Consider the following 1,048,656-nt stretch of genomic DNA (forward strand, 5'->3'; position numbering starts at 1 on the left):
CATCACTCATTTGGTAGAATAAATGTCATTCTCCAATGCCCCATGTGTGAATGGCCCATCTACCATCTCCAGAAGACCCCTGCTAACATGTTTAGGTATGAATAGAGGTAGAGTACTTAAGTGTGGGGGACTAGTTTTTGTCTTCTCTAGAGACTTAGCTTGTTGTGAAACATTAGTTTTCTTGTTAACATGCTTTGTGTTCAGACACAAACACCCCTCAGTCATGCTGTAGTCATGCTTCACCACAAGACAGCCACCATTCTCTGAGGTATAGGACAGACTACTAAGTAGCTTGTGTTGTTTTTTTTGCTAACTGTGGTTTCCTTCAATGCTCGTACGTGGCCACAACCTATCACTACTGTATGTAGATGATGATCCACCAATTTGTATCCACAAGTCCCCAGGGCACCCAGTGCTGTGTTCTAACTAAGAAGTTGCCTGTCTTCATATGGCTCTGTTTAGCATCTCACGCTACTTGAAGGGCTGTTAGCTTTGGTCATCTCTAGTATCTGATGATAAAGCAGCGAGAAAAAAAACCTGACAAGAAATCCATATATCAGTATATAGCCACCTGGCTAGAAGCTGATACCAAAATCTTGGTTAACCTTTGGCCTCAAGCAAGTCAAATCCATGACTTTGGAATTTCCAGAAAAGGAATTCCCAGCAGCATGATGACTAAGCTGGAAACTGTAGGCCGAACATGGTAACAATATGTCTGGAAGAATATAAAGGGGCTCCAGGTGAGCTACAAGAAGTTCAAGAATAACAATTCCAAGTCTGCCACTGCCCAAGTAAGATGCCTGTTTTCTGAGGAGACAATGTGCTGAGCACTCTTCTAACTACTAAGCCAGAGGATTTTCTGGGGTGGATCTCTCAATCTCTCCTGTTGAAGCTGTTCCACTTTGTGTAAAATATTCAAGTAGTCTTTAGGTCAGAAAGTGAGAATCTTTCTAAGTGAGGACACCGAGTATCCAGTTCCTGTCTGTGCATTATTATTAATAATAAAATCTGTGAAGTGGAACAGCTTTTCTAGAGAAAGGAGCAGACATTTGAACCTGGGTCATCTATATCCCAAGCGAACACTGTCACCACTGGGTGATTGGCTATAAAAGGTAACAGCACTTCCCCCTTGGTTGTTTTCTGCATCTAACTCTTCATTTCCTCCTCTTTTCTTGAAAATAGTTTTAAAATACCAAGAATGAAATATTTCATTTTTGGTTTTGATTCCGGGAGAACCAATTTTTTTATTGAACTCCCAAAGAACCAAAAACATCAGTCATTTACACTGCTCTAATAAGGATTGCTCTGGTCATTCAGACATGCACCACAACATTGGTATCAGTGAGAAGATGTAGGGATGGATGCAAGATAAAGAGGACCTGGAGCAGAAGCAAACATGACTGGGAGTTGATGGCAGATTATGTTTGCCATGACTGATAGACGGGGCAGTTCAAAGGGACATGATAGAAAGACTTGCAGGATCACGGGGCAATCAGTTCAAAGATGTCCTGCACAAACCATCTACCCAACTGTGTTCAGTCCCATCTCTTTGCCTCCAGGTACCATGTTCTGAAACCTATGATTAAATCTTGCTGTTGTAGGCCAGTCAATAAGCTATGTGTACATCATTAGCAATATATTCTGCGCTCTACCTCTGTTCCAATGTAAGGGAGAAGACTAGATATACCGATCATGGGGTTATATATGTAGCACTAAACATCTATGTTCCAGCCTTCACAAGTGGCCCATTGCTACCAGCACTAGGACTAGCAAGCCCTGATACAATAAAATAAGCATATTGGTGCTAAGGGCAAATTGCAGACTCATTGTTAACGCACAGAAATGAAATCTTTCAGTTCAAGTAACAAGGCAAGACTTTGTTTAATATGAACTGAAATGTGTAGATGTTGAAATGATGGCTAGGCCTTCCGATGTTTTATAGTTTAGCTCTTGGCACCTGACAAGACAGACAGTTACATTGCTATGATTGTTTTCTGCTATTGTAAAGCAAGGTATCACTATGATTCAGTGAATGTGACCTTTTGCAGTTATTCTTATAATTTGCAAAGCTAATAGTCTCCATTCACATTATAATGGCACCCTCTGGCCCCATTATACCCACATTTAAATACTGCATGCAGATGTGGTCACCTCATCTCAAAAATATATATTGTAATTGGAAAAGGTTCAGAAAAGGGCAACAAAATGATTAGGGGGTATGGAACGGCTGCCATACAAGGAGAAATTAATAAAACTGGAACTTTTCATCTTGTAAAAGTGCTGACTCAGGGAGGAAAATTATGCAGGTCTTTAAAATCATGACTGGTGTGGAGAAAAAGAATAAAGAGTTATTTATTCCTTTTCATAATACAAGAACTAAGGGTCACCAAATAAAATTAATAGGCAGAAGGTTTAAAACAAACAAAAGGGAGTACATCTTCACACAACCTATGGAACTCCTTGCCAGAGGATGTTGTGAAAGTCAAGACTATAACAGAGGTTCAAAAAAAACCCACATGGAGGTTAGATTAATCTATGGCTATTAGCCAGGACTGGCAAGGATGATGTCCTTAGCCTGTTTGTCGGAAGCTGGGAGTGGATAACAGAGGAGATTACCTCTTCTAGTCATTCCCTCTGAGGCATGTGGGATTGGCCACTGTTGGAAAACACAATACAGTGCTAGATGGACCTTTGGTCATTATCCATCCTATGTACCTATGTTTTCACTGTCTGTATTTATTAAAGACTGAAACTTGATATGTTTCAAGGTTTTATGTTGAAGAAAAATAATTATGTCACCAAACTTACCTCAAAACATTTTGGGCTGGGAGGAGTGTTTGTGTGTGTATATCTATGTGTGTGTCTGTGTGTAAAATAATATAGTAGCAGTTATGAGGGTTTGAAACTTTGAAATCCCCAGAATTTCACGAGGCATAAGGGAGCAGTCGACAAAGACTTCCCTTGTCAACCGATCTGCATCTAGACTGCCGCGCTGTGCTGGATCAGTTGATTGTCAGCACACCGCGGCGGCCATTTTTATTTGAATTTACCGGGGATTATTTAAATCCCCACTTCACTGACTATGTCAGGTAAACTAGTTTACATGGCTCCGTTGACGGAGTCATGTAGTATAGATATACCCTTAGGTGCTACAGGACTACTTGTTATTCTAAAAGAACTTTAAGTTTGACTTTGTTATACTCTTCAATGGTGTAGTAATATGCCTTTTCTTCAATAGGATGCTGGCCTATAGTATGCAGGATGGACAATGAATAAAGAAGAGGATTATAAAAAAAAGGATGCTTTTTTCTGTTTAAGGCATTGTACTAGGATGTAGGAAATCCCCATTCTGTTCATCAGAAGGGACCACTGTGATCATCTAGTCCAACTTCCTGTAAAACACAGGCCATAGAACTTCCCTGAATGAATTTCTACTTTAACTAGTGCTTCTCTTTTTTAGAAAAATATCATCTTGACTTAAAAATTTCTAGAGATGGAGAATCTTCCACAACCCTTGGTAAATTGTTCCAATGGTTAATTACTGTCACTATTAAAATGTACCCCTTATTTTAAGTCTGCATTGTCTAGCTTCAACTTCCATCCGTTGGATCATATTCTACCTCAGTCTTCTAGCCCATTATCCAATAATTGTTCCTCACAGAGGTTGGGTAAACTTACATATTATCTGAAACCCGAATCTCATGCTGGGGGCAAAGAATGGACTCACATAATGCAGAGCTTCAGATAATAATGCAGACACACACACTGTGAGATAGAGTATTAGCCCTGCCATGCCAAGATTAATTTTTTCAAAATTTAGCAACTTTAGAGCTATCCTGATCTCTTCTAGTCAAAAGTTGCAATAATTATTGTGCAATGGGAAGAATGTATTTTCCCGTTTCACATAACTCAAAATTCACTTTCCGACAAAGACAATTCTGCAGAGTTTTGCACCCAAAGGTCCATGTTGTTAAATGTTTTGATCAACTGAAAAGAAGTTACTCACCCTGTGCAGTAACGATGGTTCTTCAAGATGTGCATCCCTGTGGGTGCACCACTCAGGTTTCGGTTCCCCTCGCACCTCGCCTGCCCACCCAGTGTCTTGCATTCCTGCCGTTTGCCAAGTGCACATGTGGTGCAAGCTCCCTCTGTTCGTTTTCTACCTGAAGCCCCTTAAAGACTCCAAGCAGAGGGGAGGAAAGGAGGGTAGTGGAGCACCCACAGGGACACACATCTCGAAGAACCATTGTTAGTGCACACGGTGAGTAACTTCTTCATCAAGTGGTGTCCCTGTGGGCACGCCACTAAGGTGACTCAGTAGCAGTACCCGCCAGATGGTGGTGGGCATTGGAGTCATTTATTTAGAGGAAGGACCACATCTGCCAGAGATGTGGAGGCCCTTTCTGTAGGGTGTAATGTTGTGCAAAAGTGTGATGGGAAGACCATATAGTTGTTCTACAAATGTCCACCAATGGTACATTATTTAGAAAGGCTGTTGTTGTGGCTATCACATGCGTGGAGTGAGCCCTAATAATCTGTGGTAGCTGATTTCCACGAAGTTCATAAAGCTGTGTATATGCAGCTGGAATTCCATTTATATGCGCTACAATTGTCCACAAATGGTACGTTATTTAGGAAGACCGTTGTTGTGGCCATTGCACATGTGGAGTGAGCCCTAATAATCTGTGATGGCTGTTCCCATATGTGGCCCTGACCAAGCAATGAAGAGTCTATCCAATTTTCTGGTACCTCTAGTTCTATCCAGGTAGAAGGCAATCACTCCTTGGAGGAGGTATGAGGCTTAGGAAAATATACAGGTAAGTAAATGGGTTCATTTAGGTGGAAGTTGGATATGACCTTCGGGAGGAACTTTGGGTGAGGCTGGAGTATAACTTTATCTTTTGTAAAGGTAGCGAAAGGTGGATAGGCCATGAGGGCTGCAATTTGGCCTACACATCTAGCTGATGTTATTGCCACTGTGAAGGCCACCTTCATGGACAGGTATTGTGGTGATGTAGTGGCTAGTGGTTCAAAGGGTGGCCTGGTGAGTGTTCAAGAACCAAGTTCAAGTCCCACGGTGGCACCAGGGGGCCCAGGTTTGGGAGCGTTTTCTGCAGGGCTGTGAGAAATTGCTTCAACATTGAATGTGTGAAGAGAGAGGTCGTCCACAGGTTCATAGAATGCCATGACTGCCACCAAGTGGACATGGATCAAGCTGATAGAGAGACCTGTATCACTGAGGACCATGAGATACTCCAGCCAGTAGGTATTGGGGCAGTATGGGGGTGTAAGCGGCGAGTCATGCACCACTGTTGAAAACATGTCCATTTGTTTTGGTAGGTGCTTCTTGTGGAGGGCTGTCGACTGTTCAGTAGGATGTGTTTGACCCTGTTCAAATAGGCAAGTTCTTCATTCTGGAACCATGGAGAAGCCATGCTGTGAGTTTCAGAGTTTTGATGTTCAGATGGAATGTTCTACCATGGTGCTGCGTTAGGAGTTTTGGCACCATGGGGAGAGGAATGGGTTGATCTAAGAACATAAGAATGGCTGCACTGGGTCAGACCAAAGGTCCATCTAGCCCAGTAGCCTGTCTGCCGACAGTAGCCAGCACCAGGTGCCCTGGAAGGGGTAGTCTGAAGACAATGATCAAGTGATTTGTCTCCTGCCATCCTTCTCCAGCCTCTGACAAACAGAGGCCAGGGACACCATTCCTACCCCCTGGCTAATAGCCTTTTATGGACCTAACCTCCACGAATTTATCTAGCTTCTCTTTGAACTCCGTTATAGTTCTAGCCTTCATAGCCTCCTCTGGCAAGGAGTTCCACAGGTTGACTACACGCTGTGTGAAGAACTTTTGCTTATTAGTTTTAAAACTGCTACCCATTAATTTAATTTGGTGTCCTCTAGTCCTTATATTATGGGAATTAATGAAGAACTTTTCTTTATTCCCCCTCTCCACACCACTCATGATTTTATAGACCTCGATCATATCCCCCCCCCTCAGTCTCCTCTTTTCCAAACTGAAAAGTCCCAGTTGCTTTAGCCTCTCTTCATATGGGACCTGTTCCAAACCCCTAATCATTTTAGCTGTCCTTTTCTGAACCCTTTCCAAGGCCAAAATATCTTTTTTGAGGTAACATTCTATTTGCCTTTTTGACTGCTGCAGCACACTGTGTGGACGTTTTGAGAGAACTATCCATGATAACACCAAGATCTCTTTCCTGATTTGTCGTAGCCAAATTAGCCCCCATCATATTATATGTATAGTTGGGGTTATTTTTTCCAACGTGCATTACTTTACACTTATCCACATTAAATTTAATTTGTCATTTTGTTGCCCAATCACTCAGTTTGGTGAGATCTTTTTGAAGTTCTTCACAGTCTGCTTCTGTCATGACTATCTTAAACAGTTTAGTATCATCCACAAACTTTACTACCTCACTGCTTGCCCCTTTCTCTAGATCATTTATGAATAAGTTGAATAGGATTGGTCCTAGGACTGACCCTTGGGGGACACCACTAGTTACCCATCTCCATTCTGAAAATTTACCATTTATTCCTACCCTTTGTTTCCTGTCTTTTAATCAGTTCTCAATCCATGAAAGGACCTTCCCTCTTATCCCATGACAATGTAAATTACACAAGAGCCTTTGGTGAGGGACTTTGTCAAAGGCTTTCTGAAAATCTAAGTATACTATATCTACTGGATCCCCCTTGTCCGCATGCTTGTTGACCCCTAATAGATTAGTAAGACATGATTTCCCTTTACAGAAACCACGTTGACTTTTGTCCAACAATTCTACGTGCCTAACAATTTTATTCTTAACTATTGTTTGACTAATTTGCCCAGTACCGACGTTAGACTTACTGGTCTGTAATTGCCAGGATCATCTCTAGAGTCCTTTTTAAATATTGGTGTCACGTTAGCTATCTTCCAGTCAGTAGCTACGGAAGCCGATTTAAGGGATAGATTACAAACCACAGTTAACAATTCTGCAATTTCCCATTTGAGCTCTTTTAGAACCCTTGGGTGAATGCCATCCGGTCCCAGTGATTTGTTCATGTTAAGCTTTTCTATTTGTTCCAAAACCTCCTCTAATGACACTTCAATTCAGGACAGTTCCTCAGATTCATCTCCCACAAAGGAGGGTGCAGTTTTGGGAATCTCCCCAACATCCTCAGCCGTGAAGACTGATGCAAAGACATCATTTAGCTTCTCCACAATGGCTTTATCGTCCTTGATTGTTCCTTTTGTATGTCGATTATCCAGGGGACCCACTGGTTTTTTAGCAGGCTTCCTGCTTCTGATGTACTTCAAAAACATTTTGCTATTGTTTTTTGAGTTTTTGGCTAGCTGTTCCTCAAAATCTTTTTTTGCTTTTCTTATTACAGTTTTACACTTAATTTGACAGTGTTTATGTTCCTTTTTATTTATCTTACTGGTCATCTTTCCATTTCTTGAAAGATGCCTTTTTGTCCCTCACTGCTTCTTTTACATAGTGGTTAAGCCATGGTGACTCTTTTTTAGGTCTCTTTCTATGTTTTTTAATTTGGGGTATACATTTAATTTGGATCTCTATTATGGTGTCTTTAAAAAGTTTCCATGCAGCTTGCAGGGATTTGGCTCATGTCACTGTGGGTATGTCTACACTACCCTCCTAATTCGAACTAGGAGGGTAATGTAGGCATACCGCACTTGCAAATGAAGCCCGGGATTTGAATTTCCCGGGATTCATTTGCATAAGCCGGGCGCCGCCATTTTTAAATCCCGGCTAGTTCGAACCCCGTGCCGCGCGGCTACACGCGGCACGGAGTAGCTAGTTCGGATTAGGCTTCTAATCCGAACTAGCTGTACTCCTCGTGGAATGCCGTTTTTGCTATATATAAACCCTCCTTAATAATGGACTGGCCTCTCATTCTCAGGAAGGTCCTGTAGCAGGTCCTGTAGTTTAGCATAGTTCACATGATCATAGTTAGCCAGGAGGGCTGTATAATCCGATATCCTGAGCTGCTTATGCTCTTTGTCTCGGGATGTAGACATAAATTGTGAGTTTTCAGGCCTGTGATTAATCGAGTCTACAACTAGTGAGTTTGGTTGGGGATGTGCAAAGAGGAAGCCCATGTCTTTTACTGGAACGAAATGTTTTCTGTCCGCCCTGCAATTTGATGGTGATATAGAGGCTGGAGTTTGCCAAAGCACCTCTGATGGTTCCAAGATAGCCTTACCCATTAACGAAGTTATCTTTGAGGATGCTGTGTGTTGTTGTATCATCAGTAATTTGTATTGCTTGTCTTGTACCTCTTGGAGTGTAGTGTCCTGTGACTGAGCTACCCGTTTAAACAATTCTTGAAATTGTTTTAGCTGCTGGTGGAGAGGGCAATACCTGGAAAACTGCCTCATCTGGTCTAGAGGATCTGGGAATGTGTGAAGAACTCTCTGAGTCCAAGTGAGGTAAGTTACCATTGTCATTGGAGCCAGCTTGTGTTATTACTGAGGGTGAGTGAGACAGTGAGGAATGTGGGGGTGTAGCTGGGGAGCGCATAGTTGTGTGCTGTGGTAATGCAGATGCTGTATCTCTTGGGTGGTAAGCATGGGAGGAATGTGGCCAGTACCCCTGCCATGGTTCCCAACGGGATCACTGAGGCTGAAATTGCTGTGGAGGATACATATACAACTGGCTAGGCCATGGGAGATGTTGTTGTAGGGAATGATCCTGATATAAATGCCAGGAAGCCACTGATCCCAATGGGGAGGAATGGCACGATGAAAATCTACTCGTGTCCACTGCCACCATCAGTTCGTGGTGAGAACACCGTAGGAGAATAGGGAGCCCTTTCTGTCATATGAGTGTGTCCCTGGGCATGAGACACCAATAAGGAGCATGGTGAGCAGGCTCCTGATCTGAGCAGTGTGCCTGGCTGTGGGGATTTTTGTAAGTGACGTGTCATGTGCAGCGCTTTTTTATGCTGTGGTGCTGGAGTGTGGTCGAGTTTGGGCTGACTAGGGATGGCTTGTTCAGACACTGTGGAGGTGCCCGTGGGAGCCGGCAGTGGTGGAATATGCAGCTTTGTAGGTGCCACTGTCTCAGCGGCATCGACCGGCGCAGAGCGCGTAGGTTCTGACTCAGATCTCCTGGCTCGTGCAGACTTGCTTTTCTCCACGGTGTCAGAGACTAATGGCACTGGGGAATAAGAGGCTCGGAGCAACGCTGGTAACGAGCATGCCAGAGAAACCTGCAAAGCTTGTGAGCTTTTATGGGGTAGTGAAGCAGCCCTGTCAACAGACTTTTGCTATCCCCACATCTCCTCAGATTTGTCCTGTGGTGGTTGTAGGGGCTTCTCACAGAGGAGGTTTTTGAGCCACATTTCGCTGCCTTCTCTGGCTCTAGTTGCCATGTTCTGACAGTGCGGGCCTTTATGTGCTGCATGAGTCTCTCCCAGGCATTTAACGCAGGAGGCATGGCCATCAGAAATAGGCATCGCATCCTGACATGGGTCGCATCTTTTAAAGCTGGGGGAACCCGGCATGTTGAAGGAAAAAGCTGTGGTGGCGGTTCTCTCTTTTTTTTTTAAAGCAAATGTTGAAAACTGTCTTTAACTGACTAAACTATGAAGAAACGCTACACTAACTACGGTATTCCTTTGTTTTTCCTGTCAGAAAGAAGAGCGCTGCTCTGATTCCGTCTTCAGCTGAGGATGGTAGAAAAGGAAGCGACAGGCCTCGCGCTGCGCATGAACTCAGCAAGTGGCAGGCGCGCAAGATGCTGTGTGTGCAGGCCCAGCATAAGGGGCATTGCTCCCCAAAAACCTTCGATCAGTGGCGCGAGGTTGCACCGAGACCCGAGTGGAGCACCCCAGGAACACCCCTCAATGAACAGGTTATAATGGAAATGGTTTTGTAAATTGTATAAAGTAGTCAAGATTAGCACCCACTCTAATTTTTGTTTTACATTTCAGCACATGCTGAAGGCTGAGGATCAGCTCCTGACTGGCAGGCATAGTGTCCTGTCTGACCTGCTCTTCTTCATTTTCCTTCCCCTTGTCCTCCTGCTCCACAACCCTGCCCTCGTGGAAGCTGATGCCGGGCATGTCCTGGTCGAAATTGAGGACAAAACAGGGGGAGGGGAGTGACACTCCCTCCTCCAGATGGCATCCAGATGCTCATAGAAGCAGCACATGTGAGGAGCCACCCCAGAGCGTTCACTCTGCTCTCTGGCCTTAGTGTAGGCCAGCTGGAAATCTTTTATTTTCACGTGGATCTGGTGTCCTTTTTTTGCCAGGGTGGTAGCCACCTGGCCATGCACATTGGTACTCCTCCTCTTGGTGCGGAGATCCTGGAGGTTAGTCTCCTCCCCCCAGATCTCGCCAAGGTCCAGGATCTCCATAGCAGTCCAGGCCAGTACCCTCTTTTGTCCCTGGCCAGGGGCATCAGAGGTTGCTGCAGGAGTGGTGGCAGCCATGAGGGGGAGGAGAGGGAGTGCTGGGGTCAGCCATGGCTCCTACGCAGGGTGTTGTGTGACACAGGGCTGCAAGGCTGTCCTGGTGCCATAAGCTCTTTCCCTTCTGCCTACAGCTTTAAACTTTGCAGGAGAAGGGGAGCATTGGAGTTGTCAGGGGTAAGTACAGCTGTGAGAGGCCTCTGGAGACCAATTATTTTGAAATAACAGCAGCTGAGTACCAACACACAGACATCTAGACTGCACACCTCTTTCGAAAGATGCTTTTCGAAAGATACTTTCGAAAAAGCCTCTTTTGAAAAAGAGCATCTAGACTACAATCAGTACTTTCGAAAAAGCAAGCCACTTTTTTGAAAGAGAGCACCTAGGCAGCCTGAATGCTCTCTTTCAAAAAAGCACAGTTTGCATTACATAGCGCCTTTTTTCAAAGGGCACTTTTGAAAAAGAGTTATTCCTCAGAAAACAAGGTTTTCCATTGTCGAAAAAACTGCCGTGTTCTTTTGATTTACTTTCAAAAGAACATGGCAGCAGTCTAGACACAAGGGAAGTTTTTTCGAAAAAAGGGCACTTTTTCGAAAAAAACCCTGTAGTCTAGACATACCCTAACACTATTTTGAAATAACTATTTCAAAATAAGCATTATTCCTTATTAATTCCTTATGAAAAGCAGGAGTTATTTCAAAATAACACGCCCACTATTTCGAAATAAAAGGCTTGGCATTGTGGATGTGCAGCTTGTTATTTCGAAAAAGGGGAATTTTTTTCAAAATAACTAGTATATACCAGAGTAGAGAAAGCTGAATTGTGGGGAAGGAGGCGGAGGGGGGGGGGGGGGGAGGGGAAGGGGTCAAGGGCAGGCTAAGGAGAGATTACCCTGAGTTGTAGGTTATATAGCTAGGAGTCCTGCAGCCTTTGCACTGGAACCAATTAAATACTTGTTTGAGGAAAGTGTGAGCAATGTGGGAGTAGCACCCCTCTCCTATGCTACAATTGAATAAAAGTTTAGATCTGCTGCTTAATTCTACCTATATGTCATTTCTTATTTCCCCCACTGGGCCCACATCAGTGGAAACATGTTTGGTTTTCAGATGGCAGTCCTGCCTAGTTGCTGGTTTCCAGGCCTTTGAGTCTCCAACACAGCCTGGGATGCTAGGAGCATATTTTGTAATGTTTCTGCTATGGAATGATATGGTATTTCTAACACAAAATATTAGAGAATTTCATTTCTACAAACGTTTTTGCAATTTTGGCTTTTCATCCCAATTCAGGATGACTTTTTTCTCCAAAAAAATCTTGCCATTTTTATAGAAGTAAAATTCACTTCTCAAGCCAACTCTAGATCACCAGGATAGCACAAACTGCAATAGCACTGATTTTGTTAATAGTAATAACACTGAAATCATTCCAGAAGCCAGCTTCTTGTAAATGCCAGGGTCCTGCCTGTGTTTGAGAATGGAGTAAGCAGGCAAAAGTAATGGAAGGCACAGTGTAGCATGGACACCCACAGCTGGATATAATATTATGTCTGATTTTAGACCTGAGCCTTAGCAGTAACTCCTTTAAAACAAGAGAACAATTGAAAGGGCTTGTTTGCTCTGTCTGTGTTGCAGATTTTGACAGGGCAATGAATAAGCCAAGTACCTCTGTATGATTCAATAATGGATACTGCACAGCATTTCTTGCTGACTCACCAATATTTAAGGCATAGGTTCTTAATTGAAAATCCCATTATGTATGATTCACATCCTACAAATTAAGTATTTGAATATCCCTTCAGAGTCTTGATTTTTATGTGAGAAAGATTTTCCAATAAGTAGAACAATTTCTAAGTAAGCAATTATTTTCTCTATATATTCTATACCTCCAAAATTATTTATTTTTGAGTTGGAATAAATTTAGAATTTTTAGAAATTCTATTGATGATATCTGATATTTTAAAACAGAGTTATGTTGCAAAGTATTTTTCTATTGTAAAACTTTTTTGCAAGGGTCTAATTTATTTCAAGTGAGAAAATGCCTTTTATAAAATGGAAAATAATTTACTATATACTGAATAATAACACTTTAATGTTTTTTATTTTTAACATCTAAAACATTTCTGGGGCAACAAAATATGTCTCAAATGACTAAAAAATTCTTTTGGCTGCTTGATTTGTTTAAAGAAAAGGACAAAAGTAAATAATTGTTGTATAATCCGTTGCTACCACTGTTCACTATCAAACAAAAAGAAAATTCATATATTTCACATCTGGATGGTAATCTGTAGATGACATTTTACCCAGCTAGAGTGGCAAAGTTATGAAAGCAACAAAATACATTTTAAAAAATGAGCTAAATCTTCCATGTAACAATGCTAGAAAAGAGCATTAATGGGTAGATTGTATGACTGCCCACTAGTGCTGAACACATGCATAATGTGAATGTTATAACTGGGCTCGATGGATGATCACCTAGTGGAGGAGCTCTAGCTTAAACGTGGGCCAATATAGTAAAATCTTGGTTTATGACGCTGCTGCTTAACCATATGAATGTCTGTCTTACCTTTCCTGAAGACCCACATTCCAATTCAAACACAGACCTCTCCTTACATGGCATACTTCATTACTAATTGACATAAAGACCTGATATTTGAAAAGCCGTGTAAGAAAACTGTCAGATCACAGAGGATAACCAGCTGCAGTGGAATAGAGAAATGTGGGTTCTTGTATCGGGAACAAAATTATTGTCATTTTGGTGAGCATGAAGGCTGAAAGGAGTCTTTGACGGCAGCTTGACTTTGCTCTCTCACCTTTACTGTGGGGGCCCAGCACTGAAACTGAAGTGTAAACCTGCTTAATTTTACTTTTTCATCCTTTGCAGGGGAAGCAAAGCAAGGAACTACAAGGTGTCCTTGACTCAAGCTATTAATGACTTTACCAGGATAACAGAATGTGATGCTGTGAAAAAGTACCAATTAAGGAATACAATAACAATAACCTCTGGAGTAAAATACATGAAAAGCTCCACCGAGTTTTTAATTTTAACAGAATCCCATAACAAATGACAAAGGAGTAACCTGAGGCAAATATAGGGCATTCTGGACTTAAAATACTGTGAGACTGCTACATGCTTTGTTTTATAAATGAACAAAGGGACATAAGAATGGCCATACTGGCTCAGCTCGAAGGTCCATCTAGACCAGTGTTCTGTTTTCTGACAGGGCAAATGCCAGGTGCCCCTGAGGGAATGAATAGAAGAAGTAATCTTCAAGTGATCCATTTCCTATTACTTATTTCCAGCTTCTGGCAAACAAAGGCTAGTGACACCACTGCTGCCTATCCTGGCTAACAGCCATTGAGGGACCTATCCTTCATGAATTTATTTAGGACAAAATGTTTTCTTGGATCTCTATTATAAATAATATGGGATAGTAAAACAATTGAACAGCATATGCTAAACGCTCCTTAGAACACACTCCATGGGAGACTGATATAAAGAGATGGTATTATAGTGAAGGTATTTGTAGTACAGTTAGATACGGTAGGGGGAAAAGTACTGTAGTCTTGTATATGAGGCATTATTTATAAATACAGCCTTATAAGAAGATTGTAGTTTAGAGTATAAGACATTAAGACTGTTAAATTCCTACTAGAAACCAAAACCTTTTCTCAGAGTTAATAGGCATCCAATTAATTATGGTTATAATATTCAGTTACTGAGGCATTAGATTTTTGTTCTGTTAAAATTCCCAGCACAGGTTAACCAACACAAATATCAAAAGCTAGATTAATACTTTTGGTGGGTTTACTTTGAATCACAATTTCTCTCCAGGGCTCACAAAAAGCTGACAGTTTATTTAAGAAGCAAAGTAACCAAAGAAACATGAGCACGCAGCTCCCAAAACAGTAACATAATAGCTTATTTGAACCTTAGGATTTAAAAAAATAATAATTATAATAATATGGAGCATTTACCTCCCTCCCACACAAAACTCTTTTCTCTGGATAACCTGACTTACTAATTATTCATCAATCTCATGTCATTTGAGCCTTCATGTTTGCAAAAGCAGTGGTGGATTTAGGCATATGTGTGTGGGGCTTGTTGCATGAGATGCCCTACGAAATTGCAGGCCACAAGGACCAAATTTCTTCAGGAGAATTTGAAGTGTTTGAGTGAGTTCTTATAATATTAAGACATAACAGGTCCCAGAACAATGCCATTATTATGTGACTATTTCAGTTTTAGGGCTCAGAATTTAAAAAAAAAATCAATCAACAATAAATTCTCTCCTCTTTCCTGGATATCTCCTTCCACTATGGTAAATCATTCAGATTAGAAGATAGAAAAAAAAGGCAGCAGAGAATGTGAATGCAGACTCTTAAATTCACTTCTTCCTTTGATCCTACAATACCTGAGTTTATTGTCCTTCAGGACATAATGCCAGGCTCCTCTATTTGCTCTGTCTTTTGCTTTAGAGGGTGGCTGACTGAGAGGATTCTTTCTGTGACTGGGAAAAGGTTCTCTTGGTGATTATTATTTACATTTACTTTGCTGATTGATGTTTTTACGGTTGCACTCCATTACTCCTCACCTGCTCTCTGAGGAAACTACTTGGCAACACTAAAAGATTCATCTCCTGAAATTATTTTGGAGGAGCAAACACAAAAAACAGTATTATTTTTCTCAATATAAATTTTTGGAGATTCAAGGAAGATGTCAAGGCTCTAATGCTAAACATTCCTTACTTCAAAAGAGAATGTGAAACAAACACAAGAAAATGTTTAGCAAATCTGCTGTAGTGTCAGATAGCTATTTACCCTGCTTGTGTGATGCCCAATCTTTAGAATGGGGCATACAAATATGATTGTTGGATGCTGGCAACAAATATCCCATTAGGAAACCAGTATTTGCCTGTTTCAGAGAAATGGAGTGGATATAGTTTGGTAAAGGGAAAACTTTTATTCTGAGGGCTCCACTCAATTTTTGACTTCACCATTCTATAAATCTTGGAACCTTTAAGTCTGTAGGAATGCTTCTTTGCGCACCAGACTTAATGTTCCAGGGTTCTAGTCAGGATAAACACAACCAGAGCTACTCATAATCTGGAGATTTATACACAAACAACACATTCCTTGCAGATTTCACTAGACATACATATTCAGATACTGCATGATAACAACCGTCTATTGTTGCATCTTCCTTAACCAAACTGTGAAGAAGACGACCTGATTGGATGGTTAATCCAGTTATGTCAGGGCAAACGGCACAGCCTTAGTATCCAGCCTTTTCCATAGATAAAGAAGAGACAAGACAGAGAAATTCCTACTGGTCTTTCCAGTCCGCAATACATATCATACTTCCATTCAATCTTACAATTCCAGATAGATGACTTCTTAATTCTGGGGAAGTTGGGCACAGTGACCACCATGTAATGGGAAAAACTCTTATTCAGTGAAGAATTCACCGGCAGTTGCATATATCTTATTATGAAATTGTTGCTAAATGTAGGATTTTTGCTGAAACTCCTGTTTTACAAATAGAAAAAGACAGAAACTGAATTGTAGGACTATGTTTATAAGTACTTTGGACTAAATCTGAACCAGAAATTAAGAATGTCCTTGTGGGAATTAAGTACTTAATTATTGACTTTTAAAGCAAGATAGTAATTGATGGCAGGTCCACTGCCATCACTAAGCCATAGCATCTACTTCAGCCTTTAATTCTCCTCTTGCCCTCATGCATCCTCCAATCCGAGCCTAAACCAATAACTAGGCACAAGTGAAACTGAACCCCGCTCCAGTAAGGACCCAGTCCATCCTGTCACAAAACTGTTACCTCCAAAGTGTTCTTATCAGCCCTATTTGTGAAAAATCATTGAAAGGACAAAGGACATTTAAACTCTGGCTGCAAACTTTGTGATTTCATTTTCTGAGAAAACATGCTTTTATCGCTATGAGATGGCGATTACAAAAAAAAGAAACTTACTTTATAATCTTATCAAATGACTTTTAGTGACTCAAACTCATTGTTATAAAGTCCAAATCAGGCCAATTATCCTATAGGGTGTGAAGAATAAACTGCTTTTATGCACGGCTAAGAAACAGCAAGTATGGAGGTGCTATGAATGCCTGAGGCCCCTGCAATGGCAGGAAACGGCTGTATGAGGCAGGCCCAGATGATCCCAACCAATTAACCCAACTTGATGTTGCAGAAGAAGGTAAACCTCCCCCTCCCCACAAGGTCTCAGCCAATCTGACATGAAGAAAAATCCTTTCCTGAGCCCAAATGTTGCGAGAAATGGTGGGTGTGGAAATATCTGTTATTGGCCCAACTTCCACGGGGGAGTGGGGAGAGAGACGCTTTTGAGCAACACAGAACTCTCCTTCAGAGCTTGAATGTTTCTCTCTCTCATCAACAGAAATTGGTCCAATAAAAGATCTTATCACCACCTTGTCTTTCTAATATCTTGGGACCAGCATGACTACAAAAACACTGCATACCCATATCTGGTGATCAGTTTAACCTTGGACACATGAGCAAGAATCACATGACTCAGTGATGTTTCTAACCAAACTAGTTGATAAAAGACAATTAGCAAAACATCTTTTTTGATTATGATAATGCTAAAACCTTTTTGTCTTGGGTAAATAAAGATGAGTACATCTGATATACATGATACACTAGTGGGTCCCATATAACAACAATAATTTATAGGGCTCTTTAGTTTACTTGTGTGTGTGCTCTTCACTTTACATGCTGAATCCCGAATTACATTGTATGAATACTTTTCATTACATACACATAAAAAAACTACTAAACTATCTCCATCATGTCCTCTTTGGAGTACTATAATTCTTTTTTCTATAGGAATTGGTATGTGAAATTTTAGTTGAAGTTTTCTATCGATCTTTTAAATAATTGCTACTTTACAAATATGTCAAAGCCTTAATACAATTTAATTCTTATTAAGAGTTAATTTCAAGTTCTTTTAAAAACAATGGGATTATATTCTTATTACCATATTCCCCACCCATACTGAGCTGAAATACCACAATGACCAACATTATAAAACAAGAATCAGACTATGAAATGCTGCCTGATGTGTAAGACAAAATAAAAATGGAATTTTCCCAAACAAGAAAACCTGAGCATGACACAACTGAGAAATATTTCTTCCACTTTGTCTCTTCTTCTAAGGGTTTAAGTTTGGGGAGGAAGATAGGAAGAAACCAAAAGAAATGAGGACTTAGTAGTCATGAATTAAGAGGAGAAGGAGCAAAGGGAGTGGTGATTTAAAGAAAGTAACAGCAAAGACAAAGTGAAGAAGAAAAGAGCTTTTGTCCTCTGAGCAGTCCTGGTAGGCAGAGGATGGATTTTTTACCTGATTTTGAAAACGATTATTTTGGTAGTGATCCAGATATTAGCATAAGGAAATAAAAGGTTTAAGGCTATATAATTAGCTTCAAATTAAGTGTTTTCATTTAAAAAAAAAAGTAGTTTGGCATTCCTATCTAAGCCTCTAATAATTATGGCCAACAACATTTAGGACAAATGACAGATTAGTTCTGGATAGACCTAGAAATAAACCAGCAGTTTAAAGGCATGGATCAAAGATGCGTTGCATGAGTTAGCTAGGAAAAGCTACTCAATGTCAGCGAATTGTACATAAGTATCCACAAAATGTTGTTAGTCACTCATTTGATCATTCAAATATTAATATTCATAGGAAAGCTTATGGAGTGGGAGAGATATTGTGCCCAGAATTTCTTGACAATATTTTAAATATTTATTCCTATTTGCAACTTGTACCATATGTTAAAATGTAATGAAGAAAAATTTCCTGAAAATACTTTCACGTGATATGTTCAACTAAAACTTGGCAGTAAGATGTACATGTGAAAAACAGTACAACTAAGTAAGTAACATTATATATACTGTATGCTTTGTATACAGGCAGTCCCCGGGTTACGTACAAGATAGGGACTATAGGTTTGTTCTTAAGTTGAATTTGTACGTAACTCAGAACTGGCTCCAGATTCAGCCGCTGCTGCTGAAACTGACCAGGGGCTGACTACAGGAAGCCCAAGGCAGAGTTGCTCTGCCCCCAGCTTCCTGGAATCAGCCACTGATCAGTTTCAACAGCGGCTGAATCTGGAGCCTGGGACAGAACAGCTGGGGCGCTGCCAGGTAGGTCCCCCCAGGACCAACCCGGCAGCATCCCAGCTGCTCTGTCCCAGGCGTCCAAATTCAGCCACTGTTGAAACTGATCAGCGGCTGATTCCAGGAAGCCCAGGGCAGAGCAACTCTGCCTCCAGCTTCCTGTAGTCAGCCACTGGTCAGTTTCAGCAGCGGCTGAATCTGGACTCCAGTTCCGACTTACATACAAATTCAACTTAAGAACAAACCTACAGTCCCTATCTTGTACGTAACCCGGGGACTGCCTGTATACAAAGCATACAGTATATATAATGTTACTTACTTAGTTGTACTGTTTTGTCCACAACAAAAGCCTGGTCTGCTGGGGGGAGGGGGGGCGCACTAGCTGCGCCCCCCCCCCCCAGCAGACCAGGGACACCCAGAGCAAAGCCGCAGAGGCGGCGGGGTCCCGCGCCTCTGCGGCTTTGCTCCTGTCTCCCTGCTGTGCTGGGGGAGTCCCCCTCCAGCACAGCAGGGAGACCCGAGCAAAGCCGCACAGGCGGTGGGGTCCCCCGCCTCTGCGGCTTCGCTCCTGTCTCCCTGCTGTGCTGGGGGAGTCCGTCCCCCCCAGTCGGGGACTGCCTGTACCCCATGTGTATATGATAATACCTGTAATACTGTATACTGCACAAATGCAGGTAAATGTTATTTTCAAGGATAAAAGTATTAAAGTGGAGGACTAGAGTTCTGTGAGAATCTCCTTGGTAATACTGCTACAAAGTGATGACTCAGAGATTCCATTTTTTGTTTGTGGTGGTATTGTAAAGGCTTTAAATGTTATTCAAAAGATCAGTAGGAATTATCTAGGATTAAATGATTGGAGAATGGTATTTTTAAACGAGCAATTGGCTGCTTTTATGAGCAAATTTACTTAAATTGAAGTGACAGTAATCCAAAGATTAAGCAGAGCCCTCATACAGTATATTAGGTGAAAAATGGCTAACAGTTGTTGTTTTGCAAAGGCACAAAGGCCAGAGATTTAGGCCCAGATATCCTGTAGATAGCGTTTTTCTTGTCGTAATGTAGCAAGGATTTTCATTGCTTCCAATTTGTCAACTCCAGCATCAGTGCTTAAAATGTCCACTAAAGTATCATTCACATTTTTAGCCATGTGTTTTGCATCTCTGGAAAAGACAGAAAAAATAGCACTTAGTAGCAGATTTCTCCTTCCACCAGCAGCCTCAGATACAGGATATTTTTGGAAACAAACAAGAATTTCTAAAATGAAGATGTACAGAATTTATATTGGCTTTCACCCCAGATATTCATTGCTCATGTACTTGGGAGTAGTCTTAATAGTAATACCTCTCAAACAGCTATGGTAGAAAACTTTCAATACATTCAAAGGTATGTGGAACAGAAACTCAGATCCACATTTAAACTGGAAGAAAATAATTGCTTCCTGCTAGATGGATTTAGACTTTATCATGGTTATGCTGTGTTCTAGTTGCTCAGAGACACAAAGAATTAAAGCCCTAATACTGCTCACCATTATTTTTAGTAGAAGCCTAGCACCACATGTTCAATTAACTGTAAACAATCAGGGATGCATTACAACTTGAGATGCTCCTAAAAATCCTGCACCATTTGCTTGTAGCCTATCCTACTTTAACTGAATAATACTACATGAACAGGAAACATTTCTGAAACATTACATAGTGAAAACAATCGATAGAGTACAGGCAGTCCCCGAGTTACGCGGATCCGACTTACATTGGATCCGCAGTTACGAATGGGGTTTTTCTCGCCCCGGAGCACGCGGGCAGCGGGACAGCCCAGATGCGCCGCAGCTGTCTTTGCTCCCCATCTCCCTGGTCTGCTGCCTCCAGCAGACCAGGGAGACGGGGAGCAAAGCCTCGGAGGACGCCGGCAGCCGGGGCGCATCTGGGGTGTCCCGCTGCCCGCATGCTCCGCAGCTTTGCTCCCCCTCTCCCTGGTCTGCTTGTCTCCAGCAGACCAGGGAGACATGGAGCAAAGCCGCGGAGCCCCAGGTGTCCCCAAGTCAGCCGCTGCTGAAACTGACCAGCGCTGACTACAGGAAGCCCGAGGCAGAGTTGCTCTGCCCCGGGCTTCCTGGAATCAGCCGCTGATCAGTTTCAGCAGCAGCTGACTTGGGGACGCCTGGGGTTCTTAAGTTGAATCTGTATGTAAGTCGGAACTGGTGTCCAGATTCAGCCTGTTGAAATTGATCAGCGGCTGATTCCAGGAAGCCCGGGGCAGAGCAACTCTGCCTCGGGCTTCCTGTAGTCAGCCGCTGGTCAGTTTCAGCAGCGGCTGAATCTGGACACCAGTTCCGACTTACATACAGATTCAACTTAAGAACAAACCTACAGTCCCTATCTTGTACGTAACCCGGGGACTGCCTGTAGTGGACTGCCTGGCTATAATAAAAAAAAAAGATTAAGCTGTGGAGGTAAAAGACAAACATTATATCATAAAGTTTACACAGAAAATAGGAATATTTTAGTACAATAGAACCTCCACATTACTAGCTGACCAGTCAACTACATATCTCCCTTGGAACTGGAAGTATACAATTCCAGGGGAAGTGAAGCAGACAGGGGGCTGCAGACAGGGAGTTTAAGAGAGCCCGCCGCTCAACAGGCTACCAGGTGAGTGTGAGAGTACTAGCTTTTGGTATGAGAGAGTTTGCTCGACTGTTTGAATTTTGATTCTGATTTCAGGTGACTTCAGTTTCAGTTGCTGTGGCTGTCGGGACTGAGTGCCTGACCTTTGTTCCCTTGATTGACTTTGATCAGCCTTCCTCTGTGTGACTCACAAGGGGGTAGGCCTCACCTAGGTGAGCAGGCTTTAAAAGCCAGAGGCAGAGCGACTAGGGGGCTGCAGACAGGGGAGTTTAAGAGGGAGTTTGATAGAGGGAGGCCTACGATGATCAGGAAGACCCGCAACACTTGTGCCAGCACTGCTTCTGTGTCCTCCACCTGCACCTGTAGCCAGACAGACCACCTGTGCATGGATGCCTCTACCCACATCCTAGTGTGGTTTTGCAGGTACTGTGGCTTGCAATTACCACTTGCTGATATCCAGGCTGGGGGGACCATCCACTGTGAAAGGTGCCTGCTGGTGCAATCTCTCAGGCAGAAAGTGGAAGAGCTACAGGAGGAGGTGGCTAGGTTAAGGAGCATCCAAATCCACAAGCAATTCCTGAACAGTGGTCATGTGGAGACAGCTGAGGTAGCTGTCCCAGAACACAGGATTGCGGACACATTACTGGTGGAGGAGGAGATGGCTCACGGTGGCACTGGCAGCTGGTTACTTCTGGCAGCAGGCAGTGCTTCACCCAGCTCCGAACTCTCCCACCGTGGTACTAGGAAACCATCATGCTCTTCTTGATACAGGAGATAAGAAATCATCCCCTACAACAGAGGAGAAGAAGCCTCGTACCCCCAAGGCTGGGAGGTCTGCTGTCACCACTGTGAGGAGGAAACATAGGGTAGTGGTGGTCGGAGATTCTTCTGAGGGGGGTGGAGGCATCCATCTGTTGCCCTGACATGTCATCTCGGGAGGTATGCTGCCTGCTGGGAGCCCATATCCGAGATGTTATGGAGTCATTGTCGAGGATTATCCAGCCCTCTGACTACTACCCCATGCTACTCATCCATGTGGATCCAATGATACTGCGAGGTGTGACACTGAGTGGATCAAGAGTGACTACAAGGTTCTGGGAGTACGGATGAAGGAGTTTGGAGCGCAGGAGGTATTCTCTTTAATCCTTCCTGTCAAAGGTTGGGGCCCAGGCAGAGACAGGTGCATCCTGGAGGTAAATGCCTGCCTGCGAAGATAGTGTCATCAGGAGGGCTTTGGCTTCCTCAACCACGGGATGATATTCCAGGAAGGTGTTCCCCTTTCGAGGAAGGGGAAGACCGTATTTGGATACAGACTGGCAAACCTAGTGAGGAGGGCTTTAAACTAGGTTTGACGGGGACAGGTGACCAAAGACCATGGGTAAGTGAAGAACATGGAGACCTGGGAGATGGGTTGGAGATGGGAGGGAATGTGGGCTATAATAACAGCGAGAAAGGAGGGACAAGGCAGAACTGGGAGGGAAGATCAAATAAGTATCTTAGGGTACGTCTACACTACAGCGCTAGTTCGAACTAACTTAGTTCGAATTAGTTAATTCGAACTAAGCTAGTTCGAACTAATGCATCTAGAACTAAAAACTAGTTCGAACTAGCGTTTTGCTAGTTCGAACTAGTAAGTCCACATTGAGTGGACTCTGAACAGGGCTTAATGATGGCCGGAAGCAGTGCCGGCAGGGCATAAAAGGAGGACATAGAGCATGGAGATACTGTCTCAGGCTAGCCGAGGGCTGCGCTTAAAGGGTCCCGACCCCCACCCCGGACAGACAGTTCTCAGGGGTGCCCCGCTTGCAAAGAAGTTCTGGCTTGGAGTGCCCTGAGTGCCCACACTGGGCACATCACACCACTCGGCCATCAGCCCGGCTGCACTTGCCGCAGGCTGCCATCTGGGGAGAGGGAGTAATTGGGGGGCTGCAGGAGAGCTTCCACCCCCAGAAGCCCGCAGAGCCAGCCCAGTCCTCCCCATCGGGGGCTCGTACCCCATTCCTCCCTCACCTCCTTCCACTTGCCCTTCCCTAGCCCCCCTTCTTATTGATGTACAAAATAAAGATAACGTTTCTTCCAACATTGACTCTGTCTTTATTGAAAAAAACTGGGGGAGACTGGGAAAAGGAGGTGGGAGAGGGGAAGAGAAAGGCTGGGAGAGGGGAGGGCAACTAACATGATCAGGGGTTTGGCACAGGTCCCAGATGAAGAGAGGCTACAGAGACTGGGACTGTTCAGCTTAGAAAAGAGGAGACGGAGGGGGGACAGGATAGAGGTCTCTAAAAGCAGGGGTTGGGTGGAGAGGGTGCATTCAGAAAAGTTCTTCCTGAGTTCCCATAAAGAAGGACTAGAGGACACCAAAGGAAAGGAATGGGTAGCAGGCTTCAAACTAGTAAGAGAAAGTTGTTGTTGTTGACAAAGCAAATAGTTAACCTGTGGAACTCCTTGCTGCAGGAGGCTGTGAAGGCTACAACTAGAACAGAGTTTAAAGAGAAGTGAGATAAAGTGATGGAGGTTGGGTCCATGGAGTCCTATTAGCCAGAGGGTAGGAGTGGTGTCCCTGCCCAAAGTTTGTGGAAGGCTGGAGAGGGATGGCACGAGACAAATGGCTTGGTCATTGTCTTCGGTCCATCCCCTCCAGGGTCCCTAGGGTTGGCCGCTGTTGGCAGACAGGCTACTGGGCTAGATGGACCTTTGGTCTGACCCAGGACGGCCATTGTAAGCTCAGGGCTCAGTGTCGGGGGTCTCAGTGGACCCCCTTGATTTTCATGCACACCTGGTCCTGGGTGGCCAGGCTGGCAGCTCTCCTGCCCTAGACGGCCACTTTCCTGTGCCTAGTGCGGAGATCGTGGACGAGGTCCACGATGTCCGCACTAGCCCAGGAAGGTGCCCGCCTCTTGCGGTCCAGGGCAAGCTCCCGGGAGCCGCCAGCCTGGTCCCGGCAAGAGGGGGTGGGCTGGGGGGCATCGGGTGGGTGGCTCTGTGCCGTGCCAGGTGCAGGGTCTGCTAGCTGGGTGCTGGCAGGCTTGCACCTGGCACGGGCACCGTAGCCAGCCCGTGCCCCTTTAAGGGGTCCGGGGCCGGGAGGGGGGCATAGAGTTTCCCTGGTGTTGGCCAGAGTGGCCACCAGGGAAACCTGGGGAGGGCTAGCCTCCCACTAGTTCGAACTAAAGGGCTACACAGCCCTTAGTTCGAACTAGCTAGTTCGAACTAGGCGTTAGTCCTCGTAAAATGAGGTTTACCTAGTTCGAACTAAGCGCTCCGCTAGTTCGATTCAAATTCGAACTAGCGGAGCGCTAGTGTAGCGCATAGGAAAGTTAGTTCGAACTAACGTCCGTTAGTTCGAACTAACTTTCTAGTGTAGACATACCCTTAGATACCTATATACAAATGCAAGAAATATGGGTAATAAGCAGGAAGAACTGGAAGTGCTAATAAATAAATACAGCTATGACATCGTTGGCATCACAGAGACTTGGTGAGGTAATATGCACGATTGGAATATGGGTATAGAAGGGTACAGCTTACTCAGGAAGGACAGGCGGGGAAAAAAGGGAGGAGGTATTGCCTTATATATTAAAAATGTACATACTTGGACTGTGGAAGAGATGGACATAAAAGACTGATGGGTTGAGAGTTTCTGGGTTACGCTAAAAGGGGTGAAAAACAAGGGTGATATCATGCTAGGGGTCTACTACAGGCCACCTACCCAGGCAGAAGAGGTGGATGAGGCTTTTTTAAAACAACTAACACAATAATCCAAAGCTCAGGATTTGGTGGTGATGGGGGACTTCAACTAACCAGACACATATTGTGAAACTAACATAGCGGGGCACAGACTATCCAATAAGTTCTTGGACTGCATTGACAACTTTTTATTTCAGAAGGTTGAAAAAGCTACTGGGGGGAAACTATTCTAGATTTGATTTTAACAAATAGGGAGGAACTAGTTGAGAATTTGAAAGTGGAAGGCAGCTTGGGTGAAAGTGATCATGAAATCACAAGAGTTCATGATTCTAAGGTATGGTAAAAGGGAGAATGGCAAATTAGAGACAAGGGATTTCAGGAAGGCAGATTTTGGAAAGCTCAGAGAGCTTATAAGTAAGGTCTTATGGGAATCAAGACTGAGGACAGTTGGCAGTTTTTCAAAGGGACATTATTAAGGACCCAAAAGCAAGCTATTCTGCTGCGTAGGAAAGATAGAAACTTGGATCAACCAGGAGATTTTGCATATCTAAAAATAAAAAAGGCGTCATATAAAAAAATGGAAACTAGGACAAATTACAAAGGATGAATATAGGCAAACAATACAGGAATGCAGGGGTAAGATTAGAAAGGCAAAGTCACGAAACGAGCTCAAACTAGCTACAGGCATAAAGAGAAACAAGAAGACTTTCTATAAATATATTAGAAGCAAGAGGAAGACCAAGGACAGGGTAGGCCCATTGCTCAGTGAGGAGGGAGAAACAGTAACAGGAAACTTGGAAATGGCAGAGATGCTTAATGATTTCTTTGTTTCGGTCTTCACCGAGAAGTCTGATGAAGGAATGCCTAACATAGTGAATGCTAGTGGGAAGGGAGTAGGTTTAGAAGATAGAATAAAAAAAAAAACAATTTAAAAATTACTTAGAAAAGTTAGATGTCTGCAAGTCACCAGGGCCTGATGAAATGCATCCTAGAATACTCAAGGAGCTGAGCGAGGAGGTATCTGAGCCTTTAGCTATCATCTTTAGAAAATCATGGAAGACAGGAGAGATTCCAGAAGATTGGAAAAGGGGGAATATAGTGTCCATTTATAAAAAGGGAAATAAAAAAAACCCAGGAAACTATAGACTATTCAGTTTAACTTCTGTGCCAGGAAAGATAATGGAGCAAATACTTAAGGAAATCATCTGCAAACACTTGGCAGATAATAAGGTGCTAGGGAACAGCCAGCATGGATCTGTAAAGAACGAATCATGTTAAACCAATCCGATACCTTTCTTGGATAGGATAACGAGTCTTGGGATAAGGGAGAAGCGGTGAACGTAGTATACCTAGACTTCAATTTGATATGGTCTCTCATGATATTCTTATCAATAAACTAGGCAAATACAACTTAGACATGGGACTACTATAAGGTGGGTGCATAACATGATAGAGGTTTTCAGGTATCTAAAAGGGTGTCATAAGGAGGAGGGAGAAAACGTGTTCATCTTGGCCTCTGAGGATAGAAGCAGCAGCAATGGGCTTAAACTGCAGCATGGGAGGTTTAGGTTGGATATTAGGAAAAAGTTCCTACCTGTCAGGGTTGTTAAACACTGGAAGAAATTGCCTAGGGAGGTTGTGGAACCTCCATCTCTGGAGATATTTAAGAGTAGGTTAAATAAACGTCTATCAGGGATGGTCTAGACAGTATTAGGTTCTGCTATGAGGGCAGGGGACTGGACTCGATGACCTCTCGAGATCCCTTCCAGTCCTAGTATTCTATGAATCAGACAGCTGTAGAGACAAAGCCCGCCTCCCTTCTTCCCCCTCCCCCCCGGAAAAAAAAGAGCTACAACAGCACAGTACTGTAAACTACTCCCAATAAGGGAAAGCAGCATTTTTCTTCTTCTTAGTAAAGTTTCAAAGCTGTATTAAGTAAATGTTCAATTGAAAGAACAATCATAATGTTTTTTCAGAGTTTTTTCAATGTTTTTTCAGTGAACAACTTCCATTACTGAGGTGTTTGTAACTCTGAGATTCTATTGTACTGAAAATGCCAGTCATTTACTTGAAGATGTTGCAAGTCTTTCAAATGTCTTCAACAACTTCTATTAAATGCTCACTCTGTTAGGCATTCAAACTCCAGTCTACTCACCCACATACATAGAAACAACCTCTCTCTCTGAGAAGGACTCTGGCAACCTCTTTAGCACAAAGTCGAATGTTGTCTTGCACATATTTAGTTGGGGTTTTGTCTGCTGCAGCTGGAGGGTCTCTTGAGAAACACACCTTAAGATGAGTTAATGTGCCATTTTCAACAAAACTTCTGAGCTCATCTCTAAAAGGCAACGCAAAACATTAAGAGATCAGTATCCTAAGACAAAATACAAGGTGAAACCGAGCTCCAATACTATTTACATAACCTGCCGGAATAAGTAGTCTCTGTCCTTATGTCGGCAACCAAAAAACAGCCATGTCTCTCCAAACTTCCAGTCCATATGCTCTTCTTGGAGTTTCTGTCTAAATGCAAAAGGGAAAAAAAGACACAAATACATAATGTGTTAACTAGGTATCACAGAATCATAGAACCATAGAGTTGGAAGAGACCTCAGAAGGCCATCAAGTCCAGCCCCCCGCCCAAAGCAGGACCAATCCCAAGATATGTAATAGTGCAATTGATTAACCAATAAGCAAAAGCTTATAGGTTAATGCTATAGACTACACACATTCCTCCCTCCCTCCCCACCAATATATTTTTAGCAGGTTGGCCACTGATGGATCTAACCTCCATGAATCTATCTAGCTCTTTTTTGAACCTTGTTAAACTTCTAGACTTCACCGCATCCTCTGGCAAGGAGTTCCATAGGCTGACTGTATGCTGAGTGAAGAAAAATGTCTTTTTATATATATAAGGGTTTGCCATTGCTGCCAATTTCCAACAAAAATTTTAAGATAAATTTGCCATGGAACAAGAGATGTGAACTAGTTTTCTGCCAGGAAACCTGCATACTTATATGGGGGAAAATAATCATTTTGCTCCTTTCCCTGAATTAAGCTCTCACAAACGGCGTGGGGGGAGGGGAGGAAGGAGGGAGGGTCTGTGCCCCTTACTCTGCACCATAGTGCATCAGAACTGCTGTGTTTCAGCAGTGCTGTAGCCACTCCCCTATGGATACTGCTGAGGGAAAAACTTTCAGCACCAGTGCACATGGCAAGCTCATACACCTAATGTAGAATGGATAGGAAGAAGCACTTAATGTATGTCTACACTAGCCCCCTAGTTCGAAATAGGGAGGCTAATGTAGGCATTCGAAGTTGCAAATGAAGCCCGGGATTTAAAGATTTGCATCTTCCCATCCCAGCGCCATTTTTAAATCCCCTTAGTCTGAACTAACTGCCCGCAGCTACACGCGGCAGTCAAATGTTAACTCGAATTAAGTCCTTAGTTCAAGTTAACTGTTACATCTCGTTAACTTTTACACCTTGACTGGATTGGAACAATGCAGTAACTATTGTTCTTCAAGATGTGTCCCTGTGGGTGTTCCACTCGTGGTGTTAGGCTCATCCCAACGCTGCGGATTTGGAGACTTGCATAGCTGTGCTCCACCGGACCACGCATGTACAAGCAGCAGCTCGCGCAATTCACGCCTTTGATCTGCTGCGCATGTTCCAGCCCCCGCTCAGTTCCTCCGGCCGCCCGAGTCTCTGAAACGATACACGTCAATTCCAAAGTGGGGAGGAGGGCGGGTCATGGAGCACCCACAGGGACACAACTCGAAGAACAATCGTTACTGCACAAAAGTGAGTAAATTCTTCTTCTTCGAGTGGTCCCTGTGGGTGCTCCACTCATGGTGACTTCGGAGCAGTACCGAAGCGAGAAACGCGGTTTGGAATTACAGTTTATTATCAGGGGGAAGTACTGCTGTTGCCACCGAGGAGTCTGAAGCTCAGTGATGCAGTATTGCATAATGTCTCATGAAAATTTCACTGGAGGACCATGTTGCTTTAAAAAGCTATAGATGTGGCCACTGCTCTTGTGGAATGGGCTTTTGGGTGTACTAAGAGTGGTTTATTACGTATAGAATAGCATGTGGTAATGCAGGTAACTATTACATTCGCAATGCATTTCGAGGACAGTGGTTGCCCCTTGGAACGGGCTGCCAATGAAACAATAAGATGGTCTGTTCTGCGGAAATTCTGCGTTCTGTCCATATAGAACACTGTATATATAGTGTTCTGTGTACATCCAGGGTCCATAGAGGTGCCTCATGTGATGAGGTATGCGGTTTGGGGCAGAAGCAGGAAAGCACAATGGGCTCATTAATGTGAAAGTCCGAGCATACTTTAGGAAGGAACGCTGGGTGAGACCTTAACGTGACCGAATCTTTTGTAAATATGGTATAAGGCGGTGATGACACAAGGGCTGCTAGCTCGCTCACTCTGTGTGCCAAAGTCAAAGCTAGTAAAAAGAGAGATTTAATGGTAAGCAGGTGCAAAGAAGTTGTAGCCAGCAGTTCAAATGGAGGGCATGTCAACGTATCTAGCACCAAATTGAGATCCCACGAAGGTGGTGGAGGCTTTTGTGGTGGGTTAAGATTCATAAGCCCCTTCAGGAACCATCTTATCATGGGGTGCGAAAACAAGGAAAAAACCGACTTTCATGTGATGTTGAATACTGTGTACAGATGTGGTCTCCTCACCTCAAAAAAGATATTTTGGCCTTGGAAAAGGTTCAGAAAAGGGCAACTAAAATGATTAGCGGTTTGGAATGGGTCCCATATGAGGAGAGGTTAAAGAGACTGGGACTTTTCAGTTTAGAAAAGAGGAGACCGAGGGGGGATATGATAGAGGTATATAAAGTCATGAGTGGTGTGGAGAGAGCAGATAAAGAAAAGTTATTTATTAGTTCACTAAATAGAAGAACTAGAGGACACCAAATGAAATTAATGGGTAGCAAGTTTAAAACTAATAAAAGAAAGTTCTTCACAGCGTGTAGTCAACCCGTGGACTCCTTGCCAGAGGAGGCTGTGAAGGCTAGGACGATAATAGAGTTTAAAGAGAAGCAAGATAATTTCATGGAGGTTAGGTCCATAAAAGGCTATTAGCCAGGGGATAAAATGGTGTCCTTGGTCTCTGTTTGTCAGAGGCTGGAGAGGGATGGCAGGAGACAAATCGCTTGATCATTGTCTTCGGTCCACCCTCTCTGGGGCACCTGGGGCTGGCCACTGTTGGCAGACAGGATACTGGGCTAGATGGACCTTTGGTCTGACCCAGTATGGCCGTTCTTATGTTCATTTTGTCTCTGTGTGCTCTGGTTGCCCTCACTCGGGATATCACAGAACTCTGCAACATGGAGCCAAAGGTGCCCCTGGGCTCTCTGTGCTTCTCTTGGACGCGTTGCTGTGAGCCTGGCTGCACTTTCTGCAGGCTGCCATCTGAGAGGTCCATTGGGGGGCTGTCAGTATCCAGGAGGTCCTGCGGGAGAGCTTCCACCCTGAGGAGCACTAAGAGCCTCCCTGGTCTTCCCCACTGGGGGCTTGTGCCTCATTCCTCCCTCACATCCTTCCACTTACCCCTCCCTAACCCCCCTTCCTGATCTCAAATAAAATACACTTATTTTCAAAAATATAAACTCTGTTTATTTAACAAAACTGGGGGGGAGGGAATGAAACTCTGGTGAGACTGGGGAAAGGAGGCAGGAGAGGGGAGAAGAGAGGGTGGGAGGGAGAGGGGGAAACCTGGAAGGAGGGAGCTGGAAGGGGGAAGAAGGGGGAAGGGAAGCTCAGGGTTGGGGGTCTCGCTGGACCAACTTGATTGTCATGCAAACCTGCTTCTGGGTTCCCAAGTGGCCTTTGGTGGCCAGGCTGGCAGCTCTCCTGCCATAGACGGCCGTGTACCTCCATCTAGTGTGGAGATCATGGACGTTGGGGGCATCCCCTCCAAACCTGAATAAGGTCCATGATCTCTGCCCTGGACCAGGAAGGCTCCCACCTTTTCTAGGCCCTGGCAGGCTCCTTGGAGCTGGTAGACTGTTCCTGGGGAGCGGTGGAGGGCTGGCTGCCAGTGGCTTGCTGGCTCATGTTTTGGGGCCACTGGGTCAGAGGCAGTGACTGCTGGCTCTGGGCTGGCAGGCTTGGAGCTGGCACTGTGGCCAGAGTCTACCCCTTTAAGGGCTCCGGAGAGGAGAGGAGGGAGTGGAGTGTTCTTGGTTGAAGCTGGAGTGGCCACCAGGGCACCTGGGAAGGCTGGAGGCCCCCTATTTCAAAATAAATATCTACACAGCACTTATTTCAAATTTGGCGTTATTTCTCGTAGAATGAGGTTTACCACATTCGAAATAAGCCCTCTGGCTGTGTAGATGCTAGGAAAATTATTTCAAAATAAGGGCTGTTATTTCGAAATAACTTTGCTGTGTGGACATATCCAAAGTTATGACTGGAAAGGAGAGCAGAATAGTTGGCAACACGTAGTAGTAATGTGGATGAAGAATACACTTTCCTTCCAAAAATATCCAACTTTTTATTATCTTTTTCTGGAGCGGTATTTCTGTATTGTGGTACTTTTGATCTATGCTGTACTGCATCGACCACCAATGAGTTAGGCTGCGGGTGAAAATCTAAGTCCTTGGAAGGGACAAAATACTTCTTATCTGCTTTTTTACTCGTTGGGGGAGCGGACACTGGAGTCTGCCATATTTCCTCTGCAACCTCCGTAATCGCCTTATCAATAGGAAGTGCGATTTTATTCTGATGCTGTGGGCATAGGTTTTTCAACAGGCAGTGTTCTTTCATTTGAATATCTGCTAACTGCACCTCCTGGCTATCTACCACGCGTTTGAAAAGATCCTGAAATTCTTTCAGGTCGTCTCGTGGGGAGACATCACCTGGAATCACCGCCTCATCTGGAGAAGATGATGAGCGGTCTGCTGGTAATGTGCCCTGCTGAGGGTCCTCTGGATCAGATAATTGACCCTCTTTGGGCTCCGACTGCTCCAACTGAATCGCTGAGCTTTTTAGAGGAGGCGGCGGTGAATGATTGCATTGAGGCACTGGGGGTAAGTGTCGAGAATCAGTAGATGAACAGCAACATGTGCATCTCCTGTGGCATTGGGAGGTCCGAACATGATGGGGAGGGTCATAGTACCCTCTATGATAATGACCATAGTATCATTCTGAGCGTGCTGGCGATGAACGTAGAGAAGAGAACATGCTACTATGCCTTGTATAGAAATGATGCCTTGGCCAGATAGGCGATTAATGCAGTGAGTGCCTTGGAGATGGAGACTGTGAGAGAAACAGCCTCTTTTCTCTGTATCTTGGCTCTCTATAGCAGGAGTAGCTATCAGGAGACACTGGGCTGTGTGCCCTATTGTAATGCAAATCATGTAATTGCGAGGAGGGAGGTGGCCCTGGAGAGAAAGTTGCAGAGGGAGAATTGAGTTCTGTATACAAGCTTGTATTTGTAAGGGTTTCCTCTGGTGCCACCGTGAGATTAGCCTGCACCGGTGCCAGGGCATGCAGTGCTGAGGGCACTTTCTCCAGTGTCAGCGAGGTAACCTGTGGTTTCAACATTGCCATGGCCAGTAGCGCTGGTGCCACAGGCACCGCAGTTGCTCCTGCTGCCGGTGCCGGTGCCGATGCCGATGCCCCGGTGCGGCTGTCAGTTTCCACGGTCCCAATGGTGCCGGTGCTGACTGCACTCTCGATGCCACCGGTGGCATTTTTTTCTAGTTGTCATTTGGCGCCCGCCGAGACTCTGCCCCGGCTATCCCTGACGTACCCAGGCCATCTTTTAAGCCCCGTCTGGCACCAAGAGCCGCTGGCAGAGAATGGGTTGGGGACGGCTTGGCCTTGTTTGAGGCAGAAGTCTCGCTGCCCATAATGGTGCGCTTGTGCCCAGAAGAGGTAGACAGCTCAGTAGGCTAAAAAGCTTTATCTACTGAAAGCATTTTCAAATGCCTCTCCTGATCCATGCGGGCTCTGGCTGTCAGCTTACAGCAATGCTGACACCGTTGTGCTACGTGTCAGCACCATATACACATATCTCCCAAGCACTGTATACACGCCTCATGCTCATCCGATACTGGCATGGGCTCCTGGCAGGGTGAACATTTCTTAAAGCCTGGGGAACCAGGCATTCCTCACAGAGAGTGTATCCCCCCGTTGAGGAACAAATTTGTGGAGTGTTTTTTAAAAGAACGTTGACCAGAACAAGAACAGGTAAGGATAAGAGAAACTTGGTTTGTCAGTAACTATTTACAGGTCTGAGGTAAGGAGAAACCCGAGGGAAAGATGGAGCTCCATCCGTGACCGAGGGCGGTTGGAAGGAACTGAGCGAAGGCTGGACTGCGCACAGCAGATCAAAGGCGCGAATGGCATGAGCCGCTGCTCGCACATGTGCGGTCTGGCGGAGCACGGCTATGCAAGTCTCCGGATCCGAGGCACCGGGATGAGCCCAACACCATGAGTGGAGCACCCACAGGGACCACTCGAAGAAGTAATAGTTTTCCTTGTTTTTCCTCCCTGCTTCAAGAGTGGACTGAAGGATAATTGAGATGACTTTTTTAAGAGCTACAAAAAATGACCCTTGGTTCTGACTCAAACAACAAAAAACAAACTTATTTCAATATTTAGGTTAAATATACCAATGTTGTGACATTAAAATACACTTTAAATTCACAAAACATTTCAGAAGGTTTCTACCCATATCCTCTGGGGCTACGGACTAACATTAGAAATCTAAAATGTCTTGGTTTGTAACTATATAAAAATTTGATTAAACCTAAAAATGTCTGGCTGCCCCAAATAGCCCTTTAACAACAACAGGCTATTACCATCATTATAATATGTAGGAAATTAGTCACAGCAACAAATATATTCATAACTGTGCATATTATGATTTTCTTTAGTAGTAATAATGAGAACAAACTTAGACAACAAATCTTCTTAAACACCTCTACATCAGCAAATGCAGTTTCTGCCAGTCCCAATTAATATTTTTCTAATAATTTATTACGCAAAGAAAATCATTTTACATTGCAGCAATTCAATTTCATGCTTCACATAAAATCTCTCTCTAGTTTTTTCCCTATTACAGACACATCATCTACTCTTTCAAATCTCACAGTGTAAGTTAAAAACAAAAGCACTGACTTCACGCTTTAAACCCATACGTTAAGTCAGAAGCAGGCTGGAAAATGGATTTGCAGAGATTTAAGTCCAAAAACTCTTGTCTTTTCTGTCACACATAGAGAAGCTTTCCAAATCTACTGCTTTGCTATAACAACCTGTCTTGAGAATTGTCTTTGTGCACATTTGAAACTCTGTAGAAATTAACGGAAATTAACCCACAACAGTGTGTAAGACAAAGGGCTTGGCTATTGTCCAAAAGCATGTTAGAGATTATTTTATTACTGTATTTACAACATATGAAACAAAATTGTTCCAAAAATAACCAAGCTTAAAGTTGGTGGCACTGTACGAAAACCAGATATAAAATAACGAGCTCCCAAAAAATGTGTAGCATTAAATATTTTCTTGTGTCTCCTATTTCTGAAGGTAAGAACAAACTCTGTTCAGCATTCCCCTCTGTGTAATCATAGATACGTTGACTGTTGAGAATTCTTTATACTCTACTATATATTTGAGAGAGTTTGTTTATACGTGTGTCTGTCTGCCTATACAATAAGTCCTCTTAAACGGTAAGAATTAGGACCACCGAATTCAATATGCAGCTTCATCTTATCATTACTTAAATCAGGAGTGGTGAACCTAAGGCCTGGGGGTTGAATGCGGCTCCCGATTTGCCTGGATCCAGCCCCTGAAGCTTAGGGATAGCCTGTGCCCCTGCACGCCCCCCCCCCCCCCCGCTATCCTCTCTCACAGGGCTGGAGCACACAAAATCTACTAGCCATCCCCCCTACCCTTGCTCTTCCCCCAGGCTCTGGTGCGCAAGAGAAATGTGGAGAATGTCTTTCTCTTCAATCAGGGGCCACCTCAGTGTGTGGCCTCCAACTAATTTTTCCATGGGCCTGCAGCCCCGATCCAAAAAAGATTCCTTACCACTGACTTAAACCAAGGCAAGAGTTTTGTTGTGCCAGTAAAACAAGATGAGCCTGGAATGGGATTGCTTCTCATAAGACCTTACAGAAAAGAGAGTGAATCACCAGGTAGGTGAAAGGGCCTGGCTAGACTGACAGCAAGGCTCTCAAGAAGTTCTATTTGCCATGGTAAGTTTTGTGATGTGGACTCTAATTATGAAGGAAATGAACTGTGACTACTAATTCATTTCTCTTAGGCCAAACAACAGTGTAGTAATAACATGCAATAAATACTGACTTCTTCTGGACTCCTACTAGTGACCCAAGAGGAAAGATTTTGTTTCCCTCTTATCAGTTCCTTGAACCATCCAGTTTCTCCTGTGTCCAGCACATTTATGTGAAAACAGAATTTGTTCTATGAATTTAGATAATATAAAAATTAAAATAAAATGGTTTGCAACAATGGATGTTGTAATAAGTGGCATGAGAATACATCCAAGTAGGAACAACTGTAGAAAGTTACCCATTACATATCTACCCAAGATCACGTTATGAAACATTTTTCTTAACATAACAAACTGGTAGCTTGTCATGAATAATGAAGCACGTACCTATGTTGTAGGAAACCAATAAAAGGTGAAATTCCTGTTCCTGGACCCACCATCATAAAAGGGACAGATGGATCTGAAGGTAAGTGGAAAGTGTTGATTGAGCGAGCAAAAATAGAAACCTAAAATGAAAATAAATATTATTACAATATAAATGAAGAAATTCTGGAGGTAGTCAAACTGTCATGTGGTCTTTGGAGTTTTGAAAATTGTACATGTCTACATATTTTTATATATATGTACCCACATACACACATATAGAGAACAAATGAATGACTTCTATTTGAATGACTGTAGAGTCTGCCTAAACTTCTCAGCTTACTGAAGTCATATAAATATTTGAGGACAAATTTCAAATAGGTCCCTGAAAATACAAATGCAAAATTTGCAGTCTATCCACATGTGCAAAATGGGCAAATGGATACACAAACATGGATTTCTGAAAATGAAAACTGACACAATCACAAATTTAGGAGAGGCATTTTTAGAGGTTCTTGTGAATTATGATTTGTAGTACTCTGAGAAAAAAACTGTTACTAAACTTTCCTAACTTGTTCTTTGAGATGTGGTGTGTCCATTCTAATCAGGGGTATGCACGCACATGTGCATAGTAGTCAGATTTTTCCCCTACAAGCTAGCCATAGGGTCAGCCTGGGCACCCTCTGGAGTGGCTCTGGCATGGTACCCAATATAGGGCCCTACCAACCCACACCCTCCTCAGTTCCTTCTTACCGCCAGTGATGGTAGCTGGAGCTTCCCCTTGTTTGTGAACGAATCAATGAATGAATGGAATAGGCAGGAAGGCTTATAGTAGACGCCTGTGGTTGACCAGGGACTATGGTTCTGGAAGGAGCAGAACTGTTGGCATCTCCTGTTGTGTTTTGTAGCAAGCAGCTCCAACTGGAGAAATCCCTAGCACTGGAAAATTAAGTTGACAATGTCTGGGCAAAGAAACAATTTGTGACCCTAAAACAACCTGCTGAGGTTTTCCGCCAGGTCATTCTGCACTCCTGAGAGGTAAGAAGCTGCAGAAGAATCAAATGTTCTACACAGAAGTTGTAGAGCAGGAGGCTTCCCAGCACTGGGGAGAGGAGTGTGCACTCCCTGTTTGTTGATATAGAACATCGCCATAATATTGTCCGTCATCACTTACATGCATGTCCTGACAGGCACGAATGGAAAGTCCGACACAGTAGGCAAACTGCCCGTAGCTCCCTAACACTGATGTGAAGAATCAAATTGGTCAGAGACCAAAGGCCCTGTCTCTTGAGGTCCCCCAGATGGGCGCTCCATCCCAAGTGTGAGGTGTCCATGACCAGTAACATTGATGGTTCTGGTGCTGCAAAGGGAACCCCTGAACAGACCTCCTGCAGGTCTACTACCAGACCAAGCAATCAAGAAGTGGACAAGGCAGTAAAACTATCGTGTCTAATTCATCCCTGGCTGAGCGATAAACTGATGTCAGCCATGACTGCAGAGGCACGAGTCCAAGATTGGCATGTCACAGCACATACGTACAGGCAGACACGCGGCCAAGTAGTTTGAGGCAGTTCTTCATAGTGGTGGTGTGGAATTGGCAGAGATTTTGTATGATATTAGGTGATTTAGGGTAGCCTGAGCTTTGCCTCAAAGGCTGACATGGCCTCCTTCTGCCACTATGGACCCTTCTCTGAGAGCTGTCTTGACAACCCTTTTGTGAGAAGCATTGCTGAGGCTGTAGTCAGAAGTGCCTTCGCTAGGTGGAAGGGGGGGTAAAAGCCTAAAGACTGGAGGGTAACTTAAGTCTTTGAGGCTGTTGAGTTTCTTGTCTGTCTTCTCCAAGAACAGTGAGTCCCCCTGGAAGGATAAGTCCTGGATAGTCTGTTGCACCTCATAAGGGAAGGCCTGAGTCTTGTAACCAGGACCCCCTATGCATAGTAATCACAGTGGTTATCACTCTAGTAGCCGCAGTAGCAACATCTAGTGCTGCCTGCAGAGACATACTGGAGATGAGCCTCCATTCTTCCACGAATGCCAAAAATTCAGACCTAGAGTCTGATGGAAGAAGCTTTGCATATTTAGTCAGTGTCAAACAAGTGTTGTAGATATACCTACTAACAAGGGTCTGCTGATTTGCAATATGCAAATGCAACCTGCCCACTCAATAGATCTTCTGAGAAAACAGGTTTAGGCATTTTGCCTCTCTGTACTTAGAGGAGGATCCCTGAAATCCATCTCTCCTTTTGATTGACCACATCTACCAAAAGGGAGTCTGGTTGTAGGTGAAAGTAAAGATATTCAAACCTCTTCAACAGACAAAGTACCACTGTGTCAATCACTGGGTCGGTGTCATCCACTACGTCCTCTCCTTGAATACTCAACCCTTGGGCTACCCTACACAATAACTGCTGCAAGACCCAAGAGTCCTCAAGGGCTAGAGCCACAGATGAGCCTGCTACAGCTTCATTGGGTGATGAAGAGGAGGACACCACTAAAGGAGGGGGCTGTTCCTTTCCATTACCTCCTGCGGGGTCTCTAGAACCTGACAACACCAAAAGTGAGAAGGGGATCAGTGTTGAAGATGATAAAGTGGATGAAACCATCAAAGACTGACCAGACGGTGCCTGAGCATCGGTACATTGGGAGTCCACTGTTGGCATCGGGACCAATGCTGCTGGCGCTGGTGGGTCTGACATTGTGGCTGTCATCAGAGCTAATACTGGCATCATCGAAGTCTTTGGACACATGGACACTGCTGTGACTGTGACTTGATCTGGTGCTGATGTGGTCCAAAATGGTGCCATATTCACTGCGGGGGCCACAGATTGTGACCGCTGCTCTACTGCGTGTGTTGACACAAAGGTGGCAGTCACCATGGATGCCATTCTGAAGTGTGAACCCTGGCTCCTGATGAAAGGCTCAAGGGGTCCAAAAGAGCCACTGCGGAAGATCTGCCACTGATATGGGGAATGAGGCATGCTCTAGGGATGATTGACAGGATGTGGGGGGAAATCCCTAACAACCTATTTTAACACTGACACTACACTTACTGAGGGGGTAGCCATGTTAGTCTACACTAACTGCTAACTAATACAACTATAATTACAACCACGTAAGTATATACAATGGTTTGAAAGAAGTATTTGTCTGCTTGCAAGGAAAGGACGAGCAAGAGGAATTTCCAGCTACCATCACTGGCAGTAACAAGGAACTGAGGGCCAGTGCCTTGTTCCTTGGCGCAATATAGGGCCAGTCAGCAGGGCCCTATATTGGGCACCATACTGGCACCACTCCAGAGGACGCCTGGGACAACCCTATGTCTAACTGCTAGAGTAAGGATGGTCAACCTGCAGCTCGTGAGCAGCATGCAGCTTGCAAAGAAAAAAATTGCGGCTCCTGACGGAACCGGGACGGAACCCAGAACCATTCAGGTTAGCCGCTCTCACAGCCGGGCTGCTGCGAGCCATATGCATGCTCACGAACCGTGCCGTTCTGCTCATGGCTCCTAGCTCACTACGTCATATCCTGCACGTGCAGGCTGGGTCTCACACAGCATCCCAGCCTGCATGTGCTAGCAGCTGGCTGCTAAGCACAGGCAGTGGTAGCAGGTAGGGGTGTGACGGCAACAGCACCAGCGGTGGCTCCGGGACTTGGGCATAAGGTTAGTGGGGGAGGGGGATTGGGTTAAGTGGGGAGGGGAAGTGTCTGGCTCTGGGGAAGGCAGAGGAGGAGAGGGGAGGGAAAAGAGGTTGGGGGGGTGCGCATGGCGTGTTGGCCGCTCAGCATACGCACCCCAGTGCCTGGAGGGAAACGCGCGGCTGTAGTGGCGGCAGCGGCTCTGGGACCTGAGTAGGTTAGAATGGGGGAGGGGAAGGTGCCTGGCTTTAGTCTGGGGTGGGGGAGAAGGGAAAAGAAGGGAATTGGGTTGGGGGGCGGGGGTGTACGGCATCCCAGTCAGCACATCTCAAGGCCGACCGCTCAGCACACATGCCCCAGTGCCTGGAGGGAGATGCGTGTGGCTGTAGCAGCGGCTCCACCTCTGGAAACCAGGAATTAGGTTAGAGCGGGGGGTGGGAGGGGGATTGATATAGAGGGGGGCCGGTGCCTGGCTCGGGCGGGGGGGGAGGGGAATTGGGTTAGGGGTGTGTGTGTCTGGCTCTGGAGAAGGGGAAGGGGTTTTGGTTAGAGTGTGTGTGCGCGCGTGCGCGCGCGCGCGCATGCGCCTGACTCCAGGGAAGAAAGAGGAGGGGAATGGGGTTGGGGTGTGTGTGCCTGGCTCTGGGGAAGGGGAAGGGGGATTGGGATGGGGAGAGTTGTGCCTGGCTCTGGGGAAGGGAAGGGGGATCGGGGTGGGGGGAGTTGTGCCTGGCTCTGGGGAAGGGGAGGGGATTGGGTTGGGGAGGTGCCTGGGGAAGGGGGTGGGGGGTAAGAGCAGACAGCACGCTTCCTGAGACCTGGGATCCCCAGGTACTGGCCCCAGCTGTCTCTGTCCCCTCCTCCTGGCCAGACCCTCCCATGAGTACCCTGCCCCAGCACCTTGTCCCCACCAGCACAGTTGGGGTCACATTAGTGATGTTTGGGGGGTTTTGGAGGGTTGTTTTTTTGCATCTCACCTGTGTGGCCCTGACTGACTTTTCTGTGGGTCAGTGGCTCCTGACTCAAAAGAGGTTCCCTGCTCCTCTCATAAATAAAGACAATGCTGAAACATTTTGTGTTTGACATAATATTTTATTTAAAAATTAAGCCTGGCCAACAAGCCCCCAATTGGGGCAAAGCCCCCATCTGGCCGCAGCATCATAACACTCCTGCACCCCCCAGATCTCAAACCTGAGCCTATCATACACTGGAAGCCCCTGTCCTGAGCCTCTCACATCCCGAAACTCCTGCACCCCCACATCCCCAGTCTTCTTCCACAACACTCCTGAACCATCCACACACCGCAAATCTGTGTCCTGAGCCCATCATACTCCCAGCCTCTCTGCTCTGAGCTCCTCATGCACCCAGGCCAAACTCCTGCACCCTCACAAGCTGTGGCTTGCTCAGCACCCCAACCCTCCACCTGACCCCAACACTCTCCATGCGGAAGCCCCCTCCCCAAGCCAGCATCCTCTTCTCTACTTCCTCCTGCACCCAAATTCCTTCCCAGAGCTTGCACCTTTCACCTCATCCCTGTGCTTTTTTTGTGAGCCACAATAGCAGTGGAGACAGCGTGAAGAGCTGGGGTAAAGTTGTTAACAACAACAACAACAACAAAAGCAAAGCTCTGCCCTGGGACGGATGTACCAACACCTATTTTCCCCAAGCGCAGGGCTTTTTGTTTGTTTGTTTGTTCAACAATTTTGCCCCGGCTCTTCACGCTGTCTCTACTGCTATTGTGGCTCTTCATCTGGAACAGGTTGGCCACGCCTGTGCTAGAGCTGCAAGACTGACTCCATGTGAGAGAGTGGCGGAGAAAGAGAGACATTTTTCTCCCAACAGAATATTTTCATTTGAGACTCAACAAAAATAGAACCATCTGTTGAACGTTAAATATTCACTACATTATTCTATTTGTGCCATCCGAATTGAAAATAATAATTACCCAGCTAAAAACAAAGTTAACAGTTCTCCTGTCCAGAGATTTAAAATATTACAAAATTTCACTACCACCAATTTAAGAGAGAACATTTTCAAAGGGATGGTTGAGACACGAGATTCACAGATCTAATGCCAGAAGGGATTGCTGTGGTTATCTAGTCTGAGCCCCTGAATAAAACAGAAGGGCTTCCTACAAAAAATTCCTAGAGCAAAGCTTTTAGAAAAAGATCCAATCTTGTTTGAAAAACTGCCAGTTAGAGAGAAAATCCACCACAAAAAGCTAAAATTAAAATGGGACCTTTAGATCATCACTTCAATGCTCACCCAGCGGAGCTAGTTCAACTAAAAGATAAGTAAAACATCACCGTGGACAGCACTAGGGATGTAAGCACCAAGTCAACTACCCAAAAAGCATATGCAAGCAAGCAAGGGGGGGGGGGGGAGGGAGAGGAAGAGGGCAGGAGCCGGTGCTCTGGGAAGCTGGCTTAAAAGCCGGTTCCCCCCAGCACCTATTCCATGAGGAGCCAGGGGCGTAGTGGGGGGACTGGGTACAAGCCAGGAATCAGCTGATTCCAGGCTTGTGCTTGGTCCCCACCATTGCACCTCTGCTTTTTCAATGTATTAAGAGCCTGGCGCAGAAGTGCAGCATCTGGCACCAGGTGCAAGCCAGGACCGCTGATTCCCTGCTCGTGCTCTGAGCCCCCACAGTGCCTCTTCTTTTTAAAAGCATTAAGAGATGGTTGGCTTTTAATACATTTAAAAGGCAGAGCTTCAGCAGGGTTAGCTCCAGCTGCATCTCTGCAGTTTCCTCCCTTTATTGACTAATCGATAACTAATTGCATTTAGTTGATTAAATGCAATTTAACATCCCTAGACAGCACCACCATCCTTGCAACTCAGGCCAACATTCTGGGTATTATCTTTGAGTCAGCCGTACACATCCAGACCATGTCTAAATCTTGCTGCTTCCTCCTGCAAAATATAGGTTAAACCTTCCAAATCTGGGACTCCCTAGTCCAGCAACATCCGTGGTCTGACAGAGCCAGGGATGTTGCTGGACCAAGAGCCTTGGAGCAATGCAGGGGCTATGGATCCCCAGCTGGGCAAGACAGCATCTGGGGAGCCTCCACCCTGGCCTAGAACTCCCAGCATCAAAGGTGCCAGACATTAGCCAGGTAGGAATCCCCGGCATTAGTGGGGCCACATCACCAAGGAGCCCTGGCCCTAGCCGAGGAAACACCAGCTGGAGCTAGGCTGCCTTTGCCAGGAACCCTGAGGAACCTCTGGTGGCAGCAGGGCTGGGATGACCGGGCAGCCTCTGCTGGGAAACCCCCAGCTGAAGCAGGGTTTGCAGTGGCAGGTGGCCGGAATCCCCAGTGGCAGCAGGGCGGCTCTAGCGGCAGGATGGCCCTGGCTGGGGAAGCGCCAGAGGCTGTAGAGCGGCAGCTTTAAGTTGTTTTGCTATAAGTCCAAGTTTTTTGGAATGTATCTTGGACTTATAGCAAGGACCCGCTCCCTGTATGTGTCTTTCTTACAGGTATAGCAGGGCGGGACTGACTGAAGGAGCTCCCTAACCCCTGTTGGCCAGCTTGGGGTTTCTATATCCTGTCACACATACATAAAAATAATCATAAAGCTGCGACATTATCCTTCTTCAAATCACTCCTTAAACTCCACCTAAACTGTGATGCACACAGAACACATGGAAATGACTAGGCAGCTGGTGAACTGTGACTATTGTTTAGGATTGCTAGACAGTTGCACAAAAAATACCGAACATGGCAAGGGGCAGGGGGGAATTGGTTGAGCAAAAAAAAAAAAAAAAGGGGGGGGGGGGACCTACCAGACACAGAGGAAAAATCCGAGAAAAACAGAAAATACCGTTTTTTTCTGGGTTGTTAGGGGTTTTTTTTGGTTGGTTGGGGTTTTTTTACTGGACAGGAGACACAATTGCCACAATTGCAGGCAGTGTAGGGCTAGCTAAGGCTACAAGACACTGCTCATTGCTGCAGCCAGCCTAGTGCAGGGAAGGAGTTTTGGGGCTTGCCCAAATGTGGCCACCCCTTCCTCCCTAAATGCACCCCATGCAGGGAAGAGGCTGGGGGTGATTCTCTTCCTTCCCACTCCTGCAAGATATCCCTCACCTCCCACCTTCCCTCCAGTCCTGCATGCCTCCTTAACTGGTAAGGCTCCAGTCTTCCAGAGGCTAGCCAGCCTATTCAGGGAAGGGGAGGGAAGAAGCTGTCCCTGCTGTGGCTTCCCCTTCCTTCCAAAAGGTGTCCCATTCAGAGAAGGGGCTTGGGGCTTCACTTCCCTCCCACTCTAGGAATGGATCACCTCCCCTCCTCTCTCCTCTCATTCTGCTCACAGCAAAAGTAGTTTTGCTGGCAGCCTCCTGAGCTTGGGAAGGAGCGGCAGCCTCTTTCCCTGCTGCCTGGCTGACATGCCGCAGGGCTCCAGCACGTGGAGCTTCTCCCTCAGGCCAGATCTCCTGTGCGGCCTCTCCCATGTGCAGGAGAGGAACCAGAAGTATCTAGCCGTGCAACAGGGGAGGCTGGGGGAAGTTTTTTAAGTGGCCTCAGGGACACCCTGCCCCCTTCCCTGCCAGATGCAGCAGGGGAAAAATGTCCCTGCCGGCCTTCCATCTAAGAAAAAAAAACCCCACAGAAAATACCAGACATTTTGCATGTCTGGTATTTTCTGTTGTTTTTTTTTTAAACCAGACAAAAGACATAATTACCTGACTGTCCGGGCAAAAACCGGACACCTTGCAACCCTACTACTATTTTTATGTTGCAAATAATGATTTCACTGTTTTGTTGTACTTCCCCCAGCACTCTTGCTGCATCTATTTGCTATCTCCGGACTTACGCTTCAGACTGTGAACTCATCTGGGTAGCAGCCATCTTTTTGCTGTGCATGTATGGTGAATACAGTGTGACTTTGGAGCTTCTCGCCCTTACTACAATACATATGATATAAATAATAACGGAGCCGCATCCTATTCCACTGAAGTCAATGGCAAACGTCCAATTTATTTTTGTGAATTAATTCAGTGGAGCAAAATTAGCCCTTAACAATATTACCTCTTAATTTTTAAATCCGTGGGCAGAATGAATTTTGTTATGTGCACCAATAGGGCAGTGATGTGTGGTAGGGGTGGGGCTGAGGGGTTCAGAGTGTGGGAAGAGGCTCAAGGCTGCACCAGTGGGTTGGAATAAGGGGGGTAATGGCAAGGGGGATGAGAAGTTTGGGGATCAGGCTACCCCAGGGCTGTGGCAAGGAGAGAGGATGCCCCCTAAAGCCTCTCTTATGACAGCAGTCCATGGCTGGGGGAGAAGCTCTGGGGCTTGAGCCAGGGGAGAGGCGCCTCTCCTTGCTGCAATTTGCTTCTCTCCCCCCTCTCTGTTGTCCAGGCCCATGGCCATGCACCTCTGATACTCTGCTGCATACCTTTGAGAGGACTTAAATCCTTAGTTAAGGGAGGCCCCACATTTATTTGATTATTTTTAAAGTTTAAGAGGAGAAATGTAAGAACAAAGTTAAAAGAACTCTGCTCTCCCATGTAAAACAATTTTTATTTCATTTCTTATTGTTTAATCCCCTGGATGCATCTCTCTTTTATCATATCTGTAAAAATATTACAGAGCTATGGGTTTTTTTTTTTTTTTTTGCTATTTAATTATAAGAAATTAGTGCAATTCTTGCACGGGAGGCTGATATTTGTATTTAACTATAGTGCAGCATTCCACCATAGTTGAGTCAGTGAATTACTTTTACCATTATCTCTTCCAATACCGTGTGTGGGTTTGATTTTTTTTTTTAAATATCACTTCTTAAAATGGTTTATATGCTTCTATTTTTAAAAGCGTTTGTAATTAATCTATTTCTGCTCAACATAAGCCTCATTCATTTTGTGTTGGTATTCTACATATTTTGCAATCAATGTACATAGTTGCACATTTATCTATGTTCAAATTTAGCTTACACTGCAGATAAAAACACCTTAGAATTTTGTTCAGCCCACTATAGTAATTAACCTTTCATTCTTCTTCCCCCTCCAACATATGTTTATGCTCCTTTCCCAGGAGTATGTCCCAGGAGTAAGTTAAAAAGTGATAATATATTTTAAATCAAAAAAATTTCTGAAAGGTGGAATAAACTATATCCTATGCACACTTAGTCAATTTTCCTTGAAAATGATTTTAAAAAATTTAAGATAATTTGTAAGACAGGTCTTGGTCTGGTAAATTTGACAAATTACCTTTGATTATCGATATTTTGCAATTGGACTCTAGTGTGGATTCCCTGTTTTAATCCACAAGATGATAATCTAAACTTTTTGGTGTCGGTTTTTTTCCCTTTCTGGCATTTTGATTATATAGTACTTTGCCAGATTTCTAGTATTTCACTTATTTTTAACGAGCCTGAGAGCATGATGAATATACATGATGGAAAGCAATTCTCTGAAAAAACAGATTATAAAACTTTTCTCATGAGGCAATAAATAATACACACATAAAATACTGTAAAATAGGAATCATCTTCCAAAAGTTCTCTGATCATAGATACACACCAGAAGTTTTTCAATTTTCTGATTGTTCCAGAAACTTTTCCCAAATAGTAACTTTCAGTAATCCGTCCAATTACCAGACCTCACAAGAGATGGGAAATTCATGAGGTTCACCACTATAAACTTTTGCCCTGACCTGAGTGAGGAAAAAGAGGATCCTATTGGCAACACTTACAGTCCCCAAAAATACTCAAGGGCACATTTAAACTTCTGGGAAGATTGACACTCTGGAGGTTGATCTTCCAGCATTCAATTTAGTGGGTCTGGTAAAGACCTGCTAAATTGAATGCTAAGGATGTCCTCCCTTGATCCCAGAACTCCTTGTAGTCGCAAGGAGGAAGGGAAGTTGACAGAAGAGTTTCTTCTGTCAACCTCCCACTACTGGGCTGCCTCAGGAAAATGATAAAAGTATCTTGAATCCAGCTATGCAATTCATGCAGCTAGAGTTGCATATCTTGCATCAATTTTCTCTGCAAGTGCAGACCTGGCCTAACACAGGTTATAACATACTACATGACTAAGGCCCTGTGTAAATTATGATTTCATAGATTGCAAAGACATCATTAAGTTAGCCCAATGCCACTTTTTTCCAATATTCTTTAAAAAAATGAAAATGCGTACAAAGTATTTGATACAAAAAAATCACCTTAGCAAACTGTCCGGTTCAAATGTTACATTTTCATGTGTATTATTTTCCCGCATGCACAGAATAGAGTACTACAAAGTAATTACATCATCAATGTGGCTGAATACAATCTAGGTGGAAAATACTATACATTGCAAATAAAAATATGGATGCCTCTTAGAAATCTAGGGCAGTATGGCAACTGTTTTACTTGTGAAGAAACAATATGACGACTTCTTTTGTTTCAAAATTCCACTGAAAACTATAATTCCCTACATATTGATCAGGCACACACATCTGTTTGCAAAGATATCTCTCTTAAAAAAAACTGGACAACAAAAGGCTATGGGAATTCTTCAGAAAGAAAGCAGAAAATAGGGGAGTGATTCCTTGATCAATCCAGTCGAGATAAATATAGGCTGTTATTACAACACCATTGCACGTGCTAGTATATAATTCCTGAATACCTTGTAGGTGGATTTTGACTATATTAGTGCATCTATCTCCGACAAAACATCTACGTCAAAAGCTTAAAATCAAATGCTTTGGGATTACTGTCTAACTCAGTACCTGCAATGCTCACATAGTAGCCTTTGCTAATGAGATCTGAAGGACCGATTTCCCAAAGGCTGACAAGCTAACAAAGTTTCAAAGGGGTTTGTAAACATCATCCGAGTAGGAAATTCCATTTTAAAGAAAATCTGCATAGGACACAGTCTAGGCTATGAGTTCCAATGTTATCTTGTCTTAACTTGTTTTGGGAGCTCCCAAAACAAGTTAAGACAAGATAAGAAGCTGGTATGCTGCTATTGATTATAATGCACAGTACCGTTTAGTTGAATTTGAGGGAACAAGAGATGCAAGTTACAAACACAACACTTAATTATTTCTTATAACACAAGAATTAAGGAGTCACCAAATGAAATGAATCAGCAGCACATTTAAAACAAACTCTTATTTTTCCATAGAACACACGTTTACTCTGTAGAACTCCATGCTAGATGTTTTGGAGATCAAGACTATAACAGGGCTTAAAAAAGAACTAGATAAGTTCAATGAATATCAGCCAGGATGAGCAGTGATGGTGTCCCTAGCCTCTGCCAGAAGCTGGAAATGGACTGGAAATAGATGACAGGTGAGATCACTTGAGGATTACCTGTTTCTGTTCCCTCATTCTGGGGCAATTGATATTGACCTCTGTTGGAAGACAGGTTACTGGGCTAGATGGATCTTTAGGCTGACCCAGCATGGCCAATTTTAGGTCCTTACAAAGCGTGAAGGAGCTGAAACATTCGTTGCAAGATTAAGAAATTTAACAGCTATAATACAGTTTTGTCATAAAATGGCAAAGAGCGTGCTGATTTAATCCAATGGTTTACAAGTAGTGAGATCTGCATTAATCAAGTGTACAGAAAAGTTGTGGACTTAATTAACAACTCACCAAACACTTAAAAGGGAGCAAGACAGTGATGATGCAGGGATTCAAAGTCAATATATTAAAACTTTTATCAGAGATGCAGATAAAATTACAAACTACAATTTCTACAAGTACATGGAAAGGAAACCTCATTTTATCCAGCCAGCATACCAGATCCTTAAAGTGGTAAGAGTCTTTGATACTTTACAAATTCAGCAAAAGATGTGCAAGCAAAAAGGAACAACTCAACTAATGGTACTTAACTTTAAATCAAAATAGAAAAAGAAATAACTGAACATGTATCTATGTATATATATTTTGACTGCATATACATTTGTTTACTACCAATTTTAGTTGTAAAATTAATTCCATACATAATCCATGATATTCAATAGTTTGCCCATTACATAATTATGCACTTTCAGACCAAAACAAAAATGTTTGCAGTTCATGTGTGACCTTCTTAGGGGCCAGATTAGGAGTCTAGTCTTTTAAAGAGATGGAACCTTACCAAATCAACTATCCCACGGACTGATGCACAAACCCACCTTTTCACTCTTTCAACGCTAGACAAACATCTCTTCTACAACTCACCAAATACAGTACAGTATTTTACTGAACATTGTAGGAGTACTTCTTACGTTTTCCTCTCCCAGCACATACATTGCAGATCTGCTTCTCTACCTCTGATTAGAAATCTTGTCTCTGACTGAAACGCAAAGACGGAGAAGGGAACTGAGCACCTTCTCCCTAGTGCACCAGGGCAGAATAAAGTGACATAGCCCAAGAAAGAGCTGGAAAGAAAACTAGGCAAAAGAAATAAAAAAGACTTTTCCTATGAATTAGTATAATAAATGTACCTTTTCAGTGCCTGATAAAAGATGTGATTTTTTTCTAAAGGAAGTCCTTTCCAGGAGAAAATAGCAAGAATTAAATTCTTTTTAAAAAGCAAAATAGGTCAACTGATCTATATAATCAGGTTTGTACTTTGGTGCGTGACTGCTATATGTATATACTCATAGTCAGACTTTGTGTGGTGGGATCGAATCATGTGCAATCATTGAAGAGGGTTAGAGAATAGCAAAGATGCTGTTAATACTGCAGTGTTACAATCTTTACCCACTGGCTGATAAAATATAGAGCTACCTATGCATGAAGACTCAGAAAGGGAGAGAAATAGTTTTAGGGGAGATTCTGATTGCAAGCCAACTGGCCCTTTCAAAGGGTTATAAAAGACAGAGATAGGTACGGAGGAGGAGCTCATGGACCCTGATCCTGATACCAGACTCCACTTTTCAGTGACAAAAGTAAATAAACTGATCAACAGAAGCTAGGGCTAACAACACTCATGCACTAAATTCTTTGTGCCAAATTCTTTGCTGAGAAAAGTTAATGCAGCTGAACCTATGTAAACCAGTAGAGAATTTCAATAAATGAGAATTCATAGTGTTAATATCCTTTTTAATATGAACATGTTAACTCCCACTAAGGTTACTGCACGTTACATTTCAATGGGGAGATTAGAGATGAAGTACAAGCTGCAAATGAAGATCTTTTCCCAAACTTCTCCAGAGTTTGGAGGGGAACTTAAACCCAGGTTTTGGATTTTGACCTATCATTAATAAGTCTGAATTCCTCCATGAGTTCACTCTCACACTGTGGTTATATATACTTTGCCAGGTATCCTATGCATGGCTAAAATTAACAAAAAGATTTTAATCAGAAAAAATCCCTTTGGAGATATACTACACTGCAGATATAAAGAAATCACAAAGGGAATTTGTAATAAGTGTGGAATTGCCCAAATGGATAAATATAGCCACAATCAGAACATCTTAGCCTCAGATGAAAGAAATAAGCAAAACTGTTTTTTCCAGAAATATATATTCTAATTATATCATTCTAAAAACACAAGAAATTAAACCTTATTTTGGTACCTTTACAGCTGATGATTCTTCATCCCTTGAGTGAAGAGAGTTTTTATGTGGTTGAAGAATTTGTGCAACTAACTCAGTGAGCCAACCTGTGCAAACGCCTTTTCGTGAAACCAGTCGAGATGGGGAGGATGGAAACTCCACAACATTAAAAACAAACTGCAGTTTTCCTGGTTGAAACAAATGGGAGCTGCAATGAACAAACAAAATGCTATATGAGAAAAATCATGTCACCTTAATGTAGCTTCATTTTTGGCCTAATCCAAAATTCATTGAAGTTAGAGTTTATCCCTTGATAGTCTTACAAGGCTGGACTGGCAAGTGTCTGGACAATTCCAATAGATCTCTTCTGAATTTATCAGATTCACATGCATGAGAGTTCCATTGTCAGAGAGCACTGATAAAATTTTACCAGCCACTCAAAGAATGTTGCTTTATTTATATGTGACACCACATTTGGGTGTGTTTTTAATTAGAACATTGTTATTAAACTATTAAATTAAAAAATAAACTTAGATTTCTTTCTACCCAGGTTTTATTTTTCTTTTCTTCAACTCTATTTCTTTTCCTCTATCTAACTAGCCAATCAGTCCATCATAAAACGGGATTTTCAGGTCTCTCCTCCACGTCGGTCTTTCTCTCCTGAGCTTCCAGTCTCTCTCTCTCTCCTCCCCTGCTGCCTCCTTCTCCCTCTCTCAGCTCTCTTTCACCTCCTGCCTCTCTCTCTGTCTCTCTCTTTCTCTTCTCCTCCCCCTCCTGCCTCTCATTCGAGGGACCGCGGAGCCCAAACAGTCACTTGCGCCACTTGCTCCCACACAGAGGCCCTCCTGAGTGGTGCAGAAGTCAGCTGAGCACCATGGCGGGAGGCGAAGGACGTGACTCAGGCAACAGCGCCACACAGAAGGAACAGCCAGGGAGGCAACAGCGCTGCCCAGAGGGAACAGCCAGCATTTCAGTCTTACAGAGTCATAGACATTCGGCTACTATATATATGATGCCAATATCTTTTTGTTTCCCCTTATTCTAAAATTTATTTAATGTTTCAATATTTTTCTCTTTCTTTTCCCTTTCTCCATTCCTTTCCTGTCTTCCCACTCATTTGTATTGTGTCCACCATCTTCCTTAATCTATTTCCAGGTCTTCACTCTTAAATCACTCTTCTTCAGTTCCTTCCTTCGTTTCATCCTCAGTCTCCCCATCCTCCATTCACACTCACTCCCTCTCTGTAACTCTTCCCCTTGCAATCTCCTCATCCTTAAATTTGCCTCCTGCAGTCTCTCTCTGACAACTCAACCTGGCCTGTTCAGGAAGGCTACTTCTTTTCCAGAGACTGCCATGTCTGCAATACTAGTCTGCAATACCCTGTTAAAGGATTGTTATGGATCTCTTCTTTCTCCTCTTTTTGCCTCACAGGATTTGGGGGTAGCAAATCAGGCTGCAATGATCTTCTGTATCTCTACCCAAAGGCAAAGTCTGGGAGTTGCCTGGCTAGATTGATTCAGCTGCATTAGTAAACAGGAGGAGACACTCCACTCAAGTCTTCTCGATCTGAGTGTGAAGCATTTCCTAAAGGAGTGGCAGCTGACCAGCGAGACAGTCCTATTAATCATGGAAGACACTAATCCACTAGGTAGATGCCTCACGGCCAATCTAGACCTGAGATTATTTACTTGCTCTTTGTAACTAAAGGCATACTGCACACTTTCCCTGGAAATATTCCAGATACCTCAAGGACATTTTCATTTGTTTAGTCTTGCCTCAAAATTTGTAATTAATAAACAAACAAATGGGTGAATGAATAAAACAGCTCCACTGTGAAAGACTTCTGTAAAAGTAGGTACCTATGTGCTGGAACCATTTTTAGCCACTGGGGATTTGGTAAAACTGATTTCCACACTGTCTGCAGTATCAAAATTCCATTAAGCAAAACTGAATTGCAATATAACCTAGAGTTTGCTCTCTGTAATGCTTTAACAAGATATCTTTTTCTGAGGAAAAACTATGCCTGAATTACAGACAAGATATAATCTTAATGTATCAGTACCTTGCAGCTGTATAGGATCTGGCTTGTAGTTTAGGCAGATGTTCTGAAAAGAATAATAATAAAAAAACATAGTGGTTATCACTAGCAAATCAAAAATAATATTTTTAAAAGCAAATTCCTGTATGCCTTTCTAAATAACACTGTGGAATAACAATTTTAAATGTATTATTTTTCTCCATTAGTAGTGATGGATTACTTTTAGCATTCCAAAGAACTTGACAGGGAAAGCCGAAAAGTGAGTCTTGACTCATTAGTCTCCTGCTCTGACCACTAGATCTTCCTCCCCAAAAACAAACTGCATGGGATTAGCAGATGTGTACAATGAAATATAATTTCTGACTGGTGCTGTCTGTTAATACACATTAACACAAAAACAAGGAAGAATTTGATTACTCTCAGTATAGTGGAGAGATCTGCAAAAATGCCAAAGGTAGGGTGATTCAACGGATGAGGTGTAAGTCTACCATATTAAATAGAATCATAGGACTGCAAGGGACCTTAAGAGGTCATCTGGTCCAGTCCTTTGCATTCATGGCAGGACTAAGTTATTATTATTATTATTATCTATATCTAGACCATCCCTGACAGGTGTTTATCTAAACCTGCTCTTAAAAATCTCCAATGATGCATATTCCACAACCGCCCCAGGCAATTTATTCCAGTGCTTAACTACCTGATGTTAGGAAGTTTTTTCTAATGTCCAAACTAAATCTTCCTTGCTGAAATTTAAGCCCGTTGCTTCTTGTCCTATCTTCAGAGGCTAAGGAGAACAATTCTTCTTCCACCTCCTTGTAACAACCTTTTAGATACTTAAAAACTGTTTTGTCCCCCTCTCAATCTTCTCTTTTCCAGACTAAACAAACGCAGTTCTTTCAATTTTCCCTCGAAGATCATATTTTCTAGACCTTTAATCATTTTTGTTGCTCTTCTCTGGACCCTCTCCAATTTGTCCACATCTTTCCTGAAATGTGGCTCCCAAAACTAGACACAATATTCCAGCTGGGACTCCTAATTAATAGAATTACTTCTTGTGTTTTACTTACAGCACTCCTGCTAATACATCTCAGAATTATGTTTGCTTTTATTGAAACGTCACATTATTGACTCAATATTTAACTTGTGATCCATTATGATCTCCACCCTCACCCACAAATAACTCTTTCCACAGTACTTCTTCCTAGGCAGTCATTTCACATTTTGAAATGTGAGCAACTGATTGTTCCTTCCTTAGTGGAATTCTTTGCATTTGTCCTAATTGAATTCATCCTATTTACTTTAGATCGTTTCTCCAGATCCTTTCCTCCTACAAACTTTATAAGTGTACTCTCCATCTACACTGCAGCGCTTAACTTGAAATAAGCTGTGCAAATTGAGCTACATCAATTTCATACCTTATTTCAAAATAGCTTATTTTGAAATAAGAAATGTATTCACTGCACTTATTTCAAAATAGGGCACTCTTCCTCCACTTCCATTATTCCTTGTACAATAAGGGTTACAGGACTTGGAGTAAGAAGTCCTCCAGCTTAACAGTATTTTGACACTATTTCAAAATAACTGCCGGCTGTGTAGACGCCAACTAAGTTATTTTGGAATAGTGCTAGTTATTTCGATATTGTGTTGCAGTGTAGACATACCCTATGCCATTCTCTAAAACACTGATGAAGATACTGAACAGAAATGGACGCAGAACTGATCCCTGCCAGACTGACTTCATTATGCCCTTCTAGCATGACTAAACTACCAATAACTACTCTCGGAATGTTCTGCCCACCAGTTTTGCATCCACCTTAAAGTAACTCTGTCTAGTTAGCTTTATATGAGAAAGTCATGTGATACAGTACCAAAAGTTTTACTAAAGTCAAGATACACCTTATTTACCACTTTCCCGCATCCACAAGATTTGTTGGCCTATCAAAGAAAGCTACCAGATTGGTTTAGTTCTTGACTCATTCCTGTTGACTGCTTCTTATTAGCTTATTATTTCTAGATGTTAGCAAATGGATTGCTTAATCATTTGCTCTATTATTTTTTCCAGGTCCAGAAGTTAATCTGACTGATCAATCATTCTCTGGATTGTTCTTAGTTCCGTTTTTATAGATGGGCGCTATATTTTCCCTTTTCCAGTCTTCTGGAATCTCTCTCAAATTCTATGTCTTTTAATTACTAATGCCTCAAATATCTCCCCAGTCAACTCCTTCAGTATTTTAAGATGGCCCTAGTGACTTGAAGACATCTAATTTGTCTAAGTAATTTTGAACTTGGTCTTTCCCTATTTTAGCATTTGATCATGTATCATTTTCACTGGCATTCACTATGTTTGGTCAAAACCAAAACAAAGAAATCATTAAGTCACCTCTACCATTTCCATATTTTCTGTTATTGTTTTCCCCCTCATTGAGTAACAGGCTTACCCTGTCCTTGGTTTTCCTCTTGCTTCTCATGCATAAGAGTATTTCCTTGTTACCCTCTATATCTCTAGTGAGTCTGATCTCGTTTTGTGCCTCGGCCTTTCTAAGTTTGGCCCTACATACTTGGGTTATTTGTTCATATTCATCCTTTGTAATCTGACCTATTTTCCACTTTTTTGTATGACACTTTTTTGATTTTTAATTCAATGAACATCTCCTAGTTAAGCCAAAGCGGTCTCTTGCCATACTTCCTATTTTTTCTATGAAGTGGGATAGTTTGCCCTCATGCCCTTAATAATGTCTCTTTGAAAAATGCCAACTGTCTTAAATTGTTTTTCCAATGGGATCTTACCTACCTACCAACTCCCTGAATTTGCTGAAGTCTGGCTTCTTGTAATCTTTAGTCTTTATTGTGCTGTCCTCCCTCCTACCATTCCTTAGAATCATGAACTCGACCACTTTCACCCAAGCTGCCTTCCATTTTCAAATTCTGAACCAGTTCCTCATGATCTGTCAAAATCGAATATAGAACAGCCTCTCTGCTAGTAGTTTTTTCCATCTTCTGAAATGAAAAAACTGTTGCCAATACATTCCAAGAACTTGTCAGATAATCTGAGTCCTGCTGTGTTATTTTCCCAACAAATGTCTGGGTAGCTGAAGTCCCTCATTACCACCAACTCCTGTGCTTTGGATTATTTTGTTAGTTGTTGAAAAAAAGCCTCATGAACCTCTTCTTCCTTCTTCCGTCTATAGCAGACAGCTGCCATGAAATCACCCTTCTTTTTTACCCCTTTTATTGGGGTTTTATTACAGCTCTTTTTAAGGGGATCTTTTGTAAAATATGTTTAAAGCAACAGCCACAAGTGACATTCACTTTTCTGTGGCACTTGTATACATCAGCATTAAGGATGAAAGTGTCCTGGCATAATTTAAGACTGACCTTCCTAATCAATCTGGAACAGGATACAGTCAGACATGCTATCTACCATGCATACCAGTGAATCTCCTTTCCAGGACAGCAAAGTTAGCTGGTAGACATCTTGCATACCACAGGTGTGCTCTTTAAAACTCTCTGTGCCACCTTTCACTGTATTCATAAACCATAGTATGGACCATTGTATTTTGATATAGTGGACAGCAGTGTTTTATCCACAGCCAGTGCAGAGCTCCACAGCCACCTGGCGCTGCTGCTGGGGCCGGAGCTGCGCAGTAAAGGGCTGGAGCGGAGGGCCAGAGCTAGAGCTATGTGGCTGGGGTCAGAGCTCCCTTGGTTGCCACTGAAGCTAGTGCTGGAGCTCCCTGGCCGCTGGAGCCAGAACGGGGCTGAGGCAGAGCTCCATGCCTGCCACTAGGGCCGGAGCGCCACACTGGCCGCCTGTTGCCTCCCCTCCCCCACCAGACACACATATACTGGGTTCCTGGCTGAGTTGCCGGTGCCCCCTATGGCATTCCAGCCCCACCACCAGACCACTCTGTTCCTAGGCTCTGTGGTCTTGGAACACCTGTGGTCTGTGCCGGACCACAGATATTGTCAGGCCAGGGAATCCCAGTTAAGGGAGGTACAACCTACACTCATGTCTTGTGTCTAAGCACTGTTCAACAGTTATATTCAACACCTAAGTGACATCAAAAGCTAAATACCAGATACTTACAGCCCACTCTATTAGCCTCATTTAGCACGAACGCTATAATTGATGGGGGTTTTTAATCCCCCTCTTCCTTCCCTTACTGCTCCGTGCCTCTTTTTCAACTCATCGGAAGAAGTGGGTTGTGCCCACAAAAGCTCATGATTCTATCTATATTTTTATTAGTCTCTAAGGTGCTAGAGGATGACTCTTTTTTAAAAGTTTTCTTAAGTTACAGACTAACACAGGTACCCTGAGAGTTGCATTCTGTATTATTCATTCACATAAAATAATTGCAAACATCTATTTGCATATACAAGGCAAAAGTTAGTATTTGAACCAGCACTACCTTGTACAAAACAAATGCTTTTCAGGGTTGTTTTGTTTTCTTTAAAGATATCTACTGCATTGTTTCTTAAGAAAAGTATGTTTATAAAAAAAGGTATTTTTAGTTTGTTTTTAACAGACATATTGGATACAGGGGAACACAGAGTACCAAAAAAGAACATGAGAAGCTCAAACAAACAAACAACAAACAAGAGTTGGAAAATGGGCCCTAGAAAATGTTATCCTTTTTAAAAATGTATTTTTCAAACTTCATTTCCAAATAAAGACCTGATCCTGGAAACACTTATGCCAGTGCTTATCAATAATGTACAGGAGCAGGGCAAAGTCAAAGGGACTACTCACACACATGACGTTCAGCATGTCCGTCAGCATTGGCAGAATCGAGGCCAAACACTACAGGGTGAAGAGCAGATCTTTACTTTCCGATTATAATTTCAGTCTGATAACCATGGCTAATGATATTCCCAAAGAAGCAATAACTTAAGTGTTTTGGGTTTTTTAAATGTATATTCTGCTGCATTTTCAGAAATCGAACACAACTGAACTTAAATCAGCTACTTACCAATCAGCAGGTTAAGTGGGGGTTTGCATGTTGGAAAAGCATGGAGTAAATCCAACAAGCAGATATTAGGATCTCTGATGAAACTATTGTAATCAGAGGCTCCTTGTTTGCTGCAAAGCTCCTGAAGTCTTCGCTTTTCTCTGGCATTACTGGTGCATTCTATGAGAGCTCGCAAAAATGCCTAGGGGGAGGAGAGAAGAGAGTTTTAATTTGGAAGAATTTTATTGTTTGTATTTTCATCATGTTTTATTTATTACTTATGTAGAGATGTGCCCAACTATCTGGGAATAATCTGGATTGCCTGCAGGGATATCCTGTAGGTTAACAAATAATGCAATTTGCTACGTGTTATGTATTTTCACCTCCCATGACAAATTTTCCATTTCTTATCCACCTCTTCCAATGCCTAGAGCAGTGTAGCAGGTTACAAAATCTTATGTAGTGAGGTGGAGGATAATATATACTCCTCGAGACACCTAACATTTCTTAAAGGCTTTTTGTGTGGATTTGATCCTTAATCGCTTATATGTAAGCAAATAGCATCATAATACATATTAACTCCAGGGAACACTGAATTACAAACACAGGGATAGAAGTAACAATTTAAGAGGTATTATGTGCAATATTAAGTACAGTATACTGAACAGAATAAATGTAACTTTAGTATTCTACTCTGTTCTCCTATGTCCACATACAGTAATATGAACTTCTCCTATGGAAAAATAAATTGTATATTCCAAGACAGTGAAAATCATGTTTAAATATTTGCAGTATTACATTTTCACAATGACATTGAAATATACACAATACATAAATAAGAAACAGGAGAACCAAAATATTCAGTGTAATCAACACTTGTATTCTTCCCCACAAAAATACTCTGAATTTGCACAAATTATATTCTAGCCCATAATCTCTGCAGAAAGTAACAGCTTTGACTCCAAAGTTATATAAAACATGTTGCGCACTGAGCACTATAAAGCAGATGGGTTATGAAAATTGTCTTGGGTGGTATTCCCTAACCATTATTTTACTTACTCTCTCATTGCTGACACAAATTTTACAAAACTGTGTAAAGGCAGTTTTGAAAGGTTACGTCAATTAAAAGGCTTTCTTAAAAGGAATATTGTGTAATACTGACATCTAGTGGATCCTGTTGTAAAAACTACTACAACTGAACAAGCAAGGCACATCTAATTCAGCACACAACATTCTTCTCTCCCAAGTTTGAGCAGTGGCTCATCTAATCAAGGGTCCAGTCTCTGACAGCAAACAGTACCCATTGGGAAAGTTTTTTTCCTGTCCCTCATTAGGAGATAGCTTATGCCTTGAAGCATGAGGATTTATATACCCATTTTACATACATTTTAATCTATATAATCAGAGCAGCTGAAAAAAGGGGAAAATCAACTTTTTTTCTTTTTGAAGTGTGAGATTTTGAAATTACATTTAAATTACAAAATTCAAAAATTCCATCCAGCTCAAATCTAGTGTAACTGTAATGTTCAAATGTCCAGTCCCTTTTTTATGTTCCTCTTCGTATGTAAAACTCTCCATTCCTTCAGTTATGTTTCCTACCCATTTATGGACCTTTTCTGTTTCTTCCATATCTTTATTGATACAGCAAACTTTTGCTAACAGCAATCAAGAAAACCCCAAAACCATGAAGGAGACTGCTGTATTTTTGATAACATGAAATACATCACTTTTAATTCCATTATACTTATGTCAGAACAGCGGTTTTACCTTGGTGTACGTTTTGGACAAATACATTCTGCCTTCCTGAATCCCTTCTGTTATGTCCGTTAGATGAGGAAATTCTCACGGCCTGTGCTAACATTTGATTTAATGTTGCTATGATGTCTGCAATTGAGTATATAAATAAGCTCTGTAGTTTAGCTTGTTATGGCTGTAATTGATTCTGAAATTGAAATCATTTTAAATTAAACATTTTTATAATTGGCTTACTTCTTTGGGTACCACAAGGCCTTACTGTAACCAAGGGAGACATAGTAAAGAAGTTTTAAAGCTTTATTATTATTTATTAAGCACTGATCTGCTTGGGGTTGTTCAAGGCCAGAAGACCTTAGGAAGGATTCACAAAGTTTTCTGGGAGCTAACTGCAGAGGTATGGATGTTGATTTTTGTTTGTATATTTCTAGTCCTAGCTCTGTAAGAGAACTACTGGACTTTTGGGTAGTTTCTATTGCCTCTTCTCAAGTTGAGGCTTTGAGGAAGCAATCCTCCAGATAGGGTAATATTATGACACTTGTCTGTGGAAGTGAGCTACAAGGACTTTTGAGAATACCTGTGGAGCTGTAGGTAAGTCGAAAGGGAGTACAGTATTCCATCCTAAAAATGGTCTGTTCCCAGAACTAAACTGAGAAACCTCCTGTCTCAGAGATGTATTGTTATGTGGAAATATGCATCCTGGAGGTAAAGGGCCAAAAATTAGTATTCTTCAGCTAGTGCTGGAATTATCATTGCTAGAGTGACCATTCTAAATAGCTGGGTCTTCATGAATTCGCGGTCATCTTCAATCGAGAATGGGCCCATATCTTGGTCCCGCAGCTGCGTAGACAGAAAAGGAGTAACGGGAAGAGTAGATTTCCCCTTCATCATAATCCTCATTATTGGCTGTTTTTACTGTGGTTGCTGGTGCCAGACTGCTGTGCTATGCACTGTGGAGGCAGCAGGTGGTGCCTATCAAGGGGAGACTTTCTTGACTACCAGTGAGGGTGGCAACTGGTCCTTGGAGGCCTCTTCAACTCCCCTTCTGGATCGAGCAGCCTAACAGCCCCCGAGTCTATTCACAGTACAATATAAACTTACCCTGTGTTCAGGTTATTACAGCCCAGTGGACTCAGTTAATATACACAACCCCTATATTCAGGGTATTATGGTCCAACGGTCTCAGTTAATATACATGCTCCTTATATTCAGGGCATTACGGCTCAGTGGCTTCAGTAAATATGTGCACCCCCTGTATTCAGGGCATTATGGCCCAGTGGCCTAGGTCTACATATTTTAGGAAAAGGAGGGAATAGGGGGATCCGGGCCCTCCACCGAGTACCAGCACCAACGGTTACCTGTTAGCAGTGGCACGGTCCACTGCTCGCTCAGCAGGGAATCCTGACGCAACATACTGAGCTCTCGGGGAGCAATTCCCTGCCCTGGGCTACTTCCTACTGGATTCTTGTCAGAAGTCCTCTCCGTCCTCATGCTCAGGTCCCGCAGCTTCTACTGTATCCCCTCTCTGCCCAGCTGCCATTTGGTCTGGCTGCTCTTCCTCCCCTGCAGCGCCTCCTTCCCCTTCAGCAGTCAGCCCTCTCAGCCAGCTGGGCCAAGGTAACTCCGTCAGCTCCAGTGCAGGGTTGATACACCCTGTCACAGAGCTACAGATTGCAGTGCTGCTGAACAGCTTGATGTCATGTGTCTGAGCATGCTCCAGCATTACCAAGGCAGGGATGGTACGTTTCCCTTTTGTACCTTTTTCTTTTCCAGATGCTGAGGGGTCTTTGTCTAGCACAGTTCGAAAGGTACCGGATGATCCCAGTCTCAGTGCGATCAGTACCGATGAGGTCTGATGTGCAGGAAAATTATCTATTTTTTGGTGGGTTCCCTGAAAAGGGGAGGTTGAACCCCATTTCTTTGTCACCTTTTTGGAAGAGTGCTACTTCCTCTGAGAGGGCGATGAGCTGTAAAATACCACTGTTAGAGACTGGTGCCCAGGAGGTTTGGATGCCAGGCACAGAGACTTTTCCATTATGAGAAGTTTTAGCTGTAGGTCTCTTGCTTTCCTGGTATGGGACTTCATATTTTGGGAGTGGGAGTACTTTTGTGGTTTATTGTTTTGCCAAGGCAATGCACACTGTGAATACCAATAAAAAAACAATGATGATGACTGGCCAACTGCGGCAATGTTTAAAACCCGAGGAGCAGGTCATGCACCTTAGAATAGAGATTCTCCCATGAAAGTGGGTAATTATACTACGCTAAGAGGGAACCTAATAACTGAAACTTGTATTCTAAATAAGATTTTTCTTTTAAAAATAAAATGAAGGACGAAGAGCTAAAGTAGTTACCAATTAATTAGTACTCTAAAGTTAAAGCTAAACCTTCCAATAAGGCTCTGAGGCACTGCCACTTGCTCCATCTCAAATCAAGGACAGTAGAGAATAAACTGAGGGATGGCTGGTTGCACAGAGCTGTGTAACTGCCTGAGGTGGTGCACGACTGGAACAGGGCATGTGACACCCAACTAGGCACAACTAAAAATCTCTGATTCGAAGCACAGGGGCACAGACTCACATAAAGTGAAGCAACCACGGGGACATTTCTCAGAGAACTCCCCTTTGTGTAGGGATCTGTTCTCTTTTATGCCTGGATGTGAAGAGGAGCATCATGGAAACAGAAACTGACATGAAAATGTGGCATCCTGGCAGTTTGCACAAGTTTTGTGGATCTAGAGCCACAAGAATGATTAAAGAATTAGAAAACATACTCTACAGAGATTGAGCCCCTGAGTTTGTCAATTTAGCTTAACAAAGAGAAGGTTAAAGGATAACTTGATTACAGCCTACAAGAACCACATGGGAAATGAATACTTGATAATGGGCTCTTCAATCTAGCAGAGACACAGGTGTAACATGATGCAATGCCTGGAAGTTGAAGGTAGACAAATTCAAACTGGATGTGATGGGGCACTATCGCCCCACACTCCGGACGCCCCGACCTCCGCGCTGTACAGGGAGCGTGGAAGCTGGAGCTCCACTTGTGCTGTGTGTTCACGCGCCGCGGAACAGCTGAACGGCGCCTTAGTCTGGGGTGGGGCACTGCCATGGGTGCACCGGGAATGACGTAAGGGGGGGAATGCGGGGCTTGGGAGGCACGCAGAGGTGATGTCACGGAGAAGGGCGAATAGAGGAAGTGGGGCGGGAGATTTAAAAAGGGGAGTTGGGACAGAAGGGGAGGACAGGCAAGATAGCGGGTGAGGGAAGGGAGGTGTGGGTAATTGAGAGAGAGAGAGAGAGACAGAGAGAGAGAGAACAAGCAGGCTGCATGTGTTGAGGAGACAGCCGGGAGGGTTATGACACCTTCCAGATGTATCCGGAATAGGAAGTAGCCCAGGGCAGGGCTCTCTAGTATAAGCCCGTGGGCTGGCAAGTTGCGGCAAGAAGCCCCATCAGCTGGACAGGAACCTGGCTAAAGCCTGTCCTTAGGGTCCTGGGCTGGGACACGTGAGAGAGGGCGGGTCTGGGTCCCCCTACTCCATCCCCCAAGGGCGGGGGCAAATATACAGACTCTTGTAAACCAACACTTATACGGACTGCTGGACCAGCACATTGGACTGCTAAAACTCTAAATAGAGAAAAATTTGAGGGCTCAACTGGGCACCGGAGAGAAGGGGGTATGCATACGCCCCGTCACAAGGGGGTACGCATATGCCCCTTCACGCTGGAAATAAGGTGTACATTTTCTAACAGTGAAGGTATTTAACCACTGGAAAAATTTATCAAAAATCATGGTGGATTCTCCATCACTAGAAAATTTTTAAAGCGAGATTTGATTTTCTTCTAAGAAATATGCTCTAGGAATTATTTTGGGAGAGTTCCATAGAATGCGTTATATGGGCAGTCACACTAAATTAGAATGGTTTCTTCCAGACTTAAAATCTGTAAGATCTTTTTTTAGAAATAGCAAAACAAGATATAAAAACCTTTTTGGGAACTGCTGTTATTTCCAGACACCATGTAAGAATAAATTCCACAGTACTTCCTTTAGGTATATGCTCTGGCTGAGCAGCTCCTGTGGAGTGGAGAAATGGAAATTAATCAATTAAAGCCAGTAGCAGTATCACAATGCATTTGTTTTTTTACAGAAATATCAGAATTAATCTGTATTTCATATTCTGAATTATTATTGGCATTTTTACTAAATAGTTAGATAACATTCTCTAGTAAAGAACTTACTAAAGAACTCACACTTACTGAAAAGTTGGAATATGAAATAATAGGGTTAAACACATATTATTATAGGCTTTACAGTTGAATATTCAAGTCCTTGTTGCCATCTCCCCTATGATGGAAAAATCTCCATGGAGAGAAGCTCTACAAACAATAAAATGTCAAAAAATATTTTTCCTTTTTTTCAGAAGCTCTAATTACATAGAATTATATATATATATATATATATATATATATATATATATATATATATATATATATATATATATATATATAAACTTCATCCTTCAGGATGTAAGCTAGCCCCTAATAAGGGATAGAAAGAAACTTCCCTCCATTGGAGAAGGATAGGGTTTTTCTACACATTAAAGAATTTGGTACTGCTTGCTCTCAGAGATGTATCCTGGATTAGATGGGCCACCGCTCTGACTTGGCAGACAAGAATGTTGTATGCCTAATTAGTCTCACTGCTTCCTGCAGAATCCCGAGATTTCCTATGGACGTCTTCTGTCCAAGCATTGAAGCAACCCCTGTCTTTCCCTAAGTGTGAGATCTGACATGGGACAAAGGTGGTATGTAGAGCATGGCTGATGCTACTGATATAAAATGCAGTTTTAACCTTCCGTATTGCATAAGCTATAACTGATGCCATAAGATCCAATACAAAGACGAAGAACTTTACTTTCTAAGATGGACTTTTGAAGTAGAGAACAAGTGGTAGATTTCATCTTTAGGAATTTCTCCTACAGGAGGCAAGCTTTTGCCATTTTGGAGTCAGGAAATGCTCCATAGAAAAGGTTATTTTGTGAAAATATCACTAGAGATTTCTTTTTGTTCAAACATGACAATCATTGGAATAGGGAATTGAATGATTCCTTCAGTTAGTCTTTGGAAGCTACTTTTAGGACCCAGAAATTATAGAAAAATAAAAGCTTTCTGTCTTCTCAGAAAAGTTGCCATTAGAAATAGCAAAGTTGTAAATACTCAGAGTACCATAAAAATAGCAAAAAAGAGGACTCTGTATTGTAAATGGTCCTGCACTATGACAAAACAAAGACACTTCCTGTGTGATGGTCTTATCAAAATATGAAAGTAAACTACATTGCGACTGAGAACAGCAAAGCAATCTAGATAATTCTGGAGTTGCACATCTGAACATTTTGCTTCAGAATGACCTGTTTACCCTTCTCAGATCCAGAAATGGCTGAAGGCTTTTATCTTTCTTTTGAATTAGGAAACAGTGAGGCTAGGTCTTTATTATAGGTTTTTTATTTTTTTTAAAAAAAGGTACGCAAATTGAGCTCCACAATTTGCATAGCTTTTTCCAATTGCTTTTCCGGATGAGGCTTTTCCACCATTTGGCCCCATCTACTAAAAATACCACATTTATGGACAGGTGGGCCAAAGTACAAGTCTCCATGAGTTCGAAAGAGAACGAGTGAGCTTGGACAGGATAAAGTTAAGGTCCCACTGAGGAACAGGTTTAAGCACTTGTGGGAAGGTCTTGATGAGGCCTTTCATGTATTGTACTGTACCGCTGGGTGAGCAAAGAGGACAGGTCCTTCCACTGTAGTGAGAAATGCACTTATCACTGATATGGATACTCTTAGTGAACTAACAGAAAGACTTGAAGTGGACAGGAAATCATCTACAACAACCAGGATGCTTACAGAATCTGAAGAACAGTGATGTAGTTGTGCCCAGGCTCAAAAGCATCTCTACTTAGCATGATGACAGGTTCCAATAGACTCTTTTCTACTCTGGTTAAGGATCTCCTGAACAGAAGACAAAGATGAGCATTCTATGTCTGATGGGAGGAAAAGAATATCTGAGGCTGTTCATCCTGAACATCAGCAAAGCATGGCCTTGGAAGTGCAACCAATGGCTGCCCTGGAGCAACTTAGGAGAGCCGCCTATTAGTTTGGGACACAGAGATCCCATAGCAAAGTACTTTACTGTATAAATATCTCATTTAGGGCTGTATTGTGAATCACCCATTCATGGTCTTTCAAGAAACTTCACCTTAATTTGTATGCCAGAAAGTTGTAAATATCAGAAAGCCATACTGCTTGTATCTTGATTTGGTTCCTGACACCAGCTCCAAGTCTGAAGGCTTCCTGGAAGAGATGACAAGATTTTGCTTGTCCCTGTTTGATTATATAGACTACCGTAATGATATTGTCCAAAAGTTTCTAAGCAATAAAGTGGAAGAAAGGCATGATAAATGGGAGGGGTACTACCCTTTTCTGGACATTACAACCATTCAGGTATCAAAATTGCCTATAAAGGTTAAACCCGGAGACATAGGGTCCTTGAAAGTATTCAGGAAGTGTTGGCAGGGAGCTAGGAGAGCCAATGAAAACAAATGGTAGTTTTTTGAATGGGAAGCAGTGATCTTCCTGCTGCAGTCTGTGTGTGACCAAAGAAGAAATACAGACATGAATCAAGCCAGGAAGCAAGGCCTGGAATATTCAGCAACATCCATGCTTAGAGAAGGACTAAACCTTGGAAGAAGATATGTGACTAGAACAAGGAATGTTTAAGTTAGATGTAATCAAGTTATTTTCTTTATTTTGGAATTTGTTTAACTCCTCTGTGCTGAGCCGATGTTCTACCCCTCTCCTCTAATACACTAACATTTAAAATGAATCCCAGGGAAGCAATTCTTTGTGTTCTTAATCTAATTGAACATAATTTTTAACAGTGCCTTACAGAACTGAAAAAACCTGAAATGCCTAGCAACCAAATATGCTTTACCAAATATGTCTTGTTTTGTTAATAAAAATCACCTTTTTAAGACTATGATCTGATTTCTGTGTTCTAGAAGGCAGGAAGTTCTGTGTGAGCATGCCTGAGACTGAAAGGTCAGCTATTAAGAAATTACTATTTGTTTTCAAACTCTCTCCAGACGGAGGGTTAAAGAGCTTATGGGTACCCCACAGGAAGAAATTTCCAAGTGCATCTTCCTGGGCTCTTAAGAGGTTTTTAAATTTGGGTGGTGGAAGTGTACCACACACAGTCTGGGAATCTGTGACCTTAGAGAGTTTTTAAGCAGAAGCCTTCCCTTAGGCTGAGGGAAGAGGCAAGGCAAAATGTTCAAACCTATAAGCATCCATTATATTTAAATAAGCAAGCTAGTATTATTTGTTGATTAATAGTGCATTATCATTACCTTTTATTTTAACAGCTTCTTTAATCTTTAAGCAAACGACACACTTTTTCCTTTCTGAAAGTCCCAAGGTATCCAGAAGTTCTTGTACTTCCCTGGCATTGTTGGGGCATATGACACAGAAGGCATCTCCAGGTTGGTAGGAAAATGCTGTTTTCTGTTATAAAATAAAGATTTTTTATAAAGCTGTGTAATAAACCATGGCCCATATTCTTGACTCATAAAACACAGTCTTGCTGTTTAAGACTTCACTGTCATTATATTCTACATTTTATTTTATTAATCTTATACTAGAAGATTACCTGGCATTGGCCAGGTCCTTCAAGGTAAAGGGGTGTGGGTGATGCTAAAGTCAGGGCAGGGGCTTTCGCATGTGAGGGGTTCAGTAGTCAGGGTTGGGGGGGGTGAGGAGGGGCTAAGGGCAGGGGGTGCAGGAATCAGAGCAGGCAGTTGGGGGAGTCAGGGCAAGATAATGAGGACTCAGGGCATGGTATAGGGGTGGCCAGTGGCTGCTCCCCAGGCCAGTGCAGGGCAGCGGAGGTTGATGGGGAGCAGTGGAGGCTGCATAGTCCACCTGATGGCTGCTCCCCAGGGCTGGCCCGGTGCTGTGGGAAGCCACACTGGCCAGCTGGCAGAGGTGGCTGGGCAGCGAGATCTGCGCTGGACGGCTGGCAGCTACTCTCTGGGGCAGGCTGAGGCGGCAGTTGCTGTGCTGCTGGCAGGTGGCTGCAGCCCAGAGTTGGGGTGCATGCTGCCCCTCGGTGGTCACTGGTGAGTACAAATGTCCCTGATATCACACCCCTCCCTTTCTGTTTGATGAGAAACAATCACATTTTATGCAGATCCCATTGTCCTGGCACAATCATAGCCTGACCTTGCTTTAAATTATGATAAGAGGAAGCTGAATACCAAATGTAGTAGTCCTAGCTCTTACTATTTAGGAAGAGTTCTTGAACCAACAGACTCACAGATGGACAGACAGATACACAAACTCTCAAATATACAGTATGGATGTAAGCAATTAGTTGAGTGACTACTTGACTACTCCCTCCCCCCCACTGCCTTTGTATCAGAGGCAGCAAGGGGAAGGGGAAGCAAGAGCAGTGCTGAGGGGAGCTCACTTAAAAGCTGATTGCCCCCACTGTCTCCACAGTGTGGTGTGTGTGGGGGAGCGGGGGAAAGGGCAGAGGGGAGGCAGAGCCACAGTGTTACTGGAGCCGGTGCTAACTGGGACTGCTCAGTCCCAGCTCGTGCTGCCCCGGGTGCTAACCCCATTGTGGCTCTGCACTTTAAACGTAGGAAGAGCCCTCCTACATTTAAAGCGCAGAGCTATAATGGTCCCGAAGTCTTGTGAGCCCCTGGAGCTAATCCAGCTGTGGCACTGCACTTTAAATGAAGTAAGAGCCCAGCAGCTCTTTCTACATTTAAAATGTGCTGCGAGCACCCCGCCCTCCCTCCCAAGGGAAATTCCATCAAATACTTGATAAGGTAATTCACCGTTACTTAACATCCATAATATATAGTAGATTTGGTCCTAGTACATCAGAAATCTAAGCATGTAATATTTTCTTTTTAAATTTAGGCTTTCTACTTAGGAAACTGTAGCCAGACAGCCGCCCCCCCCCCCCCATCTCAAACAATCTTGCTTGCCCTCTGAGATGTCTGTATACAGAGCAGAGAAGGAACAATAAGAAAATCAGCATAGCCATTAAGCTTTGATCTGCTTTGATGTGAGAACAGGATATGCAAGTTTCTCTGACTCTGAGTAACGATTAAGGAAATAAACTGAGCTTGAGGCTGCAAGACGTGCCCGGCTGGCACCCATGTTGATTCGAACACACACAGTCCCTGGGAGAGGAATTTCCCACTGAGAAAAAGAATGTCCAGTACTTCCAATTTAATCCTCTCAACTCTCTCTTACAAGTGTAAATTAAGTTCACAACTCCCTTGTAAGAATTGGTCTCACAAAAGACAGACCAGCATCATTTGGCATTACAGATAAGAAAGAGAAATACGTGACCCAACGGGTATATAAGGTGGCACAGCAGCACATTTGACTCTCTTTTGAGTGTCAATCTGCCCTGTACCTGCTGGTCGGGTTAGGTGTTTGACCTCCCGAGGTTCCACGGGGACGCCCACCTCATATTTTCGTCTTTCCGAGGAACTGAGGGACCGATCCTGGCCTGACACGCTGGGACCGAGTGACGCAGAAGGGGGTAAAAATTGTACCTGTATGTGTCCTTTTGTTATAGTGCATGCATAGAATAGAGCTCTTTAAAGATTAAGCTGTCATTTGGTACCATTATTTTCTATTTCCTATCTTTATCTTCTTTGTAACCATTTTTTTCTATATATATACATATATATTTGTCAGCAGTTAAGAAATAGAACAATAGCCATTGCAACCATATGATTTATAAGCTTCCTCAATAAACCTGTAAATGTTTAAGCTTTAACCTGACTCCTTCAGTTGCTGTAACAGAACCAGGCACAATTTAAAAGAACTTCAGCCGGTCATTAGGGACAGTATAGGAAGAGCTTGGGCGTTTGGATTTGTGTCACACCCAGGTGGCAAAATCCGTTGGGGCACTTCTCAGCCTCCCCCAGGCTGCCCGCTGCGAAGGAATCACAGATTCTAGCAGCTAAAATCTGAAGTGTAATAAGCTCTTCCTGCACACTTATTGGGGCGCCCGTCAACCTCTTCCAGGTTGCCCACTGCAAGGGACCCCGGTCTCAGCAGTTGAAGTCTCGGATGTATAGTATACACACACACACCACTCACTGCCCTGACCGTTGGCTGACAGAAACCTATTCGCTTACTGGTCAAAGAGTTTTTCAAATATTGAATAAGCCCTGTTAAACGGTTAATTCAGAAAAAAAATGTGTTTACAAGGGGATGTGTATATACTAGATAACCCCACCATCATTAGCTGAATAAACAATGAATCTTCAGAGTGAATACATAATTTACCTAAATTTGTTATCTTTAAAAGAAAATTAGCAGGTTAACATACTTCATTGAATGGCGATTATAATCATATACAATTAGAAGACTTATCCAACACTGCACAAGTCCTTAACTCAATTAATATATATATTTTTGGAAAATGACACGAAAATGTACATACTTCATTTAAATCATTTCTCTGGGGTGGAGATGGGAATGAGGGGTTCAGTATGCAGGCTGCACTGTAGAGAGAGGAGTACCCCAGCAGCTTGGAGCCAGGTGAGAAGCACTACTCCATGGCTGCTGAAGCTCCAGTGGGCACAGCCAGGGGAGGAGTATATGTCCCCCAGCTGCGGAGGATCTGGGTTAGGCTGGGTGGGGGCCATGGAAAGACCACCTATCCCCCAACTCTGGGTTGGTACCTTGGCGAGGGGGAGGAAGGAGGGTGCCAGCAGGTGCTCTAACATGGAGCTGCCATGGATGGAGGGGAGAGGTCTGGCACCTTCTACCACAGCCCCAGAACAAGGCAACCATAGCTGGGGGTGATTTTTTACAAAGCAATCTTCTATGTCTGACCTATCAGTTCTCATCCTCAAAGGAAACCTGCACAATACTTTCAGAAGACAAGCTTCAGAGTTTAAATTCCTATAAATCATGGACTAAACAAAACCACAGCATTTCTGGTTAATTAAAACAGTCTGTAGCCCAATAATCCCCTTATTGTTTTCTGACTACTGAGGTATTAACAGGCAACTCTACTTTGAATGGTCCCTTAGAACAGTAGTTCCCAACCACCGGACCACAGACCAATGCCAGGCCACAAACTGCTGGCTGCTGGGCTGCAGCAGCTGCCACAGCTGAAGCTGGGTGTTTTTAGCTGCTCTGGGGGCTAAGGCTCTACCCAGACTCCTGAGCTGCTACACAGCAGCCGGCTTCAACTCTGGCAGCTGTGATGGCTGATTTTGCCAGGTGATGGCGCTGGGCTGATGTGGCAGCAGGAGGAGGCAGAACAGGAGGCGCCTCCCTCCCTGTCCCCCCTCCCACCCAGGTAAGATGGTGGCCTGACTGGAGCTCTGTGCTCTCCCCAACCCCCACCTCTACCAATGGGGACATGAGAAGTGCTTGGGAAGGGAGGATGCACAAAGGAGGAAAGGGGTGCATGCCACCAACAGCCATTCCCCCGCCCGCCCAGCAGCAATGGCCATGCTCCCTAGAATGGGCAGCCTTGCTCTGGGGAGTGCGGGCAAAGGGATCAGAGATTAAAGGATCAAAGGGCACAGGGCATAGAGGTGGGAGCTCAAAGGGTGTTAGACACTGGGGAGCAAAGGGCTGGGCTGGAGCTACCAGTTAATTGGGGAGGGGTCTCTGGGACACAGTGTGCCACAACTGCTAGTAACAGCGGATGTAGGACAGGCTCCAGGCAAAACAGAGCTGATTGAGAAAAGGAAGTTGGCAGCAGGGGGTAGGGATGTGTACGACTAGCTGACTATCCGATAAGCAAATGCTCATCAGATAGTCGATACACTAGTTGACTAGTCACTTTCCCTCCCCCCCGCCACAGCTGCCTTTATCAGAAAGAGGCAGTAGGCGGGGGGGAGGAGGGGTGCTTCACAAAAGGCAGCGCTGCATGGAGCCTAGGGCCAGACCCTTTGAAATGCCGTGTGCAGACCAGGGCCAGCTGGGGGCAGCAATGGGGGGAGGTGAGAAGGGGGTGTTTCCACATGGCACTGCCACTTTGAAATGCCATAGGGAGCACTGGGCCAGCGGGGGACTTCTTGAGTCCCCCTCTGGCCCCATGGTCCCTGCAGCACTTTCGCTTTTGAAGTGTAGCAACACTTCAAAGTCGGAGGCACCCTTATTGACTAATTGAATAGTTGATACAAATTGCATCGACTATTTGATTACCCAATAATTTAAATTTAGCCTCCCTAGCCGTGGGTGTTGGAAAGCGGGAGTTTCTGTGACGAAGCTCTGGGGGGCGGAGCTAAGGTACACATTCTGGCAGGACAGGTAACATTTTATTTGCATAGATGCATGTTCATTATTTGCACATGCAAATAATGACCATATAATATAAATATAAAACCCTAGTACACTACTTAAATATAAAACAAATATAAAACACGCTGAAGAGAAAAGAAGTGAGGTTTTTCCATGTAACGACTATAAAACATTAGCTTAAATGGGCCATACTCTCTACAGAGAGAGATCCTTTGTACTACCAACAAGATCAATCTCAGTTGACCCACACTTCAACCCATTGTAGAAAGATATTTTAATAATATTACCCAGAAGATTAGCATATAAATGTGCTTGTTCTCAAATTAATATTTTTTTATCCTTTCTTCCACCAGTTGAGGTTTTTTAACTTACTGAAATATCAAGTTCTAACAGCAAAGCAGTTTTTACTGCATCTTCCTTAGTGAGCTGAAATGCTTTGGTTACTGGAACATGGAAGACGGTACCATCTGAAATCAATGAGGACACACTAGGTTCCTGAAAACAAGAATATACAAGTTTGAGCTGATTAAATATAACCAAGTGAATGGCAGATGTCTATAACATGTGTAAATAAACACATTAGTGATTAGTCGGACACATTTTTTCACATTAACATCCTAAAAAGAAAATTCCAAACAACACTGTAAACATGCACTCTCAGGAGTGGGAAACCTTTTTTGGGTTGAGGGCCACTGACCCACAAAAAAATCAGTTGGAGGCTGCACACAAGTGAGAATTAAACCCTCACTGACATGGTCCCTGACTGAGAAGCAGAAAGACACTCCCCACATTCCCTTCACACACCAGAGGCTGGGGGCCCCAGGCTAGTAGATTTTGTGTGCTCCAGCCCCACAGTGAGGTGGCAAATGGACTATAATGCCAGCACAAGCTCCCTAATGCTAGAGGGGGTAGCTCTGAGCTACAGGGCCAGATCCAGGCAAGCTACAGGCCACATCCAGCCCCTAAGCTTTAGCTCCCCCATGTCTTTTAAAAAAATTCATACCTGAGTACTAACAGGGAACTTTCAAACCAATTTTAAAGTATAGTAAGCCCAAATCAGGAAAAAAATACTCCTAAAGGGGATACCAAATACAGGTACAGTAATTTTCTTTTTGCAGTGTTACCTTACAAGATCCAATTTAAAATTTGCAATTATATTAGACATTGCATGAGAGAAAGATGAGAGTGGCTAACACCATTGCTAATGAATGTGGAAAGAATACAAGCAATTTCAAAATTAGCGAAGACTTAAAAATTAGAAAATGTAGACTACAGCTCAGGTTAAACCTATAGGCAGCTTATGAAGGAAACCTTTAAATACAGTTGTATCTGTAAGCCTTAGAAGTCTAAAGATAGTACAACAAAAGAGAGCCAGAATTCAGGTTTTGTGCTCACCAGGAGAGGCAACTTGTTCTGCATCCAGTATAGCACTACAGCAACTCTTTCTGACTGAATGAAGGAAAATGCTTCCAAAAATAAAAAAACAATTTCAGCCCACCTCTGCCACAGGGCACCCTCAATTAAGGTGAGGCACCAATTCTCATTTTACTCCCATCCATATCAGAGAGCATCATGCACTACCATTAGAGAAGAGTTAAGAAAACTGAAAATGGAACACACGTTATACGTTATACTGTTTCTCAGATGGATAGGAATTTTTGCATTAGCAAAATTCAACCCTTTCTACTCATAGTAGAGAAAGGTCTAGAATTTTATAAAATCCTTTAAAGATTAAAGCTGAACATCCAAGAAAGCCTTAAAATTAAAAAGTGTGTTGCTGGCTACATTTTATATCTAAGAGATGCTCTAATTCATGTATTTGTAGCTAATCTGGGTCCCTTAAGCTAGTTTTCTAAACTGTTATGAATGGCAAGATTCCTATGATATGCTCCAGTGAGTGGCTTATACATATCAGTTTTGGCTAAGTAAAGTAGTTCCATTTTGTTGCTTGGCAATGTTTATATTTTAGTTAAAAAAATGAGTTTTCATTATTTTTGTGCACTCAGTTACTCGCCTCAAATCTTTCTTCAGCTTCAGGTAAACTCAGGTAATCACTAAAAGACTAGACTGTGAAATATGTAGAGACAGCATGTTGTTGCACTGCCCTAGGAGTAACCTGGGAAAGAGAAACTGTGCTACACATTTCCTCACCCAACTCCCACTTCAGGGGAGAAGTATATTGTGCCTAGTCTATACATGGGATAGTGCATGTACCAGTACAGCTCATGTACCACTACCCTCATGTACCAGTATAGCCGCAGCACACTGAAAACAACAGTTCATAGGAGAATCTAGTATACACATTTTAATTATTTTATCTGGCCTCACACACAAGGTTCATCAGTCTCCTCAAATGGCTTGTTGACTCAAAGAAACCAAAGCATTCAATTTTAGCCTTCATTTTCCACAGTTTATAATCCTTGATCATTCTGCCACGTAGCATCTCTGTCTTTGGGCCATGTTATCAGAGTCCAAACCATACTATTTCACATCTGATTTCCTAATCAATCTTTATACTAATATCAGTTTGGGGGCAAAAAATCCCACTTAGGCCAGCAATTTTTCTAAAAATGCGTATTGTTGCACTCTACATATGTTGTGGGGCTTGAATCCTAAAAAATAAAAATGCATTATTAGTTAAGTAAACTGCCTCAAAGTCAAATAGTTGGGTATTAACATTTATTCCCTCTTATGAGAAATAAGCTTCAACATTCTACACCAATAATTAATTGCAAAAGATCCTAGCAGGAAAAAACCTCACTGAACACACATCCTTCAGCAAATCTGGCACCCTCTAAATTAACCATTTGCTTCTCATACTACCCATTGTGATGGTGGAGGTTTTGTGCATCAAGACTATACTCATTCCCCAAACCCTCTTGCCCACCTACACTGGTATAGAGAAAACAGCAGCTCTGCAGGGGCTGCTTCTATTCCAGTGCTGCAGGTAACCAGGGCCGTGTCCAGACTCAGGGGTTTTTTCGGGAAAAGTAGCCTTTTCCCGAAAAAACTTCCCCTGCGTCCAGACTCAAGCCGCGTTCTTTCGAAATTATTTCAAAAGAACGCGGCTTTTCTTTCGATGGCGGTAAACCTCATTTCACGAGGAAGAACGCCTTCTTTCGAAAGTTCCTCTTTCGAAAGAAGGCGTTCTTCAATGTAAAGAGGCCGTCTTCGAAAGAGAGCATCCAGACTCGCTGGGTGCTCTCTTTCGAAAAAGCGGATTTCTCTTTCGAAAGATCCGCCTGCAGTCTAGACGCGATCTTTCGAAAGAGGCTCTTTCGAAAGAAGCCTGCAGTCTAGACATAGCCCAGGAGAGGCTATAAGGAGGCACATTAGATTCCTTTATTTCCTACCTTCCCAGCTATCCAGGACATAATTTGAGTGTAAACACTGATCACCTAGTTGTACCTATTTGTACCAGTTACAGGATAAGAAAAGCATCCAGTGAATTCAATATTGTGAAAACTGAAAAACATGATGAAATATAATCAGTTTCATATAGTGCCATATTATCAAATGCCCTACTCACCTTCCAGAAATTTCTAAATGTTCCCTGTTCCCAATTTAAAAATACACCCACTCCTGTCTTCATTGTCCAATGACAATTAATTCCATTCTCTAGCCATGAACCTATCCAGTCAGTGGTCACTCCACCTTTTCCCCTTCCTCTTCCCCTCTCAACTTCTAGTTCTGTACCTCTTTCATTGTGTCCTAGTAGGTCTCATATACATAACTAGAACCCTCATTTTCTTATGGTTTGCCTTTTAACTTTCTACAATTTTGAAGTTTTCATTTACAGATTAAAATGAGAGCTTAATGTTTCTAAAATTTAAAACAAAACAAAAACTATTCAAATGCATTAGTTGCATTGTTTCAAAGAAAAAGAGAATTGTTAAAATGTAATACACCACAATAATAATCCAAGATTTGCTAAATTCCTATAGAAGAGTATTGGCTCCGTGAAGCTAAGAATTTAAAAATGTCCATGATAGACTACTAAATCAAAATGCACAGTTCCTTGGTTAACCAAGAAAGTTCTGGCTCCATCTGCAGAAAGGTGTTTATCTGGGGTCTAAAATATTATTTCAACACATTTGTCATTTCTTGGTTAATGTAATTCCAGTTAACCTTAGAAGATGTCTCACCAAAGCGCCAAAAGGGCAGAGAGCAGTTTAACAATAGCTGAATGGAAAGAAGTTAGATATCAAGTTGATTTTTAAAAAAACAACAAAGCAAGCAACACTACTCTCTCAACTTTTAAGTTAACATGGGATTTTATTTCAAAACTATCACAAAACAAAGAACATATCAGAATTCCATCTGTCATCTGAAATAACCCAAATATTCAGGGTCTGGCAAAGAAAGTATTGTCTGTAAGCTGCATTTTCTACATCATTCATAACTATAAAGTGCAAAGGATTACGAGCGGAGGCAGTGGAGAGTTGGTTAGGTTTCTTTTGTTTTACATAGCATAGCACAGTTTAAAATGGCTTCTTTGCAAAAACATATTGAGATTAAAGCCCAATATCATTTTCTAGCTTTTAATCTGCAATTTATTTTTCTATTTACAACAGTAAAACTAATATGTAGCTATTATGGTGGCAATTTTGTCAGTTATTGATTATGCAGCTGTATTTTACACTGGTTTTGCACAATAATTTCTAATTTTTGTAAAATACTATATTTTAAATGAAAATTGGATTAAACTGATTTTAATGGAAGGGGTTTTTCAGTACTACAAAATAAATTTTAGACCATTCCAGCAATTACAATTGTACACTTCCTGGCATTTTGGTGTGATTTTGTTAGAGATGGTGTATCATCTTGCCTGTTATATAACTCCCCTAAACTTACAAATATTCAGATTCCACCTATGATATATAGTTACTTATTACCTTAGAGACACTTGGAAGGAGAGACAAGCTTTTGAGTCGTATAGAGTTTTGGATCAAATGGTTGTCTCTCACACCAACCAAAGTTAGTCCAACAAAAGGACCTACTACACTGCTCATCTCTCTAATCTCCTAGGACGCACACAGCTACAACTATATTCCATTAAACTATAGGAACATAAGTGCAAATAACTATTAATCAACATTTTCAATCTTTTCTCATCCAAAACTCTGAAGTCCTTACCTGACCAGTGCTTTCCTGAAATTGTACTTCTATATATTGTGGTGGCAGAGCAGGAATATTAAGAGCAGACTGTGAAAGAGGAGGGACTGAACAATCAAGTGAAGGTTCAGTGTCTTGAACAGACACCACAGAACGAAGATTAGCTGTTCTTTGGGATAAAGCAACTGGAGTTTGAATTTGTAAGTTTTCTAGCTTCAACTGCTGTAGTTCTGAGTCTAAACTGCATGCTCCTGACATGCTTGGGTCTACAGTCATTGCAGAGACACCATTAGAGACAGTCCTAAGATTGTTGCTCATGTCTTCTTTTGCGTTCCGAGAAGTAAATTCTCTTCTGAGGGCAAACCAAAGCCCATCAATCCATGGCTCCACCACTATTTCCAAACTGAAATAAACAAGGTGAAGTAGACATAAGGAATGACTTACTTTTATTTCTTACACACAACCAAAAGAACAAAAAAGGTGTGATAGCATTTTTCATTTTCCCATTACATATATGCAAACAACTGCTATTAAGAGGACTGACTTTATTATTAATTCATATTTGCGTTTTATACCACTTTTTTTTAGAATTAGGAAAGAAACACTCTGACAACTATACAACTTTTATACTCTTATGAGGAAGCTCACCATCGGGCTATCAGGCCATTTTACAGAGGAGAGAAAAAACACAAAAATAATTTCAGGGAGTTCTCACAGTAATCTTTCTACTATAGAAGGGTAAATAAGAAGACAAACACAAAGTGCTCCAAGGACGCCAAATGTTATGAGACAAAAGAAACTGATATGCTCAGCTGTATAAACCTCCTATGTATGAAGCTGAGGTCACAGTTTCGTTTGAATCCAGTCTCCATATTCTAGTTAGAGGTCATATTACCCCCTATCTGCACTTAGGGTTACCATATTTGAACTTTCAAAAAAGAGGACACTACTGAGAGGGAGGCTGTGTATAACTCTACAAAGAAAAGTCAAATTGCAACTTGCGTATCTTGTTCTGCTTTTCTTCCAAAAGAGGCTTTTCCAACGTTTGGCCCGTCTACATGGGGCCAAATGTCAGGAAAAAAATCCTCCTTCAGAACATCCCTTCTTCCTCGTAAAAAGAGGTTTACAGGGATGCCGAAAAAACATGTCTACTTTTCCACATTTTTTTCAGAAAAATCACACACGTTCCTTGGACATGGAAGAGTTTTTCCGGGAAACTTCTGGTTCTTCCCAAATAAGTGGTTTTTAAAAGCCCCAGGCAATCCTTAATTGGATTTAGGTACCCTTAATTGACCTTAGGTAACCCCTTCTCAGTTCCTAGCAAAAAGGGCCTTTAACATTAGGGCTATCAGCCTTCTGAGACCCTCTTGAAACCATCCAACCTGATTGTCACCCGAGATATTGTAAAACTGTGGTTATTTTGTATTTATAAGACTGAATTTTATTTGATTCAATCTAAAAACTAGTAATAAAACCTTGTACTCATAATATAGGACAGAAAGTCCAAGCACATCAGTGTTTATTAAAAGGTCTTCACATACAGTTTTCAGAAGGGCTAAGTCCTCACAGCTTCTACTGGAATTGCGGATACTTAGCACTTCTCAGTAAACAGACCCATTCAAATCCCCTGAAGATAAATATGTTTCTTCTAATTCATACTGGGTTCAATCCAGTCAGGTGCATAGCTTCATTAACTGGCTTTACAGAGTGCTCAGCACCTGGCAGCATCTATCTGTAATCCTGTGTTCATAGGGAGAAAATAGAAAAGCAATTAAACTAATTCTGCTCGTACCCTACACAATCATCCGCCAATCCAGTCTCATAGAAATGCTGTGCACCAAGTTCATGGAGCCGTTTGTCTACTATCTTCCCACCATTGCAGAAGAACATGTATTCAGAATCTCCAAGACCTGAAAAATCCATGTAAAAAGGGTTTATGTCTATCAGATAAATAGATATAAAATTTACTGTAAAAATCAAGGTATTCTCTCACAAACAGGAAAAGATCTTAAACTGACAAAACACATGCATAAACTGAAAACTGAATAAATGTTTACAGTATTAAGATATAGCTGAAAAATAGTTCCTCTTCATTTACTCTGCCCAGTGCCAAATTCAAGCGGCTATGTTTCTGTTGCTACAGTTATAGGCACTGAAAATACTCAAGCAACATCCTCCTGTCATGTTTTAGGTGTTTAACATCAGAAACAACTGTCAGAGAAACTCAAAACATTTGAACTAATTACAAACTAATTTTAAATACAACAAATAGTCTGGTAGCACCTTAAAGACTAACAAAATACGTAGATGGTATCATAAGCTTTCATGGGCACAGCCCACTTCAGATGACTGGAGTATTGGATGTGTAGGTTGTAAATTTCACATGAATTCCCAAGAAATAAACTTACTTCAGCTAGAGCTAAAATTGTTAATATATATCACTAATTTAATGGAGGAAAAAACATTAAACATACCAGAGAGAAAAAGAAGACAAATATTAGATATGCAGGAACATTTACATAAATTTAAGTAAAAAAAAAGGTAAATTTTAAAACCAGAGAGGTAAATGGAAATACATCAATGAGATATGGAGTGAAAAATATCCAAGCATAATTCTTAGGTCCATGTCCTCAATGACCTTAGTAAAAGCTCCTGATCCAGCACAGGGTCAGAGAGGATACCTGATCTTAACTAAATTGTGAATACGCGGTCTCACTGCCTTCTCAATGGCTAGAGAAGCCACAGTAAAAGATGTAGTTGGTATTTCTGTATAACAAAGGGTATCTTTCCCCACTATTCACAAAGAACCATAGAATCATAGGTTTGGAAGAGACCTCAAGAGGTTATCTAATTCAGTATCTCATAGTAGGAATAAACATTATCTAGACCATCCCTGACAGGTTCATCTAAACTTCTCTTAAATGTAGGGAGATTCCACAGCCTCCCTAGGCAGTTTAATCCAGTGCTTTAATCCCCTCTTTCTATCATTCACTCTTCCCCTCCTCCTTCCCCTCCCCCCCACAAACTTGTTTAGGAGCTGATGAGGACTCTGGGCTGGGGCCAGAAATGAGAGGTTCAGGAACAGGAGTGAGCTCTGAGCTGGGCAGGAGATCAGGGTGTCAGCAGTGAGGGCTTTGGAGAGGGGCAAGAGATAAGAGATTTGGAATGCAAGTGGGAGCTCCAGGCTGGGGCCAAGTGGTTCAGAGATCAGGAGAGGGCTTAGGGCTGAGGCAGATTGTTGGGGTGTGGAAGAAAGTGAGGGCTCTGGATGGAACATAGCTCAAAGGGCACCCTGGAAGCAGTGACATGTCCTTTAGCTCCTAGGTGGAGGCATGGCCAGGTGACTCTATGCTGTGCCTGCAAGCACTGTCCTCCCCATTCTCCCAAGCTCCCACTGGCTGCATTTCCTCTAAAAGTCAAGGGACATGTCACCATAGGTATGTCTACACTACAGCATTTTTTCGGAAAAACTTCAATTACATCCACACTGCAATTGCGTTCTTTTGAAAGAAAATCAAAAGAACAGAGGGGGGTTTTCCGACATAGGTAAACCTCTTTCTACGAGGAGGAAGCCTTTTTCCAAAAGAGCTGTTTAGGAAAAAGGCACGTGTGGACAGGGAAGAGAGAGTTCTTTCACACGGAGAGGAAAGAGGAAAAAGCACAGGTGCCCTGGTGGCCATTCCACCCATAATAATCACAGCTTACATGCAAGATAGCATCCATTCAGTGTGGATCACTTTTTCTATGCGCTTTGGCAGTGTGGATGCTCTCTTTCAGAAGAAGTTTTTTCGGAAGATGTCTTCCGGAAAAGCTTCTTCCAAAAGAAGCCTGCAGTCTAGACATAGCCCATATCTAGGGAGCCACACAGAGCCAGGCTGGGAGCATTCCTTAGCCCCTCTGCACTGGTAACTGAACTTTTAACAGCCCAGTCAGCAACAATCAAGGTCTCTTTTTGACTGGGTATTCTGGCTCAAATTAGACACCTGGCAACTCTACCTGACAGGACACATTTTCTAATGTCCAACCTGAACCACTGTTGCTGCAATTCAAAACCACTACTTCTTGTCCTATCCTCACAGTTTAAGGAGAACAATTTTTCTCCCTCCTCCTTGTAACTACCTTTTAGATACTTGAAAATTGTTAAGTCCCTGATCGACTGATATACTGTTAGTTTTAAAGATGTCATTAAAGAACTAAAGAGACATGAAATCAATTACAAAAAAATCAATAACCTGTTTCACATTCTCAATCGTCCACCTTCAATAAGTAATAAATACTGTGTTCTCCAGAATTAATATGATTATGGCTTCATATTCTTATACTCTTCAGAAAACTCTCATGACTTTAAAAATAAACTTCAGACTACAGACGACAAAGTTTTGTAGCCTGATAGTTGAAATGCAGATTGAATACACAGTAGCAGTCTGGTAGTGGAATTTCATATGAACAAATTTAATCTTGCATTTCTAGAACTGTTTGTGATTTACTTTTATACTTAAAGATTCCCTGATTTTTCCCCATTAAGTTTCTCATAAGTGTGTTTCACAAGTTACAATTCTTACTGTAGTGAAATTAACAAGCACTATCTGAAGTTTCTCACTGTTGTTGAAATACGTCATGGTGACTCGTGGCACAAGCATTAAAAATTTTCCATTAAAAAAACACTGCCATTTGTACACTTTCATATCTCTAAACTATGTCAATATATTACAAACTTGGTAAAAAAAATATTTTCCAAATCCACACCTTGTATCCCAATTTGTAGTCTCAAATTATTTCTCATTCCTAAGAATGCCCAATCACTATGCTGTTCCAAAATTATTACACTTAAAATGTAAGAGATTTAACCTGTCTAATAGTACCATATTCTGGATGGATCCTTGCTTGCTCTTGCTGAGCCAATTAACTCCCTGGGGGAATTCTCCCTAGAATTGCCTCCCCAAGTCCAGGGAAATTAGTTTCCAGCATGGTCAGTTATTGTGGTTTCTTTCCTTTTATATTAACTCTCAACAATCAAGATCCAAATTTCTCAGTCTTCCTTCTCTCCATTTCTATTTAAGAGAACAGTTCCTCCCAGCAGTAGCTCCAATCTGTGTCAGGTATTGCAGCTCCTCCTTTCCATTTCCTGCTCTTCCTTTTAGGAGAATCAGCCTATTAAGTTGCAGATTCTTTTACTAGCCGCTGGCTTCTAATCAACCAAATGGTATCCCATAAGCCTTTTCATACTTGTGAAGATATATTTACCATTTTTAAATAAACTTTTAAGAAAGACACCTCTCTACAGTGGGTACAACATAGTGACAAGTTAAATTTCTGATGATGATATAGAAGTACAGGAAATAGTAACACAGGAAATATTGTATTACCTAACAATCCATAACGTAAATGTGCAAAATGATCAGCTGACAGGGTCTTGTTTTTAATTTCCTTAACAAACTTGCAAGCAGTGTCTGGAGGGTCTCCAGTTCCAGTAGTAGAAATAACAATCACTAAAGGATCCTTTTCTGTTGCCAGATTATACTACAAAAAGAGGGAAAGAAAGCAAATTAAAAAGTATTGCCCAAGGCATATTTACAATCAGATGAAAAGGTTGATCCTGGAATTGTTCTCTTTTACAATTTGGATTGCGTCTCACTTTTATTTTTCTCCCTATGCCACATTTTTATGCTCTCTCTTCTCTTTTCTCCCTATCTGCATAAGACCATAGTAAGCCTTTTAAGTAATGACAAGTTTATTTGGGGGATATGACATCTCATAACATCTTGTTTATTAACCTATTCTAACAGGTGGAACAGTTTGTATAGAAAAATCACGACCTAATATCAGAAGTCTGAATACCAAGTCATCTCTTAACTCTATGTTATATGTATAATTAACCTAAAGAATGCCAGTGGTGTTACACAACAGATCAGTGTTCATTTAATTTTGTACAAAATGAAAACAGCATTGTCTTACAAATATGGTACAAAAATCTTATGAAACTCTACGAGGGTGTAATGTGTGAAAGCAATACACACTTTCAAGCCTGTGAAATAATGGCATCTGCATATTTAGGGTCAAATTTTCAACAAGGCTTTAATCTCATACCTTATCATTTGTATCAACAACCAGTTAAAGACAAAATTCTGAGCACATCATTTCTTGCATATCCAAACTTAGATGTGGTGTTTTGAAAATATGGTTCTTTACAATATCAGGCAATATTAGACACCTATCATTTGGGGAAAGCATCTTTTGCTTATCTCGCTTTTAATGATTGTTTGCTAAGTGATATATGTTTCTTTCACAAGAACAACTATTTAATCAACTCAAGCATTTATTTACAAACATTTGAAAATTCTCAGTTTGAAAACAATTAAGGTTCTTTGACAAGTCAAGCTGTCCAGATCAAGAGAAAAGTGATTGCTGCTGCACTGTGAGCTTTTTGGCAATGGCATATCAACTATAAGTTTGATTTTTTAGACATCTACGTCCTCATGTATCCCTGCAGGATAAGCCTAGAATCACATGAAAAAGACAACTTTAATTAAAACACATTCCAATAATTGCTTGTATTTAAAAAAATGCTTAAAACTAAATATTAAGGTCATGACAAATTATAATTAAAGATTATGACACGGATGCTAGAGTATTTTGATAATGCTACTAGTTCTTAATTTAAGCATCTACAGCACAGACAATAGGAGGTCTTATAATAAGAGCAGTGTTAGGTCTTAATTAGAACTTAGATTTTGTGGTGCTTTTCCAAACCCATAATAATGTAAATTGTAAGGTTTTCCACATCTTTCTCATAAAAACACTATCCGCATAGACCCAGAACCACTATACAATTCTAAAAAATTGTGTGGTATGAATGAAGGCAAGCAAACTAGGTCTATCAAGACAGGGTTTTTTGCAACTTTTCAAATAACTTGTTTTAGCTGTTTCCAATGTAAACTATAAAACTACAAACCCATCTAACAAACCCTGCTATAATGTTTATAATACAACTGTGCAGGAATAAACCCACAATAAGGACAATGCATCTTCTTTTTCTTTGTACAAAATAATGTACAAAGAAATAATTATTAAAAAGTGTCTTCCATCCATTCACAGGCAAAACACTATGGCCTTATGCATATGCTGAGCATTCAGTCACACACAGATTTATAAAACCACAAACTCTTGGGACACTCTGGGTCAGAAAGGACTGGCAAACAATACAGAAGAGTGAAGACGCTTCCATGCATTGCTGAAGTCTCATGCACATGCATTAGTGGCATACATTCCTTCCCTATAGTGTTTTGGGAACTATCCCTATAGCAGAGCAGGCCCTCTGGAATCATTAAGGGCATGCCAATTGCGTAGCTTAAATTGAAAGAGCATATTTTGGCTTTTGGCACTGTCTACACAGCAAGAAGTCCAAGAAAGAGCTCTCTTCCTCTGATTTCCCTTCCTCCTCATAAAATGAGAGTTACAGGAGTCACAGTAAGAAGTCCTCCAGCTAGGGATGTAATAGTGTGGCCGATTAACTGATTAGCCGATAAGCAAAAGCTTATAGGTTAATCCTATAGACTACATGGATTTCCCCCCTCTCTCCCACCAGTAATTTTTTAACAGGCTGGTCAGTAGCCCAGCTCAGTCCTGGATTGCAATCCCAGACCTACCCCTGCTGCAGCTCTGCATTTAAAGCGTATTAGGAGCTAGGCAGGCAGGCAACCCATCTCAGTCCCAGCTTGCATCAAATCCGAGAGCTCAGACCTCCCCTGGAGAGGGGCTGCTGCCACCCCGCACTGCTGCCTTTGTATCAGAGGCAGCAGTGCAGGGCGAAAGACAGCCGATATGCAAAAGGAGCTGGTTTTCAGACTGGCTTTCCTCATGGACCAGCTCCCGCCTGGCACCCCACGCTGCTGTCTCTGATACAGAGGCAGCAGCGCTGAGTGGCAGGGGGCTTCTTGGGAATGGGGCCAGAGTACACTGGCTGCTGACCCCGCCCATTATAAAAGAGTCAAGCAACTGATAAGAATTCATAAAGTTAATCAACTATTCAATTAACCGATATTTAACATCCCTACCTCCAGCTGGACATTATTTTGACATTAAGTCGAAAGAACTGCTTGTAGTGTAGATGCAGACTATATCATTTCAGAATAAAGTCAGTTATTCCAAAATAACACTGCTGTGGACACATAGCCTAAGACCATGGTCACCAACCAGTAGATCGCGACCTACTGGTAGATCTCAAGGGCTCTAAGAGTAGCTCTTGAGCCCTCTCTGAACTGCGCACCTGCGCAGTACATTTACATTAGATTTCCTCATGTAATGTAGGCGGGGCTTCAAGGAAGGGGCGGGGCAGTAGATCTTCGCCTGTTCTGAGACTTAAAAAGTGATCTTGGGTGTAAAAAGGTTGGAGACCACTGGCCTAAGAGTATGTCTGCACTGTAAAAAGCACAGCAGCAGCAAGACTCAGCTTGGATCTACAGACTTAAGCTCATGCTACAGCACAAGAAACAGCCATGCAGAATACATATTTTGGTTCAGGCTAGAGCTCAGGCTTTCATCCCTGAATTCTACTCTCCTTCTAAAGCACAGGTTCCCAAACTGGGGGCGTGAAGAAATTACAGGGGGGAGGGAAGGATGCAAGTCGACCCAGCCTCCTCTCCCATCAAGTTTTGCTGCCTCATTCGGTTCCTTTTTTCCTTTTTTTTTTTTTTGCTCAATAAGTTTTGCTACTATGGGGGGGGTGGGGTTCAAAAATCAAAAAGGGGGGGCGTGATGCCAAAAAGTTTGGGAACCATTGTTCTAAAGGCTTCAAACCCTGAGCTCAAGACTGGGTTAGAATGTCTATACGGCTATTTTATTGCCAGTGTGATCTCCGGACAAGGAGTAAGGGAACTTTAAACTAGGCTCGTTGGGGGATGCCCTGACCAAAGCCCTGAGGTAAGTGAGGAAGTCGGACACCAGGAAGAATCACAAGGAGGAACAAGCAATAACGGAGGACCCCTGATTCGGATGGAGAAGGCAGGGCAATCAACTGGTTATCTAAGGTGTTTGTACACCAATGCAAGAAGCCTGAGAAACAAACAGGAAGAATTAGAAGCCCTAACCCAGGCGAAGAACTATGATTTGATTGGAATAACAGAGACATGGTGGGATGACTCACATGACTGGAGCACTGTCATGGAAGGGTATAAACTGTTCAGGAAGAACAGGCGGGGGAGAAAAGGACAAGGAGTTACATTGTATGTAAGAGAGCAGTACGATTGCTCGGTGCGCCAGTATTTAGAGGGAGTCTGTTGAAGGTTTCAATGTCTGAGATATAGGTGAGAGGATTATTCTAGGAGGGGTGGGTGAGATTCTAAGGCCTGCACTGTGCAGGGGGTCAGCCTAGATGATCATAATGGTCCCTTCTGACCTTAAAGTCTATGAGCCTATGGGTTAAATTTAGAGGTGGAAGCAACAGGGGTGATGTTGTGGTTGGTGTCTGCTATACACCACCGGATCAGGTGGATGAGGTAGACGAAGCTTTCTTTGGACAACTGAGAGAAGCTTCCAGATCGCAGGCCCTGGTTCTCATGGGCGACTTTAGTCACCTTGACATCTGTTGGGAGACTAATACAGCGGCACACAGACAATCCAGGAAGTTTTTGGAGAATGTTGGGGATAACTTCTTGGTACAAGTGCTGAAGGAACTGACCACAGGCCATGCGCAGCTTGACCTGCTGCTCACAAACAGCGAGGAACTAGTAGTGGAAATAGAGGTGGGTGACAACCTGGGCACCAGTGATCATGAGATAATAGACTTCAGGATCCTGTCCAAAGGAAGAAATGAGAGTAACAAAATACACACCCTGAACTTCAGAAGAGTAGACTTTGACTCCCTCGGAGAACTGATGGGCAGGATTCCCTGGGATGCTTACAGGAAGGGGAAAGGAGTCCATGAGAACTGGAAGTATTTTAAAGAAGCCTTATTAAAGGCACAGGAAGAAACCGTCACACTGCACAGCAAGTAAAGCAAATATGGTAGGTGACCAGATTGGCTTCCGGGGACATCCTTGGTGAGCTTAAACACAAAAAGGAAGCTAACAAAAAGAGGAAACTTGGACAGATGACTAGGGAGGAGTATAAATATATTGCTCAAGAATGCAGGGGAGTTATCAGGAAGGCGAAAGTGCAATTGGCATTGCAGTTGGCAAGGGATGTGAAGGATAACAAGAAAGGTTTCTACAGGCATGTTAGCAAGAAGGTGATCAGAGAGGGTGTGGGGTCCCTACTGGATGAGGGAGGTAACAAAGGGTATGTCTACACTACCCCGCTAGTTCGAACTAGCGGGGTAATGTATGCATACCGAACGTGCAAATGAAGCCCGGGATTTGAATTTCCCGGGCATAATTTGCATAAACCGGCCGGCGCCATTTTTAAATGCCGGCTTGTTCGAACCCCGTGCCGCGCAGCTACACGCGGCATGGGCTAGATAGTTCGGAATGGCTAGCCATTCCAAACTATCTGTACACCTCGTTCCACGAGGTGTACAGATAGTTCGAACTAGCTAGCCATTCCGAACTATCTAGCCCGTGCCGCGTGTAGCCGCGCGGCACGGGGTTCAAACAAGCCGGCATTTAAAAATGGAGCCGGCCGGCTTATGCAAATAAAGCCCGGGAAATTCAAATCTGGGGCTTCATTTGCACGTTCGGTATGCATACATTACCCCGCTAGTTCGAACTAGCGGGGTAGTGTAGACATACCCCTAGTGACAAATGATGTGGGAAAAGCTGAAGTACTCAATGCTTTCTTTGCCTCTGTCTTCACAGACAAATGCAATAGGCAACGCAGTATGGGAAGGAGATGGACAGCCCTTGGTGGGGAAAGAAGAAGTTAGGAACTACAGTAGACTTCCGATAATCCGGCACCTTTTGGACCTACGTGGTGCCAGATTATCAGATTTGCTGGAGAATCAGGAGGTCCGGTACAGCTGCACAGCTTAACAGCTGGCCAGGACACAATCTCCCTCCCTCTCCCCTACCCTTTCCTCTTCGCATCTCCTCCCTGCTGTAACCTGATCCTCCTCCCCCTCCCTTCCCCTTTCCCCTTCGCTGAAGCAAAATGCTCTTCTCCATACTGTAACAGGATCCCACTCCTCCCCCAACCTTATGCTCCCTCTGGTTACAGCCAGCACTTTTTTTTTTAATCAGCTGGTCAGGAGCGCTTGGCATTTTGATGTCGGAGTATCGGGAGTGCAGAACAGTTGGATGCCGGACTATCAGAGCTTTACTGTATATAGAAAAGCTAACTATACACAAAGCCATGGGCCCTGATTTAATGCATCCAAGGGTACTGAGGGAGTTGGCAAATGTCATTGCGGAGCCTTTGGCCGTTATCTTTGAAAACTCGTGGAGATCGGGAGAGATCCCGGATGATTGGAAAAAGGCAAATGTAGTGCCCATCTCTAAAAAAGGGAAGAAGGACAATCCAAGGAACTACAGACCAGTCAGCCTTACCTCAGTCCTTGGAAAAATCATGGAGGAGATCCTCAAGGAATCCATTTTAAAACACTTGGAAGAGGGGAAAGTGATCCGGAATGGTCAACATGTATTCATGAAGGGCAAATCTTGCCTGACCAATCTGATTAGCTTCTATGATGAGGTAACTGGCTCCGTGGATATGGGAAAGTCGGTGTATGTGATATACCTTGACTTTACCAAAGCTTTTGATATGGTCTCCCACAATATTCTTGCCAGCAAGTTAAGGGAATATGGATTGGATAAATGGACTGTAAGATGGATAGAATGCTGGCTAAACTGTCAGGCCCAACGGGTAGTGATCAATGGCTCAATGTCAGGTTGGCAGTCGGTTTCTAGCGGAATGCCCCAAGGATCGGTTCTTGGACCAGTTTTATTTAACATCTTTATTAATGACCTGGATGAGGGGATAGACTGCACCCTCAGCAAGGGGAACAGGTAGATACGCTGGAGGGCAGGGGTAGGGTCCAGAGTGACCTGGACAGATTAGAAGATTGGGCCAAAAGAAATCTGATGAAGTTCAACAAGGACAAGTATAGAGTCCTGCACTTGGGACAGAAGAATCCCAAGCATTGTTACAGGCTGGGGCCTGAATGGCTAAGTAGCAGGACAGCAGAAAAGGACCTGGGGATTACTGTGGATAAGAAGCTGGATATGAGTCAACAGTGTGCCCCTGTAGCCAAGAAGGCTAATGGCATATTAGGGTGCATTAGGAGGCGCATTGCCAGCAGATCCAGAGAAGTGATTATTCCCCTTTATTCAGCTCTGGTGAAGCCACATCTGGAATATTGTGTCCAGTTTTGGGCCCCCCCCACTATAAAAGGATGTGGGGCCCCCCCACTATAAAAGGATGTGGACACATTGGAGAGGGTCTAGCGAAGGGCGACCTAAATGATTAGGAGGATGAAGCGCATGACCTATGAGGAGAGATTGAGGGATTTGGGTTTGTTTAGTCTGCAGAAGAGAAGAGTGAGGGGGGATTTGATAGCAGCCTTCAACTTCCTGAAGGGAGGTTCCAAAGAGGGTGGAGAAAGGTTGCTCAGCAGAACAAGGAACAATGGTCTCAAGTTATGGTGGGGGAGGTCTAGGTTGGATAGTAGGAAAAACTATTTTACCAGGACGGTGATGAGGCACTGGCATGGGTTACCTAGGGAGGTGGTGGAATCTCCATCCCTACAGGTTTTTAAGTCTCGGCTTGACAAAGCCCTGGCTGGGTTGATTTAGTTGGGATTGGTCCTGCCTTGGGCAGGGGGCTGGACTTAATGACCTCCTGAGTTCTCTTCCAGCTCTATGATTCTATGTAGTTGAAGAGGTCTGGAAAACTTCTCTTTTTTTTTTTTTTTTTTTGATAAAACTTTAATCAAAATCTCACATCTGCACATTTCATGTAATCAAGAAATCACAACTCAATTACAACTTGTTAAAATCTGATAAAACAGATTTGTTACAACAGTGTACCACCTGCATTCAAAAAGAGCTAGAGATGCTCCCTCTCCAATTTGTAGAGTGTGTGAGGAAGAGATGACCGAGCTGAAGTAGATTAGAGGCTTCCTCACATTTTGGGCTTACTTCATGGGCTTTCCATAACAACTGTTAATATGTATAAGTAAACAAGACATACTACTATAACATTACACAACAAATGCTCTTTCACAAGTTGAGGTTTTGTTGCTATAAAATCTGACATGATAAAAGGGGACTAGTTTCCCTTTATGATTACATGAAAATATCACTCATCCCTGATCTTCAATATAGGTTTGGTTTTCTGCTTATTTCATTTCCCCAGGAATGTCATATTTGATCTTTTGTTCTTGTTGAAGGACTCATGTGTGTGGATGTGGTCAGTGTTCCCTATAGACTGTGTGCTTGTGTGGCCACTAAGGAAAGATTCAAATGCCACCAACCTAATTAGCAGAGCATTCATATCTAGTTATTTTGTTTCCACTGGTTGTGCAGATTCACACGTCTCAATGCACAATTTATTGTGCACATAGATGGAAAAGATTAGCGGGAGTGTAGTTCTTTCATAACTTTAACAGGGAATGTGAGGGCAGTGAATTTTCTGAGGGTTTATTACACAGGTGTTACAATAAAACATAACTCCCAAAGAATTTTAATATTTCTGAATCGAAATCACAAGTTCTCCCTATCAGGTCTTTACTTCCAAAAAATCATGGTGCTTTATGCTGTATAATATGGCTTCCCATCCACTCTTTTCTGCATGTCCAAGGATCATTTCAACAGGCCATTTTAATGCTCACGTAGACATTCACCAAGAAACATATTCATATGCTCATTGACTACTCTACACAAAACATTAACCATAAAAAGGATACACCTGCTACAAGGTTGGTAGAGGCCTCATTTAGTATGGATCCAAACTGATATGGATGTTATAAAAATGTAAATGTACAGGATATATTTTCTTCTCTATACATGCACATAGCTTCCATTTGCGTAAAGAAGCACACACAGGAAAATACATTTCTTTAAAAGTCTATTTTCCAAAACAGCATAGAATATCTCACCTTGTCAGACTCATTTATACAGTGAATATCAGCTTCAAATCCATGTGCATCTGCCTGTTCACATATTTCCTCAGCTATAGCTTTTGCCTGTCCCTTCTGTGTTGCGTAAAGCAGTAAAAACCTCCTCTTAATTTCACAGCACATTTTTAACTACACTGCAGAAAGGAAAAGGAAAGGCAGGTTTACGTTATATAAAAATTGAAGCCTGGATCATTTGCAGAAAAACACATACACTTGAACCTCCATAATCCAGGTGGCCCTGATCCAGGAACACCCATAGTTCGGACCGTGGCAGGGAAGGAGGATGTGACTCTGTGTGCTACCATTCCCCCTTCCTTTCTCCCAACTGGGGGAACATCAGCACAGCAAAGTGTTGGTCAGCAGTATCTGGGAGCAGCGGGAGGCATGGAGCCACATGTGGAAGCAAGGCACCGGTAAGCCCACCACTCCTATCCTCCTGATGGCCAGACCGTGAACTCCTATTCTCCTTACACACCCTCCCACTCCCTATCTCCCTCCCCCACCCCAAAGCACTCTTCATTATGGCAAACACCCATGGTATGGAAAATTCCATAATCCGACATAATTTATTTATTTATTTCCCAAATTTGCCAGATTAGAGAGGCTCAAGTGTACCTGATTTCTACATTAAATAAGATGACTAAGATCCCTAGTCTAGAGAACACCCCATATCAGCAGTTGCTACCATCCACTACACCAACACGAAGATCCTTGCTTTTGCTTATTCGATAGTCAACTAGTCGATTAGTTGCTTACATCTCTAGCTTCCACCACAAAGGAGTTAGGTGTGGGATGAGTAAAGAAAAACTCTGAGGTATTAGTGGGTACATAGTATTTCTTGTCCACTCTCCTGCACGTAGGTGGAATTGATGAAAGAGTTTGCCAAATTATGTTGGCAGAATCCAAAATTGCACAGTTGATGGCGAGGGTAATTTTGGATGACGGCAAGGCTCGGTGTATGTTAGTAATCTTGTGCGGAGATTCGAAGACTTCATCTGTATAATTTTAAACTCAGCTGTAACTCTCTTAAAGAGCTCGTTAAAGTGTGCAAAGTCATCTGTGGCCAAAGGTGGAGGTGGCATCACAGCCTCATCAGGTGAAGACAAGGAATTGGTAGGGGCTGATGTGTCAGGAAGTGATTCTTCCATAGCCTGAGCCACTTGAGGGTCTGGGATGTTACATGGATGAAGTCATACATGGTGTATAAAAACTAGCCTGCTTATATGGAATAGGCTGCAAAATACGATGTCTCCTATAGGAACCCCAAGTGCTCCAATAAGGCCATTGTGCAGGATGCAGCACCGGAGAAGGCATCCAGTGGTGTCCATACCACGTGGGAACAGCCCGAGGGTCCTAGCACAGCTTAAATATTGCATTCGAGAGGTATGGCATGCAGAGAAGAAGGCCTGTATGCATTCACATCTTCATCACTAGAAAACTGCAATGATACTGGGGACAGCACGTGAGAAGTTGTCAGTGCAAGCAACACATCGGTGCCTAAAAGCAGCGATTATGGGACCGATGGCACCACAAGATCAGCATTTCACATATAAGGCAACAGTGCCACAAGGATCAGTGCCGGAGTCTGCAGTGTCAGTCTATACAGTGCCAACAGCGTGGTCGGTGTAGATGGTAGCAACTGCTGAAATGTCAGTAGTACCAAGTATATAATCAGTGCCGCTAATCTGGTCAGTGCCAGTGGTGCCAAAGAGTAAGCAGATGTCATCGGTGCTGTACCGTTAGGCACATGGGCGGTGCCGATTGTGATGCTGTAGTTTTCGGTATTGTAGCCAGTACCAATGATGTATCTGGCGGTACCAAAGTAGCCATTGGTATTGTAACAGCTACCAGAGTGCAGCCTTAGGGCACTGCTTGGATCCTTTGTAGTCGGAGCCAGCAATAGTTGACAGTACTGCCATGCCTGAGATACCTGGAGCGTCATAAGTACTAACGCATGACCTCTGTGCTGATGGTCTGGGCATAGATGGTTTCTTGGAGGAGGGCTCACGATGAGGCACTGAGGAACTTCTCCTCTTTGGCGCCTTTTTGCTCTAGGGAACATGAGGGTAATCGTACCTCCCTAGGTTGTAATACTGGGTCTGAGGCAGGATGTGCATTCTTTTCCAGAATTAACTTCAAGCAGAGGTCTCTGTCCCTAAGTGTCCTGGTCTTGAGTTTAGCTCAGTGAGAACTATCCTGGGATAAATTAAGTTCCTCTAGACCAGTAGTTCCCAACCTTTTTGAGCATTTGGACCCCTTTTCAATCTATTAAAATTTCATGCTCCCCCCTCCCTGGGGGAGAAAAAAAAAAGAAAGAAAAAGAGAAGAAAAAATAACCATCAGGCCCACAATCCTTACTTTTAAACGTTCCACAGACTGCTTGCAGTACCACTGCGGACCACTAGGGGACCGCGGATCACAGGTTGGGAACCACTGCTCTATATATCTGACTCACTGTGACTGTCTATCAGAAATGGGGATTGCCTCTCTACAGGAGGCACAGCATTTAAAGCCTGGAGACCCAGGCATGGTGAAAAAGGGTTGTCTTTTTTTTGTTTGTTGGTGTTTTTAAGACTTACCTAACCGACTAACAATAACAACAAGATCTAAATAATAACTGTGAAATTACTTCCGAAATGTCGAATAAAGCAGAGAACTGCGGAGCTCCATCTCAGGCTGAGGGCATTCAAGAAGGAATTAGAGGGCTCGAGCAACACACGTGCAGAGCCTGCTGGCACAGTGCATGCCAGTTGGTGCCGCACATGCATGGCCCACATAGGAACTGCTTCAAAATTTTCAATCCAGATGCCAGGACAGCACCAAGACCAAGCATGGTATATCCATAGGGCCCTTTCCATGAGGAAATTGGAGAAGGTCCAAAAAAACCAAAAATTATTAAAGATCTAGAAAACATAACCTATGAGGAAAGATTAAAAGAATTGGGCTTATTTAGTTTAGAATGAGAAGACTGAGAGGGGAGATGATAGCAGTTTTCAGGTATCTAAAAGGGTGTTACAAGAAGGGAGAAAAAATGTTCTCCTAGGCCTCTGATGATAGGACAAGACACAATGGGTTTAAATTGCAGCAAGAGAGATTTAGGTTGGGTATTAGGATAAACTTCCTAACTGTCAGGATGGTTAAACACTGGAATAAATTGTCTAAGGAGATTATGGAATCTCCATGACTAGAGATATTTAAGAGCAGGTTGGATAAACATCAGGGATAATCTAGATGGTGGTTGGTCATACTGTGAGGGCAGGGGACTGGACTTGATGACTGCTCAAGGTCTCTTCCAGTTATAGTATTCTATGATAAATTAAATCTTTGTACATTCATCTTCTATATCACCATTTTGTTGCTGCCATAAAACTCCAATAAAAAACACTTTTGACTATAGAAATTATGCTAACTGAACAGGTATGAAATTAAAAGTTTGAAAGACTTTTTTCCTATGGTCAGATGTGAGTCTCATCACTACTCCACCTTCCCCATGAACACCCACATCATCAATTACTCTTAATTTATGATTCGCATGCTTTAGTGTATTGACAACAGCATTTTCCTCTCTTCCCGTGGGGAAACAGGATCTATACCAAGCATAGTCTAAGTACAAAGAAAAAGCAATTCACGTCTGGTGTTTTAGTGATAAAACGAGATTTTGCTCTCCACTTTTACTTCAGGTAACCTGTAAGAGTAATCCTTTATTGCTTTAAGTAGACCTATAAATTAGAATTGGTGAACCAAGAGATAACTGCTAGTGGTTCAGTGCCTGTACCAGGCCTCAATTCCCAAAAATGTTGGGAAAACAACTACTGAGAAGAAATAAATCTTTCATAGCAATTTGGTATACTAAAATACTTTTAACCAAAAGTTGAATATTAATAATTATTGAGACCACTTCAAACAAATCTGTCTGAACTTGCAACCGGTGAGAAATAGGTTTTACACACACAAAATTGAGAGTCTGCTACACAGGGTATTTCATATATGTTAAAGGTTGGATTTTTTTAAAATTGAAGAACTCACATGATATTTAAAAATGGTATCGCCCGTGTCTGGATGCAGGGGGTGAGGGCGAAAAGGTTTGAACGCACCCCCCCCCACCCGGCCTCCCAAAGGGGAAGGCAGGAGCGGTGCGCTGCCCGAGCCTTCTCCCCCATGCTCCAGCAGGCTGGGGGAAGAGCTGGAGCTAATTTCCCTCCTCCCCCCTCTCTCTAAGGAGAGAGGCTGGGGACGGGGCTGGGCCTCGCTCCTGGGGGAGGGGGGGTGTCAGTCCCAGCCTTCGCCTGGCCAACCAGAGCAAGGGGAAGGAGGCTCAGGCAGAGACCTCTCCTGCCTTTCCCTGGCTGGCCAAAGCACACTCACTTGGGGGAGCATGGTGTTGTGCTTAAGCACTGAGCCCTCAGCTAGCCTAAAAAGCTATTGCATAAATTTTGGAGTCAGTGAACTTAATCATTTCAATTAGCTTCCAGTGAGAGAGTCTGGATTACAGAGATGTCTGGGAAACTCGGGAAAGGAGCTCACTGCAAGGCAAGATTTAGAATGGCAGACTCACAAGGTACTGATGAAGCAGACAGAGTGCTGTGGCAGGGAGCTAACACACAATTTAATCTACAGCAAAGTCCTCACTTGCTGAGAAGAGGTGTGAGACTGTGTCTGACAGTTGTGGTGTCCTGGACAGAACATCACACTGCCAACCAAAGACAAGCTGTATAGCCAATGACACATAAGAAACAGATTGAGATGCTGTAGGCAAGTGAAACTGGTCAAAATACACCACGCAGGCATACAGTGTGGACACAGACTACAGGAATCTATCTACAGCAGTCGAGGAAAGGCTCAAACAATAACAAAATCAAGATGACAGAATTCAAAGTACAATTATTATATTTTTCCAAATCACTGCTAAAAGGTGTGGAGGGGAGTTCAGGTGCTTCACACCCTGTCATGTTGGAAGGAAAAGGAAAAAAAGCTTTTTATACATGTTGACTCTAAATCAGGACTCAACATCAAAACCAAGAGTGAGAGTACCGTTGAGTTTCCACCAACCAGTTCAATTGAAATTACTAACTTGCCACATTGACAGCCTACTTTGGACCCACCTTTGCCAAGTTAATGAGAGGCAGGTGCCTAATTGTAAAAGCATTAATGAATGAAGGATGCCATAATTAGGAAGCTCATCCATAAGACTCAATCCAGAAATAAACTGAGAACACAATCCTAGAGTCTTAAATCTCTCCAGGTCTGAATAGGACTTCCTGCCCTGAAGGATAAATTCTACTGAATGTTGAATGCCTAGGGGGAAAAAAGTTCCCTCCTACAAAAGAGACATTTTAAAGATCTCAGAGATGCTATTGGGAAGTGCTTTGAGATCAACAAAAGAACTATACAAGAGCCAAGCATTACTACGGATTGAGCAGTTCAAAAGCAGTTTACTGCATACATTTACTCCTGAGGGATTTTTGTGCCACTGCACAATTTTGCCAAAATTAATCTTGTGTTTGCAGAATTTCCTCCCCTCTCCATAACAAAAATGGGCCACGGTGCTGGTGGTCACCTCTAAGGACAGCTGGACCTGGCAGAGTCCAGACTGCAGAAAGATTTGAGAAACACTGGTTACAGATATACGTGCTGACAGGTCAATTACCAAATTGCCATGATCAGTTGCAGAACTTTAAATATTGTGCCTAGATGTTTTTAAACGTTTGGCGCAGGATTCCCCTGCCAGTAAATCCCCCTGGCAGAGGAAATGAGCGACCAACCCGCTTCCCGCCTGAGCCGGGAGAGGATGGGAATAAAGGAGGTGCTGTGGGAGAGTGACAGCTCTTCGCTGTAACTCGGCCTTTCAAGAGCCAAGTGGGGGGGAAAGACCCAAAGCGGAAATCGCCCCCCCCCCGTCTCCACCCCCCCCCCCCCAGTGTCAAGTCCCTAAAGCTCCCGGGCTCAGGATCGCGCCCCCGTCCCGACACGAGGCGCCACTGGCTGGGCCGGGCTGGCAAAGGGACACGGAGGCGACGGCCGCGCCCCCCGCAGGAACGGTCCGGAGGCCCCGCGGGCATGAAACGGGATCTCAGCTCGTCAGCCGCCTCCACGTCTCCATTATCTGGCCCATCCCGCGCAGCCGCCTGCCAACGGTCACCTGCTCCGAACGCGCTTGTGTCTCCCCCCCCCTTTGGGAAACGGCCTCTCACCAGCTCCGCATTGCCGGGTCTCCCCGAGGTCGTCACGCCACCCTAACAACCACCGCGCAGAACAGCCCGCCCCGCGAGCCAACTGGCGCGTTGCCCGGAGTTGAGCCAGACGTGGGGCCCGGCCCGTTCTCGACGGAGACGCGGGCGGGGCGTTCGATGACTCCGGGTTACCCTCTGGTTGGCCCGAGCGAGGGCGCTGAACAGCAGGCGGGGGCGGGGGGAAAGGCAGGGAGGGGTCTGAGCAAGGAAGCGCAGCTCACGTGCGTTGCTGGAGCAGCCCGAGGCGGGCGCCGCTGGAAGCCGGGCCCGGGCCGTGTCGCCAGGTACAGCCCCGGCTCGGTGCTCGGGAGGCGCTGCCAGGCGTGGGGAGCTGGGGGCGGGAGGGTCCCGCGCCCCCCGAGCGCTTGGGGGGAGGCGGCAGCAGGTGTTAGGGCAAAAGCCCCGCTCTGGTGCCGCCAGGTTTCCGGGGCTCTTTCGGGAGAGGCGAGTGAGGGGCCGCACCTCAGGCGGAATCGCTCAGGGCTCAACAGCGGGCGCTGGAGTTTTAAAACCTGAACATGCGCAAAGGGGCTTCTCAGCCTTCTACCCCTTTAAGGGCTGGAAGATTGACCCGGCATTTCTCAGCCCCTCAAGTCATTGCTCTGGGGTGGGGCTGGGGATGAGGGGTCCAGTGTGCAGGTTCCCCCAAGGTAACAGGACCACCTCTGCCTTCCCTAGTGGGTATAGCTGGGGTAGGGGTGTACATGCCCCCCCTGGGAGAACAGACACAAAATACATGTGAACAGGGAAACTCTCTCAACTGTGTAGCGGTTTAATCTCTCTAGTTTGGCACCCTCAAGGCCTGACCAGTGCTGAACCAGAGAATTTGCCGAACCATTGGAAGTCAATATTGTCTAGCAGCATTTCAAGCATTTCCACTCCTTACAGGGCCCGTAGAAGATCTCTAGGGGTAAATTAGAGCTAACTAACAGCACAGAATACTGAGAGCCAGGACTGGTGGCTGTAAACAAACTTTATGGCTGTGTCTAGACTGCATCCCTTTTCCATAAAAGGGATGCAAATTAGACACATCACAGTTGCGGATCTTTTGGAAAATAAAGCCTTTTCCGAAAGATCCCTTAAGGAACCCTAAGGAATAAGGGATCTTTCAGAAAAGGCTTTATTTTCCGAAAGATCTGCGTCTAGACTGGTGCTTTTTTCCGGCAAAGCGCTGAGCTGGAAAAAAGCGGCAGCCATGTTTATGCAAATGAAGTGGGGGGGATTGAATTCCCCGCTTCATTTGCAATTGCAATTTACGGAAAAGGGATGCAGTCTAGACACAGCCTATGAGATTGTGGGGAAACTTAGCCATACCCACTGTAGTAGATAGTAGTCTCTTTCTCCACTCCTGGCCTCCTTACTGCTCAAATAGGGTTATAGCTGTCTCCGTCCTTATCTCTGGCCCCTTGCTTGCCCCCCCCTGTAGTCATTACATAGTATAACTGTCCCTGCTTTCCATCCCATATCCCTTGCTGCCTCCATGTGATCATTATATAGCAGAGCCCTCCCTTTCTGTTTTAGGAGCAACAGACCCACTCCAGACATACCTGGCACTACCAAACCCTTATCTTGCTTTAAGTTATAAGAGGAACTGAAAGCTCATGAGACCATCTACAAAGTGCTACCAGACCAGTTTTTGTTTTTTAAGTTTATCTTGTACAGACTAACTGCTACCTGCTGGAGCTTGTATACTGAATGTTGATGGTCCTAGCTCTTACCATTTAGAAGGAGTTCTTGACCAGATAGACAAACTCAAATATATAGTAGATGGAGACTGGACCTTGGGAGCAGAGCTAAGCATCTCACATAGCAAATGCCAGTTGGCAAATAGTTCTCCTGCAAAAGCTGGCACTCAGTCACTGCTGGGAGAAGTTCTGTAACATGTCATAGGAGTAGCTGTGGTAATAATTCTCATTCACTGTTGTCCTTTTCCTTTTGTAGTTACAGGCAGTCCCCGGGTAGGTTTGTTCTTAAGTTGAATCTGTATGTAAGTCAGAACTGGCGTCAGCCGCTGCTGAAACTGATCAGTTTCAACCGCGGCTGAATCTGGATGCCAGTTCTGACTTACATACAGATTCAACTTAAGAAACCCAGGCATCCCCAAGTCAGCTGCTGCTGAAACTGATCAGCGTCTGATTCCAGGAAGCCTGGGGCAGAGCAACTCTGCCTCGGGCTTCCTGTAGTCAGCTGCTGGTCAGTTTCAGCAGCAGCTGACTTGGGGACGCCTGGGTTTCTTAAGTTGAATCTGTATGTAAGTCAGAACTGGCATCCAGATTCCGCCGCCTGGGTGGCTTTGCTCTGGTATCCCTGGTCTGCTGGCTTTGCTGGACCCCCCCCCCCCCCCCCAGCAGACCAGGGAGACTGGGAGAAGCTTTTCTCTCCCCGGAGGACACGGGTGGCGACCCGCCGCCCGTGAGCTCCGGGGCGAGAAAAGCCCCGTTCATAAGTGCGGATCCAACATAAGTCGGATCCACGTAAAGTCAGGGACTGCCTGTATTTACTTACCCCTCTCCAAAATGAATGTAAAATGCTGCCAAATTAGAAGAGGGGAATATTTTCCATTACACAAGTGTAAACAAATATAGGACAGGTATAGTAGTGGATCAGGGTTTTTGTGTCCTTCATTAGATTATAATGCACTACTAGAGTGTAACTCTATATAGCTTTAATTTAGATATAATGTGTCCTATATGGGAGACCCATTCAGACGCAAGGCTATGTGTGGTCCAGATTAAACAATTGGACTCTCTTTCAAAAGTGTTAAGACTAATGTTATAAAATAGGAAGAAATGAGACTGATTCTAAGTCCTGCTTGAAGTGCCCCACAGTGTAATATATTTGTACTATCAGGTGAGGCCCGTTGTTGACTGGGCAAAGTCATTTTGCTTAGATGCCACCTATAGGAAAGTTCTAGAAAATAAATGTATGTAATAGATTTTTTTATTATGTTCTTACAAAAGGGAAGTAAAAGAACAGTTTTAAATTTGTAGTATTTCAACTTCATTCATTTTATTGAATAATTAACATACAGAGTACATTTGAATCAGAAACGCTTAATTAGTGAAGAAAATTAATTGGTGTTGGTTGAAATAAATATAGAAATACATCAAAATAAAAAATATCAAAATAAATCTCTGGTGCATAAAAATCAGACAATGATATCAAGCAATCAATTGTGATTCTTTATAATATTTATATTAGTAGGTAATATGTGAATACATTCTTAAAGTAAATAACAAAATAAATATGAATGCCGAAAAAGGTAACTCCTATTAAGTAAAGCTTCCATTACTCTTTCTGTAACTAATTTGAATTATTTTGTGATTGTAACAATAAATATTTTCTTTGAGCTAAAATGACGGTTGAATAAGCGACTCAATTTTAATTTTGCTAGCAAATATTTTTATGAACTCTTAATAATAGTCATAACTTTTTTCCAATGATAAACAAAAATAATTATTTAAACCTTTCACCCAGCATATTCTGGTGTTAAAAGTAGTGCATTCAGCAAATTTAAGTGGCAGGATTGTTTATGCAAAATTTGTTAATCACAAAGTATGACTTTATTTTTTATAAACAAACTTCAAAATAAATAGTAGATTATTATTTTTGGATGTTTTTTATAGAGGTACCTGCAATAGGCTTAGGTACTTTCCAGGCAGGAGGGGAAAAAAGGAATGGTCTCTTTTCTAAGAAACTTATGATCTAAGGACAGAATGACAGGCAGACAAGTCTGCAGAAGTTTGGAGAAATGTGAATCACATACCATTCTTTTTTTTTTTTTCGTTAATGTGCATACCGAGTAGATTTTTGACTAACATTGCGGTGGAGCAATAATATTTTCTGAAACTTCTTTCTTTTGATTGTGTACTAGTTTAATTAACTCAGAGCGGAGCCAGTGTCCTCTTCATCTACTTGAAGATGGATTGTAAACACAATTTATAACTGTGCAGATAAAAAAAATACACTTGTCAAGAACAGGACTATTACATAGTTTAAGAATTACTCTTTTAAATGAACACTAAATTCAAAATCAAGTCAACTTTACCAAGTGCTAAAAGTGGTCTCAGGTAGAGCATTACACTTTCTCCTGAGTCCCATGCCGATTCTTAGGGCCTCTAATTGAGAAACCATGATCCTGGAGATGTTTACACAAATGCTTCTCTCTAAGCATTGAAATCAATATAATAATTCATAAACTTAAAGTAGATCGGTAAGCATCTTCAGGAATGGGATCACAACTTTTTTTTTCTTTTAATCTTTTGCTATATGTGCAAGTCTTTTTACCCTTGAGTTGATAAACCAAAGCTGTGTTCTTGCAAATGCATGGGTATAGGCAGGGATCGACAAATTATACAATCTACTCGCCTATGGCGAGTAGATTGTAACCCAGAAGAGCCGGGTTCGGGCAATCTGCGCATGCGCAGATCGCCGGACAGTGCGGCTGGTGAGCGGGGCTTGCCGTGGTTTGGCAAGCCCTGGGTATAAGCATGTTTTTTAACAGCCTTAATAAAGGACAGGGATCTAGTTGACTATGCACATGTCAAATGAGGAAAGTAATCAAGCTGGGGAAAAAAGCAGACACAAAATACTTTGGTGTGATTTTGATGGAGGAAAATTTTTGGGGAAACAGAAACCCTTGTACTCAGGTTGTTCAATAATTGACCTCTGTGGCATTTCTTCCTTCTCTTGCTTGAAGCATCTGGACTAGGGGCTTATCTAGGCTACACGGAACAGTGGAAAGAGGATATGCAAATTCCGCGGGAATTTGCGTATCTTCTTCCGATCGCACTTTCGAAAGTAGAGATTTCGAAAGTTAAAGTAGTTTAGACATGGCTTTTTCAGTGAGCCCCTTCCCCGTTTGTCAAAAAGTCACTCTTCCTCAAAAAATGAGGTTTACGTGGCTTTTCGACAAGGGGAGCGGGGTTCACCAAAAAAGCCGCGTCTTAACTACTTTCACTTTCAAAAGTGCGATCCGAAGAAGATATGCAAATTCCCACAATTTGCATATCCTCTTTCCACTGTTCCGTATAGTTTAGATAAGCCCTAGATGGGTTAGCGGTCTAATGTGGTAAGGTAATTTCTGCATTTCTGTAACATTATCATTTTGTATAAAATGATCCTTTCTTTTTTTCCTCCTGTAGGTAACTTCCAGGGAAACACTTGGCCTGATATGGCTTTAATTAACTTACAAAGTTTCCAGTTTTATTCTTCTAGTGTACGCACATGCAGATCACTGAGAAAAACCTTGAATCACCTTTGTAAGCAAGGAAGACAGCTACGGTCATGGTGCTATGGTTCCTCAGTCTTTGGCACTGTACTTTCAAGATTTAGGCTTCAATATGTATTTAGTAGAAACTACCATGCAGAACTCTGGAACCAGCCTAACTCCATTATTGGATCCGTGCATCTTCACGGAGATGCTGGGAGCAGTTCTAAATCTTGTGGCAAATGGAGAGACGAACAAAAATTTTTCATGGAGCTGAACAGCTGCAATTCAGCCAAAGAGATTTTTACATTTCTGAGTTCTTTGGAAGTTATGTCTGACACAATGGCAGCAGCAGCTTTGCAAAGGATCTGTGAAGTTGAAGTGGATGACAGTGGATTGAAAAATCCTGAAGAGGTAATGGAGAATGAAGTCTTCAGGACATTATGCTTTCAGTTTGAACATGAATCACAAAAGCTGTCAGACACTGGTCTCCTGATGGCATTGCAGGCTTTGATAAAGTTGCGTGTAGATCCCTGGAGTACTCTGATTGTACGTTTGGTATCAGAGAGTCAGGAACGGCTTGATAAAGAACAATTGACCATTAAAAACCTGCGTATTCTTGGAGAAAGCTTGCTTGATTTGGAAGGCCCAGGTTGTGCAATGCTGGAACAAATTGTGACCCAATTAAGAGGAAAAAAGCTTGAAGAATGGACTGCTGAGGAAATGGCAATGGTTTATGGAATGCTGCAGATGAGTATTACAGAAAAACGGCAATACCAAGACTTGTTAAACCATATGAACAACATCACTTTAACCTTTGCTCCCCAACTTAATCCTAAATTGATAAGTAGAATACTGAATGCTCTGGTTGTTCTTGACCAAACTCAGGCAGTCCCTTTAGTAATAAGACTGTGTAAGTATTCAGTGAGGCATGTCCCTCAATTCACAGATGAGGAGCTAGTAAATGTGCTGGGAGCTTTTATACATTTTGGACACCGTGATCAATTCTTCACAGAAGCACTGGAAAGGCATGTTCCCAAATCCTCCTTCACCATGCACCCTGAAGTAGTCAGCAAAGTCATGCTATACTGCTGCAGAAAACTGCTCTGTTCTAAACCCATCTTTGATGCAGTGGCAGAAAGCTTTGTTTATAATGCTGACAAATACACAACTGGACAGATTGCTGAGACTATTGTTCCATTTGGGACACTCAATTACCTACCACCAACTACTTCCCCTCTCTTCAGAAAACTTGAAAGAATACTAAATGCTCGCTTTACTCAGTTTCGGCCTCACACCCTACTGAATCTGCTACATTCATGCACCCTTATTGAGCGCTATCCAGTCAATTTTCTGGCAAAAATATTTAACTCCTATTTTCTTCAACAACTGCAAGGTAAGTCACTAAGTCTGTCTGATGCATTTCATCTGTGTGTCCGTTACTAGTTTCTCCTATTCCATCTCTTTGCCACCTGTGTATTTCAAAGTATCAGCTGTTGGAGCTAACTGAAAAAAGGGGATCAGGAAGATTAAGGTGATGCTGCATTGTCACAGTTATACGATTTACAGCTTTTAGTAACTTGTGCTATTTTTCAGGCTTTGGCTAAAAACAGGATACACAATTGCCAAGAAATCTTTCTCCATATTTGCAAAACTAATGTTTTTGCTGTGATATGCATTTGAAAATGAGCACCAGGTCAGGGAAAGTATCAGAGGGGTAGCCGTGTTAGTCAGAATCTGCAAAAGCGACGAGGAGTCCTGTGGCACCTTATAGACTATGCTCCTACACTTCAGTTAAGCTTTCGTGGGCAAAGACCCACTTCGTCAGATGCATGTAGGTCAGGGAAAGTTGTACTATAAAAAGGTCCCCTGACTTAAATGTGGTTTTGGTGTAGACAAGCTATCACACTCAGGAACAATTTTAATGTTCTGCTTAAAACATAGGAAAAAAGGAATTAAAGAAGAAAATCTTGCCAAAAGCTCAAAGGGAGACGAAGAGTCAGTGTAGAAGTTTAGTAGTGAAGTGAAATGCAGCTGACATATTTTACAAATAAACTGAAAAGGGAAGTTAAGCACATGCTTATATAGTACAAAGACCTACAGCTATACAAATGCATGGTATTACAAAGTCCTCTAAACCCTTTCTTCATTGTAGTGTGGTTTGACAACTTTACAGTTCAGGTAGAATGTTAGGTTTTGATTGCTACCAGATTACCCTTTTTATGTGTCAAGGATCTTTCTACTCTGGCACACTGAGTCCAAAAGGTGAGGGCCTGCAAGAGAGCTTCAAAACTTTGCCTCTACAGTCACTGGTTTCAAAAAACTTCCCCCAGAATCATAATCTACAGATTCTGGGGAATCGCTACCACCACCAAGTAGTTTTTTTTATCCCTAAAAACCCGGGGTGGACACTTGAAATCACCCTCTGTAGTACCCCAAGCTCTTTTGCCCCAAAAGAGCTTGAAAAGAGAAAAACAAGCTGCAGTCTAAGGTAGCTGACCCCTCAGTCAGAGGCATATAGATATACACAGACAGACCTACCACGACTCGAGAATCAAATCATCACCTTAAAAAAAAAAAGTGATTTTTTTAGTATAAAACAAAAGATAAACTTGCTAAAACATACTTGGTTACTAGATGTTACAAAGCACTAAGGAAAACAAATTAAAAAAACAACAGAAAAGTCTCTGGGAACAATGCAAGGTAATAAATGGGGAGAGGAGTCAGAGGGTATGTCTACACTACAAAGTTAGTTCGAACTAACGGACGTTAGTTCGAACTAACTTTCATAGGCGCTACACTAGCGCTCCGTTAGTTCGAATTTAATTCGAACTAACGGAGCGCTTAGTTCGAACTAGGTAATCCTCATTCCACGAGGATTAAGCCTAGTTCGAACTTACTAGTTTGAATTAAGGGCTGTGTAGACCCTTAATTTGAACTAGTGGGAGGCTAGCCCTCCCCAGCTTGCCCTGGTGGCCACTCTGGCCAACACCAGGGAAACTCTACTGCCCCCCTCCCGCCCCGGACCCCTTAAAGGGGCATGGGCTGGCTACGGTGCCCGTGCCAGGTGCAAGCCTGCCAGCACCCAGCCAGCAGACCCTGCACCTGGCACGGCTCGAGCCACCCACCCAATGCCCCCCAGCCATCCCCCTCTTCCCAGTACCAGGCTGGCGGCTCCCAGGAGCTTGCCCGGGACCACAAGAGGCGGGCACCTGCCTGAGCTAGTGCGGACATCGTGGACCTCGTCCACGACCTCCGCACTAGGCACAGGAAAGTGGCCGGCTAGGGCAGGAGAGCTGCCAGCCTGGCCACCCAGGAGCAGGTGTGCATGAAAATCAAGGTGGTCCACTGAGACCCCTGACCCTGAGCCCTGAGCTTACAATGGCTGTCCTGGGTCAGACCAAAGGTCCATCTAGCCCAGTAGCCTGTCTGCCGACAGCGGCCAGCCCTATGGACCCTGGAGGAGATGGACTGAAGACAGTGACAAAGCCATTTGTCTCGTGCCATCCCTCTCCAGCCTTCCACAAATCTTGGGCAGGGACACCACTCCTACCCCCTGGTTAATAGCACTCCATGGACCCAACCTCCATGACTTGATCTCATTTCCCTTTAAACTCTGTTCTAGTTGTAGCCTTCACAGCCTCCTGCAGCAAGGAGTTCCACAGGTTGACTCTTTGCTTTGTGAAGAACAAGTTTCTGTTACTAGTTTGAAGCCTGCTCCCATTCCTTTCCTTTGGTGTCCTCTAGTCCTTCTTTATGGGAACTAATGAAGAACTTTTCTGTATGCACCCTCTCCACCCAACTCCTGCTTTTAGAGACCTCTATCCTGTCCCCCCTACGTCTCCTCTTTTCTAAGCTGAAAAGTCCCAGTCTCTTTAGCCTCTCTGCATATGGGACCTGTTCCCAACCCCTGATCATTTTAGTTGTCCTCCCCTCTCCCAGCCTCTCTCTTCCCCTCTCCCACCTCCTTTTCCCAGTCTCCCCCAGTTTTGTTCAATAAAGACAGATTCCATTTTTGAACACAATTGTCCTTTATTTTGTACATCAAGAAGAGGGGCTAGGGAAGGGTAAGTGGGAGGAATGGGGCACGAGCCCCTGATGGGGAGGACTGGGCTGGCTCTGCGGGCTTCTGGGGGTGGAAGCTCTCCTGCAGCCCCCCAATTACCCCCTCTCCCCAGATGGCAGCCTGCGGCAAGTGCAGCCAGTCTGATGGCCGAGTGCTGTGATGTGCCCAGTGTGGGTAGTCCAGGCAATCCAAGCCAGGACTGCTTTGCAAGCGGGGCACCCCTGAGAACTGTCTGTCCGGGGTGGGGGTCGGGACCATTTAAGCACAGCCCTCGGCTAGCCTGAGACAGCATCTCCACGCTCTAAGTCCTCCTCTGATGCCCTGCCGGCACTGCGTCCGGTCATCCTTAAGCCTGTTTCAGGGTCCACTTAATGTGGACATGCTAGTTCGAATAGCAAAACGCTAATTTGAACTAGTTTTTTAGTCTATATCCGTTAATTCGAACTAAGCTAATTCGAACTAACTAATGTGAACTAAGGTCGAATTAACGTTGTAGTGTAGACGTACCCAGAGAGTCACACAGAGCAGTTCAAACCAAACCACAAAATAAAGGAAACTACCCTGAAGTGACTGGATTCACTTTTCCATTTTACCCATACCTGTTCCTGTCCACCATGCAGTCCCAGCAGTGGAAGCAGCCATGCCACTCACCTTCCAGATCCAGCAGGAAGATGAGTGCTGTTGCACGGCTCTGTGAAGCAGGTGGGTGGCAGAGAATTTTTTGTGTGCACCTTAGACGGAACACTGGTTCCCCAGCCCCGCTGCCGCGACTGCTACATCGCCAGCCCCACTGCTGGGTACCATATCTGCCACATCCCCAGCCCCTCTGGCTCCACTGCTGGGGCTGATGCAGCTGTTATGTCTCCGGTCCCACTATTGGGACTCCAGCTCCGGACCCAGCCCAGCTAGGCTCCAACCCACCAACCCTCTTGACACGGGCTCCCAGCCAGAACTCCCTGGTCCAGAAACATCTGTTGTCCTACCAGACCACGGATATTGCCAGACGAGAGAGCCACAGTTTTGGGAGTTCCAACCTGTATCTCGTGTATTAATATTGAATTGTAAATGATAATATCCTATCTAATACATTTTTTTTTTTTTGCCTTAAGAACTGGAGATACTATTCCTGTCTCAATAGAAACTAGATTTCTCTACTAGTCCTTCAAAGTGATGAGTAATTTAGGTGTCTCAATTTTTCATTGTCCATCACGAAACACCTTAAAGGGGCCTGATATTCAGCAGGTGGAAGTTCACACATAAGTTTCTGAAAATCAGGCCCTTTTAAACACATGATTCAAAAACTGAGGAATCCAAAATTAATAGTTACTTTGAAAATCTTTGTTTAAATCACTGTATAAATATCACATTAAAATGTATGTTGTTTAGAGACCGAAACTTCTAAAGGAGAGCAGTAAGATAGGCTCCTTCTCTGGTTCAGCTGTTTCTGATTAAATAATAATACCATCTTCATATTTTAAAAGTGTTTCATAAACATTAACTTGATACTCGAAAATTAGTAAACGTTATCCTCAACTTACAGATCAAGATACTGAATCACACATTGAATGAGTGGGAGGAAAAGATTCCTTAATTTACGTATTCTGTTAATGATTCAGGATAAAGCAGTTTTGTGTAAGTTTATTTAAAAACAGCTGTCCTTTGTACAGTTAATTGCATGGGAATTCTTGTTGAACGCATATCTGTACTGAATGTCTGACTCTGTTTTTGTTTCAGCTCAAACACCAGGTTTGGACAAGTTTGTTCTCTCCCAGCTGACCCAGCTCTTTTTAACAGTTACCTTGGAGTGCCCCTTCTATGAGGTAGCGGATATACGTTGAAATATTGATTGGGATTTTTTAGTCTATGTAGAAATTATTGCATACTTTTTCCTTCTGAAGTAACAATGTAGGTCAGTGGTCACACGCCTCCCAATCTTGCCCTCTCTGCCCCTCTTTCTTGGGCTGGGGGTGGCACTGTGGCTCCGGAGAGAAGAGGACAAGGCTGGGGCTAAGGCAGGGTGTGGGGGTGAGGCTAGGAGCAAAATTGGGGCAGAGCTCAGAGTAGGGCTGGGTAACATTCCTTCACTGACCGCCATGAGGGCTGACCCAGGCTCTGCTGTGCCTTCTGTTGTTTCAGTTTGGTGTAATATTTGTACAGGCAGTCCCCGACTTACACGGATCCGACTTATGTCGGATCCACACTTACGAACAGGGCTTTTCTCACCCCGAAGCTCACAGGCAGCGGTCAGCCACCTCGACCTCCGGGGCGAGAAAAGCTGCTCCTGGTGCCCCTGGTCTGCTGGGGACCGTCTCCAGCAGACCAGGGACACCGCGAGCAAACCCGCAGCAGCGGCGGAGTCCCCCGCTTCTGAGGCTTTGCTCTGGCAAAGCCTCAGAAGCGCGGGAACCCGCCGCTGCTGTGGGTTTGCTCCCGGTGCCCTGGTCTGCTGGGGACCGTCTCCAGCAAACCAGGGGCACCGGGAGCAAAGCGGACCCGTGCCAGAGCAAAGCCTCAGAGGCGAGGCACCCCCCGCTGCTGCTTTGCTCCCTGTATCCCTGGTCTGCTGGGGGGGGGCGCAGCTAGTGTGCCCCCCCCCCAGCAGACCGGGCTTTTGTTGTGGACCCTGGGGCAGAGCAGCTGGGGCGCTGCCGGTTGGTCCCGCAGCGCCGCTCTGGGCACTACTGGACCAACCTGGCAGCACCCCAGCTGCTCTGCCCCAGGCGTCCTGATTCAGCCGCTGCTGGTCAGTTTCAGCAGCGGCTGAATCAGGACTCCTGGGGCAGAGCAGCTGGGGTGCTGCTGGGTTGGTCCAGTAGCGCCGAGGAGCGGTGCTACTGGAGCAACCCAGCAGCACCCCAGCTGCTCTGCCCCAGATGTCCCCAAGTCAGCCGTTGCTGAAACTGACCAGCGCTGACTACAGGAAGCCCAAGGCACAGTTGCTCTGCCCAGGGCTTCCTGGAATCAGCTGCTGATCAGTTTCAGCAGCAGCTGACTTCGGGTTCTTAAGTTGAATCTGTATGTAAGTCAAAACTGGCGGTCAGTTTCAGCAGCGGCTGAATCTGGACGCCAGTTCCGACTTCCATACAGATTCAACTTAAGAACAAACCTTCAGTCCCTATCTTGTACGTAACCCGGGGACTGCCTGTATCCTGTTTGTTAAGGTCCTGATTCAACAAGATACTGAAGTACATTGTGTACACTCTGTTAAAATAATAACTAGCTAGTTATTAAGAAAAGACTTAACCCATCTCATTATTTTTAGTTTCTTAATTACCTGCATATGTAGGAAATGTTTCTATGTACTACTAAGGTAACAACAGAGTGGATAGAAACTTATAAAAAAAGTAAAATCTAAGAGAAAGTTTGAATATTTCCTTTTCTTTGCTCTTCTGATAGGGTCCTAAACTCCTTCCAAAATATCGAGTAAAGTCCTTTCTCATACCAGGCCGTTCAGTGGAGTCCTCAGTGGATGTTCACCTCTACAACAGGGTGAAGAATGGACTAGTTGATTTGCTAGGAACAAGAATGTATTTTGCTTCACATGTGTTGACACCATATTGCTATACGTTAGGTGAGTGACCTTGCCATTTCTTAAAGTAGAGAGAACTGGACTAGATGAGCTATTGAGGTCCCTTCCAGGCTTACTCTTCTCTAGTTATTATCTCATTATCTGGAGTGGCTCAAGACTGAGAGTGCCAAATTCAAGGCAGACTCAAAAAGCATGTCAGACACTCCAAACTGGTGATATTATCTGTAATTAGATTTAATCAACCAAATAACAAATGTGAACTCCTAAGTACTACCATAGTTTTCAGATGGAATCACAGGCAATCCCCTTAGACATTCCATATAAGAATGGCCATACTGGGTCAGACCAAAGGTTCATCTAGCCCAGTATCCTGTCTTCTTACAGTGGCCAGTGCCAGATGCCCCAGAGGGAAAACAGAACAGGTAATTATCAAGTGATCCCTCTCTTGTCATCCATTTCCAGCCTCTGACAAACAAAGTCTAGGAACACCATTCCTACTCATCCTGGCTAATAGCCAGTGATGGACCTAACCTCCATGAATTTATCTAGTTCAGGGGTTAGCCACCTATGGCTCTACAGCCAAATATGGCTCTTCTGTCATTGCCAAAACACAAACAACTTTTAAAATTAAAATGAAAAATTGAATAATTTAACATTTAAAAAATGCATAATTACTCATGTCAAGATGGTTTGGTTTTTTTGTCTATTTCACCTTTAACTGTTCATTTTAACAACCATTCATCCTCTCCACTCATTGGGGGTTATGCATATTCTCTTTTTATTTGATTGGTCAAGAAATCTTTCCATCATCATACTGAACTCTAGAACCCCCAACTGTAAAAATGGTGAAGAGAAAGAGATGACAAGTACCAAAATTTTCAAAAGGAGTGGGCACACTCGTATGCTTTGGGGATAGATCTGGGATCTCCATAGTGTCTCATTTGTAGTGAGAGACTGTTCCCAAACAAACATGCAGCATTTGCTACAAAATACCCTGAGGGTGATGCACGGAAAAAAGCCTGAGAGGAGCTGCAGCAAAAAATGAACATAGAACAAAATAGCCTGCTGGCATGGTCAAAATAGCCTGTTGGCATGGTCAAGGTAAAAGCTTAAACTCCACAAGTTTTACAGGCTTATATAGCATTATTCGAGAGGAGAAGCCCTTAAGCTACAAGGGCAAGAAAATATTGTCCTGACTCTGCAGCAGAGTGTCAAATTTGAGTGAAAATTGACCGTCTTCATCAAAGATATTGAGATGGACAAACTGGCACATTTTGAAAGATTACAAATGTTTTGTGATTCATATCAGAGAGAGAATCCAAACAGCCTTGATTTGAAGCAGCTTGCCAGGTTTGTTTCTGAGCTCCTTATGGCATTCAAGTATCCTTTCGTTGACTATTGCAAACACAGTGCTCTGTTTAAGTTTATGATTCGTCCACATAAAGCAGCCGATGGAGAACTGGATATGACAGTCATTCTAGGTATCTCAGTCAGTGATTTGGAAATGGAAAGAGAAGACTTCAAGGAGTCGGATATTGGGGTAGAAAATTTTGTCAAGCTGAAATCTGATTTAGAATGCCTTGCTCAACAACATGTAGAATTGGCAAAACTACACAAATGGACTGACGTGAAGAAATTGGAGCACGTTGATAATCTGATTCTGCAATCTTGGAAAGAACTTCCTGTCACATACAACACCATGGAGAATGTCAGCTTGGCCTTACCTTCAATGTTTGGCTCCACCTATATTTGTGAGCAGTCTTTCTCGCATTTGAATCACATCAAAGGTTAATTTGCGCTCAAGATTGACAGAAGACAGCCTGAATTTGTGCATGAAGCTAAATTTGACCAGTTACAATGTAAACTTCAAAGAAATGTGTGAAAAGATACAGCAGCAGAAGTCCCATTAAATAAAGTCCTTGAGTACAATGTTTCATTTATGCTATTATTAATCATAATGTCAATTAATAATATTAAGTTGTATATTTTCAGCCATGCAAATGGGCATTCTTAGACTGGCTCTTTGTTGACTACTTGTTCTGAATTTTGATGTAGTTTGGCTCTTTGGTTTGAAAAGGTTGCTGACCCCTTTTCTATAGTATAACTATCCTTCCTGCCAGATTCCTCCCGTTCCATTTTATGAGAAACAGTCAAATTCCAGGCACATTCCATTGTCCTGGAACAACCCAAGCCTTATCTTCCTTTAAGTTATGATAAGAAGAATCTGCATACCAAATTTGGTGGTCCTAGCACTTAGCATTTAGGAGGAGATCTTGAATAAATGAACTCACAGATGGACTGACAGACTTAGATAAGATGTATATTGTGATCTCAGAGCAAAAAAAAAAAAAGAAAGAAATCAGACAAAATTAAGACTAAAGTTTTTTAAAACAGTATTTATCAAAATATTATAATTTGAAATTCAGAGTTCTCAACTGACTCATGGCACAGTGCTGATACATGTGCAAAAAAAACCACTGAAATTGAGGGGTTTTTTTCTATTGAAAATTTTGTTTTCAAATTATCTTCAGATGATCTTGTCAGGCGGGAAAGGTAACCTCACATTTGCATGGTCACATATAAATCTTATTTAGAAGGAGCTCACTCTTTTTAAACTTTTAGGTGGAAAGGATGTTTTACTGAGAAGGAGGTGAGGAGTGTGGTAGTTAAAAGGAGATACAGAAAGGAACATACTGCGGTATAGACTCCTATCACAGGCGATAGAGCTATAGAAAAATGAAGATATGTCATATTCTGTCTTGAATGTCAGAAATTTCTCCACTTCAAGTACGCATAAGGCCAAGGAATCATTCCTTGATTAAAGTCTTGGAAAACTGAACATTTTGGTTATCTGTGGTAATTGCTGGCTGCCTGGGTCATACATACCCACCAATTGCATACTTTATATCTTTTTTAGAAATATTTTCCATATGCTTGTCTGCCTTGTTTATTCTGTAATCATTAATCACTTCTTTCTTCTTCTTATCTCCTCTTTTTAGATAGGTACATGGATAGATGTAATTTGCAGTAGAAAGCTATGTTCATTCTTGGGGATTGTCTATTATTCAGGGAGAAGTATTAACGAGAAATTGAATTACAATAAGCAGTGTATATTGCATACAATAATCATTTGTTTTTCTTTCCAATTTCTCCCTCCCCCAACCCAGATGTTGAGATTAAATTAGATGAAGAAGGTTTTGTATTACCTGCCACCCAATATGAGGAGGTGTACAGGAGGTAAGAGAACTATAGGTTGTATCTCCCTTAACCGGGACTTCTGGTAAGGCAACATCCATGATCTAGCAGGAATAGGGATGTTCCTGGACCACAGAGCCCAGGAATAAGGAGGTCGGGTCGTGGGGCAAGAGCACAGAGGGGTGGGGGGGTGGCAGCAGCAGCGGTGACACAGCTGGTAGCCCTATCTGGGGGGGATGCGGTGGGGCAGACAGTGCTGCTGAGGGTTCTGCCCTCTGTGGCTGGTAGGTAGCAGGGGTCAGCAGTGGCCGTGAAGCTCTGGCTCCATCTGTAGCTCAAGCCCCAGCTCGGGTCCAGCAGGGCTGCGGAGCTTCAGCTGCAGAGCTGGGGTCTGGCAGCAGCCGTGGAGCCCTGGCCACAGAGCTTGTGGTCTAGCAGCGGCTGTGGAGCTCTGGCCCTGGCTGCGGAATTCAGGGTCTGGCAGCGTCAGCTAGGGAGCCACAGCTGGTCAGGCAGCAGCAATGCTGGTTTGGAGCCCTAGCAGGGGACAGGAGTTCAGCATGTGCCATGTTGGGAGGGACTTCCCCTGGTCCAGCAAATCCCCTTGATTGGGACCGGTCAGGTCCCAAGGGTGCCCGACGAGGGAAGTCCAATCTGTACAAACTCTAGAAGCAAAGACTATCAGACTGTAACATTACCTTGCCTTTTTTGTCAGTGTTCATGTTCAGGGTGAAGTTCTGGCCAGATAGATGTCAGTGGGAGGTTTGCCATTGATTGCAGTGAAGCCATATTTATAACCTGGTATCTTAAAACCTTGATTTTCAATGTATCATATATAGACCCAGATTGTGAGTGGTGGTGAGCGACAGGCAAGAAGCTCACTCTTCACTATGTGGGAGCCAGAGTGGATAACACTAAATTTCTAATAAATAAATAATATTTAAATTATTATTTTACTTACTTCCAATAGTTACTTTTGTTTCCATTTTATACTTTTTAAGATGCTGAAGTGGATGTTTAGTACTTGTTTCTTTAATTTCCTAATTGGTTCTAAATATCAGATTTTACGTACAGATTTTTTTTCTACAAATTAATGTCATCCTTAAAATGTCATCTGTTCTGAAAAAAAATAAGTCCAAGGCTTCATTAACATAGTTAATATGAGACTAGAACAGCCTCAGAGAATTAATAATAAGCAAGGAACCTGTACTATATTTGCAAATGAACTTCCATAAGAAAGCTGAGATGCTTTGACCAGGTTGTACTTCTCCATCAGACTTTGTAGCCTGATATCTGTGTGTCTTATGCTCCTAAGTCATGCAGATGCTTTTGAAAATCCCACCTATTACTGTATAAATGGGGGTTAAACCTGGAGTGTGTCTACACTCCAGGGCTTACCTTGAAATAAGCTACGCAAATTGAGCTACGTCAATTACATCGCTTATTTCAAAATAGCTGGTTTCAAAATTGGGAGCATCTACACAGCACTTATTTTGAAATAGAGCACTCTTCCTCCAACTTCCCTTACTTCTCGTACAATAATGGTTACAGGAGTCGGAGTAAGAAGTCCTTCAACTTGACAGAATTTCGACTTTATTTTGAAATAACTGCCTGCTGTGTAGATGCAGGCTAAGTTATTTTGAAATAATGCTAGTTATTTCAAAATAATGTTGCTGTGTAGACGTACCCTTAGACTTTTACTTTTGAGAAGTTTGGCCTATCTATAAGCTTACTAATGTATTAGAAGCATTTGTTCAAAACTGCTCATTGTGAAAGATGAGGCACATTTTGTTGTGGAATGACAAAATGAGAAATGTTTAATAAGAATACAGTTTTTTTTCCCTGATGCTGCAAACATATAAACATGTTTAACTTTAAGTAACAATAAGTAAAGCTACCAGCTTAAAGGTTTGTAGAATCAGACTTGTTTTCAATATTTTATTTTTACCTGTATTAGTTTTAAGATTCAAATAAGATATTCCTCCACTAGTGGCATTAAAATAAACAATTTAGATAATTTGCTTCAGTGTATATTTCTAAAATTCCTGAATATTATTTCAGATTAACTTTAGGAAGTCTCAGCCTGATTTACATCAACGTTGTAACAAACAAGCTCCTTAAATGACTTTGATTTAAATCTCTCTACCCTGGTAGAGACCAGTCACGGTACCAGCTCCTCCACTCTGGCCAATTGGTTCTGTCCCGCTAGGGTACCATATTCTCTAAAAAGGGATGGGGAAGAGGCAGTACCCCCTACCCCATTCTTCGGAGCCCACAGAATAGGTCTAATAATAGATAATATTGTTTTTAAAATGCACTTTTGTGTTTGATTTTAGAATAGCCCTGTGTATTGATGGTCAGAAAAGATTTTGCAGCAACAACCACAGTCTTCTAGGCAAAGAAGCTATTAAACAAAGACATTTGCAGTTACTTGGCTATGACGTTGTGCAGGTAAAGGCTAAAGCTATCAGCTAGTGCTTCCCTAGCTAGAAAAAGATGGAAGGCTAATTTATAATAAAGCTACTGCTGTAAGCACTTCCTATGCTGGTTGAGTGATGCTTCCTTGGTCTCTTCTGCTTTGCTTCCTTTTCTTTATTTTTAGTTCATTTTTTCTGCCTGCCATTTGCAAATTTCTAGCACACTCAACTTCTATGACTGTTTTCCCGTTGATTTCAGTGGAAATTTTGTCGCTGATTTCCATGAGTCTAGGATTTGGACCTAAATGTGTCACTTTCCTATTTTCAAAAGATCTTAACTGAGATTATTTTTAGAGAATACACAAAAATCCTTTTTCTATTCCTGGAGTGTCCCCACAACTAGGTCATCTTCTTTATTTTGCTTGCTGCTCATATTTACCTAATTTTTGGAGAATTTGTTAAATCAGCCAGTTTTATGCACCTAGCTTTTTAACTGACTGATCCTACAATAAACTCCACACTCAGTACCAATGGGATCTATTTACATAGACAGTTTGCAGGACTGCAAGCTTAATTTGCATGTTTAAAAGCTTACCATCACTTATGACATGACATTATTTATCTATTAAGAATATTGAATCTAATGCAGTTGTTCATTGAACACCATTTCTCACAAAAATTTCTCTAACTTTCAGATTCCGTTTTTTGAGATTGAGGCTTTAAAAAACAGCAGAGATATAGTAGAATATCTGCACAAGAAAATTTTTCCTCATACCTACAGGCTCAACTGGTGATATAATGCAACAATAATTAAGTACAGACTGGACTACAGTACCTGTAGGTACTGTGAAGTGTAAATATTTCACATGGAAAAAACATTCTACTTTCAAAGTAACTCCTCATCAGATGATTATGGCTTCTTAATGTGAGGCCCTCCAGTTCCTGGATGGATACATGAACAAAGAATTAAAAAGGGCAATAGAATTTGTTTGATTTTGTGTGAATACTTATTCCAGCTGAATAATAATGGAAAATGCTTGCAAACAGTTCATGCTGAATTTCCTGGGTATTGCGCTCTGTCCTTTAGAGTTAACAGAGATATGCTTATAAATGGGCAAATACATGAGAAACTAGCTGTTAGATGTCCAAGTTGTTACTAATCAGGGTTTTTCTCAGTGGTACAATAAATTTAGTTGCACTGTTTCAATTTATGCCCTATTTTACACTCTGCAACACTGGAATTATTAGAGTTTTCCACAATATGTAAAGCAGGATAGAATGTGCCTCTAATGTGAATCAAAAGGCTTAATAATTATGAAACAAATGTAAGTATCCTAAAGAAAAGTGTGGTTTATTACAGTAATTTAAATCTGTATTTATTTTCTTTAGTAATGTGATAAAGTATGCAAGTTTGCTACTTACCAGGATTTTTAAATGTGAAAAAAAATCAGTACATTTCATTCATATTTGCCCATGCTCTTATTTATATTTCTCACCGTTTTAGATTTCTCAGTTGTATTTTATAAAACCCAAGATGATATTGGTTTTAATGTTCAGTGACCCCAATAAAGATCAATTATCCATTGATCAAACACTTTCAAATACATTATTTTATTAAGAAAAATGTATGACTGCCATCAGTCCAGTACTTACTGTTCATTATAAAGCTGTTTTTCCCAATAAAATGAAGAATTATTCTTAAAGATGAAATTTGAATTCCTAACTACCTGATATTGTCAAGTCAACACTATTTCTCTAATAGAGAACACTCCTTGCAAGCTAATGGAGTCACACAGGTGGCACTGAGGGCACTGAGTTGTTGAGCAGTATCTGTACAGCTGGAGATGATGTATGAAAGAGACGTAGCTCAGCATGAGGACAGACAATAATTTCAGTGGGGAATCCCAGTGATGTATGGTTACTTGCGCAAATAGTAAAGCCAGCATACAAAGTTAAGCAAGATTGACCCTAATTGCTATAAATACCAGGTGACCTAAGTCAGAGGGGAAATTCCTATATTTTTAAAATAAAACAAAAAAGCTGTTATTTCATTAAAGCTTCTTTTCCCTCTAACATGGGTTCTGTTTAGTTCTTTTTCTGAGTATATCTACGCAAAAACCCACAGCTGGCCCAGGTCACCGGACTTAGGGTATGTCTACACTACAAAGTTAGTTCGAACTAACGGACGTTAGTTCGAACTAACTTTCATAGGCGCTACACTAGTGCTCCGTTACTTCGAATTTAATTCGAACTAACGGAGCGCTTAGTTCGAACTAGGTAATCCTCATTCCACGAGGATTAAGCCTAGTTCGAACTTACTAGTTCGAATTAAGGGCTGTGTAGACCCTTAATTCGAACTAGTGGGAGGCTAGCCCTCCCCAGGTTTCCCTGCTGGCCACTCTGGCCAACACTAGGGAAACTCGTCTGCCCCCCTCCCGGCCCCGGACCCCTTAAAGGGGCACAGGCTGGCTACGGTGCCTGTGCCAGGTGCAAGCCTGCCAGCACCCAGCCAGCAGACCCTGCACCTGGCACAGATCGAGCCACCCACCTGATGCCACCCCCAGCCCTCCCCCTCTTCCCGGGACCAGGCTGGCGGCTCCTGGGAGCTTGCCCGGGACCGCAAGAGGCAGGCACCCGCCTGGGCTAGTGCAGACATCGTGGACCTCGTCCACGATCTCTGCACTAGGTACAGGAACGTGGCCGGCTAGGGCAGGAGAGCTGCCAGCCTGGCCACCCAGGAGCAGGAGTGCATGAAAATCAAGGGGGTCCACTGAGACCCCCGACCCTGAGCCCTGAGCTTACAATGGCCATCCTGGGTCAGACCAAAGGTCCATCTAGCCCAGTAGCCTGTCTGCCGACAGCGGCCAACCCTAGGGACCCTGGAGGGGATGGACTGAAGACAGTGACCAAGCCATTTGTCTCGTGCCATCCCTCTCCAGCCTTCCACAAACCTTGGGCAGGGACACCACTCCTACCCCCTGGCTAATAGCACTCCATGGACCCAACCTCCATGACTTGATCTCACTTCCCTTTAAACTCTGTTCTAGTTGTAGCCTTCACAGCCTCCTGCAGCAAGGAGTTCCACAGGTTGACTTTGTGCTTTGTGCGTTCTGTTACTAGTTTGAAGCCTGTTACCCATTCCTTTCCTTTGGTGTCCTCTAGTCCTTCTTTATGGGAACTAATGAAGAACTTTTCTGTATGCACCCTCTCCACCCCACTCATGCTTTTAGAGACCTCTATCCTGTCCCCCCTCCGTCTCCTGTTTTCTAAGCTGAGAAGTCCCAGTCTCTTTAGCCTCTCTGCATATGGGACCTGTTCCAAACCCCTGATCATTTTAGTTGCCCTCCCCTCTCCCAGCCTCTCTCTTCCCCTCTCCCACCTCCTTTTCCCAGTATCCCCCAGTTTTGTTCAATAAAGACAGATTCCATTTTGGAAGACACATTATCTTTATTTTGTACATCAAGAAGAGGGGCTAGGAAAGGGTAAGTGGAAGGAGGTGAGGGAGGAATGGGGCACGAGCCCCCGATGGGCAGGACTGGGCTGGCTCTGCGGGCTTCTGGGGGTGAAAGATCTGCAGCCCCCCAATTGTCCCCTCTCCCCAGATAGCAGCCAGTCTGATGGCTGAGTGCTGTGATGTGCCCAGTGTGGGTACTCCGGGCACTCCAAGCCAGGACTGCTTTGCAAGCAGGGCACCCCCGAGAACTGTCAGTCCGGGGTGGGGGTCGGGACCATTTAAGCACAGCCCTCGGCTAGCCTGAGGCAGCAGCTCCACGCTCTAAGTCCTCCTCTGATGCCCTGCCGGCACTGCTTCCGGCCATCCTTAAGCCCGGTTCAGGGTCCACTTAATGTGGACATGCTAGTTCGAATTAGCAAAACGCTAATTCGAACTAGTTTTTTAGTCTGGATCCGTTAGTTCAAATTAGCTTAGTTCGAATTAACTAATTCGAACTAAGTTAGTTCGAATTAATGTTGTAGTGTAGACGTACCCTCTGACTCACAGGATTCAGGCTCTGGTCTGAAAAATTGTTTTGTAGATGTTCAGGCTTGAGCTGGAGTCACTGCTCTGGGATGCTGCAAGGGGAAGGGTCCAGTCCAAGCCTGAATGTCTGTTAGCAATTTTTCAGCTTAGCATGCATGCTCTGGTCAGCTGAATTGGACCACCTTTGGTTTTTTTTATCCCTGTACAGATGTAAGTTAAGTGTTCCTCTTAATTGTTTTTGAAATGCAGACTTCTGTCAGAGCTGCCAACCAGTTCCCCACAGTTTGAGGTTGATTTGCCTGAGTGGAAGATCATCTAGATTTTATTTACCCAGATGTACTTTCTCCTTGCTTTGTCCTCTGCCACTCCTTACCTTGCCACTCCCCACTCTTCTTGGTGTAGGAGCACATCACTCTGGCAGATTGACAGCCTGTACCTCTTTTCTTGGTCAGTTCAACCATTCAATCTCCTGGCTCACAGAGGTAGGAAATGGAACTGAGCATCAATCAAAAAAGAGCTTGTGTTTCAGGCCACCAAGTGAGTGAAGGTGAGGATTAGGCTGTGAGAGAAGTCTTAGTAGTTGAAGTGAGGGGGAGCAAAAGAAAAGCCTTAAAACCCTTATTAATGATTTGTGACTTCTAGGGGCTCTAGTCATAGTCCAAGATCCAATTGTGGTAAGCACGTAACAAGCCCAGAACAAAAATACTATCCTTGCCCAAAAGAGCTTGCAATCTGAGTGTAAGACAAGAGGCAACAGATGGAGACAGACAGGAACCTACAAGAAAATGAGACAACACTGGCTAGCATGATATGGTTGTAGCATCAGCACACCAGCATCTTAAGGATAAGAGAAAGTTTGAAGAAGGATAATATGATAGTTTGCAGATGTTTGCATCACGGGCAGCATGTGAAAAAACAAAGGTGTTTGCTTGAAAATTAATAAATGGGTGATGGAAGCTGATATCATAGGCCGATCAGCTGTTGGCTAGGAGAATTGCCTGATTCAAGCTGGAGCAGGTCCATCTTGTCAGTACTTCTCTTACGAACATGAGGTGCTGCTTCTTGTTTCTCTGACTACCCAACAAGTGGTACTGTTGTTAAATGGCTTGATGTTTCTGAGTCTCAGAAAGGTAGCCGTGTTAGTGTGTATCTGCAAAAACAACGAGGAGTCCTGTGGCACCTTAAAGACTAACATTGATTTGGGCATAAGCTTTTGTGAGTAAAAACCACTTTGTTAGATGCATTGATGTTTTTGTAGTTTTCAAGCAAAAATTGAATGTGAATGAAGTCAGACCAGATGTGAGGACTAAATAAATCTTGCTCTAACATAGTTCACCAAAAGTAACCTGTATGGCACATGTGATGTGGGGGGCGGGGGCTGGCAATAGCTCTTGTGAAAGTTGCTACAGTTTCAACCTCCCTGGTTCAGGACCGGCAGGACCCAGATCAGGGAGCTTGCCGGACCAGGGGAGGTTAGTGTTCTATTGGCTGCCCTACGACCAGCTCCTCTCCATGGGTCTTCCCTGCCTTCCCAGCACCCTGCTAATGCTTGCCACCTGGAGCTCTCCCCTGCTGCCTTCCCACTGTTGCTGGGGGTTCCCCAGAGTTCCCCTGCAAGGCTGCAGCCTGCCCCTCTGCTATCAGGGGTTCCTCTGCTGGGGCTACTGGTGATTTCCCTGGTTCCCCAGCCAGGGCTGCCAAGCCAGTCTCACTGCTGCTGCAAGTTTCTTGGGGATCCCTGGCCACAACCGCCCAGTTGTTGCCACTGGTCAGGCCAGCTGCTGCCCGGCTCCACTAATGCCGGGGTTCCCATGCCCAGCCAGGACTCCCCAGCCTCTGTGTTCTCCTGGCCTCCAGGGCTCTTTGGTCCAGTATTATTCGTGGCCCTCCCAGACCATGGATGTTGCTCAAGCAGAGAGTCCTGGATTTGGGAGGTTCAACATGTACTGCGAAATGTTTTCCTTATTAGACTTTGTTCTTGGTACCAAAATATAAATTATGAGAGTGAAAGAAAACCTCTTAAAGGTGGTAACCTTTTAGCTGTGCTCCCTCCACTCCACCTCTAGATATGCTTCTTACTTGATTGTCTGCTTATGAAAGTCAGGAGCAGGAAGGTTTTTACAAAAACAGCAGAGTTGAGCTTAGAATCATAGAATAATAGGACTGGAAGGGACCTCGAGAGGTCATCGAGTCCAGCCCCCTGCCCTCAAGGCAGGACCAAGCTCCGTCTACACCATCCCTGAGAGATGTCTATCTAACCTGTTCTTAAATATCTCCAGAGAGGGAGATTCCACCACCTCCCTTGGCAATTTATTCCAATATTTGACCACCCTGTGTGACGGCGCGTTGGGGTCCCCCGTCTCCTGCACCCCGAAATGGCACAAACAGACTGCACCAGCCGGTGGACTAGAGGAAGTTTATTGCCTCTCCAGGATACAGCACAGCACAGATGTAGTCTGGTCACAGAGCTGGGCTAGGATGCCTCAGGCCCCCTTGAGATGGGGGAGACTGGGCCCCTAAACTCCAGCCTCTTTCCCTAGGCTCTCCTCCATGCTCCCAGACAGTAACTAACTAAATTCCCTTCCAGCCCTGCCCCCCAGTCAGGGCAGCATTCCACCTTCCTTTGTTCCTCTCCATGGGGGGTGTCTGGCCACTGGTTCAACAAGTTTGGCACTACCTTTGCATAGTGAGGTTTTCCCTGCTGGGTCTTGCTCCAGACAGCAGGGGTCACCACAGCCCAGCAAGTACCCCCACTACGTCACACCCTGACAGTTAGGAATTTTTTCCTAATGTCCAATCTAAACCTCCCCTGCTGCACTTTAAGCCCATTACTCCTTGTCCTGTCCTCAGAAACCAAGAGGAACAAATTTTCTCCTTCCTCCTTGTGACACCCTTTTAGATATTTGAAAACCGCTATCATGTCCCCCCTTAATCTTCTTTTTTCCAAACTAAACAAGCCCAGTTCATGAAGCCTGGCTTCATAGGTCATGTTCTCTAAACCTTTAATCATTCTTGTCGCTCTTCTCTTCTAAGCTTGGTCATAAAGAGCTTAGAGCCTGCTTCTCAGACGTGCTGAACAGTCACCACTGCAAATGAAGTTGATAGGAGCTGTGGGTGTTCAGCCCCTGTGATAATCAGGCCACTAGTAATTGGAACAGTGTTTACTAACCAGTCTGGCTTTGCTAGAGTTTTAAGTGTCAGTGAATAGTTCTTGTGAAAAAGATTTTTTTTTCTTGGCTTTTTGAATAATAGCAAAAAGTCTGAGATGGGTGAATCAATGTGTGCTCAACTCCTAATTAGAGAGACAAGATGGGTGAGGCAATATTTTTTTATTAGACCAACTTTTGTTGGTGAGAGGCAAGCTTTAGCGCCACACAAAGCTCTTCTTCAGATCTGGGAAAGATACTCTGAGCACTGTGGCTAAATGCAAGGTGGAAGAGATTGTTTAGCATAAGCAGTTAATGCATCATTCAAGATAACTTTGCTAGTCACTAAAAATCATGGACTGAACAGACACTGGATTTGTGGTTAATTACAATGATCTGTAACCGGCTAACTTGAGCTTTTTGTTCTATGATTGCTGAGGTGCTAGTGGGCCGCTCTAAATAGCACATATTCTAAGGGATTATTCAATCTATTTACACCAAACAATCTCTTCCACCTCTTGTTTAGCTGTGATGCTCTGAGTTCCTGTCTCAGTAGTGAACTTGGGAGAAGATGATTTCTGGGATTATCTTCTTACCCTGAGGCTTAGATCTGAAAACTCTATAAGGAGGGGTTTTGTACTCCATAAAGAAAATGAATAAATGAACCTTCACAAAGGGAGTCTGTTGTTTTCGGTTCCTGGGTCTGGGAATCCTTGCATGTCTGTGGCTATGTCTACACTACAATGATCTGTCAGAAAAAAGTATGCAAACTTTTTCCAATATTTTTTTCGGAAGAGGCTTTTCCGAAATTTGGCCTGTCTATACTGGGCCAAATTTTGGAAAAGCCTCCTGTTTCGGAAGAGCCCTTCTTCCTTGTGAGAGGAGGAAGACAAGGCTTCCGAAAGAGCGCATCTGCTGTTCCACAAAAAAAAGCAGAAGAGCAGATGCATTCCCAGAACACGGTGGAGTTTTTCTTGGATACTCTGGTATCCCGGAAAACCCCCATAGTGTAGACATAGCCTGAAAGAGGATTGGAAGCCTACAAGACCTTGCTGTGTCACATGGGCATTCTGAGGGGTATTGCCCCCATCTCAGGGTTGATGGAAACATAAAATGTTCTGGTCCAAAAAAATCAGAGAGAAAAGGCGAGGCAATATTTTTTATTGGATCAGTTTATGTTGGTGAAAGAAACAAGCTTCTGAGGTTATTTTCACCCCCAAATGATTTTTTTTAATTTCCAGTTTGCCAAAAATTTCAACAAATTTTGTTTCCAGATAGAATATATATTCAGATCAGATTATAGATTCAGCACCTGTTTTGGAAAATCTTAGCCTTATCCTCTTTCTGTTTTTTCATCAGGATAATAATACTAATCTGATAGGTATGGTTGTGTAGATTTTGAGTTGATGTTTGTAAATGCTATGAAGAAGAAACATACTCTATCCTTTCGAAATACATTAATGTCATTGAAAATTGGTGCAGAAAATCATTTGCAAGAGTTTAATGAAATGTCAAGGTCCGTTTACATTAGCATGAAATTGACAGCAATTAGGGCTTCATTTTTTTATCGAAGTTACTCTGCTTTAGGTGGTCAGCATGTTACAGGAAAAGGGAAACCCTTTTTTATTGCTGTGCAAACTGCTTCATGTGGCTATGGGTCAGGAGCTTCAGGATGGTTCAAGGATTTGAGAAGGTTTTTCCAACAAGCAGGTGATTCCATTTTTCCTGTAGAACTCTTCCTGCACACGGTTGATCCTTGCATAATCTCTGATTGATTGCTCTACAGGCTGGTTTATGTGTCTCCCATACTCTGAAGAGGACAAAACAGCAATGGGTCTTGCCAATTCCTGTAAGAACATTATATGTTAAGGATTTTAAAATCCAAATCAATACACATGGAAAAGAGTAAAGAAGTCACTGTTGCGACAAAATATAGGTTGCTACATCAGGTGTAGCAGCTGGTGAGATGTGAGCCCTCTGCCTAGATAGAATTGCATAATGTTTGTTAGTACAAGGCACATTTGTTTGGCATAAACAGTTACAATGAGGTTTGGATCACTGGTATGTTGTCCATAATTCCAATTCCTGACTGAATTTTAACAGTGATTAAACACAAATGCATCATTGTGGCACCAGGATATGGAAATAAACTATGAATAACCATATAGTGATATGTACATACCTATACCCATGTCCAACCCTAAATAGGTGGAGGTGATTCCATGTGATTCAGATCATGTAATAATTTATTATGCTCTTTTGGGACAGTAAAGAAGTTTTATTAGCACACATTTGGGATGACTTGTACAAAGCACTTGTGGCTGCGATGCTTGTAATGTTCCCATCCGGTTTTCATGCTTTGCCATGTCAGTAACACCTTCATGTATTCTACCTACTGTTTACTGTAAAAGATGAATTAATAAAATCTGAGCTTGAAAATATCAGCTCACTGATTCACCCCTAGTAAGCAGGCAGCTTTCCCTGGAGATTGTAGAGAACTAAGCCGCAGATTTCTGTGCCATAAAAGGTCTCATTTAAAAAAAAAACTCCTTATGGTTATGAAAAGGGCCCTATCAAATTCATGGTCCATTTTGGTCAATTTCAGTCATAAATTTTCTGATTTCAGCTATTTTATCTGAAATTTCACGGTGTTGTAATTGTAGGGGCCCTGACCCAAAAAGGAGTTGGGGATAGTGGTTGCAATGTTTTTTTAGGGGGGTTATGATGCTACAATTCTGTGCTACTGTTGGTAGTTGCTCTGCATGCATATCTGGGCCCTGTCAGCAGTTGCCATTCTCCCAGCCATCCTGCTCTGAAGGCAGTAAAGAATTAAGGGTGGCAGTATCACAACCCCCCTAAAATAACCTTGTGATCCCCTGGCAACGCCCTTTTGGGTCAAGACCTACAATTTGAAAAACACTTGTTTCCCCTCTGAAATGTGCATAGTACAGGGTAAAAGCACACATAAGACTAGATTCCACAGTCTGATGTGTTTTTCATGGGCAGGAATTTGGTAGTACCCTAGTTCTGCCACTGATCTTGCAAATGTGAACTGGGTATAAATATAAACCGCCAGCAGTCAAAAAAGCCAACAAGGTTATGAATCATTTAAAAAGGGGTAGAGAATAAAACAAAGAATATCTTGTTGCCTCTGTATAGATCCATGGTTTGCCCACATCTTGAATACTGTGTACAGATGTGGTCGCCTCATCTTAAAAAAGATATCTTAGCATTGGAAAAAGTTCAGAAAAACGGCAACAAAAATGATTAGGGGCTTGAAACGGCCATATAAAGAGAGATTAGAAAGACTGGGACTTTTCAGCTTAGAAAGGAGGAGACTAAGGGGGGATATGATAGAGGTCTATAAAATCATAACTGGTGTGGAAAAAGTAAATAAGGAAAAGTTATTATTCCCATAATATAAGAACTAGGAGTCACCAAATGAAATAGGTCACAAGTTTAAAACAAACAATAGGAAATATTTCATCATGCAATGCCCAATCAACCTGGGGAATTCCTTGTCAAAGGATGTGAACACTGGGACTTTAACAGGGTTTGAAAAAGAATGAGATAAATTCATGGAGAATAGGTCTATCAATGCTCATTAACCAGGTTGGGCAGGAATAGCAACCCTAGTCTCTGTCAGAGGCTAGGAGGGGAGGGATCACTTGATGATTATCTATTCTGTTTATTCCCTCTGGGGTACTTGGCATTGGCCACTGTTGAAAGACAGGATACTGGGCTAGATGGATCTTTGGGCTGACCTAGTATGGCTGTTGTTATATTAAGTTTCTGAGTCATAGGAACTAGGAGATGCTGGAGGCAGAAGAGACAAAAACCTCTCTTCCTTCCAGCATCTAAAGCATGGATAGGACTCCAAATTTATCAGATAACTTGTATGTTTGTACAGTACCTAGCACAATGGGCCCCTACTCTCCATGCATCTAAGTGGTTTTTACCCAAGAAAGCTTAGAAATCTGTTTGTCTTTAAGGTGCCATAGAACTCATTGGTGTATTTCCAACCCTGACACCCCACTTGTACATATAAACACTGCTAACATAAAAGGAATTTAATGTGAGGAAATACAAACCATGCCCCAACCAGAATTTTGACCTCACACATGGAGATAAGTCAAATACTCCATGAAGGCTTCTAGGCACTAGCAGGAGGAAGTTGCTGATACAGAAGAGACATGGGGAATGTTCCCTGGTCTACACAGAATCCCAAGACCCACAGGGAAATCAGGTACTTCTCACCATTCTTAGAGCTTCCTAACAGAGCAGTTGTCCTCCCGTGCTGGTGTCCCTAAAGGCAGTGTTAACTCTTACAATAATATCTCCACAAAGACATCTGAAAAGCCCCAAGAGGGAATTCTGCAGAGAATGGTTTCAGTCTAGCTCTGCTCCTAAAATTCTACTATGCCCTGAGGATACAGAAAAGATGCAGTGGGGATATGGCTACTGCAGGGAAATAGGCGATCTGTGTTATAGTAGATCTGTACTGCAGCAGGCAGTGTGTACATCCCCACTGAGGTAGATAGAAACATGCTAGCACTGCTTGAGCTAGTGCATTAAAAATATCAATGGACTTTGCAGTACTGGGAGCGATTTGGGATAGCAACCGAGGTAGATGGCTGTCTGACACTTTTGGTCTCTATTTGGGTGACTAGACTTTGCTGCAACATCCACACCCGTCTATCCACTTTGGAAGGCATGGCTTTACTTTCCCTGACCTTGGCTTAGGATACTCTGGGGCTACGTCTACACTGGCATGAATTTCCGAAAATACTTTTAGCGGAAAAGACTTTTGCCCAAACGGGAGCAGCATAGTTTTTCCGGAAAAGCACTGATAATTTTACATGAGATCGTCAGTGCTTTTCCGGAAATTCAAGTGGCCAGTGTAGACAGCTGGCAAGTTTTTCAGGAAAAGCTGCTGATTTTCCGGAAAAACTTGCCAGTCTAGAGACAGCCTGGGAGTCTAAGTCTCCATTGAGCCATAGAACTCCTGCTTGGCTGTTGATTAATGCTGAAGATGCCTAAAACTCATTCAGCATCTAAACTGTTACCTCTGCACATATGTCCTGCAGTCTCACGCTAGACGTTTTTCTCCTGTCTGATCACGTGCACTACTTCCTTGAGATAGGTGGGAGATGAGGGTTTGGATACCTGAGCCCCAGTGAGAATCACAAACTGGGAAGGATAGGCATTTGGCAGTTTAGATCATACATGGAATCCCAAACAAACAGCTCAGAGGTGGGTGGGAAGAAGGAGCTCTTTAGCCAAGGGTTCTCAGCCAAGATGTGGAAGACCCCAGTTCAAGTGCTCCCTTGCCTTCCTTGTTCTCTCCGCAGGGTAGAACGAAGTTAAACAGTGAGCTTCAATGTCTCATGTGAGTTCCCTAACTATTAGGCTATAGTTAATCTCATATTCTGTGGAACAACTTCAACAGGAGACACTTCAAAAGGAAACCCTTTCTTGAGCATGTTCCCAGGGTTAGAGTACTCATCGGTGAGGTAGCAGATCCATGTTTAAATCCCTACTCTTCAAGTGGAGGTAAGACTTGAAATGGATCCCAGGTGAGTACCCTATCTCCTGGGCTAGAGGTTAAAAGGGAAGTCCTCCTGTTCACACCTGTGTTGTTTCAGGCTTGACAAACAGCTTAGGGAGCCTAGCACCTATCTGCCCTGTTAGGAGATGACTAGCACACTAAGGCGTCCATGTGCCAACTGGACTTAAGTGCCTATCTCAGAGAGGGGCAGGACTTAGCATGTCCCCTCTCTGGTTGGTGTCTACCACTGGTTCACTTAGGCGGCTCCCTGCCTAGTGTGCTCACTTTATGGATAACAGTGTAAGGCACCTATTATGACAGTTCTTGGAATACCCAGAACAATTAGTCAACTAGTTACCCCCTGTCTTCAGTGTGAGGCAGCCTTGCGTCTAGTAACTGGGTGTTAGTTCCCTAGTACCATCAGCCATTCAAGCACTCTCCTCCATATTATACCAGCCTTGTCTTTGCCTTGCAGGTTAATAAAAAGTTCACCCTAACTCCAGAGTCCTTTTAAATCATTCCCCTGTACTATCCAACCCATGATACTAGCCAGATTCTATGCACCCAAAATTGTAATGTATCCCAATGTACTAGTTTGACCAAGGGTGCTGGAAATAGGGGTACTGAAGGTGAAGTAGCACCTCCTGGCTTGAAATGGTTAACATCATATACAGGACTTCCCAGTTTAGTTCAAAGGCTTTAAGCGCCCTCATTATAAACATTATTCCAATGCCACTGATTTCATCTTCAACCCCTGCTCCTCTAAATCACACAGCACTTGCCAGCACTAATAATAAAAAAGTAGTTAATTATTTAAGAAAAAATAAAGATGCAACTAAGTGGTGAAAACAAGTGGTTATAATGCAAGACACAATGCTAAAATGCAAACTTGGGTCTACACTTTCAATAATTACCTCTGCTATATAACAAAGTTCAGTCCAATCTGGCTGGTTCCATTACAATTAAAAGCTACATGCTCATGAAAGATCCTCACTTGTTAAGGGGTTTCGTCAGTGAATGGATCTAGAGTGTGTTTTCCTACACCCTGTTACCCTGAAGCAATATTTTTGTCTTTTTTCATAACCAAGGCAATCTCCTGTTCTCGCTAATATTCCTCTTCACCTCCAAATGGTTCTGATCATTTGCAATTGTATCTGATGGTTTTCCATTGAATGTTCTGGGAGGGGGCAAAGGTAGGCAATATAGCCTGGCATTACCTGGCCAGCTGGCTAGGGGGAGATGACAATTTCCTCTTATCTGTGAGATTACCCCTGTGACAAGCCTTTACTTCAAGTCCATAAAATGTAATTTTAATATAAATACATTATTCCTTAAATATGACTCGGTCATATATTTCACAATGATTATGAAGTCTGACCACTTACAAGGATTCTATAGGCATCCTAAGTGTTACTCTTTATGGATAAATAGCTTGTAAAATTCATGCTTGGTGTAGTGAGTTTGTGAGGTCTGAGGTAAGAGTTCTGTACAAAGAACCAGGGCCTCATTGTGAAGTGGTCTCTGTCACGCCGGTCTCCCCATTAATTGTATAGGAATGTAGGCATCTAACTCTAGTGTTGTCAAAATGAATGAAGCCACTTTAATGTCAGTTTATAAACCTTACCTCATCATTAATGTTAAGACCTCGACTATTTGCATGTTCTCTGTCACATCGGTGGAGTTTTTCATTGTAACCCATTGGCCTCTTAAAAATGGAATCATATGTGGAAACAATTCCTGTCTTAGGATAAAGAAAACATAATAACTTACAGTGTTATTCAACATCATGAGGTATAAAATAATGTGATAGCACTATTAAACGGTGCATGTGAAGTACTGGATGCTGTGAAGAACATTGGTTATTAGCAACATTCGGGGTACTATTTTGAAAAATTCTGAACAATTGTTACAATTCTTTTATGGATTTGCCTAATTTGTGAAAATGTGAAACCAAAACAACTTGTACAGTACCTGAAAAAAATACTGCCAGACAATTTTCAGAGTATTTTATCTCCCTATTTTTCACTTTGTAATTTACAGTAGCCACATGGTGCTTAAATCTGTTTCCTCCTTAAACTACTTTTCTACAAGAAACATATACACTTGATTAAAGAGACATTTTGACTGAGGAAATTGGAGAAAAAAGGCAGTTTTGAAGTTCATTTTGAAAGAAATAGATATTGGAAGTACTCTGTGAATCAGCTTTTATCTTCAAGTTAATGCATATATTTGCGCAGCTCAGTAACATACTGTATGAGTAATCTCTGGTTCCAATAATATGTATAAATGAACACTTACCACCCTTCAAAGAAACATAAAAATGACAGCGCTATTAAAACATCTTTTAATATTAAAATCTCAGAGTTCTATTTAGTGTCACCAGTGAATCCCAGTCTTGTATTCCTGGTATAGTCAAGACTCCAGCTGATTGCAGCACTAGTTTTCTATATACAAGAAATGAAGCCTTGAATCCTTGAAATCCCTAAGTGCTAAAAAAATGCACAATTAGCTAGAGGCACAGTTAGCGGAGATTTATTATGGTCTTCAAATACTGAACCATGTATGTTTCAGAAAAAAATATTTGAAAGAAGAAAAGACCTTTTGCAATACGTATCACTTATGAAAATCATCAAAGGCTCAGCACTTTGACTGGAGAAATTCTCAACCTAGCATCCTGCTCTTGTGACACGTGACCTAAAAATCTGAAAAAGTGAAATTTTCAAAATATCAACCTTCCTTTCTGGCTCAGCAATGATGCAGTAGTAATTAGACTAGAGATGTAAGAGACCAATTGACTAGTCAAAAATTCTCCATGGATCTAGGGAAATAAAACACAGGTCTTTGTATCTCTCTCTCTTCCATTGATAATCCTTAATAAATCTATGAACCCCGCAGTCATCATTCAGTGAGAACTTACACCACCATTCCAAGGTGTACTGACACGATTTGCCCCATATTCCAGGAATTCTAATTGAGGATTACAAAGTTTGAGTGTAATTCCACAGCTTGCATAGGAATTTCATGGCTGAGCTAGGAAGAAAATCTTGATAACTGGTACAATAAACTCACATTTTATGCTGTAGGTAATATTGCCTTACATACACTTTATTTGGTTAATCCAACTGTAAAATTGAGTTAATCATGCTTAAGTGAATGTGGAAAGTGCTTTGATTTTTATGTATAATATGGCATGAAAAAACACTTGAAAAGCGCAAAAGCCTATTAGCTGAACTAAACAAAGAGCTATTCAGTGTTTTACTGAGCTGCACTGTGGTATAGTAATGTAGGTGTATGCTGTAGATTCTAAACTTGGGTCAGTCTTTTACCAGTACTTCTCTTCATCACCCTTTATTACTTCTAGTGAGCTTTCTCTGTAGAGCTGTGTTCTTCAAAGATAAAGGCAGCACTTTCTCTCAGTCCTTTCTGTTGTGTACAAGGTCAGGAGTCACAGCCAAGAAAGCAGCTGATCCTTCTAATAAGAAAGCTGGGTCTCTTCAGTAAACAGAGGATACTGTACCTGCAGGGACTCCTCTTGTGAGGCTTGCAAGACATTCACAAATCTCTGAGTGGGAACATTCAGGAGATACCACTGACCAACAGGCAAAAGTAGGAAATAATCTTAGTTTTTACATTGTCTATGAAAATAAGATTTAGCAGGATTTTTTCCTTGCTAAATATAACACTGGTGATACTGTGGATATGCTAATAAAAATGAGCATTAAAAACAAAGTCAATACAAATAAACTGAGAGCAGCTAGTCCTTTGTTTCTAAGATCTAAGTACATAGGGAAAGAGGGCTAAATTCACCAAGAGGACAAATGACATTACAACACCTAGCCTGTAGGCAGCCAGCCACCAAGTGAAGTTCACAGCCTTAGAGTGCTCAGGCTCCCCTACATTACCCCGAGGCAGTTGCATGCCAAAGGGGTTCCCAGAAGCCAGCAAACTGAGTGGGGAGCCACCTATACTAACTGGGAGAGAAATACTGAGGAGAGGGATGGTGCTTCACAGAATTTCTTCAGCACCTGTCTCCCACTGATCTGGGCCTAAGGTGCCTGACTGACAAATCAGGGAGAGACACCTCCCTCTGCTCAGGAGTCACAAATTCATAGCTATAAACCCTTTCCTGGATCTAGGCTACTAAACCAGGTCAGGCCTCTCTCACCAAAAAATGAAAGCGTGAGAGAGAGACCCATCCTGTTATATCCTATAATGTATTTATGTTATGCACCTAGGTTGTGATAATATCAGTTCCTGTTCCTATAAATATTTAATTATTTATACATACGAAGTAGAATAACTTTTCTACCCGAAGAGATACTGAGAACACTAGCTTGGAAGTCTGGGCACTCACCTGGGAGGTGAGAAATCTGGGTTCAAATCCCTGCTCCAAATCAGGTTAACTGGGGATTCAAAACTAGATCTTCCATGTTTCAGAGGCGTGCCTGGCTATTGGGTGGACTAGGGATCGATACATACTCTCACTTCTGACCTTCTAACTGTCTTTTGTGTGGGTTGGGTAGGGTTTGAGTACAACTACCAGATTGGGTTCCACACATAATATAGATAGGGGAATGCCAGGTTTGAGAAGCCTTCTGAGACTAAAGCATGAGCAAGAGCTCTGAACAGCTGGTTAGGTGTGAGGCTCATTGGCTTTAAACATATTCATGAGTGGAAACATGGGCATGTACAGTGTTAGGAAGAAATTGAGCACTGTCTTTGTCAGTGTCACAGTTGCTTAAATGTTGGACTTAGTGCCTAACTTAGTGCCTCTTTAGGTTTCCTTCATAAATCTAGCCCAGAAAGAATGCTGTTTTAGTGTACACAACTTTGGCAGTAATTCCTAACATTTCTTGTTAAAGTCACAGCTAATGTTGATGATGTCAAAGTGCCCTTCTCAATATTACCATGGCATCTCACATTTAAAAAGATAAAGTAGTAAAGCAGTAAATAAATGATTTATTGAATACATACCTTAAACAAAGTAGAAGCCCTTTTGCATATTACAGTTCACAAAGCACCTAGTCTAGTCCAGTCTTTTCAACACAGATGTTTGACATCATTAACATTGAAATTTGATAGGATATTTAGAATTCATGACTTCAAAATTGTGTTGCAGCTTTCTTGTTTACTTTTAACTATACTATAGCAATCGCTTTGGTATTTCAGTTTTTTAATAGACTTATTCTGCATTATCATACTTGGTGGCCTTTTCTCCTTTCATTCTTATTAGGAGCTTGGGTAGAAAAGCTTGTTTGTTTTTCACTGTAAAATGACACTTTTTTTTTTTTACTATGACTGCAGCAATGAATTGAAAGAGTACTTCTCTTAATTGGACAGTAAAATGGGTATTCTAGAAAAGTAACTGATGTCTTTTGCATAATGAGGTCAATTTTGAAACAAGATTGTTCATAAACTGATTCTTTGTAATAAGGAATTGTCATTTGGTGGAAAGAATGACTGCAGAGGTCAACAATAGAATCCTAGCAAAGGTGAATTGTGTACAGGTTCTCTGCTCCTTTAAAATCTGCCTCGCCACACATTTATCTCTTCCCACTCTAGTTTATTTTGTTTACCACTTGAAAACACTCTATAGCAATACATATAGCTCCCTCACAAGCTGCAAATTCTTGGCTTGTTCAGTGTAGCTGGGACAGCATGATCCTGCTGAACTACTAAGACCCATTTAACTTGCATGAATAAAGTTGTTCTCATTTTGGTTGCAGTGACATTATATGTCTAGCGCTCAGTTTAATTTAAACCTACATTCTTCCTCCCACAGCAGACAGATCTATGTGGAAAAGTTAATTAATCTGACAAAGAATTTAATTCTTTCAGTTTTTCCTTTTGCTCTGTATCTAAAATATGTGCATAGTACTCTGTCCTTGCTTCTCATTGGTATCTAAAGCCAGTTCCAGTGCATTGATTATTATACTGTTGTTAAACTGAGGCAGGTTTTCTTCTACTATTTCCTTTTAGGTTGTGTCTACACTGGCGGCCTCTTGCGCAAGAATGTCTTGCGCAAGAAAACGTCCACACTGCCATGTGCGAGCTGTGCTTTTGCGCAAGAGCACCCATGGCAGTGTGGATGCTGTCTTGTGCAAGAAAGCTCTGATGGACATTTTAGCCATAGGGCTTTCTTGCACAAGAAATCCCTGCCGAGCATTCACACTGCCCTCTTGTGCAAGAGCTCCTGAGCAAGAGGGCTTACATCTGTTTAAAAAAGAGCGTAGCTCTTGCACATTAAACCTTCTCTTACCACGTCGTACTGTAAATTTCCTTGCGCAAGAGCGGGCAGGCAGTGTGGACGCTTTGCGGATTCTTGCATGAGAACGGCCATACTTGCGCAAGAAGGCACGAGTGTAGACATAGCCTTAGAGTATATGTTTACATGTACCCTTTTCATTCCACTGTCATTTATCCACATATCCTTTGAAACTACATAAAATCATTGTAAGAATGTCTCATTCTGTTGCTTTAATATCTCAGACTGTAGTCTCAAAACACGACTATGCATCAGTATATATAGTGGCAGCAATCTTCCATTCAGAAAATGTATATGCATTTTTGTGTGAAAGGTTACTAAGTCTATTAAGTAGCAGTTGAAGAATGCATTCAGTCCATAATCTTGTTCTTTAGTGCAATGTCTAAGAGCCTTTTTCAGCCCTCAGAACAGTTTTATACTGCTAGAGCTCCACATCCTACATTGGAATTGCTCTTGACTTATACCAGTCTAAATTAGACCATAATTGGGCCCACACTGTCTTTAAATGTACTATAGAAATAATAGATTGGTTTTATCCTAAAATATGTTAATCTAATGGAAAAAGCTGGCACACATCTCCAAAATGGATAAAAGCACATGCTTCAATATCTGTACAATAAAGTCACTATGATGAACTGACAGTTGCACAACATACCACAATAACTCTGTAACAACAATCATAATTCCATGGTATTGTGAATTACCTAGATTTAGGAATTTCTGCTCTCCATGTCTATCAAGGTAGATGCCAGTATTCAGGGGTCTAGCTATAACAGAAAATGTTCCTTCTCAAGGCATGGCACTGTGCAAGAGTCAGGAAGCCACTAAATAAAATGAAATTTCTCAGCTATATACATGATCATTGCCAAGTCACAAGAAATTGGAAAGCAATGAAGAGACTTAGAACAGCATGGGAAATTAAAATGGAGATGCTGTGGTTGAAAAGAAAATAATATATACTATATACTCTAATCTACTCATATGGTGGGATTTAATCTATCATTGATCTACTACCATTGAAAATAAATGTTATTTGGGAAGGATCTGCTCTCCTATTTGTATCTCCGGGTTAGTGGGCAACTGAATTTGTTTACAGCATAAGCCAAGTCATTTTAGATATTGTTCTTGGGGCTGCCAAAAAAACCTTTATAAACACTGTAGAGGAGAGGAAAAACTGATATGCATCTTTTTTTAAAGTGATTTAGGATATATATTTTATGGGCAATTTAATTCAAAAGATTTTAAAATATCCAATTTAAAAAAAATCCAAGTTGACTTTATCCCTTTAATATTTTCAGTTTTGTTACTCTTTTGCTTTATGAAACTGTGTCCATACTCAAACATTGCTAGTCTTATTTGCACTGATCAACTGCTTTTTTTGTAGTACACTCTCTTTATCAGGCTGATTACATGAACCAAAGACAATGAGTATAGGTATGTTGTGTTCTTAACTGTTACAAAGGGTTGTTGTTGCTGTGGTGGTCCCAGGATATTAAAAATACAAGGTGGGTGAGGTAATATCTTCTATTAGACCAATTGCTATTGGTGAGAGAGACACTAATTGTACCTTGAATGGTCTCTTAGGCCAGGTCTAAACTACACCCGAAGGTCAGCTTATGTAAATAATATAGCTAGCATTGACATACATTAAGCCGAGCTTGAGCGCCATCCCCACAGTGGGAGGTCAATGGAAGAAATGCTCCCACTGACTTCCTTTACTCCTCAGAAGGAATAGGAGTTCCGGTATCGATTGGGTTGCCCTCAGTGTTAGATTTGCCAGGTCTTTATGGACCTGATAAATCGAACGCCAGAAGATTGAATGCCACAGTGTTGATCTTCTCTGTAGTCTAGACATGGCCTTAGAATATGTGCTACCTACTTATGCTAACCAATCTTTTCCACCTTGCATTTAGCTATGACACTCGGAGTACATTTCCCAGACCCACGGAAGAGCTCTCTGTGGCTTGAAAGCTTATCTCTCTCATCAACAGAAGTTGATCCAAAAAAAGATATTTCCTCACCCACATTGTCTCCCATATCACAAAAGAAATCCTGTGTTTTAGACCCCAGTTTGCCTCCATCCCAACAAGTTACCTTACTTAGTAATTCCAAATTCATTCTATCATAAATTTTGAATTGTGAAGTGAAAGGCATGGTCAAATTTTAAAAAGCAAGTTCCCTATCATTTAAGGCAAACCCCTGTGGGGTTTGTTGCTAGTGGCACATATTTTGACGTTACTAAGTTGGGAGATAAAACATACGTTAAAGTGTAGGTACTTGGGAATCATTTCAGTGGGTATGGGCCACAACAGAGTGGCTACATATACAAGAGAACTCTGATAATAGGGAGCCTCTTAAGCAGGGTGTACTGTGCTTATTTTGTCTCTGAAAACCTGTACTCAAGCAGGACAAGATGCCTATTGTTTCTTTACTTCTGTGTCCTCTTGTAACAGAATGAATATTACTGTAGGTTAGACTTCCTGTGGAAGAACAAGTTCAAAAAAGAGCGTGAGGAGATTGAGACCATGGAGAACCTGAATCGGGTGCTGCTGGAGAACGTGCTTCCTGCACACGTGGCTGAACACTTCTTGGCCAGGAACTTGAAGAATGAGGTCAGACTATTAAATATCCGCTACTCTGTGATGAACCCAGATGGGCTGGGCATACTATTCAAAACAATCATTTTAGCAATCAGCCCATATTGATAGGAGTGATTATTTTCTTTGTGATCATTTTACCGTGGAATGGTACCTTGCGATAGAAAGTGGAAAATAGTTTGTATTTTGTCATCCAGGAAGCAAGATGCAGGCTTGGGAGGAGGAAAAAGGAGATGATTGAATAGACCTGAATATACCTAGAAATTGATTGTTTTCCTCTAGTGGTGATATGGAGCTATATTTGAGTGGTGCATTTGCTGCTGTTGTCAGGAGAACCTAGCTATCAAGGGGAAAGTTTTTAAAAAACCTGAGGAAATGCCACTCTCTAATTGCCTCTGTATCAATTGCTTTTCTGCTTGATGAAACGTCCATGGAAGTCAATAGAAAGACTCCCATTTGCCTTCAGTGGGCTGTAGACCAGCTTCTCGAGGATCTTAAAGGTGTATAAGAAAGAACTAAAGAAAATCTTCATAAAGCGAAGCGTGAAATTCTTCAGGGAACTGAACTGTACTAAAATATATTTAGCAGAGTAATTATTTCATAACCAATCAAAAGGGATACTTAGCTGTGGTGTTTCACCTTTGATGGCAGGGCCTTCCCAAGCAGTTCTGGCGCTCTATGCAGCCCAAGCATCTGTGCCCTCCATGGGGGAGGGAAGGCTCTCCATTGGGGGGGGCTGCTCTAAAAGGCTGCAGGGGCAGGAACTCGGGGGCAGAACCTGGGCTCTGAGGGGCAGGAGCAGGGCAGAGAGGTAACAGAGGTTAAGCACACCCCCTCACTCACCAGCAGTGGTGGAAAGTGGAGCAAATTGGACCAAGCCCATTCCACTCTGCCAGCTTCCAGACACATTGCTCTGGGGCGGAGCCTGGGGGGAAGAGAAGGGGCTGCCCCTACACCCACTGGCAGCAGAAAGCAGAGTGATGCAGCTGGGAGCTGGCACTGCTGAGAAGGCTGGAGCCAGGCTGCTTCACTTTCTGCCGCCAGTGAGTTTGGGGGCAGGCCCAACTCCTGCTGCTGGCACCAAGTTCCTCAGCAATGCCCAGGCCACGGGATGGCCCTGCTGGATGCAGCCTGCAGGGGTGGAAGAGCGAGGGATTGGCAGCATTGCTCCATACACAGCACACAACTGCATAGGGCACTGTGAAATTTGGTGCCCTAATTTCATGGTGCCCTGCGTGGCTGTGTATTTTGCATTTTGGTAGAGATGTCCCTGTTTGATGGGTAGGTAAAGGACAGTGTTTCCTTCCATCATTTCAGTTTGTGGTAAGACCTAATAGTAAAGTACTGCACGGCAAAACGTTTCTGCTTTTCCATGCCCATTAGCAGGTATCCAGTGTGGAAAAAAATGGCAGAAGATGCCAGTGAACCACTGATGGCTTTGGCTTTGTGTCAGGTTTGCACAGCTCCACTTCTCAGCTCAGGTGTTAAAGAAAACAAGCCATCCAGAGTCTGCTTTCTCGTATATGCTATTGCAACGCTTCCTGACAGAGTAGCACCATCTGTTCACCTAACCAGATTTGTATTCTCACCCTCAAGCTTACTGTGATTGAAATTAGCTTTAGATGTATGTGCTGTGATGCACTGAGCCCCCCAAGCTATCATGCCAAGCAAAGTAAAAATTGATTTGGCATGCTTTAATGGCCCTCCCTTTTAAAAAAAAAAAAAAAAGTAGATTGATAGTTCTGTTAGTTATTTTTCTCAACTATCTTCAAACCCATTTCTCAAATGGACAAGATCCAGCTACTAGATGAATCTTTGGAAACACTTAGGAATATTAACATATTATTGCTTTATGTGTGCTGTGTTTTAAACATCAACAGTTTCCTCAGATTTGTTTTAATTAATGCTATTAAGGGTATGAAAAAACATTTAAAACTTTCCATTTTGCTAATTTGTTGCCTCTATGCTTACTACAAGATTTCTAATATTGGGGACAGGCAATGTAATTAGAATAGATAAGTGGAACGATGATAACATATATAAAGAAAGTCAGAACAGAGTAAAAAGAAACTCTTTGAGATGACCTAATTTCAGTTTTGTGGTCAGAGAGATGGGGAGAGTGTGTGTGCATATGCATGTATCTTATTGGATAAAGAGAATTTTTAACATTTTGAGTGAATCAGACAATATACATTTTCTGTGTTCATAGCTCATTATATTTGTTTGTTCCACAGATGTACAAGCACAATTTTATTTAAGACGGTGTTTGTGGAAAACAGTTGACCCTGATTCTAAAATTTAATTAATAATTAAACAAAATTTGTTTTAAAAGTAGTAATATAGGACCTAGTGATGAATTTAATTTGTGGGATTTATGTTAAAGACGAACAAGACAACCTGGAGAGGGAAGAAGAGGGAAAAGGGAGGTAGATGCCAAATGAGTGGGATCAGCTCGTGGGAATTTGTCTTTAAGAGACCCATTAGTGGTCCATATCAGGAAGTGCAAATTACTTATGTAGTGGTCAGGCCTGCCAAAGGGGGGAGGGGAGGGATAAAGGTGGCAGTTGCCTTAGGGTTAGCAAGTCAAAGGGGCCCAGAGCTCCTAGCAGCTACTGCTGCTACCCACAGCAGCAATGATGACCAGAACACTGTGCAACTCTGAGGGCTGGGGGAAATGCACCACACTCCAGGTGGTGCAGTAGCCCCAGCTGCGCCCCTTCCATCTGAGGCTCTGCCCCTTTTGGGAGCACAGAAGCTTATTGGATAGTTGATTAGTGATGCGACTAGTCACTTCCCTTCCCCCCCCCCCCACTTGCTGCCTCTATTAGAAAGAGATGGGAGGGAGTGCAGGGGGAAACAGGAGCCAGCTTAAAAGCCGGTTCCCCCCCAGCACTGTCTCCACGGGGGGCAGGGGAGGTAAAGGAAGCGCAGGGCCAGTGGGGGAGTCCCCGACTGGCCTCTCGCTCCCTGAGGGGCTTCCTTTTGAAATGTACAAGAGCCCTAATGGGCCTTTTGTATATTTCAAAAGGAAGCCCCATGCTCCCAGCAGGGCTCTTGCTACAGTCAAAAGCAGAGGCGTCCTTATAAACTAATTGAATAGTCTATTTAAATTCCATCGACTATTCAATTAGTTAATTAATCTAAATTTAACATCCCTAAATTAGACATGGAACACTTTTTGTAGGTAAATGTCAGTAAACATCAGTTTCAGTGTGTACATGCAACCTGACAATATAAGTTCCATCAATAATAACTGAAAATTACACAGTGGCAAAGAAAGAAAAGTGCTGCTTGAGAACTTTGCAGTTTGATTTAGGGATATTTAGTTTGTGTATTTTCATGTGTGCTATTGACAACTTGTGGGTTTAATGGTAGAAAGATGTCAATAAAGATAAATGTGATGCAGGTTTCCATGAGTTTATTTTTTGTGACACAAACCACATCAATCACTCTAGCCCTTGTAGAAGCCTGAAATAGTCCATGGGTTACATGAGAATTCCTTGCTAGGATGAGCAGTGGAATGAGGTAGGGATGCAAATCCAACACACAGAAATGCCAGCGTCCCTCATTGTCAAAGTGGTTCCTCAAAGCTTCACTGACATTAATAGCCACCCTATGGGCTCCTCTGACAGTATGAGTGTCTGGTTGTTCACACTGTGCATCCAGGCACTGCACCTTGTTGTTTCACTCATGGACAAACTCTTCACCCTACTCTCACACAAATTACGTAAACAACAGCATACAGCCACCACCTTGGGGATATGAGCCTCCAAAAGGTCCAGTCTGCCTTAAAGACACCTCCATCTCACTTTCAATCTGCCGAAGGCACATTCAACAATCATGTAACATCAACTTAGCCTGTTGTTCAACAGCTCCTTAGTGCTATCCAGGTGGCCCATGTAAGGTTTCATGAGTAAGTCGTGTCACCTAGTATTCGCTATGGGCATATCCACAGAAATTTTCTGGCCTGGATAGAAAGTCCCAGCATGCAGCTTTCTGAACAGTCCACTCTTCCTGAATATACATGCATTGTGCACCTTTGTAGGCCACCCTGCATTTATGTCTGTGAAATGCCCATGGTGATCCACAAGCACATGAAGCACCAAGGAGAAGTATCCCTTATAACTAATGTACTCTGAGGCAAGGTGGGTATCAATGAGAATATATGTGCCATCGATTGCCCCGTCACAGTCTGGAAAGCCCATGTCAGCAAAGCCAGCTACTATGTCATCTACATTTCCCAGAGTCACAATCCTATGCAGCAAAATGTGATTTATTGCCTGCACACTTGCATAAGTGCTACTCCAATGGTAGATGTCCCCATTCCAGACTGATCTGCAACTGAACCATAGCAACTGAGAGTCCGCAGCCTCCACAAATTGATGGCAACATGCTTCTCTACAGAGAGAGCAGCTCTCATTCTGGTGTCTTTGTGTGGCAGTTTCAGGGGCTAGCTCAGCACACAGCTGCAGAAAGGTTGCTTTATGTACCTGAAAATTCTGTACCCATTTGTCTTCACCTGCATGACAATGCGATTCCATCACTCAATGCTGATTTATCTAGCCTAAAAGCAAGTCTACAGTGCACAGCTAATGTGTGACAGCCCAAAGCAAAGCTAAGTCAATGCTGTCCCTATCACATTGTAATCCACATCCGAGTCCTCTGCTGTCAATGGCATAAGTAGCTCTGCTGCAATTTCCTAAGCATGTTGAATACAACATGGGAGAGAACTGTGGGATCCATGGTTCGTAGCAAGGACTGTCATTCAAGTGGCATGAAAATGGAAGCAAAGAGAGACTGATGGGACATTTCTCACTTTCCCATAATGCATAGCACTACATTGCACATTCCCACAATGTGGATAAGTATCCCCCAGTCCTCTCCTCCCAGGTCATTTCCCAGTCAAGAACCCATCCTGTGGAGGGCACTTCTGGTGAGTTCACAATTTTTTTTCTTACTACACATAGGTTAAAGCAGTTGGGTGTGATGTGCAGAGTGCTCTGTGCCTACACAGTCCAGGGAGCCCAGAAAAGCTTGTTAACCTGTCTGGAGATGTCTGGAATCCTCCCTGCATATCTCCTTGAAACTCTCAGACAGGAACTCTTTGATCCTTCTCACAAGGTTTCTGAGAAGGCCAGCATTACTCCATCTTCCATGGTTTGACAGCTTCCCACAGCAAGCCACCAGTCAGTGGTCTGGTGTCAATGAACCACAAAGCATGACAGAAGAAGGATAACGTTTCTGGCCACATTCAGTCAGCATCCACTCCCAATCACTCCATGTGGTTTGGAGAAGACTGATATCTCGCATGACAACCTGGGAGGAGGAGGGGAAGCTATTAGCTGCTGCCTCTGCTGCTAGCATGGCTTTAGCTTCTAATGCTTTCTTCCTTCCCTCCTGGCCACAGGCTGCCCCTCTGGCATGACCAGACCCCATTCCTCCCCTGCCTGCTGCAGGCTCATGTAGGATGGGAAAGTAGCACTCTCCTGGGAAGCCATGTGTACCAGGAACAGAGGAAAGCTGCCCTCCCGCACTGGCATGACCAGACTGCAGCCTCCACCTCCTGATGGTGGGCTCCTGCAGGATGGGAAAATAGCACTGTCCTGGGAAGCCGTGTGTACTGGGCACAGAGGACCCCATCCCCCCATCCTCATCCCAATTTCAGAATCATACCCGGGCCAGGCCCCTCACCATGCCTGCCTACCTCCAAACAGCTTAAGTTCAAATGCTCCCCTGAGAACTCTGTGTGCCTGCTGCACAGAGCACACAGAGTTGTGCTCTGTGCACTTTAAAGCAAAACTTTGGCTTTGCACAGAACACATCTCCATTATCTTTACAGAGACCTTTGCTGTATGCTATCAGGGTTAACACAACGTATCTCAGAACATCACAGACATCTAGCAGAAATTGGATACCTTAGCTATGCCAAGTATAGATCCTTATTGAGATATTTTCTATAAGATTATGATCTGAAATATGCTTACAGGTTCAAAGGGAGAACAAAATTTGTCAGCTCGGTGTGTTTTGTTAAAATTCACTCCAACTCCCTGCGTGGCTTTGGACAAGTTACCTAACCTTTCTGCATTATTTTCCTCAATACCTTTCCTCCTCCCACAGCACTATAAATATTAATTATACTTTGCAAAGAACTTTGAAAATGAAAGGTGCTAAGAAAGCATTAAAGTGGACTTTCCAGCATAAAGGCAAAAGTGTGCCATTCTAACACAGTTGATTTATGTGCCTTTAAAATATTGACATCAACTTTCAGATAGTTGTGTTGTCATAAGAACGGCCATACTGGGTCAGACCCAAGATCTATTTAGCTCAGGATTCTGTCTTCTGACAGTGGCCCATGCCAAGTACCTCAAAGGGAACAAACAAAACAGGTAATCAAGTGATCCCTCCCTTCTCACCCATTCCCAACATCTAACAAAGACACACTAGGGAAAACATTCCTACCCTGCCTGCCCTCCTACTCTCTGCCCTAGGCTACTAACCATTGTTGGACTTCTCCATGAATTTATCAAGTTCTTTTTCGAACCCTGTTGAAGTCCTGGTCTTCACAACATCCTCTGGCAAAGAGTTCCGCAAGTTGACTATGCATTGCGGAAAGTCCTTCCTTTTTTTCTTTTTAAACCCGCTACCTAGTCATTTCATTTGGTGCCTCCTATTTCTTCTCATGCCTATTGGGACTAAAATCAATCCATCCAAATCTGATTAGCAGCCTGTATATGCAAATACGTGTTCCTGGATTTAATTGGACTGCATAAAAGGCTGCCAAAAAGATGAAATTATACATACCCTTTATTAATTTGGCTAAGGCTCAGTAAATCCCAATGTAACCTGTTTTTCTGTAAATTATACCCTAAAGAGCAAACAGCATTTTCCGGGAGCTGAACATTCTGTTTGGTATTAATTATTTTACTTAGGGGAGATGATGGGTGCTGACTACTCAGGGGCCCGAGCTGTGCATATTTTAAGCAGAGGTTGAGATTTCAGGGTGGGATGGTGAGTCAAGAATGCATTTTCCTCTCCAGGTGAAATGTGCAAATGCCTATTTCCTTCCTTGCACTTCCGTGCGTGTGATACCCGCTGCCCCCTGCAGTAGCCTCTTCGTTTTCGCTCCTCTGCCCCTTCTTTTCCCATCCCTCCGATTTTCATTCCCTCTCCCCGCCCCACGCCGCTCTGTCCTCCCCACGCCCTGCCCTGCTCTCCCGACTGCTCCCCCACACCTTGACTGCCTGGTGGAAGTAGCTGTGCTCCGGGGGGTCCCTGCGGCTGGACGGGATGTAGCTGAAGGCGGACTGGGCGGAGAGCGGCAGCTGGTGTTTCCCGGTCCTCTCCTCGGCGGATTTCTCCTCCTGCTGCCCGCCGGGTTCCGCCCCCCCCGGGGCGCTCTGCATCCCGCAGCCAGAGCCCGGCCAGTCAGGCCCTGCGGCGGCGTCCGCTGCGCCCGACTGTCTGTGTTCCGTGGTTACCAGGAAACCGCTTGGTGGCCAATTGTGAGGTCACACCTAAAGGGGGGGGGGAATTTCCTTGGCAGTAGGCGCGGGGGGACGCCCAGCGGCCCTAGGTGAGTTGTGCCCCGCAAAGCGCTCGCAGGGTGCGGTCGCGGGGCTGTAGCTGGGCACCGGCTCGTGCGCGCCTTTCACTGAGCGGCGGCGCTTTGCTCCTGCGGGGGCTCTGTGTGGGGACGGGTCGGGGCGCGCGGGGGGGGGGGGGGGGTTGTAATTGTTCTCCCTGAGACCGCAGCGTGAGGGTGATATTGCCGGGCTGGCCCTCAGGGGTCCGGCGAGGGGCGAGCTGTTGCTGCTCAGGAGGGGAGTGTTTGAGTCTGAGGAGGCTGCAGGACCGGGTGGGCGCTGTAGGTCCTGCTTTGTTTGCATCTAATGGTCCAACCGCTAGTTCCCCAGTGAAGACTTAGCAGCTACAACAGGTGTTGCCTGCAGCCATTGTCAGGGGCAGGCTTAAACCCAGGAGGCCACCGCTGGGGGCGGGTCTCCTCGCCTTGGGGCAGACAGAGGGCGAGGGTGGATGCCACGTGGTGGTAGCGATTTGTTGTGTCTGTGTGTGGTATAGTTTGATTTTGTGGTTTGTGTTTCTTTTCGTTTGTGCTGGTGAGAGCAGCACACTTGTTCTTTAGGTGGTAGCCTATTCAATACCTGGAACAAAAAACAGGACAATGTAGCACTTTAAAGACTAACAAGATGGTTTATTAGGTGATGAGCTTTCGTGGGCCAGACCCACTTCTTCAGATCAAATAGTGGAAGAAAATAGTCACAACCATATATACCAAAGGATACAATTAAAAAAAAGAACACATGTGAAAAGGACAAATCACATTTCAGAACAGAAGGGGGGGGGGAGGTAAATGTCTGTGAGCTAATGATATTAGAGGCAATAATTGGGGAAGCTATCTTTGTAATGGGTAAGATAATTAATGTCTTTGTTTAAACCTAAGCGTAAAGTGTCGAATTTAAGCATGAATGACAGTTCAGAAGATTCTCTTTGAAGTGTGGTCTGAAAAGGTCTTTGAAGCAGGATGCAGGTAATCAAGTTGTTGAGACAATGTCCTTTCTGGTTGAAATGGCAAGAAACTGTTTTCTTCCACTATTTGATCTGAGGAAGTGGGTCTGGTCCATGAAAGCTCATCACCTAATAAGCCATCTTGTTAGTCTTTAATGTGCTACATAGTCCTGTTTTTTGTTCGTGCTACACCAGACTAACACGGCTACATTTCTATCTCTATTCAATACCTGGTGAGAGCAGGGAGAGCAGAGGAAGGTTTTTGGTGAGAGATGATTCCCTCTACCTGCCCACACAGAAGGTCAAGGAAGGGGTGCGCACGTGCGCGCGTGTGTGTGTGTGTGTGTGCTGTTTTTTGTTTTCATTATTATGATTGTGGCACCGGCGGGATAGCTAAGCGGGAGGGTTCAGATGGCATAGTGGGAGTCGTGACAGGCAGGGGGAAGATATAGTGGTGGAATCAGGACATGCCAACTGAGGGGGTATGAGGTTTATACAGTTATGTGCTATTCCTCATTCTGGTCCTGCTCCCAGCCTCAGTGACCCTGGGAACTTTAACAACTGGCTGATGATGCTGTTGCTGAATGCCAGGTCAGTATCCCACAAGACGACTATCATCCAGGATTTAATCTTGGATGAAGGGGCCCACCTGGCCTGTATCACAGAGATCTGGCTGGGTGTGGAGGGAGATGTTGACCTTTCCTAGTTGTGCTTGGCTTGGGTTTTGGTCCAGCACCATTCTTGCCTTGACGTTGAAGGGAGCGGGGGGTGAGTGTGGTGATTGTCTATCAGCATACTATCTCACTGGCCAGGGCCCCAGTTCAATGAAGTGCTAGATTTGAGTGTTTGTTTCTGGTGTTGGGTGGCTGGGATAGGTTGGGTGGTCTGCTTGTGTACCACCACCTCGCTGCATTGGCAGATGCTCTACTTGACCTGGCCAAGGTGGTCTCAGATGTGGTGTTGAGGACCCCAAGGCTTTTAGTTTTGGGGGACTTTAATGTTCGTGCCAAGGCGGTCCTGTCTGTCCAGCTCAAAACTTAATGGCCACCATGATGATCTCGGGACTATCACCCCAAAAATTGCCTCCATTCACGTGGCAGGTCATATGCTCAATCTGGTCTTTTGGACAAGGGGTGATAGAGATCTTGGGATAAGGGATGTGGTTACACTCTCTTTGTCATGGACTGATCACTACCTGGTCAAGTTTAGACTGTTTGCTGACCTCTCCCTCCACAGAGGCAGGGGACCAATAAAGATGGCTGATTGATCAGGAGGGTTTCCTGAGGTCCCTGAGGGACTGTTAATCTATTATGGCTTGTGGACCTGTTGATGCCCTGGTTGATATATGGAACATCAAGGTAGCCTGGGTGGTTGACATGATAGCTCCTAAGCATCCACTTTGGACTGGTTGAGCCCAGTTTGCTCCCTGGTTTTCTGGGGAGTTGCAGGTAACGAAATGGTTGGTACAATAGATAGAGCGTCACTGGAGGAGAACTCAAGCCGAGTCTGATTGATTGCGGGTTAGAGCCAAATTACAAGCCTACTTTGTAGCAGTACTGATGGCGAAGGAAAGTTACTTCTCCGCCTTCGTCACATCTCCTTCAAAGTTTCCTCTAAGGTGCACAACTATTTTCTGAGCCCCACACAAAAGTTCAAAGCTCCCCAGGCAGATAGGAAACCCAGCTGCCTGGTGGGGCAGTGGGAGTAGTGGGGTGCCTGTAAACAGCAGTTAAACGGAGCTGCTGCATGCTGAACTAAAGAACTCCCAGAGCAGAAAAGCAGCTGAGATAAACAGCTGAGACAGGAGGGTTAATCAGCTGGGGGGAGGGAGGGAGTTATTTATTAATTGGCTTGGGGTAAAGTCAGAGGGGAGGGGAGATTGGAGAGTACTGTTTGCTGGACAGACGGATGGACGGACGGACGGATGCGCACACACATGTACCCAGCAGTCTCTTCAACCCTTTTGGGCTGGGAATGGGGAGGTAAGGGGCTTGAATACATTGGGAAGGTGGGGGAAGCAGGGGTGAGGTGGATGCTGGTATCTGTGCAGTGAGATGGAGCCAGGGGACAGTTTTGTTGGGGTTGTCCTGATTCACTTGGTGCAGTCCTCTTAGGCTGGGTGTGTAGTGGGGGGGAGGAGGAAAAGGGAGCAGACTACATGCTGTGTGTGTGTATGTGTGCGTGTGTGTGCGCGCGCATGCTAGGAAAACATTTGCATGATTGCATTTCAAACAAAGCTTACATAGGTGTTAATGGCTTACGATAAGAAAGAAAAAGATTCTTTTAAAAGAATTTTTTTGGAGCGTTGCAGATATCTAAGGCTACGTCTAGACTGCAAGCTTCTTTCAAAAGAGGCTTTTTCGAAAGATAATTTCGATAAAAGATACTTTTGAAAAAGCCTCTTTCGAAAAAGAGCATCTAGACTACAACCAGTACTTTTGAGAAAGCAAGCTGCTTTTTCGAAAGAGAGCACCCAGGCAGTCTGGATGCTCTCTTTAAAAAAAGCACAGTTTGCATTACATAGCACCTTTTTTCGAAAGAGCACTTTCAAAAAAAAGTGTTATTCCTCATGAAACGAGGTTTTCCGCAGTCGAAAAAACTGCCGCGTTCTTTCAATTTACTGTCGACAGAATGCTGCCGCAGTCTAGACGCAGGGGAAGTTTCTTCGAAAAAAAGGCCACTTTTTTCGAAAAAACCCTGTAGTCTAGACACACCCTAAATCTCTGAACTTAATGATTTTTTTAAAATCCTGGGTTACTAAATAATGCATGGTAAATTGTATTACATTCAAACCAGATCTTTGCTATGTGGTAGAACTCAGGTGCTTATGAGTCTGAATTAGCAAGTACTAGGTGTCATGCTAATTTTGTAGGATGCAACCTTATTTGCATCATCAGAGCAAGATTCTTTTCCAGCTACGCCAAAACCACCATTATTCAATGCTATGCATTTACCGAACAAGCAACAGAGGAGGAGGAGGACTTATTCTATAGCAACCTGCAAGAGCAGATAGACAAGACACCTTGCCACGACGTTTTGATCATAATGGGGGATCTGAATGCAAAAGTCGGGTCGGATAATGAAGGCTACGAATCCTGCATGGACCCAGAGGGTGTCGGCAAAATAAACGATAATGGACAGTGTTTTGTAGATTTGTGCCCGGAGAATGGTCTGGTGATAGGAGGCACTGTCTTTCAACATAAGACAATACATAAGTTGACCTGGATATCTCCAGATAGAAGGACTTGTAACCAAATTGATCACATTGCTATCAACCAGAAGTGGAGAAGATCCATGAGAAATGTCCGAGCGCTGAGAGGAGCAGATGCCAACAGCGATCATCATCTTCTTCTTTGCAAGTTGCAGCTCAAGCTGAAATGGCTGAAAAGGACAGACAGAAAGACTGGTGGCCAGCTCTTTGACTCCAGTAGACTAAAACATTCAACAGTGAAGTTCCAGTTCACTCTAGAGCTGTCCAACAGATTCAGCCTGCTGGAAGATCTGATAGCAGATGGTACTAATATCGGGTATGTCTACACTACCCCGCTAGTTCGAACTTGCGGGGTAATGTAGGCATACCGCACTTGCAAATGAAGCCCGGGATTTGAATTTCCCGGGCTTCATTTGCATAAGCGGGGAGCCGCCATTTTTAAAACCCCGCTGGTTCGAACCCCGTGCAGTGCGGCTACACGGGGCTCGAACTAGGTAGTTTGGACTAGGATTCCTATTCCGAACTACCGGTACACGTTCCACGAGGTGTACTGGTAGTTCGGAATAGGAATCTTAGTCCGAACTACCTAGTTCGAGCCCCGTGTAGCCGCGCTGCACGGGGTTCGAACCAGCGGGGTTTTAAAAATGGCGGCTCCCCGCTTATGCAAATGAAGCCCGGGAAATTCAAATCCCGGGCTTCATTTGCAAGTGTGGTATGCCTACATTACCCTCCTAGTTCGAACTAGGAGGGTAGTGTAGACATACCCATCCACTCTGAGGAGATTCAGAAGGTATACCTGGAAACCAGCAAGATTGTATTGGGGTACAAGAAGAAACAGAGAAGGGAGTGGATTTCAGATGCTACATGGTAGCTCATTGAGAACAGGAAGGCGGTTAAACAGCGCACACTTGCAGACAGTGACAAAGATAAAATAACAGCTGTACAGGTCTACAGGGACCTAAACATTGCTGTGAAGAGAAGTGTACGAAGAGATAAGAGAGCGTATGTGGACAATATTGCCATGGAGGCCCAGTCAGCAGTAGACAGAGGAGATACTAGGACAGTGTACAAGATCACCAAGACTCTTATAGGAGACTTTACCAACAAGTCTGCTGTAGTAAGAGACAAGAATGGGAAAATGCTGGTGACAGCAAAAGAACAGCTCAGCAGGTGGATGGAACACTTCAGGGAGACTCGCAACAGACCAGACCCAGAGGAAGAGGCTGATATTAGAAGTATGAACCTCCAAGTAGACATGGAATGTGGGGACATCAGTGAGCTGGAGATAGCAGACGCTATCAAACAGACGAAGGGCAACAGCGCCCAAGGAAGACCAGATCACTGCTGAAATGCTTAAGGCAGACCCCAAGGCAAGCGCACAAGCTCTGAGGGGTCTCTTCAACAGGGTCTGGGAAGAAGAGAGGGTACCGGAGGCCTGGAAGAAGGGCATCATTGTGAAGTTACCCAAAAAGGCGATCTGTCCATCTGCTGGAATTGGAGAGGCATTAATCTGCTGTCTGTGCCGGGAAAGATTTTCTGTAGAGTCCTGCTACAGAGAATGTGAAAGGGCATTGGAAAATCCTCAGGGAAGAACAGGCTGGCTTCAGAAGTGGAAGGTCGTGCACGGACCAGGTCTTTGTCCTATGCACCATAGTGGAGCAGTCAATAGAGTGGAACTCCTCACTCTACATTAATTTAATCAATTTTGAGAAGGCGTTTGATAGCATCCACCACCCCTCACTCAGGAGAATTCTACAAGCATACAGGTTCCCTGAGAAGGTCATTAACATCCTGAAGGACCTGTACACTAAGAATCAATGCTGTGTGCAACATGAAGGACAGCAGAGTGACTGGTTTCATGTGAAGATGGGTCAGACAGGGCTGTGTAATCTCACCTGTTATCTTCCTTGTGGTCATCGACTGGGTGATGTGCAGAGCCACTGAGGGCAGATCAAGGGGAGTGCTATGGGGACCAACTGCTCGGCTTGAGGACTGCGACTTTGCAGATGACCTGGCGCTTCTCGCGCATGATCAGTAGGACATCCAAGAAAAGACCGACATTGTTGACCAGACAGCCAGAAGCATTGGGCTCAGAATTCACCCTGGCAAGTCCAAAGTGATGAAATTAATGGGTAGCAGGTTTAAAACTAATAAAAGAAAGTTCTTCTTCACACAGCGTGTAGTCAACCTGTGGAACTCCTTGCCAGAGGAGGCTGTGAAGGATAGGACTATAACAGAGTTTAAAGAGAAGCTAGATAATTTCATGGAGGTTAGGTCCATAAAAGGCTATTAGCCAGGGGATAAAATGGTGTCCTTGGCCTCTGTTTGTCAGAGGCTGGAGAGGGATGGCAGGAGACAAATCGCTTGATCATTGTCTTCGGTCCACCCTCTCTGGGGCATCTGGTGCTGGCCACTGTTGGTAGACAGGATACTGGGCTAGCTGGACCTTTGGTCTGACCCAGTACGGCCGTTCTTATGTTCTTATGTAAACTGAGGACAACTAACAGCGGTAAAACCACCGTAATGGGTGAAGAGTTAGAGGAAGTAAATGACTTCAGGTATCTCAGCAGTTACATCTCGGCGGACAGCAACATCGACAAAGAGATCTTCACTAGAATTGCCCTGGCAGCGCAAGCCTTCCAAAAGTTTAACCACAATTGGAAGTCGTCACTGTTGCAGACCAGGACTAAACTGAAGATCTATAGGTCGAATTTGCGCTCAGTCTCGCTGTATGCCGTAGAGACTTGGAGGACTAACAAGAAGATTGAGAGCAGACTCAGAGGATTTGAAGGATGGTGCCTTTGTCGTATCCTCAGAGTCCGCTGGGAACAGCATGTTACCAATAAGGAGATAAGCCAACGCACTGGCATCAACAATGTTGTGGACGAGATCAAGCAGAGACGCTGGAGATGGCTGGGGCATGTCCTTTGGATGAGTGAAACAAGACTCCCTCATATGGCACTCAGATGGATTTCACCTGGAAAGCATAAAAGCGCCATTTTTAAAAATGGCCAGCTGTGGATCGGGGGAGGAGGAGGAAGGAGAAGTGCCGAGTGGGATGTGGGGTAGCAGAGCCTGGCTAGAGGTGGGACAGCGGCTGGGCCAGGCCTGCGAATGCTGCCTGGGCACAGCAAGCAGCTGGGCCTCTGTCTCTGCCTTCCTGAGGCCTGTCCCGCCTCTGCCTGGGGTGCCCCCCCTCCAGCGCCACACTCTGGGCAGCGGGGTGGTGCGCCCCATGTGCTCTGGGCAGACACAGGGCCCTGGGCATGGCTCCCATTGCGTGGGCTGAGGAGGTGGACCCAGGCGGCAGCTGGCGCATGCTCCAGCCATGGCTGGGCCGGGGGAGATGCTGAGGAAGAGGAGGGGGTGGATGGAGCCTCCGAGCCCCTGCAAGCGCCCAGCCATGAGGAGGGGGAGCAGGTCAGGAGAAGAAAGGGGCAAGCACCAAGGGACAGGGTGGAGGAGAGAGACAAATGTGGGGGGGGGGGGCAAGTGGAGACAATGTGCAAAAGGGCAGGAAGGGAGGTGTCAGTGGGAGGGGGGACAGGGTGATGCTGGGAGAGGAGAGGGTAAGGGCATTGGGGGCTGGAGGGGGAGGTGCTGGAAGAAGGCTTGAAAGTAGGGGTGGGCATGAGGAAGGCGGGGATGGAGCAAGGCATATGTGAGGGCATGGGGGCAGAGGGTAGTGAAGGGGTGGGCATCAGGGAAAAAGAGGGAAAAGGGGGCAGGGGCAGTGAGGGAAGGGGGAGGCACCAGGAGGGTGCAGGGGTAAGGGAATTCTGGGGGTGAAGCAGAAGGGCAGACACCTGCAAGGGAAGGGACCAGCACCAGAGGAGAGAGGCAGGGCAGGTGTGGGAGGCATAAGAGGGGTAGCTCCTGGATCCACAGCTCCATAGGTGGTAGGAGGGGTAGCTGCCATGATCAGAGTGGGGCTACTGGAGGAGTGGACACAGGGGGGAGAGAAGGGCTGGTGGAGGGGGGCAGGTCGCAGGACGACTGAGGACAGTGAGAAGGGCAGGAGTCAGGACAGCAGAGGAGGGTGAGGGGTTGGGGGGCAGCAGGCACCAGGGGAGCTGATGGAGCAAAGGGAGGAGAACATGGCAGCAGAGGGAAAGGGTAGAGGTTCATAAGATATTTATTAATAACTTGGGTGCCACAGCCGAACAAGCCACATGAACTCAGTACTGGTGCACAACACAAAATTCATTCTGCTTATGGGAGGAAACTCGTAGAAGGAACACTTCCCCAGCCTCTCCGCCCCCGAGTTAATGTCACACACATTGGGTTAATGCAATTGCAGGATAGTTGCATGAGGAGGGTTTGGTGGGGGCTAAACTAATCCCTATTGGTAGGAGGATGGTGGGAAGAGTCCTGGGGGGGGCGGGTCACATGACACCTTTTACTTTCGGTCATGTGTCCATCTTGACCCGAGAGTGTTGCCTCCAGAGGCGTGGCTAATGGGGGCCGGGGCATGGTTAACAGGGGATCAGGGGTGTAACTAATGGGAGGTTAAAGAGTAAATTTAAAAAAAATTCTTTGGGTGCACACCCTACTGAAATGTGCTGCGCACGCCTATGACAAGAAGCAGTGGAGCATGTAACAGCAGGGCTCCGTCCTAAAGAGAACCGAATGAGCTGCCTGCAGCATGGTCTGAGGGAAGGGATTGGCTGCTGGGGTCTCTGGGAAGGGGAAAAGGTAGGGAGTGGAAGAGCAAGTCAGGCATAGGGGCACCAGTTTAATAATCCAGCCTAGGGTACCATTAACCCCAAGGACAGCCCTGGGAGTATCAGTATGTAGTTGTGAACTTCCTGGATGGTAGACACGCTCACGCTGTGTGAGCATGTCTCCCAGCCAGGCAGTATGCAACTACACGAAGGGCGGGGGGCGGGATGGAATCCCTGCGGCCGGACTCGCTCGTGCTTCACTGGGACCGTGTGTGGGACGGGCAGCGCCCCGGGATCTGTGTGCGCCCGGATCAGTCCCGTTCCCCGCTGGCCAATTCTCTTCCCTCTGCTCCTCCCCGATCTCCCCTGGCTAGTCCTGCTGCCCCCAGCCAGCCCTGCTTCCTGCTGGCTGGTTCTCCCCCACTCCTCCTCCCGATCTCCCCTGGCCAACTCTGCTTACGGGTCTCGCTCCCCCCCCAACCTTCTCCCAGTCAGCCCCGCTTCTCTCCCGGCCAGTCTGAGATCTAGCGTGTCCGGTATTTTTTTGAAGACACCTGGTATCCCTACCCCTGCCCCTGGACTGTCTGCTTACCTGATTCTGCAGGGAAGCTGCCCTCTGGCTGGACCAAAAAAACAAGATGTCTGCTGGCAAAAAGCCTAAAGACCTGAAAGCAAGGGGAAGCAATGCCTTCCCTGGGTCTTAGTGCTCAATCACTCCCTCTTTCTATCCCTATTCTGACTCTGCACACACTTAAAGGGGCCATGCTGTTTTATTGTATTTATTTATTTATGCTTAACTCTTGGGGTCCTTTTTTTCTGCTCCACAACTTTGGTCTCCCCTCTTTTTTTTCCCTGTCGTTTTTTTTTTGGGGGGGGGGGGCAGGGGAGGTGTTTGGTATGTTTGGTTAAACCATCTGGCAACCCTACATGTAAGCAGGGTATGGAATGTGTTGAGTGCACTACTGAGTATTTTTTCTTTGCATTGGCTTGAGTTTTTGTAGACTGAGGATGTGGACAAGGTGCTTGGAGGAGTGCCAATGACCATGTGCTCGCTTGACCCTCTGTCCCTCATGGCTTACTAATCAAGCCAAGGAGGGATGAAGGGCTGGGTCCAGAGGATTGTTAATGCTTCTTTTAGATCTGGGATGGTCCCTGCTGCCTTGAAAGAGGTGGAGGTAAAGCTATCCCTTAAGAAGCCTTTCCTAGACCCATGTGACTTGAATTGCCCAGTTGCTAATATTCCCTTCCTGGTATTCAAGAGAGTGGTGGCATTGCAACTCCAGGCTTTCTTGGAAGAAATGGATTATCTGGATCCATTTCAGTCTGGCTTCAGGACTGGTTTTAGAACAGAAACCACCTTGGTTGCCCTAGTAAACAACCTATGCTGAGAGAGAGATGGGGGAGTGCATCCCTGTTGACTCTTTTGGATCTCTTGGTGGCTTTTTATACCATCAACCGTGGTATCCTTCTGTAGTGCCTGGTGGAGTTGGGTATCAGAAGCACGGTACTACGGTGGTTCTGGTCCTTCCTGTCAGGACACTTTCAGAAGGTGGGGCTAGGGAGCTGCTGCTTGACCGTGTTGCGATTGTGCTACAGGATCCTTCAAGATTCCATCTTGTCTCCTATGCTGTTTAACATCTACATGAAACTGCGGGGAGAGGCTGTAAGGTGATCTGGAGGCTAGTGCCATCAATATGCAGATGACACCCAAGTCTATCTCTCTGTGACATCGGATCCAGGGGTGGCAGTGACTAATCTGAGCCAGTGTCTGGAGGTGGTGATGGACTGGATGAGGTAGAATAGGCTGAGGCTGAATCCAGGTAAGATGGATCAGGAACCATCTAACTAGGAATGTGTGTGTGTTTCCTAGTCTGGACCGGGTCACACTCTCCCTGAAAGATCAGGTACGCAGCTTGGGAGTCCTGCCCAAGAACCGTCTCCTCCCATATGAACCTGCCTGAGGAATAAGATCAGTTGGGGAGGGTCTGCTCTGTGTTCCTCCACTTATGGAGATAAGGCTGACATCTACATGGAGCAGAGCCTTCTCAGCTGTTACTCTTAGACTATGGAATTCCCTCCCCTGGGGCAGTCGCCTGGCGTCAATGCTGGCATTGTCAGTGCCAGGCTAAAGACACCCTTTTTACCCGTGTGTATGTGACTCCTCTTGTGTCTTAGTAGGTTTTATGCTACTCTCTTGGGGTCTTTTATTCTACTTCTTTATATATTCTGTTTTAAAATTTTGGAAGCCACCTTGAATATTTTAAATAGAGAGGCGGGATAGAAATATTTAAAAAAAAAATAATAATAAACTTTGGCTGAGATGGCACAAATCATTTTTTTCCCCTGCATATATATATATGACCTTAAATACTGGACTCTCCAGCACCGCCTCTTGGGTGTTCCTTGGCACCTAACCTTTTTTTTCTGAGGAACGCTGCAAGGGATTAGGATCTTATCTCTTACAATACAATGCCAAAGCAATAGAATTGGTCCTTAAAATCTGTACCCTGCAAGAGCAAAGTGGCCTGTTAGATATGAGAATCTGGCCCTAATTTTTTTGCTCTCTAACCTGTGTTCTAGTTTCCTGTCTTGGCAAAGAGAGACTGGCTTCAGAAGAAGGTGTAGCTAACCATTTGACAACCTTCCCTTTTGCACCATTCTGTAATGTTCAGGACCAAGGCAAACAATAGTAACAACTTGCAATGAAAAATTGCTACGATCAATGGGATATAAACATGGAGTTCAATGTTCTTTTCCTCCATCTATTTTTTTAAATATAACAATTGGGTATTCAAACCAGATGAAGAAATCCTACAGTTTCCAAACTGTATGATGTGGTTGCGTGCTAAAATACATTCCTCACAATCCCATGTTATCTGTGCATCTGTTTATTTCAGACATTTGTTACCTCCATCACCATAAATTCTAAAGATATATGTGGGATTGCTAACAGAATAGGCACAATGTAATCTCTTAGTTTATTGTGAAAATGTCCAGCAAAGAGAGGGGTGGAAGAATCCTGACACTCACACTAGCAAGTGTTGTCCCCACGAAACCAGCAGTTCCAAATATATGGAAATGTGTGGCTGCTGACACAGAAGTGCTTCCACAGACACTCACACTATTGTTTAAAACCATTTATGAGCAACTATAGTTCTTTTTCATGATTAACACCTTTGTGTTACATAAATTATAAAATTGGGAATTGATACTGAAATCTAGCATGTAAAGTCTCAATCCCTAATTAATACTGATTCATTAAAGTTGTTTGAGCTAATGTAACTTGCAAAGCGTAAAGCAATTATAGAGAAATGGATGCTTTGGTGGTAGAGTACAAGTCTGATGGAGCTGAGGTGTATATAATGAAATCAATCATTTTGCAAAATGCTCCCTTATCTCTTGTAGGCTGCTGGAATTGAATACAACTGGGAGCGGCTGCAGCAGCGTGCATGTTTGTATTATACTAGCAATAATTACATTCCTGCATCCTTGCCAGTAAATACGTCTCACCATTCACACATGCTAACATGGGTTGTTTAGAGGTGTGATGTCTGTCATGTTGGCAAACACCAACCTACGCAGCTCAACACATGAATCTTTACATATTGTGCCAAAGAGCCAGCCTCCACTATAACTGCTTTCTCAACCTCCCATCCTCAGTGGACTGGGCCCAGAGGGGCATATGGACTATAAATGCTGACCAGTGCAGTACAAAACTACAATGTCTGACAAATAATTGCATTGTGATACAGGTGCACTCCTAATTCAATGTTTATCACAGATTAGGTATAAAAGCTCTTTTAAAGCATTCTTGTCACTTGATAGAACCCAGAAGGCAAACTGTTCTTTTTTTCCTCTCAATCCCCTTTTCATCCCTAGGGCTCAGCTGATCCAATTGGCTCAGCTATTCTGACAGACAGACAGTCAAAAACATTGATGAGTGCCTGTAATAGCTTTGTCTGAAAGCCCTTATTTAATGCATGGGATGGGGGCAGTGAACGGCAAACCTTGTCATCTAGTCAAAAACTGGAATTTCCATTAAAAAAAAAAGACAACTTTTTTTGGGGAGAGGATAATCATTCAAAATCAAAACAAATTTCATTTCCCACCAAATCTTCTAAGAACATTTGCTCAAGATCAATCAAAATGTTAATTTTGATAAAACTGAAGTGGTCTGTTTTGATTCTCCCCCTTTAAAATATTTAATTTGTATTTAATTTGATTTTATATTTTAAAATAGGGCATAATACTTTATATTATTCTAACTGAAAAATAACTTGGTGACTGGTCTTCTACTTGGTTGAATTATAACTGATTTGGCAACTGGTACTTAGTTTGTTCAGTTTGTATTCTAACTTGCTATTTGTAATGGATGTTTTGTTTGGTAATTTGTAAATGACCCAATAATATAAAATATATTTGAAAATATTTTGAAAAAAATGACCTTGCCAGAGTGCTTAGTTTTGATTCATTTTAAAATGAAATGTTATTGAAATTGATGTGCAAACTTCATTTGCTACATACACTAACACTCTCTCTGTGACAAATGCAAGGAAGTGAAAATTTAAGTCTCCTAGCAGGATATACACCCTATAAGTCCATTTCTTACCATTATCTCAGTGCCTGTGCACCACCACCTTTCCGCACACAAGCATCCAAACTTTCCCAAACAACATAATGATATATACTACACCAAATATCTGCAACAACTAGGAATGGGAAAAATGTGGTGAGTTTAGGTGGAGGTGTATAGTGATGGTAACGGTAAGGTCTGGGCTTGTGAATGGAGGAATACAAGTTTGTATGGTTTTCATTGCCTTGCTTTTGTGGGTTTGTGTCAGGTATGCTGTGTGTGCAGCAACTCAAATTGCTCCTGTCATAATCAGGAGTGCTGACCAGCACCCAGAGACCAAGGGGTTAACTAATGTACCTAGCCAAGGTGTCAGGCAGTCAGCCAATAACAATGCAGGTAGGAATTTCAAACTGGAAGAGAGGATTCTTTCCTCTCTCTTCTTTGTTTGAGATCAAAGCAGTTCTCTCAGGTATTGAGGGAGACGCTTCTCTAAGAACGGACTTCGTAAAATGTGTAAGTAAGGAAAAATTTAGATAGTCTATCAGGATTTATTGTTTTCCTTGTTTGGGGGTTTGGAACCCATGTCTCAGCTTGTTGGTTTTTTTTCTCTTTTGTAACTAAGCCTTACAGCCTAGGGGTTTCCCGAGTATCTATATCAAATGGTGGCTCTTTTCATCTAGCCCAGTGGTCCCCAACCTTTCAAGGTTGTCGGGCGCCAGGGGGCGTGGCCGTTCGCCCGCCGAGCGCCAGGGGGCGGGGACACTTGCGCCCCGGGGGCGGCCCCCTCCCATAGCCGCATGCCCGGGGGCGGCGCTCCCCCCGCCATGTGCCGCGTGCCCGGGGCCGGCGCTCCCCCCGCCATGCGCTGCGCGCCCAGGGCCAGCACTACCCCTGCCAAGCGCCGCACGCCCAGGGCCGGTGCTCCCCCCGCCATGCGCCCAGTGCCAGGCCAGCCCCTGGCGGGTGCATGGAAATGCCCCTGCGGGCGCCATGGCACCCGCAGGCACCGTGTTGGGGACCACGGATCTAGCCAAATTATTATGTTTGCAACTGTAGTTTTGTTTTGATAAATAAAAGATTGTTTCTTTTTTCTAATTAACTGGTATTGGTTGAGTCTTGTGTCCTGGAAGGTCTATCTGCATGCCTCTGACTGAGGTGTCAGCTACCAGAGACTGCAGCTTGTTTTTCTCTTTTCTTTTTCAAAATGTTTTTTTTTGGGGGGGGGGGGGAGAGCTTGGGGTATCCCTGGGGTTGGTTTCAAGTGTCCACCCCGTTTATTTTATTTTTGGGTTCAAAGCACTTGATGGTGGCAGCAGGTCCTGAAAATCTTGGTATTAGGATTTTGGGCGGGGGGGGGGGGGGGGAAGTTGTTGTTCCAGGCCCTGTAGAGGCAAGATTTTGGAGTGCTCTTGCGGGCCCCCAACTTCTACATTCATCGTGCCAGAGTGGCGAACAGCCTTGACAGCTCCATAATACATTTTTTTTGGTGCATTAATTCTTTGTTTGCTTAAAACTCTGCTTATGTGAGCACTCCTGACAATGCTAATTTTGCTATATCTACAAAAACACACATCACACAGACACACTGCAGACACCAATTCAATTTTTATTTTGGCAAACATATATAGGAAAACCTTGAGGTATTGACCCAGTTCTAATCAACATTTTAAAATATGAGCCCATAACATATCACTGTATCATTTAAGGATGTAACATAAATTGCTTAAGGCTGGATTATGCATGACACTGTGTACTCTAATGCAGGCAAAGATGAAGGGTGGCAGAGAGACTATGAGGCCGTGGTTGGCTCACTGCCTACTGACTGCCCTATAGGAGCCAATCAGCTTCAGGAAGGGTACTTAAATGCATCTCAAAGGTAAGTAATGGCACTTCAGCATGGCTTGGATCTCTAGGAGGCAGGGTGCCTCTGTACAACCTCTTCCAATGTGTTTTGCACTAAATGAGCCTGTCCTTGAAACTGAACTGGATCCAGTCAGCTCTGGAACTTCATGCTGCGAGAAACTCAGTCATATCCGGCATGGCCTCCTGAGTCACCAAGAACAAGCAGAGATCAGGAATGGAAACTCCTCACCCTGCCAAAAATCTGGGCTTCGATGGGGACTCAAATGGCAATCAGGCCTCTATATGTAACTCTGAACCTTGTCATTGCTAGAAGGCAAAAGTTAATAAAGTGTATATAGGGCTCTGTCTATACTGGCAACAAAAGTGCTGTTGACTTGAAAAAGTCGCCAAACGTGAAAAATGTTCAAACCTGTTTTTCTGCCTCCCATTGTCGACATTTCATGGACACTTTGCTAGCACACTGTTGACAGATAAGAGCAACGCAATGTGCATAATCATCTCACAGTGCAGTGCTGAGGAAAGGCAGAGCTGATCCCTGCATTTCTTGGGATTCCTTCTGTGAGCTGTTTGTACTAAGGAATATCAAAGCAGCATAGCAGTCTCTCCAGCCCTCTCCCGGAGACTGCAGCAGCAGTCTGCCTTGCTGTTGTGTTTCTAGCAGGGCGGATCCAAAGAATTCAAATGAATTGTGTATTGTTCCCTATATAGCTGTCAAATACTTCTTCGAGCTTTGAAAGGGGAGGGATGCATACCTGCAGGGCAACGGAAATCACAAAACACTGAGCACAGCCAATAGGGTAGGCATTATGGGATACTGGTGGCGGTCAATACTCTTGACAAGACCAACAAGAGAGTCCACACTGGGCTCTTTGTCAACAATAAAGTGAGGGGAAAAAGACAGAAGTCTTTCATAGGGGTGGAAGTTTTCTGTTGTCAAAACTGGGTGTTTTTCCCAACAAAAGTTGCATTGTAGTGCTTATGCTCTCACTGTTGTGTCACCAAAAGGCAGCTTTTGGTGACAAAACATGCCAATGGAGACAAGGCCTGATATTCCTACTAATTGACTGCCATATCTTTTTTTCTCATGAGGGGATTCTTTTACCCACACTAAATTATGCAGTAGTGAAAGTCATACTTATGGATTCTGGCAGACCAGGTGCCAGCTCATGCCAAAGCCTCAGCCGCATTAAACATTTACAAATGCATAGCTGGAAGCCAGGCCAATTCACTTGTATATTAGTATAGATCAAAGTGATTGTTAAGAGTGTACCTGGTGTGTACAATTCATGAAAACTAATGGAATGTTAAAGACATTGTTTTAACTTATCTGTATTCTGTTGTAAGGTTACAGCAAACCTCTACATTGCAAATACCCCAGTAACTAAATAATCCATCAAAGGTGGAAAAAGCCTCGTGTAATGCAAATGAAGAACTTGAACAGGAAAATGCTAATTCTTGTGCATTTGAAGCCAAGTGGCCATAGTGTGTGCAGATCAGAGACCAAAGAATCTAACTCTGCCCCCCCGCCTCTCTCCACCAGTTAAAGAAAGATCCTATAAAAGTGGTGATCTTGTCTGCTTGTGCTCAATGAGAAAAAACTGGGAAAGATCCTGCATCTCTGGACTATTTGTATTTTAAAGGGCAGAATAAGTGAGTAAGTCAGAGATCCTCAGGGTTACTCTGAATGATTTTTGGGAAACAGACAGTTTACTACCTCTATGCTACCATTTGAAAATATAGACTATGACTCACCTGTACATATATTTTACCAGTTTTAACCTTTCAGTAATGGCCATTCATCTTTCTTAGCTAATGAACCTTTGGTAAGTTTACTGGAGAATTAGCTACCAGTGTAGTCTTTGTGAGACCTAGGAAGCAAATCAAACTGAGTGAGTGGCTGGTCTCTTTGGGACTAGGAGTAACCTGGAATATTTGTGATTTTTGTGTAAGTGAACATTTATCACATGGTCCTGCGTGCTTGTGTAAAATGGATTGGTGTGTCTAAAAGGATTGCCTGTGACCATTATAAGATTATTCAAGTACTTTGGAAATTCACATTTGGTACTGGGTTGGTGAAAGCTAATTATAGAACTTACCACCATTTTGTGGTGCCCGCCCTGCTTTTGACAGTCTGCCTTAAGGCTGGCACTCATGTCATGAGTCACTCTGGGCAGCATGACAATACTAAAAATCCCCAAGACTTGAAGCTAGAGACTTTACAAATTCTCACCTCCCACCACCATATCTAGCCATCCTTTTTTCAGGCAGAGACAAAAGATGTCAACAAAAGAGGTGTCCAATACCATGTGTCAGCTGCCAGTCTCCTATATCCTTCTGGAGGAAAAGTTTCTGTTGCTCCAGTCATAAGAATCTTTGGTATTAACAATATACATGGAATTTGGACTATTTTATTTACCATTTGACACAACACAAAGATTAATTACTTAGTGTTTACAAAGTAATCTAAAAGTAAAGGGCAGATTTCAGTTTTGTGAAAACGTTTTTTCCAATGTTCTCTCAAACAATTTTAGAGACATTGGAGGGGCAGCTTTTTCACTCTGAAAATTTACTGGGCTATTTAAGGGTTAGGTATTCCTTTTTCAAAATGTCTGGGAAACAAGTTTGTTCCATTACACTATAAGCAGGTTTGTCAACTCCTCTCTTGTGGGGCTATTAAAAAAGCCACTAGCGTGGAGGTTCTCAAACTGTGATCCATGGACCACCACGTTACACAAGCTCCATTGAGGCAGTCTGTGAATAGTTCCCTTTAAGGTTCCAACATAGGAAGGTTTTCTGTCTGAACGTGCACTGGTCTCTGACAAAGACACACAAAAAGACATTGAAGAGGATATTGTTGCTCTTAAGCAACAGTTTGAAGATTACTTTCCAACAGAAGCTGAACCAAACAGCTGGATATGCAATCTTTTCAGAATTGAAATCAGTGAGCTGCCCACTGGTTTGTCCAATATGGCACAAGAATGCTTGTTGGAGCTTTCTTGTGTTGAAACATTATGGTCAGAATTTAAATACATTCCCTAATTGAATTTTGGATTCAAAGAGTTGGAGAGTACACAGAATGTCCATTTCCTACTTCAGTAGACTTCCGATAATCCGGAACCTATGGGACTTAGGTGGTGCCGGATTATCAAATATGCCGGACTATCAGGAGGTACTATAAAATGGTTATATATATACTGTATACATTATATACTGTATATAAAGTGTTCCTAGCCCTTTTTATTGTACATACTGTATACAGTATCTTGTAATGTTTTAGGTTTTTTAAGCCTTTTTTACCCTTTTTGCTCAGTTCAGCTGCTGCTGCTGTTACCTTGTGACTCATTTTTTGCCGAAGTTCACTCACTAGGCTCTTGCCATTTTGATGCCGGACTATCAGGGATGTCGGACTACAGTATTGGAGTTTTACTGTATGTACTTATGAGACAGGATTTTCATCACTTACCATAAATTAGAGTATATAACCTGTGAATTATACATGTTTTTACAAACCCCGCTCCCGGTGGGGTATACACGTTTATTTCTACTCACAGGGTTGCTTGCCTGTACTGTGCTCTCCATTCCCCTACCCGGAGGAGGGTGAGCTGCGGCTGCACGGGGGTCTGGGGGTGAGTGCGGCTCCCCTCCCGCAGGCCGGCCAGCGCGCCTGCACTGTGCTCTCCATTCCCCCAGCCAGAGGAGGGTGAGTTGCAACTGCGTTGGGCCTGGGGGCGAGTGTGGCTCCCCTCCCGTGCTCTCCATCCCCCCCGTGAATTAGCCTATAGAACCTGTGGGTTATACTCATCCGTGGGTTATCTAAGACTTTTTCTATACAATCAGGAAAAGCTGTGGGTTATACTCGTGTGCGGGTTATACTCGTGTGCGGGTTATACTCGTGTGCGGGTTATATATGCTAATTCACAGTACTGCCCTCAAGTCTAAATTCAGAAGTGGGAAGAATGCTGACCATGACCTAAGGCTAAAGCTAATAAATACAATTCCTGATGTCCTTCAACTTTATTCACAGAAACACACAGTCATCACATTAGAAAGGTCAGACTGCTGTTGTTAATGAGAGTTGTGTGCTTTTATTTGTAATTATAATTAAGAGGTTTTTTAAATAGTTCCTTTATCCAAGGCACTTCACAATAGTTAGCTAATCATACAAACAATATGTGGAAAGATCATTAAGTGGTCATCGGGATATCTTTCTAGCTAAGTGTATGTTGCACTGTGCTCCTCATTTCACTATCAGAGCACTGCATGGATCTCAAAGCACTTTATAACTTACATGAGGGCTGGGCAAGATGTGGCCTGGGGGCTGGATCTGGCCACTTTCTATTTAGATCCTGCTGCCCGTGCCACCGTGGTGGCTCAGGCAGCAGGATCCTATTTAAATGGCTCCCAGTCGCAGCACTACCTGGCTGGAGCCATGAGCAAGTTAAATAGCAGCAATTTAAAGGGCTTGCAACTCATGGCTCTGCTGCTACCATGATGCCTGGCAGCTGCCTGGATTGCTGCGGCTATTTAAAGGGCTCCTGAGTGTGATGCTACCTGGGCTGGGGCCAGAGCTGCAAGCCCTTTAAATAGCCATAACCCTGAGTGGCTGCCAGGCAATGCAGTAGTGGTGGGGATAGAAGCTGTGAGTCCTTTGCTGTGTTTTTAATTCAAAGCCTCTGGTCCCAGAGAACTCTGGGGGGAGGCTAGTCCCCAGCCCTACCCTTTCCATGTCAGGCTCCCCCTCTTCCAGGGGTTGGAGTTGGCCTGTGACCATGTACCAAAATTCATTAAGTGGCCTCCCTGCAAAAATTATTGCCCACCCCTGATCTACAGTGTATAATGGGTTATGCCTCTCAACATCCTCTTTTACCAATGAATCTGAGGCATAGATAGTGAGGACTGCTGACAGACACATAGGAAATGTGTGATGCATCAGAATTAAATTGAGGTCATTTGCCCATCAGATGTGAACAGAAGTCATCAGCTATTGTATTGTTACATATATCAGGGACAGAAAATGGTGGTTGTAGTTTTTTAAAAGAATACTATCCTTACTTGATTTGTTTTGAGACACAACATATAAATAATTACATGAATTTAGAAACAGTGTCAGAATTAAAAAAAAAAAAAAGCCAACTATTAGCTCTCCCATCTTGGATGGTGTTCAGTTAATTTAGTTTTATAAGTACTATCAGTTGCTCTGCTTAAAAGATAATCTTTTTAATATTAAAGATATTGACTCTCACCGGAGAAAGAAAGCAGTAAGGCCACAATAGTGACCCGACCCCATTAGCTTCCTCAGTTAAACTGTTAATGGAAAAACACTATCAAATCTCAATCAACAGCTCTTTTGCATGCGGTCTTCCCTGCATAGGTAGAGATGGAGTCCCCATGTGTGCTATATGTACAGCACAGTTGGTTTCCTGAAGGAATACAGTATGACAGGTTGACTTCAAAAGCTGGGTGTAGTCTAGCATGACCAAACAGCAAGTGTGAAATATCAGGACTGGGAGGTTTCTAGGTAGTCAGGCACCTCTATAAGACAAAGCCCCAAATATCAAGACCATCCCTGTAAAATCGGAACATCTGGTCATCCTAGTGCAGTCTGTAAAATTAAATAGTTTTCACTGTCCATCAAGGAAATCTGCTGAGACTTACAGCACACGTGGTACACTTCAATTTAATAGGTTCAATTAAGAGCCTCCACTCACAATTATGCCATTACAGCTTGAAGGACTATGTGAGGTTCAGGGGCTTTCAGAGCATACCAACAAGGGACAGCACAGGCTCTAAAAGGCATTCACATAAAAATGATGCCATCTTGTGTATTGCACAAAGCTCTCTAAGGGTATGTCTACACTGCCACCCTAGTTTAAACTAGAGTGGCTAATGTAGGCATTTGAACTTGCAAATGAAGCCCGGGATTTAAATATCCCAGGCTTAATTTGCATGTTCCCAGGCGGGCGCCATTTTTAAATCCCCTTATTTTGAACTGACTGTGCGCGGCTACTTGCGGCAGTCAGAAATTAATCCGAACTAAGTCCTCAGTTTGGATTAACTGTTACTCCTCCTGTAATGAGGTGTAACAGTTAATCTGAACTAAGGACTTAGTTCGGATTAACTTCTGACTGCCGCGTGTAGCCGCGCGCAGTCAGTTCGAAATAAGGGGATTTAAAAATGGCGCCCGCCTGGGAACATACAAATGAAGCCCGGGATATTTAAATCCCAGGCTTCATTTGCAAGTTCGAATGCCTACATTAACCTCCCTAGTTCGAACTAGGGGGCTAGTGTAGACATACCCTAAGTTAGTTTAGTGTGAAGCAGTAAGAATGCTAGGGCTGACACTGGCTGTTTTATTCCTCTGTATGCTGGATGTTTGCTAGTTGTGACAATATTCCTGTCCCAGCATGGGAACTCCAGTTTAGAAAGGTTAGATCTCCTGAGCTGGTGAGGACAGGTAATACTGGTGAGGAGACTCTTTTGGTGTGTGGGTATCTTTAAAAAGAGTAATAAGGCCATTTGACATTACTGACTTATATGGTAATGGGACCGTTTGGTTATAACTATCCTATCTGGTGCCAATGTGTCACATTGACAATCGCTGAATGGAGATGTCAATATTAAAGGAAGAGGAACCACGTGGGAAGAAGCAAAACTAAGAGACAAAGTGTAAGACAAAGTACATATAAACTTTTAATGAATTACCTTACAAAAGACACTGGCATTAAAACAGCTGACATGTTTGTACAAAACTGCTCCTGTGTTGTTAAGACTGTCTCGAAAGAATGCCAACCAGGTGCCCCCAACATATCACTGGCTATGAGACACAACTGGTGAACATATCCAAACTGGGTATGGAAGGACAATCAACTTATTTACAAATACTGTATATTTTAATGTCAGACTAGTGAATGCTATTGGGGAGCTACTGTATCTTCCAGGAAACATCATGCACTAGAAAATATTATGCACCCCTAGCTTTATTGCCTTAAGTTTTTTTTTTTGTTTATCACCAACATCATCTTAGTCCCTTTGGTATTAGCCTCTTCATTTTAGTCTCTTTCTCAATCTGTTTCTTCTTTTTTAACTTGAAGTAACAGTGCAAGCTGCAGTACAGTCTTCCAGTCCTATAGAACACAACACAACTGGAATATAAGAATAGCGAGGTGCGTACTGCTGGATCATCAGACTATTCTGCAGCCATACTAAAATAACAGTTCCATAATATCGGAAAATAACACGCACATTCATGTTAAGGGCCAAAATGGAGTTAAAAAGTGTGTGATACTTTCCTGAAAAGATGGTATAGTCGACACCTAAAATATTCTTCAGGATGCCACATTCCCTTGTGAAAGGGACCTTGTCATTTCAGTATGTACAAAATATGTTTTCAATTCTCCTTTTCCTTTTACATTTATTATTCCTCTGCAAGTGCATATATAGCCCAGCGTTTGTAAGACGTTGTTCGTCTCCTCTGTAACCTGAAACATAATACAATTTTTTAAAAAATGAGCACAAAAAGAGAGAAAAGGAATCTCTCTCTAGCATCTAAGAGAAAAGTCAGGCTGTTATTGCCATGATAATCAGAAGATCTTTAAAAGGCACTTGAATACTGGAGTCACTATGTTAAGTCACTCAGGGTACCTCTAGAAAACAGTGATATTTTGGAATAACTGACGTTATTTCAAAATAACATAGTCCACGTATAGACTACACACAGTTATTTTGACATTTTCACATTTTCTTGAGCTGAAGGACTTCTTACTCTGACTCCTGTAACCCTCATTTTACAAAGAGTAAGGGAAGTTGGAGGAAGAGTGCTCTTTCTTGGACTTCCTGATCTGCAGACAGCACAAAAAGCCAAAATAAGCTATTTTGACTTACGCTACGCAATTGACGTAGCTTAAGTTGTATAGCTTATTTCAGCTTTAGCCCTGCTGTGTAGATGTGTAGATGTGGTCTCAGGAGTTCCATATGCAAGCCATCAAATAATCTGTATTTAGGTGATTAACACCTGTGTTATGCATCTAGTTTATGTGCTTAGGTTTGCAAACACAGGGTGTTAAGATGCACAATTAACACGAAAAACAACATTTGTCTAATCTGCCATATGGTACTCCAAAAAGCATTTCTGATGTTGAAGAGCTGAGTGTCATTGTGAAGAGCCCATAGACTGCACAGAGAACTGGATGTATAAATTATTACAACAATCTGTAACCGACCAACTCCCTCTTTTTGCCCTGTGACTACAGAGGAGTTTAATGGGCCATTCTACCTTGCATGGCCCCTTAGAATAATGTGCTATGTCGTTATGCTAAACAATCTGTTCCACCTTTCATTTAGCTGCAATGCTCAGAATACTTTTCCCACCGGAAGAGATAAAAGATATTACCTTACCCACCTTGTCTCTCTACTATACCAACAGTCATTTTGTTACTGCAGCTTTCCTTTAGGCTACGTCTACACTACATGCTTCTTGCGCAAGAAGCCTTTTGTGCAAGAGTTTTTGTGCAAAAACTTCTTGCACAAGAGCATGTCCACACCTCAAAGCACATTGCAAAAGTGATGTGCTTTTGCACAAGAGAGCGTCTACACTGCATGGATGCTCTTGAGCGAGAAAGCTCTGATGGCCATTCACAGAATGGCCATCAGAGCACTTGTGCTTTTTTCCATGGGGATTTTTTGTGCTAGAAACCCCTCTGGTTTACCTACGCTCTCTTCTGCTATTTAACTGCTGATTTACTTGTGCAAAACCACATTTGAGATGTGGACGCTCCACAGGTTATTGAGCAAAAACAGATGTTTTCACACAAAAACCTTGCAGTGTAGACGTAGCCACACTGACTACATTTCTTTTACATCTTTATTTCTCTTCTCTGTGTGTGACTGTTCTATACTGTGCATCTGTGATTGCTGGTCCATATTCGGTGACCCTTTTCGATGGCAGCTGCCTGGATCACCACTAAAAATACTTCAGAGATCAGTTTCATCTACCAATAGGATGATGTCTTTCTAATGGGGTAAGTCACTTATACAATACCTTGAAAAATATACCTGTATTTTATCTAAGACACCAGTGCTGTCCATTCTGCTTGCCACATTCACTGTGTTGCCCCAGATGTCATACTGTGGTTTCTGAGCTCCAATTACTCCAGCTATTACAGGTCCATGGTTAATGCCTGTAAAACATTGGTTGACCTTCTACTAATGAGAATTTACAAATAAGGGTGAGTAGCATATATAGCTCAAATATAAAGTAAAGGGATATGTCACTTGGCCTACATGGGATAGAGTGGATGGCAATAAATGGCATGGCCACAAGTATATTTCATTTTTTTCTGCATCAGGGTACTCGTAATAAAAATGTCAAGTTCGATCATCTCTATTTCACAAAAAAGATTTTCCTGTTATAGTTTCTTAATAATCTGCTAGTGCCATCTGTAGAGGGAGTCTCTACCTTCAATTAAATAGATGTACCAGAATTTCCTTCTGTTTCTATAGAGAATGGCAATAACCTTCCATCTATTTACTTTTACAACATTCTTTGTAGACATACAAAGTAGACTAAAGGACTCAGAAAAGGTGTGTTCTCACTCATAGGACCATCCTTTGCTGATAGCATTGACCCAGAATGTTTGGGCTAATCTGGGATCTTCATACAAACATGCTCTTGACATCAGTGGGAAATCTGATGGGGTGGGGATTGAGAACAGAAGGTAACCCCCCAATTATAGCCTAGACTATGAACCATGCTTAAAAAATGAAAAGGAGCTTCTATAAAGTGAATGAAGCACATCCATAATAAGAGCATAGTTGTACCTGCCTGGTCCGGGATCCTTGGAACCTGACTGGTCTCAGATAATGGATTTTGCCTGACCAGGGAGGTTATTTCTGGCCCCCTGCTGCTGGTCTCACCCCCTGCCCCTGCACACTCTCCCCCATGGGCTTCTTGGCTCCCCCCATAACCCAGCTGAACCAAATGCTGGCTCTCGCCCCCACAGCTCAACTGAGCCACATGCCAGCTCCCAGCCTCCTCTCCCACACAGCGCAACTGGGCCATGCATTGTCCCTATCCACACACATCATGTCGGTCTCCCAGGCCCCCACCTTCCTGCAGCATGCTGGGACTCTCTGATCCTAGAACCACGAATGTTGCCAGACCAGAGAGATTCCAGTTTATAGAGGTGCAAACTGCACTGCCAATGCTTTGATGGGTTTCTATAAAGAAGCATACAGCTCCTATTCAAATGCCTCTACTTGGCAGATGCACTAATTCTCTGAAGGAATTAATCACCCCTGTTAGGGGATGATAAAGGTCTTATAGGTCTCACTAGCACTGGAGGAAGTGGCTACAGCTGTTCAATACAGACAACTGGGAAAAGGTGCAAATCCCAAGTGATACCAAGCTATGTTTTTCTGAGCACCTGGCTCCTTAGCTTCTGAATAGATCATTCTTTTAATGGCTTTCTTACAGCCTTCTTCACTAGATCCATTTGGAAAGGCAAAAACTGTTCATTAGGCTTAAGACATCATGGTATTGGATAGCCAAAGGAGACTTGCTCTCAATTTGCTTTTCTTATTTTTGATCTGCCTGGTAAGACTGTGCATGGAAGAGATACTATGGTGACTGACATTCTAGAAACAGCTAAAATAGCTTAGGGTACGTCTAGACTACATGCCTCTGTCGCCAGAGGCATGTAGATTAGGCTACCAGACATAGGAAAATGAAGCGGCAATTTAAATAATCGCCGCTTCATTTAAATTTACATGGCTGCCGCGCTGAGCCGACAAACAGCTGATCAGCTGTTTGTCGGCTCAGCGCGATAGTCTGGACGCGTGGGTGGTGACATCAAAGGTATCTGTCGACCACCCAGGTATGCCTCTTGGAATGAGGTTTACCTGGGTGGTCGACAAATACCTTTGATGTCGACACCCGCGCGTCCAGACTATCGCATTGAGCCGACAAACAGCTGATCAGCTGTTTGTCGGCTCAGCGCGGCAGCCATGTAAATTTAAATGAAGCGGCGATTATTTAAATCGCCGCTTCATTTTCCTATGCCTGGTAGCCTAATCTACATGCCTCTGGCGACAGAGGCATGTAATCTAGACGTACCCTTAGACAGTTTAGACAGACAAATGAGATTGTGTCTGCTATTTAGTAACAGCAACACAAAATAACCGACAAGGATGTTCAAAATCAGTTAAAATGTAATCCTCTCCTTAACTAGTTGCAGGAGCATCATGACTACACTTGGTACGTACGTACGTACACACACACCCCAGCACCCAAACTATGTCCCTTCTGATTGTTATTTGAACAACTGTTAACATCTTCTCTTCCAACCCCATTAAGAAAAGGAGCACAACTTTTATAGAATAGACTATACAAATAAACTCTTATTACAAGTCCTAGTTAAATAGCGATGCTTAGATAAGTTTGCGCCATGAACGCTGCTTCAGTACCATCTTTTGTGGTACAATTAGTTTGTGGATTTAGCCCTTGACTTTCATCTATACTTTTCATCATGTAATGCTAATGCTACTGATTCCACTGCCTTACAGTTTGTGTTGTACGAATTAAATCACTGATGGCAGTAAGATATTAGAGGAATAACTTCACATCTCTTGACAAACCCACTGACCTGTATTCCCTTTGAATTGAAAGGGAAGGGAGAGGGAGATGTTTCATCTTTGTTTTGCTGTTCCTATTAACTGTGGCTGGTGCTACAAAGAATACTCCCAAAGGAGTCATATATTCGAAGGCCAGAAGGGACCACTGTGATAATCCAATTGACCTCCAGGATAACTCAGACCACAGAACATCTCAGCAATAACTCCTAGAGCACAGATTTTACCAAAACATTCAGTCTTGTTTTTAAACTGCCAGTGATGGCAATGCCATCTCACCACTAACCAAAATGACTTTTGAGGATACATGAATAATTAATATGAGATGAATGCCATACTCTTGCCACAGGGTGGCACTGTGAACTAACCATGAGAGAGAGCACAAGCAGCAAGAACAATAAATGGGAGTTACACTGCAAGAAAGACTATAGGTGACTAACCACTGTTTAATTAAAGACTACTTCAGGCATGTTTACAGGATGGATTGATGGGTTTCCAATAGCTATTCACTGCTTGCTTTTCACACTTTCTAAATTTCATGTTGTATTTAAAAACTATTACACATTATTACTAAAATTAAATCTTGGGACATATGGGCGTCTGCCAGTCCTGAACGCATTTTGTGTCCTTTTCCCATCTTAGTGATAAAAACCCTTGCATTTATTTTGGAAAGCATCACAAAACTCTAGGAGAAGAAACCAGAAATTGAATAAGAGATATCCTTAACAAATAGAATTGACTAACAAAATCTTAGTGTTTGAGGCTATGTTCTAATATTTGTAGGTGTATATTGGAAAGGAGAAGCAGACAACATAACATTAGTTCTGCCAGTTATGCAAACTGATGTGGCCCTCATCTGTATGGGATTCCCAGCTGTTTTTGAAGGAAAGAGGTGGATCCAACTTTCTTATACATGGGTAGGTTTGATTTAAATGCAGAGAATTAGATTTATACATTTTTCAGAAAACAGCATATTTTGTACTATTTTTATCACTTGAAAAATAAGAGGACAGTTTAAAAGGAACAGCAACCTATATACTAGAGAACAGAACATAAGATTTTGTTGTTTATGATTGGGCAAGGTGGGTCTTATTTTCAGTACCAAATGACTTAGGTGCTTTTGAAAATCCCACTCTGGATTCTTTATGGGTCCTCTCCCATTAACATTTTAAAAATTAAAAATGTTTTTAAATATTTAGCTAAAGACTGAAGAACCATTAAACCATTTCAGACACGAAGGCCAACATTCTCAAAGGAGCCTATACTTCTGACTGCCTCCATTTTTTTGGTGCTCAGCTTGACATACACCCTAGGGCCACAATTGCAGAAGAAGTCCATGGTAATGCCATTTATTGTCATGTATAACAGGGAAAAGTTGCTTATCCACTTAGCGAGTGTTACTAGCTTTTAATGGGTTAATATTTCACACTAAATTCTTTCTGACAAAATATTCTTGTAAGACACGTATGTCACATACCTATTCGTAACTTGAAGTCATTGAATGAATGCTTGTTTATTACATCCAGTTTTGCCACGAGGGCAAATGCAAACTCCACCATAGTTCCTATGTGCATATACTGTCGTTCAGGTTCCTAAATATAAATAAGCAAACAAATAGGAATTGACACAGCCAGAATCATCAGAAGGTTTTCTGTAAACTCAATTGTTGCAAGAACATACACAAAATACTGAGACTCTTCAACATATTGTAATACTAGAGTACCTTGCATGAGAAACAAAGCTTCTGTGATAGACAATACCTGGTAATGGGAATTGAAATCTGCTCAGCTTCAGCTAGAATCAACTAGGGCATAATAATGCATTGTATCTTTTACTTAATGTATGCACAGGATGCCCAGGATGAGTGTGCACACATGCATGTGTCAGTAAAATCATTTCCTTTTCTAGATACTTATAAACAGCTTCAAAAATATAAAGCTATGTGTAAAAACACAGTAAGTTTGATCTTATAATTTTCTTCTACTTTCAGTTTTATAAGTGCAATTGATTTTAGTAAATCAAATATATACAAGTCAAACGGTTTCAAATTGTAATGGGAAAGCATTGCTGCAGCAGTCTGTTGTGCTCAAAGCATAAAATTACATTCACTGATTTGCTAATAGGCAATTTAAGTAGGAACACAAGCTGCTAAACAAATAATTTGAATGTAGGTAAATATTTTGCAGAAAAAGCTTAATATTTAGCCGAAAGATCCTAATTAGGTGACAGAAAAAGAAATCAATTTACTCAAATAGAAGCCACTGAATATGCTTCATGACAGTTATGCTACAGCAAATGAAATATAACATTTGATTGATATGGTAAATGTATTTTTGGAGGCTGGGTGACACGATTGATCAAGTAACATCTTCACGACTAGGATCTTGCTTTAAATTCACCAAGGATGTCTCAATTTGATATTCACTGACAACTAACACTCGGAATCAGTCTAATAAGATTTAACTATTTGAGTCTACCCTACTCTCTCTCACATTGCTGTTATTCCACTGATTTAAATGGAGTAAATCCCAATTGATGACAGTGCAGATGAGCGGGGAAACAAGCTCTTTGTGTTTGATCAGGAGGAGACCAGTACTGAATGAGCATGGATCCAGAAGTGCCTGTTACCCCTGGAAGCTAGGTCAGTGAACTGAACTGAAAATTGGTTGAGATGACAACTTAGCCTAGTATAGCTAAACTGTAATATTACACACTAGACCAGCGGCTCACAAACTGTGGGTTGAGACCTCAAAGTGAGTCATGACCCTGTTTACTGGGGTTGCCAGGGCAAGTATTAGACTTGAGGGGGCCCAGGCTCCAGCTTTAACCTGGGGCAATAGGGATCAGGTTACAGGCTCCTTGCCAAGGGCTGAAATCCTTGGGCTTCAGCTTCTCCCCATCCCAGCGAAGCGGGGTGGGCTCTGGTTTCAGCTTTGATTTCCCCTCCCCACCGCACCTGGGGTAAGTGGGGCTCAGGCAGGTGCAGGCTTCATGCTCCCGGTCCTGGGGTTGTGTAGTAATTCTTGTTGTAAGAAGGGGATCACAGTGCAATGATGATGGAGAACCCCCGCACTATACAGTACAATTAGGTAAGGGAAAGAATACACTGTGACTGGCTTTTCCTTCTGGCTATCTTGATATTAATTTATGACATTAGTATCTAATAATGAAACTGACTGGAATTTCTGTGTGGCTGAACGATTTACAACTAGTGGCAGATCATATGTTCCTGAAACAACACAGTGAAAGTTTGATTTCTAGTTTATATTATTTTATGTGTACAAATAATCTTTCTTCTTTCACTGTGGCAGCTGTGATTCCCACTCTCATTACAATTCATGAGCATCATTTTGGAGAAGCTAGATTACGAAGGATTTTTAATTTGGACATTCTTTACTTTTAATATTTTGATATTTAAAATTCTTATTAAAAAACTTTGTGTGAACATGCACACAAGAACATAAGAACATAATCAAAGCCATACTGGGTCAAACCAAAGATCCATCTAGTTCAGTATCTTGTCTTCCGACAATGGCCAATGCCAGATGCCCCAGAGGGAATGAATGGAAACAGGTAATCATTAAACAGAGGCTAAGGACACCATTTCTACCCATTTTGGCTAATAAGTATTGATGACCTAACCTCCATGAATTTATCTAGTTCTTTCTTGAAGCCCGTTAAAGATTTTCACAACCTCCTCTGACAAGGAGTTCCACAAGTTGACTATGCGATGCATGAATAAATACTTATTTTTGTTTGCTTTAAACCTGCTATCTACTCATTTCTGAACCCTTTCCAATGCCAACATATCTTTTTTGAGATGAGGCGACCACATATGTGTACGCAGTATTCAAGATGTGAGAATACCATGGATTTACGCAGAGGCAATAAGTGTGAGAATAGCACTATGCCTACCCTGCCATAATTGAAACTTATGTAAAGTTTCTTAGACTTCCGGTAGTACCATCTTGCAAAGTAGCCTAAATTCAATCATATTTGCATTTTACAATATGCTGGGGAAAAAAGACATTATTACTAATGTATGTATACTGTGGTGGTGCTTAAGGAACTGATCAGGACCTCATTGTGCTAAGTATTGTGCTAACGTATTTAGAAATAATAACTCCTGAAATAACTATCTTGAAATAGCATGCCCACACTATGGGGAAGCCTCAAAATTAGTCTGAGACAGGTTCCCTTAATGTGGATGCACTACCTTGACTTAGAGCCACAGGAAGTACTGGAGAGTAATTATTTTGAATGACTCTGGGGAGCAGTTATTTCAAAATAGCAACAGCAGAGAATCCACATTAACGCTATTTCAGAATAACTATTTCAAAATACGCGTTATTCCACATGGAAAGGAGGAGTTTTTATTTTGAAATAACCAGCCTCTTATTTCGAAATAACTGCCTAGTATAGACCAGGGCATAGAGATCAACCCTGCCTCAAGGAGCTTAGAACCCTAGTGATCACTTACGTAACTGAGTGTTGATAGATGCTGTAATGATATATTTACTCCTTTCTCTGTTTAGACAAGTGCTTACATAGCACCGTCTCTGGGCATTGAGAGTAAAGACTTATTGGATCAGTAAATCACTGCTGCTCCATTGCAAAACGAAAGCCCTTTACAAAAATTACCCTTACAACATGCCTGGAGTTAAACAGATTGGGGTGTTACAGATCCAGGGAAAAGCAAAATCTACAGTTATGTACCCTCCACTCAGGATGTTCCTCTATCAACCTATAAATGTCCAAATCAAGGATGTTTTACCAAAAGCTCTTCAGATGCCCTCCAGCTGCAGAGGGTAGGGGGGTGGGGATGGGAGGGGAAATGTGACAGGTTATCCAGATACTCTCTGCTCTGTCATGCTGCATTTCAATTCCAATTTAAACTGTCATCACCAGATGACCAGGCAGTAAGACTGGTCTGTGAGACCATTCATGGAATCATGGACATTAGCATTAGGAAAGACCTGTCAAGCTTATCCTGCCCATCTCTCTTGCAACAAAGGATTGAGTCTAGCAATTTGTGTGGATATCTAACTTCACAATAAGTGACAGGAGTAGTTTAATGTGAACTTAAGTGCTTTTTAGTTCATGCTTATAGGTCTACTAGGTATAGTAACTAAGCAGCATGCTAGTGGAAGCTCCAGTTTAAATCCTTGTAGTCAAATGAAAGGCCCATGGGGACAAAATATACAGCTGATTATTTTTTCCCTTGGAACACATTTAATGAAATACTAATTTTTGAAATATTTCATAGAAATCTCTAAATCTATTCTAGTGAAGTGCTTCTGAGAACTATAGTACTATAATAAAGAAAAATGGTTTTGGAACTAAAATGCCATATTTAGGAGTGAGGAAAATATAAACACATTTTATGTTATACTTTGAAGAGTAATAATTCATAGGAACTTGAAGAATTTAGTGAATAAAACATACAAAAATCTTGTCCAATATAATAAAAGCCATGCTAGTCCTGCAATACATTGAATCCCTATTAATGTACGTTGAACTTCATGTGAACACAACTTTTACCTAGCAAGCTGTTTATGTCTGCTGTACCTGACTGTGTTCTTGGCTGGGCGTAGCACTCAGTCCTGTAGCTGCCATGTACGTGCTTCCAATGGTCTTGATCTTTTCTACTCCACTAAATTTTGGTTTGGACAATAACTGTGAAGGAATAACAATTATTTATTACCCAGACTCTCAGTGTCTGATAGGTAAACATTTTAACAGTATTCTCAACACTTAATTCTCAGTGCTGTTTTCTACCTCTTGTTAGAAGAAATTTTGAATAAATAAGCTGATGGATGTAATTCCACAAGGAGCTTTGTACTTGTATAGAATGAACTTAAAGTGCAATGGCCAATTTCATGCTTACACTGAACATCTTTTCAGTACTGTATGATCAATAGAAACTGTGATCAGTGTACGTAATCTAGAATATAATAGTTGGTGTTAAGTATAGGCCAAATTCTTCCCTTTTACATGTGCCACATTTCTGAAGCCAGTAGGATATGCATGCATCAGAGGACACAAAGACTTCTACGTGTGTCACAAGAACCAACGGATAAGTCTTTTTCTACATTTTGAGTATGTGACTTTGTTTTTTTTTTTTAAAAGGAAGAAGGACTTGGGGTTCAATGTTTGTGTCAGACATTTCAATTTCTCCTTGTGTGTGCAGGTTAAATGCTGCCTTCTGTGTGTTGCTTATCTGTAACTGTCTTCAAATTCTGCCATGAGTTCCCCAGCCTGTATCTGCCTTTAGTGTAGGAGAATGATGGGTTTTAAAATCTTAACATTCTTATTAGTCACTCCAAAATCATGCCATCATTAAGGCAGAAAAACATAGTCTAATACAGATCAGAGGGAAGGAAATATTATTAATTTTAAAGGAAACAAATTTAGGTACCAAGTATTAGGCACTACAGTTTGAAAACTGTGGTTACTTTCTCATATGAATGTGCTATGCAGAATAAAAGGCTGAACTTCTCTCTCAAACACACGTACAAGGCTCTCACTAAAGTGGATCAAAAGCAGTAGGATCCATATGGCAGGGTAAGATCTACTCCATTACGTATGCAAATCTTTTCTTAGTCCCAAATCTCTACCAAAACATCCATATGAAATAGCTATTTAACAATTTCCTCCCAAATTGTCCCCTCAATCTCTTTCTCAATCTCTTTCTCAAACATTCTCATTCACGGTTCTCACAGTTTAATTTGTGTAAAAATTGTTGTTACCAGTACCTACATCATCAAAGTCGGCAATGATCTCATTTAGCAGTCTGAGACATTCCAAGCCTTCTTTATTTACGTCAGATTCTGTGTAAAATTCTTTAAAGTCCGGAATAGAGGCAAACATGACACAGACACAGTCATATGATTGGTGATATAGATCCTGCCCAAAAGAAAAGAACAAAACTCTAAATACAAAAGATTTATCAACAGTATACAGAACGGCACAAAGAAATAGAAATGGCAGAGAGGCATGTTAGTGGGAGTAGAAGTCCTCCCAAGATTCCTACATTCTGGTATGTAGAATTAACATCTTACAATCTGATGTTTTTTATTCTTAATAGCTAGAGTTTGTTTAAGCTACAGTGGACAATTAAAAGAAATTAAACATATTTGTTAAACTATTTATGTGCAGAATTAAAAATTCAAAATGTTTTAAAGCTACTGGATTTTTTCCATTAACACAAACTTTGAAAAATCAGATGAATATCCTATAGTGTTAGTGAAACAGGATCCATTTCTGCATGCCTTCGATGCACAGAACTGACTTGAATGCGACTGACCACAGGGCTTGCCCTATATTTACAAAACAATATCAATGCTATATTATCTCCTGGAGGACACAGCCAAGATCAGGCCTGCATTGCTCTAGGAAAAGTTTACAATCTCAAGAGATAAGATGGGAGAAAGTAAGCATTATCCCCCCTTTACAGAGAGGGATGTAAATAAAGAGTTTAGTGAGTGGCATTGAAACTGACTGAGGTCAAGGAAAGCTTTCCATTGACTTCAATGAGCTGTGGACCAAAGCTGAAGTGATTTGCCCAAGAGCACAGAGGAAGTCTGTGGCACAACCAAGAATTGAACTCAGATTCCATCAGGCCCTGTTTCACTGCCTTAATCACTGTGCATCCTTTCACATGGAGGATAAATGTAAGTCACTTATAGGAAACAAAAAATACTTTAGATATTAGGGAGGCCAATACAAAACTTTAAGATGTGCCAATATCAACTATCCAAGAACAGGCTGTGCAGTATATGGATCTTAAGGAAGATGATAATGGTGTTATAAGGCCAAATCCTGTTAATATTATTTACATGTGTAGTTCCAATGATTTCATTTCCATCTCAACATGGATGTGTCCCACTTTCTGTGGGGACAAGAAAATGAGAGCAGATAGGATAGCATGTCTCCAGTCCAAAGGAGTTAGGTGGCTCTGAGTATTTTATTTTCTGTCCACGTTCTAAGAATTCAATTACAACAGCATTGAGGAAGCTTTATCAGAAGCTTAATATGCTTCTCCTTTTAGCTTTGAAGATAAAATCATTAGTAGATTAATGGCCCACATGCGAAGTACCACTGTGCAAGGAGGGAGGACTGGAAACAGTATTTAGTAATTCATTGTTCTTTGACATGCCACTGTAGCGAGGTCTAGCAACATTGCCTATGTCTGAAGTTTTATTTTCACCCAGGTATACAAAATCAGTATAATTTAACAGTAACTTGGCATGGCAATATGAAAAATTAATCGAGAAAATGTGTATTAAAAGTGTGCCACAAAAATCTGTAGGGAACAGCACTACACAGGTAGGTCTTGAGCAACTTTTACAGACAATAATCAAGTCCCACAGTTCTATGACCAGTATCTTACTCAACACAGGCAACCATGAATGTGTTTTTCTAGGATATCAGGCATGCTGGCCAGCTAATCTTTTACAGGGAGCCATCCAGCCCCCAGTTCTGTCACATTATTTAATATTTTTATGTTTTTCAAGTTCACGTTTCAAAATTACAATTCTAAAACACAGCTGAAAGAGTGGGTAAAAGGGCCTGATTCTCCACGGGGCTGACCAACCTAATTCTCCCACTGAAGTTAGCAGCTTTGAGAGCTCTGAGGACTCATCAGATTGGGCCCAAAGTGACTTTTCTAGGCCCTTGTGGGTTGGCTCAATGATAAAGCCAAGTATTGTAATGTCATTCATATCCCAGAAAGATGTAGTGAACATCTCTGCCTGCAGCTACAAGGCGTAATGAAGTTTTAGCCAAAGGTTAGTTTAGACTTATTTATGTGCTGATTGCACCTTATGGCTTAGTTAATGGGGTCAGACAGCACACATTTTTGTGTGGTCAGCTCAATTTTCATTTTACTTTAAGTCATTTTCATCCTTATTTAATTTTTGTTTTTTAAGTGAAATAGTCTGAGCCACCCAAATAGTGCTGGGACTTCTAAGGAGTTTGGTGGGAGCAAATGGTGGAGAAACTATTCAATAATCTTCATAAAAAGAATGGGGGAAAGGATTTAGAGCAGGATCTAGCTAATGCACTAGCTAAAAGAACTGTTTTTCTTTTCTCATTAAACTATTATAGGAGGTTTTAATTATTAATGAAGCATCATCTTAAAAATAAAATGTACAAGCATATCTATATATTTGAGAGAGTGAGTTGTTCAAGAACTCCTCCCAAACGGTAAAAGCTAGGACCACCAATTTCAGTATAGAATTTCCGCTTATCGTAACTTAAAGCAAGGGAAGGGTTTGGTTATGCCAGGAAAATGGGATGTGCCTGGAATGGGATTGCTTCTCATACAACCATAGAGAAAAGAGACAAAATCACCAGGCAGGTGAAAGGCATTCTTTGGGGAGAGGCATAAAGAGAGGGGAAAGTGCGCAGTTTGCTGCATTCCTCACTGTGGCTGGTGAGCACAGGGGCAGACGAACTGGGACCTGCCCCAGCTGGGGACATGCACCTCTTCCCATGGCTGTGCCCACTGAAACTGAAGTGGCCATGGACAGGCTCTTCTCATCTGGCCCCAAGCTGATGCAGTGACAGTGGGCTAGAGTAGTCCTCTCTCCCTGGGGAAACCTGCATACTGAACCCCTCATATCCAGCCCCCGCACAGAGCAATGATTTAAATGAAGCATCTACATTTTAATTTTATTTTTCAAAAACAAAAATTAATTGAGTTAAAGGCCTGAGCAACACTTGGTAAATTTTCTAGTTACAAATATTAGCATGAACTACACATGCCAAAATAAACAAGATGTGATCATTCATCCATCTTAAAAATTGGTGTTTGTTCACCTACTTGCTAATTTGGAAAATTTAGTAATTCACAAGTACCTCCTGGGCCTTAATTACTGTTAATTAGCAAACTTCTAATGTGCTGGATTCAACATACTGTTTTAAGTTGAAACAGCTCATTTATGCAATAGACATACTGGGCTAAATTCTACAGTGCCTGGAATTATGCTGAAGTCACTAGATAAGCTTAGTTTATAAAATAATAGGGCTGTCAAGCAATTAAAAATTAATCATGATTAATCAGACTGTCAAACAATACCATTTATTTAAATATTTTTGGAGATTTTCTATATTTTCAAATACTGTATATTGATTTCAATTGTAACACAGAATACACAATACTCACTTTATATTTATTTTTATTACAAATCTTTGCACTGTAAAATCTAAAAGAAATAGTATTTTTCAATTCACCTAAATACTGTGTGTCATGAAAGCTGAACTTACAAATGTAGAATTAGGTACAAAAATAACTAAATTCAAAAATTTAAAACTTTAGGCTACGTCTACACTACAAGGTTTTTGCACAAAAACCGGTGGAGCGTCCACATCTCAAGCGCGCTTTTGTGTGAGTAAATTGGCAGAAGAGAGGGTTTTTGCTGGTAGAGTTATTCCTCTCCCCATGAGGAATAACTCCTTTTTGCACAAGAGTTCTTGCACAAAAAGGCAAGTATGGATGTTCTGCAGGGGTTTCTTGTGCAAGAAACCCCTATCGGGAAAAGCACAGGTGCTCTGATGGCCATTCTGTGAATGGCCATCAGAGCTTTCTTGCGCAAGAGCGTCCATGCAGTGTGGACACTCTCTTGCGCAAAAGCGATGTGCTTTGAGGTGTGGACGCATTTTTGCGGAAGAAGTTTTTGTGCAAAAACTTTTGTGCAAAAGGCTTATTCCGCAAAAACCCTGAAGTGTAGACAAAGCCTTAGAGATTACAAATGAACTAAATACTATTTCGTATTCAGCCAACTGCTCAGACAAATACATTTGTTTACATTTGCAAGAGTGCTATGGTAAGAGACTAGGAATGTGGGAGTATGAGGGACTCAGGGCAGAGGGTTCAGGTGTATGGTGGGCTCAGGGTTGGTGTGGGAGGGTGCCGGAGAGTTATAACACTACGGCCAGGAGGGCGCGGGGCCCAAATTGGGGGCTTGTTGGCCAGGCTTCATTTTTAAATAAAGTAAAATAGTATGTCCAACACAAGGTTTCAACATTGTCTTTATTTATGGCAGGGATAGGGTATCTTTCCTGGGTCGGGGGGGGGGGGGGCGGAGGGGACTGAGTTTGGGTGAAGGAGGTAGTTGTGACCCAAGGCACAGGATTGGGGTGAAGGATTTGGATTGTGACTTAGGGCAGGGGATTACAGTTTCTTCCCAGCTCACAGTTTGTGAAAAACAAATGGCCCTGCAGCTGCTTTTTCGAATGGAGCATGGGGGCAGGGCAAGCAGGGAAGTCTGCCTGGGGGTTCCCTGCTATGTCCATGGCCAGCTTGCTTTGACCAGATCCGTTGTAGCACCAGTGCAGGCTCCCTGCTGTGGGGGGAGCAAGGGAGGCTGGGCTTGAGCGTCAAAAGAGCATATCTGGTTCACGAGCCATAGGTTGCCGACCCCTGCTATAACTGCACTGCTCAAGGAGTGTGGGTTTCCTATGCTCTCGAATGATGTGGTTATACTCACATATGTTTGTAGTGAAGCCCGGGGCTAAGATACCAACGGGTGAGGTTTACACAAAGCCAAGCAGTCAGCATGGCTGATGCAAAGACCATGTGAGGATTTCAAACAGGAACTCCAAGCTAATTAAGTTATTTGGCTTGTTGATAGAAGAGCTTCCACAATCAGATATCTTTTTTTGGGAAAAGCATTTGTCTATAATGCAAAGCTTTCCAAAATGTTAATCAAAAGCACCTGCGCACTTGAAAATCAAATGCAGCAGACATCAATGCTTTCCCTGACTTTTACCTAGACATCCGGAACAGACGTAAATAACTCAAAGGAAAGGACCAGTTCATCTCCATATCATGTTATCAAATATTAAAATAAATCATGACAAAGAATATATGCTTTTGAATTTAAAATAAAATTAGTGAAACAAGCTTGCACTTCCGATTCTGAGGAAAAAGTCCTGGAGAAGGATCTTCAGCTTAGTTGCCCCAACCTCCTCAAGGGACAAGGAGCTGGAGATGACCTCTGAAAGAAAGTAGTTCCCAGGACTTGGAAGGCAGCACCTTCCAGAGGGCAAAGAGGTACTAATGGGCGAAGAGAGGGTAAACAACCTGGGAATGCCTGGTTTCCATTGCTCACCCAAATTAAAGTTAGGCATTTTGCAGCATGTCCCCTTCCCTCTCCTACTGAATCTCAGCTTCTTCTGCCATCCCCTCCTCCTGCGCTTTCCCCTTCCACAGTCCAGTTGCTCACTTGAAGGTTCCCACAGCTCTTGTGAAGGGTGGAGAAACAATCAGGTCCTGCTTCGCACTGTTTATGACAGGGGCATGGCACTGCTTCCTTTCTTTCCATCCTTCCTAATGGGGCAGACTGCTGGGCGGGGCTAACCCAGCAGCAGTGGCTGTAGAGGAGGAAGAGATTATTCTGTCAACTCATGGACTCTGTGGTGGGCCTGCAGGTGAGCTCACAGTAGTGAGCTGCTCACGTTACCTGGGTACTTTGTCCCTTACAGAAATTGAGGGTGACAGAGATCTTGAACCTACGACGCATGTTAAGTGGATAAACACTAATGAAGACTGGATCTTTCTAATCCCAGCCTTGCCTCCTACCCTTTGCATGCACCCTTTTTTGTCTTCCTCATTTCTCCTGATGGCAATGCTCCCAGTTTAGTGTCTGATACAGACACAAAATCCAGGCGATTCCAACAAACAGACATTACAGTTTGCTCAGACACCACTGCCAGGGGAGCCAACAGCCTCTGTGGGTCCCTGAGCAAGATGAGCAGTGGAGTAGCTCTGTGCTCCCAAAAGGGGCAGAGCCTCAGATGGAAGGGGCGCAGCTGGGGCTACTGCACCACCTGGAGTGTGGTGCATTTCCCCCAGCCCTCAGAGTTGCACAGTGTTCTGGTCATCATTGCTGCTGTGGGTAGCAGCAGTAGCTGCTAGGAGCTCTGGGCCCCTTTGACTTGCCAACCCTAAGGCAACTGCCACCTTTATCCCTCCCCTCCCCCCTTTGGCAGGCCTGACCACTACATAAGTAATTTGCACTTCCTGATATGGACCACTAATGGGTCTCTTAAAGACAAATTCCCACGAGCTGATCCCACTCATTTGGCATCTACCTCCCTTTTCCCTCTTCTTCCCTCTCCAGGTTGTCTTGTTCGTCTTTAACATAAATCCCACAAATTAAATTCATCACTAGGTCCTATATTACTACTTTTAAAACAAATTTTGTTTAATTATTAATTAAATTTTAGAATCAGGGTCAACTGTTTTCCACAAACACCGTCTTAAATAAAATTGTGCTTGTACATCTGTGGAACAAACAAATATAATGAGCTATGAACACAGAAAATGTATATTGTCTGATTCACTCAAAATGTTAAAAATTCTCTTTATCCAATAAGATACATGCATATGCACACACACTCTCCCCATCTCTCTGACCACAAAACTGAAATTAGGTCATCTCAAAGAGTTTCTTTTTACTCTGTTCTGACTTTCTTTATATATGTTATCATCGTTCCACTTATCTATTCTAATTACATTGCCTGTCCCCAATATTAGAAATCTTGTAGTAAGCATAGAGGCAACAAATTAGCAAAATGGAAAGTTTTAAATGTTTTTTCATACCCTTAATAGCATTAATTAAAACAAATCTGAGGAAACTGTTGATGTTTAAAACACAGCACACATAAAGCAATAATATGTTAATATTCCTAAGTGTTTCCAAAGATTCATCTAGTAGCTGGATCTTGTCCATTTGAGAAATGGGTTTGAAGATAGTTGAGAAAAATAACTAACAGAACTATCAATCTACTTTTTTTTTTTTTTAAAAGGGAGGGCCATTAAAGCATGCCAAATCAATTTTTACTTTGCTTGGCATGATAGCTTGGGGGGCTCAGTGCATCACAGCACATACATCTAAAGCTAATTTCAATCACAGTAAGCTTAAGGGTGAGAATACAAATCTGGTTAGGTGAACAGATGGTGCTACTCTGTCAGGAAGCGTTGCAATAGCATATACGAGAAAGCAGACTCTGGATGGCTTGTTTTCTTTAACACCTGAGCTGAGAAGTGGAGCTGTGCAAACCTGACACAAAGCCAAAGCCATCAGTGGTTCACTGGCATCTTCTGCCATTTTTTTCCACACTGGATACCTGCTAATGGGCATGGAAAAGCAGAAACGTTTTGCCGTGCAGTACTTTACTATTAGGTCTTACCACAAACTGAAATGATGGAAGGAAACACTGTCCTTTACCTACCCATCAAACAGGGACATCTCTACCAAAATGCAAAATACACAGCCACGCAGGGCACCATGAAATTAGGGCACCAAATTTCACAGTGCCCTATGCAGTTGTGTGCTGTGTATGGAGCAATGCTGCCAATCCCTCGCTCTTCCACCCCTGCAGGCTGCATCCAGCAGGGCCATCCCGTGGCCTGGGCATTGCTGAGGAACTTGGTGCCAGCAGCAGGAGTTGGGCCTGCCCCCAAACTCACTGGCGGCAGAAAGTGAAGCAGCCTGGCTCCAGCCTTCTCAGCAGTGCCAGCTCCCAGCTGCATCACTCTGCTTCCTGCTGCCAGTGGGTGTAGGGGCAGCCCCTTCTCTTCCCCCCAGGCTCCGCCCCAGAGCAATGTGTCTGGAAGCTGGCAGAGTGGAATGGGCTTGGTCCAATTTGCTCCACTTTCCACCACTGCTGGTGAGTGAGGGGGTGTGCTTAACCTCTGTTACCTCTCTGCCCTGCTCCTGCCCCTCAGAGCCCAGGTTCTGCCCCCCTGAGTTCCTGCCCCTGCAGCCTTTTAGACCAGCCCCCCCCCCAATGGAGAGCCTTCCCTCCCCCATGGAGGGCACAGATGCTTGGGCTGCATAGAGCACCAGAACTGCTTGGGAAGGCCCTGCCATCAAAGGTGAAACACCACAGCTAAGTATCCCTTTTGATTGGTTATGAAATAATTACTCTGCTAAATATATTTTAGTACAGTTCAGTTCCCTGAAGAATTTCACGCTTCGCTTTATGAAGATTTTCTTTAGTTCTTTCTTATACACCTTTAAGATCCTCGAGAAGCTGGTCTACAGCCCACTGAAGGCAAATGGAAGTCTTTCTATTGACTTCCATGGATGTTTCATCAAGCAGAAAAGCAATTGATACAGAGGCAATTAGAGAGTGGCATTTCCTCAGGTTTTTTAAAAACTTTCCCCTTGATAGCTAGGTTCTCCTGACAACAGCAGCAAATGCACCACTCAAATATAGCTCCATATCACCACTAGAGGAAAACAATCAATTTCTAGGTATATTCAGGTCTATTCAATCATCTCCTTTTTCCTCCTCCCAAGCCTGCATCTTGCTTCCTGGATGACAAAATACAAACTATTTTCCACTTTCTATCGCAAGGTACCATGCCACGGTAAAATGATCACAAAGAAAATAATCACTCCTATCAATATGGGCTGATTGCTAAAATGATTGTTTTGAATAGTATGCCCAGCCCATCTGGGTTCATCACAGAGTAGCGGATATTTAATAGTCTGACCTCATTCTTCAAGTTCCTGGCCAAGAAGTGTTCAGCCACGTGTGCAGGAAGCACGTTCTCCAGCAGCACCCGATTCAGGTTCTCCATGGTCTCAATCTCCTCACGCTCTTTTTTGAACTTGTTCTTCCACAGGAAGTCTAACCTACAGTAATATTCATTCTGTTACAAGAGGACACAGAAGTAAAGAAACAATAGGCATCTTGTCCTGCTTGAGTACAGGTTTTCAGAGACAAAATAAGCACAGTACACCCTGCTTAAGAGGCTCCCTATTATCAGAGTTCTCTTGTATATGTAGCCACTCTGTTGTGGCCCATACCCACTGAAATGATTCCCAAGTACCTACACTTTAACGTATGTTTTATCTCCCAACTTAGTAACGTCAAAATATGTGCCACTAGCAACAAACCCCACAGGGGTTTGCCTTAAATGATAGGGAACTTGCTTTTTAAAATTTGACCATGCCTTTCACTTCACAATTCAAAATTTATGATAGAATGAATTTGGAATTACTAAGTAAGGTAACTTGTTGGGATGGAGGCAAACTGGGGTCTAAAACACAGGATTTCTTTTGTGATATGGGAGACAATGTGGGTGAGGAAATATCTTTTTTTGGATCAACTTCTGTTGATGAGAGAGATAAGCTTTCAAGCCACAGAGAGCTCTTCCGTGGGTCTGGGAAATGTACTCCGAGTGTCATAGCTAAATGCAAGGTGGAAAAGATTGGTTAGCATAAGTAGGTAGCACATATTCTAAGGCCATGTCTAGACTACAGAGAAGATCAACACTGTGGCATTCAATCTTCTGGCGTTCGATTTATCAGGTCCATAAAGACCTGGCAAATCTAACACTGAGGGCAACCCAATCGATACCGGAACTCCTATTCCTTCTGAGGAGTAAAGGAAGTCAGTGGGAGCATTTCTTCCATTGACCTCCCACTGTGGGGATGGCGCTCAAGCTCGGCTTAATGTATGTCAATGCTAGCTATATTATTTACATAAGCTGACCTTCGGGTGTAGTTTAGACCTGGCCTAAGAGACCATTCAAGGTACAATTAGTGTCTCTCTCACCAATAGCAATTGGTCTAATAGAAGATATTACCTCACCCACCTTGTATTTTTAATATCCTGGGACCACCACAGCAACAACAACCCTTTGTAACAGTTAAGAACACAACATACCTATACTCATTATCTTTGGTTCATGTAATCAGCCTGATAAAGAGAGTGTACTACAAAAAAAAGCAGTTGATCAGTGCAAATAAGACTAGCAATGTTTGAGTATGGACACAGTTTCATAAAGCAAAAGAGTAACAAAACTGAAAATATTAAAGGGATAAAGTCAACTTGGATTTTTTTTAAATTGGATATTTTAAAATCTTTTGAATTAAATTGCCCATAAAATATATATCCTAAATCACTTTAAAAAAAGATGCATATCAGTTTTTCCTCTCCTCTACAGTGTTTATAAAGGTTTTTTTGGCAGCCCCAAGAACAATATCTAAAATGACTTGGCTTATGCTGTAAACAAATTCAGTTGCCCACTAACCCGGAGATACAAATAGGAGAGCAGATCCTTCCCAAATAACATTTATTTTCAATGGTAGTAGATCAATGATAGATTAAATCCCACCATATGAGTAGATTAGAGTATATAGTATATATTATTTTCTTTTCAACCACAGCATCTCCATTTTAATTTCCCATGCTGTTCTAAGTCTCTTCATTGCTTTCCAATTTCTTGTGACTTGGCAATGATCATGTATATAGCTGAGAAATTTCATTTTATTTAGTGGCTTCCTGACTCTTGCACAGTGCCATGCCTTGAGAAGGAACATTTTCTGTTATAGCTAGACCCCTGAATACTGGCATCTACCTTGATAGACATGGAGAGCAGAAATTCCTAAATCTAGGTAATTCACAATACCATGGAATTATGATTGTTGTTACAGAGTTATTGTGGTATGTTGTGCAACTGTCAGTTCATCATAGTGACTTTATTGTACAGATATTGAAGCATGTGCTTTTATCCATTTTGGAGATGTGTGCCAGCTTTTTCCATTAGATTAACATATTTTAGGATAAAACCAATCTATTATTTCTATAGTACATTTAAAGACAGTGTGGGCCCAATTATGGTCTAATTTAGACTGGTATAAGTCAAGAGCAATTCCAATGTAGGATGTGGAGCTCTAGCAGTATAAAACTGTTCTGAGGGCTGAAAAAGGCTCTTAGACATTGCACTAAAGAACAAGATTATGGACTGAATGCATTCTTCAACTGCTACTTAATAGACTTAGTAACCTTTCACACAAAAATGCATATACATTTTCTGAATGGAAGATTGCTGCCACTATATATACTGATGCATAGTCGTGTTTTGAGACTACAGTCTGAGATATTAAAGCAACAGAATGAGACATTCTTACAATGATTTTATGTAGTTTCAAAGGATATGTGGATAAATGACAGTGGAATGAAAAGGGTACATGTAAACATATACTCTAAGGCTATGTCTACACTCGTGCCTTCTTGCGCAAGTATGGCCGTTCTCATGCAAGAATCCGCAAAGCGTCCACACTGCCTGCCCGCTCTTGCGCAAGGAAATTTACAGTACGACGTGGTAAGAGAAGGTTTAATGTGCAAGAGCTACGCTCTTTTTTAAACAGATGTAAGCCCTCTTGCTCAGGAGCTCTTGCACAAGAGGGCAGTGTGAATGCTCGGCAGGGATTTCTTGTGCAAGAAAGCCCTATGGCTAAAATGTCCATCAGAGCTTTCTTGCACAAGACAGCATCCACACTGCCATGGGTGCTCTTGCGCAAAAGCACAGCTCGCACATGGCAGTGTGGACGTTTTCTTGCGCAAGACATTCTTGCGCAAGAGGCCGCCAGTGTAGACACAACCTAAAAGGAAATAGTAGAAGAAAACCTGCCTCAGTTTAACAACAGTATAATAATCAATGCACTGGAACTGGCTTTAGATACCAATGACAAGCAAGGACAGAGTACTATGCACATATTTTAGATACAGAGCAAAAGGAAAAACTGAAAGAATTAAATTCTTTGTCAGATTAATTAACTTTTCCACATAGATCTGTCTGCTGTGGGAGGAAGAATGTAGGTTTAAATTAAACTGAGCGCTAGACATATAATGTCACTGCAACCAAAATGAGAACAACTTTATTCATGCAAGTTAAATGGGTCTTAGTAGTTCAGCAGGATCATGCTGTCCCAGCTACACTGAACAAGCCAAGAATTTGCAGCTTGTGAGGGAGCTATATGTATTGCTATAGAGTGTTTTCAAGTGGTAAACAAAATAAACTAGAGTGGGAAGAGATAAATGTGTGGCGAGGCAGATTTTAAAGGAGCAGAGAACCTGTACACAATTCACCTTTGCTAGGATTCTATTGTTGACCTCTGCAGTCATTCTTTCCACCAAATGACAATTCCTTATTACAAAGAATCAGTTTATGAACAATCTTGTTTCAAAATTGACCTCATTATGCAAAAGACATCAGTTACTTTTCTAGAATACCCATTTTACTGTCCAATTAAGAGAAGTACTCTTTCAATTCATTGCTGCAGTCATAGTAAAAAAAAAAAAGTGTCATTTTACAGTGAAAAACAAACAAGCTTTTCTACCCAAGCTCCTAATAAGAATGAAAGGAGAAAAGGCCACCAAGTATGATAATGCAGAATAAGTCTATTAAAAAACTGAAATACCAAAGCGATTGCTATAGTATAGTTAAAAGTAAACAAGAAAGCTGCAACACAATTTTGAAGTCATGAATTCTAAATATCCTATCAAATTTCAATGTTAATGATGTCAAACATCTGTGTTGAAAAGACTGGACTAGACTAGGTGCTTTGTGAACTGTAATATGCAAAAGGGCTTCTACTTTGTTTAAGGTATGTATTCAATAAATCATTTATTTACTGCTTTACTACTTTATCTTTTTAAATGTGAGATGCCATGGTAATATTGAGAAGGGCACTTTGACATCATCAACATTAGCTGTGACTTTAACAAGAAATGTTAGGAATTACTGCCAAAGTTGTGTACACTAAAACAGCATTCTTTCTGGGCTAGATTTATGAAGGAAACCTAAAGAGGCACTAAGTTAGGCACTAAGTCCAACATTTAAGCAACTGTGACACTGACAAAGACAGTGCTCAATTTCTTTCTAACACTGTACATGCCCATGTTTCCACTCATGAATATGTTTAAAGCCAATGAGCCTCACACCTAACCAGCTGTTCAGAGCTCTTGCTCATGCTTTAGTCTCAGAAGGCTTCTCAAACCTGGCATTCCCCTATCTATATTATGTGTGGAACCCAATCTGGTAGTTGTACTCAAACCCTACCCAACCCACACAAAAGACAGTTAGAAGGTCAGAAGTGAGAGTATGTATCGATCCCTAGTCCACCCAATAGCCAGGCACGCCTCTGAAACATGGAAGATCTAGTTTTGAATCCCCAGTTAACCTGATTTGGAGCAGGGATTTGAACCCAGATTTCTCACCTCCCAGGTGAGTGCCCAGACTGCCAAGCTAGTGTTCTCAGTATCTCTTCGGGTAGAAAAGTTATTCTACTTCGTATGTATAAATAATTAAATATTTATAGGAACAGGAACTGATATTATCACAACCTAGGTGCATAACATAAATACATTATAGGATATAACAGGATGGGTCTCTCTCTCACGCTTTCATTTTTTGGTGAGAGAGGCCTGACCTGGTTTAGTAGCCTAGATCCAGGAAAGGGTTTATAGCTATGAATTTGTGACTCCTGAGCAGAGGGAGGTGTCTCTCCCTGATTTGTCAGTCAGGCACCTTAGGCCCAGATCAGTGGGAGACAGGTGCTGAAGAAATTCTGTGAAGCACCATCCCTCTCCTCAGTATTTCTCTCCCAGTTAGTATAGGTGGCTCCCCACTCAGTTTGCTGGCTTCTGGGAACCCCTTTGTTTGGCATGCAACTGCCTCGGGGTAATGTAGGGGAGCCTGAGCACTCTAAGGCTGTGAACTTCACTTGGTGGCTGGCTGCCTACAGGCTAGGTGTTGTAATGTCATTTGTCCTCTTGGTGAATTTAGCCCTCTTTCCCTATGTACTTAGATCTTAGAAACAAAGGACTAGCTGCTCTCAGTTTATTTGTATTGACTTTGTTTTTAATGCTCATTTTTATTAGCATATCCACAGTATCACCAGTGTTATATTTAGCAAGGAAAAAATCCTGCTAAATCTTATTTTCATAGACAATGTAAAAACTAAGATTATTTCCTACTTTTGCCTGTTGGTCAGTGGTATCTCCTGAATGTTCCCACTCAGAGATTTGTGAATGTCTTGCAAGCCTCACAAGAGGAGTCCCTGCAGGTACAGTATCCTCTGTTTACTGAAGAGACCCAGCTTTCTTATTAGAAGGATCAGCTGCTTTCTTGGCTGTGACTCCTGACCTTGTACACAACAGAAAGGACTGAGAGAAAGTGCTGCCTTTATCTTTGAAGAACACAGCTCTACAGAGAAAGCTCACTAGAAGTAATAAAGGGTGATGAAGAGAAGTACTGGTAAAAGACTGACCCAAGTTTAGAATCTACAGCATACACCTACATTACTATACCACAGTGCAGCTCAGTAAAACACTGAATAGCTCTTTGTTTAGTTCAGCTAATAGGCTTTTGCGCTTTTCAAGTGTTTTTTCATGCCATATTATACATAAAAATCAAAGCACTTTCCACATTCACTTAAGCATGATTAACTCAATTTTACAGTTGGATTAACCAAATAAAGTGTATGTAAGGCAATATTACCTACAGCATAAAATGTGAGTTTATTGTACCAGTTATCAAGATTTTCTTCCTAGCTCAGCCATGAAATTCCTATGCAAGCTGTGGAATTACACTCAAACTTTGTAATCCTCAATTAGAATTCCTGGAATATGGGGCAAATCGTGTCAGTCCACCTTGGAATGGTGGTGTAAGTTCTCACTGAATGATGACTGCGGGGTTCATAGATTTATTAAGGATTATCAATGGAAGAGAGAGAGATACAAAGACCTGTGTTTTATTTCCCTAGATCCATGGAGAATTTTAATGGAAAATACAGCAGAAGTCACTATCAGACCATGGGGATTTCTTTTATTTTACAAAACCAGCCTGACACACATTGGAAGACTACAAGGAATAGATACTCCACTGCTGTGTGTTCTTTTTCCTTCATAGATAAACCATAAACATAAAATGACAATTTATGAAACTGCTTAACCACTCTGCTAAAAAACACCTCTAGCATGACCCAATATCAAAATCTACCTCTATTTCAAATTTTGCAATGCAGTGTGATTTAACTGGACAGATAGAAATGACAGACACTTGGGAAAAGTGTTAAGAGGAACAAACAATTTTAAAGTATTGTAATATCAAAATATATGCAACTGCTGTACAAACTATGTTTTGAAAAATTTGTAAGTGTCACTTAGGGTTATTTCTAAAAAATGTGAGGAATTTCTTCTTGTCTCTCTTTTTTGCAGGGAGGGGCAGAATGAGTTACAAGGGGACTCATGGTCAGCAGCGAGGGCACTGCCTTTTCCTTTCTGCCAGACCCATTTCCTGCAGCAGGGAAAGGCTCCTGTAGCTGAGAGGCAATGAGTCACTACATGACTTAAAATACTAATGCAGACAGGAGGCATGGCTTGGGCAAGCAAAGAGTCTGTAGGGTGCATACCACATCCAGCAGGTATGTATCTATTCATCTAACCTCTGCCTCACAGTCTATCGTACTGCTTAAACTCATGTACCAGAGTACATACTATACATGCTGCTCAAAGAAATACACTGTGTCGATGAAGTTTTTAAGCTTTGGACAATTAACAGAGGATCAAATGCATACACATTTACATTGTTCAGTGTTCATGTACAAAAATTCCAGATGACCTGAATGGAAGCCAGACTATCCTTTACTAGCAAGGCTATGTCTTTGATGGGATTGAGAGCAATGGGGGCATCCCATTTCTTCTTGCCTCAGTATGTTGAGGCGGAGGTAGATGGCAACAAGGAGTGGGTGGGGCAGCGCTAGGTGCGCACCCCCATCCTGATGGCCTACAGAGAGAGAGTATGAGGAGGGTGCTTCTTCATTCTTGTTTCCACTCCTCTGCTTCCCATGCTGCTGGGAGAGCGAGAGGACAGGCACTCTTATGTGGCATTCAAGTATGAGAACCAGTGTTCCCTCTAAGATGCCCAGCAGCACAGCTTCACTGGTGATTAATCAGCCCCACCCTGTCAGAGGCTCAGGGCTCAGTGCACAGACTGACTGGGTGGGACTGATTAATCACCTGTGAAGCTGTGCTGCCATGCAGCTTAGAGGGAACACTGATGGGAACCTGTCCCATTCACTCCAACTGACATTAGACAGTAGTGTCTGGAGAGGATAACTAATAAGCTGATTAGCAGGTAGCCATTTTGTCTCTATTCTAGCCTCTTCTTTCCCCCATTCTTACCTAGTAAGATGGATCTCTTATGATGCCAGGGACTACAATGATCACCAAATTTTCTTTTGAGCCTGGAAGGGATTTTCCCAAATGGATGGTTGGCAAACTGCTATGTAGATTTTTTTTCCACATTCTAGCCAGCATTCTAGAGGTCTGCTTTTGGGAGCTGTGTATGGTTTAAATTACATTCATTGTAATGTTAGTGGATTCCATTAGAGCAGGTGTGTTACTATGTGTCTGATATGAGATGGCTTGCTTCAGTATGGGGTCTGAGCAGCAGACTGAGGTGGTATACCTCCATGCCTCATGTATCCTGTGGTTTCCTGTATCTGATCTCTCTTACCTCCTAAGTGGAGGAATGGACTGGGACTCTAGCTCCCAGCCCAAATCCCTGGGCAGGCCAGAGATATACAGGTTAATTCATTAATAGCTGTTTTAAAATTGCAGCCTCTATATTTAACCAAATACAGCATATATGTCTCATTGGGTCTGCATCATGGGTAATGATTGTGAAGAAATCAGATTGTAATATGCAACTCTAGCTAAGGAGTTATCAAGGTAATAACTAAATGGGAAGGTTGATGATATACATGTTGGACTTCCTTGGTCTGGCACCCTTGGGACCTGACCCATTCTGAAAGAGGTAATTTGTAAGATCTGGGGAGATTTCCTGCCAGTGGCCTCCCAGGATGCTCCTGCTCCCTGCAGCTGGCTCTACTCTGGCCCCACAACCATTGGGTTCCAGTCCTGTGGTTGCAGGGCTTGGAATTGGGTTCCATCCCACTGCCTCTGGGCTCGCTGGGGCTCCCCAAGGATGGAGCTCCCCAGCTGCTGTGGCCACGCTTCTCCCCTACCCGGCCAGGGATCTCTGGGGCTTGCTGGCTGCTTTGCTTCTACTGCATCCTGGGGACAGGGATCACTGGTCCTGCTGCTGCCCCACCTAGCCCGGGCTCTTTGGGGACACGGCTCCCAGCCGGTTCGCATTCCTGGGCACTGGACCAAAGTGTCCCATATTTAGGAGGTTCAATCTGTAGTACCAAGCAGTGTTTGAGTAAGAGAAATATAAATACATGTTAAATAAAATGCAAAATTCCAGATCAGGGCAATTTTCAGGGTCTGAAAATTCCAGTTTGCCAAAAGATTCACCTTACTTCTTTCTTCAGAGTAATCTAGCAATCTTGTAACCTAAATAGTTTTCAAGGGTAAAATTACAGGGGTGCTCAAATGAGGGGTTTATTAGGGAAGCTGGTTGGAATATTATTAATTTTGTACACAATGCCACTCTAAATGTATATGTACACATACACACACATATGCATTCAAATACAGTAATGCAGATGAAAAGAGCATGCTTCCTACCTGTCTACCAAGAACTAGTAATGTCACAAAAAATATACAGAGAGACACAGAACCCATTGTCTTCAGGTCTTTCAGTACTCCTGGCCTGTAAAACAGAAACAAAGCTAAAATGAATTGCTCAAAAAGGAGAAAAAAAACCTGTAATTTTAATCACAGTCTTGTCCCTCCCCCATTTCTACACTGTAAATTTCTACACTAAGAATTGCACAACTTTTTAGTACTCAAACTAAAAATTTAATAATAAAAATTGCCGTATTGTTTTGTGGAATATTACAGATATACTGCATTTATTTATATAATTGGCCCTGATTTTTAATGTATAATGTAAGCCTGGAGAATACTATTAAATTTAATATATTTAATGCTTTTCTTTGCTATTAATGAAGAGTTTCTGATTGCTTTTCAAGATAGCGGTTTAAGTGAGTTTGTGATGACAGCGCTATATTCTGTTTCCATACAGAAGTAACTATCCATGAGTGTGAAGTCTCATGAGTATGAAGAAGTGAAATGAAGTTATAAGGCATCAAGAGGCCTCTCAAACTCAGAACCACATTAGGCAAGACCCACATTAACCATTTCCCTTGGACAGCTTATTAAAACCCTCAGTTCCTTTGAGATGAGGGATCTGGTTTACAATTCCAGAAGCAGATCTATATCAGCATGCCCACTGTTACTCCCACTGGTGGGAAAGTATTACGAAAAGTACTAGTATTGACACAACTGTGCAGGTAGTCAAAGGTGTATGTGAAATGTAACACATCAAGTGTTTCTGCAAATGTATCATGTGACTGCCAACTGCATATATGGTGTAATATATTGTGTATGGGTATGTCTACACTACAGCGTTAATTTGAGTTATCTTAATTCGAAATAGTTAATTCGAATTAAGATAATTCGAATTAACGCGTCTACATACAAAATGCAGCTCGAATTAGCATTTTGCTAATTCGAAATACTACATCCACACTGACTGGACACAGAATTGGATTTAAGGCCAGACAGAACCAGATCAGGCAGGGCATCAGGTCAGGAGTGTCTGTGTGTGGATGCTGCCTGACGCTACCTGACGCCTGTGCTTAAAGGGACACCTCCCCCCATTACCTGGGCAGCCGGTTCTCAGGTGTCCCTGCTTGCTTGCTTGCCTCGATGAGGGACAGCAAAGCATTTGTGTCTCTGCGTGCTCTGGTTGCCCTCACTCGGGACACCACAGCACTCAGCAACATGGAACTGGAGCTGCCCCTGGACACTCTGGTGCTTCTCGTGGACGTGTTGCTGCGAGTCTGGCAGCACTTTCTGCAGGCTGCCATCCTGGAATTCCATCGAGGGGCTGTCAGTATCCAGGAGGCCCTGTGGGAGAGCTTCCACCCTGAGGAGCATTAAGAGCCTCCCTGTTCTGCCCTACTTGGGGCTTGTGCCTCATTCCTTCCTCACGTCCTTCCACTTACCCCTCCCTAACCCCCCTTGCTGATGTCAAATAAAAACACATTTCTTGTAAAAAACAAACTCTCTTTATTGACCAAAACTGGGGTGGGAATGAGGGTGCGAGTGGGGAGGGGGAAACCTGGGAGGAGGGAGCTGGAAGGGGAGGAAGGAGGAGGAGAAGCTCAGGGTTGGAGGTCTTGCCGGACCAACTTGATTTTCATGCAAACCTGCTCCTGGGTTCGCATGTGGCCTTTGGTTGCCTGGCTGGCAGCTTTCCTGCCATAGTCGGCTGCATTCCTCCATTTAGTGCGGAGATCATGGATGCTGGGGGCATTCCCCCAAACCTGAGTATGGTCCACCCTGGTCTCCACCCTGGACCAGGAAGGCGCCCGCATTCTCCGGGTCCTGGCAGACTGGGGCGCAGTGGAGGGCTGGCTGCAAGTGGCTTGCTGGCTCATGTTTTGGGGCCACTGGGTTGGGGCAGAGACTGCTTGCTCTGGGCCAGCAGGCTTGGAGCTGGCACAGACAATGTGGCCAGAGTGTGCCCCTTTAAGGGCTTCGGGGCTGGGGGGAGGGAGAAGAGTTTTCCTGGTTTGGCCCAGAGTGGCCACCAGGGAAAACTTGGAAGGCTGTGCTTATTCCAAATTAGCTAATTCGAGTTTAGCGTTACTCCTCATAGAATGAGGTTTACCAAACTCAAATGAAGTGCCCCGCTATTTCGAATTTAATTTGAAATAGCGGTTTGCTTGTGTAGACGGTATGGAAGTTAATTCGGAATAACCGCTGTTATTCCGAATTAAATTTGCAGTGTAGACATACCCCTTATGAATACATCCCCTCACTATCCTGTTTGTGTGTTACACTTTGTATTTTCAAAGGCAAAAAGAAACACAATGCAAGTATGACTATTCTAATCAAATTCTTATTCCATGGTATCCTAGGCCATGTCTACATTAGACAGTATTTCAAAATTACTAAATTTTACTTAACTCCTGATTTAAGAAATTCGAACTAGTGTGTCCACACTACAGGGAAGCCTCAAAATTAATCTGAGGCAGGCACACATGCCTGTGACTTAGGGTGTGTCTAGACTACAGGGTTTTGTCGACAAAAGTAGACTTTTGTCGACAAAACTATACCTGCGTCTACACTACCACTGAGTTCTGTCGACATAACGTCGAGAGAACTCAGCAGTTTTGTCAACGCTGGTAAACCTCATTTTACGAGGCATAACGCCTTCTGTCGACAGAGGTGTTATTGCATGTAAACTGTCCTTTGCGTCTACACTACCATGTTGACAAAGCAGCTTGCTTTGTCGACAGAACTCAATGTAGTGTAGACGCTCTTTGTCGACAGAAGTTTTGTCGACAGTATCTGTCAACAGAAGCCTGTAGACGTACCCTTAGTGTGGACACACAACCTCAGACTTAGAGCCTCAGACTTAGAATTAGTTCAAATTACTCTGGGGAGTAGTTATTTCAAAATAGCGGCACTGGAGCATCCACGCTACCTCTATTTTGAAATAACTATTTCAGAATTAATTCATTACTCCTGATAAAAAGTAGGAGAACAGATTTTGAATTCCGCAGTCAGTTATTTTGAAATAATGGGCTTGGTAGTGAGGATGATCCGCTTATAAATTCTATCTTGGGAGATTATTTCAAAATAAAGTCCTTGTGTAGACCAGGGCCCAGTGTCTTAAGACTTGGATCAGTGAAGAGCGTTAGACACTAAAATTGTACTCAAAGAACTCACGATTTTCTACCATGGCATATACACTGTCAACACATGCTATCTTGATGAGAATGTACTTTTTAAAAAAGGCAGGGGAGAAGTACCACATGCCCTTTCTACATTGTATGAGGAAGGTTGCAGAAAGTTATTATCTTGCCCATGGCAAAGACCCAACTAACTCAACACAAGTTATATATTCATTCACTTAAAAAGTCATTCCCAGTTATATCTATACCTTCGTCCCCTCAAAGAATAGTGTCTTCTCAGAATATCTCTCTTTGTTATCATGGCAAGATACAGAAAAGCTGCTAAAATTGACTGTTGGTCTACACTTTTCAAAATCAGTCATGCACATAATACATTGTTAACAACTACACAGTTAACACTAATGCTGGGAACAAATGATGGTTTGACTGCTACCAAAAAACACATTTTAACATGGTTCAGGTAACAAAGAACAAATGCCACACTCTTTTTTATGACAATGCAAATGAAACTACAACATAATACAAACACTAAATGATTTATGCAGTCTGAACAGGTTTATTTCTTTATAACACTGTTACATATACAATCAAGTCACATAGTTAGAACATAGGAGTCAGTTATCCTGAACTAGGATTTGTAGAATATATACATTTTTTCCCAAACAAGGCAACCTCTGTTCGTCTCTACTACACAAGCAATATTATTAATTGTCATTTTCCTAATAGTGTGCTTAAAAAACCCCCAACAAACCAAAAAAACTACCAAACCAAAAATACAACTTACCTCTTCATGGTTTCCATTTTATACAGGAATGTGCTGTATTCATCAAGCTTGGAGCCATGAGTGTGCAGGAGGATGATATGGTAGCCTACCAATGCAATTAGCATTATCACCATTTTCAACTCATAATTTATCCGCAGGAAAACAGAACAGGATATCAGCCCCAGAATGCAGCTATAGATAAAGTACTGACACACAGAAACCAAACAAGACAAATATTTAGGATTCGACCTTGTGAATAGTAACTGGTGAGAAAAAAAACAAACTTGTAATGCAATGTCTACATTAGCTTTACAAACATGATTAAAAACCCATATAAATTAAGAAATCTTTCCTGACTACTAAATAATCAAACAGAGCCATGGGCACATTATGGCCAGGAATCACTAAATATATAACAAGGATGTCTTTGATAAAATTATAACAAATCAATACTATTCTCACTTGGTTCAGACTCACACTAGATATGTCATTAAGAGATTCCTTAAATCCACATCCCTGTAAGTTGTGTTCCTGCCCAGCAGTTTTTTGAGCTCTGCTCAGAAGTTTCAAGGTCATGCCCAGGCAGGGAGCTCTGCTGATTTGCAGGGGGAGGGGTGTCTCACTGAGCAAGCAGCTAAATGGAGCTAGTTGCCTGCTTAAATTGAGGAGCTCCAAGAGCTGGTAAAAAAGGAGAAAAGGAGACAAGTAGTAGGTAGGGGGAGTGAGTAAGTAAGTAATTAATTTGCTGATGAGGAGTCAGAGGGGAGGGGAGTTTAGAGCGTCCCTCTGCAGGAGGAGAGAGAGGTAGAAACTCTGCACTCTTACACCTCCTGGGAAGGGGGAGAGAAGGGGCTGAATGCATAGGGATAGGTGGGAGAAAGAGAGGGTAGATGGTTGCTAGTGAGGTGGAAGCAGGGGGGCAGTTTGTTTGCAGTGTCTGACTAGCTGCAGTCCTCTGTCTGACAGTTGAGGGAGGGAACAGGTTGCAAGGAAAGTGTGTGCGCCAGGCCATTTGCATGAGTGCATTTCAAAAAAAGTTTGCATAAGGTGGTAATGACTTAAAAGAAAAATGTTCTTTTAATAGAATAAACTAAAAAAAAAACAACAAATAGTCTGGTAGCACTTTGTAGACTAACAAAACATGTAGATGGCATCATGAGCTTTTGTGGACACAGCCCACTTCAGATAACTCGGCTACCCCGTGAAGCTTTTAAGAGAATATTTTTTTGTCAATATCTAAAACTCTCAACTGAATAATTTTTTAAAAATCTGTGTTACTAATTAATACATGGCATACTGTATTGCATTAAGGCCAGATCTTTTCTATTTGGTAGAGTTCTGGCTTTTATGAGGAGTCAAAAGTAGCAAGCACTAGCTTGGGCTGGTAGAAAGATTGATACATATACTCCAAGGGTAGTGTTAATTTTCTTTTTTATTTAATTTCATATTAAACATCATAGGCATTGCTCTGTGTTAAATATCCCTTGTTTTAACATGTTTTCTTCCACACATATGGACTTCTTAAAATTGTGTGTGTGTGTTTTATTTGTATTGGTGGTGCACATCCACAAACACAACCTCAGTATTGGTGTTGCACATAGGAAATTTCAAACCACCCAAAAGAAAATTCAACTTGCCCAAGGATAGACAATGTTAGCAGGAACACTGCCCACATCCCCTCTTCATGCCTATTCTTCATCAACTCACTGACACTTACTTTTTCCTGCAAATTTCCAAGTAAGGGCATGGGGCACAAGATTTAACAATGCTCAGACTGGGAGGGCTGTACTTGCCCTAGTGCTTACTTGTGCCCTTGCATGGCATACAATGAAACTGGAATGCAACTAATTACCTTGTACATCATTATCTGTAAGGTAAGGATTTGCAGGAAAATGTCCAAACTGTCTGCAGCTACCTACTCAATGTGGACCTTGTTGTGACTCAGGGATTTGTGTATTCACATTGTACACACTATTGCAATAACATCTGAACAAAATATGCCTTATTATGAGGTATCATATGAAATTTAATAATACATTGGTTATTAATATAAATTGTAAAATGCATTTCTTAATACTGTGAAGTTATGAATTCCTTCTGTATGACATTTCTGAAACATGTTTAAGACCAGAGCGATAAACAGGTTATTCCTTGACTAAGGGATCTGGGTTTAATCTAAAGTTTACATATTTGCAGTAAAACACATGAAGCTAAACTTGCAGGGGTTATTCTGATCCTGAACTTGCAAGATAGAGAATAAGCATGGCCCCACACATCAACGAGACACAAAAAACTAGGGATATTAGATATTGTGTAACTGGATAGTTGTGTAACCACATAAAATCTTAGGGTGTGTCTAGACTACAGAGTTTTGTCGACAAAAGTGGACTTTTGTCGACAAAACTATACCTGCGTCTACACTACCGCTGAGTTCTGTCGACATAACATCGACAGAACTCAGCAGTTTTGTCGACACTGGTAAACCTCATTTTACGAGGCATAACGCCTTCTGTCGACAGAGTTTCTGTCGACAGAAGGTGTTATTGCATGTAAACTGTCCTTTGCGTCTACACTACCATGTTGACAAAGCAGCTTGCTTTGTCGACAGAACTGAATGTAGTGTAGACGCTCTTTGTCGACAGAACTTTTGTCGACAGTATCTGTCGACAGAACTTCTGTCGACAAAAGCCTGTAGTCTAGACGTACCCTTAGTGGTTACACTATTTGATAGTCCCCAGAGGTGGGGCTGGGAGCTAGTGCACTCACAGCCCCATTCCTGATCAGAGGCAGCAGCGTGGGGTGGCAGGCAGGAGCTGGTCCACCAGGGGAGTTCAGTTTTAAACCATTTTTGATGTATCAATCCTTGAAAAAAATCGTAGTTTTCACTATTTGAAAGTTTCTTCTCCCCTCTACATGTATATCTTCAGTATAGACACAATTTGAGCTTTTTAGATTCCCTCATTTACTGTTAATGTTTGTACATCCAAAAAGGAACACACAGGCCAAGAAACTTTGTTAATAAATAAAGGAACAACATTTAGAAATTCAGAGCCCATTTGCAAATGTTGCTTCAATGGGTGTCTGTCTCATACAAGTCAAGAAGCCAAAAATGTAGGTACCTCAGATTGCGGTGTAGTTTTGAAAATGTAGCCTTAAAGTTTGTGTCTCATTTCTTTGGGTATGCCTACGCTACAGCCTATGTCAGCATAACTTATGTCTAAGGCTACAGTTTTTTTTCATGGAGGTCACAGAAGTCATAGAATCTGTGACCTTTGTGAGTTCAGTCCCAACAGCCCGGAACTGTGGGCGGTGGGTTCCCTGAAGCTCCATGCAGTCACAGCTGGCAAGGATACTCCAGAGCTTAGACTCACTGAGGGCGGTGGGGGACTAGTGGAAGAAGACACTGCGGTCCTATGAGTGACGCAGAGCAGAGCGACAAGCAAGACATCAGCCTGAACGGGGTGTCCTGCTGCGTGTCAAAGCTAATTCCCAGTGTGAGCAGCAGGAGGCACCATTGTGGCGAGTAAACACCATTACAGGATTTTCATATCAAAGACTGCTTTCCTTCCTGGTGTACCTCACCACTAGTCTTCTTCACTCTCCTGCAGGGTACAGAATACCCAGACAGCAGCTATTTTGAAGCCACAGAGCTGCACTGTTGCCAACTCTTGTGATTTTATCATGAGACTTCTAGAAAAAGAAGAAATAAGCTGATAGCCCACATGGTTGTGGAGGAGAATTTTGAAAGTATGAATTCAAAGGGCTCAACAACTAGAGACACATAAAAAGAACCGCAAATATATTATAAAGAAATCTCATGGTATTCTGGGAGCAGAGTAATTAATTTTGAACATTTGGAGTTGACAATACTGTAATTGTGACTATATTCTGTCTCTTATGGAAGGAGATCATGTGGGTCTAAAAAATACAAATTCTGCATAACTTCTAACATTTGGAAACAATTTTTAAGCCTCCTAACAAGCCAAAAAGACTAGCAGTCCCTTTGCTGCTGATTAAGTATTCCCTGACAAATCTTGTGTATCAGCAGGATGCACAGTAATGTAACTAAGAACACCTCAAATGGCAGCAAAAAATATTAACTAAAGTGGTTCCAAATAGGGCTCAGTTCTTCTGGGATTGACGCAATTTAAACATCTCTTATTCATTCATTTTAGACGACATATTCAACAGATCTGTCAGTTTCACTTTTTATAAGTAACAGGAAGTTTCTCTGTGGGTGTAATGTTTAATGCCATTATACACGTATCCAGAAGACTGACTTTTAATTTTAACAAAAGAAAATGTTTTGCCACCATGAGTGTTCAATATATCATTCAATAAACATGGAGCATTTTTTTCTATACATTTTTAATTTTTGTAAATCAACAATTATTAATCATTCAAAAGGATTTTCTCTCTCTCTTGCTGCCTTTATCAAGTCAGAAATGGTGACCTCTGAAATACTTAGTGTGGGTAAGGATGGAACTACTATATAATTAGGAGGTGTTTAATAAATAAATAAGAAAGAGGAGTGTTAAAACCTTTATTCTGCCATAAATTATTCATTGTACCTGAATTATTAACAAAGCAATGTCAATATTTTTGTCTATTTCTGTCATAAATGTTAAGCCCATTTATAAAGTGATAGACAATATAGTTTCTACATTTAAAGAATGGGGTTTGATATTATTTAAATTTTAAAACTATGAAACAGCAGTTACTATAAATAGTTGCAAAACCACAAAGACCTGGGTATCTTCGTAAAATACTGGATAGTGCCAAGACATCTTAAACTTATCCTTTGTTTTGGTGAAAGAACATCAAGGAAATATAAAGCACAATAAAATAACATAGCAAAGTGAACATAAAATGTTACTGTTTAAAATAAAATAAAATAAATGAGTGGATTGACAGTTTTTCCAGGTATATACATACAGAGGACCTGGGAAGATTAAGATTAGTTTATTTACAGCAAAAGCTCTTTAATCATATCCATTCAGATGAAAGAAATGTGCTACTAATAACCCATCAGTTCACACTAACAGATCCGGAAATAAATGTTTTACACCTCCTTAAATATTCTTGGGTGCTAGAACTCCTTGCAAAATTTCAATTCCAGTTAAAGAAGAGAGAAGACGCTTTCATAATTTTTGCAAAAAAGTCCCCTTTTTAGGCCCACTGACTGAAAAATAAAAATGTGCACAAAGTTTATCCCCATTTAGATTAGCTGCTTTCACACCAACAAGTTAAAATTGATGCGAGTTGTAAGAAGTGAGCCCTCCAATCAGGCACTGATGATTAAAAATTTCTTTCAGAATAAATTAAAATTATGTTTATAATTAACATGTTAATGTTAAACTAGTTAATCTTTACAACACCGATCTGAATTAGGGTATGTCTACACTACCACCCTAGTTCAAACTAGGGTGGTTAATGTAGGCAACCGAAGTTGCAAATGAAGCCCGGGATTTGAATTTCCCGGGCTTCATTTGCATCTTGCCGGGCACCGCCATTTTTAAAGCCCCGCTAGTTCGGACTCCGTGCCCACCCCGTGGAACGAGGTGTACCGGTAGTTCGGAATAGGAAGCCTAATCCGAATTACTTATTCTGTGCTGCGTGTACCCGTGGGCACGGAGTCCGAACTAGCGGGGCTTTAAAAATGGCGGCACCCGGCAAGATGCAAATGAAGCCCGGGAAATTCAAATCCCGGGCTTCATTTGCAACTTCAGTTGCCTACATTAACCACCCTAGTTCGAACTAGGGTGGTAGTGTAGACATACCCTTAGTAATTATTGTCATTTTATAGATTGGAAAACTATGACAAAGATCTTGAATGGCTTGCCCAAGGCCACAGTGGGAGACAGAACTTAGAGAATTTAGGTCAAGAGAAACATTACATCATCTAGTATAACCTAGTATATATCACCTTATTAAATGTTACCCAGTTACCCCTTTACTGAGACCAAAAACTTGTGTTTGGCTAAAACATATTTTTCAGAAAGACACCTCATCTTGGTCCGAAGACATCAAGAACTTGAGATTCCACCACCCCTCTTTGTAGTTTGTTTCAATATTTAATCATCCTCAGAATTAAAATATTATGCCTAATTTGAACGTGTCTTGTTTCTGGCTTTCAGTCACGGGTTCTTGTGATGCCTTTCTCCACTAGACTGGAAAGCCCTTTAGCACTTGGTATTTTCTGTCCATGACGGAAGTTAGATAATAATCATGGTATGTCTCAATCTTCTTTTTTGATAAGCTAAATAGATGGAGCTCTTAAAAACTCATTGAAAGGCACATTCTCCAGCCCTCAAACCATGTTTGTGTCTCTTTTCTGAACCTTCTCCAAATTTTCATCCACGGGTCACATGAGCCTTTTTAAAAAAAATTCTGTAGCATTGCACTGGAAGCTCATGTTGTCCAAGATGACCCCCTAATTCCTGCTTTCTAGGATATAGTCTTGGATTTCTCTGTATGACTGCCCTGTCCTCATTATTTACTACTCCATCAATCTTTGTTTCATCTGCAGATTTTCTCTGCAGTGACCTTATATTTCCTTTCAGATAATTGATGCAAGTATTGAATAGCAGCAGTCCCAGTGCTGGTAGCTCTGGAAAGCCACTAGACACAGCCCCATTTGATTGTTTATTCCTCACTGAATAACCTCCTACTCTCAGATCTGTATCAACTAATCAGTTCCTGACCCATTTAGGATATATTCTACTGATACTGTGCAGAGGCATTTTTTTTAGAATTAGAACTCGAGAATTCTTGGTGACTAGACCGTCTTCAAAATCGCGTTCTTAATCTGAAATTCATTGAAATTCTAAATTAGGGCCCGTTTTTCAGCAGCATTGAGATGCTGCACCTATCCTTGACTTCAAATGAAGTTGCAAGTGCTCAATGCCTCTGGAAAAAAATCAGTTCTTTAGAGGCTTCCTGAGAAATCCTCTGAGCCACTAAGCCTCAAAAGGTCCAGTGATGATAGGTTTAAGGTAGCCATTGCAAATTATAAACAAAGAAAGAAATGTAAATGAACTTACTGGTAGGTAAAAATAGTTCTTTTCTATATGCCACAGTGTTTGATTACTTGCATTGAGAAAACTTGCATTTGATGAATTAAGAATTGGGATGAAAGTTAGCACAGGACCATCCAGGAAAAACTAGAAGAAAATAATACAAGTCTGTTAGTGCCTTCAGCAGTGACAGATCAAAGACATAAAGGACACGAGTCATGAATTACTTATCATTGGCTTTTCATTGTAAATAGAAAATGCAAAGGGGAAAGAGTATCAGTTGATTGCCTTGTGCCTGCTTGCTTCAGACAAAAAATAATTTTGTTAACTTATATCTGAAGCCTTCCATTTGCATAAGAGATGAAAGGCTACTATATTAAGCTCTAATCAGCAGCTTTAACACACCAAGGCCACAATAAAGAAAGCTTAATCCATAAAATATTCCATCTATGCCCCTCAGCCATACCTCTTATTTAAGCGAGGGAAGATTTCCAGGAAGAGGCTCTTTAATTTTTTATTGCCATTCAGATTTAATGGCCCAACTCTGCTCCCATTGAAATAGATAGACAGACTCCTATTTATTTTTATTGGAGCATAATCAGAGGTCCCACTTTCTTTTTTGAATGAAACACAATGGGGTTTGTTTTCAAATCATCATGTGTGACCACAGTGCAAAAGAACATACATACGGAAATATTCATGTAATCTTATAGGTAGGCTAGGCAGAATTACATGTTTATTTTTAAGTATTTTGTATTTATTCAAATTTACACAATTGTGCAAAATTAAGGAGGGGATCAGACAATAATTATTTAATGACTACAGAGACAGAATCAGAAAGTTAAAGCTTTGTAACTGTTAAAACAAAAATAATGAACATCACATGTTAAAACATGCAAAGGAAACATCATTAAGCAGTATTAATAAATTCTCAAACAGCATTTTTATTACTTTGTCTATCCATAAATTCCTATGGAATGGAATCAATGGAAATATTTTTGTTCGCTTGTGTGTATATGGAGACATCAGCATTTACCAATATACATCAAATTTTTCTAACCAATATTCATCTCTCTTTAACCACTGCCATTAAGTAGTCGCATTTCTACTAGCTCCCTGAGTTTGCTAAAGTCTGCCTTCTTGAAATCCATTGTCTTTGTTTTGCTGTTCTCCCTTCTATCTTTCCTTACAAGCATGAATTCTATCATTTCATGATCATTTTCACCCATGCCGCCTTCCACTTTCAAATTCTCATCTAGTTCTTCCCTTTTTGTAAAAATCAAATGTAGAACAGCCTCTCCCATAGTAGCTTTTTCCACCTTCTGAATGAAAACAAATCTCCAATACATTCCAAGAACTTGGTGGATAATCTGTGCCCTGCTGTGTTATTTTCCCAACAGATGTCCAGATAGTTGAAGTCCCCCATCACCACCAAGTCCTGTGCTTTGGATAGTTCTGTTCTTTTAAAAAAAACCTCAGCCACCTCCAGTATGTCAATATTTCAGCATACTGGTAAATTCTTTTCATCTTTAATTTAATTTATACTCCAAGCAGATTTAATTTATATTCCAAGCAGATTTTTCTCTCACATTCATATAATTGTCTCTCCTTTGTTGTGGACCATATGCAACACAAGATGACAATGCTTGCTGCACTGATGATCCTTTGAATAGGCACATAGGATGACACTTTTATGCTTTTCTAATTTGTCTGACCAGAAGACTGTACAAATACTAGGTAGTGACACAGGACTTTCAGTTTCATAAGTAGTTTGTTAGCTTCCAGGTGTGTCTGAACTGAGGTATTTAGGGTAAAGTGGCACTGCAATCAAATCTAACAAAATCATGACCAGGTTGTTTAAACATATATTTTTATCACTAATTAAAACTAATGTTTTCACAAAAATGCATGGTTAAAATTAGGGTTCTCTTCTACTTTTAAAGCATAGCCTCACTCTGGGGCCAGTTTAAAGGGTCACACTCGTGTGTAGTTCCCAGAGGCACTGAGTCTGGGATATGCAGATCAGAGAGAGTTTTAGGAAGCGTAGCACCTGCTTCAGCATTTGAAAGGGTTCAGAATACACTCTCTTCTTATGTAAGGCCGTCTTTGCTGCACAGCACAGAGAGTGATAGGACCATAACATGGCTTTCTGCACATCTTTGAAGAGATCACAGCTGCTGTAAACATTGCCATTGTTCAAAAGTCTCAGAGGGATACCTGTGTTAGTCTGTAACTTAAAAAAACCCCTAAAGTGCAGCACTTGCTGAGTGCAAGAGCTAACTGGGATGCCTCTTTTACCCCTTCTCTACTTACGCTACATAGATGACATCTTTATGATCTGGACACATGGCCAAGAAACACTGGAGACATTCCACAGAGATTTTAACAACCTACACCCCACCATCAATCTCAGCCTGGACCATTCTACACGAGAGATCCATTTCCTGGACACGACAGTACAAATCAGCAATGGAAAATTAGACACCACTCTCTATAGAAAACCCACTGACTCATACAGTTACCTACATGCCTCCAGCTCCCATCCGAACACACCATACGGTCCATCATCTATAGCAAAGCTCTTCGATACAACCGCATCTGCTCTAATCCCACTGACAGAGACCAGAAACTTCAGGATCTCTGCCAAACATTTATAAACCTTAACTACTCACCCATAGAAATAAAAAAGCAAATTGAAAGAGCCAGACGAATACCTAGAAACCAACTACTTCAATACAGACCCAAGAAAACCAACAATAGAACACCACTTGTCATCACCTACAGCCCCCAACTTAAACCTGTCCAACACATTATCAATAAACTACAGCCTATACTGGAACAGGATACTAAACTCCAAGAGGCTCTGGGAGACAGACCCATAGTCTCCTATAGACAACCACCTAACTTCAAGATGATTCTTACCAACAACCACAGGACATACCACACTAATACCAACCCTGATACCTTCCCTTGCAACAAACTCCGTTGCCAGCTTTGTCCACATATTCACTCTGCTGATACCATTATTGGACCCAACCAAGTGAGTTATAAGATCGAGAACACATATTCCTGCGCATCCAGAAATATAATTTATGCAATCATGTGCCAAAAGTGTCCGTCCGCTATATACACTGGACAAACGTCTCAGACACTTCGCCAAAGGATCAATGCCCACAAAACAGATATCAGACAGGATCACAAAGAAAAAACAGTTTCTTTCCATTTCAACCATTGTCTCAACGACTTGATTACCTGCATCCTGCTTCAAAGACCTTTTAAGACTTCACTTCAAAGAGAATCCTCTGAACTGTCATTCATGCTTAAATTCGACCCTTTACACGCAAATTTGAATAAAGATGCTAATTATCTTACCCATTACAAAGATAGCTTCCCCAATTATCACCTCTAATATCATTAGCTCACAGACATTTACTCCCCCCTTCCTTTCCCTCCGCTCCATCCCCCTTCTGTTCTGAAATTTGATTTGTCCTTTGCATATGTGTTCATTTTTTTAATTGTATCCTTTGGTATATATGATTGTGACAATTTTCTTCCACTATTTGATCTGAGGAAGTGGGTCTGGCCCACGAAAGCTCATCACCTATTAAACCATCTTGTTAGTCTTTAAAGTTCTACACAGTCCTGTTTTTTGTCTTACCTACCTCTGTACCTGTGCTAGACCAAACATAATCTTTCTCTAACATGATACTGCTTTGTAATGCATTTGTATAATTAATTGCTTACTTTATAATTATTTACTTGTATTACAGTATCATCTAGGAGGCTGAGACAGGCATCTCATAGTGCTAGATACTGTACACACACAGAAATAGTGAGAAGAAATGCTGAAGAAATCAAGTCTGAAGAATCAGGAAAGAAACAAAAACCCTCTTTCACCATTTGCATTGGCATGGAATCATAGAATCACAGACGATTAGGGTCCGAAGAGACCAAAGGAGGTCATCTACTCTAAACCCCCGGGTCAAAGCAGGACTAACTCTAACATAGGCTTACACACGTTGGCTTGTTTTGTCAGTTTCTAAAGCACCACATATTGGTCACTGCTGAACAGAATACAGCATTGGACTTGTGCTTTCATCTTGTACGGCAACTACTGTATTTTTGACATTATAAAAAAACCAGGAGGTGCCAATGGTGAATTTAAAATTTAATTCCATAAAAGCAAATGTACTGATATGTGTGTGCATTAAATCAAAACGGGTCTTAATTCCAAAAGCACCCTTTAAAAATCTGTACTTTTCTATATTCATTCATTTTTGTTTTTTATAACATGTTTCTGCCAATTCTAGAGTTGATGTCCAAAAGAAAAAATATTGTTCTTCAAATATTATTTGAACAAAGAATTGTAAACGTCATACTTTTACTTAGCTGCCTAAGGTAAATGTCACAGACTTGTCAGATTTAAAATCACTGAATAAATATGATGCACACAGTCATGTAGTTAAATAAGTTTAGTTTCTCCCTGAATATGTTCACCAGATTCTGTACACACATGCTAGACACAAGATAAAATTTGTAAACAACATTAGGGAATTTATACACCTTTCATTAACCATAACGGAAATCACAGAGATAAATCTTCCTCTTCTTTAGAGCTCTGACACCAGAATTCATTTACAGGATAAGTACTGGGAATTGTGTTTTATGAAGCCTTAATCAAACCCACCCTAAGTAATAAATCACCATACATATACTAAATTACACTCAAAATTTCCTCTGTAATCCCTGTATTATATCATTGTAGCACCCAACAGGAATATCTGTAGAGGAATAAAGATTTCTTCATTGAAGTGTAAGTGTTTCTTTCTGAGAAACAGCTTGTAAGTTAAAACTGATTTCAATATAAAATACTTCAAGACTTTAAAAGACATGACAACTTAGAAAATAACCTCAGAAAATAATGTACAATGCAAATTATCTGTGGGTGTAAATTCACATATTCATAGATTCCAAGATTTAGTTTGATCTTTTGTAAAACATCAGACAGAGAATGTCTCAGAATTAATTCCTGCTTCAAGTCCAAAGGCTGTGGTTGAATTAAAAAAATCTTTTGGAAAACAAATCCAATCATGATTTAAAAATTGCCTCTTATGGCAAATGCACCAGAATCCTTCAGATATTGTTCTAATGTTTCTCATGTGCCTTATATCGAGTTGGAATTTATCTGAATTCAATTTCCAGCCACTGGACCCTGCTGCACCTTTGTCTGCCTGACCAAAGTGCACTCTATTTTCAAATTTCTGTTCCTCATGTAAGTAATGACAGACTGATCAAAATTATCCCTTCACCTTAATTATGAAAAGCTACATGTATTGAACTTCTTGAGTCTTTCACTCCACAATATGAGTAAAAGGAAGCAAAACTTGACAGAAACATCTATTTCCTGAAAAAATGCATAAAACAAAACATCATTCCCAGAGAACTCATCACCTGTAATGCTTTATTACCTACAACTCCTGAGCAGTGCAGTAGGACTTCAGAAAAAATAAGAAACTATCTCTGCAGCAAACATACTATGGAAGGGACCACTGAAACAAGAAAGGAAGTTTCTTACCTATGTCTGGAGGTTTCTTCAAGATGTGTAGTCCCTATTTGTATTACACTGAGGTTTATGCACCTAAAGTCAGAGAATTTGAAAGCAGTGTCTCTTGATAAGTGCATGAGTCCTGTTTGTCTCATGCTTCTGTTCAAGGTCCTATGCACAGGGTGGACTGACCACATCTCCAGTTCCTTCTCCATCATGAATCAGACATATCAATAGCAAAAGCGAATGAGGGCAGGAAATGGAATATAGACAGGGACCATATATCTCGAAGAACCTCCAGTTACAGGTAAATATCCTCTTCAAATAATGATCCCTATGGTATTCTGCGGAGAGTAATTACAAAGCAGTACCTAAGTGGAAAGGGGGCGTGAGAACGAGGACAGAAGGGTTATGACCACAACTGCCATGTCAAAGGAGGAGTCTGTCACAGGGTCCTGCACCAACGTGCAGTGTGTTGCACAGGTGTGCACAGAACTCCATGTGGCCACGTTACATATGTCCTGGAACAGCACATCCTGAAGGAAGGTTGTGGCAGAAGCCTGGGCTCTCTTATAGTGAGCCCACACCTCAAAGGGGAGAGGCAGGCCTGCTAGTTGGTAGCAGACTGTAATGCAACCCAAAATCCATTTAGAGACTCAGTTGGTGGAGGCGGCCTATCCCCTGAATCTTTCTGCCAGTGCAACAGTCTGTGAACTTCCAGATGGATTTCATTCTCTGCAGGTAAAGGCTAAAGCCCATCAGACAGTGTTCCTCTGCAGGTGTGGCTTTGAGAAGAAAATAAGTTAGTGAAAGGATTGATTGGAGTGATACCGGGAGATCACTTTAAAAAAAAATTGAGATGCAGGAATAAGTTTCTGGGAAATTGTGAAAGGCAGGTCTATCACCATAACTTTGAGTTTCCCAGCCCTTTTAGCAGAAGTAACAAGGAAGGTGACTTTCATGGAAAGGAGGGATATAGAACAGTGACAGTGGTTCAAAGGATGGTTTAATTAACAGACAGAAAAGGTTCCAGATCCCATTGTGGTACTATTGGTTAGATGTGTAGGAAGGTTCTAAAATCTAGTGATTAGTAGGTTTGTAAAGACAGAGTAACCTTCCACAGAATGATGGAACACAATAATTGCCACCAGATGAACTCTCAGAGGGTTTACAGTGAGACCTCATGTCTTGAAGTATAGACCTTATCCCTTCAATGTAGTCCAGGAAGTAGAAGAATCCTGCTGATTCAGATACAATTCCCTTTTCTTGGACCCAATTGGTGATTCATTTCCATTATGTCTCAAGATTCCTTTCTGTAGTATCTACTTTAGAATGGATGTATTCTTTATCTAAGGTTATTCTAAAGCAGAAGCCCATCCAAATACCATAGTCTGAGGTGGAGGGCCTGTTAATTGGGATGTCTAATCTCACCATTGCACTGGGTCAGTAGATCAGGGAAGGTGAGAACAGGAATGGTTAAGATGTGAAGGAGACTGGAAAACCAGAACTGGCTGGGCCAGCAGGGAACATTACTCGGTATTGTTGGATCTTCTGGAGTAGCAGTGAAGTGGAGGAGGGAATACATAGCTGATTTTTTCTGACCAGGAGAGTAGTAGAATTGCTGTGAGAATGGTGGCTGAGATCTCCCCTGGAACAGTACATTGTGCATTTGCTGTTTATATGTAAGACAAATAGGTCTCTAGTTGGAATCCCCCATCAGATGAAGATGTCACGTACCCTCTCTCTGCTACCAAATGTCAGGCCTGCTTCTTCCCATCAACATGTGGGCTCACTCAAGGAGAGCCCAGGCTTTCACCACAATGTCCTTTCAGGACATGCTGCTCCAGGACCACGTAAAAATGCTCCATGTAAAATGGCCACATGGAGTTCTGTGCACGCCTTTGCGACACACCACACATTAGTGCAGGAATATAGGATCTGGTGATTGATGCATCAATTTTAGAGACTGATCGATCTTGTGCCCGCTTCTTTGCTGATGTGGACAACAACGGTGGGTATCTGACAAGAACATGAGGGAAAAGATGAACAGGAGAAAAAATTGGCATGCTCTCCACGCAGCTTGGAGTTCCAGGATATTGGTATGCATCTTGCATTCTTGGGGAGACCATTTTTCTTGTGTCATATGATTGTCCATGCGCTCTCTCCAGCCTGGAAGGGAAGGACTGTTGATTATCAACTTGTCTGGGGAAGAGCGGAAGAAGGGAACATGTGTGATATAGATCTGCATATGTGATATAGATCTGTCCACCACTGAAGGGATGACAGTACCTTGGCATGAGATCCATGCTGTGACTTTTTGGCAAGTAAACTGTCTGAAGTGATGTCTGGAGGCAGCGTAGGCAGAATCCAGTGAAGACAGTCATGTATGTACATAAAGCCATGTGGCCAAGGAGGAGCAGGCAAGTCCTGTCTGGTATACAAATATTGTTGATAATGCAAATTATGATTTCTCTAATTCCTGGGAGCTTCTTCACTGGGAGGTAGGCCCATGCTGTAACTGAACTGATGGGTAGGCCATATAAAGTCCAGGGACGATGTGAGGGCTAGGAGTGATTTCTCAACATAGATGCTGACTCTGAGGGATAAAAGAAGGTGGAGGTTGATGTTTGGGTGTTGAGCCTACACAGCTAGGGTAAGAAGCTAATTGTTAAGATACAGAAACACAAGGACCTTGTAATATCTGATATATATGATGTAATATATATAGGTAATATATCTGTTCCTTTGATGAAAAAAACCCATTGAAGACGACTCTGGCAGTTGGAGCTACTCCAATTGAAAGCACACTGTACTGGATGCTGACTGTGAATCTTAGGAAATGTCTGTGAGAGGTGGAGAGAGAGGACGTGGACCAAGATACCATACACATAACTGGCCACAGCCATGGCCCTGGAGGAATTATCTGCTGTGTCCATTCTGATTGGAGTGGTATTCTGGCTACCAGCTTCCCTTTCTCAATGACTGCTCCAAAACTAGACCTCTTTTGTGAAGGGAGGTCTTCAGTAAATTCCTCATATTAGCTGTAATTCAGAAAGTCATATTTGGCTAGAAATGCCTGATAGTTCTTTATTCTAAACTGGAGAGAGTAGCTGAGGAAAAGGCCTAATGCCACAAAAGGTTCAAATACTCGCTCTCCTTGTCAGATGGTGTAGTACGAGGATGTTGTTGCTTGGCTCATGGAGTCACTGCACAGTCAACCAGGAAGTTTCGGTGAAGGTGTGAGAAGAGGAATTCTGACCTGTCAGCCAGAATTAACAGCTCAGTCTTCTACTGAGCCCACGAACAGTGGTGCTTGCTTTTAGAGACTCCCCTCAGTTTATCTTGTCTATCATGGTCCACGCTTTATCTCTCTGAGGGGAGTCTCTTTAAGGAACCTAATATCAAGGGATGTAATAAAAGGGATTCTGGCCAGCTGTGTGTCTCCTGGCCCACTCTGCAGATCCCCACAGAGGCTGGTTAGAACTTGGTCCAAAGAGAAGAAAAAACAACAACCCTCTAACAGATTTTAAATAGGTTAATGGTCTCTTTAAATTTTTTTCCAATTAGGTATTACATGCAATACAATAAAATCTACGAGTATCTGGATGCTCTATAAACACACAGCAAGAGAAAAACTTAGCCTCAAAGAGCTCACAAGCTTATTAGCTAGATGGAAAAAGCAATCACAGGGCAAGAAAGGGTCTAAGAGAATTCTGTGGTGGTTCAAAAATGTCATGTTAGTACCACATTTAAAAATAATTTTGAGTGGGATTTATTTCATTATTATTTATTATGAATTATGTATATATGGGTGGATGTGGTAGAAGCAGGAAGGGATTAGCTAAAAGCAAAAAACAAAGTAAGGGAGAGGTGACACCTAGAAGACAGGAGGAATAGAGAGGACCAGAGAGGACAGGGAGAAGAAAAATTAACTGAAAAGACGGTGGAAAAGGAAGCAGGTGATCCCAAGAAAAAGGAAGAAAGGAAAGCAGCAGAAAATGGATGCCAGATTTCAGAAACTTGGATTCCCTTAGGGAACTGATGAGCAAGATCCCCAGGAAGGATAATACGAAGAGGAAAGGAGCCCTGGGGAGCTGGCTCTATTTTAAAGAAGCCTCATTGAGGGCTCAGGAACAAACCAACACAGTGTGCAGAAAGAACAGAAAATATGGTAGGTGATCAGCTTGGCTTAACAGAGAAATCCATGACAAACTTAAACACAAAAAAGAAGCATTTAAGAAGTGGAAACTTGGACAGATGACTAAAGAGGATTATAAAAGTATTGCTTGAGCAAGCAGGGGTGTTAACAGGCAGGCTAAAGTGCAACTAAAGTTGCAGCTTGCTATCAAGGTATGTGAAGAATAACAAAAAGAGTTTCTCCACGTATGTTAACAACAAGGAGGTGGTCAAGGAAAGCGTGGGACCCATACTGAATGGGGAAGGCAACTGTGACAGACCACAGCCTGCAAACTGCAAAACTCTTAGGTTATGTCTACACTGGCAGTTTCTTTTATGGAAGAGTTCTTGTGCAAAAACTTCCAGAAGAGAGCGTCTACACTGGCATGTGCTTTTGCACAAGAGCATCCATGCCAGTGTAGACGCTCTCTTGCGCAAGAAAGCTCTGATGGCCATTTTAACCTTAGGGCTTTCTTGCGCAAGAAATTCATGTTGCCAGTCTACACTGGCCTCTTGAGCAAGAACAGTTGTGCAAAAGGGCTTATTCCTGAGCGGGAGCGTCAGAGTTCTGCACAAGAAGCTCTGATTTCATACATTAGAATGTCAGTTTACTTGTGCAAGAACACGTGGCCAGTGTAGACAGGCAGCAAGTTTTTGCGCAAGAGTGGCTATTTTGTGCAGTTATTGTGCCAGTGTAGACACAGCCTTATAGAAGGCAGCCATATCTGGGAGGTGGGTTCATGCTTTCTTGATTCCAAATTAGCCTCATTTGAACACAGCTCAGCAGCCAGGGTAGAAAATAGAGGCCTAATTAGGAGGCAGCTTGCAGCTAGGGTTAATTAAGCACCTGTTGCCAACTAAGGCCTGCAAGGTTCCTATAAAAGGATTCCTCCCAGCCAGCCAGAGGAGAGGAGGAGGAGTTTTTGGAAGGTGTACAGAGCAGAACCGAACCGAACCAAACCCCAAGGACTGGCCTGTGATGAGAATGACTCGGTAAGTGGGGACCCTTGCCTCTAAGGAAATTCCAGGGCAACAAAGGGGACTCTCTGGCTATGTCTAGACTGGCATGATTTTCTGGAAATGCTTTTAACGGAAAAGTTTTCAGTTAAAAACATTTTCAGAAAAGAGCGTTTAGATTGGCACGGAAGCTTTTCTGCAAAAGCACTTTTTGCGGAAAAGCGTCCATGGCCAATCTAGACGCACTTTTCCGCAAAAAAGCCCCGATCGCCATTTTCGCGATAGGGGACTATTTGCGGAAAACAAATCTCAGCTGTCTATATTGGCCCTTTTGTGCAAAAGTTTGGGGCAAAAGGGAATTTTGCCCGAATGGGAGCAGCATAGTATTTCTGCAAAAATCACTGATTTCTTACAGTAGGAAGTCAGTGCTTTTGCGGAAATTCAAGCAGCCAGTGTAGACAGCTGGCAAGTTTTTCCGGAAAAGCGGCCATTTTTCCGGAAAAACTGGCCAGTCTAGACACAGCCTCTGAGTCACTCAAGTAACCGTCAAGAAGCACGTAATCCCCAGGGACCTACCAAGGGATTTTGTCGCATTACCTAGTGACAAATGATGTGGAAAAAGCTGAATTTTTTTTGTCTTCATCTTTACAGACAAGATTAGCTCCCAGACTGCTGCACTGGGGAGCAGAGTATGTGGAGATGTTTGTACATCTTCATTAATGATCTGGATAATGGGATCAAGTGGACACTCAGTGAGTTCACAGATGACACAAGGATAGAATCTAGAGTTATATAGATAAATTGGAGGATTAGACCAAAAGAAATCTCAAGGGTATCAACAAGGATTGAAGAATCCCATGCAATGCTACAGGCTGGGGAGTGATTGGCTATACTGGGGAGTGATGCAGCAATACTGCAGAACAGAACCTGGGAATTACAGTGGATGAAAAGCTGGATGAGTCAAAAGTGCACCCTGGTTACCTAGAAGGCTAATGACATTATTTGGAGCATTGACAGCAGATTGAGGGAAGTGATTATTCCCCTCTACTTGGCACCGGTGAGGTCACGTCTGGAATACCGTGTCCAGTTTTGCCCCTCCCCCCAATATAGAAAGAATGTGAACAAATTGAAGAGAGACCAGCAGAGGGCAACAACATGATTAGAGGGTTGGGGAGCCTGACTTATAAGGAGAGGCTGAGCAGAAGAGAAGGGGGGGGGGTTTGGTCCAACTACCTGAAAGGGGGTCTAAAGAGGATAGAACTAGGCTGTGTACAGTGCTGGTAGATGACAGAACAAAGAGCAATGGTTTATAGTGGCAGTAGGGGTGGTCTAGGTTGGATATTAGGAAAAACTATTTTACTAGGAGGGTGGTGAGGTACTGAAACGGGTTACCTAAGAAGGTGGTGGAACCTCCATCCTTCTATGTTTTTAAAGCCTGAAGTAGACTGATTTAGTTGGGGTTGTTCTTGCTTTGAGCAGGGGGTTGGACTAGATGATCTCCTGAGGTCTCTTCCAAACCTATTCTTCTATGTCTCTATGATTTACTTGACTTGCCTGCGGTGTGTGTAAGAATGATATAAAAATCTGCCATTCTTGAGAGCATCAGAATTCCCTTAGGTTTGTAAATGCTCCAAGGCTACTCTCACCAGAGCTTTAATCCTGTTAGTTTCCACAAATTTGGTTCCTGACACAGACTGACAGGGTACGCTGAGAATGAAGGTTTTATATCTTCTATCTAGCTACTTATTAAATCTCCCAAGTTTGGTGACCTAATAAATCTTTTCTGTATCTCTCCTAGAGGGTTCAAGATTATACCCTACAGTATATTTTCTAGTGCTTTGTTCCAGCCAGTTAAAATTTCTAACAAAAGGAGCATCTTCCTTTTGTAACCCTGAATTATTATTGCACACTCTAACTTGTGTCAGTATGTCTAATCTTCAGTGAGACCAGAATTAGTACCCCATCTGGCACAGTTCAAAATATTTTTGATAGTGATATTACATCTACTAATTTATTTAATTTCATCTCATTATTCCTGGCTATATTAATGTAACAACATTAAAACAAGATTCAAATATGCAGTAAAACTACTCCGAACCATCAGTGTCACTACAACTGACCCTTGAAATATGAGGGATGAGTTTTAGTTGACATTTTGGGTTTGATTTTATGATTTATTAGATGTAGGATGGGTAGATATTCATTAGACCTTAATGGCTATATTTTGCCTTTTCTTAATGAAAGCATTTGTGGAAATAAATGCAGTTAATTGACTCTGTTCTTAAGAACATGTTGCTTGGAGATATAATTATAATACTTTCATCTCACCTACAATTTGCTATTAATATTAAGCCAATGCAAACTTTGCAATAATATTTTAAAGTTATTTTTGCATGTCAGAGCTAAGATTTAGTGTCAAGATGTGAACTGTACTTAAAATAATCATCTCATGAATATTGTGGAACATGGTTATTTACTATATTGCAGTCAAAAGTGCTAATTCTACAAGATACTAAGGCTTTTGAAGTTCTGTATGAATTTGTATTCTGAATAAAGAATTAATTAAAGCCAATTTGTTGAACCCCCCTCCATCATTTTGACCTTGTTCGATTTCAGACTAATTTTTAATTTCATGAACAATCATACAGTAGTAGTAGATTTAACTGAAACCCAAAAGTAAACTCCTTTGTTCCATTTTGACGTATATTACCAAAAAGAAGAAATGCAAAATCTGGATCTAGACTGAAAATGGAAGTTAGTAGAATTTTGAGAATGTCTGGATGTGGGATTTGTTTGGAACCCATCTCTTATCATCAGATGGGGTAGGAGATATAAGGGTAACCCTTCAGTCTCCAAAAGCAAACCCCGCAACCAACCTACAATGATTTTCATAGACTGAACTAGATAAAGTTATAATAGACCAGGGGTACACAAGATCTGCCCCACAGGCCAGATCTGGCCCACCAACCCTTTTGATCCAGCCCACACCCGCCCCTGCGGCAGGGAGCTGCGGTGATCAAAGCGGCTAGCTCCTCCCTGTGGCTCTCTGTGCTGCGGAGATGGGGGGGGGGGGGAGGGAGAGCCTTCAGCGGGCTACCCTCACCCCCTAACAAAATCTCTCAGATTTTGCTAGCAGCAGAGGCAGTGCAGCACAATTTCTCAGCTCCCATTGGCTGGTTTTTGGCCAATAGGAACTGAGAGATTTTGTTGAGGGTGGGGGAAGCACATGAAGCCTCTCCCTCCCTCCCTACTTCTGGCAGCACAGAGATCCACATGCACAGCCAGCCAGCCGTCTGGGACTGCTGGCAGGGGAGCCTGTCTAAGAGTGCTGCTGGTCAAGAGCTGTTTAGGTAAGTGTCTTCTAACCACAGCCTGCCTCTGGCACCCCAGGCCCTCCTGCCCCCAACTCACTCTCAGACCCTGACACCCCCCCTAAGCTCCTCCCCAGGCCAGAATCCTCTCCTGCACTCATACCCCCTCCTGGAACTTGCACCCAAACCCCTGCCCCAGGTCACATCTCAAACCTTCTGCCCCCTCCACCCTAGGTCACAATTCCCCCTCCCTTCTCCCAGACCTTCTTCCCCAGGCAGAATCCCTTCTGCACTCATACCCCCTACCAGAACTTGCACCCCAATTGCTTGCTCCAGATCATAACCCCCTCCCTCACTCAAACTCCCACTCAGACCCCACACCCCGGTCTCCTACCCAGAGCTCTCTTCTGCACCCAACCTCTGTTCTAGACCTTGCAGCCCCTCCACAGAAAAGCTCTGTCCTTGATCACTTACCAAAATGTTGGAGGGCCTCTCCCCAAAATTATTGCCCACCCTTCTAATACATCTTGCTCCTTTCACAGGTCTTACGTTTCAGGGTTTAGGAATTCCGACTAGTGGATTTTATCTTTAGCATATTTAATGTGTAGTTATGACAAATGACAAAAAAAGTATTACAACTTTCTGTCATTAACCAGACAATTGCCATTTTCAAAGTATTTTGAAAAACTCAGTGTTAATTCATCCTAGGCACCACCATGTCAAAAAATGAAGAGTACAATTATCAAAACTGCTTTCTTTAAGTACCATTGACTTTCAGTGAAACTAAGGCTATGTATACTCTGCACAGCTTAATGTGGCACAGTTATAAAGTCTTCCATGTAGTCACTCTGCCAGCAGGAGAGAGCTTTCCTGTTGTCAAAATAAAATCACCCCCAACGATGTGGCGTAGCATTGTCAGTGGAAGAGTGTCTCCCACCGACAAAGTGCTGTACACAGCGGTGCTTTATGTGTGCAAAATTTTTGTTAAGTGAAGTGTTTATTCACACCCTTTACTGATAAAAGTTTTACCAACAAAAGCGCAGTGTAGACACAACCTAAAACTCCAAGTGCCCAAGTTCAGATTTTTAAGGTATTTAGGTGTTCAAAAAGAACTTTAACAATAAGAAACCTATGTCCCTTTGACTACCAATGGAATTTTAGTTCCTATGAACTTAAGTTCCTTTTGAAAATGACATTTAGGCTCCTAAATAAGTAAGGTATTGCATTGATAAGCACAGCAATACCAAAATATTTTAAACAATTGGGGTAAATATATTTTGAAAAAGAAATGACCCTACATAAATAGTACTAGTCCCACTTTAGATGGGCAACAAAGACACAGAAAATACAAGACTTAATCAACTTTAAAGAGAGAACGAGGCATGGGGCCAAAAAAATAAATAGTTGAAAATAAATTGTTCTGTAATGCCACTAAACCATGTGTCCCTCACATTAAAAGTGGTCAGCTGTTTCCAATTCTACATGGCCAAAGGTTCAGAGACTTCCCACCTGTTTGAATGAACATTTAGAAAGCAGTCAGTGACCCTCTTTCCCATAGCTACTGAAATGAAATGATTCATTTACTTGTGAATTATAAATTGAATAGGTTTTTAATGGAATTTTAATACAATTACATGATTTTTCCCTATTACAGTAGAAGCAAAAAGCACACACCTGTGTTACTGGAAATGGAAAGCAATTTGTCATTTTGGCCTTTCACAGCGAAGTTATCAAAGAAGAAAATAAAAGAGCCAGGATTTGGCCTTTTTAATTTTAAAGAGTAATCCCTCTCATTTTGAAATTAATTTTTCTGCTAACTGAATTGGAGCCTCAAATACATTTCATTTCATATAAATCAGAAACAATTAAACTATACCAGAATTTTTATTATATAGCAGACTGCCCCAAGACTCCTAGGATCTTCAACAAAAAGGTTTAACATTTCTCATTTTGTCAACCATAACTCATTATTGAAATAATAGGCACAGATTGTGGTTTCCACCATCCTGGGGAGGGGAAAGAAAAGGAGAACAGCTCTAGCTTTGGAAGTAGTAGAGGGTATTTAAGTCATTATGCCTATGAAAGACAGACTGGCTCAGGGGACTCAGTGCAAATATTCTCAGCACTAGAGAAAGCATTTGAGAGAGAGAATGCGAGTTCCCCTAGTACTAGCCACTGGACAACAGCTAACGTGCTAGGTCCTATCTATACTATCTACACAGATGAATATCTTCCCCCATCCCCACATACACATTCTTGGTGCTATGGAGTATCACTGGATATGTTTGCCTGGCTCTGCCTACCATATAAGAAGACCTAGATCATCATTCTACCTAGAGGAGAGAAGGGGAATTAATCTCTGTGTCTGCTCCTCCCCATTAACGCATAGGGTAAAGCAGAAATGTACCCCAGACATTGTTTCGGTGGTCATTAAAATAATTGTACCTAGTACTTTTACCCTGTCTCACTACCATGCTCTCTGATTTAAATAACAGATAACATGCATAACATTTTCAAAGGCACTTTAGTGATTTAGCTAGCCTTCATCACTCTAATTTAGGCTCCTAAGTCTCTGTGAAACTCTCAACATTTTAACCTCTGTCATTTAAAAACATATTTTCTATTTTTTAACAAGGAAGAATTTTACATTAAATGGTATGTACATTAGGAACATGTGGTGGGGAACAGACAGTTATTGGAAAAAACAAAGTGAAATTCATGCTCTTCATACAGCATTTGACAACCATTCTGCTAACAATCTATTCCACTGAGCTGATCCATAGACTGCACCGAGCAAATATTTTTTTCTAACAATGCATATTTGAATTTTGAATTAGAATGATTTATATTTCCACTCAGGATCTTTTAAGATTTCCCAAACCTTTTAAATTAAAAAAAAAAAGATTCTCTTAGCAAGACCTGAATTGTTGAGACGGTCTCATGCACAAAGGTCAGATATGATCACCCCACTATACTATATGTTTTTATGTTTCTTTGCTCTGAATCATTGGAAGGCCATTACTACCATTCACCCTAATGACAAAACTACAGACCACAATGTCAAAATGTCATCAAAACAAACAGTAAAAATAAAATGAGACCTCACTAATGTAGAAAGAGAACTCAAACATCATTCTGCTTACCATATTGAATATTGCCATCGTTAATGTTATCGTCGTAGTTGTCAACGTGAGAGTGATTCGTGGCCAGGGACGGTTTGCAATTATTCCAGATGACTTCAAAATCCACAACAGTGAAGCTGATGCTTTCTTGCTGCATTGCTAAGTACCAAACATGAAACACATGAGACCATGAATATTCTTAATTCCTACGAGTTTCTTTAGGTTATAATTAAGAATGATCACAATTCCAAATGGCATTAATATGTAGGTCAATTAACTCAAAAGAACATTGCACAGATGTGCTCAACTGTTATCTTGCCACAGTGGTTAATTGTCTTTCTTATAAATTAAGAAAATTCTTGACATAATAGCAGTTCTGGGATTTAGACAGAAAACTAGACAACAGTTTATTAAACACCCTCAGTACAATACTACTAAATAATAAAGCATAATGAAGAATATAAAATTTTAACACCAACATCATTGTCACTATTAATAAGCTTTATTTTAAAATAACCAGAGCCCCAAGGCTTCTGGGCATATAAAGCAACAATGAAGGGTATGTTTTCACTGCACAGTTAACTCAGGCTCTTTCCCAGGTTTTTGCCCCTACCATTCACACAGAATGGAAATGCTTTAAGCCCAGGCTAGTTTACACAAATGGGGATGTAGATTAGAACCCACTCACTTTACTATAAGGTTGCAGGGAAATACCACTGCAGTGTTGACAGTCCCCTATGGCCTTCCTACAACTGCCTCTGTAGGACAGGCAAGTTTTTCCCACAACTGACACACATGACTGAGAGTCTCCCACAAAGAACCAGGGATGTCTGTCCCTCCTACTCTGCATGCCCTTTCTTCACTCCCTTCCTCCTGAGCAAATGTGGAAACAATAAGGACACAGTAATGTAAGTAGAGCTGTGCTGTGGGGATATTCATATCCAAGGTAGGATAACGGGTGCTCAGACACATATGCCAATTACCCATGTTGACCGTGCAGTGTGGATTTGAACTAAGCTCTTCAAGACAGATTCAGGAATCTGGCTATACAAAACTGTTTGCAAGACTGAGACTTTTTAAATGCATATAGTCCAATTAGTAACCCATAATAACTTTTCTACCTCTGCTTTCCCAAAGAGGCAGTGAGTACCATGGAGTAACTGAGATCTTGAGTGGAAGAGATCAATTTGGGGAGGATCAGAGGATCAATTTTAGCTCCAGCTTTGAATAAAAAAATTAAACAAGTGATTTTATAAACACATGGGGCTTTTAAGTGGCAGTATTTCAGGAACTCTCACTCAAGTGACACCAATTTTGGAGCATTAGATCCACCCCACACCCTCAAAGGGCAAATCAAATTTCAAAACAATCTAATTCAGCACATGGTTTTAAGGCTTTTAGCATAGTTGTCTTTTAAATGCAAGTGACTCAATCTTGTATCAGCAATAGAGATGTAGTCGTGTTAGTCTGGCCTTGCTGAAACAAAAGACAGGACTATGCAGCACTTTAAAGACCAACAAGATGGTTTATTAGGTGATGAGCTTTCATGGACCAGACCCATTTCCTCAGATCAAATTGTGGAAGAAAATTGGCATGACTATATATACCAAAGGGATACAATAAAAAAAAAGTGAACACATATAAAACTGACAAATCAGATTTTAGAATGGGGGTGTGTGTGGGTGGAGGGGAGGTTAGTGTCTATGAGATAATGATATTAGGGGTGATAATTGGGGAAGCTATCTTTGTAATGGGTAAGATAACTAGCATCTTTATTAAGGCCCATTCATAAAGTATCAAATCCCAGAGCCTCTAGGAGTGTAATATCCTGTTCCAGTATAGGTTGTAGTTTATTGATAATGCGTTGGACGGGTTTAAGTTGGGGGCTATGCGTGATGACAAGTGGTGTTCTATTGTTGGTTTTCTTGGGTCTGTATTGAAGTAGATGGTTTCTGGGTATTCGTCTGGCTCTTTCAATTTGCTTTTTTATTTCTCCGGGTGGGTAGTTGAGGTTTATAAATGCTTCATAGAGATCTTGAAGTTTCTGGTCTCTGTCAGTGAGATTAGAGCAGATGTGGTTGTATCTAAGGGCTTGGCTATAGACGTATCTATGGCTATACGTATGGTGTGTTCTGGATGGGAGCTGGAGGCACGTAGGTAACTGTATGAGTCAGTGGGTTTTCTGTAGAGTGTGGTGTCTAATTTACCATTGGTGATTTGTACTGTGGTGTCCAGGAAATGGATCTCTCGTGTAGAATGGTCAAGGCTGAGATCGATGGTGGGGTGTAGGTTGTTAAAGTCTCTGTGGAATGCATGCAGTATTTCTTGGCCATGGGTCCAGATCATAAAGATGTCATCGATGTAGTGTACGTAGAGAAGGGGTAAAAGGGTGATAGTACTCTGCCATAATCCCTGAAGCTGTACCATATGGGCAGTGATCTCAGATCTCACAAACTTAGAGGGGTTGATCTGAATAATACTTGATCAAGAGACATCTAAGAAAAACTGAAGAAGAGCAAAGACTGAAATTGGCAGGGAAGTAATATTAGTGATTCAGTGGTAGCATTGTTTTGAGGCATTATTGAACCAATGTCTCACCACTACTGTGCTATAGAGAAATGTGCTGCTGGTGATGGAAGCCTCAGGACATGACCACTTGGTTAAAAAAAAATCCTTAATATGAACACAATAAGCTGTGTTTTATTTGCTATTTTTATTTTTATTTCAGAATCTTAAAAAAAATTATACTGCTCAATAAAGATATTGGATATACAATATCATAAAAAGAAAATCCATCTTAGATATCTAGCGATAAGCAACACAAAATTATTTATCCCTGGTTTATTACTCTACAGACTCCAAGAAACAACAACTTTATATTGAATGGTTGCTTACCTTAAATGAAGGAAACCAAAATAACTTTTCTATACTCAGGTCTGAAGATAAATTTACTTAGACAAAATATACATGTGTAATCCTCTAGTATATAGATTTTAAAGCTAGCTATGACCTATTCTGATTTTCTGCATGCCACAATCCATACAGTTTCACCTAATAATTCTAATATTGAATGCAAACATATGTCCTTGAGCCAGTACACATTTTTATAAAAAACTTCCAATCTTGATTTAAAGACTCGAAATGAGTCATATCCCTTGGTAACCATTCCATCCGTTAATGAGCCTTGCTATTAAAAATATGCACCTTATTCACAGTTTAAATATTTAGAATTAGTATCTTTTAAATAACAACAGTACAGTTTTGGCACTGTGAATACGTTTATCAATAGTAGTTGTTGATTGATAACTGCATAATATTGGCTGTCTCTAGAGGGAAAGGATTATAAAAACTGCAGTACCACCATTCTGTGCAGCGAGTCTGAATTTTCTTTGTTAAAATTCATTGTCAAACTGAATCAAGCTATTAATGCATTAATATGTCAGGAATCATGTGAGCAATCTACAGTCTCTTGTGTATCTACAGGGCTCTTAATCCCGAGAATAGTACTCGACATTATACGTATTTTTAAAAGGCTAATGGACTGAATTTTGTAATTTCTTTTAAAAATTACTTCTCTGATTTTCTATTATAACAGTGATATTTATTATGTCCAAACAGCAGATTTATTTTTTGACCAAGGAATAAACCCTGGAAATTGAATTGAATTTGAGGAATACATTATAAAATAAATATTATCAATCAAATAAAAATTATCAATCAAAATTTGTTTTGGTTCTCTTTCTCTCTCCATTAGTCATCTTGATGTCATTCAATCTACATATACTGCAAACTTTGAACTAAAGAAAAATGTGCACACAGCAATTTTCTGACTTGATTTCTTAAGTTGTAGCTGGTTATTTCCAGTCCTCAGATACCTTTTAGGAGCATATCAAAAGGTCTCAAGCTTTCATTTTGTGCAGTGCATCCAACCAAGATATTTTTTAGAAAACTTTCTTCTAGAAGACAAGCCAATTTAGATTGGAAGATCTATCTGTCCATAGAAGAAAAGAAAATTGCAATCTTGATTTTGGTAGGTGTATCAGTCAGTTCCATTATTCGTTTTAAGTTAGAAGAATTTAGAAAGTACTGAAATCACTCCCTTTTCTTAAGACCTTAATTTCCCCTTCCAACACTACAGAAGAGGTTAGAAAAATGCCGTTTTGTTCTCAAAAGGCTCAGAACAAAAATGTATGGATGATAACATGGGTCTTCACTAGATATTCTAATGTAACATAAGAAATAAAATCATCATAAATGTGTAATTTGTACTCATTCCTATGTTAGATTTCTCTGAACATTTCATATACTACTTTTGTGTTAATTAAGAAATTAATAGTACAAATAATAAGGGAAGATATCAAAGTTTTTGAACCCTTAATATTTATATAGGGGTATTTCTTTCTCAGTGCACAAAATTAACCAAAACTAATTATGTAAAGGGGTAACAATTGAGGCTATTTTTGTTCTCTGAATCTGTTACTGCCACTAAACCACAATGCAGGAGTATGTGCCTAGTCACACAGTTAATAAAACACTTTGAAGGCAGTCTTAACTCACAGGCTATCTACGTGAATAAGGGTATGTATTGATCTTCCCTGTATTAACTGAAGTCTCTAAACCAGCATGTTCCAGGGATCACTTAGCTAGGGGAATGACAGGTTCAGCAGTGTGCATTCACACTGTTCCCACATCTGAAATCTTTAGGACTGGTCCATGGGTTTTGGCTTATACCTTCAGAGATCACTATTCTTTAAGAAAATTCCCTGACAAATTTGAAAGGGAGCAAGTGCTGAACATGAATACTGAGACTAATATTTTTCATGATGCTAGATGAAACTATATCAGAACACAAGTAAAATAATTTGAGTAGTGTGAATGAAGTCTAAACAACTACACAGTCACCATAGTTCATTACCACTGGAAAAATCAGGCACAAATCTGATTCTGGGAAGCCCAATAAAGTGGGATCACTGAATTGCAGGACTGAATTGGAGAAAAAAATCAGTTACTAACATTTCATAATGGTTACTCCTCTAGATGTGTTGCACATATCCATTCCACTCTTTTAGTGAGCACATTCCAAACATAGTTGCCATATTTTTTCCCTCAAGCACGTGGCTCAAGCATGACTGGTGCTGGTATAAATGGTATTCATGGCCCAGCAAACCCAGAGCTTCCTCAGTTTCTTCTTTTTGTAAACTCCCATGTTGAAGATCGGAGGGTGAGTTGTGGAATGGACACATGCAACATCTCAAAGACAAGTTATGGAATGTTCGTGACCTTTTTTTTTCTTCAAGTAATTGCACATCTGCAATCTATTCCTGGTCACTTCGAAGCAGTAATATAAGAGGAACCAGAGCTGAAGTACACAAAGAAATCTAGCACATCTCTAGAATATTGGGTAGTGACATAATGGGAAGTGCAAGCGTGTAATAAACAAATCACCAGGTTGTTGCTTTATAAACTTCCTGCATAGGATTGTCGTTGAGGATGTCTGCATTCTTGTGGACTGAGCATCTCATCTGGTGATGAAATGCCTGCCAGATAATAACGAGATCAGATACAAGAAGTAATCCAAGATTAATTTCTATGCAAGGAGACTGGAAGAACTTTCATTTATCTGTTAATAGTCACAAACAGTTGGGTGGACTGCTGTAATAGTTTGATCCTGTCTATGTACAATGGTAGTGCTCGTTTAATTTTCAATGTGTATAGCCATCCTTATTTGCATATGGTTCTGGGTAAAAAACAGATAAACTAACTGATTGATATGGAAATTTGAAAGTTCTTTAGAGAGAAGACTTGGATGTGGGTATAAGTAGAACTTATCTTTAAGGAAAACTGGACATGGTGGTTTGGATGTGAGAGCACAGTTCAGAGACATTTCTGGCAGAAGTTACAGCAATTAGGAAAACCACTTTCCAGAAAAGATAGAGTAAGTCTTTACAGGACCAGGGCCTTATTGCCCAGACTAAATGACTGCCAAGTGACAGACATTCTGTTATGGAGGTGGGCTACTATTTGTGCAGTCGTCTTTATTAGTATTTGCAAACAAATCTTTATAATTAAGAATCTAAACTAACTAGAACACTGTGTCCTAACAGCCTGAAACTTGCAATCCCATTCACACAATATGTGTGGCCATTTCAAAGGCAAAGTTTGAAATAAAAACAATGGGTTCACATCAGCAGAGCCTCACACGTGTGCTACTTTGCTGGTAGTGCTCAGAAGTATATTTTGTTTTTTCTACAAGTTCTGTAAGAGCTGTGCACTAACAGAGAACTGCAAATCCCTTTAAACAAACTATTTCTAATTAAAATGCAAATTCTATATAAACAGATGTAAAGGCTATTTGTACTTGCTACAGAAGATGACCAAACTATTAAATCTAAACTCAGCTGCCTCATTGTAATAGTACTACTCTAACGAAAATAAATACATCAATATAATAATAATTAATATTTTTCTTTATGGCTCTTGAGTACAACATAGACATTTCATAGAGTACAGCATTAAGGCAACGCCTATATTGGCATGGAAAAAATCCTTAAAAACCAGCAATTACAGAAGAGATGAACAGAAGGGGGCTTGACAAATATATAAGAACAAGGATTGGGAAAGAGAAAGTAGGTACAGAACGTATTTGTACTTGTTCATAATATGGGAACAAAGGTACTGCCAGTGAAACTGAAAGGCTGCACATTAAAAATGGATACAAGAAAATACTTTTGTACCCAATGCACAGTTGGAATGTGAAAGCCTTTGCCACAGAATCTCTCTGAGACCAAAAATTTTCAGCTTTAAAAAAAAAATGGAGTTCACAAGGGCTATAAAATTCTCATGCTTCAGGATACTAGCCAATCTCTAACTAATGAGGGTTAGCAAGAAACTGAGCAAGTTATTGTATAATTGTTTATTGTTACACATCCTTCTGAGACAACTGATACTATTCACTGTCAGACACAAGTTATTGGGCTAGAGAGACTTACTGTCTGATGTAGCATGGCATTTTCTAAAAGGAAAGAACTAAATTGTGGTGGCAATATGCTAGACACTTCAGAATGGCTATATTTTTAAGAGTCACATATTTAATCAATAATCTCATGTGTTGAAAACCTGCAGTGTTCTGGAATAGTGTGATCAATAGGGCATTAACTTATTATGATGAACCTCAAGTGAAAATCAAGTATAAATCTTCTACCTTAAAAGGTATTGAGTCCCCAAAAGATCTAGACAGTCACACAACTCTTAACATCATTAAATGAATTCTCCTCCAAAGAGCAGATTAAGGTGAATGTAAGTATTTTTCATGTTTTCTTTCAAACGAAAAGGAAATATGCAAGAACTGTTAAAGACCAACAATCATTTCACATCTTATTCCTTTTGCAAGAATGACAACCATTAAAAACCCAAACAGATTGAGAGGGCAAACAGTTGTAATTTAAATAATATGAGTGCACAGTGTGATGACAGCCAGATGTCCTTAATTTCAACCAATCAGAACCCAGGAGCATTAATATGACAAAAAATGCTGGTATTTTCACTTTCAATCCTCAAGAAGATTATAGGATTTCCCTTAAATATTTGCCTGGGATTGAAATTTGGCATACTAAAGTTTAGCCAGTAGAACCCTGCATGGATACAAAATTTATATCCGCATCTGCAAAAATGAGTCATAGATATCTGCATTGACATCCGCAGATGCGGATACCCACAGATATAAAATGGGTATCTGTGGATTTGCAGGGCTCTATTGACCAAGTCAGGAAACTATTAGCTATTTATTTCTGCACATTTTAAAATGAAATCAAGTGGTAATTTTAAGTTCTATGAATATGAACACATGCGCGCGCACACAACCAGAAGGACAAATGCTGCCCTTAGCTGTGTGTATATGTCTCCTGTCGACGTAATGTGTGCAAGTTATCTGACAGCGGAATGTGGCCTTGAACATCTTTTTAAAATTGTACACTACCAGGTATACAATTATGGTGAACAATGCATAGCAATCATGCTGCGAATAGGAATGATTGCAATAATGCACAGCTATAATATAAGAACCTACTCTGCAGCTGCCAGTAGCTTACTGACAGCCAAGCCCACAAGCCCAAATAGAAATAATGCCCGTACAGCTTGCAGCTGCTCAGGTCTACAAGATATCTCACAGGTCACAAAGATACAATTCTGGATCTTCCTTCAGGGGAAACATTTTTATATGTCCCAGAAAATGTATGGAAAATATATTGTGAGCATTGAAAATAAATATCAGCTATTATTAAAGTGGTGTCATTTCTGGACACTGCCTATGCTCATTCAAACTTTTGGGGGCTACTCCTTCAAAAGAAAAGCCCCAGAAAAGCATGTTTGTATTCCCCCCTAAGATGGATGAACAAGCAAAGGCTCTAATGGAGTAGGTCTGTCATTTGACTGGAATGAGTCAGGACCCTATTTAGAGTTTTCAGGAGTGAGCTGTCTCATTATGAACAGTGCTCCATCAACATACGTTTCTGTTCTGTCCCCAGTGCTGCAACCTGCCATGGTGCTCTGCTGGAGCAATCTATTTCTTATTTCTTTCTTTTTGCTTCATTATTCACCATTCACTAGCACATCTTGCAGCATCATATTTTACCTGATGTCAATTATAGACAGCCATCAAAATGATATTGTTTTAGGTTTGTGTGTAAGAGCTAAAGAGATAATTTGTACTAAAAAGTAAAAATACACTCAGTTGTAATCCAGTGGCTTTATCTAAAAATCTCAAAGAACTGTACAAATGTTGATTAAGGCTTGGACCATGAGTAGGAGGTGGCATTGTTATCTGTATTATACAGTGAAGCAAGCTGAGTCTCACAGAAATTGAGTTCCCCAAAGACTCATAGATTTTAAGGTCGGAAGGGACCATTATGATAATCTAGTCTTACCCCCTGCACAGTGCAGGCCACAGAATCCTAGAATAATCCTAGAATAATCCTCTCACTTATATCTCAGATATTGAAGCCTTCAAATACTTTGAAGACCCCAAGATGCAGAGAATCCTCCAGCTGTGATCTGTAACCCATGCTACAGAGGAAGGCGAAAAACCTCTAGGGCCTCTGCCAATCTACCCTGGACGAAAATTCCTTCCTGACCCCAAATACGGCGATCAGCTAAACCCTGAGCATGTGGGCAAGACTCACCAGCCAGACACCCAGAAAGTTCTCTATAGTAACTCCTATCATCCCTCCATTGACCTATTTACCACTGATAATGAATGGTCAATTAGTTACCAAGATCATGTTATCTCATCAAACCATCCCCTTCATAAACCCATCTAGTTTAATCTTGAAGCCAGATAGATCTTTTGCCTCTACTACTTCCCTTGGAAGGCCGTTCCAGAACCTCACTCCTCGTATGGTTAGAAACCTTCATCTAATCTCAAGTCTAAACTTCCTACTAGCCAGCACACTTCAATTCCATACTAGATTGCAGGGAAAAAATGCAGAGTCCTAGGGCTACATTAATGAAGGACTTTGGATACTGTACTGTATGGGGAGAGCAGTTGAGAAAGAGATTCTGGGATGCCAGCAAGGTGAGTGTGGAGCCCCCTAAGTAGCCAGGAGTGAAATGTAGAGATGGATGTGGCTTTATGGTCCAGAACTTCATAGATGTTTAGGCACCTAACTCCCACTGATCTGAGTCTTAGGCACCCCACTGATATGCTGGAAGGAGGCATCCAGCTCTTCTTGGAGTTCTCAGCTCTGTATACTCTCCTGGAATAAGGTACCTAAGCCACATTACCCATTTCTTGCAAAACATGAGAGAAAGAGAGACGGTGTGTATGTAGTTTGGGCACTCTCCTGGGATGCTGGAGAGTGAGCTCTGAGTCCCTGTTCCAATGAATATGAGGCAGATCAGATGAGGCAGGGATTAAAAAAAAAAAAAAAGATCTCCCACACTTTGGGTGAGCACACTAGCTATTGGTTATTCTGATGAACACTAGCCAGTCAGACCCATAATTCCTACCATTCTTGCCCCATACTGCCATTTGTGTTCAGGATAGTCTACATTGACCACATTGGTCCACACAGATGAGAAAGACAGGGAAACACATTGTTTGACCTAGTTACAAGCTAGGTCTCCTAGCAGCTTGCTAGCTAAAGGGTGGTCTCAGGTCTGGGCAGTCTTGTGCATTTCTACCTGTGGGGTTTCAGGCACCTACAGAGGGAAGCAGCAACTAAGGCCTTGTCTACACTGAGAGACAAGGTTGAGTTTATTAAGGTTGATTTTCTGGCACCCTATTTTGTAAAGTTGAAGGTGCATGTCCCCACTATGTGCAACAGTTCGATGTAGTGCATCCCCAGTAGGGCGGCTACTGTGGACTTTGACAGCAAAGCACGGTGCACAGCTACCACACAGATCCTGCCCCCTCTTGCATTCTGGTTTACGCAACCAGTGCCAAATGGGACAAAACAGTGCTGCATGTGGTTCTGGGTACATGTCATCAGTGTCCTATAATGTACTCAGCTCCTCTCTCTCCCAACCTGAAAGCAACAACAAACAATCTTTTTGCACCGTTTTTTCCAACAGACACCATAGCAGGCTAAGCATGGAACCCAGAATGGAACCTGTTTGGCAGCAAAGTACTATTGCAATCATACCAACCACTGTATACCTTTTGCTGCACTATGTCCAGAGCCTAATCAGGGCCTGTCAGAATGAGGAATAATCTGAGGAGGCCGTGAACATACTCTTCTATGAAGCACGCGATATGCGATTGGCATATTATGGTGGTGTTCCATCTTCTTGACACAGTGGAATGCCAGCTCTAGTGCCGTCAGACAAGCACCGATTGGTGGGTTCACATATTAATTCAGCTATAGGATAATCAGCAGTGGCTTCAAAACTTTTGCACGCATAAGGCCACTTGCCTGGAATTTTGCGAATTGCTTTCCCCTGCTTTACAGCACAGCAATAGCTAAATAAGACTCACATTGACAGCTGAGAAGTGCATGGCAATAGCCCTGTGGAATCTTGCAACACCAGACAGTTACCAGGCAGCTGGGAATCAATTTGGAGTGGGTAAATCTACAGTAGGGACTGTCGTTACCCGAGTAGCTGTGCAGTCCCCCAGGCCCAGCTCCTCCTTGCTATTGGGCTAGCACAGATCTGAACTAGAAAACATTTTAGGGATGATATGCTGAATGAGCAAATGCAATCCCCCTGCTTGGACAGAGCATGATTAAGTGAGTGGAGGAAAACACTGACACGGGAGATGCGAGTAAAACATGAGGACAGGAAAGCATGCAGGGAACGCAAAGTGAAGACACAGGATAAAATCTTGACAGTCATGGCAGAGGTGATGATGCGCATAGTGGCCTCATAGGACAGCCAGCTGCACAGGCACTTCCTCTATTCCATGCAGACTCCACATTCCCTTCTTACCAAATTCCACAGCCTCCTCTCCCAGGGGCCCTAGAATGGGAGGAGGGAGGGGCCAAGTGAAGTCAAGTGCAGCCTCACTCTGAGCCCCCAGGGATATATCCCAGAACAAAAGGCTGTCCTCCTCACACTGATCGCTGCACAAGGGGAATGCCCTGAACCTTTTTCAATCCCTGCTTTCCTGTATTCCCTAAATAAAAATGCATGATTTCTCAACAATAGTCTCTTTATTGCTTGTGTTGATGAGGGAGATAGTTTACAATCAAGCACACTTAATGGAGATGTTTACAGGCAAGCACACTTAATGAAGGGGACACCTCATTAAGAGCAACATGTATGACTGTCATATCAGTATCTGACTATTCACAAGGCTCTCTTTCATATCCTCTCTGATTTTCAAGGCTCCTCAGTGGGCTCTTCTTATTGTCCTGGTATATGGCTGCTCATAAATAGTGGTTAGGTGCTCTGCCTGGACTCTCCACCATGGCATAACGACCCCCCCCCCCCCCCGCTACTTTCACAGATATTATGGAGCACACAGCAGGCACCACAACAATGGACCTTTTGCTGCTGTCTAATCTAGTCAATAAACTCTGAAATCTTCCCTTTAAAGTCTGTTATTTCAAAATAAGGGACTGGTTATTTCGAAATCTGTACTCCTGCTTTCCTTGGGGAAAAATGCTAATTTCAAAATAGTTATTTCAAAATAGCGGTAATGTGGACGCTCCTGTACTGCTATTTCAAAATAACTATTCCCCAGAGTCATCTGAAGTAATCATTCCCCAGTGTTTCCTTGGGCTCTAAGTCGAGGTAGCATGTCCACAATAATAGAGTCTGTCTTGGACTAATTTTGAGGCTCCCTCATAGTGGGGACATGGTTATTTCGATCTTGTTATTTTGGGAGGTATTATTTCCAAATTTCAAAATAATTTCCTAGTGTAGACATGCCCGGAGTGAGCAGAACATGCAGAGCACTAATACACTCCAACTGATGCAAGTGTACTAGGCAAGCAGGAAATAATTCTATTATTCATTTCAAAATAGAAGAAATCATTGGCAAACAAAGACTAGAGAATAAGTTTAAAGAATCAAAAGAGCTTAAATTTGATTTAATATGTCTGTGAGATGATACAGTCCGAATGGCAAAAACACATATTAAGTAATTAATGTTTTATTACACCATAATTATATAAATAATATCCAGTTAGATTTTTGTTAATATTAAGAGCCAAATTCAGCTTTAATTGACACCATTGTAAAGCTATAACTACTTCCTGGTTCTCAAAGGAGTTATTCTATCCCACTGTGACTGAAAAAATATTTTGCCCTAAAATAATAAATATTTGGTAAACTTTCTATTAGCATTTAATAAAATATATGACTAGCCTATTCAAATGCAAACAATTTAATATTTAAATGACCTTTTATGCAATTTACAGAGAAGAGTTATGCCAAAATCTTGCATTAAATATGTGAAATACTCAACAGATGTACTAATATGCAGACAGTAACATTAACAACCCATATGGCAACAGTATACTAATATAAAAATTCAGTCTATAATCTGTCATCTCATAGTGTTTAAGCCATTACAGGCAGTCCCCAGGTTACATGGATCCTACTTACATCGGATCCCTACTTACAAACGGGGTGAGGCAACCCCGCACTAGCTGCTTCCCCCCAGCAGACCAGGGAGACGCGAAGCTAGCGCCCACCCCAGCAGACCAGGGAGACGCGGAGTGGCTTTTCTCAGCAGACACCTCAGCTTGAGAATAAAGGACTGAGGGAAGTGAAGTGTGGGAGAATAAAACTGAGCTCTGGAGAAATGTTTGGCTAGAGTTTCCCCTACAATATGTACCAATTCCGACTTACATACAAATTCAACTTAAGAACAAACCTACAGTCCCTATCTTGTACGTAACCCGGGGACTGCCTGTATAAATATTAAGTATGTTATTAAATATAGATTACGCAGCTGTTTACTATTTAAAAAAATATAACATTCCATTGGAACATGATAATATTTATCAAGTAATCATAAAAAACTAAAACTTCCAGTCCATATCAGTGCAAAATCAAAAACAAAAAAACAACCCCCCCAAAAAAACTGTCATCAGTTTGATATTTTCTGTTTTTCAGATCATTCGAAAAACAGAGAGTAAGTTAATCTAGGGGAATAAAGGCAAGTCTACACTATGCGGAGGATCAATGCTGCTGTGGTTAATCTTCCAGTGATCTATTTACTGGGTTTAGTGAAGACTTGCTAAATTAAACTAAATTAAACTAGCTAGAGTTGCGTGTCTTAAGTAGACCTTCCACTTTAGTGTAGACCAGGCCTCAGAGACCAGCACCTCTAAACCTTACTCAGGGAAAAATCCCACTGAGACCTATAGGAGGAACAGGTTTTTACTAAACTGGCATTTTTCAAAGGTCACTGGATTTGGAAAAGACAGGAGGTGCCGTGATCTGGCTTCTTATATATAAGAAATTATACACACCACTGAGTTATATTTTCTGATTACCTACCAAAAGCTGTCCAGCAAAACAGATAAAAAGAATGAAGGAAAGGAAGAGAAATGCCACCCCAAAGGAAATTCCAAGGACAGATGTTCTATAAGACAATAAGAAAAAAATGTATTAGAAATTATGCAAGTAATATACACATGTCTTCAGAGCAGTCTTTCTTTTTTCACAATGTCAGTAAAGATAATTAAAAATAATATCCCAGGCACTAATCTTGCCTAAAATACAATTTTTAAACATCAATGACCAAGGGAAACAAAACCAATCTTTTTCCAGAAGGCTAATAAGCATTACCTCTAAGTAAAGGTCTACTTTTTTTTTTTAACAAATTTCAATTGTCTAAATCCAGCCATATCAGCAAGATTGCTTTGTTGTTGTTTTTTGTTGGTTTGTTTGTTTGTTTTAAACAAAAAGCACATTTTGAATACATGGTAGATATGGTCCTGCCCCACTAGCATTCTCTTCCTTCTCAACAAAGGTTGAACCGTCTTCTGCCCATGTTTTCCAAAAAATGATACGTCAGGAAGAGTCCAGACTTGGAAAATTTCTGCCCATTAATAACTTCAGAAAGTTACGAATGGATAATCGTGACTCCAGCAGAGCCCAGAGCTGGAGCGCGGAGCAGTGGAGCTGCAGGTTTTTGCTCGGAGATGGAGCGGAGCCAGAGCACAGAAAATCTTGACTGCTCCACTGCTCTTTTTTATTTTCCATTTTCAATCCAAAATGAACGATATTTTAACAAGAAAGTCCTAAAGGTGCCAAAAAGTTTCAGATTTTATAACAATTGAAATTAACATCTACTTTACCACTTTAAGTAATATGTCACAGTTATTCTCACTTCGGCTGAAATCAAGATTTAATGTACAGATACAAAATTACCAAGTTTTTTGGAGATATGTTTTATTAAAGAATCAGATAATTATCAGACATCCGGCTACACTGCAGACTGCTCCCACCCTTGTGCCAAGGTTAGGCGAGTATGTACTCACGTAGATTAGTTACATAGTTAGATTAGTATGTGTTTATTTTGAACCTTGTAACGTGTAGCCTCATTACTTCCCAACAATTAATGTTGTAGAACAGCGATAGCACGTACTAACGCTATGGCACATACTAAATTTCATTCAGGCTGCCTGTAAAATTGCTTCGAGCATGCCAACAACTCAAGCTAGTGTAGAGCGACTGTTTTCAGCTTTAAAGTTAATTTTAAATGATCTGCGGCAGGCTATGAAAGACAACTTGATTGCTGCAATAATTTTTTACAGATTGAATTATGAATGATTCTAGTTTATAGCATTGTTGATGACATTTAAATTGTTTTAAAACTCTGAATAAAAGTAATGTTTTTTTCAAAATTACAGTATGCACTTTTTTATTTAGTTAAAAATTAATTTGAGTCAGAGCACGGAGCGGAGTCGGAGTGAAGCCGGAGTGGAGCAATGCAAAAATTTGATGTCGTGGGCAGTTGGGGTTCTCCAGCCCTCAGCTCTATGCTGGCGTGGGTGGCTAAAGTTCCCTGAGGCATAAGGGAGCGGTCGACAAAGGCATTCCCTGTCGACCGATTCATGTTTTGACTGCCGCGCTGTGCCGACGATCAGCTGAGCCGGCACAACGCAATGGCCACTTTTATTTTAATGAAGTGGGGGATATTTAAATCCCTGCTTCATTGACTATCTCAGGTAGTCTAATTTACATGCCTCTGGCGGCAGAGGCATGTAGTCTAGACATACCCTGGGAGTCAGAAAAACTGCTTTGACTAGTTTTCACTTTTGCTTGCCGACAGCACTTTTGTCGCCAAACCTTTCCAGTATAGACATATTCTGATGTGACTGCTAAGACTTGGATACTGAGGAAAGATTTGATGGAGAAGGTAGGGGCCTTATAGACCAGGTTTTGGAGGGTATTCCATACATATAGGCAATGTGGAAGAAGGCACGAGGAACTGACTATAGGCAGAATAGAAATGCATTGCTGGCACAGTTGTGAATGGTCTTGAGGATCATGACAAGAAGCTTGTACTGCATGGGAGAGACAGTGAGGAATATGAAAAATAGGGTGATGTGGTCTAAATAACTATCAGAAAAAAATCTTAGCATCTATATTTTGTATGTGTTGAAGGGAAGCTATGTCAGAAGGCAAGGAGGTTTCAGCAATCATTTGACAGATAATAAGAGCAAGTATGAGAATACTGATTGTCTGGACCTATTAAATGCCCTTTTTTCCAGAAGTTCCATCCCAAAATGTTATAATTATTTACCTCATTGAGCTCCTGAATTGGCCAAGACTGTATGATACAGCCTGTGGAAGGATTGTTTCTGAAGTATGATTAAAAGATTTAGGAACTCCCTGGTTTTCACAATACCTTTAAGTATGAGAAATTGATGATCCTCAGCATCTACATTATTGGCCACCTTCACTTACTCTTACGACTACATCAGGATTGCTATATTTTGATCAATCTTTTGTGAGATTGTTTCAAATTGAAAACATATTAGTATTATATACAACTAATGCTACCAACAGCTGCCATGACAGTAATAAGTTTTATTGAAAATACTGATGCACTATAAAGAGTGACACATTAAAAGATAGGGTGGGACTGATTTTCCTTGTTCCCCACTCATATTGCTATAACACAATATTATGTGCATTACTGGCAATATCTTTAACATTTCAGTATATGCTCTGATAATTCATGCATCTGTTTCTTCTTGGCAGGGAACTAATTTTCATGTTCATAATTATTTGACTGCAAATTTTATTTTTTTGCCTAAAAGCAGTAAAGAAATATTTTTTAAAAGATGGTGGTTATAACAAGACAACACAAAATTTAACATAGTTTTTGTAATTTAACAGTAGTACATCCGTGGGGAGTTGGCTGATGCATTCGCTGAACCTTCCAAAGATTCAATCAGTGCAAATACTCTAGTAGTACAATTGCTTCATTGTTGAGAAGAATCCATTGACTATTAAAACTAATTTTCAGTCCTTTACCAGGTGCCGCAGAAAACAGCTCATAATGATGCAGCTTTTTCCTCTTCTGTTCTATTCTATTTTGCAACCTTGCTCTCATACAAAGGTGCTGCTTTTGTTCCTTGTGAAATTCAGCCTTGCTCAACTGGACACTGTTCATCCCCCCAGAACAACTTCCTGAAAAAGTCTCATGTAGAGACCTTCATGCATCTCCATGAATGCATGATATAAGACATAATGATGCCATTGTTGACCACAGATACCTGTCAGAACAAAGCCCTGAAAGAGACCTCAGATAAAACCAAGGATAAATCCAGTACAGGCACGACTGCAAATCCCTATACTTGTATTGACGAGCAGTCACCCAGGAGACCAGTCCCATTGAGTTTGACGGGCTACATCTGTGAGTAGCTTGTCACTAATATGAGCTCAAAATTTAGCATTCTGTATTTCAAAAACCAATAGTACTAACTTAAAGTCAATAAACGACATATAGAGGGCAGGATAAAGAACTTTAGCCAATCACTTTCCTGAAATATAAAGTGTTATAATAATCTTCTAAATATCACTTAAATGGTGATTCTTATTCACACTATATTGCTCCAGTTTTATATTATCACAGGTGTTGTTACTGTACAAAAATCCAAAGAGTTGTTGCAGCAAAACAGTAATAATATAACACTAAAGAGGACCCCATTATGGATCCAGTTCTAGGTTCAATTATCTCTCCATGTTCACTCAGATCATTTCCTTGATTTTTTTAAAGCTTTTACTCTGCTGTTATGTGTGTCTTCGCTCAACCAACATCACTCAGAAAGCATGAGAGTCCATTAGTATACAGTCACATGGAGAAAAGGTTCTAATCTTCCATTATATCCTTTTAATCAGGCAGTGCTGAAAACAGCTCATAATCATGAATGACTTTTTTCCTCTGTTATATTTTGCCAGATTATTCTGTCAAAACTACCAAGTATTGTTGCTCTCCTTCAAGAAATTTAACTATGTTGGCCTAGGCATACGGTTGTAATACCATCTCAACATACATATATAGATATTTGGGGGAAGGGTTGCGATATTTTATGGAGTCAACTGTGTGAAGGTTCAGAATTGGACAGAAGCCAGGCTTTGGTTTAAAGAAAAGATGCAACTACACGATCAATATTAAACAGAACAATGATCAAACTCTCTAGCCTGGATCCACAAAGTGACTTAGGTACCTCATTCCCAATCTGAGGTGCTTAAGTCCCATTTTTAGGCAGCACTATGATTCTCAATAGTCCTGGCTGGCTGCCACCTAATTCCATAAGTGCCCTAGGTCCCCTAGGCAGCTCCACTCCTAATTCTGAGTATCTGATTCTTGCATCACTCTGGACGCTGTCCCCTAAGCCCTAAAAAGATCCATGATACAAGAAAAAGTAAGTATCAGAGGGGTAGCTATGTATCTGCAAAAGCGATGAGGAGTCCTGTGGCACCTTATAGACTAACAGATTTATTGTAGCATAAGCTTTCATGGACAAAGACCCACTTCATCAGATGCAACTTTCAGAGAAGATAGTGCTCCTCCACTGAACTTGGGTGCAGGGTCCTATACAGTAGGCATGCTCAGAGGCCACCAAACTCCACATAAAATAAATGGAGTAGAAGAGTGTGTGGAACACCACACTCAAAATCTTGTGGTTAGCATACTCACCTGAGGATGCTCAAAACCCCAGGTTCAACTCCTTACCTTGCCTGATCAAAAGGGATTTAAACAGGAATTTGTCACCTCTGGTAAGTGTTCTAGCTGCTAAGCTACAAAGTGATTTCAACTCTTTTTCTGAACCATTTACAATTTAATTGTTCAATTATTTAATTAAACAGAAAGAACTTCAATAGGATAGACTGAGGGATCTTCAGATCAGAATATCACGTAACCCAGTAGATTATCTTAAAAAACAACAAATGGTCTGGTAGCACTTGATAGACTAACAAAACATGTAGATGGTATCATGAGCTTTTGTGGGCACAACCCACTTCTTCAGATGACTCCGCTCATGATACCATCTACATGTCTTGTTAGTCTATCAAGTGCTACCAGACCATTTGTTGTTTTTTAAGTTTATCCTGTACAGACTAACTCGGCTACCCCCTGAAGCCAGTGGATTATGACACTCCCCTGAAAGATGACCAATCCTTGTTCATCAGATGAAAGGAAAACTGAAATTGGGGAACCCTAAGCAAAATATCATCCGATAATCAACTAATCCCTCGACTAGTCACTCCCCCCGCCCCATGCTGCCTCTATCAGAGGCAGCAAGGGGGGGAGCAGGGGCCAGTGCTGGGGAGAAAGCGGTAGAAGGGACCAGGTGTAAGCTCTTAATACATTTAAAAGGAAGAGGTGCAGTGGGGTTAGCTCTCCACTAGTCAATGGAGATTCCATCAACTAGTCAATTAGTTGATTAAACTAAATTTAACATTGTTACTAACCATTAGGCTAAAGGTTATGAGGGAGACCTTCTGCTGCCTCTTCCCCATCAGAGAGGTTCTGCATGTAGTTAGGTGACCTCTTAGCACATATATCCAAAGGGCCTGGCATGCAAGTTAGGAAGAAGAGCATTTATTCCCTTCAGCTCAGGGATTGCGGACAGAGAAAGGTGCCTTCCCCCTTCCCAGATGTTGGTATTGAATGCTATGAGGGGAATGGGTCTTCAGACATATTCCTCTTGTCAACATCTCTCATTGGTTATCTTCGGCAGCTCCTTTCCTAGTGTGCTGGCTTTTGTGGTCCAGATTTTAGGGTGCCTGTCTCTCTGTCTCTCCCCATGCATTGTACAGAGACCATTGATACCAAACTCTGGCTTTGCAGATCACAATGTTGTTCCTGTGATTGTTTTAGATGCTTAAAAGTTAAAAGCTGCAACGCTCACTGTCACAAGCAATTCCTTTGTGGATCTGGGTTCCAGATCATATGAAACTTTTACAAGTTTTGAAAAGCACTAAGAACGGGAGTAATGCAAAAGGATCTATAATATTGCAAACATGTTGAGGAAACAAAATGAAATTCATCATGGAAAAATGAAACCTTAAAATGTCAACGTCTGGACAAATATAATCCGAAATAAATGGAAGGCTAACTGTGTACTATGATTTACTAAGATTATAATTTGGTAATTCTACCAAAAAAGGTGCAAATTTGAAGTATCTTTGTAAGAACTCACATGAGAAGAATCAGAAAGTAGTATTTATTCCCTATACAGCTCCATTGTCACCACATCTGGAAAATTTCATTCAGATCTTGGCATTTCATTGGAGATTGACAAATTGGAGTGAGTCCAAAGATGTACAAAATGGTGATGGGGTAAAAGGATTTCATTATAAGGAAAGATTTAAAAAGCTAAATATGTATAGCTTGCAATGTGATTACTAACACCTGCCACATCAATTCATAAACATGTGAAGGATGTTAGAACACCAAGAAAATATAAATGTTCAAGAGTGGTCCATGATGATGTAATCTGGAGTAATGAGATAAAATGAAGAAAGGGTAAATTTAGGCTTTCTTTCAGTGAGAGGCATTGATTTGTAGAACAAAATCCTAAAGGAATTGATTATACCATTATTGTTTGGGACTTTTACAACTAGATTCTGCAAAACTCTAACAAATATACAGTGAGAAGTGATACTGCACTTGCAGACTAAAGGACTGGATAATCTAATGGTCTGGATAAACCTTTTTAATCTCTAAATTCTGTGATTCTCTCTCCTGATTCATGCAATGATTCAAACTCATTTTTCCACTCCAAAAAGAGGGAACAGGCAAATATTAAATTTTAACCTTTTTGAAAATGCAATGAAAATTATAAAAAAATCTATAGACAAAGATAAAGTCAGAATTTGCCATCAGATACGCATATACATATAACTGCACATATGCAAATGTGAGAAGCATTTGATCCAAATGTTCAAGTAATTTGTCTCATGTTTAGATTTTTTATTATTTTCTGCCTTATTGTATTTTTATAATGTGTAATAAAATGGTTTAATCTAGCATGTGAGTCAGAAGCAAATATTTCACTCTAAAAAGCAATGAGTTTTATTCTTTAAATTTTCCTATTTGCTAAAAGTGTTATGTAGTTGATTTTACAGTTTAAAATGTACCCTTTTGAAGCAGAAAACATATTCTAAGTTTGCTTCATGGGGGAAAAATTAATCATACTTGTTTTTCATTTTCTGTGTTATGGAGGTAAAAACATGAGATGACACCAGCAGATAAGAACAAATAATTGTTTACAGTTTTCCATGCTGAATATGGCTCCTGCGAGAAACTAACTATAAATATTTCTTGACTTCTAGTGCAAATAATGTATTTAAATGATTTGCTCATCTAAATGAAGACACAGAAAAAGGGAAAAATAAAAGTCCTATTACACAGTGATAAGATCAAGCGATAATACTGCTAATCTAGTAACCTATAAGTGAATTTAACCCTTGCAATAAAACAAAAAAAATGTGCCAGATGGTGTAATACTGTGAAGTACATAAGACAAAATGTCTTCTCTCACTTGGTTGGATGAACAATATTCTCTAGTAAACTCTGAAAGGTTCAGACTGTCCCTAGTCCTAAGGGAAGTTTGCAACACAGGAAAGAAGCTAAAGGAAAGTAGGTCAGTTGCAATCTCAATATGTGGTAGAAATGTACTAGGGCTTGTCTACATTACAGCGGCTACACTCAATCTTCCAAGGTTTGAATTAGCAGGTCTAGTGAAGACACGCTAATTCGAGCTGAGAGGGTGCTCCTGTCAGCCCTGGTAGTCCTGCCCCTACGAGGAGTAAGGACAGTTGAAGGGAAAATGTACTCCCCTCGACCTCCCGCTCTGTGGACGGTGCCAAAATGCGATTTAAGATACTTCAACTTCAGTTACATAATTAATGTAATTAACATAGCTGGAGTTGTGTATCTTAATTTGAATTTATCCCCTAGGGTAAACCTAGCCCTAGAGAAGTTCAAATGCAAATGTTAATGCTTTTTAAAATTTTAAAATAGAAATTTCACCAAATTTCTCAGAAAATAATATTTAAGGAATGCAAAATTAATGAATGAGGAAAATGTCCATGGCATAGGAGGCCAGAAAGGATCATGCATCAAACAAGCCACAGAATTGCCCTGAATTAATTCTTCTTTGAACTTCAGCATATCTTTTAGAAAAAATCCATCACACAAAATGACACTGAAAAACAGTCACAGATCTGTAGAGCTCTAGCCTTCCATTCTACAATGTGATTCTGAGGACAGTGTTATGCATATGTGGATTAACACTGACTTCAATATCTTTCCACAGAGAAAGAAGTGTCTGTCAATGTGAACACTGTTGTAGAACAAGGGGCTTAATTAGGAGATTCTCTGGCAAGCTGGAGGTTTCGCACAAGAAGCATAGGCAATCAAACTCATGACTGCCAGGTTTAAAACCAAAGGATTCTACCACTTAAATGAAAGAAGAATTTTCTATCACTGGTATTAGGATCTGTATGATCAATAAATCATCTACTGGAAGGCAGTGGTATATATATACCTTAGTCAGTCATCATAACAAGCCACAAACAGGAGTAACCAAAGAGGTAAATTGCAATGTCTATTTCTAATGTATTAGATATATGAAATAAAACATGGGAATAATTTTCTCATTTCCCTCTGTTTCAAGTGCTCTGCAATAATAAAGAGTTAAATTCTTTAGTTTTTACTTACTTAAGCAGTTATAATTAGTTCAAGTCATTAAAAGGTGAATGAGAAATATAGGACTGGACTTTGAATAGCCTCCAATAACACCCTCGTTATAATGCCCTTCATAATTACAAGGCTTTGGCTATAAAGAACCTGGTCTCTAGATCCCAACTACAGTATTGAAAAGGCTGTAAGGTGGAGTGAGTGGGCAACTGGTCTTGACACAAAGTTTCAGAGGCAGAAAAACGGGGCAGAAAACGAAGCTAACAACAGTAGCAGACAGAAGCATGCAGGGGGACAATATCAGCCCACCTTTACTTGTGCTGGTGTCTGGGCACCCAGAATCTGAAGGCAATGCAGCCTCCAGCAACAGTACAGAAATAAGGATAGCATGGTATCATATTGCAATATAAATTGGAGAAATTAATTATTTTTATAAAACATCAGACTTAAATCAATGTCTTGATTTTTTAACCGAAAATATGTTGATATACTTTTAAATTTTTCATGTTCAACTGGTTTTGAATGTTTTGTTTCACTCTCAAATTTGTGGTGGTTTTTGTACTGTTCTGTAATGAATTAATTCAGAATACAGGATGCATGTCACAAATGTTACTAGTAATAGTAAGTGACCTCCAAAGTGATTTAATTAACTTAAGTCCAGCAGTTTATCATTTGTTTTTGATTATCCTTTCACTATAATGTACTGTTATTTCAGTACAAATGAGGTACCATATGCCCCATCTATCAAAATCAATGGAGAGGCATGGGAGAACGTTGATTATTTTCTCTACCTTGGAAATTATCTTTCATCCAAGACAGATATTGATGTAGAAATTCAACATTGTCTGAACTGTGTGAATGCAGCCTTTGCTCGTTTATGGCACAAGGTTTTTGAAGATCACGACATTCAAACAGACACCAAACTTCTTGTCTATCAAGCTGTCGTTCTCCCAACACTATTGTATGGGTCTGAAACCTGGACAACCTTGAAAGTCCTTGAGAAGTATCACCAACAATGGCTTCCCAAGATCTTGAAGATCAAATGGGAAGACAAGTGCACTAACATCAGTGTTCTGGAAGAGGCAAAGACCACCAGTATAGAGACAATGATCATCCATCAGCAACTTCACTGGGCTGGTCATGTTGTTCAGATGCCAGACCATCGCCTCCCAAAACAGGTCCTGTTTTCTCAGCTGAAAGAAGGATACCACAACATGGGAGGACAATGGAAGCGTTATAAGGACTTGGTAAAGGATAACTTAAGTGCAATATTGATGTTGACACTTGGGAGACCCTTGCCCAGGATCGCTCAAAATGGAGACAAGTCCTATGCAATGCCTCCCTGCATTTTGAATTTGCCCGCTGACAAGCTGAGGAGGAGAAGAGGCGCAGGAGGAAGAAAAGACTGGTTTCTAGTCATGGTCAACAGCCTCCTGCTGTATACAGTAACATCTGTCCTCACTGTAATAGAACTTGTGGTTCAAAGTTCGGCCTTATCAGCCACCTGAGAGTCTACAACTTCCATGGAAGATGATCAGACTTGGCAACAACTGATCACCATTAAAAACTGTTATTTCAGTACATTAAATGTAAAGTGGTAATTTCGTCACTGATGCTTATTCAAAATATTAAATTTCTAAATACAGTAACACTAAATAACACTATCCATTTTAAAAACGAACATAATTTATAATCTCAAATACAATTTTTTCAGATCCTTCTCGCTAAAATTAGGCAAAGGACATCACATTTCTGTAAGCCTTGTATTGTATGCTCCAAATGGTGACTAATTAAAATGTACCTTTAAATAATTCCTTTAGATGCACAAAATAAGTATATGGAATAAACTTTATTATGCTGTTATATCAACAATCAATCAAAACAATATTAATTATTCAGGAACAGTGATTCCTGCAAACAGTAGCATTTTCTACTAATTTAAAAATACCATTTTAAAAACTAACTTACTGCATGCTATAACAAAGGCATGATTAGTAGGTACAGAGAATGAAAAAGTATTACCACAATGGCATATTTTGAATTAATATTATTAATTGAAGCCTGATATTGCAGACTTTACCCAGACAATGGTCTCACCAAAATTCTGTCTGTGTAAATTTTTCAGGTTCATGTATGACTATAGTTACAACAATTACTTATGGAAAACACTGGATACTTTCCCACATTCATTTGAATTTTATCCCTGTCTCCATCATAGGTCGAACTTAAAAAAATACAAGTATTCAAGTATTAAAGCATCAAAATATTATATTTAAAAGCTTAAGTAACAAAACCTAGCTCTGAAGTAATCTGGAATGCTCATTCACATCTCTTTTACTTTTACCTGACAAAAGCAAACATATTAACCTATAGTTTAAGGATACTACTATTTTTTATTTATGATCCAATATGTAACAATACAAATGCATGGGATACAAACCAGGAATTTTTAATAATATTTACTTACTTTGGTAATACCAGAATCTGCACGATAAAAATGCAGAAGAATATGAGACAAGCACAAGTCACATAATACTTGAATGCTGGCAGCGTAGTTGTTCTGTACTGCAGAATAAATTAGAAATTGTTAAAATTACTGTTTCCAATATAGGAAAAATTGCCTATTAGGCTAAGACATTTTAAAGAGGCAGATATACATACAAACTTTTTGGCAAAACTTAATTATTTTATTTATTTTAAGGATTATCCTCCCCACTCACAAAACATGAGATATTTGGAGCCAGACATTGTCATGCAAAACATAAAAGCTTTTGCTCTCTTCCTACACTTTAGAGTGCGCTTTTTCTATAAAAATGAAATATCTATATATTCTATCTACACAAAGAGCACGATTATAATTAAACATCCTAGGGGAGAGAATTAAGCTAACTCTGCAAACTTTCAGTTCCTGGAATGAGAACAAGTTTCTGCCAAATTTCAGCCATAAATAAAAGTAAAGGACGAGAAAGTTAAGTGAAATCACAAATTAATTCAAATTCTTCTACAACTATAGCTAATGGCATAGGTGTTACAACACATTCAACTGTGTTTAGGAGTGACCTAGGAGTAACCCAAGCCCTATAGAATGAACTAGCAATGACACCCACATTCAGGTTGCCTAATACTTTCCATTAAAAAATACCTTACACATTACAAAGACAGCCTCCCCACCTTTTGATATTCATAGTACTCCAGATTAGCCACTTAATTAACTCTTACATAAGCAATTTCCTCCTTCCTTGTCTCTTCCTTGTCCCCTTGCCCTCACCTTCTGTTCTATGTAGCTGATTCATTAGTTTATAATTTGTTTGTTTACTTTTTTCATTGTATCCCTCTGTTATATAATGGTCATGCCAATTCACTTTCAGAATATGATCTGAAGAAGTGGGTCTGGCCCACGAAAGCTCATCACCTAATAAACTATCTTGTTAGTCTTTAAAGTGCTACATGACTAACATGGCTACCTCTGTGATATTAAAAAAGATGTTTGTGATCTTTTTCTGACAGGCTCTCATACGCCCATTGTTTGCAGTAGGTCTTAGAAATTTGGCAGAGTTAGAGTCGGCTAGGGTAAATACTGTGATGTCATTAAATTATATGCATGCAATTCCGTCCTTATCTTTACAAATACCTAATTAGTTTGCCCAAAAACATATTTAAAAATAAGAAAATATTTGTCACAAGAAATGCACGGTTTGCTAGGTTGAAACAGAAATCTCTCAAATCTAAGCCAATAAAGCACTCTAAAAACAAATGATTTAAGCATTAAAATTGTTCAGGGTCTAGGAATTCAGGGGAATATAATTACATCAAAATGGATCAATGAGTAATTTCAAAAGTGCTCAAAAGGCAAACCTTATAAATTATAAGTGGATGAGTTGTGCTTTTTAACTGTAAGAGCACACAGCTGTGCCTTTATACTAAAGGTCAAATTCTGCTCTGAAACACATGCACATAACTCAAAGTGCATGTCTATGAACAGAATTTAGCCCATAATGTGAATCTTAGGATTCTCCCCCCCCCCACACACACACACCCCCCGCAGGCACTCTTGAATTCTGTAGTACATTAAAAACAATTTCTGTCAGATGATGAAATGAACTTTAAAGCATATGCCTGAAGATGTCTGCAGTTGGTTCTGTTGTAGCAGCTGTTGAAGTGGCCTGTAGTATTTTAATGAAACCACTGAAAAATTAAGGCTTCCTGCTGTTATAAACTCACAATACATTTCTGACCCACCTGACACATTGTTTTACTATTTCACTCTTTTATAGGCTTGCAAGAAAATAATGTGGTTGGCTTCTTGAATTACCTAAATTGTTTCTCTCATTAGAATCATAGAAAAGTAGAACTGGAAGGGACCTCGAGAGGTCACTGAGTCCAGCCCCCTGCCCTCACCTCAGGACCAAGCACCGCCTAGATCATCCCTGACAGGTGTCTGTCAAACCTGCGCTTAAATATCTCCAGTGATGGAGATTCCATAACTCCTCTAGGCAATTTATTCTAGTGATTAACTACCCTGACACTGGAATAAATTTCCTAGAGGGGTTGTGGAATCTCCATCACTGGAGATATGTAAGAGCAGGTTAGACAAACACCTGTCAGGGATGATCTAGGCGGTGCTTGGTCCTGCCGTGAGAGCAGGGGACTGGACTCAATGACCTCTCGAAGTCCCTTTCAGTTCTTCTTTTATATGGTTCTTGAGACTAATGAGAGAAACAATTTAAGAAATTCAAGAAGCCAACCACATTATTTTCTTGTAAGCCTGTAAAAAGGGTGAAATAGTAAAACAATGTGTCAGGTGGGTCAGAAATTTATTACTTTGTTTTTTCTTTCAGATCGAGTAGGGCCCAATGTTTCTCTTACTGATGTCAAAGACAAATCTTTCACTGGCTGCAGTGGAAGCAAGAGTGAACCTATATAGACAATAAAAGGCAGTGGAGAAGGAAATTAAAAAGCAGGTTATTAAGAGAATCATTATTTGTCACAGGCCAGCACTCAGCAGCCCATACAGTGATCCTTGCTCCACTATGTTCAGCACTGTACAGATTCTTTTAAAAAAGTCCCTGCCTCAAGCAACTTTGACCCTGCAAATGCTTACACGCGTGCTCACCATTAAGCAGAGTATTCCCATGAATGGGTCTATTCAAACAGTTAAAACACATGTGTAAGTTTTGCAGGATTGAAAGCATAGCACATAATTTCCCCTTCTCCACTTAAACTGACTTGCATTTTCCCTCCTTCTCTCTCCTGCTCTTCCTCCGCCCACCCCACACATTCACTTTCACTGTCCAGGTGAGGAATGGGGAGGGGGGCCAGGATGTGTGATTAGGGGGCTGGAGCACATGACCTATGAGGAGAGATTGAGGGATTTGGGTTTGTTTAGTCTGCAGAAGAGAAGAGTGAGGGGGGATTTGATAGCAGCCTTCAACTTCCTGAAGGGAGGTTCTAAAGAGGATGGAGAGAGGCTGTTTTCAGTAGTGATGGATGGCAGAACAAAGAGCAATGGTCTCAAGTTACAGTGGGGGAGGTCTAGGTTGTATATTAGGAAAAACTATTTCATTAAGAGAGTGGTAAAGTACCGGAATGGGTTCCCCTAGGAAGGTGGTGGAATCTCCATCCCTTAGAGGTTTTTAAGTCTCGGCTTGACAAAGCCCTGACTGGGTTGATTTAGCTGGGATTGGTCCTGCCTTGGGCAGGGGCCTGGACGTGACGACCTCCTGAGTCTCTTCCAGCCCTAGGATTCTATGTGGGAAGAGAGATGACAAGAGAGAGGCAGAAAAAGGGTGACCAGAGACAATACAAGAAACAAAGTGATACTGCTCACTTCTGAAGAGGCCTCCTTTTAAAATTATTGTGCACCCTTGGGTTAGGGGATGGGGGAATGAATCCCTTCTCACTCAGGCTCTAAAAGCCAGAGAAAAGGAGATCTTTAGAGAAGAAGCAGATATGATGATAAACAGTATTCTATGGCCCCTTTCCTACTTGTGCTGTGGGTGAGAAAGAAGCTTCTGTCTGTTTCTTACTTCAAGTCACCCGCTGCATAGGAGAAATCTATCCTGGAACACTTATCTATGTGCACTGGTAACAGGGAGAACAGACACTCAGGCACGGCACTTTTGGGGAACTTGGTCCAGAATCCTGAAGAGCATGAAAAATTATAGCATTCTGTATGGACAGGATGCTTCACACTGTTCTTCACTATCATCCTTTTACCTATACACCTCATGTTAAAGCTCCTAATGCTGTATTACAGCAAGCATAAAAGAAAACAGACACATTTACAATAATATTTAAAAAGTTGCAAATTATGAGTACATTTTCATAAAATGACTGCCCATTTTAAAAAAATAAAAGAAAAATTGAAATCTGATAAAGCGCACAATTTTTTATTTTGAAAATGCTCATTTACCCACACAAGCCTGTTTGAAAATTAAGCTTTTACATATATATCATATTCTATTTTAACAATTCCATTTGGGAAAGAGAAAATCAGATCTCCACCCTTTTCCACTCTCCAACCTTACCACATGCAGCACTAAAATTAGCTACTAACATGAATAAACTGTGTGAGTGTGCACCAGGACAAGAAAGATGCACTCAACTCTCATGTCTTAATTCTCCTATGTCAGCGCCATTTGTTACTGAAATTGAAGATAGACATTCAGAAATAGTTTATTTAAGTTAGAGGGACTTTTACAGGCTGCATTATTTTTTTCCTATGCCAAACTAAACAAAACATAAAGAAGCAGGTGACAAGATTTTGCATTTTAAAAACAAAACATATTAAACCCAACAAATGTTTTGCATTATTAAATTACTATATAGAGATCACTGATTCTGAGGTGAAAACAACTTACTTCTTTTTCCAGAGTTTTGTTATAGAAAAGTAGTGATATTCTTTGAATATCTTCAGATTTAAGCCATTGCCTGAAAGAAAACAGAAACATACAAAACTTTATAAAGGGCACCAAAAGAGATTAGCCCTGTTTTTTCCCTGTCATGGAAAAGCTGTAAAGTAAGAAAAACAAGGTGAATGAGGTAATATCTTCTTTTGGAAAATTTCTGTTGGTGGGAGAGACATATTATTGACCTACACTGAGTTTTTTTTTTAGGTCTAGGAAAGGTACTCAGAGTGTCACAGCTAAAAAGTAAAATTGTTTAGAATAAATCGATAACACCTATTATAAGAGAGAATTCAAAATAAAGTGGCCCCTGCTGTCATAGGACAAAAAAGGGAGGCTAATGGGTAACAGACTGTTGTAATAAACTATAAATCTAATGTTGTTATTAAGACTATGACTTTTATTCTGTAGCAAAATTATGAATTTAAGCTCCAATATTCCTCTATTCAAGGTGTTGTGAACGTTTCCTGTGAGGTCAAGGACTGAGGCCAGATATGAAGTGATCATTTTGTGAATAGAGTTCTTCCTCAGGTGAACCAGTGTCTTTGGCTTTTATCACTTTTCTGTGTGAGTTCATTGGCGAGCATAGTGATTATCTGGTTTCACCCATATAGTTGTTATTGGGACATTTTGGGCTCCAGATGAGATAGACCTGTATTAGGCATGTGCAGGAGCTATGGATCTTGAAAAGTGTGTGACTCGGGGTATTGATCTTAGTAGCTGTGGAGACAGGGCAGCAGGTTTTACATCTGTTGTTCTGGAAGTCTGGTGCTGCTTTGAGTTGGAGTATTATGGTCTGGGGGAGCTTGTTTCTGGTGATGAACTTTGTGAGGCTGTGGAGGGGTTGATGGAAGTCAACAGAGGGAATTTGGGAAAGAGTTCTCTCAGATGTGATTCCCATGGAATATAGATTTGTTCATTTATTTATTTATTTATTTAAAATATTTTTACCCCGCCTCTCTATTTAAAATATTTACGGCAGCTTACAAAATGTTTAAAACACAATACAAATATATATAAACATTTAAAAATACGAGACACCAGAGGGACATAAAGCCTGCTAAAAGCATCTCGAGAGGAGGAACACACACACATATAGACTCAAACACCAATAAAAGCATGAGTAAAAAGGGTGGCTTTAGCCTGATGCCGAAACAATGCTAATGTTCACGCCTTGCGAATATTCCGAGCAATTCCACAGCCTGGGAGCAAAAGCTGAGAAGGCCTTGCTCCATGAAGATGTTAATCTTATCTGCATAAGAGGGGGGAACACTAAGCAGAGCCTCCCCAGCAGACCTCAATCCTTGGGCAGGTTCATATGAGAGAAGACAGACCTTCAAATACCCCCGACCCAACCCATTTAGGGCTTTATAGGTCATAACCAAAACCTAAAATTGTGCCTGGAAACATACCAGAAGCCAGTGCAGCTGCAGGAGCACTGGCATAATGTGCTCCGTATAACGACTATTAGTTAAAACTTGAGCAGACGCATTCTGGACCTGTTGAATTTTCCGAAGGCTCTTTAGAGGCAGCCCCAGATAAAGTGCATTACAGTAACAGTTGGGATGTAACAAGAGCATGGATCACTGTGGCCAAGTCATGCTTGTTCAGGAAGGGTCACAGCTGGCAGATCAAATGAAGCTGTCCAAAAGCACTCCTGGCCTCTAAGAAATCTGGTTCTCAAATGTTAAAAAAGGATCCAGGATGACTCCCAACCTGCGTACCTGTTCTTTTGGGAGAGAGTAACCCCGTCTAAAATAGGTACCACACCACATTCCCAAACAGATGGCATCCTGATTCACAGGACTTCAGTCTTATCTGAATTCAACTTCAGCTTATTTGACTTCATCCAGCCCATCAATACTTCCAGATACCAGTTTAAATCGGTCACCGCCACACCTGGTTCTGATGTCACAGGGAAACAGAGTTGGCTCTCATCTCCATATTGATGGCACCATCTTCCAAAAATCCTTACGACCACTCCCAGCAACTACATGTAGATGTTAAACAGATAAGGGACAGGACCCCATAGCACAATCGCCACGGGGTCGAATAGCAGCCCCCTAGCTCCACCTTCTGAAAGCGTCCTGACAGGTAGGACCAGAACCACTGCAAAACTGTGCCTCCAATACCCAACTCCACCAGGCTCTCCAGGAGGACACCATGGTCAATAATATCAAAAACCGATGAGAGGTCCAGGAGAATCAACAGGGATGTGCTTGCCCCCAGTATATCTCTTGGCATAGGTCATCTACCAGGGAGACCAAGGCAGTTTCCATTCCAAAACCTGGCCTAAAGCCAGACTAAAATGGATCTAAATAATCTGTTTCTTCCAAGAAAGTTTGGAGTTGCAATGCCACCTCCCACTCGAATACCTTGCCCAAGAAGGGAATATTAGCAACTAGGCAATAATTATTCAAATCATGTGGGTCCAGGGAAGGCTTCTTAAGGAATGGTTTTATCACTGCCTCTTTCAAGGCGGCAGGAATCATACCAGATCTAAAAGATGCATTAATAATCCCCTGGATTCTGCCAGTCAACCCTTCCTGGCTAGTTTTAATAAGCCATGAAGGGCAGGGTCCAGCGAGCACGTGGTCAATTGCGCTCCTTAAAGCACCTTGCCCACATCCTCAGTCTGCAATAGCTGAAACTGTTCCAAAGAAAAACGACTGGGCAGTGTGCTCAGCACATTCTGTGCCCCACTTACATAGCAGCCAGAGTCCAAATCAGACAAATGTGAACGATCTTATCTGCAAACTATTTCATGAACAGATCACAGTGGGAAGCCAAGAGTTGCAGTTGTTTAGTGACACTCTCAGTATCTTTCCTAGACCTTAAGAAGAGCTCTGTATAGCTTGAAAGTTTGTGTCTTTCACTCATAGGAGCTAGGGTTGCTACATGACTTGATTTCCCCCTGACTTGATTTCCATTATATACAGGTTTACAGTTTGGTTCCAGCACCACCACCGTACATATTGCTCCAGCATCTCTGCTTTCATCGACAGAAGTTGCTTAAATAAAAGATATTACTTCATCCATCTTGTTTCTCTAATATTCTGGAACCCACATAGCTACAAAAACACTGTCAATAACAATGTATAGTAAGATATCAGTTTATGTATTTTGAATAAAGGCAGTTATTGTGCTTCAGAATGGATAAAGTAAACCACACTGATTGCAACAGATGATCATGTAGTTCCAACTTTCTACTTCGCTACACACACACAATCACACACACAAAGGCATGTAGTTTTACAGACACACAGACACACACACAGACACACACACACACAAAATGGGAGGTGAACTCTGTGGCTGTACCTCTGAACTCTGGGTTTGCCCTGACCAAGGACAGCAACTGAGAGTGGGGGGGCAGAGAAGGGTTGTGAAAGGAACATTTACAATGCTGGACTTAAGAACCTGAGGGGAAAAGGACATCGCCCAACCTACCTGGGGTGGGAATGTTACTCATGCTTCACGTTTATGAACTTTGTTTGTGACATTTTTCCAAATTAATGCCAGGTCACTTCCCTCCCTTTCCTTACAAGTTTCTTTTCTATACTCAGATTCTGTGCTTGCGAATGGAGAAGTATTGCCTCTCAGAGGCTCCCAGGGGTGGAGTGTGAATTTCTCAGATTACTAGGTGGAGGCTCAAGCCAGTTCTGTGTTGAATGGATGGAGAGGAATGCCTAGATATTGAACCTGGCCTGGCTGTTGATGGGTCCACCTGACAGAACAGTTACACATAAACATACATTGTTGTATTTGAATTAAACATGCTGTCGGTAATGTGACTTGGGAACCTTTATAATGAAAGGTTATATATGGGTATTACACATTATTGATTATATTATGAGGGCTGAGAGATTTAGGGTCAATCCGAGTTCTAAATGAAAACAATCTATGGAAGACAGAAGAAAAATCTTATTAAAACACTTCAGTGAGCAAAATATTTCTTTTTCATTAGTGCCACTATGCTATTTGATTATATTGGGGCTACTCTTCTTGGTCTCCGATTAATGGAAGCTAATTGAGAATCTGCAGCATAAACAGTTTCTCCAACATTAAAGACCCATTATAGATTTAGAAAAACATTTTAGTTACAAATGGTACCTGGAGTGCATTATCATCTTAAATGAAATTACAGGAAAGGGCAAGATGAAGGTAATTTTCATGTGAAGCAAAATGAAGCAACTTATTAATTAAGGTTCATTTATCAAATTGTGCAATTACTACAGTTGGTAGAAGCATTTAGGAAAGGCGAATTCAGAAGAGTGTGAGCAGGCAGTGCCTTCATCATGACCTTTAAATGTTGTTTCTACCTGAAAAGTGACTCTGGAAAAACTACCTTCTTATTCAACTGATTTGAAACAAATACACACCACACAACAAAAACAGTAACCCAGGAACCAATCTCTGCAGCAAACCCCATTGCCCACTCTGTCCACCCATCTATCCTAATGGCACCATCACAGGACCTAACCACATCAGCGATACCATCAAAGGCTCATTCACCTGCACATCTGCTAATGTGATATATGCCATCATGTGCTAGCAATGCCCCCTCTGCCATGTACACTGGCCAAACCAGACTCTCTATGCATAAGAATAAATGGACACAAATCAGACATCAAGAATGGTAACACAGAAAAAACAGTAGGAAAGCACTTTAACTTCTCCCGACACACAGTCACAAGACTGTTGCCCTCCTCAAACAACAAAACAAAACAAAACAAAGCAAACAAACAAAAAGCCCTCAAAAACAAAACAAAACAAAATCTTCAGAAACAGACTTCAGCATGAAACTGCTGAGCTGGAATTCATATGCAAATTTGATACCCCACATCAAGCTCTAAATAAACATATGGAGTGGTTCTCCCATTGCAACTGATAATTTCCCATTCAAGTACTCTCACCTGCTCACCACTGCTGGAGGTGAGCCACATCCATTCTAATTTAATTAGCACTGATGTCACACTCCTATTTCCTTCCTTCCCTCTTTCTTTCCTTCCACATTTGAGGAAGTGAGTTGTAGCTCACAAAAACTTATTCAGGGGTGGGGAACCTAATGCCTTGGGGCCAGATGTGGCCCTCGGCTTGCCTGGATCTGACCGCCGAGGGTCTGAGCTTCCTTTCAGCACTGGGGAGCCTGTGCTGGCACTCCAGCTCCCCTTCCCCACTGTTCTCAGTAGGGGGCTATGTCAGTGAGGGTTTTTTGTTTTGTTTTTGCTTCTCACTTGCATGTGGTCCTCGACTGATTTTTCTGTGGGCCAGCACCCCTGAACCAAGAGTTTCCCCACCCCTGACTTATGCTCTAATACCCTAATACATTTGTTAGTCTTTGAAGTGTCACTGGACTACTTTCTTGTTTTTAATGTGTGCTTAGACTATATGAACTGCTTCAAAGTTGTTACATCCATTATCTCAATTATAATTTATTTATCACATGCTAGAAAATAATACTTAAGTTTTGCTTTGTATTTATAAAAAAATGTTTGCTTGGAAATTGTGAAACTAGCCAGAAAGGACCATCTCCTGCTTATCAAAAAGTGCAACCCAAACTAAATTGGCCATTGTGGGACAAAGATTACAGAACAAAGATTTTTATTAATTGCCCCTTAGACCCATGAAGAAGCTATATGCAAAAGGGATCTATCAGTTTGAATTCTGGAAGAAGAAAATACAAAGAATTGACAAAATTATTTTGATCTCTTTTTGCTGTTTGGACTCTCACAGAATTGGAGCAATGAAACAGAAGCAGAGATCCCAAGGATCAACTTGGGTTAGCCCTAAAAGACATTGCCTTGTAATAACTTGCTCATTTCTTTTCTTAGGGCATGTCTACACTTTCACCCTCTTTCGAGAGAGGGATGCAAACGAAGAGATTTGAAATTGCAAATGAAGCTGGGATTTAAATATCCCACACTTCATTTGCATATTTGCGCTATGGGGCTATTTCAAAATAGCGCTATTTCGAAATAACAGATGCTGTTAAGATGTGGTTATTTCGAGAGAAAACCCTTCTCTTGAAATAAACCTCATTGTATGAGGAATAAGGGTTACTTCGAGAGATATTTGAATCCCGGCTTCAATTGCAATTTTGAATCTCTTCATTTGCATCCCTCTCTCGAAAGTGGATGTAAGTGTAGACATACCCTTAGTTAGTAATCCCTTAGTTTACTATAGGATTGACCTCATGCATTGTTTTTGAGGTGAAATCTAAGTGATAGGTCCTTTGGGACTGGGAGTAACTTTGTGTACAGGCAGTCCCTGGGTTACGTACAAGATAGGGACTGTAGGTTTGTTCTTAAGTTGAATCTGTATGTAAGTCGGAACTGGCGTCCAGATTCAGCCGCTGCTGAAACTGACCGCCAGTTCCGACTTACATACAGAATCAACTTAAGAACCCCAAGCATCCCCAAGTCAGCTGCTGCTGAAACTGATCAGCGGCTGATTCCAGGAAGCCCGGGGCAGAGCAACTCTGCCTCGGGCTTCCTGTAGTCAGCGCTGGTCAGTTTCAGCAGCAGCTGACTTGGGGATGCCTGGGGCAGAGCACCTGGGGTGCTACTGGGTTGCTCCAGTAGCGCCGATCCGGCGCTACTGGACCAACCCAGCAGCACCCCAGCTGCTCTGCCCCAGGCGTCCTGATTCAGCCGCTGCTGAAACTGACCAGCAGCGGCTGAATCAGGCCGCCTGGGGCAGAGCAGCTGGGATGCTGCCGGGTTGGTCCAGTAGCGCCCAGAGCGGCGCTGTGGGACCAACCGGCAGCGCCCCAGCTGCTCTGCCACAGGCGACAGAGAAAAGCCTAGTCTGCTGGGGGGGGGGGCGTACTAGCTGCGCATCCCCCCAGCAGACCAGGAAGACACGGGCGGTGGACCGAGTCGCACCGCGGTCCTGCCGCCCGGGTCCTCCGCGGCTTTGCTCCCAGTCTCTCTAGTCTGCTGAAGACCAGCAGACCAGGGAGACAGGGAGCAAAGCCTCTGAGGACGTCGGCAGCGGGACAGCCGCAGCGCGCCTGGGCTGCCCCCCTGCCGGCTTCCCCCGCGGCTTTGCAAAGCCGCGGGGGGGGGGGGCTTCGCTGTGCGAGCCCCCCCGCAACTTTACAAAGCCGCGGGGGAAGCCGGCAGGGGGGCAGTCCCTTTGCTCCGCGTCTTCCTGGTCTGCAGATCAGGGAGACGCGGAGCAGCTTTTCTTGCCGGGGAGTACACGGGCGGCAGGACCACGTGGTCCCGCAGTCTGTGTTCGTAACTGCGGATCCGACATAAGTCGGATCCGCGTAAGTCGGGGACTGCCTGTACTTTGGTACACTGGAGTGCCCAAGAGAGTCCACGTGACTTCATGATTAGACTGTTATAGTACTTTAGGAGTTCATACATGTTACTGTGAAGGGATGGGGGAGAGGGGATAGCTTGCAGAATCTGGAATTACTCGGGAGTGATTATTGCAAAATGCTAAGTGGGTTACATAGATTTCCAGCCTTTGAACCTGACCTCCAGTGGACTATAGGGAGGATATGTTTTTATCTGTTTTCAGTAGGCTGAGGTACAAAGCAGGACTTTTGGTATAAAAGGCTAAGGTCAAACAGATACATGACTTCCTTTTTGATTTGGCAAATGGACAGGACCTTCTGTCGGAGAAACGCTCCAACTCTGCTCAAAAGCTGGAAGGGACATTGGCCTAACAGATTCCCCATGTGGAAGATGGTGGATTTCTAGTATCTTATCAGTACATACTAACGTTTTTGGAAAAGCTGTGTAGTAACTGTAACTGCTGGCACAAAATGGTCATTGTTGTCACAGAGGGTACGTCTAGACTGCAGAGCTTACCCAGGATACCAGAGATATCCCAGAAAAGCTCTGCCGTGTCCAAGGAACATGTCCGCTTTTCTAAAAAAAAAGTCGGAAAAGTGGATGCGTTTTGTCAGCAACCCTGTAACCCTTGTTTTACAAAGAAGAAGGGATGTTCCAAAAGAGGGTTTTTCTGAAATTTAGCAGAAGTTAACTCTCTGTGATTTTTGATAATAAATGCCCTGCAAGTGAGGGAACACCAGCCACAGGCAGCAACACCCTCCTCCAAGCACCACAATTCTAAACATGGCTCGGTGAGGAGGGAGGGTTTGGGAGTCTGGAGAGCAAGTCCATCCTGGACTCATGCCAGCCTTTTATGTCCCATGGGGAAGAGTGTGCCAGTTAAGAGGGAGCCCACTGTACACTCACTCTGAGCACAAGCAGCGGCAGGTGTTGACTGGAAGGCAGTCAGACCAAATTTGAGTGAGTGTTGCTGTGACCCTGTATGCCATGTTGAAAATTGTCTTTTTAAAACTAGACAGCCTGATGAGATTATTATACATGGAAATTAAGTGTGGTCTGTGAGTTTCTAGCAATTAGGTGCTGTATACACCCTATTCAATTGAGTAAAATTGTGGACACTTGCAGTGGAGAGTAGAATTCATAACTATTAACTCCTATTTCTTCAACCCCCCTATTTCATCCTAACGTGATAGTTAATATTTAAAGCAGCCTTTACGCTTCAGATAGAGTGGTATTGACCTTGCTCTTATCTGTTCACTAACAGGCTCAATAAGTGTTGCTCCAAGATCATATACTCAGCATGCGCCTCTCAGCCTCTGAGAACAATGTATGCGTACATACGTTATGTTCTAAGGAATCAATGGGCTAAGTGAAACAACAGTTATCAAAAGAAGGCACAAGAAGCATTTCTAGTGTGGTGGATCTAGTTCTGTCACACTCATTTCTTACTATTCTATTGTGACAGATGATTCTCCTGAGCTAGAGCAAGTGAATGTGGAACACAGCAAGAGGAGCATACTGCTTTATTCTCTTTCTCTACCTCTGTTTTTACCCTAATCATTAATTATTTTCATCTTTACTCTTACTGCTAAGTTCCTTTGTTCTTTCTGCTCACCCCTCCTCTGGCTTTTCAATTACTATATTAAGGGGCATCTATGAAATCAATGAAATAAAAAAAAAATCTATGAAAAATCTATGAATTCAAGAAATTACTATTTTAGAGGGGCACTTATCTATGAAAGCATAAAATAAAATAATAAATCTGATACTCTATTTCACTAGCAGTCTCATCAATTTGGGACATAATATACATTTCCTAGCTTTATACCAATTCTCAGCAGGATTTGGAAAGGTGTCACAGACATAGAGGCTTAGAGCCAAATCTTGGATTCCTGCAGAAGGCCTCAGGCAGCAATGAGCAACGTAGACTAGTGAGTGGGCCACATGCTCAGTGAACTGAAAGATTATTGCAATCAAGATGGCATTCTGGGATAGGGTAGTTTTACTAACTGAACTTGCATATCTAGAATTTGCAGAATGTGCCTAATGAACCATAGCTGTGGTCTGATTGGATGCTGAGGTAGTGCACAACTCTCACTGCCAATATTGTATGCAATCAGCATGAACTTCACTTCACGTGCACTTGCTTTATATGTGTGTGTGTCACTTTAGTAGGAATGGTACAAAAAAACATGATGTGGACAGAAACCCAGAGGAATCTTGGCAACCCTGGAGTGGACAATAGTAAACAAAATGTCTTGCGAGCCACACACAGAACCCCGATGGGGCGCATGAGGCTCTTGGGCCACAGGTTGCCCACACTGGCCTAAAGAATCAAGTTTTTGAACAGGAGAACTTCAAGGGGCAAACCGAATCTTCCTGCACCGCATGATTCACAAGTGCAGTAGCTGTTAGAACAACACCTTTATAAAAGCTGCTGTACAGTGCAGTTCCTCAGCCAGCAGGGAATATAACGTCTCTCCGAGTGGCCTATTTTATTTTATGAAGTGAAATGATGGATATTCCACTGCTTTTTGGGGGTTTGTGCATCACTGTAAGGAGAGGCTGCAAACTCTACCACCATGTTAGTTGTAGAATAACATAAATGTTAAAGGGAGGAGATGTCAAAATACTTTTGAGCATTGATTCCATCAATGGCCTGAATCATCCTCTCATTCAATTCCTCTTCGAACCGTTTCTTCTGTGATTTTGTTCTGTAATGAAAAAAGGTGAGAAATTATCATTGTGGAAAAATTTTAAATTGTTAATATTAACTTTCAACTTCAAATCAAAAGTCTATGTATGACCGTCAATGGAAGGGAAGTACTTTTTAATATTCATGTTGCAGTAGCACATAAAAGTCCTATCCAAAATGGTCCTCTTTGTGCTAGGCAATTACACACATATGGGCAATGACTGGAGGAATAAAAAGGAGAAGCCGGAAAACTACAGTCCAGTCAGTCTGACTTCAATACCTGGGAAGCTACAAAAAATGTATAAAAGAGTCCATTTGCAAATACCTGGAGGATGAAGGGGTGATAACTAGCAGGCAGCATGGATTTACCAAGGAGAAATCATATTAAACCAACTTGATTTCCTTCTTTGGTAATTGGCAAAAAGTAATGGGTTTTGGTGGGTAGGTAGAATGCAGTGGACATAATACACCTAGAATTCAGCAGTGCTTCTGACACAGCCTCACGTGGCATTCTAATAAGTAAGTTGGAGAAATGAATGCTCAATGGAATTATCATTAAGAAGAGGTTAAGCAATCTCTAACAAAGAGTAACTATTAATGAAAGTAATAGCAACATGTTTTTTAAGTACATCAGAAGCAGGAAGCCTGATAAATAGCCAGTGGAGCTGTTGGATGACAGAGATGCTAAAGGAGCACTCAGAAGATGATAAAGTTATTGCAGAGAAACTAAATGAATTCTTTGCTTCAGTCTTCATGGTTGAGCATGTTAGGGAAATTCCCAAAACTCAGACATTCTTTTTAGGTGACACATTGGAAGAATTGGCCCAGATTAAGATGTCATTAGAGAAGGTTTTAGTACAAACTGATAAACTTAACATTAACAAGTCAGCAGGACCAGAAATGCATTCACCTAAGAGTTCTGAAAGAACTCAAATGAGAAATTGCCAAACTATTAACTGTGTTTTGTAACCTATCCTTTAAATCAGCTTCTGTACCTAATGACTGGAACATAGTGTGACAGACCAGAGACTGCAAACTACAAAACTCTTATAAAAGGCAGCCATATTGGGAGTTGGGTAAATTCTTTCTTGTTTCCAAATTAGCCTCAGGTGAACACAGCCCAACAGCCAGAGTAGAAAATGGAGGCCTAATTAGGAGGCGGCTTACAGCTGGGGTTAATTAAGCACCTGCTGCCAATTAAGGACTCCAGGGTTCCTATAAAAGGATTCCTCCCAGATAGCAATGGGGAGTTTTTGGAAGATGCTCAGAGCAGAGCAGGGGAATGCTGAACCCCAAGGACTGGCCTGTGATAAGAATGACATGGTAAGCAGGGACCCTTGCCTCTAGGGAAATCCCAGGGCAACAAAGGGGGCTCTGTGAGTCTCTGAGGTGCTCAAATAACTACCAAGAAGTGCAGAACCCCCAGCGAGCTACCAAGGGACTTTGTCCCAATAGCTAACATGATGCCAATATTCAAAAAGGGCATATAGAAGTGATCCTAGCAGTTACAGACTGGTAAAGCTAAGGTCAGTACTGGGCAAATTAGTTGCAACTATAATAAAGAATAAAATTGTCAGACACATAGATGAATGTAATTTATTTGGGGAAATCAATGTGGCTTCTGTACAGAGAAATCATTCCTCACTAATCTACTAGAGCTCTTGGGGGGGGGGGGTTAACAAATATGTGGACAAGGGGGATCCAGTGGATCTAGTATACTTAGATTTCCAGAAAACCTTTGACAAGGTCCCTCACCAAAGACTCTTAAGCCAAATATGCTGTCATAGGATAAGAGGGAAGGTCCTTTCATGGATTGATAACTGATTACAAGACAGGAAACAAAGGGTAGGAATAAATGGCAAGTTTTCAGAATGGAGAGAGGTAACTAGTGGTGTCCCCCAAGAGTCTGTCTTGGAACCAAACCTATTCAACTTATTTATAAATACTCTGGAGAAAGGGGTATGCAGTGAAGTGGCAAAATTTGCAGATGATACCAAATTGCTCAAAATATTTAAGACCAAAGCAGACTAAAGATCTCACCAAACTAAGTGACTGGACAACAAAATGGCAAATGAAATTTAATGTTGATAAATGTAAAGTAATGCACATTGGAAAGAATAATTCCAATTATACATACATTCATGATGGGGACTAATTGAACTACAACTACTCAAGAAAGAGATCTTCGAATGACTGTGGAAAACATCTGAGTTGAAAACACCCACTCAGTGTGCAGCGGCAGTCAAAAAAGCAAACAATGTTAGGAATCATTTAGAAAGGGATAGAAAATGCAACAGACTATCGTATTGCTTCTCTATAAAACCATGGTACACCCACATCTTGAATACTGCGTACAGATATGGTCACCTCATCTCAAAAAAGATATATTGGAAAAGTTTCAAAGAAGGGCAACAAAAATTACTAGGGGTTTGAAACGGGTTCCATATGAAGAGAGATTAAAGAAGAGGAGACTCAGGAGGGATATGATAGAGGTCTATAAAATCATGGCTGGTGTAGAGAAAGTGAATAAGGAAAAGTTATTTATTTGTTCACATAATATATGAACTAGGGAGTCACCAAATGAAATTAAGAGGCAGCAGGTTTAAAACAAACAAAAGGAAGTTTTTTTTCCACTCAGCACACAGTCAACCTGTGGAACTGCTTGCCGGAGGATGTTGTGAAGACCAGGACTTTCACAGGTTTCAAAAAAGAGCTAGATACATTAATGGAGGTTAGGTCCATCAATGGCTATTAGGTAAGATGGGTAGGAATGGTGTCCCTAGCTTCTGTTTGTCTGGAAATGGGTGACAGGAGAGGGATCACGTGAGGATTACCTGTTACGTTCACTCCCTCTGGGGCATCTGGCATGGGACACTGTCAGCAGACTGCATACTGGGCTAGGTGGACCTTTGGTCTGACCCAGTATGGCCATTCTTATGCAATTATATCAGATGGGAAGGATGAGTGTTATTCTACAAGGATCTCTTCTTGGCAGGGAAGCCGACAGCCTTGCCGGGCCTCTGGGCAAGGTTTGTGTGGTGGTGGTGGCCCCGTGCTTTCAGATGGGGCAGAGCTTTTGGTGAAAAGGTGAAGTTGGGGGCAACCAGTCCTCAGTGCTGCCTGGAGTGAGCCACGCTGTGCCTCCCCTTCCCAGACAGCCCTGAGAACTGCTCCAGTGGTGATTTAAAGGGCCGGGTGCTCCAAGCCACTGCCACCACTGCGGTAGCAGCCAGGAACCTTGGGCCCTTTCAAATCATGTGGCCTCACAGAAGTTGCCCCCTTTGCCCCTTTTCCCCATTGGTGGACCTGCTTCTGGGTCCAATGTAGTTTAACATTTTATTAATGTCCTGAACATATGTATAGAGAGGCTAGAGCTAAAATTCAGAGAGATCCTGATTGGAAAATTGGGCTTTAGATACCAAAATGAAATTCAACAAAGACAAATATAAGGTGCTAAATGTACAGAAGTAAAATCAAATGCACAAATGACAAATGAGTAGAAGCTGGCTTGGCAGCACTGCTGCTGAGAAGAATCTGGGAGCTGTGATGGATCACAGCCTCAACATGAGCCAGCAATGGGATGCTGTTTCAAAACAGCAAATGCAGTTTTAGGTTGGAGTAACAGCAGCATAGCATGCAAGTCACAGGAGGTGATAATACCACTCTGCTTGGTGCTGGTTAGGCCTCAACTGAAGTACTGTATCTAGTTTTAGTCACCAAGGGTGTGTCTAAACTACATGGCTCTGTCGATGGAGCCATGTAGATTACGCTGATTGGCAGAGGGAAATGAAGCCGCGATTTAAATAATCGTGGATTCATTTAAATTTAAATGGCTGCCGCGCTTTGCCGACCAGCTGATGATCAGCTGTTTGTCAGCAGATCAGGGCAGTCTGGATGCGCCGTTGTCGACAAGGAAGCCTTTGTCGACCGGCGCAGGTAAACCTCGTTTCACGAGGCATACCTGCGCTGGTCGACAAAGGCTTTCTTGTCGACAGCGGCGCGTCTAGACTGCCCCGATTTCCTGACAAACAGCTGATCATCAGCTGGTCGGCAGAGCGCGGCAGCCATTTATATTTAAATGAAGCCACAATTATCTAAATCGCGGCTTCATTTCCCTCTGCCAATCAGCCTAATCTACATGGCTCCATCGACGGAGCCAGGTAGTTTAGACACACCCCAATTGTTTAGAAGAGATGTAGAGAGACTGGAAAGGATCCAGAGGTGAGCAACAAAGATGCTCAAAAGGATGGAAAACAAGCCATATGAGCAAAGCTGAAGGAACTGGGTATGGTTAGTTTGGAAAAGAGGAGATTAAAGGGACAAATGATAATGGACTTTGGTTACTTGTAAGGCTGCCATAAAAAAAGATGGCTACAGTAGGTGGCTAATAGCAGTGTTCCCTTTAAGATTTTTCATCCGTGAGCAAATGAGTTTTGTCTTGCGCACCAATATTGAGGTGATGGGCACTTGTTTGGATGTGTACCACTGTGGTACCCACCAGCTATTAACAAATATCTTTCATATATTTTAAAATTATTTTTTACCACATCCAGAAGCAAATATAGCTATGCCTAGCTCATATACTGTGCTTTTCCTCAGTAATTCACACACTATTTTATAAATGAAAGCACAACCATCACTATTTTATAGATGTAGAAACTGAGGTATAAACCATCTAAGGTCTATGACATATCCAGGAATAGAACCCAGCTCTCCTAAACCAGTGGTGCGCAACCTTTTTTCAACCATAACCTCCATATACTCATGTTGTGACCCTCAAGATAATTTGAGCAGCATGGTGCATTGCTTAGATCCGGGCGGCCGGGGGCTGGGCCCGGCTGCTGGTGGCTCCACGGTGTGGCACTTAGATCCGGCTGGGGGCTAAGCCTGGCCATTGGCAGCACCCCAGGAAGACATCCACGACCCCCAAGGGGGTCGCGCCCCATGGGTTGATATATATGGAGGGGTTAAGGTCACAATTTTCAAAATCAGGTGACTAAATAAATTATCCCATAAACAGAGATGTTCAGAACTTGCATCTCCCACAGATTTCAGTTCCTGTATTTCTTAGTGTCTCACTTTCCCTGTCTGACACATGCCAATTTCTTATGACAAAACAGATTGATTTTAAACATGCATAAAGTGTTAGCTGCTTTCACTAGGGTTTCCAGATCCTTTTCCTGGGTGTGGTGGGTGGTTTCAAAACACAGATGCCCATTAATCAATCATGTGCTCCTCCCAATCCTCTATATCAATTTATTCTATACTTCCCACACCATCCCCTGCCTTTTCCCCTTGCAACATTTTTCAACTCACCCTCTCCCCATGCTTAGCATTGCTGCACTCCTGTGCTGTTCAACTAGCATTAAGAATAAACATTCATACTTGTACACGCTAATACCATTCCCATTTCCGCAAGCACACCAACATTTTGAAGAAAGTCAGTTACCTGTTTGCACAGTCAAACAAATCATTTTGTCTTTACCCTTAAAGAGGTCACCACCTGCTCTTTGTTTCTTCCTGTAGACTCTCTTGTTCAGGTGACATAATTTCTCAATTTGCAAATGGCTCATCCAGCAAGAGCTGTACAGGATATGTAAGGCCAGAGGGGGAGACAGGTATCTGTTCTATCCTGCTTCTTCCCCAGCTAGCTCCAGTCACTGGAGTGGCCCCTCACCACTCGGGCCTGGCCGCTGGCCTGCATGTCTCGCCTCTGGCTGCAGCTGGGGCTGCCGGAACAGCTGTCACCCGACACGCAGCTGCACACATGGCTCTGGCCTTGGCTGTGGCCACCGGAGCAGCCGCCACCTGCCCCCAATGTGACGTGGCTCTGGCCCCAGTCAGGGCCACCAGAGCAGCCGCCAACCACCTGCAAAGTGGCTTGGCTCTGGCCCTGCCTGGGACTACCGGAACTACCTGGCTGGGGCCGTTGGAGCTGCTGCTGCCTGCCATGTGGCTCGCAGCTCCAGCCCTGGGAAAGGGCTGAAGCTAGGGCCAGGACTGTGTGGTGGCTGCCCATCTGCTCCTGGGGTAGGGCATCTGCCCACCACATGGCCCTGCCCAGAACAACTGAGCAGCCACTGCACTGCTCTGCTGAGGTGGGCAGGAGGCAAAATCTTAGTGTGCGTCCACACAGGCGCCTACCTTAGAGGAAACGCTGGCTAAGAGGCAATGGGTTCAAGCTACAGGTATTGCAGATTTAGCTTAAATCTCAGTAAAAAATGTCCTGTCAGAAGTTGTGCAAGTTGTCAGAGACTGCAAGTTTCCTCACTATCGGTTTTCAAAAGGAGGCTAGATAGCCACCTATCTTGGTTGGCTTAGTCACAACACATCCTGCATCTTGGCAGGAGGCTAGACTAGATGACTAGACTGCGGTCCCTTCTAACACTATTGTTCCTGAATTCTGTGACAATCCATTCCCCAAACAACATGGAGTTTAAAAGCAAAATGCAAGATGGTACTTAAATTTAAAAAAAAAAAAAAATCTTGTAAAAAGTTAGTTTCTGTTAAAGGAAAGAACTCACCTTAGTAACAATAATTTTATTTAAAAAAATATTTTCAGCTCCTTAAAATGTCCATGTTAACTACAGCTATTTTTGGTAATATTTGGTTACATCTGTTTGTGCTGTATGACTAGATAGTAACATGCCAGTCACATTCATGGGAACACTTTTTATGGTTTAATTATAGGATCTGGAACTTATCTAACCTTATCTAGTAGATAACTAAGAAGATGGGATTATAAAAGTGCTGACTCACTTCACTCTTCCCTTTGATCTCACTAGGAGTGGTTGGATGATCAGTTCTTTTGAAAATTACTCTGCTTATCCAAGTGCCTTAATATGGATATAGAAGCCTGGTTTTAGGTTTCTATTTGTAAAATCTTGCTCATAAGCTATTTTCAGGCCAAGTTATACAATCACAAGTTTTTTAAACCTCTGGAGCCTATTTTAGAATTCAGTGAAAGAATAAGAAAACAAAAGCATTCCCATTATCTGAAAGAATTTCATTCTAAAAACTACTACAGTAAAATGATTCACTTTTTCACTACAATGTTGACATTCACAATTTTTACATTCTGTACATTCTGAAATGTAACTGGCTTTAAAGCCAAGATGTGTTTGTCAGGTCTTGTAGGATCAGCCAAAGGTTGGTCTTCTTACGAGATCCAGAACTGCTGCTGCTGAGAATACCTGGCTCCCAAGTCAATGTCTGGATAGTATAGAGCAGGGCTATTCAACACATGCCCCGTGGGCTACATGCGACTCGTGGCCCGCTTGTTTGTGGTGGAGATTGGATTTACGTTGTTCTCAACACCCACCTCATGGGTGAGCCAAAATAAAGAAGTAGTCAATGTAATAGTCTTCTGTTGATATGCATTTTAGTAGTGAAACTCCGGGATTGTCATTGCTCATTAAAAGTGCTATCATATGGGTGGAAATTGGTTAAATATTGCATTTTATTAATACAGCAGAACTGACTTAAATGGGGCCTGTGTGTTGTGTAGTCTTGCCTTAACCTTTGCATTCAGTATGAAAAGCTATTTGCATATTATTTGCATATATATTTGCACGTATATGCAACCACATTTAAATTATGGCCCTTGGCATAATCAATGTGGTGGTCCCTGGAGCTTCCAAAGTTGATTAGTACTGGTATAGAGTATATTTACAGGGCATGGACATAGGGAGGAGAAAAAAGAGACCATAGATAGGACAAATTACCACTTAAGCAAAGGGAATGAAAACGTTAAGTTTTGAATGGAAATGCAATGCTTCTTTCAAACCAATTTATCTTACTTATGATATCACTTATAGCAATGAAAAATATGCTATTTGCAGTTTAGCTTTCTCAATTTTTAAAAAAGATAGTATCCAGCTCTATATTTCTTGCAATATAGTGTTAATTTTTTTAAATGAACTGATTAAGTGGTTTTCACTCATGAAAGCTTATCTCCCAATAAATCTGTTAGCCATAGGACTCCTCATTGTTTTTGAGGATACCAACTAAGATGGATACTAACATGGATACCGCTCAGAGACTTTCTTTTCAAAGAACAGGCATAATCTTGTCTTGTTTTGGAAGTTCCCAAAAAAGAGTTTGGGAATTTTTAATGAATCTTTTCAGTTCACTGATAACCACTTATTATTTCCTAATAATGGAAAGTTCAGCCATCAAAAATGACAAGTTGAATTTCATCATGTGAATTCATAAACATTTGTCTGTCAATAACACACAAAATAGCACTCAATACTATTTTGTGAAACTACTTTTTTTTATTTAAAGAATGCAACACTCAAAAATATAACAACAAAAACCCTTGACAGAAGTCCCACTAGACTTCACTGGCTATCAAATATTCAACAGAACGAGGCAGCCTCACTTTCAAATCGTCAACACTGTAATGTACTGCAACTTTTTATAGGTCTGGTACAGGATATGCATAGTATTAAATTAACATATTGAGACTGATCTAAATTAATGTGGTTTGTTGGTGGATGTGCATCCATAATTAATAAGCACTACTTTGAAAATTATCTATTTTTACATCTATTTGTGGAAGGACTTACTCTACAAATCATTTTTTTTTAAAACCGCTCTTGGTGATTTAATGGCAAAAATGCTGTATCTATTGAACTTTATATGAATAAATGTATACATACCTTTCTCTGCAGCGCTGGAAATGATACTGACCCATTGGCACATCCTGAAAAAAAAGTAAAAATTAACAATAAAAAAAACCCTCGTATCAATTGTAGAAGTTTCTGAAAATATTCCTTATTTTTCACATTTGTTTGATAATTGCATTGCAAAATTTGTGAAGAAGAAAACAAAGTAAACCCCTAACCAAATGCATACAGTGCTAATCTGTAACCAGCTCAATACAGGCAGTCCCCGAGTTACGCGGATCCCACTTACGTCGGATCCGCAGTTACGAACGGGGCTTTTCTCGCCCCGGAGGATGGGAGCAGCGGGACACCCAGCGGCGCGTCTGTAGGATCAGCCAAAGGAGACCAGGGAGACGGGGAGCAAAGCCTCGGAGGACGCCAGCCGCGGGACGGCCGCAGCGCGTCTGGACTGTCCCGCTGCCCGCGTCCTCCGCAAAGCCATGGAGGATGCAGGTGGGACCGCGGCGCGTCTCGGCGGTCCCGCCACCCGCGTCTCCCTGGTCTGCTGGGGGGGGGGGGCGCAGCTAGTGCGCTCCCCCCCCCCCAGCAGACCAGGCTTTTCTCGCCGATGACGCCTGGGGTAGAGCAGCTGGGACGGTGCCGGGTTGGTCCCGCAGGGTTGGTCCCGCAGTGCCGCTCCTCGGCGTTACTGGATCAACCCGGCAGCACCCCAGCTGCTCTGCCCCAGGCGTCCCCAAGTCAGCCGCTGCTGAAACTGACCAGCTTCCTGGAATCAGCCGCTGATCAGTTTCAGTAGCGGCTGACTTGGGGACACCTGGGGTAGAGCAGCTGGAGTGCTGCCGGGTTGGTCCAGTAGCGCCGAGGTGCGGCGCTGCCGGGTAGATCCCAGCTCCTGGACCAACCCGGCAGCACCCCAGCTGTTCTGTCCCAGTTGTCCAAATTCAGCTGCTGTTGAAACTGATCAGCGGCTGATTCCAGGAAGCCCAGGGCAGAGCAACTCTGCCTCAGGCTTCCTGTAGTCAGCCACTGGTCAGTTTCAGCAGCGGCTGAATCTGGACGCCAGTTCCGACTTACATACAAATTCAACTTAAGAACAAACCTACAGTCCCTATCTTGTACGTAAACCAGGGACTGCCTGTATATGACGTTTCAAACAGGTGTTAATAATTTAAAGCATTTTCAGCTAAGTTTTAATGAAGCAGAAAAAGGGAACAATTTGGAAAATGTGAGTAAGTAACAAGCTTCTATGTAAACATTACATTATGAATGATTGGTTGGATCCAAAAAGTATTTTCCATATAAGTTTTATTACTCCAGAACCTAATCATGATCCCACTGACTTCAATCCCAAAATTACCATTGCTTTTAATGGGAGCTAGGGTTATTCAGTGCCTTTGAAAATTGAACATTATCTGATTAGGTGCCCTAATATGAATTAAGAACATTATTTTTAAATGATGATGATTACTGATAGCAACCATTTTATAATTAAATAAGAGTTTAATTCTTTTTATGGTTAACAAGTAACATTTATTTTATTTTTGTTTAAATGTACACAACTTATTGATCAAACATCTTTAGAGTATATGAGAAATTAAATGGTTCAACCCTGATTTCTCTGTGCAAGGGACATGGCATTGAATTCGAATTAAGAATACAACCAGAATTTCCTTTTTATTTTTTATTGGCTTTTTCAGTCGCAGATGACAGTGATGTGCACTGATAACAGAGATTGTTGGAACTGAATGAAGAGGAAAATACAGGCAGTCCCTGGGTTACATGGATCCGACTTACATCGGATCCCTACTTACAAACTGGGTGAGGCAACCCCGCACTAGCTGCTTCCCCCCAGCAGACCAGGGAGACGCAAAGCTAGCGCCCCACCTACAGCAGACCAGGGAGATGCGAAGCGGCTTTTCTCAGAAGACACCTCAGCTTGAGAATAAAGGACTGAGGGAAGTGAGGTGTGGGAGAATAAAACTGAGCTCTGGAGAAATGTTTGGCAAGAGTTTCACCTACAATATGTACCAGTTCCGACTTACATACAAATTCAACTTAAGAACAAACCTACAGTCCCTATCTTGTACGTAACCCGGGGACTGACAGTAATCTCTTATCTATTAAGAGTATAGAATTTACTGGTTTGCTATAGAATTATTGACCCAAATCCTCATCTAGGGTTCAGGAGCCCACAATAAAGCTTGGAAAAATAGATGCTGTTGGCCTGAGTACTCCAGAATAATTTAGAGTAGTCAAAGAGCACAGGAAAATCCTGACCACACTGACTTTTCCCCATCTATGCCTATACTGCAGAGAGAGTACACCTCTCAGAGAATCTCTCTATCCTGGTATTGTCCTCCCATTGCAGTCTATCACTGGCTTTTAGTCCAGAAATTACTTGCATGGTGGTGCAAAGTAACCACACTAAATGTTGGGTTATGGTCATAAGTTCTGAAGGCCCAAGTTTGCTCTCCAATATGCACATATAACTCCAATTGATTTCCATTGCACTTGCACTGATAACAGAGTTTGGCCCTTCAGAATTTGATCCAAAGCCCATTAAGACAATGCAAAGACCCCCTATTGACTTCAGTGGGCTTTGGATCAGGCTTTTAAATCTCAAAAGAGAAACAAAATACAGAGGCATAAGTTTTTGTTTAACAGGACAAAAGTTTTTACAGTGATGCTGCAATCATATCTGTCCCGGCATATTACAGCCACAAGGTGGATGAAGTAATATCTTTTATTGGACTACTTACTATCTTTTACCTGATAAAGAGGCCCATATAAGCTCAAAAGTTTGTCTCTTTCACTAAAAGAAGTTGATCCACTATAAGCATTACCTTACCCACCTTGCCTCGGGAAATAATAGAACAGAATTTAATTTAATATTTCTATCAAAATAGCTAAATAACTTGAAATGACATAAATAGGCCCATACTGTGGTACTAATCTTGCCATTTTCAGTGGTCATGCTGTCCCTGTGGTGTAAGTGTGCAAATGGCTTGGCTGCACCCCAAGATTCCAGGTACCGGGTCATGCGGACAGAGGCTCTCATCTTAGCTCCATCTAGTGTATGCCTGGGTCGGAAGTGGTGCTGAGGACTTCGCCTTTCTCCCTAAGGGGGAAAACAGATGAACAATTGTAGATCATTTAATATAATAAGTGCTTAAATCCTGTTGAAAAACACATCTGCGTGCACACACACACACACACTGACACAAACACACATGCATTCCCTTATGATTTTATATGGTACTTTTATATATGCAAACATTTCCGGTCTAAAACTGAGAGGCGCTAAGAACATACAATTCCCCATGGCTCCAATCTGAGTTGCAGATGTTCAGTTCTTCTGTGGGTTTGGTCATTACTGTATATATCAAACAGAAGGTTTCTTTTCCAGTCCAGGTAATACTAGCAAAGTACATGCTATGTTAAGTCAAAATAATTTTTTCTCTCCTGTGTAACATTTTCAGTACATACGTGTTAAAAAAGAGAATAATAGTCTGTTTAAAAATATAAGTATGTTGATAGCATAATACAAGAACTACTGACCTTAGGATTGATTACAAAGTAGGTTTTAACATTATGCTCCTTCAGATATGGGTCCCTTGCATCTCCATCCCCTTCTTCCACTTTGTATGCTCCATTCAAATGCGCCAAAGTGACTGAAGTAATGTGAACGCGGCTGAAAATATGTTTGTTAAATCAATATTTCTAATAATAATTTATTTATCACACCAATTTTAACACACACACACATATATATGTTGACAATATTTTGTAAATGAAAGATACAATAAGCATAGGTGTCATTTTCAAAAGTTCTTATGTGCACAAATCAGGTAGAAAGCAACACATCTGCAGTTTTTCATACAAAAAGTATCAGTTCAAATCATATGTTTCCTTAGGAAAACAACAAATATATTGATAATCTTGATAAATAGTGCTAAGTCCTGGGTAACATTTTTAATAAAGGTTTGTCATCAATTACCTATGTAGTAGGTATTTGATAGGAAAATGTATTAAACTTCATATGTACAAAAGTTAACAGAGAAGTGCCATACCCTGGGATTCCTCCAGCTTCCATGTGGTTTGCCAATGTAACATCATGTGACCATACATCATACTGCCACTTCTGTAGCCCAATTACACCACAAAGGACATTTCCAGAATGCACTCCTACACGCATATTGATATCAACTCCAGTTGCATCTCTGACCTTCCTAGAGTTAAGAAGAATAATCATTAGGACACAATATAGGGTCATAATTTTGAATTTACCACTTTTCTTTGGCTTTTTGTAATGATAACTGCTTTTATTTATCTCTAATACCTGGTTACTCAGACATTTTCTTTTGCTGAAAGGTTTAGTTTTTAAACATTATCACTATCATTACATTTTTTGAACCATTAATTTGCAACAAATATGCATTCTAAAATCCAAAGCAGAATTCCCTTTTTTCATACCCATGTTAATTATTTCAGGAATAGTAAGTAATACAGAGAAAAAAAATGTGTCCTTCATGGCTAAGCATGAACTGTAACTCTTGGAAAGATCTTCGTTCTATCCCAGCTCTATTGGCGAGTATGTGAGAGACCCAGGGTAAATTGTATTAGTCCTCTACAACTCAGTTAACTGACAATATCTACCTATCTCAAAGAAGTGTTTTAATGTTTGCAAAGAGCTTTAACTCCATGGAATGAAGGTGCTAAACTATTCACTTCTATTCCATTCCAGTGACACAAAGTAGCTGTAATCTCCTAGTTGTGATCAGTTAAGCAGTGCAAAGCAACTGAAGCACACTGGTGAATCTAATCCCCTGAACTTTTTGTTTGGAGGTAGAAAACACTCAAAGTTCTTGTGATCCCAATGTTCCAAACCTGGAAGATACTCAGTATGGGAAATCTTCTGTTGTTGGAGGTACAGACTGGCAATATGAAATACTGCTACAAAGAGAACCATATACAAGAGTTATTATAGTGTTTGATACAGTACACTGGTCACATAATCAGTCTAAGGGAAGTAGTGCATTACTTGCAGATTGACTTACAGAACAAATATGCTACCGAAGCACCAGAAATGGGGTACTAGGACCTAATAGATGACTGGTTTAATTTGGTATGGCAAATCCTATCTTCCTGTAACACTTCTGAAATGGTCTTTACCATGGTGAAAATAAGTGTTTTATTTGACTGCCAACGTAACAGATTAATCATGCTTCAAAATTATTTTTTATGAAAGCTGAGGTGGAAGTTCTCAGATACTCCAAGTCCCATTCACTTGATAATATATATTCAGTAGCATCTTCCCTTTGCACTACTGCTTCTTTACACTGCTTTTCTATAACTGGCATACTGTTTGTAAACAATCTCTGTAAGCATCACAGTCAGCATAAGATAAATACAGCTTTATTCTGAAGGCCTGTAGTGCATTACATCTTTTTACAGACTCTAATATGGAAAATCAACATCCTTAGGAGTTTCTTGTGCTTCAATGGAGGCGACAAAGTTCTCCAGTTTTATTTGTGTTTTGTACCCTACCTTGCACCCTTGACAGTCATTTACATCTGTGCATTTGTATAAAGCAGGTATAAAATGCTATCAAATCAGAATAGCAGCATTTAGCAATGCTTTGTACAAGGGTCAAAGGCAGTTGAAATTTAGGCCTTAAATCTTTTCCCAGTGATACCTTTTGGTTAGGGTAAGCAGTAAATTGGCCTCCACATTTCATGTTAGGTCATAAAGTTAACAAACCTTATATAAAATTTGAGGAGTTGAATTAGCTTAACAGTTTTAATGGTCACATATTCTCTGTGTGGATCACAAAATCTAAGGTGGTTTTCATACAGGGTTTTCGGAGAGCAGTGGGGGTAGCGGCAAATCCTCATTACTCAGGCTGCAACTCCTAAGTATAGCCCTGAGGGTTCAGTTATTTGTTACTGCCATACCCTTGCTTCACTAATGGTCAATGTATCTATCTAGCAAAAGCGTTCCTTCTGCAGACCAACTTTTCCTTGGCCCAAAACTGTGCGGTGTGGGAGCACGGATAGAGCCCACAAAACTTTGCCCTTCGCAGAGAAACTATGTGCCCTGTGAATGCATCTCAAATTCTACCCCAAATGCCCTACTCAGTGACCACACTTTTTCTACTGAATATTATACTTTCCACAGATGTGGAAGAGAGCGCAAAATATGTTCCATAGAGAAATTAAAAAAGAAGAAGAAATAAGTAGCAGAAATAATCAGACTCTTATACATATAAAAAGGGAATAATCTCAGTAATTAAAAACACACCAAAAAAACAAACAAACCAGAAAAGCTTAGAATAAATCAATTATGTTGATCCTCAGATCACAAACAGTGATCCTCGAAAACACTGTAAAGAAAGTAAACCATTATTTATTAAGAATTGCAAAAATACATAGTTTAGTAAATCAAATCATTACAAATTGTTTTGCTATTATACTGAGGCCAGTAAGACCAGAAAAATAAAAGTTACTGTAAGAAAATAAAGACGCATTGGAAACACATCCATGGAAGGAAGAATAAAATGTCTAGAATGGCATGGAATGGGAAGTCTAAAGGTTGGGATCATGCAGGAAGCAATTACTGTACATCCCTGTATTAAAAGGAATGAATCATTTAAAAATAGTTAAAAAGCTTTGTTTTGTTCTTAATATTTTTTATGTAAGATGAAGTGCTGTTCTGGCTAACTGGCAGGCTTTTTCAGAGGAAATCAAAGGAAGTTCTTGGTTTCTTTTGGACTTCGTAAAGAGGAATGTACTAACAAAAGTAGAAATAGAAAGACTTTTGTAAATTAGAGTTATGGATGCAAAATGTCTTAAATATCTTGTTGAGCTGGGCCTAAAAGACTTTCTGATTTGAATAAATATGCATACAGATAACTAGATACAGAAATTAAGGATATACAAAATCTGATCAGTAGAGCATTTAGGCTAGCATTTTTTAAAGGAATAAAAAATGAGTTAAAAGTACCCCAAACTTATTTAATTTGATTTCATTTGGGACTTGGACATTTTGGGTCCCATGCAAATAGCTTCTTTCATACTTATCTCCATTTCCATTTCTCTGCAAAAGCGAATTCCATCTCCAAAACAGGGTTGAAAACCCTGTGTTCATCTAACAAGCATCTCTTCTTTGTTGACATTTTTAGTGCTTTAAAAAAAAAGAAAACTGTATACCAGTGATTTGGGTGTTTAGCTTGAAGCTTCAGCTTGTGTGTTTCTTGGGGTGACTGTACTGTAAAAAGAAAAGTTTCCAAGCCAGAGCGCTCCAATCTGTGGCAGGCAGGGATCTGGGAAAGCCAGGCTGGACATGAGAGGCAAAAAAAGAGATCTGCCTGGGAGCCCTGTCCTGGATTCCCACAGGGCTGACGTCCTCACATGGGAGTCCATCGCTACGTGCAGGATGGAGGCAGGACTGCCCGGCTGCAGTGCCGGACCGAAACATGGCCAGTATGAGCCAGTCAGCATCTTTCAGACATTGCCTACAAGGCTAAACATCCAGCATTTCCCACAATGCCCCAGCGTTCCCGGCACCACCTCTCTAGTGGCTAGAAACACCAACACCCTGTACCCATCAGTTCCAGACAGCCCGTCTGTTTGCATCTTTCCATGCTCACCCCACCTGGAAGATGCCCCACCATTGTCGAGTGTGTTCCCAGTGGAGGCCATATTCAAATGATCCCACCCATGGGCTGCATGTTTTGCCCTACGTAAACGCAAACCGCACCACGGGCCTCAAACAAATGGGCCATGTGTTGAGTAGCCCTGTTCTAGACTGTCCCTGACAAGTGTTTGTACAACTTGCTCTTCAAAATCTACAAGTTTGGTTTCCTCAACCTTGCTGTGCAATTTATTCCACTGCTTAACCACTCTGACAGTCAGGATTTTTTTCTTAATATGCAGTCTAAATTGCCCTTGCTGCAATTTGAGCCCTGTGCTGCTGCTTCTATCATAATCAGTTAAACAACATAATTTTTCACCCTCCTCCTTGTAACACCTTTTTAGATACTTAAAAGCTGTTACCATGTCCCCTCTCAAGTCTTCTCTTTCCCAGACTGAATAAACCCAAATTTTTTCAATCTTCCCTCATAGGACATCTTAGCTTTATGCCTACGCCACCCAATAAAGGAACAATTGCTGGTAGTATTATAAGAACCATACATGTGTATGATTTGATGGGAGTTGTGGGCACTGAACTCCTTTATAATTAAGCCAATAACTGTAAGACATACTGACTCTAAATTGTGTAGCAACCACAGAAATAAAGCAATCTGAAATTAAGATGATCAGTACGAATATTCACATATTTACATGGGAGTAATCACAACTTTTTACTTCCGTGGAGGGCAAATTGTGTACTTAAGAATCAGGCTGAAAAGGGATTAAAACTACAGATGACTAAATGGGTTTTCTAATTTTTTTTAAATCTCTTAGCAATTTGGTCTAATTCCTCTCCTACTTTAAGGGTCCTTGAAGCTGAAATGATTGTCACCGGCAAAATCTATATACAATTAACAGTTTCTGTATCAAAGTGCTTTACTTTTATAGTTAGGGGTACTGACCTAAAACAATTAAACAAAATATTTCAGAGAGAGAAAAATAAATCCCAAGCATAATAGATGACACCCTTCCACAGGCATTCGTTTTCCTTTTAGATTTTGCAAGTAGTTTTTAGCAAGTTGGTCCTCACACAGATGTAGTGACAATGCAGAAAAAATGAAGTTAAGAATAACAATAATGTCACAGAAACAAAAAACGGGACTATGTAGCACGTTAAAGACTAACAAGATGGTTTATTAGGTGATGAGCTTTCGTGGGCCAGACCTACTTCCTCAGATCAAATAGTGGAAGAAAACTGTCACAACCATATATACCTTTATATATTCCTTTGGTATATATGGTTGTGACAATTTTCTTCCACTATTTGATCTGAGGAAGTGGGTCTGGCCCATGAAAGCTCATCACCTAATAAACCATCTTGTTAGTCTTTAAAGTGCTACATAGTCCTGTTTTTTGTTTCAGCTACACCAGACTAACACGGCTACATTTCTATCACAATAATATTACAGACATCCACAAAAGTTTCAAATCTTGACTTAATTTAGACCTAAACCTTTAAAACATGTTATACAGCAGATGGTGTTGCTGTATTTCAAGGAGAGGAGATGTAGATTGACAAACTGCTAACCACAAACCCTTGCTAAACTGTGAAGTAAATTTCTCTTTTACATTCTACTATACTATACTTTATAGTATATAGGCATATACTTAGGCCTATACACTTACAATAGAGAGATAGCAGATCAAGCAGTTTGTTATAATACTGTAACAGATCATGTTATTAGTTGGATAAAATAATAAAGGTGATAAAATAAACAAAATATGTCAATTAATATTATAAAAAATGTTACTAAAACTCCTGTTGTCTTAGGTAGCGACTTGTCCCTATTAGTCCCTAACTGCATGACCTTGCACTTTTTACTATTAATTTGCCGACCCACAGGAGGTCAATATTGCAGTGACTGGGGTGTGTCTATTTTTATTTCACCAAGGTAAATAAATGGAACAGCACTTGCAATGTTGCTTAACAATGTATGTCTGTTCTGACACACCCTATGTAAGTCTAAACCTACCCAAGGCTGATCAGCTCTCCTCATAAAAAAGCGTTGTTACACAATATTACTGTGTTGGCACCAGGGATGTAAATGACTAGTCGACTATCCAATAAGCAATAAGCTTATCGTATAGTCGAATAGTGACTTCAGTAGTCTCTTTCCCCCGTTGCTGCCTCTATCAGAGGCAGAAAGAGGGAGGAGCAGGAGCTGGTGCTGGTACCCTCCAGTACCATCTCCCTGGGAGACAGAGGCATAGCGGGGGACCAGAAGCAAGCTAGAAATCAGCTGATTCCCAGCTCATGCCCAGTCCCTGACGCCACGCCTCTGCTTTTTAAATGTATTAAGAGCCGCTAGGGGGGACCAGGCACAAGCCAGGAATCAGCTGTCCCTGGTTGTGCCTGGTTCGGTTCCCTCCTCTCCGCTGCACTTCAGCCCTTTAAAGGTATTTAAGAACCGCCAGAGGCCACAGATTTTGCCGGACTAGAGAGGTTCAACCTGTAATAATGAAGAATAAAAATGAACCAGGTTTGCAAAAGTAAATATTAACTTTACAAAATCTCACAACACCCTACCGAATAATTAAATCTAAGAAAATCAGCAATCATACCAACAGCTAGCACTTATATCCCTACCTGATTTGTATTAAAAGAGATTCTTAACATGGGCTCTTCCATGAGTAACATTCACTAGATAAAGATGAGGTCTTTTAAGACATGCAGCTATCATTTCTTATCTGTGAGTGTTAGGAGAAGTAGTCCTTCCAATTTCAATTCTGACTATTAAGATCTATCTGTCCTGGAAATACCTCGCCTACTGAATTCTAGGATCACATTTGCATTTTTCCACATTAGCGGGTCATAGTCTGCCTGTGATGATCAAAACACCTATATTTCTCTTCTCTGTCACTTTCCAATCATGAAGGTTCTGCTTATGCCATAAATTCCTATTAGTCCCTAACTGCATGACCTTGCACTTTTTACTATTAAATTTCATCCCATTTCTATTACTTTACTCCTCAAAATCATCTAATTCTTCCTGCATAATATCCCAATTCCCCACTGAACTGATGCTTTCTAGTTCTTTATCATCATCAGATTTAATCAGTACACTCCTCCTTTCTGTGCCAAGGTTATCCATAAAAATGTTAATGAATATTGGTCCCAAGTCCAATCTTTGAAGAACTTCACTAGTAACCTCTCTCTAGCTTGGGACAATTTTCCTTCAGGCTCAACCGTTTTTTATCTCTCTTTTAGCAGCTTTCTTAAGCACAAGCATTGTAAAGTTGCTATCTCCATCTTCTCTAATGTAACTACTAATTTCCCATGTGGCACCATATCAAACACTTTATTGATGTCCATGTATATTAGATCTATTGCCCTTCCTTCATATAAAGAAATATGACCTACCTTTCGTGACCCAACATTCTGAACATCCCCCTTTCAGTTTACAACCATGAATTTCAATATTAATTCTTTCAAAATGTGTTCTAATGCTTTGTATACTATTTAGAACAGACTAATGTGTCTATAGATTCCCAGATGACTTTTCTTCCTCTTTCTTAAGTATAGGTATGACTTTCCTATTCTTCTGTGTGATGGGGTGGACAGGCCCCGCACTGACGGACAGAGGGTAGGTAGCCCAAGCCCAACTGGCGGAGAAAGCCCCGCCCCTCCGACTCTGCTGGGCATGCTCCCAGCAGAGGCCGGGTATAAAAGCAGAGGGAGCCCTGCAGTCAGGGAGACCGCAGGGTGAGGGAGGAAACCAGGCCGGGCCAGTGTTTCTGCAGCAGCTGGGACCAGAGTCGCCGCCCGTGCCTGACCTGACACCGAGAAAGCAGCCGCTGACCCAGGGAGGCAGGAGCGCGCCCACGACCCCGGCAGGTACTGCCTCAGAGGCCAATGGACCCCAGGGGAACCGGGGCATGGTAGGAGGCAGCCCAGGACAAAGGATACAAAGTTTGGCTCGGCGTGTATTGGCCCGATTCCTCGCCAAGCGGGCAGGAGCCATATGCCCTGCCTAAAGGGCCCTGGGCTGAGACCCGGTGGAGAGGGAGGGCCCGGGTCCCCCTACCACCGATTCCCCCTGCCCTGGATAATCAAATCCAGGGCCAGGAGAGGCTTCTCGGAGTGGCTAGGCTTCTAGTACCGTATATGACCTGATAGAGGGACCTGGACTTTTGGGACTTTGGGTACTGTATAGGCCCAGAGAGAGGAGCCTGGACCAAGACGCGGGCCAGTAGAAGGCGGCCGCAACTCCCGTCAGGGGCGTACCCCCTGACATTCAGTCATACTCAAATTGACAAATTTCCTAAAAGTCTTCACTATTAGACTAACAGTCTCATATGAATCAAATTCACTAATATCACCTGAGTACTCTGTTTAAGTAGAGTTAAGGTACACCTAGGAAATCTGCCTGTTTAAGTGCTTTTTAGAGATGTTTTGAATTGTTGAAGTGCATCTTGGAATTTGGTTCTTAGTTTAAAACTCTAACTATGGGAATTCTTCCTTTGTTTTAACCAGCCCAGAAAAGCTTGACTATGAATAACTGATAACAGCCATGTAATAATGAGTGCCTACCATAAAGCTTGGCTAAAAGGACCTGAAATCACTGACCAAATAAGTAAATTGTTCCTCTGATAAGGGGGACCCAAAAAACACACAGCATCCAAATGTGGTCTAACACACACATTATAAAATGATGGGACAATATCCTTAGCTTGACACATTTTATTTCAACAACCTTCAGCTGCTGCAGACAGCTTCGACATTACTGTTTTGGATCACGACTTGAAACATGAACACAGAGCTACTGAAACATATAAACCAAAAGCACAACTGCAGATGGAAACAAATGACTTTTTTACTCTTGGCAGAAAAACATTGTCAGTTACAAAACTACTGCACTTACTTTATGGCTTCACACATGTCCAATCCCATTTTTACACAGTTCTTGGCATGATTCTGAAGAGATATAGGTAGTCCAGACACACAGTAGTAGCAATCACCTAAGATTTTAATTCTCATACATTCATTTTCCTGAAGGAAACAGCAAAATCGATCAGAAGATAAGTCACATGACAAACTACATAAACAACATAACTTGAGTCTGATTTTTGTTACATCATGATATATGTTATATGTAATTATACAAGCACAATAGAGAAATCTTGTTAAGGAAGAAAAGGATCTCAAGAGTAGGTTAAAAAGGGCTGTTAGAAAATAGCATGCAACATTTTCTCTCTCATTTACCTTACTTTACACGTGAAACCAGAAAAAGGCATAGCCTATAACATGTACATATAGTATTACTTGGCATCTGAGATCTATAAAATTAAATTAAAAAATAAATCTCAACAATCTAAATTACCGAAACCTTTCAGGGGAACATCTGTAATTAGAAACCCAAGATGTGTAGTCCTCTATACATAAGACCACGGGGAAACATTTCAAAATACTTCCTTGGTTTAACAATCAAAGTTATATTCCAACAATACTTGGCAGCATTAACATTAATTCCTTCAGAAAACAGTCTCCTATATTAGTAAAGCATCTGCAAGCTGACCTAAAACTGAGATTTTTGTAACTGAGTAATCGGTATCTGAATTAGGACATGTGTGTATGTATTGAAATAGTGCCTCGTGGCCAAGGAATGGATCCAGACCCTGCTACATTAGATGCTGAGCAAAAACACAACAAAAGAATGATCCTCTACTCTACAGTACTGAGAGTTACTCTTTGTGTAAGGGAGACTCATTCAGTGTTGCTACTTGGAAGTGAGGTTAGTATGCAGAGTTTTGTACTATTAGTTAAGTTACTATAGTTATCTGATCATATTTTTCACTTTTCTAGTTTAAGTTCCTTACTCATTGTTAAGTTAAATAAAGCCATGCTAATAAGGCTGTCAACATTCTGTTTATGTTGTCCACTTAGGTGTGCTTTAGTTTAGCCTTCAATGATATGGATGACTTATTCACCTTGCAGTAACCCAAATTTTTAAAAATATGTTGTCATTATGAGTAGTGCACGCATTCCATAAACGGAACATGAGATAATTTCTGTTTAGTAGCAGCTATACCAGTGTTTCTTAAACTTTTTAAGACTGAGGAACACCAAACAATATTTTTTTTAATAGGGAACACCAAAGATTTTTTTGTTAAGCAAAACATTTTTTGTTAAGGTTGGGGGAGGGGGGAAGGAGAGAGGGGAGAGTGGAAGGTTTGGGAGAAACTTATTGAGAAAAAAAAAAAGGTTGCCTGCCTGTTTAAGGGAGGCCATTTTGAATATTGTTGTTCTCCGCGGCACACTTCTGACTGCCTCGTGTGCCGCAGAACACAGTTTAAGAAACACTGAACTATGCAGTCCGTGTATGCACCCCCCTCTGTTCATGCTCTGTGCTGGCAAATAAAGAGGGCTGCCCGAGACGACTGCCAACATCCTAGTTCCTTCTCTAACACTAGTTCCTAGTAGGGGGAAATTAGGCAGTAGAGAAGGAGGGTGAGTAGCACAGTATACCCAAGGACAATTTATCTCAAAGATATCAAGTTACTGCAATGTGAGGAACCCATCCTTCTTTGAGTGATCATCCCTGTGTGCCATTAAGCGGTGTTTCTGTAAGGTGCTGGGAGTACTATAACACAACATATTACAAAAATGTTCTGCCTAGAGAGGAATCAGAAGCACCAGTGCATGGCATCTGGAGGAGGGGTGAATGGAATTCTAAGTTGCTACTGTGCAGACATCAGTCACAAGGGTGTCTCTAAGAGAAGGTACTGATGTCTGAGCTCTATTGACCGAGTTCTCAGACTGCCCTCAACTAAGACATTATTCAACTCGCAGCAGAGTTGGATGCACTGTGACAACCATTTTGACAGCCTCTGGGAGGACACAACCCCTCCTTTCATACACTCTGCAAATGAGAGTGATTCTACGGGTTTTTCAAAACAATTTTGTTTTTTGCAGGTAAAAGGCAAGAACCTTATGCAGTGCAGTTAATGCTGCATGACCTTCTTTCTTGTAAAATGAGGTTTCAGACATAACAGAGTTAAATGGATACGTTAGTTGATGTGAATGCCCAATATAATCTTGGAGACAAATTCCAGGTGTAGTCTCACGGATCCCTTGTTCCTGTGAAAACGCTGTCTCGGCCAAAAGTACCCTAGCACTCCAACTCTTCTGATAAACATGACAGTGATCAGAAATGCTACATGTTGTGAACAATCTAATCTGACTACTCTTCATTCCAATATGTTCCACCATGTGCACTTCCCATCTAAAGAGGTTGCATCTGAGGTTACAGTCTTTGTGGGAAGTAGGAGGTTGAATGGATCCTATAAAGGTGTTCACTCACAAAAAATGTGCCTCCTTGGGGATGGAAATTAGTTCTCACTCAATGTGGTGCTCACTTCCACCTGTTGCTTGCACTGTGACCCCCCCTCTGTGATATGAGGTGCTTCTCCTTCATTGCTTGTTCTTCATCACAGCCAGGTCACTATATAAACCACTTTCCCCATTTCTGGGGTAATGCACCATAGGGAAACTGGACAAACTATCGAGACTCTGTCACAAATTGTCTTCCATTCCACATTTCCAAGCCCTGCACCACTTTCCCAGGGGCTGGTAGGAGAACTCAGGACCACTCAGTACTCCAGGTTCCATCTCAGGGACCACATGACTAGAAAATTAGATCTCTTCAGCCTCAGACACTGTTGCAATTTCCCTGAGCTTCTTCCTACATTGCTTCTTTGACTCCTTGCTGCTCTCTAGGTTTATCCCCAGAATTTCCTCTGCTCTCTTTGGCTACTTTACACTTCTCAGCTGCTTCCCAAACTCCTTAATCCAGAAGAGAATCACACATCTTAATCTTTTCTAGGACATTCTCCTTGTCCCTACCCAACTCTTTTATTTCCCATAGAGAATGACTGCACGCCTCTTCCCTGCAGCTCCTTTCTGCTCTCAATTCCTGGCTTTTATTTTGCTACCAGTGCTTCTATTACATCTGGTCCTCATCTTCAGTCAGTGCTTTCCAATCACTAGCTTCCCTCCGGTGTTTTATAGAATGTTAATGGTTTTCTCCTGGCCCATATTAACTAATCAGGCTTGTGTGGGGTGGACACCCCTTACATACCCCCATGCACACTTTCTTTCTGTCCTCCTATCAAGTAATGAAGTCTAAGTCTCTTTGGGGAGCTGTACGTAGCAGGTTAAGGTTATGCTTGCACAGAGTGTAAACAATTAGCAACCAGGCTTGTAGACATATGAAAGGAAACCTTATGAATGGGTTCAGGTAAGTACACATGGCCATAAGGCCAAATTGTGCCAGGCAGAATCTTATGAACATGTTGGGACCTGTACAGATGTATTGTATGAGTTTGGTGATGGAGAAAAAGTTGTCAACTGGTAAGCATTCCCTGGCTATAACAGCACCCAGTACAGCCCCCAATAAATTCTCTGCATAGTGCAGGTTCCAAGATGGACTTTTCCAGATTCACTGTGAGTGCCAAATGTAGAAGCATGATGATTAATTACATTCTGTGTTTCCTGGTATGTTTGTTGCTTCAAGAGCCAATTGTCTAAGTATGGGCTAACCATCATTTCTGGCTCATGAAGGTGAACTGCTACCACTGACAGTACGTTAGTAAATACTCTTTGTGTCATTGAGAGGGCAAACGGCACAATTCTGTAATAGTACTGTTGTTGATGTGCCACAAATCTTAAGAATGTCTATATGAAAATAAGCGTTTTTGAGATCAAGGGCCATGAACTAACTGTCTGGCACTAGCAACGGGATAATGGACAAGAGTCATCAATCTGCACTTTAGGCAGCAGATGAAGTCAGGTTAGGATGTACTGTAGCCTTCTGCCCTAACAGCAACAGCTCCACTTGCAACCTGCTGAAATCTCAGGAAGTGCCAATGGCATCAGATGGATGAGTGCCTGGAAAGGATACTGGGATGCTGTTGCAAAAAACGGAAACATGATTCTAGGATGCATTAATAGGTGTGTTGTGAGCAAGGCACGAGAAGTCATTCTTCCCCTCTACTCTGTGCTGATTAAGCCTCAGTTGGAATATTGTGTCCAGTTCTTGGCACCACATTTCAAGAAAGATGTGGAGAAATTGGAGAAGGTCCACAGAAGAGCAACAAGAATGATTAAAGATCTAGAGAACATGACTTATGAAAAAAGATTGAAAGAATTGGGCTTGTTTAGTCTGGAAAAGAGAAGATTGAGAGGGGACATGATACCTGAAAACTGCTATCTCAAAGGGTGTCACAAGGAGGAGGGAGAAAACTTGTTCTTCCTGGCCACTGAGGATGGAACAAGAAGCAATGGGCTTAAACTACAGCATGGGAGGTTTAGGTTGGACATTAGTAAAAAGTTCCTAACTGTAAGGGGGGGGTCAAACACTGGAATAAATTGCCCAAGGAGGTTGTGGAATCTCGATCTCTGGAGATATTTAAGAGTAGGTTACATAAATGTCTATCAAGGATGGTCTAGACAGTACTGGGTCCTGCCATGAGGGCAGGAGACTGGACTCAATGACCTCTCGAGGTCCCTTCCAGTCCTAGTATTCCATGACTCTCAATGGAGGAATTGCCATTAAAAGGAGGAGTTAAACCACAATTTAACTAATAGAAGCCACAAATGAGAGGGAATGCAATTACAAAATGGTCTGTATTTTCTCCCACAAGAACTACCATGGCAGAACAAAAGCAATGTGGGATGCTGGATGGTAAGACTCTGAGACCAAAAGGTGTGACAGGGAGCAGGAGGTTACAGCCAGTAAGAGTTTTGTTTATATGAGGGTGATGTATGTACCAAATCCTTTGGAAAGTACAGAGCCTGTTGTCTGCAGCAAGAAAAAAAGAATGATCTGAATATCTGTAAATGAATAATCTCAGTAGGAACATGGAATAAGGAAAGCATGTAGGAAGGAAAGCTCACCATTGTGAATAAAGAATGGAAAGGTGTCAGATGTATGTGCAAGCTCCAGGCTGTCATGAAATGGCACGGGTCATTTAATGACAAAAGTAGTACAGTGTACTACTCAGGATACATGAAAGTGAGAGAAAACAGGGTTGCATTATCTTATCCAAAGAGACATCAAAATGTACACTTGGATATATTTCAATCAGAGACAAAAGCATTAAAATTTGCCTTCAAATCAAGTGAGTTAATGTGCTGATAGTACAGATTTATGTCCCATGATAGCACCTAATGTTGATGAAAAAAGAAGGCACCAACTTAAATTTTGCTGCTCTTATCATCTGATCATTACAGACAACAACAAAATCCACATCCTACATGCTTGTATACTGGCGGTCACCTGATGGCATGATAAAGAAACAAATAATGATACAGGCAGTCCCCGAGTTACGCGGATCCGACTTATGTTGGATCCGCAGTTACGAACGGGGCCCTCCCTCTCCCTGGTCTCCAGCAGACCAGGGAGAGGAAGCAAAGCGGTGGAACACGCGGGCAGCGGACAGCCCAGACGCGTCTGGGCTGTCAGGTGGCCGCGTGTTCCGCCGCTTTGCTCTGCTCTGCTTTGCTCCCCGTCCCCCTGGTCTGCAGACCAGGGGGACGGGGAGCAAAGCAGAGCAAAGCCACGGAGTCCGAGGGCAGCAGGATAGCCACGGCACGTCTGGGCTGTCCCGCTGCCCCCGTGCTCCATGGCTTTGCTCCGGACGCCTGTGGTACAGCAGCTGGGGCGCTGCCGGTTGGTCCCGTAGCGCCGCTCTGGGCGCTACTGGACCAACCCAGCAGCACCCCAGCTGCTCTGCACCAGGTGTCCCCAAGTCAGCAGCTGCTGAAACTGACCAGTGGCTGACTACAGGAAGCCCCTGCCCCGGGCTTCCTGGAATCAGCCGCTGATCAGTTTCAGCAGCAGCTGACTTGGGGATGCCTGGGGTTCTTAAGTTGAATCTGTATGTAAATCAGAACTGGCCTCCAGATTCAGCCGCTGTTGAAACTGATCAGTTTCAGCAGCGGCTGAATCTGGACACCAGTTCCGACTTACATACAGATTCAACTTAAGAACAAACCTACAGTCCCTATCTTGTATGTAACCCAGGGACTGTCTGTACTTGAAATGATATAATGAAACAAGAGAGGGATGTTGTAGATTGAGTAGCCAATGAACAAATTCTTTCCCAAGTGCAGATGGCAGGTGCATCTTCCCAAGGGAAGATGTTCAGCAGGTATAATTCTAGTGGGGCCAACAGACTTGCCAGGCCCTGGGATGGGCAGAGCTGGGGGGCAACCAGCCCTTAGCACAACCCGGCATGTGCCACATTGCCCCCCCTCCCAGTTTTGACAGCAGCCCAGAGCATGCTGCATCCCACTCTTGTGGTGATGTGGCGATGGAAGCTCTGGGCCTTTTTGAACTTCCAGACCCTGAGGCACCCTTCCTCTTTGCCACCTCTCCCCTCCCCCTTGGTCGGTCTGCCTCCTGCATCTGGACTTGTCCAGAAATAACAAAAATTACATGACTTCTCTGAAGAATGATTTTGAGGTATTGCTAAAGGCAAAGGAAGAGAACAATCCAAACGAACTTTGGTATAAAATGAATACTTTCATCTTCAAAGCTTCCAAAGTCGATTAATTTAATTATCTGGGATCATCAACATCCAGTCAAAAAGACTGCTCCAAGAAAATAGTAGTAGATAACCAATGAGGAGATAGATAAGTTGTGTGCGGCAGTTCACTGGGATGTCAGCTGCTGAGTATATGAGGTTAGCAATGGGTCAAGAATGCTTGCAAAAATTTTGATATTTCTCCAGCACTGAGAAATGAATAAAAGAACTTTACGTTATTTCACAGCACCAGTATAGAGAAGACCAGGGTAATCATTCTGAACTTTATGCAGTGGATTGTTTAGTTCTCTCAAGTCCAGAATTGATATATACAGCCTGTATTCTCATGGATGAGAAATTACCTCAGATAGAACTTCTCTCTTTTTTCTGCACCAGATACTAATTCTACTGCACTTAGCTCCAAGTACAAGTCTGCCCCCTGCAGAAAAATGCTCACATAAGAGGGGGTCTCAAAAAGACATGAGAGAGGGAAATGCAGGCTGCAAAGAGAAGAGGCGTGGATGGTGTGCATGAGAAGATAACCTTTATATCTATCTGTTGGGTTTCATTTCCGTCTGGACAGATAGGCTATGGCAAAATTTTGAAGAAGATTTATCCTCCTGAAGAATCTCTGCATAGTTCCAGTACACTGTCCTGAGGATTGTGCCCTTGTCAAGAGGACAGAGCGTAGAGTTCCCATAAAGGAAGTATTGCACAGTTATAGCAGTAATGAAAAAAGTTCTAGCAGATCATCATTACCTTTGCAATTTGATCAAATTTCCCAAAGAGCTCATTAAGCATATGTACCAGTTCTCCAGGTGAGCAGTCACTAGCCAGGCGAGTGAATCCCACAATATCAGCATACAAAATACTACAAAGGAAAGGAAAACTATTTGATTATTAATTTCCCTGGTTTTAGAATATAGATGTATTTACCCCTAATTAAAATTGTAGAAAGTGCTCAGGATATTGCAGAATCAAGCCCACATATATGAATCGAGATGTTTACAGCCATATAGTCTCAGCTCCTTAAAAATACAATCACACATTCTTCTCAGAAGTATTTCTTAATTCACACTATGTTTCTTTCATAGACACACTTTGTTATGTCTAAATTAGAAGATCCAGATTTTTCTAACAGATTTTTTAAAAAACCTTTCTCATTATAAAATCCATAAAACTACTACAGGTTGGACATCTCTTATCCAGCATGCTCAGGATCTGACCTGTCCCACACCAGGGAAGTTGCCGGGCTAGAGAGGGTTTCCTGCAACAGCCACCAGCCACTGACTCTGCGAGCTGGATCGGGCAAGGGAGTGGAGGGGTGGGGGAAGAACTACCTCCAGCCATTGGCGTGCACACAGGGTGTGCCGGGTGTGCCTGGGCACACCCTAACGTAGGGCGGACTGGCAGACTGGACGGCTGGAGGCTGCTGGAGGAGAAGAGGTGTGACCAAGCAAGCCCATTCCCCCACCCCCGCAAGAAGATGCCGGCGGCCGTGGCCACGGCGTCAGAAGCTGTGCAGCCCGGCACGCCTCAGCGCTGCTGCACATACTCCGGCTGCCCCGGACACTTCAAAATCCGGGACCGCACACCACGAAGCCGGTGGAGGACGTGGGAGGCCCCCCTACCCCACCACCCGTGCGCCCCCTGCGGCCAGCCACCCCCTCCCATGCACACCCCCGCTACACCACCTCCCCGCCTGTGGGGCCCCCCTGCCTTTGTATCCCTACTGCTGGCCACCATCTCCGGTGCGTCTCTGGTGATGGCAGAGCAGCCACTCACAGGAGGAGGGGGGCGGCCGGGCTCCCTGATTTGCCAGTGCCACACGCCCGCCTGCGCCCAAGCAGCCGATCATGCGCTCTGAGCCTGAGAGCCACCCCCTTGGTGCTGAGGCCCCGGAGTCTCGCCACTGGCCAGGCCGTGCCGCACCGGAAGGAGTGCCTTGCTGGGCAGGGCTGTAGTGCTGCTCCTTGCACGCTGGGCTCGGCCCCAAGCTGGGCTGCTGGCGGCTGGGCTCCGGAGCTGCCCACATGGTGGGGGCCCGCTGCTCAGAGCCCAACAGGGAAAAAATACCAGCTGGGAGAGGGGTGGGGCTGGCTGGGAGAGAGGTGGGGCAGGGCAGCGTGGCTGGGCAGGGGAGATGGGGGGGCAGGGCAGTGCTGGCAGGTGGGGGAAGTGTAGCTAGCCTGGGGAGATGGGGGAGGGGCAGTGCGGCTGGCTGGAGGAGATATGGGGCAGGGAGTCAGCGGCAGCGGGGCTGGCCAGGAGAAATTGGGAGGAGGAGAACTGGGCGGCAGGCGGCAGAGGTGGCTGGGAGGGCGTCAGGGGCACCAGTGCTGGTTGGGAAGGGTTGGGAAAAGCAAATCAGCTAGTGGGGAGCGGGACTGACCCCGGCATATGCTGATCCTGGGACACTGTCCGTCCTGCGCATGGTCCGGCGAAGCGTGAGTGAGTCCGGAGGCGGCTCCACAACACGCTCAGGGGATGGGACAGGGCTTCTCCTCCACCCCAAGGCATCAGACTCAACCAATTCGGCCCCACACAGCTTGCTCTGGGGAGCTACATTTCCTGGGCAGGTGGGATGTTAAACCTGAAGGATAAATGTGGCTTCCAGTGCCTCTGTGCATGGGTCATGGGGATGAGGAGGGGTAGTTTACATGATCAGTGGGAGGCTACTGGAGGAGTGGGCACAGGGGGGAGAGAAGGGCTGGTGGAGGAGAGCAGGTCTCAGGAAGGCTGAGGGCAGTGAGAAGGGCAGGAGTCAGGACAGCAGAGGAGGATGATGGGGGCTAATTTGGCTACGACAAATCAGGAAAGAGATCTTGGAGTTATCATGGCTAGTTCTCTGAAAACGTCCATACAGTGTGCAGCGGCGGTCAAAAAGGAAATTAGGATGTTAAGAATCATTAAGAAAGGGATAGAAAATAAGACACAGAATATCTTACTGCCCTTGTATATAACGATGTATGCCCACATCTTGGCTGTGTCTAGACTGGCCAGTTTTTCCGGAAAATCAGCCGCTTTTCCGGAAAAACTGGCCAGCTATCTACACTGGCTGCTTGAATTTCTGCAAAAGCACTGACTTTCTACTGTAAGAAATCAGTGCTTCTTGCGGAAATACTATGCTGCTCCCGTTCAGGCAAAAGTCCCTTTTGCGCAAAGCTTTTGCGCAAAAGGGCCAGTGTAGACAGCTGAGATTTGCGAAAATGGCGATCGGGGCTTTTTTGCGGAAAAGCACGTCTAGATTGGCCACGGACGCTTTTCCGCAAAAAGTGCTTTTGTGGAAAAGCATCCATGCCAATCCAGACGCTCTGTTCTGAAAATGCTTTTAACGGAAAACTTTTCAGTTAAAAGCATTTCTGGAAAATCATGCCAATCTAGACGCAGCCCTTGAGTACTGTGTACAGATGTGGTCTCCTCGTCTCAAAAAAAATATTTTGGCCTTGGAAAGTGTTCAGAGAAGGGCAACTAAAATGATTAGGGGTTGGGAACAGGTCCCATATATAAGGGGAGGCTAAAGAGACTGGGACTTTTCAGTTTAGAAAAGAGGAGACTGAGGGGGGATATGATAGAGGTCTATAAAATCATGAGTGGTGTGGAGAGGGTGAATAAAGAAAAGTTATTCATTAGTTCCCATAATAGAAGAACTAGAGGACACCAAATGAAATTAATGGGTAGCAGGCTTAAAACTAATAAGTGAAAGTTCTTCTTCACACAGCTCATAGTCAACCTATGGAACTCCTTGCCACAGGAGGCTGTGAAGGATAGGACTATAACAGAGTTTACAGAGAAGCTAGATAATTTCATGGAGGTTAGGTCCATAAAAGGCTATTAGCCAGAGGATAGAAATGGTGTCCCTGGCCTCTGTTTGTCAGAGGCTGGAGATGGATGGCACAAGACAAATTGCTTGATCATTGTCTTTGGTCCACCCCCTCTGGGCCACCTGGTGCTGGCCACTGTCGGCAGACAGGCTACTGGGCTAGATGGACCTTTGATCTGACCCAGTATGGCCATTCTTATGTTCTAACGTTAGGGGCAGCAGGCACCAGGTGAGCTGATGGAGCAAGGGGAGGAGACATGGTAGCAGAGGGGAAAGGTAGAGGTTTATAAGATATTTATTAATAACTTGGGTACCACAGTGGCACAGCTGAACAAGCCACACGAACTCAGTACTGGTGCACAACACAAAATTCATTCTGCTCATGGGAGGAAACTTTTAGAGTGAACACTTCCCCCAGCCTCTCCGCCCCCGAGGTAATGTCACGCACATTGGGTTAATGCACCTGCAGGATAATTGCATGAGGGAGGTTTGGTGGGGGACAAGCTAATCCCTATTGATAGAGGATGGTGGGAAAAGTCGTTAGAGGGGGATCACATGACACCTTTTACTTCTGGTCGTGTGTCCATCTTGTCCTGAAAGTGTTACCTCCAGAGATGTGGCTAATGGGGGTCAGGAGGTGTGGCTAATGGGGGTCAGGGGGCGTGGTTAACAGGGGTAGGGGTGTGGCTAACGGGGGTCAAAGAGTACATTTAAAAAAAACTTCTTTGGGTGCACACCCTAATGAAATGTGCTGCGCACACCTATGCCTCCAGCCCGTGACAGGGTGCCTGCTGGGTTTCTGGCCTCATTGCTGCTGCTTTAGCCGGACTGCTGCTGGGCTCCAGCAGCCCATGCTGCTGCAAGCTTCTGGGGGCTGCATCTGGCCCTGGTTAGGCTGCCAATGGCTGCTAAATGCTCAGGGATCTGGTCCTAGCCTTGTGACAGTCTGCACATTCTGGCCACACTTCCACGGGCTACCTAGGGCTCTAGCCCCATGCTGCCATGTGTTGCTGGGGCTTTCACCGGCCCTGGCCCAGTCCTGCTGTCACGGCAGCCAACAGGCTCTGGCACTGGCCCCGCACTGCCATTGGCTGTCGCAGGCCCAATTCTGCCCTGCCAGAGGCTGCCACGACCCTCTGCTGCGGACTGCTGCCAGTCCCAGTCCCTGCCCCATTCCACTTCTTTATCCCAGCCCCTTCTGGATTGCCCTCCTGCCAGTAGGCTAGCAGGGTTCTCTGATCAAGGAACATCCACGGTCCTGCTGGACCACGGATGTTGCCAGATCTGAGAATTCCGGTTTTGGGAGGTGCAACCTCTATAATGAAAAAAAAAGACCATTTTCTCTTAAGTTAGCTGGGCAGATTTGATTTTTGATAAGGTCAACTCAGTTCTTTCTGCTTTTATAACTTTTTGTATTAACTCTTAAAAACCAAGAATGTACAGGATGGTTCAAGAGGGCAGCACCACACAGATGATCCCGGGCTCCATGTAGTGCTGCCCCTTTGAAACACAGCCGTAGCATTTCAAAGGGGCAGTGCCGCCCTATCAACTAATCAAATAGTCAAAGGAAAAATGCATCGACTATTCAATTAGTGAATTACGCAATACTTAACATCCTTAGAACACATCAGCATCAATGAGGAAGGCCCATTCTAATGTAAATCAGAGGGTTACTTCTATAAAGTTCTCTGATTTTACTCTAAAAATAGCTTCGCCTGGCTGCAACATCAAATTAAGCATTTAAGTGGTTAAAAAGCCTAGTAAAACATCCTTCCTTTCACACCTTATTTTTCAAAATGCTTTGCTGACCTTGTTGATAAATGTTGGTAAAGTACAATACCTCACGTTAGTGTGCCTCTTGACATACAAATTGTGAAAGTTGTTCGTATTTTCCAGCTGGCCGGCTTTGGGGCCTTGTAACCTCTGAATAATCTCAGCTTTCATTTCCATGGCAATGTGAGCAGGCAGTAAAGAAAGTAGAAGACGTTCCTGGAATTAAAAAAATTTTTTTTTAAAAGGCCAGTATTTCCATATATAAAATCAGAACAGTATGAAAAGCAAAACTGTGATACCTATTTATTATTGCAAATAAGCTTTGAATAACTACATGGTTTCTAAAGTTATTTAAGATGGCTACAAAGGTTACAAGCCATTTCAAACATCTGAAGTAGGAAAACACATATATCCAAAACTATCAAAATTATTAGAGAGTTAGGGTAGATCAAAAAATATTAACCAAATGTAAGGACCATTACTCTTCCAATCATTTATTTAAAATCTAGGCGGATTATAGAATATCCAGAGATAAATGATATATAAACTAAAAGAAAAAGAAAAAGAAAAAGAAAAAAAAAGAAAAGAAAAGAAAAGAAAACACATTTGGTATGACAATTTAACACGGAGGATTTTAATCAAATACAATGCTATTGCACACTTCCTATTAGAAGACATTGTTATCAATTGCTTATAACTTTGCCAACACTTTAGTCATTTGGGCTGAAATATTCCATACCAGTTGTCTGCCTCAGGTTGAGTTTTTTTATTTTCAGTCAAAATTGTTTGGCTGTTTCCAAGAACAAGTTTAGAGAAAAATACATTGCTGTGTCCCTGTTAATTTTTGTAATCTTTTCATTGATAAATTCTATATTTTGAAGCAGAGACATGAAATTTGGAAAGCAGATGGCCTACAAGGCAGACAGGCGTGACACACGGTGGGCATGAGGGATCATATGCCCCAAGCGGGAGGGACCAGAGGAAGGGCCTGGTGCCCACAGCAGGGGGACACCCCCCTTGCACTTACCACCAGCAGTGAAGGAGGGAAGCACAAGCAATGTGATGTCAGGTTGCACTGTTCTCCGGCCGTGTGGTTTGGGAGAGGTACAGGACCACCCCACTCTGTCCTATGGAAAATAGGGCATCGTGGCTGGGACAGCAAAGTGAATTGAGGCCACCTTGCTCCACTTTCCACATTGCTACTGGTGAGAGTGGGAGTGGCGCACCCCTGCAGCCAGCACCTTGACTGGGAGAAGAGGCAGGGTGTGGCAAGTGTGGGGTGGGGAAGGAGGAAGGGCAGAGAGAGGCAGGGCTTGGGGAAGGGGGGATGTCCCTATGTAGCCCTCCTTCCCCACTGAGACCTTGCATGTCTGGACCCATTCATTCCTAGCTCCACTAGCCCTCATGAACCCTGTCTGACACCCTTCACCAAAAGCCCCATGCTCTTTCTCTTTAATAGCTGGCTGAGAGCTTCTTCTGTTCTATCACAACACCTTCTGGTGGGCTAAAGTGGGAGTGCAACAACTTTCCATCAGAAGCTTTCCTTCTGTCTGACACCCAAATATATATATATTTGCATCTCATTATGTACCCACAGAGTGGAACTAAATTCCCCCAGGTGTAGCAACTGCAGTACCGGCCTCCTGCAGGCTCGGGCAGGTCCATGTATGGCCTCTAGAACTTAAAAAAAGGACACAATCTCTCCTGTGCTCTCAGTGCTCTCCCTCTCAGTACTCAGGCACTGTAGAGAAGAAAAAATGGGGAAACCTCAGATCAGACAGAGATTTGAGGAGGATTCTGGGATTGGCTGGGAAAGAGGTGGGACAAAAGGTGGGAGAGGGAAGAGAGATTAAGTCCTTGTTAAGATTCAGGGTGTTAAGTATCCACACCAGGAAATATGAATACCTCCATCACATCTGCAACCCCTTTCTTTAACCATGGTTTCTCCTTTTAAAATACACTTCTCTGTGATCATCTCTGTGTGACAATATAATGGTTCGTAGTAGCAGACACGACTGATGAAACAGAAAAACCTTCACGTACTTTGCCTTTCTACTGAAAGAGTAGACAACTGTGAAGGCAAGTTTTCATAAAACTGAATCACAATAAGACTAATCCTGCAGAAAGCTCCCACTGATTTGAATAGGTGAGGAATCAGATTCTATATTAATTTGCACCCAAAACTGATCATGTTGACTTTGGAATAAATCGGTTTTCTTTTGAGACCTGTAACTTTGATCATGTGCTTTTGTTGCTGTTAGTTTTGATGTACATACCACTGCATATCAGATGCATAGCAAGCAGTGTCATGAGGCAAATGTCATAAGCAAAGATATATCTGTTGCTTGTTTTACTTGATACTTGTATGTTTTATTCAGAGATATGCTGGTCCCCATAGGCCTCAAGTTTGACTCTTTTTAACAAGCAGCAAGTATACAACATGCACCGAGAATATCCATGTAAAAGGTTTTCATTAAAAAGTGACTGCGGTTGTATTTCTCTGGATGAAAGAGAAAAGTGCTGTTTAAGTCAGAAATCTGCAAGAATTTTCCCCAAATGTAAACAATTTCAGCTTTAATACTGCAGACTTCGAAAATGTTCATTATTTTCTTGGTTGAGATATTTTGACAACCACAGAGAATGTCCATAAAATAAAGGGGCATTAAGCACCCAGTGTGAGCCTACACTTACAGGCTTCTATTTTCAGAACAGCTAGAGGCTGCATGTGCTCTGACAAGGAACAGGTCAGAAAACATTAATTACTAGAAATTCATTACAAGTGAACTATTGGTAATGTTAGGCAAGGTGATATGCTCATGTCTGATTTTTTGCTAGACATTTCTAAGCAAATATTCTTATTATTGCAGGCTTGTTTGCTTGCTTCCCTACATTAAATCTAAAAAATATCCGAAGAATTTTGAAGAATGAAACAATATGCAAAGGAACCCAGTGCAAGCAACCTGAGGTAAAGATGCCTATGCAGCAGACAATTTGATTGACAGAAGAAAAAAAAAGTTTATTTTAAATTCCCTCAAAAAGAACACCTATGTATATAGCATGATTCTGGTCACACAGTGACACTCTCGTCTACAGCAGGTGTATGTTGTCTCACTTGTTCTTGTGGCTAGGTTTCAATTGAAGCATATAATGGAAGAGGCAGCACTAGATACTGATGTTAGCATAAGGGGTAGAGACAAGAGAAGAAAAACGCATTAAGAAAGGAGTAGATAAACTTTTGAGTCTGTGAGGCCAAACAAAAACCGGCCATAAACATGATACTGGTAAAGTAGAAAGAAAGAGTAGAATCTCATCATACTGTAACTCTCTCCTGTACAGCGGAAAAGAGCAAGAGTGTACTCTTTTGACAGGAAAGATATGATATCGTAGACAAAATCCACAGCTGAGAACCTATCATAAGGGCTAGTGGCCTGGCCTGGAGAGAAAGGTGACACCACATCATTGTGCAACATTTACCAGCAGTAGCAAACCGGGAAGGAATAAAAAGGATAGAAGAAGGGTTCAACGCATGAGACAAAGCTGACCAAGGAGTGGGCTAAACAGCTCTAAGCTAGGAACATCATGAGGAGATCAAGAATGGGAGGGAGCCTGGACTACACTTTATACTATCTTATCGCTGATTTGTTTGTTAATAAAAATCCAATGCTAAGACGACATTGATCCTGAACAAGGCCCATGTTGTTTTAAAATAGCAAGGAATAGGGACTACTGGCATTAGGGAGCAAATAAAGTGACAGAGGACGGGAGAAATAAAGAAAGAGAAAAAAACCAATTAATGAGATACATGCACAATTCCTCTCAGTCACAATGCTTGCCTGATATATTCCTTTCCTCCATTCTGTGTATTTTATCTATTTGAATATGAGCTCTTTGAAGCATGAACCTGCCTTATTCTACCTCCTTAAGTCAACTAGCATTCTTCTGGGTACCTAATTAATAAAACAATTTTTTCTATAGGCGTACCTACAGAAAATGTTAAGAAAATAAGAGGTTGTTCGTAGACAGTAGGACAAAATCTTGCTGCAAAGTACAGTTAAAATAAAACAAAGAATGACATACTTTTGGCAAGACTGAAAACATTAAAGTTCCTGAACTCTAATTGCTACTACAAAGCAAAGGTGCCATCCCATAAAAGGGTGAATGCCTTTTAAAGGTAGATGCCTTGGAAGTTTGGCTCCATAACACTGGATATAGACTTTAAAACCTTCTCCCAACCTTGGTACAAACTAAAATAGTCGGTTGACTTTCAGAGTCTACTACCACACTTACTGAACATACACTTCTTCTGGTGGTGATGGTGGGAGGGAGGACTCCATTTCATATTCAAGTTTTTTTAGTAGTTTCTGTAGGATAGCTGATTTAATTTAGCTGAATTTTTTCTATGTACATGTCATTCCTCAGGATCTGTCCAAGCCTCTCACAGTAGTAGGTGGATACATATTATATATTTGATATATATTTTTTAAAAACATATGAAATATGCATATATTTTCAAGCTAGAAGCAGATAGCTTAAACTTTGTGGATAGTGTAACTATGCCCTGGTCTATACTAGGAACTTATTCTGAAATAACTCCCCCTCTTCCCCAAGTTCAAATTTATAAGTGGTGTGTCTGCATTACTGCAGAATTCAAACTCAGTACTCCTGATTTTCAGGAGGAGTAATGGAATTCTGAAATAGTAGTTTTGAAATAACATTAGTGTGGATGCTCCAGTGCTGCTAATTTGAACTTATTGGCCTTTGGGAGGTCTCCCACAGCTCCCCAGAGTGTTTCCTGTGGCTCTAAATCTGAGGTAGCATGTACATATTAACGGAGCCTGCCTGGGACTAATTTTGATGCTTCCCTGTAGTGAGGACACACTAGTTCAAGTTTGTTAAATTGGGAGTTAAGTCAAATTTGGTAATTTTGAAATTATTTCCTTAAGTAGACATGGCCTATAAGACTTTTTGCCACAAGGCTGCCAATGTGCATAAGGAGACTGTTAAGGCTTGAAAACAGAGACTGATTGAGATATTTTTTCTGGCTATTATCCTGAAAACAGGCGATATAAAGGAAATAAGACTGTTTCTCTCTCTTCTACCCAAAAGTTCAAATACAGTAGCAGCAGATAAAGCCAATAGTGGCAAATTAACTGAATCCTTCAAAAGATAACTGTGTGAATGCATGTATGGTAAGAAAGAAAAGCTGTCACCAGTCAGAAAGTTAAGTAACATAAATCATAAATATTCCAATACGTGAAGACACAATAAAAAAACCTAAATCACATTTCACACAATGGGTTAATATTTAATTTATTTTAATAAAAAATAGAACTTGTCATGTCTTATTGTTTACAGACATTTCCAATCTGTTGCTATCAATTTGTCAAAAGGAAAAAGTAAATTGTAGCTTCCATCAGAAAATAAGGAATGCTGGCAAACTCAATTTTTTAAAAAAATTATATACGCCTCAGTGTTTAGTGAGATTTCTGACTGTTAAAAAGCAAACAGCTGAAAACACAACAATGCATTCTAAACATAGCACCCTGGTTGATTCTGTGGAATGAGCTGTCTGCAGATCAGAATATCGTGAAGAATATGACAATTCAAAAAAAAATGTATTTTGTTTAAAACATTGGCATTGTACAGAACACTGCTCTCTCAAATATTGATGGGAAATCTGCAATGCACCATTTGAGAGACTCGTTGACTACATATTAGACAGTATGCCAGCTGCAAAGAATGTGATAAAGATAATCTGCCTGTTTTTAGGAGTTAGGTATTTTTCAGAGCTACAATTCTCAGGTCCAGCAATGACCACAGATGTTCCTTGATCATGTGAAGTCTGGCTCAGGAGTAGACCTATCTCAGTCACAATTATAAAAGCTATAACAACACGTGGTCTAAGAATCTCACATGTGTACACAATTGTCATTCTTTTGGATTTTAGGTTATTTGCCATCTACTATCACTGGGTGCTAAGTTTTGCTGACTGAAAGCTGATCACAGTCCTATGAATTCTATCATCTGTGATAGTACAGGCATAGGTGCTATAGAGCTGGAGCCTCTTGTCCACCAAAAGCCTCACCAATTAACTCCTCTGCCTCCTTCCCAGTGCTTTCTGCTTCCTGTGAATCTGCTGTTTTGCAGCATGCAGGAGGCTCTGGGAGGACAGCGGAGGAGCAGAGATGGGGGTGGTGGGAAGAAGCAGCGCAGGGGTTGGGACTTGGGCAAAGGGTGGAGCGGGAGTGGGGCCTTGGATGGAGCACAGGTGGGAGAGCTGGGACGGGAGCAGGTGGAGCCTGGGGAAGAGTGGGGGTTGAGCATTCCCCAGTCCCAGAAGAAGCCAATGCCTTTGGTACGAGGGATGATTTCTCACAGTTCACAAGCAGTCCCAATTGAGAGAAAGGGAAAAGGCTGCTACAGTCATAGAATCATAAGGTCAGAAGAGACCTCAGGGGGCCATAAAGTCAAACCCTCTGCCCAAAGTATGACCGACCCCCAACTAAATCATCCCAGCCAAGGCTTTGTCAAACCAGGACTTAAAAACCTCTAGGGATGGAGATTCCCCCACCTCCATAGGGAACCCCAGTCCAGTACTTCACCACCCCCCTAGGGAAATAATTTTTATTAATATACAACCCAGACCTTCTGCACTGTAACTTGAGACCATTGCTCCTTGTTCTGTCATCTGTCACTACTGAGAACAGCCTCTCTCTATTCTCTTTGGAACCTCCCTTCAGGTAGTCAAAGGCTGCTATCAAATCCCCCCTCACTCTTCTCTTCTGTAGACTAAATAAGCCCAAATCCCTTAGCCTCTCCTCATAAGTCATGTGTTCCAGCCCCCTAATCATTTTGGTTGCCCTCTGCTGGATCCTCTCCAATGTATCCACATCCTTTCTGTAATGGGTGTGCGTATGCCCAGAATTGGACCCAGTACTCCAGATGTGGCCTTGCCAGTGCCGAATAAAGGGGAATAATCATTTCTCGACATCTGCTGGTAATGCTGCTCCTAATGCACCCTAATATGCCATTAGCCTTCTTGGCTACAAGGGCACACTGTTGATATCCAGCTTCTCATCCACTATAATCTCCAGGTCTTTTTCTGCCAATTGCTTCTTAGTCAGTTGGTCCCAAGCCTGTAACAGTGTTAAGATTCTTCCATCCCAAGTGCAGGACTCTTGTCGTTGTTGAACCTTATCAGATATCTTTAGGCCCAAACCTCTAATTTGTCTAGGTCACTATGGTCCCGATCCCTAGCCTCCAATATATCTACCTCTCCCCCTAGCTTAGTGTCATCTGCAAACTTGCCGAGGGTGCAATCCATCCCCTCATCCAGGTCATTAATAAAGATTTTGAATTAAACCAGTCCTAGAATCGACCCTTGGGGCACTCCGCTTGATACTGACCACCAGCCCGACATTGAGCCATTGATCACCACCCATTGAGTCTAACAATCTAGCCAGTTTTCTATCCACCATACAGTCCATTTATCCAATCCATACTCCCTTTACTTGCTGGCAAGAATACTGTGGGAGACCGTATCAAAACCCTGGCTAAAGTCAAAGTCCACTGACTTCCCCATATGCAGAGATCTAGTTACCTCATCATAGAAGCTATGATTGGTCAGGCGTGAATGAATGTTGTGTATGATTGTTTCAAAAGTCTTGCTAAAGTCCACATGTATTATGTCCACCACATTCTCTCTATTTACCATACCAGTTTCCAATCAGTTTCCTGTCAGATAACCAAACTGATTTTTCATGATTTGTTCTTGGCACGTCTATGCTGGTTTCTAGCGATCACCCCTTTATCTTGTAGGTATTTGCAAATTATATGTTTTATACATTGCTGGAGTAGCTTCCCCAGTACTGAGGTCAAGTTGACTGGCCCAGAGGTCCCTGGCTCCTTCTTTTTTCTTCTCTTTGATTATGGGCACTAAGTCATCATCCTGAGTTAGACTCATGACTTGCCACTGGTGAGAAATTGTTTGCTTGCATAGACTGTTAAGGCCAGTAGGGACCATCAGATCATCTAGCTGGTCTCCTGTATATTGCAGGCCTTTAAATTTCAACCAATTACCCCTTCACTGAATGAGGAATGGTGGCCAAGCTGTTTAGCTGTTCAACTATAATCCTGCAAATTGTGAATCTGAGTCTTGCCGAGTCTCAAATGGAAAGGCTGTCTCCTGTATTTCAGCATGTGTTTAATATGAACATATGGAGTAATTACCAGTGCCTAGTTTTAAATGAGATAGCGAGGTAGCCTTTTAATATTTTGTACTTGTATACAAATGACATAGGGTCAGTTCTGTGTTTGTCTCATTGGCACACTCTGCCAGCACAATGTCTTTTTGTAAGTGCTTAATATAATGTATTACTGTACAAATGTGCTTCTGTAAGTTACAGCACAAAACAAATGATAATGTCCCCCTTGGACAAAAGGCCAATGAAGGAGCTGAATTATGAGAATGAATCATCAACTTTCTGTTAAGAAAATGTACTATACCAAGTACTTGTGATTATTTATTTATGTATTTATTTATTATTTAGCAATAATGTATTATTTGTAGCACAAAACCACAGAGGGTCAGAACCTTGATGGGCAAAAATTGGCGTAGATCCACTGACTGTCAAAGAGCTACCATGACTAACATTAGTTGAAAATCTGAACAGTGTTCATCATATTTTATGACAGGATGATGCATTTTTATCTAAGTTATATAGAAACGTTAAAACAAATCTATCAAAACTAATTACACAAGCATTTTTACCTATATGACAACAAGAGCTGTTGATTAATCACAGTTAACTCATGTGATTAACTAAAAACAGTCATGATTAATCACAGTTTTAATCACATGGTTAAACAATAGAACACCAATTGAAAATTATTAAATGTTTTTGCATAGTTTTCTACATTTTCAAATATATTGATTAAATTACAACACAAAAAGTGTACAGAGCTCACTTTATATTAACATTTCTGATGACAAATATTTGTACCGTAAAAATGATAAACAAAATAAATGTTATTTTTCAATGCACCTCCTACAGATACTATAGTCCAAACTTTATAGTGACAATGCACTTTACAAATGCAGATTATTTCTTGTTTAATAATGACACTCGAAACCAAAACAATATAAAATCTTGGCTCCTACGAGTTCAGTCTCAGTTCTTGCTCAGCCAATAACTAAGAAACAAATTTGTTTACATTTACAAAAGATAATGCTACCCACTTCTTATTTACAATGTCACCTGAAAGTGAGAACAGATATTTGCATGTACTTTTATAGCCAGCATTGCAAGGTATTTAATGTGCTAGATATGCTAAATGTTTGTATGCCCCTCCGTGCTTCAGTCAGCATTCCAGAGGGCATGCTTCCATGCCGATAATGCTTGTTAAAAAAAAATCATTAATTAAATTTGTGTCTCCTTAGAGGAGAATTGTATGTCTCCTTCTCTGTTTTACACACATTCTATGATATACTTCATGTTATAGCAGTCTCAGGTGATGACCCAGCATGTGTTCATTTCAAGAATATTTTCACTGCAGAGCTGGTAAAATACAAAGAAGGTACCAATATGAGATTTCTAAAGATAGGTACAGCACTTGGTACAAGGTGTAATAATCTGAAAAGCCTTCCAAAATCTCAGAGGAACGAGATCTGCAGCATGTTTTCAGTAGTCTTAGAAGAGCAACACTGATATAGAAACTACAAAACTCAAACCATCCAAAAAAATCAGCTTTCTGATGGAGGAATCTGACAAAATGAACATGCACCAACACAGAATGCTTTGAATTGTTATTGAGCAGAGCCCATTATGGATGTATGTCCTCTGGAATGGTGGTTGAAGCATGGAGGGAAATCTGGAACATAAATATTGTGTGTCTCCGACTACAACGGTGCCATGGGAATGCCTGTTCTCACTTTCAGGTGACACTGTAAACAAAAGTGGGCAGCTTCATCTCATGCAAATGTAAACAAGCTTGTTAGAATGACTGACTGAACAAGAAACACAAGGCAGGAGTGAGGGGTTGCTAACACTTTCCAGGATGCAGCTTAAATTCAAAGGGATCCTGATACGCTGGAAAATAGGTTGAAAGACATCAAAATGAAATTTAACAAAGACAAATATAAGGTGCTATACCTAGGTAAGAAAAATCACATACACAATTACAGAATGGGGAATAACTAGGTTGGCAGCAGCACTTCTGAGAAGGATCTGGGAGTTGTGGAAAATCACAATCTCAACATGAGTCAATAGTGCAATGCTACTGCAAAAAAGAAAATGCAAAGTTAAGTTGCATTAAAAAGTCATAGTATGGCAAATTATGGGAGGTAATAGTATTGATCTACTTGGCAGTAGTTAAGCCTCAGCTGGAGTGATGTATCCAATTTTGGTCACTGCTGTATAGAAAGGATGTAGAGAAAATGGAAAGGATTGAGAGATGAGTGACAAAGGGAATCAAAGGGATGGAATCAAAGTCACGTGAGCAAATGTTGAAGGAACAGGTTATGTTTAGTTTTGAAAAGAGAAGATGGCAGGTGGTCTTCAAATACTTGAAGGGCTGCCATAAATAAGCTGGATAAAAGCTTGTATCTCATGCTACAGAAAGCCAGATAAGAGGCAATGGGTTCAAACTACAGTATAGCAGATTCAGATAAAATCTCTCACAAAACTTCCTAACTGTATGGACTGTAGGACAAGGAACAGACTGCCTAGAGAGGTTGTGCAAGCTCCTTCAATGGAAATTTTATAAATGATACTGGATAGCCACCTATCTTGAGTGGTTTAGACAGAACAAATCCTGCATCTTGTCAGGGTTTTAGACTAGATGACCTTTGCAGTCCTTTCCAACCTCAGGTTCTTTGATTCTATGACCTGGTCGTGTCTCACTGCAACTCATTTTAAAATCAGAAAGCAGATGAGATGGGTGAGGGACATTTCAGCAGAAGTGTATCACCTTAACAAGGTGGTGGCAGGTCTTGTTAAGGTGATGAAGACTGGAAAAAACATGGAGCAATGAAGAAAGATGGTGAGGATTTAATAGCTATGGAATAACCAGATGCCAACCAGGAGTTCTGGGGCAGAACAACATAGACAGAGTTGTAAGACTACACTGTCCCGAGATGAGGTGCAGTTACTCCAGAGTGTCTCCACGAGAAAGCAACAGAACCTTCTTGGAGCTGTATGACATTCTCGTTCTAGTGCTTAAGGACCTGGGATGTTAAAATTCATTTATTTGAATTTGAAATGTTCAGCAAGTACATTTACACTACTGATGTAATAGTGTAGTTGATTTACCAATAAGCAAAAGCTTATACGTTAATGCTATAGACTACACGCATCCCATCCCCTACTCCCCTCCCCCCACAGTAAATTTGTTAGCAGGCTGGCCAGCAGCCTGCCTCAGTCCTGGCTTGCTTCAGGTCCAGGACCTACCCCCGCTGTGGCTCTGCATTTAAAGTGTTATTAGGAGGTAGGTGCGCAGGCAGCCCGGCTCAGTTCTGGCTCATGCTGGATCCAGGAGCTCAGACCTCCCCCTCCAGACAGGGGCTGCTGCCATCCTTGCAGCAGCATGGGGCGATAGGCAGCTGATCTGAGACGGGAGCTGGTTTTTAAACTGGCAGACCAGCTCCCACCATAAACCCCACACTGCTGCCATGGAATGGCATGGGGCTCCTTGGGAGTGGAGTCAGATTGCACGCACTAGCTCCCCCCCCTCCCCCACCAGCTGCTACCTCTGCAATTCTTGATTTGGTCATAACTGGAGACCAGGCTCTGGTCCAAGAGGTAAATATAACTGGACCACTTGGTAATAGAGACCATAATGTAAAAAAAACAAAACAAAACAAAAATCCCTGTGGTGGGAAAAACACCTCAGCAGCCCAACACTGTGGCATTTAGTTTCAGAAAGGGGAATTACTGTACACAAAAATGAGGAGGTTAGTTAAGCAAAAATTAAAATGTACAGTGAACAAAAGTAAAATCCTTGCAAAAAATGAACCAAAAAATGCCATCGTGGCTTAATAACCAAGTAAAAGAAACATCGAGAGATAAAAAGGCATTGTTTAAAAAGTGGAAGTTAAATTGTAATGAGGAAAATAGAAAGGACCATAAATTCTATCAGATTGAGTGTAAAAATATAAGAAGAAAAGCCAAAAAGGAGTTTGAGGAGCAACTAGCCAAAAAGTAATAGCAAAATGTTTTTAAGTACATCAAAAGCAGGAAGCCTGCTGACCAACCAGTGGGGCCCCTGGATGATTGAAGTGCTAAAGGAGCACTCAAAGATGATAAAATCATTGCAGAGAAATTAAATGCATTCTTTGCTTCGGTTTTCATGGCTGAGGATATTAGGAAGATTCTCAAACCCAGGTCCTTCTTTTTTAGGAGACAAATCTGAGGAACTGTCCTAGACTGAAGTGTCATTAGAGGAGGTTTTGGAACAAATTGATGAACTTAACAGTAACTAGTTACCAGGACCAGAAATGCATTCATCCAAGAGTTCTGAAAGAACTCAAATGTGAAATTGTGGAACTATTAACTGTGATTTATTCCCTATTATTTAAATCAGCGTCTTTACCTAATGAATGGAAGATAGCTAACTTGATGCCAATATTTAAAAAGGGCTAGAGGTGATCCTGGCAATTACGGACCAGTGAGTCTAACGTCAGCAACAGGCAAATTAGCTGAAACTATAGTAAAGAATAAAATTGCCAGACACATAGATCAACATTATATGTTGGGTAAAAGTCAACATGGTTTCTGTAAAGAGAAATTATACCTTACTAATTGAGTTCTTTGAGGGGGTCAACAAACATGCGGACAATCGGGATCCAGTGGATATAGCATACTTCGATTTCCAGAAAGCTTTTGACAAAATCCTTCACCAATGGTTCTTTTAAGTAAAGTAAGTTGTCATCGAATAAGAGGGAAGGTCCTCTCATGGATTGACAATTGGTTAAAAGACAGGAAACAAAGGGTAGGAATAAATGGCAAATTTTCAGAACGGAGAAAAGTAATTAGTGGTGTCCCCCAAGGGTCTGTATTGGGGCCAATCATATTCAACCTATTTATAAATGATCTGGAGAAAGGGATATACAATGAGGGTGGCAAAATTTGCAGAAGACACTAAACTGCTCAAGATAGTTAAGACCAAATCAAACTATGAAGAGCTTCAAAATATCTCATGAAACTAGGTGATTGGGCAACAAAATGGCAAATGAAATTTAATGTTGATAAATGTAAAGTAATGCATATTGGAAAAAAAGAATCCCAAACTATACATACAATATGATGGGTACTAATTTAGCTATAACTACTCAAGAGAGAGATCTTGGAGTCATTGTGGACAGTTCTCTGAAAACATCCACTCAATGTGCAGCGGCATTCAAAAAAAAGCAAATAGAATGTTAGGAATCATTAAAAAATGGATAGAGAATAAAAGAGAAAACATCTTATTTCCTCTTCATAAAATGATAGTATGCTCACCTCTTGAATACTGTGTACAGATGTGGTTGCCTCATCTCAAAAAAGATATTTTGGCATTGGAAAAGATTCAGAAAAGGGCAAGCAATGCCTCTGAAGGGGTCAGTAAAATAAAATGCATTTCTTTAACGTAATATTGAACACATAGAAAATACTTTCTGCCTTTTTCTAAATCCAGTGTTGCCAAACTTGAAAATGAGTTTGTTCTAATGATACTAATTTAATTTTAAAAAGTTAAAACAAACAAAATGAAACTGTATTAGTGTAACAACAGTAATAACTATAGGTTATTCAAAATGCCTTTTCAAATAAGCCACTTGTTCTTGCAGTTGCTTAAATTAATTAATTAATATCAGTTCTTGGTTTAAATTTATGAATACAGAAGGTGACAGACAAGAATGGAGTCTTATTACCGTAATTTAATGTCTTCATTACTTTTTCACATTTAGGAATAAGCTATTGTTTTCCAAAATAACCATTTAATTTGCTTTCAACAGTATCTAGAGGAGGTAGTTTTTTCCCTTATATTGGGTTAAAATATTTTAAGTATTTCTAAATGGATGAAGAAAAAAACTTCACAAGACAACCCACCTTTCTACTTTCCTGAAAACTCAGATAGCTGTACAACCTGTGACATGCATTTAGGACTTGAGACACCTAAGTACATGTTTAACTTTTAAGTGCACACTTAATATCAATGGGACTTCTGGATAAGGATGTTCTTCTCAATTGGAATCTTAGTTGTCAGTATTTGTATATTTTATAAAATGTATATCAAGCTGCAAAGTGTACACAGGTAACCAGATGTGAGAATAGATCCTAAAATCAGTATTCTTGAAACTTCTGACTGCTGAACTGGCCTTCATGAAAATGGATCATTCCACAGCTTTGTTTAATCCTGCCACATATTCTTCATATTTTGGGATTTAATTAAAAGAAATTATGTAATTTTTAAAACATCTATACATAGCTTTTTATTTTAAGCAATGCTAGTCAATAATGGATGTTAAGAAATGTTTGAATACAAATTGTCCCAGATGATCTTTTACTAACAGTCAGTAACAAAATATTATGATTTACCCAGTTCAAGAGCTGGCAAATGTCCTGCTGTGAGTGAATGAAGCTGACTAGAGAGCATACTTGTACGGCTATGCCTAACACTTTACTGCTCTAAGTAATGACAAAACATTAATCGTACATTTATTTCACCGGGAAAGGAGAGTGCTGAACATCTCGGAAAATCAGGCAGCATAATATGCACAGAGACATCATGCTTATTAAAAGAATGCACACATACAGCCAGGGGTGGATATAGGGCAGGGCGAACGGGGCGGCCGCCCCAGACCCCGCACTTAAAAAAGCCCCGTGCATGCGCCGTGGCGCCACCGCGCATGCGCATGGTGTCACAGCGCATGCGCCGTGGCAAAGGGGGGGCCCCGTGGAGTTATGCTGCCCGGGGCCCTGCAAAACAGTCATCTGCCCCTGTACACAGCACAGGAAGCAGACAGGGAACACTGTGTCATTATCACAATGTGTCCACTAGAGGAGACAGCTGGATATTTACAGAGCTCTTCAACCAGCCATTTAAAAGGCCAGATATCAGATCTAAAAACTAAAACATCTTTCACCATTCTTTTGTGAACGGTGTCACTCAAAATACTTTTCCTTTTCAGGAATAAATAAAATTACTAATAAATATTTTTACAAAATTTAATTTATTCATGGCAAGGCAATGTCCAAAAACTTGCTTAACTTTAAGAATATGAACAGAACCATTGACTTCAATAGGACAACTCAATGGCTTAAAGTCAGTCAAGTGTTTGAATACATTGCTGAATGATAGCCTTCAATAACATAAAACCTCTTAATTTTACTTTTCTTCCTTAATATTTTTTTAAAATATAGTTAAGCCTGTATCAATGCTCCACTCTACCTCGGGGTGGGCACAAGGGCCTCTGCAGGCCAGATCTGGTCCGCCAAGTGGGTTGATCCGACCCACAGAGGCCCTGCCACTCCCCTGCCCCCAGGCCAATCAGGATCTTAACCGTGGCAGTTGACTCTAAGCATCACGCACGCAAGGGCAGGAAGCGAGAGACTTTGCATGCTCCTCCCACCCCCAGTCAATCAGGACTTGGGGGCGGGAGGAGCATGTGAAGTCTCCTCCCGCCCTGCTCCCATTCTGCAGGGAGCATGTGGTGCTTAAAGGTGCTGCACGCTCCTTGCAGGAAAGGGGCAGGGCAGGAGGCAACTTCACAGGCTTCTCCCCCACCCCAAGCCTTGACTGGCCTGGGAAGAGCATCTGAAGTCTCCTCCTATCACCAGGGGCACGGGCACCTAGAGGGAACTGCCAGCTGTTCAGAACAGCTGGTGGGTCTCTCTGGGGAGGGGCAGGAGCAAAGACTTCACATGCTTACCTACCCCTAGACAAATCAGGGTCTGTGGGCGAGGAAGCATGGAAGTGTCCTGGTCCTGCCCCTTCTGCCTAAGGTCCAGAACCTTCCAGGGCAGCCCGGGGCCACTTCAAAATTTCTGAAGTGGCCCTGGTCAAAAAGGACTGCCCAACCCGATCTACCTAGAAAAGTGCAAATGACTATCACAGACAAAACACACTAAAATTAAAGAATAATAATAATAATAATAACAATAACAACAACAATAATATTGATGCTAGTCTTTTCCTGAAATTACATATTGCATTTATCTTAGCTGGATGATCTTAAGTAGGACTCTACCAAATGTGGTCAATACTGATCAATTTCACAATAATAGGATTTAAAAAAAAGTAAATTTAATGATTTCAGCTACTTAAATCTGAAATTTCAGTGTTGTAACTGTAGGGACCCTGACCCAAAAAGAACTTGCAAGGGTGGGGAACAAGGCTATTGTGGGAAGGTATTCATACCACCTGCATTTTTGCCTGCCACGCTGGGCTCTCATTCAGCAGCCACTACTCTCTGGCTGCCCAGCTCTGAAGACAGCAACAAAGAAAAAAGAATGACATAGCATGCTATTGCTACCCTTACTTCTGTGCTGCTGCTGAGGCACTGCCTTCAGGGCTGGGCTTCCAGTGAACAGATGTTGCTTTCTGGCTAACCAGCTCTGAAGGCAGCACAGAAGCAAGGGTGGCAATACCATGTCCCCTTCTGATGCCCCAACAACTTCCTTTTGGATCAGGAATGCCAGTTTGAGAAAAGCTGACTTCCCCTGTGAAATCTATACAGTAGAGAGTAAAAACACATGAAAGACCAGATTTTACAAAGGGAGACTGGATGTTATGGTATGCTGTGCATTTTTCATTGTCGTGAATTTTGTAGGACCCTAATCATAATACTGTAGCTAGGAAGTGATAATCTGTAATGATATTTTATTCTGGTAATAAAAAGAATGTTGAAGAAATGTCTGTTGGAAAGAAAGCAAAAATTAAGAAGGGAAAGGGTTTGAACAGATACTTATTCTGATACTCCTGTGCGGCTACGTCTACACTGGCCCCTTTTCCGGAAGGGGCATGTAAATTTCAGCAGTCGTCGTAGGGAAATCCGCGGGGGATTTAAATATCCCCCGCGGCATTTAAATAAAAATGTCCGCCGCTTTTTTCCGGCTTTTAAAAAAGCCGGAAAAGAGCGTCTACACTGGCCCCGATCCTCCGGAAAAAGTGCCCTTTTCCGGAGGGTCTTATTCCTACTTCGAAGTAGGAATAAGACCCTCCGGAAAAGGGCACTTTTTCCGGAGGATCGGGGCCAGTGTAGACGCTCTTTTCCGGCTTTTTTAAAAGCCGGAAAAAAGCGGCGGACATTTTTATTTAAATGCCGCGGGGGATATTTAAATCCCCCGCGGATTTCCCTACGACGACTGCTGAAATTTACATGCCCCTTCCGGAAAAGGGGCCAGTGTAGACGTAGCCTGCATGTGTTACATAAAAAAAATGATGTAAAGGGTTTGTCAATATCTTATTTTTTGAGACATCAGAAGATGTGTAGTCTTTTTCTAATTGCATGTAATATAGTACAATAAATAGACATGCTGACATTTTATATATTTTTATAAGTACCTAAGAAATCAACCCCGATTGTAGTATTTTGGACCACAATACAAGCACCTTGCTTATAATTCATTTCTTTTCTGAGAATGTGAAAAAGACTCCGAGCTGCCAACGTTCTGTGCCAAACACATATAATGTATTTTAAAAACAGGAGACGATCTATAGCTACTTCTACATATACATGGTTGCAAAGTCAAGAACTCAGAAGTTAGGAAATACCTGAATAAGACTATGCCTTCCTCAAGAGATACCTCTTTGTGTTCTTAAGACAACAACTTCCTTCACTACACAACTCAGAGTCATCCCCAGAGTGGGTACTTTTTGTGCACAGAAAGAGGAAGAGATATGTGGAAAAAAATGTGTGGTCATATAATATGTATTATTTAATGTGGCATCTGAAAAGAAAACATAGTAGAACTATAATTGAATCTTAAGATTTGAAATATATTCTAATGCTTTCGTGGTAGGTAAGTGGATTCCCCTTGTATCATTACTCTAAGCGTGAATGGGGACAGTTGTCCATAATTCGTTGAATAGTTTGTATCTCACTACACACAATTTGGTGACTCTTTATTTTACTCCATTTGTGTAGGAAATAGCCACATCTTCCATGTAACGTGTAAACATGGTTGGGTCAGAATTCTGGGACTTCTTTCACTGAATCTTTAATCAAGTCTTTGTTTGGGATGGCAGAAGTAGTTCTCAAGCTGAGCCAGTGAGTGCTGGCATCCTTTCTGTTGGCCTCTAGTACTGAAGCTTGGGTACAAAAAGGATTTCTGGATATGAGATGGGAGAGTGGCAGTAAATGGAGATCTTGGTGTTATAGCCAGCCCAGAGACACTGGGATCTTACTGTAGTCACAGACCACAGCAGCATCTTGCCTGATATTGGCTGATATAATGCCCACAGAAACTGAGAACCATGGTATTAGCACTGATTTAATGTCGCTGCTAACAATCCCAATGCCACTGTTGGCAAAACCAGAGCTTTTACTGACATTTGAAACGTGTGCACCACATCCCCAGAATGTGCCAGTGAGCTTTATCATGTTTTCGGTGTTGTCAAGATGTTGGACACACTCAGTTTCCAATCGAAGATAACTCCAAGGGCACTATGGATCGTAGTCATGTGATAGAGGCAGACCACAAAAGGACACTTTCATCAGCACTTTGACTTCATGGCTATTCCAGCATAAGGCAGAGACAAGAGTTTTTAAAGCTTTAGCTTTCAGTTGCCAACCTTTGAATACGACTCAAGCATTTGGACTTAACAATTAATTACCTTTTCTGTGGCCTTCAGAGAGAACATTTGTATTCATAGGGCAATCACTGGAATGTCACGGGTACAGAGTTTGAACAGTGCAGGCATCAGTGCAGATCCCAATTGGAGACTTTTCTTCAGTCTTTGATTTGCTAGCTAATTCACCAAGATGTACAGTGAATCTTCTATTACTCAGCATCTCGTGAGATTTCTGATGGTTGAATGGCATTGGAAAGCTAATGGTAATTTCATCAGGAGACCTGTGCACCATACAGTATAATACTTGGGAGAAAGAAGAATATATGTTGCTGCTGTTTTTAATTTTCACTGGGAGCTGGATTCTATATAATTAGTTAAGGCCAACATCTGGTAACAGCAGTTGCAACCAGCTCTATATCCAGCCTGTTCTTTGGGAATCAGTTGCTCCAGTATCAGCTGTAGCTTTTGAAGTAGGAGCTGCTTTATAAATGAACCCATAGCTTTTTCTGTGTCAGTGTCATCTCCCAGATTTCAAAATGGCTACCTCGGATTCTTTTGCTATGATACCAAAAATGGATATTATGAAAGTACACTTTGGGACAAGGGTCTTCAGAAGTTCTGGAAATATTTCACTCATTCCTTCTGTCCTGGACTTAGTGTTGGACAGACCGTGGTCCACTTCATTTATTGTATAGAGGACAAAAGGGACAAAGACAACTGACACTGATTTAGTGAACTATAAAGTTGTTTGTGGACTTGCCGCCTTGCTTTTATCCATTGGTGCTCAAGAGTTGACAATTAAACATGTAGCATTGGCATCTGCACTTTCTTAAGGTAGTTTGTAAGCCTAAAAGATGAATGACAGTTCTGGTTTTGTGGCTTGAGTTTGTGAAGTCAAGAGCTGGTATGGTTTTGCACCATCTTTTTTTTTTCTTGCTGCATTCAAAGACTCAAGCAATGCCATTGAAGTTCTGGGGGTTTGGTTGGCTTGATATTGCCTGAAGAGTGCCTCACTCTCTTCTATCCAGTGTTGAGTGCCAAATCAGACATTGCAATGGGGCACTCAGTTGATATTAGTAGGTCTACAAAGCAGTAGTAATGAGATGGATCTGCTGGGATCAGGTTTATTGAGTGCTCTATGATGGTGGCATAGCAGGACAAGTGAGCAGGCTATAAATTCTATAGCACAGCAGATTTAGATCAAATCTCAGGAAAACCATTCTGCCTGTAAGAACAATAGGATGATGGAACACACAGCCTAAGATGGCTGTGGAAGTTCCTTCTCTGGAGGTTTTCCAATCAAGGTAGGATAGCCACTTATCTTGGATGGCTTAGACACAACAAATCCTGCATCTTACCAGGGAATAGACTAGATGACCCCTGCAGTCCTTTCTAAGTCTCTAGTTCAATGAGTCTATAGTTACTTGGCCCAACTGCTAAAGTTAATCAAAAACACCACCTAGCAGCATATACAGCACACACAAATACACCCAACACATATAGGCCCTCGTAGCAGTACAGACCCCTCATTCGCCATCTGCACAAATCAGCAAAAATCTCCCAGCATGTCATGGGGTGTTTGCCCTGCACTGGCCGTTTAAAGGTTAAAGCCCAGCCCTGGCAGTAGGGTTGCCAGGTGTCCGGTATTCACCCGGACAGTCTGGTATTTTTGCCTCCAGGCTGGGAACAATGACCAGAATGAACCCCACTCCTAGCTGGAAGCCATGAAGGGCAAGATCCCACTCCTGGCTGTAAGCTGGGGCAAGAAGGTAACTGGATCCTACTTCCAGATTGGATCCAGGAAAATAAGCTGAGCTCTCAATTCCCCCATTGCTCCTTTTAGGTCGGTGCAAGTGCTCCTTGTGAGGATGTGCACCACCAACCCAAGGAGGGCAGTGTGGAGATGCACCACCTCAGTAATTACTGCAGAGGCTGTAAGTCGACCTAATAGAAATATTACACAGATATAGGTATAAATACTTGATTATGAACACAAAATGTACCCAGTGGAAAAGTATACCTAGGTGGGGTTTTTTTATTCTGACTCTGTAGCATACTGTACCTGCCTCAGCTGATGAAAGGCCCATTTACTCCATACATTTAAAAAAAACAGGAAAGTGCAAATAAGTGTTCCTATTCCATGTATTCTAAAGATATGCTGGCTTATGTCTAGCCACAAAGCCATTTTCAGGGCCTGACCTATTTTGTCAGTGTGTGTTGGATTGGGCCCTAAATATATGTTCTGCAAATACAAATGTAGAGTTTAGTAGTTATTTAAAAGTCTTTTATTTTTAAGATGGCTATAATTCATGAAGTATTCATAATATCTAAAAATCAGTTTTCACTTATAGATGATAAAAATTTAATCTCCTGCACTACCAATGCAGTTTTAAATCAACCTAGTAATTAGATTGTTGGTACTCGTTACAAAGACAGATGCATTCTGCTACTGTTCTCCTTGTAGAACAGTTATGTTGACCACTTCATTGTTCCTTTGTTCATACATTTATCAGTACTGTGCATCTACTAAAATCATATAAAATAAACAGATCTATTAAACTTGTTAACCAATTTGTTTTAAACCATTCACAACTTTAAATTGGCAGTATTTTTATTTAATTGTTCCAGGGTATACAACAAAAGTACCAGTTACTTTAAATAGATTCATCAATATCCTCAAATAAAGGACAGATTTTAGGATGAAACTGCACTGTGGTAAATTACGTATATAAGATGAAGAATTTCAATTTATAATCTTACTTATGACTTCACCTAAAGTCCACTGCAATCAACAGGTCCTTAATAACAGTTATTATGTTTGATCATTTAATCCATGCAGGATTTATGTGACTTTATTGTGTATGAAAGTCTTGTTCTATCACAACAGATTCTAAACTGAATGATGACATCTTAGGCATGTTTATCAATGTAATAATTTCAAATAAAAGTGAATTGAAAGATTACTGGAATTGAAAACAGTTGATATTGCGCACGTGTCTAGCTGTTACGAAATCCAAGAAGCGATAAAGGTGACACCACATTAAAGATGACTATATTTATTTCTAATGATTATATATAAAGCAAATATTAGAGATAAATTTTAGTTGTATACAAAGAGAGGGATTATACTAAAGCACCCCATGGTTAGCAATCAGATCTGACTAAAGAAAGTAGACATCAGTATGGTATGATATTGTATGACTATATTATTGACTTTTATAAAGAACAGTATAATTGAAAATAATGAAATCACATAATTTCATTTTAAAACTACGTTGCTGGAGCAAGAAAACAAATATATGTGCCTGTGCATATTCCAGACAATTAGCATATACTCAAAATGGAGAAAGGCACAGCACATACATATTTCCATCCAATGTTGGCCAATGAACAATGTTCAACACTGCTCTTCCCCACACTACTGCAGATTGCTCACAATTCAAGCCTATGTTAATGAGAATTATAAAAATAGGAATGAAGGGATTCCTGTGGGTTCCACACATCTTAAAGATCACAGATCCTATAGTAGGGATGGGAAATAAAACAGCAGCGGTTCACTAGGCTTAGCACCTAGTGGGCTGCTGCCACTATATTTACTTCTACCTCTGCAGGTATGGGCAATCACAGCTCCGATTGGCTGGGAACAGCAATCTGTGACCAATGGGAACTGTGATTCCCTCATACCTGCAGGCACACAGGTAAATGTGGTGGCGCACTTTCAGGAGAAACGCTTTCGGAAAAAGGCTTCATCCTTGTAGAAAGAGAATTACCAACACCAGAAAAACCCCTCTGTTCTTTCAATTTAATTTCAGAAGAACGGAATTGCAGTGTGGACGTAACTCAGGTTTTTTCAGAAAAATGTCCGTTTTTCCAACAAAACTCTATAGTGTAGACATACCCTTAGATGCTCTGTCCTAGGAGAATTGAAGCTTTCTCTCCTTATGGGATAGCATCTCTCAATGTCTGGATAATTTTGGGGGTCCACATAACTCTGCTTTATAAAAGAGGGAGGAACCAACACCTTCTCACAAGCCAGTTCCTATGGACCATAGTTTGTGAAATTCCAGAACTTCTGATGAAGGATATAGTTATTACTTCAGAGGGGTAGTCAAGTTAGTCTGTAACAGGAAAAACTTAAAAAACAACAAATTGTCTAGTAGCACCGTAAAGACTAACAAAACATGTAGATAGTATCATGAGCTTTCATGGGCACAATCCACTTCTTCAGATGACAGGAGATCTTACTGTAAGTCAAGGTAATATGTAGATTGCAAACACTATTACGTTCGATATGAGGAGGAAGGATAGAGAAGTATTGAAAAGAAATGCAGGCAATGGAAACAATTTCAGTGAAAAGGAATGCCATGCAGTGTCCAAAGGCTAGCATCCATATAGATCAATTTATCTTGATCACATGTAAACAGATTAACAACTGTATTCTGAAAGATGAAAATGGTTTCAAGTTATAAGAATTAACAGCAGCCTGAAATCACTTTCTAATTTATTTTTTCACTCAGGCTATGTCTACACAGCAGCGTTATGTTGGAATAACTGATGTTATTCTGAAATAACATAGTGCGCGTCTACACTACAAGCCTTTATTTTGAAAAAATGTTGAGATGGAGGACTTCCTACTCTGAGTCCTGTAACCATCATTTCATGTGGAATATGGGAAGTAGTAGGAAAAGTGTTACTCCTTCGACTTCCTGCTGTATAGACAGCACCAAAAACCGAATTAAGCTATTTGGACTTCAGCTACACAATTGATGTAGCTAAAGTTACGTATCTTATTTCGACTTTAGCATGTTGTGTAGACGTACCCTCAGAGTTAGAAAAGAAAAAACCAATTTTGGTTGACATTAATGACTAAAAAGTATTTGCCTCAGCAGGGCTGAGATCCTGAATATTTCAGTTAAATTCATACTGATTTTCTACAAAACATGGTGTAGAATGGAATGGTGATAGATCATTAACCATTCAGTGGGTTCATTTATGGTCCAGTACAGAATATAATTAGCCCTAATTACAGCTGAGCCTCACTAATTTGATTTTTAAACAGGCTATTAAGAATGCAAAGGTAAAAGAACAGAGCACTGCTTATTTAAGAATTCTCATAAATGTTTAACTTTACTTAACAAAAAGCATTTGCTGCCAAACTCTAAGTATCCTAGAAGATATTCTGGAACAGGAGTCAACAGAATCAACAGCTGTTGTAAGGTCAGTGAGTTATTAGTACGTTTTTCAAAATCAAGGTCACTGGGAACTACTGAATAAATTATATGCCTGCTTGTGGGACTCAGTTAGAAATTTACATGAAAACAAATTCCTCTTAAAAAAGAATTAGTAGTCCTGTGGCACCTTAGAATATGTCTACACTGCGTGCTAAAGCCGAGTTAAGATATGCAACTTTAAGTCCATTAATTGCATAGCTAACGTCGAAATACCTTAACTTGACTTTTGGTGCAGTCTACACAACAAGAAGTCAAAGGAAGAATACTCTTCCTTTGACTTCCCTTACTCCACATGAAATGAGGGTTACAGAAGTCAGAGAATAAATTATTTCAAAGTAACGGGCTTGCTGTGTAGACATGCACTCATATTTCGAAATGAATTATTTTGAAATAAGCATAGTGTAGACATACGAAACAGGCAGTGTAGACATAGCCTTTGAGACTTAGAAAAATATATACATAGTATCATGAGCTTTCTTGGGAAAACCCCACTTCTTCAGATGAGATGAGCATGTTCACAAAGCAGTTAAGAACACGTAAGGAAAATCTGAAAGAGATAAAAGTTCACACCTGCTCTCTCCAATTTTTAATTCTTTTGACAACACTGGACTTGTTCAGGTGGAGTTCATTAGTGACTCTGGTAATTAGTGACTCTGGTAATTAGTGACAGTGAATTTGAGAAACTGAATGTCAGATTTCAGGGATCAAAGCTATCCAGAAGCAAATAATATGATTTAAATATGGATAAATATGAGTTACGGACTTCAGAACAAAGAATATAGGACACGCTTTCATGGTACAGGATTTTATCATGGGAACCAGTGCCTAGAAGATTTAACGGCCATTGTGAAGAATCACCTGAACATAAGCTTCCAGTGCAACACCACAGACAAAGGAGCTAATGCAATCCTTGGATGCATAAACAGGGGAATCTCAAGTAAGGATAGATATATTATCTCCGCACTTGGTAAAGGTTTGACCACTGCTGGAATACTGTGTGAAGTTCTGGTGTCCACAATTCAGGAAGGATGTTGATAAACTGGAAAGGGTACAATGAGAATGATTAAAGGATTAGAAATCACGCCTTTTACTGATACACTCAATCTATTTCTCTTAACAAGGAAAAGTTAATGGATGACACAATCATAATTTATAAATATGTACACAGGGAACAAATATTTGATAACAGCCTCTTCAGTCTGGTAGAAAAATGTGAAACAAGATCCAATGACAGGAGGCTGAAGACAAAGACATTCATTCTAGTAATATGGTATATTCTTTTAACAGTGAAAATAATCATTAGAATCATTTGACAAGGGTTATGACGGATTCTCCCTCACTAGTCATTTTTCAATCAAGATTAGATGTTTTCTATATGCTCTAATTTAAACAGGAAACATGTTGGGGACATTCTATGATCTGTGTTATACAAGAGGTCCGACAAGGAAATTCAGAGAGTGTAATTACCTTCATTTTTATATAATTCAAAAAGATTGAACACATTTTTCTTAAGTTTTGAAAATTCCACTTTTCTACGTGACTGAGGGTACACAATTTCAATGCAACAAGATAATTTTTCAGAGTTATTAGGGTTTCAAAATGGAGAGCGATGATTAAAACAACTTGGCCATTTTCAGTTATACTGTTCATTACCAGTCAGATGTTAACTTTTTTGATGAGATGGCAAGCATTGTAAAAATAAATGTATTGACATAATATAATTAGATTTCTGTAAATATATGACTTAGTACCACATGACATGATGATTTCAATATTAGTTGTACAAAATGAAAGAAGCAAAAATTGATATAGATTAAACTCTGGCTACCTGATAAGATGTCAAATGTAATTTTCATTGAATAAGGATGATGAAAGTTGATTCCCTGAGACATCTGCTCTCAGGCTAATACTATTCAATATAAAATCGGGTGCTAAAATATATATGTGACACAAAGATTGGTGGGGTAAATAATGGCAGGTTAATTTGAACACATCTATTAATGCAGCCAAATGCAAGGATACACCAAAGCATAGATTTCATATTTACAAGATGGAGGACAGTATCCTGGAAAGCAGTGACTCTGAGAAGGAGAAAGAAGTCATGGTGCATAACCAGCTGAAAGTAAGCTCACAGTGGGATAGGCTAATGTGACCACAGGAAATATAAACAGAGAATTCTGAGTAGAAATTAGAAGATATCATTATATCTGTTATGTCGTGGGGAGTTTCACAGCATAGGAATAAATCAGTGGAAAGGCAGAGAGCTGGAGTAGTTGCTAGTGTCCATTTTATTGCATAGCACAGAACTCACTAGAACAAGCCCAGACTAGCTGGGCTGACCCCAGTGACCTACTCAGTTACCATAAAAACAAGATCTATATCTACAACCCCAATATACAACATCTGTATAAGTCATAGGTGAGATCATAACTGGAATACCATGTTCAGGAGCTAGAAAAATTGAGAAAAGTGTTCGAAAAAGAAGCACAATAATGGTTTGAAGTCTTTTAAGACAGGTATAAATACCTGCTTTAAAGTGAAAGACTTAAGGAATATGTCTACATTGCAAATGAGAGCATGCCTGCTGGCCCATGCAGACAGATTAGTGTTAGCTTCACTCAAGCTAGTGAACTAAAAATAACAGTGTGAATGTTGTGGCATGGGTGGCAGCATAGGCCATTACCGGAGTGGGTCCAAACTAGTGTGGCTAGCTCAAGCTGTTGTGCATGCTGGAACATCCTCAATGCTATTTTTAAAGCGATAGGTTGAGCAAAACTAATATGACCTATCTACCCTGGCTGGGAGGCACATTCCCAGCTGCAGTGTAGATATTCTCATGAAGCTCAATCCATTTACCTTTTCAAAGAGACTATGAAATGGCCCCCTGGTGCCTACACGAAGAAAAGACTTCTGAGAGTAGAGGGCTCTTTAATCTAGTAAAGACATAAAATCTAAATTGAAGTTACACAAGTTCAAATCAGAAATAAGTTACATATTTTAACAGTGATGATATTTAACCATGGAGACAACTTCCCCAGGGAACATGGTGGATTCTCTATCACTTAAAAATAAGACATTGTAACAGGGAGGTTGGAGGGCCAGGAGGCCCACTGTTTGAAGTGCTGAGCTTTCAGATGCCTGTTTGGTTAAGGAGCCTGAGTTTGTAAGGGGGCAGGGGAGATGCTGGAACACTATTGGGGACTCTGGCTCTTCCTCCCAACTGGCACAGTGTCAACCCCTGAGAAGTGGGAAACCTCCCAGCTAGGAGTCTACAACCACTATCACGGGCTATTTCCTACCACTATCCCTCCAGTCTGAAGCGCAGCCCCTATAATCCAATTCACTGGGTGGCCTGCCTCCCATATGGCATGCTACCACAGTCCCAGGCTCCTTCAGGTAGAACAGCTACAAGCTGGTGAGGCCAAACCCACAACGTCTCTGTATTTTGTTCACCGAGTTATCTCAGGTTCCAGAGGCTCCTATTTCTCTTCTACAGTCTCCCTTGACTGGGAACAGAGCACTTTCTCTCTATGGTAGCTGCCTCAGCTGTCAGGCTAGTAACCCTTTCTCTCAGATAGGGCAGTAGCTACCTCCTGCCTCTTTACTGGTCTGCCCCGAATTGAGCCAGGCTCTCTCCTTTTCTCCTCTATCCAGGCCTGCCATTAGCTGCAGGTATAACAGGATAGGCCTAGCTGGGCCCAAAACTCTCTAACTCCCGCTGTGCTTGCAGGCAGCTTCATCACACATATCTTTCTAAACAATATTTCAATCTCAACCAAAAATTATACAAGCTGCTATACCAGTAGGAATCTCTACGAGAAATATTACAGCTTGTGTTACAGAAGAAGTCATAAGTTATCATAATGATCACTTTTGGCCTTAAAATCTATTCACAAAACTATGTCCCATATGATGTGCTTATGGGAGCCTCAACTGAACAGAATCAGTAAGTCAAAAGAGTACAGCAGGTCCATACTTGCAAGACATTATCCTATTGGTGTGTATATATAAAACCTTTTCCTGCCATGTGACAGAATGACAACATCAGGCTGCGGGCGGAGGGGGAAATTGGTGAGCAGAGCGAGCAGGGGGTTTGCATAAAGAGCATGGGGTTGGCAGGTGTAGCAAGCAGGGGACAGCCTCCTAGTATAGATGAATTTTAAATTCCATCCATTAGTTTTAAAAATACTGGCCTATTTCCTTGGCTCCTGAGGTAACCCAAAGTGGACAGAAACCAACCCTAATTAGGCAGTAGAGGGCTTTTCCCACACTGGCTTGATTCCTGCAAAGAGAGCTGTCTAGTCTTCTCATTTAAAGAACTCTAGAGCAGTACGGTTCCCGACCAGTGGTCTGCATACCGATGCCAGTCCATGAACCGCTTGCTGCTGAGCCATGGTGGCTGCTGAAACAGAAGCCAACTATTTTCAGCAGCTCAGCTTCAGCAATGGTGGTGGCTGATTTTTGCACTGGGACTGAGATGGCAGCAGGAGGAGCAGAAGATACCTCTCACCCTCTTCTCCCCCCACCCCTCCAAATAAGATGGCAGCTCCCCTCTCTGTGCAGCAATACCAGTCATGCTCCCATGGGGTGCAGCTTTGCTCTGGGGAGTGTCAGGGTGAGATGGGGGCAAAGGGGTGTTGGGTGAGGGTGTGGTGGGGTTATGGCGCAAGAGGTGTTGGCATAGGATGTAGTGGTAAGAAGTTAAAGGGTCAAAGGGGTCAGGGTCAAAGGGTGTTAGGCACTGGGGAGCAAAGGGTTGGGTTGGGGCTAGGTGGACCAGTAACCTCATGATATGCAAATATACAAATAAAATGTTACCAGTCTGCCAAAAGTTTGTGAATGGGTTTTGCCAGTCCACAATATAAAAAAGGTTGGGAATCACTGTTCTATAGCACTGAAATTCTCAAGCTAGCTCTGGAAGAGAGACAGCAACTTACTTCAGGGTATGTCTACAATTCAGGGTTTTGTCGACAGAAGTTTTGTCAACAGATACTGTCAACAAAGCTTCTGTCGACAAAGAGCGTCTAGACTACATCCAGTTCTGTCGATAAAGCAAGCCGCTTTGTCGACATAACAGTGTGGACGCAAAGGACAGTGTAGATGCAATAATGCCTTCTATCGACAGAACTCTGTCGACAAAAGACGTTATTCCTCGTAGAATGAGTTATGTCGACATAACGTCGACAAAACTCAGCAGTTTTGTCGACGTATGTAAACCTCAAAGGCAGTGTGGACGCGGGTATAGTTTTGTCGACAAAAGTGAACTTTTGTCGACAAAACCCTGTAGTCTAGACACACCCTCAGATATTAAGCAATTTTTAGTTTTCCCTTGACCCTAGATTTCCAAAGAAGGTACAGGTTGGTTAAGTAGAACATAATCTATATGATTGGGATTATGAAAAAAAAGAGAACTTCTTCTGTGTCCTGCCCTGCTGAGTCTCACATGATTTCTGTAGCTTCAGGGGGTAGCTGAGTTAGTCTGTACAGGTAGGGGCAGATGACCATTTTGCGGGGCCCAGGGCAGCACAATTTCGCGGGGCCCCCCTTTGCCATGGCGCATGTATGGCGCTTTTTGAAGTGTGGGGCCCGGGGTGGCCGCCACGCTCACCCTGCCCTACATCCGCCCCTGTATATTGATAAACTGAAAAAAAAATAGTCTGGTAGCACTTTATAGACTAACAAAACATGTAAATGGTACCATGAGCTTTCATGGGCACAACCCACTTCTTCAGATGACCAGCATGTTGGAAGTCTAGGGTTTTGTTAGTGTATAAAGTGCTACCAGACTATTTGTTATGATTTCTGTAGAAAGACAAGATAGGGGAGGTAATATATTTCACTGGTCCAATAAAAGATATCACTGCACCCCCTTGTCTCTAATACCCAGATACTGATACAGCTACAACTACACTGCATAGAACAATTGAGGATTTCTGTGACCAAAATATATATAGAGAACCATTTGTCCTTCCCCTTGTTGCTTCTGCCATTAAACCCATAAAATTTGTGATCTCTGGATAATGGTCATGTCGCGAATATTAACCCTACTGTGAGAGCCACATAATAAATGTCTAGAATGCCTGGCTTCTTGGTGTGTGGTATTCAAAGAACTTACCCAAATCTTACAATAGGAATTCTGAAGAGTTTTCTCCTGGAAGCCTACTTAAGTTACCACACACCTTTTTCTAATAATGAATGATGCTATATTAACTCTGCTATACTAATATACATCATAATCTGAAAGTAAAGGTAGCAGTACTAAGAATCGACACATTTAGAGATCTATCACGTTCAGCCAAAGTTATATAGAAAATTGAATATTTGAAATATTTACAGTACTAAAAATGTCTGTAAGAATGAAATCTAGTGGAATCTGGTGCAACAAGCAAGCCACAGAGTATTTTATTCTCAAGGAATACCTGACTTGATAATTCATAAGTCCATCCTCCTAATGTTTCACAATTGCATCTCACTTTCAATGTCACCTGCTTTTTGTCCAAAAATGCCTGATAATTATTTGATAGAGTTAAAGTGAAATCACTTTTATTTGCTGAGACTGGAAGCATGGTATGTCAGTGTTTGACCTTTATGATTGTCCTAAAAATAGCCATTAAAATGCTGTTTTTCTAATTTCCTATTAAAATGGTAAAAGTCAGGAGGATCAGATGTGTTATATAGAGACACCAACAGCACTGAAATCAATGAACAGTGCAGTCACTTTTATGAAGAAATAAAAAACAGAGATTCAGATTCAGTATGTATAATGAGATTATCAAAAGAATAAGGAGATAAAAAGAAGTGGAAAAATCTTATATATAGGAGAATAACTAGTGCGCCATCACAGCCTCAAGATATTTAAAGCCTCTATTGGCAGCTGCATTAGAGCAATAGTGTCCCAAGCTTGTTTATTTCATTCTTCACTTGAACATAAAAATAGTCTAGAATTTATATTCAGAAATAGACAGAATATACGGAAAACCTAATTTCACAGCCACTGTACTGCAGGCCAGCATTTTGAACACTATAATCTCTTTCGTTCACCTCAACTACTAAGAAAAAAAAATCTGTTATTTTAAATAATGGTGGTTTAGGATAAGTTTAAAGTGTTTTAGCTAAGTGAAGAGGGTAAACATCTCATTTTCAGAAGAGACTCAAGACTCCCATATTTCAGCAATATATATTCTCTTGATGAAAACACTATGGATAGAGCCAAATTCAATGGGAAAACATAAAAATACAGTGGAACTGCATTTAAACCCCTCCCCCACTATGTCCTTAAATTATGTGTTATGTTGAAAAAATGTTAAAAACTACAAGCCACAGAGATCATGTTAGAAAAGCAGCACAATATTATATTTCAGCATAAGTACAAGATGATGAATATATCAGAGTAAAGAAAGAACACTCCTGGAATCAAAGACACTGTGAACCACTTATATTGTTTGTCGGGGAAAGAGAAAGACATGATGGATAAAAATATTGCCCTCTAGTATAACTAGTGTGATATGTTGTTCTTTTATTTTTTCTAATATATGTTTACTTGTTGAATAAAGATTTACCCTGTGAATTAATGGAGTGCACAGCATGTTGATTGTAACTAAACCCATTTATGATCACACTTTCATAGCAGGTGGTATTGCATAAAGACAACAGCACATTTGAAAGTTATGTATCGGTAAATGAAGTTACTTTGAGATGTGTAATCCTTATCTGTATTCTGCACATGGGTACAAATGTGTGCCTCATGCCTGAAACCAGAGAATTTGCTACCAGTGTCTGCATCTTGATGTTTCACATGCTCAGTACAGACAACATAAGCAGAGATGCAGACTGAAATGCTTATCCAGTTCCTTTCCTACAATGAATGGACACATAATTCAAAGTAGAAGTAAGGCAGGGTGGGTAGTGGAATAGAGATAAGGATCACACATTTCAAAGAACCGCCAGTTACAGATAAGTAACCTCAATTTCTTCTTTAAATGCTTGTTCCTATGTGAATACATGTCTGTAACATTTCTTTTCTGCAGATTATGCCTTTGGGACAGGACTGGACTAAAGCATAATAATTTGTGAAGGTGTGGATGGAACTCCAATAGCCACCTTTCATATTTTCCCTATAGGCACTAACCAAGGAGTTGCCCTAGTGCAAGAGTGAGGAACCTTTTTTGGGTCAGGGGCCATTGACCCACAGAAAAATCAGTTGGGGGCCACACACAAATGAGAAGTAAAAAAGGCTCCCCAATAGAGGAGAAAGACGTTCTCCACATTCCCCTCATACACCAGAGCCAAGGAGGGCCTAGCCTAGTAGATTGTGTGCTCCAGGTCTATGGTCAGACAGTGAGGGGGGACCTGTTGCGCCAGTGTGGGCTCCCAAATACCGGGGTCCCTGAGCCTTGGGGACTGGATCCATGCTAGCTGAGCACCGGATCCAGCCTCCGAGCCTTAGGTCCCCGCCTTCCACTGCACTAGTGGAATTGGCCCTTATCCTGTGGGGGGGGAGGGGGGAAGGCAGGGAGGGAGACACACTAAATGATAGCAAAGAGTGACACAGCAGAAGATCCACTTGGGGAGTCTCTGAGCAGATAGCACTTATCTCTCAGATCCTGGGCTGTAGAGACAAAGGATCTTGGTATTTCTCTGATTGCTTTTGCTATTTGCAGAGACCACTGAAACCTGCCTGATGTTGAGGGAATGAAAAATTAGGTTTTAGAAAGAATAGCAGTCAGTGAATAGACAGACACATGAAACTTGGAAATTACTTGAGAGATCAATTTTGGGAGTAGGTACTGGGAACTTTAAGAACGATCACATATGACTAGTTGACCATGAGCACTCCTAGTCCACTCATCCTTCTGGCCAATGATTCAAAAGATGGGCTGGTAAGCACTGAAAGTACAAGACTGAGCTCCCATTATGATATTGTTTTCACTACTGGTAGGAAAGTCCTAGAGACACCCTTCAGGAATTTGATTGTTACTGGGTGAGTAAAACTAAAATAGGCCTGCCCCAGAGGACAGAAGACACTGACTGATTTTAGGTGGATCTACAGTGAACTAATAAACCTTGACATCTTGATGGCGAAGAGGTTAGCATAAAATAGCAGGAATACAGTCTGCTTCTGTGGATATCTGTTCTGCTGCAGACAGAGAAATGCCTCAATTAAGCTAAACAGCATTTTCTGATGTAACAGAAAACAGTTTGACTGGCCTCCACACCTGAAGGCTCTAGGTCTGACACCCATCTAAGTACTAGACTATGAGATCCTGAGGATCTGGTCTGGGATGTCTCATTTTGCCATTTATCTGAGTTAGCAGATCTGGAAAGGGTCACATGCTGATAAGAGGATGGGTTGATAGTCATAGAATATTCAGAAACTGGAAGTCTCTGGGCCAATTAAGTACAATAGGATTGAATCAGACTTTGTTGTGACTAATTTTTTTTTTTTGGCAGAATCTGTGGTGGCAGTGGCATGGGGTCTATTCAGGATAATGGAATAGCAGTGGAGATTGAAGTTGCTCACCTTGAAGGAGAGTAGATCCCAGGCTGCTGGTCCCCAATATGGGTATAGCTGATATCAAAATAGCGCATCTACATGACAAATGCCCATCAAAAATAGCGCTGAACTATTTTGAAATACCACGTCCACACTGATTAGAGCCTCATTCACATTTAAAGCCCCTCAGAAGCACTTCAGGCAGGACACCAGGACAGCAGTTGCTTTCTGTAGCTGATTCCTGAGGCTTGTGCTTAAAGGGAGTCCTCCCCTCCCCCAGTCATGACTCAGGCTCCTCTTTACCTACCTCTGTGAGGGACAGCAAAGCATTTTCACTACTTGCTCTGGTCGCCCTTGAAGACACCACAGCACTTCTGCCATGGAGCTAAACCAGCTGAAAAGAAGTCTCTGGCTCCTGGACCTCCTGATGCACCTCCTGATGCAGTTTCTGCAAGCTGCTCTTGTGGCCCTGCAGAATCTGGACACACCATGCACTGCTGCTTCTGGTGACTGGACACCAGGTCCGACTAGTGGGATCAGATCATCATTAAGTGATGGGACAACCAGCCGTGGATCCAGAACTTCCATATGCAGAAGGATACATTCCTGGAGCTATGTGAGTGCCCTCAGGTGACGAGACACCCACATGCAACCTGCCAACCCCCTCCAGAATTGGGTCACCATTGATCTGTGGAAGTTCGCCATACTGAACAGCTAACACTCCATTGGGAACCAGTTCAGTGTGGGAGACTGAACATTGGGGTTGTGGTCATGCAAATACAACTCTCTTACTATGTTATTGGGAGGGGGTGAACTGCTGGAATGGGGTTTCCCAGGGAAGCGGGGAGTGGTGGTGAAAGGTCCCTTTCCTAGAGGCTTTCCAGTCCCAGCTTCCCAAAGCCTGTGGGGAGGGGGAGGGGAAGGCGGAGGAAGATGGTGAGGGCCATCAATACCATCCTGCTGTGCTGATTCATCCTCTTGGGCAAGGTGGACGGGCTTTCCTGCCATTGGCTTCCCCAACTGCAGGGGAGAGGCCCACTGACAGCACCCACATCCCCATCTGAGCCCCTGACCACTGGGCATCCAACTGCATCAAACAGAAAGGGTACTTTTCCATGATCCTTTAGGCCATTGTGGACCACTGAGGCAATTTCACTGACATCAACATCAGGTGGACGGGAAAGGTGCATGACATCTTTAGGAACTCCAGCCTCTTCCAGAAGATGCATGCTGGCACTGCTTTTCCTGACCGCACCATCAGGGTCGGGAACGTGGACAGGCGAATGTTCATCATGGGGGATGCTGCCTACCCTCTGCTCCCCTGCCTTATGAAGCCCTACACAGGACACCTTGACCAAAGCAAGGGACGGTTTAATGCCAGGCTCTGCAGGGCCCCTTCGGGCATCTCAAAGGGAGGTTCTGTTGACTCATCTACCTGGACCTTGGTAAGTGGAACATTCCACAAGTGGCGGCAGCATACTGGGTCCTCCATAATATTTGTGAGAATAAGGGGGAGACATTCCTGCCGGGGGGGGGGGGGGGGGGAGGGGAGCAGAGGCCGAGTGGCTCACCAGGGCTTCTGAGCAGCTGCGCATGGCTGCCATCCATCAGGCCCATTGAGGCAGTGCACATCCGGGAGGCCCTGAGAGAGTGTTTCAAACAAGCAAAATGCAGGACTATGTAGCACTTTAAAGACTAACAAGATGGTTTATTAGATGATGAGCTTTCGTGGGCCAGACCCACTTCCTCAGATCAAATAGTGGAAGAAAAACAAGGACGCTGTGAAACTCTCCCCTGGGCCTCCTCACAAGGGATCTGTGCATTGCCCCTCTGTGCCCTTTCTCCCACACCCCTCTCTTCTCCCCTCCCCTTCCCCTGCTGATAACATAAACCAGACCTTTTGTTTTGAACCAAGCAACTCTATTTTTGGTTTATTTGGGGTAATTGTAACTGGGGAGGGACTGGGGAAAGAATGTGGGAGGTGGGGGGAAGGACGAGGAGAGGCTCAGGGATTGGGCTGAGATTGGTGCCTACCTCAGCTGGTCCCACCATCTCATGTGCGGGGCCCTCAGAGGCCATGGGAGGGGCTTGAGGGAGAAGCTGGTGGAGTGGGGGCAGAAGCAGGAGCGAATGTGGGGGGGACTTGGCAAGGAGCAGGGGTGGCTGCTGGACTGCTCAACGGCAGCAAACAGGCGGTCAAAGGTGACAGCGTATACACATTGTGTGGTTCTGTACAGACAGCTCCTGCCAGGTGGTGCACTGCAGCTTCTGATCCACTTCCCACCCCTGGTCCTGCATCTCCAGGGAACACTGGAGGCTACGCAGGTAGGCGATGTGTTCCTGCTACAGGTCTTCACAGGCTCATCTGCATGGGCAGCTCCCAGGGGGTCAGGAGGCTGGCACGGGAGGTGTTGTGGTCCAGCTGTGAAGAACAAAGAGAAGGGCGACATGGCCACTCGTCTTCCCTCCATGTAGTGGCAGCGTCCCGCAGGGAGAGGACTTCTATCCCTGCCTGCTGGAGAAGAGGGTTTTACAGGAGGTGTGTGAGCAGCAGATGCCACTTGCCAGGGCCAGGTGCTACTAGGGTCCCCTCCACATCCTTCCCTTCCCAGAAGGCTCCCCTAGTAAGGGCTCGGTGTCCTCTGCCTTGCTGCGCCTGCCTGGGAGAGGATGCTGACCTGAGAGAGCAGACATGCCCGTGTGCTGTGCCCGGCATTGTGTGTGTGTGTGTGTGTGTGTGTGTGTGTGTGTGTGTGTGTGTGTGACCCCCTGACACCATCCTCCTTAGTGGGGCTTGTGGTGGGAGGGTGTCCCACCACGGAGCCAGAAGTAAGCAAGCCTCTCCAGAAATCCTGTGAGCAGGAGTACAAGGGTCATCTGAGGCAGCCTCTCTGGGGCTGTCTGGTTTGGACTGGTGCTCCAGGTGCACAGGCTGCAAAGTGATCCCCAGGCCAAGAAGGCTGAGCGAGGAGCATGCAATCCCCACTTCCTCCCATGTGTCTAGGGAAAGTAGCAGAACTCACCTGATAGGCCTTTCCCAGCTTCGTCCGATCCATGGGCAACATCCTGGAAGGGTGATACCAGCTCCAGAGACTGACCGAGTTTCTGACTGGCAGCATTGTGGATTCATTGGCCTGTTCCTCCTCCTTGGCCATAGGTCTGTCCTCCGGGATGGTGACAATAGACATCTCCCACCCAGAGTCCACAATGAGGGGTGGGGAGAAGGAACTGACCCCCTGCCCTGCATGCGGTGAAGCTAGTGAAAGTAGGGCAGGTCTGGAGTGCCACCCCTGAGTGGGCGCTGCGCTCCTTGGCATGAGCATAGGCCTGCCTAAGCTCCTTGACTTTCATGTGCACCTGCTCCTGGGTGTGCATGTGTCCCCTCTGACCCAGGCTGTCGGCCATCCGGCCATAGATCTTGGTGTTCCTGCACCTGGTGCACAGATCCTGGAGGTTCACCTTGTCTCCCAAGATTTCAATGAAATCCAGACTCTCCAAACCAGTCCAGGAGGAACCCGCCTCCTCTACTGCTAGGCAGGGGCGTGGGAGCTATCTGCATCTGTGCTTGCAGCCATGGGGGGGGCTCAGATGGTGTGCTGGGATCTGCCATGGTAGTAGGGAATGCAGAGCTGGGTGCTGCTGTGTGGCATGGTGCTAGCAGGGCTCACATTGTGCCACAAACTGTTTCCCCTGAGTCTGTAGTTTTAAGGGCTGCAAGGGAAGGGAAACTCTAGAGTTCTGATGAGTGTGGACAGAGTGGTCACTAGGGCACCTATGGGAAGCTCCGGAGGCCACTTCTTTCAAAATGACCCCAGCTGCCCCATCTACACTCTCTCTATTTAGAAATAACTATTTCAAAATAGGCATTATTCCTTGTAAAATGAGGGTTACCAAATTCATAATAAGACACCCGTTATTTCAAAATTAGTTTGAAATAAGGGGCTTGCTGTGTAGATGCTCACTTTGTTATTTCGAAATAATGCTGCTGTGCAGAAGTGCCCTAAGTGAAGATTTTGTTCAGGGCTTTGAATTGTGTATCACCCACTCATGATCTGTGAAGAAATATCTAATGAGATACTCTGCTAGAGGGTTTTGCACATCTGTGACGTATACTGCCAGTGCTGAGATACGGTTCTGGATACACAAGTTCCTTAAAGGGACCACTTCTACATAGTAAAGAAGATATTTTGTTCCTCTTTGTTTAGAAAGAAGACAGGCAACATCTTTGCTATTAACTGGAGGTCTAGCCCATACAAGTAGAAGGAATATATTGCAGGCCATTTGGACTTCCCTTTATTCTAGGAGATTAACGTGTTTCATGGCCTCCTGAGAACACCACTTGCCTTGTGCCATGCAAGTGCCTATGTGCAGTCCCCATCCTATGAGCAATGTGTCTGTGATTATGGTCACACTGTGTGTGGGCAGAATGAAAGGAATTACAGCACACATCTGCTCTAGGTTTATCCACCATAAAAGGGAAGCTGTGACATTGGTGGGGATTGTTAATTTGTTATTCACGTTGTCTCTGTTTTTTGAGTAAACAAACCAAAGCCTGATCTGTAGAAAACAGAAGTGAATCCTGACAAGCACCATTAGATAGATACATGGGGCCATATGGCCTAGCACAAAAAAAAACCTTGATGGGGGTTCGAGGTCCAGTGATGACTTTTTTTTGCCAGGCTGTTGATGCACTGGAATTTGTCCATAAGGAGGTTGGCCTTTGTGGAGGTAGAGGCTAGGGTTGTTCCTAATAAGCCTATGATTTTTGTAAGAATCATAGTAGATGTTTCCCCGCTTACACAGATTCCCAGCGATGCCAGAAAGCAGAGCAAATATAAGACTGTTCCATAGCTGGATCATCAGCAAGCAAACCCTATGTTCTGAGCTGGTGTCCACAATCATGGGAAAAGTCAAAAGCTATGCAGATCACAGGAAGATGACAAATTAAAGAGTGGAACAAAGAACAGGTATCAAGAACCAGGCTGGGTCAGGATACCAATAGTTCAGAGACAGGAGATAAACTAGTGATCAGAACCACAAGTTGGATGCCAGGAGTCAAGCCAAATCCAAATGTTAAGAAGTCAAGCCAGGGGAGCAGGAGCAGGAGCAGGAAGCACAATGCACAGTCCAAAGCAACTGTATGGGCAACTTGCTCTTCCTGGGCTGGGTTTATATAGAAGGTCTGAATCCGTCAGGACCTCCAGCATTCTGACAATGAGAATCCAGGACTGAAAATGTCCATCAGGGTTCAGCTTCTGCCCTATCATTGGGTGGAAGGCTGGAGCTTACTAGTGCTTAAGTGTCCCGTGCACTGATGTTAAAGACCTATGGCCCCTTACAAGCTGTTGACTGGCATTCACACAGATTAGGAGACAACTGTCCAGGTACAGGAAGAAGGCATAGCTCCTTCACCTCCTCTGAGCCACCAACAAGAAGACTTTTTTGAATGCTTGTGATACTTTTTCCAGGGAGAATGGAAGTACTCTGAACTGGTAGTGCCTCTGTCCTACCAGAAATTTGAGGAACCTTCTATGTCCACATGAAAATAAGCATTTTTCATGTTCGGAGCTGTGAATCAAATAAAAATAGAGACATAAACTGAGACTGGGTCTCCATCTTCAGTTTTTCTTAGGGGCTAAAATATTGGGAGTAGAACCATTCCCCTTGATATTGAGGTGGCATTTTCTCTATAACCCCTTATTGGAAGAGAGAATTCACATAGTGAGAGAGGTCCATAAAAAGGTTGAAAGGGGCAGCTGCATGGAAGAAATGAAAGGAAATTGATAGAGCTAGACTGGAGGATATCTAAGATCCAGTTGCTCATTTCTCCCCCCGTCCCCACTTCCAGCTATGGGTTAAGTATGCTAGGTGCCGCAAAGTTGAAGGGAGGAAAACAGGATGGTATCACTGATAGTATGCTGTTCTTGAGCATTCAATCAAAAGTAACTGCTAGCTGGTGGATGAGGTGGAGCAGCTAATTCCAAAATGGAGGTGTTCCAGTCTTTGTACCTTCTGGTGTTTGTGTGGCAGTTCTTTTGGGTGCTGGGTAACAGAAAGGTTGTGGGGGAGGCCTGGGCTTATACACTTGTTCACACTGTTTCCTTGTCAGGGGTGGGGCCCAAATGCCCGGGAAGCTAAGGGCTGTCTTGAATCTCATCACTCTTCTTGTAGAAGAGGCTGGACTCAAAGGGCAAGTCCTTTTTTGTACTCCAGGAGCCTGTGCTCACTGCACAAAGATTTTTTGTAGTGCTACATTTGATAAGAAATTTTATCATTAACACACATTACATTAGGATTACCAACACAATTTTTAACATTCACCAACACTACACCAAGTGCATAGAGCCATGTATGAAAATGAGAGCTACTAAACAAAAGAAAGAAATGGTAAGTTCTAGATAGTCCATTGCAAAGTCAGTCAATAGGAAATGATCAACCATCTTCGGAAGAAATGCTTTTTAAAACCATGTTCTCTGTCAGTCAATATTAAATCTACCAAGGACATGTGTTTACAGGCTATTTATAGCAGTATGGCTTAAAACTTTTGAGGTCACCATCATGCACATGAATATGATTATATAGTCATAAAACTTAGGCCACAATTTTCTAACCTGAGTGCATGAAGTAGGTTCTTAAATCTACATTTTAGCTCCTATATCAGACTGGCTTGAATGTCAAAGGTGCTAAGGACTACTATTTTTGCCTGTGTTAAGTATCTGTAAAAGTAGCTAGAGAGGTCTGAATAGATGATTTAAAGAAATGTGAATAAATGTACACTTTTATTTAGTTTAGGGTGCTGTGTAGACACAGCCTTATGGGTATGTCTATATTGCATGGACATTTAGGCATATCAAAGGTATCCCAAAATAGCTACCCCACGTCTACACAAGCCACCCATTATTTCAATATATTTTTTGAAATAACTGGCACACTGTTATGCCATCCCAGTAACCCTCGTTTTATGTGGGCTAAGAGATGTCTCAAAATAGCACATTATTTCAAAATTTGGCACTGTGTAGATGTGCCTAATTTCAAAATAAGGTATTTCAAAAATAGATTTGAAATAAGATACGCAATTTGCGTAGCACAAATTGTGTATCTTATTTCGAGTTTAGGGTGCTGTGTAGACACACACTAAATTTTTGGTTAGTCTCTAAGATAGTACCATAAGCTTTTCATGGGCACAACCCACTTCTTCAGCTGAATCACAACTTGAACGTGATAAATAATGACTACTTTTTATAAGTAAAACTGATCATTATTATTATTTCTGGCATTATGCATATGTAAACAGTATCCTGTTCTCCGAGCAGAGATTAATGAAAATTCTGGATTATTTTGCAATGAGGATTTTTGTTGATGAAGATGTAATTTATTTAACAACAGGAAGAGAATATCATATTATTAAGCAGGGCACCATTTCCTTTTACATTTTGTTCTGTTTGGAATCACAAATACTCATGTATTTCAAGACATTTGGCTTTAAAAAAAGTACTGAATAATCTGTTTTGCAAATGAGGAAACTTTGTAGCTTGATTGATCTGAATTGCATGATGGCTGACAGCTAAGGGAGTGCAATCTAAAAGGACAGGCATACTCAAATGTACTACGGTAATTCTGTTTGCTTCGGTTTCCCTATTTTAACTTTTCTTTGCTGAACCAGCATGTGCAGAGTTACCTATTGAGAATTCAACTATTCTATAACTAACCCATTATTTGATTTGTATGCAGAACAACATGTACCATATGACAGCTCTGCAACAGAAAAAGTATAGTTTCTAGTATCTGGATCCTATAGGGGGGTTACCAAAGGTATGAGTCACCTATTAATTGAATCTTATACAAGAGGAGCGTGGGGGGTAGAGGATGACAATTTTTTTATGAGCCATTTTCTCAAAATGCAAATAAATGAATAGCTTCCAGAAAGGTTACTGTTTTGTTTAGATTTGTAAAGAACAGTTTACCTAATAACACATTTACTACAGAATCACAGTTGTGCTTGCAAGACCCTACTGTGCTTCCATTAGCTCTATGTAGCTCATTCTGTCTTAAAAACACCCATCATTTCGTCTGAAATTGCTCATCATTAGTTTCAGGATTAAAGATGATTTTTGTGAGAGTGCCAGGCTAGCTAGCTTGTTCTGTTATAAGGCTCTGGAAATGTTATACATTGTTAATATTTTAAAAAGTATCTATTTTGGCCACTATTAACTCAAAAGCAGTTGGAGCTGAAGACTTGCAATTTTCACGTAAGATCAGAGTTTGGTACACAAAGGTATTGTGTATCAGCACTTCTTTCAGGCTTACTGCCTTCTTATGCTCCAGAATCTAGGCTTTCATTTAAATGTCATCTTAGTTAACTATTTCGCTGCTCATCAAACCATTTAAGACAGGAGGTGGAGGAGCATATTAAGAATGTCTACACAATTTACTGAGAGTGACAGCTTGTTTTGGCACCACAAGTGAGTAGTTTTGGGAGATACTGCCAATTCACTGTTTCCGTGATACTGCTAATATCCTCCCCCCACCCCTACTTCCCCCCAGTAAAAAAGGAGCTATACTAAACCAGCAAGGTAACTGAGCCCCATAATGGAACACCAACCTCATGCAATATTAACAACCACCTACATATTTTAATCCTGAGCCTATAGTGCAGACTTTTATTATTTGGGCAACAGAGTTAAATATATTTGGTCCTGATCCTGTTCTCACTGAAGTCAACTGCAAAACTTCTATTGTCTCCAGCCGTACAATATCAGGTCCTAAACTCTCAGCAGGAAACTGTTATCCTGTATGAACAAGCCTCTAGCCAGAGGTGCATAGCACATTAAAAAAATAAATAGCTGACCTACACACAAATAGCCCCCATTTTACAGACAGCATTACCAACAATAGTATAGCAGAGTCCTGCTATGACGCAATGTAACTGAGGCTATGTCCAAACAGCAGCATTATTCTGAAATAACATAGTCCGTGTCTACACGACGAGCAGTTATTTCGACAATGTCAAAATAACATCAAGCTGGAGGACTTCTTACTCCAACTCCTGTAACCGGGCCCTGACTCTGGGCAAGGTGGTTGCCTTGGGCCCCACACATTCAGGGCCCCGCGCTGTCCAGCTCCCAGCCTTGCCCACCCGGCCGCTCACTCACTGCCCTGCCTGGGAGCCGCATGGCCAGGAGGCTCAGCCAAACACAGCGTGATGCCTTGGGCCCTGCAAACTCTTTGGCCCCTGCCTGTAACCCTCATTTTACAAGGAGTAAGGGAAGTTGGAAGAAGAGAAGTTGTGCCCTCTCTCAGACTTCCTGCTGTGAGGAGAGCACCAAAAGCTGAAATAAGCTATTCCAACTTAATCTATGCAATTAATGTAGCTCAAGCTGTGTAGTTTATTTCAGCTTTAGCCCTGATATGTAGACATGCTCTGACTGAACGAGTCTTCTGATCCTAGCTTGTGTGATCTCTCACTGGGATTTTAGGTTTTTATTAATCATAAAAATTGTAAAGGACACAGAATGACATCAGTCAGTAGAAGAGGTGATTCTAGAACTCATGGTGTCAGCTTTCCAGTTATTATTAGAGGTATCTGTAGTAGTAGGGTTCTTGTCCTGCTCCACACAGCCCCTTCAGAAAGAAAGAGGGATGGTTGGGGGTCATGTACTGGGTCAGGGAGGTGGTCAGAGGAAACAGCCTTGCTTTTTCTCTTTGCCTGATTTCCATCATTACAGCTGCTCCAATGGCTGAGCTGTTGTTTCCCAGAACAGTATGTACTAAAGGGACTGTGCCTTAGAATATTCAAGGGTTTTGGCATGGTGCCAAAAATCAAGTAGTGATAATTATAGCCAAGGCAAGGAAAGGATAATTTTCAAAAGTTTTTATTCAGCCTTATCAGACAAAAAAATCATGAGATGAACAAAACACATCTCTCAAACCCCAGAGTGTCCTCCCTGTCAGATAGCAAAGCTCTGCTGCAAATAATTGAGTTTTTATTAAAAAAAGATTTCAAGGCTACATTGTAATGGAATGTGTGAGGCAATTTAAACCTCCTCAGGAATCAGGGCCTGCAGTAGAACTAGTCTCCCAGCTGCCTCAACAGTACAGCTGCCACCTGACTGGCTGCAGAGGCCAACAGGCTGTTCTTAAGCCAGGAGCAGCAACAGCTCATGGCTTCTCAGCGCTCAGGCCCACTACTGAGACTGCTCCTGCTACTCTTGCTTTGCATCCAGCCTTGCCTCTGTCATGCTCCTGACTTGAACCTCCTCACCCCACTTGATTGCTCTGCTCCCTCCAGTCCCTGTCCTCCCATTTCATCCTTGGCTTTGGCTTCTGACAATGGCTCTGCCCCTGTGCATTAGGTTTGTTGCCTGCTCTGACCACCAGACTAGACCACCTTTGTCCTGGTCAGCTGACAAACACAGGGTTTGCTGCCAGCTCCCCCTTTTATATTCTAATATTTGGTGCCAATGTCTCTTCTTATGTGAATATTACCTAAATCCTCCACTGATGCAGAGCTTTTATAAAGACGGAGATCAGTCGAAAGAGTTCAGTTATAGCAGTCTGTGGCTGTGCATCTTCTAGCAGGATAAAACAGGACTGAATTTCCTTTTAATTTCTGGTTCCTGACTGATGGCACTAAAGATTAGGGATGTTAAAAAGCCTTTTTGTTTGTTTTTGTAAACACGTAACCACTGAAAAAGTCAGCAGTTACACATTTAAACACTCAGGGGAGGTGGCTCTGTGGAACCCCATGTGCGCAGGGAGCCAGCATTTAAACCAGCAGCAGCACAGAAGGAAAGGGAGGAGCAGGCAGGGCAGAAGCACAGAGGGGGAAGAGGCAGGCAGCTCCACAGGAACTGCAACACACAGGGAGCCAGTTTAAAAGCCCAACCCCCCACAAGTACCAGCCCCCGCCTGTCTCCTTTCCCACATGCTGTGAAGTTCACCAACGAGCCCAGGCTCACACTGGTTTACCTATTAAGTGTTTAAACCAGGGCAGGGCAAAATATGTCCAGCAGGTCGGCTCCTGCCCACCAAGCCACCAGATCTGGCCTCTGGACACAGTGGGAAGCCTCAGGCGCTGGGAGATTCTGCTGTGGTGGGGCCCACTTTGAACAGCTGAACAGTTGCAAGCCCGAGGGAGGGAGCAAAGGCTTCACGTGCTGCACCCGCCCCCAGCACAATCCTGTTGGCTGGTTTCTGACCAATGGGAGCTGCCTGTTGTCAACACGCAGCTTATGAAGCACTCACCCGCCTCCTCTTAGGCTTGTAGTTATTCAAAGACTACTAGGCCCCTGCAGCTAGTCTGGGGGTGGGGCAGTCAGGGAGTCTACTTGAGAAGACTGCTGGTCAGGAGTCAAGTAGGTAAGTTTCCCAACCAGAACCTGCCTCTGGAACCTCAACCCTGTGCCCTCCCACTACACATAACGCAAACACTCTGCTCCCCTGCCTGCATCTATATCCCCTGCTGGATCCTGCATCCAATCCCCTGCCCCAACACAAACCCCTGCACTCCCCTCTTGCATCCCAGTCCTCTGTCCAAGGTTACAACCCCCTCCTGCCCTAGATTGCAGCCCAAACCCCTGCACCCTAGTCCCCTGCCCCAGGTCACAACTGCCTCCTTCACCCAAACTCCCTCCTAGATCCCACACCCATACTGCACGCTAATCCCTTACTGCAAGCTGCCTCCTGCACCCAACCTCCATCCCAGACCCTGCATTCCTCCATTAATACCATGGAAGAGTGTGGGCTTGACCACTTTCCAAATTCTTGGAATGGCTCCCATAAAAAATTATTGCTCACCCCTTGTTTAAACGATCACATCCCTACTGAAGATTGCTGAATCTTTCCATGCTTCTCCTTATCTATGCTTGGCTTTGGAAGGAAATCCACCATTGCTTAGTACCACTGTCAGCAGACAGGATACTAGGCTAGATGGACCTTTGGTCTGAGCCAGTATGGCCGTTCTTATGTTCTTGCCACTGGTTAGTTTCCTTTCAAATATAACAATGATCTGCCTCATGACATCTGATGCAAACAAATATGCAAACAATTACATCTGTAATTTCACTGTCTGGATCTAGGAATCTAGCAGGAACTCACTGGATGCTATATTCTCACCCAGCAAATGAGGTGGTGCTTCAGAAACTGGCCGCGGATTTAGACACCAGGCCCACTGACAAGGGAGGGAGGGAAGCAAATCAGGCAACTGCCCCAATCCTGTTGAGTCAAATACAAATGATATATTATCTGTTTAGGCATGAAGTGAACTTTTATGTATTCATTTTATAAATTCGTTTATTATTTTTCAAATGTTTCCATTCATTCTTAACAGTTTCAACCTCTCAGCAACTTGGAGTGAGACATCCTCATTTTGGATTCATTTAAAGGTAGTGCATGAAGGTTTTTCACTCTTACAACACACGATATTACTGTGAGTTTCAATGAGACAGTTAAAATCCCACTCAATCATTTGAAATCTCTTTCATTGAAATATGTTTTAACTTGAGAGCTGTTTCTAAACCCATTATTACCTTGCCTCCTTTTCAAAGAGGGTATCTGAGAGAGCCCACTGAATCGTCACCATCTCTATGCACTTCCTCTACTACACTGTAATAATTTCTCAAAATATTTTTTCTGTCTCATAATGCAAAGCATCAGCAAAGACTTAGGAGGGTAATTATGCTAACTACTTGTCAACGTCAAAATCTAACACAGCTTCAGATTGATGATCCCTGCTAACTGTCAGCCAGGGTGTATCAATGGGACAAATACTTTTTATAAAAGGGAATTTGAAATGCATAGGCTGCAGCAAAGTTGCATATGTTAGAAGGTCAGAGTAATTTCACATTTCATTTTACATTTATTAACAAGAGGGAAAGAAAAGATGAAGCAGCATGTATAAACAGCTATGAAATCTGTATTCTGAATGATACCTTTAACCACAGAAGTGTAATACTAATGATGACACACTGTGTCAGTGAAACTAAAATCCACTGTTAACATAACCATGACTGACAAAGTGCAAAATGTGCTAATAAGACACTTCAAGAAGATGCCAGCAGTGCTGCCAAGGGAATTTCAGGGCCCAAGGGGCTGCAGTTAGTGTACCCATTCCCATTGTACAGCTTCATTTTCTGCCCCCTCTCTGCTCACTTTCACCTTTTACTGTTAAACATGTTCAGAAGCCCTGAGTCCACACAAAAACCTGATGGACCCAATGAGGATCAAAGATGGAGAAGCCTGTGGAAGTGAAGAAGTTTAAGTCAAGATTTTTTTTTCGCCCACGAACCAAAGCATTTTCATTAGATTTTCTCTGCTCAATTCTATATTTCAGAATGGTCAGTTGACTTTGCAAGTTTTTTTCCCCCAAGTAAATCTAAAATAAATCCAACATGGTGGGGACCATGAAGACCTTTATACTATTTACTTCAAATATAAGGACTTTAAAAGTCTAGCAAATCTTACAAGGTTTTAGAAAGACTAGGATATTATTTTTACAATCATATTGATAATGGAGGATCTGCTCTCACAAAGGCACATTACATACAGAATTAAACTGAGTCACCAGGATACCTTCAGTGTATTGCCACCCCAGCCACTGACTCATCTGAATAATACTTTGTGATTGGGACTTTACAAACATTGCTTAATACATTTTCACAATACATCAGTTATGTGCATGGATAATTGATTGATGAGAGAGAGCCTGACTGATTATCTTCCTGTCCTCACCCAATATTTAAGAAAAAATGGAATTTCCCAGATAATACAGACAAAATAACAATCCATAAAATGGAGCTACTTGGCTTAACTCTACTGGAAAGCCTAGTACTGCATTAAACAACAGAATCACAAAAATGCAGGGCTCAAAGGGAGCTGAAGAAGTCATCTGTTCCAGCTCCATTCACTGAGGTAGTAAACCTAGATCAATGATGGACAACCTAGGCTAGTGACCCAGCCGCATGACTGGCCCTCCTTCATTTCAATAGGCTGCAAGATTATTGTAACCAAGATGGTCTTCTGGGACAGGACAGGTTTGTTAACTGCACTTGCATACCTAGAATTGGGGTGCGCAAAATGAATTGCAACACTGCTTTGACTGGATGCAGAGAGCGCACATGGCTCTCACAGTCAATGTTGTGTGCAATCAGCATCCACCTCACTTCATGTGACCTTGCTTTACACATTTAACTTGAGTAATACCAGGAAAAAACTACACGGACAGAAACCAGCAGGCTCTGGCAACTCTGTGCATGAGCAACAGTAAATAAAATGTCTCACTGGCCACACACAGAACCCTGATAAGCTGTATGCAGCCCACATGCTGCCAGTTGCCCACCACTGACCTAGACCATCCCTGATAGGTGTCTGTCCAATCTGTTCTTAAAAGCCCCCAATCCTGGGGATTCCACAACCTCCACTGAAAGCCTATGACAATGGAGGTAGGTGACAGGAGAGGGATCACATGAGGATTACCTGTTGTGTTCCCTCCCTCTGGGACATATGGTATTGGCCACTGTTGGCAGACAGGATACTGGGCTGGATGAACCGTTGGTCTGACCCAGTGTGACCGTTCCTATGCAGAATGATAACTACAGTTAGAAAGATTTTTCCTAATCTCTAACCTAAATCTCCCTTGCTGCATATTACCCCAATTACTATTTGTCCTGCTTTCAGTGGACATGGAAAACAATTGATCACTGACCTTTTAATAACAATCCTTAAGTCTTCAGATATATTATCAGGTTCCCCCAAATCTCCCAGTTAAAAGAGCGTATTTTCTCAGTTCCTTAAACTTTTCATGTAAGTTGGATTTTCTAAATGTTTCATCATTTTTGTTCATCCCCTCTGGTCCTGTCTCCAATTTATCTCCATCTAGCTGAAAATGTGGTGCCCAAACAGGACTCAGTACTCCAGCTGAAGCCTCACCAGCTAGCTAGAGGACAAAAAATCCAAACCAAGCCAAAAACTACACAAATAAAATCCAGTTCGGATTGCAAATTTAACACTATGAATTTAGGGTTAGTTAAGGACCTCAACTGCTTAAGACATTACCAAGGCAATTTCCCCTCTCTGAATATTCACAACTCCAGACTAAATGCTAAGAATGACCCACTTCCACCCTGACTTGATTAGCTTAATTAATAAAAGCAACTCCTTCCTTATAAATACTCCTGCTTCTGTAACTTCCACTTCAATTCATCTGATGAAGTGGGTTTTACCCATGAAGGCTTGTGTCCTAATAAATCTCTAAGGAGCCACAGGACTCCTTGGTAATTTTTGCAAATACAGACAAACATGGCTACTACTCTCAAATTTAATTGGGCATTATTAAATACTTAGCCTCTCCTACTGTTTAATATGCCTCATTCCTACAGTGGCAAAACATTAACACTAGTCCACACTAGAATTTAATTTTCCTAATTAAAATGTAACACTGACAACAACTTTTGTACCCACTCAGCAACGTAAGTAGCAAAGAAAGACAAAAATAAATTGGTACTTTATTCCTGCCCTAAAAATGTTGCAGACACAGATTGTTCAGCCACCCTAGGAGGGGAAAAATTTCAGATTGTTCTGAAGCTATATATCATTCATCATTTTACCTGTCTAGATAGTCATACAGCATTTACCACCATCATAAGCAGCAAAGATGGGATTTCAATGATCTACACTTCTTCCCTTCTGTGGTGAAAGACTGGCAGGTGTGACACAGGTCATTTAAGCATGGGAAAGAGGGGAAAAAGAGATATCTTTGGGGAAAAAGGGGCAGAGCTAGTCATGGTCACAGGGCGGATATAAATAATAACGAGTTTATAAAAGAACATCACTTTGAAAGTGGTTCTTCAGTCCAGTTCCATTTCATGCATGCCACTGACCCACCTCAAATTACCTATACCATGTAGAAAACCAGAACTACTGAAGTTATTCCTAGCATTATATATGAGCCAAAGTGGATCATTAATAACAAATTTCTTAATTGGTTATACTGCATACTTATTCCTACTGAAGACAAGATTGAAAGTAAAGCCTTAGCTTACTATAAAAAAAGACAATGGATTTTCCACCATTGGTCTATAATGACAGAGTATGTTAATGAAAGGTGGTTGTTATTGCTTATTTACACTTCTACATTTTATCAGCCTCCCAACGCTGGGAACTACTGTCAAAACAACTCCTGAAGGCAAGATAGATCAAACACCTCACAGGGAGTTGTAAATATGCAGTTGTTTCCTGTCCACCCTCACAACTCCAACTACTTTTGACTGATGCCTTTGTGGAAATATTGGGAAACTTGAAATTGCTTGCTGAGAGATACTGATATCCCTGAGCAGACAATGCGCATTGAGGGAAACCTGAGACTAAAAGTAGATATGTCCTATATCAATGATTTTTTAAAATATTTTTCTACCTTTTCGTATGCTACTCTGACCTTTTGTAGACAAAGTCCCTTCCCTTATTCGGATACTAATTAGGCATACCAACATACCAGCTTTTTTTAGATTAGAAAACAAAATATTAAAATAGTACATAGGTCCTTGATACTCAGCTTTGGACAAGGAGCACTCAGCAAAGCTCACATGAGGGTGAAAGCTTTGGTTTCTCAAACAAACAGCACCCTCATTCTGATTATAGATTTGTCTGGTTGCTGATGGCTCCAAGCAGCCATTATAGCACCTGGGGTCTTCCAGAGCCCAGAGAAGACCTATATCAACTTTCCCTAATCATGTTAGCTGCAGGGAGGGGGCTCATCACAGGACCCATCATCCCACTGGAAGATTCCTCTACCGTGGATTGATCCTCTTGTGTGACTAGCTGTGGTTGCTTTGCTCCCATAGCATGACTCAAAGCAAGGATATTTCAGGGACAGTCTGAGTCATTATCACATTATAATACTGAGAAAATGTATATAGTAAAACAAGCATGTTTATTACAACATTGCCAGCAACAAAACCTTCTTAGCCAATGCACCACACTGCTAGTGGAACATTATAAGTATTTGCTCCTATATAACCATGGACACAGTAGCACCTGATGCAGATTTCGCAATTGTCATCAAGGCTTTTGTTACTTTTGAGGCTTTACTACTGTAGTATGACATACTAAGGGCTACCCTAGATGTACACACTCAAAACTTTAGCTAGTAAAGAATGTAACTGCCCACCAGAGCAAAGTCGGCCAGGGTGAACATGTCACACTTCTTCTTAGGTCTTCGCACCAACTTGTTTGCATCTAGATTCAGTGGTAATCTTTAAAGCCCACCATTGTCATGGACCCAGGTATTTGTGAGACGTCCCCAGGCCTTCTATGCTGTCATAGAAGTTAAGATCAGCTGGAAAACATTAACTATTAGAACAATCATCTGAATATTCCACTTCCAAAAGCAGGAATTTCACAGCCCAGGGTTCTTTTATTTTGAATTCCTGAACCTTAACAGTTAACAGAGGCTGAATCTAGTGACTTTTAGGACAAGATGCAGTTATTTTGTTTAGCATCCGATGAGCTACTTGTGCTTTAAAATTCTGTTAACTGTTCAGGTGACAGGCACTATGGAGAAAGAAAGACAGAAAGAAAAATACTTTTCTTTAGCTATTATAAGAAGTGATCTTATTATGAACTTCCCACAGCATTTTGTTATCCTATTTGAAGCTTTCTCAAAGGCAAAGATCAACATCACATGGCTTATCCAATCAGAAGAAAACAACCGACAGTCTTGAATACAGGTTCTATGTAGTGCCTTCACCATCCATTACCACAACGTGTTTTTCATTCAGTAACTCAAGTGAAAAGGTGTAGTTGGGAATATAAATAATAAGTCATTTTACATTCAGATAAAAATATGACAGATTATGTATGGAGTTTATTGCAAAGCTTCCATGACTTAATCAATAAGCTTTCTTGCAATGACAAAATGGATTATGTTCTGATAAACTGGGTTCTTTGAAAAAGCAACAGAATTCACCAAGGAAGGGAAGTAACTTTACCTGCTGCCGCTTCTCAAATTCCAACTTGATTCGGGACTTGATGCAATTGCATGTGTCCTGATATGTCTGCTGCAAAGCTAGTTCCATGAGGTGCTTGTGGTATGCTCCTGCCAGGTTTCCACAGATAAAAATGATAGCATTTGCCGATATCTAAGGGAGGTAAATAAAGAACATGCAAGTCAGTGAACTTATTTAAATGAGGTATCAAGAAATGATTATAAGCAAAACAGATTTCTGTAGTTGATGTGTTAAGTTCCTAATTGAAGTTTACATTTAATATGCATTCCCAGAGATTGACCCTTGGTTTTTTTTTCCATTTTTCTAAATTTATAATTGAAAAATTGAACTCTGATGAACAATGCGTTTGCCTATTTCATGATCTACTGAAAAAAACAATTCATTTCATTTCTATGTGCAATGCTGAGCATTCATTAGGCGCTGACATGCTTTACTACTGCTAAATGATAGTCTCTATGACTAGTAACATTGCTTGAAATTATGCTATTGTTAACGTCTTTCAAAAAACCATTTTCTTTAGTAGTATGAAGTACAAGCAAGGTGGAAAAAAATCACCCAAATAGGAAGTTGCCAGGCATTTTTTTGAAGCTCACCCACCACTATCCTGGATTTAATTTCCCAAGAAATAAGGTTGACTGTGGGTTGTGTGAAGAAATACTTCTATATGTTAGTTTTAAATCTGTTGCCTATTAATTTCATTGGGAGAGCCCTGGTTCTTATGTGAATGGGGCAAATAATATTTCTTTATTCACTTTCTCCACACCATTTCTGATTTTATAGACCTCTATCATAGCCCTCCTTTGTTGTCCCTTTTCAGGATGAACAGTCCTAATTCTTTTAATTACTCCTCTTAGGGAAACTGTTTCATATCCTTAAATTATTTGTTGAATTCTTTTTTTTTATTTTGCAATTCTAATGTGTCTTTTTCTGAGATGGCATGACAAGAACTCCATTCAGTTTTCAAGATATGAGAGTACCATGGGTTTATAAAGTGGCATTATATTTCCTGCCTTATTATCTATCCTCTTCCTAATGGTACCTAATAGTCTGTTAAGTGTTTTTTGTTTTTTTTTGTTTTTTGCCACTACACATTGAGCGGATGTTTTCAGAGAACTTACTTCAGTAGCTACAAGATCTATTTCTTGAGTGGTAACAGCTAATTTAGAGCCTATCATTTTGTATGAATAGTTGTGATGACATTTAAATATGCATTACTTTGCATGTAGCAACCAGGGATGTGAATGGTTAACTTAGCATGGCCTGGGCTGCTGCTTCCTGTGGGCCCATTTGGCTGCAAATGGTGAACCACAGCCAATGGGAGCTGTGAGGCTCCATGGCTGTGGAGCCATTAAGTAAGCAATCTGGAGCAGCCTGTTAGGAGCTCTCTCAAAGTTGGCCCATGGTCCACTTTGAGAAACACTGGGTTAAACGGTTACCAGGCATGCTTACCGGCTATGGCTAACTGGTAGGCTGGAGCAGCCTCTGTCCGTGGCAGACCTGGCCTGGTCCTCCTTTTTTTCTCCAGTCAAGATCATTTCATCGGAAGAAGTGGGTTTTGCCTATGAAAGCTCATGATACGTGCACACGCATGCGTGTATCTGTGTCTGTCTGTCTCTCTCTCTCTCTCTCACGTGCCATAGCAATACTTGTTTTTAAAAAGTTACAGACTAATATGGCTACCCTTCTGAAACATGTCTTCCATGAGTGCACCTTTAGCTTCTCAATAGTCCAGTGGATTCACTGATTGTCAGGCTTCCTGCTTCTGATGTACTTAACATTTTTATTTTGACTAAATTTTGAGTCTTTTGCTAGTTGCTGTTCAAAATCTTTTTTAGATTGCCTTGTTAAACTTTTCTCACTAGAGATCATGCTTCTCTCAATAGGGTTTTACATCCAATTTTTAGAGCAGGACTGTGTGACCCCCAGACAGGAGGCAGGGGCTGGAGGTAGTACAGCCATGCTGCCAGAAGGACCAATCAGCATGGGGAGATGGCTCGTGGGAGCCCTGGCACCACATTCTTCTTCTTTGGCCACAGTGTCTTTCGGGAGTAGAGCCCTGCAGATTGGCAGATATCAATTACTAGCCACAGATATCCACATCTATGGATAGAAATTCTTACATGTGTAGGGCTCTATTGATCTATTATCACTTAAACTGTGGAAGTGGGAACACTGCAGCATAGGTAGCTGGACACAAAACTTTTAACATTAGACATCCCAGTGTACTGCAACAATAATGCAAACCTTCAAAATCTTAATCTTTTTAACAACCCAGCAGATTGAATGACTTTTTCTGGCAACTGGCAAATCTATTCAAAAATACCAGCCAGGCCAATCCAATACCGGCCAGTAACTCTAGAGACCCAAATGCCTGGGAAAGATAATGTAGCCCTTTCTCCCTGGAGTGTCAACTGAAAGGAAAGAGCGAGGGAAAGCAGTGAAGTGAATCAGAAAGGGAGGGAGTATCCAGCTCCCTTCACAGACTGATTGTTTTTACAATGTTCTCAATCCCCCATTGGGGAACTCTGCCAAGTGAGGTTCCCCCGGGGCCTGACACACCATTGTGAAGAAAACGACAGCCCGACAGACAGTGCAGATGGCTGCTGCAGTTGTCACCGCCTACAGCCTCATCACTGACAGGTAATTCTGCCAAGGAGGAAGAGCAGAAAGCTTATATCTACGCTTGTTACCATAGCGTGAGGAAGATTCAGACCATCTCTTGGAGCTGAAAAGCTATTTCTGAGTCCCCAACAGCACTGCAGACCACTGGACCCCCCAGATAAGACAAACAGCAGTAACAATCAGGAGATACTGGTGCACCACCAACGGGGACCTGAAATGGACTGACATGTTACAGGTAGGGTGGCCAATCATGGTTGGACATATTGTTGGAGGTTAAATCATAAAACAGTCTTTACTTAAAATTTAATCTTTAATTCCTGTAGATTTCAGGATAATCCTGATGTGCTCACAACCCTCATTAGAGGGTCAATTTAAAATTAAGAGTCAAGGAAACTTTGTGCTGGTTGTCTTAGCATTTCTACTATATAAAATCTGGTCATATCTGTGTGTATAATTTAGCATAACTCATTCTTTGGATTTCTGTATTTATCATTTTTATTATTTATAAAATGTTTATTCGGTAATTTGACAATTATGTACTTACTTATTAAGTGAGTACAGTATCTGCTGTTAGGATGGATTGCCCATTATTCCCAAGAAGGCACAATCATTAAAGCATCAGTCTGAATAATCCAGATCACAGGGAAAGCACTCATGAGTTTGGCATACAGACCCACATTGGCAGAATGACTCATGACTTCAAGAAATAAAGCACATCCTACACCTCCTGAGTTCGCACTCTCAGAGTTGCTAAACTAAAGTATTTCAACAGCAAACAAAATGGGGGAAAATCCACTAATTGACTAGGAAGTAGTGGTGGAGAAGAACATGACTCCAACCCATAATATTCTGAGTAACCCAGTTAAATTCCTGTTGACTACTTTATTACAGTGGCCTACTGTGCCATCAGAGAGGAAGACTTAATTTTCCTTAAAGATAATGGGATGTGGATACCCAGCCTCTTCCTGACAATCTAAAAGGCAGCATGCTGTTCTGTCTCCTGGAAACAAGGAGAGATGGCACTCATTTTGAAAGGCAATAGTTCCTGATATAAATCCCTGTTGTAGAATATTATTTTTCCGCCTTCAGCCCCATACTGACAGTTATGAAAAGCAGTAGGAGAAAGATAATCCTTGAGTCTTTAAAAATCGTAAATGTCAATTATTTACAAGATTTCTCCAAGTTTAACTTATATGTGAATTTGAAGTATCTGTGTTAACTCCTTTATTAAGATAATTTATGAAAAACATTTTGACACATGGCACTATATTTCCTTAAGGAATCATTTTAAAATTAATATAAATTCTCAAATTAACTAAGAGTTTCTAAACCCAAAAGTAGATGCTGTAAGTCTGGATGTGGGAAGGCTATGCTATATTTCTCAGACATAATGAAGACTTTGAATTTCTGTGTTAAATGCCCAACTCAACTTAATCTTTACAGATGGCTCCATAATCTGTGGGAAAGGTTACTGGAGGAGATTACTAGATGAGAGAGATGCCGAAAGAAAACTGGACCTTGATTAAAAAGAATAGGTATTTAGGTTAATCAGGACATTAGAAGAGAATTCAAGTGAGAGAAAAATAACATTAAGGGAGATGAAAAATAGAAAGCGATTGTCAGAAAGATCAAGAAAGGAATGAAGGTGGCGAAGGAGATATGGATCTAAAAGCAATGCTCTAAATGTATCAATGATGAAAATAGCAAATGAGCCTTCCACCTTGTAAAAGATCAGATGAAGGAAAGATGAACCAAAGCCAATGCAATTCAAAGCAAAGAAGAGAACAATCTAACAGAAGAAAGGGACATCATCAAGAGGTGGACAAAATACCACTCTGATCTATACAATCACCAGATAAAGGGAGATCCTAGAGTCCTAGGCAGCCCAGATTCAACAGAGGAGGATGACTTTCCAATACTGTGTGAAGAAGTGAAGACAGCTATGACATTACTGAAGAATGGAAAGCCTACATGTATTGACAACATCCCAGCTGAACTGATGAAATTCAGAGTAACAGTAATCGATGTACTCAATAAGATCTGCAACAAGATCTGGCAGACTGGTGAGTGGTCCTTTACATGGGGACAGTCAGTAGTTAATCATCACTCTGCCAAAGAAAAGAACCTGCAATTGTGTCAAAATTATCAGATCACAAGCTCAGTGATCTGATCACAAGCTCAGTTAGCCATCCTAGCAAAATTATGTTGAAAGTCACATTGAACACATGGAAATCACAAGCAGAGAATACCACTGCCAAAGAAAAGGTTTGCTTTCAGACTGGAAGAAGCACCACAACACAGATGTGCAACTTTTGTATTCTATATGGGTATGTCTATGCTTGCAGCCTAATTCGAACTAGGGCTGCAAATTTAGGCATTCGGAATTGCAAATCAAGCCCGGAATTTAAATATCCCGCGCTTGATTTGCATGTTCCCGGCCGGGAGCCATTTTTGAAATTTACAAGCCCAGACTAACTGCCCGCGTCTACACGCGGCAGGGAAACGGGCATTCAAAATAAAGCCCTATTTCGAACTACCTGTTAAACCTCATTGCAGAGGAATAACAGGTAGTTCGAAATAGGGCTTTATTTCGAACGCCCATTTCCCTGCCATGTGTATACGCGGGCAGTTAGTCTGGGCTTGTAAATTTCAAAAAACGGCACCCGGCCGGGAACATGCAAATCAAGCATGGGATATTTAAATCCCAGGCTTGATTTGCAATTCTGAATGCCTACATTTGCAGCCCTAGTAGCTCATGTCAATGGCACCATAGGGGAGTAGTTTTATAGCACTGTTGGGAGTCCAACAAGGTTGCCTTCTTTCACCCCCAGTGTTCAACATCCACTTGGAGTTCATAATAACTGATACCCTAGAAGATCACATATGCAGAGTCAGCTTGGGGGAGGAGGGGGGAATGAGCTCAAATCTTCCATTCACTGAGGATATTGACCACCCAACATGTAGCAAAGATGAACTTGCCAATCTTGTAAAACAATTGGATGAAACCTCCACCAAATATGGCATGAAAATCAATGCAGAGAAAACCAAGCTAATGATAAACATGATAGGATCAGCTCATATTTCACTGTCAGCGGAAAAGAGCTGGAGTTAGTGAAACAGTTCAAGTTTTTGGAGGCAATCATCACTGATGCAAGATCAAAAGCAGGAATTCCGGCAAGAACGGCACATCAGTGCAAAGTGCCAAGCTAAAGCAGATTTGGAAGAACAAGAACATCTTTCTGGAATCCAAATCAAAAGTGCCACGTGCACTGCTTATCTTCATTTTTCCATATGCATGTGAGACTTGGACCCTTACAGCAGAACTTGATTGGAAAATACAAGTAGTAGAGAGAAGAAATATTTCCATAAAATCCTGGGCTTCTCCTACTTCTACTACATTACTAATGAAGAGGACCATAACATAATCACTCAATGTGCTGTATCATATGAAGTCCTCCTTATGACCCTGAAGAAGTGCAAGCTGAAGTGGTATGGCCATGTAACAAGATAATTTGGCCTATACAAGATCATCCTCCAAGGAACAGTACAGAGGAAGAAAGAAGAGGTGGACAAAAGAAGAGATGGCTTGACAACATAAAACAGTGGACAGGAATGGACTTTGCATAGACTCAAGTCAGTGGTGGAGGCAATTGGTTGATTTATCTGTGACGGTGCCCCAATTACCAATGTGATTGTGGGAGTGATGATGATGTTGATGATGGTGTCCACTCTCATTAGTCTTCTCTTTATTAACATCTGTAATCTCTCTACAGCATGGACCACTTCCTTCAAAACATAATCTGGTGCTTACATTTTGCTGAGTCCTTATTCCAAGAAAAATCCCAATGCCTTCAGAATTTGGCTGAAGAGGAGCAATACAGCTATAATCCCAAAGAAATAACTTGAGGATAAGATTTTCAAAAAGTGCTCAGCATTGCAAAACCCTATCAATATCAACAGGAAGAGAGGTGTACTAATTTAGAGTCTTTTTGAAAATCTCACCCTAAATTTATCTGCTCTTAAACAGTATCAAGATAGCTAGATAACTCACTTGAGCCACTGAGTTTGGTAAATGAACCCGAACATTAAAAATGTGCTAAATAGCCAAAACCTATGTTTAGTTTTCATATTGGTACTTGATCTAAATTCACAACAGAATGAATACATTTTAAGTATGACTGATTTTCTGTTAATGAGCTAGGATATGCCTGCACATCATTTAAAACCTTTTGTAAACTTTGGCACATTAAAAGACATTGAAGATTTTTATGTTGTGCCTGAAGATTAAAATTTAACAAATGAAACTAATGTGTTCATGAGTTATTTTCAACTATGTAACTTGAATGTTTAAGTGTGACAGTATTTCCAATCCCCTCCTTAAAGGACTAAAAATATCAGTGGGAAAAGAAAGATGGTCAAGTTACTAACGTAGAACTTTGAAATCCTAGAGCCCATTCACTACTCTGACAGAGATTTCCTGTGTGGGCAAGACAGTTACATACATAAATCCATACTGTGAATGCCAGTTTACATACTTAATAGTTAGCACACTACTTAGGATGTAAAGGCATATCTACACAGCAGAGCTAAATTCAAAATAAGCTACACAACCTGAGCTATGCTTTCGGTGCTTCTACACAACAGTTATTTTGAGAAAGAGCATTATTCCCCCGACTTTTCTTATTCCTCATAAAATGAGGATTACAGGAGTGGGAGTAAGTGGTCCACCAGCTTGACATTATTTCAACATTATGTAAAAATAACTGCGTGTAGTGTAGACACGGACTTAATGTTGTGGGTAGCCATAGCCTAAGAAACCTGAGTTTGTCCCTACCTGGTTGATTTGGAGCAGAGGCTAGAATGCAAGTCTCCCAGGAGAGTGCCCTAACCACTGAATTATTCTCAGGTTGATTTCTCTTAGTCCCTACTGTTGAACCTGCTGTTCCACCTTATATACATAACTGAATATTCATTTTGCTAGAAGAGTGAATGTGAAAATAATAATATAGTCTAATGGTTACTGCATCCAGGCCTCCTCCAATGATATCTAAGTATTTCATGCAAAGTGTAATAGTTTGAAGAGCAAAAACAGAGACCCCCCATCCTAGAATACCCCATATTCCAAGGTTAAGACACTTCATTGGGGAGAAGGGAGGGGAGGGATCTGGATTTCAGTCCTTGCTTTGAATTAAGCATCATGGGGATGTAAACCTCTTACTCATCTGCTGGAAGATTACTCTAGTCACAGAGCTAAAAGATGGGGGCAATGGTTCCTTATTCTCCATTATTCTTGAGAAAAGGCTGACTTGACTAGGCCACATCTCTTTCCTCTACATTTCCTATGGATTTTCTTAAGCAGCTGAGCATGCTGGCTTCTGGGAGTCTGACTTTCGGAACCTAACTTTCCCACTGCATTGTACAGGGAACCTGGGTGCCTGATCTGGAGTTGTGAATTTGCCTAAAATGTAGGTGCTGCAGTACACAGTGTTGCAACATTGAAAATGCCCATTGTCACTTTCAACTAATGGTTCTCAACTTACTGGCTGCCCACAATGTGTTACCTGGGCCACAGGGGCCATATGGCAGGGCAGCAGCAACCTGGATTCAGAATCCCCAGAGCCTGCTGTCCACCCTATTACTGGACCTCTGCCATGTGGGGCTGGCCAGCTATCCATCTGAGACTGCTGCTGCACAGCCACCCCAGATTCTGTGGGGCCTGGCAGGAGCCCCAGATGCCTCCAGAGTACCAGCAAGTGAGCCTGAGATACTTAGGCTACTCTGATACAGCTCCCCATAGCATGGAGTGCCCTTTGATATAGACTTGGCATGGGCTCAGTAGGATCTTTGGAGATGAGTGGGTCAGGGTGCCACTACATACTCATGTCATACATCATAGCCACTCAGCTCCTAAAATATCTTTGCCAAAGTGGAGATACCTAGAGATATACTAACTGACCAGGGGACTATCATGTCATCAAAATTAAAGGTGTACTATATTGGCCATTGAACATCTGAGTGCTCAAGACTACCACTGTACCACTTCCAGACCAAATGACCCCGTGGAGAGCTGCAATGGGGCCCTAAAGGCCATGCTTAAGAAATTTGTGGATGATGATCTGGAACACTGAGGCAAGTTGATGCCTGCACTGTTTGCTGCACAGCAAAGTACCTCAAACTACTAATGGTTTCGTCTCTGGGACGCAGCCCAACTGAATCCTAGATTTGCTTAGGAAGACATGGAAGGAGCAACAATCAAGGGTCATAGGGTTGGTGCCATTACAACTTCAGTAGTATCTTTAGATGCTTTGGAGAGGTTGGGACAGAGGTGATCCATAAGACTTTACGTTGGGCACAACAAATCTAAGATCCCCCCAATGCATCTGAAGAGCTAAGCTACAGATATTCGAGCTCAGAGACTGGGTCCTACTCATATTACCATCCTCAAAGTCCAAGTTACTCGCCAAGTGCTGGGGTCCATTTGAGGTAATTCAGAGGGTGGAACTAGTAGACTATGAAAGCCAGTTGTCCAGGCAGTGGAGGGATGTCACATTAACCTCTTGAAAGCATAGAGGGCCCAGGAAGGTCTGCTGACTCTTCTTTATCTCCATGAACCAAAACTGGGGCTGTTGGCCATGATGTCATCAAACCCAACACCCATTTCAATTGGACAAGAGTTCATAAAAAGCAACAGGAATAAGTACAACTTGATAAGGCATTCCCCACCATATTGTCAGCCTACCCCAGATGAATGGACACAACAAGATGCCATACAGCCACCAACCCAGGGAAGAAGACCAGAGAGCACCACTGGTTGCTTCTGCGGAGGCTATGGGACATAGCCTAGAAAGAATTCAAAGGGATGCTTGCCCTGGGAATCAGAGAGGAATCCTGGAGTGTGTGGTGGATCTCTATAGTCACAGTCCCAAAACTCAATCAAGTAATACAGTTTTGCATGAACTACAGGAAGGTGAGCACTAACTCACCTTTGATACCTACCCAATGGGTACTGGCAGATACCCTGACCTTAGCATCCCAGGAGAAAATTACTTTCCCAACATCTTTCACCATGCCATATGGACTGGGTGAGCTGCAGCCACTCCCAGTGGCAGATGGACCAACTATTGCAGCCACGCTACCCAGTATGCGGCTGCATGCATAACAACACTGCTGTTTACAGCTCCAGCTGGGAGGAATAACTGCAGCTTCCTAATGGCCTGCTGCAAGCATTCAGAAGAGTGGGGCTCATCATAACCATGCCAACCATCACTTTGGGGGGGGGGGAAGAGGTGACCTACTTGGTCATAGTAGTGAGGAGCCAGCTGTGCCCATTGGTGAATAATGTGCAAGCCCTATGGGACTGCACAGACAGTTCCTCAGGCTGGCAGGGTATTATGGACACTATTGGACCTAGCAAAGAACTCCAGAAAGGTCCAGTGATTGGAGAGCCGTCAGAAAGCCTTCCAGACTCTGAAGGAATAACATATCCAGGAGTCATTCTTATTTAACTCAAACTTTACAAAATCATTTATCCTCCTGACAAATACAGGCAGTCCCCGACTTACGTGGATCCGACTTACGTCGGATCCCTAGATACGAACGGGGTGAGGCAACTCCCGCACATGCGCAGCAGCATTCCCGGGGCTCGCTCACCTGGGTCCTAGGATCCTCCTCCTCCTCGGGCCGGCTCCGACTGGGGTCCCGCAGAGCTGCCGGGCAGAGGAAAAGTGCCTCCCCACGCCCGCTGCCCCCCCTCCCCCGCCAGCAACAGGCTGCCCCCTCCCCTGAGCAACAGGCTGCCGAACAGACAAAAGCAGCCTCTCTGCCCCTCCTCCCCTCTATACATGCCGGGCTCCCAGAGCACAGCAGCGACCCCGGGGCTCGCTCACCTGGGTCCTAGAATCCACCTCCTCCTCCTCTTCGGCCGGCTCCAACTGGCCTCTGCCTGCAGCAGCTGGCCACAGGGACAGGGATCCCGCAGAGCTGCCGGGCAGAGGAAAAGTGCCTCCCCACGCCCGCTGCCTCCCCCCCCCCCGCGGCCTCGCATCCTGCACGCCTCCCCCCTCCCCCCCTGCCAGCAACAGGCTGCCCCCTCCCCTGAGCAACAGGCTGCAGAACAGCAGACAAAAGCAGCCTCTCCGCCCCTCCTCCCCCTATACATGCTGGGCTCCCTGGGCAAACAAAGACTCCACCAAAACAAACAAAGTGCTGGCCTCATTGTGTTAGCAAAAAAAGGACCCTCCTCCTAGAACCCTGGGTGGTGTGTGGAAATAAAGCTATTAGCTCAAAGCATGGTGCAGAGCTGTTTGGTATTTGATGAGTTACTCCTTTAGTCCTGAGTTTGTCACAGGGACAGAAATAGATGTGAAATCTTCTGAACAGGGGAACAGACAGCAAAACAAACATTAGAGGGGAGTTAACCTTTCCCTATGCTATCCAAAACTAAAAAAAATGTTTAGCTAGAGTTTCCCCTACAATATGTACCAGTTCCGACTTACATACAAATTCAACTTAAGAACAAACCTACAGTCCCTATCTTGTACATAACCCGGGGACTGCCTGTACCTCAGAAGTTGGCCCTGGATTAGCATTATCTCCAGAGGCAAATGGTGAGGAGCATCCAGTCCTCTACCTAAGCCAAAAGGTTGCCTTGGGAGACCAAATATTCCACAATAGAGGAGGCCACAGTGGGAAATTGAAGCCCTTTCAATTGGTTACCAGCTACGTGCCCTCCATTGGATCATGAAGGACACTAATGCACAGATTATGTAGAAACCGCTCTCCCTCCACATCTATGGGTTTTACATACTCCATCATCCAGGTAGGTCCTATGCTAACACGTACTTCTTCTCTCAATAGGAAGGGAGGAAGAAGTGTGAGAGCCCACAGCAGCTCTTATTCTTGGGGGGGAGGGGGAAGGATGTGGGATGGGTGTATTAACCCCACATAGGCCCAGCTAGAACTAACCAAATCCTGTGGGCCAAAGAGACCATGCCATCTTGCTCTTGCTCAGCATGTTCTGACTGGAGACAGAGCATAAAAGAGAAGTGCTTTGCTTTCACATGAGGAAAATGGGAAAAAAGAAAAAATTCTCTCTCACATGAAGAAAAGAACACCACATCTCTGATGTACTGGTGTGACTTGATTCTTGGCTGAAAATAAAGTCAACAGCATTTTGTAGACAAAATAACATTAAAGCCTGTGCTGGTGTTTTAATTTAAATTTAATTTTATTTTACTCAAAGACCACATATTTCATTTAAAATTCTCATACTATATATACTTCTGGGTGTAAGGGAGTATGGAAAAAACAGAGGTGGTGGGAAAAAAAAAGCCCTGGAGCTTCGATAAATCTTTGTGGTCTATTGTATATATGTTGCCCCCACATAAGTGTAGTCTCTGTGCACATCACAATCTTTAATGTATTTATCTTTAGAGCTTCCGTGTAAAGAAGGAAAGTAACAGAGACCCCTCAGGTATAGAGAGACTAAGTTCTAGAGCAGTGGTTCTCAACCTCCAGGTGTATACTGGCCAAAAAAACCTCTCAGCACTACCCACTGTAGAGCAGTGGTCTCCAACATTTTTACACCCAGATCACTTTTTAAATTTTTGGGAAAGCCAAGAACTACCCCATCCCTTCCCCAAGACCTCCAATCCTTCCTTGAGGCCCCACACTCTCCATTCCCCTCCTCTCCATCACTTACTGTCCTCAGCCCTTACTCACTCTCACTGGGGTTGAGACAGGAGGTGCGGGCTCTGAGGTGGGAATGAGGGATTTGGGTGTAGGAAGGGGGGAGAGGTGCAAGCTCTGGGAAGGAATTTGGGTGCAGGAGCGGTAGAGAAGGGGATACTGGCTCAGGGAGTGTTGGGGTCAGGTAGAGGGCTGGGGTGCTGAGCAAGCCACAGATTTGTAGATGAAGGTGCGGGAGTTTGGGTTGGGATGTATGAAGGGCTCAGGGCAGGGGAGTGGGGTGTATGAAAGGCTCAGGGCACAGGATTGCAGGGTATGGGTGTTGCAGGAGTGTTGTGGCACAACACTGAGAATGTGGGGGAAAGGGGAGGCTCAGGACAGGGAGTTCAGGTATATGATGGGCTCAGGGTTGGGGCACGTGGGGGTGCAGGGATGTTATGATGCTGCGGCTACATGAGGCCTTGTTGGCCAGGCTTCATTTTTTAATAAAGTATGTCCAACACAAACTGTTTCAACATTGTCTTTATTTATGTAAGGGGCAGGGAACCTTTTTTTGGGTTGAGGGCTACTGACCCACAGAAAAATCAGTCAGGAACCACACAAGTGAGATGCAAAAAAACAACTCTCCAAAAAACCCCAAGCCTTACTGACGTGGCCCCAACTGAGACACCCCACTCCACTGGCATTGCAGCACCATGGGGAGGGGAGGAGAGAGGAGGGCAGATGAGACTGAGGTTCAAGCCCTCAGGCAAGTTTAACTTTTCTGAGCTTCCAGGGTTAGTGGATTTTGTGCTCCCCCCCCCCCCCCCAGGCTCTGGGGTGAGGCCAAAAATGAGGGATCCAGTGTATGGGACAGAGCTGCCAGTGAGTGGGATAAGGATGGGAGTGCAGAAGCTGGGTAGGAAGTAGGGTACAGGAGCAAGCTGTGGGTAGGTTTCTGGTCAGGGGAAAGGGGGCAGGGATAGCTCAGATGGAACCTGGAGATCTCCAGGGATGAGGATCTCTCAGGCAAGATCTGCAGGCAGCACTGTAAGATGCGCATATGCGGCTCCTTTAAGAAATCCATCTGCTCCAGATCCTCTGTGGCCATCTTAAACCCCCCCCCTCCCCCAACGAGCACAGAAGAAGGAAGGAAGACAACAAAGCGCGCACTGATGTGGGGAGGGGAGGAGCAGCACACATGCGTGTTTCCTCAGAAGCTGGATCTGGCACAGAGCCACAGGACTTCTTCCCCCACCCCCACAAGAAGCTGGCACTGGCTCCAAGTTTGTGAGGGGCAGGAAGCTGTAGCACCAGCACGGGCTCCTCACTGCAGGTGGATGGAGCTGGGGGCAGGGGGGAGCTGGGAACACTGCATTGAGATTGACTGGCAGTGCCGGTCGATCACGATCGACAGGTTGGTCGATCTAAGAGATGTTCTCTGTGTTTTAATTTGTTTTACTCAATTGCTCTAACACCTAGAAACCAAGTATGCTTTATCAAGTATATCTTTTTGTTAATAAAATCACCTTTTTAAGGTGATGATTTGATTCTTGTGTCTTGGAAAGTAACAGGGGGTCTGTCTGTGTGTCTGCCTGCCTAAGACTGAGTGGTCAGCTACTGGAGACTGCAGCTTGTTTTTCTCTTTTGTTTTTTTCCCAAGCTCTCTTGCGGTAAAGGGACTTGGGGGTATCCCTCTGGAAGAAGACCACGTACTTTCATCCTGGGTTCAAGAAGAAAGGGGTTCACTTGGTGGTGGCAGCTACCTCCCAAAGTCTGTGAATCTGGGGAGTTTTTGGAAGTAGAAACCAAAAAAGGCAATGTATTTAAGGTCTCTTGCGGCCTCCTCTCTTCTGCACTCAGAGTGCCAGAGTGGGGAACAGCCCTGACAGACCCCCACTTATGAAAGATTTTACAACACTGGATCATGCTGCAGTGGTATTTCATGGTGAGATATGGGATCTTTATAGCAACAGAAAAGGGCCAATTCCCTAATTCTTCACTCCCTCAAGACTTCTAACATTCCTAAAGTATAGGCAGTCTTAAAAGTAGCTATTGAATGTTGTAAAAAAGTGCATTTTATCACAGAAATGTTGTCTCCTTCCCTACAAATGTGATATTACTTCTCCATAATAAAGATGCCTCAAGGTCCAGCACTCATGATACTCAGTTCTGAACCTGTCACAGGTTTAAAGTCTTGCATCTTATGGAATTACAGGGCTAGAAACAAGAATTTAGAATGCAAGGAATCTTGAATTCTTCCAAATTGATAAAGCTTTATTGCTTTAAGGTCTTGAAATTCATTGCATTAGTATGTACTTTAAAGCAATTTTAAAAGATGCCAAAGCAGTGGTATACAAACTTTTCCTGTCACGACCTCTCCCTGATCAGTAATGGAATCAATCCTGACCCCACCCCTTCTATTACTAAACAGATAAGGATTCCTCAGCAGAGGATCTTGGTCTGCAGACAGAGACCGGATAAGAATTAGAAAGTGAATGAGGGCAGACCCAGCTTGGGGGTGGAGCAGAGAACAGAGTGGAGTGGCAATGAGGGCCAAAAATGGGCTTGGAATTGAGCAGCAGGCAGGGCTAGCCTTACCATGAGGCGAACTGAGGCGGCCGCCTCAGGTGCCAGACTGTGGGAAGGGGGGGGGGAGTGCGCCCACTAGGACCCAGAGTGTAGAAAATTGTGTCTGCTGCTGGTACAGCAAGGGGGTATGGGGGCGTCATTTGAGCTCCCCGCCTCAGGTGCCAAAATGTTGTGGGCCAGCCCTGACAGCAGGCAGAAAGAAATTGCAGCTGGGGTCTGAGCGGAGCCTGGGCTGAAGGTGGCTAGGGACAAAGCAGGGGACTGAGCATAGCTGGGCTGGGGGCAGGGCTGAGATGGATGGTGCTCCTTTCTTGTCCCCGATGGTGGCTACACTGGGCCCTCCTGTGTGACCCTCAGAATGTTCCCCCATGCCCTTATGGGAGTGTTTCTCACAGTTTGAAGACTATTGTTATATGGTGTATAATGTACATGAACAAAAGATGTACCAGAAACACTATACATTTTTCTCTCGACAACAGGACATCCAGCCCAGATCATGCACCACATTCCTATCCCACTCACTGGCTGCCCTGTCCCCCCACACTTAACCCCTCATTTTTGGCCCCACCCCAGAGCTTAGGCAGCCCCACAAAATCCACAAATGCTGAGACCCAGAAGAGTTAATTAGTCCTCTTTGCCCCTCCCTCCACAATGGGTCTGGAGCACCAGGGGAGTAAAGTGTTTCATTGGGGCCCACCACTGTTTTTTTGGAACGGATGGAGGGAGGCTGGCTAGTGTAGCAGCCAGGGATGGGGGGAGCTGGTGAGCGTAGCAGCTGTGGGGGGGGGGGAAGAGTGTTGGTGAGTGTAATGAGCAGGGGATGCAGCCCCCTAGTGTTTTTTAAATCACAGCTGATGGATTCAGCTCAGAGGTTTGTAATGTTAGAGTAATCCCAGTGGAGCTGTATTAGCGAGGAAAGCAAAGGAAGCCAGTTGAAAGACTATATAATAAGGGTAATATGTTCACATTGCCATATGCCAGTAACCATGAGAGCTACTGCCTTTTGCATGAGCATCATTCTAAATGTGAAATGAGCAGGAGTGCCTAAAAATAAAGAATTACAGCAGAAAACAAAGGCAGCATTTTTCAGCAGTTCTTACTTGCTGAGCCATAGTCTCAGGTTGACAATATTTTCCAGACAAAAAGTTTTAGCAACAAAATGAAGATAAATACACATTGTATGAAATAAACACACACATTATCTTCAGATTTATGTTAACACCCACACTTTTAAGTTTAAAGATGTTGTCAATAATACACCCTCATGTGGAAACAGCTTAGGGGGATCATTACTTATGAATTGCTTAGACCATTAATCACCAATTCTGTTTTGTTCATCTTCATCAAATCAAGGGGTATCCATTCAAAAATATCCTGAATATAAATATCCAAAGTCAAGCCTCACTGTGATAGTTGGATGGAAGTGTAAATTATACAAGTATCATCCATGTAGCTATAATGAAACAGGTTATTGTTCTTATGAGTCAATCAACTGAAACATGTAAATGGTAAAATGAAGACCCCCCCCCCCTCCCAACAGATCCTCTGGGGGATTAGAAAAAGAAAGGATTCAGGATATAATCCATAATAACCGGAAGATGTTTTAGGAGCTTTAGGAGCGTATGAAATATGAAAAGCCATATCAGGCCTGTACCAGGCCGACAGACTGTGAATGTCTGAAAAGAACACCGTGTTCTACAGTTTCCAAAGTTAATGAATGGTTCAAACACATCTAAAGTGACATCATTGTAGCATATAAACACTTAAATCTTCAGTCTATTAATTCTCTGAACAGAAGTCCTATTGTACCCATCTTACAGAGAAGTGAAGCACAGAGACGTACCCAAGGCCAAACAGGAAGTCTGGGGCACAGTGGAGACTTGAGTCCAGGATTCCCAAGTCCAAGCCTATCATCCTAGCACAAACTTGCTGGATCCCTGTAAAACTGCATGTTCTTTCAAGTGCAGGGTATTATATTTTTATATTAAATTTAAACCTAATACAGGAAGTGAAAAATTGCTTATAATTTGAGACTTCTGCTGGATAAATTACTAGTTGGACGGGGTTAGAGACAGAAGATAAATTTAAGTACATCTGACTCTGCTATCACTAGCGTATAACAGAAGTCAACAGGGTGATTCGAAGAAATGATGGAATAATTCTGACAGTAGTGCCATTTTGTTCACTCACCAATGCTGCATTTTTCTAATTCTTCAACCAATTAAGCCACCCTAAAGGGGTATACGCATTTACTGCACAGTGAAATACTATACTGCAAAAAGAGGGGAATTGTAAAAGAGGGTATTGGTTCTGAAGGACAGTTTATTTGTAAAACATCTTAGCACCATGCTGTTGAACAACTGAATGGAAAACTCAGCTCTCTAGATATTCAGTTTGTTCCCACTTAAGGTGGTAATTTACATCCATGTTTTCTTCAATACCCACTGTACTTTGCTCTCACATGTAATTCATACATGAACAGAGTTCTTGCAAAAATAAAACCTTTTCTGAAATTGAAGGCAAAGTGGTAATCGAGGCAGTACATTTTCTCTGCACTAAAGTCCTGAAGACCATGCTTGCTTGTAATTTAAAAAACCCTCTTGAAGAGATATAATTTATTCTCATTGAAAATAGCAATTGGATCTTATTAAAATGAACTAGTACTCAAAACTGTCAACCCAATTCCTGTTATCCTCTTACTGTCAACTTTCACTTGAAACGGATAATTAGTAGGCACTATGAAATGGTGCAGCTGGACTAGGAAGGAGCAGAGATGAGGAGGAGTACTTTGACACCTGAGTTTTGTCTATTATATGAAACTGAATAATTGATTAAAATGGTTTTCAGCAACATGCATGGATAGATAAAATGCTCTAGAAGATGGGTGGGAGCACAGGTAAGCGATCTGTGAGTATTTCTGGAATCCCATCAGTAATTGTGAAGCCAAATCAGACAGAACTTTTTAATATTTCATAGAGCATGATTGATATTAGTAATGGAAATAGTTTGGACCACACTACACTGGCAGTTGAGCCATTTTCATTTCCTGCTCAGAAGGACCCACTGTTGGAAAACATTTTCAGCAACAGTTGAGCATTCTAGAATAGGTAAAATTCTGGAGGTGACTGAAGGCAAATTTTGTTTCTCTTAAATTGTATTTTACCTGCTGTTACTCCTGTCTAACTAAACAGGATTGTAGAGCTCCCACTTTTTCAGAACCAATCACAGCATCAGTACCCTATTTCTGAGAATATAGTTGCTTCCTCCTATAAGCCACTGAAATGGTTGAACAAATTGGACTTTGAGGCAGCTGGAAAAGAGGCAATGTGAAACCCAAATGCTTTTTAACACTAAGACTTATCATGCTTTGCTTGGCACTCCAGAGTGCTGCAGCCAAGTAGCCAACCAGTAGATCCATTAGACACAGCAGTGAGAAAGCAGCCCCATTGTGTGTGCCAATGTTTTGGGTAGAACCTTCACCCCACAAATGAGCAGTAAACTTAAAATGATGTGTAAAACATAAAAAGGAAATAAAAATGCTGCTCTGTAATTGTGCAAAGCAAATGGCCAAATTCCAGGTCTTCACAGGAGTAGGAAGCAGGGGAGAGAGGTTTAGGGAGGGAGGATTGAGAGCTTATGCTTTCCTCATGGAAATCATTTGGGTATAAAATTACTGCCAGAGTCCTGCCCCTTCTTGTACTCTGAGGCTGTGTCTATATTGGTGCGATCTTGCACAAAAGTAGCCGCTTTTGCACAAAAACTTGCTGCCTGTCTACACTGGCCGTGAGTTCTTGCGCAAGTACACTGATGTTCTAACGTATGAAATCAGTGCTCCTTGCTCAAGAACTCTGATGCTTCTGCTCAGGAATAAGCCCTCTTGCACAACTGTTCTTGCGCAAGAGGCCAGTGTAGTCAGGCAACATGAATTACTTGCACACAAAAGCCCTATTGTTAAAATGGCCATCAGAGCTTTCTTGTGCAAGAAAGCATCTACACCGGCATGGATGCTCTTGCGCAAAAGCACATCTCTTGCGCAAATGCACATGCCAGTGTAGACGTGCTCTTCTGGAAGAGTTTTTGCACAAGATCATGCCAATGTAGACGTAGCCTGAAAGTCAAAGAGAACTGTCCATTTTGTCTCCCTTTCTACTGTCCTGCAGAAGACCAACCCAGTTTAAAGAAGCACCTAAAGATCAACATTTTTTCCTCTTGCGATATTGGTGATGTTTACTACTACTGTTAAATAATGAAAATTACTTCTGGGAAGATGAAATGTATAATCATAGAATCACAGATTTTAAGGACAGAAGGGACCACATGAAAGTCTAGTCTGACCTCTGGCATACTACAGGCCACAGGGCTTCCTTGTATTAACTCCTGCTTTAGGTTTAATAGCTTTGTTTGAATTAGACCATTTCTTTTAGAAAAACCTCAAATCCTGATTTTAAAAAATTGCCAGTGGTGGTGAACTGTCAGTGACAGAGTGTAGTGAACCCACTACAATCCTCAATAAACAACTCAAAAGGAGAATTTAAAAATGGAATTACTTAGGCAACCTGAACTGCAGCCATCTCCAGAGAGCCAAGTACTACTTAATATAAACTATTATTTCAAGAAATATTTTTCCCATTGCTTTTAACTTGCATATTTAAAACACACAAATTTAACATCTATTTCACTGGTACTCAAATATTCGATGCAGCACACTGCTAGTCTATCTAGAGCATTGCCGTGTCACATGATACTGGCTCATCCTCCTTCCCATTTGGAGCTGCTACATTGCATTAAAAGAGATGAAGACTTTCCTACTATTACATCTTATGTAAGTGTAACCCACACACCTAGTGGGTGTGGTTCACTGTCCCATGTAGTGGCTCTCAGATATTAGGTATGTGGGTTACATAAGCAATACCTGTAGCTGTGAGGTGAGCAATAGGAAAGGAATGGTCAATCAAACTGTGAATGGAAGTAGAAATGTCCACAAGACAAATCCCCTAGTAAAATGTGATTATAGTATGCAAAATGGGAGGTTCCTTTACTGTTGTGACAGTCTGTAACCTTAGGTTCATCCCTGTTACAAGAGGTAAGTTTTGTACAAAGTGTGACTTGTGGGGTATCACTTCAAAATTCATAATTTTCTGATCACGACTGTCCTAGTAAAATGAGCGTGGAAACACTGTGTGTAAAGTTGTAAGATGCTACTATATAAAATTACTGAGACATATTCCAAGTCTGAAAAAAGAGCCAAATCCAATTCCTCAGAAACAAAAGGCAAACCCATGACTCAGCCTGGAATCAACAAAATCAAATTGTCTATCACTCGGTCAAGTGATAATTCTTTGGCAGAAAAAAGGGTGAGAATGACAAATTTACAATTTGGCAAAAAAAAAAAAAAAACAGCTGAAAGTACCCATCTCTACAAATTTTGTCACCTGAACCTTAGCTGGAGATTATTTTTGAAGGAAAAAAGTAACTATATGAAAGGAGAACAGATGCCCCAAAATACTCCGCCCTTTTCTCCAAGACCATGGTATAAAAAAACCCACAACCATGAAGGACAAGGAAAATAGCACGTAAATAGGGGAGGTGTCTTGGCTGAAAGAAATCCATCCAGCAAGACTGCAGAAACATGTAGTGAGAGAGACTTTTGCTTTGAATTCACTTAGGGTAAGTTATACACTAAATTTGTTTTATTCTTTATTTTCTTGTAACCAATTCTGACTGTTGAGCCTCATTAATTTTAATCACTTAAAATCTCTTTTCCTATAGTTACTAAAATTGTTTTATTATTTTATCTAAACCAGTATGTATTTTGATTGCAATGCTTGGGAAATGTCATTTGGAATAACAGGATTTGAGCATATAATTTTCTATTAATAAAACAACAGATTTTATATGAGCTCGTATTATCCAGGAGAGGGCTGGAAAGAACAAGACTCTCATTTGTGGGGGAAAGTCTGGGAATAGGAGCTTGTTGCTGGCATAATTAATGGGAGGCTGCCGATAGTATTCACACAGTATAGCACACAGTAATTTAAATACTAAAGGCTGCATGTGAGCTCTCACAGTGAAGTGGTGTAAAAGGCACCCCAGGTTAGAGAAATGAGGGGACACAGCTGTTCAATAGTTCAATAATGTAACATCTATGTTATTTTATTGCTTATTTAGAATGACCATGGCTTTCCTTACATATGTTTAAAGTAAAAAATGTCTTTAAATCCTTACATATTGAAAGTTTTATCTAGAAAAGATTATCAAAAGAACATATAAATGATGGAGAAGAAAAAAAAACAGGACATTAAATTAATCAGACCCTCAGTCAATGTGAGAAAGATTCAGGAATGGCTTTCAAACATCTTGACAATTATTTGAATAATGATTAGGAGTTTGGCAAGTTATTGGTCTTATGTCATTTGGTTGCTTGTGTAGAGGTGACCTTGTCAATAGGGGGTGTCTCCACATTCAGGGGCGGATATAGGGCAGGGTGAGCGGGGTGGCCGCCCCGGGCCCCGCGCTTCAAGAAGCCCTGTGGCAAATGGGGGCCCCGCGAAATTGTGCTGCCCTGGGCCCCGCAAAATGGTCATCTGCCCCTGTCCACATTTGTATGTATTATTCTGTTTATATACTTTGAATACAAAGTTTTAAATGAAGTCTTTCCTGCTAGAATTTAAACATCTCCAGTCACCATCATAGTGATGGCCAATGAAAAAGTCAAAACAGATTGTTTTTATTTTTATGCTCACAGCAATGAACTACTGTGTTGATTTTTAGGGTCCTTTCACATCCTTGGGTTGATGCTATGTTGTAATCTTCACCTAGCATTCTGACAACTACTAGAAATGACTCAATTTTTAATAATTTGATTTTGTTTTCCCCATAAAAGTGCGCGCATATATATATATCATTTAGCATACAAGAATTATTATAATAATAAATCGTACATTCAGAGTCTATAGATGAAAGTGGACCCTGAATCAATCTGTGACTGACCCAATTGAATAAAAGAAGCTGCAGCCTGCCTTCAGGTCCCTTTCCCTTCCACAAAATGGCATCAGGGAACACATCAGTAGGATATGCCACCAATGGCTCAAGGCCCAGCTCCTGAGTACCTCTTGTCACCTCAGTGGGCTCAGCGGCCACATGCACGGTGTCATATGCAGCTGGTAAACCCAAGGGCACCCAGGAGTAAGAGCAGAGGCAGTGATCCTGGGAAGAGGGGAGAGAGGAGCAGTGGGAAGCATGAAGGAACTGCCTATATCAAGGGCCACTGGCAGGGATCATTCTCCCTCTGGGTGACAACACAGGGCCTCAATCTGCTGAAAAATGAAGCACAAGTCCCCACCCACTATTCCAGAGTTCTCCCCATCAGCAACCAAGGCAGCACTCACCTCAGTGCCAAGGGGGTGGGGAGGTTTCCATCTAATGCCCCATAAAAAGGGACTCCAAAAGCGGGGCATGTTGCTCATGTTGCTCATACTTCCTCATGTTGCTACCACAACTTCCCCAACCAGCTCTTATTGTTGTGCCCTAGCAGGGGGTGAGACCAGGGATGTAAGAGAGTAGTTAATTAGTCGACTACCTGATAAGTTTAAGATCATCAGGTAATCGAGTCAACTACTTGCATTCTCCTTCCCTCCCCCGGACACCTTTGCTGCCTCTCTGTCAGAGGCAGCAAGGATGTGGGGAAGCAGGAACCGGAGCTAGGGGGAGCCAGCTTAAAATGGGAAGTGGAGGCTATTCTGGCAGCTGCCCCTGGCCATGGGGGGTTCCAACTTCCCGCTGGGACCCCCTGCAGACAGGAGCTGTTACCACCTGGGCAGACAGCCCAGCTCAGTCCCTGCTTGTGCCGGATCAAGGGCCAAACCTCGCTGTGGCTCTACAATTTAAAACGCAGGAGGAGCCAGGGGGCAGGCTGCCCAGCTCTTGCTGCCTTTTAAATTGCAGAGCTGCAGCTGAGTTTGGTCCCAGTGTGAGCGAGGACTGAGCGGGGCTGCCTTCCCCTATTGAGTAATCAAGTAGTTGATAAACATTCTATCAACTACTCGATTACTAAAATAACCTAAATTGAACATCCGCAGGTGAAACAAAAGGCTCAGCAGCAGCAACTCCCTTTCTGGTCTTGTGAGGGGCCTCCTCCCTCTTTGCACCAAGAGGGAAGTGCTGCCAAAAAACCTGCACCCACTCTGGACCTGATGTTGGGGCACTGATGTTAAACATGGTTCAGTGCCTGCCCCTCCATACAAGCCTGGAGCTGCAGCAGGTGACCTGACAAAACCTTGGCAGCCCCCAGAACTCCAACCCCTTTCCTCCTAGCATGCTTCTCAGCAGAGGCAAGACCAGGAGCCAAGGGTGATGGGATCAGAGAGGTGACAGAGGATAGTGTAGGAAAGGGAAAGGTCCCCCTGAAGCAGGCCCTTCCCTATGCCTGGCAGCAACCCTGCCATCTTTTCCTCTATAGGCCCTGCCAAACTGCACTTAATGAGAGCGGGCCCCATCTGAGACCTGACTAGAGGTGATGGCAGGCTAGGGAAGAGGAGGGGCAACTATGGGCACTGCCAGGGTTGCTGATGGTGACAAGGCTCATTTTCTCCTGGGGTTTGGGAGACCTAGGCATCCCTTCATGCTAAGCCAGGAGGCATTCCCTCTGGATGTGCCCCACTGCCTGGGAGAGGCAACTACCCCAAAGAGTAGTTCACCAGGTACTGGGCCCCCCTGAGGGGGCACCAAAAAGGGCCTCTCATGCACCACTCCATCACATGCTGCTGGCAGTGGTTAAATCTGAACATGCTGGCGGTACGAGACGATGACACAGAGTTTGGGGTCTTTGCAGCCTACCAGGGGAGAGCTGATCATTCACAAGGGCAGAAGGGAAGCATTGGGAAAAAAGGACAGGACAGAGGTGAAAACCCCCTGAATGCCCAGATCCTCCAGGGCACCAGAAGATCTTAATCTGCCTCTGATCTTAGATCCTGTAGGAGAAATAATGATATTAATTGACAGTTTGGGGAAGGACTGCTACCTCAAAGCCAAAGTATCAGGGCAATACCCCAGAGAGGGGGCAGGGAAAGATATTTTCTTTTTGCATTCTGACTTAGGTTCTTATCATAGAATCATAGAATAATAGGACTGGAAGGGACCTCAAGAGGTCATCGAGTCCAGCCCCCCGCCCTCAAGGCAGGACCAAGCTCCGTCTACACCATCCCTGACAGATGTCTATCTAACCTGTTCTTAAATATCTCCAGAGAGGGAGATTCCACCACCTCCCTTGGCAATTTATTCCAATATTTGACCACCATTTTTGGCTGAAGAGGAGTACTGCTTGGACGAATCCTGGTAAATATTGAAAAAGCAACCCAGTGAGGAATAAAAACTTTCTGGAGAGGTACTGACTTACACGAAGCCCCATGACCCCCACTGACAGAAGGAGAAACACTGAGTTTAGTGAGGTGAAGGAGGTCCTAGCCACAGTATATTATATCAAAATAAACATTTATATTTAAAATTAAATTGAAAAATATTCAGATTACAATGATGTTAAGAAGTGGGTTCGATATCATCTACTGGTGGATTTTTCAGATTACTTAGAATTTACTTATTCTAGAATTTTTAACCTCAGATTAGGGGATATTAAATTCAATTATCTTTAGATATTTACTCAGCTATTGTTCTCCTTGTATCATTGATGTAAAAAGTAGAAACAAATTTCAAAAGCTTATCCTTGGATTTACTGGCAAATATACTTTGCAGTCAGCAAAATGGGTTCATCTTTACGAGTTTGTAATCTGCTAATTGTTGGCATGTTTAATTGGAAACTGGATTATCTTTGAATGGTAATGAAAATAATTTCTGCCACCTTCTTCACTCCCTTCATTAAACTGAGAATAGAATAAGTTACATATATTATTCTAATAGAAACTGCTAACATTTTACATCTTCTTTATCCACTGTTTGCTTACATTCTGTGATTTTTCATTTTATAGAGGAGAAGACACCCGATTTTTAAATATCTTTTTAAAAGGACATTGTCACCTACCATGTCTAATAAAAATATGATTCACAGAATCAATGTTTTTTTCCAATGTAATGTTTCTTCTTCATGAATTTCCCACAGCAATCATACTGTCTACGTTGTCTACCAACCTAAAAAAATATTTCTCAAGTCATCTATGAGATTGTTTGGTGACTAACCAGACATGATTATGAGAGTTATTGTCAGAGTTATACATCTCTCATATGTGTCAAGAAAAGATATTCCTTGACTCTCAATAATTCAGGAAGAAGGATATATCTCAGAAGGCAAAAATAAGAATTTTGTGTGCCTAAAAGTAGGAAACTTTGGAAACACAAATCTGGATTATACTAAACCTTGAAGTCTCACAGCCAAAAAGTTTTTAATATTTATAATACATATAATATTTTCAAGACATACATTTCACTCAGTTGGGATGTCAAATCAACATGCACATTAACATATAATTGTCAGATTTCTAATGGGAAAAGTTACTCTTACCAAACCTGTAGGTCAGATTTTTCTGGTGTCAGATAAACACTATCAGACAGTGTCGGTGATTCCAAAATCTTCTTCAGAATGACCATTTATATTGATTTTATATTCAGGAAGGAACAAAGTGCACATTAAAGCCTCCCTATGCTGCTGACAACTCATTAATCTTCCTATCAAGGGATGCCAGTTTCATTCTTCCATGTTCCAAGACTGCTAAGGTGTTACTTGCTCTGTGCACGCCTATTACAAAGTACCATGACGGCAGGACTAATTACAAGCACAAAACCACTAATGTACTTGAGGGTAAACAAAGTTTATCCATTTCTCATCTGGGAAATGCACAGTTTAGGCTACTGACTGTTTTATTTTGACTATTAACCCCACTGTCCTGAACCAAATTCTATTCTAAATTAGAGTCGAGTAGCTTTACAAGTTTACACTCTTATAAATGACAGCTCACTTTTGGCCCCTTGTGCTTACAGAAGGCTTTGATTTCTAAAGCCTGCTGATTTCCAATAAACTTTAATAAGTAATTAGATGTTTATAGGGGGATGTTCCCTTGGGAAATACAATAATATTTTCCATACGGTAATGCTGTTACATAACTTAAATATAAATGTGGCATAATTTTCCCCATTGTGTATGATGCAGTAAAGTGAGTTGGCATGGCGTTAATACAGTAAAACTCCATTGGTCCGGCATCCAATGCTCTGGCACTCCTGATGGTCCGGCACCATCGGGAACCCGGAAGTGCTCCGGGCAGCCGGACAATTGGAGCTGCTCTGCGTCTGGCTTCCCCGATTCAGCTGCTGCTGAAACTGACCAGCAGCTGAATCGGGGAAGCCAGGGCAGAACAGCTGGAGTGCTGCTGGGAAGGCCCTGTAGCGCTGCCCCTTGGGGCTGCGGGACCAACCCAGCAGCACCCCAGCTGCTCTTGGGAATGCCTGGGGCAGAGCAGCTGGGGCGCTGCTGGGTTGGTCTCACAGCGCCGAGGGGCAGCGCTACCGGACCAACCTGGCAGCACCCCTGCTGCTCTGCCACAGGCGTCCCCAATTCAGCCGCTGCTGAAACTGATCAGCAGCGGCTGAATAGGGGGCACCTGCGGCAGAGCCGGACTATTGGAAGGGGGGGCTATGAGGGGTCTGGGGTGGCATCTCCCAACCCCCACCTCAGACCCGTCATAGCCCTGCCCCCCCCCTTCCGATAGTCTAGCATATCTGATGATCTGGCACCCCCTGGGTCCTAAAGGTGCCAGATTATCAGAAGTACACTGTATTTAAAACTGCATTGGAAATTCCAGAGTTAAAGCTTGCTACTACATTAAATGAGTACTTTTGCCTAATTAACAAATCAGGGAATATAAGAAATATTACACCCATGAGGTTTAGATTTAAGATCATATAATGTCTTAAGAAATGCGTTCTTATTTAATCAAAGAGTGGGTAAAGCACGTTCAAAACAATCAGAAATGAGAGAACACACCGACAGCCATGTAGCTGCATTCACATGAGATGGGCAGAAAGTTTAATGTGCAGTTGCATGGTCCTTCCCCCATGCTGTTCCCTACAAATCTCCTGCTGTCCCCTTGAGTTATTACTTCTTTTCTCTTTCTCTATGAGTTACTCAATCTCTCCCACTCACCCTCACAAATGTGTCTCCACTTTTGGGAAAAAAAAGTGCTGTGGAATCCCTGGGTAAGTGTGAGAAGAAACAAAAGCACTCTGGTGCATGAATGGCTTCACTCGTGCCTCTTGGTTTAGACTAAATTAGAAATGCCTTGCTGCGTAAATGGTGCTTTCTGAGTGCTTTTGAACATGTCATGTGTGCACTCAACCATTCACCACACACCTAAGTCTACCTTGGGGCACCTGTGCACAAATGAAAACCTTTAGTTGCACAAACATGTCCTAAGCCCAAGCTTTTGAAGGTTACAAGTTATCTGTGTTCATCATGAGGCTCAGTAAAATAATAGGCTTTGGAACTTGCAGTATCCTTTCCCTCCCACATGGTTCTCCCTTCTTTTGTCTGACAGGGATCAGATCTGTTCACCTTCAGAACACTTTGTAAAACCAATCAATTTCCCAGGCTTTCTCCTGAGGCAAAGAGTGATCAAGATATTGAAAAATGTACATGCACTTAGAACTCTGAATATTTTTATTGACATGACTGAATATTAAAAAATAATTTCAAATGGACTTAAGGCAAGATCTGATGTTTTAAGATCACCCTTTTCTACAAGCTGGTAAAACAAACAATCAAAAAAAAACATTAAAAGCCTTGATGTGTCCATGTTATTCTCCCCACTCTTTGCACCAGAAATCTAGTCTGCCCTGCCATTTCTGAGTCGTATCTATGCAGAGGTGAAAGTAAACTGGTGCTGCCCAGTTTGGTGCTCCAAGCAAGAAGCTGACTGGCTAGGCCACTCAGCTACAGATTCCCCAGCTCCTGACTTCCTGCAGGATGCTGCACTCAGCAGCAGGTGGCAACTGGGCAGTTAGAAGGATTGCCTGAGAGTACTCTTCCAGCCCTGAGTCCTTCCCTTCTCCCCGCCCCCGATGCCATTTCTGGGGTGAGGGTGCTGCTGTTGCTTTTCCTGCTTCCTCGCCTAGAGAATGAGAGAAATGGGCAGAGCCTGCTGCGTTCCTCCTCTGCCCCTCCCCTAGGCAGTCAGGAGTGAGAGGAACACAGCAAAATGCAGGACAATGTAGCACTTTAAAGACTAACAAGATGGTTTATTAGATGATGAGCTTTCCTGGGCCAGACCCACTTCCTCAGATCAAATAGTCAAACAGGAACACAGCAGGCTCTGCACCTTCACCTCGCTCTCAAATCACAGGAAGCAGGAAAAGCATCAGTGACCTAGCATTTGTGGCTACAGCCCCTCCACACCCCTGAAATGGCACCCTTGCCCTCCACTCACCTCTATGTCCCAGCCTCCTTCCCTGAATCCTGCACCTCCATATTCCCCTGATCTAAGCCCCCATACTCCCAGCCTCCTGAGCTGATTTCCCTCAAACCAACCTCTACCCTGAGCCCCTTCCCATCACTCCTAACTCTGACTCCTGCACTCCCAGCCCCCTGCCCTGAGTCCGTCATACACCCCAACCCTGACTGCCGCATCCCCTATGTCCCCAGCTGCCTGTCCTAACTTCTGAAATCCCATCTCTCTGCCTTGAGCCTCCCCCACTCCACCTCACACTTAAATTTCTTACAGGTACTGCTGTATCGCAACATCCCCCCCGACTCTAAACTCCACCCCCAGAGGGTGGGTTGTGAGAGGACAATACCTGGAAGAAATTTAAGTTATTTTCACCCCATATCTATATATTTTTAAAATGTGCTTCTGTCTGTCGGTCTGTTCAAGAACACCTCCTAAACTGTAAGAGCTAGAAACACCAAATTTGTTATGCAGCTTCCTTTTATCCTAACTTAAAGCAAGGTCAGGCTTTTGTTGTGCCAGGTCAATGGGATGTGCTTGGAATTCGATTATTTCTCATAAAATGGAAAGCCAGGGCCAGGGTGCATGGTGCTACCCTGCTGTCCCTGAGACAAAGTCAGCAGCCAGGGTTTGCACCTCCACACACTCTGGGCTGACCCAGGAAGAAGCCAGCAGCCAGGGTGTGGGGTGGTTGAGATTCTGTGGCCTGCACTGTGCAGGGGGTCAGACTAGATGATCATAATGGTCCCTTCTGACCTTAAAGTCTATGAATCTATGAATCTATGAACGTTGGGTAAGTCTTCTAGCCCAATATAAAGTTCACAAATATTGGAAAGAATTCCATTGTTGGCTGACCTTATGACAAAAAACTGTGAAGTGTAATGACAATGATTCAATAAATCCATATGAAGAGTCATCTCACAACAACATCAAAGAGATGCTTATTCAACAACAGATGCTGCAAAAAGATTTTCTCCTTAAAGCTATTTTTTTTAACAAAGGAATTCTCTTGTTCCATACACACATATGCACTTATTCTAATTCCCAGCAACTTGCCCCATAAAAGTCACAAACCTGGCACATTTATGAGGACGGAACTCCCAAGGAAAAGTGGGAATAAGACTCAAAAAGAGATACTACTAAAATACAGGCAGTCCCCGAGTTACGTGGATCCGACTTATGTCGGATCCCTACATAAGAATGGGGCTTTTCTCGCCGCGGAGAAGGCGGGGGGCAGGACCACCCAGATGCGCCGCGGTCCCGCCGCCCGCGTCCTCCGCAGCGAGAAAAGCTGCTCCACGTCTCCCTGGTCTGCTGGGGGTGGTGTTACCCACCAGCTCTGTGATTATTGGGGAACCAGAACATGGTCACCTGTCAGCCTTGTGCTCTTGGGGAGTCAGGGAGTGACATTCATGGAAAACCATCCCCCTCCCTCAGGCCTCTGCTAGAATCAAAAGACAAAGCAAAGACAAGGCCGGGGAAGACACACCTAAACTGCTTCAGACAAGGGTGATACAATTAAGGAAACACCCCAGCCTCATTTGCATTAAAGATGGAACAGAGGGACATCTCATTAGCATACAGAATGGAGAGCAGCTCTTCCAAGGCAGGAACCGCACTGAACTATGGGACACCGAAAGCAGAGAAGCACTGCCTGATGGGAAATCTCTGCTCCAGATGCTAATGAACCTAGGCCTGCTCACACCCAGATTAGTCATTATCAGACCAATTCTAGTAACGATCCTATTGACATCTAAAATACTGAAACTGCCTAGGTGCATTGTGAGCTCGTTCAAGGAACATCACCCATAACCAGGGGTGATCAGTCTCTATTGTCTCTCCTCTTTCTCTTTGAACTATCCCTATAAAAACTCCTATCCTTGCCCCAAGAAAACTGTTCTGATACCTGGACTTAAACTGCATCAGTTCCATTGAGACTTCTTCATCTCCTGTCTGATCGTGCTGGGGGCTCTGTCCTGCTTTTCTCCTGCCCTCTGGACCCCCGGCTACCATCATCATCTGGGAACCCCGATCAGTGCAAGCTCCGTGGAGTGGTGAGGTCTCTCTCTCTCTCTCTCTCTCTCTCTCTCTCTCTAAGCATAGCCTCCTGACCCTGCCCTGTGTAAACTGTTATATGGTTACCTAACATTTGTAAGCAGCTTCAATTTAGATTTAATATTGTAATTGTTAGATTTAATATTGTAACTGTTTGATATCTATTCACTACTCAGAAATAAATCACTTTCATTGTTAAGCTGGTTGCTTCTCTCTCTTTCTTTCTCTTTTGCTCACTCTTCCTTAAGGGGTGTTGTTTTGGCTTCCCCATTCGCTCGGCAACAACGCTTCTTGTACCCAAGCAAAAGATCCCTGTAGTGCCCAAAATCCTGTGGGGTTTGCTCATCGTGTGGTTTACCAGTGAATGACTGTGGTGTGAAAGTGGGGATAGGGGGTGCTGAACCTGGGGGCTTATGAGGATGGCAGCTTAAAGTGCTGTTTAATCCAGCCCACGGAGTCCAAAGGCACATGAGGGTGCAGTGTGGCATTGCTGTGAAACCCAGCCAGCTGAGTCCAGGGACATATGAGGGGGTCAGCTTGTGAGTGCTGAGTACCCAGTCCTCTCAGACGTGCTCTGACTAGTGTGTGTGAGTGTCTGTGTGTGTTGCTAAGGTGGGAAGAACCCCATCCTGAGGAACCTAGTTCCTGCAGGAGAGCTCCAGTGGGAGGGGGAATTGGCAGCAGGGAGAATTCAGCTCCATATGAGAGCCCAAGTAAGCACCAACAGCACACTGATAGAACTGTTAACCTTCCCCCAGTCCCATAAGGGTAACCCTGATAAATGAGCATACCCCAGAGTATTGGGCAAATCTGGTAACAGTGGGGGGCGGGCAGCAGACCAGGGAGACGCGGAGCAAAGCCGTGGAGGATGTGGGCAGCGGGACCGTGTTGCGTCTGGGCGGTCCCGCCACCCGCATCGTCCGCGGCGAGAAAAGCCGCTCCGCGTCTCCCTGGTCTGCTTGGGGGGGGGCACCTATTGTGCCTCCCCCCCCCCCAGCAGACCAGGCTTTTCTCGACGACGCCTGGGGTAGAGCAGCTGGGACGCTGCCGGGTTGGTCCCTCAAAAAGAGATACTACTAAAATACAGGCAGTCCCCGAGTTACGTGGATCCGATTTATGTCGGATCCCTACATACGAACAGGGCTTTTCTCGCCCATGTCCTCCGCGGCGAGAAAAGCTGCTCCGCGTCTCTCTGGTCTGCTGGGGGGGGGGCGCAGCTAGTGGGCCCCCCCCAGCAGACCAGGCTTTTCTCGCCGCGGAGGACGCAGGCGGCAGGACCGCGGTGCGTCTGGGCGGTCCCGCCGCCCGCATCGTCCGCGGCGAGAAAAGCCGCTCCGCGTCTCCCTGCTCTGCTTGGGGAGGAGGGCGCGCAGCTAGTGTGCCCCCACCCCAGTAGACTAGGCTTTTCTCACCAACGCCTGGGGTAGAGCAGCTGGTGCGCTGCCGGGTTGGTCCCGCAGCGCCGAGGAGCGGCGCTGCGGGGACCTACCTGGCAGCGTCCCAGCTGCTCTGTCCCAGGTATCCAGATTCAGCCACTGTTGAAACTGATCAGCGGCTGATTCCAGGAAGCCCGGCAGAGCAGCTCTGCGTCGGGCTTCCTGTAGTCAGCTGTTGGTCAGTTTCAACAGCGGCTGAATCTGGACGCCAGTTCCGACTTACATACAAATTCAACTTAAAAACAAACCTACAGTCCCCTATCTTGTACGTAACCCGGGGACTGCCTGTATAAAGCCCTTTGCCACACACCTCAATTAGTCATTTAATGTTTGCACAGATTGAACATTTTTGCTTTGGCAGATTAGCTTTGGTAGAACAAATGGACCCTAAAAATTGCCGTTCAAGTCATGGTTGACCAAATACCAATTTGATGAATGGGCTCATCTAGCAGCAGCAAGTGGTGCTATAGCAAGCTCAACAGCTTACTGCAAGCTCAACTGCTAAGATAGCTCTGGAGGTAATTAAGCTACAGTGCAACTAACTTTCTTACAGCACAAAAATTGTAAGAGAAAATACTAGTGTACACAATTAGTATGTAAAAAGGATTTAGATTTATATTTTTATTGTACTCTTGAGCAAATTTTCAATAATCCTGATGTCTTAATTTCTGTCTGATTGCTCTTGAAAGATCACTTAAATAGTGATTAATTGTTGTGAAGAAATGGTCAGAATTAAAAATACATATTGTGGACTAACTCGGAAGCACATAAAGAACTGATATATCCCATACTCAGTAGGCTTTAAAAGAACAGAAAAATGGACCTATGGCGGAGATGGGCAGAAGCCATTCAGTGGGTTTGATCTGGCAGCCACCTGGCAGACACAAGCCCTTTAAATCAAAGCAACTGAAGAGCTCACAGCTTCGGCCCAATGCTAGCTCATTACCTGGGAGCCAGGGACACGTGAGTCCTTTCAACTGCTTCTATTTAAAGGGCTCACGCCTTCCGTCCCAGGTTCCACCCCTTTCGTCAGAGGCCCCTGCCCCTTCAGGGGTAGCCCACGACCACTTCAAAAAAATTTTAAATGTCCACTCCTGCCCTATGCCATCAGACCAATGGTCCATCTAGCCCAGTGTCCTGTCTTCTGACAGTACCAGTGCTAGATGCTTCAGATGGAATGAACACAACAAAACAATTACTTAGGGATCACCCAGAACGTGGGGTTACAGCTTTACTATATTAATAGCCATTGATGAACTTATCGTCCTGAATTTATCTAATTCTTTCTGAACCCAGTTATACTTTTGGCTTTCATCCCATTCCTCTAGTTAATGGTACTCCGTGTGCAGTACTTTGTTTAAAACTGCTTCATATTTATGTCATTGAGTTTCCCTGGGTTTCTGTGTTATATGAAAGGGTAAATAACACTTTCTTATTCGCTTTCTCCGTACCATTCAAGGTTCCACGGACTCCTATCATCTTGTCCCTTTGTCATCCCTTTTCTAAAATGAAAAGTCCTAACTTTAATCTCTCTTCCTATGGAAGCTGTTCCATTTGCGCTACGAATCTGAGGTGCTAATGAGAGATCTTGCCAGTGAGACTGATATGCATATAGATTAGAAAGGAATACGTTACCTTAAGCATTCCTAAGAATTTTCAACATAATATACATAAAGAAAAATTATAGTAGTCAATGATAAAGCTGGCAAGAACTGCATTTATATAATAGTTTGTGTTTATGCTTAGCTTTAATTGCTAAATTTTGTATTTAAAATATTTTCATTTAATACAGTTTGTTTATAGTCTGTATATTGCCCTTTCATGGTGTGAAGTGTATTGATGCCCATGAGTTTGAGAGGCTGATGCTTAAGTGTATCACCATACTTCGCAAAAATCATCAGAACTTGTCCAAAAGATCCTGCATACAAAGCTTAAATATATTACAAATATGTGACTAGCAAATACATGAAGAAAAAAGCAGCACTTCAGTGACTGAACAGACTTTTTATCAATTCCCATAACTATTTTCAAATTCACAGAACTGGAAGATTAGATGCACAGAGTTATTACAATGTATTCAGTGTATTTTTAAACTTTTGATGTATGAGTGAAAGCCAAAAAATAAATGATTAAATAGAAGTTCTATAACATAACCCCCGAGTATGGCACATTTGCCTTTTCTTCTTTTGTATTTGTAGTTTCTGAGCAGTAGAGCATCCTGATAGGGAAATGTCCTAGCATGGTAGGTACTAGTGACAATACCGACCATACTGCTATTGAGAAGTCATTTGTTCCAGCTGCAGATGGACATTAACCTGTAAATCCACTTTTAAATGTACTTCACGTATTTGTAAAGGTTTTTTTGTAACCTTAAAAACCACAAAATATAAGATAAATGTTAAACAACCCTACAAAAACATTAAATAATTGTATAGAAATGGGACTGACTTAACCCCTTCATGCCAGCGATAATCTAACGCAAGTATAAGTGTTTAGTGTGACAACTGTATGCCCAGGTGTTACCTCCAGAAGAAGCCAACAATATTTAGCCCTAGCTTTTCATGGGCATGCAAAATACAGTGCTTTCACTAGTATCTTCATTTTGTAAATCAACTCAATAATCAATAATTACAGAAAGCCACCAAAAGCAACATCACAACAGTTGGAAAACAAAACAAAACAACTCCTCCCCAAAGTCTCACATATCAATGTGCAATATATGAACACACATATATTATAAGTGCATGTTATACAAACAAAGACATAATCATGGAATTATAAATATTTAAATCCTAAACTGAAGCAAAAACCCTCTCCTGAGAAACTCGAGATCATTGAAACTCCACAAAGAATGTAGAATTAAATTCTGCAGTAACTCTCTTTCTAAGGCCTGAAGAAGGATGTTGGTACATCATCTCAGGAGAACCAACAGGAAAGGCGTCTTAACCCAAAAAAGCAAAGTTCCTCCACCCCTGACTCCAACCCCTTTATTCTGGTAGACCAGTCTTGGTTTTGGCAAAAACTTGGGATCAGGTCTAGGAACCATCTTGTCTTTATCAAATCTAGTAAATGTGGATCAGCCATCAGAGTATGCAATTCACTCCTCTTCTGGTTGACATTATGGCTACAACAACACTGCAAATATTGTAGCGATAGCACGTTTATAGCTACTAAAATAAATAACATTCTGCCAAGGATTCAAAACCAAATTACTATCCTATGGTGAAATCAGACCCCTCAATAGAAGAGGCATCTTAGATAAACCCTCAAACATTTTAACCGCATTATATGCCAACAGCGATATACTGTACGTCAAATCATGATAAAGTGACAGAGCTCCAAAATGAACTCAAAGAAAAATTAGATAATCCCTCAGACTTTAAGTACATTAGACACTCGATCACAGGGAACAGAAACTGTAACTGGGAGTCAGATTTTCTCGTACTCGAGAAACAAATACAGTGCTTTTTAAATAACACTTCCTTGAAGATCGTTTTCTAGCACTGAGGAACAGGATTGTTTAATATCAGTCAATGTTTGACAGCCCAGGCTGTCATATGGAGAGAATGAGGATCCACATGAATGATCCTGGCTCTTTTTGCAACAACCCATCTGGACACAACAGAGATGCTGCAGACTCCATACAACAGCTGAAGCTAGTCTGTGTAACACTGCTGTCTCAGTCAAGATAGGCCATTCAAACTAATCCTTTCCCTCTCCTATCACATCATCTTTATCACTCTGAACTAATGGAAAGGGAGGCAGGGAAAGCACACAGAAGCCCCTTCCCCCAAAGCAGAAGGAAACTGAGATGGGTTGATTGCTCTTGAAGAGAAGAGACAATGCCTGTTAAGCCAGGGGGCTAAAGAAAATCTCTTAAACCACTTGCTCCCTATGCCCTCACTTGTATATGCTAGAACTGTCCCTATGCATTATTCTGCCAAGGCACTGGTCTCCCCTGCAACAAAATTCATAAGCAGCTGGATACAGCATTCATATAATATAGTCAGAAGTCATTTACATGCTGGAAGCGGTGTGAATCAGATCAGGAGTGGTTGCTCTCATAAAAAAGCATGATAAAATCCATCTCAAGCCTGAGAATTGAGGGGACACCATATGTTCAACAAGTTTGTCCAACCTAATATTTATACTCTCTCCACCTATTCTACTTCTCTAATTTTGGCTGCCTCATCTATTTTCCTGCCTCCCAACTTGCCAGAGCTCTGTATTGGTATTAAAAATGTATCCTGCTCTGTCTAGAATTCACTCCCTCTGAAATACTGACTCACTTTCCTTCAAGTATCGCCTTAAATCCTTCCTATTCACTTAATTTATAATTAACTTTAAATCCCATTCATATTTCCCTTCCAACATTGCCACTTTCTTCCATTTTCTCCCCACTTTAAGTGGTCTGAGTTAGGCACCTACATTTCCTGTACAATGAATGGGAAGAGACAGGGTTCTCAGAACATGATACATAGAAGTCAACGTTCTATATAAGAACGGACATACTAGGCCAGACCAAAGGTCCATCTAGCTCAGTATACTGTCTGCCAACAGTGACCCATGAAGGATGACACAGAGGGAGTGAACACAACAGGCAATCACCACGTGATCTCTCTCCTGTCACCCATTTCCAGGCAAACGGAGGCTGAGGACACCATTCCTATCCATTCTGGCTAATAGACATTGATGGACCTAACCTCCATGAATCCATCTAGTTCTTTTTTGAACCCTGTTTAAGTCCTAGTATTCACAACATTCCCTAGCAAGGAGTTTCATACGTTGACTATGAGCTGCATGAAGAAAAACTTCCCTTTGTTTTAAACCTGCTACCTATTAATTTTATTTGGTGACCCCTAGTTCTTATGTTATGGGAACAAGTAAATAACTTTTCCGTATTCACTTTTTTCCACACCAGTCAGGATTTTATAGACCTCTATCATATCCCCCCTCTGACTCCTCTTTTCTAAGCTGAAAACACTAAGTCCTTTTAATCTCTCCTCTTAGGGGACCCATCCCAAACCCCTAATCACTTTTGTTGCCCTTTTCCGAAGCTTTTCCATTGCCAACATATCTTTTTTGTGATGAGGCGACCACATCCGCACACAGTAGTCAAAGTGCGGACGTATTATGGTTTTATATTGTAGGGTAAACTGAGGAAGCCCTAAATGTGCTAGTAGGCCTCTAAACAGCATAACTCCATTCTAGGATTAAGGCCTGGGAACACCACAGTCAGGATAAGAACTGCAGACAGTAAAAGACCCTAGGCACCATAGCAACCACGTTCTAAACACTCGGACAGGGTCTCGGTTGGTAACGTAACACATTTTGCTTAAGATAACATTCATAAAATTTGCTTAAACTGTCTTGCTTCACTCCTAGATAATAAGCCTGAGAACCAAGCGCTGCACCAACTCAAGGCCATACCCGCCTGTTATAGCAACATCATCTATGCAGACTAAAATGTTATTACTGTTTTGCTGACATGTTTTGGCATTTGAACAATAACCACCTGTATATTAATTAACGAGCTGTTACTTTGCAATGGGCGGAGATATTATGTAATCTTTAGTAGTTCTATTGGCTAATGTGCTCATTTCATCTTGCTGCTAGACCTATCAAATCATTTTTCCTCCGTCCACCTGCTGACTATATAACCTATTGTATAGTGTTAATTAACCAGTGTTCACCAGGGTAACCCCTGCGTGTCACTCCATCATCTGGTGTAATAAATCCTCCGCTTGTTTTCACCTGCATCCAGAGTGTCCTGGCTTATTTCCAACAATATAAAGGCAATAATATATTCTCATTCTCTATCCTTTTTTGACTGCCACTGCACACTGAATGGATGTTTTCAGAGAACTATCCACAATGACTCCGAAATCTCTCTCTCTTTAGTAGTTCTAGCTAAATTAGTCCCCATCATATTGTATGTATAGTTGGGATTATTTTTTCCTATGTGCATTATTTTACATTTATCAACATTAAATTTCATTTGCCATTTTGTTGCCCAATCACTTAATTTGGTGAGATCTTTTTGAAGCTCTTCAGTCTGATTTGGTCTTAACTAACTTGAGCAGTTTGGTATCATCTGCAAATTTTGCCACCTCACTATTTAACCCTTTGTCCAGATGATTTATAAACAGGTTGAATAAGATTGGTCCAAGAACAGACCCTTGGAGGACAACACTCTCCATTCTGAAAACTTGCCATTTATTCCTACCTTTTGTTTCCTGTCTTTTAACCAGTTATTCATGAAAGGACCTTTCCTCTTATCCCATGACAACTTACTTTGCGTAAGAGCCTTTGGTGAGGGACCTTGTCAAAAGCTTTCTGGAAATCTAAGTATACTATATCCACTGGATCCCGCTTGTCCAAATGTAAATCATGATTTCCCTTTACAGAAACCATGCTGACTTTCCCCAACAAATTATGTCCATCTATGTGCCTGATAATTTTATACTTTACTATGGTTTCAACTAATTTGCCGAGTACTAATGTTAGACTTACCGGTCTGTAATTGCCAGGATCACCTCTAGAGCCCTTTTTAAATATTGGCATTACGTTAGTTATCTTCCAGTCAATAGGTAGAGAAGCTGATTTAAAGGATAACTTACAAACCACAGTTAATAGTCCCACAATTTCACATTTAAGTTCTTTCAGAACACATGGGTGAATGCCATCTGGTTCCAGTGACTTGTTACTGTTATCAATTTGTTCCAATGTGTCCTCTAATGACACCTCAGTCTGGGACAATTCCTCCAATTGGCACCTAAAAGAATGGCTGAGGTTTGGGAATCTCCCTAACAGCCTCAGCCGTGTAGACTGAAGCAAAGAATTCATTTAGTTTCTCTGCAATGACTTTGTCTTTGAGTGCTCTTTTAGCATCTTGATTGTCCAAGGGCTGTTCAACAGGCTTTCTGATTGTACTTAAACATTTTGCTATTTACTTTTTGAGATTTTGGCTAGCTGTTCTTCAAACTCCCTTTTGGCTTTTCTTACTATATTTTTACATTTAATTTGATAGAATTTATACTCCCTTCTATTTTCCTCACTAGGATTTGACTTCCACTTTTTTAATAGATGTCTTTTTCTCTCACTGCTTCTTTTACTTGGTGGTTCTCTTACTGTATTTTTAAATTTGGGGTGTGCATTTAAGTTGTGCCTCTATTATGGTATCTTTGAAAAGTTTCCATGCAGCTTGCAGGGATTTTACTTTTGTCACTGTGCCTTTTAATTTCTGTTTAACAAACCTCTTCATTTTTGTGTAGTTCTCCTTTCTGAAATTAAATGCCACAGTGTTAGGCTGCTGAGATGTTTTTCCCACCACAGGAATATTATATTTTATTACATTATGGTCACTATTCTAGATTGGGAGATGCTAACAAAATGGGGTGAGTGCTAAGCCCTATGCTTCTCACAGAGACAGGTGCCCCTCTCTGCTAATGATTTACTGCTGGGAGCCCTCTTTGGAGTCAGACACTTATAATATTTTTGCAGGGGCCTGGGAGTTGCCAAGTAGGAAGGTACTCCCCTCATTACTTTTAGCCTAGTGGTTAGAGCACTCACCTCTGATGTGACAGACATCTTGTTCACCTTCACACATGAAGGGGGACTTGAAGGACTTTGAACAGGAGTTTGCCATTTCTCAGATTAGTGCCCTAATTTTTATATTTGGAATATTCTGATGCAGAACTCTGTCAGTCTCTCCTGCTACTCTGGATAGATAACGAGTGTGTCATTTGAACTAGAGAAAGAGAACATAAACATTAGAAGGACATTGTGTCCTGGTGGATAAAGTTCTCACCCAGGCTGTGGAGGCCCCAGAATCCATTGCTCCTGCTCCAATGACACTACATCCACAGAGCATGATTAACAGCAGAGACTGAGGGAGGGATACATCAGAATGGCAGATAGCCAAATGGGTAGGGCACTCAACTGAGAAGTGTCAGATCCTTGTTAAAAGATATGATAGAGCTTCTTAGTGCCCACCTCCTCCCCGTTGTTTGGCATGAACTCCAGTGAATGGCTCGTTGCATCAGGCACATGCAAAGGGTGCTAATGGAGCTAGTTCCAAATGTGACTCAGGTGGCCAAATTCCTGTTTTCCTCAGCTTTATTAATTGCTTTAGGTCTTAGGTGGGAGATAAGTACCCAGACATCTAGAGTCAAACAGCAGTATACGTGCCCAGGAGGAGATACCTAGCGGAATCTTTCTGAAGAAATGTAAACACTGAGTAAATGTAGATACTTACACGGGTCAGAGGCAGTTGTACTAAAACTGGGAGGTGGGCACCTACTTTTTTTGTGCATCCAAACCATAAAAATCAAAACCCCTGAACAGACAAAAAACTTCTTCAGATTTTTCATGCAGCAGAGGCCATCTCTTGGCCCTGTATTTAAGAGAAATAAGGGACGAGAAAATTGATCTGGAGAATGGTGGGTATGGGCACTCCATCTGTGAGAAGAAATGGCTTTATTTTCCAGGTGATAGGAGACTGGAAAATGCAATGGAGGGTCAAAATGTGGTTAACCATGTTCTCAGAGATTCCTTTGATGCTTCTGACACTTTAGCCACAGCACTGGTATGTTCAGTTACTTGAGGAGACATGCATGGCTATGACCATCATCACAGGCTGTGGATACCAGGATGGAAATTGAGGACTTCCCTTTGGAAAGTGATTGTCTTTTCATTAACAAATGATTTTTTTGCAGAAATTAAAAGAAAGCAGATTTACTCTTTGACCACTCCAGAAGTATACACTGCTGTTATATGGAGGTATCCTACTGTGACGGCGCGTTGGGGTTTTCCCGTCTCCTGCACCCCCGTAGTAGCACGGACAGACTCCCCAGACAGTAGAATAGAGGGAGTTTATTGCTTCTCCAGGATACAGCACAGCATAGATGTAATCTGGTTACAGGGCAGGCCTAGGATGCCTCAGCCTCCCTTGAGATGGGGGAGACTGGGCCCCTAAATTCCAGCCCTTTTCTCTAAACTGTCTTCTCCATGCTCCCAAACAGAAAAACTAACTCCCTCACTCACTTCCAGCCCTGTCCCCCAGCCAGGGCTCCACTCCCCTTCTTCCCATTGTTCCGCTCCCTTGGAGATAACTCGTCAGACAGGTTCAGAAGCCCCCTTGCATAATGACTCATCCCCTGCCCTGCTGAGCCAGACTGCAGACAGCAGCCAATGGAGGTCACTCACAACGCACTGCCCAGCATAGCAACCAGCAAGGTACCCCCCCACTACGTCACACCTACTCTTTCCCGCCCCCCAATCAGAAGCAGTTTTTAGCCTCAGTGCTCATCTAATTGGCCATTTCAGAGACATCAGTATCAACAGCTATAGATCACATCTTCATCACTCAAAATAAAAAATCATTCCAATCCAGATCTACATCAAAGTGATCTGTTCCTCCTGCTTCAATTTCACTGAATACAAAACATCTCCTTTGACACAAAAATTGAGAGTTATGGAAGGGCTGGCAAGGATGTATCCTTTCCTATATTTGGAGATAAGATAGACTGTTTAGTAAACAATTGGAAGATTATTACAGAAATTGAGTTGCAGAGAAAGGATATGCAATTCAGTTAGAAAGTTACTCCCTTTCAACTCCCAGAACCCTTTAGTTTTCAGTGAACCTTCTAAAGGGGTTATTCTTATATGAGGTGTTCAGAAATTGGTGCTGTTGAAGTGTAACCCAAACAACTATGGGATTAAGGGGCTTATTGAAGATACTTCCTGGTACCAAAAGAAGAGTGTTTTATCCCATTTTAGTAAAATTGAATAGGTTCATCTTAAAGTTTTAAGTTTGAATGCTTAGCCTCCATAATTCCTTTGTTTTCAGTTACAGATTGGTTTGCATCTCAGTTTAAAATATGCGTATTTCTCATCTGTCAAATCATTGTATTGGTTTTACTGTGGCAATGTGATGCTCTTAACTCATAGGGAACAGACTAGTGATCAAGGGTATGCAAGATATGTAATTTTGCAAGGTCAAAGACATGGGTCATCAGTTAAGATACAAAGTTAGTGCCTTGATGCATGAGGATCTCCTTCAGGAGCCTTACTCAAGTAAAGACTTTCAGCACTTCTGCAGCAATAGTTTTTGAATGTGTGTTGTGCAGTGTGATTGCCTCAGGAGAGCAGGCAGCATAATTGACTATTACCAATATACGTTTGTACCTCACTGGACTTCTTTCCAAGGGGCGAATGAGATTTATCCCAGTCCATTCACAGGGGATGTCAAAGATGGGCCGAGGGGGACCAGAGGGACTTCTGCTACTTTACATCAAGTTTATAAACCCTCTTTTTATGGATTTGGTACTGTATCTGTATGCCAAAAAAAGTCAGAGCTCTGCCCAACTCAGAGAATCTATTTAATAGATTCTCCACAGGACTCAGTAGTAAGAAGAGCTTTCCTTCTGGAAGAAAGGTTTTTGAAGATCAATTGTTCTATTTCAGACACTTGTCTTTATTAAATCCAGAAAGTGGTTTTCTTTTGAGATCTGATGGCTTTTATGGTAAGTGATCACTTGTGTTACTCCATTTGCATGTCTCAGAATGAGGTCAGTGCAGGATTGGATGTCCCAAGTTTACAGACCCAACAATCTGGAGAGTCTTCAGATTTTTATCACCATGCCTCAGAAAATCCTAAATTTCTTGATATGGTGGGCAAACAGATCAAATGCTCTTGGAGGTGTCTAGTTCAATCCCCCTTCACGGTCTATCATGATCCACCAATAAGGACATAACATAAGAATGGCCATACTGGGTCTCACCAAAGGTCCATCCACCCCAGTACCCGGTCTGCCAACAGCGGCCAATGCCAGGTGTCCCAGAGAGAGTGAATTGAACAAGTAATGATCAAGTGAGCTCTCTCCCGCCATCCACCTCTACCCTCTGACAAACAGAGGCTAGGGACACCATTCCTTACCCATACTGGCTGTGACGGGGCGGCCCAGCCCCGCACTAGGCAAGGGGGAAGCTAACTGGCCTGCTGGGCTATGCAGTCCCCGCATCCGCAGCAGCGCTGGGCATGCTCCAACTTTAGGCCAGGTATTAAGGCCAAGGAGACAGCTCAGTTGGGGCTGGCCTCCGGGGAGGGAGGAACTCCTGTCCAACCTCTAGAGCCACAGCCAGACCTGCCGCCAGAGCCAGAGCAACCGGACCAACCACTGGAGCAGGAGCTGCCAGGCCTGCCGCACGTGCCACTGCCGTCCCCAGGGCAAGCGCAACCTCAGTGCCAACCCCTGGGGGCAACCCGCCCAGCCGCAGTGGACAACCGTGGCACCGCTGCCCCAGATGTCGAGCCTGGCAATGTCACAGCCAGCACCGCTGCTGCAGGTGGGGTCTCTGCCAGCTGGGGAGCTGTGGTAGGAAGCAACCCAAGGCAGGGGGCAGGGAATCCCCCCGTGGGCTTGGTTCATTTCGGTGAGAACTCCCCGCCAAGCCACTGGTAGGAACCACCCACCACTAATAGGGCCCTGAATTGGGGTCCAGTGGAGAGGGAGGGCCTGGACCCCCCACCCCATCCTCCCAGGGCATGGACTAGGCCTCAGGGCCTGCAGTTTGCTATGGACTAGGCCTCAGGGTCTGCAGATGGAAAGGCTTGACCCCCAGGCCAATGGGGCAGAGTGGGGGCACCCAACGACACTGGCTAATAGCCATTTATGGACTTAACCTCCATGAATTTATCTAGTTCTCTTTTAAACCCTGTCATAGTCCTAGCCTTCACAACCACCTCAGGCAAGGAGTTCCACAGATTGACTATGCGCTGTGTGAAGAAGAACTTCCTTTTATTTGCTTTAAACCTTCTGCCCATTAGTTTCATTTGGTGACTGCTAGTTCCTATATTATGGGAACAAGTAAACAACTTTTCCTTATTCACTTTCTCCACACCACTCATAATTTTATATACCTCTATCATATCCCCCCTTAGTCTCCTCTTTTCCAAGCTGAAAAGTCCCAGTCTCTTTAATCCCTCCTCATATGGGACTCGTTCCAAACCCCTAATCATTTTAGTTCCCCTTCTCTGAACCTTTTCTAATGGCAGTACATCTTTTTTGAGATGAGACCACATCTGTACGCAGTATTCAAGATGTGGGCATACCATGGATTTATATAAGGGCAATAAGATACGCTCCGTCTTATTCTCTATCCCTTTTTTAATGATTCCTAACATCCTGTTTGCTTTTTTGTCTGCCACTGCACACTGTGTAGACGTCTTCAGAAAACTATCCACGATTACTCCAAGATCTCTTTCTTGATTTGTTGTAGCTAAATTAGCCCCCATCATATTATATGTATAGTTGGGGTTATTTTTTCCAATGTGTATTACTTTACTTTTATCCTCATTAAATTTCATTTGCCATTTTGTTTCCCAGTCACTTAGCTTGGTGAGATCTTTTTGAAGTTCTTCATGGTTTGTTTTGGTCTTTAACTATCTTAAGCAGTTTAGTATCATCTGCAAACTTTGCCACCTCACTGTTTACCCCTTTCTACAGATCATTTATGAATAAGTTGAATAGGATTGATCCTAGGAGTGACACTTGGAGAACACCACAAGTTACCCCTCTCCATTCTGAAAATTTACCATTTATTCCTACCTTTTGTTTCCTATCTTTTAACCAGTTCTCAGTCCATGAAAGGATCTTCCTTCTTATCCCAAGACAACTTAATTTATGTAAGAGCCTTTGGTGAGGGACCTCATCAAAGGCTTTCTGGAAATCTAAGTATACTATATCTACTGGATCCCCCTTGTCCATATGTTTGTTGACCCTTTCAAAGAACTCCAATAGATTAGTAAGACATGATTTCCCTTTACAGAAACCATGTTGACTTTTGCCCAACAAATTATGTTCTTTTATGTGTCTGACAATTTTATTCTTTTGTTTCAACTAATTTGCCCGGTACTGACGTTAGACTTACCAGTCTGTATTTGCTGGGATCGCCTGTAGAGCCCTTTTTAAATATTGGCGTTACATTAGCTATCTTCTAGTCACTGGGTACAGAAGCTGATTTAAAGGATAGGTTACAAACCATAGTTAATAGTTTCGCAATTTCACATTTGAGTTCTTTCAGAACTCCTGGGTGAATGCCATCTGGTCCCGGTGACTTGTTACGGTTAATTTGATCAATTAATTCCAAAACCTCCTCTAATAACACTTCAATCTGTGACAAGTCTTCAGATTTGTCACCTACAAAGGACGGGTCAGGTTTGGGAATCTCCCTAACATCCTCAGCCGTGAAGACTGAAGCAAAGAATTCATTTAGTTTCTCCACAATGACTTTATCATCTTTAAGTGCTCCTTTTGTATCTCGATCGTGCAGGGTCCCCACTGGTTTTTTATCAGGCTTCCTGCGTCTAACATTTAAAAAACATTTTTTATTACCTTTTTTAGCTTTTTTTTTTAAATCTCACTGCTTCTTTTACATGGTTGTTAAGCCACAGTGACTCTTTTTTAGTTCTTCTATGTTTTTAATTTGGGGTACACATTTAAGTTGGGCCTCTATTATGGTGTCTTTGAAAACTGTCCATGCAGCTTGCAGGGATTTTACTTTAGTCATTGTACATTTTAATTTCTGTTTAAGTAACCTCCTCATTTTTGTATAGTTCCCCTTTTTGATATTAAATGCTAGTGTTTGGCTGCTGAGGTGTTCTTCCCACCACAGGAATGTTAAATGTTATTATATTATGGCTATTATTTCCAAGCGGCCCTGTTATAGTTACCTCTTGGACCAGATCCTGCGCGCCACTCAGGACTAAATCAAGAATTTCCTCTCCCCTTGTGGGTTCCTATACCAGCTGCTCCAAAAAGCAGTCATTTAAGGTATCAAGAAATTTTGTCTCTGTATCTCATCCTGAGGTAACATGTACCCAGTCGATATGGGATAGTTGAAATCCCCCACTATTAATTGAGTTCTTTATTTTGATAGTCTCTCTAATCTCCTTTAGCATTTCATAGTCACTATTACGGTCCTGGTCAGATGGTCGATAATAGATCCCTACTGTTATATTCTTATTAGAGCAGGGAATTACTATCCAAAGCAATTCTATGGAAAATGTTGATTCATTTAAGATTTTTTCTTCATTTGATTCTAAATTTTCTTTCACATAGTGCCACTCCCCCACCTGCACGACAAGGGCTGGAATGTTCATCTGAGTAGTTTTACAGCTCAAGGCTACTGGGGATTTAAAAAATAATAATTTAAGAGCCATTCATTTGTCTTTGTGTGATACTTTCCAGGGTACAATCTGGCCTGTTAAGCTAGACTTTAGGGTAGGAAGCTAGTAATGGTGAAAGAAAGATGGAGATGATATGCAGGGTAAGAAAGTTGTGCAATGTTTTTTCAGCTTTTGGAACCAAGAGAGAATGCATTTAAGGAAAACTATATATGTATATATTTTAAAAAGAGAGCTTAAAAAAAGGAATATAATGAGGAATTGTGACCAATTGTGACCAATAGCAGAGATAATACAAGGCTGACTTGTTCACAGTATAAGACAGGAAGTGAGATCAAGGATGCCTTGAAAAATGTCTGTTCTTGAGAGCAAAATGAAGTTCTGGTTTAAGTCATTTATATCCTGGGTTTTCTTGACAGTTCCAGTATACCAGAACAATGGTTTGGAAAATTAGATGTGCCATTTTAATCTCATGCTCCTTGAAATAAGTATTTAATAAACTAAACTGGTGTTCTATTTCCAGATCTATACATATATTTAATGTTTATTATTATTATATAATATGGCATTAGTAAATCATGCATCAGACTTGATCCCCACACATAATATTCTAGCACAACACCAGAGTGAGATATTAATTTCCAGTGAAAACAAGTAATTACATCAAAGGGCTATTCTAGAATTTCTAAAGCAACAACTCTGTTAGATGGTATGAAAACAGGCTATGGCTCCAGCTGCAGTTCCAAAAAAAATTCAGACTGCAGATAACAGAATTAAGCAATGTCACACATCGTGGTGTGTATTATGTATTTTCATTTATCCAACTGCATATTGCAGGAGAACTCCTTGGTTTTGTTTCCCCATCATGCACCAGAGCGGTGAGAACCAAAACCTTGTCTATGTTGTTTAACATTCTAAAAGTCAATAACCAAACCTAGCTGAGTAGAAAACCAGCAAGTTATATTTTCAAAAATGTCATGAGCTTATCTGTATTTTTTCCAATATTTGTTGACTGCAACTTACTGATGTCTGTGTTTGTAGAGCAAAAGATACCAAACAGAGATGAAAATAAAAAGTTTCTTAAAATAACTTGTAGTAAAATATAGTAAAAACTATGTGTGCTTCTTCCCCCTTCCATTACTTAAGCTTGAAACAGCACATATCATTTAGCTAATTGCGCATGTTTTAGAAGCTGTAGTAAAAAGGGGAACCAGCTGTTTAGACCCATTTCTCAAGGACTGGATTACACGTATTACTTGAGTTAGGGAAATTTGCTAATTGCTATTGCTTAAGTAAGCTATACTGGTGGTTGTTACTGAGTGGAATAAAGTTGAGGTATGCTAACCAATAACGCTGCAACACGAAGCTAAGGTAGCAAATCAAGACATGCCAAGTTAGATAAGAAAGTTAAAGAAAGTATAAAAAAGGATGCTTAGCCTACGCCCGAGGTCGGCTTTGCTTTGAGCACTGAGTTCCTTAGCCGAACCTTGGTTGCAACCAATAAACTTGAGTTGGACCCAGCCTGAAAGTGTGACTCTCTTCTTGGGGCAAATCAGACTAGCCTCCAAGGGGACGAAACCAGCAATTTATGCAACAAATTGAAAAGGTAAACAAAAAAAGAACTAGATGGAAAGCTTAACAGGAATTAAATTAAAATAAAGAGAAAATCAGAATGGTTCATTAATGTGTTTAATGAATAGCTTGATTAAGAGTAAATTAAAATGGATTTTAAAAGCATTTCAAAAGAAATACATTACAGTTTAAGTAGCACTCTATTATTCCAATAGCTTTATGTATAGTCTTCTGGAATGTCCTCTAAGCCCATATTAAATTGATATTTAAATACTTCCCTATTGAGCTGTGGTTTATGCTTAATATTCTATCCAGAGCTCATCCTATGAAACAAAGTATGTATATGCACTCCAAAAATATCTGAAAGAAATCTAAACCACCACCACCAATGTATCAGACACCGAAGATATGTTTTAAAAACCACTCGTTTCCACCATAAGAATATATTTAAAAAAATCCAACAACCCACAAATGGTTCAAAGCTCATAAGCACTTTCTAATGTCTATTATGGAGAAATTATGGTTCTGCCACCATCATACAACCAATACTGAAGATGGATGATCAAGGAATACTGTTCCAAAGGACAACAAAAATTAAGTGACAGAAGGACAAATGAATTAAGAGTAAAACATGAATATTCACAGCACAGGAATTTGGTTAGTGTCTACAAACATGCAATGGCCGGGAGAATACAAGTTTAAAGTTGTATAACTAGAATTAATTGGATAAAAATAAGAAAGGTAAAAAATTAGACTAAATTACAGAGAAAACTTCCTAACAGTGATAGTCATAAGACTGTGGATTAACTTCTGAAGGAAAATGGTTGAATCTGTATAGTTTGTGGTACTTTAAACTAGACTTGGAAAATTACTCAAAGTACTGTGGGGAAAAATCCTGGATAAACTGGAGAAGAAAAAAATCTTCATTGGCCTTTTTTTGTTTTAACAGACTGCCTATAACTTTTTAATCAGAGTGAGCTTATTCCAATGCTTGAGCCAATCAGCTATATAGAGAATAACGAAGAGAAATTCGTATTTTAAATATACAAACTTATTTTCATCTTTGTATATTTATGATGAAGTAATATTACTTCATGTCAATTTGTTCTGTATTATCATTTTAATATAACGTCTGTGGGAAAACATCGTATATTGAAGGCACTGAACATAAAAGGAAACCAATAAAAATAAACTATTTGTCATCCACATTACCTAAAATATGTAAAGCTACAGATTGAAAAATAATCTACACACATTATTTCATTTATAGAACATTTGTAGTACCATGGCCTGTGTGCTAGAAAAACTCTGAAAACTCAAATGCAGCATTTAGATGTCTCAGAGACAGTTTGCAGTACAGCTGCAGTATAAAAAACCACTAAGGCTAAAAGACATTGAAATGCCATTTTTCCCCCCTTAAGAATACATTAGCATGGCATAGTTAGATTGAGTCCACAGTATCCTACAAACATTTGACATGGAGGTACACATTCTACTTAAATTATCAATTAAAAAGTAAAACAAGGATATTGATGGTGAAGGAATTAGCAGACCAAAGAACCCTATTTCAAAGTTTTTGTTAAAGATTTAACCCATAAAAATGGACACATTCTAAAATAATCTGGGGTGCTATGCTTACCTTCACTTTAAAAGCAATATCTTATTTGTATCAGTTTGTGTTTATATTGCAACATTAAGTACTTGATGTCTTAAGAAACATGATGTGATTACTTAAAAAAAAATTCCCAAAATGAACAACTAAGTGCATTAAGTCCACAGGGAAAAAGTAAAAGAAATTGAAAGTATTGTTAAAATATTGTTGCTAAAAATACAGTATACTACTTCAAATTGCCTCCCACCACGACAGTTACAGAAACTACTGAGAAATCCTAGAAAATACTGTAAATTCATTAACAGCTCTATCACTTAAATTGCCATTTGATAAAAAAGGTTTAGTAAACAAATGACTCTGGAATTCTTTTAGCTTTCCTATGCAGTGTTTATTTGCTAGTTTCTTGAAGGTAAGTCTGGCAGGGTACAGTCAAAGTAGCATGTGACATTGCCTAAATGTGACAAAGTGGATCTTTAATTAAGGTCAACATGACCTCTAGACCATAGTGCGCATCTTCACACTAATTCAGACCAGCAAATACAATCCACAAGATAAAATCATGTTCCTTTGTATAGAGAGAAACAAATTTAATCTAGATAGGAAAGTGCAGACATAGCAACCCTTAGCCCTCATAGTGGAGGGATGGGGACTATATAAATATTCTTTGAAAGACAGCAGTAATGTAAAAAGTGGGTAAAGTTTTATTAATGAAACATTCAGGCCTAAATCCTGTTTCAGCCAACAACAAGGCTGTGCAGAAATGGTTTTCAGTGTCTCATGTGCCTAGGATCTGGGGACCATTCTCTTTCACTCCTGACCCAGAAGCAGCATACATATGGGTCTAATGCATTTTGATAGACTATAGTAAAGAAGGGGAGGAGATATTCACCATGGAGGGCAATAAATAGTCCTTAAGGGTGCTTGCAGTACTGCTTGAGCTTAATGATGTGATCCTGCCCTCATTTTTGCAGAGAAGACAGACATATCATAGAATCATGGAATACTAGCACTGGACGGGACCTCGAGAGGTCATGGAGTCCAGGCCCCTGCCCTCATGGCAGGACCCAGTACTGTCTAGACCATCCCTGATAGACATTTATGTAACCTACTCTTAAATATCTCCAGAGATGGGGATTCCACAACCTCCCGGGCAATTTATTCCAGTGTTTAACCATCCTGACAGTTCGGAACTTTTTCCTAATGTCCAACCTAAACCTTCCTTGCTGCAGTTTAAGCCCATTGCTTCTTGTTCTAACCTCAGAGGCCAGGAAGAACAATTTTTCTCCCTCCTCGTGACACCCTTTTAGATACCTGAAAGGGTATATGCCCCCTCCCAGCTCTCAGCACAGCAAAAGGCCAGACCTATGTGTAGCAAGTGAGACTTTCAGATTGGACATTATACATTCAAATTATTCTTTTCCCAAAGCTTGGTTTTACTGGTAATTTAAAAAGCATAAACCTCAACCTATGCTTTCTAAATGTTGTTGTTTCTAAGGTTTCCTGTAGGACTTACTTGGGTATGTTTACACTGCAATGTAAGCACAGGGTTCGCAGCACTCAAGTTAGCAGACCCTGGATTTGTTAATTTAGGGTTTAAGCATGTACACTCATTTCTAATCCATAGCTAGGAATTGCTGAACTCTGGGTCCCAATCTAGGGTTTCACCATTTACACTACGTTATGCTGGGCTGAGTCCAACCACCCATATCCCACCACTTCCTAGCACATGCCCAAAATGTATCCACTCTAACCTTTTGTTCTTTGTGCAATGTGAAAAAAACATGACTGTCCATAATACTTGACTGTCCAGAGGACAAAGAAAGTCTCCTGGTGACTGTGGGATACTTTTGGTGGACTCCCATCTATGCTGTAACCCTCGATCCCAGCTTAACTCAGGCTGACTCTCCATCCCCACAGAGTCCTGGAACCCAGGGCCAAAATCCTGAGCTAGTGCACTTTGTGTTTAAATGGAAAGGAGTTTAATCTTGACCCTGAGTTCACACTCTGGGGTTACACTGCAGTGCAGACATACCTTCTGTCTCCATGCTTAGTTAACTCTGACCAGATATGCCTACCTTTATGAAAACCTTGTATAGTAAAACCACACCTGCAATATATAATAGGGATGTTAGATAGCGGGTAATAGAATAGTTGACAAACCGCATGAATTCTTAGTCGTTACTCAACTACTCTATAATCCCCGAGGGCAGGACCAACAGCCAGTGTGCTCCAGCTCAACTCCGGCAGAGCCCCTGCCATCCCGCACTGCTGTCTTGGACAGATACAGAGGCAGCAAAGCAAGGGGGGAAATGCACGTAGATAACAATAACTGATAAATCTAGGCTTATTGGTTAATCATATAGTCGACTACAGGTCAACATCCCTGTGCTTCTGCCTCTGATACAGGGGGACTCCCTGAGAGTGGAGCTGGAGAGCACTGGGTGCTAGCCCCACCCCCGGGTACTATAGAATAGTCCAACAGTGAGCAACCTGTGGGCCGCCACCCCTTTGGGGGTGGCGGCTCTCTTCCCAGGGGGGTCGCAGTGGTGATCCAGCATTTTCTTTTCCTGGCTCCCAATGTACACGTGGCAGGGCAGCGGATAGGCACTTTAAAGGGGCTGCAACAAAACGTTCCCGCTGCTTTTTTTTGCTCAACAAAAATTTTCCTGGCGGTTGCGAAAATTTCTCTGAGGATGAAAAAAGGTTGTGCACCACTGGAACAGTCAACTAACCACTAAGAATTCATGCAGGTAGTCAACTATTCTATTACCCACTATCTAACATCCTTAATATTTAGTCAGCAGCTCTATGCATCAGTTTAACTCCTCACAACATTGTAGCTCAACAACAGATACCCCTATTCCACTATACTACCCATCAATTCCATTGTTTCTTTGTCACACTCAAGTACCAAGTATACTCCTGGCACTGTACAAACAACAACAAAAATATTTTCCAGACTTTCTTCTTGGGCCATGCTAGCTCTGTCCTATGTGTTCTCAGGGAAGAATAATTAACACTCCTCCCTCCCCCAACCCCCCCCCCCCCCCCCACATCCACCCTTCATCCTGGAAGGAGGAGGGAAAAAGAAAAAAGACAGTATAACTCAGAAAATCTGTTTTTTTAGAATTGTCCATGAGACAAATTTGTTTTTCTTTTGGTACATGCAAGAACACACTCCTCAACCTTAAAGCAATGAATGAGTGTCTTCCTGGCTTGATCTATTGAAAATGAGACACTTTAGCTATGAATGAATATATTTTTTCCTCTCCTCCCCAAGCTCTTGATTTTTTGTTTGTTTTTTTGCTTTGGGATAATCTATCAGAAAAGTTCCTGATATTTTAATAATAATTTTCTTATCAGTAGCAGCCAGAGACTGCCAATTATTTTATAAAGGCAATGGTTAAACTGAAAAGAAAACGGAAGCATGAAACAGAAAGGTAGCCATTAAAGGTCCTCAATAAGTTAGTTACAAAAGCTGAGACACCTCTGATTTCTTCTGTTTCCCGGTGTGCTGTATCGAGCACTGCTAGACCATGTTCTCTACTCTACCTTTCAAACACAGAAAAATCCCTGTTGCTGATTTTACTATTTCTTAAGTGGCACAGCAGATTTCCTTTGAAGTTGAATAGTAATAATCTGACAGAAAAACAGGAGAGTTTCATCAATGCAATGTTTGTCATTGCATTTGCTATTTCCTTTTGAAAAAGTATATTAGACTATAGCTATGCAAATCTCAAAATATAAGATTTAATTAAAACTATGTTGTTTGTTTTAAAACAGGGCAAAGTGCTATTGCTATTTTGCAGTTTTCCTCTAGCAAGTTAAGTTTTTACTGTGCACTTTTTATCTCCCACCCAATGGTTATTGTGAATGGAAGCAACAAAAAGATGCTCATGAGCATGAGTTAAATATATGGGCTATTAAAAAAAAGTATATATAGCAAGCTAAAATTAAGCTCTTACTAGGGTTGCCGGGTGTCCGGTTTTCACCCAGACAGTCCTGTAATCACATCTTCTGTCTAGTAAAAAAAAGAAAATAGCAGATATGCAAAATGTCCGGTATTTTCTGTTTTTCTTCAACGGAAGGCTTTTTTTTTTTTTTTTTTTTTTTTTTTTTGCTCAACCAATATTTTCCCCGCCATATTCGGGATTTTTTCTGAAAGTATCTGGCAACTCTAGCTGTTATATGCATGTCTGGGCACCTAAATAAGAGGCCTAATTTTCAAAAGTGCTGAATACCTGGCATATCTCACCAATTTCAGAAGGAATCTATTGACTTGAAAAAAATCAGACCATGTATTTCCATTAACTGTTGCTAAACTCTGCTTAAACAACACAGCATCATAAGGAGAGACTGTTCCCAAAACTCCAGTTCACACTCTAGGAAGGCAGACATTGATAGTTAATTGAGATGAAGTAGCCCTTTGGGAAAAATAAATGAATTACATACTAACAGTGTTGTGGTCTCTGGCAGTAGAAAAAAAAACCCATCACAGTTCAGCGCTCTGTGGTATTGCATCTGTGATAAGTGTTTTCCACTACAAGAGACCATTATAATGTACCATAGATCCCTGCAACATATTACAACCTACATATCCTGAGTCTGAACTAGCTTAGGAGCTTGCTGAGTACATACCATGTGCATTGAGAGGTTGACAAGGGTAGGGGGAAACACTCCCCCAGTAGTCCGACCCCTCTGGAGCTCCAGCTGTCACATCCAGACCCACCCTCCTGGAGCCCCTGGCTCTCCCTGAGCCCCCCGCACCAGCACCGACTCCGGGAGGCACAGAACCAACCCACAGTTCCACCTATGTTCACCCTCCTGGAGCCCCTGCATCATCTCACCAGCCCACCCTTCTTTAGCCCCTGACTACCCCCACGTTCTCCTTACCTTACTGTCCTTGCTGGCCAGCCCAGTCCCCCAGGTGATGGGTCTTTCCTGCTTTCCTAGCCTTGGTGGATCCCCAGCACCAAAAGAATCCTCTGTTGCAGTTTCAGTAGCTAACGAGTAAGGGCCCAGCTGCCAGCATCTGGCTCAATGCAGAACAGGATCTGGGTGCCACCCAACCAAGCCAGCTCTCTCCCTCCCAGCCAGGTTTTAAAGGGGCGGGACAGTGACCTTTTGGGTGAGAGAGCCTTTGTAGAAGTGAAGGGCCCTAGATCCAAGCAGTGGAGGAATAAATACTTAAATTATCCCACAGACAGCCCATAGGTTTCTTTTGTTAAGAAGTGGGCTATTACTTGGGGACTGTTTTCAGTAAAAAAACAATTTTGTGACATGAGAAACATTGTTAATCACTTGCAGAGCAATTTGTGAGTCTTCTGTGATCTGAACTTGCCGTTGTGTATTAGGACCTCAAATGCCACCTGTATTACATCTTCTAATGTCCAGAGTGTTTTTGAAAATCTCTAAGCAGCAGCACAATTTGCACTGCACTCCCACTGTCTGTCAGGTAATGTGCATATTCTGATCTAGCCTCTGTTCACATAAATTTGGTATGAAAGACATACACACATTTTTTATAAACACAGGTGCCTTAAGTTACAAGGTCACACAATCAACCCCAACAGCTATCAGCTTAGAAAACACACTAAGAGTGGTACTTTTCAATATTAGCCCTTAGTTCCCTGGGCTATTTCTGCAATTCTAAAATCCCTTAGGGTATGTCTACACTACAGAGTTAGTTCGAACTAACTTAGTTCGAATTAGTTAATTCGAACTAAGCTAATTCGAACTAATGCATCTAGAACTAAAAACTAGTTCGAATTAGCATTTTGCTAATTCGAACTAGCATGTCCACATTGAGTGGACCCTGAACAGGGCTTAAGGATGGCCGGAAGCAGTGCCGGCAGGGCATCAGAGGAGGACTTAGAGCGTGGAGATGCTGTCTCAGGCTAGCCAAGGGCTGCGCTTAAAGGGACCCGACCCCCACCCCGGACAGACAGTTCTCAGGGGTGCCCCGCTTGAAAACCAGTCCTGGCTTGGAGTGCCCGGAGTGCCCACACTGGGCACATCACAGCACTCGGCCATCAGCCCGGCTGCACTTGCCGCAGGCTGCCATCTGGGGAGAGGGGGCAATTGGGGGGGCTGCAGGAGAGCTTCCACCCCCAGAAGCCCACAGAGCCAGCCCAGTCCTCCCCATCGGGGGCTCGTACCCCATTCCTCCCTCACCTCCTTTCACTTACCCTTCCCTAGCCCCCCTTCCTGATGTACAAAATAAAGATAACGTTTCTTCCAACACTGACTCTGTCTTTATTGAACAAAACTGGGGGAGACTGGGAAAAGGAGGTGGGAGAGGGGAAGAGAAAGGCTGGGAGAGGGGAGGGCAACTACAATGATCAGTGGTTGGGAACAGGTCCCAGATGAAGAGAGGCTACAGAGACTGGGACTGTTCAGCTTAGAAAAGAGGAGATGGAGCGGGGACAGGATAGAGGTCTCTAAAAGCAGGGGTTGGGTGGAGAGGGTGCATTCAGAAAAGTTCTTCCTGAGTTCCCATAAAGAAGGACTAGAGGACACCAAAGGAAAGGAATGGGTAGCAGGCTTCAAACTAGTAAGAGAAAGTTGTTCTTGATAAAGCAAATAGTTAACCTGTGGAACTCCTTGCTGCAGGAGGCTGTGAAGGCTACAACTAGAACAGAGTTGAAAGGGAAGTGAGATCAAGTCATGGAGGTTGGGTCCATGGAGTAGTCTTAGCCAGGAGGTAGGAGTGGTGTCCCTGCCCAAAGTTTGTGGAAGACTGGAGAGGGATGGCACGAGACAAATGGCTTGGTCACTGTCTTCGGTCCATCCCCTCCAGGGTCCCTAGGGTTGGCTGCTGTTGGCAGACAGGCTACTGGGCTAGATGGACCTTTGGTCTGACCCAGGACGGCCATTGTAAGCTCAGGGCTCAGGGTCGGGGGTCTCAGTGGATCCCCTTGATTTTCATGCACACCTGCTCCTGGGTGGCCAGGCTGGCAGCTCTCCTGCCCTAGCCGGCCACTTTCCTGTGCCTAGTGCGGAGATCGTGGACGAGGTCCACGATGTCTGCACTAGCCCAGGAAGGTGCCCGCCTCTTGTGGTCCCGGGCAAGCTCCCAGGAGCCGCCAGCCTGGTCCCGGGAAGAGGGGGTGGGCTGGGGGACATCGGGTGGGTGGCTCTGTGCCGTGCCAGGTGCAGGGTCTGCTGGCTGGGTGCTGGCAGGCTTGCACCTGGCACCGGCACCGTAGCCAGCCCGTGCCCCTTTAAGGGGTCCGGGGCCGGGAGGGGGGCAATAGAGTTTCCCTGGTGTTGGCCAGAGTGGCCACCAGGGAAACCTGGGGAGGGCTAGCCTCCCACTAGTTCGAATTAAGGGGCTACATACCCCTTAATTCGAACTAGTAAGTTCGAACTAGTAAGTTCGAACTAGGCTTAATCCTCGTAAAATGAGGTTTTCCTAGTTCGAACTAAGCGCTCCGCTAGTTCGATTTAAATTCGAACTAGCGGAGCACTAGTGTAGCGCCTATGAATGTTAGTTGGAACTAACGTCCATTAGTTCGAACTAACATTGTAGTGTAGACATACCCTTAAGTCTTCTATTCTTCCCTGCTACTATGTGAAAGAACCATAAAACACACAAGATAAATTGACTATGTATGAATTTAGATGATCCCATATTCTCTGAATACATTAAAAAAAACAACAAATAGTCTTGTAGCACCTTAGGGTATGTATACACTACCCCCCTAGTTTGAACTAGGGGGGATAATGTAGTCATACGGAGTTGCAAATGAAGCCCGGGATTTGAATTTCCCGGGCTTCATTTGCATAAAGCTGGCCGGCGCCATTTTTAAATGCCGGCTAGGTCGGACCCCGTGCCGCACGGCTACACGTGGCACGGACTAGCTAGTTCGGATTAGGCTTCCTAATCCGAACTAGCTGTACACCTCGTTCCACAGTGAAGTCGAGATTAGGCCAGCCAAGTGAAGTCGAGATTAGGCCAACCAAGAGCCTGATTCACCGGCTCTGCTAGGGTTTTTCCAACCAGGAGCAATGACTATTATATATGGTCCTAAGACAAAGAAAAAACAACTTGGATTCAGATCTGTATTTGGCACCAGTTCTGCCACATAAAGAGGTATTGGGTAATGGGAGTTTGGTTTGTGTCCATCTCCAACTGAGCAAGGGAATAGGATCATCATCAAAATTCAATGATCCCCACGGGTGAATCCACTGGGACTCCAGAATGCATTCAGAAAGAGGTTAGTGGAGACATTAGTCAATTCTCCAGATGTCCTATGCTTGCTTCTTCTATTTGTGTACTACCTGGGAATTTGATTCAGACCCTTCTCTAAGCCAGTATGGCTCAATGGAGTCTGAAATGAAGGAACAGAAAATAAATGAATAGAAATTACAGGCCTACGCATCTATAATGTAGCAAAAACCTGAATGTGACAGGTTTTGTGCCAATAAATACCTACCAGGTAATAGCAGAGAGAAAGAAAGAATTATTCACAGCCTCAAAAAATACTATGATACAATCAGGGAGCCTAAAGCCAAGCTGGGAAACAGTTAGCTAAAACACTAGGGGAAATAATCACAGTAAAAGCAATTGTTTAGTCAGCGGAATAAGGAAGCAAAGGAGGAACCATGTCTACAGAGATTCCAAAGGGGATAAGTAAAACTAATGAGTAAATACATCATATAAACAATAGTCAATAGGCAGCATAAGATAAGGTGTCATATTGCTCATGGTGTTATCAAATATTTTCTGCTGTCCCTACTGATTTTTATATTTGTCACCTTCTTGCAAAGTAAGTTTCCAGACTCTGTCTTTTGTTCCTGTTTGTTGTCTATTTTGCTTCACGGATCTTCTTGTCATGATCCATTGGTGCCCTTTTAACATTTGCAAAGTGGTCAGCTAAAACTTTTTAAATTTGTACTAATCAAATAAAAACCTGTGTGGTCTTTTCAGCACAACTGAGTCTGAGTATATTAATTTAATTCCTTTAAAGCAAGCCATCAACATCTAGGTATCGGAGCAAGGACTCACACTTAGGAGACAACAAATTGACCCAAATACATTTTTTGGCGGGTGCAAGATCAGTCAAAATGTAACCACTTCGCTGATCAGCTTCAGTTCAGAGTTGTGGTCATTATGGTGATGGCTTCACTAGAGTGTCACAATGCGGATCTTTTTATGACAATCTCTCCTGCCCACTGTTCCGTCTAAGATGCGCACCTGTACATCTGCGCACAAACACCTGTTCGCCCACTCACCTTCTCCACAGAGTCACGCAGCAGCATTCACTTTCCTGCTGGAAGGTGAATAGATGGTGCATTACTGCTCTGGGCAGCAGGCGGGGAGGGAGGGGGAGAGAAGGGGCTGAATTGTAGGCAGTTGCCCCGTGCGTGCAGCTGGAGCAGCCTCACTGCAGCCCCAATTGCAGCTCCCACAGCAGCTATGTGGCCTGACCAGCTGGGCTGGGCCACATGGCGGGTGGCTGCTCTGAGATGGCCGGGCCTTGTGGCAGAGCAGGTCTGCTCTGGTGGTGACCGGGCAGCATGGTGGAGTCAGGCTGCTCCAGGGGTGGCCAAATCATGTGGCACAGCGAGGCTGCTCCAAGGCTGAGGCTGCTCTGGGGGCCAGCTCCAGCCCTTCTCCACAACTGGAACTGCAGCCAGGACTGCATGGTGGCTGCTCGGCTGCGTCCTGGGTGGGTCATGTGTCAGGCATCTGTTGAAGCTGGAGCCAGGGCTGCAATGCGGCTGTTCCTGGGGCTGGGGCTCCCTGCATCCCTCTTTCCCCCTTCCACTCCTCTCCCCCTGTTCCCACAACCTCCTGCTGGCTCCCTATATGTTGCTGCCCCAGCACCTCACTCCCTGCAAATCCTGGGCACTGGCAGCCACTTCCCTCTGCCCCAGGTGAAGACTCGCATCCAGTCCCTGCCCTGCACACAGGCTGCCCTGGGAGCAGCACTCCCGGAGGTGGATCTGTCTCACCTTCTCCCCACGAGGTAATGGAGAGAGGTGCTGCCTGGGAATTGGACTCGGGGGCCATGACACACAACCACACAAGCACACGTGACATCATATTGGCACACAAAAAAAAACATCTCTACTCATGGATGAAAAATGTTTAGAGGGAACAGTGGCCCTGCCTCTGTCATTGGGGCTCAGGCTGGAAGAGGAAGAGGTGCAGACAGTCACTAACAAAATGGCAGTGTACCATTGTTGCCACAATAAAAATATATTAAATTTCTTTCCTCGGGTCTAACAGCACAAAAGCACCAAATCCATTCATAAAATGAGTAAACGAGAGAGAGCGAGACATACACACCAACTAAAGAGCAGAGACCATCAGCATAACCTGAGACCCCAGAAGTAGCTGTTCACACTCTGCCACATACAACCATTTCATCAACTGAGATGGGGGTGGGGGATGTCGTACAACTATTTGCACTCTACTATCTGGCCTGTTGACCGTAAACTCTTTGAGACAAAGTCACATCTTTGTCAGTGTGCACTTTACATAATGGTAGAAGGGCCAAATTCTTCCACATGTAGGCTGAGTAGCACATTACTCTGAAAGACATGGCACTGAAATTAACAGGCTACTTCTGCTCAAAGTGAGTATCTGGTCCTCGGAGATGTTTATCACCTTGAGTAGCACCTTATTGTTTATTAAGAAAAATCAGTAAAACAACTCAAGGAATAAGATATTTAGCCTAAGTGTAGGCTGGTAAGAGCTCCTCTGAGCTAATGAAACAAATAATGAATAGCTTGATGAATAGCTATGAGGAGTGAATTCCAAAATGGTGGAGAAAATACAGTCGGTCCCCGAGTTACAAATGAGTTACAGACCAAACACTTGGCTGTAATTCGAAGTGTTCGTAACTCGGATCCCACTGAGTTACATGGCGACTGTGCTGTTCGTAAGCGCAGATCGCATTCATAACTCGGGGATCGCATTTACGGCCGCTTTGGTCGTAAGTGTGGATGGTCATAAGTGGAGGTGGTCGTAAGTCGGAGACCAGCTGTACAGTGCATTTCAGACATATCATGAGATGTTCTACAAATACCCAAAAATATTTCTTCAGTCCTATGGAATTCTAGCTAGTTGCCATCTTCCTGAAGTCAGGTACAGAGCTATGAAGTGCAGAATAAGGATGAATAATCAGACAGAGTGGCTCAACATGGAAACTGGTGTGAAAGAGAGCTGAATTTTATCTCTGCTCTTTGTCACTGCTGTACACTGCATAATAAAGTGCATTAGCAGCACAAACACTGGTGTAGGATAGATAACAGCAAATGCCTAAAAGACCTAGATTTCACTGATGACATTGTGCTACTAAGCAAGACCCACAAAAAATTGCAGAGAGACAGAGAAATTGTCAAAAACAGCAGATCAAGTAGAGCACCTGTAATGGATGGGAGGAGAGCTGTCCTTTTCTAAACATCCCAGCATTCAGTCACTAAAGGGTTAAACCCAGGTAGGTAGGAAATGTTGGCAAGGAGCCAGGATAACCAATGGGAAGAAAGTGTTGAGATTTTAATTGAAAGGGAATCTGTCTGCTTCTTCTCTCTGTGGGAATTTTAAATCAGGAACTGGGGGGTGGGGGAGGGAAGATGAATTGAACCACAGGGATACCTATGCGCAGAAAAGGAATACCCAACATGGCATTAAACAGATGAAAAAATGGCTAACTGATCAATATCACAATGTAATTGTGAATGACGATTCATCTTTGAGCAGCTGAGTTACTAGTGAGGTAACTTACTAGTTTAACAATATTTAACATTTTGTTAAATATTAAACTGTTCCTAGTTTAACAATATTTAACATTTTTATTAATGACCTCAAATAAACATAAAAATCACAGAAAGTTTGCAGATAAGACAAAAAAGAGAGAGTGCTAAATATTACAGAGAACAAGTCACATATGCAGAACAATTTGGGTTGCTTGGTAAGCTAGATGCAGGCAGGCATCATGCATTTTAAATACAGCTAAATAAATCACTAGGCAAAACCCTCACAGGTCATATTTACAGATTGGGGGTTCTATCCTGAGAGGCAGTAATTCTGCAAAAAAAACTTGAGTCATGCTGAATCATAAGCTGAACAGGAACTTCCAGTGTGACACTCTGTCCAAAAAGGCCAATGTAATCCTTGGATGTACAATCAGAAAGACATACAATAATCTCTATTCCTACTGTATCTCAGTATTTGGCACTGGTATGACTTCTACAGGAATACCGTGTTCAGTTCTGGTCTCTACCATTCAAGTACAAAACTGATAAACTGCAGAGGGTTCACAGAACACCCCAAGAATGAATAAAAATTATAATGAATGACTTAAGCTCAATTTATTACACTTTTTAAAGAGAAGGTTAAAGGTGAGAGACTAAGTATCTAGATAGGGAAAAAATATTTGATAGAGGGCTCTTAAAGCTAGCTGACAAAACTAATAAGAGGTCCAATGGCTGATGCTAGACCAAAAAAAAAAAAAAAAAAAAAAAAAATCAGACCAGAAATAAAATCAAGATTTTTAACAATGGGGTTAGATAAGGATTAATTTGACTATGATTATGGTAATTCTCACTGAAAATTAAAATCAAGAATGATTTTTTCCCCTAAAAGATATGTTCTAGTTCAAACAAATTAATTCACACAAGCGCTATGGCCTGTGTATTGTCAGAGATAAGGCTAATCAGAATGGTTTTGTCTGGCTTTGTAATCTATGAATCTATTAATTTTTCACCCAGATTGTGGTTACTTTTTCTTCAATAAAATGTTAATGTACTAGAGGGTCAGGGTGTTCCCATAGATGCAGAAACAAATGGGGAAAAAACCACCACTCTTCCACTCACCACACAGGAATGAGAATACAACCTTATACAGTCAGTAGCTAAGTAAAATGCACCTGATGCCTGTTTGTTTTTTCACAGTTTAACTATGGAAAAAAAAAGAGGGAGACAGAACTAAAAGAGTGAAACAAGTGTTTTGTTACACATTGTTAGCACTATTAAGGTTGACTTTTGAATATTCTAAGTCTTTTGTATATACCTTTTATTTTCAACTCATGGTGGTAAAGTCTGTTTTAAAGACTAATCAAAGCTACAGTCAAGACACTAAAACATAACTTAGTCTGAAAATTATTCTTAAACTTTGATTCCTATCAGCTAGTGAGCCAGGGATCAGAATAACTTGCAAAATGGTATAACACCACAATTTTGAATGTCATTCAAAGACATAATGCTCCTGAAAGAAATACCCTTGGAAGTGACAAATTGGAGAAACACCCATTAGCCAACATACGTAATTTCTATAACTAGGGTTGCCAGATAGTTTAACCACAAATACTGAATTGCCTCTCCTCTCCCCCCCCAAAAAAAACACAGGGAAAAAATTCTGTTGAGGAAAAAAAAAGGGGAAGACCAAAGTTGTTGAGAACACACACACACACACACACACACACACACACCCACCCCACTTTAAGAAACGCTTTGCTTTTGAGGCTTTTTGGCCTTAACAGGCTGCCAGCAGCCACCCACCATTTTGCCTCCCTGTGCCGGGCTGGACCGCTCGACTCTGGGCCGGTATTTTCTGATTTTTTTTTTTAAACAGACAGGAGGCGAAATTACCAGACTGTCTGGTTCAATACCAGAGACCTGGCAACTTTACACCCAAGCACCTTTTCTAAAGAGCTGCTGGTGCAACACTAAACCGAGCCCTGCTCTCAGACCTGAAGAAGAGCTCTGCATATAGCTTGGCTCTCACCAGTGCTCCCTGCCCATAGAAGGGAGCCTGGGTCACAAAGCACCTGAGTCCAGCCCAGCTCAACTCCCCACAGCCCAATTAAACTGCTCAGAGCGGGCAGGGGTCAGGTCCTGTGTGGCTACGACCAAGAGCCAGCAAGCTAGGAATGACAGGGGAGGCAGCAGAACCTGCTATCTAAAGCAGAGAGGCAGACCCCAGGGCAACGCAATGGCAGGGCAGAGGGGCGGCCATGGGGAACTCTGAATTCAGGCAGCAGGCATGGGTAAGAAGGTGACACCCCCATAGTCTGGTTTTTGGGTGGCCCATTGGGAAGTGGCAGAAATTCCATCCCAGTCAGTTTTGGCTGGGAGCCCATGGAAGGCGCCTAAACGTAACCACAAAGCACCTGCAGGCTTCTCTCCCGGACTACAGCTGCACAATGTGCTTGAACAGTGCTCAGGAACACGAACAGGGCTCCTCCTCCTCCCCGAGGCATCACTCCTAGGTCAGAGCAAGGAGACGCAACCAGCTGAGGGCTCCCAGTGCTGATTGTGGCCCCGCTTCTGCAACCACTCCCCTCACCTCTGCCAGGCTTCCATCAGGCACCTAGTCATAAAAGCAGAAAATACCGGACATTGCACATGTCTGGTATTTTCTGAATTTTTTTTACTGGTCAGAGAACGCAAAAAATGGACTGTCCGGTTGACTACCAGACACCTGGCAACCCTAGAAGTACCCAGTTACAAACATTAGAAATCTAAAGAATTTGTAGATCACATTGCACTATTATAAAGTTACTCAGTTCTATATGTTGCCAAACAAACAGAAATGGAATACTATAATGAAAATTCAGTTTCTATACAAATTCACTGCAAAAAGGGCTTTTTCTATTCTCTCCATACCAAACAGGAAGATAACTTTTCTCTTTGATGAAAGATTACTTGTTCTACAGAAACCATTTTCTCGATAGACTGTAGAGACATTTTTCTCCCCACCAAACAATACACTCAAATTGTCACCTTTAAGGCAAAATGACTAGAGCCCTGGAAATCCACAGATACCCGCAAAATGAGCTGCGGATGCAGATATGGATGGGCTTTAACCATTACTGCTACAAGTGTTACCAGAATAGAGGTTCGGTTCGGTCATCTCCTCAGTTGAGGAAAACAGAACTGGTACTTTGCCAGATAGTAAAAGGCACTACAGTAGTAATTTGCAAAATGGCCACAACAGTCATGCAGCCATTTGATTGTGCCAAATTTATAAAAACTAGAAAAGCATTCAGGCAAAAAACCCAAAAAACAAAAAACCCAAAAATCTTGAAACTGCTATAACTCCCATTAAAATCATACATGGATGCTCTATGCAGAATCCAGTTTCCTTCTATTTCTCAGTTACACTCATACACTTAAGTGGTAGCTACTACAATTATCAATAATCATTTTTAAAAATATAAAATGAATGTTTCAAAGAGAAAATTTTGTTCTAAAGTGACAGTAGCCCTTGCAGAAGGCCCAGAACAGAGGCCGCTAAGGGGGGAGCAGAGGGCAAAGAGGGCAGCTGCTCTGGGACCCAGCAATTCAAAGGGGCACAGGGCTCCGGGTCACTACTACTACTACTATTGTGGCAGTGGCCAGAGCATGACCTCTCTTGAATTGCCACCAGAGCGCCACTCTGAGCAGCTCTGAAAGCTGGGGAGGGGCGGGGAGCACACACCATAGTTCATGCGGTGCTGACAGACGGCTGCCCCAGCCCTGCGCCTTCCTCCTGAGGCTCCACCCCTTCCAAGAACCCGAACCCAGACCCATGCCCACACCTTGCTCTGGGACCTGCAGTGGCTGTTGGCCATGCTGCCCAGCACAATTGCACTTTGTGTTGTCCCAATCTTAATCCTAGGATCAAAAGTCACCTCCAATTGCCAGGAAGAAAGTAAGGCCATAATCCTCATCCATATGAAACTCCTACAAAGAAAAATATTGATGCCCCATTCCATATTCTTGATAACACAATCTTTAATTCAGAATTAGAATTAAGCTGGAAAATCTACTTCCCTAAAGTTTGTGTTTCAATATATTTAACTTTGACATTCACCTGTGATTTGGAACATGTTCTACACAACATATACTTGGAATTGGATTTTAAAAAAATTTTCTGATAAAAGCTCCAACATGTGAGTGGAAAAGGTTTGATTCTTCAGCAACTTATAATGAAGTGTTTGGTTGTTAGTCTTACTGCTAATTTTCTTGCCAGTTTCATTTATACATTTGCAAAATCTAAGCAAATTATTTTTAAACAATTCCATTTCAATGCAAAGAAAAATAACAAGTCTATCTATTTCTATAATGTTAGTCTAAGACTGATAACATGAAAATTGGTTTCCAAATGAAATATGAAGTTTCTCCTCAAAATGGATTTTAAAATCAAAACTGAGATTTGCACATTTCTTTACAAATTTAAATTATCAGAATTTTAAATTTGTAGTAATCTATGAAATTATTGTACATAATGTCTCATACAAAATAATAGCTGAGTTATAAATTAACAATAATCTTTATGGTAAGAATGGTATAATAATTCTACAATCAGGATAATGGATATCCCACATACAAAAGTTATGCTATCCTTAGCTTCTCTGTCCATGATGGCTAAACAGCTGTTGATTCCATTGATGGAGTGTGTGTTCAGCTATCTGGTAACATTACTGACATTTCACCTTAACATAAGAAAATATGCAGCTGTGAATTAGGTTGGCAGGCAATTAGAAAATGCTAAGAGAAATAAATTCATGCTCCCGAGCATGAACCACAGCATCTGCTGTCATGTTACCTGACAATTCAGTGCATAATCAATGATTAATTCTACTAATCACCTACCTGCCAAACCAAGTGTTCCTTTACAATGGCTGTAGCTGATAGGCAGATGCTCAGCACAATGGTGTGGGATGAAGAGGTCAAGACGCTGGCAATTATAGCATCTCTCATGTTGAAGGGCAGCATGGTATACACCACAAATATAATGAACAAGAAAAATGATACCTGTGCAAAAGAGTAGGAGAAAATAAATCTGTCAAATTCACTTTGGAATAAATAAGTTACCACACAACATTAAACTAGCTGAAATGACAACCAAATTTTCTTTACAATTAAACTTACGCTAACTTAGTGAAGAAATTTAAATTTTTCATACAGATGCCACACAAAAGTACTGAATTATAGTTGATTTAAAAACCAGTTTCAGAAGTTGCTTGGTTTCCCAGAGTTGTTTTACAAAATCATTCAAATTTGTCATAAAACAATAACAGTTTCATAGTATCATGCCCATAAGAACGATTATCTTGGAAACAGAAGCTACTCACCTTGTAGCAAGTAGAGCCGCGTTTCTCAAACTGTGGGTCCCGACCCCCCGGGGAGGTCGTAAACTACTTAGAGGGGAGTCGCAGTATAAAAGTTTGAGAACCCCTGGACTACGTCTAGACTGGCATGATTTTCCGCAAATGCTTTTAACAGAAAAGTTTTCCGTTAAAAGCATTTTCAGAATAGAGCGTCTAGATTGGCACGGACGCTTTTCTGCAAAAGCACTTTTTGCAGAAAAGTGTCCGTGCCAATCTACACACGTTTTTGGGCAAAAAAGCCCCGATTGCCATTTTCGCGATCGGGGCTTCTTTGTGCAACACAAATCTGAGCTGTCTACACTGGCCCTTTTGCGCAAAAGCTTTTGCGCAAAAGGTCTTTTGCTCGAATGGGAGCAGCATAGTATTTCCGCAAGAAGCACTGATTTCTTACATGAGATCGTCAGTGTTCTTGCGAAAATTCAAGCTGCCAGTGTAGATAGCTGGCAAGTTTTTCCGCAAAAGCAGCTGCTTTTGCGGAAAAACTTGCAAGTCTAGACACATCCCTGAAGTAGAGCTTTTTGAGATTCATGATTCCTATCTGTATTACATTATGAGTATACATGCATTACATGTACCTGACACTGGAAGGTTCTTGCTAGCCGAGTCTGTTGGTCTGCATTTCCTCCTCTCAGCTCTCTCATGCTTTGAACCAAAGCAATACAAGGTATCATGGACCAACAACCTTTCCAATTCCTTATCTACTTTAAATTAAGGAAAGAATCTGAAGCACAGGGGGAGGACAACAGGAAGTAGAATATAGATAGGAACCACGTATCTTGAAGAAATTCAATTACTTCACGGTAAGTAACTTCTTGCCCGCATGTCAGTCACAGACAGTGGAACAGAATTTACAGAGATCACCACTCAAATAAGAAAGTGAAAGAGGATCTAAGACTGGCACACATCAAAGAATGTGTTAGCTATAGAGGCTTGCTCTATGGCATAATGTGTCACAAAGGTATAAATGGAATTCTATGTTGGCTACTCAAGCCACTCACAATCCCATTAAAATGGACTCTTGCTTCATGTGAAACAGGAAGAATCACCAACTGATACTGCTGGATACAGCCTGAAATGCTCTTGAAGATTTTCTTAAAGAAGATCATCTGACCTTTCGTTTACTTTACTAGGGAAACAGTCTAAATAACTTGTTGATAAATATTACTGCAGAGAACAAAATCTGACACAAACACTGAATGTAGTTTATCTTCAATGCTGGCAGAGGTTACTTTAGCAGTAAATTTTGGATATAATTCAAGTACCTAAAAAGGTGTTTCAAGGAGGGAGAAAAGTTGTTTTCCTTGACCTCAGATAGAACAAGAGAACAAGAAGTAATGGTCTTATATTGCTGCAAGGGAGGCTTACGTTGGACATTAGGAAACATCTCTCAACTGTCAGGGTGGTTAAATACTGGAATAAATTGCCCAGAGAGGTTGTGGAATCTCCATCATTGCAGAGCATGTTAGTGAAACATCTAGCAGGGATAATAGGATATTTGATCTTATCTTTGCTCTGGATTCAAAGGTCCAAGATGGATGGGATCATAGGTGACTTATGGTAGCACATAGGAGATGCACTGCCCCTGGAATCCCTACCAAAATTCTAACTGCTAAATGGAGCAGCCCCTCCCCCCCCCATACTCTCTCCCTGTCCCTCTTTGCATCCTCGCCCACCACAGGCATCAGTCACCTGTCGAATGAATGCTGCTAGATGGACACATTGACATGTGAAAAGAGACTGGGAAATGAAAACTGCCAGAGCCATCAGGCAGGGAAAAAATGACTGTCACGCCATCCAATGGTACAGAACACTTTTAAAAGTGCGGGTGCTAAGCCACATGAAATGTGAAATAAAGTACAATTCCTGCCCACACGACACAGGTGCGGCACAGCTCCCAGATTCTCAAGAATGGCAAAATAAGAATGGCTTCATTCTGACAGCACCAGCAAACTTTTCACAGTAATACTTAAGGGTTTTGTAGCACCCCCAGCATGCGCACCTATGACTCCACCTGTTGGATCTTTCAAAGAAATAGAGATGAGTATCTTAAAAGACCTCTCCATGAATGTAAAAAGGTATCAGGAGTCCAACTGTCCTGACCCTGAGCCCCTTTGGAGAAGTAATTTTTGCATTTCCTAAGATGTGAAGAATCCCAATATGGGATTCCCCAATGAGAGAATATATTCCTCATCATGGAATCATGCAGCTTCCATTCAAGATTGGTCAAGAAAGGTCTATTGAGGCTGTGTGCTAGTGAATTGTGCATGCATGGGAGGTACTGCTGATGGTCCATTTGGCACCATATTACCCTAATTCCACAGAATGATCACTGACTATAGCAGCTGATGATGATAATGCCGCCATATCTACTGCATCAACTGAAGCCTGTAATAACAACCTAGCCACCAGCTTGCCTTCACTGATAAGGGCCTGATATCATATCCTGTCTGAGGGAGTATACCCTTAAAATCTGAGAACTTGAGGTAGAATGTCATGAATTATTTAAATAGTATTGCTTGGTAGTTGGATATTTTGAATTTGAGACTGACAGACATCGATACCTTGCATCCCAGAAGGTCCAAACATTTGGCCTCCTCAGATGCAAGAGTAAATCTTGTGTGCTGTTGCATACTCCTCTTTGGGCACTTGCACCAATGAGTTCAGGGCACGATGGGCAAACAAAAATGTTGCTTCCTTGGATGAAATTAAATCCCTCTTTATAAAGTAGGCACATCTGTTACTAGAGTATGCTGTACTGTTCTGAACAGCTCTAGAATGGTCTCCTTTATGAGGAGTGCTAGTCTCATAGGTACTGAGATTTGTAAAATATCCAAGGGCTTACAATCAGACTCCTGGAGCCCCTATGTGGATTTGAGAGTCTGCCACTCCTCATCCAAGGAGGATGCAGATATTCCTGATAGTATCAACCACTGGATCGGGTTCCTCTTCAATCGATTCTGGATGGAGCTCTGGTTGGCCTACGAAGGTAGATTCAGAATCATAGGTAGAACTGGAAGGTCCTTGAGAGGTCATCTAGTTCAGTCCCCTGCAGTCAGTACAGGTGTAGGCATTATCTAGAACATCCCTGACAGGATTTGTTTACCCTGCTCTTATATATCTCCAATTATCGAGATCCCACAGACTACCTAGGCAATTTATTCCAGTCCTTTACTAACCTGACAGTTAGGAACTTTTTCCTAATGTCTAACCTAACACTCCCTTGCTGCAACTGAAGCCCATTGCTTCTTGTTCTATCCCCAGAGGTTAATGAGAACAAATTTTTACCCTCCTCCTTGTAACAACCTTTTTTTAGATACTTGTAAACCTGTCCTCTGTCAGTCAATTTCTTCAATTTTGCCACACAAGTAGCGTTTTCTACAATTTTAATCATTTTTGTTGCACTTCTCATGACTTTCTCCAAGTTGTCCACATCTTTCTTGAAATGTGGCACCCAGACTTGGACACAATACTCCAGATGAGGCCTAATGAGCATAGAATAGAGCAGAAGAATTACTCGTTGTGAGCAAGACATTATATGTCCTAGAATGTTTCAAAGAAAGCAATGGCACAGCTGGAAGTCACTGCTGATCAGAAAGGAGTAGGAGCAGGAGATGCAGTTCTCAAGACCCAGAATCCTGGACATAATCTGAATCCTATACTGGGAAGAGGTAGGAGGTTCCTCCAACAGGAAGAGATGTACCCATATTTTAATAATTAATCCCTAAGACTAAAACGAACAAAGATCTTATTTACATATTTAAGGTTTAAAGTCAGTAGATCAAGTCCATGGACATTGAAAGGTCTGTGTCAGACCATGTCATGGTGAAAAGGAACCAGAGAATTGGTCAATCTACCCAATCCTGCGTCCTCTGCTTCAGAACACACAAAGAAGAAAGGTGAAGACCAATACTCAGGCACAAAAAGCCCATGGGTGCTATACACTAATGGACCAGCGCTCAAAGAACTGAGCTTTTCAGCAGGCAGGAAGGCTGATATTTTCAGAAAGCATCTATTTATCACTACAAAACTTGCTATACTAGAAAGCAAAAGACGTTATGTTAAATGAAAACACATTTGCATTGAAATTTGTAAGAACATTATACAAATCTTGATAAACTGAAAAATATTCCAAGATAAATGAATATTTGAAGGTAGATGTGGCCCAGCAGCCTTTCTGTATATGAAGAATTAAAACTGACTTGTATGTATGTGGGGATAATGGCTATGAAAAGTCAATGGAATTGCCTGTAAAGCTTATTTGGACTCCCTGAAATGGCTGCTTCTCAGTCCATCGTACACCAAGCAGCTTCAGGGCTGGCCTTACCATGAGACGAACAGAGGCAGCTGCCTCAGATGCCAGACTAGGGAAGTGGGGGGGCACCACTAGGACCCAGACTGTAGAAAATTGTGTCTGCTGCTGGTGCAGCGAGGGGACATGGGGGTGTCATTTGAGCTCCCCGCCTCAGGTGCCAAAATGTTCTGGGCCAGCCCTGAGCAGCTTAAATGTATAAAAGGATTTAGGTGCAAAGCAACACACACACACAGTCACAACACTATATACTTCATGCTCACTATACCACTAATACAGATTTTTTGAGATCATACTTGTGGGGAAAGATACTCCTGGGAAAAGGTACTTCACTTTTGCAAATAGAAGGACTTTAAATTTAGAGATGTCTGTCCAGCAGCATTTTGAGTACTATGGGCTGAATCCTACTGGCACCGAGGTCACTAACAAAACTTCTTAAATTTGATAAATAGTTACACATACATATGAATGTGTATATGTGTGTGTACGCACATATACATACAGAGGACTTAAGTTACAGCCCTTCCAACCTCAAATTGAGCTGAAGAGGAAATAAAGGAAGTATATCATGCAAGCAGAAGTAGCAAGAAGTGTGATGTCTGTATTAATCAGGAGCAGATGTTTCCAAGAGCATTGAGAAATTTTTCCCAATACAGTAAAACTCCAATAGACCAGCATCCAATAGTCCGGCACTCCTGATAGTCCGGCATCAAAATAGCAAGAGCCTAGTGAATGAGCTTCGGCAAAAAATGAGTCACAAGGTAACAGCAGCAGCAGCTGAACTGAGCAAAAAGGGTAAAAAAGGCTTAAAAAAATTAAAACATTACAGTATACTGTATACAGTATGTACAATAAAAAGGGCTAGGAACACTTTATATACAGTATATAATGTATACAGTATATATATAACCATCTTATAGTACCTCCTGATAGTCCGGCATATCTGATAATCCAGCACCAACTAAGTCCCATAGGTTCCGGATTATCGGAAGTCTACTGTATGTTTATTAACTGCATAGCATGATATCTCACCTAGCACAACCTTCTGGCAATAGCTACTTCTGTGTATGGGAAGAAGGCGCATGGTCACACTCCTCTGTCACCAAGACACAACTTTGTGTACCTCTGACCATTCTTGTCAGCAATAGCAATTCCCAAATTTCAGTTAATGTCTCTACAGAACCAATTCTCATAGAGCATTTGGACCACTTGCATCTTCTCCCACTCTGAACCACCATAGCTTGGCCCACACTGTACACTGCATAACACTACTATTTGAGTTTAGTTGCATAGTGACTGAAGTAATCTGAATTTCTTAAATGAAATCTGAAACAACAACAGCTCAACATTTTGCTCTTCCCTCATGCTTCCTCCCCAAGTTCCATTTTGTATTCTCAAATTTGCATTTCATTGACTCATTCCTGCCTATATAGTCAACCTTGAATACAAGTGCCTCTCAAGAGCAGCAGAACTGTTAATATCACGTTTAAGTGTTGCCACCACAGACACTCCTTAGAATATGTTGACTACCCCTCCCTCTCCAGAAGTCAGATCTATGCATTTCTGTTTGAAGTTACAAACAAACAACACCACACACTAGAAATATACAATATCGCATGATATTCTTATTGATAAACTAGGCAAATATAACTTAGATAGGGCCACGATAAGATGGGTGCATAATTGGCTGGATAACCGTAGTCAGAGAGTGGTTGTTAATGGTTCTAAATCCTGCTGGAAAGGGATAACAAGTGGAGTTTCTCAAGGGTCTGTTTTGGGACCCGTACTGTTCAATATCTTCATCAATGATGTAGATATTGGGATAGAGAGTACGCTTATTAAGTTTGCAGATGATACCAAACTGGGTGAGGTTGCGACTTCTTTGGAGGATAGGGACATAATTCAAAATGACATTAGCAAGTTAGAGAAATGGTCAGAGGTAAACAGGATGAGGTTTAATAAAGAGAAATGCAAAGTGCTCCACTTAGGAAGGAACAATCAGTTCCATACATACAAGATGGGAAGCGACTGTCTAGGAAGGAGCATGGCGGAAAGGGATCTAGGGGTCATAGTGGACCACAAGTTGAATATGAGTCAACAGTGTGATGCTGTTGCAAAAAAAGCAAATATGGTTCTAGGTTGTATCAACAGGTGTGTTGTAAGCAAAACTCATGAAGTCATTCTGCCGCTCTACTCTGCACTAGTTAGGCCTCAGCTCGAGTACTGTGTCCAGTTCTGGGCGCCACATTTCAAGAAAGATGTGGAGAAATTGGAAAGGGTACAGAGAAGAGCGACAAGAATGATTAAAGGTCTAGAGAACATGACCTATGAAGCCAGGCTTCATGAACTGGGCTTGTTTAGTTTGGAAAAAAGAAGATTAAGGGGAGACATGATAGCGTTTTTCAAATATCTAAAAGGGTGTCACAAGGAGGAAGGAGAAAATTTGTTCCTCTTGGTTTCTGAGGACAGGACAAGGAGTAATGGGCTTAAAGTGCAGCAGGGGAGGTTTAGATTGGACATTAGGAAAAAATTCCTAACTGTCAGGGTGGTCAAATATTGGAATAAATTGCCAAGGGAGGTGGTGGAATCTCCCTCTCTGGAGATATTTAAGAACAGGTTAGATAGACATCTGTCAGGGATGGTAAAGACGGAGCTTGGTCCTGCCTTGAGGGTGGGGGGCTGGACTCGATGACCTCTTGAGGTCCCTTCCAGTCCTATGATTCTATGATTCTATGAATAGCAGTCTTTGACTTCACGTTAAAGGCATGGCAAAGAATACCTAACAATGTTTGTTTATGCAGCTGACTAGTGCATTCAGACTATTTTCCATTTTCAATGGTTTCTCCTACTGACTTTTTCCCTTTGTTATATAGTGTTTGAGGCTTAATAGGTTTCATTCAGCAGCTGTTTGACTAGATGATGATGTTGAAAACTGGGTCACAGAAAGCAGCTACAAAATGGAATGCAACGATGACTGGAAGTATTTGTGGAAGTAGGTTGACAAAGTAATGCATCTATTTGAAAAATTTCAAGGGAGCTGTAATTTGCATTGCAGAATTCAAAACCTACCAACGTGATTTTTTTTTTTTTTTTTTTTGCTGGTGCAATATATGAGCATACTTTTTATTTCCTCTTTTTCCCTTGCTTGTACTCCCTGTTTTCAGTTCAGAATTTGTTTTCATTCATTTTTCAGAAAAATGAACTCCAATTGAGTTGAAAAAAAAGTGTAGATGTTTTGAAGCGTCTTATAATCAAGATACAATTTAAAAATACCTGCGTGCTCAGTCATCTCATACTTTGTGCACCATACGGAGAGGAGTAACTAAGATGCAGGAGAGGTAGGTACACAAGCTTCACAAACTTGAAAAAAGATCTGTCAAGCTTACTCTGCACGGGAGGGTTTGGAGAGATGAAATGTAGCCCCACCTTCAGGGAGAGGGTAATGGCTGCCTGCAAAGTGACTGTTACCAGTGTTACTATCTTTTCTGACTTCCCATAAAATATCAGTGGGAAAGAAAAATCATTGCAGTCTCTCCCTGCTAGTGGATCTAACTTAATCTCCTTATTCATACTTATGCAGAAGAGTTTAAAGGGGTTCATGGGGTTTTTCACCTTGGTGTGGAGAACCAGCACACTTTGCCATCTGTTCACAATGCCGGATAACAGGCGCAATTCAATTTCTGTTCAGTCTCAGAAAAGGCATATCACTGGACAAAGGTGATGCAAATAAAGGGAAACATGGCACTGCTATGTCTCTCTGTTCCAGAGTGTCCCAAGCAGATGCATGTTACACTCATCTGTAGACCAGCATTGCCATGATACAAGAGAATAGTGATTCCATGAAGGATGGTGTGCTCATCCAGGAGCAAGCACAGTCACTGCAGAATGAGACCCTGCAGAGAAGAAATGGCTCCTACCCTAGGAGACCAGTCAGGGAGGAAACAGCCCATTCTTTTAAACAAATCTAAAGTGACAAGTGATACAGGCGCTACCAATCAGCACTGGATCACTAAGAAAATTTCTCTCTTCCAGGCATGAGCAACATTAGTTTTGGTTCAAAGCCTCACTTTCATTTTAAGCTTGTGGAAGATTAGAGCAAATATTTCACAAAACTGATATTTTCAGGTTTCCTTGCAAAATTAATATTTATAGTTTATTGGTGCCAAGCGAGAGAGTACAAAAAACCGGCAACAAAAAGGATGAGAGAAAAAAGTCTTATACCACCATTTTACTGAAGAGAAGACACAGAGATTAAGAGACTTGCTCAAGACCACCTAAGAAGTCTTCAGAAGAGTCAGGAATTGAAACCAGATTCACCTTTCCCATACATCTTAGCCATAAGGTCACAATTCCTCTTTTTCTTTTGTTTTTACTTTTATCAACACTGAAAAAAAAACCAACAATTTGTCCCTCACATCAATTTTACATGACCTGCTCCTCTGAGTGCTCGGGGAAGGATACATTGTTTTTTTACATAAAAAAGCCAATGGATGAGATGCTAGATATGCCTTTTGCGTCAATTACATTCCAACAATGACCCAGGATTTCTCTAACTGCATCTGATTTGTAAATTATTGGTAAATGGTTAATCATAACTAGTCTGGAATTATGTAAAAGTCACCCGACAAAGTGTTACTGTCAGAGTTTTCCCCCAGAGCTATTTTCTCTAAAGAGAAACATCCAAGCACTGAAGCAGTCATGCAGATCCAAATACACTGTTAGCGTGAACAAGGAGAAAGCTTTGCTCTGGACAGATGGTGGTAATGAGGCATAAGCCAATAAAACATTTGTAGTTAGGCAGGACCATATTTTACTTGTAAATATAGTGACAGCAACATTTCATTGGGAGAATAATAATAGCTTTATGTTGTGTCCCCTAGAAACATCCTGTTGCCATCTGCAAATATATTCACTAAGATGACTGATGTGTTAAAGGATAATTCTCAAAATATTTATCAAGATCCAGCTTTTTTATTACAGAAGTAAATGGAGCAAACATTTCTGAAAAGTTAACTATCCCCTTAAGAAGAGATAGCTGACTAAGAATACTGATTTCAAACAAAAGAAATGGTATCTATATAAAAAATAAACAGAGCCGAAGAAATAAATTACACACAACATTTAAGTTTATATTCCTTTTGTTAATGTCTATAGATCCTATGAAACTGTTTGTACATATTTAAGATGATGTATATTTTTAAAGTTTTAAGAGAGTACACACAAGCTGTATTAGCTATTTCTACATAAAGAGGAAGTGTTACAATTGAATCATATCTCTTTGTGCCTTTCCTCAATGTAAGAGTTTAACTTCTCAAACATCTACAAACCATGGTGCAGAATTAAATGTCATACTTCCCAAACAAATGTTAGGATCACCTGCTCTTCTGGAAGTGGCCACTGGGTCAGCTGCAGCACCAAGAGAGTGACCAGCAGGGCTGGGGTGCCACCATCCTGCCTGCCCTGAAGCCTACCATTCTCCCCCCTTTGGAGAGCTTGCAGGTCCTGGCAGGGGTGTTATGGGAGGAGGACAATCCCCAGAGCGCCCCCTCTCCCCATGGAGAGCCTGCAAGCCAGGTGGGACACTGGAGGAAGGAAGCCCCCAAAACCTGGTCTTCCCACAGACAACCTGAGGCTGTGGCAGGAGGGGGTCAGCCCCAGACGCTCACCCCCAGACAGCCTGATGAGCCCCCCTCATTTCCCAGTCCCCTGTCCTGAGTCCTGTCCCTCCCATCTGCCTTCACTTCAGCACTCCCTCCTCCAGCCCTGAGCCCTCCACATCTTCCAACTGAAAACCACCTATCCCCTGCCCTTCCTCACCTCAGGCTTCATTTTCCTTCTTTTTTTGAAAGAAAGGAAGGCAGACACACAGACAGACATTCCTTTCTTCCTTGAGTTACAAACATGAGCTTTTATGGGTACAACTGCTAGTAAAATATAATGGACTTGATTTTTAGCAAGCAGGCAAGATAGTAGCTCCTTGTACACAGGGAGGTGCAATGGGAAGGACTGGGGACTAAAAGATCCAAAAAGACTTCAGACTTAAGAGCATTTCATAAAACCATCTACCAGTTAAAAGGGGTTGAGATATGAACAAAAAGGGCCTTTAAGATAGGAAGTCCTAGGCAGATATTACAGGCCTTAGCATTAACCCAAAACCTCTATTTGGGCTACGTAAAAAAACCTTGTTATCTATCTTGCTGTAGACGACACATGCTACACCTCAAGATAAAGCCTGTTTGCTATTTGAGAGATTGTTATTAAAACAGCTGTTTCACTCCAGTAGCTCACGCCTATTTACATATTTATGCATTAGACTTTCCTAGTTTAAGATTATTGAACATGGATTTATTTTTAACAGGAGAAAATATATACAGAACCCCATAAATCAAAGTGGCATTACTCAGTCTTTATTCAGACCAAGACTAAGGCTACGTCTAGACTACAAGCCTCTTTCGAAAGAGATCGTCTAGACCACAACCAGTATTTTTGAAGAAGAGCTGCTTTTTCAAAAGAGTGCACCCTGGCAATCTGGATGCTCTTTCGAAAAAGCACTGTTTGAGTTCAATAATGCCTTTTTTTGAAAGAGCACTTTCGAAAAAAGGCATTATTCCTCGCAAAATGAGATTTTCCACATTTGAAAAAACTGCCACATTTTTTAAATTTAATTTCAAAAGAACGTGGCAGCAGTCTAGACGCAGGTGAAATTTTCGAAAAAAGACTTTTTTTTTTCAAAAAACCCTGTAGTCTAGACACACCCTAAGTGTAATTACTGTTGCATAGGAGACAGTACTATAAGCTGACCAAGTTAACAGAAGTCCAATAAAGCCTACTCCATAAAATGATTTATGAAAGTCAGAAAAAGGTGGTGACAAATAGGTTGGTACAAACTGGATTATTTAAGAGAACTATATCTTCAAGGCCCCTGGTGAAGTCATGGGTTGATATGACAATGAGCTGAACTTGGGGGGAATTTCTATAGTTGAAATCCCTAAGGTACGTGTGACTGGTTAATGTTAACGGGATACAGTTGTCAATCTTCCAGTACAGTGTTTATCTTAGACTCACCAAAGGGAAATGTGAATTAGAAGGAGCAACCTTTACTACTGTGCCTGCCACTCCTTGATCCCCAGGGACTGTGAGCCACATGACATTGTTGAACCTTTGTCATCCTGATCCTAATAGGCATCTTACTCAGAGTAAGCCAGAGAGGGAACCAATGATATCACCATCTCTACTAGTTTCAGCTAAATCGTCAATACCCAGAATGTCTGACTGAGGTTCCTGCTGCAATCTCCCCCCTAGTGTGGCATTTTCCCTCTCCCATAATTTCTCCATTTCTCTTCTTTGTAATAAGAGTTTGGCTGAGCCAGCCAAGACAATACTGATCACAGGCTCACAGTAAAGACAGCTAAAAACATATCCTTAAGCAGCTGGACACAACTACAAATTTGCCAGGTCTCTGATAAGACTGATGGCTGATAAGACTGGGTGATGTGCTCGTGGGTGTGTATACGCAAGCAAAAAGACCTACTATGGCAAGTCTCACAGCCCAGATCAACTCTGGTTTGCTGGAGATGGTCCATCATGAGCCCAATCTGTACAATTCTATTTTTTCTGGCTGCACGAGTCTAAGGCTATGTCTACACTACAGAGTTATTTCGAAATATCTTATTTCGAAATAACGCGTTTAGACACAAAATGCATTTTGAAATACCATTTTGCTATTTTGAAATAGCGTATCCACACTGATTGGACGCTGAATCGCATTTAAGGCCGGCCGGAACCGGTTCTGGCAGAGCATCATGTCAGGAGTTAGCCTCAGGCAGCAGCCACCCAAGGTATCTGAGGCCTGTGCTTAAAGGAACCCGCCCCCCCCCCCCTCGGCCCCAGACAGCCAGTTCTCAGGTTTTCCCTGGTTGCTTGCCTACCTCACTGAGGGACAGCAAAGCATTTTTTTCTCTGTATGCTCTGGCTGCCTTCACTCAGAACACCACAGCACTCTGCAGAATGGAGCCAGAGCTACCCCATGGCACTCTGATGCTTCTCCTGGATGTGTTGCTGCGAGCCTGGCAACACGTTCTGCAGGCAGTAACAGTCTTCCTGGTGTGCCCCTCTGGGGACTTGTGCCTCATTCCTCCCTCACGTCCTTCCACTTACCCCTCCCTAAGCCCCCTTCCTGCTGTACAATAAAAGATAAATGTTCAATACAACGAAGTCTCTTTATTGAGAAAAACTGGGGTGGGGGAGATGAAACTGAGGTGAGACTGGGGAAAGAAGGTGGGAGGAGGGAGTGGGCAGGGGAAGGCAAGGGAAGGGGGAAACCTGGGAGGAGGGAGCTGGTAGGAGGGGAAGGAGAAGCTCAGGGCTCAAGGTTGGGCGCCAGCCCAACTGTCTCCCAGCATCATTTTGGGTGTGGTGTCCCAGGGGGGTGGAGGAAGAAGCAGGAGGGGGAGAAGGAGTGGGAGGATGAGCAGTAGCTGGGGAGGCAGCAGGGGCTGGAGCAGCTGGAGGCAGCAAGCTCTGCACCAGGGTCTGCAGGTGCTCACAGATGGCACGGCCCTGGGCAAGTTGCTCCTGCCGGAGCTGATGATCTTCCTGTACCCAGTGGACGAAGGTGCGGTGCAGGGCTTGCAGTGCCTAACAGGCCAAGGCCCCTGTGTGGCAACCAGCTGGAGCCACCTGCCCAGGGGTGGCACGGCACGGCACGGCACATGCTTGCACATTCACAGGTTGCTGCGTGATCCATAGTCAGCAACACCCACTCAGGCAGTCCCTGGTCTCCCTCCCCCTCCCCCCCCACACTCCATAAAGGGACAGTGATGGCACTCACATATTGTTGCCTCCCCAGATGACACCGGCGACAGGTCTTCTGGGATGGCTTGGGGATCTCTCCGGGCTCCTGCAGCTCTTGGCCCCCCTCCTCCTCCGTGCCCTGCTCAGGGCCCTCTGCCCCAGGGTCGATGACCACCTGGGGGGCACAGACAATCCTGCCCCCCAGGATGCGGTCCAAGGCATCAAAATAGGGGCAGCTCTCTGGGTCTGCCCCTGTTTGGGAGCTGCCCCCCTGTAGCCCTGGCATATGCCTGCCACAGCTCCTGAGTTCGGATGTGGCCTTTGGTGGCCAGGCTGGCAGCCACCCAGCTGTAGACGGCCACATTCCTCCATCAAGTGCAGAGATCATGGACGTTGGAGGCATCCCCCAAAACTCAATGAGGTCCATGATCTCCGCACTGCACTAGGAAGGCGCCTGACTTCTCCAGTCCCTGGCAGGCTCCTGGGAGCTGGGGGACTGGGCCCAGGGAGCGGTGGAGGGCTGGCTGGCACTGGCTCATGCTAGGGCCACTGGGTTAGGGGCAGCAAATACTGTTTCTGGGCTGGCAGGCCTGGAACTGCCACAGACACTGTGGCCAGACTCTACCCCTTTAAGGGCTCCGGGGAGGCAGGGAAAGAAAGGAGTTTTCCTGGTTGGGGCCAGAGTGGCCAGCAGGGAACCCTGGGAAGGGCTGGAGGCCTTGTGACACTCCACTACCTGGCATGCCCTCCCCTAGATGATCAGGCTATCCCTGATCACTCTCGCAAAGCACCAGTTTAATTTCCACTCATGTATTTTACTGGTCTACAATTTCTTACATCCAGTGCAAGAGCCGTTCTTGCCCCTGGGCCGAAGGGGGACCTGGGCCCACCCACTCTCCAGGTCCCAACCCAGGGCCCTAAGGACGGGGCTCCTTCCCCATTCCAGCTGGTGGGGCATAACCCCTAAACACACCAACCCTCGGGCATCCACTCAGCCCTACCCTGGGTCGCTTCCTTCCCCACAAGCCTCTGCCAGGCTTTGCTAACCTCGCCTCCTCTCCTGTTTCCTCTTCATCTTCTGGTGTCCCATTTTATTTCCTGCGTCCTTTGTGCCCCACCCCCTGCGTCCCTGGTGCCCTCCCTCCTTTTTCTGTGTCCCATCACCTCATCCCCTGACGTGCTTCCCATCAAGCCCCGCCCTCTCTTATCATCGGCAGTCTGCGACTCGGGCACCACCAATGCTTCTCCCGGCTGTGTTTCAACACAGTTCGCTGGTGAAGCGTTCCCCCTTCCCAAACCATGCCCCACACAAAAACGGCGCCATATCAGCCACTCCGCAGCTCCCGCCCCGTGGCGCCATGAAATCCCCTATTTCGAAATAGCCCCTATTCCCCGTCTACACAACGCTTATTTCAAATTAGCAATTTCAAAATAGATGCTATTCCTTGTGGAATGAGGTTTACCAAGTTCAAAATAAGCCCTCCGCTATTTTGAATTAATTTTGAAATAGTGGTTGGCTTGTGCAGACACTAGTACAGTTATTTTGAAAGAATGGCTGTTATTTCGAAATAGGATATGTCTACACAACAAAGTTAAGTCAATTGACCAGGGTTCTGAGACTTGCTGCTACAGAGTTTGTTAGGGTTTTTTTAGATATACCCTCTGTTTTCTCCAGCACTATCGTGGTAACTCTTTCTTGCAACCTGACACAGAGGCTTCATTTTCTTTGTTCTCTCTCTTCCCTTTTGGGTTTGTGTCTCTTGTATTGTCTTTTAAGGGCACAGGATCAGACATCTCAAAAAACAGCTACTATCATCTCAACTACCATTTCGCCTCCCCCCCCCCCAAAAGCCCATGGAATTTCATTTTTAATGCTATCTAAAGATTGTCATCTATAGGATTTTCCTTAGAAAAACTCTACAATTAAAGGGAAAGGGACTAGGTCAATGGAGGGATGATAGGAGTTACTATAGAGAACTTTCTGGGTATCTGGCTGGTGAGTCTTGCCCACATGCTCAGGGTTTAGCTGATCGCCATATTTGGGGTCGGGAAGGAATTTTCCTCCAGGGTAGATTGGCAGAGGCCCTGGAGGTTTTTCGCCTTCCTCTGTAGCATGGGGTACAGATCACAGCTGGAGGATTCTCTGCATCTTGGGGTCTTCAAAGTATTTGAAGGCTTCAATATCTGAGATATAGGTGAGAGGATTATTCTAGGAGGGGTGGGTGAGATTTTGTGGCCTGCACTGTGCAGGGGGTCAGACTAGATGATCATAATGGTCCCTTCTGACCTTAAAGTCTATGAGTCTATAAGTCTAGAGCATATTGTTAAAATAAATTATTTATATTCCAAGGCTTCTGAAAGTATGCTCCACACCTCCTCCCTCTGAGATTTTGGAAGGCACTTCAGATTCTTAAACCTTGGACTGGGTGCTATAAGAATTTTTAGAAATCTCACACTTTTCCCTTCCCCTGCATTTTGTCAAATCTGCAGTGAAAATGTTCTTAAAATGAACATGTGCTTGGTCATTATCCGAGATTGCTATAACATGAAATGCATGTCTGTTTTATCTTTAATCTGACAGACATGCAACTCTTCCCCCATGGAGTTCAGTCACAAATTTAATTAATGCATTTTTAGAAGCATCACCAGGATGAAAGCACATCCTCTGGAACTGTTACCAAAGCGTGGAAAGTTAAATTAATGTTTATCACACCTGACACAAATACCTTGCAATGCCAATTACAAAAATGCCATGTGAATGCCTACTCTCATTTTCAGGTGACAGTCAATAAGTGGGCATTATCGCCTGTGAATGTGAACAAATTTGTCTGTCTTAACGAATGGCTGAAGCAGTAACACTGAGTGGACTTTTAGACTCTACATTTTTACATTGTTACATAATTGCACATAACAGATTGCGCTATAGTACGTCTATGAATTGAACTGAAAAATATTTCTTTTGTCATTTCTACAGTGCAAATATTTGAGATAAAAAATAAACTGGCCATTTTAAAATTTCTATTCTTAAATCAATATATCTGAAAATGCAGAATAGCTAAAAATATTTCATACATTTGAATTGGTCTTCTGCTGTTGTTTAACAATGCAATTAAAAACTACAACTTGTAAATGTAATTAATTTAATTACACCAATCAACAGCCCGAATAAAAAACATGATTAAGATACAAAGATAAAACTAAATTAAAGGCAAAGAAATAAAAGCACAAGGAGGTACAAATTTGGATTCAATTTGTTATGTGCAACAGAATAAAGTCTTCCTCAGTGCTAAGTAAATTTGATGCTTCAAAAGATGAAAGTTGTGGAAAATCAGCTGGAAAAAAGGATTTAAAACAGAAATGTATAAATGATCATTATGAATCGTCTAAAATATTTTACTAGATGCAAAAAAGCCACACAATCTTAATAATGATATAGATTAATTACTAGATGGAAATGGGTAGAACTGTCAATAATGTAAAAAAAGGCTAAAGTTTTCAAAATATATATTTTTGTTCTATGTTAGGGAAAAAAGCCAGATGATATATCCTGGGCAGTGTTGGGAGACAGGATACTGATTAGTTGGACCACTAGTCTGAGCCAATATGGAAGTTATTTATCTCAAATAATAAATACTTTCTATTTTAACAATAACTGAAGAATATGTTAAATCTCATACCAAAAGCATGCATTTTAAATCAGAAAGTTCAATAATTTGCATTAAAAAGTTTTAAGAAGTGGTCAAGGAGTTCTCTAGATCATTAATGTTTACTTCTCAAATATCTTGAAAAATTGGGAAAGTTCAAGATGACCAGATGTATGCAGCATTGTTCCAATATTTTAAAAGAAATGACCCCTAGGTAATTATGAATGGTCACAGTGGGACAATCTTGGACAAAATAATGGAATGGTTCACAGGGACCATACTAATAGGTTAACTAGGCCAACCAACTTAAGTTGATGGAAAAAACAATATTTTCAAACTAGATTTTATGAGAAAGGGGCACTCAAGGTAGATGCTCCAGGCTTGCCTAGAAAGTCTAAGGAATCAACCAATCATAGTACAACAAATTCAGATTAAAGAAGCTTCAGGGAGTAGTCAAGTTACCATCTACATGTTTTGTTAGTCTATAAAGTGCTACCAAACCATTTGTTATTTTTTTAAGTTTATCAGATTAAAGAGGCTGTATGGACTGAGCAGGTCAATTACTAGCTGCAACCAGGAGTACGAGGAACAACTGAAAGTCTGTGAAAGTCTCCAGCTGAAGAGGAAACATGGAAAGCAGCCAAAAACAGCAGCAACTAGTAAAGGAAGTACTCCCCCAGGCAAATGCCATATCCCCTAGTCCAGTGTTTCTCAACTTTTTTTTTATAAAGTATCCCCTTTTTTAAAAAAAACTGTAAGTAGCCCCAGTACCTACAATTTTCAGACAATTTTTTTTTCTACTATAGCAACAAATTTGTTTAAACAACTTAATTGTAGCCAGGTGAGTGATGAAATTTTGCAGTGTAAAAAGTACAAAGATAATAAAGTGCTGTAAAACTTAACACAAAAAATCCATTTTTCTCCAAGTTTCAGTTGTGCTGATGTTTCCCCCCACCCCCAGACTTCTCTTGAGTATGCCTAAGGGTACTTGTACCACTGGTTAAGAAACACTGCCCTAGTCCACTCAAGAACCCACACCACCTCCTTACCTTCAGAGGGTCCCTTATCCTGTGATGGTTGTGTGGTCACTCCCAGAGGGGTGGAGAGGGAGGCAGGACTTGAGCTGCTTGAATTGTTTTATCTAACCACCAAGCAGATTTATTATCGATGCTGTCAGTCCAACTATCATGCCAGGTCATTACATTTCTCTAATTCTAGCATCCAGGCATTTTCAGGGAGAGGAGCTAGAATTTATCTGAAGGCCAAACTTTAGCACGTTAATGTAACTTTTTGCAAATCCGGAAAAAGTTATACAAGTAACTTTTTCACTGAGAAATTCACCTACAAAGGAAGAGTATCTTCTCTCTACCATTTTTGTTCTGATGATAGAAAACAGAAATGCTAGAAGTATCTATGAGGGATTTTATGAATCAGGATTGAATCAAATGCAATTCTTCATAATTACTTCTTATTGGTTATCTACCTGAATATTACAGTTCTCTAAACACAATGCTTTTTCAAGCACTTCTGCAATTTAAGAAACCAACGAGGATAATGATATTCAGACCAAGGTATCTGATCAGAACTGGGATCCCAAGGTAATACGATCAATTTATTTTCAGTTTTAAAAGGTCATGTGACTTTGTATTTAAACCAGTGCAGATAGTACAGAGGCCTCAGTAGGTGCACAATGATGATTTCTGGGTACTCTGGTAGTTTTTGATGGTATCTGGACACAAGCCACTCCGTTAAAATCACCTTCTGCTTACAAAAAACCCTTGGCTATATTTTCTGCTTTCTTTCCCCTTTTACCAGAGGAAATGCACAAATATTTAGAAGACCCAGATTTTAATCTCAGCTTTCCTGTTTTGTGTGGGACCTTGCCCAAGTCACTTCAACTCTTTGTACCTCTATTTCTCCATCTGTAAATAATAATTATTGTCCCTGTTTATTATTTCCTGTTTTACAGATGGAAAAACTGAGATACAAGAGGTGAAGTCATATATCATGATATATGACTAGCATACTGATATTACAAAACTTATTACAATACAATTGCCTGATTTCATAATGTGGAAGGCAACTAGAAAAGAAATGTGGTTGTTCTCAGCCGCACAACAGGGAATGCTGTTAATGAAAGGAAAGTACTTTGCAAACTTTATTTCAAAAATTACATGAATTTGCAGATTTTCCTGTGTTTTCACTTTTGCTAATAATGTTTCTACCATGACTGGATAACAAACTATTAATGGAAAATCATTATCCTAAAAACCAATATGTGACAGATATAAAATACTTATTAGTTTGCAATATTAAGGTATATAAAGATAAATCCAGAGAGATGAATTTTTGCAAATACAGCATTATTTAAAGATGGGAAACTAAATTTAGCCCTAAGGAATAAATGTAATGGAAATTTTGTTCCAGTACATTTTAGCAAGTTTTGTAGTACATGTAACTATGTTTCAAATATTTGTGAACAACCTGCTAAATAATTTACATATTTCATATGAAATTCAGCAAGCATTTTATTAGCATCCTGTTATTTTCAATCACTGAAGCTGTTGCCCAAACTATTCCGTGGGCTTATTTACCCCCACAGTAAACCACAGCTACTCAATATTTCAGAAAACTAGTCTAACGTTCCTTCTGAAAATTCTTGGGAATCATTATTTTAAATCAAGACCTATAGTTTCTATAGTAAGCAGAATAAAGGAAATACTTTAGATTTTGGAAATATTGATGTTTTTGTTGCAACAATTGGTTTTTAAAAGTACAGACTAGAAATCCAAGACTAGTACAATAAAATCCTTGGTCCTGGTAGACACGACTGCAAGAAGACCAAGACTGCAAAAGATTAATGGTGAATTTTTACAGAGAGGTTTAGAAAGATAGCAAGATCACATTCAGTGGTCCTTAAATCAAGCAAACCTCACTGAAGCCAAAAGGAACTTGGTTCGATAAGGACTGCAGAATCTAGCCCCACAATGAGAAGTAGGAAAAATGGTCAGAAAACCAAGGATGGAAGAATAGTGGTAGAAATGTAGCCGTGTTAGTCTGGTGTAGCTGAAACAAAAAACAGGACTGTGTAGCACTTTAAAAACTAACAAGATGGTTTAATAGGTGATGAGCTTTCGTGGGCTCGAAGTGGGTCTGGCCCATGAAAGCTCATCACCTATTAAACCATCTTGTTAGTCTTTAAAGTGCTACACAGTCCTGTTTTTTGTTTCAAGGATGGAAGAAAGAGAGAGCAAATCTCAAAGTTGTCATGGAATGGTAAAACAACAATCCCATCAGAGATCATCATGTAAAAGATGGTCTCACTGTTACACATATTATACCTGTGTACATAATTTAATAGAGAAATATAGTCAAATGTATTAGGAATTTAGAACTAAATACTGTTCTGCAACATAAGGGTATGACTTGTATTGAAGGAGATAATTGGAGCCATAGAATTCTTGCCTTTGGATTAGGCTTACGGATATCATAACTATATGGCTACAACAAAAACAGAGGATGAAATTGCCCCTAGCAGTTTAAGAACCACAAAAGGCCCCAACAATATATCAGACTGACTATTTCCACTGTGTGAAGAATGGCATGCAATGGGGACTCTAAATTCACGGTGGGCTGAAGAGGGTAAATGCCATCAGTGGGAAGTCTTCTGATGCCTTCATTGGGCTCTGGATTAGGCCTTACATGAACTGGAGAGCGGTTCTACACTTGCTCCATGCTGACAAATACGTAAAAGGATTTTGCATGGAAGAGTCAGTGATCAAAACCCCCTTAATAAAAGAGTGTACAGGAGTTGATTAAGGACCAGATACTGTCAATCCACCTTATGCGCTGCACATAGCTTATATCTGGCCTGCTCAGAGAATTAACACACAGTCATCCCAATAACAGTAACACAATACTTGCTCTTAACACAGACCGATCTATCCTTGTCTTTCAGTAGCTTCTCATACAGTCAACAGAAGGCTGACAATAGTGTTATAGCATCTGGCACAAGATAATCTTCAGGACAGAGGAGTGATCACCCAGCACTCTGGGTTTCCTATGACAGAAAAGGCTGCAATCACACAAGCTTAATTCCATCTATTCTTGCCAGGGTCCACAAGAGTGGCAACAAAACCTTGGGATTAATTATATCAAGGTAGCTGATTTCTCTACAAGTGATGCAAGGACACTTAATTTTTTTCCAGTCTCAGGAGGAGATCTTCAATCAAAAATACCAGAGCTGTTTGAGCCACCCAGGTCTAAAAATCAGACCAGATGACCTGGAAACTTGAGGATGCTGGCAACTGCCAAAATTACTTCACTAGTGTCTTCTCAATTCAATGTTCCTGAGTACAGGAAGAACAGCTATAACAAGATAATCACATCAATTCAGTACCAAGTGTAGCAAATGGTCAGTGTTACCCTTTGGTGAAGTGGGTCAGGGTGTTGTCCCTTGCTCCATTCTTTGGCATTGTGGGCTCTGTTCATGCCCTGGTGGGAGAGAAAGGGGAATGAGGAAGAGATCTGGGTCTGAGCCCCAGTCCTCTCAACCCCTATGGGTTTCTTACCTCCTGGGTAGGGTAACACTTACTCAATCCTTGACAATGGGACTACTCTCGAGTCTACAGCAACACAACTCCAAACCCCAGTCCTCATTCCTTCCTCACTCCACCCATTCCATATGATGTAAGAACTTTTTTAGGTTTGTTGTAGGGTCTTAATTAGTTATAGGTGCTTCAATTAACCAGCAGTAACCTACCCTAGTCTACAAAGAACCACACCTTAATTAGCCACAGTAAATATAACTCCCCTCTTCTACTGCATCACACAAGAGAAGGCTTCTTGAATTTCCCTCCCATATGAGTAGTGAACAAAAAGCAGAAATTAAAGGAAATTACATTGATCATACATTTCCTTAGCCTCCACATAAGTTTCAGGAAGATATTCTGAATCTTATGAAAGACTGATCAGCATTCTGTTCTAAATCCTTCCACATCACAGAGAGATTTCTTTTTTCTGCAAATTATCCTCTCCCCACCAACAATCAAAACTCTTCATAACTACATTTATATCTACACTAAAAATGGGGACAGGGGGAGGGAGGGAAAGAGATATGAATCATATCATATTATTTCCTCTGCTCCAGTTTAATCCTACTATGCTCCCTCAGGTTTGTACCCAGGATGGTAATTCACACATAAAAGTGCCATCAGTGGAAATGGTGCCAATGGAAGTGATACAGGAAACTCAAACAACTACCCCAAAGAGACAGATGAAGTCTAACAGATTTAGAAATGGAATTCTGGAGTCCTCAGTAATAGTTTTCAGCTCTTTGAGATACCCATGGATAAATCTGGTGATTATTCTGCCTCCTGTCCATCTCTGCAAGTAGCCTGTTCCTACAGAAGTAGTTCAGCAAATATTTGAAATAAGAATGGCAAAAATCGTGAATTAAAGATGAAGGGATTAACATTTTAAAATAGACTACTATAAAAAGTGACACTCAGCAGCACTTTTTGCAGTTACTGCCACTCTAAAAAGAACAAATTTTAAATGAGACAGCCTACTAAACTGGCAATGTAGGAAGCATTTTTTATAACTATGCCAAAGTTGAGTGTATAGATAATTTTGGTCCTGCACTTACCAATATATTTCTAAAAAAGCACCATCATCATCCTAATTATTCACATTCTATTCTAAATATATTACAACACATCTATTTCTATTCTTGAGTCTTTTTTTAGTTTGCAAATTAATCCAACTTCTCTTTCTGGATCAAAGTATATTAATTTATATACATGTTTGAGAAGCTCTTCTGATAAATCAATATCCCCCAAAAGAAGATTCCCAGGCACAGGCAGTCTGGCCCCAATCCTGTGGAGAGACACAGACAGAGAGAGTCATGAGCCCACACAGACTTACTCACTCCACATATGGGAAGAGGTCTGCCTACAAATTACCTTAAAGGATCATGGCCTAAAAGCTCTGATCCTGGTATGTGGCCTGAACTATACAACACAAACACACCTAAGGATCAGGTCCCAATGATCTTTCATCACCAAACAGAAGAAACAAATTAATTGTTTCTCAGTAATCCCCTCCCTCACACTGCAGTTAATATCTTACTATATTGTATTACCTTGTTTGAAAGGGAGGCGAAAGGTTCTTTTCTGCATCAGTAAAGCATTACTAACATAATCACACTGACAATACACAATGGAGGGAAGCAAGTTTGAACTTAATACAGACAATGCCCTAGTATGGAGAACGGGCCAATCTTCTACTATTGCTTCTGCACTGACAGAGGTTTACCTATTCCATAGGGGGGAAACAAAGCTTGATAGGATAAGGGCTCCAGCTCCTCTTACATCCTAACACAAACTGTTTACATATGAAAATATTAATCTGAGGTTCACAAAAATTCTTAAACTAAAATATTCTACAAGCTTGACTCCCCCCCCCCAAAAAAAATGGTTAGCTTTCATCATTTACACAATCCAACTCTTTCTGTTCGCACCTTTGGAGTACCATAACTGCCAAACAATTCATATAACACCAATGTTTGTTCTGCGTATGCACACACAAATAATTTTTACATGGCATTTCTCCTTTAAGACTCCACACAAAGAAACAAACAAAAAAATCTGTTTCAAGCATTTCTATATGAAACTAAAAAACAAACAGATCCACAAAGCATGGAAATAAAAACTCTTTCTACCTCCTGACTATTAGTCTGTCCTTCTCAAGAGTTCATGTAAAAAATTATTAAAATGCTACTTGACACTAGTTTCAGATTTAAGGTCAGTTCCTTAGTTCCCAATTGGTGTGTTAGACATTTTCTTTGATTAAATAACTAAACTGATGATCCCTATTACTCTATTATAACAGGGTGGGCTCACCACTCCAGCACCTCCTGCTGGCCAACCTGAGAATTACTCATTCCAACAGCACACTTCTTTGGGCGGTGTCTTGTCCACTATCACATCCACTGACTCCTACACTCAGGGACCTGCATCACTCCCTGTATTTCAGCATCCTCTTCTGGACACAGTCCTGCAGCTGTGCCTCTCTTCATTATCTCTCCCTTCTGGAAGGCTGGCAGTACTTAGTCCTGCCACTAACTTCAGCAGCCAACTGCAATCCAAGGTCCAGCCTCTCACTTCAGGGGTGAACTGCAGCCTGGATTGGCCAATCTCCTTTTTGGCAAGTGGATGCAAAGGAACAGGAGACCTACATCCACCAATTAATCTGAGTCTCGATCCAGGGACCCTATACCCAGCAGCCACCTACTGACCTGCCTCCAACCTCTACTGCCTGTACACCTGGGCCATTTCCCCATAGCCTCATTGTGCATGTCTGAGGGCTTCACTCTGTCAGCCAGTCAGAGCAGTCTGGTCAGGGCAGGGAAGCTAAAGGAAGCTGCAGCCTGAGGTGCTCCTTCTGGCAGCCAGCCCACTCCATTGCTGGGCAGGCCTTCTTACATGGCCAGCCCTACCTTGACTAGCTGCTTCAACAAGTCTCCTCCTCATTGGCTCTCAGTAAACCCTCTTCCCAATGGCTTCGGTTCTGTACAGCTTTGGAGGGCTGTTTTAATCTGTATGTGGGACAACCACTCCACCAGAACTAGGAATAGGGTTTTTTTCAATTTAAACAGGTTATTTAAAATCTAGACAATTTCCCATTCAATAATGTTTCAATTTCTTCTGAAATATTATACTCTACTTCTAAGGGCAGACCCAAAATATGTATGCATATTCCTGTTTTTAATAATATTTTCTGTTTTCTAATATCCTGTTAAGAAAAGTTACTTCATTCAAACTAACACATTTTTTTGCATCTAAGCTACAGAGAACTGAAAAGTTTAAGTCAGTGAGTCAATGTATCATCTATTACTTCCACTTTACTGTATAACCGTTTAAAACCTCTGTGGAAAGACTCCATGCATCTCTAAAGAATTAATGGAATTTCAGTAAGGTTGAAAAAGTTGACTCACTAGCGTCTAGTGAACCAATCCAACTTCTGGGATTATATGCAAGAAAAGATTCTCAAATGCCAAATTCCGGGCCTCCACCTTATTCCATTTTTTAGATTAAAAAAAAAAGAATGTGATCACTTAGGTGCCTTCAATACATAATTCAAAGTACAATCAAAGAAAAACAGCAGTGCCATAACTTACAATACCAGCATACACAGCAGTCCCTTTTTCAATGTGCTGAATGGAAGATACCACTCTATTTAGGATCATGGACCAGTGAGAGATTATTTGTTGCCCACTCCAATAGTTGTTCACTGTTAAAGCCTGCAATCTGATAACCTCACTTGCTATGATGACTATTAAAGTCACCCACCTACACGGCTGAATGCTTAAGCCTTGGGAGAACTCAAGGACTTCATGTTTTACCCAGTGGCTTATATACATTCACGATTGAAAACCCATCAACTTCAATCGTGTCACAAAAGGGTGCAGATTAAATATCGACAGCACCCAGGATATCACTCAGCTCAGCCATGTTTTGCAAGAAGATCATGACTGAACAGATCAAAACCAGTGATCTTAGACAATTCTGTTTAAGATCTTAAATCTTCATTCAGTGTGATTTGAGTTTCTTGTAAATAAATAATGTCAGATGGAGCTTCCTTTGTGAGAACACCAGTTCATTCCCTCTTGGTGGAAGACAACCCTTTGACATTCAGCTGAAGGACCTTAAGTGCCAGACCTCAAACTTGTTTGGCAGGTTGACCGAGATTTGAGATACTGCAGTTTGATCTGCTAGTTGAATTGTCCATTTCTCCAGACCACAGACAAGCTGCAGCTGGGCACTTAGAGGGCATGTTGTGAATGCTGATCCATTGTCCCCCAACTCCACTGTGAGCAGTTACTTTGGAGTTAACTTTGGCCACAGGAGGCCATGTCTAGCTGGGCATACTCCACTGAAAGTATGCCCAGCAGAAACAGAAGAACATGGCTTCCCATGTCTAGAACAATTCCTTAACCCTTGCTTCACCAGTGTGAAGTTTGTACCCATTATCAGAGGCTCCCAGAGTGAATGAGAGCAGTCAGAGGCTCCTTTAATTTACAGTAGCTTTCAAAGGGCTGCCAATGGAGCAGCCTGGAATCTTCAAAGTGCTTAAAAATTTGAAATCCCAGTGTCTCCCCCAGTACACTTCTGTGCCAGTGCTTGCAGAAGAATGGCAACTGCTTATAACGAATACCACTGCTTCAGGAACTCTGTCCTGACAGCTGTCGGCTTTTTAGCGTTCCTGTATACTGTCAGAGCAGTATACAGGGACTCTGACGTGGGAAACTTTTGTCCTGCAAAGTCTGGTTCTTTCCAATTTATACCTGTTTAAATCCTTTCCTTACATTCTCCTCTGGTCATCTTTCTTCTCTTTCCTCCATCTTTGTCTAGTCCCTCCCTAACTTCAAAACTCAGCTCTTTGGACTTAAAAAAAAAAAGTATTTCTTTCATAGCTCCCTATGCCCTGCTAAAATCCAGAGTGCTCTTCTGCTGAAAGAGGCACTATCAGGGTATGTCTACACTACAGAGTTGGCCAACCACATTTGAAGAACATCCACACTGCAACTGCATTCTTCAGCATGAAAACTGAAAGAACAGAGGGGTTTTTCTGGCATTGGTAATCCACATTCTACGAGGAAGAAACCTTTTTTGCAAAAGAGCTCTTTTGCAAAAAGCATGTGTGGACGGGGAAGAGGGAGTTCTTTCGGAAGAGGAGGAAAGAGGAAAAAGCAAAGGTGCCCTGGTGGCCATTCCATCCATAGCAATCACAGCTTACATGCGAGAGAATGTCCATTCAGTCTGGATGCTCTTCCAAAAAATCAGGTCGCTTTTTCGATGCCCTTTTGCAGTGTGGATGCTCTCTTTTGGAAAAAGGTTTTTTGGAAGATCTTCCAAAAAATGCTTCTTCTGAAAGAAGCTTGTAGTCTAGATGTAGCCTTCAGAGAAGCAAAAGTCAGTAACTGCTTGCATATGATAGTGGTGTGTTGTCAACTCTCATGGTTTTATTACAAGCCTCACAATTTTCAGAGCTTTTCTTAAAGTCCAAGCTCCTGGATTCATATGATTACATGATAAATTCAGCTTTCATTTAAAAATAGCATCTAACTCTTACTGTTGTCGAGAGAAATTTGAACTTGTGACCCAAATGCAAACTAAAGGTGACACCAGAATATAAATAAAAAACTCAACTTATTTTTAAAATCTTGTGATTTAAAGCAATTCTCTTTTTTGGTGGGCTGACATGATTTTTGAACACTTGAATTAGCAAACTTTTTGAGCTTCTTGTAGTTTCATTTCTCTCAACACTGACTAGAACATGGGTTCCCAAACTGGGGGGGCGGGGCGTGAAGAAATTCCAGAGGGGGCGCGAGGCCACCCACCCTCCTCCCCATCAAGTTTTGCTGCCCCAGTCAGTTCCTTTTTTTCTCAACAAGTTTTGCTGCTATTTTGGGAGGGGGGCGGCGTGAGGGTTTCTCAAAAATCAAAAAGGGGGCATGATGCCGAAAAGTTTGGGAACTACTGGCCTAGAATCTGAATGAGTCTCTGTTGCCTTGTGGATTGACTTAGAAGAGCTGATTCACACAGAGGGGGCTAACTATGAGGTTTTGCAATAGTAGAAGAACTGGTGGCAGTAGGTGATGGATCTGGTGGAGACTGAACTTTGAGATGCTCGTGTACTCAGACTGGCTCTGCTGGCCAGCAGTTTCTTCCTGTGACCAATCTACAGGGATTTAACATAAAAATGAGATATGAATACTAGAATAGGTTCTGAAAACAGGAAGATCTTGTCACCATATTCTGGGGAAAACTGGTTTTGAACAACATTGTTTTTCAGTTTCTATAAAAGCTAGTGAAAAGTTTAAGCAATGGGGGATTTTTTTACCCACTAATAATAAGTCTAATTAAAGAACAGAATCTATATAAGCACATTTTTATGATTCCCCAGACTACAGAACAGAGTCACAGTATACAGTGTTGTATTGTATAAAACCCCCTACTTATACTCACAATAACAATTAAACCTCCAATCATAAATCAAACTTCCCCCACAGAAATACCTTCCCATCCACTGAGAATGCTAATTTGTACCACTCAGATCCTAAAAACCTTTAATTCTACATCCACTGAAAATGTGAAACTTTACTGTCTTTGAACATCACTGTAGAAATTAGGACTACAGAACAGCAATATAGTGCTAATACCTACAGCATGTTTGCCCTTCTACCAACTAATTACCTGTCAACTGCAGTTTGTCAATTCCACATTTGATTTAACTCAAACAGCAAACAGTTCCCTAAAAACAAGTTAAATCAGATAGTAAAATCTATACAGTTAAATCTACTAAAAATTCTGTTTGCCACATAAAACCAAAGCGAAACTCAATTTTTTCTTAAATGTATATATGTAAATTAGACAAAATTGTGCAGTTGTGTCTATAAATAATTGGTATTCTTTTCTTGGGCTAACGTAACTAATAATTCATTAAAATATACAGAGTTCCACAGGAAAAGTTTTCTAGACATATCCATAGTGTAAGGCAAAGTAAAACTGGCCTGAATTGAAGGAACCTCATTTACAGTCCTCAAAGAAAGGGAAACAATGGGAAAGTCCAACTCTTATAAAAGTGCTTCCCAAGTTTCTTCACGTGGCCTACATTTTTTCCAGGGTACATGCCTCCTCTCTAATGTGCAACTGCAGAGACCAATTCTCACATTCACAATGGGGAATATATCTATGGCAATTTCAATAATTGCTTAAATATGGGACAAGTAACACTGGAAAGTTTATATAGAGAAAGACAAAAACTGTGTGATTAGTACTGTGTTTTGTCCTTTATTAAAAAAAAAAAAAGCTAAAAAGGAAAATAGATTTTGATTTATCTTCATCTCCATGCATGTCTATTGTTCTTCTCTCATCTTTAAACAAGCAGCAGAGAGAGTATCATGCCACCAGCAAGCTCTCCACACACCATCAGCAAGTGCTCTATGGACCACCAGCGATCCATGAACCTGGGAATCCAGGAGTCTGGGAACCGCTTCTTTAGAACTTTTGCAGGGCTTGCTGAAAAGGAGAAATCAACATGGCTAACGAAGTTTGACAGCATTGTTTGAAAACCACATTCCTTTATTAGCCTCTACTTCATTCCCTTATTAATCCCAACTCCAACTAGATGGGGAAACAGACAAGGGTAACAGTGCCTGCTCTATCTTAAGATGAGTCCATCTTAGATGCAGTTGTCTAACTTGGCACAAAGATAATTTTTTTAAATATATCTCTATTTTGTACTAGTTTGGCTCAATTTAGCCCTGTATTTTTTTCAAGGGATAAAACCCTCCAGTGTTCAGAAAAATATACTGATTACCCACAAAATTAAAGAAACAAAAAATTAGGAAAAAGAATATTAGATTTGGACAGCTGGTTAAAGATAGGGATGTGGTACACAACATTTCTGCAGAAAGTGTTTGTTGACAGTTCTGTTTGATAGCTAGTGATTAAATAGGGAAATATTTTGATGATTGTTTTGCTTATGTATAATGGGTTCTGGAACAGTTTATGATGAATGGGTTATTATCCTTCACAGATCTCTGTAGTAAGTCAATATTTACTGATGACACAGTTTTTGTCCAGAGATATCCAGTGAGTTAATAATGTTCCCTTTGTTTCTTTTGCTCTCTGGAGTGCAGCTGCCCATGGTTAATGAAAAGAAGTATGTGTCTCAAATGTGTTCTGTTAGCATAACTACTCTCATTGACCCTGTTTTCATAACTAGTCACTTTCACTGCTAGTGCTGCTTCTTTCAATACTATATTCATTCTGTAAAGCTAAAGCAGTTTCCTAAAGACAGTCATGAGCAGATGTACTTCATAGCTGGATCTTGTGTATGAAATATGTGAGTTTAAATATATAGAAACATTTCTTGGTCTACATTCTATTTCATAGAAACACTCTGAATTTAAACTGGTATATAGGAAAGAGTACAATTTGAAATCTAACGTTTGTTTGTTTAACTCTAAGATGATTTAGGTTAACACAAAGTTCATAAGTGATATACAAATCCAGGTAAAATTCTGAGAAGCAAAGCTTCTCCACATAAGGATTCTTTTAGTGTGTACACTGTTCATTGCAGAGGCATCTAACAGCAACTCCATACATAGTTAAGAGTTGTATTCAGAAGTAGGCTTCAAATAGGACTCCCGTTCCTGCTTTTTTATAAAAGTAGGATTATAATAATAAGACATTTCACACACCAATTTTTATGACTTTCGAATTTTCTATGTAGTCTGTTCCATTTCTCTTCTTACATTTTTGATAAGTCTCTACATTTGAGCTCTGACTGAAATTTTTCCTTGATAGTTCCACTTTTTACTGTTAGGCAATATTTCACAGGAAATAGTTTCACAAAATTTGGTGAAGAGATATATCCTAAGTGGATCAGTACAATAGGAATGTATCTATCTATAGACAGAAATAGTTACAGTTAAACAGATAATATACATGTTGGTCATAGGTTCATTTTTTACTTTATTCACATTATAACTAAAAGTTTCTGCATTGTGCACATGAACCTTATTGGCTGATGAGTACTGAGCACATGAAAGTCACAGTAACATGTGGGGAACTCACACCTGAACTTGATTGATGGGGCTAAGTACAAATAAACCTCATCAGGAGCTCCTTTTTTTTAGGATTTTTTTTAGGTTTTTTTTTTTTTTGACAGATTTACTTCTTCAAACAGAGGCTTCATGTTCTGTTACTGCCACACAAAGGGTTCTTGCACCACAGCTTACAGGTAAAATATTCTCTGGCAGCACCTGCACTTTTGCCCTCAAAGATCTGTACTAGGGATGTGAAAGTGTAAACGTGTACACGGTTAACCGATGAACCTGGACTCATGGTGAGCAGCACCAGCTCCCAGGGAGCAACCTGCCCCCATTCCTCCTCTCTGCTGTCTGATACAGAGGCAGGAGCATAAGGGGAGCAGGCGGGAGCCAGTGCTTGCAGGGAGCTAGCTTGTACCAGCTCCCGTGGAGCTGCTTCCCCCCATATGCCCCTCATGCAGGTGCCTCTGTAAGGGGTTCTGCAGGAGCCGCCTTCCCCCTGCATGTAACACATTTACCTAAATAAATGTATTATAACATCCCTAGTCTGTACTCCACACCACCAATTTACCCTAGGAGAGTAATGCACACAGAACTTCATTATAAAGCAGTTAAGACACACAACATAGCTAACATATATGGGTTGAATCTCCTGGTCTTACACCCTTGGGACCTGACTAGTCCAGCACTAGGGATATTAATGAGTAGTCGACTATCCAATATGCCTAAGCTTATCGGGTAGTCAACTGGAGTATTTACTATTTGTTTTCCCCGGCCCCTTCCTACTTCTATAAGAGGGCTTGCCATGGGCAAAGGCTGCTTGAGCAGCAGCCCCTATCCATGGGGGCCTCAGCAGGGAGCTCCCCTGCCCCCCGGAGACAGGGGCTGCTGCCACCAAGCAGCCCCTATTTGCAACGGCCCAGGCTGGCTACACACAGGGGCCTCTGTTTGCAGCTGACAGGGCTGACCACCGCAAACAGGGGCTGCTGGAAGCTGCGCAAGCTGGGACCAAGCAGTCCCAGATCATGTTGGTCCAGGTCACTGCACCTCTGTATTTTAAATGTAAGAAACCAGTGGCTCTTACTATTTTTAAAATGCAGAACCTCCACGGCTCCCGGAGCTACCCCCACTGCTGCTGTGTAGTGGCCCCTTACTAACTGTGCTGTCAATACAAATGTATTAACTACACAATTAGCTGGATAACCACAATTTAACATCCTTATCCAGAACCAGGGAATCTGCCACACCGGAGGAGGTCAATGCTGGCCCCTCCACTACTGACCTCTGCCTTCAGGGCACTGGCTCCCTCACCTCCCCAGGAGCTCTGGGGATCCATGGCCGGTCCCTGGGGTGATAAGGTTCCACACCTAACTGCCACCTCCCTCCCGTTACCTACCCCCAGGGTACATGGCTTATGCTTCTCCATCCCACCGGGCTCACTCTTTTCTGGTCCCACATCACTCTTGACCGAATGCCCTTGTTTTTTCCAGTGCGTGCTCTGGCCCCAGAGCACCCATTGGGTCATCAACGATGCTGGAGTAGAGAAGTTCAGATTAGGGAGGTTCATCCTGTACCCAGAGAAGCAAATAAATGAAAAGTTAAGCCACATAATTGTACAAATATTTTCTATGGTAATGGAATGAGGATTAAAAGTTGAAGAAGAAAGAATGGAATTCATGGAAGGAGGAACATATATTGCTAGGACTCCCATGAGGCTGAGACCTCACACACGCAACTAAACATTTGGATGAAAATGTAAATCAGGGCTTGATGAACCGTGGCGAAAGCCGCTTGCCAGCCCTGCACTGCGCATGCGCAAGAGCCGCATTGCACATGTGTGCGCCGCCGGTAAATGGGGTGCCGGGCTGAAATCTACTTGCCACGAGTGAGTAGATTCAATATATTGTCAAGCTCTGTAAATCATAATACAATATACGGTATAATCAAATGTACTGTAAAATCACTTCCTGGTTAAACCTTGTGTCTTGGTGATCTTAGAATTGTAGTGAAAGAAACAAATGACATTAGAAAAGTCTTGGTACAGATTTTTTTTGTTCTCATTAGTACTCATACTTGTGATGTTGCTGTTTCACATGTTGGGAGGTTTTTTGTTTTTTTTTTTAATGTAAAGGAGTTTCACAAAAATATCTGATTTCAGCTATGCTTGTATCAGACAGATGGTATGCTGTGCAGAAGGTTCTCCACGTTCTGTTTATGCCTTCTAAAGAAACGCATTTTATCTAAAATTCTATTTTAAATTATATAATTCTGTCTCTGTATGGTAATGATGAGATTATGATCAGTAAGAGAATTTTAGATGAAAGTTTAAACTGGTTTATATTTAGCATTTATTGTTCTATTTTTATTTTTTTACAACTACATTTAAAATTAAAATACAGGAGGCCCCGCTTTACGACAGCCCGATTTATGACCCCCCACATTTACAAACTTTTCTGTAAGTACAGAAAGAGCCAAAATCCCGACTTATGTCCTCGGCCCCACATTTACAATGGTGCACGATGCCTGTCGTAAATGCGGGCTCGAGTTACGACGCACCTGACTTGTGACGCTATGCCAATAACCGATTGTGTCAGAAGTTGGGGGCAGCCTGTATATCATTTTTAATCAGCTGAAAATTACAGTTCTGGAAGTAGCACTGATAACAATGATGACAATGAAATTAAGATTTGGGTTTTCCAAATTTCTCCCATGTATAAATTTCATAGCAAATTCATATCAAGCTTTAAAAAAGTTATTTTTCTATCAACAGGCAACAAATGAACAATTTGGTATCTGAAAACCCAGCTCAGTTTTTTTTTTATAGATCACCAATTCTGCAGTCAAAATTCTGATAGTAATTCTGCTGAAGATATATAGAATAGCAAATTGCAGCCTACTGCCATAATTATAGTAGAGGTACTAGTACATAGTGGCTGACAAATTGTTTGGTCAGTTTTAATTAATCAAATATAACTTAGAAGAGACATATGACCTGATTCTGATTTCCTTTATACAAAAGTTTACACCAGTGCAAATAACTTCATTGGATTTGCTCCCAGGTAATGCTATTTTCCATTATTAGATTAGAATTATTTCTACGGGAAATAAGTGTGCATTACTCAAGTACTATTTATACAGTTCTCTCACCACAGCCAGAGTTTAAGAAAATCCCTCCTAATATACTGGGGTTTCCCCCCCAAATTTATCAGACTGATTTTGACTAGGGATGTTAAAAAGTGGTTTTTTTTTTAAAACTTATGACCACTGAAAATGTCAGTGGTTACACATTTACATGTGGTGGGGTAGCTCCATGGGAGCCAGATTTTGGAGCCTCCTCCACTCTCCACTCCCCACCCCTCTCACACTACTGTCTCTGTATCAGCAGAGGAGCCTGCTTAAAAGCCCACCGGTATCAGCTCCTGCCTGCTCCCTCCCCCACCCTTGTGCTGCTTTCTCTGATCTAATACAGAGGCAGCAGAGCAGTAGGGGAGAAGGGGAGCTTGTGTGTAACTGTGAAGGTTAACCAATGAGCCCAGGTTCATCAGTTAACCATTTAAATGTGTATGCAAACACATTCTTAGTTTTGAAAAATAAATTAAACACATGTGGCTTTCCTGTGTCTTCTCCATTTCCTTAAATGGACAGAAAACCACTGATGCATGTCACGCTTTCATGACCTTGATTGATATATTGTGAGTCAACAAATAATTTCTCACGATTACACAGACAATAGGACCTTCTTCACACAGAAAAAGAAATGTACTATAGATCACAATTCATAACCTCCTAATGAAGTTATAGATATAAATCACATATCTATGCACTGTCTGGAAATTGCAAAATATGCAGTTATGTATGATTTATTTCAACTCCTGACAGCTGGAAAAAAAATAAAAAGGAAATACATAGAAAACAAATTTGGAACGCCCAAATTGTAATTTCATTGTCGTCATGCTGATCAGTGACATTTTCAGAACTGTTTTCAGTTGATTAAAAATAACATATTGTTCTTATTTTAAATGTAATTGTAAAAAAAAGAAAAAGCTGAATAAATTATCATATTAAACCAGTTGAAACCAGGGCTTTCAATACATACTTTGTTATCAAGTAGCACATTTACATGCTGGGAGAATTCAAGGCCCAAATGTAGTCAATAGGAGCAATGGAGTACGATTTTACCCTGAGATGTTTTCTGCTTCTAGTCTCACATGTACTTGGTATTTCTGGTTCTTGTTACTATCAATGCACATTACTGTAAGCAACCTGCTCTTTTTTAATTGGTTAAAGAAACTGATTCAATGTGCTTTTGCTTCATAAATGTTTGGATACTGTCATTAGAATTTATGCTAGCCAAAAACTCAAATGGTCAGGGTTGAAGTATTCATTCATTCATGCCAATTAAATATCTTACTGCATTCACAGCTTTAGACAAATACTCAAATCTATACTTCAAAATTGTAACTAAAGCATCAAAAGACTAGAGTAAGGAATAAAATCTTATATGTAGACTGTTACATTATAAAGCACTAAATGTGCCTGTTTCAGGAAAGTAACATGCCTCCATCTGTTCAAATTAGAGAGACTATTTAACTTCCAACAATATATGTTTCCAGAAATTTTAATGATTACTCTGTCTATAGGCCTGTCTTGCTAATTTCTCCCCAATTTGGAATCATTGGCTTCATACTCTCAACAAACAATACAATTGTAGCCTGCTATTCACCCCAAAATGTAAAATATGTTACTTGTGGGAAATACACAACATGGTCTGAATACAATCAATATAACTAACATTTCCCATTTACAAATCTGCAATCTATTTATTCAAACAAACACCATGCTATGAAGAATTGACCAGAAGTGTGAATGAATTGGTAACAATGCAGGGGGAGGGAGGGAGGCAGCAGCATCTCTCCCTGGAAAGCCTGGGCCTGCTGTGGGCAGAGGCTACTTTGCAGCAGCAGCCCCTGTCCACAGGGGTCCAAGCTCCCTTCAGATAGAGGCTACTCTGCCTCCCAAGTGGACCCCCCCCTGCAGACAGGGGCCTGCTGCCACTGTATCAGAGGCAGTAATGTGGGGCGACAGACAGTTGGTCTGCACAGGGATCTGGTTTTTTAAACTGACTCCCCTCTCAAACCAGCTCCCACCTGTCACCTTGTCACCACAGAGGCAGCAGCATGGATGGCAAGGAGCTTCCCAGCAGTGGGGCCAGAGTGCACTGGCTGCTGGCCCCACCCCCAGGGACTATAGAATAGTCGACTCACCGCTAAGAATTCATGTGGTTACTCGACTATTCTATTACCTGATAGCCTACATCCCTAGCGAAAAGTCTTATTAAAAATAACTCATTGAGATTATTTGCATGATAAGCTACTAAACAAATCAGTCTTATGGGATGATGAGAAATTTTGGAAAGAAATAGCAGGTTATAATATTTTTAATACATCAAACATAATTTAGATGTTCAAAAAGGTGATTTTCTATAGAATAAGGTGAGTTATGTTGTATGGTGCCAAATTATTTCAAAGCACCGTTTGCCACTTGAGAACGATGTCATTGCAATCTCATTCAATATTAGGCTTCATATATACTTAGATTGAGGCTAGGCTTGCCATCCATCTCAAATTGGGTGGAACAGTCCTGAAATGCATAGTTCAAGTCCCAGTGCGGAGCTAAATGACTTAGACAGCATTTGTCACAATCCCCTGTGGTACTGCTCTATGCCTACCTGACGTGGAGCAGCAGAGGATGGCTGAGACGGGCCTCAGCCCCTGCTCACCAAAAGGCCTTGTCCCCTTGGCCTTTCTTCTCATCTCCTCCCCAGGCCTGCATGACCATGCCAGAAACAAAAGCTAAAGCGGTAAAAGCCATTCAGGGAACCTGGGCAGCTGTGGGGAGCGCCAGACCCTCCACCTACCTTGAGCAGCATGTTCCAGAGAGGGAGTCTATGGGTTAGGGGCTGCTTTTGGGCACCTCAGCCTCCTGCTCAGAGCAGATGTAGGGCCCCGGGCTCCCAACAGGGGTCAGGGTTCTCTGAGCTGCTCTTATTGGCTGGCCAGGGAACTAGACCTTGGAGTAAAGAGAAGGAGCAGAGGGAGAGGGGCTCAGGGGAAGAGGAGAGTCAGGGCTCCTGCACATGTCTCCCTTTTGCCTTTTTTTAAGTATCTCCTACCTTTCAAGGAGGCATTTAACAACATCAGAGGAATCTCTTGGAAGGAAGCCAGGTATGAGTAGTGTTAGGTCTGCTGTTGTTACCTGCACAGCATGTACCATGTTTATCTTCCTCCTAGAAGAAGGGATTTCATCTGCACTAAGTGCAAGCTGGTCGCCATTTTGTAAGAAAAAATTAGAGGATTTGAGGCCCAAGTATCAACCCTATGTTCCAGCAGAGAGGATTAAGACTTTCTCGACAGAAGGCAGCATTTAATCCTGCAGGCGCAGCAGGCTGAAGAGCCAGCGAGGGCAGTACAGGACAAAGAAGAGAATTGGCAGCATGTAACTTCTAGAAGAAGGCGGCCAACTCGGGCATCCCCCATTCCTGTAGAAGTAAGTAACTGCTTTCAGGCTCTCTCCACAGGCACTGAGGCAGAGAATGCTTTGGCAGGGACCTCTCAGGGAAGAAATCAGAAGGGAACACCATCACTGGAAGGCATGGGATGCCTAGTCCTAGGGATGGGGGATCCATAACCACCGCCTCCAAAAGAAGACTACGGGTGGTGGTGGTCGGGGACTCCCTTCTAAAAGGGACTAAGTCACCCATCTGCCATCCAGACCTGGAATCTCGAGAAGAGTGCTGCTTACCAGGAGCTCGCATTCAGGCTATGACAGTTTTCCAATACTGATCAAACCTTTGGATCTCTACCCCCTTCCTGCTTCTCCATGTAGGGACTAAAAATACAGCCAAGAATGACCTTGAGCGGGTCACAGCAGATTGCGTAGCACTGGGAAGAAGGATCAAGGAATTTGAAGCACAAGTGATGTGTTCTCATTCATCCTCCCTGAAGGAAAAGGTCCAGGTAAGTATCGTCAAATTGAAAAAGTAAATGTGTGGTTGTGCAGGTGGTGCTGGAGAGAGGGCTTTGGTTTCTTCGACCATGGGACTGTTCCGGGCACAAGGATTATTAAAAAGAGAAGGGATCCACCTAATCAAGAGAGGAAAGAGCATCTTCGCAGGCAGGCTTACAAACCTAGTGAGGAGGGCATTAAACTAGGTTCGTTGGGGGACGGTGACCAAAGCCCTGAGGTAAGTGAGGAAGTTGGATACTGGGAAGAAACACAAGTAAGAACAAGCAACAAAGGAGGACCCCTGATTTGAATGGAGAAGATAGGGTGATAACTGGCTATCTAAGGTTTTTGTACACAAATGCAAGAAGCCTCAGAAACAAACAGGAAGAATTAGAAGCCCTGGCCCAATCAAAGACCTAAGATTTGATTGAAATAACGAAGACTTGGTGGGATGACTCACATGACTGGAGCACTGATATGGAAGGATATAAACTGTCCAGGAAGAACAGGCAGGGGAGAAAAGGAAGAGGAGTTCCATTATACGTAAGAGCAGTATGTTTGCTCAGAGCTCCAGTACATAGAGGGAGAAAATCCTGTTGAGAATCTATGGGTTAAGTTTAGAGGTGGAAGCAACAGGGGTTATGTTGTGGTTGGTGTCTGCTAAAGACCACCAGATCAGGTGGATGAGGTAGACAAGGCTTTCTTCAGACAACTGAGAGAAGCTTCCAGATTGCAGGACCTAGTTCTCATGGGCGACTTTAATCAGTCTGACATCTGTTGGGAGAGCAATACAGCAGTACATAGACAATCCAGGAAGTTTTTGGGGAATGCTGGGAATAATTTCTTGGTACAAGTGCTGAAGGAACCGACCAGGAGCCATGCACAGCTTGACCTTCTGCTCACAAACAGGGAGGAACTAGTAGGGGAAGCTGAGGTGGGTGACAATCTGGGCACCAGTGATCGTGACATGGTAGATTTCAGGATCCTGACAAAAGGAAGCAAGGAGAGTAGCAAAGCACACACCCTGGACTTCAGAAAAGCAGACTTTGACTCCCTCAGAGAACTGCTGGGCAGGATTCCCTGGGATGCTTACATGAAGGGGAAAGGAGTCCAGGAGAACAGGCAGTATTTTAAAGAAGCCTTCTTCAAGGCACAAGAAGAAACCATCCCGCTGCACAGCAAGAAAAGCAGATATGGTAGGCGACCAGACTGGCTTACCGGGGAAATCCTTGGTGAGTTTAAACACAAGGAGGAAGCTTACATGAAGTGGAAACTTGGAGAGATGACTAGGGAGGAGTATAAATATACTGCTCGAGAATGCAGGTGAGATATCAGGAAGGCGAAAGCACAATTGGAATTGCAGCTAGCAAGGGATGTGAAGGGTAACAAGAAAGGCTTCTACAGGCATGTTAGCAATAAGAGAGTGATCAGAGAAGGTGTGGGGCCCTTAATGGATGAGGGAGGTAACCTAGTAGCAGATGTGGGAAACGCTGAAGTACTCTATGCTTTCTTTGCCTCTGTTTTCACAGACAAGGTCAGCTCCCAGACTAAGCACTAGGCAATGGACTTATGGGAAGGAGGTGGACAGCCCTTGGTGGGGGAAATAACAGGTTAGGAACTATTTAGAAAGCTAAACATAAACAAATCCATAGGTCCACATTTAATGCATCAGAGGGTACTGAGGGAGTTGGCAAGTGTCATTGCAGAGCCTTTGGCCATTATCTTTGAAAACTCGTGGAGATTGGGAGAGATTCCGGAAGATTGGAAAAAGGTAAATGTAGTGTCCATCTTTAAAAAAGGGAAGGAGGACAATCCAGGGAACTACAGACCAGTCAGCCTTACCTCAGTCCCCAGAAAAGTAATGGAGGGAATCCTCAAGGAATCCATTTTGAAGCACTTGGAAGAGGGGAAAGTGATCAGGAATAGTCAACATGGATTTACAAAGGGCAAGTTGTGCCTGACCAATCTGATTAGCTTCTCTGATGAGGTAACTGACTCTGTGGAAATGGGAAACTCAGTGGATGTGATATACCTTGACTTTAGCAAAGCTTTTGATACCGTCTCCCACAATATTCTTGCCAGCAAGTTAATGGAGTATGGATTGTAAAATTGATAGAAACTGGCTAGACTGTCAGGCCCAACAGGTAGTTATCAATGGATCAATGTCAGGTTGGCAGTCGGTTTCTAGCGGAGTGTCCAAAGGATCTGTTCTTGGACTGATTTTGTTAAACATCTTTATTATGACCTGGATGGGAGGATGGATTGAACCCTCAGGAAGCTTGCAGATGACACAAAGCTAGGGGGAGAGGTAGATACGCTGGAGGGCAGGGATAGGGTCCAGAGTGACCTAGACAGATCAGAGGATTGGGCCAAAAGATGGCAGAACAAGGAGCAATGGTCTCAAATTATAGTGGGAAAAGTCTAGGTTGGATATTAGGAAAAACTATTTCACCAGGATGGTTGGTGAATCACTGGAATGGGTTACCTAAGGAGGTGGTAGAATCTCCATCTCTAGAGGTTTAAGTCTCAGCTTGACAAAGCCCTGGCTGGGTTGATTTAGTTGGGATTGGTCCTTCCTTGGGCAGGGGGTTAGACTTGATCACCTCCTGAGATCTCTTCCAGCTCTATGATTCTGAAAATGTTGTCACCTTATTTGAGGCTAGGATTATTTTTCATATTCAATAGCACCAAAATGTTACATATTTCTTGTAAGATTTTAGACAAAGCAAGGAAAGTTTTCAAAGTTCTGCTCTCACAAGTTCTCTTCTAGATTGGTGGAGATTTTATAATTTTTCTGTCATGGGCCAAATCTCATGAAAATAGTTGTTTTTGTGTAATGTCAGTCACATCTGAATCACAACTGGAAGACAGTCTCCTCCTGATCTAAGAACAAATGTATAACACTCCCTACCTCTTCATCTTAAACTGAAACCTGGGATTCAAAACTTTGTTGATGTCTGTGTCTCTGAAGAAGGTGCACAACCACTGACAGTGCTACTTGTTGTTCAGGCAGGTGTTGGCAGGTCATTGCTCCATTGAATGAGTTCATGGGTGGTACACCTTCAAAGCTCAGAGCAGCCAGCTGCTCCCTTCCTCTGAAATGCCCTACTCCCTTTCTATAGCCCTGCCTCCAGCTGATGCAGGTGTGACTAAGCAGGGCCACACTTTTGCTTAACCCCTTACTCTTCAGTACAGAGTTCATACATGATCATAAACTGTATGTGTGTGTGTAAATATTTACACACACACACACACATCTGTCTTAAAGGAATACTACTTATACTGTATCGCTTAGAACTAAAAAATGCGTATCAGTTATATAGCACCTTTCAACAAAAGATCTCCGTTTTACAAAGATGTGAGAATTATTATTCTCTTTTTGCAAATGAGAAGACAGAGAAATTAAGTAGCTTGCTCAAAGTTACACAGCAAATCAGCTACAGAGATAGCATCAGAATCTAGGTGGAGGCTTCAAAAAAGAATAAAAGAATAAAAAAAATCCAGGCAGCCACTTATTTCCTTCTCTCAGTTGCTATTTTCCCCCATTAGAAATGAACCAAAAAAAAAAAAAAGACAAAAAGCCTAAAAGCAAGTTAGAAGAAATATAAAATACTAGTTTATCAAACCAATTATTGTATTAATTTTCCATAAGAAATAACCAAATTAATGATAACATTTTGTATCAGATATTTTGATTTTTTTTGTCACATTGCTGCACAGGAGCTAAAAAAGATTTCCACTGAAAACCAGTCACCTCACTGAAAATCAAGCCCTACCTCCCTTCCTGATTAATACAATTCAAGCCATATTACAGTACAGTAGTTCCACCCACCAGCCAAACAAACAATTTCAAAATATCACAGAAATATAACCGTTAAAAAAAAAAATCAATTCCTTACATTCTAACTCAATTCAATACGGGTGGAGAGATTATAACTTTTTAAAAGAAAAACACCTTTAAAAGCCTTCTGGGGGCTATGCATTAAAATGGAAGCCATCCACTCTGAGTAGGAAATTACAAATCACAAAAAAACCAGCCTTTTAAAAACAAAATAAATGTATTTAGATCTGAAACTCCCAGTCACTAACCCTACCACTGAAAATTAGGGTTAGTGGGTGGGCAGTACAGTTATATTCCCATTTGAAAGTGAGAACACACACATCACTACCAGCTAAAGCCACATGAATCCCATCTACCAGTTAGGAAGCCTAGGACATTTGTTTTGATAGTGAACATTATTCAGTGACTACAGTTAATTTTTTAGTACTCAGTTTCAAATCAGCTAAAAGCTAATGCTATCTTCAAGTTTTTATTTCTCTTACAACCTTGCATATAATGTTCCTCATGTTTTTACATTGACATGTATATTAACTAATGTTCTATTAATGATGTTTCTGTAAAAGGAAATTATTGCATGTTAAATTAAACAAATGTAGGTTTTTGTCTCTTTGTTTAATGGGGGAGAGAGAATTTCTATCAACTCTAATCACATGATTAATCTGAACTTCTTTTGCCAACAGCTAGTATATTGGATTGTTTTGTCAACCATCATGTTTATAATCCCATTCCAAGCATTTTTAAAAACATTGTAATTATTCTGAAAGTTAGGAGTATTGTTATTATTAGGAGTATTATTCAACTGGGCTGCGTCTAGACTGGCATCATTTTGTGGAAATACTTTTTAACAGAAAAGTTTTTCTGTTAAAAGTATTTCCAAAAGAGCGTCTATATTGACAAAAGCATCTGTGCCCAGTATAGACACGGTTTTGCGCAAGAAAGCTCCGGCGTCCATTTTCGCCTTCGGGGCTATCTTACGCAAAAAATTCCTGTCTCTGTCTACACTGGCCCTCTTGCGCAAGAACACTTGTGCAAGAGGGCTTTTTCCCGAGTGGGAGCGTCAGAGTTCTTGCGCAAGAACACTGACAATCTTACATTAGATCATCAGTGTCCTTGCGCAAATTCTTGCGGCCAGTTTAGACAGCTGGCAAGATTTTGCAAAAAGCGGCCGCTTTTGCACAAAATCTTGCCAGTCTAGACACACCCCTGATGTTTAGAAATGTAGCATTTATCTTATGTTTTATTGTTAAACACAGAACAGTGTAACTGATAGGAGTAATGAAAGAAAGATCTAGAGGTAATAGAGGACCACAAGCTAAATATGAGTCAGTGTGACATTTGCAAAAAAAAGCAAACATGATTCTGGGATGCATTAACAGGAGGGTTATCAGCGAGACAAAGTGACTTCTGCTCTATTCTTCAATAACTAGGCCTCAGTTGGAGTACTGTATCCAGTTCTGGGCACAACATTTCAAGAAAGATATGGAAAAACTGGAGAAGGTCCAGAGAAAAGCAATAAAAATGATTAAAGGTCTGGAAAACTTGACCTATGAGGGAAGACTGAAATAATTGGTTTTTTTAGAAAAAGAGATGATTGAGAAGGAACATGATACTAGTTTTCAAGTAACTAAAAGGGTGTTGTTAGGAGGAGGGAGAAAGATCAAGGAGAATAATTTCTGATAGGACAAGAAGCAATGGGCTTAAATTGCAGCAAGGGAGGTTTAGGTTGGACATTAGGGAAAATGTCCTAAATGTCAGGGTGGTTAAACACTGGAATAAATTGCCTAGGAAGGTTGAGGAATCTTCATCACTTGAGATATTTAAAAGCACAGACATCTATCGGGGATGGTCTAGATGATGCTCGGTCCTGCTGTGACAGCAGGGGACTGGACTTCATGACCTCTTTAAGTCCCTTCCAGTTATAATATTCTATGATAATTAATGTGTACCAGTTCACTATATTTCTATGTGCTTTAGAGATGAACAATGTTGAAAGTAAAGGGGCTACCGTATTTGAAGGAAGTTGGAAGAAAATACTTAATGCCATATTTTTAGTAAATTCAAATGTATTAGGGGAAACAACCTAAAATAGGAATTCCCTAAAATTTTAATATGTTGCTGACTTTAAATTAACATCCACATGCTTCTAACTAAAAGTGAAGGAAGATCGGTGTATAAGAAAACACAGAAAAGTCAATTTTAAAACTATCTACTTTCAGGTGGCAGCCAAGAAGAATAGGATGTTTTATTCACTTATGCAAAATGCAGGACAATGTAGCACTTTAAAGACTAACAAGATGGTTTAAGTGCTACATAGTCCTGCATTTTACTTCAGCTACACCAGACTAACACGGCTACATTTCTATTATTATTCACTTATAACGTTTTATATCTGACTTGTTTCACTTTAGTCTTCATTTATTGGACAGTCATATACATCACTAAACAAAAATGCTGGAACAAGAAAATATTTTCACCATCATTTTTCTCTTGTGGTTCAAAATCTGGTACTACTGTGTTACAAACTGTAAAATGGCTGGTAACATTATGGCCTCACAACTCTCTGCAAAGAAACCCAAAAGAGCAAAGGGAAGGAGGAGGAGATCAGGTCCTTGAGTGTCCTCATCAGCATTTCTTTTACTGACCCCAACACCATCCCAAAACTCTGAAGAAAGTTGCTTCCATGCAGCAGCCACAAAAAAAGAAACTTGCAGAGTTACAGGGAAGGGATGGAATGTGCTTCTCCCTCAGGTGTATTAGATCCATTCTGTCCAGGAAAGCAAAGTAGTCCATGAGGCCTTAATTATTAACTATTTAAGAAGGAATACTCCTCCTAATACTGAAACAAAATAATTATCAATGCATGTACAGCACTTTGAATATTTGAAAGTGTTATTTATTCATGTGCTAAGAAGGATGAAAGAAAGGAAAGAATAAATCACACTCAAAAGTTGAATAATGAGCATTATATGGCTGGGATTTTCAAAGGATGTTCAACTCTTATCTCTTTATGGGGGGGGAGCAGAGTCAAATAATTGTTCCATTTAACTGAATCAAAATACTTGTCATGGAAAGAGGAGAGAAATGCAAGGGTCCATAGGACTTGCAGTAATACAAATAAGTAATTAATAATCTTTATGGGAAACATCACAAGAGAATTGCCTGACTTAACTATATTAAATGATTTAAACTAAAAACAAAGCCGTAAGATTATCTAATTACAAGGAACAAAGCCCACAGGCTCAGAAGAGCTTTCAAAGATTCAAATTCAGTTTCTACTTGATGACAATCATTCTGCAGGAAGCCAAAGTCTGAGACAGTTCTGCAGAAAAGGACCTGGGGATTACAGTGTATGAGAAGCTGGATATGAATCAACAGTGTGCCCTTGTAGTCAAGACAGCTAATGGCATATTAAGTTTCACTAAAAGGAGCATTGCCAGCAGATCTAGAGAAGTGATTATTCCCCTTTATTCGGCTCTGGTGAGGCCAAATCTGGAGTACTGTGTCCAGTTCTGGGTCCCCCTCTATAAAAAGGATGTGGACGCACTGGAGAGGGTCCAGCGGAGGGCAACCAAAATGATTAAGGGGCTGGAGCGCATGACCTATGAGGAGAGACTGAGGGATTTGGGTTTGTTTAGTCTGCAGAAGAGAAGAGTGAGAGGGGATTTGATAGCAGCCTTCAACTTCCTGAAGAGAGGTTCCAAAGAGGATGGAGAGAGGCTGTTCACAGTAGAGACAGATGACAGAACAACGAGCAATGGTCTCAAGTAACAGCGGGGGCGGTCTAGGTTGGATATTAGGAAAAACTAATTCACTCTGAGGGTGGTAAAGCACTGAAATGAGTTATCTAAGGAGGTGGTGGAATCTCCATCCCTAGAGGTTAAATCTCAGCTTGACAAAGCCCTGGCTGGGTTGATTTAGTTGGGAGTGGTCCTGCCTTGGACAGGGGACTGAACTTGATGACCTCCTGAGGTCTCTTCCAGCTCTATGATTCTATGACAGTTTCAAGAAGCAAAATTACTACAGAGCTGAGCATTAAGAGAAACTATAATTGAGAGCTAAATCTTTCAGGGCTGGCTCTCAATTAAATGTATACCTCATTTCCACTCTGAATTTGTCTTAGTTCAACATCCAGCCATTAGATCTTGTTACAACTTTCCCTGCTACACTGAAGAGCCTGTCACTAAATATTTGTTCCCATGTTACTTACCAACTGTGATCAAGTCACTCCCTAAAAGTTATTTTTGTTAAGCTAAATAAACTGAGCTCATATCACTGTAAGGCATGTCTTCTAATCATTTAATAAGTCAAATGGCTCCTCTCTGAACCCTCTCCTATTTAGCAGCCTACTTCTTGAATTGTGAACATCAGAACCGAAAACAGTATTCAAACAAACACCACACCACTGCCAAACACAGAGGTAAAATAAACTCTCTCCTCCAATTTAAGATTCCCTCAATTATTCATCCAAGGATCTCATTAGCCTCGATGGTCACAGCATCTCATTGGGATCTAATATTCAGCTGACTGTCCACCATGACCCTCAAATCTTTTATAGGGTCCACTGCTTATCCTCTTCATTATTTACCACTGCCACAATTTATGTATCATCTGCAAACTGTGTCAGTTATAATTTCATGTTTTCTTCCAGGTCACTGACAGAAAAGTTGACCAGAATAAAGCCTAGACCCTACTAGAAACACACCCATTTGATGAGGATTCCCTATTTACAATTATATTTTGAGACCTATCATTCAGCTTTTTATCCATTTAATATATGCCATGCTAACTGTATACTGTTCTAAGTTTACTTAAAATTAAAATGTTGTATGGTACCAATTTAAATGTTGTACAGAAGTCTAAATATATTACACGAATGCCATCGTGTTCATCTACCAAACTTTTAATCTCATCAAAAGTATATATCAAGTTAATTTAACAGGATCTATTTTTCATAAACATACATTAGTTAATATTAATTACATTATGTTCCCCTTGATTCTTTTTTACTGAAGCTCCGTAGCAGGCATTCCATTATCTTGCTTAAAATTGATGTCTGACTGAAAGGCCTATTACTGCCCAGGTCATCCCGTTTAACCTTTTAAAATATTGGCATAATAGCTTCTTTCTAGTCTTATAGAACTTCTCCTGTGTTGCAAGATGTAATGAAAATCAACATTAATGGTCCCGCAATGTCCTCAGTAGGAATGTTAGATATCGTGTAACTGAATAGTCATGTAAATACATTAAATTTACTGGAACAGAAGCCAGTGTGCTCCCAGACTCACTCCCCTGGGCGGGGCGGGAGGAAGAGAGAGGCGACTCGATGGGATCCAGTACTTGTGGGGAGCCACCTACCCCCAGCACTGTCAACAGTGCTGCCTCTGATACAGCAGTGCTGAGGCAGCAGTGCAGGACAGCAGCAGGAGCCCCTGTCTATGATGGGCCCAAACTCCCCACAGACAGAGGCTAAGCCAGCATCCCACTGAACAGCTTCCCCTGCTCCCCCACTGCCTCTGAAAGAGGTAGCAGCCTGGGAGGGAAGGGAGGTGGAGGACCCAAGGTTCGAGGGGGAGTTGGCTTTTAAGCCAGCTCCCTATGCGTATTATCTCCCTCCTGCCCCCACCACACTGGTGCCTCTGAGAGAGGCAGTGCAGCCAACGGGTGAGCAGCTCCACAGGAGCTGATATGCACAGGGGGCTGGCTTTAAAGCTGACTTCCCACATGTATTAGCTCCCGCCTGCTCCCCTCATCCTCCCGCGCTGCTGCCTCTCCATCAGAGGCAGCAGCATGGGAGGGTGAGATGGAAGGCGGCTCCATGGGATCTAGTACTCGTGGGGAGCCAGCTAAAAAGCCGGTTTCTCTCAGGCACCGGCTCCCACCTGTCCCCCCGCACTTGCTGCATCTGATACTGAAATGCAGGGTGGGGAGTGCATGTAAGAAAAGGTTAACCAACAATCCCAATCTTATTGATTATCAGTTAATCGTGTAGTCATCTACACATTGACATCCCTAGTCATCAGCCAGATCTTTTCATAAAAATCATAAAAACAAGGGGACTGGAAGGAATCTCAAGAGATCATCTAGTTCAGCTTCTTGCACAAAGGCACAACCAAATAAACCTAAATCATCATCGGGCAGGTGCTTATCCAACCCCTTACTACACACCTCCAATGATGGGGATTCCACACCTCCCTGGGAACCCCAGACTAGAATCATTATAGATAGAAAGTTTTATTTAACATCAAACCTAAATCTCCTCTGCTGCAGATTAAACCAATTGCTTTTTTGAACCACTGATCACTATCCTCTTTATATTGTCAAAAAAAAAAAAGGTATTAAGTTAGCAGGATGGATAAGCACCTGTCCAGGGATGGTTTAGGTTTATTTGGTCATGCCTTAGCATAGGAGGCTGGACTAGATGAACTCTTGAGATTACTTTCAGTCCTCTTGTTTCTAGGATTTTTTATGAAAAGATCTGGCTGAGGACCTTGCTGGACCATATATTGGGAAACTTAAGGGCTACGTCTAGACTGGCATAATTTTCCGCAAATGCTTTTAACGGAAAAGTTTTCCGTTAAAAGCATTCGCGGAAAAGAGCGTCTAGATTGGCACGGACGCTTTTCCGCAAAAGCACTTTTTGCAGAAAAGAGCCCGTGCCAATCTAGACGCGCTTTTGTGCAAAAAAGCCCCGATGGCCATTTTCGCCATCGGGGCCTTTTTGCGCAAAACAAATCTGAAATGTCTACACTGGCCCTTTTGCGCAAAAGGACTTTTGCCCGAACGGGAGCAGCATAGTATTTCTGCAAGAAGCACTGATTTCTTACATGAGATCATCAGTGTTTTTGTGGAAATTCAAGCGGCTAGTGTAGGCAGCTGGCAAGTTTTTCCGCAAAAGCAGCACTTGCCAGTCTAGACACAGCCAAGAGGTCCTCCTTCAGTTTTCTGTTCCCAAGACTAAATGTGGCAAGTTTTTTTTAAACATACCTTTACAGGTCAAATTTTCTAAACATTTTAGCATTTTCTATTGCTCCACTCTGAGCTTTCTCCAATTTGGTCTTATTCTTTCTGAAGTGTGCAGGGCACCTAGATTTGGACACAGTACTAAAGCTCAGACCTGACCAGTGCTGAGTACAGCACAACAAGTACCTCTTGTGGCAAAGCTTTTGCCATGTCCGGTGGGTCCTGCACTTCCTGGAGGTTCATGGTTGCCTCAGAGGCTTGCTGTGACCCTCCACACAGCCTCTAGCCCTTTATTAGGCTAGGTCACAGCCCACTGAGCCACCCTCATCATAGGCAAGTCCATAGTTTGGGGTGAAACCCCTCAACAGACCTGGTCCCCCCTCTCGGGGCAAACTGTAGTGGCATGGAGAGTGTTGAGGGGAACCAGGGACCACCCACTATTCCAAGTTCCAGCCCAGGGACTCTAAGACAGTGGCAACGGTCAGTCTTTCCCTGGGCGACTTCTCCAAACGATCCCCATCCCTCAGTACCTTCTCCCTAGTATCTGAGCAATATTTCCTGCTCCACCACAGCACTTTTCCACATTCCCAGTCCTTAGCACTTTCCATGCAGCTTTTCCCATTCAATCCTTGACCTTCTCCCCTACCCTTCCTGAGGGGAAGCCTTTTAAACTGGCCCCAGCAGGCCTTAATTGGCTGCAGGTGCCCTGATTAGCCTGCTGTTTCAGGCAAGCTCTTAATTGGATCCAAGTGCCTGCCTGCCTTGATTACATGAGAGCAGTGCTTGGCCAGCTCACTCATAGAAAAGAAAACTATTTACCCAGTTTTCTGTATATTTGCCCTCCACCAAACTACTGTTGCCAGCTGCCCTGGTTCTGTCAAAATCCCATGTCTTACACATTGTTAATACTACCCAGAATTATATTAGCCTTTTCTGCATCTACATCGTATTGATGGCTCATATTCAAATTTGTGATCCACTCTGATCTACAGATCCTTTTCAGTAGTTCCACCTTCTAGTCAGTTATTCACCATTTTGAAATTGTGCATTTCATTTTTCATTCCTAAGTGAAGTACTTCACATGTGTGTTTATTGAATTTCATCTTTTGATTTCAGACCAATTCTCCTATTTGTCAAGGTCACTTTGAATTCTAATTCTTTCCTCCAAAGTGCTAGCCAGCCTTCCAGCTTGCTTCCATCTTCAAATTTTATAAGCATATTTTCCTCTCCATCATCCATCTTATTAATGAAAATAATTAATATTTAAAACTCTTGGATGCAATTTATCTGGACCTGCATTTAACATCCTTCTGAAACACCAGTCAAATGGAAAGAGCACCACCCTATGACATAACTACACCATTTGTTTTTCCCAAATGAAGAAAAATATTTATTGAACGCTTCTGCCCGTTTTGTATTGCTATTAATAGTTCAACTAGTAATCAACCAATACTATTGTCAGCCTCATAAAAGATAGTCTTTTCTTTTGCTTCCAGGTATCTGAACTGTTTCTTGCTGTAGTCTTACTGATCCCACTGCATACTGTACTCCGGAGATACTCATGTTATTTTAAAACAAACCACCAACTTGCTAAGCCTTTTCCACATTACTGTCTGATTAGGTGCAGCTCTGTCTACTCCCTGAAAAGCCAAATTCAATATATGTGATGAAGCAGTTGAGGATACATTCCAAGCTGCATGCCCAAGCTCTGAAACATGCTCATCCCCTCCAGCACCATGAATACCACCAAACTCGGATTTTCAGATAAGGAGTATTGTCAAGGGGAGTTGGGAGGTCCAGACAACCTGATGGTTAGAATGTGTGGTTCCAACTCCTGGCTCAGTTGTGGGTGTCAGAGATAAGAGAAACCTGGCCCTTCCTTACCACTGGGTCCCAGCCCATGACTCTGTATCTGTCAGCCCCGAAACAGGAGCAGCCTTTGTGGCAAGGAATTTAAATTCACTGCCCTGGACTACTTCCTACCAATCTGTTCAGGTTGGGCCATGCCCCCCCCAATACACGTAGCTGGATGACCTGCTTCTTGTAGGGTCCATTTTGCGAGTCTTCAATGATACCTAGTCATGGTTCCCAGCTCCTTCAAGCAGATGGCAGCAAATTTGGGAGAGTGAGTCCCACAATGTTCCAGTGCTTCATCCATTCAAGTAGCCTCTAGAGCTAGGGGATCCTAGATCTCCTCCAGAATCTCCCTAGGCTGTGGAAACAGTGCTTTCTCTAATGATGGCTGCCTTCCCAGGCAGGTTAGTGCTCCCCTCCTCAGTTAGAGATCGCTAGTTCCTGCCCATTAGCCAGTCAGCCCCAACCTGGGTCAGGCTCTTTCCTTTTCTCCTCTGTCCATGCCTAGCTGCAAGTATAATACAGTGGGGGGCTAGCAGTGTTTTCAATTACAGCCAATATACAAATGGCTTGTTTATTCCCTCCCTCTACCTGAGTCAAAACAGTATCTAGCCTCACACTTGATACGTTGATCTGCAGAAGAAATTCTTTGGTATAACTGGGTCTGTACAAAATGGATTCTTGTCAGAACTGAGACTTAAAGGCTTGAAAGGCTTCTTCATAACCTTTGGTTCACTGCATTGTCTTCTGGCCCCATTCTTGAGAAAATCTGTCAGAGGGACCACACTAGTTTTAGAAACTCAAAAGAAACTGGCAGTAGTACCTGGCTCATACTAAAAATCACTACACCTGGTTTTTCAAGAAAGGTGGACACATCTGGAGGGCTTGGACATTATTAACCAAGGGTTGCACCATGTCTTTTCTCAAAGCGTATCTAAGGTAGGTTGGCATTTGGAAGGATTTGCAGTCAGGCCTGCCTCCTGGAGGAATTGTGGCATGCCCATCACATGTTTTAAGTGGTCCTGCCAGTCTGGACTATAATGTCATCTAGGTACACAGCAGCACACTGGCTATGTGGTTGGAGGATCCAGTCCATTAGCTTCTTGCTGGAACATGTCTGGGGTACCATGCAACCCAAAGGCAAGTGTCTTGAACTGAAACAACCCAAAGTGAGTTGGAAGAGCAGTTTTCTCTCTGGACTCTAGTGAGCGGGAATCTGCCAGTATCTCTTCCTCAGATCAAGATTGGTGACATATTCTGATTTCCCTTCTCTGGTCAAGCTGTTCATCCACACAAGGCATCAGATGTTGATCAAATTTTGAGACTTGACTGAATTTTTGAAAGTCAATGCAAAACCAGGTGATCCTATCATGGCTAGTGTATTGGTTGACAGAATATGGACTAAAGTTAGGTAAAAGTCCCTCCAAAACTGAAGAGAAGGGTCAGTCAGGCATGCTCAGTCCAAACCGAAGTGAGGGTCCCCAGACACAGGTGCCAGCTTCCTCCTTGCTCCAGCAGTGCTCAACCCCTGCTCCATCCCAAGTCATATCCTACTCCATCCCTTCCCCCAAACTCCCACCTGACCTTGTCTCTTCCTGCCCTTGCTCTGCACAGGCCATGCTTCCACTCCACCCCTTCCTCCAAACCTTACTCTCTCCCACCCCACCTCTTTCCACCCATTTCCACTCCCTCCCAAAGTGCACCCAATCACTGCTCCTCCCTTCCTCCAAGTGCCTCCTACACATCGCAGAACAGCTGTTCTACAGCATGAAGGAGGAGCTGGGAGATGGAGGAGTTGATCAGCAGGGCCATGGCCAGGCAGGAAGCACTGTGTGGTGGGGAGAGAGAAGGAACTGGCTGCCCGTGGGACTGGAGCACCCATGGAATTGGTGCCTATGTTTCACAAACCATCATAAACAGAGATCCCCTAGTACTATGAATTTTATAGCAGATCTGATTGAGAGTTAGATTAAGCAGTTATGATATTGGTCTGTAAGTATGGACCAATCAGAGAGGGTCTCAAGATAATTGGAGGATCTATAAGCTAATGCCAAAATTGGGAAACAGGCCAATCAGAACAGGCCAAAAATGTTATACAAGACAAAGAGCAAGCAGGCAAAAATCAGTCAAGTTAGGCATAGGAGTAGAAGGAGAACCAGAAAAAAGAGTCTAGAAAAAACATACAAGGACATAGAGAGATCCTTGGTAAACCCAGACAATTCTACTAGCACTGCCTCCCTGCTTTTACCTTGCAGTAAGAGATGAATAGGTCTACCTCTTGGGAGCCTGCAAGTAAGCAACAGGAGGGCGACTTTGGAATCCCTGAGTTTGTTCTTGGGGTAACAGTCACTTGTCTTCCCGTTTCCATGCCAAAGAATGGCCACTGATAGGAGATAGGCCATCAGCTTTGATGACACCTGAATAAGGGTGTCAACTTGCCCTCTGTCTTTTTAGAGTTTCACCTACTTCCCAGACTTGACTGCTAAATACAAGTCAGTCATGATTTCATAACTTTACATATAACGTTGCTGCATGCATTTCACTTTGATATTACAGAATAGCAAGTTCTTTGTTTACAAATGACAGAATACAAAGCATATTTTGTATAAAAACTATTACAATAGTGTGTACTGTGTGAATATGGGGTGCATTCCATCATAGTGTTTAAAGTGAACACAAGCAAAAGGTTACTTAACAGAAGAGTTTCAGATGATAGCAAGTGCAAATATTGGAAACAAATGCTTACATACAAAATAAAAATCACGACTTGCTCTAAAACCTAGACTTATTTAACTAGATACTTTCATGTCATATAGGCTGTGTCTAAACTACATCCCTTTTCTTGAAAAAGGGATGTAAATTAGACACTTTGAAATTGCAAATAAAGCTGGGATTTAAATTTCCCGTGCTTCATTTGCATAATGGTTGCCGCTGATTTTTTCGAAAAGGGGCTTTTCAAAAGAAAAATGGCTGTTTAGATGGGGATCATTCGAAAATAAAACCCTTTTTCAAAAGATCCTGTACTCATTTTTTAAGGCTTCATTTGCAATTTCCAAGTGTCTAATTTACATCCCTTTTTCGAGAAAGGGATGTAGTTTAGACACAGTCACAGAGCAAAGGTTTCCCCAAGTCTTTATATCATTTTTCATCTAAGCATGGCTGTGATCCTTTATTCCATGAGACAAATATGCCGCCAGCTTATCTCTTAGGTAAAGGATACTGTGTGTATCTTTGTAATCCTAGATGTATCAAAACAGTCAGACCTTTATTCATAAACTAGGTACCCTCCTTTGCATTTTCCTTCCTGAAGATTTCACAATCTCTTGTTCATTTCACAATCTTGGTTAGTTGATGGCTCCATGTACAAACAGACTTACATTATAAGATGCACAACACATAATGGTCAGACCGCAATTTAAGCAGTACCTATTCAAGGCATATCACCTCCTATTGCTATTCCTTTAACTTCAATGCTTTAAGAACACAATTTCCAATATAGATTCTTAAATATTATCCATACATACATTCTGCATTGATTATGACAACTGTTGGGCTATTAGTTCTTAGTACATACTTTACATGCCACCCTTTGGTGAATTAGGCTACATCTACACTGCACCTATCTTGTGCAAAAGCCTATGCAAATGAAGCATGGATTAGCATATTGCCATGTTTCATTTGCATAATTAATGAGAGGCTGTTTTTGCGCAAGAGGCTTTTGAGCAAAAAGGAGCTGTGTTGACAGCTCCTTTTTGCACAAAAAAACCCTCTTGCGCAAGAGCCATTCTTCCTCATTTTTTTAGGAACAATGGTTCTTGTACAAAAGGGGGGTTTTGTGCAAAAAGGAGCCATCTACACACCTCCTTTTTGCAAAAAAGCCTGTTGCACAAAAACAGGCCCTAATTAATAATGCAAATGAAGTGTAGCAATATGCAAATCCGTGCTTCTTTTGCATAGGCTTTTGCACAAGAGAGGTGCAGTGTAGATGTAGCCTTATTGTCTACATACTTTACCCAGGGGATCCCTGAAAAACTCTGTATTCCCCTATGACCTCTGTCAGTTAGCACAAAGAGGTTCCTGGCTCACAGAAGGGAGAATTTTGTCTTCTAAATCTTACTAGGAAAAGTGGAGCATGTCTCCACCAAATCCAATGGAACTGATCTGAGCTTCCTCTGGTGTAACTGACAACATAATTTGGACTCAGTTTATTTATCAAAAAGTAAAAAAAAGTCACAAGATTAAAAAAAAGCAGGTTTGCCATCTCAAAGCTCTTTTTAAATGCAGTTTGTTAACCAAATACACAAGCCTACACATCATTTGATATGAACAATATAACATTAAAATACAACTGATATTGCGTTTCATGATACTGAATTAAAATTAACTAAAGGAAATTTAAAACAATGCAAATAAAATTGCATTGGTTTTGGAGATGTAGTTCAGTAATGCAGTTTATCCATTGAAACATTTTCACAAGTTGAGAGCTAACAGTTATCATGGGAACTGCATATACAGGCAGTCCCCGGGTTACGTACAAGATAGGGACTGAAGGTTTGTTCTTAAGTTGAATTTGTATGTAAGTCAGAACTGGTACATATTGTAGGGGAAACTCTAGCCAAACATTTCTCCAGAGCTCAGTTTTATTCTCCCACACCTCACTTCCCTCAGTCCTTTATTCTCAAGATGAGGTGTCTGCTGAGAAAAGCCGCTCCGCATCTCCCTTGTCTGCTGGGTCGGGCGCTAGCTTCGCATCTCCCTGGTCTGCTAGGGGGAAAAGCAGCTAGTGCGGGGTTGCCTCACCCCGTTTGTAAGTAGGGATCCGATGTAAGTCGGATCCATGTAACCCGGGGACTGCCTGTAGTAATTCATGTGCAGAAAAGCATGCACTTGAGGTGTACCATTAAATCTAAAATCTCCTTGTATTTAATATACAAAAGAGTGATTTCACAGATTGGAGGACAAAGGTTTTGTAAATGTTCCCCATTCCCATTATACTCTAAACGTAAATGTCACTGTAAATGGAATCTAAAGATGTATACATTTTACATGAGTATAAGACTATCTGATTTACTTCAAACAATGCAAACTTGATAAAGTGTTCATATATCTTTATACTGGCCTCTAGTTATTCACCAGGTAGGAAAGACAAGCTCAGCATACTTTGAAACAACCACAACATTACTTTCGCATTAAACTGGATTCAAGATGCCTCCAGAACCATCCAATAGTAGGCATCAAAATATCTTGCCTTTTCTAATGTGCTTTTAATACATTCTTGGAATATAAAATGTGTCAAATGCCCTGCAAAATTATCAGATGGCAAAAGCAGCCTGAGAAGAAGTTGAGAAACTATCCACCAGCAAAGCAGAGATTAGAGAGTGCCTTTGGGACTGATCAGCGCTACCCTGTTATACCTGCAGTCAATGCCAGCCTGCAGTACGTAGGGGGTACAAGGTGAGAGGGAAGGAAAGAATCTGATCCAGTTCAACAGCTTTCAATAGTCACCAGGAGACTGATGATTCCAGGAGACTCCAGGCTAATCCTGGAGGTTTGGCAGCCAAGGCAGCCACCAGGAAGCACATTATGTCTACCAGCCAAGGGAGGCTGCAGAGGAAACCTGAGTGCTTCCAGCAACTGAGGGTGCTATGGGAGGCAAGTCACCCAGCAAACTGGATTCTAGGGGCCATGCCACAAACTGAAAAGACTCTGGTAGGAAGTAGCCCAGGGCAGTGGTTTTAGACTCTCTGCTCAGAATGCCCCAGTTCAGGGGTTGACACACACAGAGCCCTGAAATGGGATCTGGTGTATTTAAAGGGTTCAGGTTCTTCTACAGTCAACTGCCTGAAGACTGAGGTGCTCTGACCAGGGAAACAAGGGGCCAAACAGAAGTCAGGTGTGCTAGCCACCAGCAGATTTAGCTCTCCATACAACCTGTTATGGAATCCATAAAGAGGAAAAAAGATATTTTTAAGGAGGGGGTCATCAATTACTGTAACACATCAGGGAAAACACTAGTTCCCAATTTATTTCTCTTATTTTTAAAAATCTGACAAGTGCATCAATAGTAAGCATAATTAAATATATTGTACTATAGTCCACAGTTAAACACCTCCAAATAATGAAAATTTTCATATTCCTTCAAATTAGTAAAACCCACTCAGTAGTCAGACAACAATAGTAATCTAACTTGTATAGATTTATTTAACCTAAGGCAAAAAATAAAAGGCAAAAAGTTAAAAGCATGTACCCTGGTTGAAACTTTTTGTTAGTTTGTTTTAATTTCATCCTTATAATTTACAAACTCTGAAAAGGCTTTGGAAAGTAATGGGTATGATTCTTCTGACAAAAACCTTTTTAGTTGCATCTTACAGGACCCTTGCCTGGCCCAAAATTGACACTGTCGGTGGCTAAACTTCAACTCTGAGAGCATTCTATTAGAGTCAGATAAATATCATGTGACCCATCTTAATGGGAAATAAAGATTTCTTTCTCCACTTCACAGCCACCTCTTTTTCAATTCCTTTTAGAAGCTTTCCAGTTCTTTAAGTAAACACATTTCACTTCTAATCCATTAGCCTGTGAAGTTCCATCAGAACTCTATGTTCAGAGAAAATCTATCATGTTTATTTCACTGACTTACTGGACAAGACAAGTCACAGATGCTAGAACAATAGTATTAGTTAAAATGACATATATGGTCCAAAGCATTACATCTGGGTCACATTTTACAGCCTATGTATCAGAGTTCAAGCTGAAGCCATCAAATTCAGGAATAGAGAGACAAGATGTCTTAATTACCCTCTACATTAGGGATGTTAAATTTTGATTAATTAACTAATAGAACAGTCAACGGGATTTCCACTGACTATTCAATTAGTCGATGAGGACTAGCACAGCGTTCCGCCTTTGAAATGTACAATCCCCTGCTGACCCCAGGCTCCCTGCAAATGGGACTCTTGTACATTTCAAAGTTAGAATGCCACCACTGCGCCACTACTCCCTCCCATGGGGCTGGAGCTGGGGGGAACCAGCTTTTAAGCCGGCTCCCCCTAGCACCTCATCTCCCCCGCTTGCTGCCTCTTTCTGATAGAGGCAGCAAGTGCAGGGGAAGCGACTAGTCGACTAGTGTGTCAACTATCGGATAAGCTTTTTCTTATTGGATAGTCAACTAGTCAATTAGTCGCTTTCATCCCTAATTTACATAGAAATACTAGTGTAAGATTAATTTAAGTATTGCTAAGTAGCACGCAATAGACTAAAAGTATCATGGTCATTTCATAATTTTATTTTAAAATACGGATACATTTTGGTTTTATGCGTGGCTGACACAATGTGGAAAATAGAGGGTTTGCAACAGCTACTCAGAGTTTATTGGCTCTAACCAGACAACAGGGTCCAGCCTACTTTGGGGACAGGAGTTGGGGTGGCCAAAGCAGAGAAGGTGGAATGGCCTGGCCTCACCACCTCTCTGAATGACCACTTTCCCTTAAGGCTTTGGACTCCATGGAAAGTATTAGCTAAGTCCCTCCTTATCACTCACACATACGCCTAACACATTGTATCTGATTCTAATCAGGCAGTCTAGATGGGGAAGAAGCTCTCTCAAGTCAGTGGTAGTTTTGCCTTAATAGAGAATAAGTTAGGACTGGATCTTCTCTATTGCAGACATTTTTTGTCCATTTCACAGAAATGATGTCTTTCCACCTGTCCAAGGAAAATGTATTTTAGTCCCCCGTGTTAACTTCTCACAATCATATACTTAAAATATGTTTATTATTTTGTTTTGAAAATATATTAATTTATATCTCAGACTTTATTTCCAACAGAAAGAATCCTGCCATATACCTACAGTATGCACTGTAACAGAAGCTGACATGAAAATAGGTAAGGCATTAGTGAGAGAAGCTTCACATGACATTTTTCCATTTTCAAAAATGGATATAAATACAGTATGAACTGAAGCAACGGTCACGTCCCACTTATAAAATAAACTGCAATAATATTTCTGGTTGAGAAAACCAGGGAAGTAAGGAAAATATGAAGTTTTCCTGAAAATGGAAGATAAGAATCGTCAGAATCAATTTGCTAGAGAACCGAGAAAGATATTCATTGTAAAAATGTCGAAATGGTAGAGAAGATAATGTGCTTCATACTGTAGGAGTTACAGTTCAGTTCATGATTGTGCTTTTACATAATCTTGCAGTAAAGACAGTAGACTCAAAATCAGTAAAACAAAGTTCCATTCACCTGCACCAGCCTTGGGAAAATCATCTAAGAATAGCTCCACAAGGGGGACTTAATATCTAAGGGTAATCTACACAGTAGCGCTTATCAATTTGAGCTATGCAAATTGAGTAGTTTATTTTTAAATAAATCGTTATTCCAGCATCTTTCTTAATATTCGTGCAATGAGGTTTACAGGAAGCCGGAATAACAAGCCCGTTATTTTGAATATATTTTGAAATAATGGGTACGCTGTCAAGATTCACAGAACACTATTTCAGGATAACGGATGTTATCCCAAAATAACGCAGGTATGTAGACGTACAGTGTCCTTTTAGCCAACACTGGAATTCACAGCCTCCTCACCCAAGCTGTTACTTAATCATGGAGGCACAATAAATGCCCAGGTGCCTGAATTTAAACCAATAAAGCCCCCTGGTACGTACCTAAATTTATCCTGATGGACAGATGGAAAGCCACAAAAGTCCAGATGCCATTGACCTACCGCTGCTCAATGCCTAACTAACACTTAAGCCCTGGTAGGATTCACAAACTAGTCATTCCGCAGCCATCTTCCCCTGTGTGGCCTGATCCAGAAGCAGTACCACTGCTTATACCCCAAAAACAGTTGTTAAAGCACTCACCTGAGAGTTGGGAGACTTCAAATCCCTTTTCAGCACAATGAGGAACAGAGACTTGAACCAAGGTTTTCCACCTCCCAAGAGAGTGGGTTATTTGGGGGACAGGCTCCTTTCAATCTCTCCTGTTGAAGCTGTTCACTTTATATACAATTAATATATGTTCCTGGGGTTGCTCGGATTTTAACTGATGGGTTTGTTTAAATAAATGAAAAATATATCTGCGTTATTTCAATTATTGTATTTTTGAAAATGAAGGTTGGAGTGAGAGTATGTGGGTGAGCAGGAACAGGGGGTGGGTGGCTTAGGGAAGAGGGTTGAGAGATGTGGGGGGACTCAGGACAGATGGTGGGGGACGCAAGGGCAGCAGGTGGGGGTGCAGAAGTTAAGGCAGTTGGGAGGAGCAGGACTCAGGGCAGGGGACTCAGGACAGGGAGCTGTGAGGTGGAGGGACGGTTTACTGGGGCAGCCCATGGTGCAGAGGGTAGCACTGCTCCAGCAGCAATTCCTCCCAGAGAACCAGAACAGTGCTCCCCTGCCAAAGCCCCCTCCTCTCGTCCCCCTCCCCCCGTCTCCCACCATGCCCTGCAGGCTGTCTGGGGGGAACAGGCTCCAGAGGCTGCTGCTCTCACCAATGCCCCCCCATGGCCTGCCCCCAGCCTCCAGCGCCTCACCCCCATGGCCTGCTGAAGTGGGTGTGAGACTCTGGAGGATACGCCCCCCTCGACTGCCCCCTTGCAATCTGCAGGCTGTCTGGGGGGAGGCCAGGCTCCAGAGGCTGCTACCCCCTTCCGCTGCCCCCCTGCGGCCTGCAGGCTGTCTGGGGGTGGCTCTGGAGGTTGTCCCCTCCTGCAGTCCCACCCCCTCCCTCAGCCTGCAGGCTGTCTCAGGGAGGGCAGGTTTCAATGGCCGCCGCTTCCCCAAGTGGCCCACCCTGCCTCTGGGGGCTTTCCCACCCTCCACTGCCCGCAGCCCACAGGCTTTCCATGGGGGGCGGGCTCCAGGTTTGAGGCAGGGGGGCTTCTTGCTGGTGTGCTGACAGGCAAGATGGCAGCCCCCCAGCCCTGCACTCTCTTGGTGCTGCAGCTCCCTCCAGTGGCCATTCTCAGTATCAAGTCCCTCCCCTTTCTGTGCCTCTCCCTTTCCATGTTATGCAAAACAGTCCCATTCTTGCAACTTCACATTGTCTGGGAACAACCAAACCCTGATCTTGGTTTTACTTTGGGTAAGAGGAAGCTGCATAGCAAATTTGGTGGTCCTAATTCTTACAATTTAAGAGAAATTCTTGACTAAATGGACTCTCAAATACACAGACAGACACACTAAAATATATAGAGAGATACTTCAATATTCATTGGACCATAGAGCGTTAGAATGACTCTACAGCCCTGTGTTTGGGTCATTCACCTGGGAGAAGTCAGATTGCTCTAGCCACTGGGTTATTGGTATAGGTGTACCATCACTATTTCTTTCTTGAGAAAGGGGTGAGCTTACCTAAATGCTCAACTTCACAGCTCTGAATCCCAAGGAGCCTAACTCTGGGCCAGAGCAAGGCACATAACTCTGTTTGAGGGCTGTCTTCATGGCTTTTCCTGCTAGTTACTTTATGCAGTTCAGCATGATGGCTTCTATGAATCCAATTCTTAGGATCCTGAGTCTCCCTATGCATCGTATAGGGAGCTGAGCTGTAACTTTGGAACATGAATTTCACTAGGTGGCAAGGCACTTGAAACTTATGATCAGCTTTGCAATGCCTATTTACCCCCTTATGAATCTAGCCCTAAAATTTTCTGTACTTATTAAAAATAGATGGCTACAAATCAATTCATAAACTGAAAGAACACAGACTTTCTGCAAACTCTATAAAACTAAACATTGTGAATATGTGAATACTCACGTTTAAATTACTGGTAACAGTTACAGTTGTAACCTATTCAGATTAATTTTATAAAACAATTAGACATATTAATTGGAAGAGTGTTTTGCTTGGCAAGTTTTTCCTTAAAAAATATGCTGAAACTGTGACTATTTTTAGGTGTATTTTAATCCTGGTAATTGTATTTTGTAATTTCAAAAGTAAACCTAGCATAATAAGGTTGGCTTCTTTGCAAAGCTTTTCATTCCTACTGCAGAAAAAGGGATTATGCAGAAGTAGATCACAGTGTTCTTGAGATTTTTATTTTGTTATCCATGTGGTCTATTTATGAACCACAAAAAGTTCTCACTAGTACAATTTTACATAAATTTTCCAAGGACCATATTACTTTTTCTTTGTTAATCATTTGCGTCACATCACATTGTGTTTAAAAAAATACACTTTTTTAAATTCGTAAGACAGCAGATGGTGGTGATATATTTTAACCAGCAATAGAAATGACAGCCTGAATTACAAGACTTTGATTAAATCCAGATCATCTTCAACAACAGACAAGTGCTAACCATGGGCAGTAATGTAGATTAAGCACTTCGAGGAATGGTCTTTTTACTATGTGTTTATGCAGTGCTTAGCACAATCAAGCTCTGATACATGACTGGGAGCTCTACATAATACTAAAATACCAATAATTGTAATAATATTGATCTTTGGCATATGCATTTACATTTGCAACTAACCTTAACCTCCACTAGCAGTCACTATTACCACAAGCATCATAGCTTGCGGAATATGTGTGGGGCTACACATGCAGGTCTCAAACCTGAACCATAGAGTCCCCAGTGAATGCTCAGGCCATAACCCTCACCCAAGAGCTCTGAAAAGAAGCCACACCAGGGAACAAGCCAAGTGCTAGCTCACAAAGGGCCTTGCCCCCAGAGCTCTTGATTGGAGGAAACCTAGAATCATAGGGTTGGAAGAGACCTCAGGAAGTCGTTGAGTCCAACATCCAGCATTGCCAATTAGCTGGCAATCTCTATATACATCAGGAAGTATCACAGGAAGTTATCTAAGCCAGTGGCTCTCAACCCTTCCAAACTACTGTACTCCTCTCAGGAGCCTGATCTGTCTTGCCTACTCCTAAGTTTCATCTCATTTCAAAAGTACTTGCTTACAAAATCAGACATAAAAATGCAAAATGTCACAGCACACTATTACTGAACAGTTGTCTACTTTCTTATTTTTACCATATCATTATAAAATAAATCAAATGGAATATAAATACTGTACTTACATTTCAGTGTATAGTATATGTAGGAGTATAAACAAGTCATTGTATGAAGTTTTAAATGTATACTGACTTTGCTAGTGCTTTTTCCGTAACCTGTTTTAATGTACCCCATGAGAGACCAATATATACCTCCATGGGTGCATGTACCCCTGGTGGAGAGTAAGTGACCCGTGCAATTAGTGGAATCCCTGGATGGCTAACTTCTATGGACTCTTCCTGATTACCTGATTCCTGGTTGCAGCCTCTCTGCCTGCTCCTGGTTCTTGTCCTGATTCTAGACTCTCATATATTCCCAGTTCCTGCCTTTCTCCAGGTCTTTGTTCCTACACCTTACTCCAAAACTGGTTCTGACCTTCGGCTTCACACCTTACACTGTCTTTGGCTCTAACAGACTCATGCTCTGACTGCTAGACATGATTGCCCCTGCCTTAGTCACTGCACAGAGCTATGACATTTTTCTGAAAACTAAATGAGAGGAAATAGGACTATTACTGGGTATACACTGCCACTGCCTCCTTTTGTCCTCCCCCTCCCTCTCTTTTCCCCTATTTATTTTGGTTCTGGACATACTACACTCCGGACATCTGAAGAAGTGGGCTATGCCCACGAAAGCTCATGATACCATCTACATGTTTTCATGTCTATAAAGTGCTACCAGACTATTTGTCATTTTGTAAGTTTATCCTGTACAGACTAACTCAGCTACCCCTCTGAAGATTTTTAAAAGGGAAAATCTAGAGAGAACATCATGGAAAATTCCTTAATAAGACAGTGAATATCCTTCCCATGAGGTGATGCAAGTTCTATTGTTTGGGACACTTAAAACTATGTTGAATAAAGTTCTAGGACATATAGGGTATGTCTACACAGCTGGGCTTAACTCGAAATAAGTTACACAAAATTGAATTACATCAACTGTGTAGCATAGTTCAAAATAGCTCATTTCGAAATTGGGAGTGTCTACATAGCACTTATTACAAAATAGAGGTCTCTTCCTCCAACTTCCCTTATTCCTCGTACGACAGTTACAGGAGTTGGAGTAAGAAGTTCTCCTCCAACTTGAAAGTATTTCCACATTATTTCAAAATAACAGCCTGCTGTGTAAATGCGGACTAAGCTATTTCGAAATAACGCTAGCCGTGTAGATGTACCTGTATTGTAATAAAGAATCTTTCACTGGGAGGATCTCATTACTAGAACTTTAAAAATGTTTAAAAGAACATTTTTTTAACAAATGTATTGGAAGTAAATGTGTGCTTCATAACTAACATTCTTGCTGTCAGTAATAACTGATGCTTTCTGTCATCAATCACAATTATCAAACCACTATGGAGATAGAATGCAGTAATATACATAAAACATAAGCAATGATCTCATGGTAAAATTTTTAGAAAAGACATGCAGATGCTGCAATAATTAATTTACTGTTCTATACCCAGTATATTCCATTAATGGCTCTGATATTATAATAATGTAACTTTCATATTGCAGTTGGACCTAGAGGCCTCAAACAATTTGAGACTAGAGTGTTACAGACACTGTATGGACATATAGTAAAGTAAATAAAATGTCCCTGTCCCAAAAGGCTTATTTTGATACACAATCAGAGCAGATTTTTTTTAGGATTATTTTTAAAAATTAAAACTTGAACTTGGAAATCTTATTAAGCTAATAAGGTGCATAGATATTTAAATTAGCGACATAGGATACACAGAGAGAAGAGGTCAGAAAATTAGTAACCTACTATGAAAAGATTTTAATGTTTCCAGACTTTAACACTAGAATGGTGCACATGTAAAGAAAAATCCCATTACACTGAGAACCTTGTCGAAGTACATCAACTACTCCACTATTAGGATCCTTCTAAATAAGGGGTAGGCAATAAGATGGTGGCAGTTCTCCAGGGTTAGCTCTCCGTGGGCCGCCTTCACCTCTGGATTTACCTACGATTCCACAAGTATGGGATATTACAGCTCCTGTTGGCCATGGATTACCATTCCAAACCAATGGGAGCTGCGAGAAATAGTGCAGACTAGGACTCCACATCCCACAGCTCCTCTTGTTTGGGAACAGCAATCTGTAGCCAAAGGGTACTGTAAGCACCCATGCCTGCAGAGGTGCAGATAAATATGGCAGTGGCCCACCAGGGGCTAACTCTAGCGAATCAGGTCTGACCCGTAGGCTGGGATTTGCCCACCGCTGCTCTAAATTGTCTCAACCACTGTATGCTTCTTAAATTGTTATTTACTCCTTCACAGAATACAAGAGCCAAGGGCACCACGTGAAATGAATAGACAGTAAGTTTAAAACAAACTCCACATACAGCACAGTCAAGCTAAGTTCATGGAGGGCTAATAAACTTGATAATTGCCCTGTTTTGTTCATTCTGATGAACGTATCATTGGCTACTGTCAGACGACAGAATACTGGGCTAAATGGACCATTCATCTGACTCAGTATTGCCAAGTTCTTAAATAAGACTAAAGCATTAAAAAGAAAGTTATAGAATTAAAACCTGCTATTGGACAACAGGGTTCTTGTGGAATGTCAATTCTATTCCCACTAATACTGGGTCTACAAACTAATACATTACTCTCAACTTCTTCTAGCTAGGCTTACATTCGGAGAGCATTCGTACAATTTTCTCTGAATAGTTCACATGAACCAGATGTTAATAAAGCACTTTTGCACTGCATTTAAGGAAAAACTTAATCCTCAGTTCTGTAGTGGTTATTGTCTTATTTTATTCAAATACTCATTATTTATGTTCTGATATTACTTAGATAAGATGGGTACAGGCAAGAAGCAAATTTGAAAGATGTAACTTAGGTACAGACATGATTATTAGGTATTAAAGTTAATTATTATAATTGAAGATAGCTATGCCAGAGTACCATTATTCAAGTTATTCTAATGAGACAAATATTACTTTGTCATAATGTAACACATTTATAAGGATGTTTGTTTTAAGGTACAAAATTAAGAAATAGCATTGCTATTAAAATAATGGAAGCTCCCATCTTTTTCCTAATTGGCAACATGCAGCATGCTGCACAAGACACATAGTAAAGAGCACTCGCTTATTAAACTCACCCTCTAGCATTAATTATGACTTTTAAAACTGTGTTGGCAAAAAGTAGCTTTTTATCACTACCACAATTGCAGGCCTAGCTGTACCTCTTGTCCCTTTTCTGGTCTATCTCTGTGTGCATCCCCACTGAGGTCCAGCCCCGGGCCTTTATCTATTTCTAGGGTGGAATTCGCCAGTTCTCTACTCTGAGACCTAGGCCTAGAGTTACAGTATCGTATATATCAAATATTCTCACCCTGCAGGTCTACTTAATTTTGAGCACCTGCTGTTCTTCCCTTTGGGAGTCTGTGACCAGTGGCACCCTTCATTCCAGCCTTCTTAAAACAAAAGTAGTGTGGTTTCTTCCAGCAGTAGGAACAAAGCTTTAGGATAAAAAAAGAATTTTAAAAACAACCATCTGCACATGGCTATCTTACCTGAAGCTCCACCATCCTGTGATGGTGACCCAGACAAGCTAAACTTCTCCAAACAATCCAACAGTGTCAGGCATTTCACTTGATTTCCCTGAACAACTACTCTGTCTTTTGAAAGAGGATCCCTTTCCAATCCCTCAGAGTTAGAATCAGTATTGACAAGTGGCTGGAAAGATGGTAAAATTACAGCTAAACTAGTACTGGCATTGTCCTCCACCAACACATAATGTTTGCTGAGGGGTCATTCCTGCTTGTTTTTCCAGACAGACTCCTATTAAGTTAAACCAACATAGATATTCAGAGTATACCCCAATAACTAAGCCAACATACAGTATTGATACTTGGTTAACAAAAATAAATAAATCTGGTTGCCACTCAATAAATGAAGCATCAGTTATCAAATGATGATGAGTAAAATCCTTCCTGGGAAGAGTGTATCATACTGTATTCTAGCCCAAACTGAAACACACTGTCACACAACTCCCATTATTTATAATCTAGTGATCTGTGAGTCTGCTTCCTATTTCCTCAGAATTAGATAGCGAATGTAGAGAGTTTCATTGCACTGATGAATGCCTTTGAAATTTTATGGTATCTTCTGTACCATAAAACTTATTTCTCACATTCTGGCTAGACAGTAAAAGAATAGAGTGGAAGAGTATGAAGCCCATGAAATGGGCATAAGTTTCAGTATTAAGAGTACGTGACTCCAATAACAAAGAAAATGAAAGTTCATTATAAAGCTCCAATCCTTGCTAGCAGTGAATCTAAGTCACATATTTCATTTGTGCCCACTGTGCTTAACCATCCTGATTCATGCCATTGCTAGGATGATAAAATACAATTATATGTAGATTATTTTGACTATTCAACAGGTTTGACACAGTAATAGCCATACTACTGTCTTACATTATGTGAATTCACATCAACATTAATACACTGTAAACAACAGGTATGCCAATATTTATATAACTAGCCAATAGCCCGTCATAAGACAGGATTTCCGGGTCTCTCCTCCACATTCTATTCCCTTTCCATCTCACTCTTCTCTCCTGAGCCTCGGGGGGGGGGGTGTGTGTGTGTGTGTGTGTGTGTGTGTGTGTGTGTGTGTGTGTGTGTGTGTGTGTGTGTGTGTGTGTGTGTGTGTGTGTGTGTGTGTGTGTGTGTGTGTCTCTCTCTCACTGCCTCCCCCCACCCCTCTCTCAGCTCTCCTCCGCTTCCTGCCTCTCACTTTCTCTCTGCTCTCCTCTGTCTCCATCAGGGATGCACGCTCATCCAGGTCCCACCCCCTGGCCATGTACATCACCGCCCCGCCCGCTCAGCTGACTTCTGTGCCGCTTGGCCAGGCCGCCGCGGGGGAGCAAGCGGCGCACGCGTCCGTTTGGGTCCCGCACTCCCCATGCAGCACAGGCCGCCCAGAGTGAACAGCCAGCATTTCAGCAACAGTGCCGCCCAGAGGGAACAGCCAGCATTTCAGCAACAGTGCCGCCCAGAGGGAACAGCCAGCATTTCTGGCAACAGCGCCGCCCAGAGGGAACAGCCAGCATTTCAGTGTTACAGACTCGCAGACACTGGGCTACTATATATATGATTATACAGATTCATATGGATATCCAGGAGGCTGACATTTGCTGAAATACATTCATTTTAAAGCCACCTCATTATAGGTTGAATTCACTCAGAGGCAAATCCTGCCATCTGGCTTAAAAATAGCTCCTATTCTGGGAGAGACGCAAATATCAACAAAGAAAAACAGCAAAGTTTGTCAGAATATCCCAGAAGACACTTTCATAACAAGAACTTTAGGCTAAAACTTGCAACAATTCTCTGAAGTCTCATAATTCAGATAATTGAAACTGATATCTATTATTAAAAAGCCTATTAAAAGGGCTACTTTCTAGCATGAAATCACTATTAAATCCATTTCCTGGACACCACAGTACAAATCAACAATGGAAAATTAGACACCACCCTCTACAGAAAACCCACTGACTCATACAGTTACCTACATGCTTCTAGCTCCCATCCAGCACACACCATACGATCCATCATCTATAGCCAAGCCCTTCGATACAATCGCATTTACTCTAATCCCACAGACAGAGACCAGAAACTTCAGGATCTCTACCAAGCATTTATAAACCTCAACTACCCACCCGGAGAAATAAAAAAGCAAATTGAAAGAGCCAAACGAATACCTAGAAACCATCTACTACAAGACAGACCCAAGAAAACCAACAATAGAACACCACTTGTCATCACCTACAGCTCCCAACTTAAACCTGTCCAATACATTATCAATAGATTACAGCCTATACTGGAACAGGATACTAAACTCCAAGAAGCTCTGGGAGACAGACCCATAGTCTCCTATAGACAACCACCTAACCTCAAGATGATTCTTACCAACAACCACAGGACATACCACACTAATACCAACCCTGGTACTTTCCCTTGCAACAAACCCCGCTGCCAGCTTTGTCCACATATTCACTCTGCTGACACCATTATTGGGCCTAACCAAGTGAGTTATAAGATCAAGAACACATATTCCTGCGCCTCCAGAAATATAATCTATGCTATCATGTGCCGAAAGTGTCCGTCTGCTATGTACATTGGACAAACGTCTCAGAAACTTCACCAAAGAATCAATTGCCCACAAAACAGACATTAGACAGGATCACAAAGAAAAAACAGTTGCTTGTCATTTCAACCAGAAAGGACACTGTCTCAATGACCTGCTAACCTGCATCCTACTTCAGAAGACATTCAAATCTGCACTTGAAAGGGAATCCTCTGAACTGGCATTCATGCTAAAATTCGACACTCTCCACAGGGGACTTAAAGACTCCAGCTATCTTACCCATTACAAAGATAGCTTCCCCAATTATCACCTCTAATACTATTAACTCACAGACATCTACCCTTCCCCACCTCTAATATCATTAACTCACTGGCATTCACCTTCCTTTCCCCCGCCCCCGCATCCCCCTTCTGTTCTGAAATGTGATTTGTCGTTTTCATATGTGTTCATTTTTTTAAAAATTGTATCCTTTGGTATATATGGCTGTGACTATTTTCTTCCACTATTTGATCTGAGGAAGTGGGTCTGGCCCACGAAAGCTCATCATCTAATAAACCATCTTGTTAGTCTTTAAAGTGCTACATAGTCCTGTATTTTGTTTCAGCTACACCAGACTAACATGGCTACATTTCTATTAAATGCATGTGAGTCTTATAATTCCATCTCTATGAAATAACTTTAGAACATCAGAGTCAAAGAGATGCACCTCCAGGTCAGAAGACTGGGAGCAAGTCAGACAAAACAACATTGTGTAATATTATTTAGGATGAGAATCTCTGTTTTGTTTCAACCCTGGCAAAAATATTTTGAGTTAACAGATTTGATTGATAGTTTTATTTACTTCACAGTTTACATTGGCCAAAAAACTGTTAATGTTCTAGGCAAAAACTTGCATTGTTTTAGATCAGTGGTCACCAATCAGTAGATCAGGATCTATTGGTAGATCCTGGAGCTTCTGATAGGTGATCCTAACTAGTTTGGCCGGGAAGCTCTCAATGTCTATTTGGGTATGTCCACACAGCAAAGTTATTTCGAAATAACAGCGGTTATTTCAAAATAACTTCATTAGCATCTACACAAGCCAACCGCTATTTCAAAATTAGTTCAAAATAACGGAGGGCTTATTTTGAAATTGGTAAACCTCATTCCATGAGGAAAAACACCAATTTCATAATTGCTATTTCAAAATAAATGCTGTATAGACACTTATTTCAAAATAGAGGGTCTCCAGCCCTTTGCAGGGTGCCCTGGTGGCCACTCTGGCCACAACCAGGAAAATTCCTCTCCTCCCCACCCTCCCCGGAGCCCTTAAAGGGATAGAGTCTGTTTGGCCACAGTGTCTGTGCCAGTTCCAGGCCTGCCAGCCCAGATCCAGCAGTCACTGCCCCTGACCCAGTTGCCTCAACATAAGCGAGGCAGCCAGTGCCAACCAGTCCTCCACCACTCCCCAGGAACAGTCTGCAAGCTCCCAGGAGCCTGCCAGGGGCCAGAAAAAGTGGGTGCCTTCCTGGTCCAGTGCGGAGATCATGGACCTGATTGAGGTTTGGGAGGAATCCTCCAACATCCATGATCTCCACACTAGACAGAGGAACACAGCCATCTACAGGCGGATGGCTACCAGCCTGGCCACCAAAGGCCACATGCGAAGCCAGGAGCAGGTGCGCATGAAAATCAAGGAGCTGTGGCAGGCCTATACCAGGACCACAGGGGGTAGCTCCCAACCAGGGGGAGACCGAGACCCAGACCCCTACCCCTATTTTGATGCCCTGGACCAAATCATGGAGGGCCAGATGGTCCGTGCCCCCCAGGAGGTCACTGACCCTGGAGTAGAGGGCCCTGGCCATGAGACCAGGAGGAGGAGGATGACCAGGAGCCGCAGGAGCCTGGAGGGAGCATGCCATGCACCCAGGACACCCAAGCCATCCCAGCGAGCCTGTTGCCGGGGTCATCCGAAGCCGGGGAGGCAACGACATGTGAGTGCTATCACTATCCCCTTATGCGCCGGGGGGGAGGGGAGGAAGGGAGGGGAAGAAAGGAGAGGGAGACCACGGATCACGTAGAAACTCGTGGCCCCAGCTGGCTGACACACAGGAACCTTGGCCTGTTACCCACATGTGTGTATATATGAAGGCACATGACATGCTCCTGACCCCGGGGTGGGACACTGCACGATGCCCTCTCTCTACAAGCCCCCTCTACACAGAGACAGGGGACATCTCTCCCCTTCCCCCCCTCCCCCGCACTATATACAGCACAGGGGCATGGGTGCAGTTCCGCTCCCACTCCCACTCCCGGGGATAGCAGGACATGCTGAACATGGCCTGTGTGCAAGCACATCAGCTCTGATAGTGCGGAAACCTGCTATCCTCGCCTTGCAGAGGCGGGCTGGGCTTCACCCACTGTGTCCCCAGGGATAACTGACCACTTATCTTGTTTCTCCACAGTCACAGCAGCCGTGAATGCAGGTCACACCACCCCGCCCAGGACATCCTCCGGCACCCAGGCCAGCAGGCTGACCCGTAACCAGGAGTACCACCAGCGGTAGCACCTGGGAATCCTGCAAGGCCAACACCGCACCCTGGATTACTGGGTGCATGAAGACCTACAGCTGCAGCGGGAGAGTTTGCGGGAGCTGCTTGACCAGGGCCGAGCCATCTCTGACCACATGCAGACGCTGATGCATACATTGCTGCCTCCTGCTGTTCCAGCCCCTGCTGCTGCCCCAGCTACCGCTCCTTCTCCCACTCCTGCCCCCCTCCCACTCCCCTCCGGGGACGCCGAGGCCCCTGCACTCAAAGTACTACGACACAGGTGACCCCCAACCCAACAAGACCCCCAACCCTGGGCTTCTCCTCCCCTTGCCTCCCCCTTCCAGCTCCCTTTCCCCAGGTTTCTCCCTCCCCTCTCCCACTCTCTCGCCTCCCCTCTCCCACCCTCATTCCCCCCACCCCAGTTTTGTTCAATAAAGAGAATTTGTTTTTGTCAGCACGTGTCTTTATTTACATGAGGAAGGGGAGGGGTCAGTGAAAGGATGTGAGAGTGAAATGAGGCACAAGCCCCCAGTGGGATACACCAGGGAGACTTTAGTCCTCCTCTGGATGGAAGCTCTCCTGCAGGGCCTCCCAGATATGGACAGCCTCCCCGATGGGCCTCCCGGCTGGCAGCCGTGTGGGACTGCATGTATAGGGTGGACAAGTGCTTGGCCTCTGCCATCCATCCTGGCAGGAAAGCCTCCCCCTTCCTCTCGCACAAATTATGCGGCACACAACATGCTGCCACCACGTGTAGAACATTCCATTTGGAGAGGTCCAGGCGGGTGAGGAAGCATCGAAATCGGGCCTTTAGCTGGCCAAAGGAACCCTCCACCACAATGCAGACCCTGCCGAGCTTGGCATTAAAGGCCTGTCGGGAGGGGTTGAGGTATCCCATGGAGGGCTTCATCAGCCAGGGTTGTAGTGGGTAGGCCGCATCCCCCACCAGGCACACAGGCATGTCCACATTCCCGACCCTGATGTGACAGCCAGGGAAGAACATCCCAGCGTGCAGCCTTTGGCACACAGAGGAGGTGCGGTACACCCATGCGTCGTGTGCTTTGCCAGACCAGCCCACATTAATGTCCACAAAGTGGCCCTGGTGGTCAGACACAGCCTGCAGGATGATGGAGAAATATACCTTCCCGTTTATGTACAGGGAGGCCTGGTGTTCCTGGGCATAGATAGGGATGTGTGTCCCGTTGATTGCCCCCCCACAGTTGGGGAAGCCCAGGGCGCCAAACTCCTTGATCACCGTGTCCACATCGATGAGGCAGATGACTCTGCCGAGCAGCACTCTGTTAATGGCCTTGACCACCTGCAGTGGGACACACAAAATCACTGGGGTGCCAGGGTAGCTGATAGTGCTCCTTCCCCGCCACTGCCCCACACCCCCACTCCGCAGGAGCAACCCCCCTCCCATGCAATCCTGGCCACCACGGGCAGTCCGTAGTGCAGGTGGGCCAGAACAAACCATACCGGAGAGGGGGACTTGCACCTCCTCCCCCCCCTTTTCCCTGGGGCAGCCCATCCCCTCCTTGCACCCCCCCCCCTCCTGGCACAGTGGCCAAATATTGCCATACCTGCATAAGCACTGCTCCAACGGTGGATCTCCCCACGCCAAACTGGTTCCCCATGGATTGGTAGCTATCTGGTGTGGAGAGCTTCCAGAGGGCGATGGCCACACGCTTCTGGAGGGGAATGGAGGGCCTCATGTGAGTGTCCCATCGCTGCAGAGCAGGGGCGAGCCACTCACAGAGCTCCATGAAGGTGTCCTTCATCCTAAAGTTCTAGATCCATTGTTGTTGTCCCCAGAGCTCCAGGACGATGTGGTCTTACCAGTCACTGCTGGTGTCCAGATGCCAGATGCGGTGGGGCATACTGGCGTCCAGGAGCTGCAGCTGCTTCTCCACGTACCCCAGGAGGGTCCGGATGATGGCGTGGGGGTTGGGCTGCAGCAGATGCTGCGAGACAGCCTGCAGAAAGCGCAGCCAGGCTTGTAACAACACATCTAAAAGAAGCACCAGGGTGCCCAGGGGTGGCTCCAGCTCCATGGTGCAGAACGCTGTGGTGTCCCAAGTGAGGGCAACCAGAGCACACAGAGAAAAAAATGCTTTGCTGTCCCACAGCGAGGTAGGCAAGCAAGCAGGGAAACCTGAGAACCGGCTGTCCGGGGGTCCCTTTAAGCACAGGCCTCAGATAGCCTCAGGCAGCAGCCATACAAAGTAACTCCTGACCTAATGCCCTGCTGGAACTAATTTCAGCTGGCCTTAAATGCGATTCAGTGTCCAATCAGTGTGGATGCACTATTTCAAAATAGCAAAACGCTATTTCTAAATGCATTTTGTGTGTAGACACGTTATTTTGAAATATGATATTTCAAAATAATGCTGTAGTGTAGACGTACCCTTTCAAATTTGCAATTACAATACATTTCTATTAGGGATATTAGATAGTGTGTAACTGAATAGTCATGTAGCTGCATCAAATTTTAGCAGTTACACGACTATTCAATAGTCTTCAGAGGCAGGGCTGGCAGCCAGTGCACTACTGGCCCCACTCCCAGGGAGCTCCCTGCCACCCTGTACTGCTGCATCTCTATCTCTGATAGGAGGCAGCAAGGGGCGGCAGGTGGGTCTGCAGAGCCGGCATGCTTAAAAGCCAGCCCCCGCACATACTGGCTCCAGCCTGCCCCCCTCACCCTCCACTCTGCTGCCTCTCTATCAGAGGCAGCAGCATGGGAAGGCACTGACTCCCACTACCCCCCTCCTTGCTGCCTCTAATACAGAGGCAGCGGGGGGGGGGGGGGTGTAGTCGACAGGATTAACTGATAAGCCCAGGCTTACTGGTTAATCATGTAGTCGTCTACATGATGATATCCCTAATTTCTATGGAATTTTTGTAATAGTCTCCTTGGCAAAATGCACACATGTCCTTCCACAGAAAATCTCACACTAATCCTCATAAAATGCACTGTTAACTGAATCTGCATTTACATATGCTCAGCCATATAAAGGAAACTCCTAGAGTATACATAATTCATTAATGAGAAAAATGCTAAAAAAAATTCAAAGGTTTCAAAAGCTTGTTTAGATAAGGAGTTAAGAGAGAATTTTATCATAAACCATATTAAATCTTTTCTGGTTTAGAAATATGTCTCACAAGATTTATAATAATTCCTGTACCTGCAGACCTTGGAAATATGGCTAGATTATCATTTCAGGATAGTTCAACATTTCAGATTCCTGATCCAGGTGAATTTTGAAAAGGTGAAAGCATTCAAAAAAATTTTAAAAAATTATCTGCAATATTTTAAGCCTGAGAAAAATCTGGTGTTATTTTGGTTTCAATTTCAGGCACAGGTTCACACTGATCTTTATTTTATCTGAACTAATTCACTCATCCACCTATGATAATAGATACAACCTCCTGCACTGAAGGAATTTTGTCATATTAAAGCTAATCTCATTCATACTTTTAACTCTGCTGCCCTGTTTCATGATGCTAAGGGTTTTTGCATATTTGGCCACATAATAAGCAAATTATATCCACAAAAGATTTTTAAAAGATTTTTTTTCAAATAATCACCAACATTAATTTCACAGACGGTATGATGGAAATTATGCACCCTGAAAACTTCATTTAGAGCTAGATTCTGTCCTCAAATGCATGAAAAGCATCTAAAAATAATTATAAATGGTATGTCTCAGCAAAGCAAACCCAGTAGGCCATCTGCAAACTAGTATTGTTCACAAGGTCTAAATTTCAGAACACCTTAAAAAATGCTGGTGTTTAGGTTTTAGTAAAAATAAATAGCATTTATGCTCATATATCCAGAAGAGCTTAATCTCCAGTATTTATGGGAATCAGAAGTGTCAAACCTTACCTGAAATAATTTATGCACCATGATTGAGCATACAGGAGGAAATAAATGAAACACACCTGGTGCCAACACTGTATGATTAAAGTGAGATGAATACCAAAAATTCAGAAATTACAAAATAATTGCAGGAATGCTGTCTGAATAGCTCCCTTCTCATGATCCACTTAAACAACACTTTTCACACACCCCTTCTCCCCCCCATATTTCAGTGCACAATGAATGGCTTGTACACATTTAACATATCCAAGCACACCTTCTGTACAAAAGACTGACAGCTATTAAATATGTCACAAGACTATGTAAAAAGGTGACTGTTGTCTAATAACTCAACTGTCAGTGAAATGAAAGGAAAATCACCCAATCACCACTCTGACTTCTCCAACAGAGGCAGACTGTGATTATGTCTCTCTCACTCTATTGCTAGTTATGACTGTGATGGGGAAGCCGATCCCCGCACTCAACCCAGCTGTCCGGCGGGGGCCGGCAGCTGGAGAGGCCCGGATACGGCCGCAGCGAGTGAATGGCGGCCTGTGGGCGGGGCCCGACTTGGGGGGCACGGGACGCGGGCGGCAGATGGGGACGGGGAGATCAAAGCCCCTGCAGCCGCCAGCAGCCTGGCGGCACCCGCTGGTGGGGAAAACGCAGCCGCCGCCGTGGGCAGCGAGAGGCTGGCTGCCCGTGCTGCCGCAAGCAAGTACAACACCAGGCGGGAGGGCGCTAGGACCCAGGAGGGGCGGACTTGCACACCGAGCATAGGGGGGCGGGATGCCTCCCGGGACGCTCAAAGGAGGGGCCGCAGGAGTCAAACGGGAGGAGGAAAGCAGGGGCTGGCTGTGCTCTCACCCCTCGCAGGTGGAGACGGAGCACTCAGGGGATGAGAGGAGCCACAAGCAACAATTACCCAGGAGGCCGAAGCGGACGGCGGCGGAAGGCACGCGGGTGACGAAGGGAGCAACCCGACGGCAAACGCCCCACCCAGTCGGGCCAGAAGCCGGCCGGTGACGGAGCAAGCGGCCAAGCGCAGGGCGTCGGCGTGACCGGCAGCTCAGGACGGCGAGAGTTAGCCAGGGACTTAAGGGGAGAGACTCAGAAAGGGGGGGTGCCATAAGGCAGGATGGTACGGACCTCGCCACAATGACAGTTGGGTTACTGGAGGCTGATAAGGTCTTGACAAATTCAGGTCTACAGCTGAAGGGCATAAGCATGTAACAACATAAAAATTGCCATACCAGGTCAAACCAACAGTCTATCTAGCCTGGCACCCTGTCTTCTAACAGCGGCCGGTGCCAGACACTTCAGAGGGAATGAGCAAAACAGGGCAATTTATCGAGTGATTCATCCCGTCATCCTGTACAGCTTATAGCAGACAAAGATTTAGAAACACTCATAGCATAAGGTTGAGTTCCTGATTATCTTAGCTAATAGCCATTGATGGATCTACCCTTCATGAACCTGTCTAATTTTTTTCCAAACCCAGTTATACTTTTGGCCTTCACAATATCCCCTGGCAACAAGATCCACAGTTTGACTGCCCACTGTGTGAAGAAGTACTTGCTTATGTTTGTTTTAAACCTGCTGCTTATTAATTTCAATGGGTGATCACTGGTTTTTGTGTTACAGGAAATAACACTTCCCTGTTCACTTTCTCCAGAACATTAATGATTTTGTACACTACTATCATATCCCTCCTCAGTCATCTCTTTTCTAAAGTTAACAGTCCCTCTCTTTTTAATCACTCCTCATACACAAGCTGTTCCAAGCCCTTAATCATTTTTATGCTATTCTCTGTATCTTTTCTAATTCTAATATATCTTTTTAGAGATTGAATGAACAGACCTGCATGCAGTATTCAATGTGAGGACCTACCATACATTTGTATAGCTACATGATATTTTCTGTCTTATTACTTATTCATTTTAATGGTTTCTAACATTGCTAACTGCCACTGCACATTGCGGTGTTTTCAGAGATGACTTCAACATCATTTTCTTGGGTACTAATAGCTAATTTGGACTCCATTATTTTGTTTGTAGAGACGGGATTATGTTTTTCAATGTACATTACTTTGCATTTATCAACACTGAATTTTATCTGTCTTTTTGATGTACAGTCAACAAGTTTTGTAAGATCCTTTTGTAACTCTTAAGAGCCAACTTTGGACTTATCTTGAATAATTCTGTAACATCTGCAGACTTTGCCAACTCACTATTTATCATTTTATCCAGATCACTTATGAATGTGTTGTGCAGTACTATTGCTAGGCACAGATTCTTGGGAAACCTTGCTATCTACCTCTCTCCACTGGGAAAACTGACTGTTTATTCCCTACCTTTTATCTTCCACAATTTAATTAGTTACTGGTTCACGAGAGGACCTTCCCTATTAATCCATGACTGCCTATTTCATTTAAGAGACTTAGTGAGCAACCTTGACAAAGATGATCTTGTCACAGAATTTTAATAGATTAGAGGCATGATTTCCCTTTACAAAGGTCATGTTGACTTTTCTCCAACATATCATCTTCATCTCTGTGTCACATACTTTTGTTCCTTACTATAGCTTCTACCAATTTACTTGGTGCTGGAGTTTCTTTTACCAGCTTGTAAATGCCAGGATACCCTCTGAAGTTTTTAAAAAAAATCAACACTAGAATATAAAAATTATCAACATTAGTGTGGCGGGGTAGCCCCGCCCCTCCTGGGAGCCGACGGCGCGCCGCGGAGGGGGGGGGAGGACTCAACCCCCGGGACGGCACAGCCCGCCGCCCACGGCTCCAGCGCAAGGGAGCCGGCGCCCCGGCCGGGGAACGAGCCGGGGCGGGCGGGGGCGAGAGAAGCCGCCGGGACGCCGCAGGCACGGCGGGGGGGCTCACCCCCCGGGGCGGTACAGACCGCCGAGGGCGGAGCAGGAACGGGGGAGCCGGCACCCCGGCCGGGTGACGAGCCGGGGCCGGCAAATAACGCCGGAAGGGGACGGGGGCGGAGTGACGTCAGGGGAACGTCACATGACGCCCGCCCCTGGGAGGGGCCGCAGGCGGACGAGGGCCCTGACGTCATCTGCCTGCGGCCGGCGGCTGATTCAAAAGCAGCCGGGAGCCAGACAAGAGGGAAGGACACAGAGGAGAGGCTCTCCCCGCAAAGGCCAGCGAACGTAAGCGGGTGTTGGAGGCCCTGGGTGGGGGCCGAGGGAACACCCAGGTGAACCTATTGGTTCCGGGGGGGAAGAAGTGGCCCAGGGCAGGGACGCGGACCCTGAGAGCAGGGGAGTTTAGGGGGCTCGACCCCCCCTGCTAGGTGGGGAGTCTTTCCCCTTACCTTAGGGCCCTGGGCTGGGGTCCGGAGCGAGGGCGGGCCCGGACCCCCTTCCCCCAACCGCCGTGGGGCACGCACGGAGCGAGTTGCGTACAGTGGCAGACAACGTTTTGGTGACTGAGGGGGCAGACATAAGCCCCTCCGGGGGTCAATCCCCTACAATTAGATAAGTAGCAATCACCATGGATTTTGTCAAAAAAAAGTGTCAAACCAGCCTAATAGCCCCCCCCCCCTTTTTTTGGATGGGGGAAGCAGTAGATGTTGTACATTTTAACTTCAGTAAAGCTTTTGATACTGTCTCATATAATGACCATACAATAAACAGACTAGGGAACTACAACATAGATGGAGTTACTATAAGGTGGCTACATAACTATTTGAAAAACTGTTGCTGGAAAGTAGTTATCAGTGATTCACAGTCATGATGCAAGGCCACATGCATTGGGGTCCTGCAGGAAATGGCCATTGGTCCACTTCTGTTGAATATCTTCATCACTGATTTAAATAGCAGCATAAAGAATACACTTACAAAGTTTGTGCATAATACCAAGCTAGGAGAGTTTCAGGTGCTTTAGAAGACTGGATTAAAATTCAAAATGATCCGGACAAACTGGAGAAATGGTGTTAAGTAAACAGGATGAAATTCAATAAAGAGATATGCAAAGTACTCCTCTTAGGAAGGACCAACCAATTGCACACGTAGGTCTGGTCTACAGTAGGCCAGGCAGGTTGGCTTAAGGTATGCCATCAAGCTATGCCAATTGAGTAGCTGGATTTATCTTACCTTAAACTGAGCCAGCACAGTGTCTACACTGTGGGAGGTCAATGGAAGCACACGCTGCCATTGGCTTCCCTTACTTCTCACAGAATGAGGAATACAGGATGCCAGTGGGGGCTGCCCTCAGCGTTTGATGTGGGGATTTTAGACCGAGTTCCCCACAGACAGAGGCTGCTCCACAGCAGCAACCTCTGTCCGTGGGATGTCAGACCACCTGTAGACAGGGGGCTTCTGCTGCCTCTGTATCAGAAGCAGCAACGTGGAGTGGCAAGCAGCCGGTCTGAGAGGGGAGCTCATTTTTAAATGAGCTTATTTTAATACAGAAGCAGCAGAACAGGGTGGCTGGGGTGTCCCTGAGACTGGGGCCGGAAGCTCACTAGCTGCCATCTCCACCTCTGGGGATTATTGAATAATCGTGTAACTGCTTAAATTTAATGTGGTTACATGATTATTCAATTATACAATATCTAACATCCCTAGTTAGCAAGAACAATTTTTGCCCTTTTCCTTGTAACAACCTCAAAACTTATCTCACACCTCAGTCTTCCCTCCTCCAAACTAAACAAACAGTTTTTTTCAATCTTTCTTCATAGGTAATGTCTCCTGCTAAATACATCCCAGAATTAGGTTTGAGATTTTTTTACACCAGTATTACATCTCGGACCTCCCCTGAACAGGGGCTGCTGCCACGAAGCAGCCGCTGTCTGTGGCAGGCGCAGGCTTGCTACAGACAGAGCCTGCTCCATGGGATGGAGAGCAGTTTCTGTCCACGGGGAGCTTAGACCCACCACGGACAGATGCGGTTTCATGGCAGCCTCCCATGCCCCCCCCCTCTTCCCTGCCGCATGCTGCTGATAGAGGCAGCAGCATGGGAGAGGGGCAGGTGGTACTGGGGAGCTGGTGCTGGGGGGGGGGGAGGAATCTGGCTTTTAAGATGGCTCCTAACAACCCCCTCCTCTGCAGAAGGCAGCACAGGGGGGAGGGAGGAGGCAGGTCTGCAGAGCCGGCAAGCAAGGGGAGCCTGCTTGAAAGTCAGCTCCCCATACGTATTGGCTCCATCCTACCCCCTTCAACGTCCATGCTGCTGTCTCTGTATTAGAAGCAGCATCGCAGGGGTAAGGGAGGTAGGTGGATCCAGTGCTCTTCGGGAGTCTGCATGAAGCCAACTTCTCATGGGCACTGGCTCCTGTTCCCTACCCTTGCTGCCTCTGATACAGAGGCAACAGGTGGTGGGAGAGATGCTTGTAGTTGTCAAAATTAACCGATAAGCCCAGATTTATAGGTTAATCGTATAGTCATCTACATGATGACACCCATATTGTTAACCTCTGAGAAGCAACAAGCTTAAATTGCAAAAAGGAGGTTTAGGTTGGACATTATGAAAAACTTCTTCGTTAGGGTAGTTAAGAACTGGAATCAACTGCTTAGGGAGGTTGTGGAATCTCTGTCATTGGAGGTTTTTTTAGAACAGGTTAGACAAACACCTGTCAGGAATACTCTCGTTATTATGCAGTCCAGTCTTGAGTGAAAGGGAGATGACAAGATGACCTCTCCATATCCCTTTCATGCCTACATGTCTGTGATTAGCTATCCCACAGTCATCCTACAGAGGCTGATTTAGGTGTTAGGTTACGTATCACAGTTAGCAGCTAGGTGATTTCATAGCTGAGTTCTTTTAGAGCTCTTGGGTGAATATTTAAGTTCTCTCTTAGATGGGCAACTGCCAAGCCACGCACTTCCAAGTGCCCTTCCCTCCACCTCTGGGCTGCTCCTGCCCTCTGCCTTTTGCTAGCAGTGCAGTGCGACGGGGGGGGGGGGGGGTGCTGATCTCAGGGTGTCCTCCTCTCCCCTGCTTTTGTACCCCATCTCTGCAGAGTAGAGGCAGCAGGGACACAAAAAGGATTGGGAGTGAGACAGAGGGTGCTTGCTGGTGGCTGCTGCTTTAAGTGACCATCTACTTAAAAGGGCAATGTACTGAAAGGCACGTGTGTGTATGTGTGTCACACACTGTGAGATTGTTAAAAGCACACTGTGTCTTTATCTCTCTGTCACACACTGTCTTTCATTCATACCTCCCAACCCCAGCACATACTTCCATTATTGTCCTGGTTACTACTTCTTGATACTTCATGTACACAGATTATCTAGAGTTTTATTCTTTCAAAGTGCTGTTAATTTGAGTTTTCTGACAGGCATATGCATTTCATATTTTTTATTTCTCTCTTAAGCTTACATTTAATTCTTTGAGTATTGAATGCCAAAATGCCTAACGTATGCTGGCTGGAACAATTATCCCTATGGCAGCTTTTGAAAAATATATATGATATCCAGGTTTTTTGTTTCTACTGGTGGCGCACATCCACACATTACCTCGATAATTTGATGCATATAACAAAATTCAATCAGTACATGGTTGGAAAAAGTAGAGGGAACATTGGTGAATAACATCTGGTCCTGCTGATTTATTACTGTTTAATGTAGCCAGTAGTTTTTCCATACCTCCTCAGCTGACACCTCAAGCTGGGACAGTTTCTCAGGTATGGGAATCGCCCTCAGATACTCTACTGTGAAGACGAATGCAAAAATTAATTTAGCTTTTTCTCAATGGCCTTGTCTTCCCTGACTCATTCATTGCCTCAATAGTCCAATGGCCCCACTGATTGTTTGGCAGACTTCCCTCTTCTGATGTACTTAAAATAATTGCTTGGGGAGGAGAGTTGTGTTTTTTGCTCGTTTCTCTTCAGATACTTTTTTTTGGATTGCTTGCTTATACTTTTAGACTTGACTTGCCAGAATTTACGCTCATTTCTTTTTCCTGATTAGGATTTGAGCTCTAATTTATAAAAGATGTCCTCTTATATAAAACTGCCTCTTTTACTCTGTTTTTCTGGCCCAAGGTAGCATTTTTTGGTCCTCCTATATTTTTTTCATATTTTGATTATCATCTATTTTGAAACTCTGTTATGGTGTTTTAAAAATATTTCAGTGCAGCTTGCAAGTATTTCACTCTTATGACTGTTCCATTTAATTTCTATTTGACTATCTGCCTCATTTTTTTAATTCAATTTTTGAATAAAGTGCAACTGTGATAGATTTCAATTATGTTGAATTTAATTACATTATGGTTGCTATTGCTAAGTAGTTTAGCTATATGCATTTCTTGGACCAGATCCGGTATGCAATTTAGGATTATATCAAGAACTGCCTCTACCCTTATGGGTTCCACACGTATGTTCAAAGAAGTAGTTATTCAGAGTGTCTAGAATTTTTATTTCTACATGCAATCCTGAGATGACACATACTCACTCAATTGGAATAGATGAGAGTAGAAAGATTAGATGAGACATAGTAAAAGGACCAAATAGCCAGAGCAGTGTTTCTCAAATCGTCTAGACTACATGCTTTGTCGCCAGAGGCATGTAGATTAGGCTACCAGACATAGGAAAATGAAGCGGCGATTTAAATAATCGCCGCTTCATTTAAATTTACATGGCTGCCGCGCTGAGCCGACAAACAGCTGATAAGCTGATAAGCTGTTTGTCGGCTCAGCGCGACAGTCTGGACGCTCCCCTGCCGACATCAAGGTATTTGTCGACCACCCAGGTAAACGTCATCCCAGGAGGCATGCCTGGGTGGTCGACAAATACGTTTGATGTTGGCAGGGGAGCGTCCAGACTGTCGCGCTGAGCCGACAAACAGCTTATCAGCTGTTTGTCGGCTCAGCGCGGCAGCCATGTAAATTTAAATGAAGTGGCGATTATTTAAATCGCCGCTTCATTTTCCTATGTCTGGTAGCCTAATCTACATGCCTCTGGCGACAGAGGCATGTAGTCTAGACGTACCCAGTGTCCATGAAACCACTTTGAGAAACTAGCTAATTGGCCACTACGTTTATTTACTGGCTCCACGGCCACAGAGCCTCGCAGCTCCCATTGGCTCGGTTTCACTTTTTGCAGCCAAGGGGAGCCACGGGAAGCAGCATGTGCCTGGCTGCCACTTTCCATGGCTCCCCTTGGCAAATGGTGAACCAGAGCCAATGGATGCCATGAGGCTCTGTGGCCGTGAAGCCAGTAAATAAACAACCTGGGGCGGCCAGTTCGCTAGTTTCTCAAAGAGGTTTCGGGGAGAAACACTGATCTAGAGAGATAACTGTCTCATGCCAACAACATTCATGTTTTTTGTCAATTTCATATCAAACCACAGGATTCTAACTAACAGCAGTGACACTGACAGTCATTTCATTTTCACTCTTCTGCTTGGGGACTGTGAGCAGTCGTAGGGTACGTCTAGACTACCGCATTTTGTCGACGGAAGTTTTGTCGACAGATACTGTCGACAAAACTTCCGTCGACAAAGAGCGTCCAGACACATTGAGTTCTGTCGACAAAGCAAGCTGCTTTGTCGACAGAACTCCGTAGTCTGGACGCAATGTTACAGGCAATAACACCTTCTGTCGACAGAGTTCTGTCGACAGAAGGTGTTATGCCTCGTAAAATGAGGTATACCAGCGTCGACAAAACTGCTGAGTTCTGTCGACGTTATGTACTCAGCGGTAGTGTAGACGCTGGTATAGTTTTGTCGACAAAAGTCCACTTTTGTCGACAAAACTAGGTAGTCTAGACACACCCGTAGAGACATCTGAGTTGTTTGTCTGCCAACTCTACATTACCTCGTAAATCAATCTTTTTACATCATTCAGCGATGTGAACAAGTCTCCACGTCTTGGATGACACAATTTTTGCGCTGTCTACTCTGGGAGTGGAAGACACTCCCTCCAACACAACTTCCACTTCTCATCAAAGTGGAGTAATTATGACCACAGGAAAGCAGATGCCCTACAATAGTGCAGTTGCATAAGTGCAACTGCACTGATTTGTAGCACTGTAATGTAGACTTGCCCTTGGGAAAACCATACTACTTCAATTCAGTGCACATTAGGAAAACTTCTTTCTGAAACCCTTTGAGAGATTTTTATTACAAAATCAGCTTTGAAAAGAAACTTATTTAATGCTTAAAGAAGGCTATTTTATGGGTTTGCTTTTGTATAGCTTATATTATCCATCACCTGGCTTCTAAATTACTGTATTAATGACACAGTTTAGGAGGCAGCAAACACTAAGGGCTTGTGTACATGGAGACATCAAGGAAAATAATCCAAATTAACGAAAGGCTTGAATGTGAAGTAGATTCGCTAAAACGTATTAAATCTCTATAGGAACACACTCATTCAGAATTCATGTCTTAAATTCAGTTTAGCTATTTAACTTTCAAAGTGAATTAAATCAAACTGAATTAAAACTACTTTAATTCTGAATAACAGTGTCCATAGAAGGATTTTATATAGTTTAACAAACCCACTTCACATTCATATCTTTAGTCAATTTGGATTTATTTTGCTGGATGTCTCTATGCATGCAAGATATAAAGGTATTTAAATATCTATGGGTATTTTACTAATTATTTGAAGTAATTTGTAAACGTCCAAAAATCACATGGATGATTAATTCTGCTAGTTAAGAGCATACAGAATTCTTTTTCTTTACTTCACTTTGAATTTATACTAGACAAAAACATGTATTCAAAAATAGCCATACAGTATTAAACATAAATTTAAAGGAAAATTATTCTTAGTCATTTAACAGTTAATATACTGAATTTAAATTCTAAATATAAACAGAGCCTCAAAAATTCCAATATCACAACTCTGAGCCAGCATCAGAAATACTCAGTAGAAAAGCAAATGATAGAAAAGGGAAACAAAAAATACTGAGGTAAAGCCAAGGGCGCTACCAATGTATTATTGGACATGTTATCCATACATATATTTTAGTGTGTGTCTGTCTGTATGTATATTTTTTGTCCATTTGTTCAAGAATTCCTCCTAAACTATAAAACCTAGGACCAGCAAATTGTGTATGCATCTTCCTCTTACCCTAACTTAAACTAAGGTCAGGGACTGGTTGTGCCTGCAAAATGCAAAGTTCCAGGAATGGGACTATTTCCCACAACACAGAAAGGGAGGGGCACAAAGCAGAGGGATGTGATACTGAGATTGGCCACTGGGGGCAGCTGTAGCTCTAAGAGCAGGGGTGGGCAATAATTTTGTATGGGGGGCCACTTTAAGAATTTGGAAAGTGGTTGAGCGCCACACTCTTCTAGTATATTAATGGAGAAGTGTGGGGTCTGGGATGGAGGTTGGGTACAGAAGGGACCTTGGAGTAAGGCGTGAGTTGTGACCTAGGGCACTGGACTGGGGTGCAGGGAGTTGGCTTGTGACCTAGGGCAGGGAATTGGGGTACAGGAGGGGGTGCAGGGATTTGGCTTGTGAGCTAGAGCAGGAGGGGACTGGGGTGCCAGATCTGGGAGGGGATATGGGTACAGGAGAGGGGCAGAGGATTTGGGTTTGTGGAGTAGGAGGCAGGAGTGGGGGGCAGAAGGTTGGGACAGGGACGGACTGGGGTGCCAGAGGAAGGCTCTGCCAAGAGACTTACAAGCCAGCAGAGATTCCTGAATCAGCCTCCCTGCATGCCCCCTCCCCCTACACAGGCCAGACACCAGCCAATAGGATTGTGCTGGGGGCGGGAGCAGCTCCTAAAGTTTTCCCTCCTCCCTTGTGGTCTCAGTTTTTAAAGAAAAAATGCCCCACAACTGTGTTTCTGAGCAGCGTGCAGGTGGGGCGAGGCAAGCAGGGAGCAGCAGAGTCTGCGGGCCAGACCTGATGGCTTGGATTTTGCCCAGGCCTGACCAACAGAGTGGCCAGCAGGGCTGGGGCTGTGCTATCTTGCCTGCTAGCACACCAGTAAGGAGCGCCCCTGCCCCAAACTTGGAGCATAACCCCCACGTGGAGAGCCTGCTGGCCACAGGGGGCCACTGGATGAGGCGAGTCTCACCCACTGCAACATCCAACAGTCCTAGGGGCCACTGGAGAGAGATTGCTGGGGGAGAAGCCCTCATAGCCCCTTCCCCCAATTGCCTACAAGACATGGGGGAGGGGTAGCTGAAGGGGGCGGCAGCCTCTACAGCCTGGTCCCCACCAGACATCTTGCAGGCTGCAGGGAAGGGCAACTGGAGGGGCCCACTGGCAGGGGAGTGCTGCTCCAGCCCTCTGGGAGGGGTCGCCGCCAGAGCAACACCACCCTTGTCACCACCATCAAGCCTGGTAAGCCCCCCACACCTCCCAGTCCCCTGCCCTGAGTCCTGCACTTCCCATGTGCCTTGACTTCAGCACCCACTCTCCCACCCCAAGCTCCCACCATCACCCAACCCTCTGCCCTAAGCCACCTACCCCCTGCCCCTCCTCACCTCCCAACTCACTCCTGCCTTAATTTTCCTTCATTTTTGAAAAATATAAGCACTGAAATAACACAGGTCTATTTTTCCTTCAGCTACAGACCGAGGAAACGCTGGGTACATCTGCTAGTACTTCAATATCTGAGTATTGCTGGTATTTCCTTTAGCAGTCATAGGGAAGTAAAAAATGACTGCTGCAGCTATTAAGTAAATTTTACCTACTCAGATGAAAAATTGCAAATTTTTAAGGGTAGCCCCTGTACTCTTACTCCTATCTTCTGCAAAAATTGTAATGTGTGTGTTGTTCACAGGTGCAGTCTGAAAAAAAACAATGTTTGAGTAATCCAGCCTAGAGAGATCTGAAAAGTACTATCTAGAAGAGACTTCTTCTCACTTCCACCACTTCTTTCCTTCCTTCCTTTTTATAATAGAAAGCTTTGATATGGGCATTTAGTGCCAATCAGTCATTAACAACTTGAACAGAAAATTTATTCTTTCTACTATGACATATTCATTGACACTTATAGAGATGAAGGCCCTAGACCTACAGTTACTAACATATGTGCTCAATTTTAAGCACAAGTCAACAGTTTTAAAATCAGATATTTATGTGTTTAAAGTTTAGCATGTGTATAAGTGTTTGCAGGATCAGGGCCTAAGTAATAAGGCAGAGATCTTTTTGAAGTCACTGTTTCTCTTAAAGGATTAGTAGCCAACATATACAGTAGACTTCCGATAATCCAGCACCTTTGGGACCTAGCTGGTGCCAGATTAACGGATATGCCAGACTATCAGGAGGTACTATAAGGGGGCATGATCCCAACCCAATCCCCCTCCCCCCGCTCTAACCTAATTCTTGGGTCCCAGAGCCTCCGCTACAGCTAGGTGTCTCCCTTCAGGCGCTGAGGCACGTGCGCTGAGCAGCCGGCTTTGAGCATGAGCTACCCGGGACACCGTGCACAACCCAATCCCCCTCCGCTCCCCTTCCCTGCCCCAGAGCCAAACACCTCCCCTCTCTGCTGTAACCCAATCCCCTCCCTCTTTACCCCCAACCTTATGCTCGGGTCCCAGAGCCAGAGCCGCTGCGCCGCCCCAATCTCCCTCCCCTTCTCCAGAGCCAGGCATCTCTCCCCCCCAACCTTATGCCCAGGTCCCAAAGCAGCTGCATGCACTCAGTGGACAGCTGCTAGGCCATGCAGGCTGGGACGCTGCGTGCGACCCGGCTTGCACGCGCAGGGTACAATGCAGTGTGCTGGGGGCCATGAACGGAATGGCACAGACCTGAGCAGTTCCGGGTTCCGTCCCAGTTCTGTCAGGAGCAGCAATTTTTTTCCGTCAAGAGCCTCGGGTTGGCCACCTCTGCACTAGGCTCTTGCCATTTAGATGCCGGACTATTGGGAGTGCCGGACAATTGGATGCTGGACTATTGGAGTTTTACTGTATATAGCAATATTATAATAAAGATTCTACCAAATTTTCAATCAACAAGAATTTGACAAAATCAAAATTTAATTTACATGATAAAATCCTTGTTATCATTCAACAGAAGAAAAAAGCAAGAAAATAAAAGTTGCAAAATATAACTCTGTAATAACAGTGGACTAATAATAAGTGTATTGGAAATATGAAAAATACATCACAGTAGATTATCAATTTAGGTGTCAGTTCTGTGTCAAATGAATGTAATAGGTATTCTGACAGAAGGAGATGGTCATTACTTCCTGCAGCAGTATTCATGGGAATGATGCTGACATGGGATAAGGCAGAAGACTCAATCAGATTTACTTCACGTCGCTCAAATCCTCCCCCCTCTGAGAAAGTACTGGACCGGTGTAAAGAAAACAGGAGGTACAACCTCCCAAACTCATAGTTTTCCTCTAAACAGATACTTGGGATCCCCCACTTTTGTGGAGGGGCTGCCCCTCTATGTACTAGAGATGTAAGCGACTATTCAAGTAGCCAAGTCACTACTCAATTACTTGCTCCACTATCTCTCTATCAGGGGCAGCAAAGGGAAGGGAAGCAGGAGTTGGTACTGGGGGGAGCTGGCTTAAAAGCTGGTTCCCCCAAGCACTGTCTCTGCAATGCGTGAAGGGAGGGGCAGGAGAGGCAGACCCGCAGTGGGGGAACCGGCACTAGCCAGGACTCAGCAGTCCCGGCTCGCACTAGGTCCGGGACCGCTGAGGCTCTGCTTTTTAAATGTAGTAAAAGCCTGTGGTTCTTACTACATTTTAAAAGCAAAGCTGCAGTAGTCTAAGACCCAGTGCTAGCCAGGAGTGCTGAGTCCCAGCACACACTAGGTCCCAGACCTACCCCTGCTGCAGCTCTGCAGTTTAAATATAGCAGAAGCCAGGCTGCCTGTGGTTGCACCCGGCTCCTGCATTTATACTGCAGACCAATCATATACTCGATACACATTGTATCGAGTACACAATTAGTCAATTATTCACTTAATATCCTTGCTATGCACTGCTGCAACTGCACCCTGGCATAGTCCTTCTGATGAGGTGCAATAACTGTCACGGAGAGTGGGTTTGCAGCAGGGCTTAATTCTCTTGAAGCAGCATTAACTCACAATCAGATTTTTGCATAGAAATCCACAAATTTGGCAGAGGCTTATGTCATGAATCTTAACTGAACCTAAAGGACTTCAGTGAGTAGCTTCGGTAAGAGCCCATAGAAGCAGAAATGATGTTCCTCTCTCCTGCTTTCCACACACTCACTTCCCAGCAGAGATTTTCCAGCCAATCTTTCAATTGCAGAAGGCTAGCAATGATATGGGCCTTAGTTTTAGATCATTTATATGCCTCAGTTGCTTTTGTTCTCATACATGTATTTTATATATCTAATTTATAAAGCAACACGCTGAGTCTACCATTGTCTTATTCACCTTGTCTAGTTCTTATTCTAAGAAACTGAATACTGCATTTCCTAGCAAGTGCCAACAGCAGAGCATGTTGGGGGAGGATGTTTGTTTTTAGTTTTTGTCATATTAAATTTAATACTTGTATTTATCACACTTTGCTCATTTTCCAAGCCTACACTGAAAGTAAAAGATAATTATTTCTCTGGAATAAGTTACTTAATGGAAGAATTCTAATACAGGCAGTCCCCGGGTTACATGGATCCGACTTACATCGGATCTCTACTTACAAACGGGGTGAGGCAACCCCGTACTAGCTGCTTCCCCCCAGCAAACTAGGGAGACACGAAGCTAGCGCCCCCCTCAGCAGACCAGGGAGACGTGGAGCGGCTTTTCTCAGCAGACACCTCATCTTGAGAATAAAGGACTGAGGGAAGTGAGGTGTGGGAGAATAAAACTGAGCTCTGGAGAAATGTTTGGCTAGAGTTTCCCTTACAATATGTACCAGTTCTGACTTACATACAAATTCAACTTAAGAACAAACCTACAGTCCCTATCTTGTACGTAACCTGGGGACTGCCTGTACTCATTTACTTGCTTTTTCAAGTAACTTAATCTGTCAGTTAAAGGATACAAGTACATTATTCCATACAACAGGATTCTTTTCTCCTCTTATTTGTTCTCTGCTACAGAATTTCATGTGTTGCTTAATGGTTACTGATATGAATAAACCATTATTCGCTTTCAGTGACTTTCCAAAAACATCTACATTAATCAGAGGCACCTCTTTTTTAGTTTGTTTTGTCATACATTAGGGCTACGTCTACACTGGCCCCTTTTCCGGAAGGGGCATGTTAATTTCAGCTATCGTAATAGGGAAATCCGCAGGGGATTTAAATATCCCCCGCAGCATTTAAATAAAAATGTCCGCCGCTTTTTTCCGGCTTTTAGAAAAGCCAGAAAGAGCGTCTACACTGGCCCCGATCCTCCGGAAAAAGCGCCCTTTTCCGGAGGATCTTATTCCTACTTTGAAAAAGCGCCCTTTTCCGGAGGATCTTATTCCTACTTTGAAGTAGGAATAAGATCCTCCGGAAAAGGGCGCTTTTTCCAGAGGATCGGGGCCAGTGTAGACGCTCTTTGCCGGCTTTTCTAAAAGCCGGAAAAAAGCGGCGGACATTTTTATTTAAATGCCGCGGGGGATATTTAAATCCCCCGCGGATTTCCCTATTACGATAGCTGAAATTAACATGCCCCTTCCGGAAAAGGGGCCAGTGTAGACGTAGCCTAGGTGTAGGCATGTACAGATCTGCAAAGTGGGTTTTGGTTTGGGGTTTTTAATTGGGCTTGTGCCTTACCTTGCTTCTATAAGACATATGGAGATAGTCTAGAAGGTTGTGGAGCAAAGTATTTTTCCTTCCCTACTTGTTTATTACATTAGAAATATGCGGTGTGTCCAGAATGGTTGGGGTTTTTTTGAGGATCTTTTGAAGAGCTCAGAACATTTGTATTGCAATCTCTTCAACCCTAACTGAAGGGATGAAAATGTTCAATCTTTAACAAATTCTCTTTTCTTCAATGGGTTAGAATCAGAATTTATTGAAATGGAACAAGTGTTAACAAAAAACAAAACTTTAAACAGTCCTTTCCTCTCTTTACTCTTCTAATACCACAACGGCAACAGTTTTTCAATCACCCCATAATCTTCCATGACAGAAAAACAGAATGTTCAATTTCTAAGCAAGCAGGCAAAAAGAAAAGATATATTTCAGACCTTCTTTATACAGCATTAAGATAAAAAAAGGGAACACGCTCTTTTTTCCCTTTTTCAAATAGAAGTACATTTATGTAGAGTCTGCGTCTGCAAACCCTTATTCATGCAAGTATTTCACATAAGCCATACCACTGACAGGAATGAGAATACTTCTATATGAAAGTGTTCTCAGGATTTGACTCATATTTTCTAAAGAGAACAAATTAAAAAATAAACTTACCTGGTCCCAGGGACAGATGATACCTCCAAAACACATGAAGAGATATCCCATGGCAACAAGACACACCCACACCACCAAAGAGAAAATACGGAGCAGCTTCTTAAACACAGATTCTATGCAGACAAGGATAAATATGGCAAAGAAGATTGCTAGGGCTGTTGGAACGGTTATTAAAAATGCCACATGATCGTCAATTGCCTGGAAAGAGAAAAGTGAAAAGGAAGTTAAAACAAAGCACTTGGGCTCACAAGTAAAACTTGTCAGTCTTCCTCACAAATATTTAATTAATTTTTTTCCTAAATTGGTAGCCCATTGAGTCTGAATCTCACAAAGCCATAATGTTGAAAACACTGAACTATTTTTTTCGTTTTTAATATCACATTTTGGGCTATTTTCATAGTACACAAACTATTACCAATATTATTGCATTGTGCATCCTACAAAAAGTGGAGGAAATGATCGTTACAAAGAAGAATCAAGAAGATCATTACACATACTGAAATGGGACCTAGCCATCTAAATAGTTTAGGCTTGCAATGCTTAGCAGAACAATGCCTAAAAACCTTTACAAATTTGGGCTTAACTCCTTATTATCTAACCCAGAATAGCACCAAAGAATGTGCGGGTAATATAGGAATGTACTATTCACACTTCTATGGAGGTTTTCTTGTATCGAAAGCTGTGTAAATTACTCATTTAAATGTACATGTTTGAATTGAGTTAAATTTCATAAGCCCTCTTATTGGAAATTTAGTAGTTAACAGAATCCAACAACTTGGGAAAATCCGATACATATGAATCAGATTTCAATCCTATCCTATCTATAAATCATCAACCTTATGAATCAGATTTCAATCCTATCCTATCTATAGACCATCAACCATCCTATCTATAAATTTGATTTATTTAAACCAGTGGTGGACAACCTGTATTGGGATTCCACCTGCATCTCAAACACCCCCATCTGCTCCTACACACATGCGCACCTCTGTCACACTGGGGCTCTGGAGCCCCACACTCCCTACTCCTCCCACTCCTTCCCAGCACTTTCGGAGCACCACAAATTGCCTACTTCATGCTCCGTGCCCGCTCCTCCCCCTTCCTCCCAGAGCTTGAACTGCAAATCAGCTGTTCATGGCTGTTCAAACTCTTGGAGGCAAAAGGAGAATCAGAGATGGAGCATAAATCAGGCAATTCATGGTGCTCCAAACATGCTGGGAGGGAGGGAGAGGAGTAGGAAGTACAGGCTCGCAGGCCCCAGTGAGTGACAGATGTATGCAGGGGGCCTGCGGGTTGCAGGCTGCCCACCACTGTTCATGAAGACCACTCAGATGAAAAAAGGCCACTCACTTGTGTTGGTTGCCCAACACTAATTTAAACTAAGCAATACTTCAAATTATTTTCAGAACCAAAAATAATTAACCCATTATTATATGGCCTTACAGCCTTCAAGAAATAAATCATTTTAATAACATTATTTTGAAACAGAATTAACTGTTTTATACCATTGTATTAGTGCCACAGTGCTTGTGGTTATTAAACTTTATGGTTAGAGGCACTAGCACTGTAAAGACCTGACTTTCAAGCCTTACACACAGAGATATTCTCTTATGTGAGCAATCCCACAAATTGCAATGGGACCAATAATGTGAGGAAGAGCTGCAGAGTCAGGACCCAAAACCCTATTTCTGAACAACTCAAAACTTCCAGAAAATTCCCTTGTAGGATGAAATTTCTTATATTTATTTCTCAGCCCAAAGATGAATTCTGGATTATATGAAAAATCCCATTTGGTTGATTTTGAGATGTGTGAGTATGTTTCTTGTTCTTTAATTCTGCAGATACTCTTTTTGTGCTCTGATAAGTTTAAACACAAAGCCAGTTTTAAGTTTAGAACTTGGCATGCCATATAATAGTTCTCAATGGGATGTGCTTTTCTTTTGTTTGAACAAAAATTGTCTGAGTAACAATGAAGTTACATAAGACTGAAAACATGTGCAGTACATTCTCCTTCCTCTCCCCACACCCGCTTCCCAACTCCACATAAAGACTCAAAAAAATACTGGATATCTGCAGAGATATCCTTAACAGCTTTCCAAAGTCTTTGGCAACTTTCCCTTTCCCCCTCTACCCCCCACCACCCAAAATACCACCTTTGTTGCATCTGACGAAGTGGGTCTTTGCCCACGAAAGCTTATGCTCCTACACTTCAGTTAGTCTATAAGGTGCCACAGGACTCCTCGTCGATTATTGCATATATAATTCATATTTCTAACATCCAGGTGCTTTGCAATTCTTAGTATACTGATCCCAGCAGGCAGAGCAGGACAAACACCCATGTCCTGACCACGCTCCTGAGCAGGAAGTGTCCCAACCCCATTTGCCTAATAAGCACCAGACAAGGTGGAGTGGGACAAGCACCCATGTAGACCCTTTTCATAGTAAACACATACACTTCAATATCCACCAAAACAAATCGTGGATCTGTAGATATCTGTGGGCTTGTATATGTTTATCACTACTGCTTAAAGCATCCGTATACATGTTTGCAGCAGGAGGGTCAAATATTAACACAAATTTACAAATGTACACATACTGACTGCAGAAATACAACACTTCTGCACTTCTAGTCTCGGTTGCATCGATCTGAGACCAGAACACTGTTATAGTCAAAAGAGTCTAGTTTCCCTCGACTATTACATAGTAACAGTAAGTTCCATATGTTGTGTCTCACAAAAGGTGATGTTGCTAGCATTAAAGATGACAAGGCTATTATTTAATGAAACTAATATTGAAGAGAAACAGGGACTTAAAGAGTTTGCTGAGGCTACAACACTGAAAATTCCTCTTTTCATTATTTCACTATATTCAATTGTTTATTTATAGATTATTGTCAAAGCAGGCATCCATAGAAATTCAAAACTCCACCCATTCCTCTCTTTTCAATAGCCAATTAAAATTGATTCAACCTAGTAGTCGTGCCCCTCAACAGAATGTGACCATATAGGGAGAACATAATGGGACAGAGCCAAGGTTTATGTAAATAAAAACATCTCTGATTTCAACAGAAGCTACACTTATTTACATCCCCTAAGGGACTAGTTCATATGTTTAATATCCAAACCTTTCATATGCTGTTATGATTAAGTATATGTCAGAGTCAAAGAAGTTCAAAATAATGAAATAGCCCAGAAAACACATACGCAAATCACTGAGTTGGGGTTTTTTTCCAGGAAAAAAAAACCCTTAGGTATTTCACAACGCTGCATATAAGAATAAATGTTAATTTACTGTCAATAAGGGTGGAGGATTTGTCCCATATTTTTTATTTGGTACCAGCTTTTAACCATAATATTTTCTTATAACATTTAATGAGGATTGAGGATGATCTGTGACAAATTACAAATCTGAACATTTAAAACTTGCAAAACATGGATTAAAAAGTTATAAACATTAACAAGATCAGTAGGCTAACATCAGCAGACAAGCGCAAAGGGATGAAACCCTGAAAACATGAACATCACATTTCCTTAGCTCTTTTTCAAAAAATAAAGAAAAATATTTTGTCCTTTCTATCACTGGTGTCAGAGATTAAAGTACACTAAGGTAATGGAATTAATCTGACAGCATGATTCCTTGCAACATAATGGCTTAGCCTACAGTATATGGTTCTTCTTTGATCAGCCCTTTATCTTTATAAACGTTTTCTTCCTTGCTGTCTTTTAATTACTGAACAAATTAAATAGGTACCACTGTTCTGGACAGAATTCTGAGCTTTTATGCAATATGCAGTAATCTTGTTATCTCAAGTAGAAACTGCAGAATCACTCTCTTAGGTCTTTTCAAGAAGCCACAGGTTTTTTTCATCCTTTACACAATTATTTCTTTGTCCAAATAAATGGCATGACCTCAGTTTAGATTTTAAACAATAGAACTATTGTACAACACTGAACTCTATTATGGTAAATCATGCATTTTAATGAAGTGTCTCTATAAAATAATAAAAACTTAGTATTTGCAATTTAAGCAAATAATATATTTCCATAAGCTACTTTAATCCTTTGGCAATTTATGGTTTATTCTGTACTGCTAATATAATTTGCTTTCAGTTTATGTGTAGCAGACTACTGCTGGGGGCCCAATTGTTTTATCAATCTTGTGTACACGCAAGCTGAACTAACTTAAACAGCTTTTTATGCCCATAGCTGAACATTATGAAAAGTTTTCTAAATTTAAATGTAAACACAAAAAGAGAATTTTGAAATGCTTCAAACAAAACAGCTAAGTACATTGGTCTTCTCATACTTATTAAATGTGGCTCTATTCTGAAAACCAACTGTTACAAAAATGGTACTTTAGGGCTCAAGGATGATCAACCCTCAATTATTCTTGTAGCAAGTGTGACTAGTTTAAAACTTAAAAAAAAAAAAACTTTTTTCTAACTTCCAGCCTACCAAATTAAGCTAAGGCTATGTCTACACTGGAGCGCTATTTCAGGATACTAGAGTATCCTGAAATAGCTATCCCAAGTCTTCACAGCAAGCCTGTTATTTTGAAATATAATGGGCTTCCTATTCTGACGTCCCGATAAACATCATTCCACCGGGAGTAAGGGACATTTCGGAATAGCAGGGTATTTTGAAATGTGGTACTGTGTAAACAGCACTAAATTACGAAATAAGCTATTTCAAAATAAGATCGAAATAAGATACACAATATGTGTACAGTAGTTCAAATTGTGTATCTTATTTCGAGCTACAGTGCAGTACAGAAGACAAACTGGGTTATTTCCCATCATACATCATCACCACCACCAGTAACAGAAGAGTCTTCAGGACAAACAATGCCCTCACTGGGATTTTTGCTACCCATGAAATGACAAAAGTGTAAATTATCAGGAATTTAGTGTAACAGCTACATTCAATGATGCATTCTTGGCTCTGCAGGGTTAACAGAAGTGAAAAGCAGAAAATATATTTGTCACTCAAGTGGCCTGATATAACTCTGAATACATAAAGGGGTCTATTGAATAAGATTTGTTTCATACTCTCTTTGCAGAGCATGCTAAATTAATATTTAATATTTTATAAGTTCCTAAAATAGGTTTTCCAGAAAATAAATGACAGCATTAAAATACACCCTATTTTAAAAATTACATCATCATTTTACTAGCATTTTGTTCTCCATCTAAATAACAGACATCATCAGTTAAATTCAGCTCCAGTGCAACTCTTTTGGATTCAAAAGAGACAAACCACTGGTACTTTGGATGTCGGAGGAAAGTCGCTATACATGACTCACATTGACAGGGTGATTTCTGTATAGTGTTTTTATGCTTGACTATTGCACATAAAGCTGAAGAAACCTCATGGGAGTCAATGCAGTTACACCGCCATAACAATGATGTAAGAGATCTGAATCATACCCTACATGCTGGTATAAGTGATCCTTGCTTAATGACGGCTTGGGCAATCCCCAGAGACCTGGCCTGAGCTGTTCTGGCTCCAGCTATAAATCCATTCTTCATGTTATTTCTTTTTTTCATTCTATAAATGTCACATGATTTTGGCAGCTTGCTGTATCTGGACTTCTTATTCATTGATTTGCATCGCTTGACTTTGTTAATAGTATATGAAATAAAATCTTCCAGTGCATATTAATAATTCATCTTTTTGGTGCCAAGGGACTGGATGGAGCTCAGGGAATGCAAAGCCTTTCACTCACATGGCATAATTTGAAATCCAGCCCAGCATGGCAGTAGCCAACAGTTGCTCCCATGTGAGGATATTAAACTGCCGATGGAAAATAAATTAGTGATCCCAGGCCAATTACTGGTAGACTGGTGTCCACATCATAAAAGCTACATTTACAATTGCTGCTGGGCGGCACTCAGAGAAGAAACATCAGACACTGGGTGAGAAGTAACTATTAACTATATTTTCACTCCTTGAGGTGCTCCCTCAAAAAGGGCATAATAGTAGATAAGTGCATGAAAGCAAAAGATGCATCTACCCTTTGGTTAAACAGAGTATTTCATTGACCAACCCTAGCAATCTAGCACCCTTCTTGGACATGATATTCCACTTTGAAATGAATTAAGACAAAAATTAGTTTTTCTTTTAGCATCTATTGCCCTACATTTGGCTATTTTGAATTAACCTCCTCATGTGTTCTTTACTAAGTTTAGTGAAGTCCTTCTGGATTTCCTTCTTCCAAATTCTCCATAATCTAACCAATCCAAGTAATTGTCTGTATTTTCAGGTCAGATTTTTCAAATACATTCATCTGATGTTTAATGTATTTGAAAACCAAATACTCAGATATACATATATTTCTGAAGATACACTTACTGAAGTATATTGTTTCAATTTTCAGTGTTTTAAACAATAACAAATTTAGTGCAAAATTTTCAGTAATGCAACATTCCTATGCCGTTAAAATATCAATGATAGTCACAAGACTCAAAGTTATGATTTTCAGAGCAACAGCACCTGGTAGACACAGCAAAAGTCAAATGTGAGCTTTTTTATATTCATGCAGCCCAAATGAAGTCAGGACCACTGAAGCAATGAATATCCAAGTCTTGAACCATATATATTGTAATAATAATTCTGCATTTTGACTCCGACTTTCAAATCAGCTGCTAAAAGGTAATTTTTTTCTATAATTTTGCTCCTAATATAGAACCAAATACCGTCCTTAATCAAGCACTTAATCAAGTATTTTTCTTGAGACAAAGACTAAATAACAAATTTAATATGAAGGACAAGAAAATGGTGATTATTTATTTTTATTTTTAATTAAAAAACTTATAGATCCTACTGTTTCTGGGTAACTATTTTAAAACTTTTACATTTTTTTAAGAATTGGTCCAGAAACTAGAGAAGTCACTATAACTAAATAATGATTTAAAACAGAACAGTGACTACTGAATAGTGTTCACATGTGTTGTAACAACAAATCTGTATGAAAAGTTACAGAATGCAGTTCTTATCACGGAAAAGATTCATTAAGTTCGCCCCCTAAAGACACATTCTCCCCTCTTTTATGCCTGTGAATCAAATTTATTTGAAATTAAAGGGATTTTACTCTGTTTAGGATTGCAGGATCAGACCCAGAGTCTTCTGCCTCTATAATAATGGAACACCATCATTTGATTTTTTTCTTAAAGAAAAAAACCTAAGCCAAATGCTGGTAGCTAGAATATGAGCAAAATTCAGACACACAACTACACACAGTACATAGGACATTCTATTATTTAAAATAGATATGATCAATCTAACAAGTTAGTGGATTTAACTGTTATTTCACATGGTATTTCTACCATGATGTGGCTGATAAAACAGCCATCTAAATATATATGCCCTTTAAAAAGTAATTTAAGGCTAAATGTTTATATATATGTAGCATCTCACTTTCAAAAGTGACCCCCCCCCAATTTAATTTAGGTATGTCAAGAAGAGAATGTCACCACTGTAGATATTTCAGACACCCTTCACAATTTTAGATTTCAATGACCTTCAAGCTCAAGATTAATCATTTTTTTAATTTCTACAAATTGGGATTAAAACACAAAGATAGCCAGCATTATTCAGTGTATTGCTGGCAATAGTGAGTAGTTTCTATACGAAAAAGGAGCAGGGGAATCGGTCCCCCCTGCTCCTTTCATGTGGAACATAGAAACAACAAGAGAGTAAGTAGCTACTGAAAAATAACACTGACATCTGGCTCTGCTTTCTTAGTACTGGAAAGCTCTTAGGGATCTGGGAATAAGGAATTTGCTCTCCATCTTTTCAAGCAGCTGACAAAGATGGAACCCTGACCTGTTTCCATAGTGTTTGATTTATTATATTTTTGTCAAGTGCAGAGAGGCAAAAGGAACTACCCGGTAGGACATGTAAAAGGCTGACAGTCACAGAGCAGGAAAGAAAATGTACAGCTATCATTTGAGCTTCTACATTTGACTGTTCGTTTACCACCATCCCAGGAATTATATGTACAAGAGGTTCTAAACTTTTCAAAGGTCAAAAGCACAGTACTCCTATGATACGGAACACAATCTACAAATAAACCATTTAAATAAAAACCAGTGTACTGCATAGGTAACAGAATTAGATTTCAAATGGCAATTTGAAATTCAAACCACCTTTCTTAATGAAATTCTGGTAAAGCTTCTATTTTTTCATCTTACTACCGGTATTCTGACAGGTCAAAATAAATGACTAAGTGCAATATTTCCCTGTAAGGCTGGCTATATTTTGGAAATAGTTGAATGCATTATCAGAAAAGAAAGATGATATCTAAAACAAACATGAAATATATCAGCAATCAATTAGGCATAGTAATCAATTTTAACAAAACAAATAAAAATAAAAACAAAAGCAAAAAGTGTAGTCATCTTATGACTTTCAGCCTCAAATTTTCTTAAGGAATTACTGAAATATAAAAATGCTTAATAGTTTACATTCTTTCATTTATCTGGCATGCCTGTTTCTACTGTTCATGTCTGATATTGAAATGAGAAGTAAAAATGAGAAACTATTTTGTGAAATGTCAAACTGGAATTTGTCTTCACGATGCATTTAAGATTCTTTCAAAATAATATTAACTGCATAGTAAGAAATCCAATGGTGTAACTTTTAAAGATTTTCCTTAACTTCAAAACATGGTATGTAACTTTTCAGAAACCGTATTGCATTGAGCTGAAAGATGACTTCATTTCCTACTTTGTTACTGTCTGACAATTAAATATTGCACACAAAAGCACTACAAACTGTATGTGCAAAATAAACTCAAGAGTTGATAGTATTCTAGAATGACTTTTCCAGATAAGATATGAATGATATTATATATAATTGCCCAGATTCTTTCATTATATAGAGTCCTATATAGGACCATATGATTATGGTCCTATATCTAGATAAGGAGGATGTAAATTCTAAATCAGATATAAAAGAAACAGATTTAAGCCTTCAAAAATTCCTTAGCTGTGAATAAATCAGGGCAAGATTATTCTAAGAAGACATTTTTATGTGGAAATCTAGGCAATGATCCAAAGAATTTTGTCCAATATCCAGTGGCTGCCGTCTCCAATGACAAACTTTCACTCAGTCTTGAAAATGAAATCACTTTCACCTCACAACTGAACAGACAAAGAAGAATCCTTTCTCTCTCCTCACTGACTCCTTTCATTGTCAACCACTAGAAAATGAAACCCTGGAAAAAAAAGTTCTAAAAACACTTTTTTCTCTGTGGTATGTCTGGAATTCCAATGACAGACTCAACTATAAAATACAAAGTGTTTCGGAGGTTGTAACTCATGGCAATACTTTGCCAACTCATACAGCTCTGTTTCCATAACTCTCAATAGTCTTTCAGTTTAGACCTGCTGTTACGCCTCTCTTAGTATTGCAAATCATTTACTTCAGAAATGAAGTTATGAAACTGAGCATGTGCAATACGTTACACGAAGTTGTGAATTACACAGTAGATCAGATAAATGAATGTTGGGTTTTATTTAAAAAATGTGAATTTTAGTACAAATGATTTCAAGGTCCTTGGCACTGCCTTGACCTAAGTAACCTGCAAGTAGGTGCTCTGCAACCTTAGCTATGAAAGCACATTTTGGTATTGGCATCCACACCTCTGCCACATGCCTGCTTTTCCCTTCCTGGGTGATTGTTAAGCACACTGAACTGTGCAACAATGTCTTCAACACACTACAATGAACTCATCAATGCAATCTGTGTTTAAAGATAGGGTTTTCTGAAGTGAAACACTAATGCATTAATCTGCTGTGCTGTATCACTAGCTACTTCTGCCGCTTTACTAGTTTGACGTTGCTTTGTATCTATCCCTCCACTTGACAGGTTGGGAATCTTACCTTAAAACAAACAAAAACAAACATTTAATTGTGTTTCTTTACCTAGTCTAAGCCCCCCCCCCCACCCCCCCCCCACCCCCACCCCCACACACGCCAAAAGACACTTTTCATCTGGCTGTCAAGAGGGAAATTTTCAGATGCTGCCTGCCAAGTAGGTAAGGGAAAAAAAAGTACCCTCAGGGTTCACCAGTAATATCCTTCTTTAGCTAGTGACAGAGAAGGTGTAAAGCTGTTCAACTTTATCCTCGCTTGGAGACCAGTAACTAGGGCCAATAAATTTTCAGAGGCCAGTCAGACAAAACATACAACCTGAAAACCCCATTGTCCATTTAAAATCTGTAAGCACTGTTACTCAGTATACAGTGTGACAACCTGAACGTGAAATGTGGAAAGACGCCATAACGAATAGGAATTTTACTGCCCTCTACAGCTTTCCCTCTCTGTTCAATTCAAGGGCACAAATCCACAGATTTTTGAGTGAAATCGTCAACTGGTAAGACTGAGCTCACTGTTGAGCCATTTTATTTCCCAACTCCTAGAAGCTCTGCAGTCAGCATGCAGGAAAGGGAGCGGACACAAGAAACTTTCAGTCTCCTAAAAATTAAAGGCTGCACTGTGCAGCAGAACCTCTGGCTGGAAACTGGGTCAGTCTCTGGAAACGCTGTTCCTACCAAGAAGAGGAAAAGGCTCCACTACCTTTCTTCTATGCCATAAAATAGGATGATGTAAAATGCTCCTAGGACTCATGGTTTTTGTAGATTTAAGCCCTGCCACTTAAAAAAAAAAAAGGATCAATACGGCTAAACTACCAGTGGGAAGGAACCCGAGCCAATGAATTAAGTGAATTAAACTGGAAACGGTTGTCAATGCAGCTTCAGCTCTGGGAAATGGGAGCCCAAACTTCCCACTAGGCTGCCGCTGAACAGACTCGTTTTAAGACTAGAAGCGGCAGCGGCGAAGTTTGCGGGCGGAGGGTGGCCAAAGGCGCCCCAGCCGCTGCCCGCCGAGCTAACATAGCACGACACCCCGAACACCGCAACTTTCTGTAACAGGGCACCTACCCCTCCTAGCCTCCCCCCGCTCTGCGGAGCCGAACGAGGTCAGCAAGTTAGATAACACGGCCCGCAGGGAGCCCAGGCGCCGAGGAGCGGGTGCAGGCGGCGGGGAAGGAGAAGGGCCGGGGCGGGGGGTCGCTTACCAGTTCCGAAGCGAAGAAGACGGCGAGCAGCGCCAGGCAGGCGCCCATCACGATGAGCAGCAGGAAGACGAGGAGCGGGTGCTGCTGGCTCATGCAGTAGTAGGACTCGTAGAGCCAGTCCCGGGCGCGGGGCTGCTCGCAGCTCCCCCCGCCGCCCGCCTGCTCTGCCCGCTCCAGCAAGTAGCGGCGGCGCCGCATCATCGCGCCTTGCCCCATCCCGGCGGCCCGAGCAGGTGGCCCCTCAGCGCCGCCGCTGCTGCAGCGGGCGGGCGGGCTCGGGGCGCAGCCCAGCGCTAGCCCCCGCCAGGAGCAGCATGGTGCGCCGGCTCGCAGCGGGCTGTGGCTCAGCAGCAGGCACCACCCCGCGCGCACATGCCCTGCCCCGCTCCGCCTGAGCCGGCGGCGGAGCAGCTCCTCCTCGCGGAGGGGCGGTGCCGGCAGCAAGTGTGCGGGGCAGCCGGCGGTGCGCTCCCCGCCCCAGCCCAGCCAGCGCGCTCCCCCGGCTCCACGGCAGGGGTCCCCTCAGCACTGGAGCTTCAGCTCGCCCGGCCGCAGCTGCTGCGCCTCCCGCCCAGTCCGCTCGCCCCTCGCTGGGAGTCTGGTGCGTGTGCGAGTCTCGCTTGAGCTGCGCGCCCCTCCCTCCCGCGCTGTGCAAACACTGGCAGCCGGGAGCGCTCTGCGCAGCGCCCTGCGAGGGGCAGCGCGGGAAGGGGGCGGCAAAACATGGGCTCAGGCCAGCGCTGGCTGGTGAGCTAGTTGGCAGACGTGAGAAGGAGCTCAGACTCCCGCTCAGTATTCACCCTCCGCGGTGGGCATGGTGGGTCCCCCCGGGGTTCAGAACCCTCAGCGTCTTTGGGAGAGAAGGCGAAAGAGCTTCACTTCACTCCACTCCGCAGCGTGTTTCGATGTGCCCCTCGCATAAAATGTGGACGCGAAAGGCGGAACAGAAGATGCTGAAGGCGAAAAAAAGGCAAAGCGAGACATGAGGAGCCGGGCCACGGTGTCTTCCGAAGCGCACACGCTCAGAAAGATTTGCCCGCCCAAACGTCCCCACTTCTGCAAGAAGGCAAGGAGAGCCACATCTTTGGGGCTGGTTCCAGTTGTGACACTAGGGGCAAGAAAATGTTAATCTGACCCACCGCTGCACTGCAGGATCTCGCAGCACACGCGGCAGATACTTCTCAAATCGCCTTAAAATGATTCCTAAATGAGGTAGATTTCTTTCACTGAGTTGCTTTGCTGAAGATTGAATCCTCGCTTGTAAATCATGTCTTCGTTTTTATCACAGTAAGAATTTAATTAGGGAAATGAACTCGCTGAGTTCTTATCTTTGTAATGGAGCCGCATTTCTTTTGCTGGAAGGCATGGCTAATCCTAACAAAATAGGAAATTGAATCATAATAATTTCAGTTGTCCGTCTCAAATAATGCGTCTGTCATACAGATGAGACTCGCAAAACAGATCGCATGACTTTTAAATCAGTTTTAAAATAGACTAAAGGTAAAAGTAAGAAGAGAGGCAATCCTGGAAAAGCCAGTTATTAGTCTTGGGTGAAAGATACAAACACGAGTACAAAAAGTGCAAATACAGACAAACTACTTGGCAGATTGGTTTACTATGTTTCAACGTACTCATGATTGGTGTCACTGCCTACCATATATGCAATACATACATATAAGAACATCAAGGAAGGGGAAGCCATGACGTACTAGCTCCCGTTTCCCTATCAGTTCCAGCCTTTTCCACACGTATGAACGTGTGTGTATGTTTCTAAATACATTGAGACCTCCCTCTATTTTCTTCTGCAGGAGTACTTAGGGAACAGTAGCAGCTCCTGGAGACAACAGTTATGTAAGGTCCAACGTACTACACAGTGGAAGACAGGGGAATTCACATATACAGTAAATCACCTGCTCCCAAAAATATGATACCTACTTACTCATGACATTGTATTTTTAGGCAGGGGAATTCAAAGTAACAAAGTAGACTCCTAATCAGCTACTCTGGAAGCTAAAAGAGCAGCAGCTCTCTTAGGTCAAGTTGCACTGAACATAATGGCACAATTAACTTACTATCACACTCCAATAGCAAATGTCTAACACACATGCCATTTGGTGCACAGAGTAATCTGTTGCTGTTACACAATGTGCCCTACAGTATTTCTCTGTAATATATTCATTTTACATATTGTCATACTTGTGTGATTTAGCTAGCATCTACGCAATAGTAAGAGCAGTACAAAGGATGGTGGTCTCTGCACTGAATGATAAGCGGCAGAATGGCTGTTGCGCAAAATGGCATCTCATTAAGTATGTATTTGCATATGTTCTTGCATGGGACTGGCCAGTGTAGACGTAGCCCTGGGGCTTTCCCACCAGTAGTTTTGCTTGCCTCTTAGCTCATTTCCAAGTCCCAGCTTTCTCCACTGGAGCTTACTTGTTCCCACCAGTGTCTGTACATCTCAAGTAACTAGAGCTAACTGGCCACAAGTGTATAGCCTTTAATAGGCTAGCCACACTGTTATAGGCAGAATACTGTAGTGTCTCCAGACCTCTATGCTCCTGTTTCCCTAGTGAACACACATACACACACCCTCTGTTGCTATCCCTCTATTTTCTGCCATGCCCGCCACATCTGTTTCTGTCTCCTCTTCCTGGATCCTATCCCTGTCCTCACCCTGCTGCTATTTTCCCTGCTTAACTCCTGCTTCAGTTTGTCTGTTCCTATTTTCCCATTTCTGCCCTGCCTCTTTCCTACCCTCTCCTCTGTTTCCATCTTCTCCTGGCTCCTGCTTCTTTACCCTGTTCTGGCTCCTTCTCTGCTCCCTCTTCCATCACAGTCTCCTATATCTGCTGCATCTTTCTCCTGCTGCTCTTCATCTCTTTCCTTCCTGTAATTCCTCTGCCTGGACATTCCAGTCAAGGAGCTAAACTTCTTCTCCTTGCTGCCAGGGTGCAAGCTAAGTGAGAATTGAGAATACATATGATACACTGTCCCTGCTCTCAGTTAACCATCTGTCTTGGAGGGTTCGGACACAACAAATTCTTCATCTTGTTAAGTAGTTATACTAGATTATCTCTATGATCCCTTCTAACTAAAATTCCTGGAGCCAGCACCATGATAGTCTTGACAAGAGAACAACTGCAGGGAAAATTCTTCTCAGCCTCCATAGCTCTGGGACGGAGTGTACTCAGATATTCTAAGGCATGGTGCATGCAGTCTGTCAGCACTAAGACCAATGAAGGGATGGAATCTGCAGAAAAGTTATGTTTTCAGTCTCTTAAGTCTCTATTCAGAATGTACAACCTGAGGTTTGGGGTAGGGGAGGGGTTAAGTCATCACTTCAACAATTTTGGGCAGATTAACACAGGGAGGGATAGCACAAGGTACATCTCTGTCAGCAGGGAGACCCTCCCTGCTGCAAATGTCAAGTCCTTGCCTCAAACCATGGAAGCAGTAGAACTTTTCAACAAAACCATTGTAAGAATTTTTCTAATCAGAGAAAAACAAACATATTTTCCCTAACCTTATTCTAAGAAGTGGTATAATCATTTTTTCTGAAACTTTTCCCACCAAAATTAAGCCTTAGGCTGACAACTCACATGGAAAATGTCAGCCCCAGCAATTTAAATTTGACAAAGTTACAAACAAAACTGAAAACCGGATCTTATAATGGAAAGTGACATGAGGCCTTAGCTATAGGCATTGCTAAGTGCCCCACCTGAAGTGGTCATGAAACACTGTTTATTTCTGTTGCTATTTTAGTTTTTTAATAGAATCATAGAACACTAGAATTGGAACAGACCTCGAGAGGTCATCGTGAACAATCCCCTGCCCTCGCGGCAGGACCCAGTACTGTCTAGACCGTCCCTGACAGACATCTATCTAACCTGCTCTTAAATATCTCCAGAGATGGAGATTCCACAACCTCCTTAGGCAACTTATTCCAGTGTTTAATCACCCTGACAGGAACTTTTTCCTAATGTCCAACCTAAACCTCCCTTGCTGCAGTTTAAGCCCATTGCTTCTTGTCCTATCCTCAGAGGCTATGGAGAACAATTTTTCTTCCTCCCCCTTGTGACACCCTTTTAGATACCTGAAAACTGCTATAATGTCCCCTCTCAGTCTTCTGCTTTCCAAACTAAACAAGCCCAATTCGTTCATTGTTCCTTCATAGGTTATGTTCTCCAGACCTTTAATCATTCTTGTTGCTCTTCCCTGGACCTTCTCCAATTTCTCCACATCTTTCTTGAAATATGGAGCCCAGAAATGGACACAATACTCCAACTGAGGTCTAATCAGTGCATACTAGAGCGAAAGAATGACTTCTCATTCTTGCTCAAAACAAACCTGTTAATGAATCCCAGAAACATGTTTGCTTTTTTTGCAACAGTGTCACACTGTTGATTCTTATTTAGCTTGTGGTCCGTCCACTATGATCCCAAGATCCCTTTCTGCAGTACTCCTTCCTAGACAGCCGCTTCCCATTCTGTATGGCTGTGTCTAGACTACACCTCTCTATCAACAGAGACATGTAGATTTGGCATGTCAAAATAGCTAATGAAGTAGGGATTTAAATATCCTGCCCTTCATTAGCATAAACATGGCCACCGCCTTTTTCGAAACAGAGCCTTTTCAAAAACAATGGCAGTCTAGACATGGATCTGTAGAAAATAAACCCTTTTTCGACAGATCCTGTAAACCTCATTTTTTGAGGAATACAGGATCTGTCAAAAAAGAGTTTATTTTTGACAGATCTGTGTCTAGACTGCCGTTTTTTTTCCGAAAAAGCTCCATTTTGACAAAAAGCAGCAGCAATGTTTATGCTAATGAAGTGTGGGATATTTAAATCCCTGCTTCATTAGCAATTTCGACAGACCCGAGCATAAGGTTGAGGGGAGAGGGGGATTGGGCTACAGCAGGGAAGAGAGGTGTCTGGCTCTGGGGAAGGAAAAGGAAAGGGAAGGAAAGGGGAATTGGGTTGCACATGGTGTCCCGGCCAGCTCATGCTCAAAGCCGGCTGCTCAGCGCACGTGCCCCAGCGCCTGGAGGGAGACTTGTGGAGGTAGCGGCGGTGGCAGCTCCAGGACCCAAGAATTAGGTTAGAGTGGGGGGAGGGGAATTGAGTTGGAGGGGGTGTGTGCCTGGCTTTGCGGAAGGGGAGGAGAGGAGGATTGGGTTGGGGTGTGTGTGCCTGGCTTTGGGAAGGGGAAGGGGAAGGAGACTGGGTTAGAGCAGGCTCCTCTTCCCCTCCCCTAAAAAGCTAGCATTCTTCCTGAAATGCTGGGACTGTCGCACCACCGGGGATTTTCCTCCCTGCTGCCTGCCTGCACAGGAAGGGAGGGATGAGGGAGTAGGAATCCTGGGACTGCATGCCAGCTCCAACTTCTCAGGAAGCATGTGGCTGTCATGGGGAGCACAGCAGAGGCGTAGTGAAGGGGGGGCGGAGAGGGCATTTGCCCCCAGGCGCCATGCTAGGGGGGCGCCGGACCAGGGTGAGAGTGAGCGCACGCTGCGCAGGCTCACCTGGCATGAGTGGACGGGTTATATGGGCGTCCTCCCTCTCCCCCGGCCCTGGACCATCCCTGCCGTGCGCAGTGTTCAGTTGGCTCCCCCTTGCCGGCGCATGCCGCCGGCTGCTGCTGCCATGTGCGGCGTTTCCACGTGACCGGGGAGACGCCTGGAGGTGACATGACATCACGGCCCAGGACTTTGAAACTGCTTGGCATGGCATTGTGCCTCGCGGCCTGGCTCTGGGTTCAGAGTCCGGGGACTTCTGGGGCCTGAGCACAGATTCCGGCCCTGCAATGTGGAAGGCAGAAGGTACGGTATGGTACGGCAGGGCAGGGGGAAAACTGGGGGGAAGGGTGGGAGAGAAAGGGGCTTCTGCGGAGGGGGGAGAAAGGGGCTTGTGCAGAGGGAGAGGGAGGGGCTTGTGCGGAATGGGGGGAAGAAAGGGGAAGGCACCAAGAGACAGGGTGGAGGAGAGACAAATGCCAGGGGGCCAAATGCAGACAATGAGGGAAAGGGCAGGAGGGGAAGTATCAGTGGGAGGGGGGACAGGGTGATGCTGGGAGAGGAGAGGGTAAGGGCATTGGGGTCTAGAGGGGGAGAGGGAGGTGCTGGGAGAAGGCTTGAAAGAAGGGGTGGACATGAGAAAGGTGGGGATAGAGCCAGTCATGTGTGAGGGCACAGGGGCATGAGGAGAATGGGGGCAGAGAGTGGTGAGGGGATGGGCATCAGGGAAAAAGAGGGCAAAGGGGGCAGGAGCAGTGAGGGAAGGGGGAGGCACCAGGAGGGTGTAGGCCTAAGGGAAGGTGCAGGTGCCAGGAGATTCTGGGGGTGAAGCAGAAGGGCAGACACCTGCAGGGGAGCGACCAGCACCAGAGGAAAGTGGCAGGGCAGGTGTGTAGATGGAGGTGTTAGAAGAGGGGGTGAGGAGGGGTAGCTCACATGATCAGAGTGGGGCTATTGGAGGAGTGGGCACAGGGGGGAGAGAAGGGCTGGTGGAGGGGGGCAGGTCGCAGGAGAGCTGAGGGCAGTGAGAGGGTAGGAATCAGGACAGCAGAGGAGGGTGAGGAGTTGGGGGGCAGCAGGTACCAGGGGAGATGATGGAGCAAGGAGAGGAGACATGGCAGCAGAGAAAAGGTCAAGGTTTATAAAATATTTATTAATAACTTGTTATACTGCCCATAGCCAGTTTGTTTGCGCCCCACGGTGCAGTTTGGGTTTATGTGGGCATCAACACGTGGCCGGTGAGTGGGAGCCAAAACAAAAAAGTAGTCAGTGTAATGCTCTTCTGTTGATATGCGTTTTAGTAGTTAAATTCTTGGACTGCCATTGCACATGAAAGGTGCTGTCACATAGGTAGAAATCTGGTAAATATTGCATTTTATTAATATCAGCAGAACTGACTTAAATGGGGCCTGTGTGTTGTGTAGTCTTGCCTTAATCTTTGTATTCATGCCTGTCAGTGTGAGAGAAGCTATTTGTATATGTTTGCTTGCATATGCAACCACTCTTAAGTTGAGACCCTAAGCATGTTCTGTAAGTATCAGTGTGGCCCCTGGGGCTTCCAAAGTTGAGTTGCCCTATCTCATCCCTGACAGGTGTGTGTGTGTAACCTGCTCTTAAATATCTCCAGTGATGGAGATTCTGCAATCTCCCTAGGCAATTTATTCCAGTGTTTAACCACCCTGACAGGCAGGAAGTTTTTCCTAATGTCCAACCTAAACCTCCCTTGCTGCAGTTGAAGCCCATTGCTTCTCATGCTAACCTCAGAGGCCAAGGAGAACAATTTTTCTTCCTCCTCCTTATGATACTCTTTTAGGGTATGTCTACACTACAGCACTAATTCGAACTAACTTAATTCGAATTAGTTAATTCGAACTAAGCTAATTCGAACTAGTGCATCTAGACCTAAAAACTAGTTCGAATTAGCAAAATGCTAATACAAACTAGCATGTCCACATTGAGTGAACCCTGAACCGAGGTTAAGGATGGCCGGAAGCAGTGCCTGCAGGGCATCAGGTTAGGACTTAGAGCGTGGAGCTGCTGCCTCAGGCTAGCCGAGGGCTGTGCTTAAAGGGACCCGACCCCCACCCCGGACAGACAGTTCTCAGGGGTTCCCCGCTCACTTGTCTAACTTGATGAGGGATAGCAAAGCAGTCCTGGCTTGGAGTGCCCTGATTGCCCACACTCGGCACATCACAGCACTCGGCCATCAGCCCGGCTGCACTTGTCACAGGCTGCCATCTGGGGGCGGCAGGAGAGCTTCCACCCCGAGGAGCCTGCAGAGCCACCCCAGTCCTCCTCATAGGGGGCTCGTACCCCATTCCTCCCTCACCTCCTTCCACTTACCCCTCCCTAGTCCCCCTTCCTGATGTACAAAATAAAGGACACGTGTGTTCAAAAATAGAAACTCTCTTTATTGAACAAAACTCGGGGAGACTGGGAAAAGGAGGTGGGAGAGGGGAAGGCAATTAAAATGATCAGGGGTTTGGAACAGGTCCCATATGAAGAGAGGCTAAAGAGACTGGGACTTTTCAGCTTGGAAAAGAGGAGACTGAGGGGGGATACGATAGAGGTCTATAAAAGCATGAGTGGTGTGGAGAGGGTGCATAAAGAAAAGTTCTTCATTAGTTCCCATAATAGAAGGACTAGAGGACACCAAATGAAATGAATGGGTAGCAGGCTTCAAACTAATAACAGAAAGTTCTTCTTCACAAAGCAAATAGTCAACCTGTGGAACTCCTTGCTGCAGGAGGCTGTGAAGGCTAGAACTATAACAGAGTTTAAAGAGAAGTTAGATCAATTCATGGAGGTTGGGTCCATGGAGTGGTATTAGCCAGGGGGTAGAAATGGTGTCCCTGGCCTCTGGAGATGGATGGCACGAGACAAATGGCTTGGTCAGTGTCTTCGGTCCATCCCCTCCAGGGTACCTAGTGTGGGCCGCTGTTGGCAGACAGGCTACTGGGCTAGATGGACCTTTGGTCTGACCCAGTACGGCCATTCTTATGTTTTTATGTTCTAAGCTCAGGGCTCAGGGTCGGGGGTCTCACTGGACCACCTTGATTTTCGTGCAAACCTGCTCCTGGGTGGCCAGGCTGGCAGCTATCCTGCCCTAGACGGCTACTTTCCTGTGCCTAGTGCGGAGGTCGTGGACGTTGGAGACTTCCCCCCAAACCTGGATGAGGTCCCCGATCTCCGCACTAGACCAGGCCTCCTGCAGCCCCGGACAGGCTCCTGGGAGCCGCCAGCCTGGTCCCAGGAAGAGGTGGAGGGCTGGGGGACAGCGTGTGTCTGGCTCTTCCCGTGCCAGGTGCAGGGTCTGCTGGCTGGGTGCTGGCAGGCTTGCACCTGGCACGGGCACCGTAGCCAGCCCGTGCCCCTTTAAAGGCTCCGGGGCCGGGAGGGGGGCAGAAGAGTTTCCCTGGTGGTGCCCAGAGTGGCCACCAGGGCAAGCTGGGGAGGGCTAGCCTACCACTAGTTCGAATTAAGTGGCTACACAGCCCTTAATTCGAACTAGTTAATTCGAACTAGGCATTAGTCCTCGTAGAATGAGGTTTACCTAGTTCGAATTAAGCGCGCCGCTAGTTCAAATTAAGTTCGAACTAGCGGTTTGTATGTGTAGCACCTATCAAAGTTAATTCGAACTAATGTCTGTTAGTTCGAATTAACTTTGTAGTGTAGACATACCCTAAGATACTTGAAAGCTGCTCTCGTGTCCCTTTTCAGTCTTCTCTTTTCCAAGGTAAACAAGGCCAATTCCTTCAGCCTTGCCTCATATCTCATGTTCTCTAGACCTTTCATCATTTGTGTTGATCTTCTCTGGACTTTCTCCAGTTTCTCCACGTTTCCTGAAATGTGGAGCCCAGAACTGGACATGATACTCCAGTTGGGGCCTAATGTAGATGGCTCATTTCCTTCCTAGGGGACTTGAGACTGGACAAGTTAATTTCCAGTCTTCCTGTTTATTCTTTTCCTAAGCCAGGAGGGCACGGTCGTTCTGATGGGGGCTCTGCAGGAAGGCAGCCTGCACTGTCCCCTTCCTGAAACCTTGTGCAGGTATTAAACAGCTGTCCAGACCACCCTAGAGGTGACTGCATTTCAGCGTGCCTGAAGCAACACAGCACCAGTAATGGACAGGAGAATGGCTCCCGGGCATGGCTTGCTCGTGACTGCTTCAGTCCCGTTGATGGTCCTCAGCCTCTTTCCTTCCACTCCCCTGCTTTGCAATGGGGCTGTAGACTCTGGGGGAGAGGGGTGTAGGCAGGCAGAGGTGTTTCCCTGCAGCAGATGTGGACATGTCTCTGTATTAATCATTCTCCCATTGAAGTTTTTAGCTTTGTATTGAGGCCTTTTACATGGTAACTTTGTATTACGTTTTGGTAGAATAGTCCCTAGGACAAGTGAGGCAGAGACTGTCCCTATACCGTGAATGAGGTGGGAATGGATAAGGCGGAAGGCGAGCACCTCTGGGCAGTTGCAAAGGTTGGAGAGGGGATGGAAGCCAGATCTAAGATCAATGAGCCCTGGAAAGTGGGCCCATTGAAAGGAGACTGGATCTGTGGATGCCCTGGGGGTCAGCAGCGAGGGCCTGCTTTGGGAAGCCCGCGCTTTGGAGGTGAATGTGGTAGCATTGAGACACCACCCATAAGCTGGCACCACAGACACGAACTGCAAATTTATGGGACGGCTTTCACAGATCTTGCACATGCATAAGATGATAGATCTGCAGAAGGGGGAGCAGTAGCATAGCGAGGGGGCCAGAGGGATCAGTTGCCCCTGGGCATCATGCTAGGGAGGTGCCAATTTAATCCCATTCTGCTCCCCCCATCATCCCTCAGCTCACGTGCTCCTACTCTGCCTGCCACCGGCAGCTGGAGCCTCCTCCCTGCCTCTCTGCTCCAAGCCTGACCCTCCTCCATCTCCACTGGTGGGTTAGTGCATGTGGGAGCCCGGCCCCAGACTGTAGGGGATGGGGGAAGATGCAGTACAAGTTCCCCTCAGCTGTGCATCAGTTTCGGGGCCATGCCACATGGTGGCGGGGGGGGGGGGGGGGATGAACATTTTTCCTTTGCCCCCGAGTGCATAACACCCTTGCTACGCCTCTGGAGCAGAGGAAGAGCACGCACTTCCTGAGACACTGGAGCTGGCACGCAGTCCTGGGACTTCTACACTCTGTGCCAATATCTAAATCATTGATGAAGATATTTAACAGAACTAGTCCTAAAACAGACCCCTGCAGAGCCCCACTTGTTATGCCTTTCCAGTAGGATTGTGAACCATTAATAGCTAGTCTCTGAGAACGGTTACCCAGCCAGTTATGCACCCACCTTATAGTAGTCCTATCTAAGTTGTATTTGCCTACTTTATTGATAAGAATATCATGAAAGATTGTATCAAATGCCTTACTAAAGTCTAGGTATATCACGTCCACCACTTATCTCCCTTATCCACAAGACTCATTATCCTATCAAAGAAAGCTATCAGATTGATTTGACATGATTTGTTCTTTACAAATCCATGCTGTCTGTTACTTATCACCTTATTGTCTTCCATGTGTTTGCAGATGAATTCCTTAATTACTTGCTGCATTATCTGTCTAGGCACAGAAGTTAAACTGACCAGTCTATAGTTTCCTGGGTTGTTCTTATTTCCCTTATTATAGATGGGCACTATATTTGCCCTTTTCCAGTATTCTGGAAACTCTCCCATCTTTCATGATTTTTCAAAGATGATAGCTAAAGGCTCAGATACCTCCTCTATCAGCTCCGTGAGTATTTTAGGATGCATTTCATCAGGCCCTGGTAACTTGTAGACATCTAACTTTGCTAAGTGATTTTTAACTTGTTCTTTTTTTATTTTATCTTCTAAACCTACCTCGTTCCCACTAGCATTCACTGTGTTAGGCATTATTTCATCAGACTCTTGGTGAAGATCGAAACAAAGGAATCATTAAGCATCTCTGCCATTTCCAAGTTTCCTGTTACTGTTTCTCCTTCCTCACTGAGCAGTGGGCCTACCCTGTCCTTGGTCTTCCTCTTATTTCTAATATATTTATAGAATGTTTTCTTGTTTCCCTTTATGTCTGTAGATAGTTTGAGCTTATTTTGTGCCTTTCTAATCTTACCCCTCTATACCTGTGTTGTTTGTAATTTGTAACCCTCTGTAATTTGTAATCCTTTGTAATTTGTCCTAGTTTCCATTTTGTATAGGATTCCTTTTTTTATTTTTAGATCACGCAAGATCTCCTGGTTAAGCCAAGGCAGTCTTTTGCCATTCTTCTATCTTTCCTACACAGTGGAATAGCTTGCTTTTGGGCCCTTAACAATGTCCCTTTGAAAAACTGCCAACTCTCCTCAGTTTTTTTCCCCTCAGTCTTGATTCCCATGGGACCTTACCTATCAGCTCTCTGAGCTTACCAAAATCTGCCTTCCTGAAATCCATTGTCTCTGTTTTGCTGTTCTCCCTTCTGCCATTCCTTAGAATCATGAACTCTATTATTTCATGATCACTTTCACCCAAGCAGCCTTCTACTTTCAAATTCTGAACCAGTTCTTCCCTGTTTATTAAAATCAAATCTAGAACAGCTTCCCCCAGTAGCTTTTTCAAACTTCTGAAAGAAATAGTTGTCCTCAGTGCAGTCCAAGAACTTATTAGCTAGTCTGTGCCCTGCTGTGTTAGTTTCTCAACATATGTCTGAGTAATTGAAGTCCCCCATCACCCCCAAATCCTGTACTTTGGATGATTTTGTCAGTTGTTTTAAAAAAGCCTCATCCACATCTTCCACCTGGGTAGGTGGACTGTAGTAGACCCCTTGAATGACATCACCCTTGTTTTTTACCCCTTTTAGCCTAACCCGGAGACTCTCAACATATCTGTCTCTTATGTCCATCTCCACATCCCTGGGCTACTTCCTACCTGATCCGGTGGGATACCATCCCATGTGCTCTCTGGGTCCACTACTTCCCTGGCGGCTGCTCCTCCCTTGTAAACTGCAGGGGAGACTGGCATTTGAGTCTATTCTGTCTTCCCTCTGATTGGCTGGCTGGTGCTGGTCAGGAGCTCCCTTCTGAGGTCTTTCCTCTCCAGCAGTCAACCCAGACTAAGCCTCCCTCCAGGCTTTTTTACCTGGGCTACAGTCTGAGCATGCCCAGCAGAGTTGTGGGGGCAAGGCTTCTTCAGTCAAGTGGGCCTGATTAGGCTCAGTCTTCACAGAGTGGGGCTAGTACACCCCATCACATTCTGTGATACCAACGATGTCATAGCTGTATTTATTTATTAGCACTTCCAGTTCTTCCTACCTATTACCCATACTTCTTGCATTTGTATATAGACATCTAAGATACTGATTTGATCTTGTCTCCCAGTTCTGCCTTGTCCCTCCTTTTTCTCTGCTATTATAGCCCACACTTCCTTCCATTTCCGACCCATCTCCCAAGTCTCCAGGTTCTTCACTTACCTGTGGACTTTGGTCACCTGTCCCCGTCAAACCTATTTTAAAGCTCCCCTCACTAGGTTAGCCAGTCTGTATCCAAATACGGTCTTCCCCTTCCTCGAAAGGTGAACCCCATCCCTGCTTAACAGTCCTTCCTGGAATAGCATCCTGTGGTGGAGGAAGCCAAAGACCTTCTGTACAATTAACTGTACAATCATTAATTGAATCTGAGAAATATGTTCTTGCACTGTAGCCTGTCACAGTCCATGGAAACTGGCATCTAGAAAAACATGATAACTTTCTATGTGAATGCAAGAAGTTCAAAAGCAAAAATAACTGAACTGTAATGTTTTGTAATGTGCAAGAACTTTGGTAATAATAGGTATTAGACATTACAGAGTAGAGAGACAAATGAGTATTGTAATGTCTAGGTACAAACGATTCAGACAAAAGAGATTACTCTGAAGAGTTGGGGACTAGCACTATATCTAAAGCATTCCAAATAATCTAGCAAATTAAAAATTCTGCATAGAGGCAATTACACAGTTGACTCTATATGGAAAAGATTTCAAGCTGTAATATAAATATATTAATAAGTCAATGTGTCTAACCTCTGCATTAAAAAAGGCATTTGAAATCACAATACAGGGGGGGGGGGCTCGTCTACATTGGCCCCTTTTCCGGAAGGGGCATGGTAATTTTTGAAATCGCAATAGGGAAATGCGCGGGGGATTTAAATATCCCCCGCGGCATTTAAATAAAAATGTCCGCCGCTTTTTTCCGGCTTTTAGAAAAGCTGGAAAAGAGCGTCTACACTGGCCCCGATCCTCCGGAAAAAGCGCCCTTTTCCGGAGGATCTTATTCCTACTTTGAAGTAGGAATAAGCCGGAAAAAAGCGGCGGACATTTTTATTTAAATGCCGCGGGGGATATTTAAATCCCCCGCGGATTTCCCTACTACGATAGCTGAAATTAACATGCCCCTTCCGGAAAAGGGGCCAGTGTAGACGTAGCTTTTGGGTAAAACTGTGTGCGAGAGTGAGCGGAGATGCAAAACTGATGGAGAAAGCCTGAACAAGTGGATCAGAGGGAGCAAAAACATAGCAAAAGCCTTGAGAGCTTTTAATGCTGTTGGTTGAAATATTTTTGTTCTTTGGACAAGAGTAATGTCTGTTGCTGTTTTCATTCCCCCTTTATTCAGGTAAGCAGGATTAGTGCATTCTTTATAATAAAAATGATTGCATCAAAGATACCAGACTTCATCTTCACTTTCGTCTCCCAAGTGGAACCACCCATAAGCCTGAACTTTGACTACTTGGATCAAAAGGAACAACAATATTAAAGGAAGGGGAATGCTTTATTATGTATGGATTGAGCTGAATTTAAGTGTACAGGCAGTTCCCGACTTACGCGGATCCGACTTACGTCGGATCTGCACTTACGAATGGGGCTTTTCTCGCCCCAGAGCTCACGGGTGGCGGATAGCCACCCGTGTCCTCCGGGGCGAGAAAAGCTTCTCCCGGTCTCCCTGGTCTGCTGGGGGGTCCAGCAAAGCTGCTGGACCCCCCCCAGCAGACCAGGGACACCCGAGCAAAGCCGCCCAGGCGGGGGGAAGTCCCGCTAACTGGGCGGCTTTGCTCGTTTGCCCTGGAGCAAAGCCGCCCAGGCAGCAGGACTCCCCCGGCCTGGGCGGCTTTGCTCCTGTCCCCCTGGTCTGCTGGATGGTCCAGCAAAGCCACTGGACCCCCCTAGCAGACCAGGGACACCCGAGCAAAGCCGCCGCCTGGGCGGCTTTGCTCCCGGGCAAACGAGCAAAGCCGCCCAGGTGGCGGCTTTGCTCTGGTGTCCCTGGTCTGCTGGGGGGGTCCAGAGGCTTTGCTGGACCCCCCCAGAAGACCAGGGGGACAGGAGCAAAGCTGCGGAGCATGCCCACTGCGGGCGTGCTCCAAGGCTTTGCTCCCCGTCTCCCTGCAGACCAGGGAGATGGAGAGCAAAGCTGCTGAATGCGCCCACAGGGGGACAGCCCAAGCGCGCCCGGGCTGTCCCGCTGCAGGCGTGCTCCAAGGCTTTGCTCCCCGTCTCCCTGGTCTGCAGGGAGTCGGGGAGCAAAGCCTTGGAGCACGCCCGCAGCGGGACAGCCCGGGCGCGCTTGGGCTGTCCCACTGCGGGCGCATTCAGCAGCTTTGCTCTCCGTCTCCCTGGTCCGCAGGGAGACGGGGAGCAAAGCCTTGGAGCACGCCCACAGCGGGACAGCCCGGGCGCGCTTGGGCTGTCCCGCTGCGGGCGTGCTCCAAGGCTTTGCTCCTGTCCCCCTGGTCTGCTGGGGGAGGCGGCTGCAGCTAGTGCCCCCCCCCAGCAGACCAGGCTTTTCTTGCCTACCCCTGGGGTAGAGCATCTGGGGGCTGCCGGGTTGGTCCCACAGCGCCGCTCCAGACAAACCCGGCAGCACTCCAGCTGCTCTGCCCCAGGCATCCTGATTCAGCCGCTGCTAGTCAGTTTCAGCAGCGGCTGAATCAGGACGCCTGGGGCAGAGCAGCTGGGGTGCTGCTGGGTTGGTCCAGTAGAGCCGAGGAGCCGCGCTACTGGACCAACCCAGAAGCACCCCAGCTGCTCTGCCCCAGGCGTCCCCAAGTCAGCTGCTGCTGAAACTGACCAGCGGCTGACTACAGGAAGCCCCAGGCAGAGTTGCTCTGCCCCAGGCTTCCTGGAATCAGCCGCTGATCAGTTTCAGCAGCAGCTGACTTGGGGACGCCTGGGGTTCTTAAGTTGAATCTGTATGTAAGTCGGAACTGGCGGTCAGTTTCAGCAGCGGCTGACTTGGGGACGCCTGGGGTTCTTAAGTTGAATCTGTATGTAAGTCAGAACTGGCATCCAGATTCAGCCGCGGTTGAAACTGATCAGTTTCAGCAGCGGCTGACGCCAGTTCCGACTTACATACAGATTCAACTTAAGAACAAACCTACAGTCCCTATCTTGTACGTAACCCAGGGACTGCCTGTACATCAATTTTTCAGCCAAGTTGTAGTAAAATTAAATTACTGAGTTAAATAACATAGATAACATTGTTTCATGAACAAAAACAGAAAACAAGGACATGGCTCATACTTAAGATCAGTGGTACTGAGGCATGGCCAAACTAAATAGTAATCAAAAAGTTGTATTTGTAATGTGCTCAGAAGGGGTCTCCCTTACTAAAATCTGAAATGGCAACCCTGATTGGGCTACCAGCTCACCACTTGGCTGAAGATAATAACACTATTAAATGCCTAGGTATATGGCCGATGATGATGGATCCAAAGGATTGGAGCATTGCATCAGTTGCATATCTATTTTTTTAAAGGTCATGGAGTGATTCAAGGAATTATAGAACAGTGAGCCTGATACCCGTATCTAGGAAATGGTTTAAAAGATAATCAAGAAATCATATGGAAAATCATGGCCCTACCAAATTCACATCTGTGAAAAATGCAGAGCATGAAATCCAATTTCCTCAGTGAAATCTGCTCCTGCCACTTGTCTCTGCTCATGCTGGGATTTCCTCTCCCCTCCTCTCCCACCCCGCATGTAGGGGCTGCTGGGCAGGCAGCTTCTAGAAAAAAAACTCAGACATTACAGTAAACCCTCCATACCATGCAACATTCACTTTTCCACTGCTTTTGCAGGAAGTGGTGCTGGCTTTAGAGCTAAGCTATCCAGATGCCACTGATCTCTGGCTGCCCATCTTAGAAGGCCCCTGCCAGAAGCAGCTTAGAAATAAGGATGTCAATCCCATGATCCTCCTACAAGGAGCTTCTGACACTGTCCCCCATTATGGGCTTTTGGGTCAATACCCCATGGTTAAAATACCTTGACATTTCTGATATAGACACCTGAAACCATGAAACTTTTAAAAACGTCCTGTGTCTGTGAAACAGACCAAAATGGGCCATACATTTGGGAGGGCCTATTACAGGGTGATGACAGCTCCCACTGGGAAAGGGATGAGTGTATGTGCCTGGGACCACAACCAACCCCACATGTCCTACAATGCATCTGGGGTTATACACCATGTCCCTCTCACCATGACAGTACAGCCTAGCTGCTGGAGTCAGTAATAAATGTGCACTGGCCCCCAGCTCAGGGACTGAGAAAGTAGTAAGGGGTTCTAGCCCAGGGCCCTATTAGCAGTGACACAGTCCACGGCTCTCAGCTGGGAATACCTCTAAAACACATGTAAAACCACAGGCTACAATATACCAAGCTGGGCAACTGCCTACCATCCTCTACTGGATTCACTCCAAGGTCCTTCCTCCAGATCCTCTGTAGCACATATGTCCCTCTGACCGTTCACTTGCCAGAGTTTTGGCCAGGCCTCCTTTCTTCCAATCTCCTTCAGTAGTGTAGATGTCTCACTGAGGAGTACGGGATCTTTCAAAAAAGGGTTTCATTTCATGAGGCATAAAGGATCTGATGACAAAGGGATCTGGGGGTCAGCTGATCCCCATCTAGACTACCACGCTGTGCTGACAATCAGCTGATCGGCACACCACGGTGGCCATTTTGATGTAAATGATGCCGCGATTATTTAAATCGCCACTTCATTTCCCTTTGCCGAACACACTCATCTACATGGCTCCGTCGACGGAGATTAGGTTGAATTTATTACGGTCAGTTTTTAGCATCCAATCCTGTAAAGCTAAAGGTGCATATCCCCTCTGTGCAAAAGGGTTCGATCTACATTCCACTAACAAAAGCAATAAACAGATGTTTTGACCAACACAGTGGCTGTGGAAAGATAAGAAAAAAGTCTTTTGTCTAATTTGTTCTGTATCTACAAGAATAAGTCATTGGATTATCAAAGAGGACTCTGAGGCTACGTCTAGACTGCACCATTTTTCCGGGATACCAGAGGTAGTCAGGAAAAGCAATGCTACGTCCAAGGAATGCGTCTGCTTTTCTGAGAATTTTTGGAAAAGCGGATGTGCTCTTTCGCTATCCCTGTAAACCTTGTTCTATAAGGAAGAAGGGATGTGTCGGAAGAGCAGGTTTTTCCAAAGTTTGGCACTGTGTAGATGCGCAAAATTTCGGAAAAGCCTCTTTCGACAGAAAAGCAGAAAGATACGCAAATTGCAATTCGCAATTTGCATATCTTTTTCTGACTTACCTTTGTAGTTTACATGTAGCCTGAAAAGTTACACCAAGTAGTTAAATAGAAGCACTTTGCTGTTAAGGACAAAGTTAAATTAAGATAGGCAGCTTCAGCTACATTTATTGGCTAGCTGAAGTCAAAGTAGCTTAACTTGGCTTTTGGCTCTGTCTACATAGCAGGAAATTGAAGGAAGAACACTCTTTCTTCAACTTCCCTTATTCCTCGTGAAAGCAGGGTTACTGGCATTGACCAGAGTGCCCCTCTCACTTCAAATTAGGTGTCTTAACTAGACTGCTAATTTGAACCCTTGAAGATCAACAGCAGCAGCTTCGGTCATCCTCTGTAGTATAGACATATCCTTTGTGTCTGCCACAGATTCAGCTGTATGAATAAGGATAAAGAGGAGCCACTGTTTCTGCCTCTACTGCTCTGCAGAAGATGATGATGATGAAGAACTACTCCCATAAAGGAAAGGAAAAATTATTCAATTATTTCCTCCACTGGCATGTATATTCTATTGTGGGACTGGATCTAATGAAGGATAAAGGACAAAGAAAAATGTAGGTTTGGCTGATAGTCTCTGTTCTATTGGTTTCCATATCTGCCAAACAAAGCCATTCTGTTCATGTACTTTGTATGGATTTTCTTGTGATTAGAGCATATGACAGAATCAGGAGATATGGGTTCTGCTTCTGATTCTCCCACTGTCTTCCTGAGTGACCATGGGCAACTCACATACTTTTCGGCTGTGTCTAGACTTGCCAGCAGTCTACACTGGCCGCTTGAATTTCTGAAAGAATACTGATGATCTCGTGTAAGATTGTCAGTGTTCTTGCGGAAATACTATGCTGCTCCCATTTGGGCAAAAGCCCTCTTGCACAAATGCTTTTGCGCAAGAGGGCCAGTGTAGATAACGCGGTATTGTTTTGCGCAAAAAAGCCCCAATCTCGAAAATGGCGATCGGGGCTTTCTTGTGCATAACCGCATTTAGATTGGCACAGACGCTTTTCCACAAAAAGTGCTTTTGCGGAAAAGCGTCTGTGCCAATCTAGACACTCTTTTCCGCAAATGCTTTTAACGGAAAAACTTTTCCATTAAAAGCATTTGCGGGAAATCATGCCAGTCTAGACGTAGCATTCCTGTCTCAATTTCCTCAGCCTTATCATGGGGATAATAGTAAATAATAAATAATAATAAATACTACTACTAATAATAATCTGGCTCATGCGGCTTCTGTGAGATCAATATGTTTGCGTAGAGTATTTTGACATCCTCACAAGGAAGCTGCTATAGAAATATAAAGTATTACAATTATTCGCAACTTTAAAAGTTTGGTTTTCTTCAGTGTTTGGAAGTTCTAGTAGTTTTTACAAAGCTGGATCATAAATTATGGTGGAAATCTATGATAGCTAAGAGCCTATCAGTGTGCTGTGGGGATTTATCCCGAATACATGGTTTAGGCCTGAGCCTTGAAACACCAAATGCAAAGGTCACTGTACAATGGTATCACGCTTGGGAGACAGGCGACTCAAATTATTAGGGAAAGAAAATTCTGGGCTCATGCTGGAACCCAGGCTTGGAATCCTTTGCAGGGGGGAAGCAGGGTGTGTCCCAGTGCTTGGGCTGCAGCACAAGCCTGAACATCCGCACTGCAATTAAACAGCCCCTTAACCATGCCCTATGAACCCATATCAGCTGACATAGGCCAGCTGTGGATTTTAATTGCAAGGTAGCCATCCCCTTAGATTCCCCCATTCTTTCCAACCATTTGTCACACTAAATTTTTGCATTCTGTATTAAATGAATTTGAAAGCTTTCTGGAGCATGACCAGATATATCCAGAGTAAGTCTCTTAGTACTACCATAATACAAATAATAAATAAAATAATATATACAGTCCTACTACAATTTCTTCTCTATTTTGTGTTCTTAACTGCTGTGAATAGGTTTTTTGTTCTGTTAAGCACCCTATTTCACATTAGTGATTGGCGAAATGATTCCTATGTTTTATAAGGTACGTTTCCTTGTCAACATCCAGAGCACAAGTGGCACTAGCTAATTCTTACATGTATCAGATGGTGCTAAGTCCATAGACCTTGACATAACATAGTTTTCTTTATTTAATACTGTCTAAAATAATTACATGCATTGACACAGAAGTAGAGGTTTTTAAAATACCCAAGCTCTGACAACTTATACAATGGTACTAAGTGCATTCTGCAGTACAATAAGTGAGGTCTGTCAGCCATAAGGAAATATTCAGTCAACGAGCCTTATCATTTTAGAAACAACTAATTCTGATCACTTATTGTGTGAAAGCCTTGTAAATCCCTGTGTGGCTGAAGCATGTATTCCAGTCATACAAATTATTTACACTGTTACTGGGAAACCTTGCACATTAGTTTGAGATAACTACATAATAAACACCACTGGAAGGAATGGTAACTAGGAGGAAGTTGCACTGAAAACCATTATTATTGTTATAGCTTGATACTGTAAATAATATGAACATAACTTGTTTTGCCAGTGATGTCTGCATTCCCTCATTATTACTTTTATGGTAATAATAAACTGAATGTGATCTTTAAACTAAGAAATTATGAGCTTTTAGGTGGTTTTTGGTGGGGGAGGAAGATAGCAAGAGAGAAAAATTATTACAACTATAGCGCTAATGACAGCTGTAGTTAGGGTCACCTATCTCTTTTCATTGTGTTTCATTATAATTTTCTGTTAGCAGCAGTATGGGACTTTCATCTTTCAGGCTGAAATTTTTCTCTGTGGGGTTGCTGCCTGAAAGAGGTTTTTGTTTCTTTGTTTGTTTTCTGGACTAAATAAAAAAAGTTCAACCCTTTCAATATAAGGGTGAATTTTAAAAAAAGGAAAAAAAGAGCCCCAACCCTCCTCTCTCTAACACTTCTCATTGTAAAGAATTTTTACAACCTCTTCTGAGCTGTTCTAGTACAGAAATGGCTAGGGTAGATATCTGAAATTTGGTAGGGAAATAGCCCTCTAAAGAAACATGCCCTGGATGTGGAAAATTCATTAGTGTTCTCACTTGCTACAGTGTTCCATAGGAGGCCAATCCCTCTCCCTTCCCTTTCCTTCCTGCCACACCTCACTCTGCTTCTCCAGAATGTGCCATTTCAAGATACTATGGAGCTAGCTACTTTACCTGATAGCATAGTTAGTATCATAGTTTGACTTCTATGGGGGGGGGGGGGGAAGAGAGGGGAGGAAGAGGGCAGCTCTAGCCAGACCAATGGAGCCACGTGAGAAGGTGGGGCAAATTCTACACCTGCCTGAGGCTATGCCAATTCCTGACAGCCTGATGGATATCATGAAGTGCCACATATCCCCAGAGTGGAGCATAGTGCATGCAAGATATTGGGGTAATGAAACAGGAAAAGGATTCAGAATAGTTTTTATCTACTCTGTGGTGGGTTTCCTATCCCACCACACTGTAGGTGACAGTGTTAATGTAAACCTCAAAGGCAACAACTTGATTGCACCTGGAGTGTGGGCCAGATATAATTAAAGATAAAGCACAGCTGTGGAGAAGCTGTGGGACATTTTGCTTGTTTCAGAGAACTTAGTGTAAGGGGACTGTTACCCCTTATTAAAACTCTGTTGGAGTGTTTGGTTTGCCAGCTCCCAGTTTCAGAAGGGGAAAGGTTCATGAGACTGACAGACCCCAGAGACAATGGAAAGCAGCCAACACTCCAGCTCAGCCTGATTGACAAGTTGGACAGGCCAGTGAGGAAGGGGAGAGGCCAGGCCCCGTCCTCCCTGTGAGTTGGGATTGTTCTGGCTCTCTCTGAGCAAACAGAGAGCTGAGAGACAGCCCAAGGAGTGCAAGCTGTGCTGAGGGGCAGTTTTTGCAGCATCTGAGCCAGATACACGCAGCTCAAGGAGCGCAGACCCTGTGTTGAGCAGCAGACTGGCAGTGCTCAGAAAGCCAGAAGGAACAGAGAAGCAATGCAAGAAGCTAGAGACTGGCCAAGCAGCTCAGCCTGCAGCTGGATGTGGTGAGCAGCGGGGAACTGCAAAGTGTGGGGAGAGGCTCTGGACTGGGAGAGGGGTCTGGCCACTTAGAGCTTGAGGCTGTGTGGTCACTACCAGAGCAAGCGTGTCCAGCCTGCAGGCCCCCCCTCTTCTCCCCCCCCCCCCCCCCAGCACATCCAAGGCCACTAAGGGGCCTCTAAGGAAGAGACTGTGAACTGTCCTTACACTCTGCAGGCTGCTGTTTTGATGTCCCCATGCTACAGAGCAGGGCTGTGTGTTCTCATTTAACCGTTCTCATTCAAGAAGGACTGCAGTGTAAAGAGAGCACCTCGGAGTGGGGACACCCTAACTCTTGCCCCTAATGACTACAAGGTCGGGGATTAAGCCCCAGGAAACCTGGGCCCTGCCTTGTTGGGGTTTCAAGGGCTCTGCTACTCAGGAGAGTGGAGGGGGAGCCCTCAGGATCAGGGAGGCCGTGGGGTAAAAGAAGTGGGAGCGGGGACTCAGATCCTTTTGCTGGTCCATTTCACTGGTGGGTTTGTTGTTGTTTGTTTGTTTGTTTTCAGGGAGAGGTGGGGGAAGAAGGGTTCCCTGGGTAAAAGGGTGAGGAACTTAAATCTTTCAGTAGTGATCAGTTTCTAATGTTGTAAGTTATGTAGTGATAGGAATGCCCATGTGAATTGAACTCACAATTCAGGTAAATTTTAAGTCTCAACTGTAAAAAATATGTAAAAATTCTGAAGTATTGTAGTAAACTATAACAATAATTGTTGATGGGGAAAAGAGATGACAGGGAGATATAATAGCTGAATTAGTCTGATCAAAAAGGCCAAGCTGATATGATTCGAGCACTGTGCTGAAATTATGCTTGTTAAACAAGAGATGTGGAGCAGGAAGTTAATAAGTGAAAATTGGCATGTGGGATATGAAGCCTAATTATTGGGCAAAATAATGAGGAGAATAGCTATTCTCCTCATCATACACTTTGTGTCCTTTAAAATAAAGCAATTTTATGGGGAAAATGTGAAATAATCCATCAGGGCTGCATTATTTCTGAAAGGTGTCCTGATTAAAATGTGCCAGGGTGAGAGGAACCCAGATAGCATTGCTACCCATATTGGCTCTAGGGGAATCCAAAATGCCACCTGTGATGTCACTCATTATTATCACTTTTCATACTATCTAAGAGACTGTCAAGTAAGAGGGTTTTTTTCCTTTTAAAATCTCTCCCCTGCTAAAGGGCACAAAATGTTAAATTGAAAACTTTATTAAATACTTCACATTTCAAATTCTTCCCAGTTTTCTAGTTATTTTAAATAAAAGGTTAAAAGGATTTTTAGTGGTCTGTGTGCTACTCAGGCTGAGGTCTCTCAGTACCAAACCCTGAACTTTGCTTACAACTGTTAATGTGGGATAAGGACTCTGTTAACACTGGTCCATTTATTCCCTTTAAATTAATGCAACATATCTATCTTTAGAATAATTCTCATGGTACTATATTTAATTACATGATTGTGATTTTTTTTCAAATAATGCATCAAGCTTTTTTTCTTACAATCTTCAAGTTGGACAGTGAATGAAGCAGAGTGCTGCAGCTGCCCTGCCTAATTCATTTTGGGTATTGTGCAGAGAGAGAGTAACTGAGCAGCTGGTATATAAACAACTTCATAAGTTACTTTCATACACAAAGTGGAATCCATAACAGGAGATGCTTACATGTATTTCTGAGTTTCTATATATTTATGGTATCATATTGTTTATGATGGTATAATTCAATATTGCCTAAACAAAAGGGAACTGCATTAGGGTTGAAGATATAATCTTCAGTTTAAAATGTCCAGATATTTGGACATTTTTAAAAAAATGAAATATATCTGACAATAGTTTGTGCAAAAATTAGTAAAATATGATTTTAAGGAATTTTAGTTAAGTACTTTCAATGTTAAAAAAAATTCAGAAAGAGAGAAGGCAAACTGTGCAAGATGGTGTTATTATAAACTAGCTGTAAAATCACAGATAATATAACTGGCTGGAAGTGATTTTCACATTTATGGAAATGAGACAAATGGTTCATATTCATAGACAAATTCTATATAGTATTCAGAAAATATATAGGGGTGATATGCTCGTCATGGAAAGTGTATCCAGATATTCTATGTTCTCTAAATATCTTCATGGAATAGGTCATATAAAGCCTTATATATTTTGGAGTTTTCCTTGCGGCAGTCAACCTGGTAAAACGAACTACTATAATTTCTGGCACAGACTCTATGTATCCTAATCGTTAGTATAAATGAAATTTATAGATCTGTAAAAGGAAAAGAATAAATATCTAATCTTTCAGTATCTTTGTAATGTATAACAAAGGTCTGAAATACTTTTTATTTCATTGTAAAGGGGTGTCTGGGAAGGGAGAGGAGGTGGTTCTCCTTTTCTGTGCCTGAAAGTTAGGTCTTGTCTACCCAGATTTTCTTGCAAGACCATAGACATTTGGAGAATCTGTCAGATTATAAACTCAGACACTATGCAAGTGAAATCTGATCTAGAGAAGATTTTTTTTTAAAATTGTAAACTGTTTAAAATCAGTGAAGACAAGACTTGACATTCTTCTCTGTTTGCATTTACCTCAAATATCAGGAAAAGAAAAAAGGGAACCTTTAAGGTCTACTTTATTACATTAATTCATATTATTCTCGTGTCTTAATGCCCACAAACATTTTCAAAAGAATTCTGGAGAAAATTAGTTTGCTCAGTTACAACATGTTATGTTATAGCTAAGTGTAAATGTGTATCTCTAGGAACAAAAAATGGAGGCCACATTTACAAGAGGAGGGACTCTACCCTGGGAAGCTGTTCTTCTGAAAGAAGACTTGAGGATCGTGAGGAACGTAAGGTTTCAGTGAGGCACTGTGGCCAAAAGAGCTGATGAGATCCTGGGATGCATAAACATGGAAACTATGAGTTGTAGCAGAGCTGTTATTTTGCATCTATTTAGTACTGATGCAACCATTGCTGGAAATTCCAGTTCTGGTGGCCACAGTTCAAGAAGGATATTGATAAATTAGAGGGCTCAGAGAAAAGAGATGAGAGAGATGAAAGGATTAGAATGAGCTCTTGGACTCTACTTACCCTCTAACTTTCTCTTTAAACTAACTTGAGTAGCTTATACATACCTACATAGGGAACAAACATTTAATATTGGTCTCTTCAGGCTCAGAGACAGGCATGACAATCCAATAGCTGGAAGTTGAAGCTAAACAAATTCACGTAGGAAATAAAGTGTACATTTTTGATGGTGAGAGTGGAACAATTTACCAAGGCTCATAGTGGACTATCTATCATTGACAATTTTCAAATCAAGATTGGATATTTTTCTCAAAGCTATGCTCTAGGAGAATTTCTATGGCTTGTGTTATACATGGGCAGGGTGTGTGTGTGTGTGTGTGTGTGTGTGTGTGTGTGTGACTTTGATTCCATGGAATTAGTACTTTAAACTAAGAGGTAGCAACCACTACAAGGGGGTGAGGGCTTTTAGCATTTTGTGTGTACAACCCCATTTATATCAAGATACAGAGCCTTCCAAAAAAGGGCTCAAAACTGCCAAATGCATCCTGAAATTACATTTAAGTCTAGCTATTGTTTCTTTGAATATCTTCTCTTACAGTGAGATTTTACTTGTTATTACAGTCTGCTGGTCTTTTGAATGCATCCAATCTAATAAATTACTTGTGGCATCAGAAGGTAAAGTAGCATCTTAATTATTGTAAGTCTGAAGTGTAATACAGGCAGTCCCTCGGTTATGTACAAGATAGGGACTATAGGTTTGTTCTTAAGTTGAATTTGTATGTAAGTCGGAACTGGCTCCAGATTCAGCTGCTGCCACTGAAACTGACCAGGGGCTGACTACAGGAAGCCGGAGGCAGAGTTGCTCTGCCCCCAGCTTCCTGGAATAAGCCTGATCAGTTTCAACAGCTGCTGAATCTGGAGCCTGGGACAAAACAGCTGCCCGGTAGGTTCCCACAGGACCAACCCGGCAGCACCCCAGCTGCTCTACCCGAGGTGTCCTGCAACAAAAGCCTGGTCTGCTGGGGGGGGGGGGGCGCACTAGCTGCGCCCCCTTCTCCCCCCCCCAGCAGACCAGGGAGATGCGAGCAAAGCCGCACAGGCGGAGGGACCCCGCTGCCCGTGAGGCTTTGCTCCTGTCTCCCTGGGGTGCTGGGGGGAGTCCCCTCCAGCACACCAGGGAGACCCGAGCAAAGCCGCACAGGCGGAGGGACCCCGCCACCCGTGTGGCTTTGCTCCTTTGCCCCCGAGCAAAGCCGCACAGGCGGCGGGATGCCGCCTATGCGGCTTGGCTCCTCTCTCCCTGGTCTGCTGGGGGGTCCAGCAAAGCCGCTGGAACCCCCCAGCAGACCAGGGACACCCGAACAAAGCCGCCCAGGCGGCGGGACCCCTGCCGCCTGGGCGGCTTTGCTCCTGTCCCCCTGGTCTGCTGGGGGGGTCCAGTGAGCTCTGGGGCGAGAAAAGCCCCGTTCGTAAATGCGGATCCGACATAAGTCAGATCCGCGTAAGTCGGGGACTGCCTGTATTGCAACTGAAGTGTGGTGTGTTTTGTACACTAACATTAAAAGAAGAAAATACACTTTCTTTAGAAAGTTATATCGTCAAATTCCATTCAGGAAGATGTTTGTAATTTAACTATCCTCATTAACTCAGCAAAAAATGTTAACCAAAACTAAACATATTGGATGCCTAAAAATAAAGCCTTTAAATATTGCAATAAAAAGCAATCTCAGAATTAAATAAACATTTTGTAAACATTTACTGCTTCTTTCTAAATACCTATTATCTGTCATGTCCATCCTCCAATATGTATGTCAACCTCACAGTCGTCTTCTGTTGTTACAGCCATGTGTCCTATCTCCTCCACCCCAAAAAAATCCTTTCACCAGTTTCTACTTTCCTCCAACAGTTAATACATCTCATCCTTTCTTGTATTCACTCTACACAGCTCTTTTTGTTCACTATGCCATATCTAAGTCTTATGCATTCCTTAGAACTCCTCTTTCAACTTCTAACTTTCTGCCTTATTGCCCTAGCTTTTGCTTGGAAGAGCTTCCCAGTTTATATATACAGTGATAGAGATGTAGCCGTGTTAGTCTGGGGTAGTTGAAGCAAAATGCAGGACAATGTAGCACTTTAAAGACTAACAAGATGGTTTATTAGATGATGAGCTTTCGTGGGCCAGACCCACTTCCTCAGATCAAATAGTGGAAGAAAATAGTCACAACCATATATACCAAAGGATACAATTAAAAAAATGAACAAATATGAAAAGGACAAATCACATTGCAGAACAGAAGGGGGATGCGGGGGGGGTGGGAAGGGGGAGGAAGGAAGGTAAGTGTCTGTGAATTGCTGATATTAAAGGTAGGGAGAGTGGGATGTTTGTGAGTTAATGGTATTACAGGTGATAATTGGGGAAACTGTCTTGGTAATGGGTGAGAAAGTTCAAAGTCTTGTTAAGTCCCTGGTGGTAAGTGTCGAATTTTAACATGAATGACAGTTCAGAGGATTCCCTTTCAAGTGCAGATGTAAAAGGTCTTTGTAGCAGAATGCAGGTGGCTAAGTCATTTAGAGAGTGTCCTTTCTGGTTAAAGTGGCAAGAAACTGTTTTCTCTTTGTGATCTTGTCTGATATCTGTTTTGTGGGCATTAATCCTTTGGCGAAGTGTCTGAGATGTTTGTCCAATGTACATAGCAGACGGACACTTTCGGCACATGATAGCGTAGATTATATTTCTGGATGCGCAGGAATATGTGTTCTTGATCTTATAACTCACTGTCATTCATGTTAAAATTCGACACTTACCACACTCACCTGTAATACCATTAACTCACAAACATCCCACTCTCCCTACCTTTAATATCAGCAATTCACAGACACTTACCTTCCTTCCTCCCCCTTCCCACTCCCCCGCATCCCCCTTCTGTTCTGCAATGTGATTTGTCCTTTTCATATTTGTTCATTTTTTTAATTGTATCCTTTGGTATATATGGTTGTGACTATTTTCTTCCACTATTTGATCTGAGGAAGTGGGTCTGGCCCACGAAAGCTCATCATCTAATAAACCATCTTGTTAGTCTTTAAAGTGCTACATTGTCCTGCATTTTGCTTTATATATACAGGCAGTTCCCGGGTTACGTACAAGATAGGGACTGTAGGTTTGTTCTTAAGTTGAATTTGTATGCAAGTCCGAACTGGTACGTATTTTTTGGGAGGGGGATGAACGGGGAGCTGGAGTTAGGTGGAAAAGACCCTGATTCTCATACAACTTCCTTATTCTAAGAAAAACACATACTGTTTTGATATGAAGGTTTTTTTGGTTATTTTAATTAAAAATTGATAAGTTTCAGTGTTTCATGCTATATCCAAATCTTCCTTTTGGGGTACCTGAAAGATCCCAGTTATTCATTTAATAGTCAGAATCTTTGTTTTTATAACTAAAAAAAGTTTATTCAATGCATAATACTGTTCCAAATAGAATTTGCTACAGATAATTCAGTGAAATGGGTATTAAGTGTAATCAATAGTCATTGGAGAGCACAGTGAAATATTGATACAATCAAAGCTGTTGTATTCTGCTGAGCAGAAAATGGAAATCCCTTCCTGTGAAGTAAGTGTGTGTGTGTGTGTGTGTGTATTTATCCACAGGATTAATTTTAAAGAGAAATTCTGTGTTGGGAACAGGAGTTTAGCCACAGGTGGGTCCTCATTGTCCACTCACCTGCTTTGCAACCAGACCCATCCCCTCGGGGCTTACCCTGCTCCGCTCTAGCCAGGGTGTGGGGTTGGGGCTTATCCCCTCTTCCCTTATGTCCTGCTCCTCCCCATTCTTGCCCACTCACACCACTGGGTAATTTTTCAGCTTCACCTCTGCCAGGCTGGAAGGGACTTGTTAATTTCACGTGACGCTAACAAGATACTTGCAGCTCTAGTGCTGAAGAGGGAAAGAGCTGTTGCTCCCAAGGTGGGGACTGTAACACAATGGGTCTCGCTGCCTGCTGTTCCTGCTGTTCCCTAGGAAACTAATTTTTCCGCTCTGGGGTGCCCACTTTTGGCTGGCGTCTTGTTCCCCCCAGCAGACCTGCATCCTCCGTGGTGAGCAAAGCCGCTCCGCGTCTTCCTGGTCTGCTGGGGGGGAGGGGGAGCGCTAGCTCCGCATCTCCCTGGTCTGCTGGGGGGAAGCGCCCCCTGCACCACCGGAGGCGGTGACAGTGGGGGAGGCACCCCGCACTAACTGCGTGCCCCCCGTTTGTAACTAGGGATCCGACGTAAGTCGGATTGATGTTACCAGGGGACACGGGGTATGGGGGGGGGGGGGTGTGTGTGTGTGTGTGTGTGTGTGTGTGTGTGTGTAAACTCAAATGCTCTTATTTTTCTCCAGAGTAACCTCTTGTAAACTCACCTGCTCCTTGAAGCATTTCAGCTCTACCAAAGATATCCCACTCTTTAGTTGTTTTGTTTTATATTATTCTGCACTGTACTCCTTTTGGCTTTCAGATTTGTATTGTCTATCAAATATCATGAGGTGGTGTTCTGTGAGATTTTTGCCTCAAGCAGCATAAATCTCAAGATCTGATCTCCTGAAAATTCAGCCATCTTGAGAAGAGCTCAGTATTTGCAGCTCCCACTAAAATAAGTTACTTCAGTAGGAGCTGTAGGTATTCAGCACCCCTAAGAATTTGATCTACAGTGGCTTTTGTTTTGAAATGTTCTCATTTGACCTTTTCTTTTCCTTTGGATACATGGATTTCAGGCAGGAAAAATTCCTTCTGCTTGTTCAATTTTAAATGGACTTGACTCCTGTATTAAATATCACGTAAGCTGTTACTCCAAAAGCTCTTTCTTGGCAAACAATGTTGCTCCTCTGAACTGGCTCAAACCCTGGAATATTTTACATGGGCAGATGGAACAAGAAGACTATTTTGATCCTTAAGTGAGAACATGCTGTAGTGATCCTAGCCATTCCATAGTCATTTGAGAGCTGACAATTCCACACAGGGGCATAATCTTCCTGTGACATGGGATTCTGGCACTTTGGGGAGCTCCTCGCATGAACAATAAGTTTTACGATACAGTATGTTGACGTTCAAAATGTTTACAAACATTAACTAAATCTCTCCAATGGAAGGAAAGTCTTATTGTCTATCCTCATTTTATAGATTGATTCTCTCATGACTATAGAGATAGTCAGGTCAGAATCTAAAACTCAGTGATGCCTAGCTCCCCATGTCTGATCACTAGGTTACTTACCCATGTATGCCTTCTTAAAAAAAAAAATGCTGGCTACTAGCAGAATGAAATATATTTAATCAGGACCGCTCACTCAGGGTTTGTATTTTCAAAACTATCCTATATTGGTAATGTTGCCACAGTTTATCATCACCCAAACAATTCAGATAATGGATAGAAATTGCCAATGAGTAAAGGGTTTTCTGAATGCACTGCTCAGGACATGAACTCAGAACCTCTGAAAATGCTGAGAAAATTACTCCCAGGAGTAAAACGCTGTGTGTGGCATTATGGTAAGGGCTGTTAGTAAGGCAGCTCCAGGACTTGAAGAGTATTTCCCTGTCCTGCAACTGAGTGAATAGGGGTGACAGGCAGGATTAAGCAGCAGGCTTACCTGCTGATCACTGTCTCACAACTATGTGAGATGAACACATATGTAGGGCAGTTTGGATAATCCTTCAAAATGTAAATGGTTTAAAAAACACCAACTGTCTCCCAAGAATAATGCTAATGGTACTTCGGTAAGTGAGTGGTGATCCTGTGTGTATTTGGAGGGGGAGAATAGACTGTTTACAAATTTAATTTTTTTTTTTTTTTTTTACAACACTCCAAGGTTTGCTCACTCATTTTGGGTTTTCAGTTTGTACAAATCTGACATAAAAAACAAAACTGGGGGTGTTGACATCATAGGAGGAAAACCTACTGGTTCAATGTGCCAAAACTCACATGAACCTAAATTAGAAGGTTAAGCACAAACCTAATTTTCAACTTTTATCCTTGCTTGAGTTTGAGTAAATATTTTCTGCTTACTTGTATAGTTATTTGCATAACTCATTCACAGTGATTCTCACTTGATGTGACTTTCTCTCGTCACGTGTCTATAATTTATGTTTATTGCGTTCTTTTTTTTTAAAGAATTGCCATGCTTCCCCACAGACATAGATGCATTTAGTATGTGACATGATTAACATTTTACAGTTCACATTTTATAGTTAAAAAAAATATTGATGCAACAGTAAAGGTGAGTAACCAAGTACACAAAGTCAGGAAATACAAATTTAGGATTGAAAATTCAACATGCTGCTTATACTTTAAAATATGGTCTTATTTTCTATCTTTATAAATAATTTGACAATTAAAATTATACAAATAGCAATTTGATACAACCTTACAGTCAGGTATAGGACATTCAGGAAGAATTTGAAATGCAGGCAAATAAGCACAAGTATCACATAGTTGGTATCACAGGCTTGGTGGGAAAACACATGGCTGGAATATTTGTTTAGAAGGGTCCAGCTTGCTCAGGAAGGATAGTCATGGAAAAAAGGGAGTAGGTGTTGCCTTATACATCAAATGTATACACTTGGACTGGGGTTGAGATGGACATAGGCGACAGACATCTTGAGAGTCTCTAGGTAAGGTTAAAAGGGGTAAAAAACCAAGGGTTATATCAAGGTAGGAGTCTAATAGACCACCCAAGCAGGAAGAAGAGATGGAAAAGGCTTTTTTAAAATAACTAACAAACTCATCCAAAGCATAGAACTTGGTGGTGATGGGGAACTTCAAACATTCAGAACTCTCTTGGGAAAATAACGCAGTGAGGGATAGATTCCAACAAGTTCTTGGAATGTATTGGGGTCAATTTTTTTTATTTCAGAAGGTGGAGAAAGCTACTGGGGGCAGGCTGTTCTAGATTTAATTTTAACAAATGGAGAGGAACTAGTGAAGAATTTGAAAGTGGAAGGGAGCCTGAATGAAACTGATCATGAAATGGGAGTTCATGATTCTAAGGCATGGTAGATGGGAGAAGAGCAAAATAAAGACAATGAATTGCAAGAAAGCAGACCTTAGCAAACTCAGAGAGCTGGTAGGTAAGTCCCATAGGAAGCAAGACTAAAGAAAAACAAGTGAAGACAGTTGGCAGTTTTTTAAAAGGACATTAACAAGGGTGCAAGAGCACATTATCCCACTGTATAAAAATGTATGGCAAGGGACCATCATGGCTTAACCAGGTGACCTTGATTGATTTAAAAATAAAAAAGGAGTCTTATAAAAAGTGGAAACCAGGTAAAATTATAAAGGATTAATATTTATTATATATTTGAGAGAATTTGTGTCTCTCTCTCTCTATCTTCATTTTCCTCTTACATTAACTTAAAGCAAGGTAAGGGTTTGGTTGTTCCTATAATGGGATTGCTTCTTAAAAAAAACCATCCGGGGGGCGGGGTGGGGAACCCAGGCCATTAGCTGTCATCTTGGAAAAGTCACAGGAGAGATTCCAGAAGACTGGAAAAGGGCAAATATAGTGCCCATCTATAAAAAAGGGAAGTAAGGACAATCCAGGAATCTATAGACCAGTCATCTTAACTTTTGTTCCATGAAAGATAATGGACCAAATAATTAAGGAATCCATTTGCAAACACCTGGAAGATAATAAGGTGATAAGTAACAACAATTCTTGTCAGACCAAACCGAATGCTTTCTTTGGATATGTCTGCACTTGCACCCTATTTTGAAATAGGGATGCAAATGTAGACATTTGAAATAGTAAATGAAGCCGGGGTTTAAATATCCCATGCTTCATTAGCATAATCACGTCAGGCGCCATTTCAAAATCACACCATTTTGAAATAAAATGCCCTTTTTAACTTCATTATTTCAAGAGAACCCTTTTCTCAAAATAACTGGTAAACCTCAGTGTATGGGATTATGCTAATGAAGCATGGGATATTTAAATCCCAGGTTCATTTACTATTTTGAATGCCTACATTTGCATCCCTATTTTGAAATAGGGTACAAGTGTAGACATACCTTTGATAGGATAAGAAACCTTGTGGATAAGGGGGGAAGTGGTAGTGGTAATGTGGTATATTAGGCATTAGTAAAGTATTCGATGCAGTCTCGCATGACCTTCCTATAAAGAAACTCAGGAAATACAATGTAGATGGGGCTACCATAACGTGGGTGCATAACTAGTTGAGTAATGGTTCCCAGAGAATATTTATCAAGAGTTCAGTCAAGCTGGAAGGGTATAACAAGTGGGATTCCTCAAGGGTCAGTTTTGAGACTGGTTCTGTTCAATACCTTCATCAGTGATTTAGATAATAGCATATAGCGCATGCTTATAAAGTTTGTGGATTCTATCAAGCTAAGAGAGGGTTGCCAGTGCTTTCAAAGAAGGATCATAATTCAAAATGATGTAGACAAACTGAAGAAATGGGCTGAGGTAAATGGGCTGAAATTCAATGAAGACAAATGTAAAGTACTCCACTTAGGAAGGAACAATCATTTTCTCACATACAAAATGGAAGTGACAGTGTAGGAAGGAGTACTATAGAAAGGGATCTAGGAGTCATAGTGGACTGCAAACTAAATATGAGTCAACAGTGTGGCACTGTTGCAAAAATATGCATCTTTCCTGAATGCATTAATACGAGTATTTGTAGGCAAGACATGACAAGTAATTCTTTCTCTCTACTCTGAGCTGATTAGGCCTTAACTAGAACATTGTGTCCAGTTCTGAGCACACATTGCAGAACAGATGTGGATTGGAGAAGGTTCAGAGAAGAGCAACAAAAATAATTAAAGGTCCAGAAAATGTTACCTATGAAGAATGATTGAAAAAATGAGTTTTAGTCTGGAAAAAAGACGGAGGTAGATCTTAAGAGTTTTCAAGTACATTTAAAAGTTATTACAAGGAAGAGGGCAAAAATTGTTCTTAAATCCTAAGTATATGACCAGAAGGAACAGGCTTAACTTGCAGCAAGGGAGGGTTAGGTTGGACATTAGGAAAAACTTCCTAACTGTCAGGGTGGTTAAACACTGGAATAAATTGCCTAAGTAGATTGTGGAAGCTCCATTATTGGAAATTTTTAAGAGGTTAGACAAACATCTGTCAGAGATGACACTCACAGGCAATGTCATGTTTTTAGGCAAGATTTTTCTTTTAAAAAGAACAGGAGGGATATTTGATCCATTGACCAAACATTGAAAAAACCAAACCACTTTACAGTGGTTTTATCATGTTTCAGTGATTCTGCACCAGTCTAAGGTCTAGCATTTTGTTTTGTTTCTGCTGCTCAGGATCAAATTTTATGCAGACACAATTTAAATAAAGCTTAGCAGTTTTTTTTTAAAGACCAAGTCCAATACTGACTTTCCATCATCAGCAATCTGTAAGCTTTGGTTCCTGGCTTATCAGGGTAAGCCAGAATTTATCTGGAGTGTCTGTAGGCACGGAACCCTTCAGCTCTGTCTGCAATTCACCATTCCCAGCCAATGGGAGCTGCAGGAAGTGGCACAGGCTGAGGCACATGCTGGCCACCACTTCCTGTTGCTCCTGTTGGCCAGAAATGGCAAATTGCAGATACTGGGAACTGCACGATTCTATGCCCGCAGATGCTCCAGATAAACAAAACATGCCAGTAGCTTACCCTGATGAGCTGGGAACTTAAGTTTGCCAACCACTGAAATATAGGGTCTGCTTAGGTCATAGTATTTTGCCATTTTTATCTGTTCATCTTGGGGAAGGCGGTCCGCTTATAAATGAATAGGCTAATGAATGAGTATATATGGTAATTATCACAACTCTGACATGTAATGGTTTATATTGTATATCTCTATTATGCAACATATTTAATACTTACGATGTATAGCATAAGAGTAAATCTTTATTCTAATGTGGCAAAACCAAGCCTGAATGGTACATTAAAATAATGGCCCCGTAGATCTAATTTTAGGTTCAAAAGACTCAATGTGATCTTTAAGATTACTTCTATAAGAGTAGAGGAAAATAACACACAAACATAACCATGTCCTCTTCTGTACCTAAAAATGTTGTGTCTATTCAAATACAGTAAAAGCTTTGTGACATGTTAGGGAAAACAGGGGTGCTGGTTAGTCGCTGTCTGCAAGTCCCCAATGCTTAGATAACCAGAATTTGGCTCTCATCCCCACCCCTTTATGGGGTCCCCCACACTGCCATACTGTTCCTGGTGTGGGCTTGGCCCTGGCTCCCCAGTCTTATCCCGGATTCCCCCAGGCCTGCCCAGCAGTAGGAACAGTGTGAGCATGGCTACTGGCACCAGCAAGTGCAGGAGAGGGAAGACTGAGCTGATTATGAAACTGGTATTACTCAGTTTTCCAGTTGGTAAAATGCCAGAGAACACAGCTTAAGTACACAGGCCATCTTTCACCTGACAAGTGAAACTTAGTGTGAAAAATCACTTTTTAGGGCACAGGAAATGGGATAATCAGAAGTAGCAGAACATGCTTAGTCATCTTTCATACTATTTACCAAATAATGGCACTATTTTGCATCACACCACACAGGAGTCTGGGCAGTTAGGTAGGACTAGTGGCATGAACTCAGGGGGAAAGAACAACTCTCAGGATTAAGAGAGTCAATATCAGGGCTTATGGACCAGCCAAAAGGCAGAGATGGAGATAGGTCAGAGGTGGTCAGTAGTGGGTATCGGGGGTCCATGTGAGTGTTGCAGGGTTCAAGGAGGAGTCTGTCCAAGTCAGAGCCAAGGTCAATAGTGGAAGTTCAGGAACAAGTACAGTGTAGGGTTGCTAGGTGCCATTCAAGTGGTAATGAAGCCACTTAAGAGGCATTTTCCATACACCAAGGTGTATACTGTCCATTTTGGAATACACTGTTAGTTGACAGGACTTTAGTTTAAAATTTGCTTTAAAAATATTAATTAGTGTGTTGAACATTATAAAATCATCATCCTCCTCCCCGCACGTCCACCCCTCCCCCTGAGCTGCTATTGGGCATAATGGTACCAGCTTAATAGTTTTGCGTAGGGCCACATAAATCCTAAAGATGGTCCTGCCTGAATCTCTCTCTAGTTGAGCTAAAAGTCAGGCGGAAGGGTGCAAAGCAGACAGGTTGGATGTCTGGCTGAGGGTTAAAACCAGGTATAAGGGGCCATGTGCATGTGCATGTTCCAGGGTTAAAGCAGGAGTCAAGATGCAAGTCAGAAGTCAGGTAATTACTAGCTGTTCAGGAACAAAGAATGTTGGGTGGTCATGGCAGCTACCTAGTGATCCATGTTATCTGGCTGCTTCCTGGAATGCCCTTGGGCTTCGTCTACACTGCAGGGTTTTTGCGCAAGAAGCTTTTTGCGGAAGAGATCTTGCGGAAGAGCGTGTCCACACCTCAAAAGCGCTTTGCAAAAGCAACGTGCTTTTGTGCAAGAGAGTGTCCATGCTGCATGCATGCTCCTGTGCAAGAAAGCTCTGATTTGCCATTCACAGAGCAGTTGTCGGAGCACCTGTGCTTTTTCAGATAGGCTCTTTTTGCTCAAGAAACCCCTGAGAAGCATCCACGTATGCCTTTTTTGCACGAGAACTGTAGCACAAGGAGGAGCTATTCCTTGTGGGGAGAGGAATAACTCTACTGGCAAAAGCTCTGTCTTGTCTATTTACTGTGTGTGTGTGTGTGTGTGTGTGTGTGTGTGTGATTTTTTTTTTGTGCAAAAACATGCTTGAGGTGTGGCTGCTCTGCCGGTTTTTGCACAAAAACCTTGTAGTGTAGACATAGCTTTGGGGTTTATGATGGGCAAGAAGCTATTTAGGTGCATTGAGCTGCTGTCTGCTGAGCCTCTTGAGGTGAGATTTCAGGCACAGACCACATGTACTAGGTCATGAGCAGAAGAGTGAGTGTGGTGCAGCTCCTACTGGGTGGCAATGTGGTGGTATCTGTTGCTAAATATTTGCCCGGATTTGAGTCTTGCTGGGCCTTGCAGGTGCTGAAAGCACATGTGCTGCTAATTTAACAGGTACTGGTAGCTTTAAGTTGCACTGTCCCATTCTGTGGCAGGAACTGCATGTGTAGGGAAAGGACCTCTTATGTGCACCTTTGAAATGCATATTTAAGAGTGTCCAGGCTAAAGCTTGTCCACAACCAAATAAAGTGCTGTGTTACATTTAGCTCTCATATAGTTTAAGATTCTGCAACAAATGTACCTGCCTTGCTGCACAGGGAAACAGATATAAAAATTAAACTTCTTCCATAAACATCAATTCGATATTGATGCATACTGCTTTCAGCAAGCATCCACAGTATGGCATAAATCCTGTAGCTGTTTCATTTCTGTAAGCAGAATAGCCTTGAAAAGAGCAAGGATATGATGCCAGAAAAACAGCATATATTATTCCTCATTAGGACTTACCTATATACAAACAATTCTGCAGCATGTCACTTTAGTACAGTAATGCTAGTTTGTTTTTTCACTAGAAGTATAACATATGCTTCATGAAACTGTAGCAGATGCTACTGCTTGTCAAGGCACATCAGTAGTCCGTGATCTCATCCTTTGTTTCATGTGCACTTGATGCATCTCCGTTTCCAGAAGGAACAGTAAGGCATAGGCACTTGCAACGTAATAGCCTAGCATGGATTTCAGAACTAAAATCCGAATAAAATGGCAGAAAAGCTATTGTAGAATCCAACAAAATAACTTTATAAATACAGCTGTGGCTGCCACGATTTCTGGCCCCATGTAGATGGCTCGTGGCAATACAAAATACACCACTTAAAGCCGTAATGGTATCAGTTTTATTGCACAGAGACCACACTGTCTCAGACAGTAATCCCTTGCTAATATCTAATGCGTGTATTAATCTCAATTGATTTCTGAATGGTTCTAATGGATTTCAGTGTTTTGAAGAGACTTAGCTGCTGCACAAATTTAACATTTCCACCTTCTAAGGGTGGAAGTATGACAACGTCTTCACTTCTGCAAGAGTCCTTATTTTATTATTTCTTTTGATTTGCAGAGGTGAGTATGGCAGCATGGCACTGAGACTGGCAGCCATAAAAGTAGCAGTGAGATGTGCTGTTTCGATTTTGCCCTTATAAAAAAGGAACAGGAGAAGAAAATACTCGCTATCTAATCTGCACGGGTAATTTTCACTTATGTAGAAAGCCACTTCAGTCCTTAGTACGAGACCCAGATGAGAGAGTCAGGGAAGTTAACAAGAGTGTGAGCAAGATACGCGAAGTAACTCTTCTGCTCTGCTCTACTCGGGACTGATTAGACTGCAACTAGAGTACCGTGTCCAGTTCTGGGCATCACATTTCAGGAAAGATGTGGAGAAACTGGAGAAGGTCCAGAGAAAGCGAAAACAAAAATGATTAAAGGTCTAGAAAACATGAGCTATGAAGGAAGACTGAAAGAATTGGACTTCTTTACTATGGAAAAGAGAAGATTGAGAGGGGACATGATAGTAGCTTTTGAGTACCTAAAAGGGTGTCACAAGGAGGAGGAAGAGAAATTGTTCTCCTTGGCCTCTGAGGATAGAACAAGAAGCAATGGGCTTAAACTGCAGCAAGGGAGGTTTAGGTTAGACATTAGGAAAAACTTTGTCAGGGTGGTTAAGCATTAGAATAAACTGCCTAGGGAGGTTGTGGGATCACCGTCACTGGAGATATTCAAGAGCAGGTTAGGTAAACACCTGACAGGGATGATCTAGAGGGCCTGCTGTGAGGGCAGGGGAATGGACTTGATGACCTCTCTAGGTCCCTTCCAGTTCTAGTGTTCTATGAAGCCAAGAGGGAGCTTCCATTTAAATATAAACCAAACACTAGGAACTCTAACTCCAAATGCTAGGCCTTCCATAAATTCATAATGGGCACAGTAAACATGAGGTGATGGAGTCCCAGCATAGGGGATACAAAAAATCTCTTCTGTTTGTGATGCTTGATGGCTTTGTGTAAATATTCCAAGTATAATGCATAAGAATCTTTCAGCATAACTGTTAAAATATTATGTTTTCAGCAGATACATACAAGTGATTCAGTGAATACTATTTGCAATCCCATTTCAAAGGAGAATTGTAGCCCATGTTGTTATCTTAAAGACACGTTTTAAATATTGTTCCAAATGTCTTTAGATAGATTGGAGCCCTGATGATGGCCCAAGATGACCTGATGTAAGAGGGAGAAGTCCCTATGAAGTCAATGGGAGATGTTTCACTTACCATAGGGCTGAATTAGCTTCTAAATATTGAAGCTGCTGTCAGCTCTCAGGCCTACATCGAACTGTGAACATGTGATAATTACTGAACACTGAGCTGTGATCACATAAAGAGACTTACAGACACTTAAAGAATTGAGAATTGCCTTAAAGCATAGTCTGCTCTTGATCTGCTATATGAATTGTATGGCTACATTATATGTTAAGGACAGTCATGCACCAAATTTTTCTTGATCTTACTAGGTTGTCACACTGCCATTTACCACTTTTGAGTTGGTACAAAGAATGCACTGTACTGTAGAAGTTGTGGGGAAATTAATTTTCTTCAGATGAAATACAAACTAAAGTCAATTCTGAAGTTAGTCTGTTCCAATGACACTTCTCAAAAGTTAGAGAAATCCCATGCTATAGCTAATGTTTACTCTTAATACAACTCTATCACAATTAGAAGATATGCTAGTAGCTCCTGAGCGCATAATGGATACTTTAACAGCACCATTACTGCACTATCAATGCCCTAGATCACCCTTTTAAAAATAACTGTATTTACCTCCAAAATAAAGTTAGTCGATTATCCACACAGAATAAACAATGCAATCATAAAATGCTGTAAATTATATGGAACAGACACACAGCATCATTGTATTAATGCTTCTTTCTAGCTAGAGCCAATAGTATTAACTTGAGTTCCATTACAAACCTGTTTTCAGTTGTTTATTACTTTTCCAAATTTTTCCATGCTGGGATCTGACTGAAGCCTAACTTGGGTGGAGGCAGGGGGGAGTGTCTGCTAAAATGGTTTAGCTATTTCATCAAATGAGGTTAGGGGAAAATGCTTAGGGGATGTGTGTGTGTGTGGTCCACGTTTAAAAACTTACAACTATTTGGTTGAGAAGATCAAATGCCTTCCTAATATGGAGCACACTTTAAGTTTGTTGGCAGGTAGGAGATAGAGGGGAAGGTTTCTACTTAGCATGAGAGACATGCCTTTTGCTATTGCTGTGAATTTTCTCAAATTTCATCATCTTGTACATACTCAGACGTGTTAGAATTTGGCAGTTCAATTTTCTGAAGTTTCCATTTGTGCTTAACATGCTTCTTCCCTTCACAGTTCCTACATGCAGACCAGACTATGCATGCTTGATTTTTCAACCTTAATGTTCTTTTAGCATCATGGGGTTTTTTTGTACAGTAATTGATGGAGATCATGATACAATAGTTATGGGACCTCTTGTATTACCAGTGTAGCAATTGTAAAAAAGCAATTATACTCTAAGCAATTCTCTTTCCAGAGATCTGAGTCTGTCCATTTTCCTGTGTAACTATATGTGGCTAGTAGGATTGACAATTTACTATTTTATCAGGATTTTTGAAGTTAGTGTAGGATAACTGCCATGTGAGGGGGACCTGTGAATTGTGTTTCTGGATATTTGTCCAACTGATTACTTTTCAACTTTAATTGTTGAAAACTGTATGTGCTGGATGAATGGATTAAAGCAAATTAAAACCAAGAAAATTAATGCTTGTTCAAAGGCAATATTGTAGTCACTGTTGCCATTTCTCATGATTTACATGATAGTCTTGGAATATCTTGTGTTCTTCTTAAAGCCTCAGTCCATAGAGTCAAATGGTTTCCTCTCCCCCCCATGAGAATCCAATAAGTACCAAGCCCTCATATTTGCAGAGAAACTAGAAAACATGAGCTTTACAGGCCACAAAAGAAGAGGGCAAAACCAACCCCCTCAGCCAAAAAGTTATTAGTTTAACCTACCTCAATTTTTAAGCCAGTCTTAAGATGTTTAATGTGTGATTAGCAGTACTGTATAGCATTTGGGTATTAGGTGGGGGCAGGCTGAGTCAATAACTTTTCAGTTATTCTTGGATAGCCTCTGCAAGAAGTTGCAGCCATCACAAGTGAAAGACCTGACTCAATAAATATAAATCTTAAATCTATGCATTTCTTCTTTTTTTATTGCTTTGTTAATTTTTGTCCAATTACTTGGTTTTTACTATAAAATGTGCTGCAGTGCAAATAAAAAATTCCAGCTGCCCGGCATCAGCATTCCACACTGCCACATAATACTATCAAAATATCTTCTCAGAATCTAATGAATAATTGTGATTCTTCCTAAAGTGTTAAAAATAGAACTGTTCAGAGAATTTTCTGATGAAAGTGGATTCTGTCAAATCACAGACAGGGTTCTGATTTGGCGGGAAACCAAATTTCAGAACATCAGTTTCTCTAACTGATTTCTATAATACAAGACCAATACAATTTGAAACCGTATGCTTGCAGCAAGACTGTATCAGACAGATCAGTAAATACAATGTGGCTTTGTCTACACTGCAAGATTTTTGCGCAAGAAGCTTTTTGTGGAAGAGCTCTTCCTCAAAAACTTCTTCCGCAAAAGCGCGTCCATACCTTAAAAGCACATCTCAAAAGCGATGCACTATTGTGCAAGAGAGCATCCACCCTGCATGGATACTCTTAAGCAAGAAAGTTCTGATTGCCATTCACAGAATGGCCATCAGAGCACCTGTGCTTTTTTAATAGGCTCTTTTCGTGCAAGAAACCCCTGTTGAGTGTCTACATGCACCTTTTTACACACACATTCTTGCTCAAAAAGAAGTTATGCCTCATAGAAGGAGGTATACCTGCACCGCAAAAAGCCCTCTGTTCTGTCAATTGACTGTAGATTTTCTTGCACAAAAACACGCTTGAAGTATGGACGCTTTGTGGGTTTTTTTGCAAAAATGGCTGGTTTTGCTGAAAAACCCTGTAGTGTAGATATAGCCTGCAGGAATACATGCTAGGATTACTTTAACACATTAGGGTCAATGAGGCAAAGCATATAGATTTTAAGAAATCTATAAGCTAGAACTCAAACTGAGGAGGAGGAAAAATGGTGTCTATCCTCTATCTGATATGAATTAACATTAATCTGGTCTTCTAGACTTATTGCAAGATTAAATGGGACTGTTTATTTTCTTTTCTAAATTGTCTAATCTTGGTCTGCATGACCCTCCATAAATCCATGTATGGAAGGAAGGCTCTAGGTACAACCAGCACCAGTTCTGTAAGGAAAGAGTTGGGGCTCAGCTACCTGTGGCATCATTCCCATGATTTGGGGCACCAAGAGGCCTTTCTGGGGGACCTAGGGACTGCATTGTGGCAGGGGATAGTAGCCAAGAGGACTGAAGTGGTTGGATTGCAAAAGGGATATGTGGTGGGGTGGAAAGGTGTGTTAATAGGCATGCTTGCCTTCTCTGACTCCAAGAACTTGGTAGAAAAAAAACCCCACAGCCATCTGGGTTGTATTATCTTTTCTATAGCATCTGCTTCCTGGAGCTACACCCTACACTGACCAGAGGAAGTCCATGGTAGTTCTACTTAAGCATACTGTGCTAGCAGGGAGAACTGGAGGCACCACACAGATACCATTGGCATCCCATAGATGGTGGCGTGAGGTTGATGAATGGGAGGCAGTTCTGACAGCTTTTTCTTCAGGCAAACAAATCCTGTCCAACAACTGTACACTGGGAAAACCTCTGTGAGAAGATTATGTGCTGCTTCCTCCCCAGGGGCCGCCTTCCATAGGAGAAAATGATCCAGAGTGCTGTGAGAAGAGTGTTTGCAAATTAATTAAATCAAATATATCCTAGATATGAAATGGAAGAACAAGTAGGGAGAAGCAATTCAAACTTGTATTTAAAACAATTTAGAAAGTTAAACCATTGTTTGTCTCAATGATATCTAAAAATCAACTAGTACAAGTCATTCAAACTAATATATTTAACATAATCAGAAAATACTGGAGCTTAGAGACAATATCAGTATCCTGGTAATCTGCACTCCCATCTAAAACCCATAGTTTGGTACCAGTTACAGTAAAGAATACAAGACAGTTTTGTACAGTGTTGCACATTGGTCACTGATAACACTTAAAAAGAAAAACAAATCTGAAAGAACTGCACGTGAAAACACTGACTGCATGTTCCATGAGCCATATGCAGTTCATCCTCTGAATGACAAGATTGAGTAAGAGCTAAATGTTGATTTCTATTAAGTGGGAAATGTTTCTCACAACCCTCTTGGTGTAAAGGGGAAAGTATCACTTAAAGCTCTCCATTTTATTGCAGAAAGCACAAACAAGAGGGGAATATGAATAACAAAAGTACTACATAGTATATTGGGTGTCTGTTCAACTGATCCAAGATTTAGGGAAAGGCACAATAATTACTCCTATGATGGGGGTCAAAGAACTGAGTCCTTGTCAGGAAAAAAAAGGTCCTCCTCTGACATCAAGCTCCAGTTTTATAAATGTTACAGCTTAGTAAGACTGCTGATTGTTGGAGACTAGAGGAGAGGAGGGAAGCAAGAAACATTATGTTCCTTTTTAGAAAGCCATGGTCTGCAATATTTTAATTAGGTTGCATTTATTTTCCATTAGCAAAGTGTTAGTCAGCTGTCATTAGTTTAAGTATATAAAAAGTGAGCAAAACCAAAAGCTAATCAATTTGATATAATCTATACTTTCAAGAAAGCATCTTATTCAATAGAAGCCACCTGGGCTGAAAAGGAGCAGGGCTGTTCATTAGGAAGAACCTGACAAGTCACAATTTTTAGTCATGAAAATCATAGTGATGACAAACCTATAGCCTTAATTATTAAAATAGCAATTAAAAAGTCATTAGGAGTTAATTAGTAAAGCATTTTAATCAGTATGAAAGGAGAAAAAGAAGCACTGGTATAGATAAAACACTGGAGTTCAGCATTTGCTGAATCACAATGGGGTTCCTGCATTAATTTGGACTGTTACTTGTGCTGAATACAGTTCTGATGAAGGCTTTTACAATTTCTCAGACAGGCCAGCTCAGATGTCAGTGATGTAGTCCGTTAAACAGCTGAGATGAGCAAAGGTGCAGCACACTCTTTGTAGCCCAGGGAAGGAGAAGTTAAGGTAATTTTAAATCATTCTTATAATTTCCTGTTCCTGGGCTGCTCTAGGAGCTGAAGAGGCCCTTAGATACTGAGACCGCTCCGGGGCCTATTAATTTGTGACGGCTTCCCAGGTCTGTGCTATGGACTCTGGCTCAGCCCAGAATTTCCACAGTGCTGTGGTATAGCAACACCTTTGACACAATATTCCCATACTCGGCCCAAAGTCTTGCATGCTCCCTGCACCGTAGCTTGTGGATGGGTTCTCTGAGGACCCCTCTATGCTTGTGTTCCACAGTGCTTCTGACAGAGGAACTGGCCAGCTATGGGGCATTTAGAACCTCTTTATGTTGCTCTGGCCCTTTTAATTATTACAAGGGGGCTGGAGCAGAGGTGAGCATCTATCAGCTGTAGAAATATACTTGTTGGAAGATCTGAACTTTTTCACCCTCAGAAATGCTCCTTTTCCTACTGTCTAATTATTGGCCTATATTAGGAGAAGAAAATCATTGTCTCTGTAGGTAAAAAGTATACTGCATATCAATAAGTTTGATATGTTGAAAAATGTACCTTGCAGTGTGGGGGGAAAAAACCCCGAGAAACAGAGAAATATGAATTGCTGCTGCTTCTCTACAAAATGCATGCAAAAGTATTATCCTCACCACATCTGTACAATCATTCCAAAAACATAGGTGCAACTTATTGTCAAAGAGCTGTTAATAATGAAAATACTAGATGAGATATTGTTTCCTTGCAAAAGTTGCAACATCTGCTATGTGACCTTTTATCTTATTAGACAGCACTTTAAAGACAAAAATCAATTGAACAAGGATGTAATCTCCGATGCAGTACTAAAGAAACTTCTATACAAATTATTATGACCCAGTTGCCTACTCAGGTTGGCACTCCAACAATGATTTCCTTATTGTAGCTGGTAATGCATTAGCAAGCTACACAGCTTTGTACTGGATGTAATCAAATATACAATCTGTGGAATGAAATGACTACTCGACTAACTGTTGCCAGTAGACTTTGGACTTCTGGTTGACAAACAATTTTATCGATATCTTGGAGTGTATGAAGCAGCTAATCATCTCACTGTAACCAATCTCTATGGAAAACCAGAAGGGCAAGAGTTTATTAACATATGTTTCAAACAAAATTGATATAGAGTTGTAACATTGGAAGTATAAATGTTTACAGAAGCTAATCCAGACAGTGCAAATTTATTTAAAACTCACTGGACACATCATGCAAACAGACCAGGTTATATGGAAAATATGTACTTATGTGGACTGAACGATATGACATGAAAGGTTGCATGGAACAGAGATTTCCCAAAAAGAATGATTAGCTAAAATTTACAGTTACAAGCCAAGCTAGTTAACCATTTAAAAAAAAAAATTACAGCTGAAAAGGAGACAAAACTGAAATCTAGTATATTGGTCTCCTTTTCCTATTCAAACCATGGAGAAATAATTAACAAAGGGAATTGAGAAGAGACTTTCTTGAAGACATTTTAAGCTTATCACAATAGATACTGTAGATGGTTATAACCTGACCCCAAAAGTACTAGAAGCTTTTTTAAAACAACCCTTTATGTATAGTAGGACTTGAACTCTGCTGATAGCTGCATTAAATTGCAGCATAAGTCTATGCCAAAATAGCCTTTATAGAATGGAATAATGAACAATATTAATGTTACAATTCCAGTCTAGAAGAGAGGTGAATCTTTTCCACATTTGACAGTGTAAATACTTCCCAACTGTTCCAGAGAAAATGACATTTTAATGAATCCGTGAAAGATGCATAAAGAGAAAGTAGCAACCATTAGTTGAAATTTTTGCACAAAGTCATTTGTTGAAAAATGATCCCTTTTTTTTTAAACAGATGAAAACTTTTCACATTTCAGTTGGGAAAGATTGAAATTAATCTCAACTTTGAGTGTACATTGGATTTTAGGGGTGGGAGAGAAGAGAGATGGCTCTGGTACATTTAACTTGGGCTAATACTTTTTGTCCTCAGTTGAGACCTGGTTGCAGAAATTTTTTTAAGACCTGTTAATACTACAGGAATAATTTTACATGAAGACAATACATCACATTCTGGATTTTCCTTCAATGTGTTAAAACTATCAGCGATCTGTGATTTTTTTTTTTTTTAATAATTGAGATTTTACTTGTGAAATATATTGAATAATTTAGCTGCAAAAATACACGTTTTTCTTTTCTATATATATATATATATATATATATATAAAAACATTTTAAAGTTACCATTCTGATTTCTTTCTTTGAGTTCTAACTATATGTGGGTTCTTCTTTAGCATTTTTGAGTCCAGAGGGAAATTTCAAGAGATTAAGATATAGACTCCTGAAAAAATCAATTGCAATCCTTTTGGGTAATGCTATAATTTATAAGTGTCATTTAAGTTCTTCACAATTAGCCTGTAGAATGTTGTCATCAAAGGCCTCCATCATTCATCATTCATGAAGCCTCATTTGTCATCCATTGGCTTTGTAATGATAGTCTGAAGGTTTTACATGTTTATTCTCCTCTGCCATAAGTCAACCTTGTCAGCAGTTGTTAAGCTTGATTTCTCTTCATGTTTGTCTTTTCATCAGGAAACATTTTCTTTGTGCTCAGTGAGGATATTAATCAATTTACATTCTGCCCTTAACAGTGTGTCCTGTGTCTCCCTGTTTATTTTTCCCTCAGGGGTTGTGAAAATTCATTAATAATAAAAACTAAGTGAATTTTTTTAAAGAATATAATCTCAACCAGTGTTCCCTCTAAGATTTGTCCATCCATGAGCAGAGTGTGCTCTGTCCTGTGTACCAATATTCATGTCCGGTGCCACTTGTTTGGATGTGTGCCACCCACAGTTACTAACAAAATTGTATATGTATTTAAATTATATAAGAAAAAATACTAAAACAATGGATAATTAACAAGGTCCATGACCCTGCACCCATACACTCTGAAAACTACCCATCTTGATTCCCCTACCCCCAACAAACACTCTGTGTTTAATGTACACATTAATTACAAAGTATAGGAAAGTACACCTATTGGGGGGGGGGGGGGGTGTGGGTGTGTGTGTGTGTGTGTGTTTGTTTAAATCCTTACATGGCTGAAAAAACAGTGAAAGGGAAGAAGCATTACAAATACTGCTTCAGATATTATAGATTCATAAAGACTCCTGTTTACATTTGATCAGGTATACGCAAGGTCCTATCCTGGAAAACTTTGCTTACATAATTACCCTTACTTTTATGAGAAGAGCCATTATTTCTAATTAGATTATTCTTGTCAGTACTCTGTAAGAACTTCCAGGACTGGACCATGAATTTCTAAATTATTCCTCCTTCCTAGCCATTTATTTAAATATACAACAGAATAGTGTCCTCAGAATCTCTCTAGATCAAAGACTTGTGGCTACTGGGGATCTGATCAGTTTGGCTGATAGAGATAATTTAATATTGCAATGTTAATTAGTATCTCCAGCTACCCATGTGAGCTTCTTCCCTGCTGAGAGACAGCAGAATAACTATTCATCCTGTAGGTTCAATTTTTACTACTCTGCAATATGCAGCTGAAATGGGAGGAAAATGAGCTCGACATTTTACATAGCCTCGAGAATGTAGGTGTAAAATTCCCTGCTGGTGTGAAAGGGCGAAGCCCCACTTCTCACATAGTACATTTCCCACAATGATATTTCTCTGTTGTTCTCCATTATTTGTATAATAACTATGGCAGTTTGCAGAATAGGAGTTGTTATTCTGAGGACCTAATAAAGGCAAAGCTCCCACTTGACTTTAGGACCAAATATCAATTTGCATTTCGTAAACACTGGTTTCCACTGGCACTACTCATTTCATCCTATTGGAATGGAAAGCATCAGTGCTATTTCTTTGCTTACTCATTTGTGCATGAGCAGAGCTGCAGGTATAGTGTTTGTGTGTTATATGCTGTTACATTTATACAATGTTCCCTCTGCATCCTGCTACCTTTACCATACCACCAAGAAGTGTGAATGCCCAAACTAACTAAACACAAAAATTACTCTGAATGATCATGGCAAAATGAATGCTCTCGTCTGTTCCTCTGCCATCAGGAAAAAAACAAGTGTTTTGATGTAAACTCGTTTCAAGTTCGAGCATTAATTTTAGCTCAACACTGGGGCCTCTCCATTTCCATAAGCGTAAGCAGAACGAAGCCAAGATACCCAAGTCAAGTACAAAGCATGTGATTGTCACGGCCACTCGACATGTTTCAGTCCTATATTATTGCAGTTTTCTTAATCTGAGAGAATCCTACTCAAATATTCAATCAGAGCCCACTGCTCTATGAAAAGTTTATTTGTATTCTACTATGGGGGACCAGGCAACTAACTATATTGCACAAGAGGTGGTGAATCAATTTAAAATGTAAAGGAAATCCAGCTTCTGAAAAGATATGAGAAAAGACAGCCTATATAATACCAAATTCTGCTTAATCAATTTAGAAGCTAAGTTTTCATTGGACCACAGAAAACTTTAACAGTTGGGGCTGCTGCTCCATGTACGTGGTAACCCATCTCAATAATGAATTTTTTGTAAGAACAAGGTGTCTGTTGCCATCTTATTCTGTGGTGGCATTAAAATATGCAGACATTGCTTTGAACCAATCTGTGTGAAAGTCTGTGGCACTTATCTCAGTAGCTAAAGTTTAAACAACTTAACTTGATGCATCTCCCAAATGCAGACTGGTTCTAAACGCCAGGCTTTCCAATCACCCTACGTCTGATTTGCCATGGCAAATGTCAAGGACAGCTGCTAAGCATAAATGAACAAATGGGTTTGAGTGCCCAAAAAGAGACTGAGTTTCCCTTTTGTGGCTGGAAGTTCCATATATGAAGCAGTGGTAGGATAGGGCCCTGTCCCCCAAGAGACTAGACTCAATCAGCTGTTATCTGTGATGGGAAAAGTTACCCTTAAAATTATATGATATATCCAGCACAAGGGAGGCCAATAAAAGAGCAATAGTGGATAATATATGAGAGAGTAAACATGGTCAAGGTAAACTGAATAATTGAGAACTTTTCAATTAAAATGTGTCGACTGAGTGAAAGAATACTGAAAGATAGCACAGGTGGTGGAATAAGTTATGCAGAGATTCTTCCAGGAATGGTGTCTGGAATTTGAACAGCCAAGTGAGAGGTGGACTATCCTGAAGTAACTTTTTTCATTTGTTTAATTTTCATTTTTAAATCCCTCAGACATTCCCTTCATTCTTCAGTGTCAGGAAATGAACAACTGGCAAGTAAGTAATTGCAGGGGAAAATATTGTGACAAAGTGTGAGTCAAAGATCTCATATTTCAGTGTGGTAAGAGTCATCTTCACAAGAGAACATCAAGCTCATGTGGGAAGAGATTTAAAACTACAGTAAACAAATAGCTCAGGCTGGGAATGGCAATTGGGTTACAGCTGAGTTATTAAAACAGGCTTGTGATTGTGTGAATAATATCTGTTTAAAGTTTCATAAGGTGAGAAACGAGGTAATGGTTACAAATTTGGCTCACTTTAGTCTACTTCACACTAGCTAGAAAATAAATGGACAGTGTGTGAAAACTGAAGAACAGTATCAGTAATCCTTATAGCTGTGGATATTTTTTTGAAAGGTGTTTGGGTTTTGTTGTGTGTGTTTTGGTTTGGTTTTCTTTTGGGAAAACGTAACAATTTGAAATTATTTTTATTCTGTCCTGGGATGAAGAAATCTACAAGATTTCCTGCATACTGAATTCTGAAAAAAGGCAGTTTTGGTTGCTCTAAAAGTTTTATGATATTTTTATTTGGCCAGTTTCTCCTGCCTTAAACATCCACATTTTCACATCAAAAGCTATCAATAGGACACACCCAGCCAACTTAATTAGCCTCATTGACATGGTCCTACACTTGATAGATGATACTTCTGATGTTTATATATCTATGTTGGTTTCTGTTATTTCCACTCCAATTCATCTAATGAAGTGGGTTTTACCCAGGCAAGCTCGTTATTCTATATATATATTTGTTAGTCTCTAAGGCCATGGTCACCAACCCATCGATCGCAATTTACTGGTCAATTGGGAGGGCTCGACCAATCGATCACAAGGCATGCGGGGCCTCCCCTAATTCTCCCCAATCCCAAGAAGCCCCACTACTTACCTCCAGCGACAATGGAGGTAGTGCCGGCTTCCTGCAGGGTGGATGGAAGTCTGGCTACTGTGTGTCACTTCGGGAGTTTCCAGAAGTGCGCTGCCTGCTCCCCTCCTCCAGGTCTGTGGCACGCCGGGGACTTGTGGCACGGCGGGAGGAGGTAGGAGTCCTAGTAGGAGGCGCGTGCTGGGGCTTCCCTCCTCTGCGGGGGATGGTGGAGGGGTCCTGGGGGGAGGCACGCGACGGGGCTCCCTTTCTCTGCTGGAGTGGGGGGATGACCCCGAGTAGGTATGTGTGTAGACTTCCCTGGTCTTCTGGAGGGGGGAGTCAGGCCTGGAGGAGGCGTGTGACGGGGCTTCCCTCCCCTTGGAGTGGGGGGAGAATCCTGGGAGGGAGGCTGGTGCAGGGGAGACTGCCCCCATTGCCATAAAGAAACCATAAAGAAACATCCTCTGGCTTTACACTTCTATGTTAGCTAAATTCTCTCCCTCAACAGTTTATTATTGTGCCCTACATGAGAGAGGAGATCTGGTGTTCCATGGCCTGCACCTTGTTTAGGTACTGGTCTGCTGCTGCTAGTGAGCCTGCACTTCAAACTCCCTCCCTTAGAACTGGGTTTTGTATCTCTCTCAGGTTATCCAGAGCAGGGCAAACGGCTTCCATAGTTTTCAAAGGCTGGGGTCTTCTTTTCAGTTACATTGCCTTTCCATTAACTTTAATGCACCAATATTGTCTTTCCCTGAGTTGTACAATGCTAGGTGATTGGCATGAATTTTATGTAAACAGTTGTAGATGCCCCTCCCTGCCTGATTGTTGGATGCTCTAGTTCAGTGTTTCTTAAACTTTTTAAGTCCAAGATGTCAGCAAGTCACCAGGTCCTGATGAAATGCATCCCAGGATACTCAAGGAGCTGATAGAGGAGGTATCTGAGCCTTTAGCTATGATCTTTGAAAAATCATGGCAGACAGGGGAGATTCCAGAAGACTGGAAAAGGGCAAATATTGTGCCCATCTATAAAAAGGGGAATAAGAACAACCCAGGAAATTATAGACCGGTCAGTTTAACGTCTGTCCCAGGGAAGATAATGGAGCAGGTAATTAAGGAAATCGTATGCAAACACTTGGAAAGTAATAAAGTGATAGGGAATAGCCAGCATGGGTTTGTGAAGAACAAGTCATGCCAAACTAATCTGATAGCTTTCTTTGATAAGATAACGAGCCTTGTGGATAAGGGAGAAGCGGTGGATGTCATATACCTAGACTTTAGTAAGGCATTTGATACGGTCTCGCATGATATTCTTATTGATAAACTAGGCAAATATAACTTAGATAGGGCCACGATAAGGTGGGTGCATAATTGGCTGGATAACCGTAGTCAGAGAGTTGTTGTTAACGGTTCTAAATCCTGCTGGAAAGGGATAACAAGTGGAGTTCCTCAAGGGTCTGTTTTGGGACCCGTACTATTCAATATCTTCATCAATGATGTAGATATTGGGATAGAGAGTACTCTTATTAAGTTTGCAGATGATACCAAACTGGGTGGGGTTGCGACTTCTTTGGAGGATAGGGACATAATTCAAAATGACCTTAGCAAGTTAGAGAAATGGTCAGAGGTAAACAGGATGAGGTTTAATAAAGAGAAATGCAAAGTGCTCCACTTAGGAAGGAACAATCAGTTCCATACATACAAGATGGGAAGCGACTGTCTAGGAAGGAGCATGGCGGAAAGGGATCTAGGGGTCATAGTGGACCACAAGTTGAATATGAGTCAACAGTGTGATGCTGTTGCAAAAAAAGCAAATATGATTCTAGGTTGTATCAACAGGTGTGTTGTAAGCAAAACTCGTGAAGTCATTCTGCCGCTCTATTCTGCACTAGTTAGGCCTCAGCTGGAGTACTGTGTCCAGTTCTGGGCGCCACATTTCAAGAAAGATGTGGAGAAATTGGAAAGGGTGCAGAGAAGAGCGACAAGAATGATTAAAGGTTTAGAGAACATGACCTATGAAGCCAGGCTTCATAACTGGGCTTGTTTAGTTTGGAAAAAAGAAGATTAAGGGGGGACATGATAGCGGTTTTCAAATATCTAAAAGGGTGTCACAAGGAGGAAGGCGAAAATTTGTTCCTCTTGGTTTCTGAGGACGGACAAGGAGTAATGGGCTTAAAGTGCAGCAGGGGAGGTTTAGATTGGACATTAGGAAAAAAATTCCTAACTGTCAGGGTGGTCAAATATTGGAATAAATTGCCAAGGGAGGTGGTGGAATCTCCCTCTCTGGAGATATTTAAGAACAGGTTAGATAGACATCTGTCAGGGATGGTGTAGACGGAGCTTGATCCTGCCTTGAGGGCGGGGGGCTGGACTCGATGACCTCTCGAGGTCCCTTCCAGTCCTATTATTCTATGATTCTATGATTCTATGAACACCAAACAATACTTTTTTTTTATGAGGAACTCCAAGGATTTTTTTGGTTGAGCGCAAAAAACCCCTCCAAAAACCCAACAACGTCTCGGGTGGGGGGGGGGGGGGAAGAGAGGGGGGGGGGAAGTTTTTGAGCCAAAAAAAGTCGCCTGCCCCTTTAAGGGTGGCCATTTTGAATTCTGTTCTCTGCGGCACACCTCCAACTGCCTTGTGGTACACCGGTGTGCCATGGAACACAGTTCAAGAAACACTGCTCTAGTTGCACCCTGGTTACACATGCATAAGTTCATTGTAATCGCAGGGGTGACTGGTGAGTAAGGGCATGGGTGGGAGGTCACACTAGCCATATCACCCCCACCACAATGGGACTACTCCATGCACCACCTCTAGCTTGGGGAAGAGCTGGAATAATGTTCCCTCCCCTCCGAGCCCATTACCTGCCCTGCTTCTTCCTGCCCCTTCTCTGCCCCATTCTCATCTCTTCCCCACCCCTACTCTGCCCCTACCCTGCCTCTTCCCCCAAATCTCCTCTAGTGTGGTAGAGGTGAAGATGCCCAAGGGCTTCAGCCAGGGGCAACAGAGTTTAGGCTTCAGATGGTGGTGAGGTGTAGGTTCTCGGCAGGCCCACTCATGGGGGGGTGAAAAGGAGGCAACTGCTGAGTAGTCTGGCAATTCAAAAGGACCCACTGCTTCTAGGTGTCACTGCTACTACTGCAGCCATGGCAGAACCTGGAGCCCAAGATCCTTTCAATCGCTGCACTGCATGCTCTGGGTAGCTCTGAGGGCTGGGAGACAGGGGCTTAGGCGGGGCGCACACTGGGTGGTGCCAAGTGTTTGATTCCCACCCTGTGCCTTCTGGGAGTGTGGAGCTTGTCGCCCCTCATCCACCTTGCAAAGAGGCCTCCTGTCTGTGGCTGAACTCTTGAGCGTTGGTTCCCTTCCCCCGAGCCTGGGTGGCACATCTCGGGCAGGCTCAGGCTTGCATTCTCCCTCCTGCAGTACTCTAGTAATTTTTGTTGACAGAAGGGGTCATGGTACAATGAAGTTTGAGAACCCCCTGAGCTAGAGGACGCCATGGGGGAGGAGAGAGAGAGAGAGAGAGAGAAAGAACAAGCCAACACAAGTAAAGGAACACCTGAGTGACTATTACATTTGCCAACTCTGACTGCAGCTATTCTGGGGGATTTTCTTTCCCCAACATGAGGTAATGTCATTTTCTTAAAATTTCCTATTTAAACCTGCTGATTTCAGGAGACTCCATGCTCATCCGGGAGGGCTGGCAACCTTAGTTACTATGTTAAAGAAACTGGAATAAAGCCAAGAAGAGTTACAACAGAAGCAAGTGATTTTATCTTTAAAAATATTATTTAATTTGAAAACATGTAGTGCTACCTGCACCCCTCGAGAGAGACAAAAGTTCCTCCAGGCTAGGTAAACATCTGCCAACATGAAGGCCCTATGTTTCTTGAATCTCTTATCTTAGCTCTTTAGTGGGTCACTCAGAGAAACTCTTTTCTCTCAAAGCCCCAGTGCACCAGAATCTTCATGGAACAGCTGCTTCTCTTGTCTTGGTCTACTAAAATGCTTGCACCCATGTGCTCATGTGTCTTCACCTCCCCATGCTCCAGCTTGCATTATATGAGTCCCAGCTGTTCATTTTGGCTATGTCTACACTGCAGCTCTATTTCAGGATACCAGAGGAATGAATTAATAAAAAGTCAGTTCTCTAATCAATTGGATAATGATATAGCAGTAGACATTCAGTTTACTATGGAGTAACTATTACCATAACTTTGTATACTGGTCTAATTTCATTGATCTAATTCCACTGTTTCAGACAGAACAAATGTGAGCATTGCACTCCTTTGTTATAAATCAGCTGTTTCTCAACCTTGTGAATTGAAAGGCTTTGTGACCTGTGCATTTGAAGGGCATTTTGTAATCTTGTGGAACAATTTTCTGAACAGTGACTCTCTCATCAAACTGCTTCTGTTATCTCACAGGGCGTAAGCAAAGCAAGAGAAGCTTGCTGTGTGATCTTAAAAACCAATTCAAAACGGCATGATATGTAGCCCATCAATGAGACTCTGTAAGTAGTACTGGAGGGAGAAAGCTTATTGCATAGATAGAAACCTGTCCATCTCAGCATAATTGCAAATATGAACAAGGACAGATACAAGACTGTCACTTAACAATGATACACAAGTTTTATGCTGTTCTGTATATGTTTGGGGTTTTGGTTTGTTTTAAGCTTAAGCTAGAGATGTACCCTTATAGTAGCCGAGGGTCAGAAACCCATCATTTCAAGTTCCAGAGATGGAAGGTCAGAATCACAATAATGGGACAATTCACAATTTTTATTTTTTTGAAATCTGGTCCTATATTTTAGAGTTTGGGCCCGTATTTAGAATTACAACCAATCTGCAAAATATGTAACTTTCCTATTACTTCTGCTGCTGTCCAGAACAAGTTCTTTATTCTCTGAAGTGACCAAAAATGTTTTGATCTGACTTAGTATTTTGTTTTAGATTCTCATCACCTGTTCTTCTCATTTTTTGACATTTCCTTTAAGATCTGATTTTTTTTTATTGTTGATCTCAGATTTTCATTCATGGGAGACCAGAAAAAATAATAACTTTGAAAAATTGGAGTGTCTTATCTTCACTCTGTTGCTGTTCATTTTACCCTGATTCCATAGTCTTTAATCTTCAGGCTTTCTGATGGTTGAAGCCACAGAAGTGATTGACTCTAATTCTACAAGACAGTCTCTCACCTTATCCAGCATGTCTTGAAGATCAGCTTTGAGTGACTTTCTCTAGCTGTTAAAACACCTATGAAGAAATGATGACTTTTGAGAGAGGAGATGGAAAGAATTAACCCTTATATATTTCTCAGAGATTAGTTATCCCTGATCCTTTAATGAGCTTACAGACTTTGACAGCCATAAACTGTAAGGATACATCTACACAGCAGTGTTATTTCAGAATAACTGATGTTATTCTGAAATAACATAGTGCACATCTACACTACAAGCCTTTATTTCGAAATAACGTCAAGCAGTAGGTCTTCTTACTCTGACTCGTGGTAACCCTCATTTCACAAGGAGTGAGGAAAGTCAAAGGAAGAGTGGTCTTCCTTCAACTTCCTGCTGTGTAGATGGCATCAAAAGCTGAATTAAGCTATTTCAGTGTAAGCTACGCAATTGACGTAGCTGTTGTGTAGCTTAATTCAACTTTAGTCCTGCTATGTAGATTTGCCCTCCAAGAGAGACTAAGTGGGCGAGGTAATATCTGTTGTTGGAGCAATGTCTGCTGGTGAAAGAGACAAACTCTTTCAGAGCTCTTCTTTAGGTCTGGGAATTGGGATTGGGCTGTGGCTCGTTACCTCACATCTCCAGACTGCCAACTCCGGAACAGAATTAAGAAAGCCCCATATAGTATAGGGTTGATGTTCTCCAGGTAGGTGGGCGATAGAAGTGCAAAAGTCATTTTCTAGTCTTGTTTGTCAAAACAACTATTCAGACTTGAGGAAGAGCTCTGTGGATCTTGAAAACTTGCCTTTCATGAACAGAAGGTAATCCAGTAAAAGATATAACCTCACTCATCCTGTATCTCTTGCTGTTATATGGTTATCTTCTTCAGTAGAAGAGATATTGCAGCCCTGCATTGATGCATAGGACACACACAAAAAATGCTTACATCCAGCATACTTTGCAGGGTGGGGAATTTAAGGTGGGAGCTACTCTTTAGATGCTTACACAGTTATTGATTGTAAGCCTACAGCTTTTGAATTTAACACGGCTTTTTTCATGATTACCCATCTGCTGTTGTGAGAATAATTACAACAGTTTGCTCAGTGTGAGGTATGGGCAATTGCACAATCAAACCCTGATTTAAGGCTGAGTTTCTCAGAAGGCAGATTCTGAGCTGAGGATGATATAGAAGCATGAGTGAAAGGGGGTGATAGCAAACAATTGCAGGTCACCTGGTTTCTTACATAGGGAGGCGGGGAGGAACCTGTCTCAGCCTTGGGCCCTAAAGATGCTCTTGTATGCGGATAACTAACATTATCTATATTACAGACTGCTGCCAGCAGAGCAGATTCATGCTTACAATTTCACTACTCTCTACCCATTTGTTAACAAGACTAAAAAATGCCTTCTAGGGCTCCTTGACATTGTGTGTGGGATTTGTGGGGCTAGCCTACGTTAAAGTGTACTCTTTTTCTTTTTACTCTACCTTAAAAATAGACTGTAAACTGATGTTTCCTCTGTGTCTGTAGTGCAGAAATGAAGCCTGTGCTGCACAGTCAGGAAGAGAGGCCTTTAAGAGGGATGGAGGCTTGAGAAACAGAGAACAGCATCACTGAGATTTGGACTTTAACTGCTCATCTGGCATGTCTTTTTTTCAAATGACATTTAAATGCTGCTCAGACAGAAACACAGAATTTCCCCTCACTTGTATAGAAATGAAAAGAATTAAATTAGGTACATTAAGGAGAACTGTGAAAAAGAGGACAGATAGGCTATGTCTAGACTCCAAGCCTCTTTTGAAAAAGAGCATCTAGACTACTACTAGTACTATCAAAAAAGCAAGCTGCTTTTTCGAGAGAGAACCTAAGCAGTCTGGATGCTCTTTTGAAAAAGCCCTGTTTTCATTCAAGAACTCCTTTTTTCAAAAGAGCACTTTTAAAAAAAGATGTTCTTCCTCATAAAATGAGGTTTACCGCAGTCAAAAAAACCTATTTTCTTTTGATTTAATTTTTAATGAACTCAGCGGCAGTCTAGACGCAGGGGAAGTTTTTTAGAGAAAAGGCCACTTTTTCAAGGGGGGGGGGGACCCCAAACCCTGTAGTCTAGACACACCCATAATTACATCTAAACAAAATTATAGGGAAACCCCCAAAGAGACAAATATCAAAGTTGTTTTTATCTCTTTATATAATAAAAAAAAACTTCCTGTGGGACAACAGAGTGAAGTCTACTAAGGATGGGTGTTTTCCTTCTGCCATTGCAGCTGTAACAGATTACATTGCAAAAAGCACCAATAAGTCAAATACATCGGGTTACAAAAGCTCTAAGACATGTTCTTTGAGTTCCGGAAAAGTTATTGCAATATCCAATCCCTAAGTGTATTCAATAATCTGAGTGTGGTATACAAATAAATCATACTGCATTTCAGGAATTCCTCACTGAAATTTTTCATTCAGTTTCATAAGTGATTCCCCTCCCCCCCCCTTTTGGCATATTAACTTTTTCCAGGTTTTTTGAAGACACACAAGAAGTGCCCTTGAATATTATTTTATTTTTCTGATTAAATCATCTGTCCCTTTCACTTATTGCAGCATGAATTGCTGAGAGAGAATCTGATTTTTATATTTCTCTTCTAAAAATTCAAAATGGTAGGATTCAGTGCAACTCCTGTAAAAATGAGCCACAATTTTATGTCTATCACATTTTCCAGTTAGCAGGCATTTGCAAATTCCTCTCCGTAGGCCACTGTTCAGTTTTTACAAAGTATTCATAGAACTTTCCATCCATCTTCAGGTTGCATTAAAATTTTTAAATAACTCTCTATTGCATTTTAATGCATAGGTAAAATCAATGTTTTCCCACTGTAAGAAAGTGGTAGCATACAGTTTAATACATTGAAAAATACCAAAAAGCAGATTGTGAATTGGAAATCCATAAGCCCCTTGCTTCTGCTGAGACACTTGCTTTAGTGGCATTCTGCCGAATATTGACTAAAGTTTCTCTCATAACAGAAAATTGTTGGCTTGGCATTGTGAAAATGAATACATTTTGAGAAGAGCCTGAAGATGTCTCTCTTGACCACTGCCACTGTATTCATTGCCACTGATACTTGAAGTCACTTTTATCTGAGTCATGGTGTCCTTCTGTCTTTACAATTCCATCTTTTTTTTTTTTTTTTTTTTTTTGTGACTGCTTGCATGGATGGATATATGCATAGTGTGACGTAGTGGGGGGTACTTGCTGGGCTGTGGTGACCTCTGCTGTCTGGAGCAAGACCCAGCAGGGAAAACCTCACTATGCAAAGGTGATGCCAAACTGGTTGAACCAAATACCCACCATGGAGAGGAACAAAGGAAGGTGGAGGCTGCCCTGGCTGGGGGGCAGGGCTGGAAGAGAGTGAGTTTAGTTGCGGGCTGGGAGCATGGAGGAGACAGCCTAGGGAAAGGGGCTGGAGTTTAGGGGCCCAGTCTCCCCCATCTCAAGGGGGCCTGAGGCATCCTAGCCCAGCTCTGTGACCAGATTCCGTCTGTGCTGTGCTGTATCCTGGAGAGGCAATAAACTTCCTCTATTCCACGGGCTGGTGCAGTCTGTTTGTGCCATTGCGGGGTGCAGGAGACGGGGGACCCCCAACGCGCCATCACACATAGTCTGAACAAGTCTAGAAAAATTCTTTGAAATGGTATTAAAGTAACAGTCTCAACCACAAAATAACTTAGACAATGTGTGTAGCAATGTGTGTAAACAGCACTTGGCTGTTTTTTCTGACAAGCTTTTATAACCCTGATACATGAATGTTTACATTTTTGCCCCATGATAGCCCTTTTCTCTTAATTTTTCAAAAGTTATTCATCTTAATAAACATATTCTCTAAATTATGAAAAAGTTCTTTAGCTGGTGGTGTACCTTGCAGATTTATGATCCCTTCAATAATTTCATAGTCACTATCACTTACATACCAAAATGCAGCTGCTATTTGTTCTCTACCAGCAACAGTGGAAAATCAGTCTAGTCTGAACCTGGCAGTGGATAATTCGTTTCTGATTCTCTCTAATGGTAGCTAAAGCGGATATAATATCATTTTGGGAAAGTTTCAGAGAGGTGGCCGAGTTAGTCTGTAGCGGGAAAAACTTAAACAACAAATAGTCTAGCAGCACCTTAAAGACTAACGCAACCTCCAGATGGTAATATGAGCTTTCGTGGCTACAACACACTTCTTCGGATGAATGGAGTGTTAAAAGTCCAGTTCCAAAATAAATAGGGAATGTAGGGGGGAAAGAAGGGGAAAAATAGTGAATTAGAAAGTTCACGTTACATCAAGCTGATAAGAACAATTTGCACCTTCTCTAAGGAGCTGTTGTTTGGATAAGTCATTGGGATGTGGAAGACCACTGCATCCATAACCTCATGTTATGGGGCTATGTCTCTGATCTTGGTGAGTTTGCACATTGCATGCTAAGAGAAAATACCATAGTAGAAAAGAGAGGTGCAGAAAGCTCCTTCAATCAACTCAGGGCCTAGGAGGGAGCCCAGAACTATTCCCATCCTGAGGCTGCAAAGGAGAAAATGAGCCCTGGGTCCTTAGAGTGGTGCAGAACTCCTTCTGACCCAGGGTTGCAGCAGGGAGAGAAGGAAAATTCCCTGACACCTGAAAAATAAGCTTAGTTAAAAAAAAAACAGCGATAAAGCTTGAGCACTAAGTGGCTATTCCTCAAGACAAAGATGCAAATAGTAAAACATTGGGGGGGGGGGGGGGGAAGAGGAGGAGATTGGTCCTTTGGTTGACCTTTATAGAATCATAGAATAATAGGACTGGAAGAGACCTCGAGAGGTCATCGAGTCCAGCCCCCCGCCCTCAAGGCAGGACCAAGCTCCGTCTACACCATCCCTGACAGATGTCTATCTAACCTGTTCTTAAATATCTCCAGAGAGGGAGATTCCACCACCTCCCTTGGCAATTTATTCCAATATTTGACCACCCTGACAGTTAGGAATTTTTTCTTAATGTCCAATCTAAACCTCCCCTGCTGCACTTTAAGCCTATTACTCCTTGTCCTGTCCTCAGAAACCAAGAGGAACAAATCTTCTCCTTCCTCCTTGTGACACCCTTTTAGATATTTGAAAACCGCTATCATGTCCCCCCTTAATCTTCCTTTTTCCAAACTAAACAAGCCCAGTTCATGAAGCCTGGCTTCATAGGTCATGTTCTCTAAACCTTTAATCATTCTTGTCACTCTTCTCTGTACCCTTTCCAATTTCTCCACATCTTTCTTGAAATGTGGCGCCCAGAACTGGACACAGTACTCCAGCTGAGGCCTAACTAGTGCAGAGTAGAGTGGCAGAATGACTTCATGAGTTTTGCTTACAACACACCTGTTGATACAACCTAGAATCATATTTGCTTTTCTTGCAACAGCATCACACTGTTGACTCATATTCAACTTGTGGTCCACTATGACCCCTAGATCCCTTTCTGCCATGCTCCTTCCTAGACAGTCGCTTCCCATCTTGTATGTATGGAACTGATTGTTCCTTCCTAAGTGGAGCACTTTGCATTTCTCTTTATTAAACCTCATCCTGCTTACCTCTGACATTTCTCTAACTTGCTAAGGTCATTTTGAATTATGTCCCTATCCTCCAAAGAAGTTGCAACCCCACCCAGTTTGGTATCATCTGCAAACTTAATAAGCGTACTCTCTATCCCAATATCTACATCATTGATGAAGATATTGAACAGTACGGGTCCCAAAACAGACCCTTGAGGAACTCCACTTGTTATCCCTTTCCAGCAGGATTTAGAACCGTTAACAACAACTCTCTGACTACGGTTATCCAGCCAATTATGCACCCACCTTATCGTGGCCCTATCTAAGTTATATTTGCCTAGTTTATCAATAAGAATATCATGCGAGACCGTATCAAATGCCTTACTAAAGTCTAGGTATATGACATCCACCCTTATCCACAAGGCTCGTTATCCTATCAAAGAAAGCTATCAGCTTAGTTTGGCATGACTTGTTCTTCACAAACCCATGCTGGCTATTCCCTATCACTTTATTACCTTCCAAGTGTTTGCATATGATTTCCTTAATTACCTGCTCCATTATCTTCCCTAGGAGAGACGTTAAACTGACCGGTCTGTAGTTTCCTGGGTTGTTTTTATTCCCCTTTTTATAGATGGGCACAATATTTGCCCTTTTCCAGTCTTCTGGAATCTCCCCTGTCTGCCATGATTTTTCAAAAATCATAGCTAAAGGCTCAGATACCTCCTCTATCAGCTCCTTGAGTATCCTGGGATGCATTTCATCAGGACCTGGTGACTTGCTGACATCTAACTTTCCTAAGTGATTTTTAACTTGTTCTTTGTGTATCCTATCTTCTAAACTTACCCTCTCTCTGCTTGTATTCACTACGTTAGGCACACCTCCAGACTTCTCGGTGAAGACCGAAACAAAAAAGTCATTGAGCATCTCTGCCATTTCCAAGTTTCCTGTTACTGCTTCTCCCTCCTCACTGAGCAGTGGGCCTACCCTGTCCTTGGTCTTCCTCTTGCTTTTAATGTATTTATAAAAGGTCTTCTTGTTTCCCTTTATGCCTGTAGCTAATTTGATCTCATTTTGTGCCTTTGCCTTTCTAATCTTGCCCCTGCATTCCCGTGTTGCTTGCCTATATTCATCCTTTGTTATTTGTCCTAGTTTCCATTTTTTATATGACTCCTTTTTTATTTTGAGATCATTATGATCCCTCTGCTGATAGGGCTTGTAAATAATAGAAAATACTGAAAAATTTATCTGGTTTTGAGCCACCAACTAGAACAAATAAGAGGACCAAGGGATTCTGGTGGTGAAGAAAATGTCAGGACCACAGCAATGTGTTAGCTGAATTCTTAAATGAAAACATCCTTCAAGAAACTGGTTTAGATGAGCATAAAAAGGCTATACTTTGTGTCAGTGTATGTCAGCAATACCTGGTATGTCAGGCAAGGTGAAAGAAAATGTAAAATAAAGGATAGTTGGTTTTGGTCCCTAAACAAGATTAAAACCAGGGTCCTGAATCTGGGAAGGATTCACCTGATGCTATCAGCTGAGAGGATGCGGAGGGTGTAAATGTGCACTACAAGAAAAACACATTGTTTGAGTTTTCTGTCATGAACAGCTTGTGAATTGTCTATAATTATTTAATTTAGTAGCAATTTTACCATCCAAATGAAGATATTTTGTTAAACATTAAAATGCAATACAAACCTTTGATTTATTCCTCTGTTGCTATGTAAAATTATAGCGAGGGAGAAACCATCGGACACATTTTGGACAACTGTCCCATTTATGCTTACAGTGGTGGCACAAAGAGGAACCAGCCAGTGCCACCCAAAATTTCAAAAGCCGACTTCTCATTTTGCAACCAGAAACAGCAGGTACAAATAACTCTGGGTGTAACTCCTACAGTTACTACTACCTACATTTACTGACCCTTGTTACTTACGCTGTGCCAGCAAATCCAGCACACTATCTGATACTTGATGTTCATATGACTTTAAATGTGGGCATGGAATTGCACCACCAAATTATATTGCGTGTGATATTGCTCTTTTTTCTCCTCCGACTGATGGGTTTATTTTGGATTAGACTGTGCATAGCCTGTACGTGAGAGTATAAAGTGCAGGGGAAGGAAGGGGGGGGGGAAGGCCTCCAATGGCTTTGGTACAGCCTGAGTAAAGGGCAGACTTTCAGTTCTGGGATCACAAGTGTGGATTTCTAAATAGTTTCCTCTTTTTGGGAACCTCATACACCCCAAGGAAAGGCAGGAGTAGGTGGACTCAGTGGAGGTGTGGCTAGAGAGAAAGCATGAACCCTGCATGTATCAATTGATAGGGTTGGCTGGAGATGTGAGTAGTGAAGAATATATTGGACCCCAATAAGAGGTGTAGCATTTAACATGCTTTCTTCAAAGAGGTATTCTGGGGTGGGCCACTACCAATTGATCCCTTGTTGTTGGTTCTCTCGGGAGCCGAGGAAGACATGTTGTGCATTTCATTTGTGGAAATGCATGTGGCTCCGGAGCCCAAAGGTTGAAGCACACATATGTTTACAGATAGGGCATGGGACGCTGGTTGTCAGGATAGGAGGGAACGCAGCTCTATGTTGTCTTTCATGTGTAGCTGCGAGGCATTGGTGGCAGTCGTCCTCAAACTTTGTCACTGCTTTCCCCATAAGAGAATGCCAGTTAGTTCTGTCTGCAGCAGCTATTTCAAGTTGTCGAGGTTGAAGGCCTGTCCATTGCAAGTTGATCTTCGGGCTGTCCTTATACCTCTTCCTCGGGCATTCCTGTTTGCGACTACCACGTACCAGCTCCCCGTAGAACAGCTGCCTTTGGGATCCTGCTTTTGTCCATGCGGCGAACATGGCCAGACCATTGAAGCTGGGTCTGGAGGATGTTGGCTTCAATGCTTGTGGAACTGGCTCTATGAAGAATGTCTTGGTTAGTAATTCGGTCCTGCCAGGATACTTGCATGATTGATCGAAGGGAGTGCAAGTGGATGGAGCAGTTTCATGTGATGTGCCTAAGGTACAGGGTCCATGTTTCACAACCATACAGAAGAGAGCTGAGGACCACGGCATTATATACCTTGAGTTTAGTTGAAAGGTGAATATCTTTGTGCTGGAGAACTTTAATACGCAATCTCCCAAGTGCCTGACTGGCTTTCTGGATCCTCACTGAATCACTTTGTCAAGGGATCCATCACTTGATATTGTGCTGCCCAGGTACTTAAAATTGTCCACTACCTTCAGTTGTGTGCCATTAATGGTGATGCATGACTGTGGAGGAGCACTGTTTGGTGAGGGCTGGAAGAGGACTTCTGTCTTTCTGAGGATAATTGTGAGACCGAATAGTTTGGATGCTTCAGAGAACCTGTCAATGATGGTCTGCAGGTGGTTCTCTTGTTGTGCCATAACGGCGCAGTCATCGGCAAACAGCACTTCACTGATAAGCCTGTCCAGTGTCTTGGTCTTTGCAGTAAGGCGTCTCAGACCAAACAGTGAACTATCCAAATGGTATCTGATCTAAATATCAAGATCTAGGTCTCTGACAGAATGCATGAGAACTTGAGTGAGGAACAGGTTAAAAAGCACTGGGGCAAGTATGCAGCCCTGCTTCATGCCATTGGAGATGTTAGATTTCTCAGATGGCACCCCATCCGAGAGTTCCTCTCCTGTCATGTCAGCGTGTAACAGCTTGATGAGTGAGATGAACTTTGGTGGGCAACCCGGCTTCCAGAGGATGATCCACAATGCATCTGTCAAATGCCTTTATCAGATCAATGAAGACAGAGTAGAGGTTCATATTCTGCTCAAGGCACTTCTCTTGCACCTGTCTCATTACGAAGATCATACCGACAGTACTGTGATTAGGGCGGAAACCACATTGTGACTCAGGGAGACTCTCACTTCTGAAACTGTTGAAATCAGCCTGTTCAGGATGTTTCAGGTGAAGATTTTCCCAGCAACGGAAAGCAGCGGGATACCTCTGTAGTTCCCGCAGTCAGCTCTTGCACCCTTAATTTTATACAGAGCAACTATCACGGCATCATGGAGGTCAGATGGCATTTCTTCCTCTTCCCAAATACTGGCCAAGACATTATGAAAAACCTTAAGTGACTCCTCGTTAAATGCCTTGTACAGTTCTGCGGGAATTCCATCCTTGCCGGATGCTTTGCCGCAACTCATCTGCCTAATGGCCTTTCTAACTTCATCAGTAAATGGAGGATCTCCCAGGTCTTCAAGGGTTGGCTTCTGAAGGATCTGTTCCAGTGCTGACTGACCGACTGATGAACGATTCAAGAGCTGACTGAAATACTCTTTTCATCAGTTATTGATGCCAGCCTTACTCCCTGATCAATGTGGCTCTGTCTGCAGACAGCAAGGGGGCAGAGCCAGACTTGGAAGGACCCAAAGACTGACTTGATGGAGCTGAAGAACTCCCTTGGATTGTTTGTCAGCATAGTGTTCCACCTCTTCTTCAGCTTTCTTCTCCCACCACTGGTTATGCATTTTGCGGATTTCTCGCTGAGCCTGGGCCTGGAGGAACTTAAACTGGTCTTTCTTAGAGATAGAGCCTGGGTCATTCTGCTACTCCATAAATGCCTTGTTCTTCTTGGCAAGCAGGTCCTCAATAGCACTGTTGTTCTCATCAAACCAGTCTTGATGATTGCGTTTCTTGGGACCAAGCACTGACTTCGCTGTCTCCATCACCATTTCTATAAACTGGCTCCACTTCTGACTTGGACCTCCACTCAATGGTCTGTTGGCAGTCAAGTTTTCATCAAGGCTTTACTGGAACTTGTGCAGATGAGAAGGCTGTTGGAGTCTGGCAATGTTAAAGGCTGTTCGGATAAGCTTTGGGCACTTTGGGTGATGCTGAGTGATGTGTATTTTGAAAATGGTGTGGAAAAAGCCTATGGTCAGTCCAGTACTCCATTCCTTGCATGGTTCTGGTGATAAGGACACCCCAAATATCATGCTGACAAACAATGACATAATCTATCATGTGCCATTGTTTCAATCTAGGGTGCATCCAAGTAGTCTTGCATTTGCCATCCTGAACACTGTGTTTGTGATGAGGAGGTCATGTTCTGCACATTTGCTCAGCAGCAATAGGCCGTTGCTGTTCATCTTGCCAATGCCATGTTTGCCTAACACTCCCTCCCATCCACTGTGGTCGCAGCCAACTCAGGCATTGAAGTCTCCCAACAAGATCAACTTGTCATTGGCCGGCACTGAGCACAGAATAATGTAGAACTGCTCAATTGTCTCCTCTGTGCTGTTCATGGTGGGAGCGTATGCACTAATGACTATTGCATACTTCTTGTGACTCGGGTAGGCGTAGCTTCATGAGCCTCTCGTTAATTCCGACAGGCAGGTCCAAAAGTTGTTTCATCAGACTAATCTTGATGGTCAGGTCGACTCCATGGATCCTATCCTCATTCTGCACTTTCCAGAGGAAGGTGTAACCACTAGCTAGTTCAGTGAGAAATCCTTCTTCAGCAAGCCTGGTTTCACTCAAGGCAGCGATATCAATACCATAGTGTGAAAGCTCTTTAGCGACTAGAGCTGTTCTCCGTGAGGTCTGTGTCCTCACTGTCCATGAGCGTACGGACATTCCATGCTCCCATTACCAACTTCTTTTTTTGCACAACATAACCTGTGTGTGAAGAATAATATAGTAGGAAAGCCTTTGCACAGAGACAATCCCACTCTCTCAGCCTCAGAAGTTGGAATCCAGTGGCATGAAAAATTGTTACTTCTAGAGACTACCTCGGCAGCATTGGATGGCCATGTCACCTTAAATGCTCTGACTTGCCCCATGCACTCCATAGTGCGCTGCTGCAATGCCTTCTCAGACATTGAATCATAAAGATTTCCTCCACCTGATCCATCGAAGCAGTCTTCGCATGCTGGGATGAGCATGTCCCTAGCTCGCTGAGGGTTTCAGAACCATCAGCTACCCTCACCTGGTCTAGCTGGCCTGTTGAAGCCGTTGCCCGGGGTTTGGTCGTGGCTGCATGCAAAGCAACTACGTGGAGCCACAGATGAGAGCTGGGTGCTGGTAAAGATCAATAAAGGATGGGCCGGCCACTCCCGAAGAAGAGCAACAAGCCCTTCTTTAGAGGTACTACCCCGTTAGAAGTACTACCATGCAACCCCATACACCCCATCCCTTATTATAGAATTATTGCCCACCCCTGTATTAACATATATTCTATAATCCCTTATTATAGGATATGTTAATACAGAGGTGGGCAATAATTTTTGATGGGGGGAGGCGGGGCGGCACTCCAAGAATTTGGAAAGTGGTTGAGGGCCACACTTTCATGATATTAATGCAGGAGGTGTGTGGTCTTGGATGGAGATTAGGTGCAGAAGGGAGCATGGGGTAAGGATGGTTCCCTTTTCAGACAGGCATACCAGTCAATAGTTGCAGGACAAATACTTGCTGAATGCCCTGTCCACCCATGGAAATTACATGCAGAAGGCTTCATCCTGTCAGCTTGAAAGTAAATAGTACTTTTTTTGCTGGTTGAATTTTCTCAGGGACAGAAATTCTGATCTAATGAAGAGATCTCCAGAGTTACCCCTCAGTTCACCTTGGAAGACATTTTCATTTGATATTTAATTATAACTCGCTCACTTTTAGGATATAATTGTAAGTCATCTGTGCTTGCTTGTTTTAACCTGTATATAACTCTGATTTCTTTTTTTCTAGTCTATGAACCTTTAGTTAATTACAGGATTGGCTGCAGGCTTTGGTGTGAAATCTAAGGTACAAATTGGTCTGGGTTACGTGACTAGTATCTTGGAACAGGGAGAAAATTGAGTATTTTGGGATTTTTGGTGTAAGTGACCTTTGATCACTAAGCCCAGCTTGCCTGAGTGGCAAGATAGACTGAAGAGCCCAAGGGGAAAGTCTGTTACTTCATAATCAGACGGTTACAGTGATCAAGGAGTTCACTTTTGCTACTTGGTTGGTGGATTTTAATTTTAGAACATACCAGGTTGGGGAGTTTGCCCCTGGTTTTCTCAGGCTACCTTGAGTTTGGAACAAGATTGTGAGCCACTCAAGGCAGTGTGACACTCCATGAAAAATAATTTGTATCTGAAATAAGAATAAGTCACCATCATGACTTGAATGATCAATATCTAACATCGAAGGGAGACTGTACTTCCTTTTGGTTCTCTGTTCATATTGACTGAACTGGCTTAGTGAGACGAAAACATGTTTCCTCCTCAATTCCTGCTCTGGTTACTGTATTGATTGGGTGGAGGGGAATTAAAAAACCTGAAGTTACAACACAAGCTGGTATAAGATTTTGAAAAGTAATACTGAACTCCAAACAATATTTTATTTCTACTGTGCCGAAGAAATGTCTCTTTTTTTTTTTTTTTAAAGCTAGTGCTACATTAATGAAAAGTCATGAAACTTACTTTGAATGTTCACATTTGTATGAGTTTCTGGATGAATTGTTGTGTGGTTTTCCAGTCACCATTACTTTCCTTTGCTATGAGCGTTCCTGTGCAATTGCTCATTTGAGCAACTGTCCTTTGAGATTGCCCACTTTCCCAATTTAAGGGATTTTAGGACTCTTGAAATTATATCCTAGTGGATGTTATTTTACAGTCAATAATGAAGGCCAGCTGCTTCCAGGGAAAAAGCAGAAATGGACAGCCAAGTCTGGGGAAACACTAGAGAATCGCCAGTGCTCAAGAAAGTAAAACAGAGAGCAAGCTACAATGTGGACAACAACAGTGTGTGCAAGTAAATGCCCAGGGAGTGCAGTCACTGACACATGGAGAAGCTGCGCGTCAGGGCTTGTCTTCACTTACTCTGAGACTGACGTTCTGGAGATCATTCTCCTGGGCTTTAATTTAGCAAGTCTAGTAAGGACCTGCTAAATCAGTGGTTCTCAAACTATGGTCTGTGGACCACTAGAGTTCCATGGCTGGAGCTCAGCCCCGTTTCTTCCCTCTGCAGCGGATAGCCCACCCTGGTGCTCCAGCCTTGTCCTCCATCCCCCATGTGGTTAGAATGCCAGCACCAGCTTCCTTCTGGGCGTGGTGGGGAGAGAAATCCCTGAGCCTCATTGCACAACCTGGCCAGCAGGGAAGAAATGTTCCCCCTCCTCTTCCCTGGCTGGGAGAACAGCAGTTAGCAGGTGCACTGCCTGGAGGCTTTCCCCAGGTGGTGCCTGGGACCAGTGGGAGGAGGGCGGGGGGGCATGGTGGGGAGAGAAATCCCTGAGCCTCATTGCACAACCTGGCCAGCAGGGAAGAAATGTTCCCCCTCCTCTTCCCTGGCTGGGAGAACAGCAGTTAGCAGGTGCACTGCCTGGAGGCTTTCCCCAGGTGGTGCCTGGGACCAGTGGGAGGAGGGGGGGGGGGGGGGGTGAGCGTGTGCGCACGCAAAGGCAAGTCAGTGCTCCCCACCCCCTCATGGCCAGACCCTGCATTTTCCCATGTACTCCCTCACACACCACTTCCACTGAGACCCCACACCTTCAACCTGCTCCTGCACCCTCCTCCCTGGCCAGACACCCTAACCCCAGCCTGCTCTTGCACCCTCCCTCCTAGCCCCACATTGAACCTTCCCTTGCTCTTGCCTCTCTCCATCCTTGGCCAGACACCCTACTCCCAGCCTGCTCCTGTACACTATCTCCTATCCAGATCTCACTCTGTCACCCACTCCTTCACACCACCTCCCGCCCAGATCCTGCACCTCAATCCCTCTCGCTGCCAGCCCTGTCCCACACACTAAACCCCTAATTTTTGTCCCAATTTCAGAGCCTAGGGGCTTCACTAACCCTGGGGCTCCAGAAGAGTAAATCTGGCCCGTGGGAAACCCTGTACTCCCAGTTCTTCCTGTCCCGCCCCCTCTCTCTGGTGGGGCTGGAATGCCACAGGAGTGACATGTGTCATTTGGGGGCCACATCAATGAAGGCTGGGGATTTTTGGAGGCTGCTTTTTTTTGGCTTCTTGAGTGGTCCTCAGTTGATTTTTCTGTGGGTCAGTGACCCCCAATCCAAAAAAGGTTCCCCATCCTTGCCATAAACAAAGAAAACATGGGAACCTTTTGTGTTGGACGTAAATTAATATTTTATGTTATTTAAAATGAAGTTTGATAAAGTAACACGAGAAAGTTAAAGCGCTTAATCTGTTTAATATCTAAACTTAATATTTTCTTTCTTACTGGTTAAATTAAACAATTCTCCCTAGCTGCAGCACTAACAAAATGGCTCAGGCATAATTATGTAATTAATGGCTAGCTTCCATTAGCAAATGGTGGTCCATGGAAAGGTTTGCATTGAGCCAGGTGGTTCATGGGCCAAAAAGTTTGAGAACCACTGCATTAAATTGACCACTGATGGTGCCATGGTTAACCCTGGTACTCCACTAGCTCCTTAGGAGTAAGTTGGTGGGAAGCCGATGGGAAAGTTTCTCCCTTCAATCTTCCACAGTGGGAATGCCACAGAAATTCTACATATGTTTAGTTGGTTCCAGCTATGCTATTTTCATAGCTGGAGTTGAGTATCTTAAGTCTCTCATAGTGTAGACCTGGCCTGAATATTGACTTGGTTATCAGAAGATTAGCAATGGCTTCAGAGCTTTCAATATTATTGTTTGCACCATCTGCTGAAGCAACATACAGGGCAGGCTATGGACTGATTGGTGTAATCAGAGAGTGCCAGAAGAGAAAAAAGTCAAAGTGTAAGGGTACCAATAGGAAGTGCTGATACGGTAAATCCAATGTCTTGTCTCAAACTGAGGATTTCCAATCTGAACTGAAGCCATATCCCCAATATGAGGTCCTGAGCATGCTCTTAATCATGTTCTTCATAGGAGTTTTACTCATTTGTAATAATGCAGCTGGGCAGCCTATGTGTAAGAGGAATCCATATAAGAATAACAGGGGAGCATATTTGTACAAGTAGAACTAGTGGGCTAATTCCAGGAAAGTTTAAAGTAAATTGTTTAACAATATGAAGCTTCGTGTTGAATCAAGTCTGACAACTCAAGTAAAGTAGATATAGGTAAAAATGACTTAACATCCTGCATGTAATAAAGTGATGGGCATTTGGATTCTGGCTTTCCTCTGCTTCCAAAAGGTGTAAAAGTCTACCCACTGTACCAGTCTTGATGTGCAGGGAATCACATCTATCCCTTCCGACTGCATCTTTTTTATGATTATTCACTTCACTGAGATAAATTATCAACACAGTAAGCATACAGTGATATAGAGCGTAGATATCCTAACAGTGAATGTGTGTTTAAAAAAAAAAAAAGGCAGCACAGGTCAATCTAAAAATATATGACCAGGGTGGCATGAGGATTAATGGCTTCTGTGGTCAAATGGCAAAATTCTATGTAAATGAAGATCAAGATTCTCTGAGGATGAGTAAAGCTGTACAGTAAGCCCTAAGATTCACTGTACTAATATAATCAAACAGCATAGAGTAAGGCACCATTCACTATAAGAAAGGGTGGCAGAATCAAGCTCCGAGATTAGTCTAGTTCTGAGTCAGATGTTGTGCTTGGCCTGGAGTGTTGGAGTCATACTCTCCCTTTTTTATAGCCAGTAAAATAATGAGTCTGTTGGCATTTTTCTCTTTGAAAAGCCATTTACCTGGGGAACACTGTCCCAGTTTCACTTGCTGCATCTTATAATGCCTTTGTTGTTCACAGAGTTCCTTCCCATGGCAGCAAACACTGAAGTGAAAAAATGACTTTGAAGTTCTAACTTGACAAGTGAAGTGAAAGTTTGCTGGACAATAAATTGTTTTGTATAGAGAGCTTCATTACTAAAGAAGCAGAAAAAATGATTTTTATAGCTAATATAATTTTAGATCTTCTAAAAAAAAAATCTATGATATAAAATCCTGCTCTTGTTTCTTAATAGGTCATTCTTCATACTTTTTAAAATGATAAACTATTTGGCATATTTTCTGTGCTTCTAAATATGGCACAAATGTCTACATTGTATTAAAAGTTCATCCCTGCTCCCAAAGGAACTTAGATTGTGTCCTTTCTATTCTCTTTAAAACAAAAAGAAGGATTTGTATAGAATCTGTAAAATATTTGAAAACTTGGTGTACGGTACTTAAAGCATGAGGACCGGGGAAAAATGTGTGTGGTGTACTTGAGTGTGTGGAATGCTGGACACTAACACAATGTATCCGCTTTCCTCCTCATGCATCTCGGGCTATGTCTAGACTGCAGGCTTCTTGCACAAGAAGCTTTTTGTGAAAGAGATCTTTCGGAAAAACTTCTTGCGCAAGAGCGCGTCCACATTGCAAATGCGCATCAGAAAAGAGATGCATTTTTGCGCAAGAGAGTGTCCAGACTGCATGGATGCTCTCTCACAAGAATGCTCTGATGGCCATTAACAGAATGGCCACCATGGCACCTGTGCTTCTTTTGATAGGCCATTTTTGCACAAAAAAACCCTGTTTCCTGTCCCCCCACACCTTTTTGTGCAAGAGCACTAGTGCAAAAAGGCTTATTCCTCAGAGGAATAACTATTGTGCAAAAAGCCCTCTCTTCTGATTTTACAGTAAATTTACTTGCATAAAAATGCGCTTGCAGTGTGGATGCTCCGTGAGTTTTTGCACAAAGACTCTGCAGTCTAGACATAGCCTCATGGTACCCTGTAAATCAGAATAACTCTACTGTGAGACTGTGAACGAGTATCAAGGGGTGTGAAGAGAAGTCCACTGTGGCATGCATACACGGAACTTTAAAGGTACACAGCTAAAGGATACCTCCAGTATCCCGGAAAAACTCCGCTGTGTCCAAGAAACGTGTTTGCTCTTCCGCTTTTTTTGCAGAAGAGCAAACATGCTTTTTTGGGGAGCCCTGTATACCTCGTTCCACGAGGGATAAGGGTTCTGCCAAAAGAGGAGGCTTTTCCACCATTTGGCCCCATCTAGACTAGGCCAAATGGCAGAAAAGCCTCTTCTGGAAAAGCCATCGGAAAAAGCTACGCAAATTGCAGCTTTTTCCGACAAAGGACTGTAGCATAGACGTAGCCAAAATGAACAGGATACTGCACTCCGAGAGGCTCTGGGAGACAGACCCATAGTCTCCTATAGACAACCACCTAACCTCAGGATGATTCTTACCAACAACCACAGGACATATCACACTAATACCAACCCTGGAACTTTCCCTTGCAACAAACCCCGTTGCCAGCTTTGTCCACATATTTACTCTGCTGACACCACCATTGGATTAACCATTTCAGTTATAAGATGAAGAACACACATTCCTGCTTATCCAGAAATATAATTTATGCCATCATGTGCCAACAATGTCAGTCTGCTATGTATATTGGGCAAACTTCTCAGACACTTTACCAAAGAATCAATGCACACAAAACAAACATCAGACAGTCTCTCTCTCTCTCACTCACTCACTCACTCACAAAACAGTTTCTTGCCATTTCAACCTGAATAGTCATTGTCTCAGTGACCTGACTACCTGCATCCTGCTTCAGAGATTTTAACACAAGACTTCAAAGAGAAGCCTCTGAACTGTCATTCATGCTTAAATTTGACACTTTATGAATGGGCCTTAACAAAGATGCTAATTATCTTATCCATTACAAAGGTAGCTTCCCCCATTATCACCTCTAATATCCTTATCTCATAGACATTAATCTCCCCCCCCACATTTCCCTCCATTTCCTCCCTCCGTTCTAAAGTCTGATTTGTCTATTTTATGTGTGTTCACTTTTTTTATTGTATTCCTTTGGTATATATGGTGGTGCCAATTTTCTTTCACAATTTGATCTGAGGAAGTGAGTCTGGCCCATGAAAGCTCATCACCTAATAAACCATCTTGTTAGTCTTTAAAGTGCTGCATAGTCCTGTCTTTTGTTTCTTGCATACAGGGGCATCATTTACTGAGAGGGAGTGGAGCAATTATCACACCAGACATTTGTCTGTCTCCCATTCATATATTTCGTAGGGCTCTATCCTGATTATCTCATGCACTCCTCTCCCCCTAACTTTGGACATTGGTCATTAGGAAAGCAATAATTGTCCAGTTCCTCTAATTCGTGATGCTATTTTTCTGAAATACTGCCCTTGCTTGCATGTGCAGTAGCAGTGAGACACTTCCAGGGGGGTGTCAAGGACAAACAGGATATTTGATTGAAAGCAAGCCTGGAAAACAAGTTTTGGTGTGCACAAAAATAAATGTTTCAATGCCTTAAAACCACTTTAAAAGTGAAAGCAATTACCTTCCTGGCTACAAATCTCCCTCATCCACAACAAGTAAACTGCTCTCATTTATCTGGCAGCTAGCCAGAAACCTAGTGGCAGTCACCTTCCTCTGCCCCATCCACATGGGCAGATGGTGCTGTGTTTTGAAGACCTCAGGCCCCTCTCCACTTGCTGGGCACTTTCTGTGCATGTATTATTTGCCAGTCATTGTAGGAACAGGCAAAATCAATATGTAAATAAATCGAATAAAATAAAAATCCCAAACCAGCTACTCATTTGTCAGCCAACAAATGGCCTGTTTTCTTACACCTTAGAATAGGTCCCCATCTGTTTATAGTCTGCACTCCTAAGCCGCCTGACCCCTTGTTCTGTAGATAAAGTAAGCTATTAAATAACTTTGATTGAGCAAACAGGAGCTATCAGTGTCTATGCTTGATACACATTTCCTTTGCAATTGCAAGATATGTAGATGAGAGGTCAAAGCAGGCTGAGGTTTTTGGCAGTAACACTTATTCTGTTTACATGCCTCACATTTAGTGAGAGAGGGATAGGCTTGTATCATTCATGGAAAATATGAATGGCTTATGTATGTTTTACCTATGTTTACTCAAGAAACTGCTTCCTATTCTGATTACATGCAGAGGTGAACCAACTGTATGAGATTATAAGTAAACAAGCTTAATAGCAAGGAAAGAGCCTTAGGGGTGCCATTAATTGTCTAGTGATAATACCATGTAACTTCTGATTTTGTACAGTATTATTTGCAATATAAAACATAGCTTGTACTTTATTGTAGAAAAATGACTACTGTTTATATAAATTACCTTATTCTCCCTGCCTTGTTGAGGTTTCTAATACAGAAGCTGTCACACTGTGATCTTTTCTTGTTGATAGTCTGCAGAAAGCTGGCAGGTCATAAGGTATTGGCTCACTTCCTTCTTTGAAGCTGCTAAATAGCATTGAAGAAGTTTAAAATACATTTAAGTATTTCCCTACTATTATTTCTCCAGTTCAGTCAGTGCTGTAATTGGCACTGAGATCTCATATGACTGTAAACTAAAGAGAAGATCATTCATCAGACACTCTGTTAAGATATGGTTCACACCATGAAAAAATTACTTGAATTTTTAAAAATGTTGTTCCTTGTTTCAAATTACTGACATTTTCAATTTTTAAATAGTTTGGTTGGGAATTTACATCTAAACAATGCAAATATCAGGGGGACAGGCATGTGTGCATGAACACAAGCGCGCGCGCACTCTCTCTCTCTCTCTCTCTCTGGCTGTGTCCAGACTCAAGGGTTTTTTCGAAAAAAGTAGCCTTTTTTCGAAAAAACTTCTCCTGCGTCTAGACTACAGCCGCGTTCTTTCGAAAGAGGCTTGCAGTCTAGATGTAGCCTCTCTCTCTCTCTCTCTCTCTCTCTCTCCAGTTTAGTAACTAAGGAGTAGAGTGACGGAGATATCTTTCCCTTAACTGACAGTAGGTGCTGCTTGTTCAGTGCTGCCTACAGTGAGATGATTTCTGACAGGGTGGCTGGAGGTGGAAACAAGTGAAGATGTAGGCTGACCTGGTTTATACCTGAATATATTACCATATAAGACCTAGTGAGGTAGCTGTACTAAACCTACTGATGCCGAACACGTATTAACAGGACACTGCTAAAAACTCTGCATTTGCAGCACTCATTGGTACAAGTACAGTAATTGAGTTGTTATACCATTTCCTATGGTAAGTGAAAGGAATGTCACAGGCGCTGCCATAAAGTTAAACCCTGCAATGTGATAAATATCTATTGTTTAAAAAATGATGCTCATTGTACTCTTGAAAATGGACCGCTGCACTTTCACCCATGATCACTTTCACCAATGCTGCCTTCCACTTTCAAATTCTCAACCAGTTCCTTTCTATTTGTTAAAATCAAATCTAGAACAGCTTTCCCCCGGTAGCTTTTTCAGCCTTCTGAAATAAAAAGTTGTCACCAATGCAGTCCAAGAACTTACTGGATAGACTTTGCCCTGCTGTGCTATTTTCCCAATATTTATCTGGATAGTTGAAGTCCCCCATCACCACCAAATATTGGGCTTTGGATGATTTTGTTAGTTGTTTAAAAAAAGCCTCATCCACCTCTTCCACCTGGTTAGGTGGCCTGTAGTAGACTCGTAGCATGACATCACCCTTAAGCCTAACCCAGAGACTCTCAACGCTTCCGTCTCCTATGTCCATCTCCACCTCAATCCAAGTGTGTATGCTTTTAATATATAAAGCAACACCTCCTCCCTTTTTCCCTGTCTATCCTTCGTGAGCAAGCTGTACCCTTCTATACCAACATTCCAATCATGTGTATTATCCCACCAAGTTTCTGTGATGCCAACAGTGTCATAGTTGTATTTATTTATTAGCACTTCCAGTTCTTCCTGCTTATTACCCATACTTATATGTATATAGGCGTCTAAGATACTGATTTGATCTTGCCTCCCAGTTTTGCTCTGACCCTCCCCTCTCTGCCATTATAGCCCACACTTCCTCCCATTTCTGACCCATCTCCCAGGTCTCCATGTTCTTCACTTACCTGTGGGCTTTGCTCACCTGTCCCCGTCAAACCTAGTTTAAAGCCCTCTTCGCTAGGTTAGCCAGTGTGTGTCCAAATAGGGTCTTCCCCCTCCTCGAAAGGTGAATACCATCTCTGCCTAGCAGTCCTTCCTGGAACAGCATCCTGTGGTCAAGGAAGCCAAAGCCCTCCTGGCAACACCATATTCGCAGCCAGGCATTCACCTCCAGGATGCACCTGTCTCTGCCCGGGCCCCTACCTTTGACAGCAGGGATCAAAGAGAATACCACCTGTGCTCCAAACTCATTTACCTGTACTCGCAGAGCCCTGTAGTCCCTCTTGATCCGCTCAGTGTGTCACCTCGCAGTATCATTTGTGCCCACATGGATGAGTAGCAGGGGTAGTAGTCAGAGGGCCTACTGACTATTTCAATCACGACTGAATGATTGAAATAATGCACATCGGGAAATAAAATCCTAACTATACATATAAATTGATTTCCAAATTTTCTGTTACCACTCAAGGAGATATTGGTATCACCATGAATACTTCTCTGAAAACTTCAGTTCAATGTGCAGCAGCAGTCAAAAAGGCTAACCATGTTAGGAATTATTAGGAAATGGAAAGAAAATAAGATAGAAAATAACATAATGCCATTGTATAAATCCATCATTTGCCTTTACCTTGAATTTTGTTTCCATTTCTGGTTGTCCCTCTCTTAAAAAGACATAAGAACGTTCACATTGGGTCAGATCAAGGGCCCATTGACTCCAGTATCCTGTCTTCCAACATATTAGAATAAGAAAAGGTTCAGAGAAGGGCTACAAAAATTATCAAGGAATGGCTTCCATATGAAGAGAGACTACCTAGAATAGGCTGTTCATCTTAGAAAAGAGATGACTAAGGGGAGTATGGTGGGGTGTACCTGTGGCCCCATTCTGGATGCCCTGAAGTTCTACAACAGGTGAGTGCTAACAGGGAGTTTAGAGAGGGAGCTCTCCAGGTAGAGGAGAATCAGGTACAGGACTCTTGAGGGAAGTGTGTGTTGTGTTTGGGGCTTTCGTGCTGTGTGCTGAGCTTGTGTTTGTGAGTGAGGGTTGGTGTGTTCTTTTTGTTTTTGTTTTTTTCCCCCTGTGTCTGAGAGTGAGGCTTTTTTCCCCCTCCACTTCCCCTTTGCCCTCCCCTTGATGGAGTTTGTGCTGTGATTGGCTATGATTGGTAGGTGCTGTGATTGGCTGTGATTGGCAGGTGGAAACTGTTGGCTTCTAATTAAAGTTTGAATTCTAGAAGCCTCTGCTGATTAGCTGAGCCTTGGTAGGGGGAGGGGCTTTCAGGCACCCCAGGGCTTTATAAGGCAGTGGGCAAGCGACCAAGGAGCTTGCGAACAGGACAGCGATGGATGGTGATGGGTTACCTGCACAGCGTGTGCCATGTTTGTCTTCCTCCCGGGTGGAAGAACGGATTTCATTTGCACGAAGTGCAAGATGGTCGACATTTTGGAAGAAAAAATTAGAGGACTGGAGGCCCAAGTGTTGACCCTACGCTCGATCAGAGACGATGAAGACTTCCTTGATAGAAGGCAGCATTTAATCCTTCAAGCACGGCAGGCAGAGGAGCCAGAGAGGGCAGTACATGACCAAGAAGAGAACTGGCAGCATGTAACTTCTAGAAGAGGAAAAAGGCCAACACGGGAATCCCCCAATGCTATAGAGGTAAGCAATCACTTTCAAGCTCTCTCCACAGGCTCTGCAGTGCTGAATGCTTTGGAAGGGACCTCACAAGGAAGAAACCAGAAGAGAACACCATCTACTGGAAGGCATGGGATGCATAGTCCTAGGGATGGGGGTTCCACCGCCACCAACCCCAAAAGAAAATGATGGGTGGTGGTGGTCGGGGACTCCCTCCTAAGAGGGACTGAGCCATCCTTCTGCCGTCCGGACCTGGAATCTTGAGAGGTGTGCTGCTTACCGGGAGCTCACATTCAGGATGTCACTGAGAGGCTTTCCAAGCTGATCAAGCCTTTAGATCGCTACCCCTTCCTGCTTCTCCACGTGGGAACTAATAATACGGCCAAGAATAACCTTGAGTGGGTTACTGCGGATTATGTAGCGCTGGGAAGAAGGATCCAAGAATTTGGAGCACAAGTGGTGTTCTCGTCCATCCTCCCTGTTGAAGGGAAAGGACTGGGCAGGGATCGTCGAATTGAGGACGTAAATGCGTGGTTGCGAAGGTGGGCCTTGGTTTCTTCAACCATGGGACTCTGTTCTGGGCGCAAGGATTGTTAGGAAGAGATGGGATCCACCTAATGAGGAGAGGAAGGAGCATCTTCTCAGGCAGACTTGCAAACCTAGTGAGGAGGGCTTTAAACTAGGTTCGTTGGGGGACGGCGACCAAAACCCTGAGTGGGAAAGTTGGATACCGGGAAGAAATGCAGAGAGGAAGGAGCAAGAAAGGAGGACCCCTGTTTCGAATGGAGAAGATAGGGCAATCAACTGCTTACCTGAAGTGTTCGTACACTCATGCGAGAAGCCTGGGCAACAAACAGGAAGAACTGGAGGCCCTGGCCCAGACCAAGAAATATGATTTAGTTGGGATAACAGAGACTTGGTGGGATGACTCGCATGAATGGAGCCCTGTCATGGAAGGGTATAGACTGTTCAGGAAGAACAGGCAGGGGAGAAAAGGAGAAGGAGTTGCGCTATATGTAAGAGAGCACTATGATTGCTCTGAACTCCAGTATAGAGAGGGAGGAAAACCTGTTGAAAGTCTATGGGTTAGGTTTAAAGGAGCAAACAACAGCAGTGATCTTGTGGTTGGGTGGCCTGTAGCAGACACCAATCAGGTGGATGAGGTAGATGAGGCTTTCTTTGGACAACTGAGCGAAGCTTCCAGATTGCAGTCCCTGGTTCTCATGGGGGACTTTAATCAGTCTGACATCTGTTGGGAAACCAATACGGCAGTACGCAGTCAATCCAGGAAGTTTTTGGAGAAAGTTGGGGATAACTTCTTGACACAAGTGCTGAAGAATCCGACCAGAGGCCGTGATCAGAGAGGGTGTGCGGCCCCTAATGGATGAAGGAGGTAACCTAGTGACAGATGGTGTAGGGAAAGCTGAAGTATTCAATGCTTTCTTTGCCTCTGTATTCATGGACAAGGTTGGCTCCTGGACTTCTGCACTAAGTGACGAAAGATGGGATGAAGATGGACAGCCCATAGTGGGTAAAGAACAAGTTAGGAACTATTTAGAAAAGCTAAATGTACACAAATCCATGGGCCCAGATTTAATGCATCCGAGGGTACTGAGGGATTTGGCAAATGTTATTGCGGAGCCTTTGGACATTATCTTTGAAAAGTCGTGGAAACCGGGAGAAATCCCGGATGATTGGAAAAAGGCAAATATAGTGCCCATCTTCAAAAAAGGGAAGAAGGACGATCCAGGGAACTATAGGCCGGTCAGTCTTACCTCGGTTCCAGGAAAAATCATGAAAGGGATCCTTAAGGAATCAATATTGCGGTACTTGGATGAGAGGAAAGTGATTAGGAAGAGTCAGCATGGATTCACAAAGGGCAAGTCGTGCCTGACCAATATGATCAGCTTCTATGATGAGGTAACTGGCTCGGTGGACATGGGAAAGTCAGTGGATGTGATATACCTTGACTTTAGCAAGGCTTTTGATACAGTCTCCCACAATATTCTTGCCAGCAAGTTAAGGGAATGTGGATTGGATAAATGGACGGTAAGATGGATAGAAAGCTGGCTAGAAGGCCGGGCACAGCGGGTAGTGATCAACGGCTCTATGTCAGGATGGCGGTCGGTTTCTAGCGGAGTGCCCCAAGGTTCGGTTCTAGGACCGGTTTTGTTCAATATCTTTATTAATGACCTGGATGAGGGGATGGATTGCACCCTCAGCAAGTTTGCGGATGACACTAAGCTGGAGGGAGAGGTAGATACGCTTGAGGGCAGAGATCGGGTCCAGAGTGACTTGGACAAATTGGAGGATTGGGCCACAAGAAATCTGATGAGGTTCGACAAGGACAAGTGTAGCGTCCTGCACTTGGGACGGAAGAATCTCAAGCATAGTTACAAGCGGGGGACCAACCACTTAAGTAGTAGTTCTGCAGAAAAGGACCTGGGGGTTACAGTGGATCAGAAGCTGGATATGAGTCAACAGTGTGCCCTTGTAGCCAAGAAGGCTAATGGCATATTAGATTGCATTAAGAGGAGCATTGCCAGCAGATCCAGAGATGTCATTATTCCCCTTTATTCGGATTTGGTGAGGCCACATCTGGAGTATTGTGTCCAGTTCTGGGCCCCCCACTACAAAAAGGATGTGGATGCATTAGAGAGAGCCCAGCGGAGGGCAACCAAAATGATTAGGGGGCTGGAGCATATGACTTATGAGGAGAGGCTGAGGGAGTTGGGTCTGTTTAGTCTGCAGAAGCGAAGAGTGAGGGGGGATTTGACAGCAGCCTTCAACTTCCTGATGGGATGTTCCAAAGAGGATGGAGAGAGGCTGTTCTCAGTAGTGACAGATGGCAGAACAAGGAGCAATGGTCTCAAGTTGTGGTGGGAGAGGTCCAGGTTGGATATTAGGAAGAACTATTTCACTAGGAGGGTGGTGAAGCACTGGAATGGGTTACTTAGGGAAGTAGTGGAGTCTCCATCCCTAGAGGTGTTTAAGTCTCGGCTTGACAAAGCCCTGGCCGGGTTGATTTAGTTGGAACTGGTCCTGCCTAGAGCAGGGGGCTGGACTTGATGAACTTCTGAGGTCTCTTCCAGTTCTATGATTCTATGAACTCCCCATCCCAGGCAGGAGCAATGAAGGAAGGGCCTTGTGGCTTGTCTAAAAAGGCTGCATGGAAGTAGTCAATTAATACCCAGCAGGTACATATAAAAGGAGGTGCAGAGCATGAGCAGCTCCATTCCAAGCCAGGGCCAGAGGGACAAGGAAGGGGGGGAGGGGTCTGCGCTGGCCCAAGGCACTCAACTGGCTGTACTTACTGACTCTAGCAGAGAGAGGACCTGAGAACTATAACCCTAAAGCAGGGGCAGGGAACCATTTTTTGGTTGGGGACTGCTGATCGCCAGGCAAGTAGATGTTGTGTGATACAGCCCCACAGAGGAATAACAAGGGTGGGCTGGAGTGCTAGCCCAGGTTCCCCAGTGCTTGCAGGGGGAGCCCCATGCCTCAAGGGCTGGATCCAGGCAAGATGAGGGCTTCAGGTTCCCCACCCTGCCCTAAAGTAATGGGGGAACATAAAGAGCTGACTGGAAGAGGCTCAGGGAATGCAGCAGTAGGTAATTAGAGGAAGCAGTACATGGCTGCTGTTCATAGGGTCCCTGTGCTAGAACTCAGAGTAGTGGTTGGCCTGGGCTCCCTCACTGGCAAGGTGGCTTAACTGTGATACAGGTGAGAAGGCTTCCTTAGGAAGCTGGAGTGTAGTGCTGGACTTAAAAAGCCCAGAGATGGGGCTGGAGGCCTTGCGAGGGCAGTTAGTTTAGCTCTTCGCTGTCCTGGAAGGGTTTCCTTCATGTTGACTATGTGATGTGGTTGAAGGTTGAGCCACTGAAGATCCACCTTGTAACACTGGCAACCTACAGAGGGAGCCAGGAAAAGGGAGGGGGGGAGGGAAATTGCAGCCCCTCACTCCGCTTCTAGGAAACAATCAAGGTGAGTGTCCCCCCTTACACAGGGTGATATGCTAGAGGTCTATAAAATCATGTATGGTGAGATTAGAGAAATGTAATTTATCCTTTCCCAAGAGAACCAGGGGAGCCCAATAAAATTAATAAGCAGCCTGTTTAATACAAACAATAGGAAGGACATCTTCACACAGCTCATTGTGGAACTTCTTGTCCTAAAACAGGCCAAAAGTATAACTGGGTTAAAAAAGGAACTAGGTAAGTACATGAAGGCTAATAGCCGTTCAGGGACCTATCCAAGATGGTCAGGGATACAACCCTAGGCTCTGGGTATTCCCAAACTTCTGACGGTCTGGCAGAGGAAGATGGGCTACATCACACCAAGTGCCCTGTTCTGTACAGTGGAACAGGCTGCCGTTGGAAAGAGGATTCAGAGTTAGATGGACAATTGGGCTGACACAATGTGGCCTTTCTTATGTCAGCTCATTGCAGCTGAGAATCTGGTCCTTTGTCTTTTATTAGTTCATTACAAGGACTTATAGAATCACAATGGGTATAGTCTGATGTGTTGCAGGCCTACACTCAGGTTTAAGCCCAAACTGCAGTGCTATGTATACACTAAGTCTTCTGACATGTACCAGAAATCTTCAGGCTGCAGGCATGTAGACTTTTCCAAAGAGTCTGGAAGGGGCCAGAGTCTCACTGTGGTGCTAATCTGAAGCTTGGGTTGTTAGGCTTTGTTCAGAGAGTACACCAATACTATCCTGCAATCCCCTTGGCATGTGTGTATCCTGGCCCTTCTATTGCCAAACTACCCACTTAATTCCCAAAGCAACCAGAATACTGCTGGCTGGTGCTTAACCCTTCATTTTGCATAGACTGCTCAGCTGTAAATACAGTTATCCCCACTATGGGTTTTGCTAACTATGTCACTAAGAAAAAACGTATAGAGAAGTGGAGAGCCATTAGACTGCAGGAGGGAGTCAGGAGCCATAAGACGGCTTACTGCCAAACCAGATCTGACAACTGCACTTCAAGAACCTGTCCATCTGCCTGCCTCTTCCATGAGGAATTTGATTGGGTGCTCAGAACTGCACTAAACATAGGGCTGCAATGCTGCATGACAGTCTTCTGAGAAGGGATGGCTTGTAACCCTAGAAGCAGAAGCACTGCTAGGGAACAGGATGGAACCAATTCCTGTAGCAGTCCTGTTGCTCTTACTGGTCCAGGATCAGTTGGTGCTGCCTGAGCAGCTTCAGCACTTCAGGAGTCTGTATATGGAGGCCCCGGTTTAAGGACAAGCAGTAGCCCCCAGCTGAAGCACCAGCAGCACAACAAGGCCCAAAGCCACAGCTTGATACATTTTGGCCACTTTTTTGTTACTAATAGTAAGAATGGGGAGAAAATTTCTGGATGATGCCCAATTAAATTATTACAAACTGTAGTTTATAGAGTATTTCTATTGAAGGTGAAAGCCATGCCATTTCTCTAGGCTCCCATCTCCGTTTCCCTCCCAACATCATGTGGGATTTATAATGGCTACTGGAAAATGGGGGAGAGGGGAAAGGTTAAATAAAGTGCTTAGCATTAACTTTTTGCTTGATGCAAATATAATTATGGTAAAGAGACTCCATCCTATATGGGGATATATGACATAGAGGCTGTGTCTAAACTACATGGCTCCATTAATGGAGCCATGTAGATTAGACAGATAGGCAAAGGCAAATGAAGCTGCGATTTAAATGATTGCGGCTTCATTTAAATTTAGATGGCTGCCGCGCTGAGCCGACAAACAGCTGATCAGCTATTATTCCTCGTGGGATGAGGTTTACCGGGGCTGCCGACAAAGGGCTTTGATGTCGGCAGGGGAGCATCCAGACTAGCGCGCTGAGCCAACAAACAGCTGATCAGCTGTTTGTCGGCTCAGCGCGGCAGCCATGTAAATTTAAATGAAGCCGTGATCATTTAAATCGCCGCTTCATTTGCCTTTGCCAAAAAAACAAATCTACATGGCTCCGTCGACGGAGCCATGTAGTTTAGACGTACCCAGAGTGTGTTCTGGCTGAATGCACTGTCAGTGTTCTAAGAAAAGGAGATAGCACCTTCCCTCAGAGGAGGAGGAGTCACAATTGGAGGAGAAGAAGGGGTCAGTGGAGGGCTTGAGAGAAAGACAGAGGGAGCGAGGATGGCAAGAGGGATGGAGAAAGAGAGATGGTAGGAAATTGGATTGAGAGAGATTGAGCATCATTGGAGAGACTGAAGTTGAGCAGGACAAAGTCATGCATGTCAAAGAGCATGTGGGAAAGCAGAGAATGAGGGATGAGATGAGGAAGGACATTTTGGCTGAAGTAGATGAACAGTGTGGCTGTCATTGACAGCAGGGAGACTGAAGGGGGAAGACAGAGGAAGCACAGTGTGAGGAGAAAGTAGCGGCCCCTTTCCTGGAGTATGACTGGAATTTTAGGGAGGAGGACTGAGTGCAGCAGAAGGGACTCTGAAAGCTTGCTCACTTTCATGGACACCTAGCTACAGGTTCCAGATCCAAACTGACTCCTTTACATGTTGTTGTGTCATGCAGCCTTTCGGCTGAGGCTTGTTGGTCCATGGTCCAAGTGATGAACACTACATGGCACTGTCACATATATCCTGTACTTTTCTTCCATGCCTATTTAGCTGTGGCCCAGGCATGTGAATTGTACCAAGAGAGGCAAGGAGAAACTAAATACAGAGAATAATAAAGTTCTAGAAACAGTGAAGCTGCCAATGTGTATATAGTGATGATATTTTGACCTTTTTGTTCATTTGGCCACTCTCATGTGGATGTCTTGCTGTTTAGAGGGTCAAGAAAAAGTGATCACGCAGTTCTAGGAAGGCGTTTCTTCAGGCAAAGGTGCTGGAGCTATTACTGGTCATCCAAGGTCCACATAACTCTTACCCAATTGGCCTTTCTCCCGTAAAGCTGGTCTATGCATGGAGCACTAGGGGTTATGGCAACAGACATAAGATGCCATAACTGTACTCCCATAAGAGACCTATCTTCAAAGGACAAATACTGCCATCAAAATGTCCAGTATCTCATAGTAGCTCTTCCTCATTCCCTAAATAGAATGAAAGTGTGAGCAGGAGAAGTGTGAGCTGGCTCAGGTTGCATGGAGCATACACATGGGAAAATGGCTTGGCTAGATATTTTGTTAGACTAAGGCTATGTCTAGACTGCAAGCTTTTTGTGCAAGAAGCTTTTGTTAGAAGTGATCTTCTGCAAAAACTACTTGTGCAAGAGAGCATCCACATTGCAAAAGCGCATTGAAAAAGCAATGTGCTTTTGCAAAAGAGAGCATCCAGATTGCCTGGATGCTCACTCGCAAGTAAGCAGTGATTGCTATGGACAGAATGGCCACCAGGGCACCTATGCTTTTTCTTCTTCCCTCTTTTTGCGCAGGAGCTCTTGTGCAAAAAGTCGTTCTTCCTCATAGAATGAGGATTACCAATTGCGCAAAACCTCCTCTGATCTTTCAATTTGCTTGTGCAAAAATGCACTTGAGGTGTGGACACTCGGCGAGTTTTTGTGGAAAATGGCTGTTTTTCCACAAAAGCTCTGTAGTGGTCATAGCCTAAGGGACCTTCCCAGCAAACACCATGAGATGACCAGATGAATTCTTTCACAATACACCATGAACCATGTTATAGAGTGGCTACTCTTAGCAAAAGTGGTAAGAACCATAAGAAATTCCCCCAGAAGACGTAGCATTTTATTCAAGTCTGTGTAATGCAGTATGAATGTACTGATAAAAATATTAGGCTCCCAAGCACTGCAGTGTAGATACTCAAGTGTGAGCTTGGAAGGAATAGGTGTAGAAGTGTACAGGCTAGGTTCACATAGATCAAGGTTCACTATGCAATGAACACATGCCTGTGACAACCAGGAGAAATTTTTTGCAGGATTCAGTAATCCCCAAAATTGCCTGTCTGGTTCTAGAGAATTATCCATGTTGTGTTGCAAAGTGAGAGAATATTGGAGACCAGATTGTGCAACATTACCATGCATTAAAACCTTCATTTTTACCTAAGTGCTATAATAGAATGAAAAGTGGTGTTTTTTTAAAACTATTTTTCAGTAAAACCAAGTTAGAGAGAATACAGGAGCTAGGAGACTAAGGTGACCTTTTAAAAAAAGTAATCGAACATGTTACTGGGGACCATAGGACCATGGGTTAGAACAGTGACTTAACAAGATTTTACAACTTGCTGCATAATTAATGTAATCACACAATTCTTGCATGACAAAATATTCCTTGCCCAAATTTTAGTTGCTATTCATAACAAATATGCTTGTTTCAACTCTCCAATGTTTTCAGATACCATCTAGAGAGTCGCTAAGGAATCCCTGGGGTATATGAACTGCAGAATGCTGTCTTGCTGCTGTATTGGCATTGTACAGAAGTGAGAAACTGCTCATGCTATGATTGGGCAGAAGAGCAGGCATGCAACTTAGTCCCCTGAAAGGATCCTGAGGTGAGGTGGAGGGGCCAGTCAATCCAGAGTTGTGGGAATCTAGACAGTAGCTTTGTGAAGAGCCTGAGGGGGTTCCAGATATGTCAGTTGAACAAGATCTCAAGGAAGGATGGCAAGTTAGTAAGCTATGTGCATGCTGATTTCATTATGAAACCAGCTAATTTTGCCAAACTAAACCACTCCGCGCTGGACAGGGAAAGATGGAAGGAAATAGTAAGGGAGGCATCCGTTACCAATGGGTGTTGATCCCATGATTGTTGATGATGATGATGATAATTTTGCCAGGGATTGCTGAAAGTCTGTTTGGAGTTTGGGTGTTACCTCAAACCGAAAATTAGCAGTGGGATTTGTGGAGCAGTGAACAGAATTATTCAAAATATGGTGGTTTGGATTTGCAGAATTTTTGTTTGTCTTTGGTTTATGTGGGTTTGTACTTTTGGGGTTTCCTTGGAGCTTAGTGTACAGGTGAGTGTCATTCCAAACTGGTCTGTATTTTAGCCCAAGTTTTCTCAAAGATTTGTAAGTTTAGATGATTTTCAGGTTCATGATCAAACACAAAACAAGGTGAGTTTAATCAATCTCTTGGTTGTGTCACTTATATTTTGTGTAGGTTTACTGCAAATCCCTCCTGGTTTGGGTTTGCCAGAACCACTGGAATGGATACTGAAGGGTTTCTCAGTCTTGTTAAAAGCCAAGAGAAATTGCAAGAATTTTAAACACAATGTCCTCACTTGTGCAGAACTCTATTTACCAGTAATGTAAGGAGACAATTGTTGTCATAACTCTGTTGGATACATGTATTGCAAAGTGCAGAAAACTACCAAGCACTGCAGGGTCCACTATTGGTTTTTTTTTAAGAATAGGGGCTCAGAAACTTGTTTAATAGGATTATGAATTTTGTCATCTAGAACCCCAAAATAAATGAATAATGTCCCCATTATAATTGGGGAGAAAATATTGGCAAGCAAGGGATAAAAAGAAAAGACTCTGGGCAAGCACAAGTCAGACCTCTTAAGTCAAACATTTTGTTTTCTGTGGCAGTTTCCCTATGGTGAACAGAAGTGACCTGCAAGCAGGGATTATTTGTGAAGTGTGTGGTGGACAGTTGCGTGTTATACATTGCCTATTTTTACTGTATGTCATATCCCTGTAGAGTACTGTGATGAGTGTGCATGACTCTTGTGGCTGCATTTTCAACCACGTGCTTGCATTACTAAGCTAGATTTAATCAACATGGGATACATCATATAGCTATTCTTGTTCACACTTATCCTTACTTTTTTTATCAGGGTAAATTGTACACCATCCATAGGTATATAGTTTCTCATCATTCCAATGTTTCTTATCTTAAAACATGATGCATTGTAATAAGTGCAAGATACCCATGAGGTGTTGTTTGCAAGTACACCTAGCTTTAGGAGAAATCTTTAAAGGTGATGGTTAGCTCTACTCTTTTCTCCACAGACAGGATAAATGGGCTGAGAGTGTTGACCACTGCAGACTATACCTCTATACAGACTCCTCCCCAGGCATGAGCATTTGACATGCCTCAAAAATGGTACATACATACTTAGGGTTGCCAGGTGTCCAGTTTTGAACCAGACAGTCCAGTATTTGAGCTTTCTGTTCACCAAACAAATTGGGAAAATATACATGAGAAAATATAAATGTCTGGTATTTTGTAAATAAGATGTAATGTAGATTGTGATGTAATGTCAAGTGTGTCCGGTATTTTTGTCTAGGTTCCGCTTTGAAAGTTGGGAGGGCTTGCATTTTTTTTAAACCACTTGAGTTTGAGAGCACTGTGTGATGTGAAATAAAGCAGATGTGTTTTTCATCACCTGTATTTCTGGTTAAACATTAAACAAATTAACACATGGATTTTAGTCTTAGTTCCCTATGCCTGTAATCCAGATCTACTGCATGCTATCATCACTTTCTAAATTGAATAGTAACTAGTGGAAATTTTAATTCTATGCAATTTTTTTTATGATGCTTGGAAGGGCTTGGATAATTTTTTCAACTTTTTCCTCATATGTCTATTTCTAACGTTACAGTTGCTCTTCGTTTCCTAATTCAAATACTCTTTTCATTCACAGGCATAGATAATCTTCATACATTGGCTTAAGATTTCATATTTGCAGCAGATATAATAGCCTGGTGTAATAAATACATGGGATTGTGCATTATAAGGAACAGCCTGATAAGTGGTAAATAGGGAGAAATGATTAAGAGCGTATTTAGAAGATCCCCATATAATATTTCTAAACAATAATGTCAGGATGTGCACACGTCTCAGTGCAGTTCAAATCACAATCTCACTGAAGTTAATAGCAAGACCCCATTGACTTCAGTAGAATTAGAATTCAGTAAGTAAATAAATAAATAAAACATGAAGGTCAAGTCATATGGCTTCCTTAGCTTGTTTGCATGACTTGCTGTATAGAATACATTAAATGACAAGATGGCCACAGACAGATGTCCTTCTATGTATATAAATACATGTGAGCCTACAAAATTCAGTTAATACCTTCTTTCTTAATCTAACTGTTCATTTTAACTAAACTGTTAAAATAAAATTGGTTTAGCCCCCTCCAAAAAATGTTTACACTATGGTTGGAAACAGTGCTGCTGAGTTAAGTTTACTACAGTTATTCTCCTATTTGGTCTGAAAATAACGTCTCAGACTTGGGGAACTTCAAAAGCTTGTAGGCGACTTATGAACATAAGTTCTGTCCATGGGATTTGAGTTCCTAAGTCACTTAGTGATAGATCCGTAAAGGGATTTATACCTTTAATTGTCACTTTAGGTGCTTTAATCCAAAATGTAGGCACCTCAGAAATTCTTAAACTCTCTGCTCACCTTTCAGCTATCCCTATAGGCATGTAAGTTTCCACCAATTAAAACACATAAGTGTCTCAATCCTGATTCTACAGAACTGTTTAGCATCTTCTCCTATGTCTAAATTCTGGCAGAATGCTCACACTGGGGTTCCATTGCTCTGAGAACACCTACTGGCTTGAGCCCCATATGAGACAACCAGAGGCAACTTGGGAGTTTGTCTGTTTGTGTTTCCCATCAGGGTTCCTACAATCACCTGGGAGATTCAGATTTGAATCCCCATTCCCCTGATTTGGAGCAGAGCCTCTATGTAGTTCTTCTACATTCCTGGAGATTGTCCTAACCACTCAGGTATTGGATATGTTAGGTGGGACTCTCTTGTTAAAGCTGTTCCATTTAAGCCTCATCTATACTTACCACTGCAGGAATCAATCTCCTGGGGCTCAATTTAGTGGGTCTGACTCACTAAATTTACTGCTAATAGTGCTCCGGGCAACTTCAGTAATCCACCGCAGCAAGAAGAGTAAGGGAAGTCAACAGGAGAGTTTTTCCCTTCGACCCTTCACAGTGTGGACGTCACCGTGGTAAATTGAACTAAGTATGTCAACTCCAGCCATGCTATTCACGTAGCTGGAGTTGAGTACCTTAGTTCAACATTGTCCCCTGGTGTATACCTGGCCTGAGTGTAATATTTTCTAGGTGTAGGGGCTTGAATTTGACTTTCCCTCACCCTAGGTGAGTGACCAAAACAAGGGGATATAATAAGATTTGTTTACCCCTTGCCCTGCCTCCCACTCTCTGGCCCAATTAACCAGTTCCCTTTGTTAAATTAAGCATTAAACAGAAAAGAGTGAGGAGCACCTCACTCCAGAATAGTCTGGTAGTTAGGGCATTCATATGTAATGGGTGAAACAAAGTTCAAGGTATTCCCCTGCATCAGGCAGAACAGGGATTCGAACATAGATTTGTGCCCTGGCTATGAAGGTCTCTCTTCTTTTGTCAGAAAGGACTGACTTGGCCTAGGTAGCATACAGTGTATGGGGATCCTGAATACCTCAGTCAGAGGTGTGAACTCCACTGGGTGGCAGGGCACCTAGGAATTAGGTGTTTCTATGTGTAAGTTGCCTTTATGGATCTAACCCTTCATTGACTTTGAAAATCTTGCCCTGGATTGATAATGGATTCTTAGGCAACAGCCATAAAGTGGCAATGTACAATATATCAGTTTCTTTCTGATTTTGGACTTGATCTTGCACACTGAACCGGGTGTTTTTATTTCAAAATACGCCTGCCTAGACATTGTCAAGATAATGTCCAGTAAACAAAACCATGAGTGACAGCTGTTCTCCCTACTCCCAAAAGCTTAAGACTTAAACTTTGACTCCTAAGACTAAGCTGTAAGGGCAAGTCTACCCTAGGAAATTATTTAAAAATAATGTATTTTAAAATAACTCTCGAAATAACTATTTTGAAATAGCGTGCCCACACTACAGGGAAGTCTCAAAATTAGTCTGAGCGAGGCTCCCTTAATGTGGATGCACTACCTTGACTTGAACCCTAGGAAGCACTGGGGAGTAATTTATTTAAATGACTCTAGGGTGTAGTTATTTCAAAATAGCAGCAGTGGAGCATCCATTCTATTGCTATTTTGAAATAAGCGTATTCCTCTTGGAAAGCAGGAGTTAATATTTCAAAATAACCAGCCCTTTATTTTGAAATAATGGGATGCTCTGTTTGTTATTTCGAAATAAGGGAAATGTAGTGTAGACCAGGGCTTAGAGTTTCTAAGCAAGAGACACTTTCATGTAGTTTTAATCTGCCTCCCTGAACATTTTACAGTTGAGAGATGTGAAAAATGATGCATGTGCTTGCATCTTGATAGCCATTCATTGCATGGCTTTTTTTTGTTTGTTTTGAGAAAAGTCTTTCATGACTTTGAGGATAGACCTGAATCTTGCACTAGAACAAGGTGTAGAAAGCAATTTTGTGATTTTAATAATGTTTGATTAACACTAATTGTTTGGAATCTTTGATTCATTTCAGTCTGAATTGCCAAACTGAATAACTCTAAGACAGTTCAACCTGTTTATAAAACATCACAAAATAAATCAGCAGTAGTGAAATCTGCAATATGTCACTGAGGCCAATTGCAAAGTTTAAAATGCTCGTTTCTCCCTCAGGGTCTGTTTTTTCTTCCAAATATGTCTGAACATAGTAAGTATGGAAGAAGCTGAGCAAATGTTTTCACTGGGGAAAAATTTGAGGGCTCAATATGAATCCATTTAATTAATCACATCTGATTGATACAGTTAGCATTGCAACAGCATTATTCTCACAAAAGTATTGCAAAATTTCATAGTCAATTCTCCCCACTCAATAATTTATGTTTACAATGAAACTAACTGACATATGGATCAACTTTTCAGCTTTATCAGAATTCTTTTCTGTGGTGGTAAGTTACCTTTGCACAAACCCAATCCCAGTAGAGACAAGAGAATAGGTTTGTCCCTGCATTATTTAGAGATCTCAGATCTGCCACGCTTTCTCATACATGTCCTCTCTGCCAGGTTGTGGGATGGGCAGTGCAATAGATGGCAGTGGGAGAATTGCCTTCTACCCCAGTGGGGAAGATTTTGAGGTCCTCTCTATCTGTAGCAAGGGATGAGAGAGGAAGCAGAATGGGAGAGGACAGGCGGGAGGACCAAAATGTTGCTTTCCCTGCTGCTCCTTTGCAGGCTTTACCCTAAGCCAGATTCCAGCAGCTCCTCCTGCCCTCGCATATTAGCTAAAGTTTCCCAGATCCCCCTCCAGAATGGTATGGTCCCCTTTCCCAAGTGCCTTTAAGGAACTGGATGGAACCATGTCAGTAGGTTCTAGATGCATTTGCTTTTTTCTTTTTCCCCACCCCCTACCCAAAGACTTTGAGGATTTTTGTACAGCCAGGGTTCAGCAACCACTGAAACAAAAATCTGCCAGTGAGATCTGAGGGCCAAGTTCTAGTCCAAGTATAATCTACTTGCCGCTCACCACAACCTCAGCCATAAAAATCATGAGATTACAGAAAAAGGGTGGATTCTTCTATTTGCTTCTGATGTTTCCAAGCTCCCCTCTATAGCCACAAGTGCTAGAAACTTATTTTTGTTCTAATGAAATCTGAGATTCTCAGGTAGTTGCATGACTGTAGGAGCTTGTGCTTTAGGAAAAACATCATAAACCATAACACTAACACTAAAAACAAGAATGGGCACATTTCTGGTCTGTCTCAGTACCAAAGTGAGGCAGAAGCTTGGACTGTTTACGTTTGAAGTATAATTGAGGAGTAACGTTAGTTCGAACCAAGGGGTTTGGTTTGAACTAACGCGTCCTGGCTCACTTTCACTTTTGAAACAGCTGTTGATCAGAGTAATGAGCTGGCGGGATCATGCTAATGAAGCGCAGGATATTTAAATCCCTGCTGCATTGGCTATTTTGAAAGCCTAAATTTGCATCCATAGTTTGAACTATGGTGCAAGTGTAGACATACCCTAGGAGAGTTACACCAATAATCCTTCTGCCAGGTGGTGGGGTCTGCAAGAACAACTCAGTTCAATAGCTATGGTTCCTTTTAACATTACAAAACAGAATGAGCTTGAGCTTCCACCCTGAAATCTGGAATAACTCAATACCACTCCGGATGCCTGTAAGACACAGTGCTTTCCCACTTGCAAGAAATGAGTTTGTGTAAAACAAAAGAAAGCTTTTTGAAAAATGGAGATGAAACTCCGCATTAATTTGGGGAAACATCACAACAATGATTTAAGTGTGCAAACAATAATTAAATAACTGCCCCACAATATCTTCGAGTAGTTCTTTGCATTTTTTTCCAGCCTGGGGTATGAAAATCCAAATGACATTCAACATGCCACTTCCTTTTTCCCACCACCACATCTCACCCATGGATGGTTATATGAGGTCAGTGAAGCTCCAAGATCCAAAGGACCATTTACATGAGTTCGCCTCCAATCCCTGAAAGGATGGTGATGGCCAAGCAATGTCTCCATTGCTCACTGCTGCCACTTCTGTCTTGGGGTGTGTCTAGACTACAGAGTTTTGTCGATAAAAGTGGACTTTTGTCGACAAAACTATACCTGCATCCACGCTACCGCTGAGTTCTGTCGACATAACGTCGACAGAACTCAGCAGTTTTGTCGACGCTGGTAAACCTCATTTCACGAGACATAACGCCTTCTGTCGACAGTCCTGTCGACAGAAAGCATTATTGCATATAAACTGTCCTTGCGTCTACACTGCCATGTCGACAAAGCAGCTTGCTTTGTCGACAGAACTGAATGTAGTGTAGACGCTCTTTGTCGACAGAAGCTTTGTCGACAGTATCTTTCGACAAAACTTCTGTCGACAAAAGCCTGTAGTCTAGACGTACCCTTGGTTGCAACTTGTGGCTATTCCCTCTGCCACTATTCAACACAGCCTCCAGCTGTAAGCCAGGGTTCAGCAGTTCCACCAATTAGCCCAGTTCTTAGTGATTTCATCAGATAGTGGGGACCCTCGCTACTGCTGCATCTACTGCATTGTCTTTCACTGCAATACTGTCTCCACCCCAGATCTCCGATCAGCCTCCGAGACCAACTTACCAGTGATATCAGCTGCAGCAATCACTAAGCAAAAACAGTAAAGTCTGATCAGTTCCCTCTAAACTGTGGAGGGTCATATGGTATATATGACTGTTTAAGCACAATGTACAGCCTATCTGACTTTCACTTGGATTGACATCATTATCCCTTGCTTTGTGAGTGAGGTTAACTGAAGGTGACCGGACAGTTAGGGCATATTCAATATAATTTGGTTTCCTTTACTCATACAATAGTGATACCAACATTTTGTGAACACTGCCTCCCAGTTTAAAGTGAATTTTAATCTAAAACAGCAAAGTGGGGACTATCTCATGATAACCTAGGCAAAATTGGTATGTCTGTGTAATTACCATCTGCTACTGAGTCTTTCTTCCTCCCCTCATCATCAATAGATGGCAGGAGAGAGCTCCTTCAGACCCTGGCTCACAATATTTCCATGCTTTTTTAAGTACACCCTGTATGGGGTCTAATGCATAGGTAATTCATGTTTCTTTAGAGTTATTTATTTTGTAAGACCAAAGCTTCAAGCAAAAAATATTTTCATGTCTAATTCTAGCCTGTGATATTTTCTGATATTGTCTGTGATTACTAAACTTTAGTAATAGTTTCAGGCAATATATCATGCTAGTAGATTGGGGGTAACCTGTCACATCCCCCAATAGCTTTTATGAATAATTATGGTTTAAATGATACAAGAAAGTAGACTTTGAAAATATTTCCTTAAGTAACATTAAAATATTCCAGAAAACATGCTTTTCTTTCTGGAGGCTGAGGTGCACTGATAGTCATGCCTTGAAAACACTGAAGTTTCAGACTACTACTATGATTTCTTCTGCCCTCTATCACTCGCCCATGATGCATGTGTTGTGTCAGAGTATATTTGCTCAAGAAACACTAGCCCCTGTCAAAGACTGGATGCTTCACTGGCCATAAAAGTGGTTCAGTAAACAACGATGTCTTAGAAAACATCTGTCTGCTAAAATAACAGCTTCTCTTTAGCCAGTATAGTCCATGCTCAGTCCAAATGCAAACAAAGCACTTGCACTTGTTAGATAAATGATAGGGTATTTTCTGACTTGTCATTTGTTTGTCACTTACCTTGAGGTTACCATAAGCTAGATTCTAGAGGCTGAATCCTTACATGTTAAGGGTTTTGTACATTGTACAAACTGATGGAATATGTGCTTTTTTTACACCATGACTATGATAAAGCAGGGTATACTTTTTGCTAAATCAACTGTTTGGATCACAGAAGTCTCCCGATGTGCTGATCATACCACTAAGCCTGCCTACCTGCCTTCTAGGCCTCCCCACTATCCTGTCCTCTGGGCCAGAAGCTCTGGTCTCCTCCAGCTGAGGCACAGAGTTGGGGGTAACAGTCACCCAGCAAAGTAACACAGATACTGACAACATCTGAGCTCTGGGAAGGCTCAGAAACAGGAGCTTGCCCCAAATAAATCTGTCTTACTCCGTGTAAAAGTTTTGGACCAAGCAAGCTCATAAAGATGTTCGTTCATTTATCAATGAAAGAGAGAGATGCACAGTGGTTGCTCCCCTCAGGAAACAATTTTTTACACTGTCATAGAATCATAGAACCATAGAGCTGGAAGAGAACTCAGAAATGTCATGAAGTCCAGTCCCCTGCTCTAGGCAGAACCAATCCCAACTAACTCAACCCAGTCAGGGCTTTGTCAAGCTGAGACTTAAACACCTCTAGGGATGGAGACTCCACTACTTCCCTAGGTAACCCATTCCAGTGCTTCGCCACCCTCCTAGTGAAATAGTTTTTCCTAATATCCAACCTGGACCTCTCCCACCACAACTTAAGACCATTGCTCCTTGTTCTACCATCTGTCACTACTGAGAACAGCTGGTTCTCAGCTGGTAATAAAACCGGTTTCCACTTCATTTTCAACTTCACATAAAAGAATGATACATGCCCACAAATAGAATATACACATTCAGGGGATTAGAGGTTCTTGAATGATAGGTTACTTGCCTAGTTTTTACATAAAGCATATTCAGGTTATGCATATCTATATTAAAACATACTTTCATAAAAATATGGGGGCATAGCATCAGAAATGCTTACATTTCTTCTGCCTTTAATTTCTTTCACTTGTCACAGTTGTTATTATTCTTTGTATAAATGCAACTTTAATGGTTGCAATGCAGGAGAATGCTGCTTTGAAGTACAAGATAGCATGTGCTAATTTTTTCTTCCTTAATTTATTTTAGTCTTTCTTTTTATTGGATTGCTTCTTATCTTATGTTGCCAGGAGATGAGAGGAATTGTGTGGGTAAGTATGAGTGGGAGATACTGAAGCCAACCCCATTCACCTTGGAGGGATGAGGGGCAGAAAGAGCTCAGAAGTTCTGGTTCCTCCTCTGAAAAATAGATCAGCCTGCTCTCTGCTTCCACCTCACTTCCCCTCAAGATCTGGGAAGGAGGTCAGAATGGTGAAGAACCAATTGCAGAAGGAGCAGAGGTAGGAGACTAGGAAAACAGAGTTGATACGGTGGATAGAGAATCTGGAAGCATGACACAATCAGGCATTTAGCAAGAGTTGCAGCCTTGAAGGCCAAAACCGCTTTATAAATTTAGAAGAGGTGACTCCACTAATTATCTTATGTGCAGATGGGGGAGACTGGGGGGTGTTCAAAAATAAAGACAAAATCACAGATATATAAGTTGAGCTGGGGACTGCGTTGTCCTAGTGATAATGCCTGTAAATCTGTACAACATAGGATGTACTATGGAAAAATTTATTTTATGGGGCTCTTTAGGCAGATGAAGTAGACCAGCAAAACCCTTGCAAACAAGTAACATTTCCCTTTTGGAACTTTGATTCATTTTAAACATTAACATTAGAAAAGCAACTGCCTCTTGCTGGGCTGCCAAATGTAGCACATGTCATCAGCACCTCTGGAATGGTGGCTGAAAAGCATGAAGGGGCATAGGAATCTTTAGTGCATCTGGCACGTAAATATCTTGTGATACCATCTGCAACAGTGCCATGGGAAAGCTTGTTCTCACTGTTAGGTGACACTGTAAACAAGAGACAGGCAGCATTATCTCCTGCAAATGGTAGCCAAACTTAATTGGCTGAGCAATTGGCTGAACAAGAAATAGGACTGAGGAGACTTGTGGGCTCTAAAGCTTTACTCTGTTGTTTTTGAATGCAGGGTTTTTTATATAATTCTACATTTGTAAGTTCAACTTTCATGATAAAGAGATTGCACTATAGTACTTGTATTATGTGAACTGAAAAAATACTATTTCTTTTCATTTTACAATACAAATACTTTAGTAAAAAAATAAATATAAAGTGAGCAATGAGCACTTTGTATTCAATGTTGTAATTGAAATTAATGTATTTGAAAATATAGAAAACACCCAAAATATTTAAATACATGGCATTGTATTAGTGTTTAACAGCACACATAATTGTGTGATTAATTTATATTAGTTTTGAATTGCTTGACAGCCCTAGTTAATGGCATATTCAAGCTGCATGGAAATGAGCTACAGGGAGAACAGGCAAATCATTTTTTCTGGGGCATTTATTTTATTGGAATAGTCAGTGAATAATAGCTAAAAAGAGACAGGTGACTACTGTGAGATATAAGATACATTTTGGTGGATTTTTTTTCCAACTTACTTGCTGTTATGCACAGAAATCTGTGATGGAACTAACCAAGGGTAGCATTTTTTAATCTTTCTGTGATCAGACATAACTGCAACTGCAATGAGTTAAAGGCATAGCACACCATTAATTAAACAATGTGTGCTAAATAGATGTAATCCTATGCATATGTTCACATTGACTGTGAAAGTGTAAAATGTTAGAAATCACAATATAGTATAATACAAATATTGTAATTATTGATCAGTTGTGCAATAATTAATATTTATATTTATAATATGTAGTGAACTGTTATATAGTGAACTGATGTTTTTAGTAGCCATCACTGGTGACCACTTATATTTAAGCATTCCTAAGGATTTTTATATGACCCCTAGTTTTTATAGAAGGAAACTTTCTTGAATGGCCATGAACCTTATTTAAGCCAGCAGTTAAACAGGAAGCATCTAAACAACTGTGCTCCTCCCAGCTCTACACTGTGTGTCATGTGCTTCCTCCTCCTCCTCCTGTTCCCCAACCTTGATTTCTTGGCATCCTGATCTAGACCTGGCTTGATCCTTGGTATCTGACTTGTAGCTCCTGACCTCCTTCCCTGATGCTTTGGGACCTGGGATCCTGTATTACAGTTCAGCTCTTCTTCGGGCTGGCTGAAGCTCATTGATTCAAAGGGGCCCAGCAAACCATGGTTGAGGACTTATAATTCCTAATAGCACATCACTCAGGGTGGTCTGAGATTTATTTTATCATGCATCACCAACAAATCCTGCCTCCTTATTCAAACTCCATATTCCAAATGGAGATGTGGTGAGGATGGGGCCATTTGGCAGCAATATGTGCAGGAGTGGAGTTTCAGTCAGGAAGTGAGATGTCCCATCTTCAGAACACTCAGATGGTCATGGATTTGTGTCACTGGCAGAGTATCATCATTTGTTTTATGTTGGGCCAGTCAAAATCCAGCTCTGTTTCTGATTATTTAATAAATACATAATTTCCAATTTAATTTTATCACGTCATTCATTTGATTACATTTTTTAAAAACCTCTTATGTCAATGTATTTTTAAGTAATTTTGGCTTTTGAGTAAAGAACTGAGAACCACAAATAAGGAGTTGGTAAGATAAGAAAATGGAACTAAGAAGCAAGCTTCAGCTGTGTCCATATCAGGCTCCTACTATTGTGCAATGGTGTCCAGTGGAGACGTTGAAGAACTCTGCTTGTGCTGTTATTACCCCTAAATACTCCTTTGAAGGGCTTGGGGGAAACAGTGTGCATGTTAACTTAGTCCACAACAGTAGTGCATGCTGTTTGGGTCACAGCATACAAACAGCTAAGTTAGATTAAAATATAAAATACTTGTACTGCAAGTTCGCAATGTAACACTATGTTCTTAGAATTCACAATGATAACACACGAGAAACCCCAAACTGAGACACAAAAATCGGGCAGCTTCCTAAACAGAAAATCACAGATAATTCAGCCCATATTTCTAGGCTTTCTGTTTGCTGACCAGCTCAAAGGACCCAAATCACATGGCTTCTCTCAAAGTCCTAGAGCCTGCAAGTGGGACCAGGAAATCCCTCACATGTAAAGTGATAGCTTGCAATTTTTAAGAGTTTCCAATACACCACACATGAGCAAAGAAAGGTAGCTAGCCATTATAAAACGGGCAAATCAACTGACATAAAAGTTAATTTTGCTTTGGGTCAGATACAAACTGGAAAAAAGGAGATTTTTTTTTCTTTATTTCAGTTCAAGTGAACATACTACATACAAAATCTTCAAACGGAAGTTCTCAAAAAAAAAAAAAAAAAAAAAAACCCCACAGACACACACACAACCCCAGCAAGCAAATGGTCTGATAGCATTTTATAGACTGACAAAACATGTAGATTGTATCATGAGCTTTCATGGGCACAGCCCACTTCTTCAGATAACCGGAGTAAGATAACTCTAGTCCTCTGAAGAAGTGGGCTTTGCCCACAAAAGCTCATGATACCAGCTACATGTTTTGTTAGTCTGTAAAGTGCTACCAGACCATTTGCTTGCTGTTTTTTCTGTAACAGATTAACTTGGCTACCCCTAAAGCTTCAGAAGGTCTCAAGTTGGGGTTCCAATTGCTTGAGCTTCACAAGACAAGGTTGAGATATCAGTTAGAAAGGGTAGAGACCTTGCCTTTTGGGTGTCCTTTAAAATATCCTGAACTTTCCTTTTGATAAAGGGGAGCTGACAGGATTACCACCTGGCACTCCCAGAAAGAATGGGGCCTTGGGTGAAGGTGAAGCAGTCCCCAACACTCTCTGGACAGCCCAGAGCACCTTCCCTTCCCCCCTCCTCCCACCAACCCTCAGATTATGGCGCGGGACTCTTGAGTGCCACGTGTGGTGATTCTAAAGGACCTGGAATCTGGCTGTCATCAGTACCACAGTAGTGGCAGCAGTGGCTGGGAGCACTGGGCCCTTGAGAATCATTGTGCCCTGGAGTACTTGCCCCCTTTGCCTGTCCCCCATCAGTGGGCCTGCTGTGATGGATTATATTTGAAATAAAACTTAACTCCCCATCCCCCGAAATGTAATAGTTTAAACTATAAACACATCACATTTATTTAAGAGATGGTAAGAACAGTGAAAGTTTTTGAATATTGATCCAACTATCCAGAACCGCTTGATTCCATACTTTGAAATGCGTACGTTTATTTTGCTGTGAGATGTCTTAATACCTAAACATTTTAACTTTGTAGATAACTAAGATTTTTTTTTGTCTGTTATATTGCAAGGAACTATGGCTGGAGAAGGCTGGATGTCTGAATTGTTAGTTTTTTCTCACAAAGAGTAAACTGGGCCTTTAATCTTGACTACTTTTTTTTTTGCTTCTTTTTTATTTAAAATAAAAATAAACTCAATGGAAGAGCACAATGTAATTCACTCTAACATGCACCATCTTGAACTATTCTGAAGGAAAGATACTTGGACCTTACAATTTTTAGTATTTTTGAATAAAAGATGCTTTCCAATACTTGGAATACTTAAAGACTAATATATTAATATTATGGCCTAACTTGTGTTTGATTACTGGCTCCATGGGGGAGCTAAAACGTGCTCCTTGCAAAGTTAATGGGGATACTATATTAAATCTCCGATTCTGATTCAGTACAGGCACCAAATAGTGTTGAATTTTCATCTCCTGAGGACATAGCAAACAGATTGACATGACCCACTTCAGGAACCTCGACAATGGATTTGAAACTATATCAGCTATCTGTCCTTACCAGAAGAGATGGTCATTTAGGGTGCATTTACATTGCACCCTTATCTCGAAACATGCTACACAATTTGAGCTACGCAAATTGCATAGCTTATTTCAAGTTAATTTCAGAACAGCTTATTTCAAAATTTGGCACTGTCTACACAGCACTAAATTTCGAAATAAACGGCTATTCTGAAACATCCCTTAATCCTTATGGAACAAGATTTACAGGGATGTCAGAATAGCAAGCCCGTTACATTTCAAAATAGGCTTGCTTACAAGATGCAGAATAGCTATTTTGGGACACAGAAAGTATCCCAAAATAGTGCCTCCATGTAGAGGTACCCTTATGCTTGATCCAAGACCTGACTGTAACCAAGAAAGACAGGCAATGTGAGAGAGCCTAAAATACTTGAATCCAAACATGATCACTGTGTGGGAGATGAGTGACCCCATGGTAAAACAGACAAACTATTTTTCATTTTCATTATGTTTTCTCTGTGATGTGTCTGTTCTGAGTTAATAATGCTTTGCTTTATTTGGTATATCCTGCCACTCCTGGGAGTCCAGAACTACAAGCGTTGCACTGATGTCAGATGTACCAAAGTGGTCACAGTGAATTGCAGGATTCTGCACATTGAGTCATATGTGCTGGAACAAGGAGTGCTGGGGTGGGAGGTGGACCTGCTGCACTCCTTGACTTGAAGTGGTTTCCTTCATATACAAGGTTTATAGTTTGGTTCAACAGCTCTCAGGACCACACGTTATATAAATTGTCCCAGCACCTCTGCCCTAAGTCCTGGTTTGAAGGGAGAGGGTTGCAGCATTTTGTCCTGAGGAAGGTGATGGCTGGAGGCTTGAGATCCGAGGCCAGGATTATATTAGGGGAGAACATCAACCTAAGATATGCAACTTCAGCTAGGAGAATAGCGTAGCTGGAGTCCAATTTCTGCAGCATCCCTATGGTGGGAAGTCAACAGGAGAAACTCTCCTATTGACTTCCCTTATTCCTCATGACCCAGTGGAGTACAGGGATCAAGGGAGATGCCATCAGTAGTCGATTTAGTGGGTCCTTACTAGGGCCATTAAATTTGACCCTCCAGAGATCAGTCTCCTGGGGTTCATTTCAGAGTAAATGGAGACGAGCCCTGAGTGGGGTATGTCCTCAAGGAGGCTTTAGAGTTTTAAAGGTGTAATTAAACTCAGCAACTGTAACAAGGGCCTTGTCTTTCTGTCTGTTATAGCCCCATGATGATGGGTGTTTGACTCTGGATTTTCTTAGATTCTTTTTATAGGTGTTTTCTAGCTGCTCACTGCTACATAATCATTGTCTCTTAATATTCATTTTTTTGTGTTTGATTTCTATAGCTTTCCATGTTAACCCTGCAGTGTTCCTTAAGCACAGAACAAGTAACCTCATTACAATATACTGAAAATAGCTCAGAACAGCCTGAGGAATATAATCTATCACTGAGTGGTGGAGAATTCATGTAGTGGGGCTGTCTTTTAATTTCCCTTCAGTCTGTTTCCTTTGAAGTTTCTGCTTATTTCACATTCTTCTTAGTAAATTTCTTTAAGACATTTCTTTGATTTGGTTATGTTCAGTAAGCTTTAGGACCTTACGATATCACCAAATCCATTATCACATTTTCCAATTATAGCGCTTTCCTTTAAGATACCATCTCATCCAAATATATCACTCATTATTTAATGTAAGTTTTCTGGAATGTCTGCATGTTTGCACTATAGAAACAATTTTACTATGTTTCTTTTATTGCTTATCTTTGCTCTAGTTGTCTGGCATTATTGAATAAACATTATCCTTTGTAATGTATTAAAGAATTGAAGTAGCCTCTTCCTTTTGTCTCTTAAACAAAAAGTTATCTAGGCAGATTCATATGGATGGGTGGTAATGAAGGGCCTTATCCCATAAATCTTTATTCATGTACATATTTCTTCTTCAGATGAATATCTCCCTCGCATTAGTAGGACTGTTTGTGAACTAGAGCTTAAACTAAGGAAGAACAGCTGCAGGATCAGTCCCATGAAGCTGACTGCCCTTTAGGTCATGACTGAATCCTATTATTATTATTATTATTATTTACTTTTTACATACGGAATAAAGCTTGCACTTGTACCGTATATGGATAGAATAAAGAGAAGTTTACTAGTTTAAACATGTAAATAGATGGAAAATATACATTGGATATCAAGAATGTTCTACATTTATTTCACTTCTTAACTTAACTTTACACAGAACATTTTAATAAAAAAGGCAAAATACTACAAACTGAATAAAAAAATAGACCAACTTATAAATTTTAGATCCGTACTCTGGGTTTCATTTTTCCCTATAATTCTGTTGACTTCATTGGAAGTTTTGGTATAAAATCGGAGCAGACTATAATTAACAGGTCAAGTGTAGTCTTGCCTATACAGCAAAATTAAGTCAGCTAAAGTTTTGTTGATGTACAGACACCGCTGTAATAAAGCCCCTGTTATGTGTCCACGCTACACTCCTTGTGTCAGCAGCGAAGATCCACATTAGCAGCCCTTGCATTGACTCAGAAAGCAGTGCTACATAGGTAACTATCTCATTGTACAACTCACTGCCATCTATACCAGGATGCTTTGAGAAGGATTTGCAATTCCCTCTACCTTCTCTCTCATATGAGCTCTGTATGCCTCCCCATTCCTCTTCACCACATGATGTGGCTCAAGTAACCAGACTCAGGGGCTCTGAATGTTCTTCCATTTTTCTCCTTCCAATTTTTGACCTGTCTACCATTGGTTCTGCTTGGGGGTGTCTAGCATATTCTCTGAGACTTTGAAATTGATCAGATGTGGCATTCAAAATGTATCCTGTAATAGCCAAACAACTAGAAAGGCTTTTCAAGGCTAGTAATAACAAAGGCTGTGGCTACACTACAGAAATTACAGTAGTGCAGATCTGTGGCACTGTTAGCGTAGACTCTCTAAGCCAGTGTTTCTCAAAGTGGGCTGTGGGCCTGCTTTGGGAAAGGTGCTAAAGTGGGCCCACACCACAATTTTTACCTAAAAGGTCCATTTGCCATGCAGCCTCATGTCTCTCATTGGCTCCGGTTCACTGATTCCAGTCAAGGGGAGCTGTGAGAAGCAGCATGTGCTGGGCAGGGCAGGGCTGCCACTTCCTGCAGCTTCCTTTGGCTGGAGCTAATGGGAGCTGCAAGTTCTTTCTGGCTATGGAATCTTTAGGTAAACAGAGCGGTATGGACCTGCTAACAGCTTTCCCAAACTGGGCCTGCAGCTCTAAGCCAATAGGGAAGAACTCTCCTGTCAACTTAATTACTCCAGCCCCTATGAGAGATGGTTGCGCTGTTATCACCAGAACGTATGACAGTATAACTGACTTAAGCTCTGGTGTGTACATAACCAAAATGTTTGTTCACATCAAAAAAGGCTTTTCTACATATTAATTATGTTTTATTTCCATTTTGCAGTTAGGAAAACTGAAGCTAAAAGAATCTTAGTGAAAACAGGTATTTTCTTTTATTATTCTTTCAAATTAGAAACAAGAAATGATTTTCCCTTTCAGTTGATGATACATGTGGACAGTCTAAGTCCTGCTTTTGCTGAACATACTAAGAATTGGTGTTATTACTGTGCTTCTCAGAAGCTATGTATCAGGTACCTCACACCTTTTGGAAAAAAGGACAAAGAAATTGAATATAACAGTACTGTATGGTGAATATATTATTAGATGCATTCACAAATCACCAAGTTACATTATTGACATCAGGTTCTGCCACAGCATCATGACATGTCACATAGCCTGACATATCTATCAGAAAGCATTGTTCAGCATGTATACCATTGTCCCAAGCTAAAATCAATGCTCTGTCTTCTCAAAAGCAAATTGGTGTAGAACTGAATTACAGGTATTATTTTGATCAATGCTGCAGAATATGGGGAAGCTCCCTGTAGTGGCAGCAAATCTGTACAATTTCGTTATCTTGTCTTCCTGCAGAGTAGAATGATGCACCTACACTGAGCTCTCCAATGGTCTCCATTACTATGCATTTCCTTGACAGGCTAGCGTTAGGGAGTGTTTAATTTTCAGTATTTTACTCAAATGTTGGCAATAAAATAACCTGACATTTCAGAGCCACCCCCTTCAGAATTTCCTCACTTTTGGCCTCCTGTATTTTAAAAAAGCCTGACATTAACAAAGTATAAATTGTGATGTAATTGTGGTGACCATATTTACCAAAAGGGAAAACAGGGCACCTTCTGGGGCTAGCTCAAGGCTTCCTCCTTCCTCTGCCTCCTACATGGGGTTAGTCTGAGCCCTGCATACATCACCTCCAGGGCTGACATCAGGTGCTGGCCTAAGCTTCCACATGTAGAGCCAGCCTGTGCCACTCGCCACACCCACCGGTGCAGGGATGGCAATCTCAATCCACCCTGCTTTGGCTGGCCCAAACTTCTCATCTGCCCCGGTCCCAACAGAGGCAGCCCAGGTCACCTGCATGCTTCCGTGAGACCAGCCTGAACCTCTCACCCCTGCTCCCCTGCTTATGTGGGGTTGTCATGGCCTGACTTGAGCCACTCACTCAAACCCTCTCATTGCCTTTCTGCAAGTTCCTTCATACCACGCTAGGGGTTGCACCCCACTTCTTTGACAAAACTGGGCATTCATCCCATTTCACAAAAGCAAATAGGATAAATGCCCAGTTTTGCCAAAACATTCAGGACTGGGCTTAAAAAAGGGACTGTCCCAGATGTAGCCCAGTAAGCTAGCTGCCTTTATTATATTCACTACTTTGCATTATTTGATTTTCATTGTATTCCTCAGTAATTGCATGGAATCTCCAGGCTTGTATTTTGTATGACTTTAGCTTCAGCAAATTTTTCATAAGGCTTGAAGCCTATGAACTTCGAACAGATTCATGGCCCAGTGGAAACCCCAAGTATTGAGGAGCTAAAAATAGATAATTTAAAGAAAATTTCTGACCACAGGAACATGATCCAACCACAAGAGTGTACTGGCAGTGAACTGACATGCATATCAGGTACATGAAATACATCCTTAGATACCTAAATACGAAAGTCTCATGGTAATGAATTGACACATACAATGCAATAAGTTAAGATAATAAATATATTAATCTATAAAAGACATTCCAAAATTAGTAAGGTAAGGATATACACATAAGGAAAAAGAGAAATAACCCTTCTGAATATTCATCAAATGGTTTTGTCTGCATATCCTATTATAAAAGTTGCATTGCACTGTAGTGCCAATAGGAGAAGGAGATGTAGTCCTTGGGAGGTGCCAGAATGGTGGCTACTGGTGATGATGAGGAAGGTGATGGTAATGGGAAAGATAATGGCTAATGTTTCAGGTTGTTCTGCGAGGGAGAGTGCAACCCTATAGCTGTACATTCTGTAGTGCCCTTACATATCTGCGCTAGCTGTTTGAAATGGTGCTAAATGTATTAATATGGAACAGTTTCTGTAGCGTCACTGTTGCAACTCTGTACATCAGGGTTCCCACCTCTATAATAATTTATAAAATAATGGACCTGATCTTGGGATAAGAACCTGTCAACCCTTAAAGTGATAACTGGGAATTTTTAAGTAATCAAAATAATTAATACACAGTCTAAAGATTGGAATACATGACCAAAGCAGGACATATGGTCACCCTATGCAATTGCCAAAATATGGCTGTAAACCAGAAACAGTGATTTGGTGTCAGCACAATTTTAATTTGTTCTTGGTTTGCTCATCTGCCACTGCTAAAACAACACTACACTATTGGGGCTCATCTAGACGATGCGGAACGATCAAAAGAGGATATGCAAATTCTGCGGGAATTTGCATATCCTCTTTCAACCGTTCCACGTGGTCTAGATGAGACCATAGTGTACTCTGTGCAAGGCTAATGACTTTTCAAAAAAGTTGGTGATGTAGTGACAGGAAAATACTTCATAAATTTATAAAAATTGTAAGACATTTTATAGTGTTCCTTAGCATTGTGTATTTTATTATTTTTATATGTAGCTCAGCTTCATTTTAAATTGTGTATACTAGAAATTTAATTTTCATAGATTCACAGAAAAGGGGGCTGGAAGGGATCTTGTGAATTTATCAAATCCAGCCCTTTGCTATGAAGCAGGACCAGGTAAACTTAGATCATCCCTGAAAGGGGTTTTTCCAACCTGTCCTTAAAAACTTCCAGTGATGGGGATTCCACAGCCTCTCTTGGAAGCATGTTCCAGAACTTTACTATTATTGTTGTAAAGATTTTCCCGATATCTCACCCAAATCTTCCTTGCTGCAGATTAAACCCATTTTTCTTTTTTTACTTTGAGGGTACATGGAGGGCAATTGATCACAATCCTTTGTGCAATAGCCCTTAATATATTTGAAGATTGTTATCTGGAGCCCCTTGAGTGTATTTTTCTCAAGGCTAAAGATGCCCAGTTTTTTTAACCTTTCCTTATACCTCAGGTTGTCTAAAACTCTTATTGCTTTTTGTTGTTTGCTTCTGGACTCTCTCCAGTTTCTTCACATCTTTACTAAAGTTTAGCATGTAAAACTGGACACTCCAGCTGAGATCTCACTTGTGCCAATTAGGGTATGGTTAGATTCCAGAGGTATCCCAAAAAATCTCCACTGCATCCAGGGAACACATTTGCTCTTCCACTGTTTTTTTGTGGAAGAGCAAACGCGCTCTTTTGGAAGCCCATTTTCCTTGTTCCAGGAGGAAGAAGGGGGCTTTCGAAAGAGAAGGGTTTTTTTCTGAAATTTGGCCCAGTCTAGAGGGGCCAAATTTCAGAAAAGCCTCTTCTGATGAAAGTATCAGAAAAAGATCCTGGAAATCTAGTCATACCCTTAGAATGGAACAAGCACTTCTTTTGTGTTACATATAACATTTGTTTTAGTGTTCAACATGATATTAGACTTTGTTGCAACTGCAGCACACCTTTTTGATTACATGCAATGTACAGTTCATTCTGAGATCTATCAGTTAACCAGCTTTTAAAATATTTTAATGTGTGCCATGTTGATTTTATATATTAGTTGGTTGATCAAGATGTCGTGTTCCCAAATCAAATGTCTTACAGATGTCCAAGTTTATTACATCAGCATTATTACCTTTATTAGCTAGACTTGTAATTGCAGAACAAATAGCATCAGCTTAGTTTGACAGTGTTTGTTTTCATAAATATATGGTGATTTGCATTAATTATGTTACCTTTCTTTAAATCTTTATTAATACAGTCTCAGCTGCTCCATTATCTTGCACAGAACTCATGACAGGCTGATGGCCCTATAATTACCCAGGTCATCCCATTTACACTTTTACAATATTGTCACAACATTAGTGTTCTTCCAGTCTTCTGGAGTTTCCCCAGTGTTACAGGATTTAATGAAAATCAGCATTAATGGTCTAATGAGCTCCTCAGCCAGCTCTTTTAAGATTTTTAGATAGAAGTTACTTTGAAGTGGATGTTTTGAACATGTCTGACTTTAACTGCTGTTTAGCACCCTCCTGAGTTACTGTTGGCATGAAAAGTGTTTCTTCACCATCATCATCATCATCATCTGATATGAATAATATATCTGGCTTTTCCCCAACTACAGAACAGAAATGTTAATTTAACACTTATGCCTTTTCTATATTATTATTGATAATTCTACCATTTCTCTCTAATCACAGACCAACACTGTTATTGGAATTCCTTTCTTTCTTGATATACTAAAAACTTCATTTAGATTTCTTCTGTTTGCTTCCTTTATCAAAAATAGGAGGAAAACAATGTAGTTTCTTATTTGTAATAAATGTGACATTTTACTTTAATCTGTTGTCTGTGTACCTCATAAAAAGCAATTATGTGATTTGTACTGCACAATAGTGGCATATATTCAGGTATAGATATCTGATATGCCAATAGTAATCACATAGGGGACTGGTGGAGGTGCAGGATGATTATCAGGAATCTCTGGTATTACAAGAGACGAAATGTATGAAAGAGGGAAAGAAATCCACATTTTTATCCTAAGAATGGCCATACTGAAGTCAGATGAAAGGGCCATCTAGCCCAGTGTTCTGTCTTCTGACAGTGGCCAATGCCAGGTGCTTCAGAGGGAATAAATAGAACAGGTAATCATCAAGTGATTCCTCCCCTGCCATCCATTCCCAGCATCCGACAGAGGCCTTCATAATCTTGTTCTGTTCCATCTTGCACTAGGTTTACATTTGAAGAGAAGTGGGCTGTGCCTGCGAAAACATCTACATGTTTTGTTAGTCTATTGATTGATTGCTACCAGACTCTTTTTTTTTTTTAAAAGAACACACCTGTGAGGGTTGTTAATCCTGGGCCCTCAAAGACCGATTGATGCATCTCAAGTCAGTTACGAAAGACAGAAGGGCCTTTTATTTAAGTGTTGCCCTATCTGAAGGGCAAAACTTGTAGAAATCTTACTCGGTAACACTAGGCACAACATAAGTAGCAAATCAAAACAGTAGACATAGATCAGGTCTACCTTCCTTCAGGGAGTCTCTGATGGCAATAATTGTCCAGTCAAATTCTAGCCCCAGCCAGGATGTCTTGAGGAGTCTGATCTAGAAATCTGCTCTCCCTCTTAGCCAGCTCCCCACTGAGTCTTCTTCTAACTCCTTCCTCTTGAGCCAGCAATAACACACTAACCCTCTCCAAGCTGGTGTGGTGTTTGTATACTCCTTCACAGCTGTACCGGAATTGGCCATAGTAGACAGTGCAGAAAGACATAACACCATCACTTCTGAACCATTTCCATATCCTAAAGGCCTTTAGGTGACTAGGAGTGCTTTGAACTAGCAAAATATGCTGCTACTAGATAGCGGAGCTTGTTTGCAGGGCAATTTACATCTTCATTAATGGAGACCATATAGTCATATCTGTCTATTGCCTAGTTAGGAACATTTCTTTCTATCATAATAACTTAATTACAGATCAGATCCATAGAAAATAGGGCACAGCACAATGCTAAAAAGTGTTCTATGTGGATACCTATTGGTTGGGGGATGTGGGGAAGCAATGGTAGAATGTAATATGTGTAGCCAAAACTGGCCAGACAACATCCAATTTTCATCGACATTGAGGAGATTGTCCTTGATCTTCCCCTGCAGGAACATTATTTTACAAATGTACATGAAGACTGAGCTCAGCACAATGATGATCTTTCTCTCTGATCTGATGCCAGTGTACCTTGGCAATCCACATGCTCGGCTGCACTCAAAATTGGAAACACTTTTGCACTGTTTTCCCTGCAGATATTGGTTTTGCTGGTACTGTTTTTTTTCTTTGTCTCTTATACCGTGTGTTCTAGGAACTTGTGAACATTATTGTGCTTCAGGCTACACTGATGGTAAAGTCACATGTCCTTAAGTAAAAGGAAATAGGGAATATATTTTGTTTCGGTTGTATAATGTGATTTGCTTATCCTGCACATAAGAGCGGAGATGGCAGCTGACAAAGGAATAGCCTGCAGCACTTTGATTATGGGAAACTTTCATGTATCTGGTGGAAGGATGGTTTCAATTCTGACCTTGATACACTTATTCAGTCTTGTTTCCTTATATAACTGGAGCATGCAGAAATGAAATAACGGAAACTAGTTAAATGTATGGCCTGAAAAACAGAACAATGATTTTTTTTTAAGCATGCAATACCTTTATAGCAGTTAGCATCATGGAATGCTAAATATTGCAAATTAACTGTGCCTAGGAGCAAGTATTTCAATCTTCCCCCTCCCCCATGGGACTCCTGCTTGCCACCCATCCCCATCCAAGTGGACCAACTGAAGCTGACAAGTCCTCATGTAAGAAAGGATTATTCATGTGAGTAAAAGGTGCGGCATAAGCCATTACAGGCTGACTGAATAAAATAACACTCTTACTGACGTAAGTGTGAAATTGATTCCTAAAACTGGGAGAGAGAGGAATGAGAAGAAGGTTGCTGAGAGAGAACTCATTTGTCAGTCTCTATGGTTTTGTCAAGTGCTTTGTAAATTGACAGCGCTATATCCATTGTTTATACTAACATTGTTGAGCTTCTACTGAACTCTTCACTCAGGAGTTAACAAAAGCCATTGGGGTTTTGACCTGAGGAAGAAGGGAGTAGGACTGACCCCAATAATCATTGACTAATGACTGTTTTTGATGGATTAGTAAAACACCATTTCTTTTCTCATTATTATCATTCCTGATGGTTAAGAGTAGGTGACTAGATATTGTGACAAGTCTGATACATTTTCAAATCAATTTTTCAACACTGCACTGAACACTGTAGATATGATTGTGGGTTTGAATGTCAATAGCAATGTGACAAGATGTATCTCTCCTTTCCTTCTTGGTTTATATCAACAGCAAGCTAGGTTGCATCTCTTCTGTCTATGACAATACCCGTAATGGGCTCAAAGCCTGAGAATACTTTTAAAACATACCATCTGTCCTTGTTTCTGTGACTGTTATATTCTCTGGCATTGATTTTTTTCCTTCCATATGTGGAAAAGTCCTATAGTTTATAATAAGGATGAAACCAACAATTTTGTCAAGTTCTCTAGAGATATCATTAAATCTTTATAATTTAATGCTGTATGCCTTTCTTTATACTGGCGTTTGGAACCACCCCTACCAATTTAATCGAAAATTCTGTCCCGATGTTTGAACATAGACTATAATAGAATTTTCCAGTATGTGGGATGATCTACAGAGAAATTATGCCAAACATCCAGCTCATGCTCCTCCAGATCTAGCATTTTAAAATCATTTAGCCAGTCCCTTCAATCAAATTTGGTTCAGGAGAATGCAAGTTTTCGTTTCAGAATTAAAAAGTTTCTAGTGCATGAAGTTATGAAGAAAATCTTCCTAAAGTTAACTAACTGTAACTGATGCAGAGTTATCTGTTGTCTCAGGAAGATCTTAGAGACATGAAATGCCTTCCTTCATCACAATGCAGAGTTATCATTATACTTGAAAGTTAATTCTCAAATTCAGCTTTACAAATAAATTTTTTTGCGGGCAGAGTTACAACAAATCTTTAACTTGCTATGTAATACTGTGCTTATTACTTATTCAGGATCAGGGTAGTATTTAACGAATCTCACTAAAAATTCTGGCTTGCTGACTCAGGAGTACTCTTTGGCCATGTCTACACTAAGCGGAAGATTGACTTTGCCGCGGTCAATCTTCTGAGACTCAATTTAATGGGTCAAGTGAAGACCTGCTAATTCAAACTGAGAGGGAACCCCTATCGGAGCTAGTATTCCTACTCCTCATGAGGAGTAAAGGAAGCCAATGGGAGGATTTGTGATCTCCTGCTGTGTGGACACTGACTTAAGATATGTTGACTCCAGCTAAGTAATTTACATAGCCAAAGTTCCATCTTAAGTTGACCTTCCCTTTAGTGTAGACCAGGCCTTTGAGAACACTACAAAGGATGAGCAAATTTCCAAATCACTATCCTAATTTTTGCCCTTCTCTTGTATATAATTTTCCATTAGAACAATCCATATTTTACTTCGCCACAATTCCATAGGAGAAGTTATATTTTTACATTAATGTGCATTACAAGTCTATCTGCTAATAATAAAAATAAATTAATTTGTCATTCTCTTTATAGTGCTGATCCTCTTCTGGAGCATTAAGTAAGCAGATCAGAGTATCTTTAGGAAGCCAGCATTTTGTCATCAAATGAATTTAGCTAATATTTCCCCCCCTAAACCTTCCCTTTCCTGAGCACAACCACAAAATGTGCAAGTATATTCTCCTTTCCCTGGAGCCCCTACAGCAGAGCACCTTCCTAGTAATAAAAATATAATGGATCTTAAATGGAGTCAAATGCCATCTCTACAGTAAAATGTAAAAAATTTCCTGGAGCTATATAAATTCCAATGTAGAGACCCAATGACTCAGTTCAATTTCTTTGTCCAAATCATTTCTCAACTTTTGATTTGAGTTGCTTTTTAATCAACATCTTTTCCAATCAAAATTATATAAATATCTTAGGCTTTTAAAATAATGTACATGCATGTGCACTTACCTATAGTAATTTGCATAATTACTGCACTCTGAACTATGTGCACAAATGGATAAATTCATGTGCCAATTGCCAAACAATTGATGTGAAGGTGGTGTTCCTAAAAGTACTATGCCTCTCTTTTTCCAAATAACTGATGATGAATGCACTAGTGACTTTACCAAGTAAAAGAAGTTAGTTATTACATAATTACCATATTCCTTCCTGGATCTTTGTGCAACCTTCTCATTATTTCCAGGGGGAGACTGAAATTCTTTCTTACTAAGGCTGACTTGGAGAGGTATCGGAGAGTGAGAGACTAAAATTTACAACATGATACTTTTTATTTTGAACATTAGAATGTGCTTGAGCATAATACATCACCCTGTTTATTAGATTGAGGCCATAATAAAAATATATCAAGCCCATCTCCACAGGATTAATCTGACACCTCTGCTACAAGACTTATCCAAGAAGCATATTATAAATAAATGGATGAGTTTTTATGTCAATGTACAGTTATTGTGAGAGGAGAAGTGGCTCCTTGTAATGGGCTGGACTCTCAGCTATGCTGCTGAAAAAGGAGAGGGGAATTAAGGGGGCAGTTGCTCCAGGGCCCAATGATTTTTAAGGGCCTAGGGTTCCGGGCTATCATGGCTGCTGCCATGGCAGCAGTGGCAGCCAGAGCCATGGGCCATTTAAATCATTGCTGGAGCCCTGCATGGCGTGGGCCATGCAATACTGAGGGCTAGCTGCTCCTAGATCTGCTCCTTCCACCTGAGGCCCTGCTCCATCCAGGGGGCCCTGAGCCAAGGTGCTCAGGGCCCAGTGAAGTTTGTCAGTAGCCTTGGCTCTGTGCAGCTCAAGTGCACTGCCTTTGGCTGGTGTCCCACCCATTGTCTACTCTGCTGTCTCCACCGTGTATCTCTAGACCTGTGGCACATTGCTCCCTGGACTATGGTGTCCTCTTCAGGACATTGTCTTCTGGCAGTCCCCACCACTCTGTTCTTCCTCCCTTCTGGGGGTATTTGCAGTACTCAGTCCAGCCCTGCACTACAGTGGTGTAGCCCCTCCGTCATGGATAAGTTATAGTTATGTGTTTGGCCACTTTCTCCTGTGATTTCTGGGGCAAATGGAAGACAGGCCCACTCACTATTCTGGGCCCCAATCCAGGGCCCCTTGAGTGCCAACCTCTTACTGCCTTCCTCTACTCCCCTCTATTGCCTTCTTTCCCTGGTTCACTTCCCTTAACCCTTGTAGCCACTCAGACCTTGTATCAAGGCTGCAGTCTACCAGTGGACGGTCAGACTTCCCACTGCTCTGCTATCCTGCCCACCATGCCCAATACTGCTCTGTCCTAGATGCTGCTCCCTTCACTAGGAGCCAATCTGTCTCCCTTGCTCATCAGGGAGAGACTTCCCTTTGCTCTGCTGGGCTGCCCTTTATATCAGGGCTGCCCCAGAAAGCTGCCATCTGATTGGCTTTCTATAAGCCCTTTCCTGATTGGCTGGGACTCTGTGCAGACTCCCTTTGATCAGCTTTAACCCCTCCTGGCTGGAGTAAGGCAGTCACCCCACTATACTCCTATGTTCCTTTATACATTTAGGTTATGGTACAGCAGATTGTTTGGGCTGTAGTTGGTAGGGCCTGTTCAGCCTGTGCTGTTGTCATTGGGACTCCTCAATGGTAGCTGATAGGAAGAAGTTTACTTCTTATGCTCCAGTGGTGCATATGGTGGAGCATCCAGTGGTTGGTGTAGTCATATGTTTGGCTGTATGTGTGTGTTTGCCCTGTGTGTGTTTTCTTCTACAGTGCTGTCCCAGGTCTGTGCAGACAGTTGCCACAGCAAACCTTGTGTGAATAGCCCAATACCACAATATCCATTAAGGTATGAATGCAGCCAGCCAGGTTTATTGTTGGTGAAGCATGGTAATAGCATCTGGCAGACTCTAAGAAGATATTAAAACATGTATGCCCGTGACAATGGATTCAGCTCATTCAGCGGTGGCACTTTCCACAGCCCTCCAGGCTGATGAAAGATATTCCCTGTGAGATACAAGTTAGGCATTGTCATTCTGACCTTAATTTTTAGGAGGGGATTAGTGTGTTTGACACAGTTAGTGCTAACAGTGCTCACTATGTTAGTCATAATTTAAAACCACTGAGTAACCATTGTTATCACGACACAGGTTATATTTTCAAGACTTTTTTTACCCTTCTTGTGTTTAACAAATGTCTCCATCTAATATTGTTCTAACTCTCTCGAAGTTACATGCCAGTTCTGCACTCTGCCTCTGGAATGGCTTAGACATTCCAGCCACATGATTGTGGAGAAGTAGGTTGCACATTGACTCTTGGGTATTGCAGCTGTAGTGTCTTATCAAATGGTTGGCAGGGGACCACAAATTTATTTAATTGAGCCCTGTAGTTGCACAGCCATTCTAGTGCTCAAAAAAAAAATTGTGTTGTAAATTTTATTTCACCAATGTATACCTCTCCAAGTCAATTTTAGTAAGAAAGATTTACTATTCTACATTTTGTGTGCACAGAAGATGGATAGATATTTGACATGTTTCATTTGTTATTGTTTCAGCAGATTTTTTTTTTTCAGGGAAACATTAATGTTACCCAGAGGAAAAAGCTATGTCTGGGACAAAAAGAAAAAAAAAACCCACACAAGCAAAAACAACTACTCACCAGATGAAAGTGTTCAGTTCCTGAATGATTTCTATTAATTTCTCTCACCTCTGCTGATCCAAAAACTCATACTTGATGCCCTTTTCCAAAACTAGATTGCAAATAGTCTAAACCAGAATTTGCTGAGTTCTCCACCGTATCTACCTCTCTCTCCAGCTTAGTGTCACCTGTGAACTTTTTGAAAGTGCAAACCAGCATGTCAGCCTGATCATTAATGAAGATGTTGAACCATATTAGCCCCAGGACCATCTTCTGGGGCACTCTGCTTGATATTGGCTGCCAACTAAACATTGAGCCCAATGAGCTAAACAGCTTTCTGTTTGCTTTATAGTCCATTAATACAATCCATATGCCTTTAACTTGTTGGCAAGAATACAGTAAGAGATAGCATTTTAAAACTTTAATAAAGTCCAGGTATATCACATGCATCACTTTCCCCATATCCACAGAGCCAGTTTCCTCTTCATAGAAGACAATTAAATTGATCAGACATTACTTGACGTTGGCAAATCCATGTTGACTCTTCCTGATCACCTTCCTCTCCTTCAAGTGTTTCAAAAGAGATTTCTTGAGCACCTGCCCCATGATTTTTCCAAGTTCTAAGTACTCTCAAATGCATTAGATTCAGGCCCATGGATTTGTGCATACCTAGCTTTTCTAAATAGACTGTAACCTATTATTTCACAACTGAGGGCTGCTCATCTCCTCCTCATGCTGCCCCGTGCAGCAGTCTGGGAGCAAAATAAATAAATTTTAAAAAACCATTGAGTCCTTGATTACTTCAGCTTTTTCCACATCAGCTTTCACTACATTACCTTCCCCATTCAGTTAGGATCCTAGACTTTCTCTGACCTACTTCTTGTTGCTACCATCCTTGTAGAAACTCTTCCTCTTACCCATCACATCCCTTCATAACTGCAACTCCATTTGCACTCTGGTCTTCCTGATTACACCCCTGCATGCTCAACAATATTTTTATACTCCTCCCTAGTCATCTGTTAGTAGGCATATACTAGTAGGTGTAAAAGCAGGAAAGAACATAGGTTTTTGTTGTTGTTGTTGTTGTTGTGAAAGAAACATTAACTTCAGTATAATTACATGAAAAGTACGTCCAGGAATCTTATACATACTTGATAAAAATCAAATTAACTATATAAAATAATTTAAAAAAATTAAAATTTAAGTATAACTTAAACATGGCTGTAAGTCTAGGGAAATCAATGGAGTTGCACCAAGTTCATTTACTATCCCCCCCGCCCAAGCACACTGACATAGAGGGGTAAAGAGGGCAGTTTTCCCAGGGCCCAGCCATTCAAAGGGGCCTGGGGCTCCCAGTTGCTACCACTGCCACTACAGCAGTAGCAGCAGCCAGAGCCCTGGGCTCTTTAAATTGCCACTGGAGTGCGGCTTTGCATGCTCCACATGGGTCTGATGGTTGGGAGGGGCCCATCATTGAGGTCAGGACAGCTGCTCCTGGCCCCATTGCTTCTGCCTAAGGCCCTGCAGCTGCACCTCCCATACCTTGGCCCATGGAAGCTGATGTCTCCACTACCCATCCTGTCCAAAGTTCTGTACTATGTGTTACCAGCAGGAATATATAACATCTGAAAAAATGTTTCAGATGTTAAAATGGCTGAACTTTTTCATAACACTGGCTGTAAGTTATTCTAGAACAATACAATATTTATATAGGACCTTCTCTAACAAAGGATTCCAGTGTGTTTTACACTTGTAACAAACTGATAAGACAAAAAATACCCAGGTATCACTTCTTCACTTACTAATGCTTATAAAGAATGTAGGAAATTCTGATTTATTTTATCTTATCATACTATATATTAGATTTATAGTAACTCTCCTTTTGTATGTCAATAAAAAGTTTCAATGTATTTTTTTCATTTTAATAAACTTTATATTTGATATCCAGGCTCACAAAAATATCATTGTAACATGTCAAAAAGATGCTAGCATACTCCACAGTCAAATTAGTTAATAAAAGTAATTATTTTGGCTATAAATATTCATGGCTACTGTGTTTTTTTTGTCCTAATGCTGCCCAGCACCAGCCTACTAGCTAGCTGTTCTGCTACCCCTAATGGCTAATTTTTAAGAGACCCAATATAAGCTCCTAACCTGTAAAAGGATTGTACAATGTCAAAAGTAATAAAAATCACAAACAAAACTTTTGCATAGATTCCAACCACCCTTACAGAAAGCCCCGTGTAGATACTATATTTTACTAAAATGGCCAACTTCAGTAACTGTGCAACATCCATCTTTCTGCTAAACTGAGGTATAACTTTTCAGATTCTTTTGCTCATCAATTCATTTCTTTTCACTCTGATTCATTCTGGATGTTTGAACTGCATAATTACTGTGCAGTTATTATTCAATAGCTTACAGTAAAAGGATTTAGGCTCAGTGTTGCAATGCCTAACTTTAGGCGCCCTGCTGCCCACTGGCATTCACTGTCCAAGTTAGGAGACCCGTTTCCTGTTTCTGCAGTTCCTAGGCAGAGAAAGGCTGCTAGCAATGGCATCATCAGAAGCCAGCCAGTTGAGCAGTGAGTTGTCTTGACTAGCCAGTGGGAAATGCCGAGAGCCAGGGTGTGGCCTATGGCCCACATCTCTCAAGGACTTTGACACATAACTCGGGTGGTGGGAGGCGCCTATCTCTCCTTAGGATTTATAGCTGGGAACCCTCTTCTGGAGTTAGGCCTTGTCTATGTTAACCCCCACCATTGATCTAATCTACATCACTTCAGCTGTGCAAATAGCATAGCTGAAGTGGATGTACTTAGTGTGGCATCTTGGGCATGGTAAGGCTGGTGGAGGCTGCTCTCCTGTCCATGCCAGTTACTCTTCTTATCCTGGTGGAGTATCAGCTTCAACGGGAGAGTGCTCATAGATTCCAGACGCAATAATTTGAAGGTCAGTGGATCGATTGCTGCACTATCAATCCCTGGTGTAGTGGAGACGAGCCCTCAGGCCCCTAAGTCAGTTCAACCCTTTCTCTCAATAAATGGAAGTGGAATGGTGGTGTTCTTTTACCCAGTAGCCCAGAGGTTGGAATGCTCACCTGTATGCGGAAGAAATGGGTTCCGTTCTCCACTTCGCTTGAGAGGAGCAAGGGCTTGAATACACAAGGGTGCCCTACCGATGAATTTCTGAGGTGGGACTCTCCTAATGTCTCACGTTGTGGCTGTTCCATTTTGTAAAAGATACTTAAATATTTACTAGATCACTGATAATGGGAATGACTGTTGCCTGGTGTATAGTGCGTTCACATGGGAAACCCTGACTCAAGTTCCTGCTCTGATAACTCCCTTAGGCTCTTTTTCCCCATAATAACTCTCTGGCAGAAGACCATTGCAAACATGCAGCAGTAAATGGCAATGTGACAAGATGAAGTGGGGAAGTCAGGGCCAAAAAGGATTTATAGATATATTTAAAAAGACCATTTAGCAGTTATAGGCAGGCTGTTTTGTTCTTGTTGTCTTCTCTGCTCTGTCATTTCAATTTAAAATGTGTAATTACAAAGTTCAGTAATTATTTGAGGGTGTTTGTTATCCTGAAACGTATTTTTTTTCTTCTCAGTTTACAAAGGGCCCTGTACAATGGCCACTGACATGTATGCCCATTGATTTCTTTGGGAGCTGCAGGCTTTGAGCCAGATTCTTAGGTTTTGGCCTGAAGCTAAGACTGTGAATGCCACTCTTAGCCCCAGTATTGTTTTTGCTTAGCACAGTGGCTTATTTAGAGAACATGAAACATTATGATAAATCTGGGGAATGCTCTTTGCAGCTGGCTCTGCCGTTTCTGTTTCTGCATCTGTTCCTCTGAATTCTCTAACATTCAGCACATGACAGATCATGGCTTTTTCATGGGCGCACAAGACAAAAACCACATGGGACCTGCTGTTTTGCTCTGAGAATTTATTATTTAAAATGTTTCTCTTCTTTCTTCTACTAAATTGTAGTTTAAATAAGCAGAGATAGGCTCAGACAAAAGCTGATTTACCGGTGTGTGTGTATATGCAGTTTCTCAGATCAGAATGATCATTTGTCTTTTTCATAACTCACTGAAATGCAAAATCTGTTCAAATCTCAGCCGTCTCTAGTTTTATTTCCTCACTAGTATTTGATCCAATTATAAAACATGATGGATTACTTTATATTTTATTTAAAAAATGGAGTGATGTAAACTGCATTGCTTTTTGCTAGCAAATGGACTAAGGTCCAGAGAAGAGCCACAAAAATGATGAGAGGATTAGAAATCATGGCTTTTAATGAAAAAATTATTGTAGCCTTATTGGTCCCAGAATATTAGAAAGACAAGAGAAGATATTGCCTCACCCATCTTAGCACATAATGATACACTGAACTGCTTGAGCCTATTTCATTTAACAAAGAGAAAGTTAAAGGTAACTTGATTATTGTCTATAAGTATCTGCATGGGTTTAAAAAAGGGCTTTTCAATTTAGCAAAGAAAAATATTTCACAGTCCAGTGTCTGGAAGCTGAAGCTAGACAAAATGAGACTAGAAATAAGGAATACATTTGTAATGGTGAGACTAAGTAACCCTGAGAATGATTTACCAAGGGCTATGGTGATTCTCTATCACTGGCAATTTTTAATTAAAATTGAATGCTTTTCTAAAAAAAGTTGTAGGAATTATTTTATAGCCTGTATTGTATAGGAGGTCAGACTAGATGATCACACAGTCTCTTCTAGTCTTGGAATATATGAATTTAATGAGTTTAGTGGCTGTTCCCATGGAAAATCACATATTTTAGGGTTCAACAGTATTTAAAGGCATAGCTATTTATCCTATTGACATCCGTGAGAGATTTGCCAATGTGAGGAAAAAAGAACAGAATCCAAAGTGATTCACGAGGTGCAGTGGATCACTTTTATTTTTCTTCTCCCTTCACTGCAAACAACTACATTTACTTTTAACAAACAAGTATCATTAACATTTTCCATCAGAAAATATCACTAAGAGCTCAATCTGGCAATCCTCAATAAATCAATGTTCACCAAGGGAACTTGAGAGGGCAGCTTATGCATAATGAAGACTGGTTATATCCTAAAAGAATTCCCCCCCCTCCATTTGCACTCTCTCAGTATTATTATTTTGGAGAATTAAATACTTTCTGTGAACTTCTTGAACATGCATTTTGCATAGCTGTTATAAACTACCTTTTTTCTCTCTTTTCTGACTTGAAAAATAAAGTGTTTTTCACTGGGTCCATCTGCTGATCTCTAACCAAACCTAAAATATGTCAGAAAATAATCTCAATTCACTGAGCTGTAAATGTAGCAATATTTCTATTCTGCGGGTCCGTCTAGATTACATTGCTCTGCCAACAGAGGCATGTAAAATAGGTTACCCGATATAGTCAATGAAGCGGGGGTTTAAATATCCCAGGCTTCATTAAAATAAAAATGGCCACCGCGCTGTGCCAGCACAGCTGATCGTTGGCACAGTGCACCAGTGAAGACACAGATCGGTCGACATGGGAAGCCTTTGTCGACTACTTCTGTAAACCTCATTTCACGAGGCAAAGGCTTCCCTTGTCAACCGATCCGCGTCTTGACTCATGCGCTGTGCCGACGATTAGCTGAGCCGGCACAGCACGGAGGCCATTTTTATTTTAATGAAGCCGGGGATATTTTTTTCTGAAAAAATGAGATTCCCTGAAACTCTTAGTTATATAACAACGAATCGTCTGGATAGTGACTCACTTATATTATTTATATTACACAGGAGATATTTTAAATAACCTCAGTCCTTTCTGGGCTCAAAACCAAGATGCAAAATTTTCACAGGAGACTTTGCAAACTTTTTTTTAAATCAATTTCAGCCATCTCTAATCACATCAATTAGGGAAATACTTGGCAAGCAAACTTAGACAAGCAAAAGACTTATTACATAATGGAATCCATTTCTCTTGGAGTGCAATATATCCCATAGTACACCATTACACTATTTATTAGAAATGAACTGTTATTATAGTTAAGGTTCAAGATATGAATGACTATGGAGTTTATTTTACCTTGATTTGTTAATTTTTCTATTTCAATTATTTGTAATGGGCGTCCTGGTCCCTAGCATGAATTATTAAGATTCTATTCTCAGATAACATATGCACCTTATAATATGAAGGTATTTTTGCATTTTGTCTCCTTGTTGTCTGAGCTGAATAATCAAATCAAAAGGAAGTAGCTTTATTCTTAAAAGCAGATGATCAATATGCCAAGGATGAGTGCACAGCAATAGCCGAGAGTGACCAATCGAGAGGTATGGGTGTGGGAGGGAGAGAGGCAATGAGTTTGTACAGTGCCCAGAGCAATAGGCTAATTCTGACGGGTGCCCCTCGATACTACTGCAACACACATAATGATCATTAATAATATATGACACTATGGTACAGTTCAGAGAAGTTTTGGGCATGGGTTTGTGATGGCTGCTTTATAATATTGCAAGTGGTGAAGTCACTGTCTTATATTCTGTAAATGCTACATATGTTACAGGAGTATTTTAGAGAGTTTTAAAGATTATATTGATTTTGTGTGTGTGTGTATCCTTCTACCTGTAAAACCAGGTGCCTTACTTACCATGACTTCTGCAGTGTGGTCCTCAAGGAAATCAGAGCAACATCTAAAAATGACCTAAACTAGTTTTTTCTACATATACAAATATTCAGCTTTAAGGTTCAATAACTTTAAGATTGGGACGTTCAGGGAAGCTGGATTCTTCCCTACCTTGTGCTGAAAAGATGCCGATTTTTAGTACTTTGTGGTCAGGAGATATTGGACTTTGAAACTGACATTTTTGTGTACAGGCAGTCCCCGGGTTACGTACAAGATAGGGACTGTAGGTTTGTTCTTAAGTTGAATCTGTATGTAAGTCGGAACTGGCATCCAGATTCAGCCACTGCTGAAACTGACCAGCGGCTGACTACAGGAAGCCCGAGGCAGAGTTGCTCTGCCCCGGGCTTCCTGGAATCAGCCTCTGATCAGTTTCAACAGGCTGAATCTGGATGCCAGTTCTGACTTACATACAGATTCAACTTAAGAACCCCAGGCGTCCCCAAGTCAGCTGCTGCTGAAACTGATCAGCGGCTGATTCCAGGAAGCCCGGGGCAGAGCAACTCTGCCTCGGGCTTCCTGTAGTCAGCGCTGGTCAGTTGCAGCAGCGGCTGACTTGGGGACGCCTGGGGCAAAGCAGCTGGGGTGCCGCTGGGTTGCTCCAGTAGTGCGGCTCCTCGGCGCTACTGGATCAACCCAGCAGCACCTCAGCTGCTCTGCCCCAGGCGTCCTGATTCAGCCCCTGCTGAAACTGACCAGCAGCGGCTGAATCAGGACGCCTGGGGCAGAGCAGCTGGGGTGCTGCCGGGTTGGTCCAGTAGCGCCCAGAGCGGCGCTGTGGGACCAACCAGCAGCGCCCCAGCTGCTCTACCACAGGCGTCCGGAGAAAAGCCGGGTCTGCTGGGGGGCGGGCGTACTAGCTGTGCCCCCCCCCCCAGCAGACCAGGGAGATGCGAGCGGCGGACCGAGATGCACCGCGGTCCCGCCTCCCGGGTCCTCCGCGGCTTTGCTCCGCGTCTCCCTGGTCTGCTGGTCACGACTACCGGTGTCCTCTGTCACCACTGTCCCACTGCCGGCGTTCTCAGCGGCTTTGCTCCCCATCTCCCAGGGAGACGCGGAGCAAATCCTGTTCGTAACTGCAGATCCGACAAAAGTCGGATCCGCGTAACTCGGGGACTGCCTGTATAGAAATGCTGCTACTATTGCAGCACTGAATGTTTCCTGTTCTAGTCTTGAATACATGTGACTTTGTGAGGGATAATCCACATTCAATGGAAAAGAAGAAAACATTTATCTGGAAGGTTGTATTTTTTTCTTTTTTTTAATGCAGTCATTTTGCTCACTGGACATGTTCAGAAACTCTTATATTCACTGCGTCCAGAGAGATAGTGTACACAGCAGTCTGTTAGGTTAGTTGGGGGCTTCAGTATTTATGGTGCAATATAACAGCATTGAGATGGTTTATTATAAAACTCAGAATAAGTTTATTAATATACAACAGAGATGTAAGTGATATTAAGCAGAGATAACAGAAACAGGAAATGGTTAAAAACAAAACAAAATGCTTTTTAGTATCTAAGATTTAACTTTAACTAGCTATACTCTTTGCCTAAATAGCTTTCTCTCTTACACCAAGTCATCTGCATCTCCAGTCCTCTGACAAGAAGAATCAATATTCATGGAATTAGAGGGCATTGGTCCAGCTGTCTCCTAAGTGATGGATATCTAGAATGTTGTTTGATCTCCTGTCATTCCTAAAAGTCCATTGTCTTCACCTCAAGGGCCAGGAACACCTCCTGGGGGTTCAGACTTTGCTTTGTTCTCAGTGGCTCACCAAGTGGCCATTTGTTAGTTTGCTTTGTTTACCTTATATATAAATGCACTTTCATTATTCTGTGGCTTACAAAGCTTGACTGAGACAGGTAAATTCACATTCCTTTGTCTAAGTAAGGCTTGTTTATTACTTCTTTCCACAACATATTTTAGGAACATATTTACTTACAGTACAAGTATCTAACGATACCCCACCTATATATATACCATATAATAATATTCATGGCCAGCATTTCATCAGCTTTCATAAAAGAACCCTGCTATAGTATGATAATTATAATATATTATCAGTTGATTCAAGTGCTTACTACTGAGACTCAAACCCTCCTATCCTCCTAGGATTTTGTTAATCAAAAACAAATATATCTTTTTACAATAACAACGAAGACCAAATCAACATTATTCCAAAATGTGCCAAGTCAACTCGCTGGCTGTGTCTAGACTGGCCTCTTTTTCTGGAAAAGCAGCCACTTTTCCGGAAAAGCTTGCCAGCTGTCTACACTGGCCACTTGAATTTCCGTAAAAGCACTGACGATTTCATGTAAGATTGTCAGTGCTTTTGCGGCAATACTATGCTGCTCCCGTTAGGGCAAAAGTCTTTTTCAAAAAACTTTTGCGCAAAAGGGCCAGTGTAGACAGCAGAGATTTGTTTTCCGCAAAAAAGCCCCGATCGCAAAAATGGCGATTGGGGCTTTTTTGCGGAAAAGCGTGTCTAGATTGGTCACGGACACTTTTCTGCAAAAAGTGCTTTTGCGGAAAATCGTCCTGCCAATCTAGACGCGCTTCTCCGAAAATGCTTTTAACGGAAGACTTTTCTGTTAAAAGCATTTCCGGAAAATCATGCCAGTCTAGATGTAGCCTATGTGTTAGTAAGCCACCTCAAAAATTCCTGCTTTATTATTGTATCACCCTGTAGTTTAAAGAGTGTCACTGCACATTATTACTGAAATATTGCTTATTTTCTCATTTTACTATATAATTGTAAAATAAGTGAATTGGCATAAAAATATTGTACTTACATTTCAGTGTATAGTATATACAGCAGTATAAATTAGTCATTGTATGAAATTTTAGTTTGCACTGACTTTCATTAGTGCTTTTTGTGTTGCCTCATGTAAAACTCAGTGTTAATTTCTCAGTGAGTTGATATATCCCCTGGGAGACCTCTGCCTAACCCCAGAGGTACTCATACTCTCGGTTGAGAGCTCCTGGTTTAAGATACCAAAGCGGAGTTCACTGTGAAAATGTCACCCTCTGACTAAACTTTACCCTGAAATTGACTTATGCAAAAAAATTAGTGTTGTTTGTTTGAGAAGTGAGGAGTGCTTTTCAACAGGCCTAATGAAAGGGCCTCACCATACGTATTAAATATAGAGTGTAATTTTAAGTCCTGCCATAAGAATACATATATAGACTATACCACCACTAATCATATACAATTTTATTTCCATGACTTTGTTGCTATTACTGAAAGTAGTTTTTATGACCTGAAAGAAAGAAATGAGGAAAAGTACAGAACTTCAGAAGATAATGTATCTGCAATGTGCTTATTGAATAGTTTCCTCTGTGATCTGTTTCTGACATAGTGACCTTTGAGGGGACAAGATGCATGTGAGCAAAATGCTAGCTCATGGTGGTTGCCATACATTGTGAAACAATTCCTGAAGTGTCGCCTTCAAAAAGTGTTTATTTCTAGGAATGACACAAAATTATGGAATCGCCCTCTGGTTGGCAATGCTCATGTGTAGGTGAGGAAACTGGTGGAGACACATGTCCCCTGTAAACGCAGAGAAGATCTGTGCATTAGAATTGTTTACTCCAAATCTCAATGACAGCCAGCCAACCTCAGTGTGAATCAGTAACACTCCCTCCCACTACTGACAAAACCTTCCCTCCTCCAGCCTTGCCCCAGGGGACTTATAAGCACAAAAGGACATGAAGGGTTATTCTTCTAGCCCTACACCACCGTAATAGTGTGAACATTCTCTAGTGAATAGAACATTTGTCATTATGGCACCTTTACGCCAACAGAAGGAATCTATATTTGAACTGGGGAATGGGTCTCCTTATGCTAAGTGAAACTCTGTTGCATTCCGCTAAACTCTCTTATGATTACTGACATCCACTTACATTTTGACCCTCATGTTCTTCAGTATGTTGTCTGCATGCTGAATAAACCAGGAGATTGAAGCTAGCTCAAGTATGTCTACATGAGTTACATTTACACCCTGTGTTTGCAGTATGGACACATGCTAAGGGAGTTTAAAGTGCATCTAAGTTGCACTGAATTAGACTCCCTCTAAACTTATATAGATTTGTTAGACTCGAGAGTTTGCAAATGGAGTAAAACATTTTATTTAAATTGCAAATAGGAGAACTGTTGAGGAATTGAGGCTGTGTTCTAGATACTGATTATACATGCCATGTGTAGCCATGACAACACACTTCACCTATGTCGTAATTAGAACCTCAGTGAGCTGTTTGCCTGAATACTACTTGTGTTACAAAAGCCTTACTATATGTGCAAAAAATACATAATCTTTCCTGTCTGTCTGCCTGGTTTGGTCTAGTTAGTAGAGTTCTTTATGGCAGCCTCACTTGATTAAACTTCCATTACGAATGACCTAAGCTTTGAACTAGGATGTCAAAAATATGTATAACCACCAGCACAGTTCACCTTAGATTTCTCATTGAAATTCAGCATCTAAAGAAATAAATCCTTTCATTAGAAGAGGACATTTTTAACATAATAGTTTACATCTGTGGGAGGGAGAAAATGAAAGTAAATTGAGCGTGAAATGTGTGTTCTGGCTGCCGTCACCCACTAGATGTAAGTACAGACACCCAGGGAAATTATGAATTGGCATTTAGCTTTTATAGGAACTTCTTTTAAATTAGCACCATCTCTGCTACATGGTGTCCCACTGAATAGAATGTATTCTGTTGTGGAGATGACTTTTAGTAGCACTTTTGGGTGTTTGTGAATAACCTTGCTTTTGGATTTTAGACTTTGAAGGAATGTTAAATTTCGGCAAAAATAGTTCCCCTTCAATGCTATAAGTGAGACTATTAATGCTAGAAGTGAGACTAGTATTCTCAAAAGTGCAATTGCTGGAGTATTTTCAAGCTTCTTTGAACTTCTGAAAATCTAAAATACCTGAGAGAACAGCAGACCTTTTGAGATGAAGCATACTCTATTTCTGTCCTCAACTTAACAGAATTTTGCTTTGCAGCCACCACAGAAGTCATATGTTTGGAAAACAGCCAGAGCATAAAAACTAAAAAATGTATTTAAAATCCCATGAAACTGTTTCTTAGAAAAAGTTCACTTGATTTCTTGAGTATATTCTGGTGCCAAGCAGTCTCCTCTCTCCCATTTCAATCAGAGTAAAAAATATTGAAGTACTGTTTGATGTAATATGAATAGCTTGTTATATATGAAACAACTCACCTTTACAGGAAACCATTCAATATTTACTGGCCCCCAAAACAATAAACTTCTCCCTTTCAATGTCTGTCTTACCTTTAAAATAGACTCTTCATATTAAAAAGGCTATACACTGTTTTTTATTGTACCTTATTTGTCTATTTCCCAAATAGATGACTTTGGCCATAGTATTTAGTCTACATGAGCTGAGTACAACAACCAAAATTCATCCCTCTGCAATTTGACAGATTTTTAACTTGTTTTACATCAATCAGGGTTGATTTTTTGCCCAGCACTAATGCCCACAACATGCACTTTCCCAGTAGGAGAATATTTCAGGAATTTGAAGACTTTGTTCCTAATGAAATCTATCCATTTCACTTTAGTTTTGCATGTGCAATCATTGTCTTTACAAAAATGGGAATTTGTGTCCATAAATGGCAATATGCATCTGTCATGATTATGAGAGTTAGCCAGCAGCCTGGGGATTAAGGGGTTAACTACACCTAGCCAGGTGGAGTGACCAATAAGAATGTAGGTGGGATTTTTCAAACTGGGACAAAGGAATTTGGGTTTTTCCTTTGTCCTTTTGTCTCTCTGAGAGAGTTCTCTGCAGCTACAGAGAGGGACAAACATGTCTCTCTCTCTCTCTCCAAGGCACCATTCTTCCTTTTCTGTAAGTAGGGTAAAGTTTAGGCAGTTTTGTTAGGTTTTATTGTTTAAGGATTGGGTATGGGATCTGAGATCTGGCACTGTTTAAAAGATGTTTTGGCTTTTCTTTGTAACTAAGCTCTAGGCCCATGGAGTTTCTCCATGAGTATATTTTGTTACCTCCCTATCTAGTCATTATGTTGCAACAGGAATATTGTTGTAATAATAAAAGTTCTTTCTTTTCTTTTTATTAACCTGGCAGTGGTTAATTGTGTGCCTTGATTTTTATTTTAGGGGGTAAGATTTCCCAAATGATCTTTCCCCTGATTTCTTTATCAACATTTGGGTGGTGGCAGCGGAAGTTTTATTCCCAAAATCTAGGGTTTTAAGATTTTGGGGGAATTTTTATACCAAAGCCTGGTAGATAAGGCTTTGGGGTACACTTGCTGGCCCCCACTTCTGCATTTATCATGCCAGAGTGGGGAAGGAGCCATGACAGCATCCAAATCAAGACATTGATTTAATAAATTAGAGTTATTGGGTCAGAAATCATCTTATAAAGTTTCACTTGACTGCAACATTATCCTGCCAACTGACCAAGACTTTACAGTGGCTGGCTTTACATATCTCCTGGGCTTGTCCCACATTAAAGAAAAACTGGAATGAAAACCTAATTCCCAAATTAATGTACATAGAAGCACCTTTTGTCCCACATTTTGTCTGACATTTATTATGAAGGAATTTTCCTTAGACTTACAACCATCTACAATACTATCAGAAGTAATGATATTTTTTTCTGTTTTATTCAAACTCAGCACAGCTGTTTGTTACATATTTAATGGGAAGGAATTATAGATTAAATTAAAATTGTGAATACCCCTTAAGTACTAAATCTGTGTGTGTATTTCTACCAATCACAGAGGCAAATGGCCTTTCAAAAAGACAACCTTCCCTTCTATGCTTTTGAGACCTACTTTATACTCTGTGTGCATTGCAGGTGAAAATTGACAGGAGGGATCAAGAAAAAAGGGAAAGGTGATTTAGAATTGTCATAGTGGAAGTAGTAGAGAGGCATAATAAATACTGTATCCTACAATATAAGGTTAATACATATATTATTCTATATATTAGCTTACAAAAAAACCCAATAAAGGCCTTTATTCTGCAATGAGTTTATCCAATTATAAAACAAGTCTGATTTTTCAAATGAGAAAATATATATATATATATATAGATATATATAGATAGCTAGAAATGTAGCTGTGTTAGTCTGGTGTAGCTGGAACAAAAAACAGGACTATGTAGCACTTTACAAACTAACAAGATGGTTTATTAGGTGATGAGCTTTCGTGGGCCAGACCCACTTCCTCAGATCAAATAGTGGAAGAAAATTGTCACAACCATATATACCTGCTTCAAAGACCTTTTCAGACCATACTTCAAAGAGAAACCTCTGAACTGTCATTCATGCTTAAATTTGACACTTTACACTTAGGTTTAAACAAAGACATTAGTTATCTTACCCATTACAAAGATAGCTTCCCCAATCATCACCTCTAATATCATTAGCTCACAGACATTTACCTTCCCCCTCTCCCATCCCCCTTCTGTTCTGAAATGTGATTTGTCCTTTTCATATGTGTTCATTTTTTTAATTGTATCCTTTGGTATATATGGTTGTGACAATTTTCTTCTACTATTTGATCTGAGGAAGTGGGTCTGGCCCGCGAAAGCTCATCACCTATTAAGCCATCTTGTTAGTCTTTAAAGTGCTACGTAGTCCTGTTTTTTGTTCTCTCTCTCTCTCTCTCTCTCTCTCTCTCTCTATATATATATATATATATATAAATTTTTATTAAGGCTTATTTACAGTATTCATTGCAGCCAAATGAGAAAAAGAATCTCTGGTTAATGGCCCTAATTAACACTCTTAACAGCTAAGAATTTGTTATCCAAAACAGAAATGTTTCCCTGAATTAGAGCTAACATGTTCATCCACTTGCTACAGTACAGAACATGATGGGGGAAAAATCATGTTTTTACTTGACAATGCCAAATGTGACTTTTCTTAGATTCTGCAAAGTTTAATGCCAGATGAGACAATTAGATTAGGTAGTCTGATCTCTTGTATACCTCAGGCAATTACATTTCACCCATTTACCCCTATTTTGAGCCCAATAACTTTAGTTAGACTAATGCATTTCAGTTCTCCAGAGACTAAACTGTTGTGTGCCACAGGCAGAGAACAGGAGAGACTGAGGTACTATCAGTGCTCAAGATTCCTTCAGTAACATGGAACTGACTGAGACAAGCTCAGGAAATCCAAGCAGGTGATCTGCTCCCCAACCTGGGAAGGAAGATTAAAAACCTTCTAGGTCTCTGTCAATGTGATTTGAGGGAACTTTCTGTTGCAACCCCAAATCTTGTGATCTGTTTGACCATGAGCATATGAACAAGACACAAGAGGCAGTGATCTCGTAAAAGGATTCTCAGCACCACCTCACAATGTTGTTTTACTCCAGTGTCTTATCTCTAGCTCTGAACAATCCCTGATGCTTAAGAGTAAGAAGAACAAGACCCCTACATATGGAATACTTGTGGTCAGTTGTGCTCTGGGAAAGAAATTCCTTCCTGACCTTGTAGGTTACCAGCTGAAGTCATGAGGCATAAGATTTGATTATAATCAACATGGTTCTTTTATGTAGCTCCCTCAAAAATCGGTTTGTTTGCAAAGACCTTTCCTCTTTGAAACCATGCTGACTGGCATTATTATCTTTTAGGCTCTATGTCTTTGTTAATAGTGTCCCAAAATTAATTCTTCATGCCACTTTTACCTGGGATTGAGGTCAAGAGAACTGGTCTATGATTATTTGAATAGGCAGGGCTCCAATCCTATAGAATCTCCCTAATGTTCTGAAATTTGTTACAAATTAGCATTAGTAATTCGGAAAGCTAGGTTCTTTAAGACTCTTAGTGTAAGTTACCCAGGCCTGTTGCTTTGAAAATGTTTAATTTTAGCGGCTGATATATCACATCATCCTTTGTTACAGAGGACAAACATTCTATTCTATCCACAACATCATGTGGGATGGAGACAGCCTCCTACTTTGTTCCAAATACAGAGCAGAAATATCTACTGAATAGTTCTGCCTTTTCTATATTAGTATATACAATTTTACCATCTGCATCTAGAAATACCTGACTTAAGGGGCTTCTTTTTCCTAATATGTTTTAAAATACCTTTTTATTGTGTTTAACCCTATTGCCGTAGCTATTTCACTGACTCCTTTAACTTTCGTTATCAGTCATTTGTCTTTAACTTGTAACATATTCATTATCACTTACTTCTCCTTTTCCCATCCTTTGTGTATTGATTTTTAATGTTCTTATTGGACACATCTACGTGATATGATATGTAGAACTCCTTATTGACACATATATTAACTCCGTACTAACTAAACCAATACTGAAGACCATCTAGGAAGCTTCAGCGGTTCTGTGCCTATTCTGTGGGATGGACCCCAAAAGTCACTGGAGGAGATGGTATGCTTGTTCAGTTTGGTACTGTGTTTTTCCTCATGCAAATCTTTGCACATCCTGGTCCCTCCAAGCACATATTATACTGCTCTCATCTCTCAACCCCCAAGTAACAATAATATATCATTTTGAATGTGCTAGCTTGCATCCTGGTGATTGCAATATGGTAGCTGTAATGCTGTTAGTGCTGACTGTTTTAGAAATAGCTAGCCTAACAGGAGAAAGAGTTGTGTGGTTATTACAATCCAGGGTGCTATGCAGGCCAAAGAGGTTGTATCATTATCTGTCCTGCACTCTTGAGTTCCTCACCATGCTTTGCTATTGTATCTCCTAATCCAGCTTCACCACCCCAAAACAACTAAACAGCATGCGACTCATACCCTGACTATCTGTGGATAGCAGTATGCCAACACACTCTGGTAACACCTCAACACATGCCCAATTCCAGAAATTTCCCCAAATGTGTCTTCTGTACTATCCAGCCCTTTCCTGGACAGGTAAATTATTAGAGATCTGTTGCCCCTGTTTGGAGTGGATGTATAACAGTTTGCTACTTTGAATTGTTTGGTATCGCTAATTAATTTAAACACAGCATTGAATTAATTGTAATTAAAGAATTAAACAAGTTTATTTAACTACAAAGAGATAATAGTTTGCACTTAAAAACTATAAGGCATCAAATTCAGAAATGGTTACAAGAGAAATCAAGATACAATTCTTCTTTTTTTTAACTAAAACTTAATAAATTATTATTTTGGTTCAAGATTAAATCCTTACCACATGTTTCCAGCAAAAAAGCAGACCAAATCCTCAGGTCAGAACCACTCCCAAACTCAAAAAGGCAGTTCCTTTGTCTTCTCGTGTGAAAGAGCAAGAGGGAGAAACTACTACTCTCCCTTTCATAGTCCAGTCGTCCTGTGAAATGCATTTTTCTGTGGGTTACCTCTAGATACATTTCCTTCCAGTTGTGAGGCTGGAAACATGGAGTGGCATGGTGAAACAGGCTTCAAGATATATTACAACTGGAAAAAGAACAGGGAAGGGCAACAAAAATGATTAAGCAACAGTTTTTGTACGAGGCAAGACTAAAAATATTTGGACTTTTTGGCTTTAAAAGCAGATAGCTAAGGGAGGTATGATAGAGGTCTATATAACTATGACTAGTTTGGAGAAAAGAATAAGGAAGTATTATTTACTCCTTTTAAATAACACAAGAACCAGGGCTCATCTAATGAAATTAATTGGTAGTAGGTTTAAAACAAACAAAAGGAAGTCTTCAAACAATGCATGGTTAACTGCTGGAACTCATTACAAGGGGGTGTAGTGAATCTCAAAACTGTAATGGGTTTCAAAAATAATTAGGTAAGTTCATGGCATAGAAGGACTTATCTGGGTATTAGCCAAAATTTTCAGGGATGCAACCCCATGCTCAGGCTGTCCTAGGCTGTAACTACCAGAAGCAGGGAATAGATGACAGGATGTAACACTCAGTGATTGCCTGTTCTGTTAATTCCCTCTGAAGCACTTCATCACTCTTGGAAGACAGGATACAGGGCTAGATGGGCCATTGGTCTGAGCCAGTATGGCCATTCTTATGTTCTAAATGAAATCAAAACTCAACCATTGTGTTACCTCTTATTTGTCTCCTTTCTAAACAGAATAGTATTATTTTTAACTATTTTCACAATAAAAAAAATCAGGACTATGTCATTTATATAGGTCATGAGTAAGCAGTGACTTGAAAGAGATAACAAAAGTAATGATATAGAGAAAAGGTCATTCAAATGTTCATTGCAAAAGAAAATGGAGAAACACAGTAACATTTAAAAGATATATTTCAAACTAATCAAAGGAAATACGTTTATTCAAAATTCACATTTAATCTGAGGCACTCAATACCACAAAAAAAATTTAAACAAAGAGTTTGGTAGGATTCCAGAGTCTAAAGAGTGTTATAACGTATCGTGTCCATCTATTTCTTGGTGAACAGATAACATCATTTTGGAAATTTTGTTTTGAAAGAAAATGCCAGAATTTCTCACAGAAAAAGAAATTCTGGGTTTTAACCAGCACTGCAGATAAGCTTATAGAAGGCCACTGCAGTTTTGGGACACAGCCAAGACATCATGTCATCAAACAGGGAAGTAAAAGTTCCTAGCTAGACTAAGACTTTTTTCTTGTGAAAGCATCTGCCATATAGTGTTCTTTTTGGATACTATGTTACCAGAAGGATATTGATAAATGAGGAAGTCAGAAAAATTATAATTGAGCTCAAGTGGTTGATTAATGTATGAAGAAATGTTAAAAGAGCAAACGAGGAATTTCTGGACTAAGTTACAGCTAATGGAGACCACAAATACTGAAAGGTATAAACAGTAAGAGGTGATGAAGAATTCAAGAGGGTGGAATATAGGGCTGTAACTGGGAGATAATATATGTATATTTAAAAGGGAAAATTTACAGTAAGTATCAAGAAGAAATTCCAGATGCTGAAGGTGTATTGGTACTGGAATAGTCTTCTTAGCAAAATGGTGAAAGCCTCAAGACTTGGGACTTTTTAAACTGGCTGGATATAGCACTAGCAGAAGTACAGTTGGTATGGAATACTGTACTGGTAGATAGATTCTCCAAGTCACCTATCAGGAGTTTTCTATCTCTAATTTCTATGATTGTGAAAGGGCAAGTTCAGTAGAAATTAGGCATATTTCAAAGTATGCACATTTTCCTTGGAAATTATGATGTCAGTACTTTCTCTCTGAAAGGACACTGAGAGGCCCTAAATCTATTCTTCTTAATATAGTATGAACTTAAAAAGCACAGAAACTAACAAATAACCGCAAACCCTAGCAGCATGGATTTTTGTCCCTGAAAACTTGAAGTTAAACAATCAGCAATCTAGTCATCTTATGTGAAACTTCAAACTTAGTTAGCAATGTACTGCTTACGGCTACAGATAAAAATGGAAGGTTGATTTTCTGAATGTTCAAATCAGTTTTAACACAAATGCTGCTTAGTGAGGAGTTACCCCGAGGATGTATTTTGGTTTAGTTTCTGTTTTAAAAGTAGCCTTAATGCTTTTAATGTTTACATCAGCAAGATGTATGTGAAGCTGAAAGATATCTCTGTTCCCAAGGGCAGTCGTGATCAAAAGCAGATATATAAAACTTTAATTTTCTCTTTGCTCTTGGCCTTAGTTAATTTCTGAACTAGATTTCTGCCCCCTCCCCCATCTCAGTAAACAAATTAAAGGAGCAATTACTCTCATTTCACACTCAAACCTTGTAAGTAGCAGTCTACTCAACTGTGTTTTCTTCTCTAAACTAACAATATCATTGCCATGATGTGATTTTTGCAAAGTAATATCCACAATTCTTAAAACGCCTTTGTAACTTTTTTCTGCAGCACAATCATCTGCATCACACCTCTTTCCACATTAATCTAACAAATTCTCTTTAGGCTCAGGAATACTAATTTGAAAGTATCTCATTATTATATTCTCCTAAAATTTCCTGGAGTAGAGCACCTACCCACACGTGTCTCTGGAGAATTACAAATATATAATGCAACTTCAACTTTTCAAATTTTATGAACATTTTAAGAGAGCTAAATAGCTGAGCAATTCACTCAATAATAGTTCATTGTATTTGGAATGACATTCAAAGCCTGATGTGAGCCTGTTTAGATCTTCTAGAGCTGTGGAAAATGGCATAGTCAACGGTCAACTTGGCATTAAACCTGAATTTGGAGTTCAGATAGGGCATGTCTACACTACACGGAAGATTGATGCTGCCGTGATTGATCTTCCAGGGATCAATTTAGTAGGTATAGTGAAAACCCCCTACATTGAACTCAGAAGGCACCCCCTGTCAGCACTGGTACTCCAGCTCCTCGTGAGGAGTAAGGAAAGTCGATGGGAGTGTTTGCTTGCATCAACCTCCCACTGTGTCGATGGTGATTTAATATGCATCAAATCCAGTTACTCAATTAACGTAGCTGGAGTTGCGCATCTTAGGTCACCCTTCTGCTCCACTGTAGATCAGGCCATAGTGAGCTATTGTGGGACTTAACCCTCTAGAGGCCTTGATTTAATAACAACGACAGCAATCATCATTGTTACGAAATCAGCACATAGTACCAGGGATATACATTGGGGTAACACATTTCTAGAAAAGGCTAAATCTGAGAGTGACTTTTCCATGTCTAATAAGCCATGTTATTACAGTAATGTCTGCCCTTTTCAAAACTACATTTTGTGTGTGGTCTTCAACACTTAAATAAATATAACGTGTGGAGGTAAGAGGTTGTACTCTTTGAGATTTATTACAGTATGTAGCATGACTTAGTGAGTGTTCGGACCATACATTTGAGTGGTTATGAAATTTTGTGTTAGATTTAGGTATCCACTAGAGGCTGTTGCTATTTTGTACTGCTTGTAAATTGCCTCCTTTATTCAGCCTTTGAGGGATGGATGCAGATGGACAAAAGTAAGATTTTAAATTACCTGGTTTTGGCTTGGCATGTTTGTCTAACCTGTTCTTTTTAGCAACCAAGAGTAGTGGTCATAGCATTAACACACAGAATTTAAACAAGGCAATAAAATGTTCTCATTGCTAATAGTGTTGTATGGAATCCTGTGGGTGAGAATCAATGGGTTGTTAAAGGAAACAAAAATGTGTATACATTGGCAATGGTGGGATTGGCGGAGTAAAGATACATGTGGCAGTGGGAAATATTGGGGCATTGCTGAAAAATGTCAGGATTAAGATTGAATGGGCAATCTTAACTGCATTACCTTATTTTTAGAATTTGAGTGTTGCTCAATTCAGTGTTCTGCAAGAGGATGACATATCATCCAGAAACCTTGACTTATGAATGTGGGTATTTTGCTAGCGAGTTACCAGTCTAAAGGGGCTCGTTGTAAGAAAATGTCAGTAGATGTATAGGAACTACACCAACTGTGTGATCATTTACATTTCAGTTTTTTGGCACAAATACTAATGACTCTATGAAGCATATTAAATGACCATTGTCCGATTTACAACATATGCATGGCGTTCTACACATTGGTACATAAATTATTTACTCCTGTTACTGATGTTTTGTAAATGTACGGCTTTGTTGCTATGATACACATTTTGATTAATTTATAATTACTGAAATACAGAACGTGACTTTTATATGGTTATTTTCTCTACTCTACTCTTCCTCTCTCATGAGACATACTCGGTAAAGGGAGCTGAGGAAAACAGAAGTAAAATAAATGTCTCTAGTTTTTTTAGCTTTTTCCCTTAGGCAGCTTCCATGCACAGAAGCTGTTTAATATGAAGACTTGTGTTGCTTCTCTAAGGAGAGAGGTTCTAGGCAGAAGCTTTAAAATAAAGCAGCGGGAAAACAGGAAGCCTTTGATAATGCTGGTTTCCACACAAAAATGAGAAAAATGTAGATTTTACACTTCCAGCATGCTGTAAAAATTCTCAACCAAGCTTGCAGTTCAGAATTTATCCTCTCCCGATGCAGTTTGTCATTTGAAGTAATAGTAATGTCATTACCTACTAGTTTCATGAAAGCTTCATTCTCTATCTTGTAGATATGCTTTACTTATACTAAGTTTTTCTCCTAGGAATAGTAGTCAGGTGGTTTCTCTAATTTAGAATGATGAATTACCCTTTGTATGTAATGCTGCAAGTTTTACATCTGTGCAGTCACAGAAGACAGTTTAGGATTTTTTCCTGGGTACTGAATGCCACTGATGCCCACCTTCTTGCTTTCTGGGCAAGATCCTCTGGTCTTCCCCAGACAAGGCACTGAGTTAGGGTTACCACTCCCCTGAAGAGCAATGCAGACACTGAACCGCAGGCTCTGAGAGGGCACAGTTCTAGGGTACCGCACTCAGGAAACCAACTCCCCAAAAGGATCAAAATCCCAAATAAATGTCTTGCTCTGTGTAAAGTTTTTATACAGTTAAAGCCCATCAAGTCAGCTCCCTTTATCAATGAGATATATGCACAGTGGTTACTCTCCCCAGGTAACAGTTATTTACACTGGGCCTGATTGTAAACAAAAGTGTTTTTATTAAGTACAAACAGTAGGCTTTAGGTGGTTGCAAATCAAAACAAATAAATTGAAGTAAGTTACTAAATTCAAAATGAATAAAAACACATAGCTAGTTTCAGTTCACTAAAAACATGTTACATGCAAATACTTACCCTAAAGAGCTGTTCTTATTTCAGATATAAACTTCAAATCAGATTTACTCTGGGTCTCCAAGACTTTCATAGGTCTTAAAATATCCTCTTAGGATGTGTCAGACAAAGGGCTGAGACCTTTTGATTGCTTAAATAGACTTCTTCAAGGGAGGCAATCCTTTGTTTTACATTCCCTCTTTCATGGAAAAATATCAGGTTCAAAATGGATTTCAGAACTCTAGATGGTATGGTCACGTCTTTCTAGCACCAACCACTGCTTCATCTTAGAGGACGAACAAGGCTGTTTACAAGTTGTTGGGTTGATCATGGGAACCATTAGCACTAGTAATGGCTCTAATTATCACATTTAAAATCATAAACAGATTCATACTTTACATACAAGAATGATATATGCACAAAAATAGGATGTGCTGATCCAGCAGATTTTAACTTATCAACTTTTAAAACTTTAAAATTATTAAGTTACATCAGGTATTTTGTTTAAAGCATCTTTGAGTTATGCATATTTATATTCACAAGCCAATTTTCATAAAGAATGGAGTGAGGAATGTCACAATGATATTATAGGTGAATGCAGGACTAAGCAAACATTTACATGTGGTGCAATTTATATTTCTATTTAATATTAATAGATAAAGTATCCTAAAAACACACGTGATCTTTTAAAATTAAGATGATAAAATGTAAATCACATATCATATTTTATGGAATTCAATAAAGTCTAGGGAAAAATTACAGTCATGTTCAAGATTACCATTAGGAATTAACAAAATTTAGATGAGCACATGTAAGTACACAAGCCCAAAAATATACCGTAAAAGCTATGTATCTTTCTATTATGACATGTAAATAGGAAGTGATATTTAAAAGGATTTAGGTGCCTAACTCCCACTTTAGGTGCCTGAATCCAAAACTTAGATGCAAATGAGATCCTCCATTCCTTTCTGAGCTGCTGCCTAACCCTGGAAAAAGTGTAAATCCCTTGTTGCCTAAATTTCTGTCATTAATATCTCTCATATGCCTGAGATTCTGCCTTTGGGCTTTTGCACTGTTGCCCTAGTCCTGACAGCCAGTGCCTATCTAATGCCTAAGTTCTAGCAACATCCTCAAAGCAGGGGAAGCTAGGCGGTATCCTACTTATTTTGCCTGTGAGGCCCAGTTCATCAACAGTCTCAGAGCATGCTAACTCCATATAAATGGTGAGAGAAGGAGCAGCCACCTCTCTTTCCACCTTTAGTCCAGTTCATCCAGAATACAGGAGCCACTGGTTCCCTTTCACACTTCCACTATAAAATCATTTTCATTTTTTCTCATCTACTGAGTGTGAAATTATTGATACACCCTAGAATAGTTTCACCAGGGTAGATTGAATGAGAATCCTCATATTCTACGCAGTTCAGACACTGACCTGAGAGGTGGAAAAGCGAAAGGTCAGATCCCTGCTCCTTATAAGGCAGAGTTGAACTGGGATCTTCCATCTCCTGTGTGAATTCTCTAATGAATGGGCTAATGGTTATATGGGCAATTTTATTCTCTTCCTATCCCCAACTGTTTTGCATGGAGTTGGGCATGTGCCACTGCTGTTCTTACAAGGAACTGCTTTATGCACCTGACTCCTGGACAAGAGCTGCCAGCTTTACAATCTCAAGCATAAATGGACACCTCGTTCAGCCTGAACGTAGGTGCCTAACCCCTGAGAGGGTTACACATCTCTTAGTACACATCTGTCTCTTTGGCATCTGCTATTGGCTAGCTTTGGTAGCTCTCTACCTCTCATAGCTGGCTGTTGTACATCCCATCCTGAGAAGCCTATCACTCCTATTTCATTGCTTAGGGAGTCTAGAAGCCTAATTTAGGGTTTGTGGATTCCAGTGCGTATTAAGTGCAGCTATGCACAGTATTACAATGCCCCTGTGTGTGTGTGTGTATCTGTCTGTCTGTCTGTCTTTGGGACATAGCGTTGATGTGAAGATCAAGTTTAAGTCACCAATCAGGGCTTGGAGGTTTTGCCTGAGACCAAATCAGAGCTTGTTTTGTGTTTCAATGTAATGCTATTTAATGTTCATGAGTTTTTCTTTTGAAATTTAAGCCCCAAATGGTGAACATCACAGAGGATCATCTTCTTATATGAGATTACTACTGTCTGGGATGAAAATATTGTAAGATCAGTTCTTATTACAGCAGAACCTCAGAGTTATGAACACTAGAATTACAAGCTGACTAGTCAACCACACACCTCATTTGTTACTGGAAATATGCAATCAGCTAGTAGCAGAAACCAACCAACCAAACAAAGAGAAATAAAAAGCAAATACAGAACAGTACTGTATTAAACAAATTAGTTCTAAAAAAAGGAAAGATTAAAAAAAGGTTTGACAAGGTAAGGAACTATCTTTCTTCTTGTTTCATTTAAATTAAAATAGAAGCAGCATTTTTCTTCTGCATAATATTTTTTCAAAGCTGTATTGAGTCAATGTTCAGTTGTAAACTTTTGAAAAAATAACCATAACCTTTTGTTCAAAGTTACAAACGTTTCAGAGTTACAAACAACCTCCATTCCTGGGGTGTTTATAACTCTAAGATTTTACTATGAAATGAACAATACGCTAACCGAGTAAGAAGGCAAATTTCTTACTTTGAAAAGTTATAATTTAGATCACCATCTTGGATAGAAATCTCACAAGAATAGCTATTTTGTATTTTGTGTGTGTCTGAAATAGAAGTGAAAAATAGGTTCTTTTCAGTTTGGGATCTGACCAAATCCACAGAGCAGGGCTAAACTCTAGAACTATCTATGAAATGTGCTGGGTTCAATTTGTTCTTTTAAGCCATTTTAATTAAAATTATTGAAGAGAATATTCTGTAATTTAATTTTATATAATGCACTATGCAGTAGGTATTTCAAAGCATCTTACCAAGTAATGAGCAGAGACACTTAGTATAGTGAAGAAATTCAGATGCAACATTTAACAGCAGCATCTGCCTTATAAAGCAAGCAACAAGGGGTAGCACATTAGAAACATCCTTTATTCTTCTTTAGAAGTACCCATATAATCATTATCCAGGCAACCACTAAAGTCATGCAGAAATGACCAATGACACTAAAAATTTTGCACAAAGCAGTTTTCAGAATTTGCGGGAAACAGTAACATTCTGTCAGGGTATGGTAATCCATGTGAGTTTGTTCTAAAGATACAGTGCTCTCTTCATGGTGTTTCTTTGATTAAGGGTTAGATTCTGCCACCCTTACTTCCCAGAGTGAAGTGCTACTCAATGGATCTAATTCAGTTTGGTGCAAAGGACATGTAAATGCCGCATTGAAAATGTAAATCTGATATTAGCTATGTGGCAGCTGTCTGGCAAGGTAAGGATAGCTCAATAGATCTAAGTGGTTTGCCACTTTTTGTTTCAAGGGTAAAACAAAACAAAACACTATGGGAGCATCAAGCATTTCTTTCTGCTACCTGTAAAAATCAAAACCACACATCTTAGATTAATATTCAGTAGTGTGGTTTTGACTGACTCTCTATTTGTTTGCATTGTTTTATTAGAATATTTAAACCTCTGTGTATGCTCTAGTATTATCTTTGCACACTACGAATGTTCAACATTTCATATGGCAAGCCGGGGAAGCAGTAGCTTGAATATCATTAACTGTTGCTAAATCCTGCCTTCAAGGACAAAACGTGGTGTTTTTGTCTTAAAAAAAACAAAGGTGTTTTGCCACCTTTAACCTGATGCACTTGAGTGCAATGGGCACCTAGAACCATAACACATAAATACAAATATCTTCGTAAAGGAAACTATCCATGTTGCTACTATGCAAAAAGCTGGGTTTCTTACAGGCAAAGTATGTCTATTGCAAGTTTTTACAGCTTGTGAAAAGAACACAGGGGAAGAGCTTGTGGAGGTCTGATGTTTATTATGAAGGAGATATTCAAATGAGAGCGCTATGGAACTATAGGACATGAACACACATGCTTTGTTGGATTGTGTCATTATCAAGTTTGGGGGTGAAAAATTAAGAGCTGCCAATGTCTAGCATTCTCAGGACAGCCCAACTAAGAAAAGTGCCCAAAGTGATGCTCATAAGGATGTTCCCCCCGCCCTCCACTATGAGAAAGATGGGATTATTTGGGGCTTTGATCCCTCATGAGAGGTAATAATATTCTATATATTAAATAATTCTGCCTTCTACTGTGTCATCTTTCCTAGCTACTGCCTCTGGTTCTATTCCTGGAGGCTGAGGTTCCTTCCCCACCTTGACCTGGAAGCATGGTATCCATTGCCTCCTGGTGCCCACCTTGCCCCAGGAGGAGACCTATGTGTGATCATTGGCAAGGGTGGTGGGGCTCACAGCCATGGTGATGGCCTCAAAGATGTATGGGAATGCACTCTTCTTCCTCATAGAGGTCACGGCCCAGCTGGCAGTGGAAAAAGGCCTGAGGTAGGGGAGGCTTGTACCGATCCTCTCGAGCCACAGCAGACCTGGGTATATGGGTTGTTCTGACTTCTGTCCCGCCCTTCCCCCAAATGTCACCCTATTACTTTCCTCTTCAGCCCAGGAAAACTGCTCTCTGTCACCTGTTCCACTGGGCTCACAAGAGCCCCACCCTCCATCACATCCTTTCCTTCAGCTTCAAGTACTGCGAGCAACACATGATGGAGAGATACATGAGGGGTCCTTTTTGGTCTTCTACCTGGTGACCTGGTACTGGGTGCATTATTCCGTGGGGGAGGTACAGTGCTGTCTTTGCCAGGTAATGGGATATATCTGGAGGGACGGCCCTATGCCCAGCATGGACGAGCATCCAGGACTCCTGAACAATGTTCCCACTAATTGTTTCTATCTGTGTGGATTGAATTTTGGTATGTATACTAATGTTGAGGTAATGTGCAGATATGTGCCACTAGTATGAATGGAAAGCCTAGATATATATTTTAAACGTTCATAGAAGAAAAATAGAATAAAACAAGGGATAAATGACAAGGTATACTACTTAAGATGATTGTCTTTATTTAATTCCATATTAAATAAATACTGCCCTTGGAGTTCATGTATTTTATCATCCCTTCTCATAACTCCAGCTAGTAAACACACCGAAACCTGGCATACTGAAAACAGCTATATAAATAAAACAGACATGGCCATTAAATGAAAGCAGAAAAAATATACACTAGAGGCCCAATTTAATAACCTAGTCCTACTACAGACCACTACATCTTCATGGAAAGCGTCTCTCAAAAAATGAAGCCTATGTTAAAACACTGCTATGCTATGGACTTTTCCAATTGACACAACTATCCCTCTTGTATACTTATCTGCTCAGCTCCGCTTTAAGATATTAAACAAATCTGAGTCAAGTAGAAATAGTCATATTCTCATCACAGATATTAAGACAGGTTGTACCTCCCTAAACCAGGACTCTCTGGTCCGGCAACTTATATGGTCCAGAACAGGGAGATCTGGTGAAGGGGCTGGGAACATGACACTGGGGACCAGCAACTTGGCTGGGAGCCCCATGGAAGGGGAGGTGGGTGGCACACTTGGGAGCTCCAGCTTGGCAGTATGGGGCCAGCTTGGGCTGGGGAGCTCTGGCCCTGGTGGACCGGGACCACAGCTGGGCCAGAGTGGACTGAGCCCAGGGACAGCAGGCCTGGGCACAGGCAATGAGGAGAGGTTGGGTGGGAGGCCAGTGGCTGGGGACCTCCCCTCATCATTGCAAATCCCCTTATTTAGGACCAGTCAGGTTCTGAGAGTGCCTGACCAAGGAGGTCCAACCTCAGGCCTATATGCAGGGTTTGTGAATGGTGCCAATGCACCACCGCCCCCACGGTCTGCATGCCCCACGCAACAGCTCTGCCCTGTAACCACAGCCCTGCAGGGCACCCGCTCTGGCCTTTCCATGCTGCAAAGCAAGGCACAGTGCGGGGCCGGGGCACTGGGAGAGGGCCCCTTCTCTTTGGATCTGCACCAGGGATTGGCTGCATCAGCAGGGTGCTGCCAGGGCACCTGTAGCCTCACAGGCTCTTGCCAGATTCCAGGTGAAATTTGGGCCTCAGGTAGGGGCAGCAGGATTGCTCCCCTGCAGCCACCACTCCAAAGCTGTGCAGAACTTGGAGCAAAGGTTAACAGGCAGCAGGGCCAGATCAAGGTGGAGGCAGATGGAGCTGCTACTGGGCCTGATTTGGGCCCCTCAAGTAGGCCCTGCCACTGCCCCAGGGAGGTGAGCTCATCTGGGCAGGGAAACCCCCGGTGAATGCATGAGTCTGTGCCGCTGTCCCATGGTGGCACAAAGAGAGCTCAGATCTGCAGCTGCCCTAGTGAAAGTGAATGTATCAAACAAGGCTGAGCAAAAAGCTGCTGGATCTGGCCCATGAGAGCCTCAGCCGGCTTCCTGCCTGCCCCGACCCCACTTGGCACTCAGTGAAGCTGGCTGCTGTGGGGCCATGTGCTTCTGTGAATGCTGAGAGCCTGAAGGAGGGGACAGAGGCTTCTCACACTCTCCTGCCCCCCTGTAAGTCCCATTAGCCAGTTTCTGGCCAATAGCAGCTGCCCGTTTGCAGGACAGCCAGCATGTGACGTGCCCTTTCCACCTCATGGCCCAGGCTCACAGTGTTTGAAATAACAAATGTGGTCCCTATAGCTGCAGTGAACAGTACAGGACCATGGAAAGCAGGGACCCAGGTTAAGAAACCTGCTGGGCTGCTGGCTGGGAGCCACCCAGGTAAGATCACTCAGCCAGAGCCTACCTCTGGCCCCTCCCTCCCCAAACCCTCTGCCCCACTCCTGCCCCCCTACCCCATATAACCAAATCTTCTACACACCTGCTCCAGCCCCCATACATTTTCCCAGATACTGCACCCTCTCCTACACCCCTCCTCAGGTCACAACCCCCTACCAGACCTAGCACCCTGAACTCTCTCATCCTATGCCCTTTCCCCAGGCCAGAATCCTCTCCTTCACCCATGTCCCTCTCAAACCCTGCAACCCAATCCCCTGTTCCAGGTCACCACCCAAGCCCCTGCATCCCCATTCCAGGTCACACTCCCCTTGCAGACCCTGCGCACCCTTCTGTACCCCAGTTAACTGCCTCAGGTCACAATCCCCTCCTTCACCCAAACTCCCAGATCCCACCTTACTCCAAGCTCCATTGCAGACCCCTGCACCTCCGGTATTAATATCATGGAAGAGTGTGGCCCTCGATGACTTTCCAAAATTTTGGAGCGGCTCCTCATAAAAAATTATTGCCCATCCCAATCTAAAATGTGCAATTGATAATGTTCCCCTCACAGCTGGGCGGTGGGTGACAGTCACTGTCCATTCTTAGCTCCCTCCTGCATCAAAATGTCCCCCGCGGGATTTATAATTGATTGCTACTTGCATCCAAAGGGTTTCTGATGAAATGATAAATTATAATGATAATGATTTATAATTCATAAAACCTGTATTACTATATACATTTTAGTATGGTATAGCAAAATGATTTTACCAATCACTGTTTCCACCAAATTTTTCATTAACCTCTCTTATACACACTCATTGCATGACTATTTTGAACTCCTTTATATTTAAAAAATTGCAGTTCACATTTACCAAAAAAAGCACCCACACACACAGAAATTCCTGCATATGGGACTGAACCTGTAACACATTTTCTGATACTGAAAAGGAGGGTGAAAGGCATTCACTTAGGTGTATACAATTTCTTTGGGATGCCAACTCTTAATTTAAATACTTCATGCACTGAGAGCAGTAAAAAAATATAACATGCAAAGTTCTTCTGGATTCACAGTGTGTGTCACCAATTCAAAAACTTATAATAGGCTCATTAAGTTTTTACTTTTCTTAAGTAAATGGAGCCCATTAACATATGGCCTCAGAATTTGCAGACAGAGCCCTGCAATCAGGCCCGGTGCCAACTCTGTCTACACAAGTGATTTCATCACTGGACCCAGCCACATCAGCCACTACATTAGGGACTCATTTAACTGCACATCCGCTAATGTGATCTATGGCATCAAATGCCAGCAATGCTCCACTACCATGTATATTGGCCAACCTGGACAATCTCTACAGGAAATAATTAATGGACACAAATCAGATATCCTAAAAGGCAACACACAGAAACCTGTTGGAGAACACTTTAACCTGCCTGGGCACTCATTAATGGATCTCCAAGTCACCGTGTTTGTTTAGGCCAATTCCACAAGCCAAATACGCAGGGAAAGTTTGGAATTTAACTTCATTTGCAAATTTGATTCCTATCAGAGAGGAGTGAATAAAGATATTAGCTGGCTCGCACACTACCTTCTACATCCTAATGACTTAACTGACCAACCAAACAATGGGCATTTACAGAGGTGCAAGTTGTTCTTATCAGCCTCTTGTAACTTGAACAATCTAATTCACTATTTTTTTCTCTTTTCCCCCTCCTCCCCTTATTGGCAGAGGGGCATTGCTGGCACTTGATGACATACATCACATCGGTGGATGTGCAGTTATATGAGCCTTTGATGTGTTGGCTTACATGGTTAGGTCCTGTGATGATGTTGCTTGTATAGATGTGTGGACAGAGTTGGCACCGGAGTTAATTGCAAGGTTGGATTCTTGGATGAGTATGATGGAGGTGTGCTGCATGATTGCTGGAAAGAATTTGTTTTTGAGCTTAGGGGGTTGTCTGTAGGCGAGGATTGGCATGTCTCCCAAGGCCTGTGAGAATGAAGGGTCATTTTCTAGGATAGGTTGTAGATAGTAGATAATGTGTTGGAGGCATTTAATTTGGGGGCTGTAGGTCATGACAACTGGAGCTCTGTTGCTGTTGGGTTTTTTTGGAGGGGAGAGGGCGATCTTGAAGAAACTGATGTCTGAGTACTCGTCTGGCTGTCAATCTGTTTTTTCACTTCCCTGGATGGGTATTTTAGTTTTAAGAATGCCTGATGTAGGTCCTGTAGGTATTTGTCTCTGTCTGTGGGACTGGAGCAAATCCAGCTGTATCTTAGAATCTGGCTGTAAACAATTGATTGAGAAATGTGTCTTGGATGGAAGCTGGAAGCATTTAGGTAAGTGTCATGGTCTGTAGGTTTCCCATGGTGGAAATGTAGCTGTCATGTGATTGTACTGTAATATCAATGAAGTGGATCTCTTGTGCGGACTGGTCCAGGGTTTTAGACAGTTGGTAGAGGTAGCATTCACTAATTAACCTATGTACCAGTCAGGCACTTCTGAAATGCTAGCCAGAAGATAAGTATAATAATACACTGTCATTTTTGTGATTATAAAAAACGTATTAGATGCAATTTTAATGACAGTTTTGGACAGAAGAGATGATTTATTTGAATTCTGTTTAAAAAACTAACTCCAGTAAGTGTGGGTTTTTTTTTTCTCCAGCAGAAATCTCTCCCAACCTCCACATCCCAGCTAGGACTGGGGGACACTGGATGTTGGAGCTGCTTTCTCTAGCTCATCCCACTCTACAGCTGTTCATTTTGGGAATCCAGCAGCTGCACAGTGAACCATCAGAAGCTGCCCAGGCAAAAATCAAGAGATTTCATGATCAAAATTTTCATGTTAAAAAATTAGGAGATTTCACGATTCAAAGGGACTATTAGATTATCTAATCTGATCTCCTGTATATTCTAGGTCTGCTGTTGGTCAGAAGAATTGTTTTTTAACTAAAGCATCTTCTAGAAAGGCATCAAGTCTCTATTAGAAAACATCAGCAGATGGAAAATCCATCAGTTTTCTAGGTAGTTTCTTCCAATGAAGAATCACCCTTTCACAAATCTATGTCTTCCAATGAGATTTTTTTCTGATTTCTGTCTCTTGTTATGCATTTCTTTGCTAGAAAAATCTGCCATTTTCATACTCAGTGTTTTATCACCACGAAGTCAAGCAACTCACCTCTCAATCTTCTTTTGAATAAACTAAACAGTTTGAGCTTTTTCAACATCTTCCTTGCGAGGCATCATCTCCATCACTCAAATATGAATCTTTCCTACATTCTCTCCAGTTTTTTAACCTAATTTTCAAAATAGGGACTCAAGAACTGGATTTAAGATCAGGGCCGACTCTACCAGTACTCACATCCTACTGACAATTGCCTTCCCCACCTCCACCCCCCGTGGCAGGGGAAGAAAGTATTCTGCAGGGGAGGGACTAAAGCTATTGGGATCAGGTTTTTGCTGAGTCTCATGGATCAGATAGGCTGGATGCCAATTGTCGCAATGTTGTCCGGTCTTTCCAGTCTGGGAGAATTGGTAACCCTGGAGTAGGACACACAGGCTATGTCTAGACTGAACACCTTTTTCAACAAAGCCTCTGTCAAAAAAGATGTTCAGTCTAGATGTAGCCTCTGTGTCCTACTCCAGGGTTGCCGATTCTCCCAGACTGGAAAGACCGGACAACATTGTCAACAGATACTATCGACAAAGCCTCTGTCGAAAAAGAGCATCTAGACTATGATCAGTATTGTCAAAAAAGCAAGCTGCTTTTTCGAAAGAGAGAGTCTAGGTGTTCTCTTTCGAAAAAGCACAGGTTGCGTGCAATAGCACCTTTTTTCAACAGATCTCTGTCAACAAAGGTGTTCTTCCTCATAAAACGAGATTTACCGCTGTTGACAAAACTGCTGCAAAGGTATAGTTTTGTCAACAAACCCTGTAGTCTAGACATACCCAGAGGGAGGTTGAGCTGAAAGCCTCTGGCAGGGGGTAAAGTCTGACTCCTTTTATCCTGGAAATATGGGTTTGCATATGGCTGAATTAAAAGGGAATGATTCAGTAAGTCTTTTAGGAGAACTAGACCATTGAGAGAGAATCAGGAACTGCTTGGTGACAATGAATGGAGACAAGCAGCCAGAGCAATCAAATATATGATAACTAATATCTTGTTTCCTTAGTCTCCAAACAGAGTATAAGGACCTCAGTGTCCTCCCTTTCAGTGCCCCCTTGCTCACCCACTCAGCGCTGAGTATCTGAGAGATGGAAAGCAGAGAGTTCTCCCCAATATCCCACACAATGAACCAGGTCACCAATAGCTGGAATAGTGCCCTGAATATGATTCCTTCCCAATTCTTTGTGGGGGCCTCCCACAATACAAGTTGGAGTATATTTGCTCCACCCTACACACATGCACACAGCTCTGGGTGGTGAAAGGGCAGCAAAGAAAAAGGAAAAAGAAGCAGAAAAGGAAGAGAGGGAAGTGATGGATAAAGGAGAAGGGAAAACCTAACAGAGAAACCCATGACCCCAATGATGCTAAGGGACAAAGTCTTAGGTAGGAAATAAAATTCTGCCATCTCAATCTAGTGTTTTCTGTGCTTAGAAATCAGCTGGCACCAGATGGATCAGACTGAACTGGTTCCAAACCTCTCAGAGACTGTGATCTTCTAAATCAGGATGTCAGTTCTGTAGTGAAATCAGTAAGAGGAGAGGAGAAATCTCCTGAGAGATTGTTCCTCTGGCTCATTTATGTGAACTGTCTCAGTCCTCACAGAAAGATCTTTGGAAGACTTGTCAAGGTTGCCCTGGCCTGCAGCACTGTCTTACCTGGCTGATGTCAGGGTCTGTTTGTGAGGTCAATAACTCCTCACCACATTTGATCAATAGGCTGAGCTTCTGCCTCTGTGATTTCACTGCCACATGTACCCCTCCCCTGCACTGCTGGTGTCCAGCTCTTGGCCAGTCACACTAGATATTGCAGATCTTTCTCCCAGATCATCCCACTCCATGGCTGTGCATTTGGGGGATCAGGCAAGCTACACAATGACTCATCAGAGGCTACTGTCCAACCACACACAGTTCATAAATTAGGGGATTTTTTATGTCAAAAAATGGTGTAAGCTTTTTCAGCGTCTCACTTGCAAGACATCATCGCCGTCATTCAAATATAATTTTTTCTGCATAGTCTCCAGTTTTTTAACATAGTTTTCAAAATGGGAACTTAAAAACTGGATTCAAGAACGGGACCATCTCTATCAGTGGTGGTGCCCTACACAGCCCAGCACTGAAACCCCACTTCAAAAGAAGTGGTTGCAGTCTAGACGCTCTCTTTCAAAAGAGGCTTGTAGTCTAGACGTACCCATGATGGCATTTTGATTTTTGAGGACTTAGAAAAGTTGACTTTTAAACAAGAAATTGTGATGCAACCTCGACTGTGGTGGCAGTGCTGCAGCACTACAAGCTGCGTAAGTAGTTATATATTTTCATACCTGCTGTACAAACCATCAAAGATATGCTTTCCCATTGCAAAGTCATGACATAATTCCCATTGTGAGGAAGATGACTGCATGCATTTTGTGGGATCCCATGCATTTGATTGATGCCAAATATTTATAAATCGGTAACTGCAATAATGAATACAAATCCAACCTGCAAAATCCAAAGGTAGTCCCAAGAAGCTCTAAGCAAATTTAAATTGTCAATAGGATTAATGGACTAACTAGTTTAGCTATTTAGGTACCACAGTGGTCACCAGCCTCTCACTGGATAAAGAACAAAATGTTGCATTGAAAAGGCTGCCATTGCCTTTAACAAACTGACTAAAAGAGTGTGGAACTATTCAAAGATTACCATCAAGACTAAAATGCTAGTTTACCAAGCTTGTGTCCTCAACACTCTCATGCATGATATGGAGACATGGATAACTTATGTTCAGAAAGAGAAAAGGTTAAACAATTTCCACCTATTAAAAAAGAAATCGTCCTGCAGCACCTTAGAGACTAAAAAAAAAATGTAGATGGTATCATGAGCTTTTGTGCTGATTAGGTGGTTCCTCAGTTTCTTTGAGAGTGTGTGGCATAACCTCTTGCTGTATTCTGTGGTGTATGTAGATTATAGTGAGTTTTTCACCTCTAGTCCATTATGTATGATGTTCATCAGTTTGCACTTGAATAAGAAGAAAATGTCTGTTTGGATTTGTACAAGTTTTATTGTGTAGTTATTGGATTTCTGCTCCATGGTAGCATCTACATCTACTGGACAGTCCCTACGAGAGAAAATCAATGGACATAAATCAGATATACATAAAGGGAACATACACAAACCTGTTGGAGAACATTTCAATCTACCTAATCACTCTTTAAAAGATCTCCAGGTGGCTGTCTTTGTCAAAAACAAACTCTGCCAGCCAAATACACAGGAAAATGTTGGAATTACAGTTCATCTGCAAGTTCAACTCTCATGCTAATGGATATAATCGGGATGAAGGGTGGCTGGGCCATTACTAACATAACATTCAATGAAGGTGCAAACCGCTCTTTGTGTAGATTCCTGTGTTAGTAATCCCCCCATCTATTGACTTTGATCCTTATCTGCTTCGTTTTAACTGGCCAATCTTCAGGTGCTTGCTGATGTCCCTTTTGCCTTCCTGTTTTTTCCTTTGATTTTTTTCATAACCTCTGCTCTTTGATTCCCACACACACCCCTCCTTTTTTTCTTTTCTCTTCTCCCCAATTTATTTGGGGTCTGATCATCCTAAACTCAAAATTCTGCTCATCTGAAGAAGTTGGTTGTGCCCACTAAAGGTCATGATACCATCTACTTGGTTTGTTAGTCTATAAAGTGCTACCAGACCAGTTTTTGTTTAGCACCAATGATAAGACAGAGGTTCTTCAAAGGGCAAATTTTCCAAGTGTGACAGCCCTGTTCAAGCAAAGATGAGTGTGTTGGCTGGGCCATCTAAGTAGGTTGGAAGGCAGATGCATAACGAAGGACATGCTGTGAGGGGACCTGTCAAAGGGAACCAGAACAACAGAACATCCTAAGCTTTGCTATAAAGACACATGCAAGTGAGATATGAAGACATTTGGCATTGATCCTGACCAATGGGAAATCTTGGCAAATGATCATAACAAGTGGTGCCATCACCTCCATCAGGATATCAAAGTGTCTGACAGAAGCTGGCTCCCACAGCTTGAAGAGAAAAGAGCCTGTAAGAAGCCAGCAGCACCCCACCAAGACACATACATTTGTAATAACTGCCAAACATCATGCAAATCTCGAATTGAACTCTTAGGTCACATGAGACATTGAAAACCATCTCCATCAAAGACTTTAATTCCCACGGTCTCTTTTACATGAAAGAATGCCAACAAATTGGCTGAAATGGGAAATCAGATTGAGAGGCCCTCAGCATGAGACTCTGTCTTCTGATACTGATGTGCAACCTATGGAGTTGGCTAAAATGGCAGAGCAGCATCAGACTTCTCTGCACTCAGCAGAAGTAGGAAAAAATGAAGGGGAAGACGTGCAGATTGGCCAAGGAAAGAATGCTGAAATGAAGGTTCTTCTTTGACTTGTCACCTTGCCTGTGTGTGCAGTGTATTTGTCACTATGTTGGTTCCAAGATATTGGAAACAAGATGGGTGAGATATTTTTTTCCAATAAAAGAACTTACCTCACCCATTTTGGCATGCCATGCTTGAGTGACAGGTTTATTACAGTTACTACCTTTCTAGCTGCATTATCAACCACCCGGCCTCAGAAAAGATGGCAAAGACATTATTTATCATTTTATTTGTTGTTTTTATTATGCAAGTGAGCGCCTTGCGTAGAAATATGATGAGAATGGGCCTTGTTCTTGGCCTTGATCCACCCCATTTATCTGTGCCTCTGTAGAAGCACAAAAGTGATAGAAAATTGCTTTAAATAATTACCTAGGGATCCCCACTGCCCAGGGGAGTACTCATATGGTTTAAAGTGGGCATTGTCTCTATGCTATCAATTTTAGGCTTCTCCTTGCACAATAAGGATTTTAGTCCTACCCAGAGGTAAAAGTAAGGTGGGTAAGAAACTGTCCAGCGGGAGCGCTTAGCTGCAGTCGGGGACTGCCTGTACTTGCACCCCTGGTCCTGCCAACGGTGAGATAGGCCATGACTATAGTACACTGTGCCCTGGTGATCCTGGAAAGCTGAAAAACAACTTGGGAATCAACTCTATTAATTTAAGCAACACTAGCGCTGAGGCTACTGTATCTTGAGCTTCAAGCAAAACCAGCTCCCGATCTCCTCTACGATTGATGGATGTAATGGATGGAATGTAACATGCATTAACTGCATGGAATATAACTTTGGGGCACTAGCCCCAAAGAGCTTACAAGAGGAAGTACCGTATTTTCCGGCGTATAGGGCGACTGGGCGTATAAGACGACCCCCTATCGTTTTAATTAAAAGATAGGGTTTCATCTTATACCCCAGCGCCCCTCAGCCTCCTTTGCTCCCGGTGTCCCTGGTCTGCTGAAGATGGTCTCCAGCAGACCAGAGGCACCGGGAGCAAAGCCGCCAGGAGCGCCTGGGCTTCCCCCCCCCCTCCCGCCGGAGCCCCTCCGCGTCTTTGAAAGCCTCGGGGGAAGCCGGCGGGGGGGCATCCCAGGCGCGCATGGGCTGCCCCCCCTCCGGAGCCCCTCCGTGGCGGCACGGAGGGGCTCCGGAGGGGGGGCAGCCCATGCGCGCCTGGGATGCCCCGCCGCCGGCTTCCCCCGAGGCTTTCAAAGACGCGGAGGGGCTCCGGCGGGCGGGCAGCCCATGCGCACCTGGGATGCCCCCTGCCACCGGCTTCCCCTGAGGCTTTCAAAGCCGCGGAGGGGCTCCGGCGGGGGGGCATCCGGCGTACAAGACGACCCCCGATTTTTGGGGGATGTTTTTTAACTTCAGAGGTCGTCTTGTACACCGGAATATAAGGTAGATGCCATACAAAAAGGGTTTGCAGAAGTTAGCAGAATAATAACAAGCAATTCAGTTCATTGAAGTTAAGCACATCTCTTGTTAGTTTTACATTTTTTGTATGCATTTTGCCCACGTGACATCAAAAGTAGTTGGATTGTAAGCATTTGCGCAAAAGGTTTGTTTCAGCCTTAAAAAGTTAAAAAATTCCTAGAATCCAAGGACAGACAGGACATCTGTGATCATCTAATCTGACCTCCTGTATATCACAGGCCACAAAACTTCCCCAAATCATTTCTAGATTATCTCTCATAAGCTACATCTACGCTACAGCAGAAAGTCGACATAGCTACGCAACTCCAACTATGTGAATAATGTAGTTAGAGTCGAGATATCTTAAGTTGAGTTACCATGGGCTCTGCACAGTGGGCAGTTGATTGGAGAAATTCTCCTGTAACCTTCCCTTACTTTATGCTGGATGAGAAAAGTAACAGGGTTGACTGGAATGTGATTTGCAGTCCATTCGGCAGGTCTTTACTTGATCTGGTAAATCAAGTGCTGGAGGATCACTTTCAGAGCATTGATCTGGACTGTAGTGTAGATGTGACCTTGGAAAAAAATATCCAATGTTGATTTTAAAGTTTTCAGTGTTGGAGACTCCAACATAACCCTTTGTAAATTGTTTCAGTTGTTTCCCCTCGCTGTTAAAAATGTGTATCTGATTTCCAGTCTGAATTTGACTAACCATCATCTTTGAACTATTATCATGTTACACTTTCCTCTGCTAGAGTCATGACCCCATTACATAATATTTGGTTCTCATCTAGTACATGTAAAATGTGATCAAGTCACTCCTTAACGTTCGCTTAGTTAAGCTAAAGAAATGGAACTCTTTAAAAGTGTATCACTATAAGGCATGTTTTCTAATGCTTTAGTAATTCCTGTGACTTCTTTTTGAACCCTCTCCAATTATCAGTATTCTTCTTCAGTTGTGGTAATCAGACCTGAACACAGTATTCCAGCAGCAGTTTTGCCAGTACCAAACATACATGTAAAATAATCTCTCTAGTCCAAGTCCAGATTCCAGTATTTGCACTCTCAAGGATCACATTAATATTGTTGTAGCACAAGGCACTCCTGTTCAGTTGATTATCCATTACTTCTCACAAATCTTTACCAAAGAAAGTCACTGCTTCCCATGATAGAATCCTCCATCGTGAAAGTACAGTTTACGTTCTAGATTTCTAGATCTATACGTTAAGGCTACGTCTACACGGCCACAATTTCCGGAAAAGCCATGCAAATCAGGTAAGTCAGGATAGGGAAATCCGCGGGGGATTTAAATATCCCCCGCGGATTTAAATAAACATGTCCGCCGCTTTTTTTCCGGCTTGGGGAAAAGCCGGAAAAAAAGCGGCGGACATGTTTATTTAAATCTGCGGGGGATATTTAAATCCCCTGCGGATTTCCCTATCCTGACTTACCTGATTTGCATGGCTTTTCCGGAAATTGTGGCCAGTGTAGACGTAGCCTTACTGTTTGCTCATGTTCATATTTCCACATTTTTCTGTGCCCCTTAGGCAGATAAATGCAAAAAAAATCTGCTGGGGGACACATCTTTTCCCACCTGTGGGGCAGGGCAGGGCAGGGCAGGGCAGAGCAGAGCAGAGTGGGGCATATGTGCCTGCCAAGGAGAGAGAGAGCGCTCCTGGGGACCCTGCACAGGAAGCAGGCTAAACTAGAGGCACAAATGATCTCATTCTGTGAAGCACAAATGTAGGTCCCTGACTGTAGTAAAGCTGTGAAAGTTTACATGTCTATTGTTTCTATTGTTAGTGAATTGTTTCCATTCTCAGTCAATCCCTTCAGGAACATAAAATCCGTGAATGTTTTTTAAGGCCTCTACATTATCAGGGTGTTGTAAAGGAACTCTTATTATAAATGAGAAGGGAATCCTAGCTAGGAGGATCCATATGCTTTCTCACTTTTTTCATGTGCCAAAGTTGCACAATGCGGGTTAGATGGCAGCTCAGGATTTATTTTACTTACTCGCTTAAAAAAAAAAAAGATTTGAGGAAAAATAAAACATTTACTAAGCAATCAATAAAATGTCAGAACGATCAGAACCAAGCACTTCCCAAAATATCCTCCTGACAATGATTAGCAAAACTGTATGGCTTCCATGTGTGAAAGTCTGAGCAATTAAAAATGCCATTTTTCTTTTTTTTTCTGTTTGATGTTCTGTGATGTAATTTAAATGAAAATCTAGGATTAGAACCAGAATGAAGGATATTAGTTACCACATGTTTGTAACTTTCATATGTTTAGGACATGCTGAATGGTAATTGTGATGTTTTTCTGTATTGCAGTTTAAATAAATTACCAAAACAATCAAAACTAGGGTGATTATATTCCTGCATTATTTTGACAAATAAGACATGCAGCATTTTACAGAATTTTGAATTTTTGGTGCAGAATTTTGATTTTTTGTTTTTTAAATGCAGAATTTCCTCTCCTTCTTCTCTGCCCCCAGAGTAATGATGATTTTATGTCGTCTTCTTCCAGGTTATTGAAAAACAAATTCAATAATATTATGTAGGGCCCAATCCCTTCAGGACTCTACCAGAAACATACCTCATTGATGATGATCCTCTGTTTATAGTTACATTTTGAGACCATCCACCAGTTTCTAGTCCACTTTGTGTGCCAGGTTAATTTAAGTCATTCTACTTTTTCAATCCAAATGTGATGAGGTAGCAAGTTAAATGCCTTTCAGAAGTCCATTATATCAGTGATGTTTGACTGGTAAAAATAACATGTAAATTTATTAAGTGTGTGTGTGTGTGTGTGTATGTGTGTGTGTGTATATATATATATATAGAGAGAGAGAGAGAGCATAATATAATTAATGGCAGTCAGCATGGGGTGGCTGAAACTAGATCCTGCTTAACTAACTATATAGATAGATAGATCCTAACTAACCATATAGTTATATACTTATAATTAGTTAGTTAGTTAGTTAGTTAGGCAGGATCTATTTTCAGCCACCCCATGTTGACTGCCATTAATTATATTATGCTCTTTTAATTCTTTATTAATTGAGTCTTATATCAATGTTCCATCATCAGATTAATGTTAATTAGGTGCTTCTCAGTTGAAAGAGTGGGAAGGGACATTAGGTGATAATGAACAGCTAGGCTCCATGAAAGGGAGAGAGATTTATCTGAAAAAAGCATCCCCAGGGACCCCTGTTAAGGGGCCTGAGACAAATTGAAAAGGAGAACAGACAACTTGGCAAGGCAATTTGCCTGGCTTGCGTTCAGCACTGAAGATATGGGGAGAAGATTCTGGACTAGCTAACAAAGAAGATTGAAGACAGAGTGCCGAGGAAGGGCTGGTGTGTGTGTGTGTGTGTGTGTGTGGGAGAGGGAGAGGAAATGACTGACTGTACATTGGTTTGAGCTTCTGTCACCCCCAAAGCAAGCTGAGTTGTGCACAGTGGCAGATAGCCTACATGAGGCATGAAGCAAAATTGCACACTGATGCTAGGGTGCACTTTAGTGATGAGTGTGCACTATCACAGGTTATAACTCCTTTCTTCAAGTAGTTCTGCTTTGTTCTCTGACACAATAGGGATGTGGGCTGGATAGTGGAGTAAGGGGCAAAGTGGGGATTGTGAGCTGAGGGTTCCGGCTTGGGATCTTCCTGAAAAAAAACAATAACAAAAGATCTCTATTATTTCAATGTCATTTTAATATATTCAAAGTTATTTCTATTCTCTGAAATAGAGCAGGCATTTTTGTTTTGTTTTTTTTAAAAGAACCATCTTCTGCTAAGAAAAGAACCTGAAATGAAGAGTGTAATTAGAACTCTGTGAAATGGAGCACTGCTTAGCTTTCTGAAGCAATTCTTTTTAATTATTTTTAAATAGATTTAAATACTGATGGTAATAGATTAAATAATGTATATGAGAAATATCTTAGACAAGTATAATCTCAGGAGATTTGATAATTACTCTATTCAGAATACTTCTATTCAGTCATACAATGTGCAAAGAAGGTTTTTACCTTTGGGGTCACTTTTGGATATATATTAAAGTTAGAGGTATTGAAAACTGGATCTCCTTTATTAAAAAAGTATGCTACAGCTTTTTAAAATTTGCTCTTTCTGAGGATATGGATATAAAATATAACCATATCCCTCAACCATGAAGAGTCTAGGTATATGTTTTTGAACTCAGAAGGAAAAGCAAAAAGGAATTTGTTTTTATTTTTACTCTTCCTTCTGGGAATTTTAAGGATGCTTCTCGGTTGTGCTTGTTGTAAAAAGGGTTACAGTCTCATGATGAGATATGATCCTTCAGACCCCCAAAAGCCTTGTCAGGCTCTTTCAGCAAAGATGGGAGACAATTCACATCTAAAAAATAATCAAGGCAGGAAGATGATTTTTTGTTACTTTTTACAAAGCAAACTTTGAAGTACAAAATGAGAGAATATTTTTTCCCTTGTAGTTCACCCTTTACAAGGAGCACTTTGCCCATGAGTAATTATGGGATAGGGTTCAGCTATTACAGTGATAGATGTACACAAATAACATACAATTCACTTCTAATCAGGGATGTAGCTATAATGCTGCAGGAGGTGCAGTTGCATCAAGTCCCACAAGGTTTTGGGGAGCCCAGCCAGTAGACTCCACTCTATCTTTGGCACCATTGTGGTTACACCTATTTGCCTATGGCAGGTGGGGTTCCAAGGAGAAAGAAGCCAACCTCAGCTAACTGAGGTACTTTGCACCCCCAAGCAGGACAGATCACCACCACAGCTCCTCAGATGATGAACAACTTGGGGCTGCTCCTTTCAGTGCCCAGACTGCACTGGACACACAGTGCCCAGCTCCCACAGGCCCTGCTGCCTAGGCAGCCTCTGGCCTATGCTCCTGCCTCTCTGGACTTACACAATGGCTGTTGCCTCAGTGGTGAGGAGCTCATATAGTAAGATACAGGGGCAAACTGAGAAGAAAGGGTGGGGAAAGGCTTAGGAGAGTTGCCAGGCAGGTGGGATGACCGACTGGGCTGTTAAGAGGCCATTTGTTGGTACAGTGGGGGCTTCCCAACGGCCTGGCTTTTCAAGGCTCCCAGAAGTGGCCCCAAATTCTTGAGCACAGGAGGGTCTTCACACGCTGTCCCTGTCCCAAATGACAGTCCCGCTACTCCCATTGGCTGAGAGCCAGGACCTGATATGAGCTGTGGGAGCAGCACCTGTGGGTGCAAGGGCAGCATGCCAAGCCTCCTTGTGCCTAGGGATTGCAGGAACCTGGTGCCTGCTTCCTAGGAGCTGCAGTAAGCATTGCTGGGTCCTCAGAAACCCTTCCATACCCCACCCCTCTGTCCCAGCTAAGAGTCCTCTCCCGTAGCCAAACTCTCTCCCAAAGCCTGCACCTCATGTTCCCTCACAACCCGTGCCCCAGCCTTGAGCCCCATTGTGCATCCCTAATGCTTCATCCCTGTCCCCACCCCAGAGCCCTCTCCTGCACCTTGAGCCTCTCCCCTTGATCCTGCACTCCAGTCAAAGCCCTCACCCCCTCCCACACTTCAACCCCCTTCCCCAGCCTGGTGAAAGTGAGTGAGAGTGCAGGAGAGAGAGGGTATGTCTACACTACCCCGCTAGTTCGAACTAGCGGGGTAATGTAGGCATACCGCACTTGCAAATGAAGCCCAGGATTTGAATTTCCCGGGCTTCATTTGCATAAGCCGGGCGCCGCCATTTTTAAATCCCGACTAGTTCGAACCTCGTGCTGCGCGGCTACACGCGGCACGGAGTAGCTACTTCGGATTAGGCTTCGGAAAGGGCTCATTTAGGTGGGCCCAGACTTTGGGTGAGTGGGGAATGTTGGGGGTGGGGGTTAAGCCCCAGCACCTTGGCCCAACTCCCCAGCTGGAGCGCCAGGCAGAGTAGGGCCAGCCTCCATGTCGTGGTCCCAGTCTCCAGCTACAGTGCCCCCTGGAATGGAGTTAGCCTCCACATCCCATCCCATTCCCTGGCTGGAGTGCAGAACAAGCTGGTGGAGTAGTACAAAAGCCGGGGCATAAGGAGAGCCATTGGGGCCTGCATGGGTGTGCTTGGATGCAAAGTGAGTGGGCTACAGCTTATTCAGGCCCCCACCCCCATGGCTACATCACTGTTTGATACTGATCCACTAAGTACAAATGACACCATTTGAAATAAGTTTTTAAAATCCCCCACCCCCATTTTTGAAACACGTATGTCCATTTTTCACTAATAGAGTTGGAAATGAAATATCTGGATGTTTCAATCACATCTCGACTATTGCTGATTTCCTAATAGAGCTAATCCACGCTTATGATTTCTCTCATTTTGAGTGCATCCTCAAAATCTGAGAAACTAAGCTTATTGTAAAGGCCAATAGATTTCAGCTGCATCACTGCATTGCCAGTAGATAAATTAAACCATTTAGTGATGTACAAAAGTGCAGAGTCATAAAACTTAATGAAATCTTTATTGCTTTTTGTTGTGACAGTAGCTTTTCTATCAGTTGTTTGGCTTGGAAACCATAAAACAATCCTCTTAGCAGTTTGGCATCTTAGTCTTACAGCAACACACCTCTATATACACATCAGTAATGCATAGATAGCTCTGATTCCTTTCTCACAAGCTCATCACAGACACAAGCCACATTGTGGAAAAAACACATGTACCTTTCCACAATGCAGGCATATTCACCATCTTCTGTGGACATGTTCTTTAGTGATACTGGACAATAAACCCCTAGTGATTTGATGTAGACTGTAACTTCTGGCTAGCTTCTGAAAAGCTGATTGACTATTGATTCACATGACACAATACTTCTTTCCATTTAATGACAACAAACTAAAAAAGAATTCTTTGTGTATTGTGAACACAGAAGAATGACTAAATTATCAACACAACCATTTGTATGTCAACTGATGGTTGACCTCTTGCAAAGTATTGTGGGGAGTTTGCCTTGAAAATATGGTCATTTTCAATACATAAGAATTTCATCAAATTGTATTTCCCATAGTTCACATTTGCACTGTCAGCAAAGCATGCAGTTATGCAATTAATGTTTCTCTAGGTAGTTCAGTATAGAGTGATGAATGTCATTTGCAGATTCATCACTACCTTCATAAAAATTGAGCAGCTTGCCCTGTGTACCATTTGATATAGTGAAATATCACAGGCACATCAGAAATATATTTCTGTTCCCATTATTTGTGGCATTAGTAACTAGAGAGAGATGCAGGTGCTGTTCTGGTGGCAATGGTAATTAATCCCATAAACTATCCGCCACAGACTTTGGGACCAAAAAGAATCGGTCATGAACTTACTCTTAGCTTTCCACGTCACAATTGGTTTGAAATATTTGAACTATAAAATATGTCACTGTTAATGTATTACCCCAGTCCATGCTGTTGTAACTTAGGCTGTATTTAACCATGTGGTAAACAGTTGCAATTATTCATGTTGCAGTTCTATCACTGTCGGTTTGAAAAGACAAATAATTTGCTAATATTTTTCACAGCTTTAGCATGTGTGTTTTTCTTATGACCATCAGTTGCTGCGTTCTGCTTCAGGTCAGTTTCACCTCCATGCTCAATAATGAATTCATGCCGGCACAAGTACAAAAGGCTTTATCAGAATCATGACTGACAGGTTTTACCCAGATGTATTTTTTTTTCTCATTGATTTTTATATTTACACAGCCTCTTCTTTCCCCCCTGTTAGGTCCAAGAGGACTATCTGGGATTCTCGTTGCTTCACTCATAACTGTATCTAATGCTTTCCTGACCACGTATAAAAAGTGTGCTGCAGCTAATGTTAGCCACTAATGACATGATTTCCAAATATTAGTTCTTCTATAGGTACATTGGTTCTGTAAATCGTAGGATTGATTCTGCATTACAACAGTGTTTAATTTTACAAATTTTATATCATTGGAAGGCAATGCACTAAAACTGTCTTTGCATAATGATAATGTTTTCAATATATTGAAATATGGGATAAACGGCATCCTATGCAGATTAAGTAATGGACAGGCAATTTTCTGTTTAAATAAGGAATGTCCCTTGTAATGCACGACTGTTGGCAATCCTACTGGTTACTGGCCCCAGGAGGTAGAAAAGACAGAGTAAGCCTGTCGTATCTCCCCTACCTAGGCTAGATTCACTGTTGCGTTCTTGCAACATTATGACAATGGAAAACCATTTTCAACCTGATCTGATTTGCCATTAAAATTGAGTTTCTAGCATGGCCCAAAAATAGCTGGAGCATACCACTGAATCTGGGGTAGGATCAGACCCTATCTGAATAGCTTGTGTTTCTTATTTGTAGAGGTGTTTGGAACATATTGATGAGGGCTGGCTTTTTATTGAGGACAGGAAACATTTCTATTATATAAAATCAGACATAATACGTATAACTGAATTAGTAATGTAAAATGAACTAGATATCATGATCTTTTAAAGTGTTTAGGATGTAGTTGTTTTCATAGGTTTTGTTTGTTTTTAATTGAATGGCAATATGGATCCTTGTATTTGGTTTCACACACAACGTTCACATTTTCAGGAGTGGTCTGTATATTTGTGAAACTTTGTTTGCATTTGGTGCCCAGCCAAGTGATGAATGCAAAGCAAATATAGTTTATGCTCAGATTGCATGTTTTTCCATGGGTAAAATTGGGGTTCAGAGCCAAGTGATTGGGGAAGTGATTCCCCACTGCTTTAATCCCATTTTACAAAGGTGTAACTCCATTCCTTTCATTCCAGTAGAGTTGCTACACCTTACATTGGGTTGATTCAAGCCCTTGGGGATTTTAAAGCCCTGGTCTACACTAGGAAGTTATTTTGAAATAACAGGCTGGTTATTAAAAAATGTGTACTCCTGCTTTCCTCAGAGAATAACGCTTATTTTGAAATAGTTATTTCAAAATAGCATTAGCAGCAACAGAGCGTCCATACTATTTCGAAATAACTACTCCCCGGAGTAATTCGAAGTAATTACTCCTCAGTGCTTGCTGGGGCTCTAATTCGAGGTAGCACATCCACAATAATGAAGCCTGCTTGGGACTAATTTCGAGGCTTCCGTGTAGTGGAGACAAGATATTTCGATTTTGGTTTTTGGGAGTTATTAAACCGATTTTAGTTATTTTGAAATACTTTTCTAGTGTAGACATGCCCTACCTAACTATATTCATGCTCCTTAAGGATCTGTGAAATATTTTTTTGAATTTTCAATGGAATGTGCGAACAACATATAGGATGACTTTGCAATTAGCAAATAAAATTTGAGACACTTATTGACAAATATATCAGTAAATCTGCTTTCTCTATAGTACATAGTAGTTTTATTTTGCTCCAACTGTCTGGTAGGTGGTAATGCTTACTCTTTATAGTGTACTGAAAATAACAATCCTCACTCAGCCAAAAACATCCCTTTGATTTCAGGATCAATGTCACAGTTTAATTCTTCAGCATATGACTCTTATTGTTGTTTCATTTTTAAAACTGAAGTGTAACAGTATGGCACAATTTAATAATGAAAACATAAAAGGCCAAATTAAAAATGCAGCCTTTTAAAATTAATATCTATAGAAACTGCTCTTGCTTGATGTTAGTATTGAAAAAGTATTGAAAAGAAAATGCCATGCCATTTATTATGTCATTATCTTACCAGATAATGACATAATAAAATTAATCTGTTAATGAAAAGATGTATGCCAATAAATTCTGTTACATGAATTGGCTGTTTTTAATTAAGAAAACTATTTTTATTTTAAATATAAGAAACAAGAGGGCTGGAGAACAAAATGACTTTATAACCTAAAGTAAGTGCCTCTTTTTACACTAATATATATGACAAAGCCATATTTTGCATTAATTTAAACAACTATACAAAATCATTGGAGGTGTAAAATGGATAAATTAAACAGTATTTTCTGTCTTCCTCCCATCAATACTGGCAGGCCCTGCTGCTGGCTGGATCAGGGGTGTAGCGAAGGGGGGGACAGTGAGGGGCAGTTGCCCCTGGCTGCCACGCTAGCGGGGCGCTGGGCCGGAGTGGGAGCAGAGCACATGCTGCGCAGGTCCAGCTGATGCTTAGATCAGTGAGCTGGCAGGTGGACCACGTGCTATCGCCTGGAACGCACTGCACTGCGAGCAGAAGCAGCCGGCAGGAGCAACCAGTTGCTCCGGTGCTTGGCTCTGTGGGAGGGAGATTTGTTGGGGGGGGGCACCGGGTTGCTTGGCTCTGAAGGAGGGAGATTGGATTGTGGGGGACTGGAGTTGCTTGGCTCTGAGGGAGGGGGATTTGGTTGGGGGGGGGGGGATGTTGGGGATGCCTGGCTTTGGCATCAGCTGTCAGAAAACCTTCCAGTTTCCAGCAGCAGCCCATGGTGGGGCAGGCCAGGGGGCACGGAGCAAGTGACGGGGGGCCAGAGGCATGTTAGGGCAGGCAGTGGCAGGGGGAGAGCACAGGTGGGGGTGGGTCTTAGGAGGAAGAGGTAGCTCAGGAGCATTTTTTGGGGGGGGGACAGTGTGTGGGTGGGGGCCTTGGGGCAAGAACAGCAGGGTGGGGGATCACAGTCTGGGTGCTTGTGCCCCCCAACCCCACTTTTTGGGCACTTCAGTGATTCTGGGCTAGGAGAGCCGGGCCCGCCCTGGAGCAGTGCCCAGCCAAGGCAAGGGACAGCACATGTTAAGGACCCGGAGTAAAGTGATGGCTTGGCTGGTGGGGAAGCGAGAAGAGCTTTGTCATTTGTGAACTCTGCCCGCAAGTGCTGGGAGCTGAGGCGTGGGGAGCCCCCTTCCCCATACGCTGAACTTGCCAGTGACTTGCCATCTGGTACGGGGTTCACTGCCCACTGACTTTCAGCCACTCACCCGCCTGTCACTGGACCACCTCGCTTGATTTCATATGGACACAAAGCACTGACAAGCAACTGACGGCACCACCCACCTGCTCTAACGGTACCAAGCTCACATGACCAAGGCAAGGCTTATCACTTTGCCCATTGGCAGCACTCAAAGGGCTTTCCCAAGGAGGCCAGCATTGTTCCCTTTTTACAGCTGAGGAAATTGAGGCACAGTGGGGGCTGCGACATGCCTGAGGTCACACACCAGGCTGGACTAGAAGCTCAGTTTCCAGTGGGTCAGGGACAAACGTAGGCAGGGACCAGGAAGCAGCCAGTTACATGTCACCTTTGCTGCCCACTCATTAGCCCTTTATCTGCTCCCCTCTAGCTGTCCTCTCTCTGTTTTATCACTTTGCCGAGCGCAGCCCTGCTGCTCCTCTATATCCCTCCCACCCCATAAGACGTGACCCTTTCACAGTGCTGTACAGAGAACCAGCCCCTGGCAATCAGGTTCTCTAGGCCCTGGGGCACAATGGATCTTGAGGGCTTAATCCCTTCCTGCCTGCACTGTAGCCAGGGCACAGGAGGTGGCTGGGTTATGTCAGTGACCAGAAGTAGCTTGGAGGTGTCAGCTGCCTTTTGACACTGTGATGGCATCAAGGGACTCTTCCTTTGAGTTCCCTTACTGCTCATGAAATGAGGGTTACCATGAGTTGGAGTAAGAAATCCTCCAGCTTGACATTATTTCAGAATAATGGCTTGCTATGTAGACATGCATTTTGTAATTTTGGAATAACGTTATTATTCCAAAATAATGCTGCTGTGTCATCTGATATAGCCTACCAGATGACACCTAATAGTAAGTTTCCTTCTGTAATAAACAGTTCTTACCTGTGGCCAAAGGTTGTAGTCAAATCCCTTTAAATACAGAATTAAGAAAGTAGCTATGTAGAGTATATATTAGTTATATATTAGTTATATATTTCTCCATGTCATTGAGATGTACCAAATCTAAACCATTAAAATAAAGAAAAAAAACCAAGTCTATTGTTTATATTGAATGGCCAGTGTAACTAGAAGAAACACTATTTGGTACAAGCGTTAGTGCAGATTTGTTAAGCCTGTTCTTGATCAGAGCGCCTGCTAGTAAAGAACTGAGGCTTGAGTAGGAGGGCAAAGGACAGCACACCAAGCCAATCAATGTAACAAGGAGCCAACCACCTAGCTAATGAAAGATGTGACTATTCAGAATGTGCCCATCAGCCATTGGGACCTTGCCTGTAGAAAGCAAAACTCCTATAGTGAAAGCTGCACAGCTCTACAGATTAATTTTGGATACTGCCAACCCTCTTTTTGACAGGGGAACAGCTATTTCTTCAGATCCAATCTTTTACCAGTCAGATCCTTTTTTTATCATGCCAGCAAACCCTAGTAATAGCATTATTAGTCTGTCTATATAGTTTAGAAATGTGCATCTGTCTGTCTGAGAGTCCATTTGTTCAAGAACTTCTCCAAAATGGAAAAATCGAAGGCCACCAAATTTGGTATGCAGCTTCCTCTTCTCCTAACTTAAAGCAAGGTCAGAATTTGGTTGTGGCAGGAAAATGGGAAGTGCCTGGAATGGGATTGTTTTCCATATCATGGAAAGGGAGGAGGCTGATGGGAGGATTACGATAATGCAGAGTGGCAACTAGGGGCAGACCCAGCTGAGAATGGGGCTTGTCATCTTGCCCTCCTGCCCCATACTGGAGAAATGGTCTGAGGTAAATAGGATGAAGTTTACTAAGCACAAATGCAAAGTACTCCACTTAGGAAGGAACAATCCGTGTCTCACACACAGAATAGGAAGTGACTGTCTAGGAAGGAGTACTGTGGAAAAGAATTGAGGGGTCATAGTGGACCACAAGCTATATACGAGTCAACAGTGTGACACTTGCAAAAAAAGCAAACATAATTCTGGGATGCATTAACATCCCAGAGTGTTGTGAGCAAGACACGAGAAGTCATTCTTCCTCTCTACTCTGAGCTGATTAGGCCTCAGTTGGAGTATTGTGTCCAGTTCTGGGGACCACATTTCAAGAAAGATGTGAAGAAATTGGAGAAAGTCCAGAGAAGAGCAACAAGAATGATTAAAGGTCTGGTGAACATGATCTGTGAAGGAAGACTGAAAGAATTAGGCTTGTTTACTTTGGAAAGGAGAAGACTGAGAGGGGACATGATAGCGGTTTTCAGGAATCTAAAAGGGTGTCACAAGGAGGAGGGAGAGAAAATTTTCTGCTTGGCCTCTGAGAATAGGACAAGAGGCAACAGGCTTAGACTGTAGCAAGGGAGGTTTAGGTTGGACATTAGGAAAAACTTCCTAACTGTCAGGGTGGTTAAACACTGGACTAAGTTGCGAAGGGAGGTTGTGGAATCTCCATCTCTGGAGATATTTAAGAGCAGGTTAAATAGATGTCTATCAGGGATGGTCTAGACAGTCCTGCCATGAGGGCAGGGGGCTGGACTTGATGACCTTTTGAGATCCCTTCCAGTTTTAGTATTCTATGATTCTATACCCCTCTCCCCACCCTTGGCCACAGTGTCAGAGTGGGGTAGGGGAAACTGAATAGCGGGAGGGAGGGAGCCCTGCTAATCTGGGAGTGGTGAGGGAGGGAGGGAGGGAGCCCCAATGGCTTCTGGACTTGAAGGTGGAGCGGGTTGAAGGAGAAAACCCCACTGAACCCCTGGACCAGGAGAGAGAATGAGGGAAGGAAAAAGTCCTGCTGACGCTCTGGACCAGGAGAAGGGAGGGGATAGGAAGGAAGTTCCACCAACCCCCCTGAACTGGGAAGTAGAAATCCCTGCCAGCCTCCCCACCCTCGTAGGTCCAGTGGAGCTTTCTCCCTGAATCCCCTCCCCTTCCAAGTCCAGCATCCGTTGGGGCTTTCTCCTTCCCTTACCCACTCCAGATCAGCAGGGCTTTCTCTTTCCCTGCATCTGGCTTTCCCTGACCCCACTCTGGTGCTGGGGCCAAAGGATGGGGAGAGGGGTATGGGACAGGAGAGAAGGGAGAAGGAAGAAAACCCCGATGGCCTCCCTCTCCACTGCAGAAGAGGGGAGGTAGGAAGCCCTGCTACCCCCTCCCCCACCTCAAGAGAGGGAGGAAAGAGGGAGAAAAATGTCCTGCAGCCCCCTAGCCCAGACCCCAGGGACAAGCCAGTGAACAGGGTGCGCGGTCCTCCCTGACTTGAGCCCGCCTCCCCTCCTCCCAGAACTCCCCTTTCTCACAACTCCCTGCTCTGACTCCTGCACCCATCACCCCATGCCCTGAGCATCTCTTCACCCCCACAAATCTCACTCACACCCTCATACTCCTGTCCTCCTGCCCTGAGCCCCCACATCCCCAAGGTTCTACCCTGACTCCTGCGACCCCCACACTGCCAGCCCCCTGCCCTCAAGGGCCTGGGCAATGCTGGGTAAGTCATCTAATTATATTATAAAATCATAGGAAAGAAGCAGCAACAGTATCACCATGCCATTAACTTTTCCACTTGATAAAAAAATGTCTAGTTTATGAAAGTTAATCTGAGCTTAACTTTACAAGAGCTTTCAGGAAACGTTGACTTGACTTTATAGACTCTGTGACATAAAAGAGACAATCTTCCAGGCTAAAAGTTATAAAGCGGGCAGTAGCACCAGTGCTATCTCCTCTATATCTTGCAAAAAACGGCTTAGCCATCTGATTCGAGGAGCATGTTCCCATCTCAAAAGCAGAGATAGGTACTTCACAGCAGCCTGGATTTGGGTACCATACTCTAGAAGAGGGGCAGGGCTTAGGAAACATCCATCTCATCAGAGTTGCCTGTTGTCTAGAGTAGGCAGTGGCTCCCCACTCAGTAGGCCCAACAACAAGGGGAGAAAAGAGAACAATTGCTCCAGGACCCAGTGATTTGCAGGATAGCAACAGAGCCCTCGGCCCTATACATTGTTTGTTGTTGGAGTGCCTCACTGGGTGCTCCACTTGGCTCCGAGGGCTGGGGGGCGGGGAGGGTGCACTGCACTCCTGACAGCACTGATGGCTAGCTGGCCCTGGCTCCCGAGGTCCTGCCCCTTTCAGCCACATGGAAATGGCCCCCACCACTTTGCCTGGGAGCTCGCTGTGGCTGTGAGCTCCACTGCTCAGAGGTGCATAAACTGGTAAAGGGAGTGAAAAGACAATCAGGTGTCCTGTCAATTAAAAAATACAGAATCTCTTTCTGTCCATGGACCTGGGCTCCCTTCCTTCAAAGTCATGCAGTATGGTATTGAGAATATATGTTATAGAAGGAAAAGAAGATACAAAGCTTCTTTTCACAATTCCCCACAAGAGAGATGATAGGAAAATCAAGAGTATTTTAACATTATCTTTTTTGCTCTCTTTCTAGTCATGTAATTTCAGCCATCATTTTTAAGTTGATTGCCCACCAAATGCAATTCAAGCCAAGTCTCCAATAAATGCAAGTTAGTTTGAAATTTCTGATTCAATTCATAGTTGCTAAAGATTATCACTGATTCGATATCGGTAATGAGTTGCAAATGTGATGCTTCCCCAGATAATTATTAAACAATGTAGCATTCCAAGGTCACTCCAACAGGCTTATTCTTTATTATTTTTATAGAGTTTGCTTATTTAGGAAATATTTACAACTCATTACCATACACATATGAGAAGCACAAATAGGTACTTAATACTTTTTTGTTTAGAGAAACATTATGTAGGTATTCCTCCTGCAATGAGGTTTACCACCTAACTCGCATTAGGGGCTTTAAATCAGAATCCCATTTCACTGCCGTGTGTAGATGCGGGCAGTTACTTCAGGCTAGTCAATTTCTAAAATGGCGACCAGTCGGGAACATGCAACTCAAACATGGGATATTTAAATCCCAGGCTTGATTTGCAATTCCGGTCACCCTCATTAACCTCCCTAGATTGATCTAGGGGGCTAGTGTAGACGTACCCTATCTGACCACTTGACTCACACTTTCTATTAGGGGTGGGCAATAATTTGTTGATGGGGAGCCGCTCCAAGAATTTGGTAAGTGATCAAAGGCCTCACTGTTTCATGATATTAATGGAGGAGGTGCAGGGTCCGTGATGGCGGCTGGGTGCAGAAGGAAGCTTGGGGTAAGGAATTGGGATGCATTAGGGGGTGTGGAATCTGGGAGGGGGTTTGGGTTTGTGACCTGGGGCAGGAGGCTGGGATGCAAAAGGGGTTGCAACATCTGGGAGTGGATATGAGTGCCGTCCATGTTCACGGCATTCAGAAAGCTGCTCTGAGCAGTATGCGGGGGTGAGGCAGGCAGGGAGCTTGGCTGAGGCTCCGGCAGGCTGGATCTGGTGACTTGGCAGGCCAGCCCCAGCTCCGGGCCATATTTTGACAACTTCTGTAAACCTCATTTTTTGAGGAATAAGGAATCTTGCGAATAAGTGTTTTTTTTCTGACAAATGGCCCCATCTACATGGGCTTTTTAGTGGCAAAAAGGACCAGCAGAAGATATGCAAATGAGAGTGATTTGCATATCTTCTGCTGAAAAAACCCGGCAGTGTAGACATAACCTCAGGGAAGTCCATCTTGGTTATGTAAAACCTCTGCTCAGCTTTTTGAGACACAGTTGTCTTCATTGTACACCATCCAGGAGAAGCTCCTAATACTGATTGACATAATGTCTTGCAAAAAAAGAAATTAAGAGAGAGACCATTTTTTTCTTTAAAACATACATTTATTCTTTTTTTCTTTCTTAATTTGAATGCAGTAATTGTGCAAGAAACTGCCTTGACTGTCTGGGGATCTGAGGTGTCTGTGTGCAGGTCAGAATGGCAGCAGAAGAGAAAGCTTTCTTCATACTGCTCTTTTCCTGTCCTGGTGGAACCTTTCCTATGGATAAGTACTTGGTTTGACCTTCATATCCCAGGCTATCTGCTCAGAATACAAATGTCAGTCATGATAGTTTGTGTAATCTGGACACAGATTTACTAGGAAGTAGACCGAGATCATAAACTAATTCCACCCGGCCACTAAATAGTCATTGGAAAATGTTAATACCAACGAGGACTAGATTTGAACCCATGTTCTCATGCTTAAGCACCCTATTCAAACCCAATCAGAGAGCTGAGGTCCTCAAACTTTTGTCAGTATATTGTAAATATTCAATCAACTTGGCAGGAAGCCCAAAACACTGCCCTTCCAGCTCTTTCTTTTACAGCGCTTGTTACAAACCCTAATATTACAACACACGGTTCAATAATTTTGGCTCATTGACCATTCCCATTCAGGCAATTCAGAATTAAATAAATATGTTGTCTCAGTTATGAGCTATTTCATCTTAATTCAGAGTGATGTTACTGGGAGAGAAATGTGAGAAATTTGGGATTACCTCCAGCACCATCAGTGCTGTCTGCTAATAAATTGAAAATTCTCTATTCAGTGTTGTCAGTTTCTTAATGTTTAGATGAAATATGTTGTTTCACCTTATGAAAATGAGATCCAGGTAAACAAATAACAAAGTTTAGTAGAGTTTCACAGAAACGTTTGAATTCTGCAAAGGTATGTTTGGTTAGCAGAAGATTGCTCAGATTTCTTCCTGGTTGAGTCGTCTCAAATTTGGACCACAGAAGTAAACACAATAAGTACTGCAATGGCTCTAGAAAAATCCTTACCCCGGGCCTCTGTTCCTTCTACTGATAACATAATGCTTCCACCCTTATATCTCTCTGGGTAGAACTGGAACAGACTTAGCTACTAAAACACATTTTTAGAAGTTTGAAAGTAGAGACATTCACTGCCATTCTACCTGTTAGTCCACTTACCAAAACCAGGAAGACGTGAGGGTCAAAGAACTTCAACTCTCAGGAGAGAAGAAGATTCCCTCTTTTACTTCAAACAGTCAAAAGGAATGGCAAATCCTTCTCTATCCCAGCACTCAGGATGTCACCTCATCAGCCTCCAGAAATAGACAAGGAAAGAGAAGCTTCCTTAAATCCCCAGTATCCTGGATATGCCCACATAGTATTTCCCAACAGGGATACGCCTCCCACCATCTTCCCAGAATCATGAAATGTCCCTGTCATCTCTTAGCAGACAAGAAGGCAGAGGGCAGGAACATTGCGTGAGCTAGACCTCAGTCTCCCAGATGCTACCAACAAAAGCAAGTCTGCAGAAATTACAGAGTGGTATATAAAATTTTGCATCAATCCTGGGTTGGAAGAAGCCTTCAAACCCAAAATACATAGCCTGCATCCTCAACAACTGCCACCTTAAGAAGGCAAATCACCCCACAGTACAGAAAGCACATAAAGAATGTTTATATTCTGGAGATAGGGCGCTGGAGTTTTGAGCAGCAGTCTTGGGAGAAGCCAGTTCCTAGGACAGCTGCTCCAAGTCATACTTGCTCTTATAACTGGAACATGAGGCCTGTGACTCTGGAGGTATCCAAAGTGTGCTGTCAATATATAAACTCATGTGCCTGGGATCTCCTAACTGATATGTGTGGTTCACTGATGAATGCACATCATCCATAGGATGGCTGCCTGATAAATGCAATTGGAACAGGGAAAATCAGTTGGCAGAAGTGGTTCATGCCAGGATTGAGGCACAGTGGTGGAGATCTTATGCTGTGGCTACCCATGACGAATTGTTCTTCAGATTGATGGGAGAAGTCATGCTCCCAGGCTGCTGATACAGCAACTTTTATGAGAATTGGACTATCACCTTGTTAAGCAGCCATTCTTGGGCAGGAGGAAAGGTGTGAGCAAGAAATTTATATGTTGGCAAATAGACTTGCAGGTTCCTGAACCCCAGATGAAAATGGTTCTTAAAAATATATAAAAATGTAGATCAGAACCTCCAAATCACCTCACTTCCCTCATTTGTACTCATGGTCCCAACAACACTTGAAAGACAAAAGGAGCATTGTTGCACTCTTCAGGGGGAGGGAATCCTGACTGAAGAAGCATGTGGTGAGAGAAGCCCTTTTGCTTTCAATTCAAATAGCTTGTCAGGGTAGTTACTACCTTTTTATTTCTTTGTAACCAACTCTGATTGTTATGCTTCATTACTTAAAAAACTATCTTTCTGTAGTTAATAAACTGACTTTACTGTTTTATCTAAGCCAGGGAACTTGTACTGAACTGTTTGGAAAACTTCATTTGAGATAACAAGGTTTGTGCGTATAATTTTCTATTCATACAGTGATGGACTATTTATGATCTTGTATTGTTCAGAGGGAAAGAGCTAGGCAAATACAGTGTGCACATTTCTGGGGACATGTCTGGTACTAGGAATTTGCTGGTGTTTCTCCGCAATATAATTCAGAAGTGGCCAGCTAGAACACTTATTTTACTCAGTTGCGATCAAGTTACTTGCTGGAATTTGAGCAGGCCACCAGTGGTTGCTCTCATAGCAAACTAGTGTAAAAGGCACCCTAGGTTGGAGGATTGAAGGGACACTGTTCATCTGCCTAAACCATTCCTTATTGCCAAAATGTTTCCTGGTCCCCATATGGCATTCACATTTTCTATTTTAAAATACCGTGTACATAATTACGAGATGGACATTCAGAGTACATGTTATTTGAAACTATAATTAATGCCATTAAAACCAGACAGATGGCAAGTAGTCTGGCTGGAACACTCAATATCTTATTATTTCACATAGATACTATTACAAACCTAAAGGAATTTCAAGACCTGAATCTTGTGTATTAGTGAGATACAAGTTGATTACTGGCTCTTCCGACACTATAACGAATTTGCTTCCATCAGTAATATCTTTTTTGTCTCATGCACAAAATTAATTATCTCAGATCTCGCTTCAATGGGGCTTTCATTATGAAAGGAAAAGAAAAGACATATTTAGTTACAGAGGACAAAGCAAAAGGTTGCAAATAACCTTTTAATGTCAAAACTAAAACCAAAACAGAGATTAAAATTGAGATGACACAAATAAAGCAAAATGTTAAAAACACTTCATGTATTTCAAAATCAAATGAAAGCTGAAGGTTTTAGCTTCCTACAAAGGTCACTCTGTTTTTTTGCAAAAAACCATAAAGAACAGAAAATATGTTGTCTTCTATTTGCTGTCTTTCTTACAGAGATGACCCTTTCTTATGATGTTTGTGCACCTATATACAAACTACTACTTTAGCATTCTTTTGGATGGCTCATCTTTCTCTGCATTCCCCATTATGCTTGGAGTCATTCCAGACTCTGTTCTCGGCCTCCTCCTTGTCTTCTTTTACCCATTTTCCTTACGTGAAGTTATGAGGTCCCAGGGGTTCAGTACCACATCCTTACTGGTAATGCCCATTTACAGTTGTCTACTCTTGACCTATATCATGCACTTTGGTTTCATTTATATCACTGTGTCTTCAGTATCCCATCTTGAATAGCTCACTGTCAACTCAAACCCCAAATGGCCAAAATCACATTCATAATAATAGAAATGTAAATCTTTCTAATCCCTCTCTGTTACCTCCATTCTCCATTATGGCTGAAGACATTGCTATCATACCTCTTTCCTTGGCCTTGAAGAAAAGAAAGAAGAGCATAAAGAAAAGGAACAAGTCAAAAAAACATCATTTGATTTACTTTTATAATATTCCTTTAAATGTAAAAGGGGAATTAACAGGAGGGAGAACATGATCACGTGTCAGGAAAAGGGGAAAATGCATTTGAGTTGTAGGGAGTAGAAGAAAGTACCATTAGCTTTCTGACTCTTTTTTTCCTCTTGGGGCACTGATGGGCCACAGACTGAGATGAGAGTAAAGCTGTGGAAAATGGATTATTTTTCTGTGGAATCTTTTGCCCTTTTAGTCTGTGCAATTCTGGGCCCCTCGTTTCACATTTTAGTGGAATTTGATGAAAGAACTGTGTTTTGATCAAAACCACATACAAACTTTTCAAATTTTGGTTTCAAACTTTAAAGACATCAGATTCAAAATAGACCAATTTTCATGGAAAAGAGACCTATTTCCAAGCAGAAATTCAAGTAGCATGGCAGATTTTTCACAAGAATGGGATTTTTTGAGTGTGCAGTGAATTTAAAGAACCTTCCAATTCTGAGTAGTTTCCTTTTATTTGAGTCTTTATTGTGAATCTTTGTTATACATTTTTTACAGAGAGAGGGTGTGAGCAGTGTGGCAGGGGAATAGACTGCAGTCGATGAAATGAATTGCAGGAGGAAAAATGGGGGCTCGTCTGGCAAAGCAGTAGGGGACATAGTGTATTTTCTCTGGCTAATTTGAAATCGTTGCTGGAGTAAAAGGACATGCTGTGCGTTGAAAAGAAACTCAACTAAAAATAGTCTGACATGTATCTCTCTTGTCTGAGTACATTAATCCCAACATATCATAGGTGTGAGAAGTAGGGATGAGGAGGGTGCTGCACCACCCCAGCTTTTGAGTATCCTAGCCTGATACTTTTGCCCTCCAGAGTTCCGGCTGCTGGGCCTGCTGCTGTCCAATGGCTCCACTGCCGATCCAGAGTCCCATTTGGCTGCTGGCTCCCCATTCCACTCAGCCACCGGTTCTTGGTTGGAGGCCAGAGTCCAACCTGGCCGCCTGCTCTGGGGTCCCAGCTACTGGCCCTGCATGCAGGGTCCTGGCTGCTGGCCCCATCACTAGGGGACAATGAGGGGCATGACAATGGGGGTGGGGGTGCAGCTCAACACCTCTCCTCCAAAATCTGTTCCAGCTCAACTGATTAACCTAAAAGAAATGAAGGGAAAAAAGGAAGTAGAAATAATTTTGACTCCATGAGTGTTCCCTGTCCTTGTGTTCTTTTTTTGTTAATGGAAAGAACTCAGTCAGGCTCTCCCTTCGCCAGCACTACCCCTACCGAGAAAATTCATGCTTCTATGTAGCGTTATTAGGTCCCTATGATAGCCACTGAGGCCTGCTCATTTTTCAATTTTACGCTCTCCCTCTCTGCATCCACTACCTGGAAGATACAAACATATTGAGTAGCTACGATCCTTGCAGAATCAATGGCTTTGTACACTTTAGAAAAGTCTGAAATAACTGTTGACTTATCCAACTGCCTGCAATTCAACAGCTACTTTTCTGTGCAGCATTCCTATTTGCCTAGTCGCCTACTTTAACACCAGTCTCCTTACAGGTTTTGAAGGAAAGGCATGGTGCAACATCTTTCCCACATGAATTAATTTGGCAGTGCTCCCAATTCTTTCCTTGCAGAGTCAATAGAGGAGCTCAGAAAGAAAATGCTAACCAACAGAATGCTATCTATTGGGAGTCACCTTGAACAGGGAGAGGACCAGGCTTAACGCTATTGCTTCCAGGTCTCCAAAAATTAGTTCTCAGGGGGACCCTGTGTGCAGGCCTGGGACTCACAAGGTCATCCATAGCAAAAATTGCCCACTCTGTGGCTGGATCCAGATCAGGGACTCTATAATGGGGGCAGTCAGAGATTAAGGATGGATGATGTATGGAGGGAACATAAGAAAGGCCATACTAGGTCAGACCAAAGATCAGTCTATCCCGGCATCTTGTATTCCAGCAGTGGGCATTGCTATGTACTGCGGAGGGAATGAACAGAAGAGGAAATCAAGTGATCTATTCTCTACCATTGCCAGCTTCTGCAAAACAGAGACTAGCGACACCATTCCTGCCCATCCTGACTAATAGCTATTGATGGACCTAAGCTCCATGGATGTATCTAGGACTTTTTTGAACCTTTTTATATCCTTGGCCTTCACAACATCCTCTGGCATTGTGTGGAACTGTGCATTGTATAAAGAAATATGTCCTTTTGTTTGCCCTAATCTACACTAGGGCTTTCTTTCAAAATACCCCCTCCCTTGAATTTATAAGTGGAGTGTCTACAATACCAAACCTGTTGTTTCAAAATAAGGGGCCACTTGTTTCAGAATCTGTACTTCTGCTTTTCTTGGGGAATAACACTAATTTCAAAATAGTTTTTTCAAAATAGCATTAGTGTGGATGTTCTAGTGCCATTATTATGAAATAACTACTCCCCAGAGTAATTGGAACTAATTACTCCCCAGTGCTTCCTGGAGCTCTATGTCGAGGTAGTGCATCTGCATTAATGGAGCCTGCGTCAGACTAATTTTGAAGCTTTCCCACAGTAGGGACAGACTATTTTGATTTTGTAAAATTGGGAGGTAAGTCCAATTTAGTTATTTTAGAATAGTTTCCTAGTGTAGACATGACCTTAGTTTTAAACATGCTGCCTATTAATTTCATCTGATGATCTCTACTTCTTGTGGGTATGTCTACACTACCACCCTAGTTCGAACTACGATGGTAATGTAGGCATACCGCACTTGCAAATGAAGCCCGGGATTTGAATTTCCCAGGCTTCATTAGCATAAGCCGTCCGGCGCCATTTTTAAATGCCGGCTTGTTCGAACCCCGTGCCACACGGCTACACACGACACGGGCTAGATAGTTCGAACTAGCAAGCCATTCCACGAGGCGTACAGATAGTGCGGAATGGCTTGCTAGTTCGAACTATCTAGCCCGTGCCGCGTGTAGCCGTGTGGCACGGGGTTCGAACAAGCCGGCATTTAAAAATGGCGCCGGCCGGCTTATGCTAATGAAGCCCGGGAAATTCAAATCCCGGGCTTCATTTGCAAGTGCGGTATGCCTACATTACCCCGCTAGTTCGAACTAGCGGGGTAGTGTAGACATACCCTGTCTTATGAGAAAAAATAAATACCACTTCCTTATATACTTTCTCCATACCAGTCATGATTTTTTAGATCTCTGGCATATCCCTCCTTAGTTGTATCTTTTCCAAGCTGAAACATCCTAGTTTTATTAATCTCTCCTCATACAGAAATCATTCCATATACCTAATCATTTTGGTTGCCCTCTTCTAAACCTTTTCCAATTCTAATATATCTTTCTTGAGATAGGGCAACCATATCTGCACACAATATTCAAGATGTATATGTACCATGGCTTTCTACAGAGACAAGATGATATTTCATCTTGTTGTCTATCCCTTTCTTAATGATTCCAAACCTTCTGTTCATTTGTGACTATTGCTGCACGTTGAGTGGATGCTTTCAGAGAATATTAAAACATTCAGGCTCTCGTGGACAAAGAGGGAGAGCAAATTTCAATGCCAAGTATCTTTCATGGAGAACATCATGCCATTAGCCCCCTCTCTTTTAAATCATGTGGATTTAACAGCTGATTATCTGCTGACTGCAATAGTGATCACATCACGTAAGTGAGAAGAGATATTTAAAACTTTTACCTTGAGACTATGGTACAATGCATGGGTATGTCTACACTACAAAGTTAGTTCGAACTAACGTCCATTAGTTCGAACTAACTTTCATAGGCGCTACACTAGCGCTCCATTAGTTCGAATTTAATTCGAACTAACGGAGCGCTTAGTTCGAACTAGGTAAACCTCATTTTACGAGGATTAAGCCTAATTTGAATTTACTAGTTCGAATTAAGGGCTGTGTAGACCCTTAATTCGAACTAGTGGGAGGCTAGCCCTTTCCAGCTTGCCCTGGTGGCCACTCTGGCAAACACCAGGCAAACTTGTCTGCCCCCCTCCTGGCCCCGGAGCCCTTAAAGGGCCACGGGCTGGCTACACAGCTTGTGCCAGTTGCAAGGCTGCCAGCACCCATGCCAGCACACCCTGCACCTGACACCCATGAGTCAGCCACCCGATGACACCCAGCCCTCCCCCTCTTCCCGGGACCAGCCTGGCGGCTCCCAGGACCCTGCCTGGGGCCACAAGAGGCGGGCGCCCGCGTGGTCTAGTGCAGAGATCGTGGACCTCATCGAGGTTTGGGGGGAAACCTCCAATGTCCACGATCTCCGCACTAGCCACAGGAACGCGGCAGTCTATGGCCACATGGCTGCCAGCCTGGCTGCCAGGGGCCACCAGCGCAGCCGGGAGCAGGTGCGCTGGAAAATGAAGGACCTGCGGCAGTCCTACTCCCGGGCCTGCCAGCCAGGGGCCGACCCGGAGGCGTGCCCCCACTTTCACGCCCTGGACCGCCTCCTGGGGGCTCATGCCATCCCTGCCCCCTGGGACGTGATAGACCCCGGGGCAGAGGGACCGCTGCAAGAGACCGAGGAGGAGGAAGAGGGCTCTGAGAGCCAGGAGCCTGCCAGCAGCCTGCCCAGGACCCGGGACCCCCGAGGCACCCCACAGAGCCACTCGCCTGTGTCGTCCGAGGCCGGGGAGGCGTCCACCTGTAAGTACCATCGTGCTCCACTTATGTGTATGGGGGGCTGGGGTGAGAGGGAGCCCCGGGACCGTGAGCCTGGGCCTTGCCCACCACAGAGCAGCAGCTGGGGATCCTGCAGGGGCCCTGGCCTTGCAGAGAGGAGCTGGGTTTCACACACCTGGGCCCCTGGGGTAATTGACCGCTGTTCTTGTTGCACCACAGCCGCAGCACCTGGGACTGCAGGGCGCACCACCCCGCCTGCAGCAGCCGCCCGCGCCCGGGCCAGCAGGAGAGCCAGGAACCAAGAGGAGTACCAGAGGCGGCACCTCCGGTTCCTGGAGCAACAGATCCATATCCAGGACCACTGGGTCCAGGAGGACCTGAGGCTGCGCCGGAGGAGTTTGGAGGCCCTGGAGGAGCAGGGCCATGCCCTGCGAGGCCACCTCCAGAGCCTGCTCGACCGCTTCCCAATTCCTCCTGCTCCCCCTCCTGCTACCCCTGCTCCCCCTGCTCCCCCAGCTCCCCCTCCTGCTCCCGCTCCTGCTTCCTCCACACCCCCCGTCCCTCCTGCCCCACCCTCCACAACCATTCCCCACCAACGCCCCCGGACCCGCAGTGTTGCGAGACGGGAGAAGCAGCCGGACCCCCACCCCTGAGCTTTCCTTTCCCTTCCTCCCTTCCCTCCCCTTCCTGCTCCCTCGTCCCAGGTTTCCCCCTCCCCTCTCCCACCCTTCTTCCTCCCTCCCCGCACCCCAGTTATGTAAAATAAAAAGACATTTTTGTTTGAAAAACAGGTGTCTTTATTTGACAGTAGGTAGGGAGGGGAAAGGGGAAGGTGGGTTGGGTGGAAGAAGGCCCCAGTGGGGCATGCAAGGAAGAGGTCAGTCCTCCTCCTCCACCAGGAAGCTCTCCCGCAGGGCTTCCCGGATCCGGACGGCCCCCTGCTGGGCTTCCCGGACGGCGGTGGTGCGGGGCTGACCGTAGTGTCCAGCCATGCGGTCAGCCTCAGCCATCCAGGCTGGCAGGAAAGCCTCCCCCTTTTGCTCACACAAATTGTGGAGCACACAACATGCTGCCACCACGGGAGGGATGTTGTGCTCGGCCAGGTCCAGACGGATGAGGAGGCATCGAAAGCGGGCTTTCAGTCGCCCGAAGGCTCCCTCCACCACGATGTGGGCCCTGGTCAGCCTGGCATTGAAGGCTTGGTGGGAGGGATTGAGGTGCCCTGTGTACGGCTTCATCAGCCAGGGCTGCAGTGGGTAGGCGGCATCCCCCACCAGACACACAGGCATGTCCACGTCCCCGACCCTGATGTGGCGGTCGGGGAAGAAGGTCCCGTCCTGCAGCCGCTGGCACATGGAGGAGTTGCGGTACACCCGGGCATCGTGTGCTTTGCCGGACCAGTCCACATTAATGTCCGTGAACTGTCCATGGTGGTCACACACGGCCTGCAGGATCACGGAGAAGTACCCCTTGCGGTTGATGTACCGGGAAGCCTGGTATTCCGGGGCACGGATGGGGATGTGCGTCCCGTCGATGGCCCCCCTGCAGTTGGGGAAGCCGAGGGCGCCGAATCCCCGGATGACGGCGTCCGGGTCGGCGAGGCGGACCACCCTGCGGAACAGCACCCAGTTGATGGCCTTGACCACCTGCGGAGAGAGACACAGCAAAGTGCCAATCAGTGGGGCGCCCGGGTGGCTGGGAGCGTTCGTGCCTGGCAGTGCCCCGCGCCCCACTCCCGGAAGCAACCCCCCTGGCGGCGTGTAGTACGGCCGGGACAGACCGACCCCTCCGGTGCAGGGCGCGTTCACCTCTTCCCGCCCCCCCTTTGTCCCTGGGGCGGCCCATCCCCTCCTCGCAGCCCTCCTCCCCCCCGGCGCAGTGGCCGGCGAGTGCCATACCTGCATGAGCACCGCTCCGACGGTGGATCTCCCCACGCCGAACTGGTTCCCGACGGATCGGTAGCTGTCCGGCGTGGAGAGCTTCCAGAGGGCGATGGCCACCTGCTTCTGGAGGGGGATGGTGGGCCTCATGCGAGTGTCCCTTCTGCGCAGGGCAGGGGCGAGCCACTCTCAGAGCTCCAGGAAGGTGTCCCTCTTCATCCTGAAGTTCTGGGTCCACTGTCAGTCCTCCCAGCGCTCCAGGACGATGTGGTCCCACCAGTTGGTGCTCGTGTCCAGACGCCAGATGCGGCAGGGCACGCCGGTGCCGGGGCGCCGCCACAGCTCCTCCACAGCCCCCAGGGCGGCCAGGCGGAGAGGCAGGGGGCTGATTTGCACCAGGAGGTGCCAGGCAGCCTCGAGCCATTGGTGGCAGGCTTGCAGCAGCAAGTCCAGAAAGTGCACCAGAAGGTGCAGGGCGAGCTCTGGCTCCATGTTGCCACCTGCGGCGGTCCCCCCCGAAGGGAAGCACCGACACAGACGGGCACAGAGACCAAAGCTTTGCTGTCCCTTGGCGAGGTTGGCAAGGAAGCAGGAAAAGCTGAGAACCGGCTGTCCGGGGGGGTCCCTTTAAGCACGAGCCTCAGATAGCCTCAGACAGCAGCCACACAAAGCAACTACTGACCTGATGCCCTGCCGGAACCGGTTTCAGCCACCCTTAAATGCCCCCCTGCATCCAATCAGTGTGGACGCGCTAGTTTGAATTAGCAAAACGCTAATTTGAACTAGTTTTTAGTTCTAAATGCGTTAGTTCGAATTAGCTTAGTTCGAATTAACTAATTCGAACTAAGTTAGTTCGAATTAGCGCTGTAGTGTAGATGTACCCTGGCTTTGTAGTGGAAGTCTCGGCTTTGGAAAGTGCAACTGTAGGGAACATGAATTTACCAGGCATGTAGTCAAAAACAAATCATACCTTTTGCAGCTTTATCATCATTTTATGAATTCTTAAGGTAATCATTTTAATGACTTGCTAAACATCGTTATCAGGTTCTTGTGGTCCACATCAATTTCCACTGTCTATCCAGAAATATGCTGATTGAATCTCTCATAAGCAAACAAGATTCCTAAAAGCTCCTTTTCAAATTTTGTGTATCTGGTTTTTGCCTTAGTCAATGATTTGGATGCATATGCTACTGATTGGCAACAATCCTCATACTTCTGTAAAATCACTGCATCTAAGCCAGACTGTGAAGCATCTATTGACATTTTCAGAGGACTTCCTGGTGCGTAGAATGTTGACACCAGTTCTTGTATTGGTGGTTGTTTTAAACTTTTCCTCCTGTTCTGTACCCCAACACCATTCATTTCCCAGGAACTGTTGGGCATCTTTCTTTGACTGGGACGTGGCATCACTTCAGTGGCTGAAATATTCCTCTTATTAGGTTTTACACCTCTGTTGGAATTAATATCCCCAACAAAAGTTAGTTCTGTGACCCCTAAAACACATTTCTCTCGATTTTAATCCAGGACTTCCTGAAGTCTATTATCATCATCCTCTTTCACGGAGTCCCAGATGATGATGTCCTGCATTGAGGTGTTAACACCTATTTCTGAGGGAATTATACGGCAAAAAAGTTAAAAACTGTGCCAAAAATTATGTGCACTATTTTAAAATTCTACAAATTTTGTCAATTAATGAATATAAAACCAAGTGCCCCCATACCTCCTAAAAATGGCATACATGAATATACCCCACCCCCCTGTAGTTTTCAGCAGAGAAGCTTGGGAATTTGTGGGAGGGCATTTTTTACAAGGACACAGCCCTGAAGAATTTCCCCAGAAGAAAACATAATTAATATTTTGATAGATCACATGTATGGTTTTATGGTACACTTGTGGTGCTGAAGCTATACCAAAGGGACAGCATAAGAATCTGTATCTTCCAAATGGGGCATTACATGTGCATAGTTTTGAACTTTTGTCAGTTAATTTTAGGTGCTAAAAACCTGGAGATGCATCCAATTTACTGAAATATTGCATATCTGCAAACTGAGTCACAATCTCTTCTCTGATTGGTGTTTTGAAATATTCCCTTTTTATAGTCATGTTGAGGTCTCTCAGGTCTAAGCATATGAGTAACTGGCCATTACTTTTCTCCACAATGAGTAGGGAGCTCACTCATTCAGTTTGCTTCTCATTTTGTGTGTGTGTTACTTGCATTGCTTCTATCTTTGCATGCTTAGTCTTGAGTTTTATCACTGAGAACAAATGGCACCTTTCTACATGAATGGATAACTGGAGAGATCTGCTTGTTTACGTGGACTGTATGTTCATCCCACATGCAACCCAATTCTTAAAACAAATCTGACATACCGAAGGAATGCCTCATAGCTCGATTCAATATGATCCTGTAGAGAAAGCACCTGTTCTACCAGATTACATTTTTCACCCACAGCTAAGCCTAAACTGATGTCATCTCCTTTGGCAGGACAATGAATGGGCACCAGTACATCGTGTTTCCACTTACTTTTTATTTTTATTCGTCCCAGTTTTAATCTCATTTAAGTCTTATACTCTTGTTGAGACAGAGCTTTAATCTGCGTTCCTGTGTCTAGTTTCAGTGGAATAAGTTCCCCCCCCCCCCCATGTGCAGTATTCAGTGCTTCTCACCGTCCCCTGGCGGCAGAGTTCCACAGGTTGACCATATTTCTTTTAATTCTTCTGCTTATAAATGTAATGGGGTAAGCTTTCTGTGTTATGTTAAATAGTGATAAAAATGTAGCCGTGTTAGTCTGGGGTAGTTGAAGCAAAATGCAGGACAATGTAGCACTTTAAAGACTAACAAGATGGTTTATTAGATGATGAGCTTTCGTGGGCCAGACCCACTTCCTCAGATCAAGTGGGTCTGGCCCACGAAATCTCATCATCTAATAAACCATCTTGTTCGTCTTTAAAGTGCTACATTGTCCTGCATTTTGTGTTATGTTAGTGATTTTCTAGACCTCTAACCTATCCTCCATCCTTTAGACATTGCTTTTGTAAGCAGAAAAGTTCCAGTCTTGTTAATCCCTCTTCATATGGAAACTGTTCCTTAACCCTAATCATTTCTAGTGCCCTTTCTGTACCTTTTCCAAACTTAATTTATCTTTTTTTTAAAAGGGGCAACCAGTATGCATGCCATATTCTAGGTGTGGGCATACAATGACTTTATATAGATGCAATATATATTTCTGTCTTAATGATTCCCAATAGTCTACTAGCTTTTTAGATTGCTACTGCATGCTGAACAGATGTTTTCAGGGAACTCTTCACAATGATTCCAAGATCTCTTTCTTGACTGGTAACAGCTATTTGACACCTCATCATTTTTGTATGCATAATTGACATTATATTTTTCCCACGTGCATTTATCAACACTGAATTCCATCTGCCCTTGTGTTGCCCAATCACCCTTGTTTTCCAGCACAAAGAGCTGAGGCAAAGTTGTCAAGCAAAAAAACAAAAAACTTTTAAAAAAACTTTTAAATGCGTTTTGAGGCTTTTTGGTCAAAGGAGGCTTCTGCATCTTTCATGGCCACGCCGGACGGGTCCCCTGCCCAGGTCAGCACAAGGAGCCAGGAGGAGAGGGCTGTTTTTTGGGGCACGGGGGTGGCTTATGAGCCACGGGGGTGGGGCTTCGTGAGCCACACCTGGAGGAGGGAGGGGGGAGAAGAGCTGCATGAGGCTCGCGAGCCTCGGGTTGGCCACAGCTGATCTAAGCATCTTTCAGTTGCTTGAATGACAAGCCATTTGTTATCTTAATCATCCTGCCTCTCTCTGTTTATAAACAAATTCCTTGCCCCAAAAACAAAGCTAGGAGCAGTGCAAGCTCCCTTGCCGTTAAGAGCTCCCTATGAGGCTAGGGCATGCACTTTAAGCAGACCTGAAGTATGAAATCCAGCAGTTCAAACTTTAGGGGGCCTACCAACCCCTTTTTTTCCATAAATGGTGCCCTTGTTCTGTGGTAAACTACAGTGCACAGCTACACTGTATTGCCAACCTGAACTTCCAGGAAACAGCTCTAAATTCCTATATTCATAATACTGTCCTTCATGAGGGAACATCTGTAAATTATGACTCTTCCATAAACATATCTTTACAACTTGGCTCAACAGTCTGTGTTGCAGGATATAGGCCTCAATTCTTCCAATATTACCTGTGAATTTCACTGGAGATAGGATTATGTAAACCAATAGTCCATTTTCCAGAAATGTAGGAGAGAACTTATCTTATTAAAAATAGAAAAACTGACCAAAGAAAAAATATTGTAAGGTAAGAAAAACAACTGCAGGCTGGTCTGGTTACTAGGATTGCCAACTATCTAATTGCACAAACCCAAACACCTTTGCCCCACCCCCTCTGTTAGCCCTTCCTTGAGGCCCTGCCTCATTCAGTTCATCCCCACTTTCACTCATTTCCACAAGGCTGAGGAGGGAGACTGGATGAGAGAGACAGTGTGGGCACTGGGAGGGAGCGCTCTGAGCTGAGACTGAGGCAGAAGCTTGGGGTGCAGAAATGGCAGTGGGGTGCAAGCTCTGGGAGTGAGATTTGGTGTGGGAGAGGGCTTAGGACTGTGTGAGGGAGTTGGGGTACAGGAGGGGGGTTGAGTGTGGACTCTGGGAGGAATCTCAAGTCTGGTGCAGAGTGTTGGGTGCAGAAAAGGGTGAGGAATTCAGACTCTGCGTATGCAGAGTCCTGCACTTGGGACAGAAGAATCCCAAGCATTGTTATAAGCTGGGGACCAACCACTTAAGTAGTAGTTCTGCAGAAAAGGACCTGGGGGTTACAGTGGATGAGAAGCTGGATATGAGTCAACAGTGTGCCCTTGTAGCCAAGAAGGCTAATGGCATATTAGGTTGCATTAAGAGGAGCATTACCAGCAGATCCAGAGATGTCATTATTCCCCTTTATTCGGCTCTGGTGAGGCCACATCTGGAGTATTGTGGCCAGTTCTGGGCCCCCCACTACAAAAAGGATGTGGTTGCATTGGAGAGGGTCCAGCGGAGGGCAACCAAAATGATTAGGGGGCTGGAGCATATGACTTATGAGGAGAGGCTGAGGGACTTGGGTCTGTTTAGTCTGCAGAAGCGAAGAGTGGGGGGGATTTGATAGCAGCCTTCAACTTCCTGAAGGGAGGTTCCAAAGAGGATGGAGAGAGGCTGTTCTCAGTAGTGACAGATGGTAGAACAAGGAGCAATGGTCTCAAGTTGTGGTGGGAGAGGTCCAGGTTGGATATTAGGAAAAACTATTTCACTAGGAGGGTGGTGAAGCACTGGAATGGGTTACCTAGGGAAGTAGTGGAGTCTCCATCCCTAGAGGTGTTTAAGTCTCAGCTTGACAAAGCCCTGACTGGGTTGATTTAGTTGGGATTGGTCCTGCCTAGAGCAGGGGGCTGGACTCGATGGCCTTCTGAGGTCTCTTCCAGCTCTATGGTTCTATGATTCTATGATTCTATGCAGCACTTACCTTGGGAAGCTCCTGGTTGTTGGCGCAGCACCCTGCCCTGATCTCAGGTCACTCTCACAAGTAGCCATCTTGTCCCTGGGGTCTCCATGAACTGCCCTCACATCCAGTGCTGATTCCCAGCTCCTATTGGTTAGGAATGTGGCCAATGGGAGCTGCAGAGATGGTGCTTGCAGGCAAGGACAATGCAAAAACCCCACTGCCATCCATAGGGACATGATGCCCACTTCCAGGGCAAGCAGGGAGTCTGTTTTCACCCTGCTGTGCTGTTGAACTTTTAGTGGCCTAAAAATCTCCTGACTTTGCTTTAGTAGCCTCTGGAAAATAGAGCTTGATTCTGGGAGGGCTGGCAACCCTACTCATGACTAAGCATACTGGATGAGCTCTTAATTATGTTTTGTCTCTTAATTATAATGAAAATTGCTAATTATGCAAAACAAACTTTTTTTTCTGAGAGTCAATAAAAAAGCCACTATTCAAGTGGGGAAATATGCCGAAATATTAGCTTTCAGATTTAAGAAACAAAGCCACGGTTTAATAAGCATGTCCTACGGTAATCTGCAAAAAGAAAGATTTGAAACACTTGTTTTTTTCTTCTGCATTTAAAGTTATTGTGTTAACAAGAGAAATAAAAAATCTCTCCCAGACACAGAAAAGTGTGGAACAAGCCATACATTATGTAATTTCAGATTGGTAGGTACAAAGTTTTCTTAAGGGCATCCTTTCAGTTAACATTCTGAGAGCTGCATTCAAGTAGGATCAAAAGTATTTTGATGAGAAGACATAGCACAAGTGTAGTGGGAACAATACGAAAAGCCACAATTGAAAGAACGTGATGATTTACGCCTCAATATATTGTCAAAGATGCTAATACTACAGGCACCCATCACTGTCAAATTACCACATCAACAGAGATCATTAGGAAGAGCTAGTAATTATAGTTTTGGTCTGAGGATGACAGCTAGAAACTGGTGTTTTCACTTGTTGCCTACAGCAAGATGGCTTATAACTGTACATATATATCATACAGTTCCACATACTCTATGTAACATTTACCTGTTTCTACTGATTTAGCTTCCTTTTTTTCACCTATTCTTTAGGACCCTTTTGCATATGTGGTATTCTGCTTTCATTTATTCTGAAGCCGTGAAATCATGGTACACAGGACAAGACAACACTTGTCCTTTTATCCAAAACTAACGTTACCCCCAAACAAATAAACAATTCTCCAATAAATGCAAGTTAGTTTGAAATTTCTGATTTGATTCATAGCTGCTAAAGATTATCACTGATTCGATATCGGTAATGAGTTGCAAATGTGATGCTTCCCCAGATAATTATTAAACAATGTAGCATTCCAAGGTCACTCCAGCTGGCTTATTCTTTATTATTTGTATAGAGTTTGTTTATTTAGGAAATATGAACAATTTTACAACTCATTACCATACACATATGAGAAGCACAAATAGGTACTTAATACTTTTTTGTTTAGAGAAACATTATGTAGGTATTCCTCCTGCAATGAGGTTTACCACCTAATTCCAGTCACCCTCATTAACCTCCCTAGATCGATCTAGGGTGCTAGTGTAGACGTACCCTATCTGACCACTTGACTCACACTTTCTATCAGGGGTGGGCAATAATTGTTGATGGGGAGCCACTCAAAGAATTTGGTAAGTGATCAAAGGCCTCACCGTTTCATGATATTAATGGAGGAGGTGCAGGGTCTGTGATGGAGGCTGGGTGCAGAAGGGAGCTTGGGGTAAGGAATTGGGATGCAGTAGGGGGTGTGGAATCTGGGAGGGGGTTTCGGTGAACGAGAGGGTTGTGACCTGGGGCAGGAGGCTGGGATGCAAAAGGGGGTGCAGCATCTGGGAGTGGATATGAGTGCAGAAGAGGATTCTGACCTAGAGGAGGGGTGTAGGAGGCATTGCAGAGTCTAGGAGGGGGTTGTAACCTGGGGCAGGAGTGAAAGAGGGGGTGCAGCAATCTGGGTTGTGACTGGGGGTAGGGGATTGGGGTGCAAAGTCTGAGAGTGGGTTGGGAGCTGGAGGAGAGGTGTAAGAGGGGGTGCAGGATCTGGTAGGGGTTTGTGACTGGGGAAGCGGTGCAGAAGAGGATGCAGAGGATTGGAGTACAGCGTGTGGGAGGGGGTAGAGATGCCGAAGGGGAGCAGAGGTTTGGGGAGTGGCTGGGGTCCCAGAGGCAGGCTGTGGCTGGGAGGTGCTTCCCTGGGTGGCTCACAGCTTGCAGCTCAGCAAGTTCCTCAGCCAGAGTTCCTGCTTTCCATGACCCTGCACAGTCTGTGGGGGCCATGTGTGGCTCAGAATGCTGCAAGCCCAGAGGGGGTGGGGTATTTTGTGCACTGCCTGTCCTGCAAACAGGCAGTTCCTATTGGCCGGTTTCCCATTGAGACTGTGCTAGCTGTGCGGGCAGTGTGTGAAGCCTCTTCCCCACTCCGTCCAGGTTCACGGCATTCAGAGAGCTGCTCTGAGCAGTGTGCGGGGGTGAGGCAGGCAGGGAGCCTGGCTGAGGCTCCTGCAGACTGGATCTGGTGACTTGGCAGGCCAGCCCCAGCTCCGGGCCATATTTTGACAACTTCTGTAAACCTCATTTTTTGAGGAATAAGGAATCTTGCGAATAAGTGTTTTTTTTCTGACAAATGGCCCCATCTACATGGGCTTTTTAGTGGCAAACAGGACCAGCAGAAGATATGCAAATGAGAGTGATTTGCATATCTTCTGCTGAAAAAACCCGGCAGTGTAGACATAACCTCAGGGAAGTCCATCTTGGTTATGTAAAACCTCTGCTCAGCTTTTTGAGACAGTTTTCCTCATTGTACACCATCCAGGAGAAGCTCCTAATACTGATTGACATAATGTCTTGCAAAAAAAGAAATTAAGAGAGAAAACATTTTTTTCTTTAAAACATAAATTTATTCTTTTTTTCTTTCTTAATTTGAATGCAGTAATTGTGCAAGAAACTGCCTTGACTGTCTGGGGATCTGAGGTGTCTGTGTGCAGGTCAGAAAGGCAGCAGAAGAGAAAGCTTTCTTCATACTGCTCTTTTCCTGTCCTGGTGGAACCTTTCCTATGGATAAGGACTTAGTTTGACCTTCATATCCCAGGCCTATCTGCTCAGAATACAAATGTCAGTCATGATAGTTTGTGTAATCTGGACACAGATTTACCAGGAAGTAGACTGAGATCATAAACTAATTCCACCCGGCCACTAAATAGTCATTGGAAAATGTTAATACCAACCAGGACTAGATTTGAGCCCATGATCTAGTGCTTAAGCACCCTATTCAAACCCAATCAGAGAGCTGAGGTCCTCAAACTTTTGTCAGTATATTGTAAATATTCAATCAACTTGTCAGGAAGCCCAAAACACTGCCCTTCCAGCTCTTTCTTTTACAGCGCTTGTTACAAACCCTAATATTACAACACATGGTTCAATAATTTTGGCTCATTGACCATTCCCATTCAGGCAATTCGGAATTAAATAAATATGTTGTCTCAGTTATGAGCTATTTCATCTTAATTCAGAGTGATGTTACTGGGTGAGAAATTTGGGATTACCTCCAGCACCATCAGTGCTGTCTGCTAATAAATTGAAAATTCTCTATTCAGTGTTGTCAGTTTCTTAATGTTTAGATGAAATATGTTGTTTCACCTTATGAAAATGAGATCCAGGTAAACAAATAACAAAGTTTAATAGAGTTTCACAGAAACGTTTGAATTCTGCAAAGGTATGTTTGGTTAGCAGAAGATTGCTCAGATTTCTTCCTGGTTGAGTTGTCTCAAATTTGGACCACAGAAGCAAACTCAATAAGTACTGCAATGGCTCTAGAAAAATCCTTACCCCGGGCCTCTGTTCCTCCCACTGATAACATAATTCTTCAACCCTTATATCTCTCTGTGCAGAACTGGAACACACTTAGCTACTAAAACACATTTTGAGAAGTTTGAAAGTAGAGACATTCATTGCCATTCTACCTGTCAGTCCACTTACCAAAACCAGGAAGAAGTGAGGATCAAAGAACTTCAACTCTCAGGAGAGAAGAAGATTCCCTCTTTTACTTCAAACAGTCAAAAGGAATGGCAAATCCTTCTCTATCCCAGCACTCAGAATGGCATCTCATCAGCCTCCAGCTTCAGCTTCAACAAAGTTTAATTTTTAAAAAGTTACCAGAGAGCGTTGCAGTTTTCTGTTACATTGATTTACTTTTTAAATAGCAAAAATGGAGTCTTTCTTAAGAAAGTGTCAGTTCTGTGGTCAAATTCCAGTCATTAGTGATTTCAGCACCAATGATTTCACTAGGTAATATGGTACCTCACCACCACCATTGCCTCTTTTGCACTGCTCTTCAACACATTGCCTGCATGTTGAGTCCAAGGTCAGTCTACACAGGATTTTAACAATGATTTTTGCTCAAGCGATCACTGAAACAAGACAAGGACTCTCAATTGATTCTAGTCAGCTCTGCCTTTAAACACTGGATGTAAAGGGTCAAATATAATTGTGGATTCCCAAATAGACTGTACACCACCAGAAATAAAACCTGTTTCCATCTTCTGTGACTTTCAGTTAGATGTGACAGTTAACAGATGGCAGTAGATAGCTCATTCAGACCACTGGCTGATAATAGTGATAGAAATGTAGCCGTGTTAGTCTGGTGTAGCTGAAACAAAATACAGGACTATGTTGCACTTTAAAGACTAACAAGATGGTTTATTAGATGATGATGAGCTTTCGTGGGACAGACCCACTTCCTCAGATCTGAGGAAGTGGGTCTGTCCCACGAAAGCTCATCATCTAATAAACCATCTTGTTAGTCTTTAAAGTGCAACATAGTCCTGTATTTTGTTTTGGCTGATAATAGTTAGTCACCCTGACCAGTCATTAACCAGAGTCATGGACTCACCCTACTCTCCATTGTCTCTATGATTCTCTGCTGACCTGTGACAAAAAAGGAGGTTGGAAAGGGAAACTGAAGGGAGAGACCAACCCAAAAATCACGGGGAACGCCTACACAAAGTTATGAGACTGGTCTACAAATCATAACATTTTTTAAAAATAAAACATGTTGGATTTTTATTGGCCTTTTGTTTGAGTATTTAGGGTTCATGTTTTAAAGTTTTCCTCCTTAGCTGTAAGGCCCAGAAGTATAGAGAACTTTTTTTAAATGGAAGCTGAGATTCCTACATAATCAATTGACTCCAGGTCTTTAGAAAAACACCAAATGTTTTGAGACTCATGGTAAAACAATGGAGGAATTCTTGTGAGCCCATACTTTGCCCTCAGTATAAATAAAAACACACACACACTATCTTCTCCACTAAACATCCTAATGAGATACTGCAAATGAGGAACTGAGTTCAAATGAGGAAATGAGCTCCTGATATGAACAGGTATCAACCTAGTTTTTCATATTTGAGATGGGTTACCAGGAATCATACATGACAATGTGAAATCTTTCTACTCTCAAGTCAGCATAGTCACAAAACACCTATAATTTTGATCCATGCATTTGTTGGATAGTGAAAGAGAAAGGAGGGCAATTAGTATAGATAAATGTTCAAATTAAAACAAAAAAAAAAAGCTTGAAGGAATTAGGACTGGGCGCCTACATCTCACATTCAGAACTGACTAGGACACTTATGACCAGATTTTCAAAGGTGTGTAAAGATCAGATAGATATCTTTGAAGATCCGAGTTGGCAACTGTCTCTTTAGGACCTTAATTACCTTTGAAAATCTGAGCTTAGATTTCCAAGTCTAATTTTCAAAAATGACTTTAGTCACTCAAGTGCTTTTGAAAATTTTAACTGGGGGCCTAAAGAGACAAAAATAGACAAAAGGCAGGAGATATGGTATTCCTTTTAAAAATGTGTGACATGTATTTTTAACTAAATTTTATATTATTTTTCTTGCAGGGCCAGCTGACCCCTCCAGCCCCCTCACTAAAAATCCTCACCTTTCTCATGCCCACTCTTCTTTTCAAGCCTTCGCCCAGCACTTCCCCCTCTATCCCCCAATGTCCTTCCCATCTCCTCTCCTTTCCCAGCATTACCCTGTCCCCCCTCCCACTGACACCTCCCTTCCTGCCCTTTCCCTCATTGTCTGCACTTGTCCCCCTGGCATTTGTCTCTCATGCACCCTTCCCCTCCTTCCACCCAAGACCCTTCTCCTTCCACCCCTCCCCCTCTGACTCCTCTCCTCCACCCAAGCCCCTTCCCTTCCCCCGCCGCCGCCTCCTCCTCCTCTCCCCCCCCCCCCACCGCTGCCGCCGCCACATCCACATGAGCCCGTTCCCTACATTCTGCCTTCCCCATTGCAGGGCCAGAGTCCGTGCTCAGACCCCGGAGGTCGAACCCGGGGCCAGCGAGGCCCCGCAATGTGCTTCCCAGGAGTTTCAAAATCCCGGGCCGTGATGTCACGTCATGCCCGTGCGTCCTCCCCGCCCAGGTGCAATGCCATGCATGGACAGCAGCAGGCGGGGAGGAGGAGCCGCGCGCAGAAGGGACACTCCGGGCAGGGCCCACTCCGGGCACAGCTGGGGGAGAGACCCAGCTCCGCATAGTGGTGGAGCAGGGCCCCGGCTCTGTAACTCGCCGGCACTTCTGGGTGCCAGGGCATGGGACCCATTTAGGCGCGGGGCCCGATTCGGCCGAATCGGTTGAATCGGCCTAAGGCTAACCCTGACTGGCCCTCTTGCGCAAGAATACTTGCTCAAGAGGGCTTATCCCTGAGCGGGAGCGTCGGAGTATTTGCGCAAGAACCACTGATTTTCTGCAGTACAAAGTCAGTGTTCTTGCGCAAATACTTGCGGCCAGTGTAGACAGGCAGTAAGATTTTGTGCAAAAGCAGTCGCTTTTGAGCAAAATCTTGCCAGTTTAGACGCAGCCTGTGTGTGTTGTTTTTTTAAAATTTGGAGTACATTTAAATTGGGCCTCTATCATAGTGCCTTTGAAAAGTTCCCATGCATCTTCAGGGATTTTACTTTTGTCGCTGTACTTTTAATTTCTGCTTAACTAACCTCCTCAATTTTGTGTAGTTCCCCTTTCTGAAATTAATGCCACAGTGTTGAGCTGCTGAGGTGTTTTTCCTACCAGAGGGATGTTAAATTTTATTACATTATGGTCACTATTTCCAAGCAGTCCAGTTATATTTACCCCTTGGACAAGAACCTGCACTCAACTTGGGACTAAATCACAAATTGCCTCTCCCCTTGTGGGTTCCAGAACCAGCTGCTCCAAGAAATAGTCATTTAAGGTATCAAGAAATGTTGTCTGTGCATCCCGTCCTGAGGTGACATGTATCCAGTCAATATAGGGATAATTGAAATCCCCCACTATTATTGAGGTTTTTTTATTTTGATAGCCTCTCTAATCTCTCTTAATATTTCATAGTCACTATCGCTATCCTGGTCAGGTGGGCGATAATAGATTTCCACTGCTGTAGTCTTATTAGAGCATGGAATTACTACCCATAGAGAATCTCTGCAGTATTTTGGTAAATTTAAGATTTTTACTTTATTTGAGTCTACATTTTCTTTCACTTGGGCTGTGTCCAGACTCAGGGGTTTTTTCGAAAAAAGTAGCCTTTTTTCGAAAAAACTTCACCTGCGTCTAGACTGCAGCTGCGTTCTTTCGAAATTAAATCGAAAGAATGCGGCTTTTCTTTCGACGGTGGTAAACCTAATTCCACGAGGAAGAACGCCTTCTTTCAAAAGTGCTCTTTCGAAAGAAGGCGTCCTTGAAAGCAAACAGGCTTTTTAGAAAGAGAGCATCCAGACTCACTGGGTGCTTTCTTTCAAAAAAGCGGCTTGCTTTTTCGAAATTCCGCATGCAGTCTAGACGCTCTCTTTCGAAAGAGGCTCTTTCGAAAGTATCTTTCGAAAGAGCCTCTTTCAAAAGAGGCTTGCAGTCTAGACATAGCCATAGTGTACCATAGTATGCCTGTTTTCCACTGATTGTCCTCAGTCCACCAAGTCCTATTGATACCTATTATATCAATATCCTCCTCTAGTAGGAGCCACACTAGTTCACCTATTTTATTATTTAGACTTCTAGTATTTGTCTGGAAGTATTTTAAAAATTCATCACTATTTCTCTGTCTGCCTTTTACTGATGCATAAGGGTATGTCTACACTACAGCGTTATTTCAAAATATCTAATTTCAAAATAGTTATTTTGAAATATCTTATTTTGAAATAACGTGTCTACACACAAAATACATTTCAAAATAGCGCGTCCACACTGATTGGACACTGAATCGCATTTAAGGCCAGCCGGAACTGGTGCCAGAACTGGTTCCAGCAGGGCATCAGGTCAGAAGTTACCTTGTGGCCAGGGCGGCCAGCAGGGCACCCTGGGAAAGGCTGGAGGTCCCCTATTTCGAAATGAGCATCTACCCAGCACTTATTTCAAAATGGCAATTCCTCATGGAATGAATTTTACCAATTTCAAAATAAGCCCTCTGCTATTTCAAATTAATTTAGAAATAGCAGTTGGCTTGTGTAGATGGTAGGAAAGTTATTTCGAAAAAACTTTGCTGTGTAGACATACCCTTAGACTCTCTCATTTAATTGTTTCTCATCCGATCTTACCCATACTTTATCATCTTCCATCCACTCCTCCTTACTAGAACATAGAGATTCTCTATTACTGGACCCTCCCCAAAGAGATATCTCTGTCTGATCCATGTGCTCCTTCGTACCTGTTAGCTTTCCCCCTACCCTTAGTTTGAAAACTGCTCTACAACCTTTTTAATGTTAAATGTCAGCAATCTAGTTCCACTTTGTTTTAGGTGGAGCCCTTCCTTCATATACATGCTCCCCATTTCCCAAAAGCTTCCCCAGTTCCTAATCTAAACCCCTCTGCTCTTCACCATCATCTCCTCCACACATTGAAACTCTGAAGTTCTTCCTGCCTACCTGGCCCTGTATGTGGAACTGGCAGCATTTAAAAGAATGCTACTATAGAGGTCCTGGAATTCAGTCTCTTTCCTTGCAGCCTAAATTTGGCTGCAGAACCTCTCTTCTATCCTTCCCTATGTAATTGGTACCTATATGTACCATAACCACCGGCTCCTTCCCCACACTACGCATAAGTTTATCCTAGGTGTCTCGAGAGATCTGCAACCTTCACATCAGCCAAGTCACCGGAGGCTGTGTCTACACTGGCACCCTTTTCCGTAAAAGGGATGCTAATGAGACACTTCGGAATTGCAAATTCTGCGGGGGATTTAAATATCCCCCGCAGCATTTGCATGAACATGGCTGATGCTTTTTTCCAGCTCGGGGTTTTGCCGGAGAAAAGCGCCAGTCTAGACGAGATCTTGCAGAAAATAAGCCCTTTTCCGGAAGATCCCTTATTCCTACTTGAAAGTCTAGACTGGCGCTTTTCTCCGGCAAAACCCCGACCCGGAAAAAAGCGGCAGCCATGTTCATGCAAATGCCGCGGGGGATATTTAAATCCCTCGTGGCATTTGCAATTCCGACTGGTCTCATTAGCATCCCTTTTCCGGAAAGGAGTGCCAATGTAGACACAGCCATACAGTTCTCCTAGTCATCACAAACCCAGCTATCTATGTTTCTAATGATCAAATACCCCATAATAACACCTGCCTTTTCCTAGTGACTTGAGTTCCCTCCCCCGGAGAGGTATCTTCAGTGTGAGAGGATACCGCAACATCTGGAAGGAGGGTCCTAACTATAGGGATGGTTTTTCTCTGCTCTAGTTGCATGTTGCCCTTCCCTGAGTCTTTCACCCTTCTTAACAGCACAGGCCACAGGGGCTGTCTGACTGAAGATGGGGCAGTTCTATAGTGTCCCGGAAAGCCTCATCTATGTACCTCTCTGCCTCCCTTAGCTCCTCCAGTTAAGCCACCCTGGCTCCAAAGTCCGTACATGGTTTCTGAGGGCCAGGAACACTTTGCATTGAATGCACACATATGCTACCCATCCATAGGGCAGGTAATCATACATGCTACATCGGATGCAATAAATAGGCTAGCCCGCACTCTGCTGCTGGGCTTCTGCTTGCATTCTCTCCTACAGATAATTCGATCATTGATAGGGTTTTTATTTAAATTAGATAGTTTTGGCTCTAGTTTAGTTAGCTTAAAGTATATCTAGTCCTCTTCCGATTCCCCCTCTAAACTCCCTCACAAAACTCTCTGTTAGCTGCTCCTGTTTGCTAAGCCCCCTGGTTGCTTAGTAGCTGGCTTTATATAGCACTGGCCTTTCCTTCCTGATAGCCCTACCCCCGGCTAAGGCTTGACCAATGAACTGAGAGTTCTAGATTGCAAATCCTCATTAAGAAGCTCACAGCTTCCAACTGCCGCCCACAGCACACCATCCTTCAAACAGTTTAGCACATGGATCTGCAAACATGAGCTCAGCACACAGTTTCTTTCAGGCAACCAGGTGTAGCTTTCTGATAAATATTAAAAATCACCAGTGCCATGACAGAAATCCATTTTGTACAGACTGTTCTGAAAAGCTTTATTGCAGAGACTACTATAATTTCCTGACAATGTGCAATAATTAGCACAGAGAGTAATTCCATAATTTATTTAGAAAATCTTCTGATCTACATACAGCTTATAGAAACTTGAAAATTGTGGGCTTCAAAGTTCAGACATGAAAATACAATCAAACTCTGCTTTTTTAGAGGTCAAAGTGAGTTCTGTTAGGCATTTTAAAATCACAAGACCAGTCTATCAAGTTATAATTGGCCCTAATTAACACTTGCAGAAGCTACAGCAGTTAGAATCTTACCTAGAACTGAGTCACACTTAAAATGGTGCAAAATTATTTCCTTTTCTATGAAAATATCAGAGAAAAATCACTTCCAATCTCTTCCTTAAAACTGAAAGCTGACTGATCATTGTAAGAGAAGACAAACACATCAGAACAATGGAAACTCTTTTCTAGGAAATTAAGATTTGATCTGTATACCTGAAATGGTCACGAAAAGTGAGGTAATTCATGAAGTGAGTGTTACGGTCGTGTAATGCATTGAATGTGCATAATTAATTCTATATATGTGCAAGTATTAAATTACAATATTGAGCTTCCTCAGTAGATATCCATCAACTTAAAGTCAGGGAAGTATCATAATCTCAGTTTTACAGATGGTGAAACTAATGCACAAAGCAGTGACATAATTTACCCAAGATCGCACAGTAAGGGTATGTCTACACAGCAGTATTATTTCGAAATGTTGAGATGGAGGACTTCTTACTCTGACTCCTGTAATCCTCATTTCATGAGGAGTTAGGGAAGTTGAAGGAAGAGTGGTCTTCCTTCAACTTCCTGCTGTGTAGACAGCGCCAAAAGCCAAATTAAGCTGTTTCAACTTCAGCATAGCTGAAGTTGCATATATTTGAATTTGACTTTTGCCCTGCTGTGTAGACATACCCTAGTGATCTATGGTGGTAAATCTGGGTTTATCTAGTCTAGAGAAGAGAATTTTTTGGGAGGGGAATCATAAAAGATTTTTATAAAAAGGAGCATGATAAATTATTCTCCTTGGCCAGTGAGAACAAGATAAGGAATATTGGGTTTAAATTCCATGTAGAGAGATTTAGTTTAGATCAGGGGTCTCCAAACTACGGCCCGCGGGCCGGATGCGACCCGCGAGGCCCTCTCATTCGGCCCGTGGAGACCTTTTTGTCTACAGAAAAAAAATTACGGAAATTTACGTGTATCCTGCCAAGATCAGCCGCCGCTTACGTGGACGTTATGTTTTTACCGAATTAAAATAGAGGCACGCAGTAGTGCATTATTCTGACTTGGATTCAAAGGCAGAAGAAGTGAGATTGTTTCAAAACCCATTTGAAGCAGATGTGGCCAGTTGCCCAGATGAACTGCAGCTGGAAGTCATTGAGTTGCAAGCAAATGACCTCCTTAGGGACAAGTTCAAAATAGGACTGGTGGGTTTTTACCAGTTTTTGCCCAAGGAAGACTTTCCTAATGTCAAAACTTTTGCATCAAGGTACCTTTCAATCTTTGGAACAACATACCTGTGTGAACAAACATTTTCAAGAATGAAATACGTGAAGAACAATTTGAGAACAAATTTGTCCGATGATAATCTCAGGTCACTGTTGATGTTAGGGACAACAAATCTAAAGCCAGAAATGTCTGCTATTTTGGCATCCAGGAAACAATTTCACCATTCACACTAATACAGGTGTTCATGTGTAGTGTATCAATGTGTTATTAAATAATAACTGAATAAAATAATATTAAATAAATAATTAAAAACAACATCCATGTTTTGATTGTTTTTTATTTGGACCTCAAGTGTGTAGTCGGCCCCCGAACTGCTGTTTGATAGTTAATGCGGCCCTCGGGCTGAAAAGTTTGGAGACCCCTGGTTTAGATGTTAAGAAAAACTTCCTAACTGTCAGGGTGGTTAAGCACTGGAACAAATTAACTTGGATGAAGGGTGGAATTTCCAACATTGTATATTTTTTAAGAAAACTGAGACAAACATGTCAGGGATGGTCTTGGTAATACTTAATCCTGTCTCAGTACTCGGGACTAGACTATACAGCCTATCAAAAGCCCTGCCAGTCCTGCATTTTCTATGATTTTAGGAATATATAAACCAGTGTAAAACAAACCCCTGTCACTTGAGATACTTAGACAAAAGGGTGATGCATGAGGAGGCACATGCCCCCGAAAGGCAGTGGGCAGGAGGGGCAAGGGGCTGACCAACAGCTGGTGGGGACAGAGTGTCGGTTAGTGGGGGCAGGTCTGGACCAGCAGCAGGGGTCATCCCCCACCCCCTCCACATTCACTAGCAGCAGTGGGGAAAGCAAAGCAACATAGCCCCAGCTCGCTCTGCTTCCCTGGCCACATTGTCCAGGGGAAAGTGTGCAACTATGCCTGCACTCACTGGCAGGAAGCAGAGCCACAGGAAGCAAAGTGAGCTGTGGCTGCCTCACTCCACTTTCCCCACAACCACAGCTAGCCAGTGTGTAGCCGATAGGGCTAACCTGCTTGCTTTCCTATAGATAATAATTTATCTGTTTCCTAAATAATAATTTATTATTATTATGGTTTTGAGTATGTTTATTATAATAATTTACAGTAGATTCATATTGGCAGTTTGACTATAACACAAGAGACTTACAGGTCACATTCTATATGTTGAGCTAAGGCAAAGCTAGGATACTGGGACCTTTCACCCAGACTGCAAAGTAAATTAGCATGTATTTGTGACCTTTCACATAGATAAAAGCAGTCTTTAATGGCATAGGGACTTCTGAGAATACCCTCAGACTTAGCAGGTACATCATTACTTACAAAAAACCAAAATAACCAGTTAAGAAACATTCTTAAAACTGAAATACCCACCCAGAGAAGTGAAAAAACAGATTGACAGAGCCAGAAGAGTACCCAGATGTGAGCTACTTCAAGACAGGCCAAGAAGAGAAAACAGAACACTACTTATCATCACCTACAGCCCACAACGTATACCCCTCCAATGCATTATCAACAAGCCACAACCTATCCTGGAAAATGATCCCTCACTATCAGAGGCCTTGGGGGAAAGGCCAATCCTCGCCTACAGAAAACAGCCTAACCTCAAACAAATTATTTCCGGTAACCATGCAGCACACCTCCATCATAATCATCCAGGAACCCACTCCTGCAATCAGACCCAGTGCCAGCTCTGTCCACACATCTACACAAACGGTTTCATCACTGGATCTAGCCACATCAGCCACTACATCAGGGCTCATTTAACTGCACATCCGCTAATGTGATCTATTGCATGAAATACCAGCAATGCTCCACTGCCATGTCTATCGGCCAAACTGGACAGTCTCTACAGGAAAGAATCAATGGACACAAATCAGATATCCGAAAAGGCAACACATACAAACCTGTTGGAGAACACTTTAATCTGCTTGGACACCCTTTTGTTTCAGGCCAATTCCACAAGCCAAATACACAGAGAAGGGTTGGAACTTAACTTCATTTACAAGTTTAATTGTTATGCAAATGGTATGAACAGGGACATCCCCTGGTTCACATGCTAGCTTCCACATGCTAATGACTTAACCAACCAACCAAACAATGGAAGTGCTAATTGTTCTTATCAGCCTCTTGTAACTATTTGAACAGTCTACTCAGTGTTTCTCTTTTTTTTCCCCTACCCTCCTTTTTTTCTCTTTTTCCCCTCCTTTTCTCCTCCCCCTTCCCCTTATTTATTCTTGGATCTGGACTTCTAATACTCCTGTCATCTGAAGAAGTGGTTTGTGCCCATGAAAGCTCATGATACCATCTACATGTTTTGTTAGTCTTTAAGGTGCTATTAGACTATTTGTTGGGTTTTAAGTTTTTCCTGTTACAGACTAACTCGGCTACCCCTCTGAAGCTTTTGTTTTGGAATTGTGTCAAGTACAAAGATTGAAGCTTCAGTTCTTTTCTCTAAGGCATGTCCCTTAAAAGTGGCAGTAGGAACGGCAATAGATTTATAATTAAATAAAACCACTTACTTTAAAAATGTTAGCACTCAGAAGTGCCAATTGATAATAATGTAAACAAGTCTATATCCTTTGTTTTTCTGCTTTCTGATTCTAAAAGCAAATGCTTTAATTCAGGCTTCTAGAAAGAAATAAAATAATAATTCATGTTTCTTTACTTTAAAGTGCAAGATTCAGTTTTACAAAATTCTGAAAATTTTGATTCATATTGCATAAGATTTACTAGATTTATATAGTCATATTTTGGTCTTTACTTAACTTGAAGAAAGCAGTTGTCTATATTTATCAGACATTAATAGCATTTGAAAAGAAACTTCCATAGTCTTGATAATACTAGAGAATAAAGGCACAACAGAATGTACCATATTTTCCGGTGTATAAGGCGCCTGGGCGTATAAAACGACCCCCAAATTTTCTAGTTAAAAGATAGGTTTTCGTCTTATACTCGCCGTATAAGACTACCCCCCCTTAAGAGGCCAACCAGCAGCGCCCCAGCGCCCCTCCGCCTCCCCGGCTTTGCTCCCGGTGTCCCTGGTCTGCTGGAGACGGTCCCCAGCAGACCAGGGACACCGGGAGCAAAGCCGCAGCCGTGGCGGGGTCCCGCGCCTCTGAGGCTTTGCCAGAGCAAAGCCTCAGAAGCGCGGCACCCCGCCGCCGCTTCGGCTTTGCTCCCGGTGCCTCTGGTCTGCTGGGGACCGTCTCCAGCAGACCAGGGACACCGGGAGCAAAGCCTCTGAGGATGCCGGCAGCGGGACAGCCTCCCCCCCGAGGCTGCTGGATCCCCTCCGCGGCTTTGCTCCGCATCTTCCTGGTCTGCAGACCAGGGAGACGCGGAGAAGCTTTTCTCGCCCCGGAGTACACGGGCGGCGGGACCGCGAGATCCCGCAGTCTGTGTCCTCCGGGGTGAGAAAAGCCCCATTCGTACCTGCAAGTCGGGGACTGCCTGTATACCCGGCGTATAAGATGACCCCCGATTTTTGGGGGATGTTTTTTAGCATAAAAAGTCGTCTTATACGCCGGAAAATACGGTATATGTGGGTTTCATTTTGCTCCACACTTTCACCAGCTGTCATTAAGAAACTAAACTTTTTATTAATGCTGAAATTTGCTCTGGTTTCAGTTTTATAGTATAAACATTCTATTACCACCTCACAGGTGCCAATGAGGTCTACAAGCCATTTAGGCTCTTGGCCCCTACATGTTAAACTACCTGCAAAGTCAGTGAGGGACAGTACCTGACCTAAAAAGCTTAGAATCTAAATTCTAACAACCCCTCTCCCATCCTTTTGTCTTGTCCATTCAGATCATGAGCTTTTGAAGGCTGGAGCTTAACCTGCCCTTTTACTGGTGGAGTACCTAGAACTATGGGTCTCCAATTGCTTGTGAGTCTACTAGGTTTGGGGGCCTGTGGGCATCATAGTAACACAAAATATAGTAATTTTATCTGAAACTGTAGTAACACTCAAGACAAGAGAGAGGAAGGGGAACTGGAGTCACAGCAAGTTAAGTGCCTTGCCCAAGATAACAGAGACAACCTATAACAGAGCTGGGAAATAGAACAAAGCCCTTCTGGCTTGTCACCCCAGCACCCTATATTTACTAACTCATCTATTTTTCCTACAAAGGGGCTCAAATGAGCACACTTTTGAATCTTTTCAGCCCAGCTTGGTGACCATTTAGAATGATTCTCTAGAAACAAGACTCTGTCCTTTTTAACAACTTTTGGAGAATGAAGGCCACCTGTTTGGGTAACATAATTTCCTTTCAGACTGGGAGCTTCAAGTGGGTTTTGTCTACACACAATATCTTTTAGTGGCAAGACTGGGTTGATACCACCATGTCGCTAAAAGTCGGGAAGTGTAAACACTGCTTTTCAGCACTTTTGCTAACAAAAGTCTTTCATTCCCCATGAGTGATGTTTGCTTTGTCTGCAGGAGAGCACTCCTGCCCACAAAGCACTGCTTACACTAGCACTTGCTGAGGCAAAGCTTTCGTGGTTCGGGTTTTTCTGTTTTTTTTCCTAAGTACCTGTGAATAACAAAAGCTTTGTCGCTCAATTGCCAGTGTAGACAAATCCTAAGAGAACTGAGGAGACAGAGGCCAGAGCGATGAGTATGGCATAAAAACCTAGGCAGGTAGTTCTGTGGAGTCATGTGGAGTGTTTTTAAACAACAGCAGCAGCATGAAATAAAAAGCTTTTGAGGAATTTATAACTTGACAGCTCAGGCACAAGCTATGTGAAAGACACAAACAAAAGACTATCAAATCAATAAGCTATATTTTGCGACTAGAACTAGGCATGCACAATAACTAAATCCATTTCTACTGAATTATGCCCAGGGGGGCTGATAGCCTGCATAGGCCTCTCGGCAAGGTGGTGGGTGGGGCTGGTTCCAAACTCCCGGAAGGGGTAGGGCCTTAGGCAGAAGGGGTGAGGCTGGGGCACCCAGCCCTCTGCACCACCTCAAGTGTGGCATGCCCTCCAGCCCTCAGAGTTTCTCATAGTGTGTGGTGCAGCATTCTGGTGGTGAATTGAAGGGCCTGGGGCCCCGGCCACCGCTGCTGCAACAGTAGCAGCAACCAGGAGTCCTGGATTGCTTTGAATCACCAGGTCCCAAGGCAACTGCCCCCTTTCCGCCCTGCATTGGCCGGCCTGCTTATGCCCATTCAGTCTGGAAGAAGACATACAACGTGTGTCAAAAACAGGCTGAATTTAAATATTGTTCAGGAATGAGCAGCAGACCAAGAATTACTTTGAATAATGTTGCTTTGAATAATTTGTGCCCAATTCCAATCCATCCACAATTTACCAACAGAAATGATTCAATATAAAGTGTTAGCCAAGCTGTAATAAAGATATGGCTTCAAAAACCCTTCTCATGCATTGGATTTTCTTTAACTAGCCTGTGCTGCAAGGGAAAATATTAATCACATGATGTTGCTTGGGGAAACCAAATAATAAGTGTTTCAGATAGGTGACTATGGAAAAGACTAACTTATATTTATACTATCTGCTAATATTTGTCATTCAGATTCAGCCATCCCATCACTGTGGCCCTGACATTACATTCTCTGGGTATGTCTACACTACCCTCCTAGTTCGAACTAGCGGGGTAATGTAGGCATACCGCACTTGCAAATGAAGCCCGGGATTTGAATTTCCCGGGCTTCATTTGCATAAGCCGGGCGCCGCCATTTTTAAATCCCGGCTCGTTCGAACCCCGTGCCGCGCGGCTACACGCAGCACGGACTAGGTAGTTCGGACTAGGCTTCCTAGTCCACGAGGAGTAACGGTAGTTCGGACTAGGAGGGTAGTGTAGACATACCCTCTCTTACCTAATAAGAAAGAAAATAGAACTTGCTGCTAGAACATTGACTGCAGGGCTACTCAAAAAAGAGATGTTGTTCCCAGCATGGAAGGTAATTCCCCAAACTATTCTCTAGCTCTGGGATTTAAAAGCAAGCAGGTGACATTTAACTTTTCGTATGCACTTACGAATAGAGATGGTCAGGGAATGGCTTTGTTGTGCCTTGAAAATTCTCAAGATTAATAAATAAATTCCCATTCCATATTGGAAATAGGCTTTATGACTAAAAGAGGTGGACACTTTCTAATCTCTAGTAAAGACCAAAGCTTTGCAATTCCTGGGGTAAGTGCCTGTTCACCTGACTCAAATTTTCATTTTCCACCAAAAAATTCATGAACAAATTCTCAACCACTCATCTTCTGAATTATTATCATACCAGTAAGTGCACATTTGATTCAATTGTCCAGATGGGGACAACAGCTCAGATACAAACATTTCATTTGGCCTTTGAACCAGGCTGAACATTGAAGTCTGATTTTGTAATCATACAGTTCATTACACCTCTGCCCTTAGAAAGACAGGATTGTTTCCACTGCTGCTGCCTTTTTGTCCTCTGCTGTTCTCAATTGAACAGAGATCCAGTATATTAAAAAAACAAAAATCAAATATTAGGTTTGAAATATTAGGCAAACATTGATGTGCATGGGTATTGTTCCAGAAAGCCAAAGCCCTTCTTCCCTTTATTAATAATCTTCCTTTGGCCATAAAGTGTTCTCTGTAACCAGATGGAAAACATCTTGAATAGAATACATGATTGGTGGGTGAGTGGCCCCATGGTACCATGCATCAATTCTCATTTCTGTCACATAGACTAGCCTGCAACAAATCTGATATCTGTAATGTCCTGCCTCATAAAGCCACGATGAAGATTTTGGTTTTCTTTTTATTTTGTTATTCTGTGTTTAGTTGTGGGACGCTTGTTTTGTGTGCAGTTTTTTTTTCATCTACCACTTTATATTAACCTCATCAGAAAGTAACTGTGCATTAGTTATGATATTTGGACTGTCATACACACAGGGCCTTTCACTGTGCCCTACACAGCCCAGCACTGGTGCCTTCCTTCATAGGTGGAGTGGGTGCTCTGCATGGAAGGGAGCTGAAGCTGTTGGGAAGCAGGAGGTTGCTGACTCTTCCTGACCAGGCAGACCAGATCCCATTTGCTGCAGTGGTGTCTGTTCTCTGGTAGAGGAGACTTGGCAGTCCTGGAGCAGGCCAGGCAGGGAGGGTCACCTGAAAGCTTCAGGGCAGCAAGCGGGGCCTGACTTCTTTCATCCGGAAGCCTGGGTTTGCATATGTCTGAATTAAAACATAATGATTCAGTACCTCTTTTAGGAGAACTAGATCATTAGAGAGAGAATCAGGAACTGCTCAGCTCCACTGCCTCCTACAATGAGGCTATGTCTACACTGTGCTGATTTTGTGGAAGAAATATGCAAATAAGGCTAAGCGTGGAATATCACTGAACTTCATTTGCATAATTAATGAGCAGCCGCTTTTTGCACAAGAGGCTTTTGTGCAAAAAGGAGCCATCTACACAGCTCCTTCTTGCGCAAAAACCCCCTCCTGAGCAAGAGCCGTTCTTCCTGAAAAAATGTGGAGGAACAGCTCTTGTGCAAGAGGGGGTTTTTGCATAAGAAGGAGCTGTGTAGATTACTCTTTTTTGTGCAAAAGCCTCTTGTGCAAAAAGCAGCCACTCATTAATTATGCAAAACCAGCGCAGTGTAATCATAGCCTCAGAGTGAGAGAACAGCTCCCACACTTAGGGTGCGTCTAGACTGCAGGGTTTTGTTTTTTTAAAACGTCCGTTTTTCCAAAAAAGCTTCACTTACATCCATACTCCTACTGCATTCTTTCAAAGGAAAATTGAAAGAACACAGGGTTTTTTCCAACATTGGAAAACGTAATTCTATGAGGAAGAATGCCTTTCCCAAAAGAGCTCTTTCGGATGTGTGGATGGGGAAGAGGGAGTTCTTTTGAAAGAAGAGGAAAGAGCTTACATGCGAGAGAGCGTCCAATGAATGTGGACGTTCTCTTTTGAAAAAGCAGATTGCTTTTTCGATGCACTTCTGCAGTGTGGACACTCTCTTTTGGAAGAAGTTTTTTTGGAAGATCTCTTCTGAAAAAGCTTCTTTTGAAAGATGCTTGCTGTCTAGACGTACCCCTTGGTGGGACAGGAGCAGGGAGAAAGGACAAAAGAATCTTGAGAAGTAGATAGGGAAGTGATAGCCAGAGGAGAAAGGAAAACCAAAAGGAGAAACCCATGTCTCCATTAGTTCTAAGGGACAAAGTCTTAAGTGAGGGGAAAAAAATTCTGCCAGCTCAATCTAGTGTTTTCCATGCCTAGATTTCAGCCAGGACTGGGTGGATCAGACTGAACAGATTCTAAAGCTCTCGGAAATTGTTCTCTTCTAAACCAGGATGTCAATTTTGTAGTAAGATCAGTAAGGTTAGAGGAGAAAACTCCAAAGAGGTTGCTCCTCTGGTTCACATATCTGAAGCTGGACACATGCTCAGTCCTCAAAAAGAGACCTTGAAAAGGAGACTTGCCAAGTTGTTCCTCCTCTACAGCCCTGTCCTGCCTGGCTAATGTCAAAGTTTTTTGTGAGGTCATCTCCTTCCCACCACCTTTAATCAATAGGCTGAGGTTCTGTCAAAGGCCCTTGTGATGTCACTGACACACACACACACACACACACACCCCTCCCCTCCAGAGCTGGTGTCCTGCCCCTGGCTGGTCACATTAGATGTTAGAGCTGCTTCCCCTGGATCATTCATCTCCATGGCTGTACATTTTAGGGGTCAAGCAAGCTACACATCAGGCTGCTGCCCTGGTAACACTCCATTGTTAATAATTTAGGAGCCTTCAGGGCCAGAAGAGACCATTAGATTATTTAATCTGACCCCTCATATATCCTAGGCCTGCTGTTGGTGACAACAGCTAATTTCTGACTAAAGCATCCTCCAGAAAGAGATCAAATCCTCATTAGAGAACATCACAAGATGAAGAATCCATCAGTTTTCTGGGTAGTTTCTTTCAGTGAAGAATCACCCTCTTACAAATGTGAGTCTTTTTCTAATGAGAATGTTTCTGATTTCAGACATGAGGTCTCTTGTTATGCCTTTCTCTGCAGATAAATCAGCCCTTTCGTCCTTAGTGCTTTCTCTCCATGAAGTCAAACAACCCACCTCTCAATCTTCTTTTGAATAAACTAGTTTGAACTCTTGTCAGCATCTCAATAACAAGGCATCATCCCCATCATTCAAATATTAGTCTTTTCTGCATTCTCTCCAGTTTTTTTTTTTTAAACAAAGGCCGGCACTGGCACCCTTCCCTCCACAGGTGGAATGGGCAATCCATAGGGAAGGGGGCTGAAGTTGTCATGGAACGAGGTTGCTGACTCTCCTGGACTAGACAGACTGGACACCATTTGCTATAGTGGTGCCAGGTCTCTCTGGTTCAGGAGAGTTTGCAGCCCTGGAGCAGGGTAGGGAGGAAGACTCATCTGAGAGCCTCAGGGCAGCAGGTGGCAGGTGCAGCCTGACTCAGTTTCATCCTGGAAATATAGGTTTGTATATGTCTGCATACACATTTGTAACAGTGCTTCATACCTCCCAGTGACGGACTTCTAACAAGTGAGCAGTGTGCTTATTGGGTGCCTTTCTAAGGGTGTAAGTATCAGAGAGGTAGCCGTGTTAGTCTGAATCTGCATAAACAACGAAAAGACCTCATGCATCTGACGAAGTGGGTCTTTGCCCACGAAAGCTTATGCTCTAATAAATCTGTTAGTCTATAAAGTGCCATAGGACTTCTTGTTTTCTAAGGGTATAGCTCTCATTTATACTGCTAAGAAGTCTTGGGTTCTAGTCCCAGTGCAATTCTGTCTGTGAGGGTGAATATTATGGGAACCATAGTTTTTTTCAAGAAGAAACTCTGACAAAAACAATAGGTTTCTTAGTGTAGGTGGTTGAAGTCTGAGGCCTAGCTGACAATGAACAAAACATGGTGAACATAAAGCAAAGGTAAGCTGTAAGGAAAAGCAGACCCCTGCTCACAGACCTTGGCATGAACAGGGCTGAGACTAATTGGAAATTGGGACTTATCATGAGTTGTAAACACACAGGTCATTGAAAAAGGCCATGATACCCACTCCTCATAAATACAACTCAGATTCAAGAAAAGGTCGAGGTTGATACATGGTGGATGGAGATGGTCTAATCAGATAATGAGGCACGGGTGATTGGTGATAGCCTGGCAACATCAGAGGGTGACAACCTCACACGTCAGCAGTGATGTGTTTGTACCTGTATATAAGGGGGTGTCTTGGGGGACAGTCTTTGAATGGCCTTGGAGGGCAATGGAAGTGTTCCATTGTATTGAGCCATTTCATTGTTATGGGGTACAAATGCGTAGTGATTCAGTAGAGTCAATTGACAACTATTACTGTACTTCACTTAACAATAAACCTAGCCTGGCACCTTCAATCCTTATCTGATTTGTGGTCTTTGGGGGCTCTCTTAGAGTCTGCTGTGAAGACTAAGTGCACTAGTCTACACGGCACACATCATTGACCACACACGCAAGCAGCCTTCTGGTTGTCAGCAGAGTCAGAGACACGTGAGGATATTGGGACAGTGAATCCTGGCCCCTGCTAACTAAAAACATTGCTGAACAGCTGCCTGAGTAACTACAGTTGCATTCACAAACTGATGTAGTACTGCTCTATGGGTCTTAGTGATGGAGTGCCTTCCTAGGGAGCCTAAGAAGGCTATTCAGGAGGCAGCCAATCACAAAAAGTCTTATAGGAGTAGCCAGTCAGGGCCAGGCAAGCCTACAGAGTGGTTTGAGTCACTCCCTGAAGCTTGAGAAGGCAGGAGGTCTGGCTGCATTGCAGGTTGAATGCAGCAAACACCTCATACAGATTTGTACTACCGACCAAGACCCAGGGAACTAAAAGCAACTCCTGGTGGGCTGCAAGGATCTACAGACTGAGGCCCTGAGGCAAAGGCAAAGATTGTGCCAGGGTTGTGGAGAAGTGTCTCAGAGAAAGGTACTGAAAGGTTTGAGGTGATGCAGCTTGTGACTGCCATTAACAGAGTCTCTGGGCCCAGACCCAAAATAGTGGGCAGGCCTGGGTTCATCCCCCCAACTTTTCACTGAAGAAGTGCCAGACAATCGGCTGCAGAAGCCACCGAGAAAAGGGGCTGGGCAGTGGACATGTGGCATAGCTGGATGATGAAGTCATGAAGAGGATGCCATGGTGCTGGGAGTGTCATGGGTCCCTAGAGTGGAAGTGACAGCCAGCAGCAGGCTTTCTTCCACTGCAAATGAAATGCTGCTGAGCTTTGCAGCTCCTTTGGTAGGCCTCCCTGGCCCCTGATTGGCTGGTTTCTTGTGGCCACTCTAGCCTCCTAGAGGACTTCTCTATGGTCCTTTCTGGGCTCAGGGCCTTGTCTGCCCAATCTCAGCCACATGTAGTCCACAGGCTACAGGTGCCATCTTCTAATTATTCCTAAGGCTACGTCTAGACTAAGATCCTCTTCCACAGGAGGAAATGCAAATGGAGCACTCATTTGCATATGTTGCGCTCTCATTTGTATTTCCTCCTCGGATCCCTTTTGCGCAAGAGGTTTTTGCACAAAAAAGCGCAGTGTAGTCGGCTCCTTTTTGTGCAAAACCCCCCTCTTGCACGAGAGCCATTCTTCCTCAAAAAGAGCTGTCTACACTGTGCTTTTTTGCGCAAAAACGTCTTGCTCAAAAGGGATCCGAGGAGGAAATGTAAATGAGAACGTGACATATGCAAATGAGTGTTCCATTTGCATTTCCTCTTGTGGAAGAGGATCGTAGTCTAGATGAAGCCGAAGGGTGCTCAACCCCTGCTCTGCCTCAAACATAATTGGCCAGATATATTCAAGAGGATGCATGTTGGGGGGAAGTATCACTTTCCTTTGAAACATTAACATTGGACCTAGTCTGGGGACACTTGACTGGATAGACTGGGCTCTGAGCTGGTACAGAGAAGCCATTTTCTGCAAGCCTGGCTGGTGTCTTGCTTCCGTGCTCATGGTCCTACTGATTGTCAGAGCTGGAGCTGGGAAGGATTTTTTTCCCAGGTCAGTTTGGAAGGAACCTTCCTTTTTTGTTGTTGCTTTTTCTTCCTCTGCAGTATGAGGCAAGTTTGATCTGCCAGGATCAACTGGACATTTCTCACCTGCCTCCTGCCTGGCCGTTACACAATTCTCAAGCCCTGGTGGCATATCAACCTCTTCTGACCTCAGCCTGTTGTACACAATGATTTAATCTCCCAAGGGAAGAAATTTCTTAGTCTGAGTCCAGTGACTTGAATTAATGGAGTGAAATGTAATGGCCTGTGATAGATCATCTAATGCTTCCTTCTGGCCTTAAACTTTTAATATAGAAACTGAGCAAAAGAGAAGTGTCCAAATTCTTTTTTTTAAGCCAGTGTCCAGAAAAGTTTGTATTTGAAACCAACTGCCCTCAAACACTTTAGAAATTATTCCCTCACTGCAACAGGCTTTAGGGGAAAATCATAATCAGCAATCAAATGTCAGGTTACCTTGTAATTTGAGGCCCAGAAGCTATGTAACCTTTACTATTCTATTTATAAAAAAGAGTCCTGAGTTGAGATCCTTTATTTAGCACATACTACAATTATAATTCCATGATTTTGACATTTGCATCTTGTGTGTCAACAAAAAGAACCAATTTTCTGAAGTATTTATGCTAAGAATCAGGGAACTGTGCCTCAAAGAAGGACTATAAAATGTTAGTTGTTAATCAGTGGGGAAGTGAGAAATGACAACTTAGCACAATTCACAAGGAGTAAGTTTGCAGCTCTTGTTAATGTTACAGGAAGGACATGGCTAAATTCCAGCGCACCTCCTTGAAAATGTATTCTCTGCTCTCCAAAATATATATAGTTTAGTTGAATCACCTTTGTTTTTGGATACTACTTTGGCAATATTATCCAGATTGAAAGCTATTTAGCCACACGTTTGACATCTAATCATTTCATTTTTCTCAATATGCTACTATTCTACTTCAGCATGTTGGATGAAGTACTTGGTACATAGGCTATACATGAAATTAGGGTTTAAGCTTAGTCAGATGTCTCAGTTACTCTAGAACTGAAGGTTCAAAACTTCTTATGGCCTCGTCTGGGAAATTTTAAAGTGTTTGTTTAATTTAGGCAGTCAATCTTCGTGGGAGTGCCAGGGACTTGGGATGCTAGGTGTGGAAATCATTCCAAAGAGACCTTTTTGGTCAATCAAGGAGAAAATTTGTTCTGTAAGGCTTGAATGAAAGAGGTTGCCACATAAATCCTGGTTGGAAGAAAGGCAGATATAAAATTGGGAAAATGAAAGAGATCCTCCAAGCCTTCAGGAAAGTTGCAAACTCGTTGGGGAATATAGGATTACCATTCTCTTGAACAGTGACAAGAAATATCACTGAGGGTATGTCTACACTACAGCACTAATTCGAACTAACTTATTTCGAATTAGTTAATTCGAACTAAGCTAATTCGAACTAGTGCATCTAGACCTAAAAACTAGTTTGAATTAGCGTTTTGCTAATTCGAACTAGCATGTCCACAATGAGTGGACCCTGAACCGAGGTTAAGGATGGTCGGAAGCAGTGCCGGCAGGGCATCAGATTAGGACTTAGAGCGTGGAGCTGCTGCCTCAGACTAGCCGAGGGCTGTGCTTAAAGGGTCCCGACCTCCACCCCAGACAGACAGTTCTCAGGGGTTCCCCGCTCGCTTGTCTAACTCGATGAGGGACAGCAAAGCAGTCCTCACCTCCTTCCACTTACCCCTCCCTAACCCCCCTTCCTGATGTACAAAATAAAGGACACGTGTTCAAAAATAGAAACTCTCTTTATTTAACAAAACTCGGGGAGACTGGGAAAAGGAGGTGGGAGAGGGGAAGAGAGAGGCTGGGAGAGGGGAGGGCAACTAAAATGATCAGGGGTTTGGAACAGGTCCCATATGAAGAGAGGCTAAAGAGACTGGGACATCTCAGCTTAGAAAAGAGGAGACTGAGGGGGCATATGATAGAGGTCTATAAAAGCATGAGTGGTGTGGAGAGGGTGCATAAAGAAAAGTTCTTCATTAGTTCCCATAATAGAAGGACTAGAGGACACCAAATGAAATGAATGGGTAGCAGGCTTCAAACTAATAACAGAAAGTTCTTCTTCACAAAGCAAATAATCAACCTGTGGAACTCCTTGCTGCAGGAGGCTGTGAGGGCTAGAACTAGAACAGAATTTAAAGAGAAGTTAGATAAATTCATGGAGGCTGCGTCCATGGAGTGCTATTAACCAGGGGATAGAAATGGTGTCCGTGGCCTCTGTTTTGGAAGGCTGGAGATGGATGGCACGAGACAAATGGCTTGGTCATTGTCTTTGGTCCATCCCCTCTGGGGTAGCTGGTGTTGGCCGCTGTCGGCAGACAGGCTACTGAACTAGATGGACCTTTGGTCTGACCCAGTACGGCCGTTCTAAGCTCAGGGCTCAGGGTCGGGGGTCTCACTGGACCACCTTGATTTTCATGCACACATTTTCATGATTTTCTGGCAACTATCCTGCCCTAGACGGCCACTTTCCTGTGCCTAGTGTGGAGGTCATGGATGAGGTCCACAATGTCTGCACTAGACCAGGCGGGCGCCCGCCTCTTGCAGCCCCGGGGAGGCTCCTGGGAGTCACCAGCCTGGTCCTGGGAAGAGGCGGAGAGCTGGGTGGCAGCAGGTGGCTGGCTCATGCCGTGCCAGGTGCAGGGTCTGCTGGCTGGGTGCTGGCAGGCTTGCACCTGGCACGGGCACCGTAGCCAGCCCGTGCCCCTTTAAGGGCTCCAGGGCCGGGAGGGGGGCAGAAGAGTTTCCCTGGTGGTGACCAGAGTGGCCACCAGGGAAAGCTGGGGAGGGCTAGCCTCCCACTAGTTCGAATTAAGGGGCTACACAGCCCTTAATTTGAACTACTTAATTCGAACTAGGCGTTAGTCCTTGTAGAATGAGGTTTACCTAGTTTGAATTAAGCGTTCCGCTAGTTCGAATTAAGTTCGAACTAGCGGTTTGCCTGTTTAGCGCCTATCAAAGTTAATTCGAACTAACTTTTGTTAGTTCGAATTACCTTTGTAGTGTAGACATACCCTGAGGGATATTGTACCTCATCTTACATACTGAGTCATAGACTACTACCACTGTATATGTTAGCCTACTTTTAAGGATCTATCAGTCAATCATTGTTGAGGTCTGCTCAGATTGAAATGCTATCCCAGCTTTCTCAAAATAAAAACCAAATCAAACAAAATTCAGTGTGGAATGTAAGAAAAGTGGAGCAAATACCACATTTCTACTTTAACTTCAGCCTGCCAAGTCTATGTTATTTAACAATTTAAATGACAATTACAATCTTAAAATTACATTCTTAGCCTTTCTACATGCCATACTCTAGATTGATAGAGAAAGAATAGAAATGTTATGACCTATTTAATTTCTTTCTTCATTAAAAACACAAATTTAAACTGTATATTTACATTATGACTTTCTAAAAATTAGACTGTTTATACAATAAATAGTTCCAAAAAGCCCTATACACAAATTATCATGAAATGTGTACAAACATACCATGACACATGTGGATTCATACTCACAAAGGTTAGAGTTATTGTGCATAGTAGTTAGGGATTACAGTGGATCAAAAACTAAATATGTCAACAATATAACACTGTTGCAAAAAAAGCAAACATCATTCTGGGATGATGGAGTGTTTGTAATCAAGATGCAAGATTTTTGCTGTTTTGCTGGAAATATAGGCAAAATAGTGATTTTTTTTCACAGCACTCTACCATGGATGATGTGTTTAAATCCCCTAGACCAGGGCTACTCAGCACGTGGCCCGCAGGTTTGTTTGCGACCTGCAGTGCAGTTTGGGTTTACACGGGGTTCTCACGTGGGTGGTATCCTTTAAACATGGCCTGCACTGGGAGCATGCTCCACAAAAGTGAGGCATCTCCCAGGAGGGGTGAGAATTGAAAGACACAAGTGTATAGGCGGGCTGGAACAGATGGGTACAGGGTGTCGGCGTTTCCATTCCCAAAGGAGGAGGTACTGGGAGCACCAGCGCATTGTGGGAAGTGCTGGATACTAGCTTCATGGGCAGAGTCTAAGAGGTGCTGACTGGCTTACACTGGCTACTTTTGGGTCCAGCACTGTGGCTTAATCTTTGTATTCATGCCTTTCAGCATGAAATAAGCTATTTGCATATATACCCAACTGCACTTAAGTTGCAACCCTCGGCATGTGCTGTGAGTATCATTGTGGCCCCCGGGGCTTACAAAGTTGAGTAGCCCTGCCCTAGACTATGTTGGTAAGTCTCAACAATGTATTTAATATGTAATTCAGAGTGCTCACCACAGTGGGAGACAGGCTACCACGTGGGCACAGTGTTCTGAGGTGGTACAGGGAATCCTGTATCTTAAGTGCCTGACTGACAGGCCTTGCTCATATGATCATGTTTAAACTGATCATCCAATTTCAGGTCAGGAAAGAATCCCTCTCCTCCACCCCCAATGTCAGATTGAAGGCTTTTTGCCCTGCTCCAGGGTTCATTTGCTGGGGTCATCTGGACATCTCTCATCTAATGAATTCCCTACCATTACATGGGCCTCAGACAGTGGCGGCACCTTGGTCTCTCTTCTCTGAATATGACCTACAGTTTTTAGCCTACCAGGACCTGAAGTGTTTTGATCTAAACTAAACTTATTCAGCTCCGTATAAGACTATCAGGATGTATTTTTATGGACTGATAGGAAGTTAGACTTGATGATCCGTAGGTTCCTTTAACCTTTATGGAGCTGTGGAACTTTTGTAATATAGAACTATAAACATGTTTTCTTAGCTTTAACATAATTTAACTTTGAAGCAGTACATTTATGGGTTTGCAGTACTGGGAAGGAAAAACACACAAACAAGCAAAACAAACAAGCTAGAAACAAATGAACAAACAAGAAAACCTCATTAAAAATAAGCAGAGAGACAGGGCCAATACTTATCAATATAACAGACAATAATTATTCCTGTGACTATCACTGCCATCCTAAAGAAAAATATTGGTTAACTTTTATATTAAGGGTACATTTTGACATAGTTTATAGAGGATGCACAGCTTGATAGATTGCTTATGGAGCTGAATTATAACTAGATCTGGCCAGGAAAGTGAATTTCAGCTCTGCAAAAAATGTTGAGGTTGGGAAGGGTAGGTAGAGAAATGTTCTGAATCAGGATGGAAAGTCAAAACCTTGAAAATTTTTGTGGAAGTGAAAATCCACAATATTTTGTTTAGGACACTCTGAAATGTCACACAGCAGGATTGGTTTTGGTGTTTTCAACATGAAATATACTCCCTGGCTCTGCAGCACTTGGTGCTGCAAATATAGACATGTTGGTAGTCTCAGCTCCACAGCAGGCAGGCTTCTAAAGAATCAGGGATTTTGGAAGTCTAGAGAATTCTAGCTCTCAAGTTTCCTACAAGGTAGGCTGCCAAGAAGCCAGAGAACATGGCTGCCAAAGAATGTGGAGCCTGTGAGCTTAGGAGGTCTCCTCTCCATGACAAACCACCAGGCTGCTAAGGAGCTGGGCATGCAGATGGTAAGATGGCCAGAAACCAGGCAGGATTCTGCTGGAACTATTTGAAAGATTAATCAAAAGATTAATCAAAAGTGACATGCTAGTGTGAAACACTCAGCTACCAACTAATTAGCGTTTTCTCACAGAAAAATGTTGTATTGGAATTTTTCCAACCAGCTCAACTTATCATAATCTATAACACCTTTGACTGATGTGCTTATTCAAATCTGTGACATATAATTTTCATGTCTGTGACATCCTTGTAACATCCGTTACTCATTAGTTATCCTTCTATAAACTATGTATAAGCGTATCTTTAATATGATGTATGACCAAAATGGTTTTAAGGAAGAACAGACTCATTTTCTTCTTGGCTGCATCCCATTGAGTACTTGGTTATTTTCAGTAAGGATGGCTCAAATCTGCATAGAAAATATGGAAACTTTACATGGAGATAATGCTATCAAGGTACTCTGTAGTGATGTTAGCAGCTGTTTAATAAAAAAATGTTTGGTAATGAATTATCAGTTGTCTCTCTGTAGCTAACATGCAGAAAGAAGTTGAACACAAAGTAATCAAATTTGGCAAGATAATTCAAAATATTATATAGATGAGTGGGCACAATTATTGTTTAATTTATAAATGATGAGTTGAAAAAACAAGCAAACAACCCCGCTCTCATGAAATGTTGATAAAATAACACCTTATTCATTATGGCACTAAATCAACAATAAATCCATTCTTTACAGACTTAGATTGTTTAAAATAAACAATACAAAACTTTGGGACAGGGAAAATTTACAGTTGCAAGCTGATAAGGACAGGAAATGGGAATTTTTTAAAGTGTTCAACTTTGGAATAACTTTGCTTCCATTGAAGTCAATTGGGGTTTTAGCATTCAGTGCTTTTCAAAATTCCACTCATATTGTAGAACTTTGCATAGCTAAGGGTATGTCTACACTAGCCCCCTAGTTTGAACTAGGGAGGCTAATGTAGGCATTTGAAGTTGCAAATCAAGCCCGGGATTTAAATATCCCACGCTTGATTTGCATTTTTCCGGCCGGTCGTCATTTTTGAAATTTACAAGTCCAGACTAACTGCCCGCGTCTACACATGGCAGGGACCTGGTAGTTCGAATTAAAGCCCTAGTTCGAACTACCTGTTAAACCTAATTCCAGGAGGAATAACAGGTAGTTCGAACTAGGGCTTTAATTCGAACTACCAGGTCCCTGCCACGTGTAGACGCGGGCAGTTAGTCCGGACTCGTAAATTTCAAAAATGGCAGCCAGCCGGGAAGATGCAAATCAAGCGCGGGATATTTAAATCCCGGGCTTGATTTGCAACTTCAAATGCCTACATTAGCCTCCCTAATTCGAACTAGGGGGCTAATATACACATACCCTAAGTCTATTTCTCATAATGGGAAGTAAGGCATCATTACAGGAAATCTGTATGGGGCCTTATCCAGCATTAAAATCAATACAAAGGCTCTCATTGACCTCAGTAAGAATTGAGCTCACTGTGAGACTTTTTGTTTACCTGTGCCTCCGCAGGTAGGGGAGATCACAGCTCCCATTGGCCGTGGATTGCCATTCCTGGCCAATGGGAGCTGCCTTATAATATGAGGAAATCATTGTCTTTTTACTTCTCAGAATTAGAGATGTATGTTCGTATGTTCGATTGATACTCTCGCTAAAGTCAACAGGAGTTTGCCACTGGTTTTGATGGAAGCAGTATTGGGCCCATATTCTGTAGTGTCTTCAACTCGTCTTGCATTTCTTGTTTTTAAAGAAAGCTGCCTGTTGTGGAACAAGTGCACCCCATCCTCTCCTTCGGGCAATTAAGTTTTGTTATAGCCCCATAGTTGAGTCTCCTCAAAGCATCCTTAGCCCAGAGGTGGTGCAGCTTAGGAGCCAGCATCAGTATAGCTGCCCTCTCCCCCAGGGATGTGCATCCTAAAGGCTAGAGTTACTATGTCTGCTGTCTCTCTCAGGGCTGTGTGGCCTAATGACCAAAGGGGAGGAGTTGGGTGGCTGGTGGCTGGGCGGAGGGACTTTGGCTCTCCTTGCTCCCCCACATCCCAGCCTCAGACCTTCTAAGTGGTGAGAATATTCACAGCTGAGTCAGCAGGCTCCAATCAAGACATGGTGACTCCATCTGACTCTATGGCCAGTCTCCCGGGCTACTTCCTACCCTATCTCATTATGTGGCAGCTGGATTCCTCAGATGGGCAATTGTTGGGGCTCTCCCTTCTCCAGGGCATCCTCCACTGTCCTATTGTCCATCCAGGTCTCAGCAGGTTGGCTCCCACAGTCTGGAGAGCTGAGAGTTCCCAGGCTGGAACCGGCAACCAGTGTCTTCCCTCCTTAGTGGTCAGCCCAAGTGAACAGAACTGCTTCTTTTTCTACCTGGGCTCCAGCCAGAGGATGCCCAACAAAGCTGAGAGGGTAAGGCCTCCCCAGCCTACAGAGTGGAGTGAATCCTTGATGAAGCAATGTGGGGCTAGCATGTACTATAAAATGCCTAAGGCGAGTGTTTGGTACACATCGCTTTTCTTAGCTATGCTTCTTCATATTTTCCAAACTCAACCACATACATTCTTGTTCAAATCCATTACCACTACACCTCTGTTACTATATAAGTATTAGAAACCAGGTTATATTCACAAAGGGTATATCTACATAGAAGCATTTTTTTTGGAGTGACTGACACTAGTCTGAAATAACATAGGGTGCATCTACACTACAAGCCTTTATTTCGAAATAATGTCAAGCTGGAGAACTTCTTACTCTGACTCAGGGTAACCCTTATGTCATGAGGAGCAAGGGAAGCTTAAGGAAGGGTGTCCTTCCTTCGAATTCCAGCTGTGTAGACATGCCAAAAGCTGAGTTAAGCTATTGCGAATTAAGCTACGCAATTGATGTAGTAGAAGTTGCATATCTTAATTCGACTTTAGCCCTGCTGTGTAGACGCACCTAAAGAGATTTAGGTGTCTTCATCTCAGAATCAAGCTCTACTGGGATTCTCAAAACCTCTGCTTGGCTGCCCCTGAACTCTGTATATGCCTAACCTTACTTGGCACCTATGTTTTTGCTATATAAGTTCCAACTTTCTGTATCTGGGAGCCTAAGCTTCAGTGCAATGGATGCATCACCACACCTGAAAACCATTTTTATGAGACCAGCCCTCAGTGCCTTCCGCATGAAAGGAAAAACAGCTCTTATAGAAAAAATCATGGAAAGGAGGGAAAAAACATGAGAGGCAATAATCTACTATTTCAAATCATGCAGCTGAGTGGGGATGATTTTAGCTATTTTCAGAATAGATGTATGTCCTAGATAAAACGACCTTGTCTGCATCATTTTCCTACAGTCTCAGAATAATTTGAGAAGGACTATCGGAAAGACTTTTGATGAATGTGTCTGTGAGAAGAGCTAGATATAAAGAAAAGAAGATCCACAGATACTATTTTTCTTTGAAAAAAGATTGATTGGCTAATATTCAATCTTTTCTATATTAATTATTAATCTGTGAGGTTCTGCCTTTGCTTTTGTTCTATTGGAGGCAGTCTAATTATTAAAATATGAAACAAAATCTGGTGTTTTTAATTTGTGTATTCAAATGTGGTAAGAGGATATTGGACAATTAATAGCTCAGGAAATATCAAGTTACAGATTAATACTTAACATTAACTTTACCTTTTTCTGCATAAGAGTCAGAACACAGCTTTGATTTTTCTTTACCACATACCCAAATTTTGCTTATTGCCTCACATGCATATAAATTCATATAGTATCTTGCTTTATTGTGCAACCCTATATGTAACACGGAAGGTATGTGAGAAATATTGATAGGAAAAATACATAACATATTCATATGTAACTTACTACAGTAGTGTGTGCTCATAATCAGCAGCATTATGTGTTGGTAAACATATTTCTATGTATGTTTATACTCAGCATACACGTTAACACTTAAGTAGTATGAATTGATTCAAGAACTAGAGCACTATAAGGATAAAGAGTAGTCCTGTTACAGGCACCTTACAGACTAACAAATATGTATTTGTGGGCAAAACCCACAAGCTCATATGAAGAAGTGGGTTTTGCTCACGAAAGCTTATGATAATATATATATATATATACTCATGTTTGACGTTACAGACTAACACGGCCACCCCTTTATCACTATAAGGATGAAATTAATCACTATGAGCAGATCAAGAGAAATACTTTGATTCACTTGAATCCTACTTAAGTCCTGTATTTAGAACTTAAGAGTGCTGCTGAATTTAACCTTAGGCTACTTCTACACTGGCTGGTCTTGCACAAGAACATATGCAAACATATTTGCATACTTAATGAGCCATCATTTTTGCGCAAGTGGCTTTTGTGCAAGAGATGTTCTGCCTGAAAATAAGACCTAAGAATATAACCAGACATGGGTCAAAAATAGAAGGCTTTTGAAATGTAGTTTGGGGAGTGGCAGGCAGAGAGACACTGAAATGTCAATCCCCAACATCTAAACTACTTCTACTGTTTGGGCTCTAGTTTAAATCAGCTTGTTCTGATCTTTGATCAGGAAAAGGGAGGGTCCAGTGGATTTGGGAGGTGATTGATTCCAGGGTGATTGATTCCAGACATCTGCCTCTGAACTTTTGAAAGGCCACTGGCCAACAACAGGGAATGTCCTTTCCTTTTGTCTTTCTGTTTGTTGGCCTTTAATCAGCAACATAAATGTCACGCTGGCTTTTCAGCCTCTCAGTTATAAGAACAAAAGTCAAGTGCACAAGCCTTAGATTAGATTTAAACTGACTTTGATTATCTAATTTTTGAATGATGATCAAACATTTACGTCTTCTTTTTCAGTATTCCTCCTGTCTCATTTCTGCCTTTCTGTTTCCCCTGATTACCACGCTCTCCTTTTAGTACATCCTTCCATTCCCTCTTCATCCTTTTATTCTGGTACCTGCTCTCTCATTTCCTACTCATTTTCTGTTTATTCTTTCTCACTCTTTCCCCCCCTTCATTCTCTTCCTGCCCTGAAATGGTCCATATACCCACCAGAGGACCTGAAGTTTTCATAGTAATACTTAAAAAATCCAGTTGATACAGAACTCTATAAGCATTTATGTCTTACATCCATGGCCACTGATGAAGATGGGGAGAGGCAGCTGCCTCAGGATTCTGCAATTTAAAAGGACCCAGGGCTCCCACCCACCACTACCTCAGCAGTGGCAGAAACTGGATCTTTGGGCTCTTTAAATTGCCACTGGAGCCCGTTGGTGGCACAGGCTGGGCAGTGCTGAAGGGCTGCCTGAGGCTAAGCTCCAGCTCTATCCCATTTGCCCCTTCTGAAGGCCTGAAGTCCCTGGCCCCCACCTTGCACAGGGGGCTTAGCAATTCTGTCAGCAGCCCTGATTTTATCAAGTCCAGAAATGAATTTGTGAGGAAAGAACAGAATGGCTGTGAGCAAGTCACTTCAAATCTCACTGGTATCTAAAATAAAGATCCTACGTCCACTGTGAGTGCAAACCCAAATATACGGAGGCAGATGAGAAGAGTAAAACAACAATCATGTTTAGTGTCCTGCACAGTTACTAAATTTTCTGGCAGCTGCACAAGAAGTATGTTGCACATCTCGGCACTAAATAATCACTGGAGCTAACAGCCCAAGAAAATGTAGGATCTTAATTTCACATAACAGTTACACACAGACCAAGCAACATAACAATAAAATGCCTTTTGTTTACCCACTCTGCTTCCCCTTTTGCCTTCCCGACTTCAGAAAGCCCAGATGGTTGCAATAAAAAGGAGTACGGCTATAATCATCAGAGGGCATCTTAAAGTTGGGATTTTCAATGTTTCCTAAAACCCAAAGTAACCCGCACACCTACTGGGTGCGTTGGCGTTACATGAAGTAATATTCTTATAATGAATCACATAACATAAAGTACTATTCTGTCTTTTCAGACAACACGAAGGTGTGTAACTGATCTTAATACTTTTAGAGGCTAATTCTCATTTATTCTAAAGACACCATAGATGATATTCTGCATTTCCAATATATAATTCCTACAGCCAAATAAACTGAAAACAGTTACTGAAATAAATGAGTTATTACCAGAAGTTAAATAGAAGAACTCAAGGGGAATCATGTGCTTTTAATTTCAAATGGAGGAAGCTATAGGAGAACTGTAGCGCTGGTACAATGCAGTGATGCCAACCCAAGGAAAAATCTGGCTTCTTGAAATTTAGGGCTAAGGGGTAGCATTTTATTTTATGTCATGACTCAAACATTAAAAGCTGTATTTTCAAGTATAGCTCACAGTTAATATATAGATAGAACAGCTGATATTTTAAATAAAAATACAACATTCTGCCAATTTATAAAATGTTGCTTTATGTATATGTTGCCCCATTCAGTTATTCAAGAGTGATTAGTGAATGGGATTACTCATAAGAAGAAACTGTTAATGATTCTCTCAGCAGATATTTCAAATGCAGAACAAACTGTATATGCTGCATAATTTAGGAGGTGATTTATGTCAATGGCATAATTACCCTAAGTAACCTGACACAAATAGTGTTGTAACACCTTCTCGGTATTCAGAAACAATGTTTCATAGGTAAAGCAACCATTCACTCTCTGGCAATAGGTTTATGGTTCCTTCAGATCATTGCTGTGTTCCAAGAATTAAAATGAGTACTGCTCATACAATCAAAATACCAACTTTAGGGTTCTCAGTTGATGTATCATTTGAGAACTTTTGACTTTACAGCACTCAGGTAGTTTCAAAATTTGCACAGAAAACTGCAGATTGAGTTTCTATCTTTCCAGGCACTCTCAGAAAGGATTTCCAACTAGATGCCTGGATAATGTAGGAATAATTAATGTTTGAAAGGCTGGGATATTAGTGTACATACATTGTGACATCCAACTTTCACTAGCTCAGTTCATATCTGAAATAGGGGACATGCTGTCTTTTTATGAACCAATTTCATTCCCACTGTGGATGGGTTTGTTTTTCCCTAACAAGCACTAGGTCTTGCTGTCTCACTGTACAGAAATAGCACAGAGACAGTTTGTTAGTGAGAGAATGACTCTAAAATGTGCACACAATGTAATGGAAAATCAAGCAGAGGGAGCTTTATGGCTGCACCAGCAATAAAAGATAGTTAAAATAGTCTTGAAAAATGTGTTTCAAAAGTGTCTGAAGCTGACTGAAAAGATGGAAAAAGATCTGGAGGAAAAGAGATAAGAAAGGAGAGGGAAATTATTTTTATTCTCTATCACAGAAAAAAATCATCCTCACTGTCCTACTCATCTGACATACCACATAGAGAACAAATTATTTTAACAGGTAAAATGGGCACCGGTGAGATCCATGTGCATAGGTTCTGCTCTGCATGTGGAAATGGAGAGCAAATCTCATCCATAACGTCAAAACATTGAGAGATGTGGAACATCTACAGCAATGGTTCCCAACCTGTGGTCTGCGGACTAGGGATGTAACAGTGTAGTCGATTAATGGATTAACTGATAAGCAGAAAGCTTATAGGATAATGCTATAGACTACATGCATTTCCCTCCTCTCCCCAGCCAGTAAATGTTTTAGCAGGCTGGCCAGCAACCTGGCTCAGTCCTGCCTTGCAATGGGCCTGGGACTTACCCTGTTGTGGCTATGCATTTAAAGTGCATTAAGAACCAGGCAGGCAGGCAGCCCTTTATCAAAGGCAGCAGCATGGGATGGCAGGCAGCCAGTCTGCGAAGGGAGCTGTTTTATAAACTGGCTCCCCTTGTGGACCAGCTCCCACTCAGCTCCCCACACTGCTGCCTCTCATAGTAACCACTAGTTACTTTTCTCTATTGTGAAAACTGACCATTTATCCCTATCCTTTGTTTCCTGTCTTTCAACCAGTTATCAGTCCATGAAAGGACCTTCGCTCTTATCCCATGACAACTTACTTTACTTAAAAGAAGAGCTGGGTGGTGCATCCCCAGCCTTCTCAGGCCAGGCCTGTTGGCCCAGTCCCTGATTATGAAGATCCTCTCCATAGCCACACTGCCAGAATTCTCACAGCTCCCCAGTGCTGGGCAGACAGAGTGGCCCCTCTGCCAGAAGGACAGAAGGCATGTTGGGGTCCCCAGCATGCCTGCCCCAGCCTCTGTCATGGGAACAGCAGGCTCAAGGGGACTTGGACTCTGGTGAAGCATGCAAGGGGCCTTGTGAAGTGGTTTGGGAAGACACCACCTTTCCTTGCCTATTATACCCAATGCCCATGTGTTTCAACAATATTTCCTTCAAACTTTACAAACAGCTGGGCAGTTCAAATATTAATTGTGGTGGTGGGCAAGTAGGTGTAAAATGTACAGGGTGGATGGGAAGTGGCTAACTGTGATAAACAAGCACAATTATTTTTTGCATGTAGAGCCATGGTTTTCCACATGTCCAGAATTCCTTTGTGAGGTACATGATTATAGATCTTGTTCTCTGCCTTGGTCTGAACAGACAAAAAATACTATTGCCTATTTATTTGTAACCCCACTGGGGTTTAAAGAGCATGGCCCATTTGTCCTAAGGGTAAGGAATTGCTGATTTTTCTAGGAAGAGGAAGTGCTGTTTTCTTGAGGGGAAGAGGAAGAGTGTGGATTAAAGGAGAGAACGGGGGGGGGGGGGTGTATGGGGCTTTAGTCAGAAGGGATACAGCAAGCAGGCCCTCACAGAGTGAAGTACCTGAGAACCTGCCTGAATCTGGGGAGGGTTTGAACAGCTGACCAGAGATGCTCCAGGACAGGAGCCAGGAATAGCACTGTGCCAGGGAGGAATCACCCAAGAAGGACAAACCAGAGTAGACCCAGTATCCCTGCTGCCCAGAGCTGTATGTAACTGTGAGTACTGGGGCTTGTGATTTTGCACTGGCAATATTGAAGAAAGCTATAGCTAGCTAAGTGGAGAGGTTCTCACTGGCTGCGTCTAGACTGGCAAGTTTTTCCGCAAAAGCAGCCACTTTTGCGCAAAAACTTGCCAGCTGTCTACACTGGCCGCTTGATTTTGCGCAAAAGCACTGACGTTCTACTGTCCGAAATCAGTGCTTCTTGCACAAATGCTTTGATGTTTCTGTTCAGGCAAAAGCCCTTTTCTGGAAATGTTTCTGCGCAAGAGGGCCAGTGTAGACAGCTGAAAATTGTTTTGCGCAAAAAGCCCCGATGGCGAAAATGGTGATCGAGGCTTTCTTGCACAAAATCACGTCTAGATTGGCACAGACGCTTTTATGCAAAAAGTGCTTTTGCGGAAAAGCATCCGTGCCAATCTAGATGTTCTTTTCCACAAATGCTTTTAATGGAAAAACTTTTCAGTTAAAAGCTTTTGTGGAAAATCATGCTAGTTTAGACATATCCACTCAGTGTGGCTTTGCAGAGAACTGCAGAAGAGGGCACCAGAGGGGTGCGTTGGGGAAACTTTACTGGCTCCAACAACAGTCAAGAACACCCAAGACTCATCACTAGACTGGATCTTTGCCCAGGACTCCTGAACTCTGAGTGCAGAGACATTGCTTGGTGTTTTCCCTTACAGATGGTAGTACTGATGGTAGTATTAATTGTCCTCTTCCAGTGTGTGTGTGTTCACTCAGGGAGTGAAGGCCTATTTGAAACAGATGCCCCTGGGATGGAAAAGACTTTCTCTACTATGTTCCTGCAGATTCCTTTTCTTGGCTAGAGCTGCCTGCACAGTGAACTCCATCTTGGCTATGGGGGCACTAAAGTTACATGTAAATAAATATGTTTTACCTGGGATATGTAAGACTCAGAGGGTGTGGTAAGCGTTCCACATGTTATCTTCATGCTTCAGATATTATTTAAGGAGATACATGTATGCTCCTGCTTCCCTCCCCCACCCAATTTCATCTACAGGGCTGAAAATCCAAAAAGAAATTGGCACTGCAAATAAAAAGCCAGTCTGAAGCAATTTTAGATAAAAAATTCAGCTCCCATTCCAATAGCAATCTCCTCTTCTTGCCAGCATAAGGTTTTCTGAATGCTTCCATAATGATTTCTATCCAATTGATGAATCTAGGAATTTTAATTTTAAAAAGTGTGGTGTCTGTACCTCGGAACAATTTAGCCTAACTATGCCCTGGAGACCAATAAATGTTTAAGTAAACATGTAGTGTGCCCTGAAATTAATTTCCAGCCATTTATGACATGTCCCAGTTTATAATTAAAACAATCGGATACATTTTTGAGCCTACATTCTGTCTTAACCTCATTTTGAAAATTGTCACAAAGCAAACAATTTGTGTGGTGCATTTAACAGTCAAGAACAGGAGTTATTATTAGAATAGGGAGGCAAACAGATTGCTGCAACATTGATAAACAGAATATTTTTATTTTAAAAAGAAAAAATCATGTGTGAGAAAGAGCAGGTTGAGGTGTGGTGTGAGGGTTCAGAAGGTGACCAGGATTGGGGGGGGAGGGGAGAGAGAAAACTATGGATGTGGAAATAATAAGCCAGATCCTTACCCATAGCTATAGCTGGTCAAAAATTTTTGCACAAAAATCTTTTTGCTGGTAAATGTGGTTTGTGGAATTCAACATTTTCTGCTGTTCACATTTTCCCATGTATCCCTCACTCCCACAAGGAGTTTACCTTGGTTCCTGGATCTCCGTATGCTTGCTTGAAGCATAGTCCCTGGAAAAATATGGGGTCTGGGAAGACTCAGATTCTGTGAGGCAAAAGAGAGACTATTTTGATCAGGAGGGGCCATTGGCTCAGGGGAGTATAGTAGGGTACTTGGATGGCCACCAGCTCATGTGCTGAAAAGGGGGGGTTGTAGCTGAGAAAAGTAGGGCAGCAGAATCAAATAATTGGTAAGTAAAAGACCAGAAAGAAAAGCTAGCCTAATTGATAGAAAGATCCTACAGTGAGTTGTCCATCCGCAGGAGCACTGTGAAAGGATCTGCAGCCAGCCACTGTAAGGGCAGAGTTTACTGTGGGTGAGCTTATGAGTCCAGGCCTAAACATAGGTTCTCAGGATCTGGAGACTTGGAAGCAATAGCCTTCAGCTTCTTTTTTCAAGCTTGTTTCAAGATAATCTCTCCTCCTCCTCCTCTCCTCCCGCCCCCACCTGGCTGAGTTAGCCCTCCCCTTCCCCCAGTTGTGTTTACCACATGACAAGTGCCGCTTTGGCTGCTAATCAGGGTTGCCTACTGTGAATGTGTCTAGGCATTAGGTCAGGAAATTAGATTAGGGGATTATGTTTTAGTAGAGTTGTTATAATTTGTACCTTGAGCTGTGCACCCCTTCGGGGTGAAGGGAAATCCTGGGAAGAGAATCACCCTGACTCCTGCATAATAAAGAGGCCTGCCAGCTGTGAGTGTCAGCCTCTCTGTTGTTACTGAGGAGTCCAGATGCATCTCTGAACATGAGGATCATTCACAGAGTTGTGCATGCACCACCATTTAGTTACAACAAGTAGTCCTGTGCCACCTTAGAGACTAACAAAAATATATAGATATAGATATAGATATAGATATAGATGTAGATGTAGATGTAGATGTAGATTAGATAGGGTATCATGAGCTTTCATGGGTAAAACCTACTTTCTCAGATGATTGTTTGGGAGACCTGAGCCAATGGACTGGACTGTCTTAAGGTTTTAAAGGTTTGGGGATTTTATTACCTGTTGTCTAGTAAATCTGTGGAGGCACTTACCATTTTATACCACATGTGAGTTCTTTGGGCTGTATTAAACTAAGTCAGCAAAGTTGCTTATTGCTACACAGAGGATATTGTGTTGTCACTGGTCACCAAGTGCCCCTACAGAATACAAAACTCAGCAGGATGCTAAATTTTAATCTTACTATGTCAGGTCATGTGACAGGGGAGATTCATGGGTATAATCAGCACAAGCACTTGTGTTCCTGAGAACACTGTTTCAGCCTGTTAAGTTTTATTTACAACTATTTCATATAATTACTCCATTGAATACATTGTTTGTGCTTGTGTTATTTCTGGGGAGTCTCAAACTATCTGGCAAGTAAATGAGGGTTACCCTGTGATTAGAATTTTCCTTCTGAGCTGCCCTGGTGATCCTGCTAGGAAGGACCAAGAGGCATTGCCCATATAGAAAGAAAATGAATATCATGCTGAACTGGAGATAGAATCCAGATGAACCCAGGCCTGTCCATCAAAACCTGTAAAGAGATTTGTGTTACGGGGGTAACCAAGTGGATGGAGGGCTACCCACTCAACAAAACTTTTAATTTTCCATTGGGAAAATCAAGATGGACATTTTTGTTTCAAAATGTTGAAACATTTTATTTCAGTCTGAAATGTTGCAAATTTTCATGTAGACATTTTCAAATTCAAATTCTTCAGAAGATTTTTGTTTCATAATATTTTTTTATATTTCAACCTTGTAGCCTGATTGGGGATGAAAACAAATGTTAAAATATGTGAAGTTGCTGGATAGTTTTTTAACATCTCTACCCACAGTGTCAGGAGCAAAAGGAAGTGCCCTCTTAATATTCGCACACAGTAATGCACTGAAAATGGTATGCATATTAAAATCCAAAATGCTATAAGCAATGCACATTTGGCAGCTCCACATTAGAGAAGTAGTAGTCTAGATGTCGGTGGTAGTGTTGCTAACTTTTTATTTGCATAAAATTAAAAAACAAAAAATGGTCTGGCAGCACTTTATAGAATAACAAAACATGTAGATGGTATCATGAGCTTTCATGGGTATCGTGAGACATCTACATGGCTCTGCCCCTTCCCTTCCCTGAGGCCACACCACTGCCTTTCTCTGAGGCCCCACTGCTGGTCACTCTTTCCCTCCTCTCTCTGTTGTTTGCTATCCCCCACCCTTGCTCACTTGGTTATGTTCACTGGATTCGGGACGGGGGGTATGTAGGATGCAGGCTCCAGAAGGAGTTGTGTGTATGGGAGGGAGCTGGGGGAAAGGATTAGGATGTGAGAGGGTGAGGGCTCTGGATGGGGTGCAGGCTCTTGGGTGGGGCAGGGATGAGGGGTTTAGAGTATGTAATGGAGTTCAGAGTTGGGGCAGGAGATTGGCATGTGGGGGGGGGGTACGGGCCCGGGTTGGAGAGTGGGGCCAGAAATGGGGGGAGGGGCTCTGGGCTGGAGCAGTGGGTTGAGGTGTGGGATGGAGTACAGGATCCTGGCTGGGAGTATGGGTTCTGGTGTCAGGCCAGGGATGAGGGAGTTGGTGTATAGGAGATGTCTCAGTTCTAAGTCAGAGAGTGTGGGTTCAGGAGGGACCTCTGGACTGAGGCAGGAGGTTGGGGTGCAGAAGGACCTTTGAGGTGCAGGCTTCAGCTGGGTGGCGCTTACCTCGAGTGGCACCCAGAAGTGGCAAATTTCCCTTTGGCTCTTAGGTGGCAGCATGATCACATGATTCTGTGTGGTCTGCATTGGTTCACAGCCAATAGGAGTTATTGAGCTCATGCTCTGGGTGAGAGTAGCGTGTGGAGCCACCATGGCCACTTCTGCACCCAGGAGTCAGAGGGAGATTCCAGCCACTTCTAGGAGCCATGCAGAGCCAGGCAGGCAGCCTGCCTACCATGCTGTGGGCAGCCAACTGGACTTTTAATGGCCTGGTCAGCAGTGCAGACTGGAGTTGCCAAGGTCCCTTTTGACTGGGTACTCCAGTCAAAAACCAGATCCCTGGCAACCCTACTCAGTGGAAGTAAATAAACCAAAGAAAGTTCTTGTTAAAACCAGCCACCTCTGATTTCCTAGTCACACTGGATACTGCTTTTTTTTCCTTCCAGAAATGAAACTGGTTTAGCAACACTGGGAATGAGTGTATGACCACAGTCTGGGTGTGGCTATAATAGTGTATCCACATGAGTTCTTTGAGGTGGTATTCATTGCCACTGTTGGTGGTATAGTATTTCTCCTCAGTATAAAATGGGAGAAAGTATAATCTTGAAGAAAGAAAAGGTCAAGGACCCTGCCATAAGAATATTACAATTTAAAGAGAGGCCAAAGAGAGAAGAAACTGACAGAACATTAGAAATATCCCAGTGCCGATTGGCAAGGTATGTAACAGTAAAACTAGCCAACCTAACCAACTCAACACACCTCAAACATTGGTGTCATAAAATTTATTTAAAAGGTGTCACATAATGTATCATTGGAAAACCAGTAACTCACAGACCATTAATATTCTTGCATGATGTATGTGTGGTTAGCCTACAGAAATTATACATTTTTGCTAGAAATGTGTAATTAAAATGTGTTTAAATTAGGCATGTCAGGGGAAGTTTGACAAACAGCTTTTCAGTCAAAGGAAAAGGGCCAGTGCCTCAAGCCAGTTGAAGTCCAAAGACAGTGAGCTATTAATTCGCATCAGCCATTGCAGGGAGATCAGGTGCAATGTAAAAGTCTCAATCAGGGGAGCAATCAGTATGGCATCTATACTGGGCAGCATGTTGTCTGCACACAGCATGGGACAAGAACTTGTTCTGCTGGTGCACTTCAGAAGAATACATTTCAAAGGTTTTCTGAACTATAAAGAGAGTGGGAAAGAACCTCTCCTTAATCTTTCATGTGAGGAGTAAAAGAGATCAAGGCTCTCTGTGTTGGGTCCCTGCTAATGAAGGGACTTGTCATGCCAGAAGTATGGCCATTAGGAGAGAAACTTCTTTGAACAAAAGATTATAATATGCTAATGGGAGCTTTAGTGTGATGACTGTTTTTACTTTAATTGTTTGTAATCTTTTCTATTCTTCTGTACACTTGTTATCACTATCACTATATTTATTACCCTGATACCGCAACTTTTCCATGGTGTACCCATAGAATACTAAATCCTTGCCGAATCATTTTAAATCTGGGCATATTCATTTTCAGGACAAGGGCCTGATTTATTTAAATTTATGTCAAATTCATATATTTGGAAAACTGTTACAATATAAGATTTCAGTTGCTAGGCTTAATGCAAGAAGTATGTTTTGCTTTATGCACAGTAGATTGCACTGATTTTATCTAACAAATGGATGTGCAGCCCTAGAATTCATCATTGCCTGTTAATTCTCATATAACTTTTCAGTAAACTGCATTACAGGTTCTTATAATATCATATATTATACAATATAAAGTAATTTATAGATACTATTGCCACAGAATCTATAACAATTTCTCAACAGTTAAATCAACATCTATTTTAGTTGTTTATTGTTATTATATTATCTATACACCTTGATATTATGTGAAAGTGACAAGATGTATGAGGTAATGTATATTATTGGACCACGGAGCTCTGTTTTAGGGCAACAAAACCAAAAAGATAAAACATAATTATTTTTCTTTAAAACTGGGCTTAGTAAAGGTAAAAACTTTGGATGGTAAGATTAACATTTTAAAATGTACTGTGCTCTTTGGACAGGAAATTACATTTACTTATATTATGAAAATCTCATGTATTACATGGTAAAATGCATTTTTTGTATCTTGTATTTCCATTGCCATTTTGTAGGCAACAACTCCCTGGAAACTTGATACAAATACAGTTTCATAGATCAATTAAGCATGCATCTGTCTAAGTATTCCTTTGGAAACAAGATGAGATTATGTAGTCTCCAAAGCAGTATGCCTGTTGTAAAAAAATGTATGTTGAAGTGGCATTCTAGTTTAGTTCCTTGTAAAAACTCTAACGCTTTCAAAAATATTTTTAAAAATTAAGATTAATGCATAGTGCCTAGAATTATAAATAGAAACCTAAATTGTTCTTCCTGGAATGCTGGATTTTAGTGTTGACAGCCTATTGTTGAAGAGATCTTGGTGTAAATTACTCTTTTCAGCAGCTTTAAATTCATATGCCAACCTCAGCTCGGGTATAAATGAGCACAAATTTACATTTCATATATTATAAAGCCAGAGGGGACCATTATGATTATCTGATCAGTGGTTCTCAAACCTTTTGATGCATAGCCCACCCTGTTCAATGCAGACCTGTCAATGGATCAACAGCCAGCGACCCATGATGACAATATGGGCACAGGTGGGGGTGAGGGTGTGGATGGAAGGTAGGGTGCAAGAGCAGGCTGAATGTATGTGTGTCGGGGGGGTCTGGTTGGGAGGGAGGGTGCAGGAGTGGGTGAGAGGGACAGGGGTGTGGTGTCTGGGCATGAGGGGAATGGAGCAGGTGCTTATCTAGTTCCATGCCTCCTGCCACTATGAGGAACTGATCTTGCTACTTCCAAGTCTGGTGCTGCTGATGGGCCCAGGAACAGAGCCACTGCCAGGTTGGGAATTTGGGATGTGCTACGGGTAGGTCTGAGAGCAGAGCCATGCCCGGGTGCTGGCAAAGTAGGGCTGGGTGGTGCACCTTCACTGCCCTCCATGTGGGGGCTGTCCCAGACCCTTCCATAGTTCTCTAAACATTCCTTTGTGCCCTTTTGGGGGGCATGCACCAAAATTTGGGGGGCGCTGTTCTAGCTGCATCTTATGGATTCACTACATTAAATGGAAGTACATGGTTGTAAATGGTTGCCTTTACAAACTTGTAAAGTCTACAATAAATAGAAAGGATTCAGCTAATAAAATGATTCACGACCAAATATTTGAAAAGACAAATGATTCAAAAAATTAGAGTATGCCCGTTAGCAGAATGATTTAACCTTTAATAAGCAAGTTATTTTAGTAAAAAGAATTGAAGCACCATTAAAGAGAAAAATTGTCATCTTATATAGTCCAGTAACGCTTCACAGATCATTGATATCAGTGTCGTATTGACACTAATGACATTAAGAGAGAAATTTCATATTTGTAGCTGGCAAAACAATCCGCATTATAAATAATAAATCTCATTTTAGCTCTGATGATGGCTTTCACAAAGTTGGAAATTGCAGACAATGTCATAAAACATATTTTGCTAAAGTATGCAGAGTTTCCATATAGTTGAATAAGAATAAACCAGAATAACTATAAATCGCAAGGTGATATGGCTTCACAAATTGTGACCACAGAACTGAGCAAGACTCTAAATATGATTTAATTGTAAGTGGAACTGAAATAAACATTTTAATAGGCTCTGGTTCCCCATATTAACATTCCTGATCAGCTGCGGTCAATTCTATTTTCAAACATTCAGGCAATTTGACATAAACCCTGGTGCACTTGGGCAATGTCTACACGGCATGCTTATTTTAAAATAACAGAGTGCTCATCTACACAGCAAGCCTTTTATTTCAAAAATATTTTGAAATAATGAGCTTTTTACTCTGACTTCTGTAACCCTCATTTCATGAGGAGTAAGAGAAGTCAAAGGAAGAGTGTTCTCCCTTTGACTTCCTGCTGTGTAGATAGTGCCAAAAGTCGAGTTAAGGTACTTCAACTTCAGCTACACAATTAACGTAGCTGAAGCTGCGTATCTTAACACAACTTTAGCCCGCAATGTAGACATACTCTTGGAGTTTACACACTTAACTTTTTCACTGCTGGAGTCACATTTGTAGAGTCAAAGGGAAATGTATGTTTCCTCTTCAGGTTGGCTAGTATTATATATATTTGAACTTAGCAGAGAAAGAAGATAGATACAGAGGGAGCTGATAGAAGCACAGCTGTCTGCTGTGAGCCAATGGAAACTTCACTGTTCTGGCAGCAAAATGGGAACCAAAGTGAGGCTGTGCCTGAGTGAGCACAGAATGGCTTACCATGTAAAGCAAGGGTGGGCAAACTTTTTGGCTTGAGGGCCACACTGGGTATGGAAATTATATGGACGGCTGGGTAAGGAAGTCTGTGCCTCTCCAAACAGCCCAGCCTCCTATTTACCCCACGACTCCCCTTGATCACCTGCCAGAATTTCCCCACCCCCATCCAACCCTTTCTGCCGCCCACCCTTTGATTGCCCCAAAGGGCCGCTTGCACCGTATTTATTTTCCCCACCCCCTGACTGCCATCTGGAGCACCAGGGCTGGTGGCATGGCAACCATGCTGCTCAGGTGCTGGGGGAGCTCAGGCTGTGGGAAAGGGCAGAAGGGGTGTGGCCGGTGGCTAGAACCCCTGTTCACTGGACTGGTTGGGAGTTGGGCTGGCTCCTCCTGGCTGTCCAACCCTACTCCCTGATGGGAGCTCAGGGGTCAAACTGAAGGGTTTTATAGGCTGGATGTGTCCTGCAGGGCTGTGGTTATGCTCACTCCATTGTTTAGCCCTGCAAGGTATTCAGCTGTTGTTATGCAAATGCAATTCATGCTGGGATGGGAAAGAAATTCTGGGTTTACTTATGTAAATCCAATTCAGCCAGTGCTATAGGCCTGATGGATAGTCAAATGTTAGAATAGTATTTTGCCTGTTGTAACTAATTTGGCTGTTGTGGGGTCACAAATCATGTCAACCATAAATGTAGGAATTGCAAAATATGCTTGCAGAAGAAACACTGTCATTGTAAAGGATCTCGGATGGACAAACCTTTCCATTCCAGACTCAGGTGAATGGGATTGGGGGGAAGAGCTTGAACCAGCAGGCTACATGCCCTTCAGGAGTGAGCTGTAAGACTGGTTCAACCTATCTCTCTTCCCCACCTGTTCTAAGGATAGATCTAAAACAGACTCCATAAGGGGTCTCTTTATTTTCTGCTGGCCTGCACTGTGGGTCAAGAGCTGAAATCACTGAGAAGCTGGAATCACAAAGAGCTGAAATCACTAGGTTTGGCCCAGATCCAAACCTACTGGCAGCAGGTAGCCAGCAAGGAGGCTGGCAGGAACACATGGCCAGTGGGAGCAGCAGCAGGTGGCCAGCAGGGTGGCTGACAGGAGCATGTGGCTGGCAGGAGCAGCTGATAGGAAGCCAGCAGAAGCGGCAGCAGGTGGCCAGCAGGGCGGCTGGCAGGGGCAAGTGACTAGCAGGTGGCTGGTGGGAGTGGCTGACAGGAGCAGCAGTGAGTGGCCAATGGAGTGGGTGAGACACCTCCTATCCCCACCTCCCCAAGAATAAGGGGAGATGAGCTCTAAAAATCATCTCTGAGCTCTGAGCTGCCCTGACCTAGGGCAGCAACAGTGAGTGGGTATGGAGAAAGGCTGGGCGTGTGAATGGAACCCTTACATTGCTGGACTTGTGAGCCTGAGAGGCAAAAGACATTGCTCAATACACTTGAGCTGGGATGTTTACTTGTGGTTTGATTATGGACTCTGTTTGTGGTGTTTTCCAAAGTTAATGCCACGTTATTTCTCTCCCTCTTTCCTTAAAAGTTTATTTTCTGCACTCAGACTCTGTGCTTGCGAGTGGGGAAGCATTGCCTCTCAGAGGCGCCTAGGGATGTGTGTGAATTTCCCAGGCTACTGTGTGGGCACTTGAGCCAGTTCTTTGTGGCATAGATGAAAAGGAACCCCTAGATAGTGAACCTGGCCCTAGCTGCTGCCAGCACAACCTGGCAGAACTGTTACAGTACCATTATAATCATCTTTGTGGATTGTGACTTTGACCACATCCCACCCCTCTTTGCTGCCTTCCCTTTGTTGATTCCCTCTTCTCCACCACACTGAACACAAGCTTCCCATCTGTATCTTAAAGGCCTTCTCCAAGTTAACTTCACCCTGCCTAGCTCATCTACTAACTTCTGGAACCTTGATCCTTGCTGTCTCACAACCCATGTTTTCAGTTATTACTGCTCCCCCAGTCAGCTTTCTCAAACACCTTCATGCCTTCTCCTTTGCAACTCTACTAAATGGGCATTTGTTTGCAGCAGACTCCAACTTTCTCCTTCAGATGTCCTCTCAAAACTCATCTTTGCCATGTTGCATATTTTTGAAACCATGCCAGCTAAAATGTGAGCTTTAACTACCACTCATTGTCCAGGTTGAACCTATCTACTTCAACACCTTCATGACCTGACCAATGCTGAACCAGAGAATTTGCCACACCACAAAGAGTCCATATTGTCTAGCAGCATTACCAACACCTCCACTGCTTACTGGGTTCTTAGAAGACATTTAGGGGGAAATTAGAGCTAAATAACAGCACAGAACACTAAGAGCCAAGACTGATGGCTGTAAACAAACTTTGTGGGATCGTGGGAAACTTGGCCACACCCATGATAAGTGGACATCCAGCTAACTAAAATCATGCCTGATCGTGGATGTTGCCAGACCAGAGAGTGCCAGACTGGAGTGGTTCAACCTGTACAACCTTTGTTTTTTACTTTGCAATCCTCTTACTCTTTCATTCCAGTTTGTCTCTTTCACTTTTTGTGCCTTTACATAATATTGCAAATTGTGTAATTTGCTTAAATGTCAGAACAGTCCCTAGCAGAATGGGGCCTGGTTGAGGTCTGTTGATGCTACTGAACTCCTAATCCTAACAATTTCTGCCACAGCACCAACAGACTGGTCCAAAATGAGAACTACAAATATCTATCAAAAACCGATCCAGCCTATAACTAAAAATAACAGCAAATATAAAGAGTGACAGTTTTAATTCCTTTTGTAATGCAATCCAGTTACCAGCTGCTGAGAATTCAAAAGGCTATCTATCAAAGATCAGATGCAGCTTTCACAGCGACCAATTTAATAAAAACAACAGCTTGTAAGTGCTGGATGGATGAAGAAAACATAATTCTGTTCTGAAAAAAATATATACTGGAACTTTGCCAAACTCTGCCCTAGCAATGGAGAGTTGCATTCATAGAGATTAGAAAGATTCAGTTTATAGGGCTTACCAATGACACAGCCATGACTTCACAAAAGAGACACTGTAGTAAATCCGGTTGCTGTGTGGTATTAGTGTTCAGTTCTTTCCACGCACACAGAAACTAATGATTTGAACACCTATCACTTGTCTAAAAATCACAGGCAATCAAGTTAATTTTGTGGAAAGGTTTATCTATATTCATGGGGACATATCTCACAGAGTTGTTCCAAACCAGCCAGATTATACAAATCTTTCGATATACTGATCTCTGCACCTTTACCACATTTGTGGAGATAATATCCCCTCACGGTGGTGGCTTCCATATATGTCACATCCAGGGTCTTTTGCACTTTTTCTATAAGCCTCAGATGTCAGTTCCAACTTAAAAAGTAGAGTCTTTTTGAAGTGTTCATCAGCATTACCAGCATCAAGTCAGTCCTTCTGCTTGCATGCCTCAATAGCTTTGAGGCCAAAGTAAGAGGGCAAATCAGTAAAACCAGTCTTCAGGGTCAACCGGGTTTAAATTACAAGCTTTTTCAAATTCAGTGAGGTAGTCATTTACATCCCTTAAAATGGGGCAATAGTTTGGCATCTAGGCTCCCTTCAGAACTGGCATCCTGGTGTCTTTCCCTACTTACTTCTCTGTGGCTACATCTAGACTGCATCCCTCTGCCGACAGAGAGATGAAAATCAAGCACTTCAGAAGTGCAAATGAGCCCGGGATTTAAATATCCTGGGCTTCATTTGCATACTCATGTTCCGACAATCAGGCTCAGTGTTGAAAGTGAAAATAAAGTGTAGCTGCGGTTCTGATGCGTTTCTGCCGACAGCGGGAGCCTTTCCAGCAGATCCTCGGAGGAGTACAGGATTTGCTGGGAAAGCCTCTGCTGTCGTCAGAACCACAGCTACATTTTACTTTCACTTTCAACACTGAGCCTGATCAGCACAATGTCGGAACATGAGTATGCAAATGAAGCCCAGGATATTTAAATCCCGGGCTCATTTGCATTTCTGAAATGCCTGATTTGCATCCCTCTGTCGACAGAGGGATGCAGTCTAGACGTAGCCTGTGGGTTGTCTTGCACCTCCTCCTCTCCATGCCTAGTTCATAGTTTCATTGCTTCTCAGGGTCACCTCATTCTCTTTTGTGGTCCTTTAGCTTTTTCATTCTCACCTCCAATGCCCACTGCTTTAAATCTGTTAGAGGGGAACCAGATCACGAGGACACTCTGCTGGAGGGGAACCAGGTCTTGCGAGCATTCTCCTGCTGCCTCTGTTGCTGTCAGACCTCTTAGAACTGTAGCTGGGTCTGAAAACTAGGGCTGTCAAGAGATTAAAAATGTAATTGCCATTAATCATGCAATTAATCCCATGCACTGCCTCTTTGAAATGCTGTGGTGAAATTTCAAAGGGACAGCTCTGCAGGAGCCCGACTTGGTGCAGCGCTACCTCTTGGAAAGGCCGCCCTGGAGTGTCCAGCTGATCCCTGCCTCCACGTTGTGCTGCCCCTTTGAAGCACTGGAGCGGTGCTTCAAAGGGGAAGCACAGTATTAACTCCTGCGATTAACACGTTAAAAAAATTAACACGTTAATCCTTCCGTGTGTTAATCGCAGGTGTTAACACATATCAATTGACAGCCCTACTGAAAACTGCTTCTTCATTCAATAATCCTTCACCAGCTGCGCAATCAGTTGCACCTTGTTGAATTTCCAAACACTTAACCCTCTTTCTGGCACAGGTTTACCATGTCCTTCTTAGGGAGGTGGATAAATACCATTTTCTTGCTTTTTCTCTTTGATTAACTTCTATGGCTGTAAGTCACTAATAGAAAAATACTATTCATGCATTCAGTATGCCTAGGTTACCACCAATTGTGGATCCATGGGATTGGTGATATGCTCCTACCTCTGAACTGTCTCTTGAAGGAACCCCACTGTGATGCCAGACCTCCAAGTGTCTCATTTTTTCTTCAAGGTAGGCCGGGGGCCTTATTCACTCCTGAGTCAGAACCTCTGGGCACTCTTGCTTCTGTGAGCTCTATTCAGTGAGTCCAATGAGAATGATACCTGCTAGAGACTTGTATTCTCTTCAGGGATTAATGTGTCTCACTAAGTATTTACAGTGACACTTAAGATGCATTTTCAAAACAGTAGGGTTTATTAGTGAACTGAAATACAGCATCAGTGGTCCTTAACCTAAAGAAATTAAGGTTAGCCCTTAAGAGTGTAGACCACAATGGTCATACCATAACCTCGGCCAACCTGCAATGAACTCCGTTTTCAGACTCTGTGTGTCTCTCTCAGTCTGACTTTCTTTGTCAGTTCCCAGACAAGAGAATTTAAGCTTCTTCTAGAGCTCACATTCATTCCCCAGCCTCACACTTCTGTCTTTTATCTGCAAGGTGGGGTCTTTGCTCAGAAGTGGAGAAATCCATTAGTTATTGGAGCTTGCTTTGTCTCTCTGGTCCCCTTTTTGACCTGGGTCACTTTTAACCAGTTCCTTAATAACTTTTCATTCCACACAGTTAGGGTGTGTCTAGACTACATGCCTCCTTCGACGGAGGCATGTAGATTAGCCAGATCGGAAGAGGGAAATGAAGCCGCGATTAAAATAATCGCGGCTTCATTTAAATTTAAATGGCTGCCCCGATCTGCCGATCAGCTGTTTGTCGGCAGATCGGGGGAGTCTGGACGCGATGCCCCGACAAAGAAGCCTTTCTTCATCGACACAGGTAAACCTGGTTTCACGAGGCTTACCTGTGTCGATGAAGAAAGGCTTCTTTGTCGGGGCATCGCGTCCAGACTCCCCCGATCTGCCGACAAACAGCTGATCGGCAGATCGGGGCAGCCATTTAAATTTAAATGAAGCCGCGATTATTTTAATCGCAGCTTCATTTCCCTCTTCCGATCTCGCTAATCTACATGCCTCCGTCGAAGGAGGCATGTAGTCTAGACACACCCTTTGGGAGGTGACACATATACCTATTTCTGTCAGGCTTACCTCAGGGCAAACTTAATCCCCCTTTCCACCAGTGTGTTGCAATGTACCATAGAGGGAAATTAAGACACAAAGAAAAGCCATAAAAATATAAAATGTCCACTTTATCTCAGTCCCTTAATCTCTGTTCAGGAAAGCCCCCTTCCCACCTCCAATTCATGAGAGTGCTTAACTGGGACCTTTGTGCTTCACATTCCCATTGGCAAAATTAGGATAATTATTTTTCCTTTTCCCCTCACATTGTGATTAGATTTAGATTAGTGGGTGCCTCTGACTTCATGTATATCCATCACCAAACATAACACAGCCCAATTTTGGTTTGGGCCTCAATGTGCTAGTACATGTATGTGACAGGATCCTCTGTAAGCCTGATGCATAGTATTAGTACCGGGGTACAACCTGGAATGGTGGGACCACTGTGCTTCCTTAACTCCCCAGCCTGGGTTGTCTCATATAATGCGATGCCAGTTAGAAACAGGCAAAACTCTTCAGGAGCTGCAATCACTTTGTATGTGGAGCCCAACATACAGCTAAACATCAAAAATGCTCCCAGATCCCCTCATGACTCATATGAGAGGCACCAGTCAGTCACTCCAGCCCTCAGCCAGCATGCCAGAAGTATTCCATCTTACACTTCTCAAGACTTCCTCGGACAGTGCAAGCTCAGGCTATATCTAGACTACGGAGTTTTTCTGGGATACCACAGGTATCCCAGCAAAACTCTGCCATATCCAGGGAACATATCTCCTGACATTTTTTGTGGAAGAGCAGACGTGCTCTTTCAGAAGCCCTGTCTTCATTGTTTCACGAGGAAGAAGGGCTCTTCTGAAAAAGGAGGCTTTTCTGAAGTTTGGCCCAGTGTAGACGGGCCAAATTTCGGAAAAGCCTCTTCTGAAAAAACAATCAGAAAAAGGTACGCAATTTTCCGGAAAAAATCGGCAGTCTAGATGTAGCCTCATTAAGTAGTTTGCCACCCTGGCAAAAAGGTTGTGGACATGTAACAGCCAAGTACTTCAAGCAAAAGACCCACGCTGGTTTAGGTAAAACATACAACTGATTTATTAACCACAGAAAGACAGATTTGAAGTTATTATAAGTAGTAGGCAAAGAGATCAAAGTTGGTTACCTAAGAAACAAAAATAAATGTGCAGTCTGAAGCCTAACTTCAACAGACTAGGCAAGATTTGAATCAAACAGTCTCTTACCAAGATAAATGTCACAGGAAGCTTACAGTTCCCAATACACAGATTAACCTCCCTTCCAGCCTGGGACCAAGCTCCCTAGTTCACAGTCTTTGTCTTCCATGCAATCTTCGAGGTGTTGATATGGGGGAGGAGAGAAGCCAAGTGATGATGTCACTGTTCCTCTTTTATGCTTTCATCCAACTTCTAGAAAGATCCTTGCTGTCATGTGGATTAGGCTGCCCTTATTGTGTACGTGCCATCTCTTTCTATCCACTGATGGCTACCCCTTTGTAGTTACTGAAAGGCCAGGTTGGGCATCGTCCAACCTCATAACATATTTTACTAACTTGTTTAGCAAAATATATAACTTCATATCTAATGATAGTACATACAATTCAAGGCTCTTAAAATGATACATCACAAGGCAAACTTAGCACAAAATAAATCAGAATCATTCTGAAGTGGTCCATAAGGGGGACCAAGATGTTCGTTTGAAGTTCAGTGTAAAAGTGTAATCATTAGAAATCAGGACCCATAACTCTGCTGAACTGAACTGAAGTAGCCTCAGGCACTATTGCACAGATGAGCTCCTTGTTGGAACTCTGTGTGTAAGAAATGCAGTCAGACTTTTATTTAAATCTCTTTTCCAATGTGCGCAGAGTCACTTTGCTCAGTTAGAATAGCACTGTGCTTTAAGCCTAGCTACCCAAGGCTGCTGCTCCGTACACAAATTCAGAAAAAAATCAGCGAGTTTCATCCACATCAAATTGTGTTTCTAAGAAAGAAACGATTTTGTAGAAGCAGCATTGTGATCAGGCCCACTGATGGGGGGAGAGGGGCCAAAGGAACAACTGGACTAGGGCCCAGAGTTTCAAAGGGGTCTGGAGCTCCCAGTCATCACAGCTGCTACTGCAACGGCGGCTGGAACCCCGGGCCCCTTTGAATAAGTGCAAGAATAGATTTCAGTGCTGGAGGGAGGGGTGTTAGCCCTGCACTCTGGGCAGTGCTAAGGACTGGCTGCCTCGTCTCCACACCTTCCACCTGAGGTCCCGCCCCTTCCGGGCCCACAGTGGCTGTCGGCCCCACTGTTGTGATGTCTTTAGAATATATTTCTCCTATATTGCATTATTAATGGATTTGTCAAAGTAAGAGTTTGCTCTTGTATCCACAGTCAACCCCGTTACCTTTCTGTCACATTTGGAACTCTTACATGTTTTCTTGTTTTTGTCATTTAGTTATGTGACTACCACATAACTACTATAAGTGGCTACTACTCTACTTTAATTAAACAAATGTCTTAATTATTAGTTAGATAACAAAGCTATACTTTACTTGCAGCCTGTCAAATGTTTTTATATGAATGCCATTTTTTTAAAGAAAACGTATTATTAAGATGTATAGCAAATTTAATATCAGGAGATAAAAAATTGAGTTTATTGTTTGTTCTGGATGCAGATATCACCATGTTTGCTCTGCTGGAGCAGAAATGCACAATCCTCATTAAAGTTTAAAGATTTAAAGGGAGCATTTTTGAGATGCTGCATCTAGGGACTCATCCTATGAGGTGTTGGGTGCTCTGACTTCACAACGATGTCAATGGGCCTAAATCTGCTCATAGCAAAATTCCCATTGCCTAATTCTGCTTAATAGCAAAATTCCCATTGACTTCTTGCAAATGGAAAGATTAAAATGGATATTCAGGGCTTTTAGCATCTCTCGAGTCCTGCACCTTGCAGGACTGAAATCCCCAAATCTAAATTGAAATTCGGCAGTACATCTGTGACTGGTTGGTTCTACAAATTAGAGGCCAGAACCTGCATGTTCTCCACACTCAGTCACCAGGAGTTCTGAAATCAGTGTCTTTGTAGAATTGGTCCCTATGCCTAGCACATTTTGTAAATATTAGCCATTGTATAAACTTATTTATTGTATTACACATGTATTATCCTGACTTTCTAGCTCCTAAAAGACAATACTTATTTTCTGTTACTTCTGTGAGTGCTTTATAGCAGTGTTTCTGAAACTGGGATCTGGAGACCCCCAGGAGCTCCAGGGTACCCATGGGTCCTGCTAATCAACTCCTCCTTTCCCTTCCCCCCTCAACTCCTCCCCATCCTGCGGCTAAGGCAGGCTGCCATCCTACCTTGTTTCCATACAGCTTCCAGAAGCAGCTGGCAAATCCCGTCAGCCCCATGGCTCATGGGTGGCCAGGGAAGCTCCACATGCTGCTTCCACCCAAGTGCTGGTTCCATAGCCGCCGTTGGCTGGAAACCACAACTAATGGGAACTGAGGGGAAGGCGCCTGTGAGTGTGAACAGATGCAGGGCCCCTCTGTCTACCTAGGGGCTACAGGAACCAGGCAGCTGCTTTCTGGGTGCCACAGTACATGCTACCAAGACCCCACACCCTGAGCCCCCTCCTGCACCCTAACCCTGCCCCAGCCCAGTGAAAATGAGCAAGTGCAGAGTGAGCAACAGAGGGAAGGAGATGGAGCGAGCAGGGCAGAACCTTGGTGAATGTGTGAGGCAGGGCCTCTTTGAAAATATTTAATTCAAAATAGCATCCTTGGATTGTTAATGTTGAGAACTGCTGCTTAATAGCATTCAGTCTGGGTCCTTAAGAATAATAAAGGAACCATGAATATAAATAAATGAGCTGAAGTAGAATTTTTAGGAGAAACAAAAGTTGTCAGGCATTTTCTCCTGCACGGAATCACTTTGATTATGACTGACAGGTACTATAGGTCAAAGAGCACACTGACTTTTTCATAGCATTCATAATTCAGACATGATTTCTTCCTACTCTTTTCCCTCTAAGCTTCCTTCATTTATTGCATTATTTAATAAGAGATCTAAACCCATCAGAATATTCTCAAATTCTTTGATCTCCTTGGAACTTAGATGTGTTCTCCTGACTCTTGGAAATCCAACGACTCATTTTATTTTCAGTTGGGATATTTTCCTGCTGTAAACCCAATCTTACAAGAAGATGCTGAGCAACCAGTAAGTTTCTGTTTACTTTAGCAGACAACAATATTCAGCATCTTGCAAAATTAGGCCCAAGTGCATTTGTTTGCAAATTGTTTTGTCACAACATCATATTTACAAAGAGTAGAGCTACCTGCACATATTAAGAACTCCAAAATCAACATAATATTAAGACCAGAGATCATATCTTAGAATATACTGCAAGTTGAGGAAAAATTACCCTGTAATAATTTACAACACTAGCATCTGCTTATAACTATCTAGAATCAGTGTATATCCTTTCATGACTCAGGCACTGGTGGCACCTCAGTCTCTCCTGTTCTCTGCCCATGAGACATGGTTTTATCTCTTGAGGACTGAAATGCTTTGGTTTTGATAGGGTCAATGGGTTCAAGGTGATTGGGAGAAATATAACAGTGTGTCACATGCAGGAGGCCAGACTAGATGGCCTAATGAGCCTTTCTGGCCATAAACTTTCTGCCCTGGTCTACACTAGAGTGTTATTTTGAAATAACCCCCCTTATTTTGAAATAATAAACAGAGTGTCTACACTACCAAGCCCGTTATTTCGAAATGACAGGCTGGTTATTTTGCAATCCATACTCCTGCTTTGCTCAGGGAATAATTCTAAGTTTGAAATTGTTGTTTTAAAATAGTGTTAGTGTGGATGATCTGGTGCTGCTAATTCAAAATAATTGGCCCCCTGAGGCATCTCACAGCTGTACTTGTGACCACTCTGGCCACACCTGCCATCTCCACTGCTCCCCTTCTCCTGCAGAGCTTAAAACTACAGGCAGCAAGAGAAAGGCTTCTGCCATGTGGAGAACTTTGTCAGCCCCGTGCCACACAGCAGGATCGTAGGAGCCATGGCCTGCCTTACTCTGGCTTCCATGGTGGGACACCTTCCCATGACAAGCCACCACTAAGGGGACTGGAGTCATGGAAACACACAGCAGTGCCACACACGGCACAGGGTCATGCCCACATTTGGGAGCATCTGCTCCCCATCAAGTGTACTGATGAGGAGGAGATTGATCCTGTGCATGGGAACCTGCCGGGAGAAGGAAGAGGAGGGGACCCCAATAGCACTTTGTCTGGCAAGTCGTCTCTGCCACTCACACGCACCTACCCCAGCACCTTCCCCCCTCCTCCAGTGGGCAGGGATAGAAGTTCTCTCTCTGTGGGACATCACTAGTGCTGTACCCAGCATATGCAGGACAAAGAAGGAAGCCAAACCACCCCATCATCCCTCCCTGCCCGCAGGCTCCTGGAGCACCTTCCCATACCTACTTGTCCGCAGGTTGTGGGTGCAGCGGTGCTCCCCAAGACATCTGTGCCCCTACAGGAAAGTGCCCACTGTCAAAGCAACAGAGGGCCTTGCTCGAATCACATCACTATTGTCTGAAACAAGACCTTCTGTGTCAGCTCAGAGATTAAGGCTAGGCTTCATGCACAGTGTCTCCTGGGATGATTGTACTTGTCACTTTTCTTCACAGCTGGGCCAGCTGTGAGCTTGGTGCATCCTCCACCTCCTACACCATGTGTATGATTCCATGGGATCTGCAGGAGGAAGAAAACCTGAGAGGACCTAATGAGGGAACAGATGGCCTGCCTGCAGTTCCTCATCCAGGAATGGGCTCAAGGAGGAACACCAGGAGTGGGCTGCTGATTGGAAGCAGCAGAAGGCCACTTGGAACCAGCTGGTGCACTAGTACAAAGCTGTGTGCTCCTCCCTCCCCTGGGTGATGAGTGCATGGCTTCGTGCATGGAGCAGGCCACCAACCACCTCCCCGCCCCTCTATGGCTTCCTCTGCTAGCCCCCCCTCCCCCCCCCCCAGGGGCTGCTGGGGCCCCAGAACATGTGGCAGTGGAACCTCTTGGGCAGCTGAAACCTCCTGAACAACCCGAGGCAGGTGCTAGTCCCAGCCACATCCCTGAGCCCCTGTTCCTCTCCACTCCCAGGTTCTTTCCCAAGTCCCTCCCCTGTTGTATAGCCACCCCAATAAACAGTCCTGTTTTTTAACAAACAAAGGCTTTTTTATTTGCTCTACAGGTGAGGGAGAGGGAAGGTGGGAAGGGAGAGCATAGGAAGGGTTAGGGTTAGGGTTGAAAGGCACACAGAGGGAATTCAGGGGCCCCTTGTGGAGAGACCCCAGGGAAAGTCTTACAACTGGCCTTGGATGAAACTCTCCCTAATGGCTTCCCTGATGAGCACAGCCCCTTGATGTGCTCTCTGAATGGCACTGGTGTCCGGCTGCTCCTGTGCCCTGGCCAGCTGCTGGGCCTCGTCTCCCTCCTCCCCCTCCCAATCCTCCCGGCAGGAAAGTCTACCCCTTGCTTTCACACAGGTTGTGGAACACACAGCAGGCCGCCACCACAAAGGGGATGTTGCACTTTATGAGGTCCAGGTGGGGGAGGAGATCCAGAACCTCCCCTTAAAATGGCCAAATACACACTGCACCATGCAGCAGCTGCTCAGCCTGGTGTTGAAGTGCTCCTTGGTAGGGTCCAGGCTGCCTGTGTAGGGCTTCATGAGCCAGGGGAACAAGGTGGGAATTTTCAAAGGGGCCTAAGGCAGTTATGTTCTCTGAAGCTTTACATTGGAAATATTAGGCCCAATCTTGCAGGTTTTTCAGTCAATCCTCTCTCAGAAGGTGGGGATTTCCAAAAGGGCCTAAGGCAGTTAGACTTTGAACTCTCATTGACAGTTGGTGGGGGATGGCACTGAACCCCTCTTAGCCACCTTTGAAAATCTTAGCACTTTCTCTCATGGAAGGAAATGAGACTTTTGCCTCAGCTGAACTGCAGGAATGGGGAATATTCAGAATCAACAACTTATATAAAGGCTGAAATTATTTTAAAACACTTATAATGGAGCAATATGTACCAAGATTATTGCTGAGTATATTTTAGCTTCCAAAAATATTTCTGATTTATTTTCAGTTCAGTTGCTCTTTCCCAAGGCTTGCATTTATATTCACCCATGGTACTGACATTCCTTGTGAATCCTGATACATTTTCTGACATCTGAACTGTGCAAGTTATATATATAATTTTGACATCTTATTTTTGATGTTCCCATGTGTCTTGTTACTTGAACAGAGGAATAAAATATTACTTTGTCCTTTTGACTAATAATCAAACATTTATAGAAATTTTCATAGAAAAAAAACTTTTAAACATGAATGTACATGAATCAAAACACACCGGTATGATGGCAAAGGACATCCCTCTGCATTCACTTGTGGTCAGGTGTGGCAGTGCAGGTGAGCCCTGCCTTGATTTTCTCTTTCCTGGAGATAGCCCAGGCCAATCAGACCTTTAAGTACTGATGAGCACTTCTGTTGGAGGGTCTTGTTTGTTAACCTAAAAGACCAACACAAAACATATATGGAACCTTTGCTCCACTGCTCCAAACCCACTGCCTCTGGGTTAGTCAATCTTATGTCTTGGCTCAAGTAGGCTGCTGCTTCCCTGATCACAGAGTCCTGCCACCTTCCTGCGTCCTGGCATCACCACAGCCTTGGGATTGGGTGGAGCGAGAGCCAGTCCTGGCCTGGGCAGGAGTGGGGGGAGAGGGGGAAGCTGTTGGATCTGTGAGGGCTTGGGAGCAGGAGGGGCTGTGGGGGGAAGAGGGGGCTGGAGGAGCAGGGGGATCAGGGGCCTGGTGTTCAGGAGGAGCGGTGCCCATGACAGGGGCAGGCAAGTCAAGGACCTCCCACATTGTGCCACAGATGGTAGTGCGCTGCTGGACCAGCTCATCCAGCAGCCTGGTGTGCCACTCAGCCTCTGCTGCCGTCCTCTGCTGGAGGAGCCTGTTTAGGTCCTGCAGGGCCACTACATGCTCCCTCAGAAGGTCCGTGTAGACCCGCCAGTGCCTGCAGGTGCCATGGGTCCGGGATGGTGGTGAGGAGGGTGTGGTGCTCCCCTCCTGGGTAGAGGGTCCAGCTGTGGAGGAAAAGAGGAGGAGACAATCAATGTCTGTGTGCACCCCTGCTGTCCCCGAGGGCATGCCATGGCTGTCAGGGACTCTCCTTTGGACAGGAGACTCAGGGGTGTTACACGTGACACCGCATGTGAGTTGGGCAGCAGCCTGAAAGCATCACAGGGGCCCCACAGTAGCAATGGGACTAGCTTGCCCCCCACACTGCCAACCTACCCGTGTGTGGTGACCCCTCAAAACACTCACCCGATGTTCGCTTCCCGATGTCCACGGATGCCTGCGAGGCCTCTGGGGTTTGGGTCCCTGCTGCCTCCTCTTCCTCTTCCTCCTCCTCCTCCAACTGGTGCAGCTCTCCCGCCTCTCCTGCCTCATCTTCCTCCCTCAGGGGTTTATCCATGATGTGGTGGGGTAACCCAGACTCCACCACATGCGGTGGAGTCTGGGCTTCACCACCGCCCAGGATCTGCTCCAACTCCTGGTAGAAAGGGCAGCTCTCTGAGGCTGCCCTGGAGCAGGAGCTCTGATCCCGGACCTTGGCATATCCCTGCTGCAGCTCCTTTACCTTGGCCCTGACTTGTGCCATGGTGCAGGGGTGATGCCCTTTGGTGGCCAGTCCCTGGGCCAGGTGCTCATAGATGTCCACATTCCTGCGGCATATCTGCAGGGCATGCAGGGCTTCTTCCTGGGACCAGAGCTCCAGCAGGTTTTTTATTTCTGTCCCTGACCAGGCTGGTGCCTGCCTTTTGGTGCCCTTGGGTGGGCCCTCCTATCCGACCCAAGAAGGGCCGGGGGGGCCTTGAGGCTGGGACATGGCTAGCATGGGTGCTTTGGCTAGCTGCTGGACAGCAATGCCTGCCTGGGTACCTGTGCCTTTAAGAGGCTGCAGCCAGGAACCACAGAGGTGCTCTACGTGTAAAGGCTAGACTGTCCACCAGGGCTTCTTCCTGGAGGCCTTTTTTTTTTTTTCGATAGAACTGGCTCCCTGCATCCATACATCCCTTTTTTGACAGATCTCTGTCAACAAAGGCATTCTTCCTTGTAAAACAAGGTTTACTGCTGTCAACAAAATCGCTGCATTCTGTCAATTACTGTTGACAGATCACGGCGGTAGTCTAGATGAAGGTATAGTTTTTTCAAAAAAAGGCCACTTTTTTCGAAAAAACCCTGTAGTCTAGACATACCCTTGGTGTTCACACCTCCCACACCAGCTGCTAGAAGTGGGCCTCATCCTCCCTGACTGAATTGACCTAATTATCTCTAGCCTTACTCTTGATTGGTACTCTTTTCTTATGCCTGTATATTTATACCTGCCTCTGGAATTTTCACTACATGCATCTGACGAAGTGGGTCTTTGCCCACAAAAGCTTATGCTCCAATAAATCTGTCTATAAGGTGCCACAGGACTCCTCATCGATTTTGTATAATGTTGTTTTTATATATATCTTTCTATACTCAACATATTTCATAAAAGCTAAAGAAAAATTGCTGCTTAGGGTGAACAAAATTTCCTAATGTAAATCACGTTATTCTTTTCTTTTAAACACTTTCATTGATATATATTTGTCTTGGGCTTTTGCATTCAAAATCTTCTAAAGATATTACTTTTTATAAGCTTGTCACAGTTTCAAAAAAAAAATCTCAAATTATGTATGAGAACAATACATTTGTCTCAGTGACAGTGTTCATTTACACAAGGAAAAAGTGTCAAGATCATGCATACCATTCTTGTGCTTGCCAGTAATTCCAATCCTTATCAGCCAGTGGCCACAGAGACTCTTATGGGAAAGGTGCCCATAGAAATCACACAGAAAGTGTGACAATAATCTCCTCTGAACAGATTTGCTATCAGTTTATAGATCAGTGGCACAAAGTCAGATATCGCTCTTTAACCTTCAAGCAGTTGGACCTAACTCTTGGCATACCAGAGCACTTTTTCTCTGCTGTTTCACTTTAATATTTTAGAAGCTTGAGGAGGTAGCCGAGTTAGTCTGTTATAGAAAAAAAAAATGGTCTGGTAGCACTTTATAGACTAACAAAACATGTAGATGGTATCCTGAGCTTTCGTGGGCACAGCCCATTTCTTCAGATGACCAGAGTTATGAGTTGTTTTGTTAGTCTATAAAGTGCTACCATACCATTAATTGTTTTTAATATTTTATCCATTAAATACCTCTGAAGTTTTTAATTCTTCCTTTTCTCTTCAAGGGATCTCATTAATGTCAGTCTTATAAATTATCAGCAAGCACAGGAGAGCTCCAGATGATTGTCCTCCATTTCCTGGCACATGGTTCAGTACTTGCATTATACAATAATGTGACCGTTTTCTAGCTTGAACCACTGTGATTACAGCATCTTGTACTTCAACACAGCTGTGTTGGAAATAGAGCGTAAAGGTTTGTAAGCCATCCCAAAATAAAATTCTCAGTATAAAAAATTATTAAGCGCATTCTTCCCCATTTTGTGTCCACAGGAGCACGGTCCACTCCAAAAAGAGGTCAGAAGAAGCAGAAAGGAAGCTAGCCGGATGCAGAGACAGGAGTAAGCTGCATACTTCCCCTCTCATAAGAGAGTTTGGAGACACGCAGAGTTAGCTAGTGATTACATTTCATAATCTTTCATAATGCATTCTTGCACTACTGTCATCTGTTGGATAGAATGTTAGAAATGCTCAAGTGTTTTTAATCATCCTCTTCTAGTGATTACATCCTGGAGAGACTATATTAAGCTGTAATACTATTGTACAAACTTCAGTGTTTCACAGGGTATTGCTCTGGAATATTTATCTCGTGGAAATGTATTCTTCTCAAAACCCCTTTAGGTCACTTAGGGCTTGTTTACACTACAGAGATTGAAGCTGCTGCAGTCGATCTTCCTGGGTTCAAATTAGTGGGTCTAGTGAAGACACACTAATTCAAACTGAGAGGGCACTCCTGTTGGTTCCAGTAGTTCTGCTCCTGAAGAGGAGTAAGGGGAGTTGATGGGAGCATGTGCTACTGTCGATCTCTTGCTGTGTGGACAGCACCAAAATGTGATTTAAGAAACTTCAATTCCAGCTATGCAATTAATGTAGCTGAAGTTGCATATCTTAAGTCAACTTTCCCCTTTAGTGTAGGCCAGGCCCAATAGAATAAGGGTATGTCTACACTACAAAGTTAATTCGAAGTAACAGCCGTTAGTTCGAATTAACTTTAAGAGCGGCTACACATGCAAACCGCTAGTTCGAATTAAATTCGAACTAGCGGAGCACTTAATTCGAACTAGGTAAACCTCATTCTACGAGGACTAACGCCTAGTTCGAATTAAGTAGTCTGAATTAAGGGCTGTGTAGCCACTTAATTTGAAGTAGTTGGAGGCTAGCCCTTCCCAGCTTGCCCTGGTGGTCATTCTGGGCCAAACCAGGGAAACTTTTCTGCCCCGCTCCCGGCCCCGGAGCTCTTAAAGGGGCACGGTCTGGCTACAGTGCCCGTGCCAGTTGCAAGCCTGCCAGCACCCAGCCAGCAGACCCTGCACCTGGCACGGGATGAGCCAGTCACCCGCTGCCCTCCGCCTCTTCCCAAGACCAGGCTGGCGGCTCCCAGGAGCCTGCCAGGGGCCGCAAGAGGCGGGCGCACATCTGGTCTAGTGCGGACATCGTGGACTTCATCGAGGTTTGAGGAGAAGCCTCCAACGTCCACGACCTCCTCACTAGGCTCAGGAATGCTGCCGTCTAGGGCAGGATAGCTGCCAGCCTGGCCCACAAAGGTCACATGCGAACCAGGAGCAGGTTTGCATGAAAATCAAGTTGGTCCAGTAAGACCTCTGACCCTGAGCCCTGAGCTTTGAACATAAGAACATAAGAACAGCCGTACTGAGTCAGACCAAAGGTCCATCTAGCCCAGTAGCCTGTCTGCCAACAGCGGCCACCACCAGGTACCCCGGAGGGAATGGACCAAAGATAATGACCAAGCGATTTGTCCCGTGCCATCCATCTCCAGCCTTCCACAATCAGAGGCCAGGGACACCGTTCCTACCCCCTGGCTAATAGCACTCCATGGACCCAACCTCCATGAATTTTTCTAACATCTCTTTAAACTCTGTTATAGTTCAAGCCTTCATAGCCTCCTGTGGCAAGGAATTCCACATGTTGACTATGTGCTGTGTGAAGAAGAACTTTTGCTTATTAGTTTTAAACCTGCTGTCCATTCATTTCATTTGGTGTCCTCTAGTCCTCCTATTATGGGAACTAATGAAGAACTTTTCTTTATTCACCCTCTCCACACCACTCATGATTTTATATACCTTGATCATATCCCCCCTCAGTGTCCTCTTTTCTAAGCTGAAAAGTCCCCGTCTCTTTAGCCTCTCTTTATATGGGACCTGTTCCAAACCCCTAAGCATTGTAGTTGCCCTTTTCTGAACCCTTTCCAAGGCCAAAATATCTTTTTGAGGTGAGGAGACCACATCTGTACACAGTACTAAAGATATGGTGTACCATAGTTTTATACTTCCCCTCCTCCTTCTTCCCCTGGTTTCCCCCTTCCAGCTCCCTCCTCCCAGGTTTCCCCTTCCCCTCTCCCACCCTCTCTCTTCCCCTCTCCCACCTCCTTTTTCCGGTCTCCCCAGAGGTTAATTCTCCCCTCCCCCAGTTTTGTTAAATAAAGAGAGTTTCTATTTTTGAACATACATGTGCTTTATTTTTTACATCAGGAAGTGGGGCTAGCGAGGGGGTAAGTGGAAGGAGGTGAGGAAGGAATGGGGCACGAGCCCCCGATGGGGAGGACTGGGGTGGTTCTGTGGGCTCCTTGGGGTTGAAGCTCTCCTGCAGGGCCTACTGGATCCTGACAGCCCCACGATTGACACCCCCCCCCCCCGGATGGCAGCCTGCGGCGAGTGTAGCCGGGCTAATGGTCGAGTGTTGTGATGTGCTGAGTGCGGGCACTCAGGGCACTCCAAGACAGGACTGTTTTGCTCTCCCTCATCGAGGTAGACAAGCCAGTGGGGAACCCTGAGAACTGTCTGTCCGGGGTGGGGGTCAGGTCCCTATAACCACAGCCCTCGGCTAGCCTGAGGCAGCAGCTCCACACTCTAAGTCCTAACCTGATGCCCTGCCGGCACTGGTTCCAGCCAGCCTTAACTTCGGTTCAGGGTCCACTCAATGTGAACATGCTAGTTCGAATTAGCAAAATGCTAATTCAAATTAGTTTTTAAGTCTAGATGCACTAATTCGAATTAGCTTATTTCAAATTAACTAATTCTAATTAAGTTAGTTCGAATTAGTGCTGGAGTGTAGACATACCCTGAGGAATGAAGAAAGTTCTCAGATTCGTTGTCCTATGCTCTAAACACAAGCCAGGCTACCTCTCTTTCAGCTACCATCACTTAAAAGCAATGGGACAAATTTATCATTGATGTAAAACCATTAAAATCAATAGGCCAGATGCTGATTTTTTTTTACATCAAAGTATATAGACACTCCAGTAACTTTCTCTGAATGTCCAGTATTATAACAGAGATCAGAAGCTAGCCTTATGGTTTTACAATAGAGATGAATTTGCTTTGCTTAACTGTTTTTTTTTAATTATAGAAACTATGAAACAGGATAAACTAGCATAAATTACACTACTACTGGAGCATGAATCTAGGTATTCATTGGAGACATGCACTGGAGAAGCTGAACTGATCTTTATTGCAATATGGCTGAAACATCACTTGTCCTGGGGTCCTTAACTCAGCACTGCCAGCTTCAAGAGAGTAAAAACCATGAGTTGGGTCTCATAAATTATGAAATTGTCCCCCAAATCACAAGATTCTAAAGGACTCTATTGTGGGTTTTTTAAATGTGTTTTGACTTTTGAACTCCCCCTTCTTATTTTCAGAAGAACCTTTCTTTGATGGAAAATAAAGGGTTAATTTTTCTTCCAGTCCTGATGTTTCTGCTGTTTCTGACAAACAGACACACTTTAGAGAAAAGATAGGATAGAAAACATGTGGGAGGAAAATTGCTTTTGTTGATCTTTGGAACAGTAGATGGCTGCTCAGTCATGAATGGATGCGTTGGCTGGTAGGTTGACTATGGGATTTCTAGCTTGGATCCTGATTCCCATTTTGATTGAGAACCATCTTGTTGGGTTCTTTCCTCCTTTATGTAGGGCAGGCTTGAGTAAATGCAGTTTTGTTGATTTATAGATTTGATGCAAAGCTGACAGAGAGAGCTAGGATCAGAGGAAAAAATGGTGGGGCAGAAAGTAATACTAGAGGGAAGGGAGGCAAAGCAGGATCTTATGTGACTCTTGTGATGCTGGCAATTAGATATCCCCACTGATGGGGTGAGGACAAGATTTCATGATGATATGGTGATTTCAAGAATTCCCAAGTGAAAAAATTCTTTGAATCAGAGCAAGGGCAGCTAGACTCCCTCCTGGAAGAAAGTCTTTCAGTCAAGTGAGCTATTTCTCTCTTGGGGTAAGGAAAGAGAAAAGACAAGATGGGATGGAAAATGGGATGAACGATGAGAATATTTTCCTCAAAGTCTCTTTCTAGGAAAATCACAGAAAGTTCACCGATGAGGTCTAATATCCATCACACCCATTGTAGTTAATTAATTTCCAACTCCACATCCATCTGTTTTTAAGAAGCATATCACTGGTCCTTGAATCATATTGGTTATTTTTCTTTGGATTAATCAAGTTTTCTGTCTGGTTTTCTTGCAGCAGTTCATAACAACCGGTGGGGATTTTATTTGTGGTTAATTTTCCAAGTAGACACAAATGGTAGACTATTGTAATATCTTCTGAACTTTCCCCTACTTTTCACAGTTAAATTCAGAATTGGGGTAAATTCTGGAGACCCAACAGCCACAAGATGCACTCGGTAAGTTATTTCTGTTCCCTGCTGCAGGAGCTCTCATCCCCATATCTGCCCATCTCCCACCCAACAGTTAATTCTGCCCCCGCTCAATCAGCTCAGCTCAGTGGTTTGAGCACTGGCCTGCTAAACCCAGGGTTGTGAGCTCAATCCTTGAGGGGGCCATTCACATTCAGGTATCTGGGGCAAATATGTCGGGGATGGTACTTGGTCTTTTTATGAGGGGAGGGGACTAGACTAGACTCTACTCAACTCAATGACCTCTCAAGGTCTATTCCAGCTCTATGAGATGGTATATCTCCATATATTAACTACAAATGTACTTGTAAACGCATTGTGTAGTTGAGCTGTTACCTCACAACTCTCATAAGCAAAGGAAGGCCAGGACTGCTCACAACATGGATGAGAAAATGCTGATTTTGCAGGTTACTTCAGTGGGAGCTGCTGCTACTCGATACCCCTGAAAATCAAGTCAGTTTTTAGCCCCCATAAATATAATTTCTGGGACCAGTTTTGAAAATGTTGTGTTAAATGACTTACCCAGGGCTGCAGCAAGTGTCAGAGATAGGATTGGCCTTTGACATTCTTTAAGTGCTATTCATGGACCATGTCACTCTTCTCACTGTGTGCATCCCACAAACTAATGTTCAATCCACTAGGAACACAAGCCATCCTGAAGGACTAGACTATGCCTAGCTTAGCTTGGGTGACCAAGACTGGGAAAATGCCATAAAGGAGCCTTCCTTTCTTTATCCCACTGAGCAGAGGTCAGGCATTGCATTGGTCCTTGTGAATCACCAGTGGGGCCAACAGACTCACAGGCCCCCTGGGCAAGGTGGGCATGGGGGCAGCTCTGTGCCTTTGGCTTGGGTGGAAAGGAAAGGGCTGGGGCTAGCTTTTCTTCAGCCCTGTCTGGAGCACACCACAAGGGCAGCTCTGCTGGTGCCAGACCCCAAGGCAGTTGCTCCCTTTGCTTTCCCCAATCATCAGCAGACTTGGTAAGGATCCAAGATCAGATGCAAACATCAACACCTAAATTTTTTATGGGCCAGATAAGGCAAGGGCGGAGTCAAGGACAAGTTCTTGGTTCCTATACTGCTGCTACAGTTGTGAGTAGAGCTGGGCTTATACAGAGTAGCATATGGACCCATGTTGCATCCTGCAAAAGGATGTAACAGTGGTTTCATAATGTCATTATGAGCAGACTCCAGTGCACTGTTACCAGATTTGCCCAATACTTTGGGGTATGCTCATTTATCAGGGTTACTCTTATGGCACTGCGGGGAGGTTAACAATTCTATCAGTGTGCTGCTTGTGCTTACTTGTGCTCTCATATGGTGCTGAATTCTCCCTGCTGCCAATTCCCCCTTCCACTGGAGCTCTCCTGCAGAAACTAGGGGTATGTCTACACTACCCCGCTAGTTCGAACTAGGAGGGTAATGTAGGCATACCGCAATTGCAAATGAAGCCCGGGATTTGAATTTCCCGGGCTTCATTTGCATAAACTGGGCGCCGCCATTTTTAAATCCCTGCTCGTTCGAACCCCGTGCCGCGCGGCTACACGCGGCATGAACTAGGTAGTTCGGACTAGGCTTCCTAGTCCGAACTATCGTTACTCCTTTTCCTTGCTTTGTTTGATTCCAGCAAAGGCTTGGGGAAGCGGGAGAAGGGGGAGGGGAGGATGGTTTTCCATGAATGTCACTCCCTGGCTCCCAAAAGCACAGGGCTGGTAGATAACAGCACAGTTAAACTTTCCTCCTGGTCCCCCACCCTTAATACAGACAATCTCTTCCTGATGGATGAAGTTGTAACTGGAGTAACAGCAAATGTACAATCCCTTCAGTCATCAGTAAATACTTAGGGGAAGGAGCAAGCAGACACAGATTTTTCCTATCTACTGAAGCCTGAATTTAGCCCATATTCCTCAGGCTGGAAGATGAAACGTGCAAACTGATTGATTTAGTTCATATACTGTTGTTTATATTAATACTCCACTGCGCTAAAACATCATACTGACCGTATTCTCAAATAAGATTACATTTGAGCTGGGTGTGCAAAGAGAACATCTTCTCAGTATGCTATTCACTCTAATCTAGTTTAATAGCATGAACATCAAGAAAAATATAATATTATTTCAGCAGTGGCCTATAATTATAATAAAGAGCAGTCATCTGGTGAATAAGCCTAAATTTTATTTTTAGAAGGAGCTACTTTTCCAGTCTTCTTGAACAAAATTTTCATATATTTATAGTGTCATTCAACAGTCTCGTATTTCCAAGAGGAAAACTTAAAGCTACACCTATTAATTTCTATTGCTAGTGCTTCAAGGAAGCAGCAAAATATATAGTGCAACAGTTCAGGAGAAAAAGCCATTTCCCCATACTAGAGTGGTGATGTTGGTGTAGGTTATGACCGGACTGTAATCTTGACCAAAGGAGTAAGAGGGAATAAAAACTCATCCCTGCCATAGATTTCTTGTACCATGGGTTAATGTGGACAGGAAAAAGTGGGGCTACATGCCTATCTAGTCCCACGCTATAGCAGAGGTGCTATCAGCAGGGAATGGGTGAGAAATGAATGGAACCTCACAACTTTCTGGGTAGAGCAATAGAATCAACACAGGAAATAAGTGTATGTGACACTGTACTGCTGGATGATTCACTAGGCCTATTCCAGCAGTAAATTACTACAATGGAGGTACAAGCACAAGAAAACATTTGTATTTAGTTGTTCTGACATAAAAAAAAGTAAATTACTTGCAAATTGAAAATAATGTTATTTCAGTGCTAATGAAACGTTTTTTGATTTCAAGTACTTTAAAATGTATTTGATTTATTAAAAAAATTTAAAGAAATTTTGAAACAAAAATTGTTTTGACAAGAAAATATCTGATTTTTTAGGTTTTACTAAAAATGAAAAAATTAAATGGGTTGAACACACACTTATGAAATGTTTAGGTGTTTGTGAATCTACCTTTTGAATGGAAAAATATTTTGGTAAAAAAAATCACTTTGGTAAAAAGTATTTTGGTACAAAAAAAATCTACTCCCTTTGCTCAGAGCTGTACATAATAGCAAAATCTAGTCCCCTTTAAGAAATTCACAGAGGGAAGCTGCTTGGCAGCTCTTAAGAATTTAAATTATTTTAAAAATATCCACCATTTCAATTTGTCCTCAGCATATATATGCAGAGCCAGAGGACAAATTGAGACAGTGGATATTTTTAAAATAATTTAAATTCTTCATATATACACTGGAGAGTACTCTGTAGTGTTAGCGATAATTTATATAGACAAATAAGGGTTCAGTATTAAAATCTGTATCCAGAGTTTGCCAAGGACTCATCAGAAATAATGATACCTTTGAATATACAGATTACTGACTGAACTACCTACACAATAACACTTACTTTAAAAAGTTTCTCTAGGACAGGACTATACACTGCATTTATTTGTTACCAATACTTTCCTTCTTTCTTATGATGAAAGCTAGTAAAGCTTTTATATATTTACATAATTTTATAGTATAATTTTGTCTTAACTTCAGAGACACTGGGGAAAAAAAGCAGCTGAACAATACAAATTATTGAGAAATAACCTTTCAAAACATGTAACATAATTTTGTATAGTTTCAGTACTGTCCACTAGTCAGTCTGACCAATGGATACAAACTGGAAATCTGCTACTTGTGGAGTGACTCCAGTATTCCGACTGTTCCCTTAAAACCTATTTCTAACACATTTTAAGGTGGTGACATATGAACTAGATGGATGAAAAAATTATGCATGGTGACATCTCACCGTGTAAGAAAACATGAAAATATTGAAAATATGGTGTTGCCAACACCCTTCTTTATCTCTGGCCTTTTACTATCTTGTGGTGATAACCCTTACGCACATTCTAAATATTAGCTTCCTCTCAAAGCTAAAGAGTGAATAATAGTTCCATCCTAACAGGTGAGACATTTTCCCTGGTGAGATAACCTCAAACTAAAATGGGCAGCTGAAATTCCCAGGAAAGGAATGCTCCTGTACTTGATAAGAATGTTTCCAAATATTGTCTGTTGTCAGACCAAGGACTCCATAAATTACTCAAGAGTGAGACATCAATCTCTCTTAGGCTATGTCTAGACTGCAGGCTTCTTTCGAAAGAGGCTCTTTCGAAAGCATCTTTCGAAAGAGCCTCTTTCGAAAGAGAGCGTCTAGACTGCACGGAGAAATTTCGAAAAAGCGGCTTGCTTTTCGAAAGAAAGCATCCAGTGAGTCTGGATGCTCTCTTTTGAAGAAGCCCTATTTACATTGAAGAACGCCTTCTTTCGAAAGAGGAACTTTCGAAAGAAGGCGTCCTTCCTCGTGAAACGAGGTTTACCGCCATCGAAAGAAAAGCCGCGTTCTTTCGCATTAATTTTGAAAGAACGCGGCTTGAGTCTGGACGCAGGGGAAGTTTTTCCAAAAAAAGGCTACTTTTTTCGAAAAAACCCCTGAGTCTGGACACAGCCTTAGTGTGGCCATGGAGAATCTCTCCCAAGCAACCGAGAAGAGTTGCTGCCCCTTTTCCTGTTCAAAGTGCCCTATTGCCTCCTATATGTTAATTAGGAACCAGAGGAGAGAAGAATAAATGTAGGTTTAAATCAGTTCAAAATAACTTGCTGGTGACATAGGAACTTGAAACTTCCAGAGGTCAAAAGTTCTAATATTTGAAGAAGCCTAAATAATAATAAGCCAATATAATATTTCTCTCCAATTTACAAATTGCCCATGTGTTTGATGGAGCTAAAATGAAATAGAATCCATTACATGACTCAAAACCGACACTAAAAAATACACAGAAGAAATCTGTCATAGGCTAATGTCATTTACTGGATATCGATAGGGATATAATGCACCTCTCCATGTACTCTATGTAGCTCTAGATAGGGTTAGAAATAGCAAAGAAAATCCTTCACTGGGAAATATAAGCCCCCTTCCCCCATGTTATCATAGCATCAAACACCTTCCTTCTTTCACTCTCCCAAAACAGAAACAGAAATTTCAATCAATGCAAAATGTGGACATATTTAAACAGTTGAAATTTACTGCAATACAGTCCTCTGTGAGCAAATGCTATGAAGGGGCAGGGAGTAGGTGGATCAGTTGCTCTACCCCTGCCTAAACAACTGCTGGTGGAGCTGGCTGGATAAGGAATAATGTAGCAAATTCCAGTCCTTCCTCTGCACTACTCATGTACGAGTTAGGGAAGTTTGATCTGCAGGCGAGTACCTTGTAGAAGTGCCATTAAGCAGGCCCGTGAGCAGGAATTTCAGTGGAGGGGTGCTATTTTTGTAAATGTGGACTGCCATTTTTTTTAATATAAAGGATTTAAGATAGTCATGTAATGAGTGTGCATAATAGAGGTTAATGAAAAATTTGAGTGAAAACAACGATTGTTAAGATGATTCTGTTATACCGTACTAAACATGTATATAGTAATCAAGTTTTTATAAATTACAAATCATTATCATTATCATGTATCATTTTGGCCAAAACCCCTTGGATGCGAGACATGATCAATTATAAATCCCATGGGGGACATTTTGATGCAGGAGGGGGCTGGGAAGGGTCGCTGATTGTCAACCACTGTCTGGCTGGGAGACGAGCATTATCAATTTTAGATTGAGGTGGGCAATAATTCTTCATGTGGGGCCACTCCAAGATTTTGGAAAGTGGTTGAGGGCTGCATTCTTCCATGATATTAATGAAGGAGATCCAGGGGTCTGGGATGGAGATTGGGTGCAAAAGGGAGCTTGGGGTAAAGTATTGAGGTGTGGGATCTGGGAGTTTGGGTGAAGGAGGGGATTGTGACCTGGGACAGCAAACTGGGGTACAGGAGGGGGTGCAGGGTCTGCGAGGGGAGTGTGACCTGGGGTAGGGATGCAGGGGCTTGGGTGGTGACCTGGAACAGGGGATTGAGTTGCAGGGTCTGGAGGGATATAGGTGCAGAAGAGGATTCTGGCCTGGGGAAGGGGCATAGGAGTAGGGAGTGCAGGGTCTGGGAGGGGTTGTAACCTAGGACCAGAGTGCAGGAAGGGATGAAGGGTCTGGGAGGGGGTTGTGACATGAGGAGGGATGTAGAAGGGGGTGCTGTGTCCAGGAAAATGTATGGGGGCTGGAGCAGGGGTGTAGAAGATTTGGGTTACATGGGGTACGGGTGGTAGGAGGGGGGCAGAGGGTTTGGGGAGGGAGGGGCCAGGGTTCCAGAAGCAGGCTCTGGCTGAGAGACCTTACATGGGTGGCTCCCAGCCAGCAGCCAGCAGGTTCCCTAGCCAGGGTCCTTGCCTTCCATGCCCCATACTGCTCACTGCAGCTATAGGGTGTGTCTACACAGCAAAGTTATTTCAGAATAACGGCTGTTATTCCGAAATAACTATGCGAGCATTTCCGTTACTTTGAAATAACGGACGGCTTATTCCGACTTCTGTAAACCTCATTGTATTATTAATTTCATAATAGCTATTTCGAAATAAGACTTGTGTAGATGTGACACTTCTGCTATTTTGAAATAGCCCCTCACTAGGACCATTCGAAGTTATTCCTCCTGGGGCTGTAAATCAAGATAGCACATCTACCTTAGGGAAGCCTGCCTCGGACTAATTTTGAGGCTTCCCTGCAGTGTAGCCGTGCTATTTCAAAATAAGCTATTTCAATAACTATTCCAGAATAGCTTATTCCGAAATAACTGTGCAGTGTAAACGTAGCCATAGGGGCCATGTTTGCTATTTCAAATACTGTGAGCCTGGAGTATGAGGGGGAAGGGACACTTCACATGGGCAGGGGCAGGGCGGGAGCAGTGTAAGAAACCTCTGCCCCTTCCCTCAGGCTCTCAGCAATGCACAGCCCCACAGCAGCCAGATTCACTGAGTGCTGAGCAGGGTCGGGGCAGGCAGGCAGCTGGCTGACGCTCTTGCGGGCCAAATCAAGTGGCTTTTTGCCCAGCCCTGTTTGATACATTCGATACCACTAGGGCAGCTACAGGTCTGATCTCTCCTCGTGCCACCACGGGACAGCAACTGCTCCCGGCTCAGCAGCACAGACCCACATGTGTACCAGGGGTTTCCCTGCCCAGAAAAGCTCACCTCCCTGTGGCAGTGGCAGGCCTACCTGGTGGGGGCCAGAATCCAGCCCAGTAGCGGCTCTTTCTGCCTCAGCCACCTCCACTCGGATTGAACCCCGCTGCCTATTAACTTTTGTTCCAAGCGCTGCGCAGCTTTGGAGTGGCAGCTGCTGAGGAGCAGGGACCCAAATTGGGAGGGCTTAAATCCAAGCCCTGCTGCCCCACTGGGACTTCTGCAAGGCCTGGCTTTCGCTGGGAAGCAGGCAACAGCCTGTGAGCCTCCAGGTGCCCTGGCAGCATCTTGCAGATGCAGCCGAGCTCTGTTGCAGATTGGAGGAGAAGGGACCATCTGCCGGTGCCCCGGCCCAGCGCTGTGCCCCGCTTTGCAGCCTGGGCACAGGGTGGTTAGGGTTGCCAGGGGTCTGGTATTGACCCAGACAGCCTGGTATTTTCACCTCCTGTTGGGTAAAAAAAAATCAGAAAATACCGGACACCTAAAATGTCCAGTATTTTCTGATTTTTTCCTTGCCAGGAGATGAAAAAAGCAGACACCTGGCAACCCGACACACACTCAGTAAATGGGCCCAGCCCCCGGGTCCTCCCCGACCCAGCCCCCGGGCCTCTCCTGGACCCCCCTGCTCATGACCCCCGCAACACCCCGCTTATCTGGTTCTGCAGGGGAGCTCTCTTCTGGCACAGAGTAAGAAAACAAGATGGCCACTGGCAAAAAAAAAGCCCCAAAAGTCTTAAAGGGGCCATGCTGGGTTTTTTGTATTTTTGTTTTGTTTTGTTTTTGTACTCAACAACTTTGGTCTCCCCCTTTTTTTTTCTCAAAGGTGTTTTTTGGAGGGGGGGGTTCAGTATTTTTGGTTAAACCATCTGGGAACCTTAAGGGTGGTGCTGTTGCATGGGGCAGGCCTGTTAAGACACAGTTGTTTCCTGGCACTCCTCCTGGGATGGCCCAGCTGTGCAGTGCTGCTACTCAGAGCTGAGCCTTAAGTTTCAGTTTAGTTCTCCAGAAGCTAATGCTTTGTGAAAAGCAGTTTTGAAAAAAGAAGGGCTTTGCTGGGGATATGGAGGTATTGGTTTTGGGTTTCTTTTTTTTTATAAATGTTCATCTTTTGGGAACTGATTCATTTACCTTCTAGACTTGCTTTGTCACAAATTTTATGATTTAAATGTATGCATTAAACACTTCACACAGACTAAATTGTACTGTTCACACGGGCTATGTTTGTAATGGCAGCTATTTTTCAACTTCTTGCCATGATGGAAGACAAGTCCGCCAGACCCAAGAAAACAGCAAACTCATTAAAGGAAATGGATGTATGCATCAAGATATTGAATGCATGTACTAATCCATTAACTTCTGGAATTCAATGATTATTATTACCAACTTCGTTTTCAAGTCGTGGAAAGGTTATTATCTTTTAAACATTCAATTGTCTTTCACAGTTATTAAGTTAGCATTGCTGTCACTTAATTCTCCTACTTATCAGTAAAAAGCCATTTTCTCTGTCAAGGGTACTGACTAGATGAATGTTATTGGAAATAAATTGGGAAACATTCTTGCAAAAAGATCTATAGCCTGATCCAAAGTCTGGAGTCAAGGGAGTCTTTTCATTTACTTCAGTGGGCTTCAGCTCAGGCAAAAGGAAAATCATATATGGTTTACTAAATATGGGTCAGACTGTAAACCCCTCGCTCCCAATGGTGCACATAAGCAGTCAGGGTATGTCTACACTGCCACCCTAGTTCGAACTAGGGTGGCTAATGTAGGCATTCAAAGTTGCAAATGAAGCCCAGGATTTAAATATCCCGGGCTTCATTTGCATCTTGCTGGGCATGAGGAGTAACGGTAGTTCCACGAGGAGTAACTGTAGTTCGAATTAGAAAGCCTAATTCAAACTACCTACTCCGTGCCGCGTGTAGCCGCGGGCACGGAGTCTGCACTAAGGGGGATTTAAAAATGGCGGCGCCCGGCAAGATGAAAATGAAGCCCGGGATATTCAAATCCCGGGCTTCATTTGCAACTTCAAATACCTACATTAGTCACCCTAGTATGGTTTACTAAATATGGGTCAGACTGTAAACCCCTCACTCCCAATGGTGCACATAAGCAGTCAGGGTATGTCTACACTGCCACCCTAGTTTGAACTAGGGTGGCAGTGTAGACATACCCTCACTGACTTCAGTGGAATGAACAGTGTGATTAAGTGTTCATCCATGTAAATAATGGATGCAAAATGTAGACCTTTAATTTTAAACAAATGATTGATAGTTATACAGGTTCTTTAATTCGGCACTCTCTGGTCCAGCAATATCTGTGGGCTAGCATGATTTTAGTTAGCATGATAAGTTGGCATATCCACTTATCATGGGTGTGGCCAAGTTTCCCGAAATCCCATAAAGTTTATTTACAGCCACCAATCCTGGCATTCAATGTTCTGTGCTGTTATTTAGTTCTAATTTGCCCCTAAATGTCTTCTAAGAGCTCAGTAAGCAGTAGAAGTGCTGGTAATGCTGCTAAACCAGTGTTTCTTAAAGTGGTCTGCAGACCCACTCTGAGAAAGCTGCTACTAGGTTGCTCCTGTTTGTTTACTTATTGGCTCCGCTGCCACAGAGCCTCGCAACTCCCATTGGCTGTGGTTCACCTGCTTCCCACAGCTCACCTTGATTGCAAATGGCGAACCACAGCCAATGGGAGCCGTGGAACTAGTAAGTAAACAAACAGCCCGGTAGCAGCTTTCTCAGAGGGGGTCTGTGGACCACTTTGAAAAACACTGTTCTAGACAATAGTTCTGTGGTTTGGCAAATTTTCTGGCTCAACACCATTCAGATCCTGGGGTTGCTGGACTAGAGAGGTTCAATCTGTAGTAGAAAGAGGGCCTAAGACATAAGGCCTTGAGTCAAAAGCCCAGTGTGAGGCTTCAGGCCGGAGATGAAGTAATGGCAAGTTTTGCTAATATAAGCAAAGTTAGCAAAAGCCAGGTTGTAAACAGATGTCAGACTGCAAGCTCGCGGAACCTGGAAAGGCCAGGGCTGGCATTCCAAAAACACACATATTCCTGAGAAGTGTTAGGCAAAGGACACTGATGTAAACACATTCCAGAAGGATGGTACCAGAACATCCTGATACTAAGGATGCTACAAACATCCCCCTAAAGATAATGAGAACACACTGACTCCTGCTTAAGATAAGGCAGGATGACAGTGTGATGAATAGAAATGTTTTGATCAAACCTACATGTACAAGATAATGAATGGTAACAAATCACGTCAGGGGGCAGTGACTACCTATGACAGAGGGGCAATATATACTTGTTTGTGTCAGTGTATAAAATGGAGTCTCAGAGGGAGTGTTTTTGACTGACCTTCAGGATAGCACAAAGTTCCGCCATTAACCGAGCTAGTCCATTGCAATGGACATTTTTGTATTTGCACCTTTAATCACGAAGTCAGGGCATTATGACCATGCTTCATCGGCAATAGACCTGACTTAATGCCTTTGTACCTTAACGGATCTTGTGATCACTGGGTGATTTGATCGAAGTCTACTGTGTTAGCCCTCTGTGCAGAGATAGAACAGCACACAGAGAGCACACACACATGCAGCCAAACATCTCACAACAAAAGTGAGCTTAATTTGTGAGCTGTTCCATTGATTTTCCATTGATGGGTAAGAGTAGCAGCTACACTTTTGATTAAAATTTTGTAAATTCCTAGCCTGTTTTTAAATTTAGGTCAGGTACTACTAAGGAATGATATCAGAGGGCATACTTACAAAGTAAGATTCTCCTGTATGAATATGATCCAGATTCTGAAATTTTTATGCACTTTGAATTTCACCTTACTCTATGAGTTTGTTTTCAAAAGACCAAACTAATAAATTAAAATGCATGTGAGAAATGCCACAACCACAGTCATCGGCATCAGCAGTGTAGAGTTTGTTTAATCTACCCTTTTTCTCTGTCAGACAATCAATGTCACATTCAAAACAAACCAACATGAAAATTGGTACACGATTTGCTTATTTATATCTACAGTCAGTCAGTGTACTTCTAGAAGCAAATATGAAGAGAAAAATTAGAGTGAATTTATTTTGCTCATTCTTTATTTGACAATATTAGGATAATGCAGAATTAATTGTTCCTTACTTTGCCTGATTGTTCTTCACCTCACTGCAATTCCAGGTCTAATGTATACGCCACAAAGAAGTGAGATAAAAATTACATTCACGCTATTAGTGTATTTGGTTCATATGTTGGTTTTAAACAGCTCATATTGGGGGAAAGAGATGAGTCAGGTGTCTGTCTACAAAATAAACGAAACTGTCATAAACATTTAGATTTCTTGCTACTGCTCCGAAGTGTAGCAGTGTGAAACTCTGAAGTGTGAGCATTAATGATATTTGTAACCACTCCTAGAACAGTGAACTGAGACTGTAGTATTCTTACCCCTGGATTACAACAATAATTGCTCCAGAGCCTTTGGAGACCATTTCCTAGCCTACTTAGGTCTGGGACAGAGACAGAAGAGACAGGAAGTACTTCCACAAACCAATGGAGAGTTTCAGAGGTAGCAATTTACAAAGACTGTTTACTAGGCCAAAGGAGAGTAAGGGAAGGGCTGCTCAGTTCCCAGTGACGGGGGAGGTAGCTGGTCTGCCCCAGAGATTTCCCTCAGAGAAAAAATTCTTGACCTCCTTGCCCCATGGATCTAGTAATTTGCTGCATACCTATACCATCAGCCAATTATAATCTTCCTGCTAAGGCATTGTCTATCCCTTGCCACCGATAGGAGGGGAGTTGTTCCCTTTGCCTGCTAATTTAAAAGGGACTGAAGCTCTGGGCCACTGTCATAACTACCACAGCAGCTAGTCCCAGGTTGTTAAATCACCATCAGAGCCCAGTGAGGTGTGTTCCGGGTACTGTTGAAGGCTGGCTGTGGGAGGCATGGTGCAGTCCGGGAGGCACTGAGGGATGGCTTCCCCTAGACCTGCTCCGTCTGCCCAAGACCCCACCCCTTCCTGGGGGGGGGGAGGCCTGGAGCTGAGCCCCTTTCCTCCTCCCTCGCATTGATCAGGGCCCAGCAAAGTCTGTGACCAGCCTGCCTGCCTATTCCTGATGCAAGATTCTTACTTCCCTGCACAGTCCAAGTCACAATTGGCTCCTTTGGTGATAACACTGCCCTCCTATTGGATTGAGCAGAATCACTATGATGCTGCTTTTACACTTGTTTCATAAGGAACTGCTTAACAATGAAAACCAAGTATTATGGACCTAATTATCCCCGCACATAGGAGTATTTCAAGAGTTTCTTCAATGGAGTTATGCTGGTTAAAAACTGCAGGGAGAGGAGAGGAAAGCCACATATTCTCATCACAGTGATTTCATTGTGAAAATATTTTGATTGTCATGATTTTTTGATTGCTGCCATGAAGGTAAATGCATATTTGATTAACATTCTGGATTATTCGCTACTCACCACAAAAGGAAGAATCTGCATAGCCTATCAGACTCACACAAGTGAGTGCCAGCAAGTCATTGAGAAGGACATGCCAAAAAAAGAACAACTGCTGAAGATAGAAGAAATAAACACCTTTCAGGCCAGTTTAACTAAGCCATGCAGAAACCATGGATCGTATAGAGCTGCTTGGAGGGTACAATAGCTTCAGCACTCATACACACATACTCCTAGGAACCCAAGAGGGTTGAAACTATGGCTTTTTTGCTGAAGTGGCTTGTCCCATCCCTATGGTATATAAAAAAGAGGGCACAAATTTGGGAGAGATGCAGGTGAGACTGCTCCAAATGCTATTTTGCTATGAAAGGTGTCAAAATAAGAGTTTCTGGTTACTATCACTCAGTGGCATCAGTATGTACTTTCTGCCATTTACAGGTGACACAAAGCCTTTTCCATCTGACAGCTTTGCAAACTCAGTTTGGAATGTGAGAGTTAAACCAAGTTTGTTTTGGCTGGTGCATTAGCACTGTAACAGGGTACTGGGCAAGAGTTGCTGATACCGGCCAGTATTAAATGAATTAGAGCTGGCTGGAGATAACCTGGTCCTAATTGGGGAAGCAGAGATAACTGGTGCCTAATTAGCCTAGGGCTCTATAAAAGCCTGAGGGGAGGACAAACAGAAAGGGAATAGGTGAAGAGAGAAAGCAGTGCTTGCCTGCAGACAGTGAAGGGTCAATGGTATATGGTGATACTGTGGTGGGAGCAAGCCTGTGAATAAACTTCATGAAGTGATTATTAACCTCAGGGTCTCAGAGTGACTTTATGCACCTAGCTGCTGAAATGTGGGAAGCTATTCTGGTGGTAGTGTGTGCTCACTCTCTCAAAATTTTTAGAAGGGTAGCTGAATTAGTTTGTAACAGGAAAAACATAAAATACAACAAATAGTCTAGTAGCACTTTAAAGACTAACAAAAAAAAAAGGTATTAGCTCTGCAGGGCTAACAAATAAAAACATAGTAGCAAAAATCCTAGGGAAAAATGCTATCAGGAGGGAATGCAGAAGGGTGCAAGGTAACCAGAACCAAGAAGAATTTGTATTTCAGGCTGGTTTAGCTTGGGTTGTGCAAGCCCATGTAGGGTCTGATTTATGAATGTGTTGGGAAACTGGACCTTTGGTCAGGTTTGCAAGCATTACAATCAAATCAAACCCTGCAGTTTTACTCAGAGGTTCTAGTTCAACAAACTTCTAAGGGAAATTCCACACAGCTGGACATGACTGCCTCTTTCCCACTTCAACAATTATTCAACTCTCTTTTTTACCTTAGATGTCTGGGGGTGGAGGAGACTTGGGAGTTACGTATTGGGAAAGGGAGCAAGGGAAGCCAGTTTAGAAGAGAGGTTTCCTAGCTTCCTGGCCTTTCTAATAAGCTAAACTATTGGTCCCTGAACTTCAGAAGAAACAATCTCAGGGTATGTCTACACTAGCTTGTTAATTCAAGCTAGGTTGGCAAATCAGGCAACCGGAGTTGCAAATGAAGCCTGGGATTTAAATATCCCAGGCTTTATTTGCATGTTCCCATCCGGCCGCCATTTTTAAATCCCCCTTAGTTTGAACGAACTGCCTGCAGCTATCCGTGGCAGTTTAAAGTTAATCCGAACTAAATCCTTAGTTTGGTTTAACTGTTACTCCTCATGGAATTAGTTTGTAACAGGAAAAACATAATACAACAAATAGTCTAGTAGCACTTTAAAGTAACAAAAAATGTATTAGCTCTGCAGGGCTAACAAATAAAAATATAGGACTTAGTTCAGATTAATTTTAAACTGACGCGGGCAGCTCGTTCGAATTAAGGGGGATTTAAAAATGGCGGCCAGATGGGAACATGCAAATAAAGCCCGGGATGTTTAAATCCCAGGCTTCATTTGCAACTCCGGTTGCCTGATTTGCCTACGTAGCTCGAATTAACGAGCTAGTGTAGACATACCCTCAGATATATGATTGACACCAACCTTCAGATCCAAGGCTACTTAAGTGGCGAGGAGTCCTGTGGCACCTTATAGACTAACTGAAGTGTAGGAGCATAAGCTTTCGTGGGCAAAGACCCACTTCGTCAGATGCATGTAGTGGAAATTTCCAGAGGCAGGTATAAATATGCAGGCCAGAATCAGGCTGGAGATGACCAGGTGGATCCAATCAAGGAGGATGAGGCCCACTTCTAGCAGCTGATCTGGAGGTGTGAATTCCAAGAGAGGAGAAGCTGCTTTTGTAGTTAGCGAGCCATTCCATGTCTTTGTTTAATCCAGAGTTGATTGTGTCAAACTTGAAGATGAACTGTAGCTCAGCAGTCTACTGCCAAGGCAAACAGCTTAATCATTATAGAGAGTATCAGGGACTGAAAAGAGGGGTAAAAAAGGAATACATATTTTTTAGTTAAACAGTGAAGATTCTCTAGTGCCATTAGTATCTTTGGCTGTTGCCAAATAGAGCACTGCAAACATGTTGTCAAGGAAAGCAGCATTGAAAGAAGTTGCCCTTTTACTGTTTTTATAAATTGGTGGGAGGAGGGGATTGTTGCACCTAGTGCTATTCTGTGAGTTTTGCTTAAAGCAGCAACTGCTATTCCATTAATAAAACAAAGAGAAATGTGCCTGCGGAAGGAAGGACTGAAGGTCACATAGTGAAAATTATATAGCTTTTTCATACAAAAAGATATCTATCTAAATCATATCCACTGTAATAAAGTTAATTCACACTTATTCACAAAAGGGGAATGTTGAAAATGGAATTTGTATATGAGGGCATTAAGAGTAAAATGGATTGGTTCATTTTTGCAAAATAGATGTAAATATCACATAATTTATTGACAGAGCCTACTATGGTGCACCACACAGGTACAGCCCCAGGGAATAAATTGTAGAATTAAGGTTTTGATTAGTTTCTTTACATTTTTGTAAAGGATTAAATATTCCCTTTTCCTTTTTTTCTGATTGAGAGAGGAAGCTGTGAGTTAAGTGAGAAATACATTATAGTCTGTGGAGGCTGTGACAGGGAAAGATGTTAGGAGATTAAGAGATACTGAATAAAGATCCCAGACATTCATAGAAAAGGAAAAAGTTGAATGAAGGGATAGAGAGTCATTCTGAATCAGTTCCAGGGATAGAAGGTATATGGATGGTAGTGAAGATACTTTTTCTACTGTGCAGAGAAGAGTGCAGCAGAGATACTCATCCAGTATCACCATTGCTTACTGGTGTAGGGTTAGCCAGGAGTCAGGTCAATCTGCTGAGCCTTGCTACAGGAGGGACAAGCAAAGCAGTGAATCCCAAGGGAAGCAATGTAGGGATGCTCTGGGGCAGTTCTGGGGTGGGGGGGCTTGGGCTAGGGATGCTCTGGGGCAGTTCTGGGGCGGGGGGGCTTGGGCTAGCTTAGGATGTGGCACCTCCCTTCCCGCTGCTTGTCTAAAATCAATGTTTAGAAATCATAACTTGGGGCAGAATGCCGTGTATATTCCTCTCTACATCAAGAGAGGAGGCAGATTTCATTATCTTAAAATTACAGTGTACAATTCCCTGTGTAGTACAAGACAGTATAATTTAAAACTTACCCTTCAAAGGGGGATGTAACCTTGAGTAACTGGGAAGTTCCTTAGCTGATCCTTCCCATGCAGAGCTCATCTCAGCAGCAGTGTGAAACTGCAGATGGGTGTGTCCCTACCTGCAGGAAGGGGCTTGAGAGCCTGCAACAGCAGTACAGTATAAAGGGAGCCCAGGCTGGTGGGTCAGATGGGCTCAGTGATATCCCACTTCAAATTGGCACTCCGAGGGGAACCCATCTCACCCAATTTTGGAGGAGTACAGTTATTGGTGCTACTAGCCATGATAATCCTTTAATGAAGAAAAAATTGGCAAATCTGAGAAATCACTGAACTCCCTTCACATTCTTTGGGGTGCTCTGCCCAGCGATGGCCACACTTTCTTTGGGTCCATTGTTAGGCTCTTGGGAGAAATGATGTAACCAAGGAACTCTGTAGCATGGCTGCTGAATTCACATTTCTCTGGTCTGGCATATAGGTGATTCTGGTGAAGTCTGTCAAGGACAAGGTGAAGCTGTTGCTCATATAGCTTCTGTTTTTCAGAGAAGACAAGAATATAATCATCAGAACAGATAACAAATCAGTGCATCTTGAAAACAAGTTCACAAAATGCTGAAGTGTAGCTGGAGCATTGCACAGCCCAAATGATATAACTAAATAGTCAAATGTATTGAGTGCAAAACAGACTTTCACACTTTGCCTTCCTTGATACAAACTCATTTGTAGGCTCTTGGAAGGTCCAGTTTAGAAAATGCCTGGCAGAATGAAGTCTCTCAAGGAGTTCATTAATAGGTGGCAATGGGTTATATTTTCAAACTGTAGCTGCATTCAGAGCCTGGTAATCAACACAGGGGAAAAGGTAGTATTGCTATTTCTATGGAATATAGGCCGTCCTCGCTGTAAGTCCAAGATACGTTCCAAAAAACTTGGACTTATAGTGAAACAATTTGAAGTGGGAAATTTTTTCCTGTGACTGACTCCCATTGGGTCAGGGAGGAGTTGTGCAACTTAAGAGCCTACATTTGGCCCAGTATCCTAAAAGTGAAAGTTTTCTAAGCTCCTCTACAAGGACCCTTATCACTGAAGGTGCAAACAGCTTTCTGAATGGTATCCTTCCTGCCTTAGCAGTCTATCCACTGCCTTCGATCTTTATCTACTCAGGTTTAGCACCCTTTCTCCTGATACTTTATGTATAGAGGTAGGGGGGTGAGCGACAGAGCATCTTTCTCCCTCCCTCCCTCCTTTCCCCCTCTTATTTATTTTGGGTTTTCTTATCCCCTACTCATAACTCCAGTCATCTGAAGAAGTGGGCTGTGCCCATGAAAGCTCATGATATCATCTACATGTTTTGTTAGTCTATAAAGTGCTACCAGACCATTTGCTTGCTGTTTTTCTCTGTAACAAACTAACTCGGCTTCCCCCTGAAGCTCCTCTACAACAGTTATTTTAAATATTGAGTTTTTGCATATTAGTGGAGGAACATGATTAAACATTTTAAAGTGCATTCCTAGTATATAAAATACTGTTTCCTAAATGACAAAATAATGCACTAAGGACATTTTTTTTAAAAACCTCTGGAAAAGAAATGCATATCAGCAACTTATCCTCTGTTATTGTTCAGTGATGTGGTTTCTTTTAATAAAACTGATGTTATAAAGATGTGTGATTGTAATAGCTACCTTATATACATAGGGAAGCCAAATGGGAGATGCAGTCCTGGCTGGGGAGTTCTTTGAGGCTGGGAGAAAAGAAAAGAACCTTCTCTTGTGAGCTATTATTGCTTTTATAGCTGAGATATCTGCATCTAGCTTATTTTCCCTGTCTAAAGTGTCTCAAGGTTCTCTGTAATTTGCAAAGAAAGTCCTAATAATAACTCAGTACTTTGAGAATTGCACTTTCTTTCACCTGGAGACCTTGCATATTGGATGTCTCTGTCAGCAACAATTACATAGCAGTGCAAACACCACAGGCCTGCTGTGACTGCATATAAATGTCTAATAATATTCATGTTTAAAAGGTTTCCTCGTGGTCTGCACCTACTTTATAATCTAAAGAAAGAGGACGTCGGCAACCTGAATAATTTTTAGATGAGGTGCTGAAGGAATATCTTTAATCAGAGAAAGCATGTTGGTGAAACATTCCCTTGTAACAGCATTGAATAATGTCATTGTTTTATTCTTCAAATCTCTGAGTGCAAGCATTTAGCAGCATGTTTTTCTCCAATTATGAATTTAAACAATGGGCACAGAACCTTTAAGTTCTAAGCAGACTGACACTCTGAGACCATTTTTCACCTTAGTAGCATGACATGAAAATTCAAACATCCAGGAGCCACGATGCACCTGCTACAATTACAATTGCAAGCATCTTTACAGCTTCTATAGCAACAACATACTGAACGGCAGCTTTCAGTCTCTCAAGGAGAGGTTGATAGCAGTCTGGGCAGAGGTAACATCTTAAAAGGATTAGGAGAAATTAGGAAAGGTTAAACCTTTTCCTTTCTGAGCCACATAAACCTTTCCTGGGGCATCATTCCTTGTACAATTACATTATTGTCAGATTCATTAGCCTGCTGCAGAGTTTAAATTTCATTTGCTTTGGGCATAGTCACAGAAAGTAATTGTATGCATATATGTACATTTCTACCTGCAGAGCATGGCCAGGTCCTACTGTTCTGATCTGTCTGCTTCTATGCCAGGCTCTGGTGAGGCATCCAGGGAATGAAGACTTCTGGATGTATCAGGCATTGCCTCATCCCACATAAAATATTTATGATCAACTGACATATCAACTTACAATTCACTTCCTGTGACCATTTTCACAAGAAACTCTTGATTGCCTAATGCTCACACATAGAAAGGCATCCAGTCACCATGGTATTCGTATCTCTGTCATGTACAGAACTGTGAGACGCCTATAGGAAAAGGGAAATGGCTGGAGTCACTTGGAGATTAGAGGAGAGGGTGGCTAACAGGTGGAATCAGCTTCAATAGGGCTTGGTTGGCTAGAATATTGAAACTTTTTGTGTGCCATGCACAGAATCTGATCACGTTTAAATAAAGGAGACTAGGTCACCTTGATTTCAGTCTTCACAGTGCTGATTCATCATGTGGGGGGAGGGTTGTTTTGTTTTACTGTACTAAAGAAAAGTGTCTGCTTTGCTCCAGCAAACAAGAGGTTAATCTCTGAATTATTCTGAAAAATCAATGTATGAATGAATCTGATACCACATGTGTAAACTGAAAGCAGGGGCATAAAAAGGAGAATGTGAATGGACTGAAATAATGAAAACAGATCATTCTTCTAAAGCAAAATGTAAGAATTTCCAATTGTGGTTAAATAACATGAAGATGCTATCGTGGAGGTGAAGAACCCATTCTTTACTTCCTTTACACACACGGCATATAGTCAGAAACATCCTTTATGCTACACTCTGGGCATATCTACACTAAAGAGTTTTTCTGGGATACCAGAGCTGTCCCAGAAAAACTCTGCTGCATCCAGGGAATCCGTCTGCTCTTCCAATATTTTTTTTCAGAGGAGCAGATGCGCTTTTTCGGCATCCCTGAAAATCTCATCTTACGAGGAAGAAGGGATGTTCCGAAAAAGGGTTTTTTCGAACATTTGGCCCACTGTAGGCAGGCCAAATGTCAGAAAAGACACTTCTGAAAAAAAATGGAAAAAGCTATGTAAATTGCAGTTTGCAATTTGCGTAGCTTTTTCTGGAAGAGTAGTGCCATATACACATAGCCTCAGTCAGATTCAAAGCGAAAATTCAACCACTGATATGAAGCTGACTTCTCTTTAGCTTAATTGGTCACAGGCTATTTGAAAACCACAGTGATCTGAAAAGATAAAGACAAGGAACCACTCAGGTTCCACTTTATTGATAGCCAAAGAAATCCTACCATCACATTAATAGTGTGGCTTGTTAAGAAGGGGATATGCTTCTTCAGAATCCTCTAAAGCCCAGTGAGTTAGTTCAATGAGCTTTGCAGAAGATCACCAAAACTATTTAATAAATAAGCATTGCAATCTTTGCAATGAATCCTACAGTCCTCACTATGTGAAATTTGTTTTGAATGAAATAGAAGGTATTCAGGCTATTTAAAATGAAGGTCAGGTTTCAAATGTCCATGCTCTATTCCAAGTACACACAAAAATCCTCTTTCATTTTTTGAACATTTAAATCTTTAGTGTCATGAAGTATTATCTTGGGTTTAAATATAGAGAAGACATATATAGTAAGCTCAAATTTTGAATGCTATGAGCAAAACCAGCTAGACATAGAGGCTACATCTACACTGGCATCCCTTCCGGAAAAGGGATGCTAATGTAGCACATTGGAATAGGCAAATCCGCGGGGGATTTAAATATCCCCCGCGGCATTTGCATTAACATGGCTGCCGCTTTTTTCTAGCTTGGAGAAAAGCCAGAGAAAAGCGCCAGTCTAGACGTTATTCTCCGGAAAATAAAGCCTTTTCCGGAGGATTTCTTATTCCTACTTGAAATAAGAACAAGTAGGAATAAGAAATCCTCCGGAAAAGGCTTTATTTTCCGGAGAATAACGTCTAGACTGGCGCTTTTCTCCGGCTTTTCCCCAAGCCAGAAGAAAGCGGCAGCCCTGTTAATGCAAATGCCGCGGGGGATATTTAAATCCCCCGTGGATTTGCCTATTCCAACGTGCTACATTAGCATCCCTTTTCCGGAAGGGATGCCAGTGTAGACGTAGCCAGATAGTTTTGTCATGTTGGTAATTTAAAATGTTTTTCTTAATTCATTTTTTAATAAATACGAGTTCCTGAAGCCTCCACTTCCAGGAGCAGGAGGGATGCTAAAAAGCATGCAACTGGCCTGGAAATGGTAAGGAATAGGGCCTCATTACTAGCATCTCTGACTTCCCATAGTCCTACAGCAACATCTTCTGGGAACACTGTGGCAACAGGGCTGAGAGTATTTGGAGGGATTGAGGGTAACAATTCTTCATCATCAGCCTCACCCCAGCTCTCTGGGGAATCTCAGAGTGAGTCACATAATGCTGAGTAGAGCAGCACTGGCTTATTCCAATTCTCTTCCAGTTCCGGAAACCAATAGATGTGCTTGGGCTCCCTGGATCTCTCACATGCCTCATCAATCTTAAGAGATTCAGATGTTAAGGAGACTGAACCCTCTGCCAAATTAACAGTGTTGCACTGCTATTAATGACTCCCTTGACCATCTCACCAGCTCTCGTGGCACACTGCAGATGGAAATCTTAGTGCAGACATAAGGGATGATAAGGCATTTTGTGACTGAAAGGGATTAGATAGACAGATATGAATGTATTGTGTAAAATGCATGTGGATGTGATAACCAATAAATGGACAGTATCCATGATATTTGAATAACAAAACTCAGGGTTTTTTCTACTTCTATCTACAATCATTGTAGTAAATTCTTTAAAACTTAGTTTTGGAAGGGATATCAGTCTTTCAATCTTCATGCATCGAGGTTTATGATAATATTTTACTACTGGAGCTAAAGAGGAAATGTCCTGAAATTGGGATATCTCATAATTGCCTATTGTAGGACTCTTGTGGCTTTCTCTGAAGCACCTGAAACTGGTCATTGTCAAATAGTGGTAGAGATGTAGCTGTGTTAGTCCGGGGTAGCTGAAGCAAAATGCAGGACAATGTAGCACTTTAAAGACTAACAAGATGGTTTATTAGATGATGAGCTTTCGTGGGCCAGACCACTTCCTCAGATCAAATAATGGAAGAAAACAGTCACAACCATATATACCAAAGGATACAATTAAAAAAATGAACACACATGAAAAGGACAAATCACATTACAGAACAGAAGGGGGATGTGGGGGGGGGGGGAAGGAAGGTGAATGCCAGTGAGTTAATGATATTAGAGGTGGGGAAGGGGAAATGTCTGTGAGTTAATAGTATTAGAGGTGATAATTGGGGAAGCTATCTTTGTAATGTGTAAGATAGTTGGGGTCTTTATTAAGTCCGGTGTGGAGGGTGTCGAATCAGAGACTGGATGCCGGACTTGATGACTAGAGATCTGATCCATTATGACCATTTCCATATTCCTCTTCTCGTCCCTTTCACCCACTTGATTGCTGTAGAAGGGAGGAGGCCCACTGACGGGGTGGGAGGGCAAAGGGGTCAGTTGCCCTGGGGTCTGGCAATTCAAAAGGTCTTGAGGTGCCGGGTGCCGTCACTCCTGCAATGGCAATGGTGGCCGGTGCTTTTGGGGCTGGTTGGGGGCAGAAGGATGTCTGCAACCCACTGTGCAGTGCTAAAGACTGGCTGCCCCGGCTCCGCCCCCTTCCACTGGAATCCTCACCACTTCTTAAAGCATGGAGTTGCCCCTCCGACTTTGCCTAGGAGCCAACATGCACAACATGAGTAAAGGGTTAAATAACTTTTTATGTGGGTTTTGTTTGAAAATTTTGTGTCCCCCAACAAATTGGCCAACAAAAAAGAAGTAGAACTCTGGTGTTCAACCAGTTCTGAACTAGCCACATTATTCTGAAAATGTAAATAATGTTGTGAGACTCTCTGAACATACCAGTTCTTGTCTTTTAATGTCAACAGGATGCTTCAACATTGGTTTTAATCAACAGAAATCATCACATTTAGCAAAAATTTGATCAATGGGACACTTGACAATTTAGCCTCCATATTTTTATTCAGTAACTACTGTATTCAATACTTCATCTCGTTGTATGTCATGACAGAAAATGACACTTCATAAAGCCCTGTTGAACCAAAAATTGAAAAAAGTTTGGCAACTGCAGTTTTCAAAATAGCAAACTGATTCTATCCAAAAGTGTACTCCGCATCGTCAAAGCTGATTCATTATTTGACTGATCGAGCTGTCTTTGAAGTGTGAGCATATCTTCTTCAGACAAATGTTTGTCTAGGTCAACACAAGGTCTTGAGAATTAGTAATGTCGAACTTAAATGGGTTTTTCATTAATCAAAATACCAACATGAAGCTTTCAAAATCTGCAAAACACTGGCTGAATTTTATTGCCAGGTTTTCAAGCCATCTCACATAATGCTAACAATCAAGGTCATCATACTCAAATTCACTATCTCCAGCAATTTTCTGCAAATTTGGGAAGTGGGTGATGTCCTAATCAGGAGTGCTGACCAGCACCTGGTGACTCAGGGGTTAACTAATGTCTCCTGTACCTAGCCAGATATCGGGTAGTCAGCCAATAACAATGCAGGTAGGAATTTCAAACTGGAAGAGAGGGGTTTTCTCTCTGTGTTCTTTGTTTGAGAGACAGAGCAGTTTCTCCCATGTATTGCAAGAGATGGGAGACACTTCTCTCTCTAAGAATGGACTTCTTACAATGTGTAGGTAGGGAAAAGTGTAGATAATCTATCAGGATTTGTTGTTTTCCTTGTTTAGGGATTTGGAAATAATGTCTGAGCTGTTAAGTGTGTGTGTTTTTTTCTTTTGTAACTAAGGCTTTTAGCCCAGGGACTTTCTCAGAGTATCTATATCAATTGGTAGCTCTTTACATCTAGCCACTTTACTATGCTTGCAACTGTAGCTTTGTTTTGATAATAAAAGTTTGGGTTTTTTTTCTAATTAGCTGGTATTGGTTGATTTTTGTGTCCTGGAAGGTCTGTCTGTGTATCTGCATGCCTGACTGAGGGGTCAACTACCACAGGCTGCAGCTTTTTTTTCTCTTTTCTTTTGTCAAGCTCTTTTGGGTGAAAAGAGCTTAGGGTATCCCTGGTGTTGGTTTCAAGTGTCCACCCCTGTTTGTGGAGTCAAAGCACTTGATGGTGGCAGTGAATTCCCCAAAATCTGGGTATTACGATTGGGGGGTGGAGGGGTTTTGTACTAGACCCTGTAGAGGCAAGGTTTTGGAGTGCTCTTGCAAGTACCCAGCTTCTGCATTCATTGTGCCAGAGTGGGGAACAGCCTTGACAGGTGACTCCTCCTGAATGATGAATAGCTGTAGTTTAGAAGTGAACTCCTGAATGTACTGGGCTATATCACAAATCAGCTTCCCCATTCCCTGAAGTTTCAGATTGAGTTCATTCAAATGACAGGTGATATCAGTAAGGAACCGCAAATCAAATTACCACTGCTTATCTTCAATAGCAGAAAAACTGTCCAGCTTTCCTTTCTTGACAAAATGTCTCTGATTGGTGTAAGCAAAGCAAGGAACTGCTCAAGCACCTTTCTACAACTCAGCCATTGCACAGTGGCAAAATAGATGATTTCAGAATGCTCAGCTTCGATTTCTTTCAAAAAGTCCACAAATTGGTGATGGTTCTGAGCACTGCTGTGAATGAAATTCATGATTTTGATCACCGTATCCCTCAAGTCTTTCAGAGTATCTGTTGTGGACATCTAAGCACACAGATTTTCTTGATGCAAACTATAGTGGCAGAAAAGCAATTTGCTGTTCATTTTATTAGATGGCAGGTGCTCTTTCAGATGAGAGACAAATCCAGAATTTTTTCCCATCATAGCTGGTACACCATCAGTTGTAACAGAAGCCAATTTTGCTAACTACAAGTCAAAATTATTTGAGACAATTTTGAAAGCATTGAATATATCACATCCATGGGTACGATCTCTCAATGCACATACTCATAGCAGTTCTTTGTGAATCTGGAAATCTTCTGTTACAAAAAGAATCCAGAAGATGAGCTGAGCAGTATCACTGGTGTCACATGATTCATCCCGTGCTTATGAGTAGGCCAAACACTGATCAAGTTCAGCATTCAACTGGTTTTTGAGATCAACAGACAAATCTTTCAAACAACGTGCAACTGTTTGGCAATTCAGCTGCAAATTTCAAATGCTCTGTCTGCAAGATGTTATTTCACATCTGTTTGTTATGATTTTCAAGCAAAGTTTCCACGACAGAGAGAATAATTTCCTTCACCATTTCTTCATCTGAGCATGGCTTCTTGCTGCAAACAAGTATCCACGCTGATTTATAGCTGGCCAAAGTTACGAGTTCAGATGAAGGTAGAAAGAGCTTCAAAGCCTGCTGCTGCTTTTCAAAATCCAATTTCAGCTGACCAATTTTATCTCTTCACTTTTTGTTTTCACTAGCATACACTGGATCAAAATCACTGTGATTCCCTTGAAATGCCTTCTTACGTTGTCAGTCTTATTTGCCAGAATTGTTGTACAACACAACAAACACAGTGACTTTTCATTCATCTCATAGATGTCATATTCCAACTCTCATTTCTCTTGAAATTTACATTTGCTGTCCTTCCAATCTCTCTTTTTCTTTGCTGCAATTTCTTCTGATGATTTGTTGTTTTCAGCATTGTTTGGCTCAGTAGTAATACTTTCATCTGCTTCAGAATTACATTTTCTAATAACAAACCGATCCATGGATGCAATTCTAGAAAAATGAATTAATAATGTTCCGTTTCAGCACAAAGTAAAATTAAATAATATTGTTGGGGAGGCCAAAAAAGTACCTAATTTTTAAATAGTGATAGAAATGTAGCCGTGTTAGTCTGGGGTAGTTGAAGCAAAATGCAGGACAATGTAGCACTTTAAAGACTAACAAGATGGTTTATTAGATGATGAGCTTTCGTGGGCCAGACCCACTTCCTCAGATCAAATAGTGGAAGAAAGTAGTCACAACCATATATACCAAAGGATACAATTTAAAAAAATGAACAAATATGAAAAGGACAAATCACATTGCAGAACAGAAGGAGGATGCGGGGGGGGGGTGGGAAGGGGGAGGAAGGAAGGTAAGTGTCTGTGAATTGCTGATATTAAAGGTAGGGAGAGTGGGATGTTTGTGAGTTAATGGTATTACAGGTGATAATTGGGGAAACTGTCTTGATAATGGGTGAGAAAGTTCAAAGACTTGTTAAGTCCTTGTCCGTAAGTGTCGAATTTTAACATGAATGACAGTTCAGAGGATTCCCTTTCAAGTGCAGATGTAAAAGGTCTTTGTAGCAGAATGCAGGTGGCTAAGTCATTTAGAGAGTGTCCTTTCTGGTTAAAGTGGCAAGAAACTGTTTTCTCTTTGTGATCTTGTCTAATATCTGTTTTGTGGGCATTAATCCTTTGGCGAAGTGTCTGAGATGTTTGTCCAATGTACATAGCAGACGGACACTTTCGGCACATGATAGCGTAGATTATATTTCTGGATGCGCAGGAATATGTGTTCTTGATCTTATAACTCACTTGGTTAGGTCCAATAATGGTATCAGCAGAATGAATATGTGGACAGCTTTGTTGCCAGCTTTGTCCACATATTCATTCTGCTGATACCATTATTGGACCTAACCAAGTGAGTTATAAGATCAAGAACACATATTCCTGCGCATCCAGAAATATAATCTACGCTATCATGTGCCGAAAGTGTCCGTCTGCTATGTACATTGGACAAACATCTCAGACACTTCGCCAAAGGATTAATGCCCACAAAACAGATATTAGACAAGATCACAAAGAGAAAACAGTTTCTTGCCACTTTAACCAGAAAGGACACTCTCTAAATGACTTAGCCACCTGCATTCTGCTACAAAGACCTTTTACATCTGCACTTGAAAGGGAATCCTCTGAACTGTCATTCATGTTAAAATTCGACACTTACGGACAAGGACTTAACAAGTCTTTGAACTTTCTCACCCATTATCAAGACAGTTTCCCCAATTATCACCTGTAATACCATTAACTCACAAACATCCCACTCTCCCTACCTTTAATATCAGCAATTCACAGACACTTACCTTCCTTCCTCCCCCTTCCCACCCCCCCCCCGCATCCTCCTTCTGTTCTGCAATGTGATTTGTCCTTTTCATATTTGTTCATTTTTTTAAATTGTATCCTTTGGTATATATGGTTGTGACTACTTTCTTCCACTATTTGATCTGAGGAAGTGGGTCTGGCCCACGAAAGCTCATCATCTAATAAACCATCTTGTTAGTCTTTAAAGTGCTAATTTTTAAATTGAAGTATCTCTGGAAGTGTTAAACTTGTTAAAGATTTTTTTTTAATTTTCAAAAACAGGAATAAAATGTAAACTATGTTCATCAAATGTGCTTGTGAGTAGGATTTTGTTGTTTAGAAAAAAAAGAAAAAGAAAGAACTTTTAAGAAATGTTTATATACACCACTATCCTTATTGAACAAATGTTTTGGCCGCTAAACAGCCATCATTTGAACCTAATAGTGTGCCCATGATAAGTCTGCATTTAACCTACATTTAAATTGAAGGAGTATGATGGTCAGCAAACTGTTAAGCAGCTGAAAAATAGTAACACGGTGTGTTAGAATGAATTTCTACATGAGTCAATTGCACCACTTTTCTGGGGCAGTTTTTCCCATTATACATGAAGTTGAAATCTTTTTTTGTTGGTTGCAAACTATTTGACCACAAATTACACCAGCAGTTTACATTATAAACCAATGGAGAATATCAAGTAGTATACCATATGTCTCATAGGGTATGTCTACACTACAAAGTTAGTTCGAACTAACGGACGTTAGTTCGAACTAACTTTCATAGGCGCTACACTAGCGCTTCGTTAGTTCGATCTTAATTCGAACTAACAGAGCGCTTAGTTCGAACTAGGTAATCCTCATTCCACGAGGATTAAGCCTAGTTTGAATTTACTAGTTCGAATTAAAGGCTGTGTAGCCCCTTAATTAGCAATAGTGGGAGGCTAGCCCTCCCCAGGTTTCCCTGGTGGCCACTCTGGCCAACACCAGAGAAACTCTATGCCCCCCTCCCGGCCCCGGACCCCTTAAAGGGGCACGGGCTGGCTACGGTGCCCGTGCCAGGTGCAAGCCTGCCAGCACCCAGACCTCAGACCCTGCACCTGGCACGGATCGAGCCAGCCACCCAATGCCCCCCAGCCCTCTCCCTCTTCCCGGGACCAGGCTGGCGGCTCCTGGGAGCTTGCCCGGGACCACGAGAGGCGGGCACCCGCCTGGGCTAGTGCGGACATCGTGGACCTCGTCCATGATCTCCGCACTAGGCACAGGAAAGTGGCCAGCTAGGGAAGGAGAGCTGCCAGCCTGGCCACCCAGGAGCAGGTGTGCATGAAAATCAAGGGGGTCCACTGAGACCCCCGACCCTGAGCCCTGAGCTTACAATGGCCGTCCTGGGTCAGACCAAAGGTCCATCTAGCTCAGTAGCCTGTCTGCTGACAGCGGCCAACCCTAGGAACCCTGGAGGGGATGGACCGAAGACAGTGACCAAGCCATTTGTCTTGTGCTATCCCTCTCTAGCCTTCCACAAACCTTGGGCAGGGACACCACTCCTCTCCCCTGGCTAATAGCACTCCATGGACCCAACCTCCATGACTTGATCTCACGTCCCTTTAAACTCTGTTCTAGTTCTAGCCTTCACAGCCTCCTGCAGCAAGGAGTTCCATAGGTTGACTCTTTGCTTTGTGAAGAACAACTTTCTGTTACTAGTTTGAAGCCTGCTACCCATTCCTTTCCTTTGGTGTCCTCTAGTCCTTCTTTATGGGAACTAATGAAGAACTTTTCTGTATGCACCCTCTCCACCCAACTCCTTCTTTTATAGACCTCTATCCTGTCCCCCCTCCATCTCCTCTTTTCTAAGCTGAAAAGTCCCAGTCTCTTTAGCCTCTCTTCATATGGGACCTGTTCCCAACCCCTGATCATTGTAGTTGCCCTCCCCTCTCCCACCTCCGTTTCCCAGTCTCCCCCAGTTTTGTTCAATAAAGACAGATTCCATTTTTTAAACACAATTGTCCTTTATTTTGTACATCAAGAAAAGGGGCTAGGGAAGGGTAAGTGAAAGGAGGTGAGGGAGGAATGGGGCATGAGCCCCCGATGGGGAGGACTGGGCTGGCTCTGTGGGCTTCTGGGTGTGGAAGCTCTCCTGCAGCCCCCCAATTGCTCCCTCTCCGCAGATGGCAGCCTGCGGCAAGTGCAGCCGGGCTGATGGCCGAGTGGTGTGATGTGCCCAGTGTGGGTACTCAGGGCACTCCAAGCCAGGACTGCTTTGCAAGCGGGGCACCCCTGAAAACTGTCCGTCCGGGGTGGGGGTCGGGACCATTTAAGCACAGCCCTCGGCTAGCCTGAGACAGCAGCTCCACGCTCTAAGTCCTCCTCTGATGCCCTGCCGGCACTGCTTCCGGCCATCCTTAAGCCTGGTTCAGGGTCCACTTAATGTGGACATGCTAGTTCGAATTAGCAAAATGCTAATTTGAACTAGTTTTTAGTTCTAGATGCGTTAGTTCGAATTAGCTTAGTTCGAATTAACTAATTCGAACTAAGTTAGTTCGAATTAACGTTGTAGTGTAGACGTACCCATAGATGGTAAGATATATGGTATAACTTGTATCAAGTCTAAAATCCGGCCTAAATAGTTTTCAGAATCTTACTAAATAAGTAGAAAAAATGGGCCAGAAGAAGTGGCAAAATCAAAGAAAGCTCATAACTGCATATTCTGCAGTTATATCTTTTTGTTTGTGAATGAACTGAAAAATAATTTTGAAAAGTAATAATAAATAATGATTAAGGCAAAAACTATTTTCCAAAGTTTTTTGACAACTGACTCCAGCACATGAACACCCATTTGAAACAAAAACAGAGATCTCAAAGGGTATGTTTACATTACAGCATTATTTTGAAATAGTAATTTCGAAATAACGCGTCTACACACAAAATGCATTTTTTGAAATAGCTTTTTGCTATTTTGAAATAGTGCATCCACACTGAGTGGAAGCTGAATTGCATTTAAGGCCAGCCGGAACCAGGTCCGGCAGGGCATCAGGTCAGGAGTTACTTTGTGTGGCTGCTGCTTGAGGCTATCTGAGGCCTGTGCTTAAAGGGACCCCCCCTGGACAGCCAGTTCTCAGGTTTCTCTGCTTGCTTGCCTACCTCCATGAGGGACAGCAAAGCATTTTGTCTCTGTGTGCTCGGGTTGCTCTCACTCGGGACACCACTCTGCAACATTGAGCCAGACCTGCCCCTGGGCACTCTGGTGCTTCTTGTGGATGTGTTGCTGTGAGCCTGGCTTCACTTTCTACAGGCTGCCATCCAGGATCTCCATTAGGGGGCTGTCAGTATCCAGGAGGCCCTGCAGGTGAGCTTCCACCCCTTCCTGCTGTCAAATAAAATACCTGTATTTTCATGAACACAAACTCTCTTTATTTAACAAAACACGGGGGAGAGGGAGGGATGAAACTCTGGTGAGACTGGGGAAAGGAGGTGGGAGAGGAGAAGAAAGAGGGTGAGAGAGGGGAGGGGGAAACCTGGGAAGAGGGAGCTGGAAGGGGGAAACAAGGGGAAGAAAGCGGAGGAGAAGCTCAGGGCTCAGGGTTGGGGGTCTCGCTGGGCCAACTTGATTTTCATGCAAGCTTGCTCCTGGGTTCGCTTGTGGCCTTCGGCGTCCAGGCTGGCAGCTATCCTGCCATTGATGGCTGCGTTGCTCCATCTAGTGTGGAGATCATGGACATTGGGGGAATCCCCCCAAAACCTGAATAAGGTCTACGATCTCCACCTTGGACCAGGAAGGCTTCCGCCTTCTCCAGACTTGGCAGGCTCCTGGAAGCTGGCAGACTGCTCCTGGGGAGCAGTGGAGGGCTGGCTGCCAGTGGCTTGCTGGCTCATGTTTTGGGGCCACTGGGTCAGGGGCAGTGACTGCTGGCTCTGGGCTGGCAGGCTTGGAGCTGGCATAGGCACTGTGGCCAGAGTCAACCCCTTTACGGGTTCCGAGGAGGGGGGAGGGAGAGGAGTGTTCTTGGTTGAGGCCGGAGTGGCCACCAGGGCATCTTGGGAAGGCTGGAGGCCCCCTATTTCGATATAAGTGTCTACACAGCACTTATTTTGAAATAGCTATTTCAAAATTGGCGTTATTCCTCATGGAATGAGGTTTACCAAATTCGAAATAAGTGCTCCGCTATTTTGAATTAATTTCGAAATAGAGGTTTGGCTGTGTAGACGCTAGTATAGTTATTTCGAAATAACGGCTGTTATTTTGAAATAACTTTGCTGTGTAGACATATCCAAAGGTAGCATAATCAGTATAGTATTATACTTCCACAATGAACATTTAAAAATAAAAGATACTCACTTGAGAAACACATTGAAATGAATGCCAGGAGAAAACTGGCCAGCTTGAAAACTGAGCTGCTTCATACAAGAACAAATAATTTCACACAGAAAACTCAGAAGTACTTTCAGAAAGGGTTTGATGATAAATACCAGTGGAAAACTAGCACCCAGAAATACCAGCCATGGCTTATGATGATGCATGATGATTTCTTGCCTAAGCGGCATATTTAAACTATTCTGCAAACTGGCAGAAGTCTCCATCCAGCAGATGGGTCAAATGAACAGAAAGTTGATTTAGAATTCAGAAAGATATAAACTTTTTTTTTATTCTCTGAAAAATTTGGGGGTTTTGATTTTAAAATTTTTTTTTGAATGCAACAATTTTTGAGTTTTTATTGTTCAAGCCAACTAGCCTCACTCACGTTTCATGAGGCATAAGGGATTGGTCAGCAAAGGTTTCCCCATCCAACAGATCCGCATCTAGACTGCTGCACTGTGCCGGATCAGCTGATCGTCAGCACAGCGTGGCGACCATGTTGATTTTAATGAAGTGGAGATTATTTAAATCCCTGCTTCTTTGCCTATGCCGGGTAAACTAGCTTACATGGCTCCGTCGACGGAGCCATGTAGTATAGACATACCCTATGAGTGTTAATGAAGCTCAGGGTGGATTCCAGACAAATGTTTGTCCAACTTGGAAGTCTTCCTAGCTGTTAATGTACCGTTCACCAAACTCAGACATTTTTACAGATTTTTAACATCTGGCAGGGCTTATGTGGCATCACTCATGTTTATGTCAAAGTTCTCATTAGTATTTTCTATGTGTAATATTCCATCTATATTTTAACATACATTCTATAAAATTGAGCACAAAAACTTTTAAGGTTGCTAAGTCAAGCCCTCAAAAGTTAGAAAATAAAATTGCCAGTGCCACCTTAATTAAGCCCACTTGTACATGTTCATTATGGGTATGTCTACACTACCCCGCTAGTTCGAACTAGGAGGGTAATGTAGGCATACCGCACTTGCAAATGAAGCCCGGGATTTGAATTTCCTGGGCTTCATTTGCATAAGCGGGGAGCCGCCATTTTTAAAACCCCTCTGGTTCGAACCCCGTGCAGCGCGGCTACACGGGGCTCGAACTAGGCAGTTCGGAATAGGAATCCTAGTCCGAACTACCTAGTTCGAGCCCCGTGTAGCCGCGCTGCACAGGGTTCGAACCAGCGGGGTTTTAAAAATGGCGGCTCCCCGCTTATGCAAATGAAGCCCAGGAAATTCAAATCCCGGGCTTCATTTGCAAGTGCGGTATGCCTACATTACCCTCCTAGTTCGAACTAGCGGGGTAGTGTAGACATACCCTATGAGAAAGTCTTTAATTACATAATCACATAATATTTTCCACAGCATCCCTGCTTTATTCAGTGCACAGGATGGATGTTGCTCAATTAATGAGCAGTTATTCAATATTGTGTTTTATCCTGATTGTTCAAGTTTTGGCCTCAGGCTAGATTTATGGTACATCATTCAAACTATCTCTGAATACAGTATTATTAATTGCATCATGAGCTTTTCTCTGGCATTCATCACTATAATATCCAAGTCCTTCACAAACAATAATTTATCTTCATAACACTTCTGTAAGCTGCGGGAGTGATATAGTTGGAAAATGAAGCACAGAGATTAAGGTAATAAATGTCCACTAATTTGGGGGGCCTACTTTGAGAGACCTAAGGCCTAGTTTTTCAGAGTACTTAGTATGAAACAGAACTTTCTATATGCAAAGCACAGCTGCCATTGACTTCAATAGCAGCTATGAATGCTCAGCACCAGTGTTCCCTGTAAGCAGTGCACTTGTGCAGCTACTCAAGAGAGATTTAAATGTCACCCAGTTGATTATCAGAGCTCCCACAGTTAGTTTTGTTTGTTTGTACCCAGTGCACATAAAATAATTATTCCACATATGGACGGAAAAAATCCTCACATGGATGGAAAATATTAGCAGGAACATTGCTCAGCACTTCTCCAAATCAGACCTTAGGACCTCAGTCTTGGCATCCAGAAAATGAGGAACACATAATGACTGACCAGCTGTGAAAAGTGTGGTTTAAGAGAGCTGACAAGATTTACTCATGAACTCTATGGCAAAGGCAGGGGTAAAATCCAGGTCTCCACAGCAGCATTCAACTGCCTTAACCATAGAACCCTTTTTTTTCTTCCTGCCACTCCTTGGCCTCATTCACTACTCACTTCCAACTTCTACAACAAATAAGGCAGGGACCCTACAGACAACAGTCTCCTTCACTACCAGACCAGCTTCACTCCTCAGACTCCTGTGCACTGAATGAGGTATAAGTATTGTAAAAAAAAATGTGAGGGGGGTGAGACCCACCCTTTGTCAGTGAATTTCACAGATATTTACTCACAGCAGAGTAAATGTCACACTTGGGAATCTTGGGTTCCATTCCATACTATGGAAGAGAGTGGGCATAGACTACTGTCTGTTTGTCTCTTCTGATCTGTCCCTGCCTCAGTCCTGTCTCTTCATGACTCCTGGCTCAGTGTCCCAGTTCCATTCTCCTTGCCTACCCAGTTCCTGCCCCTGTGCCCACTCTTCAGGTTTCTCTTCCAAGTCCCATTCTCCTTGGCCAATTTAACAATCCTGCCCCCCAGCCACTTGAAGAGATTTTAACTATAAAATTCTAAGAAGACTCTATGAGCATGTGCAAACTATTTATCAAGTACTTATAAGTTGGCCAAATTCAGGTGAGTTTCACAGAAACAGCACACCCCTGATACAACAGTCATCTCATGCCAAATATTGCAGCTCTTTTCCAAAGCATGGGAGCTCTAAGACCTGAAAGAAAAAGTGGCCAGAATTTTTAATTTAAAAAAAAAAAACCAAACACTGTATTTTCTCTAGCTTTCTCTCAGAAAAAATAGTAACCCCTGTGCCAACTCTGCTTCTGTCTCCTCCACCTGCGCCTGTAGCCAGACAGACCACCTGACCATGGATGCCTCTATCCAGATCCTGGAGTGATTTTTCAGGGACTGTGGCTTGCAATTCCCACTTACAGAAATCCAGGCTGGGGAGACCATCCAATGTGAAAGGTGCCTGCTGGTGGAATATCTCAGGAAGCAGGTGGGAGAACTACAGGAGGAGGAATGCCTTGAAAGTATTCATGTGGAGAAAGCTGAGCAAGTTATTCCATTACAAAAGACTACTGACACACCACTGGTGGAAGAGATGGCTCTGTCTCGGGGGGACACTTGCAGCTGGTCACTTCTTGCAGCAAGCAGTGCTCCACCCGTACTCCTAACCCTCCTGTTCTGGATACAGGATTTAAGGAATCGCCCCCTAAACCAGAAGAGTTGAAGCCTTGTACCCGCAAGTCTGGGAGTTCTGCATCCACCACCTCGAGGAGGAAATGTAGGGTAGTGGTGGTTGGAGACGCTCTTCTGAAGGGAATGGAGTCACCCATCTGTTGCCCTGACATGTGATCTCAGGAGGTATGCTGCCTGCCAGGGGCTTTGGCTTCCTTGACCACAGGATGCTGTTCCGAGAAGGGCTTCTAAGCAGGAATGGAGTTCACCTTTCAAGGAAAGGGAAGAGAGTATTTGGATAAAGACTGGCTAACCTAGTGAGGAGGGCTTAAAACTAGGTTCGATGGGGGCAGGTGACCAAAGCCCACAGGTAAGTGAAAAACATAGAGACCTGGGAGATGGGTCAGAAATGGAAGGGAGCATGGTATAATAGCAGAGATAAAGGAGGGACAAGGCAGAACTGGGGGGCAAAATCAAATCAGTATCTTAGATGCCCATATACAAATGCAAGGAGTATGGGAAATTAGCAGGATGCACTTGAAGTGTTAGTAAATAAACAGAGCTATGACATAGTTGGTATCACAGAGACTTGGTGTGATAATACACACGACTGGAATATTGGCATAGAAGGGCACAGCTTGCTCAGGAAGGATAGGCAGGGAAAAAAGGGAGGAGGTGTTGCCTTATATATTAAAAATAAATACACTTGGACTGAGGTGAAGATGGACATAGGAGAGAGACTTGTTGAGAGTCTCTGGGTTAAAAAAACCAGGGTGATATCACGGTAGGGATCTACTGCTGACCACCTACCCAGGCAGAAGAGGTAGATGAGAGTTTTTTTAAATAACTAACAAAATCATCCAAAGTGCAGGATTTGGCGGAGAGGGGGGACTTCAACTATCCAGTCATATATAGGGTAACTAATACGGCCGGGCACAGATTATCCAACATGTTTTTGAACTGCATTGGAGACAATTTTTTTTATTTCAATGGTTGAAAAAGCTACTGAGGGGAAGCTGTTCTTGATTTGATTTTAACAAATGGGGAGGGGATTGGTTGAAAATTTGAAAGTGGAAGGCAGCTTGGGTGAAAGTGATCATGAAATCATAGAGTTCAAGATTTTAAGGAATGGTAGAAGGGAGAACAGCAAAACAGAAACAATGGATTTCTGGAAGGCAGATTTTAGTCAACTCAGAGAGTTGGTAGGTCCCATGGGAAGCAAGACTAAGGATATGTCTAGACTGTGGGCTTCTTTCCGAAGAATCTTTTCCAGAAGATATCTTTCAGAAAAACTTCTTCCGAAAGAGAGCGTCCATACTGCAAAAGTGCATTGAAAAAGCGATCTGCTTTTTTGAAAGAGAGCGTCCGGACTGAATGGACGCTCTCTCGTATATAAGCTGTGATTACTATGGACGTAATGGCCACCAGGGCACCTGTGCTTTTTCCTCCTTCCTCTTCTTCCAAAAGAACTCCCTCTTCTCCATCCACAAATGCCTTTTTTCAAAACAACTCTTTTGGAAAAAGGCTTCTTTCTCATAGAAGATAATGGAGCAAGAAAGGAATCCATCTGCATGGTCTTGCATGACCTTCTTAACAATAAACCAGGGACATACAACCTAAATGGGGCTACTATAAGGTGAGTGCATAACTGACTGGGTAACCATTCTCAGAGAGCAGTTTTTAACTGTTCACAATCATGCTGGAAGGGCATAACAAGTGGGGTTCTGCAGAGATCTGTGTTGGGACCGGTTCTGTGCAATATCTTCATCAATTATTTAGATGACTGCATAGAGAATGAATAGATGATTAAGTCTGCAGATGATACCGAGATGGGAGAGATTGCAAGTGCTTTGGAGGATAGGGTCAAAATTCAAAATGATCTGGACAAACTAGAGAAATAGTTTGAGGTAAACAGGTTGAAGTTTAATAAGAACAAATGCAAAGTGCTCCACTTAAGAAGGAGCAATGAGTTTCACACATACAGAATGGGAATTGATTGTCTAATATGGAGTCCTGCTGAAAGGGGTTTAGATGTCATAGTGGACCACAAGTTAAACTTGAGTCAACAGTGTGACACTGTTGGAAAAAAAAGGAAATATGATTCTGGGAGGCCTTACAGGAGTATTGTGAGCAAGACACGAGAAGTCATTCTTTCGCTCTACTCTGCACTGATTATGTCTCCGTTGGAGTATCGTGTCCAGTTCTGGGCACCACATTTAATGAAAGATGTGGAAAAATTTGTGAAGGTCCAGAGAAGAGCAACAAAAATGATTAAAGGCCTAAAAAACATGAGCTATTAGGGAAAACGGAAAGAATTTGGCTTGTTTAGTTTAGAAAAGAAAAGACTGAGAGGGGACATGAGAGTAGTTTTCAAGTATCTAAAAGGATGTTACAAGGAGGATGGAAAAGAATTGTTCTCCTTGGCCTTTGATGATAGAACAAGAAGCAATGGGCTTAAATTGCAGCAAGGGAGGTTTAGTTTGGACATTAGGAAAAACTTCCTACCTCTCGGGGTGGTTAAACACTGGAATAAGTTGCCTAGGAAGGTTGTGGAATCTCCATCATTGGAGATATTTAAGAACAGGTTGGATAGACATCTTTTAGTGATGATTTAGAGACAGTGTTTGGTCCTGCTGTGAAGGCAGGGGACTGGACTCGGTGACCTCTTGAGGTCCCTTCAGCTACGTCTACACTACAGAGTTTTTGCATCCACACCTCAAGTGCATTTTTGCATAAGTAAATTGACAGAACAGAGGGGTTTTTGTGATGTAGGTATTCCTCTTACTACGAGGCATAACTCCTTTTTGTGCAAGAGCTCTTGTGAAAAAACGTGTGTGGATGGGGAACTGCCTCTTTTTGCGCAAAAAACCCCTATCGAAAAAAGCACAGGAGCCTAGATGGCCATTCTGTGAATAGCTATCAGCACTTTTGAGAGAGCTTCCATGTAGTCTGGACATTCTCTTGTGCAAAAGCGCATCACTTTTTCGATGCACTTTGGCAGTGTGGACTTTCTCGTGTTCAAGAAGTTTTTGTGGAAGATCTCTTATGCAAAAAGCTCCTTGTGCAAGAATCCTGCAGTGTAGACGTAGCCTTCCAGTTCTAAGATTCGATGATTCTATGATTGTTTTGGCTGAAATGTTTCAGCACATTCAGCCTGAAGGCAGACAGTCAGCATGGACAATTTCACATACAATTATAATTTTGACAAATTATAACCATCAGAAAACAGGGTCCAATAAATGGGAAATGTCAGGCAATCTTAATACAGTAAAAGCTATGTTATTTGGCATGTTGGGAGAATGGGCGTAGGGAGAGTTGTCCGTTAACTGAATAGTCTGGTTAACTGAGAGTTATACTTTATCAATGGAATTTTCCCAATTTCAGAGAATTAGAAAACAATAAAATAAAGTATAAAATTATATACATATACTCACCAATCCAGTAGTAAGGCTGCATTGCAGGGTAGTTGGTTTCTTGAAGCACTTAGATGTATATAACCTACTGTATAGAAAACTTATCTTGGAACACTACATATCACTATGGGCAGTGGATGGGGTACACCCAGATCACTAAAAATACACGTAACCCTAAAACTTTACTGAACATAATTTAATCTTCCATTGATGATTCTGAGGGCACTTCAGGGTCTTGCAGTGCCTCTGTCATTATCAACATCAGTTATCAGTGTAGATGTAGAAGTTGTAGGATATTGGACTGAATCTGTAATGAGCCTATCACCGGCCCTGGAAGTTCTCTTTTTTTTTTTTTTTTTTTTTTTAAATAATCCCTGATTTCAGCTTGCTTTCTTACATTTGTTTTTATGCATAAAAGTAGAAAACTGAATGTGCAATTGCATAACTTGCTGGACAATATATTAGTCCCGGTTACTAGACTGAAGATTTGTATTGAGAGATATCAGAAATGCCAGTTAATTGAGCTTTTGGGTTAACTGAGTGCCAGATAACAGAGCTTTCACTGTAATACCAGCCCCACCTATAATACATGAACTGGAAAAAACATTTAATAGACTAAAAGAAAGAACCTTAGAGCCAATGGAGTGCCTGTTTCTTAACAGTTTGTAAAATAAAGGCATCTAAAAGCCAATACCAGTAATAAAAACTAACAATTTCTTCACTTTCTACAAAGATTTTATAAATGACTTTTTAAAATGTTCTTATTTTTGGATGAAAGTATATTCCTGAGTGCCATTGTAAATGAGCAGCAGATGACAGTATACATTAAAACTGACCAGAACAGTGGTTACAAAAGGGTAATTCAGCTACACTGTAACATTTCCGTTCAGATTATATAAATCAGGAGCATAAGCCTAAAGTCACAAAAGTATTTAGGCACTTAAGTCATATTTTTAGGCTCCATGGCCTAAAATTTCCATTGAACTCTGCAGGTGCTTAAACTCACGTTGTATCTAAGTTTTCACAGTAAAAAGTTCCCTAGGTGCCCTTAATTTTGCCTCTGGTCATAGGTACTGCTGCCTCCCTCCAGGAGTCTAGGCACCTAGTCCCAACTAAGCCCAGAGAAAACTGCAAAGCCAAGAATGTGCAGTAATCAGCAGCTTAATTCACGAGGGGCCTAGATCCAGGAGACATGCTCAGATCAGGTCCCATAGGCAAATTCACACAAACAGCCTGTGGAGGAGGAGGCTTTCCCTCATAATTTTTAGCCCAATGGTTGGGAGCAGTTTGCATTTTGGATAAATAATTAGAATCATGTGGGTGAGGGTAAGAGAGAGGCCGAGAGTGCAAGCAAGAGAATGACTGTGTAGGCTGGTGGTAAAAGGACTGACCAGGAAGGTGTAAAACCCAGGATTTAGTCACCCTGCTCCAATGACTATATGCCCAGAGTACAAGAGCTTCAACAGGAAAGACTGAGGGAGACACACATCAGAATATTCCATAGGTAGTGATGAGATCAGTGGTGGATAAGCTGCTGACAGGCTGCCAGACAGGTTGTTTACCTGGTGCCAATGGGAGTTGTGGGAAGCGGAACAAGCTGCAGGGACCTGAGAAGTAGCAGCTCCCTAATTAAAAAAAACCCCTTCTGATCAGCTTCAACAAAGGGTCCCCAATATCCTATTTGAATACTGTAACCCTGGGTCTAAAAGTTAAGAGGGGACTCCTCCTGCCCCGTCCTCCTTGTGTTCTTGAAAAACTGCCTTCGGCACCTAACACTAATGAATGTTTCTGGCTGTGAAACACTGGCAGAAATATATGTCTCCATGCAGCCTGGACTTAGCCTGTCTCCATGAAGAAGAAGGACTTTGGCTCTGGTTGGTTTAGGTTGCTCCCTAGAATGCTGGTTCTTGTGAATCCTGTTCTGAGGCACTTCTCCTTTTTATTCAGTGAATCCCTGAATGTTACTGTGATTTTTTAGGCATCTAAGAGTTAGACTCTGTGGCTATGTCTACACTGGCAGCTTCTTGCACAAGAACTGTTTTGTGGAAGAGTTCTTGTGCAAAAAGTCTTCCACAAGAGAGCATCTACACTGGCATGTGCTTTTGTGCAAGAGATGTGCTTTTGGGCAAGAGCGTCTATGGCGGTGTGGACACTCTCTTGCGCAAGAAAGCTCTGGTGGCCATTTTAGCCATAGGGGTTTCTTGTTCAAGAAATTCATGCTGCCTGTCTACACTGCCCTCTTGCGCAAGAGCTCTTGCGCAAGAGGGCTTATTTCTCATGGAGGAGGAATAAATCTTCTGGAAGAAGCCCTGTTTTCCGATGCTAGACTGTACATTTTCTTGCGCAAGAATGCGTTGTGCAGTGTAGACACCCAGCAAGTTTTTGCGCAGGAAGCCGCCAGTCTAGATGTAGCCTGAGAGGCTAAGTAGTGGAATGCCTAAGTCCCTTTGTGCCATATTTTTTGTCTGGGCTGTGCAGAAAAAACCAAAATCCTAGAGTTTCATTATGGATAGATAGATTTTTGTAACACATATATACACTCAGAAAGATTTGGGCACTAATCAATTGATTAATCAATAATCAGCAGTAACTGCTAATGTAAAATGAAAGTACAGAATATCCAAAAGAGGGATTAGTAAATATGAGTCAAAGATTAGCTATTTAGTCACTGATGTACTTTTTCAGATAATTGACTACCAGAAGCTAAAATGGCAGGAGACTAAAAATAAATTTAAAGTGCTGCTGTTACTAGAAAATCCTGGTCAAAACAAGGTACGGACACTATAATTGTTCTTCCTAGTCCACAGTAGACATTTTCCCACATTTAAAAACACCCCTGAAGAGTAATATAATGGATGTGTGTGCTCAGAGAGCCCTGGGGTCTCTTACTCCCTTGGCGTGTTGCAAGTTAGTAGTGAAATGCACAGGTAGAGACGCATATGGGAAGTTTGCACACTGATTGCCTTTCAACACTATGTGGGAGGGAAGGGATGTGAGCTGCTGCCAGATGCAGGGGTGTGGAGGTGAGGGTAGGGATGACCTAGCCTGTGTTTTTCCAGAGGCCATCTCTTCCTTCCCACCCACAGCTGCTCTCCTGTGGCTAGAGGCAGTTTTCCCTTCCTGCTCACACACTGTAGAAAAGGAGCTAACACCTCCAAGCTGATACTGGCCACAAACATTACCCAGTTACCTCCTCTCCCTTGGCTACAGCATGATAGGAGGGCATTAAGCCTGAAAGATGAATTGAGCACCAGGACCCAGGGAATCTGACTGCAGCAGCATCTGCAAACCTGTCCAGAGAGATGACTCAGCAGGAAAGGGTACCTAAGGGGACAGAGCAGCCCTGCACACCCTGAGGATAACAGCAGGTGAAGAGGATGCTACGCACCCCTGCCTAGGGACCTGCAGAGTTGGGTCACAAGCAGGTTAGAAATAGCTTCCTCCCTGCCACTCCAGAGCTTAGCTGTGCGAGGCATTGGCACATGCAGGACTTGGCTCCTCCTTGCCAGCACCCTTGGCCATAGGGTCTTGAGCTTTCCCTGGTGCCAGCCCAGCCAGAGGCAGTGGGGGAAGGAAGGAGCCAGCCAGCCAGGCTGCTGGTGAGCTGAATGATCCAAGAATGTGCTGGCTCTCTGCACAGCACCAGGAGAGGGATGTAGCCCATTGCAGCGGGGCTGTGTGTTTGGGGGGGGGAGGTGGGGAGGAGTGAACAGGCACAGCAGGGAGAGGATAGCGAGATGTGAAGCATGCATATGGCTGCTGGGTGGACAGCAGAGATTACAAGTAACTGGTCACTGCCTGCCCATACTCCCCAGTCACCACAGCAAGTAGCCAGTGCTGGCTGGAAATTGAGTGGGGAGAGAGCTTGCTGGCCAACATCAGGCATGCAATAGAGACTGCACTGATGGACCAGCACAGGAGTGGCTAGTCCCACATGCTGCAGCTGTGCCCAACTACTAGACTTGCATACTCACCCACAAAGTCAGACACTGGACACCCTACCCCCCAACTCATCGCTGGTGGGTGGGCAGTGGGCGAACAAGGATCTGACCAACAGCAGGACCCATCACTACTAATGGGAGAGGAGACACAGAAAATATGGCACAATTTGTTCATTCAAACAAAAGTAGGGACAGCTGCAAGAAGGCTTAAATATAGGACTGTCCCTTTAAAAACAGGGCATCTGGTTACCCTAAGTTTGGCCCAACATAAAAATTACTAGCTTTAGTCATTTGCCCATTGTTGCTGGAAGTAAAGAGGAATTGGCACAAGGGACATAAGGGACAGCCTCCTCCCCAAGCTAGTTTGTGTGAATTTGTCTATGGGACCTGATCTGACCATGAGGTGGCCTTTGAACATGCTCTCTGGATCTAGGACCCTCGTGATTAAACTAAGTTTTGCAATTCTACTGGCAATAAATAAAACTGTTTTTCAAAATCCAGACATGGTAATAATGTGTTCCATGTAAATATGGGTTACTAAACAATAATTGAAATCTACTAAAGGATTGGCTACTGCATAGGCTGATGAGGGGTAGTAGTGGCAAAGTTCAGTGGTGACAGTGGAGATATTGTAACCTGTGCTCTAGCTAAACAAGGACTAGGAAAGCCATTACAATACTTTGAAATTAGATTGCTATGATATGAAATACACTGAGATGAACTTCAGACAGCCATGGGATTTTATAAGTTGTCACCAGAAATTGTACAGATAGAGGTGGAAGCATGAGGTAGAAATCTTTCATAGAATCCTAGAAGACTAGAACTGGAAGGCACCTTGAGAAGTCATCAAGTCCAGTCTCCTGCCCTCATGGCAGGACTAACCAGCATCTAGATCATCCCTGGTAGATGTTTATCAGCTCTGTTTGTTTTGCCTCTAAAGCCACGGAATGGCTTCTGTATGATATCATGGGTCATAAGAATCAAGAAGCATGTTATCTGTACATTTGAGTGGGTACATGATCTGATCCAGCAATAGGAAATCTACACCATTCCCAATGCAGATTATTCCAGATGTCACAGGCATTCTTGAATCTTCTTCTTTTCCCCTTTTGTATACCAACAAACAGAAAAGCATGGACTAAGTAATTCAGTAGCTGATCCTTTTGGCAGGAGGAATGAATTTCTTTAAAATTCAGAGAGATAGAAATGTTGGGGGCCTATGCATGGAGTTTGGGGGCATGTACATCAGGGTTGCCTCTTTGTAACTTTCATTTCAATTAGCTGAATGAAAAGAAAGAAAGAAAGAAAGAAAGAAAGAAAGAAAGAAAGAAAGAAGACTGATGGACTACGTCTAGACTGGCATGATTTTCCGCAAATGCTTGTAACGGGAAAGTTTTCCGTTAAAAGCATTTGCAGAAAAGAGTGTCTAGATCGGAAAAGCGTCTGTGCCAATCTAGATGCACTTTTACACAAAAAAGCCCCGATCGCCATTTTTGCGATCGGGGCTTTTTTGCGCAAAACAAATCTGAGCTACCTACACTGGCCCTTTTGCCCGAACGGGAGCAGCATAGTATTTCCACAAGAAGCACTGATTTCAGACAGTAGGAAGTCAGTGTTCTTGTGGAAATTCAAGCGCTTGTGTAGACAGCTGGCAAGTTTTTCCGCAAAAGCAGCTGCTTTTGTGGAAAAACTTGCCAGTCTAGACACAGCCATGGTGAATAGGTCATCAAAACTGAAACATTTCACAAAATATATCTGTTTCAACCAAATCTTTACTTGTAAGGCTTCTCAGGTCCAGGATGGAATTTCTGGTCAAAGACAAAAAGAGACCTAATGCAGAATAACCAGTAGTCTGATAGTTATGGCACTCCTCAGGGGTATGGTAGACCCAGACTCAGGTTCCTTCTCTGCCCAATTCAGAGCAGGTACTTCAACCTAGTCTCTTATAGGTCAGGTGAGTGCCCCTAACCAATGAGCTGAGTCTTCCTCTCTTTTTTTTTTTTAAAACAAGAAAGGGATCCTGACATGAAACTAAATGTTGAAGTTTTTTACAAAATGGAATTTGTGTTCTAGTCATTCTTAACACAAAAAAAATTGTAATTACAATTCCCTTGTAGAAGCCTTAACTTTCTCAGAAACACAATCTGCACCAGTTGTAAACATAAATGCAATAGTTCATGACGGGCTACAGGAAAAAAAAAACCCACAACAACTTCCTGAAAGTGTCTTACCGGTTTCATAATACAAAGTTCAGACTTTACTGTTTCTCTAAATTCTTTAAAGTTACCATATTATCTTTCACAGAAGGAAAAGGTGAAAATTAAAGTTAATGAAATTGAAATGAAAGCATGATGAAATTACAGCCCAAGCATTAGAGACATCCAGTTTCACCAAATGCAATGATGCAACAGTCAGGGAAAGCAAATAAGCAGTCAAAACCAGCTATAACCTGATTACACTGATTAGATTCAACTGTTCCCAGGTATTAGTACATCACCACAGTTAACTAATATATTTGCATAGCACATCACCCTTTGCTGTAAAGCTCTTTAAAACAATTTGTAACAGCTCTCAGTACCTCGCAGTATGTAAGATATAATCACCGGTATGTTAAACCTCTCCTTTACTATGTGCAGTTGTAATTTCATGAGATAAAAGATCTAGTTAAATTTGTGACTTATTTATCCCATAGGCAAAAAAAAGACATAAGGTAACACAGGGTGCACAAACTCATTTTATTGGCATTGAGATTTTGTGGTATTTTGATTACATTATTAGAAAGCACTATTCAGCACCTAAAACAAAAATCAGCATTGTGAATATAATTCTTAATGGGTAAGTGAAAATATATTGTATGGTTTTTATGTGACTATCACAATATCTCTAGGCACATATCCAGAAAGGACAGACAAAACAACTATAACTGTTAATTAAACAAAATAGACCTTCTTATAACAAATAAGAGTTAAATATAATCCTTCAGGTTAACTGTGACGGTGTGGCCCCGCCCTGCACTCAAGCCCAGGGAAACCACCTGGGGCTGTGGGCGGAGAGAGCCCCACCCACACAGCCCTACTGGGCATGCTCCGAGGGGAGCAGAGATATAAAAGGCTGCTGGCCTGCTCAGAAAGGGCAGACCACAGCCCGAGCTGGAGCTAGTGCTCAAATGCCAGAGAGGGAGTTGCCAGGCCCTGCCCTGTGTGACTCAGGCACTGGACTGGACTGGACTCTGCCAACCCCGATGTTGCCCGGGGAAGTGCCAGTACAGCCACCTGACCAATGCCAACAGGTGGAACCGTGGTGGGCAGGCAGTAGGAAGCGACCCAGGGCAGGGAGCTGGAAAAGCCAGGGCTCAGCGCGTTGTGGGGAGGAGCCCCCGCTGAGCCAGTGGTGGGAGCCACCTGCCACTAATAGGACCCTGGGTTGGAGCCCGGTGGAGAGGGAGGGCCCGGGCCCCCCTGTCCTGAACCCTGGTGAGTGGAGGCTGGGATAATGAACTTTGGGACTAGGCCTCTGGGCCTGTGTGTTGAGGACTAGGCTGTATTTCCCCTACGGCAGGGGCAGTGAACTTTTGGGACTAGGCCAGTGGGCCATATTTCCCCTAAAAAGGGGCATCACACTTTGGGCTGTGGCCCAAGCGGGTTGGATGATGCCATGGATGAGGGTGGGGGGGGAGCCCTGACATTAACATATAAGTAACAGCTCTGCATTGGTGTATAGTGGAGAAGGGGCATAATTTGCCACCTTCTACCACTTTTCTTTAGCTGCCTAGATCAGGGAGAATTGCAGTCTGTGGGGGTTTTGGGGTGCGATCACCCCCTCTTGATCCGAGAGGGGGGGTCAGCGAACCCTAGTGCCCCCTCTTAGTGCCTATCCGGCCCCCGACAATGGGTGCGATCACCCCCTCCCAGGAGGAAGGGTGGGTCAGCGAACCCGTCAATAGTTACCCGTCTCTGCGGGGCGGGGCAGCAGACCCCTGGTTCAGAGTTTCCCCTTGCGGGGTTGTGACTTGTAGCGTCCCTCCGTTGAGGCTGCGGGTAGTGGGATGTTCCCTTCGTGGAGGGAGGGGGACCCGGTCCCACCCTCTCTCCGGGTCCCAGCCCGGGGCCCTAAGCGGCGGGGCTTGCTAATGCCCCGATGCGGTGGACGAGGGAGTTAATCCCTCCGCAACTCGTCCACCCAAGGTCGCCAAAAGCGCCCTGCCCCGGGCTCCTTCCTCCCTCCGGGCGGCTCTCGCCAATCGTGCCCGTCGCCTTTGCACCTACCCTGGTTCGGTGTCCTGGGGTGTGTCGCTCCCGGATGCGGCCTCTGGGGCGCGCTCTGGGGTGCCGTTCCGCCTCCGGACGTCCCGCTCCCGTTGGGTGCGACGAGGTGGGGTCTGCCCCCCGTCGGCCGAGGGGCTGAGGGACCGCCAAGGGCAGTGGCTGTCCCGGAGACCTCGGGACCAGCGCCGGGCCGGCAGCCGTGGGGTATGCCGCCCGGGCTCCATCCTGTCTCCGGGTCTGCTCCCCTGCTCCTGCCAGGAGCCTGCCTCCTCCTCCATCGGCGGCCAGCCCTTTTGAGCTGGCCCGCCACGCTAGCCGCTCCCTGGGGCCCCGCCCCTTCCGGGTACGTCGCCGCGCCGTGCCCCGCTGCCCAGCTGGTTTGTTCCCCCCCGCCCCCGCCGTCCGGGGACGCGGGGAAGGAGCCGTAACGGCGCAGCCAGCGCAGGCGCGGGGGGAGTGCCTCCGCCCGCCGCCGCCTCCTGTTAGCGCTGGGGGAACGCCGGGGAGTCCGCTCCCGAGCGTCGGCTTCCTGCCGACCGGGGCTCCGGCCGCCCCGCCCCCCGACCAGTGACAGACTGTCACACACACACCCCCCTTACCGCGGGGTCTCCCCCGCCCTCCACGGGTTCGAACACCCGCGAAAAAAAGTCAGCGTTTATGTGGGATTTTCCCGCTCGGTATTCTATGTCGAAGCGGTAGGGCTGTAATGCCATATACCAGCATGTTAGGCGCGGGTTCGAGTTTTTCATAGAATTTAACCACACAAGCGGGGCATGGTCCGTGATTAGTTTAAATTTATTGCCCCATAAATAATACCTTAGGGTCTCAATGGCCCATTTCACTGCCAAGGCCTCTTTCTCAATTGTGGCGTAGTTTCTTTCCCGCGGCAGGAGTTTCCGGCTCAAATAAAGGACTGGGTGTTCTTCTCCGTCATAGTCCTGGGCCAGTACGGCTCCTACACCGCATTTGGATGCATCTGTATATAGAGAAAATGGTTTTTCAAGGTCAGGTTGCCTCAATACTGGGGCTTGGACTAACCAGCGCTTTAACTCCTGAAAAGCCTGATCGGCTTGGGTCGTCCACTGGATCCTGTTGGGGTGTACATCTTTGGTCAGCTCCGTCGGGGGGCTGCAATCGTGGCAAAGTCCGGGACGAATCGGCGGTAATATCCCGCCAGCCCCAGAAACCCTCGTACCTGCCTCTTTGTTGATGGTGGTGGATAATTCCAAAGGGCTTCCACTTTGCCCAACAATGGTTTTAGGCGTCCCCCTCCCACGGTGTAGCCGAGGTATGACACTTCTCGTTGGGCAAAATGGCACTTTTTAGGATTCGCCGTGAGGCCCGCCTCCTGTAGTGCCCGCATCACCGCTTCCAGATGCTGGAGGTGTTCTGGCCACGTCACGCTATACACGGCGATGTCATCAATATAAGCCGCCGCGTACCCCTTCATGGGCCTCAGCACCTGGTCCATCGCCCGCTGGAAGGTCGCTGCTGCCCCGTGGAGTCCGAACTGGACGGAACTGGAACAGCCCGAAGGGGGTTGCGACGGAACTGGAACAGCCCGAAGGGGGTTGCGAACGCGGTCTTCTTTCTGTCCCGGGGGTTCAGCGGGATCTGCCAGTAGCCTTTGGACAAATCTAGGGTGGAAATATACTGAGCTCTCCCCAGGCACTCCAGCAACTCCTCCACCCATGGCATAGGGTACGCGTCAAATTGTGAGATACTGTTAACTTTCCGGAAGTCAATACAAAACCTCACGCTCCCATCGCGCTTGGGGACCAATACTATGGGGCTGCGCCACTCGCTCCGTGACTCCCCTATGACCCCCCATTGTCTCATCATCTGTACCGCCTGCCGGACAGTGTCCCACACCTTTCGGGGGAGGGGCCTATGCGCTTCGTGGACCACCTGGCTCGGCTCGGTGTTGATGCGGTGCACTCCTACCTTGGCTGTCCCCGGGGTCGCAGTCAGAACATGGCGGAAGCGGCGCAGAAGTCCTTCTATCTGCGCCCGTTGGTCTGCCGAAAGCTCTGGCCCTACAGACAGTGCATCTCCCTCCGTCTGGTCCGTCGGGGAGGGGCCGAGGTCCTCCTCCTGGTCCGCGGGTGCCACCAGGAGCCCTTCCCTGGCTATCCACTTTTTGAGAAGGTTTACGTGGTAGACCTGTGTGGCCCTCCGTCGCCCTGTCAACCGTACCTCGTAATTCACGTCCCCCACCTTCCGAACTATTTCGTAGGGGCCCTGCCACGCTGCGAGGAGCTTGGATTCCCGTGTGGGGAGGAGTAGCAACACTCGGTCCCCTGGCTCGAACTGACGGGCCACGGCAGTGCGGTTGTAATAATGTGCTTGCCTCGTTTGGGCCCTCAGTAGGTTCCATTTCGCATAGGCTCCGAGCCGTCGGAGCCTCTCCCGGAGCTGCAAAACATACTGCACGGTGCCCTGGCACCGGGATGACTGCGCCTCCCAGTCCTCCCTCAGGATGTCCAAAATCCCTCTAGGCTGGCGCCCGTACAGCAGTTTGAATGGGGAGAACTCAGTGGAGGCCTGGGGCACCTTGCGGACGGCGAACATGAGCGCGGGCAACATCTGATCCCAGTTCCTCGGGCTGTCCTGCGCTACCCGGCGAAGCATCTCCGTCAAGGTGCGGTTGAACTGCTCCACCAAGCCATCTGTTTGGGGGTGGTATACCGACGTCCGTAGGGTTTTAATTCGTAGGAGCGCGCACAGCTCCTTCATCAGCTGGGACATCACATTCGTCCCCTGGTCCGTCAGTATAGCCTGAGGGAATCCTACCCTCGCAAAAATTTTAATCAACTCGGCTGCCAAAGTCGGGGCCTTAACGTTGCGGAGCGGGATGGCCTCCGGATATCGGGTGGCATAGTCCACCACTACCAGAATAAATCGGTGCCCCATTCTGGATGGTTCCAGTGGCCCCACCAAGTCCAGTGCCACCCTCTCAAAGGGGGTCCCCACTACCGGGAGGGATACCAGGGGGGCCGCGGGGACACGGCCCGTGGCGACCTTCTGGCAATTAGGGCATGAGGCACAGAAGTCTCGCACCGCCCGGTAAACTCCCGGCCAATAGAATCGGCGGAGCACCCGCACCAATGTCTTTTCCCGTCCCAGGTGCCCTGCCCAGGGGTTCGTATGTGCCAGGTCCAAGACCTCCCGTCGCCGGGGCTGTGGCACTACCAGTTGTCTGTGCTCCCCTTCCCCTTCCCCGCCTGTCACCAGGCGGTACAGCCGGTCCTGGATTACCTGGAAGCGGGGGCCTTGCCGGCATTCATCGGCCTCGTCCGGAGCTCCAGCTTGCTCCCATGCGTACCGCAGGGTCTTGTCCACTCGCTGCTCCTCGAGGAAGTCGGGGTCCTGGCATCCGCCGCTCCCGGCGGGTGCCATCACGTCCAGGGCTCTGGGGTGCACGTAGGCCTCCTTCGTGGGGGTCCATCTGGACGATGGGTCCATCCCCTTCCGAAGGAGCCCCGGGAATCCCGGCCAGTCTCGCCCTATCACTACGGGAAGCAGTAGGTTTGGCGCCTTCCCCACTCGCCAGACCCTGGCCATCTGCCCATCTGCTAGGTGGACCCAGACCGTGGGGTAGGTCCGCACGTCCCCATGTACGCACTTCATCTGGGTAGTCTCTCCGGTGGCCGGCGCCTCCGGGACGAGGTCTTCGCGTACCAAGGTGAGCGCCGACCCAGAATCCACCAGGGCCTGCAGGGGCTTCAGCCCCAACCAAATGGTCATCACCGGTCGGGACTGCCCTGCCTGGGCCTCCGTCGGGGCTGCTGATGACAATGTGCAGTCCATCATAGGGCAATCGCGTTTTAGGTGCCCCTCCTGCCCGCATTGGTAACAGGCGGTGCGGCTCGCTGCCCTTCGACCGTCGCCCCCAGCTCCTCACGGCCCCTTCTAACCTCCCTGGGAACCTCACCCGGCTTAGTGGGCCAGGTCGGGGCCAGGCGCCGTCCCATCCCGGCGGGCGGCTTCGGAGGGGGTCCCTCGTTGGCATTGGTCTTGCCGCGCGAGCTCGCGGGGCCTCCCTCGTCGAGGGGCCGGGCATGGATTCGCGGCATGTTCCTACCTCGCTGCCCTCCGCATCGAGATGAGCCTCCGTTAGGGCGATGGCTGCGGCTAGCGTCCCCGGCTGGTGCCTACGAACCCACTTCTGGGCACCCGGTGGAAGGAGGTGGATATACTGTTCCAACGTCACAACTTCCGCAACTTCGGCGCCGGACCACTGCTCCGGCTCCAGCCATCGCCAAGCCCACTCATGCAGACGCTGCGCGAAGACCCGGGGCCGTTCTCCTGGCTTGAACCGCTCATTGCGGAAGCGCTGGCGGTAGGTGTCGTTGTCGATTCCTAGCTGGTCTAGGATTGCTTCCTTCACCCGGGCATACTGCAAGGCTTCTTGGGCCGCCAGGCTCCGGTAGGCCATCTGGGCTGGTCCGGATAGGTAGGGGGCCAGCAGGGTCGCCCAATGGGCCTCTGGCCACCTTGCCGCTGTTGCTACCCGCTCAAAAGTAGTCAAATAGGCCTCTGGGTCGTCCCCGGACCCCATCTTGGTCAGGCGAAGAGGCAGCGATCCCAGCTCCGGGTTGCCGTCCTCGCTCCGCCATACTGGTCCACCCGCTGAGGTGGCCGGGTGGAACCCCTGCATCCATTTCTCGTGTTGGACCGATAGCTCCTGGACTAGTAGTCTTTGCTGGTCCTGAAACTGGCTCGCCAGCTGCTGCATCAATTGGGATTGTTGCTGTTGTTGCTGGCGTTGGGTATCCCTTACCCAATCTAATAACTGTTGGGCATCCATCGTGGCGGACTGTGGAGGTTGCTCCCTAGGTGCAGAGCACATCTTACCCTACCCGCCAGATGCCCGGTGGGTCTATGCCCACATTCTCCACCACGTGTGGGGGTTTTGGGGTGCGATCACCCCTCTTGGTCCGAGAGGGGGGGTCAGCGAACCCTAGTGCCCCCTCTTAGTGCCTATCCGGCCCCCGACAATGGGTGCGATCACCCCCTCCCAGGAGGAAGGGTGGGTCAGCGAACCCGTCAATAGTTACCCGTCTCTGCGGGGCGGGGCAGCAGACCCCTGGTTCAGAGTTTCCCCTTGCGGGGTTGTGACTTGTAGCGTCCCTCCGTTGAGGCCGCGGGTAGTGGGATGTTCCCTTCGTGGAGGGAGGGGGACCCGGTCCCACCCTCTCTCCGGGTCCCAGCCCGGGGCCCTAAGCGGCGGGGCTTGCTAATGCCCCGATGCGGTGGACGAGGGAGTTAATCCCTCCGCAACTCGTCCACCCAAGGTCGCCAAAAGCGCCCTGCCCCGGGCTCCTTCCTCCCTCCGGGCGGCTCTCGCCAATCGTGCCCGTCGCCTTTGCACCTACCCTGGTTCGGTGTCCTGGGGTGTGTCGCTCCCGGATGCGGCCTCTGGGGCGCGCTCTGGGGTGCCGTTCCGCCTCCGGACGTCCCGCTCCCGTTGGGTGCGACGAGGTGGGGTCCGCCCCCCGTCGGCCGAGGGGCTGAGGGACCGCCAAGGGCAGTGGCTGTCCCGGAGACCTCGGGACCAGCGCCGGGCCGGCAGCCATGGGGTATGCCACCCGGGCTCCGTCCTGTCTCCGGGTCTGCTCCCCTGCTCCTGCCAGGAGCCTGCCTCCTCCTCCGTCGTCGGCCAGCCCTTTTGAGCTGGCCCGCCGTGCTAGCCGCTCCCTGGGGTCCCGCCCCTTCCGGGTATGTCGCCACGCTGTGCCCCGCTGCCCAGCTGGTTTGCTTCCCCCCCCCCCGCCGTCCGGGGACGCGGGGAAGGAGCCGTAACGGCGCAGCCGGCGCAGGCGCGGGGGGAGTGCCTCCGCCCGCCGCCGCCTCCAGTTAGCACTGGGGGAACGCCAGGGAGTCTGCTCCCGAGTGTCGGGTTCCTGCCGACCGGGGCTCCGGCCGCCCCGCCCCCCGACCAGTGACATACTGTCACACAGTCCATGGATTTGGTCAGGCAAAGTGACAGTTCTGCCTATGAAATCCTGGGGCAGGCATTGCTCCAAAGTGAGCAATGAGCAGCAGGGGCAAGAGGTGGGCCATGATGTAACTTTTAAGATGAGGAAGGCCATGTGCTTTGTCAGTGCAAATGGGAGCTTCGGAAAGTTTGTGCCCTCCTCCTCTTCTGCCTGCACAAGTGGCTACAATCCACAGTCTCATGTGATAGACCCTCAGTGAGCAAATGGGCTGTGTAATGAGTGCATACATTCTTGAATTAATTGGAGCAAGGAGTACCAGAGTCAAAGATCCTCCACTGAGCATGTCCAGCCATCCTGGCCAAGTTCATTTGCTTACCTGACCTCATCTGCCACTGTTATGCATAAGGTGAGAGCCAAGACACAAGCTGCAGAGCACACACACACACACACACACACACACCCGGGGGTGGGGGAAATGGTTGAAATTGAAACAAAACATTTTAAATGATCAAAACAAATTATTTCAGTTGACCCAAACCTTTGTTTTTAATATATTTTAGCTTTGGCAAAATGTGCAATGTTTTTACTTCTTGGCCCAATTCAAGCCAATTTTTTTTAATCTTGAAAATGTTCATGGAGTGAGAGAACCACCTCCCGTCCACCACTAATTTTATGTAGTAAATGCAGAATGCCAAATTTACGCTGTTTCAATGTACTTCTAAGGCCTTGACAGCTCTGATTGGTCTTATACATTCTGTGGAGATTTTTAAAGCCATGAGAGGTCCTACCAAATTGCTGGCCAAGGAAAATTAATCACGGACGGTAAAATCTGATTTTGTGTGCTTTTACCCTATGCTATACAGATTTCATGGGGAAGACCAGCATTTCTCAAACTGGGGATTGTGACCCAAAAGGAAATTGCAGTGGGGTTGCAAGGTTATTTAGGAGGGTTGTGGTATTGCCACCCTTACTTCTGTGCTCCCTTCAGAGCTGGGTGACTAGAAAGTGTGGTTATTGGCTGGCATCATAACCAGGAGGGCTGTCCAGCACCTGGGGATTAAGGGGTTAACTATATCTCCTAGCCAGGTATCTGGTCAGCCAATAGTAATGCAGGTAGGGATTTCAAATTGGGATAAAGGAATTTTTTCTCTCCTTTGTATGAGTCAGAGTGGTTTCTTCCAAGTAACAGGGAGATGGGAGGCCTGTCTCTCCAAGGACCGACTCATGGTGTAAGTAGGAAAAAGTTTAGCTAGTCCATCAGGTTTTATTGTTTTCTGGTTTGAAAATTTGGCATTGAGGTCTGTACTGTTAAAAAATGTATTGTTCTTTCTTGAAAAGTGTGGGGGTTTTTTTTGTTTTGTTTTTTTCTCTCTCTTTTGTAATGAAGCTTTCTAACTCTGGAAATTTTCTCTGAGTATATCAATTGGCGGCTCTTACCGTCTGACCACCTCAACTATGCTTGCAACTGTAGTTTTGTTTTGATGATGACAGTTTATTTTCTTTTTCTAATTAACTGGTATTGATTCATTTTTGTGTTCTAGGAGGTCCATCAGCCTGACTAAGGAGTCAGCTACCACAGACTGCAGCTTGTTTTCTCTTTTCTTTCCAAGCTCTTTGGAGAAAAAGAGGTTGAGATACCCCTGAGGTTTTTATGGAGGAGGTTTCCCAAGTGATCTCTTCCCTGGTTTTCTTGGGTGGTGGCAGCGGATATTCCCCAAAGTCTGGGTAGTAGGATTTTGGGGGGAAGTTTTTGTACCAAAGCCTGTAGAGATAAGGTTTTTGAGTGCTCTTGCGGGCCACCTCTTCTGTATTTGTCGTACCAGAGTGGAGAACAGCCTTGATAGCTGGTCACCCCGCACAGAAGGCAGTGCCCCATCAGCAGCAGCACAAAGGTCAGGATGGCATGTTATGGTACGGTCACCCTTATTTCTCAAGGCAGTAGCACGGAGTTAGGCAACTGAAGACGGCTACTGGCTGAGAGCCCAGCACTGCATGTAGCTGCATAGAAATAAGGGTGACAATACCATACTGTGCCATCCTTATTTCTGTTCTGCTTCTGGCAGTGGCTCTACCAGTGGGGCTCCAGGCCAGCAGCTGCTGCTCTCTAGATGCTGAGCACGGAAGGCAGTGCCACTACCAGCAACAGCAAAAAAGTAAGGGTCGCAGTAACAAAAACCTGGCTACAATATCCTTGTGACCACCCACAATTCCTTTTTGGGTCAGGACGCTTACAATTACCATACTGTGATGTTCCAGATTTAAATTACTGAAATAATGAAAAATTATGATTGTTAAAATCCTATGAGCTTGAAATTGACCAAAATTGGCTGTGAATTTGTTAGGGCCCTAATCTTCAGAGTTAGGCATCTAGTTCCCATTTGTACCTTTAATAAAACTCCCCCTGACTTTTAATATCTATCTTGTGGTGCTTGGGAGTGCAGCTAATGCACTCAGCTAGCCTTATGTCAACACTGAGTTCCTGCCACTTGCAGAATTTTTGGCTTCATACTGAAGCTAGAATCTTGACCCCCTCCTTTTTTATATATAATAAACAAGAATCTAGTGCTCCAGGTTTAGTGTACCAGGTTATGGCATTTCTTCTGGCACCAACTGGTTCCCACAGCTGACCTGAGCTATTAATTATAAACAACACATGATAAGCATTGATCAGACAGAAGTGCTTATTTGTAAAATCTACACAGAGATTTCAATGATCTGGCAAATAAACTATCAAGACAGAAAAATGTCTTAGCCAAACAAATTAACATGATTCATTTCTAAAATATTACAGAAGCCTAGTGGAAGTCAAGAAAATACTCCCCCCCCCCCCCCCCATTCTTTAGAGTTTTTCTTTTATTCTCTTCTCTTCACTTTTATAAATTATCATAGAGGCTCATTCTGCCCTTAGAACCTATGAATCTGGCCATTCCAAGCTTCTTCTGAAGATGAAAATGAAAACAATGCATGATGTGAGTAGCAGCACCTGACATGACATCATAGCGATGACCATGGTATAAAAAACTCTACATAGACACTTCACTAGAATGAGCCAAGTAATAACAAGAACTTTAAGTTTTGTGAACCTGTTTAATTTTTGCATAACACATAATAAACAACAAAAAAAGGCATTTTGGGAGGAGTGCAAATTCTATGTATTGCACACACAGGTGTTATTTCTGGAAAAACGCCTGTGTTGATGCATGCAGCTACAAACTCAAACATGCACAATGAAGGGCAATTTGAGACCAAATGAAAAGCACGCCTCTACATTTAGGCTTGTATTTTCTGGCAAAAGTAATCACTTTGTTTAATTTCATGGAAAAATGAAAATCAGGGGACATGAAATGAGCCACACAAAAAAAAAATTTCAAAGATAGTTATTTACTGATGAAATTTTACAGAGATAGATTGACTAGTTTTACGTAGCTTTGGCGTCAAGTCATTAGCAGAACTGTAACTAAATATAGCTGTCTTAGATTCCAGTCCCTTACTTAAACCACTAGGCAACACTTTTGCTCTGAGCAGGAAGTGATAAGATAGAAGAGAGAAAGACCCTTTAAATAAGAAAAGTTTCAGAGGAAGAGAAGTTTCAGAAGAAGAGAGGAAGACCCTTTAAATAAAGTTTAAGTAGCAGAATATATAAAAAAAGTAACTGCCCCTTCCCCCTTGCTTTCATGGGAGCTATCCAGTGAAAGGCACTGTAAATCTGAGATGTTTAAAATGTGTATTTTCATTATCATTGTCATGCTATCTGGAGAGACTCATGGAGAAGAACCCCAACTTCAGGCCAGACTTTTAAAAAGCAGGGCACAAACCCCAAATTGATCAAATCTAAGTATAGAACTCACAACTAACCAAGTAACAAGTGTAAACTCCTCTGGCAATATACAGCCTTTCCAAGGAGTTGCAGACAGATTGTAGTGCCCAATGGGACTATCTTGCCACTGACACAAGCTTGAGTCTGTTGTAGATCATCACTTTATGTCAACAATCACAAAATATTCAGGTTACTCCTAGCCCCAAATGTCAGAAAGGGAAAATTAAATCAAATAATTTAATATATTTTTCTGTTCTCTTTTTTATTAGTACCAGGTTCTTTGTCCTGTAACAGGATCTGTCACCAGAGGAAGCAGCTGATGTCCCACACTCCTTCACAGGAGAGGTGCAAAAAAGAAGGAAGAGACACAAACTGTTCAGAACAGCTAAGTATTATATTAAGGACTGGTTACATGACTTGGGATAAAAGGGGAAAAGTAAATAAACACAACCAAGCAAAACCCACCAAATAATGATGGCCACAAGGAGCCTGAAGACTGGGCTCAAGAGACACCTCCCTTGTCAACACAAATATCAATAAAATCCCATATATAAATAAATAAATAAATAAATAAATGGCACGTTTACAATATGGAGTTGAGCAATCAAAATGGTTTGCTACAGAGCTCTGTTTTGCTCTTAAAAGCAGCAAAAATAAAGTGCCACAAGTGTGGCAGGAAAAGCTAGCGCAAACCAGTAGAACTGACTTGTAACTGTCACTTTATATAAAGAACTCAGAGAGGTGACCACCGGGCTGGCCATTCAGGAGGCAGACATGTGCAGTCAAGTTCTGTGTGGTGTCTAGGTCAAGGACCAAAGACTCCTGTGGTATCGGCAGGAATACAATCAGTCTGCCTGCCATCTAGGGTTCCTGGCCATCCATCCTCCGCAGCACTTACCATCTCACAGCTGAGGTCCAGTGTTCCACCCTATTGGTCACTGTTGGGACCCAAGAGTAGAAGGTCCTCATCTCACTGTACACCACCATGTGACCTATCCTTACAACGTGCCTATCAGTAATATATATTACAGTGGGAGTAAAACACACTGACTCATGTTTAACTTGTGATCCACTATGACACCTAAATCCCTTTCAGCAGTACTCCATCTTAGACAATCAGTTCCCATTCTGCACGTGTGAAACTGATTCTTCCTTCCTAAGTGGAGTACTTTGCATTTGTCCTTATTAAACTTCAGCCTGTTTACCTCAGACCATTTCTCTAGTTTGTCCAGATCATTTTGAATTTTGACCCTATCCTCCAAAGCAGTTGCAGTCCCTCCCAGGTAGGTATCATCTGCAAATTTAAGAATCATACTAAATCACTGAAGATATTGAACAGAACTGGTCCCAAAACAGACCCCTGCAGTACCCCACTTGTTATGCCCTTCCAGCACGGTTGTAAACAGTTAAAAACTATTCTCTGAGAACAGTTATCCAGCCAGTTATGCATTCACCTTATAGTAGCCCCATCTAGGTTGTATTCCCTAGTTTATTGATAAGAAGGTCGTGCAAGGGCATATCAAATGCCTTACTAAAATCTAGGTGTACCATGTCCACTGCTTCTCCCTTTTCCACAAGACTTGATAGCCTACCAAAGAAAGCTATCCGATTGGTTTGACATGATTTGTTGTTTATAAATCCATTCCTTAATTACTTGCTTCATTATCTTCCCTGGCACGGAAGTTAAACTGACTGGTCTGTGGTTTCTGAAACACATGTGCATCGTGTGCCCACCCAACAAAAATGTCCATGAACTGTCCACAGTGGTCGACCAGGGCCTGCAGCACCATCAAGAAGTAGCCCTTCCTATTAATATATTGGGCCACTCGATGCTCCGGTGCGCAGATTGGGATGTGGGTCCCATCTATGGCTCCAGCACAGTTCGGGAACCCCAGGGCAGCAAATCCGGCCACGATCGGTTCTGGGTTTCCCAGGTGGATGACCCTCCGCAGCAGGATCAAGTTGATGGCCCTCACCCACCTGCAGAAGGAGACAAAAACACACAAAACAGAGAATGGGAGAGGGAGTGCCTGAGCCCTGGGGAGGTGCCCACCCTCCTCTCCTCTCTTCCCCACCTACAAACCCCCCAGGAGCCACCCACTATGAGGCCATCCCCCCAGCAGCAGACCTGTGTGAGGGCAGGATGGAACAACCCCGCAGGGTCGAGGCTCTGTTTAATGACTTCCACATAATTTTAGATCATGTATTTAGTTATAGAACAAACTCTTAATATTACCTTATAGCATGGGATACAGATATAATAAGTAGGATTTTTACATGCAGAACCCAACAAGTATTTAATGAAGTCTAAACATTCTTAAAACATTAATGTCTATTTTAACTGTACTAATCCAGAGGTAAAGTTAGATTAGTTTCCAGCTATTCAATAGTCAGTGTTCAGTGAGGCTTGGGGCCTTAGCATGAGCTGGTGGTAACTGGTCTGCCAGTGTCACAATGATACAATCTAGTAAGATTAAATAAAGAAACCGGAAATAATTTCACCATGTTCTCTCTATCACTTTTTTCAGACATTTCTATTTAGTTCTGAATTATTTTGACCTTGTTCAGAATGGACTAATGGCACAGCAATGAACTGACCAAGTAATGAACAACTGAGGACAAAGAAGGCTCCTACGAGGGAGGGCTTGTGAGCAGCAGAGTAAAGAGGTCTGCAGTGCCCTTAGGAAAATGTTCTTGCAGCTGGCTGCAAGAGACTGCTGCAGGTCTCCTAAACTCTGCTGGAGGGGGTTCCCAATAATGAGCACCTTAGGAGGCCTGCAGCTGGCCAAGAGGAAGACAATTATAAATTTGCAGGCCTAAGGTGTTCTAAACTAATTTAGTATTCTAACCAAAGTGTCAGGTATACATACAGGCTCTCTTGTTCACTTGAGTAAATCCATGTATGTTTTTAACAACTATTACAGTACCGCTGCTCTTATCTACTTCCCATATCCTCCATGCTCAGTATCACCCAGTATCTTGTTGTTCAGTGCTATTTCATACTTTTCTTCTCTAGGGCCTGATCTATACTAGACCAGGCAAGCCAGTTTAAGGTATGCAACTCCAGTTACACAAAATGCATAGTCCGAGTCATCTTACCTTTAGCCAAGCTGTGATAGTGTCCACACAGCGGGTGGCTGATGGGAGTACATGCTCCTATTGTCCCCCTTATTCCTTGCAGAACAAGGAGTATCGGATACCAGTGCAGGCTGCCCTCATCATTCAATTTAGGGATCTATGTTAGACCTGCTAAATCAAACACTAGAAGATCGACCTCCAGCAGCTCGATCTTCTTGCTACAGTAGATATGCCCTTAATGACATACTAGACCTCAGTGAATGACTGAATATATTTTCCAGTGCAGAGTTTTAGCTGTGATTTATATGAAAGTCCATGGGAGTCATGTACTAAAATCCTATATGTTTTGAATATTTGCCTCATTACTGTGGTAAATAAAAAATATTTAGTTTCGTTTTTCATTTTTGTTTCCAAATACAGATTGTTGCCTTTGATTTTTAATCAATACACAGAAAAATAATCAAACCTCTTCATTTCCATGCTCTGTTTTCCAGGCATTGTGATGGGGCATCTGCCTCTCACTGGCTCTGTAAGGGTTGAAACCCAGCCTTGAGAGAGGGATGAGAGTGTGGAGCCCACAGCTGAGGCAGAGCCAATTAGGGCCCAGCTGTGGCTATATAAATAAGGGCTCCTGGAGTGGAGGAAAACACTCTCTTGCTCCAGCTGTGGAGCAGGAGGAACCTGGCTGCCAGGGAAGCTGTGGGCTTCCTGAGACAGAGCAGTTCTGGGGAAAGGCAGGCAGAGCTGAGGCACTCGGACCTGACCTCCCTCCTAGACTGCAGGGCCTGAAGCAAGGCCTGAGGATACTAGGATGGCACAGACACAGCCAAGGCAGTAGGTTCACGCTCCTTGCTGATGATGAGTGGTGATTCAGACTGTGGTTTCCTCTGAGGTAAGGGGCTAGATGATGACTGGCAGTGGGTCATTGAGGCATAGTGGGTATAGGGATTTGGGGGATTTTCTGAGGGGGAGGGCCCCAGAGGGCAATGGTATCCACATAGGACAGTACTAGGAGGAAAGGGCACAGGGGCCAGGAAAGGATAGTGCTGAAACAGCAGAAGACCTGAACCACAGACTGGGACACCAATCAGCAGAGGGCATTCTGAGGCAGGGAGCTAATTTCCTTAAGGTACGTCTACACAGCAGCGTTATTTTGGAATAACAAAATGCTTATCTACACAGCAAGCTATTATTTTGAAATGTCAAGCTGGAGGACTTCTTACTCCAACTACTGTAACCCTCATTGTACAAGGAGTAAGGGAAATCAGAGGAAGAGTATTCTTCCTCGGACTTCCTACTGTGTAGACAGCGCCAAAAGACAAATTAAGCTATTTTGACTTCAGCTACTCAATTGACATAGCTGAAGTTGCATATCTTAATTCAACTTTTGCGCTGCAGCGTAGATGTACCCTTCGTGATCAGTGGGAGGTGCCACAGGGATGAGTACTTGCCCCATGACAGGGCATATTTAATCAGGTTAGAAATAGGAATATTGTTTCCTATAGCTTGGGCAGGGCCTGAAAAAGGAGCACAGGTACAAGAATGTGACTGAAACAGGAAAGGGAAAAAACACAGGTTCATATTCCCAGTCTCCTGGCCATTGTAAGATTGTTCCCTACAGTTTCCTACTAGCTTCCATTCCTCTTCCTCTGAAGTGGCGTTCTGTATTCGAGTGCCAAACTTGCCCCTTATGAAGACATGAGATGTTCCTGTGCTGTGACCTACTTTGCCTACTCATGCAGGTACCAGGCAGAATTTTGCACTAAATGTGTAAACTGTGTGTTGAACTAAAATCCATAATGGTGGCGAAAGAATGTTGAGAAGGATATTAACATCAGGCAAGGCTTTCAAATATGTCAAATTTTTGCATTGGAAATTCTATTACATAAAATTATTTTCATTTCATGGAGTCCAATGTTAGTTTCACATTTATCTGAATCCCACAGAGAAGTAAGAGTTAAACATTTTTGGGGACAGTGATTTAAATCTACCTTATCCAGATGTTTTCAGATAAGATGATTATAAACAAAGAACTTACTGATACAAAATAGCTGACACATCTTTTTGCCATTGCCTCAGACTGGCTGAGCGGCAAGATGTTTGGGAAAGGAAGGATGGAAGAAAAGAAGGAAGGGTTGGCAGTCATTTTTTGTTGTTGTCAATAAAACAATATAAAAATTTAAATTTGAACATTAGACCTGAGCATTCAATTCATTGACTAATGCCCATACATCATAATAAGAAAAAGATATTTGAACTGAAGCAGTTATGCTAATTGTTTCATCCAGCCAAGTGTGTGCATTCGTATCAGTTATACCAGCTTTCTCTAATACTTGAAATCCATGCTGAAAACTGTATTTGTAATCCATGTCACTGCTTCTTCTGAGATGAAAGCTGAGCTCTAGAGTACAAAAATATCCCTAGGGTAAGCAAGCACAACTCCATTGACTTCAGTACAATTACATCTGCTTATCCAAGAACTGAATATGGCTTGTAGTCTTAAAGCTGCATTCCCAGTCTGACTTTGTCTGTTTAGCAAAATTAATGAAGACTGGTTTTCAGATTATTCAGTTAGTCATTCTGGTTTTTGTTGCATCTTGAACTCTCAAATTTTATCTTATTATTTTACACACACACGTGTGTGTGTGTGTGTGTGTGTGTGTGTGTGTGTGTGTTCTGTTTGCATAGCCTGATGAGTCCATGCTGGCATTCATTTATCATACTTCATTTAATCCACAGATACTATGACCCCACCTCCAAATTGGATGTGCACTATGGGCACTTGAAAATTACATGTGGCTGCATGTTGATTATCAAGTAATGGTTCGTTGCTTTTGCTAATGAATTTGTTTTTCATATTGGTCTTAGTGCCACTTCACTTCACAGAGAGAATTATGCATGGTTCCAAAGTGTTTTGATTAAAAGGGGAAGAATAGTATGTATATTCCTTATACAAACCAAGGATTTCTGTAGTTCTAGGAAGGATAAATCTTTGTAAGTGCTTTTATCTGTATTTGTGTAGATATAGTGCTGGGTAAACCATAAATATTTTTGGATTTTCAGTTCAATAAGTGCATCAAAGTACAAGTATTTACCTAAGGCTTAACCAATTTTTTTCTACTAAAACTGAGAGTAGATATTACTAGACTTTTGTGATATCTCTTCTATAATATGTTATGCCCCTGAAGGAGTTATAACTATCCTAATAATAGGTTTTCTGTAATAGTTTGTATTTCTAAATCAATCCTACATAAGAAAATGTAGAGATGAGCAGAAAAAAATAATAAATCCCCAAAGAATCTCAGAAAGTTTTGTTTGGGACACATGTATGTGTAATGTAATATTAAGTATACTTATTTAACAACACATTGGGGAATATCAGTCTATAGTACAGTGCAACTTGTGAGTGCAAGTGAGATTAAAATGTAATAATGACCTTTGGGCTGAATTTTCGAGAGATCTTCAATATGATGTCTAAGTTTGAAACTACTAAATGTTGGATGTATATTTATAGGTTCAAGTAACTGCTCTCATACTTTATAGAAGAACAGTGTCAAACTATGCAATTTATAGGTCTAAGTGCTTTTTGCAATATAATAGCAACAACAAAGTAATTAAATTTAACATCCTTATAGGACGGGAAATGCCAAAGAAACTTACCATTGTAGAATTAAACTTCAAAAAGAGGAACTTCACAAAAATGAGGTGGCTAAAGAATAATCACAATGATTAAATGCCTGCAGAAATTCATGAAGACTATTTATAAACACCAAAATACAATCTCACATTAAATGTGCACTCCAAATAAAAAACAAACCAATAGTGATAGACTCAAATGTCACCATTGCCGAATAGCACAGTAAAAGAAGTGGTTAGAGGCAAAAAGGCATCCTTTAAAAATTGGAAGTAAAATACTACTGAGGGGGGAAAAAAGGTGCAAGAATTCTGGGAAATGGAAATGAAAACATATAAGACGGGACAAGAGAGAATTTGAAAAGCAACTAACAAATCACAAAAAATAAAATAAAAATTTTTGAAGTATGTCAGAAGCAGGAAGCCTGCCAAAGAGTCATAAGGAGGCTAGACAATCAAGGTGCTAAAGGAGCATTCAAGAAAGATAAGGCATTGTAGAAAAGATTAATGAATTGTTTGCATCAGTCTTTACCTCAGAGGATATGGGGAGGTCCCCAGACCCAAGTTATTCTTTCTAGGTGAGAAATCCAGTAACTGTCCAAAACTGAGAGATAACTAGAGGTGGTTTTTCCAATTAATTGATAAATTAAACAATAATAAGTAACAAGGGTAAAGTGGTATTCACCCTAGAATTCAGAAGGCACTCAAATACGAAAGTGCAGAACTACTAACTGCACTATGAAATCTATTGCTTAGATCAGCGTCTGTACTAGATTAGCTGTCACCACTCACTGAAGAGATTTTGTAGTTTTCATGCATCGTTCTCCAAAACCATATGTTTATTTTGCAGTGCCAGTCAAAAAAAGCAAACAGAATATTAGGAACTATTAGGAAAGGAAGTGATACTTAGACAGAAAATATCATAATGCCAATATATAATTCCATAGTTCACCCACACCTTAAATACTGCATGTCACTCTGGTTGCCCCATCTTAAAGAAGATACTTTAGAATTGGAAAAAAATGCAGAGAAGAGCAAAATAAATGTTTAAGGGTATGGAACAGCTTCCATATGAGTAGAGACTAAGAAGACTGTACCTGTTCAGGTTAGAAAAGGGAGAGCTAAAGAAGGATATCATAGAGATCTATAAAGCCATGTTTGGAGAAAATGAATTAGCAAGTTTTATTTCACACAGCTCAAGTATGGATTTTTTTTATTCTTCCTCTGAGGCACAGCTGGAGACTGGACCTTGGACAAGATGGTCTGCTTTTATAATTGGCTGGTTATTTCTTGCTCAAATGTTCAGGTTCTAACTGATCATCATATGCAAGGTTGGGAAGGAATTTTTCCCCCCCATGTTCAATTGCCAGAGACCTAGTGATTTTTGTTACCTTCCTATGCTATGTAGAGCATGGGTCTGAGTGTATCCAAATATATCTCTCTAAATCAATTCACTACCATTGCAGGGATCCTGGGCATTGGTGCACCTTGGTCACTGATGTTCTCTGCTTTTGACATATAACAGTTTAATCTACTTCTGGTTGTTGGACTTGATGTGGAGATGCTGGGTAGTGTTGGTGTCCTGTGACAAACAGGCGATCATACTTTATGATATGATGGTCCCTTCTGGCCTTAAATATTATGACTCCATGACTTATGACAGTGCAAGATAGCTCACATCTTCTATAGCGAAACGGCCATTATTTGTTCCCCTCATTCTTCCTATCATATAGTATTTCAGAAGAGAAACTTTTGGTACCAGGAATTAATTAGTCTCTATTTATTCCTAAATCATCTCTACTTTTTCCAGTTCAATGATTTAGAAAAGTGCCAAATGACATTGATTTAGTCACTTGTAAGGTTCAGTTGTAATGATGTATATTTAAAAGGTTAAATTTCACCAGATGAGCTGTCAGAGAAGAGGAGATAGACATTATGTTTTGCTATGGGCATATTGAAAAGAATAGCCAACGTGCTACCCTGAATTATCTCTGTCTCACTCTTGATCATATTAATTTCTAAGTAGGTCTAAATAAATGTCTAAGTCAGTAGGTTTAAATATTGGAGTTTGATCCCATAATTTAGTTTAGCCCTTTTTAAAGATGCTAAAATCAAAAATTTCTTTTTTCTCCAAAGAAATGTCATGATTTTTTAAAAACTCTTTTCAGCTTTAGATAAAATATTGATCATTTATCTCTTTTATCTGCTGTGAAACCAATTTGAAATTGCGTTTGTAGAAAAAGAGCCATGTTGTTTGTGTTCAGGCAGAATAATTAAGATAACCATTAGAAAGTGTTTTATACAGTATTTAGACCATAAAGAGTCAACTCCCACAGGGGTGAGTGGTGCCTTCTTTGGAAAGGTCAACTGGCCTGGTGTGTTTGTTTTGTCAGCATCACTGAACATGTGCATTTTATTTATATAGATATCTATATAGATAGTCATTTTAATAAATTGTGGATTCCCATGAAGATGAGATAATTAATGAATAAGAGAAAGCTAAACATGAATCATTACAATTAACTCATTTCCTAAAACCCATGCTCAGCAAGGTCTCTAGAGTTCCTGTTATAAAATAACTTTTCATCTATTTTATCTTTCTTTAATTTTAACAGCAAAAATACATCCTGCAATACCACATTGCTACTCATTTCACTACATTTCCTGTCTTCAGGCAAAGATCTGAAGTAACATCTAAACATGAAGTTGTGCCCTTCGTGTCAACAAGTTTGGACTATGTCAAACAGAGAAGGAAAATGAATGTCAAACTGTGCCCTACTCTCACGCTGCAGACTTCAGATCTGGAGACTGTCAGAAAAAAACAGCTCAGTTTGTGTGATTTGTCAGCATATTGTAGAAGGAGAGAGATGGGCTCTAAGATAGATGGGCAAAATGGCTTTCATCCAGGAGGTGCCTTACATAAAACTATATTTTAAAACTACACTGGGAACTTTAAGGCTTTTGTCCTGGGGTTAAATCTTAGTTTCAATGGGACCATCCTGATATTTGAACTGCTTACAGATGGCCCATGCATACAGAATCCATAGCATTTTCTGGGACTGAGTGAATTTAAATTCTCTTCTCTTCGACCATGTTTATACCTATGGATAGATTGGAACTGCTGCGATTGAGGCTGTCCAAGGTGAGTGTGTGGGAGATCTCCCATTGACACAGCAGAGTGTGGACACCGGTTATAAATCAGCCTAAATTATGTTGACTTCAGTTATTTAAGTTGCATAACTTAGGTTGACTTACAGCCTTAGCATAGATCACCTCTTAGATTTCCCTATGGGTAACAGAGAAGAACTGGATACATACCAGAATCATTTTGAAGAAAATGAAGAGAGGGAACAGAGGATGACATTAATTTTGGAAATGCATCTGCCTAGCTAGACAATGTTCCAACTGCTAGAAATGCTGCCACTTCAGACAAATGTCATGAGAGAATTCTTAGGTATGGAAATAAATAACTAAGAAATAGCAGAAGATGGAAAGATTTTTGGCAACTTCAAAAACCGGGGTAATAGAAATAGGATGAAATTTTGCAAGGTCATACACTTAGGGACTAGCCACAGGAATTTTTACAATAAGCTTGGAACTTACAGTTGAAACAACAAAGGTGAAGAAAGACTTGGGTGCATAGGTCTATCACAGGATCACTAAGAGCTGCCAAGATGATGAAGCCATGAAAAAGGCTAACACAATCCTAGAACCATTAAATGAGATACAGGCAGTCCCCGGGTTACGTACAAGATAGGGACTGTAGGTTTGTTCTTAAGTTGAATTTGTATGTAAGTCGGAACTGGTACATATTGTAGGGGAAACTCTAGCCAAACATTCTCCAGAGCTCAGTTTTATTCTCCCACACCTCACTTCCCTCAGTCCTTTATTCTCAAGCTGAGGTGTCTGCTGAGAAAAGCCGCTCCACGTCTCCCTGGTCTGCTGGGGGGAGGCGCTAGCTTCGCGTCTCCCTGGTCTGTTGGGGGGAAACAGCTAGTGCGGGGTTGCCTCACCCCATTTGTAAGTAGGGATCCGATGTAAGTCAGATCCATGTAACCCGGGGACTGCCTGTATTTCCAGTGAAGATAGTGAAGTATTTTTTCCATTGTGCAAAGTGCTGGTGAAACCACATCTGGAATACTGGCTGCATTTCTGGTCTCCCATGTTAAAGGAAGATGGACTCAAACTGGAACAGGTGCAGAGAGGGGCCAGTAGATGATTATCAGAATAGAGAAACTGTCTTTCAAGAAAAGACTTAAGAAGTTTAGTTTGTTTATCCTAGCAAAACAAAAGCTGGAGGAGTTTGATCTCTAAAATATATCCAAGGATAAATACCAGAGAGAGGAGTTACTTAAGGCAAAGACCAATATTGACACAAGAACAAATGGATATAAACTGGCTATCAATACATTTAGGCTACATCTAGACTGGCAAGATTTAGCGCAAATACTCTAAATGCAAGAGTTTTTGTGTTAGAGTATTTGAGTAAGAGAGCATCTATACTGGCATGTGCCGTTGCGAAAAAGATTTGCTTTTGCACCAAAGCATCCGTGCCGGTGTAGACGCTCTCTTGCGCAAGAAAGCGCCAATGGCCATTTTAGCCATCGGGCTTTCTTGCGCAAGAAATTGATGTTACCTGTCTACACTGGCCTCTTGCGCAAGAACACTTGCGCAAGAGGACTTATCCCTGAGCGGGAGCATCAGAGTATTTGTGCAAGAAGCACTGATTTCATACAGTAGAACATCAGTGTTCTTGCACAAATACTCATGGCCAGTGTAGACAGGCGGCAAGATTTTGCGCAAAAGCGAATGCTTTTGCGCTAAATCTTGCCAATGTAGACACAGCCTTAGGTTTCAATTAGATTAACGTTTCTGATCACCAAAGGAGTGACATTCTAGAACAGTCTTCCAAGGGGGCAGGAGTGGTTGCAAAAAAACTAGTTTCAAGACTGAGCTTGATAAGTGTATAGAAGTGATGGTATGATGTGGTTGCCTACAATAACATATATCCCAGCTGCTACTGCTATTAGCAAATATCTCCAACAACTAAAGATGAAAGACTAGGTGAGGAGGGTTCTGAGTTACTACAGAGAATTATTTTCCAGGTTCCCGCCTGGTGGGTCCCCTTCCCCTATATGCTTAGGATTTAACTAAATTCCTTTTTAGGGCTGGGAAGGAACTTTTGTTCAGGTCCAATTGGCAGAAACCCCTGACTTCCTCTGAAGCATAAGCCGTTGCTGGTTAGGGCTAGAGTAAATGGTGTATTCTGTGTAACTTTCATTCTTTAAATCAAGATTTGAGGACCTTAGTAACTCAGCCAGAAATTATGGTTTTATTGTCAAAGATCTGTGGCCCGTGATGTGCAGGGGGGTAGACTAGATCATAATGGTCCCTTCTTAAAGTCTATCAGTCTATGATTCTGTGAAATGGTCAGAAAGAGCTACTTCTAAGGCTACGTCTAGAGTGCAGGCAGGGCCGGCCTTAGGCTGATTCACCCGATTCCCCCGAATGGGGCCTCGTTCCTAAAGGGGCCCTGTGCCCTGAACCTGGAAGTGTGCCAGGCGCCATGGGTGGTGAGTTAATATTCAGAACCAGGGCCCTGCTCCAGCAATATGTGGAGCTGGGTCTCGCCCCTGCCCCTGCCCCTGCCCAGAGCAGTCTCTGGCCCCCACCTGCTGGCCCCCCCGTGGAATGAGGAGTAACGGTGGTTCGAACTAGGAAGCCTAGTTCGAACTACCTAGTTCGTGCCCCGTGTAGCTGAGCTGCACGGGGTTCGAACCAGCGGGGTTTTAAAAATGGCGGCTCCCTGCTTATGCAAATGAAGCCCGGGAAATTCAAATCCCGGGCTTCATTTGCAAGTGCGGTATGCCTACATTACCCCGCTAGTTCGAACTAGCAGGGTAATGTAGACATACCCTCTGAAAGTGCTGAAAAGCCATTGGGAATATCAGTCTCTGTAGAAAGGGGAAAATACTGATTAAGTTCTTGATTGCATCTCCCGGGGGAAAATTCTCCTTATCCAATGATGATTTAGTGTCATTTGACTGTCTTACAGACAAAAGTGTTCTTGGATATGTGGCTCAGAGTTCCAAGGAAGATATTTGGGGATGAGGAAAAGAAGGTAGGAGAAAATAATATACATACTATAATCTCAAAACTCCACAAGAGATAAATATCCTGTTCTTGGCAATTCCAGCTCATGGTGATTTCTCTCTCATGCACACATGCACACTCACACACCTGACTAAATGCAAAAGGACTACTTGTGGATCTCATGTGATTGATATTCAGCTACTGTGTCAGAGCATACACCAGCAATCGGTGGAGCCTGAGAGAACACAGTAACACAATAACTCCTTTTTTTTTTTGAGGAAAACTCACATTACCCTAGCTATATTACTTTTCCATTTTCTTTCTTTTGTGCTTGTTTCTTTTTGTTAGCTGGGAGTTGCCCTAGGCCATTTAGCTTTTTTAGTTTTAGAGGGTGGAAGTGGAAGTGTGACTGCATGCACCATTCTGTCTGCACAAGGAAGATATGAACAAGAAAAATTCTCTAGGGGTTTGACTACACGACAGAGAAGATCAAAGCCTCTGCAGTTGATTTTCTGGGATTCTAATTAGTGGGTTTAGTAAAGAAACGCTAATTCGAACTGAGAGGGTGCTCCCATCGGTGCCAGTAGTCCTGCTCCTACAAGGAATAAGGGAAGTCAAAGGGAGAGTGCGCTCCCGTCAATCTACTGCTGTGTGGACAGCACCAAATGGCGATTTAAGATACTTCGACTCCAGCTACATAATTAATGTAGCTGGAATTGTGTATATTAATTCAAATTGATCCCCTAGTGTAGACCTAGCCTAGGTAAACAGTGTGAAATAAACACTCATAACATTACTCCTTAAAGGTCTGTGTTCTGTGTAAGTCCAGAGAGGCCTGACATCTGTAATTTATGGCAGTAAGTAAGAGTTGTCCAATTTTTGCTTGTCAAAAGTGTTTGGTTAAAGTCTGGATTATAACTCTGGTGATGCAGGTGAAGGGGTGCGCGGAGGAGATGGAAAAGGTTTAGTGACCATATCAGAATTGAAATCTAAGGAGGAAAGTTAATAATTGGCTCAGAGGTTGAGGTTTAGGCATTAGATAAGTGGTTTCAGTATGAGACATTGAACCATTTCCAGGTTGCAAATGTGATTGACTTTGGTACATTTCTTTAGTTGGAATTTATAAACAAATAGACAGCCACTTCCTTAGAATCCTCTTTATAATTTATTTATTTAAGATTGGTTATTTCTCGTATTAATTTGATGATTTAACTCATTTGATGATGTAACAACAACCTAATATTGAGATTAACTTGTTGATTTTGCCTTGATGTGATAGCTGTATTTGTGTGTGTGTATATGTGTGTGTGCGTGTGTATTTAGTTTAGTACTGTTGACTGACTAAGTAGTTGTGATGGGTTTTATTTTATTTTTGGTTACGTTTTAATTAAATTTATAAAATATACTGACTGATATTTCCTTTGGTACATAATGTGGGGTCATAGGACCTGGGTGGACACTAATCTAAAGCCTTGACCACATCTCAGTTTTTGTTTCTTACAAGGGGAAGTTAGACAGTATTCTTAGAAGTGCTGATAATGCCAACATTTGGTACTGGGAACTGTATGGTCAGGGCTCCAAATGTCAGCTCTTCAGATATCAGCGCAGACAGCCAGTGTCAGCTACCAGCCGACAAGCTAGTTTATTTCAAAAAGATCAGAGATCTTTGTTCAGGCTTTTATTGTCATGATGAGGATGGACTACATGGAATTATTTATCTTTGATGGGGATTGGGAGCAGAATACCTCTTGAGAGCTCACAGGCAAGTGCCCCATTATGCAGCACTAATGATGTGAGTGCTCATGCCTACTGACATGAATGATTTATGGGCAAGACAAGGGAACGTTGATGGCACTCATAGGAACAGAGGGCTTCTGCAAAACAACTGATGCAAAAGATAATGGACTGGATGAAGAAAAAAATTAAATCCCACTAAATTGGAAGATACATTTTTAAAGAACAGAATTAATGAGCGTAAATTTCCTTCAGCTACAGCAAATGGACCCAGCTAATGGCAGCTGGACAATAAGTGGAGTTTTAAGTAAAAATATGCACATACAACCTATAGCTATACGTGTAGCTTTCTGGGACTGGTGCCCTTGTTATGCGATGCTTATTTCAATAAGCGTCTTTGGATTTATATTACATCTCAGGGCTTTTGTTGTTGTTGTTGCTTTTGTTTAATAAACTGGCAGGTTTATGTATGGCATGTGCATAAGCTAGGTAAGAGTTCATGGCTGTGCAAGCTCACTGGGTGTAAGTAGGTGGTAGTCACTGAACTGTGCAGTAGACAGGGCTGCAGCCTCTCTGCCTGGGGTCTTGGTATCCTGTCTCTCTCAGAAGCAGATGCCCTGCTAGCAAGGCATACCAGGCCTGCAACGGTGAGGGAAGGTATCTGGATTTGCCCATTAATGCAAAGTGCTGTGTTCTTTCTCACCTTTACCTGATAAACTGTAATGGAATTGCTTCCTTTCCTCAGCATTGATGTGTCTTACCTATCTATACTGACAGCTCTTTGAGAAAAAGGTTGTTTCACAGAATATGTCTTTACAACATCTATCTAGATGGAGCCCAATACCACTTAAAGGTCCTGTAGGTACCACTCTAACACAAATATAAATAATAGTAGTAGTAAGTATGTCATATATAATAGCACCACAGAGATGCATTCATTGCAGTAATTGCATTACTTTGCATTTATCAACATTAAAAATCATCTGTCATTTTGTTGCCCACCTAATTTTGTGATACCCTTTTGAAGCTCTTCATAGTCTTTGATCTTAACGATCTTGAACAGTTTAGAATCATCTGCAGATTTTGCCACTTTGCTGATAACCCCATCCTCCAGATCATTTATAAATATGTTGAACAGGATTGGTCCCACTACAGATCCCTGCAAGACACGACTAGTTACCTCTTTCCATTCTGAAAATTGACCATTTATTCCTACCCTTTGTTTCCTGTCTTTTATTAACTAGTTATCAGTCCATGAGAGGAACTTCCCTCTTATCCCATGACAGCATACTTGGCTTAAGAGCCTTTGGTAAGGGACCTTGTTAGAGGCTTTCTGGAAATCTAAGTACACTATATCCATTGGATCCCTCTTGTCCACATGCTTGTTGACCCCCCTCAAAGAATTTTAGAAGATTAGTGAGGCATGATTTCCTTTTACAGAAATCATGTTGACTTTTCCCCCAACAAATTATGTTCGTCTATATGTCTGACAATTCTGTTCTTCACTATAGTTTCAACTAATTTCCTTGGTAATGAAGTTGGACATACCAGTTTGTAATTGCCAAGATTACCTCTAGAGCCCTTTTTGAAAACTGGTGTCACGTTAGCTGTCTTCCAGTCATTTGGTAGAGAAGAAGATTTAAACAGTGAGTTATAAACCACAGTTAGTAGTTCTGCAATTTCACATTTGAGTTCTTGGGAGAATGCCATCTGGTCCTGGTGACTTGTTACTGTTTAGTTAATCATTTTTTTCCAAAACCTCCTCTAATGACATCTCAATCTGGGACAATTCCTCAGATTAGTCCTCTAAAAAGAATGACACAAGTTTGGGAATTTCCCTAATATTCTCATACGTGAAGACCGACACACAGAATTCATTTAGTTTCTCTGCAATGACCTTATCGTCTTTGAGTGCTCCTTTAGCATCCCAATTGTCCAGTGGCCCACTGGTTATTTAGCAGGCTTCCTGCTTCTGATGTACTTAAAATGTTGCTATTACTCTTCAATTTTTCACTAGCTGTTCTTCAAATTCCTTTTTGGCCTTCTTAATATCATGTTTATATTTTATTTGACAGAGTTTATGCTCCTTTCTATTTTCCTCACTAGGATTTAACTTCCACTTTTTAAACAATGCCTTTTTATCTCTCACTACTTCTTTTACTTGGTTGTTAAGCCACAGTGGCACTTCTTTGGTTCTCTTACTGAGTTTTTTTTTTTTAATTTGGTGTTTAACTTGAGCCTCTATTATGGCATCTTTGAAAAATTTTCATGCAGCTTACAGGAATTTTACTGTTGGCACTGTACCTTTTAATTTCTATTTAACTAACATCCTCATTTTTGTGTTGGGCTGCTGTGGTGTTCTTCCCACCACAGCGATGTTAAATTTAATTATATTATGGTCACTATTTCCAAGCAGGCCAACTATAGTTATCTCTTGGATCCTGCACTCCACTTAGGACTAAATCAAGAATTGCCTCTCCTCTTGTGGGTTCCAGAACCAGGTGTTCCAAGAAGCAGTCATTTAAGGTGTCAAGAGACTGAGCTATGGTTACCCAAACATTTCAGCCCAAAACATTGTTTTAGGTAAAGCAACAAAAATATGTATTAACTAAAGAAAGATAAATTTTAAGTGATCATAAGTGCTAACCAAAAAGGACAGAGAAAATAAAAGGTAAACACACTTTCTAAAACCTAAAATATTAATCTTTGCAAAAGTTGAATCATACATCTCTTTCTCACCCTGACAGATGGCACAAACATGTTCAGTTCCTTAACACTCAGTCTGTGACTACCTTCGTGCCTGGAACCATCATTCCCCAGTTCAAAGTCTTTGTTCTCCAGATGTTCTTCCAGGTATGGAGGTGTGAGGAGAGGCCAAATTATGATGTCATTGTCTCATTCTTATAGGTCCCTTCCAGTTCTATGAGATAGGTATATCTCCATATTATTATTATATATTATAGTTTCTTCCATCTTACTAGAAAGTTCCTTGCTGGGATGTGGGAGTTAGACAGCCCCTATGCCACATGTGCCTTCTCTGAGAAGTCTCTAGGACTGTGGAATGTGCACTAATAGAAGCATGATCTAGCAGCAGGGGTTCCAACTTAGCTCCCAGATCCCCTTTTTATACTCTCTGTCCTGTCCACTGACTTCTGGAAAGAGGGGTGAGTATGGCAAGCTCTACCCACCAAGGCTCAGTAAGGCATTCCTCTTCTTCTGACTATATGGGAGGACATACCATCTCACTACAATGAGCCAATAATGCCATCTGGCTATTGATAGCTACTCTTTTGTTGAAACCGAAAGGTTCATTGTGAATTTCAAAACATATTTCAATAACACGTATAATAATAATTCATAACTTCACACATATTGATAGCATTTACAATCCAAAATTATTGTTGTTCAACAGATCAAGACTTGCAAAATAATATCTCACATACATACTTTGTGCAAAATGTATCATGATGATATCACAGTGATGAGTTTGGGGGTTCCTGGCTACTACTTTGAGGTACAGAATTGGATAGCACTATATTTGATCTTTTTCAGTCCTTTGGAATCTCTCCCATTTCATGATTTTTCAAAGATAATTGCTAATGGCTCAGCTATCTCCTCAGTCAACTCCTTGAGTCGTCTAGGAAATATTTCATCAGGCCTTATTATTACATTTTCTGTCTTCGCATCTATCCATTTCCTAATGGTTCCTAACATTCCATTTGACTTTTTCACTGCCACTACACAATGAGAAGTTTTCAGAGAACTATACATGATGATTTTAAATTTTCTGTGGTAGGTGGTATCAAATACTTTAGACCTTCAATGTGGTTGGATTTATATTTTCAAAGGTGGAATACTTTGTACTAATCAACTTAGAATTTCATCTGTCATTTTATGACCCAGTGATTCAGTTTTGTTAGATCCCTTTGCAACTCTTCACATTCAGCTTTGAATCTAATTATCTCAAGTAATTAAAAATTGTCAGCAAACTGTGCAACATCTCGTTTACCTCTTTTTCCAGATTGTGAATATGTTGAACAGCACTGGCATTAGTACAGAACTTTGAGGGACTGCATTATTTACTTGTCTCTATTGTGAAAACTGACCATTTTATTCCTATGCTAGTATCCTATATTTTAACCTGTTACTGATCCATGAGAGGACCTTCTCTCTTATTTCATTGTCATTAACTTTGCTTAAGAGTGTTGTCAAAGGCTTTCTGAAAGTCCAAGCACACTATATTAACTAGACTACCTTTTTTATAATGCTTGTTGGACCCCCTCAAAATTTTAATATTTTGGTGAGGCATGATTTCTGTTTGTAAAAAGTATGTTGACTATTCCCCTACATATCATGTTAATCTGTGTCTAATAATGTTGTTCTTTATTTTAGTTTCAACCTATTTGCCAGGTATTGACATTAAGCTCAATGGCTTGTATTTGCCAGGATCTCCTTGTGTACCTTTCTAAGAAACCTGTGTTACCTTAGCTATCCTTCAATCATATTACAGAAGCTGATTTAAGTGATACTTGCTACTTCTTGATTCTGTACTCTTTGTTAATGAAACCCTTTCTTGTTTTCATATAAACATGTCTCTGAACTATTTGTTAAATATAGCTGTGATCTAAGTCTCAGAGGGATACCCATGTTAGTCTGTATCTGCAGAAAGAATGAGGAGTCCTATGGATTTAAATGTAGCCACCCTTCTCCAAAAAGCTTTAAAACCAGACTACAGAGAGAAACAGAGAGCTGTAATTCATTTGCAAATTTAACACAATCAAATTAGGACTGAATAAGGATTTCTAATGGTTATCTCAATACAAAGGCAATTTTCCCTCTCTTGGCATTCACACCTCCTCATCAGCTGCTGAGAGTGAACCACATCTACCCTGAGGCTTGGTCTAAACTAGGACCTTATTCCAAAATACACTCTCTCCTCCCCCCCCCCCCCCCCCCGCCCAAGTTCAAATTAGTTCTCCTATTTTTCATGAGAAATACTGCTTATTCCACACTTGTAAATCAGAAATAACATTAATGTGGATGCTCCAGTGCTGTTAATTCAAACTTATTGGCCTCTAGGAAGCCTCTTGCAGCTCCCCAGAATGCTTCCTGGGGCTTTACATCAAAGGTAGTGCACCCACATCAATGGAGCCTGCCAGAGACTAATTTCGATGCTTCCCCACAGTGAGGACACACAAGTTCAACTTTGCTAAATCGTGATTTCATAAGTCAAATTTAGTAATTTCAAAATCATTTCTTAGTGTAGACATGCCCTGACTGAATTGGCCTCATTATCACTGGTCCTACACTTGATAAATAACTTCCAATTCCAGAGCATCTGAGGAAGTGGGTTTTAATCACAAAAGCTTGTGCCCAAATAAATCTCTTAGCCCTTGTCTACACTAAGACTTTATTTTGAAATACCACCCCCCAAGGTCAAATTTATAAGTGAAGTATACACACTATCAAGCCCATTATTTTGAAATATGGGCCATAGAATTCAAAATCTGTACTGCTTTTCATCAGGAGTAATGCTGATTCCATAATAGTTATTTTGAAATAATGGTGCTGTCGACACTTCGCTGCCACTATTTGGGTATGTCTACACTGCCACCCTAGTTCGAACTAGGGAGGCTAATGTAGGCATTCAAAGTTGCAAATGAAGCCCGGGATTTAAATATCCTGGGCTTCATTTGCATCTTGCCGGGGGCTGCCATTTTAAAATCCCTCTTGGTGCGGACTCCGTGCCCGCGGCTACACGCAGCATGGAGTAGGTAGTTTGAATTAGGCTCTCTAATTTGAACTACCGGTACACCTCATTCCACAAGGAGTAACAGTAGTTCGAATTAGAGAGCCTAATTCGAACTACCTACTCCGTGCCACGTGTAGCCGTGGGCACGGAGTCCGCACTAACAGGGATTTAAAAATGGCGGCGCCTGGCAAGATGCAAATGAAGCCCAGGATATTTAAATCCCGGGCTTCATTTGCAACTTCGAATGCCTACATTAGCCACCTTAGTTCGAACTAGGGTGGCAGTGTAGACATACCCTTTCAAAATAATTTCTCCTCAGAGTCATTCAAACTAATTGCTTCCCAGTGCTTCCTGGGCCTCTAAATTTGAGGTAGCACGTCTACATTAACAGAGCCTGCCTCAGACTAATTTCGAGGATTCCTCGTAGTGTGGATATGCTAGTTTGAATTTGTGAAATTGGGAGTTGAGTCAAATTTACTAATTTTGAAATAGTTTCCTAGTATAGACATGACCTTAGTCTCTAAAAGTGCCTATGATCTAAGGCAGGGGTGCCCAAACTTTTTTCAAAGAGGGCCAGATTTGATGAAGTGAACAAGCGTGAGGGCCGACCATTTTGCCTGACATTCTTTGAACCATTAAAATTAAATGCAAATTAACTATTTTATGCAAAGTGTATTGTAAATGGCATACTTTTCATTTCGTCACATGGATAACAAATCTAAACAGGTGTTAAATCACTCTGCCTTTCATATCTGAAGGCCAGATGAAAAAAATCCAGGAAGCTGAAATATATGTCAGGAACATTGTAAAGTACATTACATATTATTGGTAATAAAGGTTGTCTGTCAACTTTTAAGTTAAAAAAATATGAACAGGAACATAACACCAAGTATACATGTTGTGTCCAAATATATTTATAACTGATTTAGACCAACTGACATTAACTGAGATTTTACAATGTATTCATCTCAATACATATGGATTCGTTGGGGGCCATAAAAGATAGATATTGCCAAATTACCTGTGGGGCCGTATTAAACCGGAACACGGGCCACAATTGGCCCGCGGGCCGGACTTTGGACATGCCTGATCTAAGGTGTAATTTGTAAGCTGGGTACTGTTCCTTTGGAAGCAGCTAATCTTCACATTTTAAGTGGACAGTGGACCTGGGGCTGGACACTCCAGGGAGATACTCAGAGAGCGCAGAGTCTACAGCACGCCAGCTGCTAACATGAAAAGAGACAGCAGATCCTCTGCAGGCTGAGGAGAATACCTGTGTTGCCTGTGGCTTGTGGAGTCATGGAGCTGACACATGGCAGGAATAGACAAAGCTTCCCCATGCTAAGAGCAGGTGGCACATAGGGAGAAACTGTCTTTCCAATGTCAACTTGCATAAAGACTGAAGAAGGCTACAGGCAAAAGGAAAAGTGAAGAATGCATCTATCAAAGTTCAAACATAGGATAAATATCTAAAAGAAGAGCTACATCAGTGGAAGCAGAACAAAGGAGAGCTTGAAATCATATTAGGATAAGTTCTTTATAAAGTTTTCTATGGACTTTAAAATTCATTATTCAGCATGTCAATGGAAAACTGCTATACACATTTTAAAATATCATCTTTTGGATAGGAAGCTGATAAACAAGATGTGACAGTGTGGTATAGAGGAAAAAACCCCAGCATTCAAGATAAGAACTACTTAATCCAGATTAGTGTGTGATTTTAGACAAGTCACTTTGCCTCCTTCTTTTGGCATCTAATCTATGAAATGGAGAGGATAATATACACATTTCCCTTACAAGATTCATTCTGATGAATGGAGTTACTGATGTGAAGCACTTTGAATACTTTTTTTTACTATATAAAGGCTCAGGTAAGGTAAATAGCAAACTGGATCCAGTTTTCTTTGGCGGGATTTGTATCTGCTAGGTTATGCTGATGAATATATATAATATATATACAGGGCTCGACAAATCTGCTTATCTACTTGCCCGTGGCGAGTAGATTTCAGCCGGTCGCCCCGTTCACTGGCAGTGTGCACATGTGCAGTGCAGGTATGGCACATGCACAGTGCGGGGCTGCCCGAGTGGGTTTTCGCCACGGTCGTTGAGCCCTGAATGTATATATATATATTAGTGTCCCTCTGTCCATCTGTGAGTCCATTTCTTCAAGAGCTAGGGCCACCAAATTTGGTATATAGCTTCCTCTTCTCCTAACTTAAAGCAAGATCAAGGTTTGGTTGTTCCAAGATAACCAGAAGCCCTGGGAAAAGGGCTGTTTTTCATAACATGCAAAGGGAGGACCTAATGTTCAGAGGGATGTGATACTGAGAGTGGCCACTGGGGGCAGCAAGTACAGGGGGGAGCTATCCTGCACTATGTTCACTGGAGGCAGCCGTACCACCAAAGGAGGTTGCCAGCAGGGCTGGAGCTCTGCCATCTTGCCTGCCAGCACACCAGGTAAGGTGTCCCGCTGCCGCAAACCACTTCCCTACTCCTGCCTCTTGGCCACAGTGCTGGGGGAAGGAGAAAAAAGGGCCCCTGGAGGCTGGGGGCAACTGGGGGGAGAAAAAAGACCCCTGGTGATTGGAGGGGGCTGGGGAGAGAAAACAAGCCCTTGGCAGCTGGGGGTCGAAAAAAGGTCCCTGTTACCCAGGGAGGGCAGGGGGAGAATAAAAAGGCCATTGGCAGCCAGGGGACTGGGGCTAGGGGGAGAAAAAAAGGCCCATGCCAAGTGGGACCCTCTGCCCTGAGCCCCTCCTCACCTCTTGCCCTGCACTGAGTCCTGCATGCACACCCACACACCCCACCGCCAACCCCCTGCCTGCCTTGTAGGACCTGGGCAATATCGGGTAAGTCTGCTCATAGAACTATAAAAGATGAAGTCTCCTTAGCTTTAAGAAAACACACTGACGTGTTTCTGTGATGTTAATAATTGAAATCCTTCAAGGCAAACAGGTTTTTTTCTGGGAGGTGCTGGCAAGGTCATTGGCACTGCAGTGCTCACTTTCACAATAGTCTTCATAAAATAGATATGGCAAATTGAAACAATAAATTTAGGTCTCATTTGCATAAATTTTCACTTACATGTGGAAATAACAAGCATTTTCATTTCCAAAATTCCACAGAAGCTTTTCATTAATAGATTCCTTCAACTATACAAGTTACTTTTCATGGAAGTGTGCTGATAAAAATGAAGGATATTTCATATCTTTATTTAATAGAATAAATGGTCTGAGAAGTGACAGTCACCATGATTAACATCACTCCGATGGTCCATTTTGTGAATATCAATTTTAATAACCCATTTTTCTCTAAATAGTTGGTCATACGATCATATATTTTTGTAAATGATTTTATCCGCTCTGCTTATCCACTGAACTTAATGTGTTTTTATGTTGATTTTGGTCTTTAAAACTTAAAAAAGCAAATTATGACATAATCCAAACCTTTTTGGAAAGAATCCAAAATTCTTTTAATTGACTTCAATGGGCTTTGAAAGCATTCTTGAATCTTTTTATATAGCTAGGTAGGTTTTTGGAGGAGGGATACATAAATTTACATGAAAAGCTAATGCATAAAAGGAGACTGTAAACGCAGGCTCATTCACTTTTGTTTCTATTTTTACCTGAAAACTTGTAAGTAATAAAAATGATTTCTGGGTTGTAAAAATTAAAGTACATTTTAAACTTGCTTTACACTATTCATATATTTTGCAATTGGTGCTTTGGTGGCAGACTATGTTCATAGTGTTGCAAATTAAACTGTAAACAGAAGCACTCCTCCCCGTGAAGCAGATTAACTCCACTTCTTTATTTTCATTCCCTACATGCAGAGCGAGAAAGGAAATGAAAAAGCTGATATTCTAAGTAAAATGTTTATTTTAGTATTTTTTGCTTGCAGCTATGGAAACCAATAAGGGCTTTGTCAAGCCATAACCTAAACTATCTCTTGTCATCATAGACTAACTTTGTTAACTCAAAACATTTGTATCAATTGTTATCCCCTTTTTGACCCATATGGTTAGCTAAAATTTGGTGTCCAGCAGGTTGCTTTGATTTGGAGGAGAAATTGTTGACGGAGCCATGTATTTTTCATGCAGTAATTTGATTTACAAAGATCGTACACAGCAGCAATCAGACAAATGATAGTTTCTTTGCTCACAGTTGCAAGTCCATTTCTGGTTAGCACCTTGCCCAAAAGCTTTGCCTTACTAGATTTTTTTGTTTGTTTGTTTTTAAGGAGGCTCCTACTATCAGTACTTCTGTGCCTGAGTCTAATGCTTCTTTCTTTCTCTGATTCTCTGGTCTCTCTGCCTCTTTTTCAGACACAAAAAATAATCTCTCCAAATTACTTTGTTTGGGGCAGTGATATGTGCTTGAGTTTGGGATGGAACTTGCTATTGTTTCCATTCTCGGGGTCCATAAAGGAGCTGAATTGTTTCTTACATGTATCCTGAATAAAAGGTGGCTGTTACACCCATCAGCTTCAATGTGCTTTAATTCAGCTCATAAGAACATACTCCCAAAAGCAAAAATATTTGTTAATTTATATTTAAAGTTGCTCAAGGTCAAATCCCAACAATGTAATCTCCAAATCACCAGTTAAGATTCTCCACCTCATTCCATGTTATCTCCTCCATTATGCACAATACACATACCTCATCCATCATACTTACTATCTCCCTCTGTAATATGATAGAGTCGAACTAGAGAAAGAGGGTCAGATTTCAAGTGGACAATAGTTTGATGTTTATTTGGGGGTTCAGAAACGCTAGGCTAGTGCTAAGATGAAGCTGCTAGACATGGTGGGAATGGATGGAAAATGAGATTTCAAGTTTGGGGGAAATCACAGAGACAGAATATTTCTGAGTCCAACCCTGCATGGATAAAGAGATTCAAGAGAAAGACTAGTTAGCAAGCTGGAAATTGGAGGTACAGAAGTAGTGAAGTCCTCTGATCATCTGTGATGGAAACCACATTATCTCAAGGACTATGGTCCAGAGCCTCAAAGGATCTTGATTTACAGTGCTTGCAGTGAAATGCCCTACACAGTTATGATACCATATCCTATTCCCCTAGGCTTACTCTTCAACAACCTTTCTACCCACTTCCCTATTTGATGCACTCTGCTAGTCCCCATTGTGCCCTTATCACCTACAGTATTTAAATATCACAGTGTAGGGCTATGGAAAGGCAGTGAAGGAAAAAGTAGAGTGAGATTTGGAGTTTTCTCATAGAACTGATAGGCCTGGGAGGCTAATATGAAGGGGAAAGGAGTCTAGGGGTACATCTAGAATACAGAACATTTAAAAGATACATGAAAAAAATGTCGGAAAAATGGACGTGTTTTGTCGGCATCCCTGTAAACCTCATTTCATGAGGAAGAAGGGATGGTCCAGAAGAGGGTTTTTTTTCTTACATTTGGCCCCGTGTAGAGGGGCCAAATGTTGGGAAAGCATCTTTTGGAAGAAAGGTGGAAAAAGATACGCAAATTGCAGTTTGCAATTTGTGTATCTTTTTCTGACTTTTCTTTGTACTACAGACATAGCTTAGGAGAGCTGGCTATATTTTAAAGAAGTCTTATTGAAAGTGCAGGAATAGAAGGGAAGGGAACACCATCTACCAGAAGGCATGGGATGTATAGTCCTTGGGGGGGGGGGGTTCCATGATCACCACCCCCAAAAAAAGAAGATGGGTGGTGATGGTCGGAGACTCCCTCCTAGGAGGGACTGAGTCATCCATCTGCTGTCCAGACCTGCAATCTCGAGAAGTGTGCTGCATACTGGGAGCTCACATTCAGAATGTGACTAAGAGTCTTCCAAAAGTGATGAAACCTTCGGATCACTACTCCTTCCTGCCTCTCCATGTAGGAACTAATGATACGGCCAAGAATGACCTTGAACGGGTCACAGCAGATTATGTAGCGCTGGGAAGAAGGATCAAGGAATTTGAATCTCAAGTGGTGTTCTTGTCCATTCTTCCAGTTGAAGGAAAAGATCCAGGTAGGGATCGTTGAATTGAGGAAGTAAATGCATGGTTGCACAGGTGGTGTCGGAGAGAGGGCTTCGGTTTCTTCAACCAGGGGACTCTGTTCTGGGCACAAGGATTGTTAGAAAGAGATGGGATCCACCTAACCAAGAGAGAAAAGAGCATCTTCATGGGCAGACTTGTGAACCTAGTGATGAGGGCTTTAAACTAGGTTCTTTGGGGGACCGTGACCAAAGCCCTGAGGTAAGTGAGGAAGTCGGATACCAGGAAGGAACACAAGGAGGAACAAGCAACAAAGAAGGACCCCTGACTCACATAGAGAAGGTAGGGCGATCAACTGGTTATCTAAGGTGTTTGTACACAAATGCGAGAAGCCTGGGAAACAAACAGGAAGAATTAGAAGCCCTGGCCCAGTCAAAGAACTATGATTTGATTGGAATAACAGAGACTTGGTGGGATGACTCGTATGACTGGAGCACTGTCATGGAAAGATATAAACTGTTGAGGAAGAACCAGGAGGGGGAGAAAAGGAGGAGAAGTTGAATTGTACGTAAGACAGCAGTGTGATTGCTTGGAGTGTCAGTATTTAGAGGGAGAAAAGCCGGTTGAGAGTCTATGGGTTAAGTTTAGAGGTGGAAGCAACAGAGCTGATATTGTAGATGGTGTCTGCTATAGACCGCCGGATCAGGTGGATGAGGTAGACGAGGCTTTTTTTGGACAACTGAGAAAAGCTTCCAGATCACAGGCCCTGGTTCTCATGGGTGACTTTAATCACCCTGACATCTGTTGGGAGACCAATACAGCAGTACACAGACAATCCAGGAAGTTTTTGGAGAATGTTGGGGATAACTTCTTGGTACAAGTGCTGAAAAAACCGACCAAGGGCCATGCGTAGCTTGACCTGCTGCTCACAAACAGGGAGGAACTAGTAGGGGAAATAGAGGTGGGTGACAACCTGGAAAGCAGTGATCATGAGATGGTAGAGTTCCTTTGGATCCTGACCAAAGGAAGAAAGGAGAGTAGCAAAATACACAGCCTGGTTGTCACAAAAGCAGACTTTGACTTCCTCAGAGAACTGATGGGTGGGATTCCCTGGGATGCTTACATGAAGGGGAAAGGAGTCCAGGAGAGCTGACAGTATTTTAAAGAAGCCTTATTAAAGGCACAGGAAGAAACCATCCTGATGCGCAGCAAGAAAATCAAATATGGTAGTTGACCAGATTGGCTTATGGGGGACACCCTTGGTGAGCTTAAACACAAAGGAAGCTTACAAGAAGTGGAAACTTGAACAGATGACTAGGGAGGAGTATAAATATATTGCTCAAGAATGCAGAGGAGTTATCAGGAAGGTGAAAGCACAATTGGAATTGCAGCTAGCAAGGAATGTGAAGGATAACAAGAAAAGTTTCTACAGGCATGTTAGCAATAAGAGGGTGATCAGAGAGGGTATGGGGCTTTTACTGGATGAAGGAGGTAAGCTAGTGACAGATGATGACAAATGCACTAGGCAACGCAGTATGGGATAGAGGTGGATAGCCCTGGGTGGGGAAAGAACAAGTTAGGAACTATTTAGAAAAGCTAAACATACACAAATCCATGAGCCCGGATTTATTGCATCCGAGGGTACTGAGGGAGTTGGCAAATGTCATTGTGGAGCCTTTGGTCATTCTCTTTGAAAACTTGTGGAGATTGGGAGAGATCCCGGATGACTGAAAAAAGGCAAATGTAGTGCCCATCTTTTAAAAAGGAAAGAAGGACAATCCAAGGAACTACAGACCAGTCAGCCTTACCTCAGTCCCTGGAAAAATCATGGAGGGGATTCTCAAGGAATCCATTTTGAAGCACTTGGAAAAGGGGAAAGTGATCATGAATAGTCAACATGGATTCATGAAGGGTGAGTTGTGCCTGACCAATCTGATGAGCTTTTATGATGAGGTAACAGGCTCTGTGGAAATGGGAAAGTCAGTGGATGTTATATACCTTGACTTTAGCAAAGCTTTTGATATGGTCTCCCACAATATTCTTGCCAGCAAGATATGGGAAAATGGATTAGATAAATTGACTGTAAGATGGATAGAAAGCTGGCTAGACTGTTGGATCCAATGGGTAGTGATCAATGGCTCAATGTCAGGTTGGTGACCAGTTTATAGCAGAGTGTCACAAGGATCTGTTCTAGGATCGGTTTTGTTCAACATCTTTATTAATGACATGGATGAGGGGATGGATTACACCCTCAGCAAGTTTGCAGATTACGCTCAGCTAGGGAGAGAGGTAGATACGCTGGAGGGTAGAGATAGGGTCCAGAGTGACTCTCTTATTGAAATTGTTCTGCTCCTCAGAAGAGCCCCATTATCTAAAACAGTATTGTACAGCAATAAAGTGATAGGGAACAGATAAAGGTTCAAATGTTTCTCATGGATAAGCACCCAAAGATCTGGTTTCTTATTTGATTCCTAATCTAAAGCCCTGTTTAAGTCAATGGAGGGCCATCTATTGACATCAGTGGGATTTAGATCAGGCTCTTAAAACCTTATTAGAATTATTTTATACCTTTCTGGTCTGCAAAACTGAGTTTAGTTGGATCTGAATTAACACAACAAGATGTTTGGATATGGTATCTCAATGCCTGCAGTCCCAAAATGTACACACATGAAAAAGAAAATTATGTATTTTCAATCATAAAAAAAAGTGTTGCTGTATTCAGTCTGAGTTCTGGGTAAAAATGTGTTGGTTGGTTGGTTTTTGCAGGGGCGGGGAGAATTCAAATCTATTTCAAGCCATGTATTAATCCCTCAGTTTATTCACAACCAGATGAAATGTCTCAGCAAGCCTAAACAGAAAAGAATGGGCCCGATGTGTTTGATGCAAGTATGTATGTGTGTGAACTTAATTTGAAATTTCTATCTGCTTCGCCCATTATTCTGCTGGTTCTCACAGAAATGCTTAATTTCAAACAAATGGGGTTGAAAAAACCTAAGCTTGCATTGCTTGTAATGGACTCAATTGCCCAGGTTTTATCTGTTCTTCCACAGTGTGTGTCATCAGCTATTCCTGGTGAATTAAGAAACACGTGACTGTTGCTGCTGTCGTTATTTCTGCTTGTTCCAGAGTGCTAGACAAACATCATGAACAACAGGAATATACTTTATCATGAAAGTTACCAGTGCCAGGTCTTCAACTGCTGAAACAAACAGTTCTGTTTTCCTTCCTCATCTAAAATAAAACAGAGAAACAGCTCTGACAGACAGAGATAAAACCAACTATATTTCTGATAAATTTCAATTTTATGTCCATTCTAGTTTATGGAGAAAGACACAAAAGATGTATAGTAGCCCAATGTCTGTGACTCTGTAATGCTGAAATACTGGCTTTTCCCTCTGGGCAGTGCTGTTGCCCCCTGCCATGGCGCTCAGCTGACTTCTGCGCTGCTCAGCCGGGCCACCACGCGGGAGCAAGCGGCGCAAGTGGCTGTTTCCGGTCCGCACTCCCCATGCAGCACGGCTGAGTGGCGCAGAAGTCAGCCAAGCGCCAAGGTGGGAGGCAACAGCGCCGCTCCGAGAGAAGAGCCAGGGGGCGGGGCCTGGACAAGCATGTGTCTCTGACATCAGGAAAGGGCGCCGGATTCAAAAGGAGGAAAGCGGAACAGACACAGAAGACATGGAGGAGACAGAGAGGAGAATGGAGGAGGCAGAGGACACAGAGAGAGAGAGAGTGAGAGACGCAGCAGGAGGAGGAGAAGAGAAACACAGAGTCAGAGGCGGGAGGGGGAGAAGAGAAAGAGAGAGAGAAGGAGAGAGAGAGGCAGGAGGCAGACGAGAGCTGAGAGAGAGAGGGCGAGGCAGTAGGAGGAGAAAAGAGAGAGAGGCCGTTTGCGCTGCTTGCTCCCGCGTGGCAGCCTGGCTGAGCGGCACAGAAGTCAGCCGAGTGCCATGGCTGGTGGTGAAGGGGGCAAGGCGGTGACATACGTGCCCGGAGGTGGGGCCTGGATGAGCGTGCATCCCCGATGGAGACAGAGGAGAGTGGAGAGAGTGAGAGGCAGGACAGGGAGAAGAGAAAGAGAGAGATGGAGCAGAGAGTGAGAGGCAGGAGGAGGAGGAGAAGAGAAAGGGAAAGTGAGAGGCAGGAGGGAGAGAAGAGACGGAGAGAGAGGCAGAAGGCAGAGGACATCTGAAAGAGAGGGGGGAGGCAGTAGGAGGAGGAGAGAGAGACGAGCAAGAGACCGGAGGCTCAGGAGAGAAGACCGACATGGAAGAGAGACCTGAAAAATTGGCTAGTTTATATATCTATATCTATCTATCTATCTATATATATGTATATTTTCTGCATCAGAGGAAATATGGGAAATGAATATAAAAGGTAGTTTCATTCCCCGTCCATGTGGTGCTAAATATAAAATAAAAAAAATGTGAAACAGAATATATTTAAACATGTTGTTGCAAATAGTTTGCTTGGTAGTGTGGACTGCAGTTGTGCCCACACTAGACTCTTTCCTTAGGATCTTCTGTATCGGCACTATAGACTAGAGAATATCACTTTAGATATTTTGTGGCCTTATCTCCTCATGGACCATCAGGTGGGGGAACGAGAACTTTACATCACCAGAATGTTTGGAATCCAACATTTCGATGGGAGGCAGGGTTTATTTCTTCACCTGATAGATGACAAGATATCAGATCATAAAATCTTGACTGTATGATGGAGAGAAATTGTAGACCATATGTAAAGGTTTTAAATTTTAGACATTCCCATTTTCTGTCCTTCCAACCTCCTAGGTGACTTGCAGTACTAAGGTAGACAGGCTACACACACAGAAAGTTGGTCATAATTTCTTTTGTATGTTCTGCCTGGTGCAGCACAACTTTCTGCAACTTTTTTGGGGGGTGAGTGCCTTTTTTGCTGTGCCTCAGGGAAAAATTTTGCCCTTTTGAAATAATCTCTCAAAGGAAGTGATTGCAGTCTGTTCATCAGATACATTTGAAACCCATGCCCTTAGTAAATGTACAATGGAGAACACTCTGCACGGTGAGGAAGATGGTCTAAATAACCAAATAGGATTTTTCTATCCCTGTATTCTGTGGGCCAGATTTTGAACCACTAGCTCCTGCTGAAGAGTTACTAGGACTATAAATCAGTGGGACTACTCAACTCCTCCCAATTAAAGGTTTCTATAATCTGACCTTTAATTTTGATATACTTTTGTCATTTATGTGGCTAAGCAGTTCTTTTTCAAGTTTGCTCTTTTTCTCCCAAGCAAAATGTTTTGAATCCGACTTTACTATGCTGTATTATAGTATTTTTATGTTATTACTATTTGTTATTCAGCGCTCAGAAGATATTTGAAAAATATAATTGTTCTTCTGGTGTACATTATCTGGGTCTGTAATAAGAGCAATTCAGAGCCACAGGACTTATTGATTTTCTAATGGCCTTTGTTACAGTTGTAGATGAGCAAAACACAAATAGCAGTGTCTGGCTTCATTGTGTACACTTTAGTTATAACAAGCTGCTTGCCTGCTGCTGCTTTACAGAATTTAGATTTGATAGGAAATTTTTGTTGTGCTTTCCAAACTGATTGTCATTAAGTTGTGTTTTCCACAATTACAAGTATTCTTACAAACCTTTGCAAACGAACTGGGCTTATTATTTCAGTCATTAGCACCACAAATCTTTTAAAAGGAAAAACACAGAGTTCTGGCCCGAGTCGATGTTTGTAGGTGAAAATTTGCTGCAGAATGATGGTCCATTGAGATCAATGGAGTTTTAAAAATCCTAAAGTGAATAAAAATATGAAAATAGAGTCTCTGCATGCACAAAGTGTTCGCATTTTTAATGCTGTATAAAACCAATAATGTCCACTCCTGCTATGTATATTAAAACATGCAGCTCCCTAGTTTGTAAATTCAGGCAGAGTATTCTAAGTCTGGGCAGACTTCTTGTGTCACAAGCCAGGATACCAGATTAACATAACTCTCTATTGTGGAAAAGCTGGTTCTTTGTATTGTTGGGTAGACTGGTTAGTTGGTGCTAGGAATTGCTTGCTGAATGTAGGTGGGTGGTGATGGTGTGTGACTCTCAGGCTGAATATCTTTCTGATATGTTATCCAAGAACAGTGCTTAGAAACATTTACTGATCCTGAAAGCATTTTACTTGTTCTGTCAAAGTAATTAGATCTTAAAGCCCGGTTGTTACCTAATTTACACACCTGTATACACACATAAGCACACAAGGAAGACTAGCTCCGCACTGTAAGAACATGATAAGGGTTGCAAAGGGAAGCACTCAGCAGTTAAGAAATACTAGAATTAAAGTTGTCTGTGCTCCCATGCATGTATGTATTATGAAACATTATTTGATTGTATCAGTATGTATATTTTTTCAATAATAACCCTGCTTCATCCAGTACATAGGATGGAGGTCACTCCATGTGATCACACAACAATTTCATCTAGAACAAAATGTTTTCCAGAAACAAGAAAGGCTTTTTAGGTCTAGGGTGGAATTTCTGGTTGAAAGGGGAGCGAGAGAGAGACCCAGTTCACTACAGAACTTCTGCTAGGCTCGTAGGTATGGCACTCACATGGGACACCAAATTTGGGAATTTGAACCTCTATCTGTGTCCTAGCCACTGTATTAGTGTCTCCCTTTATCTGCCAGACTCAACCCTAGTTTACACTAGAGTTATTTAGAAATAACTCCCCTTATTTTGAAATAATAAGTATAGCATCCATACTGCCAAGCCCGTTATTTTGAAATAACAAGCTTGTTATTTCAAAATTATCACTCCTGCTTTCCATGAGAAATAATGCTTATTTTGAAATAGATATTTCAAAATAACAGAAGTAGGGACACTCTGCTGCTGCTATTTTGAAATAACTACTCCCCAGATTCATTTAAATTAATTACTCCCCAGTGCTTCCTGGGTCTCTAAGTTGAGTAGCGTGTCCACATTAATGGAGCCTACCTTGGACTAATTTCAAGGCTTCCCTGTAGAGTGGACATGCTATTTCAAAATTATTATTTTGGGAGTTATTATTTCAAAATAAGTTATTTTGAAATAATTTCCCAATGTAGACTTGCCTTCTGATGTGTTTTCTCATGAAAAGGAATTTTTGTTTTCTGGCCATCTGTATCAATCAACAATTGAATCCTTTTTTTTATCCTCATTGTTCAAGAGGGCTTTATTTACTAAACACCAAGTCAAACCTTATTCTGAAGACAGAATTATTAATATCCCTATGGGCTTTGTAGTTCATGCATCATTAATCCCTGAGTGCTTCACACAATAATTTTCATAACACCCCCACAAGGTGCTAGTGGTGAGGTGGTGTTACGCCATTTTACAGACACAGAACTGAGGCACAGGTATGCTGAGAAGTGTTCACTAATTTTGGATGCCAAAATTGAGATGCCTAGGAGATGCCTGATTTTTCAGAGTACTTAGCACTCCATGTTCAAAGCACAGCTCTATTGACTCAGTTGCCACTATCAGTGCTCAGAACGTCTGCAAATCAGACTCAAGGGACTCGAGTTGTCACCCAGAAAATGAAGAATATGCAGAGTGATCACTTGTGGCAAGTTTGGTTAAGTAACCTCTCCAGCATAACATAAGAACTCTGTGTCGGAGGCAGCTATGGAATCCAGGGTATGTCTACACTACCACCCTAGTTTGAACTAGGGTGGTAATGTAGGCAACTGGAGTTGCAAATGAAGCCCGGGATTTGAATTTCCCGGGCTTCATTTGCATATTGCCGGGTGCCGCCATTTTTAAATGTCCGCTAGTGCGGACTTCGTGCCGCGCGGCTACATGCGGCATGGACTAGGTAGTTCGGACTAGGCTTCCTATTCCGAACTACCGTTACTCCCCGTTACTCCTCCTATTTGGTTATTTAGACCATCTTCCTCACCATGCGGCACGGAGTCCGCACTAGCGGACATTTAAAAATGGCGGCGCCCAGCTATCTGCAAATGAAGCCCGGGAAATTCAAATCCCGGGCTTCATTTGCAACTCCAGTTGCCTACATTACCACCCTAGTTCTTCAGAGCAGCATTCAACTATCTTTACAAAGAGTATTTCTTTCAGTTCTTGAGAACCTCCCCTTTGTTCCTATCCACTTATGGCATCAACCATATTTACCCTGCTGCCTAACCCACCACCAAGAACCCTGCGCAGCTCCCTGCATATCCTAAAGGTTTTCTGGATGTGGCTGCATTTAGTTTCAGTGGGTAAGGGAACAGGGCTCAGTCTGCATGTGCAGCCAGGTACACAACTTCAGCTTCCAGCCCCTGCAGTGACTCCTTTACAGTATAGGTAATCTGTCCTGGATAATGTTAGTGCATGCATTGCTCCACCATCTGCAAGGGCTCTTATCTGATCGGCATAGGCAACTCGTGGTAGCACCTAGGAGGTGCACTGCCTCCCCAGTCTACTGCCAAAATTTAGATGACTAAATAGGATGCTCCCTAATGTCTCCTCCCTCTTCCTCTGGATGGCTATCCCAGCACCCCATCCCCTCCACCAGACACCTATGCTGATCAGCATCTTTTTTATCTCCACCTGAGACATCTCTTAGCTGATGGTTTTACCAAGGCCTTCTTAGGACCTGGAAGCTAGTCTGCTTAACAACCAGCTCCACAGAAGTTGCAAAGGAGAGGACCTTGTGCAACACAACCCCAATTTATGAGTGCAGGTTGTGAAATCCTCCTTGGTGCGCTGGAGGCTGGTCCTAGCTCATACCACCAAACTTGGAAAACCTAGACCAGAGCTACTCAACTTTGGAAGCCTCGGGGGCTACAATGATACTCACAGCATATGCTAAGAGCCGCAACTTAAGTGTGGTTGCATATACATGCATATATATATGCAAATTAGTTATTTCACACTGATGGGCATGAATACAAAGATTAAGATGTAAGCTGCAGCGCTGGACCCAAATGCGGTCTGTGTGAGCCAGTCAGCACCTCTCAGGCTCTGCCCACAAGGCTACGCAGCCAACACTTCCCACAATGCCCTGGCGCTCCCAGCACCTCCTTCCTGGTGGCTAGAAATGCCAACACCCTGTACCCGTCTGATCCAGCCAGGCCGTCCGCTTGCGTCTTTCAATGCTCACCCCTCCTGAGAGACACCTCGCTGTTGAGGAGCATGTTCCCAATGGAGGCCATGTTCAAAGGCCGTGTTTTGAGCTCCATGTAAATCCAAACTGCACCATGGGCCACAAACAAACAGGCCGTGTGTTGAGTAGCCCTGTCCTAGACTGTGATAGGAGGGGCTGGGCAGATCCAGTAGCACGCGAGGCTGTCCACCCTGCATGTCCCCAGCCCTGTGCTCTCGGAGGAGAAGGCAGCCTTTCACTTTCCTTGAGCATATCTTTTGTGATGTTGACACTCATGTGGGTCATTAACAGACTTGTAACCTTTTACTGTTAACCTTTTTAATGTTAATTATCCAAAACATCCATTTTTTTAATATGTAAAAGAAAGCTATGTATTTACAGAAAGCAGCAGATTTTTTAGCTTGAACTTTCTCACGCTTTTCTCAAAAAACTCTGGCCCCAAGTGTGATTCTATTCTGAGAAGTGATTACTTAAAAATGGCACCTTCTTATTTAACAGTCCCAGCCCTAGTGCCTATTCAGAGTCATATCTGCTGGATTTAGGGACAAAAATAAATGTTAAGGAATGATGTAAGGCAGACACAGCTACGAGACTGAGAAATATTTTCTTCTTTCTTGTATGTCATCAGCAGAATTGTTAATTATAGTACTAATTAAAAACATCTGTGTAAACTCATTGAAGGCAATGTGTTGCTCTGCTAATATTTAGAGCATAGTTTTAATAAATAGGGCTGTCTATAGATAATGATGATCCATTTTTGGCTTGCAGAATCTTTATTACTAAACATTACATGAGGTGTGGGAACTAAAAATAATCCAGTCTGACTCTGAAATTCTAAATTGAGTTTGCAGGGCTGGGTGATGGAAATCTATACAATTGTTTTTAAAGTAAAATAAAACCAAGCTATGTTAAAATCATTAAAGTTACAAAGTACAGCACTCAGAAGTTAGGAAATACCAAAATTAAGGTCCCATGCAACCTTAATTTAGCTGACTTGTGCATATATATTCCTTGATCACATACTACTTTTTCCCAGCAAAGGAAATATATATTTTTCCTAGCTGTAATGCATTTCCTATAATGTACCACAGCTACAAGACTCCCAGAATATACCACAGTAACTCAGAAAAAGAGGATACAGTGTCTTTCATGAGAGATGTAGTCCAGCCAGGAAGCCTGGCCTATACAGAAGAACAGAGGTATGAGGTACTCAGACTACAACTCCAATTATGAAGCAGCATTTCCAAATTGAAGAATTTAAATTCTAATTCAAGCATTTTGGTTTTTAAACTGAATATCTTTGATCTTATTTTTTTGCTGAAAAATCAATATTTTCCATAAACATTTTAATGAAAAAGAACTTTCTTTCATTTTTATCTACATTTTCCACACACAAACAAATTAAAAATCCAACACCCAAGAAAAAGAGGCGGTCACATAAACATATAAGTCTTAATACACCTTTAGAGTGGATTTACACTGAAGATTTCAATAGAGCTATTCACCACTGTAAGTCATATGAGAATGAGATCCACAGGTCAGAAATGAACCTCAAATTCTCAGTGCACTCTGAGCACTATTTAGTTCAGATATATTTCCACAAACACTCTGTGAAATGCTATTTATGACCCTAATCCAGCAAGTTATACTAAGTGGATGGATTCTTCCACGTGGGTGGGATCTTCACTAGCAATTTGCAAACTCTGGTACTGTGGTAAGTATCCTCATTGAACTCCATGGGACTTTGCACAAGTCCAATCCGTACAACATTTAAGGCCAGACTCTCAGCGATGACCAAACACCCACATTTCCATTTGAATTCAGTGGGAACTGCAGGGTATCAGCACTTTTGAAAATCAAGCCATCAGGCATGTATGCAAATTTACTCTGATTTCCCACTTTTGTCAAAGTTACTTACTTGTCCAAGTGATCAGAGGTAATCTGTCAGACACAGTCCTTGCTGTTATAGTTTTGATCTTAAAATGTTAAAAAAAAAATCCAGATATTAGTTATCTTCAAGGAAGTTTAAAACCAGGAAACTTTTTTTTTTTTTTACTTTTTTTTATTTATATAGAAGAAATGAAAAACTCTAAAAATTGCACTGCCACTATTTTTTTAAAAGCTAACAATATGTTTTTGGAGTAAGAACCTGCATGGCATATTTCAGATGTAAGCTTTTTTTCCTGCCTGGTTCCAAACTTTATAAAACAGGTATGTGCTGCAAAAGCATTAATTATGGCATCATAATTATACAAATGCTACGTTATAATAACAGACTCTAACCACTTCCCAAGGAGCTGTCATGTATCACTTTGGTACTTGAGAATGAACTGCCATTATGGTAATGCTATCATTAGGGAGCTGTTGCTACGGGGCTAAAGGACTAGGTCCTTGTTAGGAGCCCTAACTAGCCATGCAGAGGAATATGTGTTTCTCCCTACTTGTGTGGCTGTTTTAGGCAGGGCCAGATTATCCATTAGCCACAGTACGTACAATGCCGGGGGCCTATGAAGAATGTAGGGCTTATGAAAAACTTAAGACCTAAAAAAAATTCATAATTAACTCAAAAATAAGAAAACTGCTAAATCACACTTAATAATTTGCTATTTTTTATTAGAATACATGTGCAAATGTTGAAGATCAGTTAAATGCAGGTGTATTGAATCTTTAGTCAACAAACAACATACAGATGTAACATACAAATAAATATTTATTTTGTGACTCTTTTAGTTAGCAATATCACAGATTATATCACCAAATGTCATTTTTCTCAAAAGCTCACTCTCAATTGAAAGTAATGCAAGGGAACCTAGTTGTTTCTGTCCCTGGTAGACTGAAGACAGTTCTTTAGACGTTTTAACTTTGAAAAAGAGCACACCCCTTCAGAGTTTGTTCCCAAGATGGCAAGATACTTTCTGAAAGCAATGCTGACATCTGGAAAACTTGTCACCAACTTGTCTGCTATTTGTGCACTGATCATTGCTGCCACAGGTTTCTTCTCTGTATGCATACATGCTTTGCAGGGAACTGCCTTACTGGGGCAGGGGTACCTCTCCCTCAGCAGCAGCTGGAGTTCCATGCTGGAAATGGATATTTATATCTAGGTTTTTGGTTTGTACTGGTGGTAAACATAAGAAAGTTCAACCCACTCAAGGATGGAAAACCGTAGCGGAAACACTGCTTATTACTAGTGTTTGCATTTCATATTTGTGTTTCAGAAACCCTAGGCTACTATGAAACATTGTTTCTGGTGGAAATGTATGGCCAGCATCAGCCAATGGACTTTTATTTTGTAAATGACATTGAACAATCTTGAGACTCAATGTTGCCAAGTTACCAGCTCTGCGGCGCAATGCATTGCTCTGTAGATTTTACAGTTGCAGTGGCAGCAATATCACCCTACTTTTCTCCTTATCAGCCGATTGGCTATCAGGTGAATCCTAAATATAATTGTAGTATACAACAAAATGGCTGCTATTTTAGAATGAAGTACAGGTTGAACCTCTGTAAACTGGGACTTTCTGGTCCAGCTGTGGTCTGGCAAGACCACAGATGTTCCAGGACCATAGTGTCCCAGTGGAGAGCTGGAGTTTAGGACCACTGTGGACTGACAGGGCTGTAGGCTGCTGGCAGTGAGCTCCAGCAGGGCCAGAAGTCTAGATCCCAGCAGCTGGGCAGCCGAGTGTGCCCCAATGGGTCTGACTTGTGGGGCAGGAGCTGGGCGTGTTGCAGCGGGGCTGCTCAGCAAGATGGGAGCCCAGCACACTACAAGCTGGGCTTCTCAACATGGCAGGAAAGGGGGGGCGGGGACTAGCAGGGCCGTGGGGTCTGTGGCTGGTTCAGCACTGTCAGGGGGCAACAGGAAGGAGGCCAGAAATGACCTGCCCTGGTCTGGCAAAATTCCTCATCCAGGACTGATCAGCTCCCGAGGGTGCCAGACCAACGATGTCCAACCTGTACCATGAATTTCTCACATGGTGCATCACTTTCAAGAGCGAAAATTAAAGTGGGTGATATTAGGTGTATAGGTGATAGGACATTTCTCCCGTATATATTTCTATACAGTTTAATTTAAGGGTCTACAATTATGAGAGTGCCTAGGGCCTATGAAGAGCTTAGCCCTGGCTTTAGGGCTACAAAGATCTTACCTACAGCTGCTGGAAGCAGCAGCTGGACTATCAGTGGTTCCCAAACTTTTCCACATCACACCCCCTTTTTGATTTTTGAGAAACCCGCACGCCCCCCCCCCTCTCAAAAAAATAGCAGCAAAACTTGGGGTGGGATTGATGGGGGGGGGGTGTGTGGCTGGGTCACCTCGTGCCCCACCCCCCAGGAATTTCTTCATGCCCCCCAGTTTGGGAACCCATACATTAGATGTTCCCCCAGGGCTCAAGTGGGTAAGTGGTTGTGGGGGAAGACATGGCAGTTGATAATATCATGGCTCCATATCCTCTATGTAGATGGGTGAAGTATATTGTAACCCAAACATGGGTATGCAAATTACTACCCATAATGCAACTGGGAAGCTCCAATACAAATTACAAGGGTAGCCAGGAAGGGGTTAAACTAATAGCAAAAGGTGAGGATAAAAGGCAAGATATGAGCATGCAGCATAAAACTGAAATGTTGAAAACAAAATTAAACAAGGAACAACAGGACTCAAAGAGAAGAAATTATTTAATTGCCTGTATACCAATGCTAGGAGATTGGGTAATAAACAGGAGAAATTGAAATGGTTTATTTGTGAGCATAAATTCAATCTAGTTGATATTAGTGAAACCTGGTGGGATGATTCACACAACTGGAATGTTAAAATCAATGGTTAGAACCTATTTAGGAAGGACTGCATGGGCAAAAGGGAGTGTCACATTATGTCAACAATATCATTACCTGCTTCTGAGATGCTGATAACTCAGAAGAAAGTAGTTCTGAATGCTTATGGGTCAAAGTCCTAACAGATAAAGCACTAGGTCAAGGTTCACAAACTTTATTGTACTGTGACACCCCCCCCCCATCCCCCTTCTGACAACAAAATTACTACATGACCCAGGGGGTGGTAGGGAGAGAGAGCTAGAGCCTGTGCTCCAGTACCCCAAGTTGGGGGGTGAAGGGGCCAGAGTTCAAGCTCTGCTTTCGTAGACGAGGCTTCAGACCTGGGTTCCAATAAGTCTAATAGTAGCCCTGGTGACCCCATGGTTATGGGGTCACAACCCACTTTGGTTTTCTGACTCTCAATCTGAGAACTGCTACACTAGATGGAATATTTGTTAACATCTGCCACAGATGACTAGATCGTGCTAAGGAACAGGGTGATGGACTCATTACACACCCATCTAAATTTAGGGGAAAAGCTGCATGATCAAGGAGGATTTCAATTTGAGTACAAATGATCATGACTTGATCGTGTTTGTAATATGCAAGTAGAATAAAATCCAAAACAATAATATACATACTTGGTGCTTTAATAGGGGCAATTTCACAAAACCAAAAAGAATTATGAGCCAGATCAGCTGGGAGTAAGAATTTCATCATAAAAACATGAATGATAGTTGGGAATACCTTACTAAATGGCCCAAAACACCTTACTAAATGGCCCAAAAATCACAATCAGGGAAGAATGCTGTATGGGTTAAAAAAATTGGTCTTGTTTAGAAGGAAAGCAAAGGCAGCTGATTAACATTTAATAGGTAATACATTGAAAAAAGGGTAAAATGATGGTAATGAATATAAATCAGGAATTTTAGAAAATTGATAAGGGAAGCCAAGGACACAAGGAGAGATCCATGGCCAGCAATGTTACAAACAATAACAATGAGATTTTTAAATATATATATATATATATATGTATTAGTAACAAAAATAATCCTGACAATGGTATTGGTCCATTACTAGATGGATGTGATAGAATAATATTGCAGAAAAGGCAAGTGTTTTCAATAAATATTTCTGTTTCACACTGGAGAAAAACCAGTTGATATAATCTTATCATATGGTGATAACAGCACTCTTTCTATTCCACTAGTATTTCTGGAGGATGTTAAACAGCAGTTACTAAAGTTAAACATATTTAAATCAGCAGGTCCAGATAGTTTGCAAGCAAGAGATTTAAAAGAGCTGGCTGAGGATCTTGCAGAACATTAATGTTGATTTTCAGTAAGTCTCAGAGCACAGGAGAATTTTCAAAAGCCTCAAAGAAAGCTAATGCTGTGCCAGTTTTTGAAAAGAGTAAACAAGAATGTGGGGTTCTGACCCTTTAAATGTTAAGTTGCTTTATACTCCTCTTTCTCTATGGTTCTCCTTTTAGAATACATTCACAGACAGCTGTGTTTAAATCAGTTCCCTCTGTGTCTGTCTCATTCTCTTGTATGGCCCAAGTATAACAAGGATGAACCAGCAAAAGCGGCAAGGAGTCCTGTGGCACCTTATAGACTAACAGAAATGATGGAGCATAAGCTTTCGTGGGCAAAGACCCACTTCGTCAGATGCATGCACCTGACGAAGTGGGTCTTTGCCCATGAAAGCTTATGCTCCAACGCTTCTGTTAGTCTATAAGGTGCCACAGGACTCCTCGCCGCTTTTGCAGATTCAGACTAACACAGCTACCCCTCTGATACTTGACAAGGATGAACCAGGTAATTATAGGCCTGTCAGTTTCACAATAATCCTAGGCAAGATAATGGAGCAGCTGATATGGGACACAATTAATATAGAACTAAATGACGGTAATGTAATTAATGCAAATCATCATAGGTTTATGGAAAATAGATCCTGTCAGACTAACTCAATATCCTTTGTTGATGAGACTACAAGTTTGGTTGATAAAGGTAAAAGTGTTGACATACTTTACTTAGATTTCTGTAAGATATTTGACTTTGTACTGCACAACATTTTCATTAAACCTAGGCTGATATAAAATTAACATGACACACATTAAACAGATTAAAAATTGGCTAACTGGGGCATCTCAAATTACAGCTATAAATGGAAAATCATTAAGCAGATCTGTTTCCAGTGGAATATGGCTAATGTGGTTAGTCCTATGTTGGAGTCATGCCACCACGGGAGCTAACCACATCATCCATACATACCATCAAAGGATCGTTCACCTGCACAGCTACTAACATGATCATAGAATCATAGAATCATAGAATAATAGGACTGGAAGGGACCTCGAGAGGTCATCGAGTCCAGCCCCCCGCCCTCAAGGCAGGATCAAGCTCCGTCTACACCATCCCTGACAGATGTCTATCTAACCTGTTCTTAAATATCTCCAGAGAGGGAGATTCCACCACCTCCCTTGGCAATTTATTCCAATATTTGACCACCCTGACAGTTAGGAATTTTTTCCTAATGTCCAATCTAAACCTCCCCTGCTGCACTTTAAGCCCATTACTCCTTGTCCTGTCCTCAGAAACCAAGAGGAACAAATTTTCGCCTTCCTCCTTGTGACACCCTTTTAGATATTTGAAAACCGCTATCATGTCCCCCCTTAATCTTCTTTTTTCCAAACTAAACAAGCCCAGTTCATGAAGCCTGGCTTCATAGGTCATGTTCTCTAAACCTTTAATCATTCTTGTCGCTCTTCTCTGTACCCTTTCCAATTTCTCCACATCTTTCTTGAAATGTGGCGCCCAGAACTGGACACAGTACTCCAGCTGAGGCCTAACTAGTGCAGAATAGAGCGGCAGAATGACTTCACGAGTTTTGCTTACAACACACCTGTTGATACAACCTAGAATCATATTTGCTTTTTTTGCAACAGCATCACACTGTTGACTCATATTCAACTTGTGGTCCACTATGACCCCTAGATCCCTTTCCGCCATGCTCCTTCCTAGACAGTCGCTTCCCATCTTGTATGTATGGAACTGATTGTTCCTTCCTAAGTGGAGCACTCTGCATTTCTCCTTATTAAACCTCATCCTGTTTACCTCTGACCATTTCTCTAACTTGCTAAGGTCATTTTGAATTATGTCCCTATCCTCCAAAGAAGTTGCAACCCCACCCAGTTTGGTATCATCTGCAAACTTAATAAGAGTACTCTCTATCCCAATATCTACATCATTGATGAAGATATTGAATAGTACGGGTCCCAAAACAGACCCTTGAGGAACTCCACTTGTTATCCCTTTCCAGCAGGATTTAGAACCGTTAACAACAACTCTCTGACTACGGTTATCCAGCCAATTATGCACCCACCTTATCGTGGCCCTATCTAAGTTATATTTGCCTAGTTTATCAATAAGAATATCATGCGAGACCGTATCAAATGCCTTACTAAAGTCTAGGTATATGACATCCACCGCTTCTCCCTTATCCACAAGGCTCGTTATCTTTTCAAAGAAAGCTATCAGATTAGTTTGGCATGACTTGTTCTTCACAAACCCATGCTGGCTATTCCCTATCACTTTATTACTTTCCAAGTGTTTGCATACGATTTCCTTAATTACCTGCTCCATTATCTTCCCTGGGACAGACGTTAAACTGACCGGTCTATAATTTCCTGGGTTGTTCTTATTCCCCTTTTTATAGATGGGCACAATATTTGCCCTTTTCCAGTCTTCTGGAATCTCCCCTGTCTGCCATGATTTTTCAAAGATTATAGCTAAAGGCTCAGATACCTCCTCTATCAGCTCCTTGAGTATCCTGGGATGCATTTCATCAGGACCTGGTGACTTGCTGACATCTAACTTTCCTAAGTGATTTTTAACTTGTTCTTTGTGTATCCTATCTTCTAAACTTACGCTCTCTCTGCTTGTATTCACTACGTTAGGCACACCTCCAGACTTCTCGGTGAAGACCGAAACAAAGAAGTCATTGAGCATCTCCGCCATTTCCAAGTTCCCTGTTACTGCTTCTCCCTCCTCGCTAAGCAGTGGGCCTACCCTGTCCTTGGTCTTCCTCTTGCTTTTAATGTATTTATAAAAGGTCTTCTTGTTTCCCTTTATGCCTGTAGCTAGTTTGATCTCATTTTGTGCCTTTGCCTTTCTAATCTTGCCCCTGCATTCCCGTGTTGCTTGCCTATATTCATCCTTTGTTAGTTGTCCTAGTTTCCATTTTTTATATGACTCCTTTTTTATTTTGAGATCATGCAAGATCTCCTTGTTAAGCCAAGCTGGTCTTTTGCCATATTTTCTATCTTTCCTACACAGCGGAATTGTTTGCTTTTGGGCCCTTAACAACGTCCCTTTGAAATACTTCCAACTCTCCTCAGTTGTTTTTCCCTTCAGTCTTGCTTCCCATGGGACCTTACCTACAAGTTCTCTGAGCTTATCAAAATCTGCCTTCCTGAAATCCATAACCTCAATTGTGGTGGTCTCCCTTCTACCTTTCCTTAAGATCATGAACTCTATTATTTCGTGATCACTGTCCCCTATACTGTCTTCCACTTTCAAGTTCTCAACTAGTTCCTCCCTATTTGTTAAAACCAAATCCAGAACAGCTTCTCCTCTGGTAGCTTTTTCAACCTTCTGAAACAGAAAGTTGTCTCCAATGCAGTCCAGAAACTTATTGGATAGCCTGTGCCTCGCTGTGTTAGTTTCCCAACATATGTCTGGATAGTTGAAGTCCCCCATCACCACCAAATCTTGGGCTTTGGATAGTTTTGTTAATTGTTTAAAAAAGGCCTCATCCACCTCTTCCACCTGGCTAGGTGGCCTGTAGTAGACTCCTAGCATGATATCACCCTCGTTTTTTACCCCTTTTAGCTTAACCCAGAGACTCTCTACACAGCTATCTCCTACGTTCATCTCCACTTCAGTCCAAGTGTGTACATTTTTAATATACAAGGCAACCCCTCCTCCCTTTTTTCCCTGTCTGTCCTTCCTGAGCAAGCCGTACCCTTCCATACCAATATTCCAATCATGCGTCCCATCCCACCAGGTTTCTGTAATACCATATGTGCCAGCAATGCCCCTCTGCCATGTACATTGGATAAACCAGACTGTCTCTATGCAACAGCGTATAAATGGACACTGATCAGACATCTGAGACTGGTAACCTACAAAAAACAGTGGGAGAACATTTTAACCTCCCAGGACACTCAATTAGGATATGTCTACACTACCACCCTAGTTCGAACTAGCGGGGTAATGTAGGCAACCGGAGTTGCAAATGAAGCCCGGGATTTGAATTTCCCGGGCTTCATTTGCATAAGCCGGCCAGCGCCATTTTTAAATGCCGGCTTGTTCGAACTCCGTGCCGCGCGGCTACACGTGGCACGGGCTAGATAGTTCGAACTAGCAAGCCATTCCGCACTATCTGTACGCCTCGTTCCACTATCCACGGCCGGCCGGCTTATGCAAATGAAGCCTGGGAAATTCAAATCCTGGGCTTCATTTGCAAGTGCGGTATGCCTACATTACCCCACTAGTTCGAACTAGCGGGGTAGTGTAGACATACCCTTAGAGACTTGAAAGTTGCCAGCCTCAAACAAAAGACTTCAAAATCAAGCTGGAATTCCTATGCAAATTTGATGCCATCAGAATTAATCTGAATAGAGTTTTGAAATGGCTGGCTCATTACCATAAGTAATTTTCCCCTTTCGGTATTCTCACTTTCTCATCCATATTTACCCTGCTTAAATTAGTTCCAATGTAACACTGCTATCCCTGTGCCTCTTCTATCTGTTTCTTTGGCTTCTCATTCAGTCTCAGTCTTCCTCAGGCCCCACTTAGCTCCTTGTTCCAATTTCTTTGCCTAGACAGTCCCAATTCCCACCCCATGCCTATGCTCTTTCTCAGGTCTCTCCCCTCTCTTCTCTTTCCTCTCCTCCCCACCCTCACCCCCAACTCACTGTTTGGCTTTTCTCTCTCCCCACTCCAGTAAGAGTCTCCTCAGACTTCTGATTTCAGTCAATTCCTTCCCTTCCCCCAGTCTGGCTATTGTCCCCTTTGTATTTCAATCACGCACTTTCCTCCTCCTCATTGCCTGGGTGCAGCCATGAGGGATATTGAGAGCACAGGATAGACAGGCACCTAACTCTCAAGTTCAGTGCCCAGGTCCATCAGGTCTGCTGCAGTTCGAGGAAGCAATTACAGTGAAAGTCTGGCATTGCACCTGTGGTCCTGGAGGAAGCACATTTGGTCTCTCTGGGGGAATAGTGACATGGTGCATTCACGGTCTGGTCAACACTAATAGTTATGCAGAGGTGGGGAGAGGCCCAGCTTCTCAGAGATATTGAGGAACCTAACCCCCAGTGAAATCCACTGGAGTTTGGCACCTAAACCTCTGGGCCACGTCTAGACTGGCATGTTTTTCGTTAAAAGCATTTTAAAAGCGGAAAAGCATTTTCGGAACAGAGCGTCTAGATTGGCATGGACTCTTTTCCGCAAAAGCACTTTTTGTGGATAAGCGTCTGTGCCAATCTAGACGCGCTTTTCCGCAAAAAAGCCCCGATCGCCATTTTCGCAATCAGGGCTTTTTTCCGGAAAACAAATCTGGGCTGTCTACACTGGCCCTTTTGCGCAAAAGGACTTTTGCCCGAACGGGAGCAGCATAGTATTTCCACAAGAACACTGACAATCTTACATGAGATCGTCAGTGCTTTTGCGGAAATTCAAGCGGCCAGTGTAGACAGCTGGCAAGTTTTTCCGGAAAAGTGGCTGATTTTCTGGAAAAACTTGCCAGTCTAGACACAGCCCTGAAGTATTGAGCCTTCATGCTTATGTCAATTTTGAAAAGGAGACTGAGGCTACGTCTACACTACAATGCTATTTCGGTATACTGGAGTATCCTAAAATAGCTATCCTGTGTCTTCACAGCAAGCCTGTTATTTCAGGCTTGCTATTCTGACGTCCCTGTAAACCTCATTCCACAAGGAGTAAGGGACGTTTTGGAATAGTGGGTTATTTTGAAATTTGGAACTGTGTAGACAGTGCTGAATTACAAAATAAGCTATTTCAAAATAAGATCAAAATAAGATACGCAATTTGTGTAGCTCCCCTACCAATTCCTAAGCAGGGGGTAATGAAAGTTCTCTATTCCTATGCAGCGAAGCTAAGTGGAGAAGAGCCTGAAGGTGCAAGGATCTGGAGCCTAAGTCCCCAGCCAAAGGGGGGAAACCCTGAAGCTCCTTGCAGACTTATGAAGTTTTTCATGTCATTGAACTATTTATGTGCACCCCAAAAGGGGTGGCCTTGAATATAAAACCCAGTCAAAAGGCTGAACCACTAAAAGGACAGCTCCCCACCCTGCACATGATGGATATATAGTGAGAAAAGGGAATGCCCAGGAGGAAGACGTGCTGGCTGCACCCCTCAGCAACACTGCTGGTGAATGTTCCCCTTTACGTAGTCACAACAAAAACCATATTGGAAATACCTTACTAAATCGACATGGTGCATTTAATCCATGTTTTAATTCAGAGGACTTCCAGATAAACAGAGCTTTTAGTATATATCACCTTGTCCACACAAAAGCTTCACATGGGTAAAAGCAATTGGGTCAGACTAAATGCTGAAATGATAAAATATAAATCACATTCTTAGAGGCACATATAATGAACTCATAAAATGCTCCTGTTATCACACAGATTTCCAAAAGATTCATTAATCGCTTTAGGACCTGCATTATCACCATATCTTAAGAGGGCTGTCCTTCACGGACATTCTTATTAATTAATTTAATCAAGCAGGCTCCATTTTGTCTATGAAAACAAGAAATCCAAAAGTATAATCCAGCCTATTATCCTCTAAGACAACTTCTGTACTGTTAATTCCAGAAAATTGAAGGGTTCCTTTTCTGTAGGACTCAAAAATGTTAGGTAAAATATGTATTTTATAGTTATAAGAATAATCTGAAAGGATGTTTCTATGCATCGCATTATTTAATAAAAAGCATTAGTATTTATACTATACTTTTTGCCTCCAAAATGCTACACAAATATTGTTGAGGCAATTATAGCTTTAATTCATAGCTCAGGTACAGACGGGCATTCTTACAGGGCATCTTAAGGGACACTAACAAAATTAGGCACAGTGTGTCCCGGTGATTAGGGAGAGATTCTTCTGCTCCATATTGCTGCAGAGCACAGGGGCAATTGTGCCCCATAGTGGATCAGCCCTGCTGGCTAGTACAGAGGAGGAACATGACAATGGTCTTGCCTTCCATCACACTCTTTAAAGTGGCTAGTGCCACTATGGATAGTAGCTTCCTATAGTCCTTGCACTGCCTGATGTGGTGATTGAATTACTATTGGGTAGGCCTCTGACTACTGCTACTGCAAGGGTCATACAAAGAAAAAGTGGCTGAGAGTCCTTTCCCCAGCTACGAACGCCTCATAAGATATATGGCATAAACCGTACCTCTTTTAGAACAATTGTTTCAGGCTATTTGCAGAGTAAAACACCTAGGCTACATACTCAGGGCGCATCTAGACTACGCCGAATGGTCGAAAGAGGATATGCAGATTCTCACTGAATTTGCATATTTTCTTCTGATTGCACTTTCGAAAGCGGAGCTTTTGAAAGTGAAAGTAATTAAAATCCGGCTTTTTCGGTGAACCTCCCCCTTCATTGAAAAGCCACTCTTCCTTAAAAAGGGAGGTTTACGTGGCTTTTCAACAAAGGGGAGGGGCCGAAAAAGCCACATCTTAATTTCTTAATTACAGTCCTCTTTCGACCGTTCGGCATAGTCTAGATACGCCCTCAGTGAAACAGTCCCATTGATTTTCATGGATCTGACAAAGAAGGCTCCAGACTACGAAAGCCCAAATAAATGTGTTAGTCCTTAAGGTGCCACAGGACTCCCCATTATTTCTATGGATTTACTCATTAGACGATGTTCTGTTTTGTGAAAGTAAGGGAAATGGAATACAGTCAGAGTTACTACATACAGGGGATGATTCTCCTTCTACAGTGTTGTAAATTAGAAATAACACTACTGGAATCAATAGAGGTAGACAGTATTTAGACTAGACTAGAATCTGCCCAAGTTAGTGCTGATACTCAGAAGTCTAATGAGGTGGTTCTTAAAAGAATCTGACCTGCCAGAGAAGAAGCTTAAAAAAAAGTCTGAAATGTCATTATTAAAATAAATGCTGGATAATAAGACTGCATTAAGTCTTGAAATCTTTAGGAAACTTCTTAAAAGACTCCAGGGATTATTATTTTAACATATGGGCACTAGAACTCCATATGTTTGAATAAACAAATCAGTAGCATCAGAAATTTTAACAGAAATTATTCACTTCTTGCTAAAAGTTTTTGAAAATTTAATGAAATAGTTCATTTGCTCTTTTATTTGTTCCTTATTACCATTTAGATAAGCCCAAGACAGCCAGTGAACATAATGAAATTTGATGACTTTTTAAAATCCTTCCAGAGGTTTGACTGAAATGCAGAGTCTAATTAGCATAGTGCAAAGTATTTTTAACACAATTTTTGGTGTGAATTCATCATCTATGATATTGGAGTAGCAGAGAATGTAGTGACATGGAAAGTTGAGACAAGTATTGAAGACTAACTTTCAACAGAATTAAATGACTGAGGACATATTGGAGATGCAAACTTTTATTGGATCAACTTCTGTTGGTGAGAGAAGCTGTCGAGCTGCGCATATTGTACATACAAAATGACAAAGAAACTTGCTTCTCCCCAAACGTTAGCATTGTTGTCAACTCTTGTGCTTTTATCTCAGATCTCATGATATTTGAATATTTGGTGTTTTCTTAAAGCACCAGCTCCTGGAGTCATGTGATGTCCCAAATACCTTTTTATCTTTTGCCATTACTGTTGTGGAGAAAAATTTGAGAACATACCTCCTGAAGGCTCAAAACCAGCAAGCAAATAAAAAGTACAAACATGTATTATTTTTAAAAATCTTATTAAATACCATTCATTCTCATGATTTTGGGGGTGCTGTCCCATGATTTTTCAATGCTTGGAGTTAGCATAGGGGAGGACAAACTACAGCCTACAGGCCATGTCTGTCCCATCAGACATTTAATTTAACCCTCACACTCCACTGCTTCTTTCCGGCGCTCTGCCAGGAAGCAAGGTTAGGGACTTGCCCGACTCTGGCGCTCCTACTGGGGAGCAGGGTTGGAGGCTTGCAAACTCTTGTGCCCCAATCCACTTTCTAGCTGGAGCACCAATGGATGGTGGGAGCAGGGCAACATTGCTTAATCATGGTTTACTTTGAAGCTAAAATAGTTTGAATATATTTTGGTTATTGCCCCAGTGAAATGAAGAGGGACAGATGATTCAATAAAGCTAATTACAGATCATGAAGAAGTCAGGTAATTTTAGCTAACATGCAATTTGTGTTCAGATAGGAGCAACATTATCTGGTACAATCAAAAAAGCTAAATAAAGTTGTTTTCTAACAGTGATTGTTCAACAGAATTATTTTAATAGTGTTGATTTTGAAGTCATCTTGTGTTGTCTCTGTATGAACAAGAATTGTTAATTTTCTGAGCATTCATGGCTTGCCATACAATTTCCATACCCAGATGTGGCCCTCAGCACAAAGAGTGTGCCCATTCCTGTGTTAACAAGTCTTCAGTCCATACCCTAAAAAGTCTTCAGTCCATACCCTAAACAAAATACACACATGTATGAATAAAGACCCACAAAAACAATATATTGTTCATTGATGTCATTACCTACAATAGGCCAGTTAAAGGAGATCTACAAGTAGGATCAAAGACAAATCCATCAATTTGAGAACATAATGAATGCTCTACAACGAAAGAACAGCATTCAGTAAATAATTTGTCTTAATTTTTAAATGGTCTCCCCAAAGACACAGATCATCAGCTCTTTCTCCAGTACAACACACCAGTATAAACCGAGATTATAAGATTATGACCATTAGAAAAACTCACAGGAACATCAACCTATTTTGAGGAAGGTAAAACAATTCCCATTATTGTGATATATCATATAGTTTTGCAACATTTTTTATTTTCTTTTTTACACTCAAAACATGGACAAAATAAGGATAGTATCAGAGGGGTAGCCATTTTAGTCTGAATCTGCAAAAGCGATGAGGAGTCCTGTGGCACCTTATAGACTAACTGAAGTGTAGGAGCATAAGCTTTCGTAGGCAAAGACCCACTTCATCAGATGCACGTAGTGGAAATTTCCAGAGGCAGGAATAAATATTTATTCCTGCCTCTGGAAATTTCCACTACGTGCATCTGACGAAGTGGGTCTTTGCCCACGAAAGCTTATGCTCCTACACTTCAGTTAAAATAAGGATAGTTTCACATAGCTTTGCACACCTCTTAGTCCATGACTTGGTAACAATTCAGGGGCATGCACAAGAGGAACAAGCAGGTGCACAGGCCCTTCCAATAATCAGCAGGGACACAGAACATCTCCAGCCCCAGGGCTGTGGTGGGGACAGCAAGGGTATGCCTAGACTACATGCCTCTGCCGACAGAGGCATGTAAACTAGGCTACCCGCCATAGTCAAAGAAGCCGGGATTTAAATATCCCAGCTTCATTAAAATAAACATGGCTGCCGCGCTGTGCTGGCTCAGCTGATCATCGGCACAGTGCACGAGTTAAGATGCAGATCAGTCGACAGGGGAAGCCTTTGTCGACCGCTCCTGTAAACCTCATTTCACAAGGCATAAGGGAGCGGTCGACAAAGGCTTCCCCTGTCGACCGATCCGCATCTTGACTCGCGCGCTGTGCCGACGATCAGCTGAGCCGGCACAGCACTGCGGCCATGTCTATTTTAATGAAGCAGGGGATATTTAAATCCTGGCTTCTTGGACTATGGCAGGTAGCCTAGTTTACATGCTTCTGTCGGCAGAGGCATGTAGTCTAGACATACCCCAAGATCCTCCAGAAAGCTTGCTCTCCCTGCTGCAGTCGAAATCTGCAACTCTGCCCCCATCAAGTACTTGGGGATACATATATTCAACTAGCTCCATGACTCATGGATTTTCTTTGAAATGGTGAGCGTACTGCTGTTTGTTTCTACAGATAACATGTGAGCATATGTTGATATGGTTTAATGTCTGTAATATGTGTTTGTTTAGCATGCCCCTCCAAAAGCAGTTACATTTAAATTTCTGCACATAACCCTATACAGTCCTTTGTAGCATGTATACTATTCTCCACTGCCTCTACAAAACAAAACAAAAACATCTTATATGTGGGTTTTAGGTGTGCTGTACAGTGTGTTTTATTACATGAGAATTCAGCCATCTAATCTTGCCTTATAAAAAATTAAACGATCTGGGCCGGTTATATCCAGGTAAATCTAGAATAAGTTTATTGATTCTACTGAATTTCTTGCAGATTTCTATGGGCATAACTGGGCAGATTTGGCTGTTCATTTGTTTTATTGCATTCTTTTGGGATCTGTTATTCTAGTCAAAGAAAATACTTTGCCTCCATGAAAAAGTTGAATATTTTTTCTGAAATTTGTTGAATATGTATGGGACAATTTTGAAACAAATACAAACAACATTAATTTTGTCAGAAACTAAAAAATGCTATTTTTAATTTTGCTACTCTGCAACTTTTCTAAACATGGACATTTTTTGAAAAGCTACATTGGAAAAGGGAAAATCAGGAGGGGGTGGGGAGGAGGAAGCAAACCCTAAACACCAATCATTGTTTTGAATGCAGTGGTCAAAAAGTGGGGAGGGGGAAGGACAAGGAGGTGAAAGATAAAAATTTGAAATGAGGTTTCAGCTTTTTAAAAAGGCATATATTCAATTCAAAACCAAATGAAAATATGTTTAATTTTATTTTAAAATTTCACATAGAAACATAAAAAATACATAAAAATGTTTTTTGATACAGCCCAATTTTTGTGGGGAAAATTCTAGTTTAAAATTTTCAATAATCTTTATAAATAATAATTATTAATAAATCTCCATTCTTGAGTCCTTAAAAAGGGAATCTCATGGATATCTTGTTACCCACATTTCTCTACATTATGAAGTTCAAGTCCCGTCAATATTTATTTCTGTATGCTTATTCTCCACCAGTCTATTTGGTTTAAATCCTTTTTAGAAGATACAATTGTAGGAAATCATTCTCAACAATTACCTTGCATTGCAAAGATTCATTCAAATGTACTCTTCTGTGATTGTTTTGTTAGGGTTGTTTTTCTCCCGCAGTCCAATATTGCGTGGTTTGCTTTTTATTATCGATTATCTAACACTCCCTTCCTTTCCAAATCCATTTTCCCAATCTGTTTCAACCTGTGAGCAAGACATATTTATGATTAGTTTGGTTGTCAGTATCATTATTCATTGAGCTGCATGTGTTTCTTTTCAGACTTTGCATCCAATCTATCCAAACACTTCTGAACTCAAAATGAACACTGTGTACTAGTGAGTCTATTCATAAATACGTTTATATTCTGAATAGCGCCTGATTCAAATCCTTATTTGAAATACAGACTAAATGTCACTAGCACCTGAGATACTCTAAAAATATAAGCCTGGACAATTTACATCACTAAAAAATGTCAACAAGTTCACCTGGGCTATGACTAGACTGCAAGCCTCTTTCGAAAGAGGCTTTTTCGAAAGATACTTTCGAAAAAGCCTCTTTCAAAAGAGAGCGTCTAGACTGCACGCGGAACTTTCGAAAAAGCAAGCCGCTATTACAAAAGAAAGCAGCAAGTGAGTCTGGATGCTCTCTTTCTAAAAAGCCCTGTTTGCTTTCAAGAACGCCTTTTTTCGAAAGAGCACTTTCGAAAAAAGGCGTTCTTCCTCGTGGAATTATGTTTACCGCCGTCGAAAGAAAAGCCACGTTCTTTCAATTTAATTTCTGCAGTCTAGATGCAGGTGAAGTTTTTTCGAAAAAAGGCTACTTTTTTCGAAAAAAACCCTGAGTCTGGACACAGCCCTGGATCCTTTCATCCCTGTGAAATGCATTGTTTTAAACAATGGCCAGTGAGTCAGAAGTTCTGGAGGTTCCATTTAGGTAAGCAGTGAAAAGGTTGTATGTATTTATTTGAATTCACTGATTTGGAAACTGAACAGGAATACTCAGAGTGAATACAGGATCCTAGGAGATTTCCAGTTCTTACTGATACTAACTTTAGAAAGACCTTAAGAATAGACTCCTACATGGTGTGCCCATATTTCTTTCTATGGAAATCTGAAAGTTCAGAAGAACATGAGAACTGGGAGGAAAAAAGATTTGACTCAAGCTTTCCCACGTGGCAGGGGTGGCCAGACCCTGGCTCATGACCTACCTGTGGCTCTTTACATTGAAGTACAGGTGACAGAACCTCCCCTCCCCATCCTATTCTCCACCTAACAGACTGGGAGGAGAGGAAGCGAACTTGGGGCTTCGGTCCTGCAGCAGGATGCAGGCTCGAGGGCTTTCTATTAGAGGTAACTGGTGCCTACTGAATGGTGTGTGTGTGTGTGTGTGTGAGGGGGGTGATTTAAAGGATTTAAAGGCCCAGCAACTTGAGTCATGCCCCCTTTTACTTGAGCAGTTGACAGCCAGGTTGGTTAAGAGAGAATTATTGGAGGGTGACATCATTAAAGCCAATCAACATGGGGCCATGGAAAATAGACCCTGCCATCACTATCTTGATATTCTTTTAATCTCATAAAAAAATTGGTTGATAATGATAACTGTTATGAGGTGATCTATCTAGTCTTTCTGTAAAGAGTTGATGTGATATTATGCAACATTTTGATTAAAAAACTATAATGATGCAAAATTATTATGGCCCACATAAATGAATTAAAAACTGGTTAAATAGACTCAAAATGTAATTGTAAATGGAAAATCAACATCAAGCAGGCGTGTTTCTAGGAGTCAGCCCTTGGCCCTACACCAATTCACATCTTTATTAATGATGTGGAAGATAAGATAATATCGGCAATGGTAGGGGCTAGCCATTCTGCATAGGTATCTATAGTATTCAGGTGGGTTTGCACTTGGCAAGGCTACTCTGTGACCTTGCATGTTGATGGATGGGTGGGTGGGTGGGTGGATGGATGGATGGATGAGTGACATGCTTCATGAAAGTATAGACAACCTGTGCACTGGTATTAAAGTCACTCCTGCTGTTCCTTTCACACAGAAGAGGGTGGTATCTTCATTTGGAAGGAGAAGGACTCCTGGTTGGAAATGTTTTGATATATTTTTCAAGGCAATTTATTGAAAGCTTTGCCAACTTGTTCCTAACATTTATGTATCTATACTGATTACAAGGAAGGCTGTAAGGTCTACTGCAAAACACCTTCTGTACCAAAGGACTGGAAGGTAGTTATTGTAATGCCGTTTTTTAAAAAGGCTCTAGAGATGATCCTGGTAATTACAGGATGGTAAATCTACCATGCAAAATGGTTGAAATTATTATAAGAACAGAATTATCAGGCACACAGAGGAACACAGTATGTTGGGGGAATAGTCAATATGACTTTTGTAAAGGGGAATCATGCATCACCAATCTTCTAGACCAGTGGTCACCAACCAGTAGATCGGGATCTACTGGTAGATCTTGGAGCCTCTGACAGGTGATCCTCACTGGTTTGGCTATCAAGTGCCAGCACATCATCTGCCCCGCCTCCCACTGCTGCTTATCTCCTGCCCTTTGCCTTGGAGCTGCTTCCCCTCCTCCCCCCAAAGCCTCCTGCTTGCTTGGCAGGGCAGGGAAGGGAAGGGAGAGGAGGGGGCACAGCAGGCCTTGGGATGGAGGCGAGGGGGGAGGGAGTTTTCTGGCTGCGTTTGGGAGTGGTGCAGTGTCAGGGCAGGGGTGAGCCTGCATTAATCCCACTGCACCACCACCCAGGAGCCACCTGCAGTAAGCAGTGTCCAGCAGGAGCCAGCTCTGAACCCCTTCCCCAGTCAAAAACCCCCTCCTGTACCCCCTGCTCCAGTCCTGAGCCTCCTGAACCCAAACTCCCCCCCAAAGCCTACAACCTGAACTCCCTCCTGCACCCCAACTCCCTGCTCCAGGCTCAGCTCCGAGCCCCTCTCACACTCCAAATCCCTAAGCCCAGGACCAGAGCCTGCACCCCAACTCTCTGCCCCTGCCTGGTGAGAGCGAGGGATGATGGGGGAGGGAGAAAGGGAGGGCAGAGTGAGCAGGGGCAGGGCCTCAGAGAAAGGGCACAAAGGAGGTGGGGCAAGGGTATTTGGGTTTGAGGTAGATCTTGGATTGCACTTCAATTCAAAAAGTGATCTTGTGGCTAAAAAAGTAGAGGACCCCTTTTCTAGACTTCTCAAGGGGAGGGGGTCAATAAGCATGTAGAAAAAGGGGATTCAATGGATAGAGTGTACTTAGATTTTCAGATTTTTAACAAGGTTCCTCACCAAAGGTTCTTAAGCAAATTAAACTGTAATGAGATAAGAGGAAAGTTCCTTCCATGGATTGATAATGGGTTAAAGAATAGGAAACAAAAAGTGTGAATAAATGGCCAGTTTTCAGAATTAAGAGAGGTAACGAGTGGTGTCCCCCAAAGATCCATACTGGGGCCAATCCTATTCAACATATTCAAAAATGATATGGAAAATGGCAAATAGTCAAGTAGCAAAGTTCACAAACAATACTATATTACTTGAGACAGTTAAGTCTAAAGCTGACTGCTAAGATTTACAAAGTTGAAATTGTGTAATTGAGCGAGAAAATGGCAGATGAAATGAAATGTTTATAATACCAATTATACGCACAAAATAAGGGATTTAATAGTCACTCAAGAAAGAAATCTTGGAATCATGATGGATAGTTTTCTGAAAATATTTTCTCAGTGTTCAGTGGCAGTCAAAAAAGCTAAGAGACTATTAGCAACCATTAGTAAAGAGATAAATACTACACAAAAAAATCATAATGCCACTAAAACTAAATCTGCAGTATGCCCACATCTTTAGTGCTATGAGCAGTTGTGGGCACTCCATCTAAAAAAAAGATGTAATAGAATTGGACAAAGTTCAAAGAAGGGCAACAAAAATTATTAGGGACTAAACTCCTTTCATGTGAAGATAGATCAAAAAGACTAGACTTGCTCAGTTTAGAAAATAGATAACTAATGTGGGTAATGGCAGATTTCTATAAAATCATAAATGATGTGGACAAAGTCAATAAAGGAAGTATTATTTACCTCCTCACATAGCACAGGAATTAGGAGGTCCCAAAGAAAATAATAGGCAATAGGTTTAAAACAAGCAAACAATAGGAAGTACTTCTTCATACAATATGCAGTCAACCTTCGGTACTTGTTTTTGGGGGATTCATAAAAGAATTCAATAAATTCATAGAGAGTAGGTTCATCAATGGCTACTATCCAGGACAATCAGGCTCTTTGTGTTACTAAATCTATGACTGCCAGAAGCTGGGACTGGATGATTGGGGATGGATCACTTAATAATCGCCCTTTTCTATTCATTCACTCTGAAAGATCTGGGATAGAAGACAGGACACTGAGCTAGATGAACCATTGTTCTGACCCAGTATGACCATTCTTATGTTCATTTAGGACTAGGAATCAGAACTCCTGGGCTCCATTCCTACCACTGTTTCTTCCTTCCTCTATGGTTTTTGGCAATTCAAATAATCACTCTGTGCCTCAGTATTCCCATGAGTAAAGTGGGAATAAAAAGAGCTATCTATCTCACAGGAGTTGCATATCACTTTATCAATATTTATAAAGCACTTCAATGTCCTTAGTTGCAAACTACTATCGAAATGCAAAGTATTATAATAAGTACTATTGAAATTATGGTACAGGCAGTCCCCGACTTATGCGGATCCGACTTATGTCGGATCCGCACTTACGAACGGGGCTTTTCTCGCCACAGAGCTCATGGGCGGCGGGTCACCACCCGTGTCCTCTGGGGTGAGAAAAGCTTCTCCCGGTCTCCCTGGTCTGCTGTGGGGGGGTCCAGCAAAGCCGCTGGACCCCCCCAGCAGACCAGGGACACCCGAGCAAAGCCGTCCAGGTGGCGGGAGTCCCGCTGCCTGGGCAGCTTTGCTCGTTTGCCCCGGAGCAAAGCCGCCCAGGCAGCGGGACTCCCGCAGCCTGGGCAGCTTTGCTCCTGTCCCCCTGGTCTGCTGGGGGGGTCCAGCAAAGCCACTGGACCCCCCCAGCACACCAGGGACACCCGAGCAAACAAGCAAAGCCGCCCAGGCAGTGGCTTTGCTCTGGTGTCCCTGGTCTGCTGGGGGGGTCCAGCGGCTTTGCTGGACCCCCCCAGCAGACCAGGGGGACAGGAGCAAAGCTGCAGAGCACGCCCGCAGCGGGACAGCCCAAGCGCGCCTGGTCTGCAGGGAGATGGAGAGCAAAGCCTTGGAGCACGCCCGCAGCGGGACAGCCTGGGCGCGCTTGGGCTGTCCCGCTGCGGGCGTGCTCCGCGGCTTTGCTCCTGTCCCCCTGATCTGCTGGGGGGGGGATGTGCAGCTAGTGCCCCCCCCCCCCAAGCAGACTAGGCTTTTCTTGCCTACCCCTGGGGTAGAGCAGCTGGGGGCTGCTGGGTTGGTCCAGTAGCACCGAGGAACCGCGCTACTGGAGCAACCCAGCAGCACCCCAGCTGCTCTGCCCCAGGCGTCCCCAAGTCAGCCGCTGCTGAAACTGACCAGCGCTGACTACAGGAAGCCCGAGGCAGAGTTGCTCTGCCCCAGGCTTCCTGGAATCAGCCGCTGATCAGTTTCAGCAGCAGCTGACTTGGGGACGCCTGGGTTTCTTAAGTTGAATCTGTATGTAAGTCAGAACTGGCATCCAGATTCAGCCGTTGTTGAAACTGATCAGTTTCAGCAGCGGCTGATGCCAGTTCCGACTTACATACAACTTAAGAACAAACCAACAGTTCCTATCTTGTACGTAACCCGGGGACTACCTGTACTTAATGATGTTTAATACATAAAGGCTTAATATTTCATTTACAGTTGTTAAACATGGTTAATGCTGCTAGTTTTGCAGAAGCGCTTCTTTTTAGTTAATGTACTGTATCACGTTACGTGATTTCTTTGTCAATCATTCCTCTAAGGCAAATATATGTTTATGTTAATTTTATAAGAGGATTTTTAATGGTTTCAGTCATCTAATTATATACTATGAAAGATGACTTCCTTTGATGCTATGAAGAAGTTATTACTATATCGATAAAAAAGTGTCATAAAAGCATATTAAGAAATTGCCCTTCCAGATGATACTGCGCTGGTAGTGGCCAATACCTGATGCTTCCTAAATACTAGTTTTCAGGGCTGTTCAAACTCTTCAGGATTCAATTCAATTATGCATCAGAAGCAAAACTGTGCTGTTCATTTGTCAGGAACTGTCAGCAGGTCAAAGTCTCTGATTTTTAAGGTAGATGCCTCTTGCCCAAAAGTACCTCTTTCAACCTAGCTGGTAGGACTTTCCTTATTTTATTTCTGGTGTCTTTAAGAAAATATTTGAGCTATAAACACACTTTACAAGGTTCTAAATTAACAGCCAGAAAAAAAAAACCTGGATATCCATGTGGACAATTCATTGAAGTAAGCCCCCTACTGAATGGGCAGCTACAGTGCACGAAAACAAGCAAAATGTTTAGATGAATGAAGAATGCTAAGCAGAATAATAGAACAACTATTTCATATTCTATTACGTAAATCAATGATTAATTCTCATTTTATTTATACCACACCATCCAAACTCAGGGTGCTATAAAGATTATTCATTTCCTCAGAAACCATGTCACTGATCTTCCTGGCCTGCAGAGGTTGGGAGTATGGTTTCAAGATGAGCTATGAAAGGAAAGGGTATGTGGAGTCCCTTGAAGTAACAGTGGGCACAGGGATCCCATTGATGACCATGTCCCTGCTTGTCCAAAAAGGTGAACACCAAGTCTCCTCAGCACTTTTCATCATGCCCCTTGCTAGTGTATTCCCTGTGTTCAACCCAGGCCCGCATAATGATGGAGTGGTGCCCTTTGCAGTTGACATGTTCACCTGTCCCTTATGGAGGGTAAATTATGAACCTGTGAAATCCACCAGGGGCTCTAGTGCAGTTTGGGAAGCGTATCCTCACAAAGCCAACAATTATTTCAAGCACATTACTTATATCTACCACTCGTGGTCAAACCATAGTCCTAGTCACATTCCAAACGTCCATGAACACAATCCCACAGCTGAACTCTCAACACCAAATAGATTAACTACAAACCTAGAGCAGTCTAGGGTAGCTAGTTTCCTAATGACTGTAGTGCCCTCCTGCAAAACATTTGTTAAGATAATACTATTACTGCTCTATCCTGACCTGTCATAATATGGCACAACATGTATATTAATTATGTTATGTTCTTCTCCAATTAGCACTAAGTGCTATTGCCAGGTCTTTAGTTTATGTATTAATTATATAAATTACTTAAGATTCCCCAATTATCACTTTTGAGAGTTGAAGGTTGCTCTCCAAAGATCAGGCCCAATATTATTCAAGCTATTATATAACTGGGAATCCTGATGTGCACAGTTATAACACACACACTATAAGAATTTATTTATATTTATAAATATAGATTATTAATACATTAAGCACAATCACTATGTACAACTGCACATCCATATACTCATACCATCCCTTCTAGAAAAACCTGAAGTGTTAGTCACTATCTTCCTCATCACCATCACCTTCCCTATCCTCACCAGAGGCCATCAGGCACCTCCCAAGGACTGCAGCTCCTTCGCCTACTGCCCCTAGTTTGAGATGTCACTTTTATAATACATTATACTGCCACAGATACATTTGATGCATATTCAGTAAAGAATTTCCCCCTTTTTTCCTTATTCTTTCTTGGTATTTCCTCACCTAACTAATGTTGGAGTGTCTTTTTCCTATAGGTTAATGTATTAGTGATCTAATCTTATTATGCCATAGGTCAATTTGTTGTTCATGGACCTTTTGTTGTTAGGTATCACATTTGTTATTTCTGTCTTAACCCATCATTTTGGGTCTTAACCAATTATTTTGGTTCTTTCCAAGATGTGGTGTATATGTTGTAGTTGTTCAGGATAGAGATACAGTAAATTCAGGATTCACTGGTGTGGCATCCTGACTGGTCTCCTGCTCCATCAGTGATGACAAACGTTCAGCTGCATGTGTTTTTGTATGCTCCCTCAGTATATCATGCCAGCTGTGCACAGGTAGCTAGCATAATAGATTTCACAAGAGCCCCCAAAGACCACAGACTCAGATAAGAGACGAAGACACCCGAGTTAAGTTTATTGTTGAACAAAGTACATTAATAGTTGTCTGTAGCCAGATGGCCTCCGAGACCCTATGTGTTTATACTTGTGACAATGGACAAGTTTCAGTCAATAGTATGGATTTCACTATTGTCCCCTAGGCCAGCCAAAGAGTTAAGTGAGATGCCCCAACATTTATAGATAGAAATGAATAATCTATGATACACACCTTACGTATCCCCTTACACAATAATGACGTTTGGTGCCTCCCTTTGTACTTTTCTCCAAAGCATTCACTACCCATTGTTATGCTTTCACTCTTGTTGTTTCAAACTTTTATATCATGTACTCAGCTAGGTGTCCCTGTACTGTCCTGATGGAATGTATTTACATATTTCATGTGCTTTTAGCAGTGCTAGCAGTTCTAGTGCCAAGAGACACTGACTTGCAGGCAAACATTTGCTTTTGACACAGCGTGTCATAGTATAACTCTTGCTTACTTTGGTTGAAGCACCAGGCCCATGCTTCAGGTTCTTTCTTTCTCCTTCACCTGTTAAGTTTAAAAGGATATGAACTTAGGAAATCCCCTATGTTAACCTTCTTTGGCACATAATATGCACCTTGGCACTTTATTCTTTAGCTTATCACCATCTATCTAAGCCCTGGTCTACTTATTTTGAGATAACAAGAAGAGTATCCACACTACCAGGCCCATTATTTTGAAATAAGGGGCTGGTTATTTCAAATAGTAACTCCTGATTTTCTTGGGGTACATCTACACAGCAACATCATTTCAGAATAACTGACTTTATTCCAAAATAACAGAGTGCAATTATACTACAAGTCATTATTTCGAAACAACGGCAAGATGGAGGACTTCTTACTCTAACTCCTGTAACCCTCATTTCACAAGGAATAAGGGAAGTGGAAGGAAGAGTGTTTTTCCTTCAACTTCCTGCTGTGTAGACAGCGCCAAATGCCTAATTAAGCTATTTCAACATAAGCTACGCAATTCACATAGCTCAAGTTGCGTAGCTTAATTCAACTTTTGTCCTGCAGTGTAGAAACACCCTCTGGGAATAAGCTTATTTTGAAATAGTTATTGTGGGACTATGAAATAGTTATTTTGAAATCATTTCCTAGTTTAGACATGCCCTAGGTGAAAGGTCAAGATATATATTAACTAACTTTACTTGCTGGGTGAAAGGTCCCAGACACATGTATGTTAATTTTGCTTTAGTTCAGCATACATGACATGGCCTGTAGGTCCATTGTGTTACAGCCAAACAACTTTAATATCAGCCTATTAGCCTATTATAATAAAACAAATAATCCAAACCATAAGGAAATAATAAATCCATAAGAAAAGATATATAGGCAACCAAGCAGGTTAGTCCTGTAGACCATAGTGCTCCTCTTATATCTTGTTTAGTATCAGACTTTTCATGACAAAAACAGAGAGACACTATGAATAAGAGAATAATAGAATAGAATACAAGTTTCATTCAGTTTTAATTATATAGCAGCTGTTTTTAATATCCTTGTATTAGCCTGGAATCAGTTTTCTAGGATATTTTAAACAGCTGCTACTCTTAATTACTATAATGTGTACCTTTCATTTTCTTGTTCAAAGACAGTTGTCAAAAACATAGTTTGATCTTTCAATATTTAAACAAGAAAATAAGATGAATATAAATTAAAATATTTACAATACATAAGAATAACATACTATATAAAAGTAAAAATAAAAACATATAATTTGCTGATATAATATAGCACATCATGTCAGTAGAAATAGTGCATACTATGACTGACATGTCATATTATAAAATGTCATTACATGTCAGTATTAAATAGTATTAAAATAAAACGTTGATTTTTCTCTAAATTAAATTTTTTATATTTTTTAGAAATAAATCAAATCAGCAAAACAAAGTTTCACTGAAAAGTGCATTGATTTCACAAAACGTTTCAGTTTTGCCAAAACCAAATTTTCTAATGGAGAATTATTTAATCAGAAATTGACTAGCTCTAATGAGTGCTAGCAACAAAGCTGAAATAACTCATCTTATACCTGAAAATAGGGAAATTTTCCTAAAAGAAAGATGATAAAGATGGGAAACTTTGACTAAGGAAAACAAGAAAGCTTCTGAAAGTCGTTTGAATAACAAGAAAAAAGTCTAATATAATGTTTTTCATTTGTTTTCATCAAAAATATATTTGCCAAATAGTATTCAATAACCTGTGGCTTGTCTACACTAGAGAGGCTGCCGCAGTTGATTTCTGGAGTTCAAATTAGTGGGTCTACTGAAGATACGTTAACACTGAGAGGGCACTCCCATCAGCACCACTATTCCTGCTCCTCACGAGGAGTAAGGGAAGTTGACGGACATGTGTGGTCCCCTCGACCTGCTGTGTGGATGGTGCCAAAATATGATTTAAGATACTTGGCTTCTGCTACATAATTAACATAGCTAGAGTTGCGTATCTTAAGTCAGCTTTCCCCTTTAGTGAGGCCAGGCTCTAGAGAGCTAGTTCAATACAAAATAATTGGGTGAATAAATAATTTGTTTAAAATTATGGCTTTTTAATAACATGCATCAAAAATGACCCTACCAAAAGTGTAGAAAAAAAGATTAAGGCCCTAATTCTGAAAATATATAAGCATGGATATGAAAACCCCCACTGCATTCAATTGGAATACTCTTAGGTATAAAGTTATGCACCTGTCACCTAGCTCACACTTTATTAATATCCTCACTCCAGCTAAAACCAGAAGTTATTCATTAAATCAAAAACTACGTAATTTGCCACAATAATTCATGCAAACTGGGGAATTTGTTGTATTTATCCTTATAATTACTTCATTGTATTAAATGTATGCCATTCTTTTATATTTATATGCATCTCCCCACTTAAGTTTGATTCAAAGGGCAGTAAATTTAATGTCTGGCCTTTCCATAGACCTCAGTGAGCTTTGGCCCAAGCCCTACCGCAAATTTATCAAGCATGGAAATGTTACCTAAGTAATCTAGGTACCAGTAGGGAGAGAGACATGGTCCTATATTTAAAATTGTATACAGAATTCTATGATAAGATCAGTGTACAACATTCCTATAACTGTTCAATGTGAAATCTGTACATTTCAAAATTTTGCAGATTGTTTCAAAAGTGAAGACAAATTTTGTCATAATGTTTGGAACAAATTGACTGAATCCTGTTAGAGAAACAAACATTTTTAAATTATTTCTTTTTTAAATTTGGTCAGAGTGTATGATGTTTATTTTCATCCTCTTCTCTTCTTAATTCAAACAATTAAATTTGGGGATTTGATAAGATAATAATATAGGACCTATTGAGAGATAATATCAAATTATTATGAATAATAATGTCCTTATGAATTACTTTCCGTATTAAAAATTAAAAGATGAATAGTAATTATTGGTTATTCAAAAGGCATAGCTATCTGTCATGGAATCCAATAGAGAAAAAGCAAATACAACTTTTAATGAGGGCTACTTACTTCATTCTTCAGATGTAGAGGAAGGCTTTGTATACTCCTTAGAGAAAGTAAGAGAGATTACAAAAGTTTTCTTCAGATCTTAGCACATGACAAGAAGATGTAACAACTTCTCATTCACTTTGGAAAATTTTAAATGATAGGTTACAGTTAACGTTGTTACTGGAATGTTTCATGAGAATGTTCATCTCAATGTCATTGTTCAGCAAGTGTAAAGTACATGTACAAGGCTAATGGAATATTCACATGTTAACTCATAATATCCATACTTTTTAAGACCTACGATTTTAATAGTAATCTTACAATTATACATTTGAATAAGGTTTTTATATAATACTATATTAACCATAAATGGAAGATATGACATTCATTTCCTCATTGTTCAAGGAGAAAGTTGCATTCTGACTCCTAGGGTCAACAAGTCCATTACAAAATACTGCCATGCTATTAGCAGACATCTCACGATAATCCTCAGATTAAAAAAACAGTTTTAAGAGGAAGTGTGCTTACCATGCTGTGTCTGTCACTCCAAGAAGCTGATAGCGTTTCAGCTGGAAGCAACAGCTGTATTACACTGATAAGCTCTCAGAACAGCAGCACATACGTGAGTGCACATTACTGGAGTTGAAAGCAGGTTTTAAGCATTTGCAACTACCTGTGTTTTACTTTTAAGTATATACTATTCTGGTTTTGCTGAATTTATTGCATAACTGTATGTCAGCTGTACATGAGACAATATTACTTCTCTTACCTCTCACTGACTGTAAGTCATAGAAGCTGTGTCTAGACTGGCAAGTTTTTCCGCAAAAGCAGCTGCTTTTGCGGAAAAACTTGCCAGCTGTCTATACTGGCTGCTTGAATTTCCGCAAGAACACTGACTTCCTACTGTCTGAAATCAGTGCTTCTTGTGGAAATGCTATGCTGCTCCCGTTTGGGCAAAAGCCCTCTTACGGGGATGCTTTTGCGCAAGAGGGCCAGTGTAGACAACCCAGTATGGTTTTGCTCAAAAAAGCCCCGATAGCGAAAATGGCGATCGGGGCTTTCTTGCACAAAACTGTGTCTAGATTGGCATGGACGCTTTTCTGCAAAAAGTGATTTTTGCGGAAAAGCATCCGTGCCAATCTAGACGCTCTTTTCTGCAAATACTTTTAACGGAAAACTTTTCCGTTAAAAGCATTTGCGGAAAATCATGCCAGTCTAGATGTAGCCAGAGAGAAGGAAGGAGAGGTGTGTGTGTAGAAGGGTCTTAAAAATGCCTGCCTACATATAGAAAAAACTGAACTCTTAAAACTATCTTTGGAACAGGAAGACCATTGCCTGTATAGTTTTTCCTACATGTTCCTTTCTTGGAGCATCCTATTGAGAAAATAGAAAGGAACATAAACTCAGAAAAGTGAAACATACATGTATAATTAGTAAGTCCAAAAAAGAATTTGAAAAACAGCTGTCTAAAGAATCAAAAAGTAATAGTAAAAAAAGTTAAATACATCAGAAGCAGGAAGCTTGTTAAACAACCAGGGCATGTCAACACTAGGAAATTATTTCAATATAACTTATTTTGAAATAATAACTCCCAAAATAACTATTTTGAAATAGCGTGTCCACATTACAGGGAAGCCTTGAAATGAGTCTGAGGCAGGCTCCCATACTGTGGATGTGCTACTTTGACTTAGAGCCCCAGGAGGCACTTGGGAGTAATTACTTTGAATGACTTTGGGTAGTCTTTATTTTGAAATAGCAGCAGTAGAGTGTTCACACTACTGCTATTTCAAAATAACTATTCTGGAATAAATGTTAACTCCTGCTTTCCTTGAGGAATATTATTTCGAAATAATCAGCCTGTTATTTCAAAATAAGGGGTTTGGTAGTGTGTATGCTCCACTTTGAAATAACTCATTACTATAGACCACGTCCCAGTGAGCTCACAGGATGATTGAGATATTAAAGTAACACTCAAGGTAGATAAGGCCATTGCAAGAAATTAAATACATTTGTATCTATCTTCACAGAAGAGGGTCTGAGAAACTGTTCAAGACTCACTAGAGAAGACTTTGGAACAAATTGATAAAATAAACAAAAACAAGTCATTAGGACCAGATGGGATTTACCTGTGAGTTCTGAAGGAATTCAGATGTGTATTTAGATTTCCAGAAAGCTTTCAACAAGGTCCCTCATAAAAGTTTCTTAAGCAAAGTAAGTTGTCATGAGATATGAGGGAAGATCCTCTCACGTATCAGTATCTGATTAAAAGATAAGAAATAAAGTGTGAGAATAAATGGTCATGTTTCAGAAAGGAGAGAGGTAGATAGTGGTGTCCCTCAGAGGTCTGTACTGGGAAGAGCTTGTTAATGTGTCTGAAGACGGAGTGGGAGTCTTGCCTGCATATCTCCATGAAGCTCTCAGCTAGGAACTCTTTGATCCTTCTCACAAGTTTTCTGGGATGGCCTGCCTTAGTCTGTCCTATATGGTAGGACTCCTTCCCACACCAAACCACCAGTAAGTGGCCTGGCATCATTGAACCACAAAGCATTGCAGCATAAGGCCGGGGTTTATGGCCATATTCAGTCAGCATCTGCTCCCAATCACTCTGTGTGATTTGGAGAAGACTGGTGAATCTCAAGGCAAATTAGATGAAGGAGGAGGAGAAGCTATTAGCACTCTCTGTGGAAATCCACATGTACAGGACATCCTCACCCCACCAGGGGCTGGGAAAGTAGCACTTCCCCAGAAAGTCACATGTGCTAGACACACACACACACACACACACACACCCTGCTCGCTGGGGAAGTCGCACTTCCCCAGGAGGCTGAGTGTGCTGGACCCACTGTATACCAGACACAGAAGGAAGCTGCCCTAGCCTGGCACTTTCACGCTCCCCACTTGCAGGCTCCTGCACTCTGGGAAAGTAGCACTGTCCCAGAAAGCTGTGTGTGCTGGACACATAGGGAAGCTACCCTGATCCATCCCCTTGCTTGCAGGTTCCTGCCCTTGCTGGGCCCTTAACATGCCTGCCTGTCTCCGAATCGCATATGTCTAGATGCTCCCCTGAGAACTCCGTGCACCTGCTGTAAAATGCCCACTTTACAGCAAACATTTGGTCTTGCATTGAACGCATCTACATTGTCTTTACAGAGACCATCAGTGTAGGCTAACAAATGTGGGGTAGGCTTAACACAATGTATGTGCTGTAATGTGAGCCCTTATAACTTTTCATTGCAGTTGGGATGGCAGCACGTTCACTGCGTATTCCCCCTCTTCCAGCATCTGACCACCTGGTTCAGATCTGCAGGCGAAAACACGTAAGGGAAGACGTGTTCAGAGAGCCGATGGAGTGTATGAACTCCCTCATGCAGGAGATACGGGCAAAGCAGCAGAACCAGACCACTGAATGCCAGGAGAGGAGTGCTGCCAGAAAACAGCAGGTGAAGAAGCAGGAGACCCTTTTTGCCTCCTTCACATCTGTGATAAAGCACCTGGCTGCATGTCTAGAGAAGACTCCTCCCAGAACCCCATCTTCCCCGATGACAACACCAGTCCCTCCTCCCTCAGCCCCACTGCTTCCACTCCCAAGGTCACCAGGATGCGCTGGGACCCACAACACAGGGAGGGGAGAGACTCAAGGGCAGCCTTACCTTCCAGCACCTTGGGAAGCAAAAAGGGGTCCCACACATGTTTCTGAGTCCCCTCTCTTCATGTTCCCACTTGCTTGATTTCCCAGATGTTTTCCCCAAATAATAACTCATGTTCTTTGAACAACGGACTATTGCTTGAATTGCAGCAGTAGGGTGAGGGATTAAAGGCAAATACAGGGAATGCAGGGGCAACTTGCTGAGAGCAATGTGGAAAACTCTCTAAACTGGCCATTCATAAAACTGTCCTTCAAGGTCTCTGATTTGCACTCCTCCGCATTCTGTTCTCCTTATCGCCCTGGTTTCTGGCTACTCAAACTCTCTGCCTAGGCACTCTGCCTCAGCACCCCACCATGTCGAATAAGTTTTCCCCTTGCCCTCAAAAAGATTATGGCATGCACAACTGACTGCCACCACAAAGGGAATGTTGTGTTCGCTGCAGTTCAACCAAGTCAGGAGACGCCTAAACCTTTAAGCATCCAAAAGCACATTCAACCACCATTCTGCACCTGCTCAGCCTGTTGTTGAACTCCTCCTTGCTGGGGTCCAGGCTGACCGTGTATGGCTTCATGAGCTCTGAGAGCAAGGGGTAGGCTAAGCTTCCAAGGATCACAATAAGCATTTCCACCTCACCAATTCTTATTTTTCTTCTCTGGGGAAAAAAGTTCCAGCATGCATCTTTCAGAAGAGGAAGGAGTTCCTAAAGATGTGCATATCATGCACCTTTCCCAACCATCCCACTCTGATGTCAGTGAAACAGCCTTTGTGATCCAGCACCTGCAGCACCATGGAGAAGTACCCCTTGAGGTTGATGTACTCCTTGCCAAGGTGGTCAGCAGCCAAGATGGGGATATGTATTCCATCTATCACTCCACTGCAGTTAGGGAATCCCATTGCGGCAGAGCTATCTACTATGGTATCCACATTTCCCAGAGTCACAACCCTCCGTAGCAGAATGGTATTGATCACCGTGGCTACTTGTATGACAACAGCCCCCATTGTAGATTTTTCCACTCCAAACTGATTCCCAACTCAGTGGTGGCTGTCTGAGGTTGCAAGCTTCCCCCTAAGGCTATTGCCATGCACTTCTCCAGGGTCAGAGTGGGTCTCATTCAGGTATTCTGGTGCCTCAGGGCAGGGGAAAGCGATTCACAAAGTTCCAAGAAAGTGACCTTATGCATTCAGAAATTTTGCAGCCACTGCTGATCATCCCATCTCTGCATCAAAATGTGGTTCCACCAGTCTGTGCCTGTTTCACGGTGCCAGAACTGGCATACCACTGTGTCCACAGGATTGACTAGCAGCTGTGTTTGCTTCAGCGTCTGGGCTTACGTGAGCAGTGACTCCACAGCAAGCCAAGATTCAGCCTTGTCCTCTTCCTGGTGGAGTGACATGCATATGCTCTTGAAGTAGTGTGACATTAGGTGTACCACGACACACATCAGCATCATTAGGGCTTGCTGCAAACCAGGATCCATGCTCACACTACTTTGGCATCTGTACAGGTGGCCAGGGCACAAAAAGACGTGAGCATACTGCTTACCATTGATGTCATGCAAGGGGGGAAGGACTAGATGAGTTCATGACGTGAACCCATAACCTCCCACTGCAGAGCTTTGGTTCCAAGGGCACTGGGATCAGAGCCCAGAATGCAGAATTGCTCTCTGAGTCAACAGTAGGCTCCCTAATGGGGATACAGTACTTTGGACAATATTCACTTCTTCCCCACAGTGATTACACAGACTTTGCAAAATCAAGTGCCTAGAAACTGACCATAAAAGGTTTGACCTTACCTCATAGTGTAGACGTGGCCATGGTTTAATAGAGTTCAAGACCAGAAGGGACCATTAGATTATCTAGTCTAGCCTCCTGTATATTACATCCATTACATTTCATCCTATAACCCACTACTGTGCCACCTCAACGCACTGGTGTACCTTATCCCGTGTCCTGCCTCCAGTGATGGTCTCTCCTTGATACTCCATAGGAAGGTAAACAACCTCTCATCCAATACATGTATAATCAGTATAATCATGTATATGCATTGGAAGAAAACATTCCTTTCTGACACTTACATGAGACCTTCTGAAGCCCTGAAGCATGAGATTTGATTATAGTCATCATCTTAAGGCAGCTCTACAATGGTTATAATGAGCATAATGAGGGCAATACAGAGTTTCCTGTTTTTCCCATGGCTCGTTAAGGAAGGGAATAAACTGTGGGGGAGGTCTCAGGGTTTCAGGTTTCAAGGCTACAAGGGACCACTATGATCATTCAGCTGGAGCCCTTGCATTCAGGCCAGAGAACTTCTCCAGGTAGCTGCATATCAGCATTATCTGTTTGAAAGATCGCTCATCTTGTTTTAAAGACTCCGACTGCTGGTGAATCCACCACATTCCCTGTTAAATTATTCCAATGTTTAGTTGCCCTCACAGCTAGGGAATTTATCTGACTTGATCTTTGAAGCTTTTATGCCTGTTAGGGTACGTTTACACTGCATGTTTATTTCAAAACAAGCTATTCTGAAAGAAATATTCTGAAATAGCTTATTTTGAAATAGCACGTCTACACTACAGGAAAGCCTCAAAATTAGTCTAAGGCAGGCTTCCCTAATGTGCACATGCTACCTCAATTTAGAGTCCCTGGAGGCACTGGGGGTAATTAGTGTGAATGGCCCTGCAAAGGAGCTATTTTAAAATAGCAGCAGTGGAGCATCCACACTACAGCTATTTCAAAATAGCTATTTCAGAATAGGCATTATTCCTCATGGAACAAAGTTTACAGAAGTCGGAATAAGCCATCTGTCATTTCAAAATTATTTCAAAATAACAGAATTCCTGTGTGGATGCTTGCATTGTTATTTTGGAATAGTGGCCATTATTCCAAAATAACGCTGCTGTGTAGATGCACCCTTAGATTGACACTCACTCCCCATATATTATGCCTTTAGATACCTAGATACAGTGATCAATTCACTTCTCAAACCTTCTGTTCAATAAGTTAGACTCCATAAGCCTCATATAATAAGACTGCTTTCCCAGTTACTGGATCATTTTTGGTCCTCTTTTGAACTCTCTCCAATATTTCCATATTCTTCTTAAGTAAAAACTTGCAGCACCTTAGAGACTAAGGAAACAGGTGGATGGCATCATGAGCTTTTGTGGGCATAATGAAGAAGCTCATGATCTACATGTTTTGTTAGTTTCTAAGGTTTTGTTAGTTTCTAAGAACTATTAATTGTTTTTTAAGTTTTTCCAGTTACAGACTAACTCAAGTACCCCTTTGAAGCTTCTCAAGTAAGTACACCAGAACAGGACCACAGAGTTCTAGTAATGGTCTTACCAGTTTTATGTAGAGAGGCAAGATCATTTCTCTACCTCCATTTGATAGTCCCCTTTTTATACATCCAAGGACTACAGCAGCCCATTTTGCCACATCCTTGCACTGAGACCTCTTGAGCGGCAATTATGGAGGATGCCGTTCAAGTTCTTCTCTGAGACACTGCTTTCCAATCCTGTAAGTATAACCCATATTGAGTTTCTTATCCTATAAGTGTAACCCATATTCTCGGCTCCCACATGCATAACTTTAAGACTGGCTGTATTACAGTGCATTTTGATGGATTGTAGCCATTTAACCAGGTCATCCTGGTTTTGTAGCCATTTAACCAGGATTAAACCATTGTAACCATTGTAGCCATTTAACCAGGTTTGCAGCAGTAATCTGCCCTCTTTGGTATTTATTATTGTAATTCTATTTTGTCCAAGGTGCTATAGAAGTATGATGTAATATTATTGGACTAGCTCATTCCCCCAGCCTCTCAAAGTCCTGGTCATGCCAATTTTCTTCCATAAATTGATCTGAGGAAGTGGGTCTGGCCCACGAAAGCTCATCACCTAATAAACCATCTTGTTAGTCTTTAAAGTGCTACAAGTTCTGTCTTTTGTTTTAGCTAGACCAGACTAACATGGCTACATCTCTATCAAAGTCGTATAAGATGAGAGTACAATCTTTTATGAATTATTTCCATGATGCTGGAGGGAAACAATGTGTGTCCCCCAGCCTTAATCCCCTCCTCCTCACTCCCCTCTGGCCCAGTGAGGGTATGTTTAACAGTACCCAGGAGGTGCCATTCTCAGACTGAGTAGACATACCCTCACTAACTACAATCAAACTTGAGTGCTATACGTGGAAGTGAAGCTGCAGCACCATGGGTAGCAGGATGGGGTAGTCACTCCAAGTACAATCCTGAACCTAGTCCCATACGCAAAGTGGCTAGCTCACTCTGCTACCCATGCTATTATGACTAAGGTGGGTTAGGCAGTTATAGGACATTAGCTCAACCAAGGTATGGGTATGTCTACTTGAGCTGTGTATTACACCTTCCACCTTCAGTGCAGACATATTCTGTCTCCAACCTCTGCACCGGCCTAAACCCTGGATCACAGAATTGCCTATGCTGATGTAGAGTGTTCTGTGGAAGAAGGATGTCATGTATTCAGATTTCAAGGCCACAAGGGACCATTATGATCACTCAGGCTGAGCCCCTGCATTCAGGCCATAGAACTTCTCCAGGTAGCTGGACATCAGCATTTTCTTTTTCTTTTTTGAGGGGAAGATCTTTCATCTTGTTTTAAAGACGCAAACTGCTGGTGAGACCATGACTCACCATCTGGTGAGTCCACCACTGTTCATCTGAGATTGTGCTTTTTCCTTTTGTGTGGAAAGATTTGCTTTTGGAAGGTCCTTTCACTGTATGACTATACTATCCTGATCTAGTTCATTATCATTATTGGTTTCCTTGTTCCTGGCACTGAGGAGACAAAAAAGACACACTGATACATACACAAATGTTCCTCAGGATGTGTCAGGGAAGGATGCAGTCTTCATATAAGGAAGGCAGCAACCAGATTAGTTGGGCAGGTCGACTGCTCCAATTAACCTTGGCTATTCTAATTATCACAAAGAGGTGTACATTCAGGGGGCTTACCAGGAAATTATCTTTACATTTCACCTCCCACTAGAAGTAAAGGTGTATTTTTTCACATGCATGGGAAAAAATCATTTGTGTCTCCGGGATCAGGAGGCACGAAATCCAACTAGAAAGCAACAGAGTGGTCACACTTCAGACTAATCTCTACTCAGGGCAACTACTGGGTAAATTGATTAAATCATACAACTATTTCTTCTCTCTATTGCCATGTAAGAAGCAGTTACCATCAAGGCAAAGGTTATATCTAAAGCTGTAACCTATTGAATATTCTTCTGTTCTTGAATTATCTGGAAATGAGGTTTGCAAATCCTTTATGTAAAAATGTAAATAAATGGAAATCATGCAGAGCAAAAGAGTCAAGCGTTAATATATTAATTTCTGAGATAAGATTGAGAGTTATCAGCTGTGAAATGCATGTCGCAGAATATTATATTAGCATATTTTCTGAATGGCCAAGTGAAAAAATTCATTTACAGGTTCAGGATAAGAAAAAACTGTCAGTTCAGATAAGTTTATATGATTTTCTAAATTAAAAGGTTGGGAGGGTTCCTCATATACTAAGGATACCCTCTTGAATCTTTAATTTAGCAGTTTAAAAGTGTACCATTTCCTCTTCAAACTAAAAGAAGAGGCAAAAAAAGGAATTCAGGGGAACTGAAGTAGGTTTCTAATTAATTCTATTGATAATATCCCTCTTCATGATATAATAGCAGACTTAGACTGAAATTTCTGATTTGTTATCTCCTGGTGCAGTGCTTAGTAATGCAGTTTCAGACTTTGTCAGAATAAGTCAGTCATATCTGTTGTACTTTTCTTGATTAAACGGCTTTCAGTCATCCATCTGAGGTTGTCTATTGAAATGTAAGCAGACTAACACATATTTGTGATAGAAATGTAGCCGTGTTAGTCGGCATTCAGATAACATGGGGCGGCGAGGGAGAATTTTAAAAATACCTTCTGACTGCCCTCAACTTTTGGAGTATGGATTCAGAAATATAACAAGGGCACCTTTTACCCTCTCCATGAAAATCTACTAAAATTTTACCAAGTTATATGCTTGTGAAAAGAATCTCAGTTCACACATGCTCAGTACACATTTCTTAGAATTTAGCAACTAAAATCTCTGAATAGTCTATCCCCACTAAGTATGCTTTATCTACTTGAGGCTCCTAGTGCCCACCAGGCTGCTTACGAGTCATCCTCACAGAACAGTGGAGCATGCTGCCGCCCAGGGGTATGAGGATTTATCCAGTAATTGTTGTTCCCAACTGCTCCAGATGAAGGTGGGACAAGATACCACAATGGAGAGTAAGGAGTCTGTTTCTCCTAAGTTTTAATGACCCATCATTGGTGCCCAGGAATCTTGGAAGCAGAACTTGTGTGACTAAAATGAACAGAGCACAAGACCGATGGGCGGGTAAGGAGTAGATTGGCATAAGAAGCTTGGTGAGACTGGAATTAGAAGGGGGAGGAAAGAGAGAAACTCTGTCTGAGAACTGATGGGCTCTGAGACTTTCTGGACAACGTGACTAAGACTGTGATCTGAAGGGGTAAGGTGCAGGAGAAGCTGAGACCAATAGTACAAAGAGACTGAGACTCGGAGCTGGTGGCGGGGAGGACAGGAACTGGGAGCCAGTAAGGAGACTGGAGCACAAAACAGAACACCAGGTGGCTGGAGGAGGAGAACATTATTCTTGGATAAGCAGATGGTAGGCAAAAGAATTCTGGGACTAGCTGGATGAGGAGATTGGGGAAAGGAAACAGTGGGGAGGACAGTGGAGGGAAAAGGAAAGAGAGATTTCATGAGTTTCTAGCATGTGGTAGGGATAAAGGTGATTGGATGGGCAAAGAGAAAAAATAGCTAGAGAGGGAAGAGACTAGGAAAAGGAGGAAGACAGGGTCATATGGGAAATAATTGGACACCCAGGAAGGCAGGAAGATTGGCACAACAATAAACGGGTGTAAATTGGCTATGAGTGAATTGAGACTAGAAATTAGAAGAAAGTTTCTGACTCTCAGAGGATTGAGGTTTGGAGCAGCCTGTGAGGTAAATCCGCAGCCAAACCAGGGCTGCTTGTTTAGCTGCTCCTCCAATAGAGAGACCTTTAAATGTGGGCAGGCTTGCACCTGCCCATCCCCAGAGTCTCAAGAGGTACCTCTCCAACAGAGCCACAGAGAGTCACTACTCAGGCACATGGCAACAATTCATCTGCACTGACTACTCTTCTACATAGCCTGCAGTGAGTCTGTCTTCAGGCAAGCAACCGTAGCTTATTCCTGAGCAGAGCCTGGGTCAGATGACCTCCATCTCCACCAGTGCTGCAAATCAGCCTGTGCAACAGCACTAATTATGCTAGTGCCTTGTGCTGAAACTGATTTTCTAGACTCCCAGGTTACGTGTAGATTGGCATGATTTTCTGCAAATGCTTTTAACGAAAAAGTTTTTCCATTAAAAGCATTTGCGGAAAAGCATCCATGCCAATCTAGACACGGTTTTGCGCAAGAAAGCCCCAATCGCCATTTTTGCCATCAGGGCTTTTTTGCGCAAAACAGTTTTCAGCTGTCTACACTGGCCCTTGTGTGCAAAAGCATTTACGGAAAAGGGCTTTTGCCCGAACAGGAACATCAAAGCATTTGCGCAAGAAGCACTGATTTCGGACAGTAGAACGTCAGTGCTTTTGCGCAAAATCAATCGGCCAGTTTAGACAGCTGGCAAGTTTTTCCGCAAAAGTGGCTGCTTTTGCGGAAAAGCTTGCCAGTCTAGACACAGCCCCAGTGTATTCTGGTTCCAGTTCCTGTTTTTGTCTTGTCCTTCTCTGACCTTGGTTCACCCCCCCTTACTGACTCTTTCCAGCCTTGCATCTCCTTCTTACTACCTCAGATTCTTATCACCTAGCTTTGACCTTTGGTCTGTATCTGGCCTCTAGCTACACTACTGATTGTGGCTTCTATACCCACTCTTGTCTCAGTTCTGGCCCTGGCCTGTTCTGGACCTTGGTTAGAGTGCTACCCATGTCTGACTTTGATCTCCACTCCAACAACTAGGTCTGACAACACGCAGGCGAATCAGTGACTTCTAAAAGATACTGAAATGGAACCCAAGATTCCTGAGTTTCATGTCAGCAAGTATCTCTGAACCCCGCTGGCAAAGTGTGTGTCTTATTCCCCTCTATTACTGGCCCCAGAACATCCCACTACTGCTTTCAGTTTCTCCATTAGCTGATATGGCAGAGGTCTGGGTGGGGCATTTAAAAGTTCCAGCCTGATGTTCACCCATGTGAGTATCAATATGATACGACATGAGGGAATATCTAGGGTTGTTTTCCTATTTGCTTTTTCACAATCCTAGGAAATTATATGCACATGCACACACATGTCTAAGAGATCATGGTGGCAGAGTTAAGCACTCAAAAGTTAGAAAAGTGCCAGAATTCAGGTAGCCTGAACATATTGCCATACTATTTTTTCGACAGTAACCCTCCCACATTCAGTGCACAGGATGCACAGCTCTGGAGATAAATCAGAGTAGTGTAGTGAAGAAAGCTGTTGTCTACAGGCTTCATCTGTAGCAGAAGCTGGAAGGTCTGTAATGAATGAGGCAGGGTATTGCAAGAGGAGAAAGGATGATTTTGTGATTGAGGTAGCTAAAAAGTGCTGTGAAGCACTGTATACTATCTCTGCCGCTGCCAGAGTTTCTGTGTGTTGCTTGGAAAGTCATTTAAATGAAACTTTTCACAAGTGGTCACTAATTGTGTCTGTTTGTAATTTTCTGATTGCCCAACGCGATACCCTAGAGTCAATTTTCAGAAGTACTAAGTATCCTCAGCTGCAGACAATGGGAACTACTTTGAAAAAACAGCACCCAAAGGTAGTGGAATTGTTTTGACCATAAGCTCTGGCTTTAGTTCCATATTTGTAAAATGAGAATAATGCCAACTCATCTTACAGGTACGTTGTGATGTGATTAGTACCACAGAAAATTGCATGAGGAAATTAATAATGCTGTCTTCAGAGCAGGATTTGAATTGTGTCAGGTACTAGGGCTTGAGAGCACACATTCAGCAATGAAAAGAAACTATTGAATTAAGTGAATTAACATGCACAAGCCACTGCTGATACGCCACCTCAAGCCAGCCTGTCCATTGAATGAGTCAATGAAGTTGTGACAAAAATAGTATGTGACCACGTAATGAAAGACTGTCTACACAAGGGGGGTGCAAATTAAGGTTATACATGGAATCTTAATCCTATCATTTCCTATCATTTCCGTGCTTGACTCTGCAACCTTAATAATATCCTTTGACTACATTTTGCATGATAGTATGTAAATATATTATTACTCCCTCAGCTCAGTGGTAGTCAGTTTTAGGGCCCGCAGCAAATCAGTGAGGGAATCAGATTAGATATTATGTGTTTATTTACATGATGCAGAGATATTTCTACCTACACCCAGAACAAGAGCCCTCAAAATGTTAAAATAAAATAGATTCAAATATGCACAGGCCACTGCAGAAACCCTGTGCAGCTACCTCAAACACCACCAGGAACTTTTTCATCTTCATTGTCCCACAGTTCTCTAACCATTTTCCCCACTAATGCAAGGCATTCACTATCTGAAAAAGCAATTCCCCTCCAGCCAGGGTCAGAAGAGCAGCAGCAAACTTATCCCTAGCAGTTTCAGCACTCTTGGCCTCTGTGGACCTAATGCCACTCAGACAGGTTTGATAGTCTCTACTGGGGTGATACCTATACCTGATGGGCATTAGAGAGAGGAAGCCTGAAGTTGTTGCATGGGAAGTGAAGCAGGAACAATTTGTATAAAAGAGGTTCAAAGAGCCAATGAAATAAACTGTAAGCCTATATGAGATGGAAACCACTTCAAACCTGTGGGTGCAACAGCACCCCCAGCACCTCCACTTTCTCCTCTCCCCTTCATTTCCTGCACCTATGGGTTTTGAGGAAGGATTTGGCTGGGTTCACAATTGTAAATAAACTCACTTTCCCTTATCCATAGGAATGGTATAGATCAGTAAGGACAATCATTTTGAACAAAATATACTTTTTATTTAAACAAAAACAAGGATTGTGATTAATTTTTTATTTTTTTTTTTATTTTTACTTTTACAAAATGATATATTATTAGGAAGACAGACCAGCAGGCGCTACCTCTGGGATAATATTTGATGGAATTGCTTACAACACATTTCAACAAGCATCTTATTTTTCTTTCTGCAGGCATCCTGCAGAGCCGATGTCTGTGATACATTACAATAGCAGACTTTTCTACACTTCATTTGGCAGTCTGTTTCTCACAAGCCTCATGTGGGTCGCAAAGGCTCTCACTAGGGAACCGCCAGTAACCTACATACATAGGTTCAGTGTAGACCAAAAACAGTAGAGAATAACACTCATAAATACACTACTACTAGAAATACACCAGCATCAAAATGCATTGGAAGTCATAAAAAGTGCAGAGCATTCATTTTTCAAGTCTAGGGACTTTTATCACCGATTACTACGAAAATATATAATCTCCCTCAGTTATATTTAAAAAGGGAATAAATGACGCCAGCCTATAATATTGTGGGAATATCTCATCTAAGTGTGCACATGTTGTTTTAATTCAAAGGCTGCTAAAGTGTTTCTGGCTCATTGAAAGATTTGTGTTTAAAAGAAAGGGACCAATTAAATCTCAGAGATATGTTTTTTACCATTTGGACGATCAAGACCATGAAAATTAGTATTAACATTTCAGTTTTACATTTCTAAACATCCTCCTCTGGGTTACGCAGCGTTCTAAACTGGTATAACTCCATTGAGCGCAGTGCTGATACGATGACATAAAACTGGAATAATGGAGGGGAGAATCAGACTTCATATCTTCTTACTGAGAGAACGTTAACACTAGACATCTACACTATTAGCCTATTTTAGGTCAACTCACAGCCATTGCAATACAGGCAGTCCCCGGGTTATGTACAAGATAGGGACTGTAGGTTTGTTCTTAAGTTGAATCTGTATGTAAGTCGGAACTGGCGTCAGCCGCTGCTGAAACTGACCGCCAGTTCTGACTTACATACAGATTCAACTTAAGAAACCCAGGCGTCCACAAGTCAGCTGCTGCTGAAACTGATCAGCGGCTGATTCCAGGAAGCCCGGGGCAGAGCAACTCTGCCTTGGGCTTCCTGTAGTCAGCGCTGGTCAATTTCAGCAGCGGCTGACTTGGGGACGCCTGGGGCAGAGCAGCTGGGGTGCTGCTGGGTTGCTCCAATAGCACCGCTCCTCGGCGCTACTGGACCAACCCAGCAGCACCCCAGCTGCTCTGCCCCAGGCGTCCCCAAGTCAGCCGCTGCTGAAACTGACTAGCAGCGGCTGAATCAGGACGCCTGGGGCAGAGTAGCTGGGGTGCTGCCGGGTTGGTCCAGTAGCGCCCAGAGCGGCACTGCGGGACCAATCGGCAGCGCCCCAACTGCTCTACCACAGGCGTCCGGAGAAAAGCCTGGTCTGCTGGGGGGGGAGGGGTGTACTAGCTGCGCCCCTCCCGCCCCCCCAGAAGACTAGGGAGACGCGGGCGGCAGACCGAGACGCACCGCGGTCCCGCCGCCCGGGTCCTCCGCAGCTTTGCGGAGACCAGCAGACCATGGAGATGGGGAGCAATGCCTCTGAGGACACCGGCAGAGGGGCAACCGCGGCGCGTCTGGGCTGTCCCGCTGCCCTCATGCTCCAGCAGACCAGGGAGACGCGGAGCAAAGCCACAGAGCACGCAGGCAGCGGGACAGCCCAGACGTGCTGCGGCTGTCCCGCTGCCAGCGTCCTCAGAGGTTTTGCTCCCCGTCTCCCTGGTCTGCTGGTCTCCAGCAGACCAGGGAGGCGCGGAGCAAACCCCGTTTGTAACTGCGGATCCGACATAAGTCGGATCCGCGTAACTCGGGGACTGCCTGTAATTGCTTTGGTGATGTATATGCACAATATCCTCCCTGGGCCCATGCTGCGTATCCTCACCGGTATAGCTCAGGGTAAGAAGGGCAGTGTGGAGAGTTGAGAATTTGGTCTCAGTTCAACTGGCAGATTCCTGACAGAAGCCTGGCTGCCCCATAGGTGCCCGAGCTCCTGGCAGGCTGCCCTTATTCCCCTTCAGGGAGCTGGGAAGCTGTCTGGGGCTTCTTCCTTCCCTGTTTCCTACTGGAAGCTGGGAGAAACTGCCCAGGACTTCTTGCCCCTGGGAAGTGGGATCCAAGTGCCATGGCTTCTTGCCTCCCCCACCTGCTCTCTGTTGTGGAATTGACCAGGCTGCCAGACTCCTGGCAGGGAGTGGGTCTGATGTTTCTGGGGCTTCTCAGATGCAAGGGGGAGGAAGCCTCCAAATCTTCTCCTGACCACCAGCTCCCAGTCAGGAGCATGTCAGCTCCTCAGCTCTCCTGGGGAGTGAAGTGCATCTGGACTCTATGTGCTCAACTGTTTTGTGAATGTCACTGCTCCTGCTGTGAAACGATTGACAAGCTATCCAACAGCCAATGTAAGGGATGCAGTGTCTACACAGACATTGCGTCGCCCTAACTATACCAACATAAGCCTCACACCTCTTGTGGAGCTCGAGTACTGATGTCGGTGTAGAAGGGAAATTACATCAGCAAAAAGAAGGCTGTAGTATAGACACTGACATACTTTCATCATGTAATAGATACTAGCACTGAATAGGAATGTTCATCCACATGATATAACAGAAAGAAATAAGGAAATATTCCTGAAGCCCTTTACTCAAACTCCCATTGAAATCAATAGGTATTTTTTAGAGTAACAAATTTCTGAGAAAAACTTTTAAAAAACAATGAACAGTCTAGCAGCACCTAAAAGACTAACAAAACATGTAGATGGTATTATGAACATGTGTGGGCACAACCCACAAAAGCTCATGATACCATCTCCATGGTTTTTTAGTCTTTAAGGTGCTGCTACACTATTCATTGTTTTTTTAAGTTTTTCCAGTTAGGCTACATCTAAACTACACCCCTCTGTCGTCAGAGAGATATAAATTAGACGTATTGAAAGTGCAAATGAATCCAGGACTTAAATATCCCAAGCTTCATTTGCATAATGGCGGCCGCCGCTTTTTTTCAAAACGGGGCTTTTCAAAAAAACCCAGCAGTTTAGACAGGGCATTTTCAATAGAAATGACCCCTTTCAAAAGATCCTGAACTCCTCCAACAAAGGGAAGTAGTTTAGACATGGCCTTACAGACTAACTCGGCTACCCCTCTGAAGGTTTCTGAGAGGTATCCATTTGAGTTTTGTTTCATTGATAACAACAAGGAATCCAGTGGCACTCTGAAGACTGAAAAATGTATTAGGGAATTAGGGCATAAGCTTTCATGAGCTACCACTCACTTCCTCAGATGCTGAAGAGAAAAGAAAGAAAAAAAATAGAATCTCTGTATCCCCTTATTTTCTATGTGACTCAAGTTGCGTACCTTAAGCCAACCTTCCAGGTCTAGTGTTGACCTGGCTTTAGTGTTTCTCTCCCCCTCGTCCCCTACCACATCTTCTGTGATATTACCTTCCAATAGAAGCTGAGGTAGTAAATATTAAACTCTTGCCAAAACCAGAAACACTTTAGCTCTATCGCTTATCTTTTCTCATTATACTAACAAACCCATCTGGCTTGGCAGAAGCAACACAGTATCTTTGTTCTTTATTCACACATATTAGTAAGGATATAAAAGTATTAAAAAGCAAACTCAAAATTCTATCCTAGGCAACTAACAGGCATATATACTAACAAAAATTAGGAAAAAATGACCCAATCATTGAAATTAGATCTTTGACTGTATCTGGGGAAAATCAATGTTTTATTTTTCTATTTTGGAAAAGGTGAGTGGGGTAAGTGTCAAGAGGCAGTTCTCAACAGCTCTACAACTAAAGAAAGGGAATATATTTTATTTTACAGCACTGAAAAGATGCATGCCAAATGTTTAATACCATCTGTAACTCCAATTTCTTTTTTCTTATTTTGTGGTGTTTCGCCAAAACCACTTATTGCTGTAATTACAGCTGCTGTGTCTACCTGCTCTGAGTTGATATGGAAACATTCCCAGACGTGACAATATAAAACCCTGAGTAACTACATGGAAGTAAGTCTCAGAGGGGTAGCCATGGTAGTCTATAACTTTAAAAACAACAAGCAATCCTGTGTCACCTCAGAGAAGTAGTTGCTATTTCAGCATACCAGGGGTCTGCAGGAAGTTGTTAACTTTACTCAGCAGCTGTTTTGAAACTCATTTGGAACACTTCATTGAGGAATAGAACTTAGAAGGATACAGGATTGGGTCATTTTTTCCTAATTTTTGTTAGTATAGATGCCTGTTAGTTGCCTAGGATAGAATTTTGAGTTTGATTTTTAAAACTCTTATATCCTTACTAAGGTTAGGCAGTTAGAAGCTGGAAGCTCCTGACCAATTAGTAGTTAGCACTATCAGGGGTACAAACTAGGCAGCCATGTTGAGTACTGATCAGATCCAGCCCAGCCTTGCAAGGACATGATGGATCTACCAGGGTAACCCAGCCTGATCTGTGCGTTGGATCTGAGTTCTGGTTTCTAGCAGTTTTACAAAAGTCAGTGGGACTGAGACTGGAAAAATGCCAGATTGGAAGCAAAATTATTGAATCAAAGATAAAATGTGAGTCTAAAGTTACAGTAATTATCACTGTTTTTCCTTTTATTTGAAGTTGTGTATATGCCAGGGTCACCAATTTTGGTTGCACATATTCCAGGAAGCTTCATCACATGACAATATTTTTAAGTAAAGATTAATCTTTAATTCCCGGAAACTCCAGGACCATCCTGGAGGGTTTGCAACCCTAGCATGTGCTCAGTATTGTGGATGCTGAACAATTGCTTATGTTGTACAACCAAATGTGTTATGTAATTGTCAACATAATACCCAGTGCAAGCCAATATAAAAGCAGATCTCCAGGGGCCAGAAGTCCCAACTCTATATTTTGTATGGTTGGGTGTGTATTTTGTGTGGTTGTGTGTGAGGCCCTATGTTATATTCATTAATGATGTTAGTCTAGCCAGTGTGCATTATAACTGTGGTGTGGGCTGTATTGTAATGGATCAACTTTGCACTTGTTATACATAAGAAGGCATTTGAAATTATGTGTGTGCATGTGTATAATTGTCTTATGGTAAAGACTGGCACTGGATTCCCGATCAGAGAAATGAATCCTATTAAAATTTCCACTTTTAGTATATATAGAAGATTCTTGGGAAAGACTCCAGCTGTAGTCTCTTGTAAAGATATGAATTCATTCTCTGTGCACAAATTTCGTACCACAGAATCGGTAAGTAAATTGCCTTACTCCTCTGTATGTAGGTTATACTTCTTTCCATCCTAACATATTTAGGTAAAGGACTGAATATAATTGTGACACTGGGGCCTATTTGTGACTCACGACTGACATACTCTGTCATATTCTGACACACTACACTTTACACAGTTGTCATCTCTATTTAAAAGTTGGCACGTGAGTTTTCATTCAAAAACTAGTAAGTCATGGGTCATTATGAATATGTGCTACAAGTATGTTCTTAAAATGTGTTTGGGGAGCAACACATAAGACCAGTCTGACCTATTCAGACAACTGCATATCATTTGTCTGTTCAGCTTAGTCATCAGGCAGAGGCAATGATGGTCCATTTACATATAAGGTAAAAAGCTATCAAGTGGGATAGAAGACAGCATGATCTCTGTGCTCTATCAGAGAGCAACTTTACCTGGGCTATAAAGACGGGGGCATTTCTGAGTGTTACATGATAACTAATTGAATCAATCATTTAACACTGGTGGTTAAAGCATAATATCAGATATCTATGTATTAATATCCGTGACCAAACATGGGGAGAAACAGGTTCCTCCCCAGAAAGCTAGATAGCTGCCGTCTCTCTATCTCCTATGAAGTTAAGCAAGGTGTGACTAAAAACAGTGGAAGCCATACGTACATACAAATGAGCAGGGAGATGGGAAGCCCACAGAAAGGGTAGGACAAGTGACATCATCCTGAGTCTGGGGACAAAACAGCTAGTTGGAGAAACCATCTTGGCATTGGTCACAGGACCCACAAGGGGTCAGAGCTCTTGCAAGCTGAGAAAAATGGATCCTTCAGCTAAGGGGGTTGAAACTTCTACAGTGATCTATCAGATCTGGTCCGCAGGCTGGTATTTGCCACTGCCAAGTTAATTTCTTGTAATGTGCTTTTGTCTCTTTAAAGGAGAAAACAAACCTTGATATTTCCAAATAGTCCAGGAGAGGGCTAGACACTGCAGAGCACCCAATTTTGGAAAATAAATCACCTCTGCCGTGTGGTGGGCACCAAGGTGTGGTAGGTAGGCAACCTCTCACTGGTCTGGATAGTGCTCCACCATGTAACATGTCTGAAAGCTATTAGCACACCTCCCTAAAAGAAATTTGAAATAAATTCTGAAACCGCTGGCATCATGTTTATTTTGGTATTTTCTAAACAAAGGTAGAGAGAAGCTTGTAAGGAAATGAATTCTTGGTGGTAAAAACTAGCACTGGAAAATGCTTTGGTTTCTGTTCACAGGTGAACCTTTTTCTGGCTTGCTTCAGTCAGGTTCACTGAGTTATGATTCAGATTTGAACAAGCCCAAAAATTCAAATCAAATTGGCAAGTTTTACCTGGTTTTGATATAAAAGAAAACAGAGAAGCAACTGCTGGAAACCTGAAACAATCACTGAAAATTAGGCTCTGCTTGGTTTACTAACCTTAATGAACTTTGGGGCAAAACTGGACCAGATTGTTTTCATTTCTAACAAAAACAGTCAAATGGGTTTGGGTTTTCTTGCAAAAATGCTGGAAGCAAACAGAGTTTCTATAAAAAGCAATGAGTGACTGTGGGCCTGTAGGGAACAGAAATACAATAGAGTCTATTGGCATTTTATGATACAAGAGAAGACTTTCATTATTGTATGAAACTAGAATGGGCTTCAGGCACAGAAAGAAGGCCCTTTCATGTCCCAATTCAGCCAGATTCTAATTAATTAAAATAAATGGACCAGTTTCTGTATATCTATAATTGCTTAACAAGTGCTGCAAATTCAGTCAACAGTCATCCTGCTATCAAGGGGTGGGTCCACACAGAAAAGTTATTTCTGAATAACGGCCATTATTCCAAAATAACTATGTGAGCATCTACACAGCAATTCTGTTATTTTGAAATAATTTCAAAATAACAAATGGATTGTTCTGACTTCTCTAAACCTCATTCTTATGAAGAATAACGCCTTTTGAAATAAGGCATGTGTAGATGCTCCACTTCTGCTATTTCAAAATGGCCCCTCACCAGGGCCATTCTAAGTTATTCCTCCTGGGGCTGTAAATCGAGATAGCACGTCTATATTAGGGAAGCCTGCCTCGGACTAATTTTGAGGCTTCCCTGCAGTATAGACGTGTTATTTGAAAATAATCTGTTTTGGAATAAATATCTGGAAGAGCTTATTCCAAAATAACTGTGGAGTGTATGTGAAGCCAATGAGAATAAGAGAGAAACTATCTTCTTTTTACTAGTCAGCATGATCAGAATTTTGCTACTCAGTTTCACAGACATGACCCTCGGGACACAGAGTTGATGTACAAACCAAAGTAATTCCCTTGTTGTTATCTTTTCATCATGCCATTTTGTTAAATCCCTTCACAGTGGAAAGTGGTAGATTACTCATACTAACAAGATAAATGTTCTAGTGATGTATGTTTCCAAAAATAATATGCTAATACCGTTTGTTTAATAATCATAATGCAGTCCCATCAAATTAAGCAGGATGATTTATAGCTATATGCTTGGTTGTGGCAATATTCCTGGCCAATCTAGAGCATCCTGAACTGTGGATGGATGTGTGTTCCCTCTCTGAGGCTGTGGACTGCAGGGTTTTTTCGAAAAAAGTAGCCTTTTTTCGAAAAAACCTCACCTGCGTCTAGACTACAGCTGTGTTCTTTCTAAATTAAATAGAAAGAACGTGGCTTTTCTTTTGTCACAAGGAATAACGCATTTTTCGAAAGTGCTCTTTTGAAAAAAGGCGCTATGTAATGCAAACTGTGCTTTTTCGAAAGAGAGCATCCAGACTGCCTGGGTGCTCTCTTTCAAAAAAGCAGCTTGCTTTTTCGAAAGTACTGATTGTAGTCTAGATGCTCTTTTTTGAAATAAGCTTTTTCGAAAGTATCTTTCGAAAAAGCCTCTTTCGAAAGAGGCTTGCAGTCTAGACATAGCCTAAGAGGAGATATCTCTTTACACAACATAAAACCAAGGCTAGTAGTATTTATCTACTGTCCTTTTTCCATCTTTCACTGACCCACATACAAGAAAAATAGAAAGTTACTAAGGCTTGTGGAACAGTGATCTTCACATGCTTTTGCGGGGAAGGGGGGGAATCTATCACATGTTTCTAGGGCCAGATTATTCCTCAAGAATATCAAGGAATCAAGAATTTTTCTGCTCATTCTGTTTTTCCTTGTGCAAGGGTCAGCCTGAGTAAGTCCCAGTGCTTGGTGGAAAGCAGAGACTTTTCCCTTCATGTGCCACGGGGAAGCACAATCCACTGCAACTGGTTGTCAGAAGCTGGGGTGACAGTAAAGTATGAACAGACTATAATGGTCCAAGATGTAAGTCATAAGAAAATGCACCCTGACAATCAAAATTGTTGTGGGCAGATCTACAGTAGAAGGTTTTGCTGGCAGAGCTATACCAGTTGGTGGGAGTGGTCACTGTTCCACAAGCCTTAGTAACTTTCTATTTTTCTTGTATGTGGGTCAGTGAAAGATGGAAAAAGGACAGTAGATAAATCCTGGAGCAGAGGGCCCTGACCAGGGCATGGAGCAGGACCTGCAGGACCCCAGAGGCGTGCCAGCAGACTAGTCACCAGAGTCATCTGAGAAAGTGTTGCATAAATTGCTAGTTTCGTCCCCTGGAGGCTAAGTCAATTTGCCCCAAGAAGAGAGTCACACACTCAGGCTGGGTCCAACTCCATTTTATTGTTTGCAAACACGTTCGACTAAGGAGCTATTGCTCAAAACAGAGTCGACCCTGGGCGTTGGCTAAGCATCCTTTTTTATAACTTTCTTGGACTTCCTTATCTAACTTGGTATGTCTTGATTTGTTAGCTTAGCTTCGTGTTGTAACGTTATTGGTTAGCATACTTCAACTTTATTCCACTCAGTAACGACCACCAGTATAGCTTACTTAAGCAATTAACAAATTTCCCTGACTCAGGTAGTACGTGCAACCTAGTCTTTGAGAAATGGGTCTGAACAGCTAGTTCCTCTTTTTACTACAAAAGCAACAACATGTAAGTGCCATCACTGTCCCCTTATTGGGGGGCGGGAAGGGAGACCAGGGACCGCGCGCATGGGCCTTGCTTACCACGGATCACGCAGCAACCTGAGCACGTGTGAGTATGTGCCATGCCACCCCTGGGCACGTGGCCCCAGCTGGCTGCCACACCGGAGCCTTGGCCTGTTAGCCACACGTGTGTGTGAAGAGATATGACATGTTCCTAACCCCGGGGTGGGACACAGCAGGACGCCCTTCCTCCACAAGGCCATTCTACACAGAGGCAGGGGACATCTCCCCCCCACCTCACCCACACTATACACAGCACAGGGGTATGGGTGCCATCGCGGGGCAGCTCCCACTCCTGGGGATAGGCCATGTTCAGAATGACCTGCTATGTGCAAGCACATCGGCTCTGATGGTGCAGGGAACGTTAATCCTCACCTTGAACGGGGGGGCTGGGCTTCACCCACTGTGTACCCAGGGATAACTGACCACAGTCGCACCAGTTGCACGTGCACAGCGCACCACCCCGCCTGGGACATGCTCCCACACCCGAGGGCTCCACAGGACCACCCATGCAGTGCAGGGGTACCAACATCAGCACCTGGGGGCATTGTGAGCCCTGCACCGCACTCTCCAGAACTGGGTGCAAGAAGACCTGCAGCTCCAGTGGGAGCAGCTTACCCGGGGCCGTGCCATCTGCCAACACCTGCAGGCCCTGGTGCAGAGTGTGCTGCCTCCTGTTGCTCCAGCGCCTGCTGCCTCCCCAGCTACCGCTCCTCCTCCCACTCCTTCTCCCCCTCCTGCTTCTTCCTCCATCTCTTCCACATCCTCCATCCCTTCCCCATCCCCCCGGGGATGTTGAGGCCCCCGCATCTGCGGTGCTAGGAAACAGTTGGGCTGGCGAGACCCCCACCCCTGAACCCTGAGCTTCCCCTTCCCCTTCTTCCCCTTGCTTCCCCCTTCCAGGTTTCCCCCTCTCCTCTCCCATGCTCTCTCCTCACCTCTCCCGCCTCCTTTCCCCAGTCTCACCAGAGTTTCATTTCCCCCCCCCCCCCAGTTTTGTTAAATAAAGACAGTTCGTGTTTATGAAAAATCGTGTATTTTATTTGACATCATCAAGGTAGACAAGCAAGCAGGGAAACCTGAGAACCAGCTGTCCGGGAGGAGGGGGGGAGTAGAGCCATTAAGCACAGACCTCAGTTAGCCTCAGGGAGCAGCCGCACAAGGCAAGTCCTGACCTGCTACCCTGCCGGAACTGGTTTGCCCAGCCTTAAATGTGATTCACAGTCCACTCAGTGTGGACGTGTTATTTCGAAATAGCAAAATGCTATTTCGAAATGCATTTGTGTGTAGGCGTGTTATAAGTTATTTCGAAATTTCAAATTAACTATTTTGAAATAAGATATTTCGAAATAACGCTGTAGTGTAGCATATTTATGGGTATGTCTATCTCGATATAGAGCCCCAGGAGACACTGGGAAGAAATAACTTAGAACAGCCCTGATCAGGGGCTATTTTGAAATAGCAGCAGTGGAGCGTCTATACACGCCTTATTTCAAAATAGCTATTTCAGAATAGGCATTATTCCTCATAGAATGAGGTTTACAGTTTTTGGAATAAGCCGTCTGTTATTTCAAAATTATTTTGAAATAACAGAATGGCTGTGTAGATGCTCACATTGTTATTTCAAAATAATGCTATTTATCTCAAAATAACGGTGCAGTGTAGACACACCCTGGTTGCGCCTTTGTTCTATGGGTCACTTACACAAATCCCTTTTTGTTCACTCATGAATATGTCAATATTGCACCTACCTTTGTCTCTACCAATAATATTGACAAGCATCACTCACTTTGCACTTTCACTATACATGGCGTTACATGTTAACCATGCCTCCTACACCAGGAAATCAATTAGCCTGTTAGATTAATTCTTGTTATGGGTGCTAACACTATTACTGTAAGAGCATATTGAAAGTATGGACATATCACTCTTTGTATAAATCATTCCCTGTTTATGCCTCTAGTCTTCCTCAATCCCAGTTAAACAGGCTGATGAATTAAGTCTATCATTTCTCACCATCCTACACAAAGTACTAGGGAAACACAGCTTTCATCTTTCCCACCCACATTCACTAACTCTTCTTTGAAAGAGACCTCCTCAAAGACACTGAGTTAGAAACATCAGAAGAAAAGAGATTCCACCTTTCTCCATAGACATAAACCTCCTATTATGGCTTTAATTTGGGATTTGAATTCAATAAGGCAAAATTTAATTTAGGAATTTACATTTCCTACTGAAAGGAAACCCCCTTAATCTACAAGAGCAAACATGAGTGGCTTCCCTTGCTAATGTTACTCTTTTCTCTAGAACAGTGGTTTTCAAACTTTTTTTCTCATGACCTAGAAAATTGTTAAAGAAAATTGTTAATGTTAATTGTCCAACATAATTTGACTAGAGTGCAGGCTCTGGGGTGGGGCTGAGGATGACAGCTTTAGGCTGTAGGAGGTGGCTCCAGCTTTGGGGTGGAGTCAGGGCCGGGTCAGAAGGGGCTTACCTCCAGTGGCTCCTGGTCAGTGGTGCAGTGGGGGTGGTAGGGCAGGCTTCTTGCCTCTCCTGGCACCATAGACCATGCTGCACCCACCACACCAGCCTATAGGAATGCAAAGCTAGTGCTTAGGGCAGGGCAGTGTACAGAGCTCTATGCACTCTGCTCCTCCTTACCCCTGCAGGAGCAGAGCCTGCTGCTGGCTACTTCTGCGGTGCAGCAAGGTTTGCTGTGCTATGATGGACAGGAAGCCTGCAGCAATGAGACCCATTGCTTGACATTCCACAACCCAGTACTAGGTTGACGAAAACCAATGCTCTAGAAGTTATAACATAGTTTAACTTCACATTATGATATTCCTGAAATTTTCTTCTTCAAGAAAAAAAAATGCTTACTATGGCTCCAGTCCTACAAAGCATGTATGCATGTCCATATGCAAGTAGGTACTTTGGAAATAAATGAGACTGTTTGTGTTCTTAACATTAACATTAATTGCGTGCTTCAGTACTTTGCAGGGTAATAGCCTAAATACCTAATTCCACTGTATATGGTAGTCACATCTTCCCTGGTCTCCTACCTAATTAATCAAACCTCGACCAAGTGACACTGTGCAGCTTTCTATCTAAAATGGTCTTAGTGAAAGAAAAATGTCAGTATGGTCATATAACTGTGTAGGGGCTTTCACAGTAAGGACATGTTTCCCAGACGCATACTGTATCCCAGAAAAAACCAACTCGATGAACTGAGATCTTAAACCTTTGCTATTCTACGGAGTAGTGCATCACAATGCCTGTTTTCTGTTGTGTACATAAACCAGAAGGTACCATGCTTCATCAGCTATTCAGATTGCTTGTGTTTAGAATTGATACTATTTTTTTAAAAATGAAGAAAAAATTCATGACACACAATGAATTTGACAGGAATTTCCTCTGCGCTCAGTTCTGCCAATCCCATAGATTCTAATCTGTCTGGTAACTAAAATGACAATTTAACTACTGCCACCCTTATGTTGTTTTCATTGTTTAATTTCTCTCAGTCTAAAAATTATGCTTCATTAAATCTTTCCAGCCTGTTTTCTTTTCAATTAAGGGAAACATTCAACTCTTAATGTCCTCAAAGATATATGAGTGGTTAGGAACAATATGCTACATGCTTGTTTTTGCCAACTAAAAGTTTTTGTGTTATTTCATAGGAAGCTCAGCATCTGCATTTTGGGGTAAAGAGATTGTGTTTATTATTATCCTTGGCCATTAATGTGAAATTAATTTTTCATTCTTTTTAAAATTAGTCTCTAGTAATGTAAAATGCTTTTGAACATTAAGAAAAGTATTGAAAAACAACAATGCAACTTACTTAGCTTGTTCACTGCATTGTGTACTATTTGGCAAAACACTGATAAATGCACAAGTGATTAACTAATGTGTTGCCACATGGCAAATGGAAGGAAGATAACAACAACAGAAAGAATAATAATACAATTGATAACAATGACTTTGCATTCAAATCTTAAAATGATCAGGAGTGGCAATTTATAAGTAGAACATGAGATACAAATTACTAAAGGCAGACAAATTTGTAATAACAGCTAGAAAAATTATAACAGATTTTTTTTAAAAAGATACAATACTTCATTAATCACTGAAGAAAACTTTTACATATGTAACCCCCAAGGAGATTACCTAGATTCCTGGGGCTCTGTCTGCTGGCAGCTCAGGGAGGGGCACACTGTCCCTGGTAAGGAGGGGAAGCCAAGGCAAACTCAGAGTCTGCCCGGCAACAAATAGGGAGTGAGATGCCCCTCCCAGGGAGTTCAGGAAAGGGGGGAGGCCATTGTTTTTTATGAGTCAGACTGGAGCCAACCAGGGCAAGGGCAGGACTGGCTGCGTGGGGAGCTGGTAAGTCCCAGGCCTGCATGCAGGGTTCCCCCTGAGAACTGGCCTCTAGGGACCTGAAAGCAAGATCCCTCAGCTGGGTTTTCCTTCTCCACTGATGATTCCCAGTATGTAGAGTTTGCTGGGAAACATCCCCAGCTAGGCTGAGTTAGCCCTCCAGCTCCCTAGGTGAGACCAGTCAGCACATGGTCAGCTCTGCTCTGTCTGCTAGTGTAAGGCTGCTGCCTGCTGTGTGTGCGTCTGGGCGCTGGGCTAGGAGACTACAGCTTGGATTTTAGTACAGTTGTGTAATCTGCACCTTGAGCCCTGAACCCCTCTGTGGTGAGGGGAAATCCTGGGACCAAGGCAGCCTGATTCCTGCCTGAACAGGATCCCTGCTAGCAGAGATCAGCCCTCTGCAGTGACTGAGGAGTCCAGAGTCATCTGTGAACCGGAGGATCATTCATGGAGTTTGTGAGTGCACCATCTTTTAGTTTCAGAGAATTTGTTTTGGGGACCCCCTACTCCCTGAACTGTGTCCTCAAGCCAGGGAGTAAGGGTGTGGGGATTTTATAACCTGCTGCATATTAAACCTGTGGAGGGATTTACCACCTTCTCCCGCTTGTGAGTCCTTTGGGCTGTACTGAACCCAGTCAGCCATACTGCTAAACCATTGCAGAGAAGAATTTTGTGGTCATAGGTCATCAAGGGCCCCAACAAAGTACGGGTACCAACAGGACACTAATCTTACATTTGCTACATCAAGTCACATGACTGGGGAAAGTCACAGGTATTAGCAGCATGGGCACCGGTGAACCTAAAAATAGTGTTTTACCCTGTTATGTTATAATTGTTTCCTGTTTAATATAATTATTGTGTTGAATATATTGTATGTGTTTGTGTTATTTTTTGAAGTCTCCAACTATCTGGCAAGTAAGTGGGATTACCCTGGGGTTAGAATTTTCCTCCCAAACTGCCCTGGTGACCCTGCCAGGAAGGAGTCAGGGGAGTGGCACCACCAAATATATTCACAGGAAAAAAAATAAAGAAGATACACCCTGCTGAGTCGGTGGCGGGATCCAGAAGAACCCGGACCTGTCCACCGAAACCTGTAGGCAGATTGGCATTAAAGAAGGTAATCGGGTGGAGAGGGGCACTACACATACTCACAGTTACATCAGCTACAGGCTTAGGATATTACAGGAGACAAAAAGCAATTGGTTAGTTCATCTAACTTGACACAGCCACATTGTTCGGGGCCACACCCTATATCTCTCTGTTTTAGAAACGTATATGGACCCCCATTACCACAACATCAGGGACTTCAACTAAGGTCCAGATACATTAGATCACCCTTCCTCTCTCATTCCTGCTAAGATTTGACTCCTTTTGAGTATATGTAACAATAGTATCAGGACAATCATTCTTTGTGGTCTTTTCACCAGTCATGTTCTCTGGGTTTTTTTTTCCTTTATTACCTTCATATTCTTTTTCATTTTCCTAACAAATCTGACACTGACTTCAGTCACTTAAATTGTTTAAGATAACAATATCTTTTTAAAAAAACAGTATGGGCCACATACCCAACAGAAGCAATATTGGATCAAACTGTTCTTTGTTCTACAGTCTTTGTTGCCTTCTGTGGGCTCAAGAATATAATCCTTGAAGGATGCAGCTGAAGGACTTGGTTATCGAAAGGAAGGTGTCTAAATCTTCATTTGGATCCTTAAATCATATTTTAAATGCCTACAGTGGACTTTCAAATAACTACCCATATTTATCAGTCAAACTTCAGGCACCCATGTTTCAAACTACATGAAGCCATAAAGCAGATAGATGGAGTGATGCCCAAAGTCATACTGAGTGGCAAAAATCAGTATGGGTATGTCTACACTAGCCCTGTAGTTTGAACTAGGGAGGCTACTGACGGCGACCGAAATTGCAAATAAAACGCGAGATTTAAATATCCCACGCTTCATTAGCAAACAGCAAGCGGACGTTTGGGCCCCGCGCTCCCCATGCAGCACGGGCCACCCAGAGGGAACAGCCAGCATTTCAGCAACAGCGCCGCCCAGAGGGAACAGCCAGCATTTCAGGCAACAGCGCCGCCCAGAGGGAACAGCCAGCATTTCAGGCAACAGCGCCGCCCAGAGGGAACAGCCAGCATTTCAGCGTTACAGACTCTCAGACACTGGGCTACTATATATATGATGATGCTATGAGTAATTATTTTCATTATTTGCCAAACATTACTGAAAGATACACATGTAGCAGTCTGTAAATTATCACCTCATGTACAAGTAGACTATCACTGAACAAAAGCCTGCGAACACATCTAAATTAATCAATGATATTTTTTAAAAGATATATTAATTGTATAATTTTCCAGATGTGCTAAGTCACCCTAAGATCTGAAAGTGAACCTGACTTCTGTCTTAGGCATTATAAGAAAAAATCCCTGCAACTGGAACTTACTTAAAAAAATCTGTTGTTGGTCCAGAGTAGAATCCAGCACAATCCAGTGGAGAGTATGCCTATCCAATTTACAGATGACACCAAGTTAGCAGGGGTTACAAGCACATTGGAAGACAGGATTCTAATTTAAAACAACCCAGACAAACTGGAGAATTGGCCTGAAGTCAGTAAGGGTATGTCTGTACTACAGCGTTAATTCGAGATATCTTAATTTGAAATAGTTAATTCAAATTTAGCTAATTCGAATTAACACGTCTACAAACAAAATGCAGTTCAAATTAGCATTTTGCTAATTCGAAATACTGCATCCACACTGACTGGACACAGAATCAGATTTAAGGCCAGCCAGAACCAGGTCAGGCAGGGCATCAGGTCAGGAGTGTCTGTGTGTGGCTACTGCCTGAGGCTATCTGACACCTGTGCTTAAAGGGACACCCCTTTAAGGGAAATTTTGGAACCCTCATAACTGAAAATTTTTAAGAACAGGTTGGGCAAATGTCTGTGTTCACTTGGTCCTGCCTCAACACAAAGAGATGGACTTGATTTCTTAAGCCCCATATTTCTCTGATTTGGTCTCCCACTTAATGTACAAGCTCTGCAGGGCTAAGCAGAGTAAAGAAGAAAATATATTTTGTCACCAAAAGAAGCAGAATTTAGTCTGGTATGAATAGGGAGAAGATTTATTGAGCATCAATATGCTATCTTTAAAGGAAGTTTGCAACCATGTTAGCCCATTCTGTTTGACCCTCTGCTAATGTCTGGGTATGTAATGTAGGCAACCGGAGTTGCAAATGAAGCCCGGGATTTGAATTTCCCGGGCTTCATTTGCATATGGCCGGGCACCGCCATTTTTAAATGTCCGCTAGTGCGGACTCCGTGCCGCACGGTGAGGAAGATGGTCTAAATAACCAAATAGGAGGAGTAACGGGGAGTAACGGTAGTTCGGAATAGGAAGCCTAGTCCGAACTACCTAGTCCGTGCCGCGTGTAGGCGTGCGGCACGGAGTCTGCCCTAGCGGACATTTAAAAATGGCGTGCCCGGCTTTATGCAAATGAAGCCCGGGAAATTCAAATCCCGGGCTTCATTTGCAACTCCGGTTGCCTACATTACCACCCTAGTTCGAACTAGGGTGGTAGTGTAGACATCCCTTTGTGGATGAATGGTTCTTTTGACTGACCCAGGATCTCTCACTTTCCATCCAAGATCCTCTTTTTCTCTCATATGTTCTTCAGCCCTCAACTTTCCCTTCCAATTCCTGTAAGTATGCATCATCTGCTGAATCCCTAAAAAAGTTCCCGGCAAATCAAATCTTTCTTTTCATAAGTTACCTAACTAGAGTGTACTGAGTTCTAATAATCTCCAAAATGTTTTTACTGGTTATTTTGTCTATATACAATATTTTCATATCTCTTCTAGAACACCATAATTCAAATTATTATAATTTCTTTATTGATTGTTTCAATATCCATGTTTCACAGTCATAATTTAACACAGATCAAATATTCTTATCAGATGTTTATTCTTCCATGATGTTTTATTCAATCTTGATATTCTGACACTAGTTCACATTCAACTCCAGACCACAATCTTATGCCAAATTCATATATAACCACCACAAACATCATCAAACCTTCTAAATCAGACTTCTACGCAGTAAATGTTATTCACCCATTTTTCTATTCCTCTTAATACACTGTTCTGTTCCTTTGACTAAATTACTACAGATGTTGAAAAAGTCAATGATATTATACAGTCTTATCTCTCTCACTTGATCTCTATCAGATTTTCATTTTCATCTCCCTTTATAATCACCTTTTGATTCCAGTATAATTGTCTATTATAATGGCAAGACTGGTACACTTGTGTTTTATTGATTTCCAAAAAGCATTTAACAGACTCTACAAGTACAAATTGCTCCACATATTGAGATCTGAAGGGATTGATGGAGATGAACTCTGAATATACTAGAATCAAAGGGTGATTAGAATGGGAGCGGAATAGGAAAATGTTAGATAATAACTGAAAGTTAACAATAGACAATGGTTCCCAAGTACAGGTTTTAATCTAGCAGTTGGGTGAGGCTTCAAAGGCATACAATGTTTTCAATTCTAAAAAAACACTGTCTAATCAATCATGGCACTATTTCTACATGTAGCTAGAGAGCTGTACATTTCCATCATTAGATAACAAACAAAACAACCTAGCCTAATCTTCCCTATGCTAATTTCCACTAAATGCTCATTTTTTCACACTAATTACCAATTAAATAAAGAATTAAACTGTCTCTTCTCCAATTGTACTAGATTTAACACAATCTCAAGAATGCTTCAAAAATATGCTCAGAAACAATGTACAGGCAGTCCCCGACTTACGCGGATCCGACTTATGTCGGATCCGCACTTACGAACGGGGCTTTCTCACCCCGGAAGTCGGGGCGAGAAAGCCCCGTTCGTAAGCTGCTCCGGTGCCCCTGGTCTGCTGGAGACCGTCTCCAGCAGACCAGGGGCACCGGGCGGGTTCCCGCGCTTCTGAGGCTTTGCCAGAGCAAAGCCTCAGAGGCGCGGGGAACCGCCGCTGCTGCCACTTCAGTCTGGGTACCTGTGGGTGCCCCGCGGCTGCGGCTTCAGTCCGGGAGCCTGTGGTCTGCTGGGGAGGGTCCCCAGCAGACCACAGGCACTCAGATTGAAGCGGCAGCAGCGGCGGTTCCCCGCGCCTCTGAGGCTTTGCTCTGGCAAAGCCTCAAAGGCGCGGGACCCCCCCGTGGCTGCGGCTTCAGTCCGGGAGCCTGTGGTCTGCTGGGGACTGTCCCCAGCAGACCACAGGCTCCCGGACTGAAGCCGCAGCCGCGGCGGGGTCCCTCGCCTCTGAGGCTTTGCCAGAGCAAAGCCTCAGAGGCGCGGCACCCCGCTGCCGCTGCGGCTCTGCTCCCCGTGTCCCTGGTCTGCTGGGGGGGGGGAGCGCAGCTAGTGTGTTCCCCCCTCCCCAGCAGACCAGGCTTTTGTTTTGGACTCTGGGGCAGAGCAGCTGGGGTGCTGCCGATTGGTCCTGCAGCGCCCGCTCTGGGCACTACTGGACCAACCTGGCAGCACCCCAGCTGCTCTGCCCCAGGTCCTGATTCAGCCGCTGCTGGTCAGTTTCAGCAGCGGCTGAATCAGGACACCTGGGGCAGAGCAGATGGGGTGCTGCTGGGTTGCTCCAGTAGTGCTGAGGAGCGGCGCTACTGGAGCAACCCAGCAGCACCTCAGCTGCTCTGCCCCAGGCGTCCCCAAGTCAGCTTCTGCTGAAACTGACCAGTGCTGACTACAGGAAGCCCCAGGCAGAGTTGCTCTGCCCCGGGCTTCCTGGAATCAGCTGCTGATCAGTTTCAGCAGCAGCTGACTTGGGGACGCCTGGGGTTCTTAAGTTGATTCTGTATGTAAGTCAGAACTGGCGGTCAGTTTCAGCAGTGTCTGAATCTGGACGCCAGTTCCGACTTACATACAGATTCAACTTAAGAACAAACCTACAGTCCCTATCTTGTACGTAACCCGGGGACTGCCTGTATTGCACAGAAAAGGAAAAATCTGTTGCAGCATATACTCAGACCATTTGCAGCAAGCTTGTCATCCTAACAATAACAGTGTTAACTACAGCTGTCCTGCAAATGGAAATAAATTTCTGCCTCATTCAATCAATCAATAAAATAATATATTGTGCTTTTTAAATTTTTTTGATCCGGAATTAGGATGGAAAAATCAACTGCTAACTTTTTCCACAGGAAGGGATTTCCAAAAATTTCCCATTCAGGAGAAATGAAATGTAATGTTTTAGCTTGCCAGCTGCCTGCCTGCAGTGTTCTTCTCAATTGTGCTTTCTCCCTGCAGGTGGAATAGGGCATTTTTCACTGGAAAATTATTCTGTGATTTTATTCATTTCCCAATCCTTCTTTCTAAAAAACATAGAATACTAGAACTGAAAGGGTCCTTAAGAGGTCATCAAGTCTAGTCCCCTGCCTCCACAGTACGATCAAGCACCGTCTAGATCCTGATAAATGTCTATCCAACCTGCTTTTAAATATCTCAAAGGAAGGAGATTTCTCAACCTCCTTAGGCAACTTATTCCAGTGTTTAACCACCCTGCTGCAACTTCAGGCCATCGCTTCTTGTCTTGTCCTCAGAGGTTAAGAAGAATAACCTCTCCCCCCCTCCTTGTAACAACCCCTTGAGGTACTTGAAAGCTGATATGACATCCTCTCTTGGTCTTTTCTTTTCCAGATTGAACAAACCTAGGAGTGTCATTTTTCTGCTCTATTCTGTGCTGATTAGGCCTCAGTTGGAGTATTGTGTTCTGGGCACCACATTTCAGGAAAGATGTGGACAAATTGGAGAAGGGACAGAGAAGAGCAACAAAAATGACTAACAGTCAGGAAAACATGAGCTATGAATGAAAATTGAGCACTAGAGAGTAATTTTCTACTCCAAGCTATTGGATGGCTCTTGGATAAATATCACCAGAAAGCAAATTTAAAAGTATAAAAAATACTGAAAATATATTGAAATGAGAATGAAATGGAGTGGGATAGTGTTGTGGCTTTTAGAGTAAGTGGGTTTCACAAAATGAGAATTATTTATTTAATTCAATCTTCCCTTTGCACAGACCATGTGGTTAGGAAGCAATGCTCTCAATTAATTGCTAATATCACAAAAATTTGGTGGAACAGTTAATGTGTAACTGAATTTAATATACAAGAAAAAAAGGACTAAAAAGGTCAATATTTACTAACTAGAAACTCTAAAATGCATTAGTGATACTTGCTTGGTTATGGCACAGAGTACAGGTCAGAGTCAGAGGAAACAATGTTTGGTTGCATGATCTATCCATATATTTGTAATTATTTTTACCCTATTTCTGAATTTCCTGAATTTGTAATACTTTTTGGGAATAATTACAACTTCCCTATAATGATTTTTACCTTTAATTTACTGCTAAGTGCTCTAAAAATTCTCTATTTTAGCTTTTTTTTTTTTTTTTTTTTTTTTTTAAATCTGGGAATATATTGTACTTTACAGAGTCAATTCCATCCTCATAATAAAAGCTAAATTCAGTTTCGGTATAAACAATATTACCGTATATATTGTGTAAACAGTATTACAGTAAATACATGGAATTGCATCTGCTGTTACAGTGATAAATCCTCTATAATCCCAAAATATAAAGCTACTGTGCATTTTTATCCAATTATCTTTAAACCCATCAAAATCTTTTTGCTAAAAACATCATCTTTGTATAATACTACTTTTGTATGAATTGAGAGCCTATTGTATAACTAGAATATAAATAAAATTAGCAGTGTTGCTGGGTCCTTCAGGGCAGGGGGCTGGTGGTGAATGGGGGTGGTGCAGGAGGATGGAGGTGAGGGGGTGAGAGGTTGAGGGTTGTGGGATGAGGATGGCTCATAGCAGGAGGTACCCAGCCCACCCAGCTGCCAGGGGCATATTCTCTCCTTCCACCCCTTCCTGGCTTCCAGGGGCATTTTCTCTCCCTCTGTTCCTCCTTATTGGTTGCCAGGGGAATTTGCTCTCCTGCCAGACTTCCCCCCAGCTGTGAGGGGAGATTTCTTCTCTCCCCGCCCCCAGCCTCTTCTCTGGAAACCAGGGACATTCCCACTCTCTCCCCTCCCCCCCCCCACCCAGAGGCATTTTCTCTCCCTCCGCCCCCCGCCCAGCCTCCTCCCCAGCTACCAGGGGCATTGCCTCCTCCCCCCTCTCACGCCTGCAGCTGCCAGGGATTTTTCTCTCCCCACAGAGTTCCCCAGCCACCAGGGACCATTCCCTCTCCTTCCCCCTCCCCCACTACTTCTGGTGCTGCAGCCAAGAGCTAGGAAGGGGGAAGGGTTTGGGGCAATGGGGCTACTTACCAGTGTGCTGGCAGGCAAGATTGCAGAGCCCCAGTCCTGCTGGCCACTCCTTTGGTAGTACAGCTGCCCTCAGTGCCCCCTGTAGGATAACTCTCCCCTGCACTTGCTGCCTCCAGTGGACACACTCAGTATTCCATCCCTCCAAACAGTTTTTCCCATTGCATGTTTTAGAAAACAGCCCTTTTCCCAGAGCTTCTGGTTGTCCTGGCACAACCAAACCTTGATCTTGCTTTAAGTTAGGTGAAGAGGCAGCTTCATGCCAAATTTGGTGGCTCTTACCATTTAGGTGGAGTTTTTGAACAAACAGACTTGCAGACAGACACACTAAAATACTTAGAGAGAGATGCTTGCAAAAGACTTGAGATATAGCCACATTTTCCCAATGGTATACAGTTTTTCATGTTGGACATCCAAGCAACAGCAGTGTATTGGGTACATTATAGTTTTCCCAGTGGGTTTGTATCTAAACCTGCTATGTACATGACATAGATGCCTCTCAAATCCTGTCACACCCTACTTGGTAAGGGTATTTGGATGGATATGATTCAACCTGATTTTGCCATTTACATTTCTTCACATCAATGGGAGAATTCTAAATGTCTTTGTATATTTGATATGCAATTTAAGAAGTCATGAAGCTAATTAACCGGTGTAATTGACAAGCACAGACTCTTTTTGTATGTAATTCCTCAAGTGGATTCTGACTTTTTAAAACTGAATGATTCAACATTGTTAACTGCATAATTTTGGCCTGTAAGGCTGTACGTGGTTTGAGGCTTGAAATCTCAGATTTGAGTTATGTTGATTATTTTTTGACTTGACAAGTGGTATATTCCCTGCATAATGAGTGTAATTCTTAGATTTAGGTGTCTGGTAGGTGTTGGAAAAGTTCAAAATGCACTTTTCAATGGTAGTTCTGGAAATATTTTCAAATTTTTGTTTCTAAAGATATTTCAATAAACTCCTTCACTACAGTATGCATTGAAAGCAAATAAAATATATATGAACACAGACAAGTAAATTCATGTCTTGCATTCAGGCTGATATTAGAATTTCAAACTCATGCCATATTCCCAAATTAGAAACCATTAATTTGTAAAGAACATGAGAAGAGCCATACTGGATCAGACCAGTGGTCCGTCTAGCTCATTGTCTGGTCTTCTGACTGTTGGCCAATGCCAGATGCTTTAGAGGAAATAAACAAAACAGGTCAATTCCAGCTTCAGGAAATTAGAAGCTTAGAAGACCCAGAGCCATGGGGTTGCATCCATGATCATAACCAATAACCATTGATGGATCGATCCTCCATTAGCTTTTCCAATCTTTTTGGAACACAATTATGCCTTTGGCCTCCACAGCATTCCTGGCAACAAGTTCCCACAGGTTAACTGTGTTTGTGTGAAAAAGTTTGCTTGCTTGCTTTCTATTCTCCCATTTTGGTCCCCAAAGTCTCTCTTTTCAAAACTCCAAAAATGAAGGGTGATGGATAGAATAAACCACCTCCTAATTATTTCATTCACCAGCTAAGTCAAGCTGATCCATTAATTTCTAGTCCTTTTCTCCCCGGCTGTGTCTACACTGGCCCCTTCTTCGGAATAGGCATGCTAATTTAGAACTTTGGAATAGGGAAATGCGCGGGGGATTTAAATATCCCCCGCGGGATTTAAATAAACATGGCCGCCGCTTTTTTTCCGGCTTGGAGTAGGAATTTCCTACTTCAAGTAGGAATAAGAGATCCTCCGGAATAGGGCTTTATTCCGGAGGATTGCGCCAGTCTGGTTGCTCTTTTCCGGCTTTTCCCCAAGCCGGAAAAAAGTGGTGGCCATGTTTATTTAAATCCCGCGGGGGATATTTAAATCCCCCGCGCATTTCCCTATTCCAAAGTTCTAAATTAGCATGCCTATTCCGAAGAAGGGGCCAGTGTAGACACAGCCCCCAAGTTTATCATTTACAACCCTAACACTGTCCATGGATTGCATTTAGTAGCCCTTTTTGTTTCGCTTTATCCAGTCTTTCTTCCTTTTGCATCTTTTCTATCAGCATTTGTTGTTACAGGTTATCATAAACTTATAAGCTTTCACCCATATACCACAGCTAGGCTTTCAATTAGGGAAGGCCCCAATTATTACAATACCCTATTCCACAAATAGTCCCATTGAAGCAAATGGACTCCTCATCCATGATGATCAGTCAAGGTAGGGCACCACAGGGAGGCAGGGCAGCACCATGGGGAGGGAAGGAGGATGGGCGCACATGTACCCCAGTCTCTCCTCCCCAGAGCACAGGAACGGAGGAAGACACCTGGCTCCAGGCTCCCCGACCTGAAGCACAGGAAGGTGCACAGCCCCAACCGCCCCAGCCCTGGAGCACGGGAAGGGGGGAGTGGTGCACGGTTCCAGCCTCCGTGGCCAGGAGTATGGGGCAGGTGGGCAGCACACGGCCTCAGCCTCTCAGAGGGGGAGGGCACTCAGGGGCAGCTACACTCCACCCGCATTATACGCCTACAGTAGGAGTTTTGAGGGTGGAGTGTGGGCAGGCCAGGCTGGTGATTTGGGAAGGCCATGGCCTCAAGGAATGAAGTATTATTCGGTATCAATAAGGGTGGCAAAATCTGGTTCTCCATAACTGAGTAGTGAGAACCAAATAGCCACGTGGAGCAATAAACAGTTGGACCACGTTGTCATAGTTATAGAGAGGCAGTGGGAACAGGGGATTGTGTCTTGAAGAAAGAACTCCTCCATATCTCTGGGCAGGGATCTGAGAGTTTGAGTCAGGATTTCCTGCAGCTAGGCATGCGGCCAATTCAAGCCATTTTTCTGGTGTTTCCACATCTCCACTGTTGCTGAAAGGTGAGGAGAGAAGCTGGGTTCGGCACATCTTTCTAAAAGCCATGTAGATTTTGGATGATTGCTCCTCCTACACTTTTTACACAGGGAGGGAACACATAAGAGCCTCGTGATGCTGATTCTTGGTATAAAATGATGAGAAAATCTTAAATTACCTCCCACTCCCCTCCCCAATCCAAAAGTACAGCTGACTATAATGAATATGAAGTGCTATATTTAGGTTACATGGCACAACTAGTGAAGTCTAACAAATAGATCAATTATCAAAGCACTGCTATCCAGTAGCATTTGAACCCAGTGGCCAGTCATCATGATTTCACTGCCATAGTCTTAATCACACATAGTCTTAATTATGTAATAATAATAGTATGACAAAGGTGTTTATATAGAAAAGCCACACTGGTTTCATTGATTGATTGATTCCCATTCATTCTCATTTAAAGTACTCAGCTTATATGCTTATGGGAAAGAGGTGAATTTAATATTCATGTGTGTCTCTCTCTGTTACAAACCATTTGGAAAGGCGGCATAGATAAAAGGATGGATATAAAGGAAGCCACAATTTGTATCAGTACAAATACTTACAAAGGAAGCCCCAGAGATTTATGTATTCATTTTTGGCTAGAATGTCAAGAATGACGCAAAGAGAATAAAGATTAGATGGCGGCTGAGTCTATTTTTAGTCTGAAGAATGGAATTTTCACTGCGCTGTGCAAGAGCTGCATACAAAATTCACAACAACTGCACCTGTTCACCTCCATGAAAATCAGTCCTTCCCCTCTGTGTTTCTTTCACGACTGAATTGATGACAGCTTTATACTCCACTGTCACTGAAGGTTTGAGTTATAGTTCAGAAGTTATGTTTCTCATTCACTGCTCCGTTCCCAGCTTCATGTATTATTTATTTTCAAAAGATTTATAAGGAGATGTGTGAATTTTGTTTACTTTTTTGTCAATGCTTACTTAATACTAAAAATATTTAAAAAAAAATAGGTTGAAATAATAGAGTTTTTGATGCTGGGTGAAAACATAAGAATAGGCACTGACTTCTCTAGCTGGGGGATTCTCGACTCTCTCCCCTTCATTCCAGGCCCTGCACCCACTCAACTCCATCCCTGCACGTTCCCAGCCCCACCCAGCTTCTTCTCACCTTTACTCTGTCCCCTCCCCATCGCCATTCCACGCCTTCTCCCAAGCAGAGCACCCACAAATTTTCCCCCACGGGTTCTCCAGCCATGGAGCATCCAAGCAGTCAGCACTTATGATAAGAAGCCATGGTCCCTGCACAAATTCGTCTTCTTTTTCTTTTATGCTCCTTTTCCTGTTAGCAGTTGCAGTGGCAGCATGGAGAGTAGGAGAACCAGATTTCCTTTTCCTTCACAACTGGTTTTGGCTTATCCTGTGGAATTCCCCAGCATTCCCAGACCAGCTGGGAGATATGATCCCTCCAGTATGTCCTGGGTCAGCCTCAGAGCCTCCGCCCAGTGGGATATACCTGGTACATCTCCAAAAGAAGCCTCCTAGGGAGCATCCTTATCAGGTGCCTGAACCACCTCGGCTCTTTTTGATCCAGAAGAGTAGCTGCTCTACTCCAAGGATCTCCCAAATAGTCGAGCTCTTCACCTGGTTTTGAAGAGTAAGTCCTGCCACCCTGAAGATAAACCTCATTTCTGTCACTTATACCCACAATGCTGACCTTTCAATCATTACCCAAAGCTCATGACCATAAGTGTGGATGGGAATGTAAAGCGACCTGTAAACCCCAAACTTTGTCCGATAACTTTGCTCCCACTTCACCGCCACAGATCAGTACAACACTTACATCACTGCTGCTACCACACCGATCCACCAGTTGATCTCACACTGAAGCTTAAATCTTTCATGAGCAAGACTGCAGATACTTGAACTCATCTATCCAAATGGCAGGTGCTCTCCTCCACCACCCCCCAACCTCCCTACCCCCCATCTTGGAGAGAACATTCCACTTTCTTCTGAGAGAGGACCATGACCTCTGAACTGGAGGTGCTGAGAGGTGAGTTATTGGACTTCTGTGGTAGTCATGGATTGCCTGTAAAGAATACCGTATTCAAACACGTAGTTGCTCATAAATGTACTTGGTACAAGAGCACATTGGGCCAAAGATTGACAATCAACTTCATAATCATCTTGTCAGACCTAAGGCTATATTTTCTGGGCATTCAGTTGAGGAGAGGGGCAGAGCTGGCAACCGACCACCCACTTCAAAATGCTAAAGAAATTACACTGATCTAGGAGAAAAGCCTACATTAGAAGGGAGAATACTCATAGCAATCTGAATAATTGTGTGTTTACTGGCAACTTGCAGCATATCACTTCATAGGGAAGGGTTGGTTCATCCAAGGACAACTCTTAATGAAGACACCATATGTAAGAACAGTGAGGGAGATTCGCTTCCTTAACCTACTTCCTTAGAACTGCTCAGGCTGTGCAAAATTACAGGAAACCTCCTGGAAATGCCTTCCTTATCATTCCCCTAGCATGGGGGAAGTGCCTGTGAGACTCAAGCTGGCTAGCTCCTGATGTAAAGAGCAGAGAGGATCAGGGTTTATATAAATTGCAACCCTCCCCTCCCCCCCCCCCCCCCAAAAAAAGAAAAACCCCACACCTCAATGAATCTCAGAGCCCAGGTCTACAGACTCAGGGTCATGGGTCTTACACTATTGTGCTTTAAATAGTGGCACAGACATCTCTGATTAGGCTCAAGCTCAGCCTTTGAAACCCAGCAAGAGTAGTGGATCTCAGAGCCCAACTTCTAGCCCAAGTGGGAATATTTTTGCTGCTATTTTTAGTTCCATAGTGCAAACCCTGCAAGTTCGAATCTGTAGACCTGGGTTCTGGAACTTGAGAGAATCCCAGACTGGGGTTGGAAGAGACCTCATAAGGTCATCTAGTCAAAACTCCTGCTCAAAGCAGGCTCAATCCCCAACAAAATCATCCCAACCAGGGGCTTGTTCAAGCCTGGCCTTGAAAACCTTTAAGGATGGGAATTTCACCATCTTCCTGAGTAACCCATGACAGTGCTTCACCAACCACCTAGTGAAATAATATTTTCTAATATCCAACCCAGTCTTCTATCACTGCAACATGAGACTATTGCTCCTTGTTAGGTCATCTGCCACCACTGAGATACCTAGCTCCATCCTGTTGGGAGCCCCCCTTCAGGCAGTTTAAAGTTGCTATCAAATCCTACCTTTCTCTTCTCTTCTGCAGACTAAATAAGCTCAATTTCCTCATCCTCTCCTCTCAAGTCATGCACCTGAGCCCCCTAATCATTTTTGTTGCCTCTACTGAACTATCTTCAATTTGTCCTCATTCTTTCTTTAGTAGGGGACCCAGAATTGGATGAAATATTCCAGATATGGCCTCACCCATGCCAAATAAAGGGGAATTAACACTTTCCTCAATCTGCTGGCAACGTTCCTTCCATTGGAATGCCATTAGCCTTCTTCGCCACAAGGGCTCTCTGTTGACTCATACCCAGCTTCACATCCACTGTAAGTCCCGGGTCCTTTTTCTGAAGAACTACTGCTTAGCCAGCTGTGCATCATCCTGTAGCAGTGCTTGGAATTCTTCTGTCCTAAATGCATTTGTCCTTGTTGAGCCTCATCAGATCACTACCACAACCACCACCATCCATCTCCTCCTCTTGTGAGTGGTGGTCATGGATACCCCACCCTGAGACAATGCATCCCAGGCCTCAGGTCCATGAGGTTTCCTTCTGATCCTTTCCCTCAGATAACTCTTCCAAACCATTCACTGCCTTAGTACCTGTGCAGCAAGCCTGAAAACTCATCATGGGGTGTGGAGGTTTTTTTGTTTTGTTTGTTGTTTTTCAATGCAGAGTGGCCACAGTGCACAGTGCTTTGGCAGTCTTTATATCATGTGACCACTAAGGACCATAGCTAAGTGGCACACATTACAGTAATTCCTATACTGCCCTAACCTGCACAAGAACCACAACTAGGTCGGAGAACCAGGGAAGTAATAGCCCATTCACTCAATTAAATGGTGAGCATAGCAGAAAATTATATAATTAATAAGTATTCTGCTGCATATATTGTGTTATGGCAAAGGCTTATGATTGCTTAAGAAACAGACATCTAGAAGTTAGACATATTTGAATAAACCAACTCTCAAGAGAGTTTTAATATTGCTTTTTAAATAATGCATTGCTCTTTGCTTGTCTCTGTTTTGACCTGGTAAATATATTTCTAGTGTCTCTCAGGTTTATTTTCTCATATAGTTGTATTCTCTCTTGACCTTGCAGTGGCAAAAAAAATCTCCATTAGAAAAGTAAAAGGCAATTGAAATTACTTTACACATGCAATTGGTACACATAGAAAAACAGGAAGCTGGTAAATCATAAAGGGAAATTCACTATTTGCGTCAGCATCACCTCAGTGTTTTGAAAGTTAAAAAAACACCTCACAATGATCTCATGCAGAAAGCAATGTTTAAAGGGAAAAGATCCATTTCCATACAGACCAAGCACAGCAGTTTAAATTTAGTCTTCCATAACTACTGTGCCAATCTATTACTAAATGTCATGCGTCAAAGCTTCAGCAAATCAGCTGCAGGAGTTATAAACCAGATTATTTTAAGCACAGAAGAGTTACCATACTCAGTCAGACCAATGGTCCATCTAGCCCAGTATCCTGTCTTCTGACAGTGGCTGCTATAAGATGCTTCAGAGGGAATGAACAGAAGAGGGACAATTATTGACTGATCTATCCCCTGGTATCCAGTCCCCTCATCTGCAAGTTAGAGGATTAGGGACATCTTGAGCATGGGATTGTGTCCTACACTATCTGGGCTAATAACAGGATTGATGTACCCATCCACCATGAATTTATGTAATTCCTTTTTTTTAGCCTCCAGAGCATCACTGTTTATGAGTTCCACAGATTGACTCTAATTCTGCATTGTGTGAAGAAGTACTTGCTTATGTTTGTTTTAAATCTGCTGCCTATTAATTTGAGTGATTCCTGGTCCTTGTGTTATGTGAAGGGGTAAATAACACTTCCTTATTCGCTTTCTCCACATCAGTCATAATTGTATAGATTTATATCATATCCCGCATTAGTTGTCTCTCTTCTAATTTGAATAGTCTGTCATTTCTGCTGCTCTCTCTCTATTTCTTCCAATTCAAGGACAGCGTTTTGATAGGCGGTAACCAGAACTGCCTACAGTATTCAAGGTGTGGGCATACCATGGATTTAAATAGTGGCATTATGGTATTTTCTGTTCTTATCTATCACTTTCCTACTGGTTTCTAATATTTTGTTAGCTTTAGTGACTTCCACTGCACTCTGAGCAGATGTTTTCAGAGAACTGTCCATGATGATTCCAAGATCTTTGTTGAATGGTACTAGTTAATTTAGACTCCATTTATTATGAATAGTTAGAATTTTGCATTCTAGAGTGCATTGTTTGGTATTTATCAATATTAAATTTCAATTGCTATTTTCTTGCCTAGTCACTCAGTTTGATGGTGACTCTTTGCAGTCAGCTTTGGACTTAATTATCCCAAGTAATTTAGTATCATCCACAAACTGTTTACTCCATTCTTCAGATATTTTATGAATACGTTGAACAGTATAGGTTCCAAATACAGATCACTTTGGACGCCGTTATTTCCCTCTCTCCATTCTGAACATTTGACTGTTGATCATTTATTGTTATCCTTTGTTTCTTATTTTTAACCAGTTCTGATCCATGAGAGGGCCTCTCACCCCATGACTGCTTATATTGCTTAAGAGTCTTTGGTGTGGGATCTTGTCAAAGACTTTCTGAAAGTCCATGTAACTAGATTACCCTTTTGTTGACACCCTCAGTGAATTCTAATAGATCAGTGAAGCATGATTTCTCATGCAAAGGCCATGTTGTCTCTTCCCCATTATATTATGTTTATCTGTGTGTCTGATCATTCTGTTTTTTACTATAGTTTCAACCAATTTCCCACCCATATGTTCTAGTTAGGGTCTCCTCTCACCATCATCCTCATTTTCCTATGAAACACCAGACATGGCCATAGCTAGAAATGAGATACTAGGTGTATATGGCTGGGTATTCTAACACATGCTTAGAAGGCTGTTTCTTGTTCCAGTGCTCACTCTGTCACTAACTGGCAGTGACCTTGAGGGAGTTTGCCTTTCTCTGCAGCATTTGTGCGTAGATCAGTTTCCAGGATTATCTTGCTGTAGCTCACTAAATCATTCCCATGACAGTATGGATGCCATGTGCACTGGTGCACCTCAATCACACCGGTTCTCTGCCAGTAGCACACAATAGTTTAGTCTCGTGTGGGCTGTACTACGTTGGTGTTATTTCCATTGATTTTAAGAATTTATTAACATTAAAATGTTTTCCTTGTCTTGTTTTATGTATTTATTTTTTCTGCTGTTCTGGGCTTTGGATAGTGAGAAGAAGCAATGCAGGAGCCTTTTTGGATGTCCAAAAGAGAGGATATTTCTCCACCATCTCCTACTCATGTGCTTGCAAAAGGGGCTGCCCCCAGAGGAGCTGGGCAGATAACAGATTTCTCAGTCTTGCCAGAAACTAAAAAAAAAAAAAAAAAAAATCAGGGAAAATGTGTGGTTAGAGCATGAAAATGTTTGGAATTTTTCAGCAGAATCAGAAAATCCCATATTGAGTCATACAAAACATACCAGGGTACAATGCAGATTAATAAGCAACTGTGTTATCCCATCTTGGATTGTTATCTTGGGTGCCCTGCAATGCCTTTCTGCAGGTGTTCCCACTTAGGTTGCACACAAACAGCCTCCCAGTATTTAAGTCACTTCCTGTGTGTGTGTAACTGCTGCCTGTCAGGCACACTTGGGTTAAACTCTGGCTTTCACCAGCCCTGGTTTATTTGCACACACTCAGTTTATTTATTAACACACACACTCAGGCTTAGATTTTTCTCTCCAGAAATGTGTGTCCTGTACTGCCCAGTCCACTCCTGGAGAATAAATCAGAAACATTGTATGATTTCTTTAACTGAAATAATATGCACACAACTTGCTATGCCGCATGGAGTTTCTTCTTCGAGTGGTTGCTCATGTCCATTTGAATAAGGTGTGCACGCCACGTGCTCAGTTTCTTCCGGAGCGTTTTCCCCAAGTGGTACCCAAAGCGCCGGCAGGTCGCCCCCTGGAGTTGCACCGCTATAGCGGAGCATAAGTACCCCTGCCGGTGCTCCCCCTCCTCAGTTCCTTCTTACCGCCCGTGACGGTTGTAGGAGTGTTGCTATTCAGTACTGTTTATTGTTTTCCCTGTCCTGTAGTTAGAGGTATTGTATGTAAATAGTCCAATAGTTAGAGTTGATTACAGTTCTTTGTTCTTCCTCCCCTTTGGGAGTGAGGAATGCCAGAGCCGCAAGGCTTCAAGACTTGTGTGGAGAGAGGCCCACTTAGCAGACGCCAGCAAAATCTGCAGAGCTTTTAAGCCGCTTACCAAGAGGGAGAGAGACTCCCTCCTAAGACTCCTTCTCATGGAGGCGGCCCTTCAGCTGGCACTGGTGGGTCATTCCGCGGTGCGCAGTGCACCGGTGTCAACGCAAGACGCCCCGGTGCGCTCCATGGCGTCGGTACTGAAGGTGCCGAGGCACTGTCCCACTCCCCGGCCCTGAAGAGGCCGAGGATATCATGAGGCAGATCCCGAAACCGGAAGTCCCGGACGGGCCTGCACTGCTGGCACAGGTCGCCCTCAAAAGGCTCCCCGGGTGCCTCTGTGGGGCAGAAGCGGACTAACATCCAGCCACCCAGCCCGGTTCAATTACTGGTGCACCGGCCTTCGACACCGGAGACCTTTGAGGTGACACAGGATCTCATCAGCTTGACCGCTTCCCCACAGTCTTCCCTTGGGGTGGGGGTCAAGGCCACCCATGCCGGGGGCCACGCTGACACCGGCTACTTCCCCACAACAGGTGACCTGGTCAGCACCTGTACTGTCTGCAGTGGTGCCGCTAACAGTAGGGCCGCCTCCACTCGCAGCACCTGCGGTGCAGCCTGTGCCACCTGACAGTAGGCACGCGAGTAATCCCCACTCGGCGCCGGGAGTGCCGGCGGGTGCGGGCTGGATTCGGCCCCCCGCCACAGCTATGTCGCTGGGCCTGCTGCCAGAGCCAATTTTGGCTATCTCCACGGTGCTGTATTACCCAGCACCGTACTTGGTGTCGGCACCGCCGGGACCCCCATGGGCATACCAGGTGGCACCGTCGATGGCACCGCCAGCACTGGGAGAACTGTTACTGGCACCGGGCCTGATGGCACAGGCACCGATACTGGCACCCACACCAGCACTGCCAATGTCAGCGGTACGGGCGTCTGAGCTGGCATCTGCAGTCTCAACGCTGCCGCTGCACCTGGCAACACCGACTGCACCGGGGGGCATAGTGCCGTTGCAGCAGGGTCCTGGCACTGGGTTCTCTGCGCCGGCACCAGTGAAGCCTCCTCGCCAGACACATACTGGGAAGTCGGAGTCCATGAGCAAGTTTAGACCTTCAACGGCTCCAGGATACTCTTCTACGGCCCCACCTTGGCCTGCATCCAACTACTCCTCGGATTCAGACGTGGAGTCACTGCAGTCGGTGTCCTCAAGAGCCTCGTTGGTGCACCGGTCTCGCTCTCGGCAACGGTGAGAGCAGCCTCAGATGCAGCAAACCTGACCGCCTCAACCTCAGTGGCCCTTCTGGATGCCCTGGGCGTATCATCAGTAGCAAGGTCCCATGCTACCCTCCAGGACGTCCAGCATCTCCAGGCGCCATACAACTCCAACAGCATCGCTCTCTAGACCTCCTCCATTGCCAGAGGGGAGTAGCGCCCATGGTGATACAGGGGACCCCATGACCTCGGTACCGGCGCCACCTCCAGCACCCTTGGGGTTTGCCCAGCTGGCTGCACACCCCAGGGCGGCATCGGGCCTGGTGCTGGTTCAAGAGTCATCCTCATCTTCATCACCAGATGAGGCCTTGGCAGACCCGGCCCTGTCTATGTTGACAATGGACACCAGATCGCACCAAGAACTTCTTCACCACTTGGCATCCAACCTAGGGGTCCCGGTTGAACCTGTGGTTGAGGAGCTGGACCCGATGGTAGACATTCTCTCTGAGGAAGCCTCTGCCTGGCTAGCTTTTCCCCTTAACAAAACGGTGGCAAAAATCACTAATGCCCTGTGGCAAACGTTACTTTCTGTTTGCGTTACTTCACATTTCTGGGACTGGGCGCGCACTCCAGAGGGGATGCCATGACCGAGCCTTGGCCGGAAGATCTCTTTTATGTATTCCCCCCGTTCCCCCTGATCCCCAGGGTTCTGACCAGGGTCAAGAAGTTCAGGTCCACGGTCATTCTGATAGCCCCGAGTTGGCCCAGACAGTTCTGGTTCCCCATCCTGGCGGAAATGACGTGTGCAGAGCCCATGGGTCTTCCTTTGGATCTGGATCTCCTGACCCAGCACTGGGACTGGGGGAAGCTAGTTCACCCGAATCTCAGCTCTCTCCACCTGACAGCCTGGCTTATCCGTGGCTGACACAGCCTGAGAGGGAGTGTTCACAAGGGATACAAATGGTTCTTCTGGGCAGCAGGAAGCCATCCACCAGGCGGTCCTATGCAGCTAAATGGAAGCGCATCACGTGCTGGGCGGCCCTACAGGGGGTGGACCCGTCCTGAGCCTCTGTCCCTACCATCCTGGACTACTTCTTTGAGCTGCGGTCTAATGGTCTCTCTACCTCCTCCATCAAGGTACACCTGGCCTCCCTCTCTGCCTTCCATGCGGGTTCTGTGGGTGCTTCCTTGTTCACGGACCCAGTGGTCAAGAGGTTTCTGAAAGGTCTGGACAAGTTGTTTCCCTCAGTCAGATGGCGACCTCAACATGGTGCTCTCGAGGCTAATGTCGCCCCCCTTTGAGCCGCTGGCCACCTGCTCTTTAAAGCATCTTTTCCTCAAGGTGGCTTTCATTGTGGCCATTACGTTGGCACGCAGAGTCTCGGAGCTGCGGGCTCTGACGATCGACCCACCATACCTAGTGTTCTCGGAGAATAATGTCAGGCTCCGCCCCCACCCAGCCTCTCTCCCCAAGGTGGCGTCACCCTTCCACATGTCCCAGGAGATATACCTCCCTGTGTTCTTCCTGAAACCTCACACCTCCCCTAAGGAGCAAGTGCTGCATTCCCTGGATGCTAAACGTGTGCTAGCCTTTTACATTGACAGGACAAAGCCCTTTCGTAAATCTGCACAATTGTTTATTGCGTTTGCTGACAGGATGAAGAGGCTCCCTATCTTGACCCAGAGGTTGTCCAACAGGGTCTCGGAGTGTATCAGGGAGCGTTACAGCTTGGCTCACAGGGTCCCGCCCTGTGTTACGGCACAATCCACCAGGGCGCATGCATCCTCTGTGGCATTCGGGGCACAGATCCCGATTCTTGAAATCTGCAGGGCAGCTACATGGTCCTCCATCCACACATTTACGTCACACTATGTGCTGGCGTGACAGGCTAGAGAGGATGTGGAGCTGGGGGCTGCGGTCCTCAGGTCCATGCTGTGACTGTGTCTGTAATGCAATGATTCATATGTCATTTCACTGTTAAATGTTCGTTCGTTCTTGGGTTGTTTCAACGTTTCGCTTGCTTGTCTATCTGTGTTCTCCAACCTCTCCTCCTTGAGGGGGTCCAACTTGGAAGTCACCTTATTCAAATGGACATGAGCAACCACTCGAAGAAGAAAAGAACGGTTACTTACCTGTAACTGTTGTTCTTCATGATGTGTTTCTCATGTCCATTTGATTCCCTCCCTACCTCCCCTTCGTCAGAGCATCAGGCAAGAAGGAACTGAGGAGGGAGAGTGCCGGCAGGGGTACTTATGCTCCGCTATAGCGGCGCCACTCCAGAGGACGACCTGCCGGCGCTACGGGTGCCACTTGGGGAAAACGCTCCCGAAGAAAATGTGCACGCGGCACGCACATCCTATTCAAATGGACATGAGCAACACAGAGAGATTTTACATAAGTACATGTACTGATGAATAAAAGTCAGAAATGGTTACAAGAAATATAAAGATAGAACACAACTGGTGCCTAATTTAAATTATGTTAAATTCAAAGCAAGAGTCTTTCACCACATCCTTTCAGCAATGTTATTGACCAGACTAGGGATGTTAAATATCGGTTAATTGAATAGTGGAGTAACCTCATGAATTCTTATTGGTTAGTCGACTATTCTATAGTCCCTGGAGATGGGGCCAGCAGCCAGTGTGCCTTACTCCCAGGGAGTCTCCTGCCACTCCATGCTGCTGTGTCTGTATCAGAGGCAGTAGTGCAGGGTGCCAAGCAGGAGCTGTGAGGGCAGCCAGTTTAAAACCCTGTCACCCTGTGCTATTGCCTCTGATAGAGTCAGCAGCACCGGGTGGTAGCAGCCCTTGTCTAAGGGAGGGATCTGAGCTCCCAGACCCAGTGTAAGCTGGAACTGAGCTGGGCTGTCTGCCTGCCTGGCTCCTAATACACTTTAAATGCAGAGCCACAGCAGGGATAGGTCCTGGACTACAAGCCAGGACTGAGCTGGGCTGCTGGCCAGCCTGCTAAAACATTTACCGGCCGGGGGTAGGGGGAGGGAGGGAGGGAGATGCATGTAGTCTATAGCATTAACCTATAAGTTTTTGATTATTGGTTAATCAGTTAATCGACTACACTATTACATCCCTAGACCAGACGTGTTAGGTCAGGACCCCTTCTTCAGTCCATTGGCGGCTTCCTTTGTCTCTTTAGGTGCAGTGAATTGATGAGCAGACAGAAAGAAAGAGGGGTACCGTGGGATGCTTGTCTCTCCTCTTTATAGTTTGAGTCCCCCTCTTGAAAAACATTTCCAACTGAGTACAAGGAGACAAGAAGCCTATAGGAAAGGATGTTCCCTGCTGTTTTTAGTTCTCACCTCTTTAATCTTGCTGGGTTTCCCTTTTACTGATGACTCTGTTTATTGCTTAAATGCAAATTAAGCAGAGCATACATTCCTCTGTTTGAGATTGTCTTGTTTGCCAACCTCAGTTGGGAGTATGTATTAGCATCACTATAGAGAAGGATTTTATAGTTTCAAATACAGTGTTGTCACACATTTTATCAGGGTGATACTAATCAGCAAATTATGAGTTTACCTTACAAGGCATAATTTTGCACAAAGATTACAATAGTGTGTACAGTGTGAGTACAGGTATACAGTGTGTCACACACCATTTTGTAATCATTAACCTAATGCTTAGGGTGCTTGCTACGATGTGACCTACACACCAAATTATGGGCTATCCTGTGACAGGTTGCTCTAAATCTCACTAGTAGAAGCTGTATAAATACTTAAATATTTGTTCTACCGAAGAAAGAGAGACTCTTTAGCTTAATAATGAAGGCATTCACCTGGGAGATAGAAGGTGCAGATTCAGATAATTACTTTTCCTGATTTAGAGGAGGGATATGAATCCACATCTCCTTCATCCCAGTTGAGAACCTTGACTTCCATGCTATAACATTATTCTCACTCTTTTACTCAATGAATATTTAGGTATTTAAACAATACCAAACAGCTTCAATAGAAGAGAATGAGAGCAACCCATCCTGGAGTATGCTGGGACAGCTTGTTCTTCTAGCAGTGGAGAAATCCCTGCTCCAGAGCTGGGATTCAAATGTGAGTCACTCTCATCCCAAAAGAGTGTCCTAAACTCTGGGCTAAAGGACATAAGGGGAAGCCAGGGGAGCAGGCCCTGTCAGTCTTTTCTGAAAGTGAAACTAATCAAGTCAAGTTCCTGTATTGTTTCAGATCAACTGTAACTGCTTTTATCCGAAAAGAAAGAGTTTATCCAAAAAACTCTGATCCATTTTAGCCAGAGCCTCAGGACTTGTCCTTTGGGAGTAAGTCATAAATGCCACCAGCTGAGCTACATTTCCAAAAGAAGGGTAGAATGGGACAAGATGTTCAGATACTATGATGATCACAGTGTATGTAACTACATAGGTTGCCTCACCTCCATTATATATTGCCTTGATGGTCAGGGCGGGTGCACAATGTGTTTTAGAAAGAAACGGGCTGCTCCAGCATTTGCTCATTCAGCACCTCAGAAACAGTTGTGGCTGAATCTAGTAGAATAGTGTCAATCATGGCAGCTGGCACAGTCCTTTAGCCAGGCCTAAGTACCTTTAAACAGATAGAAGTGGCGCTGTGGAAATGGCATTGTGGGACTCCATGCTTATTACGTCTCTGTAACAGGCATACCAGATCACACTTATTCTATTGATAATTTAAGAAATAGCTCTGCCAGCTCTGAAAATTCATCCTGGAATCTGACAGCTAAAATGGGGATCTTTCTGACTTGTGCCTGTCCACCAAAACTGGCAGGTTTGTTTATTGCACATAATTTATCTGAGGAATTAACCATATTTTTCTGTTTCGAATTAAAAGCAATAAGGACATGGTGTTTACGGATTTGTTTCTTATTCATGGTGGTAATGAAATGCCTGTTCAATTAAATCTTAACGTATGGATTGCTTATAAACTGATTAGTCTGAGTCATAGCTACTAGCAGTGGGCAGGAAGAGGGATTTTTCATTTTGCAGAGAATTCTGTGATTTTATTTTTTTCATTCTGAAACAGAACAAAAAAATTCCTATTAAACATAATTAAAAAACCAAAACCCCAGGCCATTTTAGGTTGATCAAAAGATTTCATTCTGGTTTATACTTTTTTAATTTGATATCAGCTATAAAAGGAAACAAAATAATGATTTTGAAATGGAAAAACAAAAAGTTCCCCTCTAAAAAACTTTTTTGAAACATTTGTTTTCACTTTTCTTTTGAAGCAAACCATTAAAAGCAATGTTTCCACAAAACATTTTACTTTGAATTAATTGGAATTTGACCAGTTCTGTTGCTTAACCTGCTGTAAGATTTATTACTTGCCTCACTTGGCATTATTTCTCCTCCCTAACTAGATCCCCAAGCTTAAATATACAAGAAGCGGGGATTTAAAAGGTCACCAAAATGTGTGGTGCATTGGTCTCATGTTTCCCTGACTCCGGCAGACAGCCTTAGGAATCGTTACTATGGGGATGGTCAGTAGAAGGAGAAGGAATGCTAAGAGACCCACCTTATGAGAACAGTCAGTTCATGTTTCAAGTAAAATCTGTAGGAATTGAGGATACTCAGTCCCTTGCAGGACTGGCCCTTAAACTGGGGGAAAGGTAATAAATGTTACATGGGGGAAAAGAGGTGAGGGAGCAGAACCTAAGAGGTGTGTGTGGAGAAGGGTGACGTTACATGGCATCTACTGACAACGGTAACAGATAAAACACAATACAATAAAACTGACAAGGTGCAACTGGCAATGCATTAACTATATGGGTTGGAAAAATAATTTTCGCTATCCACAAAGACTGGGCCAATACAAATGACAATTTACCTTTAAAGTATCAAAAGGGATACACAGTCTGGTTCTGCTGTTACTGACTCTAGTTTAAATCAGGTTTAATTCCAATGAAGTTGTAGTTTAGGGGAAAGGATTATTAGAATCAAGCTCATGATTTTTATTAATCAAACCAAATTTGAGTAATTTGCTAAATTATGATGATTTCAGTCATTTGTTAATATAAAGCTTCTGAGGGTGTTCAGTGAAAGAACAGTTCTTCTCATTACAGGTCCAACCTCCCTTGTCCAGCACCCTCAGGACCTGAGTGGTCCCCATCACAGAGTTTGCCGGACAAGAGGAGGTCAAGGTTTTTTATCCAGGTGTAGGGCTCTGCTCCTGGCTGGGGCTGTGCTCCTTGCTGCCTGCCACTGCCTCCAGCCAGGATTGTGTCCCACACTGAGCTGGCCCTGGACAGAGGCCGGCCCTTCTGCCCCTATCCCTGGCCAAGACTGTACCCCACACAGCACTGGCCTGGGCTGCATGCCTGGCTGCCGGCCCCACTGACTGCAGCCCTGGCCAGGGCAAGGCTCTCTGCCACCAGGCCCAGCCAGGACTGTACTCTTGACTGCTGGCTCTACTGCTTTCAGCCCTGACTGAGGCTGTGTTTCCCGCCCAGCCTGCCCCAGCCACAATTGTGCTCACCAGCCTCAGCAGGGCTGTGCTCCTGGCCACTGGCCCTGCTGCCCCTAACACCGGCTGGGGCTGCGCTGCCCACCATGTCAGCCCCACTGGGGATCCATTCTCCATCTCCAGCCCAGCTCTGGCTGCACTTCTGAAACTGGGCAGCCAGGGCTCTCCGGTCCAGCAATATCCGTGGTCCAAGCCTGACTAAAATGCAGGACAATGTAGCACTTTAAAGACTAACAAGATGGTTTATTAGATGATGAGCTTTCGTGGGCCAGACCCACTTCCTCAGATCAAATAGTGGAAGAAAGTAGTCACAACCATATATACCAAAGGATACAATTAAAAAAAATGAACAAATATGAAAAGGACAAATCACATTGCAGAACAGGAGGGGGATGCGGGGAGGGGGGGGGGAGGAAGGAAGGTAAGTGTCTGTGAATTGATGATATTAGAGGTAGGGAGAGTGGGATGTTTGTGAGTTAATGGTTTTAGAGGTGATAATTGGGGAAACTATCTTGGTAATGGGTGAGATAGTTCAAGTGTTTGTTGAGTCCTTTTTGGAAAGTGTCGAATTTTAACATGAATGACAGTTCAGAGGATTCCCTTTCAAGTGCAGATGTAAAAGGTCTTTGTAGCAGAATGCAGGTGATTAAGTCATTGAGAGAGTGTCCTTTCTGGTTAAAATGGCAAGAAACTGTTTTTTCTTTGTGATCTTGTCTGATATCTGTTTTGTGGGCATTAATCCTTTGGCGAAGTGTCTGAGACGTTTGTCCAATGTACATAGCAGACGGACACTTTCGGCACATGATAGCATAGATTATATTTCTGGATGCGCAGGAATATGTGTTCTTGATCTTATAACTCACTTGGTTAGGTCCAATAATGGTATCAGCAGAATGAATATGTGGACAAAGCTGGCAACGGGGTTTGTTGCAAGGGAAGGTACCAGGGTTGATATTAGTGTGGTATGTCCTGTGGTGGTTGGTAAGAATCATCTTGAGGTTAGGTGGTTGTCTATAGGAGACTATGGGTCTGTCTCCCAGAGCCTCTTTGAGTATGGTATCCTGTTCCAGTATAGGCTGTAGTTTATTGATAATGTGTTGGACAGGTTTAAGTTGGGGGTTGTAGGTGATGACAAGTGGTGTTCTATTGTTGGTTTTCTTGGGTCTGTCTTGAAGTAGATGGTTTCTAGGTATTCGTCTGGCTCTTTCAATTTGCTTTTTTATTTCTCTGGGTGGGTAGTTGAGGTTTATAAATGCTTGGTAGAGATCCTGAAGCTTCTGGTCTCTGTTAGTGGGATTAGAGCTGATGCGGTTGTATCGAAGGGCTTGGCTATAGACGATGGATCGTGTGGTGTGTTCTGGATGGGCGCTGGAAGCATGTAGGTAACTGTATGAGTCAGTGGGTTTTCTGTAGAGAGTGGTGTCTAATTTTCCATTGCTGATTTGTACTGTGGTGTCCAGGAAATGGATCTTTCGTGTAGAATGGTCCAGGCTGAGATTGATGGTGGGGTGTAGGTTGTTAAAATCTCTGTGGAATATCTCCCGTGTTTCTTGGCCATGCGTCCAGATCATAAAGATGTCATCGATGTAGCATAAGTGGAGAAGGGGTACAGGGGACAGGAGTTGAGGAAACGTGGTTCTAGGTCAGCCATAAAGATATTAGCATACTGTGGGGTCATGCATGTACCCATGGCTGTGCCGCTGATCTGGAGGTATAAGTTGTTCTCAAACTGGAAATAATTGTGGGTGGAAAATAAGATCTATAGGTTGAAACAGACATTTTGATCACTAAAATTCATAGGAACTGTCATTACGAAGAATGTAATTTTTTTCCTTAAGTGAACTATATTGTATTTCTGTAAGGTAGTAACGTGTATAGCTAGAGTTCTGTATTGTTTTTTAAAAGACCCATACTAGCATTGATGTTACAAACTCCCCAAAACTCTAGGAATGAGAGACACAGAGTGAAATCCTGATCCCTTCAAGTCAATGACAAAGCTGAACTTCAAAAATTGACTGGTTTTCCCAGCATAATAATTCTTAAAATACTGTGAAACATATGCAATTCCTTGACTGGCCTAAAACTTATTGGACTGATCTAAAATGTAAATAATGCTGTGATTATAGTGATACATATAGTTAAACCATTCTATATATCACTGTGGCTAAAAATCTATAAGAATATAATCAATGGCTACAAGTTATTTGGCAGCTTGTGATGTAGAATCAATATGATTATTCATTAAATGTCTAAGCAGCTAGAAACATAATTGCTGGCTTTAGGTGTTTTAGATAAGCAATAATATAAAATTATAAGGTTTCCTAATATGGATCATAAAATTGATGACTCAAATTCATACATGTACTAAATTTGTGTGCTCAGTTATCTTTCCCTACCATCTTTATTTCTTTTCATCATCATGCAGTCTCTATATGTAATATCCTGTTAGTGACAATTAATGCCATTTTCAGATGGCATCAGTACAAGTTCATAGGTTTTAAATAAATCAGAGATTGTGCTTTGGGACTGAATCAAGGCTGTAGAGAAGGAAGCTTCTGTCTGTAAGATTCCTACCTTATTTGTTCCAAAAGTTGAAATGTGTGAGATGAATCAAGCTGGAGATTGTAGAAAAAGAAAGGGTGCACTTCTGGGTAAGCAGTGCCCAATTTTAAAAAGCTTGAATGCTACCTTATAATCAAAGTTAAAGAGCCACAAAGATATTAAATATATGTAGAGTCCAAAAAGTCTATAACAAGTTTATTAGAGTTCAATTAATTAATCATAAATAACTTGTCCTCTGCTAGAAAACCATATCATCAAAGTAAAAGATTTACTTACCTTAGTTGCCAACTAATGTGTGCATTAGTCCTGCAGGCCAGACCTGTGAAATGCTGCATGGCACTCCATAGCATGCAGCTGGGAATCACTCATCTAAAATTGAGATATACTTTTGTCCCTTTTACAGGGTATAAAGATTAAATACTAAAAACTCTATTAATGTAATTCCAAGCCACATGACTGGGATTAGGGACCTCTCACACTTACTTTCACTAGCCCTACAACTCTTGGACTCCTTCCCCAAGTTTTAAGAATGCAGGAATTACCCCAAACATGACTGCTGCACTCAGAGCTACAAGAGCAATTTTATCTGGGCAGAGACTAGGGGTACATCTAGACTACAGGGTTTTGTCGACAGAAGTTTTGTCGACAGATACTGTCAACAAAGCTTCTGTCGACAAAGAGCGTCTAGACTACATTCAGTTCTGTCGACAAAGCAAGCTGCTTTGTCGACAAAACCCTGTAGTCTGGACACAACCCTAGATGCAATAACACCTTCTGTCGACAGAACTCTGTCGACAAAAGGTGTTATGCCTTGTAAAATGAGGTTTACCAGTGTTGACAAAACTGCTGAGTTCTGTCGACGTTATGTCGACAGAACTCAGCGGTAGTGTAGACGCAGGTATAGTTTTGTCGACAAAACTCTGTAGTCTAGACACACCCTAAGCCTCAATGGATAGAATGGGCCATTTGGTGTCTAGAGGATGAACAATTTTGAAATTTGGCTTTGCTGCTAACTAGAACAAAAACTGAAATTTCAAAATTATCCACAAAATAAACTTTAGGGTTTTTTTTTTGGTCTGTTATGTTTCAATTTTGACATTTTTATATTATATTAGAAATATGTTACTATAAAACAACATTTAAAAATTGAAACAAAAAAATCATTTCAAGACAAAAAATGAAACATTTTGTCCTGAAAGTGTCAAAATAGGATATTTCAGCATTGACAAAACTATTTTTGTCTTCCGGAAGACAATCCAGAAATCAATCCAATTTTGGTACGGCTTTCAGTTTTGCTGATGCTGTGTTTCCCAACAGATTGTGGTTTTATTCCAGTTTCTCTGACCACATGGTATACATACATATACCCTCAGCAATAACACTGGTTCCTCCCACCATGCCTAAATATAAATAATAATAATATATAATCTGATCTAGAGTCCAAACAGTATACAGGATGGATTGTGCTTTGGGACTGAATCCAGGCTATAGAGAAGGAAGCTGCTGTTTGTAAAATTCCTACCTCATTTGTTCCAAAAGTTGAAATGTGTGGGATGAATCAAGCTGGAGATTGCAGGAAAAGAAAGGGTGCACTTATGGGTAAGGCAGTTGAACGCCCCATGAGTGAACCGGATTGTTGCCTCTGAGGGTACCTCTGGCATCCCAGAAAAGCTCTGCCGCGTCCAAGGAATGCGTCCACTTTAAAAAAAAAAATCAGAAAAGCGGACATGTTTTGTTGGCATCCCTGTAAATCTCGTTTCATGAGGAAGAAGGGATTTTCCAAAAGAGGGGTTTTTTCCCCGACATGTGGCCCCATGTAGACCAGGCCAAATGTCAGAAAAGCCTCTTTCAGAAGAAAAGCAGAAAAAGATACACAAATTGCACTTCACAGTTTGAGTATCTTTTTCTGACTTTTCTTTGTAGTGTAGACATAGTCTGACATAGAGCTCCTGTGTAATGCTGGCAAATCACTTACACCAGTAATTTCACAGGTGCTATCTAATTTTGTTCCTTATTTTCTGGATATTCACTTTGAGACCTGGGTCTGATTTGCAGAAGTACTGAGAACTACTGCAACAAAGGTCAATGGGAGCTCTGCCATGAACACAGAAAATGATTTATCCTGCTATAAAATAATAGAAATAAATCAAGGACCTTTAAACTTCTTAAATCAAGGACCTGAAATTAGTTGACAATACTGATTTTATTTTTAATCTCTGTACCTCAGTTCCTATTGTGTAATATGGCAGTAATACTTTCTCACCTCCCAGGGATATAGTGAAGATAAAATCATTAACGTTTGTAAAGAAATAAGAGAGCATTATTTAAATACCCATGAGGAAATTGTGTATTCAAAGCAGGATTTGAATGGTGTGGAGTAAGTAAGGCTTGGGGCTCCACATGGAACAATGAGGACAAAAGAAATATTAAATAGCTTTTAATTCAGTGAACATTTTCCATCCTGTGATTGAATGAGGCAGAGATCCTGGGGGAGCAGAGGAGAAAAAAGTATGTGAACATGGAATTGGAGATTTATTATGATGCTTATTTACAAGGGGGCCAACTGAAGGTTGAACAGGTACCTTTATAAATTGTCTAATTTTTGGTTTGCTGGATGAAGATTTTTTCTGCCTTGGGATGTATATTAAAAGATATTGTGCCATTGTTTTGTGCAGTAATGAAGTGATCAAAGTACTATGAAGAGTTAAGACAGTATACGTTATAATTAAAATGTAATTCAAATGTGAGAAGAATTATACATTGGACTGCAGGATGATTTGAACACCATCACAACTCAAAAAAATTGTTCTTTCTGAACATTATTTTATAGAATAAATTTGAAAGCTGCTTTCTTCCTAAATTGAAATGTATAGGCTTCCTCTAATTGGATATATGGGGAAGGAGGATTTTATTTTTACCACCAGGATTTGGACTACAAAAATAGGGCAGGATTGTTGCTTATGGAAATGTTTCTAATCCATTGTTTATTTTAGTTTCAAAATTTAAAAAGCAATGGGGTTGTCACGGGCTCCTCATGCTTTATTACATTTGCTTATGAATATGAATATGCATAACCAAGTCACGTTAAGCAAAATGTTTTGTTTGTTTTGGCTTACTAATTTACTTTAGGCAAATTGCACCATGTAACATATTTTTAAAGTTACAATCGCTTGAGTATCTATATTCCATATCTAGTATGTGACATTAGAAATAGGAAGTGTAAACCTGTTGATTGATCTAGAATTTATAGTGAGAGCCTTTAGTGATACTTATAAACTTAATGGCCTGGTGTTTAAGGTAAGTGATCTGTGAATGGGTTTATTTTTCCTATAAGGCTAGATTGTGGTTGGTCCTGCCAGGATGCATTTTGGATCCAATACTTTTCCACTCAAGGTGAGAAAAGTTTGAACATACACAAAGATTGTCTGCCTTGGGCAAAGAGGATATAAAGGTGGGAAACCAATAATAGAGGGTGTTTCCAGATGCCAGGAACCCTCCTCTCCTTGCACCCTATTTACCTCAGACCATTTCTCCAGTTTGTCCAGATCATTTTGAATTATGACCCTATCCTCCAAAGCAGTTGCAACCCCTCCCAGCTTGGTATCATCTGCAAACTTAATAAGCGTACTCTATATGTCAATATCTAAATCATTGATGAAGATATTGAACAGAACCAGTCCCAAAACACATCCCTATGGAACCCCGCTTGTTATGCCCTTCCTGCAGGATTGTGAACCGTTAATAACTCCTCTCTGAGAATGGTTATCCAGCCCATTATTCACCCACGTTATAGTAGCCCCATCTAAGTTGTATTTGCCTAGTTTATTGATAAGAATATCATGTGAGACTGTATCAAATGCCTTACTAAAGTCTAGGTATACCACATCCTCCACCTCTCCCTTATCCACAAGACTCGTTATCCTATCAAAGAAAGCTATCAGATTGGTTTGACATGATTTGTTCTTTAAAAATCCATGCTGGCTGTTACCTATCACCTTATTATCTTCCAGGTGTTTGCAGCTGAATTCCTTAATTACTTGCTCCATTATCTTTCCAGGCACAGAAGTTAAACTGACAGGTCTGTAGTTTCATGGGTTGTTCTTATTTCCCTTTTTATAGATGGGCACTATATTCACCCTTTTTCAGTCTTCTGGAATCTCTCCTGTCTTCCATGATTTTTCAAAGATGATAGCTAAAGGCTCAGATACCTCCTCTATCAGCTCCTTGAATATTCTAGAATGCATTTCATCAGGCCCATGTGACTTACAGACATCTAACTTTTCTACGTGATTTTTAACTTGTTCTTTTTTTTATTTTATCTTCTAAACCTACCCCGTTCCCACTAGCATTCACTACGTTAGGCATTCTTTCATCATCAGACTTCTTAGTGAAGACCGAAACAAAAAAGTCATTAAGCATCTCTGCCATTTCCAAGTTTCCTGTTACAGTATCTCCCTTCTCACTGAGCAGTGGGCCTACCCTGTCCTTGGTCTTCCTCTTGCTTCTCATATATTTATAGAATGTCTTCTTGTTTCCCTTTATGTCTGTAGATAGTTTGAACTCATTGTGTGACTTTGCCTTTCTAATCTTGCCCCTGCATGCCTGTATTGTTTGCTTATATTCATCCTTTGTAATGTGTCCTAGTTTCCACTTTTTATATGACTCCTTTTTTATTTTTAGATCATGCAAGATCTCCTGGTTAAGCGAAGGTGGTCTTTTGCCATACTTTCTATCTTTCCCACACAGCAGAATAGCTTGCTTTTTGGGCCCTTAATAATGTCCTTTTGAAAAACTGCCAACTTCCTTCAATTGTTTTTTCTCTCAGTCTTGCTTCCCATGTGACCTTACCTATCAGCTCTCTGAACTTACCAAAATATGCCTTCCTAAAATTCAATGTCTCTATTTTGCTGATCTCCCTTTTACCATTCCTTAGCATCATGAACTCTATGATTTCACTATCACTTTCACCCAACTGGCTTTCCCTTTCAAATTCTCAACCAGTTCCTCCCTATTTGTTAAAATCAAATCTAGAACAGCTTCTCTCTCAGTAGCTTTTTCAACCTTCTGAAATAAAAAGTTGTCTTCAGTGCAGTCCAAAAACTTAGTGGATAGTCTATGCCCTGCTGTGTTAGTATCCCAACATATGTCTGGATAGTTGAAGTCCCCTATCACCACCAAATCCTGCGCTTTGGATGATTTTGTTAGTTGTTTAAAAAAAGCCTCATCCACCTCTTCCACCTGGTTAGGTGGCCTGTAGTAGACCCCTAGCTTGACATCACCCTTGTTTTTTACCCCTTTTAGCCTAACCCAGAGACCCTCAACACTTCTATCTCCTGCGTCCATCTCCACCTCTTTCCAAGTGTATACATTTTTAATATATAAGGCAACACTAACTCCCTTTCTCCACCGCTTATCCTTCCTGAGTAAGCGGTACCCTTCTATACCAATATTCCAATTGTGTATATTATCCCACCAAGTCTCTGTGGGTATGTTTACACTACAGTGTTATTTCAAAATATCTTATTTTGAAATAGTTAATTCAAGATAAGTTATTTCAAAATAACGTGTCTACACACAAAATGCATTTTGAATAGCGTTTTGCTATTTTGAAATAGTGTGTCCACACTGAGTGGACGCTGAATCGCTTTTAAGACTGGCTGGAACCAGGTCCAGCAGGGCATCAGGTCAAGACTTACTGTGTGGGGCTGCTGCCTGAGGCTATCGGAGGCCTTTCCTTAAAGGGACCCCCCCAGACAACCGGTTCTCAGGTTTCACTGCTTGCTTGCCTACCTTGCTGAGGGACAGCAAAGCATTTTGTCTCTGCGTGCTCTGGTTGCCTTCATTCGGGATACCACAGCACTCTGCAACATGGAGCCGGAGCTGCCCCTGGGCACGCTGGTGCTTCTCTTGGACATGTTGCTGTGAGCCTGGCTTCATTTTCTGCAGGTCCATCGGGGGGGCTGTCAGTATCTAGGAGGCCCTGCAGGGGAGCTTCCACCCTGAGGAGCACTAAGAGCCTTCTTGGTGTGCCCCACTGGGGGCTTGTGCCTCATTGCTCCCTCACGTCCTTCTACTTACCCCTCCCTAACTCCCCTTCCTGATGTCAGATAAAATACACATATTGTCATGAACACAAACCCTCTTTATTTAACAAAACTGGGGAGGGGGAATGAAACTCTGGTGAGACTGGGGAAAGGAGGCAGGAGAGGGGAGAAGAGAGGTTGGGAGAGGGGAGGGAGAAACCTGGGAGGAGAGAGCTGGAAAGGGGAAGCAAGGGGAAGAAGGGTGAAGGGAAGCTCAGGGCTCAGGGTTAGGGGTCTCGCCGGACCAACTTGATTGTCATGCAAACCAGCTCCTGGGTTTCCATGTGGCCTTCGGCATCCAGGCTGGCGGCTATCCTGCCATAGATGGCTGCGTTCCTCCGTCTAATGCGGAGATCATGGAAGTTGGGGGCATCCCCCCCAAACCTGAATAAGGTCCATGGTCTCCACCCTGGACCAGGAAGGTGCCCGCATTCTCCAGCCCTGGCAGGCTCCTGGGAGCTGGCAGGCTGCTCCTGGGGAGCGGTGGAGGGCTGGCTGCCAGTGGCTTGCTGGCTCATGTTTTGGGGCCATTGGGTCGGGGTAGTCACTGCTGGCTCTGGGCTGGCAGGCTTGGAGCTGGCACAGGCACTGTGGCTGGAGTCAACCCCTTTAAGGGCTCCAGGGAGTGGGGAGGGAGAGGAGTGTTCTTGGCTGAGGCTGGAGTGGTCACCAGGGCACCCTGGGGAGGCTGGAGGCCCCCTATTTTGATATAAGTGTCTGCACAGCACTTATTTTGAAATAGCTATTTTGAATTTGGCGTTATTCCTCATGGCATGAGGTTTACCAAAATCGAAATAAGCGCTCCACTATTTCAAATTAATTTCGAAATAGTGGTTTGGCTGTGTAGACACTAGTAAAATTATTTCAAAATAACAGCTGTTATTTTGAAATAACTTTGCTCTGTAGACATACCCTGTGATACCAACAATGTCATAGTTGTGTTTATTTATTAGCACTTCAAGTTCTTCCTGCTTATTAGCCATACTTCTTGCATTTGTATATAGGCATCTAAGATACTGACTTGCTCTTACCTTCCAGTTCTGCCTTGTCCCTCTTTTTTCTCTGCTATTATAGCCCACACTACCTCCCATTTCCAACCCATCTCCCAGGTCTCCATGTTTTTCACTTACCTGTGGTCTTTGGTCACTTGCCCCGGTTGAACTTAGTTTACCAGCCAGGCACCTTTCACATTGGATGGTCCCCCCAGCCTGGATTTCAGTAACTGGGAATTGCAAGCCATGTCCCTGCAAAACCACAACAGGATCTGGGTAGAGGGCATCCATGGCCAGGTGGTCTGTCTGGCTACAGTGCTGGCACAGGTGTTCCAGGTCTTCCTGACTATAGTAGGCCACCCGCTTTCAAGCTACCTCTTAAATTCGCCTGTCTGAAGCCCCTTATCTGCTTTGCTTCCTTGGTCGCTCTGCCTCTGGCTTTTAAAGCCTGTTCGCCTAGGTCAGGCCTACCCCCTTGTTAGTCACACAAGGAAAGGCTAATGAAAGGAACAAAGAATCAAACTCCCAGACTCACAATCCCAACCACCACACTAACTGAAACTGAAATCACCTGAAATCAGAATCAAAATTCAAACAGTCGAGCAAACTCACTCACACCAGCAGCTAGTACACTCCGTGTTGCTACAGAATATATAAGAACATAAGAATGGCTATACTGGTTATAGGATGATCTAACCCAGTTTCCTGTCTTCTGACAACGGCCAATGCCAGGTCCCCCCAGAGGGAATGAACAGAACAGGTAGTCATCAAGTGTCACCCACTCTCAACTTCTGGCAAAACAGAGGTTAGGGACACTATCCCTGCCCATGTTGTCTAATAAGCCATTGATGGACCTATCCTCCATGAAATTATCTAGTTCCTTTTTTGAACCCTGTTAAAGTCTTGGCCTTTGCCACATCTTCTGACAAGTAGTTCCACAGGTTGACTGTGTATTGTGTGAAAAATACTTCCTTTCATTTGTTTTAAACTTGCTGCCTATTAGTTTCATTTGGTGATCCCTGGTTCTTGTTTTATAAGAAGGAGTAAATAACACTGATCTACTTTTTTTATACCAGTCATGGTTTTAGAGACTTCTGTCATATTCCTCATTAGTTGTGTTTTTTCCAGATGAAAAGTCCCAGTCTTATTAATCTCACCTCATATGGCAGCCGTTCCATGTTTTTGGAACTTCTGCGCATTCTGATCCAGAAGAAAGTGTATAGCTGGTTTGTGGGGAAAGTGAAAATGTAGGCACATAGAGCCATTGGTATTGGGGAAGAGAGGCAAGGGGGAACTGGGTGTATGCAGTCCTGCAGGCATAGAGTGGCAGACACACAAAGACCTTGCTGAGAGGGTACTATGGGAACTCAAGGAGTCCCTGAAATAGAGGGATATGGGAGGATAGCACAAAATTGTGTACAGTAAGCTCAGCCTACACAAGCTATCAAGTGTGTGACCCCAGGAGATAATCACATTCACAATTATTTTACATGGACTGTGTTCATGTTTGTTAGCTGACGTATCACCCAGCCAAGTGACACCTATAGTCTAGTTTGCAAAGAAAAGGGTGGCAGAAAGGAGGAACAAGGCAGAACAGAGCCAGAGTGAATCTTTGGTTGCTGTTAGGCTGGTTATGCTGGCAAAGCTATCCCTAGGGAATGGTGAATTGGGGTGCCCACACCATACCCCACTCTTTGGGGGGTGCTGCAGGCGGATGTGATTGTCTGGCACAATTGGCTCACGCGGTAGTCCCAGAAGTGACACGTTCCTCATTTCTGCCCCAGGCCCCTGCACCTCCTGAGGTGTCCCTGCACGTTGGAGAAGGAAAGGGGAGCTCCCAAAGAGGAGCAGAGCACCTATGGAACTTTGAAGCCCTATTTTAAAATCCCCTTTTGTGAGGTAGGTTGTGCATACACCTAAAGTCCTCATACACCCACAGCTGCATGCAGTCTTGACAGGCCTGGTTGTGAGCCTGGCTACACGTTCCTATTCTAAAAATAGACAACATTATCTGCTCAAAGTTGAGGGGCTTAGTACAGCAGATGTACTTAGAAACACATAACTAGCCCTTTGAAGATTCTGCCCTTCAACTGAATACAAAATTGTTATTTGTTCCATTACACAGTAGGGCTACATTACAGTTATCCCCTAATCATAACTACATACTCTGTTTTGACCACATGACCCAGAAAATCTGATGAAAATGAAAGGAAATTACTGCTTTAATTTTCTGCCATCTAGCAGCTTAAAGCAGCAGCTAAAGCTCCACAGCTATTATGCTTTGTACCACGCACTGGCTGTGTGAAAGTCTCTTTACCACCATAAACAAATGCTGAGACATTCCAGGCATCATCTTAAATTATGCAAGAGCCAACACTGTGCTATTAGCCCATGGGTAACTAACTATGGATGTGAAACAACATAAGAGTGAATTTCAAACTCTTGGACCCTCATAGTAAGATATGTATTCAAAATGGATTCAGAGGTTCTGTATCTACTCATATCATTCCTTTCATGTATATTACTCACTCAGCTGATCCGATGGAGCCATGACAGCACCTCAGAAAACCATCAAGATAGTCTCTTCCAATTTCCCAGCCAAGTATAACATTTTGTTTGAACATACAAGGAGTTCACACATGCAGCTATTAATACATTATGGGATGCAGCATGGTGAAATAGAAAGGGCACTGGCTTGTGAGTAAAGGAGCTAGATTCACAGAGGGACGTAGGCATTGTGATGGAAACAGGATGCATTCAAGCCATATTGTTAAAAATCACAGCTGTTGAAGAAAATATATGCAGACGACCTCTTGTTTTGTGTCATAATCAGCAATCATTCTTGGGGAAATGAAGAAATTATATCTCGATTCACTCCCTTCATGGGGTATAAAATGATCAAATTCCTCAAGTGCCAATTCCCAAATGTCCTTTTAAGCATCACCAAAGAATTTCACATATTTAGGAATAAATATTATAACCTGTATTTTAGGCAAAATGAAATTTTAGGCCTTAAAAAAAGAAGAGCAAATCTCCACAATTGGTGTGCCCAAAATCACATTTTGGGATGAGGCTAATGGGATGAGCTTTTGAAATATTATGTCTTGTATTCTATATATATTTCCAGATTATCCCATTTCTACTTTTCAGAATTGAAATCACTGGACTTAGAAAACTATTTAATCCTGGAGGGACAGAGAACCACAGATCCACAAATATTTGTATGATTCTAAAAATAGAGGAGGCACTACTGTCCCTGAAATATATTATGTATGCGCATGTATTTCCAGATACATTCTCAACTGGCTGTTCCTAAAATAGTTTTCAGAACATTGAACTAGATAGAATCATTTTTTCTCTCTCCTTTACCTCAAAGCCAGTGAAATCCAAATGCTCTTTTTAACCACATAGTATAGATATGAAATTAATTAATTAAAATTTCCTAAATAATCACAGAATCTAGAGAATGACAGACTTATTAGGTTCCCTACAGAACATTTACTGGTGTTTGATCTTTCAGTTTATCAATATCTTATCTATAGCTACATAAGTATTTTTCAGCTGCATATATAGTATAATATATAATTTTGTTCAGATTTGTGATTATCCTAATCACATGCAATATCAAAATACTTCCATCATGGTGCAGTGGATTTCAAATAACTGGCCTTTAAAATTACTCAGATAGCAGTTATCTGTTAAAACCAGGCACATAGAATATTTTTTTTTTATGACATGGACTTTTCTAAAAAAAAAATTCATTTCATTTACTGTCTACTGCAAGTCTGTTAAAGGAGGAACATTTTGTTGAGAATGACTACAGCCATTAAATTTGTTCATAGGTTGCCTTGACTGATAAAAATCAGATCACATTCAACATATTCTATTCAAGATAAGTCAGGAAAAGAAAACTATGACTAAATATGATATTTTTATTGCTATAATCATGTACTTTTTAAAGGTGGAATCTTATTTTCAGCACCCAGCCTAAGTGTGGGTAGCTGGAGAGTAACTACGTCTATACTGCAGAGTTTTTGCTCAAAAACAGTTGTTTTTGCGCAAAAACTCGTGAAGCATCCCTACTACAAGCGTGTTTTTGTGCAAGAAAATTTACAGTACATCATAAGAAGAGAGGGCTTTTTGCACAAGAGTTATTCCTCTTTCTATGAGGAATAAGCCTTTTTGCCCAAGAGCTCTTGCACAAAAAGGAGTGTGTGGACAGCAAACGGGTTTCTTGCGCAAAAACAGCCTATTGGAAAAAGCACAGGTGCTCTGACGGCCATCAAAACTTTCTTGCATGAGACTGTCCATGGCAGTGTGGACTTTCTTGTGCAATCCAAAAGCACTTGGCAGTATGGATGCGCTCTTGTACAAGAACTTTTTGTGGAAGATCTCTTCCACAAAAAAGTTCTTGCACAAGAAGACTGCTGTGTAGACATAGCCTAAGACTGGAGTGAAGTTCACTTACTCTTTCCTTTGAATCACAGAGTCTATCTTACATGCTAATATTTACCTTTGTTGGCTTCCACCATATATTTACAACCAACTGCCCCCATCAGTCAATCATATTTAAAATAGCTTTTTTGATTGCTTCCTCCAACTTCAAAAACAATTTGCTCCCAACATATTCTAAGAATATTTTGATTTTCCATATTACTTTTCCAACAGATGTGTGGATTGTTAAAATCCCTCCATACTACCAGGTTTTGGGGGTTGGATATTCCTGTTACTTTTCTACAGATGTTTCCCAGTTCTTTTACTGTATTGAAGCATGTCATCTGAGCAGTAGGAAGGACTCTGGAAAGGATAAGGACATCTGCTGCAGGTCCCATTATGTAGAGCTTGGGAATTATCTTTGGTGTAGAAATGAGTATTCTATTTCTTCTCATTCCTGGTCTATAATGAAAGCCTGAGAATCTGCTTACTCAAGGTTGTCCACCCCTTAAAGTGCTGGAAATCAAATTCTGCTGAGGGTGGTATTTGGAAAAAGCTGGGTCACATGTAGCCATACCTGCTATTTTACCAGACTATAGATTTCCCCCGTATGTTTTTTCCTTTGTCACCTCTAAGGATTAAAGCGGTGTGACCTTTTCAGGAAGCAAATTGGTGTTGCTATGGACCTACATTTAATTTCAATGTCTTGTTTTCCTGCCTTCACTCTCTGTTGCAACCTCATGATAGGAGCTCTCTATACTGTGCTTTCAGACCTCTCCTCTGCCTGTTCCACTGCTAAATCTGAGCAGCTTCTTGGCTGCTCAAGCAGGCTGGAGATATTCCTTGTCTATTTTCCTTTCCCACCTTTCCTTTTTTGCTAGAGGTCTGCTCTGACACTATGTAGAAAATAAAGAGACCCTACACAGTGATTGCGATGAATGCAGGATACACTTTTTTGCTTCTGTAAATAGTCTCTTACACCTATGCTTTATGTCCCCAAGTGGTCACTCTAAAGCAGTGGTATTCAGGCTAAGACTCACAAGCTACAAGTGGCTCTTTAATATGAGGATAAGTCAAAAAGTATCCGCAAAGTGTTCATATCTTTTTTTTGTGATTGGCCCAACTGCTGAATTTTCACGCAACCGTAAGCATAGAACCTCCCTATATTGTAATGACATATTTGGCCTTGACCATTCAGATATCTTTCACCACTAGTGGGGTCAACATGGCCGCTCTGCTTACCACATGCACCCATGAAGAGCAGCGTGCAGTGATTCGATTTTTGTGGGCTGAAGGTGTAAGAGGTGAGGAAATTCACTGAAGACTATCAGCACAGTACGGTGACAATGTTTTGCCACAGCGAAGCGTGTACATGTTAAAAAATGGTCGAACAAGTGTCACTGACGAAGAATGATCAGGGCGCCAATCCACATCGACTACTGAAAGGAACATTGAACAAGTCCATGTGCTGATTCTCGAAAACAGGAGGGTGACTGTCGATGAAGTGGCAAACCAACTGTAGATTAGTCATGGTTCTGCCTATGAACTCATCCACCACAAACTTCGCTTCAGTGAAGTTTGTGCAAGGTGGGTTCCCAAACAACTCACGGAACAGCACAGACGTAACCGTTTGGACATCTGTAACCTCCTTTTGAACTGGTATCATGAGGAAGGTGACACTTTTTTGAGTTGCATTGTTACTAGTGATGAAACATGGATCCATCACTATGAGCCGGAGAGCAAACGTCAGAGAGACCCCAAAGATGCTTTAAGAGGCCGTCATTTTGCCAGCGACCATGATTTGAAGGAGGCGGTGCATACATGGCTTACTGCCTGGCCTAAACCATTTTTTCTGAAGGCATACAAAAGCTTGTGCGATGCTGGACCAAGTGTGTTGAAAAGCAGGGGAACTATGTTGAAAAATGATACAGTTATGAGTTCTGTATTGCTGTTGTGTTAATTTTAATAAATACATTGCGGATACTTTTTGACTTACCCTCGTATGTCTCCTGGGATTCTTTGCAGCACATGATATTAAAACATTGATTTAATTATTAACCAATCAGGATGCTTTTACTATGTTATTAATCAATGCTGTTAGAATATGTGTGTGTATGTGTATGTACACATACACACATACATATACACTAAATATTTCCCATGTCATACTGTTTACATATGAATATATAGTAAATGAAATAAATTCAAGCTACTGTGGGTCTTTTGAGTAATGATGTTTGCTAATTTGGCTCCTGAGCCATTGAGGTTTCAGTATCACCGCCCTAAATATTCACAACTAATGCCATCCATACGGACCAGCATATCCTTCTGAAAATGTGCACTTCACTTATTGGCACAATAAAAATATGATGTAAACCTGTATGCAAGTCAAGTTCAGTCCCTTACTGCTTGCCAATCTTATTGATATTACCTGAAAATGATAGAATGGGAATTGTGGGAACAATCGAAACAATAGTCACCATAAAAAACACTTCAATGTTAGAAATGTTGGCAATCTTCAGCCAAGGTTACTGTAACAACCATCTCTTTGTTCTCCTTGCCTCTGACCACTGTTTTCCAACTGCAATCTCTGAAATGTGGGAGAAAACGAAGTTCAACTAATAAATTCTAATGTATTATTTAAATAATTCTCTCTTCTTTATAAGATTCTTTGTTATTTTCTGGTTTGGTAAAAATATCCCCAGATTTACAAGTCTGGGATTTATTATTACAGTAAATTGTACAGGCTTCAGTTATGTCACAGAATGATGTATTCTGGGAAATTTGTAACACACCTAGAGAAGCCTAATTTTTAAAAATAATTACTTTTCCTCTTTTATGAAACAAAGTTTCATGCTTCTTATATTCTCTTTAAAATAATCTCCCCAAACCTCCTCTTACAGGAGTGAATGTGACATGATATGACTAGCTTTCATTTATCTTGTATACCTTACAGAATGATCCTGTACATACTTAAGTTGATGGAAAAACTTCTGTGCATGTCAATGACAGCCAGTCACTTGAATACAGGTTTTTTGGGGTAGAGAAATGTGTCTCATGCTATTTTTAATATGCAGAGTAGGATGCATAATGATAACAGAAAATGATAGGGGATTTCACACAAAAAATTACTTTTGTGCTGTTAGCCTCCTTCATCTGTTTAGTGGGGGCATTTAATACAATTTTGAAGTTCATTTTTTTTAAAATGTCAATGCAATTAGGAAACATATAAATGTTACAATCAAGTCTATTTCTACCGAGAGCAAAATGAAGGCAAACCTATCAGAGCAAGCCCCCTCCTTACCTTTCTAAGGGTACGTGTACACAGTAGCACGTAGCTTGTAATAACTATGCAATTTGAGCTACACAAATTGCGTAGCTTATTTCAAGATAGCACCAAATTTTGAAATAGGCTGTCTAAAGAGTGCTAATTTTGAAATAGAGTACTATTCCAACAAGTCCCTTAATTCTCGTACAATGAAAATAACAAGGCTGTTATTTCAAATGTATTTGCATTAATGGGTTTGCTGTTACACGCACAGAATGCTATTTCAGGATAATGGACATTATCCCCAAGTAGCACCACTGTGTAGACGTACCCTGAGATAGTAACAAATTTCCATTAATCCTAATATCATTTTGACCATCACACCCAGATTTTCATGATTCAGAAGCAGAGAGGTAAGCTCATAAGACAGACAAGCAAGGTTTCGTATATTGTTAGACTAAATTCAGCAATTACTAAAATCAAATATATAGTAAAGTAAATTAAATCAAACCCACAACCTCATAATTCATCTGGATGACTAATAAAATGTGTTAAAGAAAAATTAATTATATTGATTCAAACCCATCTCTGTCTCGCCCCCTGACCTTATCTCCTTTTTTCATGCAGCACACTTTGGAAGAAGTAATCGCTGTCTATTTGATAAAATATCTTAAGTGATTTAAGAAAGCATGAAGTCATGAATGCTGCTGATGAGCTTAGAAAAGCTTGGCAGACACCACCGTATTAATTCACTAAAACTGTAATAATTATACATCCACATATAAAACACATTTATCTGTAAATCTCACAGTAAGGATGGTGTAATGGCGGCTTGAGTCTCACTGCCATAGCTTGTCCTCCTGGTCACACTGGGAATTAGGTCGGTCCCCTTCTGGATAGCGTTTCACCTGTTGCTGTTCCATGCTCTTGCTATGCTGTGTTCTAGACCCGCATTGCTCCCAGGACCACTGTGTCTTTTTCAAGACACTGCCCTTTGGCAGTGCCCACCACTCTGGTTTCTTGCCCTCCTTCCAGGGGTATCATCTGTCTGTAGCCTCGCACCTGCCACTGTGGCCAACTCAAGCTTCAGTTTAGCCTCTCACCACAGGGGCAAGCCACGGTCCATAAAGGCCACTCTTCTGTGTGGCTAGGGTGTGATGCAAAGAGGAAGTGAGGAAACCCAGGCCCACTCACTACTCTGGATCCTGGCCCAGGGACCCACTGGCAGCAGCCTTGTTCTGCCTTCTTTCCCCTCCCTCTTAACTGTCTCCTGTTCCCTGGGCCACTTCCCCGTGACCTTTGCACCCTTGTGGCCCCCCTATCAAGGCCACAGCCTGGCAGGTAAAGGGCTGGTGCCTTTTTCTCTAGCTCCACTGAGCCAGCCCAGCATTACTCTCTCTAAGGTGCTTCTGCCTGGGAATCAGTCCTGCACCCTCCCTGGTCAGGACCCAACTGCTCTCTCTCTCTCTCTCTCTCTGCTGAACAGCTCCTAATATACATCACTGTGTCAGAAAGCTGCCCTCTGATTGGCTTCTTAAAAGCCTCCCTGAGTGACCAGGGCTCTGTGCAGGCTCCCTCTAGCCTTCTTTAGCCCTTTCTGGCCAGAGTGGGACACTCACCCCACTACAGGTGGGCTGTTGTCTTAATTTGACAAATAAAGAAAATGAAGAAAGGAAAATAACAATTGTTGCAAGTCATGAAGCAGTGGGAACAAAGCCACAGCTTCTGGAGTGCCATTACCATGTCTTTCCCACAGGAACCTATTGCCTTCACTGAGAACTAAAGCTACGTCAATATTACAAAAGTGTGTTTGTGAATATTTGTTCAGATTACAAACCACTATTCAATTTACCATATTTGTGCCCCCTTGTTATTCGTGAGCATTCATATAAATGGGTTTTAATGTTGGCAACTATTTGAAGAAAATGGCCATTCCTCTTATGGTTACGCATATTCATTTATGAACATGTAATTTGTATGTAAACAAGTGTATTCATTATCTGTCATTTATTATTTTCCCATTTTTAAAAAAACCCCATCAAACAAGAATGCATAGCAAATAGCTGAACTGAACAGATAATGAATGAATACTAAGAAAGATATACAGCATCTGCTTTGTTGGAGCAGATTTCTGTTTCCAATTCCCACTCCCTCACCCCCAGATTGGCTCTTAGTCCTACAATTTCTGATAGATTTCCCAAGCTGCACAAGAATTTCACAATTTCACACATGCACCTCTCACCATATGGGAACACTCCACCATTGTGCCCAGGTTGTGCAAAACTGACCATGTCCTGACACCATTAAGAATCTCAGCATCTAATTCATGCCAAGCCACAGTGGAATTCTCAAAACTAGGAGTTCCCTCACCTTTTTCACCTATGAAACCTGCACTGTCAAGCATACATAGAACATCCTGCATCCTCATGGGGCCAAAACAGTGGCCAGTGTGAATGCACAAAGCCACCTAAATCCTGTCATCCATCACCTGATAGATACCCGAGGCCTGCTGAGATTCTCAAACTAGGCATTCCCCCATCTACTTCCCTTGGAGCCTGATTTGGTAGGTGAGCACTGAGTCAACAACAGTGGAAGTCACACAAATCACAGCCAAAGGAATAACATTTTTCCTCTGAAAATCCAACCAAGGGAAATGAAAAAACAGATTGACAGAGCCATACGAGTACTCAGGCATCAGCTTCTTCAAGATAGGCCCAACAAATAATAACAGAACACCTACAGCCCCTACCTGAAACCCCTCCAGCGCATCATTAACAATCTACAACCTATCCTGGAAAATGATCCCTCATTCTCACAGACCTTAGAGGACAGGCCAATCCTCGTCTATACACAACTCCCTAACCTGAAACAAATTCTTTCCAGAAACCACACATCATGCACCTAGGAATCTACACCTGCAATAAACCCCATTGCAAATTCATCACAGGACCTAACCACATAAGCCACCACATACGAGGCTCATACAACTGCACATCCACCACTGTGATATATGCCATCAAGTGCCACCAATGCCCCTCTGCCATGTATTTTGGCCAAACTGGATAGTCTCCATGACAAAATATTAATGGACACGTATCAGACATTCTAAAAGGTAACACACAGAAACCTACTGTGGAGCATTTTACCTTGCCCAGGCACTTCCTAATGGATTTAAAGGTGACTATTCTTTTACAAAGTAATTTCAGCAATCAACTAGAGAAAGAGTCTGTGGAACTGATACTACCTCTCATGGCCTGAACAAAGACATGAACTGGATGGGCCATTATATTCGACACCCAAATTACATCAAAAACTAAATATCGGGCACTTATAGCCCACTCTATTCGTCTCATTTAGCACAGACACTTTGACAGGGTTCCCTCCATCCCTCTCCCCTTTTCTTCTGCTTTATATTTGAACCTCTGTGCCTCTTGCTCCATATTTGTCATCTGAAGACATGGGTTGTGCCCATGAAAACTCATGATACTATCTATATATTTTTTGGTTAGTCTCTAAGGTGCTATAGGACTACTTGTTGTTTTTTGAAGGTTTTTCATACAAGAGTGCTTATTTCACACACTGTTCAGAATAGGTTCATACTCTTACAATGATGTGCTAAATTGTACTCTACCCCCACATGATCTATATATCCTGCAGCTTATGGATATACACAACAGCCAGGCTAAGGACACATGTTATAGTCAGGGTTCTCATTCTGCTGAGCACTGAGTCTTACTCTATAGTGTCTCTGTCCTCCTGCTGCTCCATTCATAGCCCTTGCTTCCCACCTGCTGCTCTGGGGCTCTCAGGTGAGCCTCCCTCCTTGCCCTGCTCCAGGATTGTCAACTCTCCTGAACTGGAGAGACCAGGCACCATAGCAGCAAATTATGTCAGATCTGTTGGGTCTGGGAGAGTTGGCAAGACCCTCCTCCCCACAACGTTTGCCCTCTTCCATGGAGTGGCCACTCCTCCCACAGTGGGTGGTGTATGTGTGCTGGGCTGTGTAGGACACCAGCACTGGTAGGGATGGCCCTGATAACAAGTAAATAACAGTGGAACAAACTTAGAATCATTGAATTATAGAACACTAGAACTGGAAGGGACCTCAAGAGGTCATCGAGTCATTTCCTGTCCTCATAGCACGACCCAGTACCATCTATACCATCCCTGATAGATGTCTATCTAACCTGCTCTTAAATATCTCCAGAGATGGAGATTCCACAACCTCCCTAGGCAACTTATTCTAGTGTTTAACCACCCTGACAGGAAGTTTTTTCTAATGTCCAACCTAAACCTCTCTTGCTGCAGTTTAAGCCCATTGCTTCTTGTCCTATCCTCAGAGGCCAAGGAGAACAATTTTTCTCCCTTCTCCTTGTGATACCAATTTAAATACCTGAAAACCGCTATCATGTCCCTTCTCAGTCTTCTCCTTTCCAAACTAAACAGCCCAATTCTTTCAGTCTTCCTTCATAGGTCATGTTCTCTAGACCTTTAATCATTCTTGTTGCCCTTCTCTGGACCTTCTCCAATTTCTCCACATCTTTCTTGAAATGTGGTGCCCAGAACTGGACACAATACTCCAATTGAGGCCTAATCAATGCAGAGTAGAGCAGAAGAATGACTTCTCATGTCTTGCTCACAACACTCCTGTTAATGCATCCCAGAATCATGTTTGCTGTTTTTGCAAGAGTGTCACACTGTTGACTCATAACTTGCTACTATAAGTCACAAAAATATTTTCAATTTTGCAATAAAAGAGTAAGCAATAGGAAATCAAGGCTTGGTTTGGGTTAAAGGGCCATGCTATAGAAGTGGCTTGTCAAAAAGAGGCAAACTGTTCATGACAGCCAACAAATGTGCATCCTTTTTACTAAATCCTGATTGATGAATTGTGACAAGAATTTGAGTCTACTATCTCCCATAGAGGTGGAATATATAAGGTTCAGGTCTATATATAACTCCTCTTCTTGGTTGCTATGAGGCTGTAAAGAGACACACCTGCATGTCATTGCCCACAGCAAGTTACCTGGCCTGAGGCCAGGCAGAATTCAGCTATATCCCAATGCTTCTTTGCTAAAGGTGCAAATTCTCAAAGAGCATTATCCTGGCATCCCACTGCTTTTTCAAATTGAAGCATAAGTTGGTTTTAAATATACATCTATTTTCAAAAATATTTCAGCACTTTTGTCACTTAGAAATTAAAAATGACAAAAGCTATAATTTTTATGGACTAACATTAAAACAAGATTTGACTATCTCCCTACTGATGGTTGCAGCAGTTAGGTAAAATACAATTTTCAGAATTGTTTACTTTTTGTTCACAAAAAAAGAGCTCTATGGCACAAAGTTATATCTGTAATCTCTGTCAGTAGCACAGGGTAAATCTATAGGCTCAAAGTTCCTTCCCCAACAGCAGAGTGTTCTTTTTTCACACTTCGGCTCTCTTTATTATTTTTGAATGACATTGTAGGCTCTAGGCAATCTGAAGTAGCCAGAATAATTTATGTACATGACTTTATTACATTTTTTCTGGTTGATACCTCATTCTCTGTTGCCAGCCACACACTGCAGTATCTCTTTATCCTTTCTGTGTAACTGCCAAGTGACTGATTTCATTTTTTAAAATCAAACTAAATTTCAGATGTCTGAGAAAAATGTCCAGAGATGACAATTAGTTTGTCAATTTACTGCACTTAATTTTACTATATATTTTAGAACTATGCCTCTGTCTGTCTGCCTGTCTATTCATTCGTGAGTCTTTTTACTCGAGATCTCCTCCTAATTGATAACAGCTAGGACCACCAAATCGGATATGCAGTTTCCTCTTATCTTAATTTAAAGCAAAGTCAGGATTTGGTTGTGCCAGGACAATGGGCTGTTCCTGGAATGTGCTTGTTTCATATTAAATGGAAAGGGAGGGGTGTGATAGCAGGAACAGTTATATGCACACATGATTATAGGGGCCAGGAAGCATGGGGGACAGTTATACTTATAAATGACCATGGGGGGGGAGGGCAGCAAGCACCGCAGGGCCCCTCCCACCTGACCTGCCCTGGGAAGCAGCTGCCAGCCACCACACAGCCCCATGTTACCCTGGGCTGGCCCCAGGGAATGTTGGTGGGTGGCCTGTGTGTCCCTCTTCCACTCTGGGCCAGGCCTGGGGAGTGCTGGGGGTGACCTGCGTGGCCTCCCTACCCGAGAATGGCCCCAGACAGAAGCCAGTGGGTGGGCAGCACCAGGTACATTTTCTAGAAGTTCAATAAATTCACTAGCTGTGAGATTTAGTGTCAAGGTACATTTTGTAGATTCAGTGTTAACCAGTGGGTGTTTATTCTTTTAGTGCAGCGCTACTCTGTGGTATTTCATGAGATCTGCCAGTTGAACTCATCGACTTATCCCCCTCCCAGTGCCTCTCACATGCACAGTGTCCTGGAGGTATTAGGAGGGAGGAGCAGGAGTGGGGCAGAGCACGCCCAGCAGAGGGAGCAGAAAGAGCAAGCGTGCCATTTCAGGAGGGCAGGGAGGGGCAGCAGCCATGTGCTCTTGAACGTGGCTTGCTTTTCATCTTGCTCCCCGTATGCTAAGGGAGTGAGGGGAAAGTGCTTGCATTCTGTACATGCCTCGCACACCTGGCTGGTGAGCTCCCTTCACCAGCCAGATGTGAGAGGCATGCACGGAATACAAGCACTTTCCCCTCACTCCCTTTGCATCCGGGGAATGGGATGAAAAGCAAGCCACGTCCAAGAGCACATGGCTGCTGCCCCTCCCTGCCCTCCCGAAATGGTGCGCTTGAGAAAGAGGTGGGGAAAAGGAAGGGCAGGATTGTAGAAGGGACAGGAAAAGGTGGGGCTTTCGGGTGAGGCCTTAGGAAATGGGGTGCAGTACAAGTAGGGGTATGGGAATGAATGAGGGAGTCTTAGGGGTCCACAAAATATTTAAATCAAAATGGGGATCATTGGGTTGCTGAAGTTTGAGAACTGCTGCGCTAGTGTGTTTCTGCCATTATAAATTACCTTTTTCATTCAGACCTTCCACACCACTCTTCTTGTGGTAGTAAAACTTTTTTTGGTTGATTGACGGCATGATCTTTTGAAGATATCTAACGAAAGGGGTGTCATGTGAGAGAACATTTTTGGTTGCAGTTTACAGTAGCTTCTATGTGGGGATCAATGGGAATTATTGCCAAATTGTGCCATGGCAGTTGTGATGAGGCATGCCACAATTCATTTGCATGCCTTAGGTGAGTCCAAAATGGCATCCTCCATGCAGCATGACCTCTCACACACAATGCATACACGGTCACAGTGTGCGTATGTGCATGCGTGCGTGCGTATTTAGTAAAATGCTGTGCTCCATGGGAGCCAGATGTAATTGTTCTGCAGGTAAAATCTGACCCTCGAGCTTTCCAGACACTGCATAGCCAATAGCAGATGCAGGGCATGTTTTGCATACATAAAAGGCATGTCACTGAAAATTACATTATTTACAATAGCACAAATTGTTATGATTTGGGCAGTTTAGGACAGCTTAGCAGATTCATTTTTAAAAGTTTTTTTTTAAAGCAGGCTGTCACAGCCATAGATGCCTACCATAAATGGGAAAGTAAAGCTGCACAATTTTACAGTGCAATAATTATATTGATGGAAATATTATTGAAGGAAGACTCTGAGGTATATAACTATCATACTTCATTTTATCACCTTACCATGGCATTTTGGAAGGGCACAACTATACTAGGAAACTATTTCAAAATAACTAAAATCAATTTTAATAACTCCTGAAATAATAATTTTGAAATAGCATGTCCACACTTCGGGGAAGCCTCAAAATTAGTCCACGGCAGGCTCTGTTAATATGGATGTGCTACCTTCACTTAGAGCCCCAGGAAGCACTGAGGAGTAATTAGTTCAAATTACTCTTGGGAGTAGTTATTTCAAAATAGCAGCACCAGAGCATCCACACTACCGCTATTTCAAAATAATTATTTCAAAATTAGTGTTATTCCTGAGAAAAGCAGGAGTGCAGATTTCAAAATAAGTGGTCCATTACTTGAAATAGTATGTATGGTAATGTGGAAACTCCACTTACTAATTTGACCTGAGGGGAGTTATTTTGAAATAAAGCCGTAGTGTAGACTAGGGCTAAGTTTGGTCGAATATTGAAGTCTAGACATAATAATTTGTGGGAATAGTCAGCTTCCCATTTTCATAATAAACCCAGTTTATTGCAGAATTGGCTTAGGAGTTGGCAGGTTTTGAATTTTAACTATTATTTTAAGAAGTTTTTCTTCTATTTTTACAGTTTAATATGAATGATGGACTCTGTAACCATTTATACAATAAATCATATGGTACGATATTTAACTTCTTTTTGTTGTCTGTTGGGGGATTTATAGGAAGTTTTTCATTTTTAATAGTCTATCATAGCGTATTTATCCTGTTTCCTTTTGTTACAAGAGATGTACTGTCTTATTTTCTATTAATCTCTTTTTCTTCATTGCAACAGTATCTAAATATTTCATATTCATTATATGAACAACTGATCCTTACCCATTGCATTGTAATTTTCAGGAACCCATATAATGGAGCAATTCAGTAATAATATAGTGAAATAAATTACGTCAGTAAATTGGGGTGAAGTGGTGGGAGGCCATATTGGTGAAACTTGCACAGGGGGATGTAGAAGAATGTTTTTTCCTGCTATAGTCCTATCCAATCAATCAGCAAGTGTGTACAAGAGCCTCAGTGATATGAGTAACTATTTGCTTCTAATAGTATGGCCTATAAGATAACTGGTTATATTTAGAGATCACTTAAATGGTTGTAAAACAAAAAAGCAGTCATGTAGCACTTTAAAGACTAACAAAATAGTTTATTAGGTGATGAGCTTTCGTGGGACAGACCCACTTCTTCAGATCATATTCTGAACGTGAATAGGTATGACCAGGGCTCGCCGTACGGCGGATAAAAGATGAAAGGGGCAGGCTCAGCTCTGCTCTGCTCTGACAGCTCTGACTGCTTTACACTGTTTACAGCACTTTTGTGTCACGAAAGCATGGTTTACAGCTCTTTTGTGCAAAGCAATATGGCCATACCAAAGAATCTGGACTGAATTCTGGTTTCCTAAGTGTGCGGAGGATGTGGGTGTGTTGTTTAGCTAATGCTAAAATAAATTGCCTGCAACATGTTGATTCATTAATCACCTGTACACTTCCACTCGAAGTCAAGTGAAAATTCTTTCATGTCTGGTGGCTCTAAGGAAATAATCCTATGTTATGCCAGCTAAGTCAAACTGGACCTGCTGTAAATGATCTCTGATTAATGTAATTTCTACTACTTCCCTCAAGTGATACTCGGAGAAGTATATAAAGGACAAGGGAGAAAGGAAAAGTGGGAAGGTTAATTAGAAATCAATAGCAATCTCTGCTTATTTCTGATATGAAAACATCACTTTAGAACTTCTCTACCATTTAAGCCATGAAAAATGAGTTGATGTTCATAGTATTTTAGTACTGTAGTCTGGGAAGAGATGAAGATAACAAAACATGAACCAAAGAGGAAAGCATTAATCTTTTCAGTTATTCTCAGATGAAACATCCCATAGAGTAACTGCCTCTTTGTTTTTGTTAAAACATAATATTCTTATGGGGGGCTCTATTGTATTCAAATCAAGATGCTATTTTAGTATTGACCTTTAAGAGAGTGTGGGTCAGCACAGGTTCAGGGATCTCAAATATCTTTAGCAAACCAAGATTGTCTTTAAGTGTACTTATTACTGTTCAACATATTGAAATATCTTCTTTATCATCTTATTGTATACTTTAATATGTTTGTTTTCTGTTTAAAAAAAAATCTTACTTTCTGTAAAAAGCTATCTTTGTAGCTTTTTCCAGTTGTTTTTCATCATAAAACATTTCAGACTTTCTTTATAAAAGTGCAGATCCAGGAATAAAAGTTCCTACTGATCTCAAAATTATAATCTAAAGTAAGTTGCTCCATCTTAATTTCTTTGATCAAATTATTCTTTAGCATTCTTTTTTTTTAGCCTGACTGTGAACATTCAATTCACTAGTTGTTCATAGAGCTGCCCTGCAACTAAAAGTTATATTTAGCTGTTGCTTTAGATGTCAAAGAAAACAGGTCCCATGGGGTTCAACCTGTGCCTTCTTATGGTTCATACTCTGTACAAAACTGTTGTAGAAATGAAACTATAGAGAACTCTCATGGATAAAACGATGCTTAGATTCCTCTGAATGACCACTATACAGCCAAGTAAATGCGTTGCAACAACTGAAGAGTTTTTATTCTATTGTAAAGCCTATTTAATACCTTTTTTGTAATACCCTCTTAAACAGACAATTAAAACACAGAATGAAAAAAGCTACAAAGACAGCTTGATGCTTGTGAGACCCTTCCTCTTCTAGGCCCTATTGCTGTAAACATGTACATGCTCCACTTTCAGTAGAGAAGACGACCCAACGATCTACTGATCTGCTCGAGGCTTATGGCAAAGCTATGATTTAGCTCTTCATCTGAATGCAGTCTTATTGGACAGTAAACTCAAGGAGATCTTGCCTTACTATCTTCAGTTAAGGCTGCTCCCACAGTGTCAATGCCCATCTGATCCTGGAATTAATGGAGGCATTTATTTTAACCAAATCTATAGCATCACTACAGATTGCCTCTATATCTGAGTTTACCCATATGCAAATTTGAAGCTGCAGCAGTTCTGCCCTCTGGCATTTGTGGGGTTTTGCAGAGGAGTGTCAAATGTGGAGCAGAGCTTCCTGTGAAAATGTTGATAGAGATGGCTATTACAATCAAAATAATCATTTCAATCATAGTAAAATGTTTTCCTTTTCCAACCAAGAAATAGCATACTCAGGCATGAAAGAAAGATATCAATTTTTCTGCATTACTCTTGAATATACTGTATGCTTGCTTGAACTCTCTGAAGCTTATAACAAGGAACCACAAATAAAAATAAATTGAAACTCAAATTAAAATGCTTACTTTTCTCCAGGAGGGCATTTCATATTATAGACCTATGTATGGAATGTGAAAACACAAAAAGTAGTACATTATTCTGAATGGAGGATTCTAAATATATACCACATCTAAGTGTTCTGAACCAAGGTGCTTGTATAGCAATGCTGAAATGCTCTTCCTCACATCAGTATAAAGTTGGACTTTTTTTTTAAAAAATCATTAACTCTTTCTAAATAGGAGTTGTTTTGTTCTGATCCATGTGGTTGGGTAACAGCATGTCTAGAAAGCTAACAAACATTTTTTCTGAGGACTAATTGAAGAATAAAATCATCTCTTGCTTTTTCAAAAAGATTACACTACAGGCAGTCCCCGAGTTACGCGGATCCGACTTATGTCGGATCCGCAGTTACGAACGGGGCCCTTCCTCTCCCTGGTGTCCAGCAGACCAGGGAGAGGAAGCAAAGCGGCGGAACATGCGGGCAGCGGACAGGGCTGAAACTGACCAGCAGTGGCTGAATCAGGACGCCTGCCCCGGGCTTCCTGGAATCAGCCGCTGATCAGTTTCAGCAGCAGCTGACTTGGGGATGCCTGGGGTTCTTAAGTTGAATCTGTATGTAAGTCAGAACTGGCGTCCAGATTCAGCTGCTGTTGAAACTGATCAGTTTCAGCAGCGGCTGAATCTGGACGCCAGTTCCGACTTACATACAGATTCAACTTAAGAACAAACCTACAGTCCCTATCTTGTACGTAACCCGGGGACTGCCTGTATACTGCAGACACTTTTTTTTCCCCTAATGTTCTCTAATGGGGATGCCATTCCTGGTTTGGTCCAGACATCTGCAAACTTCTGTGTCTGTGAGGCTTGTCAAACTAATTTAAAAATGCTGTTGTAGCTCAAATAGCCATTACAATGCTTTTCACAATGGCTTCTCTATTCCTGCACACACACGTTTAGGTGGTCAACAATAGCCCTCCACCTTTTAGGCCACTTGGTTTATAGCCTACCCATGACTGTCTCTGTTTGCAGAAGGATTGAACTTTGGCTGATGGACCACTTTATGCTGACTGGTCATATGGGACTAGTTCCTGCTCCTTGTTTCTAGTAGCTAAATCATATTAAAAGTACTTTCAAGATATTAATTTTCTATAAGCAATTGATGCCGTTGTGTTGCAGTTGTCTCCAGGGATGTGTTAGACAGGGAAGTGGTATGTATGGTCACCACGGAGATGGGAAGTGCAGAACAGACATTTTAATAACATGTCCAGTTATCCAGTAGTCCAGTGCTTTACTGTCACAGGCAACCACATCATATAATCCTTTTAATCAATTTATGAAGTCTCATGTTAAAGTAATTAGTTTTTTTCCCTATTACCTCATGTGAAAGGAGCGGAAAAGTAGTACTCCAGGCTGCCTATAGTGGCTACGGGGGAAACAGCCAATGAGACAGGTTGCAAGGAGCAGCCAATCAGAACCAAGCAGGCTCACATAAAAGGAGCTGCAGGGTCAGAGTCACTCAGTTGCTGCTTGGAGCTGGAGGAGTAAGTATTATGTTCCTGACTGCCTGAAGGAGCAGTACGACTGCAGAGAAATCAGTAGCTAGCAAGGATTAGGGATGTAAGAGAGCGTTCCTGGCTGACTGCTGGAACTGAAGACAGTGGAACAGCTGGAGGGTTTGAGAGTGATCAGGTAAGGAAGCAGAGTGACTGGGAATGAGAGGAAGGATAACAAAAGGGATCCAGATGAAGCCCCAAGCATAGAAGCATAATGTGGGAACCCAGACAGAATCTCAGGCACTGCAGGATACAGTTGGGACCCAGACAGATTTTCAAGATCAGCCAATTATGGTGGGAACCCAAGCTAGACCATGCAGTGAACAGGTCAGAATAGGGGCTCAGACAGGATTGGCTCAGAGGAAAAGATAGAGCAGGCAGATTATGAGTACCCACCTTAATGTTGATTTCCACTATATCAGAGTAGGGGGCTACCCTAATAAACCTCAGCAGTATGCTGTTCCAGAAGCTCACTCCTTTTGTTGATTTTCCTGTTCAGAGAGAGGTAAGAATTAATTAAGAATGCAAAGAAGAGAGACTGAGTACATAAATGGTAATGATTAGTTTAATAGAATTTAACTGAAAAATTACACTCCAGAGAGGGAGATTTCCAGTTTTATTGCCTTCCACAAAATTCCACTAAACCAAATGGCAGCTTGGTATCAAATTCCCATAAGAGCTTTGTAGCCTCTGAACAATACCTCACATGTTAGTCTAAAGTGTGTGTGTGTGTGTGTGTGTGTGTGTGAGGGAGGGGTGACATGGACACCAGGTGCTTGATACCAACAGCCTTCAGCAAATTAACTGTTTCATGGATATCACATACTCTCACTGGTATCACTCTGTGGTTTCTAAATACAACGAGCAGTCCTGTGGCATCTTAGAGACTAACAAATATATATCATGAGCTTTCCTGGGTAAAACCCACTTCGTTAGATGAGTTGGAGTGGAAATACTATGGTTTCTAGTGATTGCTGGGGCCTGTGTAAAACTGACCACATAAGGCTAACTCTCCACCCATTAAACTGTAATGAAAGATGGTAAATAATGATAAAAAACCCCACAAAATACTTATCTAATACTCTGTGCAAATTGTTGTAATTGCCACATGAGCGATATGTGATTGCAGATAGGAGGGAAGATGCCCGAGGATCATGCTGTGAAAAAGTGTGAGAAGCCCTGACATAAACATTATTACATAAGCCAACATTATCTGGCTAGCCTTGTCTGTCTCTTTTTCTAGAGTTATGGGTGTCCAAGAAGCATTTATTTATTTTTTTATTCTTATTAGGGACATTCTTTTTTATGTAGTGTAAATTGTGTGAAAATACCATAGATACTAAGACTACCTTGGAAATGTGTAATAACTAAAATTAAAGTCTACAGAAAACCTGGGGAGGAGACATACATGGTCTATTTCACTGTTATTTTCTGAAATAATGGGAATAATCAAAGTGTCTACCAGATCCAAACTGATAAAATAAGAATTGTATTCTCTTCATTGCTATTTCTCCCACTAATTTCCCACTTCACTTCCCAAAGCTCCCCAACACAAAAGCAAACTCAGTCATAAGCATGTGAGCACTTCCTATGTAATAGATTATTCCAATGACACTGGCAGTTGGATTCCTCTAGATGTGCTAGTGAACACAGGATAGTTCCCATAAGATGTCAACAATAAGAAAAAAACCCTCCCTCAGAAAGTCTGGTGAATCTGCATTGTGAGCATCTTATTTTCTGAGATTAATTTGAAAGTTTCCAGGCTAGCAGTGAAATCTCCGAGGATGAGGGAGATGATGAAATATAAGATTAAATTTTTCATCTCTGTGGTACTCCACAGTACAGGCAGTCCCCGGGTTACGTACAAGATAGGGACTGTAGGTTTGTTCTTAAGTTGAATCTGTATGTAAGTTGGAACTGGCGTCCAGATTCAGCCGCTGCTGAAACTGATCAGTTTCAACAGCGGCTGAATCTGGAGGCCAGTTCTGACTTACATACAGATTCAAATTAAGAACCCCAGGCATCCCCAAGTCAGCTGCTGCTGAAACTGATCAGCAGCTGATTCCAGGAAGCCTGGGGCAGGAGCTTCCTGTAGTCAGCCACTGGTCAGTTTCAGCAGCGGCTGACTTGGGGACACCTGGGGCAGAGCAGCTGGGGTGCTGCTGGGTTGGTCCAGTGGCGCCCAGAGCGGCGCTACGGGACCAACCGGCAGCGCCCCAGCTGCTGTACCACAGGCGTCTGGAGCAAAGCCGCGGAGCACGGGAGCAGCAGGACAGCCCAGACGCGCCGGGCTATCCTGCTGCCCTCGGGCTCCGTGGCTTTGCTCTGCTTTGCTCCCCGTCCCCCTGGTCTGCAGACCAGGGGGACGGGGAGCAAAGCGGCGGAACACACGGGCAGCGGACAGCCCAGACGTGTCTGGGCTGTCAGCTGGCCACGTGTTCCACCGCTTTGCTCTGCTCTGCTCCCCGTCCCCGTGGTCTGCAGACCAGGGGGACGGGGAGCAGAGCAGAGCAAAGCGGCGGAGCACGCGGCCAGCAGACAGCCCAGACGCGTCTGGGCTGTCCGCTGCCCGCGTGTTCCGCCGCTTTGCTTCCTCTCCCTGGTCTGCTAGAGACCAGGGAGAGGGAGGGCCCCATTTGTAACTGCGTATCCGACATAAGTCGGATCCGCGTAACTCGGGGATTGCCTGTAATCACCTATTTTTCCAAGGACTTCCACATCCCTGTGTTAGAAGGATGGCACTAGCAGTAACACCTTCTGCAAACAAGGGTGTGTCTAGACTACAGAATTGTCGACAAAAGTGGACTTTTGTCGACAAAACTATACCTGCGTCTACACTACCGCTGAGTTCTGTCGACATAACTTCGACAGAACTCAGCAGTTTTGTCGACGCTGGTAAACCTCATTTTACAAGGCATAACGCCTTCTGTCAACAGAAACTCTGTCGACAGAAGGTGTTATTGCATGTAAACTGTCCTTTGCGTCTACACTACGATGTCGACAAAGCAGCTTGCTTTGTCGACAGAACTGAATGTAGTCTAGATGCTCTGTTGACAGAAGTTTTGTCGACAGTATCTGTCGACAAAAGCCTGTAGTCTAGACGTACCCCAAGTCTGTTTCTATTAAAGAGGTATGACAGCATGTTTTTCCCCTTTAGTGTTATCTTCCTTATTAGAGAAAGAACTCTATTGTTTAAAGGAATTATGAGTAAATGATACAAATGAAGGGTCCAATGAGTACATGAGTAATTGGCAAATCATAGGACAGTCATGTACATCTAGCTAAATATTGTTTGTACTTTATTAATTGAACTATAGATAAATTAACTCCATAGCAATCAGAGACAAATGCATCTAATGCCCAGTCATATTATGCTGTCATATTGCTTTATTCTACTGTACCATGAAATTACTTTTCTCTGCGGTTTTAAAACATTTATATTTTTTGTAGAAAAACAAAATACTGTACATTTAAAATTCTTCCTGCCTATGGGGGGGGGGGGTGTTTAATGAACTGCAGACAACATGCTGCATAAGACTGGAAGACATGTGCTCCTATTATTATGAGCCTTTGTTGGTCTAAAGGAGTGTGGAGTTGAATTTCTAAAAGTAAGTCAAGGAAAGGACAAAACTTTTTTAGCTGGAACCCTTCAGAATATCCTGGGATTCTTACAAGAAGGGGAAAGGAGTCCAGGAGAACTAGCAGTATTTTAAAGAAACCTTATTAAAGTCTCAGGAAGAAACCATCCTGAAGTGCAGCAAGAAAAGCAAATATGGTAGGCGACCAGATTGGCTTACCGGGGACATCCATGGTGAGCTTAAAGAAAAAGGAAGCTTAAAAGAAGTGGAAACACGGACTGATGACTAGGGAGGAGTATAAATATATTGCTCGAGAATGCAGGGGAGTTATCAGGAAGCCAAAAACGCAATTGGAATTGCAGCTGGCAAGGGATGTGAAGGGTAACAAGAAAGGTTTCCACAGGCATGTTAGAAATAAGAGGGTGATCAGAGAGGGTGTGGGGCCCTTACTGGATGAGGGAGGTAACCTAGTGACAGATGATGTGGGGAAAAACTAAAGTACTCAATGCTTTCTTTGCCTCTGTCTTCACAGACAACGTCAGCTCCCAGACAAATGCACTAGGCAATGCAGTATGAGAAGGAGGTGGACAGCCCTTTGTGGGGGAAGAACAAGTTAGGAACATACACAAATCCATGGACCCGGATTTCATGCATCCGAGGGTACTGAGAGAGTTGGCAAATGTCATTGCAGAGCCTTTGGCCATTATCTTTGAAAACTCATGGAGATTGGGAGAGATCCTGGATAATTGGAAAAAGACAAATGTAGTGCCCATCTTTAAAAAAGGGAAGAAGGACAATCCAGGGAACCACAGACCAGTCAGCCTTACCTCAGTCCCTGGAAAAATCATGGAGGGGATCCTCAAGGAAACCATTTTGAAGCACTTGGAAAAGGGGAAACTGATCTGGAATAGTCAACATGGAGTCCTGCACTGGGACTAATTTCACCCCAGGATTCCAGAAGTGGGATACTGCCTCACCCACATTCACAAGTGCTTAGGGAAAGCCATTACTGACTCTCTCAGGCTATGTCTAGACTGCAAGCCTCTTTCGAAAGAGGCTCTTTCGAAAGATACTTTCGAAAGAGCCTCTTTCGAAAGAGAGCGTCTAGACTGCACGTTGAACTTTCGAAAAAGCGGCTTGCTTTTTCGAAAGAAAGCATCCAGTGAGTCTGGATGCTCTCTTTTGAAGAAGCCCTATTTACATTGAAGAACGCCTTCTTTCGAAAGAGGAACTTTCGAAAGAAGGCGTTCTTCCTCGTGAAATGAGGTTTACCGCCATCGAAAGAAAAGCCGCGTTCTTTCGATTTCATTTCAAAAGAACGCAGCTTGAGTCTGGACGCAGGGGAAGTTTTTTCGGAAAAAGGCTACTTTTCCCGAAAAAACCCCTGAGTCTGGACACAGCCTCATAGAACTATTTACAGGAGGAAATATTTTAAATAAATGTATTGTAGTGGCCAGTGGGAGGTTGCACCCATCCTATCCCTTAGTCCTTTAAGAGAGATTAGGGGATGGCAACAGCAAAGGCATCATTGATCAAAATTATTATAAGCACATCCATGTGAAATAATTGCCCAAATAGTACAAGAAAAAGAAGCAACTAGTGACATTGAAAGTTTAAATTAATTTTACTTCATTCTAGATTTTATTTAGGTTTAAATCCATTGAACTTCCAAGTCATGACCCATACTCCTTGGAAGGTAAATACACAGGTGAACTCTAGCTGAGTGAGTTCCCTATAAGCTAGCAACCCGGAAGAGTGTCACCTTAAAAATTTACAGTTGCAGTCTCTAGCTACAGGCTTTGATTTTTGCCTGAAATAATGACAAATCTGTGACAGTTGTTCTACTCAGTTTTAGGATCTTAGGTGTCTTCAGTATGAGCTAAAATTATAGGTTCGCTAACTCACTCTTCTGTATAGAGCTGTGAATAGCAGACTTGCTGAAAAATTCATTTTTCTGAGCATAAATTATTTTCGAATTCTGATAGAATTCAACATTTAGACTGTGTCTACACTACAGAGAAAAGTCAGACGAAAGATACGCAAATTGCGGCTCGCAGTTTGCGTCTTTTTCCGCTTTTCTTTTGAAAGAGGCTTTTCCGACATTTGGCCCGTCTACTTGAAGCCAAATGTCAGGAAAAAACCTCTTTCGGAACATCCCTTCTTCCTCATAGAATGAGGTTTACAGGGAGGCTGGAAAAAAAAAAAGTGTCTGCTTTTTTAAAAAAAGATTCGGAAAAGCAGACACGTTCCTTGGACACGGCAGAGCTTTTCCGGGATACTGGAGGTATCCTAGAAAAGCTCTGCAGTTTAGACATAGCCTTAGTCTCAGGCAAAAAACAAAACAAAAATTTTGGAAATGTGAAAATTTCATTTTGAAACTCAGAACAAAATATTTTGACATTTTGAAAAAATGTTTAATTTCAATGTTTAGGCAATTGAAAGGGGGTCATGAAAAATGATCCAAAATTTTCCAGTGTCCCAAGGGGGGGGGGAAGTATTATGGATAAAATGTGCTAATGACAGAAAGATTGCAAGAGTGGTAGATGAAGAAGAGGAAAGATCATTGATGCAGAGCAATCTAGATCAGTGTTTCTGAAAGTGTTCCACAAAATCACTTTTAGAAACACATTAACTGGACGCCTCCGTTTGTTTATTTACTGGCACCGTGGCCATGAAGGCTTGTGGCTCTCCTTGGCTGCAAAGGACGAAACAGAGCCAATGGGAGCCACGAGGCTCCGTGGCTACGGCACCAGTAAATAAGTGGGGCAGCCAGTTAATGTGTTTCTGAAAGTGATTTCACGGAACACTTTCAGAAACTCAGATCTAGATCACTTGATAAACTGAGGTCACGCAATATGTATTTTAATATGGCTAAATGCAAAAGTGTATGGCTAGAAACAAAGAATGAAGGCCACGATTGCCTGATGGAGATTTCTGTCCTGGGAAGCAGACACTCTGAAGAAAAAAAATGGATAATAAGCAGAACACGAGCTCCTAGTGCAACATTGTGGCCAAAAAGGCCCATGTGATCCTGGGATGCACAAACAGGAGACACTCAAGTACAAGTATAGAGGTTATTTTCCTGTTGAATGCAACCAATATGGAATACTGTATACAGTTCTAGTGTCAACCATTCATAAAGACTATTGATAAATTGGAGAGAGTTCAGAGAAGAATGGTTACAAGATTGGAAAGCATGCCTTAGTGTGAGACTCAAGGAATTCATTTACAGTAGACTTCCGATAATCTGGAACCTATGGGACCTAGTTGGTGCCGGATTATCAAATATTTGTATATACACATGTATATTTGTATATACATTATATACAAAGTGTTCCTAGCCCTTTTTATTGTACATACTGTATACAGTATACTGTAACGTTTTAGTTTTTTTAAGCCTTTTTTACCCTTTTTGCTCAGTTCAGCTGCTGCTGCTGTTACCTTGTGACTCATTTTTTGCTGAAGCTCACTCACTAGGCTCTTGCCATTTTGATGCCGGACTATCAGGAGTGCCGGACTTTTGGATGCCGGTCTATTGGAGTTTTACTGTATTTAGATTATGAAATGAAAGTTATGGACTTGATCATAATAATACTTATATAGAGAATAAATATTGCATAATGGATTCTTAAATCTACAAGACAGGTATAATAAGATCCAATGGCTGGAAAATAAAGCCTAGACCAATTCAAAATGGAAATATGCTGCAAATTTTTCACATTAGGATTATTTGCCATTGAACAATAATAGCAAAGGTTGTGGTCAATTCGTCATCACTAGTACTTTTTAAATCAATGTTGGAATTTTTTCTACAAATGTTATGCTCTAGTTTAAACAGGATCATTTTGGAGAAGGTTCTACAGCCTGTATTATGCAAGAGGCCAAATCAAATAATCACAATGGTCCCTTCTGGCATTATAATCTATCAATCTATATAGATACAAGCCTTTTTTTCAGAGAATCTGGAGATCTAGTTGGTATCTTTTCACTATAATATGGACATAATCTGCAGTCCTTTAGATTAATGAGTAGTGTCTCAAGCTTTACTAGTTATTTCTCAATGAAATTGTAGAGATCTGGGCTGTGTATCCGAAGATTGTCAGCTCAAAACTGATCATATTGGGGGATGGAAAATGCATGTCAATTAGTGTGAGAATACTGGAATATGCAAAGTAGAATAGTTAATACCAACATTTTGGGGAGGGACATAAAATCTCCTTCTGCATGAAACCAATAAGGGATTAGGAAGAAATCTTCATGGGATCAGATTTGACACATCTGCCTGCAGTGGGATTGTTACATCTTCCACTAAGATGTGCGGTGCTGGGCAGCGCTGGAGTCAGAATACTGGGCTGAATGAACCAGAGGTCTGACCTAAAATGTCAATTCCTATTTTCAAATTATTTCTTTTTCTGAGGGGTTTTAGCGACACTCCTTGATTCCCGATGTGTACTTGTGAAAGCCCCCGGCCTCCCATATGAATGTTGAAAAATAAATAAAAATTAAAATTCTTTTAACACGTAGGCTACATCTACACTACTAGTTTTCTCGGCAAAAACTATGCTAATGAGGGACTCATTTTCATGAGTCATTATCTCATTTGCATAATTTCTGCCAATCCATTTTTGAGCTGAGTTTTTGCGCAAAAACAAGCAGTGTGTACATTTTCTTTTTGTGCAAAAACCCCTTTTTCTGCAAGATCGGTATACCTCCTTTTTTGGGGCATAAGGATCCATAGTCTTTTCCCTTTTCATTGAAGTATTTAGATCATGTCCTGAACTGAGCAGAATTTTAAGTGGCCACCTACGGAATAAATAGGCGGAATTGCTCCTTTTTTAAATGCTCAGATTCAAACTGATGCTGAAAATACACTTTTATGGAGAGACTTTTAGTGTTTGAGTTACTATGGTCTTTCACTATGTGGTCTAGTTTCCTGTTTAGCAAGAATAAGCCCAAATACTTTATGCCCTTTCCAAACCATCAAAAATTCTATCTAGATCAGGAGTTAAAAGAAAAAGATTATAAATGCATAAAATAAAAGCTTGCTCAATGTTCCAGATATACATTATTTATTTGCATTACAGTGTCATCTAGGGGTCCCAGTGAGGAATGGGACCACAATGTGCAAATATTGCTAAGACAGTTCCTGCCTTAAAACATTTATAGTCTAACTGAACAGAGAAGACAGAGAAAATAGTTTTGCTCCCATTTCTAGATGAGGAACTGAGGCACCAAGCAATTAGGTGACTTGCTCCAAGGCCATAGGAAAGAAGTACATTATGAGAGGCTGGAATTTACCCTAGATCTCCTTCAGGCTCATTCAATATTTTAATCACAAATCCATGATTTTTTCTGTCATGGATCAATGTGCAGGATTTGCTGTCTTAGACTGAGCTCTGAATAGGCATTCCTCGTCTACATTTTACTATGAATGGCCTTTCATAATTAACTCTTCATTTTTTTGAAGCTGAATACATTCAGAAGCTCTAAGACATGCTTTTTCCAATCTAGTCTAGTCTATCTGAAGCAATGAAAAGGCAACTAACCCACTATTAAAGTACCATAAGGCTGCCTGAGTAATGTCACATAAATAGATTAATGTTTTACCAGAGTCACTCAAATATTACATCGAGATGATAAAATAAAAATGAAGAGAAGGCCTCTTTCATTTGGGAAACAGAAATGAAGTGCATAGAGCCACAGAAACTGATGCTTATGCAAGCACAGTACTAGGTGAAACTGTATCCAAATCAAAACAGAAATGACCAATAATCGAAATATCAACTATGGAGTAAAAAACACCATATAAAGTCTTAGGAGGTCACTTAATTTTTTGATAGTGGCTGGGAAAGTTCAGCCAATATAAGGGGTTAAAATTTATGAAGAACTCAATCCTGTCAAATGTATAGAAGTTTCTTATGATCTAGACCTGTGGTCAGCAACCACTCTGACTGGTGATTTTGATTGGTTTGGCAAGGAGGCTACCAAATGCCAGCACCTCTGATGCCCCTCCCCCACGGCTGTGCTATATCTGTCCTAAGCCTTGGAGCTGCCCCCGGGAGCCTCCTGCTTGTTGTGTAGATCAAAGGAGGGTGAGGGGGGCAGCACTGATGCCAGGGGCCCCTCCTCCCCAAAGCCTGTACCCCCACTGCACAGAGCAAGGGGGGGACATGACAGGTCTCAAGATAGAGGGAGCTTTCTGACCACTTTTGGAAGTGGCACGGGGGAGGCACCCAGGAGCTGCCTGAGGTAAGCAGTGCCCACATCCCGAACCCCTGCCCCAGTTGTGAACCCACTCCTACACCCCAACCTCTGGCCCCAAGCCTGAGATCCCCCTGCACCCAAATTCCTTCCCACAGCCAGCATCCTGAATGCCCTCATGCACCCTAACCCCCTGACCCAGGCTCAGCCCAGAGTTTCTCCCACACTTCTAACCCCTTGGCCCAAAACCAGAGCCTGCAGTCCCTGCACCTCAACCCCCTGCCCCAGCCTGATGAAAGTGAGTGAGGATGGGGAAGAGAGGGAGGATAATGTGACCAGGGAGGGGACTCAGAAAAGAGGCACAGAAGTAGGTGGGGCAAGAGTGTTTCGGCTTCAGCTGGATCCTGGATTGCATTTAAATTCAAAAAGTTATCTAGAGCTTTAAAAAGTTGGAGACCACTGATCTAAAAGAAAATAATAGACTCTACTAGCAGAATTCAGTTGTGTTTGGTTTAAGAATGTACAACATTTTAACCCCTGTTATTAATACATCCTGAAATATTCCATCTCCAGTTCTTCAGAAAATAATGCATAAGGTGGGCATAAATGTTATAAAGAAAATCAATTGCCAAAACGAGTAGTTAACCTATAGAGGAAATAAGATAGGACCCAGATGATATGCATAGCTACAAAGGAACATTATAAAGCTTGAAAATTAGGTCAGCTTGATCTTCCAGCTGTGGAAGAGATAAGCAGCAGACTGCATAAAGTAAAATACTGCTATTATCCAGCGGCTTTTATTAATAAGATATCCCTGGATAAAGCAAAAATTACAGGCATACCCTATTTGCCATGGCATTTGGAATATATTATTTTGTACAGCTATCTTTTGATAATGCTATTGCACAGATAGTATTCTTCGGGATGAAGGTAGTAAATGGTAATAATGCTTCAAGCTGATTATATGGCTGGTATTTAAAATATTGGTGAAAAAATATTGAAAGGACAACAACAGATGTTATGAAAATGCCAATAACTTCAAAAGAGAAGAAATTCTGAGAGGTGGTTATGAACTTTTCCAAACTCATACCACAGATATCCATGGATGCTGCTCTACTAAGTGTTAGCGCAGAAGTCTGAGAGAATCAAAGTTCAAAGTGGGATTGTCGCATTCAATGGGACAGTGACATCGACAGTTGCAGGATTCAGCTCGCAACCTCTGAGATGGTAGAAAGAACTATGAATGTAATGTCCTGCATTATTTTGAATACACAATTGCAAGTGTTCCAAAAAAGTAGACTATAAGCAGTTTTTGCAGAGCACTTCAATTGTTTTTGGGTTCATGACTTGAATCAGAATAAATTTTCATGTCCAAACTGAATCAGAGGCTTGCATTGGGTTAGATTGAAATCTTGCAATCTGCTCTGAGTAAGAAGCAGAGCACAGTTCGGCTGCTTCAAAAGTTGAACATAGACCAAAGTGTGTGACTTATTGCCGGGTGCTTCATTAATGAGGTAAACTGTGTGAGCCATTTTCTTTGCATAGCTTACTTCCTCCCACATTCTGTCTGTGCAATTCTGGCAGGTATGCTGCAGGGGAAGGGCCAAGCTTCCATCTACACTATACCCACTTGCTACCCAGGCTATGTCTACACTATATAGAGTATTTTCAGAAAAACAGCCATTTTTCCAAAAAAAAACTTCACTTACATCCACTGTGCAATTGAAAGAACATGTTTTTTTCCGACATTTGTAAACCTCTTGCTGTGAGGAAGTGGTTGGGGATGTGCGTGGATGGGAAAGAGGGAGTTCTTTCAAAAGAGGAAAAAGCACAGGTGCTCTGGTGGCCACTCCATCCATAGTAATCACAGTTTACATGCAAGATAGTGTCCATTCAGTGTGGATGCTGTCTTTCCGCTTTGGCAGTGTGGACGCTCTCTTTTGGAAGAAGTTTTTTCAGAAGATCTTTTCTGGAAAAGCTTCTTCTGAAAGAAGACTGCAGTCTAGACTCAGCCCCACCTCCCCAGCAAGGTGAGCAGCAGTCCCTGAGCACTGCTCTCCATACTGAACATCACCGGTGTTGGAAGCCTGCACATAGCAATAAGGGAGTGCCTTGTGCTCCCTTAAATCCAGACTAGCTGCACTGATTTCTGTAGTTACACTAGATTTACAGTGATGTAACCCAATCCATTTTAACCCCAACTCTCCTTTTTCAAAAGAGATTGTGTTTGTGTGTGTGTGTGTGCGCGTGCGCGCGTGTGTGAATATGCACATGCGCACACGTGTGTGTTTACAGAATGTTTTTTCCAGGTGACATTGTATGGTGGAGCAAAGTTTAAAAACCAAATTATAATCTCTGGAAATCAGGGTTTAGTATTGGAGTATTAAATTAATATTTCCTTCCCTAAATGGCAACTCTCATGAAAGAATAGTTATTTCCTACTTAATCTTCTAGTCATATATGTCTGCCACTGGGAGACCTCATGGTTAAGTGCAGTAAGACAAAGTTATTTGTCTTACTTTAGGAACATATAGAGACAAACCCATGGTAATTTATCACTACAGACAAACTAAATGAAAGAGACTATCTTTGTAGTACCAGTGAATGAAGGAACAATATGTAAGAGTGTGAGGCTCAGCAGCAAAGCATACACTTTTAAAACAGATTACATGGTATAAATGTTATTTGTTTTGATATCATTAAGAATTTCCAAATACTCCTCCCACCCCTTTTTCTCAGATGAATGCACAGAAATCAAAAAGAGCAGAACCTCTTTTTTCCCTTCCATATCTTTGATTAGCTGGGTGCCGGATGTCTTTCAGAGTGATTGGTCTGGGGACTTATATTCTCAGTGAGCAAAACATTACTATTTCCTTTATTCTCACCTGTGTCATCACCATCAGATTATTTATTAATAATAATAGCAGCAATAAAACCTTCAGTCTCACAGATTCAACTTGTTCATCTCTTTTACTGACCTCTTTTCCATTTGTAATTCGATGCTCTGAAAATCACCTGGCATTGACCTATTTTCTCATATCTAGGTAACAAATAATTTGAAGCTACAGATCCGTGGGACTTCAATTTAAAAAGCAACGTACATTTTAAGAGTTTTTCAGTGCTACATCTCCCCTATCCTCCTTCCCCTCCCCACATATACAGATACACAAAATCATTACGCAGTGCAATTGTCCTTGGAGAACTCCTAGGCTAGCCTCTGTTGTCATTCGGGCCCCATCCTGTTCATTCCAACCCCTACCCTGAACTGCAGGCTTGTCTCCAGAGCAAATGAGTTAAATTTTTATGCTGCCTGCTGTGTGCCTAAGTTTGCTTGGGCAGCCAGACTTTGACATGATTTTCCACAGAGCCTCACGATGACAAAGTCAAAGTCTGCGATCAACTTGATAAAAGCCATATACAATCTCTTAGCATTATTTGGAATCCAATATTGGACTAAAGGCAACCACTTCAATGTTTCTCATCTGGTGCCAGAACTATAGCAATACTGGCAACAACAACCAAATGCCATTATGCAGTTGATTGTAATGTAGTTACATGCACAAAGGAGGATCTACAAACAGCCCTTAACTGCTTCTCTGAAGCTTACAAAAGCCTTGAGCTAACTCTGAACATTATCAAAACAAAAGTTCTATCAGCTAGTCCCTGGTCAATAATTTGACCCAGCAAGGAAGATCTACATTGACAGAGAAGAACTGGAAAATGTAAATACTTTGCCTACCTTGGTAATCATCTTTCACAGAGGGCAGACATAGAAAGAGGGCAGATATAGGTGTTGAGATTCATTGATTCATACACTGCTTCAACCTGGCCTTTGGCAGACCTTTACACAAGGGCTACGTCTACACTGGCCCCTTTTCCGGAAGGGGCATGTAAATTTCAGCAGTCGTCGTAGGGAAATCCGCGGGGGATTTAAATATCCCCCGCGGCATTTAAATAAAAATGTCCGCCGCTTTTTTCCGGCTTTTAAAAAAGCCGGAAAAGAGCGTCTAGACTGGCCCCGATCGAAGTAAGAATAAGAGCCTCCGGAAAAGGGCACTTTTTCCGGAGGATCAGGGCCAGTCTAGACGCTCTTTTCCGGCTTTTTTAAAAGCCGGAAAAAAGCGGCGGACATTTTTATTTAAATGCCGCGGGGGATATTTAAATCCCCCGCGGATTTCCCTACGACGACTGCTGAAATTTACATGCCCCTTCCGGAAAAGGGGCCAGTGTAGACGAGCCCAAGCAGTTCAACAAACCCAATATCAGAACACTCACTAGACTTTTAGTTTATAAAAAGAGTGGTAATCCTCGCTCTCCTCAACAGCTGTGAAATCTATAGAAAACACCTGAAAAACCTGGAACGTCAGCACCGGCATTTTCTTTGGAAGATCTTCAACATAAAATAGGAGAATTGTCAGATTTAATATCAGTGTCCTCACAGAGGCCAACATCTTCTATGTTGAGGCCCAGATTATCTAGCATCAGCTGAGGTGGAGCAAGCACTATGGCTGTGTCTACATTGGCACCCTTTTCTGGAAAAGGGATGCTAATGAGACAAGTCAGAATTGCAAATGCCGCGGCGCTGGGCAGGGGGGTGCGGGGGGGAGCGCCGGGCGCGCAGCACTGGGCGGGGGGAGCGCCGGGCGCGCGGCGCTGGGCGGGGGGGAGCGCCAGCCCGGGCATGCAGCTATGGGGGGGGCCGCCCCCGGGGCGCAAGTGTCCCCGCCCCCTGGCGCCCGGCGGGCGAACGGCCACGCCCCCTGGCGCCTGACAACCTCGAAAGGTTGGGGACCACTGCTCTACCTCAACAATGATGATGTTGGGTAGAGGCAATGAGGGAGGAAAGCAGGAAAGAAAAAAAATGGGTGGGGACAACTTTATTTATACAGTCTGGTCTCCAAATTGGTTGGACAATATTAAGGGAGAATAAAATTTAATTTCTGGATGGATAAGAAAAGCTCAGTAGGTGTGGCAGAAGGCTCAGAGCAATATTGCCAACCCCAAGCATTCAAAAATTATGAATTCAGATGTAAAAGACAAGAGAAGTTTTAAAATTAATGAGATTTTCAAGTTTCAAGCTTTTTTATTAGATGCTTGAAATGTTTCATCTGACAAAAGGTTTTTTTTGCCCATGCAAACTTATGCCCAAATAAATCTGTTAGTTTTTAAGGTGCCACAGGACTCCTCAAAGCGTTTTTCATGAGAGCTAGAAACTTACTTTAAACAAAGTGGAAGCTGAGATTTTCATGTCATGATATGTTCCCAGGGACTGGGTTTTTAAGAAAAACACCAAATATCACAAGGCTAACAGTAGTCATTAGAACTGGCAACACTAACATAGAGAACTTGCTGCCTCTTTCCAAATTCTTAAGCCAGGTCTATACTGGGGGCGAAGTCGAACTATGGTACGTGAATAGTGTAGCTGAAGGTGGCATACCTTAGTTGGACTTACTGTGACATCCCACCTTTGGGGGTTGATGGGAGAAACTTTCCCATGGACTTCCATTACTCCGCACAACCTGGTGGAGTACTGGAATCGGTGTGAGCACAATCATCAGTCAATTTAATGTGTCCTTACTAGATCCTCTAAATGAACTCCCTGGGAAATCAATCTCCACAGCGTCAGTCTCCTGGTAAGTTTAGACAAGGCCTTAGTATCTCTGGCTCACCTAACTAAACTCATGCCTTAAATATTTAAAAACTTAAATAGTCAGGTAGCACCTTAAAGACTAACAAAACATGTAGATGGTATCATGAGCTTTCATGGGAACAACCCACTTCTTCAGATGAAGAAAGCTCATGATACCATCTCCACATTTTGTTAGTCTTTAAAGTGCTACTAGACTATTTGTTGTTTTTTAAGACTAACACGACTACCCCTCTGAAGCTCTTAAATATTTAGTTCTGAGTCTCTTCAGTCACAATCTGTAATTTGAATTTCAGCATTATGGGTACTTCTGTTTATACTATTAAAGTGAAACATGACGCAGATGCTGAGGACCAAGTTCTCTACTAGTCCAAATTCGCAAATTGCCATTGAACTCATTGGAACTTCACCTGTTGGCACTGAAAGAGAAAGTGGCCATATATGTTTAATATATTGGACCAATTCAATACCTTTTAAAATACTGAAGGTTAACTTGCAAGAAATGACTGTTCCCCTTTTGGCGAAAGAGAAAAGCTCCCTTCCTCATCCTGTACTGGATAAGTAATGGCCCCCCACAATTCTTCTCCACCTCTTGGTTAGTGTGGTAAGAGCTCCCTCTTCTGTTACAAACTTCTATAACCACTGGTTCTATTCATGAAAATGATGGAAGAAAGGTTCAAGAAGACTGCATAGTCTTCTTATGCCTTGCTCTGAGAAAGGACAGTGTGTGTGTGTGTGTGCGCGCGCGCGTGCGCACACGCACACATAAGTCCATCCACTACTATTCATTATTATTTTCTGTATCAAACAGTAGACGCTCTAATTTTACCAGCCTGAAATTTGTCATATATAAACTCTTCCATTTTTAACAAGCTGATCAAAGCCATACAATATGAAATTTACTGTGAATGAGGGATTACCACATTTTGTTATTATAGGTGTTCCTTTCAGATAGAATTCCAGACACGTGGAAGCCTTTATATTGGATACCTCTTCACTAAGAAAAAACAAAGATGTTGTCTTAACTGGAGTCAGCTAAGATGTCATTTAATTCCTGGACAAATCAGTTTTCTGGGCCCTTACATCTAAGAATCACAACATCCAAATAGATGGGATTGTCACATTTGGTAGAGCAAAGGCAAAATACCCAATGTTAACCTGCTCAGGCTCTTATACATCCAGATGTTGGAAGAAATTTATTTAAGGCTGAATAATCTGTAAGGGTGAGATTCCAGATCTTCCAAGATAATCCCCATGGAAGTTAAGCATCTAAATACCTAATGATCTGGGCCTTAGGAACCTAATTGTATCTTTAGACATCTAAAAGCAACATTTAGGGACTACTGACATCCACAAAACTACTGCTTAGCTTCTAGTTAACCCTGTAGACATTTATGTTTCTTCCAGGGGGCATGGACAAACATATTTAAGTAAGTCCTGGTGCCACCTTGGGTATGTCTACACTACCCTCCTAATTCGAACTAGGAGGGTAATGTAGGCATACCGCACTTAGGCATACCGATTTGAATTTCCCGGGCTTCATTTGCATGAAGCCGGCCAGCGCCATTTTTAAATGCTGGCAGTTCGAACCCCGTGCCGCGCGGCTACACGCGGCACGGGGTTCGAACTGCCGGCATTTAAAAATGGCGCCGGCCGGCTTCATGCAAATGAAGCCCGGGAAATTCAAATCCCGGGCTTCATTTGCAAGTGCGGTATGCCTACATTACCCTCCTAGTTCGAATTAGGAGGGTAGTGTAGACATACCCCAAGCTCCTTGGCACTCTAGCCCTGATAGGATTTTCAAACTCAGCATTGTTCCCATATGTAACGTGCCAGTTCTGGTTGGTATGTTCATAGCATGCCTAATCAGCAAATGGTAAATTCTATGTTCATCTAGTGGTCAACCACAATGCTAACCACTGGCCTGGATATTTCAGTTGACTTGACAAGCTGTACATTTAACTATTCTGCCTCGCTAGGCATAAATGTTTCTTCCTCTGAGGTAACTATTATTTGACTAATTTTATCCTTGATTCCCTATACTCGTAGATACAGCAGACCACAGGCAAAAATGGGTGAGAGGTGGGAGACCCATGTTTGTTTCCCTGCCTTGATTCAGGCATTTATATGCATGTCTACCACCTCCTGGAAGGATCCCTTCACACCCAGGCTATTGGAAAACCTAAGTCTCTGTATCAGTCTCTCCTGTTGAAGCTGTTTCACTTTGTATAAGTAGTCTTTGGAGCAGCAACTTGAATTTCACTTTCCCACATTTTAGGAAAATGTCCAAACTACCAGACTTTAACCTGAGTCCTTTGCTTTTCCTTCCTTCCTTCCTGCCTGGCACATTTAAACAATGTATACACATTAGAACAGCTTTAACAGGAGTGATTAAGAAGCACTTACCCCAGTTTGCCCCCATAGCCTGCTACATGGTCCACTCTCCTGAAAATAGGAGACCATGTCCTTATTCCATCTGGCAAAGTAGGGACTTGAAAGCAGAGCTCACACCACTCCAATGAGTACCCTAAGCACGGGACTATAATAAGCTAAGGGCTAGTCTCACTAATAAGGGCTTACCTGGCTTAGGCATCTAACACCAAGTCAGGGTTCACAGCTGAAAATCCTGTTTGGAGGGAAGCATCTTCCTGCTGCCTCTCAGTTAGGCACCTAAGGTCCTAAGCCCCACCCCTTTCCCTTGCATTTCCTACTGGCTGGCTGAGGCACTTTCCTCCTCAACTTGCTGGCTTCTCTGTAGGAGAATTCTCTTCTCAAGCTGATTATCTCTCTCTATATGCCTGGGGAGCCTGGGTACATAACTCTGAAACTGTGAATTTCACTGGGCAGCAGAATACTTAACAGCCAGGCTTAGCAACACTCAGCAGCGCAGTGCTTAAGTACCCCTTGTAAATGCAGCTTTAAATCCCCAGTGAAGTTGCCTCCCCCTCTCTGGGTTTTATATGCAGTATGTTGCCAATTATGCTAACACAAGGAGATTTTTCAGTCTACAAAGCTCTTTGTCAAAATGTATCTGGAGCTACAGGAAATCAAGGATAAAATTAGTCAAATCATAGTTACCTCAGAGGAAGAAACACTTATGCCTAGCTCTGCTGAACAGTTAAATCTACAGCTTGTCATGTCAAATGAAATATCCAGACCAGTGGTTAGCATTAATGTCTGAAATTAGCTGGAGACAAATTGCTGTCTAGCCAGTGCAGACAACCTGCTGCAAAGGACTGGCTGCTCCTCATCACACAGTCTCTCTTGGCCATCTTCTCTCTCTTTCTCTCTCTCTCTTTTTTGAAAAGTGAAAAATAGCAATTACTTTGCACTACAGAGTGAAGCTTCTGTTCTTAAAAGAGGAGTGAGGGTATTCTATTTCTTATCTCTTGGCTACTATTGATTGTTTCACAAACTTGCATTTCTCTTCAAATTAATAAGAAAACAGTGTCTCATGAGTACAGAGTGTATATTTTACTACAGATTTATTCCATGAAATCTAGACCAGCCATGTCATTTTCATAACTAATAGCACATGTATGCTATCCCTAAGGACTTTTACCTCCAGATTAGACACTGTTGTCATAGAAACAAATGGTAAATTTCCCATTCAACTTATTGAAATCATATAAACCAGCTCTCATAGATAAATATTAAAAATTAAGTCATCTAAGTTATTTTCTGGGCATCTTAAGTTTGTGAGCTTTATCCAGCTTTATCCATTTTGATCTTAATACAATCACAACTGGCAGGAATAAGATTTTCCAGCATTTGTAGCTGGTGAGTTATGTGAGCTGTAATTTAAAATAGTCATCTTTAGCAGAAACAAAATCTTAAATTCAAACTCAAACTTTGATTTTTCTTGGTCCATGATAGACACGTTATGCTAAATGATCTATTATGTTCATGTTAAATCACAAGCTAGTCTAGGGTCTGGTTTCTATTATCTTGGGATAATATCCCAAAACAATGTAATTTTGGAAAGATCCTCCAAGTGGACACATTAAGAGGCTTCTACATTTATAGTGATTTTTGTAATTTCTTTAGTAATTTCCTCAAGATCACTGCAAATACTTACTGCCTTCTCTCAGGGTATGTCTACACAGCAAAGTTATTTTGAAATAACAGCCGTTATTTCGAAATAACTGTACTAGCGTCTACACAAGCCAACCGCTATTTTGAAATTAATTCAAAATAGAGGAGGGCTTTTTTTGAACTTGGTAAACCTCATTCCACGAGGAATAGTACCTATTTCGAAATTGCTATTTCGAAATAAGCACTGTGTAGACACGGCATAGGGGCTATTTCAAAATAGGGGGCCTCCAGCCCTTCCCAGGGTGCCCTGCTGACCACTCTGGCCCCAACCAGGAAAACTCCTCTCCTCTCCCTCTCCCCAGAGCCCTTAGAGGGGTAGAGTCCAGCCATAGTGTCTGTGCCAGCCCTAGGCCTGCCAGCCCAGAGCCAGTATTTGCTGCCCCTGACCCAGTGGCCCCAGCATGAGCCAGGCAGCCAGTGCCAGCCAGCCCTCCACCGCTCCCCATACCCAGTCCCCCAGCTCCCAGGAGCCTGCCAGGGTCTGGAGAAGGCGGGTACCTTCCTGGTCCAGTGTGGAGAGCATGGACCTGATTGAGGTTTGGGAGGAGGCCTCCAACATCCATGATCTTCACACTAGGTGGAGGAATGTGGCTGTCTTCAGCAGGATAGCTGCCAGCCTGGCCACCAAAGGCCACATCTGAACCCAGGAGCAGGTTTGGATGAAAATTAAGGAGCTGCAGCAGGTCTATGCCAGGGCCACAGGGGGCAGCTCCCAAACAGGGACAGACCCAGAGACCTGCCCCTATTTTGACACCCTGGACCGCATCCTGGGGGGTGGGATGGTCTGTGCTCCCCAAGTGGTCATCGACCCTGGGGAAGTAGGCCCTGACCAGGGCACAGAGGAGGAGGAGGGCCAGGAGCCGCAGGAGCCCAGAGGGAGCATGCCTCACAGCCAGGACCCCCGAGCCGTCCCAGCGGACTTGTTACCGGTGTCATCTGGGGAGGCAACAACATGTGAGTGCCATCACTGTCCCCTTATGGAGTGGGGGGGGGGAGGGAGACCAGGGACCACACGCGTGGGCCTTGCTGACCATGGATCACATACCAACCTGTGCACGTGCGAGCACGTTGCCCCAGCTGGCTACCACACAGGGGCCTTGTCCTGTTAGCCACACATGTGTGTGAAGAGACATGACACGCTCGTGACCCCGGGATGGGACACAGGAGGACGCCCTCCCTCCACAAGCCCCCTCTACACAGAGGCAGAGGACATCTCTTTTCCCACACACACACACCCATACTATATACAGCACAGGGCATCGGTGCAGTCCCGGGACAGCTCCCACTCCTGCAGATAGCAGGACATCCCGAACATGCCCTCTGTGCAAGCACATTGGCTCTGATGGTGCGAAGACCAGTCGTCCTCACCTTGCAGCGTGGGCCTGGGCTTCACCCCCTGTGTCCCCAGGGAGAACTGGGGACCATTTCTCTTGTTTCTCCACAGCCACACCAGCTGTGAGTGCAGGGCACACCACACCACCTGGGATATCCTGCCACACCCAAGGACACCGCAGGCCCACCCATGCAGTGGAGGGGTACCAGCAGGAGCACCTAGGGGCACTTAGAGCCCTACACCACACCCTCGACCACTGGGTGTAGGAAGACCTGCAGTTCCAGCGGGAGCAGCTTGCCCAGGGCTGTGCCATCTGCGAGCACCTGCAGTCCCGGTTCCAGCCCCTGCTGCCTCCCCAGTTACCACTCTTCCTCCGACTCCTTCTCCCCCTCCCACTTCTTCCTCCCAACCCTCCCCCTTTCTTCTCCCCTCCCGGGGTGCTAGGAGACAGTTGTGCCAGTGCAACCCCCCAACCCTGAGCTTCTCCTCCCACTTCCTCCCCTTGCCTCCCCCTGCCAGCTCCCTCCTCCCGGGTTTTCCTGTCCCCTCTCCCACCCTCCCTTCTCTCCTCTCCCACCTTCTTTCCCCAGTCTCACCTGTTTCATTTCCCTTCCACCCAAGTTTTGTTCAACAAAGAGACCTTGTTGTAATAAACGTGTCTTTTATTGTACGGCGGGAAGGGGGGTTAGGGAGGGGTAAGTGGAAGGACATGAGGGAGGAATGAGGCACAAGCCCCCAGTGGGGCACACCAGGAAGACTGTTACTGCCTGCAGAATGTGCAGCCAGGCTCGCAGCAACACATCCAGGAGAAGCACCAGAGTGCCCAGAGGCGGCTCCAGCTCCATGCCGCAGAGTGCTGTGATGTCCTGAGTGAGGGCAACCAGAGTATCCAGAGGAAAAAAAATGCTTTGCTGTCCCTCAGGGAGGTAGGCAGACAAGCAAGCAGGGAAACCTTAGAACCGGCTGTCCAGGGGGAGGAGGTGGTCCCTTTAAGCACAGGTCTCAGATACCTTATGTGGCTGCTGCCTGAGGCTAACTCCTGACCTGATGCCCTGCCAGAACTGGTTCTAGCTGGCCTTAAATGCGATTCAGTGTCCAGTCAGCATGGACGCGCTATTTTGAAATAGCAAAACGCTATTTCAAAATGCATTTTGTGTCTAGACATGTTATTTCAAAAGACAGCCGCTCCCCCAGTTGCGAATGGTCGAGTTACGACCGTTTGCACTTACGACCAAAGCTCCCATGGAGCGGTCGTAAAGGCAGTCCCCGAGTTACGAACGCGACCAGCGCTTACGAACAGCGTGGTCACATGTAACTCAATGGGGTCCGAGTTACGAACGGATCAAGTTACGGCCAAGTGTTTGGTCCATAACTCGTTCGTAACTTGGGGAGAGGCTGTATCTTATTTTGAAGTAAGATATTTCTAAATAATGCTGTCGTGTAGACATACCCTTAGAGAATTATTTCATTTTAAAGCAAGTTTGTGTCCCTGTTCATCTTCTCAAAATACTTTAAGTGCTGGAGAAATTTAATTTACCAACTTTTCTGTCTTCCTAAGTGTCAATAATTTAATATATATAATGTCTATAGCCAGTAATTTCTAGGTAGGCAAACATCTGAAAATAGTTGTTGCAATCAATAAAACAGACTTCTAGAATTACCAATACATGTGTGCCATCACTCCAGCACTCTGAATAATTCTTTATCCTCATCTCCCAGCCTTTAGTCTTTCATATTTTAGCTTGCTGATTATTTTTGTTTATTATTTGTGGACAAGAGCTCCTAGATGACTCAATTGAGATGAGGGCCCAGTTACAAAAACGGGCTGCAGCTAGAGTCTGCAAGAATCTGAGCTGTGCTGTGTCTTGTATAACAGACTTTTTTTTCTGAGAAATTATAAACAGATCTGCAGCACTGACTGAGTCCTTCTCTTTGTCACTGATCTACTCTCTCACCTGGCACTTCCTATTCTACAGTCTATTACTGAAAAGCGTTATAGATGTAAGAATATATGAATGTCCATGCTGGGTCAGACCAATGGTCTGTTTAGGCCAGTTTCCTGCTTTCCAACAGTGGCCACCAATGTCAGGCATTTCAGAGGGAGTGAACAAGGCAGGGCAATCATTAAGTGATCTACCTCCTGTTGTCCAGTCCTAGTTCCTGGCACGTGGAGAATTAAGGGTGACTTGGAATAGGGTCGTTGCATCCCAGACCATCTTGGCTAATAGCCATTGATGGACCTATCTTCCTTGAACTTATCTCATTTTTTTTACTCCAATTACAGGATCACAAAATACCCTGGCTATGAGACCCATAGCTTGACTGTGTGATGTGTGAAGTTATATTTCCTTCGGCTTGTTTTAAGCCTGCTGCCTATTATTTTCATTGGGTGAGTCCTGGTTCCTGTGTAAGGTGCAGGGGTAAATATCACTTCTTTATTCACTTTTTCCACATCAGTCGTGATTTTATACACATCAATCAAATCCCTTCATAGTCACCTCTTTTCTAAGCTGAACAGCCTCAGTTATTTTAATCTTTCCTCATATAAAGGCTCATCCATACTCCTAATCATTTTTTGTTGCTCTTCTCTGTACTTTTTCCATTTCTAATATGCCTTTTTTGAGATGGAATGATGATGATGGCACACAGCATTTGAGGTATGGGGGTATCATTGATTTACATAGCAGCATGATCTTATTTTCTGTCTTATCTGTCCCTTTCCTAATTATTCATAACATTGTTAGCTTTTTTGACTCTGCTGCTGCTGCTGCTGCTGCTGAACATTTAGCATATGTTTTCATGCCCCAGACATCTACAAGAATTCTTTAAGGGTGTCAACAAGCATGTGGAAATAGTCTTCTGGGACTTTCAGTGTGTGTTTGACAAGGTCTCTCACCAAAGGCTCTTAAGCAATGTAAGAAGTAACGGAATAGGAGGGAATATCCTTTTATTGATCAGTATCTGGTTAAAAGATAGGAAACAAAGGGTAGTCAAAACAAGTTTTCATAATGGCGAGAGGTAAATAGTGGTGTCCTCCCAGGATCTGTACTGGGATCAGTGCTGTTCATCATATTCATAAAATGGTCTGGAAAAGGAGGCAAAGAGAGATGTGGCAAAGTCTGCAGTTAATACAAAATTATTCAAGATAACGCAATCCAAAGATGGCTGGGAAGATTTATAAAGGGATCTCACAAAACAGAATGACCGAGCAACAAAAAGGCAGATAAATCCAGTGTTGATAAATGCAAAATAATGCACATTGGAAAACATAATCCCAAGTATACATACAAAATGTTGGAGTCTAAATTAGCTGTTACCAGTTAAGAAAGTTCTTAGAGTCATTTTGGGTAGATCAGTACAGAGCTGGAAATAGAGACCAGATCTTGCTGACTCAGTCTCTTGCTTTATCTACTAGACAACACTACTTTCCGATCAGCTGACCTGTACCCATCAGCAAAGCTTCTGACTGCTGATACATAAAGGACTATAATCAGCAATCCTGCCTAGATAAGTCTCCTCTAGGGATGATACATGCAGCCCCAAACATGGGTCAGCTTCCAACTTCTTAAGCCAATATTTAAATGTTCACTAGACACCCAAACCTCCATCATCCCTAGAGTGGAGGTGTAGAAGGGCTGCTGATGTGAGCATTTCCCCCTTTCCACCTCTACCACCCATGTACCCTATTCCCACATAGCTGGGGTATAGGGCTTAGGAGCAGAGCAGAACTGTTGGCAGCTGCTGCAGTCTGAACAAACCTTCTGGTGAGTGCCTTAAAGAGAGAGTGCATGCTCTCTCATAGACTTCCTGGCATCTAGTGCTTGTGTAGTCATGCTCTCTCACGCTCTTTTTTTTTTTTTTTTTTTGGCCTGCTGGATGTGATGGACTGTCTGCCGAGACTGATCAAGCCATTAGACCACTACCCCTTCCTACTTACTTCTACACACTTCACTTCTATGCCAAGAATTACCTTGAATAGGTCACTGCAAACTATGTGGTTCTAGCAAGAAGGATAAACAAGTTTGAGGCACAAGTCATGTTCTTGTCCATCCTCTCTGTTGAAGGAGAAGGCCCAGATAGGGTACATCAAATTGTGGAGGTAAATACATGGTTGAGCACATGGTGTCAGAGAGAGGGCTTTGGATTTTTTGACCATGGGATGATGTGCCAGGAAGAAGGGTGCATAGGAAGAGATGGGATTCAATGAATGAAGAGAGGGAAGAGCATCTTCACAGGCAGGCTTGCTAATCTAGTGAGAAGAGCTTTAAGCTAGTTTTTCTGAGAGGTGGTGACCTAACCCCTGAGGTAAGTGTGGAAGTAGAATATCAGGAGGAAACACAAAGTGGAAGAGAAACAGGGGAGGCCTCCTGATTCATACTGAGAAACTAGGGCAATTGGCTAGATATCTTAGGTGTCTGTACACAAGTGCAAGAAGCCTGGGAAACAAACAGGAAGAATTGGAAGCTTTGACACAGTCAAGAAGCTGATGGGAGCATTTGCTCCTGTTGACCTCCCACTGTGTGGATGGCAATTTAAAATACATTGACTCCAGCTACACAATTAATGTAGCTCGAGCTGCATGTCTTAGGTCAACCTTCCACTCCAATGTAGACCAGGCCCTAGGGAGATGGTGGACTCTCCGGCCTTAAAGGTTTTTAAAACCCTGACTGGGATGATTTAGTTGGGGTTGGGCCTGCTTTGAGCAGGGGATTGGAATAGAGGGCCTCCTAAGGTCTCTTCTAACCCTAATCTTACATGATTCTTTGATCCTGTGTTCATTCTCAAGTGTGCTATCCTTCCCTCCTTCACACACACTCTCCCCCTCACACATGAATTCTCTCATGAATGCCCTCTCTAAGGATCTCTCTCTCACTCTTGTGTGCCTGCACTCTCTTGCATGTGCAAGCATGCACACCAGCGCTCTCCCTCACCTGTGCTCTCACATGTGCTTGTGCATACATTCTTTTCCATGGCCTCACCCTTCCATGCCCGCACCCTCTATCCCTTGCATATGCTTGCTCCCTCTTCACCTATGATCCCACACTCTCTCATATGCACTCTCTTGCATTCTCTCTCGTGCGCCTGCACTCTCACACATACGTCCATGTTTTCAAACATGCGTTCATTCTTTCTCTCACGTTCTTGTACTTGCCCGTGCCTGTGCCCTCTCTTGCATACCGCTGTGCTCCCATGTGCTCTCTATTATGCTCTCCATCACAAACTCTTTCATGAGTGCCTGCACCCTCCTGTGCACACACTAGAATAGCCATGATTTGTCTCCTGGTCTCAAGTATTGTAACATTTCCAATCCAATTTTGTGCACCCACAGGCAGTAAAAAGACTTCACAAAATCTGGTCTCCACTGAGGCCAGTATGCCTTAAAAGTCAGCTTCTATTATTCTTTTTCCTGGAGCGCATTGTCTTTAAAAGTAAGATTCAATGAATACCGTAGCAGCATTAGACACAGATATCAGAGTCATGGATGTGATATAAGAAAATGACTAGAATGGGATAACAGAAGCTATCTTTCCCATTCCCTGGTGTTTGAAATAAGTCGATAATCTGAAAGAGAAGCAGATGCATTACAGGAAGTCAATTTGACAATTTAATTCAATTGCATTTTATTCTCATAATAATGAGAGGGCAAATTTGTTTCTAACTTCCACTTTACAATAAAAGTTGAGCTCTTTCTTCAAATATCGCATGCCATGGCATCAGATCGGCATATGCTCCTCAGAAACAGACAAAGCCAGACTTTAAATAGATCCCGAAGAATAAGTGAAGAGGGACCCAGCACACTGTTATAGGCTTTGAGCAGAGATAGTCTCAGATAAGGAAATGCAGCAAACAATAAATCTTTCAGAGAATGATCCTTTTGTTTTCTGAAAATATTCTGAGAGGAAGCTTTGCATCCCTGTCTGTCAAAATGCCACAAAAGAGACCTTTATAACCTATCTTTCTTCTTCTTTTCCCTATTCCCTGTGCTCCCCAGAGGCAGAGGGAATTTTTAGAAGAACATCTATTATATTTTTGGTCCCATTTAAAGCAGAAGGTTCAGTACTATTGCAATAGTGCTTGTGGATTTTTTGTCAAGACAAGGCAAGGAAGGCATTCCTACAGATTAGTATTTGTGTTGGCAAAGTGTGTGGAAATGGGAGGTAGGATACTCTCCTGCCCCAGGAGGCAAAGTTAAGAGAAGTTAAATGTTGGGATGTGAAACTTTAAGATAGAAAAATGTTATAGAATGTTTCTTCTATATTATAAAAACCGTGATAACAATAGAACATATTCAAACAAATGCAGCAAATTCTTCTGCTGTTACCAGAAACATCATTGTGCCACCACCAGCAAGTGGCAAAATCTGTTATCTCCCCATGCACATCCTTCTCCGTATAAGGCGGGTGCTGTCCTAATTACCATTCTTCAAATCAGGCTTTTGTCACCACAAATAAAAAAGAAGTGCTACAGGAAATCATTGGGGCAACAAACCAGAATACAAAAATGAACTATCACATTGAAAACAGCTTGGTACTAGTGTCATGACCCTTTCACGCTTTATAAAAATTGGCATATGAATTTGAATATGCATAGCTCAAAGACCTGTTATGTAAAACAAGTCATGTAATCTAGCATTCAAGAGCCTATGATCCCCTAAATGTGTATATTCTATTTTTGTACATGTATCTTTCTTGTATGTGAAGTTAGATATATTAAGTGGGAACCTGTTTTATTAATCCAGGTATTCTAGTAAAAGTCTTTAGTGACACTTTAAGAACTTAATGGGTGGGTGATCAAGTCAATGACCTGTGAATGGTTTTGTTTTTCTTGTAAATCCAAACTGTGGTTGGTCCTACAAAGACATATGGTCGAGCTACTTGGGCTGAGACCCATTTTGGATCTGGTAATTTTCCACTCAAGGTGAGAAAAATTTGAACTGAGCACAAAAAAATTCCTGCCTTTGGCTAAAGAGATAGAAAGTTGAAAACCAACAAAGGGAGTAGTAAGAGGCCGGGAGACCCCCAACTTACGATCTGTGGGTATGTCTACACTACAGTGTTATTTCGAAATAGCTTATTTCGAAATAACGCATCTACACACAAAATGCATTTCGAATATAGTATTTAAGGCTGGCTGGAACCAGTTCCAGCAGAGCACCAGTTCAGAACTTACTGTGTGGGGCTGCTGCCTGAGGCTATCTGAGGCCTGTGCTTAGAGGGACTCCTCCAGACAGCCTGTTATCAGGTTTCCCTGCTTCTTTGTCTACTTTGACAAGGGACAGAAAAGCATTTTGTCTTTGCGTACTCTGGTTGCCGTCCCTCAGGACACCACAGCATTCTGCAACATGGAGCCAGAGCAGCCCCGGGCACTCTGGTGCTTCTCTTGAACGCGTTGCCGCGAGCCTGGCTGCACTTTCTGCAGGCTACCATCGGGGAGGTCTGGGGAAAGGAGAAAGGAGAGGGGGAGAAGGGAGGGTGGAAGAGGGGAGGGGGAAACCTGGGAGGAGGGAGCTGGAAGGGGGAAGCAAGGGGAAGAAAGGGGAAGGGAAGCTCAGGGTTGGGGGTCTTGCCAGACCAACTTGATTGTCATGCAAACCTGCTCCTGGGTTCGCATGTGGCCTGTGGTAGCCAGGCTGGCAGCTCTCCAGCCATAGACGGCCGCATTCCTTGGTTTAGTGCGGAGGTCATGGACATTGGGGGCATCCCCCCCCCCAAACCTGAATAAGGTCCGTGATCTCCACCCTGGACCAGTAAGGCGCCCGCCTTCTCCGTGCCCTGGCAGGCTCCTGGGAGCTGGCCAGACTGCTCCTGGGGAGTGGTGGAGGGCTGGCTGCCAGTGGCTTGCTGGCTCATGTTTTGGGGCCACTGGGTCAGGGGCAAGTGACTGCTGGCTCTGGGCTGGCAGGCTTGGAGCTGGCATAGGCACTGTGGCCAGAATCTACCCCTTTAAGGGTTCCTGGGAGGGAGGGAGGGAGGGAGGGAAAGAAGTGTTCTTGGTTGAGGCCGGAGTTGCCATCAGGGCACCCTGGGAAGGCTGGAGGCCCCCTACACAGCGCTTATTTCGAAATAGCTATTTCAAGTTTTGCATTATTCCTCGTAGAATGAGGTTTACCAAATTCAAAATAAGCGCTCCGCTAGTTCGAATTTATTTGAAAATAGTAGTTTGACTGTGTAGACGCTAGGAAAGTTATTTTGAAATAACTTTGCTGTGTAGACATAACCTAAGAGGCCTACTGTTACCAAACAGACACCATTTTTAACACTGAAGGGCTGGGAGGATTGGGTCCAAGTTAGGAGGCTGTTTAGCTTGAAAAAGAGATAATTTAAAAAACTGTTAGGGTAAAAATTTGCATGGAACAAGTTTCTTAGTGTATTAAAATTAGCTGGCTGTTTTTGGCTTAGTAACTTACTTTGATTTCTCTGTTTTCATTTGCAATCACTTAAATCTTAACTTTTATATGTAATAAAACACTTTAATTTATTATCAAGTTCAGTGCAAATAACTGGTACCTGTGGGAGAGGAAGGACCACTGATAAAGAGGGCAAACTTATGAGCTTTTTTCCAAGTACAACTTTTAAATAGAGTAAGGTGGATTTATTTGGGATTTTGGTCCCTTTTGAGGTTTGGTTTCCTGGGTGCTACCAATGGCCCCATGACTCTGCTCTCCCAGAATTTAGCTGGTTCAGTGACTGTGTTACTCTGCAGGGGGGCTGTTACCCCAACTCTACCTTTGCTGAGAGAGACCACTGCTTCTGGCCAAGCAGGATGTGGTGGTGGGGAGTAAGGTGGATTTATCTAGGATTCAGGTCCCAGTGAGGCTGTGCATTGGCATGCTGTGGCAAGCCCCTTTAGCTGAGACTTCCCAGAGCTGAGCTGATCTCAGTGTCTCTACTATACTGTAGAGGGCTGGGACCCTATCTCTGTGTCCATGCTGGAGGAGATCTGAGGGTCTGGCTCAGCAGAACAGAGTTGAGGGGCAGCAAGGAGGGCAGGAAGTTTGGCTCAGTGACATTTCAGGTGCAGTGACAGTCCCAAGGGGGGTCTTTACGACTGAACCCATCACAATGGCCTTTTTGAGAAATTTGGGAGGTGGAAGGCTTAAAGTAGAACAAAGTTTAGAAAAAAAATCTATTATACTTAAATAATAAGTCACAAGGTTTAATTATCTTATTCCAAAAGTTTTCATTGTATTTATAGGCAGATCTGCACCTATTTTCTTAGTGTAACTGCATCTTATGTAACTTTAGGCTATAATTTAATATTGCCAATCATCCTCCTCCTTGCTCTTAACTGGCAGATTTTAATTCAGATCCATAACCAACTGCAGTAGGCAGCCTTAAACCTTCCCAGAAGACTGTTCTGGAGGTTAGTTCTTTAGAGAGAGTTAATTGAATGACGTGATATTGAAATATTCTGAGCCCATTGAAGAATGCCTCTGGGAATAGTTTTGCCTGTAGCCAGAAGTAGTAAACATGCACGGGCTAAAATATGCAGAATGGTCTGCTGAAGATGCAGCACAAGATTTTGAAAGGGAATGAAAATTCAACGCGAAGAGTTGATAGAGCATTTTAGAATACAATGAACTTAAACCATTTTATAATCAGAAGAAAAAACCCACCACCCTAGTCACATTGCTAATCTGAGCATCATGCTAAGGAGAGAACTTTTATCATAAGAAATAGTGAAACAAGGAGCTTCCCTGAGAGCCTGTAGCAGTGGTTTCAGAGACGAAGCTGTACCACAAGTAGTCCAGTCACAGAGGCTGTGTCTAGACTGGCCAGTTTTTCCGGAAAATCAGCCGCTTTTCTGGAAATACTTGCCAACTGTCTATACTGGCCACTTGAATTTCCGCAAAAGCACTGACTTCCTACTGTAAGAAATCAGTGCTTCTTGCGGAAATACTATTCTGCTCCTGTTCAGGCAAAAGTCCCTTTTGCGCAAAGCTTTTGTGCAAAAGGGCCCGTGTAAACAGCACAGATTTGTTTTCCGCAAAAAAGTCCTGATTGCGAAAATGGTGATCGGGGCTTTTTTGCAGAAAAGCACATCTAGATTGGCCACGGACGCTTTTCCACAAAAAGTGCTTTTGCGGAAAAGCGTCCATCCCAATCTAGACGCTCTGTTCCGAAAATGATTTTAACAGAAAACTTTTCCGTTAAAAGTATTTCCGGAAAATCATGCCAATCTAGACGCAGCCAGAGTTCAAAATCTGGCCTTAGAAAATAAAGGATTAGTTGAGTCAGCAGATCTTGAACATCTGGCTGAAATGTACTTTTTGAGAACTTCAGAGGAGATGTGGGTACCAGGCCTGTGTGTATAAAAATCAGGGATTTAAACTCAGTTTTGAGGCATACACGGAACCTAAAAGGCTCCTAAAATCTGGGTGTGAACTGCCAAGTTCCCAGCTCAGCAGATAGTGAGCTGGTACAAGGACAGAAAGGAAGTTTTCACTTAGAGGCCTGTACATTTCTTCTTCCATGGAAACATAGGTCACTTCCTAGGAGCGCAGAGATTGCCCTGCAGATCCAGGATCAGGTCAGTGATCTGTCTAGTCTGGTGCTAGTCTGAAAGTACAGACAGTCCCCGAGTTACGCGGATCCGACTTATGTCGGATCCGCAGTTACGAACGGGGCACTTCCTCTCCCTGGTCTCCAGCAGACCAGGGAGAGGAAGCAAAGCGGCGGAACGCGCGGCCAGCTGACAGCCCAGACGCGTCTGGGCTGTCAGCTGGCCGCGTGCTCCGCTCTGCTCCCCCCCCCCCCCCCGGTCTGCAAACCAGAGGGAGGGGGAGCAGAGCAGAGCGGCGGAACGCGCAGCCAGCTGACAGCCCAGACGCGTCTGGGCTGTTAGCTGGCCGCGCGTTCTGCCGCTCTGCTCCGCTCTGCTCTGCTCCCCCTCCCCCTGGTCTGCAGACCAGGGGGAGGGGGAGCAGAGCGGAGCACGCGGCCAGCTGACAGCCCAGACGCGTCTGGGCTGTCAGCTGGCCGTGCGTTCCACCGCTCTGCTCTGCTCCGCTCTGCTCCCCCTCCCCCTGGTCTGCAGACCATGGGGGGGGGGGAAGCAGAGTGGAGCACGCGGCCAGCTGACAGCCCAGACACGTCTGGGCTGTCAGCTGGCTGCGCGTTCCGCCGCTCTGCTCTGCTCCCCCTCCCTCTGGTTTGCAGACCGGGGGGGGGGGGGGGAGCAGAGCGGAACAGAGCAGAGCAAAGCCACGGAGCCCGAGGGCAGCAGGATAGCCACGGCGCGTCTGGGCTGTCCCGCTGCCCCCGTGCTCCGCGGCTTTGCTCTGGACGCCTGTGGTACAGCAGCTGGGGCGCTGCCGGTTGGTCCCGTAGTGCCGCTCTGGGCGCCACTGGACCAACCCAGCAGCACCCCAGCTGCTCTGCCCCAGGTGTCCCCAAGTCAGCAGCTGCTGAAAATGACCAGTGGCTGACTACAGGAAGCCACTGCCCCGGGCTTCCTGGAATCAGCCGCTGATCAGTTTCAGCAGCAGCTGACTTGGGGATGCCTGGGGTTCTTAAGTTGAATCTGTATGTAAGTCAGAACTGGCGTCCAGATTCAGCCACTGTTGAAACTGATCAGTTTCAGCAGTGGCTGAATCTGGACGCCAGTTCCGACTTACATACAGATTCAACTTAAGAACAAACCTACAGTCCCTATCTTGTACGTAAACCGGGGACTGCCTGTAGTCTCTATTGGATGCTTCAGAGGAACTTTCCCCCCTCAATCTACAAAAAACTAACCTTACCACGAAGGAAGAGTCTTCATAACACAAGGTAGCAGTTAACTCATGCCCACAAGCATAATAACTCTTTATAAGAAAATAAGCATGGCCATATTGGGTCAGGCCAATGGTCCATCTAGCTCAGTGTCCTGTGTTCCGACAGTAGCCAGTGCCAGATGCTTCAGAGAGAATGAACAGAACAGGGCAATTTAAAAGGATAGCTACCTGTCATCAGTCCCTGCTTCTGGCAGGTTCTGTAGAATAAAAAATGTACAATGTAATTGTATATGTTGTCTTCCTCCATATAAATCCAATTTCTGAATCAGATGATAAGGTATCATAGGTGAGAGTTCTTTAAAAGTCAGCATTTGAGACAAGGACATTTTGTTCCGTTTTATGTTCCCACCCATCCCCTGCCTGCACCTTACTGATCCAATGTTCTAGTCCTTAGAACAAGGACAGAAGAGTAGCAAGCACCCGTGAGCATGGCCGCGGGAAACAATAAAATCTTGATATAGCTACCATGGGAGAGAGCACTACAACTTCAATCAGACTGTTTGAGAAATAAGACCAAACATTAATAGGGATAGATAGTCCTATTAAGCCTTAGCTCCTTATGCATTTGCTGTGAGTAAGTACTTGTATTTGTTTCTCACTTGACTCTCACCAGCAGCCAGTAACTCATCATTGAAAATGCCAATTTCCATAGCACTGCCTGGACATGAACTGCCTTTGGCTCCTAACATCTCCAATGCTTTAGTTTTAAATCAAAATGTTACACCTAAACTGTTTTTAAGTAAAGCAGATCACCTTTGTTTTTAAGAACAGGTGATTCTGGTTTTTTTTTTTTTTTTTTTTTTTTTGTTGCTACTATCTATTTATGTAAATGTTTACACTTTTCATTAAAAAATAAAAAATAAATGACTCAGCACTATTTAAGCACCTGATTCTGCAAAGATGAATACATCTGATTCACTTCAGCACTATGAGTAGTCAGTTTGAAATCTTATTGTTCCCAAACCCAGTATATTTAACTTTTGTTCCCCATACTAATACTCTCATCCATTGTCCTGTTTTCCCTGATTTTTAAAAAAACTACTTTTTTGTGTCTTTAATTAAATTGTAAGCTCTTCAGGACAGGGACTCTGAATAGCAACCATAATGGTCTTGTCTGGAACCTTTGGAAGCCATTGTAATATAATGTTAAATTTAATAATGATGATAATGATAATACTTTGAATGGAATAAAGACACAATATTTTTTCTATAATTTGTAATACACCTACAGCACTAACATGGCACCAGGTCAGACCCAAGGAAACTCTTGCAAATAAAGTTTGAAGTTCACTTCCTTATAAAAAAATTCTGTGTGATTGTGCATCAGGTGTATGTACAAAAGACTAGGTGTTTCAATGATAAGATAACTTCACTGATAAGTTCACTGGTTACATTGGTTTAACTTAAATTGATGTAGTTAAACAGGTGCAAACTTCTGTGTGGAAACTCTTAAATCAAGTTAATCTTGGCTTATATAGATTTAGCACATATCAGTAAGGCTAAATCTTATGTTTAAATTTACATTTAAGGGTGTTCACACAGGCGCTCATACTAATTTAAGACTTTTAATTAGTTTCCCAAATCTGAAGAGCTTTGTGTGACTTGAAAGTTTCTCTCTCTCATCAACAGAAGTTGGTCCCATCAAAGATATTATTTTACTCCCCTTGTCTTGCTAATATCCTGGGACCAACCCAGCATGCACTTGATATCGCTGTTTAAATAGTTTTTGTTAATGGGTACAACTTTGTGATCAGAGCTTCCCCAAAATCTTTCCTAGAGCAGCTCTTAGAAAAACAACCAGTCATGATTTTAAAAATTGCCAGTGATGGGAAGCAACCATGACTCTTGGTAAATTGTTTCAAAGCTTAATTACTCTCACCATTAAAAATGTACACCTTATTTCCAGTCTGAATGTGTCTAACTTCACCTTCATGTCATTGGATTGTGTTGTATCTTTCTCTGCTAGATTGAAGGGCCAGTAATTAAACATTTGTTCCTCATGTAGTTACTTGTAGACTGCAATGAGGTCACCCATGAGACTTCTATATGTTAAGCTAAATAGATTTAAAAACCCCTAACTATAAGGCAGGTTTTCTAATCTCCAATCATTTTCATGGCTCTCCTCTGAACACTCTACAATTTATTAACATTTAGTGGACCAGGAAGTGCACACTTATGCTATGAAAGAGCCTTCAGACATTCTGTGACATCACTCTAAATGTGGAAATTACAACTCTTGTGTTAAAGTTCTGTGCAGCGTAGTTTAGTGTTTTACTTAAAATTGTTTTATAAATGCTCATTTCAAGTATGCTGGTTGAAGACACCCAACTCTTAGTTTTATGCCTCAGAAATGTACATGTGAAAAATCAGGCCTCAAATTTCTCTCTGTTGTACTCAGTTTTCCTTCTTACTGTCTGTCCATTGTTTTCCTCTTTGTCCTCTCATTCTCCCCATTGAGACATTATTTTTCTCTTCTCTGATAAAGCACATATCTCACAATGAAGTAACTCAGCTGGATGACTTTCTGCTGCAACAAAATGAAAAGATGTGTTTGGACTCAGTATTTGCACCTGCTTATGTAACCTACACACCTGGGGCTCGTCTACACTGGCCCCTTTTCCGGAAGGGGCATGTAAATTTCATGAGTCGTAGTAGGGAAATGCGCGGGGGATTTAAATATCCCCCGCGGCATTTAAATAAAAATGTCCGCCGCTTTTTTCTGGCTTTTAAAAAAGCCGGAAAAGAGCGTCTACACTGGCCCCGAACCTCCGGAAAAAGCGCCCTTTTCCGGAGGCTCTTATTCCTACTTTGAAGTAGGAATAAGAGCCTCCGGAAAAGGGCACTTTTTCCGGAGGATCAGGGCCAGTGTAGACGCTCTTTTCCGGCTTTTTTAAAAGCCGGAAAAAAGCGGCGGACATTTTTATTTAAATGCCGCGGGGGATATTTAAATCCCCCGCGCATTTCCCTACTACGACTCATGAAATTTACATGCCCCTTCCGGAAAAGGGGCCAGTGTAGACGTAGCCCTAGGCTCCAGCGACACTATTTATTTTTGTGGAAGAGAAAATAACAAATGAAGTGCTCATTTGCAAATCCCATGCTCTCATTTGCATATTCTCTTCTGATCCTTTTTGCAGAAGAGGTTTCTGCGAAAAAACCCCGAAGTGTAGACAGGGCCATTTTTCAGGGGAAAAAACCCGCTTTTGCGCAAGATCCCTTATTCCTCCAAAAATGAGGGTTACAAGATATTGTGCAAAAGGGGTTGTTTTTTTTGTGAAAAATGGCCCCGTCTACGCTGAGGGTTTTTTTTTTTTTTCACAAAAGCCTCTTCCGCAAAAAGGATCGGAAAAGAATATGCAAATGAGAGTGTGAGATTTGCAAATGAGCACTTCATTTGCATTTCCTCTTCCACAAAAATCAAACAGGGTAGACGGTGTCCTAGTGTTGTTCACTGTCCCAGGTAGAGACACTTACAGCCAAAGATCAGAACAAGGGAGCTCTACAGCCTAAGCTGAGAGCTGACTGGCTTTTAGCTCAAGCAGTAGAGGCTCTTATACTAAGTTTCAGAGGTCCTAGGTTCAAATCTGTCTGGTGATCGTTACACTTTCACTACTGTTATGTCTACACTTGGAGCTAAGGGGGTAAACATACTCCATGGCCTGTGTCAACACTACGAGTTTTCTAGGCAAAAAATATGCTAATGAGGGACTCATTTGAATGAATCATGATCTCATTTGCATATTTTCTGCCAATCCATTTTTGCCTATGGGTTTTTGTGCAAAACCAAGCAGTGTGGACGTTTTCTTTTTGCACAAAAACCCCTTTATCCGCCAGATCAGTAAACCTCCTTTTTTGGGGCATAAGGATCTGGCAGGAAAAGGGGTTTTTGTGCAAAAAGAAAATGTCCACACTGCTTGTTTTTGCACAAAAACCGTAGCAAAAAAATGGATCAGCAGAAAATATGCAAATGAGATTGTGACTCATGCAAATGACTCCCTCATTAGCATAGCTTTTGCAGAGAAAACTCGTAGTGTAGACATAGCCCATACCTATTTGCCTGCAGGCATTGAGAGAGCACCTTTCCTTCCCCTGTAGTCACCCTCTCCTTTACAAAGGATAAAAGGCTTTAGGAATCTTGCCTTTGACCACAACCCATTTCCCTTCCTCCTCTGTTGTCAACTATGCCACAGTCTGAGACTTCTCCACTCCCATCTCAGGATTACTTTTCTCTCTCTGCTGGAGGTACTTTCTGTAGCAGCTTGTATCTATCTGCTGCCTTTTTGCCTATGCACCACCACCCACAAGAGCATCATTGGCAAGTTGGTTCCACTTCCTCTAACTGCACATACCAGTTAAGTGTCTGACTCACTGACTTTTGGTGGGGATGAACTACCCTTTCTGCCTTTGAAAATCTCTCCTTCCCATCTGAGTTCACAAAACATGCAGCTGTGAAATGAATAAATGTGCACTCAACTGCAAACTAAGCCAATAGCCATGAGTGATTAAAGGCAGTTTGTGTGCTACATTTTTAATTCCAGACATACATGTCAATGACCTTGCAATCTCCTTGCAAGAGAAATGGCTGCTGAATTGATGTTAATTAATTAGGTTCTTAGTCTTGTTCCTATAATGTCAGTGGTACTATTGCTACTGATTTCAACATGAACAAAATCAGGTTCTGTACATCTACCGTGTTTTGAAAATTACTCCTGGGAGAAATCTGCATCACTGCACCATGGCAGAAAAATGCACACACACACCCCTAGCCCCACACACATAAAGAGATTCTATTTGCTTCCTTGCAGAAAATGATTTCTGTGGAAAAGCAAATAGAAGCTGTACCAGTGCTCACTCAACCCTCCCAGCAGTTCAGTTGTGTATGTTTGAGCAAGCAGGGAGAGATATAAATCACGGGTGGGGGGGAGGTGGGTTTGAAGCATTTCCCTTCAGGGAAATTAGTCACATATAGATGGTGGAGGAGTATGGGGACAGATACAGGGTTTACCCTCCCCCACACAGAGCAGCCAGGGCTGGGACAGATCAACTCCCAGAAACTCTCCTGCTGGGGAGGGGGGATTTGGTAGGAGTTGGTCTGGGTGCAGGGTGGGTGAGGCTCGGTGGGGAAGGAGTGCTGGGTGCAAGGGAGTGAGACTCAGAAATGAGGATTGGATGCAGGGTTCATCTGATGTGGGCAGGTGGGGGGAGTAGCTACTTGTACAGTGACAACCCCCCATCTGGAACCCCTGCACTTAGCTCTCCCCAGCAACCTAGAACTCACCCCTAAGTCCCCAGACCACCTCCTGCTGAAACTCACTCCCTGCATCGGGGCCCCCCACAGCCAGACCCCCCACTCCACTGAGCCCCAACCAGCTGCACTTGATCTCCCAGCCCACCAAGTCGTCCCCCTCCTCGCCCCCATGGCCCTGCATCATCTTTTCACTCTTACTCCTCGGGGCTTTGTCCTAATGAAGTTCCAGCAAAATTAACCTTTGCAAGCATTAAATGGATTAAAAGCAGGCTAGGCGATAGATCTTTAATTGTAATCAGGGAATGATAAGAACACTAGGGGGCTGTGCCCTGCTCGCTATGCTTGCCAACCCTCTCCTCCCCCCAGGATAGGCAGCCCCGGCTCTCCCCCTGGCCACTGGCAAGGGCCAGGCCGAGGCATGGAAGCCCTGGCCTGCTCCCTCCACCCCAGCCACTGGGCCAATGCTGGCACAACCCCAGCTATCCCCCACCCCAGCCACCCCAAGGCTGTGCCAACCCCAGCTGTCCTTCACCACCATAGCCACCAGGAGGGCCAAGGCTACACCAATCCTTGCTCTACTCCATTCCACCCCCCCCCCACTGCTGTGCCCACCCTAGGTGTCTCCCCCCAGCCACCCGAGTGTGGGGGGCCAGGCCAAGGTATCGCCAGGCCCCACGCTTTCCCCACATCTGCCAGGCAGAAAGGGAGTCTGGGCCAAAGCCTCACCAGGCCCCATGCTCACTCTCCAGCCACTGGGGGGGATGAGGCAGCCCCAGCTCCCCCAACTCTCCCCCAAGGACTGGGGAAAGAAGAGGGGGGATGGAGGCGGGCGGGACATCGAGTTATGTGATGATGTCACTCTGTCATCCCACAGGAAAAACTGTTTGATATATATTGAGAGATCAGAACATAAGAACATACTGGGGCAGACTAGGGATGTTAAATTTTGATTAATTGGCTAAGTGAATAGTCAATACAATTTGCATTGAACATTTGATTAGTCGATAAGGGCACCTCCACCTTCAAAGTGTGCAACAGACCTTTTTTGAACAGTTAAAGTCTTCACAATAACCTCTGGCAAGGAGTTCCACAGGTTGACTGTGCATTGCATGAAGAAATACTTCCTTTTGTTTGTTTTAAACCTGCTATCTCTCCCTGTTTTGTCCCGTCACCACCCCCATCCCACCCTCACTGCTCTATATGCCCCCAGCAGAGCCTGTCCCAGTCCCAAAGCTGGATGGAGAACCAGATCCTGGACAGAGCGTTCGGCTCATCAACAACCTGACTATCAGGATCCTTCCTTCTCCCACTGCCTCTGTGCCCTGGGAAATCCCCAAACACTATGGCCTGGGGTACTGGGCAGGAGGGACCAAGCCTTGCATGTACCAAAGCCTTGCACAGCATTGCATGGGGAAGCATCTCCACCCTTCATCTAAGCTCTAGAGTCAGGGGTGGGTTCTATTTCTGGCCTGTTTGCACCCTGACTCTGCAGGCTCCACAGCAGCCTCCCAGGCACAGGTTTAGCACCCTCTTCACCTCCTCCCCACACTCTGGATCCTGCCCCCAGGGAGCATGGAGCTGCCCATCACATAGGCACTCTCCACCCCACTACTGAGCCACCTCGCTGGCCAGGTTCACAGAAGCCCCTGCAGTCAGGTCCCCTGGGCCTTGGTGCACAGCAGCTCCTTAGGGTTTAATCCTTTCCTGCCCACACTGTAGCCCATGGGACAAGAGGCAGCTGAGTGATGTTGGTGCCAGCCGTAGTCTGGCGGTGTTTGGGTTAGACACTGGAAGGGACAAGCTGCTTCAAACTGCAGGAGAAGGTTAAAGACAAGAGACGAGTGCTGCAAAGACACGGGCCACGTCTTCTTTTCCCCGTCCCTCCCTTGCGGCTGGAAGCAGCTCCCATCCATACCCTCCCACACCGTGCTTAAAGGTTGCTGCTGGCCATATTTTGGTGTGAACCCTGTCAGAAATGAGAGGGAAGGGACATGTTGCCCTACATTGCCTTGGGAAGACACAATGGCTGATACCAGGAGAATCAGGTTTGTCTTGATGGCCCAGCCAGACATGGAGGGTCATGTTGGTCAATCACCCACCATCCCTGCCACCTGCCTGGGCTTCTTCCCATCCTGCAGCATCCCTGGGTCCTGCTGTCTCCCCTAGCCCCAAGCTTCCTTTCCTGGCCTTGCGCCCTAGGCCTCCACCACTCTGACACCTGACCATAGGCCTGGGATGGTCACCCACATTATCCGACCATAAGGCTGGCTTTGTATACATGGGTAACTCTACACTAGGGAATTATTTTGAAATGACTAAATTTGACTTAACTCCTGATTTTACAAAATTGAAATAGTGTGTCCCCTCTATGGGGAAGCCTCAAAATTAGTCTGAGGCAGGCTCCATTAATGTGGACGTGCTACCTCAACTTAGAGTCCCAGGAAGCACTGGGGAGTAATTAGTTCAAATTACTCGGGGGAGTCGTTATTTCGAAATAGCGGCACCGGAGCATCTACACTACCACTATTTTTGGAATAACTATTTTAAAATTAGCAGCATTCCCTGAGGAAAACAGGAGTACAGATTTCAAAATAAGCAACCCATTATTTTGAAATAACAGGCTTCATGGTATGAATGCTCCATTTGTTTCTTTTATATACAACTCCCTTATCAGACACTAGTATGTGCCTTTTGAAACACTCTTATCCTTTCTTTCTCAACAAAGCCACACACTTGCAAAAAAATTCAACCATCCTTATTACAATTGATATTGGCAAATATACTGGCAAATTTAATAAGTTTTAATCCTAAAAAAGGCTTTTCAGGTTGCAACTAAGATTTTATGTTCAAATATCCATGATAGCACGTAGTTTCTGGTGGTGTCAGAATGAAGGATCAACATCATGAATCAATGGATTTAGAGTAGATAGTTGAACTATTAAGCATTTTTCACAACGGCAATACAGTATACCAGCACAGACTTTTCTTGTCAATTTATAGTAACAATTACAGTTCTAATGAAGAAGAAAACATTTAAATACTTTTGGGCACAATACACTATAAATAGACAGATAGGAGAATTACAGAATAATCCCTTATTCCTGTTTACAGGCATTAGCTGAAATCATAGAAGTCAAATCTGAAAATGAAGCCAATTTTCTCTTTTCTTGGCAGTCTTAGAATTGCAAGAGATAATTAGTTTTGATCCCCATTAGTTTCTTGTTGACAGGTTAAGATATGTTTAGAAAAACATATTTTGCAGCCCCATGGTTTTGGTTTCAAATATACTGGCAAATTATATACATTCCGGACAGCCGCAGCTGGTCTTTTTTCAACTTACTCTCCTGATTAAATCAATTTGGCAATATGAATTGTCCCTCTATAATACACATTAACCTTTGTCTAGATTTTTAGAGATCCTTTCAATTCAGCATTTTAATGAACTGGTTTTACAGCATCTGTAACTCTCTCCAAATCTCATGAATACAGTCTAAGCTTTAGTTGTCCTTTCTATAGAATTGATCCCTTAAAGACGAGGTCCAGATAAGAGGTTGATTCACAACTGAGTTACTGTGTGTTTCCTGTGGTCAGATCCCACTGATTTACATAGTTGAGGTTCTCCTGAGATCTCTTCCGCTTGATTTCAAAGAATTCAGTTTGAGACCAGTCTCATCACCCAGTTTCCTTTATTTGTCATATAGTAAAGCTACAATGAGTTAATTAGACTCAAACTTCGGGGAGTGCTATCGGGTGTACCACACAACCAAAGTTACACCTCAAACATCTGTCATTATATACATTTACACATTACATTGCAGGTATTATACGTTGTATCACACATTGTGGGAATGGCTTGGTCAGACTGGAAGAACCAGTCCCTGTAGCTCATGTTCTCCTCACACATTGTCCACACGTGACTGACCTTTTACCTTATTGTACATCTTATCAAGGGGAGTGCACAAGTGGGGTCCAGCACGGTAACAATCCCCCCTCCATAACTGACAGGGACACAGAGCTCCTCTGGCCCAAGGAGAGTCGAGGGGGAAGCAAACTACTCCAGCCTCAGGGCCAAAGCAGGGGCTCCTCTGGCCTCAAGTGTGCGGCAGGAGTGACAGTTCCTCCAACCTGGGACCACAGAGAGGGTACAGAGTGAGCCCTTCCAAAAGCAGGGACACAAATTCCTGCACACACACACAGATGCATTGTTGTCTTGACCATTGAGAATGGTTCCTGGGGTGCTCCCTCTTATTTAAGCTATTACAGATGTTCTATCTCCAGGCTGCTCCTATGCCTGCCTTGCAAGAAATGAGGCCTCATTCATGTCCAATTACTCATATCGATTATTTATATCAGGTTTACAGTCCAATGCTTTTGTTTTGTGTGTGTTTGTGTTAGCATTTGTTTCATTTACATCACATTCCTGTCTTTCTGAGGTTTCTTTTGTAAGTTCACCCAGAACTCATCCTCAAACCCAAGGTAATTGTAATCATTTGAATCACCATTAATAGTAGGTTCAAAGTATGAACCCGGAGGTGCAAGCTCACTTTCTACAGTATAGCCTACTAGAGTGTAATTCCGTGTTATAAGCTTGCTCTGTCTTTAAAGAATCCTTTTGAAATTTAACTTTGCTTTTACTACTGATAGCAAACTAGTACAAACAGAAGAGATCTTTTTATCACCACAGGAAATTTAGATGTGAAACAGAACATAGGCCAGTTACAATAACATTTCCTGGGTCCATGTAGGAAGTGTGCAATTTGGAGACTTTCCCCGCAAAGTGAACCCACATGCTGGCTACTCTTTATCTAAAGGCATGTCTACACTGCAGTGTTATTTCAAAATAACAAAGTCTTGTGGATAAGGGAGAAGCAGTAGTTGTGGTATACCTAGACTTTAGTAAGGTGTTTGATACGGTCTCGCATGATCTTTTTATCGGTAAACTAGGCAGATACAACTTAGATGGGGCTACTATAAGGTGGGTGAATAATAGGCTGGATAACCGTTCTCAGAGAGTAGTTATTAATGGTTCACAATCCTGCTGGAAGGGCATAACAAGTGAGGTTCTGCAGGGGCCTGTTTGGAACTAGTTCTGTTCAATATCTTCATCAACAATTTATATATTGGCATAGAGAGTACGCTTATTAAGTTTGCAGATGATTCCAAACTGGGAGGGGTTGTAACTGCTTTGGAGGATAGGGTCATCATTCAGAATGATCTGGACAAACTGGGGAAATGGTCTGCAGTAAATAGGATGAAGTTTAATAAGGACAAATGCAAATACTCCACTTAGGAAGGAACAATCAATTTCACACATACAGAATGGGAAGCGACTATCCAGGAAGGAGTACCTCAGAAAGGGATCTAAGGGTCATAGTGGACCACAAGCTAAATAAGAGTCAACAGTGAGACGCTGTTGCAAAAAAAGCAAACATGATTCTGGGATGCATTAACAGGAGTTGTTTAGTTTAGAAAAGAGAAGACTGAGAGGGGACATGATAGCTGTTTTCAAGTACCTAAAAGAGTGTTACAAAGGGGTAGGGGAAAAAGTGTTCACCTTGGCCTCTGAGGATAGGGCAAGAAGCAATGGGCTTAAACTGCAGCAAGGGAGGTTTAGGTTTAACATTAAGAAAAACTTCCTGTCAGGGTGGTTAAACACTGGAATAAATTGCCAGGGAGGTTGTGGAATCTCCATCTATGGAGATATTTAAGAGCAGGTTAGATAGACATCTATCAGGGATGGTCTAGACAGTGCTTGGTCCTGCTGTGAGGGCAGGGGACTGGACTCGATGACCTCTCAAGGTCCCTTCCAGTTCTAGTATCCTATGAGTCTATGAAGTCTTGACAAAGTAATAAAATTGGACACATTCTAATCTGGTTTTCTACTACATTCAGTATCAGAGGGGTAGCCGTGTTAGTCTGAATCTGCAAAAGCGGCGAGGAGTCCTGTGGCACCTTATAGACTAACTGCAGTGTTATTTCAAAATAACAAAGTCTTGTGGATAAGGGAGAAGCAGTGGACGTGATATACCTAGACTTTAGTAAGGCATTTGATACGGTTAGTCTATAAGGTGCTACAGGACTCCTCGCTGCTTTTACATTCAGTAAGAGTTTCATGCATATACATCTATGGCTCTATTTTAGCTATCAGTTTTTGAAACTCTGATTCTACCAATATCCAGAATAACCATTGCCTGGTACTCAATTACCTATCTAAAAATAAGCCCAAATCCCACTACATTGAAGAAAAGACGTCCAGTACATATCACCCTCTCTTTTTGACTTTGGGCCTTTTGCTTTCTGTTTTGATCTACTTTGTATTAGAAATATTCTGAAAACTGCCCCCCAGTGAAAAATGAATTAAAGGAGGATGAGAAAAATCCTAAAATAGTTACAAAATATTTTTTCTCCAGTTTTTAATAATCCATGAACAATGCAATTGAAGCATTGTATTGGGGCAGGACAGTGGTCCAGTGTCCCATCTCTGACAGCAAGGATGCAAATACTTTAGAGGCAGACGCAAGAAGCACTCAAGTGGACCATTGTGGGATAATTTGCCAGTAGGGGAAGTCTCTTAATAATCATTTCCCTTAGAAGTTAGTACATGTCCTGTGTCCTGATGAGGTATCCTGTTCAAGGTTTGGTTTAGCTGCTTTTTCACAATCTCATATCATGTTATTGTGGATTTCTGAATACCTGTATATTGAATCTTTTTCTGAACTCTGCCTCAAGATATCATTGAGGTCAAGAGCTTAACAAAGCTAACTGTACATTGTGCATAAAAACATTTCTAACCTTTTCTGTGGCTGGCCAGAAAAAAATAGTCATCGTAAAAGAAATCAGGCTTTCTTTGCAAAGGTTTACTTCTGATTTGCAAAAAGCTGTGCACAGAACAACCAACCAATTTATTCCTATTAAAATACAAAAATCACACAAGTGCAGGTGGATGGAATATAAAAACTAAGGGTGCGTCTACACAGCACCCTAAATTCAAAATAAGATACACAATTTGCACTATTCAAATTGCAAATTTTATTTCAATTGACTTTTGAAATAAGCTAGTTCAAAATTTGGCACATCTACACAGTGCCAAATTTCAAACTAATGCTCTTATTTCGAGATATCCCTTAGCCCTCGTGCAGCGGGAGTTACCAGGATGCTGCAATAGTGTGCCCGTTATTTCAAAAATATTTCAAAATAACGGGGGGATTGTGTAGATGTGGGGTAGCTATTTTGGGATACTTCCGGTATCCCAAAATAGCCATGCAGTGTAGACCTACTCTATGAGTGCTCAAAGCACCTGTGATAGGACCACTAAGAAAGAAGATAGCCCAAAACATGAAACCAGGACCAATATTTCAGACTTTTTCAGGTTCAAGTGCAGCAAAATGGAGTCTCCAACCACAAACAAGGTAGTGTACATGCTGCAGATCAGTACCCAGTTTCCTTCATTTTGTATTTTGGGAGGCATATATTTATCTGACTGATACTGTAGAGAAAAGCCTGTTCCTTCAGGACTCATTCAATAACTGCAGAATACTCCTGAGAGCTGAGTGACTACCGAAGTTGGGGAAATTGAGGGAGTACTGCATAGGCATGCACAAAACACCCTATGGCCTTTGAAAGAACTAATGGCAAGACAGAGATGACTTTCCACTTCAGTGTCTCATAGAAAAAGTCCATGTCCCCTTATCTCGAGCTGGTCTGAGTCAGAGAGGTGTGCATGAATCGATAACCAAGATACCCCCTTGTCCTTTGCTCCTGTGGAGTCCTGGTACTGTTGAGGAGGGATGGATTTTGCTTTTAGTTCTGAGTGAACCAAAGCAAAGTATTTTGTATATAGGATATGTAATTAAAGTGAGTACACTTCACAGCCAATTTTTACAGTGGAGTGTTCCTTTTAATAGATTGCTTCTGCATAAGCGTGACAATGATTACCTCTGCCTGGAGCAAGAAGCAAACTCAAAGTCCTGCTTAATGAGTTGTATTCAACATTGCCCAACTATGTCCAAGTCACTGATGTGTGACCCTTTCAGAAAGAAAATAAGAGGGTTTCAGCTTTTTGTTATAAAAATAGCATTTGCTAGCTGTGCAGAATAAAAATCCAAAGCAAAGTAGCTTGGACTACTTCCAATAGATGATTTGACAAAATATACGTTAGTTATTTCTGCTAAATTAGCATCCTGTGCTTGGACTTTTCATATTCTGGGACTTCCCACAGTGAACTATAATTTTTGAGACTGAAGTATCATAGAGCTGACTAGCTGACAGCCTCAGGAGCAGCAGGATTTAAATTGGAAAGCTACACAGAACTTCCCTGCGGTGACAATTTAGAGTGAACTACATTCGATCAAAATCTTATCTACTTTTAAATCCTGATATTTGTCAGATGCACAGACATGAACATCCATAGCGCAGTGGGTTGTAAGACTGACAGCACATTCAAGAGGTCTACAAGTGTTCTCTAAAACAGTGCGTGTTTAAATAGTGGCCTTGTCCCATTTGCTCTTGAATATGGGCATGTCTATCATAATGGGACATCAGTTAGTATAGAACGTGTTGCTCTGCCACAGCTGGGTGTGCAGTAACATGTTCATCACACACTTCTTGTATATATTGTAAAACAAGAGCACAAAGTTGGGATCCAAGCCAGTTTGGGAGCTGATCAAGAGGCCACTGTGGTCAGTGGAAGTCTTCAGTGGCCCCTAAATAACGTCTCAGATACTGCAACAGCAACCTTTTAATGCCAAAATGGAGCTCTCCTTTTGTTGCTAGAGTATAGCACATTTAAAATACATGTCCTTCCAAAATCTTTTAACAACCAGTGTGGCGAATGTGGAGGAAGGGTGTTATGTTCAAAACCCTTCCCCAAATGTTTGAATACAAGTATTGTTAATATTTATCATTATCATCTTTTAAGGTTTCCTAGGCTCTCTTCAGGTGTCTTATTCCTTCTCTGCCCAATGCGGCTGGCTGCTCTTTCAGCAGAGACTTATGGTTTGTTGTTATTTATTTTTTTACAATACAGTAGTGTCTAATGGCTCCAGCTGTGACAAAGAGGCCATTGCAGTAGGCACTTCAGAAACACCTAGGAAAAGAGTGTCCTTACTCAAAGAGTTTACAGTCTAAATGGACAACAGTTAACAAAGGAAACACAGGCAAAGTGACTTGCCCCAGACTTCACAGTAAGCCAGTGGCACAGCCAGGAATACAACCCCACACTAAATAGCCACTTTTAAATCCTTGTGTATTGGGAAATTTAAAAGGTTTCATTGTAATGTTTGTGTTCTTTTAACAGACAAATGAAAATGGAGACCACAAACTGATAAGTGCTTTTGGAGTATCACATGTCTTCAAACACATCAATGGAGCCATGTAGATGAGTTTACTAGACATAGCAAAATGAAGCGGTGATTTAAATAATTGCGCTTCATTTACATCAAAATAGCCGCCGCGCTGTGCTGACAATCAGTTGATCCAGCACAGTGGGGTAGTCTAGATGCGCCGTGGTTGACAAGGGAAGCCTTGTTATTGAGCACTTGGCTTCTCTGTCCATGGATATTTGTAGTTTGGGGATTCCCGTGTACATTTTTGCTGGCACCTACCAAGCAGATTCGATGTAACTCCCCTCATTCCCCCACTTTTCCTTTAAGGGGGCTTCTTTCGCCCTAGGCCAGAGTGCCATCACTTCATGCAGGTCTGAACCTCTTTTCAAGGCCTATGGGGGGACCTTTGAGTGCCTACGTGGCACTCTGCACAGAGCACCAAGACTCCTGCCAACACCCCTGTTGGAACTAAAAGTTTTATTCGTTTTATATTTCTTATCTTAGGTTTAGTAATGTAGTAATATAAGGTAATATATAATCACATTTAAGATTATAGTAAGTCAACTCCTTTAGGTAAGCATATATATCTCCTATAATTCCTTGTTCTAAAGTTTAGTAAGTAAAGAGACAGGATCTCATATTGTGTCTATGTTAATGAGATTAGAAGAATGTTGAAGGCTGAGAGGCCTTAATTGCTTGATTTACAATGCCTCTTGCTCTGCTCGATGCGGATCTGTGTATCTGTGTAACCTCGAGAGTCCTTGTAACATTGCTTATGTGTGTGTGAAAGGGAACGAATGTGTCGAGATAAGGTGCAGAAGTTATATTGCTCAGAACCAGATGGCCGAAGAAGGAGGGTGAGCAAGCGTGGGTGAAGACTAGACGACCTGGCGGCAGAGAAGACATCTATAACCATCAATGCGTACCCCTATTCATAAGATGATTGGATATTGGCAGACTGACAAGCCTTGAAGCAAGTGGGCACCCCCGAAAGACAATTGATTACAAGATGAACCTTGGAAAATGTTTTGGGAACACTGACATCAAAAAGATAACGTTCCGGTCACAAGTTGACAGAGCGGAATCCATGGATTTCAACTGAGAAAAGGATTATAAAAGCAGGGTGCTTTGCTATGGAACTTTGGGTTTGTCTTGCCACCAACTCCAGAAGAGCATCCGATCGATCGACCGACAAAGGCCCTGCTCTCCCTCTGTGTTCAATCTAGCTGGCCACTAGACTGATACAGACTCTGGACTGGTAACTATAACATCATCTGGCAAGACTATGTGTGTGTGTATGTTTGCATGTGTGTGATTGAAAAGCATATGCAACTGTGGTATTCTCAATAAATGCGGCGTACTGCCTTTTCCCCTATAAAAGATCTCGTATGCTTCGTTTAAGTATAACACCCCAGCAGCAATCATGGCAGCGAACATTAATTTATAGTCCCTCCCCAGCCTATACGATGTTCTCCCAGGGCCGCTCCCCAATTTTGTTGGCTAAAAGCATGATCTGTTTATCCTGAGCCTGGAGGGAAACTCCCAGGCAATGTTTCTCCTGACTCCTCTTACCAGCTGCCTTAATTAGGATGGAGACCTGAGACCAGTTTGTTACCACCACCATGAGTGGGCAGAATGCACAGCACAGCTTCCACCTGCTCATCATTCTGAGGCTCAGGTTGCCATGAGGGTTGCAAAGATTAATCCTGCAAAGGAATTGGGATTAGCAATACTAATCACTTCATTCAAGGCCAGCAGATCCTTGGTGTTCCCTATGTAAGCCCACTAACACAATTCATGTAACAATTTATATGTCCATCTCCTTAAGCCTCTACCCCCCATTCGGACTTTTTTTATTTGTGTGCAATGAACTCATTCCCACCCTGAATTCTCTGTGCACAATAGTAGCAGGCTGGCTCTTAATTCCTAGTTGGTATTTCTCAGCTGCCCAGGCACGTCATACCATGTGTTGACCTGTGCTGCTGTATGTTAACCCTCCCTGTACATATCCACCAAAATAACAAGACAAACACCACAACTTTTATCATGACAATTGGTCTACCATTCTGGGCTGCTCTTCCACTGGCAACCAGCTTAGCTGTAGAGAGTCTGAAAAACAAAGAAACATTTCTCAGTCCCTTGGTGGGGACAAACGATTGCTTAAAGTTATCCGTACTTTTACAAAGCCCCTTGCCGACTGCAGGAAAACAGAAGAATCACTTCTGTACTTTCCTTGTCTGTTGTATAGGTGGGCTAGCGAATTATCCCAATCTTCATTTATGAGCCAGTATACCATCATTTCCCCTTTTCTATAATAGCCATGGTTTGCAATAGCTTCTCAGCAGTGTCAAGCTATAAGACTGTTTACGGGTAATAACAGAGGGACACCATTAATATGAGATCTATGAACGTGAGATTTGTTTTTAATTACCATTTTTACCATGCTTAACCCTCCACCCTCCCCCCCACCTCCGTAATCCTACACATTATTATATGTCACAAGGCCAAAAAGGACCCAGAATCTTTCCCCATGTGTCAGATCCTATTTGTGATTCCAAATGTAGAGGTGTCCCATGTCTTCAAACATGGCCAACAGACCGATAGGAACACGCAGATACTGGAGTCTTTGGTTACAGCTCAGTTTATTGTAGCAGAAGTTTATCCACACCCTGCAGAAGCATGGCTCGGAGGCAGATGGGTGCACGTGGCAGGAGCGTGCCGCAGACCCTGCTGCCTGAGCTCTGCCACGTGCCGCTGTGCTGCCCAGGATTCACTCGCAGCCCAGCATGGCAGCTCAGGGTGGTGAGCCACCTGCACCCCCAGCTCAGGAGGCCCCCAGGGGCCGCAAACGCCGTGCCCCATCCTGGACCCCCAGGGAGCTGGAGACCCTCCTGGACCTCTGGCAAGAGGAGGAGGGTCTCCATGACCTGCATTCACGTCGACGCAATGTTGACATTTACACACGGATGTCCGACAACCTTGCGCAGCAGGGACACCCCAGCCGCAATTGTGAGCAGGTCCGCTCCAAGGTGAAGGAGCTGCAGCTGGGGTACGTGTGGGCCAGCGAGGGGAGGGGGACAGGACCAGATGCTTGCCCCTACTACGACTGGATGAATGCGTTTCTGGGCCAGGCAGCCCGACAAGGTCCGCCAGTCCCAGTGGACATCTGCCAGCGCCCCCCCATCATCCGACCCACCGAGCCGGAGGAGAGAGAGGACAGCGGTGGCACGGTGGCTGGAGAGGAGGCCAGCATTGCCACCCAGCAGGCCCCCTCCAGCAACTCTTCCGAGGCCGAGGCCAGGGAGGAACTGGTGAGTGTTTGCAGTTTGCACCCCCAAAGGGCGGGGGGGGGGAGAGCCAGGTGCCCGGAGGGGAGAGGGGAAGAGCATGTCACTCAGGCCACGTGAGTTGCACGCTGCGTAGCATGAGGCAGCAAGCAGCACGTGCAACCACGTGCAGCCTGGTGACCGAGCGGCAGGCAGCTGCAGGGCACGCCTGGGACCATGCTGCTCACACACATTTGGTGGGACCAGGGGGAAGGGTGGATGCCGGCTGGAACCAGCCAGGGCCCCAGGGACTCAGCCCAGAGCCTGCACCTCCGCCAAGGGTGCAGCACGGAGAAGGGCAACACTGTCCCATGCCTGGCTGTGAGGCACAGCCAGCTGCTCCTGGGAAAACCGCAGCATCACAGTCCCTCGCCTGCTCCCGGTGCCTTGGCTGGTTCCCCGAGGGAAGTCCCCACTGTGGCCACACATGTCCTTGGGCTACACATGTCCCGAGTGGGCCTTGCGGGAGTTATAGTGGGAGGGAGAAGGGCCCCTGAGTTTTGCTGCAAGGATGGGACATCCCTCCCACCCAGTCACTCCTCTGGTTCCGTTCAGGAGATATCCCACGTGAGGGGATCTGAGAGCCCAGACCTCCAGTGACAGCTGTGCTCCCAGGCACTGTGTGGGGATGCATCTCACTCCCTGTCAAACACCACTGATTAGGCCAAAGCTTTTCACAGTCTCCACCGGCAGAGAGTTCCACAGGTGAACGCAGCACAAGCACCCTCCCGCCCTCCACGGGGCCAGGATACAGACCGGTGCTTACAATACTGGAGGGAGGACCCTACTCCAGGGGCGGTCCTTCTTGCCAACATACAACACGGGAGCAGGAGGGAAACCGAGTGGGCCCAAGCCACACAACTGTGGGGTCACCTGGGCTCAGGGGTGGAGGGCATTCGGTGTGGGGACAGTGGACGGCCTGCCTGACTGACCCGTCCTTTCTTCTCTTCCCTGCAGCGGGACCCAGCACCAGACCCTCCACTGCGGCAGCAGCAGCACCCCCAGCAGGCCAACCCCGGAGGCGCAGGCTGCGTCAGAGGGACCAGCTTCTGCGCCGCCACGTGAACGCCGTGGAGGGCATCCAGGGCTCCATTGCTGAGCGGGTGCAGGGGGACCTGCAGTGGCGGCAGGAGGGCTGGGCTGCCTTCCTCGAAGAATGCCGAGGGATGCGCAGCTTGCTTGACATGCTGACAGCACATTTCGTGCACGCCATTCACTATGGCATGGCCGGACCCCATGCCCCCCCCCCCATCCCTCCCGTAGCACAGCCCATGTCTCTGCTATCCCTGCTCCTATCCCAGCTCCTGCCCCTGTCCCTGCTCCTGGCCACCTCCCCGTGCAGGCTGCCCCGACGCGGTCTGCCCAGCATGTGCAGCTCCCCCCCCCCCCCGGAGGAGTGCTCGCAGGGGCCGCACATCGCAGTAACTGCCCCCCCCTCCCTGTCCCAGTTGAAGGTCCCCCCCCCCCCCCCCGCCTTGTAAATAAAAAGTTGTCTGTTTTTCAGTTCATTCCTGTGTTGGTTCTTGTGTTACTCTAGTAACTGTAAGAAATGATTTGAGATGCCAATTAGCCACTTAAATTTAACAGGGTTACAAACTGTGGACAACAACTTCTTTACTCCATCACCAGGGGGGCCCTTTGTAAGTGGTCATTGGTTTGTGGTGCATAAAGAAATACTGAGACTTTTCAGTAAAATGTAAACCACAAACTATATTTACATAGCTAACAAACAAGCAAGAACGGTGAAAAGATGCACACTACAGATTATTAAACATAGTCTAGGCACAGGGAGGACAATTGGGTAGTGTTGCTGGCCACCTCAATCCTTTGGTCCTTCCGGGCCTCGGGAGAGGAACAGCCAGGAGATCCCTCGACGGAAGACGAGTGGAATCAGGTACGCTGACTTGAGCCTTCCACACGAACCCCGATTCCTCTTGGCTGTTCTTCAGGACAGGCGATGGTGGCCTAAACCCTAGCCTAAACTAAAAAGAAAAACCCTACCTAAGCCCGACGTACCCGACGAACAGTCACGATGACGGCCGATGTGCTTTGACCCGACGCTTTACAATTGTGGGGGGGAGGTAAGGGGAGGAGGTGGGGAAGGGTAGGGGATGGGAGGGAGTAGTCTGGGGAGACCCAGGCGACCCTACTACGGGCTTGGGCAAACATGTCCACCAGGGCCTCTCTGAGGCGCACCGCATCCTGGCTGTTCCAACGTCTGTGCCTCGGCTGCCATCCATGCAGGGAGGAAGGCCTCCCCACTGCGCTCCACAATGTTGTGGAGCACGCAGCACGCGGCCAGTACCTCCGTTGCATTCCGCTCACCCATCTCGAGACGGGTGAGCAAACAACGGAAGCGGGCTTTTAAATGTCCAAACGCCAGCTCCACCGGATTTCAGGCCCGGTTGAGGCGGTCGTTGAACCGGGCCCGGTTCTGGTCCAGCTGCCCCGTGTAGGGCCACATTAGCCAGGGCAGCAGGGGGTAGGCCACATCCCCGATGATGCAGATGGGCATAGGCACATCCCCGACAGTCAAGGCCCGCCGGGGGAAGTAGGTGCCTGCCTCCAACCTGCGAAACAGTCCAGAGTTCCGGAGGATGCGAGCGTCGTGTGCCCGGCCGGACCAGTCCCCGTAAATGTCCACGAAGCGGCCCTGGTGGTCCACGAGGGCCTGCAGAACAATGGAGCAGTACCCCTTGCGGTTCATGAAATGGGCTGCTCGATGCTCCGGGGCCCGGATGGGGATGTGGGTGGCGTCCAGGGCTCCCCTGCAGTTGGGGAACCCGAGGGCAGCGAAGCCGGCCATGGTATCATCCACGTTGCACAGGCGGATGATTTGCGGGAGCAAGACGTCGTTGATGGCGTGGACAACCTGCAGAAGGGTGCAGAGAAACACAAGGGAACACATCACATACAGCAGGGGTGAGTGTGCGCTCCCTTGGGCCCCCCCTTGATTCCCTCTGTCCTCACACACACACACACACACACACACAAACCAGGGCCCCCCTCACCCCAAGGCCACCCCCACCACCAGCGGGCCTGTGCAAGGGAGGGACGGCCCAAACCCCTGGGCGACCCAGCCTGGAGTCTTGCTGTCCCTGGGCCTGGAGTGCAGCACCGTCCCCCCCCCCCCCACTCCCTCAGGACTTACCTCCACGACGATCACTCCGACGGTTGATCTTCCCACCCCGAACTGCTGTGCCACCGAGCGGTAGCTGTCCGGTGTGGCCAGCTTCCAGAGTGCAATGGCGACCCTCTTCTTCATGGGGATGGGTTCCTGCAGCCAGGTGGTGGCTCTCTGCAGCGCGGGGGTGAGCCAGGTGCACAGCTGCAGGAAGGTCCGCTTTCTCATCTGGAAATTCTGGATCCATTGCTGGTCGTCCCATAGTCCTAGGACCACCCGGTCCCACCAGTCGGTGCTGCTCTCCAAACTCCAGACGGGCCTCTCTACGGTCGGGTGCTGATGAGACATGGTTGCCAGGGCCTCCCTGGTGAGGGAGTCCAAGGCGATCTCTGCCTCCTGGTACATGAACACCATGGCACCGGCCTCCAGCATGAGCAGCAGGCACTTGTACAGCCCCAACAGGGGCCCGAGCAGGCACATGGCCACCCACGGCTCCATAGCAGACAGAGCAGGGCAGAAAAAACAAAACTCAGGGACAAGCAGTTAGGGGCCAAAGGGTGGTGTCCCCAAAACTCAGAGGGCAACCACCGACCCTGCGAAGGGTGCCAGTCCCTGGCAGAGGCCCCAAGGCATGGGAGCAGGAGACCAACAGCTGCCCGGCGAGACCCCTTTAAGCACGTGTCTGAACGGCACTCTGGCCCCGCCCCCAGAAAGGTCTGGTGGCCTTTGCCCTCTTCAAAATGGCTCCAGGCTTCTGCTTTTCCGGAAAAGCGTGCCGCCAATGTAGACCCGCTTTTCTAGAAAAGCGCATTGTTATAATGGTAACTCCGGGGCCAATGTAGACGCTCCTTTTCCGGAAAAACTGAAAACGGAAAACTGTTCCATTTTAAGCATTTCCGGAAAAAGGTGCCAGTGTAGACACAGCCTTTGTGTTTCCCCTTCATTGTAATGATCTGTCCCCTCCCCCACCACAGATGGGCAGTTCTGGTGTTACTGTTGGCCAATAATTGCCCTCTAATTTCCCTGCTAAATTCCCCACCCTGTTTGTGTTTTTATGTCATGTAATCCTTGCTCATGAACACTGTTGCCACATAAGGACTTGGCCGTCTCTGCCAGTGAACAAGCTTGGGGGTTGGGGGATTTCCATATGTGTCTCTGGCAGCACCTACCAGGCAAGCTGGATGTAACTCCCCATACACGAGGCAGTCAGGCCACATGGGGCCACTACTTCTCTTTTGGATGGCTCCAGTCAGGAGGTGAATGGGAAGTAAGGCGATTGTATACTCAGCCTGATATTGTCCTATTTAAAATATGCAAAAGGAAAAAGGAAAACACGTGATCATCAGAGTTGTTAACATAAGCCATTTGATGAGTCACTTACCTTCAAGATACCATAGTTTCCACAACTGTAGAAGGAGCATTGCAAAATCCAGATCCTCTCTTGGTGTAAATCAGTTTGGCTACATCTTCTTCATACTGAAGAGCTAGTCCTGAATTTTTCATATTGTGCTCACCAGCTGGTACCTAAGCACTATACAATTATTTCTTTACATACAATTAAAATAATTAATTATATTTAAATATGTATGGAACAGAGACATTATCTACACATTGTAGAAAATGTATATAAAAAAGTGAGTTTTGCAGTTTTTTTGCGTGTGGTAAGATTTGTAGCTTTTAAGAAAACCTAGTGCTTAGATTTTTTTGAGGAAACTTATCAATGTTTGTAAAATGTCTTGAAAATGTAAAATGCTAAATATTAATTATGGTATTTCAAAATTGTGGGGGCAAGATCCTTAGCTGGTGTAAATTAGTGTAGCTACATTGATTTACATCAATTCAGGAGCTGTTCCCATTTTGAACGTTTCATTAAAAAGTAAAAGATTATTAATTACAGCTAAGAGCAACAGAATTATTGTACTCCATCAGAAAAATCAAGTTGATCTATTTTTCCTTCTATAAAGAGACATACTGCATATTTTTATAATGAAGCTGTAATAGTTAACTAGATTCCATTTCTCACCTTTCATGTAGAAATGGGATCATTACTATTATAAGCATATGAAATCAGACATTTTGCAAAGGAAAATCTTTAGTCATAACCTTGATAAGCATATGAATTAATAAGTCTTTTAACAATTCAAATTCATGTTAATAATTTGACTCTGCACAGCAGTTTGCTATAGCACTTTCTCCCAGAATAGCAACTCATTTCCTACCATTCAGCGGGGAGAAAAATCATGCCCACATAATAATAAACTGGAATCCTGGTACAAGATTTCATTGAAAAATCTTTATTTTTTGCAAACGTCAAATGGTCTGATTGCCATCTAGTAAATACCATTGTACCAATTTTCAAAATGATGAGAGTATGGTATCATGTGTGTCCAGTGAGTTATAGTCCTTCTTTCAGTGTTGTGCTACAAAGAATTCAGGAAGAGACATTCCACAAAAATGTTCCCTCTTTTCCTATAGTGACCACTATAGACTAGACCTAGGGCATGCAAAATACAGCCCATGGAAGCCTCCGCCAGGCTCCTTGCATGCTGCTCAGAGCAGTTCTCAGAATGCTGCAAGCCCAGAGGGAGGGAAGGGAGAGGCTTCAAGCACTACCCTTGCCCCTAGCAAAATCTCGCATCTCCCATTGGCTGGTTTCTGGCCAATGGGAGCTGCCTTATCTGAAGGACAGTGCGCTAAGTAACCCTTCAAGCTTGCAGCACTCAGAGCCACACATGGTACCTGCAACTGGGGCAGGAGCAGGGACTCTGACCATAACTAGATTGGCTGCTGGCCAGGAGCCCCCAGGTAAGTGCCTCTCAGCCAGAGCCTGCCTTTAGTACCCCAGCCTCTTTTTCCCACCCTCCTCAACCCTTTATCTCCTGCACCTCTACTCCATAGAACCCAAAACCTCTGCACCTCTGCTCCTGTACCCATACCTCCTCCTAGATTCTGCATCCCCTCCCTACACCTTCTCCTCCAGGTCACAAATCCCTTCCAGACCCTACACCCCCTACTACACCCATTCTCCAGGTCAGAATCCTCAGCTGCACCCATACTCCTCCCAGACCCTGCATCCCCTTACACGCCAGTCTCCTGTCCCAGATCACAACCCTCTCCATCACCCAAACTCTCTCCTAGCTCCCACACCCCCTCCTGCATCCCAGTCTCTTACCCCAAGCTCTCTTTTGCACCCAACTGCCATTATAGACCCTGCACCTCCTCCATTCATACCATGGAAGTGTGTGGTCCTTGGCCACTTACCAAATTCTTGGAGTGGCCTCCATCAAACATTGTTGTGTGCCCCTAGACTGGATCCACTAGAGAGCAATGTTGAAGCACCTAATGTTAAGTGCTCTGCTGCTGAGTGGAATGCGCAGCTCTAAGTATAGGCCCATAGGAATAGAAGCCAGCAAGCCGAGCAGAAAGTCACCTAATAGAAAATGCCAAGAAGAGGGATGGGACCTAAGCCCTGCCCTTCAAAGCCATAATTCATACATTCAAAGGCCAGAAGTGACCACTGCAATCACCGAGGCCACATCTATACTGCAGGCTAAAGTTAAGATATACAACTTCAACTATGTTAATTGCATAGCTGAAGTTGGAGTACCTTAACTCGACTTTTGGCACCGGTTACACAGCAGGAATTCAAAGAAAGAACACTCGTCAACTTCCTGTACTTCTCATGAAATGAAAGTTACATAAGTTGGAGTAAGAAGCCTATTATTTCGAAAGTATTGTGAAATAACAGGCTTGCTGTGTAGAGACACACGCTGTTATTTTGAAATAAACGTGCAGTATAGACATAGCCCTAGTCTGACCTTGTGGTATAGCACAGGTCATAGAAATTCTCCAACAGTAATATCTTTAGCATGTGCCATTTTCATTTTATATTATTCTAATTTTTAAATCAAAACATTGTGTAGTATAAAGTCAAGCATCTTACTGAAGTCTAAGCATATTGCATGAAGTGGTTTACCTTCATGCAAATTTGTAATCTCATCAAAAAATATATCATTTTCATCTGATACAGTTGATTTTTCCATAAAACCCATGCTTATTTGCGTTAATTACATTCCCCCCTTTAGTTCACTATTAATCTAGTCTGCAATCAGTTGCTTCACTATCTTGCTTGGGATTGATATGAGACTGTTAGCTATCTAATGACCTGGGTCATCTTGTTTACCTTTTTAAAAAATTGGCACATTTGCTTTCTTCAATGCATCAAGACATACTGAAAATCAACATTAATATTCCAAACTGACTGCCTCAGCTGGCTCTTTTAAAATCTTGGATGCAAGTTCTCAGGACCCGCTGATTCAAAAATATTTAACTTTAGTATCTTCTGCTTAACCAGAGCAACTAGTGGAATGGAAAGAGTGTTACCACCTTATGATGAGACTGCATCATCATGTTTCTTACCTGAATACAGAACAGAAATATTTATTGAAAACATTTCTGTCTTTTTTGAATGAATATTGATAATTTCACCCAATTTTCATCTAATAATGAACCAATACCATTGTCAGGATCCTTTTGGGTTTCCAAAAGAAAGTGATGCTCTACCTTGAGTTCAAGACTGTAAAAACTTTCCTGGAGTTAAGTACCTAAGCCAGCTTTTTGTGAGCTAGGCCTTCCGCCTATGTCCTGACACAAAGTTAGCTTATGGACAGTGGGTTTGATTCTGTGAGTTGCTGAGCTCTCTGATCCAATAAAACATGTAAGCAAATATATAACTTTAAGTACATAGTAGTTGCATGGACTTCAGTGGGATTGAGTGTAGTCCATAAAACTGAACTATTTCTTGGATCCAGTCATGAAGCTTCCACATTTCTTCCACTGAATTCAATTATTCCTGCCATTATTCTGAACAAGTGGCATCCATATATTAGTTCTGGTGTGTCCATGGATAATTTTTCATTTCCTAATAATTTCAGGGCTATGTATAAATGGTTTATGGATGACAGATTTATGCAGCTTATTGTGGCTGACAAGAAAAATATTAAAGCCCTTGTTAATTCAGACCCCTCCTAGGCAGTGAACTGTGCCAGTACCGTTTCATTTGGTATTTTCTATTTTTACTCAAGAACTATTGCATATTTATATTACTGCTTATTGCTATTGCTATTACTCTCCCCGCTATTTTCATTGTACTATGAAAAATAATGTACGGAATAAAGGATATTTAAATACAATCAAAATTAACCTTTTCATTTGAAAAATCTTTGTGCCTGCATTGGTTCCAAAAATATCATGCCATACTCAAGAGGACAGCAAGGAGTCTGGCAGAGAATCTTACAGTTTCACAACTAAAGGAAAGATTTTACAATCAAGTTAGCAGTTGCTGCGAACAACAAGACTTGTTTTCTTTGATCAGATAAAGTGCCCTTTGAACATTTCTCGGAGGATGAAAGTCATCCTTAATCTGAAATTTATTTTCCATCTGAGCCCTTTTAAGTAACCGTGTCACAGAGGTACATGTTACAAATGCTACACAATAGAAAGCAGTTGGAAACTAATTCAAAAGTCTGTGGTGCAACACCTAATAGTCTTGAGTATTCCTTGAAATGAGATTGTATTACTCCTAAATTTGCCCATTGATGGAACATGCCCTTGGCAGTTCACTGCTGAAGTACACAGAAATGTACAAATTCCTCAGCCATATCCACTCATGGGCTGGTATTACAGAGAACTGTAATAAAATCAAACAAGGTTAATGAAAAAGTGCTTCAATGGTTAATTGCCAAAAGACGACTTCATGCCTTCAAATATAAAACAGCAACAACAACAACAAAATCACACCCCAAAGAGTAAGAAAAAGGTGACATAATAGAAATTGTCTGGACTAATGGACAAATTCATGTTAGCTTTTGTTATCTTCCTCCGTATCTTAAAAGAAAAATGCCTTTAGCAAATGTTATGCCCGTGTTATATAAACTAACAGGGATTTCATAAAAAGAATTAACAGCAATTACAAGCTGCATGTAACTAATCAAGTGAAGACCTCATTAAAGTGTTCTAACAATAAGGCCATTTTACAGTCGACTGCTCCATAAAAACTAATGGACTATCCACAGGCTACTATTTTTTTCCACTGTGAGGAAACCTTTGACACCATTTACCTTACAGTTGGTGTATTACAACTGCTTTTACTTCCTGTATTGTGTATTCCTCAACAGAATCTATGCATAGATTATTTCCGGGGGATTGTTTCTGCCCTCCCAGCTCCCTGGTCTAGCATCTTCGGACCTGACTAGTCCCTGCTTATGGCCTGCTCCAGGCCCTGCTGCCACGAGGCTCTGTCATCTGCTCCCAAATGGGGCTCCCTGGGGCTGGATCTCCCCAGCTGCCACTGTCCCCACTATTGCTGACCCCGGTGCACCACAGCCACTGGGGCTGGAGTTTCATGGCTGCTGCCAGCACCAGGATTAGGGGGCTGGAGCGCACGACCTCTGCGGAGAGACTGAGGGATTTGGGTTTGTTTAGCCTGCGGAAGAGAAGAGTGAGGGGGGATTTGATAGCAGCCTTCAACTTCCTGAAGGGAGGTTTGAAAGAGGATGGAGAAAGGCTGTTCACAGAAGAGACAGATGACAGAACAAAGAGCAATGGTCTCAAGTTACAGTGGGGGAGGTCTAGGTTGGATATTAGGAAAAACTATTTCACTAGAGGGTGGTGAAGCACTGGCATGGGTTACCTAGGGAGGTGGTGGAATCTCCATCCCTTAGAGGTTTTTAAGTCTCATCTTGACAAAGCCCTGGTTGGGTTGATTTAGTTGGGATTGGTTCTGCTTTGGGCAGGGGGGCTGGACTTGATGGCCTCCTGAGGTATCTTCCAGCCCTAGGATTCTAGACTCAGCTGTGTCTTACCTTCTGCAAACTACAGAGAACAAACTTTGGGTGTCATTTGAGCTTACTGAATCATTTAAAAGGTGCTATGTAAGACAGGAATGTGCTTGAAAGAGCATGAGTCCCACAGATGCTGTTGTAGCACAAGGCTCTCCTTTTGCCTCAGGCACAGATGCTGAGGAGCACAGGATCAAATGCCAAAAATTGTCCCACTTGCCATCAGCCTCTTTAACATTAAATAAATATAAAAATGCATCTTCTGTCTAGCACGCTGAGATGTCCAGTGAGTGCTTGTGCTGATACTGCAAGGTGGTCAAATGAATAAAGAAGCAAATGAACTATTTAAGAACAGGTCCTAAATCTCTAGGTGAAAACCTGAGCCTATTAAGGTCAACAGGAATTTTGTCATTCAGTAATGCCAGGTTTTACCCTTTGTCTTTACCCTTCACCTTTCAGTTCCAAAAAACCACAACAGGCCTGGTCATTAAAGAAATTAAGATACATGCTGTGATCTCCATTGTTTGCTCCTCACTGAATCCCATCTTCCGGCCCAAGCTTCATTCCCAAGGTCCAGAAGTACTACTATATTATGAAAAAAAACCCACCACGACCAGCTTCTCCCAGTGCATCTGCCATATAGCTACTACTTACTAGTTTCAGTTTGTAGCAATAACAGAACCAGACAGCAGCAATCTGAAGGCAATTGATGGAGCAAATCTAAAATAATCTCCAATTAGTAGTTATATATAAACATATATTTCAATAGAGAGGGGATTTAAAAATATAGATACAGCAGATTATAGAAATTTGAAGGCAGGAGAAATTTCAGATTTAAAAAAATGGATCTCCCAAAACAATGAAGATGGATTAAACTTTAATGAGTTAAGTACATTTTTCTACCAAAAAGAAATTGGCTACATTCGGGAGCCTATAACCCATAGTTTGAAGAGATGGCAAATTGCTGAGCTAATCTAAATTGAGCTATTGAGATGTAGGGCACAGCTCTTGGGGACTGAGGGGATATAAAGGTGGCAGCAGGAGTGACCTGCTCGAAGCTGTTTGGTAGGCTAGCTTTTCATTTTTATATATATCTTTCTCAAATGACCTTATCTAAGTTTTATTTTTTATTCATTTCTCTATAAGATATTCTTCCATAAACAGGCAGACACTAGAAACGTATAGGACACTCTATAGACGTAAAGCAAAAGGTCTGCTACTATTGGCAGGGTTTGGCTGTGCCAGGACAACCAGAAGTCCCTTGAAAAGGACTGTTTTCCATAACATTCAAAGGGAGAAGTTGTTGTTTGGAGGGTCGAGATGAGTGTGGTCACTGGGAGGCAGTGAGTTACCCTGCAGGATGTCCACTGAAGGCAGCCCTAACACCAAGGGGGTGAACAGTAGGGCTGGGTCTCTGCCATCTTTCCTGCCAGTACACTGGGTATGTAGCCTTCCCCCTCCCCACAACAAACCCTTTTTGGGGGGGGGAGAATCTAGGTGGCTGGGGGAGAAAACAGGCTCCAGGGGGCTGGGAGAGTCTGGGGGGAGGAAACAGGCCCCTGGTGGAGTGGGAAGGAACAGGACCCTGGCAGGCAGGGGGACCCCTTGCTTTGGGCCTCTCACCCTGGGCCCCTCACCCCCCAACCCTCACTATCACATCCCTCTTCTCCCAGCCTCCTGCCCCTGCCACATGCCCACAGCCCTTACCCAAAGGACCTGGGCACTGCCAGGAAAGTCTGCTAGTGTGTATAATATTTATACACACACTTTATTATTGATATTATAGCAGTGCCTGCAGGACTAAACCAGATGCTGGAGTCCCAGGCTGTGTCTACACTGGCGGGTTATTACGCAAGAACGGCCGTTCCTCTGCAGAGCGTCCACACTGCCTTCCTGCTCTTGCGCAAGAAGATTTACAGTAAAGTGTGGTAAAAGAGGGCTTCTTGCGCAAGAGCTATGCTCTTTTCTAACAGGTGTAAGCTCTTTTGCGCAAGGGCTCTTGCACAAGAGGGCAGTGTGGATGCGTGGCAGGGATTTCTTGTGCAAGAAAGCCCTATGGTAAAAATGGCCATCAGAGCTTTCTTGCACAAGAGAGCATCCACACTGCCATGGATGCTCTTCCGCAAAAGCACAGCTCACACATGGCTTTGTGGACGTGTTGTTGCGCAAGAGTACTTGCTCAAGAAATATGATTTAATTGGGATAACAGAGACTTGGTGGGATGACTCGCATGACTGGAGCGCTGTCATGGAAGGTTATAGACTGTTCAGGAAGAACAGGCAGAGGAGAAAAGGAGGAGGAGTTGCGCTATATGTAAGAGAGCACTACAATTGCTCTGAACTCCAGTATAAAGAGAGAGAAAAACCTGCTGAGAGTCTATGGGTTAAGTTTAGAGGTGCAAACAACAGCAGTGATGTTGTGGTTGGTGTCTGCTACAGGCCACCTAATCAGGTTGATGAGGTAGACAAGGCTTTCTTTGGACAACTGAGAGAAGCTTCCAGATCACAGGCCCTGGTTCTCGTAGGGGACTTCAATCACCCTGACATCTGTTGGGAAACCAATACAGCAGTACACGGGCAATCCAGGAAGCTTTTGGAGAATGTTGGGGATAACTTCTTGGTACAAGTGCTGAAGGATCTGACCAGGGGCCATGCACAGCTTGACCTTCTGCTCACAAACAGGGAGGAACTAATAGGGGAAGTGGAGGTGGGTGACAATCTGGGAAGCAGTGATCATGAGATGGTAGATTTCAGGATCCTGACCAAAGGAAGAAAAGAGAGTAGTAATATACACACCTTGGACTTCAAAAAAGCAGATTTTGACTCTCTCAGAAATCTGATGGGCAGAATCCCTGGGATGCCAACATGAAGGGGAAAGGAGTCCAGGACAGTTGGCAGTATTTTAAAGAAGCCCTATTGAAGGCACAGAAAGAAACCATCCCGATGCGTAGCAAGAGAGGCAAACATGGTAGGAGACCGGATTGGCTTACAGGGGAAATCCTTGGTGAATTTAAGCACAAAAAGGAAGCTTACAAAAAGTGGAAACTTGGACAAATGACCAGGGAGGGGTTTAAATGTATAGCTCGGGAATGCCGAGGGGTTATCAGGAAGGCGAAAGCACAAATGGAATTGTGACTGGCTAAGGATGTGAAGGATAACAAGAAAGAAGAAGAAAGGTTTCTACAGGTATGTTAACAAGAAGAAGGTGATCAGAGAGAGTGTGCAGCCCCTACTGGATGAAGGAGGTAACCTAGTGACAGATGATGTGGTGAAAGCTGAAGTACTCAATGCTTTCTTTGCCTCTGTATTCACGGACAGGGTGGGCTCCCAGACTAATGCGCTAAGTGACGCAAGATGGGAAGAAGATGGACAGCCCTTGGTGGGTAAAGAACAGGTTAGGAACTATTTAGAAAAGCTAAATGTACATAAATCCATGGGTCCGGACTTAATGCATCCGAGGGTACTGAGGGAGCTGGCAAATGTCATTGAGGAGCCTTTGGCCATTATCTTTGAAAAGTCGTGGAGATTGGGAGAAATCCCGGATGATTGGAAAAAGGCAAATGTAGTGCCCATCTTCAAAAAAGGGAAGAAGGACGATCCAGGGAACTATAGGCTGGTCAGTCTTACCTCGGTTCCTGGAAAACTCATGGAAGGGATCCTTAAGGAATCCATTTTGAAGCACATGGAAGAGAGGAAAGTGATTAGGAATAGTCAGCACGGATTCACAAAGGGCAAGTCGTGCCTGACCAATCTGATTAGCTTCTATGATGAGGTAACTGGCTCTGTGGATATGGGAAAGTCAGTGGATATGATATATCTTGACTTTAACAAGGCTTTTGATACGGTCTCCCACAATATTCTTGCCAGCAAGTTAAGGGAATGTGGATTGGATAAATGGACGGTAAGATGGATAGAAAGCTGGCTAGAAGGCCGGGCCCAGTGGGTAGTGATCAATGGCTCGATGTCAGGATGGTGGTCGGTTTCTAGCAGAGTGCCCCAAGGTTCGGTTCTAGGACCGGTTTTGTTCAATATCTTTATTAATGAGGGGATGGATTGCACCCTCAGCAAGTTTGCAGATTACACTAAGCTAGGAGGAGAGGTAGATATGCTTGAGGGCAGAGATAGGGTCCAGAGTGACTTAGACAAATTGGAGGATTGGGCCACAAGAAATCTGATGAGGTTCAAAAAGGACAAGTGCAGAGTCCTGCACTTGGGATGGAAGAATCCCAAGCATTGTTACAGGCTGGGGACCAACCAGCTAAGTAGTAGTTCTGCAGAAAAGGACCTGGGGGTTACAGTGTATGAGAAGCTGGATATGAGTCAACAGTGTGCCCTTGTAGCCAAGAAAGCTAATGGCATATTAGGTTGCATTAAGAGGAGCATTGCCAGCAGATCCAGAGATGTCATTATTCCCCTTTATTTGGCTCTGGTGAGGCAACATCTGGAGTATTGTGTCCAGTTCTGGGCCCCCCACTACAAAAAGGATGTGGACGCATTGGAGAGGGTCCAGCAGAGGGCAACCAAAATGATTAGGGGGCTGGAGCATATGACTTATGAGGAGAGGCTGAGAGAGTTGGGTCTGTTTAGTCTGCAGAAGTGAAGAGTGAGGGGGGATTTGATAGCAGCCTTCAACTTCCTGTAGGGAGGTTCCAAAGAGGATGGAGAGAGGCTGTTCTCAGTAGTGACAGATGGCAGAACAAGGAGCAATGGTCTCAAGTTGTGGTGGGAGAGGTCCAGATTGGATATTAGGAAAAACTATTTCACTAGGAGGGTGGTGAAGCACTGGAATGGGTTACCTAGGGAAGTAGTGGAGTCTCCATCCCTAGAGGTGTTTAAGTCTCCGCTTAACAAAGCCCTGACCGTGTTGATTTAGTTGGGCTTGGTCCTGCCTAGAGCAGGGGGCTGGACTTGATGACTTTCTGAGGTCTCTTCCAGCTCTATAGTTCTATGATTCTAAGCGGCCAGTGTAGACATAGCCCTATTGTGTTCTTTATCTTTGTATTTATCCTGTGGAACCTAAATATTTTAATAATGAATGTAATAGTCATTAGAGCTGGATCATGCAAAATTAGTACCTGGAGGCAAAAAGCAATGTGCCCTATTGGCTGTGAGGCATTAATAGCTGTTTTCAAGAGAGTGCTTTATATTCCAACATTAGTGTATTATATTATTTTCTTCTGATAACATTCTCAAGTTTGGACAAAAGAGCTATTTCTTGTTAGCTAGAGAAACTGTCAGAATCACACAGTTCTTTTCACAAGGGCATCAGGCAACAAAAATAATCTTCACTGGATGCTAGCATAATTAGAAGTCTGAGCACTGGAGCTGCATTTACGTAGTTAAGGGACTCAGGGACCCACAAGAAGGAAGCAATATTTTGTTTCTGTAACTATAAAATGTTATGATTAGCAGCGTATTTGGAATGAAAGGACAGGCTTCCCGGATGCCCCCTCAAAACAAAAACAATTGCTTCAATCATTTATCAGTTAGGATGGTTACTGTAAATCAAATGGTCTGTATATAGTCAAACATCAATTTAAGTTGCAAAATGAAAGTACTTGGAAAGCTACCCTCTTCCTCATAAAAGAAGATTCAACATGCTTCTCATTACCAGCTTGAGTAAAAAAGAGCATTTGGTAGTTATTTTGTGGTGGGGTTAAAACTCTTATACAAGAGTGCCCTCTATCTACGGCAAGTCAGCTCAGCAAGAATGAATAGAATTTGCTGGAGCAAATGATACAAAAATGCTTTTAAAGCTGAGGCAGAGATAACTAAAAATAAACGAACAAACAAATCACTCCAACGCAAGAAAATGAAAAATATGCAAGATCATCATTATGTGCAGCATTCCTTTTTTTAAAAGGCTGATTTTGTATGTAGAGGGGATAGTTTCTTTGCAAATCCAAAAATTAACTAAATGGATGTGAAGATGGAAATGTAATTATAAACTGTAAGAGTAGATTTCCGTAATCCCATTTTTACTACAAGACTATGGCATGTAGTCTTCTTCTTCTTCTTCAGCTATCCATTGACGTGAGGATGATGCTTGCCACAGGGGTTCATTGGTGGGTTTTTAAGTGGCTGAGGAGCCCAGTTTGTGCCCTGCATATTTTCTCCACTCAAGTGACAGGTACAATCTCAGAGACGACACAGTTGTTGGCTAATCTGTTGTGCCCTTTCTTTCCTTCTTTGTCACTTCTCTGTCTCATGAGCATGTCTGCTCTCAGAGTGAGCTGGGGAGTGGTGTATGGTGTGACACCACTGTGTTCTGTTCCGCTCTGAGTCCTCCCAGTTTGTTGGGCTGATGCCTCCCTTTTTAAAATGCACTTTCAGTATGTCTTTGAAATGCTTCCACTGCCCTCCGCAAGCCAGTGTAGGCCTACATACATAGTGACCAGCGCAGTGGAGTTGGTGTTTCATGACCTGCATTTCTACACTGCTGATGATGGCTGCAGAGAGAACACTGATGTTAGTGCATAGGCCTTCTGAGAATCATCTGTAGGTTACACAGGTTTTACACCCATACAGGAGGGTGGGGATGACAACTGCCTTGCAAAACAAGAGCTTGGTGCCTATTATATAGAAGACTTATTTGAGTAGTCTTCCAAAAGAGGTATCTGCATACTGAAGGTCAGTGATGCGGATTCTTGTGCTCTTAGATTTTATTGGGACATATCGGAAATTGAGGAGTGGGCCATCCATATGACACGCAACTCCAATTCTATCAGAAAGGCAGTCATGAATGAGAATCAGGATCACAGCAAGGTAGAGAAGAGTTTTGGAGCAATGACACAATCCTGCTTGCCCGCAATGTGAATGATGAATGGTTCAGTCCGAGCCATTGCACAGAATGGTATCCGTCATCCCATCATGGAATAATCTGATGATGGAAATTAATTTTTGTGGACAGTTTTGTGCACCTTCCATGGGGCATAACTATTAATAGAGCCAAAGACCTTGGTGAGGTCACTGAATGGCATGAACAGTTGGGGTCTATGCACTGATGACTGAGGTTGAGCTGAAGAATGATGAGATGCTTGTTGTTTCCCACAGGAAGCTCCAGAACTAACTGGGGATTTTATTTTTGATGGCAAAGCTAATCCCGTGAATGTGTGTTTCATCAGATGACTTTCATTTCTAAAAAGGGCAGCCACCTCCATCCTCTTTCAGTTGTCCCTCATCGGCTTGGTGGGTCGCTATGAAATGCAATGTCAGTGTTGAGTCTTACCAGTTCTCTGGTGATTATGACAGTTCTTTTTCTAGCCAGTCTCATTTCGTCTATGGAGTTAAGTAATCCCTCTGGATGCAACCATCCAATTGAAAAGCAGGAGACAGCCTAATTTGGGGCACCTTTTCTAGCCCCTCCCCATTTGGGGTGAGCAAAGGGGATCCTAAAAAGATCTGTTCAGTTGCAGCTGCCGCCGCCAAAATATACTTCTGTCCCATCTGAACGCAAGATGTCCGTCACACTGCTCCTACCTGAATACAGATTTGTAACTGAAAGGTGCCCAGATATCACTGGTCCTGTCTTACCCACCAGCCACCACAGATGTGCAGATGTGAGCCCTTTGCTACAAGCCTGCCACATGAAGTTTTTTAACATGGGGAAACTGGAGCATAGGAGGTGACCACACAAACCTTGACAGGAGGAAAACCCTGACCCAGTGGTAAATATCCAACAAAACCAAGGGCCTCCCTCCTGCTGCCTCCCTCTCAGTTGCAGAGTCCTAAAAAGTCCTCTGTGTGCACCTGAACCACCACTGGAGTCTTGTGAAGTTTGGGCCATGGTTAGTCAGGAGCCTCACCTCAGATCTGCTCTCCAAGGCTATGTCTACTCTACCAGGTTATTTCAAAATAGCAACTCCCAAAATAAGCGTATTCCTCTTCAGAAGCAGGAGTTATTTCAAAATAACAAGCCCATTATTTCAAAATAACTCCCCAGTGTAGACATGTTCTACTGTACCAGGAGTATAAAAGTTCAGGATAGTATAACCCTGAGGGCTGTTAGCCCATACAAACCTTTACACCATTGGAAGCTTGCAGTCCATCAGCAAGGACGTATTGTACGCTGACTGTTGTAGACACAACGTAATCAGATCAATCCAGTTCCTTTCCTTAATAAAAAGGGCATGAGCCATATTAAACTAACAGAACTACAGCTATTTAAGATATCACACTAGCATGTTGTACTTAGAATTAAGACGAGATTTTTATTTTAACCATTCATTTTCTGGAACGTACACTGTATTGTAACTTTACTCAAAATTGTATTTGGGGTTAAAATTTCTCTTTGCTGTTTTTAGACTAGAAGTGAATGGTTTATTTGGGATTTTGTTTGTAAAGTGTTTTTATTGTTTATTTAATTATGGGTGAATTTGTGCCTGGAAAGATTATGTAAAATTAATTTCACTGTTCTGGAATTATCCCAAAAGTGACAAACAAAACCTAAACTACTGAAGAATCCAGTAAAGCCCTTTTACTATATATATATATATATATATATATAAAACACCGGAAGTTCATGTGCAGGTGATTACCCATGATTACTCCTAAATCTTTTTTCAGAGTCACTGCTTCCCAGGACAGACTCTCCCAACAACCTGAAAATATGGCCTAAATTCTTTGTTTCTAGATGTATATGTAATGCTGTGTGAAAAGGTGAAATGACCACGGTATCCCTGTTGCACAATTGCACTAAATCAGAAGCAAAGTTATGTAATGTAGCATATCTGTGGAAAAGTTGTAATCTGCAAAGTATGAATACTCTGTTTATATATAAGTATCATCTTTGTACCCAAAGTTATTAACATTTGCTATGTATTTGTGTATCAGATATCATGGGAAAGCTCATCATCTATTAAATCATCTTGTTATGCACGAGGCATAAGGGATCGGAAGGCAAAGGCTTTCCTTGCTGACCAATCCCCATCTTGACTGCCGCTTCACGCCGACAAACAGCTGAGCCGGCACAATGCAGTGGCCATTTTCATTCTAATGAAGCGGGGGATATTTAAATCCCCGCTTCATTGACTATGTCGGTATGGCTAATTTACATGCTTCAGTTGGCAGAGGCATGTAGTCTAGACATACCCTAAGATTCAATCTTTTACCAGGAACTTTCCGTGCTCGTGAAACCATGGATACCTATTGGTCAGTAACTTTCCATGCACATGAACAGCACTATAAATTGCAAGCTGTAACACTGCTTTGTCTTCACTTGTGCTTTTCATCTGTGGACTAACTTTCTAAGGAAGCTTTGAACAAGAGACTGAATGACCGCTGCCCAGGAGTTTGGGGATGTGAGAGGCTCAGGATGGGGGTTCCAGTGTATGATAGGCTCAGATTTGGGGTCAGGTGGTGCAGGAGTGTTATGATGCTGCAGTGAAATGGGGATTTGGTCCCAATTGGGGGCTTGTTGGCCTGGCTTCATTTTTAAATAAAATATGTCAAACTCAAAAGGTTTTAGCCTTGTCTATATATGAAAGGGGTGAGGAACCTGTTTTGAGTCAAAGGTCACTGACCCACAGAAAAGTCAGTTGGGGCCACACAAATGAGATGCAAAAAATCAACCAAAAAAAGCTCCTCCCAAAACCGCCAAGCCTCACTAATGTGGTCCCAAATGTGCTGGTGGGGGTAGGGGACAGAGTGCTAGTGGGTGCTGGGGCAGGGGAGAGGGTGCTGCTGGGTGGAAGGATGCTGGCTCAGGTGGCAGGGTGCTGGGGCAAGGTGCTGGGACAGGCAGGTGGCAGGGTGCTGGGGTCAGGGACATGGTCCTGCTGGGCACTAGGGTGACTGCCAGGGTGCTGGGACAAGGAACAGGGTGCTGCTGGGTGCTAGCGTGGATGGCAGGGTGCTGGGGCCAGGGACAGGGTGGTGCTGAGTCCTGGGGTGTGAGGCAAGTTGCTGGGGCCAGGGCGATGCTAGGGTGGATGGCAGGGCTGCCAAGGAGCGGGATAGGGATGGGGTGCAGGATCTGGGAGGGAGCTGGGGGGGCAGAAGGGGACAAGGTCTAGGTGGTAGGTAGGGTGCAGAAGCAGGCTGGATGTAGGGTGTCTGGCTACGAGGGAGGGTGCAAGGAAGGGACTTGGGTAGGAGTTGGACCTCCCTGATCTGGCACCCTCTAGACCTGACTGGTCCCAGATGAGGAATTTTTGGACATGGGGAGGTCATTTCAGAGCTCCTGGTTTCCCCCCCCCCCCTTCCCCACTAGGCTTCTTTGCACCTCTATCCCCTGCAACCACACTAAGCTGCCCACCCCTGCTGGTTCCCTGCACCTCCCCCAAAACCATCCCCCACAATCCAAGGGAGTGCAGCACCAGTTCCCTGCAGCCCCTCACAGCCCAGCTGAGCTGCCGGTCTGTTCCGTATGCCCTCCCCCATCCACCTCAGCCCAGCTGAGCCCTGCACTGGTTCCCTGCATGCCTCCCCCACAGCACAGCTGATCCCCGTTTCCATGCACCTCCTCCAAGCCCCACAAAACTGCTGAGCCAAGAGCCGATTCCCTGTCCCTTCCTCCCCTTCAGTCTAGCCCCGGTTCCCGGCAGCTCCCTCCTCCTGCAGTCAAACCGAGCTCTGACACACACACACACACACACACACACACACACACACACACACGCGCCCAGCCCCCCCAGACCTCCCACTCTGCAACCCAGCTGAGCTCAATGTCCCTGCACCTTCCCCCAAACCATGTAGACATGCTGAGCCAGTGCTGATTCCCTGCCCCTGCCTTCCTCCCTTCCCTTGGCTGTGTCTACACTGGCACGATCTTGCGCCAAAGCGGCCGGTCTTGCGCAAAAATTTGCTGCCTGTCTACACTGGCCGTGTGTTCTTGTGCAAGTACGCTAACGTTCTCATGTATGAAATCAGGGCTTCTTCCACAAGAACTATGATGCTCCCACTCAGGAATAAGCCCTTTTGAGCAACTATTCTTGCGCAAGAGGCCAGTGTAGACAGGCAACGAATTTCTTGAGCAAGAAAGCCCTATGGCTAAAATGGCCATCGGCACTTTCTTGGGCAAGAGAGTGTCCACACTGCCATAGATGCTCTTGTGCAAAAGCACAGCTCCCACATGGAAGAGTGGATGTGTTCTTGCACAAGAAACAACCAGTGTAGACATAGCCTAAGAGTTTCCTCACATGAGCAAAATGAATTTTGTGTTGTGCACCAGTATTGAGTTCATGTGGCTTGTTTGGATGTGCCACCCAAGTTATTAATAAATATTTTAAACCTCTGCCTTTTCCCTCTGCTGCCATGTTAGCTCCCCTGGTGCCTGCTGCCCCCCCACTCCTCACCCTCCTCTGCTGTCCTGACTCCTGCTCTTCTCACTGTCCTCAGCCCTCCTGCGACCTGCCCCCCTCCACCAGCCCTTCTCTCCTCCTGTGCCCACTCCTCCAGTAGCCCCACTCTGAGCATGTGAGCTACCCCTCCTCATCCTCTCCTGACACCTCCCTCTACACACCTGCCCTGCGTCTGTCCTCTGGTGCTGGTCCCTCCCCTGCAGCTGTCTGCCCTTTTGCTTCACCCCCAGAATCCCCTGGCACCTGCACCTTCTCTTAGCCCTACACCCTCCTGGTGCCTCCCCCTTCCCTCCCTTCCCCGCCCCCTTTGCTCCATTTTCCCCTGATGCCCACCCCTCACCACCCTCTGTCCCCATTCCCCTCATGCCCCTGTGCCCTCTCACATGACTTGCTCCATCCCAGCCTTTCTCATGCCCACCCCTTCTTTCAAGCCTTCTCCCAGCACCTCCCCTCACCCCTATAGCCCCCCAATGCCCTTACCCTCTCCTCTCCTCTCCCAGCATCACCCTGTCCCGCTCCCACTGACACCTCCCCTCCTGCCCTTTTCCTCATTGTCTGCACTTGGCCCCCTGCCATTTGTCTCTCCTCCACCCCTGTCCCTTTGGTGCCTTCCCCTTCCCCTCCGCCCCCGCACAAGCACCTTCCTCTCCCAGCCCTTCCCCTTTCCCTCTGCACAAGCCCCTTCCCTTTCCTTCCTTCCCTCTCCTGTACCTTCTGCCTTCCACTTTGTGGGGCCGGAGTCTGTGCCCTGTCCCCTGACTCCGAACCCACAACTCAGCCACGCGGCACATCACAGCGCCCAGCAAGTTTAAAATCCCAGGCTGTGATGTTATGTCACGTCCGGGCGTCTCTCCACCCACTGGTTTGAGCGTGCTGCGCAGGGCGGCAGCAGCAGCCAGCGAGGGGGAGCTCAGGGAAGGTTGCGCGTGGCAGGGATGGGGACGGGTCCGGGAGAGAGATGCTTTGGGGCTGGGGTGGGAGGATGCGCGTGGGGGGAAAGAGGGGGATCAGGACCAGCTCCAGCTCCAAATATTGCTGGAGCGTGGGCACCACAAGCCCACACAACTCGCCGCCCATGCCTCTGCTGGCTAGCCGGCTCTCTCTCTTTTTCAGAGGGGGCGGGGGAACCCATTTTGCTCCGCAGAACCCAATTGGGAAACACTGCCTTAGAACCATTTACACAATGAAAAATAGGAAGAACCAATGGGTAAGAGCACTTGGTGAAGTAAGACAACATTCTAGCAGTCACTGGTGGTAAGGAGGACTTTGGGGGAGGGAGCAGCGTAGCACCCCTTATACCAGTTCATATATGTGTTACTGCAGAGGGCGCCAGAGCTGGTCAGAAGGCGCCAGAGCTGGTCAGAAGGGGGGGGGGCTATGAGGGGTCTGGAGTGGGGTGGGGAGGATGCCACCCCAGACTCCTCATAGCCCCCCCTTCCGATAGTCCGGCTCTGCCCCAGGCGTCTCTGATTTAGCTGCTGCTGGTCAGTTTCAGCAGCAGCTGAATTGGGGACGCCTGCAGCAGAGCAGCTGGGGTGCTGCTGGGTTGGTCCCGCAGTGCCGCTCCTCGGCGCTACCAGACCAATCCGGCTGCACCCGAGCTGCTCTGTCCCAGGTGCACCCAAGTCAGCTGCTGCTGAAACTGACCAGCGGCTGACTCCAGGAAGCCCAGGGCAGAGCAGCTCTGCCTCGGGCTTCTTGGGAGTCAGCCGCTGATCAGTATCAGCAGCGGCTGAATCGGGGACAGCTGGGGTGCTGCCGGGTTGGTCCCGCAGCCCCGAGGGGCAGCGCTACCGGACCTACCCGGCAACACCCCAGCTGCTCTGCCCCTGGCTTCCCTGATTCAGCCGCTGGTCAGTTTTAGCAGCGGCTGAATTGGGGAAGCCGGGGGCAGAGCCGCTCTAATGGTCCGGCTGCCTGGAGCACTTCCGGGTTCCTGATGGTGCCGGACCATCAGGAGTGCCGGACCGTCAGATGTCGGCCCATCGGAGTTTTACTGTACTACCATCAGAGCTATCACTGCTGCTACCGCCACAAGATGGATTGATGAGATTTACTTGATGAGATTTATTATTACATTGTTTTCCTGATCTCAAAATCGGGATGTGATAAACTACAA

The 1,048,656-nt window shown here is 42.8% G+C and overlaps 4 protein-coding genes and 1 long non-coding RNA gene across 10 annotated transcripts; 2 read left to right on the forward strand and 3 right to left on the reverse strand.

Moving 5' to 3' along the window:
• Nucleotides 1-18,979: 18,979 nt before the first annotated feature.
• MTRR (5-methyltetrahydrofolate-homocysteine methyltransferase reductase) lies at nucleotides 18,980-96,587 on the reverse strand. Of its 3 annotated transcripts, none has more exons than XM_075921494.2 (15): nucleotides 96,346-96,587; nucleotides 89,874-90,028; nucleotides 81,214-81,367; nucleotides 77,640-77,757; nucleotides 75,869-76,250; nucleotides 71,105-71,227; nucleotides 65,788-65,941; nucleotides 62,369-62,457; nucleotides 56,650-56,830; nucleotides 51,704-51,746; nucleotides 49,663-49,849; nucleotides 35,558-35,676; nucleotides 27,335-27,427; nucleotides 27,063-27,245; nucleotides 18,980-19,756 (listed from the first exon to the last, which is right to left on the reverse strand). In XM_075921494.2, the coding sequence occupies exons 2-15, from the start codon at nucleotides 90,015-90,017 to the stop codon at nucleotides 19,612-19,614; spliced, it is 2,115 nt and encodes a 704-aa protein (XP_075777609.2). In that variant the 5' UTR covers nucleotides 90,018-90,028; nucleotides 96,346-96,587; the 3' UTR covers nucleotides 18,980-19,611. The 3 variants fall into 3 exon arrangements, with proteins under 3 accessions (XP_075777609.2, XP_075777607.2, XP_075777610.2); XM_075921492.2 differs by lacking the exon at nucleotides 96,346-96,587 and adding an exon at nucleotides 96,086-96,228; XM_075921495.2 differs by lacking the exons at nucleotides 89,874-90,028; nucleotides 96,346-96,587 and adding an exon at nucleotides 96,086-96,224.
• FASTKD3 (FASTK mitochondrial RNA regulator 3) lies at nucleotides 96,284-116,664 on the forward strand. The gene is made up of 7 exons (XM_075921496.2): nucleotides 96,284-96,408; nucleotides 101,269-102,729; nucleotides 107,134-107,219; nucleotides 108,796-108,970; nucleotides 112,096-112,165; nucleotides 114,460-114,574; nucleotides 115,236-116,664. The coding sequence occupies exons 2-7, from the start codon at nucleotides 101,298-101,300 to the stop codon at nucleotides 115,332-115,334; spliced, it is 1,977 nt and encodes a 658-aa protein (XP_075777611.2). The 5' UTR covers nucleotides 96,284-96,408; nucleotides 101,269-101,297; the 3' UTR covers nucleotides 115,335-116,664.
• Nucleotides 116,665-123,151: 6,487 nt separating this feature from the next.
• On the reverse strand, nucleotides 123,152-143,541 carry CFAP90 (cilia and flagella associated protein 90). The gene is made up of 3 exons (XM_006111044.5): nucleotides 143,308-143,541; nucleotides 128,838-128,954; nucleotides 123,152-123,512 (listed from the first exon to the last, which is right to left on the reverse strand). Exons 1-3 carry the CDS (start codon nucleotides 143,476-143,478, stop codon nucleotides 123,333-123,335), a joined length of 468 nt encoding a protein of 155 aa, XP_006111106.3. The 5' UTR covers nucleotides 143,479-143,541; the 3' UTR covers nucleotides 123,152-123,332.
• Nucleotides 143,542-155,452: 11,911 nt separating this feature from the next.
• LOC142827224 (uncharacterized) lies at nucleotides 155,453-195,478 on the forward strand. Its single transcript, XR_012901809.2, has 4 exons — nucleotides 155,453-155,927; nucleotides 158,814-158,925; nucleotides 192,567-192,772; nucleotides 195,343-195,478. It is a non-coding gene; the product is annotated as an uncharacterized LOC142827224 (long non-coding RNA).
• ADCY2 (adenylate cyclase 2) lies at nucleotides 165,578-516,260 on the reverse strand. 4 transcript variants are annotated; one of them, XM_075921497.2, is made up of 25 exons: nucleotides 515,539-516,258; nucleotides 504,458-504,655; nucleotides 413,153-413,314; nucleotides 347,360-347,509; nucleotides 295,951-296,099; nucleotides 291,047-291,158; nucleotides 283,624-283,751; nucleotides 275,141-275,299; nucleotides 274,629-274,761; nucleotides 274,012-274,188; nucleotides 271,104-271,147; nucleotides 262,379-262,459; nucleotides 252,391-252,460; nucleotides 247,998-248,095; nucleotides 236,860-236,944; nucleotides 222,937-223,074; nucleotides 205,832-205,951; nucleotides 198,810-198,994; nucleotides 194,883-194,967; nucleotides 186,049-186,207; nucleotides 177,297-177,443; nucleotides 176,106-176,213; nucleotides 172,015-172,129; nucleotides 167,950-168,088; nucleotides 165,578-166,390 (listed from the first exon to the last, which is right to left on the reverse strand). In XM_075921497.2, the coding sequence occupies exons 1-25, from the start codon at nucleotides 515,752-515,754 to the stop codon at nucleotides 166,327-166,329; spliced, it is 3,222 nt and encodes a 1,073-aa protein (XP_075777612.2). In that variant the 5' UTR covers nucleotides 515,755-516,258; the 3' UTR covers nucleotides 165,578-166,326. The 4 variants fall into 4 exon arrangements, with proteins under 4 accessions (XP_075777612.2, XP_014428567.3, XP_075777613.2 ...); XM_014573081.4 differs by having other exon boundaries at nucleotides 167,964-168,088; nucleotides 515,539-516,254; XM_075921498.2 differs by lacking the exons at nucleotides 504,458-504,655; nucleotides 515,539-516,258 and adding an exon at nucleotides 434,842-435,886 and having other exon boundaries at nucleotides 167,964-168,088.
• Nucleotides 516,261-1,048,656: the final 532,396 nt, after the last annotated feature.

This window comes from Pelodiscus sinensis, chromosome 2, assembly GCF_052426305.1.
Source record: "Pelodiscus sinensis isolate ZL-2025 chromosome 2, ASM5242630v1, whole genome shotgun sequence".
In the NCBI taxonomy this organism is placed as follows: Eukaryota; Metazoa; Chordata; order Testudines; family Trionychidae; genus Pelodiscus; species Pelodiscus sinensis.

Bases quoted from the DNA above. Each gene is read 5' to 3' on its own strand.
- MTRR (XM_075921494.2), bottom strand. From the start codon at position 90,017: ATGTGCTGTGAAATTAAGAGGAGGTTTTTACTGCTTTACGCAACACAG. The intron at 35,677-49,662 runs GTACCAAAATAA...TTTTCATTTTAG, and splicing joins AAGAATCATCAGCTGTAAAG to GTTTCTATTTTTGCTCGCTC. The intron at 19,757-27,062 runs GTGAGTAGACTG...TGTCTTTTCCAG, and splicing joins GGTTGTTTCTATGTATGTGG to AGATGCAAAACACATGGCTA.
- FASTKD3 (XM_075921496.2), top strand. From the start codon at position 101,298: ATGGCTTTAATTAACTTACAAAGTTTCCAGTTTTATTCTTCTAGTGTA. The intron at 108,971-112,095 runs GTGAGTGACCTT...CCCCCAACCCAG, and splicing joins ACCATATTGCTATACGTTAG to ATGTTGAGATTAAATTAGAT. The intron at 112,166-114,459 runs GTAAGAGAACTA...GTTTGATTTTAG, and splicing joins TATGAGGAGGTGTACAGGAG to AATAGCCCTGTGTATTGATG.
- CFAP90 (XM_006111044.5), bottom strand. From the start codon at position 143,478: ATGCAGAGCGCCCCGGGGGGGGCGGAACCCGGCGGGCAGCAGGAGGAG. The intron at 128,955-143,307 runs GTGTGGGGGAGC...CTTTATCCTAAG, and splicing joins ACTTCCACCAGGCAGTCAAG to ACAGGAATTGTTTCCACATA. The intron at 123,513-128,837 runs GTAAGGTTTATA...ATGTTCTTACAG, and splicing joins GTCTTAACATTAATGATGAG to GAATTGGCAAGACCCATTGC.
- ADCY2 (XM_014573081.4), bottom strand. From the start codon at position 515,754: ATGGGGCAAGGCGCGATGATGCGGCGCCGCCGCTACTTGCTGGAGCGG. The intron at 347,510-413,152 runs GTAGGTGATTAG...TACCTCCCTTAG, and splicing joins AGGAACACTTGGTTTGGCAG to ATATCGGCAAATGCTATCAT. The intron at 275,300-283,623 runs GTAAGTGCAGTA...TCTTAACTCTAG, and splicing joins GACATGTGTGAAGCCATAAA to GAAGGTCAGAGATGCAACTG.